Raw genomic sequence first — 1,092,069 nt, 5'->3', positions numbered from 1 at the left:
TTTAAAAAGTTATCTATGAAAAACTTATAGCTATTATTATGCTTAGTGGTAAAATATGGAAAAGGAATAGGGTACAGATGTTCATTTTCATCATTCCTATTTATCACTATAAAGCAATGAGGCAAGAAAAATAAAAGAAAGTTGAGATGGTTCTAAAGAAGGAAACAGGAAGCTAACAGGCAAGCATATGAAGAATAAAATCCTCTGAACCTAAAACTCTCTAAAAATTAAAGTGTGTTAAAAAATAAATTAAAGCATAAGTCTTTTTTCCTTCTCCAAACCCCTCCTCCCCCTCTCTGGCAGCGGAGGGCGAGTTACTTGGGTTCAGAAGCCGCACTTCTGTTTTGTGATCATTGCTTTAAAAAAATGAACCCAACCCACATCTGAAACCTCCTCTGTTATAGGGGCTTCCTTGGTGGCTCAGACAGTAAGGCATCTGCCTGCAATGCAGGAGACCTGGATTCAATCCCTGGGTGGGGAAGATCTCCTGGAGAAGGGAATGGCAACCCACTCCAGTATTCTTGCCTGGAGAGTCCCATGGACAGAGGTGCCTGGTGGCCTATAGTCCACAGGGTTGCTAAGACTCGAACACAACTTAGCAACTAAGCACACACTTCCTCTATTATAAGCAAGAATTCTCCTCAGTTGTACTTAACTCTCTTTTTACAGTTCAGTTCCAAATGATGAACATTTGTAGCTGCAGCCACCGAGATCTGATGTAAGTCTTCACTAGATGGAGGTGACCGCATAAGCCATCCCTCAGCCTGGTAACCACAAGCCGTTAATCCACGTGTGTGAGGTGAGTGACTACGTCCCGAGGGGCCCATAAATTTTCAGAAGGGTGATGAAGTTTGAAGTTGAGTCTGAGTGTTCGAACTGAAGACACAAATGTAAGAAAAAAGCAGAAAGTTTCACCTCAATGTCATGCGGGTAGAAATCAGAGAATTCCAGAGGTTTGGGAAAATAATTGGTCGGTTGGGAATATTTGTTGAAATAACTGCAGGTTTCCCTAAATGTTTTAAATTTATTTTGCAATAATTGCAGATGTACAGGAAAGTGGCAAGCTGGGGCTGCCCGCCTTTTTACAAGCACGATTATACTCGTGTGGTGAGCTGCACAAAGGGACAAGGACGGACCACGAGCTCGTCGCCCTGTCTTAGACACAAACATCACTGCAATTATCTCTGGGTGGTGGTATCATAGGTAATCTTTTTCCTAGTAAGATGTATTACCTTAAATTAAAAAAAAATTTTTTTTTATTTTTATGTATTTTTTATGGCTGCCCTGGGTCTTCATTGCCACTCGAGGGCTTTCTCTAGTTGTGGCAATCGGAGGCTCCTCTAGTTGGGGTGCTCGGGCTTCTCATTGCAGTGGCTTCTCTTATCTTGGAGTTTAGGATCTAGGGCCTGGGCCTCAGTAGTTGAGGGCTTGGTTGCCCCGAGGCATGTGGGTTCTTCCTAGAGCAGGGATCAAACCCATGTCCCCCACATTAGCAAGCAGATACTCAACCACTAGACCATCAGGGAACTCCTACCTTAAATTTTTTAAATCGTTATATGATAATTCATCTTAGATGAAAGAAAGGCCTCCTTTGTTCCCTGTCTGCATCTTCTATGCAAAGAGCCAGAGTCAAGTGGGAAAAGAGAGCTTGGCTGAAGGCCTGGCCTGACCGTGGGGCTCTAGATGGTCACTGTCCAGGATGTCTGGACCTCCTCCCTCCCCTATAAAATACCAGGAGTTGAGACTTGGTCTATGACTCTATGTTCTTTTTAAATCCGTGTAAGTGTTCAGGCATTCTATCATTTTAAATGGGTCTTTGCAGAGGAAGACAAATATCATATGTTATCACTTATCTGTGGAACTTACAAAAAATGATATGAATTAACTTATTTACAAAGCAGAAAGAGACTCACAGAAAAACTTATGGTTACTAAAGGGGAAACGGAGGAGGGATAAGTTAGGAGTTTGGGATTAACACATATATACTACTGTATAGCGAATAGATAAATAAGGACCTACTTATTCAGTTCCCTGAAGAGCCCAGGGAACTATATTCAATATCTTGTAATCACCTATAATGGAAAAGAATCTGAAAAAGAATATGTTGTTGTTGTTGTTCAATTGCAAAGTTGTTGTGAGACCCCAAGGACTGCAGCATGCCCGGCCTCCCTGTCCGTCACTATCTCCTGGAGTTTGCTCAAACTCTTGTCCATTGAGTCAGTGATTCGATCTAACCGTCTCCACCTCCACTGCCCCCTTCTCCTTTTGCTTTCAATCTTTCCCAGCATCAGGGTCTTTTCCAATGAGTTGGCTCTTCGCATCAGGTGGCCTAAGTACTGGAGTTTCAACTTCAGCATTAGTCTTTCCAATGAACATTCAGGGTTGATTTCCTCTAGGATTGACTAGTTTGATCTCCTTGCTGTCCAAGGGACTCTCAACAGTCTTCTCCAGCATCACAAATTAAAAGGATTAATTCTTCAGCACCCAACCTTCTTTATAGCCCAACTCTCATATCCGTACATGACCGCTGGAAAAACCATGGCTTTAAATAGAAACACACACACACATATATAACTGAATCGCTTTGCTGTACACCTGAAATGTTGCAAATCAACACTTCAATTTTTAATTTTTTAAATTTATTTTTTAATAATTAAACATTTTTAAAATTAATTATCTTAAAAATAAATGTGTCTTTAAAGCTTGAGTTCTTTTCCGATTTCTGTCCTGGTTTCCTTCATATTCCAGAGAGATTCTCCGGACATAGCTGTTCTCCTAATTGATCTGGTCATAGGTCTGCCTTAAGAAATACTGCTTTTTATGGGATTCCTGTTTGGAAGCTTGCCCTCCACAATAACCTTGCCTGAGGCTTAAATGAAATCGGAGGCACAAATAAAGAAATGGAATTACGGTGGCTCAGACGGTAAAGAATCTGCCTGAGGTGTGGGAGACCTGAGTTTGATCCCTGAGTTGAGAAGATCCCCTGGAGGGCGTGGCAACCCACTCCAGTATTCTGGCCTGGAGAATCCCATGGACAGAGGAGCCTGGTGAGCATGGGGTCCATGGGGTCGCAAAGAGTCGGACACGACTGAGTGACTAACACAGCAACACAAAGCAAAAATACGGCCGCACATTTGTGGCGGTGACTCCAGTGACAGTGTTCGGGGGCTGTGATCTTCAGGGAGGAGACGGTTCACTGGGCTGGAGGCAAATGCTTCTGTTGGTCCGGGAGACGACACGGGGGAAGGGGTCAGAGAGCGAGGGGGCGAGAGGCCCGGTCACCCGGAGGTGAATCCTGCGGCCTCCGGAGCTCCCGCAGGAGCCTCTTCAGTCTCGTAGGTGGATCACACTCATGGGCCTCTGTGTGTTTGGTCACTAAGATGCCAGTTTCCTAATTCTAGAAAATTCCCAATTCAGGTCTGTGAAACTGACCGGTGTCGACAGAGTAAGTCCAACAGGTTTTCTAGCTTGTCTGGAGAAGGGATCTTGTAATATGATTCAGGTCATGTTTTCTGACCAGCCTAGACTCTTCAAAATTGTTTATAATTCCGTTTTGTTATGAAAAGGTTTCGAGGCAGTTGACGGGCAGGCTGTAAAAGCTTCGGTGTCACTGAAGGTTTCAGTTAAGCGTGATGATGACAGAGATTCGGCCGAGGCCAGTGGGACCAGTCCCTCCCACCCACCCGCGGGCCAGGCCCCGGCCAAGCTTGCAGTCCTCCTGTCAAACTCCAGGTTGAACTTTTTCGAAATGATTCAGTAAGTTACTCTCCTAAAATGTCTGTCTCCCTTTTGCCTTTGTCCATGTATTGCCTAACCCCCAAACATCTGAACATCTATTCCACTAGAAGGACTGGATGAAAGGCTATATGAAGAAGGCTAAATTCTTGGCTTTGATGGACCCAGCATCTAATTTAGGGCTCAACAAACCATGGCTGATGGCCACGTCTGGCCTACTGCCTGTTTTTACACAGCCCTCAAGCTAAGAGTGGCTTTTACATGTTTAAATGGTCGGAAAAAAATCAGAAGATGAATAATATTTCATGTTGTGTAAAATTATATTAAATTCAAATTTCAGAGTCCGTAAAGTTTTACTGTAACAGCCACCCCCATTCATTTATGTAATGTCTGTGTGGCTTCCCCACCCACCCAGCAGAGTTAAGTCATTGGTCAGAGACCTTGTGACCAGCAAAGTCTACGCTACTGTCTGGTCCTTTATGAAAAAAATTTGCCAACCTCTGTTACACTCTTCAACTAATCTGTTGGCTGTCTACCAGGTTCTCTCTTGGTTTTTGTTTTTATTGTTCTTTGTGCTGCAGTTCCTAGCCCAAAGGACCTTACATTGTAGAGGGAGATGGACGTTAACAATTGTATCATAGGGTACCGAGCACTGTGGTCTAGATAATGACAGCACTCACCAAAGCATGGTGTTTCCCATGTGCCAAGTGCTACTAAGGATCATGTATGCGTTACCCCACTTCAACTTCACAATAACCCTGTGAAGTGTGAAAAGGACTTTTAGAAAACTCCCCCAAGAAGTGGCTTTGTTTTTTTTTTTTAATTAAAAAAAAATAATGGTTTGCACGTGCCCGGTCTTAGTGTGGCATGTGGGATCTAGTTTCCTGACCAGGGATCAAACCCAGGCCCCCTGCCCTGGGAGCGCGGAGTCCTAGCCACTGGACCACCAGAGAGGTCCCCCTGTTATCTTTTTAACAGATTAAAAACTGGTGCATCTTATTAACATTTATTAAGTACATAAATGGCTTCCCAGGTGGCACAGGGGTAAAGAATTTGCATGTCAATGCAGGAGACACCGAGATATGGGTTCAATTCCTGGGTTGGGACCATCCCCTAGAGTAGGAAATGGCAACCTGCTTCAGTATTCTTGCCTGAAAAATTCCACGGACAGAGGAGCCTGGTAGGCTACAGTCCATGGGGTTGCAAAAAGTTGGACGTGACTGAGTGACTGAGTGTACACATACATACAACTACATATATAGTCTAAATAAAGCTTTTTGAAATCCACTGTGTGACCCTCAATCAAAATACAGATAACAAGGATTCAAAAACCTTCTTGTTCTTCTGATATAAGGATCTGAGAATTGTGATGTCTATAGTTTCCAGAACTGAAGCTAATCATTTAGTCAACATAGACGTAAACTAGTTTTATGACCTATACTTTTCTTGGCTAACCATGACTGTCATATGGATACATAAAATAAAACATTTCAAAGATTTTATTCAACTCATTAGTTAATGAGGGAAACAGTAAAATGTTACAAACGGTTCAAAGGAGAGCTCAAAGAGCCTAGACATATAGAGAGAATAAGGAATTCTGAACTAAACTTAGGAATAGATGCAAAACAGGTGTAGCCACAAGGCAATAGTCAATTGCACGACACAGACACGTTTCTCCGGACAGGGGTCACTTCCATTAGTGTCAGTTTTCAACAGGTTTTACAGTTGGAAGGAACTGGAGGGTGAAAGGTGGAGACAACAGAGCTGGGGAGTTGATCTGAGCACTTACAAATCTGTTTTTACCTGTTTACTCTTTCACAATCTTTTTCTGACAGAAGTCAGTATGACAAGGGACTTCCCTGGTGGTCCAGCGGCTGAGACTCCGTTCTCCCAATGCAGAGGGCCCAGATTCGATCCCTTGTCAGCGCAGTAGACCCCACGTGCCACAACTAAAGACCCTGCGTGCCTCAAAGAAGATTGAAGACCCGGCACGGTCAAATTAACGAATATTTTTTTAAAAAGGCAGTACTATCATGTGTCCATAAAAATATATTTTTTATAGATTGAAGACGTCCTTGAGGACATCCATACATTTCCAGACTTGATGGATTATTATCATGCCTGTTTCATAGATGAGGACTCTAGAAAAAGTCATCCCGCCCAAGGATCCACACCAGCCTGTGGCAGAGTCAGGGGTGAAACCCCAATGGGCTGGTGCAGCCTGTGAGCTCCACGCCTGTGGAGAGTGATGCTGGTCTATACCACCTGCTCCCTCAGGCAGGTCACCTGGGATTTGCACAGTCCCCACAGACCACTTCCTTCTCTCCCACTGGAGAGACGGCTTGATGCCTGACTTGGTTGTCACCTACGGAGTCTCCCTGACACTGGACAATGCTATGGACAGGATGGACTTCAATCTCAAATCCCTGACTAATAGAAAATCCGGTGTCCTCACCAGGCCACCAAGAACTCAACAGCAGTTTCCCTTCTTATGGTGAGCTTGGATCCATCTTCCTTCCTCCAGGGAATTCTTTACTTTAATTGAAGTCTAGTTGATTTACAATGCTGTGTTAATTACTGCTGTATAGCAAAGTGATTCAGTAATTCGTACATATGCATTCTTTTTTTACATTCTTTTTGGTTGTGGCTTGTCATAGAATATTGCATATAGTTTCCTGTGCTATACAGTAGGACCTCATTGTTAATCTATTCTATATATAACAGCTTATATCTGCTAACCCCAACTTCCCACTCCATCCCTCCGCCTTCCCCCTGCTCCTTGGCAACCACCAGTCCCTCCTCCAGTGAATTCTTATTCTTTAAATCTAATGACTGTTGCTATGTCTCTGTAGTTGCAGTGACTCAGATATGTACCTTAGCATCTTTTTTTGGAGGAGGTCCCACATTTCACCCCATGTGGGATCTTAATTCCCCAAGTAGGGACTGAACCCATGCAGTGGAAGCAGAGAGTCTTAACCATTGGACCACCAGGGAAGTCCTCTTTAAAATATTTTTAAAGAAATCTTCACCAAAGTAGTAGTAGTGATACAATAATAATGACATAGAAATCCTGTGGCTGTAGAGCAAGTTAACATCACAGGAATGAAATAACTTAAATGTAGTGGTCTGTGTGTGGGTTGGAAAAGAATTTCCAGACATGAGACAGAATGAGAGGGAAATAAAGTTTATTAGAGTTGGAGACACTGTTAGAACAGCGGGTCAGCTCAAGGGAGAACAGACGTTGAACAGGGGTCCTTGGTCCACTTTTATATCCAGAGTACAAGGGGTGGGATAGGGGTCTTGCGGGTCATTTGCTGATTGGATGAGGCACATATACTGGCTGGGGGGAAGAGTAAGGCAAATACCTTCTCCCTGTGGGGTAGGAGGGGAGACAGGTTATACTGCTCAGGAGGACCTGAAATCCCTTAATAGTTACAACATGGGGGAGGGAAGGATGGTAAGGGTTTGGTTTTCCCATTCCTGCATTCCAAGACCCTCCTTGGTTTTATCTGCTCTTTCGTCCTTGGGTCCCCACATTAAATACAAATGTTAGACATGCCTGGTACCTACTGAGTGTGTACGTGCTAGATATACCCATGCATTTATATACACAGTAAACCCCTCCATAGGAGATACACAGAATCTAAAATTTTCAGTCCCTCAAATGCAGGATTTGGATACAGGATCCAGGAATACAGAAGCAAGAAGCAAGGCTGTAACAAATTCAATAAAGATTCTTAAAATGGTCCCATCAAAAAAATCTTTTAAAAAATGTTTAAATAGTAAATGCTATGCTACATATCTTTCACCACAATTTATAAAGGAGAGCCTTACCCCAAGACTGGTTGAGAATGGGAGTTGGGCAGAGGATGAAGCCAAGTACCATTCTCTTACATCTAAATTCATTAACCAATGAAATGACTGGGGTGAGCTTGTCCCACCCATTGGCCGTGGTTCCCAAGGTCAAGCTGTGTCCTCTGATTCCATCCTATGACTGGGTACCATCCACTCAGCAGCGACTGATCACCCTGGCTTACCTGTGGATGGGGTCAATCGCCCATCCTGGGGTTAGCTCGTTCTCCAGGATGGAAGCGGCAACCTCAGGAACTTTCTAGTAAGATGGTACCAGGGAGACGGGCAGGGAGAACACAGGAGATGAAAGTGTCCTTCTGTCTTCTGAGGTTGTGTCACCCCTTCCCCCGGAGAAAATAAGAACCTGAGCCCAGCCCAACGTGGAAGTGCTCAACACTAGTGAACTGCACACTTTAAAATGGTTACAATGAGGACTTCCCAGGTGGTCCAGTAGTGAAGACTTTGCCTTCCAAGGAAGGGGTGTGAATGCCTGGTTGGGGAGCTAAAATTCCACATGCCTTATGGCCTAAAAACCAAAACACAAAACAGAAGCAAAGCTGTAACAAATCAATAAAGATTTTAAAAATAGTCCCATCAAAAAAATCTTTTAAAAAAATGGTTAAAATAATAAATGCTATGTTACATATATTTTACCACAATTGAAAGAATCTTAGCCCAATCCTGGTTGAGCATGGGAGTTGGGTAGAGGTGGAAGCCAAGTACCAATTCTCTTACATCTAAAGTTACTTTATTACTAAGCGCATCACGGTGAGTTTCATAAACAGGAGGGTCAGTGAGCCAGCTCTGGAGTCCCTACTTAAGCCATTTGCACAGACCACACACCACCATTCCACCTCTTGCTCTACCTATTTCCAACAACAATAACAAACAAAACGACCACATTCCTTCCTCTTTATTATGCACAATGATTCAATAATGCTTCCATTGGCTCTGTCTTTTCAGGCTGTGTCCCATCTTTTAAAACCTAAATGTCTCTTCAAGGTATTTTCCTAAACAAAAACAATTCCCTCCTTCAGAGGGATTCCTGCAAAGGAGTTAAAAAAAAAAATCTCTATATTGAAAGATGACCACAAATATGCTCTTATCTATATTTTCAAAATACTTTCAAAGTTTACTGTTCTTAGTATCCATTAGGAAGAGATTACTTGGAAAAGGTCAGTTTTCATTCCAATCCCAAAGAAAGGCAATGCCAAGGAATACTTATGCAAAGATGGGCTCAATAGAGGACAGAAATGGTAGGGACCGAACAGAAGCACAAGACATTAAGAAGAGGGGGCAAGAATACACAGAAGAACTATACAAAAAAGATCTTCACGACCCAGATAATCACAATGGTGTGATCACTCACCTAGAGCCAGATATCCTGGAATGCAAAGTCAAGTGGGCCTTAGGAAGCATCACTACGAACAAAGCTAGTGGAGGTGATGGAATTCCAGTTGAGCTATTTCAAATCTTAAAAGATGATGCTATGAAAGTGCTACACACAATAGGCCAACAAATTTGGAAAACTCAGCAGTGGCCACAGTGCTGGAAAAGGTCAGTTTTCATCCCAATCCCAAAGAAAAGCAATGCCAAAGAATGCTCAAACTACCGCATAATTGCACTCATCTCACATGCTAGCAAAGTAATGCTCAAAATTCTCCAAGCCAGGCTTCAACAGCTTGTGAACCGTGAACTTCCAGATATTCAAGCTGGATTTAGAAAAAGCAGAGGAACCAGAGATCAAATTGCCAACATGCACTAAATCATCAAAAAAGTAAGAGAGTTCCAAAAAAAAACATCTATTTCTGCTTTATTGACTATGCCAAAGCCTTTGACTGTGTGGATCACAGCAAACTGTGGAAAATTCTTCAAGAGATGGGAATACCAGACTATCTGATCTGCCTCTTGAGAAATCTGTATGCAGGTCACGAAGCAAGAATTAGAACTGAACATGGAACAACAGACTGGTTCCAAATAGGGAATGGAGTACGTCTAGGCTGTATATTGTCACCCTGCTTGTTTAACTTATATGCAGAGTACATCATGAGAAATGCTGGGCTGGAGGAAGTGCAAGCTGGAATCAAGATTGCCGGGAAAATTATCAATAACCTCAGTTATGCAGATGACACCACCCTTATGGCAGAAAGTGAAGTAGAACTAAAGAGCCTCTTGATGAAAGTGAAAGAAGAGAGTGTAAAAGTTGGCTTACAGCTCAACATTCAGAAAACTAAGATCATGGCATCTGGTCCCATAATTTCATGGCAAATAGATGGGGAAACAGTGGAAACAGTGTCAGACTTTATTTTTGGGGACTTCAAAATCACTGCAGATGGTGACTGCAGCCATGAAATAAAAAGACGCTTGCTCCTTGGAAGAAAAGTTATGGCCAACCTAGACAGCATATTAAAAAGCAGAGACATTACTTTGCCAACAAAGGTCTGTCTAGTCAAAGCTATGATTTTTCCAGTAGTCGTGTATGGATGTGAGAGATGGGCCAAAAAGAAAGCTGAGCGCCAAAGTATTGATGCTTTTGAACTGTGGTGTTGGAGAAGACTCTTGAGAGTCCCTTGGACTGCAAGGGGATCCAATCAGTCCATCCTAAAGGTAATCAGTCCTAGGTGTTCATTGGAAGGACTGATGTTGAAGCTGAAACTCCAATACTTTGACCACCTGACGTGAGGAACAGACTCATTGGAAAAGACCCTGATGCTGGGAAAGATTGAAGGAGGGAGGAGAAGGGGACGACAGAGGATGAGATGGTTGGATGGCATCACTGACTCAATGGACATGAGTTTGAGCCAGCTCCGGGAGTTGGTGATGGACAGGGAGGCCTGGCGTGCTGCAGTCCATGGGGTCGCAAAGAGTCGGACATGACTGAGGGACTGAAGTGAACTGAACTGACTTAGAATATTATGCCCTTGGATATGTACTTATCCAGAAGCACTGTTTTAATTTTCTAATTCTACACATGTGTTAGATTATAATCATTCTCGAGGTTCAGGAGTATTGTTTACGAGCTCTCTCTGCACAACCTGCTGCTGCTGCTGCTAAGTCGCTTCAGTCGTGCCCAACTCTGTGCGACCCCATAGACGGCAGCTCACCGGACTCCGCTGTTCCTGGGATTCTCCAGGCTAGAACACTGGAGTGGGTTGCCATTTCCTGACAAATGCTAGTTGGGTGCAGTCAACTAAAGAGACTTGTCTCCCGAGCCTCCTTCCTGGAGTTGGTATCAAAGAGCACTTCTGGAATTGGCAGTAAGTGTCTCTCCTCTGTCCTCACTGTACTGGCTTCTGACCCTAGGTAGAAAATGTTGGCCCAGTTGTGATTTGATAGAGAACAAAATCCAGGAGGAACCATGATTCAGCCTCTACCGCTCCAAACTTAGAATGGAATGCTTAGTTTCCTAAACCTTCAAAGTTATCTGGTTAACCTTCTCACCCCTTTTGTTTGCAAAAGTGAGACCGGGAGGGGCCACTACTGCTATTGAATGTCAAAGGACCACCTCAGTTAACTCCTCAAATTAGTACTTCTGGTTTTAATGGTGCAGAAAAGATCCAAGCCCAGAAAATCAAGGAAGAAAACTGACCTGGTGAGTCTGGATTCACTGAACTTCAAAATCTACAGTCTTGCAAGGAGAGTGCTGAATTTGGAACCGGACTGAACAACTTAAGATGCCAGTGTAATGTTGGAAGAAAATGACTAGGCAAAAATTCCCCTTCATGGAACTTATCGATCAAAGACATCTCACTTTCTGCTGATCAGGAGACATCATTGCCAGAGGGCAGAGCGCTTGGCTTTGACCCAGTCCCTTTTCCCTGTTTTACAGATGTGTGATGTGGGCAACCAGGGGACGTGTCCAAGGCACATGATGACTCTGTGACTATGACAGGACTGTTGCCAATGACTGGTATACTTTCCACTCACCAGCTTACCTAATGTATAGACGAAAAAGGAGAGATGATGTCTCTAAGTTTTAAAGAGAAGTTGCTTGGGTTTTGTTGGTTGTTCGTTTAATTGAAATATAGTTGATTTATAATACTGTCTTATTTGAGAAGAAGTGGCTTGCTATTTTATAATTGTATTGTAGTCTGAGTGAATGGCACCCTCTGGAGTTGTGACCAGTCCCTAAGAGGTAGATGGAGCTTTCCTGCTGGTCCAGTGGCTGAAACTCTGCCCTCAATGCAGGGTGCTTGGGTTTGAGCCCTAGTCAGGGAACTAGATCCCAAGTGACGCAACTATAAAGACCCTGAAAGGCGCAAAGAAAATTGAAGATTCCGCATGCCTTGAATGGGATCCCGTACAGCTTTATATATACATATACACACACACACATATATATGTGTGTATGTGTGTTAGTCACCTAGTCATGTCTGACTCTTTGAGATCCCATGGACTGTAGCCCACCAGGCTTTTCTGTCCATGGAATTCTCCAAGTAAGAATACTGGAGCGGGTTACCATGCCCTCCTCCAGGGAATCTTCCCAACCCAGGGGTCAAACCCAGGTCTTCGGCATTGCAAGCAGATTCTTTACTGTCTGAGCCACTAGGGAAGCCTTCATATTCATACACATATATATAAACTGAGAGATATCACTGACTCATGGACGTGAGTTTGAGCAAACTGCTGGAGTTGGTGATGGGCAGGGAGGCCTGGCGTGCTGGAGTCCACAGGGTCGCAAAGAGGTGGACACGACTGAGTGACTGAACTGAACTGAAACTGAGAGGTAGAGTCTGTAGAGGGAAAATTTCACCAAATTAGGCCAAACTTTCAACGGCGATGTTGGAAAACAAGACTGGAGGAGACGTTACCTTTGTGGGCCTCTTACGAAGAGCGATGGTGTTTGCGGCTGAAGAAGAGGATGTGATTTGCCTGCTTTTCTGGTTGTGACTGCCAGCCTCCAGTCAGTCTCATAATTAGAAAACTGCTCCCCGTTTGCATGGTCCTGGGGCTTGTCCTCCCTCTCACGCTAAGCCTGTCCTGTGGGTCCCAAGGCCCCTTCTGAGGGCAGCTCTGGCCTCCGCAGACTGTATCTGCATGAACAGTGATGGTCCCTCTCCTTCCTGACCTGGGCTGGCTTCACTGCTCCTAGTGGGTGCAGCTTTGGCTGCGGCCCAGGGGAGATAACCCTGAGATGTGGAAATTCCAGAAAGTGGGGGAAATATTTTCACCAGCAATAGAATTAGTTTGAGTTCAAGAAATGGGGAAGTGGGTGCGTGAGAGAGAGTTGAGCTGCGGGTAGCAAAGGGAACAGAAGAGGAATCAGTCTGACTGGCCGCTTGAAAGAAGCTCCAAATGTGAAAATAATTTGCCGTGGAATGTTTACACAAAAACTAATCTAAAGAAGAAAAACTTACACACCAGAATCGAAATGTCACTTGTTCCCAGAGGGAATGAGCTCAGAAGTTAAAAGGAGGGGGGAGTCTCTCCAACTATTAAATGTTGTTTTTTTTTTTAAGGCTCCTTTGGGTTTACATTGGTTCCAGGAAGAACAGAGGCTCCCGTCTCATGGGAGGTATCTCTGCAGATGCAGAGAGGAAGCCTGAAAAGCTCCGTGTTCAGAACAGGGTGGCTGGTGCTGAGGGCAGAGAGGTCAGCTGGAGACATCCTGTCGATGGTGGTTTCAGCCAATAAATTCAGCCAGATTTTGAGATCAAACGTTTGGAGCTAGAGAAACTTCCCCCGGGGCTTCTTTTGTTTATCATACTTTCCTGGCCATTGGAGTTCACAGAGAGTGATATGAGAGAGAGAACTCACCAAGTAGATCCCAGTTTGCAAAGGCACAGTCGTAGGAATGGAGAACAGCCATGGGGTCAGTGTGAAAGAGTCTCACGGAAAGCAGAGTGGGCATTCTTCACAGGTGCGGCCTGAGCTGGGGTGGAAGTTGAAAATACAGCTGCCTGGATGCAGGCAGCTAGCTGGGCACCAGAGGAGAGAAGGGAACCGGGCCTCCTGGTCTTGTTCATTTTTCTGTTATTATTATTATTTGGCTACCCTGGGTCTTCACTGCAGCTCAAGGGTTTCTCTAGTTGTGGCCAGCAGACTTAGTTGTGGGTGAGACCTGAGTTCCCAGACCAGGAATTAAACCTGCGTCCCCCGTTTTGGGGGCTTCCCAGGTGGCGCTAGTGGTAAAGAACCCACCTGCTAATGCAGGAGACATAAGAGATGTGGGTTCGATCCCTGGGTTGGGAAGATCCCCTGGAGGAGGCATGGCAACCCACTCCAGTATTCTTGCCTGGAGAATCCCATGGACAGAGGAGCCTGGCGGGCTACAGTCCACAGAGTCACAAAGAGTCAGACAAGACTGAAGGAAGAGGGCACACACCGAGAAGCCGAGCTTTGGAAGGCAGATTCCTAACCAGGGACACCAAGGAAGTCCCTAGTCTAGTTCTAGTTTATAAACTTCGTCCTATGGCCTAGAAGTCAGCCTTAGAAGTATAAAGTTCAGTTCAATCATACAGTTGTGTCCGACTCTTCGTGACCCCATGGGTTGTAAGCATAAAAGTAGCTCCCAGAATGAAGTTGCTTCATGTACTAAGTGCAGAAAGAAACACCTGACGTCCCCAGACACCGCACAGAATCCAGACCTGCAAGCAACTTGTCACTATCTAAGGTCATCACATCAAAAGGGGATCAGGAAGATGCTGTCACCCAGCCTGAGAGAAGGGGAGCCTGACAACTGGGAGGCGTGAGCTAAGGGCCTGGGGAGACCTTCTAACTGGTGCAGTAATTTCAGGAGGCTCCGACTTCCCCTTCTGCAAAACCTCTGACTTCCTCCCCCTCTAAGACCAGGGCCTAAAGCTTCATTTGTTTGCTTCTGAACCCCCACTCCCCGCGCCCCCCTCCCGCACTTGTCCCTGTGCCTTAGGTAAGCAAGTGAAAGTCGCTCAGTTGTGTCTGAATCTGTGTGACCCCATGGACTGTAGCCCACCAAGCTACTTTGTCCATGGAATTCTCCAGGCAAGAATCCTGGAGTCCATAGCCATTCTCTTCTCCAAGGGATCTTTCCAACCCAGGGATCGAACCCTGGTCTACTGCATTGCAGGTAGATGCTTTGCTGTCTGAGCCACAATGTCTGGAGGAATTAATTTTACTACAGGGAACTTAAAGGGAACACTGATAAGTCCTCCCATCTCTCTCAATCTGGGTCTCCCCTCATCTTTACCTGCAAATGCACTTCCCTCCCCGACTTCCCCCTTGTTTTGTTGGAGTTTTTCCCCTCCACTGTTTTGTATCAAAAAGTCTCCAAGGTAATTACTGAAGTCTGTGTGTGATCTGCTACCCCTGAGGCCGCAGCAACTTCCATTCACTCAACAAACCTTCACCAAGGGCCTTCTGTGATTCAGGCGGTGTGCTAAGTGTTAGGGACTCAAAGGCCAGTCCTGGGGGCTTACTTGGTGGTCCAGTGGTTAAGACTTCACCTACCAGTGCAGGGGGCGTGTGTTCGATCCCTGGTCAGCGAGATAAGATCCCACATGCCTCATGGCCAAAAAACTGAAACCTGAAACAGAAGCAATGTCATAACACTTTCAATAAAGACTTTAAAATTGACCCACATCAAAGAAAAACCAAAAAACAAATCAGTCCTGGTCTCTCCATAGCCTAGTAGGGAGAGTCAAAGAGTAAAATATTAAGTACATCTTGTAACAAAGGACCTGTGCCCAGAGGAGGGGGCTACACAGGAGGCTAGCGTTGCTGGGAAATCTAGCAGGGGACAGCCCAGCAGGTAGGGTGCTGGGGAGAGGGGACCAGAAAGTTCACTCTGGGGAAGGATGGGGCTAGCAGATGTAAGCTTTTATATAGAGAGTGGATAAGCAACAAGGTCCAAAGGTGAAGCACAGGGAACTATAGTCAATATTCTGTGTTACGCCATAATGGAAAAAATATGATGGATGTATCACTGAATCAGTTTGCTGTACAGCAGTAATTAACACCATATTGTAAATCAACTGTATTTCAATTTTAAAAAATAATAATAAAAGAAAGTTCACTCTGAACTCAGCTTGTGCAGAGGAATGGGGTGAAAGAGGTCATTTCTGGGGACCATGGCAATCAGGCACGTCCAAGTTGAAGGCACAGGCAAGGGTCAAATTGTGAAGAGCTGCCCACCAAGCTGCAGTCTGGGCTTTTTATGCTAGAGGAAATGAGGAGCCATCGAAGGTTTTTTTGTTTTTCTTTCACTTTTTTTTCAATAATTTTTACTGGAGTGTAGTTGCTTTATAGTGCTGTGTTAGTTTCTGCTGTACAGCAAAGTAAATCAGCTATACACATACCTCTTTTTTGGATTTCCTTCACATTTAGGGCTTTCCTTATGGCTGTGTTGGTAAAGAATCTGCCTGCAATGCGGGAGACCTGGGTTCGATCCCTGGGCTGGGAAGATCCCCTGGAGAAGGGAAAGGCTATCCACTCCAATATTCTTACCTGGAGAATTCCACGGACTGTATAATCCGTGGGTTCACAAAGAGTCGGGCACAACTGAGCGACTTTCACAAGGTCACCGCAGAACATTGAGTCGAGTTCCCTGCGCTATACAGTAGGTTCTCATCAGTTTCTATTTTATACATAGTAATGTATATATGTCAATTCCAATCTCCCAGTTCATTCACCGCCCCCCCCCTTGGTATTCATGTTTGTTCTCTATGTCTGTGTCGCTATTTCTACTAGATGGACCTAGTGACTGTTACAGAGAGTGAAGTAAGTCAGAAAGAGAAAAATAAGCATCACACATTAACACATAGATGTGGAATCTAAACAAACATTGCCGGTGGTCTTATTTGCAAACCATTGAAGGTTTTTAAGCAGGAGACAGAGGCAGTCGGATTTCTGATTTGGAGAATCACACTGGCTGGAGTGAGGAGAATTGGTTCGTGGAGAGGTGAGCCTGCAGGCAAAGCAGCCTGGGATCCCCAGTGGTTTCTCGGCCACCTTTGTCCCACTTTGGCAAGTTCTAAGCTCTCAAGAAACTGACCCTCATGCAGAGATGGGCAGTGATTTCCGGCGCAACATTCTACAGAGGTCTCTCCCCACATGCATCTGTGGACAATTTCCTAGAATTTTTCTTCAGTCCTCAAGTTTCAGGGAAGAGAATCTGAGACATTCCTAACACACCTTTATGACAGTGGTTCTCAAAGTGTGGTCCCCAGACCAGCAGCAGTCACTCTGAGAACCCTAGAAAAGCACGTTTTTGAGCCTCACCCCATACCTACTCAACAGAAACACAAGCATCCCCCGCCCAGGGGGTTCCAACACAAGGCTAAAGTTTGAGGACCACCGCCCTGTGGTCTCGCATGGAGAGAGGCTCCAAGGGAAAACTGAACACCAGCCTCAGAAGATTCTCTTTTGTTTGTTGCTGTTTAAGGGAGAGAGAGAGAGAAAAAAAAAAAGTGTCTGCTAAGCAGGATAAAAGTCCATGTGGCAGATATGGAATTATAATAATCACCATTTATTTAATACAAATCTAGCAAATGATTTTGAAAGCCGGCTATGTGCACAGTACTCACTGGGCAGAGGGAGGATAAAGACTTAAAAAGACAGAAGGAAGACTTTCCTGGTGGTGCAGTGGTTAAGACTCTGAGCTGCCAATATGGGGGGAAGGGGAGCATGGGTTCGATCTCTGGTCAGGGAGCTAGGATCCTGCATGCTCTGCAGCGAGGTAAAAAATAAATGAATAAGTAAAAAATAAAATTAAAAAAATAAGTAAAAATGCACAGTGTTCTTGCCTGCCAAACTATCCAGGCATCATCATCAACAACATCATCATCTACGAAAAACCTTTTTTAAAGCTAATGATGATCACTTGTAATCCACATATGAGACCTCACAGGATTTACACTGTGCCCTAAGGTTGCTGCCCTCAGGTGATTTACTGTGGAGCTGGCGCAGAACTTGAACACAGGAAGCTGTCTCGGTCACCCGAGGCATCGGATAATCACTTGCTAAACTGATGAGACTACAACAAGCCTTGTCGGCTTGAGTCCTCCTCCAGCCTTGGTCATATGGCCTTCGTTCTCACTCCTTCCCCAAAGTCCTGCCTGGGTTGTTTTTTTTTCCTCTCTTTTTTTCTTAATCCAGATAATGACAATTCCATTCTCCACCACCTGCAAAGTCAGGCCTCCTTCCATCTTTCTTTTCTCTCCTAACAGCAGTTTTCTCATTGACTGTTCCAAGACCCCAAAGGAATTGTCAGGTCAAGCAGATGCTACCAGAGTTTCCCAGGAACTTGATTCACACTCTCCGAAGCCCATGAGCCCCAGTCCCCAGGCAGGAGCACTGGCCGCTCCTTTGGGGCTGTGAGTGTGCAAGTTGTAATAATGCTCAGTGTTCAGCCAGCCCTGGGAGCTCAGACCTCCTTGAGTCTGTCCCACAGAGGTGGCAGGAGCAGTCGTTTGGTGCCCCAACCCTGAGAACTCTGGCCTTCACCCTTGGATCTCTGGTTCTCCCCAGCGCTATCGTCTATCTCCCGGAGTGGGTATTGAGGATAAGGCAACCTGCTGCCCTAACGGACAACTCTAGGAAGGAGAGGAAAAGGCCAGTTCTATAAATAAAGGGGCTGCTCCAGGATGACGCGCTGTCCACCCCTCTCCCATCCCCTCACCCTTGTGACTGGCCCATTGCAGCAGCCTCACGCCAGGGATTAGTGCTATCACAAGGTCACGGTAGATAGCCGGGTCCATAAATACTTCTGGAGAGCGTTAGTCATTGAACAGGAGCCAGGAGGGGAAAGACCAAGGCGGGAGGGAGAGCTAGATGCCTGCTGGAGCCAGCTTGGAAATCAACTATAAAAACAGCAAAAAAAAAAAAAAAAGAGAGAGAGAAGCCTGGCTTTCCTCCAGAATGTAAAAATCCACGTACTTATTTTTTTAGGGGGTTAGCCTGAACCTCAGAACACAGTTCTGTCCCCTGAAGTTGGAAAAAGAAACTCGAGAGCTGGTGCCATTGGAAATTTCAGAATCTCTGGTTATAGCATCAGAACTGATGAAAAGTTCAAAGAAAGTGAATTTTTGGCACCTTTGCCAGGAGAGAATCTCAGAGAAGCAGAAAGAAACAGCAGGGTTCCTGGGCTGCTACAGCTGGGGAAGAGCTTACCATGCAGTCTCCTTGGATAAGCAAGGGCCACAGAGCAAGGTGGTCACTGCCAGAGGGGCTGCTCTGTGGGTTCTGGGTTCTGGGGACTCTTTAGGGTTTACACTCTGGGAGATACAGGCAGATAGAAATGGTGGAGAAATGTAATCGAGAGAGGTAAAGCTCCACGTGGGAGCAATTTGCCTAAGAGCACGGTACCTAAATACAGGAAGCCACGGGGCGCTGGAGCCAGTGCCATGGAACTGACATTGTGCATTTTCACTGGGCGAGGAGAGGGCAGAGGGTGGATCCACTGCACTGTCACCAGCGGAGACGGCTTCCCGAGCAGCTTGGATGAATCATCTGGCACACGCACGCTCAAAAAATGTTAACTATGGAAGGGGAGTGGGGAGATGCCCGTTAACAAAGGCTGGATTTGGGGCACATAATTTTCGGGCCTGGCATGTCTGTCTTCAATGACTGAGTCATTTGGCCACTTTGAAATGAAAGTGACTTGGGGTGACTTACCTAACGACAGACCACCACGAAGCTTCCACGGTCAGAAGGCGAAGGCCCGAGTTACTTCGGGTGATGTGGTTAATGCGAGCAGCTAATCAAAAAACAAATTAGCTAACTGGGACATGGCCACACATTATGAATATCCAATGCTATTCATAGCTTTGTTTTCCTTTGAAAACCAAGTTCCACAGTGAATTTGTGTTTACAGCTGATGTTCAGACGAAAGGTCTGGAACACGGCCTGCCCTTCCCACACCTCGCTTGGAATCTGTGTTGGAGACGGGACGTTACGTTGGGCGCACAACAAATCTGATGCACTATGCCAGTTCTGGTCCACAGAGAAGAGCCAGGGAATTCAATTTCTCCTTTGCCTTTAAGGACACAGGTTCTACTTTTGCAGAAAAGTAAAGGTCACAGAGAGACTGTGACGAAGCAACTGGGAATACAAGAAACTCTCTTAAGAGGTTCAGTGGTTAAAAGCTAACCAATAATAGCTGTAAAGCAGGGGTCTTCAGCCTCTGGGATCTAAAGGTTGATGATCTGAGGTGGAGTTGATGTAATAATAGAAATAAAATGCGCTATACAGGTAATGCACTTGAATCATCCTGAAACCATCCCCTTCCCTGCCGGTCCATGGGAAAACTGTCTTCCGTGAAAATGGTCCGTGGTGCCAAAAAGGTTGGGGACTGCTGTCATAAAGGATTTTGTGTGCCCTTGGAGCTATGTGAATGTGGACTCTATTAGGTGATATTTAATCAGCATGAAATGTCTTGCTGTGGTCTAAATATATTAGGCAAGCAGCAGATATTTGAGTGGGTTTGTTATGTGCAGTTCATTGCACGGGCCCCTGCTCTGAAAACACTGTGTCATGTAACACGTAGATGGATGAGTCAAGAAATAAATGCACAGAAAGCTAAAAAAGAGTTGACTGAACTTTTGTACCATTAAATGAGGAGATACAGGGACTTAAACTTCACGAGGAGCGACACACGGCTTGCTGCTTGATTCCAAGTGAAGTCACCACACTTAGGGTTTATGGAAGGAATGAGCCATCATAATTTGTAGTTTGATTTAAAGTTTTCAAGTCTTTCTTTGGGAGTCGGTAATGGTTACATCTCATCTGAGCTCCAGCCAGCCGCCCTCTGCTCAGCCTGGCTCCGCGTGTGTCTGTGCAGACAATGATGTGTCCTTGGCAAAGCCTCTGGGTGAATTGCTGCAGCTGCAGCTGTTTGAGGAGCGAGAGGATTTACGACCCTTGGTCTTCCTCGGGAGAAGAGTATTTGCCTTTAGAGCATATTACGCCTTTAGCATATTTTCCCATCAAGACTTTTTTTTCAGTGAGAACTCATAGAAAAGTTATCTGCAGACCATGATTCTCCTGGCCCCAGTCAACAGAGCCCACGAACGGCACAGGTCCTGTGTCCTGTGTCTGTTTCCCAGGACTCAGCCACCTACCTGGCTGCCTCCGAGCTCCTCCAGGTTGGGTTTTCCTCCCCTCCTTCTGAGATGCAGCTGCCAAAAAGGCAAGGGGACCTTCGGGATGGATTTCTCAGTACTCTGGCAAGCACTTTGAATAAATGGCAGACAAACCATGGGGAGCCCTTGGCAGAGCTGCTTTCTGCCGTCCTTCGGTTCATCTTCATTCAGGGTCCAGCCCATGATAAGCAGATACAAACTGGTAGATTTCTAATTTTTCTCTATTTCAAATATACAATGGCTTCAAAACTTGTATGTTAGTTTGCTCAAGCGGCCATAGCCAAATACCATAGACTGGCTTAACCAGCAGGAATTTTTTAAAATATTGACTTATTTATTTGGCTGTGCTGGGTCTTTAGCTGTGGCAGGAGGGATCTTTTTCAGTTGTGGTGTGAGAACCTTCACACCTAGTTCCCTGACCGAGGATCAAACCTGGGCCCCGTGCAATGGGAGTGCAGAGTCTTAGCCACTAGACGACCAGGGAAGTGTCGGAAATTTATTTTCTCACAGTGCTGGAGGCTGGAGTTCTGAGGTTCAGGTGTGGGCAGGACTGGTCTCTTCTGAGGCCTCGAGGCCTCTCTCCTTGCCTTACAAACAATCCCCTCCTTGCTGTGTCCTCACGTGGTTTTCCCTGCCTGCGTGTGTGTCCTAATCTTTTCTTACAAGGACATTGGTCATAGTGCATTAAGGTCCACGCTAAGGACCTCATTTTGACCTAGATCTTTAAAGGGCCCATGTCCAAACACAGCCATCTTCTGACTTCAATGTGGGGGTTTATGGGGTGGGGGTTGGGGGACACAATGCAGCTTAGAGCACATTGGGTATGATTTTTTCTCACCCGCATTTCAGATTATTTCCTCTGGACTGATTCCTAGAGCACAGATCCCTAGGCAAAAAAGTTAAAAAAAAAAAAAAATAATACTTTAAGGCTTTTGAAAATTGCTTTCCCAAAAGAAAGTAACAATCAGTACTATCACAGTCTACTTTAAAAAATATCTTTATGAAAAGTGGATGAATCAATGAAGGATTCTGTTCAGTCGTGTCTAATAGAAACTCACCTCCAGTGACTTGCCAGGGATTTGTTCTGGGACTTACAGGGCAGCGTGGAAGCCATTTAGAATTTGTGCAGTGGCTTCAAGGCAGCACCGACGGGGCTGGCCCGTCGGAGTTTCTGCCTCCTACCTTCCCCATCTTCACCACGTGGCTTTCAGGCCTTTGCCCTGAGCCCTCTGCCTCTCCTCCCCGGATCTCCCCTGGCTGCTGCCTCACTGGCTTCAGACTTTTATTCCAATGTCTTCTTCTCAGCGACACACTTGGGTGTACATCCAAGCTTCACTTCTTCTTTATTTCCAAGTCTTTCTTCCATGTTTCATTTTTCCTTCTTAGCATTTATTGTTATTTAGTGTGGTGGTGGTTTAGTTGCTAAGTCGTGTCCGACTCTTGCAACCCCATGAACTGTAACCCGCCAGGCTCCTCTGTCCAGGGGATTTCCCAGGCAAGAATACTGGAGTGGGTTGCCATGCCCTTCTCCAGGGGATCTTCCCGACCCAGGAATTGAACCCAGGTCTCCTGTGTTGCAGGCAGATTCTTTACTGACTGAGCTATGAGGGAATCCCCCATATTTTATTTTGTATATTTTGTATATTTTAATTATTTTTATTGTTTGTTTTCTTTTTCCTCCTCTAGGAAGTAATTGTCATAAAGACACATTTGTTCATTATGGTTTGCGTGTGTGTGCGGACGCACTCTTCTGCTTTCAGGAAAGACTAAGCCCGTACTGATCTTTCTTTCTTTCCTTCTTTCCTCCCTTCCTTCTTTCAGCTTGCCGAAGCTCACACAAAAAGTTAGTGACTAACCAGAAGAGTATGAACCCTAGTTTCCTCAGTTTTTAGCCCTTGCCATCATTCTTAAATAAGAATGTCATCAACCATGAAGAAGTAGCCTAACAGGTTTATATTAATAAATATCGACTGCCGGTTGAATTTCGATTTCACAAAGCTTTTGAAACACAGCACGGACTAAGGCCGTATTTTAAACTCAGTAGTACAGTATTTCCAATTACTGACATTTCTGAGCAGGTTGGATCGAGATGCTAAAGTATGGGTTTGTTCCGCCATAAATTCCTGATGAACGCTGTGGGCCCCTTTCCAAAAATCCTTATCAAGTAGAGAACACTGCATATAATATGTTAACATGTGTGTAAAACAGGAGGTTAAAAATGTATTAGGATGTTCTTACCGATGCACAAAATATCTCTGTAGAGACACATAAGTATCCGTCAACGATAATTGTGGGGAGGGGGCAATGGGTGGCTGGCACGGGTGGGAGAGGTGACCCGTGTGAATGGTGATGTCACCATGAGACCCAAGGGTAACTTTAAATTCAGTCACAAAAAGATAAAACAGACAAAAGACCCAAGCTGTTCAGTCGCTGGGTTGCCCCAGGTTTGGCCGGCTCACTGTGTTAGAAGCGGAGCTACCAGGCCCCCAGGTGATGTGCCCCCCGGACCCCGACGCCTCCCCTTCACTCCCCCTTGTACCCTCGCTCCAGCAACAAGGGCCGGCTGCTGTTCCTTCAACAAGCGGATCTCGGGGCCACAAGGGCCTCTGACCTGTGTTCCCTTTGCCTGCAGCCCTCCTGCCCCGTCCTTTCGTGGCCCCCTCCTTCACCTCCGGCGGGCCTCCGCTCCACCTTCCCTCACCACCTTGGACCCCCGCTGCCCTCCACTCCTCCCATTCCGCTTACTCGGTCCTCCCCACACTTCTGTCACTTGCTCATAGGTTTCCTCGCTCCATGAGCTCCATGAGCCGGGGACTGTTTTCCTGAGCACCTAGAACAGGGCCTGCCCCAGAGACGGCACTCCAGCCATCATACATGTTTTCCGAATGCATTTGTAAGTTCATGAATGAATCCCGTCGAGGAGCTGAATGCAAGATAGTATTAGAAGCTGCCTAGTTCAGGAGGGGCAAGTAGGTTTCATTCATGGACTGGCTCTGGTTTCAGCTGCTTAGAAAGCTGTATTGAGACTCAGAGACTTCGACTTAGGCCATGAGAATGCTGCGGTCAGTTAAGGAGTGTCGACCATGGACCCAGGAGGGAAAAAAAGAGCTTGCATGTCCCATAACAGCAATCTGGTCGGCTTGGCCAAAGAAGTGGCCAGATCAACAGCATTGAGAGTGAAATTCATTTTGAATAGTGACCTTGAAAAACGTGACTCTGTATGTCTAACAGCAAGAGAATCCCCTTGTTTCACGTTCCACACGTTTGCCTGCCTGGCTGCTTCACTGCTGAGAGGTTTCCTGTTCAATAGTTTAAATTGAATATTCCGAAAAATCTTAAACATCAATTTATTTTTAAGCAAAATTTATTTGATTGGCTCCAAAATTGGTAGCAACTGCTTTTCAACTCATGGATTTCTGCCAGTTCTAGGAACTCAACTCGAGATTAAAACTTCCAGTTATCCAGTAAATGGGAAAATCTGGATTTTTTTTAAAAAGCCAATTAGATTTTGAGCATTACATGAGACTTTTGGTTACAAGTAGAAACAACCCAATATAGCTTACGGAAAAGGAAGGATTTGACGAGTGCCCTCTAGAATTTCACATGGGATTTTTACTTCCTCAGGATTGAGGGGCCCAGCTGCTCAGTATTCCCTACAACTCTTAATATTTTGTTTTTTTCTAACCTGAGGGCTTCATTTTTCTCAGAGCAACTTTCTTTACCAGCCATTGGTAATCAATCTTACACCCAACTTTGACACACACAAGAGGACCTGGATTTTTAAATGTAGCTCTAGAATTTGGCTCAGATGGTAAAGAATCTGCTTGAAATGTGGGAGACCCATGTTCGATCCCTGGGTCTGGAAGATCCCCTGGAGAAGGGAATGGCTACCCACTCCAGTATTCTTCCCTGGAAAATTCCATGGACAGAGGAGCCTGGTGGGCTACAGTCCACGGGGTCGCAAAGAGTTGGGCACGACCTGGTGACTAACACTAGACTCTCTTGGCCTTAGCACCGTCTTCTGAGAAACCTCCATGCCATGAGAGCCAAGTGGAAAAAGAAGCAAATACACAGGCTGAAGTGCGAAAGAAGAAAGACAAGACAGAGGTCGAAGTGAACTTGTATATCCATGGCAGCCACGGGAGCAGAAACAAGGGAAGCCTTATTTCTAGGGACGATGGTACCCATTTCTGGACCGCATGCCTACTGTCTAGAACTTGTCTCAATGGATCTGGAACATCTGGGGCCATTCCACTGGCCTCGACCACCTTTGAGAGACCCACCTTGCTTGTATCAAAACGGTCCCCTTTGGGACTTTGCCCTGGACCTGTGACCATCGGGACTAGTTCTGGTCTCAGCTGTGGCTGAGTGTCACACGTGTATGAGAAATCATTTCTGATGCTGTCGTAGCTGAAGAAAAAAAATGAATTCAGCTCTGATTTGAAACATCCCAAATAAGTTGGCGAATTGGCCAAACGTGGCTCACAGACTCATCCATGGACCAATCAACTGAGCCACACGGGTGCGACATGAGTTTGAGCAAACTCCGGGAGATGGTGAGGGACAGAGGAGCCTGGCATGCCGCAGTCCAGTCTGTGGGGTCACAAAGAGTCACAAACGACTGAGCAACTGAACAACAGACAAGGTGGGAGAGGGGGGTGGGTTCAAATTAAAGCAGGGATCCATTGGTACCTGAGGAAGAAGAACAGAGAGACTCCTTCCCAGGAATCAGAGAAGTTGGGGTGGAGAAAGGGCATTTTTCAGGTGATCCAAGGTGTGGGGAGGGGAGGGGGGTCCCCTTCCTCAAAGCTGAGATGTGTGGGCAAGTACGCTGGGTGAGTAGACACTGGGGCCAGTTCTGCCTGACTGGTAATTACAAGCTGCTCTCCAGCTCTCCCTCCCTTCCACTGCAAGCCTTCCCAACCCTCACCCCAAGTGCTCACTGGCTTTAGGCCCCACGTAGTTAGCAACAGTCCTCTTCCGAATCAATGACGCCGATGGAAACCGTATTGTTACTGTTGTCTGGGATGACCGAGCTCGGCACAGGCCGCTCTTGCCAAGGTCACCTGAAGCGATGTCGGTGGCGGTGCTCTTTTCCTCATGAATTATTCCACCTGCAGTTGACTCACGCTTTATTTTACTTCCCTTTTCACATCTGTTGCCCGGCTCAGCCCTCTGCCACCTGGTATGACTATTTTTCCCCTCTTCCTTCCATATTGAACAACCCCATCCTTTCCCCCCTGGGGAGGCACAGGCCCCAGCAGCCCTGGCAATGTGTCTGCTTCCTCGTAAACAGTCAAGACTTGTGCAGTCTTAGTAGGAGAAGGGGCTGTAACAATCAGCCGATCCAATGATTCATCTTCCCGGGGAGAAAAATGAAGCTAAACTAATGTATCTGAATTTCTCAAAGTCACTCAGGACAGCAGGGGCACAGGAGAGCTGAGGTCTTGGTGCTTTCTGGTTCTTAGCACAGTGATGTCGCCCGGAACTGGACAAAATGACCAGCCAAAAATAGGAACAGAAGGTGGTACAGAGAACCACTCAAGCAGTTCCTCCGGTCCTGTGACTAAAATCTCCCACCGCCACCATGCTTTTCTTATTCTCTTTTAAAGTAAACCTGTCCCCCTTTATGGACACGTGCTCTGCAGGATTCTCACCAAGACAGGACGGGCAAATAGTAATCAAGCCACTGTCATGATCGGTGGGGAATGGGAGAAAACAAAAAAACACCCCAAATCAAAAACCTCAACCAAACAAACAAAACACACATTAGCGATGGTCCCTAACCATGGGAAAGTTTTCAACTGGTTTGGGGAGAAAGGGCAAAAATGTTTGCTCAGGTTTAGGAGGTGGGGGTTGTGATGTCATCAAACACACGTGGGGACCAGGTTCCCAATACCACGCTCACTCTGCCTCTCGCCTTTATCTCATGTAAAAGAAAATGGAATAAAAACTTCCTCCAACCCCCATAAAGATGCCCCCAAATCTCTCCAGTTAACTCTAGAGGTTGAATAAACCTAATTACTATGGGAAAGGGATAAACTCCATGTCGCAGGAGCTCAGGGGATGAGAAGAGTGTTTGGGGAGACTCCTGTCCAGGGCTCCAATTAACACCCCTCTTCTGGCATCATCAGCTCATCTGACGTATGAGAAACTGAAATCCTGTAGCAGGGGCGGGAAGAAGAGGACCAGAACTCAGATCGCCTGGTTTGTCAATTTTCAAGTGATCATATGGAAGCAACAGAGCCTCTCAGTTTTTAAAAGATGAAATAGCGCTACAAGGCTCATCACCAAAAATAACCCCTTGCTTCAAGTGTCATCCTTACCACTTTCAACTCAGCTATATCCGATGCTCTTTACCTTCCTAGTATTATATGTCGTGCTAATGCTGCTAGTTCTTGATTTTTCCTTCAATGGATATCTTACTCCAGAATGTGAGCCTAGCTTCCTTCTTACTCTCCCTTCCAGTTACGTAATAATTTTTATCAAATCAGTATTCTGTGTTTACGTCAATAATGTAATAATGTAATGCTTACATTGACAATGTAAACATTATTCAGAGAAGCGTCACGTAGCACATGGTGGTTACTTTTTTCTTTTCCATGTAACTTTTTGTTTTTCCTGGAATTAATAATTGCCTCTTTGTCGTTGTTGCTATTGTTTAACTGGTTTTCTATGTGTCTTTAGTTCATCTTCTAACTATAAATTATAAAATTATAACTTAAGCATTATAAAATTCTTAATATTATAAATAAGAATATAATTCTGTAGCTAACAAGGACTATAAAATTCTTCCTAATACAGTCAAATGTATCAGTCTCTTATTTTTTCCTTTGAATGTCTCTGAGATTCAGCAATCTTGGATTTCTCTGTCCTCCAGAAGGCAGATGCGGACTGCTTTTCCCTAGGTTGGCTGCACAGATATGATTTGGAAACTTTCCTTCATCTTCATTCTGGGAATTCTTTCCACCTCTCTCCTGTCTTTGGCGTATTTTTCAGGGATCTTGGTCTGTCTCTTCCTTTGGTAGGGAGGAGTACATCTTCCAGTAGCTTTTTGAGAATAGGGGAATGGCAAATGAATTTTTAGAGACAACAAATGCCTGAAAAATATCTTTATTCTGTTTCTATGATTGGTTTACGCTTTGGTTGGGTATAGAAGTCCAGGTTATAAATCATCTTCTCCTTTCAATGCCCTTGGAAGGCCTTGATCCCTTTGTCCTGCTGTTCAGAAATCTGAAGCCATTCTGACTCCCTTACTTCTCTGAGTGTGACGTACTTCTTTCTGGAAGTTTTGGGGTCTTCTCTTTATCCCTGAAGTTCTGAAGTCTCACAGTGATGTGAGGTATGTCTCAGTGTGGGTCTGCTTTCACTCTTTGTGCTGGGCACTCATTGGCCATTTTTTAAAAATTATTTATTTTAGTTGGAGGATAATTACTTTACAGTACTGTGATGGTTTTTGCCGTACATCCACATGAATCAGCCATAGACACACGAGTGTCCACTTTCCTCTGGAACCCCTCCCTCCCCACTCCCCACCCCATCCCTCAAATTGACATATTTCAGTTCCGGGGCTCTATCTTCATTTAGTTTCTCTGTTTTCTCTTTTGATAACTCTCGTTTAGCAGATATTGAGCCTCCTGAATGCATATCAATTTTTTTTCACCTTTCTTACTTTCCAACTTTTTGTTTCTCTATTTCACTTTTGGTAGATCCCCTCAACTTTACCTTTCAACCCTCCGAAAGAATTTTTTTTCTATCATATTTGTAACCTCCATGATGTCTTTCTTGTTTTCCGTACACGCGCTCTCTCTCTCTCTCTCATTAAAGAGCATCCTGATATTTTTAGAAAATTACTATCATTTTGAAAATGAACACAGTATCTTTTTTTTTACCTCAATGTTATATTAAGAGTATTTTTTCTCTCCCGTATTGCCTCTGTTTCTTCAAAGTGTTCCCTTTTTTCCTCCATTTGTTTTAGTCTACCTTTTACGTTGGAGGATTCCTTCAAATATTCAATGGTTTTGTTTTGGGTTTTTTTTGGCGGCACTGTGTGACTTCTGTGATCTTAGTTTCCTGATCAGGGATGGAACCTGGACCCTTGGCAGTGACAGTCTGGAGTTCTAACCACTGGACCTTCAGGGAGTTCCCTATTTGGTGGTCCTCATTTATTTATTCAGCTGCAACATGCAGGATCTTTCAGCTGTGGCTCACGAACCCCTAGCTGTGGGATCTAGTTCCCTGAGCAGGGATCGAACCTGGCCGCCTGCATTAGGGTCGCAGAGCCTTAGCCCCTGGACCACCAGGGAGTTCCCTTCTCTATGGCCCTTGATGGTGGCTCACGGTTACCAGCGAGGCACTAAAATCTACGTGAAACTGTTGAGCATAACTGTGGGTTTGAAGACAGGTGGGCTGCGTCAAAGCCATTGCAGCGGGAGACAAATACTTGATTTTGTAGCATTTTTTCTCTTGAGCTGGACTGTTTCCCAGTGAGATTACTCCTCCACATTCCTGCTAGGGGTTAGGGGTGGAAATTTATGCTTTCTTCAGCACTTTTTCCAGCCAAATATAGATGGAGGCCGGGGCAAGTGGTGGCACTCTGTTCAGTACATGGCCTTTCAATGACTCCACCCCTGGCTGCCATTCCACTGTCTCATTTCTGTCCTTGGTGGAGCCTAGATCCTAAGCCCCGAGGCTTCCTTGTTCAATCTTCCTCCTCACGCAAGCTTTCAACTCATCTTCCTGTTTCCAGTCCCACCCTAACCACACCTCCTCCACCACCCAGTTCAGAGGCTCTTGGTCCTTGAATTCTTGAGCCTGTCTGGGGCTTGGAGATGCTGAATGGCTGGTTTCTTGATGTTTCCAATCTTCACAGGTCTAGGTTTTTCTGATATAGTAGGTTAGTTTCCACTGATCATAGCTTTTGTATTTTTTAAACGGTTTAACTTTTTCTGTTGGTTGTTGCTGTTTTTACATTCTTTGTCCTTGAGGATGTATGTTCCTTTCCTCCTTTGCTGTCATTTTAGTGAGGCTTAAGAGACAGCAGAGATAAAATTACGTGTCCAGTAGACCATGCTTAACTGGGATTTCCATGTGCCTGTTTGAAAATCCACTGTTCCAGCTTGCTTGCTTTCCCTCCCTCCCTCCCTTCCGTCCTTCTTTTTCTTTCTTCCTCATTCCTTCCTCTCTTTCTCTCTCTCTTAAAATGCTGTTCCTCCCTCTTTGAATGTGTTGGGAAGGCTGATGTCCTCTGCTCTTTAAAATATAATACTTTGAATATAAACACCTCCTGGGACTCTGGCTTTAATTTGAATACATCACAGTTCTGCCATGCATTTAGAAATACCAACAACCCACAGTCTGCGCTTCTGAATCTCTAGTCTTCTGTGCTTGCTGAGAAAACTCTTCGGTATTTTTAGGAAGTGGAATACTGGCATTTCATCCACTCCAGGTCCGACAACCTTTGTTCAGAGTTTAAGTTCCAGAATGGTGCTCCAGGGAGCATAGGGAGAGAGGGTGAAGAGTATATTCTTGACCAGCGGGGCAAATAGGGCCAGGGGAGGATGGGACTGGGTATTAATTAGTTGATGAATTAATTTAAAAATGTATATTGTCTACTATATTCCAGGCACTGTCGTGGGTAGAGTGAGTGTGTGCACGCTCAGTCACTCAGTCGTGTCTGACTCTTTTTTGACCCCATGGACTTTAACCCACCAGGCTCCTCCACCCATGGAATTCTCCAGGCAAAAATACTGGAGTGGGTTGCCATTTCCTACTCCAGGGGATCTTCCCCACCCAGGGATTGAACCTGCATCTCCTGCGTTGGCAGGTAGATTCTTTACCACTGAGCTACCTGGGAAGCCCATCATAGATAGAGGAAATGAGTAAGACTTTCAGGGTCCAGGGAGGGAAGACAAACAGCTAAGAAAACACAATGTAAGTATCAATGTCCTTTATGCTCAACGAAATTAATTTAGCATCTACTGTATGTCAGGCACTGTACTACTATACTTTCATTTTATTTATTCCTTACAGTAACACTGTGTGGGGGGAATTATTATACCCATTTTAACATAAGGAAGCTGTCAAAATAGAGGAATATACAAGTTTGCCCTCCGTCTGTCTCTTCCTCCTTTCTTTCTTCCTTATTTTTTTCTCTTTTCTTTCTTTCCTCCTTCCTCAACCTCCCCCCTTTCTCCTTCTCTCTCATCTCTCTCTAGGGGAGAGGTGGGCCCTCCTCCTTGGCCAGGCACCCGAGTGCCCACCATCCTGGACTCAGCGTCCACAGTCTCTGCAGAACCAAAAGCAGGGGCTCTGGTTGGTGCCTGGTGCCTGAAACTGGCTCTTCATCCCTGCACATCACCTCTCTCATCTCCTCCCTCCCAACTCCAAATCTAGGAAGAGCATCTCAGGTTGGAGCAGAGAAAGAAAAGCCATCCTGCAGTGTTTCTGAGCTCTGTCTTCAGCTTGGAAAGAAACGGGGGAGAAGAAACAAGTCATGAAAACATCGACTGAAAACTGTCCCAAACCACAAAAAAACTCATTCCTTTTTCTCTTTCTCATTTTCCCTCCCTTTCCTTATTCTTGTAACAAAAATGTACCGGGGTATTGAGACACCAGCTAAGGAACGGCTGTGAGGACGGAGGGCCAGGGAGGGGCTGGGGCTAGGTCTAGAGAGATTTTTTTTTTTTTTGACCACACCGCACAGCGTGTGGGATCTTAGTTCCCTAGTCGGGGATCGAACCTGTGCTCCCTGCAGTGGAAGCTGGAGTCTGAACTACTCAGCCACCAGGGAAGTCCCTAGAGAGACTCTTTAGAAAAGCAGATCAGCTGCCCCTCAGAGAAAAATCAAGGGGTCACAGGGGTGACTGGGGGAGAGGGAAACACACACACACACCCTCCTCTATGAATTTAATCAGTTTTTCCGTTTTTAAAACTGTCTCTGAAACAGGAAATTACTTGGGTCTCCTGAACCGAGGGGCTTAGGTCTCGCCTTACTCCTTATCACTATCACCTTGTCCTTGGCCACGTGGAGGTGGCTTCCTACTGTTGATGAGAACCTAGTTTTCTTGTGCAAAGAGCCTTGTTCTCCCCAAACCAGGGCAAGTAAGTGGAGGCCAGGAATTCCCGAGGGGCTCCTCTCACTAACGATGAGGGAGAGAAGGTTTGGGAGGAGAGAAGGTTTGGGGGGAGAGAAGGTTTGGGGGGAGTGAAGGCACCCAAACACCCCGAGTGTTGAGAACTGGAGGTGGGAATGGGGTACAGACAGCAGATGCTAAATTCTGGATGCCACCAGCTAGATCCAGACCAATTCTCAAGGGAGGTCCTCCTACACCCACAGGAAGGCCAAAAAAAGGCTTGAAATTCAAATTATTTTTGGTGCTTGGGAGATGGGAGGAGAGTGAGAGACGGCAGTGATAGTAAACAGAACAGAAGGGGAAAGAAAAAAATGAAAGGCTTGATCAGTGTCTTTCCTAAGAAGCAGCTCAGGATGGCGGGTGGCAAAGGTGATCCGACTCGCGGCTAGACTTGAATGATGTTTTCTGTTATGTATCCACGGGTTAGCCTGTGATGGGGAATATTTACAAATTTCATATAACTCTGGTGTCTGCCCTGAAAGCAGAGGCTTTTTATAAGCCCTCTCCTTTTTTTAGCCGCTGTTTTTGAGGTGATGAGGCAGAGAAGTTTTGCCCACACTATACCCACACGCTCTCTCTGCTTCTGTCAAGACAGCTCCTAGTCTCAGTTTCCCCCGACAGCTTCCGTCCTTTCATGCATATCATATCTTGTTTTGTTATTGTTGTTGTTTTTGCTCTGGGTAAGGAGGGCGGGAACATGGCAGGAGGGACGGATAAAAATGGGCCCTGTGATGAGAGGTGAGAAAACAACAACTATATTTAGGAATTCGGTGGAGGGAGCAATAAAAGATCCTTGGTACTTTGTTCTTTTCAGGTCTCAATTTCTCTCATCTCTGAAAATGAATGATTACAACGAGGAAGGGTTGCCAGGTAAATCGTAGATACTAGACATGCAGTTCAATTTGAATTTCAGACAAACGGCAAATACGTTACTAAAAGTCTGATGTTATAATTCTGTGTATTTGAGGTAGTTCTTAAGTCACCTCGGTGGCTTAGACGGTAAAGAGTCTGCCTGCAATGTGGGAAAACAGGGTTCAGTCTCTGGATGGGGAAGATCCCCCGGAAAAGGAAATGGCCACCCACTCCAGTATTCTTGCCTGGAAAATCCCATGGATGGAGGAGCCTGGTGGTCTACAGTTCATGGGGTCACAAAGAGTCAGACATGACTGAGCAACAATGCACTTCAGCCACCCCCTCGGGTGATGTTTAAAGGATGGGCCCCTACAGGACTCAGTCTTAGGAGAATCAGTTTCTCCATCTCCCGGAGACGGACAGACAGCCGAGTCTCATGTTCACTTGCCCAGCTGTCTCTGCTCCCACCTGCCCTTTCACACCAGCCTTCTCTCTCTTCTAAAACAGGAAACAAAAGCATTGCCCTTTGTTGTAAAAACCTCCAGGGTGAAGACAGGGGGTGAATAGAAATATCTCTGTTTGCACTGCTGTATTTAAAATAGATAACCAATAAACAAATGAATTACTTTTGAAAAAAACGTTAAAATAAAAATAAGGCGAGGGATTCACTGGTGATCTAGTGGGTAAGACTTCCCGCTTCCACTGCAGGGGACATGGGTTCCATCCCTGGTTGGGAAACTAAGATCCTGCGTGCGGCTCTCCGTGGTCAAAACAAACAAACATCTGTGTTTGCGCTGAGAAAGCAAAAGCCTGTTGTAACTGAGGTGCAAATCACTTTGCAAGGTATGTGGCTTCCAATGTATGATCTTCTGTAAAACTTGGAAGAAAAAAACCTGAGTTGACCACTGATAGATCATTATAGTAATTTTAAAAAAAGAAGACTTTATTTTTAAGAGCAGTTTCAGGTTTGCAGGATAAGTGAGCAGACAGTACAGAGTGTTCCCATATGCTCCCCCCAACCGTCCCCACAGAGTAATTTTTGAAGTGATGGCTGACCTACAGTTCGAAGGAGTTCAAAAAATTGAGCAACACTGGCAAATTCAGCTCTGCTGAAAAGCAGATTTCTTTTTGTTTTACTTTTTATAAACTTTTAATTTTAGATTAGAGTATAGCCTATTAACAATGTTGTGGTAGTTTCAGGTGGACAGCACAGGGACTCAGCCGTACACATACATGGATATCCATTCTCCCCCAGACTCCCCTCCCACCCAGGCTGCCACATAACATTGGGCAGAGTTCCCTGTGCTGCACAGTAGGTCCTTGTTGGTGATCCACTTTAAATATAGCCGTGTGCCCATGTCGATTCTAAACGCCCTAACTCTCCTTTCCCCCACCCTTCCCATAAGTTCGTTCTCTAAGTCTGTGAGTCTGTTTCTGTTTTGTATCATGTCTTTTTAGATTCCACATATAAAGGATGCCATACAATATTTCTCCTTCTCTGTCTGACTTATTTCACTCTGTATGACAATCTCTAAGTCCATCCATATTGTTGCATATGGCATTATTTCATTATTTTTAATGGCTGAGTACACACATACAGTAAAATTCCATTGTTTGTATGTACTACATCTTCTTTGTCCATTCCTCTGTTGACGGACATTTAGGTTGCTTCCATGTCTTGGCTATTGTGAACAGTGCTGTGATGAACATCAAAAACAGATTTTAAGTTCCCTAGCAAAGGTGAACTGGCTAGAAATCTTTGCATAGGGTTTCTGTTCACTCAGCCATATCAGACCCCTCTCCGAAGCCTTTCTTCTGATCAACCCTAAACACTGCTGTAACAAAATTCCATACAACCCCATCTATTTGTTTAGGTCAACCAGGTTCTTCAGTCCATGAAAATAAGAAATAGGGATCGTATTGGTGCTATACCTGCTCATTCTTGGACTAAGTAATATTAATTGATGGATATTTGAACTAATTACATATATATGTAAATATATAAAAATAATATATTTTAAAATCCATCCTCATCCATCTCATTAAGAGAATAATTTCCAATAACATTTTACTGCTTCATGTATAGTGATCAATGACATGTATATTTATCTTGTTACAAATTATGGCAATGATCAGTTAGTCTCCAAAAAAATGTCTTAACACTTGGAGCCTGAAGGTCGCAGGATAGTTTTTAATTTCTGAATTGTAAAACCAATTTAGAGAGGCATTTTTGTTTCAGAAAGTGGGATGGGGTAATCAGTAAGAGATGTTCAAATAATAGATGTTCAAGTAATAAAAGATGTCAAAAATATATGACATTTGGATAAACTTCTCTGGAAGTGGAATGAAAATGGAGTTTTAAGGAGGAAAGGGAAAAATTTAACATCTCCGACTGTTAAAGAACTACTTGTTCATTTCTAAAAAGGAATGACGGTGTCATGTTACTAGGATACTTGATTTCTATTGGATGCATTTAAAAAGAGTGATATGACAGTTTTATTTAAAAATATCACATGTTAACAATTGGCAGAACACATTTTTTGCAATCACTCAAACTTGTGATTAAAAGTTACAGATGTCAACTTAAAAATGTGTGCGGAGATACATAGTTTTCCAGCCTTTAAAAATTAATGTTAACTTATTTATTTTGTTTTTGGCTGTGCTGGGTCTATTTTGCTGTGAGCAGGTTTTCTCTAGCTGCAGAGAACAGGGGCTACTCTCCAGTTGCGGTGTGAGGGCTTCTCACTGCGCTGGCTCCTGTTGCTGTGGAGCACAGGCTCTAGGCACAAGGGCTCAGTAGTTTCGGAGTCCTGGCCCAGCGGAGTCCTGGCCCAGCGGAGTCCTGGCCCAGTTGCCAGTCTTGGCCCCCTGCCCTTGACATCTGGCATCCTCCTGGACCAGAGATTGAACCTGTGTCTCCTGCAATGGCAGGTGGATTCGTAACCACTGGCCACCAGGGAAGTTCTCCAGCAATTTTTAGGGGGTGTTGGTGAAGAAGTCTGAAGACCACTGTTTTATATCATTGTCTCCCTGCCATTTCTGCTCATAATACTTACATTTCCAGACACTATAACTTTGAACATTAAAAAATGTCGGCATCATTTTACTAAAATCTCAGAAGATTCCTGGTCCCAAGTTCTTGGTACCCCATCATGCTGCCCTTCTACTCTGAACTGGGTGGTAGTTGCAGGGTCATGATACAAGGGCTTAAAATGGAGAAACCAAAAATAAACCAGCCCCTGGAGCTCACCACGGAACTATTTCAAGAACACGCAGTTACTTTTCATTGGCCATGGTTTGAGTCATGGTGTACTCAGTAACATGTAATTACAAGCTGCATTCTAACAGACTTGACTTCTACCCTAATGCTTGCTGTCACCTTCTGAGTGTTGGGGAGCCACCGCAGTCCTGGATAGTAACCAACTGAAATCATCTAACAGACCCTGATGCGAACCCCTCATAGGAGAGTGACTTTCTCGAATATCAGCCGAGGTTCTGGTGGACTTTCTTTTTAAGGAAGGCAAAAAAAATGAATGGAAGCAACCATATGCCCATATGGCAGAGGAAATCCACATGGCAGAAGCTCAGTCACAGGGGCTGTAGCAGTTGAAGTTGGGGAGAAATGAGGAACTAAAGAGCCTCTTGATAAGGGTGAAAGAGGAGAGTGAAAAAGTTGGCTTGAAACTCAACGTTAAAAAACTAAGATCATGGCATGTGGTTCCATCACTTCATGGCAAATAAAAAGGAAAAAGTTGAAGCCGTTACTTTTCTTTTCTTGGGCTCCAAAATCACCGTGGATGGTGACTGCAGCCATGAAATTAAAAGATGCTTGCTCCTTGGAAGAAAAGCTATGACAAACCTAGACAGTGTATTAAAAAGCAGAGACACCACTTTGCTGACAAAGGTCCATCTAGTCAAAGCTATGGTTTCTTCAGAAGTCATGTACAGATATGAGAGTTGGACCATAAAGAAGGCTGGGCATCAAAGAATTGATGCTTTCGAATTGTGGTGCTAGAGAAGACTCCTGAGAGTCCCTTGGACTGCCAGGAGATCAAACTAGTCAATCCTAAAGGAAATCAACCCTGAATGTTCACTGGAAGGACTGATTCTGAAGTCTGAAGCTGAAGCTCCAATACTTTGGCCACCTGATGCGAAGAGCTGACTCATTGAAAAAGACCCTGATGCTGGGAAAGATTGGAGGCGGGAGGAGAAGGGGCTGTAGAGGATAAGATGGTTGGATGGCATCACCGACTCATAGACATGAATTTGAGGAAACTCCAGGAGCTAGTGGAGGACAGAGGAGTCACAGTTCATGGGATTGCAAAGAGTCGGACGTGACTTAGCGACTGAACAGCAACATAGTCATTTAACAATGTTGTGATAGTTTCAAACTTGAGAAGCACTGTTCTCCACATCAGAAGAGAAAAGTAAATGATAGTTCTTTCTGTGATGTAGGGCTTCCCTGGTGGCTCAGAGATAAAGCCTCTGCCTGCAATGCAGGAGACCCAGGTTTGATCCTGGGTCAGGAAGATCCCCTGGAGAAGGAAATGGCAACCCACTCCAGTACTCTTGCCTGGAAAATTCTGTGGGCTACAATCCATGGGGTCACAAAGAGTCGTACACAACTGAGCAACTTCACTTTTCTTTCACTTTTCTGTGATGTGCATGTTTGAGATCTACTCTTTTATTACCTTTCAAATATACAATATGGTACAGTTCGCTATAGTTTCCATGCTGTACAATCCACCCCCAGAACTTACCTATCTTATAACTGGAAGTTTGCACCTTTTGACTACCTTCTCTCCCCACACCGACCCCCACCCCTAACTCCAACCACTCACCTCTGGAGACCACCAATCTGTTCTCTGTAAGTTCAGGGGGTTTTAGATTCCATACATAAGTGAGATCATAAAGAATTTTTTTTTGCTCTGTCTCATTTCACTTAGCATAATGCCTTCAAGGTCCACCCATGTTTTGCAAATGGCAGAATTTCCTTCTTTTTTATGGCTGAATAGAATTTCATTGACTATATGTCATGTTTTCCTTATCTATTTATCTAGTGGACACCTAGGTTGTTTCTATGTCTTGGCTATGGTGAATAATGCTGCAGTGAACATGGGAGTACAGATATCTTTTTTGGGATAGTGATTTTGTTTCTTTCTGATATATACACAGAAGTGGAACTGCTGGATCACATGGTTGTTCTATTTTTAATTTTTTGAGGAACCTCCATACTGTTTTCCATAGTGGCTACACCAATTTGCATTCCAACAGGGCCCAAGGGTTCCCTTTTCTCCACATCCTTGCTGACTTGTCCTTTGCTGCCTTTTTGATAAAAGCCATCCTTATTCATGTGAAGTGATACTCATTGTGGTTGTGACTTGCATTTCCCTACTGGTGAGTGATGCTGAGCGCCCCTTCATGTACCTATCAGCTATTTGTATGTCTTCTTTGGAAAAATGTCTATTCAGCTCTTCTGCCTGTTTAAAAAATCAGATTGTTGGTTTTTTTCCTTGTTGTTGAGTTACATGAATTCTTTAGATATTTTGGATATTAACCCCTTATCAGACATATGATTTGCAGCATCTTCTCCCATTCTGTAGGGTGCCTTTTCATCTCGTTGATGGCTTTCTTTCCTTTGCTTTCTTCCTGGGCAGAAGATTTTTAGTTTGGTGTAGTGCTGTTTGTTTGTTTTTGCTTCTGTTGCCTTTTGTTGCTTTTGGTGTCAAATCCAACAAGAATAATTGCCAAGACCAATGTCAAGGAGCTGATATTTTCTTCTAGAGTTTTATGGTTCCAGGTCTTCCATATTTTAATTTGTACAATTTTCTTTTCATGTACTTTTATTTTAAACTCCTTTGTAGGGGGCCATTAAATAATTTGAAAAAATATATTAATAGGCAAAAGAAACATAATGCACATGATAAAATATTTTAAAAATATACCAGAGCATGAATGAATCCTGTCTCCTCTATTATCTCTTTGAGTTCACCACTCTTGCTAGCAAAATTGCATGAAACTTCTCACCTAAAATCAGGGCGCCTATCACAGTTCAACCACTTTTTCCTACCCCAAAGTCGTCACTGAAGGTGATGAAGATTGTCTTGGGCACATATAACCTCTGGGAATGCTTATTAACTTTCCTTTCTCTCCTTTGTTGTTGTCAACTAACCCATTTACAGAGAGAGGAATGAACTGAATAAAGTCATTTCCCCCCCCCCCACACCCTCCATCTCCAAAAGCTTTTCTATTTTCTTGGTTTCTAATCCACTGACCACTGGGAAACCACATAACTGGACCTTTTGAAATTAGATCTTCAGCCAGAATCAATAAGCAAGCCTAAAAAAAGCATCTCCGTGAAGATACAGGGACTTGGCTACTCAGAGGCTCCTTCTCTCTTATCTTCCGGTTCAGAGTTCTCTTCCAGAGACTGAAGTTGCCAGAAAGTGACCTCCAGGTCAAGACCATGTTCCTGATATGTCTGGCAGCCAGCCAGGACTGTGACATCTTCTGACATCAGATGCTGGAGGGAGCATTCGGCTACTTATCCAACTAGAACATCCAAACCATCATTATGTATTAGGTGTAAGGATAAATTTAGCTTGTTATTGTTTAATTACTAAATGAAGGAATGAAGCTGAACTGGATTTAACTCTCCAGTCTAGTGTTACACTTAATTTTAACAAAGTTTGACAGACATATGGAGTCATTGTGCAAATTATGATGAAATTTGAAAGAAGATTCCTTAGTAAATTACCTGTCTCCGGTGACTCACACTGAACTTCACAGGTCTTGAGGTTCAAACTGCCAATCAGGTTTCATATATCTTTTCCAGTGGCAGGAGTTTTAATGTGAATGGATACAAAATTGGCTAAAATTTCTTGAAAAATATATCCATGGACTCCCAAGTATTTTTAAGTTGAAGATAAAGTTAGTTCTATTTTTTTTTAAATCACAAAGCAACTATAAGATGTCTGTGGTATTTTTAAATTAAAAGCTAGTTATTTGCCTGTAAAAGTAACATTTTCCCCTGTAATCATAAAATAATACATTCTTATGGAAGAATACTTGGAAAGTTCAGAAATAGAAAAGACTTTTAAAAATAAAATATTTGTTCATTCTTCCTCTTTTGTACCTTTTGAACTTTGTACTGTGTACATGTATTTCCTAATAACAAAATAATGGAAGGACATAAATCCATCTGTCCAAATATCCTGTTTGATTTTCTTTGTTTTGTAATCACCAGTTTGTGTTGAGAATCACTGAGGTAATAGCCAATCCGGTTCACTGACCACCACAAGCATCTCTTGGGATAAACCGGACAGAGTTTATTCCAGCTACCAACTCTGACTACCTTCACCCCAGTACTTTCTAACTGTAGCCCTCATGCAAGCTCGGTGCTGAGGAAATGAATTATGAAACTAGTCTAAGCAAAAATATGTTAAATATAGTACCAAAGCATGGTCACGGATCCAAACCTGAGGTATTAACGTCTGTCTGTTCATTCTCTCTCTCTCTCTGATTCCACAGACCCAGTTCTTTCCCTGTAATCCCAGGGAATGCAGGAATCCCAGCCATGCACTGCCCTTATTCAAACTGACAGAAAAACAATGCCATCGCGTGAACCGATAGGAATGGTGCATTTGGCCAGGAGACTTGTTATTTCTGGGGACTGGCTGTGCACTTCGTTTTGAAGTTTATATTAGCGTCAGATTTAACAGTATGGCACTGTTTTCCAAACTTTGTCGCTGGGAAGTAATTTTGGCATGTGTCTGAATGTAATGTCTCTCTCTATATGTCTGAGTATAAAAGGTACTATAGAGTGGGTGGCTTAACCAACAGAAATTTCTTTTCTCAGCGCTCTGGAGGCTGGAGTCTGGGAAGGGGTTGCCAGCCTGGCTGGGCTCTAGCGAGGGCTCTCTCCTAGGATTGCAGGTGGCTGCCCTCTTGTGTGTCCCCATGGCCTTTCTGTGCACCCTGGAGACGGGGCGAGATCGGTTCCTCTTCTTATATGGCTATCAGTTCTGTTGGATTAGGACCTCGTCCTGATGATCTCAGTTAACCTTAACTACTTCTTAAAAGGCTCTATCTCTAAATGCAGTCAGATTGTGAGTTAGGTCTTCAACATATAAGTTTTATTTTGAGAGGCAGTGTAATTCACCATGTAGTATACACGTATCAATATGTATATACTTGTGTATATAAAATTTGATTATCCATACATACTTCCAGGCATTTCGTGGAAGTTTTCTCTTTTGATTTTACTTTATTACCATCCCTTACCACTCTTTCCCTTATCCTATAAACAGAAATTGCCAGTGTTCTTCTATTTTTTTCTATTCTCAAAGCTGAGAATTGGAGCTAAGCAATAAAGCTGGGTGTTGGGCGGGGACCACTGAACCAAGACTCGGAATTCATGTCTGGCTCTGTGATTCCGAGAGTGCATCTCTTTCCTTAAAAACCTAAATTCTTTCATCTGTGTAAAATGGGATTGATAATCTATAATCCTGTGAAAGTGTGAAGAAGGAACAGGTAATAATTTGTCGTGTAATGTAAGCTCTTTTTAGTAAAAGTTTCAAAATGAAATGCAAAGATTTTAACCCAAAGGTATGAAACTGTTAAAATTTAACAGACATTCTCAGCAATTACTGTGTGCCCTAAGAACATTAACTCACTGAATCTCAGCAACAGTGGTATGAGATAGGTTATGTGTTATCAGCACCTTCTCTATTTTATAGAAACACAGAAAAGTAGGGTATCTGGTGCATGACTATACAGCTCATTTGGTACAGAGACCAGAGTCACATCCCTGGTGGTACCTTGGTGTTAGAGACCAGTTACCATGAAGCCACGAACTATGAAATTGCTTCTTACTCACTTCTAATCATGTGACTTCCTTGTTCAAAAACCTCCAGTGGCTCTTTTTCTTTTTTTTTATGTGGACCATTTTTTAAAGTCTGTGTTGAATTTGTTACAATGTTGCTTCTGTTTTATGTTTTTTTGGCTGAGAGGCATGTGGGATTTTAGCTCCCTGACCAGACATCGAACCCACACCTCCTGCATTGGAAAGCAAAGTCTTAACCACTGGCCCGCCAGAGAAGTCCCTCCAGCGGCTCTTAAAGCCTAAAGTAATATGTACAACTCATTTGCTTAACAATAAATACCCTCCGGCAATCTTTCTTTCTTGTTTTGCTCCCCATGAAAATCCTTCCTTCATCCTTCCCATCCTTCCCTGTACTCTAGCCCTCTAGCCGAAACGGACTAATGCCTTTATCTGAATCCACCTATTCCAATACCTGTCTCCACCTTCTGTATTTTACACTATCTACATCTTCAAGGTCCCTCCAAAGCGTGCTCTCTTTCCTACATTTTCTCCTGCACCTCTCATCCCTGACGGGCTCTTTTTTCTTTTCCCACAGAATTTTCTCTCTCTTCTCTGTATGTATTGATATAAGTTTCTGGCTTTTATGATATTTCTTCCCGTATGCTATATTCCCTCCCAACTAAATGATGGGATCCTTGAGGGCTGCAATACGCTTTCTCAGAGCTTTTTAACACTTTTCATTAAAATTTTAAATCATTATCGTTCTTTTTTGGTAACCAAATGTATGCAGATTTATTGGAAAAAATAAAACATTACAGAAATACATCTTTCAAAAAGTGAGATCTATCATTAGAACCCCTCCTCTTCCACCCAAAGAGAACTGTGGTTAACAGTTTGCAGTGTAGTCTTTTAGACATTTTTTCACGTAATAAACATACAATTTTTATTTACACAAATGGGATTATACTAAATAAGCAACTTTGTACCTCCCTCCCACTTATTTAATATTTGTCATATAGACAGGTATCTCATTTTTTTTAACAGCTACTTAATACTACTTAATACTTATACGTAGTATAATACTAAAGGAAATCAACCCTGAATACACTAAAGGAAGAACTGGTGCTGAAGCTGAAGCTCCAATACTTTGACCACCTGATGCAAAGAGCCAACTCATAGGAAAAGCCCCTGATGCTGGGAAAGATTGAGGGCAGTAGAAGATGGGGGCAACAGAGGATGAAATGGTTGGATGGGATCACTGACTCAGCATGAGTCTGAGCTAACTCCAGGAGATAGTGAAGGACAGAGAAGCCTGGCATGCTGCAGTTTATGGGGTCGCAAAGAGTCGGACATGACTTAGCAACTGAACAACAACAACAATGTAGTATAAAATTATGTGGCTGTAACCGTATTTACCTGTTTAATCCCTTGTTGAGGAATATGACAGTGATTTCCAAATTTCACTATTATGAACAATGCTGCAGCGAATGTATTATGCGACATATATACTCTTGGTTGTTCTGATTCACCTACCACTTTGAGGGGACCTTGAAAGACTGAGAAAGCTGGACAGACCACCAAGAAGTGGCCTGGGCCTGAAGCAATGTGCTTTTTGTCATAAAGGAGGGCACTAGAAGCAGGAATGTCCTCAGCAATCTTACTAGGGAACGCTGGAGGGGCAGTCCTGACCAGCCCCAGTTCTTTGTGAATAAGTTGGATGAGAGAGCCCATACTGAATGATGGGGCCCAAGGGCCTGCCTGGCTATGGAACCCACTTGATCCATTCTCATTACCCCAGCGGAGTCCTGATTCACCCTTGATGTGGCAAGTGAAACTGAATTTGCTGTAGACACTGGAGCTGCCTGCTCTGCTCTGACTCGGCCAGCCGGCCCCCTCTCCATCTGTGGACTATACTGTGACAGGAGTTGGTGGGCAGCCCAAAGGAGAGTGATCTACATCTCTCCTTGGCTTCCCTGATGGCTCATTGGGTAAAGAATCTGCCTGCACTGCAGGAGACACAGGAGACTTGGGTTCAATCCCTGGGTTGGGAAGATCCCCTGGGGAAGAAAATGGCAACACACTCCAGTGTTCTTGCCTGGAAAATTCCATGCACAGAGAAGCCTGGTGGGCTACAGTCCACGGGGTCACAAAGAGTCAGCCACGACTGAGCACATACTCCATATATACACATAAACATACATTCCATATATGTTATCTGTATCTACAGATAACTTTCTGTAGGACAAATCTTCTGGACATGAAATTGCTAGCTGAAATGGAATGGATATTCTAAATGATGATAATTATCGAATATGTGTAGGGAAAATGTCTTGTTTTATGTCTTCCTGTATGTATCCTTCACAAACTCGGTGGTTAAGAGGGCTGGCTCTGGCATCCGACTGGACAGGTTTGTGACTGGGCTTGGTCCCTATGTTTTAGTCACCTCATCTATAAAATGGGGAAATAGTTGTACCTTACTCCTTGTGTTGTAAGACTTAAATAAGACAATATGTGTAAAGCAATTCGCATTTAGTAAGTACCTGAGAAATAAGTTAGTGCGAGATACATGGGAGGCTTCCCTGATGGCTCATTGGGTAAAGAATCTGCCTGCAGTGCAGGAGCTGCAGGAGACACTGGGTTTGATCCCTGGGTCAGGAAGATCCCCTGGAGGAGGAAATGGCAACCCATTCTAGTATTCTTGCCTGGGAAATGCCATGGACAGAGCAATCTGGCGGGCTACAGCCTAAAGGGTCGCAAGGAGTCGGACATGACTGAGCACAAGATATATGGGAGGAAAAAACGGTTAATAGGTTCAGATAATTGTTCGTTGAGTGAATAGGACTGAATAGAACAATAGTAGTTTGAGTAATCTTTCCAGAAATGGATGGTACTTGGCTACTGAAATCAACAGCAACTTTACAAAATGACCAGCTAGCATTAGAAGTGCAATAGCCTTGGAGCAATTTATCTTTGTGCAAAATGAACTGGCCTGAACCAGGATCAACCACTGACCTTGGCCTTTTCAGGCCCATACTTTCCCCAACGGAACTCACTGGCCCCAGCTGCAGCCTGGTACCTTATATAATGTGTGTCTCTAAGGACAGAGAACAATGCAGTTCCCTGGAGGGTGCCCTGGGTCAGCACTGAAGGTTGTTAGGGCACCTGGTTACCAGCCGTGAACACTGAAAATGAATAGAAAGTGCATAAATGGCTGGAGTATAAGACTCTCTGTTTAAACTCTTAGGTTCCGGACCAGTAGTCTCCATTGTTATGGGAAGGTTCCTGTATCAATACTAAAATATTCTCCACCCTGGGTTCCAGAAACATCTCTGCCACTTACCAGCTGCAAAACCTTGAGCAAATTGTTGAACCTCATTTGCACCGACACAACAGGGGAGTGAAATAGCTGCTGTGAAGGCCCTTATGACATTTCCTCTCCCCACAGGCAGAGTCACATTTTCAGACGTCTGGGCTGTTTATTGCACTGAAAAAAAAAAAATGCATAAAATCAGTCAATGGAAATATTTTCAAAATGTGTCAGAGAAGAGATGGTCAATGGACCACAGCAGGGCTCAGACTCAATTGACCGTCTTTGTCTTTATGGTAGAAGGTGATGGGGGTCTTCTGAGGAAGCACCAGAAATACAGAAGTCAGAGAAAAAACTGTAGTCTAACTGGGACCAGGTCCTGGTCAGGGACAAATCTGGCAGTAAACAGCTCTTCCCAGTGAAGGGTAAGCATCACTGGAAGTGTACCAGTGACCCGTCTCCCAGCCCAACCCTGGAGTCGAACTGCACCGGTCTTCTCAGGCCTATTTCAAAATCCACCTCCTTCCCAGGACCCCCTCCCAAATGAACCAGCGTGTGCGGTGGTACTTTCTCACCCTGTGCCATTTTCATTGCCCTTCAAGGCTGCCTCAGCCTCGGAGTGACACTTGCATGCTCTCAGCGAGCTTTGCCTCCCAGGCATCCAATACAGTAGTGCTCAGGAAATATTTGTGGCTCTGTGAATGAGTGACTCAGGCAAGCTCCCCGGGGGACTAGAGTTTTATGGGTTTTAATATGAACCATACCATGGAACCTGAGACATTTCCCTCATTGCTCCAACTGGAAACTGTCTGTTCCAGTTGGATTTGCTGGGGACTTGGATGGAATTTTGTTCCTTTTCACGCTGAAAACCATAATCTAATTTTTAAATTAAAAAAACATTTTCATAGCACCTACCTCACGTTCCGCAGTAATCCAAACATTCTACAAATCTTAATTCATTTATTCTTTGCAAACATCCAGATGTAGAAAATAAGACCAGGAAAGGTTGTCACTTTGCTCTGAGATCAAAGCTAATAAGCTCCAAAGTTGGGATTCAAACCCAGGCCATCTGGTTGTGGAGTATACACTCTGCCTGAAATGTATGTGAGTAGCAAAAATCTTCATGAGCAGAAAAAAAAAAAATGATGTTGGTGTATTTATTTCAAAGGAAATGCTCTTTCTTTTGTGTCCCCCTTTCCTTCCTCATTCAAAGCAAACTGTTCTAAAGCAAACAGTCTTTTTTCACACCTGAGAGAAGGAGGAGGCTCATTTTTGCTTTGGCAATCAAAATGGAAGAGGAAACTTGTGTGGTTTCATCACCGGTGTTTTTGGGGCGTGTGCTCTGCTTGGTCCTGCCTGCCTCTCGACTCATCTGGCTGGGGCCCCCCTTTCTCCAAGCTTTGCTGCCTCAGGTCCCGGAGACTTTTAACAATCTGTCTTTCCCCTGCATCTCTGGGCCACGGACCGGCCTTTCCTGCAATCCCGCCCAGCCCGACTTTGAGCCTCGACGTCTGTTTAGGCCCTCCCCTCGGTCAAAGCCTTGCAATTAGGACTCCGACCTCATCAACTGCAATTGCATCCGAATCCCCAGAAATCGCAGCTCCAGGTCCTCCACCCCGGGGTGAATCCACCGCCTTTCTGGGTTTCGAAGGTTAGGCGGCTGACTACACGTATATTTCAATTATCTGTCTTCTCAGTGTGAGGCTGGCGTCAGAACCTGACAGACCTGCCATTGGTAGCCGTGGGACCCAGGGCAAGTTACTTAACGTCTCTGACTCTCGGTTTCCTCATCGTGGAGGGGATTGATACCCAGAGGGTGGCCGCGTGGATCGAACGAGATAAGGCAGAGGCTGCGCCGGCACCCTTAGGTTCTCTTCGATCCCCCTCGGCAATAGGACATCACACCCGCTTGTCTGTTTCCCATTTTTTCCCCAGAGCACCCTCCTGCTCCGAGGGCTGGGAGGGCGTCTCGGCGCCACGCTCGGAGAAAGTCCCTATGCACCCTTAGAACGTGCGGCCCCGCCGGGCTCCTGGGGCTCATTCGTGACAACCCGGGAGAGATGAGGTAACTTCCTTCGACCCTAACCCTAAACCCAGCCCCGCGGCCCCAGACCGCTGAAGGCTCTGGAAGCGGGGGTTGGGGAGGAAGAAAGGGAGTCAAAAGTGAGCCCGCGCACCCGCTCGCCTCGCTCCCCCAAGGATGCTGTCATCCCCCGGCCCCCTTCCCACTCGGACACCTGCTGCCCGGGGCCCGGCGTCCGAGGCAGGGCCTCCCTCCGCCAGGCGGGCTTCCCGGCCCGCGTCCCACCTGCGTGGCCGCCCCCCGCGAGCGAAGGCGGGGTAGGGGGGGGTGATCCCCGCACCCAGCCGCGGGGGCCGCCCCCGGGCTCCCCGCCCCCGCGAGGTCCGCGCCCCCGCCCGCGCCCCCCGGCCGCCCCGGCACCCCTCTCCTTCCCCGGCGGGCTCGGCGGAGCTTTGTACTCACATCCGGGGCTGGGTTTTGCTTTAATGCGAAACGTAATTAACCCGGAAAAAAGAGCCCAGAGACGAGAGAGAAGGAGGGGGTGAGGGCTCGGGGGGAGAAGAGCAGGAGGAGCCAGAAGCCCCCGAGAGTTTGGCGGCGACAGAGACTACCCCCTGTCCCCTCCGTCCCCCCGAGAGCGACGGCCCGGCGGGCCGGAGAGGCGCTTCCAGCCGGATGTAACGCGCGCACCCTGCCCGAGCCCCGGCCCTGCGCGGCGGGGTAAGTGGGGCGCCCGCGCGGGCCGGGGCGCGCGCCGCCGGGGCCGGCAGGGAGGCCGGGCGGCGCCAGCCTGAGGACTCAGGACCCCGGGGTGGGGGTCGCCACCGCTCCCAGCCGCCTCCGATGGCCCCCGGGGAGCCCGCAGGGCAGCCCCCCCTTCGGCCCTCGATAGCGTCCGGGGTGGCCAAGGTCGCCGCCGCCAGGGGTCGGGCTGCGGGGGTGGGGCCGCCGACTGGGTGGGGGCGGGTGTTCTGCCGAGCTGCGATTTCTCACGTTTGCAGCGGCGAAACTTCTCGGCGGGTTCTGGCGCTGGGGTGGCCGCCCTGCAACGACTGCCCGGGCTGCAGGTAGGGGAGGCGAGCGGACGGCGTCCAGGCAAGTTCCCCGGGGCACGAATGGGGCCTCGGAGACGCATCTTTCTCTTCCCCTGTTAGCCTTATTTCGTGCAGGCCTAGAACGCTCCCCAGGGAGATGCCCCCCTGCCCAGTGGGCCCAGTCCGAGCTCCCTCGGGCTTCTGGACTTGTGGGTTCTGGGGTGACTTGGAGGAAACTGCCCTAAAATGCAGGTGGGGTGCCAGATTGGGGAAAGAACTCGAGGGGATCTGGCTGGCTGTCTCATCAACTTCTTCCCCTCCACCTTACACGCTTCCCTCTTCTGCTCCAGTTCTAAAGACTGTTAATGCATCGAATTAAAAAAAAAAAAATGAGGAAAGGGAGAAGAGAGGCAGTGTAGGAACGAAAAGTGTGCAGACGCGTCCAGAGAGGAGGCGCGGCCGGGCCACCTCCCTCGAGGCGGTCACATCCCCTGCCCAGGCCAGCCCTGCCCCCAGCCCCTCACGGGGAGGTTTCCTTCCTACTTGGTGCATCTTCCCCTTCTAACTCCTCTCCCGCCCCTCCCACCCCCCTGTCTTTCTTTCGGACTCCCAAGTGGGGATTTTAGGAGAGCAAACAGTGGAGCAGGGGGAGGGGACGGGCCTTCTACCGGGACGCCAGCTGTGGCTCCGGGAGGAGGGGGGAGGGGGAGAGGGCGCCTCGGGCCGCCGAGTGGTGGGAGCGCTTGGGCTGAAGTTCCAACATTGCACTCCTGTTGTGTTCAATATATCTAAGTCAGCCCCCTCTTTCCTCCTTTCTGAAGCTTCATCATCTTTCTTACTTGTGGGGGGCAGAGCCTTCCGAAACAGTAAGGCCAAAGATCTGGGAAGAGTAGAAGTGTTTGTTTTCTATTTCAGTTACATTCAGTGGGTATTTTTTGGGTAATTAAGACACCAAAGACAGTGCTGAACAAAGGATAGCCTCTGTCTTCCGGGGGCTTACCACCTGAGGAGGCCAGAGGAGGTCCATCGGTACTTAGAACACAATGCAGATTGTGAAAATAGAGATCCAGCATGCTTTGAGAAGCCAGAGGCTTTTTAAAAATTTTTTTAATTAATTAATTAATTTTTGGAATTAATGTTTGGCTGTGCTGGGTCTTCCTTGCTTCCAGGGCTTTCCTTTGGTTGCGGCAATGGGGGAGGTTGGCAGGGAAGGGACTGTTCTTCTAGTGGGCTTCCCATTTCGGTGGTCCCTCTTGTTGGGGAGTCCTGGCTCCAGGGCGCAGGGGCTTCAGTAGTTGCTGTTACCAGGCTCTAGAGCAGAGGCTCAGTGGTTGTGGTGCAGGGTCTTAGTTGCTGCCTGGCATGTGGGATCTTCCCCGACCAGGGATCGAACCCATGTCTCCTGTATTGGCAGGCAGATTCTTTACTACTGAGCTACCAGGGAAGCCCAAGAAGCCAGAGGCTTTTAAAAAAAATCTTCATCCTTTTTTTGGATATTAGCCTTCTCTGTCGTGTGCCACTTGAATGCACGTGACTTTGGCCGTAGCTTGTAGTCTAGACTCTGTGCCAGCCTGGTGTATGACATCTACTAGGTGCCAAGTAAATGTTTGTTGAATGAATGAGTGACTGACTGCAAGCACAGGAATTGTTTGTCCTGTCCAAATGGAAGAGGAGAACGCAGTGTGGAAGTGCCTCGGACTGGTTCAAGCGGGTTTGTGAGGATTTATCTCGGATGTTGCCTTTGGACCTAAGTGCCCTTTGCCCTCTTTGTAAGCCCTGGTTTTTTTTTTTTTTTTAATTAAGTCTCATATGGACAGCATATAGCTGATACTTTATTTATTTTCAAAATATATTATTTATTTATTTTTGGCTGCACTGGGTCTTCGTTGCTGGGTGTGAGCTTTCTTGAGTTGCGGGGAGCAGGGGTTACCCTTTGTTGTGGTGCACGGGCTTCTCATTGTGGTGACTTCCCTTCTTGTGGAGCATCTAGAGCACAGGCTCAGTAGTTGTGGCCTGCGGTTGGCCCACAGCCTGTGGTATCTTCCCGGACCAGGGATCGAACCCATGTCCCCTGCATTGGCAGGTGGATTCTTAACCTCTGGACCCCCAGGGAAGTCCTAAGCTTTTGACAAGTGTGTGCGGCACTTCTACTGCTGGGAGACTCGCTAACTTCACAGGTGGATGGGTGATCACCTGGGTGTGGCTCGAGAAACCACCTGCCTTTGGTGGAGAGTCTGCAACTCTTCTTTTCTTTTGCCATTGGCGCTTGCTTCTCTTTTCTGTATAAGGAAGTGGGGCCTGCAAATCCTGTCATGTCATCATAGTGTGCTGAACTGTTCTCAGCTCAGTATTTCCCCCGGAGGTTAAAATAAATACTGTAGATATGCTGCTTTTGCTTGGTGCCTGCTTATGGAGAGATTCTGCAAAAAATGAGAAGGGCAAAGCCTCAGCCCTATCACCCAAGCCCCTCTGAGCAGCCTGCCTGCTGGCTTGCCTGATATTTTCTGTTAAGTGCTGGGTCACTAAGGAGCCCAGATCAGCAGGGCCATGGTTTTTGGATGTGCTTTGGATGAGCTGGTGCTTTGTGGATCTCCGGTCTTCTTCGTGGGGCAGGTGGACAGGTGGGTGATGTCCCTCAAATTAGATGTTACTGTGGCCCCAGTGCAGTAAATATCTGTTTGGTTTCCCTGAAACTGTGGCGCTGCTTATTCTGGCTGACATAGTCCTGGAGTTTGGAAAAGATGGTCTGGGTGCTGGGGGGCTGCTTTTCCCTGCCTCTTCCCTCCTCCACCACCAGCAGCTGTTGTTGTTCAGTCGCTCAGTCGTGTCTGACTCTTTGCAACCCCATGGACTGCAGCACACCAGGCTTCCCTGTCCTTCACTGTCTCCCAGAGTTTGCTCAAACTCACGTTCAGCGAGTCAGTGATGTCATCCAACCGTCTCATCCTCTGTCATCCCCTTCACCTCCTGCCCTCAGTCTTTTCCGGCATCAGGGTCTTTTCCAGTGAGTCGCTCTTTGCATCAGGTGGCCAAAGTGTTGGAGCTTCAGTATCAGCATGAGTGAGTACTTGGGGCCGCCTTTCAGTTTTCCGTGCATCTTGGTAGGCTGGAGAGGACTCTGGTGGTCCCGTCCATTAGGCTTTGGAAAGGAAGAGAGCAGAGCAAATATTGTAGTGTGACAGCAAGAGAAGACTGCTAGCTCTGTCTGATACAAGCCCATCACTGAGCCAGGGAATTGGCCAGGGTGGGGCGATGGGGTAGGAGGGATGGGTCTACATAGGCTGATGGTTGGTGCGGGGGGACAGTAATTGGAAGACTCCAGTTACTTGGGTTGGTCTGCTCTCCCCTCCCCTGGTCCCTGCTGGTAAAACCATCCACCCTTTTGGGCTTTATAACTTCTCTCTCTCCTGGAAGCCTTTTCTTTACCCTTGACCCCCATTGACTGAATTGACTTGCAGAAGATTAAAGACTGAATTGGGCTCTCTCCCTGGGGGAAGATCCATGCCTGCTGGGACAGGAGCTTCCAACACTGCCCAGGGCAGCAGGAGACTTTCAGGTCTGGACCTTTGTGTCTTTAGATGCCGGCCAGCTGAGATAAAGAGGGTGGGAAGTGAGGTCCCCTGCTCCTTGAGACACACGATGGTTAAAGGGCAAAGGTGAGGGCTCACTCTCCCATCAGTGCGGACTCCGTTTGGCTGTCCACTTGCAGAGAGCATCTCTCATGCCCTCCCTGGGCTGAGCAGGAGGCAGCTCCAGAGTCCTTTTCCTGGCAGCTGATTGCAGGCCTGGTTCTGTGAACCTGCTGGGTGGCCTGGCCTGCATGGATCCCATGGATCTCTTGCACTTTTTTCAATAACTTCTTGGAGAAATTTAGAGGTAAAAAATATGATGGTTCTCCGTGGAGATGGGTGAGTAACGACAGCTCATTTGAATCCTTGTGAGAGATTCCAGTGTCTGCTTTCCCAGTGGGATTTGCTGACTGATATTGGAGGGGTGGAGACAGTCTGGCAGCTGCCCGCCCTGTTTAAGCTAGTGATGGGAGTCATATACTGCTTCTTAGGCACTCCACACCTACCCAACCACACACACACACACACACACACACACACACACACACACACTTACTCAGTGCTTCATCTTTACCAGACCTCCTGTGAAGCACTTTTCACACATTATTTCGTTTAATCCACATGGCAGCCTTTGAAGTAGGAAAGCAGTTCTCTCCATTTTGCACACGAGGAAATAGGCCCTGGAAAGTTTAGTCACGTCTGTCTGCCTCTGAAACCCATGGTCTTTCCCTTTACCCCAACGTGCTGGTGAAGTCAGCACGCCCTCTTCTTGCAAGAGTTTCATCAGATGCACTCTAACCTACTGATCCCTGTCATCTGCACATCCTCCAGGCCACACCCAGCCCCTCCTCTTTCCCCGCTTCCAGGGACAGAGCCCAAGGCATTTAGACTAGCAGGCTTAGACTGTTTATACTCGACCAGCACCTTGCAAAAGGCTAGTACCTAGGAGAAATAAGGATGCTCTCTTTGCTGCTACCATTAGGAAGCCGTATAGCGAAACTGAACTGTTGAATCTTCTAACTGGGGGACTTTCACATTCTGAAAGTGGGAGATCTCAGTTTTTATAGGCTATTTATAGCCTCCTGCCCCCCTCCCCGCCCCGCACCGTGGCTGCTCCCAGTGCTGTGAATTCCCTGGGGTCAGGAATCTTGAGTCAAAGGCAGACCTTTGCTTCCTGCCAGCTCCATCCGGCAACCACATTTTCTCTGAACAGAGATGAAGCTGTTGTTCAGAGAGATCATGAGTATGTAAAATATTTGGTTGTTTTCAGTATCAGTATTCAGTCACTCCTGCGTTTTCCCCAGAACTTTTTTTTCCCCCTGAAAACTTTCCTCGAGTGTTTCTTGCCTCCATTCAGGGTTCTCTGGTCCGCTGGGGACTAGGCACCTTTTCCTCCCCTCCCCATTCCTGTGGATGTCTGCATTCCTCAGCCTGCTCTTCCGCTGGGAACGTGTTCTCAGGACATTCCCTTCTCTCGCACATTATTCTCCAGCCTCAGACTATTTGGAATGTGCTCTTATGACAGTTTCAGAATGCAGTGATATTATAACCATAGGAAATAGATTTTCCCACACTTTCAAAGTTGGAATCTTTGGCCCAGTCTCAGGGCTGGGTTGCCAAATAGACGTTGCTTGTGTTGTTGTTGTTGTTGTTATTGCTGTTGTGTTTTTACTGGGCCCCTGAGCGTTGCTGGGCCCTCCACCGTGCCCCCTGACGTAGGCTGGAGGATTGAAACACAGGCGACCTCTCTGATCGCCTGGCCCAGCGTTTTCTAACTCCACACCCCAGTTCCTGTCTGCTCATTACAGCCCTTGCTGAGACCTCTGATGTCATTTCCCCATTCACTTTCTCCTGTAGAAGTTTAGCAATTTCCTGCGGTGTCCCTCTCGCTCACCAGCGACGCTGCTGTCCCCAGCTTCCACCCTGGAGGGTGACAAGACAGCATGTATATTCACTGCGTCAAGAAACGCAGTGTCAAGAAACACCTTCCTGACTTTTTTTCTGAAGCAGAATCCTTGGAATTCCCTGTCCTGCTAACACCAAGTCACGTGAAAGAAAAATCTTCAAAGGTACAAATGGATGAATGTCTTGTTTTTTTTTTTCGGTTCTGAACTGCAGGAGATTATAGTGGATTACTTCATCCTGGCACCAGCACCGTTTAAGGCTTTATCTCTGCTATCACTTCTGTCATTTGTATTTATCTCAGAAGTATCAGAACAATCAGGCAGATGAGTTTCCCTTATTTCCTTCTATTTTTTTTCCTGTATCTTCAAACCCACATTCGTGATCTTAAAAATAAGACATCCAATACAGTAAGCCAGAGCTTTCATGACTTAATAGCTCTTTAGCTTTTCTTTAAAAAACTCTGTTTATCCATCTTTTCATTTATTTGTCTAGACATTTAATTGAAACATGTCAGTCCCATCTCCCAGATTTCAAGAAGGAAAATTCCACTGGGGGGCTCTTACTTGGGGGTCCCTGCTTCCCTTCCCTAGAGCACTTGACGGGCTGTGTCACAGAGAGTGAAGCTGCAGCAAGAGCTAGGCACCGACTTGGCTGTGAATCTTCAGCTGACCCCCAGGACAGGGGCTCCTTTTATGAAGACCAGAAAGCAAAGAACCAAACCCACAAGGGAAAGAAAGAGCCTCTCTTAGAGGAGGTTGCAATAGGAAGTAAGAAACCCAACTAGGTTGGAGGGTGCCAAAGCCCTCTGGGTAGGTACCAAGCTTTTGAACAGCTGTGATGGGTGGAATAGGGCTTTATTAGATTTAAGACTTTGAAACACCAAGAAGTCCCAAGAGAGCTATAATTTAAGCACAGTTTTCCTTCTTTATGGACTCTGGAGAATTGAGAAATTTTTTCTCAGCTTCAAAACGTCTACACTGGGGATGGGGGTATGTGTGGAGTTAAATAGCTTTCCTCCCTTCTAAATAAAGTAACATGCATTTCCTGTAGAAAAAGTTGGAAAATATGAAAAATATACAGATGTAGATAAAATTTGCTCATGACCTATGGATAATAGCTGCTAATATTTTAGTGTCTGGATGTCAGTCTTTTTCTATCCAAACACAGAAATATAAAAGCAATATTGGGTTCCTTGGGTTCATATTCTAAATTGTGTTATATAGTGTCTTAAAACTTATGGTGAATTTTTTCCTAATTTATTTAAAATTATGTGAAAACATAGTTTTTTAAAGATTGTGCAGCATTTCCTTATGTGAATATCCTGTCATTTCTTGGAACGTTCCTAATTATTGGAACGTTCAGGGTATTTCCAACTTTTTGTCATAAATTCAGTTGCAGTTGCTATCTTTTTATTTTAATCTGTATTTGCATCTTTGTTTATTTACTTGGATGGAATGCTGGAAGTAGAATTATTGGGTCAGAGGGTATGAACTGCACATTTTTGGCTCTCTTGTTTCATAATGCCAAGTTTCTTTCCAGAAAGGCTGCTACTCCTGTCCTGGATGTGTAACAGTTCTAGGCAGTGTCTTCAAGTAGAGGTCACGTGCTTCAGGCTGCAGCCTTCTTACTTTTCTTCCCCACTGGCGCATCAGTCTTCTACTGGGACATGTTTTACTTCCCTGGGGTCTTGGTCCCAGTGATCTATTATATATATTTTTTTTAATTAAAAAAATATTTACTTATTTGGCCATGCCAGGTCTTAGTTGCAGCACCTGTCCTCTCGTTTCCTGATCAGGGATCGAACCCAGAACTCTTGCATTGGGAGTGTGGAGTCTGGGCCGCCAGGGAAGTCCCAGTTATCTGTTATGTATTAATGAGCCTGATAAAGATGTCGGTTGCCTCAATTCCTAAGGGACGATCTTATTGGCTTGAATCTCCTCCTGTGAAGAAGTCCAGGGCCCTGGAAGGAGCAGTGGAGCGACGTTTGGGACAGGAGTGTCGCCTGATGCCCTCATCTCATTGGAAGGTGGGCAGCCATTGACTGCTTCTCCTGACCTTTATCTCATCAGTGGGCAGGTGTTGACCAGGAATCTCGGGTTAGGCCAGGTTGACATTTAACTCATTTTCTGCTGCTGATCAGTGGGCAAACTCCATGCAAAGTCCCTTTCTTTCTAAAAGTTTCACTTTTATCATGAATTAAATATTTAACATATTTTCACCTGCTGCATATACTTGGGAACTTACAAGACATCTAGATCATTTAAAACTTGCCTCTTTTACTTTTCATTATGAACCACTATTTTCTTACTTGGATTATGTGAAGCCGTGTTTTGGTTTTGTTTGACGTGTGTGTGTGTGTGTCTGTGTGAAAGGGAGAGAGAGGAAGAGAAATTGATTGTGTGCACATATAATTTTGATTTGCGTTAAACAAAGTCTAGGAAGGAAGATCCTGTTCATGCACTGGAGAAGGAAATGGCAACCCACTCCAGTATTCTTGCCTGGAGAATCCCAGGGATGGTGGAGCCTGGTGGGCTGCCGTCTATGGGGTCGCACAGAGTCGGACACGACTGAAGCGACTTAGCAGCAGCAGCAGCAGCAGGAAGGAAGATGAAGCAGGAAGCGAACATGAGAAAATGTTCTGCCTCCCTGGGCGTCATTATATATTTAAACTAGCCACAGTTGAAAATAATAAGAACATTCAGTGTATGTAGGATTATAGCAATGTAACAATATGTTGCTGGCTGCAATGTAAACAGATGAAATAATTTTAGAAAGCAGTTTTGTAATGGGACTCAAGAGTTATAAAAGATCATAACTTGTGATCTAGTCTTATTATGACTTGGAATTTATGTGGTATCTGTGTGCAAAAGAAGAAACAAAGTATAAAAACATGAATTTTAACATTAGAAAAATTTGATATCATCTAACTGTCTAATCATGGAGACATGGTTTAAGTAAATTATAGTAAGTCCAGTCCAGTGATGTTATGCAGCCATTAAAAACACTGATTATAAAGACTGGGTAGGAACATGGAACATGTTTATGATATAATTGAAAGTTTTAAGAAGGTTGATTATGTGGACAGGGGCATGAAAAAGCATGCAAAAGTGTAAATGATTGGCTGGAGTGATTTTTTTAATGCCAGCATTGTTATATTGTGAGTTTTGCACTAAAAACGGAAAACGCTAGGGAGGTTGGCGTACTTTGGAAAGAGAGGGTGCTGAATGGGGTGGACCGAGGTCCCTTCCTGCGGACAGAGTCTGTGCTCTTTGCCCTCCATGTGTTGTAAAGGCCTCGGAGCTCCTTGCTAGGTGGTCTTGATATTGAAGGTGCAGAGGCTGGCCTGAGAGCATGCTGTCTGGTGGTCTGACCCGACAACGAGAACACTTGCCATGTTGTCCCAAGAGATAGGACCAGAGTCTCTGTCTGGGTGATGGTCCCAGGACATAATGTGTGTGTGGGGGTCAACTCCTGGGACCCATCCCCCAGTTTCACTGTTTACCCAGTATTTTACTTTGGGGAACTTGGTTAAAATGAAGAGTTTACAGGACAGGCTAGACTATTACACCTGAGGAGTATCACGAGAGCTGGAAAGGACGTTTCAAAGGGGTGACGGTATATGCACGTTTCATCAAGGTGTCCTGCCCCCCCTTATGGGTCGGGGGCTCTTTCTCCCCTCCGGGCCAGATCGCTGCGGCCGGACCAGGGGCATGGGGGCTTGGGGGCAGAGTGAACTGTCTTTGAGGGGCCTCTGTGGGAAAAAGGGGAGCAGCCCCCAGAGACTGGGGTGATGATGGAGGCAGGCTGAAAAGGTAGGGAGAGGGGATTTGGAGCCGGGGGCGGCTGGCACCCTGTACCAAGGCTTAGCAGCTGCTGGGATGAGGATGCGTTGTCAGAGGACCGGGCTCAGGACCTCCGGTCTGCGTGTCACTTCTGCGTGGGTCGTTCTAACCACATTTCTGTGGGATGCTTGGTTCTCCTGCCGCTCATTCTGCATCCCCCCACCCCTCCACCTCCCACAGGATGATGAGCTCTGTGACTCAGCTGCTTCTCAGGACATCTGAGCGGCTTCCCGCCCCCCATCCCCCCACCCCGGGCTAGAACCACACTCAGGAGATATGTAACCAAAATTCTTCTTTTTATTGGCTTGTCTTTTGGTCCCTGCGAGTCCTCTCCCTCCCTTGAAAAAAGTGAAAGTTAGTTGCTCAGTGATGCCGGACTCTCTGTGACCCCATGGACTGTAGCCTGCCAGGCTCCTCTGTCCGTGGGAATCTCCAGGCAAGAATACTGGAGTGGGTTGCCATGCGCTTCTCCAGAGGATCATCCCGACCTAAGGATTGAACCTGGGTCTCCTGCATTGCAAGGCAGATTCTTTACCAATTGAGCCACCGGGAAAGCCCACCCTTGGATCCATGCAAATGGGCAGCCTCCCTCTTTACAAGTGTTGATGGTGGAAAGAGTGCCTTCTCTGGCTTCTGACTTGGGTAAAAGACACTGATTAATCCCCTTGGGCTAAAGAGGGGATATTGGAAAGGAAGCGTGAAGACAGATGCCAGTATTACCGGCTTATTGGCTGCACCCAGAAATGGCTGACTGTGTTATCCACTGCAGTTTATACCCTTCCTCTTAGAGATGTCCCAGGAGTGGTGAAAGCCCCGGAGCCCCCGGAATGTCTGTGGCTGTGGCCGGGCTGGCATCATGGGAATTTGCTGAGCTTTCCTGGGGGATGGGTGTACACTCACTGCAGGGCTGACCCAGCTTTTCTGCCTGGGACTCCTGAGTTCCCCTGATTCCCTGGGGGAAGCTGCATCCTTTCTCAGGGATCCATCCACTTCCTCCCCAGCCAGCCTCTGACCTCTCTCCCCTCCCATCTTTGACCTGGCGTCTGCGAGACTTGAATCAAGTCCCTCCCGTGGCGTTCGTTCCTAACCCTTGGCTTAAAAAACCCATCTCATCTCCCTTTGCTGAACTCACTGCCGGGCCAGTTGTGAGACTAGAGCTGGGGTAGAGGCTTAGTTTGGGAGGCTGACCACAGGGACCTCAGACCACATGATGCGCTGTGTGCGGGGGAAGGGGGTGTCTCCCCCACGCCCACCCTTGGGGTCCCTTTGCCACTGTGCTATTTCCTTCTCCTCTGCCATCTTCTGAAACCTCCTTTTCCCACTTTTTCTCCCTTTCTCACCTCTTCTTTTACTCTCTCTTTCTAGCTGTGCTGTTTCCTCTTTGTCCTGTTTCCCTGCCCACTATATTTTTTTGTCCCCCATCATTACTTAGCGAGTTACCACCAGATCCCTGACCTGTCTGCCTCCTGCCTGAATCGTCTGCCCCACGTCCCAGTTTCTGCCTGACCTTACCTAGAATCTGGGATTCGCTCTTCCCTGGCATCTTGGTGTGTGAGCAGAGTATTTTTTCCTTGGGGCAGCCTCTGGGCTCTGCAAGGCCCCTTAGAGAGTCCACCACCCTACCCTCAACATCCTTAGAATCTGCCTCACCTTGTGGGAATGCGTGTCTCTGCCTGTGGGACTTTCCTCCTGACGCGGAGGCCTGCAGGTGTGGCATCTCGGCTCACAGGCTGACCCAGGTCCGCAGGGCACGGCCGGAAGCCAGCCGTCTCTCCGCTGAGCTTAGTCATAGGCTCGGGGCCGTGGCAGGCTTGGGCTACGGTGAATTTTGCCTTGTTGGAGCCAGTGCCTCTCTCTCAATTCATCCCACCCTCTGCTTCCCCCTCTGTGTCCACAGGTCTGTTCCCTGTGTCTATTCAAGCGGGACCAGGGGTGGGTGGTGTCTGTCCCCGAGGGTTTGACTGTCTCGAGGGGTTTTCTAATCCCTGGGCATCGCATCCCACTTCTGCATTTTGCTGTGCACCCAGGTGGGATGTGGCTGCCTGTTGGAGGGCTCTTATCCTCTTGGGGAAGAGAACAGGGCTTTTACTTCGGCTAATCAGACAGGAGGAAGCCAGGATTGGGGAGGCCCAGGATGCGGCTCATCTCAAATTGCAGGACCCTGTCCTGCAACGAGGGGAGGTGTTTGCAGATGGGTGTTCTTCTGCTCCCTCACTCTTCTGATGACAAGTGGTTTCTGGGAAATAGTGAAGTGAAGGAAGTGAGGCCGGGGCTGAGGGCTCTGGCCCCAGGAAGCCCTCGGATCTCATTCCTGGGGAACTTCATGGAGCTGGAGGGGCAGCTCTTTGCACCTGAATTCCCAGCAGAGTTTATCCAAGTATTTGTACTGGAGCTTAAGTCCTTTCTGAACTTCCCTGGTGGCTCCGTGGTAAAGAATCCTCCTGCATTGCAGGAGATGCCGGACACACGGGTTTGATCCCTGGGTCAGGAAGATCCCTGAAGAAGGGCATGGCAACCCATTCCAGTTTTCTTGCCTGGAGAATCCCACGGACAGAGAATCCTGGCGGGGTACAGTCCACAGGGTTGGAAAGAGTTGGACACAATTGAAGTGACTGAGCACTAAGTCCTTTCTGTGATATTTTCTTTATATAAAAAACTGGGTTATGACCTACTTTACAAGGCTTTTCTGAAAAGTGATAATAATGCCTAGTGTTTATCAATGCTTCATGTCTGAAGTTCAGTTCAGTCGCTCAGTTGTGTCCGACTCTTTGCAGCCCCATGGACTGCAGTACGCCAGGCTTCCCTGTCCATCACCAACTCCCGGAGCTTGCTCAAACTCATGCCCATCAAGCCAGTGATGCCATCCAACCATCTCATCCTCTGTCATCCCCTTCTCCTCCTGCCTTCAATCTTTCCTAGCATCAGGGTCTTTTCCAATGAGTCAGTTCTTCTTATCTGGTGGCCGAACTATTGGAGCTTCAGCATCAGTGCTTCCAATGAATATTCAGGACTGATTTCCTTTAGGATGGACTGGTTGGATCTCCTTGCAGTCCAAGGGACTCTCAAGAGTCTTCTCCAACACCACAGTTCAAAAGCATCAATTCTTTGGCCAAGCATTTGATTCTCACCAAAACCTTAGGAGGTGTAGGTCCCATTATTATCCCTGTTTTACAGAGGCAGAAACTGAGGCCTGGAAAGGTTAAACACTTTGTGCCCACACAGTCAGTAAGGGGCCAGAACTGGGAATAGAACCCAGGCCTGTGACCCAGAGTCTGGGCTTACATTCTCTGTGAGTGTGAAGATGCTTCGCACCCTGCCTGGTGCATAGTGGAACCTCAGGGAAGTTAGTTGAATACACGTTAATGGATTTTGGTGACCGTTTGTGGAACGAAGTTGATAGACGTTTCCGGGGTCTGGATGGGGTGGGACGTCCGGGGCCCCAGGGAAGGAAGGATGCCTGTGGAAGAGCGTGCCGGCCTCCCTTCTGGCAGAGGTGAGTCAGCCAGAGCAAGGCGCCCGCTTTGCCCTCCTTCTCACGGCCTCTCCCTCTCTCCCTCCTGCCACGCAGGGTGATGTGAGCAGAGCCCAGGAATGCCTTATGTGGATCGGCAGAACCGAATCTGTGGGTTTCTGGACATCGAGGAGAATGAGAACAGCGGCAAGTTTCTGCGGAGGTACTTTATTCTGGACACGCAGGCCAACTGCCTGCTCTGGTACATGGACAACCCTCAGGTGAGAGGTGGTGTGGAGGGGACAGGGCGGCTGCCTCTTGGAAGGGAGGGGAAAAATCCCACAACACACGCACACACATACAACACACACACAACACATACACAGCATACACATATAACACACACAACACACACACATACAACACACATGACATACACATACAACACACACAACACACAGGTACATGCACAAGTTCAGTTCAGTTCAGTCGCTCAGTCGTGTCTGATTCTTTGCGACCCCATGGATCGCAGCATGCCAGACCTCCCTGTCCATCACCAACTCCTGGAGTTTACCCAAACCCATGTCCATCGAGGTGGTGATGCCATCCAACCATCTCATCCTCTGTCGTCCCCTTCTCCTCCCAGCATTAGGGTCTTTTCCAATGAGTCAATTCTTTGCATGAGGTGGCCAAAGTTAAGAAGCCACCCCAGATGGTAGCTGGAGGAAAAGGAAGCTCGTCTCTCCTGCCCCTTGGGGGTCTGGTGTCTTTTCTCACCATCAGTAATTTTTTAAAATTTCGATATATTTTATTTAATTATACCTCTACATAGTTTAGTTTTTAATGATGGCTATCATTACAGCTGGCTTGCAGATTTCCAGAAATGTAACAATTGACTCCCGTGAGCCAGTGTGAACTGACTCTGTCACAACAGTGAAGTAGGTATTGTTATCATCTGTTTTACAGATGAGAAGATTGAACTTCAGAGAGATTATTTGCTCTTTTTTAAAAAATTAATTTTCTATTAGAGTATAGCTGCTTTACAACGTTGTCTCAGTTTCTGTTGTACAACAAAGTGAATCAGCCATACGTATGCATATGTCCCCTCTTTCTTGGATTTCCTTTCCATTTAGGTCACCACAGAGCACTGAGTCGTGGTCCAGTGGTTAAAACTCCGAGCTACAAATGCAGGGGGGTGCAGGTTCGATCCTGGGTCAGGGAACTAAGATCTAGCACACTGTGCAGCACAGCCAAAAGATTAAAAAAATTTTTTTAAATTAAGTTAAATTAAAATTTAAAAAAGAGAAAGGATGCAGGAATTTAACCGTTGCAGAAGTCCAGCAGAGGCCGGCGCCGGCTCTGGGCAGTACTTCCTCTTCCCTCTTGGCAGGACCGAGTCTCGTGGCCACTCCCACTCTTCCAGTCTGGGGCCCCGCCCCGGCAGAGAATGTGACCTGGTTCCCTGAACTGGACAAAGGTTGGACCTGTTTGGATCCTGGGTGGGAGGTGACCTTGGGGGCCACCCAGTTTGCCACAGATGAGAAATGGAGGCTCACATTGGGACTGCCTTTGGTAAGCACGCAGCAGAACTGGGTGCCTGGCTCAGGGTTCCGTGGTGGTCAGGCACCGAGACGGCATCCGAGGCTCTTTAGTGCTGTGCTCGGAATCCCTCAAGTCATCGCTAGTCTGGGAAAAAGTTGCCCTGTTCCTGGTAGGGGATCTCAGGTCTTTTTTTCTGGCACCGTGAGTGCTCTTGGCTCTTTCCTTCCTGCTGCCCTGGAGCGATTTGATGGGATGAGGCCCCAGAGCCTGGCATGGCCCCCGGACCTGGCAAGGTCGTGGGTCATGGCCATGTTGGGGTTGGGGGTGGGCGTGTGGCTGAGAGCTGGCTCTCGTTCAGAGACTTGGGAAGAGGAGAGGCTGAGGGTTAGGGGAGGGCTTTGTGCCATAAGATGTGAAGTGCAAAAAATCCGGGGGCTCACCCACTAGAGACCTTTGGCCTGTGTCCTGTGGATCCGATGGCTGAGAGAAAACGCTATAGATACGGACAACCTCCTCAGGTCACTGCCGCCAGCTGCCTTCTCCTGGAAAGTTATTGCTGTTGTTCAGTCACTCAGTCGTGTCGGACTCTTTTGCAGCCCTATGGATTGTAACCTGCCAGGCTCCTCTGTCCATGGGACTTCCCAGGCAAGAATATTGGAGTGGGTTGCCATTTCCTCCTCCAGAGGATCTTCTTGACCCAGGCATCTGGGTCTTCTGGCCTTGGCAGGCGGATTCTTAACCGCTGAGCCACCTGGGAAGCCCCTTTCAGGGAAAGACTTAACGCTAAATAGAAGCCCCGTGGTTCACCCACATCCCTGGTAGCCCTTCTGTGGGCTTCTTTCATTTAAAATGCTGAGCTTGCAGAGTGAAACCCACACACAGTCTCTCCCATTCTGGATGAACCGGGAATGCTGGCCTCCTAGGATGTGTTGGTCTTGGGTTTGCCTTCAGGCTCTGCTGCATCATTTTCCCAGCATTGCTCTGCACGGGTGCCCACGGCTGGGGCAACACGTCCGCTGGGAAAGGAAGTAGCATTTAGGGTGCTGCCTCCCCACCATGAGAGGGATTGGAATCAAGTCTTGTGTGCCAGTAGACTTGGCCTCTGATGGGCCAGGGCTGAGCCCTGGGTTCGGATCTCTGGGTCTTATCCTTCCCCTTTTCTCTCTTTGTGTACCTTCTCCAGCTCACCTGTCTTATTAGCTCAGGGGATTAGCTCTTGCTTCCTACTAGGACTGTTCTTAACCCAAATTCATGGGCTTGGCGGGGTGGGAGGGAGGCTCAAGAGGGAGGAGCTATGTGTATACTTATAGCTGATTCATGTTGTTGTACAGCGGAAACCAACACACCATTGTAAAGCAATTATCCTCCAATTAAAAACAAATGAGAAAAAAAAAATTCAGGTGTTGGGGGAATCCTGCCCAGCCCTCTTCCCCTGAGAGTGGATGGATCACCCAGGACCACCGGGTCACCGTCTCAGATCTGGACTGTTGCCAGTGTTCAGGAGTGCCCTTGCTCTGTGCTGCCCTCTGATTGGCTGTCTGTGGTTCTAGAACCTGCAACTCCCTGGGATGCTGTGCCTCGGGCCTCCTTGCCGGGGTCTCTGAGGTCCACCTCTGAGGCTCTTCCCACCCTGCCCAGGGCAGCCTCCTGAGCCTCTCTGACCCCCTGCACTGTCAGGATGCTCTCTGTGCTAGAGCCTTCTTCGAGTCTGAATTACAAATAGAGCTTGTGGTCCCTGCTCGAGATTCTTTACATTTTCCCTGGAAACAGAGGTTTCAGCTGCCTGGCAGCTGCCTAAAAAAGGAGAGACTTGCTGTGACATAGCAATAGTTCAGAACATCGAACTTCAGTTGTTAGCTTTAGCCCTTCATTTGTGTTAATAGCCAGACAGCCGTTCCCTCTAAAAGCCAGATCTTTTTGTAAGCTGTAAAATGGTAGAGTGAGCATTTATTACTATGTGCCAGGCACTATTCTCAAGACTTCTTTGGGGTCTTTTTTTTGTTCTTGGGGTATATTTTGGGCTTCCCTGGTGGCTCAGATGTAAAGAATCCACCTGCAATACAGAAGACCTGGGTTCAATCCCTGGGTCGAGAAGATGCCCTGGAGAAGGGAATGGCTACCCACTCCAGTATTCTTGCCTGGAGAATTCCATCGACAGAGGAGCCTGGCGGGCTACATGTAGTCCATGGGGCCACAAAGGGTCAGACACAACTGAGCAACTAGCACATAAATACATGATTTTATTGCATAATAGTTTGTAGGCATTTTGGATACAATTACTCTAGGACCTTTTCCAACAGTAACATTTTAAAAAATGTTTTTATTGTCCTTGCCTTGCTCTCAGACTTATATTTTTATTTTTTATTTAACTTTTATTGGCCTTTAGTTGATTTATAATGTGTTAGTTTCAGGTGTATAGCAAAGCGAGTCAGTTTTATATATTTATACATGTATCCACTCTTTTTTAAGATTCTTCTTCCATACAGGGTTGTTGGGTTTTCATTTCATTCTGACAGGTATAGTTGGCAGGCATCACTGTTCTCATTCTAAAGGTGGGGTGGCTGAGGAAGAGAGGGGAGGAAGTTTGCCCTTGGTTATGTCATAAGAAAGTGGCTGAGCCTCCAGGATCCTAACCCTGGCTGTCTGACACCAGCTCCCCTGCTATTATGGCCGAGAATGAGGCAGTCACCTTAGTGTTGCTTGGGAGGAAGGAGAGCTTGCAAAGGTGAGTCTCTGATTAAGAAAGAGAAGCCGGGGCACTCTTAGGACTGGGAGGTCCTAGAGGGCATGTGCTTGTCTGGCTTTTGATCCCCAGTGTGCAGTATTTGATAAATGTGAGCTCATTGAATGAATGAATGAATGAAAGAGGCTGTTAGAGAGATGCCTTTGTGAAATGGAGAGTGTCCAACACTGCTCTTCTGGGACTGGGACAAGAGCCTGTACCAAGCAAAAGCTCTGCAGAATGAGGTGAAGCAGAGAGCAAGGGGTCAGAAAGAGAGGGGTGGAAGGTGATCCCCAAGAGCAAACCTGGGTAAGGTTGATCTTTCCCTGTGAAGAGGGACTCTGGGGACCGTGTGTCGTCACTGAACGTCTCAAGTTTATAGGGAAAAGGAGACACCTGCTATAATAGTTTCGGTATTTAATCAGCTGGGTTCTTTTCTGAACCCAGGTCCCTGATTTATGCCTGTTTAAACCCCTTGGAAGTTGCTGTTTGGGAGCCTGTTTTTACTACCACTGCTACCAGTATCACTAGCCGCAGTTATTTTCACTGAGTGGGTGTGGTATACCAGCTATTGTGCAAAATGCTTTTCATGTTATCTCGTTAAGGTCCTCTCAGTAATCCTGGGACCTGGGAAATCTAGCATTTCCTCTTCAAGGTACAGAGATGGTTAGCAGCTTTGTTCAAGGTCGTGCAGGTGGTAAGCACAGAGCCGGCGTTAGAGCCAGGTCTGTCTCATTCCAGTGTCTACCCTCTTCACCTTTTTTAAACAATATTAATTTGGCTGCGTGAGATCTTTCAGTTGCGGCATGCAGGCTCTGAGTTGTGGCATGTAGGATCTAGTTCCCTGCCCAGGGATAGAACCCAGGCCCTCTGCATTGGGAGCTCAGAGTTTTAACCACTGGACCACCGAGGAAGTCCCTGTATTCTTCACCTTTGTCTGTCTCTTTCCTCCTGATACATGTGCTCAACCCTGTGCTGATGTGGAGGAGATGACCTGGAGGGGAATTCAGAGAGGTCTTTGCCGCCAGAAAACTTTAGATTTAGTTGGCAAAATGAAAACAGCACACATAAAACTACAGTGGTAAAAATGCCAACCCATCTTTACAACCAGGTAGCATGTCATTGGGCTTCCCTGGTGGCTCAGATGGTAAAGAATCTGCCTGCAGCACGGGAGACCCGGGTTCCATCCCTGGGTTAGGAAGATCCCCTGGAGAAGCGAATGGATACACACTCCAGTATCCTTGCCTGGAGAATTCCATGGACAGAGGAGCCTGGCGAGCTATATAGTCCATGGAGTCGCAAAGAGTTGGACACGACTGAATTACTAACACACACAGCATGTCATTAAAGTGAACAGCCCAGATGCCACTAGTTTGGGTGCAGGAGAGGGAGTTGCAGTTTTCCTCTGTGCTGCTGGTCCAGGGAAGATGGAGGGCCTGGAGGTGGAGTCTCGGATGGAACGTTCCCAGGCCTGGGAGATGAGAGATCAAGGATCAGGTTCTGACTCTGGCCCTGAGGTGTTTTGTATGTCAGGCGAGTCATTGTGGGCCCTTTGGGTGATCCTTAATCCGGCCTTTCGCCATTCCATTTCCTAAGGGACTGAGACTAGAGCGGGATCTTTGAAATTCAGCATCATTATTTATCACATATTTGCTAAATATGCCCCATATGCCAGGCACCAGCCTAGATGCTAACGCTGCAACAGCGCCTAAGACAGAGTCTGGGCCTTTTGTGCAGCTTGCACTGTAGGTGAGGAGACAGAGGATTAGATAAAATTGAGGCAGGGAGAAGGTGCCTTCTCCCTTCATGGAGGGGTGGCTTAGATCCAGGTCTGTGAGGATGAGTGAGGTTAGAGTCGTTATTGCTACAGGTGATTCACATTTGTTGTGCATTTTGCAGGTTGAAGTGTTTTCATTAACAGTAGCCTGGAGTGCTGCAGTCCATGGGGTCGCAAAGAGTCAGGCGCGACTTAGCGACTGGACAGCAACAATCTCGTTTGATTGTTATGCAACCTGTTCGGAGCAGAGCCGAAGTGGATAAGGAAACCAGGGGACAAGGACACAGCGCCACTGTAGAGCAGGGGTGGCACCCAGGAGGAAAGGCAAGCTTGCCTGCTTCCAGGGCGGTCAGGGTTCTGAGTGCCCCAGAAGAGCAGGACTCACTGAAGCTAGGATTCGTGGCAAGCTCTTGATTAAAAAGAGAGCTGGCAACAGGACAGGGAAGGGGAGGGAGCAGACGAGGGTCAGTGCTCCGGCAGAAGTTGGCAGAGGGTGGGCTTAGCCTTACGCTCTGGGGGACTCAAAGTTGTCCCAAGGAGGCTGGCTTCCGCACACCCCAGGGTGGACTGTCAGGGTTTTGGCCCTGTGCAGGTGGACGGAATGGATTCAGTAGCTGAGGACAGCCCTCAGATGCAAAACACAGATAGGAGGCCATTGCCGCATCTGCTGGAGGGTTGGTCGTGGGTGCGTGTTCAGGGGGTATGTGTGCCAGACCATGTGCAGCCTTGGGTGCTTGATAAAGAGTCTAGAATCTGTGTGCTGAAGTATGCAATCAAATTGCTTTTAACTCCAGACAGAGGTGGCACCAAACAGGTAGAGGATGAAACCCACTAGCTCTAAAGGACCCTATAAATGGAAAGTTTCAATGTTATTGATTATGGCACCTGACTTGGTTCATGCATTTAAAAATCAATCTGCTGACAACATCAAGGACACAGATAATACCTGAATAGGGACAGACATCAGCTGGATTTCCTGTCAAATATTACAGTGATGTCATGGCAGGTGTGTTTTACTGTAACGTTGGTCCCTATCGTGACAGAAAAGGAGAAATTCCTTCATTAGGCGGCTCTACTCTGTTACCGACTGAGTAACCAGCTCTGTTTCAGTTGCACGGCAACACTTACATTCCGCTCTTGTGATGCCCGTTTGGACAAGTAATTGTGAAACTAAATTATAAGGCCCCAAAGGATAAATCAAAGCATGAAAACAGTATTATTGCACTTAGACAGTTGTTCTTGTCAGATTTACTCCATAGATTGTGTTTTCTCTCTTTTGCCAAAACATATGCAGATACTCTTATTTTCCAAAGCCCATGATGTGAATTGTGGATCACCATAGTATCCAAAAAGATGACGTCTCTCCTGGTAACTCTTGGACCCTGATAAAAGCCCTTTGCTTTTTATTTGTTTGAAGCTGAAAGCAGTTCTTCCCTTTGAAAGAGATGGAGAGCTTTAGCTGTATTGACATAAAGATGGATATTTGGCCACATTTTGGTAGAAAGAATACAGAAGAGTGGTAGTAAATGATATGAACATATACTATGTCATGGACAATAATTTTGCCTTAAAGGCTAGGCAAAAATTGCCATGTTTAAAAACTTGTGCTTTCTGTATTGGAATCCTCCTTGAGCAAAATTTCACTGAAATCCAACAATATTCAAAAGATGTTCGGGGAGTATACTATTTTATTAACATTTAATTTCTTTACCGAGAGTTGAAGTATGTACTCGCCTTATGTTCAGATTTTTGGAATGAAGGTAAAATGGAGCAACAGCTTTAAGGTTGCGATGTGTTTAACACCACATAGCATACTCATCAAGGAGACAATCTAGGGGAGTGCTGAACTATGCACTTAGGAGCCCAAGCACAGGGAACAGCCCTGGAATCTGGGGAAAAACACACTATTCAAACCTGAACAGAGGTCCTCGGTTGCTAACAGAATCTCCCCTTGACTTCAGACTTGACACAAACTGAGGGAGTCTGTCAGTGTACAAAACCCACTGGATTCAGGACAAGCAGTAACAGGACAGATTGGCTAATGCCAGTTTGGATTGAGGGGGCCAGTCTGAAGCAAACAGGGGTGGCCGGAAGCTGGGAAATGTTGCAGTTCAAGTCCAGGAACGGTAGATGAGAACAGCCATTCTTCTGAGCATTGCTGATTTCAAACAAGTTCCTGCTGCTGCTAAGTCGCTTCAGTCGTGTCCGACTCTGTGCGACCCCATAGATGGCAGCCCACCAGGCTCCTCCGTCCCTGGGATTCTCCAGGCTAGAACACTGGAGTGGGTTGCCATTTCCTTCTCCAATGCATGAAAGGGAAAGTGAAATTGAAGTCGCTCAGTTATGTCTAACTCGTAGCGACCCCACAGACTGCAGCCTACCAGGCTCCTCTGTCCATGGGATTTTCCAGGCAAGAGTACTGGAGTGGGGTGCCATTGCCTTCTCCAAACAAGTGCCTAACGACATTTAAAAGATTTTGGGGAAATTCCCTGGCTGTTCAGTGGTTAGGACTCAGTGCTTTCACTGCTGTGGGCCGGGGTTTGATCCCTAGTAGGGGAACTAGGGTCCCTCCAGGGATTTTATGTGGCTTGGCCAAAGACTTTTGCATGATACGCTGAATCTGTGAAAATGCCAAGAATCAGGAAGATAACCTGCTTTTAAAAATGGCCAGTACACACAAATGGTATATAACTCAAAATCTGGGAGAAATGATTTAGTGACCAGTTTCTCCCTCCCGCTCCTGGCCCCAAGTCACGTGTCCCCCTAACCAGAGGCAGCCAGTGTTTCCACATTCTTGTGTGTCTGTCCAGAAATATTCTCAGCATATAACTTTCGTGGTGTAACTTTCACATCCGCAGAAATTTAGGGGACAGAGTGTTTTTAATGCATGGATTTTATGTAATTGGTATATTAACTATCCATGTAAACACATGATTTCAAGGGTTAAGTGGAATTTCTGGCATGCTTTTGTCCATTCTGGGTTAGAGTAAGAATGCAGAATTCCTTTGGGGAAAAAAAAAAATCCCCAAAGAAGATTTCAAGCAACAGATCTCGCTCCCCCCCCCCCACCAAAATGCAAATTCTGCTTAGGGTAAATTATTAAGTTGAAGTTTTAAGAATTAAACCAGTGTAGGGACTTTTTGAGAGTTAGCATCAAATACTGTAAGTGCTTTATGTGCTTTCTTTGGTAATAGTAGTCGTTTAGAACACTTCTTGTTTTTATAACGAGATGTGCTTTGTTTAAATTAAAAAGAAGCAAAAACCAAGAAGCACTTTGGTACAATCGTGTTAGTCGTTTGCATTCAATTCAGTTCAGTTGCTCAATTGTGTCCGACTCTTTGCAACCCCATGGACTGCAACACACCAGGCTTCCCTGTCCATCACCACTTCCCAAAGCTTGTTAAAACTCATGTCCATCAAGTCAGTGCTGTCATCCAACCATATTATCCTCTGTCATCCCCTTCTCCTCCTGCCTTCAATCTTTCCCAGCATCAGGGTCTTTTCCAATGAGTCCGTTCTTCGCATCAGGTGGCCAAAGTATTGGAGTTTCAGCTTCAGCATCAGTCCTTCCAATGAATATTCAGAACTGATTTCCTTTAGGATGGACTGGTTGGATCTCCTTGCAGTCCAAGGGACTCTCAAGAGTCTTCTCCAACACCACAGTTCAAAAGCATCAGTTCTTCGGCGCTCAGCTTTCTTTATAGTCCAACTCTCATGTCCATACATGACTACTGGAAAAACCATAGCTTTGACTGGATGGACCTTTGCTGGCAAAGTAATGTCTCTGCTTTTTAATATGCTGTCTAGGTTGGTCATAGCTTTTCTTCCAAGGAGCAAGCATCTTTTAATTTCATGGCTGCAGTCACCAGCTGCAGTGATTTTGGAGCCCCCCAAAATAAAGTCTGTCACTGTTTCCATGGTTTCCCCATCTATTTGCCGTGAAGTGATGGGACCGGATGCCATGATCTTAGTTTTCTGAGTGTTGAGTTTTACGCCAAATTTTTCACTCTCTTCTTTCACTTTCATCAAGAGGCTCTTTAGTTCTTCTTCACTTTCTGCCATAAGGGTGGTGTCATCTATGTATCTGAGGTTATTGATATTTCTCCCGGCAATCTTGATTCCAGCTTGTGCTTCCTCCAGCCCAGCGTTTCTCATGATATACTCTGCATATAAGTTAAATAAGCAAGGTGACAATATACAGCCTTGATGTACTCTTTTCCCTATTTAAAACCAGTCTGTTGTTCCATGTCCAGTTCTAACTGTTGCTTCTTGACCTGCATACAGATTTCTCAAGAGGCAGGTCAGGTGGTCTGGTATTCCCATCTCTTTAAGAATTTTCTACAGTTTGTTGTGATCCACACAGTCAAAGGCTTTGCCGTGGTCAATAAAGCAGAAGTAGAAGTTTTCCTGGAACTCTCTTGCATTTTCAATGATCCAATGGATGTTGGCAGTTTGATCTCTGGTTCCAAAGAATGTTCAAACTACTGCACAATTGCACTCATCTCACACACTAGCAAAGTAGTTTGCATTACTGGTTATTAAAGTCCAAGCAACTGAACAACTGAAGAGACAGAAGCTATGAAGTTTAATAAAGGTTTTACTAATGTAGAACCGTGGTGACGACTGTTCTTAGTTTTCTTAAAATTTGTCTTTGGTTATATTGTTGTCAAGTTTTGCTTTAGATTGGAACCTTCAGCATTTGTTTAGTGCATCTATTGTATACATCTGTTTTTACATAGTTGTATGTTTATTTATATACAAATATATTTTTTATTATTTTTAAAAATGCCTCTAACACAAAGCAGGTGATTTTGCATTTGCGAGCAGTGCTGCGTATCAGATTCTGCTTCAGAATCCATCGTGTTAGTTACAGCAGCCGAGCACAGGACAACTTGATGAACTCACTAAGCTGTGTGTTAGGGAAAAACATCCCCTTTTCTGAGCCTCTGTTACCTCTAGCTCTGCCATTGTTGCTGTGAAGATAAATGAGTAGGAGAGTGCTCCAACAAACTCTAAAGCGCTACTTTAGAGATGCTACTTGTTCACATTTGTTCTGCCAGTGACATCAGGATGGACAGGGAAGTGGGAGGGCCTGGGATTGAGGATAACAGTGAGGAATTTGTCCTAGACCTTCCCGGGGTGTCTGCAGGGGGTGGTGTAGGGGGAACAGAGAGGAGAGGTCAGATCTGAATGCTGTCTGAAGCAAGTCGGTGGCAGGCTTGGTGACTGACCCCAGCGTGAAGCAGCACAGTCATTGGTATGTTACTCGGTTGACTGGGCGAGAATGTGGGAGGGCAGATGAATGTGAGGAAGTTGGGAAGAGAACCATTTAGAGGGGGGAGAGGATGTGATGTTGGAGTTTGAGGCAAATGGGCTGGAGGCTGAATTGAGGAAAGGGACAAGGAGACGGCTTGTTGAGTTGAAGGTTTTGGCACCGTTTTCATGGCCATCAGTTGGCGTCTTGGAGGTTGAACGTGTCCCGGGGATTAAATAGAGCCCAGGCCTTCGACCAAGTCTGAGGTCACTATCACCACCAGCCTTGGAAGAGGGAAGTCAGGAGCTGAGGGTTGTGGTGGCCAAGAGACTGACACTTCATGACGTCCATCCTGGCTGAACCGGGGCTGGCGTGTGTCCACTACAAAGAGACAGCCAGATAAGAGCATGAAAGCCTTACCCCAGTGCAGCCATTTACGACACAGGATTGAATTTTATTTTATTTTTACTATTTTAAAAAATTTAAATTTACTTATTTTTAAATGGAGGATAATTGTTTTACAATATTGTGTTGGTTTCTGCCATATATCAACATGAATCAGCCATAGGGGTGCATATGTCCCCTCCCTTTAGGATTGACTTTTTAAAAAATGCTTATTTGGTTGCACTGGGTCTCAGGTGTGACGTGGAATCTAGTTCCCTGACCAGGGATCGAACCTGGGCCCCCTGCATTGGGAGCTCACAATCTTAGCCACTGGACTACCGGGGAAGTCCCAGGATTGACTTTTCTTGAAGGGAAAGATTGAATGCATATTTGACCTGGAGAATGGAGAGAGCAGCCATGGGCTCTTCACTCTTCCTCACAGCGTTCTCGTTTGGGCTTCCCTGGTGGCTCAGACGGTAAAGAATCCGCCTGCAATGCAGGAGATGCAGGTTCGATCCCTGGGTTGGGAAGATGCCCTGGAGGAGGGCATGGCAACCCACTCCAGTATTCTTGCCTGGAGAACCCCATGGACAGAGGAGCCTGGTGGGCTACAGTCCATGGGGTTGCAAACAGTTGGACGCAACTGAAGTATCTAAATCAAATTGGTACCAGCAGCTGGAACTCCCGAGCAAGGGGAAGACATGTGTTGGTCTCAGAGCATCTGGTAAAGCATCGCCCACCCACCCGCCCACCCAGAGCTTGGGAGTATCTTGCTTACTTGCCTTTGGGTCATTCTCATGCCAGGCCAAGGCTGGGATGTGGACAGGGGGCATTAGGGTCTCCCCTCCATCCGTTCCCATCACAATGCCTTGCTTACTTAGCAAGTCTTGCTTTTCTGAGCGTCTGTGTCTGGCCTTGGCTGCTGGTGGTTCGAGTTGTGGTTTCAGCCTGTGGGCGGCCTTGGTGGCTCATGCCCCGGCTGTGGAATTCCGCGTCCACCCCTTCCTCCTCCCACTAGTTAACCTTGGGCCAGCTGGTCCTGTCTGCCAGGCACCCGGGAAGCACAGAAGAGAAGGCGAGAAGGCCCAGCATCTCTCCTTCCCCCTGCTCACTCTCTGGATCCTGGTCTTTTGGAGTTTGGCAGCCAAGAGCCAGTTTGACTAGTTCCTGCCCCACCCAGCTTGGGCAACTGTTTAGGGCCTCTTGGTGTAACCCTGCTGGTCCTGCTCTTGTGTTTACCTTTCGGTGATAATCAACTCGTAGATGCTGAGCAGGTCCTGGTCGATGTGAAGAACTGGCTCATGGGAGGTGACCTGGTATAAGGGATGGTGCATGGGATTTGAGAACCAGGCAGGGTTGGGTTCGAATCCTCACGAGACTACCCAGTACTAGTGTGACCTGGTTAGCAACTTGCTTCACCTGCTCCATCCTGAGTTTCCTCATCTGTGAAATGGGATTGTCAGGGTGAAGTGAAGTGACCTTGTGCAGCAAGCCTGGTGCACAACAGGCTCGAAACATTTGTCAGTTTCTCCTTCCTTTCTCTGGCTGTGCTTGACCCCAGCAGTAAGGGGCTGTGTCTGTCTGTCTTCACTCAACTCCTTGGGGAAGTCATTTCCCCAAGGTGAGGCTTGGAGGGCTCCTGGTGAATGACCAGGCAGTCTCAGAACCTTCTAGCGCTGACGTTCCCTGAATTTAGGGATCTGGAGATGGGTCTTCTGGTCATTTCTGTGTTCCCATTACTTTCACTAGAGGGTGGGGATGCTTTTCTCTTTTGAGAAGAATCAGCATTGCTTCTGGAAAAAAAGCCTCCCCCAGGAGGTACGCCCCATCTCTGTGGGCACCTCCACTCCTTCCTTGGTGTTCAGCCCCCCGCTTCCCACTCTTGGAAGTGGGCGCTCCCTTTGGGACCTTGGTGGCAGGACATTGAGCAGAAAGCAAGGGTTGGCAGCATCTTCATAAAACCATCCGGCTTCAATAGGAATGTGCCCTGTGCCCTACATTGTTCCAGGAAATTCAGAAGCCCCAGAAATGTACAGGCTGCTCCTGACTCCCAGACACCCAGCAGGGCTCTGGGATCTCCCCCTCCAACTCTGCCCGAGGCCCCGGCTTCTTCCTCTTCCCTCTTGGTGCTGCTGCAGCAACAGGGTGACTCTCTGGGCCGCAGCTGGGTGTGGCCTCTCTCCCCAGCTGCCCAGGCTCCAGCGCAGAGTCAGCAGGCTGGGTGATGTCTGCAGCGGGGGTGGGGGAGGGGAGGGGGTGCTCAGACCTGGCTGTGCGGTGGTATCTTTTGCAAGCTTAGAAACCTGTTGCTGCCGGGACCCTTACCCTTCATGTTAAAACCCTGGAAGGAAGCACAGGCATTGAAGTGAAAGTTGCTCAGTTGTGTCTGACTCTTTGTGAGCCCCTGGACTATACAGTCCATGGGATTCTCCAGACCTGAATACCAGAGTGGGTAGCCTTTCCCTTCTCCAGGGGATCTTCCCAACCCAGGGATCGAACCCAGGTCTCCCACATGGCAGGGAGACCATGGCAGGCGGATTCTTTGCCAGCTGAGTCACAAGCGTGGGCATTGCTTGTGGACACATCTCCCCAGAGGATCCACACAGGCAGCAGCTTCCCCATCAGCCTCTGTCTTTACTTCTGTCTGCTCAGAGGCCCCCGGTCCCCTCCCTAGTTCCTTCCTCAGCTCCTCCTCCCAGGTCCTTGACCCCCTTCTATTCAGGGCTGTCTCCTTTCTTGCCCCCTGCACCCAGTACCTATCCGCAGGAACCCCGCCCCAGGACAGGGGAACTGCAGACTTAAGTGACACCCAAGTTCGAACTTGAACGTGTCTTCCCAAGGACACAGTATTTCCCAGTGGAGAGAAGCTGTCCTGGTCGTCTGGTGTCATATGAGTGTGTGTGCGTGTGTGCTCAGTCACTCAGTTGTGTCTGACTCTTTGCGACCCCATGGACTGTAGCCCACCAGGCTCCTCTGTCCATGGGATTCTCCAGGCAGGAATACGGGAGTGGGTTGCCATTTCCTCCTCCAGGGGATCTTCCTGACTTAAGGGCTGGTTTGGGAACTTAACCACCATGCAAATCATGTTTTCATATAAAAATCGAAGAGTCTCCTCAGTAGGGGAAGAAGAGTCTACTCATATCCTCAGTGTGCTTAAAATCTAGCAAGAAGAGACTTAAAGGCATAGTAAAATATCCTCCAGTATAAAACTCAGGGCTGGGGGATTCCGTGGTGGTCCAGTGGTTAATTCGGTGCGTCCACTGCCAGGGGCACAGGTTTGATCTCTGATTGAGGAACTAAGATCCCTCAAGCCACCAGGCGTGGCCAAAAAAAAAAAAAAAAAATCCAGGGCTAGATTTTGTCCTGTAAACCGATTGTTCTCAAACTTGGGCCCATTGAGGGATCACTTGTGGACATTTTAAAAATGTGCATGTTCTGGGAATTCCCTTGGTGGTGTAGTGGTTAGGACTCTGGCCTGTCACTGAGGAGGGCCCGGGGTTCAGTTCCTGGTCGGGGAACCAAAATCCAACAAGCCATGTGGCAAACAACTCCAGCGTGTTCTGACTGCTTTCCAGTTGATTCTGATTCAGTGTTTTTCGGGTGGGTCTTTTAAAACAAGCTCCCCAGGAGAGGGTGACGTGCATGAATTCAGGGAGGGGGTGGGCAGGTTGCTGTCAGACAATGCTGGGATGCGCTGGGATGCGCTGCGCTGTGGCTTCGTGGCGGCAGGGCCTCCTTCCGTCCCCTGGAGGAGAAGGTGCATCCCCAGGTGGGCTATGAGGCCCTGCCCTCCCCAGGTGCAGGCTCCCAGCGATCCTGCCCTGACATCTGGCTGCTCCGCTCAGGCAGCTGGCGCAGTCCTCTTGGACCTGGAAGTGTCTGGCCTGGGGCTGCAGCTGGGGCAGTGAGCTGTCAGCATTCATCTCCGAGGTCCAGCGGTCGGAGCGGACACCGCGCCGTCAGTCTAGACCAAGCCTCGGTGATCCTGGGTGATCCTGTTTTCCCCCTGTCACTCACTTCCCCCTGGGCGAGGAGCACAGTTGGAGGGGGGTGGCGGGGCGAACTGCATTTTCAGACATGCATCAGATTTTCCTGGCCTCCGGTGGTGCAGGGAGGTGTCTGAGATCCTAGGAGCAGGCAGCAGAGGAAGGACCGTGATGAGGGGCTGGGGACACCTCCACCCTGGGCTCGCCGGGCTGGGAGGATGACCGTGTCCTCTCCAAAGCCAGAGAGCTGAGGGCGGCCGGGGCTGAGCGTGGACCGCCCTCCCTCCGGAGGGTGGAGGGGGGATGAAGTCGTTGCAGTGGGATGGGTTCATATCTGGCAGGACGTGTGGGTTTGTGTCTTGAGTGGCTCCCCAAATCCCACTTGATCACTCGTAATTCCAGCTAGGGCTCTGGAGGCCTCCGGCTGTGGTCTGGGGTGAGGAGACTGAGTTGGGCAAGAACGGCTCTGAGACTTGGTGTCTGTGTCTCGTAATTAGCGCTGCTGGTCGGGGATGGAAGCTGCCCTGGGCTGGGCTCCGCTGTTTACCCTTATGTAACTCTCACAACCAGCCCAGGAAACAGGACTGATGAGCCCCGTCTTCTAGGCAGAGGAACTTGCCTGCGGGCCTAGGACAGTGATGTCTCAGCTCGAATTCCAGCCACTGAAGTTAGACACGGCAGTGTGCTGCTTCTAGTGCTTTGGGGTGGAAGTCAGGAGAACCTGAGCCAGGTGTGTGACCTCGGGCAGATCCCCTCAACACACAACTCACTTCCCTCAAGTGCACAATGGGGGCTGGGAGTGGCCAGGCGCCCAGTGTCCACAGTGGCCGGTGGTGGTGTGTCCCCAGGGCTGTGCAGATGCAGCCAGCTGTGGGCAGCCTCTCTCTGCGGAGCTGTCTGCCTCGGGTGGTTCATGGCTGCCTCAGAGACAGTGTCAGCTGCTCACTGGCCTTTTGGGGTGCTGTGGTTCCTTTTTGGAATCGGATTTAGAGTATAGATTTCCCTGGTGCCTCAGATGGTAAAGAATCTGCCTGCAGTGCAGGAGATCCAGGTTTGATCCCTGGGTGGGGATCACACTGGAGGAGGGCAGTTGATCCCCTGGAGGAAGGCACGGCTGTCCACTCCGGTATTCTTGCCCGGAGAATCCCATGGACAGAGGAACCTGGAGAGGCTACAGTCCATAGTGTTGCAAAGAGTCAGATACAACTGAGCGACTAACACTTAGGGGTACTAGGCCTATCTGTAGTGACCCATTAGAGAGTTTTCTTTAAAAAAAAAAAAAAAAACAACGCAGTCATTATGCAGTTAAAAACTGTGTAAATCCAGTCATCCATATTCAAAATGCTGATTCAGATACTCAAGGGCAGCTTTTAGACTTATGGCCTCATTTGCAAGAGAGGAGATGTCCTTTCTGGATCTCTTTCTCTAAATTTCTAGGGCTCTGAGAATCCTTTTATCACGGTTTTATCTCCATCCATTTTCTTACGAATAGGAAACTTCACACACTGCCTTACTTCAAGTGATGCCTGTGAATTTAGGTTGTTGGACCTAGAAGGTCTCTTCCCTGCTATCTAAGATATTTCTTAAGGGCAGTCTCCTGGAACGACAAGTCATCCCACTGTTGACCCTTTAGGAAATTTACTAGATAGTGAAGGACCAGGAAGCCTGGAGTGCTGGTGTCCATGGGATTGCAAAGAGTCGGACATGACTGAGCTACTGAACGATGATCTGCAACCATTATCCTAGATTTGCCTCTGTTTATTACTTTGAGATGACCCAGGTCTTCAAAATAGGGGCTCCCAGGTTATTCTTTGAGGCTTACGGCAATAGTTTAAGTGGTCACCAGGAGCTCAGTTCCCGTGGGAGTGGATTCACCAAGTTATATATGAGAAACTCCACAGCTGTGATTTCTGATGATGGCCATTTCTTTGGTATGCTACCACCCCTGTGTTTTCATCATTTCATTTCTGACAGTGGAGAAGTTAGAGAGCCAAGAGACTGTGTCGGGGTAGGATATTGCCAGACAAGGTGCCTGTGAGTTTCTTGATGTTTTAATAATGCATTTATTTTTTTATACTGTACAGATATCATTCCATTTAGTACTCATAACTGCCCTTTGAAACAGACTGAAGAACTATGTTTTTCTTTCCTTTTTTGTGTGACTCTGTACCATATTTATTAAGAAAAGAATTTGAAGTGTCATCAAACAAGATAAAGCCAACAGGGATATCAGAGCAGTCAGGACAATATATATTTTATTTTATATATGTGTGTGTGTATATATATATATATATATATATATATATATAAACTAGCTAACACTTGTTCAGAGTCATATAGAAGATTGTGTAACTCTAAACAGGGACAATTCCAAGTGGTTTATTTTTTTTAATATTTATTTATTTTATTTATTTCGCTGTACCGGGTCTTAGTTGTGGCATGCAGGATCTTTTTCTTCTCTGATTGTGGCATGTGGGATCGGTTCTCTGACCAGGGCTCGAACGACCCCTGCATTGGGAGCATGGAGTCTTAGCCACCAGGGAAGTTCCCGCAAGTGGTCTTAACGTCGGTTAACTCATCCTTAGAACTGTCTGGTGAGGTAGGTGCTGTTATGATCCCTGTTTTTACAGAAGGGAAAACTGAGGCTTAGAGATGAAGGAACTCACTCACAAAGTGGTGGAGCCCCAATTTTAACCACTGTACTGGAAAACCTCTCTAAAATAAATGAGGCTAAGGGAAATGTTAAGTCCACATACTGTGGCAAGAATTATCACTGTAGTGAGGTGAAGAAAGGTAAGTGACTAGAGAACAAACTTATGGGGAGATGATGGGGGAGGAATAGTTAGGGAGTTTGGGATGGACATGTACACACTGCTGTATTTAAAGTGGATAACCAACAAGGACCTGCTGTATAACACAGGAAATTCTGCTCAGTATTCTGTAACAGCTTATTTGGGAAAAGAATTTGAAAGGATTTGAAAAAAGAATAGTTACATGTATATGTATAATTGAAGGGCTTAGGGCTTCCTAGGTGATCCTAGTGGTAAAGAACCTGCCTACCAATGCAGGAGACGGTAAGAGATGTGGGTTTGATCCTCGGGTCTAGAAGATCCCCTGGAGTAGGAAATGGCAACCCACTTCAGTATTCCTGCCTGGAGAATCCCATGGACAGAGGAGCCTGGCAGGTTACAGCCCTTGGGGTTGCAAAGAGTTGGACATGACTGAAGCGACAGCATGCACACATGTATAATTGAATCATTTTGTTGTACACCTGAAACTAATACAACATTGTTAGTCAGCGGTACTCCAAAATAAAATCAAAAGCTAAAAAAAAAAAAAAAGAAGAAGTAAGTGACTAGTCAAGATTGCCAAGCCAGAAAGTGGCATCAACAGAACCAGACTCTCAGCCTTCGTTAGTTCTGTATCCACTGCCTCGCAGAGCATCCTTCTTCAAACGCAAAACCTATGTCTTTCAGAACCTGGCAATTGGGTCAGGAGCTGTCGGATCTTTGCAGCTGACCTACATCTCGAAGGTAATGTCGGCCTGGAGCTTTGGGAATTCATGGTCTGTAAGTAGGTTTAGTATCTAAACGAGAGGAAGCACACACCTCGGGCATCGGCTCCTGGGGGTGTTGCTGGGCTGTGATGTGCTCCCTGGATGCCTGTGGAAGCCTGTAACTGACCGGGGCCGGGTGGCCTGTGGTCAGCAGGCCTTGGAAGGCGGTCTTGCAGCCTCTCACTCCTGGGACCCATTAGTCAGTGACGCTGCCAGCTCCTGCAAAGGAGGGATGGGAGGTGGGTGGGCAAAGACTGGGACATGATCTTTTTTTGTAATTGGGACCAAAAGGAACACAAACACAACAGCAAAAAACCTAGTGACCGTAAAGGATTCTCCCAAAGTGTATGGTTTGACTGGGGTGGCTCAGAAAGCTTTGGGGAGGCACTGAAAGTTTATCCATCAGCTGGACCGTATCACTGTGGAGGGGAGCCTGGGAGGGCCCCAAGGAGGTGCCCAGATGTGCCAGGAAACCACTCAGCAGCCAAAGAACAGCTGGAGGGGCTGGCAGGCTAGCCAACAGTCCATTCCTGGTCCAGTTTGCACAGAAGAGGCGAGAGCAACCTCTCTTCTGGGCAGAGACCTGGGTAGGGGCTGGGGGGCTCCAAGTGGATGGTGCCCACATGTAGCTGCTGAATTCAGCTTTGTGTAGCGGCCCCTCCCTGGAGCAGGCACTAGCGCTGACCTGTGATGCAGCAGTGATAAAAAAAAAGAAAGGCCGGGGGATTTAGAGCCTTGCTAGAAAGAGGAACTGTTTGTCCAGCGAGGAGAGCCAGGTGGCCCCCAGCCAGCACCGAGGTTCTGGAAGGCCCTTACTAAGGCTTCTTGGAGACCTCAGCTTCCTTGTCCACATTTTCCCCTCCTCAGGGGATGGGGCTTTGATCTGAGTGGCTCCTGGCTCCATCTCATAATAAGCTTTGGGGGTCCTTGGGCAGCCCTCCTATCTCAGCCGGGCCAGAGGAGAAGGCAGCTGCAGGGGTTGCAGGCCGGAGTCCAGCAGAGGTGACTGGGTGCAGGGCAGTGTTTGGGCGCCTTAGAGCGAGGAGGGAAGGACTGGGAGAGGGGAAGGGCCTAGGAAAGCAGGCAATTTGCATGCTTTGTGGTCAGAATGTGGCTGCCTCCCGGCCATACGGCCAGGGGCCTGGGGGCTGGGCCCTCCCTTGTCCTGTCCTGTCTTGCTGTGAGCTCATTAGGTCATTTCATTAGGAGGTTGGAAGAGAGTGAATTCAGAGAGCGGGGAGCAGAGAACCTCAAGATTAATGAAACTCCAAACCATCTCCCTTTTGAGAGGGTTTTTTTTTCCCCCTCCTTCCTGATGGGAGAAGAGGAACTACAGTCTCCTGCAGAATTGTGATTTATAAATGCAGCTCGGACAAGAGTTTCTTGAATTCTCGGCTTGGGAGGCTGCTTCCTTTAGCAGGATGGACCTGCCTTTTACCCTCCATGGAGGGGAGAGGCAGGCGGGGATGGGTTTTGCAAAACCCACAGCTGCCTGTGGGTCAGGTTTCACAGAGAGGAGAGCCTTGAACTGCTTGCTGCCTGACCCAGTGCCAGAAAGCAGGGGTTTTCCCAGAAAAAAACATTTAGCCTGTGCTGGTATCAAATTCAGCGTTCCAGGTTATTTCTTGTTAACCTCTAGGTGTCTGCTCCCCGAGGAACGTGTTGCACCAGCAGCAGCAGCCCAGCCGTGGTGCCCGTGGCCTCTGCTAAGGGTGCTCGTCTTGTGGGCTGGTGTTGGGAACATCCATCTTCAGAGAGGTTAACACAGAGGAAGGTTTTGAAATTGATGTTGCCCAGGAAGTCCCCAGTAGCAGGGCCAGTTCTCAGGCCAACTAGAAAAAGATGGATGCTGGCCTTTGACTCCACCCACCTCCCCCCTTTGTTTGCGGGTCCTCCTCTTCCATGCAGCCAGCCCCACCTCTGTTAACACGAGTCCTGGCCTGACCCGTGAAGCCAACCAAACTGAAACTTCAGAGTCAGGAGCAGAGAAAGGTTTACTGCAAGGCCATGCAAGGAGATGAGGTGGCTCACAGCCCTCAGAAGTCTCAAGCTCCCCGAAGGGTTTCAGCAAAGCGTTTTTAAGGGCAGATGAGGGGGTTGAGGGTCTCAGCGTGCATGTTTCTCTGACGGGCTGATGGTGAGACAGCTGGGTGGTGTCACGGGAGTTCACGTTAGCGGTCCTCGGGCTCCTGGAGACGTGGGACCATGTACTCAAGGTCATCTAGTCCTTCTTCCGTTTGCTGCTGGTTGTTGGTGGGGTGGAGTTCACATCTGCAAAACAACTCAGGAAATTTGCGTCAGATACTATTATCTGGGTACCTCAGAGAGGAGCTCAAGCAGAGGATACGGGGGAAGGCTTTGTCTGCAGAAGGCCCCATAGGGTCCTGCTCGTTTACACTTCCAGCTTGTGACCTGGCTCTCTGTTAACTGCAATGAAGACCTTCCTGGAACAGGGCTCACTCCTGGCTTTTGGTGGGCAGGGGCAGGGGGTCATGGATTCTTAGGAAAGTATGATGAGAAGTGTGGATTCATGTCCCGGGTAAACCACGTGTGCTTGCACACACCCTGATTTTGCCTGTGCCTCCAGGGCTCATTGACCCCTGGAAGCTGCTTCAGAGGCCCCAGCTTCGAGCCCGCCATGACTCTGGATGGGTGACTGCCTCTTCCACAGCTCCTGATGCTGCCTCATGGGGCAGGGTCTCCCTGGGCGGCACCGAGGCTCCAAGGCCTTGGGCTGCTGCTGCTGCTGCTGCTGCTGCTGGAGGGGCCTCAGCTCCACTTCCGGCCCAGGGGAGACAGGGTGGGGCGGGCTCGCAGTGCCCTGGTGCCCCACGGCTTTGCTGCTCCTGTGGTCTGTGCGCGATCTGATAAGAGCGAGTTCCTGAGAGTCTGTCGGGCTGGGGGTTAGGGGGGCGACCTCGCCTGTGTCACTCTGCGGGTGAGCTGTGCCCGGTCCCTGCCTCACCCCCACCCCCCTGCCTCTCACTGCCTCCTCACCCAGGACCCACCGGTCAACCACTGCTGTGCAGCGACTTACTTGTGGCCAGAGTTAGCCCATCCACCACGCTGCTTCTTCAAGAGCCTCTCTGCTCCTTCACCGCGTGTGAAGGAGCTGCATGGGCTGGCCTGGTCACCACCAGGTGCTGGGGTGGGGGCAGTGGTGCTGTACCTTCCAGGAGGTGGGGGTCCTGCTCCCCCCATCACTGGGATCTGTGGGGAGGCCAGAGCTATACTCCTCCAGAGGGAGTGAGGCCCCCCTCTCTGCCCCCAGTTTGGCCTTTCTTTTTGAGGGCACAGCTGCCACTAGATAGGACTTGCTTTGTTTGTGTTTTTTTTTTTTTTTTTGGCCACACCAAGGCATGTGGGATCTTAGTTCCCCAACCAGAGATCAAGCCCATGCCCCTTGTATTGGAAGCCTGGAGTCTTAACCGCTGGACCCCCAGGGAAGTCCCTTTATTTTTCTTTGTCATTCTGGGACTATAAGAAGGGGTGTGGTTGTTTCCCCTCTGGCTTTGCGAATCTGGTCGCTGATCAGAGATGTTGAGGGTCTTACCCTTGCTAAACAACCCATCAGGGTTGACCTACAACAGGCGTCCTGTTAATTCAGCAAGAGCAGCTTGGCCAGGTAATCCTTCTGTGGTCACCACGAGGCAGGTTACAGGTGTGCAGGCATGTAATCACACGTACTCCCAACTGAACACTGGATAAATATGTAAAAGCAAATGGAAAGCCAAGTGATCTCTTTGAAGGCTTTGACTTCCGGTAATAAGCACGTTTTCCCTTGGATAGGCTAGTAATGAGTTGTGATCAGAGTGGACCGTTTGTCGCCCAGCCAGGATGAAAGTGTCGGGAAGGCCTGGATGGCCAAGGTAGTTCTGCGATGGTCAGGGTCATACAGGAATCGAGGGCGAGGCGCACAGGAGCTCTGAGCTTGAGGACCTTCAGGAACACAGGTGCTGAGGGAGGAAGCCCACGAGTCACCGACAGATCAGAACATCAGATGCAAACAGGAGGAAGGCACGCAGTGTGGCTCAGGTTGAATTCTGGGGTCTGAATCCCAGGAGAACGAGATGGCATGGGGGCCAGGGCTTGTTCGCAGGGCTGCAGTGCACAGATGCTAAAGAGGCCATGGGCTTTTCTTCTGCTTTGAAGGCAGATATGCGGGCTCACCTTTGTTTAAATCTTCATCGTCTAGGGGATTATTTGAAGACTTTCTTAGGCCCTCTAGCATACACCTCACATCATGGTAAACATAATAGAATGACTCCACTTCCCTCATTGGCTATAGTTGTCTGGCTGTGAGATATTTGAAAGGATTTTCATCATTTTCCTTTTTGAAATGATTTGACCGAGAGTAACTCAATTCATGATTGGCTCTAATTTCTCAGCTATCGTCTTGCACATCCAGGGATTCTCGTGAACCAAGGAAATCAAAGCTGCTAATTATTTTTGAATGTTGTGCAGTTTTTGTGAGAGTTTAATTAGAATGTGAATAAAGTTGGCTTAATGCAACTTCTTGTAGGCATTTAGTTAAATACTTGTCGATGAGGTTGGTGTAACGTCATATAGACATTCAGTTGAATAGTTATTACTGTTGAGTGTGCCATATTCATTTTGTGTGTTGGAGACCACGTCTCATACATGTTTTTTGGGCCTCAGAGAAGCTCACAAGGCCCTCAGCATTTTGCCCATCATGCCAAGCATGAAAAGTGAAAGTTAGTCACACAGTCGACTCTTTGCGATCCCATAGACTGTAGCCCACCAGGCTCCTCTGTCCATGGAATTCTCCAGGCAAGAGTACTGGAGTGGGTTGCCATTTCCTTCTCCAGGGGATCTTCCCGACCCATGGATCAAACCCAGGTCTCCTGCACTGCAGGCGGATTCTTTACCAACTGAGCTACTAAGGAAGCCCCTCGTGCCCAGCATAGCATGGCTTGTATTGGTACGTGGAGTGGGTGCAAACAGCCCCTCCTTGGTTGAGCAGCTTGTGCATGATAAGGTGGGTTAAGTGCTTCACCTGCACAGTCACATTTAATCCTCACCATGGCCCTGTGAGAGCATGATTTATTATTACTGTTTGATGGACTAGGAAATGGTGAGACAGCTGGGACGCCTGGGATGGGGGCCCTGGCGCTCTGGCACCAAAGCCCAGGCTGTACCGCCTGTCCTTCCTTTGATCTTTTATAGGCTGCCGCCTCGGTTCCCATCTTGAGTGTTCTGGGCAGTGTTAATTTGGGTTGTTGAGAAATCTGGGTCAGGTCTGTAGAAAGAACTCAGAGCCAAGAGGGAGAATCCGGTCACCCCGGTGTATCAGTCATGATCAGATCCTGAACCACGGTGAGCCGTGATGAGACCTTAATTTTTTTTTTTTTTTTAATGTTGGGTCTTTCCCTCTTGTTTTTATTTTATTTTATTTGCCTGCACTCGGGTCCTTTAGTTGTGGCAGGGCAGGATTTTTTCTAGGTGGCTCAGTAGTCAAGAATCCACCTGCCAATGCAGGAGACACAGGAGACATGGGATCGATCCCTGGGCTGGGAAGATCCCCTGGAAGAGGAAATGGCAACCCACTCCAGTATTCCTGTCTGGGAAATCTCACGGACAGGGGAGCCTGGCGGGCTACAATCCAAGAGGTCGAAAAGAGTCGGACACGACTGGGCATACGTACACTATAGGAACTCTCAGTTGTGGCATTTGGGATCTAGTTCCCCGACCAGGGATGGAACATGGGTCCCATGCCTTAGGAGTGCAGGGTCTTAGCTACTGGATCACCAGGGAAGTCCTGAAACCTTAATTTTGACCCCAAAGTTTTCTTTAGCTCTTGGCTTCTAATGAGCCTCTTGTTAAAGCTAGAACCTCTCCAGGAGCCCCTGGGCGAGAGCAAGTTGGACAATGCCCCTGACCGGAAATGCGAGAATGGTGTGCATGAGTGGATGATAGCAACATGTGAATAGTGGTTCCCAGCCTCAGTCCTGGGGGAAGGGGCTGCCGCCTTAGAAATCCCAGATCCAGTGGTGGAGGCCTGCTCCAGGGAGTTTCAGCCTTCATCAAGGGCAGTCATCTAATTCCATATGATGGAATATGCTTTCATCTCCTTGTTCAGTGTATTTGAACTCAAATGAGACAGGCTCACAACAGGCACAGAATCAGAACGTACATGCGAGGGCGGGCTTGAAAAAGCAGGATGACACAGCAGGAGGTAGAAAAAGTCCTGCTTTCTTATGCCCTTGCCTTCAATATGGGATGTGCCCTGATCCCATCGGCTGCTCTCTGGGCAGGTGGGAAGTGCTTATTTTCATGGTGAAGCAGTCAGGGTAAAGATAAGGGAAATTGATCTGTGTGTCTCAGTGCAGTGAGTGACTCACCTTTCTGTGGGCTCTGTTTGAAATCTGTGTATTTGTGACAATTCCACCTCTAATTCACAGAACTGTTTAGGGGAGGAGGTTGGTGGTTGGGAGAGGAGTAGGGTCTCGCTAATGTGAAAAGTACATATATTTGTGGTCCAGAGAGAACTTTCTCAGGACTCAGTGGCTTGTGAGCTTTTTTGCAGATTCAACACAGATATCAAGATAGCGGTTATCTCTGAGGGGTGGGGCCGGGATTCTATCTACCAGGGAGGGGCACAGAGGGCTTCTAAGAAATAGGATCGATAGTGGGTGATTTCTTAATCTGGATGATGAGTGCAAGGTTTCCACTCGATCATTAGTTTTTAAAATGTTCTCAAATGTTTTGTATACTCTTCTTTTTGTATCAAGTCTCCTAATGTAAAAAGTTTTGAAGGAAAAAAACAATACAACTTTACAACACTGTTGGAAACACACTCACGTTTCTTTTCTTTTTTTATCTGATTTAGGTGAGCATAGCCACCCCAAAGCAGAAACCCAAAACTCCGTTTTGCTTCGGTAAGTCCTGAGCAGAGGGTGGGTTTTCTGAACACTCCTACAGCAGCTTCCGCAGCTTCCTCTTTTGCATGGAGACGGTCCTGTGATTGATCACATGTGACATGTACCATGTGTGTGTGAGTGACCGCTGTCCCAGCCATATCCCTGGGTCTCACATGATCTTCCTTTCCCTGGTCTCCTTGCGAAGATTGTTAATAACATAAGACAGAGGCACAGGTGCCCGTGATGTCTCAGTTCTCCTGGCTCCGCAGGGCAGGGTGCTAAGTATCTACCAGAAGTGTTAAGGAACCTTCAACTCAGAGCAGAGGAATGGTATGGAGACTTGAGGGAACTAGGGAATGTTCTACTGAAAGTCTTATTGCCAGTGAATGATGGCAGGGGGTGACCCAGGGAGCAGAGCCGCTCAGCGGATGCAGGGCATTGAAGCATCAGTATCTAACTGGCTTCTACGGCCTTCTCAGTACTGTACCAAGTGCTATGAGCAGATGCTAACAAATAGCTTCTGTTTTATGTCTGCGGTGTAAGCTCCACAAAGGCAGGGATGCTATCTGGCTTTGTCATTGCTGTATCCCCAGCACTTTGCGTGTGCTTCCTAGCACAAAGTGGTTGCTCAGTAAATATTTGCTGAGGGAATGAGTGAATGAACTAAAGGGTTCTTTGTCTACCCCACGATGCTCACCTCCTCCAGTTCTAGCTTATTTTCGCCAGGAGAGTAAAATGGTCCTTTAAGCTGTCCTCTTTTCCCACTTCAGGTTGGTTCAAACTTCTTTTGCACTCTTTCTCCCACTTCCTTCAAATAGAATTGCCAAGCTCAAAAATCTGACTCTCAGATTTGGTGGTCAGCAGATCTAAAAAGAAAAAAAAAAAAAAGAACCCAGAAGTAAATTGTTGACCTCATGGAGTACTGAGGAAGGACCAGGTTGAAAATGGGGTCTCAAGGTCACAGACTTGAACCCAGGCAACCTTAGTTCCATGTCTCAACCACAGACAAGACCCCTAACCCGGGTCAGTTGTGCCAGTGGAAACCAGTAGCATGGGGGCCAAACTTACGTGTGTATTATCATGACAGTCCAGCATTTGGCGCCTCTGAAAAGCTGTCCAGGCGTGTGTCTGGTGGACGAATGAGCCGCCTTTCTGCACAGCAGCACACGAAGGCCATTAGTGTTGTCCTGTGGCCAATGGAATAATAATCCACATTTTTTTAAGATTGAGAGTGCTGTGCTTCCCAGATATTCCCAGGTGACTTTGCGCCATGGGGAACATCTTGGTCTCCTTGGCGGGAATCCTCCGCCCTGCGACATCAAACACCTTAGTTTTGGCGAGTGTGTTCTGACCTGGATTCTTCTCTCTTTGTCCCGTACCTTTTGCAGTCATCAACGCCCTCTCGCAGAGGTATTTTCTTCAAGCCAATGACCAGAAAGATCTGAAGGACTGGGTGGAAGCCTTGAACCAAGCCAGCAAAATCACCGTACGTATGATCCTTCTCCCTTCTGGTGAGAGTCTTTCTGCAGTCGGCGTGTTTCGGGTGGGGAGTGGCCCACATGGCTGCGGGGACTTTCCCAGGACCTGTTCCAGACCGGTTCCCCTACCTCTTCTTACACCTTGCCCGCCTAGCCGCAAGTTGAACCGAGACTCTGAGTCTGAATCAGGTTCGAGGGGACGTTTATGGAGCGTCCCCACTGTGCTTCCTGGGAGGGTTCCCAGGCGGCCGTGGTTTGGGTCATTCTGGGATGCTGATTCAGAATGTGGTGGGCTTGGAAAATGGAGTGCTGACTCTGAGAAACAGGGTAGAGGGAACTCACATGAGGAGGGAGATCGGAACTTTTTCCTGGCTTGGTGGGACTCTTGTGACTTTAAGAGGCTACCTGGGGACCAGTCCAGGCCGTCCACCGATCTGTCCTGGGAAAGCCTGACATTTATAAGCACCAGCTTGCTGGCTGTTCTGTGAGGACTCTTGTTTTCCTTGACTTGGCTAACGAAGAACTCCTTTCTTCCTCCTTAGAAATACAGAAAAAGGAGTAAGGAGAGGGGAAAACTGTTTAAGGGAAAAAACTAGACCTTTAACCAATAATATAGGCCGACTTCTGGCATGTAAGCCACACTTGAAAAGCTTGATTTTCTGTATCTTACCATCAGAAGTGCTAGCATTCTAGTGACTTCCAGTAAAAACCAGTATGTGCTGGGGCAGATTATTCTCCCCAGTACCTCAGGGTTCCTGTGAATAATTTCACAGAAGAAGCCTGTACACTTATCCAGCACTTGTGATGCTGCCTCCGAGCAGAGTACAATTCAGTCATCCATGTGGTTTCGCTTGTTGACTGGTTATTCTGATAAACCCTGGTAAGGCAGTGAAAAGAGAGGGAGATGGTGGCGGTCTGTAAAGGGGGGTAGCTGCTAACTCAGGCACATCTGCTACCCACACACTTGTGTGTGTCTGCAGGATGCTGACTTTAATAAAGATTTTCTTTGTTCATGTTGGAGTCTTCCCCCTTCTGGGTCTTCCGCACTGTGGGGAGTTTCTTTCAGTGTCTAATACTTTCTTCTCATTCAGTGTTATCTCTTTTTTTTTAAAAAAAAGTTGTTTGTTTGTATTTTGATGTGGACGATTTTTAAAAGTCTTTATTGAATTTGTTACAGTATTGCTCCTGTTTTATGTTTTGGTTGTTTGGCTGCAAGGCATGTGGGATCTTAGCTTCCCAAGCTAAGGGCCAGTCATACCCCTTGCATTGGAAGGTGAAGTCTTAAGCACTGGACCACCAGTGAAGACCCCAGGGTTTCCTCTCTTGGACCTGCCTGGTGAACTGGACTACATGGACTGTGAGGCAGTGGGGACCTCTTTGTCCTGCTTTTATGCCTTGAGCATAGACTTGCTCCAAGCAGCTAGTTCCACGTCCTCTCTTCTGGCCTGCTGGGATGTCCCAGCCTCTGCAGGGGCTCCATAACCTCTAGGGTCCCCCTGACTTTCTTCTGCTCCATTTATACCTCTCTTCACTCCTCCTTGGAGAAGGAAATGGCAACCCACTCCAGTATTCTTGCCTGGAGAATCCCAGGGACGGCGGAGCCTGGTGGGCTGCCATCTATGGGGTCGCACAGAGTTGGACACAACTGAAGCGACTTAGCAGCAGCAGCAGCAGCAATGACCTACTTAGTTCTTAGCACAGTCGGACATGACTGGGCGACTTCACTTTCACTTTTCACTTTCCTGCATTGGAGAAGGAAATGGCAACCCACTCTAGTATTCTTGCCTGGAGAATCCCAGGGACGGGGGAGCCTGGTGGGCTGCCGTCTATGGGGTCGCACAGAGTCGGACACGACTGAAGCTACTTAGCAGTAGCAGTCACTCCTCCTGCCAAAGATCCTATGGGACAGAAGGAAGAGGAGGGGTACCTGCCTTCCTCATCATGGGCAAATTTCTCTTAGCACAGCTTGTATGCAAAGTGAAGCATCTTGGGGGCAGGGGATGCAGAGATGAAAGATACAGACCATGTATCCAGCCAGGCTTTCTCACCAGCCACATTGCTCCCCCTTTGCATCACTCCTGTGAGGCAGGTACTTTCACTGCTGTTTTTATGATGAGGAAAACGGAAATCAGAGTCTTGCCCTATGTCTGGAGTTTGCTAAATGACAGAGCTGGGATTCAAGCCTAGGACCTTGTGACTTCCGAGACCTGGAAAGGTTTATAAAAATATGAAAAACAAGCAGCAGATGTAAAAGAAGTTAGATGACATACCACTTTTACATTCATGGCTTCTTGTTAGCCTCATGAAAACCTTAAGTAGGGAGGGCAGGAGTGATCATCTGGTTTATAAACGAGGCAGTGGAAGTGCCTGGAGATCAGAGTGACCCGCCCAGGTTCAGGAGCCAGTGTCCACAGATCACTGGTCACTGAGTGCTGGGTCACTGAGTCCTTATGATTGAAGATAATAGTCAACATATGGTATTCAGCCAAAAGTGCAGACACCAAGAGGGAAGGGGGTGGGGTGAATTGGGAGATTGGGATTGATATACACTACCATGTATAAAAGAGATGACTAATGAGAACCTATTGTATAGCATTGGGAGCTCTATTCAGTGCCCTGCGGTGATCTAAATAGGAAGGGAATCCAATAAAGAGGAGATATCTGTACAGACAGCTGACTCACTTTGCTGTACAGCAGAAACTAACACAACATTGTAAAGCAACTATACCCCAATAAACAGTTTTTAAAAAATAAAGAATTGGGTTTGCTCAGAGTAGTAGTATTCCTGTGTTAGTTTCCTAAGGGCTGTTGCAAAAGGTGGATGGCTTAGAGTAACAGAAATGTATTCTCCCATAGTCCTGGGAAATCTGACATCAGGGTGTTGGCAAGGCCCTCCATGTACCCATTGAAGGCTCCAGGGGAGAATACTTCCTTGCCCTTTCTAGCCCTCGGAGGCTTCCCTGGCTTGTTGCTGCACCGCTCTACTTCTGCCTCCATCATTGTACGGCATGTGTGTCTGTGTGACCCCTCCTCTTAGGAAGCCGTGAGTCATTGCACTTAGGGCCCACCCTAAAAAAGCATCAGTTCAGTTCAGTCACTCAGTTGTGTCCGACTCTTTTCAACCCCATGAACCACAGCACACCAGGCCTCCCTGTCTGTCACCAACTCCTGGAGTTTACCCAAACTCATATCCATCAAGTCGGTGATGCCATCCAACCATCTCATCCTCTGTTGTCCCCTTCTCCTCCTGCCCCCAATCTTTCCCATCATCAGGGTCTTTTAAAATGAGTCATCAGGTGGCCAAAGCATTGGAGTTTCAGCTTCAACATCCGTCCTTCCAGTGAACACTCAGGACTGATCTCCTTTAGGATGGACTGGTTGGATTTCCTTGCAGTCTAAATGAGCATGGCTTCATCTTAATTTAATTACCTCTGCAAGGACCCTATTTCCAAATAAAGTCACGTCTGAGGTTATGGGTGGACATCTTGGGGAGACATCATTCAACTCACTACATTTTTTTGAAAGGGTTAAAAATTGGACAGTGAAATTATAGCACACCTTCCCCTACCACAGTTGGACTATTCCTCATAGTCTTGCAAATTTCATTTCATGATGCAAATGGAACCCTGTGGATCTCCTCCATCAGGGGACCCTTCACCAGGGAGGGGACAGAGTGGTGGAAGAGGGCCCTGTTTCACTGGGATCTTGGGAGATGGACAAGCCAAGAGGATGCCCTTGTTTTCAAGACCTGGCGCATGGTTATTGGTGACTTTGTTCTCCACGGGCTGATTCTCCATCTCAGGAAGTGTAAGCAGCTTTGGAGAGCCAGGTGGTTGGTCAGAGGTAGCTGATGATGCAGGGATGTGAGCAGTGATGACCAGCAGTTCTCTGGGTGGGCTGACGGGTTGAGAGGCAACATCCTGAAAGGATTCCACTCACCAGAGCAAAACACAGAGGAACTGGCAAGGGTAGTCCCAGTAGGTCGTAGGTAGTGGTGTTTAGCAGTGGCGATGACTTCATTTTAACAAGCTTTTGTTTACCTCATCTATGAAATAGAGAAACAATGCCTACCTGGTAAAGTGGCCTGAGATGAGCAGTAACGCAGGAAGAGAGGAGTACTCCCTCTGCCTGGCACTGAGCAGAGGCCCAAAGCAACTGTTGTTCCTAGGTGTTAAGAAGGGAGAGGGGAGATTTCTGGCCTCATCTGGAGAAGTGGTGGGCCGAGGTCACCCTTGACTATCTAAGCGAGTGCACAGGCCAGGATGAAGGGTCCTGTCTTCTTTCTGGGGCCCCAGTGTTGATCACAATGGTCTTACTCCTTTGAATTAGATGCATAGGGGTGTGGTCCTTCATTCCCATCCTTGGCAGGCAGAGGTAGTTCTCCTATGGCCCTGAGTTGTGAACTCCCCCTGCCCCCACTTCCTGGCTTACAGTAGCTTTTTAAAATTAATTTGGCTGCTCCAAGTCATGTATGGATGTGAGAGTTGGACTATAAAGAAAGCTGAGTGCTGAAGAATTGATGCTTTTGAACTGTGGTGTTGGAGAAGACTCTTGAGAGTCCCTTGGACTGCAAGGAGATCCAACCAGTCCATCCTAAAGGAAATCAGTCCTGAATATTCATTGGAAGGACTGATGCTGAAGCTGAAACTCCAATACTTTGGCCACCTGATGCGAAGAACGGACTCATTGGAAAAGACCCTGGTGCTGGGAAAGATTGAAGGCAGGAGGAGAAGGGGACAACAGAGAATGAGATGGTTGGATGGCATCACTGTCTCAATGGACATGAATTTTAGTAAACTCTGGGAGTTGGTGATGGACAGGGAGGCCTGGTGTGCTACAGTCCATGGGATTGCAAAGAGTCGTACACGACTGAGAAGCTGAACTGACTGAGATCTTAGTTGCAGCATGTGGGATCTAGTTTCCTGACCAGGGATCGAACCCAGGCCCCCTGCATTGGGAGTGTGGAATCTTAGCCACTGGAGCACCAGGGAAGTCTTGCAATAATGTTTTTGTTTTTCTTTTTTAAACTTTTTTTTTTATGGTTTTTAAAGGTTACTTTCCATTTAAATGATTACAAAATATTGGCTATATTTCCCATGTTGTACAATGTATCCTTGAGCTGTGAGCTCTTGAAAGATCTGGATTCTTGGGTCTTTCTAGCTTCCAAGGCTGTAGAAGAAGTGAAACAGGATGTTAGGTTTTCTTGTGGGGTCTGCAGTTACTTTCCTGGCAGACTCACACGGGGTCTTGGGTCCTTGTGAAGGACAGGCTTTGTGATGCGGTGGGGACTGAACCAGCAGAGTTCGGGGACTTGGTCTCTGCTTAGGTGTTAATATTAATCATGGCTTTGGGCAAATGATTGGACTGCTCTGGGCCTCTCTTGTGATGAAGGATTTTCCAGTATAGATGAGAAATGGACAAGGAGGAAGAAAAGCAGCAATATGAATGAGGATAAATGACCTCAGGTTGGGAGGAAGGTCAGGACTGGGACAAACTGAAGAATCTGTTCCCCATCCAAGGATCGAACTGCTGCTTTGCTGGAAAACAAGATTTTTTTGTGTGTGAAATATTTCAGATTTTAATTACAGGTTGAAAAACATACTGGATAGGACAGACGAGACACAGTTGGGGGCAAGTCTGCCTTTGGACCACCAGTTTGCAACTTGTGGTCGCAAACGTGCCCTAAAAATTCTGTGATTCTTTGATCAGCTGGAGAGGATCAAAGATAAATCATTTTGCAGAAGGGCGGTATTTCTAAGTGTTAGTACCATTAATAAAAGGTTATTTAGAAGGACTCCCCTGTGGTCCAGTAGTTAAGAGTCCACCTGCCAATGCAGGAGATACAGGTTTGATCCCTGGTCCTGGAAGATCCCACATGCCACAGGGCAGCTAAGCCAGTGCATCACAATTACTGGGCACAAGTGCTGCAGCTAATGAACCTGTATTTGCAACTACCGAAGCCCACACACCTAGATCCCAAGCTTTGCAACAAGAGAAGCCACTGCAGTAAGAAGCCCAAGCACCGTAAGGAAGCATAGGCCTGGCTCACTGCAGCTAGAGAAAGCCTGCGCAACAGCGAAGACTCTGCACGGCCGAAAAATATAAATTAATTAATTTTTAAAAAGTCTACTTAGAATATCTTAATTAAAATACTTTTGTATTTTTATTCATATTTTAAGTGTTTGAATTTATATCCTCTCTCGTTTGATGACCATGACGACTCTATGACTGTGTTACTCATTTAGTGACACGTCAGGGGTTACACCCCAATCCCTGGGGCTGCAGACCTCATGCTCCCCAAGTTCTGTACCATATACCACAGGCTTCTTACCTACTGGTGAGCATCCTTTCTCCCGTGTTTATGTTCCTGGCTCCTTTTCATCCTCCAGGTCACTGTTTCAGCATCTCTTTCCCCTGGAGACTTACACCAACCACTCCCACAGTGCCAACCAGTCTGCTCAAGTAGATGCCCTGCTGTCAGTCTCAGCTCCTGTTTATTGTCTTCAAGGCACTTGCCACGATTTGTAATTATTCTGATTGTTAGTCTTGCTGTATGTTTGTGATCAGTCTCCCTGATCAGCATGGACGTGGAGTGAGGGCAGGACGTGTGTCTGTGTTTGCTGGTGTGTCTTTGGTCTCTAGCCAGGCAGGGGCTGACTCACTCAGAGTAGGTGCTCAGCGCATTTGTTGAGTAAGTGTGTGCCTCTGTGTGTGTGTGTGGTGGGAGTGGTTTGCTGAATTCCTCATATCCAGGTTTGGATGGATGGAAGGACATGTGGGGAAGGGGTACCTTACTATAACTTGGCACATTAACTTTCTTCTTCCTCCCCGCCCTCCTCGGTCCCCTCCCTGCTTTTCCTGGGTTTTCTGTTCCTGGTTAACCATGCTGTCATCCTTCCCAGGTACCCAAAGCTGGGAACCTACCCCTGACGACCGAAGTTCTCAAGAGCCTAGCAACTCCTCTGGCCTTAGAGAAGAAGCCACAGGTGGCCTACAAGACAGAGATCATCGGAGGGGTGGTGGTACACACACCCATCAACCAGGTGCTGGGGCCTGGGGCTGCCAGGCTGGGGCTGGGGTCCGAGGGTGTCCATGGTGTGTCGGTGACATGACAGGAGGGCAGGACCAAGGAAAGGGTGGGGGGTGGGGGAGCCCGTGCACATGGGGTGATGGAGAATACAGACAGGGCAGAGACTGAGGCCGCTGCATCTGAAGCTCTGTGGCCAGGACGGCTCTGCATCACCCACGGGGACTGGCACTTGTGAAGCCCATGGGAAGCGGGGCCGAGGGTGGCTGGAGACAAGCCTCTGCCTCGTCTGGTTTGCTTTTACAGCTCTTCCCTTTCTCCTGGGTGTCCCGGCCCTCCCCAGCCTTACTCTGTGAAAGCACAGTACAGTGCCTGCCCAACGCAAAAGTTTACTTTCTGGTTTATTTCTTATTTGACCGCCCTCGTGGGCCAAGAGGAAGAGGTGACTGGCCAGGGAGAGTGGGGAAGGCGGGTGGGGCCGTGTCAGGAGCAGGGAGGTGCTAACCCTGCCATCCCCGTTTCCATGTAGAATGGGGGAGATGGGCAGGAAGTGGGTGAGCCCGGCTCCCACGCCATCCTTCGGAGGTCTCAGAGTTACATCCCCACGACCGGCTGCCGGGGTCCCACTGGGCCGCCCCTCATCAAGAGTGGCTACTGTGTGAAGCAAGGGAACGTGGTGAGTGTCCGTGAGGGGAGCTGAAGGGGGTTCTGGGGACCCCCGGAGCCAGTGGGTGTGGGCAAGCCCGAGGAGAGGGCAGATTGCTGGGAGGAGGATGGAGCCAGCCTCGCCCACACTGGCGATTCCCGGAGGGACTCAAAGGAAATGCGTGCCCTGCAGTCTGAGGTGCTCCCAGGTGTTTATGCAGAGGAAGAAATCCTTGCCTCCTCACCCCGGTCCCCCAAGCTGGGTGCCTGGCCATTGCAGGGCGGGGTCCCAAGGAGCTTAGGACCAGAACTCACCCCCAGGGACCTCTTCTAACTTTCTGCTCTCTACCCTCTATTGCAGCGCAAGAGCTGGAAGCGGCGCTTCTTTGCACTGGATGACTTTACCATCTGCTACTTCAAGTGTGAGCAGGTTTGTTGTGGCTCTGGGGCCCTCAAGAGACCGAGGGGTCTCACACACACCTGTGTGTGTGTGTGTGTGTGTGTGCACATATGCGTGAGCAGAGATGAGGGCACACAGACTCATCTGTGTGCTGGGAGTGTGTGGTATCTTAGCTCCATCTACCTGGTGTGGGCAGCTTCGCCATGATATTAAAGTGGCCTTAAGGAACTCCCTCCCTGTGTGTGCTGAGAACCACAGAGCATCCTCTGAGAGTTTTTTTTCTCTCTTGGTTGTTTCAAGATCTTGTCTTGTTTGCGACCTGGTTTCAGCCGGTCATCTCTGATGATAACGGCCGGCTGGTCCCAGCGGCGGCCTTGGGCAGACAGCCTCATTCACTCTGTCTCCCCATTTCCTCCCCCAGGACCGAGAACCACTTCGTACCATATTCCTCAAGGATGTTCTCAAGACCCACGAGTGTCTGGTCAAGTCTGGGTAATTGTCTCTGCTTCTTCTTCTCTGGTCAGAACCCCATGTGCCGTCTTAGCTCTCCCATTACTCCCGGTCCGAGGCTCTATTCCAGAGCCTTCCTTCAAGAGCAGGAGGACTTTGTCTCCTTGACATCTGTGGCTGCCTGTCTCTATCCAAGCGGTCACAGCAGCAAGATGGTGCACTGGGCCAACCTGCCCACTTCCAGCCCTTAATTCTCACTGCTCAGATGAGCCTACGTAACACTGTTCTCATGGAGGAAAAAAAAGAATATGGAACAGAGGAGAGAGAGGTCCTTCTCAGGTGTCAGATGCTCATTGCCCAGGAGGACTGACCCTCTGGCTGGGGGCAGGGGGGACTGTACCCTCACTCCCTCACTTTTCAGCACATCTGCTCAGAGCCCTGTTTGTGCCAGTGCCTCTGACCTGAACTTTTTATGCCTTTTCTCTTCTCTTCCTTTTGACCAAGTCCCTGATACCTTCTTTAAAAAAAAAAAAAATTATTTATTTTCGGCCATGCTGGGTCCTTATTGCTGTGTGGGCTTTTCTCTAGTCGCAGCCAGCACGGGCTGCTCTGTAGTTGTGCACACACAGGCTTTTCCTTCTGGTGGCTTCTGTTGCTGTGGAGCACAGGCTCTAGCCCATGCAGGCTTTGGTAATTGGGCTCGTGGGCTCAGTATTTCTGGGTTCTGGGCTCCAGAGCACAGGCTCAATCGTTATGGTGCATGGGCTTAGTTATGGTCCACGGCATGCAGGATCTTTGCAGATCAGGGGTTGTCTCCTACACTGGCAGGTGGATTCTTTACCACTGAGCCACCAGGAAGGTCCCCTGATGTCTTCGTAACACAGGGCTGATTCATGGCCATGCTGTCGGGCAGGAAGAAGAAGTATTTTTTAAGACGTTCCTCTTTCCACCAGGAAATGGTTACCTTTCCAGAGCCATGATGGGCAGGACGAATTTGGGACCTGGGGCCCATTCAATGGCTCTCCCATATCCGACACCCATACCGGTGCCCTTGGAGCCAAGCTTTAGAGACCCAGGGGCATCTGGGCACCTGGCGGTCCTTGCTCCACCCTCCTGCAGTCTGCAGGGGCAGTTTGCTGTATCTCCCTCCCACAGGCTGTGTGCGCAGAGCCAGTGTCACCAGGGGAGGCTGACTGTTCTCACATGAAGGCGTGGGAGGATCTTGCATGAAAGCGAGGTGCTCTGTGGCCCAAGGAAGCAGGGACTGTTGTGAGCCTTGCAAACAGCAGTTGCAGAGTTTACAAGATAAGGAAAGTTCCCACCGACAGATTATCATTTATGAGAGCAGTTACAGATGAAAGTTCCAGAAGTGTGGCTCCAGAGATGACCGTGGGTGGAGGAGAGATGGGACTTGTTCCTGACCTTGGAGGCCTGTGCAGATCAACGGGCGGGCTGGGGCGGCTTAGAGAACCCAGATAAGGTTCGGTCCTAAGGGCTTCACACTTCACCTGAGCTGCTGACTGGCAGAGTCAGACTGAACTGTGGGGAAGAGAAGAGAGACAGGCAGATCCCCGGGAAAGGAAGCTCCCAGACTCTGCAGGTTCCAGGCCTGTGAGACTTGGCTTCCCCCCAACCCAGTCAAGGGGGTTCTGGGCATCTGGATAGTCAGTTAATGTTTGTTGAATTGAGTTGAATTAAAAGGCTTCATAGGAGAAGGAAATGGCAACCCACTCCAGTATGCTTGCCTGGAGAATCCCATGGACAGAGGAGCCTGGTGGGCTACAGTCCATGGGGTTGCAAAGAGTCAGACACGACTGAAGCAACTGAGCACAAAAGGCTTCATACAGCCTGAGAAATGGATACAAAAAGGGTGGGGATTTCCTCCTGGTTTTGCTTTTTCCTCCCCAGCAGTTGATTACATGACTGTATGTACATGCATGAATAGTTTGAAAGGTTAAACCACTGTAGCCAGAAGGAAGTGCCATCTCCTCTCAGATACTCAGAAGGGGACTACAGTAGCTAATCACATGCATTTCAGGTGAGCACTGTGTGACCTCGTTGCACCAGATGCCACATATAACTTATAACTGATCTTTGTGGTGATAAGCTTGATAGAGACGGGCTTCTGATTTCCACTGTACAGCTGGAGTGCAAAGGCTCTCACAAAGTTTTAAACATATTCCTGAAATAACATCTCCCAGTGGAGTCAGGTTCAGGCCCTAAGTCTATCTGACACCCCTTCATAGCTGTCCCCTCCCCTGGGGTCTTTAATCTGATGCTTCTCTTTTCCCCGCATGCCCCTGCCACTGGCCACGCATCTGCCATTTCCTTCAAGGTCCTGATTCCTGAAGCCAGCCCTGCCTGTGATCGGTCCTGTCTTTTCTTTCTTCCATTTAAAAAAAAAAATTTTGGCCGTGCTGCTCGGCATGTGGGATCTTAGTTCCCGGACCAGGGATGGAATCCATTATGCCCTGTAGTGGAAGCGCAGTCTTAACCGCTGGACCACCAGGGATGTCCGCCTGCAGTTAGTTCTTTCTTGGAATCATTCTAACTCTCGGCATGTAACACACACTTCAGCGTCTGACTCTATAGTTTTGCTTTTTAATGTTCTTTTATGGGGAAGGAGGTGGATCTGCTGCTCCTGTGTGTTCCCCCAGAGACTGGATATACCAGGCAGGCGTTTCACCCTGGAAATCATTTCGGCCATTTGGAGGCTTGTGGCTAAGCATCAGCTACTTCTAGCCTTCTTCCTGGCAGAAGTCAGATCCCTCTTACAAACCTCACCCTCAGTTTGGAGCACCTTCAAGTGGTCCACACTCTTCTTCCCTTTCTCCTCTTCCGCATCTAGCCTCCTCCTGAGAGCAGGGATTTGGTGAAGTGGATGTGGTTGCTGTGTGGATGGAGAAAGGCTTTGGAAATGAGAGATTTGGGTCCCTTAGGAGAGACACCTGGTAGTGGAGTAATTAAGAGTGTAGACTCCGGAATCAGACCCGGGTTCAAATCCTGACTCTGCCTTTTACTTACTTCAGTGCTGTGGAACAGTCACAGAACCTCTTTGAGCCCGGGTTTCCCCAGTGGGGAAAGTCTTACTGCCTCACTGAATGGTGGTGAAGATTGGATGAAACAGCGCATCTCAAAGCACAAAGACAGGGATTTCCCTGTGGTCCAGGGGTTAAGACTCTGCACTGCTAATGCAGGGGGCATGAGTGTGATCCTGGTTGGGAAACTAAGGTCCCACATGCCATATGGCTCAGCCAAAAGATTTTTTAAAAAGCACAAATAACAGATGGGTGGTTACCAGAGGTGGAGGGTTGGGGGTGACCAAAATGGGTGGGGGGAGTTGCGCCGCACAAACCTCCAGTTATAAAATAAAGAAGCCTTGGGGATGGAGTATATAGCATGGTGACTATGGTTAAGGGTACTGCATTTGAAAGTTGCTAAAAGAGTTGATCTTAAAAGTTATCATCTTATCACAAGAAAACAAATTGTAACTATGTAGCGTGGTGAGTCGGAGAAGGCAATGGCACCCCACTCCAGTACTCTTTCCTGGAAAATCCCATGGACAGAGAAGCCTGGTGGGCTACAGTCCATGGGGTCGCTAAGAGTCGGACGCGACTGAGCGACTTCACTTTCACTTTTCCCTTTCATGCACTGGAGAAGGAAATGGCAACCCACTCCAGTATTCTTGCCTGGAGAATCCCAGGGACAGCGGAGCCTGATGGGCTGCCGTCTATGGGGTTGCACAGAGTCGGACACGACTGAAGCGACTTAGCAGCGTGGTGAGTGTTGCCTAGACAGTGATCATTTGCAGTATATACAAATATCGAATCATGTTGTAAACCAGAAACAAATTTACTTTTTTTTTATGAATTTACTGTTATATGTCTGTTATCTCTCTATAATACATACAAATAAATATATGTATATAACATATACATATTTAATGTAGATATAATGGATATATAACAGCATGTGTGTTTACATGTGTGTGTTTGTATCCAATAAGACTTTCATTACTTGACCCTAAAATAAAACCCCTGGAAATGGTACCTCTCACAGAGCACTTGATACATCTTGGCCACTAAAGAAACACAAATGTGGGCAGTGTGGGGTGTGGTGCATATGAGGGAAGAGGTCTTAGAAGCAAAGGGTCTTTGTCTTGTGAGAACTGGTGGTGGTGTGTATTGGAGAGGGGGGCCCACAGGGATGGTTAAAGCACTGGAGATCCTCCAGGAAGTGAAGCTGAAGGAAACATGGCGATGCTTTCTGAGGCAGGGGCTGCAAGGCGAATGGCCTGTGAACCCCCTTTTTACAGTAGGTGGCATAGGTACCCATCTTAGCTTGAATCAGGTCTCCAGTGGGTGTACAGCATACCTGGTAACTTTCTTTCCCTCTCTCTGTCTAGTGATCTGCTGATGAGGGACAACTTGTTTGAAATAATAACCAGCTCCAGGACCTTCTACGTGCAGGTAAAAAGCTCCCCCACCAGAGAAGACGGGGACTTTCCTTCTCTGTGGCCAGTGTACTTGCAGGCCTACCTTTCCCTTTGCTTTCTCTTTTATTTTGTTCGAAGTTTCTCGGCAGTAAATTTAGCCCCCCGATAGTCAGTCCGGGTCCCATTTCATTCTAAACAGGATGTTTGCCCCAAGCTTCCCAACCATAAAATAATAAGAGCGGCCTGAGCCACCTCACTGGGGACTGTGAGCTTGTACCAGCTGCTCTCAGCTGCCGGGCGCCAGCTAAGCAGAGAAAAGGAGAACTGGTCAGTGGTTTCACTTCTCTCTTGGAGGGTATTTATAAGCCCCGTCTGTGTATGGACGGCGCTGCGTGCGGAAGGACCAAAGCACAGAGGGCCCTGTGCGGGGACCAGGTGCACAGCCAGCTGCACAGAGAAAGCCATTGTGTGGGCGCCGACCGTTCAGCTCCCAGAAGCGTCTCCCCTCCGCCCACGGCTTTGGAGTTCTCCCAACTCCTCCTCAGATCATGGGAGCTGGAAAGGCAGATTTCCAGCCTCTAGTGCGGCCTACACTTTCAAGGCCTAGTCCCCACCCTGGCCCGCCTAGCGGTCAGTCCACAGACGGCATGCCCCCTGACTCCCCCCGCCTCGTGATGCTGCTGCCTTTCTAGTGCCAGGGCTGCTATGGGGTGTGTGGGTTGAAATTTGGGGCCTCCCCGCACAAAGCTTCTCAGGGCTCCCTGCATGCTCCCCACTAAATGCCCTCCCTTTCACGAGGTCGCCCCTCAGCCATTTTGTGAGCAGCCGCCGTCCGAGCGGGTCCCCCTGGCTGAGCTCAGCAGATCTGCTGACAGCCGGAGGCATCTGTGGGTTCCATTCATTCGGATGAACACCCGGGAAGAGCCCTGGAAAGTGCTGGGGACTTCAAGCAGCCTCCCATGGTGTTTGGGGCCAAAGTCTGAGCTGTAGGTACAACAAGAACTTCCAGTTCCTGGATTTGACAGGTATTTGTAGATTCTTCTTAGAGTGCCAGGTGTTGCCTCATCCTGGGGACCCGATGTTCAGCAGAACAGATCCTGAACCAGAAAGGCAGACAGTCAAGAAAACTGGCAATTAGAACAGTGTGATGAGGTGGGGGTTGGCATGTTGGGGAGATGAACGCAGGCGAGCTTTCAGGGCAGTGTAACTATTCAGGGCAGTGTAACTATTCCGCAGGCTTCCCAGGTGGCGCTGGAGGTAAAGAACACCCACCTGCCAATGCAGGAGACATAAGAGACAAGGGTTCGACCCCTGGGTCAGGAAGACCCCTGGAGGAGGGCATGGCTACCCACTCCAGTATTCTTGCCTGGAGAATCCCCATGGACAGAGGAGCCTGGCAGGCTACAGTCCATAGAGGTCGCAAAGAGTCGGCCGCGACTGAAGCGACTTAGCACGCAGGCAACGGTTCTGTATGATACTGGAGTGGCAGATGTGTGAAATAGAATTTTACAGCACAGAGTATTAACCTTTAATATATGCAAATTAAAAAAATCACTTAGACCGTCAGGTGATCCCAGTATGGCATGTAGAATATGACCAAAGAATCTACGTGTGTTAAAGTATGAAAGAACTTCACTCATGGAGATGGGAAAAAAAAGAAAGAGGGTGTGAGAAGGGCTACCCTTAGAGTAAGTAGTGGTTGCTATGGGAACTCCTAAGAAGGGTACCTCCCCTGGTCTCAGGGAGTTAAGTTTCCTGAAGGAAGATGGAGGAGAAGTGGCCCAGGGAGTTGTTGTTCAGTCGCTAAGTCGTGTCTGACTCTCTGTGACCTCGTGGACTGCAGCGCGCCGGGCTTCCCTGTCCTCCACTGTCTCCGGGAGTCTGCTCAAGTTCCACGCCCATTGAGTCGGTGAAGGTATCTAATCATCTCACCCTCTGTCGTCCCCTCCTCCTCCTGCCCTCAGTCTTTCCCAGCATCAGGGTCTTTTCTAATGAGTTGGCTCTTCGCATCAGGTGGCCAAAGTATTGGCCCAGGGAGAAGGAACAGCAAGCAGTATGTGAAAAAAGAGCCTAGAGGTGAGAGAGGCTCGGGTGCTGGAAAGCTGATACAGAGGGTCCTTGTTAAAAAGCTGTATTTTATCCTGGGGGTTAGGCCCTTGGAGGTTAAGCTGGGGCAGTGACCCAATCGGATCTGCCTCTTAAAAATCCCACTTGCACAGTGGCGTAAGTTTCAGAGCCTTGTTTTCCTTGTCTGTAAAGGGAAGTTGATAGTCCTTGATCCCGGCCACTTCGATGGGCCCCTGGCCCCTGGCAGTGAATGTCCTGGCTGGTGCGGTGCAGTGGCTTGGCAGTGTAGGGGCAGATAAGGGAAGGGTGAGGCAGGAGCTGGCAGAGCGTGGGAGGCTATTGTCGTGGTTTCAATGAGGGATAAGGAAGCCTGATAGCGGGTGGGTGAAGAAAAGTGGAAAAATTTGAAGAGTCCTTTCCAAGGCTTTAAAGTTGATTGGATGTGGGATGAAGGGAGAGACGGGAGGAGAAGACCCTGCCCAGATGTCTGGCTGGAGCCTCAGGGTGACTGATGGCAGCACGGAAGGAGGGGTTGTCGAGGGCAAAGGGAAGCCTTGCACAGGTGGTTTGTGGTTCCTGCAAGATGTCCAAGGTGACCTGTTAGGATAGCCCTAGATAGGTGGATGGTGCCTGACATGGTGGGGGTGCTAAGTAAACATATGTCAGGTGAACGATGATGCCAGGTGAGAGTCTAGGACAGAGTTTTGGGTGGAGATAGTGACTTGGGAAACATGAACGCAACCAAAAAGACATTGCATCATTGGCGTGAGTGTCTGCACATTAACCAGAACCTTATCACTTCTGTCCTCCTTTTCCATCTGCTGTCACATTTCTAGGGTAAAAGAACCCTCGCATGGCCCTGAATAAATAAATGAGGGACTGGGCAAATCTGGGTATAGCAGCAGACTCAGAAAGTTGGAGAAGAGTAGAGATTAAAACTCTTTAAGAATATCTATTTATTCATTTAAAAACAGCCACCATAAACTCATTTAGGTTATCACAAGTAACGTTTTATGAAAAATAACTCTGTTTCTAAAACAGAGAAGCAACAGGAGTAGCATCGTTTGTTTTATATTTTTGCAAATCTCTTCAATGGCTGGCTTATTGGAAGACAGCAGGGTTCTCAGATCTGCTTCTGTATTCAGTCTGTGGCCATATGTTGTTTTGATGGAAGAGTATGAAGAAAATCTGGCCCCGCAGAGACATGTATTTGGGAAAAGGGGATATTTTAATCTCTCTTTCAGATGACTGTGGTCAGTTTTGCCCTTTGAATGGCTCATACGTGGCAGGGCTGTATCTGAAGGTGGGATTTGCTCCTGGGGAGAGGGTAGGGGTTATTAGCTGTTGCAAGGGAGGGCTGCAGAGGTTGGAAATAGAATTAAGAAGGGGCTGCCTAAAAATTCTGGGCAGTTGCAACAGAAGTAACAAGTGATATATATTGGAAGTCTCTTATTTTTTATTTTTGCCTGTGGCATGAGGATCTTAGGTCCCTGACCAGGGGATTGAACCTGTGCCCCCTGCAGTGGAAACCACTGGACCAGCAAAGAAGGTTCTAGAAGCCTTTTATTGATGACTTGTTAGAATTCAGTGCTTAAAACCATTGCATCTGTTACGATGATAGCAGATCCTCAATCAAAGCTCGTCAGACTGCAATAAAAACCACAGTCTGCAGTGATTCATTTAATACCCTTTGTTCCTCTCACCTCAAAAACTGCCCTCAAGGACAGAAACCCTACTTTTTCTTTTGAACCAAGCACCAGAAGCATAGCACACACTTAAGCAGACCCGTAAGAGATGAAGGTATAAGCTTGGCACTTCCCTTCTTGTTCTACTGAGTTTTCAGCCTTTTTATTTTTCAGTCTCTTAGTAATTCACCATAGGGTGGGTGGATTTCAGCTCCGGTTTTTACCTCTGGTTCATGAAACTACCTTTGTGATGTGGTTTTAAGATATTTTTGAGTTTCTGATGAAAGCTAAGCACAGGCTTTCCATAAAAGATAGATATACGCATATACTGTAATCTTCACGTATAGTTTAGGAGGTTTCACTGAATTTCTGTAGCCCGTGGAATCCAGTTCTTAAAACTACCAATAGAAATTTTAACTGTGAGCTCAATAACATAATATTCTATTTCTTCTCATGTGGGATCAATATCTGCCTTTCTATTTGAAAAATATTTTAAGCACTAGAATAATGTTTATCCAGAGAAAAGCAATATCTCAAAGGCGAGTTGAAATATAAGACAATTTTACTTTAAATGTCCAAACTATAGAAATAGAGGTGAGCATTTATGAATAACATTATTTATAATAGAAATAATGATCAATATCTTTTCAAACAACCCAAGGAATCTGAGAGACTTCAAGAAATATAGAAATGTGTACAGAAATGCTTAGGAAGCCTGAAAAGAATGCAACAGAAATCAAGTAGGCAGTGAGGACCTGGTCAGCTTCCCGTCTGTAAACCATTTTATGGAGTTGATAAATAAGCATATTAAGAAAAAGTATGTTATCTTATTTGATCCCAACAGTTTGATCCCTTTAGAATTATATGCAGTTTGAATATGAAGAAAATGAAAAAAAAGTTGTAGGGGAGAAGGCCACGAAACATATTTATAATATTGGAATTTAAGGCTTCATTTGAGTCCCTCATATAATAATAATAACAATGATAACTAATATGAAGCCTTTTCTGTGTATTAGGCACTTTCAAACTGTTTTAGCTAGATAAGTTCATCTAATTTTTCCCAGTAGTTCTACTTGTGGAACAAGTCAACTAGCCTTGCTGTTAGTCAATGCCTTCTGGAAGAATCTTGGAGACCGTGTCCTGGTTCTCTTTTTGGACTCAGGATGGATTTCTTTTTCTGGGAAACCACTAGGTTGTCTAGTAACTGGGAAAAGTCGGGGGAGAGAGAGAGAAGGTGGATTTGCAGTGATGTGCATGAGAAAGGTCTTCCCCTGGGGCATCCTTGCTGCCTCTCTTTGGCCCAGCATGCGGGGGTGTGAAACTGCTCCCCTTGTAGTGTCCTGCACACACCTAACCGGGGAGGGTTGGTTTGGCGTGACAGGAAGGGGTAGGCGGGCAAGTTTGAGGGTTTTAAAAAAAAGCAGTCGTGTATTACCTTGGTGTGTAATGCAAAGAGAAAGAAACATTTTAGGGGTGGGGAGAGTGAGGGGTGTATGTGGAAACTTTTGCAGGGCCAGCCTGTGATTGCACTCACATGTGCCCAGGCACGCAAATGCATGCTGGTAATTTGGGGTGGCTCTACCCAAGGAAAGTGCGGGGAGACAGAGAGAGGTGAACACATGTAAGTTTCTGGATGTCAGGCCTTCAGTCTTGGTCCCAACTCTGTGCCCGATACCTGATGTCATGTATTACACTGAGTAAGGCCTCATTAAACGTTTGCCAGGATCACTTGAGCTCAACCTGGTAAAGCTGGAAGGCACTGAGAATTCCCTGCTGTGTCTCAGCCTGGGATTTTCCTTTCTTCACAGAGCCACTGCTGCCCCCTTCTGGGGTTGCTTGGTATTTCTGGTGGGGGGGAGTCGGGCTACACCGTACATTTTGCAGGATCTCAATTCCCCAACCAGGGATTGAACCCTCACCCTTGGCGGTGAAAGTGCGGAGTCCTAACCACTGGACCACCAGAGAATTCCCAGGGCAAGAACTTTCTAAGGGCTCGGCAGTGCGGTACACGTTGGTGAGACAAGTGCTGCAAGTCTAGCAACTGTGGAGGCCTGGATGGGACTCAGGACAGACCCAGATCGTTTGCTTTTTGAGAGAGGCCCTGTTCCTGGAGAAGCTGCCTCTCTGGGAGATTTTGCAGAGGATTTGGTTTCAGTGGGACTGGAGCTGGAAGTAGGATTATTTGTTCAGATAGCTATAATAAAACAGAAAGATGACTGGTTTGGGTATCTGGGGACTGGAATCAAAACCAGCCCTAAACCTTGGGCACAGGTTTTCTGAGCCTCATTTTACTTTTCTGTAAAACGGGAGGTGAGGCGAGGCCAATCTTGTTCCACAGGGGGTGAGGGACTTCATCTCTAAGCTCTCCCGCTCTCACGACCTCTGTCCACTTTATTGAAAAGGTGACAGAGACAACTTTGCTGGGGGAAAACAAATATTCTCAGTGGTCTGAAAGCCACTTGGATGATCTCTGAGATCCCTTCCCGCTCCGATGGTATGGTTTTTCTGAACTTAGAATTGAGTCACAGATGTGAAAGCTGAAGTCACAGTGCTGTTCGTGGCTCCATAAGTGCCTTGGGTGTTTTGCAGGCGGACAGTCCGGAAGACATGCACAGCTGGATTAAGGAGATTGGGGCAGCTGTCCAGGCCCTCAAGTGCCACCCCAGAGTAAGTCATTTCCTTCCTGCTCACAGTCACTGTCAGCCTTGCAATGAGTTGTCCCGAGTGGGCGGGTTTTGGTGATGTAGGCAAGCAGCCCGGAGCCCAGATGCAGCAGAAGCCCCAAGCTGTCTTGTTTGTTTTTCTCTTTCCACTGATCTGGGTACAAATTTTTATTTCTGTTCAGTTGTTGGAGGAGGTGAGGTAGAGTTGGATAGAGAACCATGGCTTCTGATGTGTCCTACACATCTCCCTGCCAGGCAGTCCTTGACACCTGTGGAGTGGATGCTGCTGCTGGATATAGTTGATCTCTGTAGACATGTATCTCTGGGCCTGAGAGGAGGTGATCCTGGGCGGAGGGCCTCTTCCTGGGCCTTTGGGGTGAATATTGTCAGGAAACCTCTTACTTTTCTTTTTTTCCCTCCCTCTTTTATTTTCCGCAGGAGATGTCCTTTTCTCGGTCCATTTCTTTGACCCGCCCCGGAAGCTCCAGCCTCTCAGGGGGGCCCAACTCTGTCTTGTGCAGAGGGCGGGTGCCCGTGGAGGAGAGAAAGACCCTCTGCAAAGCCCCCTCCCTGGCCTCCTCCTGGCAGCCCTGGACACCCGTCCCCCAGGCCGGGGAAAAGCTGCTTCCCACCGAAGAGACTCCTGAGGACTCTTTGTTCACGCCTCGACTTGGGGAGAGCAGTACGTCTGGGGTGCTGCCCAGCTCCCGGATAAGGCACCGATCGGAACCCCAGCACCCCAAGGAGAAGCCATTTGTGTTCAACCTCGATGATGAAAACATACGGACCTCTGATGTGTGATGAGGCGCGGTGCCCTGGGAGGGAGGGGGTGGACTCAGACCAGGGGCCGTGACTCAGTGTCTCCATCTGATGCAGGACAATCAGATACCTTCCTGGCACTCGAATCCCTGTGGAGCCCTGGAGTGGGAATCCAGCTGACTTTTTAAAGAAAATGAATGCAGTGTTTTTCATTTGGGAAGGTCACTAGATCAGACCTGTAAGCTTGCTCAGTGTGCCTCTTCCATGGTCCACCTGGTGAGAGGAGCTTGGAAGTCCAGTTTCATTCCTAACCAATTTTTAGTTCCTTGTCTTTGTCTTAGCTTCTTCCCTTTGTTTTCAGGCCCGGGCACAGAACCTTGAGGCCAGTCAGCTGGTCTTATCCTATTATAAATTGGCGGAAGTTTGACTGTGAAGTGGGAGGCTGGTAACTAACCCAGCTGAAAGGGTAGGGAGGGTGGTGGTGGTTGGGTGGGGGCGGGGGACCCAGGCTCCAGCTTGGTCAGAATACACTCTAAGGGATGGTGTTAAAATCTGGGGGCTTGTGGGGGCCCCTGAATGTCAACCAGGGAGATTCCCCCCCCTCCAGGGGACCACCATAAGGGAAGAAATAGGGGCCTTTTGAAGGTATGGGGGAATAATTCAACCCCAGTACATAAGCCAATTTTGAGAATTACTCTGTTCTCTTTGAGATGTTCTTTGACCCTGAATACTATTGCCATGAGAGACAGACCTGCCACCCCCGTTTCTGTGTCAGACTCTTAGGATGGGCTTATCAGTGTTTACTGTTGAGAACGAAACAGACATTGCCCTTGATATGGTGTTAGCTGAAATGTGTGCAGGGTTGCTGAGTGTATGGTAATTGACTTGTGTGATCCATCAGATCTCTATCTTAGAGTTTGAGAGTTGCAGGTGCCAGGAAGAGACGGAGTTTAGCTCACCCAGCTAAAATGTTTTGATTCATGTTTTCCCGACAGAGGAAAAAGTCTCTTTTAGCAAAGACAGCTTATCTTGGGTCCTTGCCTCTCAGCTTTTCTTTCTTGGGCTGATACTAGTCTAGTTTTCAGTGCTGTACATGGTATACCTGGCAGATTTGGTTTCTTTCTGTTGTTTGTGTTGCCTTTTGGATGATGCCTTGTGTCTGTACTTGCATGATGACACCCCGTCGTCTGATGAGGTTCTGTGTGCTTAACACTGAGGAGATAACAAAGATAACCTTGAGATATTTATATTTTTAACAAAAATAGAAACTGTGCATAGAAACATTGATTTAGAGGCTTTGCACTGCTGGCTAGAGATTTCCCAGGTAGAAGAGCATAGATTGTATTTCCCATCCTGTATTTTAGGATGTACCTTCTCCCATTTGTCAAGAGATACTATTTCCAGGGCTCCTGGGAGAATCTGTCCAGCTTACATGGTGAACTGCTACCAGGGTTCCCTAAAGGGAGGGAATTTGACTCATTTCTGTCTATAACTTTGTATCAGCTAGATCAGTTAATTTTTGTCTTTAAATTAAAAATTAACAAATAGAGCAGTAGACTAAGAGAAGCATTTCTATCTAAGTCAGTCCCTTCCCCTCCTGATGTTGACATCCAACGGCAGGAAAAAACCTGTGGTCAGAACATCCTCAGTGGCTTGAGGGAAACCTGTTTCTTTCAGGCAGGGTAGTTTCCTTGTCAGGTTGTGAACTTTTCTGGACTGAACTGCTTTAGAGATAAGCTTCACTTGAATTGTTTGGCCCACTGGTCCTGGTTAGAAAGGGGAAATCTACCCTGAATTTTTCTCTCTTTCTCTTTTCTTTATTCTGCAGCCTCTTGTATACTTTTGCCTTTAAAATCCCTTGTTTGGGGATTATTTATTTATGAGTAATCAGGTAACAACATATTTTAAGTCACCTGATTTCAAGAAGCCATTCCCAGTTCTTCAAGTTCTTTGTCTCAGGTTTCATCTTCAAAGTTCCCACAAGAAAATTCTTTGGCTAGGTCAAAGAAAGTGCACAGAGATACAGAACTAGTAAAAATAAATTAGGAACTTTTGAGATCTCATACATTCCCTGACTCATGGAAAGATGTCATCTCTTGGTGTGTCAGATGTGAAAATCTACCATTTATTCCTCTTTTTTCAATAAGCTCTCTGCTAGATTACTACTGCTAAATTAATTGGCCATTACGGTAAGCTGATCTGTTTCTTACTCAGTAAGAGATGTTTTGAGAATGTATTAAATTAAACATACTTATAAATACAGATTGTATTACCATGATAGAGGGAAAACAAGGATTCTAGTTGGCAGATACTGGGGAATTCCAAGTTAGAATGTTGTTAATGTAGCTCCAGCACCAGATAAATATAATTATCTTCACTGAAGCCTAGAGGCATGCTCACTGCCAAATCTTATTTCAGAATTCCTTTTGTGTCCATTGTTTCTTAGCTTCTGGTTAATTTCACATCATACCTTTTAACGTCACTACACGTGTGAGCCAAAGATGGTGCATATACGACCAAAGCATTTGGTTTGAAGCGTGAAAAGTGGAAACAAATGGAAAAAACAGGGCAGGGATGCAGGATTGGTTAGTAGTTAAGTGCATAGGCTCTGGAATAAGTCTTGTTTCTTTAAAAAAGGAACCAAAAAAGGTACTGCATTTTTGTGTGTGTATGGAATAAAAGCATTTTCTGAGTTGCTGTTTTTCATAAGACTTTAGACGTGGTCTTGACCCAGTGTGTCTAACAGTTTCAGGTTCTTGAAAGTTAAGGATTTGCTAGCTCAGAGTCAGCTGATGGCTGGCAAACGTAGTTTGGCTTTTTGCATTCTGTGAGATGGCAGTCCTACTAAGATGTCCATCAAGTAAAGTGATTTTAGGTGAAAACAGAAGAGGTACACATCGGTTTCTGAATAGAATGCTGGGCTTCCAAAGAGTCCAACTTCATAGTTCACTTGAAGCAGAAGGTAGTTTTTTTGTTTTTCTTACCTCTCCTTCCCAACAGTGTAATTGTGGTCTGATATGGACTAAAAGGATCCAATAAGTAAGTGGCAGATTCAGTAGCTGAGCTGTGAGATTTGATATGTTTGTTTTCACTGTTAACCAGATAGACATAAGGAGGTAGTAACTAACATTTTGGACATTGAGTTTCCCAAATTAGCTTTGTTTATAAGCTTTCATCATGTCAGAAATAGTTTCTGCCAGCCGTCACTGTCTTTTCCCTTACTCCCTTTTTCTCTCTGTGTTATTGCCTGCAGTAGTGAACTACAGTCACTCATGCCTGGTAGAGTTTGAATAAAGCGAATATTTGGCCAAAAACCGTACTGTTTGACCCCTTACCCGCTGTTCCAGAAGGTGTGGTATGGTCCTGTGTTTTGAACCAGTCTGTTTCAGCCGAAATGCACTGACTTGCAGGCTGAGCTGAGTGCATGGAAACTCTTATGCTTCTCATTTTATGTGATCTCCTAATTGGTATGTAGCAAAAATAGTTTTCTAAAACTGTTTTGTTGCTTGTTTTGTAATAAAACCACGTGAAATACTGAAATATGGTGCATGTTTTCCTAACGCTGACCGTCTGTCCGTGGGTGGTGATGTGTCTTGTCAGTCTGCCCCGGTTCTGGGTGTTACTGGTTTCATGAGGTGGGTCCCTGGCGGGGGGGGGGGGGGGGGGTCGGGGAAGGGCCGAGAGCATGCCTCCATCTCCTGGGACTGGACGGGATGGGTTGAAGTGGGGGGTACGGGGGTGTGTGTGGAGAGGGCTGCCAGGCTCTGCCCCTTAAAGTCGGGGGCTGGCGAAGGCAGCAGCCCAGTCCGGAGACTGCTGCTCATCTGAGAGCGGCCGCGGGTCCAGAGGGAAGGTGGGAGGGAAGCAGGACGCGGGCAGGATGACCAGACCCCGGCGGCGGGCTGCCGGGCTCGGACCGCTCGTCCTGCTGTGGCTGCTGCTGCCCGCACCGCCAGGGCGGGGGGTCCAGGCTGGGCGGGCCTGGCCCGCGCCGCCCTGCCCCGCAGCCTGCGAACCCACGCGCTGCCCCCCGCTGCCCCGGTGCTCGGCGGGGACCGCGCCGGTGCTCGACCGCTGCGGGTGCTGCCGGGTCTGCGCCGCGGCCGAGGGCGAGGCCTGCGGCGGGCCGCTGGGTCGGCCGTGCGCCCCGGGACTGCAGTGCCGCGCGCCGCGCGCGCCCCGGCTCCTCGGCGGCCGCCGGCTGGGCACCTGCGGCTGCCCGGCGGCGGGGGCGACCGTGTGCGGCAGCGACGGGCAGACCTACCCCAGCCTGTGCGCGCTCCGCGCCGAGAACCGCGCCGCGCGCCTCCGTGGCGCGCTGCCGGCAGTGCCGGTGCAGAAGGGGGGCTGTGGGGACCCAGGTGAGCCGCTGACGCGCGCTCTCGGCGCCCCCTTCGTGCTTCTTTAAGCAGCGAGTTCCCTTCGCGGAGTTCGCCGCCGGCTCCTCCCGGCTGCCTTGCCAAAGGGAGTCAGTGCCTCTGAGCTCCCGATTTTATTCCCTCCTTAGGTGTGGTGGCTCAGGGGTAAAGAATCTTCCTGCCAATGCAGGAGACGCAAGAGATGAGGGTTCAATCTTTGGGTGGGGAAGATCCCCTGGAGGAGGGCATGGCAACCCACCCCAGTGTTCTGGAGAATCTCATGGACAGAGGGGCCTGGTGGACTACAGTCCATGGGGTCGCAAAGAGTCGGACACGCCTGAGCACGCACGCTCCTGCAGTTTGGGGTCTGGTTACCGGCTCCTAAGCGGTTGCTCCCCAATTTCCTCCCCATAGCTGTTGACCACCGTCCTCCCTTTTAAGTTATTTCCCAATCAGGATGACAGGTCTGGTCTCCTCAAGGTGTATCCTCATGGGGACCCCAGTGAATACACAGAGGGAGACCGTAGAGAGGAACGGGAGGGAAAGACGGGAGAGAGGCGGAGAGATTCGAGAGGTGCGGGCAGGCAGCCAGGGTCCCAGTCCTCTACCCCCTGCCCCAAGAATAAAGCATCTCTTTACAGGGACCAGAAGCGCAGGCTGGCTCAGGAGCAAGTTCAACTTCATCGCCTCGGTGGTGGAGAAGGTAGCCCCGTCCGTGGTTCATTTACAGCTGTTCCGCAGGTAAAGAGGGTCGGAGGAGGAAGCTAGCCCCCTGGGCTAAGTTTCCTGAGCGCCTCTCTGCTCCAACCCCCTACCCCACCCCCACCGCAACCGCCCTTCCAGCATCAGCTAGTTCTCCCAGCATCACTTAGTCTTAAAAACCGCCCTGAGAAAATGAAGGGGCTCAAAGACCTTGTATGGTCTGTTGGTTGTTTCGCCAAAAAGCCCTAGTCATAAGAATTCCGACATGCAAACCTGAGCTACTTATCTTTCTCAGATAAATTCGAGGTCAAATGCAAGAGCCAGGAGGCATCTGGATGGTGATCTTGCCTGGCCACTTCTTCTGCATGAAAGGAATCCCAGACCCAGAGGGCAAGAGAAACTTGTCATATGTCACAAGGCCAGTTCGTAGTGGAAACTAGGCAGGGACCAGACTTCTCTGACTCCCTCCCTGCTTGGGTGCTGGATAAAGTGGCACTAGGTCCACTTTTGCCCCCAGGATTAGGTGATTGTGGTTGTTTAGTCTCTGAGTCGTGTCTGACTCTTTTGCAACCCCATGGACTGTAGCCTGCCAAGTCTCCTCTGTCTGTGGTATTTCCCAGGAAAGAACACTGGAGTGGGTTGCCATTCCCTTCTCCACGATTAGGTTAGTCCTCTTTGAAGCAGAGGACAGCTGCTTTGAGCAGCAAGAAGGGGGCATTCCTGGAAAAGGAGAGTTGGAATCAGCTCTCAGTCCTGTTCCTAAATGATGGCCAGGGCACCGAACATACAGAGTCCAGTTAACGTAGAGAGAATGGAAACAGGGAAAAGTAAAATGAGGAAACTAGGGTGGGAGAATGTTTGATCTATCACCAGATTTCCAGACTACGGCGGATGCCGATTTGCCCGCCCTGGGCTTATGCTGTTGTCTTGCTGAGACAGGTCACCTCTCGGCAGTGAGGCTGTTCCTGCATCCAGTGCCTCTGGCTTCATAGTGTCTGAGGATGGGCTCATTGTTACCAACGCCCACGTCCTCACTAACCAGCAGCGGATCCAGGTGGAGCTGCAGAACGGGGTCCAGTATGAAGCCACCATCAAGGACATTGACCATAAACTGGATCTTGCCCTGATTAAGATTGAGCCAAATGTGAGTCTGTGTATTTGGGGATTTCCATCAACTTGCTGGTCTTTTCTTCCCCACCTGATCACACATCTTTTCTTCTTGGTATATGTTTCCCTCGCCCCCTCCCCGCCCCGGTTCTCTTTCTTTCTCTTCGTCACTCCTTCTTTTGTTTATTTTCTTCCCTGCCTGTCTGTATGTCCCTAGCAATTGCTAATAACTACACAGCTGTCTTTTTTTCTCCTTCAGTTCCTTCTCCAACAGAGACTGCTTCTGGGAAACTTATTTCCCTGCTGTCTTAGTACAGCAGATATAACTGTAATGGATCCAAGCTGCTAAGATGTGCTTTGAGTTCCTTGCTATGCAAAGTGGTCCACACCCCGGCAGCACTGACAGACATCATCTGAGAAGTGTTTAGAAAACTCAGATCGACTGAATCAGAATCTACCTTTTTTATTTTATTCTCCTCTATAATGCTATAGTACTATGCTCTCTTTAATTTTTTTTTCTCTTTAGTTTTTAATTGGAAGATAATTGCTTTACAATGTTGTGTTAGTTTCCGCTGTGCAGCAGAGTCAATCAGCTATATGTGTACGTATATCTCCTCCATCATGAGCCTCCCTCCCACTCCCCCCACCATCCCAGCCCTCTGGGTCATCACAGAGCACCGAGCTGAACTCCCAGTGCTATACCGCAGCTTCACACTAGCTATCTGTTTTACACATGGTAGTGTGTATATGTAAGAGCTACTCTCCTGATCCGTTGCACCCTCTCCTTCCTGCCCTGTGTCCACTTGTCCATTCTCTGCGTCTGCCAGAACCTACCTCTTAGTATGATTCCCAAGAGGTTCATGCGCAAAATAAAGAGAAAGACTGTTTTGGGTGACCTCCTTTCTGTTCATGGCTTATTAACTTGGCAAACTCGTGAGCTGGAGTGGGGCTGAGTAAATTGTTAGCATCAGTTTACGTTTCATCAATTAGCTTCACTTTGTTTACTTATCATTGTTTCTACAAGCAGTGATTTTAGATTTTAGAGATGATCTGATCATCTTAACAAGTGAGAGTCTGGTGTAGTTGGAATGTAAGGAAGAAGACTCAGGCAGTTGTAGAACCGAGGTGTGTGGTCGATTCTTAGATTCTAGGTGCTAAAATGGTAGAGCCCGTATCATATATGTGTTGTACACAAACGCTGATTGAGTCCATTCTTGACCTATTCACCTCATTCCTCTTCACCCACATACAGACTGACCTCCCTGTATTGCTGCTGGGAAAGTCATCTGACCTGCGAGCTGGAGAGTTCGTGGTGGCCTTGGGGAGCCCGTTTTCACTGCAGAACACAGTGACGGCAGGAATTGTCAGCACTACCCAGCGAGGGGGAAAAGAGCTTGGGCTGAAGGATTCAGACATGGATTATATCCAGACGGACGCCATAATTAATGTAAGTCACGAGGGTGGCTGTCCTCAGCCCATAAGATGCTGGCAATGCAGTGAGAAGGACACTTGAGCCTACCTTTGTTTCCCTTCAGCCTTTCAGGGATGCCTAGAGATCAGGTCTATCCTCGTGGGAGGGATGGAGTGCCATGCTGTTAGAGGTCAGCCTCTGTGATGTGATAACTGGCATCCACGATATTGGATGGTCTCTTAGGATCTATCACAGAGGTCACCGCTGCTATAGAAGTGGTGGTCCTCTTGCTGTTGTTCTTTGTTTTAATTTTAAAATATTCATTTATTTGTTTATTTATTTATCTATCTGTCTGAGTCTTAGTTGTGGCATTTGGGATCTTTAGTTGGGGCATGTGGAATCTAGTTCCCTGACCAGGGATGGAACTCCGGCCTCCTGCCTTAGTAGGGCAGAGTCTTAGCCACTGGACCACCAGGGAAGTCCCCTCTTCCTGTTGTTCTTTATGTGCACTGATTTCGGAATTGATGATGGTGCAGCCTGCCTTTGCCTGCCCTGGGGGAACAGGGGCTCACTAGAGCAGGCTGCTTTTGATAAACCTCTGTAGGGACAATGTAGACATGACCAGGAAAATAGTACTGATGGCTTTTTCCAATTCTGTCTTTAGCACGGGAATTCTGGCGGGCCTCTAGTGAACTTGGTAAGTAGCCACTTTTTTTTGCTGCCTCACACCTCTTCCTAGCTTTCAGAGACTTGACATTTCATGGTGCAGACGGCGATGTTGCTCCTGTGTAGAGACGTGTGGTCTGGTGCCTTTTCTATCATTGCACCGTAAGTAAAGAGTTAGGAGAATTTCAGATCTACGACGGGTTTGTTATCCTGGCATGTGAGCTCATCCAGTTGAGGTGCTGGAGTTTCATTCACACCAACTTACATCTCTTCCATGTGTTCTCTGCTTTTGTTGGGTACTTAATAAAAGTCCTGGGTACTAAACCCAATTTATGTCAAATGACCACTGTACTGTGGAATGTATCCTTGACGACCTCCTGCTTCTGCATGTGAAGAACTAACTCTCACCCCGAAATGCTAATTTAGTCCTGGCCTGCGTAGAGATGATAAAGGTGTCAGCAACAGTCCATTGCTCTGTCACATATTTAATTCTTAAATTTTATTCAACATCCCTGGCGGCAATGCCAGGGTTTCTAGTTGCTCAAATACGTGTTACAACGTGCGAGGGCAGTGCTGTCTGAAACACAGCCTGTGACCACGGCCTCTGAGTCCCTTTGAGTGGGTCATTTCTGGTTCCTCTTTACATGTTACATTTGCTTGTAGGAGGATGAGTTGGGTGTGAAATCACTGAGCACTTTTTACTTATAACATTGCACGTGGTTTTGGGCCTGCTTTTTCTCCAGTAGACAATGAATTTACTAGAGTGGAGATGAAATGCAGAATTTCAAGCCACACTCCAGACCTATTGAATTATAATCTCTATTTCAGTGTGATAGGAAGTCTCTTTGTTTTCTCCTGCCCATCACCTAACAAAAGCTAAGGGATGATGAAATTCAGAAAAAGGAAGTATTTCCCACTTCATAAATTATGTTTAGGGGAGCTTTGTTCCTAAGGTCAATTTGCTGAATCTTCTGAATAGTTTCATTGAAGTGTGACTGAAAATCAACAGCTTTTTGCCTTTTCCATGTTTATTTTAGTCTCATTTAAGGAATGGAAAGGCATATATTCCTTATCCTCATATCTGTGTTGAAATATAAACTGTGGTTCACTTTGAAAAATCAATGTAATTTGAGCAAGAAAAAAAAAATGTGAGCTCAAGATTAAAACCTCAGACTCCTCAGTAGGAATCTGTACTGGAGTAGGTCCCCTCTGTAACCTGCCACACTGCTGGTCCCCCAAGATGCCACCTGCTGCTCCACCCTAAGCATCCCTAAGCTTCTCTCCTTCCTTTGCCTGTTCAGTCTGCACAGCTGGGTAGCTGAGCAATGTCCCCTCCTTTGGCAGGATGGTGATGTGATTGGCATAAACACACTGAAGGTGACTGCAGGAATCTCCTTTGCAATTCCCTCGGATCGCATTCGGCAGTTCTTGGCCGAATTCCATGAGCGCCAGTTGAAAGGTAAGGGGAGTTGGTTCAGACTTTTCTTCCCTTCCAGGCTTCCTGGTGACTCAGATGGTAAAGAATATGCCTGCAATGCAGGAGACCCAGCCTTGATCCCTGGGTCAGGGAAGATTCCCCTGGAGGAGGAAATAGCAACCCACTCCAGTATTCTTGCCTGGAAAATTCCATGGACAGAGGAGTCTGGTGGGCTACAGTCCATGGGGTCGACAACAATTGGACGTGACTGAGCAACTAACACTTTCACTTTTCACCTTTCTTCCTCTCTAGTGCTTTTCAGGAGCCCTCAAAGGCCTTACCTGTGGCGGAGACACGCCTTCGAGTTCTGTAGAGAACAGAGTGATGTTTCATGTTAGACCCAACTCCGATCACAGTGGGGCCAGGCAGCAATACTGGGGGCCAGGCGCAAGGCCTGGCGTGAGGTGTACCCAGAAATATTTGGATTGAATTGATGTGGAAAGGAAAGCCCGGGGCTGGAGGTGGGGCAGTGAGCCTGTGCTAACGACGAAGATTCTCTGAAGCACGTTTGTCTTGGCCGACAGCCTGAGAGGGCAGTTATAATTGGAAGGAATATTCTGTGACTCCGGGTCTTTTAAGCTCTGCCAAAAGGAGAGAGGTCTTGTTGTCAGTAACACATTATAATTTTCCTTTCCAGGAAAGGCTCTCTCACAGAAGAAATATCTGGGTCTGCGCCTGCTACCCCTCACGATGAAGTAAGCACAGGCTTTGACTACGCCTGGGTTGCATTTCAGAAGCAAAAGTTACAGATAGTCTGAACGGGGAAGGTAGAGGTTGTGGTCTGCAGGGGACAAATCACCCACCACTCGTCACGGAGTCGGTGACCGCGTCTGCCGGCACCAACATGTGCTGTGCTTTCCATGGGACTCTTTCGCTTGTGGCTGTATTTTTTTATTTACTTATTTTTCTTTTGCCTGCACCACGCGGCACGTGGGATCTTCGTTCCCCGACCAGGGATGGAACCTGTTCCCCTTGCAGTGGAAATTCGGAGTCTTAACCACTGGACTGTCAGGGAAGCCCCACTATGGCCACACTTTACAACGTCCAGTGGTTCTAGGTTTTGGGACCAAGAATCAGGGGAAGAATGACTCTGGCCCTGTGACCAGCTAAAACGCATCCTTGTCCCCTTGGTGCGAGCCTTGAGCTGAGCAGAGAGTCCCCGCTGAGAGCTAGGGACAGGCCAGGCTCTGGGGACGAGTTCACTGTGCTCGCTTCCTAACCTCCTGGGAAACTCTCCTCACTCTTCCTAGCCTGCTTCAAGACATGAAAAGGCAAGACCCAGAATTTCCTGACGTGACTGCTGGGGTTTTTGTACATGAGGTGATTCAAGGATCAGCTGCTGAAAGGTAAGAGTAGCGCAGACCCCGGCCCAGGCTCCTTTGTTCTCACGAGATGTGTCCCGTGGTAAACATGTGTAGGATCCAGTGTCCTGTCCCGTACCGTGGGCTCCAACCGCTGAGGCTGCTGAACACCTGAGGGATGTGACTGACCAACTGCATTTTACGTTCTGTGCGTGCTGGTGTGCTAAATCGCTTCAGTCCTGTACGGCTCTTTATGACCCTATGGACTGCAGCCCACCAGGCTCCTCTGTCCATGGGATTCTCCAGGCAAGAATACTGGAGTAGGTTGTCATTTCCTTCTCCTGGAGATCTTCCCAAGCCAGGGATCAAACCTGCTTCTCTTAAGGTCTCCTGTATTGGCAGGCAGGTTCTTTACCACTAGCGCCACCTGGGAAACCACATTTTGCATTTTACTTAATTTTAATTGATAATTAAATTAAAACAAAACAAAACAGAAGCAATGTAAAATGTTTTCCCATGAAGCACACCTTTTTTTGTTGTTGTTGTTCTGGGAAGATTGCATTTTACTTTAGTAACTACACTGTGGAAGAAATTATCATCAGGTATATGTTGTTTCTAGAAGATTTCAAAGAGTGTAAAATATGTATAATAATTATTAAAATATGACATGATAAAATGATATTTTAGATATAGGATTAAGACATTAAAGTACATTTTTATATTATATGTTAGTTTCATCTGTTTAAAAATTAGAGAAAAACTTTTTTTTAATGTGGCTACCAGTTCACATAAATTTAAATTAATTTTGCTAGAATTTCCAAATCTACTCTTTTGCTACCTTACTTAATAAGAATCAGAAGAATCTGGAGGATTAGGAGTTTAGGAACATATTTTAGGTACTTTAAAATCCTGGATGACACTAAAGAGTTCTCTGACACTATCAGAGGCCAGCACTAAACAAGTACATAAAGTGAATAAAGCAAAGGCTAGAGACAGTTTGAGAGATTTCCAGTAACTACTGAGAGAAAAGATGACTCGGCCTACAATTATTCTCCTGGTCTCTCTCTTATGCTTCTTGCATATCCTTCCCTCACTGTTTTTGTTTTTTTTAAGAGCTCAACAGTCTGCTTAGATTATGTTAACTCTTTTCATAGGGCAAGAATCTATAGGGTACTAACTGTTCAGAACAGCTAAGTGTTAGGCTTCCAGTTACTATATTCGACTTGCCATTGGCTTTTCTAGACTTTCTGGGTCCCTGCCCTGACTTATTTTTAACTTCTGGTTCAAGGCCAAAGCTATTTCTTTCAGCTCTTCAGTCCTTGCTCCTCAAAATGCGGTCTGTAGACCAGCACCAATGGCATCAGCTAGAGCTTTTTAGAGTGACGGGAGCACCACTGGAAAAGAATTTGAAAAAGAATAGATACGTGTATAGGCGTGACTGAATCACGTTGCTGTACACCGAAACTAACACAACATACTCCAACATAAAAGGAAAAGTTTAGAAAGAATCAGAACCTGCTTTTTACATAAGATCTTCAGGGGATTCAGGTGCACGTTACATGGTGGGAATGGCCACTGGCTTGAAGTCTCTGATAAACTGGAAATCTTCCTGGCGTCACCCACTTATAATAGCGATAATAATTCCGGTAATAACAGCTGGCATTTATCAACCACTTACTGTGTCAGGCATCATTTAAAGGATCTTATGTACTTGTTCAAGCCCCCAGTAATTTTGGGATATAGGTGTTATTTTACAGAGGCAGCAAATGGGGTGCAGAGGTTAATTACCTTGGAAGTTACATGATGTGTCAGTCAGAAGGCAGGGATGTGGGACCTGGCTTGGCCCCTGTATTATCCTACTCTTGGCGGCTGCTGTTATTGTTTCTAAGAGGCAGAGTGACTGGCAAGAAGGTGGGTTTTCAGGTCTGAAACATCCAGGATGAAATCCTACTTTAGCTTCTTACAAGCTGACGGTCATGGGGAAGGTCTCTTATTCTGTCTGAGCCCCACTTCCCCATATTTGATGCATAGTTTGCATCCAGTAATACTTTACAGGTTTCTTTTCTTTTTCTACTTAGAGAACTATTGTGAATTAACTTCTTTGTGCACCATACCAGGCACCAACCCCTCTTCCTACACGCTGCCCCCCGCCCCCCCAACTGCCCTTGTTCTCAAGGCTTTCTCTGCTTTTAGCTCTACCCTTGAACTTCCTTTAAATTTGTTTTCTCTTTTCTTCTTTTTTTTTAAAAAATAAACTCCACATACCCTGATAATCCTCCCACATTCTCATTTCTTCCCTGGGCTTCTCAGCTTCCTATTTCTCTCCCGTTCTTTTTTTTTTTGGCTGTACCTGGCGGCTTGTGAGATCTCAGTTTCCTGACCAGGGGTCTAACCTGGCCCCCTGGCAGTGAGAGCACAGAATCCTAACCACTGGACTGCCAGGGGATTCCACCAACCCCCACAAACCCCCCATTTCCCTCAAATGGTGTCTCCTGCGGTCATTAAATTTGACTTCCAGCCTGTTTTTGACTATATATTTACTGTACTGTTTTGTATCTGGAACTAGTTTTGTTTCTAGGACATATATTCTATGTGAAAGAAATATGTTGGAGGCTGAATATAATCACAATTTTGAGGGAAGGAAGCCTAGTTATCAGAGCCTTAAATATTTAGAGCTTGGAGCTTGGAGACTGATTTTTGACTTTCTGGAAGCTGCTTCCGTAGTACAGCTCAGCATACCCTCCAGGTCCATAAACTCTAGGTCAAGGTGGGGCAGGTAAGTGGGCTGACAACATCCAACTGATTATAGAGTGTAATTGTCTGGAAAAATATGTATTGGTTGGGCTTTTCACGTTTATTGGTAAGGTTGAGGGTATGTTTCAGGTTAATGAGGTCAGGGATTAACAGAAAAGAAAAGCTCAACTCCCTATACCAAACCAAATCTAACACATGGGAGGAGCAAATTTCATACATATGATTCTGGTGGAAATTTTAGAAAGGTGAATAGGGTTGTTGTCCTTTAGTGATTCTGCAGCATATATTAGAACAGCCCCCATATTTGGAAGTGAAAAGTGAAAGTGAGGTCGCTCAGTTGTGTCTGACTCTTTGCAACCCCATGGACTGTAGCCTGCCAGGCTCTTCCAAAAATGGGATTTTCCAGGCAAGAATTACTGGAGTGGGTTGCCATTTCCTTCTCCAAGGGATCTTCCCAACCCAGGGATAGAACCCAGGTCTCCTGCATTGCTGGCACACTCCTTACCGTCTGAGCCACCAGGGAGGTGGCATATTTGGAAGGATGGAGGCTATTTCTGGTTCCCTGGTTTGCATGCTTAATGTCAACACAATAGTAGTGCCTTAAGAGACAGACATTAAATTCTAGATGGGTCCTTGCCCATTAGAGTCAAACTTACAGTTTCATGGTCCTTTTTTCTCCCCTCCCAGATCTGGGTTGAAAGACCATGATGTAATCGTCAGCATAAACGGATTGCCTGTCACCACGACAACCGATGTGATTGAAGCTGTTATGGCCAATGATTCCCTTTCCCTCCTGGTTCGTCGCAAAAGTCAAACTTTGATCCTGACAGTCACACCTGAGATAATCAATTAAGAGCCTTGCTTTAAAGATAAATTATCTAACAAAACCAAAGCTACATTACCTGGTTTGTATTGAAGATGTGCCAGTGATGGCAAGGGGTTTTAGGATCTCTTTCTTTTAAAGAAAAATGTGTGCTTTAAAACACACATACACACATTCCAGAACCATCAGGTTGGGGGTGTTACAACTGCTGCTAAGGAGCCTAAGGCAAGTAGAAGAAGGACATGGTGCCAGGAAGTCTGGGGAGCTGATAAAATTTTATTTAAAGACAGGGAACAACTGAAAACAGGCAGTTTCTAATTTATCCTTGATGGAAGGACACTTGAGTACTGTTAAAACTTCTCTATAGCCATAAACTGGATATAACACTAGACACACACACACACACACACACATCTATCTACCAATATTAAGAAACTGAATCCAGAGTGCAAAGGAAATCACATTTTTAATATTATTCCTTTACTCAAAACAGTTTTTCAGGTTTATCACATTTGGCCAGGGTTTGTAAATACAGAGGACGCTCATCACCTAGAAGTCACACTGAAACTAACAAATTTGGATGGTCACAGAGGAATATAGATTCTGAGGTTGTCAGCTAGCAGTGGAAACAACTCTGGTTCCCATCAGCTTTTCTGTGAGGAAGGCTTCTATAAAATATTCTATAAAATAGACACTTTAATAATTTACAGTCTTTTACCTCTTTACCCAGGTTCTTCTTCCTGGAAACATTCATGATCAATGATTTTGACTCTGAAAGCTGCCAGTTTATTTATTTATTTTTTAAAAATAACTTTTGATGGGGTTTGTGAATATCTTTAAGGAGTTTTTTTTTTTTTTTTTAAAGTGTGAGATGAAGCAGGATTTGTGGTTTAAAGTAGTAGCTTATTTGGGGCAGGATTTCAATTTTAGTTTTCTTGATTTTTCTTAAAAGTGAGTTCTTCTTTTTAAAGGACATCCTTGAACCCTCTTGAGTTCTATGCAGAAATTTTAAGTGTATGTGCATTTTTCTGGGAGTAGGTTAAATTTCTTCAGGACCCACAGCAATTTAAAATATACTGCCTTAGACTGTAGAGATTATAAATAAGAATCTATCAATTTACAGTTATGAAGAAGTTGAGGTCAATGTGGTACAGAACTTTCAAAAGAGAATAATCTGTTTTCATTTTTACATAATTGCCACCATTTAATACCATAAGAAGAGCGGTCATATTAATCAGGGATAATAAAGCTGAAACGTTCAGGAAAACTGCTTCATAATGGTAGAGAGTATCCAGTTATTTTAACTGGGATTCTTGGTTTTTATGTCAATTATTATGAGACTAAACTTCGGGCAGTTCTACCTTGATTGTTCCTAGAATTTATACGTTGCCCAAATAGCAGGCTCTTTGTTAACCTCCCTTTTACTTTACACTTAACAGTTGTTTTCAACTCAGATTGTAAGGGATGGGAACTAAGTTTTAAAAACCCCAAGTTCAGAACAGTTTTCTTTATCCCCTGTGATGTGGGAACTCGAAAGCTTGGCTGTCTCTTTCGCTATGACTGATTGCTGTAGCCCACAGTGAGAGACTTGGGTGCCATGCTTCTTTTGACAAATGTGTTCAGTTTATTTTTGTTTCCCACAAGTCACAGCCTAATTCTATCTAGCACTCAGCAGTAATATCCTTTAAGGAAGAGTCTGTTTTTCTTTCCAAGGATGTGAGGCTCTTCATTTTATCTTATGTAATATGAAGAAGAGATTTAGAGTTACTTGTGTGATTTTTTTTTTAATCAGTCTATAACATGGGCTTTCTAAATTGGTAAATGATACCTTTTCAATAGGAAAATTCTGCCAAGAGGATAGCTGAACCCAGACATGTCTGGAACTGTTGGCTTTCAAAACATAATTGGACATTAGAGGGAATTACTATACTGGATATATTGCCTCTCAGGAGTAATAATGATGAAACAATAGGGTTTATTAATAGGCTCATTTCAGATGCTCAGCTTTAAGCACAACAGATATTGAGTTTCATTCTACCTATTGAAAATACCCAAACAAGCATTCCACGTTGGCGACATTCATTCCACAATTTAAATTCAGAAAGTCAGAATTTCAGCGTGTATTAAAATCGACTGCTGTTTCTACTTCTGCTGGACATTTTCGTTGGTTGAGCTTCTGATCTCCACTGCACGAAGACTCAGGGTCACAAAGGCACAGGCCAAAAACATCCTGTTGGGTCCAACTGCTCCAAAGGACTGATGACATAGCAGCACACAGAAATAAAGAATAAGGAGACCCTTCTGCAGCTTATAAGTTAATCACTATCCTTTATATTTTTGGTACACGAGGAAAGGTACAAACTTGATACCCACAATACTGTCTCCTTGTCATTTCTAGTCTGCAAGGTCAAGTCTGGGTTGAACATCCACAGTCTGAAGCCACCTTCCTAACCAAACCCATTCTCTCCAACAAGGGAAAATACTGGTCAGGCCTGACATCGAGGATTTCTGAGCCTGCAGAGATGAATCCAAGAGCCTTGCCTCTTTGGGCCACGAAGAAGAGCAGCGGCTCTTCTTAGTAAACAGTGCACCAATTGCTGCCATCACTGGGCATCAGCCCTCCAGTGATCAGCAAAATAAGGTCAACAAACCACCAAATCCCAAGTCCTCCAAGGGTCAAGAGCTTCCCCACTGCTGTGCCAGTGTGTCCCAGGCAGAAACGATCTACTCCAAAACATCCCAGGAAGAAAGAGTAGAGCAAAGTTGTTATGAAGTAGTGTCCGGTATACCTAGACAGAGGGAATCAAGAGGAAGATGCTTACCACGTGAAAATGAAAACACTTAATGCTTTATTAGTGAATTTCATGTAAGTGACAAGATGGGAAGATAGTCCCTCTGTGACTTCTTACCAACCCCCTCTCCCCCAAAGGAAGATCTCTAGTTTGTCTAGATTCTCAAAAAGGTACTTGCTAAGGTGTGGAGGGGGCTTCCCAGGTGGCGCTAGTGGTAAAGAACCTGCCTGCAATGCAGGAGACACAAGAGACGTGGGTTCAGTCCCTGAATCAGGAAGATCCCCTGGAGGAGGAAATGGCAACCCACTCCAGTATTCTTGCCTGGAGAATCCCATGGACAGAGAAGCCTGGCGGGCTACAGTCCATAGGGTCGCACAGTTGGATACGACTGAGCGACTTAGCACACATGCACACAAGGTCTGGAGGACCCAGAGGAACCAATACAGAGTTGGGCTGGATAAGAAACTATTAAGGACATTTACAGGACAGGTATCCTGGCAGGAGTGGTGTCTGGGCGCCCATCCCTTTCCTGCGTAGGCTCCTATCCTGAGGGAGGCTGCAGTTCTGAATGTAGTTCTCTCATGAGGTGTTACCTTCCCTTAAATGAACACTCATCTGAACATTCCTTTCCTGCTGTTTCATGGCACCCGAAGAATGGGACTTCTTGGAAGGACTTCTGTCTTACATACTGTGATGACATTCATTGACATTCATTGACATTGCAGATACTCTAATGGCATCACCTAACACAGTCACAACTCTCCATCAGCAAATGGTATATGTAAGTTCTGTGCCTTCAAGTGGAGTTTACAGAAAAAACCCTAATTTGGTTTTTAAAAAGTTAATTAATTTTTGGCCGTGTCAGGTGTCAGTTGCGGCACTCCAGATCTTTGCTGTGGTGTGCAGGCTTCTCATTCTTAGCACATGGGCTCAGTCGTTGTGGTGTGTGGGCTTCGCTGCCCCGCGGCAAACAGGAGCTTAGTTCCTGGACCAGCAATCGAGTCCACATCCCCTGCATTAGAAGGTGGATTCTTAACCACTGGACCACCAGGGAAGTCCCAATAACCCTAATTCTTCAAGATAATACTGCTTTTCAGGGAGAAAGGCCCGCACTTTTCATAATAAATCTTTCCTCCTGAAATTCTATGGCTGTTTTCAAAGGATTTATGTCTATTGTAGGAGTTCTGAAGTTGGATCATCTGTTCCACCTCCTTCATTTTGCGGAGGAAGGGACAGAGACTCTGGGTGCCCAGAGGTCCTTTAGCTGCTTGGTGAAAGGGACATTTAGAATTCACAGCCTCTGGCCTCCTGTCCAGTGTCCCCTACATTATCACCCCACTGCCCGTGTCCATGGAGTATGCACAGCAATAATCATGCTGTGCCATTAACACTTAAGGTAAAAGAAAAAGTCAACATCAAGAGAGGACAGAACCGCCCTACCTCCATCTAAGTACCAGCTACTCCGTGCGTGCAGACAGCACTTACTTTATACAAGGTTTGTTCTCTCGGAGGAAGGTCCTCGGGCTGGCACACTCGATTCCGTCCAGGGCCCGGCACTGCACCAAAGTGTGCTCCACGTCTCTGTAGGCCTGACCCCCGAACTGCAGGGCGACAACCACGACAGAACAACCAAACTAGCCAGAGTGAGCAACACAAAGCATCTCTTCATATGAACTAACAAAAGCTGGCCCAGGACAATAACTATTCTAACGAAGGTGGGCTAAAGCTGTGCTAAAGAGCAAGGAGTTTAGTGACATACTTCAGGAGATTTTCAGTGAGTCGATCCTGAATGGACATGGTTTTCAATAAACTCTTTTTCATTTTCTTTCCTTCTGACTTACCTTCTTTGATAATATAGTACAGAAGTTTAAAATCAGTTTCATTAAATGCTGTTTTGGATTAGCGGGACACAATGTTCTAATTAATCCTATATTTACAGAAGAGAAGAGCACATGAGTGCGTATTTGGGAACGGGTATTCAAAAAGTCAATGTGTAGAGACTATCATACAGAGTTAAGTCAGAAAGAGAAAAACAAATATCGTGTATTAACGCACGCATGTGCAGTCTAGAAAGATGGTACTGATGAACCTATCTGTAGGGCAGGAATAGAGACACCCATGTAGAGGACGGACTTGTGGACATGACAGGGGGATGGGAAAGGAGAGGGAGGAACGAATTGAGAGAGCAGAACTGACACATACGCTACCAAGTATAAACCAGCTGGTGGGAAGCTGCTGTATACCACAGGGAGCTCACCTCGGTGCTCTGTGATGACCTAGAGGGGTGGGAGGGAGGCTCGGGAGAGAAGGGATATACGTACACACATAGCTGACTCATGCTGTTGTACAGCAGAAACTAAAACAACATTGTACAGCAATTATACTCCAATTAAAAAAAAAAGTCAATGTGTATTTGAGGTCTATTTTATATGTATTATAAATGAACATCATTAGGAAAGAACTCAGCATGTCAACTGACTCAGGACTTTCCGTGGGTCTTGAAACTGTGATTTTCAGCTCACATCCACAGTAATGTAATACATCTATATACGTAAGCTTAAATTCCAGCAAAAAATTTCAGAAGAAGACCTCCGACCCTTTGTGTAACTGAATTTTAGCACAGCTGGGCATTCTCCACTGGCACCTTACTAAGTGCTTCACTACTGTTCTTGCTGGAACATTCCTCAGAGGGAAGTGGGTGGAACGTGAGGATGCTTACTCCTTGCCCCTCCCTTGGGACTTGGGGGCCCGAATGTTGACAGTCCCCCAGGACTTCTGGGGGAAGTGACAGTCTGAGCACCTTGATAGGATCAACCCAGTGTTTTAACGAAAATGGGCAAAAGTAAGTATTGTAGAGAGATCACTTATTTTTGCCCATTTTCATTAAATACTGGGTTGATCCTGTCAAGGTGTTCAGACTGATCTTTATACGATCCTCTGGGTTTCCCTGGTGACTCGGTGGTAAAGGACCTCTTTGCCAATGTAGGAGATGAGGGTTCGATCCCTGGGTCAGGAAGATCCCCTGAAGAAGGAAATGGCAACCCACTCCAGTACTCTTGCCTGGGAAATCCCACGGACAGAGGAGTCTGGTGGGCTAGTCCATGGGGTCATAAAATAGTTGGACATGACTTAGTGACTAAACATGAGCATACAATGCTCAAACTGTTATCAATAATTATCCATAGAACAAAATCTCATTGTATTGAAAATATTTCTTTACTTGTGATTGCAGCAAGAGTTGCCTTTTTGGCCTTGTTACTTTCAGGTTTATTTACTTGTGCCTGATCTAGTAACAGAGAATATTTTCCCATAATTCTCTTATAGCTGACAGTGTCTGGACTTGCATTATGCGGCATAATATAACATAATGGTGAGTCCACAGAGGGGAGGAAGTATGTGAACTTCACTGGTTTTGGGGAGACTGACTAGGAAGCATGCGTCCAGCTTCAGGGATATTATTAATGGAACTAAAGGGCTTCTTTTCATTCTAAGAGGCCATTGTTATCCAAGGCTCCTCCTGAATGCTACAACCCCCTACAAAGACATATAATGATGAAAAGTGAAAGTGTTAGTTGCTCAGTCGTGTCTGACTCTGTGACCCCGTGGGCTATAGCCCACCAGCCTCCTCTGTCCATGGGGATATCCAGGCAAGAATACTGGAGTGGGTCGCTGTTTCCTTCTCCAGGAGATCTTCCTAACCCAGGGATCGAACCTGGGTCTCTTGCGTTAGCAGGTGGAGTCTTTATCACTGAGCCACCAGGGAAGTACACTGATAGGCCTGATCTATTTCCTAAGGACGTGGTGGAAACTGCTTGCCTGGTGAAAAGAAAGGTCATTGGCAAGAGGAGCTTTGCTCCAAATGCATATGTAACGAAGATACTACTCAATCCAGCATCAGTTTTAGAAATTGCATAAACCTTCCTTTTGCTCTTTCAGGAAAGTATGTGCCTTGAAGGGTAGTCAGGGGTGATATCTGAGCTTCAAATCTGTCAATCACAATGGCCAAAGGAACCAAAGACAGGTTGGTCTTTGAACCTGGGTAGTGTTGGCACAGAGCCTGCTTCTTTCTGAGAAGACTAAATGTCTTGTTCAGCCACTGACCCTGACCCTGCTGGAAATTTTCAGTAACAGTCATTTCAATGAATTTTACAAAAAAAATAACTTCATACTGCTCACACTTTTCTGTAATAGCATTTAGGCAATATTGTTTCTCTATGGAAGAGTTTGCTTATAAAATCAAACAAAAACCCACCTTGAGACAACCATAACCAAGCTCCTGGGATGCTGTTGTGTTTCCAACATGATCCACTGGGTCTTCACATTTTATAAATTCATCAGGTCTGTAAATCACCAGTAAGATCATCATTAAGGTCTTTGTAAGTGGCTGTTTACATGACTATAATCGTAACAGGCAACAGACATTTCTTCAAGTTTTCTGGGGGTTAATGTCCCTCTGAGTCTTCCCCAAGACAAGAGATGTTGTCAATTAGGCTGAAAGACAGCAGGTCAAACAGCCATCCAGTGACCCTTTGGTTGGGGCGGGGTGGGTATGAGGGGTGTTTCTGGTCCTTTTTCTCCACCGATTCTACCTCTGCCATGGCTTCACCTCTTCCCTAGGCAAACAGCCACAAGGCTATGGGGGCAAAATCGATGCCAAAGGATTCCCAGCTCTCTTGCACTTTTCAAAAGCCTTTTGTTATTTGACTTAAAAGAGACGTTAAAAGTTTTGACTTGGTTCCGCAACGTTAAGGTTACTGCTTTTATTTTTTTTTTAAAGAGGTGCCATGTAGAGAGAAGTGATTTACGCCACTTGTGCACCACTCAGTACCAGCACGAACGAGGGTGTCTCCTTCGGTTAAAGGGAGAAAGTACATCCTCGTACCCTTCTTCCGCAGGCTATATAATGTCCCTCTTCCCTAGTTCTCCTCTTCGGGGAGCCCAAAGGATCAGCCACCGACACAGAGGGGTTTTCCCCTGCAGGAGTGCGTTGAGTGAGAAACCTGTCATGGTTATTTTCTCCCGCGTGTCGACGATCAGGTAGGTCCTCCAGGTGGAGAGGGACTGGGGAAAAAAAAAAGCAGCCTCCCTCCCCCCCGTCCCCCTGCACAATCCCCGTGTAGCCCAGGGCCCCCCATCTCCACCTCCACCCGCCTCGACGACCGGGTAGCTTACAAGTAAGAGCAAAGGATGACTGGAGAGTGGGGGTCGCCATACTCCCAGCTTGCAGTGCCGGGGGAGCCCTCCGGGTGGGCGACGCCGGCGGATGTGAGCTCGGGCTCGGCGGTGGCGTTGTGCGAGTGGCTCCGAGACACACAATGCAGCAGCAGTAGATTCCCCAGCAGCAGAGCCGCCTGGCCGCACAGAAGTAAGTAACTCACCGGGCAACCCCCCAGCACCATCTTCCCGGGCCCAGGGGCGGAGATCTGGCCTCAAAGGCCCCCTAAGCCGACAACCGCGGACCCAAGCCCTGCCTGGTGAAGGCCTCTCCGCGGAGCTCCACGCCTCGATGCCAAACAGCCAATGGGAGCGGAGAATTTTACGTCCCGCCCAACTCCGGCAGCCAATAAGGAAAGGCTGCGCAGGAGGCGGGGCTGCGTTTCGTTTCTGCGGGTCAATTCCGCTTCTGGGGCTCACGCTCCGCCTTCTTTTCCGTGAAGAGTGCTTCTTCCAATAGGCTCTCTCGACCCGCCCCGGAGCAGGCGGGCCTTGAAGCAGGGGGGCGGAGCGAATGGCGATGGGCGGGGCCGGTTCCTGAGCGGGTCTGAGGGGACCGGAGAGAAATCCGGTTCTCTCACCCGGGACGGAGCGCTCCTTACGTCAGTCAGGCGAGCGGGCGCCGCGTCGGGAGCGAGCTCGGACCGGAGCCGAGTTGCGTCAGTGCCGAGCGCGCGCGCATCGTTGCCAGCCCTGGGGCTCTGGCGGGGCCGGGGAATCGTGGAGCGGGCGGAGGCAGGGGCGACCGAGTGCTGAGGAGAACATGCGGGCTCGGGCTGAGATGGGGTCGGGCGTGGGCTCGCCCTCTGAGACTCTCCGCGTCCGGTGGCTGCTGTTGGTGGGCTTGCTGAGCCCGGCCCTCGGCGGGGCTCGGTCAGGTGGGTGTCCGCCCCCAGGGACCTTTCGGGATTCCAGTTTCCTAGGGCCGGGATGCTCGGAGTTTTTTCCCTGCGGTGCCTGAGAGTGGCGGGGCCTGGCCTGGGCGCTGGAACCCTACCCGAGTCGGGAGGCGGAGCCGCTGGGCTGCCTGTGGACCAGGGCTCGGACCCGAGGCTCCGGGTCTGGGCGCCCCCAGTTCTCCTGGGCACAGTTCTCGGGTCTGGTTCCCAGTCCTCGGTCTCTTGCCGAGCAGAGCCTTTTGGGGGTGAGCCCGACCCCCAATCTCGCGCCAAGCTGTGTGCCCCCCCCCCCTCCGAAGACCCTCCCTGGGCGACTCTCGTCCGACCCCGAACCTCGGGGACTCGGCTGAGAGTCTGGGAGGCTGGCTGAATGCGCGCGGACGGTTTGAGAAGTGCTTTTGAGAAATGGAGCTGGGGTTTGCTTGCAGGGTAAATGTCACCGGGAAAGAGACCGGGAGATGGAACTTTTTGCTCCAGGTTTTCATGATTTGAAATTTTGACCATCATTTTATTAGCGGAGTCACCAGTAGGTACCACAGGGGGGAATTTAGTGATGAAATAAGAGGAGGGGTGATTGCTTTTTTGGGGGAGGGTCATTTTGTTGTTTTAGTAAGAATGCTGCTTCTTTTTTTTTTTTGGAAACGGAGTGCTGCATTTTTATAGCCAGTCTTTTATCTCCGTTTTTAGTGGGTTGGTAATGTCTCAAATCCAGGCAGATAATCCCTGCTCTGCTTGTCACAGGCTTACGGTAAGAATTGAATCATTTACGTGAAATAGCTTTTGACTTGTGAAGCTTCCCGAAAATACATCAGGTATTTGTATTGGAGATGCTCAGACATAGTGGAAACATTTAAATCGCCAACACTAGCTTCTTTCTGAAAACACCGTTTTTCTTTGTTTTGGCTCCTGTTCAATTATTGTTTGCGTGGCTGTGTTTTCTTTATCAGCCGTAGAGTATGATGGAGAATGGGGTTTCTACTATATCGTTATCTTGAGAGTTTTTCAAAGGTGAGGATTTCCGTGCAGGACTAAATTTAGATTTTTTTTTTCCTCCTTATTTTATTTTTTTTCAATTAAGAAAATTTGCACCACTGCAGGAATTTTAAAAGCTCTCAGTACTGAAACTTTCTTGACTGGGAAGGTACCAGATCTTTTCTGTTTGAGACTGTTTTTGCTACGGTGTTCTATTAATACATGGTTAACATTTACCAGCATTTAAAGGGAAGTAGGTTAAACATCTGTAGTTTTAGTAATCCATGATTCTGTTTGGATTACTTTAAATAAGACTGATTTTTAAAGTTTATGTATTGATTTTTACATTGCTGCATATAGATGGATGGAATATCCTTATTTTTTTTTTTAACAACAGCTTTAACAGTTTATAGTTTAACAGTCCCTCACTTAAGCACGTATATGCTTTCAAAATTTAATCAGCCTTCATCGAACACCTATGAACACTGAGCTCAGTGCTTGTGGAGGGGCACAGAGTGACCAAATGTGCTGAGTTTATCTGAAGGATGTAGGGAAAGGTTTTATTGAGAAAGTGATATTTGAACTGATCTGTATGGGTGAATATTCTAGGACAGGAATTCAAAGCAGAAGGGTTTTTCAAGAGTCTAGAGAGATCAGAACAGGACTAGTTAAGGAATGATGAAAAATAACCAGGGGGTCCACGTGAAAGGGAGGCATGGAAAAAACTAAGGTAAATTGATACCAGTTGGGGAGAGTCTTCTGTAATGTGCTATGGGATTTGGACTTTACTCTGGAGGAAATTCTTTGGGCAGGATGGTTTTTAAGTAGGGATGTGGGCTTCCCAGGTGACGACAGTGGTAAAGAACCCACCTGCCAATGCAGGTCAAATGTAAGAGATGTGGGTTCAATCCTTGGGTCGGTAAGATCCCTTGGAGGAGGGAATGGCAGCCCACTTGAGGATTCTTGCCTGGAGAATCCCATGGACAGAGGGTTGCAAAGAGTTGGACACCACTGAAGCAAGTTAGCATGCACTTAGCACGTGGTATAACTTAGATTTGTGATTACTGTAACTGGCTACACAGTGGAGGACAGACTATGGGAGGGAGGGACTGGAGGCTGGGAGAGACCGGTTAAGAGGCTTTGTACTAGTGTGCAGTGAAATCAACTCATGTTTCCCTACGGGAATGTTCTTCTAGAATCAGCTGACCAAATTTTTGCAATACAGGATGTTTAAAACATCCGCTGAAACCATTTCAACTAATGAAAGAGGAATTTGAGTACTCAGTAAGAACCACCCACACATCAGTTACTCTAGGAGTTAAATAGATTTGGTAGGATTTTTTAAAATTTTTACTATTTATAACAATTATGTCAATGAGGAAATGCAGTATACATTCTAAAAAGCTGACTTAGTACACTTAAAAAAAAAACTAGGGCTGACAAAGGTAACTTTGTATCAATGAGGGAATTAGGCAGGTATGAAACCTCACTAGATTTTTTCTTTTAAGGTAGTGATTATGATGTACAGACCTACATTTTTTTTCCCCCAAGACTACAATTCTAGAGGAAATGAGTTTTAAAGCTTACTCATGGTGAATCACTGTAAAATGAACTAGGTGGTAAGAACTTGGTCCATACTAATCTTGTTTTTAGGTGCCTGTGAATTGTTTGAATTTGGTATGTTTGTGCTAAATAGAAGAATGTAGTCTTTTAAATATAAAGATAATTTGTTTCACACTCTTATGTAAGAAAATAAAAGCATTTACAATGAGAATATGTACAAAACAAGTTGCTGGGTTCCAAGACTGTTTTCCAAACATACTTTGAATTTTACTTTACCAGGAATTCACTGGCGGTCCAGTGATTAGGAACTGCTTATTTCACCGTGGAAGGTGTAGGTTCGATCCTTAGTTGGGGAACTAAGATCCCATAAGCCAAGTGGCATAGCCAAATAAAAATAAATAAATAAAATTTACCTTACCAAAGTTGACTATGTATGTATATATATTTAAATCCTGCTTTATTGTAGAATCCCCCCAAAGACACAAGCTGTAAGTAACTGGAAGCTTTTTCTTTGGAATAGCCACAAGCTCAAATATATGACATAGATAGGCTCATGATATTTCTTTTTTTTCCCTTTGATACCTAGTATACAGCAGAGACTTGGAGTTATGCCATTGTTTGTGTCAGAACTATGGGACTGCCTCATAGTAAATCTGGTCCTCTTGGTATCACAGTAACTAACCCCTCCTACTACCCTGCCTTTGAATGGGGCCAACATCGACCCAATTAAAGTTGAATTGCACTTTGAAATGTATAGTCTTGTTCATATGTCAAGATGTTATTGTATCAGTTTATTTTTCATTTTGTGATGTGTCATTTCAGTCAAATGGTTTTCCCCAAAGTGACTTAGGGACCGGGAGAAGTTCACCTATTTTATTCAGTTTTTTAAAAATATACAGTTGTTTTGTATTTGTTTATGTTGATTTTAACATAAAGAATTAGAGTATTTCAGCTTATAGTAAGTAAAAATGATGTCACTGTCAAACGTTTGTCATACTGTAGGACAAAACCCATTCCCATATATGGGAAATGCTTCTTTCTCTTTGACATATTTTTTTTTTCCTTTTCATGAGATTTTTTTTTTTTTTATGGTTTAACTTATTTTAGAAAGGATCCTCCCCACCCTTTCCTTTAGTGGCTCCTAAGAACTCTCATACAAGTAGAGCCCTAGAGAGCCCATTCCACTTCCTGTGATAGGTTGGAATCTTGTTATGACTAGAAGCTCCCATCTCAGCTGTTTAAGTGGGGAGGGTAAGCAGTGTATGAAGTGTATGATGTATCAGTACAATAAGTTCTCTTCATGCAAACGAGTTCTGTTCTGCGAGTGCCTTCCTAAGTCCAACAAAGTTAAACTAGGTACTCAACTAACACAATCAACTCTATGATACTGTACTGTAACAGGCTTAGAAAACTTTTCACACAAATATACATAAAAAACAAAGAAAAATAAAAACATTTAAAGTCTTACAGTACAGTACCTTAAAAAATACAGTAGTGCAGTATAACAGCTGCCATACACGGGCACGTTTGCATCTTTGAAGGTTTGCAACTTCAAGGTTTGTATGTAGGGGACTTATTGTACAGTGAAATATAACATTGCATTAACATGGACAAATGTGTGGGCATGAGGATTTGTGGGAAATTGCTATGAAAGATGCTAATCATAAAAAATAAAGCTTATTTTAGGTTGTGCATGAAAATTTGCAATTATAAGCTCTATGTATGTATAGCTGTAAAGATCAAAAGAGGTCATTTACTCAGTATATTTATTGAATGTCTGTTGCACTAGTGCAGGAAACAGGATGAATAATGTACTGCCCTTTGTTTCAAGAAACCTAAATTTCTTGGTAGAGGAATTTAAATCCTCTGTGGTATTAAATCTTATAAATGGTGTTTTTTCCCGAAGGACCACTTACACACAAACAATGACAAAAGCCCTGTTTGTTTTTAAATGTAAAAATAGGTAAATGTAAAACAAAAGGTGATAAGCAAAAAATGTCAGAATATAGGACATAGCAGTGGAAATTATGGTTATGTTTGAAGAGAGCTATTAATGTATATGTTCATGTTGCATTGACCTTGTAAATGGAATGGAAATACATGGCTCAAAATAACAGTGATTTATGAATCTAATTAGTTTCTCTTCAAGAAATAATTCAGACAACAGAATTATCTTCAGTCTGTATGTGGAACCCAGGTTTATTTTCTGTAGTGAAAGTATTTAAGGGTGACTCTTTGTTGACATAATAGGTGGGAAGGAAAAGAGAAAAGTCCTTGGCTGTGGATTCACATTTGTTTGCTTTGCATTTAGGTAGAATTCTTCTAACTTATTTTTGTCTACAATTGTAACGGAGGAAGGACTTCAGTGCCTGGGGCACAGAAAGCCAAACTGTGACAGCAGGTGTTTACATGAAGTCAGGATTTGTTGTACAGAGTGGGAGAAAAGTCTTAGATCCACTTCAGCTTGGCTTTTGAGTTTTTTTTCCTTTTTTAAGGAGAAGAGCAAAGATGCTGGGATTTATCATCATCTTCTGGCATTTCTTTTTTTAAATACTTTAAATTTTTTATTGGGGATATAGCCTATTAACAATGTTTTGACAGTTTCAGGTGGGCAGTGAAAGGGTTCAGCCATAGGGATTCATGTATCCATTCTCCTCCTGGGCTTCCTGGGTGGCTCATTGGTAAAGAATCTGCCTGCCGATGCAGGAGACATGGGTTCAGTCCCAGGAGTTGCGAAGATCCCCTGGAGAAGGAAATGGCAATCCACTCCAGTATTCTTGCCTGGAGAATGCTATGGACTGAGGAGCTTGGTGGGCTACAGTCCATGGGTTTGCAAAAGAGTCAGACATGACTTAGCGACTAAACAACCACAACAATTCTCCCCCAAACTCCCCTCCCATCCAGGCTGCCACATAACACTGAGTGGAGTTCCATTTGCTATACTGTGTCATTTTCTGATATTTCATAATGGTGGTTCTGGGAGTCAGAATGTGTCTGGTTTATGATTTGCTGGTCAGGTGGTCCATGGCAGGAGGCCTGTGAGCTCATCCTGCCCTGGAGAAATGATCTGGGTTTATACAGGAATGATAGATAGTATCTACAACAGCAGTTTCATCACCTCAACGGTGTTATATAACCTGACTCTGGTTGATGTGTTCAGTTAGTGTAGGACTGAGGTCAGAGGGGACAAGAAAGGGGATAGAGTTTGGAATAGAGAGATTAATCATAAACTCAGTAAGGGGACTCAGTTTCACAGGTACTGTTATACAACATGTAGGCAGACTTCCTCCAAAACACAGTACATAAAAATACCTAAGGAGTTAGAGGAAGAAAAAAGTGCTACTAACTCACACCTTTTTCTTTTTTTTTTACTAAGTATAGGACATTTTAAGTTTCCCTTTTCAACTCTTACTTTTATCTCCAGCCTATGTTTTCTAGTAATGTGACTTTTGTCACGTTATGCACAAGGTCACATAAGCATCAAATTCTGTCACATTTGAGCTGATTGTATTAAGATTTTACTTTGCATTGTGAACTGTCTGCTGCTGCTAAGTCGCTTCAGTCGTGTCTGACTCTGTGTGACCCCATAGACGGCAACCCACCAGGCTCCTCTGTCCCTGGGATTCTCCAGGCAAGAATGCTGGAGTGGGTTGCCATTCTACCAGTGGTTTTTTTGGGGGGTGATTTTGCTCCCTAGAAGGCATCTGGAGGATATTTTCTAGTTGTCACACCGGTGGAGCTTCTGGATAGTGTGGGTGGAGGTCCTCACCACCCTGCTTTAGCCAGAAAAACACCCGCAGCAAAGAATTTTCTGGCCCCAAGTGTCAGTAGTGCTGAGGCTGAAGCTTTGTAGTACAAATAATGTGGATGCACGTCCTTTACAGTGACATGGGAAACTTGGTCTTTTGATTCCTGTGAGAAAGGGCTACTAATTAAAGACTAAAAAATAAAAGGAATTTGGGGAAAATCTATGCAAGATATGAACGGGAAAAAGAATACAAATAAGCCAAGACTAGCGATAAAGGAGTGTTGAAAAAATATCGGAAGGAGGGTTTTCGTACAACTAGTGTATATTTATTTTTGAATGATATAACCACAATATGTGCATTTCTTATGATATTTTGAACTCCTAAGGCACTCAGAAAGTGGATCTTTGGATTTTAAAGCCAAGAAGTCAGTAACAGAATAATAGCTCTTATGTGTAGAAGTTATTTTGGTGTGGTGTAGTTGTGAAAGCCTTTAAAAGATAAATGATTAATTTTGCTTTTTTTTTCCAAAACAAGGATTGTGGTTGAAAATGTATGGCAGGAAAGGATGTGTCTTATATTCCTTTATTGGATTTTCATTCTTTGCTAACAATCTTGGTAAAAAAAAAAAATCCATAGCTTCAGTCCTGGCTGGAAATTAGTCCTGACCTTAATAGGTTTCAGCGTGAGAGCTCTTTAGATATGTGCCTGCTCATTTGTAGTTGTCTTTTCTGAGGTATTTCTTTTTCTCTGTAATGTTTGTTTCTGAGTTGTAACAAAGAAATTTCAGTTGAGTTGCATATGATTTAGCTCCTAGCATAACAGTTGCCTGAGCCTGCTAACATTTATATCCCTGCCTGTAATGATTTACTTAGAAAATCTTTTATTTTGAAATATTTATAGAATCTCAGGAAATTCATATAAATGCACAAAATGATTGACTTTTTTTTTTTTGATTGACTTTTTATCTCACGGAGCTTCTCATCTGTTACCCATGGAAAGCATTTTATTACTATCATTACTTCTAGAGTGACTGTCCTAGTAGTTGAACAAATAACCAGGATCTAGAACAAAAATATTAAGGGAATTTGAGAAAACTGAAGGTCCTTGAAAGGTTTATTTTGGGCCAGGAAATAGTCCTATACCTCAGTTAATTTAGGATTAAGGATATTTTAACTTGGTGCTTTGAAACCTGCATCTATTAAGGCCATGGATTTCTTTTGAGATGGCTCCCAACTGACAACTCCAAATATCTGAGGGGTATTTTGTCATAGTGTGTCATAAGGATGCCTTATGTCAACCAGCCCCTGGTTGCTTTTGTGAGTATTGGAGTCCATTTCTGGTATTTTTATGTAATGACGTGAAGCCCCATTTAGTTACTGTTAAGCGATGGCAACCCACTCCAGTACTCTTGCCTGGAAAATCCCATGGACGGAGGAGCCTGGTAGGCTGCAGTCCATGGGGTCGTGAAGAGTCGGACACAACTGAGCGACTTCATTTTCACTTTTCACTTTCATGCATTGGAGAGGGAAATGGCAACCCACTCCAGTGTTCTTGCCTGGAGAATCCCAGGGACGGTGGAGCCTGGTGGGCTGCCGTCTATGGGGTCGCACAGAGTCGGAGACGACTGAAGCGACTTAGCAGCAGCAGCGGCAGCATGCCAAACAGGGTAGAGTTTGAAAACTGTTAGTGTGACGTGTTGTACTGAACATGAAATAAGTTATATTTTCCTGCTTACAGTATATCTTTAAAAATTCCAAACTAGACAAGATTATAGACATTTTAATGCACAGTGTTGTTTTGTGGAAGGTTAGACTTCATTTTAATCTGCATTTGAGACCTCTGAGGGACATAAGGCAGTTAAGGAGTGAATGACTGTTAAGAGTTTGGATGGAAAGGAGGTGAGTGGGAGTAGAAGGTGTCATAATCTAGATGTGAAGTTAATGAGACTGATGGGTAGACAGCAGGTGCTGAGATGCTAGATAATCAGTACTTTAAGTAGTTTGTGCTTTTTTTTTTAAGTTGAAGAAACACCTTTTCTCCTCCCCTTTTAATTTCAGCAGTAATTTGGGGTTTCAGAATACTCATTATAAAAACAAATTCAAACAATACAGTCAGGCTTGAGTGCAGGAAATAAAAGTCTGAGTCCTTATCTCATTACTCCTTAGCTCTATTCCGTGGTGGTAACCACTTTAAACAAGTTTGGTATGTTTACTTATGATACTTATATGTTTGTTTATGACACACCTTATGGTCTCATATATGGGGAAGGAAATGACAATCCATTCTAATATTCTTGCCTGGAAAATCCCATGGACAGAGGAGCCTGGAGGGCTGCAGTCCATGTGGTCACAAGAGTTGGACACGACTGAGCAATTAAACCACCAGCACCATGGTCTCAGGGCTTCCCAGGTGGTGCTAATGGTAAAGAACCCACCTGGCAGTATAGGAGACATAAGAGACATGGGTTCCATCTCTGGATGGGGAAGATCCCCTGGAAGAGGGCATGGCAACTCACTCTAGTATTCTTACCTGGGAAATCCCATGGACAGAAGAGCCTGGTGGGCTACAGTTCATAGGGTCACACAGAATTGGACATGACTGAAGCAACTTAGCATGCACTGTAGTCTCGTATATAGGATACATGTTGTATTTGTAACATTTCATAGAGATTATAAACAATACAGAGTTTATAAAGGGAAGGTAAAAATAAAAGTCTCTCCCCTCCTCCCACTCCCTATAGATTATTACTTTTAAAAATATTATTTTACTATAAGAAATTTAAACATACACAACAGTAGAGAGAAGAGTAATGAAAAGGAAAAAGAAAGAAAAAAAGGGACTTTCCTGATAGTCCAGTGGTTAAGGCTCTGTGCTTCCACTGCAGGGGGCGCAGGTTTGATTCCTGGTCAGGGAACAAAGATTCTAGCATGCCGCAGCCAAAAGGAAAAAAAAAAAAAATTAACGAACTCCTGTATACCCAGATTTTAATATAATTAAATATAATGCAGATTTTAATATAATTTCATATGTGTCTGATCCCTCAAACGCACACTGAATTATTTTGATGCAAATCCTGGATGTCATGTCATGTTGCCCTTGAATATTTAGAATGAATCTCTATGGCATCAGGACTTTTAAAGAAAACCTTACCCACAGTATGCTTATTACACTTTAAAAAATTAACACTAATTCCTCAAGATTTTCACAAACCTATGCAGTGTTAAAATAAGACTGTATCAGATGCCAGCATGGGGGTGTGTCTTCCTAAGGGATTTATATGGTCTGTTTTAATTATGTCCGGATTTTGCTTAAGTGATGACTTTATTTTTTTATAGTTATGTTATTTTTCAAATAATACATGATTATTTAATACCTTTGGTAATTTCAAAATTACCAAATGGGATCCTAACAATAAAATTTTGTATTTATATATAAATCCTGCTTGATTACTTCAATGACAATGAAACAAGATGAGTTTGTGCTCATTGTTTTATTTACTTATTTATTTTCATTTTTATTCTTTTAGGTAGATCTTACTTTTTAGAATTGAAGTATAGTTGACTTACAATACTGTGTTATTTCCAAGGGTACAGCAAAGTGATTCAGTTATATATATTCAGATTATTTTCTATTATAGATTATTATAAAATATTGAATTTAGTTCCTTGTGCTATACAGTAGCACAGGGTCCTTTATTTTATTTTATTATTTTAGCTTTTGTTGGAGTATGGTTGATTTACAATGTTGTGTGTGTTTCAGGTGTACAGCAAAGTGATTCAGTTATATATATATGTGTGTGTGTATATATGTATATGCATGTATAGTCATTCTTTTTCAGATTCTTTTCAGTAGTTCCTTGTTGCTATCTGTTTTACATACAGTGGTGTGTATCTGTGAACTCCACACTCCTAGTTTACCCCTCTCCCCTTTCAAGTGATGATTTTAGAAGCCAGGCCTGGTTTAGCCGTGATTCCACTTTGTGGTCAGCTGTACAGGTTGGAATTGGGAGAAAGTCTTGTATGATGGTTCTGAGTTCTTCATTTTTTATACATTTTAACTATTCAAGTTTTTAGAACAGATTAATAGCAGTAATTTCATTGGAGATAACTGCTACATTGTTCGGTGTTTACTTATTAGAGTTAATACATCAGGCGTTAAAAGTAACTTTTTCCTTTTATTGTCCTTGACCATTTGGTAGGCATCCCCATACCATCTTGGGATGTTAGTCATGTTGGGTGAAGGTGGGAAATGAGAGAGAAGTGAACAGAGCCTTCCCTCCATTTCCCCATGGGAGCATTTTTTGTTTTTCCTTGTGTTTATATCTTAAGATTTCTTTTAAGACAGAGGATTTGGGTTTATAGCTAAAAAGTTGTTTGAAAATGATTGCTGTGTATGCACTGTTTGGATAAAGGCTGACATCCTTGTTTTTAAGAAATACATTTCTTCCCCCTTATACTATCTAGTATACTGCTATTTTCCTATAAAACTTTATATAAAACTGAATATTTTATTTTTTATTACTAATTTTTGTCTCCTTATCTTTTGGTTGTGATGCGTGGCATGTGGGATCTTAATTCCCTGACCAGGGATCAAACCCACACTCGCTGCACTGTCAGCGTAGAGTCTTAACCACTGGACAACCAGAGAAGTCCTAAGACTATATGTATTTTAATGGGAGAATGTCAGACGATTTTTCTATGATTTGAACATTCAGCTTTTTTTCCTCTTTTGAACATTTGGCTTTTGATTTCCATTGTATTTGGGGGGAAATGTAGTTTTTCAGGTTCAATTGTTATGTCACTTTTGTTGTTCCTTATTCTGTAGGCTTTCAACAGACCTCCCATCTCTCTTCTTATGAAATTATAACTCCTTGGAGATTAACTCGTGAACGAAGAGAAGCCCCTAGGCCCTTCTCAGAGCAGGTAAGTTATCTCTTGAGAAATATGTATGTATTTCAGTTTCACTCATTTTAAGACAAGAATGTTATTTTCATCAGTGATTGGTTCAGTGAGTAATGTTAGCCCATGCTTATGGCACTGTTGTCCATTGGACATTATTCTAGTAAAAGTGACATATTGATTCTTAGTAGCTTGTTTTTTTTTAAAGACAAAATAATCAACTTGAAACATAAGTGGGTGAAATAGTCAGTTAAATAAAAGTCTATGACCAGTATAGGATGCTGGTTACATAGACCTCTGACCCCTACCTGACTGGTGATGGTTACAGTGATCTTCTTACAACAAGAGTTCACCTCTCTCTTAGTGTATGACAGGTAGAGTACTGTATGCTGAATCTTCACTGACACTGGTGAATGTGTGTTATATGCATGTATTTTACATTTGAGAATGTTTGCAAAAGTGAGTTTTATCGCCATATTGGAAGAAACATACTATACTAACAATACACAAAAATTATTTTTCAGTACTATTTTTCTCTTACTGTAAAGTTCAGAAATAATGTATTTGGATATCAACTGATTTTGCAAACCCTTCAACTTCATCGAAGTATAATTTAACTTCATTATGATTTACCAGTAACAAGTGATGAGGATAAAGAGTTTAGCTTATTACCTCTGAATTGACAAAGTATTTCTAGCTATGAGGTAGGTCGTACATTGTTTAGGGACTAGGCAGAGTGAAGAGGACACTGGAGTTAACATGAGGAACTTTCAGAGTTACCCTCCCTCTGGGCATTACCATGGATCGGGTAGATCATTCGTCTTCATTTGTGTTTTTATACGTAAGGAGTGTATAACTCTTAAGGTATCCTTCCAGTGGAATGGTTTATAATTTTTCCTTGCTTTGTTTTGAACTGGACATTCTCCTCTTTAATTTTGTTTTGCCTTTATCAATTTGTGTTTTCATTGTTATTTTCCCCCTTTTCTTCACTTAGTAGCATAGGGACAGTGTTTTTCTACTTCATTGTGTCTCTGATGATCTTCATCAGCTTTGCACACATAGATACTTGAGATTGTAGTGAATGTCCCGCCTGTATCCTGATAAATAATCAGGAAAGAGGTGGAAGCACTGTTTAAGCCCTGGGGATATGGTGTGAACAAAACAGACAGAATTATGTCCCTGTGGAGCTTCCATTCTCATGAGAGGAGAGACAGAGGCAAGTAATATAATTGTAAGATTAATAATAGAGGTTACTTAAGATGGTAAAGAGCTCATCGGCCAGTGCAGGTTAGACATGAGAGATGTGGGTTCGAGCCCTAGGTCAGGGAGATCCCCTGGAGGAGGAAATGGCAACCCACTCCAATATTCTTGCCTGGAGAATCCCATGGACAGAGAAGCTTGGTGGGCTGCAGTCTATAGGGTCGCATGGAGTCAGACATGACTGAAGTGACTTAGCACGCACACGAGATGGTAGTAATCATTGTGGGGAACATTAAAGCAGCAAGGAATTGGGGAGTATTGGAACTAGCGGTGAAGGATAGGAGGGTTTGTGTTTTTTAATAGGACAGCCCGGGAAGACCTTTCTAAGAAGGTGACTCTGTAGGAGAACAAAGCCCAGAAGGAAGGGAATGAGCAACGCAGGCAGCTATTTGGGGGAAGAATGTAACATCATAAATTCTCAGAATTCTTCTCAGGGGAAATGGCAGTGGTGTTTTTATATCCTATATTTGCCCAAGAGCAGAAAGGACACTTGCCAAAACTGTTCAAGGAGGTTGGTGTTTTTGTTGCCTCTGGAGATGGAGGTCCCCATACAGAATTTGGAAGTATAACCCCAGGACATGGATCCGGTCTCAGCCTTAAGAGTCAGATGCTGAAGTGCCTGAGGAAAGTGGATCCTGCTGTTTCTTGGCTAAGTGTTCACTTGGAGTCCAGAAGTAGTAGGGAGAATAATAAGCACCTATTATTTAATTATTACTTAATTCTAATAATAAGGACACTTCTGATAATATTATTGTTCGTTGAGTCCCTCCATGACTGTCCTTTTTATTAGAATTAAGTTTCTAGAGATCACATTAAGTGCTTCTGGCTAATGAAACAGTGAGTCACTGGGGAAGTTATTTTAGTGTTTAAGGTAGAGAAGAGGGTCCCACAAGCAGAGGATATGTAAGTTGACTTATCTCTGTTCTTTGATTCTGAGACACAGTCTTCATGAGGTACACTGTTATTTAACGTGCCAATAATTAAGAAAAAAACAGACTGCTGCCAGTTAGACTACTTTGCCTCTGTATGATGTGTCCCAATTTCAGAGATGTTCACAGAGATGTGAGGGGGAAAAAGTAGGTTTAGAACCGATGAAATGTGTTAAGTTCTATGAAGATGTAAAGTCATAAAAGTGTATTAATTTCATCTAGCTTTCAGATACCCAGAATGTGGGATAATCTTTTGAAAGTAAGAGGTTCATGAGATTTAAACAAAAGGAAGAATTACTTTTTACTATAGGTAATACAGGAATGGACTTAGTAAAAATAATCCCTGAAGTTACAGCTCAATTGCAATTGTAAACAAATTGAAGAAGACTTTAGATAAACATTCAGGTTGTTTTCCACGATAGGTTATTAAAAGAAGTTAGGGATGATCAGAGTCTATTTTTATTATTTATGGGCATATTTCTGGTTGTTTCATAAAAGAGTTCCAGTCAGTGCCAAATTATTTTCATTCAGGATGGAATTTCTAGTGTCCTTTAAATACCTGTTGTTGCAAAGTTATTTAGAAGATAGTGTTTTATTGTTCTTTTCTCCTTTGTGCATTTAGGTATCTTATGTCATTCAAGCTGAAGGAAAAGAGCATATAATTCACTTGGAAAGGAATAAGTAAGAAATTTAATTTACTTTGCCTTTTTTGGTAATTTTTTTTCAATACTATATGGGTTTCTTTTCTAGTTAGATATTGCTTAGTAGGTTGTTAAGAAGGTGAGACTAATAAGAGTAGAAGTATGGAAAAATCCCTACAATTTTGCATTTCCACTGACACTTGAGCAAAGGAAAATAAAGCTAAATTAAAGGAAGAGAAGCTTGTACTTAAGAAAACTTTAAAATCATGACTGGCCTAAGAAACCACTGAGCAGGTGATAAAGTCTTTAGTAGCTTTATCTGTCTGCTAGAGCTGCCACAGTGAAATACTACAGACTTAAACAACAGACACTTACTTTCTCCCAGGACTGGAAGTCTAAGATCAAGGTGCCAGCGTTAATGTCTGGTGAGGACTCGCTTCTTGGGGTGCAGACCCTTCTGGCTGGCACTCAGGTGGCCTCTCCTTGGCCTCTGTGCACAGGAAGGGGGTAGATGGGGGAGTGAGCTCTCTGGTGTTTCTTCTTATGAGGACACTAATCCCATTGGCTCAGGGCCCCACCCTTATCACCTCATTTAACCATAATTTCCTTAGTGGGCCCCATCTCCAAGTATAGCCACACTGGAGGTTAAGGCTTCAGCATAGGAATTTTGGAGGGGACCATTCAGTCCATAAGAGTGGTCTCTCACCCTCCTTTTTAGTTTTGGCATATTTTCACCTCATCCTGCCTTGGTAATCTGTGTTCTTTTGTTGCCTTTTTGAAACTCTGTACTTCTGACTGTACTGAGCCACTGTCTTGTGGCCCATCCTGCCCTGCCCTCCCTTTTCTTATGAAGCTAAACTTCCAGTGAGAGATTTCAGAAAAAAGCCGCCTAATAGGCCCATTTACACGGAGGTGTGAGTGGTGGGATGTCAAGTGCTGCTCAGAGATGTCTCCCAGAACCAGTAGCAGCAGCTCCTGGGAGTTTTCTAGAAATGCAGATTCTCAGGTCCACCCCTGGAATGAAGCAGAACTTGGGGAGGTGTCACAGCCATCTGTGTTTTAACAAGCCTCCATCCCAGGTGATTTTTTACCAACCCTCAAGTTTGAATAACACTTTTTATCTTAGAAGAGAAGGCTGAGCTCAAGAGAGTGCGATCTCTCTGGCAGGGCTTTAGGCACTGCGACAGATACTTTCGGACAGAGAGGCTTTTTGTGTCCTGGGCACCGTACCCGGTACTTTTAATTGTGTTACTTAATAATTTTCTCAGAACTCCTGAGGTCCAGCTTGCCTCCAATGTAATGATGTCACTGTGTACAGGAATTTTTAATAGATATAAATATTTTCTCCTACTCTTTCTATAGGAAATGCAAATTAAAATGATTTCAACATAATAACAGTTTGTTATATTCGCCTAGTTTCAGCTTATAAAGCATTTTCCTCACCTGTATGTCATTTATTAGAGTGTCATATCAATTTGATAATAGAGGAGTCTTGCGGTCCTTGCTTCATACTCAGAATGCTAAGGTTCAGGAAGTTTACTTGATTTACTCAGCATCACATAGTTTGTAAAAGGGGCACACATCCTAGTCCTTTGACCTGAAGTCTAGTGATGTATATGTGTGTCTGTGATGTTGTGTCTAAATTCCTATGCTTCTTGAATTGGGGGGCAAATGGTACTTTTACAGGCATTTGTTAAGAGTTGCCGGGTCTTTGAATGTCTTTGAGAAGCAGTCATCAAAGCTAATGACCACTAGTGAGAAAGAATTAGGGTGAAAGAATTAGAGTAGATAGCCTATTACAGCTATCAGTGAAGAAGTGAGTATGTTTGAGTGCTTACTTTTTTCCTCCCAGGGCCTAACTTGTTTTGGACCATGAGTCCCTGGTGAAAACAATGAAGCCTCCTTACAGAGGGATGTACATAATTACTTACATTGGGGTATTTGGCTGGGACTGGGGGGTTGTGTGGCAGAAGATAGCACACCTCTTCTCTCCCTGTGCTGAAAAAATTTAAAGATAAAGGAGTGAGTTAGATAGAAGGTTAAAATAGCCCTCTCATGGTTGATGAGGGCTGGGTTAGGGGATTTACCAGAGAATGAGAGCCCAATGGACCTGTCAGTCCTGAACCCCGGATTAGGCAGATTCAGCCACTCACGTCAGTGCTGCACCATGGCAGTCCTTGTCCTAGAGGAGCGTGGTGGAGTGTGTTCCCATTGGCAGGCAGTGACTTCTAAGGAAGAAGAAGGGCAGAGCAAGGCCAAGTACCCTCTTCACTTTATTCTTTTTAAATTCACCACCAGAGGGAGCAAAGAGTGTGTGTATGTTGGGGAGAGAGGAGAGACAGGGCAGCGACTGAACACAGTTGGATAACTGAAAGGACTCAGGGCTCCACAGGCTCCTCCCGCACTCACTCAAGGAGACTATCATAAAGGTAAAGGGGACAGGACTCAGGATGAAGACAGCAGAGGAAATCATAGAAGGTTCAAGAACTTCCAGGCAGAGTCCCTCGGGGTCCTTTCTCAGTTGTACAGATGCGCACGTGTCTTCAGATTACACATCACCGAGATACGAGTGAATCGTCACCTTTTCAGGGTAGCCCAGGCATGTGTTTACCAAGGGGGGTCATTTTATATCACACTGATCATGTGGCTAAAGTCAGGCTGTGTAACTGATTAAACGGCATGCCAATCATCCATCTCTCCATCTCTTAAAACAGTCTAGACGCCTGGAGATTTAGAGCCTTAAGAGTCGCATTGTAAACCACTAGCTGGCACCTTGCATCCCTGACTTGTCTGTAAGCCCCGAAGATAAGTATATTGCTGCTCCAGTTCTGCTGCAAAGGACGCAGAGCCTTTGCTTGACCTAACTTTGGTCAGGCTACTGAACCTTCTCCTGGGCCCCATCTGTACACTTTGTTGGAAAATCCGGTTTTAGCAGGAACCCTGCTAAATGAGGTTAGCAAGAACCCCCCACCCTCAATATCTGATCAAATTCCTCATCTTCCACCATCCTTCCCAGGTGATGTCTGATCACCATGGTCTGTCTTCAGTAAGAATCCGTTTGATTGGTTTAGCCAGAGCCTCCTTCACCCTGGTGTTTCATCTTAGTAATTTTTCACCCACTGACCTCCCACCTTGCTCATTGGATACAAATTCCCACCTGCCCATGCTATGCTTGGACTTGAGCATGACCTCTCCCCCACTGTAAAATCCCATTTTGGTGGTCCCCATAACTTCTGCCAAGCTCCTAAATAAGATTGGCCTCACCATGTTTAACAAGTGTCATGGAATATTTTTTCTTTGACAGTCATGGTGGCATGACTCAGGTAGGATCAGATTCATCACTGGAGCCCCGACCTCTCACTCTGGACCCTAAATATGCACCTTCAAAGCCCTCATCTTCAGTCCTGACTGATCGGGGATCCATTGGTGAGTCTGACTCCTGAACCATTGCTCCAGACGAACGTTCACCAAAACTGGTAAAGACAGACTTGATTCTTAAGGTTTTGAGTGTATACTCTGAAGTTGGGTCAGAGTCCCAGGCTTCTTTCGACAGGTACCTCCTGGGCTGGCAGGTCTCCTTGGCTCCTTGTTCTGGCTGGGGATTACTCCCTGGCTCCCTGGGCTGGAAGTCCCTTCCTCTTGTCTCTGTGTGAGGTCTCTCTTTTCTCTTTCTTGGATCCGACTTCTCCCATTGGAACTTCTCAGCCAACTAAACCACCTCTTCTCCCGTCCTGCTGACTCTGCTATGCCAGCTCTGTCTGCTTCCATTCTTCTTAACATGTTTTGCTGAGCATAGTTTGGAACTTTGTTGGTGTCTTTGGGAAACTTGAGAGCTTCCCAGGTTGACTGCCTCCTCCTTACTGCTTCTGCTCCTCCTTCCTCTTCTTGCTACCGTCAGTCTCCCCTGCCACCCTGTTCCCTAGATCCTTCAATATGTCCCACTTTGAACCCCAACCTCCTCCATCCCTCTGTCTACCCCCGACAGACTTCAGACTTTCCCCTTCCACGGCAGCGCCTCAGCTTCCCAGTCATTTTCATTTTTAGCTCCTTGCCCTCCATCAGGGGCTCTCACAAAACTCAAGTAGCTCTGAAAATAACTCTACTTGAGTCTGAAAAGAACAAATGGAAATAGGTTGTATGACTCACGTGGGTTTTGGAAACATCCAGAAAGCAGTTAGACGTCTCCTCAGTCACCTGCCTAAAAGTTAGACCACGGCAAAGGAAGATTACGTACCATAGTGAAAGAAAATCTTAAAAATCTCCTCCAGAAATACTGGTAGGCAGGTAACCTTAACTTGTTCTGTTTGCCATAGTTAGTTCAGTTGAAGATACAAAATGGAGATAAACCACTGAGGTTATATTGCTGCTTTACTGACTCATGGCTAAAATTTTAAAATGAAAACCATGTTTTTTATTTGTATCTGTCTGTGTGTTTATATATGTCTATGTGTGTGTATACATCAGATATAGTTTATTCCTGCTGGAAATGAATCACATTAATTTATAAAATCCCTTGACAAGTCCAATTCAAATAGGTTTAGAGGTAGAATGAGCACTTATATAAATTATTTTCTTAAAACTCTCAGGAATACAGACACTAACCCAAGTTTTTTTTTTTTTAAGTTCACATGACCTTGAATAATCTTTTTGCTGGTTTTTATAGTGTAGATACAATTGTTGATAAACTCTGACAACTTCAGAGTTGTCAGTATTAAATACGCAATGCAGATATGCAATTTTTTTCTACATTTGTTTACTATTCAGATAAGCTTATGTTATCTCTACCAGATGTTTAAGATTATAAATTATAAGTCGACCCAAAGAACAAATATGTAGTGAAAAAGGAATTGCTTGATATCAAGCATGGCAGTTAAAAACAAAGGGGGAAGAACCATAAATATATAATTTTTTTTTTTTGCTTTTGTGATTTTTTTTATTTTTGGATACTTGCCAGATTTGTCAATAAGAAAAACAACTTAAGATGATGGATCGCTAGCTAGCTTTGTTTAATAACTGGCTCATGAAATTTTCATGACTCATTCAAGAATAATTGTTCAGAACAAATAAAATAAATAGATGTAAGTGGCATAGAAGTTAATAAGTGAACTTTTCAATGATAATTAAGTTTTATGTCTCCTTAAGAATGGTTTCAAAAAATTTTTTTCATAACTTGAAACCTAAAAGCTATACTAAGTTAAAGATGGATAATCATCGACTAGATAATTTCTAAATAAGATAAAATATTGAAATATTAATTGCTGAAGAGAAATATAATTTTATTTACTTTGGCATCTTGTTTTTATGTGGTATAGAGAAGCTAAATGTATTTGTGTCTGTTGATAAGCATGAGAAATTATACTATGAAAAAGATACATCTCAAGAAATTATGAGATAATCTATTCATAAATTTTCTACAGATTGATAGCATGTAGCAGACAGTTTGCAATTGCCTGCTTTTTAGCTTTTACTGAAAATTAGGATTACTAATGACTAAAATCTAATCAATATACATAAATGAAGCTATTAGGAATAATAAAGGTAAAGAAAACAAACTATATACAAGGAAAATAAGGTATATTTTTGATAAAGAAGGATATAAAAGATATGTTTTGCTAAGGGAAAAAGAGTAGTTTGTCCCAAAGTAGAATAAATGGTTGTTCCAGAATGACAAAGAAGAAAAATGTGGAACAAAAACTGAGTGATATAAAAAAAAATTTGTGGAAAAGGGACCTTGAAAAAAGAATCTTTCCTGGTGTGGTCAAAATTGGCTGTTGGATGGATTTATTTGTAAGGTTTTTTGGTTTTTTTTGTTTGTTTGTTTAATTTACCTAGTATTAATAGTACACTGATGCAAAACCAGAATCTGGTTTTCTTTTTCTATTGAAACAAGGTTTCCTTAGATGATTGGTTTAGTTGTTTCTTTATGTTTAAGTACATAGCTTGAGAAGATAAGATGTGTTTTAAGATGATTTCCTATGTGACATGTGTTTATCAGGCCTTTGATTATGTAAGAAAACCAAATCTTCTCAGTATTAAGAGAACTAAGAGTTTTTTTTTTTTTTTTTTTTTTTAAGAACTATGTAGGTTTCTGTTTGCCTTTGAAATTTTTTAATTGTGACTTTGGCTAAATGGACAGGTAAGTGTTGTTTCACAGTGACACTTGTGATCCAGTTTAGTCAAATGTGGAAACCTTTAGGCATGTTTGACAATTTCCCCAAATCAAGTTCTAGTTGGAGTCTTTTTGACCGCAAACTAACTTTGAGATTTCTCAAATGGATCTTGGAACATCTCAAAGGATTTGTCTCTTTCCTTACAAAAAGGGATACAGAACTAATAAGGCTTATTTGATATGTTAACACATCTTATTTTTCATGGCAGTATAATTATTTGCATAAGTCAGTTAAAATCTGCCCTTGTTGTAACAAGAAACAATTGGAAACCTTGGTTTTATTACCAAGGCTTTGATTGTAATGTCATATTTGGGAATGATGTGTGTTGAATCAGATATGACCAGATAGCTTTAAGGAACTAAGGTTGACTTTAAGAAGGCAATGTTTATACAGCTCCCCTTGGAAAAACTGGCCTGTTCCTGGCTTACAGGATTTCCTGCCTTACAGGTGAGTAAGGAAGATCACTTGTGGCAGGGCCAGGAACCTCAGGATATTTGGGGGACCTCAAGAAGAGACTTTACCCAAATCTATAGATATGGCAGGCATATCTGGTGGCGAGTTCTTGACTTGGCTTCCTAGCCTTAAGAGTCTTTGGTTCCTTCTGAAATGCTCCAGCAAAGCAAATTCAAATGAAATACTATATGGTCAATCACTATTTTTGCTGTACTTATGTGAATAACTAGGTCAGATTTAATGAGATCAGACTTACGTGCAAACAAATTAGTCTTACTTTATTTTTTACAGAAATGAGAGTGACTGTAGAGAGAATGTGGGGTTTTTTTGTTTGTTTCAATGGAAAACTGTAGTGAACCGTTGCTGCTTTCATCTTGCATATTTTGCCAACTTTACCAAATCCCGAATTCTTCTAGTTTCCTTCAGTATCTGGCTATAACTGTCTAAGTTATCATTTCCAGTTTTTATCCTTTCTGACTTGGAGTCATTGAGAACTAAAATAGCCCTTTTCTTGAAACTCTAAGCTGAAGCTGGAAGATTGTGGAGCCTTCAAAAAAAGGCTGTTTCAACAGATCACATGTAGGCAATCTTTATGCCTCCTGTGGTGTGGGCCACTCAGGAAGTTCATCAGAATACCTGATGCTGTCACCAGTGACATTCAAACCAGGAAAATTTGTCAGGTGGCCAGTTCCACTCTCACTGTACCGTCTGAAGATGCCCTAAGCTCAAGTCTAAAGAAAATCTTGATGGCTGCCCACTGAGCTCAGAAACTCAGTTTCTAACTATTCAACTTTGTTTTTCTTTTATTTTTGTAGCAACTCCCCTCATTAACTGCCTGACTGCTAGCTCCACCCAGTAAATATTGCCTTCTACCAAGTTCCAACAGATGATTCAGCTGGTCTCTAATGAACAAAAGACAACTGAATGAGGAAATGGGCTTGTATTATTCAGAGGAAAGAAGAATATCTTTTCTTTCCATAAATAAATGAGGAGACTGACAAAGATTTTTTTGTTTGACCAAACTTCAGTCAGGTTCTAGAACCTTCTCCAAGGCCTATCAGTGTGGTTTGTTGTAAAATCTAGTTTTAGAAAGAATTTCCCCTCTCCCTCCATAACTGATCCCTCTGGATGTCTGATCAAGTTCTTTATCCTCCACCCCACTTCCCCACCCAGTGATGTCTGGTTACCCTGGCTTGTCTTCAGCAAGAGTGTGTTAGGTTGGTTTAGCCAGAATGCTCCTCACCCCTGATGTTTCCTCTTAGGAGTTTTCCATCCACTGACCCTCATTGTGCTCCTTGGCTAAAAATTCCCGCTTGCTCATGCTGTATTTGCAGTTGAGCCTGCTCTTTCTCTCCACCCCCCTGTAAAATCTCTTTGTTGCTGCTGCTGCTGCTGCTGCTAAGTCGCTTCAGTCGTGTCCGACTCTGTGCGACCCCATAGACGGCAGCCCACCAAGCTCCGCCACCCCTGGGATTCTCCAGGCAAGAACACTGGAGTGGGTTGCCATTTCCTTCTCCAGTGCATGAAAGGGAAAAGTGAAAGTGAAGTCGCTCAGTCGTGTCCGACTCTCAGCGACCCCATGGACTGTAGCCTACCAGGCTCCTCCATCCATGGGATTTTCCAGGCAAGAGTACTGGAGTGGGGTGCCATTGCCTTCTCCAATCTCTTTGCAGTGGTCCCTATACTTAACATTGAAAATAAAGTTGGCCTTACTGTCTTCAACAAGTGTCATTGGATGTATTTTTTTTTTTTGTAATAGAGCTAACCCTGTCTTTGCTCATGTGGTTTACACTGTGGATCTCCCTTAACATAGGAGGAAGATTTAAGAATCAGCAATAATTGCTTCTTTAAATAATAGACAGAAATTTTGCCCTTGTACTTAGAGATTAAAGGCAATGAGTGCTGCTTCTTTACGCAGGACATTTAAAAGAGGGTAAAATTATTTTCTTCTGGAAATATGATGTACCATATAACCAAATTTATACTTTTCCTATGAGACTAATCAGAAAACTTTAAGGACATTACAAATGTTTTTTGCAACCAGTGTTTTATGACCATGATAACAGATGCGCAACTCAAACATTTCTTTCTGATTGGAATGTACATGATTTCAGATGCAAGTCCATTCATGGGCTTTATGTTTTATGGCAGCTCCTTCTTTAAACAACAATTTATCAGGTGAATGTTTTTATTCCTGCTCATCTCTTCTAGGAATAATGCCTTATAAAAGTTGTGTTCTTAGCTGTAAAGAGACAAAATAATCTTATATAGTGTGTTTTATTCTTCTTGCAGGGACCTTTTACCCAAAGATTTTGTAGTTTATACCTACAACAAGGAAGGGGCTCTGATCTCTGACTACCCTAATATACAGGTAATTTATTTCCCTCTTGACCATATACAGAATTTAAAACAGTTATAATTTTAAAGTGCATTCTCTTCAGCTGCTCTGGACTGTTACCGAGGGCGTCCTTTGATATGATAATATATGGTGTTGTCCTGGGGTGGGAGTGGTGGGTACATTGACATAGATTAAACTGTACCTTATAGCTCTTCTGGTTCTTCATGGTCAAGTGTTTTTTTAAAAGACCAGGAAAATAATCTTCTACTTAATGATAACCCCTACTGATCATGAGGGGAAGAGTTTGATTTATTTTTTGATTTTTAATTTTGCTGAAACTTGATGAATAAAGCACATCTCAACTTCCTTATTAAACCATTTGACTTACCATTAGTACTTAGTAAAGAACAAGCACTTGTTTGCTATTAGATGTTCTACTTTTTTGTTGAAAATTCTTTTCTAAAGAAGCGTGGTCCTCTCTGCTTCAGAAAACAGAGTATTCCTGAAGATAGAACTGGAGGAATATGTGAAATAATTGACATGTTGACTTTGGCTTTATGTATTATTTAATTAGAGCATAAGCATTTCTAATTTTAGTTGGAAAGAATATCTTAAAGTCCCTTTTGGCAGTTAGGTATTATCTGTTATTATTATTATTATTATTTTTTTTGCTGTAGTTTTCAGGAGAAATCTTTACCCCTGTTAAGCATGTATTGTTTTTCCCTTGAGTTTTGTTACATTTTGCTAGGTGGAGTTGTGTTAGTTTTGTACTTTTGCAGCACTCTTCAAATAAATAGAAGGCAAAAGCTTTATTTTAGATTATTTATGAGACATTTTTTAAAAAAGTGCTGACTTAGGCCTATCCTTTTCTGGCCAATTTTCTGATTTTTTTATCTTAGTGTTCTGTTTGTTCATTGTTTTATTTTATTGTTTTGAAAAGTGCATTGTTTTATTTGTTTTATTGTTTGTCTGGTGTTGAACAGCAAAACAGTAGAGCAGTTTAAATGTATTGATAGCATTAACCGAAATGGAGATCGTCCATTCGTCCATCCATCCACCCAGTCATCCTTCTGAAGATTACTATAGCATAAGACCAAAGACCACATAATTTATGCCACTCAGTGAAAGCAGTGATTTTTTAAAAAGGTATTCTTTTTCTCTTGGAGAGGTTTCTTGACCTGGATTTTGGTGACACACACTGCTTGGACTTGATTCCTGTCTCTATTATTTACTGGTCAAGTTTCTTTAACCTGTTTGTGCCTTTGTGTCCTCACCTTAAAATGGGAATAATAATTATAACTTCATGGGGTTATTGGAAGTTTAAATGAGTTAATACTGATAAGATATTTACTAGTCAGTCCAACAACTATGAACTCAGTAAATATTTTTTGTTACTATTATTGAAAGTTTATATGCTTAAAACTGATAAAAATAGATTTCAGTTATATGGAAATTTATGCAACTTTTATACAGTATTACGATTTAATTATGTTTTCTTGGGTGTTTGAAAAATATAAACTAAGATGAAGCCTTTCACTTATTGGCTATTGAATATAGATAGTTTCAGATAGATAAAATGGAATAATTTTGAATTGAGATAGATAAAAGTGTGACTGGATCTGAGCTAGCAGTTAAAACTTTGGTACTAGGATTTTTCTGTGTGTGACAACATTGTGAGATATCATGGTGACATAGACGTTTAACGTTCATAAAATGCAATTAAGTCACAGTGAAAAATGTAAATATTTTCCCTTGTGATTCTTCTATTTAAATTAATTTGTAAATCTCTCATGTGGCTTTCATCATCAGCATCTTTTGCAAGGCCATATTTTTTACAAAGAAACACAGTTTTAATAACCCCTTGATATGAGTTGCTGTGTGAAGTCAAAACTCCAAATTAGTATTAGTCTTAGACCTTTGAGTACCTTGCAAATGCATTAGAAAGTGCCTTAACTAACTCCCTCTATTAATGAACGGAGAAGGCAATGGCAACCCACTCCGTACTCTTGCCTGGAAAATCCCATGGATGGAGGAGCCTGGTAGGCTACAGTCCATGGGGTCGTGAAGAGTCGGACACGACTAAGCGACTTCACTTTCACTTTTCACTTTCACACATTGGAGAAGGAAATGGCAACTCACTCCAGTGTTCTTGCCTGGAGAATCCCAGGGCCGGGGGAGCCTGGTGGGCTGCCATCTGTGGGGTCGCACAGAGTCGGACAGGACTGAAGTGACTTAGCAGCAGCAGCAGCAGCTATTAATGAATGCTCCTTGTTTCCTCTGAAAAGACTGCCCCAAGCTCACTGGCTCTTGTGGCAGGAGGCTATTCTCAAATAGTTGTGAGTACTTCTGCTCCCAGTAGTTGAGTATTTTCCCTTACAGTTTATGTGTTTCCAAACTGTTTATGCCATTTTACCTTTACTGTAATCATTGGATGCAGTTAGGTGTTTTGCAAACTTGCAAAATGGGATTTGTTGTTTTTTTAAAAACTAAATGGAAAGTTTTGGAAAGATGTAATAAAACCAAGTTACTAAAGAAATACCATCAAGCTGGTAGATGAAGCGATATCAAGTGCTAAATCTCAGCCTTGTCAAATGATGAGCCCTTCTACAGTAACTGAAGTGAGAAGCTTCACTGACAAATTTAACTCACAAGTTTAATTTTGTGAGTTACTGTGTTACTATTTCATAAGTGCTACCCCATCTGTAATAGAAGAGATATTTGTTTCCCTCTGGTGAGAAGGCAAACTCAAAGCTAGACTTTAACTTCAAAGTGCTAGAAAGAAAGACAGTGGTTGTAAATAACCCCACACTGGAAAAAGCTGTAAAATGTTGAAATTTAGCCTGTGTTGTTTAGTGCATAATTTTTTAATTTTTTCAGAAATTCTCACATTAGTTGCAGGAATAGGAAACAGTCATGTATACCCTTCACCTAGATTCTCCGAGTGTTAACATTTATCACACATACCTTATCCTTTCTGCTCTGTTTTTTCCCCTCTGAAGAGTATGTTGTACACCTGGTATCCCTTTACCCTTTAAATACTTCGGTGTAAATATCCTGCAAACAAGAACTTCAAAAGGCATCACCATAGTCTAGCTCTCAGAGTCAGGAAGTTAACACTGAAGCAGCACTGTCATTCAGTTACAGACCTTATTGGTGTGTGTTTTAGTCCGTTATCCTAATGATGTACTTTACAGTGAAAGGAAATTCAACTTCATGTGTTGCACCAAGCAGTCTTCCATCTCTTTTATTCTGGAAATCCTTGGTCTTCCCTTGTATTTCATGACATTGGCATTTTTGAGAGGTACAGGCCGACGTCTTGTAGAATGTCGTGCAATTTGAGTTTGTGTGATGTTTACTCACAATCAGATTCAGGTTATGCACCTTTGGCAGGGATCCACCCTGAAGGGTTCCCTGTATCGTATCATGAGCATGTCCTGTAATTAGTTTAGTTTATCACTGACAGTGTTAACGTTGATTATTAAGGAGTTGTCTGCTCAGTTTATTCTCTGTGAAGTTACTGTTTTTACTTTTTTAGTTAATCTTTTGGCTAGATATTTTGAGGCTTTGTAACTATCCCATTACTTCTCAGATTTTTACTCACAAGCTTCAGTATTTAATATTTGCCTCAGTTGTAATGGTGGTTGTTAAAATGGTGATTTTGTAACTTCATCAGTGCCTCTGTATGCATTGATGGTTTCTACTGTCAAGAAGAGTTTTTCCTTCTTATTTGTTTATATCAGCGTTGATGCACGGGTTCTTACTTGATCATGAGTGAAATTGAAGTCTTTTCATTTATGTAAGGGCATTTTTATACCTTTTGTGAATTGTCTGTTCAACTCTTTTGCACCATCTTCTGTTGGATTTAATCTTTTCCCTTTAGTGTTTCAAAGTTCTTTGTGTTATACTATAGTATAGTTTTAGCTATGATAAAAGTTACGAATAATTCCCTCCAGTCTGTGAGTTGTCTTTTTACTTTTTCTTGGTGTTTCTTTTAATGTAGAAGTTTTAAAATCTTTTTTATTTTCTTAATGCAGCAAAAATGATTGGTCTTTCCTCCTGTTACATCAAGATTTTGAGTGATAGAAAGTCTTTCTCTGCACCAGGTTAAAGAGGAATTCAGCTATGTTTTCTTTTAGTTCTTGCATAGGTTCATATTTTTTAGTGTTTCGATTCTTGATCCATTTGGAGCTTTTTCTTCTTTTTTTTAAAAATTTTTTTCTTCCGTATGGCTGCACATGTATCTCCCCATCCTGAACCTCCCTCCCCACCCCATCCTGGAGCTTATTCTTATGTATAATGTGAGGTATGGATCTACTTTCATCCTTTCTCAAATGTCTAATCCGTGGGCTGAGCACCACTTATTAAAAGTGCATCTTTTCCTCAGTGATTTGAGATAACCACTTTTATCATATAAGGTTCCACATGTATTTTTGTCTTGAGACGTGTTCTGCTCCACTGGTTGGTCTCTCAGTTAATGCACCACCAGGACCCTACTGTTTTAATTATTAAGGGCTGGTGATACGTCATAATATCTGGCAAGGTTAGTCCCCCTCCTCCTTCTCCTACTCCCCTTGGTTGGCTGTTTTTTTTTTTGTTTTTTTTTTTTAGTGCTTTACAATTGTTTTAAAGAGGGAAAAAAAATCTCCTTGTGTACTAAAAAATCTGATATTAATAAGTGATATGCTTATATTTCCACTGGTCAATTTCTTGCTCAAAATGAAGAATAAAGGGTCTTTAATTTATCAAGATGGTTAAATGTATAACTAACAATAATAATATAATCAATATGCTTAGGCAGAAAAAGAAAGTCAAAGTCACTGTTTCTGCCGTGTACTGAATTGTTTTCCCCCTTGGTGTCGTTAGTCCGTCACAAGGTCCTCTTCTGTATTGGATTTCAGTTGGCTGCTGTGGTGTCTTCTTACCTGCAATTGAAAATGTTAAACATGATGTTATGCCACCTTGTTCTGCTTCTAGGTTTAAAGGTTATTGGGGTAGAGTTGTTTGTACTTAGTATCCTCTGGACTTCTGCCTTAAAAATTTGGCAGAAATTCAAATTCTTTATACCCACAGGGTGATAGTAGACAGTCTGAAGATAGTCCAAAGAATGCCATGTGATAATTATGGGATGCCAGTAATAGAATTGGAGAAGGAAATGGCAACCCGCTCCAGTATTCTTGCCTGGAGAATCCCACGGACAGAGGAGCCTGGCAGGCTACAGTGCATGGGGTCTCAAGAGTCAGACACGACTTAGTGACTAAACCGATAATAGAATAAAAAGTTTAGTTGATTGGCCTTAAATAACGTTTAGTTCTGCACTCTCTATGATGATTTTCAGCAAAGTAATAGTATTTTGAAGATGACACTTTTTTTAAAATCATTTAGAATCATTGTCATTATCGGGGCTATGTGGAGGGCACTTACGATTCATCCATTGCACTCAGCAACTGTTTTGGACTCAGGTAAGGAACTTTCTTTATCAGCATTTTTTCATTCCCTTAATTCTTTTCCCTTTACCTATCTCTGTCTCCAGATCAAGTCATTTTAGGGTACTTAAATTTAGATTTTACTTTGATGTTGCTGAAGGTCTTTCTAATTGTGTTTCAGATGTCATTCTTGGCATGTTTATTTAGGACAGTATTACAGGTGATGAATTTTAGTACCTAAATAAAAAATTTCATTTTTTTGAGACCACCGAATAAACTTTGCTATTTAAAAATAAAGCATACTTTAAATTTCTGTCACCTTCTAGGTTTATGTAACTTTTACTTCTGTTCTTTCATCTAAGTCTCTTAATAACTGTGAGAAGGGCCTGATTGCTTCCATATTTAGATAGGCAAGCTGAGGTTCAGAGAAATCATACCATGTGTCAAGTGAAGTGATAATAATATTAAATTTATGAAGGGCCTGGAAATACCACACTGGACTGGTTGATTGGTTACATGATTGATTGAACTAATAAATATTACTTTAAATTCTCAAGCAAAGTATATGAGATGGCAATGAGTACTATCTCCATCTAAGCTATGACACTTGTAGAATAATTACTGTGTACCAGGCAGTGTCCTAAGTATTTTTTGCTCTCATTAAATAGTTTTCAGGACAACTCTAGGGAGAATGTCTTCTAAGGCTAGTAGGAAACATTTAGGATTCAAACTTTGGTCCTCTTGCCTCCAGACTTCACACTTTAAGCCACTATTCTGAATAGCCTTTCTTTATACAGTGATCTTACAGAGGGATTAAGTAACTTTCAGGCCAGTTAGTAGCTGTCTTGAGCTTTAAATTTAGGGCTGCCCAACTCTAAAACCTATTTTTCTCAACACCATGTTACCCCTTCTTACATATGTTAAGAACTAGGACTTGAATTCATGTTTCTTAATTCCTTTTCCTGTGTATTTTTTTTTTTCCATCCTGAAAAACCGTGTATTTGTAATACAACACTTAGAGGCTTGCTGCATATAGAGAATGTGAGTTATGGGATTGAACCCCTGCAGAACAGCTCTCATTTTGAGCACATCTTTTATCGAACGGATGACGTCCACCAAGAGCCTCTGAAATGTGGGGTTTCCAACAAAGTTATGGGAGAAGAAACCACAAAGGATGAAGAAGAGGAGCCTCCTAGCGTCACTCAGCTACTTCGAGTAAGGAACTCGTGTTTCTTTATGGCTCTGACTCAGGTTTAAACAATCATGTATTTGTGCATTAAACCAATACCTGTTATTACTGTGTTTTTGCCAGCTTTGTGCCAGACATTGTGATGGGTACTAGGGGATAAAAAGATGAGTAATATGTAGTTCCTGCCACCAAGTTAAATACCGTCAGACTTCTGTGTTTTGGAAACGAGGGCTTAAGTCTTAAACAGTAACTGTATTTCTTTTTGTCATTGCTCTCTAATAATCCATTACCGTGACTTTGAGAGAGCAGTTGACTTTTTTATGTGAATACCCTTTACACAGACTGGAGCTCTAAAGTGAGAGATAGGGAGAGACAGAGAGAGAAAGAGAGAGATTGAGTTTTAGGACTTTAATGATCTCAGATGTTTTCCTGGGGCACTCATAGTATCCTTCTTTTGAGACTTCTTTAGGATTCCTTGGCTTCCTCTTGACAGGGGTCTCTTAACTTGAGCTGTTTCTGGGACCAGAGGAACCTCAGTTGCAGACAAAGGCAGCTTTCTCTATAATGAGATGATGTCGCTGTACCTCTACAAGAGGCTTGTGCCTCTTCTAGAGTATTTTAATTAACTCATACTAATTTATGGCATTGTTTTCATCATCTGTTCTGCCATTCATTCTTTTGATTCTTGGATGGTTCTTTTTAAGTTTAGTCATTGGAAAATACTTAAATTTTAGCTCATTCTATACTTTACATGGGGGCTTCCCAGGTGGTGCAGTGGTAAAGAATTTGCCTGCCAATGCAGGAGATGCAGGAGAACGTGGGTTTGATCCCTACATCAGGAACATCCTATGGAGGAGGGCATGTCAGCCCACTCCAGTATTATTGCCTGGGGAATCACATGGACAGAGGAGCCTGACGGGCTACAGTCCATGGGGTTGCAAAGGGTTGGACACAATTGAATGGCTGAGCATATATGCGCAGTTTACAAAAGTTTTTGAAAATCACAAAACTAGCCATTTTTTAAAAGTAGCAACCTTGTATGTCAGTGCAAATTGTAACTCAATAAAACTGGAAGGAAAAAAATAAAGGACAAGAACAAGAAAATAAAGTGCAGACCTTGTCCTTCCTTCTCCTTGGGTAATTAGCAGATATTCTTTTTTCCACTCTCGACAGAGTAGTAGGGCATCCAGTTAAAATATATGTGTATGTGTGTATAGTTTTGATATTGGAGAATCAATAATTCATCTTTGGAAACTTGAATAACTCATGTTATCTTTAACTAGGATTTTTCTCATAGCACTACAGATGGCATATATCACTTTTAAAAACACATGTTTTTTGGCCTTATTGATGTAGGATGTGTTAAAAATCATTTTTATGAAATTCTTAGCAGACATGAAACAACTGACTAGAGGTTAGGATAAGATCATTGTGTGTTAAAAATAGGAATCTTATATGTAGTCATCTTATATGTAGTCTGAAGAATGTAATCTTTTAACTTTTTGCTTTCCTTTATGGTGTTTGTGTTTTTTGACAGAGAAAAAGAGACATCTTGCCACAGACCCGCTATGTAGAGTTGTTCATTGTTGTAGAGAAGGAAAAGGTAGGATTGGTGACAGTTTTTCTCCTTTTTCATGAAAAGAAGGTGAGAAGTGAGGACCCCATGCAGGAAATATGAAATATGTTTGTATTGATTTTTGTTAAATGACTTTTCCCTGTAATATTCATACATGATATTCATAATACATCCAGAACTGAATGTAGCACTGACATTACCTCTACCTTTATTTTTACTAGTGATGTTTTCCCACTGTTTCTTTTGGGTGATTTGCAAATGTTAAACTTCTCCCTTGTTAGGAGGGAGCAGAGTTTAGATGATAAGTTTAGAAGGGAGCAGAGGAGAATGGGTCAGCTTAGCATTTACTATTTATTTCATTGTACAGGATAACACAGGACATTTTCCTTTTTTATACTTAAGATTGTGCTTTACTCAACTAAGAAAAGTTATGTATTTGTTTTGGCATTTACAAGATTATTAATTTTAGATATAACTGCTACGTATTTTAACCTGTAGATTATTTGAAATGTTTTATCTGACTTCTGCTAGCTTTGCTGTTGCTGTGAACCAAGTTGTTTGCAGAAACTTAACACAACTGACAAGTCCTTTTTTGTAATCTGCAGAGGCAGTTTTGAGAATCTTTATGGTTTTTCAAAAAAACCCTTATGGTATATAGACTGGAAAATAATAAGCCATACTTTTAGGAGATAGAAATGTATTCTTATTTGTTCATTATAGGTTCATTACCCTCAAGTGTAGAAAGAAGCATAAGGGAATGTGAATAAGCATGAACTCTGTCTCAGATAATGTATTAAAGGTTCCAGTAGAATATGGTGGACAAGTGATAAAAAAAGGAGACTTGAAATATTTTTTCTCATTAGTTTCTTCACATAGGTAGAAAATGGTTTAAATAAAATATTTGGATTCTTATCTTGAGATTATAGAATTTTTTTTCTTATATTGCTTTAGTGATCATGAGTTTTCTTCTTTCCGTTTCAGTATGAAAAGATGGGAAAAAACCAGACTGCAGTGCGAGAAGAGATGATAAGTTTAGCAAACTACTTGGATAGCGTAAGTTTATTTTCTATCAGCTGGGATTATTCTGTCCTTTCCTCTCACAGCCTCTGAATAGAATTTTAAAATTGTCTGATTTGGGGCTCTGATTATTCTAGAGGATAAGTAACTCAGTCTTTCTGGGGTTTGCTCTCAAATTTGTTTTGTAACTTTTCTATGTTTAAAAGGAAAGTATAATTTTAGAGAGAGTGAAACAAACAAGAGATTTCAAATTAGCATCAACTTTATCTTTAGTGTTGAGGAGAAATTCATCAGTTGATCTAAGAAAGAAATGAGAAATTTATTCGAGCCAAATTTGAGGATTTTAACCCAGGAAGAGCATCTCAGAAAGCTCTGAGAACTGTTCTTGCCATTAGAAGTCAAGGCACAGTTATGTAAGTTTTTTTGAGACAGAGGAATGTGCATTCAGTGAGGTATTATTGACAGTTTACACAATCTAGACCTAAGCGTCATCATGGCCCTAGAAAGGTCAAGAAGGAATGTTATCTTTAAGGAGTTGCCTTTTTGATGTTAGGAGAATGCTGCTTTTTATGGTTGAAGCAGGTATTTCTGCCGATGGGGAGGTTTGGTTGATGCCTTATACAGGTATACAAATGCACAGTGGGGTGAGAGGAGGCCAAAGGACAGAGAAAAATTTTTCTGTGTAAGTTTTTCTTGTCTTGCCAGAAAATATGACTTTTATTTCACGGTAGATAGACTGAAGTTCTCTGGCACTTATGAAGAGATCTTTGAATTTTTGCTGAGAGACTTAGTTTAAATAAGGCTGTCTCCTGCTCTGAAACCATAAATGACTCTGTGTGTGTGTGAGAGAGAGAGAGAGAGAGGGAGGGATTTGGTTTGAGATTTTAGAGTTTATTCATCTAGTGGGAGATATTGAAGAATTAGATACATGTTCCTTTCTTAAGTTTTTATTGGAATATAGTTGATTTATAATGTTGTGTTAGTTTCAGGTATACAACAAAGTAAATCAGTTATACATATACATATATCCACTCTTTTTTTTTCAGATTCTTTTCCCATACAGGCCTTTACAGAGTATAGAGTAGAGTTTCCTATTCTATACAATAGGTCCTTGTTAGTTTTATATGCAGTGTATATGTCAGTCCCAATTTCCTAATTTATCACTCCCCCCTTATCCCTTGGTAACTGTAAGTTTGATTTCCCCCACCTTACTCTACTTCTGTTTTGTAAATAAGTTGATTTGTACCCTCTTTTTTTAAGAGTCCACATATAAGAGCCTGTATCATACTGAGTGAAGTCAGACACAGAAAGACAAATGTCATACAATATCACTTGTATGTGGAAAAGTTTAATCTCTAATATGAATATGAATACCAAACATAATAATGATGATGAGGATAGTGATAATGTCCTATTGAATATTTGTAATGTACTAAAAACTGAGTCAAGTGACTTACATTTATTAACTCATTTATTCTTCAGAGTATCTCTGTGAAATAGAGATGAGTTCTATAAACCTTTTTCTGAAACCTTTGGGGTACATGTCATTAGAATTTTAGATAAGAGTTTAGAAAGGTAATATTGTTCACTATACAGTATAACATGTAGTTCACTATGTATCGCTATTAGTTTACACCTCCAAAAGGATCCTGACGTAGCATCTTGTAATTTAACTCATTGATATTTCTATAGTGAAATGTATGAATATTTATATTTAAAGTGAACTAAAGGTGAACAGTAATTAGGCTTGCATTAGTTTAGGGAAAGGTTTGGAAACAAAATACCAAAAACTTTAAATATCCAGAGTCTGTCAGATTTTGGAATGGAAGATAAAAAGGATTTCAAACCTTTGTTACTTTTGTTTTATGAATGAGGAAACTCAGACCCTTGAAAAGTTAGAGTTCCATTATATTGAAGGAAACATTTTCGATAAAGAGGAATCCTGTTTTTAAGTGGTTATGTTACTTAATTGTAAGTTCAAAGATATTCTCATATTCTTTATTATATTACTTTTATTGAAATGTAGTTGATGTACAGTATTATATATATTATAGGTGTACAATATAGTGATTCACAATATTTAAAGGTTAAACTCCATTTATAGTTATTATATTGAGTTGGCCAAAAGGTTCATTTGGGTTTTTTCGTACCTGTTTATGAAACGCCTGACAGAACTTTTTGGCCAACCCAATAAAATATTGGCTATTATTCCCTGTGTTGTACAGTATATGCTTGTATATCCTTGTAACTGATAGTTTGTATTTCTTAATCCTGTACATCCTCCCTTCCTTCTCCCCATTGGTAAGCACTAGTTTGTTTCTCTATATCTATGAATCTGTTTCTCTTTTGTTACATTCACTAGTTTGTTGTATTTTTTTTTAGATTCCACCAAGAAGTGATGTTGTTATTTAGTCGCTAAGTCTTATCTGCCTCTTTGTGACCCCATGGACTGTAGCCTGCTAGGCTTCCCTGTCCATGGGATTTCCCAGGCAAGAATACTGGAGTGGGTTGCCATATCCTTCAGGGGATCTTCTTGGCCCACATCTCCTACAGTGACAGGGAGATTCTTTATCACTGAGCCACCAGGGAAGCCCTCCTATAAGTGATACCATACTGTATTTGTCTTTCTCTGTCTGACTTGTTGCACTAAGCATAATACCCTCCAAGTCCATCCATGCTGTTGTAAATGGCAAAATTTCATTTTTTATGGTTGAGTAAGTGAAAGAGGACAGGGAAAAAGTTGGCTTAAAGCTCAACGTTCAGAAAACTAAGATCATGGCATCTGGTCCCATCACTTCCTGGGAAATAGATGGGGAAACAGTGGAAACAGTGTCAGACTTTATTTTTTGGGGCTCCAAAATCACTGCTGATGGTGATTGCAGCCATGAAATTAAAAGACGCTTACTCTTTGGAAGGAAGGTTACGACCAACCTAGATAACATATTTAAAAGCAGAGACATTACTTTGCCGACAGAGGTCCGTCTAGTCAAGGCTATGGTTTTTCCAGTGGTCATGTATGGGTGTGAGAGTTGGATGGTGAAGAAAGCTGATAGCCGAAGAATTGATGCTTTTGAACTGTGGTATTGGAGAAGACTCTTGAGAGTCCCTTGGACTGCAAGAAGATCCAACCAGTCCATCCTAAAGGAGATCAGTCCTGGGTGTTCATTGGAAGGACTGATGTTGAAGCTGAAACTCCAATACTTTGGCCACCTCATGCGAAGAGTTGACTCATTGGAAAAGACCCTAATGCTGGGAAGGATTGGGGGCAGGAGGAGAAGGGGACAGAGGATGAGATGGTTGGATGGCATCACCAACTCAATGGACATGGGTTTGGGTAAACTTCGGGAGTTGGTGATGGACAGGGAGGCCTAGCGTGCTGAGATTCATGGGGTTGCAAAGAGTCGGACACGACTGAGTGACTGAACTGAAACTGAACTGAACTGAATAGTCCATTTGTGTGCATGTGTGGGAATCCAGTCATCTGTTGACAGACACTTAAGTTGCTTCCAAATCCTGGCTATTGTAAATAATGCTGTTGTGAACATTGCGTTAAACGTATCTTTTCGAATTAGTGTTTTTGTTTCTCTCAAATATATACCCAGGAATTGTTCTCATATTCTTTAATAAATTTTGTATATTTTTATTTGTTTTCTTCTCAGATGTACATTATGTTAAATATTCGAATTGTGCTGGTTGGGCTTGAGATTTGGACAAATGAAAATCTGATCAGTTTGGCTGGAGGTGCTGGTGACGTGTTGTCGAACTTTGTACAGTGGCGGGAAAAGTTTCTTATAACACGTCGGAGACATGACAGTGCACAGTTAATTCTGTAAGTGATTTTTTTTAAAGGTACTGTTTATGATATGGTCAGAATAATAATTTTCGCTTTTTTTCTTTTTTTTGCAATCGTATTCTCTTAAGGTTTTTGAGCATTCATTTAAATGAGGAAAAGTTTGATTTGTAGAATGAGTGCAATGTGCTAATAAGACCTGTCTTTGTTGGATCTCTTGTGACCTTTATCCCACGTCCTCTTTCTCTTTCCCGGGTGTACTTCCTTATTTTAGTATGGCATGTTTTCTGGTTTCTTCTTGTGAAAGGATATATTGAAAGAAAAAAGTTCTGACCTCTTTCATGTCAGAAAATGTGCTTTACAATCTCAAAACAGAATTTAAAAATTATCTCTGGTATACCAGAAACAAAATATTATAAATCAACTATACTTTAATTAAAAAAAATTATCTCAATTTAACCTCTGATTATCCTAGTGCTTAAGTAACTCATTGTTTCAGGGCTGTGCTTTTTCATTTGTTTTGTACATTTTAGGTTATTTTGTCAGGTCTAACATTTTTGGCATAGAGTCTTTTTCCTTCAGAATTTTGAAGGCATGGCCATTGGTCTTTTGACTTCCAAAATTACTGTTGAGAAGCCTTAATTCATTCTTTTTTTTAAAATCACTTTAGAATGGGTGAATTTTTTTGTATGTAAGTTCTATCTCAGTACAACTTCACTGAGAAACTTTAATGCATTCTGTTTCCTGTTTTTTAGTATATGCCTTTTTTTTCTCTTCCGTCTTTGGGAACTTGTAGGATCTTCTCTAGAGGTTCCCAGACCTCTAAATTTTCTTGATGATATGCTTTGCTGTCGGTCTTCTATCACTCATTGTGCTGTGTTCTTAATGGGTAATTTCAGTCTTGAAACTGTAGTTCTAGGAATTTTTCTCAAATTATTTTGTAGGTGATTTCATCCTCTTTATTTTTATTCTTCATTCCTTCAGGGATTCCTTTTACTCAGCTGTTGAGTTTCTTGTGGTTGTCCTCTAATTTTATTATCTTTTGTTTACTTTCTTCTCATTGTCTTCTTGTTCTATTTTCTGGGATATTTCCTTAAATTTACCTTCTAAGGTTTTTATTGTGTTTCTCATTTCAGCTATCTTATTTTTAATGTTTAATATCTGTTTTTGTTTCCCTTAAAATTTTTATGTGGTCAAATTCTCATTTCATGGATATAATAGTGTTTTTAAAGTCTCTTTGCCATCCTTCTGATATATTTTAAACATTTTTCTTTTTTCTACATAGCATTTTCATGGTACTATAATAAAACTTAAGCTTATGTGATTAGTTAATACAGATATATTCCAGAAGCTTATAGCAAAGCCCTTTACTTAAAATATAAAAAAAATTTATTCTTCTTAGAAATTTTCTGGTTGATAGGCTGACTTTTTGCCAAAAAATATTTTATGTATTAATTTTTCCCTCCTTCAGTGTTGAATAGTACCTAAAATAATTTTTTCTGAGGTGAAATTTCCCTTGATTTTATTTATTTTTTGTCATATGAGTTAATTTAGAGTAAGGCACTGAGAATGCCTACATGGATTTTTATGACCCCATAACCGCAAAAGCTGGAGCCTGACATTTTAATTAATTTTTAGTAAAATTGTACCCAGAAGTGTCCTCATACCCTGACAGTGAGTATGCCTTCTTGTTCACAAAAGACCAAAAGGAATGGACAACAAGCACTCCCTGTGCTTTGCCCAGCCACACCTACCAAGCTCTCTCTCTGTTTGGACTGCCATGTTAGAGGTGTTTCTCAGATATCTGATAATCCCTGATTGGTTGTAGTTGAGAAAGGGATACTAAAAAGCCTTTTTTGAAGCATTGAGGACATAAATGCGGCTCACTACGGGATGATCTGGCTAAAATGTTTCCATGACAATCCCCTTATGTCAGTATCAGCCTCTTGTCCTGGCTGGTCAGGTGTCCCAGAGAATGGTTTATTCATTCATTTAAAAGATGTTTGTTATGTGTATATCCTAGGCCCTTGGTTATGGCAGTGAACAAAGAGACAATTCTTGCTCTCATGGAATTCATACTGTGTTGAAGGAGATTTATCTTGTAAGATAAATAAGTTATATATATTGGGTCAGCCAAAAATTTCATTTGGGTTTTACCCTAACAGCTTATAGTGTGCTAAATAATGATAAATGATAAAGAGGAAAAATAAAGCCGAGAAGGTAGAGGTAGAAATATTGGAGGAATGAGGTTGAAATTTTAAATAACATCGTGAGGAAGGCTTCAGTTAAGAGATGACCTTTGTGTAAAGACCTGAAGGAGGTGAGGGAATGATATGGGTGTATATTGGGGAAGACACAGGGACCAGGTCTTGAGATACAGGTGTGTCCCCGATGCTCAAGGAGCAACCTGGAGACCATCCTGACTCTTGTGTTCTCTGTGCTCCCTGCTTGCAGCCTCCTGTATGAATATGCCATTGAGTTTGTTATCTGTCTCTTTTCACTAGAATTTTTGAATAAATAAATATAATGCATTTTAGGAAGGTTTTTCATCTAAAAGGTAGAAAACAAGTTGGTTTGATATATCTAATGTATATCTTCATTTGTCTGAAAAATGAACTTGTAATGTCAACTTTCACTCTCTGAAGATAAAAAAGAGATACGGCTTTAATTGAACTCTGATTTTTAAAGTGCTATTTATCTTTGTCACTTTTCTCCAAGTTTTTATAGGTTTACCAATTATTTTAAGATTACCCAAAGAAATAGGAGCAACGTGTACCTTTTTCTCCTCAAGTACATTGTATAACTTTTCCTGTTCTATTCATTTAGGAAAAGAGGGTTTGGTGGGACTGCAGGAATGGCGTTTGTGGGGACGGTCTGTTCAAGGAGCCACGCAGGTGGGATTAACGTGGTACGTTTTCTTCTTGACATCTTTGCATGTCTGCATTATGAAATGTCCAGCAATCGTTTATTTCCTCTCCTAGTCCTTACAACAATATTTTGAGTGTTACGAGGGCCATAGCAGATGTGTTCTTTCCCTAGACACTGGATTAAGTTTTCTAATACTTATTATGTGATCATTAATGCCTCACTTTTTATGAATTAAGAAACAGAGACTCCATTTGAGGAAATTAAGTTAGAACCACGAGCTTGTTTTCCCACCAACCACCATGAATAATCTGTTGGTGCTCCTGATCTGTTGCTTAAATGGTCTACCTCCATCATCAGTATGTTAAGTCACACCAGTTTCTTACTAGACTGCAGTGTTTACAATCTGATGTTGGTTGCTTGCTTTATCATGGCAGCTGTCAACATTGTAGTGGTGAATCTCCTTTTATGAAAAAATAATTTTAGAAACAAAAAAAAAATAATACTTTTTGTTCAGAAATTTAATTAATACCTTCCTGTGTTTGGACAGTTTGGGCAGATCCCAGTGGAGAAATTTGCATCCATTGTTGCTCATGAGTTGGGTCATAACCTTGGAATGAGTCATGATGATGGGAGAGGTTGTCACTGTGCTGTAAAGAGCTGCATCATGAATTCAGGAGCATCGTGAGTAACTGAATTCTTTTTATTCTTCTTCGTTTTTCTTTTTTAAAACCATTTATTGAACATTTGTTTAATGCTAAAAATAAACAATGAATGTATCCCTCATCAGTACTCAAATTTCTGGGAGGACATTATTTGCCATGTTCTATAAAGCATCATTATAAATTTTCTTTCATCTGAATGGTATAAGAGCCCTACTCTAATTATTGATTAATTCATCTCATTTAAATTAATTTGAAGTATAGTTAATATAATGTGTTAATTTCAAGAGAACAGCAGAGTGATTCACTTGTAGATACATGCATATATGTGTGTGTGTGCTCAGTCCCTCAGTAGTGGCCAACTCTGCGACCCCCTGGACTTAGCCTACTAGGCTCCTCTGTCCATGAGATTTTCCAGGCAAGAATACTGGAGTGAGTTACCATTTCCTTCTCAGGGATCTTCCTGAGTTAGGGATCTAGCCCACATTTCCTATGTTTACCTGCATTGGCAGGCTAATTCTTTACCACTGAACCACCTAGGAAGCTCTGTGCGCACGCACGCGCGCACACACACACACACACACACACACACACACACACATTCTTTTTCTGATTCTTTTCCATTATGAATTATTGCAAGGTACTGAATATAGCTCCTGTGCTATACACTAGGTCTTTGTTGTTTACCTGTGTTATATATAATAGTGTGTATATGTTAATTCCAAATTTCGAATTTATTCCTCCCCCATGCCTTTCCCCTTTGGTGACCATAAATTTGCTTTCTGTCTGTGAATCTGTTTCTGTTTTATAAATAAGTTCATTTGTATCATTTTTTTAGATTTTACATAGATGTGATATATGATATTTGTCTTTCTCTGTCTAATTTACATCACTGAATATGATAATCTCTAGGTCCATCCATGTTGCAGCAAATGGCATTATTTCATTTTTTCTTATGGGCTCATGGTATTCCATTATATACATATATACATACCACATAAATACCTACACACACACAGCACATCTTCTGTATCCATTTATCTGTTGGTGAGTATTTAGATTGCTTCCATGTCTTGACTGTTGTAAATAGTGTTGCTATGAACATTGGAAGGCATGTATCTTTTTGAATTAAGAGTTTTCTCCATATATACATCCAGGAGTGGGGTTGATTGCAGGATCATATGGGAGCTCTATTTTTAGTTTTCTAAGGAATCCTCACATTGTTTTTCATAATGGTTGCACCAATTTACATTCCCACCAACAGTATAAGAGAGTTTCTTTTTGTTCACACCCTCTCCAGTGTTTATTATTTGTAGACTTTTTAATGATTGCCATTCTAACTGGTATGACTGACTCACTGTAGTTTTGATTTGTATCTCTCTAATATTTAGCAATATAGCATCTTTCCATGTGCCTGTTGCTGATCTCTGTGTCGTCTTTGGAGAAATATCTATTTAAGTCCTCTGCTCATTTTTTGATTAGGCAGTTTTTTTGTTTTTTTTGTTTTTAACGTTAAGCTGTATGGGCTCTTTGTATGTTTTGGAAAGTAATCCCTTGTTGGTTGCATCATTTGCAAATATTTTCTTCCAGTCTGTAGGTTGTCTTTTTATTTTGTTTATGGTTTCCTTTGCTGTGCAGAAACTTTAAAGTTTATTAACTCCTACATGTTTATTTTTTGTTTTTATTTCCATAACCCTAGGAGAGGAATCCAAACAATATTGCTGCAATTTATGTCAACAAGCGTTCTGTTCTGTTTTCCACTAAGAGTATATGGTTTAATAGTATCTGGTTTTACATTTAGGTTTTTAATCCATTTTGACTTTATTTTTGGTGTTAGAGAATGTTCTAATTTCATTCTTTTACGTGTAGCTGTCCAGTTTTCCCAGCACCATTTATTGAAAAGACTGTCTTTTATCCATTGTATATTCTTGCTTCCTTTATCATACATTAATTGACCATAACTGTGTGGGCTTATTTTTGTGACTTTCTGTCCTGTTCCACTGATCTATATGTCTGTTTTTTTGTCAGTACCATACTGTTTTGATGACTGTAGCCTTGTAGCATAGTCTGAAGCCAGGGTGCATGATTCCTCCAGCTCTATCCTTCTTTCTCAAGATTGTTTTGGCTATTTGGGGTCTTTGTGTTTTCATACAAATTAAAAATTTTTTTGTTCCAGTTCTGTGAAAAGTGCCATTAATCATTTGATAGGAATTGCATTGAATCTGTAGGTTGCTTTGGGGAGTATGGTCATTTTAAGGTTATTTCCAATACTGGTTCTTCCAATCCAAGAACGTGGTATATCTTTCCATTTGTTTGTGTCATCTTCAATTTCTTTCATCAGTGTCTTATTTTCAGGGTACAGGTCTTTTGCCTTTTTAGGTAGACTTATTCCTAGATATTTTATTCTTTTTGCTGAGATGGTAAATGAGGTTGTTCACTTAATTTCACTTTCTCATATTTTGTTGTTAGTGTATAGAAATGCAGCAGATATCTGTGTATTAATTTTGTATCTAGCAACTTTACCAAATTCATTGATGAGCTCTTGTAATTTTCTGGTAGTGTCTTTAGGATTTTCTGTTTATAGAATCATGTCACCTGCAAAGAGCAACAGTTTTACTTCTCTTTCAATTTGAATTCCTTTAACTTCTTTTTCTTCTCTGATTGCTATGGCTAGGATTTCCAAAACTATGTTGAATGAAAGTGGTGAGAGTGGGCATCCTTGTTTTGTTCCTGAGCTTACAGAAAATGCTTTCAACTTTTCACTATTGGGATGTTAGCTGTGGATTTATCATCATATGGCCTTTATTATGTTGAAGTATATTCCCTCTTTGCCCACTTTCTGACGAGTTTTTGTCATAAATGGATGTTAAATTTTATCAAAAGGTTTTCCTGCATCTATGGAGATGATCATATAGTTTTTATTCTTCAATTTGTTAATGTGATGTGTGGCCCATTTTAAAAAATTGGGTCATTTGTATTTTTGTGGGAGAGCTGGATTTGTCATGAATACAAATCATGTCTTTCCTCAAGGTATGCTGACAGCTATCACCTTAGTAGGGGATGGGACTGGAGATGGGGGTTCTGTAGCTAGAGCTGGGTATTTGATGGCACTTCCTCTCTGCTCAGTGGCCACTGTTGCCTTATTGGAGGTGGGGTTTGGTCCCAAGTTGCCAGAGTACAAGCCCTGAGGGTTGGGTCTTAGCCCTCTCTGTTCCCTTTACGTGTGTGCTATCCCCTCTCTGAGCACCAGTACCCTCTCCCCAGAGGGAAGTAGTATTTGGGCAAGAGGGGCTGGTGTGGACACTTGGCATGGGTCTGGGCATGAGCTGTGGCAATCCAACCACAGAAAGAGATCTACAAACAAAGGCAGTTTTGTTTCTTTCCTAATTTGTATGTCTTCCATTTCCTTTTTTATTGCATTAGATAGGACTGTCAATTTTGCCTGATACTAATTTACCTTCCACAGATTTTCTTTTTTGGTTGAGTTAACAGTATATATTTTCCATTCCTTTACTTTGAGCTTTTCTTTATTATGTTTTAGATATATGCTTCTAAACAACCTACATTTATGTTTTGTTTTATAATCCAGCCTGGAAATATTTGTCTCTTAATTGAATCATTTAATCTGCTTATATTTAATATGATTACTAATGTACTGTATTATGCAAATGTAGATGCCATTGATTATGATACCCTTACAGCATACCACTTAGAATGAAAAATGCCAATTAAATTAATACAAATTATAAGATGAATTCAGAGTATTTTAAATGTTTAAAAAATATATTTTAGAAAAACACATCAAATTTGTTGTGTTATGACTGTGGATTTTAGTTCCCTGCCCAAATTTTCAAGCTTCTCATTTTTGTCTCTGACCAAAGCATGCAGAGATTTTCTTTTTGGGTGGTTATAGTTTGATAATTCTAATATCTGGAGACTTTATTGAGTTTATCTGGTTTTTTTCTCATAGTGTCTTTTCATTTTTTTTTATAGTTCTCATAATATCTTGTGTCTTTGTGTTATGTTTTGATAATGCATTGGACATTGTATTTGAACAGGTTTTTGTAAGAATAATTTGAGAAGTAAGATTATGTTATCCTTAGTGTATTAAATCTCCCCTTTTTGAGGACAGATTTCCCACCTTCTACTTCCTATGTTATTTAATGAACATTAGTTGACTGTTAGAAGTTGGGCCTTATCAAATTTTTTTATTTAAAATTTTTTAGAATTTATTTTATGTTGGAGTATAGTTGTCTAACATAGGCCTTTATTTTTGATGCTAGAGTTTTCCTAGATAATCAGTTGAAGCCACCTCTGTTTAAAAGGTAGATAGTCTAACTTTGTAATGTAATTTTTATTATTTAAGATATTTGAGGGACTTGGTAGTATCCTTACACCCTGCTCTTAAATGCGTTGTCATATGAGTGGTGGTCTTCCTGGGAGGTTTTTTTTTCTAGAGACAGGTCTTTCTTAACTCTGCCCTTCAGTATTATCAGAAAGCCTCCATAATCAGAGTGCTCTTTTTTTTTTTAATTAAAAAAATTTTTTTTTTCTGTCCACACTGTGTGACATGTGAGATCTTAGTTCCATGACCAGGGATCAAACCCATGTCCCCTGCATTGGAAATGCAAAGTCTTAACCACTGGACCGACAGGGAAGTCTCCAGATTGCTCTGAAAAAAAAAATCTGAGTGCCATCACTTAGAGTTCTTTCTTAGGACTTCCTGTTCCTAGGCTATGGGGATTAGGATGGTAGTGGTGGAATTGTGTTCTGGTTATTTCCAGATTAGTCATAGAGAGACTGTTCTAAATGATAGTTGATTTTTGTGGGTCATATCCTGATAGACCACTTCCATCCCTTCTACCTTCTTTTGCATGAGTTTTATAAAACTCACCTCAATGTGATGGAAGAGATGTAGAGATGCTTTAGATTAATATCTTAGTACCCAGAGGTGATAGATAGAGAGTTGCTGCTAAGTCGCTTCAGTCGTGTCCAACTCTGTGCGACCCCATAGACGGCAGCCCACCAGGCTCTGCCATCCCTGGGATTCTCCAGACAAGAATACCGGAGTGGGTTGCCATTTCCTTCTCCAGTGCATGAAAGGGAAAAGCAAAAGTGAAGTAGCTCAGTCGTGTCCGACTCTTAGCGACCCCATGGACTGAAGCCTTCCAGGCTCCTCCATCCATGGGATTTTCCAGGCAAAAGAGTACTGGAGTGGGGTGCCATTGCCTTCTCCAGATAGAGAGTAGGAATGCTTTAATTGGTATTCAAGCCAAGAAAAGAGGAAGCTCATCCTTCTTATTACTGTTGGTGATGGCCAAGGATGACTAGGGAAAAGAATATCTTTGTTTTATTATCCAAAGTGTTCGTGAAGGCCAACATGGAGATGTTTTTTGTTATCTTGGTTTACTAAACTGCATAAGAAGTGGTGAAGATTTTGTGATCCTTCTCAGTACTATAGTCAACTTCCTTGTGTGTGAAACAGATTTTTTTTGTAGATTGCTTTAGAATCACACAAATAAAACATTGTTTCTATGAGAAAATGTGTCCCAAGGACTGAATAACAAGTTTATTTCAAGAATAATCTGTTTAGAAGTGGTAAACTCTGTAGATTAAAATTAGGGACTCAAGTATAGGAAATATACACGTCTGTACAATTCCTGTGACTATTAGCTAATTAATATATTCTTAGATTATTGAAGAATGTAAGAATATACATTGTTGCAGGCACTTGTATTAACCATATAAAGAACAATAATAGGAAATAAAAATAATAAGAAATAAAAAAATGACTTTAAATTGAAGTCTTGCTTGTTTATCAGATAACTATCTTATGCTCTAGTTTGACATTTCCACTTGACATCCGTTAGACTCAAACTCTTGTTGCTTCTAAAACCTCCTCTGCCCCCATCTTCTCTGTGTCAGTTAGTAATAATGCCTTCTTTGTAGTTGTTGCCTCCTGTGAGAATTTCCTGCCTAGCATAGGCAACCTGGTGATCTTATTAAGACATAAATCAGATCACGTGGTTCCTGCTTCATGCTTTTCATTGTGTCACTCCCCTGCCTTATTTCACTCATCGTAAAAAGTCAGATTCATGCAATGGCCTCTTCCCACCTTTCTGATTGTACCCTCACTGCCTTACTCCACTCCAACCCTACTGGCTTCCTTATTTGATCCTTGAGCATAGCAGGCAGACTTCTCCCTTAGGGCTTTTGCACTGGCTATCTCTTCTCCCTCTAATGTTCTTCACGCCAAAAGCCAGTTTTCATTTAGTTGTCCCAGTGTTTGAAGCACTTGTCCTGACAGCTCTTTGAAAAACTCTCATCACTCTGCCCCCAACAAAGGTCATCCCCTTTACCGCCTCACCTTTTCCCCCAGTGGCACATATCTTCTAATGTATTATTGAATTTATTTACCCATTATGTTTATAGTCTGTCTCACTCGGTAGAATGTCACCTCCACAGGGGTGGGGATTTTATTTTTGGTCTACTTTGTTTACTGTTTTCTCCCTTACATAAAGAAGAGTGTCTTGTACATAATAGATGTTCCACAAATATTTGTTGAAGGAACAGATATTGTTCAAAAGGACTCCTCCTCCTCACAATGTTCTTAAGCAGAGAGTAGCAAGAAAAAGAAGAATATGGAAAACAAGTGTTTTCATTATTGTGGGAAGTCTTGTGCTAGGTCTTTACTTACTGTGTGACTGCTTTCCAGTCCTAAGAGCCAAGAACCAGGACTGAATACTTCCTGGGAGGCTCTGGTCTGGTTAGCAAGAAGAGTTTGCCAAGAGGACAAGGTCTCCCAAGAAAAGATCTGTTTCTTTGATTCCTTGGATGTACAGAAGACATGGAATCAATAGGAATGCCTTCTCAGTCATTACCATGTAACACAGTTCTCTTCCCCACGGCTGCTTTTGGCACCATTGCTCAAACCAATGAAAAAGAGATTCTTTCAGGGCACCAAATGCCTCTGATAAACTTTTAACATGACTTGGATTTCTCAAAGGTTCTTGTTATAGATGAGTGTTTCCCACTAGTCTTCAAAGTGAAAATAGCCAAATAGCCAATGAGACTGTCTAAAAATACTGTTATTGAGTAAAACAATAACTAAAAGAACTCCAGCAACACATAGAAACACATCAAAATTGTATTTATGTAAATATCACATGGGACTTCCCTGGTGGCTCAGTGGAAGGAATCTGCCTGCCAATGTAGGAGATGCGGGTTCAGTCCCTGGGTCGGGAAGATACCCTGAAGGAGGAAATGACAAGCCACTCCAGTATTCTTGCCTGGAAAGTCCATGGACAGAGGATTTTGGTGGGCTAGAGTCCATGGGGTTGCAAAAGAGTAAGACACAACTTAGTAACTAAACAGCAACAAAATAAATATATAGTTCAAATTGGACCATTTCTAAAAGCCTGTCTAGCCTTCAGAGTATTAACTACAATTCTTAGAAATTACCATCAGAGGCAATTAAACCTCAAACAGTAGCTGAAATTCTACGCCAGTGGTGTGTGCCTCCTCACTGGGTGTTCACATTATTGTCACATAGTTCCTGGTGTTTGTGAGGGGCACACAGGAATGTCATTCAGTGGAGTGACAAGAGGGTGGGGAAACAGAACTCGCTTCGCATTTTTGAAGGAACTTTTACTGTGGAAGATAAACTTAATTCTAGATAGGACTAGATAATTTTTGAGCAACCCCTGGGAGATAGTGAAGGACAGGGAAGCCTGGAGTGCTGCAGTTCATGGGGTCAAATAGAGCTGGACACGACTCAGTGACTGAACAACAATTTTTGAGGTTTCTTCTTCTGATGACATTTATGATTTTGTATTTTCTGTATCTTCTGCCATTTTATTTATTTTTTTTGGTCATACTACATAGCTTGCGGGATCTTAGTTCCCTCACCAGGGATTGAAACTGAGCACTCAACAAGGAAAGTGTTAAGTGAAAGGGTTAAGTCCTAAACATTGGACTTTCAGGGAATTCCATCTGCCATTTTATTACTTCTTTTTTTGCAAGTAGTTTCTTTTTTATAATTTTTATTTATTTATTTATTTTTGGCTGTGCTGGGTCTTTGTTGTTGTGGGGGCTCTTCTCTGGTTGTAGTGAGCAGGGCCTACTCTCTAGTTCCAATACACAGGCTTCTCATTGAGGTGGCGTCTCTTGTTGTGGAGCATGAGCTTTAAGGCCTGCGGGCCTCATTAGTTGTGGCACATGGGCTCAGTAGTTTCGGCCTCCTGGTACTAGAGCACAACCTCGATGGTTGTGGTACACGGGCTTAGTTGCTCCACAGTATGTGGGATCTTCTCAGATCAGGGATTGAAACTGTGTCCCATGCCTCGGCAGGCAGATTCTTTACCACAGAGCCACCAGGGAAGCCCCCCTCTGCCATTTTAAATATTCACCTCCTGTTGGTTGAAGACATGACTTAAGATTTTCAAAGTGAATAATTGCTATGACTTAAGATCTTTTTCTTTATGTTTATTATAGAGGTTCCAAAAACTTCAGTTCTTGCAGTGCAGATGACTTTGAGAAGTTAACCTTAAATAAAGGTGGAAACTGCCTTCTTAATATTCCAAAGCCTGATGAAGCCTACAGTGCTCCTTCCTGTGGTAATAGGTTGGTGGATCCTGGAGAAGAATGTGACTGTGGGACACCAAAGGTCAGTTTAACATGTGATGTTTGCTTTGCAAAGTTACCTTGGGATTTGCAAAAAATAAAATAGCTCACTTTGCGTGACTCTAGCATAGGAGTTAAAGTAAAATTTAGTGGCAAAATGAGGATTGGTATTTTGCTTGCGGGAATATGTTCCTGGGGGGTTGATTATCCCTTCCTTCCTAGAACATAACCAATGGTGTCATCTGTTCTGGTGTCCAGGAAAGTGCCATGTTTATCCTACTTTTGCTACCTACTACCATTTCTGTTATGGTTATTGAGTCATTTATTTATTTTAAAGAATGACTCAGTTTTTCACTTGGCTCTTTACTTGTAAGCATTCACTATTCTGTTACTGCCAGAAACATTTATTGCAGAAACATTTGTTTAGTTGACCTCATTTCAATAATAAATTGAAGCCGGCCCATTCTGCAGAGTTCTTGGTTTACAAAGTTCTTGCTACTCAAGTTAGCATTTTCCCTCCGTTAACCTTCAATTCACCTGCTGCTGTCTGGCTTTCTCATACCTGTTAACCACACTTAGAGCCGTAAGTCTGGACCCATCTTTATTATTAGTGTTCTGCATCTCACCATTTTCCTGTCAAATTGGCCTACTTAACACCACCTAGACAACGCTTAGGAGGAAAACAATTTTTAATTACATTTAAAAAATTTTTAAAAAGTTAAATTTAAATTTTAAAGGAATTGGTTCAGTTGTGTGTAAACTTTACTATATTCTCAATTTTTTCCACAAGTGAAATTTCTTTTTCCTTGCCTGATCACACAATGCCTGACTTTTGCCAGAAGACTTCACATTCTAGAAAGGCAGTATAGTGTGTTTTTCTTTGTTTGTTCTGTTTTATTTTTGGGCCATGCTGCATGGCATGCAGGATCTTAGTTCCCTGACCGGGGATCAAACATGGGCCCTTGGTAGTAAAAGCACAGGGTCCTAACCACTAGACTGCCAAGGAATTCCCAGGCAGTATGTATTTTATGATGAAATTGTGATGGGCTGTCATTGCACTATTCCTGCACGTTAGCAACCTCTGCTTAATGTTTTACATGGTATAATCCTCTCAGTAACCCTTGGAGATTCATTATTTCTTTATACCCTCATTTTCAAATGAGGAAAATAAAGGCTAACGAGGTTATGTTTAATCTCTAAATTAATGTTATGCTGTTAGGATGACTAAGCTCTTCTTTCCAGGCATTCTCCTTAATTATTTTATATATTTTGATTTCTCCTGTTTACTTCATTATCGAACTAACTGAAATAGTCTGTATTTGCTTCTTGAACTTTTGTACTACAAATTACTCTAGAAAAAAGTACCTCTTCCCCTTCAAATAACACAGTTATTTTTCTTGGTATTGAAATTTCAAATAGTAAGCACAAGCAAAATTCCCTTCATACTTTAATTTCTTCCATATATTTTTTAACTTCCTTCTGCTGTGGTAATTATTCTCATAAGTTTAGTGTGTTTCTCTATAGATTTTATTCTGTGTTTATAGACTTATGTACAATATGTATATTTGTATCATAGTTGGGTTTGTTTTAGGATTTTATTTTTTTTACATAAATAAAATCTGACTTAGTATATGTTATGTAGAATTTTTTTTTTCTATTAATATATCCTGGAGATTTTTTTCCATGTCATTGTTATTTGGACATAATCCTTTGATCTGTTGACTAATATTTCAGCATGAGGAATATAATATGATTTATTTTACCATACTCTCATTAAAGACAGTCACTCACTGTAGTTAGTACTTTTCTGTAGTGGACAGTATATCCTTGTATATGCCCTGTATATGTGTATGTGTATGTTCACATATATATATATATATATATATATATACACACACACACACACACACACAGAAGTCTTTTTCTAAGATAATTACATAAAAGTAGAATTATTGAATTGAAAAGCATGTGTTTTTTATTTTATTAGAGACTATCAAGTTTCCTGGAAGAAGGGTGTGTCAGTTTGTACTTTTACCAAAAGAATGTCATGGCATTTAGTGCACTGCCCCCCCCATAATTTTGTAACTGAGCAGGGTACAAGTTTTACTCCTGTTTCAAGATTTTCATCATATAGCTCCTCTATGTTCTATTATTTTTTTCTAGCATTTTTGTAATTTAAATTTTTTATATTAGCTCTGTAATTGGGGGGGGTGTCATGTGGAGAGTGAGCTACAAAACCGTTTAAAATGGTACTTTCACCATAGTCTGTTTCCTGATTCTCTTTTCTTTTATGAAGCCAGCTGTCTCTCTTACATAGTATTTCTGAAAAAAAAAATTAACAACTTTACTGAAGTATAATTGAATACAAGGTAAAAAAAAAATCCCCAAATTCGGACTTAGATAAGAAAAGGCTTTATTCATAAGAAAGACTGTTGTAACAGGGAGAATACGCTAATCTCAGAAATCTGGAAGCATCTCAAAATCAAACAAAAAGATTTTTCTTTTATAGGGTAAAGGTGGGACAAACGTGGATAAGCAGAATCTTTTACGGGGAAGCTGGATAAGCAGGGGCAAATGCCCAGTGAGGTCTCATAGGAAGTTGTCCTGTGGTCTGGTGATTTCCAGGGGAAGCTGATAAGGGGTGGGGATACTTGCCCTCAAGTACTTGGGGGAGGGGCAAGTATCACCAAATATCTTTTTCTGTGCAGACAAGTAGAGTTCAAGGGTCTACAGGAAAGAAAGAAGCCTCACTAAAGTTTGGTCAAGACAAAGCAAGGGTAAGAAACAGGCAATTATGAACACTTGTCAACAATGAACTGCACCTGTTTAAAACACAGAAGTTCTTTTTAAAAATTATTATTATCATTTTTTATCTTTATTTTGATTTTCTTGTCATACTGCATGACATGTGGAATCTCAGTTTTCTGACCAGGGATGGAACCCATACCTCCTGTATTGGAAGTCTTAACCACTGGACCTCCAGGAAAGTCTCCCTTAAAACATTTATTATTGCCGTTATTTTTAATTTATTTATTTATATTATTTTATTTGTTCTAATTTTTAAATTTGTAAAAATTTTTCTTTCTTTTTGTGCCACAGTGCATGGCATGTGGACTCTTTGTTCCTTAACTGGGGATCAAACCTGCACCCCCTGCAGTGGGAACAGAGTCTTAACCACTGGACTGCTTGGGAAGTCTCAACTAAAAGTACTAAAGTTTACAAGTTAAGCTTTGATACCTGTTTTCTTATGTGAAACTGTCACCACAATCAAGATAATGCACATATCATCATCTCAGAAAGTTCTTTGTGGCTCTTGGCACCCCTTATTATTTCCCAATCCTCCTTCCGACGTCCCTGATCTGCTATCATTGTACTACAGATACTGCTGTCATTAGTGTGCATTTCTTAGAATTTCATGGAATTTAAATGGAATGACTTTTTTTTTATCTAGGTTCATTCACTCAGCATAGTTACTTAGAGATTCATCCGTGTTGAATGCTACTGTGTCAGTGGTTCATTCCTTTTTATTGTTGCTCATCATTGAGTGGTATGGAGATACTACCTGCTGTTTATCCATCTATTGATGGGTATTTGGGTTGTTTCCACACCAAAAGCTGCTGTGAACATTCATGGTCAAGTCTTTATATGGATTTATGTTTTCACTTCTCTTGGGTAAATACCTTGGAGTGAAATGACTGGGACATATGGTGGGTGTATATTTGACTTTCCAAGGAAGTTTCAAACTGTTTTCCAAAGTGGTTTTACCATGTCACATTCTTGCAATCAGTGTACCTGAGTTCTGGTTCAAGTCCTTTCTTCCACCTCATATGGTCAGTCTTTTCAATTTTGGCTTTTCTGTTAAATGTGAAGTGGTGCCTTACTGAGGTTTTAATTTCCTTTTCCCTAATGACTAGTGATGTTGAACATGTTTTCATGTGCTTATTTGCCATCTCTATCTGTTTTTTGGTGACATGTCTCTTAAACTCCTTCCTGCCTTTAAAAATTGGGTTGTTTTCTCATTATCGAATTTTGAGAGTACTCCTTATGTTCTAGATAACAAATACTTAATTAGATATATGATTTGCAAGTATATTCTCCCATTCTTTTCTTTTAAGTACTTTAACAGTATCTTTTGACGAGTAGAAGTTTTATATTTTGATGAAGCCAGTTTGTGCCTAATGGGTTCTGCTTTTGGTGTTGTATGTAAGAAATCTTTGCCTAATCCAAGATTGCAAATGTTTTATCCTGAAAGCTTTATCATTTTAGGTTATGTATTTATTTAGGTTTATGATCCATTTTGACTTAATTTTTTTGTACGGTGCATGGTTTTAGATAATTTTCCAAATTTTCAGATTTTTATTATGAAATAATTACAAACTGACAGAATGTTGCAAAAACAGTCCAGAGAGTCCTATGTATTTTTCACCCACTTTCCCGCAAAGGGTGACAAATTATGTAGTGATAGAGCCATATCATACCAGTGATGCTGACATTGGTATGTTAACTATTAATAGTTTACAGACTTTATTCAGCTTTTACCATTTTTAACCTGCAGTCATGTGTGTACTTTTATGTAGTTTTATGCCATATAGAGATTTGTGTAACCACCACCTCAATTCAAATACAGAACTATTCCATCAACACAAAAGAACTAACTCCCTCCTGCTACCTCACTGTAATCACATCCACCCTGACTCTGACCCTTATCCCTGCCCCTGGCTTCCATCTGTGGTTTTGCCATTTCAGTAATATTTGTCACTGCAATAATAATGGAATCATACAACATATAACCTTTTGAGGCTGACTTTTCTCACTAAGCGTAATGCTTTTGCGGTCAGTCTATGTTGTTGTTTCATTACTTTTTATTGGGGAGTAACAGTCCATTGTATGGATGTTACTTCAGAGATTTGGAATAATGTTTAGGCTGGTATTGCCACTAGCACAAAGGGCCTATCTGAAGTTTGTTAAACTATTCATCCATTAAAAGATATCTAGGTTGTTTCTAGTATTTTGCTATTATGAATAAAGCTTCGATGAATTATATTCCACTCTTTATCATCAGAGAATTAAAGAAAAATATGGTCTTCATGAGTAAAGAGATGAATCTCAGCAGAGAAATGTATAATAAAGAACCAAATGGAAATTATAGAACTTACCAAAAAGTTTAATAAGTGAGATTCATGGATATAATTAATAGCAGAGTAAGATGACAGAAAAAGAGTCAATGAACGTAAAGTAGAATGAGAGAAATAATCCACATCTAAAGGAAAAAGAGAAAAGATTAAAAAAAAAATGAACAGAATATCAGGGACATGTAAGCAATGTTAACTAGCCTAATGGAATTATAAGTGAAATTTCAAGAGGAGAGGGAGAAGGAGAGAAGAAAAGTATTCCAAGAAATAATGGCTGAAAATTTCCCATATTTAACAGAAAACATTGAGTTACAATTCCAAAACACTAAGTAAAGCCAAATCAGAATCATTACAAAGAATGATCGTGGGTACATTGTAATCAAAGTGCTGAGATAAACAGAAAATAAGTCAAGAAGTCAGAAGAAAATCCTGAACAGATAGATCAATAGTGGCTGATTTTGGGGCCAGAGTACAATAGAACAGCAGATTTATGGTTCTGAATGGAAAAAAACCATCATCCTAGAATTCTGTAACGTAGGAAAATAAATATTCTTCAATAATTAAAGCTTATTTCCCCTACCTCCTTCTTGCCTCCTTGTCCTCCTCCTCCTTTCTCCTTCCTTTCACAAACAATTCAGACCTCAAGACATTAGTTTCAACATAGAGTAGCTGTGTCTGGGTGGGAGGTTGGAGGGTGGGAGTGGAGAGCCATAGTGGCCCAAAGTAGGGTGAGAGAAGTCAAGCAGTATAATGTCCACATGGGTAAAAACCTACCCTGCAGAGAAGTCAGACCCTGAGCGTGAAGAGAAGTGCATTTATGGATGCTTAATTTCCTGTGGAAATTGGAGAAAGAACGGGCTACCCGCTCCAGTATTCTGATCTGGAGAATTCCACGGACCGTATAGTCCATGGGGTTGCAAAGAGTCGGACATGACTGAGCGACTTTCACAATTTCCTGTGATCATTAAATATACTGTTACAGACTGAATAGGGACCCCCCAAATCCATGTGTTGAAACCCTAACCCCCAAGTATATCTGTATTTATATCTGTATTTGGAGAAGGGACCTCCGGGAAGGTAATTAAGATTAAATGAGGTCATAAGGGTGGGTCTTGATCTGATAGGATTAATGTTCTTATGAAAAAGAGCTTGCTTGCTCCTGTCTCTTGACAACATGCTCTGAAGAAAGGCCATGTGAGCACACAGCGAGGAGGCAGCTGTCTGCAAGCCAGGATGAGAGTCTGTGCCAGAAACTGCATTGGCTAGGACTTTGATCTCAGGTCTCTAGCCTCCAGAGCTGTGACATAATAAATTTCTTTTGTTTAAGTCACTAGTCTATGGTATCTTGTTCTGGTAATCACAGCAGACTAAGACACATACTCTCAGTCCTTTGAGACACATTGAGACCTAGATAATAGCTGAAGAGTCACTGATAAATCCGGAAGGATAAGTGACTGTCTCCAGAGAGTACCTCTTACATCCAGGTTAGAAAGAAGCATAGGTTGAAAGGAAGAATTTTGTTAACGAGTCTTGATGGCAATAATTTCTTTCTTTATTGACAGTCATTTTCTCTTCTCAGGAATGTGAATCGGACCCTTGCTGTGAAGGAAAGACCTGTAAACTTAAATCATTTGCTGAATGTGCATATGGTGCCTGTTGTCAAGACTGTCGGGTAGGGAATTCCTCCCTATTTGGAAAAAAAAAAGAAAAGGAAAAATGTGCCTGTATCAAAATTGGTTTTCTCTGATCTGTAAGAGAGCACTATTTTTATTACATGATTAGATGGAAAATTTTATGATACTTGTTTGCGGTTTTGTATCATCTTTTGTGGCAAATGGTCTAAAGAGATTTTTTTCCTGAGTAGAAACATTTTTTTTTCTGATTTATGAGTGGCCTATGTTTTTCATTAAAAACTCAACAATAGAAAGTTGACACTGAAAGACCCTCTATCATTTTACCCCCTTCATTTAGCCACTGTTGATAATTTATTACTTTAGTCACTTTTTCCTATGTAGATATGAATGTGTGTGTGTATGTGTAAGTGGATAAACATGGGTATATGTATTGTTACTATGTCCCTTTTTCAGTAATATACTATTGATTTTCTTCCATTCATTTAGTTCTATAGGTTTATATAGTTAGTGTTCCTTTATATGGCTGTACCATAATTTCTTTATCTGGTCAACTAATGATGGACATTTAGATTGCTTCCAATTTTTGCTTATAGGTAGAATTGCTGGAACAGAATATGCATGTGAAAATTTTGACACATATTTTTATACTGTCTACAGATGTGCCAGTCTGTATTTGCCAGTGTAATCAATGCACTGATAACTGTGCAGTGTACAGTATTGATTATACTATATAATCATTATTTTTGTTTTCTCTTACTAACATGTCTTCCTTGGTGGCTCAGATGGTAAAGAGTCTGCCTGCAATGTAGGAGACCCAGGTTCTATCCCGAGGTTGGGAAGATCCCCTGGAGAAGGAAATGGCAACCCTCTCCAGTATTCTTGCCTGGAGAATCCCATGGACAGAGGAGCCTGGTGGGCTGCAGTCCATGGGGTTACAAAGAGGCAGACACGACTGAGCGACTAACATTTTGACTTCACTTATTACATTTGTTGTTAGCCAGTGCTATAATCCAGGTTAGTTTGATAGGTGTAAAGTGCTTTTATATCTTCGTTTAATTTGCATTTCTTTTGGTCCTCTATGATGCTCTGCTTTTTTCATTTTCCGTATTTCATGACTTTTATAAATTGCCTGTTATTGGCCTTTGTTCACTGTTCTATTGGGTTATTTAATCTTCTGTTTTTGTTAGACCTTCTTATAGATATAAATACTGTGGTTTCACATTTGGTTAATCTGTGGGAATTTTCGTGATATTCCTGTTCAATTTCAATCCTATTACCCTAGTTCCGTCCAGGAGGCACTTTGTGCCGAGGAAAAACCAATGAATGTGACCTTCCGGAGTACTGCAATGGTTCTTCTCAGTTCTGTCAGCCAGATGTTTTTATTCAGAATGGGTATCCTTGCCATAATAACAAAGCCTATTGTTACAATGGCTTGTGCCAATATTATGATGCTCAGTGTCAAGTCATCTTTGGCTCAAGTAAGATATTTTATTTATATTGATTGCTTTGCTTTTATTTATATATTTTTTGTTTTAGTTTATGTTAAAAATGAAAATTGAACATTATTGCTAAAGTTGAAGTTCTGTGTCCTGTCTCCTATCACGTCTCCATCTTTCCTTCTCCATAGGCAGTCAAGGTCATGAATTGATGCATCCAAGTTCATTTGGTGATTTTTGCTTTTACTTTCTCACCGCTCTGTCCTGTGTATATTAATATTATATGTATATATATATATGCACAGTATTGTATTTTAGCTTTAATAAACTCATGTAAATAGTATAGGGATATACACATGGGTCTTCTGTTTTCATTGTTCACTCAAAATGTTTTTGCATTCTGTCTGTATTGCTGTATTTAGATCACAGAGCATTAGAGTATTGCGTTATATAATTGGAATCCATTCTTTTCTTAGTAGTATGTATATATATTTTTTTATTTTGTGTGTCTTAAAAATTTTTTTTGTTATCAAAGTTATATGTACACTAGATTATAGAGTCAAATTATTCATCAAGGTTTTATGAAAAAGTACAATGTACTTCCAGGCTTCCCAGGTGGTGCTGTGGTAAAAGGACCCACCTGCAAGTGCAGGAGATGCAAGAGATGAGGGTTCAATCTCTGGGTCTGGAAGGTCCCCTGGAGTAGGAAATGGCAACCCACTCCAGCATTCTCTCTGGAAAATTCCATGAACAGAAGAGCCTGGCAGGCTACAGACCATGGGGTTGCACGGCTGAGCACACACTCATCAAAGTACTCCCACTTAATAGCCCATCCCTGAAGGCCACCACTTTAACCTTTTCTTCCTCCCTTCTAGTTAATTGCTTTGTTACTGGCTCTAGGTCTTTAGATAATTTCTTTGTTATGCTACTTTTTTAATTTTTCCATCCTAGGTATTAAATGTTAATTTTTCACTGTGGAGGATAAGGATTAAATTTCTTCCCTTCTCTTCTCCCAACACTTGTCAACTCTTATCCTACTCATGTTCATTTTTCATTCTCCATCTTCTTAATATGGATTAATTATGATTTTAGGTAGAGCTGTGTTGACTCTTGTAATCTTGTGATTTATAACAAACAAATAAAAAAATTGGTCTTTGTTCAGTTCCTGGCATGAACTCCTAAAATCTTTGGAATTTCCCAAATGATAAGAGCCTTGAAAGTGTCTTTTGTTATTTCAATCAGGTGACTTTTGGGCAAACCCCTTGGTTACCTAAGGATGGGCTGGTTGCCAGAGAACAAACCTTGTGGTTAGTGGTTGAAACTTTTAAGTCCCCCTACCTCTGGGGAGGGGAGAGGGACTGGAGATGGAGTTACTTTCCAGTGGCCAGTGGGTTAATCAATCTGCCCATATAATGAAGCCTCTTGAAAAACCGGAAAGGACAGTTTGGAGAGCTTGAGACTTAGTGAGCTTGTGGAGAGGCAGGAAGAGAGCCTGGAACCTCCAAGCCCCTTTCTCCATACCTTGCCCTGTGCATCAGGCAAGAATACTGGAGTGGGTTGCCATGCCCTCCTCCAGGGGACCTTCCCAACCCAAGGATCAAACCCAGGTCTCCCGCATTGCAGGCGGATTCTTTACCATCTGAACCCCAGGGAAGCCCTCTGATATATTGGTTTGTCCAAAAAGTTAATTGGTTTTTCTCTAAGATGTTATGGAAAAACCTGAACAAACTTGTTGGCCAAACCAATATTTTGCACTAATGGGCAGGTTTGTTGCTGTTTAGTCACTCAGTTGTGTCCGACTCTTTTGCAACCCCATGGATGAAAGTCCAGTGGGCTCCTCTGTCCATGAGAGTCTCTAGGCAAGAATACTGGGGTGGGTTGCCATTTCCTCCTCTAGGGAATCTAATCAACCCATGGATTGAGCCCGTGTCTCTACATCTTCTGAATTGCAAGTGAATTCTTTACTGCTGAGCCACAGGGGAAGCCCTGATGAGCAGGTTATTGCAGACCAAAAAAAGTAATTACAGATGGGGGTTGTTATTAATTTAGCTGCATTTTCTTATATAAATGTGAGCATGTGTGTTTTGCTAGGGTTATTGCCATGTGACGTTTATCCTGTGCAAGTATTCTGCATCCATTTTCAGATTACTTCATCCTCTTCCTCTTTTTTATTCCATCTCCTTCCACTGCATGTCCATTTTCTTTTAAACTGAACAATATTATACCAGATGTGTAAGATAGACACATGAATTTCCATCATTATATGGAAAGTACTGCCATTTTGGCTGCAAAATATTTCCAAATAAAATATTTTTAGGAATATATATAAGTTGCAAAGTTGAGCATTAAAGGATACATATATAAAATATAAGAAAACAAGAATGGTTTGTGCTTTGTCAGTGTCATGGCTGTTTGTCATTGTAATTAATACCTAAATTAAGCTTCCATATATGGTAAAATGGGCTGCCCTGGTAGCTCAGTGGTAAAGAATCCACCTGCCAATGCAGGAGATGCAGGTTTTGATCCCTGTGTGAAAAAATAATAGCTGGCAGTGTTTTCACCAACCCTCCCCAACCTGATCTAACCAGGGGTGCAGTGGAGCTGTGAGAACAGTGAAAATAAGTAGACTGAAAGTGCTGCCATACTGTGCATGGTTTTTGATTTATTTATAATTTCATCTTCTTTAATGACACTTCTTTGAGGACTTGAGTGTTCGAGTCCATGCTAACGTTCAACTACCAACCAGGCTTTATCTTTACATTTTGTTGTTAATTATAAATGTGGAGCAAAATGTTTCACCTGTAGGTTCTGAAATCTTTTAATAGATGTTGAGGCAGTTCATCCAGGCGTATGGACTGTTGTAGCGAATGCTTTTATTTCTGAATTAAATTGCCAAGTCTTAAAAACATTAAAAAAATTTTTAAATTTTATTGGAGTATAGTTGATTTACAATGTTGTATTAGTTTCAGGTGTACAAAAAAAAATTTTTTTTTTTTTGATGTTACAGAAGCCAAGGCTGCCCCAAAGGAATGTTTCCTTGATGTGAATTCCAAAGGTGACAGATTTGGCAATTGTGGTTTCTCTGGCCATGAATACAAGAAGTGTGCCACTGGGTAAGTGGAGGCAAAAAAAAAAAATAAGAAAAGCACATGAAAGAATTTGATATCAGTCATCTGTAGGAAGTTTTATAGCTCCTTGTGACTGCTTTCTCCTCCTAAAATATATAACTTTTCAGACTTACAATTTTGTAAAACATGGCTTCAGAGAGACTGAATAGGAATGATAAAATAATTCATAGCTTTTGACATTACCTATCTAAAATGTAATGTTTTTTATCATGTCACTTTTGTTTATCCTTGTTCTATAGTAAAAACCTCAAATAAACATTCTTCTTCTTTTTCCTTTTGTTTAAAGATTATGCTGCTAAACCCATATATAAAGGTACCTGCAGAATTAATTCAGAACTTCATAATTTTCTTCTGGCTCTATATAATTTTAAAGTGATTAATTAGAAAACTTTTTTGTTTCTATAACGTTTGCACATTGTGAAAAATAATATTGCAAAGTTATAAACAAGAGAAAAGTTATCATGATCTCTCTTTCTGTGTATGTCCACTAATTTCAGTGTACGTATATCTTCCTTTATTTTGCTTCTGTGCACTGTACACACAGACACTAACGTTAATTTTACAAAATTGGAATTAGTCTATAATACTGTGCTTTCCAGATACACAGATAGATAAATGTAGGTATGTAAACATATAAATGGAGCTCTGAATGGAGCTCTTCTGGTGGATGTGAGGGCAGGAAATTCCTACCAGCTGAGGTTCACCCAGAGGCTTTGACCATGAAGCCATGGGGCTCTAGAGAATGAGCTGGAAACTCACTAGACTGTATTATATCTGTTACAGTGCTAATAACATTCTGTATCAATTATTTTGTTTTTTGTAATATTCATATTTTTATTCTAAAAATGGTTATAAAAAGCCAAAAAAATTAAATACATAATACTGTGCTTCTCTTCTACCCACTTCACCTCCTACTCTGCTAGTTAATAGCCAAGCAACTGAGGTAAAACAATGCTCATGAAGAAGAAATAACAACCGTGGCTTCCATGTTCCTAAATCTAACAGAGTATCTTTAGGTCTTCAAGCTTCTGGACCTTTCAGTAGCATTCATCTATGTTGACCATTTTCTCCTTGAAGAAGCCCCTTTCCTTGGCTTTTGTGTGGAATGTTCTTCTAGTATTTTTCTCTGTTTCTGGATGCTTCTTTAATGTATTATTTGTAGGCTCATCTTTCTCTACTGAGCCATTAAATGTTGAGAAATATTTCCACTCTACTGATCTGGCCCTCTGCCACAGGGCCTTGGCATGTGCTGTTCCTTCTGGCTGACTTGCTCTTCTGTCTCAGCCAGATCTCATTTTAACTAACTCCTCTAAGATAGACTTCCTCAACTTCCTTCACAGGATCAGATGTCCCTCTTATAGATGTGCTTAATGCCATGTGCTTAAAAAAAAATGTTAGTCAATTTATATTGTTCTAATTCTTTACAAATTAATTATTCATAGAAACTATTTCATAGAGTACTTACAGTATATCTTTCTTGATATAGAAAAAAGTGTAGGTTGAAAGAAGTTAGAAAAACAAGAAAGTATTTCAAAAGAAGGTATATGACTATCTTGAGTAGTCTCAAAACTAATTGTAGCATTCTTTTTCTGGGGAACTTTTTTGTCTATTTAAATTGCATGGGAAGGCTTTATTGCCTTACTATTGCCTTAACAAGAACAATCATTTAAAAATGATACTGCCTTAGAATAAGATAGATGCTGTAATAGGTAATTTTCTAGATAAAGGGAAAGTCAGATACCAAACCAGTTATAAGCACAGCACTTTCAAGGTTCTTTTATGATGTTTAAGAAAAACCAAGGAGACTCTTTCCTGTACTTTGGGGAGTTTGATCCATCTTGGCTAACATAATTAGGCTAAATCAAAATGAGAAAAGTAGCAATTTGAAAGTTGAAGGAAGGGTGACCTGGTTAAAAAGTTGCATGCTTCTTTTTCATTGAATTTGATATATTGTGTTTTCCTTATTGTTCAGTTCATAATATTTTCTCAGTTACATTGTGATTTCTCCTTTGATTCATGAGTTATTAAAAATGTATTGCTAATTTCCAAGTGTTTGGGAGTATTCTGGTTTTCTGTTTGTTTTTGGTTTCTAGTTTAATTCCATTGAGAACATACTTTGTATGATTTCAGTTCTTTTCAATTTGTTGGGATGTGAATTACTGTCCAGCATATGGTCTATTTTGGTGAATGTTCTATGTCAATTAAAAAGCAGAGTATTCTGCTGCTGTTGGATATATTGTTCCATAAATGTCAAGTTAATTAATTGTCATATTCAAATCTTCTATATTTTGGGTGTATGTGTGTATTTATCTGTTTCCCCTTCAGTTTCTGAGAGGGATATGTGCAGATCTCCAGCTATGATTATGAAGTTGTCTACTTCTTCTTTTAGTTCTGTAAATTCTTCTTGTATGTGTTTTAAAGTGTGTTCTTTGGTGCTTATGTTATTAGGTGCATACACATTTAGGATTGTTATATGTCTTCTGAAGGAACTGAATCTTTTATTATTACCAAAGTCTCTACTTTGGAATTTTTTTTTTTTTTGGCAGTATTTGTCACGTAAACATTTTATTTGCTTATATGACTATTTGCCTGAAGCACTTTTTCTATTGGTGCTTGTAATATAATATTTAAATGAATATAACTGTAAGCATCTCTTAGCTTTATTGGCTGTTTGCATTTCTTATTTTGTGAATTGCATATTTGCATCTTTGCTATTATTTTTCTGTTGAAGTTACTATCCTTCTAATGATTTGTGATCGATTTTTTTAATATATTAAGAGTATTTATTTTTCTTTTTTTTGAATTTATTTTTTATTGAAGGATAATTGCTTTACAGAATTTTGTTGTTTTCTGTCAAACCTCAACATGAATCAGCCATTTTCTTTTTACTCTTTAATCACCAAGACTATACAGGAGACATTGAGTACCTTATAGAAAATGAATTTTGGTAGGTTCCAATAGATGCTAACCGAGATCTGTTTTATTCTATGCTTTGTTTTAGAGGTTTTCATAAGTAATTTCACTAACTATGTGACATTGGGGCTTCCCTGGTGGCTCAGATGGTGAAGAATATGCTTCCAATGCAGGAGACCCGTGTTTGACCCCTGGATCTGGACGATCCCCTGAAGAAGGGCATGGCAACCCACTCCAGTATTCTTGGCTGGAGACTTCCATGGTCTGAGAAGCCTGGCAGGCTACATAGTTCGTAGGGTTGCAAAGAGTTGGGCACGACTGAAGCCATTTAGCATGCATGCTTGCATGTGGCATAGGCATCATTATTTAGCTCTTGTTTTTCAGATGAAGAAACTGAACTTCAGAAAGTTTAAGCACTTTACTCAGGTTGCCTTGTAAGTAAATGGTGATGTAGGAATGAATATAGGGACTTCCCTGGTGGTCCAGTGGCTAAGACTCTCTGCTCTCAATGCAGGGGTCCTGGGTTCAATCCTTGGTCAGGGAACTAGATACTGCATACCAGAATTAAAGATCCCAAGTGCTGCAACTGAGACCTGGTGTAGCCAAATAAATTAATTAATTAATTAAAAAAAAAGAATAAATGTCAGGTTGGGACAAAAGAATTTAACTCTTAAGTGAAGGATGGAAGAAAGAGCAGCTTAATAGCAGCATGTGCAAAAAGCAAATAGAGGGTTTAGCTAAGGATAAATTCAAGGACATCAGTAATATAATGTAGTTTTCATAAGAGCTACTGTCATCCTGGGCTTCATAGAAGTATAATATCTCAGTGAAGTAAATGACAGTTCATCTTGTTCTTTACTTATCAGACTGTAACTGAAGTTTACTGTTTCACTCCAAGCACTGTGCTTCAATAGGCAGTGAGACAAACTGGAACATACTTAAGAGGGGAGCTTCCTTGTTGCATGAGAAATAATTGTAGAATATTGTCCTAGTGAAGTAAGTCATTAGGACCTGCATGACAGTTGTCCTAAAAGGTTGCCATGTAGAGGAAAGAAAAGATATTATCTGTGTGATCTCATGTCAACCATCTGGGACCAGTGAGGAAAAGTTATAGAGAGAAAGATGTTAACTCAGGAAGTAAAAGAATGTTATGATAGTTAGTGTGAGAATATTTAGGAGGTGATGAATTAGAGGAATTGGAAAACCATATCCTACAATGACTTGGTCGTGATATCATAGGGGAGATTTAATAGGGTAGGTGCTTAGATCAAAAGACAAGCAATTAAAAAGGAAATTTCAGTGCAGCATCTTAAGAGTTGATGTTAGGGATACTTAATGTATCATGAAGGGGTATAGGAAGAACATTAACTCACACACCCGTGGTAATAGGAATTGTAGTCAGGGAGGTCTTTGTAGAGTTCTAATACTGAATTAGTGAATTAATGAACTAATGAATTGAGTCTTTCAGTAAGTAAGAGTTAGCCAAGCGAAGAGCAATGGAGTTCCTTCAAGCTTGTTTAACATTACAAAATCTGACTTCTCTTTATTATAACTCAATAAAAAGACACCATTGAATTTCGGTATAGTTCTGTTATTTTCTATGTAAAAGCATTTATAAAATTATATCACATTTAAAAGCAACTGCATTAGTTAGACTTTTTTGAGCCCTAAGCAGATAGTGAAGGGGGATTCTTAGGTGTTGGCATCAGCACCCCTGGTACCCTAGGAATTTGTGTCTTCACATGCGCTTACCTCTTCTCTTTACCATATTTAAAGAGAGCTACTTTGATCTCTGTTGCTGTCACACACTTTCTCTGTTGAGATTCCCTTCAGCTAAATAGAAATAAACTCTCTGTCTCTGTACAAAAATAAATAATTTTTCTTTTGTATCTACACCAGGTGCATTGTAGTTTGCATTATTTCTCTTTCTTTCCAGGAATGCTTTGTGTGGAAAGCTTCAATGTGAGAATGTACAACAATTGCCTGTATTTGGAATTGTGCCTGCTATCATTCAGACTCCTGGAAAAGGCACCAAATGCTGGGGTGTGGACTTCCAGCTTGGATCTGATGTTCCAGATCCTGGCATGGTCAACGAAGGCACCAGATGTGATGTTGGAAAGGTAATCAAAATGTTTTTTCAAACAAAGTAAAAATTTAAGAATTAAAAAAGAATCATTATACAAAATGAGTGGTTCTTTTCTGGTTATAAAAGAAATCTCTACTCATTGTGGAGATTTGGGAAAACAGAAAGCCACCAAGAATAAAATTAAGAATGGCTATACTTCCTGATGATTTATAGCCATATAAAGCTTTCTTTTCATTTAAAATTTTTATTGGAATATAGTTGATTTACACTGTTGTGTTAGTTTCATATAATGCTTTCTTTAACTTCAGAAATTATCAATTTTTATAATGGTCGCTGAGTTGGAATATTCATTATCTGCATCTAATAGTTTCCACAATTTCATTAAAGAAACTTCTGTATCCATAAAAAGAAGCTGTAATTCTATTATTCTGATTTCTTCCTTAGAGTCATGTATTATAACCTGTTGTTTCTATGTTGTGGTATACTGGGCACCCCCCCACCCCCCTTTCAATGTGCTATAGTTTATTAGCCAAGGTACTACTTGCTGGGACATTTAGGGGATTTTCAGGAGTGTGTATGTGTGAGTGTGTGTGTGTGTGTGTGTGTGTGTGTGTGTGTGTGTGTGTGTGTACATGCATACGTGACTATGCTAGAGGTGTTGTAATGCTTGTCCTCCCCACGCTTCCTGCTACTCTGACCACAGCTGTTTGGATCAGATGTGAGCCAAAAGTTAGCTGCTGAGTTACTACCAGTGGTTCTGGATGAGTTGAGCTAGGCCTAATTCCATTTGTGGGGGGAATACGCAAGTAAAGAAAGGCAATTAAGAGCTGAGCTGAAACTGAGAAGTCTCTGAGAGATGCCATAATATAGGAGTAGGGCTAGAAGGGTGATAGCAAGCTTAAGCTATATAGGAGAGATCTAAGGGTGCAGGATTGTTGAAAAAGTTGAAGAAACCTACTCATAGGAGAACAGAGGAGGAAAGAGCGAACACAGTTGACTGATTATGGGACCATGGGACACATGAAAAAGACAGAGGGACCCTAGGTTACCTCAGTTTCTATCAGGTTTTCAATTCCCATTCTGTTGTCACTCATTCTTACAAAAAGACCCTTGTGTTTTTGTGTCTGCCTTTGCCATGGGCTTCCCTTGTGGCTCATCTGGTAAAGAATCCACCTGCAATACGGGAGACCTGGGTTCAGTCCCTGGGTTGGGAAGATCCCCTGGAGAAGGGAAAGGCTACCCACTCCAGTATTCTGGCCTGGAGAATTCCGTGGACTATAGCCCATGGGGTTGCAGAGTCAGACATGACCGAGCGACTTTCACTTTGCCATGCCATTAACTCAGCTCCTGTTCAGTTCAGTTTAGTCGCTCAGTTGTGTCCGACTCTTTGTGACCCCATGAATTGCAGCACGCCAGGCCTCCCTGTCCATCACCAACTCCCGGAGTTTACCCAAACCCATGTCCATCGAGTTGGTGATGCCATCCAACCATCTCATCCTCTGTTGTCCCCTTCTCCTCCTGCTCCCAATACTTCCCAGCATTAGGGTCTTTTCCAATGAGTCAACTCTTCACATGAGGTGGCCAAAGTATTGGAGTTTCAGCTTCAACATCAGTCCTTCCAATGAACAACCAGGACTGATCTCCTTTAGGATGGACTGGTTGGATCTTCTTGCAGTCCAAGGGACTCTCAAGAGTCTTCTCCAACACCCCAGTTCAAAAGCATCAATTCTGCGGTGCTCAGCTTTCTTCACTGTCCAACTCTCACATCCATACATGACCACTGGAAAAACCATAGCCTTGACTAGATGGACCTTTGTTGGCAAAGTAATGTCTCTGCTTTTAAATATGCTATCTAGGTTGACCATAACCTTCCTTCCAAGGAGTAAGTGTCTTTTAATTTCATGGCTGCAATCACCATCTGCAGTGATTTTGGAGCCCCCAAAAATAAAGTCTGACACTGTTTCCACTGTTTCCCCATCTACTTCCCATGAAGTGATGGAACCAGATGCCATGATCTTAGTTTTCTGAATGTTGAGCTTTAAGCCAACTTTTTCACTCTCCTCTTTCACCTTCATCAAGAGGCTCTTTAGTTCTTCTTTACTTCCTGCCATAAGTGTGTTGTCATCTGCATATCTGAGGTTATTGATATTTCTCCCGGCAATCTTGATTCCAGCTTGTGTTTCTTCCAGCCCACAGTTTCTCATGATGTACTCAGCATATAAGTTAAATAAGCAGGGTGACAATATACAGCCTTGACGTACTCCTTTTCCTATTTGGAACCAGTCTGTTGTTCCATGTGCAGTTCTACCTGTTCTTTCCTGACCTGCATACAGGTCTCTCAAGAGACAGGTCAGATGGTCTGGTATTCCCATCTCTTTCAGAATTTTCCACAGTTTATTGTGATCCACACAGTCAAAGGCTTTGGCATAGTCAATAAAGCAGAAATAGATGCTTTTCTGGAACTCTCTTGCTTTTTCGATGATCCAGCGGATGTTGGCAATTTGATCTCTGGTTCCTCTGCCTTTTCTAAAACCAGCATGAACATCTGGAAGTTCACAGTTCACGTATTCCTGAAGGCTGGCTTGGAGAATTTTGAGCATTACTTTACTAGCGTGTGAGATGAGCGCAATTGTGCGGTAGTTTGAGCGTTCTTTGGCATTGCCTTTCTTTGGGATTGGAATGAAAACTGACCTTTTCCAGTCCTGTGGCCACTGCTGACTTTTCCAAATTTGCCGGCATATCGAGTGCAGCACTTTCACAGCATCATCTTTTAGGATTTGAAATAGCTCAACTGGAATTCCATCACCTCCACTAGCTTTGTTCGTAGTGATGCTTTCTAAGGCCCACTTGAGTTCACATTCCGGGATGTCTGGCTCTAGGTGAGTGATCACACCATCGTGATTATCTGGGTTGTGAAGATCTTTTTTGTACAGTTCTTCTGTGTATTCTTGCCACCTCTTCTTAATATCTTCTGCTTCTGTTAGGTACATACCATTTCTGTCCTTCATCGAGCCCATCTTTGCATGAAATGTTCCCTTGGTATCTCTAATTTTCTTGAAGAATCTCTAGTCTTTCCCATTCTGTTGTTTTCCTCTATTTCATTGCATTGATTGCTGAGGAAGGCTTTCTTATCTTTCCTTGCTATTCTCTGGAACTCTGCATTCAGATGGGAATATCTTTCCTTTTCTCCTTTGCTTTTCGCTTCTCTTCTTTTCACAGCTATTTGTAAGCCCTCCTCAGATAGCCATTTTGTTTTTTTGCATTTCTTTTCCATGGGGATGGTCTTAATCCCTGTCTCCTGTACAATGTCACGAACCTCTGTCCATAGTTCATCAGGCACTCTGTCTATCAGATTAGTCCCTTAAATCTATTTCTCACTTCCCCTGTATAATCATAAGGGATTTGATTTAGGTCATACTTGAATGGTCTAGTGGCTTTCCCTACTTTCTTCAATTTAAGTCTGAATTTGGCAATAAGGAGTTCATGATCTGAGCCACAGTCTGCTCCCGGTCTTGTTTTTGCTGACTGTAAGAGCTTCTCCATCTTTGGCTGCAAAGAATATAATCAATCTAATTTTGGTGTTGACCACCTGGTGATGTCCACGTGTAGAGTCTTCTCTTGTGTTGTTGGAAGAGGGGGTTTGCTATGACCAGTGCGTTCTCTTGGCAAAACTCTATTAGCCTTTGCCCTGCTTCATTCTGTACTGCAAGGCCAAATTTGCCTGTTACGCCAAGTGTCTCCTGACTTCCTAGTTTTGCATTCCAGTCCCCTATAATGAAAAGGACATCTGTTTTGGGTGTTAGTTCTAAAAGGTCTTGTAGGTTCTTCATAGAATCGTTCAAGTTCAGCTTCTTCAGCGTTACTGGTCGGGGCATAGACTTGGATTACCGTGATATGGAATGGTTTGCCTTGGAAACAAACAGAGATCATTCTTTCGTTTTTGAGATTGCATCCAAGTACTGCATTTCCGACTCTTTTGTTGACCATGATGGCTACTCCGCTTCTTCTAAGGGATTCCTGCCCACAGTAGTAGATATAATGGTCATCTGAGTTAAATTCACCCGTTCCAGTCCATCTTAGTTCACTGATTCCTAGAATGTCGACATTCACTCTTGCCATCTCCTGTTTGACCACTTCCAATTTGCTTTGATTCATGGACCTAACATTCCAGGTTCCTATGCAATATTGCTGTTTACAGCATCAGACTTTGCTTCCATCACCAGTCACATCCACAGCTGGGTATTGTTTTTGCTTTGGCTCCATCCCATCATTCTTTCTGGAGTTATTTCTCCACTGATCTCCAGTAGCATATTGGCCACCTACCGACCTGGGGAGTTCATCTTTCAGTGTCCTATCTTTTTACCTTTTCATACTGTTCATGGGGTTCTCAAGGCAAGAATACTGAAGTGGTTTGCCATGCCCTTCTCCAGTGGACCACAGCTGCTGAGGTTAGAATAAACAATGTTGAGGTAAAGGAGTTTCTAAGAAATTTCACAACATCCTGGTTGTTTTCTGAGGTTAAAGGCTACCCTAATGGGGTACGTATGTTTAAGGTTTTATATATAGTTTTGCCAAATTTCTCTTTAGAAAAGTTTTTCCCTGTTTACTTTCTGAGCAGATTTCAATAGTAAGTGTTTCAATCCTCTATATTGTAATCAGGATTAGGTACTATTGTTTTTAAACTTTCATTGGTCGTTTTCTTTTTATTTTGCTCTTTCTTGACTACTAGTGACATTAAATTTTTTAGTCTCCGTGTATTTATTCCTTCTTTTGTGATTTGCTTGTTAATATTCTTTGCTCATTTAAAAAATGGTGTGTTTTTCTCATCAATTTTTAAAGAGCTTTAACTTACGTCATATAAAACTTAATGTAATACATTTTTAAGATTTATTTGCCCAGTTTATTACTTGCCTCTTTCTTTTGATTTTAGTATTTTTTTCCATGTTTACTTTTTATATAAACAAATCTATTATTCTTTTCCTTTAAGAAAGGGAAAGTAAAGAAAGTCTGACTTTACTTTCAAATTTTAAAGACTTAGTATAGTATCAGAGCATTATTTTCTAGGACATTTAAAATTTTTTAAATACTTTTCTCTTTAGTCCAGTTTGAATGTGTAGTATGAGGTTGGCATTCTTTTTTTTTTCCTTTTATCATTTTATTTATTCAGAGATGATAACTGTATGCTGACTTCTAATGTTACTTTTTTTTAGAATGATTTGTTATTTGCCTACACCTCAAGTATAATCTCTCTTTTAATTTGAAATATTATTTAAATTGCTTAGTAAATATTTATATATACTTGTGCTTGATTTCTGCTTTTTCACGTCATGTCCATTGATTGGTCTGACTACTCATATGTCAGTATTGACTTCTTTTAGTTTTTATCTGTTTTATAATGTATTTTTAATATTTGGTTATATAAATGCCCCTTCATTCTTTTTTCATAGTTTTCTTCGCTGTTAATATTCATTTATTATTACAGATGAACTTGAGATCATTTTGTCAAGGTGCCAAAAAAAAAAATTAAAAATAAAAGCGCTTTGGAATTTTGGTTGGGATCATGTCAGATTTATAAATTTGTAATGGGGAAAAGTGACATCTTTACATTATTCAGTCTTCTCATAGAAGAACATGGTATGTCTCTCAGTTTCTTGGGGGTTGTATTTTAAAGCTTTAGTTATAAAGCTCTTTTTCATTTTTTTGTTATTCCTAGGTATTTTATATTTTCATTACTATTATGAATAACACAGATTTATCTTATTATGTTTTCTAATTTGTTATGTTTCATTTTTTAATTTGTTTTTATTGGTGAGAGAAGCTATTTTGTTTACATTTTTATTGGCTATTATTGATATTCAGAAAAATATATTCACTTGTGTATATTTACTTTGTCACCAGCCATACGCTTAGTGTTACATATTTTTATTATTATATTAGAATTTTCTAGGTAAGCTGTTATCTGTAAATGATAGAAAGTTGATTTCCTTTCTGATACTTACAATTTGAATTTTTTTCCTGTGTAATTGCAATGGTAGAACTTGCAGGACAATTTTAAATAATAATCATGATAGTGTACTTCGTCTTCTCCCTAACTTGACTGGGAATGCACGCAGTCTTTCAGGGTTATACGTGATTTTCACTATTGGCTTGGGGTAGATAGTGTTTTTCATTTAATGGAGAATCCTTTTAATTGTAATTAGTAAGAAGAACAGAAGAAATAGTTTTAAAATTTTATAAGTATTTTCCAATAGCTGTTTAAATAATCACTACATATTTTCCTTTGACTTGTTCATGTACTGAGTTATGTTGATAAATTCCTTGACATTAAATTGTCTTTACAACCTTGGAGCAAACACTGGTAATGTAGGTTTATTTCTCAGTCTTTGTGCTGATGAATATACTTTTATATTTCTGAAACTGTCCACTTATGCTTTTTTAACTGATGAAAATTTACTCTGTGGATTTTAGTCAGTACTCTTAAATTTCACAGAAACTCAGCTAAGACTTAATTAAATCATAGCAGGAAATTTACTGACTCAAACCACAGAATCAAATACAGAGCTTTGGAACTCAAAATCTCAGATAATGTTCCTGTGGTTCTTTTACTGTGTCTTTCATCTTTGTTTTCCATTATTGTCCCCCTGCCACCTCCCCTCCAGCCAAGCCCAGCTTTATTAAAATACAATTGATATGTCACATTGTGTAAGTTTGAGCTGTACAATGTGATGATTTGATATATATTGTGAAATAATTAGCACAATAAGGTTAGTTAACACATCTATCACCTCACATACATTTTTTTTTGGGTGAGAACATTTTAAGATTTACTCTTACCAACTTTCAAGAATATAATACAGTACTGCTAACTGTAATCACCATGCTGAGTATTAGATCCCCAGAACTTATTCATCTTATAATTGAAAGTTTATACCTTTTGACCAACATCTCTCCATTTCTCCCATTCCCTGGCAACCACCCTTCCATTCTGAGTTCAGTTTTTTTAAAAATTCCATATATAAGTGAGATCATATGGAATTTATTTTTCTCCATCAGACTTATTTCTCTTAGTCTGAATGCCCTGAAGATCCATCCATATTATTGCAAATGGCAGGACTGGTTGTTCAGGAGTGTGTTGTTTAAATTTAAGTATTGTGAATTTTCCAGTTTTCCACTAGTTATACTACTGTGGTCGAAAAAGAAACCAGATAGGATTTTGATCTTCTTAAGTCTTGCTTTGTGGCCCAGCATATGGTTTATTACATGGAATGTTCTGTGTGTGCTTAAGAAAAATATATATTCTACTGCTGTTGCATGAAATGTTCTGTATATATGTCTTTTGGTCTATTTTGGTCTATATGTTCTTCAGGTCTTCTGTTTCCTTATTACATTTCTGTATGCATCATCCATCCAATATTGAAACTGAAGTCCCCTATACTGTTATTGTATTGCTGTCTATTTCTCCCTTCAATTCTGTTATTATTTGCATTAAATATTAGATGCTCCCATATAGGGTGCATATATACTTGTAATTGTTATATACTCTTGATGAGTTGACCCCTTTATCAGTGTATAGTAACGTTCTTTGTCTCTTGCGATTGATTTTGTCTGAAAGTGTATTATATGTGATATAACTGTTGCTACTCCTGTTCTCTTTTGGTTACTATTTGCATGGAATATCTTTTTCCATCTCTTTACTTTCAGCTGGTGCATATCTTAAAGTGAACCTCTTGTGGGCAACATATTAGATCTTTTTTCTTTTCTTTTTTTAATACATTCCATCACTTTGTGTCTTTTGTTGTAGGAATTTAGTTCATTTATGTTTAAAGTAACTATTGATAGGTAAAGACTTATTTAACTGTTATTTTGTTAAATGTTTGTTGCCTGTTTTGTAGTTTTTTTGTTCTTCCCTTTCTGTCTTGTGATATATTTTATTGTAGTGCATGCTTTAATTCCTTTCTCTTTATCTTTTGTGCATCTACTATAAGTTTTTATTTTCCTTTATTGGAACTTGATTAGTTTCCTTTGGTGATATCATATTTGCTTGATTTTTCCATGTAGCCTTGCATTGGTGTCTGTGTATTTGAAGGGGGTAAAACACCCCTTCCAGTCTTCACAGAAAAGTTTCAGCTGGTAAAGACCTCCTGTCTGTTTTGTGTGCTGATGGGATTATCTCTGGAATCTTAGTCTGCCTGGTTTGGAGCTGGTTTCAAATCTGTCTCTAGATATGCAGTGGGACCTATGGTTGGTGAACTTTTTATCAGGAACTTCGTAGGGTATGGGTGTTAACTGGTCCCTGGGTATATTGAACTGCCCTTTTCAGGAGGTAGCCCCAAGACATGGTCCACAGTTGGGTCCTGAAACAGCAGGCCTATTACCAATTGCATGGATGGGTAGAGCTCCTATCAGGTACCTAAGAAGGCTACTGTCTGTTCACTAATTGGGTCCCTGGATGGGCAGGACTGGTCTGTAGACTGTGAATGAAATGGACTGGAATGAAATCCCGGGAGCCATTTCACATTTTGCAGCCAAAACTGAAGTCTGTAGACATGGTTCTTAAGGCATGGATATGCGTGTCCCCAGCAAGGAACTAAGATGGACTGGAATGGGTGAATATAACTCAGATGACCATTATATACTGTGGGCAGGAATCCCTTAGAAGAAGCGGAGTAGCCATCATGGTCAACAAAAGAGTCGGAAATGCAGTACTTGGATGCAATCTTAAAAACGACAGAATGATCTCTGTTCGTTTCCAAGGCAAACCATTCCATATCACGGTAATCCAAGTCTATGCCCCGACCAGTAACGCTGAAGAAGCTGAACTTGAACGATTCTATGAAGACCTACAAGACCTTTTAGAACTAACACCCAAAACAGATGTCCTTTTCATTATAGGGGACTGGAATGCAAAACTAGGAAGTCAGGAGACACTTGGCGTAACAGGCAAATTTGGCCTTGCAGTACAGAATGAAGCAGGGCAAAGGCTAATAGAGTTTTGCCAAGAGAACGCACTGGTCATAGCAAACCCCCTCTTCCAACAACACAAGAGAAGACTCTACACGTGGACATCACCAGGTGGTCAACACCAAAATTAGATTGATTATATTCTTTGCAGCCAAAGATGGAGAAGCTCTTACAGTCAGCAAAAACAAGACCGGGAGCAGACTGTGGCTCAGATCATGAACTCCTTATTGCCAAATTCAGACTTAAATTGAAGAAAGTAGGGAAAGCCACTAGACCATTCAAGTATGACCTAAATCAAATCCCTTATGATTATACAGGGGAAGTGAGAAATAGATTTAAGGGACTAATCTGATAGACAGAGTGCCTGATGAACTATGGACAGAGGTTCGTGACATTGTACAGGAGACAGGGATTAAGACCATCCCCATGGAAAAGAAATGCAAAAAAACAAAATGGCTATCTGAGGAGGGCTTACAAATAGCTGTGAAAAGAAGAGAAGCGAAAAGCAAAGGAGAAAAGGAAAGATATTCCCATCTGAATGCAGAGTTCCAGAGAATAGCAAGGAAAGATAAGAAAGCCTTCCTCAGCAATCAATGCAATGAAATAGAGGAAAACAACAGAATGGGAAAGACTAGAGATTCTTCAAGAAAATTAGAGATACCAAGGGAACATTTCATGCAAAGATGGGCTCGATGAAGGACAGAAATGGTATGTACCTAACAGAAGCAGAAGATATTAAGAAGAGGTGGCAAGAATACACAGAAGAACTGTACAAAAAAGATCTTCACAACCCAGATAATCACGATGGTGTGATCACTCACCTAGAGCCAGACATCCCGGAATGTGAACTCAAGTGGGCCTTAGAAAGCATCACTACGAACAAAGCTAGTGGAGGTGATGGAATTCCAGTTGAGCTATTTCAAATCCTAAAAGATGATGCTGTGAAAGTGCTGCACTCGATATGCCGGCAAATTTGGAAAAGTCAGCAGTGGCCACAGGACTGGAAAAGGTCAGTTTTCATTCCAATCCCAAAGAAAGGCAATGCGAAAGAATGCTCGAACTACCGCACAATTGCGCTCATCTCACACGCTAGTAAAGTAATGCTCAAAATTCTCTAAGCCAGGCTTCAGCAATACGTGAACTGTGAACTTCCAGATGTTCATGCTGGTTTTAGAAAAGGCAGAGGAACCAGAGATCAAATTGCCAACATCCGCTGGATCATTGAAAAAGCAAGAGAGTTCCAGAAAAGCATCTATTTCTGCTTTATTGACTATGCCAAAGCCTTTGACTGTGTGGATCACAATAAACTGTGGAAAATTCTGAAAGAGATGGGAATACTAGACCATCTGACCTGTCTCTTGAGAGACCTGTATGCAGGTCAGGAAGCAACAGTTAGAACTGCACATGGAACAACAGACTGGTTCCAAATAGGAAAAGGAGTACGTCAAGGCTGTATATTGTCACCCTGCTTATTTAACTCATATGCAGAGTACATCATGAGAAACGCTGGGCTGGAAGGAGCACAAGCTGGAATCAAGATTGCCGGGAGAAATATCAATAACCTCAGATATGCAGATGACACCACCCTCATGACAGAAAGCGAAGAAGAACTAAAGAGCCTCTTGATGAAAGTGAAAGAGGAGAGTGAAAAAGGGCCTAAAGGTCAACATTCAGAAAACTAAGATCATGGCATCTGGTCCCATGACTTCATGGGAAATAGATGGGGAAACAGTGTAAACAGTGTGAGGTTTTATTTTTTGGGGCTCCAAAATCACTGCAGATGGTGATTGCAGCCATGAAATTAAAAGATGCTTACTCCTTGGAAGGAAGGTTATGACCAACCTAGATAGCATATTTAAAAGCAAAGACATTACTTTGCCAACCAAAGTCCGTCTAGTCAAGGCTATGGTTTTTCCAGTAATCATGTATGGATGTGAGAGTTGGAGCATAAAGAAAGTTGAGTGCCACAGAATTGATGCTTTTGAACTGTGGTATTGGAGAAGACTCTTGAGAGTCCCCTGGACTGCAAGGAGATCCAACCAGTCCATCCTAAAGGAGATTAGTCCTGGGTTTTCATTGGAAGGACTGATATTGAAGCTGAAACTGCAATACTTTGGCCACCTCATGCGAAGAGTTGACTTATTGGAAAAAACCCTAATGCTGGGAGGGATTGGGGGCAGGAGGAAAAGGGGACGACAGAGGATGAGATGGCTTGATGGCATCACCGACTCAGTGGACATGGGTTTGAGTACACTCCGGGGGTTGGAGATGGACAGGGAGGCCTGGCGTGCTGTGATTCATGGGGTTGCAAAGATTCAGACACGACTGAGTGACTGAACTGAACTGAACTGAAGTGAGTGAGGTAGTTAGATGTGCTGGGCTGCTTCCTGACCATGGCTTGAGGGACTGGAACTGAGCATAGGACTAGTTCAGGACCTCATGAAGTACAGACATGACTGTCTCCTCTCTGATGTTTATTCATACAAGGGAACTAATCATATTGGACCAGGGTTTCACCATCATGACCTCAACACACCCTAATTACATACCTTCAGATATCACCACACATGGATTAGGGCTTCAACATAGGTGTTTTTAGGGGAACCCAAACATTGAGTGTAACAGACAGTCACTACAATACAAGTAGAAAAATATTCATTCTTGTCTCATGCCCATGTAGCTTTTGCTGTTGAGTTGTGCATTGTGCTCAGTGTGCTAAAGTGTGGTTTACCTCAACATGTGTACAGTTTAATTGTTTGGAGTTGTTTATTCTTGGTTTGAATATAATAGAGAAATAATTGTTCAAGGTTCTCCAGAGAAACAGAACCTTTAGGTTGTGTGTGTGTGCGCGTATGTGTGTGTATGTGTATAAGGTTTTTTAAAAATATGGCATTAGCTTACACAATTATGAAAGGTAACAATCCCAAGATCTGCAGTGGGCAAGTTGGAGACCCAGAAGACCTGATGGTGTACTTCCTGTTCAAAGGCTAGTGAGTTTGAGTCCCAGGAAGAGTTACAATTCAGTCTGAGTCCAGAGGCAAGAAAAAAAAAACAACAAACCAGTGTCCCAGTTAGAAGGCAGGCAGCAGGAGAAATTTTCTCTTATTTGGAGGAGGATCAGCCTTTTAATTTTATTCATGCCATTAACTAATTGGACAAGACCAACATAAGGAGGGTAACCTGCTTTACATTTGATCAACTTATGTGTTAATCACATCCAAAAACATCCCACAGAAACATCTAGAATAATGTTTGATCAAATATCTAGGCACCCTGTGGGCCAGTCAAGTTGATGCATGAAATTAACATCACAGGTCCACATCTTGTTAGCTTAGGGTCCTTATGCATCTCCTTAAATCATACATAATCTTCAACATGATAACAGTCTTTGAAATAATCTTGAAGACAATAGCATGGTCATAATTTTGCATAACGTGGTAGAACTGTGTACAACTATTGTATCTCGTGTGTAACTGAAAATGTACTAAATCCTACCTTGAGCAGAAGATTAATTCTTTGGCCACTGTGTACTTTTCTTGATGTCCTGTAACTTAAATCCTGTCATGTAAAGTTAGCAATACTTAAATACTATGATTTAAAGGTAATACATTGTATATTACCTGAGGGACTAAGAGAGAGAAGAAAAAGATATTTGATACATGTACACACAAGCATGTTTATAACAAAGTGAGGAAATGGTCATGATAATTACAGTTTTCATTTCTGTAATATAGTTATAGCTGATGTTTCATTTGTTTTTTACTTTTGGCCGCTCCATGTGGCTTATGGTATTTTAGTTCCCCAACCAGGGATCGAACCCATGCTTCCTGTAGTGGAAGCACAGAGACTTTACCACTGGACCGCTAGGAAAGTCCCTATAGCTGGTATTTTTTAACTGTCTTCTTCCCTAATTCTTTATTCTCTTTGTTTTCAGCAAGGACTTCAGCTGATTAGGGTTCTTTACTTGGCAGGATGCTGTAAAATCTTCATTCCTGAAGGCTCTGGAGTGTTAGTAGTCCTGTCAGGATTGGGTGGTTGTAGTTTTCTACTGGTCTTTATAATGGTCATACTAAGAAACACCTTAAGGGATCTCCTATATTCCACACATACTCTTCCTTATTCCATTGTGGAGTAACAGTCCAGTTTTCCCTTGGGAATGGATCAGTCACGTCAGCCCACAGTAACTCCCTTCTTTGTCTGTTCGTTCAGAGGCATGAGGGATCTGAACTGAGTGGGTGGCAGTCTTAACTTCCTGTTCAGTGGAATCATTGATGTGCTTCCTGATGGAAGCATTCTTCCCTCTAGAATTAAGACTTCTAGATTAACTGTAGAGCATAAAGTCATGGGAGCAGGGAGCAAACATTTTGCTAGTGGGTCACTAAGAGAGATAGTGAGTGGTGCCGCTCCACTTCCACGCCTTGATTCCTGGACCTCTGTCTTATACAGGCAGACACACAAAAGTAATCATTACAGTCAGTTAGAACAAGTTATTGCAAGTTCAGAGTGAAAATATGAATTGGCAAAAAACCTATAAAAGATGCTGGATTGCAATATTCATTTATCTTGTTTGTCTGCCAATTTCTCTCAAAATATAAAGGAACTAATTAGGGAATAGATTCCGAAGTGTGAAGTATATGAGATTGTATCAGTAGATAAAAATTTCAACATGTTTTGAAAAATTGAAAGAGGAAAGAAAGTAGTTTGCCAGAGTAGTAGGACTTACAACTTACAGCGCAGACTGATAGAGTGTGAACAAAGAACCTATATCTTAGCCTGGCAGAACCCTAAACAGATTGGTGATTTGGAAACAATGATTGTAGCTGAGAGGGGTGGGGGAACACATGATATTGAAAATGGACTTACATTTAGTCGACTGATGGAGAAGCTAGTCCTTCTTCTGTCTGTCCGCTTCTCCTGTGTTGTCAGCAAAGCAACGCGATGCCTGTTACCCTAGGAGCAGGTTGGAGATGAGAAGATAAGATTTTTGATATTAGTTGGTCATCCTCCTAGGAGATGTCTGTCTCCCTGTCCTAACTCTAGTACACTGTTTATCTTCATGCATATATAACTGAACTATAGATTTATTGTTATATAAAGTTGGAAGATTTTGTGAGGAAGCTGAACAGAAAGACAAACAGAAAAAGGAGAGAAAAGATAAAAGGCTGCAAGGGTAAAGTAAAGATTTTAAAATCCAACTAATTTAAATCTCTAATTTAAAGAAAGAAAACAAATGAATAGTTGTGGAGTTTCAGAGCCTTTTCTATAGTAGTGGGATTATCTCTGTCTGACTTGAAAAAATCCATTTTTGAATATTTTTACTTTAGATTTTCACGTGTATATTTGTATAGAAGGATAGATTATAGTTTTGTTTTAGGCCTTTGTGTCATCTTTGTCCTTTTTGATTGTTAGTTCTATGTCAGTCAGTTAATTTAATCAAATATGCAGTAGGGGAATTAACTATTCCTTAAAAGTGTGAAAGAATTCACCAGTGAAATCATCTACACCCAGATCATTTTTTTCCCTTGGCTAGTTTACTAATGTGTTCAAGTTTTCTTTACTCATTACTTCTTTTTCTTTCAGATCTGTAGAAATTTCGCATGTGTAAATGCTTCTGTTCTGAACTATGACTGTGACATTCAGGAAAAGTGTCATGGACATGGGGTAGGTAATAGTCTCTTTTGGTTTGTTCACAAAAGTAGTGCTTGAATAATGAGGATTCTCGGTGAGGATTCTCAGTGAGATTTCTTAAGGTGTTTAGATATTGGGGAATTTAGATACCTGATAAATTCTTCATTCTTAAAAAGAATGTGTATGGATTTGCATGAATGGCAACCCACTCCAGTGTTCTTGCCTGGAGAATCCCAGGGACGGGAGAGCCTGGTGGGCTTCCATCTATGGGGTCGCACAGAGTCGGACACAACTGAAGCGACTTAGCAGCAGCAACAGCAGCAGTCTTTTCTCTTGGTTTCTATCCTTGAGTTCATGATTTAGAACGTCATTCACAATTAACGAAAGTGGTATTTTGATTGTTTTGAAGGTATGTAATAGCAATAAAAATTGTCACTGTGACAACGGCTGGGCTCCCCCCATCTGTGAGACTAAAGGATACGGAGGAAGTGTGGACAGTGGACCTACGTACAACGGCAAGTAGTATAGAGGAAAATGAGTGTGATCTCTCTGTGGTCCATGTCAGAAATTGGGCATCCTTGTACCTTTCCCTCACTTCCCACATCAGTTAATCTGTTTGTGTCTTTATATTTAAAGTGGGTTTCTCATAGACAGCATTTAGCTGGGTCTTGGCTTTTTTTCTTTTTTAACTTGGCCAGTTTCTGCCTTTTAATTGAGTTGTTTTGGCCAATTATATTTTGTTTGATTATTGATATGCTTGGGTTTAAATCTAACATAATGATATTTTTCTATCACAGTCTCCCTTCATATGATATTGTGCCATTTCAGGATGCTTCCATTTCTCTCCTCCTGGCTTTTGTACCGTATTGTCATACCATATATGTTTTAAACCTGTAATACATTGTTATCACATTAGCTTTAAACAGTTAATTATTTTTAAAAGAAATTTAGATAATAGAAAAGGTCTTTATAATTTACCCACATAGTTACCATTTCTGGTGCTCTTCTTTTATGTGTAAAGTCAGATTTCCATGTGGTATCATTCAGTTTCTGCTTGAAGGACTTCTTTTCACATTTCTGCCAGTGAAAAATTTACTTTTAGCTTTCTTATATCTGAAAAGCTCTTCATTTTGCCTTCCTTCTTGAATAATAACTAGGAGTAGCCATCATGGTCAACAAAAGAGTCCAAAATGCAGTACTTGGAAGCAATCTCAAGAACGACAGAATGATCTCTGTTCGTTTCCAAGGCAAACCATTCAACATCACGGTAATCCAAGTCTATGCCCCGACCAGTAACGCCGAAGAAGCTGAAGTTGAACGGTTCTATGAAGACCTACAAGACCTTTTAGAACTAACACCCAAAACAGATGTCCTTTTCATTATAGGGGACTGGAATGCAAAACTAGGAAGTCAAGAAACACCTGGCGTAACAGGCAAGTTTGGCCTTGGAGTACAGAATGAAGCAGGGCAAAGGCTAATAGAGTTTCGCCACGAGAACGCACTGGTAATAGCAAACACCCTATTCCAACAACACTAGAGAAGACTCTACACGTGGACATCACCAGATGGTCAACACCGAAATCAGATTGATTATATTCTTTGCAGCCAAAGATGGAGAAGCTCTATACAGTCAGCAAAAACGAGACTAGGAGCAGACTGTGGCTCAGATCATGAACTGCTTATTGCCAAATTCAGACTTAAATTGACGAAAGTAGGGAAAACCACTAGACCATTCAGGTATGACCTAGAGCAAATCCCTTATGAGTATACAGTGGAAGTGACAAATAGATTTAAGGGACTAGACCTGATAGACAGAGTGCCTGATGAACTATGGACAGAGGTTCGTGACATTGTACAAGAGACAGGGATCAAGAAAATCCCCTGGAAAAGAAATGCAAAAAAGCAAAATGGCTGCCTGAGGAGGCCTTACAGATAGCTGGGAAGAGAAGAGAAGCGAAAAGCAAAGGAGAAAAGGAAAGATATTCTCATCTGAATGCAGCATTCCAAAGAATAGCAAGGAGAGATAAGAAAGCCTTCCTTAGCGATCAGTGCAAACAAATAGAGGAAAACAACAGATTGGGAAAGACTAGAGACCTCTTCAAGAAAATTAGAGATACCAAAGGAACATTTCATGCAAAGATAGGCTCAATAAAGGACAGAAATGGTATGTACCTAACAGAAGCAGAAGATATTAAGAAGAGGTGGCAAGAATACACAGAAGAACTGTACAAAAAAGATCTTCACAACCCAGATAATCATGATGGTGTGATCACTCACCTAGAGCCAGACATCCTGGAATGTGAAGTGAAGTGGGCCTTAGAAAGCATCACTACGAACAAAGCTAGTGGAGGTGATGGAATTCCAGTTGAGCTATTTCAAATCCTCAAAGGTGATGCTGTGAAAGTGCTGTACTCGATATGCCAGCAAATTTGGAAAAGTCAGCAGTGGCCACAGGTCTGGAAAAGGTCAGTTTTCGTTCCAATCCCAAAGAAAGGCAATGCCAAAGAATGCTCAAACTACCACACAGTTACACTCATCTCACATGCTAGTAAAGTAATGCAGTTACACTCATCTCACATGCTAGTAAAGTAATGCTCAAAATTCTCCAAGCCAGGCTTCAGCAATACGTGAACCGTGAACTTCCAGATGTTCAAGCTGGTTTTAGAAAAGGCAGAGGAACCAGAGATCAAATTGCCAATATCCACTGGATCATCGAAAAAGCAAGAGAGTTCCAGAAAAACATCTATTTCTGCTTTATTGACTATGCCAAAGCCTTTGACTGTGTGGATCACAATAAACTGTGGAAAATTCTGAAAGAGATGGGAATACCAGACCATCTGACCTGTCTCTTGAGAAACCTGTATGCAGGTCAGGAAGCAACAGTTAGAACTGGACATGGAACAACAGACTGGTTCCAAATAGGAAAAGGAGTACGTCAAGGCTGTATATTGTCACCCTGCTTATTTAACTTATATGCAGAGTACATCATGAGAAATGGTGGGCTGGAAGAAACACAAGCTGGAATCAAGATTGCCGGGAGAAATATCAATAACCTCACATATGCGGATGACACCACCCTTATGGTAGAAAGTGAAGAAGAACTAAAGAGCCTCTTGATGAAGGTGAAGGAGGAGAGTGAAAAAGTTGGCTTAAAGCTCAACGTTCAGAAATCTAAGATCATGGCATCTGGTCCCATCACTCCATGGGAAATAGATGGGGAAACAGTGGAAACCGTGTCAGACTTTACTTTTTTGGGCTCCAGAATCACTGCTGATGGTGACTGCAGCCATGAAATTAAAAGACGCTTACTCCTTGGAAGGAAGGTTATGGCCAACCTAGATAGCATGTTTAAAAGCAGAGACATTACTTTGCCAACAAAAGTCCGTCTACTCAAGGCTATGGTTTTTCCAGTGGTCATGTATGGATGTGAGAGTTGGACGGTGTAGAAAGCTGAGCGCCGCAGAATTGATGCTTTTGAAGTGTGGTGTTAGAGAAGACTCTTGAGAGTCCCTTGGACTGCAAGGAGATCCAATCAATCCATCCTAAAAGAGATCAATCCTGGGTGTTCATTGGAAGGTCTGATGTTGAAGCTGAAGCTCCAATACTTTGGCCACCTCATGAGAAGGGTTGACTCATTGGAAAAGACCCTAATGCTGGGTAGGATTGGGGGCGGGAGGAGAAGAGGACGACAGAGGATGAGATGGTTGGATGGCATCACCGACTCGATGTACATGGGTTTGGGTAGACTCCGGGAGTTGGTGATGGACAGAGAGGCCTGGCGTGCTGCAATTCATGGGGTCGCAGAGAGTCAGACACGACTGAGCGACTGAACTGAACTGAACTGAAAGAATTCTAAGGTGACAGTTTATACCCCCTTTACTTTTCAAAGATGTTCCTACATTGTCTTCTGACTTGCATTGTTTTTCCTGAGAAATCTGTCATCTTTTTTTTGGTCTTCTGTTTGTAGTGTGTTTTTTTTTTACCCTCTGGTTGCTAGTAAGATTTTATCTCTAATTTTTAGTGTTTGATTATAATGTGCCTTGGTGTGCTTGGGGTGTCTTAAACTTTCTGGATTTGTGTTTTTTTCCTTTAAATTTTGGAAAAGTGTGGTCATTATTTCTTCAAATATTTTTTCTTTTTTTCCTCCATCCCTCAGGGACTCCAATTACATGTATATTTGGCTTCTTGGAGTTCTTTCACTTCTCAGTGTTTTGCCTTGATTTAAAAAAAAATTCTTTACTCTTTGTGTTTAATTTTGGATAGTTTCTATATTATTCTTCAAGTTTACTCTTCTTCTGTGATGTCTGATCTGCTATTAAGTCCATCCAGTGTATTCTTTTTCTTTGATGTTGAAGTTTTTATCTCTATAAGTCCTATTTCTCCCTCCCCTTTCTTTTCCTTCTGTCTTTGTTTCCCTTTCTTTGCCTTCCTTTTTTCTTCTCTCCTTCCCCCTCCCTTCCTCCCTTTCTTTCTTCTTTGCTTCCTTTTTTGTCTCTACATAGCATGTTCAATCTTTACTCTAGCTTCTTGAACATGTAGAATACAGTTATAGTAATATCTAGTGTCTTTGTCTACTAATTCTGTCACCTGTATCATTTCTTAGTTTTTATGAATTAATCTTCTCCTCATTTGGGTCATATTTTTTCTGCTTCTTTGCATGTCTTGTAACTTTTTAAAAACTGAATTCCAGAAACTGTGAATTTGCCTGTTGTATATTAGGTATTTTTGGATTTCTGCTGATGAGCTTTGGATGTAAGCTTAAGTGTGCTTAAGTTACTTGGATGTAGTATGGTCCTGTAGAACCATTTTTAAAGCTCTTTTGGGGGGGACCTCAGCAGTATTTAGCCTCGGATTGAATTTACCCCATTACTGAGGCAAACCCTTTCTGTTTATTCTATTCAATGTCATCAACTATGGCTGCTGCTGCTGCTAAGTTGCTTCAGTCGTGTCCGACTCTGTGAGACCCCATGGATGGCAGCCCACCAGGCTTCGCTGTCCCTGGGATTCTTCAGGCAAGAACATTGGAGTGGGTTGCCATTTCCTTCTCCAGTGCATGAAAGTGAAAAGTGAAAGTGAAGTCGCTCAGTCGTGTCAGACTCTCAGTGACCCCATGGAGTTTTCCACTAAAAGTGGTAGGAACAGGCATTATTCCTAGTCCTGTGTGAGTTGTGTGTGGGGTTTTCTATTTCTTCCTGGTTCAATTTTGGAAAGTTGTACTTTTCTAAGAATTTGTCCATTTCTTCCAAGTTGTCCATTTTATTTGGATATAGTTGCTGATAATAGTCTCTTATGATCCTTTGTATTTCTGTGTTGTCTGTTGTGATCTCTCCATTTTCATTTCTGATTTTGTTGATTTGATTTTTCTCCCTTTGTTTCTTGATGAGTCTGGCTAATGGTTTGTCAATTTTATTTATCTTCTCAAAGAACCAGCTTTTGGCTTTGTTGATTTTTGCTATGGTCTTTTTTGTTTCTTTTGCATTTATTTCTGCCCTAATTTTTAAGATTTCTTTCCTTCTATTAACCCTAGGGTTCTTTATTTCTTCCTTTTCTAGTTGCTTTAGGTGTAGAGTTAGGTTATTTGACTTTTTTCTTGTTTCTTGAGGTAAGCCTGTATTGCTATGAACCTTCCCCTTAGCACTGCTTTTACAGTGTCGCATAGGTTTTGGGTTGTGTTTTCATTTTCATTCATTTCTATGCATATTTTGATTTCATTTTTGATTTCTTCTGTGATTTGTTGGTTATTCAGCAGCATGTTGTTTAGCCTCCATATGTTGGAATTTTTAATAGTTTTTCTCCTGTAATTGACATCTAATCTTACTGCATTGTGGTCAGAAAAGATGCTTGGAATGATTTCAATTTTTTTGAATTTACCAAGGCTAGATTTATGGCCCAGAATGTGATCTATTCTGGAGAAGGTTCCATGTGCGCTTGAGAAAAAGGTGAAATTCATTGTTTTGGGGTAAAATGTCCTATAGATATCAATTAGGTCCAACTGGTCTATTGTATCATTTAAAGTTTGTGTTTCCTTGTTAATTTTCTGTTTAGTTGATCTTTCCATAGGTTTGACTGGGGTATTGAAGTCTCCCACTATTATTGTGTTATTGTTAATTTCCCCTTTCATACTTGTTAGCATTTACCATACATATTGTGGTGCTTCTGTGTTAGGTGCATATATATTTATAATTGTTATATCTTCTTCTTGGATTGATCCTTTGATCATTATGTAGTGTCCCTCTTTGTCTCTTTTCACAGCTTTTGTTTTAAAGTCCATTTTATCTGATATGAGTATTGCTACTCCTGCTTTCTTTTGGTCTCTATTTGCATGAAATATCTTTTTCCAGCCCTTCACTTTCAGTCTGTATGTGTCCCTTGTTTCGAGGTGGGTCTCTTCTAGACAACATATATAGGGGTCTTGTTTTTGTATCCATTCAGCCAGTCTTTGTCTTTTGGTTGGGGCATTCAACCCATTTACATTTAAGGTAATTATTGATAAGTATGATCCCGTTGTCATTTACTTTATTGTTTTGGGTTCGAGATTATACACTCTTTGTGTGTTTCCTGTCTAGAGAAGATCCTTTAGCATTAGTTGGAGAGCTGGTTTGGTGGTGCTGAATTCTCTCAGCTTTTGCTTGTCTGAAAGCTTTTCATTTCTCCTCCATATTTAATGAAATCCTTGCTGGGTACAGTAATCTGGGCTGTAGAGTATTTTCTTTCATCACTTTAAGTATGTCCTGCCATTCTCTTCTGGACTGAAGAGTTTCTATTGAAAGATCAGCTGTTATCCTTATGGGAATCCCCTTGTGTGTTATTTGTTGTTTTTCTCTTGCTGCCTTTAATATTTGTTCTTTGTGTTTGATCTTTGTTAATTTGATTAATATGTGTCTTGGGGTGTTTTGGCTTGGGTTTATCCTATTTGGGACTCTCTGGGTTTCTTGGACTTGGGTGATTATTTCCTTCCCCATTATAGGGAAGTTTTCAACTATTATCTCCTCAAGTATTTTCTCATGTTCTTTCTTTTTGTCTTCTTCTGGGACTCCTATGATTCGAATGTTGGTGCGTTTAACATTGTCCCAGAGGTCTCTGAGGTTGTCCTCATTTCTTTCAGTTCTTTTTTCTTTTTTCCTCTCTGTTTCATTTATTTCTACCATTCTATCTTCTACCTCACTTATCCTATCTTCTGCCTCCGTTATTCTACTGTTGGTTCCCTCCAGAGTGTTTTTGATCTCATTTATTGCATTATCCATTGTATATTGACTCTTTTTTATTTCTTCTAAGTCCTTGTTAACCCTTTCTTGCATCTTCTCTATCCTTGTCTCCAGGTTATTTATCTGTAACTCCAATTTGTTTTCAAGATTTCGGATCATTTTCACTATCATTATTCGGAATTTTTTGTCAGGTAGATTCCCTACCTCTTCCTCTTTTGTTTGGTTTGGAGGGCATTTATCCTGTTCCTTTACCTGCTGGGTCTTTCTCTGCCTTTTCATCTTGTTTATATTGCTGTGTTTGGGGTGGCCTTTCTGTATTCTGGCAGTTTGTGGTTCCTCTTTATTGTGGAGGTTCCTCGCTGTGGGTGGGGTTGGACCGGTGGCTTGTCAAGGTTTCCTGGTTGGGGAAGCCTGTGTTGGTGTTCTGGTGGGTGGAGCTGAATTTCTTCTCTCTGGAGTGCAATGAAGTGTCCGGTAATGAGTTTTGAGATGTCAATGGGTTTGGTGTGACTTTGGCAGCCTGTATATTGAAGCTCAGGGCTATGTTCCTGTGTTGCTGGAGCATTTGCATGGTATATCTTACTCTGGAACTTGTTGGCCCTTGGATGGTACTTGGTTTCAGTGTAGGTATGGAGGCATTTGATGAGCTCCTATTGATTAGTGCTTCCTGGATTTAGGAGTTCTCTGGTGTTCTCAGGATTTGGACTTAAGTCTCCTGCCTTTGGTTTTCAGTCTTATTCTTACACTAGCCTAGGACTTCTCCATCTATATGGCACAGATGATAAAACATCTAGGTTAATGATGAAAAGTTTCTCCACAGTGAGGGACACCCGGGGAGATACAGAGAGTTACATGGAGAAGGAAAGAGGGAGGAGGGAGATAGAGGTGACCTGGAGGAGAAGAGGGGATTCAAAAGGGGTGTGAGCAAGCTAGCCAGTAATCACTTCCCTATGTGCTCTCCACAGTTTGGATCCCTCAGAGATGTTCATGGAATTACACAGAGAAGAGAAGAGGGAGGAAGGGGACAGAGGTGGCCAGGAGGATAAAAGGGGGAATCAAAAGGAGAGAGACTGACCCAGCCAGTAATCTGTTCCCTAAGTGTTCTCCACAGCCCAGAACACACAAAGAGATTCACAGAGTTGGGTAGAGAAGAAAAGGGGGAGGGGGGATATAGAGGTGACCTGGTGGAGAAAAAGGAGAGTCAAAAGGGGGAGAGAGCAATCAAGCCAGTGATCTTGCTCCCAAGTAAAAATGGGTACTGAAGATTGGGTTCTTAAAGATACAAATTTGATAACAAATACCAAAAAGCAAAGATTAAAAATCTAGAGTAGAGGTTAGATTCTCAAAAATACAATATAAAAAAAAAAAAGAAAGAAAGAAAAAAAAGAGAGAGAGAAAAAAACCACATTCAGAAATATTATAAAATATATATATATGAAGTTTGCTTTAAAAATAGAGTCTTTTTTTTTTTGCAAGGTAATAGTAGGTTATAAAAATGAAAATTGAAGGAGTAATAGGGGACTTAAAAATAATAAAAAAATAAAAAAATAAATAATAATAAAAAAAGTTTTAAAAATTTAAAAAATGATAATAGTAAAAATATATCTAGGACTTTCTCTGGAGCTGTTGCAGACAGTGTGGGGTCAGTTCATTTTCAGATAGTTCCTTGGTCCAGCTTGTACGTCTCAAGGTCTATAGGCCCCTTCCTATGTATTCGGTGCTAACTACAGGGTTTTAATCTATTGCACCTGTCACTTCCAAAGCGGTTCCCTTTGTTTCTTTTAGCTTCTTCTGTTTGCTGGTCTCTTCAGTGTCTAATTTCTGCCCTGACACAAGGGGGGCAGTGGTGGTCACTTTTTTTAGTCTCACTTGTTCAGTTGTGCTGTGGGGAGGGAGGAACACTGCAAACAAATATCACTGGCATGTGCTCCCAGTGATTCAGCCACACTGGGTTTGCCCCGGCTCATGGCGTGTGTGCTTTCCCAGTCTACACTGCTCAGGCTCTAGGTTGCTCTGCCAGGAGCTGTCTGAGAAGGGCCCCTGGGGTTGCCTGTACTTCCCAGGTCTAAGCTGCTCAGGTTCAGGTTCTCTGGTACTCCACAAAGGCACAGACTTGGTTGAGCCTGCAGTTTTGTGCCCTTCCCAGGTCCGAGCAGCTCAGGTGACCAGGTGTTTGGGAGCGCAGTCAGGGGCTGTGACTTTTCCCCTCCCCCGTCCCAGCTGCTCGGTTTTCTGGGTGTACAACAGGTGTGCCTTCTCAGATGTGCCATGTGTCTCTTCTGGGTAGCTGATCTCTGGCTGCGACCCTCCCAGCGGGTGTTGAACTTCCAGAATCCCGAGAAGTCTTGGTTAGCAACGAGGTCTGCTTGCAGTTTGGTATAGGATGCCTCTCTGGGGCTGCAATTGCCCCCTTCCGGCTCTGGCTGCCCTCCCCTGCCTGTCTCCATCGGGAGATGGGCTGGTCCGCAGCCAGCTAGCTCTGCTCAGTCCTTTGCTCTGTGAGTGGGCCTGGTGGTGTCTTAGGTTAAGGCTTTTCCTGGGATAGCTATCCCAAGTCTGGGTTGCTAGCTCAAGCTAGTTCCCTCACATTGCCCTCGGGGCATTCAGGCCCAGTCCTTACCCAAAGCAATGCAGCCCGCCCCTCCCTGTCCAGCCCCCCCGCTTGCTAGTGGGGGATGCGCACATCTGGGCTGCTGCTCCGCTGGGAGTTGCTGTTAGGCACGTAATCTGTGGGGTTTAATTATTTATTTATTTTTTCCCCCTGGTTATTTTCCCCGCTGAGATTCCAAGGCTTGCCACAGACCTGCCGGAGAGAGTGTTTCCTGGTGTTTGGAAACTTCTCTCTTTTTTAAGACTCCCTTCCTGGGATGGATCTCCATCCCTACCTCTTTTACCTCTCTTTTTATCTTTTATATTTTGTCCTACCTCCTTTTGAAGACAATGGGCTGCCTTTCTGGGTGCCTGATGTCCAATGCCAGCATTTAGAAGTTGTTTTGTGGAATTTGCTCAGCCTTTAAATGTTCTTTCAATGAATGTGTGGGGGAGAAAGTGGTCTCCCCGTCCAATTCTCCATCATCTTAGGACCATCTGCCATATTTTTATTTTTAATTGTGTTGAGTATTTTATGTAGTTTCATATAACTTTTAAAACAAAATTTTGGTACTTTTACAAATTTAAAATTAGGATTATTTCACAGTTTACCACTTATGTTCATATTTACTATATTCTTTCACTGAATAACATGAAGCAGACAAAATTAATGTTAATTAATGAATTTTTAAAATTATAAGACTTAAAGTCCATAAGCCACAAAAAATAAGATTGATAAATTTAGCTACCTTGGAATAATAAAATTATGCATGGAGAAAAGCATTGTACCATAAGACAAATGACAAAATGGGAAAAATATTGCCAACTTATATCATAGACAAAGCTTTTCTCCCTAATAGATAAAGGACTTTTAGAAACTGAGAAGGAAAAAAAAAAAACAAAAAAAAACAATAGACCAATAGAAAAATAGTTGAAGGACTGAGAAGAAAAAGAAATACAGTATTTCCTTAAACATGAAAAGTTGCTCAAATCATGGTATAAAAAGAGGAATCTGAATTAAAATCATATAAGATATAAGTTTTCACCTGCCAGTTTGGCAAAAATGCAGTAGTTTGACTATGGGTGAGGTTGTGAGGAATTCTTGTGCATTGCTGGCTAGCATGCTAACTTTTTAAGAAAATTTATTTTATTGAAATATAGTTAATTTACAATGTTGTGTTAATTTCTGCTATACAACAAAGTGATTCAGTTATACATATATAAATATATACATTCTTTTTATGTTCTTTTCCATTGTGATTTATCACAGGATATTGAATATAGTTTCCTGTGTTATGTAGTCAGTTCAGTTCAGTCGCTCAGTTGTGTCCAACTTGTTGCAACCCCATGGTCTGCAGCATGCCAGGCTTCCCTGTCCATCACCAACTCCTGGAGCTTGCTCAGACTCATGTCTGTTGAGTTGGTGATGCCACCCAACCACCTCATCCTCTGTCATCTCCTTCTCCTCCTGCCTTCAGTCTTTCCCAGCATCAGGGTGTTTTCTAATGAGTCAGCTCTTTGCATCAGGTGGCCAAAGTATTGGTGTTATATAGAAGGACCTTGTTTATCCAGTGTATATATAATAGTTTTGCATCTGCTAATCCCAGACTCCCAATCTATCCCTCCCCCTCCTCCTGTCCCTCTTGGCAACAAGTCTGTTCTCTGTGTCTGTGAGTGAGTCTGTTTCTGTTTTGTAGATAAGTTCATTTCTGTTATGTTTTAGTTTTCACATATAAGTGATACCATATGGTATTTGACTTTCTCTTTCTGACTTACTTCACTTAGTATGATAATCTCTAGGTCCATCCAGGTTGCTGCAAATGGCATTATTTCATTCTGTTTTATAGCTAAGTCGTATTCCATGGTATTTAAGTACCACATCTTACTTATCCATTCATCTGTCAGTGAACATTTGGGTTGTTTCCATGTCTTGGCTGTTGTGAATAAAACTGTCAAGAATATAGGGGTGCATGTACTTTTTTGAATTATAGTTTTGTTTGGATATATGGCCTGCTAACTTGTAACTACCACTGTGGTAGACAAGTTGATGACGCTTTTAAAAAATGACGAGTGCATTTACCCTCTGATATGTCAGTTCTACTTTTGGGAAATTCTATAGGTACATCTATGTGATATGACATGTATACAAGGCTATTCATTGTAATATGTTTTTGTAATAGCAAAGATTGGAAAAATGAAAGTATTAGTGGGTACTCACTGACTGAATAAACTACAGGGCATCCTTGCAATGGAGTTTTGTGTAGCTGTATAGAAAAAGAGGTGGTGCTCTGTGTATAGTTTGGGAAGATATATAGTATGGCTAAGTGAAAAAATAACGTTGTGGAATGGCATTTATGCTATGCTACCTTTTGTGTAAGAAAGGCTCACAATAAAACATATTTTGTTCTTGCTTATCTTTGCATGAAGAAACACTGTAAGATTATAGAAGAAATTAATAAAAGTGGGTATGTTTAGGAAGGCAGAAATGAAGTGGATAAGCAGAAGGAGTCAGTAAGACTTCTCAGTGTTTTTCAGTTGATATCAGCGTGACTTTTGAACAATGTGAAAATGAATGTAAAATGTATCATCATCTAGTATGTTTTAGTTCATACAAGTTAACTTCTAATTTAATTATCATTAATATAAACTCCTTCTCTCTAGAAAAGAATACTGCCTTGAGGAATGGACTCCTGGTATTCTTCTTCCTAATTGTTCCTCTTATTGTATTGGCTGTTTTTGTCTTCATTAAGAGAGACCAGCTACGGAAAAGCTACTGCAGAAGGAAGAGATCACAGACAAATGAGTACTTAGATTATTTTTCTTTTAAATTCTTTCGTTTAAAATTCTTACTAAGTAATTTAATTATGTATGATGATAATCATATCATAGAAGATAGTTTAAAACTAGGGTTCTAGTTTATCTCTCTATTCTTTTGACATGATGAGCAGGAATTAAAGGGTAAGTGGTGACTCAGCCACCTCTTATAATGGTGAGGGAAAAGGGTTATGATGACACCAACCTGTATACTACTGAAAATGGCCCCTAGGCTTCATTTTACTGGACTTTGATTTCGGATAGTGGGGTAAATAGAATTTGGGGCTACAACTTCTGATTTGCACGCCATTAAAATTTTTTCTTCCTTGTCTATTTCCAGTATCAGTTCTCCTAGAAGTATTCTTCAAGTCTGTTTTGAAAACAGATTTTATGAATCGTCAGCTTTTTTTTTTTTTGGTGTTTTCTTTTTTTTTTTTTTATAATTATTTATTTTAGTTGGGGGCTAATTACTTTACAATATTGTAATAGTTTTTGCCATACATTGACATGAATCAGCCATGGGTTTACATGTGTTCCCCTTCCTGGACCCCCCACCCACCTGCCTCCCCATCCCATCCCTCTGGGTCATCCCATTGCCCCGGCCCTGAGCCCTTGTCTCATGCATCGAACATGGAATGGTGTTCTGTTTCACATATGATAATATACATGTTTCAATGCTATTCTCCCAGAACGTCCCACCCTCACCTTCTCCCTCAGAGTCCATAAAATTGTTCTATGCATCTGTGTCTCTTATTCTGTCTCGCATATAGGGTTATCGTTACCATCTTTCAAATTCCATATATATGCATTATATATAATCGTCAGCTTTTAAGAAATAATCTTTGATGGAAGAAAGGTTGTCATAATTCAGACACCTGACATTTCTAGTCTACATGTTGGACTCTTGTACTGCTGTCTCTCAACAATCATTTCTAATACGTTGGCATTGGAATGTAGCATGTGTTAGCATGGACCTTGTAGTCAGACCTAAGTTCAAGTTCTAGCAAAGCTATCATTTGCTAGAATTAACAGCAGAAATAATAAGTATCTGAGCCTTGGTTTACATCCTCTACAATGAGGATAATAATATTACCTATCTCTGGAGGGTTTCATGTGAGGATTAAATAAGGAAATATTAACAAATAAAACCCATAGCACAATGCAGTTACTTAATAGCTAGTTTTTATTGTAGTCATGATTCCAAAATGTTCATATCTTGCCTGGAATGCTAACCTTTACTTCATTGCCCTATTTCTCACTTACCTTACTTAAAAACTGCATAATAATTTCCTAGAGAATCCTCATGTTAGCTTTGTTTTTTTAATGTGTTCTAAAACAGAAGTAGGTTTCTTTTTGTTTTTAAAGTATAGTTTATTGAGACATATGCCTCTACTCCCTTTTTTTTTTTGACCACACTGAGTAGTTTGGCAGGATCTTGATTCCTTAAGCAAGGATTGAACCTGGGCCTCTGGCAATGAAAGCACCAAGTCCTAACCACTGGATTGCCAGGGACTAACCCCAGATTTATCTTTCTATCCTTTCTTTCTCTTAACTTTCTTTCACACTTTAGACTAACCAATCCATGTAGATAATTCCCTAGTCTGCATCTCTGAAATTTTAGTTTCGTAGAAATAGCTCTCTCCTGTACCTAGCTTACTTAACTATCCTTTTGGCAATGTCTAACTCTTAGTTGACATCTTTCCAGCCGGCTTGTTTTGCTTCTCTTGGACTTCCTAATAGTCAGAGTGACTACTTTAAACCTAAGAATATTATTTTACTAGTCTCTGATTTCAGGAAGACTTGAGGAGTTTGAGAACACTGGCCCGGTTGTCTAAATTATTTCTTAGTATTTCAGTTTATTTAATTGTAAAATGAGATTAATAAAACTTTCTAGTACTGTAAGGATTAAAACTGGATGAGAACTGTTAAAAATGCCATACGAATTTTAGCTGTCATCATGATCATCACCACCGCCACTACCAGTATCATTCTTCTGTATTTGGGAAAATACAAGTCTATGTATTAATACTATGTCATGTAGAAATGTCTTAATCTTAATTTAGCTCAAAAGTAATTGTCTCTTTCAGATCAGGTGCCAAAAATCAAGCAAAAAATTCTAGACAGCCAGCAAGTGTTCCTGGAACTGCTTCTTCAGTGACTCCTCCAAGAAATGTTGTAAGTTTAAATGAAAAATTCTTTTCCTTTATTATATTATGGTACCACACATTTAGGGCTTCCCTGGTAGCTCAGCTGGTAAAAAATCTACCTGCAATGTGGGAGACCTGGGTTTAATCCCTGGGTTGGGAAGATCCCCTGGAAGAGGGCATGGCAGCCCACTCCAGTATTCTTGTCTGGAGAATCTCCATGGATAGAGGAGCGTGGCAGGCTACATTCCATGGGGTTGCAAAGAGTCGGACATGACTGAGCGACTGAGCACAGCACATCACATTTTTAAAGCATAAAATATTGTTACGTAATATCCCAGGTGGTGCAGTGGTAAAGAATCTGCCTGCCAGTGCAGGAGACACAGCAGAGGTAGGTTTAATCCCTGGGTCAGGAAGATCTCCTGAAGTAGGAGATGGCAACCCACTCAGTATTCTTGCCTGGAGAATCCCATAGACAGAGGAGCGTGGCCTGTTACAGTCCGTGGGATTGCAAGGAGGCAGACACAACTGAGGACTGAGCATGCACACATAGGAATAAACATAGATATTTTCCAAAGAATTTAGGAGTGTGGTCTGCAGATGGCCTCTGGGTTAGTTAATGGAATAGCACTTGGGTCCCTGGCTTAGAGGAGATGGGAGGAAAACATTAGACATTGAGAATGTCTTGCCTTGAAACCAAGCCTAGAAAATGACCTGGGTTTTATGCTGTCACTCTTTTTTCCTATGTCTGCTATCTTTCTGTTTTCAATACCTGGCTTCCCCAGGACATCTAATGAAAGATCTGGTGCTGAGCTCCTGGAATAATAGGTCTAGTTGTCTCAGCAATAGGACCAGCAATCACTGTCCTTTGGAGTGTATTAGGGAGTATTGGGATAATAATATACTTTTTCTAATATGCATATATCCCTAAGAAATAACAAAATATTGCTTTATCTGCTTTTAAACTTTGTATAATGTTTTGTTTGTTATCTTACACATGTATCTGCATCACACTTTTTTCCCCTTAACATTGCTTTGTGGTTTATCTCTATCAATAGATGTAGCTCTAATGGATTCGTTTTCACTGTTGATATTATATTATATAAATTCCACACAGTTTAAAAATCCATTTTTCTTCTACCAGTTTCCAATTGTTCATTATTACAAATAAAGCTGAGATGAACATTCTGTGTGTTACTCATGCATGTGTGTGAGTTCTAGGGTGGTACTAGTACAGTGGTTACTATCCACATGTGGCTATTTAAATTTTATGTTATATTAAATAAAATTAAGAATTCTATTCCTCACTGACATTTTAGATGCTCAATAGATCACCTGTGGCCACTATTGTAGGGGCACCATAGGCATAGAATGTTTCCATCGTTACAGAAAATTCTATTAGAGAGCTCTGATATAGGGATATACCAAAGTTAAATTGCTGGGTTGAAAGATATTTGAATATTTACTTGAAAATGTCAAATTGTTTTCCAAAAGGATTATACCATTGGGTGATTGCATTGTCAGTGGTGTATGAACATTCCTGTCAAAGTAAATTTTGGCAGCATTTGGTACTGTCAGACTTTTAAAGTCTTTCCGATTACAAGGAGGTTGAATGATTAGATATCCTTCTAAAATGGAAGGATATGTATGGAATCTCCTTGTTCTTTTCCCTTTCCTTTTATAAAAAAGAAACAAAAATTGTTATGCCCTTTTCCGTTAACCATAAGTCTCGGAGATTTTTCCATATTTCTACATATATAGGATGATCACACAGTCCCTACATATACAAATTAGAAATTATGTAATATATAATTCTTTGTCTTTGACATTTTTTTTTCCTTTTCTATTGTGGTAAAATATACATGCGATAAAAGTTGCCATTTTGACCATTTTTAAATATACAGTTCAGTGGCATTAATTACATTCACAGTGTTGTGTAATCATCACTGCTGTCTATTTCTAAAACTTTTTCTTTACCCCATACAGAAACTCTGAACCCGTGAAGCAGTAATTTCCCATCCCTGATGCCCCCACTGTTCTACTTTTTAAAAATTGAGATAAAATAGACATATCACAGGCTTCTCTTGTGGCTCAGCTGATAAAGAATCTGCTTGCAATGCGGGAGACCTGGGTTTGATCCCTGGGTTGGGAAGATCCCCTGGAGAAGGGAAAGGCTACCCACTCTAGTGTTCTGGCCTGGAGAATTCCATGGACTGTATAGTCCAGGGGGTTGCAAAGGGTTGCACACAACTGAGTGCCTTTCGCTTTCACTTTCAGACATATCACATTATATAAGTTTCAGGTGTACAACGTAGTTCAATATTTGTATACAATATGAAATGAGCACCACGGTAAGTCTCATTAACATCAATTGTTGTACATAGTTACACATTTGTTTTCCATATGATAAAAACTTTTAAGATTTACTCTCTTAGCAGTTTTCAAATATGTGATGAAATATTATTACCTATAGTCACCATGCTGTACCTTACATCCCTATGACTTATTTTATAACTGGAAATTATTATCTTTTAACCACCTTCATCTGTTTTTACCCATCTCCCTCTCTGCCCTCTGTCAATCTCCAGCCTTTTCTCTGTATCTAAGCATTTGGTGTTTTTTTGTTTATTTTTAGATTCCACATATAAGTGAGATCATACAATATTTGTCCTTCCTTGTCTGACTCATTTCACTTAGCCTGAATGCCTGAAGTCCATCCATTTTGTCACAAATGGCAAGATGTCATTTTGTTTGGTGGTTGAATAATATTCATATATATGTACATGTGTTTGCCACAGATGGACCCTTAGACTCTTCCATATGTTGGCTATCATAATTAATGCTGCAATGAACATGGGGTGCAGATAATTATACGTTAGTGTTTCATTTTCTTTGAATAAATACCCAGAAGTAGAATTACTGGATCATATGGTAGTCATGTTTTTAATATTTTGAGGAACCTCCATACTGTTTTCTATGGTAGCTGTACCAATTTACATTCATATCAACAGAGCACAAAAGTTCCCTGTTTTCCACATCGAAATCGAGGGTTGAAAATTAGTGGCATTTACAGTACCAGTTAGATACTGTGTATGTTTGGAAATACATTTTTGGAAGGTTTTATTTAAAATATATTGACCTAGGAAATATTAATATGTTACCTTTTAACTAATGGAGTTGATCAGAGCCAAGATAATACTTTGTTACTATTGAATTTAAAAACTATAGCTTAAAAGGATTAAATATTCTACACTCAGTGGCAAAGATATGTAGAATAAACAAAATATTTTAAATGTTAAGATTATAAGTCATCTATTCATTGATTTTTAAATAGATTATTTTTAGTGGAAATAACCTATATAGAAAATATATTGATGAGTGCATTGTGGTAATAACTTTTTTTTTTTCTTTTTAGCCTATACAGACAAACAGATTTCCAGTACCAACTTATGGAGCCAGGCAGCCTCATCAGTACCCATCAAGGTCTGAAGTGAATTCACTTAGATTACTTGATCAGGATAGAACCCAGGGTTAATGTCTCAATAGTTTCCTTGTATTGTAATTTAATTTAGGACATGGTATTCATTGCCAACAGTATAGATAGACCACAGTTTGCAGAAAAGCTTCTAAGAGGTTTTATTTAAGTTTTGTCATATTAATGCAGTGTCACAACGAAATTTTAAAGAGGCCCCAACAAGACACTGGACAGCTGCTGTTGCCTGTGGTATCCATGATTCAGAAGCAAGCACCTTTATAACAACCAGCAATGGCAAATCACATAGGTTTGACCAGACCTCCCATTAGCAACAGCTAGAAAAGCTAGACAATATAAGAAAATATGAAGTCATCAAAAAACTACTAACGAAATGAAGGATTATTTTTTAAGGTCTAGGAGAGGAAGGCATTCCAGAGAGGACCTCAGCTTTTGGGACCATTTTTCTGTCCTAGATTGTATCTACCTGTTCTGCATGGGCAAGGATAGAAAGCTGAGGAGAGCTTTCAACAAACTAGGGCTGAGGGGACAAAAACTGGAGCCCTGCCAGGGAGATGGTACCCTAGCAAATATCCCCGGCTTTGTGTTGGGACCCAGGGGCAAGGGTGAATCAGACTCTCGACTTATTTCCTACAGGTTTGGTTGTTTTTTTTTTCACTGTTTGCCCCCAATTAGTTGGTAAAGAATCCTCCTGCAATGCAGGAAATGCTGGTTTGATTCCTGGGTTATGAAGATCCGCTGGAGAAGGGATAGGCTACCCACTCCAGTGTTCTTGGGCTTCCCTGGTGGCCCAGCTGATAAAGAATCCGCCTGCAATGCAGGAGAGCTGGGTTCAATCCCTGGGTTGGGAAGATCCCCTGGAGAAGGGAAAGGCTATCCACTCCAGTATTCTGGCCTGAAGAATTCCATGGACTCTCTAGTCCATGGGTTGCAAAGAGTCGGACATGACTGAGCAACTTTCACTTTCACTATCTTAATTTAAAAAGCTAGACATACAAGAAAAGAAAATGTGACTAAAACCAAGAAGAGTGGACTCAGAGGGTATCCAGGTAATAGAATTTATTAGGTTCAGACTTTAAAGTAACTATGATGATCATATCACAGAATTAGTAGTCAAGATTGAGAATTTCAGCACAGAACTAGATGTGCTGAACTTAAAAACCTAAAAAAAGAATCAAATGGAAATTCTAGAACTGAAAAGCACAAGAAAAATGAAGGACTCAATGTATGGGCTTAGCATCAACAAGAAAGGAGAAAATTTTATTATAATATTTTGCATTGCATAATACATCTCACCCCTCCCCACCCCCCAAAAGTCCTTCAAATTACAATTGAATTGCACACTGAGTAGTGTCCTCCAGTATAATCTTTGTTATGCGATAAGAATGCACTGAAATCCAAGTGAACATCAGGAGAAGAATATATAAATTGTGAGACAGATACTCACCAGGTAAAATTCAGTGATGGTTTTAAGAGTGGTGTTATGAATGTAGCTTTATTTCATTCAGTTGAGACATACGATTAACTGTCTTTTTTACCCCTTTACAGGCCACCTCCACCACAGCCGAAAGAATCATTTCAGGGAAATTTAGTTCCTGCTCGTCCTGCTCCTCCGCCTCCACCTCCTTTATATAGTTCCCTCACTTGATTTTTTTTTAGCCTTTCATTTTGCAGACATCTTCAGGGAACTGAGCTAATATTTTTTTTTTCTGATACTTTCTTGAAAAGCCTTTCTTCCTGCTGCAATTGTGAATGAAAACAAAATACCACAAAACAGACTTTATTAATACAGAAAAACAGAACTTGAGTAGTGGGAAATGAGAAATAGAAGAAATGCAGTAAAGCCAGGGAATTTAGAATAACATTTTCATTTCCATTACTGAATACATTTTATTCAGTCATCTGTGAGGTTAATGCGCCTGACATGAATTATGTTATTTTGAACATGTTATTATAATGATTCTCAAATTAACTGTATTGTTTCAAGTTTTGTCATTATGTGCTTAAATGTAACTCTGAATTTTGACCTTAGTTATCATTAGTGTAGTTTCTGGTTGAACATGTAATAATCTGATACCTGTGAAAACTAATTAGCTGCCAATTAATATCTAATATTTTTAATCTTGCCCAGACTAATAATCATCATACATTAGAATTTTGTGTATCTCATTCACTACATGAATAAAGGAATACTCTGTATTCAGAAGAATGCACAAAATACACAATTAAGATATCATAATGCTATTTAAAAAGTGCAAAAACACACTAAAAGTGTGTATGTGTATACATACACACAGTTGTTATCTTCCATTTTTATGAACATTTTATGGATAAATGCTTCTATGGATTCTATGGATAATAGATTCCATGGATCTATCTATGGATAATGAATATTAGCCAAGTTAATTTAAAAATAGAATTTCTATTATGAATCATGTTAAAACATAGCATCCTTTTACATAAATTATAAACTTTAAGGTACGAAGTATTTAATAGAACTAATCAGATATGCTGTTGATTCATAGCTGTAATAAAAAGCAGGAGCAATTATAATATCTTCAATCAACTGAGCTGTCATAAAACCACTTGAGAATCTCATGAGCACTTTAAGTCCAAAATCTGAAACTTCAAAGATTGCTATTAATATACTTTTGAATGTTTACATTTACTAAGGTGTGCTTGATAATGTCTCTGTTGATTCTAATATTTTTCAACAAATTAGGTGGGAGAAAGAAAAAGTTTTCTCAGATAAGTACAAGAAAATTAGTGGTATCTGTGAGTTGTTGTCTCAGCTGTGATAAAAAGTGAATTTTTACTATGGAAGAAATGGTATGAATGATGAAAATTTAAGCACCTAAAATTTTTTCACAACCTTTCATAATAAAGTTTATTAATAAGTTTATTAACTGAATTTCTTTAGTTTTTTAAAAAATTTTTGGTTTGTGTATATATATATACATACAAACATAAGATTTACAATAAATAAAATACTTGAAATTCTGATTTGTGTTGTCCAGTAACTTCTTAAATACTCAGCTATTTATAACCTTATTAATTAAAACGTACTAGTTTTAGGTAAAACTACTAGTCAAATGTTTACAGATATGATCTCACTAATTTTCAAGACTTCTGGCAAATTGTGAACAAAGGCTTTTTGTTTGAAAGAAAAACAGATTGGTTTCGAAGAAGACACATATCTTAGTCCTCTGAAGATGGTACATTATTTTAACAATCAAGTATATGTTAAAAATTGTAAACAATCCCAAATAGTCTTCATTTCGACTTAAACTCTGAATGAATTAATATACAACTAAAAAGTTTTGTGTTTGTCACTGATATAGTTCCATAAATTTTGCAGTTGTAATTCATATCACTGAAATTTTACAGTTGGTAAATATTAACTCTGCAACTTAAAACTTTCTCAGGATTAAATAATTCCTTGGATCTTTGAATGTTTAGGATTTTTTTTTTTTTTCTGGCTGCACCACAGGTCAGGTAGGATCTTAGCTCCCTGACCAGGGATTGAACCCATCCCCCCTGCTGTGGAAGCATGCAGTCTTAATTGCTGGACCATGAGGGAATAAGCTTTTCTAAAAGATTATTTGGTCAGCCTGAACTTCTTTTGCTTTTATATGCATTTTTTATATATTTTATATGCTTTATATATATATATAAATATTAATATATATATTATATTAATATATAATATATATATTTATATATTTGTATATATTTTATATAGGTTTGTCCTTGATTTATCTTGGATTGTTATTTTAAAAGTCATAAAATTTCTTGGTCATAGATGCCACTTCAAAATTTGAAAATATTAAAGGTATTCTTTGCCATCTGCTAAAGATGTTTTAATAATCAAGGATAAATTATATGTAAATTTGGTGTCACTGTACGGCTATGTTCACAGGCTTATTACGTTGTTCAAGATATTACATTTTCCCTTTCTTTCAGGCAAATGCCTGGGTCAACTAACCATATAATTAAACACAATCCAGGTTTTCTAAGCACAGATCAGATTTTATAAAAGTCTATAAATGTTTACTGAAACTACTATCTTGCAGGTACCATATTAGATCATATGACATATAAATTCTGGATGGGACATGCCTTCCATTATAGAGAGAGCCATATACATAAATAAGAATAATATAAAGTCTGCATTTTAAAAGATTTAAACAGGAAAGTAAGGAGGGGAAAACGGGATACTGAAAATTCATTCAAAATATTTAGCACCAATTAACAAGTCAAAGCATTTACTATAACCGTTCTAATGCTGTGAAGTGAGATGAAACCAGCTTTTGGCTCAACTACACCCAAAAAGAAGTGTAAGTACAGCATTGGTTGTTCCTGTTGAGGTGCAAGCTAGGTGTATACTGTTGACCCTTGAACCACATGGGTTTGAACTGCACAGATTCACTTACAAGCGATTTTTTTATTCCCAATAAAAATACAGTGACGCTCTGTATCTGCAGGCTCGTATCCGTGGATTCAGCCAACCACAGTGGCAAAACAGTTCAGTATCCATGGTTGGTTGAATCTGCAGAGATGGAAACCGGAGGGCCAATTTTGGGACTTGAGCATCTGGGGATTTTGGTATCCACCAGGGATGCTGGAACCAATCTCCCTGTGCATACCGAGAGGGCAGCTGTTTTCATTGCCATGTTTCTGCTCATTCCCTTCTTTTTCAGGCTGAAATAACCCTGTTGAAAGCCTTTGCGTCCATAAAATTGCATCTCCACTGTGAGTTTAGATGTGGGGTTTCTCCAAGTGAAGTTTCTGTTATCACCAGACCTTTTCGTTTGTGTACCTGCCATTCTGTTAATTGATGTGAGAGATAACTCGTTCTTTGGAATTTGAAAAGAATTAAAAGATAGTACATAGAGGTAGACACTGGGGAGTGAGTCTGGGAGGGAGGAGGCCTTGCAGTCCAAGGTAATAAGACAATTTTCATTCAGGAAAGATCGGAAGTCGTAAGTGGTCCTGGCACTGGGAATGAGAGGAAAAGAGGCAGCAGCCTGAGCTACAAATTGAGAAAATTTTGAATACTCTGTTGAGGAATGTGGTTAGAATTTTCTACTGGAACATGTGTACTGTAATTATGGGCAGGAATCTTGTCTGTCTCATTCATTACCTGAGTATTCATTGTACCCAGAAGTTAACTGAACAAGGGCAGGCCATTACATGAATTTTAGCCAACGGTCTGCGGACCACATGGAAAGTAGATGCAGCCTGGTTACAAGGTGCATTTGGGCAGTGGATATAGAAAGTGCCCTGGCAGGTGCTTTCTGAAGATACCAAAACCTACTCACTTCACCCTGTTTTTGGAATTATTTTTTTAAAAAAGTCTATCTGCCCTTTTTACAATAAAAAAACCCCCAACTTTAGTAAATATGAATGCGTAATTCATGTGTGTGTGTGTGCACAGCTTTATATCCAGCCAGTGGTGTCTGATAACAAAACAGCGGACAACAAATATGTCAGTCCTCTTAGGTCCATCCACAAGAAGCAAAAGGTTTGTGGGAGGACGATGACCGCGACGGAGAGGGCTGGAGTGGTCTGGTACATTCAGATGAACTGGGGGTGGGGGTGGGGGACCGGGCCGTCGAGAAGGGCGGGCGGTCCGCAAAAGAGCGCGGCAGAGGCCAGAACGCAAGGAACTGGAGAGCCGGCGCGCCCCTCAGGCGACTGGTGGGCGGGGCGCTGAGTACCCAGCTCTCGCGTAGGTGGCCTCGCGAGAACGCGGCTCACCGAAGGCCAACGGTCGCAGGGCTTAGTGTCCTTTCAAAAAAAGCCCAGAAGTCACGCTATGTTCCGCTTAATGATGTTGCTAGCGGGGCTCCGTGGCTTGCTAACGTCAAGACCCGGTAAGCCCATGGATGCCCTGTGACTCCGGTGTGGGGAGTGAGAATGTTTTTCTTTTCCTTCTTTACACGCGTAACCTGCTTGGGTCACACTGCGTGGCAACTGGACACTCAAGTCTCTTTCCTCGTCTTTGGTTTCTTTTGCCCACCAGGGAACCGGGCCGTTTTTAGGCTCTGCGTAGGCATAGAGAAGGGACTCCTGAGAGAGGAAGGTAATTTTAATAAGCTCAAGGACAAATCTCTGATGCCCTGACTCTAAATCTGAATTGGGAGCCTCCCCTTTTTGTAGTTCTGTTATGCACTACCTCAAAATTTGTTGCACTCAAAAGCACTCCAAAAACTTAATGAACTCAGACTCCAAAAAACTGATTTTCCTCAGATATCATCTGCTCCAGTAAAATAACTTGCCCTGTGTACAATAATAGTTTGTCGTTAAATACAAAAAATGTCCGTTCTTGGAATTGTGCAAGATGGAGCAGCTTATGTCATGTCTATGGTCTGGACATCATGTTAACTTCTCCCACCTGGTGGGAGTTTCAGGAGCTACAAAACCACTCAAAGGATATTATCTACAGCTCAGAATATTATCTGTAGCTCTTGAAGAGGAACTGAAGGCCCTTGACCTTTTTTAATGGCTAAACTTTTTTTTCTTGCTTGACTACTTTCCTTTGCTTTTGTTCCCCACCCCCCACCCTTCCTTCTCTGATTAAATTTATTCTTTGGCTACAGTTTTTCTGTAGACAAGAGGTAGGCAGAAGACAGAGAGGAGGTCTATCCTGGGAAGACCCATAGGGTCCTGGTCAGTTACAGTAATAGACCTATTATATGTTAATATAAGTAACACATTAACAAAATGAAAACTCTGTTTTCCAAAACAAAGAATTTAGAGTGGTGTTGTGAATCTGTTTAAAAGGTTTGGTTTAATAGATGACAGCTAGATTCTCAGATCTACTTCTGCATTTGATCTGTTGCTAAGTGTTTTATTTGAAGTGTATGTAGTTGGGAAAGGGAGAAGTATTTTATGAGCTTTTTCAGATAATTACCAGTATTCCCCTTTGGCTGCTACACCAAATACACACTTGATAAATGGTAAAGGTTAGTTACAACATGGAATGAACTTTTTTTTAATATGTTAAAAATCCACTGGTCTATTTTGAACTTTAATGGATATTTTACCCATTTTTTAAAATGTATTATCTTTGTTTTTAAATTATTTTAAATTGTGATAAAATATAAAAAACATAAAATTTGCCATCTTCAACCATTTTAAAAAATGAATGAACTTTATTTTTAGAGTGTTTCAGGTCCATAGCAAAACTGATCGGTACAGAAATTTCCCATATACTCCCTGTCCCCACATGTGTACAGTCTCTGCTATAGACATCCTGCAACTGCAGTGGTATATTTGTTACAATTTATGATCCCACACTGATACATCATTATCACACCAAATCTATAGTTTACCTTAGGGTCCGCTTTTGATGTACATTCTATGGATTTTGAGAAATGTATAATGACATGTATCTACCAGAGTAGTTTCTCTGCCCTAAAAATCCCCTCTGTTTCACTGATTCATCTCTCCCTTCCCCCTAAGTCCTGACAACCACTGATCTTTTTACTGTCTCCATCAGTTTTACCTTTTCCAGAATGTCATATGGTTGAATTTTACAGTGTGTTGCCCTTTCAGATTGGCTTCTTTCACTTAGTAATAGGCATTTATTGTTCTTTCATTTCTTCCTAGGGCTCCATAGTTTATTTCTTTGTAACACTGAGTGATATTCCGTTGTCTGTATATACCAGTGTATTTATCCATTTATCCTACTAAAAGACATCTTGGTTGCTTTCAAGTTTTGATAGTTAAGAACAAAGCTACTATAAATATCTGTGTACAAGTTTTTGTTTGGACATAAGATTTCAACTCCTTTTGGGTAAATACCAAGGAGTGCTTTTGCTGGATCATATGATAAGAATATATTTACTTTTGTAAACTATCCTCCAAAGTGGCTGTGCCAATTTATAGTCCCATCAGCAGTGAATGAAAGTTCCTGTTACTTCACATCTTTGCCAGCATTTGGTGTTGTCTGTGTTCTTAAGTTTGGCCATTCTAATAGGTATAGAATGGTCATAGTCTCTATGACTATATAATGTCATAGTCTCTAGTGACATATGATGTAGAACATTACTCTTCTTATTTACCATCTATATATCTTCTTTGATGAAGTGTCTGTTCAGGTATTTTGCCTATTTTAAAGTTTTTTTTTATTTTTATTGTTGAGCTTTAAGAGATCCTTGTATGTTTTGGATAACAGTTTTTTATCAGGTGTGACTTTTGCAGATGTTTTTCTCCTAGTTTGTAACTTCTCTTTCTCTTGGCAGTGTCTTTCACAGAGCAAAAGTTTTTAATTTTAATGAAGTCCAGCTTATCAATTATTTTCTCATGCATCATGTCTTTGGTGTTATGTCTGAGAAGTCATTGCCATACCAATGGTCATCTAGGTTCACTCTTACTTCTAGGAGTTTTATAATTTTGCATTTTACATTTAGAACTATAATCCATTTTAGGTTAATTTTTGTGAAGTGTTAAAGCCCGTGTCTAGATTATTTGTTTTGCATTTGGAAATCCATTTGTTATAGTATCATTTTTTAAAGACTATCTTTGCTCCATTATGTTGCCTTTTCCTATGTCAGAGATCAATTGATTGTATTTATATAGGTACTTTTCTGGGATCTCTACTTTTCTGGGACCTTTTTGTGTGTTCTCTTGCCAAAATTACACTATCTTGATTACTGGAGCTTTATTATGTCTTTAAGTCACATAGTGACAGTCATTTGATTTTCTTCCTCTTCAATATTGATTTTGTTATTTGGGATCTTTTGCCTCTCATAAATTTTAGAGTCAGTTTATTGATAACCACAAAATATCGTGGTGGGATTTTGATTGGGATTGCACTGCATCTATAGAACAAGTTGGGGAAGGATTAACATTTTGACAATATCGATTTTGAACTTTTTGTTTGCTATTTGTCATCAAAGTTTTGTAGTTTTCCTCACAGAGCTCTTACTCATATTTCATTAGATTTATAGCTAAGTATTTAACTTTTGGGGATGCTAATGTAAATGATATTGTGTTTTAAATTTCAAATTCCAATTTCATTTCTGGTGTATAGAAAGTGAGTGACATTTGTATATTAACCTTTTATGCTGCAAGTTTGCTATCTTAACCGTTTTTAAGTGTATAGTTCAGCAGTGGTGAGTACATTCACATTGTTCTATAACATATCTCTGGGAGCCTTTTCATTTTACAGAACTGAAGCCCTATACCCATTAAACAAGTAATTAAAAATTGTGATAAAATATATGTAACATAAAATTTACCATTTTAACCCTTTTTCACTGATATTGCATATTTGCTTTTTTAAGTAGAAGCTAATTAAAACATCTGTATTCAGTTTTCCCTTTATTTTTATAGATTCTTTTTTTTTTCCAGCTTTACCTTAGGTTTTATACTTTTATATATTTTTCTGTTACTAGTTAATGTGCTTTCGTTTCAGTACAGAGAACTGTAACATTTCTTGTGAGGCCATTCTCCTTTAACTTTTGTTTAGAAATTGTTTATCTTTCCTTCGATTCTGAAGGACAGCTTTGCCTGGGCATGGTATTCTTAGGTGGAATTTTTTTCTTTCAGTACTATATATTGAATGTATTATCCCACTCCATGCTGGTGTACAAGGTTTCACAGAAAAATCCACTGATACTCTTATGGGAGTCTGCTTGTACCTAACGTATTGTGTTTCTCTTGCTGCTTTTTTGAGAGTCTCTCTTTGTCTCTACTTTTGGGCAGTTACAATGTATGTCAGTGTAATTCTCTTTGAATGCCTTTTTTGACTTTCTTTTGATTTTCTAGATTTGGATGTTAATTTTTTTACCCCAGGTGAGAGAAATTTTCAGTCATTACCTCTTTGAATAAGTTCTACCCTCCACCCTGACTTCTTTTCCTTCTATGACTTCTGTGATGTGTACACTGCTCTGCTTGATTGTGTCCCATATATCCATGAATCTGTCTTCACTCTTTTTCATTCATTTCATTCTTTCTTTAATTCATAAAAAATATTTTGCTTCTCTGGTTGGATGAATTCTCTTGATCTGTCTACAGGTTTTCTGATCCTTTCTTTCACTTGATCTAATCTGCTGTTGAACACCTCTTGAAAATTTCAATTCCGTTATTGTATCCTTCAGCCTTCTGATTTCTATTTTTTACTCATTCTAACCATTTTTAAGTGTACAGTTCAGTGGCATTAAGTACATTCACTTTGTTGTGCCATCACTATCATCCATTTCCAGAACGTTTTTTTCATCTTCTCAAGCTGCAACTCTGTACCTATTTAACACTAATTCCTCATTTTTTGCTTCCTTTGGCTCTTGGCAACCACCATTTTACTTTCTGTCTCTATGGATTTGTCTACTCTGGTTTTCTCATGTAAGTGCAGTTATGCAGTAGTTTTCTTTTTTGTGACTCACTTATTTCACTTAGCATAATGCCCTCAGTGTTTATCCAGCTTGTTGCATGCGTCAGAATTTTCTTTTTTGAAAGTGTGGATAACATTCCATTGTGTGAAATACATATGGAAAAATATGTATTTCATTTTATTTATCCATTCATCTGTCGATGAATACTTAGGTTGCTTCTACCTTTTCAATATTATGCATAAAGCTATTATAAACATGTGTGCCATGTACTTATTTGAGTCCCTGCTTTTAATTCTTTATATAGATTTATATATCCAAAAGTGGAGTTGCTGGATCATGCAGTGATTCTATATTTAACTTAAAGAAAATTATTTATGTATTTATTTTTGGCTGCACTGGGTCTTCATTGCTGCATGCGAGTTTTTTTTCTAGTTTCGGAGAGTCGGGGGCTACTCTTCGTTGTGGTGTGTGGGCTTCTCCTGTTGCAGAACATGGGCTCTAGGGCAAATGGGCTTCATTAGTTGTGGCTCCCGGTCTCTAGAGTACTGGCTCAATAATTGTAGCGCAGGGGCTTGGTTGCCCTTTGGCATGTGGGATCTTCCTGGACCAGGGATCAAACCAGTGTCCCTGGATTCTTAACCACTGGACCACCAGGGAAGTCCTATATTTAACCTGAAATTTACATTGTTTTCTGTACTGACTGCACAATTTTGCATTTCTGCCAGTAGTGAACAAGGGTTCCAGGTTCTCCACATTCTTCCTAATACATGTTATTTTATTTTTAATGATTATAGTCTTCCTAATGGTTATGACATGGTATCTCATCATAGCTTTGATTTGTTCCCCTAATGATTAGTGATGTTGAACATCTTTTAATGTGTATTGGGCATTTGTATATCTTTTTTGGAGAAACGAGTATTCAAGTCCTTTGCCCATTTGAAAAATTAGGTGGTTCATTTTGTTGTTGAGTTACAAGAGTTCCTCTTACATTCTGGATACTAGACCTTCAGTCAAGTGATTTGCAGATATTTTTTTCTCATGTTGTAGGTTGTCTTCACTGCCTTGGAGGTGTTCCATGACTCACAAAAGTTTTAAGTTATGATGATAGGATCTAATGTATGTGTGTATATATATATATATATATATGTTTGTTCTTTTGTTGCTTATGATTTTAGTGTCATATCTAAGAACAGGTTCAACAATTATTAACTTTTGTATAATTCTGCTTCAGTTTTATGTTCCCTACCATTCCTCCATTAAGCAAACTATAGATATTATATCATTTTATATCTAAATATTTAAGTGTATATTTCTAAATGACAAAAATATAATTTTGGAATATAACCACAGTGTCATGATCATGGCTTAGAAATTAATGACAGTTTCTTATATCATCAAATTTTCAGTGTGTGTCCAAATTTTCAATTGTTTCACGAGTGTAATAATTTTCCTTACAGTTTGTAATCACCAAGAAATAGTGCCCACACATTGCTTGAATCAGCATCCAAAATACACACTCATTGAATTGGCTCCTCCCTACTCCATTTTATTTAGTGTCTGGCTTTTAGTACCATGTTGATACTGAAAATTCCAAATTTATATTTCTTCTCTTGCACTCCTATGAGTGCAAGCCTATGAGATGATTACCAATGTTCCTCACATCCTGGGAATCATGCCCTTGTGTAATCCCCTCCTCTTAAATGTAAGCCATGTTTTATGATTTGTTTCTAGTGAATAAAATGTGATCAATGGATGTCTTTTCTGAGATTAGGATACAGGAAGACCGTGTCTTTTTCCTGGGTGCTCACTTTCAGTCTCTTTTTCGGATCTCTTATTCTGGGGGAAGTAAGTTGTCATATTGTGAGTATCCTTATGGAGAGGTCTTCTGAGATTTCTCATTAACAGCCTGGAAAGACCCAAGGCCTGCCACCAGCTAAGTGCGTGAGCTTTGAAGTGGATCCTGTGCTAGTCAAGCCTTGAAATGGTTGCAGCCCTGGCCGACACTTTGATTGCAGTTTTGCTAGAGACACTGAACCAGAGGCATTCAGTTAAGCTTTGCCCAGATAACTGACCCAAGGACCCTAGGGATTAATAAGTGTTTATTGTTTTAAGCTGCTAAATTTGGGGATAATTTTTTATGCAGCAATAGATAATTAATATATCATCCTTCAGTTAAAATCTAAGATCATGTCTCTCTGCTCAGAATCTTCCAGTGGTTTCTTATGTCTCCAAGAATAAAAATTAAAGCCCTAACTATGACCTGTTTTGCCCTGTAGGATCTTAACAGCTTGTCTCCCTCCTCTCTGACCTCATCTCTTAGTCTTTTCCTCATTGCTCATGCTACCCTAACCACAGTTGCTTCCTTATGGCTTTTCAAACACACCAAGCATTTCCTTCCAGGAATCTTAAATACTTGATATTTTTTCTTCCTGGAGTGTTCTGCTGAGATATTCATTTATTCCCCTCCTCACCTTCTTCAGATCTTTGTCCAAATGCTATCTTCTCAGTGAGCCCTATTTAAAACTGAACTCACCTTCAGCAGTTGCTATTCTGTCATCAACCCATGACATTTTCTGTCATAACCCATGATTCTATGGGTTAGTGGGACTATTGTTCTGGTTTGGACCAGGTTAGCTAATCTGCAGGTCATTTGTACCCTTTCCTGCAACTGTTGTCGGCTCCTGAGTTTGTTGGCAGCTGAATGGTATAGGATGGTCTCACACACTGGTCTGTCTGTTGGAATGTGTTCTGCTAAGGTGCCTTGGCCCCCTTTCACATCATCCCCCACCCTCCTGTAGGCTTGCTCATGCTTGTTTACATGCAATTTCAGGATTCGAAGGCGGTAGGAGGGCAAGCCACAGTGCATAAGCTCTTTTCAGGTTTGCTTGTTTTGCATTTGTTATTGTCTAATTGGCCAAAGTAAGTTACTTGGCTAAGTCTAGAGTTAGTTCCTAAGTATATCCATGGGAGAGAATACTTTCTGTTGTACCTATCATATCTGATTTCTGAAATTTTTTAGAGTTTTTCTAGAATTTATCAACTACCACACTTTCATCTTTAGCTTATCTAGAAAATTGTTGAGACCTCTTAGCTGGATAGCACTTTACCAATTTCCCACCTTTTTTTTTGGTAAATGTTTTTCACCATAAAAATCTGTGACTTTTTCACTTATTTTCTGGATGCCTTGTATTTGTATGTTCTTTTTTCCTGTTAATTTAGAATATTTATAATCTGTTTTATATAACAGATTTAATTTTATTTAGGTAGTAATATTACCTGTTTGTAGTATTTATTTATTTGTCTGCACTAGTCTTAGTTGCAGCACATGAGATCTTCAATCTTTGTTGTGGCATGCAGGGTTGAGGCATATGGGATCTAGTTCCCTGACCAGGGATCAGACTCGGGCTTGCTGTATTGGGAGCATGGAGTCTTAGCCACTGGACTACCAGGAAAGTTCCTCTTACCTGTTTTTAAATTGTTTTCAATATTTTTATAGGAGTACATAGGTGATAACTCATATTTGCATAAGCAAGTCTTATAAAAGAACATACACAAATATTTAGCCAAGTTTAGGACACAGTTATTAACTGTTTTTTTCTTTCTTCAGATTTTCAAAATTCATTTCTACAAATCATACTTCCAGAGAAAATCCAAGCAAATACAAGTGATAATTCAGAAGTAGAAAATGTAAGAGATTTTCCATAGTTAATGCTATTATATGAAATTTCTTATTTTTATTGCATAGCAGTGAAGTACATAAATTCCATTATAGTATAAGTAGCCAATATTACTACTGATAAGGAATTTAAAGTTTTGATGGTAAAAGCAAATATATAAATCAGAATGTTCTAATTTTTCTAACATTTGTCATTTCCTCATGGTAAAATAATTTTTAAAAGTTCAAAGAGAGAGTATAATGTAAAAGAATTAGAGTCTTATCTGAGTGGTATCTAGATGATTCAGATGAAGAGAATAATTTTCTCCAAAATTGCTAAGGAGAATCGGTTTTAAGTATAATCTTCTTTCTTAATCTCTACCCTTGCATTTACCAGTTTTCAGAGAGTATAAATGGATTATTCTGTTATTTTTATTGGAAAGATGATAGTTTATCCTAGTTATTGATTTATTTAACAGATATTTCTCTGGACTTGTGTGCATAGCTATATACTAAAGCCTTAGGAGATTTAAAAAAAAAAAAAAAGAAATACAAAACAGCATGCCTTGCTTACAAGTGACTGATCTTTATTTAAAAAAAATTAATCAATTAACTATTTTTGAGTATACTGGGTCTTTGTTGCTGTGTGTGGACTTTCTCTAGTTGTGACAAGCAAGGGCTACTCTTTGTTGTGATGCATGGGCTTCTCATTGCAGTGGCTTTTCTTGTTGTGGAGCCCAGGTCTAGAGGCTTCAGTAGTTGCAGCACTCAGGCTCAGTAGTTGTGGCTTGTGGACTCTAGAGTGTGGCTCAGTAGTTGTGGAACATGCTGTTTTGTGGCATGTAGGATCCTCCCAACCAGGGGTCGAACTCGAGTCCCCTGCTTTGGCAGGCAGATTCCTAACCACTGGATCCCCAGAGAAGTCCAGTGGCCAATCTTTTGATAACACTTTATTTTTAACAGTTTTAATGAGGTATAATTTAGACACCACAGAATTCACCCATTGTGAGTGTATAACTCAATGATTATTAGTACATGAATTATGTAAACATTACCATAATCCAGTTTTAGAACATGTCTGTTGCCTTAAGTTCCTTCCTGCCTGTGTGTAATTCTCTGCTTCTGTCCACAGCCCTTGGCAACTGCTAATCTTTTTCTGTAATTATGCATTTTCTACACATTTCATAAAAATGAAACATATGACACTATAGGACTTTCTATTGGACTTCTTTCACCTAAGTTTATCCATTTTGCAACAGTTACCAATATTTCATTAATTTTGACTCATTAATAAATGTTTATAATACATTTGTTTATCCATTTACTGGTTTAATTCAAGACTGTTTTCAGAAATTGACTATTTTGAATCATTCTGCTATGAATATTTATGTATGGACATATAGTTTTCTTTCTCTTGAATAGATTTTTAAAAGTGACTTTGCTGTGTCATATGGCAAGTTTATGCTTATCATTTTAAGAATATGACAAACTATTTTCCATAGTGACTTACTAGTTTACATTTCTCATCAGCAGTATATGAGGATTTCAGTTTTCCCACATGCTTGTTAACACCTGATATCTGTTTTGATTAAAGTTATTCTATTGGATGTGTAGTGGTATCTCATTGTAGCTTATATTTGCATTGTTCTAATGAAAAATGATGTTTCATAACCTACTAGCCATCTAAATAATTTTTGGTAAAATGTCTTTTAAATTATTTGCCCATTAAAATTTTTAACATTATTTTTAGCATGTTTATTGGGTTATAATTAATATATAACATTCTATTAGTTTTAGGTGTACTCTACTCTATAGGGATTCATTATTTTTATACATTATGAAATGATTATCACAGTAAGTCTGGCTACCATCTGTCACCATACAAAGTCGGTATTCAATTATTATTATTTTTAAAATTTTATTCATCCTGCTATATATTTGTTTATTGAAGTATCATGGTTTTACAATGTTGTATTAGTTTCAGTTGTATTTTCTTTATTCATTGAAGTATAGTTGTTTTACAGTATTGTATAGTTTCAAGTGTACTGCATAGTGATTCAGTATTTTCACAGATTATCCATTATTCCATTAGGTTATTACAAGATGATAGCTATGATTTCCTATGCTATACAGTTTGTTCTGTTGTTATCTATTTTATCTATTAATCCCATATCCCTGATTTGTCCCTTCCTCTTTCCCTTTCCCTTTGGTAACCGCAAGTTTGTGATTCTGTTTGTGAGTCTGTTTCTGTTTTGCATATACATTCATTTGTATTTTTTAAGATTTCACATATAAGTGATATCATAAGTATTTGTCTTTCTCTGACATCTCATAAGCATAATATTCTCTAGGTTCATCCTTATGGCTGCAAATGGCAGAAATTCATTCTTTTTTTATGGGTGGGTTATATCCCATTGTATTGATATACCACATCTTCTCAACCCACTTTTCTTTTGATGGGCATTTGTGTTGTTTCCATGCCTTGGCTATTGTAAATTGTGCTGCTGTGAACACTGGGGTATGCGTATTCTTTCAAATTAATATTTTTTTATTTCCCCAGGTATATACCTTGGAGTGGAATTGCTGGATCATATGGTAGTTCTATTTTTAGTTTTTTAGGAACCTCCAATTGTGTTCCATAGTATCTGCACCAATTTACTTTTCCACCGGCAGTAACAAGGATTCCCTTTCCTCCACATCCTTGCCAACATTTGTTATTTGTAGACTTTTTGATTATAGCCAAGAGTGAGATGATAGCTTATTTTTGTTACACTATTGACTGTGTTCCCTATGTGTACCTTACATTCCCTGAATGATTGATTTTGAAATTGCAGTATGGTTGATTTATATTAGTTTCAGATGTACCACGTAGTGATTCAATATTTTTGTAGATTTTACTCCATTTAAAGTTATTACAAAATAATGGACACATACACCTGTGCTGTCAAATATAACTTTGTTGCTTACTTATTTCATATGTAGTCTTTGTACCTTTTAATTCCATACCCCTAACTTGCCCTCCACCACTTTTCTCTCCCCACAGATAACCACTAATTTGTTCTCTATATCTGTGAGTCTGTTTCTCTTTGTGTGTCCATGGTACAGCCACCATGAAAAACAGTTGGAGAGTCCTTAGAAAACTGAAAATAGAACTGCCATATAATAAAGCAGTTCTACTTCTGTGTACATATTCCCAAAACCCCCTGAAAACACTAATTCAAAAATTTACATGCACCCTACTGTTCTTAATAGCGTTATTTACAACAGTCAAGATATGGAATGGAAGTAACCTGTGTCCATCAACAGATGATTGGATAAACGCACACACACACACACACACACACACTCACACATATACATATGATGGAATATTTCTCAGTCAGAAAAAGAATGAAATTTTGACATTTGCAGCTGAGTGGATAGACTTAGAGGTTATTATGCTTACTGAAATTAATCAGGTAAAGACAAATTCTCTATGTTATCACTTATATGTGGAATATAAAAAACTGAATGAATGTCTATAGCATTGAATGTATAACAATGATATATTTCTTTAAAAATATATGTATTTATTTATTTGGCTGTGTTGGATCTTAATTGTGGCTGGTGGGACCTTCTTTGTGACATGAGGGATCATTTAGTTGTGACATGTGGGACCTTCTCATTGCAGTGTGCATACTTTTAATTGTGGCATATGGGATCTAGTTCCTGGACTAGGGATTGAACCCAGGCCCTCTGCATTGAGAGCATGGAGTGTTAGCAACTGAACCACCAGGGAATTCCCTCATTGTGGTTTTTACTTTCATTTTTCTGATGATTAGTTATGTTGAATATTTTTCAATGTGACAATTGGCCATATGTAGGTCTTTTTTTGGAAAATGTCTGTTTAGGTCTTTGGCATTTTTTTTTTTCCTGGGTTGTTTCTTTCTTTCTTTTTTTGCTTTTTGAATTGTATGAGCTGTTTATATATGTTGGATGTTAATCCCTTATCACTTGTATTGTTTGCAAGTACTTTCTCCCATTTGCTAGTAGTTTTTTCATTTTGTTGATGGTTTCCCATGCCATTGCAAAAGCTTTTAGCTCAGTTGGTAAAGAATCTGCCTGCAGTTCAGGAGACCCGGGTTCAGTCCCTGAGTTGGGAAGATCCTCTGGAGAAGGAAACGGCAACCTACTCCAGTATTCTTGTCTGGAGGATCCAGTGGACTGAGATGAGGAGCCTGGTGGGCTATAGTCCATGGGGTCGCAAAAGTTGGACATGACTTAGTGACTAAACTACCACCAGAACCCATTTATTTATTTTTGCTTTTCTTTTGCCTTAGGAGTCAGATATTAAAAATATTGCTATAATTTATGTCAAAGAGTATTCTGCCTATGTTCTCTTCTAAACGTTTTATGGTTTCCAGTCTTACATTAAGGTCTTTAATCCATTTTGAGTTTACTTTTCTGTATGATGTAAAGAAAGATTCTAATTTCATTCTTTTACATGTAACTGTTCACTTTTTCCAGCACCATTTATTGAAGAGACTGTCTTTTCTCCATTGTTTTCTTGTCTCCTATGTTGTAAATTAATTAACTGTAAGTTTGTTTGTTTATTTCTGGGCTATTCTTGCCTATTGACATATGTGTCAGTTTTTGTGCCAGTACCATGCTATTTTGATTAATGTAGCTTTGTGGTATAAAGTAGCTTCAAATTAATTTGAAGTCAGGAAGCATGATACTTCCATCTCTGTTCTTCTCTCTTAAGATTGCTTTGGCTATTTGGTGTGTTTTGTGGTTCCATATAAATTTTAGAATTTTTTTGTTCTAGTTCTGTGAAAAATGTCATGGATATTTTTATAGAGACTGCGTTAAACCTCTGGATTGCTTTGAGTAGTATATACATTTTCATGTTAATTTTCCTAATCCAAAAACACAGGATAGCTTTCCATTTCTTATCATTTTCAATTTCCTTCATCAACATTTTATAATTTTCAGAAAGTAAGTCTTTTACCTCCTTGGTTATGTTTATTCTGAGATATTTTATTACTTTTGATGCAGTTGAAAGCAATTATTTTCTTGCTTTCTCTTTATGTTAGTTTATTATTAGTGTATAAAAAAGGCAATGGATTTCTATATACCAATTTTGTATCCTGCAACTTTACTGAATTCATTTATTAGTTCTAATAGGTTTTTAATGGAGACTTAAGGGTTTTCTTTGTGTGGTATCATATCACCTGTAAATAGTGACAGCTTTACTTCTTCCCTTCCAATTTGGATGCCTTTATGCCTTTCTTGTCTGACTCTTGTGGTTAGGACCTCTAATACTGTGTTGAACAGAAGTGGTGAAGGTGGGCATCCTTATCCTATTCCTGATTTTAGAGGAAGGGCTTTTTGTTGCTGAGAGTTTTGTGATGAGTCAATGTGGAATTTTGTCAGGTAAATTTTACACATTAATTGAAATGATGTGATTTTTATTCTTTTTGTTAACGTGTATCAAATTGATTTGCAGATATTGAACCATCCTTGTATTCCTGTACTAAATCCTACTTGATTATGGTGTTTGAGCCTTTCTATATATTGTGTTTGGTTTGTTTATATTTTGTTGAGGATCTTTGCAACTATATTCATCAGTAATATTGGGGTGTAATTTTCTTTTTTGTGGTGTCTTTATCTGGTTTTGTTATCAGGGTGATGATCTTCTAGAATTAATTTGTGAATGTTCCATCCTCTTCAATATTTTGGAATAGTTTGAGAAGGATAGATATTATCTCTTCTTTAAATGCTTGGTAGAATTTCTTTATGAAGCCATCTGGTCCTGGACTTTTGCTGGCTGTAAGTTTTTCAAGTGCAGTTCCACCAATAGTGATCTGCCTGTTCACATTGTCTGTATTTTCCTGATTCCATCTTGGAAGCTTGTATGTTTCTGGAAATTTATCTACTTCTTTAGCTTATCCAGTTGGTGTATAACTGTAGTATTATCTCTCTATGATTTTTTTTTGCATCTCTGTGATACTGCTTTTTATTTATGTCTTTCATTTCTGATTTTGTTTATTAGGGTCTCCTCTTGTTTTCTAAAAGTTCATCAATTTTGTTTATCTTTTACAAAAACCAGCTTTTGGATTCCTTGATCTTTTTTTTTCTTTTGATCTCTACTTATTCCCTCTTTGATCATTATTAGTTATGACTTTGGGCTTTACTTGTTCTTTTTCTAATTTCTTTAGGTGATAGGTTAGGTTGTTTACTTGATATATTTTATATTTTTTGAGTTTGTCCTTTTTTAAAATAAACTTCTTTTTAAAACTGCTTTTGCTGCATCTCATAGGTTTTGGAAAGCTGTGATTTTTCATTTGTATTGGGGTATTTTTTATTTATCTTTGATCTCTTCATTGACCCATTCATTTTTTAGTAGCATATTGTTTAGTCCCTATGTGTTTTGCTTTTTTCGCTTTTCTTCCTATATTTGATTTTTATTTTCATACTGTTGTCAGAAAAAATGTTTAATACAGTTTTTATCATTAAATTGTTAAAAGTTGTTTTATGACCTTGTGTGTGATCTATGCTGGAGAATATTCCTTTTGTGCTTGAAAACAATATGTATTATGATGATTTTGGATAGAATGTCCTGTAGATATCTAGTAAGTCCAACTGGTTATTGTGCCATTTAAGGTCACTCTTCTCTTATTCATTTTCTGCCTGGATGATCTGTCCATTGATGTAAGGTGTTAAAATTCCCTACTACTATTGTATTATTGTTAATTTTTCTCTTTATGTCTATTAACATTTACTTTACATATTTATATAAATATAAAATAATAATATATATGAAATTTTAAAAACACATATCACCTAATACAAGTGCTCCTATGAAAGGTGCGTATATGTTAATGAGTATAATATCTTCTTGTGTTGATCTGTTTACTATTTTACAACGCCATTCTTTGTCTTTTGCTATAGACTTTGTTTTAAAGTCTATTTTGTCTTATGATATATGAGATGTGGTCATGTATGGATGTGAGAGTTGGACGGTGAAGAAAGCTGAGCGCCGAAGAATTGATGCTTTTGAACTGTGGTGTTGGAGAAGACTCTTGAGAGCCCCTTGGACTGCAAGGAGATCCAATCAATCCATCCTAAAAGAGATCAATCCTGGGTGTTCATTGGAAGGTCTGATGTTGAAGCTGAAACTCCAATACTTTGGCCACCTCATGTGAAGGGTTGACTCATTGGAAAAGACTCTAATGCTGGGTAGGATTGGGGTCAGGAGGAGAAGGGGACGACAGAGGATGAGATGGTTGGATGGCATCACCGACTCGATGGACATGGGTTTGGGTAGACTCTGCGAGTTGGTGATGGACAGAGAGGCCTGGCGTGCTGCAATTCATGGGGTCGCAAAGAGTCGGACACGACTGAGCGACTGAACTGAACTGAACTGATATGTGAGAATTGCTACCCCCCTTTCTTGTTGTTGCTGTTTTCAAGAGATATCTTTTTTCATCCCTTCACTTTCAGTCAATACGTGTCTTTAGCTCTGAATGAGTCTCTTGTAAGCAGCATTAAGACTTATCTTCTTTTTTTTTTTAATACAGCTAGCCACCTTATGTCTTTTGATTGGACATTTAATCAATTACATTGACGTTTAAAGTAATTACTGATAGATATGTACTTATTGCCATTTTGTTACTTGTTTTCCTCTTGTTTTTGTAGTTCTTCTCTGTTTCTTCTTTTTGTTTCTTTGTTTGTGGTTTGATGATTTTCTTGTCTTGTGTGTTCCTTTATCTGTAGTTTTTGTGTATCTATTGTAGATTTCTGATTTGTGGTGACGATGGGGGTTCATATATGTTGACCTATAACTCTGCTTGTTTTAACCAGGTAGTTCTTTAAGTTCAAACACATTCTTATAGAGCTATATTTTTACTCCCCTCTCCCACATTTTTTTTGTTATTGTTGTCATATTTTATGTCTTCATGTTTATCCTGTTACTGATTATTTTAGTTTTACTTGATTTTGCAATTTTTAATTTTAATTTTCACACTAACTTATTTAAGTTGTTGATCCTCAGCTTTTATTTTTGCCTTTATTAGTGGTATTTTTCCTTTCCTGTAGCTTCTTACTTCTTATTACAGCCTTTGTTTTCCTCTTAAAGAAGACCCTTTAATGTTTCTTTTACACTATCTTTAATATTGATAAACTCTTCAGTTTAGCTTGTCTAAGAACCTCTTTCTCTCTCCTCCAATTCTAAATGATAACTTTGCTCACCAAAGTACCCTAGTTTGCAGGGTTTCCTTTTCAGGATTTTGAATATATCATACCACTTCCTTTTGGCCTGCAAGTTTTTTGCAGAATAATCAGTGGATAGCCTTATGAGGGTTCCCTTGTATATGATTTTATCTTTCTCTTGCTGCCTTTCAGATTTTCCTTTTATATTAACCTTTTGCCATTTTAATTATCATGTATGTATTGATGTATGTCTCTTTGGGATCATCTTATTTGGGGTCCTCTGTGCTTTCTGCACCCAAATTTCTGTTTCCTGTTCAGATTTGGGAAGTTTTCAGTTATAATTTTTAACTCCCAAGTCCCTGATCAGAATTGTTCTATAATTTCAGGTTGGGTTGTTGATTCCCTGACTCTTGAGATACTACTGCAAGAGTTTGTAACCTTCTTTGGAGAATTGTCTTTCAGTTATTGAGCTGCCTGGGAGTTACTCATTGACCACGTCCTCTCGGGGTAACCCTTCAGCCAATGACTAATTGTTACATGGGTTTAAAAGTCCAGCTTTATTGTCTCAGGTTGGAAGAAACTTTGAGGCACAATGTCTTACCCAGCCAGGCTAAGGCTAGAATTTACCTGTAACCATATTTTCTTTAGCTTTATCTTTCTCCCTGTTTTGCTTCTCTCACTTCCTTGCAGGTTCCTCCAGAGAGTGCTTCCTAAATAGACCACTGACAAACGTATCCTCATTTCAGACCCTGTTTTTAGGGAACCTGAACTAAGACACTATCCAACTAGTCCATAGGTTTTATTAAACATAAAGATAAATTCTCAATGTAGGTCACTGTAAATCTAGATAAATCTACTTTTTTGAGTCCCCCAATGCTTAAAGAACTGCATGGTTTCTAGACCTTTAATTAAATATGTTTTGTGAAGATGAGTGATTTTTTTTCTGGAATCTTATGATTTTTTTAAAATTAGTTTTTATTAGAATATAGTTGATTTAAAATGTGTTAGTTCTGCTGTACAGCAAAATGAATTGATTACACATATATCTTCTTTTTTTTTAGATTCTGTTCCCACATAGGTTATTGCAGAGTATTGAGTAGAGTTCTCTGTGCTGTATAGTAGGTTCTTACTAGTTACCTATTTTATATATAGTAGTTTGTAAATGTCAATCCCAATCACCCAGTTTAACTGTCTCCTTTTCCTCCTTGGTAACCATTAGTTTGTTTTCTATATCTGTGACTCTGTTTTATAAATAAGTTCATTTGTACCAATTTTTTTTTTTTTTTTTAGATTCTGCATGTAAGCAATATCGTATGATATTTGTCTTTTTCTGTCTGACTTACTTTACTCACTATGGCAATCTCTAGCTCTATCCATGTTGCTGCAAATGGCATTATTTTGTTTTTTTACTATGTCTGAGTGATACTCCATTGGAAATATGTACCACATCTTTATATCTTTATCCACTGATGGGCATTTAGGTCGCTTTCATGTCCTGGCTATTGTAAATTGTGCTGCAGTGAACATTGGGATGCATGTATCTTTTTGAATTATAATTATTATTATATATATAATATAATATATAATTATATATAATATGATATATATAATTATAATTATTATTATAATTATTTTCTACAGGTATATGCCCAGGAGTGGGATTGCTAGACCATATGGTAGCTCTAGTTTTAATTTTTAAATGAACTTCCATACTGTTCTCCATAGTGGCTGTGCCAATTTATATTCCCACCAACAGTGTAGGGGAGGATTCCCTTTTCTCCAGTCCCTCTACAACATTTATTATTTGTAGATTTTTTGATGAAATTTATTATTTATTAGATTTTTGATGATGGCCATTCTGACCAGTGTGACAAGATACCTCATTGTAGTTTTGATTTGCAATTCTGTAGTAATTTGTGATGTTGAGCATCTTTTTATGTTCCTCTTAGCCATCTATATGTCATCTTTGGAGAAAGGTCTATTTAGATCTTCCACCCATTTTTTGATTGGGTTTGCTTGTTTGTTCGTTTTATATTTAGAGCTCATGAATTGTTTGTATATTTTGGTGATTAATCCCTTGTTGGTCACTTTGTTTGCAAATATTTTCTCCCATCCTGTGGGTTGTCTTTTCATTTTGTTTATGGTTTCTTTTGTTGTGCCAACACTTTTAAGTTTAATTAGGTCCCATTTGTTAATTTTTGCTTTTATTTTCATTATTCTAGCAGATAAATCAAAAAGATGTTGCTTTGATTTATGTCAAAGAGTGTTTTATGCATGTTTTCCTCTAAGAGTTTTATAGTGTCCAGCTTGTATTTATGTCTTTAATCTAGTTTGAGTGTATTTTTGTGTATGGCATTAGAGAATGTCCTAATTTCATCCTTTTACGTGTAACTGTCCAGTTTTCCCACCACCACTTTTTGAAGAGACCATCTTTTCTCCATTTATATTACCTGCTTTGTAATAGATTAGATGACCATAAGTGTCTGGGTTTATCTTCAGACTTTGTATCCTGTTCTGTTGAAGATAAGTGAGTTTGGAATCATATGAGCAAGTGAACAGGAAAATTGTTTTCTGAAAGTGTTGAAATTGTTGTAATCCTTTGCAAATAACATTATGGTAGACTTATTTGGAAAGTCCCAGAAGGGACTCAATTTCTTAATCTTCAAAAGTCTGTTATTAAATATTAAAAAACATATTTGCTGGTATTATTCAATAAATTCTTGTTTGGTCTCCATTAATCAAACCCTCTACATTTGTAAAAGATCTAGCTAATTCTCTATATGTAGTCTGTAAATAGAATGCATTTTATGTTTACTACCACAGTGAAAGTACAGTAAGAGAAAGTATATCTGGTATACCAACATCTTGATAATTATTATGCTTTTGTTTTGAGAAAAATATTCACCTAGGAACTACTTAGGGGGACTTGCACATCAGGTCCACTTTTAAAAGAGATAAAGTTTCTGCAGCATCTCTGTTCAGTTATTACATTCAGATCCCTGAGAATTTTTTCTCACCCATTGTAAATTTTAAAGCTAGGACATGCTACTACTTCAGTATCAGGATCTTATGTTTGGTATTTCTGCCTTTTATCTGATGTATACTTGTTTTGCTTCTTTCTGGTCTTACTTTAAAAAAAAACTTTTAAAATTTTGGCATGATTTTAGAGTTACAAAATTGCAAAAATGCTACCTTGAATTCCCATATAAGTTCATTCAGTTTCCCTAAAATTAATATCTTATATAACCATTTTCGACCATTTACTAGACCTTTTAACAACTTGCCTTATTATTATTATTATTATTTTTTAATTTGTATTGTCTTCTGATTGTTTCTTATTTTCACTGATCCTATGTTCTGGTATTTATGTCTTTTTTAGTTTTTACTGAGTTTTCTTTTTAATGATATTCTAACTCTTGCTTTTCACGTGTTCTCTTTTGAAAGATAAAGTCTCATCTCTTAGATTCACTGACCAACTGATGTTGCAACTCACTGCCGTGTTTTAACTTGAGAATAGTAGAGTTGGAGTAGAAATCTATGCCAAATTTTGTTTAAGAATCTTCTGCTTAAAAATATAGGCAATAGGGCATACATTTCAGGAAAATGGTTAAAATAAATGACTTTTGTGCTTAATGGAGTAAGTTAAGCATCACTGAATTAGAGTACCTTAATATCCCAGTGATGCAACTGAATAAATGTTATGACTGGCACATAGTCTCTTCTTTTAGAAGAGTTTAAAATTCAGTTACATATAGATTTCTAGTGCTTTATGACTCCTTATATTGGACTAATTTTGTGGAAATAGTAACAATATATTATGTAATAAACATTAAAATTTTTGATATATTATTGCAGGTTTTAAATCACACATAGTCTGAGACTTTTAAAGCATTATTTGGAAGTATTAGTCAATATAATATTGTTGTTTTACCTCTTCTGTTACATTTGTCTTTACTCTCAGTTGTTCTGGATTCTCTAGGAACAGGTATCCTATAATATTTCGATAGATGAGAAACCGTATACTGTGCACCTTAAGCAAAGGTAACTTTTTTATTTTTTATTTTTAGACTTAATTTCACTTACATGAATTCATTTGCTTATAATAAAAATATAATATTAAAAGAAATGTAGTTATTAAAATGTTTAGTTGTCTCATATAAACGAATGCTTCCTGTGAATTAATTTTTTGGTCCTAATGTCTTAAGTAGTCTTTAGTGAATAGGGAGGCTAGGAACAGGAAGAATAAGGATTCATCTGAAGACTAATCTGTCTGATCTTAAGTTAGGAGAGCCAGCAGGATCTATATAATCAGGGCAGGATGTGATAAGAAAGAAGTAAGTCTGTAACTGTATCAGTTACAGTTTGATCAGGGAGGCAGGCTCACCACCAAGGATATGAAATAAGGGATTTAGTATAGAAATTAGATCATACAGTACTGTGGGAGCTGGTGCGTAGTTTATGGAAAAAAGTAACAGCTACATACCGTCCCTAAGAGTATTGTGAAAATAATTTAAATAACTTTAATAGGATTTAATTCTTTGATGGAAAACCAGTTGAGAAATGCTGGCTTGGAAGCAATTTGTAACTTTCAAGAGGTTGATTTCAGTTAAATTTTGGGTGTTGAACTAGACCATGTGGCATTAAGGAGAGGTGAATTGTGATAAACTGAAAGTTTTGAATGAAAATGACTTCCAGAAATGTTTGGCAGAGAAAAGAAGAAAAGAAAAAACGAAGTATTTTGGCTGACAGGAAGTTTCTTAAAGAGAGAAATATAAACAATGATTCATTGTGTTATTAGATGCCAAAGAACGGCACTGAGTAAAAGAAGAGTTAGCCAACTCCTTTAGACAGAAGGGAGGATAGTAAATGACAACTCAAAGAGCTCTTCAAGTGCATAAGAGAGAATGCATACTGCATTCGAACATGTTATCAGAACTATAAGCAGTAGTAAGAAATAAAGGGATTGGAACCTGGGAGATGGCTCGAGCATGTGTATACTCTAATTTTGGAAATTACCTGTATAATAATTAGGATGGTATGACAATTATGAAGCTATTGCAAAAGTTATATAAGATATAATAAGCATAATTGTGAATGTGTAAGAGTTTTTTTTTTTTTGAGATATAACTGAGGTGGCAGAAAAAAATTAGATATTGGGCACAATGGTAGCAGAGATTTGATGGGGCCGCGAAGGAAGAGGACAGGTCTGTGTCAGAGGATATCCAGGAGAAATGTCCAGTGGCAGTAAGACTGATTGTTTGGTTGAAGTATAGTTGTCTTACAACATCTTATTAGTTTCAGGAGTACAATGTCGTAACTATATATTTTTATAGATTACAAACTACATATAGTATTATAACTGGTAATTCATATCTCTTAATCCCCTTCACTTATATGTTAAAGGCCATTTTTACAAACCCACAGCTAACATCATACTCAATGATGAAAAACTAAAAGCTTTTTTCTCTAAGGCTAGAAGTAAGACAAAGATGCCTGCTCTCACTGCTTTTGTTCATTATAGTATTGGAACTCCTAACCATAGCAATTAAAAAGAAATAATTTTCTGAAGGGACTCAACCCTGAGTATTCATTGGAAGGACTGATACTGAAGCTGAAGCTCCAGTACTTTAGCCACCTAATGCAAAAAGCCAACTCATTGGAAAAGACCCTGAAGCTGGGAAAGATTGAGGGGAGGAGGAGAAGGTGATGACAGAAGGTGAAATGGTTGGGTGGCATCACCAACTCAGTGGACATGAATTTGAGCAAACTCCAGGAGATAGTGAATGACAGAGAAGCCTGGCATGCTGCAGTCCACGGGGATGGAAAGAGTCGGACATGACTTAGCAACTGAACAACAACAATATACATCCAGATCGGAAGGGAAGAACTATAATAGTCACTATTTGCAAATGGCATGATGCCATAGAAAACCCTAGAGATGCCACCAAAAAACTATTAGAACTAATAAATGAATTTGGTAAAACTACAGGATACAAAATTAATGTATAGATCTATTGCATTTCTATGCACTAATAATGAAATATCAGAAAAATAAATTTAAAAAATCCCATTTACAATTGCATCACAAAGAAAAAAATACCTGGGAATAAATTTAATGAAGGGAGGTGAAAGACCTGTACTCTGAAAACTCTAAGACATTGATAAAGATACAGAAGAGAATGCAGATAAATGGAAATGTACACCATACTTACACATTGGAAGAATTAATATTGTTAAAAGTCCATTCTACTAACCAAGGCAGTCTCCTGCTTCAGTCCAGTTCTATCAAAATACTCATGAATCTGTCATGAAGTAGAGCAGATAATCCTAAAATTTGTATGAAATCACAGAAGACCTTGAATAGCCAGTTATATTTATTTTAGGTCACAGGAGAGAAGTATAGGTTTCAGAGCCATCTTTTTTTTAAATACATTTTAGGTATAAATGAGGCACCAGAAATGAACAAGATAAAGAGGTGGGGGTGAATATTAATGATGAGAGGGAAAAACAACCAGAAAATGAATGCCAGGGAAACATTTAAATGAAGAAGTAAGGATCCAGATGAAGGGACTTACGCAAGTAGACAAGGTGATATGAGGGAGAAATCGGGGTAAATGGTATGATTGAAGTTGGAGAGCAGATGGATTAAAGAAGGAGAGTATGGTCACTAGTGTGAGGTGCATCGGAGAGTTTTATTTGACTCCAACTGCGGTTTCTTTTTGGATTTTACAATGAGGGGGGGTCATCATATGGCATCAGTTTTAATGGAGGATTCTCAGCAGAAGCTACTCTGGGTGGTCTAGTTACGTTACATTGGATTGAGAAGTGAGCCCCAGGTGAGGAAGCATAGGTAAAACAGCATAATGGGGACAAGGAATGATACCAGGGAAGGCTGAACTATGACTGTTACAGAATGCTCTTCTACTTCGTTATAGTAATATATACTCATGATAGTAAAATTGAGAAAGAATGAAAGAATAAAAAACTCATAATCCTACACCCATTTCATATCTTTGTAAACTTTAAAATGCTTTTCTTTTGTCTTATAGTTTGTTTTCCTTATTTTTAAAGGAGTATAATAAGATGGGAAATATTATTTTCAGTAAATGCATATTACTTTGAACAAAAATTACACACAGGTCAAAAGAAAATACTACCTTTGTCAGGGATTGGCAATATTTTTCTCTAAAGACCCAGATAGTAAAGATTTTAGGGTTTGAAGAGCATAATAGCTCTGTCAAAATGACTCATCTTTGCTGTTGTAGCATGAAAGCTGCCATGAACCATATGTAAGTGAATGGGTATAGCTATATGCAAATAAATTTTATTTACAAACATAGAGATAAGTCAGATTTGGCTTTGAGGGTGCTAAGTTTGCTGACTGCTGCTTTATATTTTTTCAAAAAGAATAACTTAAAATTCTCTCACTCTTTTTTATATCCAGATTTTTTTTAGCAAATAATTTCATGGTTTATATGTATAATCAAGGATCTATGAATTCTCATTCTTCAAATATTCAGGTAAGATTTAAATTTTATGTTTTAAAGATTTTTTAAAACCTTTTTTATACTGGATACTTTCCTAATATAGAAGAGCTTACTCACAGAGGATATGTAAAATGATCTATGTATGCCTCATTTCACCCACTGTTAGGGTTTCTTGAAGTCTTGATAAATTAAAGACGAACTAGATTGATTTAGTATATTCTACTCTGCAGCACAATTTAATTAGTTTATATTTTGTTATATAAATGAATAGCAATTAAATAATAGTAAAAACAAGCACAAATATTATTGAACCCGAAATCATAGACTGAAATCTTTTTTTTTTGTTTTACCCCTGTCTCATCCATCAGTGAATCCTATTGATTCTACCTTTCAAATTATGTACTTAGAACCCACCTTCTTCCTCTGTCTCTGTCTGCTGATACCACTGTTTTTCAAGTAAACATCATATCTAGGTTGGGTTGTTGTGATAACTTCCTGAATAATCTCCCTGCTTCCACACTTTGCTCCTTCCCTGGGTCAGGTCTCAACATGACAACCAGATGAATCCTATTAATAAAACCTGGTCAGCTCAAAAAAGGAAAAAGACCGGCCTGGTCAGATTTTGTTGCTTCTCTACTCAGAAGCCTTCATGGGATGCGTTATTGTTCACAAAGTGAAAACCAACTAGAGAAGGCCCTCATGCAGCAACAGAGACTCAGCACGGCCAAAATAAAACAAAGATAAATTAAAACTCTAGATAGGGAGAAGTGGTGAAAAATCATTTTAGTATCCTGTAGGCTTGACGCAGTCTGATCCTCCTTACTTCTGTGACCTCGTTTCCTGTTACTCTTTACAGTGGTAATTCTGTTCAAGTCACACTGGCTTCCTTGCTATTCTTTAAACATACCAGACATGTTCTCCTTTCAAGAACCCTTCTCTGTTTCCTCTGATCCAGATGTTTGCTCTTTCCCAAGATATAATGTTTTTCTCTCTCATTTTCTTCAGTTCTTTGCTCAAAACCATCCAATTAGTCCTTGACTAGTCCAGATTTAAAATTTTTTAAAATGTTTTTTTTTCAAATTTCTATTTTTGGCCGTGGTGGGTCTTCATTGCTACAAGTGGGCTTTCTCTAGTTGCGGCCAGCGGGGGCTGCTTCCTAGTTGCCGTGGGTGGGCTTCTCATTGTGGTGGTTTTTCTTGTTGCTGAGCATGGGCTCTAGGGTGCAGGTGCTTCAGTAGTTGTGGCATATGGACCTAGTTGCCCTGCAGCATGTGGAATCTTGCTGAAATCATGTGGACCAGGGATCAAGCCTGTGTGCCCTGCTTTGGCAGGCAGATTCTTCACTGCTGGGCCACCAGGGAGTCCAATCCCTGTTTTAAATTGCACTCTCAATCTTCGTGCTCTTTTACCTCTCCTATTTTGTTTTTCTCCATAGTGGTTATCAATATATGATGTATCATATACTTTTTTGATTGTTTCCTCAGTGCAATATAATCTTCATTTGACCAGAGCTTTTGGTCTGTTTTATTCAATGATGTCTCCCTAGTGCCTAGAAAAATGCCTATCACATAGCATATAATAAAAATTTGTTGAATATTATTGATATATATGACTTTACTTCTAATTGGAAAGGACCATTAATTTCCTTATATTGCTCCTTCTTGCTCCCCTTAGTTTAACATAAAACAGTGCATTAATAAGAAAACTTACATTGATTTATAACAAAATATATAGCACCATGAAATTGTAGAAATTATATAATCTTCCTTTTTTGTTTGCAATGAAGTTTGCTATGTCTCCATGTTAATTGCGCTGTGGTCAGAGACTGAATTTGGTGTGATTTCAGTCCTTTAAAGTTTATTGTTGTATTTCATGGCCCAGAATATGGTTTCATTTTTGTAAATGTTACGTGTTCTTTAAAAAGAAAGTGTCATGTTACTCAGCCATAAAAAAGAATGATGTAATGCCATTTGCAGCAAGAAAGATGGACCTGGGGATTTACATGTTACATGAAGAAAGACGGAGAAAGGCAAATATCATGTGATGTCACTTATATGTGGAATCTAAAAAATGATATAAGTGAAATTATTTACAAAATGGAAATAGACTCACAGACATAGAAAAATAAAACTTATGATTACCAGAAAGGATGATGGAGGGGGAGATAAATTAGGACTTAGGGATTGATATATACATGTGATTATTTATAAAATAGATAAATGACAAGGATCTGCTGTATAGCACAGTATATTCAGTGTCTTGTAATAACTTGTAATGGAAAAGGATCTGAAAAAGAGTACATTTATATGTATGTATGTGTAACTGAATCACTTAGTTGTACACCTGAAGCTACTACTACATTGTAAATTATATGATTCAATACAAAGTAGTTAAAAAAGAAGTCTGTGCAAGAAAAGTGTATTACATATAGTTTTAAAGTGTCATGTTCTATCTCTATGAGGTTAACATTCTGTTCAAGTCCTCTATAGATTCTGAATGCTAGACTTACCTGTTAGTGACAGAAATGTCTGCTTAAAAATCTTTAGTATGATTATGCATTTATTTTTATTATTATTTCATTTTTGACTTTTTCTATTTTGAAGCTGTGTTATTAAGTGAATGCAAATTGGGAATATTTATATCTTCCTGGTGAATTGAAACTCTTATCATTAAGAAACGTCCCTTTTTATCTCTAGTAATGCTTCTTGCCTTAAAGTCTACATTTCCAATATTAGTATTGCTTCAGAGTTGTCCTTTTGGTTTGTGTTGGTGTAGTGTATCTCTTTCTAGATCTTCAATTTTTTTTTGTGACCTTAAATTTTAGACATCTCTTTTTAGCAGACTGTCAGAATTTAAAGAAAATCCAGATTCACAATCTTTGTCTTTTAATTGACCTAAATTTGTATTTTGGAAAATAATTTTACCTAAAATATGATATAAAACTTTGGAAACAGGGTGTAAAATAATAATCCCAAGCATTGATCTGAAAAGAGGCATTAATATAGTGAAAGTGGCAAACCTGAGGAGAGGTTTTTTTCTGAATGTCTTTTTATTCACAGTGATATAAACAGTATAGAGCCTATGAAAAGTATTCAGAAAGTTGTAAGTATAAAAAGGTAAGAAATCATTAGAACGTTTTGTCAACTCCTAGGTAACCACTTTACTTTCTCCCTCCTAGGCTCAATGCTACTACCAAGGATATATTGAAGGATATCCGAATTCTTTTGTCACACTTAGCACGTGCTCTGGACTGAGGTTATGTATTTTTTGTCCTTGATATGCAAACACCATAGTTGTGATATTTGGCTGCAGTGAACTGGTTAGTTTATTCTAAGTGTGGAGCTGGTGGAGGATTTCCATGTGGAGAATATTCCCATGTGGATGTTCCCATCATATCACTGAATGATATATTCATTTGAATATGTTTCTTCTCTTACTTCTCCTCAATTCCCAGACCGACCAAAGACTTGTCTAACTTCCTTGAAAGTTTAGTTTTCCTGGTGTCCTTGCTCTTTTTCTTTATTGTGGAAATGACAGATGAACATGTTTGACTATAGCAAATTGGAGGAGCTAAGTTCTGGGTAGCTTTTTTCTCAGCAAATATTTTTGTACCATTTACTAGCCTAGTGTTTGGAGATATAAAAATGCATAAACGAAGCATGCCCTTTCACATGGGAAATCATCTTCAGAGAGAGGAAGCACTTCTATATAAACAAATAATAATTATTATAGTACTCACTGATTTTTTCTAGTAATAGCACTGTTTTAAACTCCCTAAGAATTGTTTCCTCCGTAGTGCTTGGAGGGTTTTCCATTCTGTCAGGACATTCTTAACCTTCATTTTTGTAGTGTAGGATCCTTGTTTTCACAGATGAATTTTACTTTGTGCTTTTTACATGGAATTCTGAAATTTAGTTTTTAGACAATAGTCACTGAACTGTTACCTATGTTCAGGGAAGAATACTTATAAAAGTTGTTTACTCTTTAGTACTTTAAATTTCTTATTCAGATTATGTACATAAACCAAATTCATAAATGCCTTATAATTACTGCTAAATTTTATTTTTATGGACAAAATTGCTCATTATATATCCTTTTGTTATACAAGCAATGTAATCATTACAGTGCAAACCAGATCAAAATTTTTACAGATTTCTATATGCTATTGCTTTCATTAAATCACTGACTTGGAGGACAGGGGAATGACTTGATCACAGTAATGCTGTATACACAGAAGTGCTGCATACCTAAGCAACTGGTTATGTAATTTATGACTTAATAATTTCAACTATGTTTATAACTATAAAGAAAATTAGATGGATAGTTAGTTTTTGGAATTGGGAAAATTTTTATTTTTGGTCTCTTCAGAGTCATCTCCAAAATACAAAGAGTGTGGGACAAAATACACAGCCCAAAAACATTCTGTATCTTCTCTTTTCCTTCTCCTCCTTCCCCTCTTCCTTCCTCCTCCTCTTTTTGGAATTCTGTCAGAGTTTTATAATACAGAATTAATTATAGAATTAGTTAAAATTAGAATTATAAAGTAGAATTAAAAGCAGTAAATTTTTGTCCTTAATTTTACAGAGGAATATTGCAGTTTGAAAATGTTTCTTATGGAATTGAGCCTCTGGAATCTGCAGTTGAATTTCAGCATCTTCTTTACAAATTAGGGAATGAAAAGAATAAATTTGCAGTTCTTACTGAAAATAACCAAGACACAGAACAAAAGCCAATGGACTATAACATTTTTATAAATGAAAAAGTGAGTTGTGTATGTTTTATTACTCTTTTAAGGCAGTTATTGCTTCTATTTATTTTTAAAAGAAATTTATTAACCCATTAGACAGCTGTCGCTACTTTTCCTTAACATTCTTACCTTTTCTTAGCCTTAACAATTTCCTCTGAACCATACATTACCTTTTTCTCTTTGCAACAATCATTTACTTTTTATAAACTGTGCATATTAGTGCATATTCAATATAATGTTAAAAATTAGTGTATATTCAATATAAATGTTAAAAACTCACTTCCTGCTTTTATCTCTATATTCCTGGAAATTATCAATTAATCGAATATTTATGAAGTCTGCATTTGTAACTAAGAAATCAGCATTAATTAAATTATAGATGTAATTAAAGTTTCATGAGTTGAATCGCCGTATATGGCCAATGTAAGTTGTTCACCTGTATAACTGCATGTTTTGATCCTCACAAAAGTAATTACGAAAGAGAAAATATTTTTGCCAAGTAAAAGTGTCATTAATATGCATAGTTTATATGGCAGTGTTTACAATACATGTTCTCCTTGGCTTCTCTCAGTTTTTTAAAAATAGACAAAACTCATCAGAATTTATCCAGACATGTAAAAATTAAGACTACATTTCTCAACCTCTCTTGGACCTAGGTAGAATTTTGTGACAAAGTTATAGATACTGACATGTGACAGATGTAACGTGTCACGTCTAGATAGAGTTCTAAAGGAAGAAAGCTTATCCGCCTCCTTTTTGCCCTTTCCTGCTGGCTGCAGTGTGAACATATTGGTACATCATAGTCCACAAGGATGGCAATGATACTGTACATAGCGGAGCAGTAAGGTAGAATGAGCCTTGCTCCTGAGGAATTTATAAGACTAAATCACCATGCCTCTTCAGTCTTAATATAAGAGAGAAATAAACTCTGACTTGTTTAATCCATTGTTATCTTGTGTCTCTGTTATAGCTTCTAATCCTATATCCAAAAGAATACAGGTCTGAAATGTACAATGAAATGTACCTGGAGTGCCAGAGTACCCAGTGCTATCACACACACATATATATTTTTAAATATGAACAATTTTATTTTCCTTCTAAGAATTTAGGAGAGTAATTTATAATGGCTTAGATTAACCAGTATGGTGGACATTGTTGGTGGGGCCAAATTCTGTCAGATCCTTTTTCGCTGTATTTTTGTATAGTGGGACATTCTGTCTTTGGTTGTGCTTTTTAAATATCTAGAATATATTACTCTATTTTAAAAGCTATTTTTACTTAAAAATTTTCTTCCAATTTTATTGAGATATAATTGACATTGTATTGGTATAAGGTGTACAGCATAATAATTTGATAAATATATTGTGAAATGATCACCACAATAAGTAGTTAACATCCATCACAACACATAGTGTACAATCTTTTTTCTTGTGGTGAGAACTTTTAAGATTAATTCTCTTAGAAACTTTCAAATATACATTGAAGTATTGTTAATTATAATCACTATGATGTATGTTCTATTTCCAGAACCTATTTATCTTATTATGGAAGTTTGTACTTTTTGATCACCTTTACCCATTTATCCCACTTCACAGTACCCACCTCTGGCAACCACCAACCTTTTTTCTGTACCTATGAGTCTGGTATTTGGTATTTGTTTTCTTCCCTAAGATTCCACATATAAGTGAGATCATATGGTATTTGTCTTTCTTTGACTGACATTTCCTTTAGCAAAATTCTCTCAAGGTCCAACCATGTTGGTGCAATGGCAAGGTTTCCTTCTTTTTAATGACCAGTAACATTCCTCTGTGTGTGTGTGTGTGTGTGTGTATGTGTGCACGCACCAAATTTCTTTATCCATTCATCAATCGATGGACATTCAGATTATTTCCACGTATTGGCTGTTCTAAATAATACTTCACTGAACATAGGGGTGCAGATAATCTCTTCAGGATGGTGATTTTTGTTTCCTTGGGATAAAGACCCAGAAATGGAATTGCTGGATAATGGTAGTTTTTTCAATTTTTAAAATTTTTATTGGAGTATAGTTGGTTTACAATGTTGAAATAGATTCAAGGGTACAGCAAAGTGATTGAGTTATATATATGTATGTATATTTTCTTTTTCAGATTCTTTTCCATTATAGGTTATTATAAGAATTGAATATATGTCCCTCTTTATTTTATGTATAGTAATGAGTATATATTGATCCCAAACTCTTAATTTATCTTACCCCTTCAGTCCCCTGTGTTAACCATAAGTTTGTTTTCTATGTCTGTGAATAAATTTCTGTTTTGTAAATAAGTTCATTTATATCACTTGTTTAGATCCACATATAAGTGATATCATGTGATATTTGTCTTTCTCTGACTTACTTCACTTAACGTGATAATCCCTACATCCATCCATGTTGTTGCAAATGACACTATTTTGTTCCTTTTTTTAGCTGACTAATATTCCTTTTATACATACAATACATCTTCTTTATCCATTCATCTGTTTATGGGTATTTAGGTGCTTCCACGTCTTGGCTGTTGTAAATAGTGCTGCTGTGAACACTGGGGTGCGTGTATGTTTTTGAATTAGAGTTTTTATCTTTTGTGGATATATGCTGAGGAGTGGTATTTGCTGGATCATATGGTAATTCTGTTTTTACTTTTAAAGGAATCTCCATACTGTTTGTTCTCCATAGTGGCTGTATCAGTTTACATTCCCAGAAACAGTGTAAGAAGGTTCTCTTTTCTCCATACCCTCTCCAGAATTTGTTATTTGTAGACATTTTAATGATAGCCATTCTGACCAGTGTGAGGTGGTATCTCTTTTCAGTTTTGATTTGCATTTCAATTAGGATGTTGATCATCTTTTCATGTGCCTATTGGTGATCTTTATGTCTTCTTTGGAGAAAGGTCTATTTAGGTCTTCTTCCCATTTTTTGATTGAGTTGTTTTTGTTAATATTGCTCTCTATGAGCTATTTGTACATTTTAGAAATTAATCCCTTGTTGGTTTCATTGTTTACAAATATTTTTCCCATTTCATAGGTTGTCTTTTTGTTTTGTTTATTGTTTCCTTTGCTGTGCAAAAGTTTGTAAGCTTAGAAGTTTGATTAGGTCCCAATTGTTTATTTTTGTTTTTATTTCCATTACTCTAATAAATGGCTCCAAAAAGATACTACTTTGATCTGTGTCAAAGAGTGTCATGCCTGTCTTTTGCTCTAGGAGTGTTACAGTACCCAGTCTTACATTTAGGTCTTTAATCCATTGTAAGTTTATTTTTGTATGTGTTGTTAGAGAATGTTCTAATTTCATTGTTTTACATGCAGCTGTCCAGTTTTCCTGGCACTGCTTATTGAAGAGACTGTCTTTTCTCTGTCTTATATTCTTGCTTCCATTGTCCTAGATTAATTGACCATAAGTGCATGGGTTTATGTCTGAGTTTTCTATTCTGTTCCTTTAATCTATGTGTCTGTTTTTTGTGCCAGTATCATACAGTTTTGATTATGTGACTTTGTAGTATAATCTGAGGACAGAGTGTGATTTTCTCCAGCTCTGTTTTTCTTTCTCAAGATTGTTTTGTCTACTCAGGGTGTTTTGTGTTTCCATATGAATTAAAAATTTTTTGTTGTAATTCTGCGTAAAATGCCTTTGGTGATTTCATAGGGATTGCACTGAATCTGTAGATTGCCTCAGGCAATATGTTCATTTTGACAGTATTGATTCTCCCAATGTAAGAACATGGTATATCCTTCCATCTGTTTGTTCTGTCTTCAATTTATTTCATTAGCATCTTAAAGTTTTGGGAATACAGGTCTTTTGACTTCTCAGGTAGGTTTATTCTTAGGTATTTTATTCTTTTTCATGCGGTAGTAAATGGGACTGTTGCCTTAATTTCTTTCCTAATCTTTTGTTGTTAGTATATAAAATGCAACAGATTTCGGTGTATTAATTTTGTATCTTGTAATTTTACCAAATACATTCATGAGCTCTAATAGTTTTCTGGTAATGTTTTCAGGATTTTCTATGAATAGTAACATGTCATCTGGAGACAGTGACAGTTTTACTTCTTCTTTTCAAAGTTAGGTTTCTTTTATTTCTTTTTATTCTCTGATTGCTGTGACCAAGACTTCCAAAATCATGTTGAATATAAGTGGTATGAGTGGACATCTTTCTCTTGTTCCTAATCATACAGGGAGTGTGTCCAGCTTTTCACCACTGAATATATGTTAACTGTGGATTTGTCATAGTGAAATTGCTCAGTCGTGTCTGACTCTTTGCAACCCCATGGGCTATAGCCTACCAGGCTCCTCTGTCCATGGGATTTTCCAGGCAAGGATACTGGAGTGGTTTGCCATTTCCTTATCCAGGAGATCTTCCCGACTCAGGGATTGAACCCGGGTCTCCTGCATTATAGGCAGATGCTTTACCTTCTGAGCCAAATTTGTCATATATGGTCTTTATTAGGTTGAGGTAGAAAAGATTCTCTATGCTCACTTTCTGGAGAGTTTTCTTTACATCATAAATCAATGTTGAATTTTATCAAAACCCTTTTCTACATCTATTGAGATGATCATAAGTTTTTATCTTCAGTTTGTAATGGCGTATATCACACTGGTTGATTTGCAGATATTGAAAACTCACCAGTCTCCCTGGAGTAAATCTCACTTGACCATGATGTATGATTCTTCTAATATATCACTGGCTGTGGTTTGCTGGTGTTGTGTTGGGGATCTTTGCATCAGGGCTCCGTGGTGGTCTAGGGGTTCAGACTCCCTGCTTTCCGTGCGGGGGGTGCATCACTGGCTGTGGTTTGCTGGAGTTGTGTTGGGGATCTCTGCGTCGGGGCTCCATGGTGGTCTAGGGGTTCAGACTCCCTGCTTTCCGTGCGGGGGGTGCATCACTGGCTGTGGTTTGCTGGAGTTGTGTTGGGGATCTCTGCGTTGGGGCTCTGTGGTGGTCTAGGGGTTCAGACTCCCTGCTTTCCGTGCAGGGGGTGCAGGTCCAACCTCTGGTCAGGGAACTAAGGTACCATCTGCTGCATTGTGTGGCCAAAACCAGAAGTCTAGGGTCAGCTGACTTCACAGGATAATTCTACCAAACATTTAGTGAAGAGTTAACACCTATCCTTCTGAAACTATTCCAAAAAAATTGCAAAGGAAGGAACACTTCCAAACCCATCCTACGAGGCTGCCATCACCCTGATACTAAAACCAAGCAGAGACACAGTTAAAGAAAATTACAGGCCAATATCACTGATGAACATTGATGCTTTTGTTTGGAGTTTTAAAATTGCTGATTTAACTTTGATACTTATGACTATTCGATTTATATTTTCTGTTTCTTCCTGGTTTAGTCTTGGAAGATTGTGTCTTTCTAATAATTTATCTATTTTTTTTAGGCTTTCTATTTTATTGATGTATAATTGCTCTTAGTAGTCTCTTATGATCCTTTGTATTTCTCTGGTGTCAATTGTAACTTCTCTTTTTAAATTTCTGACTTTATTCATTTGGACACTCTCCCTTTTTTCTTGATGAGTCTGGCTAAAGATTTATCAATTTTGTTTATCTTTTCAAAGAGTCAGCTTTTAGTTTCATTTTCTGTTTCATTTATTTTGCTCTGATCTTTATGAATTCTTCCCTTACACTAACTTTGGATTTTATATGGTCGTCTTTTTCTAGTTGCTTTAGGTGTAATGTTCTGTTGTTTATTTGAGATTTTTCTTGTTTCCCGAGGTAAGCTTGCATTGCTATAAACTGGCTTCTTAGAAATATTTCTGCTGCATTTCACAGGTTTTGGATCCTTGTGTTTTCATTTTCATTTGTCTCTTTTTGTATCTTTGTGTTTTCATTTGTCTCTACAAACATTTTGATTTTCTCTTTGATCTCTTCTGGAAAAGGCAATGGCAACCCACTCCAGTACTCTTGCCTGGAAAATCCCATGGATGGAGAAGCCTGGTGGGCTGCAGTCCATGGGGTCGCAAAGAGTCGGATACAAATGAGCGACTTCACTTTCACTTTTCACTTTCATGCACTGGAGAAGGAAATGGCAACCCACTCCAGTGTTCTTGCCTGGAGAAGCCCAGGGACGAGGGAGCCTGGGGGTGCTGCCGTCCATGGGGTCGCACAGAGTCGGACACGACTGAAGCAGCTTAGCAGCCGTGGTGGTGGCTACATACATTTTGATTTTCTCTTTGATCTCTTCAGTGATCCATTGGTTGTTTAGTAGCATACTATTTACTTTCTATGTGTCTTTGTTTTTGTAGGGTTTTTCTTGTAGTTGATTTCTAGTCTCATTGAATTGTGGTCATAAAAGATGTGTGTTGCTTTGATGTACTGAGGCTTGTTTTGTGGCGTACCACGTGCGCTACCCTGTGGAGTGTCCTATATGCGCTTGAAAAGAACATGCATTCTGCTCTCTCAGAGAGAATGCTTTATATATCAGTTAGGCTCATCGGGTCTGTTGTGTTATTTAAGGCTTGTGTTTCCTGATTGATTTTCTGTCTGGATGATCTGTCTATGGATGTAAGTAGGGTGTTGAAGTTCTACTACTCTTGTGTTACAGTTGATTTCTCCTTTTATATCTGTTAATATTGGTCTTCTATATTGAGATGATCCTGTGTTAGGTGCATAGATATTTATAATTTTGTATCTTCTTACTGTCTTGATCCCTTGATTATTATGTGGTGTCCTTTTTTGGTCCCCTGTAACAGTTTTTATTCTACATCTCTTTCTAACTAGGTATATTTCATCTGATATAAGTATTGCTAGTCAAGCTTTCTTTTGATTTCCATTTGTGGAATACATTTTTCAATCCCCTCACTTTCAGTTTGTGTGTGTCTCTAGATCTGAAGCAAGACTCTTTAAACAGCGCTTATACAAGTCTTGTGTTTGTATCTATTTAATTGCTGTATGTCTTTTGGTTATAAGACTTAATTTCCTTGCATTTAAGATAATTATTAATATTAATGTTCCTGTTGCCATTTTGTTAATTGTTTTTGGATTTGTTTTGTAAATCTTTTTTCATTTTTCCTCTTTTGTACTCTCCTCTTGTGTTTTGATGACTGTTGAGTATTTTTAGTTGTATGTTTAGAATTTGTTTTCTTTTTTGTATGTATATCTATTATAGATTTTTGTCTGTGGGTCAGTTCAGTTCAGTTGCTCAGTCATGTCCGACTCTTTGTGACCCCATGGACTGCAGCACGCCAGGCTTCCCTGTCCATCACCAACTCCCAGAGCTTGCTCAAACTCATGTCCATCACGTCAGTGATGCCATCCAAGCATCTCATCCTCTGTTGTCCCCTACTCCGCCTGCCTTCAATCTTTCCCAGCATCAAGGTCTTTTCCAATGAGTCAGTTCTTCACATCAGTTGGCCAAAGTATTGGAGGTAACATGAGGTTTGTGTATATATGTGATTATTTCATGTTGCTGATACCTTAATTTTAAATGCATTTAAATAAACTTGCATTTGTACTCTCTTCTCACAATTACTGTTTTCAATATCACATTTTTGCATTTGATTGTTTTGTGTATCTGTTAACTGCTCTTTGTTGATGCAGATGATTTTACTTTTGTCTTTTAAACTTCCCAGTTACTTTGTGTGTGGATGAGTTCCTACTTTTACTGTATGTTTGCCTTTGCCGATGAGGTTGTTTTGTTTTGTAATTTTCTTATTTCTAGTTGTAGCCTTTTATTTTTTTTTTTGTCTAGAAAAGTTCCTTTACCATTTGTTGTAAAGCTGGTTTAATTGTGCTGATCTCTTTTCTTTTTTTACTTGTCTGTAAATCCTTTGATTTCACCATAAAATCTGAATGAAAGTGTTGGTTGGTAGCATACTCTTGGTTTTAGCTTTTTCCTTTTTATCAAATTAAATATATGGTGCCATTTTTTTCCTGGCCTGAAGAGTTTCTGCTGAAAAATCAGCTGATAGCGTTATGGGAGCGCTCTTATATTAGTTGCTTTTTTTCCTCTTGCTGCTTTTACTGTTTTCTCTTTATGTTCATTTTTTTCATTTTGATTACAGTATGTCTTGGTTTGTTCCTTTTTGGGTTAATCCTGTATGATAGTCTCTGTGCTTTACTGTTTCATTCTTCGGCTTTCAGAAGTTTTCAGCTATTATTTTTTCAAATATTTTGTCAGGCTTTTTCTCTCTGTGATCTTCTGGGGCCCCTATAATGTGAATATTAGTGTTCTTGGTATTGCCCCAGAGATCTTTTAAACCATCCTCATTTCTTTTTTTCTTTCTGGTCATCACCAGTGAGTTCCCCTACTCTCTTCCAGCTCACTGATCAATTCCTCTGTATCATTTAATCTACTATAATATAATTTAACATAATTATATTAAATTTTAATTTAATTCCCTTTAATATAATTTCATTTCAGTTATTATATTCTTCATCTCTGGTCATCCTTTATTTTTTTTTTTTTTACCTCTTTGTTAAGAACTTCTAACTTCTTGCTCTGTGCATCTATTGTCCTCCTCAGTTCTTTGGTCATGTTATAGTCATTCCTCTGCCCTCTTTCTTGGGTAGGTTGTCTATTTCTACTTCACTTAGTTCTTTTGAAATTTTATCTTGTTCCTTCTAGAGACATTACTTTGCCGACAAAGTCCATCTAGTCAAAGCTATGGTTTTTCTAGTAGTCTTGTTTGGTTGTTAGAGTTGGACCATAAAGAAAACTGAGTGCTGAAGAATTACTGGTTTGAACTGTGGTGTTGGATAAGACTCTTGAGAGTCCCTTGGACAGCAAGGAGATCAAACCAGTCAATCCTAAAAGACAATCAATCCTGAACATTCATTGGAAGGACTGATGCTGAAGCTGAAACTCCAATATTTTGGCCACCTGATGCAAAGAGCAGACTCATTGGAATAGACTCTGATGCTGGAAAAGATTGAAGGCAGGAGAAGGGGACAACAGAAGATGAGATAGTTGGATGGCATCACCAACGCAATGGACATGAGTTTGAGCAAGCTCTGGGAGTTGGTGATGGACAGGGAACCCTGGCATGCTGCAACCCATGGGGTAGCAAAGAGTCAGACATTACTGAGCGACTGAACTGAACCTAGGAAATTATGTTAGTAAGATAAGCCAGAAACATAAAGACAAATACTACATCTCACTTTTATGTGGAATCTACAATAGTCAAACCCATAGACACAGTACAGTGGTATTTGTCAGAGGCTGCAGACCAACAGAAACAGGGAAATGTTGGTCAAAGGGTATAAAGTTTGATCTATGCAAATGAATAAGTTCTGGAAATTTAATAAACAGTAGCATAACTGTAGTTAGCAATATTGTATTGTAAAATTTAAATTTTCTAGGAGGGTTGATCTTATGTGCTCTTACCACACACACAAGAAAAAAGAAAATGGTAACTGTATGAGAGTGGATATGTTAATTAGCATGATTGTGGTGGTTATTTCACATTGCATAAGTATATCAAAACATCAAGTCTTATAATTTAAGTGTATGTATATGTATATATTTCAACTATGATTAAATAAAGGTGTTACTATTTAAAAAGTTTAGAATAAACAAGTTGTGAAAGTTTTCAAGTCTTTAAATGCTCTTGTTCTTTTTTTCTAGCCAGAATCAACTGTTTCAGATTTAATTCCTCTTTATCTAGAAATGCATATCGTGGTAGACAAAGCTTTGGTACGTGTTTTACTTTTTCTTTGCACTTGAATATTTGATATGAATGTATGATTATCCCTAGCTAGAAAGGAACTTAAATATTCCAGTCTTCTTACTTCCATGTTACTCCCAGAGAACAGTGAAGAACCAAATATTCAAAATTGCACTAGTTCTATTAGAAATCTTTTATTTGAAATCTTTATGTACAAACCTGTGTAACAAAATGGTTTTATTATTATTTTTCTGATAGTTTACAGCTTTAGAGTCTCTCTCAATCTGCAAAATTTTTAATGGTGATATTTTTAAGTGAAATTCTTTAAGCTTTAATTCTTGTCTTAGGGTACTTGAAGAGCAGCATGTAGTCTAGAAAATGTTTGGCTAATAAGATATTTATTGGCACAGAAATAATGATGGTATAACCGTTTATGATAACTGCTTGCATTAAAGTATCAAGATTTTTTAATGGTTTTATTCATGCACCTGGTTGAGTCTAGTCTAAATGCTCCTCTAGATTACTTATTCCCATAAACAATTTGAGGACCTCTGAACTTCAGACTCTTGAGGTGATAACTCAGTTTGTTTTCAGTAAAATGTGGTTTTATTTCTCCCATACCTCAAAGATTTCAGAAAACAGGGATAAAACATATTTTCTAGATTTTTTTCTGAAATATTTGATTATCACATCTGTGGAATACCACAGAGAATGTGAATCATACTGATTTCCAATTCTATTTGTAGGATTGTAGAGCTTGTCAGGAAGCAAGTTGAGCATTTGAGACAGGAGAGATTTAGGGAAGGATATTAAAATACTTATTAAATGAGTATTAGGGAAGAGAGCAAAAGGAACATTAGGAGAGAGTTGAGATATTTCTGGTAAAGATGACTAAATTTCCAGGGAATATTTTGGTTTATGAAAATTATTTTGTTTCAGGGTTAATGTTGTTTTAAAAGCTTCTTGTCCAAATTGCCAGGTTTGCCAGTCATAAAATAGTGATTAAGCATCTCTTTTCTATGTTTTTACAAATATTTATATATCCTTTAATAAGACAAATATGGAGCCAAATATGACCTCTATGTTACCAGATATTGGGCATGTAAAGAAGAATAGTGATATCTTCAGTCTCTTCACAAATTTTAAATCCATAATTGTAGCCTAGTGAATTCAGTGCCAGATTGAGGTAGTCTATGGTACAATAAAAACACCGCAAAGTTTCCAGTTCAAGATGGCGGAGTAAAAGAACATGCACGCATCTCTTCCTGCAAGAGCACCAATCGTAACTGGCTGGTGAACAGCCATTGACAGGGTGACACTGGAACCACGTGTCCAAAGACAAGAAGCCACAATGAGACAGTAGGAGGGGTGCAAACATGATAGAATAAAATCCTGTACCTACCAGCTAGGCCACCCACAACCTGGAGAACAGTAATACCAAAGAAGTTCTCCTTCTTCACTGTTGTGATGATTCTGAGCCTCACATCAGGCTTCCCAGCCAGGAGATCTGGCACAGGGACTGGAAATCCCCACAGAACCTGACTTTGAAGGCAGCAGGACTTGATTATAGGATTTCTACAGGACTGAGGGAAACAGAGACTCCACTCTTGGAAGGCACAAACAAAATCTTCCATATACCAAGACCCAAGGGAAAGGAGCCGTGACCCCACAGGAGACTGAACCAGACCTAACTGCTAGCGTTGGAGGGTCTCTTGTGGAGGTGTGGGTCAGCAGTGGCTTGCTGCAGGGATGAGGGCACTGGCAGCAGCAGTCTTGGAAAATGCCTCTTGGCATAAGTCCTTTTTGAGGTTGCCATTAACCCCACACAGAGTTCATAGACCCCAGGGCTGGGTTGCCGCAAGCCAGACAATTAACAGGGAGCACAGCTCCACCCATTAGCAAATAATTGGATTAAAGTTTTAATGAGCATGGCCCTGCCCACCAGAACAAGACCCAGCTTCTCTCACTGCCAGTCCCTCCCATGAGGAAGCTTACACAAGCCTCTTAGCCTCATCTACCAGAAGGCAGACAGAAGAAGCAAGAAGAGCCACATGCCTACAATGGCTAGAAAGAAGCCACGTTACAGAAGTTACTCACAATGAAACAGCAGAATGTTATGTCTCAGATGAAGGGACAAGAAAAAACTCCAGAAAAACAGCTAGATGAAGTGGAGATAGGCAACCTTCCAGAAAAAGAATTCAGAATGGTGATGGTGAAGATGATCCAGGCTCTTGGAAAAGAATGAAGATGCAAAAAAGTGTTTACCAAAGACCTATAGGAACTAAACAACAAATGAACAGAGATAACACTCCAGTACTCTTGCCTGGAAAATCCCATGGACAGAGAAGCCTGGTAAGCTACAGTCCATGGGGTCGCTAAGAGTCGGATGACTGAGCAACTTCGCTTTCACTTTTCCCTTTCCTGCACTGGAGAAGGAAACGGCAACCCACTCCAGTATTCTTGCCTGGAGAATCCCAGGGATGGCGGAGCCTGGGGGGCTGCTGTCTGTGGGGTTGCACAGAGTCGGACATGACTGAAGCGACTTAGCAGCAACAGTACACTAGAGATGAACAATCAATAGCAGAATAACTGAGGCAGAGGAATGGATAAGTGACCTGGAGAACAGAATGGTGGAAATTACTGCTGCAGAAAAGAATAGAGAAAAAATAATGAAAAAAATGAAGACAGCCTATGAGATGCCTGGGACAACATTAAACCCATGAGCAGTCACATTACAGGGGTTCTGGAAGGAGAAAAGAGAAAGGACCTGAGAAAATATTTGAAGAATAATAGCTGAAAATTTCCCTAACATGGAAAGGATGTAGTCAACCAAGTCCAGTAAGCACAAAGAGTCCCAGGCAAGATAAACCCAAGGAGGAACACACGGAGACACATAGTAATCAAAATGGCCAAAGTTAAAGATAAAATATTAAAAGCAACAAGGGAAAAAGGACAAATAACATACAAGGGAACTCCCATAAAGTTATCAGCTGATCTCTCAACAGAAATCTGGCTTTCTCTACAAGCCAGAAGGAATGGCACAATATATTTGAAGTAATAAAAGGAAAAAACCTATAACCAAGAATACTCTACCCAGCAAGACTCTTGTTCAGATTTGATGGAGAAATCAAAAGCTTTCCAGGCTAGTAAAATTTAAGAGAATTCCACACCATCAAACCAGCATTACAACAAATGTTAAAGGAACTTCTCTAGGCAGGAAACATAAGAAAAGGAGAAGACCTGCATAAAATAAACCCAAAATAATTAAGAAAACAGTAATAGGATCATACATGCTGATAATTTACCTTAAATATAAATGTGAACCAAATGACATAGACTCGCTGGGTGGATGAAAACATGTGCATGTATGCACTTCCGCTTACCACATCACTCTACTTAACCCCCCAATTAGTACATGATTATTTTTTATTGTTAGGTTCATCATGTTTCGATTATGACTTGAAATTACAATTACCTTTTATTTTTTGGTTGCTATTCATTGTGAAAACTGATAAACATATTTTACTATTGTGATTATATAATAATTATTCGTTTTAATATGATTGTATCATGATTGGTCAACAGAAAATAATAGAATCCTATATCACTAAAGCTAGCATTTAATAGAAAACCTGTAATCACTTTTTAAAAATCAAATGTATATCAGAATTATCTTGGAATTAAAAAAAAAAATACAATTGCCAAGGTACTGCTTTTGTTTTCCAAAGCTCCTAATGTGTTTCTAATGAGCAGCCATATCTAAAAACAACTGGATTATATGATGACCCTTTACTTTTATCATTTGTTTCACTTTTTCTATTTCGTATTCGGTCTTGTCATTTCATTTAGTTTGTGTGTTCTGATTACTCTGTCTCTTTTTTGATGTTGTTCTTTCCCAAGCCTTTTGTGTGTGTGTGTGTGTGTATATGTATAAATAGTATGTATAATATGTATTTTAGAAAATTTATGAATTTTTGCCTATCCAAAATATTTATGACATTTTGATTCCATTTGTTTGACTCAGTATGAATAAAATGTTAGATTTCTAATTTATGTTCACTCAAAACTTTGATATAGTTCAATGTGTTTTGGCATCTAGTATTACTGCTAAAATTCTAGAAAATTTATTATCTTAGTGATTTTTAAAAAAAAATTGAATCAGGCTTGAAACATCTAATCCAATTCTGAGAATTTAAAGAGATATTATGTTGTTTAAAAAAAAAATCTAGGAAATTAACATGTGATACAGTATTATCCAGTATTGCTACTGGAGGTCAGTGGAGAAATAACTCCAGAAAGAATGAAGAGATGGAGCCAGAGCAAAAAATATACCCAGTTGTGGATGAGACTGGTGGTAGAAACAAGGTCCGATACTATAAAGAGCAATATTGCATAGGAACCTGGAATGTTAAGTCCATGAATCAAAGCAAATTGGAAGTGGTCAAACAGGAGATGGCAAGAGTGAACGTCAACATTCTAGAAATCAACGAACTAAGATGGACTGGAATGGGTGAATTTAACTCAGGTGACCATTATATCTACTGCTGTGGTCAGGAAACCTTTAGAAGAAATGGAGTAGCCATCATGGTCAACAAAAGAGTCCGAAATGCAGTACTTGGATATAATCTCAAAAACGACAGAATGATCTCTGTTTGTTTCCAAGGCAAACCATTCAATATCATGGTAATCCAAGCCTATGCCCCAACCAGTAATGCTGAAGAAGCTGAAGTTGAACGGTTCTATGAAGACCTACAAGACCTTTTAGAACTAACACCCAAAAAAGATGTCCTTTTCATTATAGGGGACTGGAATGCAAAAGTAGGAAGTGAAGAAACACCTGGAGTAACAGGCAAATTTGGCCTTGCAGTACAAAATGAAGCAGGGCAAAGGCTAATAGAGTTTTGCCAAGAGAACGCACTGGTCATAGCAAACACCCTCTTCCAACAACACAAGAGAAGACTCTACACATGGACATCAACAGATGGTCAACACCAAAATCAGATTGATTATATTCTTTGTAGCCAAAGATGGAGAAGCTCTATACAGTCAGCAAAAACAAGACCGGGAGCGGACTGTGGCTCAGATCATGAACTCGTTATTGCCAAATTCAGACTTAAATTGAAGAAAGTAGGGAAAACCTCTAGACCATTCAGGTATGACCTAAATCAAATCCCTTAGGATTATACCATGAAAGTGAGAAATAGATTTAAGGGACTAGATCTGTTAGACAGAGTGCCTGATGATCTGTGGACAGAGGTTCGTGACATTGTACAGGACACAGGGATCAAGACCATCCCCAAGAAAAAGAAATGAAAAAAAGCAAAATGGCTGTCTGAGGAGGCCTTACAAAGAGCTGTGAAAAGAAGAGAAGTGAAAAGCAAAGGAGAAAAGGAAAGATATTTCCATTTGAATGCAGAGTTCCAAAGAATAGCAAGGAGAGATAAGAAAGCCTTCCTCAGCTATCAATGCAAAGAAATAGAGGAAAACAACAGAATGGGAAAGACTAGAGATGTGTTCAAGAAAATTAGAGATACCAAGGGAACATTTCATTGCAAAGATGGGCTCAATAAAGGACAGAAATGGTATGTACCTAACAGAAGCAGAAGATATTAAGAAGAGGTGGCAAGAATACCCGGAAGAACTGCATAAAAAAGATCTTCACAACCCAGATAATCACGATGGTGTGATCACTCACCTAGAGCCAGACATCCCGGAATGTGAAATCAAGTGGGCCTTAGAAACCATCACTACGAACAAAGCTAGTGGAGGTGATGGAATTCCAATTGAGCTATTTCAAATCCTGAAAGATGATGCTGTGAAAGTGCCGCACTCAATATGCCAGCAAATTTGGAAAACTCAGCAGTGGCCACAGGACTGGAAAAGGTCAGTTTTCATTCCAATCTCTAAGAAAGGCAATGCCAAAGAATGCTCAAACTACTGCACAATTTCACTCATCTCACAGGCTAATAAGGTAATGCTCAAAATTCTCCAAGCCAGGCTTCAGCAATATGTGAACCGTGAACTTCCAGATGTTCAAGCTGGTTTTAGAAAAGGCAGAGAAAACAGAGATCAAACTGCCAACATCCGCTGGATCATTGAAAAAGCGAGAGAGTTCCAGAAAAACATCTATTTCTGCTTTATTGACTATGCCAAAGCCTTTGACTGTGTGGATCATAACAAACTGTGGAAAATTCTGAAAGAGATGGGAATACCAGACTACCTGACCTGCCTCTTGAGAAACCTGTTTGCAGGTCAAGAAGCAACAGTTAGAACTGGACATGGAACAACAGACTGGTTCCAAATAGGAAAAGGAGTACGTCAAGGCTGTATATTGTCACCCTGCATATTTAACTTATATATAGAGTACATCATGAGAAATGCTGGGCTGGAAGAAGCACAGGCTGGAATCAAGATTGCCGGGAGAAATATCAATAACCTCACATATGCAAATGACACCACCCTTATGGCAGAAAGTGAAGAGGAACTAAAAAGCCTCTTGATGAAAGTGAAAGAGGAGAGTGAAAAAGTTGGCTTAAAGCTCAACATTCAGAAAACTAAGATCATGGCTTCTGGTCCCATCACTTCATGGGAAATAGATGGGAAAACAGTGGAAACAGTAGCTGACTTTATTTTTCTGGGCTCCAAAATCACTGCAGATGGTGACTGCAGCCATGAAATTAAAAGACGCTTACTCCTTGGAAGGAAACTTATGACCAACCTAGATAGCATATTAAAAAGCAGAGACATTACTTTGTCAACAAAGGTCCATCTAGTCAAGGCTGTGGTTTTTCCAGTAGTCATGTATGGATGTGAGAGGTCCTGTGAAGAAAGCTGAGCCCGAAGAGTTGATGCTTTTGAACTGTGGTGTTGGAGAATACTCTTTAGATTCCCTTGGACTTCAAGAAGAACCAACTAGTCCATCCTAAAGGGGATCAGTCCTGGGTGTTCATTGGAAGGACTGATGTTGAAGCTGAAACTCCAATACTTTGGCCACCTCATGTGAAGAGTTGACTCATTGAAAAAGACCCTGATGCTGGGAAGGATTGGGGTAGGAGGAGAAGGGGACAACAGAGGATGAGATGGCTGAATGACATTACTGACTCGATGGACATGAGTTTGGGTAGACTCTGGGAGTTGGTGATGGACAGGGAAGCCTGGCGTGGTGTTATTCATGGGGTTGCAAAGAGTCGGACATGACTGAGCTACTTACTGAACTGAACTGAACAGTATTATTAACTGAAGTACAGATTTTGTTCACATTTCACAAAATTTCATGCTAGTGTCCATTATTTGTTTTCACACATTATTCAAGACTCCACATTATATTTAATTGCACTGAGAAACTTCAGCTGCATGCAACAAGTTCTGGTGAATTCTCTTCATTTTTGTTCTATTACAGATATTTTCTGATTTTCTTTCTTTAGGGCTTCTTAGATATATCCATCATTGAAAAGTGGACTTTTAATTACTACATACATGGAAATTTTAAAAGTATCTTGGGTATTAATTTCTCACTGAAATGCTTTCTTCTCTGCAGTCACCCTGTGTTTTTTTCAGTCTTCTAACTTTATTGAGGGTTTCAGTGGCTAAGTCAAAGAACTCTGTTGGTAAATGCCACATTGCACTTGAAAATATGTGGGTTATTTTCAAATATCTTTTGATATTTATTTCTAATATAATTCCACAGTGATAAGAGAACAGACTCTGTATGATTTCAGTACCTTTATACCATGAAATTTTTATACCTTGTTTTATGTCCCTGGACCCTGGAGAAGGGAAAGGCTACCCACTCCAGTATTCTGGCCTGGAGAATTCCATGACTGTATAGTCCGTGCGGTCACAAAGAGTCGGACACGACTGAGTGACTTCCACTTCATTTATGTCCCTGGATATATTCCAGTGTCTCCTAGTTTATCATCTATGGGAACTTGAATAGAATTTTTATCCTACTGTTGTGTGAAAATTGTATAAATCTAAATTATATTGAATTGGCTCATAGTGCTCTTCAGATTTACTATATCCTTCTACTTCTCCGTATATTCATTCCATTAATTTTTGAGAATCTGATATTGAAACTCCAACTAAAAATCTTAATTTACCGACTTAAAAAATAATTGTAATATATAGTGGAACTATATGTAACCTTGTTCTGTATTTTTCATATCTTCTGTAAATGTGTTATCATACTTTCATAATTTTAAAAATAAAAAAAAACCTGTGCATTATTGGAGAAAGGCATAGAGACACAACTGTAACCTGGGATACTATAAGAGCATGTAAGTAGGTGTTTTAAAATGTAGGTTTTAGTATTATTTAGGCATTCTGATTCCAACAGATTGGGAGATGATTGCTATTGGAAAGACACTCTGTTTCACAGTTTCCAGGAGGAAAGGGTGTACCACATCATGCCACGTAGGGAATCACCAAGAGTAGGTCAGGAGACAGAAGGAGCCATAGTAAAACATGGCAGGAACCTTTATTATGGTTCCTATAGGAAGAAATACCAAGGCAAGGTAAACAGGTTTAGAATCCGTAGTTTGGAAAATTGCAGCAGGTTCTGGAGAATCGAGGTTGTTTAAAGGTATTTCTACCTTGCCCTTGGATGATTAGGGCAGGGGAATCAATTGGAGCAAGAGAACCTGGTGGCTCAGATGGTAAAGAATCTGCCTGCAGTGCAAGAGAGGCAGGAGACCTGGGCTAGATCCCTGGGCTCGAAAGATACTCTGGAGAAGAATGGCTACCCACTCCAGGATTCTTGCCTGGAGAATCCCTTGGACAGAGAAGCCTGGTAGGCTACCATCCCTGGGGTCACAAAGAGTCGGACACGACTGAGCGACTAACACTTTCACTTTTCACTAACCTGTAAAAGTGAAAAACCTGAAAAAACAAACAACCTGATAAAGGAGATTGTTGGAGGTTGTATTCTGATTTGGTTAGTTTGGCAGTGGGAGGAGGGTAGGGCCAAGGAAGACCTATTGTGAAACCTTTCTTTGCAAGGGCACGTAAGACTGTTCTGTTCAGATAACTGAAAGAAGTTTAGGATGATTAATACACAAGGCTGAAGAGGGGAAAGGGAAAAAAATGAAGAACTGACATGATACTTGGATTTTATCCTAAAGGTAATAGAATGAACGATTTTAATCAGAGTAATGACATGTTGATATTTTCATTTTAGAATCATATTTGTAATAGTGTAGGGGCAGGAATGCTGGTGAAAAGATTGAAGAAAGATAAAGCATTTAAGAGACTATTCCAGTAATCAAGATAAACTTTTATAAATCAATAGATGGGAAAGGCCAGTTTTAAAAGTTACTGAGGGTCAGTTAGAAGTACTTGTAAATTGATTTGATTTATTCATTTTTTGGATAACTTTATTAAGCGTCACCTACATCTCCAGTTACTATTTTATTTATTGGGAAAAGAGTAGCGAACAAAACAGAAAAAGTTTTGCTGTCATAGAACATGTAGTATAATAAATGTGGGAGGTCATAAATGATAATAGAAGAATAGATAATGAAGAAGTGGAAATCTGAGTGGGAGCATATTTTTGAGGGAGGATCGTCAGTGTAGTTTTGAATATGTTTATCTTGAGGGTCCTGTGGAATATCCAAGGGATAGTGTGCATCCTTCAGAGCTTATTCAGACTTCAGCAGTTATACTATATACATTCATTTGTGTGTGTGGGTATGTGTGTGTGATTTTGTGTGGTAGTTTCACATATGTAGCCTTTGATAACTACCACCGCTTGTGATGGAGACGTGCAAGAGCACTGCCATCAGAAGGATCTCTTACGTTACCCCTCTGGAGCCATTCCCATCTCTCCCCGCGTCCCTACTTCTGACCTCTGGTAATCACTAATCAGCTTCTCCCTCTGTGATTTCAGGAATACTGCATAAACGTTATCATGGAGCACGTATCCTTTGAGATTTGTTTATACTTAGCAAAATTATTTTTAGGTTTACCCAAGCTGTTCCATATATCAACAGTTCAGTAACTTCTTTTTTTTTTTTTTTTAACCAAGTAGCATTTTTACTGAGTAGCATGTTATGAATGTACCAGTTTGTTTAACCCGTTGACCACTGAAGGACGTATGAGTTGTTTCTACACATGCATGGGTTTTTGTGAGCATCAGTTTTTATTTCTTTAGGATAAATGCCCATGAGTGCAATTGCTAGGTCCATTACTTGCTTTGAAAGAAGTTGCCAAACTATCACCCAGAGTGGCTATACAATTTTATATAGTACAGTATGTGAGTGATTCAATTTATATTCATTTTTCATTGCTGTCTTATTGTGAAGTGTTCTAACCCCAAAGGAGCTTCAACCTGAGAGAGTAGATGGAGAGTAAATCTCAAACATATTATATAAGAAATTATATTTAAATTTTAAATTAATTTTATTTTTCAGTTTGATTACCTGGGCTCTGATAGCATGGTAGTAACAAATAAAGTCATCGAAATTATTGGCCTTGTAAATTCAGTAAGTATTTTCCTTTTCATACTAGTTAGGAAAATTCACACTAATTTTGAAATTGTAATTCACATTAACTTGATGTGGTGCTTCTGAAGAATTAAGTTGTCCATATAAATTTGAGTGTGAATTTATCAAACATTGAATTAATTTAATTATAAATATAATTAAATATATAAAAATTAATTTTTCATATATTTATCTTTCTTTTTAGATGTTTGCCCAATTTAAAATTTCTATTGTGCTGTCATCTTTGGAATTGTGGTCTGATAAAAATAAGATCTCTACAGTTGGTGAGGCAGATGAATTATTGCATAGATTTTTAGAATGGAAAAAGTCCTATCTTACCCTGAGGCCTCATGATATTGCATATCTATTCATGTAAGAATAATGTTCCAGTTTTCTTAGAAATCAAAGATTTGTGATATTGTTGTAGCTTAATTTAGGGAATTGTTCATTTTTGACTGTTCACACTTTGGTTATTTTTTATGCACTCATTCAGCCCTCATGCTCTCTTTCTGGTTGTCAGACAATAAAAGAAGATTACTAAAATTTATTTCTATGCTTATCAACATTTAGGAGATGAAGAGATTAGATGATGAGGAGATTGACATTTCAAGAGGCTAAACCAACTCAGGATTTTGGTTCTAGTAGTATGTCTAGGTTTTGGACCTACACTTAGTAACTCCAGAGTCCATAATCTTAATCACTACGTAAAAAGAAGGGATTTGTCTTAGGAAGTTTATATTATTACAATGAGTTTTGATCAAAGGCTTGGTAGAGTAGGTTAAAATATTTTATCCTAATGAATTTTCTACATTATTTTAAATGTTAGTTTTCTAACAATCAATTATAAGTATATACTTTATCGTTGTATCCATATAAAATTTACTAGCAATTATGATCATCATGTCTTTCAATAAATCTACATACGTATTTTGAATTTGGCATGGTGATATTTCTTTTTGCATATGTAAGATTAATCTTTTTCACACGTCTGCCAATGATGGGTTATTTTTCTTTTCATTTTTTTGCCAGTCTGATGGATATAAAATTGAAATGTTTTTTAATTTCCTTTCTCCAAAAACTAGTAGATTTGAGCATCTTTTCATGTTTGTTAATCATTTGGATCTGTCCTTCTGAAATTGCCTTTTCATGTTATTTAACTACTTCATTGTAATTTGTGAGGGTTTATTGCATGTTTAGATATCAATCCATGGTTTATGTATATCAAAAATAGTTTTTCTGTGTCTGTAATTTTTCTATAGATATTTAAATTTTTTTTTCGCTCCATAAAATCTTTAATGTTTTTAGGGCCAAGTTTGTTAATCTTATTTTTACTTCTGGATTTTCTATTTGATGAAGGTCTCCTGCAGCCCTAAATTTTAGTCTGCAGATTTTTGTTAAAGAATAAATATTATTATGTTTTATAAATGAGTTTTTGATGCATTTTAGTCTAATATTTGTACAACAAAAGATAAGTAAAATTTTATTTTCTTCCAGTTAAATAGCCAATTTTGCCATGAATTTAATTATTACTTTTGGCAAACATTTGTCAAGTCCCACAAACAACCTCTTGAAATGTTTAGAGATAAAAGTAAATCTACATATCAATGTGTTATTTGTAGACTTTTTGATACTAGTCATTCTCACAAGTGTGAAGTGATATCTCATTGTGCTTTTGATTTGCACTTCCTTGGTGATTAATGATATTGAGCATCTTTTCATGTATTTCTTGGCAATCTATATGTCTTTGGAAAAATGTCTTTTCAGGTCTTCTGTTCATTTTTAAATCAGACACAGGAGACATGGGTTTGATCCCTGGGTTGTGACAATCCCCTGGAGTAGGAAATGGCAACCCACTCCAGTATTCTTGCTTGGGAAATTCCATGGACAGAGGAGCCTAGCGAGCTACAGTCCATGGGGTCTCAAAGAGTCAGACATGACTGAGCATGCATGCCTTATTTGATTTTTTTAGTGTTGAGTTGTATGAGTTCTTTATATATTTTGGATATTAATCTATTATCAGATATATCATTTGCAAATATCTTCTCCCACTCATTAGGTTGCTTTTTCATTTAGTTGATATCTTCCTTCACTGTGCAAAGCAGTTTGGTTTCATGTAGTCCCGTTTGTTTATTTTTTGCTTTTATTTCCCTTGCCTGGGAAGACAGATATAAAAAATACTGCCAAGGCTGATATCAAAGATTATACTTCCTATCTTTTCTTCTTGGATTTTAAGGTTTTAGGACTTAAATTTAATTCCTTAATCCCCTTTGAGGTTGTTTTGAATATGCTATGGAGAATGGTCCAGTTTCAAGAATGTGGCTGTACAGTTTTCCCACCACCATTTATTGAAGAGGCTATCTTTTCCCCCTTGCGTGTTCATACTTCCTTTATCATAGATTATCAACCAAATAAACTTGTATTTATTTCTGGGCTGTCTATTCTTTTCCATGGATCTATGTGTCTGTTTTTTGTGCCAGTACAGCACTGTTTTAATTAATACAGCTTTGTAGTATAGTTTCATATCAAAGAATGAAATATTTCAAGCTTTGTTCTTTTCCTTAGAATTGCCTAGCCTATATGAGGTCTTTTGGGAATCCATTAAAATTATAGTATTCTCTGTTCAAATTTGGTGAAAAATGCTGTTGATATTTTGATAAAGGATTACATTGAATCTATAGATTGTATGAGATTTTAACATAATAATTCTCCTAATACATGAACACATATGTCTTTCCCTCTGTGTTCCCTTTAGTTCCTTTCATCAGTGTTTTACTAGTTTTCTGAGTATAGGTCTTTTATATATTAGTTAGATTTATTCCTGAGTCTTTTAATTTTTTTGATGTGATTGTAAATAAGATTGTATTTTTATAAAGAAGTTTAAGCAGTTTTTTAAAATGGTTGTTCTTTTTAAAAATAATTTTATTTGTTTATTTTTGGCTGTGCTGGGTCTTCATTGCTGTGTGTGAGTTTCTCTAGTTGTGGCGAGCAGGGGCTCCTCTCTAGTTGCGGTGCACAGGCTTTGCATTGTAGTGTCTTCTCTTGTTGTGGAGCATGGCCTCTGGGGAACACTAGCTTCAGTATTGCAGTTCCTGGGCTCTAGAGCACAGGCTTAATAGTTGTGGCACATGGGCTTAGTTGCTCCATGGCATGTGGGATTCCTGGACTGGAATTGAGCCTGTGCCTACTGCACTGGCAGTCAGATTATTTACCACTGAGTCACCAGAGAAGCCCAAGATTGTCTTCTTCACTTCTCTTTCTGGTAAAATTTATTAGTGTGTAGAAGCACAACTAATTATATTAATTTTGTATCCTGAAACTTTACAAAATTCATTGATGAATTCTAACAGTTTTTTGTGGCATCTGTAGAACTTCCTATACATAGTATCATGTCATCTGCAAACAGTGACAGTTTTACTTCATCCTTTCAAGTTTGGATTCCTTTTACTTCTTTTTCCAGTTTGAATGCTATGGTTAGGACTCCCAATACTATGTTGAATATAGTGGTGAGAGTGGGCATCCTTGACATGTTCCTAGTCTTAGAGGAAATGCTGCCAGTTTTTCATTCCTAGGTATGTTAGGTGCTGCGGGTTTGTCTTATACGAGCTTTATTATGTTCAGTATATTCTTTTATAGGGCTTCCCTGCTGGCTCAGTGGTAAAGAATCTGCCTGCCAATGCAGGGACATGGGTTCCATCCCTGGACATGGGTTCCATCCATCCCTGGGAAGATCCCCTGGAGAAGGAAATAGCAACCCACTCCAGTATTCTTGTCTGGGATATCCCATCGACAGAGGATCCTCATGGGTTACAGGCCATGGGACACAAAACAGTTAACTAAAACATACCTTAGCAACTGAAGAAAATGTTCATTTATACCTGTCTCTTGAGAAACCTGTATGCAGGTCAGGAAGCAACAGTTAGAACTGGACATGGGACAACAGACTGGTTCCAAATAGGAAAAGGAGTACATCAAGGCTGTATATTGTCACCCTGCTTATTTAACTCATATGCAGAGTACATCATGAGAAACGCTGTGCTGGAAGAAACACAGACTGGAATCAAGATTGCTGGGAGAAATATCAATAACCTCAGATATGCAGATGGCACCACCCTTATGGCAGAAAGTGAAGAAGAACTAAAGAGCCTCTTGATGAAAGTGAAAGAGGAGAGTGAAAAAGTTGGCTTAAAGCTCAACGTTCAGAAAACTAAGATCATGGCACCTGGTCCCATCACTTCATGGGAAATAGATGGGGAAACAGTGGAAACAGTGTCAGACTTCATTTTCTTGGGCTCCAAAATCACCGCTGATGGTGATTGCAGCCATGAAATTAAAAGACGCTTTCTCCTTGGAAGGAAGGTTATGGCCAACCTTGATAGCATATTTAAAAGCAGAGACATTACTTTGCCAACAAAGGTCCATCTAGTCAAGGCTATGGTTTTTCCAGTGGTCATGTATGGATGTGAGAGTTGGACGGTGAAGAAAGCTGAGCGCCGAACAATTGATGCTTTTGAACTATGGTGTTGGAGAAGACTCTTGAGAGTCCCTTGGACTGCAAGGAGATCCAACCAGTCCATCCTAAAGGAGATCAGTCTTGGGTGTTCATTGGAAGGACTGATGTTGAAGCTGAAACTCCAATACTTTGGCCACCTCATGTGAAGAGTTGACTCATTGGAAAAGACCCTGATGCTAGGAAGGATTGGGGGCAGGAGGAGAAGGGGATGACAGAGGATGAGATGGTTGGATGGCATCACTAACTCGATGGACATGGGTTTGGGTAAACTCCGAGAGTTGGTGATGGACAGGGAGGCCTGGCATGCTGCGATTCATGAGGTCGCAAAGAGTCGGACACGACTGAGCGACTGAACTGCGATTCATGAGGTCGCAAAGAGTCGGACACGACTGAGCGACTGAACTGAACTGAGCTGAACTAAACTCAAAGGAAGGTGGACAGCATTACAGGTTATTGAAGCAGTGTACTTAGAGGAGTGAGTAATAATTCTTTTCAAATCGTATGGAATTCATAGTTAAAACTGTAGCTAAACCTCTGTAGGAGGAGAGGGCAACAAGATACATTGAAGAAGTAAAACATTAAATCTTGACAACTGATTTGATGTGAAGATTGGGTAAGCAGGATTAAGTAAAAATAGTTATTATTGTATCCAGCTCATCAGGATTATGGGTAGAGTTTAGGGGAAAGTCTTATCTGTTGGGAGAACTGTCTTGAATGAAGAAAGAATTTAAGCAATAATTCGATATTGAAATGTAAAGCTAAACTTGGGTGTTAAAGGCAAATACTTGGATACAAGTGCTGGAGGGTAAGGATGTACAATATCAGAATAAGGGAGCAGTAGAGGGACAGTGCAGTTGTGAAGTGAAGTGCAGTTGAGACTGAGGGGACATTTCAAATTGATAATTGAGTATCAAGCTTTTCTGCATACATCCTGGAATGTTTGTTTTGGCTGGGGCTCTAAAGATGGCAGAATATGTTTGGAGCATCTCTATCTTAGTAATTGAAAGTATGACCCTAGATTCAAACTGTCTTAAATTCATATCCTTCAGCAGTACTTAGTAACTCTGCTGCCCTGAGCAAGTTATTTGTACTTCCCATCTGATATTTGATTTGTTCAGTGGGGACAAATAATATCTATTTCACTGGGTGGATTTGAGAATTAAATAGAATAATTTATATAAATCTCTGAGAATAGTGCTATTATTATATGGCAGGCTATATGGAGTCTTTTTCAAAGCAGAAAAAAATTAATTTAAGTTGTAGAACAATATAGTCATTACAGTAAGAAAATGGTGAGCTTACCTACATTTGAGTGAAAACTTTTAGTCCATACACTAACACTATTTTTCATTGTTATTGAGCAAAATGCTTTTGATTTGAAATGTTTGATCAAAGCCTTTGGTACATGTGTGCATCCCCAGTTGCTAAGTCGTGTCCAACTCTTTGTGACCCCATGGACTGTAGCCCACCAGGCTCCTCTGCCCAGGGGATTTCCCAGACAAGAATACTGGAGTGGGTTGCTATTTCCTTCTTCAGGGAATCATCCTGACCAAGGGGTCAAACCCTGGTCTCCTGCATTGCAGGCAGAGTCTTTACTGTCCTAGTCACCAGGGAAGCCTGTAAAGGCTTTGGTAACCTTAACCAAATGCCACAAGAACAGTAAATTCATCAGAAATTTGGATTCATTGGATATGTTTTAGAAACCCAAAGTGCTTAACCTCATTTAATTAACACTATTTTACAAATGTGAAACAAAGACATAGAGAAAGATTTTACTTCAGTTTGCTTCAGACTAGAATTTTATGAACTACAGGAAAATTCTTAGCAGGAATATCATATATGAATTGTTTGTCAAAATTGATTATCATTTAATACTTACTTATTTATTTAGCTTTAGAGATTATCCAAATTATGTGGGAGCAGCATTTCCTGGAAAGATGTGTATTACCGGTTATTCTGCAGGAATTGCTTTGGTATGTAATTACTTAATCTTATTTGAAAACAAATACATTAAAAATTTTCCTAGCGTTACAGCATATATTTTATACATTTTACATTTATACTTACATTTAGATATTGTATTTATATTCCATCACTGTTAAAATTTTGAAATATGTAGAATTAATAGTATTCTGAAGTGCAAAATATCTTATTACAAATATTTGGAAGCTAAAGTGGAATAAAATATCACAAATACACATGTATTCCTTACTATATCAAAGAGTGCATCATGAAAAATTATCTGCAAAGATATTTCTATAACCTAAATAGATTTTTTTTCTTGTAGGTATAAAATTGGAAAAGTAGTCTTACAGATAAAATAACTTCAAAATCAAAACAAGTGATCAACCGAGAAGTATGATAATTCTTTAAAATGTTTCAAACTTTTCTGTTGTTGTTCAGTTGCTCAGTCATGACCAGCTCTTTGTGACCCCATGGACTGCAGCATGCCAGGCTTCCCTGTCCTTCACCATCCCTGGGAGTTTGCTCAAACTCATGTCCTTTGAGTCAGTGACTCCATCCAACCATCTCGTCCTCTGCTGTCCCTTTCTCCTTTTGCCATCTATCTTTCCCAGCATCAGGGTCTTTTTCAATGAATTGGTTCTTTGCATCAGGTGGCCTAAGTATTGGAGCTTCAGCATCAGTCCTTCCAATGAATATTCAGACTGATTTCCTTTAGGATTGACTGGTTCGATCTCCTTGCAGTCCATGGGACTTTCAAGAATCTTCTCCAGCACCACAATTTGAAAGCATCAGTTCTTTGGCGCTGAGCCTTTTTTATGGTCCAGTTCTCATATCCATACGTGACTACTGGAAAAACCATAGCTTTGACTATACGAATCTTTATTGGCAAAGTAATATCTCTGTTTTTTAACATGCTGTCTAGGTTTGTTATAGCTTTTCTTCCAAGGAGCAAGCATCTTTTAATTTCGTGGTTGTAGTCACCATCAGCAGTGATTTTGGAGCCCAGAAAAATAAAGTCTGTCACTGTTTCCATTGTTTCCCCATCATTTGCCATGAAATGATGGGACCAGATGCCATGATCTTCGATTTTTGAATGTGGAGTTTTAAGCCAGCTTTTTCATTCTCCTTTTTCACCTTCATCAAGAGGCTATTTAGTTCCTTTTCGCTTTTGCCGTAAGGGTGGTGTCATCTGCATATCTGAGGCAAATGATATTTCTCCAAGCAGTCTTGATTCCAGCTTGTGCTTTCCCCAGCTTGGCATTTCTCATGATGTACTCTGCATATAAGTTAAATAAGCAGGGTGACAATATACAGCCTTTACGTACTCCATTCCCAATTTGGAGCCAGTCCATTGTTCCATGTCCGGTTCTAACTGTTGCTTCTTGATCTGCATGCAGGTTTCTCAGGAGGCAGGTAAGGTGGTCTGGTATTCCTGTCTCTTTAAGAATTTTCCAGTTTGTTGTGATCCACACAGTCAAAGGCTTTAAGTGTTGTCAATGAAGCAGAAATAGATGTTTTTCTGGAATTCTCTTGCTTTATCTGTGATCCAGCAGATGTTGGCAGTTTGATCTTTGGTTCCTCTGCCTTTTCTAAAACCAGCTTGAACATCTGGAAGTTCACGGTTCATGTACTGTTGAAGGCTGGCGTGGAGAATTTTGAGCATTACTTTGCTAGAGTGTGAGATGAGTGCAATTGTGCGGTCGTTTGAGCATTCTTTGGCATTGCCTTTCTTTGGAACTGGAATGAAAACTGACCTTTTCCAATCCTGTGGCCACTGCTGAGTTTTCCAAATTTGCTGGCATATTGAGTGCAGCACTTTCACAGCATCATCTTTGAGGATTTGAAAAAGCTCAACTGGAATTCCATCATCTTCACTAGCTTTGTTCATAGTGATTCTTCCTAAGGCTCACTTAACTTTGCACTCCAGGATGTCTGGCTCTAGGTGAGTGATCACACCATTGTGGTTATCTGGGTCGTGAAGACCTTTTTTGTGTAGTTCTTCTGTGTATTTTTGCCACCTCTTCTTAATATCTTCTGCTGCTGTTAGGTCCATACCATTTCTGTCCTTTATTGTACCCATCTCCCAGCTTTGCATGAAATATTCCCTTGTTATCTCTGATTTTCTTGAAGAGATCTCTAGTCTTTCCTATTCTATTGTTTTCGTCTATATGTTTGCATTGGTCACTGAGGAAGGCTTTCTTCTCTCTCCTTGCTATTCTTTGGAACTTTGCATTCAAATGGGTATATCTTTTCTTTTCTTCTTTGCCTTTAGCTTCTCTTCTTTTTTTTAGCTATTTGTAAGGCCTCCTCAGACAACCATTTTGCCTTTTTGCAATTCTTTTTCTTGGGGATGGTCTTGATCCCTGCCTCCTGTACAATGTCACAAACCTCTGTTCATAGTTCTTTAGATACTCTGTCTATCAGATCTAATCCCCTGAATCTATTTCTCACTTCCACTGTATAATCCTAAGGGATTTGATTTAGGTCATACCTGAATGGTCTAGTGGTTTTCCCTCCTTTCTTCAGTTTAAGTCTGAATTTTGCAATAAGGAGTTCATGGTCTAAGCCACAGTCACTCCTGGTCTTGTTTTTTCTGACTGCATAGAACTTCTCCATCTTCTGCTGCAAAGAATATAATCAGTCTGATTTTAATATTGACCATCTGGTGATGTCCATATGTAGTGTCATCTCTTGTTTTGTTGGAAGAGGGTGTTTGGTATGAGCAGTGTATTCTCGATTGGCAAAACTGTTAGCCTTTGCCCTGCTTCATTTTGTACTCCAAAGCCAAACTTGCCTGTTACTCCAGGTATTTGTTGACTTCCTACTTCTTTATTCCAGACCCCTGTGATGAAAAGGACATCTTCTTTTTGGTGTTAGTTCTAGAAGGTCTTGTCGGTCTTCATAGAACTGTTCAACTTTAGCTTCTTCGGTATTAGTGGTTGTAGCATAGACTTGGATTACTGTGGTATTGAATGGTTTGCCTTGGAAATGAATAGAGATCATTCTGTTGTTTTTGAGATTGCACACAAGTGCTGCATTTCGGACTTTTTTGTTGACTATGATGGCTGCTCCATTTCTTCTGAAGGATTCTTTCTCAACAGTAGTAGATGTAATGGTTGTCTGAATTAAATTAGCCCTTTCTGGTGCATTTTAGCTGGCTGGTTCCTAAAATGTTGATGTCCACTCTTGGCATCTCCTGTTTGACCACTTCCAATTTACCTTGATTCATGGACCTAACATTCCAGGTTCCTATGCAATATTGTTTTTTATAGCATAGGACTTTACTTCCATCATCAGTCACATCCACAACTGGGTGTTGTTTTTGCTTTGGCTCTGTCTCTTTATTCTTTCCTGAGGTATTCCTCTAGCTTGGTTTTTGTCTTGGCAATTTTGTTTGGCTCCTTTTTATAGTTTCTAGTTCGTCAGTTCAATAATGTGTGTTTCTATTGAAAGTCTTTCTTAATTGCTTCAGCATTTTTATTAACTGCTCTTTGAACTTGGGTTCTGGTAGATTTGTGAGGTCTGTTACATTGTTTTTTTCAGAGGATTTCTCTTTTTTCAATTGGGAGTAGTTGCTCTGCCTTTTCCTTATAGTTCTCTGACTCTTTGAATTTAAGAGCAACAGTTATCTACTCTGGTCTGAAGATCTGTTGTTATGTGGAACTGACCCTGTATGTAAGATTGTGTAAGTCCAATAATTTTGGTTCAAGGGCTGTTTTGATATGAATGCTTGATATGCCTTTCTCAGGGTGTGCTGGCCCTTGTCCCCTTGATAAGGGGGTGTGCTTGTGGTGTGCTGACAAGAACCTGCTCTGGATGTTGGACAGAGCCTCTTCTTTGCTCTGTGGTTGTCACAGCCCTGTTGGGGACAGAATATGCTCTTCAGTTGTTGGAATGGAAGCTTCCAGATCCTTCTTTAAACTGTTGTGTGAGGTAGGAGGGACTGAGCACTCCTTCTGGGACAGGAGCTGCTGTGAACTCCTCCCCAGGTGCTGTCTACTAAGATGTGTGATTGTGTGATGTTGCCCGCCACTTGATGTATGTGCCCACAAAGTTTGCTGATTGTGGCACTTGGAAGCACCTCTGTCATGGGTATACCAATAATCAGCTCAGATATCCCTCAGACTTGCATGCACTGTTCTGGTCCCAAAACTCACTGGTCTGAATCCTCCCAAAGTTATACCCCTATGCCTGATTTGGGAGCATGGATAATCAGTTTAAAATTCAGCTCCCCCACCTCCATGTTTGGAAAGTTTGCAAAACCCTCAGTGGTGGAAACCATGCTTTGTTGTGAGCATGCTGACAAGAAGGCTGCTATGTTGCACCTGTGACCTTGTTTTGTGTGTTGACAATGGGACTCTAATGGTGGACTCCCACATCATTCTGTGCACACTCCCAGTCATGACCCAGACCATATTCCAGGCTCTTCAAGCTGTCTCTGTATAACCAAACTGAGTCCTTTCCCCAGACTGTCCACTGATGCTTGAGATTTAGAACTTGGCCACTGCACACTCCAGGAAGCATGTGGGAAGCTTGCTGACATGCAAAGGCAGTCTGTGCTGGTCTCTCTGTGCCCTGCTGGGCATGATCCACCTCCCACATTCTCCCCTTGAGTCTCTGAAGCTCCCTATCTGTCTCACCAGACCTCCCAGGTAGTAACGGAGATTTCTAGAGTGAAGGAACCTTTCTTCTTTCACGGCTCCCTGCCTAGGGACAGAGGTCCCATTCCAGTTCCTCTTTTCCCTTGTCCCTTCATCCTGCTCCACTATCTAGGAATCCTGCTTGCAGTTAGTTGTATGCGATCTTATGCTTGCTTTCAGTAGATATTCTGTGAGATGTGTTCTGCATGTAGGTGTATTTTTGATGTGTTTGTGGGAGGAAGTGAGTTCCAGGTGCCTCTATCCTGTCATCCTGATCTTCTCCCACTTAGTAACATTTTTAAACTTTATACTTTTACTTCTCTTCTTCTCCAGGTTCTTATTCATTTTTAGTTATTAATTATAGTTTATGTGCTTTTACATCTTTTTTATATTATATATCCTATAATGTATTTTACTATAATTGTTTTAGTATATTTGTTTTTCTACTTTTAAACTAGAGTGAATTAGGCACCACCATTATGCTATCACAGTATCTAATTCTGACTATACACTTGCCATTAACTGTGACATTTATGCTAACTTTCCTATGCTTTAATGATGTTAATTAATTAGCATTATTTTACTTCAACTTCACTCTCTTTAGTATTTCCTGTAAGGCATCTCTAGTGATGATGAGCTCTTTTAGCTTTTATTTGTTTTAGAATCATGATCTCTTCTTCATTGATGAAGCACAGCTTTGCTGGGCATAGAATTCTTAGTTGACAGTTTTTCCTTTTGACGTTTTGAATATATAATCCCATTCTCTCCTCACCTGAAATATTTCTGTTGAGAAATACGCTGATAGTCTTATGGGAGTTCCCTTGTATATAACCTGATTTCTTCTTTTTCTTTCAAAATTCTTTCTTTTTCTTTATTTCAAGAATTTAATTGTAATGTGTCCTCATGTAGCCCTATTTGGGTTCCACCTATTCAGGATCCTTTGTGTGTTATGCACTTGGAAGTCCATTTCTTTCCCAGTTTTGGAAAGTTTTCAGCCATTTTGCTTTAAATGTACTTTCTGTCCCTTCCTTTTCTCCTTTTGAAGTTCCTAAGATATGGGTATTAGTGTGTATGTGTGTGTGTGTGTGTGTGTGTCTGTGTCTGTGTGTTTGTCCCATAGTCGTGTAGGCTTTCTTCTCTCTTTTTCATTCTTTTTAAGGTTTTGCTCCTCTGACTGAATAATTTTTAAATATTCTTGCATTCTAGATCACCGATTCTTTATTCTGTTTGTTCAAGTCTACTGTTAAGCTCTAGGAGATCTTTTTTTTTTTTATTGATTTTTATTTCTTCATTGAACTTATTTTCTTCATTCACTGTTTTCTAATTTCATTTAGTTATCTGTCTGCTTTTGTAGTTCTCTAAAATTCTTTAAGAAGTTTATTCTGAATTATTTCTCTGACAGATCTCCTTTCCTTTTGGGTCGTTTATTTGCAGCATTTTTAGTTTAATTTTAATTTGTTACATTCACCTGATTTTTCTTACTGTCTTCATTCCTTGCTTTGGTATCTGTGCATTTGAGTAATTGGTCTCCTCTTCCAGACTTTACAGGCTTACTTTGGCAGACAGTTCTTCGCTAGCCAGCTCAGTTTAGGTTTTCGGACATGTCCTTGGGCAGACAGGTTCTATTTTGGGGCGAGAGCCAGTGTCCAAGTTCTGATGTCAAGGATGAGGGGTATTAAGTGTCAGATAGGACTGCTGGCATGGTTCCCCGACCAAACGAGGCAGTAGGATGTGCTCTGTGGTTGTCTAGATTCACTGAGCAGCCTTCCTAAAAGGCAAGGACGAAGATCTTGACTCAGCAGTAGCTGAGGAATGAATTAGCTTCCCTGCCCTGACAAGGCGGCAGAATAGGCCACATGACTTGCATGCCTCATTTTTTGTGGACCCACGTTAGGCAGACTGTGACCTTAATTCCTTGGCCCCATGGGACCACTGGGTTTTACTCTAAAGATGGGGAAAACCATGGGCTGTGCTCTCTGTTCAAGTGCCACTGTAAACAGGGTTGTTGGGTAGATGGCACAGCTTCCTGTGTGCTCTGGCTAGATTCATTGGTTGGGCTTTCTGAAGGCTATATTTAGCAATGGTAGGGCTATGAATTTATTTCCTTGCCCAGGTGGAATTGGAGAATCAGCTTAGCTCTTTGTGGGCTCAACCCAAACTATCTGTTACTCCAGGTTTCCTGGCCAAACAGTGCCATTGGCTTTGCTCTGTGAACAATCAACTCTGCTTGCCATACTCTCTGTTCAAGTGTTGCTGTACTATGCAGCTACCAGGTATTCTAACTAGGCTTCTGGTTAGGGGTAGCCAGGGGCTATACCAGTCATTAGCCAGGGCTATAAACAGCTATGCTGACTGGGTAGAGGGTCCAGGGCTAGCAAGGCTTTTCATCTGAGGACTCAAATCCGGCAGATCTGCACCTCACTGACTTCCATGGTCATACACTTCCATTGTCCTGGCTCTGCAGATCTTCTAGTTGGGACCTACAGTTGCTATGGATGGGAAGTTGGCTTGCCAAGGTCCAAGCATTGACTGTTGCAACCCTCACCCCTACCCCGCCTTCTCTGTCATGATCAGATTTGCAGTGGTCAAATCCCACTCATCCTTTGCGATCCTCACGGGGCAAGACCAAAGTAGGGCTCCCAGAAGTGACCCACAGCGGGGATCTAGATGTCCACTCTGTACTCTTTTCCCACTGGAGGGACCATAGCCTGGGAAGACCTCTCAGTGTTGTGCTGCACCAGGGTTGGGGAGGAGTAATGCATTCATGTATAGCTGCTCCTGCTAACCTTCTAATGAGATCTGTCTTGATCTCTGGTGCCCATGGTACTTCAGCCTCACTTCCATGTTCTGGGATTTTCTCAGTGGTGTCTTGTCCATGAATAGTTGCAGTTGTTCTTGTGACAGGGAGTAGAGTTGGGAAAAACCTATGTTGTGATCTTGTTAATATCACTCCTGTTGTAATTTAATTCTGATTAGGGACCTGGAGATAAGCAGGGGTAATGAGACAAAAGTTCCAGGTATTGTCATTAAAAGTGTCATTTTTTAAATGTAGGGACTTTTTCATTGTTTATAGGGAAGCATACTCTACTGGCAAGAGAAGTCCAGTGATATTTGTCTGTGTCATTCTAGTTCCCATTTCAAGTTTCAGATTCTGACTCCTGTATCAAATCTGGGAAGTTTGATAATTAAATTGGTGCTATAACCCTACGGTACTTATAAGTAGGCCCTGAGCTTGGTCCTCAAGCCAATAACTAGAGGAGATGATGAGTCACTACTGTGCTGCCGTAGAGGCTTTCTGATTGCCTATTTACATTCTCAGTTGCTCATTTATAGTTTTTCCATTCCATTTCATAATATGCTTCCTCTAGCACTTCCATAAGAAGCCAGTTGACCCCACAGTATTTATTATAGCTTGTTTTTCTAAGAGTGAAGTGCCTTGATGAGCCTCACATCTTAGCCTCTACCTGCACCTTATCTTATGCCACATTTGACAATAATTTGAGAAATTACGATGTCATTGCATATCGTGAATTACCATTGTCCCATTTCTCCTTGGCAGGGAAGGTATCTGTGCATTTGTTATATTTGTGACAGCTTAATCATAAGAAAGCTTTCTTGAGGATCTATTTTCTGTGGTTTCTCCTGATACTAGTTACTGTATCTTTGATAATATTGACTGGAAGCACATAGTATAGTTACAACTGAGTAATTTGGTTGTGTGGCCACTTTGTGAGCTGGGAGGTGGAGTATCATATGGACTATCCTGAATGAACATGATAACTGGTCTAAGAAATTAGGCAAATGGAAGATCATGGTCCATATAGCCAAAAATCTGATGTAAAAATAGCCCATTTATGTAGTTATGACAATTATTAAGGATTATCTTAGACATTCAATTGTTAAATCATGGCAAAACTAGACATAGGTTCATATGCATATATCTCAACAAAGTTTCATAAAAAGAGCTTCAGGTTCTTAGTTGTCTAAGGAACTGTATTTCCATATTCTTAAGTATTTGATAAAACAATAAAATGATTTTAATTAGAAGAATACTACTTTTACCACCCTTCAGTGAATTGTCTTTTATTTGAATTTTCTTTGTTGTTGATGTAGTATCCCAAGGAGCTAACTTTGGAGGCATTTTCAATTATTGTCACCCAGATGCTGGGACTCAGTCTGGGAATATCATATGATGACCCAAAGAAATGTCGATGTTCAGGAGCCATCTGCATAATGAGTACAAAAGCCCTGTAAGTTTTTCCAAAAATAAATTTTATTTATTTGTTGAATTTATCAATAATTTGTTTAAATAATTCACGTGAAAATTTTTAGTATTTGCTTATAGTGCAAATTAACTATATAAATGGACCAAGTACCATAGAATCTAAACATGAAATTTTAAGCCTAAGAGTAGTTTGGTGGAAGGTTAGTATTAAGAACAAAATAACAAATTCAGTCTGCAAGATACATTACTAAAGGAATTTCCCATAGACTGTGTATTTTATGAAATCACTTAATTAGGATCTTTAAAAATATGCTGTACTCAAAACAAGTGACCTTTGTTTTCAGACAAAATTTTTGGATTTGCTTTTAGAGTATATTAATATTCTGGGAAACCTGCAATCTAAATGACATAACATTTGTGTGACTTTGGATAAATTACTAGACCTTGCTTAGATTTATTTTTCTCATCTTTAAAATGGAAATGATTATGCCTATTGTCTTGTTTTCCAGAGTGATATAAGAATGAAATGAGAAAATAAAATGGGAAAGTGTTTTTTAAATTGTAAAATTTCACAAATAAGTGATGGATTAGTTACAGTGATTTCTAAATTTACCAATGTTCCTCACATGGTATATCATACAAGGACTATAGCAGCTGTCATTAGTATTCTAAAGTTTTTCATTTGTAAAAAGGGCCTATGCTAAGTATGACCTATTCATAACTGAAGAACAACCAAAAGTCAACGGTGAAAACAAGCCATTACTTTTCGAAAACATACTCTTTTTATAATTTTAAGCACCACCTAAGGTTAGCTCTTACATTCTAAAAATCGCTCAAATACATACATATTTTTATATACAGACATATTACATTATAAACTAGTTCTACATGTGTACATGTAAAAATAATATTTATATGTATAAAATATTTAATTTTATTAAATTTCAATGTATAAATTATAATACTGTTTATTGAATCAAATATAAGATACATATAGCTGTATAAAGAATATGAGATTTGCCATCTTGGGCCTGTTGTCCATTTGGCCAACTATTTTCAGGTATGCTTATGATAAGATGCTTTGTGTAGCTCACCCAGAGTCTGGTATTAATGATGATAAAAGTAACCAATATTTACATTGTACTTGCTGTGTGCTAGAGGCTATTTCAAACACTTTAGATATGTTGTATCATTTGGTTTTCACAGCATCTCTTTAGGGCAGGTCCTAATATTCTCACCTTTACAGATGAGAAACTGAATTATAAAAAGGATAACTATCTGTGGTCAGATAGTTGGTTGTGGCAGTCCAGACTTTTGAACCCAGTCATTGTGGCTTTAGAATCTGTGTTAATAAACCTTTGGATTTGTATACTGCTTTATGATATATCAAATGCTTTCATACATATTCTCCATTTTCTTAAAGAAACTTTTTTGATGTGTGTAGGGCAAGTGTTATCTTAATTTTTATGAAATTTAACAATTTTATTTGCATCTATCTGTAAGGTATATAAATGAATATATAAGATCTATCTATAAATGTATATAGATATCTTTTGCATATCCGCAGTACTTCTCATATATTATTTTATGTAATTTTTAAAGAAAGCATGTAAGTAAAGCAAGTATTATTATTTCCATTTGTCTTTTTCCATGTGTTTTTTATTTTTTTATGCTTTAAGGTTAACAATCATTTAATGTATTAACATTTTCACTTATAAACATACAATTTGCATATACAGGGAAAAACTGGTTCTGAGGACACAACAGAATACTAGAGACAGGCAAGCAATCAGAAGAAAAAAGAAAAGATCAACCCTAGGGGAAAAACATGGAACTGCATTCCATGCCGGTGTCTATAAACTTGGGAGGGAGAAAAAGATCGCACAGAATCACAATTAATGTAGAAAACAAACATGGGTCATTCAGTATCAATGGCAGGAGGTTCTCCCATGATCCAGATTTTGCATCCCAGTAACGGCCCATTTCATGAATGTTGATCTGAAACACAGTTGCTCATCTGTCCCTTCTCTTTAAATCTAACCCTGAAGTTCACTCGAGAAATTAAATGAACAGAGCTAAGAAGCAAGCAGACTGGCATGTGTGCAATATCAACGGCCAGTTATTTAAAAGTACACGTGGAAGTAAAATGCTGACTAAACATTTTACTTTAGTTAAAGTGAACAAGTTCCTTCCAACTCACCTAACTTCTTGATTTAGGACTACCTAAGTGAGGCGACCAAAAGATTGGCATCTATGAGAATTGGGGCCAGGGAAATGGAGCATCTCAGCCCATCTTTATGCTGAGCATGTATTTCCTCTCAGGATCAAGTCACTAGGGACAGTGAACTTCCAGAATCAACTACAGTTGCCCAGCGAGGCTTGCCCGGCTAGGGACAGGGACTGGAGATAGGGGATCACATGTATGTCAGGACTTCAGTCCACAGCTCCCCCCACTCTGTCAGGGGGCAGCCAGGGGAACACAGGGAGACCATCTGCTTCAAGGGCATTTCAGTGACATAACTCAGTATCTGTGGTTCCAGTAATTCCTAGTTCAAAATTAACACTCCAGTGCAAAATTAAAAACTGAGTTTAGTATTTTGTTTGTAAAGGATACAGCTTGAATAATGATTACCATCTGAACAAAGCTATTCTTATTACGTATGATGTAAAATAAGTAATATTTTTAACCATCAAAACTAGTGTTGTCACACATAATATCTGGCAACTTTCCACCACATGACACATCCAAAGAGATGACAGCCAAGTATACTTCTTTTCAGCTGGAAACAGACTCTCCAGTGTCAACAGGTACAGTAAAATTGTCTAGGAAAACAGACATGTGGTCATCACAAAGTTCATTTGGCATCTAGTTTTCATACAGAGACGGATCTGTTTAAGTCTGCCTTAGAGGTGGGATGGACTGATAAATAAAACAAAAGACTGTGTTTGTAACTGGCCACATAAAATAAAAACAATTTGTGCTACCAGGAGTGTATTTTATGGAAACATGGCCACATGAAGTATAGGGGCAGAGACCTTCAATGTTCTTTTGTAAACGTACATTTTTTTAAAACATGCGGGACAGAAAACTGGAATAACTGAAGTTTTGAAGTTTATATAGATAAATAAGAAATAACAGAAATGCAGGACCCTTGGTTTTTCAGAGCTTCACATATAAGTTGGGGCTCAAAATTAAATGATTCAAGCTTCTCTGTGACACTAAAGTCAGAAATAAAAGCAAGGCTGGTGTCCTGGTCAGGTGGAGAGGTATCTTGAGCAGGTCATTCATGTCTCTAGGCCAAAATTCCCATCTATAACCTGAGTTTCCCTCATCATGCAGCGCAGAGCTCAGGGACAGCAACAGTGCTCCGTCCTACACAGGACAGGAGACGGGCTCACCAACAGCCTTCAGAGGGACATAACACATCCTCAGTGCAGCCCAATCCCCCGAAACAGGAACACTGCAACTGTGGCTCTCCTTTCACTTTCCTCACCATTCTCCTAATATTACTTTCTCAACAAGTATAAAAATAAGCTATAAGTAGGCTGAAGTGGCAGTCGGACACGACTGAGTGACTTCACTTTCACTTTTCACTTTCATGCATTGGAGAAGGAAATGGCAACCCACTCCAGTGTTCTTGCCTGGAAAATCCCAGGGACGGGGGAGCCTGGTGGGCTGCCATCTATGGGGTCACACAGAGTCGGACATGACTGAAGTGACTTAGCAGCAGCAGCAGCAGGCTGAAGTGGCAATAAAGAATGCTCGAAGCAAACACTAAAAACATGATGCCTCTGAATAAAATAAATCTACCTCCACACACTTTTTTGGAGTTGTGCCTTCTTCAAGTTTTAAATGATAAAGCCCTAAAATGTTGACACTCAAGTCTACTCCTAATTTGGGCTGCTTTCCAAGTATCACAACCAAAAACAAATAAGAATAAAATGAAAAAGCATCATTTTCAAGGGGGGAACTGCCATCCCGCCCATCGTCCTGGACAGTCTGCTTTGCTGGAACCCCAGAGGCTGTGGGATATCATCCCGCTGCCTAAGGAAGGTTCCAGCCTATAACTCCTGAAGTGACATGCAGGCAGTTCTGGTCTGAGGTTTCAAAGTCCAACATTAAACCAAAAAAGCTGTAGTGTTTCTTGCCACAGTCATTCACTCACTCATACATCACCATGTTACCAGCAAAACACTGAAATAAATTATCCCTTAGGAACTAAGGCCTAACTCTAAAAAGAAAATGGCCTTTCAAAACAGGTTCAAATAAAGTATTGCGAGAGTTTTATAAGGAAACTCCTCGAATGAGCCAGTGCCCCCATATGGTACACATTTTAGCTAAACAGCAGTCCAAATCTTTCTCTGCAGTACTTTTATGTACTTATAAGTATTTTGTCACTACTTTCAAAAGAACTATTAAACCTATTATTAAAAACATTTGTAACAAACAGAAATGCCCTGCAAATTATATTATTGCACATAGGGGTCTCAGAAGCTATGCACATCTAGGTTCCAAGGACTCTAGAAGACCCAGAATAGAGACCCTAAGGCCATGCCTGTGGCTGCTCCAGCCGGCATGCCCAGCGCCAGGTCACTGTCATCTCGATACCGCTCATGAATGATGACTTGCTTGGCAAGCTGCTGTCCATAAAGTCCTGCATATGGGTACTGATAGGGTACAGCATAAGCCTGTCCATTTGCAGCATAGACAACTTGAGTTCCTGGTCGGTATGCACCACTGTATGGAACGTAGCCATATGCCTCCTCAGGGGTTGGGCAGCATAGGCTGAGTAAGGAGGTGGGGAGGAAGCCACAGCTGTCTCATCATTCATGACTTCTGAGCCAACATAAGCTGTGTTTGTCCTGGAATCCTGGAGTGTAAACTTCCAGGCCAAACAATCATCTGTGCTTTCTGCACAAAGACTGATGGTTTTCCCATCTCAGCAAACAATCTGCAGCATACAGTCTTCTGGCTTCCCATCTGGTGGCTGAATATCCCGACATTCATGTCCCATGTGGATGCTGATGCAGTCCACTGGCATGTGGACCTTATCTTCTACACTCTGCTGAGTTTGGTCATCGTAATAGATCAGGTGACCATCTGACCACAGGTCAAACCAATTCTTCCAGTACTTCAAAGTGGTACTCTGTGCAGCAACCATCCACTCTTCACAAATGCCATTTTCTCACCTGCCATGCCTCCGGCCACCACCGCGCACGGCAACAGGTCCGTAGCTAAAGGACACTGCCAGGTTACTTGGCTCCGGCTGCCTCGTGCTAGTGTCCCGGCCGCTGTCCGACGTCCTCCATGTGTTTTTTTAAAATGCCCTTGTGTGCACAGAGCCTAAACGACTCTACATCAGATACACAGGTTACAGGTGGACAACTGTAGCTGATGTCAGTAATGTCATCAATGATTTATTGGTCACTTACTATAAGCCGGAGAGTTTAATTAGGCATTTTACTTGTTTATTAGCATTTAATCCTCATAACAAGCCTGTGAAGTAGATGGATACTACCCCTATTTGGAGGTAAGAAAACTGAGAATTATAGAGTTTAATCACTTTGCTTAAAATCTCATTAAGTCACAAGATTGGTACTAGTCAACAAGTTTATCTGACTCAAATCTTTGTTATTTTCTCTACTTCACGTTGACCTCATATAGAAGACAGTTAATATATTGGAATTAATTTAAACCAAGTAGCAAAAGAACATTAAAATGTATTTGTACAAACCTCATTCTTTATTTCAGTGACCTTCCTAATATATTATTTTGATGACTTAATATATATCTGCTTTTAAAAAGTAGGTAACTTTTAACATAGTCTGTACAACAGATGAGTTCAGAAGTGAAGGGAGTAAGGACTCCCAGGAGCACATTCCTCTCCGCTCACCAGTGCTATATGCTCTAGTGGTTCCCCCTGAGAGGGCCATGAGTATCCTTCTGTTGCCATGGGTTAGCTACTGTGGGTTGTCTGGTAGACTTGGTTGGGCTGGCCCCTCTTCAGTTGATTGCTAATCTCTGCCTTGTTCAGATGCCACCAGCCACTGGTGGGTAGAACTGTGTCACAAGAAGGCTGGCTGTGGAGCCCCATTGCTCAGTGCATGCTGGAACTGGGATTGAGATGGGTGGCTGTGGGGCCAGGGGTCCTGCATGGACCTAGTATCTGTCTGCTGGTGGGTGGGACCAGTTCCTGAAGTGGCTTACTGCACAGTCCAGTGTGTCCCAAAGCTGTTGACAGCCTGCTAGTGAGCAGGGCTGAATCCCAGGTTGGTCGAATAAGGGGCCCAAGGTGTCTCAGAAATACTATTAATCTGTTCATGTGTAGGTCTGGAGCTCAGAGAGTCCTGGGGCTGTTGCTTGCCTGCTGGTGGGTCAGCTGGGTCCTGACATGGCAGGCTATGGGGCTCTGGTGGTACTGAGGTTGGTGTTTGCCCACTGGTTGGTGGGGTCAGAGTTCAAGAGATACCAAGGTTAGTGGTATATCCTTGTTGGGGAGGCTGGTGGTGAGGGCAGAGCTGACTGGTGGGGGAGGGTGCTCTTGGGGAGGCTAGAGCTGAATGGGTCACCCGTTCACTGGTGGGTCACTGGTGGGTCACCCGTTCAGGGGTGTGAATCTTGACTTTACCATGTCTCCACCCCTCCCACTCATCTTCCTTCTTCATATCTTTAGTTGTAAAAGATCTTTTATCCTACTCTTCTAATCTTTCTCATCAGTAGTTGCTCTGTAAATTGTAGATTTGATGTGCCCATGGGAGGAGGTTAGCTTAGAGTCTTCCTACTCTTTGGAAGTCATTTGGTCATTTGGAAGCCATCTTGTCATTCTCCAAAATTACTCGGTTCTTTTCTTTCTTTCGGGGGGGTATTTATTTATTTATTTATTTTTGGCTGCCCTGGGTCTTTGTTGCTGTGTGTGGGCTTTCTCTAGTTGTGGAGAGTGGAAGCTACTCTCTAGTTGTGGTGCATGGGCTTCACACTGTGGTGGCTTCTCTTGCTGTGGAGCATGGGCTCTTGGGTATTTGGTCTTCAGTAGCTGCTGCACGTAGCCTCAGCAGTTGCTTGGGTCTCAAGGGCTCCAGAGTGCAAACTCAGAAGCTGTGGTGCAGCTTAGTTGCCCCAAGGCATGTGGGATCTTCCTGGACCAGTGATTGGACCCATGTCTCCTGCACTGGCAGGCAGATTCTTAACCACTGGATCACCAGGGAAACCCTAGTGTATTCTTTATACATATATATATATGTATATATATAGAGGAAATACTAAACAGGAGTTCTCTTAACCAGTTTTAAAATTATCACTTAGATATGGGTACTATGTTGAACAGCGGATCACTAAAATTTATCCATCTTGTATAACTGAAACTTTATACCCATTTTACAGCTCCCCATTTCCCCCTTCTCCTAGCCTCCTGGCAACTCTGCGTCTGTGTATTTGAATCTTTTAAATATCTCATATAAGTGAAATCATGAAATATTTCATACTCTGTGACTAGCTTATTTCACTTAGCATAATGTCCTTGAGATTCTGCACTGTTGTTGCATATGGCAGAACTTGCTTCTTTTTTTAAAGATTGAATAATATTCCATTGCAAGTATGTACCACATTTTGCTTATCCATTCATCTTTCAATGACATTTAGGTTGCTACCGTATCTTTACCATTGTGAATATTGCTGCAATAAACATAAGAGTACAGATATCACTTAGATATTCTAATTTCAATAGTTTTGGATATATACCTAGAAGTAGGATTGCTGGATCATATGGTATTCTATTTTTAATTTTTTGAGGAACCTCTTTACTGTCTTCAGCAGAGACTGGATTTACATTTCCTTGAACAGTGTACTAAGGTTCCAGTTTCTCCATGTCCTTGCCAACACTGTTTATCTATATTTTAAAGAATCAAGAGGGAGGGTACATACATATAATTATAGCTGCTGATTCATGTTGTTGTATGGCAGAAACCAACACAATGTTGTAAAGAAATTTTCCTCCAGTTAAAGAAATAAATTAAAAAAATAATCATAGCTACCTTAACAGGTATGAGGTGGTAGCTCATTGTTTTTTCTTTTGATTTGCACTTCCTTGATGATTAGTGATGTTGATGACCTTTTCATATACCCGTTGTTCATTTATATGTGTCTTCTTTGCAGAAATGTGTATCCAAATCCTTTGCCCATTTTCTAATTGGGTTGTTTAGTTTTTCCTGTTGAACTTGATTTTGTTTTAAGAGAATATGTGTTCAGTGAATGAAATCACATGTCCTCCTGAGGAATGACTGGCCTCTAAACATTTGTTATGAACATTTATCATTACCTCTTGAATTTAACTTTTGAAATTGATTTGTATAATATAGAATTGTGTTTTCAGAAGAATACTGCCAATGACATTATATATACGGATCCATGTTTAGGCAATCCAGTGGTATGAAGACTTTTAGCGATTGCAGTTTGAGTGACTTTGAAAATTTCATTTCAAACATGGGGGCCCAGTGTCTTCAGAATAAGCCACAAATGCAAAGAGTGCCGGCATCAATCTGTGGCAATGGCAGAGTGGAGGGAAATGAAGTCTGTGACTGTGGTACTGAGGAAGTAAGTCTAATAATTGGAAAATTGATAAATTTATTGTTTCTGTTCATCCCTTTGTAATAAATGCTTTATATCTCAAATATGACTAGGTACCATGCAAAATATCAGCAATAATGAAATAAAGTTAAAATGCATATAAGAATATGCTATCTAGATTTAATAGGTTGAAGAGTTTTGGAAAAATGTTAAGACTATTCCCCTAAAATTATTGCTGATAGGAAAAAAAGGAAGTCTAGAATGAGCTTTTGGTTCCAGACTAAATATGTATAGTATTTTCAAATCTGTGCTTAACCTCTGGACATTTGGTAAGTGTCTTATTGAAGATTAATATGGGAGCAGACCATAAAGTATCCTTTAGGGTATTGCCTCACAATGGAATCACAATGGAGGGAAAACTGTTAATGTTACAATCTGAACAGTGAATGATTCTGATTCCCCCATATCACCCTCTTCCCTCTTCCCATATAACCACTGCTGCTGCTGCTGCTGCTAAGTCGCTTCAGTCGTGTCCGACTCTGTGCGACCCCACAAATGGCAGCCCACCAGGCTCCGCCGTCCCTGGGATTCTTGAGGCAAGAATACTGGAGTGGGTTGCCATTTCCTTCTCCAATGCATAAAAGTGAAAAGTGAAAGTGAAGTCGCTCAGTCGTGTCCGACTCTTAGCGACCCCATGGTCTGCAGCCTACCAGGCTCCTCCGTCCATGGAGGAGAGAGCCCAAATCAATAAAACCAGAAATGTGAAAGGAGAAGCTACGGCTAACACCACATAAATTCAAAGGATCATAAGAGATTATTTCAAATAATTATATGCCAGTAAAATGGGCAAAATGGAAGAAATGTACAAATTCTTAGAAATGTGTACTCTCCTAATACTGAACCAGGGAGAAATAGAAAAGATGAACAGACCAATTGCCAGTAATGACTTTGAATCAGTAATGATAGTAATAAAATTACCAACAAAAAATCCAGGACCAATGGCTTCCTTCACAGGTGAATTCACCAAACATTTAGAGAACAGTTAATACCTGTTCCTATGATAATAAACAACCATATGTATGTGTCTTTCCCTTGATACTTTTCTGTGTATTTGTCTGTCCTTATGCCAATTCCACAGTCTTAGCTAATGTACTTTTACAGTAAGTCTTAAAAACATTTTGTGTAAATCAATAAACTTTAGTCCTCTTTTTCAAGATACTTTTACTATTCTGGGACCAGTTTATTTCCATGTAAGTTGAAGAATTGGCATATAATTGTGGGGATGTTGATTTGGACTGTGTTGTATTCATATACCAATCTGAGGGGAGTTACCTTCTTACCAATATTAGTTATGCCAATCTGTGCACATTGTGTATCTCTTAACTTATTCAGATCTTCTTTATTTATTTCTTCTATAGATTGCTTATTTTGAAAGTTTAAAAATTTTATTTAACAATTACATCACTAGTATAAAAATTGCAGTGGACTTTTCTGAATTATAGTTTTTGTTACAAGTGCTGAGAGTGGCCTTCTTTCCTTTGTTCTTATTTTTAGGGAGAAAGTTTTCTGACTTTTACCATTAAATATGATATTAGATATAAGCTTTTCTTTAAATAGATGTGCTTTACCATATTGAGGAAATTTCTTTCTGAGCATTTTTTTTAAATTGAATAAATTTGAAGTAAAATATTGTAAGTTTAAGTTGTACAGTGTGTTACTGTGATATATTTATATATGTTTATATATTGTTATCTGGTTGCTGATATGGTGATATTTACTACATTACATAATTATAGGGATTTTTTTCTCTGTTTCTTTGCATTGATCACTTAGGAAGGCTTTCTTGTCTCTCCTTGCTATTCTCTGGAACTCTGCATCCAGATGGATATATCTTTCCTTTTCTCCTTTACATTCGCTATAGTCAAGTAGTATTGCCTATATTCATTATATTGTGCAGTAGATTTCTATGGCTTATGTATTACTTGTTGTAAGTTTGTACCCTTAAATACCATCAGTCTTATTCCTTTGTCTCCACAACCTCTGGTAATGAGTATTTTACTCTGTTTTTCACAGGTTTAAATTTTTTAGATTCCACATATATGTGATATCACACAATTCTTCTCTTCTTTGTTTGACTTATCTCATTAGCATAATGTGCTCAAGGTTTGTACATATTGTTGAAAATGCGAGAATCGCTTCCATTTTCTTGGCTGAAAAACATTCCATTGTGTTTGTGTAGCACATCTTTTTTATCTATTAATCCATTGATGGGTGTTCTGGGTGTTCCTATATCTTTGGTATTATAAATAATACTGTGATAAATACAGAGTGCATATATCTCTTTGAAATTCAGTTTTCATTTTCCTTGGGTATATACTCAGAAGTAGAATTGCTGGACCATTTGGTAGGTCTATTTTTAATTTTTTGAGCAACCCCCATATTATTTTGCATAGTGGACCAATTGTTTGGACCAATTTACATTCCCACCAACAATGTATAAAGCTTCCCTTTTCACCACATCCTTTCCACTGTCTGTTGTCTCTTGTATTCTTGATGACAGCCATTCTAATAGGTTGGAAGTGATGTCTCATTGTGGTTTTGATTTGTATTTCTTGATGATTGGTGATGTTGAGTGTCTTTTCGTGTGCCTGTTGGCCATCTGTATGTCTTTTCAGAAAAACATCTAGTTCTTCTGCTCATTTTAAAATTGGAGTGTTTTTTTTTTGTTATCAGATTGAATGAGTTCTTTATATATGTTTAATATTAACCCCTTATCTGATACATGCTTTGCAGAATTTTTCTCCCATCATATAGGGTTTGTTTTTTTTTTCCCATTTTGATAAGTGTTTCTTTTGAGGCGCAAAAGTTTTTGAGTTTGATGTCCCATTTGTTGATTTTTTTCTTTTGTAATTTGTCCATTTGGCCTCATGCTCCTAAATTTATACCCAAGATCAGTATCTGAGATTCCTCCCTACATTTTCTTCTAGGGGTTTCATGGTATCAGATCTTATGTTTAAGTCTTTGATCCCTTTTGAATTAATTTCTCTGGGTATTGTGGGATAGAAGTCAATGTCATTGTTTTGCATGTTTTTCTCCAGTTTTTCCAGTTGTTGAGAAGTGTGTACTTTCCTCATTGGATATTCTTGACTTCCTTGTTGAATATTAGTTGACCATATATGCCAGAGTTTGGTTTTGAGTTCTCTGTTCCCTTTGGCTGATTGATATGTCTATTTTTGTCCCAGTATCATACTGGTGTTTGTTTTATTATGTAAGTTTCAGATGTACAGCATTCTAATTAAACATCTGTATATACTACAAAATGATCAGCACCGCAAGTCTGCTTACCATCTAATGTCAAAGGGTTGACTCCCTTCACCCATTTCTCTTACTTCCTAAATCGCTTCCTTCTGGTAACCACTAATCTGATCTCTGTTCTATGAGGTTTTTTGGTTTTATTTAGTTGGCTTTTTTGAGTGCTTTGTTGTCTTTTAGATTTTATATTTGAATGAAATGATATGGTGTCTTTCTCCATTTGAGTTATTTCTCTTAGTGTAATACTTTCAAGGTTCATCCATGTTGTTGCAAACAGCAAGGTTTCATTCTTTTTATGGATGAGTAAGTATTCCATTGACTTCCCCTGTGGCTCAGTGGTAAAGAATCTGCCTGCAATGCAGGAGACCCTGGTTGATCCCTGGGTTGGGAAGATCCCCTGGAGAAGGAAATGGCAACTCACTCCAGTATTCTTGCTGGGAAAATCCCAGCAAGGAGGAGGAGGTGTCTGACAGGCCACAGTCCACAGAGTTGCAAAGAGCCGGACATTACAGAGGGACTGAGCATGAAGTATTCCATTGTGTATGTATACAAGGTCTTCTTTATCCATTCTTCCATCAATGGACACTTAGGTTGTTTCCACACTTGTGCATGTTTAGTCGCTCAGTCTTGTCCGACTCTTTGTGACCCCAAGGACCCCAAGCCTGCCAGGCTTCTTACATGGGATTCTCCAGGCAAGAATATTGGAGTAGGTAGCCATTTCCTTCTCCAGGGGATCTTCCCAACCAGGGATTGAATCTGCGTTTCCTGCATTATAGGTGAATTCTTTACCATCTGAGCCACCAGGGAAGTCCCTTAGGTTGTTTCCACATCTTGGTTATAAATAATGCTGCAATAAACAGAGTGCATATTTTTTTTTTCTAGTTAGTGTGTTGTATTATTTGGATAAATACCCAGAAGTGGAACAGCTGATTGTATGATAATTTGACTCTTAGGTTTTTCAGTAATCACCATAATGTTTTCCTGGAGAAGGCAATGGCAACCCACTCCAGTATTCTTGCCTGGAGAACCCCAGGGACAGCAGAGCCTGGTGGGCTGCCGTCTAGGGGGTCGCACAGAGTTGGACATGACTGAAACAACTTAGCAGCAGCAGCAGCAGCAGCATAATGTTTTCCATAGTGGCTGCACCGATTTTTAGTCGTACCAATAGTGGACTAGGGTTCCCTTTTCTACATGTTCTCTCCAACATTTGTTATTTTTTATTTTTGATAATAGTTATTCTAAAAGGTGTGAGGTGATATCTTATTGTAGTTTGATTTGCATTTTCCTAATAATTATGTTGATTATCTTTTCATGTGCCTGTTGGCCATCTCTGTGTCTTCTTTGGAAATGTCTGTCAGGTTCTGTGTCCATTTTTTTAGTCAGGTTGTTTGTTATTTTGTTCTTGAGTTGTATATGTGTTTTATGTATTTTGGATATTAACACCATATCAGATATATGATTTGCAAATATATTTTCATTCAGTAAGTTGCTTTTTCATTTTGAGATGGTTTTCTTTGCTGTGAGGAAACATTTTAGTTTGATGTAGTCCCGTTTGTTTATCCTGCTTTTGTTTCTCTTGCCTTTCAATTCAGAGCGACAAAAACCTTACCCTTACAAGATCGATATCAGTGAGATTATTGCCTACATTGTCTTCTAGGAATTTTATGGATTCATGTCTTATATTCAAATCAATCCATTTTGAGTTCATTTTTCTTTATGGTGTGAGGTAGTAGTCTAGTTTCTTTCTTTTGCGTGTGGCTGTACAGTTTTCTCGACACCATTGAAGACACTCTTCTTTCTCTGTAGCGTATTCTTTGTTGTAAATTTATTGTCTGTGCATGTGTGGGTTTATTTTTGTGCTCTCAGTTGTGTTCCATTGATCTGTGAGTCTGTATTTGTGCCAGTACCATTCTGTTTTGACTATGGTAGCTTTGTAGGAAGCAAAACATACTGTTTTACTTACTGTAGCTTTATAGGAAACAGTTGTCCCTTGATATCTACAGGAGATTGGTTCTAGGACCCTTAAATGATGCTAAAATCCATGCATGTTAAAATTCTTTTTATAAATGGCACATAACCTACCAACATACGCCTACTATTTTAAATCATTTCTGGATTACTTATAATACCTAATACAATGTAAATTCTTTGTAAATATTTGTAAATAAAATGTAAATGCTATGTAAATAATTGCCAGAATGCAGCAAATTTAAATTTTGCTTTTTGGAACTTTCTGGATTTTCAGAAATCCAGAATAATTTCAATTTAAGATTGGTTGAATCCATGGTGCATAACTCACAGATATGGAGGACCAGCTGTAATTTGAAATCAAAAAGTGTGATACTTCCAGCTTTGTTTTTCTTTCTCAAGATTGTTTTGGCTGTTGGGGATCTTTTGTGTTTCCACACACCTGTGGTTTTTATTACTATGGCTTTGTAGTTTAGTTTGAAATTCAGAAACATGATACGTCTAGGTTTTTTTTTTCCTCAGAATCACTTTGCCTATTTGTAGTCTTTTGAGCTTCCATGCAAATTTTAGGATTTTCTCTATTATTGTGAAGAATGCCTTTGGTATTTTTATGGGGATTATGTTGAATCTGTAGATGGTTTTGTGTCATATAGCCATTTGAATAATATTAATTTTTCCAATCCATGAACATAGGATATCTTTCCATTTCTTCTTGTCTTCATGTCTTTTTTTAATTTTCTTCAGCAAAGTTTTGTGATTTTCATTAGGCAGGTCTTTCACTTTCTTGGTTAAAATTATTCCTAAGTATTTTGTTGATTTTAATACTATTGTGAATGGGATGGATTTTCTAAATTTCTGTTTCAGGAGCTTCATTATTAAGGTAAAGGAATGTGATTGATTTCTGTATGTTGACTTTGTATCTTGCCACTAAACTGAAATCATTGATTAACTCTAGTTTTTTGATGGTTCTTTGAGATTTTCTGTATATAGGATCATATTATCAGCAAATAACCACAGTTTTACTTCTCTTTTTATTTGGATGACTTTCCTTTTTTTTGTCTTGCCCAATTACTCTGCTAGGTCTTCAGGAAAACTGAAGGACTGAAAATACTCAGTTTCAAAACTTAATAAAAACTATAATAATGGCAATATAGTACACACAAAAAATAGACAAAGAGTTTATTAGAACAAAATGAAGACCTCAGAAATAAAGTTCTAAAAACTGAATAGGCATATTGAGAGTGGGTGTTATTGCCATGTTCTTGATCTTAGGAGACATGCTTTCAATTTCTCTACATTAAGTGTAATCTTAGTTAGCTAAGAATTTTCAATTAAGAATTAGTGTTGAATATTGTCCAATATTTCTGTTTCTATTGAGCTTATCATATGAATTTTCTGTTTTTTTTTCTTCTATTAATATGATGCATTTCATTCATTGCTTTTTGAGTGCTAACCCAGCCAGCCATCATGCAATCTTGAGATTAACCCCACTTGGGTTATTATATATACATATATATATATAAACATTTTAATTTACCCTTTTGTTCAGGATTATGGAGCTTATTTTTAGAAGGGAATTGTGGTCTGTAGTTTTTTTCCTTTTTTGCAATCTTTTCTTCTGGTTTTTGTATCAGGGTAATTATGGGCTCACAAAAAGAGTTGGAATATGCTCCCTACTCCTACCTTCTGCAAGATTTGTTTAAGATTGGTATTATTCCTATTTATTTGTCATGAAAGAGCACTCGACAGTAGATTTCCCCCTTAAATCTAACCCCCTAGAAGTTTTATAGTTTTGCAATTTAATTTTAGATTTATGACCCATTTGAATTTTTATTTGTGTGTGTGTGTGTGTGTGAAATGTGTACAGTCAATATCTAGAGTTTTTCATGTGAATGCCCAGTTGTTCCAATACCATTTATTGAAAATGCTTTTATTCTCCACAGAGTTGCATTTGTTCCATTATCAAAGATTTTATTATCTCTATGTAGGTTAATTTCTGAGGTCTCCATTTTGTTCTAATAAACTCTTTATCTATTTTTTTGTACATACTACAGTGCCATAATTATAGTTTATATTGAGTTTTGAAATCGGGTATTTTAAGTCCCTCAGTTTTTCTCCTTCTATTGCTCCTCCTCCTTCTTCTTTCTCTTCCTCAACATTGTGTTGTCTTCTCTGTCCTTTGCCTTTCCATATAAACCTTAGAATCAGTTTGACAATGTTAAAAAACGATTGCTGGACTTTTTATTGTAATTGCATTGAACATCAAGTTGTGAAGAACTGACATTTTAACAATATGAAGTCTTCCTATTCATGAACATGAACATTCTCTTCATTTATTTATACTTTCTTTGATTTTCTTCATCAAGTTTTGTAGTTTTCATTATATAGATCCTGTAAGATTTTTTTTTCTAGATGTTGTTACCAAATTGAAGAAGTTTCCTCTATTCCTAGTTTGCTAATATTTTTATAAGTGATTTTAGATTTTGTCAAATGCTTTCTCTACAGCATTTGTGAGGGTCATTGAGTTTTCTTCTTTAGTCTATCAATATTATTGATTGCATTAATGGATGTTTGCATAATAAGCCATCCTTTCATGCTTGTGATGAATCCTACTTGGTTGTATTATGTAATTATTTTTGTACATTGTTGGATTCAATTTCCTAATTTTTTTTTGTTGAGGATTTTTGCATCTATGTTTATTAGATCTATTTATTTTAATCTATAGATTTATTTGTGAGATCTATAGATTTATTGATATATAATTTTCATTTCTTGAAGTGTCTTTGGTCTTGATATTAGGCTAACACTGGCCTCATAGAACTAGTTAGGAAGCACCACATATCAGTGCTGGGAGAGTGATATGTCTGTGATTCCATGGGGTAAAGACAGTAGAAGCTCCATGCTTAGTGCTTTTCCTGAATTCTGTCCTCAGTGCTTTTTCTCTTGACTGATTTTAATTTGTATCCTTTCCATATAATAAACCATAACTGTGAGTATTAACAGCTTTCAGTGTGTTCTATGAGTTCTTCCAGTAAATTATAAAACCTGAGTGTGGTTTTGGGAATCCACCTGAGCTTGTGATTGGTGAAAATGAGGACACTCATGGGGACTGTTCTTTCTAACTTTGCATTGGGTCTAAACTCTACTCACCCCTTCTAGATTTTTTCAAACTTTATTTATTTTTTGACTGTGTCCCAAAGAATGTGGAAACTTATTTCCTTGACCAGGGATCTAACCCACATGCCTTGTATTGGAAGCATGGAGTCTTAACCACTTCCTCCAGGGAGGTCCCATACCTACCTCTTCCCCCACCCTGATTTATTGAGGTATCATTAGCAAATAAAAATTGTATATGGTTTCAGGTTTACATATATACAATGTGATGTTTTCATATATGTATGCATTGTGAAATGGTTCCCATGATCAAACCAGTTGAAATGTCCATCATCTCACACAGTTATCATTAAAAAACATTTATTTCTTCTTAGCAAATTTCGCCTGTGTAATGCAGTATTGTTAACTGTAGATCCTGACAACAAACTCATTTTATCAATGAAAGTCTGTACCCTTTGATGTGTATCTCCCCTTTCCTCTCACCATTTAGGCACTGGAGGTGCCACTCTTCTCTGTTATAATATTTAGTTTCTAAAAAAAAAAAGTTGTTTTATGTATTTTTCCCAGTTTTCTAGTTGATTAAGAGTAAGTCCCACCATAGAATTTTAATTGTTTAAAGATGCACAAATCTATAAGTGTCGACAGCATGCATATTTCCCCCCCAAATTAAAAAAACTGTGTAGCATAGCTCTTGCCAAAGTTTATATTATTTCCATGACATAGTTTTATTGTGTATTCCACTCATTTATAGCAATGTGGACCTGATAACTGTTGTAATCCTCGTACTTGTGTGCTGAAACCAGGTTCAGAATGCGATGAAGGATTATGCTGCAACAACTGTAAAGTACGATTTTAGTTTATTACCATCTTCCAAGTATAAAATGAAATATGTCTTGATTACTTTTGAATACAGACACTTAGCTGTAACTCACAATACATGACTTTTCATGTAAAGACAAAAATAAGTTCAGAGTGATGTGTCTAATTTTACAAATTATAGTTGGATGTTGAGTCCTCCTTATAATGTCGTTATTCTCCCTAATGATGCTATTGGTTTTAAACCTTGATTGACAGCTATTACAGAATTCTTTGATGCAGAACATCTTCATTGAAAGGGACTATTTTCATTTATTTTATCCAATATTTACATTTTTATAAAAAATGATGTTTTAGGTTGTGATGGGTATTTGTGAGTATATAATTGAAAGATAAAGCAATTTACCATAAATGCATAAATAATGAAACTCACTAGATATAACACTTTCCAAATGCTGCATGTCAGCACAAAATTTAAACTACGAATTTGTTATACAAAGACAATTTGACTTAAAGGTTACATTTTAGCTTATATGATGAAGATGTTCCTTCCTGTCCCCTGTTTTACTTTTCAGCTCTTCCACATATATGTGACAGGTTTGTCACATGAGAACCCCTCTATTAAATGACCTGCCACTGGTCCTGTGTCCTTCACTATAGTTGACTGATATGGTTCCCCCTCTGCCCCCGGAATCTTACCATGGTTAATTCTTTCCTCTGTGATCTTTATAGTATAAAATAGAAGCCATCAATTAAGAAGTATGAGATAAATGCCCAATTAATGTTCTTTATATAAATTTTCAGAATGCTATACATGAAAATGTTAATGACCCATAGGATAAGTCAGGAGAAAGTTTACTATTAGGTTCCTTTTTTCCCAAAGACTTTAGTAGTTGAACTGCCTTTTTAATCATTCTTTGCATTTCTACTGCTTATTCTCAGTTATTTAGGTTTCACATTTTCATAGAATTATAGATATTCCATACTTTAAATATTTTATTTAGAAAGTACCTAAATTTCACAATTTTCCTTAAAGCAATAATTATCCCAAGCTAAAAGCTACTTTTCCTGCCTTCTAGCCAAAACTTGGATTATCATTGTATCATATTTTTAATATACTTTTCCTTGTGCATATTCCTTACCTCCTGTTTTGGTTGATAACATTCAGTTTTTTTCAATATGATTATTATAATGTTTTATAACAGTAAGATACTGAGAGACACTAATGAATAAGTACGTTATTAAGCTATAAATGGAATTAGAGCAAGATTAAATATTGGTAAACACAATAATCATATATAATGCTTTACTTTTTATATTTTCATTTCTACTAGTTCATGCAAGCAGGTGCTACATGTAGGCCCATTGCACATCCTGAATGTGATATTCCTGAGGTTTGTAATGGAAGCTCAGGAAGGTGTCCGGCTGATATAACTATACTCAATGGAAGGACATGTGAAGGAGGAAAAGCTTTTTGTTATGATGGAGGCTGCCAAGATATTGATGCACGTTGTGAGAGTGTATTTGGAAAAGGTATTGTTTTGTAGCATCTATATAGTTGGTCCTCAATATTTTCATTAACATTACCAAGACAGTGGTCAATTAGATGTATTTAAATTATTTATTCTGTTTAAAAATCTCTTTTTTGGAGAAGGAAATGGCAACCCACTCCAGTACTCTTGCCTGGAAAATTCCAGGTAGGCTACAGTCCATGGGGTCGCAAAGAGTTGGACACGACTGAGCGACTTCACTTTCTTTCTTTCTATAGTTCCTGGAGAAGGAAATGGCAACCCACTCCAGTGTTCTTGCCTGGAGAATGCCGTGGACAGAGGGGCCTGGTGGGGCTGTGGTCTATGGGGTTGCAAAGAGTCGGACACGACTAAGCAACTAACACACACACAAAATCTCTTTTTAGTTTTTGAACTTATTAAAAATATGTTTAAGGTGTACAACTTAATATTTTGATAGGCATATACATTATGAAATAATTGCCACAGTCATCTGCTTAACATATTGCATGCATATACCCAGTAATACGCTTTCTGGATCCTAAGGTGGTGCATTTAAATTTTTGAGAATCCTGTCTACTGTTTTCCATAATGACTGTGCCAGTTTTCACTCCCATCAACAGTATATAAAAGTTTCATGTTCTCCACATTCTTGCTAATACTTATTATCTTTTTATCTTTGATAACACACTATCCTAAAAGGTGTGAGTTGTGGTTTTGATTTGCATTTCCCTGATGATTAGTGATGTTGAGTCCCTTTTCGCGTATCTGATGGTCATTTGGCTTTTATTTGGAGAAATATCCATTTAGGTCCTTTGCTATTTTTAAATCTCTTTATCTTTCTTATTTAATTATATGAGTACCATATTTTAGAAATTAATCCCTTATCAGCTATATGGTTTGCTAATTTTTTCTCCCATTCTGTAGGTTTCATTTTTGCTTTGTTGCTTATTTTCTTTGCTGAGAAGTTTTTTATTTTGATACAGTCCTATTTATCTATTGTTGCCTGTGCTTTTATGTCATCCAAATAATATCTCCCAGAGTAGTATCCAAGAGCTTTCTCTCTACATTTTTTTCTAGTATATTTATAGTTTCAGGTTAGTTTAAGTCTCCTCAACCAGCAACTTTGTTGATGCACAATTGACATATAACGTTCAGTAAGTTTAAGTTGTACAACTATTGATTTGGTACTTTTATATATTTCAGAATGATTACCACCATTGTGTTAGCTAAACTTCCATTATGTCACATAATTACCATTTCTTTTTCATGGTGAGGACATTTAAGATCTACTTTCTTAGCAACTTTCAGGTATATAATTTGATATTACTAAAGTATAAACATTATGCTGTGCATTAGATTCCAAGTTTTTCATGTTATAACTGGAAATTTGTAACTTTTGAACACCTCCTCATTCTCCCCACCTTGCAGCCTGTGGTAACTATTGCTCTACTGTTTGTTTCTCTGAATTCAATTAGATTCAACATATAAGTGTTATCAGAGAGTATTGTCTTTCCCGGTCTGACTTATTTCACTTAGCATAATGCCCTCGGAGTCCATGTTGCTGCAGATGGCAGGATTTCCTTCTTTCTCAGGACTGAATATTTATATCTCATGTTTTCTTTGCTGATTCACGCTATCAGGAAGGGGGATATTCCCCCCTCATTGCCTTCTCTGGTTCTTTTGCCTGGTCAAATAATTAAAATGACATAAGACAGATTAACTGGAGAAATAAAATTTTAGTTCATACATATGAGAACCCCACATACATGAGGGAATCAGAGATCATATAAGAGGTTCAGAGATAGAAAGATAAAATGAGTTGTATATGCTGTCCTGCACTAAGGAATGAGATAGGGGCTTGGGACTTTTAAGGACAGGAGGGTTGTTCACAGGATGAGAAGAAGAGCAGATGTTTGGTAATTGTATATTTGCCCTGCCATCCAGATTGGGCCAGTGAGATAGAATTTATCTTTGATAATAGACCTTTTTCTGGGAGAAAAGGTCTTTAATTAAAATTCTTCTAGGTAGTTAAGGGAAGGGTAGTATTTTTTTTTTTTTTTGATAGCCTTTAGCTCAAAATAATCCATATGCTAAAGTGGTACATTTTTCAGTTGTTTCTTTTGCTGTGCAAAAACGTTTTAGCTTGATGAAGTCCCACTTTTTATTTTTGCCTTTGTTGCTAATGCATTTTAGCATTATTGATATGCTATTAATATGCTATTATTAATATTAGCTAATGCATATGCTAATGCATATTGAAAAAGTCATTACCAGGAGCCACGTTAAATAGATTTCCCCTTGTGTTTTCTTCTAGGTATTTTAAGGTTTCTGTTTTTGCATTTAAGTCTTTATGAATTTATTTTTTTTTTTTGAGCTGTGTGAGGTTGGGGATCAATTTCATTCTTTTGCATGTGGCTGTCCAGCTTTCTCAAAACTATTTGTTGAAGAGATTCTCCTTTCCTCATTGAGTATTCTTGACTCCCTTATCAAATCTTAGTTTAGCATACTGGGGTTTGTTTCTGGGCTCTCAATCTTATTCTATTGGTCTTTTTGTCTATTCTTATGCCAGTACTATAGTGTTTTAATTTCTATAGCTTTGTTATATAATTATAATAAGAAAGGTGTACCTCTAGCTTTGTTCTCTCTCAAGATTGCTTTGGCTACTCAGGATCTCTTATGGTTCCATACAAATTTTCAAATTGTTTTTTATATTTCTATGAAAAATACCTTTGGAATTTTGTTAGGGGTTGCCTTGCATCTGTAGATGGCATTGGGTGATATGGACTTCTTTTTTTCTTTAAATATTTATTTGACTCTCTCAGGTCTTAGTTGCAGCACACAGGATCTTTGTTACAACACAGAGGCTCTCTAGTTGTGGCACATAGTCTAAGTCCTTGCGGTGTGCAGACTTAGTTGCTCTGTGGCATGTGAGATCTTAGCTTCCTGACCAGAGATTGAACCCATGTCCCCTATACTGCAAGACAGATTCTTAACCACTAGTCCATCAGGGAAGTCCCTATATGGATATTTTAATGATGTAAATTCTTTTGACCCATGATAACAGAATATCTTTCTTTTTGTGTCTTCTTAGAGTTCTTTCATGAAGATCTTATAGTTTTCAGGCTATACATCTCTTACTTGGTTAAGTTTATTCCAAAGTATCATATTGATTTTGATGCTATTGGGAATGGAATTTTTTTAAAAAAATTTTCAGCTGTTGTTAGTGTACAGAAATTCAATTGATTTCTGTATGTTGACTTTCTATTTTTATTTTTTTTATATTTCTTTTTATTTTTAAAAAGCTGCTTGATCACAGCTTTGGATGAAGTCCAAGGTGCCTCTACTTTATTTTATTTATTTTTTTCCCATCCCCATTAACTTCTCTGGTTCTTTTGCCTGGTCAAATAATTAAAATGACAGAAGACAGATTAACTGGAGAAATAAGATTTAAGTTCATATATATGAGAACCCCACATACATGATTTTAAATAGCTCAGCAGGATTTCTTTCACCATTAGCTTTGTTAGTAGTAATGCTTCCTAAGACTCACTTGACTTCACACTCGAGGATGTCCAGCTTTGATGAGTGACCACACCATTGCGGTTATCTGGGTCGTTAAGACTTATTTGTATAATTATTCTGTGTATCCTTGCCACTCCTTCTTAATCTCTTTTGCTTCTGTTAGGTCCTTACTGTTTCTGTCCTTTATTGTGCCCATCCTTGCATGAAATATTCCTTTGATATCTCCAGTTTTCTTGAAGAGATTTCTAGTCTATACCATTCTATTGTGTCCCTCCACTTCTCTGTGTTGTTCACTTAAGAAGGTCTTCTTATCTCTCCTTGCTGTTCTCCGGAACTCTGAATTCAATTGGGTATATTTTCCCCTTTCTCCCTTGCTTTTCACTTCTCTTCTTTTCTCATCTATTTGTAAAGCCCCCTCAGACAACCACTTTGCCTTCTTGCATTTCTTTTTCTTTGGGATGGTTTGTTACAAATCTCTGTCCACAGTTGTTCAGGAACTCTGTCTACCAGATATAATCCCTTGCATCTATTCATCACTTCCACTGTATTAGGAATGTGATTAGGGTCATACCTGAATGGCCTATGGTTTTCCCTTCTTTCTTCAATTTAAGCCTGACTTTTGCAATAAGTAACTGTTGATCTGAGCCACAGTCAGCCCCAGGTCTTGTTTTTGCTGATTGTGTAGAGCTTCTCCATCTTCGTCTGAAAAGAATAAAATCAATCTGATTATGGTTTTGACCATCTGGTGATGTTCATGTATAGAGTCCTCTCTTGGGTTGTTGGAAAAGGGTATTTTTTTATGACCAGCGTGTTTTCTTGACAAAACTCTGTTAGCCTTTGTCCTGATTCATTTTGTTTTCCAAGACCAAACTTGCCTGTTATTCCGAGTATCTCTTGAATTCCTACTTTTGCATTCAAATCCCCTGTGATGAAAAGGACATCTTTTTTGTGTTAGTTCTAGAAGGTGTTGTATATCTTCAAACAACCGGTCAACTTTAACTTCTTACTCACAGTCGTTGGGGCATAGACTTGGTTTACTGTGACGTTGAATGGTTTGCCTTGGAAACAAATTGAGATCATTCTGTCATTTTTGAGGTTTCACCCAAGTACTGCATTTCAGACTCTTTCGTTGACTATGAGGGCTTCTCCATTTCTTCTAAGGGATTCTTGACAATAGTAGTAGATATAATGGTCATCCTAATTAAATTTGCCTATTCCTATCTATTTTGGTTCACTGATTCCTAAGATGTTGATGTTCAATCTTGCAGTCTCCTGCTTGACCACGTTCAGTTTACCTTGATTCATGGACCTAACATTCCAGGTTCCTATGCAATATTGTTCTTTACAGGATCAGACTTTATTTTCACCACCAGATGTATCCACAACTAAGTGTTGTTTCTGCTTTGGCCCAGCCCCTTCATTCTTTCTGGAGCTGTTAATCATTGCCCTCTGCTCTACGCCAGTAGCTCTACGCTACTTCTGACCTGGGGGCTCATCTTCTGGTGTCGTATCTTTTTGCTTTTTCATACTGTTCATGGCTTTTTCCAGGCAAGAATACTGGAATGGGTTGCCATTACCTCCACCAGTGGACCATGTTTTGTCAGAACTATTCACTGTAACCTGTCCATCTTGGGTGGCTCTACATATGGTTCATAGCTTCATTGATGGTGAAGCAAGCCCCTTTGCCACAACAAAGCTGTGATCTATGAAGGGGATTGTGCCTCATAGCATTTGATAATAGGGTAGAGGGAATCTAAATACACCATTTGGACTATGGAAGGGCAAATTCTCTTAGTTTGTAGACTTGGTCAGAATACTGGACTTAAGGAAATATTTAACATGCGATTTCACATTTTCAACATATTGCCTTTTGGTGTTTCCATATTACCGTGCAAAACCCAGACTGAGCTGAGAGAAAGTCCGTAACATGAGAGAGAATATTCAAGAGAGAAATTAATAATAGGGCACATTGGTACCTTTAGAAGGAATATTTTACTAATACTTGGATTAGTAAAGATAGGGTTGGATGAAGAATATTCCTAACCTGGTAGTCTCAGATTCACAACTGAACTGATTAAACACTGTCAATACTCAGAATAATGTTACCTGCCCTCATAGTATGTGCACAATCACTTTTGATGGGCTAATGTATAAAAATTGTAGAAAGAGATAGAATTAGGAGAAGGCAAAAAATTCTAATAAATAGTTGAGGAAAATATAAAATCATGGAAATGGCTGATAAATAGGAGAAACCTTCTCAGACTTTAAAGAAAATGGAGAAGGATTAGATTGGAATTGAGTGACTAAATAATATCATCTTAATTTTAATAATAATCCACTAAGGTAGATATTATTAATACTTTTCTATTTTCTGGATGGTCAGTTAGACTTAGCACGGTTCATTCTGGAGAAAGTAACTTTGCTAGGTGGAACTCTTAAGATATTCCCCATCATTACTGTGGTATTTTCTTGGAGAATCCTCCCTCTGAGTTGGGTGAGAACCAGTGACTATATGGTGGACTATTGTCCCTATGATTAGTTTATACAGAAAATATGAAGGGATTTTAAAGACCTAATTAAGGTCCATAATTAGTCGACTTTGAATCAGTCCAAAGGAGATCAGATCATTCTAAGTGGAGCCTTACCTAATAATATGAGCCCTTAAAAGATGGGAAATGTCAGAAGATTCTTTTCTGGCTTGGGAGAAATCAGTTCAGTTCAGTCGCTCAGTCATGTCCGACTCTCTGCGACCCCATGGACTGCAGCACGCCAGGCTTCCCTGTCCATCACCAACTCCCAGAGCTTACTCAAACTCATGCCCATCAAGTCAGTGATGCCATCCAACCATCTCATCCTCTGTCATCCCCTTCTCCTCCCAGCTTCGATCTCTCTCAGCATCAGGGTCTTCTCCAAAGAGTCAGTTCTTTGCATCAGGTGATCAAAGTTTTGGAGTTTCAGCTTCAACATCAGTCCTTCCAATGGACACCCAGGACTGATCTCCTTTAGGATGGACTGGTTGGATCTCCTTGCAGTTCAAGGGACTCTGAAGAGTCTTCTCCAACACCACAGTTCAAAAGCATCAATTCTTTGGCACTCAGCTTTCTTTATAGTCCAACTCACATCCATACATGACTACTGGAAAAACCATAGCTTTGACCAGATGGACCTTTGTTGGCAAAGTAATGTCTCTGCTTGTTAATATGCTGTCTAGGTTGGTCATAACTTTTCTTCCAAGGAGCAAGCATCTTTTAATTTCATGGCTGCAGTCACCATCTACAGTGATTTTGGAGCCCAAGAAAATAAAGTCTCTCACTGTTTCCATTGTTTCCCCACCTATTTGCCATGAAGTGATGGGACCAGATGCCATGACCTTAGTTTTGTGAATGTTAAGTTTTAAGCCAACTTTTTCTGTTTCCTCTTTCACTTTCATCAAGAGGCTCTTTAGTTCTTCTTCACTTTCTGCTTTAAGAGTGATGTCATCTGCATTTCTGAGGTTATTGATATTTCTCCCGGCAATCTTGATTCCAGCTTGTGCTTCATCCAGCCGGGCATTTCTCATGATGTACTCTGCATATAAGTAAGAAGGGTGACAGTATATAGCCTTGACATACTCCTTTCCTGATTTGGAGCCATTCTGTTATTCCATATCCAGTTCTAACTGTTGCTTCTTGACCTGCATACAGATTTCTCAGGAGGTAGGTCAGGTGGTCTGGTATTCCCATTGCTTTAAGAATTTTCCACAGTTTGTTGTGATCTAAACAGTCAAAGGCTTTGGCAAAGAAATAGAGAAAAACAATAGAATGGGAAAGACTAGAGATTTCTTCAAGAAGATTAGAGATACCTAGGGAACATTTCATGCAGAAGACCTAACAGAAGGAGAAGATATTAAGAAGAGGTGGCAACAATACACAGAAGAACTATACGAAAAGATCTTCATGACCCAGATAACCATGATGGTGTGATCACTCACCTAGAGCCAGACGTCCTGGAATGCAAAGTCAAGTGGACCTTAGGAAGCTTCGCTACGAACAAAGCTAGTGGAGGTGATGGAATTCCAGTGGAGCTATTTCAAATCCTAAAAGATGATACTTGGAAAGTGCTGCACTCAGTATGCCGGGAAATTTGGAAAACTCAGCAGTGGCCACAGGACTGGAAGAGGTCAGTTTTCATTCCAATCCCAAAGAAAGAAATGCCAAAGAATGTTCAAATGACCACACAATTGCACTCATCTCACACGCTAGCAAAGTTATGCTCAAAATTCTCCAAGCCAGGCTTCAACAGTACGTGAACTATGAACTTCCAGATGTTCAAGCTGGATTTAGAAAAGGCAGAGGAACCAGAGATCAAATTTCCAACATCTGTTGGATCATCGAAAAAGCAAGAGAGTTCCAGAAAAACATCTAGTTCTACTTCATTGGGAGAAATAAGCAGCCATTTTTGTGAGAGGGCCATGTCACTAGGACCTGAGGGGGAGTTCCTAGGGCCAAGAGCAATCCCTGACAGATAGTTAGTAACAAAATGAAGCAATGACTACAAAAAAATGAATTCTTCACAGAGATTGAAAGAGGACTCTAGGCTCAAATGAGGCTGTAACCCCAGCCAGGAACTTTATTTCAGCCTTGAGACCCTGAACAGAGAACCTACTTGTGCTTTGCCAGACTTCCTATTTTCAGAAACTGTGACATGGGTGTTGTTTTAAGGTGTCGAGATTTTGGTAATTTTTTACACAGTGATAGAAAGCTAATACAGTAACAAAGGAAAAATAGGTAAATATATATGGATTAGCAATTTTGGTCCCTTCAGACTTTCTGAAGGTATGAAGTTATTTAATGAGTTTTTGTTTTTTTTTTTAATAGACCTGGCCTTTTAGAAATTCCTACTCAGAATCTAGGAGAACAAGAATAGTTTTCTTGTATTCTCTTGCTGTTGCCTTCTTTCACAGAGCTCTCTTAAGATTTATACTTTTACAACTCTCCTCTGGTGCCTCGGATGGTAAAGAATCCACCTACAATGCAGGAGACCCAGGTGTGATCCCTGGATCAGAAAGATCCCATGGAGAACGGAATGGTATCCCACTCCAGTACTCTTGCCTGGAGAATTCTTTGAAAGAGAAGCCCGGTGAGCTACAGTTCATGGAGCTGCAAAGAGTCGGACGTGATTGAGCGACTTAACACTTTCACTTTCAACTCTCCTCTACCCTCATAGTATCTTTTGAGCAACAAATGACTAAAATGAATTAAAAGGAGAAATAATCATGAGGATTACTTTTCACTTCATTTCTCTCTTCTTAAAACTTCACTAGAGAGCTTTTGAATAGATGACAGTGATAGAGAAAAAAAGCAAAGAAACATATGAGGAAATTGAGGAAGTTTTAATTTAAATATGTTTAAATTTTAATTTAAAGGAAGTTTTAATACAAATATATTTCTAACTTTGACAGGTTCAAAAAATGCTCCATTTGCCTGCTATGAAGAAATACAGTCTCAAACTGATAGGTTTGGCAACTGTGGTAAAGAAGGAGCCAGATATAAATTTTGCCCATGGAGGTATGCTATGCAAATACTGAAAATTCCTATCTTATATACTATAAAATTCTGTTTTTATTTTTCCACTGTGTATGTCATTAATTCCAGTGGTTTAAGGTATCACATGTGTGAAGGAGTTAATCTGAAATCAAAATCTCTAATCTTGACATCATTCTTGTACTACAGGCTTATTGAATTTCAACCTGATTTTTAAACATTTATATGTAGATGATTACTAGGCTCCAAGTTCTGATCCAAGATTGAAATTAATGATAGCCATTGCACCTTTCCTGTCTGAACATACTCATTATTTTAAAAATGAAAATACTATCCCCATTCATTTGAATGCTTGCCCAAGCTGAAGACTGCCCAGTGTCTCTAAAATGAAGTTCAATTTCTCCTGCATCTGAAGAGCCCATTCTTTGATATTTTGGTCATGAATTTCTTTTAACAAATATTTTTAAAGAACCTACTATATGCTGGCCACTAGCTAGTTAGATACAAGTTAGCAAAACATACATGAGTCTTGTACTCATGAGAAGGAAATGGCAACCCACTCCAGTATTCTTGCCTGGAGAATCCCAGGGACAGAGGAGCCTGGTGGGCTGCCATCTATAGGGTCGCACAGAGTAAGACACGACTGAAGTGACTTAGCAGCAGCAGCAGCAAACATATCATCTAACTTTATGCTTCTTATAACATTACTTCCTTCATAAGTAATGCTTATGCTATGACATTTGTTTCAAAATACGTTACTGTGCCTGTTGAAATTCTACTAATTCGTAAGCTTGGACTCAGATGGCATCTTCTCTATGAGGTTTCCCTGACTACTAAGTTAGAATATATCTTCATCTTAAATCGGAGAAGGCAATGGCAGCCCACTCCAGTACTCTTGCCTGGAAAATCCCATGGGCAGAGGAGCCAGGTAGGCTGCAGTCCATGGGGTCGTGAAGAGTCTGACACAACTGAGCGACTTCACTTTCACTTTTCACTTTCATGCATTGGAGAAGGAAATGGCAACCCACTCCAGTGTTCTTGCCTGGAGAATCCCAGGGACAGCGGAGCCTGGTGGGCTGCCGTCTATGGGGTCGCACAGAGTCGGACACGACTGAAGTGACTTAGCAGCAGCAGCATCTTAAATATCTTTAAGAATCTACTTGTTTCATTCACAGCACATTTAATGAGATTTATGTCATATTTAGTATTAGACTGTAAGGTCTTTGAGGGTAGAGGTCACAATTTAGTTTCTGCTCCTCTACAGAGAGATATAAAATGCTTGACTGAATTATTTGTTTGACAATCAGTACACCAATCTGTATAGTGAATAAAAAGATCATTAGTATCATTGAAAGATAAGCTTGTATCAGTGGCTTTACATTTTACTTTAAATGTTAGCAGTCAAGTGTTACATTTCCTTAGATATATTGCCATAAATGGAGAACCATTCTTTAATTTTTTGGTCAAAGAAAGAAAATATGAAACATTCACAATAAATGCCTGATCTATAATAATCATATATTTTTATTATGTTTGCAGGAGTCTTATATGTGGAAGATTAATCTGTACCTACCCACTTCAAACTCCTTTCCTTCGAGACAGTGCTTCCGTGATTTATGCTTTTGTGCGAAGCACTGTATGTATAACAATGCACTATGCAACAACGGGTAAAGAAGATCCACTCATGGTCAATAATGGCTCTATTTGTGATAAAGAGAGGGTAAATAGCTTAAAATCAATTTAAAAAATGAATTCTATTAATTTCTCTTGTGGCTCAGTTGGTAAAGAATCTGCCTGCAATGTGGGAGACCTGGGTTAGATCTCTGGATTGGGAAGATCCCCTGGAGGAAGACATGGCAACCCACTCCAGTATTCCTATCTGGAGAATCCCATGGAAAGAGGAGCCTGGAGGGCTACAGTCCATGGGGTCGCAAAGAGTTGGACATGACTGAGCGACTAAGCACACATATAACCATAACCTTAAATATTTGGATAAGGAGAAAATGAATAAGCTTCAGTTGGTCTCTGAGGCAAATGGGAGTGTTTGTTCCTTTTTAGAATTTCAGTGTTATAAGTAAGGAAACTCCAAGAGTTTTGGGACGGGAGTGTGGAGGAGAGAGGTCTTGGGAATACTTGTGGTTAAATATTCCATAACTTGGGAATTCACTTTTATTCTTGGAGAAGAAAGAAGAAATCCCACTTAATTATATATGTCTCTTGTGACCCAGTAGATAGGAGTACAACTTAGATGGTACTGCAAGGAGTAAATCTTTACCTCTTGGGTTTTGACATTTTGCAGTTTACCCAACCAGTTTGAGATATCACAGCTGTGTGTAAAATGGGGATAATAATAACATTTACTCCATGGAGTTATTGCAAAGATTAAATGAGATGATACTATAAAGTGTGTAGTACAATGCCCAACACATAGTAAGAACTAAATATAGGTTGGCTATTATTCTTGGTTGTTGTTATAATTGGTTATCTATGAGACCAAACAACAAAATCTGGAGAAAGCATGGAATAAATTTACTTCAGAATCTCATTTAGTGAGTAGCCAGAAATTTGCTCATGAGGATCTGTCATATAGAATAAAGTGTAGCCTTTAAAGACAGAAGCACAGAGATCTGAATTTTGACTCTTCCTCCTTACCTGACAGATGATTTTGAATAAAATATTAAATATGTAAAATGAATGTATGTATTAATAGCCATTTTTGGTGATCTGATAGTTTAAATGAAATTTGCCACAGATGAAGTATATAGTCTCCTTCATATTGCCTTCCTCTTCATGCCTAGAAGTCATGAATATCTCCTTGAAGGACAAATATGCCAGGGAGCTCAGTAGATGTGTTTATGCCATGGAGCCAAAGCAATTAAAAAATGAGACACAGTCAATGGATACTTTGAAATTATTCGTGATTTAGTAATAACATAATCTTTTCTATAACATGGGCAGTTCTTCTCAGTGATGCCATATGAAAACAAATTTTACCAGGTAGCTCTTAATGATGCTATAAATCATACATGATGAAACACTCTTGGGAATTTTGTTTCTGTCAGTAGTGTCCTTAAGTAGCAGGACTTCGTCTCAATTTCAACTGAGGCAGACAAACAAATACAGTACATTCTAGAGAGTTGTTAGACACACTGTGGGGGCCAAGAACTAATGAGAAGACTGAGCACATTAGAAGCTTCCAAGGTTAGGTTGTCAGGATTTAGAAAGTGTTCGTGAGGTCATTTCTTTGAAGAGTATTGTACTTTCGTGTTTAAAAGGAAATGATTTTCACATTATTTCATTTTAACCTTGATACAAATCTTGAATGCTTTAGAAAAAGTATTATGGTACTCATTTAAGAAAACTGCAACTTAGGAAGTTGATATTGCTAGAAATAAAGGAGTTAGGAATATATCCTGAATCCTCTGATTATTATACTTTATAGTTAAAAGAATTAATATCTGGATATCAAAATATTCCACAATAGAATGTTAGGTATCTGTAGTAAATTTAGATGAAAACTTAAAATATCTTTTTTAGGGGACTCTAATAATAATAGCTCATGTTTATGAAAACTCCTGTTTATTGATTTTCTTTCTATGTAAACTTTTTATATATGCAAGGAATACAGGATATTATTTAAACTGTGCTCTTAAGGACGGTTTTGTTAGATTTCAGGCTATTGTAATAAAAAGTGGTTTTTCTTTTGGTTATGATTTTTTATTTCAGTCTTGTTTCATTTGTTACTCCCATATGCCTGCCCTGAATAATTTTTTGGACTGTCTTTTTAAGAACAATTTTAGATTCACAACAAAATTGAGAGGAAATTATATAGAGATTTCTCTTATACACTGTGACCCCACATAAGCATATGTTACCATGTTATTAACTTCTTCCATCAGTGTGGTATATTTCTTACAACTGATCAGCCTACATTGACATATGATTATTACACAAAGGAAATAGTTTACATAAACCTTCACTCTTGGTGTTGTACATACTATTAGTTTATGGCCTATATTATTTTTCTTCTCTCTAAAGAACTTCTTTTAACATGTCTTGTAAGGCAGCTCTACTAGTGAAAAATTCTCTCAATTTCTGCATGTCTGAGAGAGCCTTTATTTCTCCTTCACTTTTGAAGGAAAATTTCACAGTATATAGAATTCTAGATTGGGGATTTTTTTTCTGTCAGTATTTTACTCCACTCTCTTCTGACTGCCTGGCTTCTGAGGAGAAGTGAGATATAATTCTTATCATTGTTTCTCTATAGGTAAGTTTTATTTTTTAATCTTGCTTTTTAAAAGATTTATTCTTTGATTTTCTGTTTGGACATGTTATGCCTAGATGTAGTGGGTTTGGTTTTTTTTTTGGTATTTATCCTGCTTATTGTTTTCTGAATTTCCTAAAACTGTGGTTTCGTGTCTGATATTAATTTGGGGAAAATTCTCAGTCACAAAGATTCGGATATGACTGAAGCGACTTAGCATGCACATTGTTTCAAATATTTCTTCTGTTCCTTTTTCTTTTTCTTCTGGCATTTCCATTACATATACATTATGCTTTTTTGTAGTTGTCCCTTGAATATTCTTTATTTTTTGTCTTTGTTCTTTTTGCTTTTTTGTTTTCAAGGATTCTTTTGATATATCCTCTAGCTCAGAGATTCTTTCCTCAGCTACGTGCAGTATACTAATAAGCCAGTTAAAGGCATTATTCATTTTTGTTAGTGCTTTTTTTCATTCCAGCGTTTATTTTTTTTCCCTTGGGATTGCTGTCTCTCTGCTTCCATTGCCTATCTGTTCCTGCATGCTATCTACTTTGTCTGTTAGAGCCCTTAACATGTTAATCATGAGTGAGTGAGTGTTCGCTAGGTTGTGTCTGATTCTTTGCGAGCCCATGGACTGTTCCCACCAGGCTCCTCTGTCCATGGGATTCTCCAGGCAAGAATACTGGAATGGGTTGCCATTTCCTTCTCGTAGTTGTTTTAAACTCCAAGGCTGATAATTTCAGTATTCCTGACAATGTGTGATTCTGATACTTGCTCCATTTTTCAAATTGTGTGTTTTGGCTTTTAATATAACATTATCTGTTTTCTTGAGAGCTGAGCATGATGTGCCAGGCAAAAGAACTGCTGTAAACAGACCTTTAGTAATGTGGTGAGGTGTTGTGACAGAGAAATATTCTTCAGTCCTGTGATTAGATCTGTCCTTCAGTGAACCTGTGCCTTTGGACCGTGGACTTCACAGTGTTTTTCAGGCTTTGTTTTGTTTTGTTTTGTTTTGTTTTCCTTCCCTTAGATGGGACAGTATGGCTGGAGCAGGCTGGAGTTGGGTATTTCTCTTTTCACATATGGAAGGTTCAGAGCAGACTGATATTGGGTATTTCCCTTCTCCCAGATCAATTAGGCTCTGATAGAACACAAGCAGATTAGGCTGTAATTATTAATAACTCGTTTCTCCTGAGGACCAGCTTTGTTGGTCCTCAGACTGCTCTGGCTACTTCAAAATGGTTTCTTTTCCCCTCCTTCCGCAAGATAACAAGAAAAAGTTTCTCTAATATTTACTGTGAGGACCTGGTTGAGCTCCTGGACATACACCACATGAAACAGTTGGGAGTTCCTCATGACTAGGTACCTCTGGAGTTTTTAAGTCTCGGGGTTGTCCTCATGGAGGCTCTCACAATTCATCAGTTACTTTCTTTCCCTGGCACTGGTATCTGAGCTTTCTGCTTGTTAATCTTTGCTCTGTAAGCTGTGACTCCCTACATTTGCTTATCTGTCTCTCCACTTTGAGAGCAGTGATTTGCCATCAAACCACTTTTATGGATCCTAAAATAGTTTTGGCTTTTTCAGTCTGTTCAACTTTTTCATTGTTTTTAGGATGGAGTGGCAACTTCCAAGCTTCTTTTTACATGGGGAAGTAATAACATAAACCTGAATCATTTCTTAAAATTTTATTTTTAAAAATACTTTATTTTTTAGAAAAGTTTTAAGTTCACATCAAAAGTTGTGGAAAATACAGGGAATTTCCATGTACCATTTACCCCTACATAAGTGCAGACTCCACTATCCACAATGCTACACCAAAAGTCCATGATTTACATTAAATTTATCTGAAAAGTCCCCAAATATTTGTAGCTTAAACTATACATTTCTAAATAACACTTACGCCAAAGGAGAAATCTCAAGAGATTTGAAAAACACTTTGCGTTAAATGAAAATGAGAATATAACATTAAAGTTTGTGGGATGCAGCAGAAGCGGTACTTAATGGAAATTTACTGCACTGAATAGCTGTTGTCCTGTGTTATAAAGTTACTGATGGTAATGTTAAGATCACTGGACTCCTCTAACTTGGAAAAAAATTTGTTTGTTTTTCTTTAGATTTGTGTAAATCGTGAATGTTTAGAAGTAAGGCCGTTTATAGACAAATTAAATCAGTGTTCACAAAAGTGCAATGGAAATGGAGTAAGTAAGCACATGATTCATATTTTCCCAAATTATATCTCTCTTAGATACTTTTCAGCATCAGTCATTAATTTATTTAACATTTATTGGGTTTCTACCATGTGCTAGGACCTGTTGTATCTAGCTATATGGGGCTGAATCAGATTGCTAAATTTGTTGCCATTTGCGTTAGGAACATTTTACAGCATTAAATTGCTGATGCCTTTAGCAGATTTATTATTATAGTTGCGTACTTTTCAGAGGTGTTAAATATTCCAATAAATACATTAACCTGTTCATTGCAGGAAGGTAATTATGCTAAAATTTGTGTGTCTGTGAATACATAGTGTGAGGGAAAACTGTTTTATCCCTCTTTTTATAATAGACTTTTCTCCCCATTGAGGCCAATTTATTTCCCATACCAAAAAAGTAATAGTGCAGTGGATAGAAAGTTGGATTGTCAATGTCAAGTGATAGTGGAACACACCTATTTTATTTTCTTTCTTCTTTAAAAATTTTTATTGGAATATAGTTGATTTACAGTGTTGTGTTAGCTTTAGGTATACAACAAAATGAATCAGTTACACATACACATAGCCATATCTTTTTAGATTTTTCCCATATATGTTATTACAGAATATTGAGTAGTGTTCCCTGTGCATACAGTAAGTCCTATCAGTTTTCTGTTTTATATATAGTATTGTTTACCTGTTAATCCCAAGATCCTAATTTATCCTTCCCTCACCAACTTTCACCTTTGGTAACTATAAGTTTGTTTTTACATCTGTAACTCTATTTCGGTTTTGTAGGTAAGTACATTTGTAGCCTTTTTTTTAGATTCCACATGTAAGCGATATCATGTAATATTTGTCTTTCCCTGTCTGACTTACTTAATTCAGTATGACAATCTCTAGGTCCATCCATGTTGCTTCAAATGGCATTATTTTGTTCTTTTTTTATAAATGGCTGAGGAATATTCCATTGTACACATGTAGCACACCTTCTTTATCCATTCCTCTGCCAATGGGCATTTAGGTTGCTTCCATGTCTTGGCTATTGTAAACAGTGCTGCTATGAACGTGGAGGTGCATGTGTACTTTTGGACCAATGGCTTTTTTTGCAGATCTAGAACAAAAAAAGATCTTAAAATTTGTATGGAACACAGGAAACACAAAAGACCCCAGACAGCCAAAGCAATCTTGAAAAATTGAAATCTTGAAAGAAAAAATAAAACTGGAAGAATCAGGCTCCTTGACTTCAGACTATACTACAAAGCTACAGTAATCAAAACAGTATGGTACTGGCACAGAAATAAAAGTATAGATCAATGGAACAGGATAGAAAACCCAGAAATAAACCCACAACCTATGACCAATTAATCTATAACAAAGGAGGCAAGAATACATGAAAAAAAGACAATCTCTTCAATAAGTGATGCTTACTGAAAAACTGGACAGCTACATGTAAAAGAATAAAATTAGAATAGTCTCTAATATCACACACAAAAATAAACTCAAAATGGATTAAAGACCTAAATACAAGACCAGATACTATAAAACTCTTAGAGAAAAACATAGGCAGAACACTCTATGATATGAAAATAGCAGTGATATCTTTTTGGGCCTACTTCCTAGAGTAATGGAAATAAAGACAAAATAAACAGATGGGACTTAATTATACTTAAAAGCTTTTGCACAGCAAAGGAAACCATAAATAACTACATAAGACAACCTACATAATGCATATATGCAAATGATGTAACTGATAAAGGATTAATCTCCAAAATATACAAATAGCTCATACAGCTCAATATAAAAAAGAAAAAAAGTGAAAAAGTGGGCAGACCTAGTTAGACTTTTCTCCAAAGAAGACATACAGATGACCAACAAGCACATGAAAAAAATGCTCAAGTTACTAATTGTTAGAGAAATGCAAATCAAAACTAAAATGAGTTATCACCTCACACTGGTCAGAACTGCTATCATCAAAGAAATGTATAAGCAATAAATATGGCAAAGGATGTGGAGGAAAGGGAAGCCTCCTACACTGTTTGTGGGAATGCAAACTGGTACAGCCAAGGGAGAATAGTGTCAAGCTTCCTTGAAAAACTAAAAACAGAACTACCATATGACCCAGCAATCCCACTCCTAGGCATATATCTGGAGAAAACCAAAATTCAACAATATCCTTCAGTTCAGTGTTCATTACAGCACTATTCACAGCAGAACATGGAAGCAACCTAAATGTCCATCAAGGGAGGAATGGATAAAGAAAATGCAGTACATATATACAGTGGAACTTAACCCAGCCATAAAAACAAGCAAAATTGTGTCATTTGCAGAGATGTGGAGGGACTTAGAGACTGTCATACAGACTGAAGTAAGTCAGAGAAACATATCTTTTATATGTGGAATTCAGCAAAATGGTACAGATGAACTTATTTGCAAAGCATAAAGACACAGAGATCAAACATATGGATACCCATGGAGGGAGGGGGGTGGTGGGATGAATTGGGAGATTGGGATTGACGTATATACACCATTGATAATATGTATAAAATAGATAACCAATGAGAATGTACTGTATAGCACAGGGAACTCTACTCAATGCTCTGCGATGACCTAAATGGGAAGGAAATCCAAAACAGAGGGGTATGTATATGAGTATAGCTAATTCACTTTGCTGTATAGTAGAAACTAACACAAGCTTGTAAAGCAACTACACTCTAATAAAAATTAATAAAAAATGAAATAAAATTTCTTATAGATAATATAGTTGTTTTTCTGCTGATAGCTTCTTGTCTTCATTTGCCTATATGAGTTCCATCAATTTCCTCTTCCATTTTTGTGTTTTTGTTTTCTCAAATTATTTTATGTTCTGAATTTGTTACCAAATTGAAATAGCTCTTGGTTATTTTTTTTTTTTACTTCTTTCCCTTTAATCTTTATGCTACAACAAAATTTTACAAAATCTATTCTGATGCAGAGTTACAGTTGGTTTTTTTGTTTGTTTGTTTGTTTAGTTTTGTCTGTCTATATATCTCCTTGCTTAGTTGCTCAGTCATGTCCGACTCTTTGCAACCCTTTGCATCGTGGCCCGTCAGGCTCTTGCATCCATGGGATTTTTCAGGCAAGAATACTGGAGTGGGTTACTGTTTCCTCCTCCAGGTATATCACCTTACTGAAAGTTTAATGTGCATTTAAGGTAGAAGAGCTCCTTTCAAGATTTCTATAAGGCAGATCTAGGGGTGATGAACTCTCAGCTTTTGTCTTTGGAAAGTCTTTATTTTTCTTTCACATCTGAATGATAACTTTGCCACATAGAGTATTCTTGGGTGACAGTTTTTGTCTCTGAGTATTTTGGGAATGTCACCCCTTTGCCCCCCTGCCATCTCTGTAGAGTTTTCTGCTGATAGACTAATCGGGGTTCCTTTGTAGGTTACCATCCCTTTTTTCTAGGCTACCTTTAAAATTCTTTATCAGTGACCTGTGATAATTTTAGTGTGTCTTGAAGGTCTTTTTGCATTAAGATTATTAGGAGTTTTTTATTTTCATGTCCTAGTGTATTCAGTTCCTTCCCCATGTTTGTGAAGTTCTCAATTGTTATTTATTTAAAAATGCTCTCTGTTCTTTTCTCCATTTCTTCTCTGAGATACCCATTAACCAGGTTTCCTGCCTAAAAGAGTTGGATAGCTCTCGTAGAATTTTGTCATTTTTATATCTTATTTCTCTTTCCTATTCTACTTGTATCATTTCTAGATTTTTATCTTTATGCCCACGTTAGCTCTCTCTTCCATATGGTCTGCTCTATTTCTAGAGATTTCTAATGCATTCTTCATCTCATTTATTGAGTTCTTCAGCTCCAGAATTTTTATTTGGTTCTTTTTTTAGAGTTTTTTTTAGAGTCTGAGTCTTATTGGTAAAGTATTCCTTTTGTTCATTAATTTTATTCCTGAGCTCATTGAACTGCCTTTCTGAATTTTCACGTAACTTCTTGAGTTTGTTCATGACAGCTATTTTGAATTCTCTATCAGTTAGACTGCTGTATTTTTTGACTTAAAGTTCAATTTCTGGATAATTCATTTTCTTTCTGTGAAATTGTGTTAACTGGTTCTTCATGGTGCTTGATGAGTCTTTCCTCTTCTGGTGCATTTTAAGTAGGGAATACCTTTCTGCTTGATTCTAATGATTCAATGAGTTAGAAATTAGAGAGCTTTCTTTTATTTTCCAGTAGGTGGTGGAATAGCGTAAGTATTGGGGTTTTCTTACAGGAGCTGTTTCTGGTTATTTTGTACTTTAAAGCCTGCACATTCCGCCCTCCAGCACTTCTGTCAGAGTTGTTGCCTGTGCCCTCATTATCACTTTTCTTGTGCCTTAGGAATTCTGTCAGAGTCACTGTCCTTGCTGCCTAGAGCACTGGGAAGGTGGGCTTTTCCCTCCTGTCCAGGATCACCTGATTCTCAGGCTCCACCACCACTGTGGGAGGGGAAGAGTGATACAGGAGCCAGGATCATGCCGCCACTTGTAAAGGTCTGATGTTTTAAAGTTTGTGGGCTCCATTGCTGTGGGTTAGGGGACAGGGGGCTGGAGTCATGGCTCGGCAGCGGGAGGAATAGTGTCCCACGTCCCACTGCTGCTACTCCTCAGTTACCTGTGGCTGCAGGTGTGGCTGTAGCCAGGAGGCCAGGGTCATCCGTGCCACCTGCTCTGTGCCACCTGGGTTCTCTGTGGTTGCAGACTTAGCTGTCATGGCTGGAGGTCCAGGTTTGCAGGTACAGCTTCTGCTTTCTCTCGTTTCTGCCTTCTCTCTCTGTCTATTCCAGTTTAGCCACCCTTAGCTTTAAAGATGGGTAGAATTCTCTAGTGTGCTGGTGTGTAGGCAGAGACAACTTTGTTGCAATGTGGATGTTTTACAGGTTGTAGATTGAAGAGTAACAACAAAGGTAGCTTTTCACTTGCCTTATTGCTGGCATTATCCCTTTCTTTAACCATAGGGGTCTCATCGATGTAAGCCCTGTTGGCTTTCAAAGCTGGATTCTGTGGGGCTCATTTCTCAGGTGCATGTCTGAAAAGTTGGGGTGCCAGAGGTGAGGTTGAAATCCTTTGCTGCTCTGCCAGAAGCTAGGGGTTTTGAATTCCCTCCCGGTTGTGGGTCGCTGTACTGGGGGTAGGGTTTATGGCAACATTGTATCTCAGCAACTCCTAGTTGCTTCCATGTGGATTTTTCCTCATTCACTTGCTGCTGCTAAGTCGCTTCAGTCATGTCCGACTCTGTGCGACCCCATAGACGGCGGCCCACCAGGCTCCGCTGTCCCTGGGATTCTCCAGGCAAGAACACTGGAGTGGGTTGCCATTTCCTTCTCCAGTGCATGAAAGGGAAAAGTGAAAGTGAAGTCACTCAGTCGTGTCTGACTCTTAGTGACCCCATGGACTGTAGCCTACCAGGCTCCTCCGTCCATGGGATTTTCCAGGCAAGAGTACTGGAGTGGGGTGCCATTGCCTTCTCCATTCTCATTCACTTAGTATGTTGGAATCAATTAGCTTGTGTTGGACTTTTCTTTTCTTTTAGAGGAAACTGTATTAGTTGTAGATTCAGCGAGTCCATGGGAGGAGGTGAGTTCAAGGTCCTCCTATGTCACCATCTTCAGCGGTACTTTTCCAGCTTCTTTTAATTGGTATATTAGAATGTTAACATCCAAAGTGATGATTGATATAGTTGGAATAATAGCTGTCATATTTGTTACTGTTTTTTATTTATTGCCTTGTTCTTATTTTTGTCTTCCACTCTTTCTTCTTTTTGTCATTCTAGTTGTGACTTTTGTAATATATGATGCCATTTTCTGTTCTTTCTTAACACATCAGTTATATTTTTTGGTTTACTTTTTTTAGTGGGTTGCCCTAGTGTTTGCAATATACATTTTACAACTAACCTAAGTCCACTTTCAAGTAACACTATACTGCTTGTAATCTTATAATGAGAAAGTAATCTTATAATAAGAAATAATCTTATAATAAGTAACCTTATAATAAAATAACCATGTACTCCCTCCTATCTCTTGTATCATGCTGTCATTCATGTTACTTACACAGAAACATACATAATTGATTACAAAGCTGCTATTATTTTTTTGAACAATCTGATTTCTGTTAGATCAGTTAAGAAGAACAACAGAAATTTTTCTTTACTTATTCCATCTCTGATACTTTTTTCTTTATGTAAATCTGATGTTTCTGACCTACATAATTTTTCTTATCTTTGATCTTCTTTATCATTTCTTCCACAATAGGTTTACTGGTGACAAATTTCTCAATTTTGGTTTGTCTGAGAAAGTCTATTTTTCATTTTTGAAAGATTAATTTTGCAGGATACCAAATTCTGGCTTGATGATTCTTTTCTTACAAACACTATAAATATTTCACTCCATGCTCTTTTTGCTTGCATTATTTCTGAATAGTAGTCCAATGTAATTTTTATCATTGTCTCTCTATAGATAAGGATTTTTTGGTGTCCTTTGGCTTCTGTGAAGGTTTTCCTTTATCTTTGATTTTCTACAGTTTGAATATGATACCTGCATGTAAACTTTTGGCATTCATCCTGCTGGTTGGATTCTGAGTTTCTTGGGTCTTTAGTTTGGTATCTAACCCTAATTTTGTAAAATTTTCAATCATTATTGCTTCCAGTGTCTTTCATATCTTTCTTTTTTTTTGCCTTCTAGTATCCCCTGGAGAAGGGAAAGGCTACCCACTCCGGTGTTCGGGCCTGGAGAATTCCATGGGTTGTATAGTCCATGGGATCACAAAGAGTCAGACATGACTGAGTGGCTTTCACTTTCACTGCCATTTCACATGAGTTATCCCCTTTGTTGTTGTCTCATAGTCTTTGGAACTTCTGGGATTTTTTTCCAGTATTTTTTCCTCTTTGTCTTTTAATTTTGGAAGTTCTATTGAGAAATCCTTAAACTCAGAGATTCTTACCTCAGCTCTGACAAGTCTACTCCTTATCCCATCTTCATTTCTGTTGTAGTTTTTAATCTCTAGCATTTCTTTTTGATTCTGTCTTAGAATTTCCATCTGTCTGCTTCTATACTTGTTTGCAGTCTATTTTATTTGGTAAAGTCCTTAAAATAGTAATTATAGTTAATGTAAATTCCTAGTCTGCTAATTCCAACATCCTTACTGTAGGATGCTCTGATGCTTGTTCTGTTCCAACTGTGTGTTTCGCTATTTTATAAACCCTGTAATTTTTTTCCTGATAGCTGTACATGATGACTGGGTAAAAGGAACTGCCATAGTGAAAGCCTTTAATAATATGTGGTAAGCTCTATGGAAGAGGAGTGGAAGCATTCTATAGTCCTGTCATTAGGTGTGTCTTTTAGACCTAATACCCCTTTGGTCTGTGAATTTCACAAGTGTCTCTCAGTTTTTTCCCCCCTTCTTAGATGGAATATGATTGGTAAGTAGGCTAGAGTTAGAATTTTCCCTTCGCCTGTGTTAAATAGGCACTGAAAAAAAAAAAACCTTAATAAATTTAGGCTCTGATATAGTAATTTTGCTTAAGGTTAAACCTTGTCAAAAAGAACAGAGTATTCTGGTATGTTTCAAAACTCCTTCCTTTCCCCTCCCCCTGCTGAAAATGTAAGGGAATTTTTCTCTGATATTTACTGTGAGAATCTGGTCCAGCTCCTAGAGGTAAAATTCACAAAAGCATGGGGCCCATCCATAATTGGACACTCTTAGAGTTTTTAACTCTCAGACTTGATCAAACTGAGCCTCTGGTAGTATATCTGTTTCCTATTCTGGTACTGAATCTCATGGGGATTTCTGTTCCTGGGTTTCCAGTCTGGTATTTTGTGGTTCTCTGTGTTTGCCTGTCTGCTTCAACCATTTTGGAGGGAGCAGTTTGTCCTGTGACCTTTAGTTCTCTGACATAAAAATTGTTGATTTTCAGTTTGTTCTCTTTTTTATTTGTTGAGATGGAGTGGTGACTTTCAATCTTCTTACATGTCAGATGAGAAAATAGTGTTCTGCTTTTGTTCTCACAAAAATTTTAAAAACTGTCTCTGCTGGTATAACTAGAGAGATATAAATTGGGCATATATAAATGGAAATTGTATTAAGATACGTTTCTGAAGACAAAAGAAAGAGTACTTTACTAAAACTTCACAGAGATCTTTCAGTTCAGTGATAGCTAACCCATTCAATCAATCTTGTATAATCTAAGAGCTTAAAAAATAACAGTAAATAATAAGATTGATAATTTCGTTTTCCAAATACCAGATAACTATTTCATGAATTGACTGTTAGATAGTCTGACATTGAGTGAATTGGCCAAGACAAATTAGCTTTCTATGGATTGACTTTCAGAAAATTAGCTTAAAGCCAAAAATCACACAACATTAAAATAATAAATATTAGAATAATAAAAAGCAGGTTGCAGTATGAAGTCAGTAAAGTTAAAAAAACTCACATTTGAATACAAATGTAAAACACTATCCAAATTAAAATATATTCTTTCTGTTAATGACTTTCAGTTCAGTTCAGTTCAGTTCAGTCATCCAGTTGTGTCGGATTCCTTGTGACCCCATGAACCGCAGCACGCCAGGACTCCCTGTCCATCACCAACTCCCCAAGTCCACCCAAACCCTTGTCCATCGAGTCGGTGATGCTATCCAGCCATCTCATCCTCTGTCGTCCGCTTCTCCTCCTGCCCTCAATCTTCCCCAGCATCAGGGTCTTTCCAATGAGTCAGTGCTTCGCATCAGGTGGCCAAAGTATTGGAGTTTCAGCTTCAACATCAGTCCTTCCAACGGACACCCAGAACTGATCTCCTTTAGGATGGACTGATTGGATCTCCTTGCAGTCCATGGGACTCTCAAGAGTCTTCTCCAGCACCACAGTTCAAAAGCATCAATTCTTCAGCACTCAGCCTTCTTCACCATCCAACTCTCACATCCATACATGACTACTGGAAAAACCATAGCCTTGACTAGATGGACCTTTGTTGGCAAAGTAAAGTCTCTTCTTTTTAATATGCTATCTAGGTTGGTCATAACTTTCCTTCCAAGGAGTAAGCGTCTTTTAATTTCATGGCTGCAGTCACCATCTGCAGTGATTTTGGAGCCCAGAAAAATAAAGTCAGCACTGTTTCCACTGTTTCTCCATCTATCTGCCATGAAGTGATGGGACCGGGTGGCATGATCTTAGTTTTCTGAATGTTGAGCTTTAAGTCAACTTTTTCACTCTCCACTATCTCTTTCATCAAGAGGCTCTTTAGTTCTTCTTCACTTTCTGTCATGAGGGTGGCGTCATCTGCATATCTGAGGTTATTGATATTTCTCCTGGCAGTCTTGATTCCAGCTTGTGCTTCATCCAGCCCAGCGTTTCTCATGATGTACTCTGCATATAAGTTAAATAAGCAGGGTGACAATATACAGCCTTGACGTACTCCTTTTCCTATTTGGAACCAGTCTGTTGTTCCATGTCCAGTTCTAACTGTTGCCTCCTGACCTGCATACAGATTTCTCAAGAGGCAGATCAGATGGTCTGGTATTCCCATCTCTTTCAGAATTTTCCACAGTTTATTGATCCACACAGTCAAAGGCTTTGGCTTAGTCAATAAAGCAGAAATAGATGTTTTTCTGGTACTCTCTTGCTTGTTTGATGATCCAGCAGATGTTGGCAATTTGATCTCTGGTTCCTCTGCCTTTTCTAAAACCAGCTTGAACATCTGGAAGTTCACGGTTCACGTATTGCTGAAGCGTGGCTTGAAGAATTTTAAGCATTACTTTACTAGCATGTGAGGTGAGTGCAGTTGTGCAGTAGTTTGATCATTCTTTGGCATTGCCTTTCTTTGGGATTGGAATGAAAACTGACCTTTTCCAGTATCATTGATCAATTTGCATATATTGAAGATTTCTTGATCCTTGGGATAAACCCCCCTTGATCATAGTGTATGATCCATAGTGTACATCATAGTGTATTGTTGGATTCAGTTTTCTAGTATTTTGTTGAAAATGTTTATCTGTGATATTGGTCTGCCCACAGTTTTCTTTTTTTGCAATGTCTTTTTCTGGTTTTGGTGTAACGGTGATTGTGGCCTCATAGAATGAGGTTGGAAGTGTTCTTCCCTCTGCAATTTTTTGGGTAGTTTGAGCAGGATAGGTGTTAGTTCTTTTCTAAATGCTTGATAGAATTCACCTGTGGGACCATCTGGCCCTGGGCTTTTGTTTGTTGGAAGATTTTTTTCACAGTTTCACAGTTGGTGATTGGTCTGCTCATATATTCTATTTTTTCCTTGTTCAGTCTTGGGAGGTTGTACTGTTCTAAAAATTTGTCCATTTCTTTGAGGTTATCTATTTTATTGGCATATAGTTGCTCATCGTAGTCTCATATGTTTTTTTTTTTTGTATTTCTGCATTGTCTATTGTAACTTCTTTTTCATTTCTCATTTTATTGTTTTGAGTCTTCCTTTTTTTCTTGATGAGTCTGGCTAATAGTTTGTCAATTTTGTTTATCTTCTCAAAAAACCAGCTTTCAGTTTATCTTTGCTTTTTTTCCCCTTCACTTCTCTGATCTTTATGATTTATTTCCTTCTACTAATTTTGGGAGTTCTTTGTTCTTCTTTTTCTAGTTTTTTTAGGTATATGGTTAGGTTTATTTGATGTTTACTTCATTTCTTGAGGTAGGATTGTATTGCTATAAAACTCTCTTAGAACTGCTTTTGTTGTATCCCATAGGTTTTGGATAATCGTGTTTTTGTCATCATTTGTTTCTAGGTATTTTTTGATTTCCTCGTTGATTTCAATGATCACTTGGTTGTTTAGAATTGTATTGTTTAATCTCAGTGTTTGTGTTTTTTACAGTTTATTTTCTATAATTGATATCTAATCTCATAGCATTTTGGTCAGAAAAGATGCTTGATACAATTTCAGTTTTCTTAAATTTACTGATGCTTGATGTGATGCATGTGATCTATCCTGGAGAAGGTTCCATGTACACTTGAGAAAAAAGTTCATTCTGATGCTTTTGGGTAGAATGTCCTTCCTAGGTGGCGCTAGTGGTTAAGAACCCTCCTGCCAATGCAAGGATGTAAGACACAGATTCGATCCCTGGGTCAGGAATATCCCCTGGAGGAGGGCAGGGCAACCCACTCCAGTGTTCTTACATGGAGAATCCCACTGACAGAGGAGCCTGGTGGGCTACAGTCCATAGGGTCACAAAGAGTAGAACATGACTGATCATGCACGTTCTCTAAATATCAATTAGGTCCATCTAGTCTAATGTGTCATTTAAGGCTGTGTTTCCTTATTAATGTTCTGTCTGGATGATCTGGTATAAGTGGAATGTTAAACTCCCCCACTATTATTTTGTTAATGTCAACTTCCTCTTTCATATCTGTTAGCATTTGCCTTCTGTATTGAGTTACTCCTGTGTTGGGTACATAAATATTTATAATTATTATGTCTTCTCGTTTTGATCCCTTGATCATTATGTAGTGTTCTTTGCCTCTTGTAATAGCCTTTATTTTAAAATATATTGTGTCTGATACGAGAATTGCTACTCCAGCTTTCTTTTGATTTCCTTTTGCAGGGACTATCTTTTTCCATCCCCTTTCATTATGGTTTTAATTAAGTCTCTTTTGTCTGTTGCTGAGATTGAACATATATTCATGTGTTGAATATTGTGTGTTGATCATAGAATTATCTGTTTCTGCCTTTTACCTATTGGGCTTCTAATTCCATGTGGTATATAAGATGTGGTATCATGTATATTATTCATTTTTAAAATATATATAATGGCTATTTTATTTTATTGATCTAACTATTCTCATCCCATTATAATATTGTTTTTCATTTTATAGCTGTTGGTAAAAATCAAATATTTATATTGATATGTGTCAAATTTTCTAATTATTCCATTTTGGATTATTTATTCAAAATCCTTTGTTATTTTCAGGATAGTTTTATGTCTTCTTTACATGATGTTACACACTCCTTGTTTTAATTATTTACTTGTATCACATAGTTTTGTTACTGGTGTGATCAGAGATCTTTTTCATTACAGTTACTATGTAGGAAAGTTAAGAATATTTGCATATCCATTTCTATTCAATCAACTTACTAAACTACTGTATATTATTGAAGTTTCTGGTAGACAATCATCTCTTGAAAATAGCGATAAAATTACTCTTTTATTTCTAGTAGCTGTACTTTTAGTTATTTATATTGCTTTATTATATTGATGGGATCTTAAAGGAAAAATTAAAATCACGGTGGTTATTTTCTATATACCTTGGAAGTCATCCTTGCCCTCTGACACAATGTGTCTCAGATACACCTTGAGTTATTCAGTACCACTTATGTTGTCAGTCACTTTTGAGAAGCTTTGGTACTTTTGAAATGGGAATGATATTCAAGACCATAATTAGATCCCTAAGGGCACTTTATTTTTTCATATAAGGACTTGAGACATACTAGAGATACACTGAGGCTATGATCTCCTGTTTTTAAAAAGCAGAATTATCCTTTTCTCAGAGGCTCATGGATTTTGGAGGGTATGAAAGAATACATGGATCTTTAATCACATTTTTGCCATAACAACTAGAAAGCTGGGAAGAAATGTGTGAAACAGCAGTTTTCAGATACTAGACAGTAGGCAGGATAGGGCTTTGTTCCATCAGAGAAGGGAAACAAATGAGATGTGATTTTTCTGGTTCTCTTCCTGTTGTCAGATTTTGGACTGCTGTGCCTTGGGTGGACACGGGCTCAGTAGGTTGAAGAGACAGAGATTGGAGTTAAGAGATTAAAGTGGGTAGAATTTGGGAGGCAGAGTTCCAGGGAAGAGGAACTGGTATGCAGAAACAGCTTCAGAAGTTTGCATAGAGGTCCTTATGGGCCTATTGATGAATATCAAACCATACAAGACCAGGCAAAGAATGACAAAACTATAAGCTGAACAATTATCAATGTTTACAGAAGGCTGGAGTTATTTGAGTTACAGTCAATCAGAGTGAAGATATTTCTTTGAAAACCTGGGATATTCACAAGAGATCCCAGAAAAATCATGCTTTGCTAGTAGCTCTGAATTAACCTTAGAGAAAGGGATGTTCTAAACCTGCCCTATCAAAATTTAAAAATATCAAGCTGTTCTGAAAGTAACTTAACTGCCTTCCAGCATCAATATAGTAATCTCTAAATGAAAACAACACATTCTACAATATAATATTCCTAATATACAGCATAACATTTTAAAAAGTAACAAACATACAGAGGAGAATTATATGACCCACAACAGAAGAAAAATTTAATCAATAGAAATAGACCCAAAAGTGTTAAAAAATGATATAATTAGTTGATAGGGATTTAAAAAAACTTACAAATATTCTCATGTGTTTAAAACAAAGCGTTAGCACAATAAGAAGAGACATTGGGAGATATCAAAAACACATGTAATTTGTAGAAATAGGAAAACAACATAACTAAAATGAAAAATTCTGTGGATAGTATTAACAGCACAACTGACACGGCAGAAGAAAATGTCAATATGCTAAAGATAAAGCAGAAGGAACTATTTAAACTGAAGCAAAAAGACTGACAGGATGAATCAGTGACCCGTTAGATCACTGTCCGATGGCTCTGCATATGTGTAATTGGTGTTGCAGAAAAAGAGAAAGAAGGGAGGCTAGAAAAAATTTTAAGTAATTTTCAAAATTTGATAAAGGATGAACTGAAAGTTTCAAGAAGTTCAGTAAATCTCAGAAAAACCCAAATACACCAATACATATTATAATCAAATTACTGAAATAAAAAATAAAGGGACTATTTTAAATGTGGCCAGAGGAGAAAGATGCATTGCATCTGGAGGAATGATGAACAGTAAAAATGACTTCAGTCTTCTTAACAGGAAATATGTAAAGCAGAAATATTAAATGATATCATTTAATGTGAAAAAAGCTGTCATTTGTGTTCTCTATCCAGTAAAAATATTTCAAAAATTAAGGATATAAAAGAATTTTTTTCAGATATAAACACCTGAGAGACTTTGTTGCTAGAAAATATGCACTAAAGGAAATATTAAATTACATTCAGGTGGGAGGAATATAAAGTCATATGGAAATGTGGATCTACACAAAGCAATGAAGAGTGCTAGAAATGAAAACAAATGTAAATAAGTATAAAACACTATATTTCATATAAACATTTTTAAGAAGGCAATTGACTTTTTAAAGTAAACACAATAATAATGTATCCTGATATTTACAGCAAATGTAGACAAGGTAGTTTGTTGTTTCTATTGTGATTTTCATTTGCATTTATCTTATGATTAATGGTGTTGAGCATCTGTTCATATTCTTGTTCACCATTTGTGTAGTATCTTTGGAGAAATGTCTACTCAAGTCCCTTGCCCATTTTAAAATTAGGTTATTTGGGGTTTTTGTTGAGTTGTAGGACTTCTTTGTATATTTTGGATATTAACCCTTTAACAGATTTATGATTTGCAAGTGTTCTGTTTTATAGGTTGCCTTTTCAGTCTGTTGATTGTTTCTCTCAACGCACAAATGTTTTTTAGTTTGTTGTAGACCTATCTGTTTCTTATCACCTCTGTTTGTGCTTTTAGTGTCACATCCAAAAATCATTGTTAAGTCCAATGTCATGAAGCTTTTCCCCCATATTTTCTTCTCAGAGTTTCATAGTCTTAGGACTTACATTCAGATATTTAATCCATTTTGAGTTCACCTTTCAGTATATTGTGAAATAAAGGCCAACTTCATTCTTTTTCATTGGGTGGCTAGTTTTTCCAGCACCCTTTGCTCATGTAACTCTCCTTTTCCCATTGAGTGGTCTTGTCACACTTGTCAAAGATCACTTGCTGTATGAGAAATATGTTGCCAGTAACAGTAATTGAATAGAAAAATAGAGATATGGGAAAACTATTTTAAAAAATTTTTTTATTGAAGGATAATTGCTTTACAAAATTTTGTTGTTTTCTGTCAAACCTCAATATGAATCAGCCATAGGTATACATATATCCCCTCCCTTTTGAACCTCCCTCCCATCTTCCTCCTCATCCCACCCCTCTAGGTTGATACAGAGCACCTGTTTGAGTTTCCTGAGCCATACAGCAAATTCCTGTTGGCTATCTATTTTACATATGGTAACATAAGTTTCCATGTTACTTTTTCCATACATGTCACCTTCTCCTTCCCTCTCCCCATGTCCATAAGTCTATTCTCTATGTCTGTTTCTCCATTGCTGCCCTGTAAATGAATTCTTCAGTACCATTTTTCTAGATTCTGTATTTGTGCATTAGAATACGATATTTCTCTTTCTCTTTCTGTCTCACTTCATTCTGTATGATAGATTCTAGGTTCATCCACCTCATCAGAACTGTGACTCATATGTGTTCCTTTTTATGGCTGGGTAATATTCCATTGTGTATATGTACCACAACTTCTTTATCCATTCATCTGTCGATGGACCTCTAGGTTGCTTCCATGTTCTAGCTAGTGTAAATAGTGCTGTAATGAACAATGGGATACATGTGTCTTTTTAAACCCTGGTTTCCTCAGGGTATATGCCTAGGAGTGGGATTGCTGGATTATAAGGGTTTTATTCCTAGTTTTTTAAGAAATCTCCACACCATCTTCCATAGTGGCTGGATCAATTTACATTCCCTCCAACAGTGCAAGAGTGTTCCCTTTCTCCACACTCTCTCCAGCATTTATTGTTTGTAGACTTTTTGATGATGGACGTTCTGACTGGTGTGAGGTGATATCTCATGGTTTTGATTTGCATTTCTCTAATAATGAGCGATATTGAGCATCTTTTCATGTGTGTTTGTTAGCCATCTGTATATCTTTGGAGAAATGTCTGTTTAGGTCTTTTTCCCACCTTTTGATTGAGTTGATTGCTTTTATGGCATTGAGTTGTATGAGCTGCTTGTATATTTGGAAATTAATCCTTTGTCAGTTGTTTCATTTGCTATTATTTTCTCCCATTCTGAGGTTTGTCTTTTCACCTTGCTTATAGTTTCCTTTGCTGTGCAAAAGATTTTAAGGTCCCACTAATCAGGTCCCACTTGTTTACTTTTGTTTTTATTTCTGTTACTGTAGGAGGTGGGTCATACAGGATCTTGCTTTGATTTATGTCATCGAGTGTTCTGCCTGTTTTCCTCTAAGAGTTTTATAGTTTCTGTTCTTAAATTTAGGTCTTTAATCCATTTTGAGTTTATCTTTGTGTATGGTGTTTCATTCTTTTACATGTAGCTGTCCAGTTTCCCCAGCACCATTTATTGAAGAGGCTGTCTTTGCTCCATTACATATTCTTGCCTCCTTGTTCAAAAATAAGGTACCCATAGGTGCATGGGTTTATTTCTGGGCTTTCTATCGTGTTCCATTGGTCTGTATTTCTGTTTATGTGCCAGTACCATACTGTCTTGATGACTGTGGCTTTGTAGTATAATCTGAAGTCAGGAAGGTTGTTTCCTCCAGCTCCATTCTTCTTTCTCAAGACTGCTTTGGCTGTTCGGAGTCTTTTGTGTTTCCATATGAATTGTGAAATTTTTTGTTCCGGTTCTGTGAAAAGTGCCATTGGTAACATAATAGGCATTGCATTGAATCTGTCGGTTCCATTTGGTAGTATAGTCATTTTCACAATATTGATTCTTCCTACCCAGGGACATGGAATATATCTCCGTTTATGTTGTCTGATTTCTTTCATTAGTATCTAATACTTTTCTGTGTACAGTTCTTTTGTCTCCTTAGGTGAGTTTATTCCTAGATATTTAATTCTTTTTGTTGGAATGGTGAATGGGGTTGATTCCTTAATTTCTCTTTCTGTTTTTTCATTATCGCTATATAGAAATGCAGGTGATTTCTGTGTATTGATTTTGTATCCTGCAACTTTACTAAATACACAGATTAGCTCTAGTAATTTTCTGATACTATCTTTAGGGTTTTCTATGTACAATATCATGTCATCTGCAAACGGTGAGACCTTTACTTCTTTTCTGATATGGATTCCTTTCATTTCTTTTTCTTCTCTGATTGCTATAGCTAGGACTTCCAGAACTATGTTGAATGATAGTGGTGAAAGCGGACATCCTTGTCTTGTTCCTGATATTAGGGAGAATGCTTTCCATTTTTCATCATTGAGAATAATGTTTGCTGTAGGCTTATCATATAAGGCCTTTACTATGTTGATGTAGGTTCCTTCTATGCCCATTTTTTAAAGAGTTTTAATCATAAACGGGTCCTGAATTTTGTCAAAGGTTTTATCTGTATCTATTGAGATGATCATATGGTTTTTATTTTTCAATTTGTTAACATGGTGTATCAAATTGATTGATTTGAGTATATTGAGGAATCCTTGCATTCCTGGAATAAACCCAACTTGCTCATGGTGTATGAGCTTTTTGATGTGTTGCTGAATTCTGTTTGCTAAAATTTTGTTGAGAATTTTTGTGTCTATGTTCATCAGTAATACTGGCCTATGGTTTTCTTTTTCTGTGTTGTCTTTGTCTGGTTTTGGTATCAGGGTGATGGTGGCCTTGTAGAATGAGTTTGGAAGTGTTCCTTCCTCTGCAACTTTTTGAAAGAGTTTTAGAAGCATAGGCATTAGCTCTTCTCTAAATGTTTGTTAGAATGCTCCTGTGAAGCCATCTGGTCCTGGGATTTTGTTTTTTGGGAGATTTTTGATCACAGCTTCAATTTCAGACTTGTAATTGGATTGTTCATAATTTTTATTTCTTCATGGCTCAGTCTTGGAAGATTGAACTTTTCTAAGAATCTGTCCATTTCTTCCAGGCTATCCACTTTATTGCCATATAGTTGTTCATAATAGTCTCTTATAATCATTTGTATTTCTGCATTGTCTGTTATAACCTCTCCTTTTTCATTTTTAATTTTGTTGATTTGATTCTTCTCTTTTTTTCTTGATGAATCTGGCTAAAGGGTTGTCAATTATCTTCTCAAAGAACCAGCTTTTAGTTTTATTAATCTTTACTTTTGTTTCTTTCATTTATTTTTCATTTATTTCTGCTTGAATCTTGATGAGTTCTTTTCTTTTACAAATTTTGGGGTCTTTTTGTTCTTCTTTTTCCAGTTGTTTTAGATGTAAAGTTAGGCTGTCTATTCAATGTTTTTCTTGTTTCTTGAGGTAGAATTGTATTGCTATAAATTTCCCTCTTAGGACTGATTTTGTTGCATCCCATAGGTTTTGAGTTGTTGTTTTTTCATTGTCATTTGTTTCTAGAAATTTTTAAATTTCCCTTTTGATTTCTTCAGTAACCTGTTGGTTATTTAGAAACATGTTGTTTAATCTCCATGTGTTTGTGTTTCTTACAGTTTTTTTCTTGTAATTGAAAGTCTCAGAGTGTTGTGGCTGGAGAAGATCCTTGATATGATTTCAATTTTCTTAAATTTACTGAGGTTTGATTTGTGACCCAAGATGTCTATCCTGGAGAATGTTCCATGTGTACTTGAGAAGAACGTGTACTCTGCATTTGGATGCTATGTCCTGAAGATGTCAATGAGATCCATCTCATCTAATGTATCATTTAAGACTTGTGTTTCCTTATTGATTTTCTGTTTTGATGATCTGTCCATTGGTGTGAATGAGGTGTTAAAGTCTCCTGCTGTTACTGTGTTACTGTCAATTTCTCCTTTTATGTCTGTTAGTGTTTGTCTTATGTATTGAGGTGCTCCTATGTTGTGTGCATAGATAGTTACAATTATTATGTCTTCCTCTTGGATTGATCCCTTGATCATTATGTAGCGTCCTTCCTTATCTCCTATAATCTTCTCTTTTTAAGGTCTATTTTGTCTGATGTGAGGATTGCTACTCCTGCTTTCTTTTGCTTCCCATTTGCATGGAATATATTTTTCCATCCTCTCACTTTCAGTCCATATGTGTCTTTAGGTTTGAAGTGAGTTTCTTATAGACAGTGTATATATGGGTCTTGTTTTTGTATCCATTCAGCAAGTCTGTGTCTTTTGGTTGGAGCATTTAATCCATTTACATTTAAAGTGATTATTGATATATATATATTCCTACTGCCCTTTTCTAAATTGTTTGGGGTTGATTTCATAGATCTTTTTTCTTTTGTTGTATTTCTTGACTGCTGCTGCTGCTGCTAAGTCGCTTCAGTTGTGTCCGACTCTGTGCGACCCCATAGATGGCAGCCCACCAGGCTCCCCCGTCCCTGGGATTCTCCAGGCAAGAACATTGGAGTGGGTTGCCATTTCCTTCTCCAATGCATGAAAGTGAAAAGTGAAAGTGAAGTCGCTCAGTCGTGTCCGACTCTTCGCAACCCCATGGACTGCAGCCTACCAGGCTCCTCTGTCCATGGGATTTTCCAGGCAGGAGTACTGGAGTGGGGTGCCATTGCTATATAAGTCCATTTAGTGTTTGCTGTAAAGCTGGTTTGGTTGTACTGAATTTTCTTAACTTTTTCTTGTCTGAAAAACTTTTTATTTCTCCATCAATTTTGAATGAGAGACCCTTGCTGGGTACAGTAATCTTGGTTGTAGATTTTTCCCTTTCAGTACTTTAAATATATCCTGCCATTCCCTTCTGGCCTGCAGAGTTTCTGCTGAAAGAGCAGCTGTTAAGCGTATGGGGTTTCCCTTGTATGTTACTTGTTGCTTTTCCCTTGCTGCTTTTAATATTCTTTCTTTGTGTTTAGTCTTTGTAAGTTTGATTAGTATGTGTCTTGGCATGTTTCTCCTTGGGTTTATCCTGTATGGGACTCTTTGTGCCTCTTGGAGTTGACTGTTTCCTTTTCCATGTTTGGGAAATTTTCAACTGAATTTTCTCTTCAAAAATTTTCTCATACACTTTCTTTTTCTCTTCTTTTCCTGGGACCCCTACAATTCAAATGTTGGTGCATTTGATATTGTCCCAGAGGTCTCTGAGACTATCCTCAGTTCTTTTCATTCTTTTTACTTTTTTCTGCTCTTCAGAAGTTATTTCCACCACTTTATCTTCCAGCTCACTGATTCATTCTTCTGCTTCAGATATTCTGCTATTGATTCATTCTAGATCATTTTTAATTTCATTAATTGTGTTGTCTCTGCATGTTAATTCTTTAACTCTGTTAGGTCTTTGTTAATTAATTCTTTAATTTTCTCCATTTTGCTGTCAAGGTTTTTGATCATGTTTACTATCAATAATCTGAATTCTTTTTCAGGTAACTTGCCTGTTTCCTCTTCATTTATTTGGACTTCTGTGTTTCTAGTTTGTTTCTTCACTTGTGTAGTAGTTCTCTGTCTTTTCATTTTTTAACTTACTGTGTTTGAGGTCTCCTTTTCCCAGGCTTCAAGGTTGAATTCTTTCTTCCTTTTGGTGTCTGCCCTGTAAGATTGATCCAGTAGTTTGTGTAAACTTTTTATAGGGTGAGATTTGTGCTGAATTTTTGTTTGTTGTTTTTCCTCTGATGGGCAAGGCTGAGAGAGGTGGTCATCCTGTCTTCTGATGATTTTGTTAGTATCTTTGTTTTGTTTGTTGTTTAGATGAGGCATCCTGCACAGAGTGCTGTTGGTGGGTGGGTGATGCTGGGTCTTGTATTCCAGTGGTTTCCTTTGTGTGAGCTCTCACTATTTTATACCCCCCAGGGTTAGTTCTCTCGTAGTCTAGGGTCTTGGAGTCAGTGCTCCCACTCCAAAGGCTCAGGGCTTGATCTCAGAAACAAAGTTTCCACAAGTGGTTTGTTATGGCATTAAGTGAGATTAAAGCAAATATCCAAAAATGAGAAACCAAAGATGAACCCCAGACAAATGGCAGTTACAAAATCAGGCAAATAATAATTAAAATAATGGAATATTCACATACACGTATACACCCATGAGCAAAGTCAAAACATTCCAACAAAAATTAAGTACAATAAATTAACCCAGTGAACAACAGAAATAAAAAATTATATTTACTAGTTAAGAACAAAACTAACTAAAGCACAAACTGGAAAACAAAACTAAAGCAAAGTGCCAACTGGGGTATAAAGCAATGAAAATAAAACTAACAAATATGCTGAGACTAAAGGAAAGAAAGAAAAGAAAGAAAGAATAAATAATGCAAAGTTAAATAGAGATAGATAAAGAAGATTTATATATATTAAAGATTAACTGCAAGGGGAAAAGAACAGTAGGAAAAGCAAACAAAGGAATAAATTTAGAAAAAATAATAATAGGTTTAAAAAATTCAAATTAAAAAGAAAAAAAAAACTGCCCAGAACTGCAAAAGCCCAAGGAGGCAGAGGTTTATAACAACGATGAAAAACGTGACTGAGGAAAAAAAAAAAGCTCAAAAGCTTAGATTTCACGTGCCAATAAAATCGACAACTACAACAGAGGGGAGGAAAAAGGAAAAAAAAGAGGAAAAATCCAAAATAATCTACAGAACAAGTCAAAACATAAGAATAATAAATGTTCTTCTTGAGTCACTGCTGTCAGAGTCCTTACCCTCGCTGGGAGTCACAGTCCGCCTCACCTCCCTAGGATGCCCTCCAACACTGTGCTGGTCTTTGGACCTGCCGTGGGGGCAGCTCAGATTCTAATCTGCTGCTACTCCTGTGTGTTCTTGCGTCCAGTGTCCACAGCTGTCAGAAGTAGTGTGTTTTCTTTTGTGGGAGCTCTCAATGTCCTTTTATATGTGTTTCATAGACATAGAGTCTGCCTAATGGATCACATGGATTTAATCTGCAGCTTGTACAGCTGGTGGGAGGGGTTTGGGTCTTCTTCCTTAGCCACACTGCCCCTGGGTTTCAGTTGTGGTTTTCTTTCCATCTCTGCATGTGCCTAGTCCACTGGGGTTTGCTCCTGAGGCTGCCCTGGAGGACTTGGGTCTGCCCCAGTGAGGGCCAGGTGTGGAGGTGGTGCAGCTGCTTGGGTTGCAGGGGTTCTGGCAGCACCAGGTACTCAGGGGAGTTGGTGGCTAGGGCAGCAGGAAATATAGTGCTCCAGAAGGGTGGATATGGGAAAACTCATAACTTTATAATAGTATAAACAATATAGAAGAAATAATGGAGTTAAATCATTATCAACAGATGCTTAAACTAGTGGGTGAAGCTCTTATGAGGACTCAGGTAACTTACATATGTCCGTATTACATACACAAGTTATCTCCTCCAATGGAAGCATAGTAACTTACAGTGGAAAAAACTTGGAAGCCATCACCTAAACGAAGTGATCCAAATGTAACAACACAATATTAAGACAAAGTGAAAACATGTGTAGCTAGCAAAGTAATGCTCAAAATCCTCCAAGCCAGGCTTCAATAGTACATGAACAGTGAACTTGCAGATGTTCAAGCTGGTTTTAGAAAAGGCAGAGAAACCAGAGATCAAATTGCCAACATTTGTTGGACCCTAGAAAAAGCAAGAGAGTTCCAGAAAAACATCTACTTCTGCTCTATTGACTACACCAAAGCCTTTGACTGTGTAGATTACAACAAACTGTGGAAAATTCTTAAAGAGATGGGAATACCAGACCACCTGACCTGCCTCCTGAGAAATCTGTGTGCAGGTCAGGAAGTAACAGTTAAAACTGGACATGAAACAACAGACTGGTTCCAAATTGGGAAAGGAGTATGTCCAGGCTGTATATTGTCACCCTGCTTATTTAACTTATATGCAGAGTACATCATGTGAAATACCAGGCTGGATGAAGCACAAGTTGGAATCAAGATTGCCAGGAGAAATATCAATAACCTCAGATACACAGATAACACCATACTTACGGCAGAAAGAGAAGAAGAACTAAAGAGCCTCTTGATGAAAGTGAAAGAGGAGAGGAAAAAAGTTGACTTAAAACTCAACATTCAGGAAACTAAGATCATGGCATCCGGTCCCATCACTTCATGGCAAATAGATGGTGAAGCCATGGAAACAGTGAGAAACTTCATTTTGGGGGGGCTCCAAAATCACTGCAGATGGTGACTGCAGCCATGAAATAAAAGATGCTTGCTTCTTGAAAGAAAAGCTATGACCAACCTAGACAGCATATTAAAAAGCAGAAACATTACTTTGCCAACAAAGCTCTGTTTAGTCAAAGCTATGGTTTTTCCAGTGGTCATGTATGGATGTGAGAGTTGGACTATAAAGAAAGCTGAGCGCTGAAGAATTGATGCTTTTGAACTGTGGTGTTGGAGAAGACTCTTGAGAGTCCCTTGGACTGCAAGGAGATCCAACCAGTCTATCCTCAAGGAAACCAGTCCTGAATATTCATTGGAAGGACTGATGCTGAAGCTGAAACTCCAATACTTTGGCCACCTGATGTGAAGAACTGACTGCTTTGAAAAGACCCTGGTGCTGGGAAAGATTGAAGGCGGGAGGAGAAGGGGACGACAGAGGATGAGATGGTTGAATGGCATCAGCGACTTGATGGGCATGAGTTTGAGTAAGCTCTGGGAGTTGGTGATGGACAGGGAGGCTTGACGTGCTGCAGTCAACGGGGTCACACAGAGTCGGACACGACTGAGTGACTGAACTGAACTGACAACGTGTCTCCTGAGAAAGGCAATATTAGTTCAATGAGATATTGGGTTGGCCCAAAAGTTCATTCTGGCTTTTCTGTAAGATGTTCTAGAATAGCATGAATGGACTTTTTGGCCAACCCAATATTTCAGAGTAAACACACACACACACTACAACATGAAAGTGATATGACAGAAGCTAGGGCAGTGGAAACCCCAAACAGAACACTCTTTTTCCTGTACATCTGAGCCATGGAATACAGTAATTAGAGTCACGTTCTTAAATTGAGATCTTAGAAATTGAGAAGTGTTTTATATCATTTTGAGGAGTAGCATAGCTTAGTGGTCAAGGGCAGACTGAAACCAGATTTCTTTGGTTTAAATTCTGTCTCCATCACTTACTAGCCAGGTGACTTTTGGCAAGTTAAGTATCTATGCCTCCAGGTTATTCATCTGTAGAGTGGGAATAATAATTGTCCCAACCTTACAGGACTGTTGTGAGGATTTAATGAGTAAATCAGTGTAAAGTACTCAGAATGGAGACTCACACATTGTAAGCACCATAGAGCTGTTTCCATCATTAATTAGTTAATTACAAAAATTGATTATCTGATACCCTCTTGGAATACAAAAAACTTTTGCTTAAAAATCAAACAAACAGAAACTAATGAAGTGAACAAACCTGATCCTGGTCAAGGGCAGTGCTATGCTGTTAAATGTTTACCAAGTAGCTTGAGGAAGCGTCAAGTCCTCATCTATGTGTACAGATACTTCAGACCACCACATGATGTTACTGAAAGTGGAGATGGGGTGAAGTGTACACAATCCTCCTTGCGAGCTGATCCTGGCTGGCTCTAACACACTGCTGGAATGGTGTCATTTTCAATAGAATTTAAGTCGATAGTTCTGGAATTGCACACTGAATTTTCAGGTGACCATTTGAAGGTGTTAAGTTTTCCAGACATTGCAAATATTGTGAGCCTCATTTTATAGCTCCTTTTTAGCATGTGTGTGCATGTGTGCATACTTTAGGCTAAGAAACCAAGCATTTGATTTGTAGAATTATCTCTGTAAATACATCAAAGAAACAAAATTACCCTAGATGAAAATACTGGAGTAAGCCTGATAATCCATCAGATAATTTTGCTTTCTATGAGAAATATTTTTAAATGATTATCTGAATTAAAAAAATGATTCTAGGTGTGCACTTCCACGATGATATGCAATTGTACTGGTGGCTACAGACCTCCAGATTGCAAAGTGAGATCCAGAATATCGCCTGGGGAACAGGGCAAGTATCTATCTCTTACATATCCAGTTAATAGAATTGTCCAATTGCTTGCTTTCACAAAAACAAAGTTAGGTTTTTGCCACTTAGAAAGAAGCCAATATTTGTAATTAAAAGGTAAACAAATAGGCTTCCAAAAGAAATAGAAACCAATATGCTTTCTTAATCTTGCTTGTTTCCCCCTAATATTAACTTTTCAATATGACTGAAGCTGAGTATCTTTTAAAATTTTTATTTACTTGTGTCTGACTTTCTCCTTTAAATTATCCTTCAACCCTTTCCCGCTTTTATGGTTGATCCTGTGATCTGGGCTCTATATCAAAACACACCCTGTGTCTAGCACTAATATGTGTCTGTTATAGAAGAAATAAAGGAAGTAGAATATAAATCTTTAGTCTGAAGGAGTTTTCAGTTTAAATGATAAAAATCTATTAATTGCTGTTAAAGAGATGACAGAAGGATGCTAAAACAGTATTCTGTTTGTTTATCATGACTTTAGTTTTTGTCATTCATCCACTGATTTAGCAAATATTTCTTGAATTCCTAATATATACGCCAGGTGCTTATCATATGACGCTAGGCATGCACAGATAGCAAAACAAAACCCCACTCCTCATGGAACTTAAAGAATACCCAGTGCTAATTAGTTGCAGAATTAGAGTTAGGGATCATGTCTCCTATTTTTCATGCCTGTGCCATTTTAGTAACACTGCAGTGATTCCATAGGTAAAAACAGATCCCTAATGTTGGAGAGCCAGCAGTCTAATAAAGATAAACAAGATATGCACAGATATAGTAGAATTCTGTGATAATGCACGTTGTAGTAATGCACGTTTGTTGGTTATATGTCTCTGAAGTTATGGGGTTCTACTTATACTGGGATTTTGCTATAGCTGCTGTATAAGATAGAATACATTAGAACTTCCTTAGAACTAAAAGAACAGTGTCTGTTCTTTTAGAATGAGAGTTTATAGAGAGAGCCTTAAGTATTATGATTCTATTATTATTTTTCATTGTTACTTGAATTATGATAAAAAATAAGAACATTGTGATATGTTTGCTGTAACTTAAAAGTAGGCAGCTTAATTTTTTTCTCTGATTTTTTATGTCTTTTTATTTTTAGGTGTAACCACGGAAAGAACTTCTGAGAAGGGTGGGAAGAAGCGGTGGCTTTTGGCTGTCTGCACTGCTTTACCTGTTCTTGTTGTAGCAGCCATGATAGCTGCTTCATGGAAGCTTTCGAAAAAGTGGCTTAGCAAGAAAGAGGAATCCCAACGTAGTGGGTAAATTAAATTTGTGTTCTGAAGTTAAACCATTTAAATGTAGTCAGATGTAAGGCAGTGTTATGAACAACAACAATACTTTACATTTGACGGGAATTTTGAATGCTACATCAATATCTCATTTGTTTGAGATAGTTTTGGATATTCTTATTTTAAAGTTTCAAAAATTTCAGAATCTGGTTTAACAAGTTGCCAATGTTATTGCCTCGGTAATTGAGACAGGAAGAACTGAAATGCATCCACATCTGTTGCTTTCACATGCCCAGTGGTTCTCATTTCTATTACATACAAGCTAAACTTTTCCAATATATCATGGCTTTCTCTTTGTTGAAACTTCTGCTTTATATACTCTGAAAGTGAAAGTGTTGGTCGTTTAGTCATGTCCTACTCTTTGCAACCCTGTGGACTGCAGCCTGCCAGGCTCTTCTGTCCATGGGATTCTCCAGGCAGGAATACTGGAGTGGGTTGCCATTCCCTTCTCCAGGGAGTATTCTCGACCCAGGGATCGAACCTGGGTCTTGCTGCGCATTGCAGGCAGAGTCTTTACCATTTGAGCCACCAGGCAGTGACTAAATATATAACATTCATTGTAGTTATATATTCTTGATGTATTTTCTTTTCATCACTAACAATTGTATCTTAAATTCTATTTTTACTCTTTTATATTGTTGTATCCCAACTTGCTTTCTGGAAGTTAGATTTACCTGTTACATATTTTTCATCCCTTATTTTCAATCTTTCTTAGATTTTAGTTGATATCCTATAAACAGCCTTTATATGAAAAATATAATAGTGGAGTTTGTCATATTTATATGCTTAATGTATGATAGCAGATATTCATGTTGAAATTTACCATCTTATTTTCTTCCTACTTACTAACCTCTTTTTTGACATTATTTACTTTTCCCAAATTCCATTTTTTTAATTATGATTTTTCTGTTTTCTTTTACTATTTTGTACATTTTTAATTCTGTTTTTATTGTTTTAATGGTTTTTGTTAACTTGTGTTTGTAGCAAATGTTATATATACGTTGTCTTAATTTAATCATTAGATGTAGTCTTCTGAATAAGACAAGAATCTTAGCCTTGTAACACTAATCTATCTTTTTCAATCTATTTGTCATTTGGTTTTTCAGTTTCCTCCAAATAAATTTTGTAGTTTTTTTTTTAATTACCATTATTATATTTAGTTAACATTTATTAGAATTTCCTGTTACAGTTTCCAGATTCTTTTCTTTACCATTCCTTTCTTTTAAATTTACTTCTGAGATAATTTAAGAAATATAAAGGGCTTCCCTCGTAGCTCAATTGGTAAAGAATCTGCCTACAATGTAGGAGACCCTGGTTCTATCCCTGGGTTGGGAAGATACCCTGGAGAAGGAAATGGCAACTCACTCCAGTATTCTTGCCTGGAGAATCCCATGATCAGAGGAGCCTGGCGGACTAGAGTTCATGGGGTCGCAAGAGTCAGACACAACTTAGCAACTAAACCACCACCAAGAAATATAAAAAGTTGCAAAAATGGCACAGAATTTCTTGGCTCTATCACTTAGGTTTTATCAATGATAGCATCTTACATTAACAGTGAATTTTCACAGCCAGGGGACTGGTATTGGTATAGTTTTATCAGTTAAACTGTAGATCTTAAAGCTCAACATTCAGAAAACTAAAATCATGGCATCTGGTCCCATCACTTCATGGCAGAGAGATGGGGAAACAGTGGAAACAGTGGCTGACCTTATTTTTTGGGGCTCCAAAATCACTGCAGATGGTGACTGCAGCCATGAAATTAAAAGACACTTATTCCTTGGAAGGAAAGTTATGACCAACCTAGACAGCATATTAAAAAGCAGAGATACTACTTTGCCAACAAGGTCTGTCTAGTCAAGGGTATAGTTTTTCCAGTAGTCATGTATAGATGTGAGAGTTGGACTATAAAGAAAGCTGAGCACTGAAGAATTAATGATTTTGAACTGTGGTGTTAGAGAAGACTCTTGAGAGTCCCTTGGACTGCAAGGAGATCCAACCAGTCCATCCTAAAGGAAATCAGTCCTTTTCATTGGAAAGTGTTCATTGGAAGGACTGGGTGTTCATTGGAAGGAATGATGTTGAAGCTGAAATTCCAATGCTTCGGCCCCCTGATGCAGACAGCTGACTCATTTGAAAAGACCTTGATGTTGGGAAAGATTGAAGGCAGGAGGAGAAGGGGACCACAGAGGATGAGATGATAAGATGGCATCACCGACTCAATGGACATGAGTTTGGGTAAACTCCGGGAGTTGGTGATGGACAGGGAGGCCTGGCGTGCTGCGGTTCATGAGATCACAAACAGTCGGACACAACAGAGTGACTGAACTGAACTGAACTGATAGACCTTATTCATGTTCCCCAGTGTTTACAGACATATATATAGTCCATGGGGTCACAAAGAGTCGGACACGACTGAGAGACTTTCACTTATTTTTTGAGTATATGCTGCTGCTGCTGCTAAGTCGCTTCAGTCGTGTCCGACTCTGTGCGACCCCATAGACGTCAGCCCACAAGGCTGCGCCGTCCCTGGGATTCTCCAGGTGAGAATACTGGAGTGGGTTGCCATTGCCTTCTCCAGTGCATGAAAGGGAAAAGTGAAAGTGAAGTCGCTCAGTCGTGTCTGACTCTTAGCGACCCCATGGACTGTAGCCTACCAGGCTCCTCCATCCATGGGATTTTCCAGGCAAGAGTACTGGAGTGGGGTGCCATTGCCTTCTCCTTTGAGAATATGTATGTGTATATATGCATATATATATTTTTTTCATGGATCACAGCCTTGTGGTGATGAGGCTTACATAAGTCAATGAAATGCTGTTCAAGCCCACACAAGACAGATGGGTAATTGTGTAGAATTCTGTTAAATTCTGGTCCACTGGGGGAGGAAATGGCAACCGACTCCAGTGTTCTCAGTGCGAGAACCCCACGAACAGTATGAAAAAGCAAAAATATACGACACCAGAAGATGAGGCCCCCCTGGTCAGAAGGTGTCCAATATGCTACTGGGGAAGAGTAGAGGGCAATTATGAATAGCTCCAGAAGGAATGGGGTGGCTGGGTCAGAACAGAAATGATGCTCAGTGTGGATGCGTCTGGTAGTGAAAGTAAAGTCCAGTGCTGTAAAGAACAATATTGCCTAGGAACCTGGAATGTTAGGTCCCTTAATCAAGGTAAATTGGACATGATTGAGCAGAAGATGGCAAAGTTGAACATTGACATCTTAGGAATCAGTGAGCTAAAATGGGTGTTAATGGGCGAATTTAATTCAGGTGACCACTATATCCACTATTGTGGGCCAGAATCCCTTAGAAGAATTGGAGTAGCCCTCATGTAGTCAATGAACAAGTCTGAAATGCAGTACTTGGGTGCAATCTCAAAAATGACAGTATGATCTTGGTTCATTTCCAAGGCAAACCATTCACCTTCACAGTAATACAAGTCTATGCCCCAACCACTAATGCTGAAGAAGCTGAAATTTACTGATTCTATGAAGACCTACAAGACCTGCTAGAACTAACACCAAAATAGGTGTCCTTTTCATCACAGAAGATTGGAATACAAAATAGGAAGTCAAGAGATACCAGGAATAGTAGGCAAGTTTGGCCTTGCAGTACAAAATGAAGCAGGGCAAAGGCTAACAGAGAATTGTAGCTGCCTTGGTCTCCCCAGATGGTATCACCTCAATTTGGGGAGACTTCTTTCTCTGCCTGGCTTCCCATTGCTGTGTTACAGCATGGAAACTCTTGCCTGCTGTAAGAAGGGGCAATCATGGGTCTTTATTTCCTTCTCTCATAGATCACTATCTTGCCTAATATTCAGTATCTGAAAACCAATGTTTAACATGTTTTGTCCAGATTTTCAGTTGTTTCAGGCAGAAGTGTAAATCCTGTCTGTTATTCCATTTTGACCAGTATTGGAACTGTATCTTTATGGTTTGTAACTGCACTTTCATAGGTATTGCTCCATCTCATATTCTGTTTGATTTTCTCAGATCATTCTCTCATATCACCATTTCTTCCTTCTCAGTCCTGTTCTAGACTTATGGATTCTATTCTCGCAAAGATCTCTATGGAGATTCTAAATATTCTCAGAGTTGTTTTTTTTAATCATTTGTATTTCTTGGTGTGTGAGCTCACTGTTTGGCTATGGCTGCTGATGTTAACTACTAGGGCTTTGTAATCATAGATTCTTTTCTCTTCAATATCTATGATTTTCCCATGAGAATTCAGCATGCCCTGTGCTGAAGACTCACACATGTGGATGGTTTCATTTTTGCTTCTTATAAAGCAACAATATTTAAAGCATTTGCTCTGCATGGTGTTGAAGCATTTGTAGGAGTGTGAACTGGTATCCTGAAAGTGCATTTTTTGGAGGCTTGGAACTCCTCAGTGATGCACTTTCCCCCACCTATCCATGCACGTTGCATATCCCCATTTTCCCTGCTGCATTCCAAAGGCCACTGGTCAGGATTTTTACTATCCCTGTTGAATGGGTGGTATGACCATTCATGGCTCCCAGGTTAAGTGGCTCCAGTTAAGGATCTCACTTAGTTTCCCTACATGCAAAGTCCTCATAACTTAACTCCTTCTAAGGAATGACTATTGAAACTCTAGTCCCAAAGTTGTATCACTGGTTTAGACACCCCTGCAGTTGTTCACTTTTAGCTCCTGTTTACCCTTTGGACTCTCCGTTTCTTCATTTTTACTAGCACCAAGAGAATTCTTTTCTTGTTGTTAACCTCAGTTATGTGTTAACTGTTTGTGCTATTTTTTTCAGGCCTCCTCTATGAGGAATGGAAAGGGAAATTTTCCCACCAGTTTAGTCTGTCAGATTGTCTAGAAGTCTGTGTGGATTTTACCTTATAAAATGTAGCATTTCTTTATCAATGAATAAAAAGTTAAAAGTTGGGGTATAAAGGTCAGAATCAGGCATTCAGGGTCAAACCTATATTCTGTGTTCAGAAGTGACAAAGAAAAAGCAAATCTGTGCCTTCTTGATAATTTCCTCATTGCAGGTTTGAAATATACTTTTTATGGATGAGGTACACAGGTAAATAAAAATGTTTACTTATTTGCATCTCTGTTTAGTGACCTTGTACATTGTTTTCTGTTTTGGTAACTAATCTTGTAAAAGAGATAATACTGCTTATACAATGGCCTGACTTTTATTTATGCAGTTGACAAGCTCTCTTACAACTAATTTTGGACACTATTTTCCATTTGTTTAATATCCAGGTCGGAAGGTGGCACTCACAGAAATGTCACTAGGTAGGTAAACTGTAAGGCATCTTAAGACACATGTTGAAAATTAAGAATGAATTAGTAATTCACAATGTCTAGCTATAGTTGATAAAGTAATCCTCTGAAAACCAGGCTACTAATATATAGTAATTTAGTTTCTAGTAAATTAGTCTTCTGTTCATTTAAATAAATACTATTTTTTTTCTGAGGAAATAAGGAATAAAATGTCTGACTCTAATAAAATTTAGAATACGTATAATTAGTAAAGAAAAAAGGATGTATGTGGGGTTTAGTCAGTTGTGTCTGACCCTTGCAACATCATTGACTGTAGCCTGCCAGGCTTCTCTGTCCATGAGATTTTCCAGGCAACAACACTGGAGTGGGTTGCCATTTCCCTCTCCAGGGGATCTTCCTGTCCCAGGGATTGAACCTAGGTCTCCTGCACTTCAGGCAGATTCTTTACCGACTGAGCTACCAAAGAAACCACAGCTTGGGTTATATTCATGTACAGTTTGGGTAAACAAGAAAGCAAATGCTTGATATTTGGTAGATTGTACATGACCAAACTCATATATAAATTTCTATAGTAGTTATGGATTGGTAAGCGACTTAGCAGCAACAGCAATTATATCTACTTCCTGTGTTTTTTTTTTAAATCAGTAATGGATAGCATATTGTCCCCATTAATATTTTGTAAATAATAAATTCAGTCCTTACTGATTTATAACTGGTATACCAACATTCAGGGTTTCCCTGGTGGCTCAGTGGTAAAGAGTCTCCCTGCAATGCAGGAGACCCAGGTTTGATCCTTGGGTCGGGAGGACCCCTGGCAGAGGGCATGGCAACCCACTTTAGTACTCTTGCCTAGAGAATCCCATGGACAGAGGAGCCTGGCAGGCTGCAGTCCATAGGGTTGTACAGTCAGACATGACTGAGACAACTGAGCAGCAGCATAATACCAACATTTTCAGTTTATCTGATATAACTTTTCAGTCCCCTTACTTTCAACCTTTTATTTAATTTGATCTCTTGAAAATAGCCTGCCAATGATATTTTAAAATCTGTAACCTCAACTGTCTCAGTAGTTGAATTTAGTATGTCTATATGCTTATGTTTGCTGATATGTTTTAGAGTAAATTCTACCATTTTGTTTTGTTTTTTTTCTATTTCTCATGCTTTTTCAATATTTTCTTTTTCTGTCTTGTATTCCATTATATTGATTGTGCTTTCAATGTTTTTTCTTTCCTTCTATCAGTTTGGTCATTATGTGTTCTAATTGTATTCTTTTAGTGATATTCTTTAATTATAATGTTATTATATTGTGTTTTTATTAAATTATTTAAATATAAAGTTACAATTTTAGATATAAAAGTACTTATAATCTTCTAACAATTTATGGACATTAGCCCATTAAACCTTTTAGTCTTTTATTCACTCTTTCATAGTATTATCATTTGGTTTTTAGTTACTCCTGAATTTTAACCTGATACAAATAAGTCAGCATTATCATTATTATTCTATTTAATTATTATTATATTTAATGAAAAAATACTAAGATTTCACTACATTTTTGTCACTTTATTTACTCACTATTCTTTTTTGAATTTAATTCCATATTTTGATGTTTAATCTCTCTTTTGGTGAAGTACATCTCTTAACATTTCCATCAGTGAGTCTTTGTGTAGCAAACTGTTTATCTTATCCACCTATAATTGTGTTTATTTCATTCTCAAATGTGGATTTAGGTAGTATGGACTTCTTGTGTGTGTGTGCCGACATCTGGGTTTTATTTTTATTTTTTTAAATTTTTAATTGGACGATAATTGCTTGTTGTGTTGGTTTCTTAGTATGAACTTCTATGTTGAGAGTTATTTTGCTTCCACTATTTAAAGGTATGTGAGTGTAGTGTGGCATTTACTACTGATGATGATAAATCTTTTGTTCGTGTGTTGATTCATTTATTCCTTTAAGATTAATATGAATTTTACCTAGTTTTTGTATTTCTGTTGCTGCGTAACAAATTACCACACACTTAGTAACTTAAACCACATTCATTTCCTGTGTGGAAGTTCTGTAAGTAGGAAATCCAGGTGGATTTGACTGGGTTGTCACAAGGCTGACCTGAAGGCCAGGCTGGGATGATAGCTCATTCAGGTTGTAAGAAAAACCTGAGAGTTGCAGAGTTGCAGAGAGTTGCAGAGTCAGACACAACTGAAGCGACTTAGCACAGCACACAATTTCTTGCAGCTTTAGCTCTCTGATATATCTTTCTGTTTTGCCTGTCTGCTTGGGGCCCTTCTTTCTTTCAGAGGCCACCTGCATTGCTACTCAGGTACCTCCCTTCACCTTTAAAAAAATAAGGGCATAGAAGTCTTCCCAAGGCTTTGACTGTCTCTTAACTTCTCCCTTCTACCAGCAAGAGAAAACTCTACTTGTAAAGGGCTGACCTGACTGGGTCAGGCCCACCAAAATGATCTCTGTATTTTAAGGCCAACAGATTTGGAGCTTTAATTACCTTTGCAAAATCTTTTCAGAGCAGTACTTTGAAGAGTATTTAAATAACCAAGAAATGGGAATCTGAGGGGGCCATTTTAGAATTCTGCCTATCATAACCTCTATATTTATACATTGGCCTTACAGTTGTTATTTTGTTATAATGTATTCTGGTAGAGATTTTTTGTAAAAAGTCAGGAACTTGACCCAATATTTTCTCATTTACCTTTTATGCTTTCTATTTCCTCTTTTTCAAACTACCATTAGAAATATCACTTCCTTCCCTTAAATTTTCATTAGGATTTTGTATTATTTTTTCACCATTTCTCTATGTGTCAAATAGGAGGTGGAGATTACCCTGTCAGTCCAGTCTGCCTAATTGTTTAGAAGTCAGTGAGGGTTTTAAATCACCACCTGCAGTAATTTACCAGTGGATAACACATCAGGGTAGAACCTAGAAGCCAGAATCAGGTATTCAGAATCAAGCATATATTCTGTACTGAGAAGTGACAAATCAGTTTTCTTACTCTTCTTTCTATTTGGGAATTTGAAATTTATGTTCTCTATGGACATGGTATATGGATAAAAAGCAATGCTATTATTTGTAGACTGTAACTTAGTAATCTTTTGAAATGATTCATTAGTGGTGATTAGTAGTATAAAAGAATTAATGTAGGTTACAAAATGGCCTGAAATTCATTTGTTACAGAGGCACACTTTTTTTAAAGTATTAACTTTGAGGCATTATTTTTCACTTGCCTTTAGGTCCACATCAGAAAGTAGCAGCCAGTCAGATAATGTCAGGTAAGTGAATTAGAAAGGGTTTCTTAAAATAAGATGAACAAATTGATATTCAACAGGTAATTGCTAAGTATTAATTGTACAGCAACAATTGATAAGGTATACTACACACAGAGCTTCTAAAAGAGATGGTTGGTTCTCTTCCCCTTTAATATTTTTAGTAGTGATCAAAGAACCTGCCTGCCAATGCAAGAGACATAAGAGACACAGGTTTGATCCCTGGGTCAGGAAGAACCCCTGGAGGAGAACATGGCAATCCCCTACAGTATTCTTCCCTGAAGAATTCCTAGGACAGAGGAGCCTGGGAGGCTACAGTCCATAGGGTTGCAGAGTCAGACACAACTGAAGCGACTTAGCACAGCACACAAAAAACACAAATTCCTTTTAGTGTTTTCTAACCTAGTGACTAGTGAGTGTTTGTCTAAATAAATAAATGCTTTCTTCAGTTTGTTAATGTATGTTGGGAGTTTATTCTGGAGAAACAAAGGAATAAATGATTGGTGAAATGTTTATGGTGCTAACTCATAAATGGAGTTCACTTCTTTATTTGGAGACTCTAGAAACCCAATATTCCAGGACATGGAAGCAACCTAGATGTCCATCAGCAGACGAATGGATAAGGAAGCTGTGGTACATATACACAATGGAATATTACTCAGCCATTAAAAAGAATACATATGAATCCATTCTATTGAGATGGATGAAACTGGAGCCCATTATACAGAGTGAAGTAAGCCAGAAAGAAAAACACCAATACAGTATACTAATGCATATATATGGAATTTGAAAGATGGTAATGATAACCTTATATGTGAGACAGAATAAGAGACACAGATGCATAGAACAGTCTTATGGACTCTGAGGGAGAAGGTGAGGGTGGGACATTCTGGGAGAATAGCTTTGAAACATGTATATTATCATATGTGAAACAGAACACCACTCCAGGTTCAATGCATGAGACAAATCCTCAGGGCTGGGACAATGGGATGACCCAGAGGGATGGGATGGGGAGGGAGGTGGGAGGGGGTTCAGAATGGGGAACACATGTAAACCCATGGCTGATTCATGTCAATGTATGGCAAAAACCACTACAATATTGTAAGGTAATTAGCCCCCAACTAAAATAAATAAATTTATTAAAAAAAAAAAAAGAAAAACCCAATATATATGCTCTTGAACAACTGAATGAGTGCTTACACTGGTCACTTGAGAAAAATTTGCTGAAGAAAAAGGTCATAAAGGGAATAATAATTCTGTGTGTTACATAGCCTTTCAGAATTACCCAGTAGTTTTTTAAAAACTTATTTATTTTGTATTGGGGTATAAGTAATTAACCAAAAATTAATTGTGATAGTTTCAAGTGAAAGGCAAAGGGACTCAGCCATACATACAATTACAACGTAGTTTTAATTAAGTCTCCCTCCATTTCCTGAAAGGTGGATATGTCCGTGTGATAATACAATAATTGTTTAGTTTTCCACATCCAGCAGTGGGGATGGTGTTATTCCACCTGTGTGCGTGCATGCTCAGCGCTTCAGCAGTGTCCGACTCTTTACAACCCTAGGGACTGTAGCCTGCCAGGCTCCTCTGTCCGTGGGACTCTCCAGGCGAGAAGGCTGGAGTGGGCTCCTGTGCCCTCGTGATTCCACCTAGCTTCCTCCAAAGTATACTGCTGTCTCAGACACACCCAAACGTACAGAGTAGGATGTTTAGGCTGCACAACAGGGCCATTTAATTTCAATTATTCAGACTAGGCCTTCCTCTTCCATTATAATGCCTTCTTTTCTTATCCTTTATCTCTCTTTCATTATTATGATCTTCTCCTTTCAGTGACACTGATGGAGTCATAAGTTACTCTCATTAAGCTAAAAAGAAAAATTGATTTTCATTAGTATGTCCTCTTGGTGTCAGGGAGTTATCATATGATCCTTAAACATAGCTACCTTTTCCTCACATTAGATGTATGTCTTATTACACTGTTATCATAAAGGATAAAGGCCATATTTATCTTGCTCCACACTGCATAGCCAGCATGTAGCAGAGTTCTTGGTTTATGGTAAGTGCTTAATAAACATTTGTTGAATAAATGAATGAATGAGTTAATCTTTTCCACAGACATGCACACAGGTGGCCAGACAAAAAAAATCCACAAACATAAAAGTATAAAGACAAACACAGACACACACACGCAATATGTAAAACGTTTTAACTGTCCCCATTTCTCCCTCTCATATTCTCTCTCACCTTGAAACCTTGTCAACATAATTCATCTCTTCTAGGATATTATTCACCTACACTGAGTCAGGGATGATAGCATAGCCCATTGGAATACGTACATTTCAACTAGAGTAGTTCGGGTATAAAATGGCTTGATTGTCATTCTTAAGGTAGGCGTGTTTCTTCGTATTAACTTTTAGACATTTTTATTTTTATTTAGATCGAAGTCAGAAAGTAGTGCCCAAACAAATAGCAGCAGGTAAGTAACTTAGGAAATGTTTCTTATAAGTAAGTCAAAGTTGAAAATGAACAAGTAATTGCTTAATATTTTTGAGGAGCTACAATCGATGAAGTATTGCAGTAAAAACAACTTATTAATATTTTCCATTCTGGGAATGAGTATTAATGAACTTAGTCTTTTCTTCAGTTTACTAAATTTTTACTGGTTGCCTACTCTATTGATACATAGGGAAAAACTATTTAAGCCTAATGAGAGGCAAGCTATGTATAATTATTTTGTGAAATTAACTCATAATCAGAGCATTTTTTGTGCATGTTTTATGATGAAATACACAAAGAGAAATATTTCTTGTTTTTTAGATCACATTTATACCCACAAACTCAGTATGAACAACTGAGTATATTATTACCGCTCTTCAGAGGAGTTTATTTAAGAGACAGTTATCAACAAACTGAACTTCTACATGTTCCACACTCCCCACCCCAATCGCACAGCCCACAATTGTGTTAATACAGAGTTCCGTGAGTTTTCAGTTTCCTATGTGGCCTTGTGATCCTTCCAAAGTCATCAAATATTTACTGATCTGCTAATCTTCTTTTCTCCCTTATGAGTTTTCATTTACATGTACTGCTTGGCATTTCCCTTAAAGTGTCTTCTTTTAGTTGCATTCAGTCCACTGATACTGCAAAATCTACTTTATACCCACAGGTTGTTTTCAGGCTGCCCCACTACATTAGCTAGTTTCTATCCTCCCTGATGACGTCACTGCCTCCATTCAGGAAGCTACTGACATTTCTGTTTCCTTTATTTTGTTCTTTTGTTTTTAATGTCTCCTACCATAGTTACTCTTTTATAGACATTGCTTCCTCCAAACCAAGTGTGAAGAAAAAGGCAGATTGTCTTTATTGCCTCTACTCTCGCCATTACCGAGGGACTTGTAATGTGGCGCTCAAACACCAAGGCTTCCCAGCTGCTGCTCCCCTGGCGCCGCACTTTGCCGATAAGCTCTGAAATGGCTTGAACAGAATGACCATGTGTACTTTGCTAACCAACTTGTGTTCGCACCCAGCAGAGTAAATGCTCACTAAATACTTGCTTAGAGGATGACGATCACATACATCTTAAACTTCACATACACACATGATTGACGTTATGACTACTCCAACTGTCCCCTCACACTATCTCTCATTAAAGAATATGTCATTTGCATAGTCATCTACTTCTGGAAGTGGTATTCAAGACTGAGGGATAATCACCATCCTGGGACAATATATATCACATTTGAAGTGTATGATCTGGAGTGTTAACCCATTAGTCTAGCTTGTGTTTCAGTTCAGTTGCTCAGTCGTGTCCAACTCTTTGCGACCCCATGGACTGCAGCACACCAGGCCTCCCTGTCCATCACTAACTCCCGGAGCTTACTCAAACTCATGTCCACTGAGTCAGTGATGCCATCCAACTATCTCATCCTCTGTCGTCCCCTTCTCCACCCACCTTCAATCTTTCCCAGCATCAAGGTCTTTTCAGAAGAGTCAGTTCTTTGCATCAGGTGGCCAAAATATTGGAGTTTCAGCTTCATCATCAGTCCTTCCAATATTCAGGACTGATTTTTTTTAGGATTGACTGGTTGGATCTCCTTGCAGTCCAAGCGACTCTCAAGAGTCTTCTCCAACACCACAGTTCAAAAGCATCAATTCTTTGGCGCTCAGCTTTCTCTATAGTCCAACTCTCACATCCATACATGACTACTGGAAAAACCATAGCTTCGACTAGACGGACCTTTGTTGGCAAAGTAATGTCTCTGCTCTTTAATATGCTGTATAGGTTGATCATGACTTTTCTTCCAAGGACCAAGCATCTTTTAATTTCTTGGCTGCAGTCACCATCTGCAGTGATTCTGGATCCCCCGTAAATAAAGTCTATCACTGTTTCCATTGTTTGCCCATCTATTAGACATGAAGTGATAGGACTAGATGCCATCATCTTAGTTTTCTGAATGTTGAGTTTTAAGCCAACTTTTTCACTCTCCTCTTTCACTTTCATCAAGAGGCTCTTTAGTTCTTCTTCACTTTCTGCCATAAGGGTGGTGCCATCTGCATATCTGAGGTTATTGATATTTCTCCTGGCAATCTTGATTCCAGCTTGTGCTTCATCCAATCATTGTGTTTAGAATAAAACAAAAAACATTCTTTGATTATTCTTTCTGTTAAATTTAATAAGCTAGCAGATATATTTGCTCTGCCTCACTGTTATAGCACCCACTATGTTTTCCTTTTTTCACTATTTTAAAATGTTGAAAACCAGTGGGTGATGCTGATAGAACCAACTCCTCAGGTAAACACTACCAGGACAAAAAAAAAATTTAAGCCAGAAATCAGATGGGTTATATATACAATAGTCTGACAAATCCAGAAATACAAATCCCTTTATTGGTTTGAGGGAGAACTAACTGTATTAACCCACTCCAGTATTCTTGCCTGGAGAATCCCATGGACAGAGGAGCCTGGAGGGCTACAGTCCATGGGGTCGCAGAATCAGACATGAATGAATGAGTAACACTTCACTTTCTACTATGTTAAATAGGGAAGTTTTGTGGTCAGAGTAGTAAGAAAAATCTCCTTTAAGTTTTGAAAATATAAAATAGCAGATGTTGGAAAGGATAGGAAGGGTAAACATATGCCACTCTTATGACTGAATTCTCTCCCTAATCTTACTACCTATTTTATCTTCTCTGTTGGTTAAACTAAGTTAATTTATTTTCTACTTATTTTTTTCTCTTTCATTTTTTTGGTTGGGGGATCAGAAATAAGAAACCTGTGGATATAAGAGTGGAAAAGAGGCTCAAGAATTTGGTTTTGACTTTTGATAATAATGAGTATAAAAAATGTAGCAGATATTTCCATTTTTATCACAATTTTGAAGGGAAACAAGGAGAAACTGCCATAAAAATCTATTTTTGTCAGAGTGTATTGTATCAAGCTTAAATTTATTATGTCCAAATCACAGAAAAGCAGTGAAACACTTAATAGTAGGCAAATATATTAGGAACTATCTCTTAAAATAAATATGCTTTAAATTAAAATGAAGCTTATAATCCACAACTAATTCCTAAATCTTTATTGGTGAATTGGTAAAGTACTTCACCAAAAATGATGCATTAAACTTTACTAACCTTGATTACTGAGTATTTAAATCATTTTTAAAAGACTTTTAGTCTTTTTTCTTCAGTTTAATAAAGTTCTTACAAGTTTGTTGGAAACTTGCTCTTGTGCATAAAATGGAATTAGAGTTGACTCTAATAAGATACATGATATGTAACTTAGTTTATAAAATGAATTCATGATTAAGCCACTCACTTTATCCATTAGGTACTATAGGCAAAATGCTATAAGGCCTGTGAGTTTCCAAGTGCCAAAACCAAAACACTGTTTACAATATGAAAAAATAAAAAATGACTGGCTTCAAGATATGGAAAAAGTAAAAATCAATATGTATTTAAATTTCTAAAAACAATGCAAAGATTTAACTTGTTATATTCAAGAACATTTCGTTGCATGTGGAAAAAATGTTAGATTTTCTCATTTGCAAGTACTTATCGTTGAATACGATGTTTCTCCAGAAATCACAATTGCTAGTTAATAAGCTACTCACAGTTAAGTAATTTCATAAGCAAAATTATAAAATTTCTTCCTAGAATTCTTTTATTTTGCCATATGAATTTTTCACTTGGCAGTATGCCAACTGCTTGTTTTGCAGTGGAAGGTGATTTACTTATTTATCAAAACCTAAGCACATGTGTCTTTGTTCTTTTCCACAGTAACTAATAATTTCCTCAGAAGGCAATGGATATCACTGGGGGTCTCACTGAGAAATGAAAATTCGACCTTTTCTCCCCTGGTCACAGCTGATGGAAAACAATAAACCAAGCTGGACCAATTTGCAGGAGCGTCTGTTTTTATTTCCTCTCCCACCCCAAGGCACAGTTTTGCCATGTCAGGGCCCTTGACTGAAGACCATCCGTCTGAACTCACATTGACTCCCTGAGCTCTTCTCCACAGCTCTCCCCACCACCACTTGGGTTTATTGCCTGGGCCCCCAGCGGCTGGGAATCTGCATCAGCTACTGTTCCTCAGGGAAGGATCTGTGTGTGGACTGTGTTCCTCCTCCTGGTCCTTCTCACTGGCCTTGGCTGGCTGCATGCAGATCTCAGTTAATACAGCTATTTGCCCCCTACCCCTCCCCACAACTGCAGAACCAGGGCTGAGGGAAGCCATGCTTGCTCAGGCCTCACGTTCTGCTTGCCACCTTTCTCGTGCCTCTCGGTTGGGTGACCCACAGGAGGAATCCCGGAAGACAGAAGGACCCAGAGAGCTTGGGCTTTGGTCTCAGGAGCAAAGATTAATACCTTATCAGAGTTGGATACGAAGATTGATAAATTGAGTTAGGAAAAATCTCTCTCATTTTCCTTTTTCTGAAAGTGTGTATTGTTCAGTTTTTCAATAAATATTTGGCAAAATTCGTCAATGAAACTGGAGTTTTCTTTGTGGGAAGATTTTAAATTATGGATTGAATATCTTTAACAGAAAACTATTTAGACTTTCCATTTATTGTGATTTTTTTTTCAGAAGAGGTAATTTTAAAGCTTATCCATTTCATTTAATGGTCAATCTTTTGACATAAAGTTGTTCATAATATCTTTTACAGTGTCTATAGGAGCTGAAGTTATGTCCCCTCTTTCATTCCTAACTATGGTGATTCTATATGCATCTTTGTTTTCTGTTTCATTGATTTATGTCTTTTAAAATTTGCTCATTTCCTAGCTTATTGAGGTGAAAGTTTAGCTAATTCATTGAAAGATATATATTTGCTCTATGAATCTCTTTAGCTACATCTCACAAGTTTTGATGTGTCAGTTTGATCTCAGAATTATGGATTTCTTAGAAGTATGTTGTTTCATTTCTAAATATTTGGATATTTTCAGTTTCATATTTTCCTAATTTAGCCATGGTCAGAGAACATACTTGCATAATTCTCATACTCTGAAACTATTGTTTTGCTACGGTACACACTCTGGTCTATTTTGGTGAATGCTCCATGTGCACTGAAAATGTACGCCTTGTAGTTGTCAAATATGTAAATGTCAAGTAGAGCTTATTAACATTCTTTTTGAAATCTCATATCTAAATGAGATTATACAGTATTTATCTTTCTGTGTCTTATCTAACTTAGCAAATGTCCTCTGTGTTCATCCATGTTGTCACAAATGGCAGGATTGAGAAAGGGCAGGAGTGAGTAAGGGTGAGATTTCCTTCTTTTTCACAGCTGAATAAATGTATCATGTTTTCTTTATCCATTTGTCTGTTATGGACACAGGTTCTTTCCGTATCTTGGCTATTGTGAATTATGCTGCAAAGAACATGGGTATGCATATATTTCTTTGAGATACTGACTTCATTTACTCCTGATACATGCCCAGAGGTAAGATTGCTGGATCATATGGTATTCTATTGTTAATTTTTGAGGAACTGCCATACTGCTTTCCCTAATGGCTGTACCAGTTTATATTCTCTCTTCCACAGCATACCGCAGTTCCAATTTCTCTGCACGCACACACATTTGATAATACTTGTTCTGTCATCTTTTTGGTAATATCCATTCTAAAAGTTGTAAGATTTTATCTCGTTGTGGTTTTTATTCGTATTTCCCTGATAATTAGTGATGTTCAACACTTTTTCATGTATCTGTTGGTAATTATATGTCTTCTTCAGAAAAATGTCTATTCAGGTCATTTTGCCCATTTTGTAATTGGACTATTTGTGATTTTTTTGCTATTGAGTTATATGAATTCCGAATATACTTTGGTTATTCACCCTTTCTCAGACATATGATTTGCAAGTATTTTTCCCATCCTATAGGCTGCTTTTTCATTTGTTACCTGTATCCTTTGCTGTGAAGAGCTTTGTAGTTTCCTATAACAAGAGAGAGTGACAAAAGAACTACAAGTCGAGTAGAAAACTGTTAATAAAATGAAAATAATAAATCCTTCCCTATCAATAATTACTTTAAATGAAAGTGGGTTAAACTTCTCAACAAGAAGATACAGAGTGGCTGCATGATTAAAACTGAAAGCAGAGCCCCACTGTGTGCAGGAAACTCACTTTAGAGTAGAGGTACACATAGGCTGAAAGCGAGGGGAAGAAAGAGATATTTCCCACAAATGATAACCAAAGAAAGGAGTGGTTATATTTAAATCAGATGAAGCAGACTTTACATCGAAAACTGCCTCTAGAGACAGAAAAAAAAAATCATGACACAATGATAAAAGGGTAAATTCAACAGAAAGATGTAACAATTGTAAATATACATAGCACCCCCAATCAGAGCACCTTAGTGTATAAAACAAGTATTGACAAATCTGAAAGAAGAAATTGACAGCAATGCAATAATAGTAGGAGATTTCAGTACCCCGTTTTAAATAATAGATAAAACACAGAAAATCAATAAACAGCAGTCTTGAACAGCACTACAGACAATGTGGACCCAACAGGCATATACAGAACTTTTCACCCAAAGCAGAAGAATGCACATTCTTGATTATACATAGAACATTCTCCAAACAGGTCAGAAAACACGTCTTAAATTTAAGAAAATGAAAACCATAACAAGCATCTTCTGCTTTAGATTAATATTTTCTCGCATGCTGTGTGATCTGCTCCCGTTGAGGTTGCATGCTGTTTTTCCCTGCCTGAGCTGCTGTAGTTGTGGAACATGACCAGGCAAGAAAGCCACACAAACTCTTAGTTCTTACCAGATGTAAAGGTAGTCTTCCAAGAGTAAACTCTTTTCAAGTTTGTGTCTGCCTTTGGTCATTTTCCAGGTCCTTTGGGTTTTTAAATGTATTTTGCCAGGCATTTATATTTGTTTTCTGTGTGAGGAATCAGGCTACACATTAGTGTAAGCTTTACCAGACGTCATCCCCAGGGCTGGACTTGGTAAATCACAGAATATATTAAAAAATTTATTTCTTGGAAAAGTGCCAGACTGCTCTCGGGAAGGTTATTACTGCTTACATGCTTGCAAACCAAGTCTGGTGTTTCTCCTCATTCTTACCTGAACTTGGTGCTTTTCACCATACTAAGTTTTGCTAATTGATTGGATAGACAGTGATATGTCACTGTTGTTTTAATTTGCTCATTTGTGATTACTATTTAGACTAAAGATCTCTTTATATCCTTTTAGGCATTTACTTATCATGCTTTATGAAAAAAAGTATTCATAACGTTTTCCTATATTGCTACTGGATTTTTTTGTCCCCTTCTGTCTCCTCCCATACCTTTGTCTGTGTGTGTGTGTGTGTGTGTGTGTGTGTGTGTGTGTGTGTGTGTGGAGCAGTGGGTGCTCATGTATGTTGGATATCCTAGATAGTAACTCCTGGTTGGTATTAAACTTTGCATATGTCCTCTCCTTGTCTTTCACTTTTCTCTGAACTTTTTAATATTTGGGTCCTTTCTAAAGCCATTCTCTTATTTTTCAAATTAAGAAAAAGAATTTTCCCATTAACCCTTTAAGTATTTCCTTCTAATTATTTTAATTTTTCTCCTTCTGGAAAATACTATTATTAACACTTCTCTTCTCATTATCTCTTAATTTTAGTTTTGTATTTTCTATAAATTTTTTTTATCCATTCTTGTTCTCTCCTGGGAGAGTTGATGGGTAAGTATTGTTACTAGGAGGAATTATGCTGGCTGTCAACTTGAGCATTTGAAATGCCTCTTGATGAAAGTGAAAGAGAAGAGTGAAAAAGCTGGCTTAAAACTCAACATTCAGGAAACTAAGATCATGGCATCTGGTCCAATCACTTCATGGCAAAGAGATGGGGAAACAATGGACACAGTAACAGACTTAGTTTTGGGGGGCTCCAAAATCACTGCAGATGGTGACTGCAATCATGAAATTAAAGGACGCTTTCTCCTTGGGAAAAAAGCTGTGACCAACCTAGACTGCATATTAAAAAAGCAGAGACATTACTTTGCCAACAAAGGTCCGTCTAGTCAAAGCTATGGTTTTTCCAGTAGTCATGTATGGATGTGAGAGTTTGACCATAAAGAAAGCTGAGCACGGAAGAATTGATGCTTTTGAACTGTGGTGTTGGAGAAGACTCTTGAGAGTCCCTTGGACTGCAAGGAGATCCAACCAATCCATCCTAAAGGAGATCAGTCCTGGGTGTTCATTGGAAGGACTGATGCTGAAGCTGAAGCTCCTGTACTTTGACTACCTGATGTGAAGAGCCGACTCATTAGTAAAGACCCTGATGCTGGGAAAGATTGAAGGCAGGAGGAGAAGGGGACAGAGGATGACATGGTTGGATGGCATCACAGACTTGATGGACATCAGTTTGAGTAAACTCCAGGAGTTGGTGATGGACAGGGAGGCCTGGTGTGCTGCAGTCCATGGGGTTGCACAGAGTCGGACACGCCTGAGCAACTGAACTGAGCATTTAAAAAAGCGTTCTGATATTTATCAGTCACCAGGTAATGTAAGGAAAAGCCATTTTTAGCAAATGGCATTATGATACATTACCTTTGCACCTTCTCCTAACTGTGATTGGAAACTACCTCAAAAACCGTCAATCCAAGTCGAAGATACAAACAAAACCAGGCACCACCAGCCTCATCGGAGAACTGTAACTTGCGCGGCTTTTCCTTCCTTCACAGGAAACCGAGTGCTGTCCGCTCAGCCGCAGCTGCCCACCAGCTGCACGCCTTGTGCGCCCGCTGCCCCTCGCGGAGGCAGCCAGGAGCCGCCTGCAGCCTTTTCCTCGCGCGCCGCGGGCGTCTCCCACCCGCGCTCGGCCCCCACGCGCCGCAACGGCTCAACCGTCGCCGCTGGTCCAGTGTGGCTCCAGGCCAGCGGAGCCATGTTCCTTCTTCTAGTCCTTCTCACCGGCCTCAGGGGACTGCATGGAGGCCCCAGTAAGTCCCGAGCCTCGCCGCCTCCGGTTGGAGGGCTGCCCTTGTCGGCCCAGGGTCCGGCCCCAGACCGCCCTCCCACCCCGTCTGACCCCTGGCCTCGAGGTCTGCGGCCAAGGAGGCAGAGGCAGCGTCGGTGCGGAAAATCTTTTCATTTCTCTGGGCGGTTTCCTTGTCTGTAAAATGGACAGAAATGAAAGATGTGGTCTGCTTGACATTCAGAATTCTTCTGCTCTTCTAGAAATAATTGCACCGCCATGAAGCAGCCACTTGTCAATGAGTTCCTCATTGGTAACTTCTCCGTGGAAAATTGCAGATCATCTTTGTATTCAGTATTCTATATCTTTTTTTTCCCTGCAAATGATCCCAGTTTCTCGATGCATTCCACTTTTTTAATTTCCATATCTCTTACATCAGTGTAATTTGTTATTGTTACTTAGTCAAACTGCCTGCCTGCGGATAGAAAAAGAGAGAATGAAACCTTAAGATTATAAAGGGTTAAGAAATGTATGGGTAAGAAGGACAAAAAGACAGCAGAAAGGGAAAGAAGATGCATATATTACACACAAAACGTTGGTAATGTAGAAAAATGAAGAATTGGATTTAGAAATGAAAATGTAAGATTACAAGTATCAGAATAACTTTGCTCGTTTTTGTTTTAGATCTTCATAAAAAGTTTCTGCAGACCACAGTTCCTGAAAAGATTTCAACGTCTGAGGCAATCAAAGATCCAGCAAATAATGTAATTGGGAAATAATATTTTTATTTCTTAAATTGTGTGAAATTGCTTTTAATATCAAGACCATAGCTGCTGATGGTGGGCAGTAATTCAGTTCTTGGAGGCAGAGCTGAGTGCTCAGACCAGGTTCACAAGGAGGAACATTTTGATGAGAGGTGTTGAAGCACACAAAAAAAGGCATTTATTTGGGGTTTGTTGGGACTACACCCTGGGAGACACAGACCCAAGAAGCACTTGAAATATGTTCCCCCAGTCTACAAAATGGTGGAAGAAAGCTACTAGGTTACATAAATTGTTAAGAATTAGGGTTGGAGCTGGCAAGAAGTAAGGGTGTCCATTAAGCAAGAATTGGAGCTGGAGTTTGAAATGTTTACATAGCTGGGAAAATAGAGGGTGCTTGTGAAACTACAGGATTGCATCCAGCAGCTGCTAGCAGATACGGTTTTGAAACTGGTTGGTGGTGTCCTTGAGTTTGATACATTTCAGAAAATTCAAATTCTCAGTGATACAAGAATTTGTCTGAAACCCCATCCACTAGTGGACACTCAACTCCATTTGGAATGCCTGAACCATAGTTATTCCACTTTCATTGTTAAATGATCTGAAACATGTCATCACTATTATCTCCATCCAAAGCCATGTATTTTACTTATTAATTCAACTCTATAAGAGAGTCTCTGCAAAAGTTTCTTGTTGTCTAAGTCTCATCTGGAAGGGAATTTACTTGCAAAACCTTGTGTTCAGTTCAGTTCAGTCGCTCAGTCATGTCTGAGTCTTTGCGACCGCATGAACCGCAGCACGCCAGGCCTCCCTGTCTATCACCAACTCCCGGAGTTTACCCAAACCCATGTCCATCGAGTCGGTGATGCCATCCAACCATCTCATCCTCTGTCGTCCCCTTCTCCTCCTGCCCTCGATCTTTCCCAGCATCAGGGTCTTTTCAAATGAGTCAGCTCTTCGCATCAGGTGTCCAAAATATTGGAGTATCAGCTTCAACATCAGTCGTTCCAATGAACACCCAGGACTGATCTCCTTTAGGATGGACTGGTTGGATCTCCTTGCAGTCCAAGGGACTCTCAAGAGTCTTCTCCAACACCACAGTTCAAAAGCTTCCATTCTTATCCACTCAGCTTTTTTTATAGTCCAACTCTCACAGCCATAGATGACTACTGGAAAAACCATAGCCTTGACTAGATGGACCTTTGTTGACAAAGTAATGTCTCTGCTTTTTAACATGCTGTCTAGGTTGGTCATAACTTTCCTTCCAAGGAGTAAGCGTCTTTTAATTTCATGGCTGCAGTCACCATCTGCAGTGATTTTGGAGACCAGAAAAATAAAGTCAGCCACTGTTTCCACTGTTTCCCCATCTATCTGCCATGAAGTGATGGGACCGGTTGCCATGATCTTAGTTTTCTGAATGTTGAGCTTTAAGCCAACTTTTTCACTCTCCTCTTTCACTTTCATCAAGAGGCTCTTTAGTTCTTCTTCATTTTCTGCCATAAGGGTGGTGTCATCTGCATACCTGAGGTTATTGATATTTCTCCCGGCAATCTTGGTTTCAGCTTGTGCTTCCTCCAGCCCAGCATTTCTCATGATGTACTTTGCATATAAGTTAAATAAGCAGGGTGACAATATACAGACTTGACATACTCTTTTTTGTTTCACTAGAAAAATACTGTGCAAAAGAAAGGCAACATTTTCTTTTCTGCATAGTGATTACTCGCACCTATGGCTGTGCTCCAACAAGGTGACACGTGTCCGTCTTTCATATTCCTGTCATTGAAAAGGGGGCTGTTTCATCCTTTAATTGTTGCAGTGGATTTTCAACCTGGCACTTGAAAATTTGCTTACAATTTTGAAATAGATACTTATGGTAGTTGCGCATTTAGTCATTTGTGCAGAAAGACTGATGATACACAGTGTGAAAAACTATCAGGGTGCCTGCTACAGTTTCTTATATCTTCTTCCTCGGAATTTTTCTTAATCCCCCAAATTTGTTATATCACCTTCTTTCGTATTGTATGAGGAAATCTTTTATTTCTTTTGCTTAGCCATTAGTATATGCTGGTTTATATTTGACTTTCCACCAAGTTTGATGTTTAGTGAACAATTGCAAACCACACAAAGAACTTCAAAAAGAACACTTCCTCAGTTGAGAAATTTCTACTGTTCAAAATATTCAGTACAAGATTTACACTTGTGTTTTGGCATTTTGGGATTTAAATATATGCAAATAAAAATTTAGAGAATACTTTAAAAACATTTAAAGAATTGAAATATTGAATTGAAAATCTTGCAGCTGTGTCAGTGAAACTGTCAGAAGTATAAACTCACGACTAATCATAAAAGAGCTCAACTGTTGAAAAGATTGTGGACTTGTGGACAAACTATAAATTGAACTTGATATGTTACTCAAACAAATGATGATCTTCCAATTGGCTTGTAAGGGCCAGTTGTAAACCCAGTCTTTCTGAAGAAAGCCAGCCAATCTTATAAAAGGTTTTGGGAAGCCTAGTATTCAGGGACCCACGGGCTTTCAGGAAGGAGAGTGTTTATGTGTAGACAGGCTCCCAGTTGTGTTGCTGCAGTTAGTTGAGGTGGACTACTTGGTGGTCTTCTCACTTTCAGAATCCTCATCCGGGGATTGAAGCAGTTACTGACTCCTGTCTAGAAGCTGTGGCTGTCACTTGTTGGCTGACTTTTAGAAACTTGGGGTTGTCATTGATTTGCAAACTTTCAGAAGCTAGTTATTTGAGTGTGGCTGTTGTTAACTGGTTGATTTTCTGATTGTACAGGGTGATAAAAATTATCTCTAATGGTAGTTACATAACTTGAGATTTTGGCCAAATGACAATTTTTACCCCCTTTCCCCCCAGTTTCTGTCTATAAAGATTTAATTTTATAGTGAATTTTAAAAATTGAAGAATAATTATCTGCAACATTATGTTAGGTGCGAAACATAGTAATTCAGTATTTGTGTACATTACAAAATAATCACCTTGATAAACCTAGTTACCATCTATCACTGTACAAAGTCATTACAATATTATTGACAATATCCCCCAGACTGTACATTTCATCCTTATAACTCGCTTATTTTGTAACTGAAAGTTTGTATCTGTTTATCTCCCTCACCTATTTCATTCATCCCCCTGCCCTCTTCCCTATGGCAGCTACCTGCTTGTTCTCTGTATCTGTGGGTCTGTCTGCTTATGTTTGTTCATTTGTTTTGTTTTTTATATTCCACACATAAGAGAAGTCAGATGGTATTTGACTTTCTCTGTCTGACTCATTTCACTTAGCTTAGTACCGTGTTGTAGGTGCATCCGTGTTGTAAATGGCAAGTTTTCACTTTTTGAGTGATACTGTTTTGTGTATAAACCATATCCCCATCTGTCCATCCACCGCTCGGCACTTAGATGCTCCCGTATCTCGGCTTTTGGGAATAATTGCAGTGAACATGGGCTACATGTATCTTTTTCAATTAGAGTTTTTGTTTTCTTCAGGAAAAAACTCAGAAGTGAAATTTCTGGACCCTATGGTAGTTCTGTCTTTAATTTTTTGAGGACCCTGTATAGTATTTTACATAGTGGCTGTGCCAGTTTACATCCCAACCAGCATTGTGTGAGGGTTCTCTCTTCTCCACATCCTCTCACACTGTTATGTCTTGTCTTTTTGATCATAAGTGTGAGGTGATATCATAGTTTTGATTAGCATTTCCTGATGATTAGTAATGTTAAGGATTTTTTCATGTGCCTGTTGGCCATCTGTAAGTCTTCTTTGAAAAATATCTATTCATATATTCTGTCCATTTTTTAAATGTGTTGTTTGCTTTTCAGATGTTGAGTTGTGTAAGTACTTTGTCTACTTTGAATATTGGCCCTTTATCATATATATTTTATACCCTTTCACTGAATTTTTAATAACAGATACTGATTTTTTTCTGCTGTACAATTTTAATTTGTTTCTTTATTACAGATTCTACACTTCTATTGAAATTCTCCATGTTCTCATTTTAATCACAGTTATTTACTAGATATTACCTGTGGGCTTGTTGTTATTCTCTATTTTTTATTTATTTGTTTTAAATTTGATCCTGTTCTTTAGCATATGTTAATTTTGTTTAAAAGAAAGTTGGTGTATTTGTTTGCCAGGGCCCCTATAACAAAGAAACACAAACAATGTGTCTTAAGTGACAGAAACTTATTGTCTGATAGTTTTGGAGGCTTAAAGTCCAGGATCACGATGTTGGCAGCGTGGGTTCTTTTTGAGTACTGTGAGGGACAGATCGTTCCTGGCCTCTGCCATCAGCTTAGAGAGACGGGAGAGTCTCCCAGTGTGTAGGTGTGTGCAAATTTCCTTTTTATAAGGATACCACCTACATTGGATTAGGGCCACACTGATGGCCTCTCCTTAACTTGAGTACCTCTGTAAAGGCCTTGTCTCTGAATAAGGTCACATTCTAAAGATAGGAATTCACATGTAAATTTGGATGAAGGGAGGAAACAGTTAAACCTAAACAGTTGGATTTGTGTATGAAAGTTTATAGAAGCTCTGGATGATGTCTTTTCGGAATTTTTTCTTCCTGTCAGTTTTGTACATTTCTTGTTAATTTCATCCTAATTTTGTTGTTGTTTCTCCCCTTTATTTTCATCATATTTATTTAATAACAAGGCATTTTTAGAGGGCATAATTTTCAGGTCCCCTCTAGACTCCACTCAGACTTCTTTCCAGAGTGCCATTCAAATGATTCTTCACAGAGCATTTGTCTCTTGCAGAGAATCTTGTTTTGTTATGATAGAAAGTTGAAGAACTAAAAACTTTTAAATGGCTATTTCTCTTGCTAAAATAATTTTAAAAAATTAACCAAATAAATAATTTAATGAATCTTATATTTTCTATTATCTTCTAGAGGATTCTCTAGACATGTCTGTGATCTTCCTCTGTTCTCTCCTGCATTCTCTTCCAGAGGAATTTCATTGCTTGCATTCGATAAGCACAGTGCAATGGTACTTATTGTGTTATCTTGCCACAGATGTAGTACATTTCTTGCAGTTCTGTCTTTTAGAAGTGTCTCTTCCAATGAGTAGGAAAATTTCCTTTCTAGGAGGGCTGGGAGTGAGCAAGCAATGGTTTCTCTCAAGTGAGGTGGGCATCTTGGCATTTACCTTGGGCATGGTGAGCTGGTGGTTTGTGTCTTAGCCAAGAGATGATTATCAGCAAGCTTATTCCTCAGATATGTGAGTAATGGTGAATAGCAGGCATGTGGGAATGCTACCACCTAGTTCTCAATTCAGAATTCTGAAGATTTGAATATCCACATGGGAAGGGAAGCACATATAATGGTTATGTATTATTATTAATTTTGTCAATCTTAAAAAGATAACTTAGAGAAAACTTTATTTAGCATAATTTTTGTAAGTGTTATTATTGATTTTTTTTGGATGCTCATGTACAGGTGGCTTATGTCATTACAATAGGAGGAAATCCATATTTTGTCCATCTCACAAAGCAGTAAGTATTTTATCTTTTACAATTTTAATTTTTTGGTGTATTGATTTTAAAAAATAATTATGCATAGAATCATTTTAGTTCAAATGTTTATTAGATATGTGTCTACATTTGATACCTATTGTACATCAGTTTTTGGGTAAAGTCCTAAGCACACAAAAGGCAATGAAACAAGTAGTCTTAGTTAAATAATTTGTAATAAAGATGTATTCAGACACATCAATAGATAAATTAAGAATTGTTTTATAATGCAATATTGTGATAAATGTGTAGATAGTATTCTTTGGAAATCAGGGAAGGCTTTTTGCAAAGAGATGACTTGAGGAAAGATACTTAGTTCTAAAAGAAGTGGGGTAGTGTTGGGGGGTATTCTGTTTTAAGGAAATCATCTGCAGGTTGATACAGGTTGTGGTGTGCAAAAAGTCAGTGTGAGAATGACTGAATGACATATTTTTTGAGGATAAAAGTAAAAGATTTTGGAAAAGTGGGCAAGAGCCAGATTGTAGAAGATCTATAATGCCATGGTAAGGCTATTAGAAGCCATAAATATTTTTAAGCACATACTTATATAGGTCCGTTAAGTCTCATACGCTGTTTTGGAAGGGGTAAAAATGGAAGTGGAATGTCTAATTATAAGATTATATAATAGTTTAAGTGCATGATGATAGTAGCTTGAACAATGATCATTGACCTGGAAAAAAAATTCAGTAGATCTTGAGAACAGATTTGGTAGGATGATTGGGAAACAGTGATGAATTTTGGATAATTTAGTTGTTGCTTAAGAAAACTGGTGAGTTATAGTGTAATAAAACGAGGGGTATTAATGAAGGAGATATTTATTTGAGGGGTGAGTTTGGTTTGCATTGCTTGTAAGATATTCAAGTGGCTTTTTTTCTATTAGGTATACAAATATAGGAATTTGAATCTCTAAGGAGAGATTGGCAATATAGATTTAGCAGTAATTAAAAAAGAGAACTTACAGAGTGCTTACAAATATACGGGTGGCTAAAGATAGAATCTTGGGAAAGACCAGTATTTCTCTTTTTGGTTCTGCTAAAAGAGATCAAGCTAGAAGGGTCAGGGAGGTAGGAAGAGAGGCAAGAGTGATGTGTGATGTAAATTAAGTGAATTTAGACTTAATTTAGACTTCACTTAAATTAAGTGAATTTAGAATTAAGACCAAGTGGCCACAGTTTTAAAAATGATACCAGAAGTCCAGTGCAATGATTGTTTTAAAATTGTCTTTTGGATTTGACATTCTGGTGGTTATGGATCTTTTCTAGAGCAGTTAAGAGTGAGTAAGAATTGACAAAGTGAAGAAACTGTGTGTAGACTACTCTTGATAAAATCTATTGAGAATTGAAAATATGTAGGGAATAGCTAGAGGAAGACACAGGGCTCAGGGACAGTTATTCTGGATGATAATGACTTGACAGTAAACTTTTCAATAGTATTAAGATAAAAACATCCAAAATAAGAGAAACTTAAGTAAGATGGTAGGCGCTGAGAGAGGGCATCAGAGGGCAAACACACTGAAACCCTAATCACAGAAAACTACCCAGTCTGATCACACAGACCACAGCCTTGTCTAACTCAATGGAACTAAGCCACGCCATGTGGGGCCACCCAAGACAGATGGGTCATAGTGGAGAGGTCGGACAGAATGTAGTCCACTGGAGAAGGGAATGGCAAACCACTTCAGTATTCTTGCCTTGAGAACCCCATGAACAGTATGAAAAGGCAAAATGATAGGATACTGAAAGAGGAACTCCCCAGGTCGGTAGGTGCCCAATATGCTACTGGAGATCAGTGGCGAAATAAAGGAGCCAAAGCAAAAACAATACCCAGTTGTGGATGGGACTGGTGATAGAAGCAAGGTCCAATGCTGTAAAGAGCAATAATGCATAGGAACCTGGAATGTTAGGTCCATGAATCAAGGCATTTTGGAAGTGGTCAAACAGGAGATGGCAAGAGTGAACGTCGACATTCTAGGAATCAGTGAACTAAGATGGACTGGAATGGGTGGATTTAACTCAGAATTTAACCATTATATCTACTACTGTGGGTAGGAATCCCTTAGAAGAAATGGAGTAGCCATCATAGTCAACAAAAGAGTCTGAAATGCAGCACTTGGATGCAATCTCAAAAATGACAGAATGATCTCTGTTTGTTTCCAAGGCAAACCATTCAATATCATGGTAATCCAAGCCTAAGCCCCAACCAGTAACACTGGAGAAGCTGAAGTTGAACGGTTCTATGAAGACCTACAAGACCTTCTAGAACTAACACCCCAAAAAGATGTCCTTTTCATTATAGGGGACTGGAATACAAAAGTAGGAAGTCAAGAAACACCTGGCATAACAGGCAAATTTGGCCTTGGAGCACAGAATGAAGCAGGGCAAAGGCTAATAGAGTTCTGCCAAGAGAACGCACTGGTCATAGAAAACACCCTCTTCCAACAACACAAGAGAAGACTCTACACGTGGACATCACCAGATGGTCAACACCGAAATCAGATTGATTATATTCTTTGTAGCCAAAGATGGAGAAGCTCTATACAGTCAGCAAAAACAAGACTGGAAGTGGACTGTGGCTCAGATCATGAACTGCTTATTGCCAAATTCAGACTGAAATTGAAGAAAGTAGGGAAAACCACTAGTCCATTCAGGTATGACCTAAATCAAATCCCTTATGATTATACAGTGGCAGTGAGAAATAGATTTAAGGGACTGGATCTGATAGACAGAGTGCCTGATGAGCTATGCATGGAGGTTTGTGACATTGTACAGGAGACAGGGATCAAGACCATCCCCATGGAAAAGAAATGCAAAAAAACAAAATGGCTGTCTGAGGAGGCCTTACAAATAGCTGTGAAAAGAAGAGAAGCAAAAAGCAAAGGAGAAAAGGAAAGATATTCCCATTTGAATGCAGAGTTCCAAAGAATAGCAAGGAGAGATAAGAAAGCCTTCCTCAGTGATCAGTGCAAAGAAATAGAAGAAAACAACAGAATGGGAAAGACTAGAGATGTGTTCAAGAAAATTAGAGATACCAAAGGAACATTTCATGCAAAGATGGGCTCAATAAAAGACAGAAATGGTATGTACCTAACAGAAGCAGAAGATATTAAGAAGAGGTGGCAAGAATACACAGAAGAACTGTACATAAAGATCTTCACGACTCAGATAATCACGATGGTGTGATCACTCACCTAGAGCCAGACATCCTGGAATATGAAGTCACGTGGGCCTTAGAAAACATCACTATGAACAAAGCTAGTGGAGGTGATGGAATTCCAATTGAACTATTTCAAATCCTCAAAGATGATGTTGTGAAAGTGCTGCACTCAATATGCCAGCAAATTTGGAAAACTCAGCAGTGGCCACAGGACTGGAAAAGATCAGTTTTCATTCCAATCCCAAAGAAAGGCAATGCCAAAGGATGCTCAAACTACTGCACAATTGCACTCATCTCACACGCTAGTAAAATAATGCTCAAAATTCTCCAAGCCAGGCTTCAGCAATATGTGAACAGTGAACTTCCAGATGTTCAAGCTGGTTTTAGAAAAGGCTGAAGAACCAGAGATCAAATTGCCAACATCTGCTGGATCATCGAAAAAGCAAGAGAGTTCCAGAAAAATATCTATTTCTGCTTTATTGTCTATGCCAAAGCCTTTGACTGGATCACAATAAACTGTGGAAAATTCTGAAAGAGTTGGGAATACCAGACCACCTGACCTGCCTCTTGAGAAACCTGTTTGTAGGTCAGGAAGCAACAGTTAGATCCGTACATGGGACAACAGACTGGTTCCAAATAGGGAAAGGAGTACGTCAAGGCTGTATATTGTCACCCTGCTTATTGAAGTTATATGCAGAGTACATCATGAGAAACACTGGGCTGGAGTAAGCACAAGCTGGAATCAAGATTGCCGGGAGAAATATAAATAACCTCAGTTATGCAGATGACACCACCTTTATGGCAGAAAGTGAAGAGGAACTAAAAACGCTCTTGATGCAAGTGAAAGAGGAGAGTGAAAAAGTTGGCTTAAAGCTCAACGTTCAGAAAACTAAGATCATGGCATCTGGTCCCATCACTTCATGGGAAATAGATGGGGAAACAGTGGAAACAGTGGCTGACTTTATTTTTCTGGTCTCCAAAATCACTGCAGATGGTGACTGCAGCCATGAAATTAAAAGATGCTTACTGCTTGGAAGGAAACTTATGACCAACCTAAAGAGCATATTAAAAAGCAGAGACATTACTTTGTCTACAAAGGTCCGTCTAGTCAAGGCTATGGTTTTTCCAGTATTCATGTATGGCTGTGAGAGTTGGACTATAAAGAAAGCTGAGCACCAAAGAATTGATGCTTTTGAATTGTGGTGCTGGAGAAGACTCTTGAGAGTCCTTTGGCATGCACGGAGATCCAACCAGTCCATCCTAAAGGAGATCAGTCCTGTGTGTTCATTGGAAGGACTGATGTTGAAGCTGAAACTCCAATAATTTGGCCACCTCATGTGAAGAGTTGACTCATTTGAAAAGACCCTGATGCTGGGAAGGATAGGGGGCAGGAGGAGAAGGGGACGCCAGAGGATGAGATGGTTGGATGGCATCACCGACTCGATGGACATGGGTTTGGGTAAACTCTGGGAGTTGGTGATGGACAGGGAGGCCTGGTGTTCTACGATTCATGAGGTCGCAAAGAGTTGGACACGACTGAGCGACTGAACTGATCTGAAGATAGAAACAGTAGAGAGGAAGAGCTTGAAATTACAGTACTAATAAAGTGATGTATCTTCAACACATGGCAGAGAATAAGATGCATAGTAGAGATGTGAGGGTTTGCTTTGAGCAAAAGAAGTAGTCATTCTCAACGATAAGGAGTGAGGTTGGGCACAGGGGATCTGACAGTGAGGTGACATGGAAGTTACTGAGATGATTGACAGGAATAATGTCAAGCTTTTGTATAATTACTGAAGAGAATGAAAGAAAATTCTGACCAGGGTTATTGAGAAGAACTTGGTACTCAGTTAAGGTTCAGTTCAGTTCAGTTCAGTTCAGTTGCTCAGTCGTGTCCGACTGTTTGCGACCCCATGGACTGCAGCACGCCAGCCTTCCCTGTCCATCACCAACTCCTGGAGCTTGCTCAAACTCATGTCCATCAAGTCGGTGATGCCATCCAACCATCTCATCCTCTGTTGTCTCCTTCTCCTCCTGCCTTCAGTCTTTCCCAGCATCAGGGTATTTTTCAGTGAGTCAGTTCTTCGCATCAGGTGACCCAAGTATTGGAGTTTCAGCTTCAGCATCAGTCCTTCCAATGAATATTCAGGACTGATTTCCTTTAGGATTGACTGGTTAGATCCCCTTGCAGTCCAGCGGACTCTCAAGAGTCTTCTCCAACACCACAGTTAAGGTTAGTTAAGGTTAGTAAATGTGAATTTTGTAGTGATGCTAAGAAAATCTTTCAAAATTTTGGCCTAACCCTACATTTTAATTTTGAGATTCAAGTTTAAAATCTAGAATTAGTGAGCAATAATGACAAGGATTTGAAAGTTCTATGCTGAAAATTGAGACCTGTATTATTTCACTGTTTTATATTTCTAGCAGTTTGGGTTCATTATCATGCATTTTTGTATTATGTCACTGTAGTTAAAATACCTTCCTTTGCCCCAAACTTATTTAAATGACAAGTATCTGGGCAATAGGATATGCCAAGATAATTGGCACTACTTTAAATTCCTCCTTTAAAAAGAAAATTTGTATTATGAAGAATAATTTGTCTATGTTTTCTATTTACAATTTGACCATGTTTTTGTGATTTCTGCCTAGGTCATTTTTATCTTCAGCTTCTGTTATTTATTTTTATGACAAAAATCACACCCAACATCATCAGTCTTTGTCAGCTCAGGTAAGACTTAGGTTTCTTTGTTACAGATTTCTTATCCTGAATTTTCCTTAAAATATAAATATTATGAAATTACTAGAATGTTATTTCACACATTCAGTGAAATTAAATAACCTGGACTAGGTCTTATTTCTGCCTGGCACAACTCATTGGGTCATGGCCATTCATATTAAAGTACTAAGATAGTGAAAGTAAAAAATACAAGTGAGGCATCTGCAATGTCCATTTAAAAAAGAAGTTAACCATTTTTTTTTTTTTTCCTTTTCTCAGATGGATTGCAGTTATCATGGATATGTTGCAGGTTTTCCAAATTCTCTTGTATCACTCAACATTTGTTCAGGACTCAGGTTGTAGCCTATTTAGAGATACTCCTTTTGCCAGTATTAGATCTTGCTAAACTGTAATATTTATCCTCCAGTACTTTTTCTAGATCTACAGTCACCTTTGTTATTTCAATTTCCTACGGAGTGAACCAGAATTACTGATAAAACAAAGTTAGTCACCGTGGCAGTATCCATTCCAGATGGGAGTCTGCATGTTGATTGTAACAGGCCATTCTGCTTGAGGCTTTGAGCAATCTTGAGTATAGGTAGTGTTGATTGGTTCTCTCCATACTAGTTTTCTCAAATTCTTTATGTTTTTACAGATGTCTTAATTTTCTAGAATGATTGACAATGCAGAATGCCTGAGTCTGACCAATACTTCGGCTCTGCTCACGGTCCTTCTCAGGCAGACAGCACCTTTAACTCAGCCACACAAATGATTTAGAACATGAAGTGTCAGGGGAGACATAGGGATGTCAAAGAGAAGAAAGGAACCTAAACTAAGGAAAAGAGTGCCTATGGCTAAAATGTTGGTTAGAACATCAACACCCTAGGTGGAGGTCTTAACCTATTTAAGCACATAGATGTGTGTAGATGTGCCTACATATTGGCACTTGCCATCTACCTCAACAAGGATTAAGTCATATGCTCCTGCTGAATTTCAGCACCCCCTGAAGGAGTGGAGTTCAGGGTTGAGAGCAGAAATGCGGCTCTCTGTGCTCTGCGAAGACTGGCAGAACAGGACTTCAGGTAGTTAGATATTCTCAAGAGCGGATTGTATGAGCCCAATTCTTGTATTTCCTCGTAGCTAGAAAAGCAAAAAATCCTTCATGGTGATGACTATTTCTTGTGACCAGCAGAAGCTTCATGAAACTAGCAGAAACTTTCTACAAAAAATATGTGCTTGATCGCATGTACTCCACCTTCACAAAAATCACATATAAACTCTCCTTCCCCGCTACCTCTTTGAAACAGTTTGAGCTATCTGAGGTACTATCACCTGGGCTGCAGTCCTCATTTTGCTCCCAAATAAAACTTACCTTGCAGCTCTCTCGTTGAGCATTTTTTTCAAGTTGACAGATGTATGCCACTAAAACTGGGTTCTTTAAGATAATCAAAATATTTCTATTAGAATATTTGTAATAAAAAGCCAGACATATACTGTGTTATTACTGTCCAGTTCTAGAACAATACCTCAAAGAATAAAGAGATAAATAGAAAAACCAAAGTGACTTTAAATGTAAAAAAAAAATTTTTTTGGCCAACATTTCTTATTAGAGTCATAGTTCCAGTAGAATCATTTCAGATTTATTTTGATTATTTTACCATTCAGGGGAACACTGCAGTTTAAAAACATCTCATATGTAGTTGAACCAGTTGAGTCTGTATCAGGATTCATGCATGTGATTTATGAAGAAAAAAATGACATAAGTCCTATCCCTCTGTTACTGGAAAATGACACTTATAGCTATGAAAGCTCACAGTATGAAGTCAGAAAAAGTTCAGAAGTAAGTGTGGACTCTTTGTTTTAATGTATTCTGTGTAATTTTATAAAATGAAAAACACTTTCAGAGCAAAATTTGGTGACTTGTAAATTTTAAGTTTATTTTACTTTTTTGTGATGGCATTTCATGACTTTTCAGTTGAGTGCAGAATGAAATTTTTTGTTATGCTTCTTGTTAGATGAAAGTTTAGCAAAAACTTAGGTAATTGATTTTGGAATCAAAATATGTGAATATTTTATGAATCAAGATATGTGAATATAAGATTAAATAAACCAAAAAGCTAATTTTCATATGTGGACATTTGGATAATTAATGTAAATTCTTCCTTTTCCTAAATTATTCTGGTAATTTGAGTGAATATGTGATCTGAATTTCTAAATGAGTCTTTGTTAAGTGAGAATTCAGAAAAGAATAATAATAGTTTGTGGCTTGCATAAGGTATGTGTAAAGCAAACTGATGAATTCTTCCTCCACAAAAACTTGTAAGTTGCCATAAATAACATTCCTGGCTCTAGTGAATTGTCAGTGATTGTCAAGTTTAGCAGTATTTTTCTAAACCACATGGTTTGTCAAAAGTGGTTTCTAATAATTGATAGCAAAAAATCTGCCCACATGAAAGATTGCTATGAAAAATGATCACAAGGCTAAGGAAAGGAAGGCTTCTCTGGTGGCCCAGTGGTAAAGAATCTGCCTGCCACTGCAAGAGACAAAGGAGACATGGGTTTGATCCATGGGCTGGGAAGATCCCCTGGAGAAGGAAATGGCAACCCACTACAGTATTCCTGTCTGGATAATCCCATGGACAGAGGAGCCTGACAGGCTACAGTCCATGAGGTCACAAAGAGTTGGACACCACTGAATGAGCACACAAGGAAAGGAAAATTTTACATTATAAACTTAATATTTCTAATATCAGCTATTGTAAAAATCAAATTATGCCTGGGTATTATATAGAGCGCTGAATCTCACTGAAAATTCTTATTAACCATAGGCATGTTTTGGACTGGAATTTTCTGAATAGTACCTAAAATTTGTATTTGAAAATCACCTTAATATTTAATCAGTAGCAACATGTCTCTCAGTTTATCTCTGAACATAATTTCAATAGAACGTACATTTTTGGAAATTTCTCAGGACTCATGTTATATGTTTTCCAGAGACCTAGCCATACCAAATTATTCTCCCGATACATTGACATGTATATTGTTGTGGATAAAAATCTGGTAAGTTTTTTCTTTTTTTTTGCATTTATATTTTTAAATGATTTAATAATTGTCTTTAACTTGATTTCAATGATATAATGAAAATTTAAAAACCGTTTTCTGATAAATGTTTATTTTGCTTTTACCATGAATGAATTCTTAAAAATTGTGACTATACCAAGTTTCTGTTAATTCATTTATTTTGTATTATAGGCGCTGTTTATCGCTTTTGTAAAGTGAACTATCTTTTCATTTTTTAAAGCTTGCCCGCTAGTTTTCTTATTTTTTTTCCAGAAGGGCTACATCCTCAATGGAAATGTATATTAGAATTCCTCCAAACTCTCAAACCCCACATACAACAATATTTAATTCCGTCAGCTTAATTGAAGAGTAGTCTACTACAAAACAAATATGCCACTCCTTTTAAGCAAAAGGAGAAAATGAGTTATCTGTTTTGTTCTAGCTAAGTTCTAGGTAAACAAGTTATGTTTTGTTCAACGAAGTTCAAGGTCGATGAAATGACAATTCTCGTAATGAGGAGGCATGACTATACTTCAGGTCTCATATGGGTTTAGGTTTTGAGTTTATACAACATAAGTGGTTAGTAGATTGTAAACTAGAAAGCTACATTTGACCCAGGTTGGTAGGTTTGAGGGCAGCTGATGGAAGCAAGTCATACTTTTCTCTGGAGTAATGCAAGTTCAAGCAGGATTCCTACAGATGAATATCACCCATATATGAGCTCAAAATCCATAAGAGATTTAACCACCATGTCAAGGGTTAGCAGAACAAAAAATCATACATTAGACCCAGAAAACTTATAGATATTAAAATTTTAAGATATACGTTATAAAATATATTTTTTCCCAGAAGGAAGTCACTGATTCTGGAGAGGTAAATATGAGTCAGGGCAGCTGAGCTAACTTTTGGCAGCGGTCACAGAGATTGAAGTGCATGACTCATTAAAGAACTGGAGGATTTTTTAGCATGGCTAAGGTGACCAACACATACACTAAAATCATATTTCTATAAAATTACAAAGCAGTTCAAAGGAGGAGAGCAGAATTTTAAGCACAATTAACATAAGGAAGGCAATAAAGGAAAAGAAAAATGTTGTACATTAAGTATTGCATAAATATGGAACAAATTAAAAGCTAAGATTAAGATAAAATATTTCAAGTAAAATATGTAAATAACTATAGTAGATGTAGAGCGACTAAGTACTGCAGTTAAAATCCAATGTTAAGGACTTCCCTGAAGGTCCAGTGGTTAAGAGTCTACCTGGCAGTGCAGGGGACATGGGTTTGATCCCTGGTCTGGGAAGTTTCCACATGCTTCAGAGCAAACAAGCCCTTGTGTCCCGCAGCTACTGAGCCCACACTTCAGAGCCCGTGAGCTGCAACTGCCGAAGCCCACATGCCTAGAGCCTGTCTCCACAACCAGAGAAGCCACCACAATGTGAAGCCTGTACACTGCAGTGAGAGTGTAGCCTCCACTCACCATAACTAGAGAAAGCCCACACATAGCAACAAAGTCCCAATGCAGCCAATAAATAAATAAATACAATACAATGATAAGCTTTAATTAAAAGAACAGAGTATGATGCAAGACATACATGCACATAAGACACATGCATACATACGTATACCCTCTGCTTGCAACGGACATATCAAAAATAGTATGTATGTCATGAAGGTAGAAGGCTATAAAACTATACCGTAAAAACAAAAATTCTAAAATCAAAGACAAAGTAGACTTTAAGGTAAGTGTAAGTTGTCTCTTGCTGGGTGGCATACCTCTCCAAAATTTAATGGTTTAAACCAGTGATTATTTATTTATTTGATTGGAAGCCCAGAGACCTTTTTGTACTTTTATCAGACCATTTTAGCTAATCTGGTGGCCTTTCATTAATACAGCTATCTTAAAACCTTTGTAGTCATCTTTCTTTCTTTTTTTTTTTATGGGGTTAATTTTTTAAGCCTTTTTTTCCTCACACAGAAAATATTCTTTATTAAGATACAGCTAAAAGGTTTCATGGCATCCGGTCCCATCACTTTATGGCAAATAGATGGGGAAACAGTGGAAACAGTGGCTGACTTTATTTTTTTGGGCTCCAAAATCACTGAAGATGCTGACTGCAGCCATGAAATTAAAGGACACTTACCCCTTGGAAGGAAAGTTATGACCAACCTAGATAGCATATTAAAAGGCAGAGACATTACTTTGTCAACAAAGGTCCGACTAGTCAAGGCTATGGTTTTTCCAGTAGTCATGTATGGCTGTTAGAGTTGGACTATAAAGAAAGTTGAATGCCGAAGAATTGATGCTTTTGAACTGTGGTGTTGGAGAAGACTCTTGAGAGTCCCTTGGACTGCAAGGAGATCCAACCAGTCCATCCTAAAGGAGATCAGTCCTGTGTGTTCATTGGAAGGACTGATGTTGAAGCTGAAACTCCAATACTTTGGCCACCTGATGCGAACAACTGACTCATTTGAAAAGACCCTGATGCTGGGAAAGATTGAGGGCTGGAGGAGAAGGGGAAGCCAGAGGATGAGATGGTTGGATGGCATCACCGACTCAATGGACATGGGTTTGGGTGGACTCCAGGAGTTGGTGATGGACAGGGAGGCCTGGTGTGCTGCGGTTCATGGCGTCACAAAGAGTCGGACGTGACTGAGCAACTGAACTGAAAAAGCTCTCAACAACTTCATTTAAGCAAAATATATGTTGCTATGTGGTTACCTGTAGCAGGTTTGAGAATTGACTGTGATCTTCATGAAGCCCGGTGGGGAGCTTGCAAAAGATCTCTTAGTGCCTTTTTCTTGAAATCGCCCACCAGTGTGAAATTATTCACTTCTCAGTTTCCTAATGAAAGAGTACCGAGTTTATTTTATTTGTTTAGCATAATGTCCTAAGCTTTCATCTATGTTGTAACATGTGGCATTATGTCCTTTTTTAAGGCTGCAAACTGTCCCATTATGTGACTATACAATATTTTCTTTATGCAATCACCTGTTAATGGACTTCTGACTTTCTTCCACTTCTTTGCTATTGTGGGTAACGATGCAAGGAACATGCGTGTGTAAATATCTCTTTGAGATCTTTCTTCTTTAAATGTCTGATAAGATATTTTAGTGAATCTACCACATCTTGGATTTTACTTTATTATGTGGCTTTTGATTACTGATTCAGTCTAATTATTCATTATTGATCTAGTCACATATTTAATATTTTTGTGTATTTCAGTTTTGATTGGTTAGGTTTCTAAGAATTTATCTTTACTGGCTTTTCCAATTAGCATGTATCTATTCATAGCAGTCTCTTATAATCCTTTTTATTTTTGTGATATCCATTGTAATGTCTTTTCATTTTTCATTTTAGTTTTCTGTACCTTCACTTTAAAAAATTTTAATTTTATATTGAAGTATGGTTGATTTTCAATGTTGTATTAGTTTTGGGTGTACAACAAAGTGATTCAGTTATTTATACATGTACATATATCTATTTGTTTTCAGATTCTTATCCTATATAGGTTATTATAAAATACTGAATATACTTCCTTGTGCTACATGGTAGGCCCTTGTTGATTATCTGTTTAAAATATAGTATGTATATGTTAATCTCAACTTCTAATTTATCTCTTCCCATCTTTCCCCTTTGATAGCCATAAGTTTGTTTTCTAAGTCTGTGAGTGTAGTTCTGTTTTTAAAATGAGTTTATTTGCATCTTTTCTTTAGATTCCACACATGTGTAACATTTGTGTTTCTGTCTAACTTAGTTAGTATAATAACCTCTTGGTCTACCCATGTTGCTGCAAATGGCAGTAGTTCAGTCTTTTCATGACTGAGTAATATTCCATTGTATATATGTACCATATCTTCTTTATCCATTCATCTGTTGATGGGCATTTAGATTGCTTCCATGTCTTGACTGTTTGTAAATAGTGCTTCAGTGAACATTATAGTGCATGCATCTTTTTGAATTGGAGGCTTCCCAGGTGGTTCATGGAGAAGGAAGTGACAACCCACTCCAGTACCCTTGCCTGGAAAATCCCATGGATGGAGGAGCCTGGTAGGTTACAATCCACGGGGTCGCAGATTTGAACATGACTGAGCGACTTCACTTTCTTTCTTTCTTTTCAGGTGGTTCAGTGGTAAAAAATTCGCCTGTCAATTTAGGAGATTCAGGTTCCATCCCTGGATCAGGAAGATCCCCTGGAGGAGGAAATGGCAACCCACTCCAGTATTCTTGCCTGGAGAATCCCATGGACAGAGGAGCCTGTTGGGTTACTGTCCACGGGGTCGCAAAGAGTCAGACACTACGGAGCGACTAACATGTCCACTTAATGATGTAAGCAGGTCCCCTTTTCTCTACACCCTCTCCAACATTTATTGTTTACAGACTTTTTGATGGTGGCCATTCTGACTGGTGTGAAGTGATTCCTCATTGTAGTTTTGATTTGCCTTTCTTTAGTATTTAGTGTTGTTTAGCATATTTTCATGTGCCTCTTGGCCATGTGTATGCCTTCTTTGGATGTCTATTTAGATCTCTGCCACCTTTTGATTGTGTTGTTTATTATTTTGATACTGAGCTGTGTGAAGTGTTGGTGTATTTTGGAGATTAACCCCTTGTCAATCCCATCTGCAAAAATGTCCTCCTGCTGTGTGGGCTGTCTTCATTTTGTTGATGGTTTCCTTTGCTGTGCAGAAGTTTTTCATTTTTATTAGGTCACAATTCTTTATTTTTGTTTTTATTTTCATTACTCTCGAAGATAATTTGCTGCAATTTAAGTCAAAGAGTGCTCTGCCTATGGTTTCCTCTAAGAGTCTTATAGTATCTGTATACTATCTTTTACATTTAGGTCCTTAATTCATTTTGAGTTTATTTTTCTCTGTGGTTTTAGTGAGTGTTTAAATTTCATTCTTTTACCTGTGGCTGTCCAGTTTTCTGGATGAAATATTTTTGAAAATGAAATATTAACGTTTCTAAGTGTTGTACTCTTGTTTATTTTTCCTTTTTAGTTTTGTTTGTATTTGCTTTATATATTTATATACTCTGATGTTTTGTGCATAAATACTTATAATTGTTATATATTCTTGATGGATTGATTCTTTTGTCACTGTGGAATGCACTTCTTTGTCTGTGTTACCATTTTTAGTTTAATTTTTATTTCATCTGAAATAAGTTGATTTATCCTTGATTCTTTGTGGTTACCATTAGCTTGGACTTTCTTTTTCCATCCTTTCCCTCTCAGTCTATTTTTGTCTTTAATGCTGAGTTTCTTACTCGCAGCATATTATTGGCTCTTCTTTTTTTTCTGTTCAGTAGTTCTCTGTCTTTTTATTAGAGAATTTACTCCATGTACATTTCAAGTGATTCAGTTCAGTTCAGTTCAGTCGCTCAGTCATGTCCAACTCTTTGCGACCCCATGAATTGCAGCACGCCAGGCCTCTCTGTCCATCACCAACTCCCGGAGTCTACCCAAACCCATGTCCATCGAGTCGGTGATGCCATCCAACCATCTCATCCTCTGTCGTCCCTTTCTCCTCCTGCCCCCAATCCTACCCAGCATTAGGGTCTTTTCCAATGAGTCAACTCTTCTCATGAGGTGGCCAAAGTATTGGAGTATCAGCTTCAACATCAGTCCTTCCAATGAACACCCAACTAATCAAATTTATTGATTAGTAAAGACTTACTACTGCCCTTTTGTTAACTATTTTCTGACTGTTTTGTAGAGGTATCATTTCTCGACTTTTGATCTTGTATTCTTTTGTGATTTGATGACTTTTGGTATCAACTTGCTTTGACCATTTCTGTCATCATTCTTTTGTCTATTATAGCAATTCCCCTACATATGAATGAGTTCCATTCCAAGAGCACATTCACAAGTCCAGGTAGTTCATAAGTCCAACAAAGTTAGCCTAGGTAGTACTGTACTCTAATAGGTTTATAATACTTTTCCCACAAATAATACATAACAAACAAGCACAAAAATAAAACATTTTAAATCTTATACTGGAGTACCTTGAAAAGTATAGTGGTACAGTACAATAGCTGGCATATAAGGGCTGGCATCAAGTAAACAGGCAAGAAGAGTTACTGACTAGAGAAAGAAGAGGTGGTGAAAGATGGTGAGCTGAAGGGTCATCAGCAATAGGAGATGAAGGGCAAGCTGTAGTTTTACTTGTGCCTGATGTGATGGCACAGGTTCTGGTTCTTTGCTGGATTCAACTCTATCTACCTTTTTGTAAAAATGATCCAGTGATGTCTAGGTTCAGTTCAGCTCAGTCTTGTCCAACTTTGTGACCCCATGGACTGCAGCTCTCCAGCCTTCCCAGTCCATTACCAACTCCTGGAGCTTTCTCAAACTCATGTCCATCGAGTCGGTGATGCCATCCAACCATCTCATCCTCTGTCATCCCCTTCTCCTCCTGCCTTCAATCTTTCCCTGCATCAGGGTCTTTTCCAATGAGTCAGTTCTTTGCATCAGGTGGCCAAAGTATCGGAGTTTAAGCTTCAGCATCAGTCTAGGTAGTAGCTTTTTTTTCCTCATCATAGATGATACAGTAGCACTGGATTGCATTCTGAACCGCTGCTGCAGCCTTCATGTACCATTCTATGTTTGGGTCCTGTGTCTCAAAAACTAATGGTGCCTCCTCAAATAAAGAAAATCCCTTACCATCTCCTGCATCATGAATCTCTTTGGTTCTTCCTTCTTCTTCCTCCTGTCTCTCTTCTTCCTTTCTCTGGGCCTCCAATTCTATCTTTTGCCTGACTTCACTCTCCCAGTTATTTTCGCTTTTGTTTCCATAGTTATCACTTAGCACTTCTTAGCATACCAGATACATCACCACTGCTTTTATGCTTGCTTCTGTATATCCTGGGCTTGAAATAAAGATACTGTACTACTATACTCTATACAGTACTGTACGGTAAAGTACACAAAGGCGTAACTTATAGAGGATGCATGCACACGACATTGTACATCAGATATGGGAACTAACAAGGTTATTTTTAATACTTAAAAAAATCTTTTAGGCTAGAGTTGTTAGTGATTATGTACCACCATTGCCACATTAAGGAATGTGATTCTGATTATATATTCACCAGTACCAGTGAGTTTTATGTTACATTCAGATGTTTTTGTATTGTTAATTAGCATCATTTTGTTTCAAAGAATTCCCTTTAGCATATCCTGAAAGTCAGGTCAAGTAATGATGAACTCCTTTGGCTTTTGTTTGTTTAGGAAAGTCTGTATCTGTCTGTCCTTCATTTCTGTAGGTATAATGTTGTCAGTTGACAGTATTCTCCTGGAGTGAAAATTTTTTGTTGAATAATCTGCTGTTAGTCTTATGAGTGTCCCTCATAAGGTGTTATACATATGTGATTTGTTTCTTCCCTCTTATTGCTTTCAGAACTCTCTTTGTCTATGACCTTTGACCATAATGTGTCTTGGTGTACCCTTACCTGGGATCTTTCGAGCCTCCGTGATGTGGATGCCCATTTCCACATGTTTGGGAATTTTCAGTTATTAACTGGTTTAAATATGCTTGTGGTCCATTTTTCTTTTCTTTCTAGTTTCCCATATTGTAGATATTCTTTCCTTTTATTGTTCTCCATTAGTGTCATAAGCTTTCTTTATTCTTTTTCTTTTTCTCTCTGAATGGATAATGCCAAATACCCTGTTTTATAGATAACTGATTTCTTTATTCTGCATGATTGAGTCTGTTGTTGAAACCCTATTGGTTTCTACAGTTCAGTTATTGTATTTTTCAGCCCTAAGATATGCATTTGTTTTATTGTTGTTGATCTCTATTTCTTTGTTGAAAACTTTGTTTGCTCATGTATTGTTTTTCTAATTTTGTTTAGTTGTCTTTGTGTTCTTGTAGTTCACTAAACTTTTTTAAGATGATTTTTCTGAACTCTTTGTCTGACAGTTTACAGATCTCCATTTCACTAGGATCAGTTATTGGAACTTTGTTAATTTCCTTCGGTGGTGTCATGTTTTCCTGAATTTTTTTTTTTTTGATTCTTGATGCCTCACATGATATCTGAGCATTTGAATTAGCTGTCTCTATTCCAGACTTTATAGACTCACGTTGGCAGAGATAGTCCTTCACCATTAAAATTAGTTTGAGGCTTTGGGAGTGTCAGCTGGTAGTGTCTTTGGGTAAATAGAGTTTGCAATAAGAGTCTATTTTGGGGTGAGTCTACTGCCTGAGGGCTGAGGTCATGGGTGGGGTGCTGGCTAAGAACAGTAGTATAGGATTCCTGTCTTAGTTCTCTGTCTAAGTGCGGCTATAGGATGGGCTCCACAGTTGCCTGGATTCTCTAGTCAGGAGTCCTAGATGCTCAGGACTGGGTCTATGCTCAGCAGTAGGCAGGTCTGTGAATTAGCTTCCCTGACCTGGTGTGCCAGTAGAATGAGCCGCATGGCCTCCATGGCTCATGCTAGAGGACCTGAGTCAGACAACACTCTGCACTGAATTCCCTGGTCAGATAAGGCTACCAGTTTTGATCTGCAAAAGCAGAAAGCTATGAGCTGTGTTCTCTGCTCAGTACTCCTATAAGCAGTGTTATGATTTGTGCTACACAGCATCCTGTATACTCAGGTATGGCTCCTGAACTGAAGGCTGTATTCAGAAGTGGGCTGGGCTATGAATTAGTTTCCCTGCCTGGGTGAGGTCCCTATACAGGTTCCAGTTCCAATCAGCCTTTTTTCAGGGGATCAAATTAAGCAGAACTATGCACAATGTTCACTGACCTGGTGGGCATTGTAATTGTGCAGATTTGATAGGAGACTGGATGGGCTCTCTCCTCAAGGACTGTTCTAAACTGGAGTTGTAGGATGTGCTGTGCTGTGTTTAGTGGCTCAGTCGTGTCTGACTCTTTGAGACCTCATGGACTATAGCCCAAAAGGCTCCTTCGTCCATGGACTATAGCCCACCAGGCTCCTCTCTCCATGGGGATTCTCCAGGAAAGAATACTGGAGTGGGTTGCCATGCCCTCCTCCAGCGGATCTTCCCAACCCAGGGATCGAATCCAGGTTTCCTCCATTGCAGGCAGTTTCTTTATCATTTGAGACACCAGGGAAGCCCAGGAATACTGGAGTAGATAGCCTATCCCTTCTTCCTGGCCCAGGATTCACACTGGGGTCTCCTGCATTGCAGGTGGATTCTTTACCAGCTGAGATACGTGGGAAGTTGCAGGATGGGCTACATGGATTCCCAGATCTCCAGTTAGGTTTCCTCATCAGACTGGATGAGGCTGTATTTAACTTCGGGTGGTGGTATAAATGAGTTACTTGCCCAGTTAGGGCTGTAAAACCAGCCCTGGGCTGGAAATTATATTTTTGGATCAAATAAGAAAGACTGTACTCTAAGTTCCCTGGACACTCGGGGCCATTGCCTTGGCTCTGCAGACGAGAGCCACTGGCTGGGCTCTCTGCTCAAGTACTACTGCAATTGGAGCTGCAGGGTGGGCTAGTGAGATTCCTAGAAGCTCTGGTTGGGTTTCTCTGTTGGCAGGGTTGGAGGTTGTTTTCAGCATTAAGCAGATTTGTGGATTAGCTTTTTGCCCAGAGATATTTTATATTTGACATTACATATTATATATCATTAGATATGACATATAGATATTATGTCATTTATGTATAGTTAATATGGCACAAATATTATTTATTATTCCTGTTATATATTTAATTTTATTGAATGAATGTTAAGTTTCTTGACCATGATAATGATATAGTACACAAACAGCAGAAAGTCCTTATTCTTAAGAACTACATGCTGAAGTGTTTTTAGCTTACTGTCATATGTAATTCAACAAAATGAACAATGTGTGCCCAGTTCCACATCCATAGACAGGTAGAGGAAAGTATATAGAAAGAACAAATGGTAGTAAATATTAATAATAGATTAATCTAGGTGAAGGATATATGGATAGTCCTTGAATTTTAAATTTTTTGTAGGTTGGATTTTTTCAGAATAAAAAGTAAGCACTATTTGTCAGAATGAATGAATCCTTAAAATGGGATATGTGGAACAGTGGACTGGTTCAAACGTGGGAAAGGAGTACAAGCCCGTATATCATCACCCTGCTTATTTAACTTCTATGCAAAGTACAGATGCAAAATGCCAGACTGGATGCATCACAAGCTGGAATCAAGATTTCTGGGAGAAATATCAGCAACCTCAAATGCAGATGATACCACTCTAATGGCAGAAAATGAAGAGGATCTAAAGAGCCTCTTGATTAAGGTGAAAGAGGAGAGTGAAAAAGCTGGCTTAGAACTCAACATTCAAAACACTAAGATCATGGCATCCGTTCCCATCATCTCATGGCAAATAGAAGGGGAAAAAGTGGAAAGAGAGACAGGTTTTATTTTCTTGGGCTCCAAAATCACTGTGGACGGTGACTGCAGCCATAAAATTAAAAGACACTTGTTCACTGGAAGGAAACCTAGATAGCATATTAAAAAGCACAAGCATCACTTTGACAACAACAAAGGTCCATGTAGTCAAAGCTATAGTTTTTCTAGTAGTCATGTACAGATGTGAGAGTTGGACCATAAAGAAGGCTGAGCACAGAAGAATTGATACTTTTGAATTGTGGTGTTGGAGAAGACTCTTGAGAGTACTTCAAGGGGATCAAGCCAGTCCATCCTAAAGGAAATCAACTCTGAATATTCATTGGAAGGACTGATGCTGAAGCTGAAGCTCTAATACCTTGGCCATCTGATGGCAAAGAGCTGACTCACTGGAAAAGACCCTGATGCTGGGAAAGATTGAAGGCAAAAGGAAAAGAGAGCAACAGAGTATGAGATGTCTAAATAGCATCACTGACTCAATGGACATATGTTTGAACAAACTCCAGGAGATAGGGAAGGAGAAGGAATCCCAGAGTGCTGCAGTCCATAAGGTAGCAAAGAGTCACTACGGTTTAGTGACTGAGCAACAACAACAAAAATGGGAAAATTTAATTGTATATAAATTATATCTCAATAAATTTGATTTAAAATTTTGAGTTGGGTAACACTAAAAAACACATACTTCAAAAAACTGTATACCAACTTTATCACTATGTCATAAAGAAAGAATGCAATATATGCATTATCAGTTAGCAGAAAGTGGTACTGCCTTATTTATAGAACCATATTCAGCATCTTCCTAGTAAGAGTTATATGCATTTTGGAAAAAAGAACTCTGGTGAACCCTCAAAATTTTTGATTGTCACCTCATAAGCAATTGAGGCCTTTTTTGTCTAGGTGAATCCAGTTGTTCAATATTTAAACTATCTGATGATAAAATACTGAAGGTATAACCTTGAAATCATGTAGAACCTATCTGCTTAAAATATTATCTTATAGCAAAAATCAAAAGGAAATACCATATGGGCATGAACAGGAAAAATAGAAAGCTATAAATCAGCTTCATTTATTACAATAATGGAATGAATTAAATATTTCCATTAATGTGCAAAGAATCTCAGTTTAGATGACATTTGTGAGACAGCTTAAAAGTAGCACTGTTAGGTATAAAATATTTTTTTAAAAGACCAGCAAATGTGTCAAGATTAGCTGTTAAAAAAAGAAAATCCAGATGATATTACTAACAGATAAAGTTTGGGATAGAACAATGTAAGGAGGAGAATGAAAGGAATATTTTATATTGTATGTTACAATTCAAATTAAAGATGAGTTTCTAATAATGAACATTTATTAATGAGTAAATTATGATGAAAGTATACAAACAAAACCTCTGATAGTAATCAGAAGAATCTAAGAAAAACTAAAGAGTGTGTGCCTGTTTGTGTGTGTGTTAGGCTTTAACAGATAGACAGGAAATAAATTTTAACATATAAAGATCAAATTATTTATCAGTTTGCTTTACTAAACACTTACCAACCTTTTTACTTTATGAATGAGTACCGTGCATGCATGCTAAGTTGCTTCAGTCGTGTCCAACTCTTTGTGAGCCCATGGATTGTAGCCCGCCAAGTTCCTCTGTCCGTGGGATTCTCCAGGCAAGAATACTGGAGTGGGCTGCCATGCCCTCCTCCAGGGCATCTTCCCGACCCAGGGATCAAACCTGCATCTCTTGCATCTCCTGCATTGACAGGTGGGTTCTTTACCACTAGCGCTACCTGGGAAGTCTGTTAATGGATACCAAAAACATACACTGAAATGTCTGTAGATTATATATGCGAATATAGACATCTCTTGGTCACAAAGAAAATACCAATAGTTTTGTAAAAGTAAAAACCAATTTGCAAAAACTATCATAATATATTAAAACAATAGGGAATAAAAGAGGTAAGGGAAAATTAATACAACTTAAAAATTAAATACAATTTTGAGTAATTTTTCAAGGCAAAAAAGAAAAACTATAGTTATTAGCTATTTAATGTTATGGGCTTCCCTAGTGTTCAGACAGTAATCTGCCTGCAATGCAGGAGACCCAAGTTCGATCCCTGGGTTAGGAATATCTCCTGGAGAAGGAAAGAAGAATACTCACTCCAGTATTCTTGCCTGCAGAATCCTGTGGACAGACAAACCTGCTGGACTACAGTCCATGGGGTCTCAGAGTCGGACACGACTGAAGCGACTTAGCACATATTTTAAAAATTTGGAGGATATGTATTAATCGAAAGAGGCTAAGTTGTGCTATGGTAAAAAAATATCCTCCAAATCTTAATGGTTAACCATAGTTTAATTTTCATTCATTCAATCCGTTTCAACCATGCTCCTGGCTGACTCTCCAGGGCAGTAGTTTTCCATGTGTTGGCTCAGTACTAGAGAATGCTTAGATATTTTGGCATTTCTAGATTGACTGTTTCTTTTCCAATTGCCAAACTCATAGAAGTGCCAATTAGAGAGATGTGAGCTACATTAAGAAAATGCTTCTCGGAAGTGGCATGAATCACTTTTGCCCTCACTGTGTTGGCCAAAGTGAATCAGCTGGCTGTGCTTGTCTTTAAAAGAAGCGTTCTTGAATTAGATACTACACTTGATCTTAGCCAAAATGAACATGAAATTGGACAAACTTTGGAAGATGGTGAGGGACAGGTAAGCCTGGTGTGCTGCAGTCCATGGGGTTGCAAAGAGGTGGACGTGACTGGGCGACTGAACAACAGCTTGAGTTAAAAGAGAACTGAATATTTGTAAACAAGGATAATGCCCGTTGCAGAGGACAGCATCAAAGCTAAACAGTGAGGAAGTTCATATTCTTAAATCGTTTCTATTAGAAAAATAAGAATGAAAAAATTTGAATGAAGCTTTCAATTTAAAGTTTTAAAAATGTAAAACAAGAGAAATATAAGAACAGGTAATAATTTAAAAAGAAAGCATAAGCTGATAAACAGAAACTTAAAATGGATAAGTAGATTCACAAGTTGATTTGTTGAAAAGATGAATAGGCAGAAAATGTAATTAAGCGAAAAGACAGAAAACATGTTATGGTATTAAAAAGAATTAAGACGGTATAACTGTGGCCTTGGGGGAGATTAAAACAAACAAATGCAAATTTCACAAATTCTCCAATGGAGATAAGAATTTAAATCTTCATATTGTACATCCTGATAGTTCAGATGGTAAAGAATCCGCCTGCAATGCAGGAGACCCCTTTTCAATTCCTGGGTCGGGTTGATACGCTGGAGAAGGGATCGATACCTGCTCCAGTATTCTTGGGCTTCCCTTGTGGCTCAGCTGGTAAAGAATCCACCTGCAGTGTGGGAGACGTGGGTTTGATCCCTGGATTGGGAAGATCCCCTGGAGAAGGGAAAGACTACCCACTCCAGTATTCTGGCCTGGAGAATTCCATGGACTGTATAGCCCATGGCGTTGTGATAGCTTATGGTGATATCGGATTTGTGATCTCCAAAGGAGATTTAGCTTCGGGACCAGGGACCAAGCTTGATCACTCAAGAGCTTTTGCGTAGCAGAGTTTTATTAAAGTGAAAAAGGGACAGAGAACACTTCTGACACAGACATCAGAAGGGGGATGGAGAGTGCCCCCCTCACTAGTGCTAACAGTTATATACTTTTTAAATTAGTTGTTACAATAAATCAAAAGAATGTCTCAAGGTTGTAAAGATCTTACTAGAAGCACTCCCCCAATTTACATTTTAAGATAATAGGACTAGCCAGAAGGTTTTCAGGAAAGAGGAACTGTCCTCAAGCAGGATACATTGTTGTTATATAATCCTTAGTAGGGAGTTTAAACTGAGTTGTTTGTTGTGTAATCATCAGGCTTAAAGAAAAAAATGTTTTATGTGTCTAAGACTAAGGAATGTAGAGAAAAAAAGATGTTTGTCCTTTCCTCCTCCTTGAGAATTCCAGACCCCATCTCCTCCTCAGGGACCCCCGACTTCTTATCAACCAGCCTAGGAATTGACTCTCAGTCACAGAGGTGGACACGACTGAGCGATTTTCACTTTCACTTCACTTTCGTTGTACATCTTAACACAGTCAAACCCAGGTGGTGCTAGGGGTAAAGACCCCACCTGCCAATACAGGAGACATCAGAGACGCAGGTTCGATCCGTCGGTTGGGGAGATCTAGAGGAGGGTACTGGCAACCCAATCTAGTTTTCTTGCTTGGAGAATCCCATGGACTGAGGAGGCTGGAGGGCTGCAGTCCATAGGGTTGCAAAGAGTCAGACACAATGAAGCAACTTAGCATGCATGCATGCATATGTCAATTATATTTCAAAAAATGAAAATATAAAGAATTTGAATGGATCAATTGCCAGTGTTAAATATAGATAATTTTAAAGGATAGTTTTTAAAAAATGTTTTAGGAAAATATAATTCATAAGCTAATATAATTCTAGAGTGTAGAAACAACAAGCAACTTAATTTTAGGTAGTGCTTTAATATATAGTAAGCAACATTCACTTGCTCAATTCTGATAAAGTATGCGTGCATACACACATGACCCATAGGCCATCTTTCTGAAAGCTACAAACTTCTAAACTAAATATTATATTAATTTTGCTAGTATATTAATAAAATGTAATGTTTTATTCAAGGAATATAATGATGGCTTAATATTAAGTAATAATGAAGTGTATTGCATCAATACATCAGAAGACAAAAATGATTACTATTTTGGTATGCTTCAGAAAGGCTTTGTATAAAAATTCAACTTTATTTTTAATAAGTTTTATAAATGGGGATATTTATAAGTGTTTTTCCACATAATCTGAAATATCCATCTTAAACTGGACACCATTTAATGATGAAATATTTGAGGTTTTCGGTGAAAAATCATGAGCAAAGCTCACATTTCTGATATCACCATTGTTTTTTTAACATTTTCCTGGCATTTTTAAGCAGTTAAACATAAAAAGAGCTGATTGGAATAAAGAAGCTTTAAAAATACAAGTTACATGGTGATATCAGAGGATGTATCCTAACATAGTATCCATGATCACTTTAACAGTAAACCTTTTATTAAAGATTTTCCCTCTTTATGCATACATTTTTTAGTTCATGATTATATGTATTATTTTAGAAATAAGTACTTTATGAAATAACACAAAAACTTTTATGATTCAATTTTCATGAACAATAAATAATGCCACAAGTTCAGTGCGTTAAACATTATTTAAAACATTATTTACATGGGAACACATGTAAACCCATGGCTGATTCATGTCAATGTATGGCAAAAACCACTACAATATTGTAAAGTAATTAGCCCCCAACTAAAATAAATACATTTATTAAAAAATAATAAAAAAAGAAAGAAAAAAATAATTAGCCTCCAATTAAAATAAAGAAATAAAATAAAATCATGTCATTATATATTTTTAGTTATTATGTAAATAACATAGATTTAATTTATTCAAAGTATTATTCATGCACATGCAAAGTACTATTCATTTACATATATAAATGTAAATAAGCATTTCATGGATTTCCGTTGGAATGTAACCTGCTACTTTAGTATATAGCATATTGTACCTGTGTGGTATATTAATAGTATCCATTTTTTTAAATGATAATGTATCTTTTTCAGTTTGATTACATGGGCTCTGATATAAACACTGTAACACAGAAGGTTATTCAGATCATTGGCCTTGTTAACACCGTAAGTTATTTAAACTATTTTTAAAATTTATTTTGTAAAAATATAGGTAATATGAATTGATGTATGTAATATTTTGCCATACTTTTGAAGAGTTTCCACATTCAAAATCCTGAATTAAATGTCTTAAATATACCTTTACAAAAATTTAATACAATGTTCAAATTTATTTAAAAATTTTCATTTATTTTCTCCATTTAGATGTTTATCCAGTTAAAACTTACCGTTAGAATATCTTCCATAGAGATTTGGTCAGATAAAAATAAAATTTCTACTGAAGGACCTCCTCATTATGTTTTATATAAATTTTTTAACTGGACGTATGAATTTCTCTCCCGACCTCATCGTACTGCATACTTACTTGCGTGAGTATAGTCTCATATTTCTATAAATAAAGAAATAACCCCAAATGATTTTATATATTAATTATGAAAAATAAACATTTACTCAATGTATACTGAGTTCTGTAAATTTGGTAGACACCATGGGATGAGGAAAAAATGTAGGTTAAAATCTTTGTCCTCAAGTAGCTTATATGAGATAATACTTAAAAACTTGTATCAACCAACATAAAATTACCTGAAAAAAGTAAAGTTACATAAAAGTATTGAAATAACTAAAGGAGGTTAATTATGAGTGACACAATTTGTTTTTTTTACTTCTCTTGGCTTATAAACTTTTACTAGCTGTTATCTCTGCATTCTTTTCTCTCATCTGATTAATTTTTGTGATTTTATTTTCTAATCACAGGAATATCTAGAATCTAATGCTGAGAAAACCTATTTTATGTTTAGTAATATGGTTAGTGAATAGATAAATGAGGAGGTCACAGAAAATTGAATTTGTAGGGTTATAAATGTAGAGGGAGCCTGAATAAAATTATAAGCATTAGTCAATGGTATATTGCATAGATTATCATGCCTCATACTTCTTATTATTCTGGATATTTATCACATTGAGAGTTTACAGATATGTAGTGAAACATTCTTATCATTGAAAGTTTGAGAAAAATATATTCAAATATTTAGCATGTAGCATGGTGTATATATATATATATATGTATATATATATATGTATATAGTGTAGCATGGTACTTAGGATATCATATTTGTTAAATAATGTTTGCTGCTGTGAAAATTATTAATAATACTATTGAAAGGTAATTATAAAGAAAATTGTTATTTTTTAGCTTCAAGGAAAATCCTACTTTTATAGGAGTCACAATTCCTGGAAAAATATGTGATAAGCTTTTTGCTGCAGGAGTTGCTCTGGTACGTAATTACTAACAAGTTTGCCCTGATTATTCTCATGTTCCAAAATTTCCTAAATATTTCAAGGCATGAATATATATATTGCTAAGTTTATTCATCCTTTAATTGTATTATTATTACTAATTAGGATCATAATTAATATTAAAGTGTATATAATTTCTTTAAAAATAAGAATATTTATAAACTGAACAGATTATAATTTATTGTTTTAAAAAGAATTTGGCCTTTGTAAGTCCATTTAATTGTTTTGAGCAGTGGTATGCTTGCATCAATATTTATTATAGAATCAATGCTATTTTAATGTTAATTATTGAATGTATTTTCCTGAAAATTAATGACCAGAAATATCAATAAAAATAAACATCAAAATATCAAATAAAATCATTTTCTTCAAAATTAATAATTTGTATATATTCGTGTGCTTTTTAAAATTAAGTGACATTACTTTTCTTTTTTTAATTAGTTTATTTATCTATTTTTTAACTTTACAATATTGTATTTGTTTTGCCATACATTGACATGAATCCACCATGGGTGTACATGTAACTTTTATTACTGTATTCAATTCTTTGTTGTGTGTTTAGGGGAAGCAGGCTGTTGCCAGAAGGAACAGTCATCAGATATTCATAATCTGTTGTTTTCTACTGAGTTTTATCCCTTTTACAGCAAGCTATATAAAAAGTAGCAAAGGGAGCTAATTACAGTGCTCCAGAAAAATAAGGCTACACTGTGATTTTTATACTGACCCACTTATATATTTAGTTGACTTTTAGTAGCATGTACAGTAATTCAAACTGCCATCCACAGAACAGACAGATTTAAAATCTGTACTGGTATGTACTTGCTACCACAATTATAAAAGATATATTGATTGATTAGATAAATCTAAAGCCAGTTCTGGAGCTTATTTATTAACATAGCTGAAGAAGAATCAAGTATTTCCTAGGAATTTGTTTTTATTCTCAGTCCTTGCTCTTGGTCCCCTTTCACCCAAAGCCTGAGGAAAGGCCAATATTTCTGTTTTTGTGCCAGCACCATACTATTCTGACTACTATAGCTTTTTATTTTTCTCTAGTATGAAGTCAGGGAGCCTGATTCCTGCAACTCCCATTTTTTCTTTCTCAAGATTGCTTTGGCTATTCAGGGTCTTTTGTATTTCCATAGAAATTGTATAATTTTCTATTATAGTTCTGTGGAAAATGCTGTTGGTAATTTGATAACAATTGCATCGAATCTGTAGACTGCCTTGGGTATTATAATCATTTGACAATATTGAGTATTCCAATCCAAGAGCATGTTATATCTCTTCATCTGTTGATGTCATCTTTGATTTCTTTTCTCAGCATTTTTAGTTTTCTGAGTACAGGTCTTTTGTCTCTTTAGGTGGGTTTGTTGCTAAGTATTTTATTAGTTTTGATGCAGTGGTTGTTGTTGTCAGTTGCTCAGTCGTGTCAAGCTCTTTGCAACACCTGTGGACTGCAGCACACCAGGCTTCCCTGTCCTTCACCATCTCCTGGAGCTTGCTCAAACTCATGTCCATTGACTTGGTGATGCCCTCCAACCATCTCATCCTCTGTTGTCCCCTTCTCCTCCTGCCCCCAATCCTTCCCAGCATTAGGGTCTTCTTTTCCAATGAGTCAACTCTTTGCATCAGGTGGCCAGAGTATTGGAGTTTCAGCTTCATCATCAGTCCTTCCAATGAATATTCAGGATTGATTTCCTTTAAGATTGACTGGTTTGATCTCCTTGCAGTCTAAGGGACTCTATACTTTGTTCCATTGATCTTTGTGTCTGCCTTTGTGCCAGTACCATATTGTTTAAATTTCTTATTCAGGCTTAATTGACATACATTATATTAGTTTCAGGTGTAAAACATAGTGATTTGTTATTTGTATATATTGCAAAATGATCACCACAAAAATCTAGTTAACATCTATCACCACAAATAGTTACAGAATTTAATACTATTTTGATTACTACAGCTTTGTAATATAGTTTGAAATCAGGAAACATGATACCTCCAGCTTTATTCTTTGTTCTCAAGATTTCTTCAACTATTTGGGGTCATTTGTCTACTATTCAAATTTTAAGATTGTTTTATTTTGGTGAAAATTGCCATTAGAATTTTGATAGAGGTTGCTCTGAACCTGTAGATGGCCTTGGGTAAAATGGACATTTTAACAATATTAATTCTTAATAATAATTCTTAACAATATTAATTTCATGAACATGGAATATCTTTTCATTTATTTGTGTCTTCCTCAGTTTCTTTCCTGATTGTCTGACAGTTTTCAGTGTATAATTCATATCCTTGATTATATTTTGTTTTTTTTAATACAGTTGTAAATGGGAATGTTTACTTAATTTCTTTTACTGATGGTGTATTATTAACGTCAGAAACACAACAGACTTTCTTATATTGACTGTGTGTCTAGAAACTCTACTGAATTAATGTGTTAGTTCTAACAGGATTTTTTGTGTGTGTATGTATGTGTAGTTTTAGGATTTTCTATGTATAGTATCTTGCAATTTGGCAATAGTGACAGTTTTACTTCTTGTTTTCCCATTTTGGAATTTTTTTTTCCTTGTCTCTTTGCCCTGGCTAGGACTTCCATACTATGCTATATAAAAGTGGCAATAGTGGGCATTTTTGTCTTATTCTTGTTCTTAGAGGAAAAACTTCTCATCTTTTTAAAAGTGAATGTGATGTTAGGTTTGGGCTTGTTGGATGTGGTCTTTATTATGTTGCTATATGTTCCCTTCATACCCACTTTGTTGAGAGCTCTTAAAAATCATAAATGGATGTTGACTTTTGTCTATTTTCTATTCATTATCCTTGTTCCCTATTTCTTTTTAGAATCTTCCATTTTTCGTTTTTTGCCTTCTATGGTTTTAACTGCACATTTTATATTACTTCATTTTCTCTCCTTTCTAGAATAATAATTACATTAAAAAATTTAAGCAGACACCCTAGAATTTATAATATACACATTTACAAGTACTTTTATTGTAATGTAGTTTGAATTAACTACAGTAAACTAACTTAACTAAAGAACAAGCTAATGTACTTTGAAAATTTTTCAGGGTTACCTGGGCTATGTTTTCATTAGGTATGGAAATACATGCAGATATGACAATGGCTGTCATCCAGAAGCTCACCGTACTTACAGTTCCCTAGAAACAAGAAATATGCTACAGCATTCAGAGGCCACATAAAGAAGCACCAGGTTTGATCAAGAAGCATAGGGGGCAGAGGGAAATGTGGTGAAGAGCCTCTTGTGGTTTCTTTGGGAGGAAACAGAGAGATTAAACAGGTCTCCAGTTGGCTAGTTTCAACAGGCCGTGAGGCATAGAGGCTGTGCTTAGTTGTCTGGTACTGAGCCCTGGTGTGAGCTTGGCAGGTGGATAACAGCCTGGTGTTTGTGAGTCTGATAAAGTGGATGGTAAGGTATATGGGCTCTGGATTGATTGGTGTGTGAAAGGTGCCTTTATAGGTGGGTTGTCTACTCTGTGAAGCAATTGGATAACTCTTAAGAGGGGCAGTCCTCCAAGTTGGTAGGGCCCTAGATATGAAAGCATCAGAATACAGAAAATGTGATATTAATAAAGTTAGTCCTGTTGTGCTTTGAAATATTATCAAAATTTGACATAACAGAAGAAGAGACTTTTAGAGCTTAGGGCATAAGTTTTGCTAAACAGCATAGAAAACACTTTATTATGAGAGTTAAAAGGAGAAACACAAGTAGAAGTATAAGGATTTCTTGTAGGCCAACCTGTAACTAAATTTCCCATTTGTATGATGTCAGCAAAAGAAATATATCTGAAATTTCTAGAGTCTCTAACAGTGTTTGTGCAGTTATAAATTGTGTTAAAAATTATATGTGTTTTTTTGAATAATAATATCCTGGTGTATTTGGAGAGTAAAGGTGGCAAGTCAGTCAGGTAATTTATGTTGGAGAGTGTCAGTAGATTAGTTTGGTACAGTGCATATAAAGATTCATGGTTTTTGTGTGTATTCAAAGGGAAGCCGTGGTTGTGGTGGTCATGGTCAGGGATGTAGGGTGGGAGGTTGTACAGTGGTAGAAAACTAGAGAAAGTGGTAGGAGAAGGCGCTGGGGTGTGAGTGGTCCTCTCCCTAGGGTCAAGGGGGTTCACTGATACAGGGCAGGTGATTGCTAGGGAAAGCAATAACCTCCACCAGTTTTTAGAATAGCACAGATTTTCATTTAGACATGGAGTGTAGGGATATATACTTTGATAGAAAACAGATAAGTACACCCTTGTCATGGGCCATAAAGACAGCAAGCTCAGGAAATGCAATAGAGTCCCTGATATCAAAGTAGGAAAACCATTACGTGACCCGTGTGCATTTGTGCCTTGGGAGCAGCAGGCCCTGGGCACACCTGGGGTGGTGGCTTTAGTGTCTGAGGAGAAGTGGTCTCCGTGCAGGATGCAGAGTCATCTCCAGGCAGGTCTCAGGCTGGAGTGATATCATTTGAGGCGATACCGTCTCTAGCAGTGAGACCCTGGACCAGCGCAGTGTTGTTTGGGGGGGGGTATAGAACTAGGATATCCTTTTAAAGGTGATACTGACTTATTAATGCACATTTTATTTTCGTGGCTCTGTGATATTAAAGTGATGCTAAAGGCCTTGTGTCATTTGAAGGCAATGTTGGGCCTGTGACTTTGACTTATAAATATCTGCTAACTCAAGGGGCTTGTGGATACACTGCAAGCAAAAGTGACATTGGCACCCCTGCAGAGCCTGACTGGCACAGCCCCAGTTACGTGTGGCTTGATCTAAAAGTGTTCAACAGTCTAAGGTTTTGCCCTATTAGATGATGGCAAGAGTTCTGTTATAAATAGGTTTTCAATTATATGACCTGATTTTGGTGTATGTTGTTAAGAGGAAGTCAGGTTGTTTGCCATTTGAAATATTTATACCTGTGTTTAGGGCTCCATAATCATTCTGAAGGCAGGCACCCTAATTTGGCCAGTCAGTATGGGCCTTTTGCCTCAGTTGTTGGTTTGGTTGATGAGAGGTGAGCTGGTGAAGTCTTTGGTTTGTAAGGTTTGTATTAACCAAACTTGAAGGCATGTGGGCCTCAGCATTTGCCATGTCTGGTTGGAAAAATGGCTTACTTGAAGGATTTGGGCCTCCAGATTGCAAACCAATTAAAATATTGAGACCAACAGTAATGAGATGAACAGTCAACAGAATGTTGTATAGCTGCACTTGAGAGGCTTTTGTTTTTCATTTGTTTGTTTTTGTGGTAATGAAAGGTTTAGGCTCAAATGGATCTGATATCAGATTAGCAACTGCTTAGACCACGAGGAAATCTGTGGTTAATAGAACTCAGAAGAATATGTATCTGGATCTGGTCTCCAACCCTTATGGGTTGGGACAAGATAAAAAATTTCCAGCAATAGGGGAGACATAATTACAGGGACTTACCAGTGAGTCTTTATATACATGAAGATGAGACATAACCCCCTTTAAATATAGGGAAGGGAAATGGAAAAATGTTTTAAAGTTTGTGTGGTGTGAGTCAGACAAGGATCCTTGAATTAAGAGAGATTAAGAGCATGGGCAATATAGATACCCATTTAGGAGTCAATTTGTTGGACCAGAATTTGAAAAAGAATTGTTTGAAGAAACCATTATGTCTCTCAACCATTAAACCACTGATCTGGACCCTATGTGGACATGAAAGTTTTATTGAATGCCTTTTCCAAGAGATCAGCGTTATGTCTTCTGAGAAATAAAGTGTGTTCCTTGGTTAGTATTTTTCTTTTCCTTGGTTACCATTAATGATGTCGGTCACTATGAAAAGAATAAAGTGTGTCCTGTCAAGGGCTTCTGTTTTGTCCTAAGAACTGCTTTTGATCAAAACCTGGGAGCCAAAACAAAACAAAAAACCTGGGGACCTAGAGAGTGTCATACTGAGTGAAATAAGAGAAAGAGAAATATCATATGGCATCCCTTATATGGAGAATCTAAAAAGAAATGATACAAATGAACTTATTTACGAAACAGAAAAAGACTCACAGGCTTAGAGAATGAATTTATGGTAACAGGGTTGGGGGGAAGGGTGAGGGGAGGGATAGTTAGGGAGTTTGGGATGGACATGTAGGTCTGAACATGTTCTTGCCATTCCCTCACAATGCCACCTTGCTCTTGGTGCATCAAGAACCCAATAACTTTTTAAGAATACTATTTTTAGAGCAGTTTTAGATTCACAGCACCATTGAGATGGAAGTCCATGTACCCCTCTCACCTGCACATGCACAGCCTTCCTTGGTATCAGCATCGCTCTCCAGGGTGGTGTGCTTCTCACAATTGGTAAACATACACAGACCCATTAAAATCAGCCAGAGTTCATATTTGCCTTGGCGTTCAATCCTGGTGTTCTACATTCTATGGATTTGGCCAAATAATGACTTGTATCCATCATTATGGTATCATACACAGTACTTTCACTGCCTTAAAAATCCTCTGTGCTCTGCCAGTTAATTTCTCACCTCCCCATCTGCAACCACGGATGTTCTATTTTTTCCCCTAGAATGTCCTATAGTTGGAATCACACAATATATAGTCTTTGCAGGTTGGTTTCTTTCATTTACTAGTATGCACTTAAATTTCTTCCTTGTCTTTTCATGACCTTGCAGCTCATTTATTTTTAGGGCTGAATAATAGTCCTTTGTCTGAACCATGCCACAGTTTATCTGTTCACTTACTAAAAGACATCAGGAATGCTTACAAGTCTTGGAAGTTATGAATAAAGCTGCTGTAAACATCTATACAGATATTGGGAATGACCTAAAAGAAAACAACCAAGCCTACTGAGGATGCTTTAGTTATCTGTCACTATAGATAATAATTAGTTATCTATTCCTATTGCTATGTGACTGGTTGTACCAAAGCGTATCACATGGAAACAACCCAGTTCTGTGGATCAGGAATCTAGAAACAGTTTAGTGGGTGAAATTAAGATGCTAGTTGTGATACTCTCAAGGTTCAACAGAGAGGGAATTTGCTTTCAGGCACTATCATGTGGCTGTTGTAAGACCTCAGAAAATATTTCCCAGCTCACTTCTGAGGCCTCTCCACAGGTCTGCTTCATGATACAGTAGCTGTCTTCCCCCAGAGTGAATGAGAGAGAAAGACATAAGATCCAAGAAGTCAGTTTTTTTTATTACTTTTCTTGGAAATGACTTGTTGACTACTTACAACTTCTGCTTTATTGACTATGCCAAAGCCTTTGATTGTGTGGATCACAACAAACTATGGAAAATTCTGAAAGCGATGGGAATACCAGACCACCTTACCTGCCTCCTGAGAAATCTGTATGCAGGTCAAGAAGCAACAGTTAGGACTGGACATGGAACAACAGACTGGCTCGAAATTGGGAAAGGAGTACATCAAGGCTGTATATTGTCACCCTGCTTATTGAACTTATATGCAGAGAACATCATGTGAAATGCCAGGCCGGATGAAGCACAACCTGGAATCAAGATTGCTGGGAGAAATACCAATAACCTCAGATACACAGATGACGCCACCCTTATGGCAGAAAGTGAAGAAGAGCTTAAGAGTCTTCAGAAAACTAAGATCATGGCATCTGGTCCCATCACTTCATGGGGAAACAGATGGGGAAACAATGGAAGCAGTGAGAGACTTTATTTTCTTGGGCTCCAAAATCACTGCAGATGGTGACTGCGGCCATGAAATTAAAAGACGCTTACTCCTTGGAAGGAAGGTTGTGACCAACCTACATAGCATATTTAAAAGCAGAGACATTACTTTGCCCACAAAGGTCTGTCTAGTCAAAGCTATGGTTTTTCCAGTAGTCATGTATGGATGTGAGAGTTGGACTGTAAAGAAACTGAGTGCCAAAGAATTGATGCTTTTGAACTGTGGTGTTGGAGAAGACTTTTGACAGTCACTTGGACTGCAAGGAGATCCAACCAGTCCATCCTAAAGGAGATCAGTCCTGAATATTCCCTGGAAGGACTGATGTTGAAGCTGAAACTCCAATACTTTGGCCACCTGATGCGAAGAACTGACTCATTGGAAAAGACTCTTATGCTGGGAAAGATTGAAGGCAGGAGAAGGGGATGACAAAGGATGAGATGGTTGGATGGCATCACCGACTTGATGGACAGGAGTCTGAGCAAACTCCAGGAGTTGGTGATGGATAAGGAGGCCTGGCGTGCTGCAGTCCGTGGGGTTGCAAAGAGTCGGACATGACTGAGCGACTGAACTGACTGACTGACTGACTGACTGGAAATGATGACCTGTCACTTCTGCTATATTAAATTAATTAGAATCAAGTCAGGAAGTCCAGCCTACACTCACTGGAATGGGCATACACAGGGCCATAAATATCATTGGGACGTATTTAGAGACTGTTTACTATAAAGAGAATGTAGGATTGATTATTAAAAGATTATAAAAGCATTTTGTTTAAAATAATTCAAAGAAGTAATGCATTGTGGTGGTTAAGCCCTATTTTATTTGCTAAGATAGCTGGTATTGTCAATTAATAGTATCTTGAAATTAAAGTGTTGTGTTACTCATCCATCCATGTTTAATAATACTTATATAACTCTACTACAGATGTATCTGCAGAAGTATCTTGGCTGCATTAATGAATTTTATATACTAATTTTCGATTAAGTACATAATTTTTTATAACTGAATATGATCCTTAGCTAACTAATTTTCTTTCATTTCCCTTATATTTAGTATTTAGAGGGCTTATCGTTGGAGTCATATGCTGTCAGTATCGTGCAGTTGCTTGGCCTCAATGTGGGAATGAGTTATGATAATACTGAGATCTGCCATTGTTCAGGGGATGTTTGCACAATGTCACCAGAAGCTTTGTAAGACCATTTTCTTTATTAAATACACACTGTACTTAAATTCTTTTGGGTGGGGGTTAGGAACTTTATGTTTCTATTAATCAAACTGAGTTAATTGATAGTTATAGAGAACTATACCCCACTTTAGGATACACATCCTTTTCAAGTACAGGTGGAACAGACACCAGAATAGTCCCAAACCCCTACACCTCTCTACGCCTCGGGACAGTTCTCTTCCTCCTTTCTACCTTCCAGAGTCTGACTTCAGTTTTTATCTGTTGGCTAGATTGAAGGTATCCTCTGGGGCACGACATCTGAATTGTGTAATTTCAGTGATTCTGCGTGAAATCAAATGCTTTAATATTTGCATTATACAATGCAAGGATGGATAGTGCAATTCATGTAAGCAATTTTTTTTTTTAATTTAGAAAGACATTAAGTTGCAAATAAGTAAGTATGCCCCACTGAGAGAGACTGCTGAAACAAGGAAAAACCTTTCTTTTTTTAATTAGTATCATTTAAGGGGTCCTGCATTTCCATTTTGCATTGGTTCCTGCAAATCGTGCAGCCACTCCTGGTTGAGCCACATCACTACCAGGACTTGTTATGCTCAGGTGGTTTAATCCGAATTATTTTGGGGTTGTAAAGTTACCTCATATTGGTTTTAATCTGAATTTTCTAGGAAGCTAATGATGTTGAACATATTTTCATGCTTTATAGCTTTGTGCTTTATGTCTTATTTGAAGAGCTTATTTAAACATCTGTCCATTAAAAAAAATAAATTAGATTTTCTGTGTTCTGGCTATTAGTTCTCTGCCAGATATATGATTTTTGAGTATTTATCCTTAGGGTACGATTTTTAAGATAACCTTTTTAATTTTGGTGAAATACAGTTAGTCAATTTTTTCTTTATGCATTGTGGTTTTATAACTCTTATATTCAGTTTTGTAATACATTTTGAGTTGATTATTGTGTATGTGTTTAACTTTATTTTAATTTTTGCCCTATGGATTTCCAGTCATTCCAATAGCAGTTGTTGAAAAGACCTTTCTTTCCCCCACTTAATTGCCTTGGTAACTTTGTAAAAAACCAATTTACCATAAATGTGTGAATTTTTATTGGACTCTCTATTTTATGTCATTAATCTGTATGTTTATCCTTACAGAAAAGCATGCTATCTTTATTACTGTAGCTTTATATTCAATTTTTGAAATCAGGTAGTTTAAGTCCCCAAGTTTTTTCAACTTTTCCAGAATTGTTTTGGGTATTCTAGGTACTTAGCATTTTCTTAAACATTTTTTGTCAGATTTCCAATTCTTATGAAAACTTTTGAGATTTTTAAAATTTGAAATAGAGATTATCTATCACATTATGTTAGTTTCAGGTACATAGCATAATAATTATGACTTTTGGTGAATATAAATATATAAATCTCTGAATCGCAGTGTTAATCAAGCTATGCCACATTTCCATCCCCATGGAAAGTTCTTCTGTGAACTTTGCTGTGCTTAGTCCGATCTTTGCGACCTCATGGACTGTAGCCCGCCAGGCTCCTCTGTCCATGGGGATTCTCCAGGCAAGAGTAGTGGAGTCGGTGCCATGTCCTCCTCCAGGCTATCTTCCCAACCGAGGGATCGAACTCAGGTCTCCCGCATTGCAGGCGACTTCTTTGCCATCTGAGCCGCTTTGTCCTTCTACCTTCTACCTTCCTCCAGGCAACAGCTGATCTGATTTCTGTCAATGCAGTTAGCTTTCCTGGCTCTAGAATATTATGTAAATTGGATGATGTGTGTTCACGCTATAAAGTTGTAATTACTCTCAATTATTTAAGCTTTTTTTTTCTTTAATTATTTGAATATATTTGTAATGGCTCCTTTCAAGTATTTTTGTGTCAGATCTAATACCTGGGCCATCTCAGTGTTGCTTATTATTGACTGCTTTTTAAAAATTGACTATGTATTACATTTTCTTATTTCTTTGCATGATTATTATTAGTAATAGCATACTGGATATTGTTGATAGCACAATAGAAAGCCTAGGTTGTCATACCTTCCTCTGGAAAACCATTGATTCTTTATCTACCAGGCAAGTCAATTATTGGGTAACCATTTTAACTTTTATGTGCTTGATTTTATGCTTCACTAACATAAGTCTATAGATAACTCAAGGTATTCCCAAATCCCTCTGAAATGTCAGGGCTGAACTTCCAAACTTGTTTTGTCTGGAGATCTTGTCAAGGCTTGAGTTTAGGCCCTACCTGTTAGAATTGACGGAGAGTAGATTTTAGTATAGAGCCGAGGTTAACCAACAACGAACCATAGGCCAAATTTTGCTGCCTGAGTGTTTTGTAAATAGATTTTTTAGGCTTCTTGTTTCACATGTTTATGGCTGCTTTTGCACTGCAGTGGCAGGTTGAGTAGCTACAACAGAGCATATGGCACATAAGCCTATAATATTTACTACGTGGCCTTTCACAGAAACGTTTGTCAAAACTTGCCTGGGGCATAGTCTTTACTTTTAAACCACATTCTTTCAGTGTTTTAGTTGGATGCGAAGATATTAGCAAACTACTTGTAACAACTTTCTCACTGTGTCAGGACATATCCCTACTGTCCTTCCCATGGCATAAATTAAACAAGAGATTCTTATTTGAAAAATACTTAATTACAGAGAGCGAGAGCCCTCAAAAAATGTGCTGTTGAGGTAATACAGACATGTTCATATTGGCATTTACATAAAAAATACAAAAATGATATTAAATAAATAAAAGTATGTTCAATACTGAGGTCAAAAATTTTGACTGCAGTTGTTTGACACTAGAAGTTAAATAAAGAATATCACAGTTTCTGTGTTTAAATATTTAATAAGGATCATTGGAGAGGTAAATAATTGTTCTTCTTTAAAACAAGATGAATAGCCAAAGATTTTTTTTTTATTACAAGAATTTTCTTGGTGAAATTTTACAAGTGTGTTAAACATCTTAGCATTTTAAAAATGCTTTTATATTATTTTATATGTGATTATTATTTTCCATGAGAATATTGCTTTCTAAACTTTCTTCAAAGTATCATATATTAGGAGATATGCATGCATATATATATATATATAGCAATAATTTTTGCCGTATTGATGTTTTTATATTTTAGACAATCTGGAGGTGTAAAGGATTTTAGCACCTGTAGCTTGGATGACTTTAAACATTTTGCTGCACATTCTGGCATTGAATGTCTTCATAAAATCCTTCTTGATGAGCCCGTTTACAAACAGAGGAGGGTGTGTGGCAATGGGATATTGGAAACGGGTGAGCAGTGTGATTGTGGCACTGTACAGGTTAGTGGAATGTTTTCAAATTTTATTTCCCACACGTGTGAATGAGAGATGGACAAGAAGGTAAAGAATGCCTTAGTTTTCAGAAGAATATTTGAAAAAAGTCTTCTTTGGGGAAGATAGAAGCCTTTTAAGTTTTCTCATTTTGCCATTTTTGAAGTGGAGAGCAAACATCTTTTAGTTAATATTTGTCTTCAAATGTTGCCCTCTTATATTCTTTCCTATGTGCATCAGCTCTAATCCTTTAATTAACGACCACGAAAAGAGTATAAGGAGGTGAATAAATATGCCTTTAACAACAAGCAGTAGCAAAAACAGTCAAGTACATCTAAAGATGAGACTGTTACCACTGGAATAGCAAAATATATTATTTGCTATTATAGAGAGAAAAATTTTTTGTATTGACAGGTTATCCCAATTAAAAATATTTTAAAATGAAATCTATCACTTGTAGAAGACATAAATATAGAATTAAGATCAAACCAAAGCGAAGATGAAAGATGATAGAAGAGCAATAGATAGATAGATAACAAAAGAATTCTCTTTACACTATATCGTGTACATATATACACACTATATGTGGGTATGCATGTATTTATGTATACATATGCACATTTATGTATCTGCATGTATGTGAATATATATGTGTCTCTATGGATCTCTATGTATGTGCATCTATATAATAACCATGATAGCACTCAAGATGGAGGTGTTGAAATAAACTGGTTCAAGGTTTCTATAATTTATCTGAAGGAAATCAGTGTTAACTCTATGTAGATAATAGTATTTTAAAGATACTTACTATAAATCCTAGAGCAAATATTTTAACATTATGCAAAGGCATATTAAAAAGCCAATAGAAGAATTAAAATAAAATACTAATCATAGTTCATGAACACAAAATAAAGCAAGTCATGGAGCAAAACCAAGATGAGGCAAATAAGAAATAAGCAGCAAAATGACAAACTGACATACAGACATATTAAGAATTAATGTAAATAGGCCAAAATCTGAATAAAAGCAGAAACTGTCAGACTAACTAAAAATCAAGAGCAAATTACATGCTATCTGTAAGGATTGTATTTTAAGCCCAAATGCCTTCTAAGGCAGAAAATAAAATAGCAGAAAATAATATAACAGGAAAAGAGTAAATATAAGACAGCCAAATATATTTAGTTTTTAAATACAAAATACAAAAAATATATATATATAATAATGCCTAGACAGCATACTAAAAAAGTAGAGGCATCACTTTGCTGACAAATGTCTGTATAGTCAAGGCTATGGTTTTTCCAGTAGTCATGTGTGGATCTGAAAATTGAACCATAAAATACGCTGAGTGCAGAAGAATTGATGCTTTTGAACTGTGGTGCTGGAGAAGACTCTTGAGAGTTCCTTGAACTGAAAGGAGATCAAACCAGCAAATCCTAAAAAAAAAATCAACCCCGACTACTCAGTCCTGGAAGGACTGACGCTGAAGCTCCAATACTTTGGCCAACAGATGTAAAGAGCTGACTCATTGGAAAAGACCCTGATGCTGGGAAAGATTGAAGGCAAAAGGAAAAGGGGGCAGCGGAGGATGAGATGGTTAGATAGTATCACTGACTAAATGGACATGAATCTGAGCAAACTCCAGGAGATAGTGTAGGACAGAGGAGCCTGACGTGCTGCAGTCCATGGGGTTGCAAAGAGTTGGATACGACTTTAGTGACTGGACAATGACAGTGATATCAACATTGACAAATGCTTCAAAAAGATAAAAAGTATGTAAGGAAGACATAACAATAATAAGTGTATATGGTAATATATATATATGTTTAAAATATATGAAAAACATAGCATAATTTACACATATATTAGATCTTTGGATATCTTGAAGCAATTACTGACAGAACTAAAGGGATACAGTGACAAATAAATGATCATATTTGGAGGTTGATTTCATATCTGTCAGTAATTTATAGAACTAGATAAAAAGACCTGAACAGTACTATCCACCACCTTAATATAATTGATAATTATAGGCCAATAAATAAAGGAGGAGGAAATGGCAACTCCACTCCAGTATTCTTGCCTGGAGAATCCCTTGGACAGAGGACCGTGGCAAGCCATAGCCCATTGGGTTGCAAAGAGTCAGACACGACTGACTAAAGCAACTTAACATAGGCCAATATATTAGACAGCTAGATTTAGACATTCTTTTTAAGTGCACTTGCAATATTCATCAAGATAATTGAAAGGCATTCAATGCAATTTACCACAATCACAGAATAGATGAAAAAAAAAACTTGAGAAAATTTAGCAGCAATTCATTAGAAACGCTCTCAGCACTCCACCAATAGAAGAGAACCTCCTCACTCTAATGAAGTACATCTCTCAAAAACTTGCAACTATTATCACACTTTCTGGTGAAAGATTCATTGTTTCTCCCTAATATATGGAGCAAGACAAAAAGATTCATTCTTCCCGTTTCCACTCAACACTGCAGTGGATGCTTCTGCCATTGCAGTAAGGCAAGACAAAGAAACTCACAATGAATGAAAAGAAAGATTAAAACTGTCTTTAGTCAAGTTATACTGGGCCACATGAGTAGAGATTCGTAAATAATCTACTCCCAAAGGCTTCTGAAGCTAATTAATGAACCCAAATTCCATAGATTTCTATGTAAAAACAATAAACAAATGGAAAATGAACTAAAACATGCAATTCCGTATACATTGTCTTAAAAACATTAAATAGAGATAATTTGACAGAATACATGCCAGAGCTGTGCAGTAAAGTCTTTCATTGCTCAGATAAATGAAAGATTGAAATGGAGACATATCCCACTTTCGTGGAGTGGGAGATACAGTATTGTTAAGATGTCAGCTCTGTATCATAATCCCAATCCAAACTCCACCATCTTTCTGTGGAAATTGACAAGCTAATACTACAAAGTATCTGGAAATGCAGAGCCTAAAACAGTCAGAGCAAAAGAACAAAAATGGAGCATATACACTAATTTTCTGAAAATTTCAAAATTGTTTATAAAGTTGTAATAAGACAATATGGTATTGTCAAAAGCATAAATATACCCCTTAATGAAACCATACAGAGAATCCATATATAAAACGTTTACATGGTTAACTGATTTTCTGCAGTATATTAAGGCAGTTCAATGGGTGAAAGTCTTTCCAACAAAAGTAATGTATGAACTAGAAATCAATGTACATAAAATAAACCTTGATATCTTATCATACAGAAAAACTAACTGAAATGGATCAAATACTTAAATATAAAAAAGCAAAAATCCTAAAGCTTTTAGAATAAAACATAGGAGACAGTCTTTCTGACTTTGTGTGTCTTACGTTTCTGGCAGAAGGAGGGGAAAAGGAAACATTATGAAATAGCCAGAGCATTCTCTGCTTAAGAAAGGGAAAGAGAAATTAAGGAAACAATTCCATTCACCATTGCAAAGAAACTTTTTCTTTCAAGCTCTGTTAAGAAAAATAAAATGATACAGTCTGAAATAGGAGAAAACATTTATAATTCATATATGTTCAAACATATATAGGCACTATATATATCTGTGTATATCAAAAGCCAATTCAAAGGACTCTTATTCAGTTACATCAAAAGATAAGAATTATGGTTTCTAGTCTGACATGTGAGAAGCTTAGAAGTCACTACTTAGTCTTTGCAACAAGTAAAAAGCTCTCACATCCATCAGAGAAGTGAGGTCACAGAGCAAACAACTGCCCCCCAAACTGGAAAAACCAACAGGTGAATACAGAGAATCACAACTACTGAAGTAGTACCCCACAAGCTAAAACCTTTTGGGAACCAACATCTGGGTAGGAAAACCTGAACTGTAACTGACAGATTTCTGGAGGCTTAATGTGTACTCATAGTTTAAAACTCCTTGGGAACACAGTCACAGGAAGGCCCTCACACTTTTATGAGTTTTACCTCCAGAAACTTGAACTGGTTGTCATGGTGAACACTGGAGAAAAGTCTTACGTTTCTGGCAGAAGGAGGGGAAAGGAAACATTATGAAATAGCCAGAGCATTCTCTGCTTAAGAAAGGGAGAGAGAAATTAAGGAAACAATTCCATTCACCATTGCAATGAAAAGGATAAAATACTTAGAAATAAATCTACCTAAAGAAACAAAAGACCTATATATAGAAAACTATAAAACACTGGTGAAAGAAATCAAAGAAGACACAAATAGATGGAGAAATATACCATGCTCATGGATTGGAAGAATCAATATAGTGAAAATGAGTATACTATCCAAAGCAATCTACAGATTAATGCAATCCCTATCAAGCTACCAACGGTTTTTTTCACAGAACTAGAACAAATAATTTCACAATTTGCTTGGAAATACAAAAAACGTCAAATAGCCAAAGCAATCTTGAGAAAGAAGAATGGAATTGGAGGTATCAGCCTGCCTGACTTCAGGCTATACTACAAAGCTACAGTCATCAAGACAGTATGGTACTGGCACAAAGACAGAAATATAGATCAATGGAACAAAATAGAAATCCCAGAGATAAATCCACACACCTATGGACACCTTATCTTTGACAAAGGAGGCAAGAATATACAATGGAGAAAAAACAATCTTTTAACAAGTGGTGCTGAGAAAACTGGTCAACCACTTGTAAAAGAATTAAACTAGAACACTTTCTAAAACCATATACAAAAATAAACTCAAAATGGATTAAAGATCTAAATGTAAGACCAGAAACTATTAAACTCCTAGGGGAGAAAATAGGCAGAATGCTCTCTGACATAAATCACAGCAGGATCCTCTATGACCCACCTCCCAGTGTGATGGAAATAAAAGCAAAGTAAACAAATGGGACCTAATTAAACTTAAAAGCTTTTGCAGAACAAAGGAAACTATAAGCAAGGTGAAAAGACAGCCTTCAGAATGGGAGAAAATAATAGCAAATGAAGCAACTGACAAAGAATTAATCTAAAAGGTATACAAGCAGCTCAATACCAGGAAAATAAACAACCCAATCAAAAAATGGGCCAAAGAACTAAACAGACATTTCTCCAAAGAAGACATACATATGGCTAACAAACACATGAAAAGATGCTCAACATCACTCATTATCAGAAAAACGCAAATCAAAACCACAATGAGGTGCCATCTCACGCTGGTCAGAATGGCTGCTATCAAAAAGTCTACAAACAATAAATGCTGGAGAGGGTGCAGAGAAAAGGGAACTCTCTTACACTGTTGGTGGGAATGCAAACTAGTACAGCCACTATGGAGAACAGTGTGGAGATTCCTTGAAAAACTGGAAATAGAACTGCCATACGACCCAGCAATCCCACTGCTGGGCATACACACCAACGAAACCAGAATTCAAAGAGACACATGTACCCCAGTGTTCATTGCAGCACCGTTTACAATAGCTAGGACATGGAAGCAACCTAGATGTCCATTGGCAGACGAATGGATAAGAAAGCGGTGGTACATGTACACAATGGAATATTGCTCAGCTATTAAAAAGAATGCATTTAATCAGTTCTAATGAGGTGGATGAAACTGGAGCCTATTACACAGAGTGAAGTAAGTCAGAAAGAAAAACACCAATACAGCATATTAAGGCATATATATGGAATTTAGAAAGATGGTAACAATGACCTTATATGCAAGACAGCAAAAGAGACACAGAGATAAAGAACAAACTTTTGGACTCTGTGGGAGAAGGCAAGGGTGGGATGGTTTGAGAGGATAGCATGGAAACATGTATATTACCATATGTGAAATGGTAATCACCATTCCAGGTTCGATGGACAGATCACCTGTCCAGGTTTGATGCATGAGACAGGGCGCTCAGGGCTGGTGCACTGGGACAACCCTGAGGGATGGGATGGGGAGGGAGGTGGGTTCAGGATGGAGGACACATGAATACCCATGGCTGATTCATGTCGATGGATGGGAAAACCACTACAGTATTGTAAAGTAATTAGCCTCCAGTTAAAATAAATAAATTAATTTAAAAAAAAGGAAGTCTGCCCTTGCAAATACAGTTGTGTTGAAGAAGACAAACCCCCCCAACTAAGAATAACCAAACCTTTGATTCAAAGAGACAGCAAGGAAAAAAAAAAGCTAAGAAGGGTATATTTAAACTGTTGGTACAGGATTACTTGAGTCAATATATGAAATAAGTAGCCTTTTAAAAATATATTATTGTTGCCTGTGGTGAAGCTGTTCATTGAAAATACCAACTAAAATACCAGTAAGGAAAAAGACAGGAAACTCAGCAGGAAACTCAAACTTCTAACTTTGGTAAATTGCAGAGTTTAGAACAAACTTGTTATTGAAATAACTGGAAAAATTGATCCAAGACACTGAATCTTTTGAAATGCAAATGCGTATGGGGCCAGCTCCCAGTGAAATCAGAGGTCTGGACAGACCAGCCTGGCTTCTGGACCACTTTTGAGGAGACAGAGGTTTGAGGTTTTGTTTGACAGCTTCACATCAGAGACATTCCATATGTAAACATTTATTATGAAAGCGATAATATAAGAAAGTGATAGTTAACAAGATACAGAATAACTATTTCCTGTAAGGTTTTGGCCCCACCGTAGTGTATTAATATTGTTCAAATTATATTGAATGTAGTGAAATGACACGTTTCTTTTACAAACTACTGAATGAGATGTTGATTTCAGTAAGTCTCAGATAAAGAAAGGAGTTACTGAAGCTGTGGATTTTAGGGCATGCTCAGACTTGGTAAATAAATTCTGTATTGCACTTTTGTAGGATTGTACCTAGTCATACATGATTGAGTAACAGAGCATTTGTTTACAGTCGTGTACTCATCCAGACTGCTGTGATGCTAGAACATGTATGAAGAAAAAACAGAAAGTATGTGGTTCGGGGGAATGCTGCACATCGGATTGCATGGTAGGAGGCAAACTGTATTTTGTAATACCTAAGTATTAAATTTCTTGAGATACTTGTTTCAAGGAGATGGAAAACACGTCAATACTATATTTAGTCCCTCCTATCATATTTTGTCCAAGCAGCACTGGAGGCCTGTCACCCTTCAGTCTACTCTGTAATCTATCATATCTGGACTCTCCTGTACGTAATGCCTGGCTTTTTTCTTTCCTGATTTGACTTTCCATCCATTTACCTCGTTACAAATCCTTCTTGTACCCATTGAAGTTTCTCTGTGATCAACATACATCTTGGACAACCTTATTAAGTTCTTATTTTCTATCCCTCTACTTCACGTGAGTGCAGGAGGTTAGATTAGTTTTTTTATTGGCTGACTTCTCTTTACTGTATTCTGGTAAAAACCCCCGCTTCCTTCAGAATTCATTCAGATACTGTTATAACCATTCGATTCCTTTAAAAAAAACCATTTGATGAATCCCTGAAAATTGCCCAGCACCCAGAACAACCCACTGGCATCCCAAGGAGTAAGAAATAAACTCTTGAACAGGGTAAATGGCATGCATTCTTAAGATTGGAGGAGGAACATGATCTTATCTTTAAAAAAATTTCACCCGGGTTTATTGGTATAATCAACATGTAACATTATTTAAGGTATACAACGTAACAAATTGCTGTAAGTTTTAATTGTGAAATGATGAGCACAGTAAGGTTAGTTAACACATCCTCCACTTCACATACTGAGAACACTTAGGATTTATAGTCAGTTTTAGCAACTTTCAAGTAGATAATAACATTAATGTTAACTATAGTCACCATGCAGTACATTAGATCCCCAGATGGTTGTTTTTTTTTTTCATTTTATACTTGATAATTTGTGTCCTTAACTTACATCTTCCCACTTTCCTTATGCCACATCCTCTGGCAACCACCAGTATGAGGAGTTTGGCTTTTTAACATTTCGCATGTGAGGTCATACAGTCTTTGTCTTTCTCTTGCCCGACTTATTTCACTTAGCATAATGCCCTCAAGATCCCTACTTGTTGCTGCAAATGGCAAGATTTCCTTATTTTTTTTTAATGGCTGAATATTATTCCACTTCATTTCTTTGAATACATTCATCTATTGCTCAACACTTAGGTCATCGCCATATCTTGGCTATGGTGAGCAATGCTGCAATGATATGGGGGTATACCTATCTCTTGAAGACACTGGTATTGTATCCTTCAGATATGTCACCTGGATCAAAGTAGTTCTATTTTTACTTTTTGAGAAATCTCCATACAGTTTCTCATAGTGACTGAAACAATTTATATTCCCACCAACAGGGTGCTAGGGTTCCCTTTTCTCCACATTCTCATAAACACTTGCTATTTGTTGTCTTTTTGATGATAGCCATTTTGACAGGTGTGAGGTGATACCTCATTGTGAAATTTTATTTGCATTTCCCCGATTAGTGATGCTGAGCATTTTTACAAGTGTCTGTTGGCCATCTATATATCTTCTTTGAAAATATGCCTATTCAGGCTCTCTGTTCACTTTAAAATCAGGTTGTTTGTTTGCTTGTTTGTTTTTTTAATATTGAGTCATATGAGTCTGTTATATATTTTGGATATTAACCCCTTAACAGATGTGTGTGTGTGTGTTAAGTTACTTCAGTTGTGTCTGACTCTTTGTAGCTCTACGGACTGTAGCCCACCAGTCAATAGGATTTTCCTGGTGCTCCGGTGATTAAGAATCCACCTGCCAATGCAGGGGACACGACTTTGATCCCCGGTCTGGGAACTAAGATCCCACATGCTGCAAGCCAGCTAAGCTCATGTGCCACAACTCGAGAGCGCTCACGTTGCAACTCTTGAAGCCCCCACGCTCTAGAGCCCATGTGCTACAAGAAGAGAAGCCACCACAATGAGAAGCCAATGCACCACAACTCGAGTGTAGCCCCTGCTTGCCATCACTGGAGAAAGCCCATGCACGACAACAAAGAGCCAGCGCAGCTGAAAACACATGAATTAGTTAATTTAAAAATGCCTTATAAAAAAGAAGGTGGAGTCGAATGCAAGGATTAGAGCAGAAGCAAAGTGGAGAAAAATAAATAGGGCTGAAAACACAGTGATTTCTTAACCAATATCAAAGAAAAATTGGTTCCAGTTAAATGTGGCAGCTGAACATCACTCTACTTTACTCATATCCCTAAAAGTAATGTATAGCAATGAAGAACAGAAAAAATAACAGCAAAAATATACAGATCAAAGGTCAGTCAAGTTTGGATGAAATAGAAGAGTGGCGCTATGAGCTGATGCACATTTACAGGGTGTTTGCAGCTTGAAATTGCTCATTCATTCACTAATTTAGAAAATAGTTTACTCCACACTGTCTTTTGGTGGGTATTACAGGGAATAAATCTTCAAACAAACAAACATTGAAGATACAGCTTTGTATAATGATAAATGATTTAAAAATAAAATAAGCTAATAGAATAGAGTGACTGAGAGTGTATTTCAGCCAAGCTAAACAGAAAATGTCACTCTAGGGGGTGACATTTGAGCTAATACATAAATGACAAAGACAAGAATTTGTGTAGAAGATTCAAGAAAAAGAAGCAATAGAAAGATCTTGAACTGGGAATTCAATAAGGGAATAAAAGTTAAGTTATCCCCAAACTTAAATTATCCTCACAGTTTCTATGGGTCAGGAATCTGGATGAAGCTTTGCTAGGGCTGGCTCAGGGTCTCCCACAACTAGGCTGAAAATAGCAAGGAAATAGAAAACATTTACCACACTATCAGGCAACTGGACCAAATTGACACCTACTGAACACACCACCCAGCAACAGCAGAATATGCATTATTTATAATAACACATATCTTTGAGGATGGACATGCTAGGCTATAAAACCAGTCTCAGTATACTTCGAAAGGCTGGAATCATACAAAGATTGCCCTCTGATGACACCAAAATTAAATTAGAAATCAACAAATGAAGGGAGTTTAATAAATCCACAAATACTGGAAATTAAAAAACACACTTCTCAATAACCACTGTATCAAAGAAAAAATAGTACTAAAACATTAGGCATTTTGAACTGAATAAAATGCAACATATCAAGAGGTATACAGCTAAAGCAGTGCTTAGAGGGAAATTTTTAGCTTTAAATACTTAAATATATTGAAATATCTATTTAAAGAAATTATTCTATTAGGTTGTACTTTATAAATGTACAAAAAAGAGAGAATTAAATCCAGAGTCAGCATCATGAAAGAAATAATGATGATTGAGAGGAAATCAGTGAAACCAAAGTTGCTTCTTTCAAAAGAAATCAGCAAAAATGGACAAACCTTTACCTAGACCATGAAAAAAAGAGAGGTAACATATCACCAAAATTAGAAATGAAAGAGGAGAATCCATACTGATCTTTCATGATTTAAAATAATTATAAGAAAATATAATAAACTAGTATATCCAAGCAAATTAGACAATTTATGTGAAATGGAAAAATTCCTGAGATGCAAATTATCAAAACTGAGTTAAGAAGAGATAGAAATTCTGAATAGGCAAGTGTAAAATTGAGTTAGGAACTTAAAATCTTTCCACAAAGTAAAGCCCAGATCTGGATATCTTCACTGGTGAATATTATCAAACATTTAAAGAAGAAATAATAATGTTTGATAACATTGTGTATTGGTGTATGGTGTATTGTGTATTGTATAGTGTATTGTGTGGTATACAATACACCACAATCTCTCCCAGAATATGTAAGAGAGAGGAATACTTTAAAACTCATTCTAGATGACGGTGTTACCCTGACACCAAAGCCAGGTGAAGGTCTCACAAGAAAACTACAGACTAATATTTCTCATGAATACTGATGCAAAAATCCTTTTAAAATTACAAACAGAATCCAGGAACATATGAATAGAATGCAACCATGGCCAAGAGGGATTTATTTCAGTAGTGCACACTGATTTAATTAATGTAGTACACCATGGTATTTAAATAAAGGAAAATAAGATACATGATCATTTCAAAAGATGCAGAAAAACGATGTAACAATATAACTAATGGAACATGCTGTGTATAGCACAGGGAACTGTACTTAATGCACTGTAGCGACCTGAATGGGAAGGAATTCTGAAAGGGAGAGGATATATGTCTGGCTCTTGAGAGTCCCTTGGACTGCAAGATCAAACCAGTCAGTCCTAAAGGAAATCAATCCTGAATATTCATTGGAAGGACTGATGCTGAAGCTCCAATATTTGGCCACCTGATACGAAGAGCTGACTCATTAGAGAAGACCCTGATGCTGGGAAAGACTGAAGGCAGGAGGAGAAGGGGATGACAGAGGATGAGATGGTTAGATGGCATCACTGACTCGATGGACATGAGTTTGAGCAAGCTCCAGGAGATGCTGAAGGACAGGGAAGCCTGGCGTGCTGCAGTCCATGGGGTTGCAAAGAGTCAGACATGACCAAGAGATTGAACAACGACAGCAAATATGTATGGCTGATTCATTATGCTGTACAGTAGAAACAAAATGCAACATTGTAAAACAACTATACTCCAATAAAAATTCATTAAAAATAGAAAATGTCATAGCCACTCATTTATAAAATTGTCTTCAAGTTATAAATAGGAAGGAACTTAACCTGACACAGAGCATCTATGAAATACCTACAGCTAACATCATACTAATATCAGAACTCTGAGTGCTTTCCCCCTAAAATCAAACACAAAGCAAGGATACACACTTCCATTACCTCTACTAAATGCTGTACTCGAGAGTCCAGACAGTACAGTCAGGTAAGAAAAAAGAAATAAAAGACATTCAATTTGGAAGGGAAGAAGTGCAACTCTCTTTCTCTCTTTGCAGATAACATGATCTTGCATATATATAATAATCCTAAGGAATCCATCCAAAATACCCTTTAAAACAATCAGATGAGTTTATAAAAAATCATGAGATACACAGTCACAGTACAAAAATGAATTGAATTTCTATGTAATTGCAATCAACAATCTGAAAGTGAAATTAAAATTCCATTCATAGTAGCATAAAAATACTTAGGGATATTCCTTTTTTTTTTTTTTTTTTAAAGCAGAGTCTTTTTAAACATTTATTTTATTTATTTGGCTGTGATGGGTTGTAGTTGCAGCACACAGGATCTTTGCTCTTCTGTTAAGGCACCCAGACTTTCTAGTTACTCTTTGGCATGTAGGATCTTAGTTCCCTTGCCAGGGGTTGAACCCTCATCCCCTGCATTGCAGGGCACATTCTTAACCACTGGACTGCCGGGGAAGTCCCAGGAATACTGTTAACAAAAAAAATGCAAAAGAAATACACTTAAAACATTTGTGAGAAAAAGAAACAAAATCTAAGTGAGTGATGGAATACTCCATGTGAAGGGATTGGAAGACTCAGAATTGTTATGATGGCAATTCTGTCCTTTCTCAGAGGTCCCCAGTACTGTCTCTAGGTTTAATGAGTAGAGAACTCAAAGGACTCAGCATATAGCATACTCATAAATAGTTTTATTATTTATTTATTACAAAGGACACAAAGAAAAATCAGTTTTTCATCATGGATTTCCTCCTTCAATGTTTTCTAATTTTCAGTGTGCAGGTCTTATATATCCTTAATTAACATTATTCCTAAGCATTTTATTATTTTTGATGCTATTATAAATAGGATATTTTTCTTAATTTCTTTTGCAGATAGTTCATTTTTACGGTAAAGAAACAACTGATTTTTGTATGTTGGTTTTGTATCTTGCAACTTTACACAATTCATTTTTATTTAACAGTTTTTTGGTAAAGTCTTTTTTTATGTCTTTCTATATATAGGATATTGTCATCTGCAAACAGATTGTTTGAATGTCGTTTATTTCTTTTTCTTGACTCATTGCTCTGGCTAGGACTTCCGGTACTAAGTGGAATAGGAGTAGAGAGAGAGGGAGTCCTTGGCTTATTAGCTGTGGGATTATCCTATATGGCCTTTATTATGTTGAGGTGCATTCCTTCCCATAGCTAAGTTGATAGCTTTATTATCATGAAAATATATTAACTTTTCTCAGAGCTTTTTCTGTGTCTATTGAGATGATCGTGTTATTTTAATCCTTCATTCTGTTCATGTAGTATGTTGCATTTGTTGATTCATGTATGTTCAAGCAAACTTGGATCCCAGGGCTAAATCTCATTTGATGATGGCATATGAACATTTTAATGTGCCATTGAATTTGGTTTGCTAGTATTTTGTTGAGAATTTTTGCATCTGTGTTCATTGGCATGAATTTTTTTTTTTCTTGAGATGTCTTTGCCTGACTTTGTTCTGAGGGTAATTCTGGTCTTGCAAAATGAGTTTGAAAGTGTTTTCTTCTGTTCAATTTTTTTTTTTTTAGGAGATTAAGGAGGATTGGCCTTATTTTTCTTTAACTGCTTGATAGAATTCAACTATGAAGCTGTCAGATCATCCCAGGCTTTTCTTTCTTGGGAGGTCTTTGATAACTAATTCAGTGTCTTTGCCCGTTATAGGTTGGTTCAGATTACCAACTTTTTCATGATTCAACCTTGGAAGGTTATTTCTAGGTTTCTCTTAGTTTATAAAATTTGTTGGTATATAATTATAGTCTCGTCATCTCTTGTATGTCTGTGATATCTGTTGTAATGCCTCCTCTTTCATTTATAATTTTATGAGTTGTCTCTTTTTTCCCCTCTGTTAGCCTAGCTAAAAGTTTGCCAATTCTATCTTCTCAAAGAGACCAGCTCTTAGGGTTTTTTTGATGTATTTTTTTTATTGTTTTTCAAATCTCTATTTTACTTATTTCTGCTCTAATATATATTATCACCTTCCTTCTGCTAACTCTGAGCTTGGTTGTTTCTTCAAGTTGGAAAGGATGCTTGATCTGATTTCAATCTTTTTAAATGTTTAAGACTTGGGTTTGGCCTATGCTCTATCCTGGAGAATGTTTTACATATACTTGAAGAGAATGTGTATTCTGGTGCTACTGGATGGAACGTTCTGTGTATGTTTGTTAGGCTCGTTAGGTCTGTAATGTTGTTCAAATCTAATGTTTTGCAATGGATTTTCTGTTATGGATGATCTAGCCAATATTGAAAGTGTGGTAATGGAGTCACCTAATATTATTACTGTGTTTGTGACTTTCTGTTTTTAGTTCTGTTAACGTTTGCTTTGCATATTTAGGTATTCTAAGGTTGGGTGCATATGTATTTGTAATTGTTATATCCTCTTGATGAATTGGTCTCTTTGTCATTATATAATAACCTTCTGTGTCTCTTGTGACAGTTTTTGACTTAAAGTCTATTTTATCTGATATTAGTGTGCCCTCTGATATTTTATCTGATATTAGTGTGCATCACTGACTCAATGGACATGAGTTTGGGTGAACTCCAGGAGTTGGTGATGGACAGGGAGGCCTGGCCTCCTGTGGTTCGTGGGGTTGCAGAGAGTCAGACACGACTGAGCGACTGAACTGAACTGAAGTGTGCCCTCCCTGCTCTCTTTGCCATTTTCATGGACTACTTATTTCTATCCTTTTGCTTTTTGTTTATTTGTATCCTGAAGGCTTAAATGAGTATCTTGTAGGTAGCATATAGTTGTCTTATTTTTAGTTCATCCGTTTACTCTGTGTCTTTTGATTGTTGAATATAATTTATTTACTTTCGAAGTAATGTTTGACAAAGAAGATTTGCTATTGCCATAGTGTTGCTTTCTGTACATTTTGTAGTTCTTTTGTCCTATTTTTCCTCTTTTACTGTCTTACTTTGTGATGATTTTTTGTGTGTGATGATACGCTTTGTTTCATTTCTCTTTATATTTTGTGCTTTGACTAAAAGTATTTTCTTTGTGATTATCACAAGGCTTATAAAAACATTTTATAGTGATAACAGGCTATTTAGGATAACAGCTTCAATTTCATGTAAAAGTCTATGCTTTTACTTCTTTCCCCCCATATCTCATGCTATTAATGCTGTTATAACATTTTTTAATAGAGTGCATCCTTGAACAAATTGTTGCAGTTATAGTTATTTTTAATGCTTTTATTTTTTAACTTTTATACCAGAGTTAAAAGTGATTAACATAGCACCGCATTATGTATATAGGGCTTCCCAGGTGTCTTAGTGGATAAAGAATCTGCTTGCAACACAGAAGGTGCAGGAAACAGGCCACCATGGGTAAGAAGTGACGTGGGTGAAGTGCAGCTGTTCTTCTTACCCACTTCAGTGCATCGACTCGCAGATATTTTTAATCTCCAGGGGACTGGAAATTTTTTGAGGGGGATTCCGTGGCTCCCACGAAGGTGTTCTTATCCATGGTATATACGGTCTGAAAATCACCTATTTTCCCACACTGCTGATACCTCTCTCCTCTTCTTTTCCATTATTGATCATAGTATAGTATTCAGTTCAGTCGCTCAGTCGTGTCAGACTCTCTGCGACCCCATGAATTGCAGCACGCCAGGCCTCCCTGTCCATCACCAACTCCCGGAGTCCACCCAAACCCATGTCCATCGAGTCGGTGATGCCATTCAACCATCTCATCCTCTGTCGCCCCCTTCTCCTCCTGCCCCCAATCCTACCCAGCATTAGGGTCTTTTCCAATGAGTCAACTCTTCACATGAGGTGGCCAAAGTATTGGAGTATCAGCTTCAACATCAGTCCTTCCAATGAACACCCAGGATTGATCTCTTTTAGGATGGATTGATTGGATCTCCTCGCAGTCCAAGGGACTCTCAAGAGTATTCTCCAAAACCGTAGTTCAAAAGCATCAATTCTGCGGCGCTCAGCTTTCTTCACCATCCAACTCTCACATCCATACATGACCACTGGAAAAACCATAGCCTTGACTAGACGGACTTTTGTTGGCAAAGTAATGTCTCTGCTTTTAAATATGCTATCTAGGTTGACCATAACCTTCCTTCCAAGGAGTAAGCGTCTTTTAATTTCATAGCTGCAGTCACCATCAGCAGTGATTCTGGAGCCCAAAAAAATAAAGTCTGACACTGTTTCCACTGTTTCCCCATCTATTTCCCATGAAGTGATGGGACCAGATGCCATGATCTTAGTTTTCTGAACGTAAGCCAACTTTTTCACTCTCCTCTTTCACTTTCATCAAGAGGCTCTTTAGTTCTTCTTCACTTTCTGCCATAAGGGTGGTGTCATCTGCATACCTGAGGTTATTGATATTTCTCCCGGCAATCTTGATTCCAGCTTGTGTTTCTTCCAGCCCAGCGTTTCTCATGATGTACTCTGCATATAAGCTAAATAAGCAGGGTGACAATATACAGCCTTGACGTACTCCTTTTCCTATTTGGAACCAGTCTGTTGTTCCATGTCCAGTTCTAACTGTTGCTTTCTGACCTGCATACAGGTTTCTCAAGAGACAGGTCAGATGGTCTGGTATTCCCATCTCTTTCAGAATTTTCCACAGTTTATTGTGATCCACACAGTCAAAGGCTTTGGCATAGTCAATAAAGCAGAAATAGATGTTTTTCTGGAACTCTCTTGCTTTTTTGATGATCCAGCAGATGTTGGCAATTTGATCTCTGGTTCCTCTGCCTTTTCTAAAACCAGCTTGAACATCTGGAAGTTCACGGTTCACGTATTGCTGAAGCCTGCCTTGGAGAATTTTGAGCACTACTTTAATTATTCGTATTAATGATAACTTGAAAAATTAATCAAATTGTCGAAGACAACTAGTATAGTGATGTAGAGTCATTGCTGTGCCCAAAGGGAATACATATTCTGCCTCAGAAACCAGATTCACATGCCCACAGAGATACCTGAACAACTTCTGGTGAGACTGGGCAGTATTTATGATTCTAATTAGTCTCTGAGCCCAATTATGGAAAGGGAGATAGCCCAGGCTATGATTCTTCTGATACAGTAATTTTTTTACTGTGCAATTAAGGCTGGTGTAACAGTCAGAAACTATAAATTTAACCCACTCATCCCTGGTTCAGTTGTATAAGGGGACACACCCCTGTACCCAGATTATACGTTTTATGTACAGACTGACAGTCTTGGCAAGAATAAAAATATAGGTAGAACAACAAGAAAAACAAAACAAAAATATTTTAGGAGAAAATGATGTGAAGCAAGGAGTCAGAAGGTTTAAAAAATTAAGATTATTTGGGAATTAAGAGAGCCATGGAGGAAGCATGTAAATTATCATGTGTGAAACGAATCGCCAATCCAGGTTCAACGCATGATACAGGGTGCTCTGGGCTGGTGCACCGGGATGAGCCAGAGGGATGGGGTGGGGATGGAGGTGGAAGGGGGGTTCTGGAAGGGGAAAACATGCACACTCATGGTGGATTCATGTCAATGTATGGCAAAACAAATACAATATTGTAAAATTAAAAAATAGAAAATAAACTAATTAAAAAAAAAGAGCCATGGAAAGAAAAATAAACCCTTCCTTTAATGAAGGAAGCAAGTACAATGATAAAGCTAGGTTCAAAGAACTTTTGAGGAACTGGGTATTTAAATACTGAAGAAGAAGTTGGGCGAAATAAGCCCCTCTAATAAAGCTATGTACCGTATGATTCCACCTATATGACATTCTGGAAAAGGAAAATTCTAGAGACAGTGAGAAGATCAGTAGTTGTCAGGCTCCGAGGAGGAGATGAATAGGAAGAGCATGAAGGACGTTAGGGCACAGCAGGTGCTCACTTATCTCCACCTATAGAATGTAAAACACCAGGAAAGGGCTCTAACAGACATGGAGTTTGAGTGATTCTGATGTGTCAGTGTAAGGTCCAACTGCAACAAACGCGTCATGTGCTTGGTTGTGTGGGGCAGGGCTTATAAGGAAAATCTCTGCGCTTTCTCCTCATAGGTTCTGTGATCCTTAAACAGCTATGCAATAAAGTTTTAATGATAAAAGAAATTAGAATAAACTGAAGATTGCCATTTATACACATTTGTAAAAAAAAAATCTGCATTCTGAAAAAGCAAATAAAATACCTTCTCATTATATTTATACATGTTTTCTTTTAGAAGCAATTTTAATTATTGGTTTCGATTTGGATGTTAACTCTATAAGCTTAGGCAACACAAGTATTGTGTTTTGTCTTCCCACCCATCACTTGGAGAACTTGTGTCAAATTTGCTGCAGGTAGTAGATACTTGTTGACAATAAGAGAAATACCCAGAAACTCTCTTTGTGAGGTGTGGCAGTAAATGTTATATAAGCTGAGGGCTTCAGTCCATGCTTGGGGTCACAAAGAATCTGACACTACTGAGTGACTGAACAACAACTAAGACCTTGAAGCTGGGACAATTTTGACTTAGTTTGTGTAGAACAATGATGATACCCATGAGGTATTGGGGCTCAGGCTGAGTAAAAGGCTTGGCAGTGATGGTATTTAGATATTTGTTTGCAAAAGTAGATATACATAAAGGGTACCCTGAAGCTATGAGCTAATAGTAGCACTGAAGAGATCAGAGATATATAATTGGGCAAGTCGTTTTTTATAGTTGTTTTCAACGTGGTATGTAAAACAAATCTTCTCTTGTGTGTTCTTCAAACTTTTTTCTAAATGTTTATGAAGCATATTTATTGTTTTGTGAACGGTTGCTTATTTTCTGCTTATGGATGGCATATGGAGAAGCCGGAGGTTGCACATGTTGAGTATATTCTTCGTGAGTTGCAAGTAATTTTTATAGCCGTTCCTTATCTCTACTTTCTTACTTTTTAATAATTATGGTAGTCTCCTTACCTTTCAGTTTCTCGTATCTCACACCATCAACACCCACTCCGTTATGCACAGTAAATTCAGTCACCTAAATGTCAACATGAAGACAGCTGGCTCATTGCTCTTAGCTACTGTGGGAAAAATGGGTGGAAATCTCAAGCCTGAAGAGAGAGAAAACTTGGGTATCATTGATGTATACTTTTTTCTTATGTTTCTTTTTCCCTCCAGATAAAACCACTTAATACACCTTGCAGGAAAGTAGTTGATGAGTGTGACTTTCAAGAATTTTGTAATGGGAATCAGTCACACTGTGGAATTGACACTTACGCACGCAATGGAGAGCTCTGTGACTCGGGTGATGCATACTGTTATAAAGGACAGTGTAGGTCATTTAACAGACACTGTAGCAGATTAATTGGAGGAGGTAATGACCACAGTTTTCCTTGTAGTTTCTAAATTCTGATTATTCCAAACAGTGTTATTTAATGCTATAAAAAAATGTAAGTGTAAATTTTAAAATAAGTGTATACTATGTATGTGTGTGCTAAGTCGCTTCAGTCGAGTCTGACTCTTTTTGCGACCCTATGGACCATATGGATTGAAGGCAGGAGGAGAAGGGGATGACAGAGGATGAGATGTCTGGATGGCATCACTGACTCAATGGACTTGAGTTTGGGTAAACTCTGGGAGTTGGTGATGGACAGGGAGGCCTGGCGTGCTGCGATTCATGGGGTCGCAGAGTCGGACACGACTGAGCGACTGAACTGAACTGAACTGATGGACCATAACCCACCAGGGTCCTCTGTGCATGGGATTCTCCAGGCAAGAATACTGGAGTGGGTTGTTGTGCCCTCTTCCAGGGGATCTTCCTAACTCAGGAATCGAACCCATGTCTGTTATGTCTACCTGCATTGGCAGGCAAGTTCTTTACCACCAGCGCCACCTGTGAAGCGCATACTATGTATAGGCCCAGTGCATATTAGTGTTAAAGGAAGTAAAATTTTCTTGATTCTGAGAAAAAGCTTCAGATCCCCTGGAGGAGGAAATGGCAACCCACTCCAGTATTCCTGCCAGGGAATCCCATGGACAGAGGAGCCTGGTGGGCTACAGTCCATGGGGTCACAGAGTCGGATATAACTGAAGCAACTTACACACTCACACTGTTTTCCACAGTGGCTCCGCCACTTTACATTCCTGCTAACAGTGTATGAGGATTCTTTTATTCACATTCTCTCCAGTATGTGTTGTTCATGTTCTTCTTGATGATAGCCATTCTGACCAGGTGATATTGTTGTTTTATTTGCATTTCTCTCTTTGACATCTTTTCATGTACTTGAGGGCCATTCACATTTCTCTTTTGGGAAAATGTCTCTTCAGTCCTTCTGTCCACTTGAATATTTATTAACACCACTTCGTTACGCAGTGTCTGCAACAAAAGCAGAACAGGTTTATAGTCAGTGACAAATGGCTCAGTTGAAGCAGATCACCGACTGTTAGGTCAGATACAGAAGAGAAACAGCTACCCAGCAAAAGCTGGCTGAAACACAGCTTTGGATCATATCAATTCTGATGCTTTATCTATTTTCTGTGATATATCAAGTTATCCTTCAGAATCATACATGATTCAGTTTTTTGGTGGGTTGGTTCTAAAAACAAAAAATTCAAGCATATTTTCAGAGCTTGAACTGCTGTTTCCTCTGTCAACTGCATCAGTCACGGGTTTGATCAGAGAAGCAGAACCCCTAGGAGATACATGGAATGTGGGATTTATGTAGGAGTTTGAGCTTATACAGTGACACAATCCAAATCCACCTCATCAGCTCATTGTTTGACTTCTACGTTATCTGATTTCTATTTTTCCTCTAAACATTTTCCTAAAAATGTGAAGAGAAACTGCCTCATCAGCTCATTGTTTGACTTCTACTTTATCTGATTTCTATTTTTCCTCTAAACATTTTCCTAAAAATGTGAAGAGAAACTGCGAAATCACCACTATGTTAATAACATTCAAGAGAGCAGAGCAGCAACATGGTTCAGGATGGTCTCTGGACACTAGCTCCAGGATGACTCTTCTAAGCTTTCATTAAAATAGTCATGAAAATTCTGTAAAAGACAAAATGCATAAAATGAAAAAGTAAAAGAGGTAGACAAAATGATGACAATATTGGAATGAACTCTATGAAGCCTTAAAGTACATGGAATAAGATTGATGAGAATCTTCCTGTTATAGGTTGAAATGTGTCCCCCTCAAAATGACATGTTAAGTCTGTTAAAATATTCAAAGAGTACAGTTTAACTGATCTAAGCAAGTTTTATTTTTTTGCTTCATGAAGCAGACAATCTCCCCTCTCAGGAGTCCAGAGAACTGTGAAACAAGGAAACAGGACTGTGAGCTTTTATAAAAGAAGGCAATCAGGGAATAAAGGAAGAGTATCTGGCTTCCACCAATTGACTGGAATTGCATATCAGACCTTATTTAGAACAAAGAAATCATTACAGATTCTTGGTGGTTGGGTTTGGCTGGCTGGACATACTGTATTTCTGGTCAAGGGGAGTATTTATAGTTTTATTCACAGTCTCTCCAGTTTGCTGACCTGGCATCCCACCAGGAATGGCTCCATCTTGGGCCTAGAAATTTATTTCAGTAAGTCCTAATATCCCCAGTAGCTCAAAATATGGGTTTATTTGTAAATGGAGTCTATATAGAGACAATCCAGTTAAAGTGAGGTCATTAGAGTGGGTGCTACTAAAGTATGACTGGTGCCCTTATAAAAGGGGTAATTTGGGCATTCACAGAGGGGAAGCAATCTAAAAACAAAGTGAGAAGATGGCCAGGGGACTGGAGTGATAGATCAATAAGCCAAGGAATTCCAGGCGTTTCCAGTAAACCCCAGGAGCTAGAAAAGACAAGGAAGGATTCTCCTCTTGAGACTTCAGAGAGAGGACAGCCCTGCCAACATCTTGGCTTCTGACTTGAGTCTCAAGAACTGTGAGAAAACAAATTTCTGTTATTTTATGCCACCTAGTTTTTGATGCTTTGTTACAGCAGCCCCAGGAAACTAATAGGCTAGCAATGCTTCCTCACATGGGATAATTCATAGTATGGACCTATGACAGCTCTTTTTAATGTATTCTTCATCCTCGGTCACCCTCTTCAGGTTGGTGTGTAAACTGTACTAAGAACTCCCATGGGCACCCATCCTCTGCCTTGAAAATGCCTTCAGATTTGCCTTGTATGTGTTATTGTTGTTCTTCTTCAGTTGCTCAGTCGTGTCCGACACTTGCAACCCCATTGACTGCAGCACGCCAGGTTTCCCTGTCCTTCGTTCGGAGTTTGCTCAAACTCATGTCCACTGAGTCAGGGATGCATTCCAACCAGTTCATCCTCTGTGCCCCCTTCTCTTCTTGCCCTTAGTCTTTCCCAGCATCAGAGTCTTTTCCAGTGAGTTGGCTCATCGCATCAGGTGGTCAAACTATTGGAGCTTCAACTTCAGCGTCAGGCCTTCCAATGAATATTCAGGGTTGATTTCCTTTAGGATTGACTGGCTTGATCTCCTAGCTGTCCAAGGGACTCTCAAAAGTCTTCTCCAGCACAATAGTTCAAAAGCATCAGTTCTTCAGCACTCAGCCTTCTTTATGGTCCAGCTCTCACTTCCATACATAACTCCTGGAAGAACCACAGCTTTGACCATATGGACCTTTCCTGGCAACGTGATGTCTCTGTTTTTTTAATATGTTGTGTAGGGTTGTCATAGCTTTTCTTCCAAGGATATGTGTCTTTTAATTTCACTCTCCACAGTGATTTTGGAGCCCAAGAATATAAAGTCTGTCACTGTTGCCATATTTTCCCCATCTGTTTACCATGAAGTGATGGGACTGGATGCCAAAATCTTAGATTTTTGAATGTTGAATTTTAAGCCAGCCTTTTCACTCTCCTCTTTCATCTTCATCAAGAGTCTCTTTAGTTCTTCTTTGCTTTCTGCCGTTAGAGTGGCGTCATCTGCATATCTGAGGTTATTGATATTTCTCCCTTCAATCTTGATTCCAGCTTCTGCTTCATACATTCTGGCATTTCGCATGATGTACTCTGCTTATAAGTTAAAATGAGCAGGGTGACAGTATATAGCCTTGATGTACTCCTTTCCCAATTTGGAATCAGTCTGTTGTTCCATGTCCAGTTCTAACTATTGTTTCTTGACCTGTATACAGGTTTTGCAGGAGGCAGGTAAGGTGGTCTGGTATTCCCATCTCTTTAAGAATTACCACAGTTTGCTGTGATCCACACAGTGAAAGGCTTTAACATAGTCAATGAAGCAGAGCTAGATGTTTTTCTGGAATTCTCATGCTTTTCCTATGATCCAGTGGATGTTGGCAATTTGATCTCTGGTTCCTCTGCCTTTTCTAAATTCAGCTTGTACATCTGAAAGTTCTTAGTTCACATACTGTTGAATCCTAGTTGGAAGGATTTTGAGCATTACCTTGCTAGTGTGAAATAAGAACAATTGTGCGGTAGTTTGAACACAAATTGGCATTGCCCTTCTTTGGGATTGGAATGAAAACTGACCTTTTCCAGACCTCTGGCCACTGCTGACTTTTTCAAATTTGCTGGCATAGTGAGTGCAGCACTTTCACAGCATCATCTTTTTAGGATTTAAAGTAGTTCAGCTGGAATTCCGTCACCTCCACTAGTTTTGTTTGTGGTAATGCTTCCTAAGGCCCACTTGACTTCACATGACAGGTTATCTGGCTCTAAATGAGTGATCATACCAATGTGATTATTCGGGTCATAATAATTCAGTCAACCTTTTCTGTACAATTTCTTTTTTCTTTTAGGGGCTAGAGGTGCTTCATTTGCTTGCTTTGATGAAATAAATTCAAGAACAGATAGATATGGAAACTGTGGCCGTGGTGGTTGTTCGTTTTCGTATGTATTTAGAAAATTATAATTTTGTTTGGAATGTAGCTTGTATATTGGTAAGATTCTGGAATACATGTGCAAACTAAGATACCATTTTATAACAGATTTTCTCTGTTTTATGATCTGAGCTGAACAATATTACCTACTTCCTACAGATAACATGTGTTCAATAGCTATAATGTTATATCAATGACCATAAAAATCATGTCTATTGATGGGATGAGGTAGTCATTGTGTGAAGTCCTATGTATATACTTATATTTATACTGTGTATTTAAACATATATTTATATACATCAAATGTTTGTAGTTAGAATCATTTATCCCATTTTACTAATGAAAAAAAATGGAACACCAGTAATCATTTGCTCAAATTTCGGAAACTAATATAGAACAAATCAGGGCTGTCAGATTGCAAAAATGGTTTATGTTTCCCTTGCTACATTTCCTCACAAAACACAAAGAGCCACATCATACCTGAATCGGTATGCTCCTAAAATTTACTTACAGAAAACTTTTGAAATCCGGATTTAAATTATCAAAATACTTTTTAAAGTTAGCTGTAACAGCAATCTACTTTATTTCTGTAAATAATGAGAGTTTTTTTTTTCTTCTTTATGCTTTTAGAAACGCAATGTGTGGAAAATTAGTTTGTGCCTGGCCATATAAAACTTTAGTATCACAACCAAATTTATCTGTGATCTATACACATTTACGAGATGAAATATGTGCATCAACATTTCTGAATGCTGAGAAACTACCTAGAGATACAGCTACCACAGTTGAACGCCCTGAGGAGAGAGATAAAACATTTGTAGAAGATGGCTCTATCTGTGGTCCTGGAATGGTAATTAGAAGCAAAAATTTTAAGTGTTTTAACAATAATATTTTATACTTATGCTGATTTTGACAATATACCAGCCAATGCACTTTAAAATAGCCTTTTAGAGGTATCATTTATCATGAAATTCATTCATGGTAAGTGCACAGTTCATTCAGTTCAGTCACTCGGTCATGTCCCACTCTTTGTGACCCCATGGACTGCAGCATGCCAAGCTTCCCTGTCCATCACCAACTCCCAGAGCTTATGTCCATTGAGTTGGTGATGCCATTCAACCATCTCATCCTCTGTCATCCCCTTCTGCTCCTGCCTTCAATCTTTCCCAGCATCAGGGTCTTTTCCATGGGTCAGTTCTTTGCATCAGGTGGCCAAAGGATTGTAACTTCAGATTCAGTATCAGTCCTTCCAATGAATATTCAGGACTGATTTTCTTTAGGATGGACTGGCTGGATCTCCTTGCAGTCCAAGGGACTCTCAAGAATCTCCTGCAATACCACAGTTCAAAAACGTCAATTGTTGGGTGCTCAGCTTTCTTTATAGTCCAACTCTACATTCATACATGACTACTGGAAAAACCATAGCTTTGACTAGACGGACCTTTGTCAGCAAGCTTTTTAATATGCTGTCTAGGTTGGTCATAAATTTTCTTACAAGGAGCAAGAGTCTTTTAATTTCATGGCTACTGTCACAATCTGCAGTGATTTTGGAGCCACCAAAAATAAAGGCTGCCACTGTTTCCACTGTTTCCCCATCTATTTGCTATGAACGGACCAGATGCCATGATCTTAGTTTTCTGAATGTTGAGTTTTAAGCCAACTTTTTCCTTCTCCTCTTTCACTTTCATCAAGAGGCTCTTTAGTTCTTCGCTTTCTGCCATAAGGATCATTTCCCTACTGTCATCTGTATATCTGAGATTACTGATATTTCTCCCAGCAATCTTGATTCCAGTTGGTGCTTCATCCATCTGGACATTTCACATGATGTACTCTGCATATATGTTAAATAAGCAGGGTGACAATATACAGCCTTGATGTACTCCTTTCCCAATTTGGAACCAGTCTGTTGTTCCCTGTCCAGTTCTAACTATTGCTTCCTGACCTGCATACAGATTTCTCAGGAGGCAGGTAAAGTGGTCTGTTATTCCTATTTCTTTAAGAATTTTCCAGTTTGTTGTGATCCACAAGTCAAAGGCTTTGGCACAGTCAATAAAGAAGAACTAGATGTTTTTCTGGAACTCTCTTGCCTTTTCTATGATTCAACGGATGTTGGCAATTTGATCTCTGGTTCCTCTGCCTTTTCTAAAACCAGCTTGAACATCTGGATGTTCATGGTTCATGTACTGTTGAAGCCTGGCTTGGAGGATTTTGAGCATTACTTTGCTATCAAGTGAGATGAGTACAACTGTGCGGTAGTTTGAGCATTCTTTGGCATTGTCTTTCTTTGGGATTGGAATGAACACTGACCTTTTCCAGTCCTGTGGCTACTGCTGAGTTTTCCAAATTTGCTGGCATGTTGAGTGCAGCACTTTTACAGCATCATCTTTTAGGGTTTGAAATAGCTCAGCTGGAATTTCATTACCTTCACTAGCTTTTTTCGTAGTGATGCTTCCTAAGGCCCACTTGACTTCACATTCCAGGATGTCTGGCTCTAGGTGAATTATCACACTATTGTGATTATCTGGATCATGAAGATATTTTTGTATAGTTCTTCTATGTATTGTTGCCACCTCTTCTTAGTATCTTCTGCTTCTGTTAGGTCCATACCATTTCTGTCCTTTATTGAGCCCATCTTTGCATGAAATGTTCCCTTGATATCTCTAATTTTCTTGAAGAGATCTCTAGTCTTTCCCATTCTATTGTTCCCTCTATTTCTTAGCATTGATCACTGAGGAAGGCTTTTTTATCTCTCCTTGCTATTCTTTGGAACTCTGCATTCAAATGGGTATATCTTTCCTTTTCTACTTTGCCTTTAGCTTCTTTTCTTTTCTCAGTTATTTGTAAGGCCTCCTCAGAGAACCATTTTGCCTTTTTGCTTTTCTTTTTCATTGGAATGGTCTTGATCCCTGCTTCCTGTACAATGTCACCAACCTCCGTCCATAGCTCATCAGGCACTCTGTCTGTCAGATCTAGTCCCTTGAATCTATTCCTCACTTCCACTGTATAATTTTAAGGACTTTGATTTAAGTCATACCTGAATGGTCTAGTGGTTTTCCCTACTTTCTTCAATTTCAGTCTGAATTTGGCAATAAGGAGTTCATGATCTGATCCACAGTCAGCTCCCGGTCTGGATTTTGCTAACTGTGTAGTGCTTCTCCATCTTTGACTGCAAATAATATAATCAATCTGATTTCAGTATTAACCGTTGGGTGATGTCCATGTGTAGAGTCTCCTCTTGTGTTGTTGGAACAGGGTGTTTGCTATGATGAGTGCATTCTCTTAGCAAAACTCTTGTTAGCCTTTGCCCTGCTTCATTTTGTACTCCAGAGCCAAATTTGCCTGTTACTCCATATACCTCTTGACTTACTACTCTTGCATTCCAGTCCCCTATAATGAAAAGGACATCTTTTTTGAGTGTTAGTTCTAGAAGGTCTTGTAGGTCTTCATAGAGCCATTCAACTTCAGCTTCTTTAGCATTCCTGGTTGGGGCATAGACTTGGATTACTGTGATATTGAATGGTTTGTCTTGCAAACAAAGAGAGATCATTGTGTTGTTTTTGAGATTGCATCCAAGTACTGCCTTTTGGACTCTTTTGTTGACTATGATGGTTACTTCATTTCTTCTAAGGGATTCTTGCCCACAGAATAGATATAATGGTCATCTGAGTTAAATTCACCCATTCCAGCCCATTTTAGTGCACTGATTCCTAGAATGTTGATGTTCACTCTTGCCATCTCCTGTTTGACCACTTCCAAATTACCCTGATTCATGGACCTAACATTCAAGTTTCCTATGCAATATTGTTTACAGCATCAGACTTTATTTCCATCAGCAGTCACATCCAGAACTGGGCGTTTTTGTTTTTTTGTTTTTTTGCTTTGGCTCCGTCTCTTCATTCTTTTTGGAATTATTTCTCCACTGATCTCCAGTAGCATATTGAGCGCCTATCGGCCTGGGGAGTTCATCAGGTCAGCATAGTTCATTGCTTTTAATTAATTTATATGGTTGCACAACCATTGCCATGTTAGGTTTTAGACCACACCATCACTGCCTGAATTCCCTCTTGCCCATATGGAACACCCCACATCCCTAAGCAGCATGCCAGTTTCCCCTATGATTAACATCTAACAGTAGTATGGTACATTTGTTATAATCAATGAACCAATGTTAATACATGATTTTTACCTGAATACCCCTTTTAGTCTGAATTCATTCAGATTTCCTAAGCCTTTACCTTGTGTCCTTTTGCAGTACTACACCCAGTATACTACAACTTTATTGAATGTGTCCTTAGCCTCCTCTTGATACCTTCTCACATTTTTCTTCTTTTTGATGATCTTGACACTTTGGAGTAGAACTAGTAGATATTCTGTAAAATGTCCCTCAATTTGGATTTGTGTAATGTTTTTCTTGGAATTAGACTCAGTCTATATGTTCTTGGAAAGAAAATTGCACAGGTAAAGTGCACCTTCATTGTATCAGTTATATATGTGCATCGATGTTAACCTTGATTACCTGGCTGAGGTAATGTTTGTCAGATTTCTCATTGTAAAATTATTCTTTTTCCCCCTTCCCATATTGTACTTTATTTTAAAAATTCACTATGTATGTACCAGACTTAAAGAGTAGTAAGTTATGTTCTGTCTTGTTGAGGGCTCAGGAATCTATATACTTTATTTTAATTGAAGTATAGTAGATTTATGATATTATAAAAGCTTCAGGTATACAACAGAGTAATCCATCATTTCTATAGGTTATACTCCATTTGAAGTTATTATAAAATATTGGCTATAGTCCTTTTGCTGTATAATATATCTTTGAAGCTGATTTATTTTATATATATTCTTAATCCCCTGTGCTTCTCTTGCTTCTCATTACTTCCCTGTACCACAGATAACCACCAGTTTGTTTCCTATACCTATGTCAGTGTTTTGTTATGTTCACTGTTTCTTTTATATTTTATATTCCATATATGTGATAATATATAGTATTTGTCTTTTTCATTCTGACTTATTTCATTAAGCATGATACCCTAAAAGTCCTTGTGTTCTTACAAAAGGCAAAATTTCATTTGTGTTAATGGCTGAGTAATAATCTTTTGTATATATATATATATCCCACATCTTCTTCATCCATTAATCTGTTGATGGACACTTAGGTTGCTTCCATATCTTGGTTGTTATAAATAATGCTGTTATGAACCCTGGGATGCATATAGCTTTTTAAATCAGTGTTTTCATTTCCTTTTGATATATAATTAGGAGTGGAATCAATGAATCACATGGTAATTTTATTTTTATTTTTTGATGAACCGCTATACTATCTTCCACAATGGCTATGTTAGCTTACATTCTCACATACAATGCACTATAGATTCTTTTTCTTCACACCCTCTCCAGCATTTGTTATTTGTAAACTTTTTGATGATAACCATTGAAGAGGTCTGTGAAGAGCTGACTGTGGCTCAGATCATGAACTCCTTATTGCAAATTCAGACTTATGGAAGAAAGTAGGGAAAACCACTAGACCATTCATGTATGACCTAAATCAAATCACTTACAATTATACAGTGGAAGTGAGAAATAGATTTAAGGGACTAGAGCTGATAGACAGAGAGCCTGATGAACTATGGATGGAGGTTTGAGACATTGTACAGGAGACAAGGATCAAGACCATCCCCAAGAAAAAGAAATGCAAAAAAGAAAAATGGCTGTCTGAGGAGGACTTTCAAAAGGTTTTGAAAAGAAGAGAAATGAAAAGCAAAGGAGAAAAGGAAAGATATAACCATTTGAAAGCAGAGTTCCAAAGAATAGCAAGGAGAGATAAGAAAGCCATCCTCAGTATCAATGCAAAGAAACAGAGGAAAATAATAGAATGGGAAAGACTAGAGATCTCTTCAAGAAAATTAGAGATACCAGGGGAATATTTCATGCAAAAATGGGCACAATAAAGGACAGAAACGATATGGACCTAACAGAAGCAGAAAATATTAAGAAGAGGTGGCAAGAATACACAGAAGAACTATACAAAAAAGATCTCTATGACCCAGATAATCATGATGGTGTGATCACTCACCTAGAGCCAGACATCCTGGAATGCGAAATCAAGTGGGCCTTAGGAAGTATCACTACGAACAAAGCCATGGAGGTGATGGAATTCCAGTTGAGCTATTTCAAACCCTAAAAGATGATGCTGTGAAAGTGCTGCACTCAATATGCCAACAAATTTGGAAAACTCAGCAGTGGCCACAGAACTGGTAAAGGTCAGTGTTCATTCCAATCCCAAAGAAAGGCAATGCCAAAGAATGTTCAAGCTACCGCACAATTGCACTCATCTCACTCACTAGTAAAATAATGCTCAAAATTCCTTAAGCCAGACTTCAACAATACGTGATCCATGAACTTCCAGAATGTCAAGCTGGATTTAGAAAAGGCAGAGAAACCAGAGATCAAATTGCCAACATCTGCTGGATCATCGAAAAAGCAAGAGTGTTCCAGAAAAACGTCTATTTCTGCTTTATTGACTATGCCAAAGCCTTTGACTGTGTGGATCACAATAAACTGTGGAAAATTCTGCAAGAGATGGGAATACCAAACCACCTGACCTACCTCTTGAGAAATCTGTATGCAGGTCAGGAAGCAACAGTTAGAACTGGACATGGAACCACAGAATGCTTCCAAATAGGAAAAGGAGTACGTCAAGGCTGTATATTGTCACCCTGCTTATTGAACTAATATGCAAAGTACATCATGAGAAATACTGGTCTGGAGGAAGCACAAGCTGGAATCAAGATTGCCGGGAGAAATATCAGTAACCTCAGATATGCAGATGACACCACCCTTATGACAGAAAGTGAAGAACTAAAGAGCCTCTTGGTGAAAGTGAAAGAGGAGAGTGAAAAAGTTGGCTTAAAACTCAGCATTCAGAAAACTAAGATCACGGCCTCCAGTCCCATTACTTCATGGCAAATAGATGGGGAAACAGCAGAAACAGTGGCTGACTTTATTTTTTGGGGCTCCAAAATCACTGCAGATGGTGACTGCAGCCATGAAATTAAAAGACGCTTACTCCTTGGAAGGAAAGTTATGACAAACCTAGACAGCTTATTAAAAAGCAAAGACATGATTTTGCCAACAAACGTCCATGTGGTCAAGGCTATAGTGTTTCCAGTAGTCATGTATGGATGTGAGAGTTGGACTATAAAGAAAGCTGAGCACCGAAAAATTGATGCTTTTGAACTGTGGTGTTGGAGAAGACTCTTGAGAGTTCCTTGGACTGCAAGGAGATCCAACCAGTCCATCCTAAAGGAGATCAGTCCTAAGTGTTCATTGGAAGGACTGATACTGAAGCTGAAACTCCAATCCTTTGGCCACCTGATGCGAAGAGCTAACTCATTTGAAAAGACCCTGATCCTGGAAAAGATTGAAGGCGGAAAGAGATGGAGACGCCAGAGGATGAGATGGTTGGATGGCATCACTGACTCAATGGACATGAGTTTGAGTAAGTTCTGGGAGTTAGTGATGGACAGGAAGTCCTGGCGTGCTTCAGTCCATGGGGTCACAAACAGTCGGACATGACTTGAGTGACTGAACTGAACTGAACTATTGAAGAGGTCTACAAGGATTATTTCATTGTGGTTTTGACTTGCATTTCTCTGATTTATTTTGTTGTTGTTCAGTCACTCAGTCATTATGACTCTGCCACCCCATGAACTACAGCACACCAGGCTTCTCTGTCCTTCTCTCCCTGAGTTTGCTCAAACTCTTGTCTATTGAGCTGATGATGCCATGCGATTATCTCATCAACTGTCGCCCCCTTCTCCTCCTGCCCTCAGTCTTTCCTAGCATCAGCGTCTTTTCCAATGAGTCGCTAATTGCATCAGATGGCCAAACTATTGGAGCTTCAGCTTTAGCATCTGGCTTTCCAATGAATATTCAGGGTTGATTTCCTTTAGGATTGAATGGCTTGACCTCCTTGGTGTCCAAGGGACTCTCAAGAGTCTTCTCACCACAGTTCAAAAGTGTCAAATTGTTCGGCGCTCAGCCTTTTTTACGGTCCAACTCTCACATCCATACATGACTACTGGAAGAACCGTAGCTTTGACCATATGGACCTTTGTTGGCAATGTGATGTCTCTGTGTTTTTAATATGTTGTATAGGGTTGACATAGCTTTTCTTCCAAGGATCAAGTGTCTTTTAGTTTCATGAGTGAAGCCACTGTCCACAGTGATTTTGGAACCCAAGAAGATAAAGTCCGTCACTGTTGCCATATTTTCCCCATCTGTTTACCATGAAGTGATGGGACTGGGTGCCAAAATCTTAGATTTTTGAATGTTGAATTTTAAGCCAGCTTTTTCACTCTCCTCTTTCAGCTTCATCAAGAGACTCTTTAGTTCCTATTTGCATTCTGCCATTAGAGTGATGTCATCTGCATGTCTGAGTTTATTGCTATTACTCCAGGAAATCTTGATTCTTGCTTCTGCTTCATCCAACCTGGCATTTCGAATTTCGCATGATGTACTCTGCATATAAGTTAAAATAAGCACGGTGACAGTATACAGCTTTGATGTACTTCTTTTCCAATTTGAACCAGTTTATTGTTCCATTTCTGGTTCTAACTGTTGCTTCTTGACCTGTATATAGATTTCTCAGGAGGTAGATAAGGTGGTCTGGTATTCCCATCTCTTTCAGGATTTCCCACAGTTTGTTGTGATCCACACAGTCAAAGGCTTTAATATAGTCAATGAAGCAGAAGTAGATGTTCTTGTGGAACTCTCTTGCTTTTTCAATGATCCAGCGGATGTTGGCAATTTGATCTCTGGTTCCTCTGCCTTTCCTGAATTCAGCTTGTACATCTTGAAGTTGCCAATTCATGTACTGTTGAAGCCTAGCTTGAAGGATTTTGAGCACTATCTTGGTAGCATGTGAAATAAGAAGAATTGTATGGTAGTTTGAACATTTGTTGGTATTGCCCTTCTGAGGGGTCGGAATGAAAACTGACCTTTTCTAGACCTGTGGCCGCTGCTGAGTTGTCCACATTTGCTGGCATATTGAGTACAGCACTTTAAAAGCATCATTTTAGGATTAGAAATAGCTCAGGTGGAATTCCATCACTCCACTAGCTTTGTTTATAGTAATGCTTCTCAATGCCTACTTGACTTCACACTCCTGGATGTCTGGCTCTAGGCGAGTGAGCACACCATCATGATTGTCCAGTTTACTATGACCTTTTTTGTATAGTTCTTTGTATTCTTGCTACCTCTTCATAATTTCTTCTGCTTCTGTTAGTTTCTTGCTGTTTCTGTCCTTTATTGTGCACATCTTTGCATGAGGTTTCTCTTTCATATCTCTTAATTTTCTTAGAGATCTTCAGTGTTTCCCATTCTACTGTTTTCCTCTATTTCTTTGCATTGTTCACTTAAGAAGCCTTTTCTCTCCTTGTTATTCTCTGGAAGTCTGCATTCAGTTGAGTATATCTCTCCTTTTCTTCTTTGCCTTTTGCTTCTTTTCTTTTCTCAGCTATTTGTAGGGCCTCCTCAGACAACCACTTTGACTTCTTGCATTTCTTTCTCTTGGAGATGTTTTTGGTAAGTGCCTCCTGTACAGTGTTATGAACCTCCCTCCATAGTTCTTCAGGCATTCTGTTTATCAGATCTAATCCCTTAAATCTGTTTTCTCACCTCCACTGTATGTATAATCATAATGTATTTGATTTAGGTCATGCCTGAGTGGCCTAGTGGTTTTCCCTTCATACTTCAGTTTCAGCCTAAATTTTGCTCTAAGGAGCTCATGATCCAAGCCACAGTCAGCTCCAGGTCTTGTTTCTCCTGAGTGTATAGAGCTTTTCCTCTTTGGCTGCAAAGAATATAATTAATCTGATTTCGGTATTGACCATCTGGTGATGTTCATGTGCAGACGTGTCTCTTGTCTTGTTGGAAGAGGATGTTTGCTGTGACCAGTGTGTTCTCTTTGTTGGCCTTTGCCATGCTTCATTTTGTACTCGAAGGCCAAACTTGCCTGTTACTGAAGGTATCTCTTGATTCCTCCTTTTGCATTCCAGTCTGCTATAATGAAAAGGACATCCTTTTTTGATGTTAGTTCTAGATGGTCTTGTATGTCTTCACAGAACTGTTCAAGTTCCTTTGTCATTATTAGCTGGACATAGACTTGTATTACTGTGAAGTTCAATGTTTTTCCTTGGCAACAAACAGATCATTCTGTCATTTTTGAGATTGCACTCAAATACTGCATTTCAGACTCTTTTGTTGACTGTGAGGGCTCCTACATTTTTTCTAAGGGATTCTTGCCCACAATAGTAGATATAATGGTCATCTCAATGAAATTTGCACTTTCCCATCCGTTTTAGTTCACTGATTTCTAAAGTGTTGATGTGTACTCTTGTCATCTCCTGCTTGACCATGTCCAATTTACCTTGATTCATGGACCTAATATTCCAGGTTCCCATGCAATATTGTTGTTTACAGCATCAGAGTTTACTTTCACCACCAGACACATTCACAACTTAGCATAATTTCCACTTTGGCCCAGTCTCTTCATTCTTTCTGCAGCTATTTCTCTGCTCTTCTGCAGTAGCACACTTAAGTCTAGTTTTCTAGTTATTTACTGGGTATGTACTCAGTCACTCAGTTGTATCAGACACTTTTGCGACCCCACAGACTCCTCTGTCCATGGGTTAGTATTCCAGATAAGAATACTGGAGTGGGTCTCCATTTCCTCCTTCAGGAGAGCTTTCCGACTCAGGGATCGAGTCTGTGTCTCCTGTGTCTCCTGCCTTGGCAGGTGGATTCTTTTTTACCATTGAGCCACCTGAGAAGCTTGTAGGACAGTAAGGTTGGGCCATTATCAGCAATATAAATAATTACATTGCCATTAAAAGTGAAGAAACAGTAAAAGTTTTGTTTCTGAATTTGAGGAAACATGTGGAACCAGTTACTAGTTTAAAATGTTTCATTTCAGTTTATAAAAGCATATAACTAACGAAGTGAGGATTAGAAATGCATCAAGAAAAAAGAAGCTTTCTCATTTATCATCAGAAAAGTATAACCACAATTAATTTTTCTCATTATTTAATTTATCCCTGGATAATTAAGTTTTACTTCCCTGCATCTTGAGTTAGCAGTTTGCTTTCATATGGCGTTTTATTCTTGGATATAAAGGATTCCAGGAAACCCTGATTCAGCCATATGATATGTCTAATTCACACCACAGTGAAATTGTCTAATCAGTGTCAGCATAAGTTCCATATCCTGTACCTGTGAATCTAATTCTTAAATTCAAATAGTTTAGAATACCTTAGAGGATCCTTTCTACATGTCAGTGAAGACTTAGTTTCTATCCTGTATCTGAAAGCACAAACTACCAGTTGATCAAAAGCTTATAAAGTTTGAATGGTTAATTTATTAGAGTCACCAATAGTATGAAAATGGAGAAAAACAAAATCTCTTATTGAAGCGCAGGGGTGTGATAACTGTTGATTAAGAGTTTGATCAAAGTATCTCTTGAGGATAAGAAAATATTATGGAGAGAAATGAACTTGATTTTCTATGAGCTTTCAATTCATTCTTGTAACATATACAATATATGCTGAGACCAATAGTTTTGCTTATATTAATAACATTTAAAATTAATCTAGGGAAGGCTGGCTGAATTTCTTTGACAGTTCATCCTATGCAGCTCTTTTTTAAAAAAAATTTATTTTTTATTGACGGATAATTGCTTTACAGAATTGTGCTGTTTTCTGTCAAACCTCAACATGAATCAGCCACAGGTATACATATATCCCCTCCCTTTTGAACCTCCCTCCCCATCCCACCCCTCTACGTTGATACAGAGCCCCTGTTTGAGTTTCTTGAACCATACAGCAAATTCCCATTGGCTATCTGTTTTACATATGGTAATGTAAGTTTCCATGTTACTCTTTCCATACATCTCACCGTCTCCACCCCTCTCCCCATGTCCATAAGTCTATTGTCTATGTCTGTTTCTTCACTATTGCCCTGTAAGTAAATTCCTCAGTACCATTTTTCTGTATTCCATATATATGTGTTAGAATATGGTGTTTATCTTTCTCTTTCTGACTCACTTCACTCTGTATAATAGGTTCTAGGTTCATCCACCTCATTAGAACTGACTCAAATGTATTTCTTTTTATGGCTGAGTAATATTCCATTGTGTACACAACTTCTTTATCCATTCATCTGTCGATGGACATCTAGGTTCATCCATATTCTGGCTATTGTAAATAGTGCTGCAGTGAACAGTGGGATACATGTGTCTCTTTCAATTTTGGTTTCCTCAGGGTATATACCTAGGAGTGGGATTGTTGGGTCATATGGTGATTTTATTCCTAGATTTTTAAGGAATCTCCATACTGTCATCCTATGCAGCTCCTACATAGCTATTTAACTGAGAAATAATGGAGAATATCATAAATTAGGAGTTTGGAGTTAAGATATACACTACTATGTATACAATAGGTATACAACAACAACCTACTGTATGGCACAGGGGTCTGTATTCAGTATGTTGCAATAACATATAATAGAAAAGAATCTGAAAATGAATCATCACTGTGTGTGTGCTCAATCTTGTCCGACTCTTTGCAACCTCATGGACTGCATCCCACCAGGCTCCTCTGTCCATGCGATTTTCCAGGCAAGAATACTGAAGTGGGTTGCCATTTCCCACACCAGAGGAAAAAGAATATATATAGAGAGACATATATATATATGTGTGTGTGAATTACTTTGTTGTACACCTGAAGCTAACACAACATTGTAAATTAGCTATACTTAAATTTTTAAATAGATTAAAAAATAAAGATATAAAATTCTTCTCAACTGCAGTTAGGAATAATAGTTTCTGTTATTTTGTAAAAAGTCCTTACAGTATGATGCATTTTCATTAAAAATTTAATATCTTACAAAAATAAATAATGGAGAATACCACACAAATTTAAGTATTTCTAGCATTCTTATATTTATGAGACAAGAAGTCAAATCTGTTCCTTTCTGTTCGCAGTCTCAGATATTTCAAAATAGTTTAAGGTATTAAAAAAATGACCCCCCAAATTTTTTGACTTTAGACTCAGAACTGGTAAGATAAAAATCACCACAGTTGTCCGAGGTGGTATGGTCACTTAATTAAAAAGGATTCTTGGTATATAGTAAAATTTGCTTCAGTTCAGTTCAGTTGCTCAGTTGTGTCCAACTCTGTGCCACCCCATGAACTGCAGCATGCCAGGCCTTCCTGTCCATCACCAACTCACTGAGTCCACCCAAACCGATGTCCAACCAGCCATCTCATCCTCTGTCGTCCCCTTCTCCTCCTGCCCTCAATCTTTCCCAGCATCAGGGTCTTTTCAAATGAGTCAGCTCTTCGCATTAGGCGGCCAAAATATTGGAGTTTCAGCTTCAACATCAGTCCTTCCAATGAACACCCAGGACTGATCTCCTTTAGGATGGACTGGTTGGATCTCCTTGCAGTCCAAGGGACTCTCAAGAGTCTTCTCCAACACCACAGTTCAAAAGCATTAATTCTTCTGCACTCAGCTTTCTTTATAGTCCAACTCTCACATCCATACATGACTACTGGAAAAACCATAGCCTTGACTAGACGGACCCTTGTTGGCAAAGTAATGTCTCTGCTTTTTAATATGCTGTCTAGGTTGGTCATAACTTTCCTTCCAAGGAGTAAGTGTCTTTTAATTTCATGGCTGCAGTCACCATCTGCAGTGATTTTGGAGCCCAAAACAATAAAGTCTGACACTGTTTCCACTGTTTCCCCATCTATCTGCCATGAAGCAATGGGACCAGATGCCATGATCTTAGTTTTCTGAATGTTGAGCTTTAAGCCAACTTTTTCACTCTCCACTTTCACTTTCATCAAGAGGCTCTTTAGTTCTTCTTCACTTTCTGCCATAAGGGTGGTGTCATCTGCATATGTGAGGTTATTGATATTTCTCCTGGTAATCTTGATTCCAGCTTGTGCTTCATCCAGCCGAGCATTTCTCGTGACATACTCTGCATATAAGTTAAATAAGCAGAGTGACAATATACAGCCTTGACGTACTCCGTTTCCTATTTGGAACCCGTCTGTTGTTCCATGTCCAGTTCTAACTGTTGCTTCCTGACCTGCATACAGGTTTCTCAAGAGGCAGGTCAGGTGATCTGGTATTCCCATCTCTTTCAGGATTTTCCACAGTTTATTGTGATCCACACAGTCAAAGGCTTTGGCATAGTCAATAAAGCAGAAATAGATGTTTTTCTGGAACTCTCTTGCCTTTTTGATGATCCAGCGGATGTTGGCAATTTGATCTCTGGTTCCTCTGCCTTTTCTAAAACCAGCTTGAACATCTGGAAGTTCACGGTTCACGTATTGCTGAAGCCTGGCTTGGAGAATTTTGAGCATTACTTTACTAGCATGTGAGATGAGTGCAATTATGCGGTAGTTTGAGCATTCTTTGGCATTGTCTTTCTTTGGGATTGGAATGAAAACTGACCTTTTCTAGTCCTGTGGCACTGCTGAGTTGTCCATATTTGCTGGCATATTGAGTGCAGCACTTTCACAGCATCATCTTTTAGGATTTGAAATAGCTCAACTGGAATTCCATCACCTCCACTAGCTTTGTTCATAGTGATGCTTCCTAAGGCCCACTTGACTTCACATTCCAGGATGTCTGGCTCTAGGTGAGTGATCACACCATCGTGATTGTCTGGGTCATGAAGAACTTTTTTGTACAATTGTTCTGTGTATTCTTGCCACCTCTTCTTAATATCTTCTGCTTCTGTTAGGTCCCTACCATTTCTGTCCTTTATTGAGCCCATCTTTGCATAAAATGTTCCCTTGGTATCTCTAATTTTCTTGAAGAGATCTCTAGTGTTTCCCATTCTATTGTTTTCCTCTATTGCTTTGCCTTGATCACTGAGGAAGGCTTTCTTATATCTCCTTGCTATTCTTTGGAGCTCTGCATTCAAATGGGTATATCTTTCCTTTTCACCTTTGCTTTTCACTTCCCGTCTTTTCACAGCTATTTGTAAGGCTTCCTCAGACAGCCATTTTGCTTTTTTGCATTTCTTTTTCTTGGGGATGGTCTTGATTCCTATGTCCTGTACAATGTCACGAACCTCCATCCATAGCTCATCAGATAGTCTGTCTTCTGCGCTCTGTCTTTAAATCTGTTTCTCACTTCCACTGTATAGTCATAAGGGATTTGATTTAGGGCATACCTGAATGGTCTAGTGGTTTTCTCCACTTTCTTCAATTTCAGCCTGAATTTGGCAATAAGGAGCTCACGATCTGAGCCGCAGTCCGCTCCCGCTCTTGGTTTGCTGTCTGTAGATTTGCTCCCTGTTAATCAAAGTGACAATGCAAGAGCCCCCATATTAACAGGTGAATATTAATATAGTAATATAGTTAATATTAATATAGTAAATATATAATAGTAAATTAATATAGTTAATATTAATATAGTAAAATGACACAGAACTTCAGCTCTTTCAAAAATATCTCGAAGTTTCAAAAATAACCATTTACAGGATACAAAGCCAGAAAATTATTTTGGTGAACTACTGAATCTCTCCCATTTAGGTGAATTTACAGAAAGTAAAGAAAAACTTTGTACTACCTCTATTAAGAGCAAATTAAATACTTCACAACCAATTGCTAGGTATACAATTCTTAAAAATCCAAATTCTAATTTTACATCAATACAGTATTCAGTTCAGTTCAGTTGCTCAGTTGTGTCCGCCTCTTTGCCACCCGGTGAACTGCAGCACACCAGGCCTCCCTGTCCATCACCAACTGCCGGAGTCTACCCAAACCCATGTCCATTGAGTTGGTGATGCCATCCAACCATCTCATCCTCTGTCAGGCTCTACATTATTCACAGGCACATTTTAAAAATTACCTTGTGATGGATCCCACCAAAACTGAACAGTTGTTACTAAAATTTTTCAGACTCATTATTTTTTTGATTATAGATGTTATAAACAAAATAAAGGTTACTTTACACAAAATATAATATTCCGTAGTCATTTAAATCTTGACTTTGACTATCCTCTTTTATATTCTGAAATAATCAGATATAACATTAGATAAAGCTAGTTTGTCTTTTGAAAAGCAATTACACAACCCATTACCCTGAGATGGCTGTCTTCTGCCATTATTGCTATTAATATGTCCCAACTGTATAATTATAATTTTAACCCAATTAAGGTATATTTCAGAAAGAAGTGAGAGGTAGATCATTAATTACTACCTCTCATACAGAAGCTAGTTAGCCACCTAAAAACTTACACACATAATACAGTTCCTTAAAGCCACACTCATTTTCTTTTTAAAGTGTCAAATATGAACAATTTACACAACCCAAAGGTATAGCCATTCTATAATATGTAAAATAAGCAAAATTGTATGTGTATACACATGTATATGTATATATACACATGTATATGCATATAGGCAAACATTCACATACATATTTATATATTCACAAATATTTAAATATTTATATATTCACAAATATATATATACACATGTATGTATAATGGGTGGGCTTCCGTGGTAGCTCAGCTGGTAAAGAATCCGCCTGCAATGCAGGAGACCCAATTTGATTCTTGAGTCGGGAAGATCCCCTGGAGGAGGGATAGGCTACCTGCTCCCGGGTGCTACCCGTGGGATGGGAAGATCCCCTGGGGAAGGGCATGGCAATGCACTCCAGTATTCTTGCCTGGCGAATCCCCATGGACAGAGGAGCTTGGAGGGCCACAGTCCATGGGATCCTGAAGTGTCAGACAGGACTGAGCAACTAAACACAGCACAGCATATATCATGGGCAGACTTATTGACTGGTCAAGAATCAGAAATGAAATCAAAACAACTCAAAACCAAACTGAGAAGGAAAAGAAAACTCAAGAGAAATGGAGAGTCAGCCAAATTAAATCTTTGATACCACTTGTAATTACCCTACAAGGCATGTGCATAGAAGAAAAGACATGTCCATACTTAAATAGCTTAAAGGGAACTTTTGTTGGGCAAAGAAATTTGACTATGGCAAATACGTCCACTTAGGTACTTCATTGAGGCCTTGAAGCCTTTCAAAAATGTTGAAAACATAGCTTTTATACAAATATACATTTGAGCACCTATCAAACACAGTAATGAAGGAAGAAATTGTGAAAGCTAGTTCAAAGAGTGTTTGAAGCACTACATATTTAGAGGCATTAGGCAAAAGAATGTTGAAATACAACTGTTAGGTTTAAAGTAATGTCTGCTAATGTCCTGTAGAGCAGTAAAACCATAATTTGGGGGTTATCTTTTTAGTCAGACAAAACTCATTTATGTATTTGCCAGACAAAATCTGTGTTATCATGTAACTTCACAAAATCTAGGCTCTTATCAGTAGTGACCAGCAAGTTATGGAAAATGAATTCCTTTAAATAATTAAATAATCTTTGTGTTTCCTTTAATCAATGTTCAAAAATGACATTGGGGTGAGTGTAGTTCTCCCATTGTCTCTATTTACAAGTTGTGGACAATTTTAACAGGTTTATTAAGCAATATTGCACCAATATTGTTTTTAATGATCTCCATACCTCTTTTAAACAGCAACATCACTTTTAAGTAAATTTTATACAGATCATTTTTTATGTTCTGCAATTTATAATCAAGTGTTTTTTCATGCACTGTAGGGAGTAAATTTTTAACTAGCATTTGAAGATCTCATGTGAATACTAGTTTGGATTGAGTAACGCATTATTTGATCAAAATTTTTGTCCTATGGATTGTTTTTGGAAACACTTTCTTAAATTGTATCAATTGTTTCTGTAGAACCTCAAAATTTATATTGATTTAGAACTTATTATGATCAATTCTTGATTTTTTTTCTGATTGGTAGATGAATGTTTTAATTGAATAATATTCAGTTCAGTTCAGTCGCTCAGTCATGTCTGACTCTTTGCGACCCCATGAATTGCAGCATGCCAGGCCTCCCTGTCCATCACCAACTCCCAGAGTTTACCCCAACTCATGTCCATCGAGTCAATGATGCCATCCAGCCATCTCATCCTCTGTCGTCCCCTTCTCCTCCTGCTCCCAATCCTTCCCAGCATCAGGGTCTTCTCCAATGAGTCAACTCTTCACATGAGGTGGCCAAAGTATTGGAGTTTCAGCTTCAACATCAGTCCTTCCAATGAACACCCAGAACTGATCTCCTTTAGGATGGACTGGTTGGATCTCCTTGCAGTCCAAGGGACTCTCAAGAGTCTTCTCCAACACCACAGTTCAAAAGCATCAATTCTTTGGCACTCAGCTTTCTTCACTGTCTAACTCTCACATCCATACATGACCATTGGAAAAACCATAGCCTTGACTAGACGGACCTTTGTTGACAAAATAATGTCTCTGCCTTTTAATATGCTGTCTAGGTTGGTCATAACTTTCCTTCCAAGGAGTAAGCGTCCTTAATTTCATGGCTGCAATCACCATCTGCAGTGATTTTGGAGCCCAGAAAAATTAAGTCTGACACTGTTTCCACTGTTTCCCCGTCAATTTGCCATGAAGTGATGGGACCAGATACCTGAACGTTGAGCTTTAAGCCAACTTTTTTACTCTCCTCTTTCACTTTCATCAAGAGGCTTTTTAGTTCCTCTTCACTTTCTGCCATAAGGGTGGTGTCATCTGCATATCTGAGGTTATTGATATTTCTCCCAGCAATCTTGATTCCAGCTTGTGCTTCCTCCAGCCCAGTGTTTCTCGTGATGTACTCTGCATATAAGTTAAATAAGCAGGGTGACAATATATAGCCTTGACGTACTCCTTTTCCTATTTGGAACCAATCTGTTGTTCCATGTCTGGTTCTAACTATTGCTTCCTGACCACATACAGGTTTCTTGAATAATATTAGTACCATATTATATTCTGCTGTAATACAATGCATATAGTTTTCATGTATGTTATACATAAGAACAAGCAAACAGTGTTAACAATAATATAATTGTTTTATATATATAACAATAATATAATTCTAAATGATAGAATGTTTTCAGAAAGTTCTAATATTCTATAAACAATATATCCAACAACAGTTTAATGTTCTAATTTATCCTAGAAATTATTAATTCTAAGAACTCCACTGGAAAATTAATGTACATATTTTTGAAAGAGAGTCTCTAGTTTTGCTCATTAAATTCAAATTTACTTTTATATAATGCTTTTTGATAATATCATAGTATCTGTCACATCTTGCTTTTTTGGAAACAAACAGATACATACAAGATCTGAGATCTTTCTCCCCTTGAAATCTAAATGACATCAACTGCAATCTCTATTTCAGAGTTCTGATCCCCTTCTTTCTGTGTACCCTGTTGTTATTATGATCCAAAAGCAAAACTCACCCAAGAACAAAACTCTTTTGTAAAGTATTGATTTTATTGAAAAATTTTGAGTAATTGGAAAAGGTCACATAATTTAATGCCATAAATTAGGGCAATATAAACTTACACATTAAACATTGCTTTTCTTAGAAGGCCCTTTAGCCATCTGTCTCATGAGAGTCTCTCATCATTCTATTACCTCATATAATTTCCTGTTATCCTTGCTTTTCTCCTCATTTTTTTCCCCACATGGAATAGTAATGTGCCTCATTTGCTCCTCATACACACGATTTTATTATCTCAACCTCCCATGCGAAATTTCTCAGCCCTAAGTGCTCATCGTCTAAACTCTGCCCGCAGACATCTTGATATAATGGTGTCAGGTACAGCCCAGGCCCGGGTATTTTTTAAATGGTCCTCACATAATGATTGAACTCAAAGGACTAACCAAATTATTTTTCTGGATGTTTTTCTTTCTAAGAGGACTTCTGGTGCTAGATGGCAAGAAAATAAAACTTTCAACTTCTTACATGACTATATTTTTACAGTATGAAGGCACATAGCTTATTTCACGTTTATTTCAATGCTGTCACAATTATAACTTTATGTTTTGAATTTTTATGCCAATTCTTGGTAATATGAATTCTTGAATTTTTTCTCATGTAATATCTATACACACAGTCGAATTTGATGGTTTGACTGAATTTGTTTTTCAATTTCTTTGCTTTGTTTTAGTTTTGTGTGAACTTTTCCTGTGTAGAAGTTAGATTCCGCATGAATACTAACGCATGCAATAGTACTACACATTGTAATTCAAAAGGAGTAAGTAATTTCAGTTTTCATTTTAAGTAACATGTTTTGAACAATTCAGTCAACGGTTTGGAGATTTAAAGAAATCTTTTGAGTAATTTTTTATCACTTTCATGCTGCTTGGTGTGATTTAACAGTCTATAACTTATAGCTTCAATCTTACTTTCTTGAGAAATCTTGCCAAACTGTTTATTAGAGAAGATTTAGAAACATTTACGATGATTCTGGACATATAAAATGATTGGTAAATATGTGGGCTGGATATGCTATAGGTACTGTGTTTACTATTTAACCAAACTGATCTTATTTTTACAGAGAAAAGGCAGGAACTGGTAAATAAGGTCATTAGAAGTGTCTTGCTCATTAATTTAGTGTCCAGACTTTTCTGTGAAGTTAAGAAGTAAATGATAATTAGTGGCATGTTGATTGATAATATCTTGGTCTGGTTGTGGGGAGAGTTGAAAGAATTTTTAAAAATGATTTGGCAACAGAAGCCAGATATACTTTCTACAGTATAGGAAATTTCAAGGGAAAATTTCTGACAATTTGTTGAATTTATCTATTTAAGATAAATTCTCTGGAATAAATTCTCTGTTCAGTAAGTATAGAATATTCATTGGTCTCTATGGAAAACCAACTTTGTACATAAAAATTGTTTTATTTTCTAATTATTCTAGATATGCAACAATTTTGACCATTGCCATTGTTCACCAGGGTTTGCGCCTCCTAACTGCAAGCCACTTCCAGGAGATTTTGGAAGTATCGATGATGGACACAGATACAAAGCCGGTTAGTGTCTTTAGAACTCTATTAATCTAAGGCAATATGTAAGAAAATAAAGTTTAGGTTCCAAGTCACATTGCAAAGCAACTAATGTCAACAAATATGGTTTTATTTTACTCATAAGATTTTAAAAAACTAAGTTTAAGTTTGTATTCCTTCTGTATCAACGTTGATATTGTTAACTAACAAAAAGTGTACCTAGTGGTAGGAAATTTGAAAGTAGAAGTTACAGTGTACCTACTTTGATCAGTTAATTTAGACTGTTCACTCTGGGTTGTCTCACACATGCTCGGTTTAAAATGGCGTTAGTCATCATTGTCATCTTTCAGGCCACTCCTTTCTCTTGCACTGTAGGGGCTCCAACCTAACGTTTAAAAATTTACCTTGAGACTATCCTCACCCCTAGGGTTCCTGAGTATTGTTTTGAGATCAAGTAGGTCTGGATGCGGAGAAGGCAATGGCACCCCACTCCGGTACTCTTGCCTGGAAAATCCCATGGACGGAGGAGCCTGGTAGGCTACAGTCCATGGGGTCACGAAGAGTCGGACACGACTGAGCGACTTCACTTTCACTTTTCCCTTTCATGCACTGGAGAAGGAAATGGCAACCCACTCCAGTGTTCTTGCCTGAAGAGTCCCAGGGACAGCGGAGCCTGGTGGGCTGCCGTCTATGGGGTCACACAGAGTCGGACACAACTGAAGTGACTTAGCAGCAGCAGCAGCAGGTCTGGATGAGACTGGGAACAACTGGAGGATATTCCTGATTTCAGAAGAGGATGTCTGTCCACCTTTACCCCTTTTCCTTTTGGGTCAAATAAATGATGAACTGGGCAGACTTATCTGCAGCTTGAATACCAAGGGGAGACATATGTAGGCAGGTAACTTTTTAGACAATTAAAATACAGATATATCAGACTGCGTGTAGACCAAAAAAAAAAGGAGATATAATCATTTAACATATAACAAAGAACTATATATATTATTATTTTCACATAAGTATGTAGAAAAAGTAGGCATTTATTTTAAATTTTATATTATTCTGTATTGTGTACTTTTGTTATATAAGTGAAGTGAAGTCACTCAGTTGTGTCCGACTCTTTGCGACCCCATGGACTGTAGCCTACCAGGCTTCTCCATCCATGGGATTCTCCAGGCAAGAGTGTGGAAGTGGGTTGCCATTTCCTTCTCCAGGTTGTTACATAAATTGCTATTATTTAAGTGAAACAGCAATAGAACTAATTAACAGTGCTGATCAATAGTAGTTTATAGAAAAACCAATTAAAAGTAATAATATATGAACAAAAAAATACTTTATAGTGAGAATATAATGTATTCTCTAATACAGAAATTTACTTTACCTCTTTTTAAAAACCCTGTACTAGATATTTAAGTTTTGCATGGCTATCTTCTTTTCTCTTAAAATACATAAATGTAAGATTTTTAGAAAGGAGAAAGAATAAAAATATAACAGGAATAATTAAAGATACCCTCATATTTAATGAAAATAACATTGGCATACTTTTTTCAGTGCCATAATATAGTCAGACATATTTTTTGTTTCATTCTCCAGTTATACTTTTCTGAACTGCTTGCAGCCTTAAGATATCCTTCTTTTAAGTGGTAGCAAAGTGGAATAGAATCAAATGTAAAATTCATTTTGACTTGAAGCTTTGTTTTGACAAGCCCACATTTCCTGAATTGTGGTATCAGTTCATTGTAATGGCATTATGCTAAGTATCTTGACAAAAGCAGTTGAGCATAGGATACTAAGGGTTTTCTTTACTAGATAAAGCAGGTTTTCAGGCTTGGAGAAACTATTAATAGTGTGCAGCTCTCCAAAAATGTTCAATCACTTTGTTGCTACAGGCTTGGTCTGATAGGCCACCTCTCTGTCAGTCAGCTCTTTTGCATATTTAAATTCATCACATAGGCTATCCACATCTCAAATGCCCATCACTTTTATGCACTCCAAAGCACACTGGATGTTAAATATTTCTTTTTCAGGGAACATGGCTTAAAGCATAGAAGTAATCTTAGTTAGTGAAATCTAATTTGAATTCCATATAAATTGCCATTTTAATAAAGGAACTGAGAAAGTCCTTCTTAACTTGCTTACCCATTGCTGCTTACATTTTTTGAGTTCTGAAGCAGTCTTTATTTCCAAAAGTATGAGTCGTTTTTTTCAGTGTATGAATTGTTGTCACAACCTATGCCAATCATAGAACTACCAAGGTGTAGTCAATACATCCTCTTCTGGAATTCTGATGGCCTCTTCACAGATCATCAGATTGTTTTGGAAAAGCAGCGTATAAATTTCCATTTCATTGCGAACTTTCTTTTCTCTATTCTCATCCTCCATGAATTTCAACATTAGAGAAGTATTTTCTTCTTGTCCAGCCTTTTAAAAATAAGATTTTACATCAGGTAAATATTTTAGCTTGGTCTTCCCAGGTGATTCAGCGGTAAAAGAATCTGCCTGCCAATGCAGGAGACCCTGATTCGCTCCCTAGGTTAAGAAGATCCCCTGGAGGAGGAAATGGCAACCCACTTCAATATTCTTGCCTGAGGAATTCCATGGCCAGAGGAGCCTGGTGGGCTACCGTCCATCGGGTCGCACAGAGTCGGCTGTGACTGAACACACACACAGTGCACTGCAAATATTTCAACGCATCTTCTGTGGCCGGCAAAGAGTGCAGCCATCTCCTACACTTGTTTAAGGAAGCAATGTCTTTCCACGCTGTGACGTTAAAAAAAAAAAATGCTTGATGTTGCTTCTGCACATTTTGAGGAAACTAAAAGTGACTGAAATTCTCATTATGAAAACCCTTGTATCACAGAAAAACAAGTCACACCCTTTTCAGTGTTGTGTGCCAGGTGTACAGGACATTTGGCAAGTGAGATCTTTTTCTTTTCTTCAGTAAGAAATTTATAGACTGAATGGAACTTACAAAGATTTACATTTGCTCCATCTGCTAAATATGTGTATAGATGAGCAAAGACTAGTTTGTGTTTGATCAGGATAGCAAAAATCTCTATGTTTTATATGGTTCTATTAAAATTTTCATAGAAACTCAGAAGCTTATTTGAAATTCTCTTCTGGAAACTGAATTACCTAAGAGTTGGGGCAATGTGTGCTACCACATTTACTTTCTAAGATGTGACAGAGTCATTGTTTCACTGTAAGGGATCAACAGATGTTATCAAAATTTCCACTTTTTTCTCCCACTAGTCATTCTAGTTACAATCGATGAATCTGGAAATGTAACTTCATTGTTTTGTAGAGCAATCAAGAAATTGAATGAATAGATAAAACACGTTTGTTCTTGTAGTGTGCCCAGAGCTAATCCAGCAGTAGCTATTTTTATCTGAACACTGCCATCTGTATCGAAGACAATTCTTTTTTAATTTAGGAAACAAAAATGTGTAATTGATTTAGATACTTGCTTGTCTCAACCTGGACATTTGAGGTTTCATCTCCATATGTGTTTTTTTAGCTCCTTCTCCACCATACCCAATTCAAAATATTTTTTATTAAGATATAAGTGATGTGTAGCATTACATTAGTTTCAGGGGGTACAACATAATGATTTGATATTTTATACATTGTAAAATGATGTAGGTCATCACTACAGTAGGTCTAGCTAACACCTGTCAGCATACTTATTATAGTTTTTTTCTTGTATGGGGAACTTTTAAGGTATGCTTTGTTAGCAACCTTTAAATAAGCAATGCTGTAGTATTCAATACTGCTACACACTCAGCAGAGATGTCAGCAAGGCAATTTCACACTAGGTCTGAAGTGTAGGGTGCAAGACCTCTGCCCTCAGCACTCTATGAGCAAGTGAAATAAGATCAAGCACAAACGAAAGAGAAAAAGGAGGCAGAGACAAGATGACTTGGCAGAAAGACATAAGCTCTTGCAAAAACACCAAAATCACAACTAACTGCTAAACAGCCATTGAAAAAAATTTTGGAACATACAAATAGATACCCTACATCCAAGTACAAAGCAAAAGCCACAATGAGACAGTAGGAGGGGTGCAATAGCGATAAAATCAAATCCCATACCCACTGGGTGGGTGACCCACAACCTGGAAAATAATTATATCACAGAATTTATTACACAAAAGTGAAAGTTATGAATGCCTACATGGGGGTCCCCAGCTTAGGGGTCTGTCATCAGTAGGAGGAACCCGCTGAGCATCTGGCTTTAAAGGCCAGTGGGGTTTGATTGCAGTAATTCCATAGGACTGGGGAAAACAGAACCTCCACTCTTAGAGGACACACACAGGCTCTTGTGGACAACAGGTCCCAGTGAAAAAGCAATGACCTCATAGAGCCTAAACTATCATACCATCATGCTCATTTCAAGTGGTGGTAAGGTTATGCTCAAAATCCTTCAAGCTAGTCTTCAGCCGTATGTGAACTGAGGAAATTCTAGATGTGCAAGCTGGATTTCTAAGAGGCAGAAGAACCAGAGATCAAATTGTCAACATTCATTGGATCATGGAGAAAGCAACAGAGTTCCAGGAATATATGTACTTCTGCTTCATTGACTACACTAAAGCCTTTGACTGTGTGGATCACAACAAACTGTGGAAAATTCTTAAAGAATTGGAAGTACTAAACCAACTTGTCTGCCTCCTGAGAAACCTGTATGTGTGTCAAGAAACAACAGTTAGAACCAGACATGGAACAACTGATTGGTTCAAGACTGTGAAAGGCATACAACAAGGCTGTATATTATCACCCTGCTTATTTAACTTCTATGCAAAGTGTATCATGCGAAATCCTGGGTAGAAGGAATCACAAGCTGGAATCAAGATTGCCAAGAGAAATATCAGCCACCTCAGATATGCAGATGTTACCAATCTGATCACAGAAAGTGAAGAGAAACTAAAGAGCCTCTTGATGAGGGTGAAGGGGGAGAGTGACTATGCTGGCTTGAAACTCAACATTCAAAACACTAAGATCATGGCATTCGGTCCCATCACTTTATGGCAAATAAAAGGGAAAAAAGTGTTACCAGTGACAGATTTTATTTTCTTGGCTCCGGAATCACTGCAGATGGTAACTGCAGTCATGAGATTAAAAGACGCTTGTTCCTTGGGAGGAAAGGTATGACAAACCTAGACAGTGTATTACAAAGCAGAGACATCACTTTGCTGACAGAGGTCCATCTAGTCAAAGCTATGGTTTTTCCAGTAGTCATGTACAGGTATGAGAGTTGGACCATCAAGAAAAAAAAAACAACTGTGGATAGACAGGCATACAATAGACATTCTTGTTCCTGAAGGGAGAAATTGGAGAGGAGAAAAGGGTGACAGGTCTCAGGAAATTCAAATAAAACTTAGCAAGGCAAATTACATTCGACATTAAGGTTGGAGAATAACCCTCTTAGTTTTGATGTTCTGTCCTCCAGAGCCTTTGAGGTGGGAGCATAACCCAGCTGCAGTAGCTTCTACCCTACCTCTTCAGCTCTGGACAGAGGCTCCATCCATACAGCTCTTTGGAGTAAGCTGCCCCTGAGCCACTGGGCAAGGGAGCTTGGCTGGTCAAAACCGAGGAAGAGACAGCTCCTGGCCCCGTGATGGGAGAGGAAGCCTTGGTGATCTCCAAGTCACCCTCTGCACCCTTCTCTTTTCTGGAAGGATAAAGCGTATTGGCAGCCAGTTGGTTCTATAGCCCTGTGCTGTTCCCTTTGGTCTGACCTGGCAGTGTTTCTGCTAATATCATCTCATCCTTATTCCCGCCTTCTCCTGAGATGGTTCACATGCACAGTCTATTTATCAGAAGATTTTTCTATCCATGTTTTGGGAACATATTTTACCTTTTTTTTTTTTTTTGGCAAAATTCATAGACCAAGAATTCTCCAAATCTTTAAATTCTGGCCCCTGTCTGGTTAGCACTAACTTCTTCACTTTGTCTCCTCTGCTCACATTTTACTCTAATGAGTCAGGGGTATCCAGGCTACATCTTTGACATTTTTCTTAGAAATCTTCTCAACTAATTATCCAGTTTCATGACTCACAAATTCTATCTTCCATAAAGCAGAAGATTACAATTTAGCCAAGTTTTTGGTCACTTTATAACAGGAGTTGCCTTTTCTAACCCATTGTTCTTTTCTGTCTAAAATCTCATCAGAAGCAACTTTCATGTAAATATTTCTATCACCATTCTGTTCATAATTATCTTTGTATTGTCTAAAAAGATGTAGGCTTTCTCTCCTGCTCTCCTCTTTTGCCTGTGAACCCTCACCAGAGTTTCCTTTACCTTCCATATTTCCACCAACAATCTCTTCAGATTCAGTCAGTTCAGTTCAGTCACTCAGTCATGTTCGACTCTTTGCAACCCCATGAACTGCAGCACACCAGGCTTCCCTGTCCATCATCAACTCCCAGAGCTTGCTCAAACTCGTGTCCATTGAGTTGGTGATGCCATCCAACTATCTCATCGTCTGTTGTACCCTTCTCCTCCCGCCTTCTCTTCAGATTAATCTAGGAGTTTTTCACAGTATGCCTCAAAATTCCTCTAGTTAGTATCTATTATGCATTCCTAAGCCATTTCCACATATTTAAGTATTTGTTATAACATCTTGTTTCTTGGAACCAAAATCTGTATTAGAATTCTCCAGAGAAACAGGACCATTGAAGGAGCAGGGGGAGAAGCTTTAGAAGGAATCAATTGGCCCATGTGATTCTGCTGCTGCTGCTGCTTCTAAGTTGCTTCAGTCGTGTCTGACTCTGTGCGACCCCATAGAAGGCAGCCCACCAGGCTCCCCTGTCCCTGGGATTCTCCAGGCAAGAATACTGGAGCGGGTTGCCATTTCCTTCTCCAATGCATGAAAGGGAAAAGTGAAAGTGAAGACGCTCAGTCGTGTCGGACTCTTAGTAATCCCATGGACCACAGCCTACAAGGCTCCTCTGGAGGCTGACAAATTCCAAAATCTACAGAGTCAGTAAACTCAGCTCTAGGAGAGCTGATGGTGCAGGCTTTGTGTGAAGGGCAGCAGCCTTGAAGGTAAGGCAAAGCTGACGTCTCAGTTTGGACACCTCAAGCAGGAAGAATCTTCACTGGAGGGTCAGTGTTCTTGTTTAACTAAGACCTCCAGGATAGAGGCCCACCTGCATTAAAGAAAGCTACTGCATTACTCAGTCTACTGATATAAATATTGGGCTTCTTGGGTAGCTCAGACAGTAAAGAATCTGTCTACAATGCAGGAGACCTGGGTTCTATCCCTGGGTAGGAAAGATCCCCTAGAGAAGGGAATGGGAGCTCACTCCAATATTCTTGCCTGGGAAATCCCACAGATAGAGGAGCCTGGTGGGCTACAGTCCATGGAGTCACAAAGAATTGGACACAACTGAGCAACTAACACACACACACTGATTTAAATATTACTTTCATTTGAAAACACCCCAGAGAAACACCTGGCGTATTACTTGAGTAAGATCCGAGCTCATTGTGGCCCAGTGAAGTGGATTCTATTCCTGGGATGGGAAGATCCCCTGGAGGAGGGCATGGCAACCCACTCCAGCATTCTTGCTTGGAGAATTCCATGGAGAGGAGAGCCTGGCAGGCTTGCAAAAGAGTTGGACACGAGAGTGACAGAACACACACACTCTTTAGTATACATCGATTATTCTAAGTAAACCTGGAACTTATTGATGGTAGAATAGCTGGCTGGAGAAACTAGGTACTCATGTAACTGTGTAGTTAACAGTGCCAAAGTGAAATGACTATTTATGAGCAATCTTGTGTCTACACAGAACTTCTTATCTTGTTTTTCTCTCATCCATCTGATTGTAGTGTGGAGTTGGAGGAGAAGGGGGGAAAGTTTTGGGAGTTGCTGCTGCTGGATGCTGGCTTCTCTATACCTTATATTTACCCATGAAGTTTGCTATGGGTCGCATCTGTGTTTTGGGGAGTTTGATATGACAATTAAACCCTTGAGTCATAAAGGCTGAGACATTTGGGGGAAATAAAAGGGAGGAGGTGAAAAGCGGTGAATTAGTATGCTCAAAATTCTCCAAGCCAGGCCTCAACAATATGTGAACTGTGAATTTCCAGATGTTCAAGCTGGTTTTAGAAAAGGCAGAGGAACCAGAGATCAAATTGCCAACATCCACTGGATCATCAAAAAGGCAAGAGAGTTCCAGAAAAATATCTATTTCTGCTTTATTGACTATGCCAAAGCCTTTGACTGTGTGGATCACAATAAACTGTGGTAAATTATGAAAGAGATGGGAATACCAGACCACCTGACCTGCCTCTTGAGAAATCTGTATGCAGGTCAGGAAACAACAGTTAGAACTGGACATGGAACAACAGACTGCTTCCAAATAGGAAACGGAGTACGTCAAGGCTGTATATTGTCACCCTGCTTATTTAACTTATATGCAGAGTACGTCATGAGAAATGCTGGGCTGGATGAAGCACAAGTTGGAATCAAGATTGCCGGGAGAAATATCAATAACCTCACATATGCAGATGACACCACCCTTATGGCAGGAAGTGAAGAAGAACTAAAGAGCCTCTTGATGAAAGTGAAAGTGGAGAGTGAAAAAGTTGGCTTAAAGCTCAACATTCAGAAAACTAAGATCATGGCATCTGGTCCCATCACTTCATGGGAAATAGATGGGGAAACAGTGGAAACAGTGGAAACAGTGGCAGACTTAATTGTTTTGGGCTCCAAAATCACTGCAGATGGTGACTGCAGCCATGAAATTAAAAGAAGCTTACTCCTTAGAAGAAAAGTTATGACCAACCTAGGCAGCATATTAAAAAGCAGAGACATTACTTTGCCAACAAGGGTCCATCTAGTCAAGGCTATGGTTTTTCCAGTGGTCATGTATGGATGTGAGAGTTGGACCATAAAGAAAGTTGAGCACCGAAGAACTGATGCTTTTGAACTGTGGTATTGGAGAAGACTCTTGAGAGTCCCTTGGACTGCAAGGAGATCCAACCAGTCCATCCTAAAGGAGATCAGTCCTGGGTGTTCATTGGAAGGACTGTTGTTGAAGCTGAAACTCCCATACTTTGGCCACCTGATGCTAAGAGCTGACTCATTTGAAAAGACCCTGATGCTGGGAAAGATTGAGGGCAGGAGGAGAAGGGGACGCCAGAGGATGAGATGGTTGAATGTCATCACGGACTCAATGGACTTGAGTCTGAGTAAACTCTGGGAGTTGATGATGGACAGGAAGTCCTGGCGTGCTGCAGTCCATGGGGTCGCAAAGAGTCAATCACGACTAAGCAACTGAACTGAACTGAACTGAATAGTTAAATGACTGGATGCCCTGAGGCATCTTTGAAAGGAGGTAGAATCCTTGAGGCAGATTGTTGGGGACTAGTTTAACCCATGGGAACTGGAGACTCAGAGTAATTAGTTAAACGAAGATCCCAAACTGAAAGAAGAATTTATAGAAAATAGTCTTTGTTGGCAGGTATCAGTACATAGTGCTTGTTAAAACTAGACAGTGAAAGGGAAAGAAGAAAGATCATTTTTTTCTGGACTGGGGAAATCCTGCTTAGATTTTCAAGGCCACTTTCATATCTTACATTCATTTTCAAATAGCCACGTGATCTCTATGATTACCCGGACGACTATACATGAGGTTGAGAATCAGTCTGCCAGATATAACTAGAGATGCTAATCTCTTCATCTGATTCATTTGTCTAATTACAAATATCATGTAATTTTTATCTTGAAGATACTGGGAACCCCAGGCACATGCACAGAGCTGACTGAAAAATAAAATGTTGCTCCTACCTTGAACTCTCTTTAAAAACCATGGGAAAAAAGAAGAATTGGGGCTATCCTAAGAGGAGTATTTTGAGCCTCAGCGATTATCCATCCACACTGCAGCTGGTGAGTTGCTCTTCTGACTGTCAGCTCCTCCATGTGACTAAGATGTGATAGAGCAAGAAGTGAAGTGAAGTGAAAGTCACTTAGTCGGGTCTGACTCTTTGCGACCCCATGGAATTCTCCAGGCCAGAATACTGGAGTGGGTAGCCGTTCCCTTCTCCAGGGGATCTTCCCAACCCAGGGATTGAACCCAGGACTCCCACACTGCCAAAGAGTTCATATCAAATAAAAAGAAGCAAGCCAACAAATTATGGAGAAAGCAGGACTCAATACATTAGGACTCCAGGAAGGTGAATACAGATGTCAGCTGAGAATCTATAAGAACAGATGAGGAAAATGTAAATATTAGCACTTGTCAATCAGAAGTGGGTCAGAGGCAGATTTAGCCATGCATTCTATAAAATCTAGAGTCGTTTTAAAAGTTTCCTATTGCCACATATTTGATGAATTAGATTAAAGAACTTAGTTAAATAAGTTATTTAGAGACGATTAATTTTTAGAAAAAATTCTAGTAATATAAGAAAAATTAAATACCACTGAAAGTGTGAAAGTTTTAGTTGCTCAGTTGTGTCCAACTCTTTGTGACCCCATGGAGTGTAGCTCCCCAGGCTTCTCCGTCCATGACACTCTCCAGGCAAGAGTACTGGAGTTGGTAGTCATTCCCTTCTCCAGGGGATCTTCCCAACCCAGGATTGAACATGGGTCTCCTGCATTGCAGGCAGATTCTTTACCGTTTGAGCCACCAGAGAAGCCCAAATGCCACACACTCCAGATTTAATTCTCACATACAGGTAAAATCCCAATACTCTTTGTGATATATATGTTTGAGCCTCAGAAACCCTGTATCAGAACAGAATTGAAGAAATACTTACAGGTGTTAAATATGTGGTCCATGAAAGAACAATGCCTTCCATCAAAGATATCACCATATGGTAGATGTTTGAAAGCACAGAAGCATCAGTAAAGCTCATCTAATAGATTAGTTTAGGTTTTTGGATTTTATTATATTCACAGTCTCTATGAATGAATTGTTTATAGTGTTCGGGAATATGGTTGGTAATGATAGCTTTGCACCATTTCATTTGGTTAATAACATCTCTGACACAGTTTGAAATTATGCTTTCCATTCAAGGTAAAAGTGTTTGGAAGGAAAGATCTCTTGGTCATCCAAAACACAGACTTCAACTCATTTTCTACATTTCTATACCTGTGTTCATCATTGCTGCTGCTCTTATAATAAAGCAGGATCAAATAAGAGAGCTGTGCTACAGAGGAGAGCTTGAAAGGTATATATGTTTTATTCTTATCAAATAAATAAGTCAAGAAAAAAGTATTCAGTTCATCAAGAATATGCTAAGACTGTAGGTAAAGCGATATGAGGAGAGGCACACTGATACATTTCAGACTGGCTTGGTGTCCTTCATATTTTTTCTGGTTTTACTACATTTTACCAGCAGTATTACTTGAGGAGGATGGGTGTCAAGGGTATGCTGGAGATTTATTCAGCCTCTTAATCCACTATGATCGTTTCCGCTCAGTTGTTTCTGACTCTTCATTCAGACCCATGGACTGTAGACCACAGGCTCCTCTGTCCATGGAATTCTCCAGGCAAGAATACTGGATTGGGTGGTCATTTCCTTCTCCAGGGTGTCTTCCTCACCCATGTCTTCTGCACTGCAGGTGGATTCTTTACCATCTGAGCGACCAGGCAGGCTCTTAATCCACAGACTCTGTCTATATGGTCATACTGTACACAAGCTTCATGAGAATAAATAATAACACTGCATTTAAAAATAAATTTTTAACATATAGAGCCACAGACCAGTGGTAAATAACTTCATTAAAATACTCTGCTCCACTAGAGATAAGATCTATGAAGATGCCTGCATACTATTTATTTTCCTAATTATTTATATTGCTGACTGGGCAAGTCATTTCTCAACTAGAAATTACATGTGTAGTTCGTGATAATCAGGTTAGACAGGAGGAAGCATCATGAAATGGGGAGAAAATTATATTTAGTCTCAAAAAACCTGGCTTCAACTCCTAAATATTGCACATCTTGATAACTGTGATATCTTGAGCGAAGGGTTTAATCTTTACGTTCTTAAAATTATTCTCTGTTACTGTATAAAATGTGAGATAATAGGTTTCCAATTTATCATAAACTCCTGGGTACACCAAGTTAATAAACAAAATTATCATATTATCTGTAATCCATTACACAACAATTTAAGTATCATTATTGAGCCCCTTATTCATAATTTACTATATTTTCCCACAGAGGTATTTATCTCTAGTTTTACCTTCTTGAAATTGATATAAAGAGAAGAGGAGTATGTGTTATGAGAGAATGAAAGAAATCTATAGAAATATACAGAAAATGAGCTGAAATTTTGGGCTGCTACTTTATGGTTTGGGCTTAATTTAGGTGAGAGTTAGGGATATCATAGAATCAAGGGGACTGCCCGCAAATATGGGGGCTTATCCCATAAATATTTGAGTAAATGTGAAATGAGAATGAGAAGATTAGGTCAGCATAGCAAGATGGCTGGTGGCGTTTCTCCTGATATTGAGATGGTAGTTATTTTATTGCTTTTATTTCCTTGGAAGGAGACATTTTATTTAGTGAATCACTCTATTTCTCTGAAGAACATTCTTCATTCAAATAGTCACTTGATTGTTTAAGATTTTAAAAGTTTCCCACTTTTTAAAACAAAACATTATTGATGTTACAGATCTGTGTCAGAGGAAAGCAGCACTAATAGTGAGTCCTCCCGCAGCGTCAGGTGAGTGTAGCAGAATTCACCGTCCACACCGTGCCTGTGACCATTGCACAAGGAGCACTTAGATCGTTAATGTGAAGCCAAGCATTCGTTCATAATATTCTTACATAGTCTCCATTGCAGACGATTTTATAATACTGAATAATAAAACTTGGTTACATGATGTCTCAATCCCCCCTGACCCACACCAAAGGAGTGATTTTTGTGCACCCACACTAGCATTTCAGTTCAGCTCAGTCTCTCAGTTGTGTCCGACTCTCCATGACCCCATGAACCGCAGCACGCCAGGCCTCCCTGTCCATCACCAACTGCTGGAGTCCGCCCAAACCCATGTCCATTGAGCCACAACTGAAGCGACTTAACACAGCACATACACACACAAATTCCTTTTAGTGTTTTCTAACCTAGTAACCAGTGAGTGTTTGTCTAAATAAATAAATGCTTTCTTCAGTTTGTTAATGTATGTTAGGAGTTTATTCTGGAGAAACAAAGGAATAAATTATTGGTGAAATGTTTATGGTGCTAACTCATAAATGGAGTTCACTTCTTTATTTGGAGACTCTAGAAACCCAATATGTATGCTCTTGAACAACTGAATGAGTGCTTACCCTGGTCACTTGAGAAAAATTTGCTGAAGAAAAAGGTCGTAAAGGTCTGTGTCTTACATAGCCTTTCAGAATTACCAAGTAGTTTTTTAAAAACTTATTTATTTTGTATTGGGGTATAAGTAATTAACCAAAAATTAATTGTGACAGTTTCAAGTGAAAGGCAAAGGGACTCAGCCATACATACAATTACAAAGTAGTTTTAACTAAGTCTCCCTCCATTTCCTGAAAGGTGGATATGTCCGTGTGATAATACAATGATTGTTTAGTTTTCCACATCCAGCAGTGGGGATGGTGTTATTCCACCTGCGTGCGTGCGTGCTCAGTGCTTCAGCGGTGTCCGACTCTTTACAACCCTAGGGACTGTAGCCTGCCAGGCTCCTCTGTCCGTGGGACTCTCCAGGCAAGAAGGCTGGAGTGGGCTCCTGTGCCCTCGTGATTCCACCTAGCTTCCTCCAAAGTATACTGCTGTCCCAGACACACCCAAACGTACAGAGTAGGATGTTTAGGCTGCACAACAAGGCTGTTTAATTTCATTTATTCTGAACAGGTCTTCCGCTTCCATTATAATGCCTTCTTTTCTTATCCTTTATCTCTCTTTCATTATTATGATCTTCTCCTTTCAGTGACACTGATGGAGTCATAAGTTACTCTCATTAAGCTAAAAAGAAAAATTGATTTTCATTAGTATGTCCTCTCAGTGTCAGGGAGTTATCATATGATCCTTAAACATAGCTACATTTTCCTCACATTAGATGTATGTCTTATTACACTGTTATCATAAAGGATAAAGGCCATATTTATCTTGCTCCACACTGCATAGCCAGCATGTAGCAGAGTTCTTGGTTTATGGTAAGTGCTTAATAAACATTTGTTGAATAAATGAATGAATGAGTTAATCTTTTCCACAGACATGCACACAGGTGGCCAGACAAAAAAAAATCCACAAACATAAAAGTATAAAGACAAACACAGACACACACACGGAATATGTATAACGTTTTAACTGTCCTCATTTGTCCCTCTCATGTTCTCTCTCACCCTGAAACCTTGTCAACATAATTCATCTCTTCTAGGATATTAATTCACCTACACTGAGTCAGAGATGATAGCATAGCCCATTGGAATATGTACATTTCAACTAGAGTAGTTTGGGTATAAAATGGCTTGATTGTCATTCTTAAGGTAGGCGTGTTTCTTCGTATTAACTTTTAGACATTTTTATTTTTATTTAGATCGAAGTCAGAAAGTAGTGCCCAAACAAATAGCAGCAGGTAAGTGACTTAGGAAATGTTTCTTATAAGTAAGTCAAAGTTGAAAATGAACAAGTAATTGCTTAATATTTTTAAGCAGCTACAATGGATGAAGTACTGCAGTAAAAACAACTTATTAATATTTTCCATTCTGGGAATGAGTATTAATGAACTTAGTCTTTTCTTCAGTTTACTAAATTTTTATTGGTTGCCTACTCTATTGATACATAGGGAAAAACTAGTTAAGCCTAATGAGAGGCAAGATATGTATAATTATTTTGTGAAATTAACTCATAATCAGAACATTTTTTGTGCATGTTTTATGATGAAATACACAAAGAGAAATATTTCTTGTTTTTTAGATCACATTTATACCCACAAACTCAGTATGAACAACTGAGTAAATTATTACCGCTCTTCAGAGGAGTTTATCTAAGAGACAGTTATAAACAAACTGAACTTCTACATGTTCCACACTCCCCACCCCAATCGCACAGCCCACAATTGTGTTAATACAGAGTTCTCGTGAGTTTTCAGTTTCCTATGTGGCCTTGTGATCCTTCCAAAGTCATCAAATATTTACTGATCTGCTAATCTTCTTTTCTCCCTTATGAGTTTTCATTTACGTGTACTGCTTGGCATTTCCCTTAAAGTGTCTTCTTTTAGTTACATTCAGTCCACTGATATTCCAAAATCTACTTTATACCCACAGGTTGTTTTCAGGCTGCCCCACTACATTAGCTAGTTTCTATCCTCCCTGATGATGTCACTCCCTCCGTTCAGGAAGCTACTGACATTTCTGTTTCCTTTATTTTGTTCTTTTGTTTTTAATGTCTCCTACCATAGTTACTCTTTTATAGACATTGCTTCCTCCAAACCAAGTGTGAAGAAAAAGGCAGATTGTCTTTATTGCCTCTACTCTCGCCATCACCGAGGGACTTGTAATGTGGCGCTCAAACACCAGTGCTTCCCAGCTGCTGCTCCCCTGGCGCCGCACTTTGCCGATAAGCTCTGAAATGGCTTGAACAGAATGACCATGTGTACTTTGCTAACCAACTTGTGTTCGCACCCAGCAGAGTAAATGCTCACTAAATACTTGCTTAGAGGATGACGATCACATACATCTTAAACTTCACATACACACGTGATTGACGTTATGACTACTCCAACTGTCCCCTCACACTATCTCTCATTAAAGAATATGTCATTTGCATAGTCATCTACTTCTGGAAGTGGTATTCAAGACTGAGGGATAATCACCATCCTGGGACAATATATATCACATTTGAAGTGTGGTCTGCAGTGTTAACCCATTAGTCTAGCTTGTGTTTCAGTTCAGCTGCTCAGTCGTGTCCAACTCTTTGCGACCCCATGGACTGCAGCACACCAGGCCTCCCTGTCCATCACTAACTCCCGGAGCTTACTCAAACTCATGTCCACTGAGTCAGTGATGCCATCCAACTATCTCATCCTCTGTCGTCCCCTTCTCCACCCACCTTCAATCTTTCCCAGCATCAAGGTCTTTTCAGAAGAGTCAGTTCTTCGCATCAGGTGGCCAAAATATTGGAGTTTCAGCTTCATCATCAGTCCTTCCAATGAATATTCATAACTGATTTCCTTTAGGATTGACTGGTTGGATCTCCTTGCAGTCCAAGGGACTCTCAAGAGTCTTCTCCAACACCACAGGTCAAAAGCATCAATTCTTTGGCGCTCAGCTTTCTCTACAGTTCAACTCTCACATCCATACACGACCACTGGAAAAACCATAGCTTCGACTAGACGGACCTTTGTTGGCAAAGTAATGTCTCTGCTTTTTAATATGCTATCTAGGTTGGTCATGACTTTTCTTCCAAGGAGCAAGCATCTTTTAATTTCTTGGCTGCAGTCACCATCTCGAGTGATTCTGGAGCCCCCCAAAATAAAGTCTATCACTGTTTCCATTGTTTGCCCATCTATTAGACATGAAGTGATAGGACTAGATGCCATCAGCTTAGTTTTCTGAATGTTGAGTTTTAAGCCAACTCTTTCACTCTCCTCTTTCACTTTCATCAAGAGGCTCTTTAGCTCTTCTTCACTTTCTGCCTTAAGGGTGATTTCATCTCCATATCTGAGGTTACTGATATTTCTCCTGGCAATCTTGATTCCAGCTTGTGCTTCATCCAGTCCTTGTGTTTGCTGCTGCTGCTGCTGCTAAGTTGCTTCAGTCGTGTCTGACTCTGTGCAACCCCATAGACGGCAGCCCACCAGGCTCTGATGTCCCCGGGTTTCTCCAGGCAAGAACACTGGAGTAGGTTGCCATTTCCTTCTCCAATGCATGAAAGGGAAAAGTGAAAGTGAAGTCGCTCAGTCGTATATGACTCGTAGCGACCCCGTGGACTGTAGCCTACCAGGCTCCTCCGTCTGTGGGATTGTCCAGGCAGGAGTACTGGAGTGGGGTACCATTGCCTTCTCCAGTTCTTGTGTTTAGAATAAACCAAAAAACATTCTTGGATTATTCTTTCTATAAATTTAATAAGCTAGCAGACATATTTGCTCTGCCTCACTGTTATAGCACCCATTATGTTTTCCTTTTTTCACTATTTTAAAAAGTTGAAAACCAGTGGGTGATGTTGATAGAACCAACTCCTCAGGTAAACACTACCAGGAGAAAAGAAAAATTTAAGCCAGAAATCATATAGATTATATATACAGTAGTCTGACAAATCCAGAAATACAAATCCTTTTATTGGTTTGAGGGAGAACTAACTGTATTAACCCTCTCCAGTATTCTTGCCTGGAGAATCCCATGGAGAGAGGAGCCTGGAGGGCTACAGTCCATGGGGTCGCAGAGTCAGACACGAATGAATGAATAACACTTCACTTTCTACTATGTTAAATAGGGGAGTTTCGTGGTCAGAGTAGTAAGAAAAATCTCCTTTAAGTTTTGAAGATATAAAACAGCAGATGTTGGAAAGGATAGGAAGGGAAACTCTTATGCCACTCTTATGCCACTCTTTTCACTGAATTCTCTTCCTAATCTTCCTACCTATTTTATCTTATCTGTTGATTAAACTCAGTAAATTTATTTTCAACTAATTTTTTTTACTCTTTCATTCTTTTGGTTAGGGGATCAGAAATAAGAAACCCGTGGATATAAAAGTGGAAAAGAGGCTCAAGAATTTGGTTTTGACTTTTGATAATAATTAAAAAATGTCGCAGATATTTCTTTTTTACCACTATTTTGAAGGGAAACAAGGAGAAAGTGCCATAAAAATCTATTTTTGTCAGAGTGTATTGTATCAAGCTTAAATTTATTTAGATCCAAATCACAGAAAAGCAGTGAAACACTTAATAGTAGGCAAATATATTAGGAACTATCTCTTAAAATAAATATGCTTTAAATTAAAATGAAGCTTATAATCCACAACTAGCTAATTCCTAAATCTTTATTGGTGAATTGGTAAAGTACTTCACCAAAAATGATGCATTAAACTTTACTAACCTTGATTACTGAGTATTTAAATCATTTTTAAAAGACTTTTAGTCTTTTTTCTTCAGTTTAATAAAGTTCTTATAAGTTTGTTGGAAACTTGCTCTTGTGCATAAAATGGAATTAGAGTTGACTCTAATAAGATACATGATATGTAACTTAGTTTATAAAATGAATTCATGATTAAGCCACTCACTTTATCCATTAGGTACTATAGGCAAAATGCTATAAGGCCTGTGAGTTTCCAAGTGCCAAAACCAAAACACTGTTTACAATATGAAAAAATAAAAAATGACTGGCTTCAAGATATGGAAAAAGTAAAAATCGATATGTATTTAAATTTCTAAAAACAATGCAAAGATTTAACTTGTTATATTCAAGAACATTTCGTTGCATGTGGAAAAAATGTTAGATTTTCTCATTTGCAAGTACTTATCGTTGAATATGATGGTTCTCCAGAAATCACAATTGCTAGTTAATAAGCTACTCACAGTTAAGTAATTTCATAAGCAAAATTATAAAATTTCTTCCTAGAATTCTTTTATTTTGCCATATGAATTTTTCACTTGGCAGTATGCCAACTGCTTGTTTTGCAGTGGAAGGTGATTTACTTGTTCATCAAAACCTAAGCACATGTGTCTTTGTTCTTTTCCACAGTAACTAATAATTTCCTCAGAAGGCAATGGATATCACTGGGGGTCTCACTGAGAAATGAAAATTCGACCTTTTCTCCCCTGGTCACAGCTGATGGAAAACAATAAACCAAGCTGGACCAATTTGCAGGAGCGTCTTGTTTTTATTTCCTCTCCCACCCCGAGGCACAGTTTTGCCATGTCAGGGCCCTTGACTGAAGACCGTCCGTCTGAACTCGCATCGACTCCCTGAGCTCTTCTCCACAGCTCTCCCCACCACCACTTGGGTTTATTGCCTGGGCCCCCAGCGGCTGGGAATCTGCATCAACTACTGTTCCTCAGGGAAGGATCTGTGTGTGGACTGTGTTCCTCCTCCTGGTCCTTCTCACTGGCCTTGGCTGGCTGCATGCAGATCTCAGTTAATACAGCTATTTGCCCCCTACCCCTCCCCACAACTGCAGAACCAGGGCTGAGGGAAGCCGAGCTTGCTCAGGCCTCACGTTCTGCTTGCCACCTTTCTCGTGCCCCTCGGTTGGGTGACCCACAGGATGAATCCCGGAAGACAGAAGGACCCAGAAAGCTTGGGCTTTGGTCTCAGGAGCAAAGATTAATACCTTATCAGAGTTGGATATGAAGACTGATAAATTGAGTTAGGAAAAATCTCTCTCATTTTCCTTTTTCTGAAAGTGTGTATTGTTCAGTGTTTCAATAAATATTTGGCAAAATTCATCAATGAAACTGAAGTTTTCTTTGTGGGAAGATTTTAAATTATGGATTCAATATCTTTAACAGAAAACTATTTAGACTTTCCATTTATTGTGATTTTTTTTTCAGAAGTGGTAATTTTAAAGCTTATCCATTTCATTTAATGGTCAATCTTTTGACATAAAGTTGTTCATAATATCTTTTACAGTGTCTATAGGAGCTGAAGTTATGTCCCTTCTTTCATTCCTAACTGTGGTGATTCTATATGCATCTTTGTTTTCTGTTTCATTGATTTATGTCTTTTAAAATTTGCTCATTTCCTAGCTTATTGAGGTGAAAGTTTAGCTCATTGTTTTTAAATCTTTTCTAATTCATTGAAAGATATATATTTGCTCTATGAATCTCTTTAGCTACATCTCACAAGTTTTGATGTGTCAGTTTGATCTCAGAATTATGGATTTCTTAGAAGTATGTTGTTTCATTTCTAAATATTAGGATATTTTCAGTTTCATCTTTTCTTAATTTAGCCATGGTCAGAGAACATACTTGCATAATTCTCATACTCTGAAACTATTGTTTTGCTACGATACACTCTCTGGTCTATTTTGGTGAATGCTCCATGTGCACTGAAAATGTACGCCTTGTAGTTGTCAAATATGTAAATGTCAAGTAAAGCTTATTAACATTCTTTTTGAAATCTCATATCTAAATGAGATTATACAGTATTTATCTTTCTGTGTCTTATCTAACTTAGCAAATGTCCTCTGTGTTCATCCATGTTGTCACAAATGGCAGTATTGAGAAAGGGCAGGAGTGAGTAAGGGTGAGATTTCCTTCTTTTTCACAGCTGAATAAATGTATCATGTTTTCTTTATCCATTTGTCTGTTATGGACACAGGTTCTTTCCGTATCTTGACTATTGTGAATTATGCTGCAAAGAACATGGGTATGCATATATTTCTTTGAGATACTGACTTCATTTACTCCTGATACATGCCCAGAGGTAAGACTGCTGGATCATATGGTATTCTATTGTTAATTTTTGAGGAACTGCCATACTGCTTTCCCTAATGGCTGTACCAGTTTATATTCTCTCTTCCACAGCATACCGCAGTTCCAATTTCTCCGCACACACATTTGATAATACTTGTTCTGTTTATCTTTTTGGTAATAGCCATTCTAAAAGTTGTAAGATTTTATCTCGTTTTGGTTTTTATTCATATTTCCCTGATAATTAGTGATGTTCATCCCTTTTCATGTATCTGTTGGTAATTATATGTCTTCTTCAGAAAAATGTTTATTCAGGTCATTTTGCCCATTTTGTAATTGGACTGTTTGTGATTTTTTTGCTATTTAGTTATATGAATTCCGAATACACTTTGGTTATTAACCCTTTCTCAGACATATGATTTGAAAGTATTTTTCCCATCCTATAGGTTGCTTTTTCGTTTGTTAACTGTATCCTTTGCTGTGAAGAGCTTTGTAGTTTGTTATAACGAGAGAAGAGAGTGACAAAAGAACTACAAGATGAGTAGAAAACTGTTAATAAAATGACAATAATAAATCCTTCCCTATCAATAATTACATTAAATGAAAGTGGGTTAAACTTCTCAATAAGAAGATACAGAGTGGCTGAATGATTAAAACTGAAAGCAGAGCCCCACTGTGTGCTGTCTGCAGGAAACTCACTTTAGAGTAAAGGTATACGTAGGCTGAAAGCGAGGGGAAGAAAGAGATATTTCCCACAAATGATAACCAAAGAAAGGAGTGGTTATATTTAAATCAGTTTTCACATCGAAAACTGCCTCCAGAGAAAGAAAAAAAAAGATCATGACACAATGATAAAAGGGTAAATTCAACAGAAAGATATAACAATTGTAAATATACATAGCACCCAAAATCAGAGCACCTTAGTGTATAAAACAAGTATTGACAAATCTGAAAGAAGAAATTGACAGCAATGCAATAATAGTAGGAGATTTCAGTACCCCGTTTTAAATAATAGATAAAACACACAGAAAATCAATAAACAGCAGTCTCGAACAGCACTACAGACAATGTGGACCCAACAGGCATATACAGAACTTTTCACCCAAAGCAGAAGAATGCACATTCTTGATTATACATAGAACATTCCCCAAACAGGCCAGAAAACAAGTCTTAAAGAAGACGGAAACCATAACAAGCATCTTCTGCTTTAGATTAATTTTTTCTCATATGCTGTGTGATCTGCTCCCATTGAGGTTGCATGCCTTTTTTCCCTGCCTGAGCTGCTGTAGTTGTGGAACATGACCAGGCAGGAAAGCCACACAAACTCTTCGTTCTTACCAGATGTAAAGGTAGTCTTCCAAGAGTAAACTCTTATCAATTTTGTGTCAGCCTTTGGTCATTTTCCAGGTCCTTTGGGTTTTTAAAGGTATTTTGCCAGGCATTTATAATTGTTTTCTGTGTGAGGAATCAGGCTACACATTAGTGTAAGCTTTACCAGACGTCATCCCCAGGGCTGGACTTGGTAAAGCACAGAATATATTAAAAAATTTATTTCTTGGAAAAGTGCCAGATTGCTCTCTGGAACGGTTATTATTGCTTACATGCCTGCAAACCAAGTCTGAGGTTTCTCCTCATTCTTACCTGAACTTGGTGCTTTTCACCACCCTAAGTTTTGCTGGTTTATTGGATAGAAAGTGATATGTCACTGTTGTTTTAATTTGCTCATTTGTGATTACTATTTAGACTAAAGATCTCTTTACATCCTTTCAGGCATTTACTTATCATGCTTTATGAAAAAAAGTATTCATAACATTTTCCAATATTGCTACTGGATTTTTTTGTCCCCTTCTGTCTCCTCCCATACCTTTGTCTGTGTGTGTGTGTGTGTGTGTGTGTGTGTGTGTGTGTAGCAGTGGGTGCTCATGTATGTTGGATATCCTAGATAGTAATTCCTGGTTGGTATTAATCTTTGCAAATGTCCTCTCCTTGTCTTTCACTTTTCTCTTAACTTTTTAATACTTGGGTCCTTTCTAAAGCCATTCTCTTATTTTTGAAATTAAGAAAAAGAGTTTTCCTATTAACCCTTTAAGTATTTCCTTCTAATTATTTTAATTTTTCTCCTTTTGGAAAATACTGTTATTAACACTTCTCTTCTCCTTATCTCTTAATTTTAGTTTTGTATTTTCTATTTTTTTTTTTTAATCAGTTCTGTTCATTCCTGGGAGAGTTGATGGGTAAATATTTTTACTAGGAGGAAACTTTTGCTTGCTGTCAACTTGAGCATTTGAAAAGCCTCTTGATGAAAGTGAAAGAGAGGAGTGAAAAAGCTGGCTTAAAACTCAACATTCAGAAAATTAAGATCATGGCATCGGGTCCAATCACTTCATGGCAAAGAGATGGGGAAACAATGGACACAGTAACAGACTTAATTTTGGGGGGCTCCAAAATCACTGCAGATGGTGACTGCAATCATGAAATTAAAGGACACTTTCTCCTTGGAAGAAAAGCTCTGACCAACCTAGACAGCATATTAAAAAAACAGAGACATTACTTTGCCAACAAAGGTCTGTCTAGTCAAAGCTATGGTTTTTCCAGTAGTCATGTATGGAATGTGAGAGTAGGACCATAAAGAATGCTGAGCACGGAAGAATTGATGCTTTTGAACTGTGGTGTTGGAGAAGACTCTTGAGAGTCCCTTGGACTGCAAGGAGATCCAACCAGTCCATCCTAAAGGAGATCAGTCCTGAGTGTTCGTTGGAAGGACTAATGCTGAAGCTGAAGCTCCTGTACTTTGACTACCTGATGTGAAGAGCCGACTCATTAGTAAAGACCCTGATGCTGGGAAAGATTGAAGGCAGGAGGAGAAGGGGACAGAGGATGACATGGTTGGATGGCATCACCGACTCGATGGACATCAGTTTGAGTAAACTCCAGGAGTTGGTGATGGACAGGGAGGCCTGGTGTGCTGCAGTCCATGGGGTTGCACAGAGTCGGACACGCCTGAGCGACTGAACTGAGCATTTAAAAAAGCGTTCTGATTCCTATCAGTCACCAGGTAATGTAAGGAAAAGCCATTTTTAGCAAATGGCATTATGATACATTACCTTTGCACCTTCTCCTAACTGTGATTGGAAACTACCTCAAAAACCGTCAATCCAAGTCGAAGATACAAACAAAACCAGGCACCACCAGCCTCTTCGGAGAACTGTAACTTGCGCGGCTTTTCCTTCCTTCACAGGAAACCGAGTGCTGTCCGCTCAGCCGCAGCTGCCCACCAGCTGCACGCCTTGTGCGCCCACTGCCCCTCGCGGAGGCAGCCAGGAGCCGCCCGCAGCCTTTTCCTCGCGCGCCGCGGGCGTCTCCCAGCCGCGCTCGGCCCCCATGCGCCGCAACGGCTCAACCGTCACCGCTGGGCCAGTGTGGCTCCAGGCCAGCGGAGCCATGTTCCTTCTTCTAGTCCTTCTCACCGGCCTCAGGGGACTGCATGGAGGCCCCAGTAAGTCCCGAGCCTCGCCTTCTCCGGTTGGAGGGCTGCCCTTGTCGGTCCAGGGTCGGCCCCAGACCGCCCTCCCACCCCGTCTGACCCCCGGCCTCGAGGTCTGCGGCCAAGGAGGCAGAGGCAGCGTCGGTGCGGAAAATCCTTTCATTTCTCTGGGCGGTTTCCTTGTCTGTAAAATGGACAGAAATGAAAGATGTGGTCTTTTTGACATTCAGAATTCTGCTCTTCTAGAAATAATTGCACCGCCGTGAAGCAGCCACTTGTCAATGAGTTCCTCATTGGTAACTGCAGTCCTCTACCTTCTCCGTGGAAAATTGCAGATCACCTTTGTATTCAGTATTCTATATCTTTTTTTTCCCTGCAAATGATCCCAGTTTCTCGATGCATTCCACTTTTTTTTATTTCCATATCTCTTACACCAGTGTAATTTGTTATTGTTACTTAGTCAAACTACCTGCCTGCAGATAGGAAAAGAGAATGAAACCTTAAGATTATAAAGGGTTAAGAAATGTATGGGTAAGAAGGACCAAAAGACAGCAGAAAGGGAAAGAAGATGCATATCTTCTTTGGTATGCACACAAAACGTTGGTAATGTAGAAAAACAAACGAAAAATTGAATTTAGAAATGAAAATGTAAGACAAGTATCAGAATACTTTTGCTTGTTTTTGTTTTAGATCTTCACAAAAAGTTTCTGCAGACCATAGTTCCTGAAAAGATTTCAACGTCCGAGGCAATCAAAGATCCAGAAAATAATGTAATTGGGAAATAATATTTTTATTTCTTAAATTGTGTGAAATCGCTTTTAATATCAAGACCATAGCTGCTGATGGTGGACAGTAATTCAGTTCTTGGAGGCAGAGCTGAGTGCTCAGACCAGGTTCACAAGGAGGAACATTTTGATGAGAGGTGTTGAGGCACACACACACAAAAAAGCATTTATTTGGGGTTTGTTAGGACTGCACCCTGGGAGACACAGACCCAAGAAGCACTTGAAATATGTTCCACCAGACTACAAAAAGGTGGAAGAAAGCTACTAGGTTACATAAATTGTTAAGAATTAGGGTTGGAGCTGGCAAGAAGTAAGGGTGTCCATTAAGCAAGAATTGGGGCTGGAGTTTGAAATGATTACATAGCTGGGAAAAAGAGAGGGGGCTTATGAAACTACAGGGTTGCATCCAGCAGCTGCTAGCAGATACGGTTTTGAAACTGGCTGGTGGTGTCCTTGAGTTTGATACAGTTCAGAAAATTCATAACCTCGGTGATGTAAGAATTTGTCTGAAAACCCATCCACTAGTGGACACCCGACTCCATGTGGGATGCCTGAACCATAGTTATTCTACTTTTATTGTTAAATGATCTTAAACATGTCATCATATTATCTCCATCCAAAGCCATGTATTTTACTTATTAATTCAACTCAATAAGAGAGTCTCTGAAAAAGTTTCCTGTTGTCTAAGTCTCATCTGGAAGGGAATTTACTTGCGAAACCTTGTGTTCAGTTCAGTTCAGTCACTCAGTCGTGTCTTGACTCTTTGCAACCCCATGAACTGCAGCATGCCGGGCCTCCCTGTCCATCACCAACTCCCAGAGTTTACCCAAACCCATGTCCATCGAGTCGGTGATGCCATCCAACCATCTCATCCTCTGTCGTCCCCTTCTCCTCCTGCCCTCAATCTTTCCCAGCATCAGGGTCTTTTCAAATGAGTCAGCTCTTCGCATCAGGTGGCCAAAGGATTGGAGTTTCAGCTTCAACATCAGTCCTTCCAATGAACACCCAGGACTGATCTCCTTTAGGACGGACTGGTTGGATCTCCTTGCAGTCCAAGGGACTCTCAAGAGTCTTCTCCAACACCACAGTTCAAAAGCATCAATTCTTCAGCGCTCAGCTTTCTTTACAGTCCAACTCTCACATCCATACATGACCACTGGAAAAACCATAGCCTTGACTAGGCGGACCTCTGTTGACAAAGTAATGTCTCTGCCTTTTAATATGCTGTCTAGGTTGGTCATAACTTTCCCTCCAAGGAGTAAGTGCCTTTTAATTTCATGGCTGCAATCACTGTCTGCAATGGTTTTGAAGCCCCAAAGGTAAAGTCTGCCACTGTTTTCACTGTTTTCTCATCTATTTGCCTTGAAGTGATGGGACTGGGTGCCATGATTTTGTTTTCTGAATGTTGAGCTTTAAGCCAACTTTTTCATTCTCCTCTTTCACTTTCATCAAGAGGCTCTTTAGTTCTTCTTCACTTTCTGCCATAAGGGTGGTGTCATCTGCATATCTGAGGTTATTGATATTTCTCCTGGCAATCTTGATTCCAGCTTGTGCTTCCTCCTGCCCAGCATTTCTCATGATGTACTCTGCATATAAGTTAAATAAGCAGGGTGACAATATACAGCCTTGACATACTGTTTTTTGTTTCACTAGAAAAATACTGTGCAAAAGAAAGGCAACGTTTTCTTTTCTGCATAGTGATTACTTGCCCCTATGGCTGTGCTCCAACACGGTGACACGTGTCCATCTTTCATGTTTCTGTCATTGCAAAGGGAGCTGTTTCATCCTTTAATTGTTGCAGTGGATTTTTAACCTGGCACTTGAAAATTTGCTTACAATTTTGAAATAAATGCTTACGGTAGTTGTGCATTTAGTCATTTGTGCAGAAAGGCTGATGATACACAGTGTGAAAAACTATCAGGGTGCCTGCTACAATTTCTTATATCTTCTTCCTCAAAATTTTTCTTAATCCCCCAAATTTGTTATATCACCTTCTTTGGTATTGTATGAGGAAATCTTTTATTTCTTTTGCTTAGCTGTTAGTATATGCTGGTTTATATTTGACTCTCCACCAAGTTTGATGTTTAGTGAACAACTGCAAACCACACAAAGAACTTCAAAAAGAACTCTTCTTCAGTTGAGAAATTTGTACTGTTCAAAATATTCAGTACAAGATTTATACTTGTGTTTTGGCATTTTGGGATTTAAATATATGCAAATAAAAATTGAGAAAATGCTTTAAAAACATTTAAAGAATTGAAATATTGAATTGAAAACCTTGCAGCTGTGTCAGTGAAACTGTCAGAAGTATAAACTCCTGACTAATCATAAAAGAGCTGAACTGTTGAAAAGATTGTGGACTTGTGGACAAACTATAAATTGAACTTGGTATGTTACTCAAACAAATGATGACCTTCCAATTGGCTTTTAAGGGCGAGTTGTAAACCAGTCTTTCTGAAGAAAGCCAGCCAATCTTATAAAAGGTTTTGGGAAGCCTAGTATTCAGGGACCCTCGGGCTTTCAGGAAGGAGAGTGTTTATGTGTAGACAGGCTCCCAGTTGTGTTGCTGCAGTTAGTTGAGATAGACTACTTGGTGGTCTTCTCACTTTCAGAATCCTCATCCGGGGATTGAAGCAGTTACTGACTCCTGTCTAGAAGCTGTGGCTGTCACTTGTTGGCTGACTTTCAGAAACTTGGGGTTGTCATTGATTTGCAAACTTTCAGAAGCTAGTTATTTGAGTGTGGCTGTTGTTAATTGGCTGATTTTCTGATTGTACAGGGTGATAAAAATTATCTCTAATGGTAGTTACATAACTTGAGATTTTGGCCAAATGACAATTTTTCCCCCTTTTCCCCCCAGTTTCTGTCTATAAAGATTTAATTTTATAGTGAATTTTAAAAATTGAAGAATAATTATCTGCAACATTATGTTCGTTCCAGGTGCAAACCATAGTAATTCAGTATTTCTGTGCATTACAAAATAATCTACTTGATAAACCTAGTTACCATCTATCACTGTACAAAGTCATTACAATATTATTGACAATATCCCCCGGAGTGTACCTTTCATCCTTATAACTCGCTTATTTTGTAACTGAAAAGTTTGTATCTGTTTATCTCTCTCACCTATTTCATTCATCCCCCTGCCCTCTTCCCTATGGCAGCTACCTGCTTGTTCTCTGTATCTGTGGGTCTGTCTTCTTATGTTTGTTCATTTGTTTTGTTTTTTATATTCCACATATAAGAGAAGTCAGATGGTATTTGACTTTCTCTGTCTGACTCATTTCACTTAGCTTAGTGCTGTGTTGTAGGTGCTTCCTTGTTTTAAATGGCAAGTGCTCCCACTCCAGTGGCCCAGGGGTTGATCTCTGGTGAGGAAAGAAAGATTCCACAAGTGGTTTGTTTTGGCATTAAGTGAGATTAAAACAAATACCCAAAATGAGAAATCAAAGATGAACCTCAGACAAATGTCCGTTACAAAATCAGGCAAATAATAATTAAAATAATGGACTATATACCTATACATATATACTCATAAGCAAAATCAAAACAGTCCAACAAAAATACACTAGATTGACCTGGTGAACAAAGGAAACCAAAAATTATATTTACCAGTTAAGAACAAAACTAACTAAAGCACAAACTGGAAAACAAAACTAAAGCAAGGAGCCAAGTGGGGAATAAAGCAATGAAAACTAATAAACATGTTGAGAGGAAAGGAAAGAAAGAAAGAATAGATATGCAAAGTTAAGTAGAGCTAGATAAAGAAGATTTATATACATTAAAGATTGACTGCAAGGGGAAGAGAACAGTAGGAAAAACAAAGAAAGGAATAAATGGAGAAACATATAATAGGTTTAATAAAATTAAAATGAAAAGAAATAGAGAAAAGAATAAAAGGAAAAAGCAAGAAAAAAAAAAAGGAAAACTCCACAGAACTGCAAAACCCAACGTAGAGGCAGAGGTTTATAATAACAATAAAAAGTGTGACTGCATATACACGTATACATATAGACCCATAAGCAAAATCAAAACAATCCAACAAAAATAAGATACAATAGATTGACCCAGCAAACAAAGGAAACCAAAAATTATATCTACCAGTTAAGAACAAAACTAACTAAAGCACAAACTGGAAAACAAAACTAAAGCAAGGTGCCAAGTGGGGAATAAAGCAATGCAAACAAAACTAACAAATATTTTGAGAGGAATGGAAAGAAGTAAAAGCAAGAAAGAATAGACATGCAAAGTTAAATAGAGCTAGATAAAGAAGATTTATGTACATTAAAGATTAACTGCAAGGGGAAGAGAACAGTAGGAAAAGCTAACAAAGAATAAATGTGGAAAAAATAATAATAGGTTTTTAAAAAGTTAAAAATTAAAATTAAAATGGAGGGAAAAACAGAAGAAAAGCAAAGAAAATCTCCACAGAATTGCAAAAATCCAGTGTAGAGGCAGAAGTTTATAAGAACAATAAAAAATGTGACTGAGAAAGGAAAAAATAAAAGTCAATAGCTTAATTAGATTTCATAGTGCCAATAAAATCGACAACTACAATGGAGGGAGGTGGTGGGAAGGGAAAAAATAGAAAAAGAAAAAAGTAGAAAAAAAAAATCCAAAAGAGTCTACACAACGAGTCAAAACATAAGAATAATGTTTTTCTTGAGTCACTGCTGTCAGAGTTGTTTCCCTCGCTGGGAGTCACAGTCCACCTCACCTCCCTAGGATGCCCTCCAACACTGTGCTGGTCTCTGGACCTGCTGCGGGGGCAGCTCAGATTCTAATCTGCTCCTACTCCTGTGTGTTCTTGCTTCCAATGTCCACAGCTGTCAGAACTAGTGTGTTTTCTTTTGTGGGAGCTCTCAATGTCCTTTTATATGTGTTTCATAGACGTAGAGTCTGCCTAATGGATCACATGGATTTAATCTGCAGCTTGTACAGCTGGTGGGAGGGGTTGAGTCTTCTTCCTTAGCCACACTGCCCCTGGGTTTCAGTTGTGGTTTTCTTTCCATCTCTGCATGTGCCTAGTCCACTGGGGTTTGCTCCTGAGGCTGCCCTGGAGGACTTGGGTCTGCCCCAGTGAGGGCCAGGTGTGGAGGTGGTGCAGCTGCTTGGGTTGCAGGGGTTCTGGCAGCACCAGGTACTCAGGGGAGTTGGCAGCTAGGGCAGCAGGAACTATAGTGCTCCAGAAAGGTATGGTAACCAGTATTGGCCAATATGCTCCAGTACTGTTGCCTGGAAGCCTGACAGGCCACAGTCCACAGGGTTGCAAAGAGTTGGACAGACCAAAGCGACCCTGTGTGCATAGATGCAGGACATTTTTGCCTGTGTCATCTCTGCCCCAGTGAGGGTTGAGCGTGAAGTTAGCACAGCTGCTTGGCTTGCAGGGACCCTGGCAGTGCCAAGTGTGCAGGGACACGGACTGCCTCCGCCACAGGAGTTACGGCCCTATCAGAGTCTTTTTTGATCCTCTTGTAGCTGGGGATCAGCAGGCCTCTTTGGCCAGTTTTTCTCCATATCTCCTCCCATTCAGGCGCATAGAGGGGCCCCCCTGGCTGGGGTTCTACTCTGTAGTTTTGCAAATCAGTCACTTAAAGGGGCACCCTGGGTGGGGTCCTGCTCTGTAGTTCAGTGCATTAGGCGTTTGATGGGCCAGCCTCTCTATTGTTCAGCTGCCCATGCAGGCATGTGGGGAGAGAGAGGCTATGGTGATGGCTCCACCCCCTACACGTGACTCAGCAGTATTGCCTTGCTTCCATGGCTGCCTGGCTTTCCTCCACAGGCTTTTCCCAACACAGTCTCCTCCCTCATATCCTCTTGATCAGTCTGTCCACAGTCAACAGCATCTCTAGCCGTGGGATTTCTCCACAATCCCTAAACTCCAGCTCCCAGCAGCTGTCCCTTCCAGGGGACCTGCATCCTTCTCCAGGGTATGTATGGCTGCGGCAAGGACTGTCTGAGTCTCATTACATATAGGCTGCCACGGATTCGCTGTTTTACTCTCAGCCTTAAATGTTTTTCCTCTGACTCAGACAGTTGCCCCGATATGGGAAGTGGACCACTGATTCAGTTCCCCCACCTGCCGAGGGCAGGTCCAGTCCTACTTACATTCCTGTTTTTCCCCCTAGTTGCTTGTCATACAGAGTTTTGCATGGTTCTCTCTATTCTTTTCTGCTGGTCAGATGCTCCTTCCACTCTCAGCTGGTGTCCTGCATGCACTTCTGTGTCTGAAGGTGTATTCCTGATGTGTCCGGGGAGAGAGATGTGCTCCACGGACCACCTACTTCTCTGCCATCTTGTTCTCCATAATGAGCTCTTCAATGTGTATGCATAGAAAGACAAATATGTAATATAATATTAATAAGAACAGATTAGAGGCACTTTTGAGACTCCATTTATTTTAAGGAATGCTGAGTGTATTTTTACCTTCTCTTAACTCTCTCCGCTGATTTTTCTGCTATTTAAGTTTGAATTTTAGATCTAGCCTGCTGTTAATCAATTCTTGTTTTTTAAACATTATTTTCTTGGTTCCAAAAATGTTTTATCGTTTTCAGTTTTTTGCTGAGTTTTGCAACAAACATTTTGACTTTATTTTATGCTTAACCATTTCCATTAATCATAATTCTGAAGGATTATCTTACATTTTAATGAGAGTAAGATCCTTTTCTGTCCAGAGAGCTTGCAATGCCTGTTTTTTGCTGTTACTACCCTCTCTTGATTTATTCAATAAATTGTATACGCTTGCAAGTAAGCAAATCATTCTGCTTATTATAGTAGTAACAAGTAATAAACATTCATGCATTTTGTTTATTCCAAAGAGGCTTTATTGCATTGAAACTTTTTCAATTCACAGAAAAATTGAGAAAAGAGTACAACTTTCCATATATTTTACACTCAGTCTTCTCTATTATTACCATCTAATATTAGTTGATAAGTTACAACTAATAAAGCAATTTAATATGTCATTATTAACTAAGGTCCATACTGTACTCATATTTTCTTAGCTTTTAATAGATGTCCTTCTTCTACTCCGGAGTCCATTCATGAGACACCATTAGCTTTTGTTTCATGTTTCCTTTGGCTCCTCTTGGCTCTGATGAGTTTTTAGGCTTTTTGTTTTTGATGTCCTTGTCATTGTTGAAGACTATTGGTGGAGTATTTTTTAGTGTGTCCTTTCATGAGAGTCTAAACCTTCCTTTAAAACTACTCAAAACAATAAAAAGTAACCATTCGTATTAGCACCCAGGATGAGCACTGTTAAAGTATTGCAATATACAGATGGAGAGACAGGTGTGTGCATGTGTGTGTGAGCTTTTATCCTTTATAGAATGTGATTGTACTTAGAAATATCGTATCTCTTTTTTGTTCTAAACTAAAATCAGTTTATGTATTTAGAATGGAATTTTAAAGGCACTTTGCTTTATTGATCTAAATAGTTACCAAAAATTGATAAATAAGCACTTAGGATATTTTAGGAAGACACAAGACTAAGACTATTTGCAGCTGAGTTAACAGATGATTTCTTTTTTCTGGAATCGATTTTTATTTACTTGATCCTCTCTCTTCAATTTCCAGGCCTTTTAAATAAATTGCTTGTATTAGAAATATGTGGGCTCAAAAAAAATAGTAACACTGTTATTTCATTTTGTGCTTTGTCTTGTTTTCCCTTATAGCAACAGTCGCTGATGGTCTTGCCCTATAGAGAGGATAGTGCCAAATAAATCACCAGAAACTGGCCTAAACCAAGAAGGAAAAAAAACACGTATTTTTCTGTCCCCTCTGTTGTCACTGCTGAGGGTTTAAATTATGAAATAATAAATCATCTGCACCTGAATCATCCTAATTATGTCTGGTGTTTTCTCTGCATTTTCAGTTTCAACTTCCACTATATCTAACTTGAAAAAGACTCTCAGTCAGCTAAAAGCAGTCAAAGACTCTCACCCCTTAAAGCCCTGAGAGCCTGCCAGTTGTGTCTCAAGACCCCAGCATAGAGAGTATCCCTCTTCCTTTCTGCTCTTTCAGTTGACCTGAACCTCTCCCCACCTTTCCTCCTTCCTCCTGTGACTTGTCCTAGTGGCATTTACTCAGGAGTTGTTGAATCCAGTCTTTCTCTTGTTACCACTTCTCTTTGAAAGCTTGTATACCTGCTTTAGTGTATTCAGATTCCTGTTTACCAAGAGGAGGTTTACCGTGAAGCTAAGGGCTTCCCTGGTGGCTTAGACAGTAAAGAATCTGCCTGCTGTATAGGAGACTGGGGTTCAATCCCTGGGTCAGGAAGATCCTCTGGAGGAGGGCACAGCAACCCACTCCAGTATTCTTGCCTAGAGAATCCCATGGACAGAGGAGCCTGGTGGGCTACAATCCGTGGGGTTGCAAAGAGTCAGACATGACTGAGCGAGTAATACTTTCAAGGAAGCAAAAGCATCAGGGCCACTTACTTGCAAAGGTTCTTTTCAAAGTCATGAACCTAATTTTTATGTATCTTTTGAGAAATGGTGTGTTACTGGGATCTAGTAGAGATGGAATATTTTACCGTGGGACACCAGGTGGCCATCCATTTGAACCTCTCATGATGGTCTACCAAGTCGTTAAGTCAGACTCCTGTGTCATTCAGCACAGTAGCAGTGGTGTTCCTCCTTTAGCTTGTGCCTGTGGCCTTATATTCGTCTGGGTCCAATCAGGAGACCAGGGATTACACAATTTAAATAGGTAGTTTAATAGTACACTCCACTGGAGAGCCGTTATCAAGATATCATAACTCAACAAGTATCCTCAGTCTGAGGGAAAGTACCCAAGGAAGGATACGCTTGGAAGAGTGGCCACTCGCCCAAGGCTGAGGGTCAGACCTCATCGGAGCAGGTGTGATTTCTGCCTGCTGGATGGCTCCGGCCAGAGGCGCTCCACAGACATGGAGAAAAGCAGAAAACATAACTCCAGCTGGTGCTGCTGACAGAACCAATGCCACTTCACGAGCGAGCTGGAGTGTACAGAGTCTGAATCAGGATGGGTGTGGGTAAATGACTGTTGCAGGGGTTGTACAAAGTCTGTGGAGGGGGTGCCGCAGGAGCAAGACCTGAAGTCCGTGATGCGGTATCAGTAGGATCCAAGAATGTGGTTACTGGACCCAGGGAGGCCAGCAAGATCACCTAAGGGAGGACACACTCCGGGAGCGTGAGCACCTGGGATAAAGCATCGCTGGACGTCTTAGGCCGCCGCTGCTCACGCCCTGTGCAGCAAGAAAAAGAAACCAAACACTACATGCTGGAGGAGTCTGTTTTTCCTTCAATGAACCTCTGGTGCCCTCTGCTGGCTAGTCCTACCACTGCCTTCACTAACGGAGAAAAGAGCGTTCAATCCATTATTGCAGGGGAGGTAGTGAAATGGTAAATCTGGATCTGAGAAGGAATAAATTGATCCAAACCAGAGATTTCTCTTTTTATCACAAGAACAACTGTTTAATTTTTAACTTTCATTTTCCTTTTTTATTTTTATATTTTGAGGCCAATTGTTGAGCTGCTGTAGCCAGTTTTTCTGTTTTCGTTTGGAGAAATATCCCTTTGGACCATGACACAAGTTTGGCTGCTGTTGCCCTTTAATTCCTTGCAGAAATGCCAGCAAAATTATTTCCCTTCACTCCCAGAGAGTCAAGTTTAGGATTCCCCAGAGTCATCATAATAGCTGAAGTGGCAGGCTTAAAGTATTGCATCTAATAATTGGTGAACATAGGGGCTGTTTAAAATTCTATTTCTGTTAGAAGTAAAGAAACCGGGTTGCTTCCACAACATTCCAAAATCATGAGCTACTATAAAAGTATCATCAGTGTAAACAGTGGCAGTTAAATTTTCTCCCAGAGTAATGGAGCATGGACTAAAAATAACTGAGTGCGTGTCCAGTTGGAGCAAATTATGAACAAGATACAAAAAAACCAAAATCCTAACTGCCCCCACGTTTGATAAGTCTGCCTTCCTGGCCCCTGGGGACCTCAAGACCCTCATTCAGACAACGTTTCCTTCTCCGCTTTGCCCCTTCCTTCTCCTGACAGCTGCTATGTCCCCTCTCCATCCTCTCCTTTTGTCCTGTCCTTCCGAGAGTTCGGACCTTGGGCGGCTACAGCTTCACTCCTCTCAGCTTGTGGGACCAGCTCCCTCTGGCCGGCAGCGGCTCATCCAGATGGATGACCAGCAGAGGTGGGAGGGGCTTACCTCACAGCACTCAGCTCCCTGCCTTGCGGGCTCTCCCTGACCAGAGATTTCCGAGGGTGACAGGGGATCAGACCTCGTATCATGTCGTGGCCATTAGTCCGATCGTCCCCATATCCTCATCTTTATTTTCCTGCTGGAGAGAGAAGCCCCGAGGGAACGGGCTGAATTGGCAGATTTCTGTGTCCTACGCATAGGCGTGAGTCCCACACACAACGTACAAGCTTCCCTGGAGGCTCAGATGGTAAAGAACCTGCCTGCAATGTGGGAGACCAGGGTTTGATCCCTGGGTGGGGAAGATCCCCTGGAGAAGGAAATGGCAAACCCACTCCAGTATTCTTGCCTGGAGAATTCCGTGGATAGAAGAGCCTGGCGGGTTGCAAAGAATGGGACACTACTGAGCAACTAACACTTTCACTTTGGCAACCAGTACAACTGGCTGGCTTCTGGGCTCGAGGACCTGGCAGGCAGTGGAGGAGATGCTCCCTCGTTCGCTGGCCCTTTCTGGAAGCGCCAGGGCGGGTGCCTGAATAGACATCTGCAGGGGGTGGGTGGAAAAGGCAATCTCTCTCTGTCTCTTTTTCAGTCGTTTTTTATCCCTCTTTTCCTCTCCCTTGGATCTCATGCCTACACTCTTGTCCTCTTCGTCCTGGAAACCCCTCATCTGTGTGTCTGACTCTGAGGAGGGAATTCTGTGATCCCCCCTTGGTGGTTATACCAGGCCTCGAGTTCCCAGGGTCTCTCACTGTTAGCCTCCAGGCTTATATGGAAACATGGAAAATGCCCAGGGAATCCCCAAAGATTCTCCTCAAGGCTGCATTCTCAACAATAGAAGATTGTGGAGACAAAAAAAAAAAAGCTGATTTTCTTTTGCAATGCAGCCTGACACCAACGTGCCTCAGGTGACCAGGAGAAGTGGCCCTAGCGTGGGGGATCCTTTAAACTTGGACACCAGTTTGCAATTGGACCAGTCTGGTAAGAAGTTTCAAAAATGGAGGGAGGTCGAGTATGTGCTCCCTTTATGAGACTTTATCGAGAGTCTTGGCTGAGGGGCTCCTGTCACTGAGTGAGGACCTTCTGTTCCTGAGCTGCCCCCAAGAGACTTGGAGCCAGACCCTCTCAGGGACCCCGGTCTTTCAACCGCTGACAAGCCATCGGCCCCCCACACCCCCTTCTCAGGCCCTCATTTTTTCCCTTTCATCACCACCTTCAGCCTTCCGACTTCTGTCTTACCCTGTCAAATCAGAACGCTCCCAAATTGGAGCCTCCAGAGTTTTCCACTGCGGGGCTCCACTTGAGCTCAAAGACAGCCCACACCTCCTCCCCACAAGGCCTTTTACTTCTGGGAAGCAGCTGCTGGGAGTCAAGTGACGACTCAAGGGTGTGTCCCCCTTCTCAAAGAACCCTGACAAATATAAGGATGCACTGACCAGGCTGGGGTTGACATTCTCTCTCACCTGGCAGGACATCATGGTTACTCTGGCCCCCTGTTGTATCCGCGATGAAAAGGAGCAGAGGCTGAGAAATGCCAGGAGACCCTCAGATGGCCTACTAGCTGCCAGTCAGCATCACCAAATTTATCAGGCAGGTGGGGATGAACCCTGAACATGACCCATGCTGGGACTATGAAGATGATATAGGCAGGCTGAGAGGAGACATCATGCTACTTGTCTGTTGGAAACCATGAAAAGGTGTATAGCAAAGCCTTTAAATTATGATAAAATCTGAGAGATTACACAGGAAAAAGATGAAAGCCCGGCAGTCTTCCTGAGCCAGGTGACAGGGACTTGAGGAAGGACACTCACCCAGACCCTAAGTCGGCGGAAGGGAGGTCGCTACTGGCCATGCAGTTTATCTCCCAGGCCACTCCTGACATCTGGGAAAACTTACAAAAGCTTGAGGCTGGGCCCCGAACCCCATTGTCAACCTTGGCAGAGGAGGACTTCAAGGTCAATAATAAGCAATACTTCACAGAAGAGGCCAAAAAAGATATGAGACTATTAAAAAAAAAAAGCTTTTGACTGTACTGATTCTTCCATGACCTCAAGGGGACCCTGGAGGACCAAGAAAGCTGCCTCAACAGAAGCTGTCCGGGCCCAAAGCAGCATGTTTTTTGTTGAAAGGGAGGGCACTGGAAGGAGGGATGTCCTTCCAGCTCCTTGCAAATCTCTCCGATGAGAGATGCCTGCACACCGTCTGATGGGGCCCGAGCGTCCGTCCAGGTCCACATCCCACTCGATCGATCCTCATGACTCCAGAGGAGCTGTGGGTCACTTGCGACGTGGTGGGAAGCAGAAATTAATTCTCGTTAATACTAGAGCCTCCTGCTCTGTTCTGGCTCGGCTGGCCAGCCCCCTCTCTGCACTGTGATGGTAGCTGATAGACGGCCAGTGGTAAGGCAATTTATGTCTCCCCTTGCCTGCAGAATCGGGTCTATTATTATTAGTCACTCCTTTTTGTGTATGGCAGAATGTTCTGACCCTCTTCTCCAGAGAGATTTGCTAAATCAGTTAGGAGCTAGTATGTGCTTAGGGCAGGGTGAAGTCCAAGGAGGTAGAGAATTCAAGCAGAGACTGCATCTGTTCGCAGCCCTAGGTGACCCACCTGCTGCTCATCAAGATACTCCCCAGGCATCCCCTCAAATTTAAAAACAATTAAATCTTGGATTTTGTGATACCTTGGCTTCAGGATGGCAAAATGTGTCATTTCCTTGCCTCCTTCCCCCCCACCCTGCCCCCCACACAATAAGAATGATCAAGGCCTGGGGAAAAATACCCCTGGAAGGACATATCTTTAAATCTGAGACTCTGATGAGGACACAATCACTGCTCATCAAAGTTTTCAAACATGGACTCATTAAGCCATGCCAATCCTCTCACAACACCCCCAGACCTTCCCATTCAGAAGCCTAATGAGGAATATCGGTTTGTGCAACACTTGCAAGCACTAAATGGGGTTGTCATCTCTATTCATCCAGTGATGTCAAACCCCACACACTCCTTGGCCAATTGCCAGCCAGGGGACACTCAGTATTTCTCTGTTTTGGACCTCAAAGCTGCATTTTTCTCTATTCCCCTACATCCATACTCCTCATACCTTTATGTCTTTGAATAGGACGTTGCCACCCTGAAGGTTACCCAGTATACCTGGACAGTGTTTCTGCATGGTTTTCGGGATAGTGTCCACCTTTTTGGAAACATGTTAGCAAGGGAAATGAGGGAATTCATGCAATAGATTTATGATTTATTGATATTTAGTGAGACTAAACAGTGTGCTAAAAAGCAAAGATCACTTTGCCAACAAAGGTCCATATACTCAAAGGTATGGTCTTTCCAGTAGTCACGTATGGATGTGAGAGCTGGACCATAAAGAAGACAGAGTGCCGAAGTATTAATGCTTTCAAACCGTGTTGCTGGACAAGACTCTTGAGAGTCCCTTGGACTACAAGGAGAACAAACCAGTCAATTTTAAAGGAAATCAACCCTGAATACTCATTGGAAGGACTGATGTTGAAGCCAAAGTTCCAATACTTTGGTCACCTGATGTGAAAAGGCGACTCATTGGAAAGGATCCTGATGGAAGGAAAAAATTGAAGACAAAAGGAGAACAGGGTGGCAGAGGGTAAGATGCTTGGATGGCATCACTGACTCAATGGACGTGAATTTGGGCAAACTCCAAGAGACGGTGAGGAACAGAGAAGCCTGGTGTGCTGCAGTCCATGGGGTCACAAAGAGTCAGACACGACTTGGCAGTTGAACAACAAAAGGTGAGACAAAACAGGATTTAGATCCAAATACTGTTAAGGTTCTAAATTTTGTGGCAGAAAGAAGAAATAATGTCTCCCCAACCATGGCTCAGATCTCACAGTCATGGGGCTATTTAGAGTTTGTTTTTAACCTAGGATCAAGAGTCCTGATTGTTGATCAAAACAGCAATTAATGCATTACCTTCTCTGACCACAAGTTGGCAGCTCCAAGGCTTTCCCAGGATGGCTGGGTTCTATCCTACCTGGGTTCCAAATTATGGCCTTCCAGCAAAACCCTAATAATGAGGCTCTAAAGAGACAAAAGAGAGAGCCCCTTCAATAAATAGGGACCACTTGTGGGCTTTTGCAGCTTTAAGACAGTTGAGCAGAGCACCAGTGCCGGGGTTTCCGAATTTGGACAAGCCCCCGATATGTCCATGAGAGGTGAAGGGTAGAACTAGGAGTCTTGACGCAAGAGCTGGGGCTGAATTGGACCCCAGGGACTTACTTCTCCACACGACTCGACTCTGTGGCCCTGGGATGGCCAGGTTGCCCGTGGGCAGTAGCCGCCTCAGCCCTGTTGGTTATGATGCCTCCAACCTCACCCTGTGACAACACTGAGATGTGTTAACCCTCACCATGCACATTCTGTGCTGCAAGTTAAGGGACATTATTAGTTGACTGGGGAAAGGCTAACATGATGTCAGTCCCTCCTAAAGGACACCCCGACATTACGTTGTTGTTGTTCAGTTGCTAAGTCGTATCTGACTGTTGAGACCTCATGGACTGCAGCAAGCCAGGCTCCTTTGTCTGACATGACCTGAAGGTCATGCCAAACCCTGAACCTGGCAACTCTGCATCAAGTGGTTGAGAGTGGAGATTTTGTGCATCAGTGTGTAGAGACCATAGAATAAACTTACTCCAGCGAGTCTGATCTTCTAGATGAAGCCTTGAGGTCTAGTGATTCACTGATAGGACCAATTTTGTAGTAATGGGTACCCAAAAGGTGGGGTATGCCACAGTTAGTCTAGATGAAGTCATGGAAACCAAGGCCCTGCCAGGCATCGGCCCGGAAGGCTGAACTAACTGCATTACTGAGGGCTTTGCAATTAAAACGGATAAGAAATTAAATATTTTTACTGACTCTAAATATGGGTTCCACGTGATATGTGATACATGCTCATGCTGCCATTTGGAAAGAAAGGGAAATGTTAACCGATAGATGTAAACCCCCACAAAACATACAGATTTGATTCTGGCTCTTTTAGAAGCAGCGCAGCTCCTGACCTGGGTAGCAGTAATCCACTCTAGGGGCTACTAGAGGGAGGAATCTCTTTTGAGCCAAGGAAACAGCAAAGCTGATGGAACTGAAAAACAGGCAGCTCCACTGAAAGAACCTAAGCAAGTTACGGCCCTAGTGATTGGCCACCCTTCCCTGAACTCCCTAGCTTCCCCCACAATTTGCCACAGGAACAAGAAAATGCTAAGAAATGCGGCTATGAGGAAGGAAACACAGGCTGGTATAAAAAAGAAGGTAAGGTTCTAATCCCTGAGGCCCAAAAATGGAGACCAAGAGCTTACCTGACGCCCACCACCATGGGAAGGATGCACTATGGAATGTGAGGCCAAAGGCTTTTTCAGAGAAAGGGCTTAAAAGAACAGTAAAACAAGTCACCTTTGCCTGTGATTTCTGTGTGTATAGTAACCCACTGACCCATCCAATCCAATAACTCACAGACCCATCAAATCTCCCTTTGTTACTCGGGCCAGTTCATCGCTGATGGACATACCTGGGATGGGAATGGGGGAGAGACTGGCAGTTACATTTCACCCCAATGATCCCAATACCAGGATATAAATAGTCCCCAAATCCCTCCAGGGCAATAATGGGCCTTCTTTTATAGCCAAAATCACAGAGGGGCTCACAGGGGCCCTAGAGATAGACCACAAGCGACATACCTCTTGGCACCCCTTGTCTTCAGGGAAGGTAGAGACAGTGAACACTCCTTTAAAGAATATCTTAGCAGCGCCCTATCAAGAGACTCATGAGCTCAGGACAACTTTGCTTCCTATTGCACTCCTCAGAGCCCATGTAGCCCTAGGAGGGGTCTGGGGCTTAGCCACTTGAAATGACTATGGGAAGCCTTTTTTATTTTTTACCACTGATATGCTGCTAGATAAGAAAGTGAGCCTGTATAATGGCAGTACACTATTAATCACGGACAAGTTCAGAAGGCAATCTAGGACTATGCCCACGAGGCACTGCCAGCTCCCACTAAATATACAGCAGAGGGTCACTTTCTTCAAAAATAAACCCCAGGGTTTAAGTTCTTCTTAAAACCTGGAGATACAGGTCCCTGGAAGACCAACTATTACCAAAATGGAGGGTCCCTATAAAGTAATGGTAGCCACCCCCAACTGCTGTCAAAAGTGTTGAATACATTTGTGCAGACTAAAGCTCTTACTTCGGCAAACCCTGCAGGTCACAAAGGAGCAATAGAGTTGCGAGTGGATTTGCTTGGAAGAAGAAATAGCCAGACCTCTCTGAAGGGGTAAGAAAGAGGTTTGTGTCTCATGTGAATGTTCACCAAAGGGTGATCTCAGCAGGGAACAGTTTTTAATAGCCCACGTGGAGAGGATGACCCATTTTGTGGACACTAGTTAGCCTTGTTCCTAGCCATGCCTCTTTTCATCCAAGGGGCTCATGACTGAGGTGATCATGGTGGCAGGATGGGTTTAGCGACGTGGACCTCTACTCACCAACCTCAACCTGGCTGCGCCACTGCTAGTGCCTGGCCTTCCAGCCACAGAGGAGCCCAAGGTAGGGCACCGTTCTCCAGAATGGTCAGCCAGCTACCTGGGGGCAGGCTGATTACATTGGGCCACTTCCATCAAGGGTTGGCAGGGTTGTTTCCTCATTGGAATAGACACTGTGGATTCAGCTTTACCTTCCCTATATGCAGTGCTTCTGTCAGGACTGCCCTCCATTGACTGACTGACAGAATGACTCGCCCATGGTCATAGGATTTCTACTCAGCATTGCTTCTGATCAAGGAACTAACTTCACAGCAAAAGTATCTCAGCAATGCCCCCTGGGCTCATGGAATTCACTCGTTCCTCAGCATACTGAAGCTGCTGGCCTGAGAGAATGGTGGCCTTTTGAACACTCAATTACAGTGCTGGCTCGGTGGCAGTATTTTTCAGGTCTGGGGCCAGGTTCTCCAGAAGGACTGCATATGCTCTAAATCAGTGCCCAACATATGATGTTGTTTCTCCAAGTCAGAATTCATGGGTCCTAGAATTGAGGGTATAAATAGAAGTGGCATCTTCACCATCACCTCAAATGATCCACTAGCAGAATTTTTGCTTCCTGTTTCCAGACTTTAAGCTGTGTTGGCCTAGAGGTCTTAGTCCCAGAGGGTGGAAACACAACAGTGATACCTTAATTGGAATTAAAACTGCTACATGGCCACTTTTGTTCTTTGTACCTCTGAATCAACAGGAAAACAAGGGAGGTAAGGTATTGGCTGTAGTTAATGATCTTGAATACAAAGAGCAACTGGACTACTACTCAACAGTGGAGGTAAAGAAGACTCTGTATGAAATAAGGAAACCACGTGGAATGTCTCCCAGCATTGGCACGCTCTGTAACTATGGTCAACGAAGAACTACGACCCAGAAAGGACTACTAATGGAACACACCTTTCAGAAATGAAAGTTTGTCACCAAAGCATCACAGTACCAGCTACAACCATGTGACCAATTATAGAAATGCAGACTGTAATTTCATGAGTATATTCTCCTTATTTTGTTACAAATACATTTGTCTATATGTAAGCATATATTAAGCAAAAATATGTTTGTTTCATCTCTTATTCCTTTATCATGTAACATAAGATGTATTGACTTTTATAAGCATTTAAATATTTTTAATTTTTTTATTAATGCAAAAGATTTATTTCAAGTTAGTTATTTTCTGCAGCAGTTTTCTCCCTCAACATACTTGTGATAACCACATCTTTTAAATCTGTAAATAACATTATCAAAATAATCTTAATCTTTGAAATCTCACAAAAATTTATATTTTAAAAATCCACCCTGAATATCAAGGCTGCAAGAATGACACATTTCCTATATCCAAATATTTTACAGCTGTACCAAAAAAGAACAGAAAAATAAGGGAAAAATCCACATAAGCTTGGTTAAGGGCTAACATTACCTGAGCAGCCAAAAATAAAATAAAATATCCAAATTATTAGCATTAATTTCATGCAATTATAACTTCAATAGTCACTTTGTCATTGACAATGATTGCTTGAGCACAGGGGTGAGTGCCCCAAGGGCTGGTGGTAGAAGCTGTTGCTACAGACCAGTGTCTCCTCTCTGCACTGCCAGCTCCCTCCCGCCTGTGCATTGCCCCATATATATTGTGTGTATGTGTGTGTTTTAAAAATCTTTCCCACCACAACAGACAACCACAATAAAGTTCTCTCTACTAAGCAGATAACAGGGAAGAACCACCACAAAAGCTAAACAAGCCAATCACTCGCTCTCTCTTCGGGATATGATTATTTCCCTTGTGCATGAAGTATTCAACAATAGCATAAGGAAAGGAAAAGAACAATGTCTTCTGTATAACCCCTAAGCACACAAGCTGAGTTTACTGGGTCAGATTTAACTGTGAGCGTTTTATACGTCCACTTCCCGGCATGGTCATCAGATGTTTCACAGCTACTTGTCTGCGTGTCTGAGTCCTCAAGCTCCGCTCTGCAAGCGCTTCTCCAAGGGGGGAATAGGCTGGAACTTCGACTCTGCAAGAAGCCACTCTTCCCAAAGTCACTTCTTTTCAGCTGCTCTGTCTTCCGGTAGATCTCGCTGAGCTCATCGTCTGGGAGGGAAAGGCAGTTCTCATCATTTTCAGAATACTCCTGCCATCCCATTGCGTTCCGAAACCTGTGCTCTCCTTCCAAAGGGTGAGAGAGGACCTCCCCTTCCTCTTCTACAGGGCGAGCAAGACCATTCTGATGACAGCCTTCCTCCCCATTTTCCTCTGGTTCCGGTGTGCTGTTATCCTCCGAACCTTCTGACTTGTCACAGGTTCTGCTCTCTGAGAAGTCTCCATTCCCGTCACCCAGACGAGAGGAGCTGATAATCGGAGGAGTGGTGCTGGCGGGGCTCTCTTTGCTGCTGCTGCTAAGTCGTTTCAGTCGTGTCCGACTCTGTGCAACCTCATAGACGGCCGCCCACCAGGCTCCCCCGTCCCTGGGATTCTCCAGGCAAGAACACTGGCGTGGGTTGCCATTTCCTTCTCCAGTGCATGAAAGGGAAAAGTGAAAGTGAAGTCGTGTACGACTCTTAGCGACCCCATGGACTGCAGACCACCAGGCTCCCCTGCCCCTGGGATTCTCCAGGCAAGAGTACTGGAGTGGGGTGGCATTGCCTTCTCCCGGGCTCTCTTTGGGAGAACTTAAAACTATACCTCCAGCCAGTACTACTGGCTTGCTAACAGAGATTGGACTGCTAAAAGCAGACTCTTGGCTAGAGGAAAGTGATCCTGATTTGTGTTTCATTCTGTTAGCTTTCCATGTACTGGCCTTGGATGGAGGTGGTACAGGCTTGGGAACCAGGTTCTCATAGACACTTGAAACCGTGGTTGACGATTTGCTTCCATTTGCATGGCGAGATCCTGGTGAGGTGAATACAGCTGAGAAGGCAGCAGCAAGATCTTTTTTGGAAACTTTTTTGATGACTAGCATTTTGGAGGGCTGCTTGGCACGAGGTGGGTTTTCCCACACTCCAGAAGGTGTCCCAGTGGGTCTGCATGGCTGATTCTGTTTGCCAGCTTCTGGATTCAAAGAAGGAAAGTCTTCCTCTTTAAACTGCAATTTTCCCACCTTATCTTCTTTCTTCTCTTCCCTAATATCTGTAGGTGGCTTTTCCTGAAAGTTATAGCCTTTCTGGGAGTGGAAGCTGCCGTTCCAGTGGCGATGATTTTCTGTGCCACCCCCGCTACGCTGGCTTATGTCATCATGACCTCGTGAAGAGCCATGCCAACCAGATCAGCTCCCTGTGATTCCAGCACATACTCCCTTAGAGACACCAGAGTCCACAGAATAATGGTGGAACGGGGAGGGCTGGTGCCAAGAATCTCCTGTCATTTGATGAGGTCCATTGTTGGAAACGCCATCAGAGGAATTATGTCTACTATGGCTTACTCCAAATTTACCATTTCCTCGGGGTAGGTGCTGTGTTTCTCAAAAGTCACTGTAGGTGACTTAGCTGACTGTGGTGTTGAGAAATTTAGCCAAGCAGGAGCAAAGTCATGCTGTGCCATTTATGTCCAGTGTCTCTTTTCAACAAGGTGAAGCATCCAACCTCATGGCCAGCATCCCAGGATCTCTGTGGTCCTGCTTCCTGAACCTCTTGAGTTGCCAGCTGGATTTCCATGAGGTTCTCTTGGTAAAAGGGTACTTAATTAGGCTGGCCAACAGAGCGCCTTATGATGAAGCACAAAGAAGCCAGGCTCTGTGTGGATCAATCTTTCAGTCCCCTCAATTGCTCATCTTAAACTATCTAGTTCCTGACACGTTTTCCAAAGAGGAAGGGGAAAGGGAGAGGGGGAGGGGAACATAAAAGTATTTGTTACATTTAAAAAATGGGGCGAAGGGGAAAGAGCTATATCAATGTTCATCTCATTCAACTTCCTTGAGTGATGGCACTATGATGTTGCTTAAACCCGATAATACATGGACATTGGCACAGTGAATGCAAATATTGTTCATAACAAGGTCATAGCTTAGAGAGACAGATGGACTTCTGTTTGGTCAAATAATGTCATTGAAGCGATAGATAAAAAATAAAACATTGAAGAGCTATAAAAGATCTTCTGAGTAGTCAACTCTAGAAGCAAAACATCCACATTACAAAGCCCTTAATTTACAAATCTCATTATTCTTACACAGCTGCTAAAAATCGTCTGCAGGTATGAGTTTATATTTGTCTTATCCTTCAAAATCTAAGGACATAAGAAACCTTGTTTTTAAAAAAAAACAAAAACAGACAGGAACTTGATATGCTTTTCCCTCCTAGAATAGCAGCAAGGCAAATTTCTTGGTATAAAGCTTCCAAATGTTTCTTCTATTTCTTTGCTCTTCACTATTTATAAATTTAGAGCAAAATTAAAACAAGTAGAAGGGCAGGGCTTAAGAACAGTCATGGAGAAAGTTCCAAAATGAGGTTTTCTTCTCTTCAGTTGTCAGTATTTCACCTGTTCTGCCTGTTCCTGAAGACTAAATTGCGTTAATAGAAGGTAGGAATCTTCTGCTTCAGTAGAGAAGTCACTTTGGATCCATTTTCATCATTCAGTTCAGTTCAGTCGCTCAGTCGTGTCTGACTCTTTGCGACTCCATGAACCGCAGGAAGCCAGACCTCCCTGTCCATCACCAACTCCTGGAGTCCACCCAAACCCATGTCCATTGAGTCAGTGATGCCATCCAACCATCTCATCCTCTGTCATCCCCTTCTCCTCCTGCCCTCCATCTTTCCCAGCATCAGGGTATTTTCAAATGAGTCAGCTCTTCACATCAGGTGGCCAAAGGATTGGAGTTTCATCTTCAACATCAGTCCTTCCAATGAACACCCAGGACTGATCTCCTTTAGGACAGACTGGTTGGATCTCCTTTCAGTCCAAGGGACTCTCAAGAGTCTTCTCCAACACCACAGTTTAAAAGCATCAATTCTTCGGCGCTCAGCTTTCTTTGTAGTCCAACTCTCACATCGATACATGACTACTGGAAAAACCATAGCCTTGACTAGACAGACTTTTGTTGACATCATTATTCAATCATTTAAAAGGTTATTGGAATCTATCACTTTGACTCCTTCCTTCTTTCACGTGCCTATGTCATTAAGACTCCAGTCCCCCTAAATATTTTAAATTTTACCTCATAGTACTTAAGTTATAAAATATCAGAAGAGTAAACGTCACTTAAGGATTTTCTCTCTTCTAGAAAGGAATTAGGACATTTTGGGTTGTATGCAGGGTAGTTATATCACTTTAGGAAGTTATGACCTTTATTTGGAGATTGAGTATGGCTGTAGGAGATACATATGGATGCCAAGTTGGCAAGGGGGATGACTTTTCATGTTTAATTTTATGTGTCAACTTGGGGATGTCCAAATGTCTGATAAAACATTATTTCTGGGTGTGTCTGTGTGTCCTGGGAAGAGGTTAGTATTTGAATCATTAGACTGAGTGAAGAAGTCTACCCTCAGCAATTCTAGTAAGCACCATTCAATTTGTTGAGGGCATGAGTAGAACAAAAAGATGGAGAAAGGTCAATTTGCTCTCTGCTTAAGCTGAGACATCCACCTTCTCCTATCTTCAGACACCCGTTGGAACTCTTGGTCCTCAGGTTTTTAGACTCAAATTGAGACTTACATAATTGGGCCCCCATTTTTCAGGTATTCAGACTTGTATTGAATCACACTATCAGTTCTTTCCCAGTTCTTCCATTTGCAGATGGCAGATCTTGGGACTTCCTGGGTTCCACAACCATGAGAGCCAATTCCTGTAATAAATTTCCTCACCCCTCCCTCCTCTCCCACCTATTTATATAACTCCTATTGCTTCTGTTTCTCTGGAAAACCCTGACTCACACATTTGTATTACTATAGCTTCTTCTTGAAGCTCTCCTCCTGAAGGCAGGAGGAGAAGGGGATGACAAAGGACAAGATGGTTGGATGGCATCACCGACTCAATGGACATGAGTTTGAGCAAGCTCTGGGAGATGGTGAAGGACAGAGAAGCCTGGTGTGCTGCAGTCCACAGGGTTGCAAAGATCAGACATGACTGAGCAACCGAACAATGAACAACAAAGCTTCTTTTTGTGTGTTCATGCTAAGTCACTTAAGTCATGTCCGACTCTGTGATCCTAGGACTGTACCCTGCCAGGCTCCTCTGTCCATGGGATTCTCCCGACAAGAATACTGGAGTGGGTTGCCATGCCCTCCTCCAGGGGCTGTTCCCTACCTAGGGATCAGACCCGCATCTCTTATGTCTCCTGTATTGGCAGGCAGGTTCCCCACTACTAGCGCCATCACTATGATATGTTCTTTATATTTACTAATGCTTTTTTAAAGCATTAGTGTTAAAGTCTATCAATTTTCTTTTGTATAGAGTTTCACAGTATATATATATCTTGTACTTTGAACCTTTATATATCTGAAATTGTCTTTTAGAAGCAGCACATAGTTGAATTGTTTTTCCAGATCTTAAGGTTATTGTCTTTTGATTGGTTGTGGACCTGAGACTATAACATCACTACATACCATTGCAACTTAAAACAGTGGTCTTTAATCACGGTATTGCATGTCTTATATTGTAAATTTTCTTTGTCTCATGCCTACTCATTAACAGAGTTAATACTTACTAACAGAGTTAATATGAGGTAACTTTAAAAAATAAGAAATATGTAACATACAAACTCATAAACATGCATTCGTTACAAATAAGTTATTTAAGGTATCATATCTTTTCTTGACAGATGAAAGCCATAAAGTGCAAGTTTTGAATCTCAGGTAATCAGTGCATGTTTGTTTTCTTTTCCATTTTTCCTGTTCACCAAAGATAATTACTCCGGAAGAATAAATGAAGGCGAAAACATCACCTGTATGACCAATCAAGTTAAAAATGATGATTAATTCAGCAAATGGTATGAGGTACTTATTTTGAAGTAGAGTTCTATCATGTAATTAATTTGTAACCAGAGTCTGAATCACAAATGCTAAAGAATTAAGCATTATTAGAAAAAAAATAGCACTGCAAGAAATATTTTAAATGACAAATTTACCATGTCTATGCTATAGCTTACAATATTGAAAAATATTCTTCAATTTGATTTTTATTATATGCAACTATATTACTATCTTCATTTAATATACACTTATACTATTTCTATCTATGTAATACTTAAAATTTTATCCTCTCATCCTAAAATTAGTTGATACTTACTGTGATGTCATGGACTCTTTGTTTTTCCCGGCTAGTCTTTGGGCTCACTCTCACTTTCTGGTTGCCTATATATTTAAAAATAAAAATGATCATTTAAAACTGCATTTTCTTCAAAGATTGTTCTACAACACTCTATAATATCTAGCAGTATTGAAACAGTTTTGAATCCCTATCTGAGATTTGGGAGCAGCCACTACTTAAGAATATCTCAGCACTGAGAGTATTTCTCAACGGTAAGCAAGGCTAATATGAGAAAAAGAACAGTAATAAAAGTTTACCTGGAAATGAATGCAGATTATGTTTATATATATAAAATATTATTAGCTAAATAGCTTAACATTTTTTTTACCATTCACATTTTGCTCATTTTCCCACAATAAACTCATCCAATATAAGAAAATTCCTTTAATATGTTTAAGTATTATCTGAATTATGAGACTATTTTATGTGTCACATATTATTTCAGCAATTTTACATAAACATTTCAAAATATTTCTATGAAATGATTCTCTTTTAATTTATATTATCAATTTTAAATATATTAATAAGGTTCTTTAAATGTTCTAATAAAATTCATTTCATCTTAAGTAAAATGAAGGGCATAGATATAAAACTCAAAGGCAGAAATTATTTCATAACAATTTCCATGAAAGGAAGTAAACCAATTTTAATATTTGTTTTACTCTTGAAGAATATTTTCAGATATTTGTTAGGTTACTAAATTAAAAATTTTTTTTTTCTGTAGAGTAGCCATGGCGATAACCTAGATTTTTCAGTTTTACTATCATATAATTTACTTTAATATATTTTTATTTATATTTTAATCTTTTCCACCTCTGGCTGCCTCTATTGAAGTTCCTTAAAGCCTAACTGCTCTCCTAAATTTCCATGCTATGTTTTAATAAAATGTGTTTGCAAAACTCTTTGAAATATATAAATATTAAAAAGTAAATAATGATATTTAATACATACTTAATAATTAAGATCAAATAGTAAAAGAAGATAATCATTAACCAGAAATCATTGCTACTTAAAGTTACTCTTAACAAAGTCCAAGTTGTTTTAAGATTAAAAAAAAAATTTTTACTATTCATTATATTGACCATTAATATATTGCATATTAAATTTACATGGAAAGATAAATATATAATCTGAATTACTACTAGTTACATCACCATAATGTTATATATTGATAAGTTACTATGGAGGCCAACTAATTGTAAAAGTAATGGATCTTAAATATGAAATTAACATACTCATCGCTTGTATAATCCTCAGTTCTCCATTTTTTCCTTTGGAAATACACCTTTACCAGTGTGGCAATTAGTACACAGAGAATAATGAAAAAAGGAATGAATAAGAAAAATGGCCATCTTGTAGGTTTGGAACGGTAAACATTCTCAATATAGCGACTTCCTAGGAGAGAAAACACCAGTGATTTGAAAGTAACTACCAGGAATATAGCAAAACCACTTCTGCATTTTATTATGACTGTTGGAATAAAAATTGTAAGCATTTAATAATTTTACAATTAACATTTTTATATGAAATGGTTAAGTTGACATCATAAGTGTGCAAAGTTAGACTCTTCTATAATAACTCGTACGTAACAGTCCTCTACTCCTTGCTCGTTTATTAAGAACCTCCTATTCCATGTGGTTCTCTTTTCAGATCTTTCTCATACTATAGATGAAAAGAATTATAGTGATTCAATTAAGAATTGAATTTTCCCTCAGTGCTCTATTTTTGGAAGAAATACTGCAAATTCTTTTATTGCATTGATATGTATTTTCATGCTTTATCTAAGAAACTGCTTATCTCAAGGTCATGTAGACATTTCCCATGTTTCTTTAAGAACAGTGTTAGCTTCTACATTTAGATTTATCATCGGTCACATTTGAATTGTGAAGTAAGTTATAACTTTGAGATTCATTTGGTCTTACGTGGATATTCAATTGTTAAAATACAATGTTTTGAACTGACTTTCCTTCCCTTTTGAACTGTTTTTGTACTTTTCTTAATTACTGTAACTATATACTAAATCTATATTAAGTTCAGTTCAGTTGCTCATGTCCATTGCTCATGGCTCTTTGCAATCCCATGGACTGCAGCACAGGCTTCCCTGTCCATCACCAACTCCGAGAGCTTACTCAAACTCATGTCCATCGAGTTGGTGATGCCATCCAACCATCTCATCTTCTGTCATCCCCTTCTCCTCCTGCCTTCAATCTTTCCCAGCCTCAGGGTCTTTTCCAATGAGTTAGTTCTTTGCATCAGGTGGCCAAAGTATTGGAGCTTCAGCTTCAGCATCAGTCCTTCCAAAGAATATTCAGGACTGATCTCCTTGAGGATTGAACGGTTTGATCTCCTTGCAGTCCAAGGGACTCTCAAGAGTCTTCTCCAACACCACAGTTCAAAAGCATCAATTCTTCAGCGATCAGCTTTCTTTATAGTCCAACTCTCACATCCATACATGACTACTAGAAACTCTGGTTAAAGGCTCTTAAACTCCCCACATCCTTGTTTGTGCCCCCCAAAATAGTATCTCACTGGATACCAGGTAATATATAAAACTATATTATCCTAAGTTTAATATAAGTCAAATAGACTACATCATTCTTCTTTGTTCTTTTTTCAGAGCTGTTTGGTTATTCTAGCACTTTTGTGTGTATTTTACAATCAAATTGTTGATATCTAAAACATTGCATGTTTTCATTATTGGCTATTTTGATCTATAGACTTAATTTGGTGAGAATTGACATGTTGGCAATAATAAACTTTCCCACAGATGAACATGGAGTATTTCTCCATTTATTTGTGTGTTTAGTATTTATCTGCATTTTTTGTTTGTTTCAGTGTAAAACTATTGCACATCTTTTGTTGAGCTTATTCCTAATATTTTATATTTTGATAGTATTGTAGGTGGGACTGATTTTAAGTTGATTTTCATTTTACTGCAGCTAGTATATAGCAATACTGCTGCTGCTGCTGCTGCTGCTAAGTCGCTTCAGTCGTGTCCGACTCTGTGCGACCCCATGGACGGCAGCCCACCAGGCTCCCCTGTCCCTGGGATTCTCCAGGCAAGAATACTGGAGTGGGTTGCCATTTCCTTCTCCAATGCATGAAAGTGAAAAGTGAAAGTGAAGTCACTCAGTCGTGTCCGACTCCTAGCGACCACCCCATAGACTGCAGCCTACTAGGCTCCTCCGTCCATGGGATTTTCCAGGCAAGAGTACTGGAGTGGGGTGCCATTGCCTTCTCCATATAGCAATACTACTGACTTTTAAATATTTTCTTTGACCTTTCAAAGGGTTTTTATTACTTCTTGAAGTATTCCTGTAGAATCCTTAGGATTTTTGATGTAATTAATCATATCGTCTGCAGTCTAATCTCATTTTTTCTAATCTTTATGCTCCTGATTTTTGGTTCTTTACTTATTGCACTGGCTAGGACTTAGAGTACAATATTGACATTGTGAGAGCAGACTTCATTGCCTTGTTCTCAGTTTTTTGGAAAAAATAAAATTATAAAATATATTATAAGATATATCAGCTAAAATTTTTTGTTCATGCTTTTTATCATATTGATTTCATATTAAGTTTACTTCTGTTGATAGTTCATTGCCTTTTAAAAATTCATAAATAGGTGTTGAATTTTGTCAAATGACTTTCATGCAACAAATGAGAAAATTATATACTTGAAAATATTTCTTAATTTTATGAATTGTACTGATTGGCTTTCAAATGAATGTTTGCATTTATGTTAATTAAATATATTGCTCTGTAATTTTTTCTTTGTTAACTTTCTTTTCTGGATTTGGCATTAAGGATATGTTTTCCTCATCCAATGAGGTGATAGGTGTCACTTTCACCACCGTTTTTTTAAAATGACATTTCTTCCTTGCAAAAACCATGCCAGAATTAACCTGTGAAAACTGTATATCTTGCTGCTGTTAATTTTGTTGTTTCTTAAAATCACAAACACACAGAACATGAAATTTTGGCTTCTGATTTCTTGGTTATAGTCTTTATATTATACTATGATTTATAATTCTTTTTCCACATGGAATAGCCCTTATAATGCTTTTCAAAGCTGAGGAGCTTTATCAGCCTACTTGTTACCCATACTCAATTAAGACTTGAAGAACATATGTATTTTGATCATTTTCAGCCTGAGCTGATGTAATTCCTTAAAAATGTGTGGATTTCTTATGTATCAAATGAAAAATACACCCCATTAAATGAGATCACACCCACAAATCTTTCTGACATATGTCTGTCTATACTAGACCCTTGTGAGGCTGCCATAAAATAACCTATTGTAGCCTTATTGTTTGAGAGTTTCATAAGGCAGTCCACTACAATACTTACAAGGGCTTTTTGTATAGATGAAGGTGTCTAAGAAGCATCACTTTAAGGTTTTTCTGAGGTCTTAACAGAGGGGTTTAATATATGCTTGAAAATCTTTATCTGAGATCAAATTTTATTACTAAATATCTTAAGTTTAGTTGTTAGCCACTTCTTACTTTAAAAATGTTTTGCTAGAAGAGTTCAGGAATAAAAATGTTTTATTTTCATGCCAAAAAATCTAACTCTTTTATGAATACGCATATACATTTTACTTGAAAATTTAACTTTTCTTTCATTATTAATTACTGTCTCCTTGCATTTTATCATAGGTAACTTCAGTTGCCCAACCTGAAATCACTACAATCTACCTAGAAATCTTGTTGACCAGAACCATGAAGTCTATTTTTCACATTACCACAGGCAGCAAGGGTGCCTCACAATTCACCACTTCATAATAAATGGTCTTATTTCTCCAACTTCTAATAGTATGTTTTTAAGCTGTCTTTGAATTGCTCACCAACAGTCTTCTTGAGACAATGTCAACCTATACTGATGGTCTTCAACAGTTTCCTGTTATGCCTTCCACAAACCATCCAATTCCAAAGCTAATGGCACATGTTTTAGACTCTTGTTATACAAATATAAATACATCATCTAGAGAGCACTTGTACAAGAAAGTACCCCCAAATTAAGGAACTTAAACAATCATTTCATTTGAATTTTGTGTGGCATGAGTTTGTGCAAGGCTTAGTTGCATGGTTGTATTTTTGTGTCTCAAAGTCAAATTTCAAATACAGTCAATCATCTTCAACAGAATGAGTATTCCAATAATGAGAGTTCCAAGAATTAGTATTCTGAAAAGCCCAATCAGAAGGCCAACTTGGATGCTAGGAAAGAATAGTCTCTTCTTCTCATTGGGGAAAAGGCATGTGCGTGTATGGACAGAAGCAGTTAATTACAGTGAATCTGAAGATAAGCTAACTATTCCCACTAAAATAGAAATAGCTTGATAATACATAAGTATGTTATAATTTCTTTTTTTTACTTAGTCTCTAAGAAATGGTCTTAAATACTATATTTCAAAAGTTGGAATAAATGCGGAAATGTTAAGAACTAAGTCTGGCTCAAAATCTGGAGAAACCTTCGCTTTGCTTTTCTGTAAATACAAGTTTTCGTATAAAGGTCCTAAGCAACACTGGATATACTGGCATGCTCTAAAATCCACCTCTACTTTGAACAAAAGATTGTAGGAAATTACATTTCCTATGCTCCTGAACCTTCTGTCTTCTGTTTAGATTTAGCTGATGGGATTCACTGGATGAGATTTGGAGAGCAGGCAGACTGAAATCCTCATGGTTTTGATCCCTCTCCATCTCCAGCATCTGCAGTTACGTCTCTGCATCCTGAAGGGTACCTCTACCTGTCTTCTGGATCCCGGTAACCTTAACCATAGTCATATGTCATGAAAGATGGGTTAGATTTTGGTTCTAGTAATACCATCTCCATTTATTGTCCTTTCAGCCCCACGAAGTGGTAATGGATTCCTGCATTACTAATCTCTTCAGTGCCTCACTGATCTCTGATTGGCTTTCATATCTGCTCTTATGTGTTACCCTACCTCATGTTTTGTACTTAATTCCTTCTGTATGAAAGACTAAAGTGATTTCTGTTTTCTTGCCTGGGTCCCTACTGGCGTATCTTATTTATAACATATATTTTGTAAAACACGTTAGCTTCTGGAAGTAAAATGTAAGTTAAATAGCCATCTATGGTTTATTATTTGATGTCCAAGCATAATCTAAATATAAATTAGTAGACAAAATATTTACCTTGTTAAATTTAATACATTAAAACGTTATCTTAATTATAATTTCAATTTGTTATCAGTACTTACCGAGTAAACCATGTACACCAGGAACCGAGGGTGGAAAGTTGCCACTGTCAATACTCCCACCTTCCCATCCTAGAGCTGCGCTTTGGCAATTTGGAGGTATATATGTAGGGTTACAATGACAGTTCTTTTTATTATTACACACCTGAAACAGGAGAAATATCACCTTATGAAATAAGTAGCTACAGTTATCATTAAAATTTTGCAATAATATGTAGATCAGATAAGGCTGATTTTCTTACCTGGTTTATGAGTGTGTGTGTGTGTGTGTGTGTGTGTGTGTGTGTATGTATGTGTGTGTTTGCTTTCCAAAGATCACTCTTAATTATATATGCTCTGTGTCTCATAGTCCTGATACTTACACCTTGATTGTTGCATTTTTGTGGAGTACAGTCATACTTCAAGAATGAAGAATCTACACATTCCTTATTCTTGCAAACCTAAAAAAGGAATGTCTCAAAGTAAGTTAATTGAACCACCATCTGTACTTGGCATCTAACTAAAAGGATTCCATATTGTACAGACATAAGAGGTATTCATTTCATGATAAATATTAACATACTACCAATAAGTGGTTAATACATAGTGCTACTGAGTTTCTAGCACTAGATGAGACTGATTATCTGAAAGTAAACAAAACAATAAAAGCATCTTCTATGCTTATTCTAGGATAGGAAGTATAGACATGAAATAAAAGCAAAGGTAATATGTCATAAATACTATAATAAAGTAGCTTTATGAAATAATAAAAAACCAAGAATTTAATATATGAGGACAGCAAAACATTTTTATTGAGCCCTGATGTTGAACAGGACTCAATCAAGCATAGAGGTGAAAGGCAAAGTACTTGTAGAAAAAGAATAAATCTTCAAAATGACCCTACATCATATCTACTATGTAACTTTTAAGAAATATTAACGGCAGTGCAGCTGTTACACAAAGAACATCCATTCAAACATTAATTAACTAAATATTTGAGTCTTACAATGCACTTTACCCTGAGATGCAGTGGTGAATAGCAATAACAAAGAAACCCTTATATTGCTCATATTGCTGAAAACGTAGAGAAACACAGACGCACACACACATGCACACACACAAAGAATCTCCATGTGATGTGACAGAAGTTACTATGGAGGATATGTTTGTATCTTGTAATCTTGGTCAGAAAGTTGATCTATAACTTGTAAGCAATGAGTCATATTTAGAGATTTAATTGGAAGATGGAAAGCTGATAGAAAGAAAGTTTTGAAAAAGAGAATGCAAAAGTGAGAGAGAATGCAGAGAGACAAACTAGAGCAACATTGCAGTAGTCTAGAAAAATGACAACCTAGAGTGGAACTGAGTGCTTAGTGGTGTCGATCAAAAACAGTGGTTATGTTTGAGACAGAGTTAATTCACCAAGTTTAGTGATAAATTATATATAAAGAATGAAAAGAGAGATAGGCAATGACACCAGGGTTTCTGGTATGTCTAACTTTCTTGGTTGTGGTACAACTGATGAGATAAGAAAGCTAAACATAAAGCTCAAAATTATAGAAATATTATTTTTTGAGACTTCATTTCACTTGTAATATCAAGTAATACTGTGCACTTGAGATAAAATGAAAATCATTTTTGTGCAGAAAATGTGAGATACAAAAGTAATCCAAACCTGAAGCCAGTGATTCCCCCTGTGGTAATCAGTGGCACTTAAATCCTACATCCTTTGCCACTGATGGTGATTGCAGCCATGAAATTAAAAGACGCTTACTCCTTGGAAGGAAGGTTATGGCCAACCTAGACAGCATGTTTAAAAGCAGAGACATTACTTTGCCAACAAAAGTCCATCTAGTCAAGGCTATGGTTTTTCCAGTGGTCATGTATGGATGTGAGAGTTGGACGGTGAAGAAAGCTGAGCACCAAAGAATTGATATTTTTGAACTGTGGTGTTGGAGAAGACTCTTGAGAGTCCCTTGGACTGCAAGGAGATCCAATCAATCCATCCTAAAGGAGATCAATCCTGGGTATTCACTGGAAGGACTGATGTTGAAGCTGAAACTCCAATACTTTGGCCACCTCATGCGAAGAGTTGACTCATTGGAAAAGACCCTAATGCTGGGTAAGATTGGGGGCAGGAGAAGAAGGGGGTGACAGAGGATGAGATGGTTGGATGGCATCACTGACTCGATGGACATGGGTCTGGGTAGACTCCGGGAGTTGGTGATGGACAGGGAGGCCTGGCGTGCTGCAATTCATGGGGTCGCAAAGAGTCAGACACGACTGAGCGACTGAACTGAACTGAGGCACCATACACCAGTGACAGAATTAAAAGCAGATTTTACTAAATCCTGAAAAATTAATCTGGAGGGTGACATCCGCAAAATGGTGCACTGGCACCCCAAGTGTTTTTCTCCCTTAGAGATGCTAGAGGAAGAAGATGAAGGAGGAGGAGGAGGAAGGGGAGGGGGAGGAAGGAGAGGAAGGGGAAGAGGGGGAGGGGAAGAAAAACTGGCTAAAGCAGCCCATAGGAGCTCTGGAAGTAGTCAGAGGTCTACAGCAACTCAGCAAATGACCAAACAAATAGCCACGCCAAAACATTAGAAAACTTTGCAGCGTTTTGTTCACCCTGTCCCACTACCTCTGGGGCATGGCACAGTCTAGGTTTGGAGAAGGCAGCAGCTGCGTTTCCAGAGGATATCTTATTTTTCATATTCTCATCTGTCTGGGAACTGCTCGAACACTGGTTTCTGTTCCACTTGACTCAAATCTCAGCTGGACACTGCTCAGGAAAACTAAGACTTGCAGACGTGGGGGCGGGGCAGAGAATGAAGGGAGACATACTGTAGACAATAAAAGGCTCCAAGGCAACCGTGGTGAGACTATTTGGAAAACTAAAACATCTAAAATGTCCGTGTACATGGGGAATGAGAAAAGCCACAAAGACGTGCACATTCACAGGAAAGATGCATATTCACCAAAGCCTCAGAGACCACAGATTTTTTCCTCAGGCTACTCTCAAGGCTCAGAGCACCCAAGAAATTACAAAAGGACTACATGAGCACAGAGTCAGACTGTAAACTCGGGGAGAAGTGGCTGTGTTTCCAGAAGTCCAATTTTTAACAACAATGACAACAATAAAAAAATCACATCCTATCAAAAGAGGAGAAAAAGGAGGAAAGACTATACAGTGGAGATGAGACAGTCTTGGAGATGAGACAGTCTTACCCACAAATGGTACTGGGAAAACTGGACAGCAACACAAAAAACAATAAGATTAAAACATTCCCTCATAGTATTTATAAAAATAAACTCAAAATGGCTTAAAGGCCGAAATGTAAGGCCTGTAACCATAAAACTCTTAGAAAAGAACTTAGGCAGGATACTCTGACACAAATTGTAGCAATATTTTCTTGGATAAATATCCTGAGACAAAAGAAATAAAATGAAAAATAAATGACATCTAATTAAACGTAAAAGCTTTTGCACAGCAAAGGAAATTATCAACAAAGCAAAAGACACCTATGGAATGGGAGAAAATATTTGCTAATGATGTGACCAACAGGATGTTAATATCCAAAACACTGTTGTTGTTGTTTAGTAGCTAAGTCATGTCTGGTTCTTTTGTGATCCTGTGGACTGTAGCTTGTCAGGCTCCTCTGTCCATGGGATTTTTCAGGCAAGAATACTGGAGTGGGTTGCCATTTCCTTCTCCAAGGGATCTTTGCAGCCCAGGAATCAAACCCACATCTCCTGCATTGGCAGACAGAGTCTTTACTACTGAGCCACCAGGGAAGCCCATTCAAAGTATATAAATAGCTTATTCAACTCAATATCAAAACAAACAAACAAACAAAAAAAGAAGACCAAACACACATATTTCCACATAAAATATAAAGTTGGCCCACAAGTCTATGAAAAGATGTTCAACATTTCTCATTATTAGAGAGATACAAATCAAAACTACAATGAGGTATGACCTCACATCTGTTTGAATGAGTTTCATCAAAATCTCTACAAATAACAAATATTGGGGAAGATGTGGAGAAAAAGGAACCCTTGTATACTTTTGCTGGCAATATAAATTGGTACAGCTACTATGGGAAACACTATGGAATTTCCTTAAAAAAGTAAAACTAGAACTACCATACAACCCAGCAATCCTACTCCTGGGTATACATCTAGAAAAAAGAAAGACATTAATTCCAAAAAAATACATATTCCTCAATGTTCATAGGAGCACTATTTATAATATCCAAGACTCAGAAGCAACTTAAGTGCCTATCAACAGACTATTGGATTATAAATGTGATTTTTAAAATATAAATCTATATAAATATATTTATAAATAATGGAATAGTTATAAATAGCATGTAATATTTAGAAATATGAATGTGGAATATTACTCAGATATAAAAAGAAGGAAATACTGTCGTTCTCAGTAATGTGGATGAGCTTAAAGAATATTATGCTTAGTGAAATGAGTCAGATAGAGGAAGTCAAATACTATATGATATCACTTATATGTGGAAACTTAAAAAGGGTACAAATGAATGTATATGCAAAATTGAAACAGAACTCTCCAAAAGCGAGATCCAAGGGGGAGGGACAAATTAGGAGTGTGATAAATTGTATAGTATAATACAAATTTTATAGTATACAAGGTGCTATTTATAATGTAGACAGGCAACAAAGATATACTGCATAGCACAGGGACTTATACTCATTATTTTGTAATAACCTATAATGGAATATAATCTGCAAAATACTGAATCACTATGATGTACACTGGGAACTAACACAATATTGTAAATCAATTATTTCAATTTAAAAGAATTAATGGAAGGTTCATTATAGAAAATGGAGAATAGTTGTATTTCAGATTTTCATCCCTTTGATTGATCTTTCCTTTATTCTGTGAATCCTTTATTATTTTCATTACTAAAATGAGCATATGTTTCTTTAATTTTTTTACTTTAATCATTATTTTTAAGTAATTATATAAAAATATAATTCACGACATTAAAAATACATGAAATAATAAAACTGTCAATGAACAGTATGATTATCAATTCAGTTAACACATGTGAAAAATAGTAAATAGCAGGTTATGTTTTTTCTTTTAAAATTTCTTTCATTTTCAAAACTTTCTATTTTCTTACATTTTTGAAATTAAATACACATTTAACTTGAGAAAAATACCACATATGCATTTGAAATTTGAAATTAGTATATTACCTGGTAATAAAAGACCACATACCTTTCTTTCACCACAAACAGTTCCATCTTTTACCCACATCTTTGCTGAGTCTATAGAATCATTATCATATTCCAGTCCAATGCAGATCTTTCCATTTATGTTGGAATACAAAATAGAGGCATTTGGAATAGAAAGGACCTGTAGTTGATCATATTTACATAGTAATTTTCCACATTTCACATTCCTATAAGTTAGCAACAAATAAAAATATTAGTTTTCAATACAGAGAAATATTAGAATATCATTTCTAAAGGAAAAAGATTTAAATAAAGCATTAAGAGAAAGAAAGATAGTGCTAAGTTGGGCCTGACTCTTGTGACCCTATGGACTGTAGCCCGCCAGGCTCCTCTGTCCATGGGATTCTCCAGGCAAGAATGCTGGAGTGGGTTCCAGGGGATCTTCCCTACCCAGGAATCGAACCCAGGTCTCCAGCATTGCAGGCAGATCCTTTACCAACTGAGCTACACAGAAAGCCCAAGTAAAGCATTAAGGCTTGCTAAAAGATTAGACAATTAATTGTGAAACTGAAAATTATGAGGGTCTTTCCTGTTTTATTAACAATAACCACATCTTAATAATTATGTGCTACTTCCTACTTCGTGCTGTGCTGTGCTTACTCATTCAGTCGTGTCCAGCTCTGTGCAACCCCTTGGACTGCGACTCACCAGGCTCCATTGTCCATGGGAATTCTCCAGCCAAGAATACTGGAGTGGGTTACCCATACCCTCCTCCAGGGGATCTTCTCAATCCAGGAATCAAGCTCAGGTCTCCCGCATTGCAGGATTATTTACTGTCTGAGCCACCAGGGAAGCCCATGAATCCTGGAGTAGGTAGCCTATCCCTTCTCCAGGGGATCTCCCTGACCCAGGAATCAAACCCAGGTCTCCTGCATTGCAGGTGGATTCTTTATCAGCTGAGCTACCAGGGAAGCCCCACTTTCTACTTAGCCTTATCACTTTTTAACAATTCTTTACTATTTTTTTTTTTGGCTGTTGTTGTTAAACATGATTCTGAGCTTATTCTATCTAAAGATTAGTACAATTTTAAGAATTACCAATCTAATTACATTTCCTTTTCTATTTTTCAAACATAATACATATTCTCCACATCATGGGTCCCAAACTGATAAGACATTAAGGCATACACTTAAGTAGTATATGGAATAAATATTAATGTTGAATCACTAAGCTACATCATGATGATAGTGTCTAAACCACAGACAAAAATAACCAGAAAATCAAGTGTGTGTGTGTGTGTGTGTGTGTGTGTGTGTGTGTGTGTGTGTGCGCACAGTTGTGTCTGACTCTATGCCTGTCAGGCTCCTCTGCCCATGGAATTTCTCCAGGTAAAGATACTGGAGTGGGTTGCCATTTCCTTCTCCAGAGGATTTTCCTGACCCAGGGATCGAACCAGCAATCTCCTGTATCTTCTGCATTGGCAGGCAGATTCTTTACTGCTGAGCCACATGGAAGGCAACCCCAAAATAAAAAAAGCATTAATAATTACATGAAAGAGTGGTAATTTCATAAGTCAGTAGGTGAAATTAGAGAGTAAGATACCTCTTTAGAATGACACATAAACCAGGCAACAAAAAGTCGTGACAGTACCAAATGCTGTGGATGTGGAGAAGCTATAACTCTGATACACTTTTGTTGGAAATGTAAAACGGTACAGTAACTTTGGAGATTATGTGGGCAACTGCTTAAAATGTTTAAATTGCCATGTAAGTGAAAGTTACTCAGTCATGTCTGACTCTTTTGTGATCCCACGGACTGTAGACCGCCAGGCTCCTCTGCTTATGGAATTTTTCAGGCAAGAATACTGGCGTGAGTTGCCATTCCCTTCTCCAGGGGATTTTCCCAACCCGGGGACTGAACCTGGGTGTCCTGCATTGCAGGCAGATTCTTTACCATCTGACCCACTAGGGAAGCCCTGAACTTGCCATAGTGTGCATCCATGGGAAATTTAAAAATATGTGTTTACATAAAGACTTGCACCTTCATCATCTGTTATATCTCAAGAGAAAAAATACTTGGCTTTACAAAGAAAACAAACAAAATACTGTATAAGAATGTTCAAAGCACCATTGTTTTTAATTTTTTTTACTTGAAGTATACTTGATTTATAATGTTCTATTAATTACTACTGTATAGCAAAGTGATTCAGTTATATATATACATATTGTTTTTTAACATTCTTTTCCATTATGGCTTACTATAGAATATTGAATATAGTTCTTTGTGCTATACAGTAGGACCTTGTTGTTTATCCATTCTCTGTATAATACAGACATCCATAGCAGCATTGTTTTTAATGACCCAAAACTATTAGAAACATTCTAAATGCCCATTAGCTGGCACATAATTTTAGGATATAATATTACCCAGTAATAAGAAGCTATAAACTAGTGTTATAGGCTACAAAATGGATGAAACTCAAAAAATAAGTAAAATAAACCAAGTAAAAAGACCACATATTATGTAATTTTTCTAATATAAGAACTCCAGAAAAGGCAAATCTAAGGAAAGAGAAAGAATGTCGCTGGTTGCTAGGAACTGGGATCACTTTAAAGTGATTTTGGATTCTAGTGATTTTGGATTCTAGTGACTTTTGCACTTTTATAAATTTATCACAAAGTACATAAGTTATCCCATTAAAGTAGATTGATTACATTTTAGTTAAGTATTTTAAATATTATTAAGTCTGTTACAAATTATTTATGAGCTTCTACACAAAGCTGTTGCTGTAGTTCAGTTGCTCAGTCATGTGTGATTCTTTGCATCCCCATGGACTGCAGCACACCAGGCTTCCCTGTTCTTCACTATTTCCTGGAGTTTGCGTAAACTCATGCTCATTGAAGTGGTGATGCCATCCAACCATCTCATCCTCTGTTGTCCCCTTCTCCTCTTGCCTTCAATCTTTCCCGGCATCAGGGTCCTTTCAAATGAGTTAGCTCTTCACATCAGGTGACCAAAGTATTGGAGCTTCAGCATCAGTCCTTCCAATGAATATTCAGAGTTGATTTCCTTCAGGACTAATTGGTTTGATTTCCTTGCTGTTCCAGGGACTCTCAAGAATCTTCTCCAACACCACAGCTCAAAAGCATCAATTTTTTAGCACTCAGCATTCTTTATGGTCCAACTCTGACATCCATACATGACTACTGGAAAAGCCATAGCTTTCAGTCTGTGGACCCTTGTTGGCAAAGTGATGTGGGCAGTGTCAAACTAGTTTGAGTTCAGAAGGTTAACAACTATTTTGAGGCCAGTTTCTGAGGCTACCTGCACGAGGCACGGGATTCAAAGTATAGAGCACTGTACTGTTGAGGCCTAGGTTGAAGGATTTTGAACATTACCTTGTCAGCATGTGAAATGAGAGCAATTGTGTGGTAGCTGGAACATTCTTTGGCATTGCCCTTCTTTGGAATTGGAATGAAAACTGACCTTTTCCAGTCCTGTGGCCATTGTTGAGTTTTCCAAATTTGCTGGCATAGTGAGTAGAGCACTTTCACAGCATCATCTTTCAGGATTTGAAATAGCTCAGGTGGAATTCCATCACCTCCACTAGCTTTGTTTGTAGTGACGCTCCCTAAGGACCACTTGACTTCACACTCACAGATGTCTGACTCTAGGTGAGTACCTACACCATTGTGGTAATTAGGTCATTAAGAACTTTTTGTACAGTTCTTCTGTGTATTCTTGCCACCTCTTAATATCTTCGGCTTCTGTTAGGTCCACACAATTTCAGTCCTTTATTGTATCCATCTTTGCATGAAATGTTCCCTTGGTATCTCTAATTTTCTTGAAGAGATCTCTAGTCATTCCCATTCTATTGTTTTCCTCTATCTCTTTGCACTGTTCACTTAAGAAGGTTTTGGTTTTCCAGTCATTACAATAAAATGCTGAGTAAATGGAAATCAGTGACTTTTCTTGGACCCATCAGAGAACTGTGGTTGCAGAGAAAACCACTTACATGGATCTGGAAAGCTAAGTACCTGCAAAAACAACAAGTATAGCACTTGTAATTTGCTTATCTGGAACATAAGCCACTGAACTACGTAAGCCACTAATAATATTTAAATACAAACTTTGACAAATTGCTGGAGACTGAGTGTGGACTACCATGAGAACGAGAAGCTCCTGAGTAATAGTTATATTTTCACTTGCCTTTTTGCCAGAAACTCTATATGGTTCTTTTGGGGAATATATGTGAAAGTTCTCCATATACACTTGCAGGGGGAGGTGAAGAGTAACTGTTATGAAATTCCCAGACCCAGCTGTCTAACAAAGTCTTAATCTCTAGGTAGAAAGACATTCATCCCACTGTTGCCAACTCCACTCTTCCTGACTCACCTAAAAGAATAATAAGTATAGTCATGATCAATAACAGAAAGAGCTTAAGAATATAGGTTGGGAGTGATAGCTGTAGAACAGGGGCTAGAGGTTGGGGGCATGGGATGGGGCACTCCACACCTGGAGGAATCCATGCCCCTGAGACGCAAGCTCATTAAAAGAAAGGCTTATGTAAAAACTAGAGACGGTTTCCCCCTCACACTGTAAAACCGTACTAAAACGTCTCCAGCAGCAATAGCAGTAAATTACAACTGAGAGAGCTCCAAGACGCATATTCCCTTTGAGGGCTGGAATGAAAGGAAGCTCAAAATTTAAGAAGAGAGAAAGAAATTACTTCACTAATGGAATCTGAAGGTTCTGGTGCCATAGCTACAACAAACATTAGACACAATCTATCTCCTAAAAATATCAACATATATTCTCACATTAAAAGCTTAAGTGCCTACTACCCTATATAACATGACCAACTTTCAACACAAAAAAGTACAAGTTATATGAAAAGACAAGAAAAAAAAAACAGTCTAAAGAGATAAAATAAGCATCAGAATCAAATCAAATATAAAACAGATCTTGGAATTATTAGATATGAAATTTAAGATAGCTTCGGTTAATATTTTAAAGGTTTTAAAAAGCAGAAGTCAACAACATGAAAGACCAGAGATACAACATCAACAGAGATATGAAAGCTGTAAGAACAAACTATAAGAATAAAGAGAAAATAAAACCATAAAAAAAACCTAACAAAAATTTTAAAATGGCTTACAAGCTTTCATCAATAAAACTCAATCTAAGCAACAGAAGAAAAACTTAAGAGAATTCAGTGATAGATTGATACAAACTTCCCAAACTGAATCACAATAAAACAAAATAATGAAGGAAAAATGGAAACATCCAAGAACTATAAGACAGTTAAAGAAAGTGTAGCATACTCATAGTAAGAGCAGCAGAAGGAGAAGAAATAGAATAGAAAAAAACTTGAAAAAATAATGAACAAGATCTTTGCAAAACTATTGACAGACATGAAAACACAAATACAAGAAACTTAGAAAATGCCAAGCAGGATAAATATCAAAATAAAAACTGTCTATAAATATATCACATTCAAACTAAAGTAAACCAAAATCAATGAGAAACTCTCGAAGGCAACTAGGTTGGGGCATACCTTACTTAGAGGAACAAAGATAAGAATTACAGCAGACTTTTCATTTAAAAATCATGCAGTTAGGAAAATTTGGAGGGAATTTTTGACTGTTTTAAGAAAAGAAACATCTAATTTAGAATTCTCTGTCCAGTAAAATTATCTTTCAAATAATAGAGATTTTTCAGACAAAAAGTGATAGAATTCTTTGCCAGCATATCTTACTTGCAAGAAATATTTTTTTAAAAAAGTGCTTTACACAGAAGAGAAATTATTTGTATCAGAAACTTTGATCGACATAAAAAAGGGACAGCATCAGAAAATGAAAAAATTGAAAGAAAAATGTGTGCATTTTTCTTATTCTTAACTGAGCTAAAAGATAACTATCTTCTCAAAGCAATAATATGAAGAATGTATTGGATATTTATTGTACATGTATAAGCAAAGTAAGTAACAAGAAGCCTCACAAGGGACTGGGTGGAGGAATTGGGAAACTATTATAGTACACCTTCACTGCACATCAAGGAGTATGTAATTACAGCGTTTGAATGTGAACTATTACTCTGTTATTTGAAGATAGTTAATGAGTTCAAGTACTTCAGTAATCACTTTTAATGGACATGGTCTAAACAATCAATTAAAAGCCAGACATTGTCAAAGTGAATAATAAAAACATGGCTCATGATTTTTAACATCTGAAAACAAATTAATGTAATAAATTATACCAATATGAAAACGCACCAAAAACAGATTCATGAAAATAGATGTATGAAAAGCACTGAAAAAATACAACCACCATGTAAGACTAAAAATTCTCAGAAAAGTAGAAATATAGGGGGAATTTCCAAATCAGATAGAGGGTATTAACAAAAAACCTACAGTTAACAACAAACTTACTGGTAATGATTAAATTTGTCTTGTAAAATTGGTAATAAGTAAATCTTTTCTTTCTCCACTTATAGTTTAACATTTTGATAGATATGTATACAGTCAAGCAAGAAAAACAAATTAAAGGTATCCTAATTAAAAAAGAATAATTCAGACTTCATTTGCAGATTACATGATCCTGGACATGGAAATACTAAGAAACTCACACACAAAAAGAGAGAAAGAGAGAATTTATGAGGTTCACACAATATAAAAGATGATTTGCATTGTTGTTATTTTTATTATTATTAGATACTAGCAGTGAACAATGAGAAAATAAAATTAAGAGAACAATTTTAAACATTCAGCAATATACTTAAAAAAATGCAACACTTGAACACTGAAAACTAAAATCTGATTGAGACAAAGGAAAGAACACTGAAATAAACCCAGACATTCTATGTTTATCACTTTGCAATGCAATATTGCCAAGATGGCAATTCAAACACACATGCACATACACACACATCACAAATGAATCCATGGGAAACTGATGCTATATGGGAGTGATGTCTGTTAATTTATCAGTGTCAATTTCCTGGCTTGGATATTTTACTACAGGTAAGATATATAAGTCATCTGAGGTGTTACCATCTGGGGAGAACAGCTGAAGTATACAGGGGTCCTCTGTATTCTTTCTAGGTTATTTTTGAAATTTCCCATGAATCTGCAGTTAGTTCAGAATAAAAAGATACATAGGTAAAATTCAGTGATAAGAAGGCTAAATCATTCCAAATAAATTGCAAAAAATTTAAGATTAATCATAGAGAAAGACACATACAGTAACATAAAAGGCTTAGAAAATGCTCTAAACATCAGTCAGACAAATGCAAATGGAAACAAAAGTAAGCTGGAAGTAGAATGGCTAAAATAAAAAAGACTGACATTACCAAGTAGTAACAAATTATGGAGGAAATAGAATTCTTAGACTCTGCTAGTGTGCATGTAAAATTGCATAGTCACTTTGGAAAGCAATTTGGTAAATTCTTCAAAATGTTAATATGAAATTACAAGACTCAGCAATTATATTCCTATGTATGTATGTATCTTTCCAACATAAGTGGAAGTATATTTGCTACAAAGACCTGATCCCAAAAGTTAGAGCAGCTTTATTCATAATAGCCAAAACAAACAAAAAAATGCACCACATAATTGATCATCAATATATAAATATATAATATAATTATATTGTATTAATTATAAGTATATGTATAATTTTGTATATAATTTTAGTGATATTCTTAATTACTCAGTAATTAAAGCTGAAATACTATTACAAGAGCAGTTTATTTTAATCACAAAAAATTGTCCTGGGCATATTATGACACACAAAAAAAGCATATTGTAGCATTCAATTAATATGAAGTTTTTGAACAGAATACATTTATCTATTACCATTAAGAAAAGAACATCGGTTGTATAGGGCACAGATTGGAGGAAATAGTTCTGCAAATGGAAATATTTATCAAGTTGTATATTCAATATTTATAGTCTATGTAAATTAAAAAATCAAATAAAATTAAGGAAAATGATAAAAGCTTCAACAGGAATTTATATACACTCTATTATTAGTATGCTGTGTTCTACTTTAACAAATTTTATACATATAAAGAAGTAGTGTTTTAAGACTGAAGATTATTACAGTGAGAAAAAGTTATATGAGAAGTGGTTATTATGACAGTTTTATAGGACGTGCGATGACTGGCCAGAGAATGTCGAGTGTGATGAGAATTCAGAAGGACTTCTTTTATGAGGTACAAAGATGGTAAAAAGGATTCCAGGACTATGTCTTGGTGACCTTGACTAAAAGGATAGTGGCAGTAGTGGCACTGAGGCAAAAGAGTTATCTTCATGTTACGGGGTCTGGCTGTTGGCTACTGATATTCTATGAGTCAATGGTTTTCCCAGTGTTTTAGGGTCAGTATCCCAAGGACACTTCCTTCCTTTCAAGCAAAAAAAAAAAGGAGAAAGAAAAGTTGATAATTGGGATGTCCTAGGGCAGGGAGATTTACAGTTTTCTTTTAGGCTTTAAAGGCTATGTCACCCTGATCTTCCTAAACAATAGGATAAAGTTTGTTATTTTTAGTCAAATATACAAAGTTTGGGAATAAGAGAGAAGTTTGGAATTCTCATTTCATCATTATCTAGGTAGTCTAAGAGAACCTCACAACTGGCACTTAGTTTGGAGTATTGGATCTAATGTAGCCCTTGTTCTGAGATCAGGTGCCCCAAATATAAAATCTGAGTTTGAGCAAATTCAGTTTTTCTTTGGAGACTTTGTGTCCTTTTAAGGCTAAAAGTTTTAACAAGTGGATGCTGTCTTCTTATGAAGAGGCCTGCGTTAGGGAGCAGAGAAGAAAATTGTCTATATATTGCAACTAATTAGAGCCTCCAGGGAATTGTATATCATCTAAATAAGCTTTTATGGTTTGGGAGTGGGGGGGACTTTTGTTAAAACTCTGGGGCATATATTGTCCAGGTGTATTGCCTTCCTTCCCAAGTAAAGGCTAAAATATATTGGCTGGCCTTATCTACAGAGATGCTAAGGAAGACACTATATATCTCAAATATAGTGAAAATTTTCCTTAAGGTAGGGATGGAAGCTAATAAAGTATCGGAAATGGAAACAAAAGGATGACAAGGAATAATAATGTTATTTTTGCCTCAGAAAAAAGAAAAACAATATTGGAAATCTTATAACTGATGGCCCGATAAAAAGAGAAAATTCCAGTTTGAGCCAAATAATAATTCAGTACTGCCAGAGGCTCTAAAATTTCCATTAGTGACCACTGGACATGCATTGAATCATTGGTCCACTTTATGAACTGATGGAAACATTAACGCAAAGAGTGCCTACTTAGCCCCACATGTCTGAAACACAATTCAGGAAAGTCTGCCTGCATTTCTCCTGGATACTTGAAACTGTCTAATTTACCACTTGTAGATCAGCAAACAGATTTTATTCAGCTTTCTCTATCTTACGGACATAAACATGTCTTGGTAATGGATTGTATTTTTTCTCATTGGATTGAATCCTTCCCTTGAAGACAGGTTTCTGCTACTTCTGCGGCTGTGTGTGTGTGTGCTCAGTTGCCTGATTCTTTGCAACTCCATGGACTGTAGCCCACCAGTCTCCTCTGTCCATGGGATTTTCCAGGCAATGGACATGAGTTTGAGCAAACTCAGGGAGATAGTGAAGTACAGGGAAGCCTGGAATGCTGCAATTCATGGGGTCCCAGAAAGGTGGACATGACATGGTGACTGAACAACAACAGTAAGAACATATATATTGATAATTACCTTAGGCTTCCCTTGTAGCTCAGTCGGTAAAGAATCTGCCTGCAGTGCAGGAGACCCAGGTTCGATCCCTGGGTTGAGAAGATCCCCTGGAGAAGGAAATGACGACCCTCTCCAGTATCCTTGCCTGTAAAATCTCATGGACACAGGAGCCTGGTGGGCTGCAGTCCATGGGGTCGCAAAGAGTCAGGCATGACTGAGCGACTAACGCTTACTTACTTAAATGTAAATGGATTACATGCACCAACCAAAAGACATAGACTGGCTGAGTGGATACAAAGATAAGACATATATGTAAGCTGTCTACAAGAGACCTGCCTCAGAACTAAGGACACACATACACTGAAAGGGACAGGATGGAAAAAGGGTATTCCATGCAAAAGGAAAATAAAATAAATCTGGTGTAACAATATGCATATCACACGATAGACTTTAAGACAAAGACAGTTATAAGAGACAAAGAAGGACACTACATAATGATCAAGGGATCAACCCAAAAAGAGGGTATAATAATTGCAAATATATATGCACCCAATATAGGAGCACCTCAACATGTAAAGCAAATACTAACAACCTTAAAGAGAGAAATAGACAGTAACACAATAAGAGTAAGGGACTTTAACAACCCACTTTCATCAGTGAACATATCATTCGGGCAGAAAACCAATATAGAAACAAGAGCCTTATGGACTCAGCAAATGAATTTACGGTTGCCAGGCTTGGGAGAATGGGGGAAAGGGATAGTTAAGGTGTTTGGGATGGACATGCACACACTGTTATATTTTAAATGGATGACCAACAAGATTCTACTGTATAGCACAGAGAAATCTGCTTAATGTTATTGAAATCCTGAATGGGAGGAGAGTTAGGGGAAGAGTTAATATATGTATATGAATGACTGAGTCCCTTTTCTGTCCACCTGAAATAATCACCAGACTGTTAGTCAATTATATGCCTATATAATAAAATAAAAAGTATTTTTTTTTAAAGAAAACATAGACAGTATGTTCTTTGACATTCATCTTAATAATTTGTATATTTTTTGATCTTTCTTCTTAGGCAAAGGCAACAGAAGCAAAGATAAACAAATGGGACCCAACTGAACTAAAAAGAATTTACATAGCAAAGGAAACCATGGTCAAAACACAAAAGCAATGTGGAAGAAATATCTGTAAAGGGGTTAATATCCAAAATATATAAAGAACTTATACAACTCAATAGAAAAATCCATGAATTCAATTAAAATATGGGCATAGGACCTGAATAGGGCTCCCCTGTATTGATATGGCTCAGTTGTAAGAAAGGCACCTGCAGTGCAGGAGACATGGGTTCTATCCCCGGGTAGGGAAGATCCCCTGGAGAAGGAAACGGCACCCACTTCAGTATTCTTGCCTGGGAAATCCAGTGGACAGAGGAGCCTGGCAGGCTACAGTCTTTAAGAGTAACTTATAGAGTAACTCTATAAGAGTTGGACAGGACTTGGCAACTAAACAACAGCAACAACAACAAGGACCTGAGGAGACACTTTCCCAAAGGCATACAGAGAGCCAATAGGTACATGAAAAGACACTAGACATTACTAAGCATCAGGGAAATGCAAATTAAAACCAGGGTGAGGTATCATCTCACATCTGTCAGAATGGCTACTTTCAAAGAGACCAAAGTGGGTAGAATAACGACAATAAAAATATGGGTTGGTCAGGATGCAGAGAAAAGGAAACTGTAGTAAACTCTTAGTGGGAATGTAAATTGGTACAGCTAAATGAAAAACAGTATGGAGTTTCGTAAAACAAAAATTAAAATAGAACTACCATACAGTCCAACAATTCCACTCCTAGATATTTATCTGAAGAAAAGGAGAACACTACTTCAAAGAGATATAGGTACCCCAATGTTTATTGCAGCATTATTTAAAATAGCTATGATACAGGCTTCCCTGGTGGCTCAAATGGTAAAGAAATCGCCTGCAGTGCAGGAGACCTGGGTTTGATCCCTGGGTTGGGAAGATCCCCTGGAGAAGGAATGACAACCCTCTCCAGTATTCTTGCTTGGAGAATCCCATGAACAGAGGAGCCTGGTGGGCTATAGTCCGTGGGATCGCCAAGAGTCAGACATGACTGACAGACTAACACGCAAGATATGGAGGCAACCTCAGTACCCACCATTAGATGAATGTATATAGATGTGAGATACATTTATATTATTTGTATATTATATATATATATACATATACATATATATGTATATATATATATATATATATATATATATATATGTAAGACAATATTAGCCACACAAAAAAAGAAATCTTGGTGTTTGCAAGAACATGGGTAGACCTGGAAAACATATTGCTTCATGCTTTTTGAAATAGATCAGACAGAGAAAAACAAATATCATATGCTTTTACTTGTATGTGGAATCTAAAAACAAAACAAACAAAGGTAAGAAAAACAGAGACATGCTCACAGACTCAGACTAGTGGTTACTAGCTGGGAGAGGGATGTGGAAAGCACAAAATGGGTGAAGGGGATTAGGAGGTGCAAACCACCAGCGGCATAATAAAATAGAAAAGTGACAGGGATGGGATAGTGCAGCACAGGGAGTGTAATATTTTCTAATAACTTTGTATGGTGTGAAATTTATAAAAATACTGAATTATTATGTTTTACATCTGAAACTGATACAATGTTTGTAAGTAGGTATACAGAAAATCATAAATGTATGCAACAGTTAAAACATGATATAGGTGCAAATAAAGCACTAGATATAAATGCCAAAATGACCCAGATAATGCTGTTGGCAGATAAGCACTTTACAGCAGCTAATATAAAAAGATCAATGATTTAAAAGATAATATAATCACAATAGCTAGAAAGTTTCCTTTAGTCAGAATACGTTTTAGCAATTGTGAAACAAATTTTTGTGCTTCTGGGCTCGAGAATATGAGAAAGCAATTCATAAATGCAAGATGTATTTTGCCTATATTTATGGTGTCTAATTGGAAGTAAAATGATCAGTATAAGTTCATGTTTTAAAAACAGAGATACAACACGTGGATATAGAAATAAATATGTGATACTTGTATGTTCTAGCTTTGTTCACTGAGAAGACTTAGAGATCATGAAAAACAGTAGAAATGAGCACAACTGGTGCTGAGATGTTTATTTTCTAAGTACTCTTCTCTGATAAAAGGCAACTGGAAATTCCTTTGTTTATTTAGAGAAATAGCTGAATCCACAGCAAGGGTAAAAAAAATATAATAAGGGTCCTAGGATATCTTTGTTTTTGTACTAGAGAAATTTGTAAGTTTTTAAAATATCATACAGACTTTTAAAAAAAACATTGTGGCCAGTTAAAGTAAGCTCTCATTAGCCAAAAATGAGACAATTTGAGAAAGTAAGCATTAAAATAAATGATAGTAATATATTCTATACTATTGAGTCAAATAAGAATTGCTGAGTCTGAACTGATATAGACAAATACAGAGATAAATAAGTAGGAGGGAATACTTCTTTCTACAATACATTTCTAGCTTAAAGACAGAGGCAATAATGGAGTTAGAAAATTATCAGTGAACTTTAAAACTAGAGGGCAAAAGTTTGAAGAACGGAATATGTCTATAGTCTCAATATTAACTCCTCCCAAATTATGCATTAAACACAGAGGGAAAGAGTAACTTTACAATTGAGAGACCTAAAGAAAATTAACTTTACCAAATAGTTTAATCTAACATACCCAACACTGAGAGAAATTGGGATGTACCCTTTGAAAATTGCACTTGATGGTATAACACCACTTTAGTGGCAAGTATGACAAAATTTATAACATGAATCTAACTAACTATCAAACCCAGTTTGAGAAAAATTTTACAAAATAATTGGCCTGTAGTATTTTTTAAAAAAGTAAAAATAACAAATAAAACAAAGAAAATGTTCTAGATTAAAGTTTAAAAATACATTATGACTAATGAAAACATGTGACTCTAGATTTGCTCCTGAACAAAGCAAAGAACTGTAAATACTTTATTGAGATAATGAATGAAGTTTTATTGTGAATTTTGACAGCTATAATATAGGCATTAAAAAATTTTGTCCCCAAGAAAGACACAATGATTTATTTCAGGATAATGAAGCATAGTATCCAATTTAAATTCAAGTGGTTTAGGAAAATAATTTTGTAGGGAGGAAAGGAGAGGAGAATTTGAAAAACAGAAGGACAAAGCACCTGGGCAAAATGCATGCCACTGGCAAATCTGAATAAAGGTTATATGAGAAATCTTCTTGCTATTCATGCAAACAAATTATTTTTATAGAATTTTTATTTTAGATATCAAACCATGTTTGAAATAACATAAAAATGTTACAGTAACATTCTAGTTCTAATATATATAATAATCATGGTAATTAGAACTTCCCACATGGTGCTAGAGGTAAAGAACCTGCTTGCCAATGCAGGAGACGTAAGAGACTTGGATTCGATCCTTGGATGGGGAAGATCCCCTGGAGGAGGGCATGGCTACCTACTCCAGTAGTCTTGCCTGGAGAATTCCATGGACAGAGGAGCCTGGTGGGCTACAGGCCATAGTGACAAAGAGTCGGACATGACTAAAGTGACATTAGCAGGCACACAGTAATTAGCAATTAACACTCATATTGTGCATACTGTGTGTCAGTTCCATTCCAGGTGTGTTTATTAGAGTATCTAAATTCCACACTGGCACAAGCCCAATGATGTTAGTGAAATTGGTATTCAGGTTTTACACACCAGGAACGTGAGGCACATGTCCAAAGTCACAACAGGAGGTAACCATTGGGATTAGTCCTTGAAACCAAGATGGCTGCCTGTAGAGCATGTTTTAAACACAGTGTTTTACTTCCTGGAGAGCAACAATTCATGCATTTTTATTAGATCACTAAACAATGGTCATCATTTGTAAAATTAAAGTGATAGCACGCAAAATGAAAATTACCTTTCAAACTAATGGGCAATTAATGTACCTATATGTAAATGAATGCTCTGTGGGACAGTACAAGTGATAGTTTGGATGTGTGAGAAAGATAAGAACTGACATTCTGTACTTAAGACATTGATAGTTTGGTTAAATATAGTCTTAGTTCATGATAAACTGACATTTTGCTTACATATAAAGTAAATTATCTCATGGTATTTTCAAATTTAAGGCAATAAATAACATTTCTCAGATAGATTTCCTAGAACATACTCAGATTTACACGGTGTGAACCCAGTAGGAGTTATGCCACAGTTTCCAGTCTTATCAGTCATAGAATTAAGTTGCTCGAAACACTCTTTAGGAGCAAAAGTTGAACCTGAAAAAAAAAAATGTGTCGTTAGTCATACTGAACTTACATTAATTTAAAATAATTAATGAGTATATTTATTCTGAGATTGTTTAAAATATTGAACAACATAAGAGCATAATACAAAATTGAAAATAAAATAGTTTTAATTAAAGTCACAAAAAAACCACTTCAATGAAATATTTAAATATTGAAAGCATCTTGTCTACTACCCAAACAGATACTTTAGGATTAACTACAGTATGCAGTTTACCTTCTAACTTTTAGTAAGCCTGAAATATATATGCATATAAGAAACATTTTTAAACAAATAATTGACTTATTGGTCAATAGTGTTTCTGTGTAAATATGTTTTCAAGACAAATCAGTAAAATGACATCTTTTGTTTTCATCCTACTTTCCCCAGACCAAAAAATCTTGGAATCACAACTGATTTATTTTCATATTTACTATCCAACCACACACATTATGTGCTTAATTCTCATAAGATTCTATCTACTTAAAAAGCAGTTTATTATTACCTTATCAATTCTACTCTAATGGGAAGATTAAGCCAAAAATCTTTGATTTAACCACAAAGAAATATGAGAACATAAAAGGAGCCCCAGCATCAGGATCTCAGTTGAAAGTCCGAGAGGCAGTAGTAAACTGCAAATAAACAATTGATTTTCATCCCAGAGGTCATTTGCAAACCTAGTTCTGTGTGAGAGGATCAAAATTACAAGCTTACCTAGGGAAGCAGAACATAAAGCAGGTCAAAGTTGGAGGATCATTTACTATAGTGATAAAATTAGAGACTTGCGGGGCCTCAACATATAGTACAGTCCCCTCTTAAGACATTTTCCTGCTTCTAAACATGTGAAGAGAAGGAAATTAAAATATAAATAAATGACCTCCAGAAAGCAGAGTGTTATTTGTCTGCAGTTTCTGCATTGTTACATACATGCAATCTCTCAGTTGAAAGCCCTGGAGAGTTATGCCCTAGAAATAAGAGTGAACTAGATAAAGAGTGAACTTAATCAAAACTCTAACGGAACCTTAACAATTTTGGTTTCTAATTCAATTAAAGTGATTGGTCTCTTACTTCATATACTTAACAGAAGAAAAAAGTGGATGTATTCATATAAGATGTAGTGTTTATATAAGGGAAGCACTTAAACTGAAAACAGTTTCTGTAAGTCAAAAATGAAGACAAAGAGAAAAAAACTTTTAACTAACAGTATGTCTTTATAGAAAGCATTCAAGAAAAAATATAAAACAAAGACATCTACATATGTTAAAATCATTACAAGAACCAAGGTACATGTACACTAAAATTAATTATAGAGATATAAATCTTCAAGAAGGCAGGGCATCAAAAATAAATACATTGAAATACTTATGGAGAGACAAACAAACATAAATTGAAATTTAGAAATCTGTGTAATAGTACAGTGTTTACACCACAGTTGCAAGACAGTTAGGAACACTAAGCAGAACTACATGCACACAAATACACATTCAAATATAGAATATGAAGACTGATAAAACCAAAGACCAAAAAAATCTTCATGGCTTAAAGAGAAAGAGACACAATATGACAGATTTTTCTTCAGAAATATGCAAGTCATATAACAATGGAGTAATCTCTTTAAAATGCTGATGGAAATAGAGGTTCCAATTCAAGATGGTGAAGTACACACAGAAAAATCTTGAACTCACAACTTTCCACAAACACATCAAATCTACACCTACATATGGAACAATTTCTAGCGAAGAAAACCTAAAAACTGGTGGAATGACCACTTCACACTGAGCAAACAAGAGGAAAGCCACACTGAAGCAGGTAGGAAAGGCTCAGACACACTCTTGCCATAAACTCGCCCGGCGCACCAATCCCACAATTGGGAGGGAACTCAAAACCAAGAGCTCCTCCCTGAGGGGGTGAAGTATTTGACTCACATCAGGTACCACAGCTTTTAAATCCTGCACCTGAAAGATGAGCTTCCCAAACCTCCAACTTTGATAACCAACAGAAGCTCATGTCTATGAGACCTACAAGGCTGTAGAGAATTGTGAAATGATTCTAATGGCCAGTGTGGTTTATGCTCAAGGCTCCCACAAGACTATAACTAAGGGAGAAAGAATTCTTAACCGGCAACCATATCCAGGACAGGACAAGAGGGAACAGTTAGAGGAGCCCAGTCTTTCTGTAAGAGAGGCCTGTTAGCTTATCTCAGGAGCTGTGGCCTGGGGGGTCAGGCTTCTGATTACAGGAACCTGCTGGGATGCTTCACTGAGACTTTGGAGGGTGAGAGCTATCTTTCGGTTCTCACCCTGCCACACCCCAGAGTGCCAGAATTTCCCAGAAGGGAAATTTCACATACATTTTGGGCTCTGGCTTTTTACATGTGGTGCTCTCATTTTTGCGGCTTCTTCCCAGGGACATTCCTCGGTCATCCAATTCTAATGGCCAGAGGCACTTGCATTCCTGGGTCCCCTGGGATGGTAATGAGAAATGAAATATTTCCTGCCGTCTCAGTAACTTAGGGATATCACAGTCTTCGGGGATTGCAGCCCTCCAATGTGAGCAGGTGAACCTTAAGGGAACTCAGGAAGGAGAATACCTGCGATCTAGCAGTCATCAAGACTACAGCCTACCCTATAGTGAGCCCCAGGGAAGCTCAGGATGTCAAAGACACAGGATACTGGCTCCAGGTAGCTGAGGTGCATATCAAAGGAATGATTTCAGTGAGCCCAGACTCTTGCATCTTCCCATACAGAGAAAAGTGCTAAATTCCTTAACTTGGGTTATCTGGTTTTCTTTAATTAACAATAATCTTTTGATATTCGGACTTCCTGTCATTTGTTGCAAAAGTTCCATGTAATCTGGCTCCTTCCCTCACCTCCTTGGGGTAGTTTTCTCAGGGTTACTTGAGATACTCTCTCCTGAGCTTAAAGTCCTAAAAATTCCAACTAAATAAAACAAAACTCTCCATTTTTAGATTGTGGATATCTTTTTTTTTTTTTTTTTTTAACAATTGAGATTTTATTATAGCAACTGGACTCACAATGGCACAGCAGAATAAGAAAAAAGGAAACAGCAGGAGAGAAGGCAATCATTTTGTTAACTCTCTTTTCTTCCTGGTATGTGATACAGAAGGAATATTCTAGATCCCATAAAATGGAGAAGCGTAAGGAACTCCAACTCTAAAATTCTTACCAGCTTAAAAGTAAATGTAGCTCAGTCGTGTCTGACTCTTTGCGACCCCATGGACTGTAGCCTACCAGGTTCCTCCGTCCATGGGATTTTCCAGGCAAGAATACTGGAGTGGGTTGCCATTTCCTTCTCCAGGATAGATTGTGGATATCTTTAAAGTTGACAGAAATAATGGGAGACAGAGTTTTTAGCCAGTTAATGGCTCCAGAACACGGCACAGATAACTGGCTGAAATGCACACTCAGTCTTGCTGTGAAAGAGACCTTTGTTTGTCTGGAAGCTCTAGCTTGAAGGAATGGCATCAGATTTGGATATTTAAATATAAATAGAGTGAGAGAGGGAGTGAGATTCTGTTTCTCTGGTGGAATCCTGGTGGATAAGTTCTTAAGACAGAGGGCTCTGTGATGTTTTACCTTGGGAATATTCTCATCTTTCTTCAGCGGCATGGTAGCCAAAAGCTAATGAAGCAGTCTGGCCTATTTTGAGCTTTGTTAAAAGCAACAGAGCATAGTCAGAAAATTATCCAAACTTTTATTACCTAAAAAGTCTCTATTCCGAGGGTGTTTTTCTAAGAGGAGAATGAAAAAGCTGGCATGAAACTCAACATTCAAAACACAAAAAACATGGCATTGGGTCCCATCACTTCATGGCAAATAGAAGGGGAAAAAGTGGAAGCAGTGACAGATTTCACTTTCTTGGGCTCCAAAATCACTGCAGACAGTGACTGCAGCTGTGAAATTAAAAGACACTTGCTCCTCGGAAGGAAAGCTATGACAAACCTAGATGGAATATTAAAGAGCAGAGACATCACTTCACCAGCAAAGATCTGTATAGTAAAAGCTATGGTTTTTCCAGTAGTCAAGTACAGATGTGAGAGTTGGACCATGAAGAAGGCTGAGTGTTGAAGAATTGATGTTTTCAGATTGTAGTGCTAGAGAAGACTCTCAAGAGTCCTTTGAACTGCAAAGAGATCAAATCAGTCAATCCTAAAGGAAATCAACTCTGAATATTCATTGGAAAGACTGGTGCTGGCCACCTGATGCAAAGAGCCGATTCATTGGAAAACATCCTGATGCTGCAAAAGATTGAAGGCAAAAGGAAAAGAGGCCAGCAGAGCATGAGATGGTTAGATAGTATCACTGACTCAGCAGGCATGAGTCTGAGCAAATCCGTGGAGGTAGTGAAGGACAGGGAAGCTGCAGTCCATGGGGCTGCAAAGATTGGAATGCAATATAGCGACTGAAAAACAACAACAAGAAGAAGAGCTCAGCTCAGTGGGAAAAAGAGCCTCACACTCAGGGAAATACTGAAATAATAGCAATATGACAGCAACACTGCAGCAGTTGAGGCAAACAAGAGCATTCTGGGAATTTAAAAGGAAGCTTTGGAGAACTAGATAATCATAAGGTAGCTCAAACACGTAACTGGATCTGAAAAGCTCAAACATGTAACTGGATCGGAAAAGATGTACACATTCCAAGAACAATTTTAGGAAAGAGAAGTCCCCAGGCACTCCTCTGGATCTGAAAAGCTCAAACATGTAACTGGATCTGAAAAGATGTACACATTCCAAGAACAATTTTAGGAAAGAGAAGTCCCCAGTCACTCCTCTGGATTATATTTAAGTTCTGAACTAGCAAGAAGTGAAAGCTATGCCTGTCTTGCAAACTACCTGAAGCTTGAAACTGTCCCTTGGCACTGTGGATAGAAAAGAAACAGTCAGTGCATGGAAGGGTATCTGACAGGTTTCAGCTTGGCACTAAATTGTGCTCATCAGGAGTTATCCCTGAGAAGCCTGACTTAAAAGTAAAAACAAGAATTTGAGGAGATTAAAAAAAAAAAGAAAAAGAAAAAACTAGCAAAGAACTCAGTGGCTGCACATAGTACAGAACCTGAAAATTTAGTCCAGGAAAGTCACTAAACAAACCGTCAGTAAGACAAAAAGCAACAACAACAACCCCTGGAGAAATCTGAATCAAAACTGTAAAATACATTGTCTAAAATTTCTAAAAATTAAAAAGCTTTAAAAGATAATTTTACACGACATGCAAAAAAATGAAAGTATGTTCAGTTCAGTTCAGTCGCTCAGTCGTGTCCGACTCTTTGAGACCCCATGAACTGCAGCACACCAGGCCTCTCTGTCCATCACCAACTCCCGGAGTCCACCCAAGTATGTTACATACCCAGAAAAAAAAAAAAGCCAATGGGAAATATCCTCAGAGATCTCAAATTTTGAATCCAGTAGACAAAGACTTAAAATAGCTATTACAGATATGTTCAAATTACCAGAGGAAACCATTTCTTAAAAACTAAATGGGAAATGCTAATATAGACTTTTAGAACCAAATAGAAATTCTGAATTGAAAACTATCTTAACTAAAACAAAAGACTTCACTGCAGAAATTTTAAAATCAATAGATTTAATCTGGTAGGCTTTATTGACCTAAAGATAGATCAGTGGAGTTTATTCAGTATGAGGAAAGAAAGAAAATCAAATAATGAAAAGTAAAGAGAGCTTAATAGACCAGTGGGGCAACATCAAGCATATGAAATATTGGCACATAGGGATTCCAAAAATGAGGAAAAAATAGAAAAAGGTGGTGAAATATTTTAAGAAATAACGACTGAAAACTTTTCATATTTAATGATGTATCTATATCTATCTACATATTTACAAGAAGATTTTTTAAAAAATACACATAGAATAATCTTAAAGATCCACAGATCATGGTCAAACTGATTACACTCTTCATTAGGGACGAAGGAAGCCAGGGGACAGTGGGATGATACTACAGAGTTTTGAAAGGAAAAGACTAAAGATTCTATATTCAGCTAAACTCTCCTCAAAAAATTAAGGAGAAATCGTAGCATTCCAAGACAAAGACAATGAGAAAGACCTCATCTTTAGCAAACCTTTCCAGCAAGATCTACTAAAGTGCATCCTTAAGGCTGAAATCAAAGGACAATAGAGGTAACTAGGATCCACATGAAGTAACACTTCATGCTAATATAGTAAACTATCAAATAAAGTAAAAGAAAATATAATAGATAGTACAAACATATTTATTGTTTGGACTCTCTTCTATAGATTTTAAAAGACCATTGCATAAAAACAATTATTGTAAAACTTGGTCATTAGACTTACATGAAGATATTTGCCAGAAATAGAACATAAGCTAAGTTTTAATTTACTGTTGAAAGGAAATCAATATTCATTGAATGTCTTAAGATAGTAACTGTAACACCCAAGCAAACCACTCAGAAATAACTAAATACATACAGTAAAATAAATCACAGAGAGATTGAACTATTACACTAGAAAATCTCTATTCAACACAAATGAAGATGTTATTGAGGAACAGAGGGTAAAATATCATGTTGAAAACACATAGCAAAATAGCAATTAGAACTGCTACCTTACTTATATGAATAAGCACTTCAATCAAAAAAAGGGATTGGCAGAATAAATTACAAAACATGATGCAACTATATGAAGGTTGGAACAGTCAAGCAGATTGGGCAAGACAGTGATCGCCTAAGTACAACCAGGCAATTCTATGAGCCAAGGCTGTTTTATTCAGGATTCACCTTGTTATCTTGGGTGTAGCCCTTGTACTGATTGAGAACCTTGCAGATATTTATCTTCTCTTCACTGAAAGCTTGCTAGGGATAAATATATACTCTTTAGTCCTCAGAATAGGTTCCTAGCCTACCAACAAAGGCACTTCTAAATGTAGCAAAATCTTCTAGAGGAAGACTAAGAACTTTCTAAAAGGCAAAATTCCTCTACCATTTGGTCTTTGATCCTGTGGCTGTACGAAAATTCATAATGCCTTTCTAATTTTTTAAATCTAATTCACCAAGTTTCTGAGCAGTTTCTGAGTTCCAAGGATGAGGATGCCTCAAAGAAAAATAGTCTATGGTTTTGACAGCTCCCTCTCCTTAAATTCCAACGCTAAAACTTTTCTATTTGATCTCTTTTTCTTTTCCTCGAAGATCTCTGCTAAGCCATGACTGATCTTCAACATTCAGAAGCTGCATATGGCCCTAGGAACATAAATGGCTGTCAGTCGTTCCCTAAGACAGGCAAAGTTTCTCTGCTATAGAGATTTAAATTTGTTGTCATTGGTTTCACTATATTCTACAGCCTTTAAAAAGATATCATTAATGCAACATGCCTTGATTTTTCTAGTCATTTTCTTGTAATTGCTTCTGTCACTATTTGATATATTCTTTCCCTCAACTTAATACTGAACACAGATTTTATATTTAATGTAACTTATAAATATGTAAATATAAATAACCAGCTTTACTATTTGTTTTCACATCCTATGTTCTTTAGTTTACTCTGTTCTTGCCTTCTTTTGGGTTAATCAAATATGTGAAATGCTTTTGTTGTTCTCCTCTTTATTAGTTTTTAGTTTCTAATTACTGTATTATTATTCTTTTATTTATCTTAGATTATAAAACAAATATTTGACTTATATCAATACTTAATTTCTCTGAGTGCTGCATTTTATTGAAATGACTGAGTTTTATTTCAGTTTTTTTTCCTGGTGATGTTATCTTTTTCTATTTTTATTCTTCTAGAGGTTAACGTTATTTTTGACATTTTAATTGCTTCATTTCATAATATCCTTTGTCCTTTCTAATATATACATATAAAGATATGTATATTAGTCAGCTTTCAGAAAAATACATAAACAGGCAATCAGATTAAAATAAATACCTGCACCAAATAAGTCAGAACATTGTTTTATCCCAGTCACACACATTCCGCTGACACAGAGCCATTGATTCTCTCCACACGGATGCCCATCCTGAATATACAGATCTTCTGGACAATCTGCTGATGAACCATTGCAATACTCATTGAGATCACATTCATCAACGGCACCCCTACATACACGTCCTTTTGGCAAAAACTGGTGGGGTGAGGTAAACAATATTGAGTAAAGCAGAATGTGAGCATTTAAATATTATTAAAAAAGACAGCTTTACTAAAGTAGGTAATAAAATGTTGAAAGGCTCTTACAGCACAAGCGTCACAGCACAGTCCAGTATCACAAACTGAGGGAGGCTCGAGTCTACACGTGTCAGGGTTACAGCACCTGAATGGCAACTCTGCACAAGCCTGAAAGGCAAACCAAATGCTCTGAAACACCTTCCAACTTTACATAAACAGATATTTAACGACGACAGCATATTACATAATATACAGACAGATGCTTAACTTAAATGTTGGCAAATGGAAAAATATAAAGCCACTTATTCATTCATTTATTTAACATTTATTCATTACCTAATGTGCTAAACCAAGCGTTCTGTATATCACTAAGCTTGGCTATTTTGGTAGAAGGATTTTCTGAGGTTCTGGAGTTCACCAAAGCCAAAACATCAATAACCATAAGTTTATTTGGGGAGAAGGGAGAGAAAATTGGAAGATGGGATTGACACATACACTACTATTTATAAAATAGATAACTAATAAGACCTACTGAATAGCATAGGGAACTCTACTCAATACTCTGTAATGGCCTATATGGGAACAAAATCTAAAAGAGTGGATATATGTGTATGTACAACTGATTGTTGATTTGCTGTACAGCACAAATGAACACAACATTGTAAGCTATACTGGGAGCTATACACTCCCAACTTATTTTTTTTAATTAAAAAAAGTAAAATAAAATTAAAAAAGCTAAGAAATAGAGACCTTTGGCTCTTATAACAAAGTTATTTCACAAGATGTGAAATAAACAGAGTTATGATTTTAAAAGTTGATTAGTTCTTAGTCAACTTTTATGAATCTATTGTATTTTGATGTCTTTACCTTTTAAAAGATATTCAAAGTTTGCTTATAATTCTCTAAAGATGAAGAGATATAAAATAATGTTTCTGAACATAACTGAAATTATCACCTTTAATCATTCATCCATATTTATTACTCCTTGTTTTATGTTATAATTAATCTGTACTTGGTGGTTCTGTGTTTTAAAATTCCATTTTTAGAGTTAATGAAAAGCAACTGATAGGAAATAAGGATGAAGAGACAGAAGACAGACACACAGGCGCACACACACACACACAGAAACACACACACACACAGATACACATGCACATTTTTAAATACCTCGGGATTTGAAAGAGAGTTAATTGGGCAAAAATTTTCAATAAGTTACAAAAAATAAATCATGGATTTTAGTAGTCTTAATATGGGTTATGGCATGATACTTCCTAGAGCACACAAAGTTTGCAGTATTTTCCAGAACTATTTTGCCTAATTAATGTCATTCCTATCTCTATGAGATTCTAGAGGGTAAAATTTTCTCAGGCAAGAATACTGGAGTGGGTTGCCATTTCCTTCTTCAGGGGATCTTCCTGATCCAGGGATCCAACCTGAATCTCTTGCATTGGCAGGTAATTATTTACCACTGTGCCACCTGGGAAGCCCCAGGAAAACTGGACAGTTCAGTTCAGTCGCTCAGTCATGTCCGACTCTTTGCGACCCCATGAATTGCAGCCCGCCAGGCCTCTCTGTCCATCACCAACTCCCGGAGTCTACCCAAACCCATGTCCATCGAGTTGGTGATGCCATCCAACCATCTCATCCTCTGTCGTCCCCTTCTCCTCCTGCCCCCAATCCTACCCAGCATTAGGGTCTTTTCCAATGAGTCAACTCTTTGCATGAGGTGGCCAAAGTATTGGAGTTTCAGCTTCAACATCAGTCCTTCCAGTGAACACCCAGGATTGATCTCCTTTAGGATGGATTGATTGGATCTCCTTGCAGTCCAAGGGACTCTCAAGAGTCTTCTCCAACACCACAGTTCAAAAGCATCAATTCTGCGGTGCTCAGCTTTCTTCACCATCCAACTCTCACATCCATACATGACCACTGGAAAAACCATAGCCTTGACCGGACGGACTTTTTTTGGCAAAGTAATGTCTCTGCTTTTAAACATGTTGTCTAGGTTGGCCATAACCTTCCTTCCAAGGAGTAAGAGTCTTTTAATTTCATGGCTGCAATCACCATCAGTAGTGATTTTGGAGCCCAAAAAAATAAAGTCTGACACTGTTCCCACTGTTTCCCCATCCATTTCCCATGAAGTGATGGGACCAGATGCCATGATCTTAGTTTTCCGAATGTTGAGCTTTAAGCCAACTTTTTCACTTTCCTCTTTCACTTTCATCAAGAGGCTCTTTAGCTCTTCTTCACTTTCTGCCATAAGGGTGGTGTCATCCGCATATCTGAGGTTATTGATATTTCTCCCGGCAATCTTGATTCCAGCTTGTGTTTCTTCTAGCCCAGCGTTTCTCATGATGTACTCTGTATATAAGTTAAATAAGCAGGGTGACAATATACAGCCTTGACGTATTCTTTTCCTATTTGGAACCAGTCTGTTGTTCCATGTCCAGTTCTGGACAGATGCATGTAAATCAATGAAGTTAGTTAGACCACTCCTCCATACCATACACAAAAAGAAACTTAAAATGGCTTAAATAAAAGACAACAGCATAAAACTCCTAGAAGAGAACATAGGCAAAAAATTCTCTGGCATAAATCATAGCAATGTTAGGTCAGTCTCCCAAGGCAATAGCAGCTACTGCTGCTAAGTTGCTTCAGTCGTGTCCAACTCTGTGCGACTCCATAGATAGCAGCCCCCCAGACTCCTCCGTCCCTGGGATTCTCCAGGCAAGAACACTGGAGTGTGTTGCCATTTCCTTCTCCAATGCATAAAAGTGAAAAGTGAAAGTGAAGCCGCTCAGTTGTGTCTGACTCTTAGCAACCCCATGGACTGCAACCTACCAGGTTCCTCCATCCATGGGATTTTCCAGGCAAGAGTACTGGAGTGGGTTGCCATTGCCTTCTCCCAAGGCTATAGAGATAAAAGCAAAAATAACTAAATGGGAGGTAACCAAACTTGCAAGCTTTTGCACCACAGAGGAAAAACTAAGTCAAGAAACAACCAGCAGACTGCGAGAAAATATTTACAAATGATGCAACTGACAAGGGCTTAATTTCCCAAACATACAAACTGCTTATACAACTCAACAACAAAAAACCAATAAACCCAATTGAAAAATGGGCAGAAGACATAAATAGACATTTCCCCAAAGAAGACATACAGATGCCCAATAGACACATGAAAAGATGCTCGACATCATTACTTATTAGAGAAAGGCAAATCAAAACTATAGTGTGATACTACCTCACACGTTCAGAAAGGTCATCATTAAAAAAACTCTATAAATAACATGCTGGAGAGGGTTTGGACAAAAAGGAACCCTTCCACATTGTTTATGGGATTGTAACTTAGTGCAGCCACTACAGAAAACACCATAGAGATTCCTGAAAAACTGAAAATAGAGTTGCTACATGATCCAGCATTCCCACTCCTGAGCACATATCTGGAAAAACTATCATTTAAAAGGGTACATGAATTCCTATATTCACAGAGGTGTTATTCACAGTAGCCAAGACGTGGAAATGACCTAAATGTCCATCAACAGATGCATGGATAAAGACAATGTGGTACATATATACAATGAAATACTACTCAGTCATAAAAAATGAAATAATGCCATTTACAACAACATGTTTGGACCTAGAGATTATCATACCAAATGAAGTAAGTCAGAAAGAGAAAGACAAATGCCATGTGACATCACTTATATGTGGAATCTAAAATATGACACAAAAGAATTGATCTATGAAACTGAAAGAGACACACAGAACAGAGGACAGGGTTGTGGTTGCCAAGTGATCTGGGTGGAGGAGGAATGGATTGGGAGTTTGGGTTAGCAGATGCAAACTATGACATTATAGAATGGATAAATAACGAGGTCCATGGGTCTCCCGCATTGCAGGCAGACTCTATTATCTGAGCCACCAGGAAAGACCCATTGTATAGCATAGGAAACTAGATTGAGTATCCTAAAATAAACTATAATGGAAAAGAATATAATAAAGAATGCATTTATATACACATTTATATACACACATATATAAAATGAATAACTTTGCTGTACAACAGTAGTTAACACAACATTGTAGATCAGATATACTTCAACAGTTGTTTTCATAAAGAGTTCTATGTTTAGAAACTGTAATTTGCAGCTCCACAAGCCAATCACGTTGTTGTTTTAGTCGCTAAGTCATGTCTGACTCTGCGATCCCAGGCCTCCGGGCTCCTCTGTTCATGGGATTTCCCAGGCAAGAATACTCGCATGGATTGCCATTTCCTTCTCCACGGTATCTTCCCAATCCACTGATCTCACTCGAGACTTCTGCCATGTCTCTCCTGCATTGCAAATGGATTCTTTACCACTGAACCACCAGGGAAGTCCAAAGAATATATATATATATACACACACATAACTTTGCTGTACAACAGAAGTTAACACAACATTGTAAATCAGCTATACTGCAATAAAAATAAAACTTTTTACAAAAAAGAAATACTAAGGAAGTGTATACACAAGAGGGGAAGCATAAACCTTGGTCAATTCAGCTAAAGGATTAAGACCCTGAAAGTCATCAGTATGATCAATCTACAAACTACTGAATTCACATATAAAAATATATAAATGCAGTCATTAATTTAATATAATCTCAATATGCATTCTTAAGGCCTTTGTTAAAAAGCAAGTTTGATAAGTTAGGTGAAATAACAATATTACACTATAAAATTAATACTTTTTGATGTAATTCTGGTATATAGTTTTCCAAATATATACCAACCTCCCGACTGCCACAATCACATTGTTCTTGACCTTCAACTTTTCCATTACCACAAACTGGAACTTTGTATGTTGCATCTAAACGTGGCTGGTTTTGAAGACACTGGGACTTTGGCTTTGAAATAAAATGTACAAAATCTTCCACACTGCAGTTACTAAAGAACTTCACACCACTGGAATGACTAAAAACACATTGACATCAAATTTTTATGTAACCATTGCTTCCTGCAAATTGCCTAGCTTCAGAATACAAATCTATAATTTAACGATAAATAGAAATATCAATAACCTCAGATATGCAGATGACACCACCCTTATGGCAGAAAGTGAAGAAGAACTAAAGAGCCTCTTGATGAAAGTGAAAGAGGAGAGTGAAAAAGTTGGCTGAAAGCTCAACATTCATAAAACTAAGATCATGGCATCCGGTCCCTCCCATCACTTCATGGCAAATAGATGGAGAGACAGTGGAAACAGTGGCTGACTTTATTTTTCTGGGCTCCAAAATCACTGCAGATGGTGATTGCAGCCATGAAACTAAAAGATGCTTACTCCTTGGACGGAAAGCTATGACCAACCTAGACAGCATATTGAAATGCAGAGACATTACTTTGCCAACAAAGGTCCGTCCAGTCAAGGCTATGGTTTTTCCAGTGGTCATGTATGCCTGTGAGAGTTGGACTATAAAGAAAGCTGAGCACCGAAGAACTGATGCTTTTGAACTGCAGTGTTGGAGAAGACTCTTGAGAGTTCCTTGGATTGCAAGGAGATCCAACCAGTCCATCCTAAAGGAAATCAGTCCTAAATATTCATTGGAAAGACTGATGCTGAAGCTGAAGCTCCAATACTTTGGCCACCTGATGTGAAGAGCTGACTCACTGGAAAAGAACAATTTCACAATTTCATAAAGACAACTTCTTTATCTAAAGAAACAAAGTTCCTAGTTAAAATATTAAAATTTCAAAGAAAGTCAAAATTCTCAGGCATATCAGGTAGCACATCTGAGTTGCTGGAGACATAGACTGTATAAACCATGGACTATTGATTGCGAGCCCCCAGAAAAATGACAGCCGTTAAAAAAAAATCAGTGTGCGACATGTATTTTCTGTGGATTATAGAAACAAAATAACATGTTAAACTCCTTAAGTTTTGCTATTTAATAAGCCCCATTTTAAGGTTAGGACTGAGTACAACTGCCTCAGAAAGGCATGTGTTCTACCAGGATAGGACTCAGTTCTATGTAAATCACTGAATGTGAGTTTGCCAAAAGTCATTAAAGATGAATAATTCTAGGAGATGTTTCCCATCAATTTAAAGACTAGCAACAAATCTTTTTCAAATATGCTGTTTATTCAGATTTTCCTTTAAATAGTGATAGATTTTTCACATCAATTTTTTGCCAGTCAATAATGATCAAAATGGTCATGTACGGATGTGAGAGTTGTACTGTAAAGAAAGCTGAGCGTTGAAGAATAGATGCTTTTGAACTATGTGCGGTGTTGGAGAAGACTTTTGAGAGTCCCTTGGACTGCAAGGAGATCAAACCAGTCAGTCCTAAAGGAGATCAGTCCTGAATATTCATTGGAAGGACTGATGCGAAGCTGAAGCTCCAATACTTTGGCCACCTGATGCGAGGAGCTGACTCATTTGAAAAGACCCTGATGCTGGGAAAGATTGAAGGCAAAAGGAGAAGGGGACGACAGAGGATGAGATGTTTGGATGGGATCACCAATGCTATGGACATGAGTTTGAGTAAGCTCCGGGAGTTGGTGATGGACAAGGAAGCCTGACAAGCTGCAGTTCATGGGGTGGCAAAGAGTCAGACATGACCGAGTGACTGAACCAAATGATCAAAATGTCTGTGTCCTCCAAAATTTCAGAATCATGCTACTCAAATGATGCAATACATTTAAAGATAAGATTAACAAGCATTTTTTTGCAAGATTGTAATTTGTCAAGTTAAGCTTTTCAAAAAAGCTTTCCACAGATGTATGTTTTCTATATGTGTATTAATAATTCCACCAATTTCATACAGGTAATTATTTTATATTTTTAAGTACAATTTCTATTTTTTCATATCTACCCAAGAATCAAAGTTTTATTATATCAAAAAATTAATGAAAAAATTCAATACTCATTACTATTGCAAATTAAAGTTTGTTGATTAAGTTGTTTTGGGAGAGAAATTGGAAGGTGAAAAAAGGCAAAATGTTTGAGATAATATAGAAGAAATTAAATGTATTGTTAAATAAAATGATGTACTGTTGGGTTTACAGTCCAAGAAAAAAAAGATAAAAGTCTGGCTTCAGTCACTGATTGGATGATGGTTTCCCTAAATCTCCTAACTGGTCCTAATTCTATAAAATCTCATAGCATATTCTAAGAATATTGAGGATAATAGCAAAGAATTCACTAGGCCTTTGAGGCACAATAAGTACTGCAAAAGGCCTTCTCTAGTAACAAAGAAAAAGCCAAACCTGTGTCTTCTGCATTGCAGGTGGATTCTTTACCACTGAGCTTCTGGGGAAGCTCCTGCTTATATTACCCATCAGTTTTTTGTAGGTTGTCCATTTTTTTTCCATTTAAGCCCCTAGCATTTTAATCATAGTTAAACTCTCAGTCTAATAATTGCAAAATCTTTGCTATATCTGAACCAAGTTTTCATGCCTGCTTTTTCTCATGCCTCCTCAAGCTCTGCTTTTCCTTGTCCTTAGTTTGACTTGTAACTTTGTGTTGAAAGCTGGACTTGTGGCAGATGTCAGAGGCTTCAGATTTTTCAGGTGTCTTCTGTTGTCTCCCTATTGCCTATGGGTTTTCCTAGAAACTCTATCTGAAATAGAGTCTGTGTCTGGCAGCTCTCATGGTATAATGCGTAGCTTTTCTACCAAAGGCCTGTGCATGTGGTGGTGAGGCGCTGAAAATCATCTTTGAAATCAGTAGATGCCAAGATTCCAGGCTGAGCCAGGTAGAATGAAGAAGATTCATGTGATACTAAGTCATTCTTGTATAATGATCACAAGTCTGTATTTGGCTTATCAAGTCATGCATTAAGTTATAAAATCATGCAAGTAACAAAGTGATAAGTGTAAAGTGTGACCTACCTCTACGTTTATCATTTTGTTACTTGCATGATTTTATAGCTTAATTCATAATTTGATAAGCCAAAAACAGTAAGTAGGTCACATAGGGGCTTCCCTGGTGGCTCAAACGGTAAAGAATCCACCTGCAATGCGGGAGACCTGGGTTCAGTCCCAGGGTTGGGAAGATCCCGTGGAGGAGGGCATAGAAACCCACTCCAGTATTCCTGCCTAGAGAATCCCCATGGACAGAGGAGCCTGGTGGGCTGCAGTCCAAGTGGGCACAAAGAGATGGACATGACTGAGCAACTAAGTACACAGGTCACATATGAGAAAGCAAGTGTGACAATAGACTACATGAAATACTGAGAGATGCATGCAGCAGGGGCATTGGATTATATATTTTAATCTGGGATCAGTGACCGCAATTTATATTTGACTGTTACTAATTATTCTGATAGCACAGATTTCATAAACAAAATACACAAAGCTTGTTTTCACATAAACTATGTATGTAAAACATGTAAAAGTGAAGCATCTTACACAGCTGCTGGGTTCATTATGCAGATGTCTCCTGGGCAATGGCATTTGTTAATGTCATCATAAGGTATTCCCATACTAAGGCTCAGTAATTGAGCTATAATAATGGCAAGTGATTCCAGGCTTATGGTGCTGGGGTGCTGGGAAAAAAAAACAACAAACACACTTATACATTCACATATATGGAGTATAATATAATTATTAGAAATAGTCACATGATGAAATGCAATTGAGACATCAGATATGTCAATCACAGAAGGTACCATTATCAATATAAGGGAAAATACAAAAATAAAATGGGAAATTTAACCAAATTGCAAATGTATAGTTCATTTGTTGGCATCAGGCCAGGAAAATATTTGTAACAATAACTTGTTAATCATATATAATAGAGCAATGTTTTACTTTTAAAAGAAAGTCAAAAAAGACACCCACTTATATACACACAGTGCCAGTTATAAATGGTTTGTGTTCATTTATAATTTAATTATTAGGAGATAATACTTTATATGATATTTCACACATTTTCAAAAATCATAAATTAACACTTATGTTAATTTAGATTATGGTAATAATGACTCTTGCTTTTTTTTCCTTGTTTTTTCTTGCTTTTTTCCTTGTTTTTTAAAAAAAAATAGCAAGAAAAAGCAAAAAAAAAAAAAAGAAAAAAAGCAAGAGTCATTACCATAATCTAAATTAGCAAGAGAGTTCGAGAAAAACATCTACTTTTGCTTTATTGACTACAACAAAGCATTTGACTGTGTGGATCACAACAAACTGTGGAAAATTCTTAAACAGGTGGTAACACCAGACCACCTGACCTGCCTCTTGAGAAATCTGTATGCAGGTCAAAAAGCAACACTAGAACTGGACATGGAACAACAAACTGGTTCCAAATCGGGAAAGGGGTACGTTGAGGCTGTATATTGTCACCCTGCTTATTTAACTCATATGCAGAGTACATCATGTGAAATATCAGGTTGGATGAAGCACAAGCTGGAATCAAGATTGCCGGGAGAAATAACCTTAGATACGCAGATGACACCACCCTTATGGCAGAAAGCAAAGAAGAAGAGCCTCTTGATGAAAGTGAAAGAGGAGAGTGAAAAAGTTGGCTTAAAACTCAACATTCAGAAAACTAAATGCACGGCATCTGGTCCCATCACTTCATGGCAAATAGATGGGGACCCAGTGGAAACAGTGTGAGACTTTATTTTCTTGGGCTCCAAAATCACTGTAGATGTGACTGCAGCCATGAAATTAAAAGACGCTTGCTCCTTGGAAGAAAAGTTATGACCAACCTAGACAGCATATTAAAAAGAAGAGACATTACTTTGTCAACAAAAGTCCATCTAGTCATAGCTATAGTTTTCCCAGTAGTCATGTATGGTTGTGAGTGTTGGACCATAAAGAAATTTGAGAGCTGAAGAATTGATGGTTTTGAACTGTCGTGTTGGAGAAAACTCTTTTAGAGTCCCTTTGACAGCAAAGGGATCTAACCAGTTAATCCTACAATAAATCAGACCTAAATATTCATCGGGAGGACTGTTATTGAAGATGAAGCTCCAATAATTTGGCCATCTGATGCGAAGAACTGACTCATTGGAAAAGATCCTCATGCTGGGAAAGGTTCAAGGCAGGAGGAGAAGAGGGCAACAGAGGATGAGATAGTTGGATGGCATCACCGACTTGATGGACATGAGTTTGAGCAAGCTCTGGGAGTTGGTGATGGACAGGGAAGCCTGGCGTGCTGCAGTCCATCGGGTCTCAAAGAGTCGGACATGACTGGGCGACTGAACTGAACTGAATAATGACTGAAAATAAGAATATGGACCTTCCACAGTTTTTTAAACTTTATTTTAAAAATAAAATAAGGGAGGGAGGGAGAGAGGGCCAGGGAAGGAGGAGGAGGAGAAGGGGAGGAGGAATGATTGAGGCTGTGGGGAAGAAAATGAAGGATTCTGCTAAATTTGAAGCATATAAATAATAGCATATTATAAATAATACAATAATAGGATACTTTTATTAGCATAGTTTTCAGACTTTCTAGGTTTCAGGATAATGTAGAAAATGCCTGTAATCTCTCAATCAGTATATCTCTACAGTTGTTTCTCTTTTCTCTTGTTCCCCATTACCATTTATAGCTCAGTAAGAGGGAAATAACAACATCCAAACCATCTAACTTTAGCTATTTGTGTGTGTGTTAGTCATTCAGTCATGTCTGACTCTTTGTGACCCCATGGACTGTAGCCCATGAGACTCCTCTGACCAGGGGATTCTCCAGGCAAGAATACTGGGGTGGGTTGCCATTCCCTTCTCCAAGTTATTTGTATAAAAATCCCAATATGCAATTATTCTTTTATTCTTTATATTCTGATTAGTGCATATGTTCTGGTCTCTCCATTCCTTGTATGACAGAATCAAAGACATGGTTTTGCATTTGAGATGACATTTTTTTGTATTTCCTTTCTGACAATTTTACTTCTATTAGTCAGCTTGTGCTGCTCTCAGAAACATTCAGTTGAGGTCAGTTCAGTTCAGTTGCTCAGTCATGTCTGACTCTTTGTGACCTCATGAACCACAGCACACCAGGCCTCCCTGTTCATCATCAACTCCCCGAGTCCACCCAAACCCATGGCCATTGAGTCGATGATGCCATCCAGCCATCTCATCCTCTGTCGTCTCCTTCTCCTCCTGTCCTCAATCTTTCCCAGCATCAGGGTCTTTTCCAATGAGTCAACTATTCACATGAGGTGGCCAAAGTATTGGAGTTTCAGCTTCAACATCAGTCCTTCCAATGAACACCCAGGACTGATCTCTTTTAGGATGGACTGGTTGGATCTCCTTGTAGTCCAAGAGACTCTCAAAAGTCTTCTGCAACACCACAGTTCAAAGCATCAGTTCTTCGGTGCTCAGCTTTCTTTATAGTCCAGCTCTCACATCCATACATGACCACTGGAAAAACCATAGACTTGACTAGACAGACCTTTGTTGGCAAAGTAATGTATCTGCTTTTTAATATGCTGTCTAGGTTGGTCATAACCTTCCTTCCAAGGAGTAAGCGTCTTTTAATTTCATGGCTGCAATCACCATCTGCAGTGATTTTGGAGCCCAGAAAAATAAAGTCAGCCACTGTTTCCACTGTTTGCCCATCTAGCTGCCATGAAGTGATGGGACCGGATGCCATGATCTTAGTTTTCTGGATGTTGAGCTTTAAGCCAATTTTTTCATTCTCCTCTTTCACTTTCATCAAGTGGCTCTTTAGTTCTTCTTCACTTTCTGCCATAAGGGTGGTGTCATCTGCATACCTGAGGTTATTGATATTTCTCCCGGCAATCTTGATTCCAGCTTGTGCTTCCTCCAGCCCAGCGTTTCTCACTGATGTGCTCTGTATATAAGTTAAATAAGCAGGGTGACAATATATAGCCTTGACGTACTCCTTTTCCTATTTGGAACCAGTCTGTTGTTTCATGTCCAGTTCTAACTATTGCTTCCTGACCTGCATACAGATTTCTCAAGAGGCAGGTCAGGTGGTCTGGTATTCCCATCTCTTTCAGAATTTTCCACAGTTTGTTGTGATCCACACAGTCAAAGGCTTTGGCATAGTCAATAAAGCAGAAATAGATAATTTTCTGGAACTCTCTTGCTTTTTTGATGATCCAGTGGATGTTGGCAATTTGATTTCTGGTTCCTCTGCCTTTTCTAAAACCAGTTTGAACATCTGGAAGTTCACAGTTCACGTATTGCTGAAGCCTAGCTTGGAGAATTTTAAGCATTACTTGACTAGCATGTGAGTTGATTGCAATTGTGCAGTAGTGTGAGCATTCTTTGGCACTGCCTTTCTTTGGGACTGGAATGAAAACTGACCTTTTCCAGGCACTGACAGAGGGGATCAGGGGGCAGACAGGCTAAAACTACAGTCACGGACAACTAGCCAATCTGATCACATGGATCACAGCCTTGTCTAACTCAGTGAAACTAAGCCATGTGGTATGGGGCCACCCAAGACAGACAAGTCATGGTGGAGAGGTCTGACAGAATGTGGCCCACTGGAGAAGGGAATGGCAAACCACTTCAGTATTCTTGCCTTGAGAACCCCATGAACAGTATGAAGAGGCAAAATGATAGGACACTGAAAGATGAACTCCCTACTGCCCACTATGCTACTGGAGATCTGTGGAGAAATAACTCCAATAAGAATGAAGGGATGGAGCCAACGCAAAAACAACACCCAGATGTGAATGGGACTGGTGATAGAAGCAAGATTTGATGCTATAAAGAGCAATATTGCATAGGAACCTGGAATGTTAGGTCCATGAATCAAGGCAGATTGGAAGTGGTCAAACAGGAGATGACAAGAGTGAACATCGACGTTCTAGGAATCAGCGAACTAAGATGGACTGGAATGGGTGAGTTTAACTCAGATACCATTATATCTACTACAGCAGGCAGGAACATTACAGACTGAGTATCTTCCTAAAGTTGCTCAAGGTGCCACTGGGTTTAATTTCTTGTAAGGTCTCTCTCCTGGCTTCTGGAGGGCTGTCTCCTTCTCTTCCTACAAAGACACCAATCCTATTGGATTAGGGGCCCAGGCTTATGACCTCCTTTAACCTTAGTTACCCCTTAAAGGCCCCTTCTCCAAATACAGCCACATTGTAGGCTTCAGTATATGAATTTTAGGCGGACACAGGCTATAACAGAGTAGTATGAGAACCCTGAAACCTATACAGACTGGAGTATGAGAATTTTCTAAAGGATACTGTTATGATTAATTCTGCTGTAAAATAAACAGAAATAAAGTCATGGAAAAAGTAAAATTATATTTTGCATTGAATTTTTAAAAATATTTTTTAGAAAAGATTTACAAGTAAGCTGACTTGTTTCTTTTACTGAATAATACCTGCTTAGGGTAATAGTTTTCAGATAAGAACAGCATCTGGGTAATATTCCATTGTGTGTTTTACCACGCCTTTCCTATCAATTTATCTGCCAGTGGACATCTAGTTTGCTTCCACATCCTAGCTATTGTCAATAGTGCTGCAATGAATATTGGGGTACATGTGCCTTTTTCAATTCTGGTTTCCTCAGGGTATATGCCCAGTAGTGGGACTGGGGTGGATGAACTTGGATTCGCTTATACAGAGTGAAGTAAGTCAGAAAGAGAAAGACAAATACCATATATTAATGCATATATATGGAATCTAGAAAGATGGTACTGACGATCCTATGTAAAGAGCAGCAAAGGAGACACAGACATAAAGATCGGACTTTTGGACTCAGTGGGAGAAGGAGAGGGTGGGATGATTTGAGAGAATAGCTTTGAAATATATACATTACCATATTTAAAATAGATAACCAGTGTGAGTTTGATTGGAGGAGAAGGGGACGACAGAGGATGAGATGGTTGGATGGCATCACCGACTTGATGGATGTGAGTTTGAGCAAGCTCTGGGAGTTGGTGATGGACAGGGAAGCCTGGAGTACTGCAGTCCATGGGGTTGCAAAGAGTCGGACACGACTGAGTGACTGAACTGAACTGAACTGTGAGTTTGATGTATGAAGCATTACACCCAAAGCTGGTGCTCTGTGACAACCTGGAGGGATAGGGTGGGGAGGGAGGTAGATGGGGGTTCAGGAGAGAGGGGACAAAAGTATACCTATGGCTAATGTTTATTGGTGATGGCAGAACTAGAACAATATTGTAAAGTAACTATCCTCCAGCTAAAATATTAAAAAAAGAACAGCATCTCACATCTGTTATAGCTTTGTTGTGGCTTCTTTTGCCCAACATACATGTTTTGAGACTCAACAATGGTAAGTATAACAATACTTCTTTTTATTGCTTATAGCATATGAAGCATTATATGAAGCAATAAAAAACACGTTTATCAATTTCATGCATAACCAATATTGTTAAGATGTCAATCTCCCTCAAATAGACCTAAAAATTCAATTCAAAACCAATCAATGTCCAACCAAGCAGTTTTTCTTGAAATTGACAAGCTGATTTTAAAAGAGAAAGTCAGCAAACCTAGAAAAGCTAAATCAGTCTGAAGAGGCAGTAGTAGGGTTCACACTATCATTTTCTACAGTTTGCCATAAAACTACAGCAACTTTTGTTTATATTGAGATCAGGAGGTGTTGGAGAAAGGAAAGACATAAAGCTGTCTATGTATCTATCACCTATTTATCATCTCTATCATGCACATATCTTTTAATGTTTAAGTATATATTTATACTTAAGTATTAGCCATTGTATTAATCAGTCTTCTTTTGAGAAATAAAACCAATAGCATATATATAATAATGAATATTATACATGAAGAGGTTTATAATAAGGAATTGGTTCAGACAAATATGAAGACTGGCAACTCCAAACCTTCAGAGTGAGCTGGAAGCCTGGAGACACAGGAGAGCTGATGGCACAGGTGAAACTTGAAGGCATTCTGCTGATGAATTTCTTCTTGCTTGAACAGGATGGTCTTTTTGTTTTATTCAGGCCTTCAACTGATTGGATGAGGCCAACCCACATTGTGGAGGGCAAGGTGCTTTACTCAGATTTCACTAATTGAAATATTAATCTAGTCAAACCTCTCCAACGTGACATATAAAATTAAGCACCACAAAAATCTCCCAAACTTTAGAGGTTCAGGTTCAAAATGCAACTTTTCTTCCATCTCCATTTTCCCTCTGCCTCCAAGGCCAGCTGCCCTACTTCCCCCTACCTAGTCTTTTCAAAAAAAGTCTTAAGCATAATCATAGATCCTTCCATCATTCATGGTATGTATCCAGTAAGTTAGCAAGCCCTATATGTTCTGCTTTCATGATATATACCCGATAAAAATTACTTCTTGCATAACCAAGAATAAAACACTAGCTAATATCAATCATTTGAAACTGTCTCCTTAGTCTCCTTGTGGTGGATCTCCAGTCCTCTATAATCACTTTTCTATATAACCAGAGAAATATTTCTCCCTGGCTTCAAAACTTACAGTGCCTTTTCATTGCAAAGAGGATAATATTCAAAACTATTTACTAAGATCAATAGGCTCTATATGCTTATAGACTGCTGCTTCCTTTGACAATCAATATTTTCACAACCATCTTCTTTCCTGATATTCATTTCCACCTGAAAGCCTTGAATTTAATGATCATTCTCATGGGTTCTGATTTCCCAGGTCTTGCGATGACTGCTTTTGTCTCATCATTCATTCCTCTTCTTAAAAACCTTCTCTTTGAAGTTTTTGTCTCATGATCCCACCTAAAATAGCCTACTCTGCGTCCTATCAATTTTTATTATATTATCCTGATATATCTTTTTATTGCATGCGTGCTCAGTTGTATCTGACTCTTTGTGACCGTGTGGACTGTCCTCTGTCCATGCAATTTTCCAGGCAAGAATACTGGAGTGGGTTGCCATTTCTTACTCCAGATCTTATTAGGAAACGCAATATAAGAATTAAATAACCGGTTGCCTCCAAATTGTGTTTCTAAAAGCATTTTTAAAAGACCTGATATCCTTTTAGAGTATCTCTGTTCTACCTCTCATCTCTTTCTTTGATTTCCGCTTTTGTCCTGACTATTTCCTGTGTTCCACATGTTTTAGAGCAATGTTGTTTTCATCTTTCCACACATTTCTGGTTGGATAAATAGCTCACTGATTTTCAGCTTTATTTTTTGCCAAATTCACTAGATACTACTTTAACTATTAACTCTTCTGCCTGAACACCCCCACTCCTCAAGTTTTAGCATTAATTATTTTATAGTAATGTCTTTAGACATTTACAACTTCCCATTATGACCCTATCTATAGTTTACCAGCGCTTTTGACTGGAAGTCTATTATAAATATTAAAGTTTAATTTTATATTTCATTTTTCTTAGTGCATGAATGTATTTTCTTGTTGAAAATCGTTTGATTATATATGTCGAGGTCTATATCTAGACTTCCTATTTTGTTATATTGATAAATTTATCTACACTGTAATATCTTAATTACCACAGTTTTATAATAAGTTTATATCTTCAAATTTTCCTCAATTTCCAATCTTGCTTTATCTATTTCCTTTTTTGTATTTATATATATAAGATTTCAATATAAGCTTGTCAATTTTACCCCAAAAAGGTTGCTGAGATTTTCATTAGCGTTGCACTGATATTGCTACAGTATTGAAAAAGAAAATTGAATTCTATGTGAAAGAGGGGACAATTCAACAGAGTAAGAAAAATGTCTATATAAGCATACCAAAAACTGTAGTAAAAAATTCTGCTACTAAAATGGGACATTTAGAAAAAAATTCACATAAGTTCAAGTGGAGTTAATTCCCCTTCAAAAATAAAGATAGGATAAAAAACAAATACATTACTTAAAGTTTAGAAGGTTAGAAATATTAATAGACTTGAGCTTTTTTATTATGTTAAAAATGTCTATGATAACCTAGAACAAACATAATATCTAACAGTACAATATTGAGAGTTTTTCTTTGAGGAAATGATGCAAAAATATCTACTATGAATTCAATTAAACATCGTTAACTTGAATTGCTCTGGGGATCCTAGGCAATTCAACAGGAGAACAAAACTAAAAATAAAAGATATACATATTGGTAATAAAAAAGAGAATAAAATTGTTTTTATTCACATATGGCAAAATTGGACACAAAAATTTATCTCTAAAACTACTAGAAGTAAATATAGATATATTATTTTATACCAGTCAGTCAATAACATTTGTTTTTCAATATAACAGAAACTCATAAATTATACTTAAAGTACAGTATTTACTGATATCATCAAACAATATAGTATTTACTGGGATGCTTAGGAATAAATCAAAATATTTATAAAACTTTTACATGGAACACTACACTGATGTTTATGCCTATTTGCTATTATATCTATAGTGTATTGTATTCTAAACTTCATTTTCTCATGTTTACTTCTTATTTAACTGAGGTATATTTTATTATCTTATATTCACTTTCACTTTGTCTTATTAGTGTATTTCTTATAAGGAACTAATATTTGAACTTAACTTTTAAAATAATCCATCAGAGATTCACTTAATTGGTTTAATTCTGCATTCACATGATTGTCATTCTATTAGGGTATATTTAAACCATTTAATTTGAATATTTTCTGGTCATTTCATTTTACATGATTGTTTTCATGCTTCTTCTTCCTTGACTATATTCATGTTTCTTCTATTAGACCATTATCTGGTATAGTTCTCTTCTTGCTTGTTTTTAAGACTAACTTTCATTTTATACACCCTTACTTCTTTCTAGAACATATCAATATGTTTCCTGTTTTCTTAAGAAGACAAATCCTATAATATGCTTTCATTTTTATCTCCTCTTTACTCTGCCTGCCAATGCAGGAGACACAGGAGACAAGGATTTGATCCCTGGGTTGGGAAGATCCCATTGGGGTAGGAAATGGAAACCCCCTCCAGTATTTTTGCCTGAGAAATATCATGGACAGAGGAGCCTGGTGGGCTACAGTCTTTGGGGTCGCAAAGAGTCAAAACAACTGAGTGACTGAGCACACACAATCCTCTCCACTCTATCATAGAATCTATGAGTTCTAGTTTTGTACTGACATAATTTTTCTTTGCCATGCACCTCAATCCTAGCCCAGTTTCAGGTATTTTCCCTTTAGTTGTTTAATCGCTAGGTCGTGTTGGATCCTTTTGCAACCCCATGGACTGTAGTTCACCACCGCTCCTCTATCCATGGGATTTCCCAGGCAAGAATACTGGAGTGGGTTGCCATTTCTTTCTCTGGGGGACCTTCCCAACCTCACCAGGGACCAAACTCATGTCCTCTGCATTGGAGGTGGGTTCTTTACCACTGAGTCACCAGGGAAGCTCTCAATTTTCCTTTTAAGGTAACAATAACATTTAGCAACATTCACTCTTTATGTACGCTTATGTGTTAGTTACTCTGTCCAACGCTTTGCGACCCCATGGAGTATAACCCACCAGGCTCCTCTGTCCATGGGATTCCCCTGGCAAGAATACTGGAGTGGGTTGCCATTCCCTTCTCCATTGGATCTTTCCCACCCAGGGATCGAACCTGGGTCTCTCACATTGCAGGCAGATTCTTTACCATCTGAACCACTAGGGAAGCAGTTTTCATAATCCTTGTGGTTTTCATAAATAATTTATACAAATATGTTATGAATGTTAGTCTTTTGTGTGCAAATCTTTTGAGGAATCATATGACTGAGAATATTTTTGTTGTCCCTCTTGCCTGGAAAATCCCATCGACAGAGAAGCCTGATAGACTACAGTCCATGGGATTGCAAAGAGTCGGACATGACTGAGCAACTTCACTTCGCTATGTTTGAATTAAAACATTTTTAAAAAATATGAATCTTGCTTTCAAAGTACTTTTAGCTCAATATTTTAAGAATAAAGTCTTTTTGCATCCAGTGTGGCTTTTCACACTATGGAATGTCTTCCTTGTTATACATTGTTATAGTATTTTTTTCTTTTTGGCAACATAACTTTTCTTTGATATTTTAATTTCATTATTGGTATCCATTTTTATCTCTTCTTTTTTGGCTTTCCACGTATCTTTTTCATCAGACAACCCACTTTCGTCCCGTACTGCCAAGGGTCATGGGCCTACTCCAGGGGACTTACCTGGTGCAGCAATCTTGTTGATCTGGTAGTGGCTAGAGAGTGTGTTGTGACTATCATTCTGTGAAACTATCTCCATTTTTTCTTTAGAAGTGTTCTTTTGACTTTAAAAATTTTATCTCCATTACTTCAGTCATCCATGTCTCTTAATTTTGTCTGTAACTTCTCCAATGTCTTCTGAGAGAAGTCGCAATTCTGATTTCCCAATTTGATAATTTATCTTCATATGTACTTTTCATGCAATTTATTATAGCTGTTTTCTTGTTCATATCTAATGTTTCCAACTAGTCCACATCTTTGATACCGTACACTTCATTTTGTTTGAAATTCCTTGTCTACAACTACTCATAGTTCTGCTTCACGTTGTCAGTGTTGTGAAGTGTGCTTTTTCTCTGAGAAAGTTTAATACCTGGGATCTGTATAGTCCACAAACTGAAGTCAACAGGTAAAGTGTCTGGTAGCATGTAACGTAGATAACTCGTGATGCCAAGAGCTAATTTGTGTCCATCCTTGTGAGTGAACTTGTGTTATGATAGATGAGCGGAGGAACCCAACGGCAAAGAGCTGCAGACGTCAAAAATCTTCTGCTAATTATATTTACTTGCTTCTGTTCACCCCAAAACTACCTGGATTGTGGTTTCACCGATAAACTTTTAGGAAGAAGCAGCATCGAAAAGATGTGGTTCTTGGAATTTATTCCAGAACTCTGGGGGTTAGGCAGGGGAGAGGGTGGTGGATGCTTAAGTATCAGAGGACAAGAGCTTTGACTATTTTCTTCAGTATTGCATTTCTGTGAATATCAGCTGCTGCTAATTTTTCCAGCGAAAGGTTAGGCAGCGATTACCCCCCTTTGACTGTGTGGATCACAATAAACCGTGGAAAATTCTGAAAGAGGTGGGTATACCAGACCACCTGACCTGCCTCTTGAGAAACCTGTATACAGGTCAGGAAGCAACAGTTAGAACTGGACATGGAACAACAGACTGGTTCCAAATAGGAAAAGGAGTACGTCAAGGCTGTATATTGTCACCCTGCTTATTTAACTTATATGCAGAGTACATCATGAGAAACGCTGGGCTGGAGGAAGCACAAGCTGGAATCAAGATTGCCGGGAGAAATATCAATAACCTCAGATATGCAGATGACACCACACTTATGGCAGAAAGCAAAGAAGAAGAGCCTCTTGATGAAAGTGAAAGAGGAGAGTGAAAAAGTTGGCTTAAAGCTCAACATTCGGAAAACTAAGATCATGGCATCTGGTCCCATCACTTCATGGGAAATAGATGGGAAAACAGTGGAAACAGTGGCTGATTTTATTTTTCTGGGCTCCAAAATCACTGCAGATGGTGATTGCAGCCATGAAATTAAAAGACACTTGCTCCTTGGGAGAAAAGTTATGACCAACCTAGACAGCATATTAAAAAGCAGAGACATTACCTCTGCCAACAAAGGTCCATCTAGTCAAGGCTATGGTTTTTCCAGTGGTCATGTATGGATGTGAGAGCTGGACTATAAAGAAGGCTCAGCACTGAAGAACTGATGCTTTTGAACTGTGGTGTTGGAGAAGACTCTGAGAGTCCCTTGGACTGCAAGGAGATCCAATCAGTCCATCCTAAAGGAGATCAGTCCTGGGTGTTCATTGGAAGGACTGATGTTGAAGCTGAAACTCCAATACTTTGGCCACCTGATGCAAAGAGCTGACTCATTTGAAAAGACCTGATGCTGGGAAAAATTGAGGGCAGGAGGAGAAGGGGATGACAGAGGATGAGATGGTTGGATGGCATCATTGACTCGATGGCCATGGGTTTGGGTGGACTCGGGGAGTTGGTGATGGACAGGGAGGCCTGGCGTGCTGTGGTTCATGGGGTCGCAAAGAGCCGGACACGACTGAGCAACTGAACTGAACTGAACTGAACTCCCAGTGAAGTGTGGAGAATAAGAAAGAATACTAGAAGAGTTCTCTGATTGCTCCTTTCGGTACAGAGAGCACTGCTCTCCAGTAAACAAGGAGATATCCTTTCACTTGGTAGCTAAGCCGGTTGCATTAGAAAGTTAAGATTTTTCAGAGTTGCATATGACTGGGTAAATCAGGCAAATTCTAGCTTTTGAGACTAGGTAATTATTTGCTGTAAAAGATAAGCCATGTTTTCATGAATTATGAATTTAAAGGATGAAATTTATGTCTCCATTTCATTGATTCTTCTTATATCTTCACTTATTCACTGAAAGAAGTGCATGATGCATTGCCTTTCTAAAACTTCAGATTACTTTGTACAAACACACTAAAAATTTAAAAAGCCAAATTTTGCATGTCAGGAATAATCAAAGCATTATGCAACAGAAGCAAAAACATGCCAATATTAAGCACATCAAGATTTTCTACTAAAAGTGCCAATTAGTGCATTTGATGATGTTATTCTTCACCTATGTCCCAGGAAGCATTTTGAGGCAATTGATAGTTACAAGAGTTTTTTTTGACCCAGTTTATAATTAAATTAGCTACACATGGAGGAAAAGTTCATAATTAAAATTAATTATTTATATAAATTAATTATATAAAATTAATTTAAATTAAAATTTATTATTAAATATTGAGTATATGAAAAAATTATGAGCATCTTATAAAGCTATAAAATAGATCATTACTCTAACTTTCTAAAGAGTGTAATTTGAACTCATAAGAGGAAAATTTTTAAAATTTTACACATATTAAGTTAAATGAGGACTTTTAATAGTTCACACATTTTTGTCAGCAGCAGGAAAAGATCCCTAGAATCATTATGCAATTTTTAATGTCAGTTCATTCCAGTTGCTCAGTCAAGTCTGACTCTTTGCGGCCCTATGGACTGCAGCACGCCAGGACTCCTTGTCCTGAGTTTACTCAAACTCAAGTCCATTGAGTTGGTGATGCCATCCAACTATCTCATCCTCTGTTATCCCCTCCTCCTCCTGCCTTCAATATTTCCCAGGATCAGGGTCTTTTCAAAGAGTCAGCTCTTCACATCAGGTGGCCAAAATATTGGTGTTTCAGCTTCAATATCAGTCCTTCCAACGAATATCCAGGACTGGTTTCCTTTAGGATGGACTGGTTGGATCTCCTTGCAGTTGAAGGGACACTAAAGAGTCTTCTCCAACACTACAGTTTAAAAGCATCAATTCTTCAGCACTCAGCTTTCTTTATAGTCCAACTCTCACATCCATATATGACTACTGGAAACACCAAAGCCTTGACTAGATGGACCTTTGTTGGCAGAGGTAATGTCTCTGCTTTTTAATATGCTGTCTAGGTTGGTCATAACTTTCCTCAAAGGAGTAACTATCTTTTTATTTCATGGCTGCAGTCACCATCTGCAGTGATTTTGGGACCCAAGAAAATCAAGTCTCTCACTCTTTCCACTGTTTCCCCATCATTTGCCATTAAGTGATTGGACTGGATGCCATGATCTTAGTTTTCTGAATGTTGAGCTTTAAGCCAACTTTTTCATTTTCCTCTTTCACTTTCATCAAGAGGCTCTTCTTCTTTGCTTTCTGCCATAAGTGTGGTGTCATCTGCATATCTGAGGTTATTGATATTTCTCCCTGCAATCTTGATTCCAGCTTGTGCTTCCTCCAGTCCAGTGTTTCTCATGAGGTACTCTGCATATAAGTTAAATAAGCAGGGTGACAATATACAGCCTTGACGTATTCTTTTTCCTATTTGGAACCAGTCTGTTGTTCCATGTCCAGTTCTAACTGTTGCTTCCTGACCTGCATACAGATTTCTCAAGAGGCAGGTCAGGTGGTCTGGTATGCCCATCTCTTTCAGAATTTATCACAATTTATTGTGATCCACACAGTCAAAGGCTTTGGCATAGTCAATAATGCAGAAATAGATGTTTTTTCTGGAACTCTCTTGCTTATTCAATGATCCAACAGTTGTTGCCAATTTGATCTCTGGTTCTTCTACCTTTTCTAAAACCAGCTTGAACATCTGGAATTTCACAGTTCACGTATACTTAGCCATAATAAAATATAGAAAGTTCATTGCATATTAATCTAAATAGCATCCCATTTATACATTTAGCTAAGTAAATTAAATCATACCATACCAGAGCAACACCTCCTCCATAGTGTTTATCACACATCCTCCCTTGAAAGGTTGCACCAATATAATTTGATTTTTCTCTGTAACTTAAGTTTAAAAAAGCATAATCATATAACTTTGCAAAATTAAGCACAATTAATATTAAATTTAACTGCAACCCAATCCAGTACTCTTGCCTGAAAAATCCCATGGACGCAGGAACCTGGTAGGCTGCTGTGCGTGGGGTCTCAAAGAGTCAGACACGACTGAGCGACTTCACTTTCACTTTTCACTTTCATTAATTGGGGAAGGAAGTGGCAACCCACTCCAGTGTTCTTGCCTGGAGAATCCCAGGGACAGCGGAGCCTGATGGGCTGCTGTCTGTGGGGTCGCACAGAGTCGGACATGACTGAATCAACTTAGCAGCAGCAGCAGCAGCAGCAGTACTTTGTTGTTTTGAATACTCAGATAACAATTTCAGATATTTCCAGTTAACACTAGGATAAGAAAGTGTAGAAATGGATGATATGTGTCTGCTTATTTTTAAAACAGTAAAATAGATTAAAAATGATAAAAAGTGTATTATATGAATTTTTAGACAATAATGAAGATTCTTTTTTATATAATTTTTTCAAATTTTACTGATTCTTAAAAAGTAAACATAATAAAAATAAATAAAATTCCTTTAAACTAGAAAGCTAAGACAATTCAGCTGACAAATGGGCAGAGTAAGCTTCTGGGTTGAAACTTCCCCTTAATCAGATATAATTAGCCTGGTCTAACCATGCAAAGGTATATGTATTTGTGGAAGGAAAATAATATAAAGGTTAAAATTTCATAATTATATATATGATTTTCACATAATATGATAATATATCATACACATGGGTCTTGAGTAATGATAAGAGAAAAACAAAGAGATTATTAAATAGAAATGGAGGCTTATATTTTTAAAAATGTGGTTGATTGTGAATATAGTACATTAGAGATATTGAAATGTACAACAGGGTTTCCACTTCATTATTTGCTTTTGTTTTATGGAAACAAAGCATAAAAAGAAGTCTAAATCTCTAAATTCATAGAATACATTTCTTCAAATAGATATTGCTAATATTTTACGTATAGTTAAGTGTTAGTTACTCAGTCATGTCCAACTCTTTGTGACCCCATGTACTGTGGCCCACCAGGTTCCTCTGCCCATGGGATTTTCCAGGCAAAAATACTGAAGTGAGTTGCCATTTCCTACTGCAGGGGATCTTCCCAACCCCAGGATTGAACTCATATCTCTTGAGTCTCCTGCATTGGCAGGCAGGTTCTTTACCACTAGTGCCACCACTTAGGCACATTTAACGATATGTTATATACTCAATGTAAGAAGCCATACTCTAATAAGATTGAAGTGAGTTTTAACTATCAGCCAATATATAGAGTAATTGATATTTAGTAATTCTGCTATAAAACTTATGCTGTGAAAAATACTATCCACAGGATATTGTACATAAAGAAATGACAAGATTTTTTTTCCTAAAGGCCTGTCAGAAATTTGGTCAGGTTACATATGCTTTCTAATGTATAAGATTTAGTAATGACAAGTTATACTTACACAAGTAAAAATGCCACATCATGTGGACGTAGAACAAGATAAGATCGTTTCCATTTTAAAAATCTGTGTAATAATTCATTAGCATCTCCAGTTACTGGAATTTTATTTTCATCTATCCAAAGCTCTAATGAAGATAGAATTATTGTAATATTAAATGAAGTAAAAATCTAAAATAGGAGACATAAAGAAAATATGTTCAAACTATATGGCTTAAATAGATTTGGGAATTTATCTGTAAAAATAAACACTATACTGACATATACATTAAAAATATAAACTGAAAATCTGGATTGGATCTTATAAATTCTATTAGAGAGTAATACATATCACAAATAAAACAAGTAATAAGAACATTTTGATATGCTTGTACTTAATTAAGCCAGGCCAATGTCAAGTGTTTTACCTAATTTAATCCTTACAAAACCCTAAGTAGGTATTTATAATTATTAATTACTGCAATTAAAGAGTTAGAAAACTGAAAATGGTTATATATTTGCCCTCTTTCACACAATATGTGTATTCAGGCAGGATCATTTAAAAAAAAACAAAACAAAACTCTGAAAACTGTTTAGGTAACACAAGCAAATGCATAAGTAAACACTTACAGCATTGGTCAGTCCAGTCAACTGGAAAATCTTTTGAGTGACAACAGCCGTATCAGCACCCATGTGATTATACTGAAAAAGATAATTTGAATTTTAGATTTAAATATATATGTTGCTTACTATCTAATGATGGCTATTATACTTAAATTGTAAAAGTATGAGTTAAGAAATTTTTTAAATTACAAATTTATTAGTTTTTAAATATTATCTATTATTATAGATAGCATGATATATATTAAGTGTGAAAATGAAAAACAAAAAAAAAGACACTACAAACTTTCACAAAAAGAAGAAAACTTTCTAAATTCACTTATGAGGCCAGCATTATCCTAATATCAAAACCACTCAAAAATACCATGAATAAAAGAAAATTATAGGCCAAATTCCTAATGGATATAGATGGAAAAATCCTCAAGAGAATATTGGCAATGTGAATTCAACAGCACACTGAAAGGATCATACACCACGATCCAGTGAGATTTATACCAGAGATCCAAGAATGGTTCAATCTCTCTGAATCAATCAGTGTGATACACCCCATTAACAAAATGAAGAATAAAAAAAATCATATGACCATCTCAATAGATGCAGAAAAGAAAAAACATTTGATAAATTTCAATCTGCTTTCAGGATAAAAACTCACCAAAGTGAATATAGAGAGAATATGTCACAACATAATAAAGGCCATAACCAACATCACATTCAGCAGTGTAAAGCTGGAAACTTTCCCAATAAGACCAGGAACTAGAGAAGGATACTTATAATTGCCATTTTTATCTAGCATAGTATTGGAAGTCTCAGTCAGAGCAATTAGGCAAAAAACAAAACAAAACAAAAAAAACCCCAAAACAAAACAAATAAAAGGTATTCAAATTGGTAAAAAAAAGAAGTGAAACTGTCACTATTTGCAGGTGACATAAATAGAAAACCCTAAAAGGAAAGTGTTAGTCTCTCAGTTGTGTCCAACTCTTTTGCACTGTAGCCCACCAGGCTCCTGTCTATAAAATTCTCCAGGCAAGAATACTGGATTGGGTAGCCATTCCCTTCTCCAGGGGTTCTTTCCAACCCAGGGATCAAAGCTGGGTTTCCTGCGTTGCAGGCAGATTCTTTATCATCTGAGCCACCAGGGAATTCCATCAAAAAACTGTTGGAACTAGAAAGAAATTCACTAAAGTTGCAAGATACAAAATGGATATGCAAAAATCTATTATATTATTTCTCTGCAATAATAAGCTATCAGAAAGCAAAACTAAGAAAATAATACCATTTACAATTGCATCAGAAGAGTAAAATACCTAGGAATAAATTTAACCATGAAAATGAAAGCTCCTTTCCCTGAAAACTATATGAAGACATTGATTAAAGAAACTGAAGAAGGGAGAGAATGAGGTGGTGGAGGAGTAGGTGGACATGGAGCACATCTCTCCCCACAGATACAGCAAGAATACACCTTCAGACACAGAAGTACATGCAGAACACCAGCTGAGAGAGGACAGGAGTACCTGACCAGTGGAAAAGAATATATAGAACCACACAAAACTCGGTAGGATGAAGGAACTAGGGAGAAAAATAGGAGTGTTAGTAGGATTGGACCTGCCCTCAGTGGGTGGGGAAAGTGAAGCAGGGGTCCAATTCCAACATTGGGGCAATTGTCTGAGTCAGAAGAGAAACATTTAAGGCTGAGAGTGAAACAACTGAACTGTGGCACCTAAATGGAATGAGAATCAGACAGTCCTTGCCGCAGCCATACATATCCTGGACAGTGATGTAGGTTCCCTAGAAGGCACAGCAGTTGGGAACTTGAGTTTAAGGATCGTGGAGCAATCCCAGGGTGAGGGCTGCTGTTGACTGTGGAGAGACGGATCAAGGGGATGTGAGGGAGGAGACTGTGGTGGGAAATGCCGGTGAAGGAAAGCCAGGCAGCCATGGAAGAAAGGTGATACTGCTGAGTCACGTGTAGGGGGTGGAGCCATCACCATACCCTCTCTCTCTGCACACGCCTGCATCAGCAGCTGAACAGTAGAGAGGCTGGCCCCAAAACATCTGACACACTGAACTACAGAGCAGGACCCCACCCAGGGTGCTCCTTTAAGTGCCTGATGTGCAAGACTACACAGTAGGACTCCAGCCAGGGGGTTCCCTCTATGAGCCTAATGTGCCCAATAACAGAGAAGGACCCCAGGCAAGTGACAGAACGGGCAGAGATACAGAGAAAAACTGGCTATAGAGACCTTCTAATCTTCAGCTACAAGAAACTTGAAGAAAGACTCTGATAAGGTTATAACTCCTGTGGTGTAGGCAGTCTGTGCCCCTGAACACTTGGCACCTAGGGTCCCTGCAAGCCAAGCAGCTGCACCACCTTCATGATCAACCCTCACTGGGGCAAAGCCACCACAGGCATAAAAAATCTTGTGTCTATGCTCGCAGGGTCGCTTCGAGCATGTTCAACTCTTTGTGACCCTGTGGACTGTGACCTGCGAGGCTTCTCTGCCAGGGAAGTTCTCCAGGGAAGAACACTGGAGCGTATTGGCCAATATTGGTTGCCATACTCTTCTAGAGCATTTTATTTCCTGCTTCCCTAGCTGCCAACTCCCCTGAGTACCTGGTGCTGCCAGAACCCCTGCAACCCAAGCAGCTGCACCACGTCCACACCTGGCCCTCACTGGGGCAGACCCAAGTCCTCCAGGGCAGCCTCAGGAGCAAACCCCAGTGGACTAGGCACATGCAGAGATGGAAAGAAAACCACAACTGAAACCCAGGGGCAGTGTGGCTAAGGAAGAAGACTCAACCCCTCCCACCAGCTGTACAAGCTGCAGATTAAATCCACGTGATCAACTAGGCAGACTCTGTGTCTGTGGAACATATATAAAAGGACATTGAGAGCTCCCACAAAAGAAAACACACTAGTTCTGACAGCTGTGGACATTGGAGGCAAGAACACACAGGAGTAGGAGCAGATTAGAATCTGAGCTGCCCCCACGTCAGGACCAGAGACCAGCACAGTGTTGGAGGGCATCCTAGGGAGGTGAGGTGGACTGTGACTCCCAGAGAGGGAAAGGACTCTGACAGCAATGACTCAAGAAAAACATTTATTATTCTTATGTTTTGACTTGTTCTGTAGATTCATTTGGATTTTTTAAAACTTTTTTCTTTATTTATTTTTCTTTTTTTTTTTTCTTCTGCTCCCCTCCAACCCTGCAATGCAGTTTTTTACTTTATTGGCACTATGAAATCTAATTAAGCCTCTGAGCTTCTTTTTTTCTCTTTCTCAGTCACATTTTTTTTATTGTTGTTATAAACCCTGCCTCTATGTTGTGCTTTTCCAGTTTTATGGAGTTTCCCCATTTTTTTTTCTTTTCTCCATTTTAAATCTTAAGTTTTAATTTCTTTAAAACATATTATTATTTTTTCTACATTTATACCTTTGTTTGCTTTTCCTACTGTTCTCTTCCCCTTGCAGTTAATCTTTAATGTATATAAATCTTCTTTATCTAGCTCTATTTAACTTTGCATATCTATTCTTTTCCTTTCCATTCAACATATTTATTAGTTTTGTTTTCATTGCTTTATTCCCCACTTGGAACCTTGCTTTAGTTTTGTTTTCCAGTTTGCACTTTAGTTAGTTTTGTTCTTAACTGGTAGATATAATTTTTGTTTCCTTTGTTTACTGGGTCAATCTACTGTACTTTACTTTTGTTGGACTGTTTTGATTTTGCTTATGGGTGTATATGTACATATTTTAATTATTCTTTGCCTGATTTTGTAACTGCCACTTGTCTGAGGTTCATCTTTGGTTTCTCATTTTTGGGTATTTGTTTTAATTTCACTTAATGCCGTAACAAATCACTTGTGGAATCTTCATTCCTGACCAGAGATCAAGCCCTGAGCCTTTGGAGTGGGAGCACTGACTTCAAGACCCTAGACTACCAGAGAACTAACCGTAGGGGGTATCAAATAGTGAGAACTCACACAAACGAAACCACCTGAATACAAGACCCAGCATCACCCAACCAGCATTAGCATTTGTTTCTAAACAACAAACCAAACAAAAATACAAACAGAATCATCAGCAGATAGGATTACCACCTCACTCAACCTTGCCAATCAGAGGAAAAAAGAAAAAAAAAACAAAAAACTCAGCACAAAACTCACCCTAGTCAAAGCTTACACAAACCACCGGACCAAACTTAGGAGGGCAGAAACCAAAAGGAAAAAAGAATTCAACCTTGAAGCCTGGAAAAACGAGACCTCAAACACAATAAGTTAAAAAAGAAATAATGAAAAGGCAGAGAAATACTACGCAAATGAAGGAACAAACTAGAAACTCAGAAGTCCAAATAAATGAAGAGGAAATAGGCAAGCTACCTGAAAAAGAATTCAGAATACTGATAGTAAAGATGATAAAAAACCTTGAGAACAGAATGGAGAAAATGCAAGAATCCATTAACAAAGACCTAGAAGAATTAAAACACAAGCAACACAATGACTGAAATTAAAAATACTCTAAGGAATCAATACTAGAAGGAATCAAGAGCAGAATATCTGAAGCAGAAGAATGAATCAGTGGGCTGGAAGATAAAATGGTGGAAATAACTTTCGAAGAGCACAATAAAGTAAAAAGAATGAAAAGAACTGAGGATAGTCTCAGAGACCCCTGGGACAATATCAAATTCACCAACATTCGAATTAGATGGGTCCCAGAAGAAGAATAGAAAAAGAAAGGGTATGAGAAAAATTTTGAAGAGATTATAGTTGAAAATTTCCCCAAACAAGGAATAGGAAATAGTCAATCAAGTCAAAGAGGTGCAAAGAGACCCATACAGGATAAACCCAAGGAGAAACACATCAAGCACATACTAATCAAACTTACAGAGACTAAAGACAAAGGAAATATGCTAAAAGCAGCAAGGGAAAAGCAGCAGTAACATACAAGGGAAACCCCATAGGTTTAACATCTGGTCTTTCAGCAGAAATTCTGCAGGCCAGAAGGGAAGAGCAGGATATTTTTAAAGTACTGAAAGGGAAAAATCTACAACCAAGATTACTGTACCTGGCAAGGATCTCATTCAAACGGAATATTACTCAGCCATTAAAAAAAATACATTTGAATCGGTTCTACTGAGATGGATGAAACTGGAGCCCATTATACAGAGTGAAGCAAGCCAGAAAGAAAAACAACAATACAGTATACTAATGCATATATATGGAATTTGAAAGATGGTAACGATAACTCTATATGCGAGACAGAATAAGAGACACAGATGCATAGAACAATTTTATGGACTCTGAGGGAGAAGGTGAGGGTGGGACGTTCTGGGAGAACAGCATTGAAACATGTATATTATCATATGTGAAACAGAACACCATTCCATGTTCGATGCATGAGACAAGGGCTCAGGGCTGGGGCAATGGGATGACCCAGAGGGATGGGACGAGGAGGGAGGTGGGTGGGGGGGGGGGGAAAAAACAAAATTGATGGGGAGATAAAAAGATTTTCAGACAAACAAAAGTTAAGAGAATTCAGTATGACCAAACCTTTGAGAATTCAGTATGACCAAAGCTTTAGAACAAATATTAAAGGGACTTATATAGTCAAGAAATACAAGAGAAGAAAAAGATCTACAAATGAAAACAATTAAGAAAATGGAAATAGGAACATATATATGAATAATTACTTTAAATGTAAACAGATGAAATGCTCCAACCAAAAGACACAGACTGGCTGAATGGATACAAAACATGACCCATATATATGCTGTCTACAAGAAACTCACTTCAGACCTAAAGATACATATAGACAGAAAGTGAGAGGATGGAAGAATATATTCCATGCAAATGGGAAGCAAAAGAAACCTGGAGTAGCAATCCTCATATCAGACAAAATCAGTTCAGTTCAGTTCAGTTGCTCAGTTATGTCCAACTCTTTGCGACCCCATGAATTGCAGCACGCCAGGCCTCTCTGTCCATCACCAACTCCCGGAGTCCACCCAAACCCATGCCCATCGAGTCAGTGATGCCATCCAACCATCTCATCCTCTGTCGTCCCCTTCTCCTCCCGCCCCCAATCCTACCCAGCATTAGGGTCTTTTCCAATGAGTCAACCCTTCGCATGAGATGGCCAAAGTATTGGAGTCTCAGCTTCAACATCAGACCTCCCAATGAACACCCAGGATTGATCTCTTTTAGGATGGATTGATTGGATCTCCTTGCAATCCAAGGGACTCTCAAGAGTCTTCTCCAACACCACAGTTCAAAAGCATCAATTCTTTGGCGGTCAGCATTCTTCACTGTCCAACTCTCACATCCATACATGACCACTGGAAAAACCATAGCCTTGACTAGACGGACTTTTGTTGGCAAAGTAATGTCTCTGCTTTTAAATATGCTATCTAGGTTGGCCATAACCTTCCTTGCAAGGAGTAAGTGTCTTTTAATTTCATGGCTGCAGTCACCATCAGCAGTGATTCTGGAGCCCCAAAAAATAAAGTCTGATACTGTTTCCACTGTTTCCCCATCTATTTTCCATGAAGTGATGGGACCAGATGCCATGATCTTAGTTTTCTGAATGTTGAGCTTTAAGCCAACTTTTTCACTCTCCTCTTTCACCTTCATCAAGAGGCTCTTTAGTTCTTCTTCACTTTCTGCCATAAGGGTGGTGTCATCTGCATATCTGAGGTTATTGATATTTCTCCCGGCAATCTTAATTCCAGCTTGTGTTTCTTCCAGCCCAGCATTTCTCATGATGTACTCTGCATATAAGTTAAATAAGCAGGGTGACAATATACAGCCTTGACATACTCCTTTTCCTATTTGGAAGCAGTCTGTTGTTCCATGTCCAGTTCTAACTGTTGCTTCCTGACCTGCATACTGGTTTCTCAAGAGACAGGTCAGATGGTCTGGTATTCCCATCTCTTTCAGAATTTTCCACAGTTTATTGTGATCCACACAGTCAAAGGCTTTGGCATAGTCAATAGTTATGCAGTACAATATACAAATTAAGAGAATCCCAGAAAAAGAAGAGAAATTATCTAAATAACGGCCAAAGCTTGTCAAATTTGATGAAACACATGAACCCACAAATCCTAGAAGCTTAACAAATTCTAAGAAGGATACCGCCAAAGGGATTCATACCAAGATACATTATAATCAAATTATCTAAAGCTAAAAACAAAGAGAATACTAATATTGAAGACAGTAAGAAAAAAGCAACTAACCATGTAAAAGGGATGATAATAAGATTACTAGCCAATTTCTTAGCAAAAACTGCAGAGGCCAGAAGACAATGAGATGTTATATTTAAAGTACTGAACACCAAATGGAAAAGGCGCCTTAGAAGACAGCTTGGTAATTTCTCACACACACAAAAGAAAACACCAAACAAAAAACAGACTGTTATTGTATGATGTAGCAATCATGCTGCTATATATTTATCCAAAGGATATTAAATATGTCCATGAAAAAACTTGTACAGGGATATTTACAGCAGCTTGATTCATAACTGCCAGAATGTGGAGGCAACCAAGATGCCCTTTAGAAGGTGAATGGATAAACAAACTTTGGTATATGCAGACAATACAATATTATTAAGTTGTAAAAGAAATTAGCTCTAAAGCCATGATAAGGCACGTAGTAAAGTTAAATGTATGTTACCAAGGTAAAGAAGACAATCCATAGTGGCTATAGACCTCACATTTCAACTATGTGACATTCTCAAAAAGGCAAAATTATGGAGATGGTAAAAAAAATCAAAGGTTACTAGACGTTACAAGTATGGGAATGATGAATAAAAATTACTCAGAAACTATTCTGTATGAAACAGATGTTTTCATTTATGTTAATTATATAAAATGAAAAATAAACTAATAGAGATTTGATTTTCAATTTACTACTGATACCAGTAATTTAAATTCATTAAAGCAGAAATTATTATTTATTTTCTGTGTTAAAAATTTATTCCAATGTTTTTTATTACCTCCCATTGCTAATATAAATTAACATGAGACAAATAAATGAAAGTATACTTACCAAGTCTTTTTCAACTACAATATGCATTTCTATATACTGAGAGAAGTCTGGAACAGGCTAAAAAAAACCACAAACAGGTAAAAATTGAAGAATTATTTAAATATTTTAAGTAATATCACTACTCCACAAATTCAATGTTAGAAATTCAATTTTATATATTAAAATAGAAGTCATTTTCAGACTACTGTCTTTGTTGCCTCTTTTGCATCTGTTCAATCAATTAATTTACTCAGAAAACAATCAACTAATTTACTCAGAAAATAACTTTACCTTCTATTGGTACAGGGCTACTCATTTGATTCTCTGCTCTGAAGGACATCTTCCCTTGATCACCATTATGTGTGAATTTACATTAGTTTAATGATTCCGTCATACATTATTATGTGTTATGATTTTATCTGTGACCTTGAAAGAGTAAGGGCACCTCTCTGTTTAGAGGGGTGGAATTCCATCTGAATATAAAGCTAATCTTTGTATAAATGACCTCAGAAAAATGTGAGCAACAGAGAAACAAAATGACTGAGTTTCTTAAATTGTGCCATAGATATCGCAGGATGTGGAATCTGGTTATAATGTTACCACAGTGGTTAACTTACGCACCAGTGTGAGGCCCAATGGGCTTATGATCTGTGTGATTTACACCCTGCCAATTTCTAGGGACAAAGTAATACTTGTTTTAACTACCATTAGTAAAATATTACTTGTTTCCATCATTATTTTTATATGGATTTAACCTAGGAGGAATACACTAAAAGGAAAACTTATGAGACCGTCTTTGTGGACACTCTAAGACTGTAGTGTATTTAACTCAAAATAGTTACTAATACCATCAACAAGCAATGGACAAATATATAGAAACAGAAAAGGAGAATCAAATTTCAAAAATTGAGAAAACTCTTATTATGCTTATTTTAATGTCTGCATTTTTTTTTCTTTTTACACTGATATTTAATTCCTTGAAAGTTCAAAACTATCACATTTTACTTAAAGCATTTTCCTTAACATAAAGAGGAGCAATAAAGAGGGAAAAACTAATCTGGGACTTAGGAAAGATGAGAAAAGTGAAGACTATAGTAATTTAAAGGGAAAAAGTTAATAAGGTCATTAAGACAAATTCAGGACTGCATGATTGTTCATTTTTTCCACCTTTAAAAATTCTTTTAAAGCCTTGAAGACTTGGGTTGTTTTTTTTTTTTTCAAAACAATGCAAATGAAATCCCCTTACAGTCTAACCGATTTATTATATTCCATCCAAGGATCAGTACCAAATGTTTCATGATAGTTTTGCTTATAGGACTCCATCCTTTCGTTTAGGATGAAACAAGGAAAAGACACTACTTCACTGGAGGATAAACACAAGCATTTATATTAATTGTGTTAGGGTTATATTAATAATTTGAAGGATTCAAAGTTATTTCTTTGTTTTAACCAACATAAGTTGCTACTGATGCTGCTGCTTAGTTGATAAGTCGTGTCTGACTCTTTTGTGACCCAATGGACTGCAGCCTGCCAGGCTCCTCTGTCCATGGGACTTCTCAGGCAAGAATACTGAAGTGGGTTGCCATTTCCTTCTCCAGGGGATTTTCCTGACTCAGGGTTCGAACTGTGTCTCCTGCATCACTTGCATTGGCGGGCGGGTTCTTTACAATTGCGCCACCTGAGAAGCCCAACATAAGAGTTAGCTGACTTACATTTCCTGAAGTAATCCTTATTTATTTTCATCTTTGAGATAAGGACTGATGATATTTAGTTGATAATTTATTCATTTATTTGCTGGACAATAAACTTTGCCAACAAAGGTCCGTCTAGTCAAGGCTATGGTTTTTCCAGTGGTCATGTATGGATGTGAGAGTTGGACGGTGAAGAAAGCTGAGCCCGAAGAGTTGATGTTTTTGAACTGTGGTGTTGGAGAAGACTGTTGAGAGTCCCTTGGACTGCAAGGAGATCCAACCAGTCCATCCTAAAGGATATCAGTCCTGGGTGTTCACTGGAAGGACTGATGTTGAAGCTGAAAGTCCAATACTTTGGCCACCTCATGTGAAGAGCTGACTCATTGGAAAAGACCCTAATGCTGGGAAGGATTGGGGGCAGGAGAAGAAGGGGATGACAGAGGATGAGATGGTTGGATGGCATCACTGACTCGATGGCCATGGGTTTGGGTAAACTCTGGGAGTTGGTGATGGACAGGGAGGCCTGGCGTGCTGCGATTCATGGGGTCACAAAGAGTCACACACAACTGAGTGACTGAACTGAACTGAAACTTTCAAGAGAAAGGGTATATATTTTAGCAAAACAATTAAAATTTAAGACAAAGGTGCATAAAAGAATGTCAAGAAATCTGTGCATTGGAAAGGTGGGTGGGTGTTAAGATTTCAGAAGACCTCAAAAGCTATTTAATGTAGTAAAAGAAAGTAGCCAATAAAGAAAACCAATTTCTTGGATATGTGTTATATGAGGTTGACACCAATTACCTGAAAATTTGCTTTGGTCAAGTAAACACTAGAGAATTGGATCTAGGGAAGAAGACTACAGAACACTACTAAGTAATCCAATTGCAATATAGTTGGAGTAAAGAGTTAATTAGAAGATGCCAAAGATCACTGTTAAGAATATTCAGGGAGTGAGAAGGGACATGAAGATGTTGATAGATGACAGACAATAGATAGAAAAACATATAAGTAGGGAGAGAGTTAATGTGTGTGTTTGTGTATTTTGTTTAACTTGGGCAATCATCCTGTGCTACATAAGCTCAATAAGTAATAAAAAATGGAATGAGAGTGGGAGATCTATAAATTACAGTAGGTAAAGCCATGAAAAAATATACAAGATAATGTATAAGGCAAACAAAAACCTGAGACTTAACACAGGAAACGCTGGAGAAGGAAATGGCAACCCACTCCACTGTTCTTGCCTGGAAAATCCCATGGATGGAGGAGCCTGGCAGGCTACAGTTATTGGGGTCGCAAAACGTTGGACACAACTGAGCAACTGAGCACAACACAGGAAATAGCATTATCTAGAATATGAGTGTATAAGGAAAACAGAGAGGGTGATACGTAAAGAGAGGCAGGAGAATTTTATCAGAGAGTAAAGTGAGTTGAAAATTCCAGGGAGTTTTTATGTTATTTCACCATTAGCATTATACTTCATGGTAGTGGACTGAAACAACACAGAATCTACACAATCCCAGCTTTCATTTTTGGGAAATGAAAATAAGTGAATGCTAACATTTATTTGGAAATTGACAGCATCAAGAATAGTCAAAACAATCTCGAAAAACAACACTACTGAAGGATGTACACTTACTAATTTTAGAACTTATTTCAAAAATATCGCAGTAAAAAAAAATGGGACTCTGGTATAAGAATAGACATAAAGATCAATGGAATATTATTGCATGTGCAAAAATAATCCCTAAATCTATGGTCAACTGATTTTGAAATAAAAGGGCCATGAAAATTCATTGAATAAAAGATGAGTGTCTTCAACAAACGGTGTTGGGAAAACTAGATATGCATATGAAAAATGATGAATTTAGAGCCCTTCTCCCTTTTTACAAAAAATTAAATTAAGTTGTGTCATATATTGAAATGTAAGAGATTAAAGAATAAAACTTTTAGAGGAAATATGAAATAAATTTTGTAAATCTGGTGTGATAATTAATTTTATCTGTGAACTTGACTGGGCCAAAAATGCCTGGATATTTGTCCAAAAATCATTCTGGATATTTATGTGAAAATAATTTTGGATAAGATAAACATTTAAATTGGTGGACTTCTGGTGGAGTAGATTATCCTTCATAACATGTGTGTACCTCATCTGCTCAGTTAAAAGTATTAATAGAACAAGGACTACCTTGTAAGCAAGAATGTACACATTGCTGTATTTAAAGTGGACAACCAACAAGGACCTACTGTATAGCACAGGAAACTCTGCTCAATATTATGTGGCAGCCTGGATGGGCAGAGGGTGGAAGTTTGGGGGAGAATGGTAACATACATAAGCATGGCTGAATCCCGTTGCTTGTCCACCTGAAACTATCACAACATATTAATCAGCTATACTCCAATACAAAATAAAAAGTTAAAAAAAAATTCCTTCCAACCATCTGCCTTTAGACTTGAACACAACTTTTCTGTGGTCTCCAGACTGCCTGTCTGCAGTCTACTTTAAATTTTCTCATTCTCTCTGTGTGTATTTATATCAAATATATGTATATGTGTGTATATATACATGTAGACACACACACACACACACATATACATCTTGTTGGTTCTGCTTTTCTAGAGAAATGTCTGTCATGAAAGACACCCTTTTAACTATTGTAGCTGTGGAGCTGAGATTGTTGAAAACCAAACACAGAATCTCACTTTGTGAGTGAATGGACTACAACACAGGTCGAACTTCTACCCTCAAAGGGTGTCTGCTGAAAGAAGTAAGATCCTAAAAGTTGGAATGTAGGTGCATGAGAAACTCTGGTGAAGCTGGGGTCATTAACCTTTTAAACTCTGGTGAGTCTTCTTTGTTGATTGAAGAAGTCTCTCCAACTCTGGATAAGGATATAAGAAAAGTATAATGGCCTACTCTAAGGCAGTTACCATAAAAGACACTTGTGATTCTTCTCAGGATCCTAGATAGATGTCTTCAGTATTTATGTGAATGTCACTCATGCTTATTTTATCAAAATTCAGACATAATGAATACGGAGAAACGAGTGCATCTGCAGACAACAAAGGTCTGGATCACAGGGGAAAATGCCACTAATGGTGGAAAAATGCCAGCTTGGAGTTCTGGAAAACTGAGTGACAAGTTTTGAGGCTTACAATACAAGCTATGAAGTGTCTGGTATGTCTTGCTCTCTCTCAATAATTTGTAAGCAACTTGTTTATCATAAAAATATATTGTTTATATGGCTGCATAGTAATAACCACATAGTTTACTCAATTGACCACTCACCTCTACATTTTGTATCCTATAGGGCTTTTCTCTTGGCTCAATTGCTTTCTCAGTATATACAGAAGCACTTGAATCCCTAGGTTTTATTTGATAAACCATATGTTCAAAACCAATTGAAGGCTCCAAGGGCTCAATTCCATAACTTACATTTTCAAACTGCAGTAAGCCCCTACAAATTCCAAAAAATAAGTGAATAAATACAATAATTCATTTTTCTTTAAGTCAATAAAATGAAACAATCAGTTTTTTAATAGTATGTAGATTATTTTCAGTCTTAGCCTTGGGTGGTGAAGTAGGAAAACATTACCAAGAATCCACAAATTTATTGAGTGGAATGAGTAGTAGTAATGCTATTGGAATTTATCTAGCTATAATTAATACTATATAGTTTCCACATATACTAAAAAAAAAAAACACCTTAATTCAGGAGGGGAGTAGGAGACATTGCAAGAGTTTTCATACCATGCTTTTCTAATGACTGCTGCTGCTGCTAAGTCGCTTCAGTCATGTCCGACTCTGTGTGACCCCATAGACAGCAGCCCACCAGGCTCTGCCGTCCCTGGGATTCTCCAGGCAAGCACACTGGAGTGGGTTGCCATTACCTTCTCCAATGCATGAAAGTGAAAAGTGAAAGTGAAGTCACTCAGTCGCGACTGACTCTTCGCCACCCCATGGACTGCAGCCTACCAGGCTCCTCCATCTGCAGGATTTTCCAGGCAAGAGTACTGGAGTGGGGTGCCATTGCCTTCTCCATTTCTAATTACAGTTTCCCATAATAAGCCATGCCTCACTTTAAAACTTAGCAAAGATCAATGAAACTAAAAGCTGATTCATTGAGAGGATAAACAAAATTAATAAACCTTTAGCCAGACTCATCAAGAAAAAAAGAAGAGGACTCAAATCAATACAATTAGAAATGAAAAAGGAGAAGTTATAATTGACACTACAAGTTGCTACAAGCAACTATATGCCAATAAAATGGACAACTTAGAAGAAGTGGACAAATTCTTAGAAGGATACAGGCTTCTAAGAGTGAACCAGAAAGAAATGGAAAATATGAACAGAATAATGACAAGTACTGAAATTGAAACTGTAATTAAAACTTCCAAACAAAAGGCCAGGGACAGAAAACTTAGCAGGTGAATTATTTTAAGCATTTAGAGAAGAGTTAACACTTATTCTTCTCAAATCATCCCAAAAAATTGCAGAAGAAGGAACACTTCCAAGCTCATTCTATGAGGCCATCACCATCATGACACCAAACCCAGAAAATGATGTCACAAATAAATAATATTAAAGGCCAATATCACTGATGAACATGGATGCAGAAATTCTCAACAAAATACTAGCAAATAGAATCCAACAACACATTAAAATAATCATATACCATGAGCAAGTGGGATTTATCACAGGGATGGAAGGATTCCTCAACATACGTAAATTGATCACTGTGATATACCACATTAACAAACTGAAGAAGAAAAGCCATACTATCATTTCAATACACAGAAAAAGCTTTGACAAAACTCAACACCTATTTATGATAAAAACACTCCAGAAAGTGAACATAGCAGGAACATCTTCAACATAATAAAGGCCATATATGACAAATCCACAGCAAACATCATTCTCAACAGTGAAAAAACTGAAAGCATTTCCTCTAAGATCAGGAACAAGACAAGGATATTCACTCTCACCACTTTTATTCAACACAGTTTTGGAAGTCCTAGCCAGGGCAATCAGAGAAGAAAAAGAAATAAAAGGAGTACAAACTGGAAAAGAAGTAAAACTGTCCTGTTTGCAGATTAATGGTACTATACACAGAAAATCCTAAAGATACCACCAGAAAATTACTAGAGCTCATTAATGAACTTGAGAAAGTTGTAGGATACAAAATTAATACACTAAAATCTCTTGCATTTCTATACATTAACAATGCAAGATCCAAAAGAGAAATTAATGAAACAATCTACTTACCATCATATCAAAAAGAACCAAGTAACTAGCAATAAACCTACCTAAGGAGGCAAAAGACCTGTACTCAGAAAGCTCTAATATACTGATAAGAGAAAGCAAAGATGACACAAACAGATGTAGAGATATACCATGTTCTCAGATTTGAAGAATCAATATTGTCAAAATGACTATACTATCCAAAGTAATCTACAGATTAAATGCAATCACTATCAAATTCCCAGTGGCATTTTTCACAGAATTAGAACAAAAAAAAAATTAAAATTTGTATGAAAACACAAAAGACCTTGAATGGCCAAAGCAATCTTGAGAAAGAAAACTGCAGCTGGAGGAATCAGGCTACCCAACTTCAGAGTATACTACAAAGCTACATTCATGAAAACAGTATGGCATTGGCACAATAGTAAAAATATTGAAACTGGATATAAATTTCAGAGCTAAATCTATGACCTATGGTCACCTAATCTATGAGAAGGAGGCAAGATATACAATGGAGAAAAGACAATCTCTTCAATAAGTGGTGCTAGGAAAAAGAAAACTGGACAGCTATATGTAAAAGAATAAAACTAGAGCATTCTTTAATACCATACACAAAAATAAACTCAAAATGAATTAAAGACCTGAATATAAAACTGGACTGTATAATACTCTTAGAGGAAAACACAGGCAAAACACTTTCTGGCATAAATTGAAGCAAGATCTTTTTTGATCCACCTCTCAGAGTAATGAAAATAAAACCAAAAGTAAATGGAACATAATATAACTTAAAAATTTTGCATAGCAAAAGAAAACCATCAACAAAACAAAAATATAAGCCCACAAAATAGGAGAAAATATTTGCAAGGGATTAATCTTCTAAATACTTAAACAGTGCATTCAGCTCAATAGTAAAAAAACACAACAAACTAATCAAAAACAGAGGTGGAAGATCTAAACAGACATTTCTCCAAAGACGATATACATATGGCACATGAAAAAATGTTTAATATCACTAATTATTAGAGAAATGCAAATCAAAACTACAATGAGGAACCACCTCACACTATTCAGAATGGCCATAATTAAAAAGTATACAAATAAATAATGCTGGTGAGGGTGTGGAGAAAAGGGAACCCTCCCACACTGTTGGTCAAATTATAAATTGGTACAGCCATTTTGGAGAACAGTATGGTAGCTCCTTAAAAAACTAAAAATAGAGCTACCATGTGGCATAGAAATCTGACCCTTGGGTATGTATCTGGAGAAAAGCATAATTTGAAAAGATACATGTGCCCCAATATTCACTGCAGCACTATTTATAATAGCCATGACACGGAAGCAACCTAAATGTCCACTAACAGAGGAATGAATAAAGAAGATGTGCTACATATCTACATTGGAAGATGTAGATAAAAAGAATATAAAGGCCATAAAAGCCATAAAAGGATGAAATAATGCCATTTGTAGCAACATGGATGGACCTAGAGATTGTCATACTGATTGAAGTTAAGTTGGTCAGAGAAAGACAAATATTATCTGATACCACTTATATGTGGAATTTAAAAAAATGTTACAAATGAGCATATTTACAAAACAGAAATAGAGTCACAGATGTAGAAAACAAACTTAGGGTTACCAACGGGGATGGGTGGAGGGCGGGATTAAATTGGTAAATGCAAATTGACATATACACACTACTATATATAAAATAAATAACCAATAAGAACCTCCTGAATAGCACAAGAAACTTTACTCAATATTCTGTAATATTCTATATGGCAGAATAATCTAAAGAATATTGGATATATATATATATATATATATGAATACGTATGTGTATATATATATACACACACACACACACACATGCACCTGACTCATTTTGCTATACAGTAGAATCTAACATAACATTGTAAATCAACTGTACTTCAATAAAAAGTAATTAAAAGTAAAACTTCTGAATATAATTTCTAAATTTGAAAAGCATTTCTTAAAAATTCCATTTTGCAACCATAAAATTATATATCACAACCTGAGTCCAGTACATGTGCTAATGACTGCCATAGAATTTGGATAACCTTCAATATATCCTTGGTAGTAGCAAATATTCTGAAAAATAAAGGAAAACATGTACACTTCTATTAGAATACTTCATGTTAAATGCACTATTCTCAAATATTTAAAACATATATACATATAGTGTATGCATCAAACACTTACTATTTCCAAGACAGATGTATAAGATTATTAGATGAACATTTAACCTCAGTTTTCCAAAATTGTGCCTACAAGTTTCTAAGAATAAGTACACTTCCATGATCTTTTCTATTATAAATTAAATATGACAGCCCCTATCATTAGGTTCAAGGCAAAAATCATCAAAAACTTTATTTTTTCAAATTCTTCTGACTTACTTTTTTAGGGTAGATATAAAAATATAAATAAATCCAAAAACTTCCAAATTTATTGAATTAAAAATTACTTTATTTTAATGGCAGAGTAGATTACATTGGATTATAAACTCCCAAATTTACTGAAAAACTAATTCACACATTTAGAAAGCTCAATGAATTCAAATAGTATAACCACAAAGAGATCCATAAACAGACGCATCAGCAAAAACATTAAAAATCAAAGACAAGACTCAAATCTTGAAAGCAGTATGAGAAAACTAATTACTTTAAAAGAGAACTCCAGGAGTTGCTTGCATATTTTTGAGATTAATTCTTTGTCCATTGCTTCATTTGCTATTATTTTCTCCCATTCTGAAGGCTGTCTTTTCACCTTGCTTATAATTTCCTTTGTTGTGCAGAAGCTTTTAATTTTAATTAGGTCCCATTTGTTTATTTTTGCTTTTATTTCCAATATTCTGGGAGGTGGGTCATAGAGGAGAGGGTATGGAGAAAAGGTAACCCTCTTACACTGTTGGTGGGAATGCAAACTAGTACAGCCACTATGGAGAACAGTCTGGAGATTCCTTAAAAAACTGGAAATAGAACTGCCATATGACCCAGCAATCCCACTGCTGGGCATACACACTGAAGAAACCAGAATTGAAAGAGACACGTGTACCCCAATGTTCATCGCAGCACTGTTTATAATAGCCAGGACATGGAAGCAGCCTAGATGCCCATCAGCAGACAAATGGATGAGGAAGCTGTGGTACATATACACAATGGAATATTACTCAGCCATTAAAAAGAATACATTCGAATCAGTTCTAATGAGGTGGATGAAACTGGAGCCTATTATACAGAGTGAAGTAAGCCAGAAAGAAAAACACCAATACAGTATGCTGCTGCTAAGTTGCTTCAGTTTTGTCCAACTCTGTGCAACCCCATAGACAGCAGCCCACCAGGCTCCTCTGTCCCTGGGATTCTCCAGGCAAGAATACTGGAGTGGGTTGCCATTTCCTTCTCCAATGCACGCATGCATGCTAAGTCGCTTCAGTCGTGTCCGACTCTGTGCGACCCTATGTACAGCAGCCCACCAGGCTCCTCTGTCCACAGGATTCTCTAGGCAAGAATACTGGAGTGGGTTGCCGTTCCCTTTTCCACCAATACAGTATACTAACACATATATATGGAATTTAGTAAATCGGTAAAGATAACCCTGTATGCGAGACAGCAAAAGAGACACAGATATAGAGCGGTATTATGGACTCTATGGGAGAGGGCGAGGGCAGGATGATATGGGAGAATGCCATTGAAGCATGTAAATTATCACATGTGAAACGAATCGCCAGTCCAGGTTTGATGCATGATACAGGGTGCTCGGGGCTGGTGGAGTGGGATGACCCAGAGGAATGGGATGGGGAGGGAGGTGGGAGGGGGATTCTGGAAGGGGAACACATGTACACCCATGGCGGATTCATGTCAATGTATAGCAAAACCAATACAATATTGTAAAGTTAAAAAATAGATAAATAAACTAATGAAAAAAAATAAAAGAGAACTCCAGTGATATTTGCATCAGACTTCTCTGTAGAAACTACAAAGGTTAGGAAGCAGAAGGCTAACATAATGTATTTAAAGAAGAAAAATTACTCAAGAGTTTTATATCAAGCAAAGTAATGTTTAAAAATAAAATAAAATAAATTTATTTCCATATGAATAAAAACTTTGAGAATTTGTTATTACTTGCCTGGCCTTACATGGAATACTTACGGAAATTCTTCAGGTTGAAAGTAAGTGATCTCAGACAGTAATTCAAATCCACATAATATTTCAAAGAGAGCTCAAGAAGGTTACTATGTAATTTAAAAAGCATAGTATAAAGGCATATTTCCCCTTTTATTCTCTTAACTGATTTAAAAATCAATTGAGTAAAGTAGCATGTATATATGCTTCCCTGATGTCTCAGTTGATAAAGAATTTGCCTGCAATGCAGGACATTGCCTATAATGCAGGAGACCCAGGTTTGATCCCTGAGTCAGGAAGATCTCCTGGAGAAGGAAAGGGCAACCCACTCCAGTATTCTTGCCAGGAAAATCCATGGACAGAGGAGCCTGGCAGCTATAGTCCGTGAGGTCACAAGAGTCAGACACCACTTAGTGATTAAACCACAAAATGTATATAGCGTATTACTGGGTCAAATAAATAGAATATATTTGTCGATAACAGCATATAGAAGGTGAGTGGAAACAAAGAAGTACCAGGTTAAGGAAAGGACTGCAGATAGTAAAGTAACTGTAACAGTGAGCTGTTGTGTTTGTACATTAATTGATGTAATATGTACAACAATAATACCATAGAAGGGAGGGAAATAAACAGTTTTATAGGAAAAATGTCTCTGTGTCTCACTGGAATTAAGGTAATATAAATCTAAAATTGCATCTGATAAGTTAAAATGGATCAGGTAAGCCTTAGAGTTGGACACGACTGAAGCAACTTAGCAGCAGCAGGGAAATCACTAAAAGTATAACTCAAAAATATTGAAAAATTATTAAGGAAATTTAAATTCTTCAGTAGAATATATCCAATTAATGGGGGAAAAAAGCAGTAAAAGAGGAACAAAAACACATGAGACACATACAAAACAGAAAGTAAAAAAAAAACAGATATAAATACAACTGTATCAATAATAGCATTAAATGTGATCAGATTAAATAATCCAAAAAACACCAATAAATAAATCCAATAAATAAACACAAAGATTGTCAGATTAGGTTAAAAAAAAGACACAACTGTAAACTGTTAATAGATAACTTGCTTTAAGTTCAAAGACATAGACTGATTAAAGGAATAAAAAAGAATATCATGTAAATAGCAATCTTGAGAAAATGGGATTGACTACATTTATACTAAGCTACTCTGGTCGGTAAAGAATCTGCCTGCCAATACAGGAGACATGGGTTCAATTCTTGGGTCTCCTGGGGTCAAAGATCCGCTGGAGGAGGAAATGGCAACCCACTCCAGTATTCTTGCCTGGGAAATCCATGGAGAGAGGAAACTGGTCCATGGGATCACAAAGAGTTGGACACAACTAGCGACCTAACACTATAGTGTATATCAGACAAAATAGACTTTAAAAACAACAAAAACAAGTTAGTAGATAAAGAGCAATATTTTATAATAATAAAAAGTTCAACACATCAGGAAGATATAACACTTGTAACAGCACCACAGTACATTAAAAATTGGTAGATATGAAGGGAGAAATAGTTCAACACTTATAGTTGAAGACTTTTCTTTTCTTTTTATGCCACTTGCTGTGATTCTTGGAACAACTAGGTAGAAGACTAGCAAGGAAATATAAGATTTTAAAAAATAAATTAAGGAAACCCAGTTAATTTATCCCAACATCCGTTGGGTCATAGAAAAAGCAAGAAAATTCCAGAAAAACATCTACTTCTGCTTCATTGACTACAATAAAGCCTTTGACTATGTGGATCACAACAAACTGGGAAAATTCTTGAAGAAATGGGAATACCAGACTACTTTACCCACCTCCTGAGAAACCTGTATGCAGGTCAAGAAGCAACAGTTTGAACTGGACATGGAACAATGAATTGATTCCAAATTGGGAAAACAGTACGTCAAGGCTGTATATTATCTTTCTGCTTTTATGTGGAGTACTTTTATGCAGAGTACCTCATGCGAAATGGATGAAGCTCAAGCTGGAATCAAACTTGTCGGGAGAAATATCAATAACCTCAGATATGCAGATGACATCACCCTTATGGCAGAAAGTGAAGAAGAACTAAAAAGCCTCTTGATGAAAGTGAAAGGGGAGAGTGAAAAAGCTGGCTTAAAACTCAACATTCACAAAAGGAAGATCATGCCATCGGGTCCCACTACTTTATGGCAAATAGATGGGGAAACAATGGAAACAGTGAAAGACTTTATTTTCTTGGGCTCCAAAATCACTGCAGATGGTGACTGCAGCCATGAAATTCAAAGACGCTTGCTCCTTGGAAGAAAACCTAGGACAAACCTAGACAGTGTATTAAAAAGCAGAAACAGCACTTTGTCAACAAAGGTCTGTTTAGTCAAAGCTATGGTTTTTCCAGTAGTCATGAACGGATGTGAGTGTTGGACCATCAAGAAAGCTGAGTGCCAAAGAATTGATGCTTTTGAACTGTGGTGTTGGAGAAGACTCTTGAGAGTCCCCTGGACAGCAAGGAGAGTAAACCAGTCAATCCTAAAAGAAATCAATTCTGAATATTCATTGGAAGAACTGATGCTAAAGCTAAAGCTCCAATACTTTGGCTACCTGATGCAAAGAACTGACTCATTGAAAAAGACCCTGATACTGGGAAAGATTGAAGGCAGGAGGAGAAGAGGACATCAGAGAATGAGATGGTTGGATGGCATCACTGACTCAATGGACACGAGTTTGAGTAAGCTCTGGGAGTTGGTGATGGACAGGGAAGCCTGGAATTCTGCAGTCCATGGGGTCACAAAGAATCAGACATGACTGAGTAACTGAACTGAAATGATCAGGGAACAAATTCTGTGTCTGATAGGTTGATTCGGTTTCTTGTAGATAAGCCTTTAGTTAGCAAGATTTTAGGGATGAAAATCATTTGTGGAATTCATGAAAAACAGATTTATATGCTTCTAACCTACTTTAATAAACTCTCCTGATTTTTCCTACACTGAAGATAGGCTTGAAGCTTTGGCAGACATTCTTTGCCAACATGGCACTTGAGGCCAGCTTTCAATAACTTACTACATTCAGGTTATTACTAAAACATCTTTGATTTGTCTTTTTAATTACACATTTGTCTTTCATGACTATCTCCTGGGGAGGGAGGAAATAGAGTTAGGCGTTAGGTGTATAGAATCACATAAAAATCAGGTGTGGGACATTGTGGCCACGTGCATATTATTGTCTCTTTTTTTTTTTTTTTAGCTCTGTTTCTCTCCTTCTGGGTTTCCCAGGTAGCTCAGTGGTAAAGAATATGCCAGCCAGTGCAGGAGACACAGAAGATGTGGGTTCGATCCCTGGATTGGGAAGATTCCCTGGAGAATGAAATGACAACCCACTCCAGTATTCTTGCCTGGAGAATCCCATGGACAGAGGAGCCTGGCGGGCTACAGTCCATAGGGTCACAAAGAGTTGGACATGATTGAGCATGCACACACTCTCCTTCACCACACTCACACACACACACAAAATGCCACAAAGTATATCTATTATATATGTATATATGCATAAGTGTGTATATCACAAGACTTCTAGACAGTATGCATTATTTATACATTTGTATAGAGAACTCCATAGATGATTCACATGTATTTGCCTACTCTGTTGGTCAAAATTTAAAGAACTCACTATATTTATTACTTTTCCTGTTAAGAGCTTAGTCTATAAAAATGCTTTCACTTCAACACAATGGTATAATTTGCTACATAGAAATCACGATTGCAAACAAAAAATCAAACAGGTATTGGTGCATGCTAAGTTGCTCAGTTGTGTCTGACTCTTTGTGACCCCGTGATCTATGTAGCCCGCCAGGCTCCTCTGTCTATGGGATTCTCAAGCAAGAATACTGGAGTGGGTTGCCATGACCTCTTCCAGGGGATCTTCCCGACCAAGGGATCGAACTCACATCTTCAGCATCTCCTATATTGATAGGCGGGTTCTTTACCACTAGCACCACCTGGCTGACAGTGGGCAACCGAAACCAGGGAAAGAGAAAGCAGTGATAAAAGGATGATGGTGCTCACCCAGTCCTACCAGTCACCACCTTAGTGAACCAGATCTTCTGGTGTGGGTCTTCTCAGAGGCTTCATTGGACAAGCCTCTTCATTCCCCAGTTGCCACACGTGCACAGCACTTGTGGTCATCTCTTTTCTGCTCTCCCAGGCTAGCAAGGCCTTCTACCTCTTTCCCCGGTTCACCCTCTATACTGCTAACAGAACAGCCACTGGTGTGTGTGAACATGGCTAGGCTAGTTCTGGCTGCTATTTCCCCAGCGGTTCCCTGTGTCAGTAGGGATGAAGTCCACATGGATTTCCATGGCGCAGCATGTCTTTCATGGCCTGGCCCACTCGTATCCTTCTCCTGCTTGCTGTGTGCCTGCCCAGGTATTTCGTGCTATGGACGTACTTAGCTATCTCAGAGTCACTGGTCCTAGACCCATTCCCCATGGGGAATGGAGATATGCCTCCTGCCATCTTAAAACCCATTTCCTTGGCCATCTTCTGTTGAAGGCTTGGCTCAAAACCATCTCTGTGTGGATTTCTCTGAGACTAGGTATCACCATATGTTTCAGGTATTGGTAAGGCACGGTAAATGGAAAAAGCAAAAACAGCATTTTAGGCATGGGTAATCCCTGAAATTCTATGCATCCTTCTATATTATTTTTACAACAAATCACAAACGTTATTAAATGAAGCTCCGAATATTCCAAGTAGATGAATATTTAGTATATTCCTTAATGTGCATGAAATGTAATGGGTACTTCTTTGGTCCCAGAACATATTTCAGACAAGTCTCTGGATTCTCCTTTTCTTCCAGGTTTAGCTTTCCTGACTCAAGTCATGTTCTCTCATCGTAAGTATCTCACTCCATAGTCAACCCTTTTGCCACATTCATGTGAACCATTATGAAATAGTAGGTTAAATGCATCATGGTCATATGTGGTTTGTTTAACCATCTGTGTCACAAAGCTAACTGAAAACGCATCATCAAAAAGGAAATGGTTATATTTGTGCCAAAACAAAACTCCAGCCCTTTATACTCTAGCACCATGTGGACCCTAAGTAAGATGATCACAGAAGCTCATATAATAAAGGCAAAACAGACAATAAAACATACCTGGAACTGTTCTTCAAGAGGTTTCATGCTTCCTGTGCCACTGTAACCATAAACTCTAAAATTATGAGGTAAGAAAGGTCTGTAAAATAAGATTTTCATGGAAAATTGAATAAGTATCTAATGGAAAATGTGTTTCCTAGATTTTATTTTGAAAAGATATTTCTTTAATTATATTTATTATAGATAGGGAGAGAGAGAGAGAGAAAGGGAGAGAAATGAGACAGAGAGATTCTCTGAATACAAGAATTTAGTTTTAATTTTGGAGAAGGAAACGGCAACCCACTCCAGTATTCTTGCCTAGAGAATCCTATGGACAGAGGAGTCTGGCAGGCTGCAGTCTATGGGGTCGCGGGAGTCAAACACAACTTAGAAACTAAACTTCTACTACTAAAATTCACATCGGAAAAGGAAATGGCAACCCACTCCAGTATTTTTGCCTGGAGAAGTCCAGGGACAGAGGAGCCTGGCGGGCTGCAGCCCGTGGAGTCACAGAGAGTCGGATACGACTGAGTGACTAAGACACACACACATGCACACACACACACACACACACACACACAGAGTTCTAATATGGCTCAAAATTTCTAGACTTCAGACTTCTCCTCATTCACCTCACTGTCACACTGTTTTTTAAACACAATGGGCAAACTTTCATCTCAGGGTATTTGCACTAGCTGTTGCCTCTTCCTGGGATGTTTTTCAACATAGCTGGTTGTCTCACCTACTTCAAGTCTTTGCTTATAAACCCGCATCTCCCTGAGGCTTCTCTCGACAAGTTTATAAAACTCGGCAACTTTCCCAATTATTGAAGCATATGATTTTCAAATGACACTTCTTACTTTGCTCTATAATTTTGCTTAAGCATGTGTTACTTTATAATGTTCTTTTTAATCCCCCTTTTTAATCACATTATTATTAGTCTCATCAGATAATATAAAATTCATATGCATTTTGTTTACTCATGTAATTCAAGCTCTTAAAAAATATCTGGAAAATAACATGACATGAAATCAACAGACAAGGTGGAGATCTCACTTTAAAATACATTATTTGTAAACATGGGAAGAGGATGTTTAAAAGTGTCTATAAAAAGAAAAGGTAGGTGTAGGTATCTCATTTTCATTTTCTCAATATATATAGTATAAAGATTGGTGACTGTCATGGCAGTCTGGATTTGTTAAAGAAAAAGTTCAAAGAGCCAAAACACTGACAAACAGAACAAAATTTTTCTCATTCCTGTAGCAAAAAAAGAAAATAACACACAATGGAGTGGAACTTTAGGGATGCACAGACTCTGGGTTGAAAGCTCTGTGAAGAGGCTTAGCTAGTGATATGCAGGTACTGTTTTTTTGGCAGAGAAAGAAGTCAAATATCTATGGTTGGCCGAGGGAGAAAGCTATTACTGAGGAGTCTAGAAAGAGGCAGAACTTTTGGTGGCTGTGCAGTTCTGGAATAAACATATGAGTATTTAAGTTGTACCAAATACCATAGCTTCTTTCCCTGTAAAATCATTTGCCAAATTTTGAAGTTGCACAGAGTAGCCAAGGAGCTAAACTTAAATTTCTGAAAATAGAAGCATTTTTTTTTCAAAATTGATGATATAGACTCAATAAATCCTATTTTATTCAAGCATGATAAAAGCAAAGAAAAATTACACCTACATTACTAGTTTTAAAGGTTGATGAAAACCAAAATAAAACCTTCTAAGTATCAAGAAGAAAAAGATATTCCCCTTCAAAGAAGAGCAGTAGGACTGAGAGCTTAAGCTGCCAAAATACAAATGAGGAAAGAAAGACAATGAAATAAATGGTTTTAAAGACAAAAGTCATTTTAAAAGGTCATCCCAGAAGCTATCCCAGCAAAAAAGTTTTTAAGAATAAGGTTAGACACAGTTGTAAAAAAAAAATACATATGAACACCAAGAGGGAAAAGAGAGGGGTGGAATGAATTAGGAGACTGGGATTGATGTATATACGCTGTTGACCCTATTTATAAAATAGATAACTAATGGGAACCTACTGTATAGCACAGGAAACTAACTACTCAGTGGTCTGTGGTGGCCTAAATGGGAAGGAAATCTAAAAAAGAGGAGATACATGTATATGTATGGCTGATGCACTTTGTTGTAGAGTAGAAACTCACACAATATTGTCAACCAACTATACTCACATAAAAATTCATTTCTTTCTTTTTTTGATTTCTAAGATTTATTTTTCATTTGAGGATAATTACTTTACAGTGTTGTGTTGGCTTCTGATGTACAATGCAAATCAGCCATAAATACACATATATCCCTCTCCTTCCTGAAAGCCCACCTTCAACCCCTTCCACCCCGTCATCTAGGTCGTCACAGAGCACCGGGCTGAGCTCCCTGTGCTATACAGCAGCTTCCCGCTGGCTATCTGTTTTATACCTGGTAGTACATATGTTTCAGTGATACTCTCTCAATTCATCTAATCTTTTTTTTTTTTTTAAAGAGATTTAACTGCCCACAAAGGGAAAGGTGAGGTGAAGATGGAGCAGAGAGAGACTTGAAAGATGCTGGTCCTGAAGATTCAAATGATAAGGTCACAGGCCAAGGAAAGCTGGCGGCCACCAGAAGCAGGGAGGGGTGGAAGACCCGTTATGATGCCTCCTAACCCCCAGGGAGCCTAGTCCTGCTAACATCTTAATTTTGTCTCAGTGATATTAATTTCAGAATTCTGGCCTCCAAAAATGTGAGGCAATAAGTTTCTGTTGTTTTAATCCACTCCGTTTGTGGTAATTGGTTACAATTGACACAGGAAACTATATGTGTATGTCCTAGAAAATTTAGAAAAATGCATAAATGTACATAGAAAAAAAATCACTTGCAATCCCACTGCTCAGGAGTTTTACTGTGAACTTTTTTGGTGAACTTCTTTCTAAATCTTTTACTTTTAAAACATATATATATATGTATATATATATATATAAATCATTTTTGTGTATTTTTAACTTAAGTAAATTTGATATACAATAAATTGAAATATTTAAAGTAAGAAAAAGAATAAGGCTAATACTTAACACTGAATGCAAGCTAATCAAAAACAAGCAGACCTATAATAGAAGTGAAGAGAATTCCTGAGACATAAAGAGACTAACTGCAGATAGAAACAAACGTAGGAAAAATGAAGAGCACCAGAATGGATAAATTCATGCTTAATTATGAAGGGACATTGACTGCACAAAAAATAATTATCGTAATAGTACACTGGGGCTTAAAAGCATACAAGAAAAATAATGAAAAAGTAGAAGACAAGTGAAATGAAAAAGGCTTAATGATCTAACAATGTATGTGTGTGTGTGTTAGTTCCTCAGTTGTGTTTGACTCTTTGACCCCATGGACTGCAGCCCACTTAGGCTCCTCTGTCCATGGAATTCTCCAGGCAAGAGCACTGGAGTGGGTAGCCATTTTTTTCCCAGGGGGTCTTTCCAACCCAGGGATTGAACCAGGGTCTCCTGCATTGCAGGCAGAGCCACCAAGGAAGCCCCCAACAATGTAGAGTAACTTGTAAAAGTAATAATTTATATTAGATTCAATAATTCAGGAATTAATATGATAATATAGAGAAACTACTAAAGAATAGTAAAAAGATATATAACAAAGAATTTGAGAGAAAATGGTATAATATAAAGCAATAGATTCATTAAAATGGAGACTATGAAGGAAAAAGGAACATAAAATAAAATGTACAAAAGACAAAAATGACTTCAGACATAATATGGAAAATCAGAGGATCAAGAAAAACAAGAGCATCTTAAAATTGTTTAACACAACTAGACTCAGTACAGTATTTAATACTGTGTGATATCTGTATATATAAACAGGGCTCAGAAGTAAATCTAAAATTAGAGAAAATAGTCCAGAAAGAGATACCCATCATAAACACTCTTTTGAATTATGACAAACATTTCATTACAGTGAAATGGGAAAATTATTTTTTTAGTAGCATGTGCTGGATTCATTGGAGGCTAATACAAAAAAATATTCAAATCTGGATTCCCATGCTCATAAAACACACAAACATCAATTCTGGATGAATCCTAGAGTTGAGTATGAAAGTGAAAACAATAAAAACTATTAGACAAAAGTGGCAGCTTGAATTCATGACTGTATGGAGACAAAGATTTCTTTTAAAATATGAAAATAATACCTACAAAGAAAATAATAATTTGGATTGTATTAAAAGAGTTTCAGACTCAATTAAAAAAAAATCCTGACTGAATAAAAATTTGAAAGGGAAATGACAGGAAAAATTCCTCCAAAAGTACTATGTAGATTCAATGAAGTCACAATCAATATCTGTGGACATTTCTTTGTGGAAGAGTTTTTTGTAAAATATATGAAAATGAAAGTGGTAAGAAAAGCCAGAATATTCTTGATGAAGATAATATAAAGAGATAGACTGACTAAAACTTTTAATAAAGGACCCATAGGGAAAAAGACCACTACAGTTTTGATTTTTCTTTATTCCCAAATATGGTGGTTTTTTTTTTTTTAACTGATTTCCTCAGCTTGCATGGGATCAAGTTTGGGTAATTACAATTATATCCAAGTCCTTAATACATTCTGATGTATAAACTAATTAAAAAATCACTATTCTTTCCACTCAAAAATCCACTATGTTCTTTCAAATATAGTTGACTATGAGAACTTGAAAACAAGTCATATTTATGTATTAATGAAAATTTCCAGATAATTAATATATATGCTTAAAAGATTTTTTTCTGAAGCATAAAATAGGAGACAAATAGCCAGCAACTGAAAATATTAAAGAATGCAAAATAATTACTTTCTGAATAAATATAAACAGTAATTATAAATAGAAGAAAGAAAAGGTGATAAAATAATGTAGGTCACCTACTTTTGCATTAGGTTCACAGTGTACATTTTCCCTTCAATTAAAATGTTGTAGGATACCTGGCAGGAGAGTGGATTAAAAAGGCAAAAGAAAAGTGAAAAAAATGTTATAAAGGAAAACTATCTTTTATGTTATCAATAATCACAACCTAAAGCACACTAATAAAATAAAAAGAGGAAAATTTATAATTTAATATTGACTTGTTCCAATGGAATCAAATATTAAAATATTTGCTTCATTTTAAAGAGATGGAAGAATATAATTCGTGCAGTTTTTTATTTTTAATGTTTAGCCAATAAGATAGAAGCTAAAACATTGATTATTTTAATCCATACGTGTGTTTGCTTAATAATGAAGTCATTGCAAAATTTGCACTTAAAAGACTATAACTACTCAATAGAAAATTTACATAGTAGAGCAAAGAATTTTAACTGCATGTTTAATGTTTATAGATCTTATAAAATTTGTTCCAAGTTTGGATGCGATATTCATTGATTTTGTTAATATTAAGATAAGTTTTGCATGATAAATAATGGTTGTATAGTAAACGCTGACTTTACTATTTGCTTTGTACAATTTTTCTTATTTTTATGCTAGACCTTTCTGTCCCCTTGTGATTTAGGTGTTTCTCTTGTAGGTATATATTTTAAAATCCAATTTGGAATGTATGTGATTTCCGATAAATTTAATCAAAGTTTTAAAGTTTTATTTAAAATTTAATTCTCCATTGTATCAAGACATATGTATGCTTTGTAGTCTTTTGTTACAATTACAATTGTGTATTCAATTTGTTTTGAGTTATGCATATTCATACTTTTCACCAGTTCCTGCTTCTATGTTATTCTTTGTCTCAGTTTCAATTTCTACCTGCTGAAGTACATTATTTAAAATATTTTCTTCTCTTGTAATCTGAAAGTGTTAATGTACTCTAATTTCTAATAAACTGCATTTACTCTGTGTTGTGATACCTGATCTCAGTTCATCTATGTTTAATGTAACCTCTTCTCCAGACTTTTTCTTTCTCTTTTCCAGAAATTCTAATTATTCTGTATCTATAAGCCTTTAATTCTCCCCTTTTTTTTGTTTAGCCATTTATATGTTGTATCTGTTTATTTCTTCAGCTGTCTCTGGTCTACTGTTAATTCTTGATTTGACGTGCATATCTTTCACATATAGAAATTTCACTCAGTTATTTTAAAAATCTTCTAGTTTTAAGTTGAATATTCTCTTATGATAATTTCTTAATTATAATAATTATAAATATAACACGTTGCATATTGTGCTTGTAGCATTTGTGAAATTGGTAGGTATGATAACTTCATCAGTTCAAAAAATACGATTAATCCCTTGTTATGTATCCATTACTGTTCTAGGCATTGGAATTAGAGATATTAACAAAATAGTCAAAAATTTTCCCTCTTGAATTTGACAGCTGAGGAAAGATTTTTTTCTACTTCTCTTATGGGAATTACTGTCACAGAATCTGGTGAAACCTGGTTGAAGACATTTCCCTCTAAGTAGATTCTAATTATTTTCTAATGTGTATATTTTCTAATATGACCAAGTAATTCCATAGATTTTTTTCATAAAAAATAAAACACTCTTAAAATGCTGTTAAATGTCTCACTTTTGTTTTCTATTTAAATAATTTAAAGTTTTCATTAAATACATGTTCCCTTATAAATTATATATTGACAATTTTAAGCTTGTAATATCTGTGTTCGGGTGAGCAGTAAGTAGTTGCTAAGTAAGTATTTGCATTCAAATTATCTAAACATTTACTACTCAATCAAAAAGAAAATTCAGATGTAGTGTTTCAAAAACCATACTTCACTTCTTTAGAAATTATTCTGGAAATTAATTAAAAAAGATAAGAATCTTTCTAATTGATTCAAAGAGTAAAAAAGAGAAAACTATTACCTGAACCAAGACAAACTAAGATGCCATGAAAAAAATTCTTAATGATTAACATGTTTGCAATCAAGATGTAAAAATTATTCATGTAACATTTCATTAAATCAAATGCTTATCATCCCATATAAGGATGCCATGGGTTTACTAAACAACTAAAAATCCTCCAAATCTTGCATGGTGAGTGAGGGTCGAGAGACTCTAAATGGATCAAGTCAGACATTATTCAGACACTCAAAGAGGGAAACATTTAGAAGCTGGGCCTTGGGACTTTAACATAAGCATCACTTCACCATATTTCTATGAAACACTGTTAATCTTGGGTCATTTTCAAAAGGGCGTTTTCACTTAAGAAAAATTGGGGATGAATATAAAATTCAGAAAGTGTGCAAGGATGAAAAACACCAGGTTTACTTATTAAGAACAAAATATTCACATGCTTTTTTTAGTTCATGGAAAATGTTAGTGCTTTAATTACATGTGTTTCTACTCCTCCACTTGATGTTGACTGTATTTTCTCCGGAACTGTAAATTGCACACGTAGTCTTTCAGAATCTGCAAGGTGCAAAATGTTTTACTGGGGCAACATCCATCACCTCACAGCTTCCTTCATTATCATCTAAACCCATAATATTCTACATGCTACCCCTCATTTCTGCTCTCTTTTCAAATACCCTCAATATCCACTTTTTTTCTAGAATTACAAATCTTTTCAAGAGAAATAAGTATGCTGCTTTAGGAATATTGCCCGGTGGGCAGGTTCCGGTAACCCTGGGGCAATAGGACCAAGTATTATTAGAACAAAGAAAGTCAGATCCTTTGGACTTTCCAAAGGCAGAACTTAGAGATCAAAGACTCAGGGCAGTCTATGAAACAATCATCTTAAGGCGTGTACTTCAGCCCCGGCTTCGGTATCGCACGTGTTTACTACGGTCTCAAGAAGGGTGGTCAAGACCCTCGCAACCAAAGTGGATTTTGACTGGGGAAGGAGGCAGTGCGGGAGTGTTTTCGGATTTACATAGTTGGAGCTCCGGCCAAGTAAGCATTTTCACAGAGATAGCCGGCCTCTTAGAGGGAAACGGAGAGGAGCCCTGACCTTCCCAGCAGGTCAGAAGAGGGGCTTTGTACTTACTGTTGTCTGTCTGAAGCCCGGTGAGCCCCAGGAGCAGAGACAGAAGGCACAACATGGCTTGATGTCCTGGATGCCGGCCTAATGACGACCGTTGGCTTGACTACAGGGCGGTTGGGAGCGCGAGGAGGCGCCGCACGGCCACGCTCACTGCCGGAGGCAGGCGGCTGGGAGAGAACTGGGTCCAGACTCCCGAGATCAACGCGAGCGACCTGGGCCCCTAAGCCTATGCAGGAGGCGGCAGCAGCCCAGTGTGACTGCTTTCTGGCTAAGAAAGTGCAGAGTCACTTTTGAAACAGAAAGCTGAAGAAGCAGCTAATGAACAGGAAGGTTCATCTGTACCTTAACTGAACTTTTATATATAATATATTGTGTATAAATATATATATATATTTACATTATATATTTATCAATAACATATTATATACATAATAAATAATATGTTTATGTACAGCTCAATATTCAAGTGAACAAACCAGTATAATTAATACCTAGATCCAGATCAAAAAATAAAATATAGAAATACTAAATCTGCCAGACAGACTATGACAACAGTCAGCAGCCCCTGACAATCACTACTTCTAACACAATAGTTTTGTCTGTTTTTGAACTTATATAAATGGAACTAATCATCATGTATTCTTTTTATGTTTAAGTTCTTTTAACATTATCAGGAGATCCATACATATTGTGAATAGTAACAGCTATTTTTTTCTCTTGTTGCTGTATATCACGCGTTGAATGAATATATGTCTATCTGTTTTTTTCTATTTTACTATTGATTATAATTTTATTCATTATAGTTGCAGTTATTAAAAAACATATTTGGCATAATATCTTCCAGGTCCATAACCATTGTTGCAAGTGATATTATGCTTGCTGAAATAAGTCAGACAGAAAAAGACAAATACTGTATGTTATCACTTATATTTGGAGTCTAAAAAATAAAAAAAACAAATGAGTATAAAGAAACAAAACTCACAGATACAGCAAGCAAACTATAAAGTGGGGAGAAGAAAGTGGGGAAGGGAGTGAAAGGGGTATGGGATTAAGAGGTACAAACTCCTTTGTATAAAATAAATGAGCTACAAGGATATAATGCACAGTTCAGAGAACATAGCCAATATTTTATAATAACTTTAAATTGAATATAATCTATAAAAATTCTTGAATCACTATGTTGTACACCTCAAAATAATATAATATTGTAAATCAACTATACTTCAATTTAAAAAAGTATTTTGGATCAGTGAAAATAACCAAAAACAAAAAAAACCAAAAACAAAAACAACTATGTTTCTATTTCCTTAAGGTCTGTCAATTTTTGATTCTTGTATTTTTAAGATGTATCATTTTTTAATATGCCCATTTAGGGATATTTTGTCTTTTTGATAAATTGACCTTTATCATTATAAATACCACTTTTTACTTAGGTATATGCCATTTAGTGATTTACATTGGATATATTTCTAGAGTAAAGTTGCTGAATCACAATGTATATGTTAGTAGGTACATTCAAAAAGTTTTCTAAGATTACTGTACTAATTTGTATTCCCACCAGAAATGTACAAGAATTACATTTCATATCAATGCTTACATTTGTTTTTGTTTTAATGCTTATTTCATTTTAGTCATTTTGGTGGACCTGCAGATGTTGTACATTTTTGTTTTTATTTGCATTTTCATGGTTGTTAGCGAGTTTTAGCGCAAGTTTATATGTTTATTTGCTATTTATATAGTTTTGGTAAATGCCTGTTTGAAAATTTGGTCCATTTTCCAATTAAGTGGCCGTATGTCTCTTTTATTATATGTAGACCTTAGTAATAGATTCCAGATATGATGCCTTCATTGGATATAATAGTCACAAATATCTTCTTCACTGGAGTTTGTATCATTGGACTTTTGTAGATACCCATTCGAGATCAGAAATTTACTTTTTTCCCAATTTGCTGGGATTTTCATAATAAATATCTTATCAGGGAAGTTGGATTTTATCTAAAGCTTCATTTTGTATAAATAGATCATATAGCTTTTTCCATTTTCTATTGATGTGAATTAAACTTACTGATTTTCCAGTGTTGAACAGACTTGTATTCCTGGAATACATCCTATCTTGTCATGATGCATTATCTTTTTTATATCTTTCTAGATTGATTTGCCATCATTTTGTTTAGAATTTCTGCATTCAAATTCATAAATATTTGCCTGTCATTTTCACTTTAATGAAGCTACTGTTTTTGGTATCAGAGATGTACTGGAGTTATAAAATAAATTGGGATATATTATCCCTTTATTCTTTGAGTTAGTGTAATGTTATGAATTTTTTTCTTTTAATATTTCTTAAAACTCAGAAGTGGAGTAATTTGGATAATTAGCTCAAGATAGTAGAATAGAAGGATGTGATCTCACCCCCTTCTTAAAAAAAAACCCAGATCACAACAAACTATTGAACAATCATTGTCAAAAAATTCTGTGTGTGCTCAGTGACTCAGTCATGTCAGACTCTTTGTGACCTTACGGAATGTAGCCTGGCAGGCTCCTCTATCCATGGGATTTTCCCAGCAAGAATATTGGAGTGGGTTGACATTTCCTCCCCCAGGGGATCTTCCCAACCTAGGGATCAAATCCCCATCTCCTGTAGCTCCTGCATTGGCAGGCAGATTGAGCCACCTGGAAACTCCTCCCCAAACTCTGGAACCTACCAAAAAAGATCCCCTACATCCAAAGAAAAAAAAGAAGCCACAACAAGATGGTAGCAGTGGCACAACCATGATAAAATTAAATCCTATACCAGCTAGGTGGGTGACCCACAAACTGGAGAACAATAGCACCACAGAAGTTATACCACAGGAGTGAAATTCCTGAGTTCCACATCAGGCTTCCCAGCTTGGGGGGTCTGTCAATGGGAGGAAAAGTCCCCAGAGAATCTGGCTTTGAAGGTCAGTAGGGTTTGATCCCAGGATTTACACAGGACTGAAGGAAACAGAAACTCCACTATTGGAGGGTGCACACAAAGGTTCATTTGCACCAGGATCCAGGGGAAAAAGCAGTGACCCCATAAGACACGGAGCCAGACCTAGCTGCTAGTATTGGAGGGTCTCCTGCAGAGGTGAGGGCAGCTGTGGCTCACCGCAGGGACAAAGACACTGGCAGCAGCAGTTTGGGGAAGAATCTATTGATGTGAGCCCTCCAAGAGGCTGCCATGAACCCATCGAGCAGCCTGTGGTCTCCAGTGCTGGGTTGCTTTGGGTCAAACAACCAACAGGTTGGGAACAGAGCCCCACCTATCAGCAGACAAGTGGCTTAAACTCTCCCTGAGCACAGCCCTACCTACAAGAGGGACAAGACCCAGCTACATCCACCACTGAGCAGGAACCAGTTCCTCCGATCGAGAACCCTGTTCTTGCCATGAGAGGGCAGACAGCCAAAGCAACAACTACAACCCTGAGCCTGCAGAATGAAACTGCGATCACGGAAAGTTAGTCAAAATTGGCAGAGGAATGGGTCCCAGATGAAGCAACAAGATGAAACTGCAGAAGAACAGCAAGTGGAGCTAGCCATCTTACCAGAAAAAAAATTCAGAATAGTGATAGTGAGGATGATCAAGATCTCAGAAAAAGAATGAAGGCAAGGATGGAGAAGATGCAAAAAATATTTAACAAAGACGTAGAGGAACTAAAAAACAAACAAACAGATATTAACAATGCAATAACTGAAATAATAATAATAAAAAAAACTAGAGGAATAAATAGCAGAAGAAATGAGGCAGAAGAACAGATAAGTAACCTGGAAGACAGAATGGTGGAAATTACTGCAACAGAAGAAAATAAAGAAAAAAGAATGAAAGTAAATGAAATTTTTTAAAGAGATCTCTGGGACAGCATTAAATGCACCAATATTCATATTACATGGGTCCCTGATATTTGCAAGATAACAGCTGAAAACTTCCCTCACATGACAAAGGAAATAGGCACCCAAATACAGGACATGCAGAGTCTCAGGCAGGACAAACCCAGGGAGGAACAGGCCAAGACACATAGTTGTCAAATGGATGAAAACTAATGACAAAGAAAAAATATTAAAAGCAACAAGGTAAAAAATGAGAAGATACAAGGGAATTCCCATAAGGTCATCAGCTGATTTCCCAGCAGAAACTCTGCAGGCCTGATAGAGTGGCATGATATATTCAAAGTGATGAAAAGGAAGAACCTGTGCTGTGCCATGCCAAGCTGCTTCCATCATGTCCAATTCTTTATGACCCCATGGACTGTAGCCCACCAGGCTCCTCTGTCCAAGGGATTCTCTAGGCAAGAATATTGGAGTGGGTTACTGGAGAACCTACGAACAAAAATATTCTTCCCAGCAAAGCTCTCATTCAGATTTGATGGAGAAATCAAAAGCTTTACAGACAAGCAAAATCTAAATAAGATAATTCAGCACCACCAGATTAGCTTTGCAACAAACGCTGAAGAAACTTCTCTAGGCAGGATGAGCAACTTAAAACAACCTTCTTACGCATATAGGCTGCTTTCTAGAAGTAGAGTGATTTGGATTTAGGATTTCTTTGTGAGACAGATTTTTGTTGTTGTTGCTTTTTTGCTTTGTTTTGATTTTTACTTATATATCTCCTTTCTTTACAAATATGTGGATATTCTTTTTATCTTTATTAGGAAAAATTCTGTTTCTAATGGAAATGGCCCACTTCTTCTAAGATGTTGGTTTTATTGGCTAGAGTTATTCAAAAACCCTTCTCCCATATCATCCTTTTAAGTTGTATAGAAGTTATAAAGCCTTCTCAACATCCCAGAACTTGGAAGGGGTAGCGTGTGAGAACTATGAGCTTTTGGAGACAGTGGATCCAGGGGTCCTCTTTTGAGATGGGAGTGAGTCCCAGGGCTTTGGGATCTGAGGGCAGTCATGCAGGAGTGCATGATGGAATGTTTGTTTGGGATGGAACAACCTTCCAGGTTCGAAAGAGACCAACTTTCTTATTTCCTACTAGAGGATTATGGAGGTAGAAGGACTGAAGCTGAGCAGGACCCTGTGGGGCCCTCCTGGACACAAAAGTCTTTCCACGTCTCCCATTTCTTATTTGAAGGAAAAAGCTTTCAGCTTCCTAGACCTTCCACGAGTTCCAAAGGGCATTTTTCAAACAGTTACTAACCAGGGAAATGAAGGAAGGCAGGAAGAAACAATAGTGCTGCGAGGGGCCTGGTGCTGGATCCTCCTCGGGTGATGTGCCTGGTGGTTTGCACACATCTCTGAGTTCTTCAGCAGGAACTAGGGCCCCCTCAACCCAGACGGAGGAGGTCACTTCAGGCTGAGCACAAGCAAGTGGACCCACACTGACTGGAAAGGCTGATGACTGAGATGGCTGGAACACGGCCCAGTCAGAAGGAAAGTTCCACACCTTGCAGCAGTTGCCCCAAATTTTACCTGTAAAAACTCTTCCCCTAAAAATATCAGTGAGCTTGGGGTTTTTGAACATTAGCTGTCGGTTCTCCTTGGCCCTTACAATAAACCTTTCTCTGCTCCAAACTCTTAAGTTTCTACTCTGAGTCAGACACATGAACTTGGGTTCGAGAACAGAATCAATAGACACAAGCTTGCATACTTTCACTCACAAGATTTACTTTGCTTTGTGAAACTGAAAGCTTTAGGCCATCACAAAAGGAAGAAGAGAAGATTTTTTTTTTTCCATTCTTGAATCATGCCAGTTTCTTGCTAATATCTTTTCTCCAGGCTGTGTTTTTTTGTTTGTTTGTTTGTTTAGTCACTGCTGTAAAAGAAATATAGAAAAATAGAAATGCTATATTTTATAAGTTGTTAATAAAAGCTTTCTAATTTCACTTCACTGCCTCATGCATATCAATTAAATAGTATACAAAGACAATTTACACTGTCACAATTTATGTCTGTGCTCCATACAATTTGCAAACCCAAGTTTTTTTGTTTCTTTTAATTTTTTCCCCTAAATAATCTGTGATAGTCGCATTAAAAGGCAATGGTATAAACTAGTGTTTATTATTAATAATGATTATTTTCTCTATTTTTATATACGGAGGAAGAGAACTTCCAATAGTCCTCTGTGCCTCTCCGACAGGTGTCCCACATACATATCTTCAAAACAAACTCCTTTTTTACTCCCTTCTACTTCATCACTCCAACACCAAACTGGTTCTCATTTGCTATACAGTATGTCAATAGTAAAAGGTATCATTATGCATTGTGTTGGACTGTTTAAGTCTTTGCAGATCTCTTTTATTCTAAACCAAATACATCCAGCCAGTCAGCACTTCAACCAAGTCTACTCCTGTTAGGTCTCTCAACATTTTGTTATTCTTTCCATCTTATCCAGTCTTGCACTCTTCACAATTTTACTGTTTATTTTATTTCACTAGTCTCCATTCTGACTAAATCTGACTGCATTTTCTCCTAATTTATCCCAGTGAAACTTGTAAAAAGCAGACCATATCATGCTAAATCCTCCTTTACCACTTCAAAAATACTTCAACTACATTCCTATTCAGATAAATGAGAAAATTTAACCTTTCTGGCATATCAGACACCTGTCTTGGCTCATGATTACCCATGCAGATCTTCTCTTTCATCATCCGTAAGCTATAAAGTAAATTTTTTAATAGAGCGCACATTTAGGAACCAAGAGCTCTGGGTTAACTATGTAGCCTTGCTGTCTTCCTACTCTAAAAGCAACGAACATCACTTAAGCACTGTTTCTTACACTCTGCGTCGAAACTGTTAACTCACTGTATTGGTTCACATGCAAAATGTATTCCTAAGGCCATCTTTACTATCCCTGGTATGAGGTAACATCCTTTCTCTCCTGGATAAGCCCTGAGTTTTTATTTTTTTTTTCCATTAGATCATTTATGTGCTTGAAAAGCTCCTACCCGGGTGCATGCATGGATAGCCCTGCCAGCTTGATGCCTGGGTGAGAGAGAGAGGTGGTTCACAGCTACAGTGGAGCTGTGAATCTACCTTTGGGAAGCTCTCTCTTTACCTGTGGGAAAGCCTGAATAGCTGGCTTCTCTTTTTGCTGAGATAAGGGCAGTGGGATTTATGATGGACTGTTTACAATTTAAAATAGCCAAGGGCCAAAATCTTCACCCAAGATGTGGGCTTTTTATAACTTGCTGAGAGAAGAGGTAGAGGCTACTCTAGGCAGAAATAAGACTACTTTGCATTGAGGCTATGAGTTATAAATATTTTCTTTGGCGGCAGAAAAGGAAATAGAGATCCACTGACTTTATTCTCCATCATGGTCACATATGGCAGGTAAGTAAATAGATGAACTTGTGATCTCATTCTTAGATGAGTTTCTGATTTTTTTCCTTTACTCCCAGTGATGTCTAATATGTGAAATATCATGTATCACAATTACACATTTGATTTAGAAATATGAACAGTATATACAGAAGCCTTCTTTATCTCATCTTATTGTAAAGAATTATTCTTCTACCTTGGAAGGTGAGTGCATTTTAGCATTTGCCTGGCATCTACTAGGTCCTCGTGGCTCAGAGGTTAAAGCATCTGCCTCCAGTGTGGGAGACCTGGGTTCAATCCCTGGGTTGGGAAGATCCCCTGGAGAAGGAAATGGCAAACCACTCCAGTATTGCCTGGAGAATCCCATGGACGGAGGAGCCTGGTAGGCTACAGACCACGGGGTCGCAAAGAGTCGGACACGACTGAGCGACTTCCCCTACTAGGTCCTCAATAAATGTAAATTCCATTCCCATCCCCAGTCTCGTATCTGAAAATATGTGGCAAAATTGTGGAGTTGTTAAGAGTTTCAGGACTTTCCTGGTGGCTCAGATGGTAAAGAATCCACCTGTAATGCAGGAGACCTGGGCTCAATCCCTATGTAGGGAATATCCTGGAGAAGGGAATGGCTACCCCGTCCAGTATTTTTGCCTGGAGATTTCCAAGGACAGAGGAGCCTGGCAGGCTACAGTCCATGGTGCTGCAAAGAGTCGGACACAACTGAGTGACTAACACTTTCACTTTTAAGAGTTTCAACCCTGGAGTCTGACTATCTTAAACTCAAAAACTTACTACCATTCTATACACGTGGGGAATTACTTACATTCTTTATATCTGTTTTCTTAAGTCTAAAATAAGGAGACCAATAACCAGGGAGTTAATGAGGAAAAAAATACAAATGTTGGGAGACAATGTGTATAAAACTCTCATTTAGACAATTTGTTAACATAGATTGGTGTCTTAAATACACCAAACAAATGCATGATTGCTCATAAATATTTTAAAAATGCATTTAAAATCTCTTTAAAGTCATTTATTTTTACAAAAATTGTGGCTAATGAATCAGGATAATGTGAGTTAATATGAAATGTTTCTATAGAAGTATAAAGTAATATCAACACCAAATGCTTTGTTTTAGTCTTTCTTTTAGTATATGATAGTAACAACTAGATATCAAAATGATGAAATAATTGGAAACAATAAATGGAAATAATATATTTCCTATACTGAAGTACTGTTAAAATATTTTTAAAAATATTTGATGAACTATATCATTTTGTCAATAATTTGATTATTTTACTTCACCTTTACCTGTAAGACTGACTGCTGTTACTACTGCTGATTTCTGATGGAGATCTGTATGAAAGAAATGAAATTGTTTTAAGGTTAGGAAACACTGTAATCTTAAACTCAAGAAAACAAAAACAGCTAGACTTTTGCTAATTACTCAGTTAATATGTACCAATATCCACTTTTCTTCCTATATCCCATTCAGGGATCATATATCCTACTGGTATATATTTACCAATGGTAGCCTAACTTTTAAATATGTTAAACTTATTTTTGTGAATGATATAAAGAATTATCTAAATTCATTTTTTCTTACATGCAACTTCCCAGTTTTCCTAGCACCATTTGTTGAAGAGACTGTCTTTTCTCCATTGTATATTCTTGTTTATTTTGTTGTAGATTACTTGACCATAGGTGCATGGGTTTATTTCAAGGCTTTCTATCCTGTTCCACTGATCTGTATTTCTATTTTTGTGCCAGTACCATACTGTTTTGCTGACTATAGCTTTGTAGTGTAATCTGAAGTCAGGGAGGCTGATTTCTCCAGCTCCATTTTTCTTTCTCAAGATTGCTTTGGCTATTTGGGGTCTTTTGTGTCTCCACACAAATTTTAAGGTTTTCATGTTCTAGCTCTGTGAAAAATGCCACAGAAAATTTGATAGAGATTGCACAGAATCTATAGGTTGCCTTTGGTAGTATATTCATTTTGACAATATTGACTTTTCCAATTCATAAACATGATATGTTTATACATCTGTTTTTGTTTTCTTCAATTTCTTTCATCAGCATCTTATAGTTTAAGGAGAATAAGTCATTTGTCTCCTTAGATAGGTTTATTCTTAGGTATTTTATTTTTGTGATGTGATAGTAAATGAAATTGTTTCTTGAATTTTTCTTTCTGATCTTTCATTGTTAGTGTATATAAATGCAAGAGATTTCTGTGTATTAATTTTGTAACTTGCAACTTTAACAAATTCATTGATGAGCTCTAGTAGTTTTCTGGTAGCATCTTTAAGATCTTCTATGTAGAGTATCAGGTCATCTGCAAACAGTGACAGTTTAACTTCTTGCTTTCCAATTAGAATTCCCTTTGTTCCTTTTTCTTCTCTGATTGCCGTAGCTAGGACTTCCAAAACTGTTGAATAAAAGTGGTGACAGTGGACATCCTTATCTTCTTCCTGATTTTAGAGGAAAGGCTTTAAAGCTTTTAACCATTGAGTATGATGTTAGCTGTAGGTTTGTCATATATGGCCTTTATTGTTTTGAGATATGTTCCCTCTATCCCCACTTTCTGGAGAGTTTTTATCATAAATGGTGTTGAGTTTGTCAAAAGCTTTTGTGGCATATATTGAGATGATCATATGGCTTTTATTCTTCACTTTGTTAATGTGGTACATCACACTGATTGATTTGCAGATATTTTTCCTTGTAGCACTATTTACAACAGCAAAGATATGGATACAACCTAAATATCCATCAACAGAAGAATGGATAAAGAAAATGTGAAACATATATACAATGGAATATTTTACTCAGCCATCAAAAAGAAAGAAATAAAGCAATTTGCAGCATTTTGGATGGACCTAGAAATTGTCATCTTATGTGAAGTAAGTCAGACAGAGAAGGAAAAATATTATATGACATCCTTTATGTGCAGTATCTAAATGAACTTATTTACAAACAGAAACAGACTTACAGACTTAGAGAGTGAACTTATGGCTTCCAGGGGGGAAGGATGAGGGGAAAGCCTAGATAGGGAGTTTGGGATGGATATGTACACATTGCTATATTTAAAATGGATAACCAACTAGGTCCTACTGTATAGCACATTGACCTCTGCTCAATGTTATGTGGCAGCCTGGATGGGAGGGGAGTTTGGGGGAGAACAGACACATGCTTATGTATGGCCGGGCTCCTTTGCTGTCTAGCTGAAACTATTACAACATTGTTAATCTGCTATACTCCAACATAAAATAAAAAGTTAAAAACTAAATATGTCAAGCATTTTAAAAATTTCAAACTTAAATCCATCTATTACTTTTCTCTATTTTATCTACATGGAAGACAGGATGAAATATTAAAATATCTATGATAATGCTTCTCCAAAGTTAAAGACAATTTACACATGAATTCTTAAATTATCATGACTTCAATTATATTATTTCTATCCAATAACTATGTGAATAGTTATCTCGCTTCTGTCAATGAGGTCCTTAATGAGGCCTCTCTTTCAGTTATGTCTTACACTTTGTGGTGTTCACACAGCCTCCATTTTTCCTTTGGCTCCTATGCACACTCAGTTCTTGTTGAAGAGTAATATTATGGTGTAAAGTTTCCTTGTAATGGCCATAATTCTTTGGCTACCGATGGTAAAAATCAGGTTTGAACATCTAACTTGGGATTATAAATCCTGACAGGACACTTGTTTAAATTAGATACACTTGCACAGCTATTTCTTTCTGTCTCTTGATGTCTCTTAAATTAACAGATACTGGTTTTGAGAGAATATTAGGATTTTTACTTGAAAATGAAACTAGAATGGTTGAGAGAGGTACTCTGGGCTATGTGTAAGCAGAGCAGTTATTTTGGAGAGAATGGACATAGACAAGAAGAGATGATGTCAATCATAAAAGCCTTTGGGTGATGGAGAGAATGACTGAGTTCACAACCATCCAGTTCCTTACTACCCTTTTGTGTTTCTACATCATTTCTTGCCCTTGTAGCCCTGAAACAATTGAATGATGCTCTTAAAACTTAGACAGATTTTGTTATTTATGGTCAGTGATATCTAAGTATACCATTTCTTCCAGAAGTCAGGTTCAGCTTTGCAACTATTCAGATTTTTCGAGGTGTCTTAAATAAGAGCCCAGGCAGACTTATGCCAAATATCACTCAATTAAATCAATTTATAACAATTGAATGATTATATAAATGTCCATATTGCTAGAAGAGTAGAACTTAAAAGACCTCATCGGAGGAAAATCAAAAATTTGCAACTATGTAACAAATGTTAACTAGACTTACTATGATCATTTTACATTATATACAAAGTATTATACACATGAAACTGATATCATATATGGTAATTATATCTCATTTTTAAAAAAGAAGTAATTAAATTCTGTTCTAATAAAAGGAAAAACTGAGCAAGTACCTTAACTTTAATTTCAGAAACACATGAGCAATATTAATTTCGTGTAACATAGGCCATGCGCGTCATATGTGCTTTCCCTCACTCTTTGTGATCTTATATTTTCTCACCTTCCCCATATTCTATGTTGCCCCATCTCTATTCATTGTCATTCAGTTTAGTTCAGTCGCTCAGTCGTGACCGAATCTTTGCGACCCCATGGACTACAGCACGCCAGGCTTCCCTGTCCATCACCAATTCCAATTCACCGTCACTGGCCCCATATATTCTAAGCTGACCCATCTCTATTTATTGTCTCCATCCCCATAGTCCGTGCTGCCCTGCCTCTATTCATCATTCAGTTCAGTTCAGTTCAGTCACTCAGTTGTGTCCGACTCTTTGCCACCCCAAGAACCGCAGCATGCCAGGCCCCCCATCCATCACCAGCTCCCGAAGTTTACCCAAACTTATGTCGATTGAGTCAGTGACGCCATCCAACCATCTCATCTTCTGTCGTCCCCTTCTCCTCCCGCCTCCAAACTTTCCCAGCATCAGGATATTTTCAAATAAGTCAGCTCTTTGCATCAGGTGGCCAAAGTATTGGAGTTTCAGCTTCAACATCAGTCCTTCCAGTGAACACCCAGGACTGATCTCATTTAGGATGGACTGGTTGGGTCTCTTTGCAGTCCAAGGGACTCTCAAGAGTCTTCTCCAACACCACAGTTCAAAAGCATCAATTCTTCAGCACTCAGCTTTCTTCACCGTCCAACTCTCACATCTATACATGACCACTGGAAAAACCATAGCCTTGACTAGACGGACCTTTAGGTTGACAAAGTAATGTCTCTGCTTTTCAATATGCTGTCTAGGTTGGTCATAACCTTCCTTCCAAGGAGTAAGTGTCTTTTAATTTTATGGCTACAATCACCATCAGCAGTGATTTTGGAGCCCAGAAAAATAAAGTCTGACACTGTTTCCACTGTTTTCCCATCTATTTCCCACGAAGTGATGGGACCAAATGCCATGATCTTAGTTTTCTGAATATTGAGCTTTAAGCCAACTTTTTCACTCTCCTCTTTCACTTTCATCAAGAGGCTCTTTAGTTCTTCTTCACTTTCTGCCACAAGAGTGGTGTCATCTGCATATCTGAGGTTATTGATATTTCTCCCGGCAATCTTGATTCCAGCTTGTGCTTCCTCCAGCCCAGCGTTTCTCATGATGTACTCTGCATATAAGTTAAATAAGCAGGGTGACAATATACAGCCTTGGCGTACTCCTTTTCCTATTTGGAACCAGTCTGTTGTTCCATGTCCAGTTCTAGCTGTTGCTTCCTGACCTGAATACAGGTTTCTCAAGAGGCAGGTCAGGTAGTCTGGTATTCCCATCTCTTTCAGAATTTTCCACAGTTTATTGTGATCCACACAGCCAAAGGCTTTGGCATAGTCAATAAAGCAGAAATAGATGTTTTTTTCTGGAACTCTTTTACCTTCCAGCATATTCTATCTTCTTGGCACCACCAAATGTCAAGACAAGGAAAATGGGGTTGCTTAGGAAGTAGACAGAACCGTCTAAAGTAATTATAGCCAACATGGCTTTCTACCAGAAAGATATTGAGGATTTACTGAGTAAATTCAGTTGTTCCTGGGCCTATATGGACATGAAGGATACCCATGTGCCTAAAGTTTGAAAAAAAACTGGTATATTTCTAAACATTTGGTAGACTTATAAGCATTTTAAGTGACTTATAAGCTACCATTTGGTGGCTAAAATGGTAAAGAATCTGCCTGCAGTGCAGGAGTGAAAGTGAAAGTCGCTCAGTCTTGTCTGACTCTTTGTGACCCCATGGACTATACAGGACTATACAGAATTTTCCGGGCCAGAATACTGGAGTGGGTAGCCTTTCCCTTCTCCAGGGGATCTTCCTAACCCAGGGATCAAACCCAGGTCTCCTGCATTGCAGGCAGATTCTTTACCAGCTGAGCCACAAGGGAAGCCCTTGGTGCTGAAGACCCCTGTTCAATTCCCTAGGTTGGGAAGATCCCCTGGAGGAGGTCATGGCAAATCACTCCAGTGTTCTTGCCAGGAGAACCCTATGGAAAGAGGAGCCTGGCAGGCTACAGTCCATGGGTTCACAAAGAGTCGGACATGACTGAGAGACTAAGAACACACACACACACAAGCATTAAGCCAATCCATACGAGTCCCTATTTATAATATTCTGAATAACATTAATTTTCTTATAAAGCCTTTCAAATATTAAATATAAAAAACATTGTGTTTACTTACTCCCCACTTATTGTTCCCTCTTTGTTCCAAAATATCTTCATTCTATTCCATTTAAGAGCAATGATAGCAGTTAAAATGAAGAAAGGTAGGAAAACGTAGAAACTGATCATAAGGCTATTTGTTTGAGAGGCACCACGTCGTTTTATCAAGTCTGTAGCTTTACCTGAAGACATAACAGTATCTTATAACTTTTTAAAAAATGATATAAATCATTTTAGTAACTTGAATTATAAAAATTTGGAATTCAAATAGTGTAATCATAGAATAAATAAATTTAAACTTAAAAGTGCTTTCCAAACTTCTGTGACTATACCACAAAGTGCTTTATATATTTCTTTTAAATATATATAATTTAATCTTTATATGTATATTTAATATTTATGTGCTACATTCTAACGTATTTAATTCTATCATATTCCCTTCTGTGCACTGCTACTTAGAATATATTAGGTTGATATTACCATCTAACAGATTCCTCTATTTAAAAAATAGAGCAAAAAAAAAAAGAGCTCCCCTGGAGAAAGAAATGGCTACCCACTGCAGTATTCTTGCCTGGGAAATCCCATGGACACAGGAGCCTGACAGGCTCCATGGGGTTGCAAAAAGTCAGACACGACTTAGCAACTAACACTAACACTCTCACTCTCAGCGTGGATTTTCTAGTTCCAAGTCACCCTTTGGGGAACTGCCTAATTTTGCACTGCTTTGTGTAAAAATAAAGACTAGTATTTAAGACCAAAAAAAAAAACCCAACAGAATTGTTTTAAAAATTATTTAGTGATAATTACAGATATAACTGAGGCTAATTAAAAAGAAACAGTAATAGTAGATGAGGTTAAATTTACATAACGAAAGTATAAAGTGATATTGTTTTCATTTTGATTGCATTAATTTAAAAAGTTGATATTCCTCTTGGTGTTATAAAGATATTGCATAAAACTAGAAAAGTAAATCTATGGCCAAGTGGTCCAAATAAGCAAAAGGAATAAACCAGAAAATTAAAATACAAAAATCTAAATCAAGCAATCAGAATTACCACCAAACCAATTATGATGATATTGTGTGTATTCGTGGGCATGCTCAGTCACTCAAAAGTCTACATCTTTGTGACCCCATGGACTGTAGCCTGTCAGGTTCCTTTGCCCATTGAATTTTTCAGGTGAGAATACTGGAGTGGGTTGTCATTACCTTCTCAGTGGATCTTCCCCACTCGTGGATCGAACCCACATCTCTTGTATCTCCTGCACTGGCAGGTGGATTCTTAACCACTGCACCACCTCATGATATTAAGTGTAAACAAATTTAATGCCCTCTCAAAATGACAAAAGAATCTGTGCCACTGAAACACAGGTACAGTCCAATTATATATTGATTCAAAGTAATTTACCAAGCGGCTGTATATCACAGAGAGCTCAGCTCGGGCCTCTTTGATGACCTAGAGGGGTGGAATAGTGTGGAGATGAGAGGGAAGCTCAAGAGGGAAGGGATATATGTATACTTATAGCTGACTCATATTGTTGTACAGCAGAAACTAACACAACATTGGAAAGCAATTATATTTCAATTAAAAAAAAATTAAAAAACATCTGGTTTTCAATAACTTTTGTACATGAATCCAAACTTTATTTTCCCTTGTGTAGCATGAAATTCTAAATACTAGCCTTGCAATACTAAAACAAGCAAAAAAAAAAAAAACTTTTAACGTATATGCAGAGTATATCATGCAAAATGCTGGGCTGGATGAATCACAAGTTGAAATCAAGAATCTCTCTCACTAGGAGAAATATCAACAACCTCACCTATGTGGATGATACCACTTCAACAGCAGAAAGTGAAGAGGAACTAAAGAACCTCTTGATGAGAGTGAAAGAGGAGAGTGAAAAGCTGGCTTAAAATTCAACAATCAGAAAACAAAGATCATGGCATCTGGTCCTATCACTTCATGCCAAACAGAAGGGGAAAAAGTGGTAACAGTGACAGATTTTCTTTCTTTGGGCTCCAAAATCACTGGGGATGGTGACAGCAGCCGTGAAATGAAAAGATAATTGATCCTCGGAAGGAAAGTTATGACACACCTAGACAGGGTATTAAAAAGCAGAGACATCAATTTGCCGACAAAGGTCCATCTAGTCAAGACAATTGTTTTTCCAGTAGTTATGTATGGATATGAGAGTTGGACCATAAAGATGGCTGAGTGCTGAAGAATTGATGCTTTCGAGGTGTGGTGCTGGAGGAGACTCTTGAGAGTCCCTTGGACAGCAAGGAGATCAAACCAGTCAATCCTAAAAGAATTCAACCCTGAATATTCCCTGGAAGGACGGATGCTGAAGTTCCAATACTTTGGCTACCTGATGTGAAGAGCCTACTCATTGGAAAAGACTCTAAAGCTGGGAAAGATTGAAGGCAAGAGAAGAAGGGGGCGACAAAAGATGAGATAGTTGGATGCCACTACTGACTCAGTGGACATGAATGCAAGCAAACTCTAGGAGATAGTGAAGGACAGGGAAGCCTAGCAGTGATGCAGTTCATGAGATCACATAAGAGTCAAATGTAACTTAGTGACTGAACAGCAACAAATCTAGAAAACCACTGTATAAATAGAAAAATTTGGGGAGCCATGGTTAAAATTAAGATGACACATTAAAATGTTCATGGCTAGATTTGAATTAAAAGCACATACAAAATTTTGATTGACAACATAATCTATAGCTGTGCTATATATAATAGCACTACAAAGTGACCGTTTAAATTTAATTAGGTAAAATAAAATGAAAATGTTAGTTCCTTAATTGCATTCTCCACATGTCCAGTGCTTAATAGCCACATAGACAGTGGGGCTGTAAGGATACAGAAGGCTCTGTTGGAGCAGTGATTTAGTTACTAACCTTCCTCAGGTACATAAATCCAAAATCCATCATCGATACTTCCTCCTGGTGATGAGGGTGTTTCCAAACAATCTGGGGGCGCATATCCAACATCACAGTGACAATTGTAGCGAGTATTGCAAACCTGGAATGAAAACAAAATAAAGAAAACCATTTTATATGTCATATAAAAGTCAAATGGATTAGTATTGATTGTGAGCCAAAGCAAATGATTAAAGTAATGCAGTTTGGTACATTACAGGCTGTTTTTACTTTAATGTGGAAAATAATTATAAAAATAAAATGCAATGCAAGAAATGTCCATTCAATGCTTTTTAAATGTTACAGAGGGTTTCTCTAATTTATCTCTTCAATAAAAGTAGACAACATTCTTGATACACTTGAAAATACAGAACTCTCTTCTACAAAGGCATAGAAATTAGGAAGCTAAAAATTATAGCAGGAGTTGAAATTTACTATGAATTGTGCCAAATATTTTATAAAACTGTTGTAAGAGTCAACTTTTACAAAACACGAGGAGAAAACTAAAGGGCGAAGCTTACTTATTCAGGTGCAGTTGGAAAACTTGATTTTGCTAGAAAATGGGAAGGCTAGGGGGCTTCCCTGGTAGCTCAGCTGGTAAAGAATCTGCGTGTAATGCAGGAGATCCCAGTTCAATTTTTGGGTTGGGAGGATCCCCTGGAGAAGGGATAGGCTACCCACTCCAGTATTCTTGGGCTTCCCTGGTACCTCAGACAGTAAAGAATTTGGCCTGCAATGCGGCAGACCCAGGTTCGATCCCTGGGTTGGGAAGATCACCTGGAGGAGGGCATGGCAACTCACTCCAGTATTCTTGCCTGGAGAATCCCCAAAGACAGAGGAGCCTGGCGGGCTATGGTCCATGGGGTCGCAAAGAGTCAGACACAACTGAGTGACTAAGCACAGCACAGGAAGGCTAGAATACACTTATAAATACGACCTTATGGATGAATCAAAAGATGGGTCAGAAGCAGAATAGAGAATCTAGGGATAAGTTCAGGCAAAATTAAATTAGAATTAACTAATAAAGGAATGGAACATAAAAGAAATTGTAAATAATAAGATGTGTAAATAGGAGGTAAATTTTGATACAAGACACACAGACAAGTCACTTTTTCCAGAATTACTATTGAAAATATGAAGCATCAAGATAGTGGGAGATACCAACTATCATTTTAAAGCTAAATGCATGCTTGGCAAAACTTAAATAGGGCACAGAATTTCTATAATTCAGGTAATGATTTCACAATGGATAGACAAATAGAAGTGCAAATGGAAAATGTGACCAGTCACACTGAAACTCTATTATTAATTTAAAAAATGCAAGTTAGCAATAAATTTAGCATGTCAGAAGATATTAGTAAACTAAGAAGCTCATCTGGCCTGAAATTGAAGAAATGTTTTCACTCCTGATAGGTGAAGAAAAACTGATATAATATTTCCTGAAGACATGCAATATTTATTAAAATTCAAATTATGCATATATTTGGCCCATCAGATTTCAATGCAATCAATTTATGAAATCAAATAACTCTGCAAGGTGAATGTACAACAGCGTCCACTGTACCACTATTTACAATAGTTAAATAAAAATTCAATATTATCCAATAGTCCATCAGTGAATGACTTCAAATACAGAAAGAACCATAGAGAAAAATAAACTGAAGTCACTGATCTGAGACAGATTTCAATGGACAAGGAACTCTGCTGTCAAAAATATATTAGATTACGAGTAATGTGTAATAGAAATAAAGTTTGTGAGTATTTAGTATGTATCAGTTATCAGTTCAGTTCATTTCCGTCACTCAGTCGTGTCTAACCCCATGGACTGGAATACACCAGGCTTCTCTGTCCTTCACAAACTACTGGAGCTTGCTCAAACTCATGTCCATCGAGTTGGTGATGGCATCCAACCATCTCATCCTCTGTCATCTCTTTCTCCTTCTGCTTTCAGTCTTTCCCAGCATCAGAGTCATGCTCTCAATTATAAGCAGTATTTATATTTATATATAAATATATACATGTATATACTAACTAATTCTACAAAGAATGAAGAGATGGAGCCAAAGCAAAAACAACACCCAGTTGTGGATGTGACTCGTGATGGAAGTAAAGTCCGATGCTGTAAAGAGCAATATTGCATAAGAGCTTGGAATGTTAGGTCCATGAATCAAGGAAAATTGGAAGTGGTCAAACAGGAGATGACAAGAGTGAATGTAGACATTTTAGGAATCAGTGAACTAAAATGGACTGAAATGGGTGAATTTAACTCAGATGACCATTATATCTACTACGGTGTGCAAGAATCCTTTAGAAGAAATGAAGTAGCCATCATAGTCAACAAAAGAGTCTGAAACGCAGTACTTGGATGCAATCTCAAAAATGACAGAATGATTGATCTCTTTTCATTTCCAAGGCAAACCATTCAATATCACACTAATCCAAGTCTATGCCCTGACCAGTAATGCTGAAGAAGCTGAAGCTGAACAGTTCTATGAAGACCTACAAGACCTTCTAGAACTAACACCGAAAAAAGATGTCCTTTTCATAATAGGGGACTGGAATGCAAAAGTAAGAAGTCAAGAAATACCTGGAGTAATGGGAAAATTTGGCCTTGGAATGAAAAAGAATGAAGCAGGACAAAGGCTAACAGAGTTTTGCCAAGAGAATGCACTGGTCATAGCAAACACCCTCTTCCAAAAACACGAAAGAAGACTCTACACATGGGCATCACCAGATGGTCAACACCTAAATCAGATTGATTATATTCTTTGCAGCCAAAGATGGAGAAGCTCTATACAGTCAGCAAAAACAAGACTGGGAGCTGACTGTGGCTCAGATCATGAACTCCTTATTGCCAAATTCAGGCTGAAATTGAAGAAAGTGGAGAAAACCACTAGACCATTCAGGTATGACCTAAATCAAATCCCTTATGACTATAGAGTGGAACAGACAAATAGATTCAAGGGATTAGATCTGATAGACAGAGTGCTTGAAGAACTATGGATGAAGGCTCATGATATCGTAAAGGAGGCAGTGATCAAAATCACCCCCAAGAAAAAGAAATGCAAAAGGGCAAAATGGTGGTCAGAGGAGGCCTTAAAAATAGCTGAGAAAAGAAGAGAAGCTAAAAACAAAGGAGAAAAGGAAATATATATCCATTTGAATGCAGAGTTCCAAAGAATATCAAGGAGAGATAAGAAAGCCTTTCTCAGTGATCAATGCAAAGAAATAGAGGAAAACAATAGAATGGGAAAGACGAAAGATGTCTTCAAGAAAATTAGAGACACCAAGGGAACTTTTCATGCAAAGATGGGCTCAATAAAGGACAGAAATGGTAGGGACCTAACAGAAGCAGAAGATATTAAGAAGAGGTGTCAAGAATGCACAGAAGAACTGTACAAAAAAGATCTTCATGACCCAGATAATCATGATGGTGTGACCACTCACCTAGAGCCAGATATCCTGGAATGTGAAGTCAAGTGGGCCTTAGGAAGCATCACTACGAACAAAGCTGGAGGAGGTTATAGAATTCCAGTTGAGCTATTTCAAATCCTGAAAGATGATGCTGTGAAAGCGCTGCACTCAATATGCCAGCAAATTTGGAAAACTCAGCAGTGGCCACAGGACTGGAAGAGGTCAGTCTTCGTTCCAATCCCAAAGAAAGGCAATGCCAAAGAATGCTCAAACAACCACACAATTGCACTCATCTCACATGCTAGCAAAGTAATGCTCAAAATTGTCCAAACCAGGCTTCAACAATGCATGAACTGTGAACTTCCAAAAGTTCAAGATGGATTTAGAAAGGCAGAGGAACCAGAGATCCAATTACCAACATCCATTGGATCATCAAAAAAGCAAGAGAGTTCCAGAAAAAAACATCTATTTCTGCTTTATTGACTATGCCAAAGCCTTTGACTGTGTGGATCACAATAAACTGTGGAAAATTCTGAAAGAGATGGGAATATCAGAACAGCTGACCTGTCTCCTGAGAAATCTGTATGCAGATCAAGAATAAATAGTTAGAAATGGACATGGAACAAAACACAGGTTTCAAGTCGGGAAAGGAGTAAGTCAAGGCTGTATTTTGTCACCCTGCTTATTTAAATTATATGCAGAGTATCTCATGAGAAACGCTGGACTGGATGAAGCACGAGCTGGACTCAATATCAATAACCTCAGATATGCAGATGACACCACACTTACTGCAGAAAGCGAAAAAGAACTAAAGAGCCTCTTGATGAAAATGAAAAAAAGAGAGTGAAAAAGTTGGCTTAAAACTCAACATTCTGAAAACTAAGATCATGGCCTCTGGTCCCATCACTTCATGGCAAATAGATGGGGAAAAAGTGGATACAGCGACAGATCTTATTTTGGGGGGCTCCAAAATCACTGCAGATGGTGACTGCAGCCATGAAATTAAAAGATGCTTGCTCCTTGGAAGAAAGGTATGACCAATCTAGACAGCATATTAAAAAGCAGAGACATTACTTTGCCAACAAAGGTGCACCTAGTCAAAACTATGGTTTTTCCAGTAGTCATGTATGGATATGAGAATTGGACTATAAAAAAGCTGAATGCTGAAGAATTGATGCTTTTGAACTGTGGTGTTGGAGAAGACTCTTGAGAGTCCCTTGGACTGCAAGGAGATCCATCCAGTTCATCCTAAAGGAAATCAGTACTGAATATTCATTGGAAGAACTGATGCTGAAGCTGAAACTCCAATACTTTGGCCACCTGATGAGAAGAACTGATTCACTGGAAAAGACCTTGATGCTAGGAAAGATTGAATGTAGGAGGTGAAGGGGACGACAGAGGATGAGATGGTTGGATGGCATCACTGACTCAATGGATATGAGTTTGAGTAAACTCTGGGAGTTCATGATGGACAGGGAGGCCTGGCGTGCTGCAGTCCATGGGTTCACAAAGAGTCGGACACGACTGAGTGACTGAACTGAACTGAACTGATATACATGTAACACTAAATATGTCTATTTCCAAAATAAAGCAGTCTCTATCTAACATTATAGTAGCTTATGTTTCATATTGCATTTTTGTACAAGGTTTAAAAGTTTTTAGCTCATGAAGTGTGCAATGATCTGAAGAATACATAGAACCTGCACACATGTGTAAATAATGAAATTTGGTTACTACATTTAACTGAATTTTTCCAAAGAAATTTCCTCATTCATAATTCTGAAGCTTATTATTATCCTTGACAATGTTATGATATGGATTTTCAACTATACATAAAATAAAGCAACAATTACATACCCCATGTCCTTTGCATTTGATATTTGGGTCACAGTCTTGAAACTGCGTGTACTGATGGAGCATACGGCACGCTCCATTTTCACAATACTAAAATGACGAAACAACCAACAACTTTAAAGTCAGGAATTCATCAACTGTACTTAGTACAATAAATTAGATACACAATGTGATATATACTTAGGATGAGGTTTAATTTCATAACATCTACGCATTCTAATAAAAAACTTGAAGTCAAAATGGTACATTATTACTTTATCAAACATCAGATTTTTACAGTAGGATATTGCTTCCCTTAAAGGAGCAGAGTTGTGAGTTTACTAATAGCCAATGAAAATTATTAGAGTATTGTAATTTGGTATGTTACAGGCAGTTTTTATTTTAATGTGGAAAAGAATTTTAAAAATAAAATACAAGAAATGTTCATTCAATGCTTTTCAAGTGCCATATAGATTTTCTCTAATTTGTCTCCTCAATAAAAGTAGACAACATTCTTGATATACCTGAAAACATAGAACTTCTCTATGTCTTTTCTACAAAGGCATAGAAATTATGAAGCGAAAAATTATAGCTGGTATAAGAACAAAACAAGCCAAATTGGAATGAGCATTTGTAACAGGCCTTTGCACTTTCTATGTATTTTTATATATATGCTCACATTGACTCTGAGAAGGAGATATTTTTATCCCCATTTTATATTTGATGAGAATTAAATGAGCATTTTTTAGGTCATGCCACCACTGACTGACAGAACCAATATTCAGTACAAGAACTACTTTAATCATAGAGCCCACTGATCAATGCTCAATACCAGTGCTTCTGTCATTTTTACATTCTTCTAACTTTAATAACAGTATCCCTTGTCTTTTACAAAAGCAATGTTCTCCTCCATACCTTAGTTTATCTATCTTTGAATTTGGAATGGAAATTATACCCAAGTCATAGGTTACGAGGATGAAATAATTTATTACACAAAAAGGAACAAAAATAGCTTGGGATATAGTAAATGCTCACTAAATACAAATTTGTGTTTTACTTATTTAACCTGATTTTGATGTAGACTGCATGTTAATATTCCTCTATCAAAATTTTAATCTAATTTGAATACTCTGGAGGGCATCTTCTAAGATTATCTGCCCACTTTTCTCAAGTTGTCTGATAGAATATCCAACATATGATGAATAGTCTAAAACATTCATTATTTTCTATAACTATTGGTTAAGTAAATATATGGACAAAGGTCCATCTAGTCAAAGCTATGTTTTTTCCAGTAGTCATGTAGGATGTGACAGTTGGACTATGAAGAAAGCTCAGCACAGAAGAATTGATGCTTTTGAACTGTGGTGTTGGAGAAGACTCTTGGACAGCAAGGAGATCCAACCAGTCCATCCTAAAGGAGATCAGTCCTGGGTGTTCATTGGAAGGATGGATGTTGAACCTGAAACTCCAATACTTTGGCCACCTCATGCGAAGAGCTGACTCTTTTGAAAAGACCCTGATGCTGGAAAAGATTGAAGGTGGGACAAGAAGGGGATGAGAGAGGATGAGATGGTTGGATGGCATCACTGACTCAATGGACATGAGTTTGGGTGGACTCCAGGAGTTGGTGATGGACAGGGAGGCCTGGCGTGCTGCAGTTCATGGGGTTGCAAAGAGTCAGACACGACTGAGCGACTGAAGTGAACTGGATGGAACAAAATGGTGATTACCTGGTTGAATAAAGATCTTGGTGAAAACAAAAAAATTGTCTTTTATTTTTACTTGAATAACTGAAGGAACTTTTTTGCCAATCCAGTATTTTTATTCTAGTGTCATTGAGGCACTAATGAACTATTCATGCTTCCCTGGCTTGTATTTAGGGGAAAAATAAGCCAAGGAATGTTAAGATCCATGCTTCTGATATAATTTCTTTCAAGTAAACAAAACAGATCAATTTGTAGCTAGCTCTTTTGTGACAACAGGAAAAGCAAGGGGCTCTATGAAAGTACTCAGCCTTGGTCAATGGTTGGGATGATGTTTTAAATATTAACATGTAAGACTTCCACCTGTGAACAAGAGACACAAATAGGGGCTTGGAAACAGTCAATCACAGTTCCAAAAAATCCGTAAGACAGCCAAAAATATATTTTCTAAAAGGGGGAAGTGTCTAGATTATGCAGTTTATTTTCTTATAGTCCTGTAGGTAAGAATGGGTGAGAAAAAGGGAGAAATTTCATTTACGTTTTCATCGATTAGCTTGTCTACTTTTGGACAGTCACATGCCCCAAACACATTCCTTTTCAAGTTTGAAACGAATGTGCGGAGATGTGTGTATCATCCCTCATATTCCTCTGTGGTCTAGAATCAGTTAGATAAACTATTCCGATGGCTGCTTCATATTGCTTACAGCAGTGGCCCCAATCATTTTGGCACCAGGGACAGGTACTGTGACTGATGGGGAGCGATGGGGAGTGGCAGGCAAAGCTTTGCTCGCTTTCTTGGTGCTTACTTACTGCTGTGTGGCCTGGTTCCTAATAGGGGTTGGGTTCCTAATAACCCTAATAGGGCTATTTCTAACATAAATATAATTTTGTTGCTAATGCTTATTGATTTTCTTTTTTTTTTCTTTCAAATTGAGATTTTCCTGGTTCATGGTATGACTTTTGATTGAAATCTAGATATTTTGATTATTGTGTTATGAGACTCTGGTTAAACCTCATGGTTAAACCTGGTTAAACCTTCTGGTTCAGCAGTTCTTCCCTGTTACAACTCTGAACTAGGGGAAAGGAACACTGCCTCATTTTTGTCAGGTAATGCTGAAAGTTGGAGAAGGGAATGGCAACCCACTCCAGTATGCCATGGACAAAGGAGTCTGGTGGGCTACAGTACAAGGGGTCGCAAAGAGTCGGTCAAGACTGAGCAACTATCACTCACTCAGCATTGGAAGTACAGATTCCACTAACATCTGGAATGAGAGGGGCTCCTATTACTGCAAGTGGCTGGGAAGAACAGGCTCTCCACGAATCCTCTGTTCTACCACTCTGGTGAGAGTAGACGTGTACCTACAATTTTATCTATATCCTTTGGCTGCAGTAGAGAATCCATTGTTTAAAAGTGTACCATCTTGCTAAGCTGTTCACTTGGCTAAAGTCAGGCTTTCCTTTATGACTTATTTTTGTCTGTTTCCTTTGACCTTTCTGAGTTCCTGGCTTCTCTGGCACTCAATTTTGGATATACAAGGCTAAAAGCAAAGAGATCACATTGTTATGTTGTTCCTCAGGTTCTGAGGTGCCTAGCTGATCTGCTGAAAGAATCTTTCAGCTTTGGAATCTTCATATGTTTATTTTACATTTAATATCCGGGATTCTTAACTACAATTAATGAGAAGAATAGGGGAAAGTACATCTAGTCTGTCCTGGAACTTCAAATCTCTATCTAGTAGTTTTAACCATGATATAATATATTTATCAATATTTTCCCTTATCTGTAACTGACTTTGCACCATTTCAGATAACTCTGAGATACTTAGATACTCAAAGATACTATCCATAAGTTTTCTTTGAATTTTTATTAAAGCATTTTGATCTATAATTCCTTTGAAGTAATATTTTATACCTTAGTCTATAGGCTAATTTATCCTCGTACCTATTGGCTTTTATTTTAATTATTTTAACTTTATCTTAAGTCTTTTTATTTAGTAAAAAGAATTCCCAATTTCCATTTTATTTCAAATTGCATTGGTTATTTTGTACTTTTAGCTCTTTGCATTTTAATATAACCTTTAAATAAGTTTTTCGGTTTCCACCAACAAGTCATTCCCTGCCCCCCACCTGAGAGAAGAAACCTGTTGGAATCATGATCTGGATTCTTCTGCATCATATTCATTAATTGATTTTGAGAACAGTAACATTTTAACAATATTGCCTTCCAAGTCAAAGACACAATCTATGCCTTAATAGTGATCACAACCCACATAATTTTCATGTGTAGTCAAAAAAGTAGAGCTGAAGGGAATGGGAGATGGATAAATTAGGAGTTTGAAATTAGCAGATAAAAAACACTATATACAAAATAGATAAACGAGAAGGTCCTACAGTATAGCACAGGAAACTATATTCAATATCTTGTAACACACCACAATGGAAAAGAATATATATAAGTATAACTGAATCACTTTGTTGTACACAAGACACTAACACAATCTTGTAACTAAACTATATTCAATTAAAAATTTTTAAAAGGTAGAAATAATGTCTTGCAGGTTTTACCCTGATTTCTCTATCACCATAATATTACATATCTCCATGTCATTAAAAATTATTTGTATTGGGTATGGGCTTTCCTGGTGGCTCAGACAGTAAAGAATCCACTTGCAATGTGGGAGACCTGGGTTCAATTCTTGGGTTGGAAAGATCCCCTGGAGAAGGTAATGGCTACCCACTCCAGTATTCTGGCCTGGAGAACCCCCATGGACAGAGAAGACTGGCAGGCTAGAGTCCATGGGGTTGCAAAGAGTTGGACATGACTAAGTGACTTTCTCTTTCACTTCACTATGCTGTAACTTATCTGATCAACCTATAATTGGCATTTAGTGTGTCTTGTTTATTTTCTCTATTATAACTCACATCATAATTGCTATATATCAATGTCTATTTCCTAATATTTGAAAATTAAACTTAATTGCATCAGAAATAGAAAAAAAGTGTGATGATAAATTTGACTCCTAAACATTTAAAAATCACTTTCCATAAAGTACCTGTTAATTTATACTTATTTTAGGAAGATTACAAGTTATGCTTCTCACCATCAATTTTTTTTTACTTGAGGTATAGCTGATTTACAATGGTATATTAGTTTCAGATATACTACATATTGATTCAATATTTTTATATATTATACTCCATTTAAAATTAATATAAAATATTGGCTATATTCTTGTAGCTTATTTGGAAGACAACACAAACAGACAGAAAGACACACCACATTCTTGAATCAGTTCAGTTCAGTTCATTTCAGTCGCTCAGTTGTGTCCGACTCTTTGCGACCCCTGAATTGCAGCACGCCAGGCCTCTCTGTCCATCACCAACTCCCGGAGTCTACCCAAACCCATGTCCATCGAGTCGGTGATGCCATCCAACCATCTCATCCTCTGTCGTCCCCTTCTCCTCCTGCCCCCAATCCTATCCAGCATTAGGGTCTTTTCCAATGAGTCAACCCTTCGCATGAGGTGGCCAAAGTATTGGAGTTTCAGCTTCAACATCAGACCTTCCAATGAACACCCAGGATTGATCTCTTTTAGGATGGATTGATTGGATCTCCTTGCAGTCCAAGGGACTCTCAAGAGTCTTCTCCAACACCACAGTTGAAAAGCATCAATTCTTCGGCGCTCAGCTTTCTTTACAGTCCAACTCTCACATCCATACATGACCACTGGAAAAACCATAGCCTTGACTATATGGACTTTTGTTGGCAAAGTAATGTCTCTGCTTTTAAATATGCTATCTAGGTTGGCCATAACCTTCCTTCCAAGGAGTAAGAGTCTTTTAATTTCATGGCTGCAGTCACCATCTGCAGTGATTCTGGAGCAGAGTCAATACTGTCAAAAGGATACACTGTCCAAGGCAATTTACAGATTTACTGAAATTCGTATCAAATTACCAATGGCATTTTTCACAGAGCTAGAACAGAAATCATAAAATTTGTATAGAGACACAAAAGACCCCCTAATAACTAAAGAAATCTAAAGAAATGAAGCTGAAGAATCAGGCTCCCTGACTTAAGACTATACTACAAAGCTACAGTCATCAAAACAGGAAGGTACTGGCAAGAACACACATATAGATCAGTGGACTAGGACACAAAGCTGACGATAAACCCATACACCTATGGTCACCTAATCTATGACAAAGCAGGCAAGACTATACAATGGAGGAAAGACAGTCTCTTCAATAAGTGGTGCTGGGAAACTGGACAGCTATATGTAAAAAAAAAAATGAAATAAGAAAATTCTAACACCACACACAAAAATATCTCAAAATGAATTAAAGACTTAAATATATGACTGAATACTATAAAACTCTCAGAGGAAAAAAAGACCAAATATTCTTTAACATAAATTGCAGCAATATCTTTTTTGACCCATCTCCCAGAGTAATGGAAATAAAAACAAAAATAAATGGTACTTAATTAAATTAAAAAGCTGTTGCACAGCAAAGGGAATCATATTCAAAAACAAAAAGACAACTCACAGGATGGGAGAAGATATCTGCAAATGATGCAACTGACAAAGGATTAGTCTTTAAAATTTTCAAACATCTCATGCAGCTCAACACCATAAAAACACACAACCCAGTCAAAAAATGGGCAAAAGACCTAAAGAGAGACATTTCTCTAAAGAAGACATACAGATGGGTAAGAGACACATGAAAAGATGTTCAACATAGTTTATTATTGAAAAGTGAAAGTGTTAGTCCTCAGCTGTGTTTGACTCTTTGTAACCCCTTGGACTGTCAGAGAACTAAGATCATGGCATCCAATCTCATCACTTGATGGCAAATAGATGGGAAACAATGGAAACAGTGACAGATTTTATCTTCTTGGGCTTCAAAATCACTGTGGCAACTGCAGCCATGAAATTAAAAGACTCTTGCTTCTTGGAAGAAAAGCTATGACAAACATAGACAGCATATTAAAAAGCAGAGACATCACTTTGCAGACAAAGGTCTGTATAGTCAAAGCTATGATTTTTCCAGTAGTTATGTACAGATGGGAGTTGGACCATAAAGAAGACAGAGCATTGAAGAATTGATGCTTTCAAACTGTGGTGCTGGAGAAGACTCTTGAGAGTCCCTTGGACTGCAAGGAGATCAAGCCAGCCAATCCTAAGTGAAATCAAACCTGAACATTCATTGGAAGGACTGATGCTAAAGCTGAAGCTCCAATACTTTGGCCACTTGATGGGAAGAGTCAACTCATTGGAAAAGACCCAGATGCTGGGAAGGATTGAGGGCAGGAGGAGAAAGGGACAACAGGATGAGATGGTTGGATGGCATCACTGACTCAAAGGACATGAGTTTAAGCAGACTCCAGGAGATGGTGAAGGATAGGGAAGTCTGGCATGCTGCAGTCCATGGGGTCACAGATTGTCGAACAGGACTTATCGACTGAATGACAAGAAGGCTCCTTTGTCCATGGAATTCTCCAGGCAAAGAATGCTAGAGTGGGCAGCCATTCCTTTCTTCATGAGATCTCCCCGACCCAGAGATCAAATCCAGGTCTCCTGCATTGCCGGAAGATTTTTTTTACCACCTGAGCCACCAGGGAAGCCCATCAAATTATCAGAGAAACGTGAATCAAAACCGCAATGTGGTATCACCTCATATGGTCAGGACGACCATCATCAAAAAATCTACAAACAGTAAATGCTAGAGAGGGTAAGCAGAGAAGGGAACTCTTCTATGAGGTTTGTGGGGATGTAAATTGGTGCATCCACTATGGAGAACAGTTCCTTAAAAATGGAAATACCATATGATCTAGCAATCCCACTCCTGGGTATATAACCAGAGAAAAACTTGATTCAAAAGCATACATGCACCCCAATGTTCATTGCAGCACTATTCAAAATAGCCAAGACACAAAAGCAGATTAAATGTCCATCAGCAGATGAATGGATAAAGGATGAGTGGTACATATATACATTGGGCTATTAGCCACTAAAAAGAATGAATTAATGTCATTTGTAGCAACATAAATGGACCTGGTGATTATCAAACTAAGTGAAGTAAGTCAGACAGAGAGACAAATATCATAGGATATCACTTATGCACGTAATCTTAAAAACCATGGTTGAAATGAAGTTATTTACAAAATAGAAACTGACTCATAGACTTAGAGAATGAACTTATGGCTACTAGAGGTGAAGGGTTGCGGGGGAAGGATAGATTGGGTGTTTGGGATTGACATGTACACACTGTTATATTTAAAACAGATAAGGGAACTCTGTTCAATACTCTCTAATAACCTAAATGGGAAAAGAATCTGAAAAAAGTGGATTTATATATATATAACTGAATCACTTTGCTGTACACCTGAAACTGTACAATATTGTTAACACAATATTTTTAATCAACTGTACTCCAATATAAATTAAAATTAAAATAATAAAGTTAGCGTAAAATATTGGCTATGTTCTCTGTGCTGTGCAATATATTCTTGTAGCTTATTTATTTTATATATAGTAGTTTGTATCTCTTAATCTCTCCCTGCTTACCTCTTCCCAATGGTAATCACTAATTTGTTCTCTTTTAGTTTTTGTATTCTTCACCGCTGACTGGTTATTTCTTATATTTCTAGTTTTTCACTAAAATTCTCACTGTGTTCATTTCTTCTTTTCCCAAGTTCAGATAACATTTTTATTGCTTATGCTTTAAACTTTTTATCTGGTAAATTATCTTTTTTTGTTTTCCCAAATTTTTTTCTTTCATTTGAAATAATTCTTTTGTCTTCTCATTTTGTTTGACTTTGTCTCTATGAAATTAAGTAAAGAGTTACCTATTCTAGTCTTGAAGGGATGTCTTTGTGTCCCAGCATCCCTATACAGTCTGTGTGTACCCAGTGGTTTTTGTGGGAGAGCTAGATCTGACACGATCACGGGTCATATCCTGTCCCAGGGTGTGTTGCCTGCTGTCACTTTGGTGAGATGCAGTATTGATGACAAAGTGGTAGAGCCAGTGCCAGATGTGAGCTGAGACTTCTATGATCTGTGGCTATCACCATCCTACTGGGGAGATGGCATCAGGTCCCAAGCTGCTGATGGTGAATGGATAAGGACAACCTTATGGTATAAGGTTGGGTCCAAGCTGGTTCAGTTCCTTTTAAGTATGCACCTTCCCCCTCCATCCTGGGAATGACACCTCTGCCCCAGAGGGTATGATCCCTGAAGCAAGAGGGTGCTGGAGTGGGTGCCTGATGTGGTTGGGGCATGTGCCCTGGTATGACTCTGGAATGTCAGTCAGAATTCTAGATAATTCCTGATCCACTCCCTCTATAAGCAGCAGAAATAGCTGCCCTCGCCCCATTCAGCTCCATCCTTCCCAAGTGCACACTCTCCTCAGCAATGACAGACTTCGCCTTACTGCAAAGCAGCGCTGCAGCGAGAGAGGCCAGGGCCGATATTCAACATGGCTTGGTGTGCACCTTGCGTGGTCTCAGGAAAACAGCCAGAGCGCTAGGCAGGTACAATGTGCTTCCTCTTCCTTGTTCCCAGGAGTAAAGCCAGTGCGTATAGGTTCTTAGAGTCATGGTTTTTTATAGCCCTCCTGCTGACAGCTCAGTTGGTAAAGAATCCACCTGCAATGCAGGAGACTCTGGTTCAATTCTTTGGTCGGGAAGATCCACTAGAGAAGAGATAGGCTACCCGCTCCAGTATTCTTGGGCTTCCCTTGTGGCTCAGCTTGTAAAGAATCTGCCTGCAATGTGGGAGACCTGGGTTGAATCCCTGGGTTGAGAAGATCCCCTGGAGATGGGAAAGGCTACCCACTCCAGTATTCTGGCCTGGAGAATTCCATGGACTGTATAGTCCATGGGGTCGCAGAGTCAGATATGACTGAGCGACTGGCACTTACACGTGTAAGCCCCACTGATTTTCAAACTTGATAAGGGATCAAATCCCAGTGTCAGATCCCAGGCCTGGGGTGTCCAGCAACCAGTTTAAACCACTCACTCCCCAGGGAGGATCTCTGAACCACACACACACACACACACACACACACACACACACACACACACACCCCTCACCCTTCCTCTATGCTCCTTCCTAGAGGCACAGGTGCCATACTGATTGTTTGTCATTCCTGCCTACCTGACAAGTATCCAGTTTGTTTTCAGGGAGAATTGCTTCACATGTAGATGTATTTTTGATGTGTTCCTGGGGAGAGGCGAGTTTAACATCTTCTTATGATGACATCTTCATCTCCTCTCCATCAAATGTTATTTTTGATATCAAAATGATAGCACAGAAACAATAGCTGAATATTCACTTACTTTGAATTTATTTAATCACAGGTTAAGTTTTAGAAAAGGCAGAGGAACCAGAGGTCAAATTGCCAATATCCGCTGGATCATCGAAAAAGCAAGAGAATTCCAGAAAAAACATCTATTTCTGCTTTATTGACTATGCCAAAGCCTTTGACTGTGTGGATCACAATAAACTGTGGAAAATTCTGAAAGAGATGGGAATACCAGACCATCTGACCTGCCTCTTGAGAAACCTGTACGCAGGTCAGGAAGCAACAGTTAGAACTGGACATGGAACAACAGACTGGTTCCAAATAGGAAAAGGAGTACGTCAAGGCTGTATATTGTCACCCTGCTTATTTAACTTATATGCAGAGTACATCATGAGAAACTCTGGGCTGGAAGAAACACAAGCTGGAATCAAGATTGCCGGGAGAAATATCAATAACCTCAGATATGCGGATGACACCACCCTTATGGCAGGAAGTGCAGAAGAACTAAAGAGCCTCTTGATGAAAGTGAAAGAGGAGAGTGAAAAAGTTGGCTTAAAGCTCAACGTTCAGAAAACTAAGATCATGGCATCTGGTCCCATCACTTCATGGGAAATAGATGGGGAAACAGTGGAAACAGTGTCAGACTTTATTTTTTTGGGCTCCAGAATCACTGCTGATGGTGACTGCAGCCATGAAATGAAAAGACGCTTACTCCTTGGAAGGAGGGCTATGGCCAACCTAGATAGCATATTTAAAAGCAGAGACATTACTTTGCCAACAAAAGTCCGTCTAGTTAAGGCTATGGTTTTTCTAGTGGTCATGTATGGATGTGAGAGTTGGACTATAAAGAAAGCTGAGCGCCGAAGAATTGATGCTTCTGAACTATGGTGTTGGAGAAGACTCTTGAGAGTCCCTTGGACTGCAAGGAGATCCCATCAATCCATCCTAAAGGAGATCAATCCTGGGTGTTCATTGGAAGGACTGATGTTGAAGCTGAAACTCCAGTACTTTGGCCACCTCATGAGAAGAGTTGACTCATTGGAAAAGACCCTAATGCTGGGTAGGATTGGGGCGGGAGGAGAAGGGGACGACAGAGGATGAGATGGTTGGATGGCATCACCGACTCGATGAACATGGGTTTGGGTAGACTCCGGGAGTTGGTGATGGACAGAGAGGCCTGGCGTGCTGCAATTCATGGGGTCGCAGAGAGTCAGACACGACTGAGCGACTGAACTGAACTGAACTAAGTTAGAACATTTTCATGTTTTTTAGTCGTATGTTCAATTTCACGATTTTTTTGTACTGATAAACACTAGAGTATGTGTGTGTGTGCATATGTACATATATACTGGAATATATGTGTATACACATGTATATATATATTGCTGGGGTATGTTTGTGTGCATAGGTACATATATACCTGGTTATGAATGTGTATGTACATGTATATACATACTGGGGTATGTGTGCGCGCGCACATGTACATATATACTGGGGTATGGATGTATGTTCACATGTACATATATACTGGTGTGTGTGTGTGTGTGTGTGTGTGTGTGTGTGTGTGCATGTGTACATATATACTGGGGTATATGTGTGTGTGTGCACATGTACATATATACTGGAATATGTGTGTATACACATGCTGGGGTATGTGTGTGTGCACAGGTACATATATACTGGGGTATGGATATGTGTGCACATGTACATATATACTGGGATACGTGTGTGTGTGTGCACAGGTACATATATACTGGGGTATGGATGTCTATGTACATGCATATATATACTGGGGTGTGTGTGTGTGCACATGTACATATATACTGGGGTATGGATGTATGTTCACATGTACATATAATACTGGGATATGTGTGTGTGTGTGCATGTGTACATATATACTGGGGTACGTGTGTGTGTGTGCACAGGTACATATATACTGGGTTATGAATGTCTATGTACATGTATATATATACTGGTGTATGTGTGTGTGCACATGTACATATATACTGGGGTATGGATGTGTGTTCATATGTACATATATACTGGGGTATGGATGTGTGTTCACATGTACATATATACTGGGGTGTGTGTGTGTGCACCTGTACATATATATTGGGGTATGTGTGGGTGTGCACATGTACATATATATTGGGGTACACGTAGATGTGCATATATATACACACACACATATACACACAGACATAGTGGGGGTATCTTCTCTGATACCAACCGGGTGTCCAAGAATTCAATTCAACTTGTTCTGACACAATCTATCTGCAGTTAGAATCAGATTCCACAAGTTAGGGGGCTCAGTCCCACAAGACTATTCCCATTTCAGACAACAGATTCAAGTCTTTATCCTTCTGACCAACTGGTTATAAATTGGAGGTTCCCATGGCTCCCTCTCAGGTTTGATAATTTCCTAATTAGGCTCACAGAACTCAGGAAAGACTTCATTTATGTTTACTAATTTATGGGAAAGAATATAATTCAGGAGCGGCCAAACAGAAGAGACGCACAGGTCAAGTTATGCTGTCGGGCAAGAGGAGGTGTCATTGTCTCCACGCCCTCTCCAGGCACGTCCTCATTACAACACATTGTGTTCACCAGCTTACAAACTATCTTGAGTCTAGTTATTCAAAAATTTTTACAGAGTCCAATCTCCAGCCATACCACTCCCTTTACTGATGCTGTGAGTGGAGCGTAAAGCTCCACGCCAGTAATCAATTGGTCTTTCTGGTGACCAGCATACTCTGAAGCATCAAGAGGCACCACCCTGTTACCTCATTAGCATAAACTCAGGTTTCTTTGGATGAATCTAATTATGAATAACACCAAATATTCCTATCAGTCAGGAAATTCTAAGGTTTTGGAGCTCTGGGCCAGAAACCAAGGGAAAAGGCCAAATTAATTTTCTTGTGTGTGTTAAACCACATTATACTATTATACCACTATATTACTTTTTTTCTAATCAAATTAGCTAATAATTTTACATCTTTACTCTGCCATATTTATGGCAGACACTACTGCATTCTGCTTTAAATGTTTAAGGGGTGACATGACGTATCACTTCATAATGTAGTCAGCATCAGTATGCCCCTTTGTGACTAGAAGTGAAAGCTGCTCAGTCTTGTCCAGCTCTTTGCAACTTCATGGACTGTAGCCTGCCAGACTCCTCTGTCCAAGGAATTCTTCAGGCAACAATACTGGAGTGGGTAGCCTATCCCTTTTCTAGGGGATCTTCCCAACCCAGGAATCAAACTGGGGTCTCCTGCCTTGTAGGCAGATTCTTTACCAGCTGAGCTACCAGGGAAGCCATTATATTTATGTGAGACTATCTTTCACCATTCTGAGATAAGGTCACTATTTGCTTCCAATTTTCTCTATTCTTCATTTTTAAAAATATTGTATCTTAATGTAATCATTTTAATTAAAATGTGAAATAATTGCTTTCTTTTTTACTTTCATGTACTGGCTTTTAATGACACTGGTTTAAAAATTCTTTATGTTTATCAAAGTATTTAAGAAAAAGAAAAATGCATAAAACTCAAACTCTATTTTATTATTGTATCTTGTGGAAGGGTCCAATTTTAAACAAGTATGTTATGTTTTTGAAGAAAGAACTAGGGGAGTAGGCTAATGAGAAAATGTTTTAGTTTCATTGCAATTTAATTCTAGTCAAGTACTGTATTGCTAAATGTTGGCTTTTTTGGTTTTCCTTGTTTTACTCATTATTCAGTTTGTTCTGACCCATTTTTTTCATGTATCATTTGATACTTTTTCTTCTTTGATTACACAAACTGTCTCAGACCAGATCCTTGCCTACTGGACAAGTTTAGATTCTCAAATGTGAATAAACAAATTCAACTAACTACAGCAAAACTCACAATAAAAAGATAGACAGTGAAGCAAATATTCCTTTAGCCAATAGAAAGTGACCTTTTAATTGTATGATGATATAGTAACCAAAATTTATACCATTAATTACAAATTAAAAAATCTTAAGCTCTTTCTCTCTCTCTCGCTCACACACACACACTCAGACATCCATACATCATATATAGAATCAAGTAAAATTTTTATTTACCTTCCCTTCATCACACATGGTTCCAGACTGCGTAATAGTAGGGTCCGGATCTCTCTGAAATCTTAACTTTGCTGACATACATATATGGCCTCCAAGGTAGGTATATTGAACATCAATGTCATTCCTTGGTACTATAAGTGAATGTGTCCAGTGGCAAACTAACTTTCCACAAAGCAGATGCCTATCAATATATTAAAAAACTCTTAATGCTCATAGGTCTCTTAGAGACACAAGAGATTAGATAAAAAACAGTACAAAATATGAGGAGATCATAACACCAAAGCTATTCAGAACATACAGCAACTAATAAAGTGCAACGTATAAATTCATCTATATAAACCAGGTTCATCTTTCATTTGCATTAAGTGACTCTTGGCAGTATACATACACACAGACACTCACACAGGCATTTGAAAAGTGTATAAATTTCTAAATACATACGGAAAAAAACAAAAGCGTCCGTTACAGTTTCCATAAGGATCATTATGAATATTCACTTCTTCTGTACATTGATAAGTAGATTCTTTAGCAACTAAAAACATAAACAAATTTCCAATTACTCATCTTTAAAAAATTAAAAACTAAAACTGTGGTAAATTAATACTGAAATATCTAGACAACAATGCCTAGTCAATGTCATCAATTACATATTTCAGTGTTATCTACTGGCTATACAAGAAAAAGAAACACTTGCTGAACACTACCCACTTACAAAGAGGAGAGCTGGTATGACAGAGCAGAAACAATTAAGAAATCCTACAGTCTTCTGCACTATCTCTTATCTTCAATTCTAAATTCTACTCACTTTCTCCCAACCACCTCAAACTTGACTAATATCCTATTCATTTTCTCCTGTTCCTATTGGATCTGTTTTGCCTCTTGACGTAGTTCAAAGTTACATTGATTTCAATGTTATGTTCAAATTTGGATTTAACAAACAGTCCTTTTTATTTGGTGTTTTACTGACTTTAGAGAAATATAGTTTAAAAATAAAGCTCAGAAGAAAAGATAAATCATTACATTTTCCAAACAATTTTATGCACTGCTTTGTTCTATCTTGGCATTCTCCTCTAAAGCAATAAGAAGATTTATTATTGCACGTTTGTAAGTCAGCAGCTTTCATATCAGGTCCACAAAATTCAGACTCCCCATTGCAAAATTCTGGAAAATCACATGGATCAGTGCTTTTCCTACACTCTTTTCCTCTTTCAAATATCTGTGAGAAAAGGAAAAACACATATTTGCTTCGAAGTAGTAAAACAAATGTAAAAAAATTAAATAAGCATTGAATTTGTAGTTATCATTTTCATTACCGTTATGTTTGTAAGTATTCAAGCTATAAATTTGCTTAAAAGTTCTGGTGAAAGAGTTTGCAAAGAACCCAAATGCCTACAAATGTGTAAACAAACTGTGGTATGGACAATGGAATATGTTCAGCCACATAAAGGAATGGAGTGCTGATGTGTGCTACAAGGCGACTGAAACTCGGAAACCCTGGATTTGGTGAAGAAACCAGACACGAGGGTTCCCCCTGTATGGCTCTAGCTCTATGAACTGTCCAGAGCAGGGAAACCCACAGAGACCAAATGCAGTGCTGGTTGCCAGGAACTGAGGGGGAGGGAGAGAGGAGAGCAGGCGTGTCATGGGCCGGGGTCTCCTGTTTGGGTGAGGAAGCTGCTGTGGAACCAGGTCAAGGCGGAGGCCGCACAGCACGGTGAAGGCACTGAATGCTACTCTACACACTAAGTGCACTTGGAAATGGTTACATTCTCACTGTGTGACTTGCACTTCAATTTAAAAATGGCTCTAGCAAAAGTGCTCCTAGTTACAATGCTGTGGTTATCCTGAATACTCACTTCAAGATAAACAGAAAATATCTGAGATAAAACTACGCATATGTGTTTTTCAACTTTCGATTCTTGGGGACTAATCCATTGCACTCCTGAAACATTTTAACTAACTCAGATGCTGGTCTTTTCAGGTTCCTAAAATGTTTCTTAGTGGACACCCTTGTCCTTTTTGCCCTTCAAGTAATTTTCTTTTCAGGACTAACTCCACTTCTCCTAGGAAACTGCTTCTGACTCAGGATGACAGTTGGAACACTTCTCCCCAGACACAGTGGTGGGAAATTTAACTTAGGATGTAATGGTGGGTCAGGGCTTCTGCCACCTCCGGGGTGGAGATGGGTGTTGGGAAAGAGGGGATCCCTCTGCTCTTCTGAAATACCATACAGTATGGACTAGAAAAGCCAGGAACTGCACTGAGCTATCTGTACTGCATGCAGGAAAAGCTTGTCTGAGAACTGCCAAGGAAAAGCAAGGAAATCCAAGCGATGTATAGCACAAGAATCTTGCTGCTCCTGTTTTAAACAAAGACTCACTTGAGCATGACGCTAAACTCATGTTGTATGCAAGCTTCCTGAGTGCTTGGTTCTTATTCTTTGCTTGTCTGTTCATCATCAAGATACAGCTGACCCATGATAATTGCTGGTGTGCAGTACCAGACACAGCTCCTTAAAACTTCAGAGAGGAAAGTCTGGGTCCTGGCTACAACATGTTAGTCCCTGCTATGTGTCAGATAACAGCAGGTTAAACTATTGGTCTTCCATATCTTTGCACTTGGACTTGTGCCCATCTAAACTGAAAATTTATAAGAAAAAAAACACTGGATCAAGTCATTAAATTTCAGACCATGTCAGTGGAAGCTAGAACGGAAAGTAGACAGATAAAAAAAATAAAAAGCCTTTTTAGCTTATGGTCACTAATAAGAGAGGCATCTGCAACCCTTGAAAAGACAGTGAAAGCTAGATTCTATGCTATAACACGTAAGAAAGTTAATAGGAACTAACATAGGACATTGAAGCATGCTTCGAGAGTGAGGAGGAAAGGTCCTGGGCAGATGGTGGCAGTGGGTATATTCCCAGAACTAGAATGGAGTCACAGGTTCCCTCAAGTGTGAGAAATGAAAAGCCTGTCCAGGGCTACCTTCTACAGAACAATAAATGCAGTCCTGAATGTTAAAAACAAAAGACGATAGCTGGGAGTTACAGGTTTTAGTTGGAACTTCTTGACAGAATTCACTGCTGTTACCCTTAATGTCTCCCTAGCAACTTATACTATGAATTTTCACTGGACCAAATGCAGGAATTATCTCTGTTGCAAAGAATTATCCTTTGAGATGTAGGTAGAGGGCAATAGTGGGTGTGTACTAAGTTACTTCAGTCATCTCCAACCCTTTGTGACCCTGTGGAATGCAGGGGCCAGGCTCCTCTGTCCATGGGATTCTCCTGGCAGGCAGGCTCTTTACCACCAGCGTCACCTGGGGAGCCCAGATGGAAATGGACTGTTTAGAAAATTCAACTGCTCAGTCTCACTGATTTGGAGACAAAGACAAAGGTGAGAGGTCTGGGGAAGGAAAGAACAACACCGTTTATTGCTAAGAAGTGGAAACACTAGGCTGGCCTCTACATTAATGTGCCTTGAAACAAATGAACACTGGCTTTAAGAACAAGCCCACTGAGTGAAAAAACAAACGAACAAACAAACATACAGAGAACAGGGTAAAATGATGTGGGGAGAGACGTCACTGGCAGTGGAAAAACAAACCTGACAACAAAACCTCTAATCAGTCAGCATTTATGTTTGTCATAGCCTCCTGAAAGTGATGCAAAAAAACGTGAGTTGTTAAAATGAAGCAATCCCTAGAACAGAACTTACCCAGTCTCCTATCAGAGGCGGCTATGAAGGAAAACTGAACGGAAAACTTCCCAAGGGAAGTCAAAGATTCAGTGAGTGATTGACAAAGTTCATCTTCAGTATTAGATATGCTACATATTGCTGACTATTCCTTATGGATTCCTTTTTTCTGCTACTTTCAAAGTGAGGGGTTACTATTATAACTGTCTGTTTATTCAAGTCTTGTATCTCAAGTGTGTGTTGGGTGGCTTATTCATAATTTTATCATAAGTAGATTGTCAGGAGCTACATTCAATTATGACCAAGAGGAACTCACGACACCCAAATTACCTGAAACTGTTATTAAATGGCATAATAGGATGAGTTCTGAGTAGAGATCGAAACAGTAAGATTAGAGGTAGGGCTAAAAAGTTGATTGGAAAAGGTCTAGAGACCTCTCAATTCTGAAATCAACTGTGTATGAGTCAAGAACATACAACAATATATTTGAAAGATGAGTAAAAATTATGTGAAAAAAAGCTAAAAAGCCCACAAGAGCAAGAACTTCATGGAAGAAAATAAGGCAATATTCTGAAAACTTACCTGACAACTTGTTTTTCCACAACATGGTCCACTACCACATTCTGCTGTTCCAATCAGAACACAGCTTGAAGGATCACAGCATTTTAAATGAGCACATTTCTGAAAGCAAAGATAATCAAGTTAAATAAAAGGAATTTTGAACTAAATCATTTTACTTATAACATAATATCTTAAGACATGTCTCTAATTACAATCACAGTATAATTTTTATATCTGTATCTATTTTTAACACTTCACCTAAACAATGTATTTTGATATAGAAAAAAGTTGTAATGAAATCATTCATGATTCTATGCTCAAGAATCTGACTGTTAAAAATGTAATGCAATTTATTTCAATCTTTTTGTGTTAATAAATATATGAACAATAAATTTTGAGATTTTTTTTTCATTTGTGTGTGTGTGTGTGTGTGTGTGTGTGTTACTTATTCAGTAGCATCCATCTCTTTGTGACCCTATGGGCTGTAGCCTTGCCAGGTTCCTCTGTTCATGGAATTCTCCAGGCCAGAACACTGGAGTGGGTAGCCATTCCCTTCTCCAAGGGATCTTCCTAACCCAGGATCGAACCTGGGTCTCCCACATTGCAGGTAGATTTATTACCGTCTGAGCCACTAGGAAACTACTTATCTATCTTATCAATTCTCCTCAAGATATTCTGTGATTACATAAAAATTTTTGGATGTGACAAAATCAGTTCAGTTCAGTACAGTCGCTCAGTCGTGTCCAACTCTTTGCGACCCCATGAATTGCAGCACGCCAGGCCTCTCTGTCCATCACCAACTCCCGGAGTCTACCCAAACCCATGTCCATCGAGTCGGTGATGCCATCCAACCATCTCATCCTCTGTCGTCCCCTTCTTCTCCAGCCCCCAATCCTACCCAGAATTAGGGTCTTTTCCAATGAGTCAACCCTTCGCATGAGGTGGCCAGAGTATTGGAGTTTCAGCTTCAACATCAGACCTTCCAATGAACACCCAGGATTGATCTCTTTTAGGATGGATTGATTGGATCTCCTTGCAGTCCAAGGGACTCTCAAGACTCTTCTCCAACACCACAGTTCAAAAGCATCAATTCTTCGGCGCTCAGCTTTCTTCATGTCCAACTCTCACATCCATACATGACCACTGGAAAAACCATAGCCTTGACTAGATGGACCTTTGTTGGCAAAGTAATGTCTCTGCTTTCAAATATGCTATCTAGGTTGGCCATAACCTTCCTTCCAAGGAGTAAGAGTCTTTTAATTTCATGGCTGCAATCACCATCAGCAGTGATTCTGGAGCCCCAAAAAATAAAGTCTGACACTGTTTCCACTGTTTCCCCATCTATTTCCCATGAAGTGATGGGACCAGATGCCATGATCTTAGTTTTCTGAACATTGAGCTTTAAGCCAATTTTTTCACTCTCCTCTTTCACTTTCATCAAGAGGCTCTTTAGTTCTTCTTCACTTCCTGCCATAAGGGTGGTGTCATCTGCATATCTAAGGTTATTGATATTTCTCCCGGCAATCTGGATTCCAGCTTGTGCTTCATCCAGCAGAGCATTTCTCATGACGTACTCTACATATAAGTTAAATAAGCAGGGTGACAATATACAGCCTTGACGTACTCCTTTTTCTATTTGGAACCAGTCTGTTGTCCCATGTCCAGTTCTAACTGTTGCTTCCTGACCTGCATACAGGTTTCTCAAGAGGCAGGTCAGATGGTCTGGTATTCCCATCTCTTTCAGAATTTTCCACAGTTTATTGTGATCCACACAGTCAAAGGCTTTGGCATAGTCAATAAAGCAGAAATAGATGTTTTTCTGGAACTCTCTTGCTTTTTCGATGATCCAGCGGATGTTGGCAGTTTGATCAATGGTTCCTCTGCCTTTTCTAAAATCAGCTTGAACATCTGGAAGTTCACGGTTCACGTATTGCTGAAGCCTGGCTTGGAGAATTTTGAGCATTACTTTACTAGCATGTGAGATGAGTGTAATTGTGCCGTAGTTTGAGCATTCTTTGGCATTGCCTTTCTTTGGAATTGGAACGAAGACTGACCTCTTCCAGTCCTGTGGCCACTGCTGAGTTTTCCAAATTTGCTGGCGTATCGAGTGCAGCACTTTCACAGCATCACCTTTGAGGATTTGAAATAGCTCAACTGGAATTCCATCACCTCCACTAGCTTTGTTCGTAGTGATGCTTTCTAAGGCCCACTTGACTTCACATTCCAGGATGTCTGGCTCTAGGTGAGTGATCACACCATAGTGATTATCTGGGTCATGAAGATCTTTTTTCTACAGTTCTTCTGTGTATTCTTGCCACCTTTTCTTAATATCTTCTGCTTCTGTTAGGTCCATACCATTTCTGTCCTTTATCGAGCCTATCTTTGCATGAAATGTTCCCTTGGTATCTCTAATTTTCTTGAAGAGATCTCTAGTCTTTCCCATTCTATTGTTTTCCTCTATTTCTTTGCACTGATCACTGAGGAAGGCGTTCTTATCTCTCCTTGCTATTCTTTGGAAATCTGCATTCAAGTGGAACTCTGCATTCAAGTGGATATATCTTTCCTTTTCTCCTTTGCTTTTTGCTTCCCTTCTTTTCACAGCTATTTGTAAAGACTCCTCAGACAGCCATTTTGCTTTTTTTGCATTTCTTTTTCTTGGGGATGGTGTTGATTCCTGTCTCCTGTACAATGTCATGAACATCCGTCCATAGTTCATCAGGCATTCTATCAGACGTAGTCCCTTAAATCTATTTCTCACTTCCACTGTATAGTCATATGGGATTTGATTTAGGTCATACCTGAATGGTCTAGTGGTTTTCTCCACTTTCTTCAATTTCAGCCTGAATTTGGCAATAAGGAGTTCATGATCTGAGCCACAGTCAGCTCCTGGTCTTGATTTTGCTGACTGTATAGAGTTTCTCCATCTTTGCCTGCAAAGAATATAATCAATCTGATTTTGGTATTGACCATCTGGTCATGTCCATGTGTAGAGTCTTCTCTTGTGTTGTTGGAAGAGGGTGTTTGCTATGACCAGTGCATTCTCTTGGCAGAACTCTATTAGCCTTTGCCCTGCTTCATTCTGTACTCCAAGGCCAAATTTGCCTGCTACTCCAGGTGTTTCTTGACTTCCTACTTTTGCATTCCAGTCCCCTACAATGAAAAGGACATCTTTTTCCGGTGTTAGTTCTAGAAGGTCTTGTAGGTCTTCATAGAACTGTTCAGCTTCAGCTTCTTCAGTGTTACTGGTGGGGGCATAGACTTGGATTACCGTGATATTGAATGGTTTGCCTTGGAAATGAACAGAGATCATTCTGTTGTTTTTGAAATTGCATCCAAGTACTGCATTTTGGACTCTTTTGTTGACTATGATGGCTACTCCATTTCTTCTAAGGGATTCCTGCCCACCGTAGTAGATGTAATGGTCATCTGAGTTAAATTTACCCATTCCAGTCCATCTTAGTTCGCTGATTCCTAGAATGTCTATGTTCACTCTTGTCATCTCTTGTTTGACCACTTCCAGTTTGCCTTCATTCGTGGACCTAACACTCCAGGTTCCTGTGCAATATTGCTCTTTACAGCATCCAACCTTGCTTCTATCCCCAGTGCCATCCAAAACTGGGTGTTGTTTTTGTTTCGGTTCCATCCCTTCATTCTTTCTGGAGTTATTTCTCCACAGATCTCCAGTAGCATATTGGGCACCTATCAAGCTGGGGAGTTCATCTTTCAGTGTCTTATCTTTTTGCCTTTTCACACTGTTCATAGGGTTCTCAAGGCAATAATACTGAAGTGGTTTGCCATTCCCTTCTCCAGTGGACCACATCCATACATGACTACTGGAAAAACAAGGCTTTGACTATACGGTTCTTTGTGGGCAAAGTGATATCTCTCTTCTTGAATTCAATTTTGTGAAACCAAGCTAAAATAAATGAAGTTCCCCCAAAGCAAGGACTGAGATTAGAAGATGAAGATGTGAACAGCAGCATACATTTAATAACTCAGTGATCTAAATCAGTCACTTTAAAGGAATTCATGGATGATTTAGGTGATAATTATACTACTGCTGGAATTGATGTGTATGATACAGAAATATGGGTAATATTTACACAATAAGGAAAATCTTCATTCAACCCATGTTGCACTTACCCTATTCTTAAATTCTTCAACTTCAAATTCTGGATGAGCCAGTTATCACATGCCCCATAGCTTCCCATCTTAGATGTTTGGCTATATGGTACAATTTTTTTTTTTTTAAAGTTCTCCCCCTTTATGTCACATCTACATTTGTAAGATTACCTTACAAACCCAAAAACAAATATCAGTCTTTTTCACTAACCTCTTTAGCACCACAGTCACATTGCTCAGGTGGTTCTAAAATTCCATTGCCACAAATTGCATTTCTTCCTTGTGGAACCACTTTTGGAACTGTTTTATTCTGAAGACATTCAAATTTAGGCTGTGAAGTTGTATGTTTAAATTCATCTATGCTGCAACTGCTAAAAAACTTTATGCCATGGGAACGTCTAAAATTAAATTGCATTTCTTAGTTAAAAGGAATAAAATCATGATCAAAGTAACACTCCTCAATAACATACTGTGAATTATTTACTTCTTCACTTAGACAATAGCCAAGAAGTGGAGAGTGCTTTATTTTTAACTCAGTTAGTAATAAAAGAATAAGATCATTTCTATTCTAATTCAATATAACAGACATCTAATAAGTAGAGGATGTTAAGGAGGTTGCATGATTGAGAAGATGTTAAACAAAACAGTGCTTGTTGACAAAAAGGCTCTACTTAAGTACAACTTACTGTTTATTACTTTCCTTATTATTCACAACACTGTCAAGATTATAATCATTATAGTAAGAAGAACTAATGATTATTAAGAAAATTATACATACTAGGGATAATATAGAAAACTGAAAGAATAAACACATTCTTGCATTAATTAAAAGTTGATTGCTTTAATTAAAAGTCAGAATTATTTTTACTTTGGTAACAAAATTAAAACAGCTCAACATTAAGTATATAGAATGCATAAACCCTAGATTCTCTCTAGTTTGATATTTCTATATTACTAGTACACTGTTTAATGGGTTTTTGTTTAAATTAGTAACAAACTCATACTTAGAGAAATGACATGAGAAACAAATTTTGTTTCCTAAACCAGTTGAGTAATTACCAATGGGACACCCTGATCACTCTAAATATTTTAATGTATAACTCTTACAGAGAAATGAATTCTCTTAAAACAGACCTTCAATAACAGGAAACAAAGATATGTTGTTATCATCTAATTCTTTTATCAGGTTCAAATTTCCCCTTCATCATGGTACTGGCACTCTACAGCAAGAAGATCCACTTCAGAACCAACCACTGCATTGAGTACTCCTATCTCTTTAGTTTAGTTGACTACATTTTTCGTGGCATTTCTGACATTCAAAAGTTTTATAGTCACAGGCTGATTATTTGGGAAAATGTGCCTCAGTTTAGGTTTATGAAATGTTTCCTGATACTTAGACTGAGGTTATGTATCTTGTTAAATGCATCACAGAAGTGTTGCTGAGACTGTCTGCTCCATTGCATCCTAATAGCACATGATTCCAACTTGCTATCTTTTTGAAAAAAGTCATTTTGATTAGGTGATTAAAGTCTATACTCTAGCATCTCTTTCTCTCCTTATCTCTTAATAATTATTTGGGCAGAAGTTTTACGTATATATATCCTTTCTAGTTATATTTTCAATATATTCACTATGTATATATATATATAATTTTTATAACCTTATTTTAATATATCCATTCAATATATTTATTCACTTCAAATAATATTTTCATGTATTTATATGAATATGGACTCAAATTTTCCTAGTACACTAACAGGGATTTTAATCCTTAATTAACATTAAATATGACTTTCAAATTGTCCTAGATTTGCCTGTTGGAAGACTCTTTCAAACTGTTTTGTGTCCATGAGGCACATATCCAAATTCTTTGAACATCTTCTTATATTCTGACACAAATGCTCATGGCTCATTTGTATCTTGTCTATATTAGTCCTGGAATCAGGCACATGATGTCTCCAACTATGTTCTTTCTCAAGATTGCTATGGCTATTCAGGGTCCATTCAAATTTTCGGATTGTTTATTTTATATCTGGGGAAATTGTCATCACAATTTGAATAGGGATTATATTGAATGTGCAGATTGATTTGGATAATACAGATTGTTGCTGTTCAGTCACCCAGTTGTGTCCAACTCTTTGTGATCCCACGAACTGCAAAACGCCAGGCCTCCCTGTATCTCACCATCTCCCGAAGTTTGCCCAAGTTCATGTCCACTGTATTGGTGATGCCATCCAGACATCTCATCTTCCGATGCCCTCTTCTCCTTCTGCCCTCAATCTTTCCCAGCATCAGGGACTTTTTCAATGAGCTGGATGTTTGCATCAGATGCCCAAGATACTGGAGCTTCAGCTTCAGTGTCAGTCCTTACAACAAGTATTCAGGGTTGATTTCCCCTAAGATTAACTGGTTTGATCTCCTTGCTGTCCAAGGGACTCTCAGGAATCTTCTCCAGCACCACAGTTTGACGGCATCAGTTCTTTGGTGCTCTGCCTTCTTTATGGTCCAGCTCTCACAACTGTAGATGACCACTGGGAAGACCATAGTCCTGTCTATACAGACCTTCGTCGGTAGACTAATGTCTTTGCTTTCAACACACTGTCTAGGTTTGACGTAGCTTCCCTGGTGGCTCAGATGGTAAAGCACCTGCCTGCAGTGTGGGAGACCTGGGTTTGATCCCTGGGTTGGGAAGATCCTCTGGAGAAGGAAATAGCAACCCACTCCAGTACCCTCGCCTGGAAAATCCCATGGACGGAGAAGCCTGGTAAGCTACAGTCCATGGAGTTGCAAAGAGCTGGACACGACTGAGCGACTTCACTTTTTTTTTTTTTTTCCTGCCAAGAAGCAATTGTCTTCTGATTTCATGTCTCCAGTCACCATCCACAAAGATCTTAGGGCCCAAGAAAAGGATATCTGTCACTACTTCCACCTTTTCCCCTTGTATTTGCCATGAAGTCATGGGGCCAGATGCCATGGTCTTAGTTTTTTTAATGTTTAATTTTAAGCTGGCTCTTTCACTGTCATACTTCACTCTCATCAAGAGGCTCTTTAGTTCCTTAGTTCCTCTTCACTTTCTGCCATTAGAGTGGTATCATCCATATATCTGAGGTTGTTGATGTTTCTCCTGCCTATCTTGAGTCCAGCTTGTGACTCATTCAGCCTGGCATTTCTCATGCTCTGCTAAGCGTATAGGTTAAACAAACAGGGTGACAGCAGACAGTCTTGTCATACTCCTATCTTCATTTTGAACCAATCAGTTGTTCCATACAGGGTTTTAACTGTTGCCTCTGGACCTGCATAAGGTTTCCCAGGAGACAGGTAAGATGGTCTAGTATTCCTGTCTCTTTAAGAGCCTTCCACAGTTTATTATGATCCACACAGTCAAAGGTTTTAGCCCAATTGATGAAACAGAGGTTGATGTTTTTCTGGAATTCCCTTGTTTTCTCTCTGATCCAGGGAATGTTAGCAATTTGATCTCTGGTTCCTCCGTCTTTTCTAAAACCAGCTTGGATATCTGAAAGTTCTTGGTTTGCATAACACTGAAGCCTAGCATGCAAGATTTTAAGCATGACCTTACTAGCATGGGAGATGAGTGCAATTATCCTATGGTTGGAACATTCTTTAGTACTACCCTTCTTGGAAATTGGGATAAGGATTGACCTTTTCCAGTCCTAATATGGATAGTTTAACAATATTAATTCTTCCAATGCATGAGCATGAAGTATTTCTTTGTTTCCTAGCATATTATTTAATTCCTTACATCAGTGTCTTATATTTCTCAGTACACATCTTTCACTTTCTTGGCCTTTAAATTTATTCTAGGTGATTTATTCTTTTTGATGCTATTGAATGGGATTGCTTTCTTAATTTCTACTCCTGATAATTTGTTTTTAGTATATAGCAACACAAAGTATTTTATATATTAATTTTGCATACTGTAACTTCCCTGAATATGCTTATTACTTCTGACAGTTTTTGGTAGAGTCCTTTAGGGTTTTCTATGTGCAAAATCATGTCATCTGCATACAGTGACAGTTTTACTCTTCCTTTCTGATTTAGATAACTTTTATCTCTATCTATCACCTAACTGCTTTGCCTAGGACTTTCAATACCATTTTGAATAAAGTGGCAAGGCTGTGCAACCTTGTCTCGTTTCCAGATGTTAGATGGAAATCATCCATCTTTACACTGCTTTTTTTGTTTTGCATATTTTTGTTTTTGGCCACACTATGCAGCATGCAGGATCCTAGTTTCCTAACCAGGACTGAACCCATGATTTCTATAGTAGAAGCTCAGAGTCTTAACCACCAGACTGCCAGGAAGTCCTTGCACTGTTGAGTAGGATGTTAGCTGTGGTTTGTCATATGTAACCATATTAAGTTGAAGCACGTTCCACAATGTCTACTTCGTTAAGGGTATTTATCATAAATGGATTTGAATTTTTTCAAATAATTTTTTAATGTATTGAGATGATCATGTTTTGTAAATGCGGTATAACATATTGAGTTACAGATGTTGACTCACTCTTGCACCCTTGAAATAAATCCCTCTCTTCATATTATGCATGCATGCATGCCAAGTCGCTTCGATCTTGGCTGACTCTTTGTGACCTCAAGGACTGAAGCCCACCAGGCTCTTCTGTCCATGGAATTCTCCAGGCAAGAATACTGGAGTGACTTGCCATGCCTTTCTCCAGGGGATCTTCCTGACCCTGAATCAAACTCTCATCTCGTAAGTCTCCTGCATTGGTAAATGGATTCTTTACCTCTAGCACTGCCAGGGAAGCCCTAATCATGATATATGATCATTTTAATGTGCTGTTGAATTTTTTAAAATTTACTATTTTAGTTGAAAGATAATTTCTGTACACTGTTATGTTGGTTTCTGCCATATATTAACATGAATCAGCCACATATATATGTGTCCCCTCCCTCTTGAACCTCCTTCCCACCTTCCACCCCATCTCACCCTTCTAGGTTGTCACAGAGCCCTAGCTTGAGGTCCCTGAGTCATACAGCAAATTCCCACCGGCTGTCTCTTTGACATATGGTAGTGGATATGTTTTCCCTGCTACCCTCTCCATTTGTCCCTCCCTCTCCTTGCCCTGCTCCCAGATACCATAATTCTGTTCTCTGTTTCTGTGTCTCCACTGCTGCTCTGCAGATAGGTTCATCAGTAACATCTTTCTAGATTCCATATATATATATTTACATGTTAATGTACGATACTTCTTTTTCTCTTTCTGACTTACTTCACTTTGTTTTTAATGGCTCTACGTTCATCTACCTCAGCAGCACTGACTCATTGCATTCCATTTTATGGTTGAGTAATATTCATATGTATATATGTACCACAGCTTCTTTATCCATTCATCTGTCAATGGGCATCTAGGTTGCTTCCATGTCCCAGGTATCAGAAATAGTGCTTCAGTGAACATTGGGGTACATGGGTCTATTTCAATTATGGCTCTCTCAAGGTATGCCCAGTAGTGGGATTGTTGGGTCATATGGTAGTTTAATTCCTAGCTTTTTAAGGAATCTCCATACTGTCTTCTATAGCTGCTGTATCGATTTCCATTCCCACCAACAGTGTAAGAGGCTTTCCTTTTCTCCACATCCTCTCTAGCATTTATTATTTGTAGATTTTTGATGATGGTCCTTCTGACTGGTGTGAGGTGGTATCTCACTGCAGTTGTGATTTGCAGTTCTCTAATAATGAGTAATGTTGAGCATCTTTTCATGTGTTTATTAGCAATTTGTATGTCCTGTTTGGAGAACAAATCAAAATATAATAATAATAATAATAATAGTTTTTCTCTGATCTCTGTTGTCAGTGTCCTTTTCCTTGCTGTGAGTTACAGTTCACCTCTACATCCCTAGGATGCTCTCCAATACTGGGCTGGTCTCAGGACCTGCTGTCGGGACAGCTCAGATTCTGGCCCTACACCCGCGTATTCTTGCCTCCAATGTCCACAGTGCCAGAGTTAGGGTGTTCTGTTCTGTGGGAATTCTCATTCTCCCTTTATACATTTCATAGACACAGAGTTTGCCTAGTTGATTGTTTGGATTTAATCTTCAGCTTGTACAGTTGATAGGAAGGTTTTCAATCCTCTTCCCTAGCCACACTGCCCCTGGGGTTCAATTGCGGTTTTATCTCCACCTCTACATGTGGGTTGTCTACAGGAGTTTGTTCCCGAGGCTGCCCTGGAGGACCTGGTTCTGCTCCAGAGAGGACCAGGTGTGGAAGTGGTGCAGCTGCTTGGATCGCAGGTACTCTGGCAGCTCCAGGTATGCAGGGGAGCTGGAGGTCTGGGGAGTAGGAGACATGGTTCTCTTAGGGTTTTCTCTAGCCTCTGGCAACCCTGCAGCAGTGCGGATCTACTGCAGCGGTGGTGCGGCAGCTTGGAACACAGGAACTCTAACAGTGCCAGGTACCCAGGGGAGCTGGAAGCCATTGGTGCAGGAGATATGGTGCTACTAGGATTTTTTCGAGCCTCTGGCACCTCTGCCTCACTGAGAATTAAGAATGGAGGTGGTGCAGCTGCTTGGATTGCAGGGACCCTGGCAGTGCTAAGTGTGCAGGGACCCTGGCAGCCTCAGGCGCAGGAGCTATGGCATTTATAGCCTTGGGCAGCTGGCGCTCAAAGAGACTTTCTGGCTGGCCCTTCTCTGTTGTTCAGCATGTCAGGCAATTAAATGCTTCCCCTGACTGGGGTTGTTCTCTATTGGTGTATCAGGTACTTAAATGGCTCCCCTGGCTGGGGTCCTTCTCCGTTGCTCACTGCATCAGGTACTTAAAGGGCCACCCTCCCCGGGTCTTCCCCAACTGGTCAGTCGCTGGTGCTGGCATGCGGGGAGAGAGGCTACAGTGATGGTTCCACCCCTTGCCCATGACTCAGCAGTATCACCTTGCCTCCACAGCTGTCTGGCATTCCTCCAAAGGTATTTTCCACCACAATCTCCTCCCTGACGTCCCCTCAAGTTGTCTCCCCATAGTCAACAACAGACCTTACCCCGAGATTGCTCTCCAGTCTATATGCTCCAGCTCCCAGCTGCCACACATTCCAGGAGACTTGTGTCCCTGTCAAGGGAAGGGAGGGGCTGCTGACTGTCATAGATCAGCTGCTGCATTCTCCTACAGCCTCCACTGTCCCAAACTATTGTCCTGCTGTGGCAATCTGACTGATGCTTCAGTTCCCCTATACCCTGGATGCAGGTTCAGTCCTTATCACTCTCCTTCTTCCTTTGTCCTGTCAAGTTTTCCATCGATCTATACATTCCTTTTCAGTGGTCAGGGACTCCTGCCCACTTTCAACTGGTGTTCTGAGAGAACTTCTGCAACTAAAGGTGTATTCCTGATGCATCATCCATGGAGAGAGATGTACTCCACATCCACCTATTCCTTCAACACCATTCCTATGGCTGTGTACTGTTGAATTCGGTTTGCTAATATTTTGCTGAAGACTTTTGCATCCAGATTCACTGGGAATATTAAACCATAACATTTCTTTTTTTTTTTTTCCCATGCTATCCTTGTTTGTTTCAGTATGAAGACAGTGCTGGACTCATAAAATACTGATGGAAAATTTTCCCTCCTCTTCTATTTTTCAGAAGAGTTTGAAGATTTGTAGGAACTCTTCTTGAATGTTTTGTATAACTCACCAGGGAAACCAGTGGTCCTGGACTTTTGGTTGCTGGAAGGTTTTTGATTCCTAATTCAATCTCCTCATGGTAATCAATCTGTTTAAGTTTTATATTTCTTTATGATTCAGTATTGGAAGGTTCTATGTTCTTAGATTATTATTTATTTCTCTTAGATTTTCCAAATTGTTCATGTATAATTGTACATGGTAGTCTCTTATAATCTTTTGCTTTATGTAGTGTTAGTTGTAACATATTGTCCTTCATTTCTAGTTTTTAAAATTTGAATCTTTTTACTCTTTTTTTTGAAGAGTTTTGAGCTAAAAGTTTGTCAATCTTGTTTATTTTCTCAGAGAATGATTTATTGGCTTCACTGATCTTTTTCTATTATCTTTTTAGTCTTTATTTAATTTATTTCCACTGTGACTTTTGATACTTCTTTCATCTACTAACTTGGACTTAATTTGTTCTTCTTTTCTAGTTCTTGGAGGTATAGATTGGGATGGTATTGGTTTTTGTTAGCTTTTCCTTGGAATAGTGATTTATCACCATAAACCTCTACTTAAAACTGCTTTGTCTGGATGGCATAAATTTCAGTATGTTGTATTTCCATTTTTGTTGCTCTCAAGATACTTTTTGAGTTTTCTTTTATTTCTTTGTTGGCACATGGTTGTTTAGTAGTACCTTGTTGAGTCTTCACATATTTTTGAGTTTTCCAGTTTTCTTCTTTTAACTGATGTCCAGGTTTATACTATTGGGGTTAGAAAAGATGTTGGATATGGTTTTGAACTTCTCTAATTGGTTGAAACTTATTTTGTGGTCTAACAATATGATCTCTTCAGGAGAATGCTTCAAATGCACTTGAGAAGAATGTGAGTTCTATTTCTGTTGGGTAAAATGTTCTGTAATATGGGTCAATCTATCAGGCCTAAGGTTTCATTACAGCCAATGTTTCTTTTTTGACATTCTGCCTGGATGATCTATCTGATGAAATACATAGGCACTTAAAAGTTTCCTGTTTCTCCTTTTATTCCTGTCAATATTTGCTTTATGTATTTAGTTGATTCTTTGTTGAGTGCAGGCTTCCCTGGTGGTTCATTGGTAAAGAATCTATCTGCCAAGCAGGAGATGTGGGTTTGATCCCTGGGTCAGGAAGATACCCTGGAGAAGGAAATGGCAACCTATTCTAGTATTCTAGTCTGGGAAATCCCATGGACAGAGGAGCCTGGTGGGCTATAGTCCATGAGGCTGCAAAAGAGTTGGACATGACTTCGCAACTAAACAATAAAACAATAAAAACAACAAATGTTGAGTCTACATATATTAATAAATGTATTTCTTCTTACTGTATTGTTCCTGATATCAATAACCAATACCCTTCTTTATCTCTTACTATCAGTATTTGTTTTAAAGTCCATCTTAACTAAGATCATGGCATCTGGTCCCATCACTTCATGGCGAATAGATGGGGAAACAGTGGAAACAGTGTCAGACTTTATTTTTCTGGGCTCCAAAATCACTGCAGATGGTGACTGCAGCCATAAAATTAAAAGATGCTTACTCCTTGGAAGGAAAGTTATGACCAACCTAGACAGCATATTAAAAAGCAGAGACATTATTTTGTCAACAAAGGTCCATCTAGTCAAGGCTATGGTTTTTCCAGTGGTCATGTATGGATGTGAGAGTTGGATTATAAAGAAAGCTGAACACAGAAGAATTGATGCTTTTGAGCTGTGGTATTGGAGAAGATTCTTGAGAGTCCCTTGGACTGCAAGGAGGTCCAACCAGTCCATCCTAAAGGAAACCAGTCCTGAATATTCATTAGAAGGACTGATGCTGAACTTGAAACTCCAATACTTTGGCCACCTGATGCGAAGAGCTGACTCATTGGAAAAGACCCTGATGCTGGGAAAGACTGAGGGCAGGATGAGAAGGGGACAACAGAGGATGAGATGGTTGGATGGCATCATCAACTCAATGCACATGAGTTTGGGTGGACTCTGGGAGTTGGTGATGGACAGGGAGGTCTGGCGTGCTGCGGTTCATAGGGTCACAAAGAGTCAGACACGACTGAGCGACTGAACTGAACTAAACTATCTGATATTAGTATTGTCACTCCAGATTTCTTTGGGTTTCTATTTACATGGAATATCTTTTCCCATCTTTTCACTTTTAGTTTGTATGTCCTTACACTTGCATGGAGTCACTTGTAGGTATGAGAGTGGTGGGTCTTTTTATTCATCATCCATCCTGTCTTTTGACTGGAAAATTTGATACATTTGTTTTAAAAGTAATTATTGATGGCATGGACTTATGTCATTTTGCCCCTTCTTTTCTGGCCATTTTGTAGTTCCTCTGATGCTTTCCTCTGCTCTTGCTCTCTTCCTGCATTCCTTCTTTTTTTTCTCTTTTGTGCTTCCACTTTTTTTTTGGTTTTGGGTTTGGTTGATTTTTGTTTTGTTTTTGTTTTATGGTTACCATGAGGCTTGCACATAACAATATATATCTCTCACAGTCTAAGTAGATAACAAAGTTTTGAATGCACTCTACATTTTAACTTAGAATATATTTATTTTCCTCAACAGGTTTTATGCTTTGTATGACATTTTATAACTTGTTATGTTACATATAGCTTATCACAATATTATAGTTGTAATTTTCATGACTCTTGACTTTTATGCAAACCATGTTACCTTTAATTACCTACTTTGAAAGTGAAAGTGAAAGTCACTCAGTCATGTCTGTCTCTTTGCAACCCCATGGATTATATAGTCCATGCAATTCTCCACATCAGAATACTAGAGTGGGTAGCTGTTCCCTTCTCCAGGGGATCTTCCCAACCCAGGGATCAAACCCAGGTCTCCCACATTGTTGGCAGATTCTTTACCAGTTTAGACACAAGGGAAGCCCAATTGCCTACTTTATTTATTCAATTATTCCGAATTTCAGTATATATTTACTTTTGCCATTGAGACTTATCCTTCTTATGTTTTCCTTTTACTAGTTAGTACCTTTCCTAAACATTAAAGAACTCCATTTACTATTTCTACTAAGCTTGGACTAATGGTGTTAAACTCCTTTAGATTTTGCATGTCTGTAAAGCTCTTCTCTTTTCTCAATTCTGAATGACAACTTTGTTTGGTAAAAGTAGTTTTTTTCTTTCACCGTTGTGAATTTACCATACCACCACCTACTGGCCTGCAATGTGACTGCCGTCAAAGCATGTATGTAACAAGCTGCTGCTTCTAAGACGCTTCCTGTCTCTAATGTTTGATGTTTTAATTGTGTTTCTTGGTGTGGGTCTCATTGAATTCATCTTATTTACAATTCTGGGCTCTTTAAATCTGGATGTCTGTCTCCTTTCCCGGGTTAGGGAACAATTTAGCCATCATTTCTTCAAAAAAGTTTTCTGTCCCTTTCTCACTCTTCTGGAACCTATATAATATGATTATTGGATCATGTGATGTTGTCCCATAATTCCTTTACCTTAATGTTTGTGCAGTCATTTTTCCTTTTGCTGAGTTCGTTAATCCTTTCTGTGCTCTTTTTACTTTAACACTGCAATATTCTATTGTATATTTCAGTTAAGTTTTGTATTCTTCAATCCTCTGACTTCTGTGCTGCATTTTCTTATATTTCCTGTGGTGGGTAATGTATGGATGTGAGAGTTGGACGGTGAAGAAAGCTGAGCGCCGCAGAATTGATGCTTTTGAACTGTGGTGGTGGAGAAGACTCTTGAGAGTCCCTTGGACTGCAAGGAGATCCAATCAATCCATCCTAAAAGAGATCAATCCTGGATGTTCATTGGAAGGACTGATGTTGAAGCTGAAGCTCCAATACTTTGGCCACCTCATGTGAAGGGTTGACTCATTGGAAAAGACCCTAATGCTGGGTAGGATTGGGGCGGGAGGAGAAGGGGACGACAGAGGATGAGATGGTTGGATGGCATCACCGACTCGATGAACATGGGTTTGGGTAGACTCCGGGAGTTGGTGATGGACAGAGAGGCCTGGCGTGCTGCAATTCATGGGGTCGCAGAGAGTCAGACACGACTGAGCGACTGAACTGAACTGAACTGAACTTATGTTCTCACATTGTTCATCCAGTCCTCTCTTTATCTTGGTGAGCATCTTTCAGTATATTATTTTGAATTCTTTACTGGGTAATTCATTTATATCCAGTTGATTATGGTCATTTTATGATATATTATCTTATTCTTTTGTTTGCAATCTATTCTGTTGTTTCTGCATTTAACTTAATTATCTCTTGTTTATCTAACTCTAGACAAAACAGTCATCTCTCCCAGTCTTGAAGGAGTGGCGATAAACAAGATGAATCTAGTCATTCAAGCCTATCCTAGATTTTGGTTTTCTTGGAAAATTTTCATATTGTCCAAGCATTATCCAATTTCATTATCAGTGACTTTGAGTTGTTAAGGGTATGCTCAGACCTGTCAACATCTTAAAATGAAGGACCTGACTTAGCACCTAAGATCAGGGTGACTGGAAACCTGACCTTCAGTTAGAAGCCTTTAAAGTATGCAGACAGGCTGAAACTACAGTTACGGACAACTAGCCAATCTGACCACATGGACCACAGCCTTTCTAACTCAGTGAAACTAAACCATGCTGTGTGGGGCCACCCAAGATGGACGGGTCATGGTGGAGAGGTCTGACAGAATGTGGTCCACTGGAGAAGGGAATGGCAAACCACTTCAGTATTCTTGCCTTGAGAACCCCAAGAACAGTATGAAAAGGAAAAAAGATAGGACACTGAAAGATGAACTCCCTACTGCCCACTATGCTACTGGAGATCTGTGGAGAAATAACTCCAGAAAGAATGAAGGGATGGAACCCAAGCAAAAACAACACCCAGTTTTGAATGGGACAGGTGATAGAAGCAAGGTTGGATGCTGTAAAGAGCAATATTGCATAGGAACCTGGAATGTTAGGTCCATGAATCAAGGCAAATTGGAAGTGATCAAACAGGAGATGACAAGAGTGAACATCGACATTCTAGGAATCAGTGAACTAAGATCGACTGGAATGGGTGAATTTAACTCAGATGAGCATTATATCTACTACTGTGGGCAGGAATCCCGTAGAAGAAATGGAGTAGCCATCATAGTCAACAAAAGAGTCTAAAATGCAGTACTTGGATGAAATCTCAAAAACGACAGAATGATCTCTGTTCGTTTCCAAGGCAAACTATTCAATATCATGGTAATTTAAGTCTATGCCTCAACCAGTAATGTGAAAGAAGTTGAAGTTGAACAGTTGTATGAAGACCTACAATACCTTCTAGAACTAACGCCCAAAAAAGATGTCCTTTTCATTATAGGGGACTGGAATGCAAAAGTAGGAAGTCAAGAAACACCTGGAGTAACAGGCAAATTTGGCCTTGGAGAACAGAATGAAGCAGGGCAAAGGCTAATAGAGTTCCATCAAGAGAACGCACTGGTCATAGCAAACACCCTCTTCCAACAACACAAGAGAAGACTCTACACATGGACATCACCAGATGGTCAACATCGAAATCAGATTGATTATATTCTTTGCAGGCAGAGATGGAGAAGCTCTATACAGCTAGCAAAAACAAGACCAGGAGCTGATGTGGACAGATCATGAACTCCTTATTGCCAAATTCAGACTGAAATTGAAGAAAGTGGAGAAAACCACTAAACCATTCAGGTATGCCCTAAATCAAATCCCTTATGACTATACAGTGGAAGTGAGAAATAGATTTAAAGGACTAGATCTGATCAATAGAATACCTAATGAATTATGGATGAGGTTCGTGACATTGTACAGGAGACAAGAATCAAGACCATCCCCAAGAAAAAGAAATGCAGAAAAGCAAAATGGATGTCTGAGGAGGCCATACAAATAGCTGTGAAAAGAGAAGCGAAAAGCAAAGGAGAGAAGGAAAGATATTCCCACCTGAATGCAGAGTTCCAAAGAATAGCAAGGAGAGATAAGAACGCCTTCCTCAGCAATCAATGCAAAGAAATAGAGGAAAACAATAGAATGGGAAAGACTAGAGATCTTTTCAAGAAAATTAGAGATACCAAGGGAATATTTCATGCAAAGATGGGCTCGATAGAGGACAGAAATGGTAGGGACTTAACAGAAGCAGAAGATATTAAGAAGAGGTGGCAAGAATACACAGAAGCATTGTACAAAAAAGTTCTTCACGACCCAGACATTCACGATGGTGTGATCACTCACCTAGAGCCAGACATCCTGGAATGTAAAGTCAAGTGGGCCTTAGGAAGCATCACTATGAACAAAGCTAGTGGAGGTGATGGAGTTCCAGTTGAGCTATTTCAAATCCTGAAAGATGACACTGTGAAAGTGCCGCACTAAATATGCCAGCAAATATGGAAAACTCAGCAGTGGCCATAGGACTGGGAAAGGTCAGTTTTCATTCCAATCCCAAAGAAAGGCAATGCCAAAGAATGCTCAAACTACCGTCAAATGCACTCATCTCACACGCCAGTAAAGTAATGCTTAAAATTCTCCAAGCCAGGCTTCAGCAATACGTGAACCGTGAACTTCCAGATGTTCAAGCTGGTTTTAGAAAAGGCAGAGGAACCAGAGATCAAATTGCCAACATCCGCTGCATCATTGAAAAAGCAAGAGAGTACCAGAAAAATATCTATTTCTGCTTCATTGACTATGCCAAAGCCTTTGACTGTGTGGATCACAATAAACTGTGGAAAATTCTGAAAGAGAAGGGAATACCAGACCACCTGACCTGCCTCTTAAGAAACCTGTATGCAGGTCAGAAAGAAACAGTTAGAATTGGACATGGAACAACAGACTGGTTCCAAATAGGAAAAGGAGTACGTCAAGGCTGTATATTGTCACCCTGCTTATTTAACTTATATGCGGAGTACATCATGAGAAAAGCTGGGCTGGAGGAAGCACAAGCTGGAATCAAGATTGCCGGGAGAAATATCAATAACCTCAGTTATGCAGATGACACCACCCTTATGGCAGAAAGTGAAGAACTAAAAAGCCTCTTAATGAAAGCTAAAGTGGAGAGTGAAAAAGTTGGCTTAAAGCTCAACATTCAGTAAACTAAGATCATGGCATCCGGTCCCATCACTTCATAGCAAATAGATGGAGAAACAGTGGCTGACTTTATTTTTCTGGGCTCCAAAATCACTGCAGATGGTGATTGCAGCCATGAAATTAAAAGACACTTACTCCTTGGAAGGAAGGTTATGACCAACCTAGATCACATATTAAAAAGCAGAGACATTACTTTGCCAACAAAGGTCTCTCTTGTCAAGGCTATGGTTTTTCCAGTGGTCATGTGTGGATGTGAGAGTCGGAGTATAAAGAAAGGTGAGTGCCAAAGAATTGATGCTTTTGAGCTGTGGTATTGGAGAAGACTCTTCACTGTCTTGGACTGCATGGAGATCCAACCAGTCCATCCTAAAGGAGATCAGTCCTGGGTGTTCATTGGAAGGACTGATGTTGAAGCTGAAATTCCAATACTTTGGCCGCATGATCCGAAGAGCTGACTCATTGGAAAAGACCCTGATGCTGGGAAAGATTGAGTACAGGAGGAGAAGGGGACGACAGAGGATGAGATGGTTGGATGGCATCACCGACTCGATGGACATCAGTTTGGATGGACTTAGGGTGTTAGTGATGGACAGGGAGGCCTGGCATGCTGCGGTTCATGGGGTCGCAAAGAGTCGGACATGACTGAGTGACTGAACTGAACTGAACTGAAAGTATGCAGATTATACACGCCTCTGAGGTGTAAACATAGGTTCTACAGGTCAACAGAGGAAGGCAATATAGAGAAGAATGATGGGTGGCATTCTCAAAATTTAGGGTGCTTTCTTCAGGAACTGGAGAAAGCAAATAGGAGGGTTACTTTAGGCCCACTTGGCTCTGCTTGTTGAGAGAATCACCAAAGGCTGTAAGTTGTGTGTCAAAAACGAAGCTTCCCTTTCAGACAAATCTCCTGGATATGCTAATAGGCCACTTTCACAGAAAGCCTGGGGTGTGTTTCAATCTCTTCTTTGTGCAGTGCCCTGGGGAGACGGCTGGCCAAGAACTTACTTCTTCAGCTGTGATTATTAGAGTCCCATGGGACCCAGCAAGTAAGTCCCTCTGACCAGAGCTTTCTCATCTCCCTTTCTCTCAAACTAACAAAACTGCTGTATACTATGAGAATCACCATTTACCAAATACCATTGGTAAAACTGCTCCAATCTTTGCTCAAAATCTGCTGCAGTCTTTGCTCAAAACCTATCACCCTGCACATTTAGCAAGAGTTACCAAAAATCTCTAAAGTAACGGGTCCAGAGATGAGAAAGGAAGCAACAAACAAATGAAAAAATAAACAACAACAACAAAAAAGAAAGAAATAGCTGGGTCCAAGATGGTGAGCGATCAGAACTCCAAGAGATTGTGCGTCTCATTATATGTTTATTTTACTATAATAGAGTATTAAATGACGCACCTACCAGTGCCCATAAATGGACATTATTGTTCAAAGAAGATTAATAAACGTAGGCACCCCACTCCTTTGACAAAGCCCTGTCCCTTCCCTGGAGGACTAATGCATATGCTTCTGCACCACTAGCCTCCCACTTCCTTCCTTTGTCTTTACTTTTTAAAAGCAAATCCCCATCACCACGTGGGTGAGAAGTTCATCTGTGAACTTCTTCATTCGTTGCCCGTTGAAGAAATTTCGTTATCTGTTGAGAGAGCTCAGCTTCTGTTTCATTACTCTGCTTCTCGAAGAAAACAAAACAAGAACGCTCCCCTGTCCAGGCAGAGAGGCTAGGGTCCATAGGACTTAATTCAGTGACAGTGTTACTCTATTGTTATTCTGTGTGAAATATTTAACATTCATGTTACAAAACATATTATCCATGCTGCATAAATCAATTAAAATGTGTTTTGTTACATTTATGATAAAATCCCAATTTCTGCATCATGATTGCTTGCTTAGCTCCTTTCCTACATTTCCTAGTCTTTCCTGGACCTCTTTCTCTGAACCATGTTTCTTTAACCTGATTGGATTTTACGATCTTTAAAAAAAAATTCTATGCTTTTAATATTCTCCCATGTGGTTTCAGTCATTTCTTTTGGTTTGTTTTATCCTTTCCAGTCTTTTGAGCTTTTAAAATTTCTTCATATCCAAGTATCACTTCACTGTCTTTCCCTGAAAAGTTTTCAACAAGTTCTTCATGTGACCAGACTTATTTCTTCTCTTTCAGGTTCCAACAAGAGTTTTGTCTCATAGAAAGCTTCCTAGACCCCTCTTTTTTTTTTTAACAAAGTTTCTCTTCTCCATGTATTCCCTATTTATTTCCCTCTTGGTACTTAATACAAGTCATTTAAAGTTTGCTTATTCTCATGTTGACTTTAAAATTTTCTGTCCCTGATGGACTAATATAAAATATATAACACTTTTCTATCTTGCTAATCATTCACATGACAGACTAATACAATTCTTGTAATAGTACATGCTTAAATTTTTTTTGACAGGATGAATGAATCTCATATCAGGATTCCAGTGCTTCACAAGAACTCATCATCAATGACTTGATACTACAGCACTGAACATAGAAATATGAAGCACATTTTCTACAACATCAAATACTCATTCCCTTAATAAACATTAAAATAATTCATAGGTATTTAGTAAAAATGCTTTTACCTGCATTATATCAAAGATTTCATACATCAAGAAATGCTATAAATATCTCCTCCCAAAAGACAAAGTTTTGATAAAAATCACATCTTACATTGCTTCAGGATTCATTATGCATGCAGTTCCTGGACAGGAACATTTGTAGATGTCATTGTTATACTTTAATCCCAGCATAATTCCAAGTAACTGCGTGAAAAGAACTGAAAATGCCTCTAAAGTTATCCCCTTTGGATACTAAATGAAATAAAAAACAGAATGGTTGCTCAAGTTATTTTTTTCAACCCCTGGTCTTTTCATGTAATTGTGGCTATATTGTGGCTATATTATCTAAATGCAAATACTAATTTAATAAGCTTTTATATAAAGCCCATTGTTTTCTTAAGAACATTGGCAAAGTTAAATTTTGTTATTCTTTTTGGATAATAGTACTCTCAATACAATTGACATTCATATATAAACAATAATATTAATAATATGTGTTTTCATTACATGCTACTGATTTAATTCTAATAAACTGAAAAAAATATTCTGAGATTAATTATTGCTTCAGTAACTATAATACTTTTAATTTAAACACTTTGAAAAATACACAGATTCTTAAGAGTTTAACTGACAGTCAGTTTTAATGTCAGAAATAGTTTTAGGATTAAATCAATTTTTTCCTAAAGGCAAAATATTAGCATTAAAAAAATAAAACATGAGTAGTGATGAAAGCAACACACAAAGACCTGTTGGTAATCAATGATGTTTTTAACTATCTCCATAGTTTTGCCTTTTCTAGACTGTCATAGATTTGGAATGATACACTGTGTAGACTTTTCAAACTGGCTTCTTTTACTAACCACTATGCATTTAAAATTCCTCCATGTCTTTACACTGCTTGATGATTAATTTTTTGAATACTGAATAAAATTTCTTCTTATGTCTTAACTTGTTTCTTTATATACTTATGTATTAAAGGACATGTTGTGTGCTTTCAATTTCTTGCAATTATAAATAGAGTTGCTATATGCAATCAGGTCCAAGTTTCTATGGATACAAGTTTCAGTGAAATTTTCTAAATGGTGTAGGGGATAACTACTGGATCATGAAGTAAGGCAATGTTGAATTTTATAGGAGATTACCAAACTGTCTAAAGCCTAATTCATCAACATAAATGACAGTTCCTATTGCTCCAAGTCCTCACAATATTTGGTATCATCAGTTTTGCACATGGGCACAAAACTGAATAAGAACAGCAAGTTAAATTCTTGCCTTGTTCCAAATCTTAGTGGGAAGCACTTCACCTCTAAACATTAAGTTTGATGTAAGCTCTATTTTTTCTAAATGGTCTTGTGAAGTTGCTAGTTTGCTTCTCTTACTATTTTGGTGAGCTTAATCTTAAATTGTCTTAAAATTGTCAAATGCATTTTCTGCATCTATTGATATAATTGAATAATTTTCCATTTTATTGTAATGATAAGATCAACTAACTTAATTGGTTTTACATCCTTAAGTATCTGAAAACTTCAGAAATAAATATCAATAGAGTAATAAAATATTAAAAAACTAATCATGGTTAAGTATCAATACAAACAAAAAAGTTAAAAATTTACTGAGGGTCATTAAAAAGAGACTTTATCAGGCAGAAGAAACAATCAGAAATGAAGACAGAATTTTTTCACAGAAGCAAAAAACAAAAACAAAATGAAGAAAAGACAATTGTGACAAATCAACCAACATATGCACTATGGGTGTCTCAGAAAGTGAAGAGAGAAAGGGACAGAGAGTTTATTCAAGAAAATCAGTGCCACAAACATTAGAAACCTGAGCACATGCAGATTTAAGAAGCTTAAGGAACTCAAACTAGGAAAATCCAAAGGGACCCTACAAAGAAAATCACAACTAGCTGTTGAACAAACATCAACAGGAGGATGATGGAACCCACCAAAATATATACTCCATGTCCAGAGACATAGGAGAAAATTAAACAAGATGGTAGGAAGAGTGCAATCATGACAAAATGAAATCCCATACCCATCAGCTGGGTGACCCACAAACTGGAGAACAACAATACCAAAGAAGTTCTCCCATTGCTGTGAAGGTTCTGAGCCGCATGTCAAGCTTCACAACCCAGGGATCCCAAGTGACTAGGAATCCCCCAGAAATCTGACTTTGAAGGAGAACAGGATTTGACTGAAGGATTTGCACAGGACTGGGGCAAACAGAGACTCCACTCTTGCAGGGCACAAAGAAAGCTGAGCACAGAAAAATTTATGCTTTTGAGCTGTGGTGTTGGAGAAGACTCTTGAGAGTCCCTTGGACTGCAAGGAGATCCAACCAGTCCTTCCTAAAGAAGATCAGTCCTGGGTGTTCATTGGAAGGACTGATGCTGAAGCTGAAACTCCAATACTTTGGCCACCTCATGTGAAGAGTGGACTCATTGGAAAAGACCCTAATGCTGGGAAGGATTGGGGGCAGGAGGAGAAGGGGATGACAGAGGATGAGATGGCTGGATAGCATCACCGACTCGATGGACATGGGTTTGGGTAGACTCCGGGAGTTGGTGATGGACAGGGAGGCTTGGTGTGCTGCGATTTATGGGGTCACAAAGAGTTGGACATGACTGAGCGACTGAACTGAACTGAACTGAAGACCACCAAGGGCTTCTCTGGTAGCTCAGATGGTAAAGAACCTGCCTGCAGTGGAGGAGACCTGGGATCAATCCCTGGGCAGGAGGATCCCCTGGAGAAGGGAATGGCTACCCACTCCAGTATTCTTGCCTGAAGAATACCACCACAGGTCAAGAAGCAACAGAGTCAGAATTGAACATGGAACAACAGACAGATTCCAAGTGAATATGTCAAGGCTGTATATAGTCACCCTGTTTATTTAATTTCTGTGGAGAATACATCATGCAAAATGTCAGGCTGAATGAATCACAAGCTGGAATCAGGATTGTCAGGAGAAAAATCAACAACTTCAGATATGCAGATGATACCACTCTAATGGCAGAAAATGAAGAGGAACTAAAGAGCTTCTTGATGAAGACGAAAGAGGAGAGTGAAAACACTCTTAAAAGTCAACATGCAAAAAACTAAGATCATGGCATCCAGTCCCATGACTTAATGTCAAATAAATGGGAAAAAAGTATAAACAGTGACAGATTTTATTTTCTTGGGCTCCAAAATCACTCCAGATGGTGACTACAGTCACAAAATTAAAAGATGCTTGCCCCTTGGAAGAAAAGCTATGACAAACCTGGACAGCATCTTAAAAAGCAGAGACATCACTTTGACTACAAAGGTCTGTATAGTCAAAGCTATGGTTTTTCCAGTAGTCATGTATGGATGTAAGAGTTGGACCATAAAGAAGGCTGAATGCTGAAGAACTGATGCCTTGAAATTTTGTTCTAGAGAAGACTCTTGAGAGTCCCTTGGACTAAGTATACTATGTCAAATGGGCTTCCCATGTAAAGAAAATGCCTGCTGACGATGGGAACACAAGTGATGTAGGTTCGACCACTCAGTTGGGAAGATTCCCTGGAGAAAGAAATGGCAACCCACTCCAGCATTCTTGCCTGGCAAATTCCATAGATAGAGGAGCCTGGCAGGCTACTGTCCACGGGGTTGCAAAGAGCTGGACACAATTCAGCGAACACACACACACACACACAATATGTCAGACAGAGAAACACAAATACTGTATAATTTTTCTTATATGTGGAATCTAAAAACAAATGAAAAAGCATAAAACAGAAACAGAGTTATAAATATAGAGAAGAAACAGGTGGCTCCCAGAATGGAGGCATCTGAAGAAGGAAAGAAATAGGTAAAAGAGATTAAGAGATACAACTTCGAATTGAAAAATAAATGAGTCATGGGTATGAAATTCAAGATGTGGAGAATCTAATCAATACCTATGTAGTATCTTTGCAATCAAGAAAATTAGAGGTATCAAGGGAACATTTCATGCAAAGATGGGCACAATAAAGGACAGAAATGGTATGGACCTAACAGAAGCAGAAAATATTAAGAAGAGGTGGCAAGAATACACAGAAGAACTGTACAAAAAAGATCATCATGACCCAGATAACCACGATGGTGTGATCACTCACCTCGAGTCAGACATCCTGGAATGAGAAGTCAAGTGGGCCTGAGGAAGCATCACTACGAACAAAGCTAGTGGAGGTGGTGGACTTCCAGTAGAGCTATTTCAAATCCTGAAAGATGACACTGTGAAAGTGCTGCACTCAATATGCCAGCAGATATGGAAAGCTCAGCAGTGGCCACAGGACTGGAAAAGGTCAGTTTTCATTCCAATACCAAAGAAGGGCAATGCCAAAGAATGCTCAAACTACCGCACAACTGCACTCATTTCACATGCTAGTAAAGTAATGCTCAAAATTCTCCAAGCTAGGCTTCAACAGTATGTGAACCAAGAACTTCCAGACGTTCAAGCTGGATTTTGAAAAGGCAGAGAAACCAGAGATCAAATTACGAACATCCATTGGATCATAGAAAAAGCAATATTCCAGAAAAACATCTACTTCTGCTTCATTTTCTACACTAAAACCTTTGACTGTGTGGATCACAACAAACTGTGGAAAATTCTTCAATAGACGTGAACACCAGACGATCTTACCTGCCTCCAGTTAGAACTGAACACAGAACAACAGACTGGTTCAAAATTGGGACAGGAATATGTCAAGGCTGCATATTGTCACTCTGCTTATTTAACTTCTATGCAGTGTACATCACGTGAAATGCCAAGCTGGATGAAGCACAAGCTGGAATCAAGGTTGCCAGGAGAAAAAACAATAACCTCAGAAATGCAGATGACACCACACTTATGGCAGAAAGTGAAGAGGAGTTAAAGAGGCTTTTGATGAAAATGAAAGAGGAGAGTAGTAAAAAAGCTGGCTTAAAACTGAACATTCAAAAAACTAAGATCATGGCATCCAGTCCCATCACTTCATGGCAAATAGATGGTAAAACAATGGAAACTGTGACAGACTTTATTTTCTTGGGCTCCAAAATCACTGCAGATGCTGACTGCAGCCATGAAATTAAAAGACGCTTGCTCCTTGGAAGAAAAGCTATGACAAACCAAGACAGCATATTAAAAAGCAGAGACATTAATTTGCTGACAAAGGTCTGTATAGTCAAAGCTGTGGTTTTTCCAGTGGTCATGTATGGATGTGAGAGTTGGACCGTAAAGGAGCCTGAATGCCAAAGAATTGATGCTTTTGAGCTGTGATATTGGAGGAGACTGTTGAAAGCCGCTTGGACAGCAAAGAGGTCAAACTAGTTAATCCTAAAGGAAATCAATTCTGAATGGTCATTGGAAGGTGTGAGGGTGAAGTTGAAGCTCTGATACTTGGGCCACCTGATGCGAAGAGCTGACTCGTTAGAAAAGACTCTGATGCTGGGAAAGATAGATGGCAGGAGGAGAAGCGGACAATAGAAGAGGAGATGGTTGGATGGCATCACTGATTCCATGGAAATGAGTTTGACCAAATTCTGGGAGATGGTGAAGGACAGAGAAGCCTGGCGTGCTGCAGTTCCATGGGTTCGCAAAGAGTCAGATACGACTGAGTGACTGAACAACAGTCTTTGTATAATGATGTATCATTTGTAGACTTACTGTGATAATAGTAAGTTTTGAATAGTATAGAAATATTGAATTGATATTGTGTATAACAGAAACTAACATAGGGATGAAGTGAAAGTTAGTCACTTAGTCGTGTCCGACTCTTTGTGAACCTGTGGACTGTAGCCCACCAGGCTCCTCTGTCCATGGGATTCTCCAGGCAAGAATACTGGAGTGGGTTGCCATTCCCTTCTCCAGGGGATCTTCCCAACCCAGGGATCAAACCCAGGTCTCCCACATCGCAGGCAGACTCTTTACCAACTGAGCCACCAGGGAAGCCAACATAGGGATATAGGTCAATTATAATTCAAAACAAACTAGCAAACTCAAAAAGGGACTAGATTTATGGGTACTGGGGGCAGAGGTTGAGAGGAGGGGAACTGGATGAAGGAAATCCAAAGGTATTGATACTAAAAAGAACTGCTGTAACTAAACAAGAAAATCAAGTAATGCAATTAAAAAGTGGGCTAAGGTCTTGAATAAACATTTATTTCTCCAGAGATGATGTACAAAATATCAAAAAGGATATGAAAAGGTGGCTCAATATCACTAGTGATTATAAAGCTACAGTCAAAAACAAAATGTGATATCACCTCATACCCCTTGGAATAATTAGCAACAACAAAGAATAACAACTGTTAATGAGGTTGGGATGAATAAAATATGAAATGTGAAATGCTGGTGGGATTATAAAATGGTGCAGTCAATCTGGACCTCAGTATTATGAGTCTTCATAATATTAAAAACAGAAATACCGTATGACCCAGCAAACCCACTTCTAGGTATAGCTCCAAAATAACTGAAATTACTATCTCAAAGAGATCTGCATTCCCATCTCCTATGTTAATTGTAGCATTATCCACAATCACCAAGATATGGAACCAAACTAAGTGGTTGCTAATATATGAATGCATAAAGAAAATGTCTATATATACACAAATGTATAATATGGTATGATTTATATGCGTATATTAATAACATGAAATATTATTCAGCTGTAGAAAGAATGAAATCCTGCCATTTTCAAATACATGGATGAAGCTGGATGTATTATTCAAAGAGAAATACGCCAGACACAGAAAGACAAATATTGTATGGTTAACCTTATATGTGGGATCTAAAATATATCATACTCACAGAAGCAGAGAGGAGAATGGTGGTTGCCAGGGGGTGGAGGTGTCGAAAATGAGGCCTTGTTGGCCAATGTGTATGAAGTTTCATTAAAGCAAGATAAAGATTCTACACATCTATTTCACAACAATGCAGACAGACTTAACACTACAGCACAGTGAACACATAATACTTAAGATGGTCAGTTTTATATAATGTGTATTTTACCACAATAAATAAATTTTAAAAATGACAATGTGAGGTTTAAAGTAAAAAATACAGAACTGAATTAAAATATTAATTTAATAAGATGTTAGATATACAATATGCACTTTTGTTTCTTAAAGAAGATATTAACTTTCAAAACATGATATAATTACTGAAGAGAAAGGAATAAAATGATATAATTACTGAAGGGAAGGGACATACCAGAGCAAGTCCTGCAGCAAACTTTGGATCACATGCCATTGCATGATATGTTGCTCCTACATAATTAGGATGGTCCCTGTAACTAAATAACAACATTTTTCATGTGGATAAATGCACTTTAAATTATTAGTAATTTAATGATCTTTAAGAATTAGATTCCTCAGTAAAGCGGCTGCTTTCTTTAAAACATGAATATTGTGAATCATGTCTAATGCTCTCAATCATTTCGTATTTGGGTAGTCTCCCCTGGTGCCTCCAAATTAAGTTCAAAAGTCAACTTTAACATTATATGATCCACAGCTTAAAATCCAGCAGCGCCTCATCCTTCCAGAAATTAATCACCACTGCTGTCAATGCTGGATGGACAAAGTTGTAAGACATAAAAGTCAGGATAGATTACTGCCATGATTTGCATGTAGCAAAACCTCAGATGGCATAAAAGTGTTGGATTGGAGAACGAAAGAGAAAGACAGTGTGCGGCACAGTCATCAGGAAAAACAGAGACGGGATGCATTAAGTGTCCACACACATGTTAAGCCTTAGTTAAAGCTGCTCCTGAACCTCCTAACCTGACCTTAAATTCCACAGAGACACCAGAGTATCCATATTACTTAAGGCCTTTCAGAATCATGTTTTTGTTTTTTCCATCCAAAATAATCAAATCAGTATATAGAAAGAGTCTTGACAGTTACAGTGCAAGCAGCTAAATACCTACACCTTAGGTAGGATAGAAATTCCATAAGGTCACCACATTTCCATACTTGTGTTTTCTAATGTAAGAAGATTTACATGGATTTACTGCATTCTGTCAACTAACGCATGCTTTATTTAATGTTAAAATGCTGCTTTTGGTTATTTACCTCTGTGAATTCTTTAAAACCATAGAGGCCCTATGTTTTCCCAAGGCTTTTCATATTTTCAGTTCTTTAAATTCAGAAGTAAGCAGACCACTCAGGAAAATGGCCTACCATACTTTGGCGTCTTACGTTGTATCATCAGATTTTTATAGCTTGCATTCTGCCAACACAGTACTCACATAGTCATTTTTTGAGCTATCTTTGTTATCCTAAATAATAAATTTTGTGTACAATTTTGATAGTTAACTTACAAATAGTTTGATAAACTTTATACCAATGAAAATAAATTACTTACATTAATAAGTATGCCAAATCATGGGACCTTTCTAACAAAAATTTTTCTCTCCAGGACACAAATCTTTGTAGTACTTCATGTGCATCCCCATCAGTTGAAATCTTATTTAGATCTGACCAGATCTCCAGAGAAGTTAATATAACAGACACCTGAAGCTGAGAATACATCTAAAAACAGGAGATTCATGATATATGGCTCTAAGTAATCATAAATATAATACTATACATTTATATGCAATGCCAATATATATGATTAACTATTTTTTTCAGATGAAATTCATTGGTGGAATAAACTAGCTGGCAGGAGTATACATTTTATAAAATTGCACATGTGGGACTTCACTGGTGGGCTGTAGTTAAGAATCTGCTTTTCCCTGCAGGGGTCGTGGATTCCATTTCTGGTCTAGGAAGATCCCACATGCCACAGAGGAACAAAGACCATGCATGGCAACTATTGAGCCCGTGAGGCACAAGGAAGAAACCCAAGTGCCGCAGCTGAGAACCAATGCAGCCAAATAAATACACGAGTATTTAAAAAACTGCACATGCTATTTATTCAAACAATGCTACTGTATTTACATGAATGCTTCTTATTTAAATATGAAACGTAAATACTCACAGTGTTGATTAGACTAAAAATATAGACAATTTTCTCAGATGCAAGTGCCACTTCGGAACCCATATAATCATACTGAAAGGTAAATTTTATTTTGTAATAATCAGTGAAAATGACTAAACTACCACATTTCAATGTATATAAAAATATTAAAATAATGCAGTGTGCAAGCAAAAGGACAAAAAGATAATTAAGACTTAACAAGTACTTAATAAGTTCTAGACTTAAACCTAGGGACATTATATAGTAACCAATAATATAAAATAGGGCTTCCCAACTGGCTCAGTGCTAAAGAATCCGCCTGCCAATGCAGGAGACGTGGGTTTGATCCCTGGGTCAGGAAGATCCCCTGCAGAGGGAGATGGCAACTCACTCCAGCATTCTTGCCTGGGAAATCCCATAGACAGAGAAGCCTGGAGGGGCTACAGTCCATGGGGTTGCAAAGAGTTAGATGACTAAACAACAGCAACAACATTAAAATGAGATGGTGATGATTATATTCCTCTTTACACATGTAGTTATTTAGGATCAAAAGTTAAGACTCCAAGATTGCATAATTAATAAGTGTTCCTTTTTATTCACATCTTTGCCAACAATTGTTATTTGTGGCCTTTTTGATTATAGCCACTCTGATAAGTGTGAAGTGATATCTTTAGTGGTTCTGATTTGCATTTCAGAGATGTTGAACACCTTTTCTGTGCTTATTAACCATCTGTGGGTCTTCCTTGAAAAACTGTCTGTTCAGTTCTCTTGCACACTTTTAAATTGGGTTGTTTGTGATATTGAGTTGTATCAACTGTTTATATAGTTTGGATATTAACCCTTTATCAGTCATAATTGGCAACTACTCTTTTCCCATTCTACAGGCTGTCTTTTCATTTGTTTATGATTTCCTTTGCTGTGCAAAAGCTTTTATGTAGTTACTATTTGCTTATTTTTCTTTTCACTTTCTTTGCCTGAGGAGACAGATAAAATAACACTGTCATGATTAATGACTGAGAGTGTTCTGCCTATATTTTCTTCCAGGAGTAATAAGGTTTCCTGTCTTACATTAAGTCTTTATTTCAAGTTTATTTTTGGATATGTTGTGAGAAAATGTTCTAATTTCAGTCCTGCATACATAGGTGTCTTGTCTTCCCAGCATCACTTATTTTTAGGACTGCTTTTTTCTTCAATGTATAGTCTTGCCTCTTTTGTTGTAGATTAATTGACCATAAGTGCATGAGTTTATATCTGGGCTCTTTATTCAGTTCCATAGACCTATGTGTCTGTGTTTATTCTTGTATCATACTATATTGATTACTGCAGCTTAGTGGTATAGTCTAAAGTCAGGGAGTGTGATAGAACTTTCTTCTGTTATTTCTCAATATTGATTTGGTTATTTGGGGTCTTTCATGTTTCCATACAAATTTTAGAATTACTTGTTCTAGTTTCACAAAAAATGCCATTGGTATTTTGACAGGGAATATACTTAATACTTAAATAGCCTTGGGAGTATGGGCACTTCAACAACAGTAATTCCTGAAATCTATGAAAATAGTGTGTCTTTCCATCTGTTTAGGTACAAGTCTTTTACTTCTTTAGATTTTTTTCCTAGGTATTATTCTTTTTGATGCAATGGTAAAGGAAATAGTCTCCTTAATTTCTCCTTCTGATAGTTCATTGTTAGTCTACAGCAATGCAACAAATTTCTGTATATTAATTTTGCATAAAGCATCTTTACCAATACATTGATTAGCTCTAGTAGCTTTTGGTGTTGTCTTTAGGATTTTCTGGAGAAGGAAATGGCAACCCACTCCAGTACTCTTGCCTGGAAAATCCCATGGACAGAGGAGCCCGGTAGGCTACAGTCCATGGGGTCACAAAGAGTAGGACATGACTGAGCAACTTCACTTCTTTTCACTTTAGGATTTTCTATGTATAGTATCAGGTCATCTGAAAACATTGACTATTTTGTTTCTTCCTTTCCAAGTCAGATTCTATTTCCTTTTCTTTACTGATTGCTATGGCAAGGACTTCCAGCACTATGTTGAATAAAATTTACAAGCAAAGACATGCTTGTATTGTTCCTTATCTTCAAGGAAATGCTTTCAGCTTTTCAACATTAAGTATGATATTAGGTGTGGGTTTGTCATATATGAGCTATATTATGTTGAGGATCATTCTCTTTATGCCTTTTTTCTGTAGAGTTTTGATCATAAATGGAAGTTGAATTTGATAAAAAATCTTTTCCTGCATCTATTGAGATGATTATATGGTTTTTATGTGCCAATTGGCCATCTGTAGGTGTGCCACACTAATTTTTTGGTGGATACTGAAAAATCCTTGCATCTCTGGGATAAATTTCACTAAACTGTGGTGTATGATCCTTTTAATATAGTGTTGCAATTGGTTTGCTAATATTTTGTTGAGAATTTTTGCATCTATACTCATCAGTGGTATTGGCTTGATATTTTCTTTTAAAAAAAAAGACTTATTTGTGGCTATGTTGGATCTTCATTGCTGTGCACGGACTTTCTCTGCAGTGTGTAGGCTTCTGACTGTGGTGGTTTCTCTTATTGCAGAGCACAGGCTCTCGGCCAGCAGGCCTCAGTAGTTGCAGGGTGTGGGCTCAGTAGTTGAGGCTTGCCAGCTTAGTTGCTCTAAGGCATTGGGATCTTCCCAGAGCAGGGACTGAACACTTGTTTCCTACATTGGCAGGTGAATTTTTATCCACTGAAGACCCGGTAACCATTCAATATCACAGTAATCCAAGTCTATGCCCAACCAGTAATGCTGAAGAAGCTGAAGTTGAACAGTTCTATGAAGACCTATAAGACCTTCTAGAACTAATACCCCAAAATGATATCCTTTTCATTATAGGAGACTGAAATGCAAAAGTAGGAAGTCAAGAGATACCTGGAGTAACAGGCACATTTGGCCTTGGAGTACAAAACAAAGCAGGGCAAAGGCTAACAGAGTTTTGCCAAAGAATGCACAGGTCATAGCCAACACCCTCTTCCAACAACATAAGAGAAGACTCTACATATGGACATCACCAGGTGGTCAATACCAAAATCAGATTGATTATATTCTTTGCAGGCAAAGATGGAGAAGCTCTATACAGTCAGAAAACAAGACCGGGAGCTGACTGTGGCTCAGATCATGAACTTCTTGCCAAACTCAGACTTAAACTGAAGAAAGTAGGGAAAAGGACCAGAGCATTCAGGTATGACCTAAATCAAATCTCTTAACGATTATACAGTGGGAGTGACAAATAGAGTCAATGGAATAGATCTCATACAGAGAGTGCCCGAAGAACTAGGGATGGAGGCTCGTGACATTGTACAGGAGGCAGTGATTAAGACTATCCCCAAGAAAAAGAAATGCAAAAAGGCAAAATGGTTGTCTGAGGAGGCCTTACAAATAGCTATGAAAGGAAGAGAAGCCAAAGACAAAGGAGAAAAGGAAAGATATACCCATTTGAATGCAGAGTTCCAAAGAATATCAAGGAGAGATAAGAAAGCCTTCCTCAGTGATCAGTGCAAAGCAAAAAGAGGAAAACAATAGAATGGGGAAGACTAAAGATCTCTTCTAGAAAATTAGAGATACCAAGGGAACATTTCATGCAAAGATGGGCACAATAAAGGACAAAAATAGTATGGACCTAACAGAAGCAGAAAATATTAAGAAGAGGTGGCAAGAATACACAGAAGAACTGTACAAAAAAGATCTTCACGACCCAGATAATCATGATGGTGTGATCACTCACCTAGAGCCAGACATCCTGGAATGTGAAGTCAAGTGGGCTTTAGAAAGCATCACTATGAACAAAGCTAGTGGAGGTGATGGAATTCCAGTTGAGCTATTTCAAATCCTCAAAGGTGATGCTGTGAAAGTGCTGCACTCGATATGCCAGCAAATTTGGAAAACTCAGCAGTGGCCACAGGACTGGAAGAGGTCAGTCTTCGTTCCAATCCCAAAGAAAGGCAATGCCAAAGAATGCTCAAACTACCACACAATTGCACTCATCTCACACGCTAGTAAAGTAATGCTCAAAATTCTCCACGCCAGGCTTCAACAGTACATGAATCGTGAACTTCCAGAGGTTCAATCTGGTTTTAGAGAAGGCAGAGGAATCAGAGATCAAACTGCCAACATCCGCTGATCACTGAAAAAGCAAGAGAGTTCCAGAAAAACATCTATTTGTGCTTTATTGACTATGCCAAAGCCTTTGACTGTGTGGATCACAATAAACTGTGGAAAATTCTGAAAGAGGTGGGAATACGACCACCTGACCTGCCTCCCGAGAAATCTGTATGCAGGTCAAGGAGCAACAGTTAGAACTGGACATGGGACAATAGACTGGTTCCAAATTGGGAAAGGAGTACGTCAAGGCTGTATATTGTCACCCTGCTTATTTAACTTATATTCAGAGTACATCATGTGAAATTCCAGGCTGGATGAAGCACAAGCTAGAATCAAGATTGTCAGGAGAAATGTCAATAACCTCAGATAAGCAGATGAAACCATTCTTATGGCAGAAAGAGGAGAAGAACTAAAGAGCATCTTGATGAAAGTGAAAGAGGAGAGTAAAAAAGTTGGCTTGAAACTCAACATTCAAAAAACTAAAATCATGGCATCTGGGCCCATTACTTCATGGCAAATAGATGGGGAAACAATGGAAACAGTGACAGACCTTACTGGTTTGGGCTCCAAAATCACTGCAGATGGTGACTGCAGCCATGAAATTAAGATGCTTGCTCCTTGGAAGGAAAGCTATGATCAACCTAGACAGCATATTAAAAAGCAAAGGCATTACTTTGCCATAAAAGTCCATCTAGTCAAAGCTATGGTTTTTCCAGTAGTCATGTATGGATGTGAGAGTTGGACGATAAAGAAAGCTGAGCACTGAAGAATTGATGCTTTTGAACTATGGTGTTGGAGAAGACTCTTGAGAGTCTCTTGGACTGCAAGGAGATCCAACCAGTCCATCCTAAGGAGATCAGTCCTGGGTGTTCATTGGAAGGACTGATGCTAAAGCTGAAACTCCAATGCTTTGGCCATGTGATGAGAAGAACTGACTGCTTTGAAAAGACCCTGATGCTGGGAAAGATTGAAGATGGGAGGAGAAAGGGACGACAGGGGATGAGATGGTTGGATGGCATCAGTGACTCAACGGACATGAGTTTGAGTAAGCTCCAGTCATTGGTGATGGACTAGGAAGCCTGGTGTTCTGTAGTCCATGGTGTCACAAAGAGTTGGACATGACTGAGTGACTGAACTGAACTCAACTAATTTACCAGGGAATACCTGCAATTTTCTGTTGTTGTTGTTTTTTTTTATAATACCTTTTTCTGACTTTCCTCTCAGGGTGATGCTGTCCCCATGGAATAAGTTTAGAATGGTTCCATCCTCTGCAAGTTGTGGAATAGTTTGATTAGGATAGATGCTAACTCTTCTCTTAAGCTTTTCGTGAAATTCACCTGTGAAGCCATGAACACTTGTTTTTTTGGAGTTTTAAAATTGTAGATTCAATTTTATTACTTGTAATTATTCTGTTCACATTTTGTATTTCTTCCTGGTTCAGTCTTTGGAGATTGTACATTTTAAAGAATTTTCCCATGTCTTCCAAGTTGTACATTTTATTGGTATATAGTTGTTCAGAGTAGTCTCTTATGATCTTTTATATTTCTTGGTGTTTGTTGTAACTTTTACTCTTTCATTTCTGATTATATTGACTTGGGACCTCTCTTCTTTTTCCTTGATTAGTCTGCCTCTTTTCTATTCTTCTTTTAGTACCTATTTCATTTGTTTCAGTTCTGTTATTTATGATTTCTATCCTTCTACTAATTTTGAGGTTTTTTTGTTCTTTTACTAATTCCCTTAGGTGTGAGGTTAGGTTGTTTATCCGAGATTTTTCTTGTTTCCTGAGATAAGCCTGTGTCAAAACCTGTGTCAAAAACGTCTCTCTTAGAAATGCTTTTGCTGTATCTAAGAGTTATGGGTGGTTGTGTTTTCTTTTCCTTTGTCTCCAGACAGTGTTTATTTCTCCTTTGATTTTGTGGTGACCCATTGACTATTTAGCAGCACACTGCTTAGCTTCTATGTGTTTAGTTTAGTCTGTTTTTTTTTTTTTTGTAGTATTTTTCTTGTAGTTCATTTGTAGTCTTATTGCACATGGTCAGAAAAGATGCTTGACATGATTTCTGAAATTTACCAAGGCTGGTTTTATAGTCTAGCATGTGATCTATTCTGTAGAATGTGACATGTGAAGTTGGAAAAATTTGCAATCTGCATCTTTTGGATGGAATATTCCATATGTATAGAATGTGTCATTTAAGGCTTTTGATTTCTCATTGATTTTCTGTCTGGATGATCTGCCCATTGATGTAAGTGAGGTGCTAAATTGCCTACTGTTATTGAGTTACTGTCAATTTCCCCTTTTATGTCCATTAATATTTGCTCTATGGTTTTGGATGCTTCTATGTTGGGTGCACGGATATTTACATTTGTTCTACCTTCTTCTTGGATTGATCCCTATCATTATGTAGTGTTCTTGTCTCTTGTAACAACCTCTTTTTCAAATCTGTTTTGTTAGATATAAGTATTGCTACCCTGACTTTTTTTAGATTTCCTTTTGCATGGAATAACTTTTTCCATTCCCTCACTTTCTGTCTGTGAGTGTTTAGATGTGAAGTGGGTTGCTTCTCGGCAGTGCGTATATGAATCTTGTTCATGTATCCATTTAACTACTCTATTTCTTTTTTATTGGAGCATTTAGTTCATTTCCATTTAAAGTAATTATTGATATGTGTGTTCACATTTCCATTTTGCGTGTTGCTTTGGGTTTGTTTCTGTAGGTCTTTTTTGTTCCTTTCTTCTTCTTTTGTTCCCTTCTCATATGATTTGATGACTACATTAATATTATATTTGGGTATCTTTTACTTTTCTTGTGTGTATATAGTATACACTTTTCTTTTGCAGTTACCATGATGCTTTTATGTATCAATCTATACATACACATATGAATTTACATATGATTAAGTTGCTGATCTCTTAATTTCAAATACATTTTTAACAACTGTGTATGTATATTCTCCTCCCCTCACAATTACTGCTTTTAATATCTTATTTTACATCTAATTTAAGTATCTCCTAACTCCTTATTGTAGATATAGATGTTTCTGTTAAAAGATAAAATTCTTCTTACCTTCCTTCTAGCTTTGCATGTGAGATGATTTCCTACATTTACTGCATGTTTGCTTCTACTAGTGAGCTTTTTCTTTCATAATTTTTGTATTTCCAGTTTGGGACTTTTCTTTCGCCTTAGTAAAACTGCTTTAACATTTCTTGTTATGCTATTTTCTGAATTCTTTTAAGTTTTGTTGTCTATAAAGATTTTGATCTCTAAATCAAATTTGAAGAGACTTGCTGGATAGAGTATTCTTGGTTGTAGATTTTTCACTTTCAACATGTTAAATACATTGTGCCACTCCATTCTGGACTGCAGAGTTTCTGCTGAAAAGTCAGCTGATAGCTGTATGGATATTCTTTTTGTATGTTTTTTGTTGTTTTTCTTTTCCTGCTTTCAGTGTCCTCTTTTCTTCTTTAACTTTTGTCATTTTAATTACTATCTCTCTCTGTCTTCTTCTTCTGGGAGGCTTATAATGTACATATTAATGTGCTTAATGTTGTCCCAGAGTTCTCTTTCAAGGTTCTCATTTCTTGTCATCCTTTCTTTTTTCTGTTCAACATCAGTAATTTCCATTACACGTCTTCCAGGTCACTGATCCATTCTTCTGTATCATTTAGTCTACTACTGGTACCTTCACGTGTATTTTCATTTCAGTATTGTATTCTTCATCTATGTTTGGTTGTTCTTCATATTAATATTTTTTTGCTCTGTGTATGCATTGTTCTTCTGAGTTTTTTTATTGTCTTTACAAGCACTACCCTAACCTCTTTCTCGAGTAGGTTGCCTATCTCCATTTCACTTAGGCCTTCTTTGGGGCTTTTTCCTTGTTGCTTCATCTGGAACATGTCTGTCTAAGTTTTTGTCTAAGTATTTGTATTTGTATGTACCTGGTAGATTGGTTGTGCTTCTTAATGCTGGAGAAGTGGCCTTTTGCAAGCACTATGTGTTTCAGCAGCTGACTCAACTCGCATCACCTTTGGTGTATACTCCAGTGGCTTTCCCTGTGTGGCTGTGTGGGTCTTTCTGTTGTTGAAGGCTGACTGAGAGGTCTGTTAGTCTTGTTTGGCCCCTGGTCTAGCTGGTTGGCAGTTCTGCCTCATGCACTGGCTGCCAGGTGCTGGTTGGCAGGACCAGGTCATAAGGCAGCTGAGTGTGAAACTCCAGGGAGCTCTGGGACAGTGCTGGCTCAGTGCTGTATGGAGTAAAGGTGCAGAACATTCCAAGGCCATAGCACTTCCACTGCTGGTTGCAGCCTGGTCCTGGGTTTAGTGCCAGCTATTGATAGGCAGAACTGGGGACTGGAGCCTGGTTGTAGGGCCCAGGGATCCAAGAGCTGTTGTCATCATTTTCTATTATTGCTTTTATAAAAATAATTTAAAGATTTGAAAATTTCCTTTTATGCAAAAATTCTAGAACACCATGACACTTCCTGACTTATACAAAATTACTAGTAATAATGGACAAAACAGGTTTTTTTAACTTGTTGCCTGTGTTTGCTAAAACTAATTGTATAAATGAAAAGTTCTGAAATCAAATGTGTTCCTATATATTATTCTTCCCCGTTTGCAATTTATTAGATCTTTACCCAGTGTGTTCTACAGAATGTTTACCATCAAATCATAGCCTCCCTCTTACCAACATTATATGTTTTTCATAGTTAATTAGCAGTTAACTTTTTAGCATTAAATAAAATCCCACTGTCTGAATGTACCACAACTTATCCACTCACTTACTAAAGAAAATCTATGTTCGTTCCAAGTTTAATAAATATGAATAAAATTACTATAGCCATCTAAAAATGAAAACCCAAGCAGAAAACCCAAGCAGTTATACAGCACAAAATATTCTTATAAAAGATAGTTTAATAAAAGGATCTTCTTCAATTTAGTAATAAATAAAACACTTTAAAATGAAAATTGACTTAAGGAAGTGTTTTGCCACAGTTTGGGGGTGAATCCAGAAATATATGCAATTAGTTATAATCCAATAGATTACTAGATCTCCCCTTACATACAAAATTTTACATTAGTTCTAGTAAATATTGTTACTGATCCCCCTATGCCGTTGGAAAGCCAACCGATAACATGTCTTTATGTCCTGTCACACTGATACATATATGTTGAACAGAGTAATGTATTTCCGCATTGCAAAGATTACCTTTATATTCCTTTTCAATTTAAGTAAAAGGGTATAAGGAAAATGCATCAGTAATGCTTACCAAAGCTTTATCCATAATGACATGTATTTTCAGAACTCTTTTCAACAGCACACCTGAATCTTTCTGCAAATAAGAGGACATGAATTGAATAAAACATTAAAAAAAAAATCTTATCTTGTTTGTAATTATCATGTACATTATATAATTTTACATATATATATATATATATACACACATACACATACACACACACACACACACACACACACACAGAGGTATAGATAGATAGGTAGATTATAGCTACAGATACAAACACGTAAAGATATAATTACAAGAAATATAAGGATCAATGCCCACTGAGTAAATAATCTGGGAGATTCTGCATAAACATTTTGAGAACAAATCAGAAGCTTTTGCCTTATATTCTTGATAATTAGAATCCTCAAAAAAAGTCACTAAAATGGGGGAGGATTCTTATTTCTTTCCCCTCAAAAACTTCTAGGTCCTTTATTTAACCTTCAAGCTAAACAAATTCCCATCATCTTTCCCCCAAATGTTGGTCTATTTTATCATAATTTTTGTACTTGCAATTATTTACCATGGCCTACTCTCAATAAAATGCATGTATTTTAAGAACACAGCTACACAAACTGGTAGCAATGTATACAGCCATGCATCCATTACTATCAGTAAAATAAAGAATGTTTCCATTACCCTATACAAAGTTAATAGCTTATAAGGCTAAAGGCAACCAGTGATCTGCTTTCTCTCACCATAGGTTACAATAATTTATCCTAGAATTTTATATAAATGAAATCATATGATATGTCTTCTTCTATATCTGGTTTCTTTAACTCAGCACTTGTCTGTGTTGCTGTGATTATTGTTAATTCATTTGTTTTTATTGCTACCAAGAGTGAGATTTTAGAAAAATAAAACAACTTGTTAATACATTTAACTATTGATGACCATTTGGCTTATTTAAACATCTCAGCTATTGTAAATAATGCAGATGTGAATATCCATGTACAGGTCTTTGGATAGTTATAGTCTTTCATTTTTCTTGGTTCAATGCTTAGAATTGGAAAATCTGATTCACGTGATACCTCTATATGTATATAGAAATATAAAAATTTGATTGTTTTCTAAAGTTATTAGGTTGGCTAAAATGTTTGTTCAGGTCTTTTCATTACATCAAATAGAAAAATCTGAACGGATCTTTTGGCCAACTCAATAATTTGATCATTCTGCATTTTTTGTCAAGAACTAATGTCAACTGCTCCACACTCTTGCCTCCATTTGGTATTGTCATTCTTTTGCATTGCATCCATCCTGTCAGTACGTGCTGAGAACTCATTGAGATTTTCATTTGCAAGTTCCTGTATGATTAATGATGTTGAACATCTTTTCACAGTCTTATGGCTCATTAATTTGGTTTCTCCCAAGTCCCCTACTAGAAATTTTATGTTTGGTTTCACACTTAAGTTTACCCGCTAATTCAATTTTTTTAGAATAAGGATTTCCATGTGGAAATCCAATCTTCTTGCATAATTTGATGAAGACGTCATTTTTTACTTTCCAAAGACCTTAGCACTTTTGCGTATAATCATTTGGGCAAGAGCACATGGCTATACTTCTCCTCTATTGTATTTCACTGTTCCACACATAAACCAATACCTCAATATGTATCTCCAGAGCAGAGGTCAGCAAACTATAGCCCATAATATACCCTCTTCAGTTCAGTTCAGTCACTCAGTCGTGTCCGAGTCTTTGCGACCCCATGAACCGCAGCACATCAGGCTTCCCTGTCCATCACTAACTCCCTAAGTCCACTCAAACTCATGTCCATTGAGTCGGTGATGCCATCCAGCCATCTCATCCTCTGTCGTCCCCTTCTCCTCCTGCCCTCAATCTTTCCCAGCATCAGGGTCTTTTCAAATGAGTCAGCTCTTTGCATGAGGTGACCAAAGTATTGGATATTCCATAATTTTATAAAGCATATGTTTTAAATTAATATATATATATAAAACAATATATCAAAATGATTGTCCTGGATTTCACAATAGCCTTTTGTCTAGAGAATAGTATTATGGTCAATTCTTACATTTAAAATTTTAATAATATTAGTAAGTGTTAGTCACCCAGTCGTGCCTGACTCTTTGTGACCCCATGGACTACAGCCCACCAGGCTCTTCTGTCCACGAGATTTTCCAGGCAAGGCTACTGGAGTGGGTTGCCATTTCCTTCTCCAGGGGATCTTCCTGACCCAGGGATCAAACCTGGGTCTCCTGCACTGCAGGCAGATTCTTTGCTGACTGAGCTACAAGGGAAGCATAAATGCAATGTAACTTAATGATAAGTGAAAACGTACATTATCCTCTTAATAACACAAACGAAATTTCAAAGAAAAATACATGATTAGATAATTTTTTCTTAAATCTTCCTTTATAAATCATCTTTATAACTAGATACAGTAAAAGAATTAGACCCAATGCCTCAAAGTTCTAAGAGCACTATGTCTAGACAATGAGATATGGGACAATTCTTGCCTCGGTTTTACTTTTTCATTTTCTATCGAAATTAACTTTTATTTTTACAAAGTTAATAAAGTTACTAAATGGCAAAACGGATGACATTTACAATCAGCAAATTTGAGTACCATTATATTATTAGGATGGAAATTCAGTAACAGTGGAACTATGCTACCCTAGAACTGCAATGAGTCCCAAATGCATTAATAGATAGAAGAAGGTAGAAAACTGGATTTACATGTTAATCAAGCAAGATGGGACTATTCTTAGATATCAAATGACAAAGGTAATTATCAAATTTCTACTTAATATGTTCATTTAATATTTATGTATATTTGCATGCTGCTGCTGCTGCTGCTAAATATACTTAAAAGGCATATCTGCATAAAATACTTATAATTAGGTATATGTGAGAACTTTGAATTATATATTTATAGCTATTAAATTTTTAAATATTATATGACTAAACAAAATATATTTAAAATAAATACCTTATAAGTTAAGGCTTTATTATAACCAGTATCAGTTTAAATTTGTTTTCCAAATGTAACAGATATCAATGTGAATATGTTTATCACAATTTGAATAAATGAGTTACTTACATTTGATTTCACAAGAATTTTGTAGGGTTGATCTGCAAATTCAGTGGTAGAATTATTTTCTGATATGTGAGAAAATTCACTTATTTTATCCCTCATCAGATAAATCACATGCTCATATGTAGTTGAAGATTCCAGTGGTTCAATTCCATAACTGACATTCTCAAACTGCAATAATCCCCTGAATATTGAAACACATAAAAAAGAAATTAAAAATATGGATTTCTCTATAATAAACATACATAAATATTGAAAGAAAACATTAAGTAGAAATTTGATAATGATTTTGTCATCTAATATCTAATAATAGTCCCATTTTACTTCCATTAACATGTAAACCCAATTTTCTACCTTCTTCTATCTATTATAGCATTTAAGAGTCATTGCAGTTCTAGACTGGCTCAGTAATTGGGATATTTCTCATTTTGGTGACAGCTTTTCCTGAATGAATTTTATAATTGCAAGCCTGGGAGAGACAAAAGAGTATAGCAGAAAAGATAAGACAAGCAGGCACAGAAAGTAAATGAGAAGAAACACAAAGTAAGTGTCTATTTTCTTTGTCTTCCATCTACCCTTCAAGAAGTTTCTAAAATTTAAAGGGTACACTAGATATTGACTATGTACATCTCTGGAATATGTCATTACCTGAGTCCAGAGCAGGTACTAAGTGTCACAGCTGAATTTGGAATCTCTGTGGCATATCCTTGATAAAAGCAATGGCCCTGCACAGGAGTGATATAAAGATATATCGGTAATGATTAGCAAACAAAGTGTTTGGTTTTATTGATAACCCTCATCCTAGACATCATCAAATATCAGATTTAAGCATTCTATTATACAATTCAACAGACATTTCATTTTCTTTTTATCTTTCTAAAGTGTTTTCCCCTTGACACTCTTCTGACTATAAATAATTACAACTCCTATTCTTTCCCAAAGGATTTTTGCTGTAAATATGAATTTTTCATAAATAATGTTCTTATCTACATATTGTTCTCAGTCCACTTGAATATATAGTCTAAAAATGCTACCTCAAGGTAAATCACCAGCATTAATGTGACTTCCACTGTGAGCATTTCATTTGTTTTACTCTCAGTTCAGTTCAGTCGCTCAGTCGGGTCTGACTCTCTGCGACCCCACGAATTGCAGCACGCCAGGCCTCTCTGTCCATCACCAACTCCCGGAGTCTACCCAAACCCATGTTCATCGAGTCGGTGATGCCATCCAACCATCTCATCCTCTGTCGTCCCCTTCTCCTCCCGCCCCCAATCCTACCCAGCATTAGGGTCTTTTCCAATGAGTCAACCCTTCGCATGAGGTGGCCAAAGTATTGGAGCTTCAGCTTCAACATCAGTCCTTCCAACGAACACCCAGGACTGATCTCCTCTAGGATGGACTGGTTGGATCTCCTTGCAGTCCAGGAGACTCTCAACAGTCTTCTCCAACACCACAGTTCAAAACCATCAATTCTGCGGCGCTCAGCTTTCTTCACCGTCCAATTCTCACATCCATACATGACCACTGGAAAAACCATAGCCTTGACTAGACGGACTTTTGTTGGCAAAGTAATGTCTCTGCTTTTAAACATGCTATCTAGGTTGGCCATGACCTTCCTTCCAAGGAGTAAGCGTCTTTTAATTTCATGGCTGCAGTCACCATCAGCAGTGATTCTGGAGCCCAAAAAAGTAAAGTCTGACACTGTTTCCACTGTTTCCTCTAAGTAAGACCAAAATATCTTAACTGACATTTCCTCACTATTTTCTAATATCTCACCATGTTGATCATCTTTACTTGAAAGTCTCTTCTCAATGGACTTTCAAAACATTACTCTTCCTACGTTCTCCACTGATATAGTCTTTCACTGAATATTTCCTTCTCTTCCCTAAGAAGTTTAGTTATATCTAGAATCAGCCCTATTCCTCAGTTAATCCTGGACTATGAACACACTATTATCATCACATTCTCATGTATGAATGTGTTTCCATGGCATTAGTGTCCATACATACAAATCCATCAGTAAGCATTCACTCATCTCAATACTCGGCTTAACTCTTATCTCCAACCCACTGATAGTGACAGAGCATAAACTATCTATGTCAGGCAACAGTAACAGCCACTTCTGCCCACTGGTGCCAGCAAACTATGCCACAAGCCTTCACAAAGACGAGAATGCAAACCAGGCCCCCAACACTTTACTCAGCAGAAGAGAGCATCTCAGTTTATGCATCTCCAGGCCTTGTACACCCAATAAGAGAAAATGATCCTTATGAGATAATTCTCAACGCTCCAAACTCAAAGCAGCAAAGAGTGGCCTAGAATAAAAATTTTCTTCTCTCAGGAGCACTAGCAGAGACAGAGTGAGAACCATATTGATAGCCAGTGACTGACATGCAGCTAGAGGAAATGTTCTCCATTATATGGTTCCCTCATCAACCAACATCACAGAGCAACTCAGGGTGGCCCAGGAAAGAAACTTTTCCTGCCGTGGGCTGCACCGGCAGAGATCCAATGAGCTCCACATGAGCCAGGAAGAATAAAGGACAGCAAAATAATATCAAAAGTCTCAAGAAAGCTAAATGGTCACTGGAGCAACAACCACACTAAATTTGAACTTAAACTGGGTGACTGCCTTCAACAATAGATTCCAATGACAAGGATACAATCTAAAACTATACACTATATCAAGAACCAAGAATATCACAACAAAATGGGAGAAGACGCCAGATGCTGCAATACTGAGATTAGCCGCATGCTCGAACGAGCCAATGGATTTTAAAGAAGCTGTGAAAATACTCATTTAATGAACATTTTAAAATCATCCTGAAACTACTGAAAGAATAGGAAATTTCAGAAATGAAATAGAAGCTATTAAAAATAACAACTAAGAAATTAAAACCAAATAATATGATAATAAAGAAAAGCAAAGAAAACAACTCAAACTGGGTAGGCACAAAAGTAGAGTGTAGATGACAAGGGACAGAATCAATGAGCTTGAGACAGATGAGTAAAATTTACTCAATATATAAATCACATGAAAATTAATTATGCAGATGAATAGAGTTTCAAGAACACGTGGAACATTACCAAAGTTTTAAAATATACGTCAGAATCCATTAAGCAGAAACAGAAAGAATGCAGAGTAGAAAAAATATTCAAAGAAATAAAGGCTTAATACTAGTCAAAAGATGGTGGTTTAGAAATCCCTGGATCTGCCATCCTCCAACAAATACACCAAGTGAGTAGCAATTAATGCACCATTTCCATCTGTGAGAGACCATGAAATAACTGACTGGCTCATGCACATCTTTCAGTGAATGCAACATCAGATGCACCAAAGCCAGGAGGGAGATTTGGGATGCCTGTTCACCGGAGACTCTGCCCCAGAGCACTACCTTTAGATTAGAAAGAGATACTCTAGCTTCCAGATTAGGAGAAGGAAATGGCACTCCACTCCGGTACTCTTGCCTGGAAAATCCCATGGACGGAGGAGCTTGGTAAGCTACAGTCCATGGGGTCACTAAGAGTTGGCATGACTGAGTGACTTCACTTTCACTTTTCACTTTCATGCATTGGAGAAGGAAATGGCAACCCACTCCAGTGTTCTTGCCTGAAGAGTCCCAGGGATGGAGTAGCTTGGTGGGCTGCCGTCTATGGGGTTGCACAGAGTTGGACACGACTGAAGCAACTTAGCAACAGCAGCAGCAGTTTTCAGATTGATCCAGGGCAGGAGAGGGTGCTGTTCAGGCAAGCAGTGCCCCAGTGTTTCTGAGGAGAATACCTAAGGAGATGTGGCTTGGGTTACTTGACACCATTGATTCCCTTCCTTGCTTGTCCACACTCATCACAGAGTGAGAAGAAGAAAAATCCCACCTCTCTGCCTCCACTGCGGGAGACAATAGTTGAATTATTGAATGCAGTGCTCCCACTTCACCAATAGTGACCCAAGAACCAGCACGTGTCTCTCCAGTCTTGCAGCACGGATGCCTCAGTACCGTCTGGTGGAGAACAGAGGCACTGACTTGGGGTGACAGGCAATGATCATCCCTTCTGACCAGCAGAGACAGAGCAGAAAAAACCCACAGAGGTCTGCTTCCCTTTGGGAGAGGACCCCCAGATCACTGGCCGGGCTGATTCGTGGGGGTGTCCTTCTGTACATGGCCACTCATGAAGACCCTGTGAGGGGACTGCTTTGTCTAACGAGCAGACACCAAAATAGTGTTAAGTAAAATGAAGACTAGAGAAATGATATTTCAAACAAAGGAATAAGATACAGGCTGAAATTGATACTAGTGAAATAAAATTAATATACCTAATAAAAAATTAAAAATAAAGATGTTCCCATAAGTATGCTCATTGAGGTTAGGAGAACAATGTGTGAACCAAGTGAGAGTTTGAAAAAAAAACCAGATAAAATATTAAAAATATCAAACAGAAATCATGGAGCTGTAGAATAATTGCTGCTGTTGTTTAGCTGCCAAGTCGTGTCCAACTCTTTTGCTACCCCAAGGACTGTAGCCCACCTGATTCTTCTGCCCATGGGACTTTCCAGATGAGAATACTGGAGCAGATTGCCATTTCCTTCTGCAGGAGATTTTCTTAACTCATAGATTGAACCCATCTCCTGCATTGGCAGGCAGGTTCTTTACCACTAAGCCACCAGGGAGCCATAGAATAATCACTGAACTGAAAAAATTCACTAGAAGTCTTCAACAGCAGATTACATCAGACAGAAGAAAGACTCAATTCAACTCCAACAGAGCTGGAGCAAAGAAAGACAGTAGAAAGTGATCAAATCTTACAGGAGTTATGGGATAGTAACAAGAGTAACAATACACACAATATGGGAGTCTCAGAAGGAAAAGAGAGGGAAAGAAGGATAATTATGTGAAGTGAAAACATGCTAGTTAATACTATGCCAGTAATTATACTGTAATAAGTAATGGATCAAATCCACACCTTCTACACCTTCAACTTGTATACTGTAATATATTGATTATATCTCAGTAAAAAAAGGAAGCATTTTCAATACATAATGGCTAAAAATCTTCCAAACTTATAGAAGGAAACTGATATCCATGTCAAGATTTTAAAACAACAAATAAAATGTCCCTAAAGAAACCACATTGAGATATTCTGCAATCAAAAGTCAAATATATAGAGAGACTTTTGGGAAACCCACAGAAGAAAAGTGACTTATGTGTATTGAAAGACCCCTAAGACTCTCAGTGGACTTTTTAGGAGAAAGCTTGGAAGCCAGAAGAGAGTGAGATGACATATTCAAAGTGCTGAGAGAGAAAAAAAGAGTCAACTAAATGTATTAATTCACTGCAAAACTGAACAAATGAAAAACAGATTTCTGGTTCTCCATGTATGAAGGTTGTACGTTGCCATTCCATCATGACAGAGAAATCAAGACAGAGTTACAACAATAAAAACACAATAGAAGAGAATATACAAAGAATATGGGAGGACTAGAAAGGCATATCTTAAAGATAATGGGAATTCCAAAAGCAGAAGAAAGAGAGAAAGGAAAATAAGTTATCTTTTTGAAGTAACAATAACTGAATATTTTCCCCAAATGCTTATCAGACACCAAACCACAGAGGCAGAGAGTTCAGAGAACACCGAACAGCACACATGCAAAATAAAAAACTGCAAACTAAAAAACTCATACCTTGAAATATCCTTTTCAGTTCAGTTCAGTCGCTCTGTTGGGTCCGACTCTTTGCGACCCCATGAACCGCAGCACGCCAGGCCTCCCTGTACATCACCAACTCCCTAAGTCCACCCAAACCCAGGTCCATCGAGTCAGTGATGCCATCCAGCCATCTCATCCTCTGTCGTCCCCTTCTTCTCCTGCCCCCAATCCTTCCCAGCATTAGGGTCTTTTCCAATGAGTGAACTCTTCACATGAGGTGACCAAAGTATTGGAGTTTCAGCTTCAACATCAGTCCTTCCAATGAACACCCAGGACTGATCTCCTTTAGGATGGACTGGTTGGATCTCCTTGTAGTCCAAGGGACTCTCAAGAATCTTCTCTAACACCACAGTTCAAAAGCATCAATTCTTCGGTGCTCAGCTTCCTTTATAGTCCAACTCTCACATCCATACATGACCACTGGAAAAACCATAGCCTTGACTAGACGGACCTTTGTTGGCAAAGTAATGTCTCTGCTTTTTAATATGCTGTCTAGGTTGGTCATCCATCCTAAAGGAGATCAGTCCTGGGTGTTCATTGGAAGGACTGATGTTGAAGCTGAAACTACAATACTTTGGCCACCTCATGTGAAGAGTTGACTCATTGGAAAAGACCCTAATGCTGGGAAGGATCAGGGGCGGGAGGAGAAGGGGACGACAGAGGATGAGAAGGTTGGATGGCATCACTGACTCGATGGGCATGGGTTTGGGTAGACTCTGGGAGTTGGTGATGGACAGGGAGGCTTGGCGTGCTACAATTCATGGGGTTGCAAAGAGTTGGACACGACTGAGCGACTGAACTGAACTGAGGTTGGTCATAACTTTCCTTCCAAGGAGTAAGCATCTTTTAATTTCATGGCTGCAGTCACCACCTGCAGTGATTTTGGAGCCCAGAAAAATAAAGTCAGCCACTGTTTCCACTGTTTCCCCATCTATCTGCCATGGAGTGATGGGACTGGATGGCATGATCTTAGTTTTCTGAATGTTGAGCTTTAAGCCAACTTTTTCACTCTCCACTTTCACTTTCATCAAGAGGCTCTTTAGATCTTCTTCACTTTCTTCCATAAGCGTGGTGTCATCTGCATATCTGAGGTTATTGATATTTCTCCTGGCAATCTTGATTCCAGCTTGTGCTTCATCCAGTCCAGCATTTCTCATGATGTACTCTGCATATAAGTTAAATAAGCAGGGTGACAATATACAGCCTTGACGTACTCCTTTTTCTATTTGGAACCAGTCTGTTGTTCCATGTCCAGTTCTAACTGTTGCTTCCTGACCTGCATACAGGCTTCTCAAGAGGCAGATCAGGTGATCTGGTATGCCCATCTCTTTCAGAATTTTCCACAGTTTATTGTGATCCACACAGTCAAAGGCTTTGGCATAATCAATGAAGCAGAAACAGATGTTTTTCTGGTACCCTCTTGCTTTTTTGATGATCCAGCGGATGTTGGCAATTTGACCCCTGGTTCCTCTGCCTTTTCTAAAACCAGCTTGAACATCTGGAAGTTCACGGTTCACGTATTGCTGAAGCCTGACTTGGAGAATTTTAAGCATTACTTTACTAGCATGTGAGATGAGTACAATTGTGTAGTAGGTTGAGCATTCTTTGGCATTGCCTTTCTTTGGGATTGGAATGAAAACTGACCTCTTCTGGTCCTGTGACCACTGATGAGTTTTCCATATTTGCTGGCAGATTGAGTGCAGCACTTTCACAGCATCATCTTTTAGGATTTGAAATAGCTCAACTGGAATTCCATCACCTCCACTAGCTTTGTCATTTTAAAATCATCATTTTAAAACTACAGAAATCCAAAGATGTAAGAAAAAATTCCTTAAAGAAGCCAGAAACAGGGAAAATTGCCTATACAAGAACAAAGATAGGACACATGTCAGATTCTCCTCAGAAACCACACAAGCAAGATAGAAGTTGAATGAAATATTTAAAATGTCAGGAGGAAAAAAAATGACCAACCTAGAAATATTTGCTCTATAATACTGTCATTGAAAAGTGATAAAGATATAAAGACTTTGTGAGGCAAACCACAACAGAGGAAATTTACTGCCAGTATGTATGTTTGAAAGAAATGACTTGAGAAATTTCTATACAGAAGGAAAAAACTCGATATAGGTCAAAAAGTTGGATCCACATACAGAAGGCAAACCAATGAAAAAGTAATAGTGATAATAAAATAATAATGTTTACTTTTTGCAATCTTAACTGATATAAGAGCTTCTTAAAATCATAGAACCAATGTATTTGCATATAGTTATATACAGATTATTTATGCTAAATATGTTTCAGACACTCTGCATAAATATTATATACTTGCTTATATAAAGTGAAATGAAAGACAGTACTACACGCTATTTGCTATATGGAAGGGTGTTATTTGACAGTGGACACAGTTAAGCTCAGCAACATCAATTAACTGGATATAATTGATGTTCACAGAATACTTTCTCAAACAACAGTAGAATACATGTTTTCTGAAGTTCATATTCAACGTTCAGCAGGATAGACATTGCAAGCCATAAAACATACATTAACAAACTTAAAATAATAGAAATCATACAATTTCTCTTCTTAGACCATGATGGAATTAAACCGGAAGTCAATAACAGGCAAATGGCTGGAAAAATCCCTTGAAGATTTAAAAAACCCGCTTCTGAGAAACTGCTGCTTCTGCTAAGTCGCTTCAGTCGTGTCCAACTCTGTGCGACCCCATAGACGGCAGCCCACCAGGCTCCGCCATCCTTGGGATTCTCCAGGCAAGAATACTGGAGTGGGTTGCCATTTCCTTCTCCAGTGCATGAACAGGAAAAGTGAAAGTGAAGTCGCTCAGTCATGTCTGACTCTTAGCGACCCCATGGACTACAGCCTACCAGGCTCCTCCGTCCATGGGATTTTCCAGGCAAGGGTACTGGAGTGGGGTGCCATTGCCTTCTCCGTTCTGAGAAACACATGGGTCAAAAAAGAAATCTGAAAATAAGTTTTATTAAAATATTTTTAACTAAATTCAAATGAAAACAGAAATTTTTTAAATTTTGTGGGGTACAGCTAAATATCCTAAAGGGATATCCCTAAATACCTTAAGTGCTTAGAGGAAATTTATATAATCAAATGCATATATGACAAAAAAACAAAGATCTAAAATCAGTAGTTTCCACTTCGGAAACTAGAAAAAAGAAAAGCAAATTAAATCCAAAGTAAGCAACAGGAAAGAAATATTTAGAATTGATAAACCTCTTGCCAGGTGTACTAAGAGAGATACTAATTACTGATATCAGTAGTACAAAAGAAGTATCTTAACTATAGCCTCATGTACATTAAAAGGATAATAAAGGAATGAGATAAACAACTCTATGTCCACCAATTTGAAATCCTGGATAAAATGGTCCAACTATTTGAAACACACCATTTGTCAAACCTCATGTTGGAGGAAATAGACAATCTGAATACGTTTGATTCTATTACATAAGTTGAATAAAATTGGTCACCTGCCAAAGCACAAAGCAGCAGGCAGGCCCAGATGTTGTCACTGTTGAATTCTGCCAAACACTTAAGTAAATCGTATCAAATCTCTACACATTCCTTCAAAATATAGAAATAGAAGAAATACTTCTAATTCATTTTGCTGCTGCTGCTGCTGCTGCTAAGATGCTTCAGTCATGTCCGACTCCATGCAACCCCATAGACAGCAGCCCACCAGGCTCCTCCGTCCCTGGGATTCTCCAGGCAAGAATACTGGAGTGGGTTGCCATTTCCTTCTCCACTAACTCATGCTATGTGGGCCAATATTATACTAAAACCAATACAACAATGAAACTTAAAAAAAAAAAAAAGAGCTACACATTAAAATCTCTCGTGAGCCTATATGCAAAAATTCTCAACAACATATTAGGAAATAAAAACCAACAATAAATGTAAAAATCATAAACCCAAACCAAGTGGGATTTATCCCAGGTATGCAAAGGAGGGTCCACATTCAAAATTCAAGTAATAAAAGCAATTACTACATAGGTTAAAGAGGAAAAATATCAGTAAATTGTGCAATTTTACAGAGTATAAAGTTAACATACGAAAATAATTTGTGTTTGTACAAACTAACAAACTGTCAGAAAGAGAAATTAACAAACAATTCTACTTACAATAGCATCCAAAAGAATAAAATACTTTTGATTAAATTAAACCAAGGAAGAGAAACACCTGTACTCTAAACCTATAGTATACTGATGAAAGAAATTATGACACAATGGAAAGAGATCTAGTGGTCATGGATTGGAGGAATTCTTATGGTTATAATACCCATACCACCTAAAGAAGACTACAGATTCAATGTGATTCCTATTCAATGTCTAATGGCATTTTTCACAGAACCAGAAAAAATGATCCTGAAATTCTTATGTAGCCACAAAAAAAAAAAAAAAAAACCCAAATAGGCAAATAACCTTGATACAGCTGAGGTATCACATTTCCTGATTCAAATGACATTAAGAGGCTATAGCAATCAAAACAATATGATAATGACATTTAAAGTGAAAGTGAAAGTGTTAGTCACTCAGTCCTGTCCAACTCTTTGCGACACCATAGACTGTAGCCCACCAGGCTCCTCTGTCCATGGAATTCCCTAGGCAAGAATACTGGAGTGGGTTGCCATTCCCTTCTCCAGGGGATCTTCCCAACACAGGGATGGGACCCAGATCTCCCACATTGCAGGCAGATTCTTTACCATTTGAGCTACCTGGGAAGGTCCTTGAAGTATTTCACTTGAAGAAGTTAAAAATTCACAACAGTAGGCTATGTTCTATATGTATATCGTCACACCTCAAGCGAAGAGTAAGAAAAGTGTAAGAAGGAAAATCTACTAAAACACTGTAAGTAAATCATGGTATAATTTTTAAACTGTTCAAGTAATTCAGAAGAATGAAACAACAGAAGAAAAAAGAATTAGAAGCACAGAAAAATAGAAAAAAAATGTATCAGAGCAGTGAAAAGCCCAACCATATCAATAATTATTATAAATATAAGTAATCTAAAAACATCAAATAAAATATGGATTCCCAAGGCAAATGGAGGGAAAAAACACACCTTATGACCCACAAAATAGTCTCTGCAGGAAACTCACATCAAACTTAAATCTGTTTTGTGCTTCCAATGATTATATCTTTTAAATTTAATTTTGTTTATATTGGTTGATTTGCAATGTTGTGTTAGTTTCAGGTATACAGCAAAGAGGTTCAGTTATACATGCAAATATTGATAAATATACTATCAGAGTAACTGCACTTAATTATAAAGAAATGTACAAGGGATAGAGAATCACTATGTAATCATAAAAGTATCCACTTATCAAGAAGATGACAATCCTGAAGTTTTAGGCGTCAAATAACAAAACTTCAAAATATTTGAAGCAAACCCTGATATATCTGAAAGAGAATGACAAACACCACAACAGTAAATGAAGAATTCAACACACTCCAATTGGTTATTGCCAGTACTAGACTGTAAATCAACAAAATAGTGCATAGAGTAATAGCATCCATCAAACCGATGGCCATGACATTTATGGACCATTCCACCCAAGAATAATACAATACACATTTTTTTTCAAGTATCCGAGTACATTCACCTACAAATACAATATACTGGATCATGAGGCAAACCTTCACAAATGAAAAACAAATTGAAATTACATAAGCTATATGCCTATATCGAAAATAATCAAACAAAAATTCAACAAACAACAGAAAAAAATTCCAAACCACTTGTAAATTATACACTTTTAAAACATCAGGTCAAACAGAAAGCCTCAGAAGAAATATAAAGGATACATATATTGTTTATTAACATGAAAACATACCGTATTGTTGTGAGACACAACTAAAGCAATGTGAGAGGGAAATTTGAGTACTAAAATGCTTACAATAGAAAGATGAATTGTTTTTCAGCCAGTAGGTCGCATCCGACTCTTTGTGACCCATGAACTGCAGCATGTCAGGTCTCCCTTTCCTTCACTATCTCCCTGAGTTTGCTCAAACTCATGTCTGTTGTTGTAGGTGATGCCATCCAATCATCTCATCCTCTGTTGCCCCCTTCCCCTCTTTCCCTCAATCTTTTCCAGATGAATGATCACCTATGAAGTTTTGTCCTGAACATATTAGAAGAAGAGCAAAATAAACCTGAAGCAAGGTATCAGGGAGAAAAGAAACACAGAAAAAAGCTGTGACATTGACAATAAGATGCTGGGAGAAATATCAATAACCTCAGATATGCAGATGACACCACCCTTATGGCAGAAAGTGAAGAAGAATTAAAGAGCCTCTTGATGAAAGTGAAAGAGGAGAGTGAAGAAGTTGGCTTAAAGCTCAACGTTCAGGAAACTAAGATCATGGCATCTGGTCCCATCACTTCATGGGAAATAGATGGGGAAACAGTGGTAACAGTGTCAGACTTTATTTTTGGGTGCTCCAAAATCACTGCTGATGGTGATTGCAGCCATGAAATGAAAAGACGCTTACTCCTTGGAAGGAAGGTTATGACCAACCTAGATAGCATATTTAAAAGCAGAGACATTATTTTGCCAACAAAGGTCCGTCTAGTCAAAGCTATGGTTTTTCCAGTGGTCATGTATGGATGTGAGAGTTGGACTATAAAGAAAGCTGAGTGCTGAAGAATTGATGGTTTTGAACTGTGGTGTTGGAGAAGACTCTTGAGAGTTCCTTGGACTTCAAGGAGATCCAACCAGTCCATCCTAAAGGAGATCAGTTCTGGGTGTTCATTGGAAGGACTGATGTTGAAGCTGAAACTCCAATACTTTGGCCACCTCATGCGAAGAGTTGACTCATTGGAAAAGACCCTGATGCTGGGAAGGATTGGGGGCGGGAGGAGAAGGGGACGACAGAGGATGAGATGATTGGATGGCATCACCGACTCGATGGACATGGGTTTGGGTAAACTCTGGGAGTTGGTGATGTACAGGGAGGCCTGGCGTGCTGAGATTCATGGGGTCGCAAAGAGTCGGACACGACTGAGCGACTGAACTGAACTGACCTAAAAGAAAATCAAAGCAAGTAACAGTAGGTTTTTTGATATGTGCAATAAATTGAAAAATCTCTAGTAAGACTGACAGTTAAGAGGAGTCACACATCATCAATGTCTGAAATGAACCAACACATCACTAAAGTTCCTGTAAGTCATTAAAAGAATAATAAAGACTATTACAAAATTCCATGCAGAAATGCCACTGAGATGAAACAGACCAATTACTTAAAAAATTATAACCCACCAAAACAACCAAAAAAACAGATAAATAAAATAGCCTATAACTATTAAATAAATTGAATTGCTAATTTAATAGCTCCCAACACACACACACATGTAAAATCCCAAAGCTCAGGGATTTCACTGTAGAATTTTACCAAGTATCTTAAGAATTAACAAGTATTTTATACAATGTCTTCCTGAAAAACAAGAGAATGCATTCCTTTTTGATGTATTTAATGAGACCAGTATTACTCTAATTTAAAAATTAGACAAAGTCACTACCAAAAAAAGAAAATCATAGACCAATGTTTTTCATGAAATTTGACCCCCCAAATTCTCAAGAAATTGTTAGCAAATCAAATCCAGGCATGAATGTAAAATTCATACAACAAGACCAAGTTTGGATTTTTCTAGGTATGAAAGGTATTTTCTAGGTATTGTATCAATATTTGAAAATCAGTCAAAGCAATACACTATCTCAACATCATATGATCATATCAACTAATACAGAAAGACATCTTATACAATTAATTACATTCCCCATCATGGGGCAGAAAAACAAACATATTCTTACCAATCTAGGAACAGTGAATTTCCTTAACTTTGTAAAGACCATATTAAAAAAAAAAACCAAAAAACACCTATATCTAACATTACCCTTAGTGGTGAATGACTGAATACGTTACCCCTACAATTCAGAAAATCCATACTCATAGGAAGTCCTATTTGATTCAATTCTTGTACTATAGTTAAGACATTATTCCCAGTCAGAGGACCAAGTTCAAAGTGAGACTCACCCTCTTTGCTTTCTGTCAGAGGAAGAATCCCTGATTTTTCTTTTAATTGTTAAATGTCTGAAACCAAGTGTCTCACGAATTCTGTCCTACTTTCTACTTGCAGATGGTGAGAAAGAGAAATGTTGTACCAGTTATCATATTTTAAATATCATTCTTTCTGAATTGTAGCATAGCAACAGAATTTGAATAAACACTTGCATTCGTATCTTCTCCATCATCTATTCTGGCAAAATACATATCTTAGACTAAAGCTAACTTCTTCATATTCTTTTAAACATTTTTTGACTCTTATTTGCATTGGGAAATATAATTCAAATTCCTGTAGTTTTCATGTAAACATATTAGGATTTAGTACTGAATATACTATTGCAGCTTTATTTTTCTGTGCTCTTTCTGTGAAGTGGTTTCCACTGTTCCCTCCACTGCTCACCTCCTAGGACACTTTCTTCAAAACTTCGCCCTGTATTTAGAGGCTTCTCAGTTCCTTTTCCCACTTTTTTCTCCTCTCAAATTCCTACAACTACTTTCAGAGAATGTAAATGACCTTTTCAATTAAGTGATTTCTGAGTTTCAAATTCTAAAATGCTCATTCTAGTCAACATGTTTTCATAGCAACTGCCACATTATGTTTGGGTTTGTGATCAGTCTGGTTGCCCAACAATCTGGCTGAGCATAAGGCGGGCTCATTCTTCCCACCAACGATGCCTTTATCACAAAAGCATAAAAATCTACAAAACATAAAGTAAAACTTACCTTTGTAAATGAAGAATCTGGATATAACATCCCTGATTTGTTGTATGAATACACCAGGAAATTAGCATCTAAAAATGACCTAATTCAACCAAAATGATAAACTTTGTCTTAATAACAGCATTAATAAAAGTAACTTCCAGAGTTATGAAATTAAACAAAAAAACTTTACTTTCCACTTTATAAGCTTAAATATGCAAAGATTAAATGGGTTCCTTGGACTGCAAGAAGATCAAACCAGTCAATCCTAAAGGAAATCAGTCCTGAATATTCACTGGAAGGACTGGTGCTGAAGCTGAAGCTCCAATACTTTGGCCACCTGATGCGAAGAACAGATTCATTGGAAAAGACCCTGATGCTGGGAAAGACTGAAGGCAGGAGGAGAAGCGGGTGACAGAGGATAAGATGGTTGGATGGCATAAGTTTGAGTAAGTTCTGGTAGTTGATGATGGACAGGGAGGCCAGGTGTGCTGCAGTCCATGGGGTCGCAAAGAGTCAGACAAGACTGAGGGACTGAACTGAACTGAAGTGGGTTCATCTCCCCATTGTCTACCTTTCCTTCTGATAGCATATTATGTATATAAGAGAAAACAAGAACCAGAATGACCAGATACAGGTGTGGGCACTGTAATGACACAGACTGATGTCTAATAAAATCCAGGACTTCTGATTCCCAAAGCAAAGTTTTTATAGACTCAACCATCTATACATATCATGGCATAAATCCTTTTGTTATAATTTGCTAATAAGCAGCCACAGGTTGATAAATAACAAAAAATTCATGCTTATTTCATTAAGTTTTTTCATAACTTATCCTAGGCTAAAAAACAACCTCCAAATTCCTAGTGCTTTAAAATTAAAACAAATGTTGTTTCCAAGGTTACTGCAGATTCAACTCCACAATGCCTTCCTTCTGGAACCTAGGAAAAGGCATGGTCCCTCTATGGAAACTGCTTCTCTTGAAGCGGTAGGAGAAAAATTGTAGAACCACACAATACATCTCAAAGTCTTTGTTTAGAAGAAGGATTCTAGTCTTTGGCTCAAATATCATATGTTATTTCTATATATAAATGTGATATAAATGGAGTATCAAGCTATAATCTTCTTACAAGGTGGATGTTGATTATCTTGGAACAATCTAACATATTTATGGCAGGGATGAGATAGTGTGGGACCTGAACTCTTTACTGGAGTGCTTGACCTGGACAAATGTCTCCTGGAGTAACAAATGATAAAGGAACTACAAAGGACTAAAAATAACTGCCTGCATGAGCAGTCTGGGCAAGTATGAACAAGAAGACACAAAAAGGCCACAAAGTGATACTACTTCTGAGGTGCCAGGAGAAAAAGCAAGGCACTGTGCATGAAGCTTGTACACAGCACCCCCAAGGGAACCTGCAGACTGGTGCAGCGAACCCAGTTCTGACTCCATGTTGCAACTGTTTCTTTGACTTGCTTTTCATTGCTTTTGTTACTATAATTGAAAGGCCTGCCTCAGGGAATCCCGAGCCTTTGCCTGACTGTAAACTGAAGTGCCTTTCTTCAGAACCACGTGATGTAGATGGCAGGAAGGAAGAAATTAACACATCCTCTGCCTGAGACTTGGCATTCTAGGAGATGTTTGCAAGATTCAAGGTCTTTTTACTTTGCCACCTCACCTCCTCCCATCTCTGATCTATAAAAGAATCTGGCATCCAGACTCCAATAACACAGTTATTTTGGGGTGCTAGCCTGCCATCTTCTTGGTCAGCTCACTCCCGAATAAAGTCTCTTCCTTGCCTCAATCCCTCATCTCTCGGATTCCTGCGGTGAGCAGATCGGGCTTGGACCACCAATGCACCCTGACTTTCACCTCACATAAGGAACCAGCCTGCCCTCCTCAGAGAGTGAGCAAGGGAACCTCTTACTTGTTTTCACTCCCTCCTGCTGCAGCATGAGTCTCAACAAAGGCTTGCCTGAATTCCTGGCCACTTAACAATTTCTACTGACTAGAGTCCAAGGACCTTACATTTCTCAAGGATTCCAAACATCAAGAAGCCTCTGAACACCAGGATAGAGAGAAACTAAAGCATTAACAGTGCTTTCTTCATCACTACTTTTCTATTCATATCTGCTTTATTTGCTTTCATTCTTTTTAAGAAAAAGTTTTGTGAAGTAAAGTTAATTTGTAATGATGTCTAAGGCAAAGATTCATATATATTATATATATATATATATATAATATATATACACACATATATGTATACTGAAATGATATACTATGTATAACTTTATATATCAGTATATATAATGATTCAAGAATCTGAATTGCCCAGATGGGTTTAGGTGAAAGCATCTAGAACATGAATTCTGGAACAAGGACAGAGCCACATTTTATAACTGTAAGTGTTTAAATGGAGGTGGTAGAGTGGGAATCCAACAGTATTTCCTGGGAAAAAGAAATTAGAGGTAAAACTTTCACAGATATTTGACAAGAATTATTAAAATGAGAAAAAATTAGTTTGTAAGTTTATTCATCCTAGACGCTTTACCAAAACCACATCTTTTGTTTTTTTTATATGAAACAACACACCAATCTGCCTTTATCAGTGATATAAGGAAAATCAGGCTTCCTTGGTAACTCAGATGAAAGAATCTGCCTGCAATGCAGGAGGCCTGGGTTCAGTCCTTGGGTTGGAAAGACCCCCTGGAGGAGGGCATGGCAACCCACTCCAGTCTTCTTGCCTGGAGAATCCCATGGACAGAGGAGCCTGCTGGGCTATTGTTCATGGAGTCGCAAAGAGTCAGACATGACTGAGACACTAAGCACATAAGGGAAACACAAGTGAGAACTGAAACAAAAACAACGTCCAACAAAAGGAAACTGGAAACAAATCAAAGGCAAAATTTAAAAGCTAGCTTCTAATGAAGTAGCATTGATGGACAAGAACAATTTTAGGTTCAAGAAAAATTAATAAGCTTTCCAAGGAGACCATCTGGAGAGAGAAAAAAAAAAAATACATGACATGTGAGTGCTACGTCCCTTAAGTTGTGTTCAACTCTTTGTGACTCTATGGACTATAGCCCACCAGTTTCCTCTGTCCATGAGATTTTGAAAGTAACATTACTTCAGTGGGCTGCCAAGCCTTCCTCCAGGGAACAGTCCCAAATCAGAGATCAAATCCACATCTCTTATGTCTCCTGCACTGGCAGACAGTTAATATTAAGGAATCGAATAAACGTACCCAAGAAAATTTGCTTACTGTAACCATAATTAAAGGTCTAGCCAATAAAGAGGAAAAATGCTGGCAGAAGGCACATCAAAAATAAAGATTTGATCATAGTTATAGAATATGATATAGAGCAGAGAAATAAGATGCAGGATGAAAGCATAGATTCCCCATGGAAGAAAATAGGGTATGTGGGCTGAAAATTAAAAAGAAAACATTAAGGGACTTTGGATATTTCAGGGAGTATTAATGTAATATACAGACACATACACAGAAACTCATACTCACTCATACAAATAAAACATACTGGAACACTTAAAATAGACTGTATCAAATTACAAAAATTTATAGAAAAGAAATGTGACTCACAAATTCTACATGTTGCCAAAATGTTATTCAATTATGAGAACAAAAAGACATCCACACATCTGCGATTAAGGAAGCATGCTATCTGCATATTCCTTCTGAAGAAAATAATCTAACGAATATAACTAGAAAACATTCTAACTAAATAATACCTGAGTCAGCAGAAAACTGCAATAAAAAATGCTTCAAAAAAGTAGGAAAATGCAAATAGAGTTGATAAAGAAACTGAAAGCAGTGCGTTTACATCTCAAATGGCAAGAAATTTTTAAAAATATAGGATGTTATGGTATCACTTTAGGATCTGAGAGACACAAGAGAAGAACATGAGAACCTATGAGAAAAAATATGAATGTAAGGATTATTTGAAAATTCTTCTTTATAGCAATAAATCCCCAAAACATAGGAAGAAAACATCAATATTCAACATGCTATTTTCACAACTATAGAAGAGATAAAGTGGTAATAGCCACAGAAAACAAAACTTCTCACAAATTGATGATGGAGCAAAAAGTAGAAAAACAGAAAGTTAAAGCCATATATAGAATATAAATAACTCCAAACTAATGAATAAAAGACAATACTTTGGCCACCTGATGCGAAGAGCTGACTCATTAGAAAAGACCCTGATGCTGGGAAGGATTGCAGGCAGGAGAAGATGATGACAGAGGATGAGATGCTTAGATGGCATCACTGACTCAATGGAAATGAGTTTGGAGAAACTCCGGGAGTTGGTGATGGACAGGGAGGCCTGGTGTGCTGTGGTTCATGGGATCGCAAAGAGTTGGACACAACTGAGTGACTGAACTGAACTGGATTGATTGAATGAATAAAAACTAATTACTCTAAAATCTTAAGGGAAGCAAGTCAATGAGAACTGTACATTTTCACTTGGAAAGACATTACATGTTATTAATAACCAGAGAAATGCATATTAAAGCAACAATAAAATTGCATTTGTTATCCACTAATTAAAAAAATGAGTGAATATATGCATTTGGTTGAGAATGTAGAAAACAAATATCCTTTAATTTATTGTCATAAAAATTGGTTATAAAGGTTTTGAAGAAAAAAAAAACTGGCAGTATATAACACTTAAAAATTCTCTTATTTATAATCCAATAGCTACACTGAGGCCTGGGAAGTCATGTCCAAGGATGTCAACTAGAAAGCTTTCTTGCTATAAATAAGGGAGGATAAATAATTTATGAGATATATTAATTTGATGGCTACATATGCATTAAAAATTATTTTGCATACATCAATATGAATGAATCTCAACAAATGATATTATGCACAATGTTGCATTATGAACAACTACAACCACATACAGTAAAACAATATGTACCTACTGCTCACACTTTTGGGTCATGTGCCAGTAGCCATGACAACTCTGCTAACTGGCCAGGCTTGCTCAGTGGTACAGGATTCAGCTGAATACTGGCTGATGCAGGGATAAACAGAACACCTTGGCTATGATCCACATGTCTTTAATCTTTCAGCAAGCTTAGCCAAAACATATTCTCATGGGGGTGACAGGTAAAGATGGAGAGCAGAAAACCATGAGAGCCTTTTTAAGCCTCTGTTGAAATCAATTCACCCAACATCACTTTGGCAAAAGTAAGTGTGCAGTAGTGCTCAGTCACTCACTTATGTCCAACTCTGAAACCCCATGAACTCTAATCCACCAGACTCCTGTGTCCATGCTATTTTCCAGGCAAGAATACTGGAATGGGTTGCCATTGCCTCCTCCAGGGTATCTTCCCCACTTGGGAACTGAACGTGAGTCTCTTGCATCTCCTGCTTTGGCAGGAGGACTTTTTACCACTGAGCCACCTGGGAAGGCCCCATCAAAATAGTCTCAAACTTGGCTGGTAATTTGCCAGACCCCCAAGGTAAAATCCCCTTCATGGATTACAGCCTTGCTGTGGCAGAGACACGTGTGTCACTATATGAAGCTATGAACCATGCTGTGAAGGGACACCCAAGACGGATGAGTCACAGTGAAGAGTTCTGACAAAATGTGGTACACTGGAGAAGGAAATGGGAATCTACTCCAGTATTCTTGCCTGGAAAACCCCACAGATCATATGAAAAAGGCAAAAAGATATGACACTGGAAGATGAGCCCCTCAGGTTGAAGGTATCCAATATGCTACTCAGGAAGAGTGGAGGGCAATTAATAATAACTACAGTAAGAAAGAAGCCGTTGGGCCAAAGCAGGAACAAAGCCAAGCTGTGGACATGTCTGGTGGTGAAAGTCCAATACTGTAAAGAACAATATTGCATAGGAATCTGGAATGTTAGGTCCATGAATCAAGGTAAACTGGAAGTGGTCAAGCAAGAGATGGTAAGATTGAACATCAACATCTTAGGAATCAGTGAACCAAAATGGATGGGAATGGGCGTATTTAATGCAGATGACCATTATATCTACTCTTTTGGGCAAGAATCCCTTAGAAGAAATGGAGTAGCCCTCATAGTCAACAAAAGAGTTCAAAATGCAGTAATTGGGTCAATCTCAAAAATGACAGAATGATCTCAGTTCGTTTCTAAGGCAAACCATTCAACATCACAGTAACCCAAGTCTACACCCCAATGGCTGATGTTAAAGATGGTGAAGTTGACTGGTCCTATGAAGACCTAGGACACCTTCTAGAACTAAAATAAGAAGAAGATGCCCTTTTCATCATAGGGGATTAGAAGGCAAAAGAAGGAAGTCAAGAGAAACCTGGAATAACAGACATGTTTGGCTTTGAAGTACAAAATGAAAGCGGGCAAAGGCTAACAGAGTCTTGTCAAGAGAACACACTGGTCACAGCAAACAGTCTTTCCAAACAATCCAGTGGACCAGTCTACCCATGGTCATCAACAGATGGTCAATACTGAAATCAGATTGATTATGTTCTTTGTTGCCAAAGATGGAGAAGCTGTATACAGTCAGTAAAAACAAAACCTGGAGCTGACTGTGGCACAGATCATGAGCTCCTTATTGCAAAATTCAGATTAAAGTTGAAGACAGCAAGGAAAACCACCAGGCCATTCAGGTATGATCTAAATCAATCCCTTATGAGTATACAGTAGAGGTGACAAATAGATTCGAGGGATTAGACCTGGTAGAAGAGTGCCTGAAGAACTATGGATGGAAGTTTGTAACACTCTATAGGAGAAAATGACCAAAACCACCCCAAAGAAGAAGAAATGCAAGAGGGCAAAGTGGTTGTCTAAGGAGGTGCTAAAAATAGCTGGGGAAAGAAGATAAATAAAAGGCAAGGGAGAAAGGGAAAGATATACTCAACTACAGAGTTCCAGGTAATAGCAAGGAGAGATAAGAAAGATTTCTGAAACGAACAATGAAAAGAAAACAGAGAAAAACAATAGAAAGGGAAAGAATAAAGATCTCTTCAAGAAAACTAGAGATAACAAGGAAATATTTCAAGTAAAGATGGGCCTGATAAAGGACAGAAACACTGAAGATCTAACTGAAGCAAAAGATATTAAGAAGAGGTGGCAAGAATATGCAGAGGAACTATATCAGAAAGGATTTAATGACCCAAAAAACCACGATGGTGTGCTTACTCACCTAGAGCCAGACATGCTGGGATGTGAAATCAAGTGGGCCTTAGGACAAAGGCCCACTGTTATGAACAAAGTTAATGGAAGTAACAGAATTCCAGCTGAATGATTCAAAATCCTAAAAGATGATGCTGTTAGAGTGCTGCACTCAGTAAATCAGCAAATTTAGAAAACCCAGCAGTGGCCACAAAAGTGGAAAATGTCCGTTTTCATTCCAACCTCAAAAGAGGGCAATGCCAAAGAATGCTCAAACGACCTTATCATTGTGCTAATTTTACATGCTGGCAAGATTACGCTCAAAATCCTTCAAGTCAGACTTCAGCAGTATATGAACCATCTAATTCCAGATGTACAAGCTGGGTTTAGCAGCAGTAGAGGAACCAGAGATCAAATTTCCAACGTTCGTTGGATCATGAAAAAAGCAAGGGAGAAACAGAAAAACATGTACTTCTTCCTCAACTATGCTAAAGCATTTGACTATGGATCACAACAAATTGTGGAAAATTCTCAAATAAATGCTTGTACCAGACCACCTTACCTCTCTTCTGAGAAACCTATATGTAGGTCAAGAACCAACAGTTAGAATCAGACATGGAATTGACTGGTTAAAATAGGGAAAGGAGTAAGAGGTTGTATATTGTCACCCTGCTTATTAAACTTAAAGTTTAATGATGGGTTGGATGAAGTACAAGCTGGAATGAAGATTGTTGGAGAAATAACCACCTGAGATGTGCAGATGATACCATTCTAATTGCAGAAAGTGAAGAGGAACTAAAGAGCCTCTTGATGAGAGTGAAAGAGGAGAGTGAAAGAGGAGAGTGAAAAAGCTGGCTTAAAATTCAACATTAAAAAAACTAAGATCATAGCTTCTGGTCCCCTCACTTCATAGCAAATAGATGTGGAAAAAGCAAAAGCAGTGACAGATTTTATTTTCTAGGTCTCCATAATCACTGAAGACAGTGACTGCAGCCATGAAATTAAAAGACACTTGCTTCTTCGAAGTAAAGCTATGACAAACATAGACAGTGTACTAGAAAGCAGAGATATCACTTCACCAACAAAGTCAAAGTCATGGTTTTTCCAGTAGTCATGTACAGATTTGAGAACAGGCCCATAAGAAGGCTGAGTGCTGGGGAACTGATGCCTTGAACTGTGGTTCTGGAGAAGACGAGAGTCCTGTGGACTGCAAGGAGATCAAACCAGTCAATCCTAAAGGCAATCAAACCTGAAGAATCAATGGAAGGACTGATGCCGAAGCTGAAGCTCCAATACTTTGACCAGCTGGTGTGAAGAATCTGCTCATTGGAAAGACATTGATGCTGGGAAAGATTGAAGGCAAAAGAAGATGAAGGTGATGGAAGATGAGATGGTTAGATAGCATCACTGAATCAGTGGACATGAATTTGAGCAAACTCTGGGAGATAATGGAGGATAGGAGAGCCTGGCATGCTACAGTTCACGAGGTACCAAAGAGTCATACATAACTCAGCAACATACACATTGCTAGAAATGCACTTGGAAAATGGTACATGCTCAGTAAATGTCAGTTACTGTTGTTCTTGTCAGTATTATTATTATTGTTAAGACTATTTTTAGCATTCACCCTCTTGATCCAGAAGTCCATTAATTGATATCAAGTCTGTTATGTAACAAAATCTGTATCATATAAAAATACATGGATGAGGATGCTTCTTGTCAGAGTCTATAGTAACAATCCCTGGAAATAACCTCATTACCCATCAATACTATATACCATGCAATCTCACTACTACAAATGAGTGAAAATATACATACAGAGAAAGAAAATATGCGCTGTTATTAAATAAGACACTTGCAGAAGACAATTTGTATTTGAGCAAAGAAATCCTTTTTTGGGTAGGTTTCCGCATGTTTTATTTCAGGCAAAGATGAAATTTAGATTAGAAAGTCATGGAGTGACACACAGAGGTTATTGATGTTGGTTTCCTCACAGAATGAAAGCAGAAATCTGAAGACATTAAAAGTATATACTATAACAAAATGAGACAAACTGAGAGTGTAACATCAAACAAAATGCATAAAGTCACATAATTATGTAAAAAGACATGACACAAACAAACTGAATTATGGGCTGATAACATTAGTTCATTTACAATTGCAATTGTAATTAAATGTAAGGAGTTACATAAAATGACATTCATGTATTTCATATGCTCTAATATTTATATCATTATAGTTGAATCTGAATATTAGACTTAAAATCTAATGATAATGACTCAAAAGTCTCATCTGACATGAATCACCAAGTAGACTTAACATGTTAAATAAAATACTCATGCCTTTTAATGCTGAGGCTCTAAATGTAGACTCAGTTATAGGAAGCCATTAAAAACTTAAGAAACTAAAAACAAGTCTATGAAAAGAAGAATGGCCACTTACTGTTTTTCAAGTGGAATAGTGTATGTTTTCTTGTCAATTTGGATGGAATAGGTGACCTATGGCAAAGGATTCAGAGAAAAAGTAATTATTAGATATTTCAAATCTCTGAAACAAAAGTCCTAATTTTAAAAAATATGTACTCTTTCATATAAACAGGGATGATATCATGTATCAAAATTATATATACTGGAGAAGGAAATGGCAATCAACTCTAGTATTCTTGTCTGCGAAATCACATGGACAGAGGAACCTGGCAAGCTACAGTCCATGGAGTCTCAAAACAGTCAGAAATGCCTAAGAGACTAAAAACAACACAAACAAACTATATATCTCCACTTCTACAGAGATATACTATTACAGTTATCTTTCTTCAATCTTGGAACATGTGAGAGAATTAAGCATAATCAAAGTTACATAAAATCTAGGATTATAAATCTACTGCAAATGTAAGAGCATTAGGTATTAGCATTAAAGTCTCATAAACAAATTTTTACTTCAAATGGTTACATTTAGAAATGTTGAGTAAACTTTGAAGAAATCTGAGTTTTCTGATCTTTCCTTACTTTGCAGTTTCCAGAGAAAATAAATGGAAAATTAAAGGATATAAAGCAAGTTCCCTTGTAAGATAAAATTAAAATTAGACTAAAATCTGATGTTCACCTACAGGCACCATTCAGAAAGCTAAAAGGCCGTTCTTCTACTAAAGGATGATACCTGGAATTCATATCCTATTGGCCAGTCCACCTTTGCGTGTGTCTCTCTTCTAACAGTACATCTCTTCCTTCTCCTTTTCATTTTCCTTAGTCTGTCTCACCAAATGTTCTGTTTTACAGTCTTCTCAGATATCAACTTTTTGACATTGGAAATCTGAGCTACTTCACTTTATTTATTTTTTCATTAATTCTACCTCTTCCTTTAAGCAGAATCTTTAAGAATTTTAAGGTTACAGTTATTTTTCTAATTTTAAATTTCCAACCATTTTTTGTCACCTATTTATTTATGGATAAGAGTATATTATGCTACTATATGAACTACAGAGCATGACTGAAGTTTTTCTTTGTAATTTTTTCATTCTCATTGTTTATTATTTAATATTAATTACAATTTGTGATCTCTTCATCAACCCATAAGCCATGTACAGGTATATTTTTTTATTTACAAATACATTTCTCAGTCTTTTTGTGAAATTTTAACCTAACTGTACTGTTCCCAGATAATGAGTGCTATACTATCCCTATATGTCTTTCATTTATTTATTTATTTTTCCTTGCTATGGTAATTTCATTAAATGACATCATATATTCTTGAAAAGTATAAGAAATATTCTTCAGAAGCATTATTTACAATGGAGACAGAGCATACGTGCAGCTTGATGAGAAAAGTTCTGTTTCTGGAGATAGTGACAAGTTTGGATGTTTCTGACTCTTGGCTAAAACAAGGGCATTGACTTAAAATGAATGCAGTTTACAGTACAACCCCTCCCCTGCCAAGGTTAGCTTCTGTTGTGTTTCGCTAACTAGTTCAAAAGGGCTGGCCTGGCTGCTTACAAGGTCACCGAAAGCTTTGTAAGGAGTTCTCCCAAAGACAAGATTCCTCCCATAAATCTTGTGATTTTAAGCCAGAGTCTCAAACGTATTCCCAGAGCACAGGCTCACGTAGAGCTAGCTCACAGGGGAAGCTTCCTGGATCCTGATACTTACTTGAATTCTCTTTTTCTTGCTGCAACATAGCTTTTATCTTTATATAAAAACCTCATATGTGATATCCATAGAGTCTAGTGTGTCTAAAGAAAGAGCAGAAAGGGGAAAACTTCATTGGGGTCACTTTATCCTTCAATAGAATGCTTATTTTTCTTGCTCAAATGTTCCTTCCCCACATAAAGAATTTTAACATTGGCCAATCAACATTTTAGAAAACATTTGAAGGTCTCTCTATGGAAACGCATTTGAAAATTTCTCTCTGCTGTGCCATCAGTTCTCATGTTATATATGCTGAGGACATTGTATTAAATTCATAGCAATTTAGAATTGTTATATGTTCCTTGAGAAATGAATATTTTAAAGCAGGGGTGCTTATCTCATAATATTGTGTGTGTGTGTGTGTGTGTGTGTGTGTGTGTGTGTGTGTGTGTGCATGTTTGTGTACCAAATGCTTTCTTTTTCCTGCTATTATCATGGAAGCTCATGCTTTCTTTTGGAAGCATTTTCCCAGTGTACATTATACTCTCTTGAACATCTCAGTGTCTCCTGATAATCATTTTGGGGGATGAAATAGCTTTTATAGATACATAATTGCTGGTGTTTCTTAGTGCCACAAAGTGAGCCAGTCAGAAGTAAACCACTCAGTCTATAAAACCTGCCCCAGTGTCAAACACAGTTTTTCATTTAAAAAAATTTTGAGTACATTCCTCTCAGATCATGCTACTGGGGTTGTAATCGGATTCCTATTCCATCCCTGTGTCTTTACATCAACACTTTTGCCTTCTGGAAAACACTGTCCTATCCAAAGAGAAGTCAAAACCAGAAAAAGACTGACAACTAATCAAAATGATTCAATAGTTGATATACAGATGCACAATCTCTTGTTAAGGCTTAACTGAAAAAAACCTGTTAGACGTGAAGCATTCATTTAGGATGTTCACTACGGCAAAGATAAGAGGATTGAAGAGGGGATCTGGAGAGCCCTCAGATTGATAGGCATCACTATTTTTGTGAACAAGAGTCAAATATAATGCAACTATTCTGGTAGACATTGTGCATTATTTATTAACCATTTTTTACTGTGGCTTGCTTCTTGATTCTATGAAGATTCAGGAAGGTTTATGAAACTATTTTCAGTTCAGTCACTCAGTTGTGTCCGAGTCTTTGCGACCCCATGAACCGCACGTCAGGGCTCCCTGTCCATCACCAACTCCCAGAGTTTACCCAAACCCATGTCCATCGAGTCAGTGATGCCATCCAACCATCTCATCCTCTGTCATTCCCTTCTCCTCTCGCCCTCAATCTTTCCCAGCATCAGGGTCTTTTCAAATGAGTCAGCTCTTCATATCAGGTGGCCAAAGTATTGGAGTTTCAGCTTCAACATCAGTCCCTCCAATGAACACCCAGGACTGATCTCCTTTAGAATGGACTGGTTGGATCTCCTCGCAGTCCAAAGGACTCTCAAGAGTCTTCTCCAACACCACAGTTCTAAAGCATCAATTCTTCGACACTCAGCTTTCTTTATAGTCCAACTCTCACATCCATACATGATTACTGGAAAATAGCCTGGACTAGATGAACCTTTGTGGACAAAGTAATGTCTCTGCTTTTTAATATGCTGTCTAGGTAGGTCATAGCTTTCCTCCCAAGGAGTAAGCATCTTTTAATTTCATGGCTGCAATCACCATCTGCAGTGATTTTGGAGCCCAGGAAAATAAAGTCAGCCACTGTTTCCACTGTTTCCCCATCCATTTGCCATGAAATGATGGGACCAGATGCCATGATCTTAGTTTACTGAATGTTGAGCTTTAAGCCAAATTTTTCACTCTCCTCTTTCATCAAGAGGATCTTTAGTTCTTCTCCACTTTCTGCCATAAGGGTGGTGTCATCTGCATATCTGAGGTTATTAATATTTGTTCTGGCAATCTTGATTCTAGCTTGTGCTTCCTCCAGCCCAGCATTTCTCATGATGTACTCTGCATATAAGTTAAATAAGCAGGGTGACGATATATAGCCTTGACACTCCTTTTCCTATTTGGAACCAGTCCATTGTTCCATGTCCAGTTCTAACTGTTACTTCCTGATCTGCATACAGGTTTCTCAAGAGGCAGGTCAGGTGGTCTGGTACTCCCATCACTTTCAGAATATTCCACAGTTTATTGTGATCCACACAGTCAAAGGCTTTGGCATATTCAATAAAGCAGAAACAGATGTTTTTCTGGAAGTCTCTTGCTTTTTTGATGATCCACTGGATGTTGGCAATTTGACCTTAGGTTCCTCTGCCTTTTCTAAAACCAGCTTGAACATCTGGAAGTTCATGGTTCACGTATTGCTGAAGCTTGGCTTGGAGAATTTTGAGCATTACTCTACTAGCGTGTGAGATGAGTGCAATTGTGCCACAGTTTGAGCATTCTTTGGCATTGCCTTTCTTTGGGATTGGAATGAAAACTCACTTTTTCCATTCCTGTGACCACTGCTGAGTTTCCCAAATTTGCTGTCATATTGAGCACAGAACTTTCACAGCATCATCTTTTAGGATTTGAAATGTCTCAACTGGAATTCCATCACCCCCACTGGCTTTGTTCATAGTGATGCTTCCTAAGGCCCACTTGACTTCACATTCCAGGATGTCTGGCTCTAGGTGAGTGATCACACCATCATGATTTATCTGAGTCGTGAAGATGTTTTTTTTGTACAATTCTTCTGTGTATTCTTGCCACCTCTTCTTAATATCATCTGCTTCTGTTAGGTCCATACCATTTCTGTCCTTTATTGAGCCCATTTTTGCATGAAATGTTCCCTTGCTATCTATAATTTTCTTGAAGAGATCTCTAGTCTTTCCCATTCAATTGTTTTCCTCTATTTCTTTGCATTGATCACTGAGGAAGACTTTCTTATCTCTCCGTGCTATTCTTTGGAACTCTGCATTCAGATGCTTATATCTTTCCTTTTCTCCTTTGCTTTTTGTTTCTCTTCTTTTCACAGCTATTTGTACGCTCCTCAGATAGCCATTTTGCCTTTCTGCATTTCTTTTTCAGAAAGAACGAAGGGACGGAGCCAAAGCAAAAGCAACATACAGTTGTGGATGTCACTGGTGATGGAAGCAAGGTCTGATGCTATAAAGAGCAATACTGCATAGGAACCTGAAATGTTAGGTCCATGAATCAAGGCAAATTGGAAGTGGTCAAACAGGAGATGGCAAGAGTGAACATTGACATTCTAAGAATCAGCGAACTAAAATGGACTGGAATGGGTGAATTTAACTCAGATGACCATTATATCTACTACTGTCAACAGGAATCCCTTAGAAGAAATGGAGTAGCCATCATAGCCAACAAAAGAGTCCAAAATGCAGTACTCGGCTGCTGCTGCTGCTAAGTCGCTTCAGTCGTGTACGACTCTGTGTGCGACCCCATGGACAGCAGCCCACCAGGCTCCCCCATCTCTGGATTCTCCAGGCAAGAACACTGGAGTGGGTTTCCATTTCCTACTCCAATGCGTGAAAGTGAAGTTGCTCATTCCTGTCCAAGTCTTAGCGACCCCATGGACTGCAGCCTACCAGGCTCCTCTGCCCATGGGATTTTCCAGGCAAGAGTACTGGAATGGGTTGCCATTGCCTTCTCCAGCTGTACTTGGATGCACTCTCAAAAAAGACAGAATGATCTCTGTTCATTTCCAAGGCAAACCATTCAAAACCACGGTAATCCAAGTCTATGCCCCAACCAGCAACATGGAAGAAGCTGAAGTTGAACAGTTCTATGAAGACCTACAAGACCTTTTAGAACTGACACCCAAAAATGATGTCCTTTTCATTATAGGGGACTGGAATGCAAAAGTAGGAAGTCAAGAAACACCTGGAATAACAGGCAAATTTGCCCTTGGAGAACAGAATGAAGCAGGGCAAAGGCTAATAGAGTTCTGCCAAGAGAACGCACTGGTCACAGCAAACACTCTTTTCCAACAACACAAGAGAAGACTCTACACATGGACATCACCAGATGGTCAACACCGAAATCAGACTGATTATATTCTTTGCAGCCAAAGATGGAGAAGCTCTATACAGTCAGCAAAATCAAGACCAGGAGCTGACTGTGGCTCAGATCATGAACTCCTTATTGCCAAATTCAGACTTAAATCAAAGAAAGTGGGGAAAACCACCAGGCCATTCAGGTATGACCTAAATCAAATCCCTTATGATTACACAAGGGAAGTGAGAAATAGATTTAAGAGACTAGATTTGATAGAGTGCCTGATGAACTATGGACTGAGGTTTGTGACATTGTACAGGAGACGGGATCAAGATCATCCTCAAGAAAAACAAGAAATGAAACTATTTAGCAGTCTAAACTTTGAAACATTTTATGATGTTACATATAAGATACCCTACAGTTAAGAAAAATAATGACAGGGCCATTAGCAATTATCATAAAATTAACTCCTAACTCTATCCATAAAAGAAAACGCCAACTACAACTCTCATACATGCTCATTACAAATTTATGTGCATGTGTGTATGCATGTCTCTAATACTTCCTTCAAATTTACTTCAAATTTACTGCATGTAGAAAGTGAGATAGCCACTGATTTCTTAACAAGTCTCTGCACTGCCTAGATTTCATTTTACAACGTACATAAGGGACACACTTTACCATGTTAGTCAGATCAAAAATAACATTATTTTCATTTTTGCAAAGATATACATATGCATATATATGTTAAATACAGGCATGAAGATATTCTTTATATACCGTTAACTTAAAATCATGCTACAAGTTAAATATTTGTATGGCCTCATTTACACACAAGATACATTTAAATAGAAAATTTAGTAGACCATAGACTCCTTTTTTTGTGATATGAATTCAAAGCACCTCTTTTCTTTGAATCTGTATTTTAAAATTGTGCCACAAGGTTTATATTTACTTCAGAAATAAAACAAAGCACTTGCTCTCTTCAGACAAAACGTCTCTTGAACACAATCTTTAGAACACAAAATTTCATGAAGGCATGCACTGATTTGGGTCTTGCACTCCAGTAAAAATAAAACTCTTTTAATTTAAACTGATTTCTTAATTACATGCGTCTCTGAAACACTGCCATCTTTGTTGTTTGTCTCGGTCTTCTGTGGCACTGTAATTTGTAGATGTGCTGTTTCAGAGCCTGCAGTAAGGAAAACAAGAGTGAGCATCCCCCAGTCCGGGGCAGTATTCATTCTTATTTGTCCTCTTCTATCACATCACTTGTGGATCTTCCAAGCCCCAGTGGGTGCGCGCGCACACACACACACCCCCCAAAACAGCATACTGTATAAGGTTTTAAGAAGAGGTCCCCAGGACCCCATCCAGGATCCTCTCCCTACTCCCACCCCGTCTCCCCAAAAGACCTGTGTGTCCGTCTGGGAGTGAGGGACAACTATCCCAGTCCTGCTCTGAGCCCTCCGACCAGCGGGCCTGGCAGAGCCCTGAAACTGGGCAGAACTCCGACCAGACCCGGGCTCCCCCAGCCTGGCCTGGGCTTCTGGGGCCGAGAGGGCGACGCCCTCTACCCCCGCGCCAAGGGACACTGTGACGACGGGCCGCCCTCCTATCCGGCAGGGTCCTCACTTACGATGGTCCGCGGAGGCCAGCCGGCCCAGCCCTGTGAGGAGTAGCAGGAGAGACAACATTGCGTGGCCGGCCTCGCCTCAGAGAAGGCGGTTGACTGGAAATGGCTCGCGGGTTGGCCCAGCGCCGGGGTATTGGGCTCGGGGTCTGGGAGGGGCGTGGCGGGCCGGGGGCTGAGGGGCGGGGCTGGAGGGCGGGGCTGGGGCTGAGGGACGGGGCTGGGGCTGAGGGGAGGGGCTGGAGGGCAGAGAGGAGGGGCGGGGCTACAGCGGCGAGAGGAGGTTTAGGGGGCGGGGTACGACAGGTCTTGGTGTGTTGAGGCTAGAAGGCATGCCAAGTGTTGTCTGAGGCACGATTTTATTTGGTCTCTGAGTTCCCACGATCTCTTTTCGGACTTCTTGGACTATAGCCTGCTAAACTCCTCTGTCCATGGATTTCCCCGGCAAGAATACTGGAGTGGATTGCCATTTCCTTGTCCAGAGGATGTTATGGAACCCAGGGATGGAGCCCAGGTCTCCTGCATTGGCAGACGGATTCTTTACCACTGAACCAACTTGGAAGCCTATGATTGAAATAGATGGCTGCAAAGCCCTTAAGAAAAACATCCCTGGAATGTGAAACTGGCAAGGGTTGCACTTAACTCTCAAAAAGAGTTGCATACACCTTCTAGAGAGTTAGCAATTATAAGTTTCTAAAGGAAGTTTGGGCTTCTCAGGTAGCACTAGTGGTAAAGAACCTACCTGCCAACGCAGGAGTCTCTGGAGCTGTTGGTGGGATCCTGGGTTGGGAAAATCCTCTGGAGGAGGAAATGGCAATCAACTCCAGTATTCTTGCATGGAAAATCCCATGGACAGGGGAGACTGGCAGGTTACATACAATCCATAGGGTCACAAAAGTCAGACACGACTGAAACCACTTAGTAAACACTTAAGCAAAGGAAGTTGCCTAAGAAAAGGTAGTGTCTGTTTGCATGAGTCTGGGAGATAGAAGTCATCCTTCATTTCTGGTACTAGAGAAAATCAATATTTTTATCTTATAGATTTTTTACCCTTACACTATGTATAGAAAAATAACAGGTTTGTCAACTAGTTTATATGAAGATTGCATGCGTCTGTGCTAAGCTGTGGCTCACTCTTTGCCATCCCTACGGACTGTAACCAGCCAGGCTCCTCTGTCCACAGAATTCTCCAGGCAAGAATACAGGAGTGGATTGCCATTTCCTTTTCCTGGGGATTTTCCTGACCTGGGGTTTGAATCTGTGTCTCCTGCGTCTTCTGCATTGGCAGGCAGATTCTTTACCACTGAGACACCCGGGAAACATGAAGATTTCTGAAACTGTTAATGACTAAGCAACTGAAATGATCATGACAAACATTCATGAGAGGCAGAGTTGTACAAGATTTGGGAGATAATATGTTGGGTTGAAGCCTTGTTGATTTCAGGTATTTATGGGCTAGAAAGCTTTCAGACTAGAAAGTATTTATGGAAATAAAAGTCTGGATCCCTAGAATTTGAGCTGAACTCGTAAGTTTTCAGATGACAATAGATACCAATACTATACATGGAGAATGCTAAAGATGCTACTAAGAAATTACTAGAGTTCATCAATGAATTTGGTAGAGTCCAAGGATACAAAATTAATGCACAGAAATCTTTGCTTTTCTAACCACTAACAATGAAACAGAAATTAAGAAAACAATTCTATATACCATTGCATCAAAAAGAATAAAATACCTTGGGATAAACTACCTAAGGAGACAAACAGACCTGTACTCTGAAAACTATATGACACTGATGAAAGAAATTGAAGATGACACAAATGGTTGGAAAGATATATCATGTTCTTGTATTGGAAGAGTCAGTATTATCAAAATGACTGTACTACCCAAGATGATGTACAAATTCAATGCAATCCCTATCAAATTACCAATGGCATTTTTCACATATCTGTAATAAATTTCTTTTAATTTGTATAGACACACAAAAGACCCCAAATAGCCAAAGTAATCTTAAGAAAGAAGACTAGATTAAGAAGAATCAGACTCCCTGAGTTCAGACGATACAAAGCTACAGTAATGAAAATAGTATGGTACTGGCACAAAAACAGAAATATAGGTCAATGGAACAAGATTGAAAGCCAAGAAATAAACCCTGCACACCTAAGATCAACTAATCTATGAAAAAGGAGATAAGAATATACAATGGAGAAAAGACAGCCTTTTCAAGATATGGAAGCAACCTAAATGTCCATTGACAGATGAATGGATAAAGAAGTGATATATTTATACAATGGAATCACTCAGCCATAGAATAGAATAAAATAATGCTATTTACAGCAACATGGGTATAACTAGAGATTATCATAATAAGTGAAGTAAGTCAGACAAAGACAAATATATAATACCACTTATGTGTGGATCCTAAAGGAAATGATACAAATGAATTAACATACAAAACAGAAATAGACCCACAAACATAAACAGCAAAGTTATGGTTATCAAAGGGAAAAAGTGAGTAGGAGTTTGGGACTAACATATACACACTACGTATATAAAATAAATAACCAACAAGGACCTACCGTATAGTACATGGAACTATATTCACTATTTTGTAACAACATATAAGGGAAAACAATCTGAAATATATATATATATATATATATATATATATATATATATATATATTTGCATATGTATATATGTATAACTGAATCACTTTGCTGTACACCTGAAACTAACACTATATATCAACTATACTTCAATTAAAAAAAAAGAAAAGAAAAAAAGAAAGGATTGGCTTCCCAAGGGAGGAGGGCAGACAGATGGCAGCCTCAAATTCTTAGCTGATTTAAGTAAGCTCTGTCTATTTTTGAGCCAACTACTTGACCTTTTGGAAATGTAGCAGCTCAATTACCAAGCAAACAGTGGTAGAAAGACCTAACCTTTGTCTCCTTTAATGAGCAATCTTTGCTCACTAGCTCCCTCGCTCTGGAGCAACTTTTCTGAGTTGGCAGAAACTTTGTCAGGTCTTCATTATGATCCTAACCTCCTGTTACCCAATACTACATCCTTCTTCATTTCACACATTTTGCTCCCTGAAATCATTTCAATCCTCTGGCTCTTCTTCAGCTTCTTCTTCTTGGAGAATACAATGGAGACGTTCACAATTGACTCATTACTGCCAACACAATAATCACTTTCTCTGTTCTCATTCTACCTGATCTCTGAGTAGTATTAAAATCGCTGACTAATATTTCACTTTGAATTTCTATTTTATTTTTATCAGTATAACTATACAATCTTCTACTTACCATACACTTCAGTTTTATTTTCTATTTGAATTCTTTTTTCCTAATCCCCAGATCATTTGTGTTGCCCTCAATTCTATTTTGAATCACCTTTTTTTTTCCCCCCATATGCATCTCTTAGTTGATCTTATTCACTATTTTTCCTTGGAATTTCCTTTTTTTATGTGTTCATAAATCTATATATTTTACCTCAATCTCTAACTACCCATTCAGTGCATATACCTGCTATTTCACAACATATATTTAAACTGAACTCATTAGCTCCCATTCCCTTTTCAAATCTGCTTCTCCTAAAATTTGGACCCCTCTCATCACAGTAGCTTAATCGTCTTAACAATTTCGTCAACCTCCATATCAATCTTCATATCAAATTACTCAACAAACCTAGCTTCTTCCTAAATATATGAGGTATCTTTAATTGTTTAGTTTCTTTTTCCCCCCTCTATCCTGAGTACGTAGATAATTTTTTCCCAACTATGTAAAATTCCCCTTAATGTATTTATTGCTTCCAGGTCTTCTTATTTCAATACCACCACAACCAGACTATTACAAGAAATCATTTTAACAGGAAAAAAACATTATTTTTAAATAAATTTTGTTGATGATTTTATCAAGAATAAAGTTCTAAAATACACTAATAACCATATAAGTCACTACTCATCTACATATGGCTGAGATCTCAAATTCACATCCACTCTTAAACTTCACTTGACATCTATAAAGAAAACAAGGTTATCTTAGCAGAATGCCTAGAGAATTTGGAACATCCCACTGAGGAAGAATTTTTCCTTTCTATCCAAGACATCTCTTGTCCATATCCACTTTTCTGTTAGCCTCTGATGTACTGGGAGACAGGGATGGTATCATAGACATTTTGATATTGACCTAGTTTCAGATTTGCAATATGCATATAAAAATAATTTTTGAATTAAATACAAATGATCTGGATGTCCATAAGTCATGTTCATTAAAAATGAGCAGTTAATATCAATAACATGAATACACGAAGGCATTTAAATAATAAATATAATTTCCACACTTAGTTACTTGACTGACAACAGAGATTTTTAGTTGTATCAAGAACAACATTTTCATATACATCATGCTTTCAACAACTTAAAAAATTCGACCAGGTTATGGACAATCAGGAAGTCACTATACTTTAAAAGCAGCATAATCAATCCTAACATATTAAATTCCAGTAATTTTCATAGTTAGGCAAAAATACAGGCTAATTTTAAGATATATAGGAACATTCAAAATATTAAATAAATATGCTTTACGAAAGACATTACAACAGAAGTGAAAAATGAGACTATAACTATATTAGTGAAACGTGCAGAATAGGCTAATACTTTTCTGGTCAATGTACCCTTTTCTTTATTTTTATTTATTTCTTTATTTTAATTGGAGGCTAATTACTTCACAATATTGTGGTGGCTTTTTGCCATATATTGACAAGAATCAGCCACGGGTGTACGTGTGTCCCCCGGCCCTGAACCCCTCCCTCCTCCTTCCCCACCCCATCCCTCTGGGTTGTCCCAGTTCACTGGCTTTGAGTGCCCTGTTTCATGCATCAAACTTGGATGGGTCATCTATTTCACATATGGTAATATTCATGTTTCAATGCTATTCTCTCAAATCATCCCACCTTCACCTTCTCCCACAGAGTCCAAAAGTCTGTTCTTTATATCTGTGTCTTTTTTGCTGTCTCATATATAGGGTCATCGTTAACCATCTTTCTAAATTCCATATATATGCAGTAATATACTGCATTGGTGTTTTTCTTTCTGGCTTACTTCACTCTGTATAATAGGCTCCAGTTTCATCCACCTCATTAGAACTGACTCATATAAGTTCTTTTTAACAGCTGAGTGATACTGCATTGTGTATATGTACCACAGCTTTCTTCTCCATTCGTCTGCTGATGGGCATCTAGGTAGCTTCCATGTCCTGGCTATTATAAACAGTGCTGTGATGAACACTGGGGTGAATGTGTCTCTTTCAATTCTGGTTTCCTTGGTGTGTATGCCAGCAGTAGGATTGCTGGGTCATATGGCAGTTCTATTTCCAGTTTGTTAAGGAATCTCCACACTCTGTTCTCCATGTGGCTCTACTAGTTTGCATTCCCACCAGCAGTGTAAGAGGGTTTCCTTTTCGCCACACCCTCTCCAGCATTTATCGTTTGTAGACATTTTGAGAGCAGCCATTCTGACCAGCGTGAGATGGTACCTCATTGTAGTTTTGATTTACATTTCTCTGATAATGAGTGATATTGAGCATCTTTTCACATGTTTGGTAGGCATGCAATCTGTATATCTTCTTTGAAGAAATGTCTGTTTAGTTCTTTTTAGAAAGATGGTAACGATGACCCATATATGAGACAGCAAAAGAGACACAGATATAAAGAACAGTCTTTGGACTCTGTGGGAGAAAGTGAGAGTGGCATGATTTGAGAGCATAGCATTGAAACGTGTATATTATCATATATGAAACAGATCACCAGTCCAGGCTCGATGCATGAGACTAGGTGCCCAGGGCTGGTGCACTGGGATGATCCTGAGGGATGGGATGGGGAGGGAGGTGGGAGGGGGATTCAGGATGGGGAACACATGTACACCCATGGCTGATTCATGTCAATGTATGGCAAAAACCACTACAATATTGTAAAGTAATTAGCCTCCAATTAAAGTAAATATATTAATTAAAAAAAAAAAAAAACAGAGACATCACTTCACTGACAAAGATCCATCTAGTCAAAGCTATGGTTTTTCCAATAATCATGTATGGATGTGCAAGTTGGACCATAAAGAAGGCTGAGCACCAAAGAACTGATGCTTTCAAACTGTGGTACTGAAGGAGACTCTTGAGATTCCCTTAGATTGCAAGGAGATCAAACTAGTCAATCCTAAAGGAAATCAACCCTGAATATTCATTGGAAGGACTGATGCTGAAGTTGAGGTTCCAATACTCTGGCCATCTGATGCAAAGAGCTGACTCATTGGAAAAGACCCTGATCCTGGGAAAGATTGAGGGCAGGAGGTGAAGGGGGCGACAGAGGATGAGGTGGTTGAAGGGGATGACTGACTCGGTGAACAAGAGTTTGAGCAAATTCCAGAAGATAGTGAAGGACAGAGAAGCCTGGCATGTTGTAGTCTATGGGACAGAAAGTGTGAGACACAACTTAGTGACTGAACAACAACCTGTGTATTAAGCCAGTATAATGAAAGCTTTTTTCCAAATTAATTCCATTACATTTCCACGTGTGAATTGCAAACGGAATGTTTATATTTGCCTTCTTATTTAGTCTCCTTGGAGAGAAGTTAAATATAAACATTCTCCCCCTATCAGCATGCAATTCACACATGGAAATGTAATGGAATTAACTTGGAAAAAAAGCTTTCATTTTATTGGCTTAATACACAGGTTGTTGTTCAGTCCTTAGCCACAGGTTGGGATGCTATCCTGGTGGCTCAAATGGTGAAGAACCTGCCTGCAATGCAGGAGACCTGGGTTCAATCCCTTGGTTGGGAAGATGCCCTGGAGAAGGGAATGGCAAACCCACTCCAGTATTCTTGCCTGGAGAATTCCATGGACAGAGGATTCTGGTGGGCTACAGTCCAGGGTCCCAAAGAGACAGACACAACTAAGTGAATAAATCATAATAGCTACATATTATTCACATGTTCACTTAGGAAGGCTTTCTTGTCTCTCTTTGCTATTTTTGGAACTCTGCATTCAGATGAATATATTTTTCTTTCTTTTATATCTTAGCCACAGATTTTCCTAAGAAGCCAAATCATACAAAATGAAACAAGTACATAGTGGGAAAATAAATTTGCTTTACAGAATCATTTTATACTTGTGATGTTTTTACTGCCTGATACTTAAGTTATACATCCATACAGAAGGATTAAATCATGTACGTACACATTTCATATTTAGATTTTAAATTAGTTTTCTTAATCAAAGAGATTTCTAAGAAATAAATTATCTACAGTGATAGAACAAATTTCTTTTTTTAAAAGCATTATCACTTTATCTGTGTTTTGCTTTTACTGGAAACTTAAAGTAGAAATCTGGCAGTAGATATGGTTAAAATAGGCAATCGTCAGTACTAAACATAATGTGAGTTTCTATTTTCTGTTTTCCCATACTACATTGATTCAGCCATTATATGATGATGTGAACTAGTAATATTGCCTAGAACTTCACTGGCAAAAGATCTATTTCAAGAGGGAAAAGTGTATACTTTAAAAATGTTCATCACTTCTCAGCCTTTCGGCTAAGATCAAGTGTAAAATGGTCAAAATTTTGGAAATAAATCACACATGGGCAGGAGCCAGGCTCCTTAGAATGCAATGGGCAAAGGGTAAGTCCTGGCATATATTATATGTTGATAACCCAGGCCTACTGCTTGGGTTAAACTAGGCATTAAAAAGATAATTGTTTGATTAAATTTAATTGATTTTTAATGCCTATAGTCAAGTACACTGAAAAATAAAAAGTAGTCAGGCAAAGCTAACCATTTGAATAATATTCTCCCTTTTGGTAAATATTGTTCAAATGACTAGCTAATATTTATTATGCATATGTGCGTTTGTGCTTGGTCGTGTGTGACTCTTTGTGACCCCATGGACTGCAGTCCGCCAGGCTCCTCTCTCCATGGGCTTTTTTAGGCAAGAATGCCAGGATAGATAGGGGATCTTCTCAACTCAGGAATCTAACCCACAGCTCCAGAGACTCCTGTATTGGGAGGCGGATTGTTTGCCATTAAGCCACCTGGGAATCCCCTATCATGTCTATGGTATTATGTATATCACACACACACACACACACACACACACACACACACACATAACAAAAAGCACATGGTTAAAAGAATAACTTGATAAAGTAATAAAAATAAAAAGACATGGCTATTTTGGGGTTGAATGACGTATTAATTTGGAGAAGGATATGGCAACCCACTCCAGTATTTTTGCCCAGAGAATCTCATGGACAGAGGAGCCTAGTGGATGCAGTCCATAGGGTTGTAAAGAGTCGATACTACTTACTATTCAAAAAATATTTTTTAAAATATGAGAAATAAATTTTTAATAAGCTATCATTATCTCTTTTTTCATTTTGATTTATACACAGGGAAAGCAATCAATGCTTGATTTTGTCTATGAATATTAATGCTATGGATACCAGCACGAGTTTCAGGAAAGTTAGACAACATTTTGCAAAAACAGTTTTTGCAAAATTGAAATTAGGTAATGCTATTTTTTAATTTTTTTAAAACCTGCCATACTATGTTCCACAGAGGCTTATCCTCCCAAGTACTTGTGATTTCCTGTTTGTTTTGTTTTTTGTTATTTTTTTATAGTAGCTCTCCTGATGAGTGCCAGGTGATAGTTCACTGTAGTTTTAATTTGCATTTTCCAAATGATTAGTGATATGATCATTTTTTCATGTGCTCCCGGGCTATTAGTAAATCTTTTCTGGAGACATGTCTATTCAAGTCCTTTGAATATTTTCAAGCCAGGTTATCATTTGCTGTTGTTGTTGAGTTTTGAGAGTTCTCTGGATATTAATCCCTTATCAGATATATGATTTGTAAATATTTTCTTTTACTCTGTTAACATTTTAGGTATATATCAAAAATGATCAAAGATGGTTCACAAAGAAATATTTGTATACCAATGTTCATCACAGCTCTATTCACAATACTTAAAAGTGGAAGCAATCCAAGTAAGTGTCCATCAACAGATGAATGGATTAGCAAACTGTGGTTTATGCATGTAATGGGACATTATTCAGACTTAAAAAGGAAGGAAATTCTGACACATGAGACAACATGGATGAGCCTTGAGGACATTATGCTAAGTGATACAAGCCAGTCAAAAAAGACAAACACTGTTTGAATCCACTAAGGTGAGGTACCTGGGTCATGAAATTCCTAGACATAGAAAATACAATGGTGGTTGCCATGATTTGGGAAAGGAAGAAATGGGCAGTTATTGCTTAATGGGTACAGAGTTTCTGTTTTGCAAGTTGAAGCTTTTCGGAGTTATTTGGTGGTAACATTTGCAGCAATGTAAATATACTTAATAGTAACGGACCTTACAGTAAAGGGGCTTCCTTGATAGCTCAGTTGGTAAAGAATCCATCTGCACCACAGGAGACCCCGGTTCCATTCCTGGGTTGGGAAGATTGGCTGGAGAAAGGATAGGCTACCCACACCAGTATTCTTGGGCTTCCCTGTGCTCAGCTGGTAAATAATCAACCTGCAATGTGGGAGACCTGGGTTCGATCCCTGGAGCAGGGAAAGGCTACCCACTCCAGTATTCTGGCCTGGAGAATTCCATGGATTGTATAGTCCATAGGGTCACAGAGTCGGACAAGACTGAACGACTTTCACTTTACACGTAAAATGGTTAAGACGGTAAAATTTATATGTATTTTACCGAAGTAAAAAAAGTTATTACAAAAAAAAAAAGGAAAAGCATCTTAAATTGCACAAGTCACCAACCTGTAAACTGAAACATCTCTGCAAGTTAACTGTCTGGCCTTTCACGTGTGAACTCGAAAGTGATTGGGAAAATTTCTATTTAGTCTTTCATTTCATCTCTCTAAGCTGCAAGTTTTCAAAGAGCAAGAAGTATACAAAACTGAATAAATAACTAGATGATTAATTTTCAGTTTATTCATATATGCTATAATTTTATCTCATTTTAAATGATAAATCAACACTAATGTAATAATACATAGGCATTTAAGGTTTAGTATTTTATTTGAAACCTTTTTGTTTTCTAGGAAACAAACTTACTGGTAATAGAATTTTTTAGTGTCTGTAGCACTTGGCCTTGTGTGTTTTGACCTATGACTTAAAACGGAAATCTGCAGTATTTACGGCTAAACTGAACTTCCCTGGTGGCTCCGTCAGTAAATAATCCACCTTCCAATGCAGGAGACCTGGGTTTGATCCATGGGTCAGGAAAATCCCTTGGAGAAGGAAATAATAACCTTCTCCAGTATTCTTGCTTAGGAAAATCCCATGGACTTAGGAGCATGGAGGGCTACAGTCCATGAGGTTCAAGACTTGGACAAGACTTAGGACTACACCACTACTGTTAAAATAACCAAACTATAGCTACTGAACATGTTGTGAATTTCTATTTTCTTTAGATTCATCACAGACATTCAGCCATTGTACCAGAAAGCTGTGTCATGGATGATTAAAAATTGCCAAAAACTTTACCAGTCAATAGCTGACATGCCTTGGAAATGAACAAAGATCATTCTGTCATCTGTGAGATTGCATCCAAGTACTGCATTTTGGACTCTTTTGTTGACCATGATGGCTACTCCATTTCTTCAAAGGGATTCTTGCCCACAGTAGCAGATATAATGGTCATCTGAGTTAAATTCACCTATTCCAGTCCATTTTAGTTCGCTGATGCCTAAAATGTTGACATTCACTCTTACCATCTCCTGTTTGACCACCTCCAATTTGCCTTGATTCATAGACCTAACATTCCTGGTTCCTATGCAATATTGCTCTTTACAGCATCAGGATTTACTTCCATCACCAGTCACATCCACAACTGTGTGTTGTTTTTGCTTTGGCTCCGTCTCTTCATTCTTTCTGGAGTTATTTCTCTACTGATCTCCAGTAGCATATTGATCACCTACTGACCTGGGGAGTTCATCTTTCAGTGTGCTATATCTTTGCCTTTTCATACTGTTCATGGGGTTCTAAGGCAAGAATATTGAAGTGGCTTGCCATTCCCATCTCCAGTGGACCACATTTTCTCAGAGAGTCCCTTGGACAGCAAGGAGATCCAACCAGTCCATCTTAAAGGAAATCAGTCCTGAATTGGACTGATTCATTGGAAGGACTGATGCTGAAGCTGAAACTCCAATACTTTGGCCACCTGATGCAAAGAACCGGCTCATTTGAAAAGACCCTGATGCTGGGAAAGATTGAAGGCGGCAGGAGAAGGGGACGACAGAGGATGAGATGGTTGGATGGCATCACCGACTCATGGACATGGATGTGACTAAACTCTGGGAGTTGATGATGGACAGGGAGGCCTGGCGTGCTGCAGTCCCGTGGAGTCACAGAGTAGCACAGGACTGAGCGACTGAACTGAACTGACTGAGCTTATATGCAGAGGAGAAAATGCTGTTTATAAACCTTAGGTTACCCTAGAACACTCAAAGAATGTCAAATTTCTTGATCTAAAGGGCACTTAGGAATGAAGCAGGCTCCCTTTTGCCTCCCACGTGAAGTGGGCTTCTAGTGGGCGCCAGGGGAATGGGCTGCAGCTTCCAGGATCCTGAACTCTAGGTCTGGCAAAAACCCTCACCAGCAGGGCCTCCTCTCTACTCCCACCCCGCCCAAGGCCCACCCCCGCCCCGCCCTCCAGCTCCGCCCACCTGGTCCCAATCTTACTCCTACACACTGCCCGCTCTGCAAGCCCGGAACCCTCCTCCCCACCCCTTGCTCAACCCTCCAGCCCCGCCCCGGTCCAGCCCCACCCTCTGCCCCGCCCCCTAGTCTCGCCCCTCCCACCCCAGCCCCGCCCGTCAGCTCCAGCCACCGCCACCCCCAACCTGCTCCTGGAAAGAGTCTCAAACCCCACGCGCCTGGCTACTCCATTTCCACTCAACCGCCATCCCCAAAGGCGAGGCCGGCCACGCAATGTTGTCTCTCCTGCTACTCCTCACAGGGCTGGGTCGGCTGGCCTCCGCGGACCATCGTAAGTGAGGACCCTGCCGGATAGGAGGGCGGCTCGTCGTCACAGTGTCCCTTGGCGCGGGGGTGGAGGGCGTCGCCCTCTCGGCCCCAGAAGCCCAGGCCAGGCTGGGGGAGCCCGGGTCTGGTCGGAGTTCTGCCCAGTTTCAGGGCTCTGCCAGGCCCGCTGGTCGGAGGGCTCAGAGCAGGACTGGGATAGTTGTCCCTCACTCCCAGACGGACACACAGGTCTTTTAGGGAGACCGGGTGGGGGTGGGAGTAGGGAGAGGATCCTGGATGGGGTCCTGGGGACCTCTTAAAACCCTGTCAGTTCAGTTCAGTCCCTCAGTGTTGTCCGACTCGTTGCGACCCCAGGGACCGCAGCAGGCCAGGCCTCCCTGTCCATCACCAACTCCTGGAGTTTACCCAAACTCATGTCCATTGAGTCGGTGATGCCATCCAACCATCTCATCCTCTGTCATCCCCTTCTTCTGCCGCCTTCAATCTTTCCCAGCATCAGTGTCCTTTCAAGAGTCAGTTCTTCACATCAGGTGGCCAAAGTATTGGAGTTTCAGCTTAAACATCAGTCCTTCCAATGCATATTCAGGACTGATTTCCTTTAGGATGGACTCGTTGGATCTCCGTATGATTTTTTAGGGTGTGTGTGTGTGTGTGTGTGTGTGTGTGTGTGTGTGTGTGTGTTTTAGGGTGTGTGTGTGTGTGTGTGTGTGTGTGTGTGTGTGTGTGTGTGTTTTAGGGTGTGTGTGTGTGTGTGTGTTTTAGGGTGTGTGTGTGTGTGTGTGTGTGCGCGCGCAGGCGCCCACTGGGGCTTGGAAGATCCACAAGTGATGTGATAGGAGAGGACAAGTAAGAAAGGATGCGGTCATGCCCTGGGGATGCTCACTCTTGTTTTCCTTACTGCAGACTCTGAAACAGCACATCTACAAATTACAGTGCCACAGAAGACCGAGACAAACAACAAAGATGGCAGTGTTTCAGAAACGCATGTAATTAAGAAATTACTTTAAAATATGAGTGTTTTATATTTACTGGAGCACAAAAGAGCATTTGGTACACACAGACGCAGACACACACACACATACACAACCAGTATTACAAGATAAGCATCCTTTTCTTTAAAATACTTATTTCTCAAGGAACATATAACGATTCTAAATTGCTATGAATTTAATACAATGTCCTCAGCATATACAACATGAAAACTGATGGCACAGCAGGGAGAAGTTTTCAAATGCTTTTCCATAGAGAGACCTTTAAATGTTTTCTCAAATGGTGATTGGCCAATGTTAAAATTCTTCATGTGGGGAAGGAAGATTTGAACAAGAAAAATAAGCATTTCATTGAAGGATAAAGTGAGCCCAATGAAGGTCATGCATTGTTTTCCCCTTTCTGCTCTGTGTTTAGACACACTGGACTCTATGGATACCCTATATGAGGTTTTTATATAAAGATAAAACTTATGTTGCAGCAAGAAAAAGAGAATTTAGGCAAATATCAGGAATCCAGGAAGCATCCCTAGTGAGCTAGCTTCACGTGAACCCAATTTCTGTGCTCTGGGAACACACTGAATCTCTGGCTTAAAATCACAAAATTTACGGGAGAACTCCTTACAAAGTTTTCAGTGACTTTTTAAGTAACCAAGTAAACCTTTTTGTTAGGGAGACACAACAGAAGCTAACCTTGGCCAGGGTGGTTTTGGACCTTAAACTGCATTCATTATAAATCTCAGTGCCCTTGTTTCAGCCAAGAATCAGAAACGTCCAGTCTTGTCACTATCTCCAGAAAGAGAGCTTTTCTAATCAAACTGCTTGTAAGCTCTGTCTCCATCGTGAATAATGCTTCTGAAGAATATTTCTTATACTTTTCACGAACATATGTCATTCAATGAAATTACCACAGCAAGGAAAATAAATAAATAAATGAAAAGCATATGGGGATAGTATAGCACTCATTATCTGGGAACAGTACAGTTAGGTCAAAACTTGAGAAAAAGACTAAGAAATATATTTGATAATTTAAAAGTATACTTGTACACGGTTCATGGGTTGATGGAGAGATCATTCCAATATAAGCAATATTAAATGATAATGAACACAAATGAAAAAATTACAAGGAAAAACTTAAATCATGCTCTGAAGGTCATAAAGTAGCATAATATACTCCTAGACACAAATAATTAAATAGACGACAAAAAAATGATTGGAAATTTAAAATTAGAAAAATAGCTTAACTTTAAAATTCTTAAAGATGCTGTTTAAATGAAGAGGTAGAATTAATGAAAAAAATTAACCTGAAGTAGCTCAGATTTCCAATGTCAAAAGTTAATATCTGAGAAGACTTTGGTGAGACAGACTAAGGAGAATGAAAAGGAGAAGGAAGAGATGTACTGTTAGAATTCTGAGAGACACACACAAAGGTGGACTGGCCAATAGGATATGAATTCCAGATATCATCCTTTAGTAGAAGAACAGCCTTTTAACTTTCTGAATGGTGCCAATAGGTTTAGTCTAATTTTAGTTTTATCTTAGAAGGGGACTTGCTTTGTATTCTTCAATTTTCCATTTATTTTCTCTGGAAACTGCAAGGTGAGGAAAGATCAGAAAACTCAAATTTCTTCAAAGTTTACTCAACATTTCTATAGGTAATCATTTTAAGGAAAATTTGTTTATGAGACTTTAATGCTAATAACTAATGCTCTTATATTTGCAATAGATTTAGAATCCTAGATTTTGTGTAAGTTTGATTATGATTAATTCTATCACATGTTCCAAGACTGAAGAAAGATAACTGTAACTATATATGTCTATGGAGACAGAGATATATAGTTTTTTTTTTGTTTTGCTTTTAATCACTAAGAAGTTTCTGACTGTTTTGCAACTGCAGGGACTGTAGCCTGCTAGGCTCCTGTGTCCATGTGATTTTTGTCCTGTGTCCAGGCAAAAATACTGGAGTTGGTTGCCATTTCCTTCTCCAATATATATAATTTTGATACACGATACCATCCCTGTTAATGTGAAAGAGTACATATATTTTTTAAAATTAGGACTTTTGACTTTCAGGGATTTGAAATATCTAAAAATTACTTTTTCTCTGAATCTTTTGCTATAGGTCACCTATTCCATCCAAATTGACAAGAAAATGTATACTCTCACACTTGAAAAACAGTAAGTGGCCATTCTTCTTTTCATAGAGTTGTTTTTAATTTCTTAAGTTTTTAATGACTTCCTTAAATTGAGACTACATTTAAAGCCTAAATATACAAAGGCATGAATATTTTATTTAACATGTTAAGTCTTCTTGGTGATTCATGTCACATGAGACTTTTGAGTCATTATCATTGGATTTTAAGTCTAATATTCAGACTCAACTGTAATTTAATGAGGTAATATTAGAGTTTATGAGATACACGAACATCAGTTCAGTTCAGTCGCTCAGTTGTGTCTGACTCTTTGCAACTCCATGAACCACACGCCAGGCCTCCCTGTCCATCACCAACTCCCAGAGTCCACCCAAACACATGTCCATCGAGTCGATGATGCCATCCAACCATCTCATCCTCTGTCGTCCCCTTCTCCTCCTGCCCTCAATCTTTCCCAGCATCAGGGTCTTTTCAGATGAGACAGCTCTTCGCATCAGGAGGTCAAAGTACTGGAGTCTCAGCTACAGCATCAGTCCTTCCAGTGAACACCCAGACTGATCTCCTCCTTTAGGATGGACTGGTTGGATCTCCTTGCAGTCCCTTGGACTGCAGATTTCAAGCTGCTTTTAGAAGAGGCAGAGGAACCAGAGGTCAAATTGTCAACATCCACTGGATCATCGAAAAAGCAAGAGACTTCCAGAAAAACATATATTTCTGCTTTATTGACTATGCCAAAGCCTTGGACTGTGTGGATGACAATAAACTGTGGAAAATTCTGAAAGAGATGGGAATATGAGACCACCTGACCTGCCTCTTGAGAAATCTGTATGCAGGTCAGGAAGCAACAGTTGGAACTGGACATGGAACAACAGACTGGTTCCAAATAGGAAAAGGAGTACGTCAAGGCTGTATATTGTCACCCTGCTTATTTAACTTATATGCAGAGTACATCATGAGAAATGCTGGGCTGGATGAAGCGCAAGCTGGAATCAAGATTGCTGGATGAAATATCAATAACCTCAGATATGCAGATGATACCACCCTTATGGCAGAAAGCGAAGAAGAACTAAAGAGCTTCTTGATAAAAGTGAAAGAGGAGAGTGAAAAAGTTGGCTTAAAGCTCAACATTCAGAAAACAAAGATCATGGCATCTGGTCCCATCACTTCATGGCAAATAGATAGGGAAACAGTGGAAACAGTGTCAGACTTTATTTTTTGTGCTCCAAAATCACTGCAGGTGGTGACTGCAGCCATGAAATTAAAAGACACTTACTCCTTGGAAGAAAAGTTATGACCAGCCTAGAAAGCATATTAAAAAGCAGAGACATTACTTTGTCCACAAAGGTCTATCTAGCCAAGGCTATGGTTTTTCCAGTGGTCATGTATGGATGTGACAGTTGGACTATAAAGAAGGCTGAGCACCAAAGAATTGATGCTTTTGAACTATGGTGTTGGAGAAGACTCTTGAGAGTCCGTTGGACTGCAAGGAGATCCAACCAGTCCGTCCTAATGGAGATCAGTGTTGGGTGTTCATTGGAAGGACTGATGCTGAAGCTGAAACTCCAGTGCTTTGGCCACCTGATGCGAAGAGCTGACTCATTAGAAAAGACCCTGATGCTGGGAATGATTGAGGGCAGGAGGAGAAGGGGACAACAGAGGATGAGATGGCTGGGTGGCATCACTGACCCAATGGACATGAGCTTGGGTAAACTCCAGGAGTTGTTGATGGACAGGGAGGCCTGGCATGTTGCAGTCCATGGGGTCGCAAAGAGTTGGACACGACTGAGCAACTGAAATGAACTGAACTGAACACCTTCTCCATTTTTGGCTGCAAAGAACATAATCAGTCTGATTTCAGTATTGATCAACTGGTGATGTCCATGTATAGAGTCATCCGTTGGATTGTTTGGAAAGAATGTTTGCTATGACCAGTGTGTTCTCTTGACAAAACTCTGTTAGCCTTTGCCCTGCTTCATTTTGTACTCCCAGGCCAAACTTGCCTGTTATTCTGGATATCTCTTGACTTCCTACCCTTGCATTCCAATCCCCTGTGATGAAAAGGCATCTTTTTTATGTTAGTTCTAGAAGGTGTTTTAGGTCTTCAGAGAGCCAATCAACTTCAGCTCCTTCACCATCAGCTTTTGGGACACACATTTGTATTACTTTGATGTTGAATGGTTTGCTTTGAAAATGAACCAAGATCATTCTGTTGTTTTTGAGATTGCACCCAATTACTGCATTTTGGTCTTCTTTGTTGACTCTGAGGGCTATCCATTTCTTCTAGAGATTCTTGCCTATAATATTAGATATAATGGTCATCTGAATTAAATTCATCCATTCCTGTCTGTTTTAACTCACTGATTCTTAAACCATGGGTATTCAGTGTTGCCATCTCCTGCTTGAGCATGTCCATTTTACCTTGATTCATGGATCTAACTTTCCAGGTTCCTTATGTATTATTGTTCTTTACAGCACTTGATTTTATTTTCACCACCAGACACATCCAAAGCTGAGCATCATTCCCATTTTAGCCCAGCTGCTTCCTTCTTACTGGAGCTATTAGTAATTGCCCTTATCTCTTCCCCAGTAGCATATTGGACACCTTTTGACCCATGGAGGGGCTCATATCCTGGTTGTGTATCTGTTTGCCTTTTTATACAGTCCACGTGGTTTTCCAGGCAAGAATACTGGAGTAGGTTGCCATTTCCTTCTCCAGTGTACCATGTTTTGTCAGATCTCCTCACTATGACACATCCATCTTGGGTGGTCCTGGGCAGCATGACTCATAGCTTCATTGAGTAACACAAGCCACCCTGCTTGGACAAGGGTGTTACTCATGAAGCAGATTTTAGCTTGAGGGCCTGGCAAATTACTAGCCCAGTTTGGGACTACTCACTTATTTTGATAAGGGCTTCCCAGGTGGCTCGGTGGTAAAGAATCCTTCTGTCAATGCAGGAGATGCAGGAGACGTGTGGGTTTGATCCCTGGAGCAGGAAGATACATGGAGAAGTAAATGGCAACCCACTCCAGTATTCTTGCCTGGAAAATACCATAGACGGTGACGCCTGGTGGGGTACAGCTCATGGGGTCGCAAAGAGTTGGACGTAACTGAGTGATTGCGCACTACACTCTTTCCAGAGTGATGTTGGCTGACCTGATTCCTGCGGAGGCTTAAAAAAGGTCTCAGTCTTTCCTGCTCTCCACCTTGTTTGTCTGTCATCCCCATGAGAATATGCTTGGGCTAAACTTGCTGGAAGATTAAACACAATTGAACCATAGCCACGGTGCTCTCTTTATCACTACGTCAGCCAACATTCAGCTGAATCCTGTACCCCTGAGCAAACCTGGCAACACTTAGCAGAGTTGTCATGGCTACTGTCCATGACCCAAAAGTGTGAGCAGTAGATGCTGTTTTACTGTATGTGGTGTGGTTTGTGTTTATTCCTTATGCAACATTTTGCATAATGTCATTTTTTGCAATCCATTCATATTGATGTGGGAAAAATGGGTTTGATTTTTAAAACGCTTATGTAGTCATCAAATGAATATATATCATAAGTCATTTGTCCTCCCTCATTTACAGCAAGAGCAGCTCTCTTGTGGACTTCCTAGGCCCTAGTGAAATTGTTGTTGTCCAGTCGCTCAGTCGTGTCCAACTCTTTGCAGTCCCAGGGACTGCAGCATGCCAGGTTTCCCAGTCCTTCACCATCTCCCAGAGCTTGCTCAACCTTATGTCCATTGAGTCAGTGATGCCATCCAACCATCTCATCCTCTGTTGTCCCCTTCTCCTCCTGCCTTCAATCTTTCCCACCATCAGGGTCTTTTCTAATGAGTCAGTTCTTTGCATCAGGTGGCCAAAAAGTATTGGAGCTTCAGCTTCAACATCAGTTCTCCCAATGAATATTCAGGACTGAGTTCCTTCAGGATTGAATGGTCTGATCTCCTTGCTGTCTAAGGGACTCTCAAGTCTTTTCCAACACCACAGCTCAAGAGCATCAACTCTTCTGCGTTCAGCCTTCTTTATGGTTCAACTCTCACATCCATACATGACTACTGGAAAAACCATAGCTTTGACTAGATGGACCTTTGTGGGCAAAGTAATGTCTCTGCTGCCTAATATGCTGTCTAGGTTTGTCATAGCTTTTCTTCCTAGGAACAAGCGTCTTTTAATTTCATGGCTGCAGTCACCATCTGCAGTGATGTTGGAGCTGAAGAAAATAAAGTCTGTCACTGTTTCCCAGTGAAATTGATGGATTATAAATAAGAAAATTCTCAAGTGCTATATACTGCTTATTCAAAACCCTTATAACCAATTTTTATTCATGCCAATAGTTTAAAACCATGTTTGTTTTCTACATTCTCGACCAAATGAGTATCTTCACTCATTTTTGTTAGTGAATAACAAATGCTGTTTTATTATTGTTTTAATATGAATTCCTCTAGTTATTAATAATACACAATATCTTTCTCAGTGTTTACCTGCTATTCTCTTTGACTTGGTTCTCCTAAGCTTTTAGTAGGATTAGTTTTTATTCATTTATTTTGAATTTATTTTCCATCTATGGCTTTATCTTTCTGTGTTCCTATTTTTTGTTCCATGATCATTTTGTACGAAGGTTAGTTTTCTGTAGATATTAACACTTTATCTCTTCTGTATGTTGCAAAAATCCCACATAGACCATTGTTTTCTTCCTTTGTTTCGGGAATTTATTGCTCTAAAGATAAACTTTCATATAAGTATTATATTCATATTTTCTCTCATAGGTTCTCACATTCTTTTCTTGTGTCTCTCAAATCTTAAAATGATAGCAACTCTATATTTTAAAATTCTTTTTCCTTTTAAGGTGTAAATTCTCTGCTTTCAGTTTGTTTAACAACTGTATTTTATTTTCCAACTTTTTTGAAGTCTTTTTTCTTCTTTTTATTGACGCTTTCTGCTGACTCAGGTATTGTTTAGTTAGAATATTTTCAGATTATTTTCTTCAGAGGGACTATGCAGATGGCCTGCTTCCCCAATCGCAGATCTGCAGATGTGTTTTTGTTCTCATCATTGAATAACATTTTGGCAATGTGTAGAATTTGTGAGTCATATTTCTTTTCTATAAATTTTTGCAATTTGATACAGTCTATTTTACATTTTCCAGTATGCTTTCCTTATGTGGTTGAGTGTGAGTTTCTGTGTATGTGTGTATATATTAAATTAAGACTCTCTGATATATCCTAAGTCCCTTAATGTTTTCATTTTAATTTTCAGCCCATATACATTATTTTCTTCTGTGGGGAATTTATGCTTTCATCCTGCACCTTATTTCTCTGTGCTCTATATCATAGTTTATTCATAACTATGATCAAATCTTTATTTTTGATGTGCATTTTGCCAGCATTTTCCCTCTTTATTGGCTAGATCTATAATTCTGTTCACAGTGATCAAATTCTCTTGGATATGTTTATTGGATTCTTAAATATTAACTGCCTGCCAATGCAGGAGACATAAGAGTTGCGAGTTCAATCCCTGGTTCAGGAAGATACTCAGAGGAGGGCTTGGCAACCACTCCAGGATTCTTGCCTGGAGAATCCCGTGGACAGAGGAGCCTGATGGAGTAAGTCCATGGGGTCACAAAGAGTTGGACAGGACTAAAGCAACTTAGCACGCCCTCGTGCAAGTTCATGGAAAAATCTAATGAAAGATGGATTCTGTTTGTTATTTATTAATCTTTGGCTACTTATTAGCAAATCATAACAAAAAGATTTATGCCATGAGATGTGTTGATGGTTGAATCTGTAAAAGAAAACTTTGCTGTGGGAATCTGGAAGTTCTGAGTTTTATTAGACATCAGTCTGGGTCATTACAATGCTCACACCTGTATCTGGTTGTTCTGGTTCTTGTTTTCTCTTATATACATAATATGCTGTCAGAAAGAAAGCTAGACAATGGGGAGATGAACCCATTTAATTTTTGTATACTTAAGCTTATAAAGTGGAAAGTAAAGTTTTTTAATTTCATGACTCTGAAAGTTACATTTATTAATGCTATTATTACAACAAGTGTTATTATTATGGTTGAATTAGGTCATTTTTAGACTCTCATTTCCTGGTATATTCATACAACAAGTCTGGACAGATGTTGCTTGCAGATTCTTCATTTATAAAGGTAAGTTTATCTCCATGTTACCAAGATTTTTATGTGGTGATGATGACATTGGTGAGAAGAAGAAGCCTGCTTTATTTTGTTTATTTTTTAATTGGAAGATTATTGCCTTACAATATTGTGTTGGTTTCTGTCATACATCAATATGAATTAGCCATAGGTACACACTTCCCCTTCCTCTTGAACCTCCCTCCCACCTCCCACCACATCCACCCCTCTAGGTTGTCACAGAGTACTGGGTTTGACCTCCCTGTGTCATACAGCAAATTCCCACCGGCTATCCAGTTTACATATGGTAAGGAATATGTGTCAATGCCCCACTCCCAATTCTTCCCATCTTCTCCTTCCCCTACTGTGTCCACAAGTCTGTTATCTATGACTGTGTCTCCATCACTGCCCTGCAAATAGGCTTCTCAGTACCATCTTTCTAGATTCCATATACATATAATGTATGATAATTTTTTCTCTTTCTGATTTACTTCACTCTGTATAATAGGCTCTAGATTCATCCACCTCATTAGAACTGACTCAAATGCATTCCTTTTTATGGCTGAGTAATAGTTCATACATGTGTACCATAACTTCTTTATCCAATCATCTGTCAATAGACATTTAGGTTGCATCTATGTCCTAGCTAATGTAAATAGTGCTGCAATAAACATTGGGGTACATTTGTCTTTTTCAGTTATGGTTTCCTCAGGGTACATGCCCAGTAGTGGGATTATTGGGTCATATGTTTCTTTTAGTCCTAGTTTTTAAAAAGAATCTCCATACTGTTCTCCATAGTGACTGTATCAATTTACATTCCCATCAACAGTGCAAGAGGGTTTCCTTTTCTCCACACCCTTTCCAACATCTATTGTTTGTTGGTATTTTGATGGTGGCCCTGCTGACAGGTGTGAGGTGATACAGAATGATAGATTTGATTTGCATTTCTCTAATGAGTGATGCTGAGTATCTTTTTTATGTGTTTATTAGCCATCTGTATATCTTCTTTATAAATGTCTGTTTAGATCTTCTGCCTGCTTTTTGACTGGGTTGTTTATTTTTCTGATATTGAGTTACATGAGCTGCTTGTATATATTGCAGATTAATCCTTTGTCAGTTTTTTAATTTGATATTATTTTCACCCATTCCGAGAGGTGTTTTTTTCATCTTGTTTATTGTTTCCTTTGCTGTGGAAAGCTTTTAAGTTTAATTAGGTTTAATTTCTTTTTGTTTTTATTTACATTACTCTAGGTGGTGGGTCATAGAGGACCTTGCTGTGATTTATGTCAAAGAGTATTCCTCTAAGAATTCTATAATTCCTGGTCTTACATTTAGGTCTTTAATCCATTTGGAGTTTATCTGTGTATATGGTGTTAGGAAGTGTTCCGCTTGCGTTGTTTTACATGTAGCTTTCCAGTTTTCCCAGCACCACTTATTGAAGAAGCTTTTTTCTCCAATGTCTATTCTTGCCTCCTTTGTCAAAGATAAGGTACCCATAGGTGTGTGGGTTTATCTCTGTACATTCTGTCTTGTTCCGTTGGTCTGTATTTCTGTTTTATGCCAGTACTAAATTGTCTTGATGATTATGGTTTTGTAGTATAACCTGCAGTCAGGAAGATTGATCCCTCCGGCTCCATTCTTTCTCAAAATTGCTTTGACTATTTGGGTTCTTTTGTGTTTCCATGCAAATTGTGATTTTTTGTTCTAGTTCTGTGAAAAATACCATTGATAGTTTGATAGGGATTGTGTGGAATCTGTAGATTACTTTGGGTAGAATAGTCATTTTTCACAGTATTGATTCTTCCAATCTAAGAACATGGTATATCTCTTCATCTGTTTGTGTCATCTTTGATTCCTTTCATTAGTATCTTATAGTTTTCCACATACAGGTCTTTTGTCTCTTTCAGTTCAGTTCAGTCACTCAGTCGTGTCTGACTCTTTGCGACCCCATGGACTGCAGCATGCCAGGCCTCCCTGTCCATCGCCAACTCCCCAAGTTTACTCAAACTAATGTCCATTGAGTCAGTGATGCCATCCAACCATCTCATCCTCTGTCATCCCCTTCTCCTCCTGCCTTCAGTCTTTCCTAGCATCAGGGTCTTTTCAGATGAGACAGTGCTTCGCATCACTTGGCCACAGTATTGGAGTTTCAGCTTTAGCATCAGTCCTTCCAATGAATATTCAGGACTGATTTCTTTTAGGATTGACTAGTTTGATCTCCTTGGAGGCCGAAGACCTCTCAATAGTCTTCTCCAACACCACAGTTCAAAAGCATCAATGCTTTGGCTCTCAGCTTTCTTTATAGTCCAACTCTCACATTCATACGTGACTACTGGAAAAACCATAGCTTTGACTAGATGGACATTTGTTGGCAAAGTAATGTCTCTGCTTTCTAATATACTGTCTAGGTTGGTCATAACTTTTCTTTCAAGGAGCAAGCGTCTTTTAATTTCATGACTGCAGTCACCATCTGCAGTGATTTTTTAGGTAGGTTTATTCCTAGGGATTTTATTCTTTTTTTGCAATTGTGAATAGGATTGTTTCCTAAATTTTTATTTCTGAATTTTTCTTTATTAGTGTATAGGGATGCAAGGGATTCTGTATTAGTTTTCTATCCCGTGACTTAGAATATTCATTGATTAGCTCTAATAATTTTCTGGTGGCATCGTTAGGGTTTTATATGTATAATATCTTGCTACATGCAATAAGTGAGAGCTTTACTTCTTCTTTTCCAATCTAGATTTCTTGTATTTCTTTTTCTTCTCTAATTGCTGTGACCAAGACTTCCAAAACTGTGTTGAATTATAGTGGTGAGAATGGGCACCCTTGTCTTATTCCTGATCACAGGAGACATGCTTTTGGTTTTTCACCATTGAGAATAAGTTTGCTGTGGGTTTGTTGTATATGCCCTTTATTATGTTGAGGTATATTTCTTCTGTGCTTACTTTCTGGAGAGATTTTATTATAAATGGGTGTTGCATTTTGTCAAAAGTTTTCTCTACATCTGTTTCGATGATCACATGGTTTTTATTTTTCAATTTGTTAATATGGTATATCAGTCACATTGCTTGATTTGCATATATTGAAGACTCCTTGCATCCCTGGGGTAAAGCTGACTTGATTATGATGTATGATCTTTTTAATGTGCTGTTGTAGTCTGTTTGCTAGACTTTTTTGTGGTTTTTTGCATCTATGTTCATAAGTGATATTGGCCTGTAATTTTCTTTTTTTGTAACATCTTTGTCTGGCCTGGTATCAGGATGATAGTAGCCTCATAGAATGAGTTTGGGAGTTTTCTTTCTTCTGCAAGTTTCTGGAAGAGTTGGAATAGGATATGTGTTAGCTGTTCACTAAACCTTTGGTAGAATTTACCTGTTTAAGCCATCTGGCTCCGTGCTTTTGTTTGTTGGAAGATTTTTGATTACAGTTTTGATTTCTGTGCTTGTGATGGGTCTGTAAATACTTTCTATTTCTTCCTGGTTCATTTTTGGAAGATTATAGTTTTCTAAGAATTTTTCCGTTTCTTCTAGGTTATTTGATTTGCATATAGTTTCTCATAGTAGGCTCTTTTGATCCTTTGTATTTCTGTGTTGTCTGTTGTAACTGTTCTTTTTTCATTTCTAATTTTATTTATTTGAGTCTTTTCCCTTTTTTTCTTTATGAGTCTGGCTCATGATTTGTCCATTTTGTTTATCTTCTCAGAGAACCTCTTTTAGTTTGATTGATCTTTGCTATTGTCTCCTTCATTTCTTTTCCATTTATTTCCGCTCTGATCTTTATGATTTCTTTCCTTATATTAACTTTGGGGATTTTTTGTTGTTTTTTTCTAGTGGCTTTAGATGTAAGGTTCGGTTGTTTATTTAATGTATCTCTTGTTTCTTGAGGTTGGCTTGTATTGCTATAAACTTTCCTCTTAGCGCTTTGACTGTGTCTCATAGGTTTTGAGTTGTCATGTTTTTATTGTCATTTGTCATTTCAGAAGCCTGCTTTATACTTGGCTAAATTATTGGGCAAGTGGATTGACACAAACCCAAACTTAAAGTTGCAATGAAAGCATATTGAAATATGAAAGCATATTGAATAGAATGAGTGTTTTAAATTTGAAATTCAGGAATTACTTACCTGAAAAGTGGGTGGGAGTTTGAGAGGAAGAAAAAAATGAGAAAAGGAACTGAGAAGTCACTAAACACAGTTAGATGTTTTGATGAAGGTACTATAGGATCTGAACAGTGGAAAGGACAGTGGAAATCACCTCACAGAAAGAGAACAGGAAAGTGAAGTGGCAAAAGTATTTGAGTACATGAAAAATACAGGATTTTCAATTCTATCTCCACATGTGATAAGAGTCAAGAAATGTTTAAAAGTATGCTGCAGTTGAGAGAGAATGAAATTTAAAATCTGGTAACTGGTACATTTGTCTTTTTCACCATCTACAAATAGAAAGCAGGACAAAATCCATAAGACGTTTGGTTTCAGACTTTTGACAATTTAAAAAATAGTCAGGGATTCTCCCTCTGATAGAAAGAAATCACAAAAGGTGAGTCTCACATTGAACTTAGTCCTCGGACTGAAAACAATGCCTTAACTATAGCCCAAGAGTGGAACAACAGGACTCCTTATCAGTTTGGATTTTAATAGTTTTTGAGTTAGAAGTGCTGAAGCAGCTGGAACTTGCAGGACACAGGACTGGAGATGAACAAGAGCTATGTATCAATATATATTTTTTCAAGGAATATGACTTGACCTGTTTTCCCTGACTGAGTATTAGACTGCATATGTGGTGGGTAAAACTCTGTTGAAAAGTTGAAATGGAGATAACGCTGCCTGTGAAACAGTGTTGAGAGATGTTAGATTTTCATCCAGGCAGTGTAGAGTGATTTACTAACATACCAGGCATTCAGCTGAGACGGAAAGGCTGTCTTTGGAGGAAGGATCAAACTCTAGGTTAGGAGACACTCTTTATTAGCCACACTCCCCACCTAAAGCCTAAAATCCAGCAGGGAGAGGACAAAGGGTTAAAACATAGCAGAGGAAGGAAATAATGCAAAAAGTTCAGAAATCAATGAGATAAAAAAGGGACAATGAATGGAATATGTAAAGCTCCAAATTTAGTTATTTATAAGGACTAATACAATACAATTTATAAGGACTAATACAGTACTTACCCCTGGTAAGTCTTATCTAAATCAGAAACAAATTCCACCAATATTAAGGATGAAAGAATATATTACTAATCATGTAGAAAATAAAATGATAGGTTGCAGCATTATAAGAGCCCTATACCAGTAAATTTGATTATTTAGATGAAATGGACAGCTTCCTTGAAAAGTACACCTTATTAAGATTGAGAGAAGTAATAGAGAAGCTCAGCCACATGAAATCTATTTTTTAAAAAAATTGAATTCCTCAACAACCAATTTCCTGTAAAGAAACGCTAGACTTTGTGGTTCTCACACACTTCAGCAGTTGAGAAGTATTTTGGCATTTTCCCATCTTTAAGCAATTGAAAAGAATTCTTCTGTGAATGTTGATGTACACTTTGTTGAGTGAGTGTGAATTTTGATTTCTCTGGAATACATACCCAGGAATATCATTGCCAGATCATATGGTGAGAGTATATTTATTTTTGACAGAAATCCACTGTTTATAGAGTGACTGTACTATTTTAACTTTCTTCTGGCAGTGAATGAGAGAAAAAACAGTGTCTGCATTCTTGCTATTTTTTGATATTTAAATTTTAAATTTTAGTTTAGACATTGTGAGTGCATGCTAAGTCACTTCAGTTGTATCTGCCTCTATGCAACCCTGTGGACTGCAGCCACCCGGGCTCCTCTGTCCATGGGGATTCTTTAGGCAAAAATACTGGAGTGGATTGCCCTGCCCTCCTCCAGGGGATCTTCCCGACCCAGGGATTGAACTCCCGTCTTTTATGTCTCCTGCAATGGCAGGTGGGTTCTTTACCACTCGCGCCAAGACAGATATGTAATTTACCTTGTGTAATTTTGACTCATGTCTCTCTGATTACTAATGATGTTGACTATAGATTCACGTGCTTGTCTGTCACTTTTTGTGAAATATCTGTTAATGTCTGTTACCCATTTTTTAGTTGGATTGGTTTTTCACTACTGATCTTTGAGGAGTTTATGTAGTGTAATTACAAACCTTTTGTCAGATATGTGGTTTGCAGATACTTGCTCCCAGTCTGTAATTTGCCCTTTCATCCTCATCATAAGTTCTGTGATTGATCAGATATTTCCATTTTGATGAGAGTTAATTTGTCAGCATTTCCTTCTATGAATGGTGGTTTGGGTGTCAAACCTGTCAAGTCTATGTAGCCCTAGAGTTCATGAAAATTCTTTGTGTTTTTTTTTCACCTAAAAGTGTTATGGTTTTATTTACATTTAAAGGTGTGTTCCATTGAGATAATTTTGCATGAAGTATGAGATTTGCATCAAAGTTCACTCACTTGACTAGGAATGTGAAATTGTCCCAATACCACGTCTAGAAAGGACTATTCTTCTGCATTGAGCTGCCCTTGCATCTTTGTCAAAAAAGTAGACAGAGGGGAGCTTATTTATATGGATATATTTCTGGGCTCTTTATTCTGTGCAGTTCTTCCTTGTGTCTGTCTTTCTGCCAATATCTTGCTGTCTTCTTCAGTTTGAGTGCATATTCAGCATTTATGTGTAGATTCATGCTTTACTCTTTTTGTTCAAGAGGTTTTCACTAATCTAGATATTATTTTTTAATATAAATTTTAGACTAAACTGTCCTCTGTGTGCAGACAACCTTGCTAGCATTATGGTAGACATTGTTGAAACTAAAGATTAATTTGGAGAGAATGGATATTTCATTCTGTTCATTCTTCTAACTACCGTGAATGTAGTAATTATGTTTGTTTGATCTTTTTTTAATGTCCTTCATTAGCATTTTGTAATTTTAGCACTCAGATCCTGTGCATTTGTTTTTAGGCTCATACCAAAGTATTTCAATTTTGGGGGGGGCAGTTGTAAATCGTACTCTATTTTAATTTCATTTTACATGTGCTTGTTTTTTGTCTAGAAATACAAGTTACTTGTTTACATCCATCTTGTATCCTTAGAACCTGATGAAATCCCATGTTAATTCCATGAGGGATTTTTTTCTTCTGATAGTTTCTTTAAGTATTTCTCCACAGTCAGGTTTTTTACAAATATGGACTTCTGTTTTCTTTTTTTTTTTTTTTGATCTCTATACTTTTTATGTCTTGTTTTGTGTTAATGTGATTGCTATATTTACCAGTACCTTGACTTACAACTAACTTGAAAGCAGACATTGTCCCAGTTTTCCAAATTGTAAGGATAAAGTATTCAGTCATTCACCATTAAGGATAATGTTAGATGTAGGTTTCTTTCAAAAAAATACACTCTTTACAAAGTTAAGGAAATTAACTATTTCTAGATTGCTAAGAATTTGTTTATTTGCCCATGATGGTGTGTGTATATAATTGTATCAGATGCCTTTTCTGCATTAGTTAATATAATCATATGATGTTTTTCAGCCTGTTGATATAGTGGATTGCATTGACTGATTTTCAAATATTGATGCAATACCTAGAAAATACCTTTCGTACCTAGAAAAACTCACAGTGTTGTCCTTGTTTGAATTTTTTATTCACGCCTGGGTTTCATTTGCTAATGATTTCTTGAGGATTTTGGGGGTCAAATCTCATGAGAAACGTTGACCTAATTTTCTTTTTTTGTACGACCTTGTCTAATTTTTGGATTGGAGTAACTCTGGCCTCATTAAATTCATTGGGAAAGAGTGCTTTCTCTTTTGCTTTTCTGAAAGATATTGTGTAAAATATTTGTTAATTCTTAAGGTATTTGGTTGGAGAAGGCAATGGCAACCCACTCCAGTACTCTTGCCTGGAAAATCCCATGGACGGAGGAGCCTGGTAGGCTGCAGTCCATGAGGTCGCTAAGAGTCGGACACGACTAAGTGACTTCACTTTCATGCATTGGAGAAGAAAATGGCAACCCACTCCAGTTCTCTTGCCTGGAAAATCCCAGGGATGGGGGAGCCTGGTGGGTTGCCATCTATGGGGTCACACAGAGTCGGACACGACTGAAGCGACTTAGCAGCAGCAGCAGCAAGGTATTTGGTAAAAGTCTCCTGTGAAATCATTGGGCTTGGGGATTTTGTATTTGTCTGTGGGAGCTTTTAAATTAGCAATTCATTTTATTTAATTAATTTATGAAATATTTTATTTCATTTGTATTGCTTTGGTGGTTTGTGGTGTTTTAAGTAACTGACCTGTTTCATCTCAGTGGTGTTTCTGCATGGAATTTTGTTATAGTCTTTATTATTCTTTTAATGACTTACAGGAACTTTAGTGAAGTGCAATTTCATTTCAGACGTTGATGATGTAAACGCCTGTCTTTGTCAGTTTTTCTAGAGACTTTTCAGTTTATGGCATATATGAAAGAACAAGCTTTTTCTTGCTTTGATTTTCTTTACTGTTTTCTGATTTTTCAGCGTCACAGATTTATGCTGTTATTTTTTTTTCTCCCTGATATCTTACTTTGGGTTTATTTTGCTCTTCTTCTTACAGATATATGTATTTCTTAAATTTCCTTTGAGGTGTCCTCTTTGATCTGATTTTTAACAGTGTGTTAATTAATTTACAGATATTTGGAGTTGCTTTTTTCATGTTGTTTGTTGAATTTTAGTTTGATTATGTTTTGATTAGAACATCTATCTTATATAATTTCAATTTGTTTTTAATTTGTGAAGGTTGGCTTCATGATCCAGTATAGTATATTTGTAGGTTAATGTACTCAGATACTTAAAAAAATGTGCATTTTGTTATTGTTGGGTGTAACGGTCCATAAACATCAAGGAGATTGGGTTGATGGATGCTGTTGTTCAGTGCTATATTTTGCTGGTTTTCTGTCCAGCATTCTGATTGGTGTGTGTTTAATTTCTCATTTACTGTTGTGGTTTTTGTCTTTGTCTTTCAGATGTATCACACTTTGTTTCACATATTTTGAAGTTCTGTTGGTTGATGTGTATACATTTAAGATTGTTTTCTCTTGATAAGTGGATACTTTTATGATTAAGTAGTGGCTCTGTTTATCCCCTGTAGATTCCTTTGCAATTAAGTTCACTTTCTCTGATATCACATTTCTCAATATTTGCATGATACATCTGCCATTCTTTTAATTTCAATCCACCTGTAAATTTATGTTTGTAACTTAACCACTTCACTGTACATCTGAAATGAACACAACATTGCAATCAACCAATATAAAATAAAAAATAATTTTAAAACTTAAATCATTGGACTTAAAACAAATTTAAGTTTGATGTGAGTTTCTTGCAGAGACTATTTAGTGGGTCGGTCGTCAGGTGTGCTTCTTTTCCCCTCCAGCTGCCTTGAGACTCATTATTTTATTTGGTATTTTTAGACTATTTATATTTAAAAAGCCTTTGACTGTGTGGATCACAATAACCTGTGGAAAATTCTGAAAGAGATGCGAATACCAGACCATCTAACCTGTCTCTTGAGAAACCTGTTTGCAGATCAGGAAGCCACAGTTAGAACTGGACATGGAACAACAGACTGGTTCCAAATAGGAAAAGGAGCACGTCAAGGCTGTATATTGTCACCCTGCTTATTTAACGTATATGCAGAGTACATCATGAGAAACGCTGGGCTGGAAGAAACACAAGCTGGAATCAAGATTGCCGGGAGAAATATCGATAACCTCAGATATGCAGATGACACCACCTTTATGGCAGAAAGTGAAGAAGAACTAAAGAGCCTTGATGAAAGTGAAAGAGGAGAGTGAAAAAGTTGGCTTAAAGCTCAACATTCAGAAAACTAAGATCATGGCATCTGGTCCCATCACTTCATGGGAAATAGATGGGGAAACAGTGGAAAGAGTGTCAGACTTTATATTTTTGGGCTCCAAAATCACTGCTGATGGTGATTGCAGCCATGAAATTAAAAGACGCTTACTCCTTGGAAGGAAGGTTACGGCCAACCTAGATACCATATTTAAAAGCAGAGACATTACTTTGCCAACAAAAGTCCGTCTAGTCAAGGCTCTGGTTTTTCCAGTGGTCATGTATGGATGAGAGAGTTGGACGGTGAAGAAAGCTGAGCACCACAGAATTGATGCTTTTGAACTGCGGTGTTGGAGAAGACTCCAAGGGACTGCAAGGAGATCCAATCAATCCATCCTAAAGGAGATCAATCCTGGGTGTTCATTGGAAAGACTGATGTTGAAGCTGAAACTCCAATACTTTGGCCACCTCATGTGAAAAGCTGACTCATTGGAAAAGACCCTAATGCTGGGAAGTATTGTGGGCAGGAGGAGAAGGGGACGACGGAAGATGAGATGGTTGGATGGCATCACCGACTCAATGGACATGGGTTTGGGTAGACTCCAGGAGTTGGTGATGGACAGAGAGGCCTGGCGTGCTGCAATTCATGGGGTCGCAAAGACTCAGACACGACTGAGCGACTGAACTGAACTGAACTGATATTTAAAATAATTGCTGGTATGTTAGGATTTCTGACTACTATGATATGCTTTCTTTCTTTTTTCCTATGCTTTCCATTCTTTTTACTTCTCTTGTTTCTTTCTACTGAATTACTTGAACAATTTTAAGATTACATCATTATTTATTTATAGTGTTTTAGTAGATTTTCCTTCTACACTTAGTGTTTGTTTGAGGTATTACAATATACATATAGAACTTAGTCTGCTGTTGTGGACTTTTTACTTCTTCAAGTGAAACACTGAATGCTTGCTTCCATTTAGGAAATTTTATCCTATGTATAAAGAGTTAGACACGACTGAGTGAACTGAACTGAACTTTATAACTGCTCGAATATTCCTCTCCATACATTAAGCATCACATGAAATTGTGTGATTGTTGTTTCAACTTCCAAATATGATTTAAGAAGCTCATGAGGGAAAAGATATTCCATTATATTTACCCCTATTTTACACCATTCTATTTGTCATAATTCCTTAAGACTTCCCAAGCCTTTTGTGATGTATTGCCTTTGTTTCTTGGAGTTTCTTTTTGCCATCATTTTAGGGTTCTGCACACATACCCTTAAAGAGAGACTTTCCCAGAAACTCTTTCCTTTATTCTTAAAGGGTAAATTTACCAGACACAGAAATTATGTTTTTCAATACCATTCTTGTCAACATTTAAGAAATTGCTCTTGTATTTCCTTTTTTACTGCATAACTTCCAGGAGAAATATGCTGTCATTCAAATTGCTGCTCTTCTATAGATTATGTGACATTACTGTCTGATTTCTTTGAAGATATTTTTATTGTTTTTAATTTAATTATGATGTTTCTTATTGGTGACTTTGCACCTATTCTATTTGGAGTTTGATCAGTTTCCACCATCTAAACATCTATGTCATTCATCGATTCTGTGAGGATTTCAGTCAATATTTCTTTTTTCTGAGTTTATATTATTTTATTTACTTGTTTACAATGGTACAGATATTTAATATGAGCACTACTCTCTTAACGGCTTCCCTGATAGCTCAGTTGGTAAAGAGTCCGCCTGCAACGCAGGAGACCCCAGTTAGATTCCTGGGTCAGGAAGATCTGCTGGAGAAGGGATAGCTTCCCTTGTGGCTCAGCTGGTAAAGAATCTGCCGGCAATGTGGGAGACTTGAGTTCAATCCCCGGGTTGGGAAGATCCCCTGGAGAAGGGAAAGGCTACCCACTCTGGTATTCTGGCCTGGAGAGTTTCATGGGGTCACATGGGGTCACAAAGAGTTGGACACGACTGAGTGATTTTCACTTTCACTTCACACTGTCTTAACAAATTTTAAGCCTATATTATATTACTGTTGACATAGGTATGTTTTTTTAGAAGATACTGGGGTTTGTTCATCTTGCTTAACTGAAACCGTATATCCATTAAATAGTACTTCCTCATTCCTACTGCTCAAGCCACTTGCAAACACAATGCCACTTTTGGGTATTATGCATTTGACTGTTTTAGATACCTCATTTAAATGGAGCCATGCGGTTTTTGTCTTTCTGTGATGGGTCTCTTTCACTTATCACAATATCCTCAAGGTTAATTATGTTGTCACATATTGCATGATTTACGCTTTTTTGATGCTATATCCTATTCCACAGGAAGTGTCTTTGTCCACTCTTCAGTGGATGGCCACGTAGCTCTTATTCACATCTTGTTTTTTGTGAACGATGCCATAATAAGCATAGCAATGTCAGTATCTCCTTGAGCTCCTGATTTCAATTCTTTCACATACTGCCCAGAAGTGACATTGCTGGAGCACAGGGATAACCTATTTTTAATTTTTACTGTATTCTCTAGCAGCTGTTTCATATTCTATTCCCAGTGAGAGTGTACAACAGTTTGAGTTTCTCTATATCTTCAATAGCACCCATTGTCATTTGTTTGAATGATAAGAGCCATTCTAACAGTTGTGAGGTGATAACTCATTTTGATGTTCATTTATATTTTTTCTAATAACTAGTGGCCATTTGTGTGTCTGCTTTGATTGTGTCATATCTAACTTCCTTCATCAATACTTTGTAGTTTTCAGAATACAAGTTTCTCGCTTCCTCGCTTACATACATTTGTAGGTATTGTGTGTGTGTGATCTTTCTAAATGGAATTGTTTTCTTACTTTCCCTTTCTTTACAAATAATTCTCTGTAAGTAGAGAAATGCAATTAATTTTTGAATATTGATTGCATATTCTGCAATATTGTGGAACTTATTAGTTCTCTAAACCTCTGAAAGTTTGAGGTTTTTGCAGAGTCTTTAGGTTTTTCTCTCTATGAGATCATGTCATCTGCAAACAAAGGCATTTTTACTTCTTTCATTCCAGTTTGGATGCCTTTTTATTTTTTCCCCTCCCATTGTCTAATTGCTCTCAGTGTGACTTCCCATCCTAGACTGAATAAAGTAGAGCAAGTGGACATCATTGTCTTTTTCCTGATCTGAGAGGAAATGCTTTCAGGTTTCAGTATTGAATATGATCTTAGCTGTCATATATGGCCTTTCTTATGTGGTACTGATTTCATTCTATTCCTAGTGTGCTGAGTTTTTCTTATGATAGCTGCTGAAATTTGACTGATTCTTTCTCTGCATGTATTGAGATGGTCGTGTTACTTTGCCTCTCTGTCATGTTAATGTGTTTTTTTCATATTGATTTTTGAATGTTGAACAATTCTTACATTGCAAGAATAATTTAACTTGGTCATGGTGTATGATCGTTTTAAGGTGCTAGATCACTTTGTATTTGTTTTATTAGTATTTTGTTGAGAACTTTTCCATCTACATCCATGAAGGATGTTAGTACATATTTTTATTTTTATGTGGCTTTTCTATCAGAATAATGCTGGCTTACTAAAATGAAAGTGTTCCCTTCTGTTTTATTTTTGGGAAGAGTGCGAGAAGGCTTGCTATTAGTTCATATTTAAATGTTCTCTAGAATTCACCTGTGAACAGATTTGGTTTTGGCTTTTCCTTGTTAGGAGGTTTTTGATTACTGATTCTGTTTCTGTAAAAGTTAAAGATCTGTTCAGAATCTCCTTTTTTCTCAGGAGTCAGTGTTGTGAGTTTTCCTGTAGCTAAAATGTAACCATTCTCTATTCTATCTAGTTGTTGATATATAATGTTCATTTTATTTTCTTGTGATTCTTCTTATATTTGTGACATTGGATTTAATTTTTCTGATTTCATTTCTGATTTTATTTTTGAAACTTCTCTTTTTTCTTAATCTCAAGATAAGTTTATCAATTTTATCTATCATTTCAAAAAACCAATGCTTAGTTTTATGATATTTTCTGTTGTTTTTATACTTATTATCACTTTATTCCTGCTCTGTTCTTTGTTGTGTCCTTTTTGCTACTTTGAGCTTAGTTCTACTTTTAGGGCTTTGAGTTGTGAAGTTGGTTTATTACTGTGAATTTTTCTCTTTAAGGTATTTGTTTTGGCTAGCCAGTTACCTCTTTACTTTCACTGGATCCCATAAATTTTGGTATGTTGTGTTTTCTGTTTCATTTGTCTCAAAAATTTTGCTTCCTCTATTATTTTTTTCTTTGATTCATTTGTTGATCGAAGGTATGTTGTTAATTTCCACATATCTGTACTTTTTACTTATCCTTTCATTATTTCTTTCTAGTTTCATTCCAAAATGTGTTCAGAAAAGACACATGGTATATTTAAGTCTTCTTAAAGTTGTTACGACTTGCTTCGTGACAGACATGTAATCTGTTGTGGGGAAAGCTTGTGGACACTTGAGAAGAATGTATATTCTGCTGCTGGTTGAGATGAATGTTTTGTATATAACCGCTAACTAGATTTTGACTATAATGTTTTCAAGTCCTCTTCTTATTGATCTTCTACTTCAATTTCTAAATTGAAATTGTCCACTGTTGCCTTTTTTTTAAATGCTTTTTCTGTCTTTTCCTCTGTTGATGTCTTTTATTGTATTTCTTTCTTTCTTTCTTTCTTTCTTTATTTTTATAAATTTATTTATTTTAGTTGGGGGCTAATTACTTTACAATATTGTAATAGTTTTTGCCATACATTGACATGAATCAGCCATGGGTTTACATGTGTTCCCCTTCCTGGACCCCCCACCCACCTCCCTCCCCATCCCATCCTTCTGGATCATCCCATTGCCCCGGCCCTGAGCCCTTGTCACATGCATCGAACATGGAATGGTGTTCTGTTTCACATATGATAATATACATGTTTCAATGCTATTCTCCCAGAACGTCCCACCCTCACCTTCTCCCTCAGAGTCCATAAAATTGTTCCATGCATCTGTGTCTCTTATTCTGTCTTGCATATAGGGTTATCGTTCCCATCTTTCAAATTCCATATATATGCATTAGTATACTGTATTGTAGTTTTTCTTTCTGGCTTACTTCACTCTGTATAATGGGCTCCAGTTTCATCCATCTCAGTAGAACCGATTCAAATGTATTTTTTTTAATGGCTGAGTAATATTCCATTGTGTATATGTACCACAGCTTCCTTATCCATTCGTCTGCTGATGGACATCTAGGTTGCTTCCATGTCCTGGCTATTGTAAACAGTGCTGCGATGAACATTGGGGTACACGCGTCTCTTTCAATTCTGGTTTCCTCGGTGTGTATGCCCAGCAGTGGGATTGCTGGGTCATATGGCAGTTCTATTCCCAGTTTTTTAAGGAAGCTCCACACTGTTCTCCATAGTGGCTGTACTAGTTTGCATTCCCACCAACAGTGTAAGAGGGTTCCCTTTTCTCCACACCCTCTCCAGCATTTATGTATTTCATTGATTTTTTTTTCCTTTTCGTTTTGATGTGTATTAATTTCATTGTTTTTTTTTTTGTTACGTATGCTTTAATAAGTATTTTCATTTTGGTTTCTTTGGTGCTTACATGAACTATCTTACCAATATAATGGTGTACTTTAAGCTGATAAAATCTTCAATAACATACAATTCTGCAATTTTACTACTCCCCAATATGCATTTTATGTTATTGATGTCACATTATATCATATTTTGTATTTTTAAGCATATTTCATTTATAGTTATTTTATATACTATGTCCTCTTCACTTTCATTTTTTAATTAAAAGTGATTTATTCACTACCAATACAAACTCAATTTTCAAAAAACTAAGATCATGGCATCCAGTCCCATCACTTCATGGTGAATGGATGGGGAAACAATGAAAACAGTGAGAGACTATATTTCTTGGGCTCCAAAATCACTGCAGATACTGACTACAGTCATGAAATTAAAAGACACTTGCTCCTTGGAAGAAAAGCTATGACCAACCTAGACAGCATATTAAAAAACAGAGACATTACTTTGCCCACAAAGATCTGTCTAGTCCAAGCTATGGTTTTTCCAGTGGTCATGTATGGATGTGAGAGTTGGACTATAAAGAAAGCTGAGTGCAGAAGAATTGATGCTTTTGAACTGTGGTGTTGGAGAAGACTCTTGAGAGTCCCTTGGACTGCAAGGAGATCAAACCAGTCAATCTTAACGGAAATCAGTCCTGAATATTCATTGGAAGGACTGATGCTGAAGCTGAAACTCCAATACTTTGGCCACCTGATGTGAAGAACTGACTCACTGGAAAAGACCTTGATGCTGGGAAAGATGGAAGGCAGGAGGAGAAGGGGACGACAGAGGACAAGATGGTTAGATGGCATCACCGACTCGATGGACATGAGTTTGAGCAAGCTCCGGGAGTTGGTGATGGACAGGGAAGCCTGGCGTGCTGCAGTCCATGGGTTACAAAGTGTCAGACACGACTGAGTGACTGAACTGAACTGAACTGAATACAATAATATAGTATTTGAAATTCACTATACATTTTCCTTTACCAATAACTTTCATTCTTTTACTGTCATGTCCCTATTTAGCACCTTTCTTTTCAACTTGAAGAATTCTGTTTTGTATTTCTTGTAATGAAGATATAGTGGTGAGAAATACTTCAGCTTTTGTCTCAAAAAGTCTTTATCTTTACATTTCTTAAGATTTTGGGGGGATCACTTTTAGATTCCCCACAAAATTAAGTCACTGTACAGAGATGTTCAAGCTGGTTTTAGAAAAGGCAGAGGAACCAGAGATCAAATTGCCAATATCCGCTGGATCATCGAAAACACAAGAAAGTTCCAGAAAAACATCTATTTCTGCTTTATTGACTATGCCAAAGCCTTTGACTGTGTGGATTACAATAAACTGTGGAAAATTCTGAAAGAGATGGGCATGCCAGACTACCTGACCTGCCTCTTGAGAAACCTGTATGCAGGTCAGGAAGCAACAGTTAGAACTGCACATGGAACAACAGACTGGTTCCAAATAGGAAGAGGAGTATGTCAAGGCTGTATATTGTCACCCTGCTTATTTAATGTATATGCAGAGTACATCATGAGAAACGGTGGGCTGGAATAAACACAAGCTGGAATCAAGATTGCTGGGAGAAATATCAATAACTTCAGATTTGCAGATGACACCACCCTATTGGCAGAAAGTGAAGAAGAACTAAAGAGCCTCTTGATGAAAGTGAAAGTAGAGAGTGAAAAAATTGGCTTAAAGCTCAACATTCAGAAAACTAAGATCATGGCATCTGGTCCCATCACTTCATGGCAGATAGATGGGGAAACAGTGGAAACAGTGGCTGACTTTATTTTTCTGGGCTCCAAAATCACTGCAGATGGTGACTGCAGCCATGAAATTAAAAGATGCTTACTCCTTGGAAGGAAAGTTATGACCAACCTAGATAGCATATTTAAAAGCAGAGACATTACTTTGCCAATAAAGGTCCATCTAGTCAAGGCTCTAGTTTTTCCAGTGGTCATGTATGGATGTGAGAGTTGGACGGTGAAAAAAGCTGAGTGCTGAAGAACTGATGCTTTTGAACTGTGGTGTTGGAGAAGACTCTTGAGAGTCCCTTGGACTGCAAGGAGATCCAACCAATCCGTCCTAAAGGAGATCAGTCCTGGGTGTTCATTGGAAGGACTGATGTTGAAGCTGAAACTCCAATACTTTGGCCACCTCATGCGAAAAGTTGACTCATTAGAAAAGACCCTAATGCTGGGAAGGATTGGGAGCAGGAGGAGAAGGGGACAACAGAGGATGAGATGGCTGGATGGCATCACCGACTCGATGGACATGGGTTTGGGTAGACTCCAGGAGTTGGTGATGGACAGGGAGGACTGGCATGCTGCAATTCATGGTGTTGCAAAGAGTCGGACACGACTGAGCGACTGAACTGAACTGAACAGAGTTTCCCAAATGTCCTCTGGACCCACACATGCATAGCTTCTGTCGTTAGTATCCTCCCCAAGCACAGTGGTGGATTTGTTATAATTGGGGAACCCATGTGGGCACTTTATATGTGCATGATTTACATCGCAGTTCACATTATGTCATAATTTCGTGCATTGATACACTTTAGGTTCAGAATACAGGTTTTTCACCTCCTTAGTTTAATGTAATCAGAAGTATTTTTTTCTCTTGGATGGTTTTATAAGTGTAGCTGTTTTGTTAATCTCTTTCTGACAGTTTATTAGTTTGTAGAAACACAAATGATTTTTATATATTGATTTTGTACCCTGTAGCATTGCTCAATATACTAATTTTTCTTCCTTAACCTGTGTAGTAGTTTTTTACATTACTTGAGTTTTGAATGTGATATCTGCTTTGCATATCTTGGATATATCCGATTTGGTTTTGGCTTAAAATTTTTTATTTTATTGTTGGATTCTATTTCCTAATATGTTGTTGAGAACTTTTGAATATATTCTCATCAGAGGCATTAATGTGTAGTTCTTTTCTTTTAATGTCAGTGGTTGTTTTGAGGTAGCAATAATACCGGCCCACACAGAATGAGTCAGAAGTATTTCCTCTGTTTCTATATTTTAGAAGAGTGTGTAGAGAATTAGTACAGTTTACTCCTTAAGTGTTTGAAAGAATTCAACAGTGAATCCATCTGAGCCTGCTGCTTTCTGATTTGGAAGGTTATGAGTTTTATTCAGCTTATTTAATAGCTACTAACACATTCAGGTTGTCTGCTTCCTCTTGTGTGAGGTTTGACAAATGGTGGATTTCAAGTAGTTGGACCATTTCATCCAGGATTTCAAATTTGTGGGTATAGCTGTTCATCACATTGCTTTATTGTTTCTCTTCACTTAGCATGCCTAGTGATAGTTTTATCAATTTATTGATCTTTTCAAAGAACAAACTTGGTTTTCATGGATTTTCCCTGACTTCATTGCTCATCTCTTCTTACATGATGTCTACTTTATCCATTGACCCCTTGGCATAGTGATCATAGTTGTTCTAAACTTCTGAGACGATAGATAATACCAACACTGCTGCCATATATGGTTTTGATGCTTAACTCTCTTTCTCAAAATTGTGTTTTGTTTTTTTTTTTATTTGTTGTTGTTATCACCTTTGGTATTCTTATAATTGTCTTTTTCTTGATAGATAGATGTAGTGTACTATATAGAAGGAATTGCAGTAAATATGCCTTTAATAATGTGGTGGTGAGTGAGGTATGAGGGGAGAGAAAGTATTTTATAGTGTTATGGTTAAGTATCAGTTTTTTAGTGAGTCTATGCCTCAGGGCTTCCCTTGTGGCTCAGCTGGTAAAAAATCCACCTGCAATGCAGGAGACCTGGAATCGATCCCTGGGTTGGGAAGATCCCCTGGAGATGGGAACGGCTGGCTACCCACTCCAGTATTCTGGCCTGGAAAATTCCATGGACTGTACAGTCCATGGTGTGGCAAAGAGCTGGACAGGGCTTAAGCGACTTTTATCTCATCTATGCCTCAGGGCTATGAGCAACATGAGTGTTTCTCAGCTTTTCTTCCTCAAGAGTGATAGAATGGTTCGAGTGGGGTGGCATTGGGTATTTCCCTCCTTGAGGTCAGTTAGACTAATAACACCCCAGCAAGTCAGTGTCTGTCTCAGTAGTTTCCCCTGAAGGCAGGCCCTGTAAAGAGCAGAGCACACTGGTGTATTTCGGAATGGGTCCTTTAAATGATTTCTTATTTGTTTTTTCAAACACTCACTTGGTTCATGTCTTGTTCACTGACCTCAGGGAGCATCTTTACGGGAGTTATTTTTAATTTTTTGTTAGGTTCTTAACACTCTCCTTTGGTGTCTGCTCGTTAGACAAAGCAGTCCCCTCACAGGGTCTTCATGAGTGGCCATGTACAGAAGGACACCCCCACGAATCAGCCCGGCCAGTGATTTGGGGGTCCTCTCCCAGGGGGAAGCAGACCTCTGTGGGTTTTTTCTGCTCTGTCTCTGCTGGTCAGAAGGGATGATCATTGCCTGTCATCCCAAGTCAGTGCCTCTGTTCTCCATCAGACGGTACTGAGGCATCCGTGCTGCAAGACTGGAGAGACACGTGCTGGTTCTTGGGTCAGTATTGGCGAAGTGGGAGCACTGCATTCAATAATTCAACTATTGTCTCCTGCAGTGTAGGCAGAGAGGTGGGATTTTTCTTCTTCTCACTCTTTGATGAGTGTGAACAAGCAAGGAAGGGAATCAATGGTGTCAAGTAACCCAAGCCACATCTCCTTAGGTATTCTCCTCAGAAACACTGGGGCACTGCTTGCCTGAACAGCACCCTCTCCTGCCCTGGATCAATCTGGGAGCTAGAATAGCTCTTTCGGATCTTAAGGCAGTATTCTGGGGCAGGGTGTCTGGTGAAAAGGTATCCCACATCTCTCCACTAGCTTTGGTGCATCTGATGTATTCGCCGAAGGTGTGCAGGAGCTTGTCAACGATTTCCTGATTTCTTGGTGTAACTGTTGGGGGATGGCATGTCCGGGGCTTTCTAAACCGCCAACGTTCTCACCAGTATTCAGCCTGTGTTTCTTTGAATATTTTTATACTCTACATTCTCTCTGTTCTCCTTATTGGATTCTGACATGTATTTTAAGACTTTTGGTAATGTTCCATGTGTCCCTGAGGTGCTTTTCATTTTCTTAATTCATTTTTGACTTTTATACATTAACTAAATTCTGTTGATCCATCTTGAGTTCATTGATTCTGTCCCTTGTCATCTCCACTCTGCTTTTGTGCCTGCTTAGTATGGGTTGTTTTCTTTGTGTTTTTATTGCATTTTTTGTTTCTAACTGTTTAGTTGCTCTTTTCAAAGGGTTCTCCTTCTTTTCTGAGATTTCAGTTCTTCCAGTTGTTTCAGGGTGATTTCGAGATATTCATTGAACCAATATTGTCACAGCTACTTTAAAATCCACTGAAGTGTTCCAACATGTGGCTGATCTCAATATTGCAGCATGTGGTTGTCTTTGCCCTTTTTGTGTGATATTCTTGGTTTCCTATTGTATTCTTGTCGTTGAAATCTCATGTTGTTGAAGGCAGTCACCCAGTTTAAGTTCAAACTTAGTGTGGTTGTTGCTCCAGTGACCATTTAGCTTTCTGGGGACTTTTGATATTATTTTGCTGTCCTTTATTCTTCCTGGCTCATGTGGAGCTCATTGGATCTCTGCCAGTGCAGCCCACGGCAGGAAAAGTTTCTTTCCTGGGCCACCCTGTGTTGTTCAGTGATGTTGGTTGTTGAGGGAACCATATAATGGAGAACATTTCCTCTAGCTGCATGTCAGTCACTGGCTATCAATATGGTTCTCACTCTGTCTCTGCTAGTGCCCCTGAGAGAGGAATGTTTTTAATCTAGGCCACTGCTTGCTGCTTTGAGTTTGGAGCATTGAGAATTATCTCATGAGGATCATTTTCTCCTATTGGCTGTACAAAACCAGGAGATGCATAAACTGAGATGCTCTCTTCTGCTGAGTAAAGTGTTGGGGCCTGGTTTGCATTCTACGTCTTTCCGAAGGCTTGTGGCATAGTTTGCTGGCACCACTGTGGGCAGAAGTGGCTGTTGCTATTGCCTGACATGGATAGTTTATGCTCTGTCACTATCAGTGGGTTGGAGATAGGAGTTAAGCTGAGTATTGAGATTAGTGAATGCTTACTGATGGATATGTATGTCTGGGCTCTAATGCTCTAGAAATACATTCATATGAAAGAATGTGATGATATAAATGTGTTCATAGTCTAGGATTAACAGAGGAACAGGACTGATTCTAGATATCACTAATCTTCTTAGGGAAGAGAAGGAAATATTCAGTGAAAGACTTTATTAGTGGAGAAGGTGGGAAGACTAATGTTTTGAAAGTCCATTGAGAGGAGACTTTCAAGTCAGAGTGATCAACATGGTGAGATATTAGAGAGAAAATAGTGAAGAAATGTTGGTTAAGATACTTTGGGCTTACTTAGAAGAAAACAAATGAAATGTTCACAGTGGAAGTCATATTAATGCTGTTGACTACCTTAAAGTAGTATTCATGGACTAAATATTTGAGAAATAGGACCATATATTAAAAAATGAGACTATATATTCAAGAAAGACAAGATGGAGATCAGAATGTTATTATCAAAAATTTAGAATTATAGCAAAAATCCTTTGGGGAAGAATAGGAGTTGTAGTTATATAGCCAGAAGAGTGTCAAGTGGAAAAGATTGTAGGTAGATGACATAAAGTGGAATATCTGTTGAATGTATAATGGAATGCTTAAATCTAAATGTTTGATGATTTCTAAGAAGTAAGATTAAAATCAAACACTCTGTTTGCTAATCATTACCGATGTATCTTTATATTACTCCTGTGTTAGGGCCATTGCTTTTATCAAGGATATGCTGCAGAGATTCTAAATTCAGTTGTGACACTTAGTACCTGCTCCGGACTCAGGTAATGGCATATTCCAGAGATGTAAATAATTGAAATCTTATGTACTCTTTTACTTTTAGAAACTTCTTGAAGGGTAGATGGAAGACAAAGAAAATAGGCACTTACATTGTGTTTCTTCTCATCTATTTTCTATGCCTGTTTGTCTTATCATTTTCCCTTTTCTCTTGTGTCTCTCCCAGGCTTGCATTTATAAAATTCATTCAGAAAGACTTGTCACTAGTATGAGAAATACCCCCTTTACTGAGCCACATAAGAACTGCAATGACTCCTAAATGCTATGATAGATAATAGAAGAAGGTAGAAAATTGGGTTTAAATATTAATCCAAGTAAGATGGGATGATTCTTAGCTATCAGATGGCAAAAGTCATTATTAAAATTTTGCTTACTGTTTTCTTTTAATATTTATTTATGATTATTTTTGAGAAATCTGTATTTTTAATTTCTTCTTTATGTGTTTAAATATTCAGGGGATTATTGCAGTTTGAGAATGTCAGTTATGGAATTGAACCATTGGAATATTCAACTACATTTGAGCATATGGTTTATCAGATAAAGGGTAATACAACTGATATTTCTCCCATAGCAGAAAATTATTCTACAACCCAACTGGCAAATCAGTCCTACAAAATTCTTGTGAAATCAGAAGTAAGTAACTCCTTTTATGGGATCTTCATTTGTGCAACTTATGTAAACATATTCATACTGAAATTTGTTACATTTGGAAAACAAATTTAAACTGACTATATAAAACCTCATGTAAGGTATTTATTTTAAATATATTTTTGTTTAGTCATATAATATTTTAAAATATAGTAGATATAAACATATAATTCAGAAATCAAAATTTTCACAAATAGCGAATTCCTAGTATATTTTATGCAAATATGCACAGTTGCATTTTTATTGAACTTGCATTCTAATAATATTATAGCACTCAAATATGATTATTACTGTCTCATCATTTTTGCCAGTGTATTTTCTTCTTTGTAAAAAAGTTTTATTTTGATAGAAAATGTAAAAGTATAGAAGAGACAAGAAACTGTCTTAGATCTCATTGTTTAGATTTTGCTCTTAGAAGTTTGGAGTATTCTAATTCTTTTACTATCTAACTATAAAGAAGATTTATATAACAAAAGATTATCGAACGATATATGTTTCTTTGAAATTTCCTTTTTGCTACTAAGAGGATAGTGTACATTTATACTTATCATTAAATTATATTGCATTTATTATTATTTTGAATGTGCATTTGTAATTACAAATAATATAAGAATTTAAAAAGGATTTACTTTATTAATCTGTTTTGCAGGAATATTCAAATGTGCTGTCAAAAAGAATTCTAAAAATACAAGTTATTATGGATAAAGCCTTGGTATGCATTATTAATATATTTTCTTACATCTTTTTGTATTTAAATTGAAAAGGAATGTGAAAAGAATCTTTTACTGAATGCATAAATACATTACCCTGTTCAAAATGTATATTTCAGTGTAACAGAACAGAAAGGCATGTTGTTGGTTGGCTTTTCATTGACATTGGGGGAATAATACCAATATTTATTCGAATGTGAAGCTTCAAATGTAAGGAAGATTCTACTGTACTATAATCTATTGGATCATTACTAGTTGCATATACTACTGGATGCAACCAAAACTGTGGTGAAACTCTTCCTTAAATCAATTTTCCTTTTAAAGTAAGATAGTTTATTTTTTACTGAATTAAAGATCCTTTCTTAAGTATTATATTTTATAAGATTATCTTGTGCTATGTAATATCATGGGTACTCTGGTGAAAATTTCATTTTTAGAAAATGGAAGAATAAATTCATAGGAACATATTTGATTATGGAATTATTTCTTTTTACAGTTAGTTTTATCACTTTTTGGTAGCGAGTTTAAAAAAAACTTACTTTGTCCATTATCACTAGTAACTTTGTAAAAATCTCAGTAAGTGTCATGACATTCTACATTTTTTGTATAAAAAGAAATATTTAGATCTTTAAATTTTTATAAAAGCAATAATAGGAAATGCAAAGAAATAGAGGAAAACAATAGAGTGGGAAAGACTAAAGATCTTTTCAAGATAATTGGAGATACCAAGGGAATATTTCATGCAAAGATGGGCACAATAAAGGACAGAAATGGCAAGGACCTAACAGAAGCATAAGAGATTAAAAAGAGGTGGCAAAAATACACAGAAGAACTGTACAAAAAAAGGCTTGATGATCAGGATAGCCATGATGGTGTGGTCTCTCACCTAGAGCCAGACATCCAGGAGTGTGAAGTCAAGTGGGCTATAAGAAGCATTACCACAAACCAAGCTAGTGGAGGTGATGGAATTCCAGCTGCACTATTTAGAATCCTAAAAGATGATGCTGTTAAAGTACCGCACTCAATATGCCAGCAAATTTGGAAAACTCAGCAGTGGCCACAGGACTGGAAAAGGTCAGTTTTCATTCCAATCCTAAAGAAAGGCAATGCCAAAGAAAGAAAAGTGAAAGTGAAGTTGCTCAGTCATGTCCGACTCTTTGCGACCCCATGGACTGTAGCCTACCAGGCTCCTCCATCCATGGGATTTTCCAGGCAATACCGGAGTGGATTACCATTTCCTTCTCCAGGAGATCTTCCCGACCCAGGGTTTGAAACCAAGTCTCCCGCATTGTAGGCAGACGCTTTACCATCTGAGTCAACAGGGAAGTCAAAGAATGTTCAAACCACCATACAGATTCACTCATTTCACATGTGGCTTAGTTCATAGTATGTGAACCAAGAACTTCCAGATGTACAAGGCAGATTTAGAAAAGGCAGAGGAGCCAGAGATCAAATTGTCAACATCCACTGGATTATAAAAAAAGCAAGGGAATTCCAGAAACACATTGACTTCTGCTTCATTTACTATGCTAAAGCTTTGACTGTGTGGATCACAACAAACTGTGGAAAATTCTTCAAGGATGGTAATACCAGACCACCTTACCTGCCTCCTGAGAAATCTGTATGCAGGTCAAGAAGCAGCAGTTAGGCCTGGACATGAAACAATGGACTGGTTCAAAATTGGGAAAGGAGTATGTCAAGATGTTATATTGTCACCCTGCTTATATAATTTACATGCAGAGTATATCATGCAAAATCCCAGGCTGGATGAGATCTGGATGAGATACCAGATCACGAGCTGGCATCAAGATTGTTGGGAGAAATATCAACCACCTCAGATATGTAGATGACACCATCTTAATGGCAGAAAGCAAAGAGGAACTAAAGACCCTCTTGATGAAGGTTAAAGAAGAGAGTGGAAAATCTGACTTAAAATTCAACTTTCAAAAAGTAAGTTCGTGGCATCCCATCCCATCACTTCATGGCGAATAAACAGGGAAAAGTGGAAACAGTGACAGATTTCATTTTCTTGGGCTCCAAAATCACTGCAGCTGGAGACTGCAGCCATGAAATTAAAAGACACTTGCTCCTTGGTAGAAAAGCTATGACAAACCTCGACAGCATATTAAAAAGTAGAGATATCACTTTGCCGAGAAAGGCCCATAGTCAAAGCTATGGTTTTTCCAGTATCATGTATGGATGTCAGAATTGGCCACCAAGAAGGCTGAGTGCTGAAGAATTGATGCTTTCAAACTGTGGTGCTGGAAAAGACTCTTGAGAGTTCCTTGGACAAGAAGGAGATCAAACCAATCAATCCTAAAGGAAATCAAACCTAAATATTCACTGGAAGGCATCATGCTGAAGCTGAAGCTCCAATACTTTTGCCACCTGATGCGAAGAGCCAACTCATTGAAAAGCCCCTGAGGCTGGGAAAGATTGAGGGCCAGAGGAGAAGGGGGCAACAGAGGATGAGATGGTTGGATGGCATAATCAACTCTATGGACCTGAGTTTGAGCAAACTCTGAGAGACACTGAAGGACGGGAAACCTGGCGTGCTATAGGCCATGGAGTCATAAAGAGTTCGACACAACTGAGCAACAACAAACTTGTACAGTGACACCCTTAGTATCTTTGATTTGATTTCAATCATAAGAGGCCATGGAACAACAGACTGGTTCCAAACTGGGAAAGGAGTACGTCAAGGCTATATATTGTCACCCTGTTTATTTAACTTATATGCAGAGTACATAACTCGAAATGCCAGGCTGGATGAAGCACAAGTTGGAATCAAGATTGCCGGGACAAATATCAATAACCTCAGATATGCAGATGACACCACCTTCATGGCAGAAAGTGAAGAGGAACTAAATAGCCTCTTGATGAAAGTGAAAGAGGAGAGTGAAAAAGTTGGCTTAAAACTCAACATTCAGAAAACTAAGATCATGGCATCTGGTCCTATCACTTCATGACAAATAGATGGGGAAACAGTGGAAACAGTGACAGACTTGATTTTTTGGGGCTCCAAAATCACTGCAGGTGGTGACTGCAGCCATGAAATTAAAAGACGCTTGCCCCTTGGAAGAAAAGCTATGACCAACCTAGACAGCATATTAAAAAGCAGAGAAATTACTTTGTCCACAAAGGTCCATCTGGTCAAAGCTATAGTTTTTCCAGTAGTCATGTGTGGATGTGAGAATTGAACTATAAATAAAGCTGAGCACCGAAGAATTGATGCCTTTGAACTGTGGTGTTGGAGAAGACTCTTTGAGAGTCCCTTGAACTGCAAGGAGGTCAAACCAGTCAACCCCAAAGGAAATCAGTCCTGAATATTCATTGGAAGCCCTGATGCTGAAGCTGAAACTTCAGTACTTAGGCCACCCGATGCAAAGAGCTGACTCATTGGAAAAAACCCTGATGCTGGGAAGGATGGAAAGCGGGAGGAGAAGGGGATGACAGGATGAGGTGATTGGATAGCATCACCAACTTGATCGACTTGAGTTTGAGTAAGCTTCGGGAGTTGGCGATGGACAGGGAAGCCTGGTGTGCTGCAGTCCATGGGGTCACAATGAGTCAGACACAACTGAGTGACTGAAATGAACTGAACAGAGGCCAGTTTTCTTCTATGATGTTTCTAAATTACTACAGTGATAGGCTCAGTTATTTTGTGTAGTTCTAGGTCACTCACCAGCTTCCCTGGTTTCTCAGTGGTGAAGAATGTGCCTGCTATGTGGAAGATGTGGGTTCGATCCCTGGGTTTGGGAAGATCCCTTGGACAAGGAAATGGCAATGCACTCCACTATTCTTGCCTGCAGAATCTATGGACAGAGGAGCCTGGCTGGCTCCAGTCTGTGGGGTCCCACAGTGTCAGATACGACTGAAGTGACTTAGCATTCACATGCACACAGATGTGACCAATAGGCACATGAAAAGATGCTCAACATCACTGAAATGAAAATCACACTACAAAAAGATATCACCTCACACCTATCAGAATGGCTATCATCTAAAGGCCACACATAACAGATGGTGGCAAGGTGTGGGTAAAAGGGAACCTGTTGGAGGAAATGAAGATTGAGATAGTCATTGTGGGAAACATCATGGAGGTTCCTTAAAAAATTGAATATAAAACTAACATGTAGTTCAACATATATATCCCTGGTTGTATATCTGAAAGAATGAAAACACTAATTGGAAATATAGATACATCCCAGAGTTCATAGCAGTGTTACTTCCAATAGCCATGATAGGGAAGCTATGTAAGTACCCATCAACACATGAGTGGATAAAAAGGATGTCACACACACACACACACACACACACACACACACACACTGGAATACTACTCAGCCATAAAGATGAACAAAATTTTGACATTTCAAAGAAGATGGATAAACTTGGAGGTTACGCCACCTGAAATGGGACAGAAAAAAACAAATACTGTATAATAGCACTTATTGTGGTATGGACAAAATAAAAAAAACTAGTGTATATAATAAAAATGTAACAGATTCACAGATATAGAGAACAAGTAGTGGTTACCAGTGTGAAAAGAGAATGGGAGAAGAGTACAATAGAGGTATGGATTCAGAGGTGCTATTTTGTGTAATGTAAATAAGCTACAAAGATATATACAGTACAGCACAGGGAATATAGACAATATAATGACTATAAATGAAGTATAACTTTTAAAAATTGTGAATCATTGTGGTGTACACTTGGACCTTATATTTTAATATTGTATATCAATTACACTACAATAAATTGAAAAAAGTAAGTCAGTTTCATCAGTAAAAGTTCATTTAACCTCTTGTGATGTTATTGTAATATATCTTATTTTACCATGTGTAAAAAACCACAAAGTAAATTATTTTACATTAAATACATGATTATTGATTAAAGAAATTGAGGAAAGGGAAAAAAGTATTTCATATTTAGTATTTCCAAACTCTATTTCTTCTTCTCATAATTTGATTTTTATGATATTGGTGTTTAACCTGTATTAATTCATTTGAATTCAGTTTTTCTTCATTTGAAATTATCTTTATTTTATCTCTATTTTTAATTATTCTATTTGGAAACAGTTTCAAACTTTCAAAAAAGATGTAAGAATAAGAATAATACAAAGAACACCTGTAGCCTCTTTACTCAGATTTATTGATATTGTTTCCTTTTATCACTTGTCCCCTCCCCATGAGAAAGTAAGTTGTAAATTGAATTTTTAGCTTCTAATTTCAGTGTGCATTTGCTTGACATAAGATCTTATATATCCACAATCAATTTACCCATCTAAGTAAAAAGAACATCATTGAAATACTTTTTTATGAAGTTTGCAATCAAGTTTACTTGATTGCATTGTGTTTGGACAATGTGAGCTAAGTGATACTGTGTTTTATAGTCAAATGTTTTATGGCTCATATGAGTCAATTTATATAAAACTTTCAGCTATACTTTAAGAATATGCCTCTCATTTTGTATACAAGCTTGTATATAAGCATATTATATCCAAAGCTTTGAGTTTTAAACATGTTTAAGGATATTTCAGAAAAAATGTTATGATTTTTTTTCCTTGAATGAAAATGTGCTCTTGAAATTGTTCACTGTATAGTACTCAGAGCTCTGTTTTTAGAAATTTCAGTTTTTCTCCAGGATATGTCGTCATGTTGTCTTATTGGAGTGAAGATGGCGGCAGACATGAAAGACTTAAAAGTTTAATTAGAGATTTGAATCCTGGTTCTTACCCTTATTAGTTATGCAATCTTGAAGCTTTAACTTTTGATCCTAAATAACTGCATGTATAAAAAGAAAGATAATCATCACCATCCTCTTTTAATACGTTGGTTACTCTATAATATCCCTAGATTTAAGTCTGGAACCTGCTAAGCACTTGATAAGTCTTAATTGTACTTTTGTCCTTTCACTTAAGCACTGCATTATTTTATAATTTTTATATCCACTGAAATGTGGTAATTTAGTCATTTTCTATAGTGATTAAAAAATAAAATTTGTCTTTCAGTATGATTATATGGGCTCTGAAGTGACACTTGCATCTGAGAAAGTTTTCTATATCTTTAGTCTTATCAACACTGTGAGTATTTACATTTCATATTTAAATAAGAAACATTCATATAAATACAGTAGCATTGAATAAATAGCCTGTGCAATTTTATAAACTGTGTAGTCCTACCAGGGCTTCCACAGTGGCTCAGATGTAAAGAATACGCCTGCAATGCAGAAGACCCAGGTTTGATTCCTGGGTCAGGAAGACCCCCTGAGTCTTCCTGGCTACCCAGGCCAATATTGTTGCCCGGAGAATCCCATGGACAAAGGAGCCTGGTGGGCTACAGTCCATTGGTTTGCAAAGAGTTGGACACAGCTGAGCGACTAAGCATATACACACATGGTCCTACCAGCTAGTTTCTTCCAGCAATGAAGTTCATCTCCAAAAATAAATAAATAAATAAAATAAATCAAATACATTAGCATTTTCGTGTACACATATGGGCTTCCCAGGTGGCGCAGTGGTGAAGAATCATCCTGCCAGTGCAGGAGATGCAAGAGATGTGTTTTCGACCCCTGCATTGTGGAGTTAAGAAATGGCTATGGCTCCCCACTCCAGTGTTTTTGCCTGGAAAGTTCTATGGACAGAGGAGCCTGGTGGGCTGCAGTCCATGCAGTTGTAAAGAGTTGAACATGGCTGAGCAATTGAGCATACCCACACATACACATACATATAGAGTACTATGTTTGTGGTTACCTGTAACCATATGTCATGAATCTTCTGCTTTCAGATGTATTCTCAGCTTAAAGTGTCTGTTATGTTAACTTCTCTGGAGATCTGGTCAGATCTAAATAAGATTTCAACTAATGGGGATGCTAATGAAGTACTACAAAGATTTGTGTCATGGAGAGAAAAATTTTTATTTCAAAGGTCCCATGATATGGCATACTTATTAATGTAAGTAATTTATTTTCATTGTTATATAGTTTATCAAGCTATTTGTACATTATCTATCCCAATTACATACAAAATTTCTTATATATGACAAGACAACTCAAAAAATGACCATGTGAGTACTGTGTTGGCAGAATACGAGCTATAAAAATCTGATGATACAACGTAAGACACTAAACTATGGTAGGCCATTTTCCTGAGTGGTCTGCTTACATCTGAATTTAAAGAACTGAAAATATGGAAAGCCTTGGGAAAACATAGAGCCTCTGTGGTTTTAAAGAATTTCACAGAGGTTCTTGCCTGGAGAGTCCCAGGGACAGGGGAGCCTGGTGGGCTGCTGTCTATGGGGTCGCACAGAGTCGGACACGACTGAAGCGACTTAGCAGCAGCAGCAGATAACCAAAACCAGCATTTTAACATTAAATAAAGCATGCGTTAGTTGACAGAATGCAGTAAATCCATATAAATCTGCTTACATTAGAAAACATAAGTATGGAAATGTGATGACCTTATGGAATTTCTATCCTGACCTAAGGTGTAGCTATTTAGCTGCTTGCACTGTAACTTTCAAGAGTCTTTCTATATACTAATTTGATTATTTTGGATGGAAAAACAAAAACACGATTCTGAAAGGTCTTCAGTAATATGGAATACATTTATAAATCTCTGTGTGTCTCTGTGGAATTTAAGGTTAGGTTTGGAGTTTCAAGAGCAACATTAACTAAGGACTAAAGTTGAGGGGAGCTTCCCAGGTAACTCAGTGGTAAAAAAATCCACTGACAATGCAGGAGCCGAAGAAAATGCAGGTTCAGTCCCTGGGTCTGTAAGATCCCCTGGAGAAGGACATGGCAAACCACTCCAGTATTCTTGCCTGGAGAATCCCATGGACAGAGGAGCCTGGTGGGCCACAGTACATGGGGGGTCACAAAGAGCCGGACATGACTGAAGTGGCTGAGCATGCATGCCGAATGTGTGTGGACTCTTAATACAGCCCATCTCTGTTTTTCTTTGTAACTGTACTGCGTATTGTCTCTTTCTGTCCTCAATTCAACACTTTTTATGCCATCTGAGGTTTTAATACGTGCAAACCATGGCAGTAATCTGTCCTGACTTTTGTGTCTTAGAACTTTGTCCATCCAGTGTTGACAGCAGTGGTGATTTATGTCTTAGAACTTTGTCCATCCAGCGTTGACAGCAGTGGTGATTAATTTCTGGAAGGATGAGGCACGGCTGGATTTTAAGCTGTGGATCGTATAATGTTAAAGTTGACTTTTGAACTTAATTTGGAGGCACCAGGGGAGACGACCCAACTACAAAATGATTGAGAGCATTAGACATGATTCACAATATTCATGTTTTAAAGAAAGTAGCAGCTTTATTGAGGAATCTAATTCTTAATGATCATTAAATTATTAATAATTATATTTATAATAATTATATATATTATTATGTATAATAATAAATGTTATTATTTAGTTACAGGGACCATCCTAATTATGTGGGAGCAACATATCATGCAATGGCATGTGATCCAAAGTTTGCTGCAGGACTTGCTCTGGTATGTCCCTTCTCTTCAGTAATTATATCATTTTATTCCTTTCTCTTCAGTACTTATATCACATTTCTAAAGTTAATATCCACTTTAAGAAACAAAAGTATATATAATATATCTACCATCTTATTAAATGAATATTTTAATACAGTGCTGTACTTTTTACTTTACACCTCACATTATCATTTTTAAACTGTTCTTTATTGTGGCAAAATACACATTATGTAAAATTGACCATCTTAAGTATTATATGTTCACTGTGCAGTAGTGTTAAGTCTGTTTACATTGTTGTGAAATAGATGTTTAGAACCTTTACTTGCTTTAATGAAACTTTGTACACGTTGACCAACAAGGCCTCGTTTTCCATGCCTCCACCCCCTGGCGACCACCATTCTGCTCTCTGCTTCTGTGAGTATGATATTTTTTAGATCCCACATATGAGGTAGACCATATGATATTTGTCTTTCAGTGTCTGGATTATTTCTCTTTGGATTATACATCGAGTTTCATCCATGTTTTTGAAAATGGCAGGATTTCATTCTTTTTACGGCTGAATAATGTTTCATGTTATGCATATACACATATATAAACCATATCATATTATATATTTGTATATATAGATATTTTCTTTATGCATTCGTATATTAATGACCACTTAGTTTGGTTCCATATCTTGGTGTTGTGAATAATGCTGCAATTAACATGGGAGATGCAAATGCTGCTATCTCTTTGAGATAGGGATTTCAGTTATTTTGGAGATGTACTTAGAAGTAGGTTTGCTGGATCATATGGTATTTCTATTTTTAATATTATGAAGGCTCATAATACTGAGGTCCAGAGTGGTTGCACCATTTTATAATCCCATCAGCATTTCACATTTTATATTTTATTCATCGCATCCTCACTGTTATTTTTGTTGTTGCTAGCTATGCTATGGGGTATGAGGGTATGGGGTATGAGGTGACATCACATTGTGCTTTTTACTGTATTTTTATAATCACTAGTGACATTGAGCACCTTTTCATATGCTTTTTTGTGTTTTGTAAATTATTTCTGGAGAAATAAATGTTTCTTTAAGACCACTTTTAACTGAAATGTTTGATTTTTTGCTTGTTAAGTTGCAGGAGTTCTTTTTACCTTTGGATTGCCCTGATCCAGTTCCCCTCTTCTCAATTCCCATCACTAGTGTTTGTTTTTTATTATGATTAACCCTATGTTAGTTTTTCTTATATGATATAGTGATTCAATATTTCTATATATTTCAAAATGATCATCACAATAAGTCTTGAAATGTCACCATAAAAGGTTATACATAGTTACTGACTATATTCCTCACTCTTACATTTCATACTCATGGCTCATTTATTTTGCAGCTGGAAGTTGTATCTCTTTATCTCTTTCAGCTCTTTTTTTCCATCCCCAAACGCCTCCACTCTGGCAGTCACCTGTTTGTTCCTTGTATCTATAGCTCTGTTTCTGCTTTTTTCTGCTTTTTTCATTTGTGTTTATATTCCACATATAAGTACAGTTACAGTATTTGTGTTTCTCTGACATCTATGTTGTCTCAAATGGCAAAATGTCCTTTACTACAGCTGAGTAGTATTCCATCATGTGTTTGTGTGTGTGTGTGTACTCATATATACATATATGTGTATGTACTCTTTATCCATTCCATATATGTGTGTGTACATATATACACACATATATGTATGTATTCTTTATCCATTCTTCTATTGATCGACACTTAGGTTGCTTCCATATCTTGACTATTGTAAATATGCTGAAAAGAACTTGGAGATGTGTATATATTCTCCTTTAGTAGTTTTGTTTTCTTATGGTGAATACCAAGAAGTGGAATTGTTGGATCATATAGTAATTTTATTTTTAATTTTTTGAGGATTCTCTGTACCGTATTCCCTAGCGACAGCATGAATTGACATTTCTGCAAGAAATGCACAGGTTTCCCATTTCTGCACATCCTTGAAAACACTTGTAGGTTGTTGTTTTTTTTTCATAATTGAAATTCACTCCAGTGTGGGGATAATATCTCATTCTGGTTTTGATTTGAATTTCCTTATGATTAGTGATGTTTAGGCATCTTTTCATGTGCCTGTTCGCCATCTGTATGTCTTTGGAAAAATATCTATTCAGATCTGCTGCTCATTTTCAATTGGGTTGTTAATTTTTTTCAATATTGAATTGTGTGTATTCTTTGTATATTTTTAATGTTAACCTCTTAATAGATATATCATTTGTAAATATCTTCTCCCACTTGGTAGGTGTCTTGTTTGTACTTGTTGATAGTTTCCTTTACTTTGCAGAAGCTTTTTAAGTTTGATATAGTCCCATTCCTTGTCAAAGGAGGCAAATACAAAGTTTACTATGATGTCAAAGATCTTACATCTCTGAGTTCTTCTAGAAGTTTTACATTTTCAGGTCTTATACGTAAGTCTTTGAATCATTTTGAATTTATTGATGCACAGAATGTGAAAAAATAGTCTGGCTTGATTCTTTAGTAGTTGTCCAGTTCTCCCAACATTATTTCTTAAAGAGGCTGTCTTTCCCCCATTGTATATTCTTGCCTCATTTGCCAGAAATTAATTGCCTCTGTAAGTGTGGGTACATTTTCAGGCACTCTGTTCTGTTCTATTCCATTGAACTATGGATATGTTTTTGTGCTAGTACCATATGGTATTGATTACTGCAGTTTTATAGTAAAGTTTAAAGTCAGAGATTGTGGTACCTCTAACATTCTTCTTTCTAAAATTGTTTTGGTTATTCAAGCTCTTGTGTTTGCAAAAACATTTGGGTATTGTTTATTCTAGTTCTGTAAAACATGCAGTTGATATTTTGATAAGGATTACAGTGAATCTGTTTTGTCTTATTGGTTATTTTAATAATATTTATTATTCAAATATTTAAATACAGTATATCATTTCATTTGAGGTGTCTTCAGTTTCATTAATCAGTCTTGTTGTTTTCCAAAGACAGGCCTTTTATCACCTTAGCTCTGTTTATTCTTAGGTATTTCAATCATTTTGATCTGATTATAAATGGGATTTTTTCTGATTTCTCTTTCTGATATTTTGTTATTAGTGTATAAAAATGCAGCATATTTCTGTGTATTAGTCTTTATCCTGAAGCTTCAGTGACTTCATTGATGAATTCAAGCAATTTTAGGTGGAAGAGTTTCTTTAAGATTATCTATATATGGTGTCATGTTATCTGCAAATGGTAGCCGTTTTACTTCTTCATTTCACATTTGGATTTTTATTTTTATTTTTTTCTTTTCTGATTGGTGTGGCTAGAACTTTCAGTACTACATTGAGTTAAAGTAGTGAGAGTGGGCATCCTCATCCTGTTTCTGATCTTAAAGGAAATGCTTCCAATTACTTACAACCGAGTATGATTTTAGCTGTGGGCTTGTCATAATGGTCTTTATTATGTTGAAGTATGGCCCCTCTATACATACTTCATGGTGAGTTTTTATCATAAGTGGATGTTGAATTTTGCTAAAAGCTTTTTTTGCATCTATTGAAAGGCTTGTATCATTTTTTTTTAATTGTTAAAGTTATATATCACATTGATTTGTAGGTACTGAACCATCTTTTCTTCCCTGGAATAAATCCACCTTGATCATGGTGCATGATTTTATTAATGCATTGTTGAACTCAGTTTGCTAATCTTTGATAATATGGGAGTTCTTATACACTGAATATTAAAGTGAAGTGTTAGCTGTTCAGTTGTGTCCAACTCTTTGTGACCTCATGGACTGTAGCCCACCAGGCTCCTCTGTCCATGGGATTCTCCATGCAAGAGTATTGGAGTGGGTTGCCATGCCCTCCTCCAGGGGATCTTCCCAACCCAGGGATCAAACCCAGGTTTCCCCCATTGCGGGTGAATTCTTTACCAACTGAGCCACCAGGGAAGCCCAAGGATACTCAGTAGCCTATCCCTTCTCCAGGGGATCTTCCCAACCTAGGGATCAAACCTGCTTGCACTGCGGGCAGATTCTTTATCAACTGACCACCAGGGAAGTCCAGTCTTTGATAATATGGGAGTTCTTATACATTGAATTTTAACCCCTTGTCAGATACAAGACTGGCAATGATTTTCTTCCATTCTGTAGACTGTCTTTACAATCTGTTGGTTATGTCTTCTGAAGCATAAAGATGTTTGTTTGACGTCATCATATTTGTCTATTTCTGCTCCTATTGCCTTCGATTTTTGCATCATATTCACCAAACCCAATATTGTGAGGTTTTCCCCATGTTTTCCTCTGGGAGTTTTATAGTATGTAGTCGTAGATTCAGATCTTATGCCATTTGGAATTAATTTTTATATATGGTACAATAAAAGGGTCTTCCTTTTGGTTGTGCATATTCAATTTTCCCATCATTTCATTTTCTTGAGACAATCTTTCCTCCATTGAGTATTCTTATTGAAGAAACAGTTCTTTTCTCATTTTGTGTTGGAACTGAGGTAGGGATTTAGGTGAATCAGTAGACTGCTTTTGGTGGTGCTGACATCTTAACCATGTTAAGCTTTTCAATCCATGATCATGGAGTGCTTTTCCAGTTATTTGTATCTTCTATATTTACTATCAGTTTTGTTTTGCCATGTCTTATGTACAGTATTTCATATCATTAGATGAGTTCAATCCTTTGTATCTTGGTTTTTTTAATGTTGCAATTGAAATTGTTCTGTTAATTTTTTTCAGATAGTTTATTATTAGTGTGCAGAAACTATCAATTGTGTTGATTTTATATCCTGTGAATGGTTGAACTCATTTATTAGTTCTTAATGGTTTCTTTTATGTGGAATATTTGGAAATTTCTATATATGGGGTCATGTAATCTGCCAATGGAAATAATTTTACTTTTTTCTCTCCAAGTTAGAAAATAGATGTGGCAAGAGTGAGTATCCTATTTTGCTTATGATATTAGAAGAAAAATATTCATGCTTTCCCCAGTGAATGTGGATGTTTGTTGTGATATTTTCTCCATATTCTTTGTTATGTAGAGGTTTTTTTCCTTATATTCCAATTTGCTGAGGATTATTAATCATAAAAAGGGTATTGGATTATGTGAAATGCATTTTCTACACTAATTGAGATATCACGTGAGTTCTTTTACTTCATTCTGTGAAAATGACGTATTATAGTCATAGACTTTCATACATTAAATGATCTTTGTATTTCAGGAGTAAATTTCACTTGATCATTGGGTACAAAACTTTTAATGTGCATTAAATTCTTTTGACTAGCATTATGTTGAACATTTTTTTGTAGCAATATTCATCAGGAGTATTGCTCTATCATTTCCTTGTTCAAGCCTTTCTGGTTTTGGCATCAAGATAATGGTAGTTTCATAGCATGATTTTGGAGTATACCTTCTTAACTATTACTTTGGAAGTTCTTGAGGAGGATTGGTAATAATTCTTTGTTTAATGTATGGTAGAATTTACCAGTAAAGTCATAAGGGCCTCGGCTTTTTTTTTTTTTTGCAATTGGAAAGTTTTTGATTATTACTTTAATCTCCTTGCTAGTAATAAGCCTTCAGATTTTCTATTTCTTCATGAGTCAGCTTTGATAGGTTGTGTTTTTCTAAAAGTTTATCTTTTTCTGCTAGCTTATTTACTTCATTTGCATACACTTTTTATAGTATTTTCTTGCAATCTTTTATAAAATTTCTGTGGCATCCTTTGTAGTGTATGCTTTTTCATTTCTTAGTTATGTGAGTCTCATTTCTTCTTTTCTTTGTTAATCTAGCTAAGCATTTTCCAATTATGTTGATCTTTTCAAAGAATTAATTTCTGTTACAGTAATTTTTTATTCTCTAATTTTATTTATCCCTGATTTGAACTTCATTATTTCTGTCTATTTACTTGAGTTCAGTTCATTATTATTTTTCTAAATCTGTTATATGTAAACTCATGTTTTTTCTTTTGAGGTATTTCTTCTTTTTAATTTATTTGTTTACTGCCATGAACTTCCCACTTAACAAGGTTTTACTGGATTGTACAAATTTAAATATGTTGTATTTTCATTTTCTTTTTTCTCAGAGTGTTTTGTAACTTTTCATTGTGATTTCTTCCTTGGAATCATTGGTGTTTAATAATTTGTTTTTGAAATCCCACAGATTTGTGGACTTTCAAGGTCTCCTTTTCTTACTAATTTATAGTTTCATTTCTTTGGCATCAGAAAATATTCTTTGTATAATCTCTCTATTTTAAAAATTGCCAAACTTGTTTTGTAGCCTAACAGTGGTCTAGCTATGAGACATTTCTGTATGCACTTGACTAGAACCTATATTTTGTTATTGTTGGTTGGAATGTTCCACATGTCAGTTAAGACCAGTCAGTCTATTGTGTTGTCATGTCTTTTATTTAGTAATACTTAATATCTTCTGTCAGATTATTCTGTCCATTCTTCAAAGTGAAGTATTGAAGTCTATTATGTTGCTGTCTATTAATCCTTTCAAGTCTGTCAAAAGACGATTCATATATTTAGTGCTCTAATGTTTGTGCATAAATATTAAATGCTGTATCTTCTTGGTGAATGACTTTTATCAGTATATAATGTACTTCCTGGTCTCCTTTTAATAGTCCAGGAAGTACATTGTAAAACAGGAAGTCTGTTTTAAATTTAAACGGAATTTAAAGTATATTTTATTCAATATTGTTATAGCCACACCCCAGCACTATTTTGGTTACAATTTGCATGGAATATCTTTTTTCATCCATAGCCGCTATACCTATTTGAGTCCTTAGATGTAAAGTGACATAGTTGAATACGATTTTTAATCTATTTAGCCTATGAAAGTGAAAGTCGCTCAGTCATTTCTGACTCTTTGCGACCCCATGGACTATAGAGTCCATGGAATTCTCCAGGTCAGAATACTGGAGTGGATACCCTTTCCCTTCTTCAGGGGATCTTCCCAACTCAGGGATCAAAACCAAGTCTTCCACATTGCAGGCGGATTGTTTACCAGTTGAGCCACAAGGGAAGCCCAAGAATACTGGAGTGGGTAGCCTATCCCTTCTCCAGCAGATCTTTCGGACCCAGGAATCGAACTGGTGTCTCCTGCATTGCAGGCGGATTCTTTACTAGCTGAGCTATCAGGGAAGCCCAGTACATGTCTTTTAAATGAAGAGTTTAATTCATTCACATTTAAATCAATCACACACACATACACGACCATGCACTAATAGGAAGAACTTACTTTTGGCATTTCGTTAATTTTTTCTCTTCATCCAATAGCATTTTTTTCCCCTTTTCATCTTCTCTCTGCCTTACTTTTTGCTACAGTGATTTTTAAACTGTGACATGCATTGGTTCTTTTGTCATTTCCTTTTGTGTACATTGTAGTCAATTTTGCAATTACTAAAAATACCTCATTTTAATGCTGTTTATTTTAAACTGATAACAACTCACTTCAGTTACATGTTGGTGCATTTTCCTCTGCAGTTATATGTCTCTCTATATGTTATTGCATAGTTACTAGTTTGGAGGTGGTTCTGTCTTTAAATTCTATACAAGAATTAAAAGTGAACATATGTACCAAAATTGCAATGATATTGGTTTATCTATCCATGTATGGACCTTTATTAGAGGATTTTATAATTTTCTTTTGACCTTCTATTGCCATCTACTAGTAGCATCCTTTCTTTAAACCTAAAAGAGCACACTTGCAATTTCTCATACATCAGTTCAGTTGGTTGTATAAACTCCACCTTTTGTTTTCCTGGAAACATCTTAGTGTCTTCATTATTTTGTTGATTGAGAGACTCCTTCTTTGATCACTTTGAATATATTTTCCCCAGTACCTTCAGTCTGCAATGTTTCAGCCAAGTAGTCCAATAATAACTTTGAGGCCTCCCTAATAATTGTCAAGCCACTTTTATTGATTACAAGATTAATCCTTTGTCTTTGACGTATAGTGGTTTTATTACAATAAATTTCTGTGTAGTTCTCTCTGTATTTTCCTGGTTGGGGCTCAAAAGTTTCTTGAATTTGCATGTGCTCAGATTTCTAAAGTTTGTGGCAATGATTTTCTCAAAGCTCTCTGTCCCTTTCTTTCTTCACTTTCTGAGATACCCGTAATGCTTATGTTGGTCTATTTGTTAGAGTCCATAAGCTCTTCTTCTTTTCTTCATTTTGTATTTGTTTTTTGCTCCTGTGGAAAAATGACCTCAAATCACTGTCTTCATTTCTGATTTTTTCTTCTGCCTAAAAAGTCTGCCTCTGAAGGCCCCCAATAAATTTTTGTGTTTGTTGTTTATATTGATACTTTATCACATAATTTATTTTTTTAATATTTTATATTTCCTAATCTATATGTTTATCTGGAACTTTTCAGATATTTAAGGCTGGATAATCATGTAAAAATAAATTAATTTCATTGATCTGATCCATAAGCTAAAATGGAAAATTATTTGATTATATCAACAGATGCAGAAAATGTATTTGACAATACCAACACAATTCATGATTAAACTCATCAAAGTAGAAACAGAACCAAACTTCCTAAACTTCAGAAAGATCATCTATAAAAAAAAAATACAGCTTACATCAAACTTAATGTTTAGAGACGAAATGTTTCCCACTAACATTAGGAACAAGGCCAGAATGTAACTTCCCATTCTTATTCTGCTTTGTGCTCGTGTAAAACTGATGAGAGCAAATATTGTGAGGATTTGGAGCAACAGGAGCTCTCATTCATGTTAATGGGAATACAAAATGTTACAGCCACTCTGATAGGTGGCTTATAATATATAGGAGTCTTATAATAGGTGAATGGATAAATAAATTAGTTAATTCATATAAAGGAATAATATTCAGTATTTTAAAAATTAGTTATCAAGCAATTAAGCGACTTGGAGGAATTTTAAATTCATAATGGTTAGTAAAAGAAGCCAATTTGAGAAGTCTACACACTGTATGATTCCAAGTCTATGACATTCTGGAAAAGGCAAAACTATGGAGATAGTTAAAAACATTGATTACTTTGTTATTTGCATCATACTTCTCAAGCTTTATTTTTTTAATACAATTATTCTGCATTTAGGGAAAAAATAATTCATTTTATGTCCTAAAACTATTTATAACATCAAAACTACTATCAGTTAAACACTTAAGAAACTGTGCTTATATTAAAAATAATATAGATACTGAAACAATGATTAACCTTCTCAGAATATTTTTTATATTTATTAGAATTAAACAGTAAAGTATAATAAAAACATTTGATATTATTGATCTTATTTTGTTATATGTCACTGCCATTTGGATTGAAAGTACTATTATGCAAAAGGAATAACAAAATTTAACTTTTTCAGTGTTCTTAAGAAAATAGTGAACTTTGGTATACTAGTTTATTAAATTGGTATTTGCATTTATGGAATATGGCCACAATTACAGACTAAGGGCTGGAAAAATTACTTATGCATCCACTCTATTTTTCATTTCTATTTAGTATCCAAACGTGATAACTTTAGAGGGATTTTCAGTTGTTTTTGCACAGTTACTTGGAATTAACCTGGGATTAACGTATCATAAGGACATCTACAATTGTCACTGTCCAGGAGCTACATGCATAATGAATCCTAAGGCAATGTAAGATGAGATTTTTATCAAATCTTTGTCTTCTTTTAGGAGATATGTTTAGCATTTATTGATGTACAATTTCTTTCAGTATAACTTAATAATATTTTTATTAAATACATATGAGTAATTTTAAAGCTTATTAAAGTGAATGAGTATTTGATATTGTAGAAAATGTGCTTTGTATTTCTATAATCAATGCTATAGTATCAAGTCATTGATGAAGACTTTTAGTGGAATATGGAATCTTGAGGTGAAATTTATCCTTTCTATCAAAAAATAATTAAATCCTGTACTGTGTCACAAGAATAGTGTTGGTTATTAATCATTAACAAGAAATGATTATAAATTTATATTTATAAAATTGTAATAAATCATTAAAAATAAATGATTATAAATCAAGATAGAAAAGTGCTATATATCTTATATTAGTCCATCAGGGGCAGAGAATTGAAAGTAGATGTAAGAATAAATAGAACTAAATCAGACAGTAACGAGTCTGCCTGCAATGTGGGAGACCAACATTTGATCCCTGGGTGGGGAAGATCCCCTGGAGAAGGGAACGGCGACCCACTCCAGTGTTCTTCTCTGGAGAATTCCGTGGACAGGAGCCTGGCGGGCTAGTCCACGGGGCCACAAAGAGTCGGGCACGACTAAGCAACTAGCACTGTGTTTCTTTCTAAAATTTATACTAAGTGCCAAGAGGGGAATGAACAGGGACTACACGGGGAGGAGAAACTTTATGATAAAGTAGCCTAGGAAGCTCTCTATGAGACAAAACTTATGTTGGGGCCTGAGAAGGGAGAAATAATTCTGGTCACATGAAGAACTTGTTGAGGAGCCTGAAAAGGGAGAAATAAATCTGGTCACATGAAGAACTTGTTGAAAACTTTCTAGGGAAAGCCAGTGAAGCGATACTTGGATATCAAGAAATTTCAAAAGCTCAAAAGACTCAAAAATGGAACTTTGGGAAGGGATAAAACAAGCAAAAGAAGTGACTGAAACTATATGGAAGAATAATGAAGGCACAGAAATTAAAAAAACAAACTGCAATGAGGCTAAAGAATCCTGTGTCAGAGGAAGACGTCCAAGAGGGAACGGGAAGTGTCGGGAGGAGCCTAAGGAAACAATCATGATGTGGAAATTGGGATTTTATGGTAAATGTAAGAAAACACATTTTAACTGATTTATGCAGCATGGGTAATGCATGTATTTTGTAACATGAATGTTAACTATATCAGAGAGAACAGCGATAGACTAATATTGTACTGAATTAAGTCCTGTGGACCTCAGCCTCTCTGCCTGGACAGAGAGGGGAGGAGAGGGTTCTTGTTTTGTTTTGTTCAAGCAGGGGAGTAATGAAATGGAAGCTGATCTCTCTCGACAGAGAATAAAATCTCTTCGGCGGGCCAGGAATGACAAAGCAGGAAATAGGTTCACAGGTGAACTTCTCACCCACGCGGTGAGAGGAAGAGTGAGGCCGAAGATGGGGACGCACGTGCCTTAGTCTCCCCGGGAAGGGGCAGGGCTTTATCAGAGGAGTCAGGCACCCCCTTTATTAATCATTTTTATTCCTCCTGTCCAGTTGTGGGCACCGGTGGGTGTAACGTTTGATACGCTATTATGGTAAAGTTGGCGTCTAATGAGACTCGGGGTCTGTCGGAGGTCTGACTCCTCGCCATCTTCGTCCCAGCTGGTTCCGTCTGGTTTTCTTGTTGGTTGCTTCCCTTCTTACCTTTGGACCCTTTACCTTAAAGATTTATGGTGATTCCTGCTAAACGTGTGGGCTGGCAATTTTTGAGCAAATCCCTGGAGAAGCTTTGACAGTGTTTGCTAAGTGATTGTTCTCATAATAATCTACAGCAGTTTCATAAGTTTGAGAGGAAGGAAGATGTCAGAAATTACTTACGGGGGTCTGGTTCAAGATGGTGCATTAGGAAGTGTGTGAATTTCTGTCCTCCATCACATAAATCAACCCTATGGCTACATGTGGAACAATTTCCTCAGGAGACGAAAACCCCAAATTGCTGATAGGCAATAGGGCATATAGGGCAAATGAAGAGACACCCACACTGCAGAGGGTAGGAAAGGCTAAGAACCAATCTCACCATAATTCCTACCCTCAGCACGGTGACCCGTGATCAGGTCAGAACGCGAACCTAGAGATTCTCTCTGAGGGGTGAAGGTTTGAACCTTACTGGATACCCTGACCATTAAGACCTGCAATAGAGAGATGAACCCCCAAACACCTAGCTTTGAAAAACAAATGCACAGACACGCATGAGACAGTGAACCGAGAAAGAGATCTTAAAATGCTTGAGCTCACTTGCCACAGGACCACTTCACCAATACCGAGGCGGCCTCTTGAGAGGCACCCAGTCTTTAGGCGCAAGAGGATCATCTCCTCATGTTAGTGTGGGCTGAAAGGTGAGGCATCTAATTTAACACTCAACCAGGAGCCTGGGCATGGAGGCTGGTAGACACCATCTTTGTGGGCTCCCTCTTCCTCACGATAGCTTGCTGGATTCTCCTGGAAAGGAGCTTGTCCCCTCCTCTGGAACACAATTTTTGCAGTGTCCACTCACAGGACACCTCTAGGTCACTGGTCTCTGGTGGCCTGCTGGGTTTAAGCTCGTAGGTCCCACAAAATTGTAAACAGTGGAGAAAGATTTCTTAAACAGCTTCAACCCCCAGGTCATAGCAAGAGCCAACCATCCTAGGAACCCAGTCTTTCTCTGCAAGAAGCCTGTTAGCTTATATTCATGGCTGTGTCCTGAGGGGAAGACTTCTAAGGAAACACCCATTTAAAGGCATTCTCTAACCCCTTCCCGAGGCCTTGGAGGATGGGAACTATCTTCAAGGTCTCCCTCTGCCATGTTCCAGAGCACCAGTATCTCTGGGAGGGGAGTTTGAGCAGGTATCTGCTGCTTTAGTTTCTGTAGCTGTTGCCCAGGAGACACCCCTTGATGGGCCAGCTCTGGTCAGAGGGACTTCTTGCTGGGTCCCATGGGACTCTAATAATCACAAATGAAGAAGCAAGTTCTTGGCCAGCTGTCTCCCCAGGGCACTGCACAAAGAGGAGATTGAAACACACCCTGGGCTTTCGGTGTAAGTGGCCTGTTAGCATGTCCAGGGGATTTTGTCTGAAAGGGAAGCTTCCTGTTTGGCACACATCCTACAGCCTTTGGTGATTCTCTCAAAAACAGAGCCTAGTGGGCATAATTGCTCACCCTCCCACTTCCTTGCTTCAGTTCCTGCGCATCTCCCAGGAAGGACCTTACAACCTTGCCTGACACCACAGATTGTGCTGCTGCTTCTAGGGAATGTATCACCTCGCTCAGGTGGCCAGCAGGACTTATGCTCTCGTGTATTACAGGGTGGTAACCCATAGAGAAAGTGTTTCAGCTCTTCGCTATCTGCAGGGCACAAGAAGAGACCCTAGTACCGGAATTCCAGTGTTTCTGTGAAAGAAGCCTTTTGGCTTACCTTCATAATTGCTGCATGAGTGTCAGGTTTCTAGTTAAACACACATCCAACAACTGACTGATCCTTTCCAGAGACCTCAGAGAGGGAGTGCTTGATGCACTCACCATCAGCTCTATCCTCCATTTGCCAGTATCATCCATAGAGGAGCTTCTACAGGTGCCTGGCAAACTATCGTTTGTGGCTGCTGCCTTGGAGACACCTTGTGACTCTGTAGTCCCAGCAGTAGAGGAGCTTGCAGTTCTGTGTTTCATGGAGCTCTAACAAAGAGAGAGGCGTTCTTGACTGGCTACCACCCTCCGGGCATAGCAAAGATAGCTGACTAAACAGACACAAAGCACTACCACCCTTTGACTTTCTGTGAATGGGCCTGTTTGCTTGTCCTAGAGCTTTCATCAGAGGAGCAGGCTTCTGATTTTCCACACCTCATGTCATTGTTCAGTTGGTAAGTCATTTCCAATTCTTTGCGACCCTATGGACTGCAGCATGCCAGGCTCCTCCATCCTTCATTATCTTCCAGAGTTGCTCAAACTCAGGTCCATTGAGTTATTGATGCTATCTAACCATCTCATCCTCTGCCACCCCCTTTGCCTTTTGCTTTCAACCTTTCCTGGCATCAAGGTCTTTTCCAATGAGTTGGCATCAGGTGGCCAAAATATTGGTGTTTCAGGTTCAGCATCTCTCCTTCCAATGAATATTCAGTGTTGAATTCCTTTATAATGGACTGGTTTGATCTCTTTGCTGTCCAAGGGACTCTAAAGGGTCTTCTCCAGCACCACAATTCGAAAACATCAATTCTTCAGTGCACAGCCTTCTTATGGTCCAACTTTCACTTCTGTACCTGACTACTGGAAAAACCATGGGTTTTACTATATGGACCTTTGGGGCAAAGTGATGTCTCTGCTTTTTAACATGCTGTCTAGGTTTATCTTAGCTTTCCTTCCAAGGAGCAAGTGTCTTTTAATTTCATCGCTGTGTCACCATCAGCAGCGATTTGAGAGCCAAAGAAAATAGAATCTATCCCTGCTTCTACTTTTTCCCCATCTATTTGCCATGAAGTGATGGGACCAGACACCATGATCTCAGTGTTTTTTGTTTTTTCTTTAATGTTGAGTTTCAAAACCACTTTTTTCACTCTGCTCTTTACCCTCATCAGGAGGATCTTTAGTTCCTCTTTGTTTTTTGCCATTAGAGTGGTATCATTTACATATCTGAGGTTGTTGATATTCTTCCCAGCAATCTTAATTCCAGCTTGTGATTCATCTAGCCCAGCATTTTGTGTGATGTACTCAGCATATAAGTTGAATGAGCCAGGTGATAATATACAACCTTGATGTACTCCTTTCCTAATTTTGAACCACTGTGTTGTTCCATTTCTGGTTCTAACTGTTGCTTCTTTAACTTCATACAGTTTGCTCAGCAGACAGGTAAGATGGTCTGGTATTCCCACCTCTAAGAATTTTCCAAGAGTTTGTTGTCATCCACACCATCAAAGGCTTTAGCATTGTCAGTGAAAGCTGAAGTACATGTTTTTCTGGCATTCCTTTGCCTTCTCTGTGATGTAATGGATGTTGACAATTTGATCTCTGTTTCCTCTGTCTTTTCTAAATCTGCTTGTGTATCTGGAAGTTCTTAGTTCACATACTGTTGAAACCCAGCTTGAAGGATTTTGAGCATTACCTTGCAAGCATGTGAAATGTGCACAATTGTGCAGTAGTTTGAATATTCTTTGGCATTGCTCCCCTTTGGAATTGGAATGAAAACTGACCTTTTCCAGTCCTATGGTCACTGCTGTGTTTTCCAAATTTGCTGACAGATTGAATGCAGCAATCTAAGAGCATCATCTTTTTGGATTTGAAATAGCTCAGCTGGAATTCCACCACCTCCACTAGCTTTGTTCGTTGTAATGCTTCCTAAGGCCCACTTGACATCACATCCCAGGATATCTGGCTCTAAGTAATTGACTACATGATCCTGGTTATCTGGGTTAGTAAGACCTTTTTTGTACAGTAGTTTTGTGTATTCTTGCCACCTCATCTCAATCTCTACTGCTTCTGTTAGGTCCTTACTGTTTCTGTCCTTATGCCCATCCTTGCTTGAAATGTTCCCTTGATATCGTCAATTTTCCTGAAGAGATCTCTAGTCTTTCTCATTCTATTGTTTTCCTCTACTTCTTTGCATTGTTCTTTTAAGGAGACCTTTTATTTCTCCTTGCTATTCTCTGGGACTCTTCATTCAGTTGAGTATACCCTTCCCCTTTTCACTTCTCTTTTACTTCTCTTCTTTTCTCAGCTATTTGTAAAGCCTCATCAGACAACCACTTTACATTCTTGCATTTCTTTTTCTTTGGCATGGTTTTGTCACTGACTCTGTATCATGTTATGAACCTCTGTCCGTAGTTCTTCAGGCATTCCGTCTACCAGATCTAATCCCTTGAATCTATTTGTCATCTCTACTGTATTATCATAAGGGATTTGATTTAGATCATACTTGGATGACCTAGTGCATTCCAGTCTCCTATGATGAAAAGGACATCTCTTTTTGGTGTTAGTTCTAGAAGTACTTGTAGATCTTCATAGAACTGGTCAACTTCATTAGTGGTTAGAGCATAGACTTGGATTACTGTGGTGTTGAATGGTTTGCCTTAGAAATGAACCAAGATCATTCTTTCACTTTTGGGACTGCATCCAATCACTGCATATCAAATTCTTTTGTTGACTATATAAGAGTTGTTCCAGTTGACTATATAAAGTTGTTCCTTAATATAAGGAATTTTTGCCCACTGTTGAAGATATAATGGTCAACGGAGTTAAATTCACCATCCCTGTCCATTTCAGTTCACTCATTCCTAAGATGTCATTGTTCACCCTTGCCATCTCTTGCTTGAGCATGTCCAATTTATCTTGATTCATGGACATAGCATTCCAGGTTCCAATGCAATATTGTTCTTTACAGCATCAGACTTTACTTTAACCACCAGACACTCCAGAGCTGAGCCTCATTCCTGCTTTAGCCCAGCCTCTTCATTCTTTCCAGTGCTATTAGTAATTGGCCTCCACTCTTCCCTAGTAGTACATTGGCCCCTCTGACCTGGGAGGTCATCTTCTAGTGTTAAACCTTTTGCCTTTTCATACTGTGCATGGGATTCTCATGACAAGAATACTGGAGTGGTTTGCAATATCTTCATCCAGTAGATCGCATTTTGTCAGAACTCTTCACTGACCTGTCTGTCTTGGGTGGCCCTTCATGGCATGGATTATAGCTTCACTGAGTTATGCAAGCCTATTCACCACAATGATACTGTGATCCTTGAAGGGGCGCACACTTCTTGAGGCCTACTGCATGCACACTGTAGGCAAAGGCCAGTGTATGCCATGTTTGCATTCTCCTTCTGTCTCAGAACAGATTACTGATATATCGTGACAAAAGAAACTGTTACAATCATGTGGCATACTGAATTTTGAGAATACCACCCATTGGACTCCTTTTCATTGCCTATCTCTGCTGGCCAGTGGAACTTATGTTTACACTGCATATTTGCGCACTTTAAAGGCTGTTAACTGAAGGTCTGGTCTTCAATCACCCTAATCTAAAGTGTAGGTGAGGTCCTCCTTTTATGACAATGACAGGTCTGGACATACCCTTAACAATTCAAAGCCACTGATAATGAATTGAGATGATGCTTAGACAATCAGAAAACTTTCAGAGAAAGCAAAATATAGGATATGCTTGAATGACAAGGTTCATCTTGTACATCGCCACTTCTTCAAGACAGTAGAGGTGACTGTTTTGTCTAATGCATAGAGTTAGATAGACAAGTGATAATTAAGTGAAATACAGAAACAATGGAATACATTCCAAACAAAATAATAAGATAAAACTAATTAAAATGACCATAATCAAATGCATATAAATGAATTACCTGATAAAGAATTCAAAATAATAATCCAAAAGATGCTCACCAAAATAAGGAGAAGAATGAATGAACAATGGGAGAACATCAACAAAGACACAGGAAAATTAAGAAAATACTACACAGAAGTCAGAGAACTGAAAAATACAAAACTAAACTGAAATTTACAATAGAATATTGCAGTAGCAAGCTAAAAAAGAGCAGTAAAAAGGATCAGTGAAGTTAACAATTAGGCAATCCATTTCACCCAGCCAGACCAAAAAAAGGCTGTGTGAATGAACAAAAGTGAAGGTAACGGATTATGAGACATCATGTACACCAACATTCACATTATGTAGGTCCCAGAAGAAGAGAAAAAACAGTAAGAAAACTTTTTTGAAAAAATAAAAACTGAATGTTCCCTAAACTGGGGGTGGAAACAGCCATCCAGATTTAGAGAGCCCAGAATTCTAAATAAGTTGAACTCAATGAAACCCACACAAAAACATTATAATTAATACATCAAACATTAAATACAGGGAGAGTCTCTTTTTAATTAATTTTTGTTTTATCAACCTGGGTTTGATCCCTGGGTTGGGAAGATCTCCTGAAGAAGGGAGAGGCTACCCACTTCAGTAACTCCAACATATGGAGTTACCTATTCTTAACATAATGGCTGGAGAGGCCATGAAGAGATACCCCATGTCCAAGGTCAGGATCAGTGGCTGCACTTTCCTGGAGTGGCCGTGAGGAGATATCCCACAGCCAAGGTCAGGAGCGGTGGCTGTATTTCGCTGGAGCTGCTGTGAAGAGATACCCTATGCCCAAGGGCAAAGGAGAAGCCCAAGCAAGATGGTAGGAGGGGCAAATTCATGTTTAGAATCAAACCCCATTCCCACCAGAGAGGCTCAGAGGGCTCAAACAAACCTTGTGCACACCAAGACCCAGAGACCCGACAGAGACTGTGTCCACAGAGACAGAACTGTGTTTGAGCATCTCCTGTGGAGGTATGAATTAGCAGTGGACTGCCACAGGGAAAGGGTCTCTTGGTGCAGCAGACCTGGGTATGGCATAAGCCCTCTTGGAGGAGATCGCGATTAGCCCTACCAGAGCTGCCAGAAATTACACAGGACTTGGAAGTAGACTCTTGGAGGACACAAACAGAAACTTGTGTGCACCAGGACCCAGGAGAAAGGAGCAATGATTCCATAAGAGACTGACCCAGACTTACCCGAGAGTGTCTAGGAGTTGAAAGAGGTTGCATTATCTTCATTACCTCTATCATAGTTGGGCCCCAGGTAAATAGCAGGGAGGGAACACAGCTCCACCCATCAACAGAAAATTGGATTAAAGATTTACTGAGCATGGTCCCGCCCATCAGAAAAAGACCCAGTTTCCCCCTCAGTCAGTCTCTCCCATCAGGAAGCTTCCATAAGCCTCTTATCCTTCTCCATCAAAGGGCAGACAGACTGAAAGCCACAATCAAACTAACTAATCTGATCACATGGACCACAGCCTTGTCTAACTCAATGAAACTATGAGACATGCCTTGTAGAGGCACCCAAGATGGACGGGTCATGGTGGAGAGTTCTGACAAAATGTGGTCCACTGGAGAAGGGAATGGCAAATCACATCAGTATTCTTGCCTTGAGAACCCCATGAACAGTATGAAAAGGCAAAAAGATAGGACACTGAAAGATGAACTCCCCAGGTCAGTAGGTGCCCAACATGCTCCTGGAGATCAGTGGAGAAATAACTACAGAAAGAATGGAGAGATGGAGCCAAAGCAAAACCAAAACCCAGTTGGGGATGTGACTGTTGATGGAAGCAAAGTCCGATGCTATAAAAAGCAATATTGCATAGGAACCTGGAATGTTAGGTCCATGAATCAAGGCAAGTTGGAAGTGGTCAAACAGGAGATGGCAAGCATGAATGTCAACAGTCTAGGGATCAGCGACTAAAATGGACTGGGATGGGTGAATTTAACTCAGATGACCGTTACATCTACTACTGTGGGCAAGAATTCCTTAGAAGAAATGGAGTAGCCACCATAGTGGACAAATGAGTCCGAAATGCAGTACTTGGATGCAATCTAAAAAACGACAGAATGATCTCTGTTCATTTCCAAGGCAAACCATTCAATACCACGGTAATCAAGTCTATGCCAGTAATGCTGAAGAAGCTGAAGTTGAACGGTTCTATGAAGACTTACAAGACCTTCTAGAACTGCTGCTGCTAAGTCACTTCAGTCGTGTTCAACCCTGTGCGACCCCATAGACAGCAGCCCACCAGGCTCTGCCATCCCTGGGATTCTCCAGGCAAGAATATTGGAGTGGGTTGCCATTTCCTTCTCCAGTGCATGAAAGGGAAAAGTGAAAGTGAAGTCACTCAGTCGTGTCCGACTCTTAGCAACCCCATGGACTGTAGCCTACCAGGCTCCTCTGTCCATGGGATTTTCCAGGCAAGAGTACCGGAGTGGGGTGCCATTGCCTTCTCCGCTTCTAGAACTAACACCCCAAAAAGATGTCCTTTTCATTATAGGGGACTGGAATGCAAAAGTAGGAAGCCAAGAGATACATGAAGTAGTAACAGGCAAATTTGGCCTTGGAGTACAAAATTAAAAAGGGCAAAGGCTAATAGAATTTTGCCAAGAGAACGCACTGGTCATAGCAAACACCCTCTTCCAACAACACAAGAGAAGACTCTACACATGGACATCATCAGATGGTCAACAACGAAATCAGATTGATTACATTCTTTGCAGCCAAAGATGGAGAAGCTCTATACAGTCAGAAAAAAACAAGACGGGGAGCTGACTGTAGCTCAGATCATGAACTCCTTATTGCCAAATTCAGAATTGAAGAAAGTAGAGAAAACCACTAGGCCATTCAGATATGACCTTAATCAAATCCCTTATGATTATACAGTGGAAGTGAGAAATAGATTCAAGGGATTAGATCGATAGACAGAGTGCCTGATGAACTATGAACAGAGGTTTGTGACATTGTACAGGAGACAGATTTAAAGACCAACCCAAGGAAAAGAAATGCAAAAAAGCAAAATGGCTGTCTGAGGCGCCGTAGAAATAGCTGTGAAAAGAAGAGAAGTGAAAAGCAAAGAAGAAATGGAAGATATACTCATTTGAATGCAGAGTTCCAAAGAATAGCAAGGAGAGATAAGAAAGGCTTCCTCAGTGATCAGTGCAAAGAAATAGAGGAAAACAATAGAATGTGAAAGACTAGAGATCGCTTCAAGAAGATTAGAGATGCTAAGAGAACATTTCATGTAAAGATGGGCTCAGTAAAGGACAGAAATGGTATGGACCTAACAGAAGCAGTAGATATTAAGAAGAGGTGGCAAGAGTACACAGAGGACTATACAAAAAAGATCTTCATGACGGAGATAATCACGATGGTATGATCACTCACCTAGAGCCAGACATCCTGGAATGTAAAGTCAAGTGGGCCTTAGGAAACATCACTACGAACAAAGCTAGTGGAGGTGATGGAATTCCAGTTTAGCTCTTTCAAATCCTAAAAGATGATGCTGTGAAAGTGCTACACTCAATATTATAGCAAATTTGGAAAACAAAGTAGTGCCCGCAGGACTGGAAAAGGTCAGTTTTCATTCCAATACCAAAGAAAGGCAATGCCAAAGAATGCTCAAACTACTGCACAATTGCACTCATCTCACATTCTAGCAAAGTAACCCTCAAAATTCTCCAAGCCAGGCTTTAACAGTACCTGAACCGTGAACTTCCAGATGTTCAAACTGGATATAGAAAAGGCAGAGCAACCATACATCAAATTGCCAACATCTTTTGGAGCATCAAAAAAGCAAGAGAGTTCCAGGAAAACATCATCTTCTGCTTTATTGACTATGCCAAAGCCTTTGACTGTGTGGATCACAATAAAATGTGGAAAATTCTGAAAGTGATGGGAATACCAGAACACCTGACCTGTCTCTTGAGAAATCTGTATTCAGGTCAGGAACCAACAGTTAGAATTGGACTTGGAACAGCACACTGGTTCCAAATTGGGAAAGGAATGCTTCAAGGCTGTATCTTGTCACCCTGCTTATTTAACTTATATGCGGAGTACATCATGAGAAATGCTGGGTTGGAGGAAGCACAAGCTAGAATCAAGATTGCTGGGAGAAATATCAATAACCTCAGATATGCAGATGACACCAGACTTATGGCAGAAAGTGAAGAAGAACTAAAGAGCTTCTTGATGAAAGTGAAAGAGGAGAGTGAAAAAGTTGGCTTAAAGCTCAACATTCAGAAAACTAAGATCATGGCATCTGGTCCCATCACTTCATGGCAAATAGATAGGCAAACAGTGGAAACAGGGTCAGGCTTTATTTTTTGGGCTCCAAAATCACTGCAGATGCTGTCTGCAGCCTTGAAATTAAAGGATGCTTACTCCTTGGAAGAAAAATCATGACCAACCTAGACAGCATATTAAAAAACAGAGACATTACTTTGCCAAGAAAGGTCAGTCTAGTCAAGGCTATTGTTTTCCCAGTAGTCATGTATGCATGTGAGAGTTGGACTATAATGAAAGCTGAGAGCTGAAGAATTAATGTTTTTGAACTATGGTGTTGGAGAAGACTCTTCAGTTCAGTTCAGTCGCTCAGTCGTGTCGGACTCTTTGTGACCCCATGAACCTCAGCACGCCAGACCTCCCTGTCCATCACCAACTCCCGGAGTACACCTAAACCCGTGTCCACTGAGTCGGTGGTGCCATCCAACCATCTCATCCTCTGTCATCCCCTTCTCCTCTTGCCCTCAATCTTTCCCAGCATCAGGGTCTTTTCAAATGAGTCAGCTCTTCACATGAGGTGGCAAAACTATTGGAGCTTCAGCTTCAAAATCATTCCTACCAATGAACACCCAGGACTGATCTCCTTTAGAATTGACTGGTTGGATCTCCTTGCAGTCCAAGGGACTCTCAAGAGTCTTTTAGGAGTCCTTTGGACTCCAGAGAGATCCAACCAGTCCATTCTAAAGGAAATCAGTCCTTAATATTCATTGGAAGGACTGATGTTGAAGCTGAACTCCAGTACTTTGGCCAGCTGATGCAAAGAACTGACTCATTGGAAAAGACTCTGATGCTTGGAAAGAATCAAGGCGGGAGCAGAAGGGGACGACAGAGGATGAGATGGTTGGATGGCATCACTGACTCAATGGACATGAGTTTCAGTAAACTCTGGGAGTTGTTGAATGACAGGGAGGCCTGACATGCTGCAGTCCATGGGGTAGCAGAGAGTCAGACATGACCTAGAGGCTGAACTGAACTGAACTGATGTTTTATTTTAAAACATTTTTTATTTAATTTTTTTTTGGCTCTGATGGGTCTTCCCTCAGCACAGGTTTTCTGTATTTGAGCCAAGAAGGGGCTATTCTTCATTGCAGTGCACTGGCTTTTCATTGCATTGGCTTCTTTTATTGTGGAACATGGGCTCTAGGTGTGTGGGCTTCAGTATTTGCAGTGCATGGACTCAGTATGTGCAACTTTTGTGCTCTAGAGCACTGGTTCAGTGGTTGTTACACACAAGCTTAGTTGCTCCATGGCGTGTGACATCTTCCTGGACCAGGGATTGAATGGGTGTCCCTTGTACTGGGAGGCAGATTCTTAACAAGTTTTCTTCTTAGGGAAACCCAAGGAGAGCTTAAAAGCAGCTAGAGAAGAGCACCTTGTTACATACAAGGGTCTCCCATAAAAACATGAGCAGCATTTACAGCAGCCACATTGCAGGCCAGTAGGTTGATGTGATAGGTCCATAGTGTTGAAAGAAAATGACTACTATACCTAGCAAAGTTTTTGTTCAGAATTGAAGGAGAGATAATAGTTTTAAAGACAAGCACAGTCAAAAGGAGTTTATCACCACTAGTCCAGCCTTATAACAAATGATAAATAGAGTTCTTTAGGAAAACATATGAAGTATAAGTCTCTATGGTAAAGGTAAATATATGCTAAAATTCAGATTAATTGAATATGTTAATTAGTTGATTAAACATAAAAGTGGTATGCTTAAAAGTCAAAAGTAGTGAAAATAACAACTATAATGATATGATAAGGTATATAAAACATAAAAAGATATAAACTGTGATATCAAGAGCATAAAACATTTTGAAGAGGGTAAATATTTTCTAACTTGAGCTTTACAATGTATTCAAACATCAGTTATCTACTTGAAATAGACTGTTAGAGATATATGTTTCTTTTTTTTATGAGGATATATCTTTTATTTTCATTGCATTTGCTTATGAGTAACATACAACATATTTAAAGAATAGTATTACCATGAATAAATAAGAATGTGGCTTTATAAAATCTGTTAGTATAATCTTTTATATCAAAAGAAAAAAGTCACATAGTCATATCCAGAAATTCCAATGAGACGTGAATGAATATTCAGTATCCATTTTTGATACAAGCTGTTAGTAAACCGAAACCAGAACATGGTTCTGTTTCTCTTTTGAGAATACTTTTTGAGATATGTGTTTCTATATGCAAGCCTCATGGTAACCATACAGCAAATACAAAACAAACCAAAACCAGAAAAGTGGATGTGCAAAAGACGAAAAGGAAGAAAGTGACTAAAGTGGACCAAAAAGAAATGCAGAAAAGGAGCAAAAGAGGAAAGCAACATAGGAATTACAAACCAACCAGAAAAAAAAGAAACAATATGACAATAAACCTGTACCTATCAAAAATTACTATTAAAGCAAATGGATCAAATTTGTCAATCAAAAGACAGAATGGTTGATGGGTGAAAAGCAAGACCCATCACTCTCCTGCCTACAAGTGACCCCCTTCAGATATAAAGACACAGAGAGTAAAAGATGAAGGGATGGCGAAAGGTAAACCACGTAAATGGAAACTAAAAGAAAGCGAGAGTAGCTGTACTTATATCAGAAAAATTGACTTTAAAATAAGTACTATATTTAGAGACAAAGAAAGGTATTGCTTATTGATATAGAGGACAATTCATTTGGAAGAAACTACATTTATAAATGTATACATATTCAATATGGGATTAGTCGCTCAGTCGTGTCCAACTCTTTGTGACCCGATGGTCTGTCCATGGAATTCTCTGGTCAAGAATACTGGAGTGGGTTTCCATTCCCTTCTTCAAGGGATCTTCCTGACCCAGGGATTGAACCAGGGTCTCCTGCATTGCAGGTAGATTCTTTACCATCTGAGCCACCAGGGAAGCTGTCTGAGTACTGTCTGCAGGGCCTCCCTGGTGGCTCAGACAGTGCTCAACATAGGAACACCTGAATACATAAAGCAAATATTGACAGAAATAAAAGCAGAAACATACAGTAATGCAATAATAGTAGGAAACTTTAAGTACCTATGTACTTCATTTGGATGGATCTTCCAGGCAGAAAATCAGCAAAGAAACACTGGCTTTAAATGAAGATTATCCATTCTTCATTTAAAGAAAAATCCTTCTCAAACACTTCCAAAAAATTGAAGGGGAGGGAACATTTTAAATCAACATTTTATGAAGCCAGCACTACCTTGATAGCAAAGCAAAGATAGCACTAAAATAGAAATAGTATGGTCTGATATCCCTAGTGGAGTTGGATGGAAAAGTCGTCAACAGAATATTAGCAAATCAAATTCAACAGCACGTTAAAATGATCATATACCATGACAGAGTGGGATTTATTCCAAGGATGCAAAAGTGTGTCAACATCTGTAACTCAATCAATGTGTTATACCCCATTTACAAAAGGATAAAAATAATATGATCATCTCAATAGGTATATAAAAAGCATTTGAAAAAAATATGGCATCCATTTATGATAAATATGCTTCACCAAGTAGATATGGAGAAATGTACTTCAAAATAATATGACTATATATGACAAACTACAGCTTATATCCCACTGAACAGTGTAGAGACTTCCCTGGCGGTCCAGCGGTTAAGATTCCAAGCTTTTGCTGTAGGCATCATGGGTTTGATCCCACATTGGGAGCTAGGATTCTGCATGCCACTCAGGGTGCCCAAAACACAAAAATATATAAAACAAAACAAAACAAAAAACAGCAAGCAGTGTAAAGATGAATGATTTCCCTCTAACATCTGGAACAAGACAAGGTTGCCCACTCTTGCTGTTTTATTGAAAATCATATTGAAAATGTTAGCCAGAGAATTAGGTGGGAGAAAGAGATAAAAAACATCTAAGTCAGAAACAAAGAGTAAAATTGTCAGTGTTTGCAGATGACAAGGTTTTGCACATAGGAATCCCTAAGGACTCCACTAAAAACTGTCAGAAGTAGTAAACAAATTCAGTGACTTTACAGGACACAAAATTAATATATAAAATACCTTGTGTTTCTATACAGTAATAGCACACTATCAGGAGGAGAAATTAAGAAAACAATCTCATTTATAATAGCATCAAAAAGACTAACTACCTAGAAGTAAATTTAAAATCCATGAAGGTAAAAAATCTGTGCTGAGAAATAGAAGACATTGATGGAAGGAATTAAAGAATACATAGGAAATGGAAAGAAATGCTGATGGATTGGAAGAATGAATATTTTTAAAATGTATATATCACCCAAATCAATGCAGAGATTCAATATAATCCCTATCCAAATTCCAATGACAATTTTCACAAGCAATCCTAAATTTGAATGCATCTTGAATAGCCATAGCAAGAGACCCTGAATACCACAGCAATCTTGACAAAGAAGAACAAAGTTGACCTGATTCCAGGTACATGACAGACAAAATGCAAATGAGCCGTGAACATTTGTGCTGTTCAGTATATGGAGGAATTCAAAGAATTATGGAGATTTGCCTCAGGGACATAAAGCAGTTTGAAGGGGCAAATCTGAGACAATTTGGAAGTCATATGTAATGCTCAATGGATTATAACCCATTCAGTGTCATAGTGTAGTATGAGTCCATATTCACATAAATTTATAAATTGAAAATAAGCTTAGAAATGAGATATTTACATAAAACTTCTCTACAAATAATTAAATGATAAGGAAAGAAAGAAATGTTAGAGTGAAGACTGGCAGACACACCTTAATCAACTGTTCAAAGTGACTTTTATCAGAAAGATAACAAGTCGAAAGCATGTGCCATCTGTTTGGTTGCAATGGAGCAGGCAGACTCAGCAATACTTCTATGATGCAGTTGCCAAGACGCATAACCTCAGTCTAACTATGGGGAAACATTTCATAAACCTAAACTGAGGGACTTGTTCCTAAATAATCAGTCTGTAGTCATAAAAACTTTTCAATGTCAGAAATTTAACAAAAAATGCAGACATTTTCCTAAACTAAGGAGAAGTGAAGTGTTAGTAACTCAGTTGTGTCCAACTCTGCAACCCCATGGACTGTATCCTGCCAGGCTCCTCTGTCCATGGAATTTTCCAGGCAAGAATACTGGAGTGGCTTGCCATTGTCTTCTCCAGGAAACTAAGGAGATGGGAGAACTAAATGCAGTGGTTGATTCTGAAGTGGATCCTTTTGCTCTAAAGTGCTAATATTGTGATGAAGGGGAAATTTGAACCTGAAAAGACGATTAGATGTTAACAATGTGTCATTGTTTCCTGTTAGTGAAGGCTGGTTTTAAGAGAATTCATTTTTATTTAAGAGTTATAAGTAAAAATATTTAGAGTGATCAGGATATCCTATTGGCAACTTACTCAAATGGTTCAGGAAATAAAATTTGTTCTTTGTATTTCTTATGATCTAAGTATGCTGCTGCTGGTAAGTTGCTTCAGTCGTGTCCTATTCTGTGTGACCCCATAGATGGCAGCCCACCAGGCTCCTCCATCCCTGGGATTCTCCAGGCAAGAACACGAGAGTGGGTTGCCATTTCCTTCTCCAATGCATGCATGCATGCTAAGTCGCTTCAGTCGTATCCGACTCTGTGCGACCCTATGGACAGCAGCCCACCAGGCTCCTCTGTCCACAGGATTCTCTAGGCAAGAATACTGGAGTGGGTTGCCATTTCCTTCTCCAATCTAAGTATGAGATTGTTACAAATTTTTAAAAAACTCATTCAACAGTACACTTATAAATATAGAAATATCAAAATAAAAAGAATCTAGGGTTTATACATTCTATATATCTGAAGGGTTCAAATATTTTAATTAATTGTTACCAAAGTACAAATAATTCTGGCTTTTAATTAACACAATAAACCATCATTTATTCCTTCAGTTTTCCATATTATTCCTGGTATGTCTCTAATATTCATTAGTGCTTCTTATTATAATTATAATTATGATGGGGTTGTGAATAATAATGAAAATAATATAGTAAGACATACTTAAATACAACTTTTTATCTGCCAAGCTTTTACTTTGCTGACCAAAGTCCACCTCGTCAAAGCTATGGTTTTTCCAGTAGTCATGTATAGATGTGAGAGCTGGACTATAAAGAAAGTTGAGTGCCAAAGAATTGATGCTTTTAAACTGTAGTGTTTGAGAAGACCCTTGAGAGTCCCTTGGACTGCAAGGAGATCCAACCAGTCCATCCTAAAGGGAATCAGTCCTGAATATTCATTGGAAGGACTGATGCTGAAGCTGAAACTCCAGTACTTTGGCCACCTGATGTGAAGAACTGACTCATTTGAAAAGACCCTGATGCTGAGAAAGATTAAAGGCAGGAGGAGAAGGGGACAACAGAGGATGAGACGGTTGGATGGCATCACTGACTCGATGGGCATGAGTCTGAGCAAGCTCTGGGAGTTGGTGATGGACAGGGAAGCCTGGCGTGTTGCAGTCCATGGGATTGCAAAGAGTCGAACATGACTGAGCGACTGAACTGAACTGATGTGCCAAGCACTGAATTGTTTTATATTCTCAATCATGCAACCTCAACATCCTCTACTTATTAGATGTCTATTATACTGAATTACAATAGAAATGAACTTATTCTTTTGTTACTGAAAGTGAAAGTCGCTCAGTCCTGTCCTGCTATTTGCGACCCCATGGACTATACAGTTCTTGGAATTCTCCAGGCCAGAATACTGGAGTGGGTAGCTTTTCCCTTCCCCAGGGGATTTTCCCATTCCCAGAGATTGAACCCAGGTGTCCCGCATTGCAGGCAGATTCTTTACCAGCTGAGCCACAAGGGAAGCCCATTCTTTTATTACCAACTGTATTAAAAATAAAGCACTCTGCACTTCTCTAAGTGAAGTTCTGTAGAATTCATAGCATGTTATTGAAGGGAGTTAACTTTGATACTGACTTATTCCTTTTATCTGAAAAATATAATTTAATTTTAGACGCTCCCATGGTGTAAAGTTTTTTAGCAGTTGCAGTATAGATGAATTTAAACATACAGTGTCAGAGCCTGAATTTGAATGTCTTCAGAATCGAACAATTTCCAAAGTGGTTCCACAAGGAAGAACTGCAGTTTGTGGCAATTCAGTTTTGGAGCCTCCCGAACAATGTGACTGTGGTACAGTCCAGGTCAGTGAGAAACAATAACAGCATCTAAAGATTTGTTTTTGTATTCATCATGTAGTCTTACATAGATATGATATGAATGGGAGGACTTTTTAGAAAATGTTGCACCGTTTTATCAGATAGCTAAGATGGGGAGATATACGACGTGTGATAACCGACTCATCCTGAATTTGAAGAATTTCAGTATGGGGTAAGTGCAGCATGGTTAAAGAAGTGAATTTTCCTTATTGTGTGAACATTACCTACCTTTCATATCAGAAGCACCAGTTCCAACAGTAATATAATTATCACTTGAATTGGATCATTGAGTTATTATATATGCTGTTCACCTCTTCATCTGTATAACCTGACTGTATTATAATTTTAAAGTTAATGACTCAACTCTTCTGCATTTTTTTTTTTTTTTACTAATTTTGTTATTCTGAACTCTCAGCACTTGAGAATCATGTGGATACCTCCGGCTGTACAGTTGGATTTGCCTAATTCTCAATATCATTTACTCAGTTTACATTTATATATTTTGAAGCTCTTTTATATGGGGTAAACTTATTTACCATTGTTGTTGTTGTTTTTCAGTCTTTAAGTTCTGTCTGACTTTGCGATCCCATGGACTGCAGCATGCAAGCCTTCCCAATCATTCACTATCTCCCAGAGTTTGCCACATTCATGTCCATTGAGTCGGTGATGCCATCCAACCATCTCATCCTCCATCACTCCCTTTTCCTCTTGCCCTCAATATTTCCCATCATCAGGGTCTTTTCCAATGATTCAGCTCTTTGCATCATGTGGCTTCACATGATTGGAGCTTCAGCTTCGGCATCAGTCCTTCCAATGAATATTCAGGGTTGATTTTCTTTAGAATTGACTGGTTTGATCTCCTTGCTGTCCAAAGGACCCTCAAGAATCTTCTCCAGCACCACAGTTTGAAAGCATCATTTCTTCGGTGCTTAGCCTTCATTATGGTCCAGCTCTCACATCCATACATGACTACTGGAAAACAATAGCTTTGATTATAAGGACCTTTGTTGGCAAAGTGATAATCTGCTTTTTAATATGCTGCCTAGGTTTGTCATACCTTTTCTTGCAAGGAGAAAGCATCTTTGAATTTCATGGCTGCAGTCACCATCTGCAGTGATTTTGGAGCCCAAGAAAATAGTTTGTCACTGTTTTCATTTTTTCCCCATCTGTTTGCCATGAAGTGACAGGACCAGATGCCATGATCTTAGTTTTTGAATGCTGTGTTTTAAGGCAGCTTTTCACTCTCCTCTTTCATCCTCATCAAGAGCGTCTTTAGTTCCTCTTTACTTTCTGCCATTAGGGTAGTATCATCTGCATATCAGAGGTTTTTGATATTTCTCCTGGCAGCCTTGATTCTGGCATATAATTCATCTAGCCTGGTATTTCACACAATGTAGTCTGCATGTAAATAAACAGGGTGACAGTATACAGCCTTGATGTACTCTTTTCCCAATTTTGAACCAGTCTATTGTTTCATGTCCAGTTCTAACTGTTGCTTCTTGTCCTGCATACAGGTTTCTCTAGAGACAGGTAAGGTGGTTGGTATTTCCGTCTCTTTAAGAATTTTCCACAGTTTGTTGTGATCCACACACTCAAAGGCTTTAGTGTACATAGTCAATGAAGCGGAAGTAGATGTTTTTCTGGAATTCTTTTTTTTTCTATGATCCAACTGATGTTGGCAATTTGATCTCTGGTTCCTCTACCTTTTCTACAACCAGCTTGTACATATGGAAGTTCCTGGTTAATATACTGTTGAAGCCTAGCTTGAAGGATTTTGAGCATTATCTTGCTAGCATATGAAATGTGCATAATTGTTCAGTAGTTTGAACATTCTTTAGAGTTGGAATGAAAACTGACCTTTTCCAGTCCTGTGGCCACTCCTGAGTTTTCCAGATTTGCTGACATGAGTGTAGCACTCTCACCACAACCTCTTTCACGATTTGAAATTCCTCAGCTGAAATTCCATCATCTCCACTAGCTTTTTCGTAGTAATGCTTCCTAAGGCCCACTTGACTTCACACTGCAGGATGTCTGGAGCTAGGTGAGTGATCACAGCATTGTGGTTATCTGGGTCATGAGGTTCTTTTTTGTATAGTTCTTCTGTGTATTCCTGCCACCTCTTCTTAATACCCTTCTGCTTCTGTTAGGTTCATATAATTTCTATCCTATCTTATGTTCATCACTGCATGAAATGTTACCGTGTTATCTCTAGTTTTCTTGAAGAGATTGCTAGTCTTTCCCATTCTATTATTTTCCTCTATTTCTTTGCATTGTTCACTTATGAAAGCTTTCTTATCTCTCTTTGCTATTCTTGGTAACTCTGCATTTGGATGGGTATATCTTTCCTTTCTTCCTTTGCCTTTTGCTTCTCTTCTTTTCTTAGCTATTTATAAGGCCTCCTCAGGCAACTATTTTGCCTTGTTGCATTTCTTTTTCTTGGGAATGGTTTTGGTCACCGCCTCCTGTATAATGTTGCGAACCTCTGTCCATTGTTCTTCTGGCATTCTGTCTGTCAGATCTAAGCCCTTGAATTTATTTGTCACTTCCACTGTATAATCATAAGGGATTTGATTTAGGTCATACCTGAATGGTCTAGTGGTTTTCCCCACTTTCTTCAATTTCAGCCTGAATTTGGCAATAAGGAGTTCATGATCTGAGCCACAGTCAGCTCCCGGTCTTGTTTTTGCTGACTGTATAGAGCTTCTCCATCTTTGCCTGCGAAGAATATAATCAATCTGATTTCACTGTTAACCATCTGGTGATGTCCATGTGTAGAGTCTTCTCTTGTGTTGTTGGAAGAGGGTGTTTGTTATGACCAGTGCGTTCTCTTGGCAAAACTCTGTTAGCGTTGCCCTGCTTCATTTTGTACTCCAAGGCCAAATTTTTCTGTTAATCCAGGTATCTCTTGACTTCCTGCTTTTGCGTTAGAGTCCTCTATAATGAAAAGGACATCTTTTTTGGGTATTAGTTCTATGAAGGCCTTGTAGGTCTTCCTAGAACTGTTCAACTTTAGCTTCCTCAGCACTCTTGGTTGGGGCATAGACTTCGATTACTCTGATATTGAATGGTGTGCCTTGTAAATGAACAGAATTCATTTTGTCATTTTTGAGATTGTACCCAAGTCCTACATTTCGAACTCTTCATTGACTATTATGGCTATTCCATTTCTTCTTAGAAATTATTGCCCACAGTAGTAAATATAATGGTTATTTGAATTAAATTCGACTATTTCAGTCACTTGTGCTCTCCAAGTGCCTCAATTTCCCCAGTCCTGTGGAAGTTCTGTAATCAAATCCCGCTGACCTTCTAAGTCAGATTCCCTGGGGATTCCAAGTCTTTTTGTTGGATCCCCAAGTTGGGAGGTCTGTTGTGGAGCCTACAGCTTTCACAACAGTGGAAGAACTTCTTTGGTATAATTGTTCTCCAGCTTGCGGATCACTGTCCTGGAGGCTCTATGGTGGGGCTAATGGCGACCTCGCCCAAGAGGACTTACGCCACGTGCTGTGCCTCTTAGGACTGCTGCTGCCAGTACCCATGTCTCCCCAGCAGGCAGGAGACTCTCAAACACTCATAGGCAGGTCTTGCTCAGGGAAATTATAAAATCCCTTATAATTGTTTAAAATATATTCTAGCATAGTTCTCTAGATAGTAAACTCTGCCCACTTTTGTTTTCCCACAAATATTTATATTACTCCATTATTTCATTGTGATATGTAATACACATGAAATATATACAGGAAATATGGATGAAGATTTAATGAACTTAGCAGGCATGTGAACACTTTGCACCAAGGTCAAAGCAACCTTTACTTCTGCCAAAGGAGTACTTTGTGTATCCACTCTAAATAACATGTGTCCTTATTCCAACTATCATTTAGAATTTAAAGGTATAACTTCAGTACTTTCTTGTCATGAAAGTTGCAGTTTTACTTCCTTTTCCCCCATCCTTATATAGAATAGTTTGGTTAACTGTGTTCTATTGTACTCATCTCACATGCTAGTAAAGTAATGCTCAAAATTCTCCAAGCCAGGCTTCAGCAATACATGAACCATGAAATTCCAGATGTTCAAGCTGGTTTTAGAAAAGGCAGAGGAACCAGAGATCAAATTGCCAATATCCAGTGGCTCATTGAAAAAGCAAGAGAGTTCCAGAAAAACATGTATTTCTGCTTTATTGACTATGCCAAAGGCTTTGACTGTGTGGATCACAATAAACTGTGGAAAATTCTGAAAGAGATGGGAATACCAGACCATCTGACCTTCTCTTGAGAAACCTGTATGCAGGTCAGGAAGCAACAGTTAGAAGTGGACATGGAACAACAGACTGGTTCCAGATAGGAAAAGGAGTATGTCAAGGCTGTATATTGTCACCCTGCTTATTTAACTTATATGCAGAGTACATCATGAGAAACGCTGGGCTGGAAGAAGCACAAGCTGGAATCAAGATTGCTGGGAGAAATATCAATAACCTCAGATATGCAGATGACACCACCCTTATGGCAGAAAGTGAAGAAGAGCTAAAGAGCCTCTCGATGAAAGTGAAAGAGGAGAGTGAAAAAGTTGGCTTAAAGCTCAACGTTCAGAAAACTAAGATCGGGGCATCTGGTCCCATCACTTCATGGGAAATAGATGGGGAAACAGTGGAAACAGTGTCAGACTTTATTTTTTTGGGCTCCAAAATCACTGCTGATGGTGATTGCAGCCATGAAATTAAAAGACACTTACTCCTTGGAAGAAAGGTTATGGCCAACCTAGATAACATATTTAAAAGCAGACACATTACTTTGCCAACAAAGGTCCGTCTAGTCAAGGCTATGGTTTTTCCAGCGGTCATGTATGGATGTGAGAGTTGGATGGTGAAGAAAGCTGAGCGCTGCAGAATTGATGCTTTTGAAGTGTGGTGTTGGAGAAGACTCTTGAGAGTCCCTTGGACTGCAAGGAGATCCAATCAATCCATCCTGAAGGAGATCAGTCCTGGGTGTTCTTTGGAAGGACTGATGTTGAAGCTGAAACTCCAACACTTTGGCCACCTCATGCGAAGAGTTGACTCTTTGGGAAAGACCCTAATGCTGGGAAGGATTGGGGGCAGGAGGAGAAGGGGATGACAGAGGATGAGATGGTTGGATGGCATCACCGACTCGATGGACATGGGTTTGTGTAGACTCCGGGAGTTGGTGATGGACAGGGAGGCCTGGAGTGCTGCAATTCATGGGGTCGCAAAGAGTTGGACACGACTGAACGACCGAACTGAACTGAACTGAATGAGGCTGAATGCCATGATCTTAGGTTGTTTTTTTTTAATATTTAGTTTTAAGCTGGCTCTTTCACTCTCCTCCTTCACCCTCATCAAGAGGCTCTTTAGTTCCTTAGTTCCTCTTTGCTTTCTGCCATTAGAGTGGTATCATCTGCATATCTGAGTTGTTGATGTTTCTCCCGCTGATCTTGATTCCAGCTTATAACTCATGCAGCCGGCATTTCTCCTGATACGGTCAATGTATAGTTTAAACAAACAGTGTAGAGCAGGCAGAACTGTCATACTTCTTTTTCAATCCTGAACTAATCAGTTGTTCCATACAGGGTTCTAACTGTTGTTTCTTGACCCACATACAGATCAAGAAGGGTTAAGGTTAGAGTTGGGGTTAGGGATAGGGTGAATCATAACACATTATTCTTCATAATGAAACATGAAAATAAAAACTATCATCTGATTCTTGTAAATATTAAACAGTGTTAAATAGGAAGAGAATTTGGATATATTTAGATAATATACCATTAGTGTAACTGAATGCATTATATTTAATTTATATAGGGCATTATATGAGTATCCAGATATAATAAAATATCAGGAATAAATTCACTTTAGTTTAGTTGCTCAGTCATGTACGACTCTTTGCGACCCTATGAACTGCAGCACACCAGGCCTCCCTGTCCATCACCAACTCCTGGAGTCCACCCAAACCCATGTCCATTGAGTCGGTAATGCCATCCAACCATCTCATCCTCTGTTGTCCCCTTCTTCTCCTGCCCTCAATCTTTCCCAGCATCAGGGTCTTTTCCAATAAGTCAGCTCTTCACATCAGGTGGCCAAAGTATTGGAATTTCAGCTTCAACATCAGTCCTTCCAGTGAACATCCAGGACCGATCTCCTTTAGGATGGACTGGTTGGATCTCCTTGCAGTCCAAGGGACTCTCAAGAGTCTTCTCCAACACCACACTTCAAAAGCATCAATTCTTTGGTGCTCCACTTTCTTTATAATCCAACTCTCAAATCCATACATGACTACTGGAAAAACAATAGCCTTCACTAGACGGACCTTTGTTGGTAAAGTCATGTCTCTGCTTTTTAATATGCTGTCTAGATTGGTCATAACTTTTCTTCCAAGGAGCAAGCGTCTTTTTATTTCATGGCTGCAATCACCATCTGCAGTAATTTTGGAGCCCAGAAAAATAAAGTTTGCCACTGTTTCCACTGTTTCCCATGAAGTTTCCACTATTTGCCATGAAGTGATGGGACCAGATGCCCCGATCTTAGTTTTTTAAATGTCCAATTTTAAGCCAACTTTTTCACTCTCCTCTTTCACTTTCATCAAGAGGCTCTTTAGCTCTTCTTCACTTTCTGCCATAAGGGTGGTGTCATCTGCATATCTGAGGTTATTGATATTTCTCCCGGCAATCTTGATTCCAGCTTGTGCTTCTTCCAGCCCAGCGTTTCTCATGATGTACTCTGCATAGAAGTTAAATAAGCAGGGTGACAATACACAGCCTTGACGTACTTCTTTTCCTATTTGGAACCAGTCTGTTGTTCCATGTCCAGTTCTAACTGTTGCTTCCTGACCCGCATATAGGTTTCTCAAGAGGCAGATCAGGTGGTCTGGTATTCCCATCTCTTTCAGAATTTTCCACAGTTTATTGTGACCCACACAGTCAAAGCCTTTGGCATAGTCAATAAAGCATAAATACATGTTTTTCTGGAACTCTTGCTTTTTCAATGATCCATCGGATGTTGGCAATTTCATCTCTGGTTTCTCTGCCTTTTCTAAAACCAGCTTGAACATCTGGAAGTTCACAGTTCACATATTGCTGAAGCCTGGCTTGGTGAATTTTGAGCAGTACTTTACTAGCGTGTGCTGCTAAGTCGCTTCAGTCGTGTCTGACTCTGTGCGACCCCACAGATGGTAGCCCACCAGGCTCCTCCATCCCTGGGATTCTCCAGGCAAGAATACTGAAGTGGGTTGCCATTTCCTTCTCCAAGGCATGCATGCATGCTAAGTCGCTTCAGTCGTATCCGACTCTGTGCAACCCTATGGACAGCAGCCCACCAGGCTCCTCTGTCCACAGGAGTCTCTAGGCAAGAATACTGCGTGTGAGATGAGTGCAATTGTGTGGTAGTTTGAGCATTCTTTGGCATTGCCTTTCTTTGGAATTGGGATGAAAACTGACCTTTTCCAGTCCTGTGGCCACTGCTGAGTTTTCCAAATTTGCTGGCATATTGAGTGCAGCACTTTCACAGAATCATCTTTAAGGATTTGAAATAGCTCAACTGAAATTCCATTACCTCCACTAACTTTGTTCGTAGTGATGCTTCCTAAGGCCCACTTGACTTCACATTCCAGGATGTATAAATTACTATTCTGTAAACAAACCTACCAAAATAGAAAATAGTTGTCATGACAAATTGTGAAACACTGTAAAATGTATTACTGACTAGGGGTTAACTCATTAATATAAGAGTGTGTATAAATAGAGGAAATAAATAGAATTCCTCAACAAAAAGTATGCATAAAACTAAAAAAAAACTATAGATTATGCAGATACATAAAACTGAAACAAATATAAATAGTTATTTGTACCTATCCACTTTATTCATTTTAAAGTATTACTTATCAGTTTTGTTTAACATCAGTGTTACATTGAATAGATAACTATACAGTAAGAAGTAAATAAGTGCATATTGTTAGGAGCTCTTAATATTTTTTAATTCTTTGAAATAAAAACGTTTAGAACCAATCTTTATTATACAAGAGCTAAAAAGTACAAAAATTTCGTTTGAAATGGCATTCAAACAATAATATACAGTTGGAATTTAGAAACCTATTTGTCATATCAGTAAATTATTACATATGCAAGAATGATACCTTGAGGAGATTTGATGAGATAGATAAGTACTTATGATATAATAACTGGAAGAATCTCAAAATTTACCATTCTTACATTTGTGAAAACAAAGAAGATTGAAATAAAGTGCATTACATTTTTGAGAGTTCAGATTCTTGAGCATGGAATCAGAAATAGATTCATTATCATCTTGTTTTTTCTGTATCAAAATATTTAAGTTTAGATGAAGTTGTGTTAAATACTTAAGTAAAAATTATAGTGTAATTGTAATTAATTTAGAGACATGTCTTAGTGTATTATGACAATGACTTAAATGATTATTTCAAAGCTCTTTTTATTTAATTTTATGACATTTGCTCTCAGAATTGCACTTTTAGAAAATGCTGTAATCCTCTAAACTGTCACCTGATTGGACCAGCAAAATGTGGGACTGGGCCATGCTGTAACCAAAAAATTTGTGAGGTAAGTTTTCAAAATATTGCCTTATTTTCTTTCATGAAATTTTTGTGTTTTTGTGGGTTTATTTTTTTAGCGTTTTTTTCATGTTCAGTTTTATTCATCTTTCACATATATTGCTTTACATACTCCATTTATACACAGTTGATTTCAGAATTGAGAGGCGGCCTTTAGGTTTAGTTCAGCTCCTTTTTAGTGGTGCCTCTCCCTGCATTGTTTCAACCTCTACTCAAGACCCATCCTGTTATCGCATCTAATAACAATTCCAGATAACTTGGCTGCTATGAATTCTTCTTGGTCATGCCTGAATGTAGCTCTTCGTGATCAAACCACTGTGATAAAATCATGAATAAGTCACCCAACACACACTTGAGATGTAATATTCGAATAAACAGACAATTGTAAGAGTAACCCCTCACTTTGGAAGTGGCAGAAAAAAGAATCCATATGGAATAGTCAGCAGTATGTGGCATATCTAATACTGAAGATTAGCTTTTCTCAAGACCCTGGAAATGACTCACTGAATCCTTGACTTCCTTTGAGAAGTTTTCTCTTCAATTTTCCTTCATAGCCACCTCTGATAGGAGGCCGGGTGAGATCTCTATTCTAGGGATTGCTTCATTGTAGCAACTCACCTTGTTTTGCGTCACTTTCAGGAGGCTATGACAAACATAAAGACTGATTAATAAGAGGTTTTGTTGTCAGGTTTGTTTTGCCTGTGTCAGTGAAATCTCTCCTAACATCATATTACTTTGTTCTCTGCATGTTCTTTTTCAGTTAGTGGGTGAGTTCTTAAAGCCAATGGTCCTTTCTTTCAAGGCGCATGAATGTAGAGGCCAGCCCATGGTTTCCACTTCTTAACAATAAACCGTGTTGCACTTTCCTTCCCCAGACCACTCATCTTCATCTTTGCCTCTAAATCAGTGGGACTGAGCAGTAAGATTTTTCAAACAGTCCATTGCCCTCTACATACATCTCAAAGGATAATTCTTTGCAACAGAGATAATGGCTACATTTGGTAAAATGAAAATTCATTGTATAATTTGCTAAGGAGACCTTCAGAGTAACAGCTGTGAATTCTGTAAAGAAGCTCCTTTAACTAAAGTTTATAATTCTAGTAATTATAAATTATAATTATAATTCTATCATTATAAGTCTATAATTCTGTCCTCTTTTCTGTTTTTTTTTTTTTCTTAACTTTCAGGACTGCCTTTATTGGTCTGTGGAAGGTAGCCTTAGGCAGCCTTTTCATTTCTCACACTTGAGGGAACCTGTGACTCCATTCTAGTTCTGGGAATATACCCACTGCCACCATCTGCCCAGGACCTTTCCTCCTCACTCTCGAAGCATGCTTCAATGTCCTATGTTAGTTCCCATTAACTTTCTTATGTATTATAGCATAGAATCTAGCTTGCTGTCATTTCAAGGGTCGCAGGTGACTCTCTTATCACAAGTTTGAAAGGCTTTTTATTTTTTTTTCTCTGACTACTTTCCATTAGGCTAGTTTCCACTGACATAGTCTGAAATTTAATGACTTGATCCAGTGTTTTTTTTCTTATAAATTTTCAGTTTAGATGGACACAAGTCCAAGTGCAAAGATATGGAAGACCAATAGTTTAACCTGCTGTTATCTGACACATAGCAGGGACTAACATGTTGTAGCCAGGACCCAGACTTTCCTCTCTGAAGTTTTAAGGAGCTGTGTCTGGTACTGCACACCAGCAATTATCATGGGTCAGCTGTATCTTGATGATGAACAGACAAGCAAAGAATAAGAACCAAGCACTCAGGAAGCTTACATACGACATGAGTTTAGCGTCATGCTCAAGTGAGTCTTTGTTTAAAACAGGAGCAGCAAGATTCTTGTGCTATACATCGCTTGGATTTCCTTGCTTTTCCTTGGCAGTTCTCAGACAAGCTTTTCCTGTATGCAGTACAGATAGCTCAGTGCAGTTCCTGGCTTTTCTAGTCCATACTGTATGGTATTTCAGAAGAGCAGAGGGATCCCCTCTTTCCCAACACCCATCTCCACCCCGGAGGTGGCAGAAGCCCTGACCCACCATTACATCCTAAGTTAAATTTCCCACCACTGTGTCTGGGGAGAAGTGTTCCAACTGTCATCCTGAGTCAGAAGCAGTTTCCTAGGAGAAGTGGAGTTAGTCCTGAAAAGAAAATTACTTGTAGGGCAAAAAGGACAAGGGTGTCCACTAAGAAACATTTTAGGAACCTGAAAAGACCAGCATCTGAGTTAGTTAAAATGTTTCAGGAGTGCAATGAATTAGTCCCCAAGAATCGAAAGTTGAAAAACACATATGCGTAGTTTTATCTCAGATATTTTCTGTTTATCTTGAAGTGAGTATTCAGGATAACCACAGCATTGTAACTAGGAGCACTTTTGCTAGAGCCATTTTTAAATTGAAGTGCAAGTCACACAGTGAGAATGTAACCATTTCCAAGTGCACTTAGTGCGTAGAGTAGCATTCAGTGCCTTCACCGTGCTGTGCGGCCTCCGCCTTGACCTGGTTCCACAGCAGCTTCCTCACCCAAACAGGAGACCCCGGCCCATGACACGCCTGCTCTCCTCTCTCCCTCCCCCTCAGTTCCTGGCAACCAGCACTGCATTTGGTCTCTGTGGGTTTCCCTGCTCTGGACAGTTCATAGAGCTAGAGCCATACAGGGGGAACCCTCGTGTCTGGTTTCTTCACCAAATCCAGGGTTTCTGAGTTTCAGTCGCCTTGTAGCACACATCAGCACTCCATTCCTTTATGTGGCTGAACATATTCCATTGTCCATACCACAGTTTGTTTACACACTGATGGACATTTGATTTCTTTCTGATCTCTTTCACTAGAACTGTTAAGCAAATTCATAACAACTTTAAATATTACAAATGCAATAATATTGAAATGTTAGTTACAGATAAAATGCTCCTATTTAAATTTTTTGTTTTCCTACTTTAAAAACAAATATTTGTTTTCTGTGTCTCACAGGTATATGAAAGAAGACATGTGTGTAGGAAAAGCACGGATCTGTGTGATTTTGCAGAATTTTGCGATGGAACTTCTGAGTTTTGTGTCCCTGATGTGAAAGCTGCTGATTTAGAACTGTGCAGTAATAACACTGCCTATTGCTTTCAAGGAATATGCCGAGACCCAGATAGACAGTGTGCAGAGTTGTTTGGAAGATGTAATAGTTGTAATTTTATTTTCTGATGTTTATTTTTAGGCTAGAGATTTTTTTAAGTCAGTAATCTACCCTATAGCCACACTAATAATTATTTTTTCAATCTAAATTTGGAGATAAAATTGCAAATCAAAGAGACTTTGACCTCTGTCAAAAGGTAAAATAGATCTAATAAGTGTAAGACAAAAAGAATGGAAGAGTCAAATTTCAAATGATTGTGGAAATGGAGTAGACTATTAGAATTACAAATAAGGGAGCAAATGACTGTTTTAATTCTTAGTAATTTTTGCACAATATTAATGGTTTTCTGTTCTCAAAGAGGTACTTTTTAGTGAGTGTTTCTCCTTCATACCTAGCCAGTGCTTGCTAAATCGCTTCAGTCGTGTCTGACTCTTTCTGACCCTATGGACCGTAGACCGCCCCAGGCTTCTCTGCTTATGGGATTCTCCAGGCAAGAATACTGGAGTGGGTTGCCATGCCATGCTCCAGGGGGTCTTTCCAATCCAAGGGTCAAACCCATATCTCTTATGTCTCCTGCATTGGTGGGGAGGTTCTTTACCACTAGCGCCACCTGGGAAGCCCTTATATAGCTAGTAAATGGCACAAAAATTTATAGTAGATGGCACTGCCTGGTCTTTGTTGACTACATGTCTCTAAATTTACTGCACTTTTAGGCTGTTAATTTTTTTTTTTTAAGATAAGTAATTGAAACTTATATTTTCAGTTGCGAAGGGGGCTTCTGCTCTATGTTCTCAACAAGTGAATATGCATACAGATGAATTTGGAAGCTGTCATGGAAAATTCTGTAATTATGAGTATGTATTTAGAAAATACATATTTTCCAAATGCAGTGTATGTGTGTGTGTGTGTGTACTGCAAAGAATCACATAATACAAAAGACAGACGAATGTAGTATATCAAGATAAGTTTATATGTTGTACTTAGTAAGTTGGTGTATGTTCTGAATAGCTTTGGTGTTATGCTTTGGATAACACTGTGAATTATCCTCATATTTTGAACTGTTACTTAAGCAATATATTCTGTCACTAAGTGACATATGGGTAATTTTTTCTGTCTTATGTTTCAGGAATATCTTTTGTGGAAAGGTAGTTTGTCACTGGACACGTTCAGAAGTAGTGCCATTTAAAAATTTTGATACTCAGTATACTTTTCTTGATGGCCTTGTATGTGTGTCTGCACATCTAAGAAATAACACACAAACAAATATAAAAGAGGACATGACCTATATCAGTACTGGTACTATGTGTGGTCCACAACAGGTAAACACATTTTTTATTGATTCTGTATATGGTGTGTGAGTGTCTTAGTGTCTGTGTGTGTGTGTGTGTGAAAGAGAGAGAAAGAAAGAAAAAAAACACACTTAAGATTTTTAATTTGTGATTGTTACCAGTTTTGGTTACTGCATCATGATCTCAAGCCTTAAAGGTCAAAATTTCTACTGATCAAAGGAGCATGTGCTTTACTTTTAGTCTTTATTATGAATTTTTCCATAGATATTTAAAGTTTTTTTTCCCCTCAAACTTGAGTACCTTCCTCAACCTCTTTGTTAGGCCAGGATCTGTCTGCAATAATTTGTGTAAAAAAGGAAGAAAAAAAAATCAAATAATACACCCCCAAAGAAGGTTGGACAACCTGAATAATAAGAACAACAAAGAGAATTTGATTGTAGTGAAAGTAAAACATTTGCTTATTAGCCTATTTCTGTAATTCTTTTTCCAAAAGCATAGTGTAGTTGTTAAAAACTTGCCCTTTTTCAGGACATAAGAATAAAACAGAAAAAAAAAATAAACAGAGTTCAAGGTGTGTTTTTCCTCATCTTAAACATTTGAAGAGATAAAGTAGAGGATTTTAAACTAGTATCATTGAAAATTTAGTTGACTCGTATAAAACAAAACACAATTATCTCACACTTAAATGTAAGTGATTTTAATTGAGGTATAACATTTTAGAAATAGAAAAATAAAAAAGGATTTGATGAGAAACGCTGGGCTAGATGAAGCACAAGCTGCTGGGAGAAATATCAATAACCTCAGATATGCAGATGACACCACCCTTATGGCAGAAAGTGAAGAAGAACTAAAGAGCCTCTTGATGAAAGTGAAAGTGGAGAGTGAAAAAGTTGGCTTAAAAGCTCAACATTCAGAAAACTGAGATCATGGCATCCAGTCCCATCACTTCACGGCAAATAGATGGAGAAACAGCGGAAACAATGGCTGACTTTATTTTTTGGGAGCTCCAAAATCACTGCAGATGGTGATTGCAGCCAGGAAATTAAAAGATGCTTACTTGTTGGAAGGAAAGTTATGACCAACCTAGACAGCATATTAAAAAGCAGAGACGTTAGTTTGCCAACACAGGTCCGTCTAGTCAAGGCTATGGTTTTTCCAGTGGTCATGTATGGATGTGAGAGTTGAACTATAAAGAAAGCTGAGCACTGAAGAATTGATGCTTTTGAAGTGTGGTGTTGGAGAAGACTCTTGAGAGTCCCTTGGACTGCAAGGAGATCCAACCAGTTCATCCTAAAGGAGATCAGTCCTGGATGTTCACTGGAAGGACTGATGTTGAAGCTGAAACTCCAATACTTTAGCCACCTCATGTGAAGAGCTGACACATTTAAAAGACCCTGATTCTGGGAAAGATTGAGGGCAGGAGAAGAAGGGGATGACCAAGGATGAGATGGTTGGATGGCTTCACTAACTCAGTGGACATGGGTTTGGGTAGACTTCTGCAGTTGGTGATGGACAGGGAAACCTGGCGTGTGCATTCCATGGGGTTTCAAAGAGTCGGACATAACTGAGCGACTGTACTAAACTGAACTGAATAGTAAACTTATCTCAGAAGGGGAAAAGATATTCTCACATAAAAATAATGAAGTAATCACAAAATGATATACTGGTGCTGACTATGTTATAAAGTAGTATGTCAACCCTTTGGAGATCATTTAAAACACAGTACATAAAAGTTTTGCTGTAAGTCTTGCAGAGTAAATAAATAAGCTAGTTAATTTAATCATTCATTGATTAGAGTAAAAACACTATTATGCTCCAATACTTTGGCCATTTGATGCGAAGAACTGACTCCTTGGAAAGGACCCTGATGCTGGGAAAGACTGAAGGCAGGAGGAGAAGGTGACAACAGAGGATGAGATGGTTGGATGGCATCACTGACTTGATGAACATGAGTTTGAGCAACCTCCGGGAGTTGGTGATAGACAGGAAAGCCTGGCGTGCTGCAGTCCGTGGGGTCGCAAAGAGTCGGATACAGTTGAGCGACTGAACTGAACTAATGGCTTACACATGTGGCATAACACCAAAAGCGTAATTTTGTCTTTGTCACTGGTTTCTGGCACAGAACCCCCTTGGAACTTCCCTTGGAATTTCTTGACTGATAAGAATATTTTTTGTTGTTATCCATAACGAGCCCTTTCCTATCACACCGCACTTGAATATTTTTTGTTGTTATCCATAACGAGCCCTTTCCTATCACACCGCACTTACCCTAATGGTGCAACAGAGTGGAGCCTCTCCCAGGCTTCAGGGTGGTGCTGTTTAGCAGAAAGACTAGCTGGTTAGAAGGATGGTGCTTTTCATTACACTCATGACTTCCACTAAGGACAGCATTGTGGCTGGAGAGTGAACTCGGTAAAAACTTACAACAGTGAGATTAAGGTAGCTTCTAAGTTGGTGAAATAAAAATGAATATCCAAAAATGTGTTAGTCTAGTCAGTTGGTATTTGAAAATAATAATTGATGGTGAGAAGTGTAAGTTATTATCATCCTGAAATAAGTATAAATTAGCACATACTTTCTGGAAAGTAACAAATTAAATATATTATCACATCTTTTTATCTGTTTTCAAATTTTCTTGCTATTTGCTACTACATTTTGACATATTATTGAGATGTGACATATTCGCTTCACATATACAATATAGTGATTCACATTTGTATATATTTAAAAATAGTCACCACAGTCCAGTTAATACCTGTCACCATTTATAGCTGCAATTTTTTTCTTATGATGAGAAATTTAAGATTTACTTCTTTATGAAGTTTCAAATATGGAGTACATGACTACTAACTATCGTCACCATACTACACTGTACCACTCATGACTCATTTATTTTTATAACTGGAAGTCTGTGCCTTGTGGCCCCCTTTGCCCATTTTGCCTAACCTCCTAAATCCCACCTCTGGTAACCCTCAATCTGTTCTCTGTAGCAGTGAGCTTGGGTTTTTTGTTTGAGTTTTTCTTAGGATTCCTTGTGCAAGTCAGATCATACAGTATTTATATTTCTCTGTCTGACTTATTTCATTTAGCATAGTGCCCTCAAGATCCATCCATGTTTTCACAACAGGCAAAATTTCATTTTTATGGCAGAAAAATATTTCATTATATATGCATATATGTGTGTGTATATATATATGTGTGTGTATACACATGCTACTTTCTTTAGTTATCCACTTGTGGACACTTTAGTTGCTTCCACATCTTGGCTATTATAAGTAATGTTTAAATGAATATTAAGGTGCAGGTATATTTTTGTTTTCATTGCTTCAGATAAATACCTACAAGTGAAATTGCCTAGTCATGTGATAGCTCCAGTTTTAATCTTTTGGTTGAATCTCTATACTGTTTTTCATAGTGGCTGCACCAATTTACATTTCACAGACAGGAATGAGTGTTCCCTTTACTTCAGTTCTAAGCCAACACTTATTATTTCTTATCTTTGTTATAGTAGCCATTCCAATATCCTAGAAGAATGAGATGGAAAAGTATTTGAGGAAATAATGCCTGGAAGCTTTTGAAATTTATCAAAAGGCATAAACCCACAGATGCAAGAAGTGGAATGTACATGATACAGAATGACCCCAGTGAAATCCACAGTAGGATAGAGCGTAATAAAATTTCTGAACACTAAGGACAAAGACAAAGACTCTTAAAATCAGTGAGAGTGGAACAGCATCTTATGAACTGGATAAACACAATTACAATAACATTTGGAATAAAAACATATTGACACTAGATATACAAATGCAAATAGAAAATTGCTATGTTAATTAACTAACCTTCTCTCATCCCACATAACAAAGAAGTCAGCAAAAGTTCCTGTGGAAAAAACGAGCCCTTTATTTAAAAGGCCCTTGGATTCTCACACTGGCTCTGTTTGACCACTAAAAGCTTTTTAGTTGATCCATTTCTCCAATGTGATTCTTGGCCTAGAAAAGTCTGATCTTTAGCCCCTACCCAAAGTGGTCAATATCCCCATGGAGGAAAAAGAAAAAAGGAAGGGATGGGAGAGGGAAAGGAGGGGATGAAAACGGAAGGAGAAACAAAGACTTTGACTTTTCCTGCTTGGTCTGGAGGAGCTCTTACATAATTCAAGTTTTCTCCTCAGGGAACATTTTATGTCAAGGACTTTTTTTTTTTTTTTTGGAGCCATGATGTGATTTCTTCTGACACACTGTTAGTACCTCTCTCTCTTTTTTTTCTTTTAAGAGAGAAATCTTATGTGTTGGTTAATATTCAAAACACCATCCCAACCACTGAACAAGCCTAAGTATTTTCATAGTGTCCTTTGCTTTTCCTATCATTACAGAAGAGCTAGCTACAAATTGATCTGTTTAATTGAACGAAACTATTATCAGGAGCATAGTTCTTAATTTTTCCTGTCTTACTTATTTTCCTACAAACAACCCAGGGAAGTAGGACTGGTCAGTTGCCTCAATGACAAAATGTTTAAGAGCACTAGAATCAAAATCATTTTGTGGATGGGTAACGTTGGTTTATCCAACATTTTGTTATTCTTGTTGACTTCATGAGGGCACTTTCAGTAATGAACAAGCTGATATTTGTTCTTTCTTTAATTAGCAAGGGTGATATAAAATATTGATACTTTTAGACTAATCGTCAGATAGTAAGTGTTCTATCAGATACTTAAGAAAATCCAGATAATGAGATAATTTTAGTTGACTCTCCCAAAGATGTTCAAATTAAATTGAAATTTGGATAGATATATAGTAACATAGAGTCTACAGATAAATCAGTTTTCCCTGGTGGCTCAATGGTTAACAATCAGCCTGCCAGTACAGAAGATGTGAGTTCAGTCCCCGGATCAGAAAGAACACCTGGAAAAGGAAATGGCAACCCACTCCAATATTCTTGCCTGGGAAATCCCATGGACAGAGGAGCTTGGCAAGCTACAGTCCATGGTGTCGCAAAAGAGTTGGAGATGACTTAGTGACTAAACAACAGCAACTACAGAGAAATCAGGTTAAATACATAAACAACTAAAATAATATACTATATTTAGTGAGCATTTGTAGTGTTTTAGTTTCTAAGTCATGTCCGACTCTTGTGACCCCATGGACTGTAGCCTGCCAGACTCTTTTCTGTCCATGGGGATTCTCCAGGCAAGAATTCTGGAGTGGGTTGCCATTTCCTACCCCAGGGGAATCTTCCCAACCCAGGAATCAAACCCAGGTCTCCTGCATTGCAGGCGGATTCTTTGCCGACTGAGTATTTGCTATGTGCCAAACACCACTTTTGTTCCTTTATAAGTAACAAGTTATTTCAGCTACATAACCTATGAGACAGTTATAATTACTATTCCAAATTCAAAGATGGATAGACTGAGGTACGGAGGGATTAAATTAACTTCTTAAGGTCATCTCTGCTAATTTAAAAGGTAAGAGACATGGTCTTTAAAGTTGGGGGAAAACATGGAAATTGACAGGAGCACTGGTATTGAACATCATAGTTCTTGCACTGAATATTGGCTCTGTCAGTCAGTGGTGGCATGGCCTACAAAGTGTACGTTTAATTCTCATCAACTATAAAATAAGGATAAAAATATTTCCTTCACAGGCTCAATGTGAGTATATATTGTAAAAATATATAGGAAGTGCAAAGACAGATCCTAGCACATTAGCAATGGTCAATACAAGTTGGCTATTCTTGTATTTATACCAATTAATATTGATAAATGTGCAATTCTGCTCCCTCAATGGAAAAAATAGTAGCTGATTCTCAAAAATCGATAAGGCGAAAACACACCATTTGACTCCAAGTTCTTTTATTAGAATGAGCTATTGTGAAATCCAGACCCCTCTGATGTATTCATATCTTGTGCATCTAATTTTCATACTAAGTACAATTGTTCAATTCTTGACTTTGCTTTTAAAAATTTTGTTGCTGTTGATTCTTTTAACATTTTAGTATTGTCAAGGCTCAACTTGCAGAATCGTTCCTTCCGAAAGAGTGGACATGACTTGTAACTCCACAATAAACTGCAGTGGACATGGGGTATGTATGATGGTTACCCTGTTTTTAAGTATTGGTATTTTGATCCATGTAAACAACATTTTTGAGGTTAATAATGCTTAAAATTATTTGAGGTATAGAAATTTACTTGGAAAATTGAATAAGAAAAGCAGATACCATTATTCATGCATATAAATGTGATTCATGTGTTCAATCAGATCATCTAAGCCTCATGATGAAACAATTTTCTTTGAACTTTGTGCTAAAATTCTATATAAAGCAATCTATTATTATATTGTTAGATTAAGATTATGAAATTTTGGAAATTAGTTCATTGAGGATTATATATATATATATATATATATATATATATGTATATATATATATATATATATATATATATATGTATGTATGTATAAATGTATAAATAGTCCAAGGAGTTTTCCAGGCAGGAATACTGGAGTGAGTTGCCATTTCCTACTCCAGGGGATCCTCCTGACCCAGGGATTGAACCCACATCTCTTGCATTTCCTGCATTTGGCAGGCAGATTCTTTAGCACTGTGCCACCTGGGAAGCCCCCATGTGTACTGATAAGTATTGTTAAGCTCACACACTGTATTTATACTAAACATATTACTTATAATCTAACCTTTATGGAAGCAGAGTTTCCCATTCATTCTGATCTGCTTCATCCTTGAATAGCTTCAATATGTTTCCCTGCTTGTCTCTTCTATACCATATTTGAAAAGTTTCCCACTGATGGACTTTCAGATAATATTAAATTTTTACTTAACTATTGTAAATAGTGATACAGTGGATGCTGTTGTACATTTACCTTTGCACATTTATCTGATGTTTTGAATCGCTAGCAATGAAATATGAGGAAACAGTTATATGTACTATTCAAATTTTCATTATTATTGTATTGTCTTCAAAGAATATTATATTAGTTTTTGCTCCTACCTATCATGTATAAAAATTTATATTTTTTCATATTCTGACCAGACTAGTTTCTCTTTCTTTTTAATCTCACCAAACGTGCTAAATCCATTGCTAACTTGCATTTATTTAATAATTGGGCTTTCCAGGTGTTGCTACTGGTAAAAAATCTGCCTGCTAATGCAGGAGACATGTAAGAGATAAGGGTTCTGTCCCCTGGTTGAGAAGATCCCCTGGAGAAGGAAATGGCAACCCACTCCAGTATCCTTGCCTGAGAAATCCCATGGACAGAGGAGCCTGGCGGGCTACAGTCCATGGGGTCAGAAAGAGTAGGACACAATTGAAGCAACTTAGCACTTCGCACATACAATTCTTAAGCGTGAATGATCGTATTTTCCATTTGCATTTCTATTTGTCCATCCATTGTAAAATTATTTGCCAGGTTATAGGAATTTTGTAAACTTCAAGTTTTTCCAACCACGCATTTGGCTGTAACTTTGTGGCTAGTATCTCCTGCCATAATGATGCTATGTACTCTATGTACTAATCTAGGGCAAAAGTGGCCTGTGTGTACTTTTCTCTCAAATCACTTACATGTCCTATTATTTATATTTTCTTTTCTGTTTCTTTCCTCTCCTTTTAGTTTTCATTAATTTCTTGTAAAGTTTTTCACAAGCCTATTTCTAGATTATTTATTCTTTTTCTGGTTCATCTTTCAATTAACCCAGCAGATCACATTTATAGATATTTTCTAGTCTTCCTATTTCTAGCCAAATGAATTTTGCTGTCTATGGCTGACTAAGAAAATGTCTCCCTTTGGGTTTTCTCCAACTTTTTTTTTTGGTGGAAATTGGCTCTTACCATATCTCATTTTTTTAAACTAGCACAATTTGTAGTATATTTAATCTCCTATTATAATTTCTAGCTTCATAGTTTCAATGCCTTTCTAGAATAAGGCATTTCAATTGGATCTCAATATTGTATACTTTTATTTAAAAATACAACATTTGAAAAGGTATTGCACGAAATCATTATTATACTAACTTCTATTTTTTAAATTGCTTTCCACATTAAAATAAAAACTACCTATAATATACTAAATTAGAGTACTTTAATATTTTACATTGACTAAAAATAACAATGTGTTTCATTTCTATCTTGTACATAAAATGCACTTTTTAAATTTGGTTTTGGTTTTAGGTTTGTAATAATCTCCAAAACTGTCACTGTGATGCTGGATATGCTCCTCCGAATTGTAAAAAAGAACCTTTATCACCAGGAGGAAGTATCAATGATGGGTTTTGGTCTACAAAAGGTTCGTATCTAAATCACCATGCTCCAACAGAGCCTTCTGCACTCAGAGAAATATATCTCCATGGTCTGTGTGGCACAGACATGAGGATAGCGAGCATGACATGTGGATAGTGCAATGGAGGATCTAAAGTTTCCATTTTATTTTACTTTATTGATTTAAATTTAAATAGTCACTTGTGACTTTGTCATTGTTCAGTCGCTAGGTTATGTCCAGCTCTTTGCGACCCCATGGACTGCAGCACGCCAGACTTCCCTGTCCTTCATTATCCCCCGGAGCTTGCTCAACCTCATGTCTATTGAGTTGATGATGCCATCCCACCGTCTCATCCTCTGTCACCCCCTTATCCTCCCGCCCTCAATCTTTCCCAGCAGCAGACTGTTTTCCAATGAGTTCGCTGTTTGTATCAGGTGGCCAAAGTGTTGGAGCTTCAGCTTCAGCATCAATCCTTCCAATGAATATTTAGGATTGATTTCCTTTAGGACTGTTTGGTTTGATTTCCTTGCTGACCAAGGGACTCTTAAGAGTCTTCTCCAGAACCACAATTTGCAAGCATCAATTCTTCGACACTCAGCCTTCGTTATGGTCCAACTCGCATATCCATACATGATTACTGGAAAAGCCATAACATTTACTCTATAGACATTTATCAGCAAAGGGATGTCTCTGCTTTTTAACATGCTGTTTAGGTTTGTCATAGCTTTGCATCCAAGGAGCAAGCATCTTTCACTTTCATGGCTGCAGTCTTTTTATTTATTTATGTCATCTTTTAATTTCACTATTGGCAGTGATTTGGAGCCCAAGAAAATAAAGTCTGTCACCATGTCTAATGTTTTTCCATCTATTTGCCTTGAAGTGACAGGATTAATGCCAAGATCTTCGTTTTTTGAATGTTGAGTTTTAAGGCAGCTTTCTCACTCTCCTCTTTCACCTTCATCAAGAGGCTGTTTCAGTTCAGTTCAGTTCAGTCGCTCAGTCATGTCCGACTCTTTGCGACCCCATGAATTGCAGCACACCAGGCCTCTCTGTCCATCACCAACTCCCGGAGTCTACCCAAACCCATGTCCATCGAGTCAGTGATGCCATCCAACCATCTCATCCTCTGTCGTCCCCTTCTCCTCCTGCCCCCAATCCTACCCAGCATCAGGGTCTTTTCCAATGAGTCAACTCTTTGCATGAGGTGGCCAAAGTATTGGAGTTTCAGCTTCAACATCAGTCCTTCCAAAGAACACCCAGGATTGATCTCCTTTAGGGTGGATTGATTGGATCTCCTTGCAGTCCAAGGGACTCTCAAGAGTCTTCTCCAACACCACACTTCAAAAGCATCAATTCTTCAGTGCTCAGCTTTCTTCACCGTCCAACTCTCACAGCCATACATGACCACTGGAAAAACCATAGCCTTGACTAGACGGACCTTTGTTGGCAAAGTAATGTCTCTGCTTTTAAATATGCTTACTAGGTTGGTCATAACCTTCCTTCCAAGGAGTAAGAGTCTTTTAATTTCATGGCTGCAATCACCATCAGCAGTGATTTTGGAGCCCAGAAAAATAAAGTCTGACACTGTTTCCACTGTTTCCCCATCTATTTCCCATGAAGTGATGGGACCAGATGCCATGACCTTAGTTTTCTGAATGTTGAGCTTTAAGCCAACTTTTTCACTCTCCTCTTTCACTTTCATCAAGAGGCTCTTTAGTTCTTCTTCACTTTCTGCCATAAGGGTGGTGTCATCTGCATATCTGAGGTTATTGATATTTCTCCCGGCAATCCTGATTCCAGCTTGTGTTTCTTCCAGCCCAGCGTTTCTCATGATGTACTCTGCATATAAGTTAAATGAACAGGGTGACAATATACAGCCTTGACGTACTCCTTTTCCTATTTGGAATCAGTCTGTTGTTCCATGTCCAGTTCTAACTGTTGCTTCCTGATCTGCATACCTCTTCAATTTCTGCCCTTAGGGTGGTATCATCTGCATATCTGAGGTTATTGATATTTCTCCTGGCCATCTTGATTCCAACTTGTGATTCAGCCAGCCCAACATTTCACATGATATACTCTGCATTTACATTAAATAAGCAGGGTGACAATATGCAGCCTTAACATACTCCTTTTCCAATTTGGAACCAGTCTGTTACATGTTCAGTTTTAACTGTTTTTTCTTGATGTGCATACAGATTTCTCAGGAGGCAGGTAACTTGGTCTGGTATTTCCATCTCTTGAATAATTTTCCACAGTTCATTGTGATCCATACAGTCAAAGGCTTTAGCGTAGTCAATGAAGCAAAAGTAGATGTTTTTCTGGAATACTCTTGTTTTCCTCTGCCTTTTCTAAATCCACCTTATACATCTGGAAGTTCTCGGTTCACACCCTGTTGAAGCCTAGCTTGAAGCATTTTGAGAATTGCTTTGCTAGCGTGAGAAATGAGCACAATTGTTCAGTAGTCTGAACATTCTTTGGCATTGCCTTTCTTTGGGATTAGAATGAAAACTGACCTTTTCCAGTCCTGTGGCCACTGCTGAGTTTTCCAAATTTGCTGGCATATTGAGTGCAGCATTTTCACAGCATCATCTTTTAGGATTTGAAAGAGCTCAGCTGGAATTCTATCAACTCCACTAGCTTTGTTCATAGTGTTGCTTCCTAGGGTCCATTTGAGTTAACATTTCAGGATATTTGGCTCTAGTTGAGTGACCACACCATCAGGGTTATCCAGGTCATTTAGACCTTTTTTGTACAGTTCTTCTGTGTATTCTTGCCACCTTTTCTTAATCTCTTCTGATTCTGTTAGGTGCTTTCCCTTTCTGCCCTTTATTGTGCCCATCTTTGTATGAAATGTTCCCTTGGAACTTTGGCTAGCGGCTATCATAATATACATTATATTATATATATTACATTATATACATAATATATATATTATATATTATACAGCACAGCTGTAGGTCATTTGTCAATCAAAATTTTGTATGTACTTTATTTCAAATCTAGACATGAACATTTTAAAACGTTTTAATACATCTCCCCTAATTTTAAACATGCTTCCCCAAGCATTTCTATTTATACAGCAGTTTTAGATATAATTAAATGATAGAGTAGATGATAGTTTTATTAGATAGTCTGTATATTCCAAGTATGTTAACTATTGTGATGTGCTAGTTCACAATAGAGTTACCTCTTCCAAGTTAATTATACTACTGAAAGATAAAAATAATAAAGTCTTCCTATCCAACATGTATGCATAGTTGAGGACACAAAACAGTTTTTAATTTATTTGGTGAACGTTTATGAGCAAATTTAGCAAAACTGTTTCTAAATTTCACAATGTAAAACTCTGAGAACAGTGTAATTCCATTAATGTCTTTCCATCATTTGTGCTTCTGTTTTTGTACATTTTATTTATGCATATGTTGTAAACCTGACAATACATCATAGTCTTTGCCTTAAAATAGCCAATGGAATGTTAAAGAATTTTAATGTAAATATTAACATTTACTCCCACCTGTTTACTGTTTTCTAGGGCTTCTCTACTCCTTCATGACATTCAAATTTCCATGTGGGTCATTGCCTTTTAACTTGTCAAGCTTTGTTTTGTTTTGCTTTTTGTATGCACTTTGTATTGACCAATTGTCTCAGCTTTTGTCTATAAAATGTTTTAATACTGTCTTAACATGTAAGTGATATTTTCACTGGAAGTAGAATTGTTTCTTTCAGCAGTTCAAAGATGTGATCCTACTGTATGCTGGCTTCCATTTCGTGATGAGAATTCAGCCGTCATTATTCATCCAATAATATAGCACTTCTTTCATTTCTTGTCTGCGTTTCAAACTTACTTTATATTGCTGATTTTCCATAGTTTCACTATGGTTTACCAAGATGTATTTTTGAGTATATTCTCTTGGGTTGGCTGAGATCTTGAATCAATAAGTTGTATTTTTGGAAATTTTGAAAAACTTATTAGTAATTGTCTCTTTTTTTAATACTTATTTTTATTAAATATGTTTGACTAAAAATTTTTTTTACACACAGTAACGTGCTCAGTGGTGTACAGCTCTATTCTTATTGAAAAATGTATGTATTCTCTTCCCACCGACTCAGCCATGCCACACAATAGATACATCATCTCAGCACGTCCCTCTGTCTGCCTTTGTGTTTATCTCACACTGCCAGTTCCTGGCAACCTATCACCCCATTTCTGTCACTACAGACTTACTTTTCCAGAAGGTCCTGTACAGTATATATGCATTTGAGATTTATACCTGTTGTAACATGTTTTAGTAGTTCATTCCTCTTTATTGGTAAGTAGCCTTTTATTGAAATGTGTACTATTGTTTTCTTATCCATTCACCCACTGAAGTGTAAATGAGGTGTTTCTGGATTTAAGCAATTATGAATAATACTGCTATAAACATGTACACACAGCCTTTTGTCTCTGTGTAAGTTCTCACTATAGTACCTATAAGTGAGATTGCTGGATCATTTACTCACTGTATTTTTAATTTTTTAAGAGACAGCCAAACTATTTTTGAAAGTGGTTTTACTGTTTTCCTTCCCTCCATTCATCTGCGAGTTTCTTTGCACAGATGATCCACACTTCACAAACACTTGATTTTGTCATTTTGATGGTTTTGTTTGATTTTATTTTGCCAGCTTTAGATGTTTAATAATACTCCATTGTTATTTTAAGTTAATTTCTTATGTTGAAATAATTATAGTTTCATGAAGAGTTACAAAAATATTTAAAGAATAATCTTGTACTTCTTAGGGGCTTTCCTGGTTGTTCAGATGGTAAAGAATCTGCCTGCAATGCAGGAGACCCAGATTTGATCCCTGGGTCAGGTAGATCTCCTAGAGAAGAGAATGGCTACCTACTCCAGTATTCTTGACTGGAGAATTCCATGGGCTGGGCTACAGTCCATGGGGTCACAAAGAGTCAGACACTGTTGAGCAACTTTCACTTCACTTCTTGTAATTCCTTTATTCAACTTACGTCACTGTTAATGTGTTTCAGTACTACAGTAGAATATCAGACCAGATGCCATGATGTTAGTTTTTGAATACTGAGTTTTAAGCCAACTTTTCCACTCTCCTCTTTCACTTTCATCAAGAGGCTCTTTAGTTCTTTGTTTTCTGCCATAAGGGTGGTGTCATCCAGCCCAGCATTTTGCGTGATGTGCTCTGCATATAAGTTAAATAAGCAGGGTGACAATATACAGCCTTGACATACTCCTTTCTCAATTTAGAACCAGTCTTTTGTTACATGTCTGGTTCTAACTGTTGCTTCTTGACCTGCATATAGATTTCTCAAGAGGCAGATAAGGTGGTCTGGTGGTCTGATAAGACCACCATTCTCTTTAAGACTTTTTCACAGTTTGTTGTGATCCACACAGTCAAAGGCTTTGGTGCAGTCAATAAAGCATCAACAGATGTTTTTCCTGGTACTCTCTTGCTTTTTCGATGATCCAGCAGATGTTGGAAATTTGATCTTTGTTTCCTCTGCCTTTTCTAAATCCAGCTTGAACATCTGGAATTTCATGGTTCATGTACTGTTGAGGCCTGTCTTGAAGAATTTTGAGCATTACTTTGCTAGCGTGTGAGATGAGTGCAACTGTGTTGTTGTTTGAACATTCTTTGGCATTGCCTTTCTTTGGGATTGGAAGGAAAACTGACCTTCTCCAGTCTTGTGGCCATTGCTGAGTTTTCCAAATTTGCTGGCATGTTGATTGTAGCACTTTCACAGCATCATCCTTTAGGACTTGAAAATGCTTAACTGGAATTCCATCATCTCCACTAACTTTGTTCATAGTGAAGCTTCCTAGGGCCCTCTTGACTTCACATTCCAGGATGTCTGTCTCTAGGTGAGTGATCATACCACCATGGTTATCTGGGTCATGAAGATCTTTTTTTGTATAGTTCTTCTGTGTATTCTTTCTACCGTTCTTATTATCTTTGTTTTTGTTAGTTCCATCCCATATCTGTCTTTTATTGTGCCCATCTTTGCAGGAAATGTTCCCTTGGTATATCTGATTTTCTTGAAGAGATCTGTAGTCTTTCTCCTTCTATTGTTTTCCTCTGTTTCTGTCTATCATATTTTGTTTAATTATCCATCCATTGAATGACATGTTGTGGATGTCAATATTTAGTGATTATGAGTAGATCTGCAATGAAGATTTGTGTGGAAAATTCTACATGAAAATAAATGTTTAATTCTGTGGGAAGTATGGCTGAGAGCAAAATTGCTGTTTGTATAGTAAGCCGTTTATAATTTTGAAAGCAAGTGCTGCGCTACTTTGCAGAGTGATTGGACAGTTTGACATCCTCACCAATAACATAGGCATGACTGAGTTTTTCGGATCCTGACTAACAATTGAAGATACCACTATTTTTTTTTTTTGCCATTCTATTGATGTGTTTCAATATCTCATTGTGTTTTAAGTTTGTGCTTCCCTAATGGATAATGATATTGAATGTCTTTAATGTGTTTATTTGGAACCTGCATATGCACCTAAATGAAAAGCTTAGTTATGTCTTTTGCCCATTTTCTAATTGTATTGTTTATTAAATATTGACTTTTCAGATATACATCTATTTTGTGGGATTTGTAATTTGAGCCTGTTTTCTCCAAGTCTGTATTTATTTTTTCTCAGAGCAAAAGGTATTTTTATCCCAGTTCTTATTTTGATAAACTCTTTTTTTGTTCCTGTTTGGATCTATGCATTTGGTGGCAAGTGTATGAGCTCCTTGTCAATCTTAAGTCTTGAAATTTTCTGCTGTGATATCTTTAAAAGGTATAGTTTTATATTTAAGACCATGATTGTTTTTGAGTTAACTTTTTATAAATGGAGAGAGATTATTTTTCTGATTTCTGGGTATCTATGACCAAGCTAGACAGCATATTAACAAGCAGAGACATTACTTTGCTAACAAAGGCCCATCTAGTCAAAGCTATGGTTTTTCCAGTAGTCATGTATGGGTGTGAGAGTTGGACTATAAAGAAAGCTGAGTGCCGAAGAATTGATGCTTTTGAACTGTGGTGTTGGAGAAGACTCTTGAGAGTCCCTTGGACTGCAAGGAGATACAACCAGTCCATCCTAAAGGCAATCAGTCCTGAATATTCATTGGAAGCACTGATGCTGAAGCTGAAGCTACAATACTTTGGCCACCTGATGCAAAGAACTGACTCATTGGAAGAGACCCTGATGCTGGGAAATATTGAAGGCAGGAGGAGAAGGGGAGGAGAAGATGAGATGGTTGGATGGCATCACTGACTCAATGGAAATGAGCTTGAGCAAGCTGCAGGTGTCGGTGATGGACAGGGAAGCCTGGCATGCTGCAGTCCATGGGGTCGCAAAGAGTCAGAAATGACTGAGTGACTGAAATGAACTGAACTGAATTTTCTAGCAGACAACTTATTCTAGCTTTGAAAAGACTACATTTTGTCTACTAGGTTATTTTGCTCCTTTGTTAAAAATTAATTGGACATTTTTTTTTGGTGTATTTCTCAGAAATCTGTTTCATTGATCTATGTGTCACGCCTTCCACAAATACTACACTGTTTTGATTATTGTAACTACAGGGTAATCTTAAACATTAGGAAAAGTTAGTCTTCTCAATTCATTCTTGTTTTTCAAAATTGTTTTGGTTGTATTAATCTCCTTTCATACATATTAAGCTTGTCTATATTTACCAAAAATTTTTCTATGATTTTGATATAAATTTTGTTAAACGTATAGATAAAATTAGGAAGTTTTACATTTTTATTATTTACTATTGATTCTTCCAATCTATGAACTCTGTGTTTATCTTCATTTATATGTCTTTTTTGATTTCCTTCATCATATTTTGTAATTATCACCATATACTCTACATGTTTTGTTTCTTCATATTTGTTATTTTACTTTCTTTAGAGCTATTGTAAATAATGTTGCTCTATACTACAGCATATTTTATATTTATAGGCACCAATTAAGATGATTAATCAATGTTTATCATTCCTCCATCATCTACTCCCTTTGGTCAACTTTGCATGTATATTTGTTCACTTTTGAATCATATCAAATAAATGTCATGTCCAAATGTAGTAAAAGGTGAAAAGATACTATCCTAGATCTTTACAATACAGAACATTCTAGATATATGTGGCAAAGTGTTACATGGTAAGGTATGGCTAACTGGATGAGAATATCATATTTCCTTCTGTTATTAGAAATATTCTGTTCATTCATTGATTCTTCTCTTGGAGGAAATTATGATAGCATTGTTTGATGACTTGCAGTAGATATCATTTGTATGATCAATTTCGGTATCACCTGTACAAAGTTAAAATCTTCCTCGAAGTTGATATATAAGGCATCAAAATTAAAAACAATGTATTGGACAACAAAATTAGAAAATTGAAATATGCCAATGGAAAAAATGAGTCCAGAAATAAACTCTCACATATGCAGTCTAATGATTTTCAATTAGGATGCATGACCACCCAAGGGAAGGAAGGACAGGTTTTTTTTAACAAATTATATTGAGATAACTGGATATCAACAGGCAAAAGAACAAAGATGGACCCTTATACCATATAAAAATTAACTCCAAATGAATCAAGTATTTATACATCAAACACTAAAACTATAAAATTCTTAGAGAAAAACAAGGTGGCAGTATTCATAACACTCAATTTTGGAGTGTTTTCTTGAATATAACACTGAAATCCTAGGCAACAGAACAAAAAGTAGATAAATTAGGATTTATCATAATTAAAAACTGTTGTGCCTCAAAGGACACTGTCAGTAAAGTAAAAAGCTAAGCCACAAAATAAGACAAAATGTTAGCAAATCATATATCTGATTAAGAATTATATGTAGAACATTTAAAATACTCCTACAGCTCAAGAACAAAGAAACATACAACCCAATTAAAAAATGGCAAAGGACTTGAATAGACATTTCTTCAAAAAAGATACATAAATGGTCAATAAGCACATGAAAGTTGCTCAACATTACTCTTAGGCTAGTGCAGGTTGAAACTCCAATTGGATACCAATTCACATCTATTGGGATGCCTATTGAAAAAATTCAGAAAATATCAAGTGCCAATGAGGATATAGAGAAATTGGAATACCTGTGCATTGCAGGTGGAAATGTAAAAGTGCTATAGTCCATGTGGAAAAGTGTATGGTGATTCCTCAATAAAATATAGTACTATATTATCCTGAAATTCCACATCTAGGTATATACCCCAAAGCATTGATAGCACTGACTCAAAGAAATGTTTATACACCCATGGTCTTAGCAAAATTATTCAAATAGCTGAAAGCTGAAAACACTGGAATGTCCATCAACAGTATGAACATACAGTGATATATACATACAGTGGGAAATTATGTAGCTTTAAAAAAGAATTGAAATTCTGATAAACGGTACAATATGCATGAAACTTGAAAACCTTATACTAAATAAAATGAGCCAGTCACATGGAACAAGTATTGGATGGTTCTGCTTTTATGAGGCACCTGCAGACATCAATTCATAGGGACATAGTAGAAAGGTAGTTGTTGGGGGCTGGAGGGAGAGGGAATGATAAGTCACCGTTTAAGGGATAGTTTCCTTTTGGGAGGATGTAAAAGTTCTAAAGGTTGATGGTGATAATAGATGCACAAAGTTGTGAATGTACTTAATGCCACCGAATTTATACACAAAAATGTTAAAGTAATAAATTTTATGTGCTGATTATTTTACGACAATAAAGCACAATTGTCAGGCAAAATTTCCATTTTATGAGACCACAAAAATAATACAATATTTAAACATAATTTGATGAAAAGAAGTGTAAGATATACACTGAAAGCTAAAACTACATTAGAAGAGTGATCTACATAAATGTAAAGACATCTCCAACAAATGTATTGAAAGATTCAATATTGTTAATACAGAAATACTCTCCAAATTGATCTGCAAATTCAACACAATCCTTAACAAATCCAAACTGCTTCTTTTGCAGAAACTGACAAGCTGATCTTAAAAGCTTATAGAAATTACAGCAACACAGAACAGTAATATCAATCTTGGAACCATGGTTTCTAAGAAAACTTGAAACTGAAAAAAACACAATTCCAAAACATATTACAACACTAAAATAATCAAGGCAGTGTAATACTGTCCCAGGAATAAGGATAGACATTTAGTTTAGTGGAATAGAAGAGAGTGCTAAACAAAGCTACATGCTTAGTCATTGGTTTTTGACAAAGATATCGAAACAGTTCAAAGGAAAAAGGATAGTCTTTTAAAACAATGGTACTGGAGCAAATATATATCCACATTCGAATGAAGCTAAATGACTGCATGACAATATTCACAAAAATTAACTGAAAATGAACCATAGATCTAAATGTAGAGCTAAAATGAGGATTTTAGCAGACTGATTGAATTTCACCAAAATTAAGAACTTTTGTGCTGCAAATGATACAACCAAGAAAGTGAAGAACAAACTAAAGAGCTGGAGAAAATATTTATAAGTATTATATCTTGTATGGAACTTGTATCCAGAATCTATAAAGAAGATTTACAAGCCCACAATAAAAAGACAAATAACCCAATTAAAAATGGGAAGCTCATCTCCACAGAAGATACACTGATGGACAAAAAGCCCATGATATGATGTTCAGCGTCTTAGGAAAATGCAAATCAAAACCCCGATGAGACAGTACTTCACATTCATTGGGATGACTATTATAGTAAGAAACACAGAGAGGATATGAAGTAACTGGGATCTTCTTGGTGTTCTTTACACCAGCACTGCTCAAATTCTCGTATCTCTTTTCCACTCTCACTCCGGTAAGAACTGCTGTCTAATTAGCTTCAAGTTGTCTCATACTATGTGGGTATATATACATACACACACAAATCTATATGTTTCTTATTCTTCTGCCAAGGACACCTAGAACGACCCCCATCACACTTTTAGAATCCTTAATCCACAGAGCAACTCTCTCTTTAGTGCTCCACCCTTTATGTCCAGCAATTCTGCTGTGAACTCTGTCCTCCATGAGAATGCTGTACTTCCCCTAGGACTCCAATTCTCTGTGCTGATATCAGCAAGTTATCCACAGGTAGCATTCTATTTCCATAAAATCAACATCATGTTTTCTTTCCTTCAGATATTATAGTTCTATATTTCCTGTTGACCTTCAGAAACCATTTCCCTCATATTTTTGTCCTGTTCTATATTTTTATTATTTGACATAATTAATGGAAAAATTTTACCATGCCCCAGAGTGAAAACTCCCTATCTCTCTTCCATAGAATAATGGATATCTCCCAATTCATCTAATAATAATTTCTGTAATCAGTCTTTGGAGTAGTTAAGCACAGGAGAAGAAAGCTCCACTTGTAACGTGATGATTTTAGTAAAGATGGATCAAAGGGGAGTTGAACTTTTCTGATGGATGAGGCCAAGAAAGGAGAGCTTTAAAGTGTTGAGTTCTATCACAGCGTGAGATTGCTTCATGTTAGATTATTTTCAATACTTTTGCATATATTTGTTAATTTATTTATTAGAAAACATAAACCTTCCTAAACCACTTTCTTTTAGGTAAATTACTTCTAATCGGCATATAACTGGACTGTGTATATGTTTCAACATCAGTCATTCTTCTGTCTTTTGGAGGGGGCATTAAATTTGCTTACAGTTAATATCATCATAATTGCTATGGTGGTAATTCTGCTTGCTTAATATAAGTTCTTTGTATTTTAATTGTGTGATTTTTTGGTTTTGCTTAATTGCACCATTTCCATAGATTTAGCTTTCTAGTTTTATGTAATGTTTAGAACACCAAGAGGAATATCTTTTTTTCTAATTTAAAATAATATCACTTTATACATCTGTTATGTAAATTTAACCTCATGTGCTATTACTGTTTTATTTTAAATTGGCCTTGATATAGCAATAATTTTTGCTAAATAATTTTTAAAAATTTCTTTACTTTGCTCTTTTTTAACTGTAGGAACCTGTTAGATGATAATATCAATCGAATCTATTCTAAGCAGCAGTTCATAGAAGGGGATGTGATATATGAGAGTGTAGCACATAAGTATTAAATGTAAATATAAACATTGAAAATTATATATATACACATACATATTTATATATGTATTTGACAGAAATACATAATGCACTTTGGGGCATAGTCACAGAATTTTGGAAATTTTTTGAATAAATTTAAATTTATTCATTCTATTGATTATATTATTTGAATCCCAAATTTTTATTATTTGAATTACTAAAATGCTTTGAATATCATAGTTGAAAGAGTTAAAAGGTACTCTTTTGTTTTTAGTCAAAAACAGAGACTTCTTGATAAAACAACATGGTGCTTCTCGAAAAAATGGCCTCATGATCAGTTTCTATGTTTTCCTACCTTTCCTCATTGTGGGTGCCATTATTGCTTTTAAGAGGAATAAATCAAAGATATTTCAGAACAGAGAGGATACAGTATGTGAAGAGTAAGTAAACTCAATATTTTTATATTTAATAATGAAGGTGCTCTATGGAAAAATTAAAATATTATTCAGAATATTATAATTGGGGACTCTTAGATGAATTGAGTTAATCTTTAGATATCTACCAAATGTTTAGAAATGTACCAGATTTTTTTCAGATTTCGGGCAAGTGGGTATCATTCATGTCTATATAGACCTAAGAGCAACTGAAGTTACACCGTAAATCCTCAGTACCTTTCAAATAGAAAGTCAAGTTGGCTGTAATTACTCTAGAAAGTTCTGTCTACTTCCTAAGCAACCCTATTATCTTGCACTGACATTCAGTTTTGCCAAGATTAATAGAGACCAGGAAGCACAGAATATGGGGCTGGTGATGAGGAATAGATACAGGGCAGCTTCTCCATGGCTCAGCAGATAAGGACTCCACCTGCAATGCAGGAGGCACAGGAGACACTGGTTTGATCCCTGGGTTGGGAAGATTCCCAGGGGAGGAAACAGCCACCCACTCCAGTATTCTTACCTGGAGAGTTCCATGGGCAGAAGTGCCTTATGGGCTATAGTCCGTGGGTTCACATAGAGTCGGACATGACTGAGCTACTAATACACTTTATACACACTTTCACACTTCTTCTCTATGACTATCCTCCCCAGAATAACTATTTGGGTTACACATGGCCCAGCGAACCTCTCTGAACCCTTTCTGGTTTCATTTTCAAATAAAAACCTCAATTTCTCAAAACCAGTGCCTATTAGTTCATTTTATCAAGTGCCTGTTTGCTCAGTTGCATCTGAATTTTTGTGGCCCTTTGGACTGTAGCCCACCAGGCTCCTCTGTCCATGGGATTTCCCAGGCAAGAATACTGGAGTAGGTTTCCATTTCCTCCTCCAGGGTATCTTCTGACCCAGGGATGAAATCTGAGTCTCTTGCATTGCAGGCAGATTCTTTACATGCTGAACCGTTGAGGAAGCTCCCATTTTATGAAGAGACAGAAGTAAATAGCTGTGCTAGTGTCTCTAGTTTCAGCCAGTGTTCTGTCAGTATTTATAATCACAAGTTAAGTGTTCAAGCCTGATTTTATCATATGCAGCCAAAGAATTTAGGAGGAACTTTTATACCATGACATTCCCTTTCAACAGGAACTGAGTGTGTTAAAGGAAAAATGGAGAGTGTGTAAATACCACAATTTGTAACTAAGCATAAATGAAAGAGAGGCCTCATTAAAGACCTCATTAACAGAAGTGAGCTAATAACTATTCACATAGTTATTTGATACAAATAATATAATTAAAGCTATGATAACCTAAGAATTCACATGTAAATTATCTGCTTAACTTTGGAGAAGCATTATCAGAAATAATTGATAAATGATAAAAATATAGATAGATAAGTGATAAATGACAGATAACTGATAAATGATAAAAATATAATCATTTATCATAGATAAATGATATGATTTATCATTTACATGTTTTATCATTTAAATCACAGATAAATCTATGATTTATCATAGATAAATGATAAAGATATCACTATCATAGATTTTTATCCTATTTTCCAAGTAGACAAAATAGAGAAAAGTAATAGATAGATTTTAAGTTTGAAATTTGAAAAATGCTTAACATATGTAAAAGTTAGGCTAACATTAGGAAAAAAACAAACAGTAGAATGTATGAGCCCTGAATGGAATATAGGAAGCAAAGTGGATATTGTTACATATTACTTGAATAATCAGTACAAATCTAGCTTTTATGGTTTTTGTAACATTATGATTACAGTATTTCCTAATCTTAGAAATAATTCTATTTCTTTCATACAGATCTTTATCAGAAGTCAGCAGTAGTAACAGCACCCAGTCAAGTTAAAGGTGAAGTAAAGGAATCAAGTTATTGACAATATGATATAATTCATTAAATACTTAAAAATACTTTTAACATTACCTCAGTTAATTATTTCCATATTTCATCATTTTGATTTCTGTTTGTTACTATCACATACTAAATCAAAAATCAAAACAAAATATTTGATTTAATTTTATTTTATATTTATCTGGACAGATGTAATGCTACTCATATTAACCACAGTTTTATTAACAAACATTTTTGTAAAAAGAAATGACTTCAAAGACATTTTAAATGTGTTCTTAAAATATTTATGAGCAATCATGCATTTGATCTGTAGGTTTAAGATTCTAACTGAGAGGTTTACACAAATTTTCTCCCAACACTTGTATTAATACTCACTAACTTTCTGGTTATTGTTCTCCTTATTTTAGAAATAAGGAAACAGACAAAGAGTGTAAATTATTCCCTACGTGTATAGAATGTTAGGGAGTTTCCAAGTTCAAGTTTAAGATAATCAGACTCCAGGGTTGAAACTCTTAAAAACTCCACAATTTTCCCACATATTTTCTGATATAAGACTTGGGATGGGGAATGGAATTTACATTTATTGAGGATCTAGTAGATGCCAGGCAAATGCCAACTGCACTGACCCTGCAGGGCAGAAGAACGATTCTTTATTATGAGGTGGGATACCGAAGGCTTCTGTATATGTTGTTCAAATTGCTAACTCAAATGTGTGAAGAAATCGTGATATTTCACATATTAGACTTATCACTGGGAGTATAGGAGAAAAATGAGAAACTCATCTAAGAATGAGATTATGAGTTCATTTCTTTACTTACCTGCCATATATAACTGTGATGGAGAGTGAAATCAGTGGATCTCTATTTCCTTTTCTGCCAGTAAAGAAAACATTTATAACTTGCCTCCTCAATGTAAAGTAGTCTTATTTATGCCTAGACCAATCTCCACCTCTTTTCTGATCATGTTATTGAAAGCCCACATTTAGGTGAAGATTTTGGCCCTTGGCTGTCTTCTTCTCATATCCTACGATCATAGTTTCATCATTATGCTGGGTGCCTTCACCTGCACTCCTCACCTCCACACAACTTAAGTCATTTTCTCCTAGAGCGATGCACTGAGCTCTCCATCTCCCTGTTTTTTTTTTTGTTTTTTTTTTCCAGCTCTAAGTCATAACTTCAATATCATGCTTTCATATACATTTTTTTTTCTATTTTTCACAGTCATTTCCTACCAGAATTATTTTAGGGTTATATTAAGGACTCACCTCCAGAATTTGACACATTCATTCCATAAACATATTTTATAACTTGATTGTAAAGTGTGCTGAAAGGTAACTCATTATATGGAAAAGATGAGAGAAGGAGGAACTGGGGAGCGTGTCCCTGTTGAGCAAGTGATGTGTCAGCCAAGACTTGGAGGAGGTACACATAATAATGCAGTTTAGGTGTTTGAAAGGAGTCACCTGACATCACAGAGCCAACTCACAGAAGGCTTTTATTTAAATGCAAAGGATGCAGGGCAGCAAGAGAGGAATGCAGGCATACACTGGGGGCCAGAGAGACACCTCAGGCACAAGGTCAGAGGTTTCTTATTTTAAATTTTAAACAGCCCAACATTAATCCCACTGCCCTTATCTCAGCAAAAAGAGAAGCCAGGTATTCAGGCTTTCCCACAGGCTAAGACTCACAGCTCCACTGCAGCTGTAAACCACCCCCTGTCTCACAGGCATCAAGCTGGCAGAGCTATCCCTACATGCACTTGGGCAGGAGCTTTTCAAGCACACGAAAGATCCAATGAAAAAAACCTCAGGCCTGATGCAGGAGAGAAAGGATGTTACCTCATACCAGGGGGGTGAAGATGGTCTTAGGAATACATTTTGGATGTGAACCAACAGCGTGAGTTGAGAGTTTGGCTGTAGAGCGTAAGAAACAGTGATGAAGTGATGTTCATTTCTTATAGAGCAGAGAGATCGCTAGGCTACAGTGTTAACTCAGAGCTCTCTGTTCCTAAATGTGTGCTCTTAATATATTTAAAATTTTATTTGAAAATTTATGGATGTTGCAAGAGAAGAATCTGCATAGGTAATCATGAGCCAAGACAGGTGTCTGATATGCCATGATATAAAGGTTACAGTTTCTAATTTATGAGTAGGAACATGCTTGCTCAGTTTGCAACTCTTTGGACTGTAGCTCGCCAAGCGCCTCTATTCCATGGGATTCTCCAAACAAGAATACTGGAGTGGGTTGCCATTTCCTCCTCTAGGGGATTTTCTCTACCCAGGGATTGAAACCACATCTCCCATGTCTCCTGTATGGCTGACAAATTCTTTATCTGCTGAGCCACTGGGGAAACCCAAATAGGAATGTAGTTGAAGTGTTAACTAATTTTGAAGTGGTAAAGGGAGGGATTTAGCATGATAATGTCCACTTTTAAGAGATTTCACAGGGATATATTAGGAGAAAATGTGGTCAGATTCAGGCAGAACTGGAGACAAGTAAAATGGAATGCACAGTGAAAGTGTCATGAGGGTAGGATTGGATGATATGGAAAGAATAGCAAGTTTTGAGACCTAAGGGGTAGACCTGGTTGAAGTGGTGACTGAGTGGATGTATTTGGGTTAGAATAGAAGAGGACTATGAAGACTTAAACATTCTAACTCAATGGATAATGATACCTTTTACTATTGACATGCTGTACAGTTGGAGAGAACCCATTTGGTGTTGGAGTGATGAAGCAGAGAGGAGTGAAGAAGGGGTTTGTTTTGAACATGTGTGTGTGGGATACCTGTCAGAAATTCACAGAGGACTGGAAGTTCTCTTCCTCTGTAGATAAAAATAGAGAAAATAGTAATTATTTCCTTCTTCACATACTTATGGCTCTTTTCCTCTCTATTTCCTTGTTCATGATTTTCTCTGACTCATGTAAAACATGTGTCAATGAGACATACATAAATACAGTTTATAGAATTTCCTTTTAATGTGACTATCACAGATGTTTCTAGAAAAAAAAAACTAAACAAAACAGACAAAAAAACTTGGGTTTACAAATTCTGTGGAGCACAGGCATAGATTGTGACAGTATAAACTGTCTTATTATACTAATTAATTGATATACCTGTAACTTTGTAGTAAAAGTAGATAGCTTCTGTTAGTTTATAAAATGTAGCATTTTTATTTTTCTATATTTCTTTTACAACAGTGGCTAAACAATATTTCAAAAAATACAGCTTGGAGAAAAGATATTATCAAGAAACAAACCATTATCTGGCCTGATTCAAGAATAAAAAAAAAAATCTGCTTTTTTCACCTTTTGTGATGGCTTAAAGTTTTCAAATTAACAAGCCAAAATAAATCCTGTGAGTGAAAGCATGTAGGCTTGTCTCTTTCGATTCTGTTCTCAAACCCAAGTTCACGTCCCTGATGCACACTGAGGCCAAACAAATGGAAATGGTAGTATTTGGGGCAGAGAAAGGTTTATTGTAGGGACCAACCAAGGAGAACAGGAGGCTAATGTTCAAAAAACCCAAACTCCCTGATGGCTTATGGGGAAGAGTTTTTACAGGTAAAATTCAGCGGCAAGGGCTGCAGGGTGTGGAACATTCCCCTGAGTGGGCCGTGTTCCAGCCATCTCAGTCATCAGCCTTTCCAGTCAGTGTGGGTCCACTTGCTTGTGCTCAGCCTGAAGTGACCTCCTCCGTCTGGGTTGAGGGGGCCCTAGTTCCTGCTGAAGAACTCAGAGATGTGTACAAACCACCAGGCACATCACCCGAGGAGGAACCAGCACCAGGCCCCTCGCTGCACTATTGTTTCTTCCTGCCTTCCTTCATTTCCCTGGTTAGTAACTGTTTGAAAATGCCCTCTGGAACTCATGGATGGTCTAGGAAGCTGAAAGCCTTTTTCCTTCAAATAAGAAATGGGAGACATGGAAAGACTTTTGTGTCCAGGAGGGCCCCACAGGGTCCTGCTCAGCTTCAGTCCTTATAGTTCCGTGATCCTCTAGTTGGTCCTGGGAGGTTGTTCCATCCCAAAGACACATTCCATCATGCACTCTGCCTCTGACTGCCTGAGCTCAGATGCCCACAGCCCTGCTAATCACTCCTATCTCAGGAGGGGACACCTGGGTCCACTATCTCCAGTAGCTTGTGATTCTTACACGCTACTCATTCCAAGCTTTGGGAGATTAAGAGGATATTGAGTGTTGTAGGTCAGGGCAGCCCCAGGGCCCTCAGAGTGTCCCTGGCCTCCATTCTACCTTCAAGAAATTAATCAAACTGAGTTCCTGGTCATAGATAACTATTCTATCTCCAGGTGATACTTCCCTGGCCCCATGGAAAATTGAGTTCTAGAATATATCTTGTCCTCTGAAGGACCCAGACTTGCTGTCTCTCTTGATGGATGTGCTTCTGCACATTTCAAAGCGTTATCTGTGGTTTAGAGATCCATCAGCTTGCCTGGAATCTAACTAGGACCTGCAGAGTCTCCATCAATATAAATGAAAGTGATCCTGGGCTAGGGGTGGGAGGAGCTCATCACAAAGGCCAAGAATTTCCTTTTCCAAATGAGCAGTCAGCTGATGATGGATACACAAAAGGTGGTCCATCCATACAATGGGATAGTATTCAGCCACAAAGAAGAGGAAGCACTGATATGCGACAAGTGGATGAATCTTGAAACTGTTATGCTATTCATGGTCTCTGTGAATAAAGCCAGTCACAGAAACCATATATTATGTATTTGTATGGAACATCCAGAACCAGAACATCTAGAGAGACTAAGAATAGCGATTATTAACTGCTTGCAGGGTGGGGGGTGTGGGAGAGAGGGGAATGAAAAACTGGGGTGGGGATGGTAACAGTTAAAGGGTAGAGGACTTACTTTTGAGATGAGAGAACTGAAATTGACTGTGGTAACGGTTGCACGTATCTATGAATATATTGAAAATCCTACAGTCATTCAGCTGTGTGCTTTAAGTGGGTGAACTCTGTGGTAAAAATCATACACATCAGGATGATTTTATCGCACCTTTATTCATTTGTACCATTATGATTCATGTCCTGCCTTATTTAATAATAATTTCTCAGGATCAGTTTCCCAGGAGTACTGTTGCCGTCTAGGTCCAACTTTTATGCCTGATCAGAGTTTATTTTTGTAATTGTTGGTACAATACATCCTTGTTGTGGAGTGTCCTGGGATAAAGCAGGGTGGGGATGAGTGGTGGGCAGAAGGTGAGTTAGCTTTTGAGCCGGAGCAGTTTAAGATATTTGTCAGAAGATTCAAAGACAATTGTGTGTTCTGTCTTCTGCCATGGTACCCCCTTTCCTCTCTTAGTTTGTCTTGCTGGCTGTCTCATTTCTACAGCTTTCTTTGTATGGTTCTAAAAGGAATTTTAACAAACCACACTTAGATTCCATTTCAAAATTTCCTTTCCCTTTCCTCAGCAAAGTATAACCTAACACTGTATTTAAGAATAGGGACACAGTTGAAGAAAAGTGCTTTCTACTGTCATATCCAGGGTCAAATTCCATATTCTTGATTTTTCCTTGTTTGAAAAGATTTTTTTAAAAAAGATTATGAAGTCGGCAGTAGCACAATTTAAGAAGAACATTTCTTGAAAAAAAAAAAAAAAACAGTTAATATTGCTAGTTTCCTCTTTCTCTCCCACCATAGCAAATAAAAGTTGTTAGAAAACCATCACATGGAGAATGGAAATTACCAGGAACTTCCCCAGAATAGCGTGCGTGCTAATTCGCTTCAGTCGTGTATGACTCTGCGACCCCACGGACCGTATGCTTATTTGCCCCTTTATCCCTAGAGGTGTTTGAAGGATGTCCACATTGTCATCACAGACCCGCTGTGCGCAGGCGCAAGCTTTTGTCTGCGGTTCCTTCTTCCGGCCCTGAGCACCTAGCCACTCAGGATGCCGAAGGATGAGCCAGGGCAGCTGAAAGCTAATTCAAGGCCCTGGCCATCACCCCCAGGGCTCGGGGCAGCGTGCTGTACTCCTGAGGGCTTCTGCCCGCGAGCCTCAGGGATGCCCAACGGCCTCTCACCTGGCTCTGCTTCCTGCGCCCCCGCCCAGCCATGTTCCTACTCCTCGCACTGCTTGCTGAGCTTGGAGGGCTGCTTGCGAGCCCAGGTAAGACTGCGGAGCCCCGACTTCCTTCTCCCTCTTCTGGGTACTGAGCAGAGCTGGGATCTTCCTGGGGAGCAATTTCTGTAGCTCTAGGATCCCTGCCGTCTGTTTCTGGGATTCTCTGATGGTGCCTTCCTCCCACCCCCAGCTACTCCTGGACCAGGATAGGGGATGGAAGATGTTAGCCAAGGATCCAGTGTCTCAGCTGATGAAGGTCTTTCTGGGTCACCCACTCTGTAGCCAGAGGACTTACCAGGTTGGGTACTGCCCTGGATTTATTCCTCAGAGACCCGAGGGAAAGGCTTCAACGTGGTTCTGGAAACCAGCAGGATGCTCCTGTGGCATTGTGTCTGTTCCCTGTTCATTTGTTTGTTTCCTAGCCATTTCTCAGTGTGCCATTGAAAATCTGTTAGAATCTGTGGACCAAGAAGGAGGGTGGACACATGTAGATAAATTGACTTACAATTGTAGACCCTACCATGGACTCAAAGCTTAAGAATCCATGCTTGTCTTAGAGGACTGTTGCAAAAAAAATCCCATTTTCTTACTACAGATTCTGAGGGAATGTTCCTGTATGTCACAGTTCCACAGAAGATAAGGTCAAATGAGAGTGAAGATTGGGAGAAGCAGGTAAATGATCAAGAATATTACTTTTAAAGATGGAGTGAAGGAATAATTCAGGAGTGTGGGATGGACATGTACATACTGCTCTATTTAAAATGGATAACCAACAAGGACCTACAGTATGTACGGCACAGGAAACTCCGCTCAATATTTTGTGGCAGCCTGGATGGGAGGGGAGTTTGGGGGAGAATGGGTACAGGTATATATATATATATATATATGACTGAGTCCCTTTGCTATCCATCGTGAAACTCTCACAACATTGTTAACTGGCTATGCTGCAATATAAAATAAAAAGTTAAAGAGTATCAGTTTTATAATTTAAAAGTTTAAGACTATTTTTATGTACTTTTGCATTGGATCAGATCATACTGATTTGTATTTGTTTGCAAAGCCACATGTTTTTATTACTAATTCCTGGGCCCTTCCCTTCATCTCTCAGGCTCTTCTGAAGCACTTGTTCACAATTTTCAAGAAATATTAAATACTATTGATGAATCATATTGGTAGAAATAAACATTAATTAAGTGTGACAATGGTTCAAACTGCAATTTATGGAAAGAAAACATTATTAATGGCCACAGTTAAAGTGACAGAAAAAATGGTTTTGAGCAAGATTTAGACTTGTGAATTTGACCCAGAAGCATCAGACTTATTAGAAGTAAAGGCCAAAGAAAAGGGAAACTAAAAATATCACATTTGCCTGAAAAGTGATAATATGTAAATAACGGAAGTAAACAACTTGAAGTTTAAAGTGACAACTGAAGTTTAAACAACTTAAAGTTTAAAGTGATAGATACCACATTTACTGACAATGAAAGCATGTCAGTAAATATTAATTGGAAAAAGAATTTGAAAAATATGCAGTGCTACTAAAAACTGATTAAATTGAAGACATTCCATCTTGAATATTTTCTTGATTAAAATACTTCAAATTGGCATAGTTACACTGTTTTAGATTGCAGACCAGAAACTAGAAGTCATAATACAGGGGTTTAGATTTCCATGTGGTTAAGAAATGGGGTCAATATATAGAAACTCTGAGAAAATGCTGTCAGTTTGAAGGAACAATTTTTGAAATGAGTAAGTAAAAAAAAAAATTAAGACTCCATTAACTCTATTTTGATACACAATGTTGGAATGTATCATGATTATGTTCTACTACTGAACAATTATAGTAAAAACTAAACATGAAATTGTACTTGAAAATCATAATAAAATAATTTCCTTTAGAGAAGTTTTTTTTTTTCATATACTGCTGCTGCTGCTGCTGCTAAGTTGCTTCAGTCTTGTTCAACTCTGTGCGACCCCATAGATGGCAGCCCACCAGGCTCCTCCATCTGTGGGACTCTCCAGGCAAGAGCACTGGAGTGGGTTGCCATTTTCTTCTCCAATGCAGGAAAGTGAAAAGTGAAAGTGAAGTCGCTCAGTCATGTCCAACTCTTAGCGACCCCATGGACTGCAGCCTACCATACTCCTCTGTCCATGGGATTTTCCAGGCGAGAGTACTGGAGTGGGGTGCCAGTGCCTTCTCCACCAAAGGGTAGCACTTGGTTAAAATACAGAACTCTACCCAAACCCACTCCCTGCCCTCCAGCTTACCTGTGAAAAGTTCGGGGGCCATATGGATTTCATATACTACTCTCATTTAATTCTCACACTAACCTTTTGAAATATTTTATGTACATTTTCATATATATATATATATGAGAAAGAGGATTACAGATGTTAAGGTAGTCAGAGTTATCAGTTTTAAGACATGGAGTCACAACTTTAACTTATGAATCTTTTTCCATTAAGAGTAAACTACCTACTGTTGAAAAAATACTTGCATATAAGCTTGTTTTCTTTTTTTTCTGATTTGCTTCCATTTGTATGTATATTGTCATTGCATGGTCACTTTAAACTTCAAGTTGTTAACTTCAGTTATCTCAAAGTATGTAGCAACGATGCAGGATGTGAAATGTGCAGTGTCTGTCTACGTGTTTTGAAATCTACGTATGTTTCATTACTGGTAATTGGTCTGTTCATATTTTCTGTTTCTTCCTGGTTCAGCCTTGGGATTTGTACCTTTCTAAGACTTTATCTGTTTCATCTATGTTGTCCATTTTCTTGACTTATAGCTGTTAATAGTCTCTTATGGTTTTCCCTGGTGTCTCTGTGGTAACAAACCCACCTGCCAACGCAGGAGACGCGTGTTTGATCCCTGGGTCAGGAAGATCTTCTGGAGAAGGAGATGACAACCCACTCCAGTATTCTCGCCTGGAAAATCTCATGGACTGAGGAGCAAAAGAGATTGACATGACTTAGCGACTAAACACCACCAATAGTCTCTTATGGTCATCTATATTTCTGTGGTGTCAGTTATAACTTCTTTTTCATTTCTGATTTTATTAATTTAGGCCCTCTTTCTATTTTTTTTTTTTTGATGAGTCTTACTACAGCCTTGTAATATTGTTTGAAGTCACAGAGTGTGATATCTCTGGCTTTGCTTTTCTTTTTCAAAATTTTCATAGGTATTAATGTTCTGTTGTAGGATTGTTGTCTCTCTGTGAAAAATGACATTGAAATTTTGATAAGGATGTATTGACTCTATAGATCACTTTGAGTGGTATGGAAAAGTGTTATTCCCTTTAACTCGTAGACATAGATTGTCTATTTATCTGTGTCTTCTCTAATTTTATTCATGATTGCTTTTTAGTTTTCAGTGTGTACGTTTTTCACCTCCTTGGTTAAATTTACCCTTAAATATTTTATTCTTTTGTTTTTATTGTAAATGGGATTGGTTTCCTCTTTTTCTTTCTAGTAATTCATTGTTAAGTATATATAAACAACACTGATTTTTGTATTTTGGTCTTGTGTCTTAAAACTTTCCTGAATTCATGTATTAATTCTGATAGCTTTTTGGCATTGTCTTTAGGGTTTTCTGTACATGTGATCATGTCATCTGCAGAGACAGTGTTACTTCTTTCACCCCTTTTGTTTTCTCTGCTCAAGGGAAGCTCCCGTAACTAGGTGATTTCTTAGCCAGTTCCTCCAGTGCATCTGTATAAGGTGGGGCAGTATGTGTGGACAAATCCCACTGAGGGAGAAGCTGGAGAATTAGTTTTATAATGATCACTGGGATGAATCAGAGCAAGAAAGCACAGGGAATGCCCTCACATCTGTTCAAGTTCCCAGATGACGACTAATTATGTACCCAGTCAGCTGCCAAGTACAAGCTATTTAGAAGCTCAGCCCCCAGGCAACAGCCTAGGAAGTATGCACTCAAACCCTTTCCACAGATAAGTTTGGACTTTTATGTTTTTTTCCTGTCTATCCCCTCTGCCTTGAGCCCAGGAAGATAGCCCTGGGATGTGCTTGCATTTCTGTGTAAACATCTTCTCTTAAGAAGACTCTGGGAACCTATAAATGCTGACCCTGTCAGATCTCAGAGTTGGGTGATAACGGGATCCAAACCTACAGGTAGCAGCCTTAAAAGATGAGGTTGCATCGCCAATATTTTCTAAGTAGAAATGGAATATATACTTTAAAAATTGTGAATCGCTATATTATACATCTGTAACATATAATATTATACATTAGTATGTGTGTGTGTGAATCACTCAGTCGTGTCTGAGTCTTTGCGACCCCGTGGACTGTAGCCTGCCAGGCTCCTCTGTCCATGGGATTCTCCAAGCAAGAATACTGGAGTGGGTTGCCATTTCCTTTTTCAGGGGATCTTCCCAACCCAGGGATCAAACCTGGGTCTCCTGCACTGCAGGTGGATTCTTTACCATCTGAACCACCAGGGAAGCCCTAATTGGCTATACTTCAATATAAAATAAAAAGTTTAAAAAAAAAAAAGTTGTGCTGCTGGACGCCTGGTCCAAACCTTTTGGTGCTGAGGGAGATACTGAGAATCAGGGCTTCTCTCCTGATTGGAAGGTATTTTGCGAGGGCTGGGTTTTATGGTGTGTGTGTGTTTCAGCCTTTCCTGCCCTTTTGCGTGGTGGATATTTTCTCGGTCACCCAGTTTTGAGGAGCCACTCTGCCACTTTCTGGATTTCTCTCAGAGGCAGTTGACCCATGCAAAGCTTATATTTGTTGTATCTGTGGGAGGAAGATAAGACCAGAGCCTCTTATCCTGTCATCAGGCTTATATCATGTTCCTGGGTATATTTGTTTTTGATTGGATTAACCCTGCTAATTTTATTTGGTTGATTGCTTAACTTTGTGACTTGCCATTAAAATGTATTATCCTTTGTTTTGGCAGGCAGTTGGGTTACCTATGAACCAGACTGAAAATGTCATACTTGTAATGTCTTTGGCAGGTCTTCCTTGGTGGCTCAGTGGTAAAGAATCTGCTTGCAATGCAGGAGGCTCGGGTTTGATACCTGGGTCGGAATGATACCCTTGAGAAGGAAATAACAAACTGTTCCAGTATTCTTGCCTGGGAAGTCCCCTCGACAGAGAAGCCTAGCGGGCTACAGTCTATGGGGTCTCAAAGAATCAGACACGACTGAGCAACTAAACCACAATATCTTTAGGATGAATGTCTAGAGTAACCCTGACTCTAGTTTATAGGTTTCTAGGTTAGTTTCTCCTTAACACTAAAGTTTGACCCTTCTGTGATCTTTAGTGAATGGCATGAGTGTGTTCAGTGACATTTGCCTCCTCTGGTTGATCAGACCTTGAATGCCTCCCAGCACTGTGTGAGCCGTGGGTTTTATTCCTCAGCTCCCGAGTTGTTCTTTGCCCATGGTGTTGGACAGACTCTAAATTCACAAAGTGGTTCCTACCATCTGGTGTTCAGATCCTTGAAGAAGCTCCACCTGTGAGTATGGGAAAGACCTGTGACTTCCTTCCAACCAATAGGATATGGCCCAGTAGATGGATGTACCTCTGAGGATCATATTTTGTTAAAGGACAAAGATTGGATTTCATGCCTGTATCATTCTTTTGTATAAAACATGTTTTGCTAGACCCACTCTCACCCTCCAGATGATGTTTTAAAAGCAGCCTGCCGTACTGGGTACTGTGTACCTCTCCTGCTCCTGGACCCCTTCCCATCAAGGTGATGAGGACCATTACAGCTTAGACCCTGTAGTCTCACAGATGCTGGAGCCCCAGCATTCTTCCCTTGCTTCCTTCTCTCAGGTCTGTCATTAGCTTATGTGTGAAGCATTGTAAAGCAGCTCTAGTGTTTGAGAGTGTGTATTCATGTATTTATAAACATGTTATTGTTTCATTGTATTTTGTGTAGCATGTAAGCCTACAGTCATGCCTCATTCATTTTGGCTAAGGATGAGTATGTTTTTTATAAACATAAACAGTAAAATCTAGTATTAATACATAGTAAAGTTGTAGTTCTTCAAAATATGGCTTTCATCTCTTCTTTTCAAAAGCCATTCCCTACATTTATCGCCCTCATCCTGAGTTTATTAAAAAATTTAAAATTATTGCTAGTTAAAACAATAAATTCTGAAGGATATATGCTTTTTAAAAATGGATTGGGTGAGTCTTTTTTGACTTTAGTGAAAAAATACACTTATTTTATGTATTTCTGATTTACTTAATTACCTTTATTTGCTTTATTTTAGGTGACTTATATCATTACCATTGATAAAAAACCATACGTTCTGCATCTCAGAAAACAGTAAGAAATGATTTTCCCTTAAAGCTTAGAATTTACTTTTTTAAAAAATGTTTTTGTACACTGATTAAATATAAGCAAGCAGCAAAATGTAGGCTGTTTAATTAGTTTTTCAGTTTTGGATTCATTAGTTCCTGAATATTAAGCCTACGAGAACTTTGATTTTTATTTTCCAGCTTGTTATTTTCAAATAAAGCTATGCATAAATAAGTAAGCATTTAAATCCATGAACTCAAGAACTGCAAGTTATGTATCAAGGATATCCAATATGCAGCCAAACGTGTATATATCATGTGGTTATTGGCAGAAAATTGAACTAGTAGCATACTTTGTGTGGAGGTTTTAATTATATATGTATGTATGTATTTATTTATTTTTTAATATATGTATTTATTTTAACAACTTTATTTGGTAAATTATGTGTATATACATATAATCATAAAACTCTCAAGTGTGTAATTATATAAGTTTAATATAGTATCACAATTTTCAACCATAAATCAGTTTTAAAACATTTCGTTCTCCACATAAGACCTGTCATACAATTTCACATTTAATCCCTGTTATCAGCCACTACTCTGGACAACAAGCGATCTATTTTCTGTCTCAATCTGTGTTTTTCAACATTTTATATACTGAAATAGCCTCTTCTCTGCCTACATATTTGAAAATATGTATTTTTAACAACTGCATTTTGTCTGCCTGCATTTTTGTGGTTGAATAAGGCTGGAGAAGATTTTCCTTACTTAATTCATGACTATTCTCATCTAACTCATGATCATTAAACTCATGTTGGTCTTTAGGGTCACTTCCATTCCGTTAAAAAATATTCTTTGGTAAGATCATCAATGATCCTCATGTTTCTAAATGCCAGTTACTTTTTATTCTTCCTTTTTCTTGGCCGGTCAGTGGCATTTTGTTGGTAAGACCATCAATGATCCTCATGTTTCTAATGCCAGTTGCTTTTCAGTCTCCCTTTTTCTTGGCCGGTCAGCGGCATTTTGTGTAGCTGAGCAGCGTCTCCTCCTTACAACAGTTTCTTCATTTGGCTTCCAGGACACAGCAAGTCTCCTGGTTTGTCTCTTATCATTGTACTCAGTCTTCCTCAGATTTCGTTTTGTTTGTTTTCTGATTCCACCTCATCTCTCTCATCTTAGGAGTACTCCATGGTGCTATTCTTAAACCTCGCCTTTTTTCCTAGCTATACTCAATCACCTGGTTCTTTCATCTGCTCCTATGGGTGTATTGATTACTCCCAGACTTATATCTCTACTTTATTCCTCTTTAGTGAACACCACGTTCATGTATTTGACTCCTTATTTGATAACCAAGAGTTTGCTGTAATTCTCATATTTAATGTGCCTAAAATATACTTCTGATCATGTTTCAAAATTTGTCTTTTTCTCAGTTAATTTAGTAAATGGTATGTCTACTCTTTCAGTTTCTCACAACAAAAATGTTAGAGTCACTCTTGACGTCTTATGATTTCTTTTATTTTCCCCCACATCCAATGGATTGCTAAATCCCATGTGATCTACCTTCAAAGTGCATTCAACAGAAATCAAACCAGTATTTTAAAGTAATCATCAATCAATTAAAAACAAATAATTATTTTTTAAAAAATGCATTCAGCAATTGAACCTCCACCACTGCTACAATCCTAGTTTAAGCTATCATCATGTCTTTACTGGATAATAGCCTATCATCCAGCTATTGTAGCCTAGATGATCTCTTTGTTTGTGCTTATCTGTCCTACAGATGGTTCTCAACACAAAGTTCAGTCTGATTATATTAAAATGTTGGTCTGATCCTGCTCTCTTCCTGCTCAGAATCTCCCAGTGGTGGCTTCTCATCTCTGGGACACCACCCCTTACTATTGTCTCTTGTCTGGGCTTCCCTGGTGGCTCAGAGGTTAAAGCATCTGCTTGCAATGCAGGAGACCCAGGTTCCATCCTTGGATCGGGAGGATCCCCTGGAGAAGGAAATGGCAGCCCACTCCAGTATTCTTGCCTGGAGAATCCCATGGACGGAGGAGCCTGGTAGGCTACAGTTCACGGGGTGGCAAAGAGTCGGATACGACTGAGCAACTTCACTTTTCTCCACACTTCACCACATGTACTTTGCCCTCTAGATGGTCTTTGTAGACACAAAGCCTCTCTCTGCCTCAGGATATTTGCATTTCCTCCTAGCTCTGTGCAGATCCAAGTGGCTTGTTTTCAGGTCTTCGGTAATCAAATCACTTAGCCTTTCCTTGCCATCCTGTCTACATTTGCAACCAACCTCCAGGCCTTATTTATTATCACCTAACACACTAGCAGTATGTCTCTCACTGTGAGGAAGACCATGGTTTTGTCTTTTGTATATTGCTGCACCCCAGTGCCTTGAATTGAATCTATCAGATCGTTGGCACTCAGCAAATATTGTTGAATGAAGACATTTGTAGGCGCACACACAAATATCTGATATGGAGGATTCAAAGTCTCTTCTGGTGTTAAGAAAGCCTAAACTCTGAGATGCCAGTTCAATGAATTTACACTGAGAGGGCATGCCAAAATTACTCTAATTAAAGAATACTCTTAATATGAATCCTATATATTTTACTCTTATTTTTATTATTTTAATGTTTATGTTCATAGTAAATTCATGACTCAACTACTTTTAATTTTTGTTTTCCTTAGCTCATTTGTATCCCAGAACTTTTTGGTTTATACATCTAATGAAACTGGATCTTTGCATTCTGAGTCTTCCTATTTTAAGGTAAGACCCAGATGTCTTAGACATTCATTACCACACATTTCTTTATTGAAGTAGGTTTACTGTTATCATTGGGATATGCTTGTTCCATGTTAGCAGTTTCATACAAATATTTTACTCCATATTCCATGTATGATAGGGATGAAATCCAGATCCAGAGAACACGTCTGGGCACCTCGTTGGTATAAAATAAAGAAAGGTGTCAAATACGTATTTTCCTTGATGAAAACCACTTTTAATAAATCTTTATGATACACAAACTTATTACTTTCAACTGTTTTAATGTTTTGAATATTTATAACGTTTGCCAATACATTTTATGCATAAATAATTTATTTTTGACCTCACTGTACCGTTTTTCAGATGCATTGTCATTACCAAGGATACATTGCAGGTTTCCCAAATTCAGTCGTGACACTCAGCATCTGTTCTGGACTCAGGTAACAGAATCTTGGGGCTTCTCCATAACTCAGTGGGTAAAGAATCTGCCTGCAATGCAGGAGACACAGGAGAGGTGGGTTCGATCCCTGGGTCAGGAAGATCCCCTGGAAGAGGGTATGGCAACCCACTCCAGTATTCTTGCCTGAAAAAAATCCCATGGACATAGGAGTCTGGTGGGCTACAGCCCATCCATGGTGGCTCAAAAAGTAAAGAATCTGCCTGCAATGCAGGAGACCCACGTTCAGTTCCTGGGTTGGGGAGATTCCCTGGAGAAGGGAATGGCAACCCACTCTAGTATTCTTGCCTAGAGAATTCCATAGACAAGGAGTCTAGTGAGCTACAATCCATGGGGTCACAAAGAGTCAGACATGACTGAGCGAGTAACACACAACAGAATCTTTAAGGTTATTTATACATGAAAAGTTAGGATACACTTTAAAATAAAACCCAGTGGCTGAAAAACACAAGTCTGGGATATTTAAGGAGAATTCCAATCGGAATATTTTCTCCATGATGGCCTTACTTTTTAATATTAATAAATGGACCTTTGCAGTAACCATTGAAGTGAAATCACTCAAGGGAATCCTAACTGAAGATACATTCAAGATATTGAGGAGAAAGAGACAGATGCAGTTAAAAAAAATTCGAACACACCCACCCCGACCCCCCCAAATCCTTTAGAACATCTCCCTGGACGTTATTGTTGTATTTTGTATCAGCTATCTGGAATAGTTATGGAAAATGACATTAAATGGTTACTTAACTAAGCGCAAGTTGTATATTCTCAGTGTAGGTGTGCTTTGTATCAGATGTAGGATGACTAGCTGAGAAGGTACCTCAGAGGTAAAAGGGCAGGGGTGATGATTTTCATCACTGAAGTGGCAGGAAGAAGGCAGTGAGTTTCTCAGGTGGAAATACAGGTCCAGAGCAGAGCAAAAAGGCTCTTCCCACCTTCCCTTTGCTTTTCGTCGCCTGATGCCCAGAACTTGTTGACTCAGAAACTTGACATTCTCTGAATGTGGTTTTCCTACGTATCAGCCTTTTTAGACCTCCACTCTATGTATCCACTGCCCCTTATTTTAACCTCTGTGAGAACAAGAACTTTTTATTCTTGGAATTCTCCACAAATGCCTTGGTTTCCAGCAAATCAGTTCAGTTCAGTCGCTCAGTCGTGTCCGACTCTTTGCAACCCCATGTGTGGCCTTAATACACCTTGAATGAATGTGACTGCTATACGGAAAAAAACAAAATACTTTTCAGTATATTTATTTATTTAATATGTGAGAAAAACTGAGGCAGATGTGGTTACTCAGTTACTAGTGGTAGCTGAAAAAAAAAGTAAGAAAAGAGATTGAGTTTAAAACATGTTCCTCACTATGGTTTCTCATTTCTTATGGCATTTTGAATTATAAGTCTGATGCAATCGTTTGCAGGATGATGGGATTATTTGCAGGATTTTTATGTTATTGTTTCCTAAATATTCAGGGGATTCCTTCAGTTTGAAAATATCAGCTATGGCATTGAGCCTTTGGAATCTTCAGCAAGATTTGAGCACATAATTTATCAAGTGAAAAATGACCATCCAGCTATACCAATGTTCGCAGAAAATTACAGCAATATTTGGCAGAAAGATCAGTCCTATACAATCCATTTAAGCTCACAGGTAACTGAGACAATTCTGATGTCATGACACATTATAAAATTACTTCTGTAGAATTGTTTTAATCAGGAAAAGGAAGTACTTAGCTGCTGAGTAGCAATATAACAGTTGGTATCTTCTTTCTACATGGGTATATAAAACATCCATATTCCATCTAAAATACATGAGAATATGCAATAAGGTATTTCAAGCTTATTGTTGTATGTTGTATTATGTAATATTTCTTGTTTTTCATTTTTATTCAAGCAAAATTGCTTATTATTGAATAAAATTAAGAATATGGAAAGACTAGTTACCACTGCCCTGGTAAAATTGCTTTTAATATTTTGATATATAGGTTTACATACTACTGGGACATGTCTTTCTAAAATACTATATCATTTGTATATTATTAAACTTTTAATTTGTAGCCTGAATATAGAATTCTTAGTTGACAGGTGTTTTTCTTTCATCACTTTGGATATTTCAGTTCACTATCTTTTAGACTCCATGGTCTCTGATGAAGAATCAGATGTCAGTCATCTTATTGAGGATTCCTTGTGCACGACATATCCCTTCTTTGTTGATTCTTTCAAGAGTCTGTCTTTGCCTTAAGACAGTTTTCTTATGATGTCTCTTTGATTGGATCCCTTTGAGTTTATCCTACTTGGAGTTCATTAAGCTTCTTGGATGTTTAAATTAATTTTTTCATAAGATTTAGGAACTTTTTGGCCATTAGTTCTTTGAAGATCCTTTTTGCCCTTTTATCTGTCTCCTCTCTATTACCTCCATTATATGCATGTTGGTGTGCTTGAAAATGCCCCACAGGAAAAGAGCAGGTTCTGTTCATTTTTTTCCATTCTGTTTTCTTTCTCTTCCTCAGACTGTATAATCTCAACTGACTTTAAAGAGGTACAAGGAGGGAAATCTTCGTGGTGACAAAATAGTTTTGTATCTTGATTGGAGTTGTGGTTATATAAACATACACATGACAAAATGATGTAGAGATATACACATACACGTTGTACCAGATGAATACCCTAGTTTTGAAAATGTACTGTAATTTTGTAAGATGTAACCACCAGGGAGAACTACAAGAGATCTGTGATCTATTTTGGCAATATTCTATGATTCAATACTTAATTTGAAAAACTGAACAAAAAATTTCAAAGAAGAGACTAAAAGTAACCCATTAAAATGAATGGATTTTGAAGTTCATTTACTGAAAATGACATGTGACATTATGATGAATGGTACTATAAGTTCATTTTAAAACACAGGTATTAAAGATACATTTTTATTATTTTGAAAATAAGAATATAAATTTGAAAAGGCAAATGGGGAAAAAATGGTGTTATTAAAATATGAAATCTGCTGTGTAGAAACATACTGAAAATTGGTTATGGAGTGTACATAATTTGTAATTATATTCAACCAGGCTGCAATTCAGAAGCCATGATTGTCAACAGTGACTTACATTTTTATACAGGCACAGTAAGAGCAACCATAATACAAAATATTTTTGAAGTTAATTTTGAACACCAAGAAAAGAAATCAGCATCTCAGTATATACATATTTAAGATGTATGCATAGTTTACTTCCCTGTGAAAATATAAACCTAGGCTCTACCAGTTGAATCCAGTTTCTTTGTTTGCTTATTTATTTATAGTAAGCTATGCTATTTTGTTGGAGAAGGCAATAGTAACCCACTCCAGTACTCTTGCCTGCAAATCCCATGGGCAGAGGAGCCTGGTAGGCTGCAGTCCATGGGGTCACTAAGAGTCGGACATGACTGAGCAACTTCACTTTCACTTTTCCCTTTCATGCATTGGAGAGGAAATGGCAACCCACTCCAGTGTTCTTGCCTCGAGAATCCCAGGGATGGGGGAGCCTGGTGGGCTGCCGTCTATGGGGTCACACAGAGTTGGACACGACTGAAGCGACTTAGCAGCAGCAGCATGTTGTTTTGTGGGGCTTCCCTGGTGGCTGAGTGGTAAAGAATTCACCTGCCAATACAGGAGATCCCTGGGTCAGAAAGATCCCCTGGAGAAGGAAATGGAAACCCACTCCAGTTTTCTTGCCTGGAGAATTCCGTGGACAGAGGAGACTGGTGGGCTGTAGTCCACGGAGTCACAGAGTCAGACATGACTTAGTGACTAAACAACAGCAACAACAAAAAGCTGTTTTGTGACAGATGCCACCTTTGTTCCCTCCTTACACTTAGATTTAGTTACCAGTGCACTTGGGTCAAGGAAGAAATTGTAGGTCCTTTAAAATATCCATGTGTGAAATGGTATTTCAGCATGTTACATATACAGCTCTTGTAAAACACCATTAGAGTACTGAATGATGGTGTAATAAATTGATGATTTATAGCTGACTAACTTGGACACAATCAAGGATTATTACATTGTATCAAATGGGACACAGAGCCTATGCTCTGGAGCTATGGAGTTACTCACTTTCTCTTATTCAGTATTAATAGTGAATACCTAGACTTCTACCTTACTCTAGCAGGCTCACTGGGATTCCTTTAAACTTGGAATCTGTTTTCAAGTTAATTTTCTGATTTGCAATTAACTTTTATAGTTAAGACCTCATGAGTGTTTTATATATATATATATATATGTGTGTGTGTGTGTGTGTGTGTATATATATATATATATATATATATATACACCTCACTTTTGCCTCCATTACATGTCACTGTCTGTGTTTAACAAATTCAAAACATACTAACATTTGATAAATTCTCTTTTCAGGAAAAAACTTTTTCAGAACTATTGCCCCAATATCTAGAAATGCACATTATAGTGGAAAAAGCTTTGGTAAGTCAAACTTTCCCCTCCTTCCCTTGCCCTCTCTCTTCTTTCCCATTTTTTTCCCCTTTCTTAAAGCTTAATGTTTTACTGCTCTCACCTAGAGAACATCAGCCAAAATGTTTAATCATTTCTGAGTATTAAATTTATGAGATCAATTTATGGAAATTTTTTATATTGTTAGCTCTCTTACAGGTTTCAAAATTAATATTTCTAATGATTATGGAAAGGTAGCTACACTTTTTTTGCTAAATGTTTATAAAAAAATTAAAACCTAGAACTGCCAATTTGGAGCAATTTATCTTTCAGAGTCCAGACATTTGTAATTTTATTTTTAATTAATTCATTTTTTATTGAAGTATGATTGATTTACAATGTTGTGCCAATATCTGCTGTACAGCAAAGTGAATCAGTTATATACATATAAGCATTCCTTTTTAACATTCTTTTCCATTATGGTTTATCACAGGACATTGAATACAGTTCCCTGTGCTATAAAGTGGGACCTTGTGGTTTATCTCCCTTCTCTCTTTAAACAGAATGAAAAACTTCCTTAAAGACATAATGTAATTTTCTGATTGTTTCCAAGTAAAAATACTTAATTTTAGGTGTGACTTGGATATGGTTAGGAGGCTTCCCCCATGGCTCAGTGGTAAAGAAACCGCCTGTGATGCAGTAGATGTGTATTTGATCCTTGAGTCAGGAAGATCCCCTGGAGAAGGAAATGGCAGCCCACTCCAATAATCTTGGCTGGAATATCCCATGGACAGAGGAGCCTGGAGGACTACAGTCCATAGGGCCACAGAAGAGTCAGACAGGACTGAGTGAACAACAAATGGATATAATTAGGATCCCAAACTAGCCTGGGATGCGCAATATTATCTACCTGCCCTCTCATCCCCAGATCAGGCCAGAGTCTCTTTGACCACACTTCCTAACTGCCTTGCCCTCTCCTTAACCTGCTGTACCCTCTCCGGTCACAGTGTTTTCTTTGAGCTGTGATAGATATTTGCCATCTGACCAATTAACTTAATATTTTTTCCAATTTTTTGAGAAATAATTGATAAATATGATTGTATATGGCTAAATTGTACAATGTGAAGATTTGATGACCATGTACACTGTGGATTGTTTACCAAAACCAAGATAATTAACACATTCACTGCTTCACAGCATTAACACTTTGTTCCGTGTGTGTGTGTGTGTGTGTGTGTGTGTGTGTGTGTGTGTGGTAAGAACACTTAAGAGAACTCATCAACTTTAAAGTGTACAATAAAGTGAAGTCACTCAGTCGTGTCCGACTCTTTGTGACCCCATGGATGGTAGCCTACCAGGTTTCTCCGTCCATGGGACTTTCCAGGCAAGAATACTGAAGTGGGTTGCCATTTCCTTCTCCAGGAGATCTTCCCGACCTAGGGATTGAACCCAGGTCTCCCGCATTGTAGGCAGATGCTTTACCGTCTGAGCCACCAGGGAAGATGGTGTACAATACCATATCATTAACTGTAGTCACTGTGCTGCACATTAGATACTCAGAACCTGTAACTGAAAAGTTTGTACCCTTTGACCTACATTTCTGCATTACCTCTCTGGCAACCAAAATTCTATTCTTTGTTTCTATGAAATTGGACTTTTTTTTTTTTTTAGATTCTACGTGTTAGTGATACGGTGACACAACACAGTTTTTGTCTTTCTTGGGTTGGCTTATTTCACTTAGCACAGTGCCCTCCAGATTTATCATGTTGTTGCAAACAAGAGAATTTCCTCCTTTTTGTGATTGAATACTATGCCATTGTACGTGTACTGTACTAAGTTGCTTTAGTTGTGTCCGACTCTTTGCAACCCTATAGATTATAGCCCACCAAGGCTCCTCTGTCCATAGGATTCTCCAGGCAAGAACACTGGAGTGGATTGCCAGGCCCTCCTCCCATTGTGCATATATACCACTTTTTTCTGTTCTTTCATCTGTTGGTGGACACTTACAGTTGTTTTCATATCTAGGCTATTGTGAATAACGTTTCGAATGTGGGAATACAGATATTTCTATGAGATACTGATTTCATTTTCATAGGCTCTTTACTGAGAAGTGGGATTGTCATTCATATGGTAGTTCCTTTTTTAAAGTTTTAAGGAACTGTTATATTGTTTTCCATAATGGCTGTACCAATTTACAATCCCACAATGTACAAGGGTTTCCTTTTCTCAACATGCTCACCAGCATTTGTCAGTTCAGTTCAGTCGCTCAGTTGTGTCCAACTCTTTGCAACCCCATGGACTGCAGCACGCCAGGATTACCTGCCCATCACCAACTCCCAGAGCTTTGCTCAAACTCATGTCCATCGAGTTGGTGATGCCATCCAGCCATCTCATCCTCTGTCATCCCCTTCTCCTGCCCCCAATCCTTCCCAGCATCAGGGTCTTTTCCAATTAGTCAGTTCATCACATCAGATGATCAAAATGCTGGAGCTTCAGCTTCAGTATCAGTTCTTCCAGTGCATATTCAGGACTGATTTCCTTTAGGATTGACTGGGTGGATCTCCTTGCAGTCGAAGGGACACTGAAGAGTCTTCTCTAACGCCACAGTTCAAAAGCGTCAACTCTTCGGCGCTCAGCGTTCTTTATAGTCCAACTCTCACATCTATATATGACTACTGGAAATACCATAGCCTTGACTAGACAGACCTTTGTTGGCAAAGTAATGTCTGCTTTTTAATATGCAGGCTAGGTTGGTCATAGCTTTTCTTCCAAGGAGCAAGCATCTTTTAATTTCATGGCTGTAGTCACCATCTGCAATGATTTTGGAAAGAAAATAAAGTCTGTCACTGTTTCCATTGTTTCCTCGTCTATTTGCCATGAAGTGATGGGACCAGATGCCATGATTTTAGTTTTTTGAATGTTGAGTTTTAAGCCAACTTTTTCACTCTCCTCTTTCACTTTCGTCAAGAGACTCTTTAGTTCCTTTTCACTTTCTGCCATAAGGTTGGTGTCATCTGCATATCTAAGGTTATTGATATTTGTCCCGGCAATCTCGATTCCAGCTTGTGCTTCATCCAGCCCAGCATTTCTCATGATGTACTCTGCTTTTAAGTTAAATAAGCAGGGTGACAATATACAGCCTTGATGTACTCCTTTCCCGATTTGGAAACAGGCCGTTTTTCCATGTCTGGTTCTAATTGTTGCTTCTTGACCTGCATACAGATTTCTTAGGCATATGTAAGCTCTTGTTTTTAGTTTTGTCTTTTTGGTGATAGCCGTTCTGACCGGTGTGAGGTGAAATCTCACTGTGGATTTTGTTTTCATTTCCCTGGTGGTTAGTCATGTTGAATACCTTTTGTGTACCTGTTGGTCACTTGCATGTCTTTTTTGGAAAAATATGCATTTGGTAAACATAGTGTCTTTTGAGTATCTAGATAAGAGTGAAATTGTTTTGTCATTGGGTTAGTGTAAATTACTTTTAGAGAATATCGATAATTTTCAAAAGTGACTGTAGCAGTTTGCTGTTCCATCTTCTCACAAGTGATTGGTATTGATAGTCTTTTTTCAACTTTAAATGGAGTATAATCTATGAAAATACTGAATCACCATGGTGTATACCTGTAACTAATATAATATTGTAAATTGACTATAGTTTTTAAAAATGTATTTATCTGTTTCAAAGAAAAAATGTTTTCTTTCTTTTCACCTTTACTCTATTTCATTTTGTTCTTTATTAAACCTTTTTGAATCATTCATGCCACATAATTTTCACTTTACATCATTAAGATTTCTGTCTTCCTAAAGATTTATTTGAGCATGTTGATTATTTTTAATATTTATTTACTCTTCTTTAATTGCTAAGCATGCAATGGGAAATACCGTGACTGATTTCTTTTGTTTTAGAAATATCTACTTCAAGAAACCCCTTTATAATACAGACGGATCTGTGAAATTATTTTAGTACCTCTTGATGATTTCAATTGTTTCTGCTGGACAGTGTCTTTAAAATATATAACAAGTGAGAATATATTTTGAATGCCTAAGTATGATTTTTTATTGTTGTTTGTTTTCATTATGGTAAATATTATTGTCTGTATGTTAGTATACTTTAATTCATCTCACAAATCCTATGATTTTCTTGCCTGCTATCATCAAGAGATATTCATCATACAGGAAAAATTGCTGTCACTTACATTTTTAAAAGAGTCATAAAAAATTTCTTTTTCAGTATGATTATATGGGATCAGAAATGATGGCTGTAACACAGAAAATTATCCAGATTATTGGCCTTGTCAATGCAGTAAGTTTTAACATTTTTGCATGTATAAATTTATGAAAAGTCATTGAAAACCTTTTCATTATATCATGGCAAATTAATGACTTCAAGTCCTTCATTTGGGTTAATATCCAAAGTAATGAAGTAAACTTTATTTTTTATGTACTGTTGCGATGTAATGATTCATTTTATTTGAATGTATACACTATAAATCTTATTTTTAGATGTTTCGTCAGTTCAAATTGACTGTGATGTTATCCTCCTTGGAATTGTGGTCAAATAAAAACCAAATTTCCACCACTGGAGATGCTGATGACTTATTACAAAGATTTTTGGCATGGAAACAGGACTATCTTATCCTTCAGCCCCACGATGTAACATTATTACTTATGTAAGCACAATGTTCTGCAGAGATATACATAAATAATTTCATTAATTTTATAACACATTTATGGTGTTTTTCAGTTTTCTGTAGGCCCCTTTGAAAATGTTAAGTAAAATATAGCTGTTGCCATCAAGGTGATAGTGTAGTAGGAAATATGATAAAAATAAAAACAACCTGAATCACTTATATGACAAATATTTTGGAATATAATTTATATGAAAAAAATCTGTCTTTCATGAGATTTTATAATATCAACTATATGACAGAATACATACAAACCCCAACTTATTAATGATGTAAAACTGACACTATTCAGTTAATAAATATTACCTACTATCTGTGAATGCATTTCATGTCTACTGTTCAATAAAGAAACATTTAGGTTTTTGGTAATATGGTTAGGGCTTCCCTGGTGGCTCAGATGGTGAGAATCTGCCTGCAGTGTGGGAGGCTCAGGTTTGATCCCTGAGTTGGGAAGATCCCTGGAGAGGGGAATGGCTCCCCACTCGAGTATTCTTGTGGAGAATTCCACAGATGGAGGACTCTGGCGGGCTACAGCCTATGGGGTCGCAAAGAGTAGGACATGACTGAAGAAATACCTGCCTATAATTTTAAAAACTGCTTATATTTAGATGGCAAGAACTATTTTCCATAAATTAAAAATTCCTTTTAATTTTTAGTGACCAAACCAATGAATTGCTGAATAAGGGAACCTGAAGAGAATTTGAGATAATAAAATTATATCAAGTCAAGGAGTTAGGTTAAGAAAAAAAAATTGGTATTAAGGTGAATTATAGTTTTCAAAATTTTGAGCATTTTGTATAGTATATTAGGTATTATTCAGATTAAAACTAGTATGTTTGAAAACTTATTTTAAATTTTATGGGAGATTTAACTTAATGAATAAGTTTGTGAATTGTTCTGAATGACCATGCTAATAAAAAAGGCAACTTTATAATGATGTAGTTACAGGAAACAGCCTAAATATGTGGGAGCAACATTTCCTGGCACAATATGCAATAGAAGCTATGATGCAGATGTTGCTGTGGTATGTAATTTGTGTCCTCTCCGTGACTATTTTTTTCTAAACTTTATATTGTGTTTTATAAGTAGTATTTTACATAGTGAAGTAAACTTGATTTTTTTCTCTATATCTGTATTTATTATTATTTTGTTGGGACAACATGATTTTAATCTCAGACAGTTTATTTAATTATAAATTTCAAACATGGGGAAATGATATGAAGGGATATGAATATACCTCTTCACCAGCCTGGCATAAAAGATAATAGCATTGTATCAGATTTCCTAAGGACATAAAACCTTAGGGAAAAGTTAAAGCCTTCTATTATGTCTCCTTCAAATTCAGGAAATAACAGAAGGCATGACTTCATATTTGCTAGTTTTTGCATATTTTATACTATTGTTACAAATACAACCATTAACTATGTATTATTGTTTTGCTTTGTTCTTGCTTTGTATATCATTTCAGAACTATTTTGAATAGCTTGTTAAAAGATGTATACAGGTTGAAGCATATAACTCTACTACTTAGTTTTTCTTTCAAAATTGTATCTTATGAAATAAAGCAAATATGCTTATTACAAATAAAAATGGTTTTATAAGACTTCTGTAAACAATTAAATCAGTTCTTTGCATAATCTATACTTCTCGAATCTTCTTCCTTTTGTTTTTAAAGTTTCCTTCCTGGCAGATAACTTAACGTCTGTTTCCTTTTAAATAAAAGCTTTATTGAAGTGCATCATGTATGGAGAACATTGCACAAGTATAAGTGTAGAGCACAATTGATTTTGGCCAAGTCATACATAGGTATAAGTATCACAGAGGTCAAAACATAAAATTGTATCAATACATCAGAAGACTCATAAATCCTTCCTCCCCCTATCTTGACACTTACTCACCAGTTAATTTGATCTTTCTTTGAGCTTTCTGTAAATAATAGAATGTGTGTTCTTAATGTGTGTGTCTATGACATATTTGCTCAAAACTACGTCTTTGAGAGTTATTCATGTTTATATGTGTAGAAATAGTTTGTTCATGCTTTTGCTCTGTATTTCTGAGAAATATGCCCAATAAATTCCTCGAGTATTCAAATTTCAGTTCAGTTCAGTCACTCAGTTATGTTCAACTTTTTGCGACCCCATAGACTGCAGGACGCCAGACCCCCCTATCCAACACCAACTCCCAGAGTTTACTAAAACTCGTGTCCATTGAGTCGGTGATGCTATCCAACCATCTCATCCTCTGTCATCCCCTTCTCCTCCTGCCTTCAATCTTTTCCAGCATCAGGGTCTTTTCCAATTAGTCAGCTCTTTGCATCAGATGGCCAAAGTATTGGGAGTTTCAGCTTCAGCATCAGTCCTTCCAGTGAATATTTAGGACTGATCTCCTTTAGGATGGACTGGATGGATCTCCCAGCTGTCCAAGGGACTCTCAAGGGTCTTCTCCAACACCACAGTTCAAAAGCATCAATTCTTCGGCTCTCAGCTTTCTTTATAGTCCAACTCTCACATCCATACATGACGACTGGAAAAACCATAGCTTTGACTAGATGGACCTTTGTTGGCAAAGTAGTCTCTGCTTTTTAATAAGCTGTCTAGTTTGGTCATAACTTTTCTTCCAAGGAGCAACTGTCTTTTAATTTTATGGCTGTAGTCACCATCTGCAGTGATTTTGGTGCCCCCAAAGATAAAGTCTGTCACTGTTTCCATTGTTTCCCCTTCTATTTGCCGTGAAGTGATGGGACCAGATGCCATGATCTTAGTTTTCTGAATGTTGAGTTTTAAGCCAACTTTTTCACTCTCCGCTTTCACTTTCATCAAGAGGCTCTTTAGTTCTTCTTCACTTTCTTCCATAAGGGTGGTGTCATCTGCGTATCTGAGGTTATTGATATTTCTCCCAGCAATCTTGATACCATCTCGTGATTCATCCAATCCAGCATTTCTCATGATGTACTCTGCATATAAGTTAAATAAGCAGGGAGACAATATATAGCCTTGACGTACTCCTTTCCCAATTTGGAACCAGTCCATTGTTCCATGTCCAGTCCTGTTGCTTCTTAACCTGTGCACAGATTTCTTAGGAGGCAGGTGAAGTGGTCTGGTATTCCCATCTCTTGAAGAATTTTCCACAGTTCCTTGTGATCTACACAGTCAAAGGCTTTGGCATAGTCAGTAAAGCAGAAGTAGATGTTTTTCTGAAACTCTGTTGCTTTTTTGATGATTCAAAAGATATTGGTAATTTGATCTCTGGTTCCTCTGCCTTTTCTAAATCCAGCCTGAACATCTAGAAGTTGACTGTTCATGTACTGTTGAAGCCTGGCTTGGAGAAGTTTGAACATTACTTTGCTAGCGTGTGAGATGACTGCAATTGTGTGGTAGTTTGAGCATTCTTTGGCATTGGAATGAAAACTGACCATTTCCAGTCCTGTGGCCACTGCTGAGTTTTCCAAATTTGCTGGCATATTGAGTGCAGCATTTTCACGGCATCACCTTTTGGGATTTGAAATAGCTCAACTGGAATTCCATCACCTCCACTCGCTTTTTTTGTAGTGATGCTTCAAAACTAGGCATTATCTATTGACTTCCTATATTGAAGTCAGGATTCAACATCCTAATAGCCTATTTCTTCATGGAAACATTTATGATCATTTTATCCTTCCATGCTATCTTTTATCATCCAACATGCTTGTTATATTGAAGCACTTTTAATCTGGGTACTAATTTACTTCTGTCCTGGAAAGTTTTATTGTATTGTTTACTTGATCATATTTTTGTTTCCCTTTTTTTTGTAGAACTTTGTTAAGGATGTATGAGAGCATTTTGACTCATCTATTTTTTTCTCTTTTAAACTTTTTCCTTTTATTTTTAATCCTTTTTCCCAACCTTGAGCAATTGGCTTAACTTGTCCCAGGGCATAAAATTGTGCGACTTCATATCATGGGTGTTGGTGGTTTAGTTGCTAAGTAGTGTCTGACTCTTGTGACCCCATGCACTGTATGTAGCCCACCAGGCTCCTCTGTCCATGGGATTTCCCAGGCAAGAATACTTGTGTGGATTGCCATTTCCTTCTCCAGGGGATCTTTTCTACCAAGGGATCGAACCCAGGTCTTCTGCATTGCAGGCAGATTCTTTATGACTGAGCCACCAGGGAAGCCCAATCATAGGTAGAAACCTTGCAATTATTGAAGTCCATGAACACCTTGCTTTAAGCCACATATGTTACAAACTGCATAAGACATATATCATGCTGTAGTTGAGTGTTCTATAAATGCCAGTTTTATAGACATTGTGTGATAGTACTTTTCATGTCTTAAACAATTTCCTGTTGTCTAGTGCTTTTGTCAATTATGAGAATTATCAAAGTCTCCAACTAAATTATGTATGTGTGTGTTTATTGTATTCATTTTAGCTTCATATTTTTGCAGCTCTTATGTTCGGTATGCAAACATTTAAGATTATTATTGAACTTTTTATTATTGCAGTATCCTTTGTCCATGATAATCTTTGTTCTGAAGCTAGCTTCATCTGTTATTAATATTGCCTCTCCAACTTTCTTATGATGAATGTTCCTATGCTAAATCTGTTTTCTTAACTGTTTTTGTCTTTATATATTATGTGAATTTCCAAACAGCAGCTGGACCATGTGTTTTTTCCTCCATTTCACCAATCTGTGTCTTTTAATTAGTATGTTTAGACAATTTGCACCGAATCTAATTGTTGATGTATCTGTATTTCAGTTTGTCAATTTAGTATATGTTTTCTGTTTTATCTTCTTTTTTTGGTCCTCTATTGACATTTCCAGTTCTCATTTTTTCTAGAACAATTTTAAGTATTATATTTTGATTTATTCATCATAGACATAAACAAGCGTGACCCATTAGCCAAATCTGTCCAACCACCCATATTGTAAATAAAGTTCTATTTACAGCTTTATCCACTCATTAACCCACTGTGTCTAGGTAATTATAGTTGTGACAAATACTGTATAGTACACAAATATATCCTCTTTATAGAAACTATCAATCTCTTATTTTTAGTGTTTTTCAATATTTCTCTTTGTAAAACATTTTTCATATTTTCTGTAGTGAGATTATACACACACACACTGACACAATCACATACACACAAGTCTGTTTACCAGCATTTTACTATTTCAAGTAGAATATAGAAATGTTAATACCATATTTATTTTAGATGTGAAATTATGTGTATAATCATAAAATGGGAAATTTTATGGTATAGTTTGCTTAAATATTACTTCTAAGCATATTAATAAGTATATCACACTAAATTATAATTTTTGTTTTCAACCCTGAAACATAATTAAAAAAAAATCAAATCAAAAATAGTTTATTTTATCCACTCATGTAAGTACTGTTTCTGTTCCTCTTTCTTCACTACTGATGTTACAGGTTTTCTTTTATTATCATTTTCTTTCTTGTCTGAAGAGCTTCCTTTAGTCATTGCTTTAAAGCTTGGTTACTGGCAATATGTCTCTTAATTTTTTGTTCATTTTAGAATATCTTTATTTCATCTTCATTCTTTAAGGATATTTTTGTTGGATGAAAGTCGTTTTCAGCACTTCAAAACTATTGTGTTACATTCTCTGTCTGACATTATTTCTGATGAGAACTCCTTTTAATCATTGTTCCTCTGTAAGCAATCTGTTGTTTTCCTCTGGTTGATTTCAAGACATTTAAAAATTTTCTCTGGCCATCTAATTATGATGTGTCTGATCATGGATTATTTTGAGTTTATTGTTAGAAGTTTTGTGAATCTATTAAATATGTAGATTTGTGTCTTTTGCCAAATTGAGGAGGTGTTCAGCCGTTTTTTTCTTCAAATATATTTCAGTCATGCACTTTTTCTCTTTTTCTGGGCCACTAATGATGTTAATGTTAGGTTTTTGTTGTTGTTGTTATTGTTGCACTGCTCCTGTATTTCTGTTAATTTTTTCAAAAGCTATTTCCGCTCTGTTTTGAGATTGGATAATTTATAGTAATCAGTCCTTAAGTTCGCCAATACTCCCTTCTGTCATCTCTGTTTTTTTTTTCCTAAATTCATCTGTTGAAGTTTATTTTCTTATTATTGTATTTTTTCTCTTCTGAAGTTTTCATTTGGCTCTTTTTATATCATCTATTTCTTTGATGAGATTTTCTATTTCTTAATTTGCTTTAAGAGTTTTCACAGTAGCTCGTTGGATCATTTTTATGGTGGTTGCTTTAAAAATCCTTGTCAGGAAATGCATCTTGGTTTTGCTTTCTGTTGATTGCCAGTTCTGACTGAAGTCAAGATATTCCTGGTTCTTGGTATGAGAGTAATTTGGGGCTGTATTCAGAATATTTCTGAGAATTGTCATGCGGCACTGATTTCTCATTACATTTTCCATTTCTGAAGACAGTTTATTTTCTAAAATACACATTCTAGTCTAGTTTTATGGGCCATTGCTCACATCCTGGTTTAGTTTTCATGGCCTTTTCAATGAGATTCTTTGAAACCTTGGACATTATAACATTCACAGGAAGTCTGGATTCTGCTGCTTTTCTCTGACGAGGGTTGATTTTTGTTTGCTTGTTTTGTCGTTCATTGCTCTCGGTTAAAGTCAGAACAGCAACTCAGCCTCACAGACAGAAGCTCTGGCCTTAGCTGAGCTCTTCAGTTGTGCTTGAGGCTGCTAATTGTATGAGTGTCTCAGGAATCAGCGAGAAATGTGGGAGACAGAATTCGGAGGATCTTCTTTCTGAAGTTTTCTGCTTGTGTATTTGGCAGTCATAATTTCCTGATATTCACATTTTATATTTTCCAGGCTAGAAATAGTAAAGATTTTGCCCCAAGTGCCCCGTGAACCCACATGCCATGTCCGTTATACTTGTCCTCAGTCTAAAAGTCACACAAACTGTCTATTTTTAGTTTCCTTCGAGCATGGACTCCCGACCAATGCTAAAAGCTTCTGTTAATCCCAGGTGGACTCCAACTTTGTCACCACCTTAAGTATATTATATTCTATATTATAGATTCTAAGTCTCTATTGAAACTGTCCCATGTTCATTTTTCTTCTCCGTTTTTTTCCTGTATCTGTGTGCATGCAAACACACACACCCCACAACTCTTCCTGCCCACCCCCAGCTTTACTGACTTCCCTGATAGCTCAGCTGATAAAAAATCCACCTGCAATCCAGGAGACCCCCGTTCGATTCCTGGGTAGGGAAGATTCCCTGGAGAAGGGTAGACTACGCACTCCCATACTCTTGGACTTCCTTTTGGCTCATCTGGTAAAGAATCCACCTGCAATGCGGGAGACCTGGGTTCGATCCCTGGGTTGGGAAGATTCCCCTGGTGAAGGGAAAGGCTGCCCACTCCAGTATTCTGGCCTGGAGAATTCCATGGACTGTATAGTCCATGGGGTTGTAAAGAGTCGAACACGACTGAACGACTTTCACTTTCCAGCTTTATTGAGACATAATTATATAATATATATAATTAAAGTGTACAGTATGATAATTTGATACTAGTTATGGAATGATTCCAAAAATTAATCAATATGTCCATCAATCCACTTTATTTATGAAAATGCCTAAGACCCACTCTCTTGACAGATTTCAAGTATATAATGCAGTTTCATCAACTGTAGTCACCATGCTTTATACCATGCACATACACACACAATGTCTTTATTTAAGGCATGAATTAAATTTTACTCATGATAATTTTTTTTGATATAGAAAAACTAAGAAGTTCTAAAAATTTTGTTTGTAATGATTAAAAACATGAGAAAAGTATCACGATTTATTTATCTGGCTTAAATCATATGAAATGCTACTCTTCTCCACCATCAGTCTGTTTTGGCTGACATCTCACTCCAGATTTCTTTCCCGTGGCCTTGCCTGTCTCTTGAACTTCTGTCCGGTCATTTCTTTACTTCACTCATTATACCGCAAGCTTTGAACAGGTTCCCAAGCAATCTTGCTACCACTATTCATAATGGCGGGTCATTTCCCAAACTTTGTATCTCAGCCTAAGCATCAATACCACAAATAGACTTTTCTAACTATCTGAACTATACAGTTATACGCCTCCTCAGAAATCTCTGTTGAAGGATTCCATTTCTTTAGAGCACTTTTCATACTTTCTTTATATCTGGGAAGTTTGTTGTTACTTTCCAACTAATTTTCTTTCTTCTTTCCTGTAATATATGCTCCAAGTGTGGACAAAGTCCCTTCCTTTCGCACATGCCACTATATTCTCATCTTTTATCATAGTGCCTGAACCATGTCTATACTGAACTGTATTTGTTAATTGAATGAACTGATTTAATAAGAAAATTAAATGTGTTTTATACTGGTTGCATCATAAACACTAAGTGTGCTTAAGGGCATAGAATCTGGGTATGCCTAATTTTATACAAGAAAATATTGGATTGGTAGTTTGATTATATTTTACTTTATCTCATGCTTTTTAATGAATTAACTAGTATGGATATTCAGATTGATGATTTATCAAAATAAAGTATAAAATATCAACATGGAAAAGTATTAAAATATAAAATTTCATAGGAACAAAGCTCTTTTAATGTATTGCTTTCATTTTCTTCTCATATGTTGGTTTTCTCTTCAACTTTCTTTATTTCAGTATCCAGATACAATAACGTTGGAGGGATTTTCAGTTATTATAGCTCAACTACTTGGCCTTAAAATAGGGTTGGCATATGATGACATCCAGGAGTGTTCCTGTCCAACAGCTAAGTGCATAATGAACCATGAAGCAGTGTAAGGCTTGCTTTTCCTCTCAAATTAATGTCGCACATATATTTGTGCAGTTGGTTACAAGATGTGATTAATTTATTTTTTATACTCAATGCCACGTCAAAAATTGGGAAGGAATGTTGTGCATGAGGAGAAATCGCACTAGTGAATTTGTTCATGTGACACAAGACTCCACAAAGTGGTGGATCCCATAGTAATGGAATATTCACTAAAGGGAATTCGAGGAAAAATGTAAAGATTTATGAGGGCTATGAAATATTGTATTCACACATATACTTTTGCTGTTTATATTGTTGTTGTATCTGTTGTTCAAAGCAAAATCACCCTTAGCAATATAACATAGTACTGGTAGCTTTGGCTATTATTTTGAGGGGAAAAAAAAGAAGAAAAGATTTGAAGAAGAAAGTAAGTGTCATTATTTTCAGATATTATGATTGGCTACCTACGTAAAGGCAGCAGAATCAGTGTACCATCAGAACAACAACAATATCAGAAAATTCATCAGGGTAATCAATCTTGAAAACTAGTCTGTGTACTAGTATGTGTATACCAGCACTAAGGAAATAGATAACTTATTTTAAAATGTCTAATTTTGCCAGGAGAAGTTCATAAATTCAGTACAATTCCAATTGATATTTTAGGTTATGTTTAAGGAACTTGATAAACTCTGTGGGAGGCGGTAAAATGGAGATGATAGACATAGATGACCTTTTGGTGGTTATGGAGTGGAATTTATAATCAAAGGGGAGATTATATTGATGGGAGATATGACATATCTATAGATTGGTCAAAATAAAGAGAAGAGGAGGAAAAGATGATGACGTTGGATATAATGAACACAAGAGCAAAATCATGGAGTAAATTACAAAGGGGAGAATGTAGGATCTAGAGCTTAAGTAGAGGGGCTGACTTTTATTAGAGCTGGATAAATTCAGTTATTGTGATGGAACGTTAGGAGAGAGAGTAGTATTGAAACATTTACATTACCATCTGTAAAATAGATAGCCAGTGGGAATTTGCTGTATTAATGCAGGGAATCCAAAGCTGGTGCTCTATGACAACCTAGAGGGGTAGGTTGGGGAGGGAAGTGAGTGGGAGGTTTAAGAGGAGGTGACATGTGTGTGCTTGTGACTCATTTGTGTTGATGTATGGCAGAAATTACCACCATATTGTAAAGTAATGATCCTCCAGTGAAAAATAAAATTTTAAAAAATTAATCATAATTGACATTGTCTCCACCAAAAAGTAAAAGTTTTTCATTTGGAGCATCTTACAGTTTATATCATTATATATGGTGCATTGTTTAGATGTGGTTTTATTAGCTACGTTTATTTAACCTGAGGACTATTATTTCATTTTAGAGTTTCCAGTGGTGTAAAGATTTTTAGCAACTGTAGCATGCATGAATATAGATATTTTGTTTCAACATTTGAGGCTCAGTGTCTTCAGAAGTTTCCAATATTGAAACCGTTCAATCACAATCAATCAGTGTGTGGTAATGGGATTTTGGAAACTCATGAAGAATGCGACTGTGGCAGTGAACAGGTGAGTGATTAAGACTGAAATATGAGCACAATTTTGCATGTTTCTAATAAGCAACCATGGCATATATGGAATAATATATGCAATTAAGTCTTCAGTAGAATTAAGATATAAAAGTGAGGGTAAATTAAGATATATGAATCACTTCCACATACCTCTTCAACTGTGAAGATTAGTAGTCATGAAATCTGGGTTTGTACACACCATTCCCAATTATGCCAGCAGAGAAATTTTGAATATGTATATTAAATGAATTCTCTTGTAGCCTAAATCTTATGACTTCAGTCTCTATTTTCTTTATAAACTTCTGAATTTGGTCCAGCATTTTTCTGTCTTTTGTCATTGTGAGAATGTCTAAACATTATAATGGGTTTTTCTTAATTATTCCCAAATATTTCTGCACTTCCACATTTCAGGATGATCAAAATTTGCTCTATATAACCCTTCTAAAGATAAATATGGAATCTATTATTCTATATCTGCATCAACCAAATGTGCAATTAACACTATTCTCAACTGATAGGACCAGATATTTAGTTTGTATAGTATCATTATTTTCTACTATTTAACAAGTCCCCCTATTTAAATAAAATAAAGCTTCTTCATGATAACTCCCCCAGCACCTATATGAATTTCTCACCCACCAACAAAAGTAGCTAACCACTACTTATTTATGTAACTTAAATCCTTACAAATACTCTTAACCATCTACCATTTCCTTATATGTATGAATGTATGTGTGCATATATGTATATATGTATATGTTTTCTGGCTGTCTCAGATTTTCCAATGTCATCTTAGTTTTTTGACAAATAGCGCTATGCACATCTGCATTCACCTACCCCTGAATATGTGTCAGTTACTTGACAAATCTTCTGATTATTTTTAATGAAATATAAAACGAAGCAGCATAATCTAAGGCTAAACCTACACAAAGTGAGTTTCCACAGCTGCAGGCTACAGATAGACTGATAACTATAGCATATGCTGACAATGCCCTGCTGATATTTCCTTGGCACTGATTATTCCTGTTTTTGCTTCATGTACTTGATACTTTGTGTTGTAGTGTTTGTTCTGTCCTCAATAGAGTAGAATACTCGGGCACTTGCCAAGGGGAACTTAATGTACTCAGGATTAGCAATCAGCCCTCAAATAATTAGGATTGTGGATAATGTCCCCGATGGTTTGCTCCGCGTGAGGAAATTCTCTAAGGCATGCTCTGTGTCCGAGTTCTACAAACTATAGCCAATGGGCCAAATTCAGCTGCCATTCACTTTTGTAAATGGTACTTTATGGGAATGCATCCATGCTTATATGTTGGCATGTGGTCTGTGACTGTTTTTGTGCTATAACAGTGGAGTTGAATAGTTGCAACAGAGACCATATGGCATAGCATTTCGACAAAACTGAAACTATTGGCTGTTTCATCCTTTACAAAAAATGGTTTCTGTCCCCAACTCTGTATCATTTCCCAGAGGTACTTGTGGGGTTTTTTTGTTTTTAACTTTTTATTTTGTATTGGATTATAGCCAGTTAGCAATGTTGTGATAGTTTCAGGTGAACAGTGAAGGGATTTAGCGCTATGTATATATATGTATATATATATATATATATATATCCTTTCTCCCCCAAACTCCCCTCCCATCCAAGCTGCCACATAACATTGAGCAAAGTTCCATGGGCTATACAGTAGGTCCTTGTTGGTTATTCATTTTAAATATAGCAGTGTGCACTGCCTACCATAAGTTCTTTCTCTAAGTCTGTGAGTCTGTTTCTCTTTTGTATGTAAGTTTATTTGCATCATTTCTTTTTAGGTTCTACATATAAGCCATGTCATATGATATTTCATCTTCTATGTTTGACTTACTTCACTCAGCATTACAATCTCTAGGTCCATCCACGTTGCTGCAAATGGCATTATTTCATTCTGTTTAATGGCTGAGTAATATTCCATGGTGTTGCAATCCCACTGCTGGGCGTATATCCAGGGAAAACCATAATTTAAAAAGATACATGCAGTCCAATGTTCATTGCAGCCTTGTTGACAATAGCCAAGATGTGAAAGCAATGCATATGTCCATCGACAGAGGAATGGATAAAGAAGATGTAGTGTATATATATACACACAATGGAATGATACATGTGAGATTTAGCTTTATCTTACAGGAGCTGTAACCAGCTCACGAATTCACATGTGTTGGCTTGCTTCCCTTCCCTAATATCCCATGCCAGTGCTTTGGTGTAAGCAGAATGGACCTTCAAATACATCTGCTCTCAAATCCCTGGAATTTGTGAATATGCATATTACATGGCAGAAGGTAATTTGCAGAAGTAATTAAGCTTATGGACCTTAAAGAAGAGACATTATTCCGAATTATCTGAGTGGGCCCAGTCTAAGCACACGAGCCATCAAAAACAGAATATTCTCCAGGTGAAATCAGAGGGCTGTTACAGAAAGGGGCTCAAAAAGCCTTGGAAGGTGAGAAGAACTCAAACTGCTACTGCTGAAGAAGACACATGGAAGAATAAGAAGAAATGTTGGTGTTTTCTTGGAGAAAAGACTAATCCTTGGCTGATGGCTACCAAAGCAACAGGATGCTTATTCTCCACATTGTGGTTTTATACTTGTGAGACTGTAAGCAAATAACCTGACCTAGTTTACCTATCTGAGATTCTGACCTATAGAAAGTATGAGAAAATTAGCTTGTGTAATTTTAAGTTTGACCATTAAGTTTGTGGTCATTTGTAACAGCATCAGTAGGGAAATAATACACCTTCCAAATAAATTACTAATATGCATCCTTATTGCCAGCTTTCCAGGTGGCTCGGTGGTAAAGAATCCGCTTGCCAATACAGGAGATGTGCGTTTGATCGCTGGGTTTGGAAGATCCCCTGGAGAAGGAAGTGGCAACTCACTCCGGTATTCTTGCCTGGGAAATCCCATGGACGGAGGAGCCTGGTGGGTTACAGTCGCAAAAGACTTGATTACCATTTCGCGGCTAAACCACCACGACAGTTCTTGTTTCCGAGTCTCTTTCTGGGGAAACTCAAAGCACATTAGCTGAGTCAGAAATTGTCCTAGGAAGCGGGTACTCAGGATTCTGGAGCTTCCCTGGTGGCTCAGTGCTGAAGAATCTACTTGCCAATGCAAAAGACACAGTTTCCATCAGTAGTTCAGGAAGAATCCACGTGCCACAGGGCAGCTAAGCCTGCACACCACAGGTACCGAGGCGGTGCTCTAGAGCCCACCAGCCACAACCACCAGAGCCCGAAGGCTCTAGAGCCTGAGCTCCACACCAAGAGATGCCGCTGCAATGAGAAGCCTGTGCACCGCGTCTAGAGAAAGCCCGCGTGCAGCAGTGAAGACCCAGCGAAGCCAGAAGTAAATAAATCAATAGACAAAATTATGTATATAAAATAGGATTCTGACAGTGTATTTCATGTTGGCCACATAGTAATAAGTACCCATGTACTCATTTCTGGACTTGGCACATTTGAATAGATGCACCTGAGAAACTTAAACCTCCAGATTCCTCAGAAGCCCCTGGGCTGTGAAGTTGCTGCCCACTTCCTGGTGGAGCAGAACATCACATTGTGTGTGGACCACAGAGACTTACATGAGACAGATGTCTGACAAGAGGATGCCTATTCTTCTCAAGATCTGTCTCTGCCTTCCCTTGTTGGTACCAGACCACCAGTTAGTGCCAAGTCTAAACGCAGTCCAAGTGAAGACATACTCTCTGCTATTGGAATAAAGAGGTTATTTCTTTGAATTATAGAAGTTGCTAATACGTGTGGGCAAGAACATGGAGAACATGCCAGGGAGGGATATCAAGGATGTTGGCCCCAAGATGGTAAAATATAAGCCTAGGTAAGGTAGAGTTTATTGATAGGGGGATGCTGTCTAGTGAATTAGGATTTAATGCCTTGGTAGGGGACTTTCCTTGTTGCTCATCTGGTAAAGAATCCACCTGCAATGCAGGAGACCTGGGTTCGACCCCTGGGTTGGGAAGATCTCCTGGAGAAGGGAAAGGCTACCCATTCCAGTATTCTAGTCTGGAGAACTCCATGCACTATATAGCCCATGGGGTCACAAAGAGTCTGACACAACTGAGTGACTTTCACACTAGAGGACTTCCCAGGTGACTCATTGGTAAAGAATCTGCCTGCAATGCAAGAGGTGCAAGAGAAGCAAGTTCAATCCCTTGGTTGGGAGGATCCCCTGGAGAAGGAAAATGGTAACCCACTCCAGTATTCTTGCCTGGAAAACGCCATGGACAGAGGAGCCTGGTGGGCTACAGTCCACGAGACTGCAAAGGGTTGGACACGACTGAGTGAGCGTGGGCATCCTTTCATCCAGGATAACCTAGGGCCAGCCTTGATTTGCTGCTGGGTGGAACCTTGAAGATGGGAAACAATCTGGGCTATAATAAATGAGGTTGTTAGGCCAGAACTACCTTAATGGAGTAATACAGGAAGAGTCAAGTTGAGTAGTGGCCATATTTTAATACAAAAACTAGCACCTATTTATTTGAGTGGCCGAGAGGGCACCCTTTTCACTAAATCAATGAAGAAATGAATTTCCGAGAAGATTCCAACATTGCTGAAAATCTCAGTGGTAGCTTTCTTCTATAGACTAGGGTTGATGGCTGGAAGTACCATTATGGAGTGGGGCATTCAATGTCACTAGGGATTGCTGAATTCCAAAATACCTGAGGCCAAGCAGCTGTGGTTAAGAGAGATCTGGGTGGTCAATGATGAGAGTCCTTGATGTATGTACCTGAAAACTAACAAGAGGTGAACAAAGGGCTGGTGCCAAATATTATGATGGAAATTCACAATTCCATGCTAAATTTATGCAACCAAGTCGGTTTCACAGGACTGGAAAAGGTCAGTTTTCATTCCAATCCCGAAGGCAATGCCAAAGAATGCTCAAACTACCACACAATTGCACTCATCTCACACGCTAGTAAAGTAATGCTTAAAATTCTCCAAGCCAGGCTTCAGCAATACGTGAACTGTGAACTTCCAGATGTTCAAGCTGGTTTTAGAAAAGGCAGAGGAACCAGAAATCAAATTGCCAACATCTGATGGATCATCGAAAAAGCAAGAGAGTACCAGAAAAACATCTATTTCTACTTCATTGACTATGCCAAAGCCTTTGACTGTGTGGATCACAATAAACTGTGGAAAATTCTTCAAGAGATGGGAATATCAGACCACCTGACCTGCCTCTTGAGAAACCTGTATACGGGTCAGAAAGCAACAGTTAGAACTGGACATGGAACAACAGACTGGTTGTTTTAAAAAGCAATAAAATATCAGTAAAATATTGATAATATTTTATAGTCTTGGCATGTTGAAGGTCTTGGTGATGAGATATAAAATGCAATAGTCATAAAGGAAGAAGAAGGTTGCAAATTACAGGAAATGACAAACAGACACCATTAATAAGACAAACAATAGACTTCAAGGAAAAGTTATTAACCTAGAGATTTTTAAAAAGCCACCCCTATTTAAAGGGGAAAAAAGGAAAATGAATAAACAAAAATCCTTATGCAAATGGTGAAGATTGTGAGAAGAAATGATTATTCATAAATAAAATTGTGCAAAATGCAAAATCATTTTCAAACACACTAGTAATCAGAGAACTAATAATAAAAATAAGACACCATTTGCAAGTTACCTTGTTATAAATTAAACTGATTCCTCATAATTAGTTTTGATAAAAATTGTTTGGTCATGCATCCTTATTTCCTTTTCATGAGAGAATATATACATGCACATACACTCATGTCATGATATTGAACTTTGGAACATTAAACCCTGAAATAGAGTACAGGAAAGAGTTACACACTCGAACTCATTCTTTAAGGATAACATAACCAGTGAGAACCTGAGGAAACTGCAGAGTATGATCACAACTCCAGAGTTTATTCCATATCTTCTATACTATTTCTATGATGGGAATATTTACAAATACACATCTATTCACATAAACATAAGAAAAATAGGAAACATTTGAAAAATTTTAAATGAAGTAGAATCTTTTCTTCTTATTAAGGACAAAATCTTTAAAACTTGATTTTTGAGTAAATGGAAGATATTTAATTTTACAAATTTTTAAGAATATAGAACTATTAAAAGACTATATAAATGCAATGCATTTACTTGAAAAATATTTGGTTAACATTATTTAAAATTATCATCTAATTTGAATAATAGTTGACAGTCATTTACCTTGTAAAAATATATGTCAAAATATCCTTTTTTCAACATATCTCTGTTATAGTAAAATGTGCACATGATTCCTATATTAAATATATTTTTGTTATGTATATATCCTAACTTTTCTTTAGCTTTATTCATAAAGGGAAATTTTAGTAAACAAGTCACTAAAAAGACAGCTGAGAAGAGTTTTCTCTTGGAAATTCAAGTGTTACATTTCCATTTCCATGTTATATTTATATCCAGGTTATATCCAAATTACTTATAATTTCCATGTTATAATTCCAATTTATTAATTAATTACCACATATTTTAAATATTGAATGCAAATGATCAATTGTTATTTTAGATATTATTGATTTAGTTCTTATAGTTGCATGTGGCTTTGAGAATTCTAGAAATAGTAAAATAATAAAGCTTCACTAAACATAAGTATATTATATAGTTGAAAAGTTGAACACAAGAGAGTAGTAAGTAGAAGCTGAGAAACAAGAACTATTAAGTGGTGAAACTAAAATGGTATTTCTTCTTATGAAATTTTAGGAATGTCAGTTTAAGAATTGCTGTGATTATAATACATGTAAACTGAAAGGTCCAGTACAGTGTGCTTCTGGATCATGCTGTACGTCAAAATGTGAGGTAAGTTTCCAACATTTAGGTTGATGATTGAACTGTGATGATAGAATGCTATATGAATTGAATTAATGCGGAATTGATAGACTTCAGAAAAAATTCAGTGGAACAAAGTAGAGAGTGCGTAAACAACCACGGGCATTAAAGGACAAATATGATGAGATAAAGAAGACATCTAAAATTAGTACTGATTCTTCCATTATGTTGAAACCTCAGTTTACCATCTTCTAATTTACCTGAAAAGAGTAGAATAAACATATACAGTCCTGTACAAAAAAAATAAATTAGCTCTCAAAGCAATTATAAAGTCAAATTATTAATGGAAAAAATATAGCAGGCATATCAGACAAAATGTGGAACAAAATGTGTGAAAGTGAAAGTAGCTGAGTTGTGTCCAACTCTTTGCGACCCTGTATACCCCTATATCAGTTCAGTTCAGTTCAGGTCAGTCACTCCGTCCTGTCTGACTCTTTGTGACCCCATGGACTGCAGCATGCCAGGCCTCCCTGTCTATCACCAACTCCTGGAGTTTACTCAAACTAATGTCCATTGAGTCGGTGATGCCATCCAGCCATTGTATAGTATGTTGTCCCCTTCTCCTCCCACCTTCAATCTTTCCCAGCATCAGAGTCTTTTCAAATGAGTCAGTTCTTTGAATCAGGTGGCCAGAGTATTGGAGTTTCAGCTTCAGCATCAGTCCTTCCAATGCCTATTCAGGACTGATTTCCTTTAGGATGAACTGGTTGGATCTCCTTGCAGTCCAAGGGACTCTCAAGAGTCTTCTCCAACACCACAGTTCAAAAGCATCAATTCTTCGGCTCTCAGCTTTCTTTATAATCCAACTCTCTCATCCATACATGACTACTGGAAAAACCATAGCTTTAACAAGACAGACCTTTGTTGGCAAAGTAATATCTCTGCTTTTCAACATGCTATATAGGTTGGTCATAATTTTTCTTCCAAGGAGCAAGTATATTTTAATTCATGGCTGCAGTCATCATCTGCAGTGATTTTGGAGCCCAGAAAATAAAATCTGTCACTATTTCCACTGTTTCCCCATCTGTTTGCCATGAAATGATGGAACCAGATGCCCCGATCTTAGTTTTTTAAATGTCCAATTTTAAGCCAACTTTTTCACTCTCCTCTTTCACTTTCATCAAGAGGCTCTTTAATTCTTCTTCACTTTCTGCCATAAGGGTGGTATCATCTGCATATCTGAGGTTATTGATATTTCTCCTGGCAACCTTGATTCTAGCTTGTGCTTCATCCAGCCCAGCATTTCTCATGATGTACTCTGCACATAAGTAAAATAAACAGGGTGACAATATACAGCCTAGATGTACTCCTTTCTTGATTTGGAAACAGTCTGTTGTTCCATGTCCAGTTCTAACTGTTGCTTCCTGACATGCATACAGATTTCTCAAGAGGCAGGTTAGGTGGTCAGGTATTCCCATCTCTTTAAAAATTTTCCAGAGTTTGTTGTGGTCCACACAAAGGCTTTGGCATAGTCAGTAAAGCAGAAGTAGATGTTTTTCTGGAACTCTATTGCTATTTTCATGATCCAAAGGATGTTAGAACTTGATCTCTGGTTCCTCTGCCTTTTCTAAATCCAGCTTGACATCTGGAAGCTCACAGTTCACATACTGTTGAAGGCTGTCTTGGAGAATTTTGAGCATTACTTTGCTAGCATGTGAGATTAGTGCCATTGTTCTGTGGCTGGAGCATTCTTTGGCATTGCCTTTCTTTGAGATTGGAATGAAAACTGACCTTTTCCAGCCCTGTGGCCACTGCTGAGTTTTCCAAATTTGCTGGCATATTGAATGCAGCACTTTCACAGCATCATCTTTTAGGATTTGAAATAACTCAACTGGAATTCCATCACCTCCACTAGCTTTGTTCATAGTGATGCTTCCTAAGGCCAACTTGACTGCATTCTAGGATGTCTGGCTCTAGGTTAGTGATCGCATCATTGTGATATCTGAGTCATGAAGAACTTTTCTGTATAGTTCTGCTGTGTATTCTTGCCACCTCTTCTTAATACCTTCTGCTTCTGGTAGGTCCATAGCATTTCTGTCCTTTATTGAGCCCATCTTTGCATGAAATATTCCCTTGGTATCTCTAATTTTCTTGAAGAGATCTTTAGTCTTTCCCATTCTATTGTTTACCTCTATTTCTTTGCATTGATCACTGAGGAAGGCTTTCTTATCTCTCCTAGTTATTCTTTGGAACTCTGCATTCAAATGGGTATATCTTTCCTTTTCTCCTTTGTCTTTCACTTCTTCTCTATTCACAGCTATTTGTAAGGCCTCCTCAGACAACCATTTTGCCTTTTTGCATTTCTTTTCCTTGGGGATGGTCTTGATCCTTGCCTCGTGTACAATGTCATGAACCTCCATTCATAGATCTTCAGGCACTCTGTCTAACAGATCTAATCTCTTGAATCTATTTGTCACTTCCACTGTATAATCATAAGGAATTTGATTTAGGTCACATCTGAATGGTCTAGTGGTTTTCTCTACTTTCTTCACTTTAAGTCTGAATTTGGCAATAAGGAGTTCATGGTCTGTGACACAGTCAGCTCCTGTGCTTGATTTTTCTGACTGTATAGACCTTTTCCATCTTTGGCTGCAAAGAATATAATCAATCTGACTTTGGTATTGACCATCTAGTGATGTCCATGTGTAAAGTATTCTCTTGTGTTGTTGGAAGAGAGTGTTTCCTATGACCTGTGCATTCTCTTTGCAAAACTATTAGCCTTTGCCCTGCTTTATTCTGTACTCCAAGGCCAAATTTGCCTGTTACTCCAGGTATTTTTGACTTCCTACTTTTGCATTCCAGTCCCTTATAATGAAAAGGACATCTTTTTTGGGTGTTAGTTCTAAAAGGTATTGTAGGTCTTCATAGAACTGTTCAGCTTCTTCAGCATTATTGGTCAAGACATAGACTTGGATTACTGTAATATTGAATGGTTTACCTTGGAAACGTACAGAGATCATTCTGTTGTTCTTTAGATTGCATCCAAGTACTGCATTTTGGACTCTTTTGTTACTATGATGGCTACTCCATTTCTTCTAAGGGATTCTTGCCCACAGTAATAGATATAATGGTCATCTGAGTTAAATTCACCCATTCCAGTCCATTTTAGTTCTCTGATTCCTAAAATGTCGACGTTCACTCTTGCCATTCTCTGTTTGACCACTTCCAATTTGCCTTGATTTATGGACCTAACATTCCAGGTTCCTGTGCAACATTGCTCTTTACAGCATGGACTTTATTTCCATCACCAGTTCCATCCACAACTGGATGTTGTTTTTGCTTGGCTCTGTCTCTTCATCTTTCTGGAGTTATTTCTCCACTGATCTCCAGTAGCATATTGAGCACTTACCTACCTGGGGAGTTCATCTTTCAGTGTCCTATCTTTTTGCCTTTTCATACTGTTCATGGGGTTCTCAAGGCAAGAATACTGAACCTTGTGTGCACCAGGCCCTGTATATTCCATGGAATTCTCCAGGCCAGAATACAGGAGTGGGTAGCCTTTCCCTTTTACAAGAGATCTTCCCAACCCAGGGATCGAACCCAGCTCTCCCACATTGCAGGCAGATTCTTTACCAGCTTAGCCACAAGGGAAGTCCAAATGTGTAGGGTAGCGAAATGCAAAGAATCCTCACACATTAATAAAGCAAAGTTGAATCACACACCACACACACAAACACACACACAGTGGCAAATGGAGTACCCAAGAAATTTACAACAATGAAAAGTAGAATTGTTCAGTGTGTACACTGATCTTCTGCAGTAATTAATATAAAGACAAATAAAAATGATAACACAGTATCACAGAGCAGTTATCCAAATAGCAATTTTAAAAGCAATGCCAGATATTATCTAAGGAATGGGACTAAAGATCTTTTTTGCATAGCGTTTTTGGAAATTTGAATTACGTTAATCCCTTTCCTGAGCAATTTTTGCATATTCCAAATAGAGTATAAATTATTAAATTGATTGATTATTATGAGTTTATGTCTTATGTATATACCTTAGAAACATGACCATGTATGGAAAGCTTAGGAAAAAAAATATTAATTACAGGATAATTTGCAGTAGCAAATCTTAAAGGCAAAATTTATATTTACTGTTGTTGGAATGGTTACATAAGTTATTGAATATAGTACAAGAGTTAATAAGTGCAGGCTAAATATGCATACACTTAGAAAGCAAGTTTCATAATGCAAAATATTTTAATTCCAACTCTGGTAAGTTATATACACATAAATATCCCATACATTCTTTTTGCCCATTTTTTTCAATTAGAGTATAATTCATTAGAGTAAAATTCTTTTGGTGAATGTTTCTGAGTATTATGACAAACATATTCAGCCTTATAACTAGCCCCACAATCAAAGGATAGGAAATTTCATTACCAGTTCTCTCAAACCCCCTGACCCCCATGCCCCTTTGAAGACAATTCACACCTCCACCCACAGGCCCTAGTAACTACAGATCTGTTTTCTGCATTTCTGGTTTTGCAAAAGCAAATTGCATTTTATTGAATCTCATGTGTGTAAACATTATAAATAGACATCTTCAGTTCAGTCACACAGTGATATCCGACTCTTTGCAACCCCATGGACTGCAGCACGCCAGGCCTCCCTGTCCATCACCAATTCCCAGAGCTTGCTCAAACCCATGTCCATTGAGTCGATGATGCCATCTAACCATCTCATCCTCTGCCATCCCCTTCTCCTCCTGCCTACAATCTTTCCCAGCATCAGGGTCTTTTCTAAGGAATCAGTTCTTCACATCAGGTGGCCAAAGTATTGGAGCTTCAGTTTCAGCACCAGTCCTCCCAATGACTATTCAGGATTGATTTCCTTTTAGATTGACTGATTTGATATCCTTGCAGTCCAAGGGACTCTCAAAAGTCTTCTCCATCACCACAGTTCTTAGCATTATGCATTTGAGCTTCATTTATATTGTGTTTATCAGTAATTCATTCCTTTTTTATTGCTGAATAGTATTGCAAGCAATTTAAGGATGTACCATAGTTTGTTAATACAGTTCCCAGTTGAGGGACGTTTGGTTCATTTTCCATTTGGGGTTGTGAAAATACAGCTGCTATAAAAATATTCATAAGCAGATTTTGCATGAATATGAGGGTTTTTTCACTTAGATAACTATAAATGAAATTGCTGGTTTGTACAGTAAGTATATATGGAGTTTTATAGGAAATTGTAAACCTACATTCCAAAGTGGCTATACTATTTTGAATTCCCAGTAGCTATTTATGAGCCTTGCAATTGGTCTGCAAACTAAGTATACCCTCTAAAACTGTACAACATGATTTGATTTTGTCACTGCTACCGGTTTATTATTTAACCTTAAAAAATCATTTCACTATTAACAGTTTCTCTGAGTTTACAGATCTTTGATCAATCAGAGTTTGGTTTCATATAATTCACCACTTCATGTATGGAGATGGACCTTGTATAAAAGAACATCTCCCACATATTATAAACACAAAATATTTTGTTACTCGTTTTGCTTTATATAGTCTTATTTTTTAGAGCAAGTAAGATGAGGAAAACAGAATTTTGCCAATAACATCATTTATCCCATTTATGGGTCTCTTTATTTCCTTCTGTAAATTTCTGCTCAGTACCATACTCCTTATATCTGAAGACTTCCCTTTACTAGTCCTTGTAACTTCTATCTGCTGAAATCAATTCTCTTAGTTATTATTTTCCTGGGCAAGTCTTTATTTCACATTCATTATTGAAGTATATATTTCCTAAGAATGAAATTCTAGGTTGAAAGAGTTTTTTTTTCATACAATCCTTTATAAGATGCCTTTCATTCATTTATTGCTCATCTTTGTCTCAGTCTGTTAAGTATTAAGTCAATAGAACTGGATGGTAGAGTGTGTGTGTTAGTTCAACTTGCATAGAATGTCAGCTTCTGACCATGGTGAACTTCATCATAGAAGGCAACAGTGCCTGATTAAGTCAACAAGGAATAAAGATATGATCATAAATGTACTCTTTATCTGAGCTATACAAAGAGGACTTTTAGCTCGCAAATGATAAATATAATGGTGATGATGACAACAATGATAATAGCTACTCCATATGTTGTTCTAAGCACTTGTTACATTAATTCAGTTTAATACTAACAAGAACCTTATGAGAGAATGATTATTATCCCAAGTTTACAAATGAGGAATTATGTGTCTCATTCACACAAATAAGTTAGTAAAAGTCCAAGCAAGATATTAAAACCAGGAAGCATTTTTTTAAAATTCTTTTATATCAGACTATAGTTGATTTACGATGTTGTACTAGTTTTGGGTGTACAGCTAAGGGATTCAGTTATGCATATTATATATGCATAATTCTTTTCCCATTTAGGTTATTACAGAATATTGAGGAGAGTTCCCTGTGCTATACAGTAGGTCTTTGTTGGTTATCTATTTTAAATATAGTGGCACATATGAAACCAGGGAGTTTGTCTCCTGGGTATCTCCAAGAAGAAAATGGTAGAGGCAGTGTTTCTCCAGCTTTGAGGAGCAAGTATGTTTCATCTGTTTCATCTGTCTCCATCCAAATGCTGGTTAGTCTGATGGTCTTTTTATGTAAAATGCAAAACTCTGGTGGAGGATCCTGTTAGCCTTTGAGACAGTTACTTTTCCTCAGGCTTCATCATGAATACTCTGCCTGCCTTGTCCTTCAGAGAACTCAGCCGTAGGGCTCTGCAATCCTCTCTAGTCTCAATATGCTAAGTTCCCTATGAACCTTCAAGTCGCAAACTGTCAGAGATGGCAAACGTGCATTTGCTTCCCCAACGAGCCAGAACCCATGCTATTATCATCAAGCGTGATTGAATCATCGCCCTCCGTCTCCTATTCCTGCCAGTCCTTCAGCTGTCCCATGTCTCACCTGTCTCCCTCCTCCAGTCAGTAATTCTTACTGTAGTTTCCAAGATATTATAAGATTTAAAATGTTTATTGTTTGTTTTTTTATGTATTATTTGTGTGAAAAGGACGATAAATCTGTTACAGTATGGTACTATACAGCCAGTTGTGTTAGCTAAGTACCTAGGCTAACTTTGTTGGATTTATGAACAAATCGGATTTCCAAATGGAGTAGAATGCATTGGTATGTAGGGGACTCACTGTAATCAGGCACATTCTCTTCAGTAAGAAATTGAGTATAGTCACTCATAGAACATGATTTTCATTTTCCTCCTAGATATCAGTAGCAGGCACTCCCTGTAGAAAGAGTGTGGATCCAGAGTGTGACTTTACTGAGTATTGCAATGGGACTTCCAGGAATTGCGTTCCTGACACATTTGCCATGAATGGCCAGTTGTGCAGGTTGGGGACTGCATATTGTTACAATGGACGATGCCAAAGTACTGACAACCAGTGTGTCAAGGTATTTGGAAAAGGTATTGCTCTTTTTTATGTATTTCTCTTTTTCTTGTCTTTGATGAAGCAGTGGAAATTAATAATTTTATTAAGCTTCGATTTCTGGGTACATATCTTCTTAATATTCTGCATGATCCTTGGGACAGATATTTAAAGCACTTTCATACCAGAGGACACAGTAAAGCACTTCTGCAACTGGTTGATTTGTGAGCTGAACTAGCCCCTTTTGACGTGGAACACCATTTTTACTTAAAATAATAATTGAGACAAATGATGTTGATTAAGACTTGGGTATTTGAAAGACACCAAAAATGAATGAAGTGAGCATGTCATTTCAAGGAAAACAACTGGCAGAATCTGTTGCTAAGGATAAAACTCAAAACTTTTCAACTAAAACTTTGGGTTTTAAAAACATTGTTTGCCTCTGTGACTTGACAGCTTCCCCACACACTTAAATTTAAGTGTAAAAATTTAAATTAAAATTAACATTAGTGTTGGGGCTTCTCTGGTGGCTCAGATGATAAAGAATCCACCTGCAATGCAGGAGACCCAGGTTTGATCCCTGGGGGAGGAAGGTCCCCTGGAGTAGAAAATGGCAACCCACTCCAGTATTCTTGCCTGGATAATCCCATGGACAGAGGAGCCTGGTGGGCTACTCTAGATGGTATGGTGAAGAGTCAGGAACAACTAACATACACAATATTAGTATTAATATGATCTTTACCTTGAACTCTTTATAAGTAGAGTTCTTATCTCCATTTTGTTTCCTTTTCCTTCTGGGTAACATATTTCTTCTTTGCCTCATTTTACCTGATTCTCTATTTACATTTCTATGTATTAGGTGGGCTGGGGGCTTCCCAGGTGGCGCTAGTGGTAAAGAACCCGCCTGCCAATGCAGGAGACATAAGAGATGCAAGTTCAATCCCTGGGTCGGGAAGATCCCCTGGAGGAGGGCATGGCAACCCACTTCAGTATTCTTGCCTGGAGAATCCCATGGACAGAGGAGCCTGGCGGGCTACAGTCCACAGGTTTGCAAAGAGTCAGGCACGACTTAGCATGCAGCACATTTTACTTGGGTTGATTTCAGTTTATAGCACACTTTCTATGGAACCCAGCAGCACACCCCTCTCCATTCTCCAGAGCTGTGTGCTCAAAGGGTACCCTTGATGTGAACTGCAGGGCCTGAAGGGTCCTGGGTCTGGTGTGGGCCCACTGATGGGAGGTGCCAGGTCCCAGGGCATCTGGGCAGGGAGCTGGAGGATCCTATCTTATATATTTATCTTAAATTTGGATCCCTCTCTAGGATATAATACATATCACACAACTCTAGAAGTAGAAGAACTGAATCACAAAGTCAGTAAAGATTAAATTTGAATGAAGGAAGATTAGTTTTTGTAGGAGTGTTTCAGACTTTCAGGATAGTATTGTACATTCCTTTTCTCATGGTTTGAGTTTTGGTTTGGATCTTAACTTTCTTGCCAAAAGATCCATATTTACAGCTCAAATTAGGAGCTGTATTTATGTATATAGAGATTGGAATGGCAAGTTAGTAGATTCCAAAATTTTACTGAATTTCCTCTTACTTTACCATTCATAACCTAATTTTAATGGGCTGAAACTTAAAAAGTTCAGAATGAATTTCACTCTGAAAGCATAGAATCATATTTCCTCACTGAAGAACTGATAGGGTAACAGTAGTCTTAGGCAACTGATTAAAATTTGTTTTTATACTTCACTTTTTAAACAGTTTTTGAGAATATTTCACATGACTAATACATATACCCCTCCTTTTCAGACAGTGATTGTTTATAATACCCCAATATGATTTTATATTTTTAGAGAAGTAAATTAAATTTGGAATAGATCAAAATTACTCAGTGACATTCAAATAAAATCATTTACTAATTGAGTACGGTAGCAGAACACCAAATTTCAGTTATTTGCCCAGCTGTAGCACAAGGTTTATAGTTTGTACCAAATTATACAGTACCTGGTTCGAGTGGTCTTCCTAATTATTATTTTTTTAAATTCCCTGTAAGTTTTTTTTTTTTTTTTTATCTTCCTAATTATTTGAAACTCATCTTTAGTAACAAGTTTCAGGTTAGGTAACAACCAAAATTCCAGAGCTACAGAGCTTTCATCTCTCATGCATCACAGATCAGTGCTATTTTCTCTATGCTGTGTTTTCAAGATGTTGTTTTTTATTTGGTTCTTTGTTTTTATTTTTGCAATGCTCATTTGTATTTGAAAATGTTATTTGTCTTTGCCACAGTAACTTTTTACCAACGTTTAATGCATCACTTAAGTTAAATAATTTACTTATTACTTACTTACTCTCTGTAAGATCCAATAAGTAGAATCTAGGACACGCTCCTTTTATATTTTTAAAATTTTTTTCTATAGAGAATCAACAGTTCAATTTTATTCAGAGCAAAGAAAAAGGAAACTTTTGATCATACTAGCAGAAACTGAGCCATAAGTTTGGAATCGCTGCTGAAACTACACATGCAATAAGGACAATATTCTGCTAATACAATTGAGTCGCTGCTGCATTTGTTGTCTGTTTCTCTAATATTACAATTATAAACAAAACAGTGCAACTAGTATTTGGAGTAATTGCTACACCGTTGCAGCATCAGACACCAATTTCACTTCTCTTCACATCGCTGGTTCTCTTTGCATACCTGGGTTTCCCCTTCTTCAGTAAAATCACTTTTGATATTGAATGTCTTTCAAATCTCCTCAGTTTTCCCCTTGATCATATTGACAGCAGTCTTGCTGGTAACATCAAGCAGATCTTTGATTTCCTGAGTACTTTCCTGCCAATGTAAGATCAAACCATGTTCCTTGGTCAACTTTCAGGAAGTTGTTCAGATATTCAGAGATATCATCTGCTCATTTTTCTTTGTTCTCATCATCCTCAGGGTGATGAGGATTATCCTTGTGATGGGTGCACCACTGCATGACCATTTTTTGTTTGTATTTTTAAATACTGCTGCATTAACATTTGACAAAGGGACAGGATTATCATCTTTCATCATCTATTCCCAAATCTGGCTTTAGTGACACTAGGATAGCTTTCACACTCTTTTATTAGCGACCATAACATAGTTTTCTTTCAACATGTACTTGATGAACAGCAACTTCCAATACAAATGATAGGCACAGATTGTTTTGCAATTTCAGCATCAACTTTGATTATGTATCAGACCTCTACAACTCCCACCTCAAAAGCTTGGCTCTATCTCCACAAAGCAGAAATGGGGAACTGGCTGCCATACCCCTGGCCTAAAAGAGTCCTTCCCACACTCTTTTTAATTAAATGAACCTTTAACACCGAACCAAGTTACTTAGCATTTGACATCTTCTTGAGTTCTAATGAAAACAAGGATGCTTAATAAAGGCGTAACCACTCATGTGCATTTTCTCTTGGAATATATGCTCTAATATTTCCAAAAAACTTATTCAAATGGGTCAAAAATGGATCTTTTGATGTAGTTTATTCATTTGTTCATTCATTTGTTCATCTTGTATTCATTTAATTCAGACTTAAATTGAAAAAAATAGGAAAAACCACTAGACCATTCAGGTATGACCTAACTCAAATTCCTTATAATTATACAGTGGAAGTGAGAAATAGATTCAAGGGATTAGATCTGACAGACAGACTGCTTGAAGAACTATGGAAGGAGGTGCGTGACATTGTACAGGAGGCAGTGATCAAGACCATCCACAAGAAAAAGAAATGCAAAAAGGCAAAATGGTTGTCTGAGGAGGCCTTACAAATAGCTGTGAAAAGAAGAGAAGCAAAAGGCAAAGGAGAAAAGGAAAGATATATCCATTTGAATGCAGAGTTCCAAAGAATAGCAAGGAGAGATAAGAAAGCTTTCCTTGGTGATCAATGCAAAGAAATAGAGGAAAACAACAGAAAGGGAAAGACTAGAGATTTCTTCAAGAAAATTAGAGATACCAAGGGAACACTTCATGCAAAGATGGGCACAATAAGGGACAGATATAGGATGGACCTAACAGAAGCAGAAGACATTAAGAAGAAGTGGCAAGAATTCACTGAAGAACCATACAAAAAGATCTTCACAACTCAGATAATCACGATGATTGATCACTCACCTAGACCAGACATCCTGGAATGCGAAGTCAAGTGGGCTTAGGAAGCATCTCTATGAACAAAGCTAGAAGAGGTGATAGAATTCCAGCCAGTTGACCTATTTCAAATGCTAAAAGATGATGTTGTGAAAGTGCTGCACTCAATATGCCAGCAAATTTGGAAAACAAAGCAGTTCTCCCAGGACTGGAAAAGGTCAGTTTTCATTCCAATCCCAAAGAAAGGCAATGGCAAATGTGCTCAGCTACAGCACAATTGCACTCATCTCACATGCTAGCAAGGTAATGCTCAAAATTCTCCAAGCCAAGCTTCAACAGTACATGAACCATGAACTTCCAGACGTTCAAGCTGGATTTAGAAAAGGCAGAGGAACCAGAGATCAAATTGCCAGCATCTGTTGGATCATTGAAAAAGCCAGAGAGTTCCAGAAAAATATTTACTTCTCCTTTAAGACTATGCCAAAGCCTTTGACTGTGTGGATCATAACAAACTGTGGAAAATTCTTAAAGAGATGGGAATACCAGACAACCTGACCTGTTTCTTGAGAAATCTGTATGCAGGTCAGGAAGCAACAGTTAAAACTGGACACAGAACAACAGACTGGTTCCAAATAGGTAAAGGAGTACATCAAGGCTGTATATTGTCACCCTGCTTATTTAACTTATATACAGAGTACATCATGAGAACCGTTGGGCTGGAGGAAGCACAAGCTGGAATCAAGATTGCTGGGAAAAGATCAATAACCTCAGATATGCAGATGACACCACCCTTATGGCAGAAAGTGAAGAAGAACTAAAGAGCCTCTTGATGAAAGTGAAAGAGGAGAGTGAAAAAGTTGGCTTAAAGCTCAACATTCAGATAACTAAGATCATGGCATCTTGTCCCATCACTTCATGGCAAATAGATGGGGAAATAGTGGAAGCAGTGACAGACTTTATTTTCTGGGCTCCAAAATCACTGCAGATGGTGACTGCAGCCATGAAATAAAAGACGCTTGCTCCTTGGAAGGAAAATTATAACCAACCTAGATAGCATATTAAAAAGCAGACACATTACTTTGCAAAAAAAAGGTCCGTCTAGTCAAAGCTAGGTTTTTTCGAGTAGTCATGTATGGATGTGAGAGTTGGACCATAAAGAAAGCTGAGCACTGAAGAACTGATACTTTTGAATTGTGTTGGAGAAGACTGTTGAGAGTCCCTTGGCCTGCAAGGAGATCCAACCAGTCCATCCTAAAGGAAATCATTCCTCAATATGCGTTGGAAGGACTGATGCTGAAGCTTAAACTCCAATACTTTGGCCACCTGATGTGAAGAACTGACTCACTTGAAAAGACCCTGATGCTGGGAAAGATTGAAGGCAGACGGAAAAGGGGACAACAGAGGGTGAGATAGTTGAATGGCATCACCAACTCAATGGGCGTGAGTTTGAGTAAACTCTGGGAGTTGGTGATGGACAGGGAGGCCTGGTGTGTTGCAGTCCATGGGGTTGCAAAGAGTTGGACATGAGTGAGCAGCTGAACTGATCTGAACTGATTCATTTACTCAGTTCTTATCTTGAACAGGCATTTTTTTCTTGTTGTTGCTAAAAATCATAGGGCAAAATGTAGTTCTTGTAGTAGCCTACTATATGAGACATACAAATTAACAAAGAATTGCTTAAATTCTGCATTATTTAGTCAAGTAAATTTAAACTTTTAAAACAACTGTAGAGACAATCATATTCATCATATTTGTTCATTAAATACATATATATACACATATATAAATACATACATATATAAATACATACACACACACACACACACACACACACATATATATAGTGAGTATGTATGTGCACAGAAGTAATAATATTCAAGTTGGACACATGGACATGGTTGCTGTACTCACAGAGCTTAAAGTCAGAGACAAAGACAGTAAATAAATACACCACAAGGAAACATAAAGCTCCTCATTTTACAAAGTGCAGTTAAAGGAAAGAAAATAGAATGCCAAAAGGAAAATGAGTTGCAGTGAACAAGAAAAATACTGCTGAGTGTCATCAGAGAGCCTCCAGCTGTCAGCTCACTGCCTTATTCTCAAGAGCTAGATAGTCGTGGTGGGCCAGGTCTTTGCTGGGCTTGCATCCTAGTTTGGTTTCTTCTCTGCTCCCTCCTGTTGGTTCCCTTTGACTTCCCGATGATCTCAATGATCTGATCACTAATAGTTTGCACATTATACCTTATCCAGAGGCTGATTTCTGGAGTCTCCAGACACTAACTCTTGTTACTGAGAGCAGTGTGAAAAAATACAAGATACATTTTCAGAATGACATCACTCACTAACAGGCAATCAATGAACACCTCATCACTGGTGGAAACTGACAATGTACTCACAAAATGAACAGGGATAGGACGCTAGTAACAGGGTATACCACACATCAGCTGGTATGGGTGAACTGTATGGGGAAATAGTAATTACCAGGGCAATGGAACTGGATGACTATTACAAAACAACATTGGAATCTGGGAAAAGATAGCAAAAAGATATTGGTACCAAGTCTAAGCTTGCTCTGTTTGCCACACAATGGGCCAATAATCCAAGAGACATGGTGTTGAGGTAAGGAATGTGATTTTATTCAGAAAGCCGGCCGACCAAGAAGGTAGCAGACTAATGTTTCAGAGTAACCATCTGATCAGGTTCTTTTCTAGAACAGAGATGGGGAGGTGAGGAAATAAAAAAAGTAGAATGGGAGAGGGAGAGGTGGCAAGGAAATAAAGTAAAAAAGGCCACCAGTCTTGCAAAACATCTCCAGGAATGACAAGCTTATAGAAGGAATGTATTAATCTCTTCTTCATTCACAGGTGGCCAGGGACATGTTAGTTCTCTGTGAGCTGAACAAAGGCACTTTAGTTTATCAGTCAGGCAGAGTAGCAGGGTTCTGTGAGGCAGACTGTTATGTATACTCATAATAGCCAAAGCAATGAAAAGCAAGTCAAAGAAACAGTTCCAACGTGGAGCCAGAATTGGCTCTTCCCTGCAATAGGATGATATGAATTCAGACTGAGTGGAAGGGCTTCCCTATTAAATTATATAGTTACAATCAGAGGATAGAGAAAGTTGAAGACTTCTCAAGTTGAAGGAACTCGGGACAAGGTTAAATTGTCAATCAAATCTATTTTGCCAGGGTTAAGGATCTGGTTGGGAAGAAAATGAGAATCCTGCATTGACGATGGGAGGAGTTCAAGATATGTCCCCAAACTTTTGAGCATCTAGACTTCTCTGAAACTTTTGAATCTATAAAATATCAAATTGTCCCTTATCATATCAACACCTACACCCAATCTTGCATAGGGATGTTCCCCTTGCTTGAAAATAATGCAGAAGTCTGTCAACTGAAGAAAAGATGCACAATGTGAGCACGCAAGTTGTTATATTTGGGGCAAGATTAGGACTGCAGCCTGGGAGACAGCCCCTCAGATAGCTTTGAGAAACTACTCCAAAGTTAGTGTCAGAAGGTCAATGCAAATGATTATGGTGAAGGGGGAGTACATGCAATCAAGTGCATATTCTACAAAAGGTATTCTGCTAGTCACGAGGAGCTGATGTCACCGTGAAGGGATTTTGTGTTTTTCTAGATATGAGGAGATGTAAGGATTGGGATCATGAAATCAGCTCCTGAAAATATCTAACTATATAAAGACCTGTTCCACCAGTTTTCCTGGAGCACAGAGTGCCTCATTCTTCACCCTGAACTCCCTTCAGGGCATTTCAAAGGTCAACAGCTGCAGCTGCACAGGATTTATCTATGCAGAGGCAGATGGCAAATGCCCTTGGCAAGCACCAAGTAGTAGTTAGTTGACACCTGTCACACAAAATGTATCCCCCTGAGTTTCTTACCCTACATTTTGGCCACTAACTTAAAATAGAGTTAAGACACAGAGCTCTCTTAAACTAGAGCCCAGATGTGCTGGAGCTTATATGGGAGTAACAGAGCTCTCACTGGAAAACACCCTGATGCTGGGAAATACGGAAGATAAAAGGAGGAGAGGGCAGCGGAGGAAGAGATGGCTGGACAGCATCACAGACTCAATGGACATGAATCTGAGCAAACTCCAGGATCTCCAGAGGACAGGGAAGCCTGGTGTGCTGCAGTCCATGGGATCACAAAGAGTCAGACACCCCTTAGTGACTGAACAACAGCAGAGCTCTACACCAACAGAGCTGTAGGTCCTACTGAGCAATTACAACTGAAACCAAAGGATATACATGGAACTGGATTCTGAGAGTCCTTTGTCATAAGACTGGAGCAGGGCCATAAGACTGGGTAGGAGAGAGTTTATTGTTATGGAGTCATTCTCCCAAGATAGAGGAATCAACGTTCTGCATGGATCCTAGAAGACAGTCAACATTTTTGCTGGGATTGTTCCCAAAAGCATTGAAAATAACATGATGGCCCACTCCAGTTCAGTTCAGTTCAGTTCAGTTGCTCAGTCGTGTCCGACTCTTTGTGACCCCATGGACTGCAGCACGCCAGGCCTCCCTGTCCATCACCAACTCCCGGAGTTTACTCAAACTCATGTCCAGTGAGTCAGTGATGCCATCCAACCATCTCATCCTCTGTCGTCCCCTTCTCCTCCTGCCTTCAATCTTTCCCAGCATCAGGGTCTTTTCAAATGAGTCAGCTCTTCGCATCAGGTGGCCAAAGTATTGGAGTTTCAGCTTCAGCATCAGTCCTTCCAGTGAACATTCAGGACTGATTTCCTTTAGGATGAACTGGCTGGATCTCCCTGCAATCCAAGGGACTCTCAAGAATCTTCTCCAACACCACAGTTCAAAAACATCAATTCTTCAGTGCTCAGCTTTCTTTATAGTTCAACTCTCACATTCATACATGACTACAGGAAAAACCATAGCTTTGACTAGACGGACGTTTGTTGGCAAAGTAATGTCTCTGCTTTTTAATATGCTATCTAGGTTGGTCATAACTTTTCTTCCAAGGAGCAAGCGTCTTTTATTTCATGGCTGCAATCACCATCAGCAGTGATTTTGGAGCCCAAAAAAGAAAGTCTGTCACTGTTTTCCACTGTTTTTCCATCTGTTTGCCATGAAGTGATGGGACCAGATGCCATGATCTTAGTTTTCTGAATGTTGAGCTTTAAGCCAACTTTTTCACTCTCCTCTTTCACTTCTATCAAGAAGCTCTTTAATTCTTCTTCACTTTCTGCCATAAGGGTGGTATCATCTGCATATCTGAGGTTATTGATATTTTCCCGGCAATCTTGATTCCAGCTTGTGTTTCATCCAGCCCAGTGTTTCTCATGATGTACTCTGCATAGGAGTTAAATAAGCACGGTGACGATATGGTGGCCCATTCTAAGTGAATTTTAAATGAAAGAATGACTGTACCACTTAGTGGAGTAAAGGAAGGAAAGGCTCAGGGAAGTGGATATTCTGTCATCTACATGCTACATATGTAAGGCCAAATAATTAAGCCCAACAGGAAGGACCAAGGCCTTGGGATGTGCTGGTGAGAAAGGTATCAGAATCACCATAAACTTCAGTGATGCCCTTCTCTGTAGGCCAAGGCAATGACGGTAGGAGGGGATAATATAGAGAGAGTTTCACTGATGGTATTTGGCATGATAAGGTCTTGAAAACATCAAGATCAGATAGCAGTGCCTGGAACAGCTGGATAAATTATTATAATAAGCATCAGGGATGGAGTAGCAGATGTGGATACCTGATTTACCAACTGTCAGAGGGATGGCTAATATTATAGAATATAGTTTCTATTCTATTGTGTTATATGGGCAGCCTACAAAGGTATTGCCCTATTTGTACCATCAAAGAAAATAAAAAATGGATGACGGAGAGACTGAAAAGGATTACGTTACTGAATATCATAATTCCATGTTCAAATTCTAAGCAATTTTCAGAAACCCAGTTTCATCATGATCTTTCCATGAGAGTAGACACTTAGAGGGGACTGGAAATGATTAAGAATCCTTGCCAAGTTTCAGTTTATAATGGGTCCACTAGATTCACAGGCCCATTTGGTAGTTCTTTCTCAGTCCTAGAGTGTATTATTGGAGTTCATATTCTGGTAGTTTGTGCAATGCTATCATTAGGTCCTTGATCAGTTTGGGGAGGCCATGGAGAAAGTCCTTCCAGAAATTAGTGCTTTGTTTAAAGATCTAAAGGATGCAGACTTGTTGGCTATACAATATCTGCACTGAATGACCCAACTGGACCCTTGCAGAAACCAGATCATCCCTGGAAGGTAATAATATCTATTGCAAATGTCAGCAAGTAGTAGATTAAGTAACTGTACCTGCTCTGCCAGTGTGGTGACTATACTAGAGCAGATCAACATGACCTTAGATATGTGGTAGGAGTGCAGTCATTGATTTGGCAAATATATATATTCTTTTCTATTCCTACCTGAAAAGAGAAAGAGAAGCAGTTTGCACTCACATGGAATGGATAATGGTATTAATTTAGGGTTAAAATATGGCTGCATTCACCCACATGTAGTTGAAGAGATTTGGACATCCCAGAAAAGGTCATGTTGATCCACACTATGACTGATTTTGTACTAACCTGGCTAGATAAGCAAAATGTAAGGAAACCCACTCCAGTATTCTTGCCTGGGAAATCTCATGGACAGACGAGCCTGGTGGGCTATGTATTTCATGGGGTCGCAAAAGAGTCAATCACCACTTAGTGACTAAACAACAAGCTAGAATGTAGGAGGACTAAGTAAAATACACGTGCTACAAAAGGGCAGGAGATACACTGAAGGAATATTTAGGAACCTGTCATATCAGTAAAGTTTTAGGAGTCCAGTGATCAGGGGCATGACCTGACACCCTCTGCAAAGTAAAAGACAAACCCTACATATCTTGCATTTCATATGAAAAGAAACAAGTACGGTACCCAAAGGTAGTCTTCTTTGGGTTCTAGACGCAGTAGATGGGGAAGTGCTGCTTGATTCCATTTACCAGGTGGCATGAAATGTTGCTAATATTGAGCGAGGTATAAAAACAGAATAAGCCCCTGCAGCATATCTAAGCTGCAATGCAAACAGCCCTGCATTTTGAATCATAAAACACAGAAGACCCATTACTAGAGTTGTGGGTCATGAGAAAAATAAATGCCATGTGGGGCTTCTACCAATCTTCTTGGGAAAATAACAGTGCAGTTCCCTGGGGTTCCGGAAGCAAAGCTGTGCTGAACCACCCACTGAACCACTGGGGAAGCCCGTTCTAGCTACATTTTGGAAAATTGCACTAACTTGACAAACTGGGCACACTACTGGCCCCTGTAGAGATAAACAATCTGGCTTTCAGACATCCAGTGATCATATACTGAGAACTACTCATCATAAGCTCAGTTATGTCAAATTCCTTAAGTCAGATGGTTCAATAGATAAAAGTCATTCATTCATCTGGATTCAAGCTCAAGAAAAAGAGAGGGCGGAAGAAAAATTCATGAACAGGAAATCTAGAACAGTATGTCTTTCTACCCTCTTATACCTTTGCTTCTTCTTGACTCTTACCAATGGATACATGGGATTTCATTAGGACCGGTGGATGCAGAAGGAATAAGCCTAGGCTAGTTCTATAGGTGTGTTGGCTCAGTAACTGGTTATAAGTTGAAAAAAGATAGTAGCCACACTGCAGTCTCACTTGGGAGGAAGCCTTAAAAGACTTTGACCATGTGATCATTCATTTCCTATGAAGAAGAAATGTTCAGAGATTGGATTATAGATGTACTTATGGACAGTGACAAAGGGCAAGGCGGTTGGTGGTGAACCTGGATGCAGAGAGATTAGAAGATTATAGACAAGAATTCTGGGATAGACACATGGACATGAACAAGAATGTGAAGATCTTTGTATTAATCCATCAGGTTAGTAGTCACCAAAAAACAAACAAACAAACAAAAACCACTCACCGTGGGTTAGACACAGAACAAGCAACTGGACATAATGACTTTCCAGTTTACATCAGTTAGCACCTGTCATCATCCACCTAAGTGCCTGTAGGATGAACTTTATTTTCTTTTATTCCTGTCTCTGAAATAACTGATTCTTTTTCTGAGTTTGCCTTATCTCTTTCTTGACTACTTGCACCATTTGGTTAAATCCAGTTAAGAGTAATTAAGACACATTCTGTTTCCTGACCACCTTGCACAGGGAAGTAAGCTCACTAAAGACATTATTTACCTTTAAATTATTGAGAAGATAGTTTCTCTAGAAGTTTCAGCATTGCATAGAGGGCATTACTCTCTTTCTTGCCACCTACTGGCAGGCTTCAGTTACAATGCCGCATTTTAGGTGCATTTTACAGTAGAACTCCACATCTAGGTACCAGTCTTTCTGTCTATTGAAATGGAAATGAACCTCAAATCTCTGAGATTTACGTATCTAATACAATTACTCTGCTATATTCTGCTCTGCCTTCACCCAAACTGATTAAAGAGCCTCTACTTAAAACCCTGCTTATCTTGCATTAGAGGATAAAAAGAGAATATGGCACCCCATCTACTAGTTCTGAAGGTTTTACCCCAACTGATGTTTCAAATTGCTCATTTCATTAAGTAGAGCAAGTTACCAGGTCAAGCCCGATGTACATTGGACTAGGAAAGAGGCATTCCCACAGAGGGGGCTCAGCAAATTGTTTTTAACCATAAGATACTTTGCTACGATAGAGATAATCATTTTCTATTTTCTATTAGATAAGACAGTCATTTCTTTCTACTTGCATTGACAGGGTGTGTGCTAAGTCTCTTCAGTGATATCCAACTCTGTTCGACCCCATGGACTGTAGCCCTCCAGGTTTCTCTGCCCATGGGATTTTTCAGGCGAGAATACTGGTGTGGGTTGCCATGCCCTCCTCCAGGCAGTCTTCCCGACCCAGTCATCAAACCTGCTGTCTCTTATGTCTCTTGGGTTGGCAGGCAGTTTCTTTACCATTAGAGCTACCTGGGAAGCCCATTGACAGGATATACACAGGAGAAAAAAAAAAGCGTGACCAAGACCACAATGTTTTTTGTTTATGCCATGAGTTTCGATAGCTTTTATTGACAAATATTGTATTTGCATTGAGAATAATAATTTAATGCACATGTTTTTCGTTTTAAGGTGCTCGAGGTGCTCCATTTACCTGTTTTGAAGAAGTTAATTCTTTGCGTAATAGTTTTGGAAACTGTGGTTTTAAAAATTCCCAACCATTACCTTGTGAGCACAAGTATGTATAAGAAAATGACTGTTTCATTGAGTTATAAAATGTCTCTATTTCTTGTCAAGGGACACTAAACAGTAATGGACAATAAATTGTATATCTGGAGAATATTTTCAAATAACATTATGTATATTTTCCTTCTATGCAATTTAGCTCTCTTTTTCCTTATTTTTTTTCCCTGTTAATAAGAAGACTAAGAGAAGTTTGATGTTTATTACTGAAGGTAGAAAGTGGGCTCAGTGCAGAGGGAACAGATGGAATCACTCATCTCCTAAACTGAGAGACACATTCCCTGCCATCTCTTTGTAGCCCACTCCAAGTCACCAGTCTATCCCTATAAGGAACTGGTACACATTTCTACACCTTAGCTTTTGTGTTCCTGCCTAAGGGTCAGGTCCCCAGGTCACCTGACTCTTATACCCAAAGGGACTTCCATTCACAAATCCCACAGGAATGTAGCAAATAAAGGAGTTCTTAAGTGGGTATGTCCCCAGGGTTCAGAACAGAAGGTGCAGACAGAAATGCTCATCTCCTTGTCTTGCCTGGAAAAGAGTCCATATACATACTTTAAAAGCTGTTGACTGAGGGTCAGGCTTCTAATTTAAGAAGTTTCTAATTCAGTCCTGCCCAGGGACTTGGAATGCCAGCAGTCTCCTCCTCTAGCATCTCCCTGTTGCCTAATCCAAATCACCAATATTGCTTGCTGGAAGCTTATACACATGTCTGCACCACAGTTTTTGCAGTTAACACCCAGGGAACAGGCTTCCAAACTACTTGACACTGTTAGTCAATGGCACTTCCATTAGTGAGTCCCACAAATTGTGGCCATCAGTTAAGCACTTCTTAATGGACATAGGAGCACCCCTACACATACACACTCTGATGCTCTCCCCCTAGCCCGTGTACAGAAGGAGCAGGCAAAAATGTCCATTACCCTGCTTCTCCCTGAAGGGAGAAGTACTAGAGTATACTGTATATACTAATAGAAAATCTGAACTGACTAATAACAAATAAGGTGATTGAACTGGCAATCAAAACTTCCGAATGAACAAGTCCACTGGTGAATTCTACCAAACATTAAAAAAAAAATTAACTAAAATCTTCCAAAATGTAGAAGAGAACACTTCCAAAATCATTTTTCAAAGCTAGCATTTCCCTAATACCAAAGACAGACAAGGGCATCACCAGAAGACAAATAAGAGGCCAATGTCCTTGATGAACATAGATGAAAAAATTTACAAAATAGAAAATTTAACAATACTTTAAAAGGAACATAAACCATGATCCAGTGGGTAATACTCTGGGGATGTAAGGATGGTTTCATATCCAGAAATCGATTGATGTGATACACCATATTAATATAAAAAAAAAAGGATAAGAATCATGATCATCTCAGTAGGTATAGAAAAAGCATTTGACAAAATTCAACATCCTTTCATTATAATAACTCTCCATATTGGTGTAGAAGGACTGTACCTCAACATAATGAAAGCAATAAATGGAAAACACACAATTAACACTATACTTAACAGTAATAGCTGGTAGTATTTCCCCTGAGATCAAGATCATGGCAATAATGCCTTCTCTTGTCACTTATGTTTGCTATAATACTGCTGTAATAATCAAAATGAACTCATAGAAACAGAGAGTAGAAAAGTAATTGCCAGTGGAAAACAGAAATGGGTAAAATGATACATGCTTTCAGTTGTAAGATGAATAAGATCTGAAGAACTCATGTATAACATGGTGAAAACACTATATAATTATTATATAATTAGACAATAGAATTATATAATTATTATATAAATGAAACTTGATGAAAGTAGAGCTCAGATGTATTCACACACAGAAATAGGATAAATATGTGAAATGATGAGTGTATTAATTCACCTAACAGGGTGAATCATTTCACAATGTAAAATGAAAGTGAAAGTCACTCAGTCACGTCCTACTCTTTGCAACCCCATGGACTATACAGTCCATGGAATTCTCCAGACTAGAATATTGGAGTGGGTAGCCTTTCCCTCATCCAGGAGATCTTCCCAACCCAGTGATCGAACCCAGGTATCCCGCATTGCAGGTGGATTCTTTACCAGATGAGCTACAAGGGAAGCCCAGGAATACTGGAGTGGGTATCCTATCCCTTCTCCAGTGGATCTGCCAGACCCAGAAATCGAATCGGGGTCTCCTGCATTGTAGGCGAATTCTTTACCAACTGAGCTATCAGGGAAGACCCTCACAATGTGTACATGTATCAAATCATCAATTTGTACACTTTAAATACTTTTTAATCTTATTTGTCAACTATACCTCACTAAGCTAGAAAATGATAGCAGCGGATAAGTTCTGGAGATCTACTATACAACTTAATTCCTATAGCTTTTAAAAATATGTTATTGTAAACTTAAACTTTTCCCCAAAGTTAAACCTTTTATCAACTGTTCTTACCACATCCACAGAATAATGATTATAATACAAAGGGCAAGAGGAAACTTTGGGAAGTGATGGATATGTTTATGTCCTTGATGATGCTAATAATTTCATGGGCATGTCCTTATCTCCAAATTCATCAAGTTTTACACATAGGTACAGTTTTTTGATGGTGACTATACCTTAAGATGGCTTAAAGAATAGTAACAGAGCCAGATTCGAGAACTAAGAGAGGACATAAAGACGATGTTGATTAAAAAAAAAAAACAAAAGAAATCAAAGAGAGTGGGAAGAACATGTTAAAAAAAAAAAACTCAGGTAAAGTCAGATGCTCCAGAGAGAAGCAGGACTTTCTTTAACTCCCAGGACAAAATCAGAAAAAAATTGTAAAACCCTTAGGTAAGCACCACGCTCAGCATGGCTAAAAAGCAACTTGATTCCTTTATGAAAACTAAAAATGGCTGAAGAAGGTGTTTAGTTCAATGGGACTAAGACAGTATCCTCCACCACCTGCCTCCTCGTGAGTCTGCTATGGATTAATTATGACGTGTAGAGAATGCAGAATTTCCTACGTGCCCCAACACTGGAAAACTAACAGATTAAAAGAGTAAGTCTGGAATTAGGAAGTGAATGCTGATGCAGGGAGATCTCATGAAGACAGCCTGATAATCTCTAAAAGATGGAATATAATCAGCCACACCTTATTAGAAACCAGTTGAGAGCAGACTGAGTTACACCACAGTGGATGCCCACAGAGGCAGGAGGTGGTGGTAAGTCAGCTTCAATCTCTCTCTGATGACCAGAGGTATGCATGCCACCCTTGGTCTAAGATGTGGAAGAAGGAAAAGAAAAGGTGGAAGGAACTGTGAAAGTTAGCAAGCATGACTTACATGGACTTATGGTAGTATATGAATTTTCCCAAAATAAAATCACTAGATGAGACTGGAATTCAATAACTCAATTCATCTGCTTCCAGCAGATTCAAGGAATTCAAGCAGATTGCCAGTTCCAAGAATTCAACCATAAATGCAAATTTTGAGAGAACAGACTTCGGAAGAGGACTTTGTATTTCAATAGCCAGACTAGAAAAAGATCTATCATGTAAAGTTGGTTTAAGATATTTTGAGATACGTTCTATCCAAAGAGAATAGAGCAACAATAAAAAGAATTATTTCAATCTGAGAAACAAAAAAATGAGATTGGAAGGGAGAGAAACTTGGGAAATATTTGGAAATGGAATCCCACTCTCATTTCAATCTTCAAGTCTTGATGTGTGCATTCTCAATCATGTCCAACTCTTTTGCAACCCCGTGGACTGTAGCTCACCAGGCTCCTCTGTCCATGAAATTTTCCATACAAGAATACTGGAGTGGGTTGACATTCCTACTCCAGGGGACCACTCCAGGGGATATTTCCAACCCAAGAACTGAACCCACATCTTGGCAGGCAGATTCTTTACCAGTGTGCCACCCGAGAAGCCCTCACTTCTTGATACCATTAAGCTAATCTCTGTTATTTTAAAAGGACCTCCCATGGAGAATTCCCCAGGAGTCCAATAGTTAGAACTGCATGCTTTCACTGATGAGGGTGCAGACTTAATCCCTGGTCAGGAGAACTAAGATCCTGCAAGCCACAAGGCCAAATAAATAAATCATTTTCAAAAAAGCCTCCCCATGGTCTTTTAGAACAGAGGGATGAAATTTTCAAATGAGAGATATTTGGAGAGACAACAGTGGCGTGCTCAACAAACACATATCAATAACTAAGAGTTGTTTTTCCAATTGAGGATGAGAGTTGGTAGATTTGAGTGATTCCAAGAGCAAGAAGTGACATCAATTATTTTCCAGGGCATAAACTAGGAATATTGGAAGTTTCTTAGAGAAGCCAGTATTCTACCCATTGATAAGTAAATAAACTATTTATGGGATAAACTGGTATGGCTTATGCCAAATATGGGATCTAAAAGTTCCTGAATTCTCAGGAAAAGAATACAGAATGACTGGAAATATTAACATATTGGAAGAATCTTGGAATCAAAATGTAGAGTCTGTATATGAAATAGATTTACCAACTAAAGATCATGGCCATTACAATGAGCATAATTAGAAGGGTCTCAAAATATGCACTAAGTGTAAATAAACGCAGTCAGCCACTCTCAACAAACATTGGGTAACAAACCAGCAGACTGGTCAAGCTTTATCAAAGTGGGATCAGGTGAGGAATTTTCCCGGAGTGTGATCGGTGTAATGGATTAGCTAACAAAACTGAGGACTAAAATAGGAAATGAAGACATGTCTGAACATCTGAGTTCGTTGTGTAGTTTTCGGTTCTGCTGCAGTGCCAGTTAATTGAATCACATTCAGATGTGCACCCTAGTGCACAGTGACATTTTGGCATTTTTCTGATTTTTTACTATTGGTTAAACAACATTTATGTTCTCATTTAAAACTTAAGTTTCATTAAAGGACAGAATGATAAGACATTGTTTTGTTTCCTCTCTCCAGGGATGTTCTTTGTGGAAAATTAGCTTGTGTTTGGCCACAAAATAGTACTTATAAAAGTGATGTTCAATCTGCAGTTTATTCATATTCTCAAGGACTTGTGTGCATAACTACTGCGTCATCAGTGAGATCAGGTGGAGGAGATCATACCTATGTGGCTGATGGCACCGTGTGTGGTGCACAGATGGTAACAAAACATGTTCACTTGTACTTACCTGTGTTAAATTATGTGATTATCAGATACTATATTCCATGATGACTATCCCAATCATACAGAGAGGATTTGAACCTGGCGCTGCCATTTATTTTCCATATGACATTGAAAAGATGATTAAACCAAGCCTCGGTTATCAAATAACATTGACTTTTTGGATTAATCTGTCATCAGTCCTCATGGGAGAAGACGCGTTTTTAAGCACAGGAGTCCACTGACAGTTGATTCTTTTTAGATCTTTGAATTCTGATGGCTTTATATCATAAAATTCTAATTTTGTGTTTTTAATTTTTCCTACTTCAGAAAAAAACATAATTGAGCATTCATATTTCTTCAACCATCTGCTTATCTGTATTGTCAAATAAAAGTGTGAGAAATTTGGAGGGCCCAAACCAGAAGTCTGCACTGGGAGAGCACAGCCATAGTGATGTACGAGCTCATGTTGAGATGTATGTGTAGTACTATTTATGTAGCTAAAAAATAAAGGGAGAAGAAAAATGACTCAGAAGCTCAGTGAGTCAGTCTGGAATATGAATGCACACATTCCAGAAAATGTAAGGCAGCAGTTATAAATCAGTGTTTCATGTAAATGTCATTTAGGACTTATGTATTAAAAATAAAACCTAAAAATGGTTAATCAATTAGCCAGTTCTTCTGTCTGCGTTGAGCAGGCCTGTCCCCTTGGGAACTCCCTTCTTATGGTCGGCATCTTCTAACATGGCTCCAATGCTCCCACTTCCTGATATTCACTCCCGACGTAACCCTCTTTGTCTGCGTGTGCACTGAAGTATAGTGGCTTCTAAGAAAGAGGAGATGGTGAATGTCATTTATAAGATTAGTTTTAAAAAAGATGGTGACTTCTGTTTGGCGTGCACACTTTCTTTCTCACACCTTCTCAGCTTGCTTGCTTTGCTAAAGCGATCTACATGGTGGAGAAACTCATGTAGAAAAGCTTTTCATGATATCGATTTGTCAATTTTTCCTTTCATGGAACATGTGATTTGTGTCAAGTCTAATAACCCCCTTCTAACCCTAGGTCATGAAGATATTCTCTCAGTTTTTTTATTTCTAAAAATGTGTAATATTGTGTTTTACATTTAAGTTTGTTTTGCATTTGGTTTATTTTCAGTTAATTTACTTTAACATGTGAGGTTTAGGTTGAGGTTCATTTTTTTTGGACTTTTGCCAAAAATGAATTGGGTGCATTTTTGTGAGTCTGTTTTTGGATTGTCTAGATTGTTATATTAATCTGCATGTCTATATATCCACCAATATCATGTTCTCTTGATTACTTTAGCAATTTAGTAAGCTTTAATAATAAGCAGAGTGATTCTTCTCATTTTATTTTTCTTTCAAAATATAGTTTTGGTTATTCTAGGTGCTGCACCTTTCAATATAAACTATATAATAAACTTAGGCTGTGCCATGCTAAGTTGCTTCAGTCTTGTCTGACTCTTGCGACCCCATGGACTGTAGCCTGCCAGGTTTCTCTGTCCATGGGATTCTCCAGGCAAGAATACTGGAGTGGGTTGCCATGGTCTCCTCCAGGGGATCTTCCTGACCCAGGGTTTGAACCTGGGTCTTTTGTGTCTCTTGTGTTGGCAGGCAGGTTCTTTTCTGCTAGCATTGCTCAGAGTGGGTCACCAAAGAATACTGGAGTGGGTAGCATATCCCTTTTCCAGCGGACCTGTCCCATTCAGGAATCCCACCAAGGTCTCCTGCATTGCAGGCAGATTCTTTACCAACTGAGCTATCAGACAAGCCCTGTTAGTTGCTCAGTCGTGTCTAACGCTTTGTGACCCCGTGGACTGTAGCCAGCCAGGCTCCTTTGTCCGTGGATTTCTCCAGGCAAGAATACTAGAGTGGGTTGCCATACCCTCCTTTAGGGGAATCTTCCCCAACCAGGGATCGAACCCATGTCTCCTATGACTCCCGCATTGTAGGTGGATTCTTTACCTCTGAGCCACTGGGGAAGCTCCAATGAACTTTTATGAGACAACATAAAACTTTTCAGAAATTTAATAAGAATTGTGTTAAAACTATAGTTTAATTTGGGAAAAGTGAATATCTTTATCATGTTGAATTTTTCAATCCATGAAAATGGTAAATCGCCGCAATTATTTAAGTAGTCATTGATTTCTTTCATCAGCATTTTATAATTTTTAAAGTATAGATGTTGTGTATCTTCTGTTCGACTGCATCTCAACATTTTATTCACTTTGGAGTAAGTATAACTGACATTGTGTTTTTAATTTCATCTTTCACATGTTTATAAAAATGTAATTTTTAGTATGTTCAACTTGTACCCAAAACCTTGCTGAATTATTTTATTATTTCTAGAACTGTTTTTGTAGAACCCTTAGAATTTTGTATGTAGACAATCACCTCATTTTCAAATAAAGACAGGTTTTTTTGGTTTGTTAGTTTTATGTTCTACATACCTTTTATTTTTTTCCTTGTTTATTGCACTGGCTAAAACTTCACATCAGTTCAGTTCAGTCACTCAGTCGTGTCCGACTCTTTGCGACTCCATGAACCGCAGCACGCCAGGCCTCTCTGTCCATCACCAACTCCTGGAGTCTACCCAAACCCATGTCCATCGAGTCGGTGATGCCATCCAGCCATCTCATCCTCTGTCGTCCCCTTCTCCTCCTGCCCCCCATCCTATCCAGCATCAGGGTCTTTTCCAATGAGTCAACTCTTCACATGAGGTGGCCAAAGTATTGGAGTTTCAGCTTCAACATCAGTCCTTCCAATGAACACCCAGGATTGATCTCCTTTAGGATGAATTGAATGGATCTCCTTGCAGTCCAAGGGACTCTCAAGAGTCTTCTCCAACACCACAGTTCAAAAACATCAATTCTGTGGCACTCAGCTTTCTTTACCGTCCAACTCTCTCATCCATACATGACCGCTGGAAAAACCATAGCCTTGACTAGACGGACTTTTGTTGGCAAAGTAATGTCTCTGCTTTTAAATATGCTGTCTAGGTTGGCCATAACCTTCCTTCCAAGGAGTAAGCGTCTTTTAATTTCATGGCTGCAATCACCATCAGCAGTGATTTTGGATCCCCAAAAAATAAAGTCTGACACTATTTCCACTGTTACCCCATCTGTTTCCCATGAAGTGATGGGACCAGATGCCATCATATAGTGTTTAATAAAAGTCTTGAGAATAGACACACTTGCTTTCTTCCTGATCTTAGGGGAAAAAACATTGCCATTTACCATCAGTTATTGGTACTAGATGTAGGTCTGAATATGAGCCTTAGCAACTTGAGTAAATTCCCTTGTATTCCTTGTTCACTCAGATTTGATTTTTTCATTACAAATAGGTGTTGAATGGTGTTAAATACTTTTTCTTTGTCCATTGATATAACTATGTGACTTGTATTTTTTAAAATTATAGTTTTGTTTCATCTGGATGATCTGAAAAGCAATATATGACAATACATTAATGGTATTTGAGAAACCTAGATTCATAAGAAGGATTGGGATTTGCAAAGATAGGACATTTTCCCTTATTCTAGGTTAGTTATGTAGTTTGATAAAAATGAGGAAATATAGGTGATTAAATTCACATGGAGAATTTTGGAAAATGGATCAAGATTGCCAGAGACCTTGACCGTGACTGTTATCTAGGAGACTCAAGGGCGCCAAACAGCTCTGTGCAAGTGTTTCTTTTAACTTTTTAAATTTGATAAAATGTACATAGCATGAAATTCACAGTTTTAATCATTTTCAAGTTTCCGATTCGGTGGCATTAAGTGCATTTGCTTGACCATATATAATCTGTTTCACTAGTTGGTTTTTCTGAATTTATGCCAGAACCACATGGTTTTCATATAGTACTTACTTTTTTTTTTTTTTAAACTGGAGTATAGTTGCTTTACACTGCTGTGTTAGTTTCTGCTGTACAGCAAAGGGAACCAGCCATATGTGTACAGGTACCCTCTCTTTTTTGGATTTCCCTCCCATCTAGGTCACCACAGAGCACTGAGCAGAGTTCCCTGTGCTGTACAGGAGGTTCTCGTTGGTTTTCTATTTTATTCATCGTATCCATAGTGTATTATATGTCAATCCCAATGTCCCAACTCGTCCCACTCTCCTTCACCCTTGGTACTTATACATTTGTTTTCTATGCTTGTGTCTCTATTTCTGCTTTGCAAGTAAGATCATCTATACCACTTTTCTAGATTCCAGATATATGCTTTGATATACAATATTTGTTTTTTTCTTTCTGATTTACTTCACTCTGTATGACGTTCTTGAGGTCCATCCATGTCTCTGCAAATGAAAATTTTGTTCATTTTTATGTCTGAATAATATTCCATTGTATGTATGTATCACATCTTCTTTACCTATTCCTCTGTTGATAGACATTTGAGTTGCCTCTATGTTCTAGCTATTGTAAATAGTGCTGCTATGAACATTGAAATGTATGTGTCTTTTCAAATTATGGTTTTCTCTGAATGTGTATCAAAGAGTGGGATTGGTGGATCATATGGCAATTCTATTTTTAGTTTTTAAGGAACTTCTATACTGTTCTCCATAGTTGCTGCATCAATTTACATTCTCATCAACGTGCATGAAGGTTTCCTTTTCTCCACAAGCTCTCCATCATTTACTGTTTGTAGATTTTTTGATGGTGGCCATTCTGACCTGTGTGAGGTGATACCTCGCTGTAGTTTTGATTTGCATTTCTCTGATAATTAATGATGTTGAACATCTTTTCATGCATTTGTTGGTCATCTATATGTCCTCTTTGGAGAGATGTCTATTTAGGTCTTGCTTTTTTATTACATTATTTTTTTTATATTGAGCTTCATGAACTGTTTGTATATTTTGAAGATTAATTGTCAGTTGCTTCATTTGCAAGTATTTTCTCCTATTCTGAGGGTAAACTTTTTGTCACATTTATAGTTTCTTTTTTACTGTGCAAAAGTTTTTTAAAATGGAACACTTAATGAATTTGAGTGTCACGCTTGCGTGGGGCCATGTTAATCTTCTCTGTGTCATTTCAATTTTAGTATATGTGCTGCTGAAATGAATGCTACAGTAAGTTTTGAAATCAAGACGTGTGAGTCCTCCAATTTTGTTCCTTTTAAAGACTGTTTTAACTATATAGAATCTCTTGTGATTCCATGTGCATTTTATGATGGGTTTTTCTATTTATGAAAAAAAGTCTGTCTTGAAATTTTGATAGATTGCATTGAATTTATAGATGCTTTGGATAGTATTGCTATATTAAGAATATTGTGTCTTCCAGCCCATATACACAGGATAACTTTTTATTTTTCTGTTTTTAAATTTTTTTTTTTTTTTTAGTATTTCTTTCAATTTTCAGTGTATGCTTCTTGGTTAATTTTAATTGTCTAATAATAGTGGATGCTATTCTCTATTGAATTGTATTCTTAATTTCCTTTTTAGAATGTCCATTGTTATAGAAATGTCTTAGTTTTGTATGTTAATATTTTATCCTGCAATTTTACCAAATTATTGATTAGTTCTAACAGACTTTTGTGTATGTGGAGTCTTTAGAGTTGACATACAAATTATATCACCTGCAAAGAGATAATTTTACTTGTTTATTTATAATGTATGTGCTTTTCATATTTTCTTGCCTGATTGCTCTGGCTAGCACTTCCAATATTATGTCCAAGAGAAAGAGCAAATACGGACTGGTATACACAACATCATTTACTCATTGGCTATATGTTAATTTTCAGAAAATAATTGCAAAATGCTAAATTTCATTCTTCTTTTCAATGATTTCATCATATGTTATGCTGATGTATTTAAAGAAGTCAAGAGAATATAAGTTAGGAGCTTAGCTTAAAGAATAGAGAAAAGTAAATGAGGGAAACAATGACTAATTTAACCCCTGATTAACCACTTCAACGTAATTAGGGTTTTGCAGTGCATACATATTAGGTTAAAATATTTCTCTTGATGGATTATTCAAATTAGTATTATAACAAGGATTTATGATAATTTACCATCCAAAATAATAATTTATATTTTACACTGAAACTAAAATAATAAATTATTTTCCAGTTTTTGAGCAGACAAATCATTAATATTAATCAAACCAATTATTCATTAATTCCCATAATGGTGATTCTCATTTCAGTTACCAATTATTCATTAACTCCCATAATGGTGATTCTTATTTCAGTTCCCAATTGTAAGTATCAAAACCAAAATTATTTTACATCACTACATAAACTGTGTTAAGGCAAACATACTCAGACTTTTTTTTTAAACTCTTACTATTGTTTAGATTTTTGTATTGTATTGAAAGAATCTTTGTTCCAAAATCAGAATGATGCATAATATAAAGTCTCAGCAAGAGTGTCTTTTGGATACACATAATATAGTTAATTCTTCCTCTTGTCAGATTTGTAAATAACTATGAAGTATTGCTTGTTTTGTTTTAGTATTGTATAAATAAAACCTGCAAAGAAGTTCCTTTAATGGGATATAATTGCAATGCCACTATAAAATGCAGAGGAAATGGGGTAAGCTACTTTTGTTTTTGTAATTCTAAATTTTATGTTATTTTTTGAGTAATTCAAATTAAAAAAATCTATCCTGTTTGGGAGAAATGAAAATCTAAGTTGCTCTTTTATCCAACCTTGCCTAGGAATAGCTAACTAATGTAAAGAAAATCAGCTGATTTCCAACCGATCAAAACACTTTTTAGTGAACTGAACTATATGTGTACTGAATTTATTATCAGCACTCAAAACTTATGAATTGGTAACACATTTAAATCAAAAAAATTATTTTCTCATGCAAATGAATGCATATTTTACTTATATTGTGAACATATTTCTTCTTCCTCATACTCTTCATAATTAAAATTTATAGCTATATAGTATTTTACAGAAGATATTCTTAAAGACATGTTAGAGAATTTCTGAAGTTTTTATGAAGAGGCTTCTATTAGAAAGTATCTTTATGCAAAAAACATTTCATTCTCAACTGCTTATCCATTTTAATCTGGCAATACAGATTTGTAGTTACTTTTGCATTTAATATTTACTTCTTAAAAATGTATAATTTGGGTCCCTTGTTTTACTGCTTTCCAAAAAGAAAATCAGTGTATGGTTTAGTCAACATTATAGAAATGATATCACGTTTATCAGTATTCAATTTTGTAATATTCAGTATCACAATTTACTTGATTGGTTTTAGAAGATATAGAACGCTGCTGCTTTGTCTTGAATTTTCCAAGAAATTTTTCTGTAAACAAAAAGAATAGCTACATTTTCATGTTTTGTTTTTTACTTTCATTGTTGTTCATTTTCATTATTATCATTGTTGGCCTGATCTTTTGCTCTTCTTTGCTCAATTCTCTGCTTTAAGCCTTCAGCCTCAATATTTTTTGTAAAATCTCAAACCAAAATTATAGGTTGTAGTTTATTGATACATTTTGTATAGCTGTAATTAACATACAATGTCATATTCCTATCAAGTGTCAGTTCAGTTCAGTCACTCAGTTGTGTCCAACTCTTTGTGACCCCACGGCATGCCAGGCCTCCCTGTCCATCACCAATTCCCAGAGTTTACTCAAACTAATGTCCATTGAGTTGGTGATGCCATCCAACCATCACATCGTCTGTCATCCCCTTCTCCTGCCTTCAATCTTTCCCAGCATCAGGGTCTTTTCCAATGTGTCAGTTCTTCGAATCAGGTGGCCAGAGTATTGGAGTTTCAGCTTCAGCATCAGTCCTTCCAATGCATATTCAGGAATGATTTCCTTTAGGATGGACTGGTTGGATCTCCTTGCAGTCAAAGGGACTCTCAAGAGTCTTTTCTAACACCACAGTTTAAAAGCATCAATTCTTCAGTGCTCAGTTTTCTTTTTAGTCCAATTCTTACATCCATATATGACTACTGGAAAAACCATAGCTTTGACTAGATGGACTTTTGTTGTAATTTGATATTTTATACATTATTAAATTAACATTCCAGTAAGACTAGGTTTATCTACATTCTATTTTACAATAAAAAGTTTCATTTAAAAAATCCAAAATATAGCTAGTTTGATGTTCCTAAGAGACTCGGTCTATTATGTTAATATTTTTCCAAAATTTATATTATAGGGAATTTATCTATTTAGATTTGATATTCTAGATAAATGTTGTTTCTAACATGACATTGTTCGTCTACTTTAATGGGAGAGATAGGGTGCTGGAATACCACTTTAAAGTAGAAAGAACTAGATCTTGTGCAGTATACATTTAGAGGGCTGGCATATCAACAATGCAAAAATGTTGTCTTTCCACATTAAAAAAAAAATCGCTCACTCTGTTGGCATAAATTTACTAAGTTTTAGTTCTGCTCTCCAAAAACTTTGTAAGCTCAGTTGAACTGTTCTATTGCCTTCAGTCCTGTCAGAGAGAAATATGATGATAGTTTAATTCCATTTTCTTTGTGCTGAATGTTGTGAGATTATTTTTCTTCATTTTCTGACATTAGAAATATTACTGGCAAGTGACTAAGGTATATGTTTTCATTTCATTTTCTCTGCTAGGATGTCCTGGGGTTAGAAAGATCCCCTGGAGAAGGAAATGGCAACCCACTCCAGTATTCTTACATGGGAAATCGCATGGACAGAGGAGCCTGGTGGGCTGCAGTCATGGGGTTACAAAAAGTCAAACACGATTTAGCGACTAAATATCAAACAATAGAAAGTCAAATTACGTATTTGTCTGAACTAGCAAGTCATTCTTCACTTGATAAAATTTAGTAATATTTATTTGGTTATTGCTTCTGCTCTAGCTGACCATCTTTTTTCTTTCACTACATTAGTAAAAATGTAGTGATGGTAATCTCTGTTGTTTATGTTAATTCAGGATAGGGGAAAATTTGGGGATTAGATTTGAAATAAGAAATAAATGATATTTTAGTCTTAATTTCAAAATTTTACATTAAAATATTTATCACCAGTGTGTTGTGTGTGTGTGTGTGTGTGTGTGTGTGTGCTCAGCTGTGTCCGACTCTGCAACCCCATGGACCATAGCTTGCCAGGTTCCTTTGTCTATGGGATTTTTCCAAGCCAGAATTCTGGAGTGGGTTGCCATTTCCTAATCCAAGGGATCTTCCCAACCCAAGGTTGAACCCACATCTCTTGTGTCTGCTGCATTGGCAGGCAAATTCTTTACCACTAAGGCCACCTGGGAAGTCAGGCACACTAAATATCAAAAAACCGAGATAATGATGTGTAAATTAGAAGAACACTTTTGCAATTCATTATATAAATAAAATTCATTTCATTGAAATCACTTTTGATATGTAGGGAAAAGAGATTTAAAATTTCAATAATCTTTAAACCCCCAAAATTTATCATTATCAGCATACATGGACAAAACACAATATCTGCAATATAATTATAGGAAATAACCATAAATGTCTTTTTCTTAAAATGTGCTAGCCCTATATTTGTACCTTCAGGTATGGGAATAAATTCATAATATATCATTAGTGATGTTTGTTTGGCAAAAACCTGGGAACGAGTGTTTATCTGTTTGTGGATGTGGGTATATGTGTGTATCTGTGAATGTATGTAACACAGACAATGCTTAGCAGTGGAGAGGGACTTAATTAGTGGACGAAGGCCCTCTTTTGTGTGTTAGTCACTCAGTCATGTCCGACTTTTTGCGACCCCCATGGACTATAGCTGCCAGGCTCCTCTGTCATGGAATTCTCCAGGCAGGAATACTGGAGTGGGTAGCCATTCTCTTCTCCAGAGGATCTTCCTGACCCAGGGATCAAACCTGGGTCTCCTGCATTACAGGCAGATTCTCTACTGTCAAGCCTGAGGGAAGCCCTATGTATCAATTATATAGTCTTTAATAAACTTAGAAGACAAACATATTGCCTTCTTGCATTTTTTTTCTTGGAGATGGTTTTGGTCGAAACCTCCTGTGCAATGTTATGAACCTCAGTCCATAGTTCTGCAGCCATTCTGTCTACCAGATCTAGTCCCTTGAAACTATTCATCACTTCCCCTGTAAAGTCATAGGGATTTGATTTAGGTCATTCCTGAATGGCCTAAAAGGGGAAAGGGAAAGATAAACCCAACTGAATGCAGAGTTCCAGAGAACAGCAAGGAAAGAAAGCCTTTTTAAGTGAACAATGTAAAGAAACAGAAGAAAACAATAGAGTGAGAAAGACTAGAGCTCTCTTCAAGAAAATCAGTGATACCAAGGGAACATTTCATGCAAGGATGAGCAAAATAAAGGACAGAAATGGCAAGGACCTAATAGAAGCAGAAGAGATTAAGAAGAGGTAGCAAGAATACACAGAAGAACCGTAGAAGAAAGGTCTTAATGTCCCAGATAACCGTGATGGTGTGTTCACTCACCTAGAGCCAGACATCCTAGAGTGCGAAGTCAAATGAGCCTTAGGAAGCATAACTATGAACAAAGCTAATGGAGGTGATGAAATTCCAGCTGAGCTATTTCAAATCCTAAAAGATGATACTGTTAAAGTGCTGCATTCAATATGCCAACAAATTTGGGAAACTCAGTAGTGGCCACAGGACTGGAAAAGGTGAGTTTTCATTTCAGTCCCAAAGAAAGGTAATGCCAAAGAAATGTTCAAAGTATCATAAAATTGCACTCATTTCACATGCTAACAAGATTATGCTCAAAATCCTTCAAGCTAGTCTTCAGAAGTATATGAACCAAGAACTTCGAGATGTACAAGTTGGATTTAGAAAAGGCAGAGGAACCAGAGGTAAAATTGCCAACATCCATTGGATCATAGAAAAAGCAAGGAAATTCCAGAAAAAAACATCTACTTCTGCTTCACTGACTGTCCTAAACGTGTTTTCTGTGTGGATCACAACAAACTGTGGAATATTCTTAAAGAGGTAGGAATACCACACCACCTTATCTGCCTCCTGAGAACCTGTATGCAAGTCAAGAAGGGCCAGTCAGAACTAGACATGAAGCAATGGACTGGTTCCAAATTGGGAAAGGAGTATGTCAGAGATGTATATTGTCACCCTGCTTATTTAACTTATATGCAGAGTATATCCTGCAAAATGCCAGACTGGATGACTCACAATCTGGAATCAAGATTGCTGGGAGAACTATCAACAACCTCAGATATGCAGATGATAGCACTCTAATGGCAAAAAGTGAAGAGGAACTGCAGAGACTCTTGATAAGGATGAAAGAGGAGAGCGGAAAAGCTGGCTTAAAACTCAGCATTCAAAAAATTAAGATCATGGCATCTGGTCCCATCACTTCATGGCAAAAAGGTGGGGAAAAAGTGGAAACAGTGGCAGATTTCATTTTCTTGGACTGAAAAATCACTGAAAATGGTGACTGCAACCACAAAATTAAAAGATGCTTGCTCCTTGGAAAAAACTAGGACAAATCTAGATAGCGTATTAAAAATCAGAGACATCACTTTGCCTACTAAAGTCCATGTAGTCAAAGCTCTGGTTTTTCCAGTAGTCATGTACAGATGTGAGAGTTGACCATAAAGAAGGCTGAACCCCTAAGAATTGATGCCTTTGAACTGTGGGGCTGGAAAAGACTTTTGAGAGTCCCTTGGACAGCAAGGAGATCAAACAAGTCAATCCTAAAGGAAATAAACCATGAACATTCATTGGAAGGACTGATGCTGAAGCTGAAGTTCCAATACTTTGGCCACCTGATGGGAAGAGCAGACTCATTGGAAAAGGCCCTGATGCTGGAATAGATGGAGGGCAAGAGGGGAAGGGAGCAACAGAAGATGAGATGGTTGGATGGCATCACTGATTCAATGGACCTGAGTTTGAGTGAACTCGGGGAGATAGTGAAGGACAGAGAAGCCTGTCGTGCTACAGTCCATGGGTGGCAAAGAGTTGAAAACAACTTAGCAATGGAACAACAACAAACTTAGAAGATCAGGGATTTTATTCTTTTGAATGTAAGTATATATGACACACAGAGACTATCATGATTCATAGTAATTGCATATTTTTATATTTCAGATATGTAATAATTTAGGCAATTGTCATTGCCTTCCTGACTATATACCTCCAGATTGTGAATTACAAATTGGTTCACCAGGAGGAAGTATTGATGATGGAAATGATCATAGATCTGGTGAGTAGAAATTAAACTTTTAAATTCTATGATGCTATAAAAATAAAGCATCAAAATAGGATGCTTTATGAAATAAAGAAATACACTATTAACTAAAATCTTTCATGATCTCTCAAGTGACTAAAAGAGTTACTTTGAATAGTGGCTTTCATTAAACTAATGTTAAATCATATTTGCAATGTTCTTTCCACAGAGACACCCAGTTTTAATCAACTCAGTTACTAAAATACAATATAGTACTCAAATTTCAATAAACATCATGCATGCTCAGTCACCTCAATCATGTCTGACTCTTTGTGACCCTGTGGACTGTGGCCCAGCAGGCTCCATGGTTCATGGGATTCTCCAGGCAAGAATAGTGGAGTGGGTTGCCAGTTCCTTCTCCAGGGTATCTTCCCGAACCAGGGATCAAACCCTAGTCTCTTATATCTCCTGCATTGGCAGGCACATTCTTTACCACTAATGACAACTGGGAAGCCCTAATAAACATCATAGCATGAATGAAAAATAAATGTGGATGAATGAACATCATGCAAATTATTTGCATTCCATGTTATTCAAAACTTTGCAGGTAATTAAAAAACAGCTGTAGGATAAGGTGTTTATTTTGAATGAAATTTAGATAAAAATGTATGACAAAATATAAATATACGTATTTACTAGGAAATAATAGTAAATCACATTTTGAGTGATGAAGTACAGGTTTATACTTTCTCTAGTTTCCATGAATGAAGGCAAGTTGCTATACATTGATTCAACATCTATTTATGATAAGAACTCTGAATAGGGCTTCCTTTGTGGTCTGGTGCTTAAGAATCCACCTGCCAATGCAGAGGACATGGGCTCAATCCCTGGTCCGGGAGGATTCCACATGCCATAGGACAACTAAGTCCATCCGCTGCAGCGATTGAGTCGGTATGCCCTAGAACCTGAGCTCCACAGCCAAAGAAGCCGCCTCAATGAGAAACGTGCGCACTGCAGCCAAGAGTAGCCACAGCTCGTCACAACTAGAGAAAGCCTGCACTCAGCAATGAAGACCCACCACAGCCAAAAATAAAACAGATGAATCAATCTTTAAAAAATAAAACTCTCAACAGTGTGGGTACAGAGTGACTATACCTCATCAAGGTGGCATCCACATATGGCAAACCCAAAACGCATATCATACTCACTAGTTAAATGCTGAAAGCGTTTCCTGTAAGATCAGGAATAAGACAAGGATGCCTATGCCCACTACTTTTATCCAACACAGAATTGAAAGTCCTAGTCACAGCAATTAAACAAAAATAAATAAGTAAAATAAATCCTAGATCCTAGTTGTATTTGATGAGTGTTTTCTTTTTAAAAAAATTTAACTTACTTATTTTTAATTGGAGGATAATTGCTTTACAATATTGTATTGGTTTCTGCCTATATCAACATTTTTGTTTGCTTTTTAATTTATTTATTTATTTTTAATTGGAGGAGAGCATTTTATTCTTAATGGACTACATGGCCCAAATTGTTTCAAACGTATCCATTTGTAAAATTTTTCCTGTATTTGTGTCATTTCACTGGAACAGCTGGACACCCATAAGCAAAAGAATTAACCTCACAACTTTCAAGTATTAACTCAAAATGGATCATAGCCCTAAAGTCTAAAAGTATAAGGACAAGCTCAGGCAATGGTAGTGGCTGGAGGCAGTGGTTGCATACACATGGCTGTGGGGCCCCAGTGCAGGTGGCCATGTGGTGGCAGATGGCAGTTGAAGATGTGTTTGTAGTGATCAGGGCTGGGATAGGTGGCAATGGCTGGAGCCAACTATAGACTCCCTGGCTGCTCCAATGGCCCTGAATGTCCGTGCACTTTCCTATTGCTTCACACTCTACTTCTGCGAATGCATACTGCAAGGGAAATCAGTGATGGGGTGGGGAAGTCGAGTTCTGGGGCATGCTGGTGCACATCCGGACAGGCTGGCTCCAGGTAAGCACAGTGATGCCCACCACTGTCAGAAGTCCGATTGTGATCTGGATCCAACAAACAGCTAGAGTATGCTCTCCTGTAGCTGTGCTCTTCCTCCCTTGGGTGTGTGTGCTGTCTTGGAGGTCAGTGATGGAGGTCTTGCTGGGGGTGTGCAGGTTCAGAGCTGAAGGCAGGGGCTGGTTACAGGTAGGCACGGTGGTGTGGGCCGGTCAGAGAGGCAGAACCTGATCTGGATCTGACAAACAGCTGCAGGGGCCATGGGTGTCGATATGCTCTTCTGTGGCTGGACGCTCACCCCAGGGCATGCAGTGGAAGCCAGAGACAAGAGTCAGGCTGGGAACATACAAGTGCATGACTGCAGGGGCTATTCACGGGGGGACATGGTGACATTGGCCAGTGATGGAAGGCAGGACCTGACTGTGTCCACAAACAGCAGTGTGTGGCCGGGAAGGAAGGCGGGGGAAAGGGAAGGCTGGCTGGCTATACATTCACCTGTGGCTGTAGGTTGTTGTTTTGTCATTCAGTGGCTAAGTCATGTCCGACTATTTGTGACCCCAGGGGCTGTGGCCCACCAAACTTCTCTGTCCATGAGATTTCCTGGGCAAGAATACTGGAGTGGGTTGCCATTTATTTCTTCAGGGGATCTTCCCCACCCAGGGATCGAACTTGTGTCTCCTGCATTGGCAGGCGGATTCTTTACACTGAGCCACCAAGGAAGCCTGCTGCAGATTACTTCCACTTAATATATCAGAGGGTCTAGTCAGTATATCCTTCCCCACAAAGCATACAGATTAAAAAGAAAAAAGAAAATCAGTGTTTCTGTACAGGTAATATGATCCTACATGCAGAAAATCCTAATGAGTCGCCAAACCTAGAGAGTAAGGTGGCAGAAAATGAGATCAATATACAGAAAGCAATTGTATATCTACAAACTAAAAAGAGACAATCCAACAATGACATTAAGGAAGCAGTTTTATTCATGACAGCATAAAAAATAAAATACTTAGAAATAAATTCAATGGAAAAGTACATGACTTGTACACTGAAAACTTCAAACCATTGCTGAGTTAAATTAAAGAAAATTTAAGTAACTGAAGAGACAGTTATGTTGAGAGTTTGGAAAACACTTGTTACAAGGTCAGTTCTCCCAAGATTTATCTATACACTCAGGAAAATCCCTTTGCAAGTCATCTATCACATTCATTTGTAGAAATTGACAAGCTGATTATAAACTTTATACAGAATTTCAAAGGACTTAGTGTTGTCACAATAACTTTGAAACAGAGTGATGTTGGAGAAAGTACACCACCCAACTGCAGAACTTTCTATAAAGTTACAATAATCAACTCAGTGTAACACTGATATTAACATAGACACGTAACATTGATATTAACATAGACACGTAGATCAATGCAACAGAATGAATCACTAGAAGTAGATCCACAGATGCATGGAAAACTAGTTTTCCATAAAGTGCAAAGCAAATCAGTGAATAATGGATAGCTTTTTCAACAAAAAGTGCTGTAACAATTATATACTCACATGCAGAAAAAAAGAATTCTGCACATGTTCTGACATCTGTGTAAAAATTCACTCAAAGTGGATCACAGACCAAAATGTGAAGCCTAAATGTATAAAACTTCCAGAAGAAAATATATGAGAAAACCTAAGTGCCTTTGGATTAAGTAAGGATTATTTTTTTAACATGTGATACCAAAAGCACAATCTAAGGAGGAAAGGTGAAAACTTGGACATCATCACAGTGAAAAGCTTTTGCTCTTCAAAACTCACCTGAAGAGTTTTGTATATAATTAGAGTTAGGTATATAACTAATAAAGTAATTATATTCCGAATATATACAAATTTTATATTCACAATATAATCTTTGAAAATTAATAATGGAAAACAAACAACCCTATAAAGATGGACAAAATATGGATACTTTACCAAGTAGTTATATAGGTGACAGATAAGCACATGTAAAGATGCCCAAAGTCATTGTTCATCAAAGAAATGCACACTAAAATCACAATTAGTTACTGTTACAGTCTTTTAAAATTTATTTAAATTTTAGAGACTAACCACATGAAGTTTTGCCAAAATGTGAGGATAGTGTCTCATACACTATTGTTGAAATGTAAAATTGTACAGTTTCAGCTTCTTCTTAAAATAATTGTATTTATTGATTTATCTTTGACTGTGCTGGGTCTTTTTTGCTGCACAGGGTTTTTCTAGTTGGAGTGAGCAGGGGCCACTCAGTAGTTGTGGTGTGCGGGCATCTCACCGCAGTGACTTCTCATTGCAGAGCATAGGCTCCAGGGTATGTGGGCTTCAGTAGTTGCGGCTCCCCAGCTCTAGAGCACATGGGCTTAGTTGTTCCTTGGCATATGGGACCTTCCTGGATCAGGGCTAGAACCCGTGCCTCCTGCACTGGCAGGTGGATTGTTTATCACCAAGCCTCCAGGGAAGCCCTTAGCTTCTTTCACCTATCATATAATGCAGTCACTTTACTGTTTACCCAAGAGAATACAATGCCTTCACGCCTACAAAACTTTGCACAGAAATGTTCATAACAGCTTTACATGTAATAGATAAGATTTGAAAACAACCCAAAGACAAATCAACAGGTTACGTTTTATTCAAAAAAGTGTGCTTTATTAAAAAAAACAGCATGCTATTGAACAGTAAAAAGGAATGAGCTACTGCTAAAAATACCAATGTGGATGGATGGCAACATTTATGCTGTGTGAAAGAAGCATGATTAAAATGAACATAGACTGTATGACTTTATTTATATTTAATTGTAGAACACCTAAACTAATTGATAGAGAATGCTGATCAGATCAGTGGTTGCTTGTGTTGGGAGTGGCAGCAAAGCAGCATTATATGGGCAAGAGGAAACTTGTGGGTGATGGGTGTATTCACTACAGTTGAACCTTGGACTACATGGATTTGAGCTGCCCTGCGCATTCACAGGGATGCCTGGCGTGCTGTAGTCCATGGGACCACAAAGACTCAGACGCGACTTGGTGACTGAACAACAAGTGCGTCCACTCGTACGCAGATATTTTTTCAATAAATACCACAGTGATGTTACATCAGAAGTAGACTAAATCCATGGGAGAGCAGCTGCAGATACGGTGGAACCTGTGCTACAGAGGGACCTCAGATAATGAGGACCAATGCTAAAGTTAAACATGGGTGTTTAGGCTGCTTGGAGTGGATCCCCCAACCCTGCAGTGTTCAGGAGTCAACTGTCTTTTGACTGATGTGGTGATTTTATAGATAAAAACATACTTATATATATATATATATACATATATATATAAATGTATATATACACATATAATATCCACCTCAAAGAGATCCATGTATTATGCATCTAAAATAACAGTAAATCTGTTAAAAAAATCACAAAATTTAAAGGACATCTAAGACAAGAGTCACACTATTTTGTTGTCAAATCTCAGACATTAAACTTATTTTCCTTACCAATAATGATACGAATTTTACATTAACTGAAGAAAATCCATAACTATCAAAACAAAAAATATCTTTTAAGTGTATGCCTCATTTGCTAAATCTTATCCATACAGTTATAAGCTCAACGTTCAGAAAACTAAGATCATGGCATCTGGTCCCATCACTTCATAGGAAATAGATGGGGAAACAGTGGAAACAGTGTCAGACTTTATTTTTCTGGGCTCCAAAATCACTGCTGATGGTGATTGCAGCCATGAAATTAAAAGACGCTTACTCCTTGGAAGGAAGGTTATGGCCAACCTAGATAGCATATTTAAAAGCAGAGACATTATTTTGCCAACAAAAGTCCATTTAGTCAAGGCTATGGTTTTTCCAGTGGTCATGTATGGATGTGAGAGTTGGACGGTGAAGAAAGCTGAGTGCCGCAGAATTGATGCTTTTGAAGTGTGGTGTTGGAGAAGACTCTTGAGAGTCCCTTGGACTGCAAGGAGATCCAATCAATCCATCCTAAAAGAGATCAACCTGGGTGTTCATTGGAAGGTCTGATGTTGAAGCTGAAACTCCAATACTTTGGCCACCTCATGCGAAGAGTTGACTCATTGGAAAAGACCCTAATGCTGGGTAGGATTGGGGGCAGGAGGAGAAGGGGACGACAGAGGTTGAGATGGTTGGATGGCATCACTGACTCGATGGACATGGGTTTGGGTAGACTCTGGGAGTTGGTGATGGACAGAGGCCTGGCGTGCTGCGATTCATGGGGTTGCAAAGAGTCGGACACGACTGAGCGGCTGAACTGAACCGTACTGTACAGTTATAGTGTTCACATTTCATCATATACGAAGAATCAGTTCAGTTCAGTTCAGTTGCTCAGTCTTGTCTGACTCTTTGCTACCCCATGGACTGCAGCATGCTAGGCCTCCCTGTCCATCACCAACTCCCGGAGTTTACTCAAACTCCTGTCCATCGAGTCGGTGATGCCATCCAACCATCTCATCCTCTGTCGTCCCCTTCTCCTCCTGCCTTCAATCTTTCCAACATCAGGGTCTTTTCAAATGAATTAGTTCTTAGCAAGAATAACTATATAATAAAAGAAGGAAAATACCAATTATACCAAGACTCTCATCCATTGCTAATGTGAATGTAATTTCTACAACCACTTAGGAAAATCACTGGAAAAGTTAACAAATGTTCAGTATAAGTGAGTATCACATTCCCAAAGGCATATACCTGTGAGATATGCACACATACATTGTCTAAGAGACATGCAGTATAATATTCATAGCAGCACTATTCATAACATTCATAATTGCAAGTTACCCAAATGCTCATAAGAAACAATGTATTTATAGCTGTTATTTCTATATAAAGATATTGTATGCAATGATGAGAATGAATATTTTATAATTATAAGCAATAATTTGGCCGAATCCCCAAATAAGGTAATATTGAGCCAAAAAATCAGATAGGATATAAATACATGCAACGTAACTCTATATAAAGGTTAAAATCTGTCAAAAATGTTCCATGGATTAGTGATTTTCTATGGATGGTGGCTGAAAGAAAGTAGATTGGAGGTAGTGAGATGCTGGTAATATTACTTTTCCTGGATTTGGTGCTAGTTAAATAGATGTGTTCAATTCAGAAAATTCTTTGAGCTGTAAAATGATGGCATGAATGCATGTTTGTTAGTATTGTTACATTTCTGTAAAAAATCTACTAACTAAATAGCAATGGAGGAAAGCAACATACTTATAACCTTTGGAACAGAATTATGATTAGAAAATGTCCTGGTGTGTGCTTTTGAGACTCTAGCAGAGTATGCCTTGAGATCTGGATTATTTTTCTAATTCTGTGCCAATATATTTATTTATTGTGTACTTTTTGGAATTGGGTAATACTTGAAGTTTTTAAGTGTAAGAGATAGCGAAAGGGCACAATATGTTGTTGACTGTCAACAAGAGGGAAAAATATCCACACGACACACACATTACATATAGGTAGATACAGACACAAGTATGGGTATAGAAATGGATTTTATTCATATATATAAAATATAAATACTGGATGGAGAAACATAGTCATTTTAAAATGGTTTCCTTCGAGGAGAGAAACTATGCGACTTGGCAAGGGAGGGGATGGATGATAAATTTTTAACTTAAGCCCTACTACTGTGTCACCTTTTAAATATATAAATAAGATGAATGTAGTAAACATACTTCAAACTGCATATACAGTATCATAATACTTTAAAAATATGCATAGAAGATGACTAGTAATCCTCCAATACTTTGGTCACCTGATGCAAAGAACTGACTCATTGGAAAAGGCCCTGATGCTGGGAAAGATAGAAGGCGGGAGGAGAAGGGGACGACAGAGGATGAGATGGTTGGATGGCACCACCGACTCGATGGACATGAGTTTGAGCAAGCTCCAGGAGTTGGTGATGGACATGGAGACCTGGCATGCTGCAGTCCATGAGGTCGCAAAGAGTCAGACACGACTGAGCCACTGAACTGACTGAACTGAGTAAGCCTATGAAAAATATGCATTTGTAGTTTTGGATATGAGCTTAAATGCCCTTTTATTTTATCACATATGACAGTTTGCAAGGTCTTAGACTTTCAATTATGTATATGATTTTACATGTATGCATATGATTGCTGTCCAACTCTTTGCGACCCCATGGACTGAAGGCTGCCAGGCTCCTCTGTCCATGGAATTTTCCAGGCAAGAACTGCAGTGGGTTGCCATTCCCTCCTCCAGTATGCATATGATTAAAGTGAGATAAATATAAATTTATTCAAACATTTGGTGAATATCCACTTATTTCCGTGTTTCACTTCCAGATACAATGTTTACTAAAAAAGGCTACAGTGAACATCAGAACTGGCTTATTTTAAGTTTCTTCACTTTTCTGCCCTTTTTCATAATTCTCACCATTGTGATCAGGAAGAGAAATGAAATGAGAAAATCATGCAACAAAGAGAGTGTGGAATATAAGGGGTAAGTAAGATTTTGCAAATAATTTAGCATCTTAAATTGTGCTAGTCATTAACCAGTGTCATAAATTCATAATTATATAATATTTGTTATACTTATTATGAAATATGTGCTATTTTAAAATCTAAAACAAATGTCCTTTTATCCATTTTGTTTTCCCCATAGTTCATTGTTAGCATATTAAGGCAAATCAAAATTTTGACTACACTAGAACTGTTTTCCTGATGAATATTCCACAGTGTACTAGGGACTTAATATGGGAAAACTATATTTGGTGTATCATTTTAAGTTCCTTTCTAAATGGGTCTAAATTAGGTAGCAGTGTTTGCTTCCTTCAAAGAAATCCTTTTTATCCAATTTAGAATTTATACTAAAAATGTCATTAATAAATCCTTGAACCTCTAAATATTTTTATCTCTTTAGTAGTCTCAAATGTTGTTGAGAAATCTCTGCAGAATTCCTCTGAAATTAGATTCTGTTTCTTACAAGCTTGTACATGATATTGTTACTTTCTTACAAGCTTGTACATGATATTGTTACATTTGTGTGTCTTCCCTTCTGATGACCTAACTCTTTAACTCACTGAAGGCAAGAAACCCTTATATTAATCCCAATATGTGACAACATGAATGAGGATTTTAGCCTCAAAGTGACATTTTCTGTGAAAACTACTATTGTGTCTGTGCTTAGTCACTCAGTCATGTCTGACTCTTTGCGACCCCGTGGGCTATAGTCTGCCAGGCTCCTCTGTCCATGGAGCTTCTCCAGGCAAGAATACTGGAGTGGGTTGCCATGCCCTCCTCCAGGGGATCTTCCCGACTCAGGGATTGTACCCAGATCGCCCACATTGCAGGCAGATTCTTTACCATCTGAGCAACCAGGGAAGCCCATTTTATGAAAACACATTCAATTGTACACACATCACATGTATGTCGTTTAGGGAAATGTTGGATCATATTCACTGAAAGAGAAAGTGACTTAATTGGCCAGCATGAGACTTTACAGAGGAAAAGAAAAAAAAAAGAATTCAAAGAAAGCCCTGACAGGTAATGTTGTTGAGGGAACCTGAGTAATGTACATGCTGGATACAGCCCCATGTCTAAAAATTCATGCTGTCCCAGCCTTAATGACTGTTCCTTTACAAACTCTCCCACCAGGCCTGGGATGTGTACCATTAAGCCATCCATCTTTGTTTATTCTATAAGTATATACTGGAGCTTTTGAAAACGTAATTTTTACCAGATGGGAAAAAAAGTGTTTTAACTTGTAGCCATATATTTATATCTATCATGCATTAGGCTGGGGCTATGGGTTTAGGTAATAAGTTCATAGAGCTGGTGGTCCACTGGAGAAGGGAATGGCAAACCACTTCAGTATTCTTGCCTTGAGAACCCCATGAACAGTATGAAAAGGCAAAAAGATAGGACACTGAAAGATGAACTCCCCAGGTCAATAGGTGCCCAATATGCTGCTGGAGATCAGTGGAGAAATAACTCCAGAAAGAATGAAGGGATGGAGCCAAACCAAAAACAACACTCAGTTGTGAATGGGACAGGTGATAGAAGTAAGATTTGATGCTTAAAGAGCAATATTGCTTAGGAACCTGGAATGTTAGGTCCATGAATCAAGGCAAATTGGAAGTGGTCAAACAGGAGATGACAAGAGTGAACATCAACATTCTAGGAATCAACAAACTAAGATGGACTGGAATGGGTGAATTTAACTCAGATGACCATTATATCTACTACTGTGGGCAGGAATCCCTTAGAAGAGTCCGAATGCAGTACTCGGATGCAATCTCAAAAATGACAGAATTATCTCTCTTCATTTCCAAGGCAAACCATTCAATATCACAGTAATTCAAGTCTGTGCCCCGACCAGTAATGCTGAAGAAGCTGAAGTTGAACAGTTCTGTGAAGACCTACAAGACCTTCTAGAACTAACACCCAAAAAGATGTCCTTTTCATTATAGGGGACTGGAATGCAAAAGTAGGGAGTCAAGAAACACCTGGTGTAAAAAAAAAAAAGAAACACCTGGTGTAACAGGCAAATTTGGCCTTGGAGTACAGAATGAAGCAGGGCAAAGGCTAATAGAGTTCTGCCAAGAGAAAGCACTGGTCATAGAAAACACCCTCTTCCAACAACACAAGAGAAGACTCTACACATGGACATCACCTGATGGTCGACACCGAAATCAGATTGATTATATTCTTTGCAGCCAAAGGTGGCGAAGCTGTATACAGTCAGCAAAAACAAGACTGGGAGCTGACTGTGGCTCAGATCATGAACTCCTTATTGCCAAATTCACACTTAAACTGAAGAAAGTGGAGAAAACCACTAGACCATTCAGGCATGAACTAAATCAAATCACTTATGACTACAAAGTGGAAGTGACAAATAGATTCAAGGGACTAGATTTTATAGACAGAGTGCCTGATGAACTATGGATGGAGGTTTGTGACATTGAACAAAAGACAGGAATCAAAACCATGCCCAAGAAAAAGAAGTGCAAAAAAGCAAAATGGCTATCTGAGGAGGCCTTACAAATAGCTGTGAGAAGACAAGAAGCAAAAAGCAAAGGAGAAAAGGAAAGATATACCAATTTGAATGCAGAGTTCCAAAGAATAGCAAGGAGACATAAGAAAGCCTTCCTCAGCAATCAATGCAAAGAAATAGAGGGAAACAATAGAGTGGGAAAGACTAGAGATCTCTTCAAGAAAATTAGAGATACCGCAGAAGATATTAAGAAGAGGTGGCAAGAATACACACAGAGAACTGTACAAAAAAGATCTTCACGACCCAGATAATCACAATGGTGTGATCACTTACCTAGAGCCAGACATTTTGGAATGTGAAGCCAAGTGGTCCTTAGGAAGCATCACTATGAACAAAGCTAGTAGAGGTGATGGAATTCCAGTTGAGTTATTTCAAATCCTGAAAGAGGACACTGTGAAAGTGCTGCACTCAATATGCCAGCAAATATGGAAAACTCAGCAGTGGCCACAGGACTGAAAAAGGTCAGTTTTCATTCCAATCCCAAAGAAAGGCAATGCCAAAGAATGCTCAAACTACCGCCAAATGCACTCATCTCGCATGCTAGTAAAGTAATGCTTAAAATTCTCCAAGCCAGGCTTCAGCAATACATGAACCGTGAACTTCCAGATGTTCAAGCTGGTTTTACAAAAGGCAGAGGAACCAGAAGTCAAATTGCCAACATCCACTGGATCATTGAAAAAGCAAGAGAGTTCCAGAAAAACATCTACCTCTGCTTTATTGACTATGCCAAAGTCTTTGACTGTGTGGACCACAATAAACTGTGGAAAATTCTGAAAGAGATGGGTATACCAGACCACCTTACCTGCCTCTTGAGAAACCTGTATGCAGGTCAGGAAGCAACAGTTAGAACTGGACATGGAACAACAGACTGATTCCAAATAGGAAATGGAGTATGTCAAAGCTGTATAATGTCACCCTACTTATTTAACTTATATGCAGAGTACATCATGAGAAATGCTGGGCTGGATGAAGCACAAGCTGGAATCAAGATTGCCGGGAGAAATATCAATAACCTCAGATATGCAGATGACACCACCCTTATGGCAGAAAGTGAAGAAGAACTAAAGAGCCTCTTGATGAAAGTGAAAGAGGAGAGTGAAAAAGTTGGCTTAAAGCTCAACATTCAGAAAACTAAGATCATGGTGTCCGGTCCCATCACTTCATGGCAGATAGATGGGGAAACAGTGGAAACAGTGGCTGACTTTATTTTTCTGGGCTCCAAAATCACTGCAGATGGTGATTGCAGCCATGAAATAAAAAGACACTTACTCCTTGGAAGGAAAGTTATGACCAACCTAGACGGCATATTAAAAAGCAGGGACATTACTTTGCCAACAAAGGTCCGTCTAGTCAAGGCTATGATTTTTCCAGTGGTCATGTATGGATGTGAGAGTTGGACTATAAAGAAAGCTGAGTGCCGAAAAATTGATGCTTTTGAACTGCAGTGTTGGAGAAGACTCTTGAGAGTCCCTTGGACTGCAAGGAGATCCAACCAGTTCATCCTAAAGGAGATCAGTCCTGGATGTTCACTGGAAGGACTGATGTTGAAGCTGAAACTCCAATACTTTGGCCACCTGATGTGAAGAGGTGACTCATTTGAAAAGACCCTGATGCTGGGAAAGATTGAGGGCAGGAGGAGAAGTGGATGACAGAGCATGAGATAGTTGGATGGCATCATCACCTTGATGGCCATGGGTTTGGGTGGACTCTGGGAGTTGGTGATGGACAAGGAGGCCTGGTGTGCTGCAGTTCATGGGTTCGTAAAGAGTCGGACACGACTGAGCAACTGAACTGAACTAACAAAGCTGGAACATCATTCTCATCACATTACATCAAAGACAAATGCTATGAACTGATAACTTAATATCATTCTTGATAACTTGGAAGAAGTAGTGTTTGTCAGGTATTTCCGACAGCATGAAAACACCTATAACATTATTTTCCTCACTTTTTATACTTAAATCTATATAAAAAAACAGCTAAATTTACCCTATTTTTTTTTTTTGAGTATTTCTTCACTTTCAGGCTCTATAAAAGTTGTTTCAGAATCATCTTGTATATTCCTTGTCACAGCCCTAGAAGCAGCCTTTTCTATAAGGATTCTTGGTTTCTTTTATTGGAAAACAATATTACAAACAGACCTAGATGCTAAGTTTGCTGCTTGCTACTTGGGTTTTGTTGCTTCTTGAACCTCACAACAGACAGATATATGAATCTGATATATGTGTACAATACATGTATACACACAATTGTCTTTAGATATCCTGCAGATAAGTCTCTTATCACATATTTGTTGTAGCTGGGTTGTCTGAATTTTTGCAACCCTAAGAACTGTAGCAAACTTTGCTATGGCAAACTGTAACAAAGCCTGGTTTCCTCTGTTCTCCACTAACTCCTGGAGTTTGCTGAAATTCATTTCCATTGAGTCGGTGATGCTGTCTAACCATCTCATTCTCTGCTGCCCTCTTCTCCTTTTATCAGATAAAAATTGCATTTTTTTTCTTCAGATATGTGTCATATTTTCATTCAAATCACAGTATTTTTTACTGAGGAAACATTTTTAAATTTTATCATTGTTTTCCTTCTTGGATTATACTTTTGCGGTTATATTTAAAAACTCACCACCAAACCCAAGGCCACTCAGATTTTCTCCTATGCTTTCATCTTGAAGATTTATAGATTTGCAATGCACATTTAGACCTATGATTCATTTTGAGGCAGTTTTTGTGCAAAATTTGAAGTAAAATTTGAAAGTATGCCATGTGTGGTAAAGTTTGTATTTTTGCAAATGAATGCCAAATAGTCCAGCGTTGTTTGTTGAAAGAACTATATTCATCGAAATGCCTTTGCACCTTCATTGAAAATCTTGAACATATATATGTAGGTCTAATTTTGAATGAAGAAAATTAGATATTTCTTATTTTCTTATGAATGTTAAATGCATCTTCTTATTTATAGAGTAAAGATTTTTTTCTGCAATATGTCTTTTTCCAAGTTTCAAATACTATCTTTATCCACATTTGCAAATAAGTTTGCCTAAAGGAAAGATGTGTTATCTTTTTCACATGCCACAGATTAGATAACTATGTCATGTCTGACTCTTTGGTGACCCCATGGACTGTGGCCCACCAGGCACTTCTGTCCATAGGATTTCTCAGGCACAAATAATGCAGTGGGTAGCCATTTCGTTCTCCAGGGGATCTTCCTGACCCAGGGATCTAACCCACATCTCCTGCACTGGCAGGCATATTCTTTACTCTGTAGTGACTGGGAAATATTCTATTTAGCCTTTCACTTTAGTCTTTCTAAACCATGGATTTTTCAAAGAACCAAAAGTATACGAAACTAAATAAATGAATTTTTATTATTTTCAGTCGTTTCATGGCTGTAATTATTTTGCCTCATACTTAAATGATAAATCAGCAGTAAAGTAGTAAATGTAAAGCTATATGTTACACACATAAATATGTATTCATATATAAACACATACATTTGTTGTTTTTCAGTTACTAAGTTGTGTATTACTGTTTGTGATGCCATGGACTCAGTACCCCAGATTTCCCTGTACTTCACCATCTCCCAGAATTTGCTCAAGCTCATGTCCACTGAGCTGATGATGTCATCCAACCATCTCATCCTCTGTTGCTTTCTTCTCCTCCTGCCCTAAATCTTTCCAGCATCAGTGTCTTCACCAATGGTCCGCTCTTCCCATCAAGTGGCCAAAGCATTGGAGCTTCAGCTTCAGCATCAGTCCTTCCGGCGAATATTCAGGGTTGATTTCCTTTAGGATTGATTGGTTTGATCTCCTTGTAGTCCAAGGGACTCTCAAGAGTCTTCTACAGTACCACATTTCGAAAGCACCAATTTTTCAGTGCTCAGCCCTCTTTAGACTGATGCTGAAGCTGAAGCTCCAATACTTTGGCCACCTGATGTGAAGAGCTGACTCATTAGAAAAGACCCTGATGCTGGGAAAGATTGAAGGCAGGAGGAGAAGGGGATGACAGAGGATGAGATGATTGGATGGCATCACCGGCTCAATGGACATGAGTTTGAGCAAGCTACGAGAGATGGTGAAGGACAGGGAAGCCTGGTGTGCTGCAGTCCATGGGTCACAAAGAGGTGGACACAACTGAGTGACTGAACAAAACAGCCTTCTTTATGGTCCAACTCTCACATCCGTACATGACTACTGGAAAAACCATAGTTTTGATTATATGACCTTTGTCAGCAAAGTGATGTCTCTGCTTTTTAATATGCTGTCTAGGTTTTGCATAGCTTTTCTTCCAAGGAGAAAGTTTTTTATAATTTCGTGGCTGCCATCTCTGTCCGCAGTGGTTTTGGAGCCCAAGAAAATAAAATCTGCCACTTTTTCCACATTTTTCACATCGATTTGCCAAGAAGTGATGGGACCAGATGCCATGATCTTAGTTTTCTGAATGTTGAGTTTTAAGTAAGCTTTTACACTTTCCTCTTTCACCCTAATCAAGAGGCTCTTTAGTTCTTCTTAGCTTCCTGGGATAAGGGTGGTGTTATCTGCATATCTGAGGTTATTGATATTTCTCCCGGCAATCTTGATTCCAGCTTTAATTCATCCAGCCTGGTATTCCTCATGATGTATTCTGCATATAAGTTAAATAAGCAGGGTGACAATATACAGCTTTGATGTACTCCTTTCCCAATTTGGAACCAGTCTGTTGTTCCATGTCTGTTACTAACTGTTGCTTCTTGACCTGCATACAGGTTTCTCAGGAGGCAGGTAAAGTGGTCTGGTATTCCCATCTCTTTAAGAATTTCCACAGTTTGTTGTGATCCACACAGTCAAAGGGTTTAGGGTAGTCAATGAAGCAGAGGCAGATGTTTTTCTGGAATTCTTTTGCTTTTTCTATGATCCAATCGATGTTGGCAATTTTATCTCTGGCTCCTCTGCCTTTTCTAAACGCAACTTGTACATTTGGAATCCGTTGATTATTTTTTACTTTTTGTGTTCCTTTGAATGCTTGTTTTGATCTGAGACTTAAAAGAGAAATCTGACAGTAGATATAATTTCCACAGTTTGCTGTGATCCACACAGTAAAATGGTTTAGGGTAGTCAATGAAGCATATGTAGATGTTTTTCTGGAATTCTCTTGCTTTTTCTATGATCCAATGGATGTTGGCTATTTTATCTCTGGTTCCTCTGCCTTTTCTAAATCCAGCTTGTACATCTGGAATCCATTGATTCTTTTTTTCACTCTCTCTGTTCCTTTGAGTTCCTGTTTTGATCTGAGACTTAAAAGAGAAATCTGACAGTAGATATAGTTAAAGTATGAAACTGTCTACTACTAAACAGATTGTAAATTTGTATTTTCTTTTTCTTTCCCTAGTCATTCAGCCATTGTACCAGAACGCTATGATGTGGACTACTAATATAGCCAAGCACTTCACCAACAAAATGCTGACATGAAGAGAAGAAAATGTTTTGTAACCCTTATACTATCCCTAAATTCACTTAAAATGTCAAATTTTCTAAAATAAAGTTCACTTGGGCAGGAGGAAGTCTTCCTTCAGTTCAGTTCAGTCGCTCAGTCGTGTCCAACTCTTTGCGACCCCATGGACTGCAGCATGCCAGGCGTCCCTGTCCATCGTCAACTCCCAGAGTTTACTCAAACTCATGTCCATCGAGTCAGTGATGCCATCCAGCCATCTCATCCTCTGTCATCCCCTTCCCCTCCTGCCTTCAATCTTTCTCAGCATCAAGGTCTTTTCCAAGGAGTCAGTTCTTCACATCAGGTGGCCAAAGCATTGGAGTTTCAGCTTCAGCATCAGTCCTTCCAATGAATTTTCAGGACTGACTTCCTTTAGGATGGACTGATTGGACCTCCTTGCAGTCCAAGGCGCTCTCAAGAGTCTTCTCCAACACCACAGTTCAAAAAAATCTCCCTTGTGACTCTCAAATACACCTAGCCACTGGTGGACCCCCGCAAGGGGTTGCAAATCCTGGTGCCCAAGCTGGGGAGAGGCCCAGTGCACAGTTGCACTTCCATCCCTCACCCCACTCAACCCTCCAACAGACCTGCCCTCTCCACCTGCCTACCCAGCTTGGCCCAGGCCAGCCCTGCAGGTACACTCCTCTTTTCTGCCAAGTCCTCCAGTCTCACCCCGCCTCAGCCCCGCCCCTCCTCTTTTCACTCCCGCCCCGCCCCCTAGTTTCATCCCCGCTGTGTGTCTAGACCCAGCCCCGCCCCTCAGCCCCAGCCCCGCCTCAGGCCCGCCCCTCAGCCCCAGGCCCGCCCCCAGGCCCGCCCCTCAGCCCCAGCCTCGCCCCTCAGCCCCAGCCCCGCCCCCAGGCCCGCCCCTCAGCCCCAGCCTCGCCCCTCCCAGACCCCGAGCCCAATACCCCGGCTCTGGGCGAACCCCGCGAGCCATTTCCAGTCAACCGCCTTCTCTGAGGCGAGGCCGGCCACGCAATGTTGTCTCTCCTGCTACTCCTCACAGGGCTGGGCCGGCTGGCCTCCGCGGACCATCGTAAGTGAGGACCCTGCCCGATAGGAGGGCGGCCCGTCGTCACAGTGTCCCTTGGCGCGGGGGTGGAGGGCGTCGCCCTCTCGGCCCCAGAAGCCCAGGCCGGGCTGGGGGAGCCCGGGTCTGGTCGGAGTTCTGCCCAGTTTCAGGGTACTGCCAGGCCCGCTGGTCGGAGGGCTCAGAGCAGGACTGGGATAGTTGTCCCTCACTCCCAGACGGACACACAGGTCTTTTAGGGAGACGGGGTGGGGGTGGGGGTGGGAGTAGGGAGAGGATCCTGGGTGGAGTCCTGGGGACCTCTTCTTAAAACCTTATACAGTATGCTGTTTTGGGGTGTGTGTGTGTGTGCGCGCGCACCCACTGGGGCTTGGAAGATCCACAAGTGATGTGATAGAAGAGGACAAGTAAGAATGAATACTGCCCCGGACTGGGGGATGCTCACTCTTGTTTTCCTTACTGCAGGCTCTGAAACGCCACTTCTACAAATTACAGTGCCACAGAAGACTGGGACAGATATTGACAGTGGAGTTTCAAAAACGCATGTAATTAAGAAATAACTTAAAATATATAAGTTTTTTTTTTTTTTTTTTTTTTACTGGAGTGCAAGACCCAAATCAATGCATGCATATCCCTTGATGAAATTTTGTGTTCTAATGACAGTGTTATTGTTTTTGTTTCTCAAGTAATAGATGAACGTTATGAAACAGTTTTAAAACACAGACTCAGAGGGAAAAGATACCTTGAATTCTTGTCACACAAAAAGACATCTACAGTCTACTAGATTGTTTGCTATAAAAGACGTACATTTAAAAATGCCTGCTGTGTAAGAGAGGCCATACCAATATTTACCTTGTAGCAGGATTTTAAAATGACAATATATAAAGAATATCTTCATGCCTGTACTTACACACACGTGCATATGTAAATCTTTGTAATCTTATTTTTTGATTAACATAGTAAAACATGTGCATTATGTACATTGTAAAATGAAATGCAGTCAGTATGGAGGCTTGTTAAGAAAGTGAATGGCCACCTCACTTTCTAAAGGGAGTAAATTTGAAGGAAACTGAAGTTTTAGAGACATACATGCACACATGCACATATATTTTTAATGAGCATGTATGAGAGTTGTATTGACTTTATCTCTTATGGGTAGAGTTAGGATTATTTTTATGATAATACAGCTCTGACATTATTTTCCCTAACAGATATCTTATATGTAACATAGTGTTTCACATTTTAGACCTGTAGATAGTTTCATGGGCTTCCTTGGTTGCTCAGACAGTAAAAAATCTACCTGCAATGCTGGAGACCTGGGTTCAATCCCTAGGTTAGGAAGATCCCCTGGAGGAGGGCATGGCAATCCACTCCAGTATTCCTGCCTGGAAAATTCCTATGGACAGAGGTGTCTGGCAGGCTACAGTCCAGGGGGTCGCAAAGACTCAGACACGACTGAGCGACTAAGCATAGCAGATAGTTTTGTAACCTTCTTGAATAGTCATCTTGGTAGGATCAACAGGCAAGCCACTGTAAAAAAACTTTGTTGATAAATATTGAAAAGGTCTACCAGAAAACTCGCATTATATTTGACTCCCATTCACAAAAATAGTTGATGCCTATCTTCCTGAGGCCTCTCCACATCTCCTCGTCAGTCTTCTCATCCTTGCTCTTGTGAACATCCTAAATGAATGCTTCACTGCGAACAGGTATTTTTTGGTTAAGCCTTAACAAGAGATGCCTTTCTGTATGTTGACTATTGGAATCATTTTGTTAGTTGTCAGTCTTTTTTTGGTTTTGACTTCTGTGTTTATGAGAGTTAGCAACTTTGGATAGGGCACTTTGTTTTCAAGAAGAAAGAAATATTGATGTAAAGAAGCACAGGGATGGGATAAGAATCCAACAATGAGAATCCCAGTAGCACGATCTGAGAGGAACATCATCAATTGTCAGCTGAAAACCTATGTTAGGCACTGGGGCAGGTTTTATAGACTGAATGGTCTTCTTCTGACTGGCTCACTTTGAGGCACCAAGAAACACCAGCAATTAGGTATTCATAAAAGCTATTACACCCCCCCCCATGAATATCTGGAGATGCTGAAATGTTTAAGAGAGTATAATGAATGTACACTGGGAAATGTTACCAAAGGAAACATGAGGCCCATGATAATAGCAGGAAAAAGACAACATTTGGTACACGCACATACACATAAGCACACACACCCAACATAATGAGAAAAGCGTCATTACTTTAAAATATTCAGTTCACACGAAACAGATAAAAATTCCAAATTTGTATGAATTTAATAAAACATCCTCATCATATATAACATAAAAACTGATAGCATGACAAGGAGAAATTTTCAAATCCATTTCCATAGAGAGATATGTAAATGGCTATCTCAAATGTTGATTGACTAATCATAAAATTCTAAGGAGAAGAAACATTTGAGCAACAAAAATAAGCATTGTGTCAATGAATAAATTGAACCAAATGAAGCTTATGTATTGTTTTCCTCTTTCTGCTCTTTGTTTAGACTCACTTGATTCTATGGATGTCACGTAGGAGGTTTTTATTTAATGATACAACCTATATTGCAGCAAGAGAAAGAGAATTCAAGCAAATATCAGGAATCCATGAAGCATCCCCGATGAGCTAGTTCCACATGAAATCAATCTCTCCCCTCTGGGAATATACTGAGCCTCTGGCTTAAAATCACAAGATTTATAGGAGGAATCTTGGCTTTGGGAGAACTCTTTACAAAGCTTGCAGTGAAGTTTTAAGAAACCAAGCCAGCCTTGTTGAACTAGTTGGGGAAAAACAACAGAACTAACCTTGACCAGGGGAGTTTTGAACCCTAAACAGAGCATTACTGTCCTTGTCTTAGCCAAGAATCGGAAACACCCAGACTTGTCAGTATCCCCAGAAATAGATAAAGCTTTTCTAATCAAGATGTGCTTATGCTCTGTCTCCATTGTAAATAATGCTTCTGAGGAATGCTTCTCATACTTCTGAAGAATATACAGTGTCACTCAACAAAATTGACCACAACAAGGAAAATAGGGGGCTTCCCAGGTGGCTCAGTGGTAATCACCTGCCAACGCAGGAGACAGAGGAGACACTGGTTTGATCCCTGGGTCAGGAAGATCCTCTGGAGGAGGAAATGGCAACCCACTCCAATATTGTTGCCTGGATAATCCCATGGACAGAAAAACCTTGTGTGCTACAGTCTGCAGGGTCACAAAGAGTCGCACACAGCTGAGCATGCACGCAAGCATAATAAATGAAAAATAAAAATAAATGAAAAGCATATAGTGATCGTACAGAGCTCATTATTTGGGAACAATACAATTAGGTTTAAACTTAACAAAAAGACTGAAAAATGTATTTGGAAATTTAAAAATGTACATGGTTCATGGGCTGAAGGAGAAATCATAAATCATAATGGATGCTAAATAATAAACAATGAACTAGAAGAAATTACAAAGAAAAATTTGAATTACACTCTGAAAATGGTATAGGAGCATAATTTATAGTCACAAACATTTGGTACTAAAAAAAGGTTTGAAATTTAAAAATTAGAAAAATAATTATAACCTTAAAATTCTTAAAGATGCTGCTTAAGCAGTAGAATTAATGAAAGAGAAATTAAGCTGAAGCAGCCTGGATTCCCATTGTCAAAAGTTGATTTCTGAGAAGAATGTAAAACAGAACATTTGGTGAGATAGACTAAGAAAAAGGAAAGGAAGATATGTACTTTTAGGGTTTTGAAATATCTAATTATTACTTTCTCTCTGAATACTTTGCTATAGGTTACCTATTCCATCAAAATTGACAGGAAAACATACACTCTCCATCTTGAAAAACAGTAAGTGGCCATTCTTCTTTTCATAGAGTTGCTTTTAGTTTCTTAATGACTGAGCCTACATTTAGAGCCTAAATGTTGAAGAGCATGAATATTATATTTAACATGTTAAGTCTTACTGATTCATGTCAGACTAGATTTTCCAGTCTTTATCTTGAGATTTTAAGTCTAATATTCAAACTCAACTGTAATTTAATGATGTAAATGTTAAAGAATATCAGATCCATGAAAGTCATTTTGTGTAACTTCTTAAAATGTATCTACAATTGCAGCTATGAAGGGACTAATTTTATCTGTCTATAATTCAGTTTGTTTGTCTCATGTCATTTAACATAATTTTATGACTTTAAGCATTTTACTTGATATTTCACTCTTAGTTTATCTCATTTTGCTAGAGTATATATTTTTCATGTCTTCAGATATCTATTTTCAATCTGAGGAAACCAATATAAATAACCTGTGTTTAGCATTCTATGGCTTTCTATTCTAAGTTGCATCCTTACCTGAAATAAAACATTAGAAACCTACCAAAAAAGAGTTTTTTTTTCACAAAAGGAAATAGAGTTCTGCAAGTGTCTTGTTTAATAACAGCATTTATTTTCTTATTTTATGTGTGTATTTTACTCATTTTTTAATAGATGAAATCTCATAGTATGTACCAATGATGGGAAATGAGTTTATTTCCAGGGATTGTCACTAAAACTCTGACAATATATATCCTTATCTCTGTATTCTTATGTGACAGAGATTTTGTTTCATAGACTTGATATCTATAAATGGGCTTCTGGATCAAGAAGGATAGCTGCTGATATGAGTAGTAGTATTAGTAGTAGTAATAACAATGACAACAGCAACAGTAAGTGACATTTATTGAACAAGTACCGTTTTCAAGATGTATTTCTAAGCACTTAATTTGTACCTCAGCGATCAATGCAAAGAAATAGAGGAAAACAGTAGAATGGGAAAGACTAGAGATCTCTTCAAGAAAATTAGAGATACCAAGGGATCATTTTATGCAAAGATGGGCTCAATAAAGGACAGAAATGGTAGGGACCCAACAGAAGCAGAAGATATTAAGAAGAGGTGGCAAGAATACACAGAAGAACTGTACAAAAAAGATCTTCACGACCCAGATAATCATGATGGTGTGATCACTCACCTAGAGCCAGATATCCTGGAACGTGAAGTCAAGTGGGCCTTAGGAAGCATCACGACGAACAAAGCTAGTGGAGGTGATGGAATTCCATTTGAGCTATTTCAAATCCTTAAAGATGATGCTGTGAAAGTGCTGCACTCAATATGCCAGCAAATTTGGAAAACTCAGCAGTGGCCACAGGACTGAAAAAGGTCCGTTTTCATTCCAATCCCAAAGAAAGGCAATGCCAAAGAATGCTCAAACTACCACACAATTGCACTCATCTCACATGCTGGTAAAGTAATGCTTAAAATTCTCCAAGCCAGGCTTCATCAATACGTGAACCGTGAACTTCCAAATGTTCAAGCTGGTTTTACAAAAGGCAGAGGAACCAGAAATCAAATTTCCAACATCCACTGGATCATTGAAAAAGCAAGAGAGTTCCAGAAAAACATCTACCTCTGCTTTATTGACTATGCCAAAGCCTTTGACTGTGTGGATCACAATAAGCTGTGGAAAATTCTGAAAGAAATGGGCATACCAGACCATCTGACCTGCCTCTTGAGAAACCTGTATGCAGGTAAGGAAGCAACAGTTAGAACTGGACATGGAACAACAGACTGGTTCCACATTGGGAAAGGAGTATGTCAAGGTTATATATTGTCACCCTGCTTATTTAACATATATGCAGAGTACATCATGAGAAATGCTGGGCTGGATGAAGCACAAACTGAAATCAAGATTGCCGGGAGAAATATCAATAACCTAAGAGATGCAGTTTATACCACCCTTATGGCAGAAAGTGAAGAAGAACTAAAGAGCCTCTTGATGAAAGTGAAAGAGGAGAGTGAAAAAGTTGGCTTAAAGCTCAGCATTCAGAAAATTAAGATCATGGCATCTGGTCCCATCACTTCATGTCAGATAGATGGGCAAACAGTGGAAACAGTGGCTGAATTATTTTTTTGGGCTCCAAAATCACTGCAGATGGTGATTGCAGCCATGAAATTAAAAGACACTTACTCCTTGGAAGGAAAGTTATGACCACCTAGACAGCATATTAAAAAGCAGAGACATTACTTTGCCAACAAAGGTCCGTCTAGTCAAGGCTATGGTTTTTCCAGTGATCATGTATGAATATGAGAGTTGGACTATAAAGAAAGCTGAGCACCGAAGAATTGATGCTTTTGAACTGTGGTGTTGGAGAAGACTCTTGAGAGTCCCTTGGACTGCAAGGAGATCCAACCAGTCCATCCTAATGGAGATCAGTCCTGGGTGTTCATTGGAAGGACTGATGTTGACTCCAATACTTTGGCCACCTGATGTGAAGAGGTGACTCATTTGAAAAGACCCTGATGATGGGAAAGATTGAGGGCAGGAGGAGAAGTGGACGACAGAGGATGAGATGGTTGGATGGCATCATCGACTCGATGGACATGGATTTGGGTGGACTCCAGGAGTTGGTGATGGACAGGGAGACCTGGCGTGCTGCGGTTCATGGGGTTGCAAAGAGTTGGACATGACTGAGCGACTGAACTGAACTAAACTGAATTTGTACCTAGTAAGTGATTAATTTTCACAACCACCGCTAAGTTAGGCCTTCTTTATTACCAACATTTTATAGCATGTAAAGATTTTGAGAGATATTAGGAGTTATTTTCTAAAAGGACACTAGCACTTTAGATTTTCAAAAGCATGCATGATGTGCTAAGATAGTGTATCTCATCTGAAGGTCAGGGTTGTATTTCCCTAAATGATTTTTCTAAATATCGATTGACTGCTTGTGTTTTCCTGTATGTGGTTTGTCTGTTCACCTAGTTTTTTTAATACTCCTTATTATCATTTTAATATACTTTATTTTTTAGAGCAATTTTCAGTTCCCAGCAAAATTGAATGGGAAGGCACAGAGATATCCGTATATCCTCAGCCCCAGCACAAGCATCGCTTCCTCCATTATCCACATTCCCCCCTAGAGTTATATATTTGCTGTAATTGAAGATCCTACGTTGACAAATCATTCATTATCACCAGAGTCCATAGTTTATATTATCATGCTGTTTTTTTATATTGGTGTTTTTTTTTTCTATGAATGAATAAAAATTAAAAAGGAAAATTCTGAGGATAATATAAACAGTCAAGTTCTTGCCATGAATGATGCACATATAAGCATTTTTCCTACATGTTAAAGTGTATATGGCCACAATAGTGAGATCTTTTATTCCCATGCACAGACCTTTTCAGCACTCTCAATTCTCAGTGCTAATTGCAATTATGATCAGTCAGTCAGTCAGTTCAGTAGCTCAGTCATGTCTGACTCTTTGCGATTATGATATTGATACATATACTTCTGCCACATTTTAAGCGTCTTTCATCCATATGTCTAAAGATCAATAAAAATCATGTTCTGGTGATTTGTTTGCTGCTGCTGCTGCTGCTAAGTCACTTCAGTCGTGTACGACTCTGTGCGACCCCATAGACGGCAGCCCACCAAGCTCCGCCATCCCTGGGATTCTCCAGGCAAGAATACTGGAGTGGGTTGCCATTTCCTTCTCCAGTGCATGAAAGGGAAAAGTGAAAGTGAAGTCGCTCAGTCGTGTCCGACTCTTAGCGACCCCATGGACTGTAGCCTACCAGGGTCCTCTGTCCATGGGATTTTCCAGGCAAGAGTACTGGAGTAGGGTGCCATTGCCTTAAATAGATATAAATGGCACAGTATTATGTAGTCCCTTAAACAATTCTTTATGGTTCATCAAGAGCTTCCCAGGTGGCGCTAGTAGTAAAGAACCCACATGCCAATGCAAGAGACATAAGAGAAGTAGGTTCAATCCCTGGGTTGGGAAGATCCCCTGGAGGAAGGCATGGCAACCCACTCCAGTGTTCTTGCCTGGAGAATCCCACGGACAAAGCAGCCTGGCAGGCTACTGTCCCTAGGGTCCCAGAGTCGTACATGATCGAAATGATTTAACACACATGCACTCATGGTTCAGAAGGCTGGGTAAGGGTGCTCCTTAATATGATGAAACACGAAAGTGACGCCAATTTTTTATCTTTCCCTGTATCTTCACTCTTTGCCATATAACTTTGATTTCCTCTCATCAAGAAGTAGAGTGTGTACAACTCAACGTCCGCCTCACACTCAGTCTTGTGGGTCTGAATTTATCTACACAAGGCCAACATCATGGGTGTGAAGAGCCCAAGGTTAGAAGGGTCTTGTGCTTGGATTCACGCTCTACTGATGCTGTCCTGAGGTTCTTAATACTTTTGAAGGAGAGACCTCACATTTTCATTTTACCTTAGTGCCTGGCAAATTACCAGCCAAGTTTGGGGCTATGCCACTTATTTTCAGCAGGGTGATGTTGACTGGCTTGATGTCAACAGAGGCTTAAAAGAGCTCTCCTGCTTTTCTACTTTCCTCTTGTTTGTCTGTCATCCTCATGAGAATATGCTGAGCTTAGCTTGCTGGAAGATTAAAGACATGTGGATCACAGCCACGGTGCTTTATTTATCCCTACATCAGCCAATATTCAGCTGAATCCTATACCGCTGAGCAAGCCTGGCCACAGTTAGCAGAGTTGTCATGGCTACTGGCACATAAAAGTGTGAACAATAGATACTTAACTGTTTTATTGTATGTGGTTTCAGTTTTGTGGTTGTTTGTCGTGCAACATTTTGCCTAATTGTATAACTATTGTTATATATACTGATATATAAAGATATACACAGTATATATCATTTCTGTATATATATGTGTGTGTGTGTATGTGTTTGTGCCTGTGTGTGTGTGTGTGTGTGTGTGTGTGTGTGTATGAATCACTTTCCATGGAACTTATGCAACATACAAATCAACTACACATCACTAAACAATTTTTTTAGAAAACGAATGAGAGAAAATAAAGGAGATATGAAAAGGAAAGTTTTGGTGAAAAAAAGCACTCTATCAACACTCTAGTTTGTCTCTGTTCTGGCCTTCAGAGGCTTCTTGATGTTTGGAATTCTTGAGAAATCTATGGTTCATGGACTCTTTAGTCAGTAGAAGTTGTTAAGTGGCCAGGAATTCAGGCAAGGCTTTGTTGAGACTCGTGTTGCAGCAGGAAGGAGTGAAACAAGTAAGAGGTTCCCTTGCTCACTCTCTGAGGAGGGCGGGCTGATTCCTTAAGTGGGGTGAAAGTAGGGGTGATTGGTGGGTCCAAGCCCACTCTGCTCACCGCACAACAGCCCAATGAATCTGAGAAATGAGGGGTTGAGGCAAAGAAGAGACTTTATTCGGGGAGCCAGCTGACCGAGAAGATGGCAGGCTAGCACCTCAAAATAACTGTCTGATTGGGGCCTGGATGCCAGATTATTTTAGAGATCAGAGATGAAGGGAGGTGAGGAAGTAAAGTAAAAAGGCCACTAACCTTGCAAACAACTCCTAGAATGCCAAGCCTCTGGCAGAGGATGTCTTAATTTCTTCCTTCCTGCCATCTGCATCACCTGGTTCTGAACAAAGGCGCTTAAGTGTAACAGTCAGGCAGAGGGGTGGGATTCTCTGAGGCAGGCCATTCTGTATGATTATAGCAACAAAAGCAATGAAAAGCAAGTCAAAGAAACAGTTGCAACATGAAGTCAGAATTGGCTTCTCTGCAACAGTCTGCAGGTTCCCTTGGTGGTGCTGTGTACAAGCATCATGCACAGTTTTTTTCTCCTGGCACCTCAGAAGTTGCTTTCTGGCCTTTTTGTGTCTTACTGTTCATACTTGCCCAGACTGCTCATGCAGGCAGTTACTTTTAGTCTTTTATAGTTACTCTGTCATTGGTTACTCGAGGGGACATTTGTCCAGGTCAAGCATTTCAGTAAAGAGTTCAGGTTCCAACCTATCTCATGTCTATCATAAATATTGTCAGGCGAGTGTATTCTCCTTGGGTCTGTCTCATCGCAACAAAAATTTGAAGTGACAGACGTTAGAGCCCTTGGCGTGTCATAGCTCTTGGACAGACCGTGTTATTGCTCTTAGACAGATCGGTGTTACAGCTCCGTGTTACAGCTCTATTTTATTTAGAAAATAGCAGGAAAATCCATCCTCGAGGCATGAGGGCATGCCGACCCAAAGATGCGAAAAGAAGAGAGGGGGTGCGCGCGAGCGCGCGGGAGAAGTGAGGGGGTGCGCGCGAGCGCGCGGGAGAGAGAGAAAGTGAGAGAGAGAGACCCCCGGCCCTTTGGCTCCTCTTTTTATATGTTTTTTCCTCCCCCTGGGCCTGCCCTATGTAATTTGGGCTAGCCAGGAGTGCTGTTTGCCCCACCTGAGGTCCTCACTCTGGTCCTCGGACCTTCCTTTGTTCTACTTTCACGGACTTTTCCCTTCCTTGTCTTTTAGCCACCGCCATTCTGGACTCTTGTTTCCTATTCTAACTACCTAACAATATGATGTTAGATTGTTCCAAGATGATCACCATCCACCCTATGAGAAGATTATAGCTCTATACCCCGTTTATATCATGTTTGTTTATAGAAATAACTTAACAATATTTGAGCCAAAGACTAGAATCCTGCTTCTAAGCAAAGGCTTTAAGAGCTATTGTGTTTCTGCAATTTTTCTCCTTTAGCTACATGAGAAGCAGTTTCCATGGAGGGACCATACCTTTTCCTAGGTTCCAGAATGAAGGCAATGTGGAGCTGAACCTGCAATAACCTTGTAAACAACAGTCCTTGTAAAGAATTTTAAGGCACTGGGAATTTGAGGTTGTTTTTAGCACAGGATAACTTCATGAAAACAAACTAATGAAATAAGCATGATTTTTTTTGTTGTTGTTATTTATCAACCCATGTCTACTTATTAGCAAATTATAACAAAAGGATTTATGTCATGAGATGTACTGATGGTTGAATCTCTCTCTCTCTCTCTCTCTCTCTCTCTCTATATATATATATATATATATATATATATAAACACTTTGCTGTGGGAATCTGAAAGTTCTGGATTTTATTAGACATCAATCTGTGTCATTACACTGCCCACAACTGTTTCTGGTTGTTCTGGTTCTTGTTTTCACTTATATACATAATATGCTATCAGAAAGAAAGGTAGACAACAGGGAAATGAACCCATTTAATTTTTGTATGTTTAAGCTTATAAAGTAGAAGCTTAAGTTGTTTAATTTCATGACTCTGGAAGTTGCTTTTATTGATGCTGTTATTAAAACAGTGTTTTTATTTTGGTTGAATTAGGTCATTTTTAGATTCTCATTTCCTGGTGTATTCATACAGCAAGTCAGGGATGTTGCTTTCAGATTCTTCATTTATAAAGGTGAGTTTTTCTTTATGTTTTGTAGATTTTTATATTTATGTGGTGATGGTGCCATTGATGGGAAGAAGAAGCCTGCTTTATACTCAGCCCAATTGTTGGGCAAATAAATTGATCCCAAACCTAAATATAATGTGGCAATTGCTATGAAAGCATATTGAATAGAATGAGTATTTTAAAATTTGGAAGTCAGGAATTACTTTCCTAAAAAGGTCATTTACATTCTCTGGAAGTAGCAGTAGTCCGAGAGGAGAGAAAAATGGGAAATGGAACTGAGAAGCTACTAAACACAGGGAGAAGTTTCGCTGGAGGTGTCATAGCACGTGAGCAGTGGAGGGCATAGTGGAAAACCACTTCATAGAGCACAGAAAAGTAAATGTGCAAAAGCATATTGGGTGCAGAATCTGAATATGTTTACATGAAAGCCATGGGAATTTGAATTCTATTCTCAAACGCAGATAAGAGTCAAGAAATGTGGATAAGGAAGTTAGCTTTTGTTTAAGATATGTACTTTGCCAGAATAGATGATGGGGAAGAAACTAATACAAGTGATTGGTCAAGATATATATATATCTTGCATTTTCTTCATCCACTCATTTGTTCTATATCTCGGGCATTGTAAATAAACCTGAAATGAGCATGGTTGTGCAGGTGACACTTGGAGATAGTGATTTCTGTTCTCTTAGTTATATATCCTGTAGCGGGATTACAATATCATTTGTATGCTCTTATTTTTAAACTTTCGAGAAACTTTTGTGTCATTTTCCATAATGGCTATACCAACTTACATTCCCACCAACAAAGTAAATGAAAAGGAACACAAGGGTTCCTTTTTCTCCACATCCTTCCCAAAGTTTGTTATTGTTCCACGTTTTAATAAAACATATCCTAACAGGTGTGAGGTGAGATTGCGTTGCCATTTGATCTGTATTTCCTGCTGATTTTGATGGTGAGCGCATTTTCATACTTGTTGGCAATTTGTTTATCTTCTTTTAGAAAGTCAACTTTTCAAGTCCTTGGTCCATTCTGTAATTTGATTATTTGTTTTTCTGCTCTTGAGTTATACAAGTTATTTATATAGTTTTCATCCTCCCCTTATCAGATATATATTGTTTATATATTTTCTCCCATTCCATAGATTGCCTCTCCTTTGTGGTGCAGAAACATTTTAGTTTGATTCACATCCATCAAAAATTTTTGCTGTGCAAATTGGTTTTGAATCTCAAATCCAAAAAGAAAAAAAAATCATCAGTTCAGTTCAGTTCAGTTGCTCAGTCGTGTCTGACTCATTGCGACCCCATGGACTGCAGCATGCCAGGCCTCCCTGTCCATCACCAACTCCCGGAGTTTATTCAAACTCATGTCCATTGACTCGGTGATGCCATCCAACCATCTCATCCTCTGTCATCCCCTTCTCCTCCCGCCTTCAATCAACATCAGTCCTTCCAATGAATATTCAGGACTGATTTCCTTTAGGATGGACTGGTTGGATTTCCTTGCAGTCCAAGGGGCTCTCAAGAGTCTTCTCTTTTGAACCACGTTCAAAAGCATCAATTTTTCAGTGCTTAGCTTTCTTTATAGTCCAACTCTACAATCCATACATGACTACTGGAAAAACAATAGCCTTGACTAAGCAGACCTTTGTTGGCAAAGTAATGTCTCTGTTTTTTAATATGCTGTGTAGGTTGGTGGTAACTTTTCTCCCAAGGAGTAAGTGTCTTTTAATTTCATGGCTGCAATCACCATCGACAGTGATTTTGGAGCCCCCTAAAATAAAGTCTGCCACTATTTCCAATGTTTCCCCATCTATTTGCATGAAGTAATGGGGCCGGATGCCATGATTTTAGTTTTTTGAACGTTGATCTGCAAGCCAACTTTTTCACTCTCCTCTTTCACTTTCATCAAGAGGCTTTTTAATTCTTCTTCTCTTTCTGCCGTAAGGGTGGTGTCATCTGCATATCTGAGGTTATTGATATTTCTCCCAGCAATCTTGATTCCAGCTTGTGCTTCAACCAGTCCAGTGTTTCTCATGATGTATTCTGCATATAAGTTAAATAAGCAGGGTGCTAATATAGAGCCTTGACACACTCCTTTTCCAATTGGAACCAGTCTGTGGTTCCATGTCCAGTTCTAACTGTTGCTTCCTGACCTGCATACAGATTTCACAAGAGGCAGGTCAGGTGGTCTGGTATTCCCATCTCTTTCAGAATTTTCCAGTTTGTTGTGATCCACACAGTCAAAGGCTTTGGCATAGTCAATAAAGCAGAAATAGATGTTTTTCTGGAACTCTCTTGCTTTTTCGATGATCCAGTGGATGTTGGAAATTTGATTTCTGGTTCCTCTGCCTTTTGTAAAACCAGCTTGAACATCTGGAAGTTCACGGTTCACGTATTGCTGAAACCTGGCTTGGAGAATTTTGATCATTACTTTGCTAGCATGTGAGATGAGTGCAATTGTGTGATAGTTTGAGCATTCTTTGGCATTGCCTTTCTTTTGGGATTGGAATGAAAACTGACCTTTTCCAGTCTTGTGACCACTGCTGAGTTTCCCAAATTTGCTGGCATATTGAGTGCAGCACTTTCACAGCATCATCTTTCAGCATTTGAAATAGCTCAACTGGAATTCCATCACCTCCACTAGCTTTGTTCCTAGTGATGCTTCCTAAGGCCCACTGGGCTTCACATTTCAGGATATCTGGCTCTAGATTAGTGATCACACTATCATGATTATCTGGGTCATGAAGATCTTTTTTGTATAGTTCTTCTGTGTATTCCTGCCACCTATTCTAAATATCTTCTGCTTCTGTTAGGTCCATACCATTTCTGTCCTTTATTGAGCCCATCTTTGCATGAAATGTTCCCTTGGTATCTGTAATTTTTTTGAAGAGATCTCTAGTCTTTCCCATTCTATTGTTTTCCTCTATTGGTTTGCACTGATTACTGAGGAAGGCTTTCTTATCTCTCCTTGCTATTCTTTGGAACTCTGTTTTCCTTTGCCTTTAGCTTCTCTTCTTTTCAGAGCTATATATAAGGCCTCCTCAGGCAATCATTTTGCTTTTTTGCATTTCTTTTTCTTGGGGATGGTCTTGATCACTGCCTCCTGTACAATGTCCTGAACCTTCGTCCATAGTTCATCAGGCATTCTGTCTATAAGATCTAGTCCCTTAAATCTATTTGTCACTTCCACTGTATAATCATAAGAGATTTGATTTAGGTTATACCTGAATGGTCTAGTGGTTTTCCTTACTTCCTTCAATTTCAGTATGAATTTGGCAATAAGGAGTTCATGATCTGAGCCACAGTCAGCTCCCGGTCTTGTTTTTGCTGACTGTATAGAGCTTCTCCATCTTTGGCTGCAAAGAATATAATCAATCTGATTTTGATGTTGACCATCTGGTGATGTCCATGTCTAGAGTCTTCTCTTGTGTTGTTGGAAGATGGTGTTTGCTATGATCAGTACATTCTCTTGGCAAAACTCTTAATAGCTAATGCCTTTGCCCTGCTTCATTTTGTACTCCAAGGCCAAATTTGCCTGTTACACCAGGTGTTTCTTGACTCCCTACTTTTGCATTCCAGTCCCTTATAATGAAAAGGACATCATGTTTGGATGTTAGTTCTCAAAGGTCTTGTATGTCTTCATAGAACTGTTCAACTTGAGCTTCTTCAGCATTACTAGTCAGGGCATAGACTTGGATTACTGTGATATTGAATGGTTTGCCTTTGAAATGAAGAGAGATCATTCTGTCGTTTTTGAGATTGCATCAAAGTACTACATTTCAGACTCTTTTGTTGACCATGATGGCTACTCCATTTCTTCTAAAGGATTCTTGCCCACAGTAGTAGATATAATGGTCATCTGAATTAAATTCATCCATTCTGGTCCATTTTAATTTGCTGATTCCTAAAATGTCGACGTTCACTCTTGCCATCTCCTGTTTGACCACTTCTAGTTTGCCTTGATTCATGGACCATTCCAGGTTCCTATGCAGTGAATCATAACCAAGAATATTATGTTTCTTCTTGGGGATTTATATTGATATTTTCACACCATATTTAATTACTTAATTCATTTCAATTTACTTTTGCAAGTGGTATAAGATAAAGGTGCAGGGTCACCTTTTGCATTTGAATACCCAGTTTTTATAACACCTATTTTTGAAGATACCATTCTTTCCTTATTGTGTGTTCTTGGCACCCTTGACCAAGATTATTTTATTTTATTTGTGTGGATTGGTTTCTGGGCTTTCAATTCTGTTCCATTTATCTCTCTGTCTGTTTGAATATCAATACCATATTGTTTCGATTACTATAGCCTCAATGTCATTTCAATCACGAAATGTGATTTCTCAGCTTTCTCATGATTTTTTGCCTATCTGGAGCTTTTTGTGGCTCGGTAAGAATTTCAGGATTTTTTTTTTTCTGACTCAATGAAAAATGCCATTAGGTATTGTATAGGAATCACATTGAATCTGTAGATTGCTTTAGGTGGTATGGTTGTTATAATCATAAGAATCCCCCCAATCCATGAGCACTGGATATCTTTCCATTGTGTCGTGATTTTTTTCATCAGTGTGTTGTAGGTTTAGAGTACAGGTCTTTCGCCTCTTTGGTTTAATTTAATCAAAAGTATTTTAATTTTTTTTTGTATGCTATTGTAAATGGAATTGTTTTGTTAAATTCTGTTTCTCACTGTTTGTGGAAACACAAATGACTTTTGTATGATGATTTCGTACACTGTAGCATTGCTCAATTACTAATTTTTCCTCTTAAAAATTACTACTACCTGTGTAGTAATTGCTTTTATTACTTGAGTTTTGAATGTGAAACCTGCTGCATATCTGGGATAAATCTGACTTAGTTTTGTTTTAGAATTTTTGACTTTATTGTTGAATTCTATTTCCTAATATGTTGCTGAGAATTTTTGCCTATATGCTCATGAGAAATATTAATGTGTAGTTCTTTTTTTAATGTCGTTAGTTGTTTTGTTGTTAGTAAAATTATTGATCCTCATAGAATGAGAAGTATTTCCTCTGTCTCTATTATTTGAAAGAGTGTGTAGAGAATTGGTACAGTTTACTTATTCTTAAGTGGCAGAATTCAGTCGTGAATCCATCTGGGCCTGCTGCTTTCTGATTTGGAAGGTTATCAGTTTTACTCAACTTCTTTAACAGATACTGACAAATTCATATTGTTTATTTCCTCTTGTGTGAAGTTTGACAAATGATGTGCTTCAAGCAGCTGAACCATATAATCCAGGATTTCAGATTTCTGGGCATAGAGCTGTTCATCACATTCCTTTATTGTCCTTTTAATGTGAATGAGATCTATACTTAAGATACTTTAATACTTAATGTTGGTAATTGGTATCATCTCTCTTCACTTAGCATGCCTAGCTAGAGGTTTATCAATTTTATTGATCTCATCAAAGAAACATCTTGAATTTCATTGATCTTTTTCTATTGATTTTCTGTGTTTTCAATATCATTGATTTCTACTTTAATTCTTATAATTTCTGTTCTGCTGCTTAAGCTGGTTTAATTTGCTCTTTTTTTTCTAGTTTCCAGTGGTGGAAACTTAAATTACTGATTTTGTATCTTTGTTCTTATGTCATATATGCCTTCAGTTCTATAAATTTCCCTCTAAGCACTACTTAAGCTGTATCCCACTAAATTGAGAAAACTGGTGTTTTCTTTTGAATTTAGCTAAAATTATTTTAAAACTTAATTTCAGATTTCTTTTTGACCCATATGTTCCTCAGAAGCATGTTTTTAAATATTCATATCTTTTGGAATTTTTTCAGCTATCTTTCTGTTATTGATTTCTGGTATAATTCTGTCAAGTTCTGAGAACAGGCATTGTATAATGAGTTTTATTCTTTTAAGTTAGTTAAGGTATGTTTTATAGCTCATAATACCTGTCTTTGTGAATGTTGCAATATGTCTTAAGAAAATGTGTGTTCTACTGCTGTTGGATGAAGTAGTCTATAGACATGAATTACATCCAATTAATTGATATTGCTGAGCTTAACTGTGTCCACTGACAAACACCCTACCATATTGCAGGTAGTGTGAGTACCTTATAATAAACAGTGATCCTAGTTCTTTTCTTCCATGCCTTGTATCATTGAGGTCATTCATTTCACTTACGTCTAAGCGTATATGTATAACATTTATTCAGAGTACCTATTATATATTTAATACACACAATATGTACATAAGTATGTGGAAATACATTGTTAGTATGATTTGAAGAAACTGTTATGTCAGTAAAGATCGTGAAAAAATAATCCTTGGTATTTTATTATCACTATTCTTTCTTCATCATTTGCCTTCTGTATATAGATCCGACTGTTTGACCCATTTCATTTTCCTTCTCTATATGGAAATTTATCAAATCATTTCGTGCAAACAAATCTACTGGCAGTAAATTTCCTCAGGTGTTGTTTATCTCACACAGTCTTTATATCTTTCACTTTCTAATGATAATGGGTTCGCAAAGAGTCAGACATGACTGAGCGACTGAACTGAACTGAAGGATAACATTGCAGAGTAAAGAATTCTAAGTTGGTGAGTTTTTCCTCTAAATTTTAACTATTTCATTCCATTCCCTTGTTTGCATGATTTCTGAGGAGAAATCTGATATAAGTCTTATCTTTGTTCTGGTATAGGCAATTTCCCCCTATCTGGATTCCTTCGGGACTTTTGTGCTTCGTCTTTGGGTTTCTGTAGTGTTAAAATAATATGCCAAGATATATATGTTTTTAACCTGGAGTTTTATTGTTTGTTTATTTTGCCTGGGTGCTGTTCTGGTGTTCTCTGCGCTTCCTTCAGCTGTGGTTTGGTGTGTGATACTCATTTGGGGGAAATTCTCAGTTATTGTTGTTTCAAACATTTCTTATTTTCCTCTATTTCTTCTTGTTTTGGAATTCTCAATACTTTAACGTTATGTCTTTCTAGGCCTTCTTATTCCTTGTATATTTTCTTTCATTGTGGTGGTGCTGGTGGTGTTCCGTCTTGGTTCCTCTGCCTCCAGATATTGAAATTTCTATGGATATATCCCCAAATTCAGAGATTATTTTTTCAGCCATTCTATCTACCGGTGAAACCATCAAAGCTGTTCTTCTTTTCCATAACAGTTTTAAAAAAATCACTAGCATCTTTTTCCCATGGGATTTCTGACCATATTTCTTTAACTCTCTGACTACATTGCTTATCTCTGCTTGTATGATGTCTACTTTATCCCCTGATCCCTTAGCCATCATAGTTATTTTAAATTCCAGGGCTGATAATACCAACACTGCTGTTGTATCTGGTTGTGATGGGTATCCTCTTTCTTGGAATCCTTTTTTTTTTTTTAACCTCTTGGTATTCTTGTAATTTTTTATTGATACTTGGGAGATAATGTATTGTGTAAAAGGAAGTGCAGTAAATATGCCTTTATTAATGTGATGGTGAGTGAGGTGTGAGGGGAAAGTATTTTATAGTCCTATGATTAAGTCTCATTTTTTTAGCGAGCCTAAATCTCAGTGCTATGAAAAACATTAATGTTTCTCAGCTGTTTTCTTCCTTCCTCAACTGTGACAGAATGGCTAGAGTGGCCTGGAATTGGGTGTTTCCCTTCTTGAGGTCAGTGAGACTCTGATCATTCCCCAGCAAGTTAGTCTCTATCTCGGTGGTTCCCCCTGAAGGCAGGTCCTGAAGAGAGCAGAGCACACCGGTGCATTTCAGATTGGGCCCTTTCCTCCTTCCCTGGCTGGAGGCATGAGGACTTTCTCTCTGATACTAGTTATGACATCATGGTTAAACTCTGGTCCATCTGACAGTGTTTGTGGGGTCCATTTATGGGTTCCCTGGAGTTTTTATTTCTCATAATTATCCCTACTGACTCCCATCATTTCATCAGCCACAGTCAGACTTTCCTAGCCTGACACTGGTTCCAGCAGCACTTTGTAGTACTAATTCTCTGCTCCAGTGAGCTGTGCCTCCCTATGTTCCCTCTCTGCCTCTCCAGTCTCGGGGGCTTCACTTTGTACTGTGTCCTCACTGCGCCCAGAAATCGAAGAAGAGTTGTTGATTTTTCAACCTGTTAGCTTTTCCTCGCCGTCAGGATGGAATGGCAGCTTCCAGCCTTCTTACATGGAGAACCAGAAACCAGAAATCTGCTTTTCATTTCTGCAGTTTTGCAGTGCAGAGTACATTTAGTTGACTTTTTCTCTCAGAGCACGTAGAATATATTATCCTCTCTTCTGGCTTCCAAGCTTTCTGCTAAAAAATCCACTGAGTGTCTAAAGTGTGTTTCAATACACATAAATCACTTCTCTTCTGTTGTTCTCAAAATTCTATGTTTTTGAATTTTGACATTTTATTAATTACTGCAGTATATCTCGGTGCAGTTTCTTTAGGGACATTTTACTTGATGTTTTTTAATCTTCATGTGGACATCAATTTCCTTCTATAAGTTTTGAAAGTTTTAAACCATTAGGTATTGAAAATCCTTTCTGTTTTTTAAACTGAAATACAATTGACATACGAGCTTATAAGTTGAAGGTGTAGAAGGTGTTGATTTGATCCATTTATATATTACAATGTCCAGTTCTAATGTCCAGTTAGAACTGTATATTGTCAAGGCTGTATAGTGTCACTCTGCTTATTTAACTTATATGCAGAATACAACATGCAAAATGCCGGGCTGGATGAAGCACAAGTTGGAATCAAGATTGCCAGGAGAAATATCAATAACCTCAGATACACAGATGATACCACCCTTATGGCAGAAAGTGAAGAAGAACTAAAGAGCCTCTTGATGAAAGTGAAAGAGGAGAATGAAAAAGTTGGCTTAAAACTCAGCACTCAAAAAACTAATATCATGGCATATGGTCCTACCACTTCATGTCAAATAGAAGGGCAAAAAAGTGAAAACAGTGACAGACTTTATTTTGGGGGGTTCCAAAATCACTGCAGATGGTGACCGAAGCCCTGTAATTAAAAGATGCTTGCTCCTTGGAAAAAAGTTATGACAAACCTAGACAGCATATTAGAAAGCAGAGACATTACATTGCCAACAAAAGGTCCATCTAGTCAAAGCTATGGTTTTTCCAGTAGTCATGTATGGATGTGAGAGTTGGAATATAAATAAAGCTAAGCGCCGAAGAACTGATGCTTTTGAACTGTGGTGTTGGAGAAGACTCTTGAGAGTCCCTTGGACTGCAAGGAGATCAAACCAGTCAATTCCTAAAGGAAATAGGTCCTGAATATTCATTGTAAGGACTCATGCTGAAGCTGAAACTGGAATACTTTGGCCACCTGATGCGAAGAACTGACTCACTGGAAAAGACCCTGAGGCTAGGAAAGATTGAAGGCAGGAGGAGAAGGGGACGACAGAGGATGAGATGGTTGGATGGCATCACCAACTCAATGGACATGAGTTTGAGTAAACTCTGGAAGTTGGTGATGGACAGCGAAGCCTGGCATGCTGCAGTTCAGGGGGTCACAAAGAGTCGGACTGCTTGATATAATCTGCTGTTGAATACTTCTAGCGAATTCTTCCAGTTTGATTATTACTCTGCAACTCCATGATTTCTGTTTGGACTTTTAATATTTTATATCTTTTGTTTTTTTAAATTCTTACTTGCTTCATTCATTGTTCTCCTGACCTCAATGAGCATCTTTATGGGAGTTATTTTAAATTTTTTATTAGGTACATTATTTAATTTCATTTCACTTGTGTCAGTTTTGGTTTATATCTTGTTCTTTTGTTTGACATATATTTTCCTTATTGTTTATTTTACTTGACACCCTATTTTGGTGTCTGCTCATTAGACAAAGCCCGTTTTTGTTGGCCAGGAGGAATGATCTGTGTTGTCTGTCATTCCAAGTTATCGCCTCTGTTCTCTCTCAGACTGTACCCTAGGCAGCAGTGCTCCAAGACTAGAGAGACAATTGCTGGTTCTTGGGGCAATATAGGTGAAGTGGGAGCATTGCATTTGATTGATCAATGTTTGCCTTCTCCAGTGACAGCAGAGAGGTGGGATTTTTCATCCACTCACTCTGTGCTGAGAGTTGGCAAGCAAGGGGATAAAGACGTGGCTGCTTCTTTTGCCCAGCATGGAGCAAGATATGCTCTGCCACTGTCAGTGGGTTGGAGACAGACGGTAAGCATCGTATTGAGGTGAATGAATGGTTACTGATAGCTCAGTATGTCTCAGCACTGATGACATATAATCACATCCATTTGAGAGAACGTGATGATACTAATGTATTCATAGACCAAGATTAACAGAGGAACAGGACTGATTCTGGATATCACTAGACTTCTTAGGGAAGAGAAGAAAATACTCAGTGAAAGAAAGTATTAGCAAAGAACGTGGGAAGGCTAATGTTTTGAAAGTCCATTAAGAAGAGAATTTCCACTAAGTGTGATCAACATGGTGAAGTATTAGAGAGAAAATAGTGAAGAAATGTCAGTTAAGGTATTTTGGACTTACTTAGGAAAAAACAAATGAAATGTTCACAGTGGAAGTCAAATCAATGCTGGTGATTACCTTGAGGTAGCATTTATAAACTATACATTCAAGAAATGGAGCTGAGGAAGACAAAATGTAGATCAGAATGTTATTTATCAACAACTTGGAATTACAGCAAAAACTCCTTTGAGGAAGGATAAGAATTGTGATTATTTATAGACAGAAGAATTTCAAGTGGAAAAGATTGCAGGTACATGACAAGGAAGTGGAATATCTGTTAAATCATATAATGGAATACTCAAATCTGAATGTTTGATGATGTCTAGGAAGTAAGGAGAAAACCAAACACTTTGTTTGCTAATCATTACCAATGTATCTTTATATTACTCCTGTGTAGGATCATTGCTTTTATCAAGGGCGTGTTGCAGAGATTCCAAATTCAGTTGTGACACTTAGTACCTGCTCTGGACTCAGGTAATGGCATATTTCAGAGATATACATGATTGAAATCCTATGTACTCTTTTACTTTTAGAAACTTCTTGAAGGATAGATGAAAGACAAAGAAAATGGACACATATTGTCTTTCTTCTCATCTACTTTTTGCATCCGTTTGTCTTATCATTTTCCCTTTTCTCTTTTTGTCTCTCCAAGGCTTGCAGTTATAAAGTTTATTCCAAAAAAGCTGTCACTAGGATGAGAAATATTCCAATTACTGATCCACACTAGAACTGCAAGGATTCCTAAATGCTATAATAGATAGAAGGTAGAAAATTGGATTTAAAGGTTAACCCAAGTGAAATAGGATGATTCTTAGGTTTTAGACAACAAAGGTCATTATCAATTTTGTACATAATGTTTTAATTAATTTTGATTCCTATCTATCATTGCAAAAATCTATATTTTAATTTTTATGTATTTAAATATTCAGGGGATTATTGCAGTTGGAGAATGTCAGTTATGGAATTGAACCATTGGAATCTTCAGCTATATATGAGCATATTGTTTATCAGATAAAGAATAATAAAATTGATTTTTCCCCCGTAGCAGAAAATTATGCTACAACCCAATTGACAGATAAGTCCTACAAAATTCTTGTGAAATCAGAAGTAAGTAGTAACTTCTTTTACGAGATATTCATTTATGCAACTGGTGGTAATCATATTCTCACTGAAATTTGTTTAATTTGGAAAACCAATGTAAACTGAAACTGATTATAATAAAACATTCTCTTGTAAGTTATTTACTTTAAATATATTTTTGTTTAGTCATTTTGTTGTTTTCTTGTTTAGTCACTAATCATATCTGACTCTTTGCCATCCATGGACTGTAGTCCCGCAGGCTTTTCTGTCCATGGGATTTCCTGGACAAGAATACTGGAGTGGCTTGCATTTCTTTCTCCAGGGGATCTCTCCAAAACACATAAACTTATAATATATACTTTATAAAATTGTAGTATATTTTGTCTATTTATATTTTTACTTTAATCAAGTAATGAACTGTACAAATGTACCAAATTTTTGAGTATTCACTTGTCTTATAGTTATATTTAAGAATAGGTCTATTTCCAAGTTTTTAGATATATATATATCCTAATCTCCTTAAGAGAATGTGCACAACTTTACATTTGCCATCAGTGGGTAAGGAAATGAATCTCTGTTCATGTATTCTTAGCAAAACTGGATATCCTGTTTAGAGAAGCAAATGAAACATGATTTAATTTTTGATGGCCTCCATCTCACTGTTGCTTTAATATGCTTTCATTTATTTTGCCAAAGATATTGGTATAAATGTGAATTAATAAAATTGTCCTTTCAGAAAGTCATAAAAATAGTAAAATGTAATCATATATAGAAATGAAAATTTGTATAAGAGAGCAGCTGACAGAGACAGAGGTAACACCATGTCAGCTACCTTAGCTTTAAGTTCCAGTTGATTAGGCTGTAGCCACAAGAATTTAAACAAGTAATATCTTTCTGTGTTTAAATTTTCTCCTCTGTAAAAATCCAGTAATACAAATAATGCCTAATATTTTAAAGATTTTACTTTTAAGATTTTAAAATATTTTAAAAATTCAATAAATTTATAGTTGAAAATTACTTAGCATAGTATGTGTAAAATATGTGATCAATAAATATTAGTAAATATTGCTATTAATGCTATTAATATTTGCTGTCTATAGTTTCTAATGTAGTGAAGCAAGGTCAGTGGAACTAATTATGGAAAGTTTAGATACAAAACAAAATGCACTGATGAAACAAAAGACACTAAAATTTCAGAACCAAGAAGCCAGGGATGTCACTGCAGGAATGAAGGGAAATAAGTGGGTGTTGATATATTTGTGAATTAAATAATTCCTTTCACCCTGAATTCAACAGTCTTAAATCTAGGTCTGTCCAGTCAAAGCTATGGTTTTTCCAGTAGTCATGTATGGATATGAGAGTTGGACCATAAAGAAAGCTGAGCGCCGAAGAATTTATGCTTTCTAACTGTGGTGTTGTAGAAGACTCTTGAGAGTCCCTTGGACTGCAAGGAGATCCAACCAGTCTATCCTAAAGGAAATCAGTCCTGAATATTCATTGGAAGGACTGTTGCTGAAGCTGAAACTCCAATACATTGGCCACTTGATGTGAAGAACTGACTCACTAGAAAAGACCCTGAGGCTGGGAAAGACTGAAGGCAGAAGGAAAAGGGGATGACAGAGGATGAGATGGTTGGATGGCATCACTGACTCAATGGACATGAGTTTGAGTAGGCTCAGGGAGTTGGTGATGGACAGGGAGGCCTGGCGTGGTGCAGTCCATGGGGTCGCAGAGTCTGACATGACTGAGTGACTGAACTGAACTGAACTGAAATCTATAGCTTTAATTAAGCATGTTTTCACAAGCACTAAAATTTTTGCAAGCACAAATATACAAGTGAATATCTTCAATAGAAAAGATATTTTAGAGAAAGTGAGAATAATTAAATAAAATGTTATATTTTAGGCATGTTTTTACATTTATGAAAGGAAGCACAAGTAAACTCATAATCCAGGTAAATGCCACATGATAACAACAGTGAAAAGTAGAACAAACAAAATACACAAAGAGTTTACCTGCTAAAAACATATTGGACACATAGAGTTACTCTGCCGCTTCCTTAAACCCCACTAAAGTGAAAAGTAGTTTTTAACATGGCATTAGCATACACACAAAAACAGGGTAATAACAATGGAAGTTCATTAGCAGATAGATAGCTGATTAGCCACTAAAACCTGAATTCTTTCCTGACAATTGAAATAGAATATAGGAAACTTGATATACACTTGGAATTACTCAAATGTTTTGGAATTGCATATCCAAATACCTAAGGACATGATGTTAAGAGTGGGCCTAGGAAGAGAAGTGGTTGAAAATAAGGTGTACAAATATACGTAAAACCTGATTTCCTCTCCTAACCAATTGTTTTTGTTGTAAACTCACAGATAGTTTAAGGCTCTTCTTTTGGTGGAATCTGTGAAGTGGGAGTCTTTGTAAATCACAATAGAAGCTGGTTATGTAGAATTGATGTTTTTGAACTGTGGTGCTGGAGAAGACTCTTGAGAGTCCCTTGGACAGCAAGGAGAGCAAACGAGTCAATCCTAAAGGAAGTCAACCCTGAGGGCGGGGTGGGGGGATGGGGGGCGAGATGGGGAGGCAGGACACATGAATACCTATGGCTGATTCATGTTGATGTGTGGCAAAAACATCACAATATTGTAAAGTAATTATCCTCCAATTAAAATTAATTAATTAATTTAAAAAATTCACAGGAAAGACTGATGCTTAAGCTGAAGCTCCAATACTTTGACCATCTAACGTGAAGAGCTGACTCATTGGAAAAGACCCTGATGCTGGGAAAGATTAAGGGCAGGAGGAGAAGGGGGCAACAGAGGATGAGATGGTTCAATGGCATCACCAATTCAATGGACATGAGTTTGAGCAAACTCCAGGAGACAGTGAAGGACAGAGAAGCCTGGCGTGCTACAGTCTATGGGGTCACAAAGAGTTGGACATGACTGGGCGACTGAACTGAACTGAGATGATGATACTGAAATTCGTGTGATTAAGTTAAACTTGGCACACTAGATACTGGGAAACAGGTTTACACACTCTTTAGAATCCAGGAGGGAACGTAACCCCACCACAAAAGAGTCAAAATTAAGCATGTTGACCGCAGGGTTTTCTCAACAAACTTCCCAGATAATTTACCCTCTGTGTATACAGCAGGCCATAAGCTCCATAGGTGGTCTTAGATGTTGGAATAAGCTGTCAATGCCTAACATGAAGAAGCACTAAACATATGATGAAACAATTCATTATGGTAGACAGAGACATGGAAAAATTCAAAGTGTTTAAGCTTGAGGCACCAAGTAATAGAGAGAGTGAAGAAAGCAAAATAATATCCTCAGAGAGGTAGAAGAAAATATTTCATCCACAAAATAAGAACAGACTGCAGTTTAAAAAATAGCACTCAGCAGATAACAGGTAAAATTAAAAGCATGCTAGACATATGTAAAAACTCAAAGTTCATCAGGTAAAATTCCGGGAATCACACAAAAACTAAAATGTGAAGACACAGAAATTTGAGAGATAAGGTTCAGTTAAAATAACAATATGGATGATGAAATATAAGGCTAGTGTAAATAAACATAGAAAATTGAGAATCAGAATGATTTAAGCAGAGGTTCCAGACCAACATTAAAAAAAAAACACACCTGGTTTCTTATATAAAAAAGCAGTGCAGAAGAGCATGAAACTCCCTGCCTAGCAGTAATATTGGTGATTGAAAGGTAATACAAGAGTTACTTAAAATGAGGCAAAATTTCAGCCTATAATTTTATTCCCAGTCAGAACTACATAATTGAGATTTTTTTGTTGAAAACATTTATTTCCTCCCTATTGTGAATGCTCATGCTAACATGTAAAACAAACCACACACACACACAAAAGAAAAAAAGAAAGAGAGAGAGAGAGACTCTAATCTCACTGGGAATGAAAATGTAGCAGCCACAACATACAGTTGTCTTTGAGACAGTATTACTTAAATCACTACAGTAAAGCAGACTTTCAGAAACATCATTTGGGAATATTCACTCTGCCTTTGTAACTTGAAATTAGCATTGACAAACTATAAACAATCAGGTGTGGCTATGTTCCAAGAAAATGTTTTTTTTTGCAAATGAGTGGATATATCATGGGCCATAGCCAACTCCTGCTATGGAGATTCACATTGTAGTGTCGGTATAATTGTAGAACAGTGGAACACAACAGCGAAGAAGTAGACCCATGTGCTCTGGCCCAAATGAATACCCACAAAGATGCTAAGGCCTTTGAAAAGTAAAGAATGATCTCTCGATCAGATGATACAAGATTGGAGTTTTGTGTAGAATAAAATGAATCTTGACTCTTATTCCAAAAAATTGAATTAGCACACAGGGTTTAAGTGTCAAGTGAAAGTGAAAGTTGCTCAATTGTGTCCGACTCTTTGCAACCCCATGGACTGTAGCCTGCCAGGCTCTTCTGTCCATGGAATTCTCCTGTAATACTGGAGTGGGTATCCGTTCCCTTCTCCAGGGGATCTTCCCACCCCAGGAATCGAACCCAGGTCTCCTGCATTGCAGACGGATTCTTTACCATCTGAGCCACCAGGGAAGCCCATTAAGTGTCAAAGCTAAACATAAACTTCCTAGTAGGGGACTTAGAAGAAACCAGATCAATGGACCACAAACTTGTGAAAAGATATTCAGCAGAATTCAGTCATCAACATCAATCTTAATCAGCATCAATCATCCAGGAACTGCAAATCAAAACCTCAGTGTGATCTCAATACAGACTGACAAGAATGGATATGATGCACAAGAAAGACAATACCAAACAGAGTCAAGTATGTGGAGCAATTGACGTTAGTTCATGGAAAAAATGCAAAATGATCAAATTGTTGGATTTGCAAAAACCTCATTTAGACTTTTCCATATGATGTAGCAGAAAGACCTGAATGAACCTTTTGGCCAACCCAACACTTTATAAAGCAATCGAGCTTTTGCACTACTTTATACATATTGAAACATCATGCAAATCAGGTTTTCCAATTCTAAGCATTTATCCTTAGATCCAACCAGTCTGTCCTAAAGGAGATCAGTCCTGGGTGTTCATTGGAAGGACTGATGTTGAAGCTGAAACTCCAGTACTTTGGCCACCTGATGCGAAGAGCTGACTCATTTGAAAAGACCCTGATGCTGGGAAAGATTGAGGGCAGGAGGAGAAGGGGACGACAGAGGATGAGATGGTTGGATGGCATCACCGACTCAATGGAAATGAATTTGGGTAAACTCCGGGAGTTGGTGATGGACAGGGAGGCCTGGTGTGCTGCAGTCCATGGGGTCACAAGGAGTTGGACACGATGAGTGACTGAACTGAACTGAACTGAAGCATCAATCAAAAAAAAAAAAAAAAAGAATATAACTTCCCAAAGACCTGTACATGGATATTCATAGCTGTTTCATTTACAATAGCTAAGATGTTTAAATAATCCAAATGATCATCAACAGTTAAAAGTATAAACAAATTGTTTTATATTTATAAAATATCACACTTCATAGCAGTAAAAACAAATGAGTTACCAATAATCACAGCAACACAGTTGAGTGCTGAATGAAAGAAACCAGATATACAAAAAACATACCATATGATTCCAGTTATACGAAATTCTAGGATAAATTGTTGTAACCTATAGTAAGAGCTTCCTCAATGATGAGGACTTCCTGATGGCTCAGTGGGTAAACAATCTACCTGCAATAAGGGAGACTCAGGAGATGCAGATTCAATCCCTGGGTTGGGAAGGTCTCCCGGAGGAGGAAATACAACCCACTCCAGCTCCAGTACTTTTGCCTGAAAAATCCTATGGACAGAATGGACGGAGGAGCCTGACAGGTTACATACAGTCCAAAGGGTTGCAAAGAGTCAGACGTGGCTGAGCACAAGCCTAAGACAAGACAGTGATGGGAGAAATCAGATTACTGGTTGCCTTCAGCCCTGTAAGGTATTAACTTGGAAGAGGGGGATGGAAATATTATTTTACTGATGGTAATGTTTGCACGGGTATATACATTGCTACTAGTTTGTGTAACTGTTCTTGAAATAGATGCATGTCATTGAGGGTAAGCCACAATAAAGTTAGTACACCTAATTACAAGTACAAAAATGATGATAAAATAGAGGCAACATTTGGGGGAAGGTTAATGGGAATTTGATTAACTTGGAAGAATGGATGAGGGACCTAGAAGGTTTTGAGAGGAAGGAAACAATAATTCTCCCTCAATTCAGTAACTTTTTTGAAGATTCTAATTATCAAGAATATAAGGCAAAAGTTTCTTATTTGTTCCTAAAATTTTTATACAGAATCTCACCAGCTTATTTACTCTGTTGGGCATAGATCCTCTTATTTTCCTATTTATATCTTTACATATTTGTGTCTGTAGCTATTATCTACCAATATATCTATTAATATATCTATCTATACCTCTGTACGTGTGTATATATATGCAGTCATATAATGTACATAATTACAAACAATATCAAGAATTTTAAAATGTTTTATGTAATCTATGTCCTCTGTTTTGCAGAAAAACTCAGATGTGCTGCTGAAAAGAGTTCTGAAAATACAAATTATTATGGATAAAGCCTTGGTATGCACTATTGATACATTTCCTTATATCATTTTTGTATTTAAATTGGAAGGAAATATGAAAAGCATCTTTATTTGCAATGCAGATATATGATACTCTGTTCAAAATGTGTATCTCAGTGTAACAGGACATAAAGACATGTTGTCAGTTGCCATTCCATTGGCAAAGAGGGGTCAATACCAGTATTTATTGGAAATCATGTAAAACTTCATATGTAAGGGAAGATTCTACTTGTACTGTAATTTATTGGATTATAACTAGTTGTGTATACTTCTGAAACCACCCAAAATTGTTGTGAAATTTTCTTAAATCAATTTCCATTTTAGAGTAAGCTATTTTATTTATTACTCAGTTGAAGATCCTGTTATTAAATATTGTCTTTTATAAGATTATTTTGTGCATTGTAATTGCTTAGGTTCTCCAGTGGAAACTTCATTTTTAAAAACAGATGAGTAATTCATAGGAACACATTTGATTATGGAAGTTTTGATTTTTGCAATTAATTTTAGCAAACACAGGCAGCAAGTTAAAAATAACCTACTTTGTTCATCATCACTAGTAATTTTGTATCAATTTCTTAGTGTCATGACATTCTAGATTTTTGCATAAAAGGAAATATTTAGATCTTTAAATAATTTTTTAAAAGTAATAGCAGGAAATGATATGACACTAGCTCTGAGGTCCCTGGACCCTGCAACTCGACTCGAGAACTCAACTCTGCCTACTAGTAGATAGTTAAAAGTGAAAGACTTACAAACAGGAATACTCCATTCAGCAAGTCTATTCTTCAAATTTGATGTAGAGATAAAACAGAACTTAAAAGAGTTCAGCAACATGAAAGCAGCATTACAAGAAATGTTAAAGCAATTTTGTTAAAGAAAAGTCCCAAACTGGAAACAAGAATTATGCAAGGAAAAGTTCATTAGTAAAAGCAAACATACAGTAAAGGCAGGAACTCATCTCACACGCAAAGCTAGAAAGAAGGCTGAAAAAATTTTGTTTTTTAACAAAATCACCTATATCCACAATAAGGAGTTAGGAGATACATAAAAAAATTAGATGTAAAACAAGATATTAACAGCAGTAATTGTTATGGGAGGAGAGTACACATGCATGGTGCTACAATGTATTTGAAATTAAGAGATCAGCAACTTAAAAGTCATATAGGTAGGGGGATAGATAGATAAAAACTTAATGATAACTGCAAAAGAAAAACCTATACTAGATACACACAACAAAAGTAAAAATGTATCCAAATATAACAAATCATATGAGAAAGGAATAAGACAAGAAGAAAGAAACAAAAAAGACCTACAAAATCAAGTCCAAAGCAGTTAGGAAAATGAAAATGTTAACACACATATCAATAATTATTTTAAATGTAAATGAACTAAGTGCTCCAATAAAAAAGAAATAGAACAGTTCAGTGGATACATGAAAAAGACTCATATATGCACTGCTGAAAAACAGTGCCCTCTCCAGAAAGGGAACATAACTTCAACATAATATAGCTTATATATGAGAAACCTACAACTAACCTCATTCTTAATGGTGAAAAGCTGAAAGCACTTTCTTTAAGATCAGGAAAAATACAAGCATGTCCTTGCTCAAAACTTTTATTCAACATAGTGCTCAAAGTATTTGCCATAACAGTCAATAAAGAAAAATAAAATGCAAATTGGAAAGGAAGAAGTAAAATAGTCACTATTTTCAGATGACATGATACTGAGAAAATCTAAAGACACCACCAAAAACTATTAGAACTCATCCATGCATTTGGTAAAGTTGCTTGATGCAAAATTAATATATAGAAATCTGCTGTATTTCTATAGATTAACAATAGAGTATCAGGAGAAGAAATTAAGAAAACTATCTTACTTAACATACCATTACATCAAAATGAATAATACCTAGGAAAAAAATCTAAACAGTCAAAAAACCTGTATACATACACATGGAAAGATATACTGTTTTCATAGATCGGAAGAATCACTATTTTTAAAATGCCCATACTCTCCAGGCAGTCTACAGATTTGGTGTAATCCCTAACAAAATACCAATGGCATTTTCCACAAAACTAGAACAAATAATTCTAAAATTTTTATGGAAATGCAAAAAATCCCAAATAGCCAAAGCAATCTTGAGAAGGAACAGAGGAAGGTGTCACACTCTCTGACTTTAGACTATATTACTTAGCTGCAGTAATCAAAATAGTATGATACAGGAACAAAACAGACACATAAATCAATGGAACAGAATGAAGAGTGCTTAAATAAATGTATGCATTTATAGTCAATCTACCACAAAGGAGGTAAGAGTATACACTGAGAAAACAGTCTTTTCAGTAAGTGGTGATGGCAAGACAGGACACCTACATGTATAAGACTGAAATTATAACATTTTCTCATACCATATACAAAAATAAACTCAAAGTGGAATAAAGACTTAATGTAAGACAGGAAACCATATTACTCCTAGAAGAAAATATAGGGAGAACACTCTTTGTTTTAAATCATAGCAATGTTATTTTTTATTTCTCCTCTGGCAAATAAAATGAAAGAAAAATAAACAAATGGTACATAATTAAACTTAAAAGCTTTTGCACAGCAAAAGAAAGCAGAAGCAAATGAAAAGACAACCTACAAAATGGGAGAAGATGATTCCAAATTATATGACTGATAAAGGGTTAACACTGAAAATGTACAAACAGTTCATGCAATTCAATATCAAAAAACAACCCAACTGAAATAATTGAATAGACATTATTCAAGGAAGAGCTACAAATGACCATTAGACACATGAAATGGTGCTCAACATCATTGAAATTCCAATCGAAACTACAAAAAGATATCACCTCACACCTATCAGAATGACTATCATGAAAATGCCCACAAATAACAGATGTTGGCAAGGATGTGGAAAAAAGGAGAAATCTTTTCACACTGTTGGTGGGAATGTAAATTGAGGTAGCCACTATGGGAATCAAAAATTAAAAACAGAACTAACATGGTGGTGCTTTAGTTGCTGAGTCAGATCCAACTCTTGTGACCCCATGGACTGTGTAGCCTGTCAGGTTCCTCCATCCATGGGATTCTCCAGGCAAGAATACTAGAGTGGGTTGCCACTCCCTTCTCCAGGGGATCTTCTTGACCCAGGAACTGAACCTGGGTCTCCTGCATTGCAGGCAGATTCTTTAGACTGAGCTGTGAGGGAACTAACATATGATTCAACAATTATATCCCTGGATATATATTTGAAGAAAATAAAAAACACTAATTGAAAATATACATGCACCCCAGTGTTCATAGCAGTGTTATTTACAATAGACAAGAGCTACCTAAGCACCCATCAAGAGATGAGTGAATAGGGAAACAATAAAGTAAAGAAAAGACAAGCCATGCATTGGGAGAAAATATTGGAAAATGATGTGACCAAGAAGGGATGAGTCTCTAAAATTTACAAACAGCTCATGACACTTAACAGCATCAAAAGAAACAACCCACTCAAAAATTGTGCAGAAGACCTAAATAGACATTTCTCTAAAGAAGACATACAGGTGGCTAGTAGGCACATGAACAGATGTTCAACATTGCTAATTATTAGAGAAATGTGAATCAGAAACACAACGAGATATCATCTCACACCAATCAGAATGGCTATCATCAAAAAATCCAAGAACAAGAAATGTGAGAGAGGGTGTGGAGAGAAGGGAACCCTCCTACACTGTTGGTGAGAATGTAAATTGGCGCAGCCACTATGGAGAACAGTATGAGTTCAGTTCAGGTCAGTTGTTCAGTCGTGTCCGACTCTTTGTGAACCCGTGAACCGCAGCATGCCAGGCCTCCCTGTCCATCACCAACTCCCGGAGTCCACCCAAACTCATGTCCATCGAGTCGATGATGCCATCCAGCCTCTCATCCTCTGTCATCCCCTTCTCCTCCTGCCCTCAATCTTTCCCAGCATCAGGGTCTTTTTAAATGAGTCAGCTCTTCGCATTAGGTGGCCAAAGTATTAGAGTTTCAGCTTCAACATCAGTCCTTCCAATGAACACCCAGGACTGATCTCCTTTAGGATAGACTGGTTGGATCTCCTTGCAGTCCAAGGGACTCTCAAGAGTCTTCTCCAACACCACAGTTCAAAAGCATCAAAAATTGATGCTTTCTTTATAGTCCAACTCTCACATCCATACATGACCACTGGAAAAACCATAGCCTTGACTAGATGGACCTTTGTTGGCAAAGTAATATCTCTGCTTCTTAATATGCTATCTAGGAAGGTCATAACTTTCCTTCCAAGGAGTAAGCATCTTTTAATTTCATGGCTGCAGTCACCATCTGCAGTGATTTTGGAGCCCAGAAAAATAAAGTCAACCGCTGTTTCCACTGTTTGCCCATCTGTCTGCCATGAAATGATGGGACCGGATGCCATGATCTCAGTTTTCTGAATGTTGAGTTTTAAGCCAACTTTTTCAGGGGAACAGTATGGAGGTTCCTTAAAAAGTAAAACTAGAGCTACCATATGATCCTGCAGTCCCAGTCCTAGGCGTATCCAGAGAAGAACATGGTCCAAAAGGATACAGGCACCCCAGTGTTCATTGCAGCACTGTTTACAATTGCCAAGACTTGGAAGCAACCTAAATGTCCATTGACAGCAAAATGGATAAAGATGATATGGGGTGTGTGTGTGTGTATATATATATATATACATATATATATATACACACACAATGGAATATTAGTCATTAAAAAGAACAAAATAATGCTATTTGCAGCAACATGGATGGACCTAGAGAGTGTCATACTGGGTGAAGTAAGTCAGACAGAGGAGAAATATCATATGACATGCCTTATGTGCCCAATCTGATACAATGAACTTACAAAACAGAAAGATACTCAAAGAGAACAAACTTACAAACTAGTGAACATAACAAAATAGAAGAAATTTGTTAGAAGAAATGATGTTGAAATACCTGTTCACGGTATAGAGAACCAAGTAGTTTTTAACCAGTGGGAAAAGGGAACAGGCAAGGGGCACAGTAGAGGTAGTGATTCAGAGGTACTATTATGTAATGTAATGTAATGTTACTATGATGTAAGTGAGCTACAAAGATATATTGTACAAATCAGGGAATATTTAATAACAACTATAAATATAACTTTTAAAAATTGTGAATCACTGTGATGTACAGGTGTACCTTATAAATTAATATTGTACATAAATTGCACTTCAGTAAATTTTAAAAATGTAAGCATGTTTTCTCAGTAAAATTTCATTTTACCCCTTTGATGTTATTGAGATATATCCTATTTATCCATGTGATATAAACCAGAAAATAAATTATTTTACATTACGTATGCAATTATTGTTTAAAGAAATTGAGGAAAGGTATTTACTGTCTTCAAATTCTACATTTCTGATATTTGGGTTTATATTAATTCATTTGAATTCACTTTTATTCATCTGAAATTATTTGGTCTCTTTTAAATTACTGCATTTGGAAACATTTTCAGACTTTCAAAAAGATGTAAGAATAGGAATAATACAGTGAACTCCTACATCCTCTCTGCTCAGATTTATTGATATTATTTCCCTTTATCACTTGTGCCCTTTCTATGAGAAAGCAAGTTGTAAGTTGAGTTTGTAGCTTTTATTTCAGTGTGCATTTACATTGAATAAGATCTTATGCATCCACAATCAGTTTATCCATCTAAGTAAAAATAATCTCAATCTAGTTTACTTGATAGCCCTGTGGTTGGACAATGTGAGCTAAGTGATACTGTGTTTTATAGTCAAATGTTTCATGGTCTAATATGAGTCAATTTATATAAAACTTTAAAGTATACTTTAAAAATATGCCTCTCATTTTGTATATCTGCTTATATATATATATATGCATATTATATCCAAAACTTCCTAGAGTTTCTAAAATCTTTTATATTTTTATTGTAAATTACCTGCTTGCTGTCAATTTGTTTGATTTATTATTATGAGGCCTATATAAAAATCCCTCCCTAAGATCATCATTTTCTATGTCTAAATCTGCTAAGTTATATATGAGTGTCTCTCTCTCTATATATATATATGTATATGTATAGATATAGATATATAGTTCCAATACTCTTAGTTGTAGATAAGTTTAGAAATGTGGGCGCACACAGTAGAAATACTTAAGAGAAAATGCTATGATCTTTTCTCCTTGAATGAAGACATGTTCTAGAAATCGTTCATTATGTAGTACTCAGTGCTCTGTGTTCAGAAAGTTCAGTTTTTCTCCAGGATATATTAATATTGTCATGTTGTCTTATTGGAATGCAGACCAAAGATGACAGCATGCTTGTGCAGACAAAAAAGACTTAGTTTAGTCAGAGATTTGAGTACTGGTTCTTACCCTTATTAATTATGCAGTCTTGGAGCCTTAACTTGTGATCCTAAATAACATCCTAAATAACTGCATGTGTAAAGAGGAAGATAATCATCACCATCCCATTTTAATATTGTTGGTTAATATATAATGTCCCTAGGTTTAAGTCTGAAACTTACTAAGCGCTTGATAAATTGTAATTGTACTTTATTGCCTTTTGCGTGAGTGCTGCATTACTTCATCATTTTTATATCAATTGAAATGTGGTAGTTTAGTCATTTTCACTAGTGATTAAAAAATAAAATTTGTCTTTCAGTATGATTATATGGGTTCTGAAGTGACAGTTGCATCTGAGAAAGTTTTATATATTTTTAGTCTTATCAACACTGTGAGTATTTACATTTCATTTAAATAAGAAACACTCTTATAAATACGATGGAAAAAGAAAGTGAAAGTCACTCAGTTGTGTTTGACTCTTTGTGACCCCGTGGACTACACAGTCCATGGAATTCTCCAGGCCAGAATACTGGAGTGGGTAGCCGTTCCTTTCTCTAGGGGATCTTCCCCACCCAGGGATCGAACCCAGGTCTCCCACATTGCAGGTGGATACTTTACCAGCTGAGCCACCTAAATACAGTAGCATTGTTTGAATAAATAGAATGTGCAATTTTTAAAAAGTATTTATTTGGCTGCATTGGGTCTCAGTTGAGGCACACAGGATCGTTCATTGTGGCCCATGGCCTCAGTAATTATGGCAGTAGGTTTAGTTCCTCTGCACCGTGAGACCTTACCTGATGGAACCCATGTTCCCTGCAGGGCAGAGCAGATTCTTAACTGCTGACCGGCCAGTGAAGGGGCACACGTGCAATTTTATAAAATGTATGCTCCTACCAACTAGTTTCTGCCATCAGTGAATTTCATCTCCAAAAACACTAAATCAAATATATTAGCATTGCATATAAATATATAGTATTATATTTTTGATTACCTACAACCATATATCATGTATCTTCTGTTTTCAGATGTATTCTCAGCTTCAAGTGTCTGTTATATTAACTTCTCTGGAGATCTGGTCAGATCTAAATAAGATTTCCACTAGTGGGGATGCTAATGAAGTACTACAAAGATTTGTGTCCTGGAGAGAAAAATTTTTATTTCGAAGTTCTCATAATATGGCATACTTATTAATGTAAGTAATTTATTTTCATTGGTATATATATTTTATCAAACTATTTGTAAGTTATCCCAATTACATATAAAATTTATTTTTATAATGACAAGACAAAAAATGACTAGTCAAAAAATGACTACGTGAGTACTGTTTTGGCTGAATGTGAGCTATAAAAATTTGATGATACACTTGATACACTGTAAGACACTAAAGCACGGTAGGCCATTATCCTCAGAGTAGTCTGTTTACCTATGTAAGTTTAAAGAACTAAAAACATGGAAATCCTTGGGAAAACATAGGGCCTCTATAGTTTTAAAGATTTTCTCAGAAGTAAATCACTGAAACCAGCATTTTAACATTAAACAAAGCACAGGTTAGTTAACAGAATGCAGTAATTGCATATAAAGCTGGTTACATTAGAAAACATAAGTATGGTAATGTGGTGACCTTATGTTATTTCTGTCTTCCTGACCCAGAGGCATGAGTTCAATCCCTGGGTCAGGAAGATTCCCTGGAGAAGGATATGGCAATTACTCCAGTATTCTTGCCTGGAAAATCCATGGACAGAGGAGCATGGTGAGTTACAGTCCATGGGGTCACAATGAGTTGGACATGACTTAGCAACTAAACAGCAAACAGCAGCATCCTGACCTAAGGTGTAGCTATTTAGCTCCTTGAACTGTAACTGTCAAGACTGTCTATATACTATTTTGATTAATTTGGATGGAAAAAACAAAAGCATGATTCTGAAAGGTCTTAAGTAATATGGAATACATTTGTAAATCTCTGGTGTCTCTGTGGAATTTAAGGTCAGGTTTGGGGATTCAGGAGCAGCATTAACTAAGGACTGAAGTGTGTGTGGACACTTAATGCATCCCATCTCTGTTTTTCCTGATGACTGTGCCGCACACTGTCTTTCTCTTTCTGTCCTCCAACGCTTTTTACGCCATCTGAGGCTTTGCTACATGCAAATCATAGCAGTAATCTATCCTGACTTTTATGTCTTAGAACTTTGTCCATCCAGCGTTGACAGCAGCGGTGATTTATGTCTTAGAACTTTGTCCATCCAGCGTTGACAGCAGTGGTAATTAATTTCTGGAAGGATGAGGCACTGCTGGATTTTAAGCTGTGGATTGTATAATGTGAAAGTTGACTTTTGAACTTAATTTGAAGGCACCAGGGGAGACTACCCAACTACAAAATGATTGAGAGCATTAGACATGATTCACAATATTCACGTTTTAAAGAAAGTAGCAGCTTTATTGAGGAATCTAATTCTTAAAGATCATTAAGTTATTAATAATTTAAAGTGCATTTATCCATGAGAACAATTTTATTATTTAGTTACAGGGACCATCCTAATTATGTAGGAGCAACATATCATGGAACAGCATGTGATCCAAAGTTTGCTGCAGGACTTGTTCTGGTATGTACTTTGTTTCCTTCTCTTCAGTAATTATGTCACATTTTGAAATTTAACATCCACTTTCAGAAACAAAAGTACATAAAGTATGTCTGCTGCTGCTGCTGCTAAGTCCCTTCAGTCTTGTCCGACTCTGTGCGACCCCATAGATGGCAGCCCACCAGGCTCCTCCATCCCTGGGATTCCCCAGGCAAGAACACTGGAGTGGGTTGCCATTGCCTTCTCTGTAAAGTATGTCTACCATCTTATTATTTTATTTCATATTATTATTAATATTTTATAGCGTATACTATTGTTATGACATTTGTATAATATTTTTACAATTTGTATAATAGTTCCATATTTATGAAGTATATATATATATACTGTGTATATATGTATATATGCAGTATATGTATATGAACTATATGTATATATATTATATGCATAATTGTATTATTGTATTGTATAATATTATTATATATAAAATATATTTTAATATATAATATATTTAATATATAATATAATATTGTATTATATACAATATATTATATTATGATTGTACAGTGATTATACAGTGATTATACAAGTATAAACTTGTGATTATACAGTGGAAGTGAGAAATAGATGTAGGGGACTAGATCTGATAGACAGAGTGCCTGATGAACTATGGACAGAGGTTTGTGACATTGTACAGGAGACAGGGATCAAGACCATCCCCAAGAAAAAGGAATGCAAAAAAGCAAAATGGCTGTCTGAGGAGGCCTTACAAATAGCTGTGAAAAGAAGACAAGCAAAAAGCAAAGGAGAAAGGGAAAGATATTCCCATCTGAATGCAGAGTTCCAAATAATAGCAAGGAGAGATAAGAAAGCCTTCCTCAGTGATCAAAGCAAAAAATAGAGGAAAACAATAGAATGGGAAAGACTAGAGATTTCTTTAAGAAAGTTAGATATACCAAGGGAACATTTCATGCAAAGATGGGCTCAATAAAGGACAGAAATGGTATGGACCTAACAGAAGCAGAAAATATTAAGAAGAGGTGGCAAGAATACACAGAAGAACTGTACAAAAAAGATCTTCATGACCCAGATAGTCACGATGGTGTGATCACTCACCTAGAGCCAGACATCCTGGAATGTGAAGTCAAGTGGGCCTTAGAAAGCATCAGTACGAACAAGGCTAGTGGAGGTGATGGAATTCCATTTGAGCTATTTCAAATCCTGAAAGATGATGCTGTGAAAGTACTGCACTCAATCTGCCAGCAAATTCGGAAAACTCAGCAGTGGCCACAGCACTGGAAAAGGTCAGTTTTCATTCCAATCCCAAAGAAAGGCAATGCCAAAGAATGCTCAAACTACCACAGTATTGCATTCATCTCACATACTAGTAAAGTAATGCTCAAAATTCTCCAAGACAGGCTTCAGCAATACATAAACCATGAACTTCAGATGTTCAAGCTGGTTTTAGAAAAGGCAGAGGAACCAGAGATCAAATTGCCAACATCCGCTGGATCATTGAAAAAGCAGAGAATTCCAGAAAAACATCTATTTCTGCTTTATTGACTATGCCAAAGCTTTGACTGTGTGGATCACAATAAACTGTGGAAAATTCTGAAAGAGATGGGAATACCAGACCACCTGACCTGCCTCTTGAGAAACCTGTATGCAGGTCAAGAAGCAGCAGTTAGAACTGGACATGGAACAACAGACTGGTTCCAAATAGGGAAAGGAGCACGTCAAGGCTGTGTATTGTCACCCTACTTATTTAACTTATATGCAGAGTACATCATGAGAAACTCTGGGCTGGATGAAGCACAAGCTGGAATCAAGATTGCCGGGAGAAATATCAATAACCTCAGATATGCAGATGACACCACCCTTATGGCAGAAAGTGAAGAAGAACTAAAGAGCCTTTTAATGAAAGTGAAAGAGGAGAGTGAAAAAGTTGGCTTAAAGCTCAACATTCAGAAAAAATAAGATCATGGCATCCAGTCCCATCACTTCATGGCAGATAGATAGGGAAACAGTGGAAACAGTGGCTGACTTTATTTTTTGGGGCTCCAGAATCACTGCAGATGGTGATTGCTGCCCTGAAATTAGAAGACGCTTACTCCTTAAAAGGAAAGTTATGACCAACCTAGATAGCATATTAAAAAGCAGAGACATTACTTTGTCAACAAAGGTCTGTCTAGTCAAGGCTATTGTTTTTCCAGTAGTCATGTATGGATGTGAGAGTTGGACTATAAAGACAGCTGAGTGCCAAAGAATTGATGCTTTTGAACTGTGGTATTGGAGAAGACTCTTGAGAGTCCCCTGGACTGCAAGGAGATCCAACCAGTCCATCCTAAAGGAGATCAGTCCTGGGTGTTCATTGCAAGGACTGATGTTGAAGCTGAAACTCCAATACTTTGGCCACCTGATGTGAAGAGTTGACTCACTGGAAAAGACCCTGATGCTGGGAGGGATTGGGGGCAGGAGGAGAAGGGGACAACAGAGGTTGAGATGGTTGGATGGCATCACTGACTCTATGGATATGAGTTTGGGTAAACTCCGGGAGTTAGTGATGGACAGGGAGGCCTGGCGTGCTGCCGTGCTGCGATTCTTGGGGTCTCAAAGAGTCAGACACGACTGAGTGACTGAACTGATCTGAACTGATATACAATATATACATATATACTATATTGTATATACAACGAATACAATATAATGTATGTAAAATAATATATGCAATAATACAATATATATAATAAATATGATATTTGTATAATATAAATTATTTGTGTAATATTCTTATACAGTATTTTATATTTTAAGCCTCACATGTTATAGTTTTTAAACTGTTTTTTATTATGATACAATAAACAGTATGCAAAATTAACCATCTTAATTATTATGAGTGCAGTAGTGTTAAGTGTGTCCACATTGTTGGAAACAGATGTTTAAAACTTTCATCTTGCTTAAATGAAACTTTGTACACTGTGACCAACAAGGCCCCATATTTTCCACACCTCTGCTCCCTGGCAGCCCTATTTTCCTCTCTGCTTCTGTAAGTATATTTTTTAGATCCCACATATATGGTAGACCATACAATATTTGTCTTCCATATCTGGCTTATTTCTTTTCAAAGAATACATCCAAGTTCATTCAGCGTTTTGAAAATGGCAGGATTTCATTCTTTTTTATGGCTGAATAATATTTCATGTTGTTTATACACATGCATGTATATAAACAGGCTCAGACAGTAAAGAATCTGCCTGCAATGCGGGAGACCTGGGTTTGATCCCTGGGTTATGACAATCCCTTGGATGAGGGCATGGTAACCCACTCCAGTATTCTTGCCTAGAGAATCCCCATGGACAGAAGAGCCTGAAGGGCTACAGTCCATGCGGTCACAAAAAGTCAGACATGACTGAGTAAGTAAGCACAGCACATTTACATAAATTGCATATATATATATATATATATATGTATAAATCATGTCATGTTATACATTTATATATAGAGACATTTTCTTTATACATTTATATATTAATGACCACTTAGTTTGGTTCCATATCTTAGTGATTGTGAATAATGCTACAATTAACATGGGAGATGGGAATGTAGATATCTCTTTGAGATAGTGATTTCAGTCATTTTGGAGATACACCTAGAAGTGGGTTTGCTGGATCATATGGTATTTCTGGGCTTCCCAGGTGTCTCAGTGGCAAAGAATTCACCTGCCCGTGAAAGAGGTGCAGGAGACATGGATTCGATCCCTGTGTTGGAAAGCTCCCCTGGAGGAGGAAATGGCAACCCTCTCCAGTATTGTTGCTTGGAGAATCCCATGAACAGAATAGTCTGGCAGGCTACGGTCCATGGGGTCTCAAATAGTTGGACACGACTGTGCGACTGAGCACATGCCCACAGGCAGACTGCTTTTACATTCTGTTGTGTCTTTTGAAGCACAAAGAGATTTAAGTTTGATGTAGTCCTATTTGTCTATTTCTCCTCTTTTTGCTTGTGATTTTTGCATAATATTCATGAAATCTTTGTCAAATCCAATATTGGGAAATGTTCCCAATGTTTTCCTTGAGGAGTTTTACAGTTTGCAGTTCTTAAGTTCTTACATTTAGACCTTTATACCATTTTTAGTTAATTTTTATATATGGTATAAGGATCCTTATCTTCTTTTTTGTTGTGGATATTTAGTTTTCCCATCACCATTTCCTGAAGAGACAATCTTTTCTTCATTCAATATTCTTGTTGAAGAAACTGTCCTTTTCCCATTTTGTTTTCTTGGTACTCTTGTCATTTGACCACATATGTGATGTTTTACTTATAGGCTCTCTCTTGTGTTCAATTTATATAACGTTATGCCAACACCACACTCTTTTGATGACCATAAATTTGTGATGCATTTTAAAATCCAGAAATCTGAGTCTTCCAACATTGCTCTTCTTTTTTTAAAAAAAATTTACCTGAATAGATAAATAGTGTCCCTTGGGTTTCCATATGAATTTTGAGACTTTTTTGTTTGTTTGTTTCTTGCCTCCAAAATGCTGTTGGAATTGAGGTAGGGATTTCATTGGATCTGTAGGTTGTTTTTGGTGATAATGACATCTTAACCATTTTTAGCTTTTCAGTCCATGATCATGGAATGCCTTTTCACTTACTTGTGTCTTCTGTACTTACTATCAGGTATATTTTGTAGTATTCTGTGTACAAGTAATTGATCTCATTAGATAAGTTCAATCCTTTGTATCCTGGCCTTTTGAATGCTACTGTAACTGAAATTGTTTTGTTAAATTTTTTCAGATTATTAACTATTAATAGGCAGAAACAATCAGTTGTGTTGATTTTGTATCCTGCAACTTTGCTGAACTCGTTTATTAGTTCTTACAGTTTCTTTTATATGGAATATTTGAAGATTTCTACATATGGGACCATGTCATCTGCAAACAGAAATACTTTTACTTTTTGCTCTCCAAGTTAGAACACTTTTATTTAGTTCATTGCTGAATTATTCTGGTTTGATCTTCCTTGAGTATATCGAATAGATGTGGCAAGAGTGAGTACACTAGTTTCTTAACGATATTACAAGAAAATATTCAGGATTTTACCATTGTGATATTTGTTGTGTTCTTTCCTCCATATTCTTTGTTATGTGGAGGTTTTTTTTTTTAATATTCCTAGTTGTTGCAGATTTTTAGTCATAAAAATAGTATAGAATAGTTGGAAATGCATTTTTTGCATTAATTGAGATAACCATGTGTGTTCTTTCACTTCATTCTGTAAAAATGATGTATCACAGTCATAGACTTTCATGCATTAAATGATCTTTGTGTTCGAGGAATAACTTCCACTTGATCATTGTGTACAAAACTTTTTATGTGCAGTGAAGCCTCTTTGTTAGGATTCTGTTGAACATTTTTGTAGCAATATGCATAGGAATTGCTATACTGTTATCTTGTTGAAACTTTTCTGATTTGGATATCAAGATAATACTAGTTTCATACAATGATTTTGGGAGTATGCCTTCCTATTTCTTTGGAAGATATTGAGGAGAATTGGTATTAATTCTTTGTTTAATGTATAGCATAATTTACCAGTAAAGTCATAAGGTCCTGAGCTTTCTTTCTTATTGGGATGTTTTTTATTATTCCTTTAATCTCCTTACTAGTGATTAGCCTTCAGATTTTCTAATTTCTTCATGAACCAGCTTTGATAGGCTGTGTGTTTTTAAGAGTTTATCTTTTTTTACTAGCTCATTCAGAACATTAATATGCACTTTTTATAGTATTCTCTTATAATCTTTTTCTTTTTAATTTCTGTGGCATAAGTTGTATTGTACATGTTCTTGTTTCTTATGTTAGTTATGTGAGACTTATCTCTTCTTAATCTGTTTTCCAACCAACTTCTTGTTACATTAATTATTAAATATTTTTCTATTCTCTCGTTTTACTTCTTACCTGATATGAACTTTACTATTTTTGTCTTTCTATTGGAGTTCAGTTTGGTCCTATATTTCTAGTCCTCTGAGGCATAAATTCACGTTTTATCATTTGAAATAGTTTTTCTTTTAGGTGTATTGTTTTCTACCATAAACTTCCCTCTTAACAGAGCTTTTTCTGGATCCCACAAATTTGGATATATTGTATTTTCATTTTCTTTCTTCTCCCAGAGTATTTTGTAACTTTGTGATTTCTAATTTGGAATCATTGGTGTTTTAATAATTTGTTTTTGGAGTATGACAGACTTGTAGAATTTCAAGTTCTTCTTTTCTTACTAATCTGTAGTTTTATTTCATTATCATCAGGAAATATACTTTGTATAATTTCAACATTTTAAAAATCAAAAGACTTGTTTTGTAGCCTCACAAGTAGTCTATCTCGGAGACGTTTATATGTGCATTTGAGAAGAATATGTGTTTTGCTATTGTTGGCTGGAATGTCCCATATGTGCATTTGAGAAGGATATATGTTTTGCTCTTGTTGGTTGGAATGTCCCATATGTGCATTTGAGAAGGATATGTGTTTTGCTGTTGTTGGCTGGAATGTCCCATATGTGCATTTGAGAAGGATATGTGTTTTGCTGTTGTTGGTTGGAATGTCCCTTATGTGCATTTGAGAAGGATGTGTGTTTTGCTGTTGTTGGCTGGTATGTCCCACGTGTCTGTTAAGACCATCCTCTTGTCGTGTCCTTTATTTACTTAACATCTTTGTTAGACTGTCCTGCCCACTCTTCACAGTGAAGTATTGAAGTCTAATATGTTTCTGTCTATTAATCTTTTCAATTCTGTCAAAAATGCTTCATATATTTAGTGCTCTAGTGTTTTGCATAAATATTAAATGCTGTATCTTCTTGGGGAATTGACTTTTTTTCATTATGTAATGCATGTCCTGGTATGTTTTAACAGTGTTGAATTTAAAGTATATTTTGCTTGATATTAGTAAAACCACACCCCAGCCCTATTTTGGTTACAATTTGAATGGTATATCTTTTTTCATCCCATTTAAACTTTGAACCTATGTGAGTCTTGAGATGTTTAGTGACATTGGTGAATCTGTTTTTTTCTAATCTCTTTGGCATATATGTATCTTCTAATTGAGGAGTTTAATTCATTTACATTTAAATCAATTACTTATAGGAAGAACTTACTTTTACCACTTGATTAATTTTTTTCTCTGCATCTTGAAGCTTTTCCGTCCCTTTCATCTTCTCTTTTTGCCTTACTTTGTGTTACATTGATTTTTAAGTTATGACATGTATTGGTTTCCTTGACATTTCCTTTTGTGTATGTTGTAGATAATTGTTGTGGTTAATTTTGAAATTACTAAAAATACCTTAATGTTGCCAATTCTTATTTTAAACTGGTAACAACGCTGCTTCAATTACATACACATACACTTTCTTTTGCAGTTCTATATCTCTTTTTTATGTTATTGCATAGATATTAGTTTGGACGGGGTTCTTTCCTTTAAATTCTTTTCAAGGATTAAAAGTGAACATGTGCACCAAAATTACAGTGATATAGGTTAGTATAGTTATCCATATAAGGACCTTCGTTAAAGGATTTTATAATTTTTTTGACCTTATGTTGCTATCTAGGGTCTTCCTTTTAACCTAAAGACCACACTTTCACATTTCTTATACTTAAGATCATTTGGTTATATAAACCCCTATAGCTTTTGTTTTTCTGGAAAAGTTTAAATGTCTTCTTTTTTGAAGGATATTTTTTCTGGTTACAATACCGTTGATTGAGAGACACTTTCTTTAATCACTTTGAATATATTTTCCCCAATACCTCCAGACTGTTATGTTTTCAGCTAGGTAATCCAGTAATAATTTTGAGACCTCCCTAACAACTGTCGAATCACTTTTCTCTTGTTAATTTCAAGATTAACCCTTTGTCTTTGACTTATAGTGGTTTTATTATAATAATTTTCTGTATAGGTCTCTTTGTATTTTCCTAGTTGAGGTTCATTGAATTTCTTGAATCTGCATGTCCTCAGATTTCTAAAGTTTGTGGAAATGATTTCCTCAAATGAGCTCTCTGTCCCTTTCTCTCTTTTATTGCTGAGATACCCATAATGCATATATTGGTCTATTTGTGTCCGTAAGCTCATAGTTTCTTTGTTTGTTTTGGTTTTTGGCTCCTGTGGAAAAATGATTTTAAATCACCTGTCTTCATTTTTTATTTTTTTCTTCTACCTCAAAATCTGCTGTTGAAGGCCTCCAGTAAATGTTTATGTTTGTTGAGTGTACTGATACTTTAGCACAGAATTTCTTTTGATAATATTTCATATCTCCTTATTGATATATATATCTGGAATTTTTCAGATATTTAAGGCTATTTTTTTCTGATATTAAGATTTTTTAGACATTAAGAATACTAAAAATTAAGATTTTTTCAGATATTATATGAAATATTTCTTATATATTAAAATAATTAATCATGCAAAAATCAACTGGTTCAATTGATTTGATCAATAGGCTAAAATGGAAAAAAATTTTAATTCTATCAATAGATGCAGAAAATGCATTTGACAATTCTAACACCATTTATGATTAAGCTCAGGAAAGTAGCACTAAAAGCAAACTTCTTCAACTTGAGAGAGAACATCTACAAAAAAATACAGCTTACATCAAACTTAATGTTTAGAGATGAAATGTTTCCCACTAACATTAGGAACAAGGCCAGAATGTAACTTCCCATTCTTATTCCACTTTGTGCTCATGTGCAAAACTGATGAGAGCAAATATTGTGAGGATTTGGAGCAACAGGAGCTCTCATTCATGTTGATGGGAATACAAAATGTTACAGCCGCTGTGATAGACAGCCTGGCAATTTCCTACAAAAGTCAACATGGCCTGACCACATGATCCAATAGTTGTCCACTATATGATTTCAAAAAAATTAGTTGAAAACTTATATTCACAGAAACCTCAGACATAATTATGCACAGCAACTTTATAACTGCCCAAACTTTAAATCACACAATATGTCTTTTGATAGGTGAATGGATAAAGAAATCAGTCTGTATAAAGGAATGTTACTCAGTATTTTTAAAATTACATATCGAGCAATTAAATGATGTGGAGGAATTTTAACTTCATACTGGCTAATAAAAGAAACCAGTTTGGAAAGGATACACACTGTATGATTCCCACTCTATTACATTCTTGAAAAAGAAAAACTATGGAGATAGTTAAAAGCATCACTGATTACCTACTAGGACTTTGTTTCTTACATCACTACTTCTCAAGTTTTATTTTTTTAATACAAGTATTCTGCCTTTAGAAAAAAAATTGATTTTATCTCTTAAAACTATTTCTCACTTCAAGACTGATTGTCAGGTAAATGCTTAAGAAACTGTACTTATATTGAAAATAATGTCGTTACTGAAACAATGATCAATATTCTCAGAATATTTTTTAACTATTAGAATCAAATATTTAATGTATCATGAAAATATTGATATTATTAATCTTACTTTGTTATATGTCAATGGCATTTGTATTGAAAGCACTATTACTCAAAAGGAATAACAAAATTAAACTTTTTCAATGTTCTTAAGAAAATAACAAGCTTTGGTGTGCTAATTTATTATATTAGTATTTAAATGTAAGTAATCTGGCCATAATGACATGAAAAGACTAAGAGTTGAAAAAATCCCTTATGCGGCCATTCTGTTTTTCATTTCTATTTAGTATCCAAAGATGATTAGTTTAGAGGCATTTTCAGTTCTTTTCATGCAGTTGCTTGGAATTAACCTGGGATTAAAGTATAATGATGACATCTACAATTGTTACTGTTCAGGAACTGCATGTATAATGAATCCGGAAGCAATGTAAGATGTGATTTTTATCAAATCTTTGTCTTCTTTTGGGAGGTATATGTATCATTTCTTGATATACAGTTTCTTTGATATAACCTAAGAATATTTTTATTAAATACATATGAATAATTTTGAAACTTACTAAGGGCAATGAGTATTTCATATTGTAGAGAATGTGCTTCATATTTCTATAATCAGTCCTTTAGTGCCAAGTCATTGATGATGACTTTTTGTGGAGTACTTGAATCTTGAGGTGAAATTCATTCTATCAAAAAAATTTTTTAAGTGTGTACTTTGTAACGTGTATCGTGTTAATTTGTTGTATAAATTACTACGAAGATAGAAAAGAGCTATATTTATTATGTTAGTCCATCAGGGACAGAGAATTGAAAGTAGACCTAAGAATAAACAAAACTTAAACAACTTGCAAGTGTCAAGAGGCGGATAAATACGAAATACATGAGGAGGAGAAATTTTATGACTAAGTGGCCTAGAAATCTCTCTATGAGACAAAACTCATGTTGGGAACTGAAAGAGAAAAAAAAAATAAGCCTGGTCATGTAAAGAAATTGTTGAAAACTTGTCAGGGACAGCAAGTGAAGTGATACTTGGATAGGAAGAAATTTTAAAAGCTCAAAAGACTGGGAAAAGGAACTTGGGAAAAGAATTAAGCAAACAAGCAATAGAAGTAACTGAAACTATATGAAAGAATATTAACGGCATAGTAATTACAAAAATAAAAAATAAAGATAAAATAGAATGAGCTTAAAGGACCATGAGTCAGAGGAAGAAGTCCAGGAGAAAGCAGGAAATGTAGAAAAGAGCCTAGACAAGCAATCGTGATGCAGAAATTGGGATTTTTCTTTTAAAGCCTTTATTGAATTTGTTACAATATTGCTTCTGTTTTATGTTTTGGTTTTTTGGCTGAGATGCACGTGGGATCTTAGCTCCCAGACCAGGGACTGAACCCCCGGCATTGGAGGGCAAAGTCTTAACCACCGGACTGTCAGGGAAGTTCCAGAAATTGGGATTTTATGATAAATATAACAAAACACATTATAATTGATTTATGCAGCATGGATAATAAGATAAATTTTGTAACATGAATGTTAAATAGATCAGAGAGAACAACAATAAATTAATACTGTTACCGAGTTATGTCCTGTGGACCCTAGCCTTTCTGCCTGGGCAGAGGAGGTTTCTTGTTTTGTTTTGTTCAAGCAGCAGAGTAATAAAAACAGAAGCTGAGATCTGTCATTAGTGAACAAAATTTCTTTAGTGGGCAAAGAATGGAGAAATGGGAACTAAATTCACAAATCAACCTCTCACCCATGTGGTGAAAGGGATTTGCTTTTAAAGAGTAAGACTAAGGTAGGAAGAAGGACGTTAAAGATGGGGACGCATGTGCATTCATCTCCCAGGGAAGGGGCAGGGCTTTTTCAAAGGCATGGGACACCCCCTTTACTAATCATTTTTGTTCCTTAGTGTCCATTTGTGGGCACTGGTACGTGTGATACACTGTTATAGTAAACTCAGTGTATAATGAGACTCAGGGTCGTTGGAGGTCTGATTCCTTGCCATATTTGTCCCTACTTAGTCCTTTCTGGTTTTCTTGTTTGTTGCTTCCTTTCTTATCTCTGGATCTTTACCTTAATGATTTATGGTGAAACTGAGAGTATTAGTCGCTCAGTCATATCTTACTCTTTTGTGACTGTAGTCTGCCAAGCTCCTCTGTCCATGGAATTCTCCAGGCAAGAATACCGGAGTGGGTAGCCATTCCCTTCTCCAGGGGATCTTCCCAACCCCGGGAATGGACCAGGTCTGTACATCCTAAAGGAAATCAGTCCTGAATATTCATTGGAAGGACTGATGCTGAGGCTGAAACTCCAATAATTTGGCCACCTGATGTGAAGAACTGACTCCTTGGAAAAGACCCTGATACTGAGAAAGATTGAAGGTGGGAGAAGAGGGGGACAACAGAAGATGAGATGGTTGGGTGGCACCACCGACTCGATGGACATGAATTTGAGTAAGCTGCAGGAACTGGTGATGGACAGGAAAGCCTGGCATGCTGCAGACCATGGGGTTGCAAAGTACCGGACACAACTGAGGGACAGAACTGAACTACATGAATGAGACAGACAAGGCTATAGTGAATCTAGAAAGAGATCTAAAAATGTTTGGGCTCACTTGCTGCAGGGATCAATACAGAGGCAGCCTCTTGAGAGGCACCCAGTCTTTAGGTGCAAGAGGATCATCTCCTCATGTTAGTGTGGGCTGGAAGGTGAGGCATCTAATTTAACACTCAACCAGGAGCCTGCTAATGTCCTCTCTGAGCATGGAGGCTGGCAGACGCCACCTTTGTGGACTCCCTCTTCCTCATGATAGCTTGCTGGATTCTCCTGGAACGGAGCTTGTCCCCTCCTCTGGAACACAATTTTTGCAGTGTCCACTCACAGGACACCTCTAGATCACTGGTCTCTGGTGGCCTGCTAGGTTGAAGCTCTTAGATCCCACAAAATTGTAAACAGTGGAGAAAGATTTCTTAAACAGCTTCAACCCCCAGGTCATAGCAAGAGCCAACCATCCTAGGAACCCAGTCTTTCTCTGCAAGAGGCCTGTTAGCTTATATTCATGGCTGTGTCCTGAGGGGAAGACTTCTAACAAAACACCCATTTAAAGGCATTCTGTAACCTTTTCCCGAGGCCTCGGAGGATGGGAACTATCTTCAAGGTCTCCCTCTGCCATGTTCCAGAGCAACAGTATCTCTGGGAGGGGAGTTTGAGCAGGCATCTGCTGCTTTAGTTTCTGTAGCTGTTGCCCAGGAGACACCCCTTGATGGGCCAGCTCTGGTCAGAGGGACTTCTTGCTGGGTTCCAGGGGACTCTAATAATCACAAATGAAGAAGCAAGTTCTTGGCCAGCTGTCTCCCCAGGGCACTGCACAAAGAGGAGATTGAAACACACCCCAGGCTTTCTGTGAAGGTGGCATATTTGCTTGTCCAGAAGCTTTTATCTGAAAGGGAGGCTTCCTGTTTGGCACACATCTTGGGGCCTATGGTGATTCTTTCAAAAACAGAGCCTGGTGGGCATAATTGCTCACCCTCCCACTTTTTTGCTTCAATTCCTGAACATCTCCCAGGAAGGACCTTACAACCTTGCCTGATACCACAGATTTTGCTGCTGCTTCTATGGAATACATGTGTATCACCTTGCTCAGGTGGCCAGCAGGACTTATGCTCATGGGTATCACAGGGTGGTAACCCACAGAGAAAGTGTTTCAGCTGTTTGCTATCTGCAGGGCACAAGAAGAGACCCTAGTTCCAGACTTCCAGTCTTTCTGTGAAAGAAGCCTTTTGGCTTACCTTCATAATTGCTACACGAGAGTTAGGTTTCTAATTAAACACACATCCAGCAACTGATTGTGATCATCTCTAGAGACCTCAGAGGGCAAGTCCTATCACTGCATTCTCCATCAGCTCTATCCTCCATCTGCCAGTATCATCCATAGAGGAGCTTCTACAGGTGCCTGGCACACTATTGTTTGTGGCTGCTGCCTTGGAGACACCTTGTGACTATGTAGTCCCAGCGGTAGAGGAGCTTGTGATCCTGTGATTCCTGGAGCTCTAACAAACAGAGAGGCAGTTCTTGGCTGGCCACCTGCCTCAGGGTGTAGCAAACATAGCACACACCCCCCCCACCGCCTGGACTTTCTGTAACAGGGCCTCTTTGCTTGTCTAAAGCTTTCATCTGAGGGGCAGGTTTCTGGTTTTGCACACCTCTAGAGGACTACTAACATGCACTCTGCAGACAGAGGCCAGTACATGCCACCTTTGCATTCTCCCTCTGCCTCAAAACAGGCTACTGGTATCATGACAAAAGAAACTTATTGTCACGTGGCATCCTGAATTTTGAGAATGCCACCAATCAGACTCCACTACATTGTCTGGCTCTGTTGGCCAATGGAACTTACATTTATTCCTCAGAGGACTGTATATATACTTTAAAGACTACTAATTGAAGCTCTGGTTTCCAATCACCCTGATCCTAGGGGCTGAGTGAGGTCCTTCTTTTTACGACAATAACAGATCTGGGCATACACTTAACAACTTAATGCCACTGATAATGAGATAGAATGATGCTTGGACAGCCATAAAAGTTTGAGAGAACAACAAAACCTAGGATAGGCTTGAATGACTACGTATATCTTGCATATGACCACTCATTCAAGACTGGGAGAGCTGACTGTTTTATCTAGTGCGTAGAGTTAGATTTAAAAAAAAAAGAGAAGTAATGTAAATACAGAAGCAGAGGAATAGACTCCAAACAAATGAGTAAGATAAAGCATCAGAAAAGGCCATAATCAAATGAATGTAAATAAATTACCTGATACAGAATTCAAAATAATTGACCAAAATATGCTAACCAAGCTAAGCAGAAGAATGGATGAACAATGTGAGAAAATCAGCAAAGACACAGGAAACATAAGAAAAAACTGCATAGAAGTCAGAGAGCTGAAGAATACAAAACTGAACTGAAATATACAATAAAGTATTATAGTGGCAAACTAAAAAAAAAAAGTAGAAGGATCAGTGAACTCAACAAGAAGACAGTGTACCTTACCCAACCAGAGCAGCAGAAGGCAAAATAAGTGAACAGAAGAGAAGGTAAAGGAATTAGGGGACAATATCATATAGATCAACATTCACATTCTATAGGTCTCAGAATAAGAGAGAGAAAGGGGAAGAAAAACATTATTGAAGAAATAATGGCTGAAATGTCCCCTAACTTGGGGAAAGAACAGACACTGCAATTTAGAGTCCAGAATTCTAAATAAGATGGATTCAGTGAGACCCACATCAATAAACATTATAATTAAAACATCAAATGTTAAAGACAGAGAGAGTCATCAAAGTGGCTAGAGAAGAACAACTTATTACACCCAAAGGAATCTCTCATAAGATCATGAGTAGCTTTTTCAGCAGCCACATTGCAGGCCATATGTGGTGGTGTGATAGGTTCAAAATGCTGAAAGAAAAAGACTACTGTAACCAGCAAAGTTGTCATTCAGAACTGAAGGAGAGATAAGTTATAAAGACAAGCATAATCTAAAAGAGTTTATCACCACTAATTGAGGCTTAGAACAAATAATACAGTTCTATAATGTGAAGAAAAGACTCTAATCAGTAAAACGAAAGCATATGAGGTATAAGTCTCATTGGTAAAGGTAAATATATCCTGAAATTTGAATAATTGAACACATAAATGAAGCAATTAAACATATAGTAGGCTTAAAAGTCAAAAGTAGCGAAAATACAGCTCTAATAATGTGATAAGGTATATACAATGTAACAAGTGAGGACAAGAACGTAGAACGTGTTGGAGAGAGTAAATATTTTCTAAGTTGAGCATTAGAATGTATTCAAACCACAGTTATCTACTTAAAATAGACTGTTAGAGATGTATGCCATCATATGCAAGCCTCATTGTAACCACAAAGCAAATACGAAACAAAAGCAAACCAAAATCAAAACAAAAAACTGGATGCACAAAAGATAAAAAGAAAGGACTCTTGGCATATCACTAAAGTGAACCAGTAAGGAATGCAGGAAGAGAGCAGGAAAAGAGGAAAGCACCAGAGAGATAACAAACAGGAAAGAAGAAGCGAAATGACAGTAAGGCCCTGCCTGTCAGTAATTACTTTCAAAGCATATGGGTCAGATTTGTCAGTCCAAAGACAGAATGGATAATGGAGGCAAATCAAGACCCATATCTCTCCCGCCTAAAAGTGACTCCTTTCAGATATAAGGACAGACAGATTGAAAGATGAAGGGATGGAAAAAAGTATTTCACATAAATGGAAACCAAAAGAAAGCTGGAGTCACTATACTTCCATCAGACACAGTAGACTTTAAAAACAAATACTTCAGTAAGAGACAATGAAGAGTATTACTTATCGATACAGGGGACAATTCAATAAGAAGAAATAACATTTGTAAATATATATGCACTCAACATAGGAGCACCTAAATGCACCAAGGGGTAGCAAAGAGTTGAACATGACTGAAGCGACTGAGCACACAAATGTATAAAACAAATACAGAAATAAAAGCAGAAACAGACAGTAATACAATAACAGTCGGAAACTTTAAATACCTGTATACTTCATTCGGATAGATCTTCCAGGCAGAGAATCAACAAAGAAACACTGGCTTTAAATGAAATCCTAGGCCTGATAGGTTGACACATGTTTACAGAACATTCCGCCCAAAAGAAATAGAACTCACGTTCTTCTCATGTGCATGTGGGAGTATTCTGGATAGATTACCTGTTAGGCCACAAAATAAGTCTCAACGAACTGAAGAAGCTGGAAACCATATCAAGCATCTTTTCCAACCCCACTAGCATATACCTAGACAGCAATTAAAAGAAGAACACTGGGAGATTCAAAGATATGTGGAGATTAAACAAGCTACTACTGAACAACCATGTGCCAACAAAATAATCAAAGAAAACTCAATAAGTACCTTGAGAGCAACAGCAATGGAAATGCAACATACCAAAATTAATGGGATGCAGACAAAGCAGTTCTATGTAGAAGTCCATGGTGATAAATCATTATCTTAAGAAAAATTAAAAAAAAAATAAGCAACTAAAATGTATACTTCAAGGAACTAGGAAAAGGAGAAAAAGAACTCCAAGTTAGTAGATGAAAGGAAATAACAAAAATCAGGGTGGAAATAAATGAAATAGAGACTAAAAGGACAGTAGAAAATAATGAAACCAAGAGATAGTTCTTTGAAAAAAATAAATGCAAGTGACAAGCATTTAGCTTGACACTCAAGAAGAAAAAGGACTCAAATTTTAAAAATTAGAAATGAAAGAGAATATATTACAACTAATAACATAGATAGAAACCAAAGAATCATAAAAGACTATTATAAAAAAAATATGCATAAACAATTTGGAAAACATGAGAGGATCATTTCCTAGGAACATAGAGCCACTTATGGCTGAACTATAAAGAAATATAAAATTGGAACAAACTGATTACTAGTAAGGAAATTGAATCAGGAATCAAAAACCTTCCAACAACCAAAAGCCCAGGACCACTGATTTCCCTGGTGGGGTATACCAAGCATTCAGAGAAGAATGCATACAAATCCTTCTTGAACTCTTCCCAAAAATCTAAAAGGAGGGAACATTTTCAATCAACATTTCCTGGGGCCTTGATTTCAAAGCAGACAAGGATAACGTGAAAAGAGAAATATTACAGTCCAGTATTCCTAATGAAATTGGATGGAAAAATCCACAACAGAATATTAGCAAACCAAATTAAACAGCATATTAAAATGATCATATACCATGATAAAATGGGATTTATTTGAAAGGACTGATGTTGAAGCTGAAACTCCAATATTTTGGCCATCTAATGCGAAGAGCTGACTCATTTGAAAAGACCTGATGCTGGAAAGATTGAAGGCAGAAGGAGAAGGGGACAACAGAGGATGAGATGGTTGGATGGCGTCACTGACTCGATGGACATGAGTTTGGGTAAACTCCGGGAGTTGGTGATGGACAGGGAGGTCTGGCGTGCTGCGGTCCACAGGGTCACAAAGAGTTGGACACGACTGAGTGACTGAACTGAACTGAACTGAATTCCAGGGAGACAAGAATGAGTCAATATTTGTGACTCAATCAATGTGTTACACCCCATTTACAAAAGGATAAAAATACTGTGATCATCTCAATAGATTTCTTCCTCAGTGCCTCAGCCGTAAAGAATCCACCTGCAATGCAGGAGACATGGGTTGGATCCCTGGGTTGGGAAGATCTCCTGGAGGAGGGCATGACAACCCACTCCAGTATTTTAGCTGGTAAAATTCCGTGGACAGAGGAGGCTGGCAGGCTACAGTCCAGGGGATCACAAAAAGTCGGACACAGTTGAAGCAACTGAGCATGACACAGCACTCAATAGATTTAGAAAAAGCATTTGAAAAAAATTCAGCATCTATTTATGATAAATACTCTTAACAGAGTAGGTTTGGAGGAACATACTTCAAATATGGTTATGTTTGACCAACCACAGTTAACATCCTACTCAACAGTGCAGGAACTTCCCTGGCAGTCCAGTGGTTAAGACTCCAAGCTTGCAATGCAAAAGACATGGATTTGATCCCTGGTCGGGGAACTAGGATCCCATATGCCACACAATGTGCCTGAAAAACCAAAATTACACAAAACAAAATAAATAGACAATCAGTGTAAAGATGAATGATTTACCTCTAACACTTGGAGATGAAACAAGCCTGCCCTGTCTTGCCACTTTTACTCAAAACAGTATTGAAAATCTGAGCCAGAGCAGTTGGGCAGGAGTAAGAGATAAAAGTCATCTAAATCAGAAAGAAAGACTAAAACTGTCACTATTTGCAGATAACATAATTTTGCACATAGAAAACCCTAGGACTCTGCCAAAAACTGTTAGAAATAATAAATAAATTTAGTGACATTACAGGATATAAAATTAATATATAAAATACCTTGTGTTTATATACTGTAATAACACACTATCAGGAGGAGGAATTAAGAAAACAATTTCATTTATAATATCAAAAACAGTAAACTACCTAGGAGCAAATTTAGAAACCATGAAGGTAGAAGATCTGTGCTGAGAAATATAAGACATTGATGAAATGAATTAAAGAATACACAAGGAAATGGAAAGATATTTCATGCTCACGGATTGGAAGAGTTAGTTTTTAAAATATGTTATCCAAATCAATGTAGAGATTCAATATAATCCCTACCCAAATTCCAATGACAATTTTCACAAGCAATCCTAAATTTGAATGCATCAAAAGACTCTGAATAGCCACAGCAAACTTGAGAAAGAAGAACAAAGTTGGAGACATTATTTACCTGATTCCAGGGCTAAGACAGACAAGATACAAATGAGCCGTGAACATTTGTGTGTTTAGTATATGAGAGTATTCAAAGAATTATGGAGATTTGCCTCAGGGATATATACCAGTTTGAAGGATCTCCCAATAGGCAAATCTGGGACAATTTGAAAATCACATGTAACGTTTTAATGGATTATAACCCATTCAGTGTCATAGTGTAATATGAGTCCATATTCATATAAATTTATGAATTAAAATAAATTTAGAAATGAGATGCTTGACTCTTTGCAACACCATGGACTGTAGCCTGCCAGGTTCCTCTGTCCATGAAAATCTCCAGGCAAGATTACTGCAGGGGGTTGCCATTTCCTTCTCCAGGGATATTTACATAAAACTTCTCTACAAATAATTAAATGATGGGGAAAGAAAGAAGTGTTAGAGTGAAGACTGGCAGAAACACCTCAATCGACAGATCAAAGTGACTGTTACCAGAAAGATAACAAGTTGAGAGCATGTGCTGTCTGTTAATATGGAGTGGAGCAGATAGACTCAGCAACACTTCTGTGATGGAGGTTGCCAAAATGTGTAACCTCAGTCTAATTATGGGGAAACATTTAATAAACCTAAATTCAGGCACATTTTCCAAAATATTCAGCCTGTGATTATAAAACCTTTCAAAGTCATGAAATTCAGTAAAATATGTAGACAATTAAGCTAAGAAGATTGAAGGGTTCCTTTTGCTATAAAATGCAGATACTGTGATGAAGGGGAAATTTGAACCTGATAAGAGGATTAGATGTGAACAAGGTATCATTGTTTCCTGCTATTGAAGGTCTGTTTTAAGATAATTCCTTTCTATGTAAGAGTTATACATTAAAATGCTTAGAGTGATCAGGGTATCCCATTGGCAACTTACACAACTGATTCAGGAAACAAAATTTGCTCTTCCTATTTTCCTATGATCTAATATGAGATTGTTGCAAATTTAAACAAAACCCATCAAACTGTACACTTAGAAATATATAAATATCAAAATAAGAATCTATGGTTTACACATTCTATATATACTCAGTGTTGAGACATTTTAATTAATTTTGTTATGAAGTACAAATAATTCTTACTTTTAATGAACACAATTAACCTTCATTTGTTCCTTCAGTTTTCCATATTATTCTTAATATGTTTCATTTTCTTAATAATTATAGTGCTTCTTATAATAATGATTATAATCTCAATGGTGTTGTCAATAATAATGGAAGCAATAAATAGTAAGACATACTTAAATAGAGCTTTTTTTTGTGCCCATCACTGGTTTTTTGTTTTGTTTTATTTTAATATGTTCTCAATCATGCAACCTTAATACCCTCTACTTATTAGATGGCTGCTGTGTTGCATTATAGCAGAAATGAACTTATTCTTATTTTACTCTCAATTTACTAATTGTATTAAAAATAAGGCACTCTCTACATCTTGGTCATTTTCTAGGTAGTACATAATTTATAGCATTTTATTGAAATGTTACCTTGATACTGATTTTATTCCTTTTATCTGAGAAATATAATTTAATTTTAGACGTTCCCAGGGTGTGAAGTCCTTTAGCAGTTGCAGCATGGATGAATTTAAACATATAGCTTCACAGCCTGAATTTGAATGTCTTCAGAATCAAACAATTCCAAAAGTGGTTCCACAAGGAAGAGATGCATCCTGTGGCAATGGAATTTTGGAACCACCAGAGCAATGTGACTGTGGTCATGTAGAGGTTAGTGAGAAACATTGACAGCTTATCTAAAGATTTTTCTGTGTGTGTGTTCATCATATAGGCTATGAATGTAGATGTGATGTAAATGGAAGGACTTTTTCTTTTTAATATTGTACCATTTTATCAGATGACTAAGATGGGGAACTTTAGGGTATGTGATAACTGACTTATCCTGAATTTGAATAATTTAAGTATGGGGTAAGTGCAACATGGTTAAAGAAGTATTTTCCTTATTATGTAAACATTACCAACCTTTCTGTATCAGAATCATCAGTTCCAATAGTAGTATAACTACCACGTGACTGAACTGAATCACTGAGTTATTAAATGCTTGCTGTTGTTCACCTCTTCATCACCTAGTTTCAGTTCTTGCATCAAGAGAGCCTCATTTATTTTAACCTGGTTTCACAGAATAGAATCAACCACAATCCTTCCATTGTTATTGCTATATTTAGCCTTTTGCTATTTTTTGTTTTTCATTTGTACTTGATAAAATACCCTGTCATTGAATACAGCTGTTGCCTCCACGATTCATATACTCATGTGTGCTGACATTTTTTAATGTTTCATATTTGCTTGATGGGATGTAAATGTTAACTCTCAGGAGAAAAAAATCCGTATAACCTGATTGCTTTGTAGTTTTTAAGTGAATGATTCAAATCTTTGTATTTTTTTTACTAATTTTGTTTGCCTGAACTCTCGGCACTTAAGAATTATATTAATACGTCCAAATATACAGTTGGATTTGCCTAATTCTCAATATCTTACTTAATTTGTTTTATATATTTTGAAACTCTTTTATATGGTTTAACTTTATTTACAGTTGTACTTACCTAGAAATTTAATATTTTACCTTCAAATCCTGAATGTCTTTATTTCTAATATTGATTTTTGTTTTAATGTCTATTCTATCTGACATATATCTATATATACCTAATATATGTATATATCTGTATATATATATCATGTCTATATGCACACACTAGTTTGCTTAAATTAGCATTGTCCTGATATTTCTCTAACCAAAGTCCACAGTTTATTCACATTTTCTTTCTTTTTACCTGATGGCCTTTTCCTATCCCAGGATCTTTTCCAGGATAGCTCATTAACATTTAGTTGTTTTATGCTTCTCTAGATTGCATATTTTTTTATAATTTTAGTTGTCTTGGAATTTTTACATTTTCTATATTCATTTTGCGGAGAAGGCAATGGCACCCCACTCCAGTGTTCTTGCCTGGAAAATCCCAGGGACGGGGGAGCCTGGTGGACTGCCATCTATGGGGTCGCACAGAGTCGAACACGACTGAAGCGTCTTAGCAGCAGCAGCAGCATATTCATTTTGACACATTTATTCTTGGTTGAATTTTTGTTCATTACTTTGTTTTGCTTGTTTGTTTTCCTTTCTTCCACTGTTTCTTTTATTCATTTAGTGTATGTGTACTGTTTATTTTCCTTTAGTGATTATCACTGTATTTTTACCATGGTTGTTTAAGGTTTAACCTTATCTGGGCCACCTTCTTCCCAGATCACAATGTTTCCACCCAATTAACTTTCTTGTGAAAGATTCTTATAAAATATTTCATTTCTTTGCATTAATAAGTACTGTGAAGACTTTATTCAGAAAATAGTTGCCTTATTTTATCTACCTTTTTTTAGCAGTAGTTTTACATGTCAAAGTTTCCTTCAGAAATAATTTCCCTTATGATTATTTAAAGTATATTTTAGTACAGTAAAGTACTTTGTAAACTAAACTCTGCCCATATTTATTTAGTAATAAATATTTATATAACTCTATTATGTCATTATGATATGTAATACACATGAAACATATACAATAAATATAGATGAAGAGTGTAATGATACTTAACAAGCATGTGAATACTTTGCACTAAAGTCAAAGCAAACCTTGCCTGTACCAAAGGAGTTCTTTGTGTGTCTGCTCTCAATAATATGTCTCATTTTTCCAACCATTAGTGATCTAGTAGTTTAGGTAAAGGAGTAGGTGAGCTGTTTCTGTTTCTTATGGGTGAATAGCTTCCTGTTTGTGGAATTTCCCAGTGTGAGAGGCCAGCTTTTTTATAGTGGAGTTTTGCTGGGGTTTTCTCACTCAGTTGAATCGGATCATTTCATGGAAATGTTGTAATCATACCTTTTTTTCGCTGAACCATGAAATAACATTCATTAGTTCCCAATTCCTGGAGGCAGTGAATATCAAAGGAAGTTCAGGGCCATTGGATGAAATCAATTGTGTAAGTGATCAGAGATACCTGTGGTTTCAAGGGGTCCTAATCAGATATACTGCCCAATAGCTGGGCTATTTTTCCCCTTCCATCCTGGACTGCTTTCAACAATTCTTACAGCTGACCTCCAGCTACCCCCATTGAAACTTAACTGCTTGTTTTGTAAGTCAGTATAGTTGCATTATTTCAATTGTAGAATCTGTCTTTAGTCATATATGCTTAAATGGACTGCAATGCAAAGTAATCAATTTTCTCCATTTCAAGCCATTATAAGTGTTGTGATTTTGTCTTGGCTATTGTAAATAGTGCTGCAATGAACATTGGGGTACACATGTCTTTTTGAATTATGGTTTTCTCAGAATATATGCCCAACAATGGGATTGCGGGGTCATATGATAGTTTTATTACTAGTTTTTTAAGGAACCTGTATAGTGCATAATGTTCTCCATCGTGGTTGTATCAATTTACATTCCCACCAACAGTGCAAGAGGGTTCCTTTTTCTCCACATCCTTTCCAGCTTTGTAGATTTTTTTTTGATGATGTCCATTCTGAGTGGTGTGAGGTTGACACCTCACTGTAGTTTTCACTTGGGTTTCTCTAATAATGAGCTATGTTGAGCATCATTTCATGTGCTTGTCGGTCATCTATGTCTCTTTGAGAAATGCCTGTTTGGGTCTTCTGCCTATTTTTTATTGGATTGTTTGTTTTTCTGATACGGACATGCACGAGCTGCTTCCCTAGATATCTATCAACATATGAATGACAAAATAGTTGTGGTATATATATATATATATATATATATATATGTATGTATATATGATAGAATATTACTTAGCCATAAAAAGGAATGAATTTGAGTCCGTTGGGCTCAGGTACATGAACCTAGAGCCTGTTATACACAGTAAAGTAAGTAAGAAAAAGAAAAACAAGTATTGTGTATTAATGTGTGTGTATATATATATATATATATATACATACATATACGAGATAGAAAAGATATTGTACAGTCCTGTCTGACTCTTTGTGACCCCATGGCTGTAGTTCACCAGGCTCCTCAGTCCATGGAATTCTCCAGTCAAGAATACTGGAGTGGGTTGCCATTCCCTTCTCCAGGAAATCTTCCTGACCCAGGGCTCGAACCCAGGTCTCCCACATTGCAAGCAGATTTATTACCATCTGAGCCACCAGGAAGCCGTATATATATAGGGAATAGAAAATTGTATATGGAATAGAAAATTATATATGTGGAATAGAAAAATGGTACTGATGAAACTACTTTCGGGGTAGGAATAGAGACACACATGTAGAAAATGGACTTGTGGACGAAGTGAGGGAAGAAGAGGATATGCAAACTGAGACAGTAGCATTAACATATATATACTTTGTTGTTGTGCAGTTGCTCTGTTGTGTCTGACTCTTTGTGACCCTGTGGACTGCGGCATGCCAGGCTTCCCTGTCCTTCACCATCTCTTGGAGCTTGCTAAAACTCATGTCTATCTAGTCAGTGATGCCATCCAAACATCTCATCCTCTGTCGTCCCCTTTTCCTCCTGCATTCAATCTTTCCCAGCATCAGGGTCTTTTCCATGGAGTCAATTCTTCACATCAGGTGGCCAAAGTGTTGGAGTTTCATCTTGAGCATCAGTCCTTCCAATGAATATTCAGGACTGATTTCCTTTAGAATGTACTGGCTTGATCTCCTTGCAGTCCAAGGGACTCTCAAGAGTCTTCTCCAACACCACAGTTCAAAAGCATCAATTCTTCTGCATTCAGCTTTCTTTATGGTCCAACTGTCATATCCATACACAACTACTGGAAAAACCATAGCTTTGACTATGCGAACCTTTGTTGGCAAAGCAATGTCTCTGCTTTTTAATATGCTATCTAGGTTTGTCATAGCTTTTCTTCCAAGGAGCAAGCATTTTTTTTTTCTCTCTGCTAACATCACTTTCTGCCATAAGGGTGGTGTCATCTGCATATATGAGGTTATTGATATTTCTCCAGGCAATCTTGATTCCAGCTTGTGCTTCATCCATCCAGCGTTTCTCATGATGTACTCTGCATATATGTTAAATAAGCAGAGTGACAATATACAGGCTTGACATACTCCTTTCCTGATTTGGAACTAGTCTATCTTTCCATGTCCAGTTCTATCTGTTGTTTCTTGACCTGCATACAGATTTCTCAGTAGGTAGGTAAGGTGGTCTGCTGTTCCCATCTCTTGAAGAATTTTCCACAGTTTGTTTTGATCCACACAGTCAAAGACTGGCATAGTCAATGACACAGAAGTAAATTTTTTCTGGGACTCTCTTGCTTTTTCGATGATCCAATGGATGTTGGCAATTTGATCTCTGGTTCCTCTGCCTTTTCTAAATTCAGCTTGTATAGCTGGAAGTTCTCAGTTCATGTACTGTTGGAGCCTAGATTGGAGGATTTTGAACATTACCTTGCTAGCATGTGAAATGAATGTAACTGTGCAGTAGTTTGAAGATTCTTTGGCATTGCCCTTCTTTGGGATGTGTTAAATAGCTGATGGAAAGTAACTGTATAACACAGGGAGCTCAGCCCAGTTCTCTGTGATGACCTAGATGGGTGGGATTGGGGGGAGGATGGTGGGAGGAGCAGAGGGAGACTTGAGAGGCAGTGGTATATGTATGCTTATGGGTGATGCACATTGTTGTATGGCAGAAACAGAAAAAAAAATCGTAAAGAAGTTATCCTCCAATTAACAATAAATTTAAAAATAATTTCAATCATATAAAAAAGCGTTACAACTTTGTCAGAATACCTACACATTAAAAAATATTCCACATTTTAGAAAAATTGGTATAATCCTAAAATAACACATCATTGTGGGGAGGACATTAAAGTTGTTCTCTAAGTCTTGCCTAATGAAATTGGTTAACTTTTTAGAAGGGAATTTTTTACTGCCAGTAATAATACTATAGTATATTGCAAGTAGTATAATGCAAGACTCTATCTGTGACTTTCTCTAGCCAGACAGTACTTTTTTCTTGTTTCAAGATTTTACAACCTTGAAACATTTTAGGAATATAGGCAGTTCTTATTTTGTCACCAACATACATCACATCTGAGAACTGAGAACAAATTTATCAAATGATAAAGGCTAACAGAAGAACAAAACTACATAAAAGGCATAAAAACAAATTAATAGCCAGGTTAGTTAACTGTTTAATAAACTCAAGCATATGCATTTGCAGAACATTTTATTGGATACAGAGTTCTTTGTAGTTGTTTGTGCATGATGTGGATCATAGAACGTCCACGGACTGCCACAGCTAATTGCATAGAACTGAGTACTCTTGACTTTTGAGGTGGCACCATTGTCTGACTAGATGTGTAAATAGCATCCATTTAGTAGTACCTGATTAGTATGATTCATGACCACTGTACAGATAAGTTGCTGTGTCATATCTGGAGGTGTATATTGCAGTCAATATCAAACAATACCCTTGAGAAGAGACTGGGGCAAATATGCTGCATTTGCAAGGACGAACCATGTCCACTTCCCAGGGCTGTATATTCTGGATTTCCTTTTGTCACTTGAATGTAGTTGGTTGAAAAGACACATTTACCTGTCTTCTTTGTTCCCCAGTGCAGGGAACACAAGGTCTTTTTGGGGGGTCTAGTCTTGGATTATAAGTGGATTGCAAGGGTCTCAGAGCACACAGATGTGTTCTAAATGGTGACCAATATCTGAACTTGCAAGCTGATTTTGATCTTTTGGGTCTAATGAGTACTGAGAAAAGAGTTTACTAAAATTTCCACTATCACACACCAGGTTCCTGCAGTCTATAACTGCGCATAATGTCTGGAACCGCCATTGCTATTGGAGCCACTGCCTTATTTAGCTTACTATCAGTTCAGTTCAGTTCATTTCAGTCACTCAATCGTGTCCTACTCTTTGCATCACACGGACTGCAGGACACCAGGCTACCCTGTCCATCACCAACTCCCGGAGCCTACTCAAACTCATCTCCATCGAGTCAGTGATTCCATCCAACCATCTCAACTTCTTTCCCCCTCTTCTCCTCCCACCTTCAGTCTTTCCCAGAATCAGGGTCTTTTCAAATGAGTCAGTTCTTCACATCAGGTGGCCAAAGTATTGGAGTTTCAGCTTTAGCATCAGCCCTTCCAATGAATATTCAGGACTGATTTCCTTTAGGATGTACTGGATGGATCTCCTTGCTATCCTAGGGACTCTCAAGAGTCTTCTCCAACACCATATTTCAAAAGCATCAATTCTTCAGTACTCAGCTTACTTTATAATCCAACTCTCACATCCATACATGACTACTGGAAAAACCATCCCTTTGACTAGATGGACCTTTGTTGGCAAAGTAATGTCTCTGCTTTCTAATATGCTGTCTAGGTTTGTCATAGCTTTTCTTCGAAGGAGCAAGCATTTTTTTTAATCCCATGGCTGCAGTCACCATCTGCAGTGATTTTGGAGCCCCCCAAAATAAAGCCTGTCACTGTTTCCATTGTTTCCCCATCTATTTGCCATGAAGTGATGGGACCAGATGCCATGATCTTAGTTTTCTGAATGTAAAATTCTAAGCTGACTTTTTCACTCTCCTCTTTCACCTTCATCAAGAGGCTCTTTAGTTCTTTCTTGCTTTCTGCCATAAGTGTGGTGTCATCTGCTTATCTGAGGTTATTGGTATTTCTCCCAGCAATCTTGATTCCAGCTTGTGCTTCACCCAGTCCAGCATTTCTCATGATGTACTCTGCATATAAGATAAATAAGCAGGGTGACGATATACAGCCTTGACATACTCCTTTCTCGATTTGGAACCAGTCCGTTGTTCCATGTCATGTTCTATCTGTTGCTTCTTGACCTGCATAGAGATTTCTCAGGAGGCAGATAAGGTGGTCTGGTATTCCTATCTCCTTCAGAATTTTTCAGTTTATTGTGATGCACACAGTCAAAGGCTTTGGCATAGTCAATAAAGCAGAAGTAGATGTTTTTCTGGAACTCTCTTGCTTTTTTGATGACTCAGCGGATGTTGGCAATTTGATCTTTGGTTTCGCTTCCTTTTCTAAAACCAGCTTGAACATCTGGAAGTTCATGGTTCATGTACTGCTGAAGCTTGGCTTGGAGAATTTTAACCATTACTTTGCTAGAGTGTGAGATGAGTGCAATATTGCGGTAGTTTGAGCATTCTTTGGCAGTGTCTTTCTTTGGGATTGGAATGAAAACTGACCTTTTCCAGTCCTGTGGCCACTGCTGTTTTCCAAATTTGCTGTCATATTGAGTGCAGCACTTTCACAGCATCATCTTTCGGGATTTGAAATAGCTCAACTGGAATTCCATCACCTCCAATAGCTTTGTTTGTAGAGAGGCTTCCTAAGGTCCACTCGACTTCACATTTAGAGATACCTGGCTCTAGGTGAGTGATCACACCATCGTTGTTATCTGGGTCATGAAGATCTTTTTTGTATAGTTATTCTGTGTATTCTTGCCACCTCTTCTTAATATCTTATGCTTCTGTTAGGTCCCTACCATTTCTGTCCTTTATTGAGCCCATCTTTCCATGAAATGTTCCCTTGGTATCTCTAATTTTCTTGAAGAGATCTCTAGTCTTTCCCATTCTGTTATTTTCCTCTATTGGTTTACAATGATCACTGAGGAAGGCTTTCTTATCTCTCTTTGCTATTGTTTGGAACTCTGCATTCAAATGGGTGTATCTTTCCTTTTCTCCTTTGCTTTTTGCTTCTCTTCTTTTCACAGCTATTTGTAACGCCTCTTCAGACAGCCATTTTGGTTTTTTGCATTTCTTTTTCTTGGGGATGGTCTTGCTCCCTGTCTCCTGTACAATGTCACAAACCTCCATCCATAGTTCTTCAGGCACTCTGTCTATCTGATCTAATCCCTCAAATTTATTTGTTACTTCCACTGTAAAATTGTAAGGAATTTGATTTAGGTCATACCTGAATGGCCTAGTGGTTTTCCCCACTTTCTTCAATTTCAGTCTGAATTTGGCAATAAGGAGTTCATGATCTGAGCCACAGTCAGCTCCCAGTCTTGTTTTTGCTGACTGTATAGAGCTTCTCCATCTTTTGCTGCAAAGAATATAATCAATCTGATTTTGGTATTGATCATCTGGTGATGTCCATGTATAGAGCCTTCTCTTGTGTTGTTGGAAGAGGGTGTTTGCGGCGACCAAAAAAGATGTCCTTTTCATTACAGAGTAATTGAATGCAAAAGTAGGAAGTCAAGAGATACCTGGAGTAACAGGCAAATTTGGCCTTGGAGTACAAAATGAAGCAGATCAAAGGCTGACAGAGTTTTGCCAAGAAATGAATATTATTTGAGCATTACCAAATCCAGGAAAATATTCTTTCCTGGAAACTTCCTGCTGTCAGAGGGTTGACCAAAAATTTCCTTCAGTTTTTAAGGAAAATAAAAGACACATTTATCAATTTCATCAAGAACTTTAATTTTTCTACCTTCTGCCATTTTTCAGGCAACTTCATAAATCCGTGTTCTCAAAACTTTTTATCTGTTTGAGCAAAGAACTCTTTCATATGCCTTATACAGTCTTCCAGGGAATTTAAAACTTTTCCTTTAAGAGCACTTTATAAGACTGAAATGAATGAAAATCTGAAGGTGCAGTGTTTGGTGAATACAGCAAACAAATCAAAATTTCCCTTTGCCTGATCATCAAACTAACGTGGTCTTATGGTATCCTGATGGAATATTACGACTTTTGTGTTGACTAATTCTTTTAATTGAGTGATGGTTTCAGTTGCTTTAATTAGGAACAGTACTTGTTGGAATAAATTGTTTGCTTTTTCAAAAAGAGCCCATAATAGTGTCCTCCCATCCAGGCCCACTATATCCACAACATCACCGGTTTTGGTTGAAGACTAGCCTTTGGTGTGGTTTGTGTTGGTTCATTTCGCTTGCCCCACAATCTCTTCCATTCCACATTATTGTACAGTATTCACTTTTCATCACCCATCACAATTTGTTTTAAAAACAAAAGTTTTCATTATCTTGAAGTGGAGAGGCTTCCCAGGTGGCACTACTGGCAAAGAACTCACCTGCCTATGCGGAAGACGTAAGAGAGATGGTGTCAGTCCCTGATTCGGGACAATCCCCTGGAGGAGGGAATGGCAACCTACTCCAGTATTCTTGCCCGGAGAATTCCATGAACAGAAGAGCCTAGTGGGCTATGGTCCATAGGGTCACAAAGAGTTGGACATGACTGAAGTGACTTAGGAGGTGCACATGACTAGAGAGTCCCACGTGGAAATAAGATCAAGAAAATTTTTTGTCGCTTAACTTATGTGGAGCCCTTACGTCAAAGCAATTCACACAACCAAGCTGGTGCAAATGATTTTCCATGCTTAATTTGGCTATTTTGAGTATGTCAGTGGTCTCCCTCATGGTATAACATTGATTGTTCTCAATTAATGACTTGATTTGATTGCGATCAGCTTCAACAGATGTGCCCGACCATGGAGCATCATCCACTAAGACATCTCTAGCACGAAACTTCTCAGACCACTTTTAACATGTTCAATCAGTCACAGCACTTTCTTCATACACTACACAAATCTTTTTTTTTTGGCCATTTCAGTTGCATTTTTAACCTTTCTTGAAATAATAAAGCATAATGTGCCATAAATGTTGCTTTTCTCCTTCCTCTTCAAGATTCAAATATTTACAGCAAAATTCACCAATTTTGATTTTTTTGAATGCACACTGATATGACATTTGCACAATACTATCTAATAAAGTTGTTTTGAATCAAATTGAAGACAACTAAGTGCTACTTGGGAGAAGGCAATGGCACCCCACTCCAGTACTCTTGCCTGGAGACTCCCATGGACAGAGGAGCCTGGTAGGCTGCAGTCCATGGGGTCGCGAAGAGTCGGACACGACTGAGCGACTTCCCTTTCACTTTTCACTTTCATGCATTGGAGAAGGAAATGGCAACCCACTCCAGTGTTCTTGCCTGGAGAATCCCAGGGACGGCGGAGCGTGGTGGGCTGCCGTCTATGGGGTCGCACAGAGTTGGACATGACTGAAGTGACTTAGCAGCAGCAGCAGCAAGTGCTACTTGAGCCATCGTATGGAAAAACTAAATGAACCTTTTGGCCAACCCAGTAAAATAGCCAGTGCTATTGAAAGATGCAGGCTTGACATATGAAAGACTTGACAACTTGGTTTCCATCAGTTATCCAATCCATCTTGACCCGTATATATGACTCTCATTTCATGTGGATGAAACCCTTTATCACTGTCTTGTTTATTGTTGGAAGAGGTAAGATCTGTGTATAGACTAGGTACCAAATGTTTTGGGTCATTGCCAACCCAAATGGTGTCATGTCAGATAGAATAGTCTAACAGTTGTATACAAGGCATCCAGGAATAATTTCTGCTCATAGCCCAAACCTTAAAGTACCATGGCTATTCTGTAGCCCAATAGTGAGAGATAATTTTTCCAGAAGGCAGATCAACAATTTCCTCATTAGATTCTCTCTGGCGTAATATTCATATCTACATGGACATATGACTCAGACTTGAACCATTGATTTTTCTGACCCTTGGCCTGCAAGGAATTTTGTTTAGCTTTTGCCAAGGTGTCCATTCTGGGTAGTTTCCTGGCCAGCTTCTGAGTAGGTTTTCAGAGATTATTCCTGGGAAGCAAGAGTAAATTCTGTTGTCTCTGATAGCCTGATTGACTATTTGGATGAATGCATTAATTTAACTTGGGTCACTATTTCTTCATCTGGGCACTCTTAAGTCTTCATCTAAAATCCAAGATGGAGTCATAGTAGGTCTAAGGGAAGAGGTAGCTTGGCCCACTGGATTTCAAGGGGATATATTGGAAAATGAGAATTCATCTTGGATAGGTCACTGTACTATTATAGCTGTGAAGGCTGTTAAAACAAACAAAATGAAAAGAAGACATCAGGCCCAAAATGGAGTCCTTTATACTAAGCCCCACGTCACCAAACTGAGAGATTTATCTTAACTACAATTTTGACTTCTCCAGAAATGAAATCTTAAGCCAGTAAATCAGGAATCACCTGGCCAGCACTGATTAGGTAATCCCCTGGATAGACTCCTGCTAGACCCTAAAGGAAAGTAACTTTGCGATAACCAGCCCACTTCTTTTCCAGTATAACTTCCTTGTTCCCATTCCCTTCTGCCTATTAAAAGTCTTTCATATGGTATAGCTCCTCGGAGCGTCTTTCTAACTTAAATTGGATGCTGCTCAACTTGAATCAATTTGTGCTCAAATAAACTCTTAAAAGATTTAATATGCCTCAGATTATCTTTTACCAAGACCTACTGCAGTAACCCTGAATAGGTCTTTACATTCTCTCCCTCCATGTCCGTGTCACTAGCCAATGTGTTCATCAACCAGTGGTGCTTAGAGCATGAGATTGATTCTTACATGGCTAAGTGACTTCAAAGCCTTCAAATCCAGCAAAACTTACATCAATCTGTAATATGCTAGCTGGATGAGCCTTTATGACTTTATCCAGCTTTTGCCTAGGTGTATCTCTAATTTCTTTCTTTTCCTATGCATTGTAAGAACACATCTCAGTAAATATTAAAGTGACTAAACTGGTCTCGGTCACCAGGGATTTTTCGATCGATATGGCCACCAGCAGAAGGGAAGATTTTATTTTCTTGATAGTACAGGTGAGTGAACAACAAGCACAGTAAACTTTCTTTAGTATTCCAAGACCACCACTCCCCATGGATGGAACCTATCAGGAGTCTCACCAACAGTGGTCGAAGACCATTTGCCCTCACTGTTACTGAAGACTTCAGGGAACCACGTCTGCTTCTGCTGACCATAGCTGGCCAGATGATCTATAGGACCCATCTGCCTTTATAGTCACAAAGGCATTGTGACCTTGCCCTTCCTTGTCTGCACAGAGACTCATGATGTGTCTCAGTGGTCTTCATTATATTTTTTTGTATTTTCTTTCTGACTTGCTGAGCTTTTGAATTTTAGGGATGCTATACCTAAGTAGATGTGGGGAAAATGTAGAACATTTACATTACCACAGACAGTTTTCCCTTACCTTGTCCAAATTAATGCCTTAAATATTTATTTTACACTTCTATTACTGTCACAACACATTAATTGTACTAGTAAATTGATAACCAAGTGTCAAAATGCTTTCCAAAATGATTATAATGCTGTATATTCCACCCATCTATAACAGTGGCAATTATTCTGAAACCTCACCCATTCTGTTATTGCCAGTTTTTTTTTATTTTAGTCATTTCTGTTTGTGTTGGTATCTCATTGCAGTTTTAGTTGCCATTTCTTGGATGACTAATTATATGGCACAGTGTTTCATGTGATTATTGGGCATTCATATGTCTCAATTTTTAAAGTATCTGTTCAAATATTTTGCAGAGTCTTTTTATTATATACTTACAGGAATTCTTAATATAAACTATATACAAGCCCTTTGCCAGGTTTTGTTCCAATACATGTCTAGCTTAATATCTTCTTAATGATATCTTTCAAAGAGTCAAATTTTTAATTTGATGAAGTACAGTTTATAATGTTTTCTTTGATGTATAATGCTACTTGTACCCTATCTATCCTAAATTTGTGAAACTTTCTTGTAAATGTTCTTTTAAAAGCCTATAAATTTTAGCTTTTATGTGTATGCATATGATTGATTTTGAGTAATTTGTAGCACTTCGTAAGTTCAAGATCAAGGTTTATTTTTCTCCATATATTATAGAGATCCAGTTGTTCTAGACCCATTTGTTGAATAGACCCCTTCTCTCATTGAACTGCATTGGTACAATCACTGTAAAACAATTCATCACATACTTTGTGTTCCACTGATCTATATATATATCCCTATACCAGTACCAGTTCTCCTTATCCTAATGCACAAAATCACATAAAACGTATCTTTATGTTAAGTACTTCTGTGTCAAGATATGTTTGAGTATTTTAGATCTTTGCATTTCTACATATAATTTAAAATCAACTTTTCCATTTCTACCCACCCCGGGGGGAAAAATTCTGTTGAAGTTTTTTTAAAAAGTCTAGAATTGAATTTAAAGGATTAAATAGTATTCATAATGTGATTTTCAAACCAGGAATACCTTTTTTTTCCGTTTATTTACTTGTCTTTAATTGCTAAAGTTAAACCCTAAGTAGTTCATGTTTTTGAATGTTATTATAAATGGTGTACATTTTTTTAAGTTCAATTTTCAGTGTTCTTTGCAAGCATATAGAAATAAAATTAAATCATGAAAGCTGTTGATTCCTTCCATAGTCAGCTTAGCATTACTTTGAATGACTGGTTTTGTTTTGGAAGATACCTACAAAATGTCTAAATAAAAGTTATCAAATAACCAGTGAATATCTGAAAAAGAATGTGCTTATGAATATCTGAAAAGAATATCGCTTTATTCCAGCAATAGGGAAACATTTCAATATTTTTGTAATATATATCATAAGATGCACAAAGAGAGAAAGATTGCAAGATATTAAATACTGAAGAGGCATTTGATAAAAATTTGGACAACTAAGAGTATTAATAAAAGAATATTCTTTGATTTCTCAGATTTCTCAATGATCAACCACAATTACCTATTTTACAAAATTCTGGCTTCCAGTCCCATGATGCAATTCCATTTTTTAATTACATGTCATAAAACGTCAATTTCTAAGCCTGGTCTTTAGTCTAGATTTTCATTATACATTGCTCTCCACTGTAGGCCCTCTCTTTGATTCTGGGTTTTAGATATTATGCTATCACCTGGAAAATTCCAGAGAGGCCTGGCGGACTGCAGTCCATGGGGTCACAAAGAGTCGGACACAACTGAGCACACACAAACATGTGATTGATTTTCATTTTATTTTCTCCAGAAGTAATATTTAATGTGTGTTTAACATTCCATCTTCATTAAATTATCTTGATATTTTCCATTAAAATATTCATATTGTGAAACATAGCACATTCTTCTTAATATTGAAACATGAAAATGAGAAAAGAAAGACTATCATCTGATTCCTCTAAATAATAAACAGTGTCATATAGAAATAGAGTTTGGGGTATATTTTAATAATATGCCATTAGTGTACCTGAGTGTATTATATTAATCTTACAGAGGACATTATATGAGTATCCAGGTATTAAAAAAAATCAGGAATAAATTGTTATTCTATAAACAAATGATTTAACTAGTTTTAGAGATAAAGATACATCTCTTTATAGTTACTTTCATAGCATACTACTCAAAATATTTATATAAAGAAAAATATATATTTATATACACACATACATACACATATATATATAAAACATTTTACACACACACACTGTGCCTTCACGTGTTTGCTGAGGTTTAGGGTGAAGAAAAGTTTTATACATAAACTCTTAAATCACAAAAGATAATTGACATTTCTCAGATTTAACAATATCACAATAACAAAGAATTAAAAAAAAAAAAACTGCCAAAATAGAAATAAGCTGTCATGACAAATTATAAAACTCTGTAAAATATATTAGTGGCTAGAGGTTAACATCATTAATATAAAAGTGCTTACAAATAAAGGAGATAAACAGAAGGATATCTCAGCAAAAATTATGCATAAAAATATAAATAGAATATATAGATACATAAAATTGAAACAGATATAAACACTTAGTTATTTGTGCCTGTTCACTTTATTCATTTTAAAATATTGGACTTCCCAAGTACCTCAGCTGGTAGAGAATCCACCTGCAATGCAGGAGACCCCATTTTGACCCCTGAGTAAGGAAGATCCCCTGGAGAAGGGATAGGCTACCCACTCCAGTATTCTTGAGTTTCCCTGGTGGCTCAGATGGTAAAGAATCTGTCTGCAATGCAGGAGACCTAGATTTGATCCCTGTTGGGAAGATTCCCTGGAGAAGGGAATAGTATTATATTTTGGGGCTTCCCTAGTAGCTCAGCTGATAAAGAATCTGCCTGCAATGCAGGAGACCCCAGTTTGATCCCTGGGTTGGGAAGATCCCCTGGAGAAGGGATAGGCTACCCACTCTAGTTTACTTGGGCTGCCCTGCTGGCTCAGACTGTAAAGAATCCGCCTGCAATGCAGGAGACCTGAATTCATTCCCTGGGTTAGGAAGATTCCCCTGGAGAAGGAAATGGCTGTCCACTCCAGTGTTCTTGCGTGGAGAATTCCACGGACAGAGAAGCCTGGCAGGAATAAAGGAATATAAACAGAAGTAATACAAATAAAGGAGTATAAACATATAAAGTAAATAAATGAAGAATATCTCAGCAAAAACATGCATAAAAATATAAGCTAGAATATATAGATACATAAAATTGAAACAGATATAAGCAGTTATTTGTTCCTATTCACTTTATTCATTTTAAAATATTACTTATCATTCTTGTATAACATCACTCTTACACTGAACAGGTAATTATATAGAAAGCAGGAAGTAAGTGTAAATTGTTAGGAGCTCTTAATACTTTTTTAATTCTTTTAGCTAACAATTTCTAGCTGCTGCTGCTGCTAAGTCACTTCAGTCGTGTCCGACTCTGTGCGACCCCATAGACGGCAGCCCACCAGGCTCCCCCGTCTGTGGGATTCTCCAGGCAAGAACACTGGAGTGGGTTGCCATTTCCTTCTCCAATGCATGAAAGTGAAAAGTGAAAGGGAAGTCGCTCAGTCGTGTCCGACTCTTAGCGATGCCATGGACTGCAGCCTACCAGGCTCCTCTGTCCATGGGATTTTCCAGGCAAAAGTACTGGAGTGTGTTGCCGTTGCCTTCTCCAATAATTTCTAGAATCAATCTTTAATATATAAGAGCTAGAAAGTGACCAAAATTTTCTTCTAAATGGCCCTTACAACAATAGTATGCTGTTGTAATTTAGAAACCTCTATTTTGTCACACCCATAAATTATTATATATTTACAGAATGATATCTTGAGATTTGATAAGATGGATAAGTACTTACGATGTAATAAGTGAGAAAAGTCTCAAAATTTACCATTCATGCATTTATGAATACCAAGAATATCGAAATAAATTACATTCCATTTTTAACAAAATTCTTAAGCTAAAATCATGAATAATTTCATTACCATTTTTTTCCTGTATCAAAATATTTAAGTTTAGATGAATGGTGTTAAAAATTAATTACAAGAAGAAGTAAGAATTATACTGTGATTGTGATTAACTTAGAGACATACTTTAGTATACCATGACAATAAATAAAATGATTTCTTTGAAAAATTCCTTTTATTCAACTTCATTCCATTTGCTTTTAGACATGTGCTTATAAAAAATGCTGTAATCCCACTACCTGTCTTCTGATTGGAAAAGCAGATTGTGGGACTGGACCATGTTGTAACAAAAACACTTGCAAGGTAAGTTTTCAAAACATTGCTTTATTTCCTTTCATGAACATTTTGTGTTTTATGGGTTCGTTTTTTTAGCTTTTCTTCAGGTTATTTTTATTTATCTTGCAAATATATTTAGGTACTTGATTTATACAAAGTTGATTTCAGAATTGAGAGGAGGTTTTTTTACGTTTTTTTTACGTATTTTACGTTCTTTACATTTTTTTCAACTGACTTTTTAGCTCTGCCTCTCACTGTATTGTTTCAGTCTCTACTCAAGACCCATCCTGTTAATGCCTTTAATAACAATGCCAGATCATTTGAGTGCTATGAGTTCCTCTTGCTTGTGCCTGAATATTGTTGTTATTGTTGTTCAGTCTCTCAGTCTTGTCTATTTGCTCCCATGGACTGCAGCACACCAAGCTTCTCTGCCTTTCACCTTCTCCCAGAGCTTGCTCAAATTCATGTCCCATGAGGTGGTGATGCCATCCAACTATCTCATCCTCTGTCGTCCCCTTCTCTGTCATCTCCTTCTCCTCCTGCCTTCAATCTTTCCCAGCATCAGGGTCTTTTCCAATGAGTTGGCTCTTTTCATCAGGTGGCCAAAGTATTGGAGCTTCAGCTTCAGCAGCAGTCCTTCCAGTGAATATTCAGGACTGATTTCCTTTAGGATTGACTGGTTTGATCTGCTTACAGTCCAAGGGACTCTCAAGAGACTTCTCCAACACCACAGTTCAAAAGCATCAAATTCTTCAGTACTTAAACTTCTTTATGGTTCAACTCTCACATCTATACATGACTACTGCAAAAGCCACAGCTCTGACTATATGGACCTTTGTTGGCAAAGTAATGTCTCTGCTTTTTAATATGCTGTCTAGATTTTTCATAGCTTTTCTTCCAAGGGGCAAGCACTTTTTAATTGCATGGCTGCAGTCACTATATGCAGTGATTTTGGAGCCCAAGAAAATAAATTCTGTCACTGTTTCCATTGTTTCCCCATCTATAGCCATGAAACACCTGAAGGTAGCTCCTTGTGATCAAACAATTGATGATAAAATTATGAATAACCAACCAACACACACTAGAGATATAATATTTGAATTTACAACAGTTATAATAATAGTAACCCCTCACTTTGGAAGTAGCAGAAAAAGAATCCATAGGGAATAGTCAGCAATATGTATCATGTCTAATACTGAAGATTAGCTTTGTCAAGACCCTGGAAGTGACTCACTGAATCCTTGACTTCCCTTGGGAAGTTTTCCCTTCAATTTTCCTTCATAGCCACCTCTGATAGGAGACTGGGTAAGTTCTCTGTTCTAGGGATTGCTTCATTTTAGCAATTCATCTATATTGTATTACTTTCAGAAGCCTATGACAAACATAAATGCTGATAGATTAGAGGTTTTGTTGTCAGGTTTGTTTTTTCACTGTCAATGAAATATCTGCTAACATCATTTTACTCTGTTCTCTGCATGTTCATTTTCACTCATTTCTTAAAGCCAACCTTCATTTGGTTCAAGGCACGTTAATATAGAGGCTAGCGTAGGGTTTCCGCTTCTTAGCGATAAACCTGTTCCTCTTTTCTTCTCAGACCTCTCATCTTGGTCTTTGTCTCCAAATCAGACGGACTGAGCAGTAAGATTTTTCAAAATAGACTATTGCCCTCCGTGCATGCTAAGCCACTTCAGTCTTTGCCCTCTTCCAGGGGATCTTCCCAATCCAGGGACCGAACTTGTGTCCCTTGTGTCTCCTGCATTGGCAAGTGAGTTCTTTACCACAAGTGCCACTTGGGAAGCCCCGCATTGCCCTCTACCTGCATATCAAAGGATACTTCTTTACAAGAGAGATAACTGCCACATTTGATCAATTGAAAATTCATAGTACAAGTTGCCAGGGAGGGCTTCAGAGTAACAGCCATGAATTCTGTAAAGAAGTTCCCAGCTAAAGCTTGTAATTCCAGCTGTCCTCTTTTATTTTTTAACTTTCAGGACAGCATTTATTGGTCTGTAGAAGGTAGCCCTGGGCAGTCTTTTCACTTTTTACACTTGAGGGAAACTGTGACTCAGTTCTTGTTCTGGGAATGTGCCCAGGGCCTGCCCACCATCTGCACAGGATCTTTTCGTCTCACTCTTGAAGCATGCTTTAGTGTCTGTGTTAGTTCCCATTAACTTTCTTACATATTATGACATCAGTTCAGTTCAGTCGCTCAGTCATGTCCGACTCTGCGACCCCATGAATCGCAGCACGCCAGGCCTCGCCGTCCATCACCAACTCCCGGAGTTCACCCAAACCCATGTCCATCGAGTCGGTGATGCCATCCAACCATCTCAACCTCTGTCCCCTTCTCCTCCTGCCCTCAATCCTTCCCAGCATCAGGGTCTTTTACAATGAGTCAGCTCTTACAGAATCTAGCTTTTGCTGTCATTTCAAGAGTCGCAGGTGCCTCTTTTACTAGTGACCATAAGCTTTAAAGGCTTTTATTTTCCTTCTCTGTCTACTTTCCATTAGACTAGTTTCCACTGACTTTGGTCTGAAATTCAATGACCTGATCCAGTTTTTTTCTTATAAATTTTCATTTTGATGGACCCAAGAGCAACTGTAGCAATATGGAAGGCAAATAATTTAACCTTCTGTTTTTCTGACACATAACGAGGATTAACGTGTTTTTAGCCAGTACTCCAGCATTCCTATCTTAAATGTAAGAAACTGTGATTGGTACTTGTTATTGTTGCTTTTCAGTCCCTGAGTCATGGGTGACTCTTTGTGACTCCATGGACTGCTGCCCGCCAGGCTTCCCCGTCCAACACTATCTCTCGGAGCTTGCTCAAACTCATATCCATTGAGTTGGTGATGCCATCCAACCATCTCATCCTCTGTTGTGGCCCAGAATATGGTCAATCCTGGAGAATGTTTCATGTTCACTTGAGAAGAATGTATATTCTGCTCATTTTGGATGGAATGCTCTATAACTATCAATTAAGTCTAACTTCACCAGAACTTTTAAGTAAATCAAATACTTGGTGGTGGTTTAGTCACTAAGTTGGGTCTGATTCTTTGCCACGCCGTGGACTGTAGCCCATCAGGCTCCTCTGTCCATGGGATTTTCCAGGCAAGACTAGTGAAGTGGGTTGCCACTTCCTTTTCTGGGGGATCTCCCCCACCCAGGGGATCTTCTCCACCCAGGGATCGAACCTGGGTCTCCTGCATTGCAGGAGGATTATTTTTCTTTTTTTAACAAATGAGCCACCAGGGAAGTCTTTTTAAATACTTATAAATACAATAATAATGGAAATTACAGTTACAGTTACAATACTACTATTTAAACTATCAATATTATGTTTTTCTACTTTAAAAACAGTTATTTGGTTTTCTTTGTCTCACAGATGATTCCAAGAGGACATACATGTAGGAAAAGCACAGATCTGTGTGATTTTGAAGAATATTGCAATGGAATTTCTGAGTTTTGTGTACCTGATGTGCAATCTGCTGATTTTGAATTTTGCAGTAATAAGACTGCCTATTGCTTTGGTGGAAAATGCCAAGACACAGATGTACAGTGTGCAGAGTTGTTTGGAAGATGTAATAGTTGTACTTTTTTCTGTGGTTTATTTTTAAACTGTATCTTTAAGTTAGTAACCTACCCTATCACCACAATAATGATTATTGTTTAAATGTAAATTTGGAGATAAATTACAAATGAAAGAAACTTTGACCTATATCAAGAGGTAAAATAGAGCTAGTAAGTATAAAACAAAATAGGATAATAGTAAAATTTCAGGTGATTGGTGGAAATGGAGTGGACTATTAGAATTACAGATAAGGGAGAAAATGATTGTTTTACTTGTTGGTAATTTCTGTAGGATAATAATAGTTTTCTATTCTCAAGGAGGTAATTTTTAGTAACTGTTTCTCCTTCATACATAACCAGTGCAGTGCAGTGCAGCACTCAGCCACTCAGTCATGTATGACTTTTTGCAACCATATAGACTGTAACCCACCCAGTTCCTCTGTCCATGAAATTTCCAAGGCAAGAATACTTGAGTGGGTTGCCATTTCATCTCCAGGGGATCTTCCTGACCCAAGGATCAAACCTGTGTCTCCTGTGTCTACTGCACTGGGTGGATTCATTACCACTGTGCACCTGGGAATTGCAGATAGCCAGTAGATGGCACCAGAAATTTATAGTAGATGATACTGCCTGGGCTTTGTTGACTAGATGTCGCCATATAAATTCACCACACTTTTAGTTTTTAATGTTGTTGCCGTTTTAAGATGAATAATTGAAACTTATATTTTCAGTTGCAAAGGGGACTTCTTTTCTATGTTTTCAAGAAGTGAATAAGCATACAGATCATTTCGGAAACTGTAATGGAAGATTTTGTAACTTTAAGTATGTATTTAGAAAAAAAATAATATATTTTCCAAATGTAGTATATATGTATGTATGTGTCCTGCAAAGAATCACTTAATACAACAGAGAAATGAATATGGTATATAAGTATAAATTTATATGTTGCACTTTGTAAGTTGATGTAGGTTTCTGAATATCCTTGGTGTTATGCTTTGACTAACATTATGACTTATTCTCATATTTTGAATTGATATTTAAGTAATATATTGTATCACTAAGTGACATATGGGTAATATTTTCTGTCCTATGTTACAGGGATATCAATTGTGGAAAGTTGGTTTGTCACTGGACACGCGAAGAAGTAGTGCCATTTCAAAATTTTGATACTCAGTATACTTACTATCAAGGTGTTGTGTGTATATCTGCAAATTTAAGAAGGCACCCAGGAGTATCACCTTCACACGATCACACATATGTAGCTACTGGCACTATGTGTGGTGAAAATAAGGTAAATAAAAAGTTTTCTTGATTCTGTGTATGTTATGTGAGTGTCCTAGTGTCTATATGGGTGTTTGTGTGTGTGTGAGAGAGTGATAAAATGCACTTAAGATTTTAAATTTATAATGGTTACCAATTTTGCTTACTGCATCATGATCTTAAGCCTTAAAGGTCAAAATTTCTATTGATCAAAGGAACACTTGCTTTACTTTTCATCATTTTTATTATGAATTTTACCATGAATATTAGAAGCTATTTCCTCAAACTTGAATATGTTCCTTAATCTCTTTGGTAGGCCAGGATCTTGTGTGCAATAGTTTGTGTAAAAAAAGGAAGAAAAAGAATGAAATAATACATCCCAAAATCAGGTTCACAAGAGCCTGAGTGAGACTTGCCTGTGAGTGTTTTAAAGGCTCTGGTGGAGGCATGGGTCTACAGTGGCCTGCTGTGAGGTCATGGGCACTGGCAGCAGCAATCTTGGGAGGCTTGGCATACTAGCATAAGTCTCCTTGGAGGAGATTGCTATTCGCCCTACCATAGAGCCTATAGTCTACCAGAGACTGCAGATTCTAGGACTGGTGTGTCTCGGGCCAAATAGGACTGGTGTGTCTCGGGCCAAACAAAAGGAAGGAGGTACAGCCCCACACATCAGTAGAAAATTGGATTAAAGATATACTGAGCATAGCCCTGCCCATCAAAGTAAGAACAGTTTTCTGCACAGCCAGTCCCTTTCATCAGAAAACTTGTGCAAGCCTCTTATCCTCATCCATCAGAGGACAGACAGAATGAAAACCACTATCACAAAAAACTAACCAAAATGAACAAATGGATCATAGCCTGGTGCAACTCAGTGGAACTATGAGCTATACCCTGTAGGGCCACCCAAGATGGATGGCTGATGGTTGAGAGTTCTCACAAAACGTGGTCCACTGGAGAAGGGCATGGCAAACCACTTTAGCATTCTTGCCTTGAGAACCCCATGAACTGTATGAAAAGGCAAAAAGATATAACATTGAAAGATGAACCCTACAGGTCAATAGGTGTCCAATATGATATTGGAAAAGAGTAGAGAAATAGCTCCAGAAAGAATGAAGAGGCTGAGTCAAAGCAGAAATGATGCCCAGTTGTGGATGTGTCTTGTGGTGAAAGTAAAGTTCAGTGCTATAAAGAACAATATTACATAGCAATCTGAAATGTTAGAACCATGAATCAAGGTAAATTGGAAGTGATCAAAGAGGTGATGGTGAGTGAACATTGACATTTTAGAAATCAGTGAACTAAAATGGATGGGAATGGATGAATTTAATTCAGATTACCATTATACGTACTACTATGGGCAAGAATCCCTTAAAAGAAATAGAGTAGCCCTTATAGTCAACAAAACAGTCCAAAATGCAGTACTTGGGTGCAGTCTCAAAAACAACAGAATGATCTTGGTTCATTTCCAAGGCAAATCATTCAACATCACAGTAATCCAAGTCTATGCCCCAACCACTAATGCCAAAGAGACTGAAGTTAAACAGTTCTATGAAGACCTATAAGACCTTCTAGAACTAACACCAAAAAAAAAAAAAGATGTCCTTTTCATCATAGGGGAGTGGAATGCAAAAGTAGAAAGTCAAGAGATACCTGGAATAACCAGCAAATTTGGCCTTGGAGTAGAAAATGTAGCAGGGCAAAGGCTAACAGAGTGTTGTGAAGAGACCACACTGGTCATAGCAAACACTCTCTTCCAGCAACACAAGAGACAACTCTACATGTGGACATCATCAAATGGTCAATGGTCAATGGAAATCAGATTGATTATATTCTTTGCAGTGGAAGATGGATAAACTCTATACAGTCAGCAAGGAAGGAAAAAAAAAGACCTGGAGGTGTCTGTGGCTCAGATCATGAGCTCCTTATTGCGAAATTCAGACTTTGATAGAAAATTGCTATGCTAGCCTTCTCTGACCTCACATAACACTAATATTCAGCAAGTGTCTGGTGGAAAAATGAGCCTTGGTTTCTTACACCAGCCCTCTTTGACCACTAAAAGTTTTACAGTTGATCTGTTTGTCCTGTATAAGTCTTTGCCTTGGAAAGTCTGATCTATAACTCACGTTCAAGTGGACAATGTCCCCATGGAGGGAAAAGGAAAAGAAAGGGGTAGTAGTTGAGGGAAAGAAGGGAAGAAGACACAAAGACTTTGACTTTTCCTGCTTGGTTTGAAGGCGCTTTAACCTGCTAGTGACTTTTTAATCCCATATCATTTTTAGTAAAAGTCCTAATTGGCAGTTCTCTCTCTATGAGACTGGAGTTTGTCACAGTGTTACTGGGAAGTAGATTCTTGTCTCATGTGCAGAAAGAATTCAGAGAGGGAAAAGGGAGGTAAGGAAAGCAAATGAGGGTTTATTTAAGCAATAGTATGCTCTCAAGGCAAACCTAGACAGTGTATTAAAAAGCAGAGACATCCTTTGGCCGACATAGGTCCATATAGTCAAAGCTATGGCTCTTTCAGTAGTCATGTAAGGATGTGAGAATTGGACCATAAAGAAGGCTAAGTACCCAAGAATTGATGATTTTGAACTGTGGTGCTGGAGAAGACTCATGAGAGTCCCTTGGACTGCAAGGAGATCAAACCAGTCAATCCTAAAGGAAATCAGTCCTGAATATTTATTGGAAGGACTGATACTCAAGCTGAAGCTTCAATACTTTGGCCATCTGATGCAAAGAGCCAACTCATTGGAAAAGACCTTGATGCTGGGAAAGACTGAGGGCAGGAGGAGCAGAGAGAGACAGAGGATGAGTTGGTTGGAAAGCATCACCAACTAAATGGACTTGAGTTTGAGCAAACTCCAGGAGATGATGAACAACAGGGAGGCCTGGCATGCTATAGTCCATAGGATTGCAGAGAATTGGACAAAACTTAGTGACTGAACAAGAACAACAGCAATAACACTCTCAAGGAGAGCGTGGGCAAGCTCAGATGACTAGCTGCCCTGAGTTTTTTAGCTAGCCAGTTATGTAGGGCTTAGAAATGAAGTAGTGGAATATTCACTGGGGAGAGAAGGGTTTAGGGTTGCATTCTCTGATTTTCATTGCATTTCCACCTTCCCTAGGAGAAGAAGGATTTGGGCCTTTATTTAACTTTGATTGGAAGTGTCCTGAAGCCTGTGCATGATGATAACGTTTTATCTGTGAGGCTAATTTTATTGTCCTGAGGGCTTAATGACAACAGGTTGCATTTAGATGTCAGAGATTCCTGCTTTCCCCCACTTTTCTTTGTCTGCTTCCAGGATATTATCACCTTAAAGGTGTGATTTCCTGTCTGTCTGGAGGTACCTGCTTTACTTTGTTTGCCTAGGGATCTCTGTTGTTTATGAGATGCATGGTTTCCTACCATTTGGCCTGTGTCTCCCTTCTCTGTTCCTATCTAGCTACCTGTGTGCTCTAAAGCTTTTAGTGGTCAAACATGACAGTCTATTTTGGAAGCTGACTTTTAGGCCATGGTACTTCCAGTAGTTGAATTGGATTATGCCTATTTTAGAGAACAGATCATTGGAGAGGCCTGAATTCTGTAGTCATCATTAATTCAATTGCTTTATGAAACAAAATACTCTTCTAAATTGTCTCCCTTGAGATAAAAGGGTTGTGTTGACTGTGTTCTGTAAGTGAAAGAAAGTGAGTGAAGAGTACTGAATATCAGAGCTAGCTAGTTTCGTAGTTTTGTGGACGGATTTCCTTGGATAATTCCACATTTATCCACACTTTCCAGTCTCACCCTTTCAGCTCTTTCTGTTTTTCCTTCATACCCTGAGGCTGCATCTCCTCTGGAGCATTGTGCATGGCTGCATGCTAAGTTGTTTCAATCGTGTCCGACTCTGTGCGTCTCCATGGACCGTAGCCCTCCAGGCTCCTCTGTCCATGGGATTTTTCAGGCAGGAATACTGGAGTGGGTTGCCATTTCTTCCTCCAGGGGATCTTCTCAACCCAGGGACCAAACCCGCATGCCTATGTCTCCTGCATTGCAGGTGGATTCTTTATCACAAGTGCCCCCTGGGAAGCTGATCAACTAGGCTCTCTCCTTTGCCACTGTGTTCCTGTGGTTGCTTTCTCACTTCATTTCATCCAACAATGATCTTCATTTTATTTCAAAATCCCAGGAAGTCTTTTAATCTCTTATCTTCTACTTGTTTTCTTTCTGACTTTACTCTTAATTGGAAAAATGAGGGCTGTTTTGGGTGCAAGTCTGTGATTTGAGTTGGAATCACACTGTTTATTTTAAAAATTCATTAAGGATATACTTTTTTTTTATTTGTTATTCTACAGTGTTCAGTTGTTTACAGAGAGGTTAAAAAATAAAGGCTTCTTTACCACATGCTCATCAAATGTGGGTCCTTTGTAAAAATCAATCAATAGATAAGAAAAAAGGAAGAAAAAGAGAATTTATTTCTTATCTATCAACATGAAGAAGAGTATGTCTTTCTTGTCAACTGTAATAGAAACTATAAATGTTATACTTCTAAATTTAATACAATATATATATTAATACTATATATCCTATATTGTTCACTATATACTAAGTGAACAATATATTACAGGAATATAGGCATTATTCCAGCAATGCAAGTTTGCTCAATATTGGTTGTGATAGAAGGCATCCTTGAATTCTTTATTCATAAGGCAGAACAGGAGTTTATCAAACTGACTGTAGTTCCTTTAAGTAGGTGAGAGGTGTTTAGAACATCTCATTCATTTTCAACTGAAAAATAAAAAATGTCTGAGGTGTGTAATTGTCCAAAAATAGACAAACTAAGCAGTGACTAAATAAATAAAATTAGCTGTCTTTTCCTTATCCATTCTTAAACATTAAACTGTATGAAAATATGCTTACATAATCCAAGCTTTTCTTCTCAGGGAATATTTTTTAGTTATATCAAGGATTTTTCTTTTTTAAACCTGATGTGATTTCTTCTGGGGCACTATTAATGTCTTTTTTTTTAAAGAGAGAAATCTTATGTGTTGGTTAATATTCAAAACACCATCCCAACCACTGACCAAAACTAAATATTTTCATAGTGTCCTTTGCTTTTCCTGTCCTTGCAAAAGAGTCAGCTACAAATTGATCTGTTTATTTGAAAGAAATTATATCAGGAACATGATTCTTAACATTTCCTGACTTGTTTTTTTCCTACAAACAACCCAGGGAAGTAGGACTGATTTATTATTTCTTCAGTACTGGAATGAAAATTGTTTTGTGGACAGGTAATGCTGGTTTAACCAACATTTTGTTATCCTTGCTGCCTTCTTTAGAGCACTTTCAGTTTATGAACAAGCTGATATTTGTTCTTTCTTTAATTAGCAATGGTGACAGAAAATATTGGTATTTCTATACTACTCATCAAATAATATTCTATCGGATACTTAAGAAAATCTATCAGATAGTCTTAGTTGATTTTCTCAAAGATGTTCAAATTAAATTGAAATTTGGATAAGCATATATTAGCATAGAGTCTACAGAAAAATCAGGGTAAATCCATAAATAATTAAAATAACATCTTATATTTAGTGAGCACTTACTATGTACCAAACACCACTTTTGTTCCTTTATGAGTAACAAGCAATTTCATCTTCATAACCTATGTATTCATTTGCTCAGTCGTGTCCAACTCTTTGCAGCCCCATGGACGGTAGCCCACCAGGCTCCTCTGCCCGTGGAATTTTCCAGGCAAGAATACTGGAGTGGGGTCCTATTTCCTACTTTAAGGGATCTTTCTGGCCCAGGGATCAAATCCAAGCCTATTGCATCTCCTATATTGGCAGGCAGAGCCTTTACCACTAGCACAATTGAAATTCAAAGATGGATAAACTGAGGGATGGAGGGATTAAATAACTTTCTCAAGGTCACCTTTGCTAATGAAAAAGATAAGAGATATAGCCATTAAAACTGGGAAAAAATGGAAAAGTGACAAGAACACTGGTTTTGAGCATTTATCATTGGGCTCTGTGAGTCAAGTAGTTCTTACACTGAATATTGGCTCTGGCAGTCAGTGGAGGCATGACCTTAATAGTGTACGTTTAATTCTCATCAGGTATAAAATGAAGATAAAAATATCTCCTTCACACGCACATATGTGTATATATTATAAAATGTATCAGTTCAGTTCAGTTCAGTCGCTCAGTCGTGTCCAACCCTTTGTGACCCCATGAACTTCAGTATGCCAGGCTTCCCTGTCCATCACCAACTCCTGGAGCTTACTCAAACACATTCCATCAAGTCAGTGATGCCATCCAACTATCTCATCCTCTGTCATCCCCTTCTCCTCCCACCTTCAATCTTTCCCAGCATCAGGGTCTTTTCAAACGAGTCAGTTCTTCACATCAGGTGACCAGTTTTATACACACACACACACACACACATCTTGTGCATCTAATTTTCATACTAAGTATAATTGTTCAACTCTTGACAGAATTTAAAATTCTTGTTGCTAATGGTTCTTTTAATGTTTTAGTATTGCAATTCTGGAAAATGCACAGATGTCCCTGCAACAAGACCAGGCTCAACTTGTGACTCCCAGGTGATGTGCAAGGGACATGGGGTATGTATAATAGTTATTTTTAGGTATTGGTATTTTGATCTGTGTGGATAACATTTTGAAGGGTAATAATGCATAAAATTATTTGAGGTGTAGAAATTTATTTGGAAAACAAATTGAATATGGAAACCAGACTCCATTATTTGTACATATGTATGTGATTTATGGCATACATAAATATGAAGGCTTCCCTCATAGCTCAGTCGATAAAGAATCTGCATGCAATGCAGGAAACCTGGGTTCAATTCTTGGGTCGGGAAGACCCCCTGGAGAAGGAAATGGCAATCCACTCCAGTATTCTTGCCGGGAAAATCCCATAAACAGAGGAGCCTGGCAGGCTACAGTTCATGGGGTCGCAAGAGTCGGACATGACTTAGCGACTAAACCACTGCCACCATGTGATTTATGTGTTCAACTAGATCATTTAAGTCTTATGAGCAAATAATTTGCTTAGAACTTTGTACAAATTCAGTATGAAACAATCTATTATTATAACGGTAGATTAAGGTTATGAAATTTTAAATTAAGAACTGTTGTTGTTGTTTATTTGGTAAGTCCTGTCTGAACTTTGAGATCCCATGTACTGTAGCACACCAGCCTCCTCTGTCCTTCACTATCTCACGAAGTTTGTTCACGTTTGTGTCCGCTGAATCAATGATGCTATCTAGCCATCTCATACTCTGTCTTTGCCTTCTCACTTGCATTCAGTCTTTCCCAACATCAGGGTGTTTTCCAATGAGTTGGCTCTTTGCATCAGGTGACCAAAGTATTGGAGCTTCAGCTTCAACATCAGTCCTTCCAACGAATATTCAGGGCTGATCCTGTAGGACTGACTGGTTTGATCTTGCAGTCCAAGGGGCTCTCAAAAATCTTCTCCAGCATCACAGTTCAAAAGCATCAATTTTTCAGCACTCAGCCTTCTTTATGCACCAACTCTCACATACTTACATGACTATTAGAAAAACCACAGCTTTGACTATACAGACCTTTGGCAGCAAAGTGATGTCTCTGCTTTCTAATATGCTATCCAGGTTTTTCCTGGCTTTCCTTCCAAGGAGCAAGTGCCTTTGAATTTCATGGCTGAAGTCACCATCCACAGCGATTTTGGAGCCCAAGAAAATAAAATCTGTCACTGCTTCCACTTTTCCCCCTTCTTTTTGCCATGGAGTGATGGGAGCAGATGCCATGATCTTAGTTTTTTGAATTTGGGGTTTCAAGCCAGCTTTTTTACTCTCCTCTTTCACCCTCATCAAGAGATTTTTTTTTTTTTTAGTTCCTCTTACTTTCTGCCATTAGAGTGGTATCATTGGCATATCTGAGGTTGTTGATATTTCTGCCCATGATCTTGATTCCAGCTTGTGATTCATCCCACCTGGCACATCCCCAAGAAAAAGAAATGCAACAAGGCAAAATGACTGTTTGAAGAGGCCTTACAAATAACTGAGAAAAGAAGAGAAGCCAAAGGCAGAAGAGAAAGGGAAACATATATTGACCTGTATACAGAGCTCCAAAGAATATCAAGGAGCAATAAGAAAGCCTTCTTAAGTGAACAATGCAAAGAAATAGAGGAAAACAATAGAATGGGAAAGACTAGAGATCTCTTCAAAGGGAACATTTCATGCAAAGATGAACACAAAAAGGACAGATGCAGTAAGGACCTAGCAGAAGCAGAAGAGATTAAGAAGAAGTGGCAAGAATACACAGAAGAACTGTACAAAAAAGATCTGAATGACTTGGATAACTACAATGGTGTGGTCACTCAACTAGATCCAGACATCCTGGAGTGTGAAGTCAAGTAGGCCTTGGGAAGTGTAACTATGAACAAAGCTAGTGGAGGTGATGGAATTCCAGCTGAGCTATTTCAGATCCTGAAAGATGATGCTGTTAAATTGCTGCATTCAATATGCCAGCAAATTTGGAAAACTCAGCAGTGGCCACAGGACTGGAAAATGTGTTTTCACTCCAATACCAAAGAAGGGCAATTCCAAAGAATGTTCAAACTACCTTACATTGTGCTCATTTCACATGCTAGCAAGGTGCTCAAAATCCTTCAACTAAGCTTCAGTAGTATGTGAACCAAGAACGTCCAGATGTTAAGCTGGATTTAGAAAAGACAGAGGAACCAGAGATCAAATTGCCAACTTCCTCTGGATTATAGAAAAAGCAAGGGAATTCCAGAAAAACATCTACTTCTGCTTTATTGACTATGCTAAAGCCTTTGATGGTGTAGATCACAAACTGAAAATTTCTTCAAGAGTTGGGAACAACAGACCACCTTACCTGACTCCTTGAGAAACCTGTGTGTAGGTCAAGAAGCAGCAGTTCGTACTAGACATGGAACAATAGACGGATTCAAAATTAGGAAAGAAGTGCTTCAGGGCTGTGTATTGTCACCCTGCTTATTCAATTTCTATGCAGAGTACCTCATGCAAAATGCACGACTAGATGAAGCACAAGGTGGAATCAAGATTGCCAGGAGAAATACACATAATATAAGATATGCAGATGACACTTCCCTAATGGCAGAAAGCAAAGAGGAACTAAAGAGCCTCTTGATGAAGGTGAAAGAGGAGAGTGAAAAAGCTGGCTTAAAATTCAATATTAAAAAAAAAAAAACTAAGGTCATGGCATCTGGTCCCATCCATTCATAGCAAATAGATGGGAAAAAAACAGAAATTGGGACAGACTATTTTTTTTTCCCTTGGGCTCCAAAATCACTGTGAACAGGGACTGCAGCCATGAAATTAAAGTAGCTTGCCCCTTGGAAGAAAAGCTATGACAAACCTAGACAGCATATTAAAAATCAGAGACATTACTTTGCCAACAAATATCCATATAGTCAAAGCTTTGGTTTTTCCAGTAGTCATGTATAGATGTGAGAGTTGGACCATAAAGAAAGCTGAGTGCAGAAGAACTGATGCTTTTGAATTGTGCTGTAGACGACTCTTGAGAGTTCCTTGGACAGCAAGGAGAGCAAACCAGTCAACCTTAAAGGAAATCAACCCTGAATATACATTGAAAGGGCTGATGCTGAAACTGAAGCTCCAATACTTTGGCCACTTGATGTGAAGAGCTGTCTCATTAGAAAAGACCCTGGTGCTGGCAAAGACTGAGGGTAGGAAGAGAAGGGGGAGACAGAGGGTGAGATGGTTGGAAGGCATCACTGACTGAATGGACATAAGTTTGAGCAAACTCTGGGAGTTGGTGATGGACAGGGAAGTTTGGCATGCTGCAGTCCTTAGGATTGCAAGTCAGAGATGTTTGAGCGACTGTAGAACATTAATTCTGCATATAAGTTAGCTAAACAGGGTGACAATATAGAGCTTTGTCTTACATCTTCCCCAATTTGGAACCATTCAGTTGTTGCATGTCCACTTCTAACTGTTACTTCTTGCCTGCATACAGGTTTCTCAGGGGACAGGTAAGGTGGTCTGGTACTCTGATCTCCTTTAGAATTTTTCAGTTTGTTGTGATCCACACAAAGGCTTTATCATAGTTAATGAAGCGGTAGTAGATGTTTTTCTGGAGCTCCCTTGCTTTCTCCATGATCCAATGAATGGTTGCAATTTTATCTCTGGTTCCTCTGCCTCTTCAAAACCCAGCTTGTACATCTGGAAGTTCTCTGTTCATGTGCTGCTGAAGCCTAGTTTGAAGGATTTTGAGCATAACCTTAATAGCATGTGGACTTCCCATGTGGCACAGTTGGTTAAGAATCTGCTTGCAATGCTGGAGATGTAAGAGTTGAGGGTTCAATTCCTGGGTCGGGAAGATTTCCTGGAGAAGGAAATGGCAACCCACTCTAGTATTCTTGCCTGGAAACTTTCTTGGTCAGGGGAGCCTGGCAGGCTTCAGTCTACGTGGTCACAAAGAGTCAGACATGGCTGAGTACACATGCACGAATTATTAGCATTTGAAATGAGCACAGTTGTTTGGTAGTCTGAACATTCTTTGGCATTGCCATTCTTTGGGATTGGAAGGAAAGTGACCTTTTCCAGTCCTGTGGCCACTGCTGAGTTTTCCAATTTTGCTGGTATATTGAGTGCAACACTTTAGCAGCAGCATCTTTTAGGATTTGAAATAGTTTCCAGGTAGAATTCTATCACCTCCACTAGCTTAGTAATGCTTTGTAAGGCCCATTTGACTTCACACTCTAGATTGTTCAGCTCTGGGTGAATGACCACACCATGGTGGTTATCTGGGTCATTAAGACCTCTATTTCATAGTCTTTTGTATATTCTTGTTAACTTCCTCTTAATCTCTTCTGCTTCTGTTAGGTCCTTAACACTTCTGTCCTTTATCGTGCCCATCCTTCATTGAAATGTTCCCTTGATATCTCCACTTTTCTTGGAGAGATCTCTAGTCCTTCTCATTCTAAGGCCTTCTTAGCTCATGTGCTATTCTCTGCATTCAGTTGAGTATATCATTCTCATTTCCCTTGCCCTTCACTTCTCTTCTTTCCTCAGCTATTTGTAAAGCTTTCATAGACAACCACTTTGCTCCTGTGATGAAAAGGACTTTTTTTTTATTAGTTCTAGAAGGTCTTCATGGAACTGGTCTACTTCAGCTTCTTCAGCGTCAGTGGTTGGGGCATAGACTTGGATTACTGTGATGTTGAATGGTTTGCTTTGGAAGAGAACTGAGATCATTCTGTTGTTTTTGAGACTGCACCCAAGTACTGCATTTTGGTCCCTTTTGTTGACTATGAGCCACTCCATTTCTTCTAAGGGATTCTTGCCCACAGTGATAAATACCATGGCCATCTGAATCAAATTTGCCTATTCTTGTCCGTTTTAGTTCACTGATTCGTAAGATGTTGATTTTTCACTCTTGCCATCTCATGCTTGATCATGTCCATGTCATGGAACTAACATTCCAGACTCTATGCAGTATTGTTCTTTACAGCATTGGACTTTACTTTCACCACCAGACACATTCACTACTGACAGTCATTTCTGCATTGGCCTAGCCACTTCATTCTTTCTGGAGCTATTAGTAATTGCCTTCCACTCTTCTGCAGTAGCATATTGACACCTTCCGACCTGGGGGGCTCACTTTCCAGTGTCATATCTTTAAACCTTTTTGTACTGTTCATGAGGTCCTCTGGCAAGAATACTAGAGTGGGTTGCCATTTCCTCCTCCACTGGAGCACAATTTGTCAGAACTCTTCACTGTGACCCACCCATCTTGAGTGGCCCCTGCACAACATGGCTCATAGCTTCATTGAGTTATGGAAACCCTTTCACCACAACAAGGCTCTGATCCATGAAGGGATAATTAGGGATTACACATATATAATTATACATACTATAAATATTGCTTATAATTGAGTGTATGTGTACTGATAAATATTCAGACATTCACATAACGTATTTACATTACACATATTACTTTTAATCTAATAGTGTATGGGAGCGGAGCTTCCTGTCCATTCTGATCTGCATCTGTGAACAGCTTCAATCTGTTCCCCTGCTTGTCTCTTCCACACTGTATTTGAAAAGTTTTCTGTTGATAGACTTTCGGATAATGTTAAATTTTTACTTACGTGAACTGAGAACTTCCAGGTATTTAAGCTGGATTTAGAAAATGCAGAGAAACCACATATCAAATTGCCAGCACCCACTGGATCAGAGAATGAGCAAGGAATTCCAGAAAAGCATCTACTTCTGCTCCATTGACAATGCTAAAGCCTTTGACAGTGTTCTTAAAGAGGTGGGAATACCAGACCACCTTACCTGCCTCCTGAGAAACTTGTATGCAAGTCAACAAGCAACAGTTAGAACTGGACATGGAATAATAGACTGGTACAAAATTGGGAAAGGAGTACATCAAGACTGTATATTGTCACCCTGCTTATTTAACTTATATGCAGAGTCAGACATGACAGAGTGACTGAGCAACAACAAAACTGTAAATAGTGGTACAATGGAGGCCGTTGTACATTTATCTTTGCACATTTATCTGATTTTTAAAAAAATTTCTAGCAGTTAAGGCTCATGAGACAAATATATGCACCATTGAAATTTTCATTAATATTATACTGTCTTCAAGAAATAGTATATCAATTTTTGCTGCCACCTTTCATGTATAAAAATATATATTTCCTCATATTCTAACCAGACTACTTTCTCTGTCTTTTTAATCTCTCTTTAAACATGCTAAATACATTGTTAACTTGCCTTTATTTAATAATTAATTATACAGCTTTTAAGCATGTATGGTCATATTTTCTACTTGCATTTCTATTTGTCCATCCATTGTGAAATTACCTACCAGCTTATAGGAATATTTTAAACTTTGTAAGTTTTTCCAACCATGCATTTGGTTCTAACTTTGTGGCTAGTATCTCCTGCTGTAGTGATGCTACATATTTTATATAGTAAACAGGAAATAAGTGGCTTCTCTGTGTGTCTTTTTCTCCCAAATCACTTACATGTCCTAATATTTACAGTTTCTTTTCTGTTTCTTTCCTCTTCTATTTAGTTTTAATCAATTTCTTGATTTTCACAAACCTGTTGCTAGATTCTCTATTCTGTTTCTGGCTCTTCTTTCAATTTACCCACCAGATCACATTTATAGATATTTTCTAGCTTTCCCATTTCTAGCCAAATTTTGCTATTTATGTCTCATTAAGAAAACTTGTTTCTTTAGTGTTTCCCCATTTTGGGGGGTGGTGGTTAAAATTTGGGTCTTATCACAGCTAATTTTTTTTTTAATTAGCACAATTCATAGTGTATTTAATATTCTACTCTTTCTAGCTTCATAATTCTTACGCCTAATCTAGAATAAGACATTTCAATTGTAACAGAATATTATATGCATGCATGCATACTAAGTCACTTCAGTCATGTCCGACACTTTGTGACCCTTTGGACTAGAGCTCTCCAGGCTCCCCTGTCCATGGGATTCTCCAGACAAGAATACTGGAGTGGGTTGCCATACACTCCTCCAGAGGATCTTCCCGATCTGGAAGTGGAACCCGCATCTCTTATGTCTCCTGCGTTGGCAGGCAGTTTCTTTACCACTAGTGTCACCTGAGAAGCCCATCAGAATATATATTTTTGTATTTTTTTTAAAAAAAAGGAGATAAATAAGAGAAAATCTCTATGACATTTGAAAAGATATTGTGTGAACATTATTATATTAATTTTTATTATTAAAATTGCTCCCACATTAATATAAAAACTACTTATAATATACTAAATTACAGTGCTTTAGTAATTTGCATTGATTAAATATAACAAATAGTGTGTGTAATTTCTATCTTGTACATAAAATGCACTTTTTAAATTTGGTTCTGGTTTTAGGTTTGCAATACTCTCGAACACTGCCACTGTGATGTTGGATATGCTCCTCCTAATTGTGAACCATTAGATTCATCACCAGGAGGAAGTATCGATAATGGATATTGGATTTTAAAAGGTTCGTACCTAAATCACCATACTCCAGCAAAGCCTTCTGCGCTTAGAGAAGTGCACCTCCATGGTCTGTATGGATAGTAGCACCTGACATGTGGATAGTGCAACTAAGGAACTAAAGTTTCCATTTTATTTCATTTAAATTTAAATAGTCACGTGTGGCAGGTCACTACTATATTTGACAGCACAGCTCTAGATCATATTGCCAATCGAAATTTTGTAAGTGCCTTTAATTCAAATGTAGGCATGAACATTTTAATAAGTCTCCCCTTAATTTTAACCACAGTTCCCCCAACATTTCTATTTATACAGTATTGTTCTAGATGGGTATAGTTAAATGATAGTGTAGGTGATTGTTTTATTAAATAGCCTTCCATTCCAAGGATCTTAACTATTGTGATGTATTAGATCACAACAGAGTTACCTCTTTCAAGTTAACTATTGAAAGTGAAAGTGATATTCACTCAGTCTTATCAGACTCTTTGCAACCCAATGGACTGTAACCTGCCAGGCTCCTTTGTCCATGGAATTCTCCAGGCAAGAATACTGGAGTGGGTAGCCATTCCCTTCTCCAAGGGATCTTCCTTATCCAGGAATTAAACCTGGATCTCTTGAAATGAAGGCAGATTCTTTACCATCTGTGCCACTGGAGAAGACCAATGCTAAGATCATGGCATCTGGTTCCATCCCTTCATGGCAAAAAGAAGGGAAAAGTAGAAGCAGTGACAGATTTTATTTTCTTGGGCTCCAAAATCACTGTGGATGGTGACTTTAGCCATGAAATTGAAAGTCACTTGCTCCTTGGAAGGAAAGCCATGACAAACCTGGATAGAATATTAGAAAGCAGAGACATCACTTTGCTGACAAAGGTCTGTATCGTCAAAGCTGTGGTTTTTCCAATAGTCATGTAAGTATGTGAGAGTTGGTGCATAAAGAAGGCTGAGTGCTGAAAAATTGATGCTTTTGAACTGTGATGCTAGAGAAGACTTTTGAGAGTCCCTTGGACTGCAAGATCAAACCAGTCAGTCCTACAGGATCAGCCCTGAATATTCGTTGGAAGGACTGATGTTGAAGCTGAAGCTCCAAAACTTGGGTCAGGTATGAGAGGAGCCAACTCATTGGAAAAGACCCTGATGCTGGGAAAGATTGAAGGCAAGTGAAAAGAGAATGACAGAATATGAGATAGTTGATAGCATCACTGATTCAATGGAAATGAATTTGAGTGAACTTCAAGAGAGATTGTAAGACAGAAGAGCCTGGCATGCAAAGGGTCTGGCGTCCATGGGGAGCCTGGCTTCCATGGGGTCAAAAAGTTCAGATAGGACTTAGCAAATGAACAATAGGTATGAATTAATATCTAGTTGGACTTTTTCCCTGCAATAGCCTAATAATTAGTGATGTTGCACAACTTTCATGTGTTTATTGGCGATCTATGGATCTTTATTCAAGAAATGCCTTTTTAAATCTTCCCACTTTTTAATTGAGCTATATGTTTCTTTGTAGTTGAGTTGTAGGAGTATTTTACATATTCTACATATTAATTCTTCATCAGATACATGATTTGTCAACATTTTCTTATCTTGTGGTTAGCTTTTTCTTTATTGATATTGTCCTTTGATGCACAACAATCTTTAATTATGATAAATTCTAATTTACCTAGTTTTTCTTCTGTTGCCTGTGCTGTCAGTGTCATATTCAAGAAACTATTCCAAAATCCAATGTTATGAATGCTGCCCCCTTGTTTTCTTCTAAGAATGTTATGGTTTTACCTCTTGATGTGCAAATCCTTGATTCATTTGGAGGTAATTTTTATATTGTGTAAGTAAGGGTCCATCTTTGTTCTTTTGCTTGTTGATATCCAGTTATCCCAATATAATTTGTTGAAAAGTCTGTTTTTCCTTCCTTTGAGTGGTCACAGCATTCTAACTGAAAATCATTAGACTGCATGTGTGAGAGTTTATTTCTGGACTCTTTATTTTTTCCACTGGCAAATTTCAGTTTTCTAATTTTTTGCCCAAGTAACGTATCAACTTTCAGGGAAGTTTAAACTTTGTGATGGTGATGTTGAAATTGATCATACAAATGAAATCTCATATTGCAACCCATCAGACAATGGTATCATAATTTTTCTCCAAATGAAGAATCAGTGAATGAATAAAATATTTCTAATAACAAAAAGGAAATATGATATTCTCATCCAGTTAGTCTTACTTCAGCGTGCAATACTTTGTCACAAATCTCTAGAATCTTCTGTACTGTAAAGAAGATCTAGGACAGTATCTTTTCACCTTTTACTATATTTCGGCATGAACATTTATTTGATATGATTCAAAATTAGACAAATGTGCACGCAAAGTTGACTGAAAGGAGCTAGATGATATAGGAATGGTAAATGGAAAGGCATAAACACACCAGTTTCACTCTAGCCCATGCTTCTCTCAAAATTAAACACTTATTTTCATGCAGAATCTTCCACACAAATCTTCATTGCACACCTATTCAGAATTACTAAAAACCGGCACACATACATTGTCATTCAATGGGTGAATAAGTAAACAAAATATGACAGACATACAAAAGAATACTAGTCATCAATACAAAGGAGTGAAGTGTTCATAGATGACATGACTTGTATGAACTATATGGGAATTATATGAGCGAAAAAGACAATCTTGAGACATAAACTACATGACTCTATTTATATAACATTCACAAAATGACATAACTAGAAAGATGGCGAGCTAAAGTTTAGTGGTTGCCAAGAGTTTAGAAAGGGGGAAAGAGGGAATCAGCATAGCTATATAAATGAGTAACAGTATTAGGGGCCATGCTACAGTTCTCTATCTTGATTGTGATGGTGGTTGTACAAATTTCACATGTCATAAAATCGCTTAGAACTAGATATACATACATGTAAATGCATACACACATGTATACCCAAATAAGTACATGTATACTGGTGAAATGTGAATAAGGTCTGTGTATTTCATCAGCGTTCATTTCCTGGGTTTGATATTTTCCTGTAGTACTGAAATGCATTAACAGTGTCTGAAAGTTTAGTAGAGGAAACACAAGATTCCTGCTAAATATTTTTGCAACTCTTAAGAGTCTATGGCTTCATCCATCTCAGTAGAACCGGTTCAAATGTATTTTTTTTAATGGCTGAGTAATATTCCATTGTGTATATGTACCACAGCTTCCTTATCCATTCATCTGCTGATGGACATCTAGGTTGCTTCCATGTCCTGGCTATTGTAAACAGTGCTGCGATGAACATTGGGGTACACGCGTCTCTTTCAATTCTGGTTTCCTCGGTGTATATGCCCAGCAGTGGGATTGCTGGGTCATATGGCAGTTCTATTCCCAGTTTTTTAAGGAATCTCCACACTCTTCTCCATAGTGGCTGTACTAGTTTGCATTCCCACCAACAGTGTAAGAGGGTTCCCTTTTCTCCACACCCTCTCCAGCATTTATTGCTTGTAGACTTTTGGATAGCAGCCATTCTGACTGGTGTGAAATGATACCTCATTGTGGTTTTGATTTGCATTTCTCTAATAATGAGTGATGTTGAGCATCTTTTCATGTGTTTGATTAGCCCCCAACTAAAATAAATAAATTTATAAAAAAATAAAAAAAAATAAAAAAAAAAGAGTCTATGGCTTCACCAGTGGCTCGGGGGTAAAGAGCCTACCTGCCAATGCAGGAGACTCAGGAGACTCAGATTCGATTCCTGAGTCCGGAAGATCCCCTGGCAAAGAAAATGGCAACCCACTCCAGTATTCTTGCCTGGTGAATCCCACGGACTGAGGAGCCTGGTGGGCCACAGCCCATGGGGTTTCAAAGAGTCAGATAGGACTGAAGTTACTGAGCATGCATGAGTCTATGATTCAACATCAGTTCAGTTGCTCAGTCATGACCGACTCTCTGTGACTCCATGGACTACAGCAAGCCAGGCCTCCTTGTCCATCACCAACTCTCAGAGCTTGCTCAAACTCATCTCCATCAAGTCGATGACGCCATCCAACCATCTCTTCCTCTGTTGTTCCCTTCTCCTCCTGCCTTCAATCTTTCCCAGCATCAGGGTCTTTTCCAATGAGTCAGCTCTTCGCATCAGGTGGCCAAAGTATTGAAACTTCAACTTCAGCAAGAGTTTTCAGCAGCAGTATTCCAGTGAATACTCAGAACTGATTTCCTTTAGGACTGACTGGTTTGATCTCCTTGCAGTCCAAGGGACTCTCAAGGGTCTTCTCCAACACCACAGTTCAAAAGCATCAATTTTTCAGTGCTCAGCTTTCTTTAGGGTCCAACTCTCACATCCATACGTGACTACTCGAAAAATCATAGCTTTGACTAGATGGACCTTTGTTGGCAGAGTAATGTCATAGCTTTTCTTTCAAGAAGCAAGCGTCTTTTAATTTCGTGGCTGCAGTCACCTTCTGCAGTGATTTTCGAGCCCAAGAAAATAAAGTTATATAATTTAACATAGGCTAACTAAAAATAACAATGGTATATCACTACACATCTAAAGCTAGCAAAATGAAATCAAGCAAAAACACCAAAAATGACAATACCAAGTGCTTGTGAAGTATGGATCACCTGTGCAGAGTAACTCACAGATGAATGGAGAGAAGGAAAATGGTAAAACCACTTTGGAAAATGATTTAGTTGTTTCTTGAAAAATTAAAAATACACTCATTTAAAAATATGCTTAGTAAATGATTCAGCAATCTAGCTTATAGGTATTATAATGAGAACTTACGTGTAGACAAAAAGCTATGTGTATATAATATAGCAGTTTTATTCATAATTGCCAAAATCTAGAAAAAACCAAATTATCTTTCAGTGGGTGAATGGATGACAAAACTATAGTGCACATTTCAATAGAACTCTACTTAGCAGTAAGGAAGAATGAACTATTAAACTACGTGACAACAGGTATAAATCTCAAATGCATGTATACTGTACAGGACCTTCTGGAAATGGCAGTCAGCAGTGACAGAGAACAGCTCACTGGATGCAAGGAATTGGCAGTGGGAGATAAACGCAAAGGGCAACCACAGGGAGGTGTTGAGGTGATGGATGTGCTGTGTATCATGACTATGGTGATGGGAACAGAAAACGTGCATTTTTCAATATGCGTAGAAGTGTATAGCACAGAGTAGTGTCACTATGTGTAAATGTTTTAAGTCAAACCTGTTTAATAAAAACAAGTATTAAAAAAGAGATAATTACTAGTAAGTTTTTCCAAAATTTCCAAAACTACAACTTATCAATTCAAGATCTCAGCCAACCGAAGAGAATAAACTGAAGAATACATCTTGGTAAACCATAGTGAAACAATGGAAAATCAATAATATAGAGTAAGTCTGACACTCAGACCAGGAGTGAAAGGAGCATTATTATTATTGGGATGAATAATAAGAATGATGAGCAAATGCTCATCACAAAATGGAAGCCAGGATTCAAGGGGGTTACATTTTTGAACTGGAGGAAGAAAATTCTACATCTAAGTGAAAATACCATTCACATATTAAGACATTATAAAAACATTTTAAAGACAAAAGCTGAGACAATTTGTCACTACAAAGTGAACGCCAAAAGAAGTACGAAAGATAGCTCTACAGGTTGAAAGGAAATGACTGGCATGGGAATTTGACTGTGCTGGAGCAACTGAGAAGCCTAGAAAACAGAAAATAGGTGGAAGTGAATGTAAATTTACATTAAAACTCTTTAGCATTCAATTGACTATTTAAATGCAATGATGTATTGTGTAGGTTTACAATACATAAATAAAATATGTAAAATTAGAAGCAGAAATGATGGAAAGACATTAATGGAATTGCACTCTTCTTAGAGGTGTACATTGTGAAATTTACAAAAAAACAAATATGCTACAATTGTTCCGTAATGTTCCCAAAGTAAATTTTAAAAATATTTTGTGCCATCTACTAGGCATACACATTGGATGTGGAAGACTATCATTTTTACCTTTTGGCTTGTACATCTGGAGGTTATCAGTTCACATATTGCTGAAGCCTAGCCTGAGGGATTTTGAGCATAACCTTGCTAGCATGTGAAATGAGCACAATTGTATAGTAGTCTGAACATTCTTTAGCATTGTTCTTTCTTAGGATTGGAATTATTGAAAAAATTCAGAAAATATCAAGTGCTGATGAGAATGTGAACAAATGGAAATCCTATGCATTGCTGGTGGAAATATAAAAGTGCTGCAGCCCATTTGGATAACTATGATAGTTCCTCAAAAAAAATGGAATACCCATAATATGCTGAAATTCTACATCTAGGTATATACCCCAAAGCATTGGAAGCACAGACTCAAATTGTTGTATACCCATGTTGAAAAAGAAATGCAAAAAACCAAAATGGTTGTTTGAGGAGGCCTTACAAATAGCTGTGAAAAGAAGGGAAGCGAAAAGCAAAAGAGAAAAGGAAAGATATACCCGTTTGAATGCAGAGTTCCAAAGAATAGCAAGGAGAGATAAGAAAGCCTACCTCAGTGATCAATGCAAAGAAATACAGGAGAACAATAGAATGGGAAAGACTAGAGATCTCTTTAAGAAAATTAGAGATACCAAGGGAACATTTCATGCAAAGATGGGCTCAATAATGGACAGAAATGGTAGAGACCTGACAGAAGCAAAAGATAGTAAGAAGAGGTGGCAAGAATACACAGAAGAATTGTACAAAAAAGATCTTCACGACCCAGGAAATCACGATGGTGTGATCACTCACCTAGAGCCAAACATCCTGGAATGTGAAGTCAAGTGGGCCTTAGGAAGCGTCACTACGAACAAAGCTATTGGAGGTGATGGAATTCCAGTTGAGCTATTTCAAAACCTGAAAGATGATGCTGTGAAAATGCTGCACTCAATATGCCAGCAAATTTGGAAAACTCAGCAGTGGCCACAGGACTGGAAAAGGTCAGTTTTCATTCCAATCCCAAAGAAAGGCACTGCCAAAGAATGCTCAAACTACTGCACAATTGCTCTCATCTCACACGCTAGTAAAGTAATGCTTAAAATTCTCCAAGCCAAGCTTCAGCAATACATGAATCGTGAACGTCCAGATGTTCAAGCTTGTTTTAGAAAAGGCAGAGGAACCAGAGATCAAATTGCCAACATCCACTGGATCATCGGAAAAGCAAGAGAGTTCCAGAAAAACATCTATTTCTGCTTTATTGACTATGCCAAAGCCTGTGTGGATCACAATAAACTGTGGAAAATTCTGAAAGATATGGGAATAACAGACCACCTGCCCTGCCTCTTGAGAAACCTGTATGCAGGTCAGGAAGCAACAACTAGAACTGGACATGGAACAACAGACTGGTTCCAAATAGGAAAAGGAGTACGTCAAGGCTGTATATTGTCACCCTGCTTATTTAACTTATTTGCACAGTACATCATGAGAAATGCTGGACTGGATGGAGCACAAGCTGGAATCAAGATTGCCGGGAGAAATATCAATAACCTCAGATATGCAGATGACACCACCCTTATGGCAGAAAGTGAAGAAGAAGTAAAGAGCCTCTTGATGAAAGTGAAAGAGGAGAGTGAAAATGTTGGCTTAAACTCAACATTCAGAAAACTAAGATCATGGCATCCGGTCCCATCACTTCATGGCAAATAAATGGGGAAACAGTGTCAGACTTTATTTTTCTGAGCTCCAAACTCACTGCAGATGGTGGCTGCAACCATGAAATTAAAAGACGCTTACTCCTTGGAAGGAAAGTTATGACCAACCTAGACGGCATACTGAAGAGCAGAGACATTACTTTGTCAACAAATGTCCGTCTAGTCAAGGCTATAGTTTTTCCAGTGGTCATGTATGGATGTGAGAGTTGGACTATAAAGAAAGCTGAGCACTGAGGAATTGATGCTTTTGAACTGTGGTGTTGGAAAAGACTCTCGAGTGTCCCTTGGACTGCAAGGAGATCCAACCAGTCCATCCTATAGATCAGTCCTGGGTGTTCAGTGATAGGACTGATGTGGAGGCTGAAACTCGATTACTTTGGCCACCTGATGCGAAGAGCTGACTCACTTGAAAAGACCCTGATGCTGTGAAAGATTGAGGGCTGGAGAAGAAGGGGACAACAGAGGATGAGATGGTTGGATGGCATCACTGTCTCAATGGACATGGGTCTGGGTGGACTCTGGGAGTTGGTGATGGACAGAGAGTCCTGGTGTGCTGCGGTTCATGGGGTCACAAAGAGTCGGACACGACTGAGCGACTGAAGTGAAGTGAAGTTCTTAGTAGAACTGTTCACAAATAGCCAAAAGCTGGAAACACTGGAATGTCCATCAATAGGATACACATACTGTGATACATATATATATATACACATACCATATACCATGGAAAATTATTTAGATTTTAAATGAAATTCTGACACATGATACAATATGGATAAAACTTGAAAACCTATGTTAACTAAAATGAGATAGTCACATTGGATGATTCTGCTTTTATGAGGTAGCTGTAGACTTCATTTCATAGGCACATAGTAGAAAGGTAGCTGTCAGGGGCTGGAGGGGCGGAGAATGGTAAGTTAATGTTTAAAGGATAATTTCAGTTTGGGAGTGTATTACTGATCCTGTTCACACTGTCTACACTGTTTGCTGAACTCCCGCGTAGGCAAAGTGAAAGTGAAAATCGCTTAGTCGTGTCTAACTCTTTGCGAGCCCATGGACTATACAGTCCATGGAATTCTCCAGGCCAGAATACTGGAGTGGGTAGCCTTTCCCTTCTCAGGGGATCTTCCCAACCCAGGGATCGAACCCAGGTCTCCTGCATTACAGGCGGATTCTTTACCAGCTTAGCCACAAGGGAAACCCAGGCATAGGCAAGGCTTTAGCTAAGAGGTTGGATGAAGATGCAAGGAGCCGTAGGAAATGCAGACACATTTATTCTCTGCTGGTGGGCATGGTGGCCGTAACATAGCCTCTCTCTTGGCTGATGCAGCAACCATAGCAGCAGTCTCAACAAAACCATAATGTAGCCATAACATAACCTTACACAACATAAGTATATGCTGCCCCAGTGTAGCCCCAGTCCAGCAGTAGAGCCTTTCCAGGTGATGCTCATATAGGCATACTGCACAAAGTAGCCCATGGCCAAGTTAGTACCTAGTGACATACATGTGCAGTGCTATACATAATCTTAGCTGTTACATAACCATGCAAAGTCATTGTTTACAGAACAGGGGGAGAGCGGACATGAGAGCGTGGGGCAAAAGAGCCTGACTGGCGCCATCTTGTTAATTTTCCCATGGGGAGTAGGAAAATCTTCTGGAGTTTGATGGTGATAATAGATGCAAAAAGATGTGAATGTACCTTAATACCACTGACTGTTCACTCAAAATTTTTAACAAATTTTATGTGTTGATATTTTTTACTACAATAAAGCACAATTGTCAGACAAAAATTCCATTTTATGACATCACCAAAAATAAGACAATGTTTAAACATAATTTTACAATAAGGAGTGTAAGATATACACTGAGTGCTAAAACTATTATTGAGAGACTGATATGCATAAATGTAAAGGCATCTCTTGTTAATGTATTGGAATACTCAATATTGTTAATACAGGAATAGTATCTAAATTGATCTGCAAACTCAACAGAATCTTTAACAAATCTAAGCTGTCTCTTTTGCAGAAGTGGACAAGCTGATCTTAAAAGTCTTACAGAAATTCAAGCAACACAGAATACTAAAAACAATCTTGAAAACATAGTTTTCAAGAAAACTTGAAACTGAAAACATAATTCCAAAATGATTTACAATGCTAAAATAATCAAGGCAGTGTAGTACTGTCCCAGGAATAAGGATAGACATTTAGTTCAATGAAATAGAAGAGAGAGTGCTAAACAAAGCTTCATGCTTATAATCATTGGTTTTTGACAAAGATACCAAACAATCCAAAGGAGAAAGGATGATCTTTCGAAACAATTGTGTTGGGGCAAGTAGATATCAACATGGAAATGAAATTATATGACTGTTTCACAGAATTCACAAAAATTAACTGAAATTGGATCATAGATCTAAATGTAGAACTAAAGTGATAAAACACTTAGCATACTTATTAGTTAAATATTTGTGACCTTGGCATAGGCTGTGTTACCAAAGACAAAGCACAAGAAAAGAAAGAAACAGCAGACTGAATTTCATCAAAATTAAGAACTTTTGTTCTGTAAATGATACAACCAAGAAAGTGAAGGACAAACTACAGAACAGAAAAAAATATTTGTAAATATTATATATCAAGTATGTTACTTGTACCCAGAATACATAAAGTACACTTACAAGTCCATAATAAAAAGACAAATAACCCAATTAAAAATGGGAAGGGATTTAAATAAACTCATTTCCATAGAAGATGTATCAATGGCCAAGAAGCCCATGAAACGATGTTCAAATATCTTAGGAAAATGCAAATCAAAACCCCAATGAGAAAATACTTCACATTCATTAGGATGACTATTATAATAAAAACACAGGCAACAAGTACTAGTGAGTGCCGTGCATGCTAAGTCCCTTCAGTCGTGTCCGACTCTTTGCTACTCTATGGACTGTTGCCCACCAGGCTCCTCTGTCCGTGGGATTCTCCAGGCAAGAATCCTGGAGTCGCCATGCCCTCTTCCAGGGGATCTTCCCAGCCCAGGGATCGAACCTACATGTCCTGCGTCTCCTCCATCGCGGGCCGATTCTTTACCGCACTTATGGGGATTTGTGGAGAAATTGGGATCTTCTTGGTGCTCTTTATACCAACGCTGCTCAAACTCTAATATTTCTTTTCTATTCTCGCTCCCGTAAGAGCTGCTGGAATTTTGGAAAACATTTTCAAATTTAAGACTATTCATTGCATGATTGTGTTATATGAATCCTAAGTTTTTGTGATTCGAGTTACTAAAATGCTTTGAATATCATATTTGAAAGAGTTAAAAGGTACTCTTATGTTTTCAGGGAAGACTGCAAACTCCTTGATATCAGAACAACATGGTGCTTCTCGAAAAAATGGCCTCAGGATCAGTTTTTATGTTTTCCTACCTTTCCTCATTTTGGGTGCCATTATCGCTTTTAAGCAGAATAAATTGAAGATATTTCAGAATAAAGAGGATACAGTAAGTGAAGAGTAAGTAAACTCATTCTTTTTGTATTTAATATTAAAGGTGCTCTATGGGAAAGTTCAAATATTATTCAGAATATTATGAGTGGGGACTCTTGGATGGATTGGGTTAATGTTTAGATATCTACCAAATGTTTATAAATGTACCAGGCTTTTTTTTTTCAGATTTCAGGCAGGTGAGTATCCTTCATGTCCATATAGGCCAAAGAACAACTGAGGTTACTCAGTAAAACCTCAGTGCCTTCCGAATAGAAAGCTATGTTGGCTGTAATTGCTTTAGAAGGTCTGTCTACTTCCCAAGCAACCCTATCGTCTTGCTTTGACATTCACTTGTGCCAAGATTAATAGAGGCAAGGAAGCATCGGATATAGGGCAGGTGACGATGGATAGAGATGGAGCAGGTGAGAAAATATAAGCTGGTTACAGTGAAGGAGGACACATATAGGACAGGGTACATGTTACAGAGAATAGTATCGCCCATGTGTCTCTAAAATTAGAATTAAGGCATTTACTCAGCATTTCCTTTTTTTTCTGCAGATTAGAGTCTATTTAGGTCTTTTTTTTTAAATGAGGTATAATTTACGTAAGACATTTTATTAGAGTCTTGTGCACAGCATAATGCTTTGATATTTGTACATATTGCAGAATGATCACCACAGTAAGTCTAGTTAAACTTTGTTACATAATTACAAAAATTAGATTTTCTCCTGATGAGTGACTTCCCTTTCACTTTTCACTTTCATGCATTGGAGAAGGAAATGGCAACCCATTCCAGTGTTCTTGCCTGGAGAATCCCAGGGACGCGGGAGCCTGGTGGGCTGCCATCTATGGGGTCGCACAGACTCGGACACGACTGAAGCGACTTAGCAGCAGCAGCAGCAGCCTGATGAGGACTTTTAAGATCTACTGTTTCAGCAAGTTTCAAAAATACAGTTCATTATTATTGACTGTAATCAGCAGCTGTACATTACATCCCCATGACATACTTATTTTTTAACTGGAAGTTTGTACCTTTTGGCCCTCTTTACCTAGTTTGCTCACCAACCCCCCTACCTATTAATCTGACAACCACCAGTCTCATCTCTGTATCTATGAGGGTGTTTTTTTGCTGTTTATTTTTACATTCCACGTGTAAGTGGGATCATACTTGTCTCTGTCTGACTTATTTCACTTTCACGCAGCTTTTTTCTTTACTGTAACACCAATAAAAGCCACAATTTGCTTAGTGACTATTTAGGAAGATGAGAATGCAGAGGTAAGGGTAAAGTGTGTCTTGTTTCTTCACTGTAAAGGAAATCATTTTTGTTTCTCACTTGTTTATCAGAGGTAAAATAATATTATAAAATTGCTATCAACATCTCTACTTTCCAAGTTACTTAATTTTACTTATGGACCAGTAAATTCAGGGTAGTATTTAGCATAATTCACATGGACATTTACATAACCATTCAATTGAATGATACCTGGCATATATCTTCCTGGGATCTTACTTAAGAAACCTTGGAAAAATCTGAATAGTTGCAAGAACTCAACCAGACTTTCGGAAGAGATGGCATAGTAAGGTATCATTGATCATAAATAACAAAATCTGCTCATGACAGCCTGAATTTTAGGGCATCGGTCTATGGTTTCAGGGCTGTAAGGGCAAGAAATAATGTAGAGCTGAAACACAAAAGAGTGCGAGGAGCTAGATGGTTGTGAACTCGGTCACCCTCTCCATCACCCAAAGTCTTTCTGATTGACATCATCTCTTCTTGTCTATGTCCATTCTCTCCAAAATAACTGCTCTGCCTACACATGGCGCAGAGTACCTCTCTCAACTCTTTCTAGATTCATTTGCAAGTAAATTCCCAATAATCTCTCAAAACCAGTGCCTGCTAGTTCAGTTCATCAAGAGACAGAAGGAAATAGCTATGCAAGTGTATCTAATTTAAGCAAGTGTTCTGTCAGGATTTATAATCCCAGATGAGGTCTTCAAACCTGATTTTATCATCTGTGGCCAAAGGATTGCAGCCATTAGAAGGCAACTTTACCCCATGACATTCTTCTTCAGTAGGAACTGAGTGTGCATAGGAGCCAAAGGAAAAGTGGAGGCTGTGTGAACACCACAAAGTGTAACCAGACATAACTGAAAGAGAAGCCTCATTAAGGACCTCATTGACAGAAGTGAGATAACTACTCGCATAGTTATTGGATAGAAATAATATAACTGAAGTTATGATAATATAAGAATTCACATGTAAATTATCTGTTTAACTTTGGAGAAGCATTATCATAGATACATTAATACTTCATCCTGTATTCCATGTAGGCAAAATAGAGAAAAGTAATAGACAAACTTTAAGTTTGAAATTTCAGAAAAGCTTAACACATTTAAAAGTTAGGCTAACGTTAGGGAAAAAAACCAAAGGCTAGAGTATATGATCCCTGAGTGGGGTATAGGAAGCAAAGTGGTACGTATTGGTACGTAATAATTGAGTAATCAGTACAAATCTAGCTGTTTGATTTTCTTGACTTAAAAATTAGAGTGTTTTCTACCCCTTAAAAGGGGCTTCCCTGGTAGCTCAGCTGGTAAAAAATCTGCCTGCAACGCAGGAGACCCTGATTTGATTTCTGGGTAGGGACAATCCTCTAGAGAAGGGATAGGCTACCCACTCCAGTATTCTTGGGCTTCCCTGGTGGCTCAGCTGGTAAAGAATCTGCCTGCAATGTGGGAGACCTGGTTTCCATACCTGGGTTGGAAAGATCCCCTGGAGGAGGCAATGCTACCAACTCCAATATTCTGGCCTGGGAATTTCGTGAGCTGTATAGTCCAAGGACTTGCAAAGAGTTGGAGACAACTGAGCTACTTTCACTTTCACTTAACCCTTAAAAATAATTCTCTTTCTTTCATACAGATCTCTATCAGAAGACAACAGTAGTAACAGCAACCAGTCTTACAGTTAAAGGTAAAGTAAAAGAATCAAATTTTTGACAAAATGGTATAATTCATTAAATATTTTTTAAAATATTTTAACAGTACCTCAGTATAAGAAAGATATTATTTCCATATTTCATCATTTATATTTGTTAGTGTCATATATTAAAACAAAGATCAAAACAAAGCATTTGATGTTAATTTTATTTTGTACTAATCTGGAAACATTTAATGTTAACTCACACTGCATGGCTGTGTGCTAAATCGCTTCAATCATGTATGACTCTTTGTGACCCCATGGACTGTAACCCACCAGGCTCCTCTCTCCATGGGATTTTCCAGGCAAAAATACTGGTGTGGGTTTTCATGCCCTCCTCCAGAGAATCTTTCCGACCCAGGGACTGAACCCGCATCTCTTAACATCTCCTGCACTGGCAGGCGGATTCTTTACCACTAGTGCCACCTGGGAAGCCCGTTAACTCACACTAGCCACAGATTTATAAACCAACAGTTTTTGTAAAAAGAAATGACTTAAAAGAGATTTCACATGTGTTCTTAAAATATTTATGAGTAATCATGCATTTGATTCGTAGATTTAAGAGGTTTACACAAATTGTCTGAATGAGAGGTTTACACAGCTTGTCTCCCAACACACGTATTTCTTCCTCATTAACTACCTGGCTATTGTTCTCTTTATTTTGTGTGTGTGTTCAGTTGTGTCTGACTCTTTGCGACCCCATGGAGTGTAGCCCACCAGGCTCCTCTGTCCATTGGATTATCCAGGCAAGAACACTGGAGTGGGTTGCCATTTCCTTCTCCAGAGGATCTTCCTGATGCAGGGATCAAAACAGCGTCTCCTGTGTCTCCTGCATTGGTCGGTGGATTCTTTACTACTGGTGCCACCTGGGAAGCCTCTTGTTTTAGAAATAAGGAAACAGACATAAAGAATGTAAATTATCCCTCACATGTATAGAATGTTAAAGAGTTTTTGAGTCCAAATTTAAGATAATCAGACTCCAGGGTTGAAACTCTTAAGAACTCCACAATTTTCCCACATATTTTCTGATTTAAGACTGAGGATTAGGAATGAAATTTACATTTATTGAGGACCTAGTAGATGCCAGGCAAATGCTTAAGTGTACTCAGCCTCCAAGGCAGAGGAGCAAGTCTTTACTATAGGATGGGATAATGAAGGCTTCTGTATATATTGTTCAAGTTGCTAACTCAAGTGTGTAAAGAAATCATATTTTTCACATATTAGACTTATCACTGGGAGTAATGGAAAAAATTAAAAACTCATTCAAGCATGAGATCAAGAGGCTTCTATTTACTTACCTGCCATGTCTGACTGTGATGGAGAATAAAGTCAGTGGATTCTGTCTCCTTTTCTGCTACAAATAAGACATTTATAACTCGCATCGTCAATATAAAGTAGTATTATTTCTGCCTAGGCCACCCTTCCTCTACCTCTTCTCTGATCACTTTTACTAAAAGTCCGCATCTTAAGGTGAACATTTCGGCCCTTGGCTGTCTTCTTCTCGTGTCCTGCAATCATAGTTTCATCATCAGGCTGAGCGCCTTCACCTGCACTCCTCACCGCCACACAACTTCAGTCATTTTCTCCTAGAGAGATACACTGAGCACACTGTCTCCCTGTTTTGTTTGGTTATCCCCCCAGCTCTTAAGTCATAACTTCAATCTCATGCTTTCATTTGCAATTTGTCTATTTCTCATAGCCTTTCCCTGCCAGCAGTACGTTATAGTTATATTAAGGACTTACCTCCAGAATTTGACACATTCATTCCATAAGCACATCTTATAAGTTGGTTGGAAAGTGCATTGAACTTTCCGATGCTGAGCTCATTCAATATGTATTGAATGAGTTACGATACAACAGTAACTCATTATATGGAAAAGATGAGAGAAGGAGGAACTGGGGAGCAATTTTAAATATGGAGGACTGAGTAGGCCTCTTTAAGCAAGTGATATATCAGCAAACAATTGGAAGAGGTACAAATAATTACCCGGTTTAGACATTGGAAAGGAGGCACCTGACATCACAAAGTCAACTCATAGAAGGCTTATATTTAAATGCAAAGGATGCAGGGCAGCAACAGAGGAATGCAGGCATACACGGGGGGCCAGAGAGACACCTCAGGCACAAGGTCAGAGGTTCTTTATTTTAAATTGTAAACAATGCACCATAAATCCCACTGCCCTTATCTCAGCCAAAAGAGAAGCTAGGTACTCAGGTTCTTCCACAGGTAAAGAGAGAGCTTCCCACAGGTAAAGATGCACAGCTCCCCTGCAGCTGTAAACCACCTCTCTCTCACCCAGGCATTGAGCTGGCAGGGCTATCCCCATATATGCACCCGGGTAGGAGCTTTTCAAGCACGTGAGTGATTTAAGGAAAAAAACCTCAGGACTGATCCAGGAGAGAAAGGATGTTACTTCAGACCAGGGAGAGTAAAGATGGTCTTAGGAATACATTTTGAACGTGAACCAACAGAGTTCAGACAGTTTGGACGTAGAGCGTAAGAAACAGCGCTTAAGTGATGTTCATTGCTTTTAGAGCAGGAAGACAGCAAGGCTACATAGTTAACCTAGAGCTCTCAGTTCCTAAATGCGTGCTCTTAATATACTAAACAATTCACTTTACGATTTATGGATTATGAAAGAGAAGATCTGCATGAGCCAAGACAGGTATCTGATATGCCATCACAGAAAGGTTACATTTTCTCATATATGAATGCAAATATCATTGAAGTATTTTTGAAGTGGTAAGGTAGAGATTTCACATGATATGGTCCACTTTTTTTTACCAGTTTCCCAGGGATAAATAAGGAGAAAATGCAGTCATTTTCAGGCAGAACTGGAAACGAATGAAATGGAATGCATAGTAAAAGTGTGATGAGGCCAGGATTGGATGATAAGGAAAGAATAACAAGTTTTAGAGACCTAACAGGGATAGCCTTGATTGAAGTGCTGCCTGGATGGATGGATTTGGGTTAGAATAAAAGAGAACTGCAAAGACTTAAAAATTTTTAAAAACGTTTGCTGCTTGGAAGGAAAGCTATGACAAACCTACACAGTGTATTAAAAAGCAAAAACATCACTTTGGCGACAAAGGTCCATATAGTCAACGTTATGGTTTTTTTGGTAGTCATGTACAGATGTGAGAGTTGGACAATAAAAAAGGCGAGCACCATTTCAGGAGACAGTGAAGGACAGGGAACCCTGGCATGCTGCAGTCCATGAGGTGGCAAAGAGTCTGAACAGCAACAACAAAAGACATAAGCATTCTGACACAATGGATAATGATACATTTTACTACTGACATACTGTACAGCAGGTGACAGCCAGTTTGGTTTTGAAGTGCTGAAGTGGAAGGGGGTGAAGAAGGAGTTTGTGTAGGACCCTATCAGCAATGCACAGAGGACTGTTGAAAGTTCTCTTCCTCTGTAGATTAAAATAGACAAAGTAGTAATTATTTCCTTCATCACAAAAAGCATTGCTCTTTTCCTCTCTGTTTCCTTGTACATGATTTTCTTTGACCAATGTGTGTATATATATATATATATATATATATATATATATACACACACACACATACATAGATATACCAGTTTGCAGCATTGCCTTTTAATGTGGCTATCACCAATGATTCAGGAAAAAATTAAAACAAACAAACAAAAAAAACTTGGGTTTAAGAACTGTGGAGCACAGGCATAGATTGTGACAATATAAACTGTCTTATTATACTAATTTATTAAAATACCTGTAGCAGTATAGTAAAAAATACACAGCTTTTATTAACAATTTGAAATCTATTAACAATTAAAATGTAGCATTTCAATTTTCCTGTGTTTCTTTTAGAATTGTGGCTAAGCAATATTGTCAAAAGCCATACCGTGGAGAAAAGATAATACCAAGAAACTCACCATTAACTGGCCTGATTCAAGAAGGAAAAAATCTGCTTTTCTGCCCTTTTGTGATGGCTTAAAACTTCGGTCTCACAAAGCGAAAATAAATCCTGTGAGTGCGAGTATGTAGGCTTGTGTCTTTTGATTCTGTTTTCAGACCCATTTTCATATGCCAGATGCACAATGAGGCCAAGCAAAGCAAAACGTCAGAGGAGTTTGGATCAGAGAAAGGTTTATTGCAGGGTAATGCAAGGAGAAGGGTGGCTCCTGACCCATAAAACTCTGAACTACTCAGAAGGTTTCAGCAAAGCACTTTTAAAGGCAAGGTGAGAGAGGTTGATTGTTGAAAACTTTTTGGCATTGGAATGTTTTATTCTTGCAGCTACCCACCTAGGTCAGGTGAGGATATTCCTGTAAATCTCCACCAAGACAAATGTTGTTGTTTGTTCTGCAAATTTTTATCCATATATGAATGGACTCTTAAAGGTCGGAGCCTTAAGAATAAACTATCTTGTATATTTCAGGCTACAGACAACAGAACATGAAGTTTAAAGTAAAAGTAACAGGTCTAACCCATAGTCAGATGTATTCTTCCCTATTACAATTTTGCATACAAATTCTTAGAATTAATTAGAAAATTTAGAAGATATCTGGGTACTGAAAAGTGGATTAGTATGTGTAATAATGGTGAAAAAGCTGAAAAGTGTTGAGCAAGGTGATGCTCCCAAGTCTCTATCACTTACAAGCTCTGTACCAAAATAAACCTAAGTTCTTTAGTTTCCCTAACTATAAAATGAGTAAAATAGAACTATATCTACTTCATAAGTGTATTATGAGACCTTGAGGTAATTTAAAGAGCATTTAGCCATAATGCAAAGAACATATTTTTTACATTTTATTTTTACCAGTACCAGTAAGGTACAGGTGTATTTTGTTGTTGAAAAGGATTTCTGCCTCAAATAATGGCATATGGTGGTACCACCATATGATGTGCAGAATGTGGAAGGCAAAGTATACACTTTAAAAAATATTATTTATTTTAATTGGAGGATAATTACAATATTGTGATGGTTTTTGCCATACACCAACATGAATCAGCCAGAGGTATATATGTGCCCCCCCACCTCATCCTTCACCTTCCTTCCACCTTCCTCCCCACCCTATTCCTCTGGGATGTCCCAGAGCACCGGCTTTGGGCACCCTGATTCATGCATCGAATTTGCACTGGTCATCCAGTTTACATATGATAATGTACATGTTTCAGTGCTATTCTCTCAAGTCATCCCACCCTCGCTTTCTCCCACTGAGTACAAAAGTCTGTTCTATATGTCTGTGTCTCTTTTGATGCCCTGCATGTAGGATCATTGGTACCATCTTTCTCAATTCCATATATGTGCGTTAATGTATAGCATTTGCCTTTCTCTTTCTTACTTCACTCTGTATAATAGACTCCAAATTAGAGTCTCATCCACCTCATTAGAAACGATCCATTTTTGTTTGCAAACAATAGGATAAATGAAGGGATGGATACTAAAAGAAATACGTTATTGGTTTGTTTCCTGTAGAGTTTGTAGCAAATATAGTTATAAAGTCCATCATGGAGTTTAACATACAAAAGCAATCAGTATAGTACAATACATTAATGGAATGAAGGAAAAGAATCACATGATCATCTCAATGATGCAAAAAAGTCATTTGACAAAATGTGACAGACTTTCATGACACAATTATACTGCCTTATTCCAAAAATACAATTTTCCTGGTTAAAAGGATTAATTGTTGTTGTCATACTGTTGCAACTATCATGTAGTTACTAATAAAAAGAAATAGATGCTTGAAAATATGTACCAATAACTAAATCACATCAATAAACTGTGGTCCATCTGTTATTTTCATTCCCAGTTCAGAAGACTATTCTGACTGTGTGCAGATATGAGGCAACTTGTACACTCAATTGTTGGTTGTTTGTTTTTTATTAAGGTGAAATTCACATAGAATAAGATTAATCATTTCTGAGTAGCCAATTCTGGGACACCTAGGACATTCACAGTGTTGTACAACTGCTACTTCTATAAAGTTCCAAAACATTTCCATCATTCCAAAACAAAACCCCAAACCTATTAAACAATCTCATCCCATTTTGTCCTCCTACTGTTAATAGCACCTGGCAGACACTAATCTGCGTTCTGTTTCTATTAATAAAGTTATTATAGATAAATAATAAAAATAGAATTAAAATATCATTTGTGTCTGGTTTCTTTCACTTAGCATAATGTTTTAGAGGTTCACCCACTTCAGAGCATGTATCAGAATTTTCATTTATTTTTATGATTGATTAATGCTCCCCTTATACCACATATATATGTCATAATTAGTTTATTGGTTTGTACTCTGATAGACATTTGAATGGTCTCCATCTTCTAGCTATTGTGAACAGTGCTGCTGTGAATATGGGTTTATATGTATATGTTTGAGTGAGTCCTAGCTTGCTGTGTTCATTTGCTTAGTCGTGTCCAGCTCTTTGCGACTCCATGGACTGTAGCCTACCGGGATTCTCTGTCCATGGGATTTTCCAGGCAAGAATACTGGAGTGTGTTGTCATTTCCTCCTCCAGGGGATCTTCCTGACCCAGGGATCAAACCCAGGTTTCCTGTACTGGCAGGTGGATTCTTTACCACTGAGCCCCCTAGGAAGCCATATGTCTGAGTACCTGTTTTTGATTCTTTTGAGGTTATACTTGGAATTGTTGGGTTGCGTGGTAATTCCATATTTAACTTTTTGAGGAACACTCAAACACTTTCCCACTGTGGCTGAACCATTTTACATCCCCAATGGCACTGTATGAGGGTCTCAAGCTAGCCAACACATGCTGCTTTTTTTTTTTTTATTATAGCTATTCTGGTGGATGTGGATTGGTACCTCATATGGTTCCCATTGGGCTTCCCTGCAAGAATCCGTCTGCAATGCACGAGACCCCCGTTCGATTCCTGGGTTGGGAAGATCCCCTGGAGAAGGGATAGGCTACCAATTCCAGTATTCTTGGGCTTCCCTGGTGATTTAGATGGTAAAGAATCTGACTGCAATGCGGAAACTTGAGTTTGATCCCTTGGGAAGATCCCCTGGAAGAGGACAAGGTTACCCACTCCAGTACTCTTGCTGGGAGAATCCCCATGGACAGAGGTGCCTGGCCAGCTACAGTCCATGGGATTGCAAAGAGTGGACATGACTGAGCAACTAAGCACAGAACATGGTTCTGATTAGCGTTTCCCTAATGAGTAAATGCTGAGCACCTATTCATGTGCATAGTTAGGCATTTTTATATCTTCTCTGGAAAATTATCTATTTATTCCTTTAAGCATTTTTAGTAGGGTTGTTTAATTGTTACAGGTTTTTAAAATATTCTGTATACTATATAAATATTGTGTACATATATTTTTTCTACCATTCTATGGATATCTTTTCATATTCTTGATGACAAAGATGTTTATATAAAAGCAAAAACCTCACGGACAGAAAAAAAAAAAAAAAATGAAGACAAAAGGACCAAAATTTGAAAGCTGGAAAATTGATAAATGATTTAGTAAATGCAAAAGTTTGGATCAGGAGCCTGTAGAAGCAGTCAAAAAACTTGGAGAACCATAAAATGTTCAAGGATTTGCCACATTTATTACATTGGTAATAGAAATAAATGTGAATCTAGTAGAAGTTTGTTTAAAAACCTGTTTCTTAGCCTGGTACTTCTCAATCTGAGAATGCCCCTTCTTTGCTCTAAATGAACACTTGGAGAACCATTCTCTGGGAAGGGAAAATGAGAATTCTCAGGACTCAGGGACCCATGAAGTATTATATCTAAAACACAGAAATTAAGTTTTAAAATGTCATTCCCCTATACTACATCCAATTCTACTTTTCAAGCCAGGTACGACAAGCATGCTCCTCTGAAAACCTTACAGCCCAAGAGAAAATATGTTAAGATGGTGACATCTGAGGTCATCCAATGAAAGAATACAGAAAAATAACTCCAGAGTGAAGCATCAAATCAGGAAGCTTCAGCCATGTGCACTTACAGTGAACGTTTGTAATGCCTCATTTTAAGTGATTGAAATACTTTTATTTCTATACAGTAGCAATGAACAACCTGAAAATGAAGTTAAGAAAAATTCCAACCTAAAAATTAAATTAAGGAAACGTTTCCAATTATAAAATACTTTAGGATGAGTTTAACAAAATATATACACCGAATAATATATATATATATATATATACACTGAAATATACAAAATGTATACATTGAAAACTAGAATAATATTTCTTTTTTTAACATAAAAATGTATACATTCTATTGAGGAAAATGCAGCTAAAGGTCACCAAAAAAAAGATGACAAATTGGAGGAACTGACATCTCTGACAAACTCAAGAATGGGCATGGACAGTAATGGCGATTGATTAAAGCAATAATACAAATGATGTAATGACTCATTTTTAATCACAAGCAGATGATTAGGAATGATAAGACATCTGAGGAAAGCACTGACTATGACAAAAAGAGGTGAAGATAAAAAAGAAACTTAAGTGAAAGACAAATCTGCAGAGCTGAAGAAAGGAGGGAACGAAGTTATCCATCGGTCTTCAGAGAAACAAAGGCTGCACCTGGGGATGTGATGAGGCTCCCCTTTCTCTAAGTTCTGTAAATACACGCTAGAGTCTTGCTCTGCGCTCACCTTGAGGCTTACATAAAACACCTCATCAACCTGACAGTCCATTTTATGCTGATAGCAACACATCTCTGTTCACTCCTAAAGACTCCACCATTTTACTCCTTTCCTTTTACATTTTCAATGTCACTATTTACTTCTTTTTATGCTGTAAGTTTATGAACAAACTATAGTAGCTATAGCTATTTTAAATACTTTTTTCTTTAACCCTTATACTACAGTTAAGTGGCTGACACACCATTTGAATAAAGAATAACAATTTTCAATTCTGTTATTTTTTTTACCTTTACTGAAGTGTGGTCTACTTGGCATATTTTTGTTGCTGTTGTTGTTCCTGAGTAGCATCTTTTTAATTTAAACTTGAAGAACTTTTAGCATTTCTTACAAGATCAGCCTAATGGTGATGAACTTGGTCAGGTTTTATTTGTCTGGAAAAACCTTTATTTATTCATATCTGAGGGATAAATCTGCTGAATACATTGGCTGGCAAATTTTATATTTCAACCCTTTGAATAAGTCATTCCTCTCTCTCCTGGTCTATAGTTTTCTACTGAGACATCTGCTTATAGCCTGATTGGGATTTCATTGTAAGTTACTTAATTTTTTTCTGCATTTCAGATGATTTGTTTTTGACAGTTTCATACAGTGAGTCTTACAGAAGATCTTTTTGCATTGATCTGCCCTGTTGTCTGTGCTTTCTATTGCATTCTTCATCCTAATTCTTGAATTCTTCAGCTTGATTGTTTCTGTTTGATCCCTTTTAATAATTTTAATTTTTGGTAAATAACTTTCTGTTCAATAATGTTTTTTTCCTAAATTCAATGAATTGTCTTTCTGGATTTTCTTGCAACTCATTGAATTTCTTCATGACAGCTATTTTTGATTCTTTAGCAATTAGGTCAGCAATCCCCAACCTTTTGAGCATCAGGGACCAGTTTTCTGGAAGAAAACCACTCACTTCCTGCTGTGTGGCTGAGTTCCTAACAGGCCGGGAACAGTAGTGGTCCATCCATGGCCAGGGATTTGGTCCCCCTGAGTTAGATCACAATATTCCATGTCTTTGAGTTCAGTTTCTGGAGAATTATTATTTTGTTTTAGTGATACCATATTTCTTTGATTTTTCATATTGTTTGATGATTTGAGCTTCTGTTTTCTCACTTGATGTAGCCTGACACCCTCCTTAATTAAGAATTTATGTTCACATTTGCTATCAGGTGGCTCAGTGGGAAAGAAATGGCAGGAGACACAGCTTCTATCCCTGGATCAGGAAGATCCCCTAGAGCAGAAAGATAGCAACCCCATTCCAGTATTCTTCCTGGGATGATCCCGTGGACAGAGGAGCCTGGTGGGCTACAGTCCATGGGGTCGCAAAGAGTTGGATACAACTGAACACATTGTTTCTTACAGTTCAAGAGACTTGCGTTTAGAACACTTTCATTATTCCAGGAGGTGGCACTAAAGCTCAAGTTTCTAGCTTCTCCTGCAGGAGATGGCTCTTGCGGATGTGTTGGAGTGTGCATGAGGAACTGGCATCAGAGTGGGAGGTTTCAGCTAGAACCTCAGACTCTGGAGATGCTCATGGCTTAGTGGAGAGACCTTCACCTGGAGGTGCTTTGTGGATGTGCTGCCTGCTGAAATCCCATAGCAGATGGCAGGAAAGCTGTTTCTTCAATGCCCATTGATATTCCTGGCTGCCCTCTCCTCCTCCTTCTCTCTCCCACCAGTCACTGAGGTCCCTAATCAGAAATCTGGATGCTGCTAGAGAGAAACAAGTCCCTCCAGCTGCAATTCACGTTAGAGAAGCAGAGTGGTCCCTCACTATTTTCATCTTACACCTCCCCTGCCAGAAGAGGCACCACTGATACTCCCCAAAACCCACACTTTGGGCATCAGTCTGGAGCAGAGACACACTAGAAGAGCTCCTCCAGCTTACTGGCCTTAATACTCATTTTTATCCCACTCTAATGGTGTTCCACAGCCCTCTGTCCAGTCAAGGGACACAAAAAAATAGAAATCTGGATCACAAAGAGATATTGCACTCCCATGCAGCATTATTCACAATAACTTAGAGGTGGAAATAAACTAAATGTCTATCGGTGGATGAATTGATACTTAAAACGTACAATAAGTGCCCAATTTCACTCTTTTGCTTGCAGATATCCAGTTTTCAAAACGCCATTTGTTGAAGAGGCTTTACTTTCCTCATTATGTATTTTTGACACCCTTGTCAAAATAAGTCTATATGGGCAGATTCATTTCTAGACTGTATATTCCATTTATTGGTCTATAAGTCTGTCATTATGTTAGGATCATACTGTTTTACTTATTATAGCTTTGTAATGTGTTTCAAAATCAGAAACTCTGAGGCTTCCAGCATTGTTTTTCTTTCTCAAGACCATTTTTGGATATTCCTTTGTGGTTCCATAAAATTGTTAGCATTGCTTTTTTTTTCTCTAAAAACTGCTATTGAAAATCTTATAGTAATTGCTATGGATCTATAGATTGATTTGGGTATTATAGACATTTTAGCAGCAATAAGTCTTCTAATCCATGAAAACAAGACAGCTTTCCATTTGTGTCTTTTAAAAATCTTTTCAGTAATATTTGTAGCTTTTAATGTATAAAACTTTCACTTCCCTAGTTCCTTTCTATGTATTTTATTCTTAAATTTCATATTTAGATTGTTCTCTATGAATATATAGAAGTTAAACTGATCTTTGTATATTGATTTTGTATTCTGAAACTTTGATCAGTTCATTTATTGTAACAGATTTTTGTGAAACCTGAAGGGTTATATATCCATAAGGTCATGTCATCAGTGAACAAAAATAATTTTGCTTCCTTATATTCTATTTGTAGCTTTAAATTGCAATGCTTAGTCAGTTTGCATATATTTATTGATATACATGATTTCAAATTTACCATGGAACTATTTGTAATTTTTGTGATAGCTGTGTTGGCATCCTTTTTTCCCCTTTTTATGTCTTCTCTTATATTGATTAAGATTTAATCAATTTTTTTTATTAACCAGTTTTTTCCATCTATTGGTTTTTTGTTTATGATTGTAATAACATTTATCTACTGCTTACCCTAAAGAGTAGAACAAACATCAGTAACTTTTCAAAACCCTTATTTATAAACAGTTGTCATTTATTGTTCCAGAAAAATGCAAGAATTTTAATAATATTTATATCCATTCTCATATTCATGCTATCATTGTGATATATTCTAGTTCTATCATGTATCTATACAAATAAATAAATAAAAATTTGCTGATGTTTTTGGCCTCTATATGAATATGACAGGTGAACTTCCCTGGTAGCTCAGTCATTAAAGAATCTGCCTGCAATGCAGGAGACCTAGGTTTGATCCCAGGGTTGGGAATATCCCTTGGAGAAGGAAATGGCAACCCACTTGAGTATTGTTGCTTAGGAAATCCTTTGGATAGAGGAGCCTGGTGGGCTACAGTCCATGGGGTCGCAAGACTAGGACACAACTTAGCCACTAAACCACCACCATGAATATGATAGGCTAGCATCAATTTTTTTGTTTGTAATTGTTTTCCCTTGGATCTGATTTCAGCAGTCTTAGTCTCATGAACTGTTCATTTTTATTTTTATTTTCTGTTGAAGTATAGTTGGCTTACAATGTTGTGTTAATTTCTGTTGTACAGCAGCATTCTTTTTTTAAAAATATTCTTTTCTGTTACGGTTTTATCACAAGAAACTGACTGTAGTGTCCTGTGCTATACAGTAGAACACTGTTGCTTAACCATTATATCTATAAAAGCTTACATGTGCTAACCCTAACCTCCACTCCATCCCTCCCCCAACCACCTCCCCCCTCTACCTTGGCAATCAAAAATCTGTTCGCTATGTCTGTGAGTCTGTTTCTGTTTCATAGATAGGTTCACTTGTGTCATATTTTAGATTACACGTATAAGGGATATCATTTGAAATTTGTCTTTCTCTTTCTAAATTCACTTGGTGGGATAATCTCTAGATGCATGCATGTTGCTGCAAATGGCATTATTTCACTCTTTATTTTGGCTGAGTAGTATTCCATTGTATCTCGTCTTCTTTATCCATACATCTGTCAATGAACATTCAGGTTGTTGTCTCCATGGGTTGGTTATTGTGAACAGCACTGCGGTGCACATAAGGGTACATGCATCTTTTTGAATTAGAGTTTTCTCTCAATATATGCCCAGAAGTGGGATTGCTGGATTACATGGCAACTCTATTTCTAGTTTTCTGAGGAAACTGCATGCTGTTTTGCATATTAACTGTCCCAATTTACATTCCTTCCAACAGTGTAGGAGGATGAATTTTAAAGAAGCATAGCCATTTGTGTTCTCTTGGCTGTGTAATTTTAGTTTCAATTTCCTGTACCTTTACAATAAAGCAAACCTATTCTCATAAAACTACATCTTTATCAAAAGCCATCATGTAATTAGGAAGAATAGTGTTTATCAAAAGCCGTCACGTGATTAGGAAGAATACTGTGAGAACCATTCTACAATGGAGTCATTCCAGTGCAATGTATTGTTAAAATCTATTTTAAGTACTGAAACCTGGATGACAACACTGCATTGTCTGTTAATGTACTGAACATCAACTTCTTCTTTTTTCTCCTTTTGACCATCATAATGAACAGGATGGCTTCTTCTCTTGCTTCAGCTTTGTGTATAAGATCAAACGATCTTATATGTAAGTGACCACAGACCTCCAGACACCCTGAAAACCTTTACCAAATGCAACCTTAATTTGCATTTTGAAAGAACTATTTTCAAGATAGATTTTTATAATTTATTTCAACATTAAGCATATTCTAGAGTCTCCAAATGTGGACTATTGCCTTACTAGTCTGTTAGAGATCATATAAAGTAGAGATGCAAGAAAATCTTCCACAGTGGGGGAGGGAGAGGGTGGAAAAAATTGAGACAGTAGCATTGAAGTATTAACATATACACTACTGGGGTAAAATAGATAGCTATTGGAAAGCAGATGTATAGCACAGGGAGCTCAACCCGGTGTTCTGTGATGATCTAGAGGGATGAGATGGGGGTGGGGTGGGAAGGAGGCTCAAGAGGGAGGGGATATATGTATACATATAGCTGATTCACATTGTTGTATGGCAGAAACCAACACAATATTGTAAAGCAACTATCCTCCGATTAAAAATTTTAAAAAATCACTCATTAGTAATAGAAAGAACAGTATGGACAACACTTATGGAAGCTGGGTAAGAAAAATGGGACTAGAGGATGAAGAGATGCTATGCTTTTAAATTCTTCATGTACTTGCACTTTTTTTTTTTTTCCTATTTCAGAGGCACTAACTCTGGGTACCAAAAATTTTCTTTCATGGCTGCTGAAACAAGACAGTAATATATTCAAAGAACCCTGGGAGTTTAAAAGAAAGCCAATGACTACAACAACTAAAAGACGGTTTAGGGCAGTAGGCTTGGTTACATTCATTATTTTAGTTCAAAGTTTCCATAGTTCCCATAAAATAAAAATGTTCTTTCTGGCCACCTATTTTCATGTTTTCTGTTATTTCAGTCAGGCCCTTACCCCTCAGGCAGTAAGAAAATGATGTTCCCAGAAATGTTTGATATAAAATACACACTTTCAGTTTCTTCAGGGGATAAGCAGTCATACTTTTGTGGTTTTTTCATCTCATTACAAATAAACAAAATGGAAAATGAAACTATTCAAAAAGTGGAAGTCGTTTCTTACTGCCTACACGGTGAGTTGTGGTTGTTGGCTGTGGCAACCTCTGTAATAAATAGATGCTCTGAAACTGCTCTAGCCTGAGAAGGACCAGAGTGGACTGCAAGAATGGCAGTTGACAGGTCATCTCCCGTGGAGAGCTCCTGGAACATCTTCAAGGAGTACCACATAGATGAAGACGTGGGCTTTGCTCTGCCACTCCCACTGGTAAGAGAGGACACTGGAATATGGGAAAAATTATTTTCTTATCTTCACTTACCTGGACAAGTTAACTTCTGAATAAATGTGGTTCAGTAATTTCTACTGAACAAATAGGTAGAGGTACCAAAATTGGAGGCAGAGTTTGAATAAAAGGATCTCAGTTAACTTTCTTAAAATTTTCTTCCTAGAAGCTTAGCCTTAGAGGCACTTCTTACTCATCTTACACAGGTACAGAGAGTGATGAGATAAGGTAACTATAGAGGTATTTTAGTTTAAGACAATCACATTTCAGGGGGTATTTTGAAAAATAAAATAAAAAGTAATAAATGACCCATGAGTCAAAAGAACCCCCTTTTTCAACTGATAAACCTTAGATTGCACAAAGCACATGTTCCTGCTTTGATAATGTTTTTGAGCTGGGGCATCAAGCAACTTTGTGTTGTATTAATATTGCTTGGTATTTACCAAGCGTAAGTTTCAGGCTTCGAGAGAGTTAGACCTGCTAGACCTGCATGCTTTTTCCACAGGTTTTGCTACAAAGGGCAAGGCGTTAGAATAAATGTGTGTCTTAAGACTACAGTTTCCTAAGTTATCTTCCCAAGAATTCCATGAAAAGCATCTTATCTTTAATATCTTAGTCATCACACAATTTTGTCTCATTTTTAGCAATTTACAAATATTAACTTACTCCATCTTTACAACCATCCTGAAAGGTATGTATGTTATTAATCTCATTTTCCTCATTAGAAAGTAAGCCATGCAGAAGTTAAGTAATTATCCAAATTCACACAGCTAGTAATAACAGGGATAGGAAGTGAGTCTAATCAGTCTGGTTCCAGAATCCATGGTCTGAAAACCGTTATCTGTTATGCTACACTGCCTAACTCAAGAAGGAGAGAACACAAGAAAATTATGTTGGTTTTTGGTTATTGTTTGTTTGTTGTTTTCCTACTCTTGGTTTTAATGAAGTTCATGAGATTCCAGGAGAGGATTTCTAGGAGCCAGTAACAATGCTGACAATGCTGTATACCAAGATGTATCTGTTTGCTTGTGACTGGAACAGAATCCAGACTCTAGAGACAACCTTTAAGTGTGACAAATACATATTTTAGTCAAAATCTAGCTATACTTAGAAATCACATCTAGTAAATACCTTGGGTAGTATAGGCAAAACTAAAGCAAATTCTTTGTCCCAATCTAATTTTCCTCTTCACATGATTAAGTTAATAGAAGAAAATGAAGCAGATGTTTTAATTTATTGCTAAAAGCACCTGGCTTACTTTATATTTTCAAATCAATGATATTCAGACTTACTCTCTCTTCGCTAAAATACACAAGTGCCAAGATTGGACGTTTTGAGGAAATATTTATCAATGGTACTGAAAAAAAAATCTTTTTCAGAAACTGCAAAGTCTCGTATCAAATTTATTCTTTATTTCCCTATAAACTTGGTTCTCTTAGAAAATAACCACAATAATTATGTGAATGAGTAAGTGAAAATTGTTCAGTTGTGTCCAACTCTTTTCTACCCCATGGACTGTAGCCCCCAAGGCTCCTCTGTCCATGGAATTCTATGGGCAAGAATACTGGAGTGGGTTGCCATTCCCTTCTCCAGGGATCTTCCCTACCCAGGGATTGAACCTGGGTCTCCTACATTGTAGGCAGATTCTTTTTTTTTTTTTAATAAATTTATTTATTTTAGTTGGGGGCTAATTACTTTACAATATTGTAGTAGTTTTTGCCATACATTGACATGAATCAGCCATGGGTTTACATGTGTTCCCCTTCCTGGACCCCCCACCCACCTCCCTCCCCATCCCATCCCTCTGGGTCATCCCATTGCCCCGGCCCTGAGCGTTTGTCTCATGCATCGAACATGGAATGGTGTTCTGTTTCACATATGATAATAAACATGTTTCAATGCTATTGTCCCAGAATGTCCCACCCTCACCTTCTCCCTCAGAGTCCATAAGACTGTTCTATGCATCTGTGTCTCTTATTCTGTCTCTCTTATAGGGTTATCGTTACCATCTTTCAAATTCCATATATACGCATTAGTATGCTGTATTGGTGTTTTTCTTTCTGGCTTACTTCACTCTGTATAATGGGCTCCAGTTTCATCCATCTCAATAGAACTGATTCAAATGTATTTTTTTAATGGCTGAGTAATATTCCATTGTGTATATGTACCACAGCTTCCTTATCCATTCGTCTGCTGATGGACATCTAGGTTGCTTCCATGTCCTGGCTATTATAAACAGTGCTGCGATGAACATTGGGTTAGGGTTAGGGTTAGGGTTAGAGAAAAAGGGTGTAGGCAGATTCTTTACTGCTGAGCCACCAAGGAAGCCACAAGTAGTTATGTAGGCCTCTAAAACAGATTCCAATGGGTAAACCCCAAAACTAAAGCAAAACAAAACTCTACCTGAGCTATTTAAAAAACAATGCTGCTACTTGAGATGCCTAGAAAATTAGATTTAGTATCCTGAAACAGGATGAAAACAAAATTAGAGGTTACTTTTATTTCTTCACTGAAGATCTTTCCTGGAAATTAGAGGTTCAAAATGTCCATTGCATCTCGTATAATCTATCACCTTCCAATTGTAAAGCAAAATAATTTGTCTTCTGATTTCATGTAGATACAAAATGCATTCTCTCATCTAACAAAGAGTTGAATGGCCCTCTGTGTTACTCTTTATTAATTTATAATACGTCATTTAGGCATCCTTTGAGCCAGAAGGATATTATCGATTGAATTTTACATTTGTTGAAAGTTCTGTCCAATAAAACACTAATCTGGGCACATGATAAAGTACTTCTGTTATTTGGGGAAAGTAGCCCCAATAAAAATTTCAGACGTGCTACACGTGCCACGTAAAACATAGAATAAAGAAAATATGTATGTATTACTAAAATCACCAGAGCACAGTAGTTTTGAGGTTCGGGAGAAAAAATTCAGAGCAAACATAAGAAAGGTGATTATCTAGTGAATACACTGCCTGGATCTTTCATTCCTAAAAATTTGCTCTGCCTAAGTCTAGCCAATTCTCTGCAGCCCCTGAACAGGTTTGAAGTTTTTATTACATTTGTCTTCATATTTTATAGCTTCCTTATAATATTAACTTGGTTTTGAAGCTTAAAACCTCACTCACCTTGGTTTCAGGTAAACTCAATTTATGCTCTTTCCCCTTAGTTCAGTATCGGTGCCCCCAAGAGCACATTTGGAAGCAGCTTAATGAAGAAGGCCTAGAGAGTTTTCAGGACTCTGAATCTCATTTCAGGCTGTGACCTAGTTCTTTGGTTTTTATGTTTTCCCTTGAGACATGATTAGAAACAATATCCAGGGAGGCACTCATTGAAAACAAAACCCAATTGAGTAAAATTTAAAATGTCATTGGCTTCCTTCAGTGATTAATGAAGTGGGCATCATCCCAACCAGCAGAAAGAAAAGGACTCTGAGGAGCTGTACAAAAATGAAAGACTTTTTTGTTTAGAGCAAAGCAGGGCTCTATGAGCAGATCGGATCACTACTGCTGGCCGGGGATTCCGGATAGACTGGTTTAAGATTCCACTATGGGAGAGGCAGAAACTGTAATTAAGTATTGTCTCCATTTAGTGACATGGGACTTAAGTTACTCCATTCTGGGTTTTTGTTTTTTTTTTTTTAACTTTTGATTTTGTATTGGAGTATAGCCAATTAACATTGTTGTAACAGTTTCAGTCGATCAGTTCAGTCACTCAGTCATGTCAGAATCTTTGCCATCCCATGGATGGCAGCACACCAGGCTTCCTTGTCTATCACCAACTCCTGGAGCTTGCTCAAACTCATGTCCATCATGTCGGTGATACCATCCAACCATCTCATCCTCTGTCGTCCCCTTCTCCTGCGTTCAATCTTTCCCAGCATCAGGGTCATTCTTCAGCATCAGGTGGCCAAAGTATTGGAGTTTCAGCTTCAGCATCAGTCCTTCCAATGAATATTCAGGACTGATTTCCTTTAGTTTCACGCAGACAGCAAAGGGATTTAGCCATACATACACATTTATCCATTCTCCCCCAAACTCCCCTCCCATCCAGGCTGCCACATAACACTGAGCAGTCTTTTATTTGGATTTCATTTTTACATACTTGACCAAAAATTTGCCTGTTGTACCAAAGGAAACAATCAACATGTATACATATATATACATGTATACATGCACATATATATATTGCACATATATGCATACATATATATATATATATACACAACATATATACAGCATCTCTTGCATGTCTAGTACTGTGCTAAGAAATACAGAATTAAAAATATGATAAAATCCATGCCTTCAGATAGTGAGATGTAAAAAGAGCAAACATCTTTTAGAAGTTGGAAATCCTTATGTTTGAGTTACAATGAACTATGTGCACAAAACAAGCCATAAATCTGCCTGAGCCTTGCTTGTCTTATTTATGACATGGGGATAACTTTGGGGACCATTATAATAATTAAACAAGAAATAATTAAACAACAAATTGCAGCAAAACTGCCTCATCTACTACTGACATTTAATAAATCTCATTTTCCTTCTATTCAAAATAAAAACCTTAACGCCTAACTGAGAAGGGAAAAATATAGCAGACAGCAATAAATTACTTAGGGCTTCCCTGGTGGCTCAGTGATAAAGAACCCGCCTGCCAATGCAGAAGATTTGGGTTCAATCCCTGGGTTGGAAAGATCTCCTGGAGAAGGAAATGGCAACCCACTCCAATATTCTTGCCTGGGAAATCCCACGGGCAGGGAAACCTGGCAGGCTAAGTCCATGGGGTCTTAAAGAGTTGGACACAACTAAGTGACTAAACCACAACAATAACAAATCACTTAATGTGAAAGGGTATAATTCATAGGATTCCTCATTGGAGGCGTACATATAGAATGGAATAGTTAGAAGATTTCAATGAAATGTTTCAAGGGATCTTTGCAAAGGAGGCAGATGAGAGGAAGAAGAGGAGCACAGAGAAGGTCCTGAGCTCTTAGTGTGCAGGTGGCAATGCATGGCCTGGTGGCCCTAGACAGGTTAAGTGTGTGTCAGCCTTGCACAGCATTGATACGGAGGCAACATGGACCATCAGTGGAGGCACCACTATTGGATAATACCTTCCACTGGTGAATCAAAGCCCTGTTTCTTCTTTCCAAGGAGGAGCTACCTCATCCTTATGATGCCTGGATTGCTATTGCTAGAAATCTGCCTGAACTGATCGAGAACAACCAACTACGTGCGGAAGTTGAGAAGGTTTGGAAATACATTACACGTTTTCTGTTTCAGCTCCTTAAAAGCATTAACTTGGTTTTGTGACAATCACATTACACATTTTGAGTTGAGTCAACCTCTCCATTTATTCTCAGTTAGCAAAGCTCAGCATTGATGGCCTCCGAGGCCACAAGGCGCAGCGTCTGGCACACTTGGTTCTGGGATACATCACCATGGCGTACGTGTGGGGTCAAGGCGATGGAGACATCCGAAAGGTCTGGAGATGTTCTTATATTTTTTTATGCTAACACAACAGACTGACATCCAGTTGATATTTAATGTGTAAACAAACTCTAAGAGTATTGTCACGGCATTTGTGAAGCTTGAGGATCTTGTGCAGAGGAGCTGCCTAACAGATATTTGGGGGATGGATGGATGATTGAACGAATGGTTACAAATGATTCACAGGCCATTAGAAAGTCAAGAATACAGCCTTGATTTCCTCTGGCCCTCTACTTAGACTTTGTTCTCTCTGTGCCCAGATTATGTCCACATCATCACAAATCTCAAATGCAAGGATTTAACAAGTACTGGGCTTAAGTTACGAAATGAGGAAGAGGCAATGACATTGGTTTGGTTTCACAGGGCCCCTATGTGGAACAGTTAATCTTTTGACACCCAGAAAGCAGAAGCGAAGGTGAGGCATTTCAAAGGTTAACACTAAAAGTCGTGTTTTCATCAGGTCTTGCCAAGTAATATTGCTGTTCCTTACTGCACACTGTCTGAGAAGCTGGGACTGCCTCCTATTCTGGTTTATGCAGATTGTGTCTTGGCAAACTGGAAGAAAAAGGATCCCAGTGGGTATGTAAACAGTGATTATAACAGGAGTTAAAGGTGTGCACAGTATTTTAATCAAAAGGGAATTGGTCATTTGTTTAATCTTTGACAGCATGGCTTTTTTCTCTGTATGATGTAAAAGATACGGTGCATGTGAGAGAGAGAGGTGTCTCGTCAACATACAATGAAATGTATGTTCAGTTTGATTAGTTTGACTGGCTTCTTTTGATACTGGCTTCTTTTGAGATTCTACAAGTTTCAATTTTAACTATTGAGTGGAATCAACACATCTTTGGCAGTAGAGGTGGCAACGTCTGGGCTTTCCAAAGAGTCTCCTTGGAATCTCGGCCCTTCCTAAGCACTGTGTAATGGATCTGCTACAATGAAGGGTCAGAGGCTCTGGCTGTGTATCCACAGAGGCGTGTTCTAGATATGGGAGTACCGCAAAATGAAATGATTTGATCTTGAAAATTTCTTGTTACTAACAAGGTTTCCGATTGGTTTTGACAATCCATGTGTGTTCCTTGCATATTTAATTGTTTCTTTCACTTATAAAGTCCTAAATTAAATGTTTGTGATGCCTACTTGACAAATATTGAAAAAAAACACTTTTACATTTTTATATGTTTTTTTACCTTTGCTAGATCAGTAGTATTAAACGAAATAACTCAAAACCATTTAATTTTTACATTGGTTTCCTTTCCATCTTCCAACTGATCGATGGCTTCATGGCTGCTCTCCTAAGGCCCATGACTTATGAGTAAGTACTCTATCTTTTTTATTTGAGGAATTACTGTTATTCAAAGTAAATAAAGATGTATCACTATCCTCTGAATGCATTCTTTTAAAAGACCAATTGATTTTAGGCAAAAAAAAATACAAAAATCTTACTTGTATACGCAGATGATAGCTGACTTAAGGATAGTTCAACTTAAGATTTTTTGACCTTAGGATGGTGCAAAAGTGATATACATTCACTAGAAACTCAGTTTGAATTTTGAATTTTGATCTTTCCCTAAGATAGATGTGCAGTACATACTCTCCTGTGATCCTGGGCAGGGCAGTGCAGCTCCCAGGGAGCGCCACTGTCAAGAGGGTAAACAACTGATACACATACAACCATCACGCACCCAGACAACAATTCTGTTTTTCACTTTCAGTATTCAATATATCACAAGAGATATTCCACACTTTAGTATAAACTAGACTTTGTGTTAGACGATTTTGCCCAACTCTAGGCTAATGCAAATGTTCTAAGCACATTTACAGTAGGCTGGGCTAAACTCTGGGGCACCCAGGTGGGTCAGTGATAAAGAATCTGCCTGCCAATTCAGGGGACACAGGAGAAGTGGGCTCGAGCCCTGGGTCAGGAAGATCCTCTGGATGAGGAAATGGCAAATCCACTCCAGTATTCTTGTCTGGAAGATCCCATGGACAGAGGAGCCTGGCAGGCTACAGTCCTTGGGATCCCAGTGACTGTGACCCCAAGGTCACAGTGAGTGAGACAGACACAGCTTGAGTCAGATACAACTTAGCAGGACCACAAGGCTAATATCTGATATTTGGTAGGTTAGGTATATTGAATAAATTTTCAACTTAACTTCAACTGAAGATGGATTTATTGAGATATAACACCATTGTAAGTTTAGGAAGATCTGTCGGTAAATATAATTAACATGCATACATACAAAATGCACATACATCTGTGTATCCATGACCTCATGACCTCAGTGGCCAGAAGTAATAAAACTATTCTTTTTGACCCAGTTCTTACTATTTTTGGCCTAGGTACTAAACAGAGGCTAAGAACTAGGGAAGCTAAAGTAAATATCATAGGAATAAGCTTACCCTCATGAAATAGGGCTAATCTGGAGGAAAGAAGATACATGAAAATTATATAAATTGTTATATGATCAAGAGAAGAATTAAGGAATTAAAGGACTATGAGTTCAAATCAGACAAAAGGCACAAGGAGAGAATCCTACAGCAAGGAATTTAAGCTGGGTTTGGAAGAGTGACTAGGCATAGGTTGGAAGAAGGAAAAGCTGGGGCTTCCCTAGTGGTCCAGTGGTTAATACTCTGTACTTCCAATGAATGGCATGTTCCCTGTCCCTGGTTGGGGAACTAATATCCCATGTGTCATGAAACCAGAAAAAGGAAAGGAAGAAGAAGGAAAAGCTGAGCATGTTCACAGTGGAGGAAACAGCAAGAATGAGGGCTTTGTGACAAAAATCTTGGTGCATTTTCAGAATTGAAGGAAGGCTAGTGTCACTGATAGACCATAAATAAGGAAGGTAACAGCATAGGAAGGGGATGAAGAATAAACTATAGAAATATGACATAGGACTTTGAGCTCTGATAAGGGGTTAAAACAGTATCTTAAAGGGGAAGCTATGGAAGGTTTTTAAATGGGAGAATGATATCACCAGCCCCATTTGAGGCTGAGACCGATGAAATATCTTATTCAACGAGCCCCAGAAAGTTAGGTGTGGAAATGGTTTGAGACCATACATTTAACTGCCATGAAACTCAGATGTGTACTGATACTGAGACCATATTTGCATCAACGCAAAACTTCAATGCAAAAGAAAATAAGGTGTATCAATTATTTGAATTTCACAATCAATTCCTTTGTAAAGCAGGATATATCACTGAGAAATTGAGTCAGGCTCACAGATAAAAATATGGATACGAATATGTTTGTTTAAGTCAAAAATTTACTTTCGTAAACCGTACCTCACAGATATCTCTATAAACCTTGAGTTTATAAATTTGTGAAAAATTGATGGGATAATAGAGAAAGAAATGGTCTTGAAGTTTCTAGTTTCAAGTTCTAGAATGGAATTTCAAGTTCCAGCTTAAAATAGTGTTAATTTTATGATCTTAGACAACAGACCTAACATTAATATTCCTAACTACATAATGGATATAGTAAACCTGCCATACTTATCTCACAAGATTATTTTGAAAATGGAGGGTAAATAAAAGTCTTGAAAATGAATAAGGATCCAACAAATAGATCAATATTGTTACTAAATACTTTTTTTTCTTCTTTTTAGCTTTTCTTTCTTTTATTTTTACTAATTTCTTAACTTTCTGGATTCATTTTCCTAGGAACATGGACATTCTGTTCTCATTTCCTGGTGGGGACTGCGGCAAAGGCTTCTTTCTGGTTTCTCTGTTGGTGGAAATAGCAGCTGCCTCTGCAATCAAAGTATGTCAGTCCAGAGAAATGTGCATTTTGATTCACTTAAGCAGAACAATTACTTAGCAGCAGAACGTTATTATGCATAAAGTAACTTGATTCTGACTGAATAGAGCATTTGATGACTGAATTGGAGAGAAGGGATCACCTGGTACAAATAAATACTTTGTTTATTTTTTTGTCTCTTTAATATTTTATTTAAAATATAAAATGTAAGAGCTATATAATTAGAATCAAATTTGAAGCCCTAATAAGAGAGAAATATTTTCAACGCAACTTGCCATTTGAACTCTGTCTCACAGTGACAAAAAGTTAATGATATTTTACCTTAGAGATAGAAATACATAAAACTATATAAACTTATCTCTAAGTGATAAATCAATAAAGAGAAACCCAAGTTTAATTAAATATGTGGAAATTAGTCTAGTCAAACAATCAGAGGGTATTCAACCCAAGAAAGAAATGAAAATACCAAATTTTGGGGGGCATTAAGATTTAGAAGAGCTTTATTCTATGCCAATATTTAGTGCTATGAAATCTGAAGTGTTTGTCTTCCTTTTTGTAAAGGTGATCCCCAAAATATTTGATGCAGTACAACGTGAAGACTCAGATACTTTGCAGAAGGCACTGCTTGACATATCTTCTAGCCTGTGCAAAGCCCAGAAAGTGTTTACCCAAATTCATGGCAAGTATTGTGTGCCTTGCAAATGCTAGACCATGCTCAGATGTTTCTGGTTATCTAGATGTAGACTTGCAGAAAAAAGGGAAGCAAAACCAACTCTCACTTCGTAGGTGTGTTTGTACTTCCTTTTATCTCACTGAATTATTATATATACTTTCCATGTGGTGGGTTTTATTATGTTCATCTTACAGAGAAGAGAATCTAAATTTTGAGAGAGAAGATAAATGACCCAAGATGATATAAGTAGTAAATAGGGAAGCCAGAATTCCACTAAAAATTATGGAAAAACGTGCCAAAGGTGCAGGATATGTTAAGCTCTGAAAAACTTAACTTTTGCTTGATAAGAACTCTCTATGAATTCTGCTTTTACATAAATTAACTAGAAAACCATCTAAAACAGCCATGGGGCTTGAATGTTATTATAAAATTAACAGCTAAAAACAATAACAAAAAGAGTACATAAACAAGGATTTGCAAAAGGAAATGTCCCCTACTGGATGCGCCTAACAAATATGTGACTGGTATCACTGGGCTTTGGCAAGATTGGCTTTCAAACCAAAGACATTAGCACACTTTGGGGAGGGACACCCAGAGATGTGGTCCCTAGGGCTCCTGGAGGTTTTGTTTTATTTTTATTTTTTGTGTTTAGGTTTGGGGTTTCTTTATGAAGTAATTTATCAGTTATGCCAGTAAAAACATGTTGCTGTTGTTTAGTCTCTAAGTCGTGTCTGACTCTTTTACGATCCTGTGGACTATATCCTGCTAGGCTTCTCTGTCCATGGGATTCTCCAGGCAAGTATACCAGGGTGGGTTGCCATTCCCTTCTCCAGGGAATCTTCTGGACCCAGGGATCCAACCTGCATCTCCTTCACTGGCAGGCGGATTCTTTACTGCTGAGCCACAAGGGAAGCCCAGTAAACATATGAAGCATCCTTAAGTAAGTGTTGGCAGTTTAATTGGTCTCCTGAGGATGAGTGGTGAATGGGCCCGGGCTCTTTGTCACAAGATGTGTGTTGCTTCCATAGTAGACCCCATTCAGTGTGCACAGGTGATGATAGAAGACAGGTGAGTGAAAGCTTGACCTCAGGGGATTTTTCTGCACAGACTGACCTAGCACCTTTCTTGTGTCCTATACTGAAATCCAGGATCAGTTGTTTATAACACCTTGATTTTTCCCAATATATCTGATGCTACTTAATTAGGTGTATCTCATCTTTTTTTGTTTGTTTGTTTGTTTGCTTTTTAGACTATGTGGACCCAAACCTATTTTTCAATGTTCTTCGAATATACTTGTCTGGGTATGTAGCCTCATGCTTGGTTCTGTCTTCACTTAGACAATTAACAAAAGATGGTCACCACTATCAATCCAGTTTAAGAAACAATTTATATCCTAAAATGCATGTTGCGAGAAACAATAGGCTATTCTCTCAGTTACTACTTGGGCAGGCACACACTGGAGTATGGGCAAGAAAGCTAGTCATTTTAAAGAGAGTGAAATAACCTTTGGTAGTGAAAGGTAAGATTTGACTTATAGAAACCTTATGCTGAATTTGCTCAGAACCATTCTAATTATTATTCTCATGCTTGAACATGAGTAGAAGGGGCAGTATGGGAGAAGTATAATGAAGCCTAGCTCATTTCACCTTCCACTCATCCTCTGTTGCAAGATTTGACGGACGAAAAATTGGCAGTTGATCAAATACCGATTATACTTTCCTTCCTGATTTAGTTGGAAAGGCAACCCCTTGCTGTCAGAGGGTCTGCTGTATGAAGGCGTCTGGGACACCCCACAGAAGTTTGCCGGAGGCAGTGCAGCCCAAAGCAGCATCTTTCAGTGCTTTGATGTTCTCCTGGGCATTCAGCACACTATTGGTGGAGGTGAGTGGCAAATGACAAATGACCAGTATCGCTTAGGCTAATAGGATAGTATCTAAAAAGTACCTTCCCATCAGCATCTTATCTGAGCTTATCTGATACTTTTAGAAGAATCAGTAGAGACTTCACTGCAATCATCTCATTATACCATGAAGAAGCAGAAACTGAGAGAGACTCAGAAACAGACTCCCTGTTAACCAACTAAAAAGCAGGGAAGCCAGAATTCAGACCAAGTTCAACACCACCTTGATCTCGACATTTCAACATGTCTATGAGGTCTGATTGACCATGGTGAAGCCAATATCGCATGTCCTGAACATGTAAGGTCAGATTTAGAAGGAGAAAGTCTGTGAATGAGATAAGACCACAAGTGGAAGCTGGAGAGTAGAGAGGCTTGACACTATTCTAGTTCCCCAACCTACCGCCCAGGGAGCCCAGGGCCAACATGTGCACCAAAGTTTAAAGATGAGCCACATTCATTATATTCCTTCTAGGGGATTAAAGGAGCAGAGGAAGAAGGTCCAGGAAGAACTTCTTGCTGCTTTTCTTTCTTTCCTAAACTTCTATTGAACAGTCAAAGGGAAAAGCTTTGGGTTGTATGACAGTAAGGTTTTTTTTTTCTGAGCTCATTCACTTACTTTAAAATGATCCCTTTAATTCTCTTGGACACAGCACCACAGTCTATCAAGTATACTACATCTACCCTGTCCTTAGAAGGATCGAATACAGTAGGAACATGAGAAAGGAAGCAAAACAAAAATATAATGAATGAGTTTAGCTCATGTGGTTTTCAGAATTAAGTGTATTTTGCAGTAATTACCATTACTAGTGGCAAGATTAGTAGGATGCTAACTTGATGGCTGTAAATTCATGGCCACCCACTCTGACCCCACTCGGCCCTCCCTCCTTGAATTGGAGACTGCTTCGGCCTCCTTACTAACTCATTTTTCTCTTCAGTTCCTTCAGACTTTTCTGCTCAGTTTCTCCAGGAGATGAGAACATACATGCCGCCAGCTCACCAGAGCTTTCTCCTCTCATTAAAGTCAAGGCCCTCGGTCCGTGACTTTGTGCTTTCAAGAGGCAATGCTACCCTGCAGGAAACTTACAATGAGTGCGTGCAAGCTATGGTCTCCTTGAGAAACTACCATTTGCAAATAGTAGGTAAATACATCTTGATTCCTGCAAGCCGGCAATCCCAGGCAAAAGGAGGCTGGGAAGAAGCTTCAGAGTCAGAAAGTAAAGGAACTGGAGGCACCAATCTCATGGACTTTCTGAAGACTGTAAGAAGTAAAACTCTGAATTGCCTGTTGAAGGAAGATTAATTGTAATCCAAGAAAGTGTATGTTTGGCATATTTTGTTTATTTTGACATGTGTTAATTATCACTGCCCATTATATCAGAAATAGCACTGACATCCATCATTTCAGGAGAGGAAAATGAAACTTATGTTCATACAAAAACCTGCACAGGAATGTTTATTGCAGCTTCATCATAATCACCCAAACTTGGAAACATCCAAGATGTCCTTCAATGGCTGAATGGATGAATAAATCAAAGTACATCCTGACAATAGAATATTATTCAGGGCTGAATGAAAAGAAATGAGTTCTATGTGACAGCTTAGAGAGGTGGGTGGCTGGGGGTGATTCTAGAGGCGGGGACATATGTATACCTATGGCTGATTCATGATGCTTTATTGCAGAAACTTACACAACATTGTAAAGCAATCATCCTCCAATTAAAAATAAATCAAAAAAACTTTTTAAAAAGAAATGAGTGATCAAGTGATGAAAAGACATGGAGAAACATAACATGCACATGACTAAGTAAAAGAGGTCACTCTGAAAAGGTTACAGACTGTGAGATTCCAGTTATATGACATTCTGGAGAAAGGTAAAACCATGGAGGCAGGAAAAGGATCAGGCATTGCCAGGGATTAGGGCAGAGGGAGTGATGAGCAGGAGGAACATAGAGGATGTTTAGTTCAGCGAAACTACTCTCTATGATAGAATAACAGTAGATACATGCCATGCATTTCCCAAACCCTGTAGGACGTATAACACCAGGAGTGAACCCTAATGTAAGCTGTGGACTTTGGGTAATCATAATCTGTCAATGTAGGTTTATCAGCCGTAACAAGTGCACCATTCTGATGTGCAAAACTAAACATGTCTGGGGAAGAAGATATATGGGGACTCGGTACTTTCTGATTAATTTTGCTTTGGGCCTAAATCAACTCTAAAAAAAATGACATCTATTAAAAAGAAAACCATTCTATGGCCTTCAATAATTCGCTTAACCTCTCTGGTCTGTTTTTGCACACCTAAAATAATCAGAGATAAATAGATTAAGGTGCTTTCTAATTCTATGATTCAATCCTCTATGTGATCTGAAAGTTCATCCAGATGTTGTGTTAAGCTATGGAAGCTATGGAAATTTTAAACAACATATGTTCAAAAGTAGAATAGCATCTCTATTTCTTCCAGATCATAAAGACAATGATTTTGATGTAAGAATTATTTTATATATTTATAATTTTTAAAAACTTACAACAGATTTTCCCTCAGTATCTTTGTTTCCTGACAATATCAGTAAGTCAGAACAGGAATTATTTTTCTGTTTTGTGGTGGTGGTTTTCTAAAGTGTTGGAGGCAGAGTGAATGAGAATGATTGAACTTAAAACGGTCAAGGTGACTCACCAGTCAGATCACTGATGACCAATTTCAAGATGACCATCAGAGTAAACTGTGCTCTTTCTGCATGTAGCCCACTCTGTCTGTCTACAAAAGCTCTGACCCGCTGATTGTTGATGCGGGTGTTGTGGGTGGGGGGTCGAGTCAGTCTTTGGACAGGAGTCTGTCCTCCTCTTCCTACACCCAGTTGCTGGCATCCAAAATAAAGCAAACTTTGCTTTCCACCAAAAAAAAAAAAAAAAGTTTGTGGTAAGAATAGATTTTCCTAGATAAGGCAATTCATGAGATTTCCCTAGATAAGGCAATTCATGAGATGAGTTTTAAAAGGTGATTAGTATACTATATGCAAATAAAAGGCTAGAAAAATGCAGGAAGAGAAAGAAAGAATAGTGTTTAAGAATAGCAGCATAGCAAGGTCTACTTAGGAAGCCCACACAGCTCAATATGACTGAAGTATAAAAGAAGAACAACTATGATGGGTTGATTAAGCTAAATCATGATTGGCTTCCAGGGCCATGCAATAAAGGAATTTCAGTTTATCATGAAAACAAAGAGAATACTTTTAAGCAGAGAAATGACTTTATTATATTTGTATATTTGAATTCTATTGAAAGTCACTCAGCCGTGTCTGACTTATTGCAAGCCCATGGACTATATAGGCCATGGAATTCTACACGCCAGAATACTGGAGTGGATAGCCTTTCCCTTCCCCAAGATATCTTCCCACCCAGGGATCAAACCCAGGTCTCCTGAATTGCAGGCAGATTCTTTACCAGCTGAGCCACAAGGGAAGCCCATTGTAAAGAAATAAGTATTTAAATGACTCTGGTAGAAGTTGGGGAAAAAATTCTAGGGGTGGGATAAAATGTGGAGTGATCTTAAAGGCAGGGTGATGAGTTCGGGGCTTGTAAAAGTCATCCAAGCCTGCAAAGATGGTAAAGTATTATGGGCTTAGATTTGGGGCAAAGATTAATTAAGGATTAGAATATATAATATTTCAGTAGTAAAAGGCTATTGAAAATGATGGCAGCGGGATTGGAGATAAGGGAAACATAAGAAATATTACTGCAATAGGAGGGGCAAGACCAGAGTTCTGTTGGATGAGATGGAGAGACGACTTTCAGGTCTCCAACTGGTCGGCTAGAGCCAGCTTCATGGACCTTCAGCCCATGTCGTCAGGTAGGGTCTTGTCTTCAGAAGGGTCCACTCTTGGCTCCACGCTCAACTGTTACTCTTTTGAAATTCTGAATAATTTTGAACAAGGGTCCTTATATTTTTATTCTTCTCTAGGCCCCACAAATTATACTGCCAGTTCAGAAAGATGCCATTCACCAAGACATGGAATAAGAGGGGAAAATGAGCCTGATTGATATCATCAGAGAATAAGTAATAAGTAAGCCTTGAATTTATCTCTTGGCAGTAGGCTCTCTGCTCAAGACCTTGAACCTTGATGCAGGTTTTCTAAGCATTTGCCCGGGTCTTCATGAAAAGTATACAGTACATGTTGGATGTGTGAAGGTTTTTCTTAGGAAGCTTCTACAGCAGTCCAGTAAAGATGTCTAGTAGATGACAGGAGAGAGCCAACTAGAAATGAAATGTTGGGAGTCCTCAGCTGGAGATGATGGTTGAAGTCTAAACAGAGATGACCACCCAAGGAGAGGGAAATCAGGACCTGAGCTAGGGAAGTCCTAGTGGTAAACTGTAACTAGAACAATGCAAGAGAAAAACCCAAAAAGGGAAGCCATGCCTTCATGGTTAAACGCAACAATTTTGGCTCCAGATGGCTCCAGCCCTGACACATACACTTACAAAGAAGTATGACCTTAGGCTCTTACGTAACTTTCCCATGCTGCGGTTTCCTCAACTGAAAGATGGGAATAATAGTGGCTCACCTACAGGGCTGTTTGGGAGGGTTATATCAGATACTCTATGGAAGATGCTTACCTTAGGACTTGGAACAGACGAAAACAACTGGTGAGTGTTAACTGTCAGTTTTTTCTTTTTAGTTTTAAATACAGTCCAACTAGAGGGTATACCTTTCATTCAGTTCAGTTCAGGTGCTCAGTCGTGTCCGACTCTTTGCAACCCCATGGACTGCAGCATGCCAGGCTTCCCTGTCCATCACCAACTCCTGGAGCCTACTCAAACTCATGTCCATTGCGTTGGTGATGCCATCCAACCATCTCATTCTCTGTCATCCCCTTCTCCTCCTGCCTTCAATCCTTCCCAGCATCAGGGTCTTTTCCAGCGAGTCAGCTCTTCGCATCATGTGGCCAAAGTACTGGAGTTTCAGCTTCAGCATCAGTCCTTGCAATGAACACCCAGGACTGATCTCCTTTAGGATGGACTGGTTGAATCTCCTTGCAGTCCGAAGGACTCTCAAGAGACTTCTCCAACACCACAGTTCAAAAGCATCAGTTATTTGGTGCTCAGCTTTCTTTATAGTCCAACTCTCACATCTATACATTACTACCAGAAAAACCATAACTTTGACTAGACGGACCTTTGTTGGTAAAGTAATGTCTCTGCTTTTTAATATGCTGTCTAGGTTGGTCATAGCTTTTTTCCCAAGGAGCAAGTATTTCATAGGAAAGGTCAAAAGGAGAAGAGAGTTTTAAAAAATTAGTAAAGCAAAATGCCAGATGCTTGAACTGTTAATCAGAAAGGACTAGGAAGTTCCCCTGAACTTATGAACAAAGAAATAATTAATGAGCTGTACAGAATAACCTTGGTGGACTGCTGTTTGCACTGATTGAGTTTGATAACTCAGGTTTTGGACTTAGTCAACTTGAAACTAAAACTAGGTATAACTGAAATTGTACCAGAAAACATGTAAATGATATCCTAAACACTTTCATTGTGAACGCTTTTCTTCTTTTTCTGAATATTTCTTGGTGCATTTCCAAAAGACCCTAATACCCAGTTTAAGAAAAGGGGAAACTTTGTTGTACACTGAAATTATAATAATTCACCCAAAAGCTGATTATAGAACGCAGGACTCTGAAATGACAAGCCTTACTATTAGAAGAGGAAGTTCTTGAACACAGCTTCCTCTTGGTAAATAAGAAAGATATCAAACAAAGCTTCATGGGGTCACTGTGTTTCCTACCTCAGAGTACATCTCTGGCCTGGGGTTACAATGGAGTTACAGAACTGCACAAACTTCTAGTTGGCATCAAGACATCAAATCTAAAAATGAGATGCCAGGAGAGATCATTCATTTCATAAATATTTATTGAACTCGAGACACTGGGCTTGCTGCTAAAGGAAAATACAAAGTGGGTTAAATATGGCTTGGTCAAGGAACTTACAGTCTAATAGAAAAGATTAGATAAATACAATGTTTGGATGTTAGTAGCTGTCAAACCAGGTTTGACGTGATGCTTGAAACATGATGTAAAAGAGGTTCAAGGTGATAGTAGAATTTTGCACAGCTAGAGGGTGTTTAGAGGTCAGGCGAAGGACACCCTTGAACCCCAGGCCAAGGACATTTGAACTTTAATTTACAATGAGGAGTTCTTAATGATTTTGTGGCAGAACCTGAGATGTTCAGTGACCCACAGTTCCATGGGCCTAGACCTTGGAAGTAAGAAAAGTCAAGGTTGAACATGCAGACTGGAGTACATACACAAAGAACTGATGGTTAAGATCAGGTGGAAATACATAAGAACACTGAGATGGGAAAGTGGTTACAGTAATACTGCAAATATCTATACACTTTGGTCTGAAGTGGGAAAAGAAGTCAGCGACTAAAATCGAAAAGATCCAGTCAAGAAAAGAGGGAAGAAAGCCAGAAAAAATATGATATTAAAAATGGATTTCTAGAAAGGGGGGAGAACATTAGGAAAATAGCATTTACTGTTACCCATCTGATAAGTGCTTCACTTAATGTTCCTAATTTATCCACTGAGATAAACATTACTATTTCCTGTAGATGTAGAAACAGAAGCTTAGAATTTTAAGCCACTTGTTAAAATAGTCACATAAGCTAATAGGAGATGAGATAGAAATTCCCACTCAGAGAGGCCTGGTGGTTGAGCAGAGTGGAAAATTCTGGGCTGAGAGGCAGCAAGTCCAAATTCTAGACCAATTCTGATGGCAACCCCATCAGAATGACATTTGCTAAGTCACTTCCCTCCCACCAACCTCAGGATTTTCTTATGTTTCCTGAGAGTTTGAATTAGACTATGTATTCTGTAATGTTCTTTTTACTTTTGGTATTTTGATGTCAACCTTTAATAATGTTACAATAAATTCTTATGAGAATGCAGAGAGAACGGATGAAAAATAGCTAGACCAGCATAAAAAACAAACAAACAAAAAAACCTGCTCCTTCTTTTTAATCTGAGATTGAACGAAAGAACAAGAAGATGATTCAACATATATAATTTGACAAATTGCATTTAGGAAGCATAAGAAACTGATCTTCAAAACTGGCTGGACATTGGTCTAAGAGGAAGTGGATTGTTTTTAAAAATTACTTAATTTATTTACTCATCTAATTTTTTTATTTTTATTTTATTTTTTTACTGTGCTGGGTCTTTGTTGCTGCTTGTGGGTTTTCTCTCATTGCTGCCAGCAGGAGCTACTCTTTGCTGTGGTGGACAGGCTTCTCATTGCAGACGCTTCTCTTATTGCAGAGCACAGGCTGTCGGGTATGTGGGCTTCAGTATTTGCAGCACTCAGGCTCAGTAGCTGTGGCTCACGGGCTTAACTGCCCTGAGGCATGTGGGATCTTCCCGGACCAGGGATCGAACCCATGTCCCCTGCATTGGCAGGCAGACTCTTAATCCACTGCACCACCAGGGAAGTCCCGGAAGTGGATAGTTGAGAATGACTCTTAGGGTCTAATGAACCATAAATCAATTTGGCTACTTTTGCACACTACCTTCAAAGTTTGAACCCTCTGTGGGAATCGTTACATGAATTATCAGAGCACTTCCTACTCTCGGCTTTTGGACTTATCTTAGAGAAACGGAGGGAGGAGAAGATGTGTACGGGGTAGTCAACCTCCACATAAGTTTGTTGACAACCTGGCGACCTAAGTTCAGGGTCCAACTGGACAAAAAGTCAGAATCTTTGGCATTTTCACAGTGCAGATCTGTCACCCGGAACTTATCTCTGGGGTCCACGTTTCATCAGTGAATTCAAGCCATCATGGCACCTTTAACAGACAGGCTTGCAGCCTGATCAAGTGAGCAGAGAAACAGCTTGGAGATAAAGATACCTCAGCTTTAGTCCATAATTAGTGGAGAGGCAATGGACAGGGTTATTTACATGTGTGTACTTCAGGTTACTAATCTGTAAAGTGGATCTGGTAGTACCTGGTTCATAGGTAAAATCATCCATTTTAGAGGCCGATTTTCAAAATATGTATAATAAACATAGAGGGTTAAACAAATGATACATTAGGTTTTTCCTGAACTTGTTAATATCTGCTACCTTGTTTGTCAAACTTCACAAAATATATATTCACTGAGTGTCATTGAAGTTTTCAAAAAAATAAATAGTATTTCTTAATGTCACTCAAAGTAATTATAATCTTGGACTATGCTGTTCAAACTACAAACTAAACCCTTCAGAGGTTCTGATATGCCCGCAGAGTCCTTGTCTCCCACTCTACTCATGGCAATCACTGACATGTCTGTCTGAAAGTAACTAACTTCTGGTTTTAATAGTTTATGTCCAAGACCCAGCTGTCAAAGTTCATCATGGACCAGGTTCTGTCAGAGTGTTTGGGATCAACAAAAACTCTTGTTTATTTCCCCTTTTCTAAAGAAGAGCCGATTTGTCTCTGGGTTTAAAAACAATCTTCTTGTATTCACATGTATGAAAATGTATATATATATATTTTTGTGTGTGTGTGACATCGTTTTATTTGCCTGTTTGTTTTTATTTGTTTTTTTGTTTGTTTTAGAATCACAAAATTTTTTTTTCTTTTTCTTTTTTTTTTAAAATAAATTTATTTATTTTAGTTGGGTGCTAATTACTTTACAATATTGTAGTAGTTTATGCCACACATTGACACAAATCAGCCATGGGTTTACATGTGTTCCCCTTCCTGGACCCCCCTCCCACCTCCCTCCCCATCCCATCCCTCTGGGACATCCCATTACCCCAGTCCTGAGCATTTGTCTCATGCATCGAACATGGAATGGTGTTCTGTTTCACATATGATAATATACATGTTTCAATGCTATTCTCCCAGATCGTGTTTGTTTTAACCAGCAGTCTTTAACTGTTTACTCAGCTTTGTGTCAGAGAAAGTCCAGGGTAGTGTGGAATTCAACCTCAGAGCAAGGTTCTCCCCTGTCCCTGAGACAACCGGACAGCTAACTGGGAGGAAGAGATTCTATTCTGAAGCTCCCTGTGTCTTTGACATTTTTGGAGCAGTTGTCTCTTCAGTAGCAGCCTCAGTACAGATACTTCAAACAACATTATGGAGCCTCAAAGTCAAAATTTGAAGACGGCGCCATTCTTGACTTTAGGAAGATTTCACATTTCTGAAGATTATGGCTTTCTTCTCCCAAATCCTCTGGTAAGGCTAGGGTCTTAGAACAGGTCAGTATAGTTTTCTTGAGATGCTGATTTGTGTATTTGTTTGTTTAATGACGCAGTCATTAACAGAGATGCAACATAAAAACCAAGTCTTTGATGTGGGATGGATAATGCAAATAAGTGCAAGTTGCTCCGTCATGTCCGACTCTTTGCAACCCCATGGACTATACCGTCCCTGGAATTCTCTAGGCCAGAATACTGGAGGGGGTAGCCTCTCCCTTCTCTAGGGGATCTTCCCAGCCCAGGGATCGAACCAGGGTCTCCTGCATTGCAGGCGGATTCTTTACCAACAATACAAATAAGGCACAGTGTGATTCAGCAAAGACAAGTGACAGCTACAGCAGGGAGAGAGCAAGTGACATGTTTTAATGTCAGGTTTTTGTTTTTTTTTTAAATGGATTGCCAGTCATTCCAGTGAATTTGTGAGCACATGTGCAGTTATCAAAGAGAGAGAGAGAGAGAATTAGATAAAGATCAATTATATGATCCCTGGGTCTGGAAGATCCCCTGGAGAAGGGAATGGCTATCCCTCCAGCACCCTTGCATGAAGAGTCCCGTGGACAGAGGAGCCTGGTGGGCTACCCCAGTTCATGGGGTAACACAGAGTCAGACATGACTGAGTGACTAAGCACTAATGTGAGAAATTCGGTTTTTCTTGCCTGGCTAGTGGTAGAGAAAAGAGAACACAATGGACCTCAGGTGTGCTTGAGGATAGTGGGAGGGATTAGATGTTCACAGAAATTTCTCAGAAGAGGAAAGAAACTTTGAGGACAAAATGAATCTATTTTTTAATTGTTCTTAATGCAGTTCCTTTTCAACACTGTTTAATCTTTGAATGTGGTTGAGATCAAAAATGTTAAAACTGCAGGAGTTCTTAGAAACTGAAGCCCAGAAGTGGCTTGCCCAAAGTCATTTTACTGGAAAAAGCAGAAGTAGTACTCAGGACTCTTGATATCTTTTTTTCTACTATGTTATAAATAAGGGCCAAGACTACTCAGCTAAAAATCTAGAGCTCCAATGTTACAATCACTGCAATCGTTTATTAGATGCAATTTTCCCTTCTACAGACCTAACTGGTGATTTAATCATGATTAATGATTGACCTAGAATTTAATGAACTTTTAGGGAATTCCTGCTTCTGAGTGTGACAGAGGAATATTAATGAAGATAGGCTCTATTTGCTGACCCCCAGTGCTACTGTGTTAGTTCTGAAACCAAGTCACAGATCTGCAAGTAACTTGAGCATTAACAGTAATGACTCCAGGGTGTTATAACAGACGACAGTTGTGGCCCAGAAAACCGGACTGTGTTCTCTGACCCTGACATTAGGGTAACCAAGAATGTCCATTTGCTAGAAGCCAAAGGGGATTCCAAGATGCAGGATTTTCTATGCTAAGCCAGGAAAGTCCTGAACAAACCAGAATACTTGAGTCATCCAAAGTTTTACTTACTAACTCTTGTGACCTAGAATGAATCATCAGCATGGCCTGCCCCTCAGTTTTCACAGGCACTGGAAGAGATCTAGCCCCACTCATACTGGACTGCTGTGGAGCATGAAAGCGCTTTCATAAATCCAGTGGAAGGCTAGAAGCCAATTTGCCTGACCCTCAGTCCAGAACTTATTCAAAATTTCATTCTGTGTGTATAACTTGATTCAGGCATATTCAGATCATCTCTAGTTCACAAGAAAGAGCCAGTCTACAGGCCAACCCTCTCTTATTGGGATTAAATAGATACACTGAACTGAGAAAAATAATATTAAATTATTGGGTTGGCCGTAAAGCTTTTTCGGGTGTTTTGATAACATCTTATGTGGGCACGGTGGGTGTGGCCACCACGATTGTGTTCCCTTCTTTGCTGTTTCCTTTCTTATAAACAAGAAAACCAGATGGGAAACAATAACAATATCAAGTTTTGTGACTTTCTGAGACAATACATCTGCCCTGTGGTCTGGTTGATGCATACTCCTTAGAAGAAACTTCCATTCTGGAGCTCAGATAGAAATTTCCTGGCAAATTGGATCTGTTCTCACAGTCATTTGCCAGAGTCCTAAGACTGCAAGTCCTGTTTTGGTTTCTGTTTTCTCTCCTAAACATCTCCCCTTCTGGGAAGAGGGAGGGGAAGAATGTTGACACCAGACTCTGTCTCAGGTTACTCAACTGATCAGAAGAGATAGCAGATAGCAGTGGTGTCACAACAGATCACAAATTGAGAAATATCAGCCTGGTTTTGCTAAGGGCTTTGTTTGCCTTTAGGGCAGTGATGGGGTGGCTATTCCATTATGGCAATCAGACCAAAGATGCCCTTCCAGCAAGCTTGCTTGTTTACCATAAATATTTAGAGCATGTGAGTATAATTATGTACCACAGGTAGTAAATATCACATTATGTTCCAATGATTTTATGGATATTTGACCCATCTGTATGGGATTTCTAATAGCATTTTTTATGTAAAGCTAATAAATACAAGAAATGGTTCTGGTTTTTATCAATAACAAGAAAAGAAAGCACAGTCAAACTAATGAATAGCAATCATTCTGGCTCTGTGGGAAAGGGCTGATTTGGTTTAACATACTCTACCCCACTGTCTCTATAAACTCTCAAACATCAGTAGGGTCTAACATTTCAGTGAGGAAAATGTGTCTCTTTTAGTCCCATAGGCAAGCCACAAAAATCGCTTGCCGATCATATAATCTGTGCGTGCATGTGTTTGGTTGGGGAGAAATTTTTATTTAAAGAATATGAAGAAATCAGCTGGGAAGGAAAGGAGGGACCAAGATAGATGATAGCAGATTAGACTGGGGTGGGACCAAGGGAACTCAAATGTTAGCTCAGGAATTTGGATTTCACACATCTAGTAAATGACTTATGCAATGGCGTGTGAATGTATTCCTCCCAGAAGGTTAAGTGCAGGAAAGGTTCTGACAGTGGTTCCTGGATTGTGTACCAAAATTAGCTGGGGAGCTTAAATAAACGCTGATGCTAGAACCCCAGCCAGGAGTTAAAGTGGAACCTCTAGGCTAACTAGCTCAGTACTTATAGGTGACAGAATCTATAAAAGACAGTGGAGGTTCACATAAGCAATGAGGGTTTTTGAAGGTTGTTTTTGGAAAGAAATGTGTCCCTAACTATGAGAAACAGTGAGAAGGGCTTGAGTGCATACTAAGTCACTTCAGTCATGTCTGACTCTTTGTGACCCCGTGGACTGTAGCCTGTCTGGCTCCTCTGTCCATGGGATTCTCCAGGCAAGAATACTGGAATGAGTTGCCATACCCTTCTCCAGGGAATCTTCCTGACCTAGGGACCAAACCTGGGTCTCTTAGGAAAAATAAATATACATATACCCTCCTATAAAACTTCAAAGCAGTTATAAGAAGCAGTGGACTCCAGCTGTTTAGAAGGAAGAGTAGAAAAATAATTAACACAGGAGACTATAGTTTTCGAATGGAAAGTAGAGGTAGGAAGAAATCTAATATTTCCTTGAGAAAAAGCTACCATATTTGCTAGTATCTGAGCTATATGCCTGACCATGTCAAATGAGATTTGAGGCAATGATGGTTATATTTAGTTTAGTTCAGTCGCTCAGTCATATCCAACTCTTTGCGACCCTATGAACTATAGCACTCCATGCTTCCTTGTCCATCACCAACTCCTGAAGCTTGCTCAAACACATGTCGATGCTTTGTTTTATTTATTACATATTATATTACACACATATACATGGTTTATTACATAATATATAGCCATATAAATGGTTATATTACCAATAGCTATATTATTATTAATGTATCTACTATATTGCAGCAATACACACAAAGAGATCAGATTTCAGAACACTAAGTATAGATCAATAAAGAAAGTTGAATTTGGGGGTGGGGAGGGTTGGACAGGATGTGGATTTCCGTGCCAAAGTTAAGAAACCAAGAGAAAAATGAGGCAAGCCGATGGGGAAGTGGTTGGACAATGGGGATAAAAATGGGGAAAAAGCGGCCAAGATGGCCTCAGAAACTGGAATCTGAAACAATGAAACCACTCAGAGTTTTTCACCCTCAGTGTATCGAAGCTGTAGAAAAGCTTAAGGCAACATGAGGTGAGCTGAGCTGAGTGATCTAAGAAAGGATGAAAAAATCATGCATCGGGGAAATTACATATCTGCTATTGGAGAAGGAAATGGCAACCCACTCCAGTGTTCTTGCCTGGAGAATCCCAGGGACGGGGGAGCCTGGTGGGCTGCCGTCTATGGGGTCGCACAGAGTCGGACACGACTGAAGCGACTCAGCAGCAGCTATTCTCAGTCAAAGTGAGACTCAGGAAGTGATTAATTTCCTAGGGCCGGTGTCAAAATTACTACAAATATGTTGATGGATTTCTCTTGCTTTAGCAAGAGAAATGAACTTTCTTAGACTTCTGGAGGGAGGAAGTCTGAAATCAGGGTGTTGGCAGCACAGTCCTCCCCCTCTAAGTCTCTCCAGGAGAATGCTTCTTGGCGTTTTCCATCTTCTTGTGGCTCCTGGCATCCTTGCTCCCAGCAGAAGGACTCCACTCTCTGCCTCCATCTTCACATGGCCTTCGTCTCTGCTCTGCAATCTTCCTCCCTCTCTCTCTGTCATCTCTTATAAGGACACATGTCATCACATCCAGACTTCCCAGGTGGTGTTAGTGGTAAAGAATCTGCCTGACAATGCAGGAGACATAAGAGACGTGGGTTTGATCCCCTGGGTCGGGAAGATCCCCTGGAGGAGGGCATGACAGTCTGCCCACTCCAGTAGTCTCACCTGGAGAATCTCACGGACAGAGGGGCCCGGCGGGCTACCATCCACAGCGTCGCAAAAAGAGTCAGACACAACTGAAGCGACTTAGCACACATCATCACGTCCATGCTAATCCAAGGGGTTCTTTTCTTGTGGTGACTAACTAAATGGTATCAGCAGAGACCCATTTCCAATTAAGGTCATATTCACAGTTTCCAAGGGGACATGTCTTTTGGGGAGAAAGGGGTTGGCACAAGCCATTCGGCCCACTATAGGAAGTGAGGCAGAAAGATGAACAGTTAGAGAAAGGGAGAACCCGGGCGATGGAAACCAAAGCCTTGCTAACTTGTTTTTTAATAATTATTGATCGATTGATTTTTTTGGCGGTGGTGGGTCTTCATTGCTGTGAGAGCTTTTCTTCAGTTGTGGCAAGTGGGCTTCTCCTTGTGGTGGCCTCTCTTATTGTGGAACACAGGCTCTCGGGTGCTCAGGCCTCAGTAGTTGAGTCCACAGCCTCTAGAGCACAGGCTCGACGGTTGTGGTGTGTCACGGCGTGTGGCATCCTCCCAGACCAAGGACTGAACCCACGTCTCCTGCATTGGCAGGTGGATTCTTCACCACGGAGCCACCAGGGAAGCCCCAAAGCTTTGTTTTGCCCTGAGACCCCCGGAGCTGACCAGACAGGAGGGCAAAGGGCCACAAAACATGAGGCTGCAAAACACAAAAGGATCAAGGAAACACGAGGGGACTGTTAAATAGTGACTAGTTTTGTCAGTGTATTATTAACCCGGGTTCACCCCTCTATGATCCCAATGTTCTGAAGAAACTGAAGAAAATTTACATGCACTGCTGAAAATTGTAGCTTTAAGATCAGAGAAAAGCTGGAATATGGGAAACACCTTATGAGCAAAGGGTAGACAGCTAAGCTAGCCCACATGAGCTCAAAGTCCAGCCTTGTTTTTCAAATGTGAGCACAGTAATTACATGACCGCAGTTGTATGGGAAAGCAGTCTCCTGTCTTGTGTAAGTATTTTATTGGAATATGATTGCATTGCAATGTTGTGTTAGTTTCTGCGGTATAAAAATGCAAATTAGCCATATATATGCACACACACACATATATACATATATACATATATATACACACACATATGTATCCCATTCCTTTAGAGTTTCCCTCACACGCCCCCATCTCACCCCTCTAGGTTATTATAGACCCGGTGGGGCTCCCTGTGTTATACAGCAGTTTCCACTAGCTATCCATTTTATGCAGAGTAGTGTATACATGTCAGTCCTACTTTCTCAATTTGTCCCATCCTCTCTTCCCTGCTGTGTCCACAAGTCCATTCTCTGCATCTGTATCTCTATTCCTGCCCTGCAAATAAGTTCATCAGTACCATTTTTCTAGATTCCATATATATGTATTAATATACTATATTTGTTTTTCTGACTTACTTCACTCTGTATAATAGATTCTCGATTCTTGCATGTCAGTTCAACTGACTCATATTTGTTTCTTTTTATGGATGAGTAATATTCCATTGTATATATGTACCACAACTTCTTTATCCATTCATCTGTCAATGGACATCTAGGCTGGTTCTATGTCCTGGCTATTGTAAATAGTGCTGCAATGAACACTGGGGTACATGTGTCTTTTTGAATTATGATTTTCTCAGGGTATATGTTGAGGAATGGGATTGCTGGGTCATGCAGTTGTTTTATTCCTAGTTTTTTAAGGAACCTCCATATTGTTCTGCATATTAGGAGTATCAATTTACATTCCCACCAACAGTGCAAGAGGGCTCCCTTTTCTCCACATCCTCTCCAGCATTTGTTGCTTGCAGATTTTTTGATGATGGCTATTCTGACCAGTGTGAGGTGATACATCATTGTAGTTGTGGTTCGCATTTCTCCTAATGAGCAATGTACATCTTTTCATGTTTTTGTTGGTCAACTGTATGTCTTCTTTGGAGAAATGTCTGTTTAGGTCTTCCACTCATTTTTTAATTGGGTTTTTTGTTTTTCCGATATTGACCTGTATAAATCTAAAAGGATAATCTAGAATCGTGTTTCAGAAACTGTGGGTTGTGGAGTGGGAAGATGGAAGAAGAGTAAAGATAGGCTCCTAAGGATGCATAAATGCTGAGATGTTTAGTGTTGTGTTTTTAATCTCTGACTAGATGTAGAAAGAAATGGTTTATATCACAGAGATAATTTGGAATGAAAAAACATTTTCCATAAAAAAGATTTTAGTTACTTTCATTTTTCTGACTGAGGTTTTTGAATCTTTGGGAAATTATTCTCTGGGATTCATGAAAATTATTCCTTAAAGGAAATTTTATACATTCCTCTAGTTGAGAAACGGTAGATGACTAACATTACAAATTCTGGTTAAACAGCATCAGCAACACTATAATAGTCACATGGATTTAAATTTGAAGTCTGGATAAATCTCTTACTAGTTTTAAAACTAGCAAGTCATACTTGCTCTCTTTTCACCTGCTTTACCTGTGTGAGGATAACATGTCATGGGCATATGAGGAGGATCAAATTTAGAAACCCTCTCATAATTCTGACACTCTGTGATTTCAGTCTGAAACTAAAGACTAAGCCAGGACCAGCTCCAGGTCTTGTTGACAACAGGATAAGTTATTACTATATAATACAGATTTTCTAAAACATGACCAATTTGAGAAGGAATATTTTATCACATTTCATACCATGATTATGTCAATATTTATCAAATTATGTCCTAATTTGATTTTGAAGCATACAATTACCACAGTTATCTCCCAACTGCTTTAAATCACAATTTAAGACCCCACTATTGATCAAAAAAATTCTTTCAGTTATATATAATACCAGATTAATGTGTACTATAAATTGACCATCCTCTGCTTGAAATCTTACCTCAAACTCCTTTTATTGAATATTTATTTTATTATTAATCTTTAGAAATTGGGAGACTACTAAAATTCAGTGGCACATCGTTAGTGACAAGACTTTTTATGAAAAAAATCTAAATGTGACTATTTTGTTACCAACTTAATAAATTCATATCAAGTTCACATTGGAAGATTCTTAGTGTAGGAAATTGATTATTCATAACTCTACCATAAAATCAATATATCTTAGATATCTGGGGATAATTTATCTAAGGGTGTGTATGTTATTTTTTTGGGCTCCAAAATCACTGCTGATGGTGATTGCAGCCATGAAATTAAAAGACGCTTACTCCTTGGAAGGAAGGTTATGGCCAACCTAGATAGCATATTTAAAAGCAGAGACATTACTTTGCCAACAAAAGTCCGTCTAGTCAAGGCTATGGTTTTTCCAGTGGTCATGTATGGATGTGAGAGTTCAACGGTGAAGAAAGCTGAGCGCCGAAGAATTGATGCTTTTGAACTGTGGTGTTGGAGAAGACTCTTGAGAGTCCCTTGGACTGCAAGGAGATTCAATCAATCCATCCTAAAAGAGATCAATCCTGTGTGTTCATTGGAAGGTCTGATGTTGAAGCTGAAACTCCAATACTGGCCACCTCATGCGAAGGGTTGACTCATTGGAAAAGACCCTAATGCTGGGTAGGATTGGGGGCGGGAGGAGAAGGGGACAACAGAGGATGAGATGGTTGGATGGCATCACCGACTCGATGGACATGGGTTTGGGTAGACTCCGGGAGTTGGTGATGGACAGGGAGGCATGGCGTGCTGCAATTCATGGGGTCGCAAAGAGTCGGACACAACTGAGCGACTGAACTGAACTGTGTATGTTTGGCTATGTATTTGTCTGTGTATATATGTGTGTCTATGTGTTTGCAAAGCTGCAAAGTTGTAATTCTTTTGCATATTCAAACCTGCATTGTGTGTTTTTAACTCAATGCTATAAAATAAAACCGCCTGAAATTAATCAGTCTTAACAACATAATTGTAATGGTTTCATTAAATCCTATTTGCATGATAAAACA

At 38.8% G+C, this 1,092,069-nt stretch overlaps 14 protein-coding genes, 4 long non-coding RNA genes, 1 other non-coding gene and 2 pseudogenes across 126 annotated transcripts in view; 12 read left to right on the top strand and 9 right to left on the bottom strand.

Moving 5' to 3' along the window:
- Window positions 1-6,903: 6,903 nt before the first annotated feature.
- Window positions 6,904-46,253, bottom strand: LOC145518885 (uncharacterized). Its single transcript, XR_014063413.1, has 5 exons — window positions 45,676-46,253; window positions 44,794-44,937; window positions 15,013-15,088; window positions 7,773-8,113; window positions 6,904-7,107 (listed from the first exon to the last, which is right to left on the bottom strand). It is a non-coding gene; the product is annotated as an uncharacterized LOC145518885 (long non-coding RNA).
- Window positions 46,254-47,302: 1,049 nt separating this feature from the next.
- Window positions 47,303-111,835, top strand: PLEKHA2 (pleckstrin homology domain containing A2). Of its 9 annotated transcripts, XM_081524063.1 has the most exons (14): window positions 47,767-47,850; window positions 53,244-53,455; window positions 55,204-55,317; window positions 60,702-60,865; window positions 79,726-79,782; window positions 86,656-86,704; window positions 88,075-88,172; window positions 95,067-95,207; window positions 95,721-95,867; window positions 96,198-96,266; window positions 96,658-96,728; window positions 101,092-101,155; window positions 107,463-107,540; window positions 107,975-111,835. In XM_081524063.1, exons 4-14 carry the CDS (start codon window positions 60,725-60,727, stop codon window positions 108,335-108,337), a joined length of 1,278 nt encoding a protein of 425 aa, XP_081380189.1. In that variant the 5' UTR covers window positions 47,767-47,850; window positions 53,244-53,455; window positions 55,204-55,317; window positions 60,702-60,724; the 3' UTR covers window positions 108,338-111,835. The 9 variants fall into 9 exon arrangements, with proteins under 9 accessions (XP_081380186.1, XP_081380191.1, XP_081380189.1 ...); XM_081524060.1 differs by lacking the exons at window positions 47,767-47,850; window positions 53,244-53,455; window positions 55,204-55,317 and adding an exon at window positions 47,303-47,503; XM_081524062.1 differs by lacking the exons at window positions 53,244-53,455; window positions 55,204-55,317.
- Window positions 111,836-112,098: 263 nt separating this feature from the next.
- Window positions 112,099-127,522, top strand: HTRA4 (HtrA serine peptidase 4). Its single transcript, XM_081524059.1, has 9 exons — window positions 112,099-112,656; window positions 113,295-113,394; window positions 114,295-114,499; window positions 115,715-115,909; window positions 116,538-116,570; window positions 117,884-117,998; window positions 118,654-118,711; window positions 119,267-119,362; window positions 122,759-127,522. Exons 1-9 carry the CDS (start codon window positions 112,176-112,178, stop codon window positions 122,922-122,924), a joined length of 1,449 nt encoding a protein of 482 aa, XP_081380185.1. The 5' UTR covers window positions 112,099-112,175; the 3' UTR covers window positions 122,925-127,522.
- On the bottom strand, window positions 123,342-131,197 carry TM2D2 (TM2 domain containing 2). 3 transcript variants are annotated; one of them, XR_014063412.1, is made up of 5 exons: window positions 130,859-131,197; window positions 129,939-130,026; window positions 127,172-127,287; window positions 126,169-126,698; window positions 123,342-125,683 (listed from the first exon to the last, which is right to left on the bottom strand). XR_014063412.1 is itself a non-coding variant. In XM_081524070.1 (4 exons), exons 1-4 carry the CDS (start codon window positions 131,083-131,085, stop codon window positions 125,470-125,472), a joined length of 645 nt encoding a protein of 214 aa, XP_081380196.1. In that variant the 5' UTR covers window positions 131,086-131,197; the 3' UTR covers window positions 123,342-125,469. The 3 variants fall into 3 exon arrangements, 1 of the variants encoding a protein (XP_081380196.1); XR_014063411.1 differs by having other exon boundaries at window positions 126,280-126,698; XM_081524070.1 differs by lacking the exon at window positions 126,169-126,698.
- Window positions 131,198-131,449: 252 nt separating this feature from the next.
- Window positions 131,450-232,082, top strand: ADAM9 (ADAM metallopeptidase domain 9). Of its 2 annotated transcripts, none has more exons than XR_014063399.1 (22): window positions 131,450-131,778; window positions 142,908-143,005; window positions 145,793-145,851; window positions 154,727-154,805; window positions 160,155-160,231; window positions 161,215-161,410; window positions 162,922-162,987; window positions 163,942-164,013; window positions 167,637-167,806; window positions 170,594-170,675; window positions 171,183-171,316; window positions 179,788-179,959; window positions 186,628-186,720; window positions 187,965-188,160; window positions 191,126-191,231; window positions 196,096-196,279; window positions 210,787-210,877; window positions 211,255-211,349; window positions 223,290-223,431; window positions 225,530-225,617; window positions 229,002-229,069; window positions 230,628-232,082. XR_014063399.1 is itself a non-coding variant. In XM_081524013.1 (22 exons), exons 1-22 carry the CDS (start codon window positions 131,664-131,666, stop codon window positions 230,725-230,727), a joined length of 2,484 nt encoding a protein of 827 aa, XP_081380139.1. In that variant the 5' UTR covers window positions 131,450-131,663; the 3' UTR covers window positions 230,728-232,082. The 2 variants fall into 2 exon arrangements, 1 of the variants encoding a protein (XP_081380139.1); XM_081524013.1 differs by having other exon boundaries at window positions 210,787-210,867; window positions 211,244-211,349.
- LOC145518887 (uncharacterized) lies at window positions 197,032-201,780 on the top strand. The gene is made up of 2 exons (XR_014063415.1): window positions 197,032-197,188; window positions 197,275-201,780. It is a non-coding gene; the product is annotated as an uncharacterized LOC145518887 (long non-coding RNA).
- Window positions 232,083-234,822: 2,740 nt separating the features above from the next.
- ADAM32 (ADAM metallopeptidase domain 32) lies at window positions 234,823-487,737 on the top strand. 7 transcript variants are annotated; one of them, XM_081524005.1, is made up of 45 exons: window positions 234,823-234,955; window positions 243,027-243,106; window positions 255,247-255,308; window positions 258,712-258,787; window positions 261,933-262,009; window positions 263,339-263,516; window positions 273,079-273,147; window positions 283,525-283,596; window positions 283,802-283,968; window positions 289,998-290,079; window positions 298,825-298,961; window positions 307,349-307,526; window positions 316,645-316,737; window positions 318,044-318,242; window positions 327,183-327,288; window positions 328,804-328,984; window positions 333,640-333,723; window positions 358,367-358,457; window positions 359,578-359,733; window positions 364,998-365,030; window positions 368,262-368,300; window positions 370,735-370,773; window positions 380,387-380,466; window positions 385,922-385,977; window positions 391,798-391,876; window positions 392,144-392,223; window positions 393,530-393,704; window positions 394,859-394,924; window positions 410,925-410,996; window positions 411,195-411,358; window positions 412,183-412,264; window positions 421,014-421,150; window positions 424,276-424,459; window positions 431,276-431,371; window positions 443,308-443,503; window positions 447,913-448,003; window positions 448,624-448,843; window positions 468,124-468,210; window positions 468,876-468,987; window positions 476,976-476,985; window positions 479,988-480,134; window positions 480,933-480,938; window positions 481,587-481,637; window positions 483,475-483,513; window positions 487,619-487,737. In XM_081524005.1, the coding sequence occupies exons 1-45, from the start codon at window positions 234,898-234,900 to the stop codon at window positions 487,623-487,625; spliced, it is 4,494 nt and encodes a 1,497-aa protein (XP_081380131.1). In that variant the 5' UTR covers window positions 234,823-234,897; the 3' UTR covers window positions 487,626-487,737. The 7 variants fall into 7 exon arrangements, 5 of the variants coding, with proteins under 5 accessions (XP_081380131.1, XP_081380133.1, XP_081380132.1 ...); XR_014063396.1 differs by lacking the exons at window positions 333,640-333,723; window positions 476,976-476,985; window positions 480,933-480,938 and having other exon boundaries at window positions 392,144-392,220; window positions 468,876-468,991; window positions 479,981-480,134; XM_081524007.1 differs by lacking the exons at window positions 333,640-333,723; window positions 476,976-476,985; window positions 480,933-480,938 and having other exon boundaries at window positions 392,144-392,220; window positions 479,981-480,134.
- LOC145518876 (pleckstrin homology domain-containing family B member 2 pseudogene) lies at window positions 303,393-304,118 on the bottom strand (annotated as a pseudogene).
- Window positions 487,738-492,141: 4,404 nt separating the features above from the next.
- LOC145518877 (disintegrin and metalloproteinase domain-containing protein 5-like) lies at window positions 492,142-501,391 on the top strand. Its single transcript, XM_081524012.1, has 3 exons — window positions 492,142-492,784; window positions 493,463-493,542; window positions 501,231-501,391. Exons 1-3 carry the CDS (start codon window positions 492,670-492,672, stop codon window positions 501,276-501,278), a joined length of 243 nt encoding a protein of 80 aa, XP_081380138.1. The 5' UTR covers window positions 492,142-492,669; the 3' UTR covers window positions 501,279-501,391.
- LOC145518878 (uncharacterized) lies at window positions 492,722-498,038 on the bottom strand. Its single transcript, XR_014063398.1, has 2 exons — window positions 497,154-498,038; window positions 492,722-495,573 (listed from the first exon to the last, which is right to left on the bottom strand). It is a non-coding gene; the product is annotated as an uncharacterized LOC145518878 (long non-coding RNA).
- Window positions 501,392-511,416: 10,025 nt separating the features above from the next.
- Window positions 511,417-513,835, bottom strand: LOC145518875 (vasculin-like protein 1). Its single transcript, XM_081524011.1, is given in 3 exon segments — window positions 511,417-512,680; window positions 512,954-513,748; window positions 513,751-513,835. Coding segments are annotated over 3 exon segments (1,467 nt in total). The 3' UTR covers window positions 511,417-512,093.
- A 2,998-nt stretch (window positions 513,836-516,833) lies between these two features.
- ADAM2 (ADAM metallopeptidase domain 2) lies at window positions 516,834-609,721 on the bottom strand. Of its 8 annotated transcripts, none has more exons than XM_081523999.1 (21): window positions 609,624-609,721; window positions 608,970-609,046; window positions 606,584-606,639; window positions 601,656-601,776; window positions 594,463-594,579; window positions 590,478-590,646; window positions 585,522-585,578; window positions 577,497-577,568; window positions 576,892-577,058; window positions 575,314-575,395; window positions 560,582-560,718; window positions 556,966-557,146; window positions 552,259-552,357; window positions 551,953-552,148; window positions 543,928-544,033; window positions 528,993-529,176; window positions 524,116-524,193; window positions 523,757-523,898; window positions 518,770-518,929; window positions 517,514-517,578; window positions 516,834-517,169 (listed from the first exon to the last, which is right to left on the bottom strand). In XM_081523999.1, exons 5-20 carry the CDS (start codon window positions 594,558-594,560, stop codon window positions 517,545-517,547), a joined length of 1,962 nt encoding a protein of 653 aa, XP_081380125.1. In that variant the 5' UTR covers window positions 594,561-594,579; window positions 601,656-601,776; window positions 606,584-606,639; window positions 608,970-609,046; window positions 609,624-609,721; the 3' UTR covers window positions 516,834-517,169; window positions 517,514-517,544. The 8 variants fall into 8 exon arrangements, with proteins under 8 accessions (XP_081380125.1, XP_081380123.1, XP_081380124.1 ...); XM_081523997.1 differs by having other exon boundaries at window positions 594,460-594,568; XM_081523998.1 differs by having other exon boundaries at window positions 594,463-594,568.
- A 5,510-nt stretch (window positions 609,722-615,231) lies between these two features.
- On the bottom strand, window positions 615,232-724,444 carry LOC145518868 (A disintegrin and metallopeptidase domain 3-like). 50 transcript variants are annotated; one of them, XR_014063384.1, is made up of 23 exons: window positions 724,115-724,444; window positions 723,809-723,891; window positions 718,732-718,814; window positions 717,032-717,087; window positions 707,470-707,548; window positions 693,604-693,680; window positions 692,962-693,139; window positions 689,889-689,951; window positions 680,497-680,568; window positions 679,879-680,045; window positions 678,727-678,808; window positions 671,651-671,790; window positions 654,444-654,630; window positions 650,132-650,230; window positions 646,875-647,070; window positions 646,296-646,386; window positions 645,855-646,035; window positions 631,785-631,871; window positions 626,493-626,616; window positions 624,995-625,042; window positions 623,604-623,770; window positions 618,207-618,257; window positions 615,232-615,396 (listed from the first exon to the last, which is right to left on the bottom strand). XR_014063384.1 is itself a non-coding variant. In XM_081523968.1 (22 exons), the coding sequence occupies exons 5-20, from the start codon at window positions 707,497-707,499 to the stop codon at window positions 623,604-623,606; spliced, it is 1,941 nt and encodes a 646-aa protein (XP_081380094.1). In that variant the 5' UTR covers window positions 707,500-707,548; window positions 717,032-717,087; window positions 718,732-718,814; window positions 723,809-723,891; window positions 724,115-724,444; the 3' UTR covers window positions 615,232-615,399; window positions 618,213-618,257. The 50 variants fall into 50 exon arrangements, 27 of the variants coding, with proteins under 27 accessions (XP_081380094.1, XP_081380089.1, XP_081380092.1 ...); XR_014063379.1 differs by having other exon boundaries at window positions 615,232-615,399; window positions 618,213-618,257; window positions 623,608-623,770; XR_014063380.1 differs by having other exon boundaries at window positions 615,232-615,399; window positions 618,213-618,257; window positions 623,608-623,770; window positions 723,655-723,891; window positions 724,339-724,444.
- Window positions 724,342-735,217, top strand: LOC145518873 (uncharacterized). The gene is made up of 5 exons (XR_014063395.1): window positions 724,342-724,465; window positions 731,416-731,563; window positions 732,784-732,899; window positions 733,277-733,377; window positions 734,815-735,217. It is a non-coding gene; the product is annotated as an uncharacterized LOC145518873 (long non-coding RNA).
- Window positions 735,218-736,249: 1,032 nt separating this feature from the next.
- On the top strand, window positions 736,250-845,290 carry LOC145518867 (A disintegrin and metallopeptidase domain 3-like). Of its 12 annotated transcripts, none has more exons than XM_081523942.1 (22): window positions 736,250-736,391; window positions 737,291-737,373; window positions 739,496-739,551; window positions 744,951-745,126; window positions 745,596-745,677; window positions 767,882-767,958; window positions 768,427-768,604; window positions 769,269-769,331; window positions 775,343-775,414; window positions 776,118-776,284; window positions 777,758-777,839; window positions 787,310-787,449; window positions 806,087-806,273; window positions 814,767-814,865; window positions 817,850-818,045; window positions 818,767-818,857; window positions 819,130-819,322; window positions 825,281-825,367; window positions 827,466-827,580; window positions 839,894-840,059; window positions 841,874-841,921; window positions 845,121-845,290. In XM_081523942.1, the coding sequence occupies exons 4-21, from the start codon at window positions 745,122-745,124 to the stop codon at window positions 841,917-841,919; spliced, it is 2,046 nt and encodes a 681-aa protein (XP_081380068.1). In that variant the 5' UTR covers window positions 736,250-736,391; window positions 737,291-737,373; window positions 739,496-739,551; window positions 744,951-745,121; the 3' UTR covers window positions 841,920-841,921; window positions 845,121-845,290. The 12 variants fall into 12 exon arrangements, with proteins under 12 accessions (XP_081380068.1, XP_081380066.1, XP_081380063.1 ...); XM_081523940.1 differs by having other exon boundaries at window positions 817,850-818,054; XM_081523941.1 differs by lacking the exon at window positions 736,250-736,391 and adding an exon at window positions 736,488-736,615.
- Window positions 843,450-938,379, top strand: LOC145518872 (disintegrin and metalloproteinase domain-containing protein 18-like). Of its 4 annotated transcripts, none has more exons than XM_081524002.1 (20): window positions 843,450-843,498; window positions 848,608-848,684; window positions 854,261-854,316; window positions 856,992-857,070; window positions 857,431-857,507; window positions 858,994-859,171; window positions 861,911-861,976; window positions 866,172-866,243; window positions 866,444-866,610; window positions 867,571-867,652; window positions 875,256-875,392; window positions 876,751-876,934; window positions 883,703-883,798; window positions 891,037-891,235; window positions 904,465-904,570; window positions 909,499-909,682; window positions 916,149-916,229; window positions 921,707-921,821; window positions 930,114-930,270; window positions 938,187-938,379. In XM_081524002.1, exons 2-20 carry the CDS (start codon window positions 848,619-848,621, stop codon window positions 938,227-938,229), a joined length of 2,145 nt encoding a protein of 714 aa, XP_081380128.1. In that variant the 5' UTR covers window positions 843,450-843,498; window positions 848,608-848,618; the 3' UTR covers window positions 938,230-938,379. The 4 variants fall into 4 exon arrangements, with proteins under 4 accessions (XP_081380128.1, XP_081380130.1, XP_081380127.1 ...); XM_081524004.1 differs by having other exon boundaries at window positions 853,398-854,316; XM_081524001.1 differs by lacking the exon at window positions 843,450-843,498 and adding an exon at window positions 847,962-848,057.
- On the bottom strand, window positions 893,864-897,552 carry LOC145517055 (S-phase kinase-associated protein 1-like; annotated as a pseudogene).
- Window positions 914,657-914,762, bottom strand: LOC145519287 (U6 spliceosomal RNA). The gene has a single exon (XR_014063699.1). It is a non-coding gene; the product is annotated as a U6 spliceosomal RNA (small nuclear RNA).
- An 853-nt stretch (window positions 938,380-939,232) lies between the features above and the next one.
- Window positions 939,233-1,051,746, top strand: LOC145518870 (A disintegrin and metallopeptidase domain 3-like). 21 transcript variants are annotated; one of them, XR_014063386.1, is made up of 21 exons: window positions 939,233-939,327; window positions 939,787-939,866; window positions 943,135-943,190; window positions 950,524-950,602; window positions 961,458-961,534; window positions 961,990-962,167; window positions 968,704-968,766; window positions 975,444-975,515; window positions 976,150-976,316; window positions 977,643-977,724; window positions 987,394-987,533; window positions 997,996-998,182; window positions 1,014,720-1,014,818; window positions 1,018,178-1,018,373; window positions 1,019,094-1,019,184; window positions 1,019,461-1,019,653; window positions 1,026,138-1,026,203; window positions 1,033,526-1,033,644; window positions 1,044,619-1,044,787; window positions 1,047,679-1,047,729; window positions 1,051,575-1,051,746. XR_014063386.1 is itself a non-coding variant. In XM_081523980.1 (21 exons), the coding sequence occupies exons 1-20, from the start codon at window positions 939,270-939,272 to the stop codon at window positions 1,047,725-1,047,727; spliced, it is 2,217 nt and encodes a 738-aa protein (XP_081380106.1). In that variant the 5' UTR covers window positions 939,233-939,269; the 3' UTR covers window positions 1,047,728-1,047,729; window positions 1,051,575-1,051,746. The 21 variants fall into 21 exon arrangements, 11 of the variants coding, with proteins under 11 accessions (XP_081380106.1, XP_081380105.1, XP_081380108.1 ...); XR_014063385.1 differs by having other exon boundaries at window positions 1,026,138-1,026,224; XM_081523980.1 differs by having other exon boundaries at window positions 1,033,526-1,033,640.
- Window positions 1,051,747-1,062,152: 10,406 nt separating this feature from the next.
- IDO1 (indoleamine 2,3-dioxygenase 1) lies at window positions 1,062,153-1,075,874 on the top strand. The gene is made up of 10 exons (XM_081523933.1): window positions 1,062,153-1,062,277; window positions 1,067,449-1,067,544; window positions 1,067,658-1,067,777; window positions 1,068,245-1,068,363; window positions 1,069,085-1,069,099; window positions 1,071,454-1,071,553; window positions 1,072,112-1,072,229; window positions 1,073,473-1,073,524; window positions 1,073,956-1,074,104; window positions 1,075,068-1,075,874. The coding sequence occupies exons 1-10, from the start codon at window positions 1,062,179-1,062,181 to the stop codon at window positions 1,075,421-1,075,423; spliced, it is 1,224 nt and encodes a 407-aa protein (XP_081380059.1). The 5' UTR covers window positions 1,062,153-1,062,178; the 3' UTR covers window positions 1,075,424-1,075,874.
- A 7,347-nt stretch (window positions 1,075,875-1,083,221) lies between these two features.
- Window positions 1,083,222-1,092,069, top strand: part of IDO2 (indoleamine 2,3-dioxygenase 2) — a 61,164-nt gene continuing 52,316 nt past the window's right edge. The window contains exon 1 of the mRNA XM_081524345.1: window positions 1,083,222-1,083,332. Coding sequence (XP_081380471.1) covers window positions 1,083,234-1,083,332 — 99 coding nt within the window. The 5' untranslated portion in view covers window positions 1,083,222-1,083,233. The remainder of the gene's footprint in view (window positions 1,083,333-1,092,069) is intronic.

This window comes from Giraffa tippelskirchi, chromosome 8, assembly GCF_054371585.1.
Source record: "Giraffa tippelskirchi isolate mGirTip1 chromosome 8, T2T-mGirTip1v1.2.pri, whole genome shotgun sequence".
NCBI classification, from domain to species: domain Eukaryota; kingdom Metazoa; phylum Chordata; class Mammalia; order Artiodactyla; family Giraffidae; genus Giraffa; species Giraffa tippelskirchi.
This window is presented reverse-complemented; position numbering and strand designations above follow the sequence as displayed.

Bases quoted from the DNA above. Each gene is read 5' to 3' on its own strand.
- PLEKHA2 (XM_081524060.1), top strand. From the start codon at position 60,725: ATGCCTTATGTGGATCGGCAGAACCGAATCTGTGGGTTTCTGGACATC. The intron at 86,705-88,074 runs GTAAGTCCTGAG...TACCTTTTGCAG, and splicing joins CAAAACTCCGTTTTGCTTCG to TCATCAACGCCCTCTCGCAG. The intron at 107,541-107,974 runs GTAAGTCATTTC...TATTTTCCGCAG, and splicing joins CCCTCAAGTGCCACCCCAGA to GAGATGTCCTTTTCTCGGTC.
- HTRA4 (XM_081524059.1), top strand. From the start codon at position 112,176: ATGACCAGACCCCGGCGGCGGGCTGCCGGGCTCGGACCGCTCGTCCTG. The intron at 114,500-115,714 runs GTGAGTCTGTGT...ACCCACATACAG, and splicing joins TGATTAAGATTGAGCCAAAT to ACTGACCTCCCTGTATTGCT. The intron at 118,712-119,266 runs GTAAGCACAGGC...CACTCTTCCTAG, and splicing joins CTGCTACCCCTCACGATGAA to CCTGCTTCAAGACATGAAAA.
- TM2D2 (XM_081524070.1), bottom strand. From the start codon at position 131,085: ATGGTGCTGGGGGGTTGCCCGGTGAGTTACTTACTTCTGTGCGGCCAG. The intron at 130,027-130,858 runs GTAAGCTACCCG...GGTGATTTACAG, and splicing joins GTCATCCTTTGCTCTTACTT to ACCTGATGAATTTATAAAAT. The intron at 125,684-127,171 runs GTAAGTGCTGTC...CCCTCTGTCTAG, and splicing joins GAGAACAAACCTTGTATAAA to GTATACCGGACACTACTTCA.
- ADAM9 (XM_081524013.1), top strand. From the start codon at position 131,664: ATGCGGGCTCGGGCTGAGATGGGGTCGGGCGTGGGCTCGCCCTCTGAG. The intron at 160,232-161,214 runs GTAAGGAACTTT...TACAACACTTAG, and splicing joins AGCAACTGTTTTGGACTCAG to AGGCTTGCTGCATATAGAGA. The intron at 179,960-186,627 runs GTCAGTTTAACA...TTCTCTTCTCAG, and splicing joins GTGACTGTGGGACACCAAAG to GAATGTGAATCGGACCCTTG.
- ADAM32 (XM_081524005.1), top strand. From the start codon at position 234,898: ATGTTCCGCTTAATGATGTTGCTAGCGGGGCTCCGTGGCTTGCTAACG. The intron at 255,309-258,711 runs GTAACTTTTTTA...TTTTATATCCAG, and splicing joins ACTGTGCACCTTAAGCAAAG to ATTTTTTTTAGCAAATAATT. The intron at 481,638-483,474 runs GTGAGTGTAGCA...ATTTTTATTTAG, and splicing joins GAGTCCTCCCGCAGCGTCAG to ATCGAAGTCAGAAAGTAGTG.
- LOC145518877 (XM_081524012.1), top strand. From the start codon at position 492,670: ATGCGCCGCAACGGCTCAACCGTCACCGCTGGGCCAGTGTGGCTCCAG. The intron at 492,785-493,462 runs GTAAGTCCCGAG...TTTTTGTTTTAG, and splicing joins GGGACTGCATGGAGGCCCCA to ATCTTCACAAAAAGTTTCTG. The intron at 493,543-501,230 runs GTAATTGGGAAA...TTTCCCTTATAG, and splicing joins TCAAAGATCCAGAAAATAAT to CAACAGTCGCTGATGGTCTT.
- ADAM2 (XM_081523992.1), bottom strand. From the start codon at position 609,678: ATGTTGTGCCTTCTGTCTCTGCTCCTGGGGCTCACCGGGCTTCAGACA. The intron at 557,147-560,581 runs GTAAGATGCTTC...ATGTGTTTTTAG, and splicing joins ATAATGAACCCAGCAGCTGT to TCATTCCAGTGGTGTGAAGT. The intron at 517,579-518,769 runs GTATGTTAATTT...TTAAATATATAG, and splicing joins GAGGATTATACAAGCGATGA to GCAACCAGAAAGTGAGAGTG.
- LOC145518868 (XM_081523949.1), bottom strand. From the start codon at position 724,396: ATGTTGTCTCTCCTGCTACTCCTCACAGGGCTGGGCCGGCTGGCCTCC. The intron at 678,809-679,878 runs GTAAGTAATTTA...GTTGTTATTTAG, and splicing joins GATTTGGCATACTTATTAAT to TTACAGGGACCATCCTAATT. The intron at 647,071-650,131 runs GTAAGTTTTCAG...CTTTTCTCACAG, and splicing joins GTGGAAAAACAAGTTGTCAG to ATATTTGAAAGAGGAAAAGA.
- LOC145518867 (XM_081523934.1), top strand. From the start codon at position 736,334: ATGTTGTCTCTCCTGCTACTCCTCACAGGGCTGGGTCGGCTGGCCTCC. The intron at 814,866-817,849 runs GTAAGTTTTCAA...TGTGTCTCACAG, and splicing joins GTAACCAAAAAATTTGTGAG to GTATATGAAAGAAGACATGT. The intron at 825,368-827,465 runs GTATGTATGATG...TTTTGGTTTTAG, and splicing joins TAAACTGCAGTGGACATGGG to GTTTGTAATAATCTCCAAAA.
- LOC145518872 (XM_081524001.1), top strand. From the start codon at position 848,003: ATGTTCCTACTCCTCGCACTGCTTGCTGAGCTTGGAGGGCTGCTTGCG. The intron at 909,683-916,148 runs GTAACAAAACAT...GTTTTGTTTTAG, and splicing joins CCGTGTGTGGTGCACAGATG to TATTGTATAAATAAAACCTG. The intron at 930,271-938,186 runs GTAAGTAAGATT...TTCTTTCCCTAG, and splicing joins GAGAGTGTGGAATATAAGGG to TCATTCAGCCATTGTACCAG.
- LOC145518870 (XM_081523979.1), top strand. From the start codon at position 939,270: ATGTTGTCTCTCCTGCTACTCCTCACAGGGCTGGGCCGGCTGGCCTCC. The intron at 950,603-961,457 runs GTGAGTTTTTCT...ACTCCTGTGTAG, and splicing joins CAGATTCTTCATTTATAAAG to GATCATTGCTTTTATCAAGG. The intron at 1,014,819-1,018,177 runs GTAAGTTTTCAA...TTTGTCTCACAG, and splicing joins GTAACAAAAACACTTGCAAG to ATGATTCCAAGAGGACATAC.
- IDO1 (XM_081523933.1), top strand. From the start codon at position 1,062,179: ATGGCAGTTGACAGGTCATCTCCCGTGGAGAGCTCCTGGAACATCTTC. The intron at 1,067,778-1,068,244 runs GTCTGGAGATGT...TGTTTTCATCAG, and splicing joins GCGATGGAGACATCCGAAAG to GTCTTGCCAAGTAATATTGC. The intron at 1,074,105-1,075,067 runs GTGAGTGGCAAA...CAGTTCCTTCAG, and splicing joins TCAGCACACTATTGGTGGAG to ACTTTTCTGCTCAGTTTCTC.